The sequence below is a fragment of the Hemitrygon akajei genome, chromosome 29, assembly GCF_048418815.1.
Source record: "Hemitrygon akajei chromosome 29, sHemAka1.3, whole genome shotgun sequence".
Classification (NCBI taxonomy): Eukaryota; Metazoa; Chordata; class Chondrichthyes; order Myliobatiformes; family Dasyatidae; genus Hemitrygon; species Hemitrygon akajei.
Window position 1 is genome coordinate 33,559,419 of NC_133152.1, and position 935,475 is coordinate 34,494,893.

The 935,475-nt window shown below is 41.0% G+C and overlaps 3 protein-coding genes and 2 long non-coding RNA genes across 20 annotated transcripts; 3 read left to right on the forward strand and 2 right to left on the reverse strand.

Moving 5' to 3' along the window:
- Window positions 1-89,925: 89,925 nt before the first annotated feature.
- On the reverse strand, window positions 89,926-141,116 carry LOC140718423 (uncharacterized). 5 transcript variants are annotated; one of them, XR_012096686.1, is made up of 3 exons: window positions 140,920-141,116; window positions 96,832-96,916; window positions 89,926-91,555 (listed from the first exon to the last, which is right to left on the reverse strand). It is a non-coding gene; the product is annotated as an uncharacterized lncRNA (long non-coding RNA). The 5 variants fall into 5 exon arrangements; XR_012096684.1 differs by lacking the exon at window positions 140,920-141,116 and adding an exon at window positions 134,627-134,790; XR_012096688.1 differs by lacking the exon at window positions 140,920-141,116 and adding an exon at window positions 132,523-133,135.
- LOC140718421 (actin-1-like) lies at window positions 98,647-99,762 on the forward strand. Its single transcript, XM_073032151.1, has one exon. The coding sequence runs from the start codon at window positions 98,647-98,649 to the stop codon at window positions 99,760-99,762; it is 1,116 nt and encodes a 371-aa protein (XP_072888252.1).
- On the forward strand, window positions 134,799-851,732 carry prdm16 (PR domain containing 16). 11 transcript variants are annotated; one of them, XM_073032140.1, is made up of 17 exons: window positions 134,799-134,929; window positions 352,225-352,574; window positions 715,685-715,819; window positions 763,754-763,856; window positions 765,742-765,940; window positions 767,976-768,135; window positions 773,075-773,228; window positions 781,713-781,748; window positions 782,820-784,203; window positions 787,157-787,180; window positions 787,291-787,375; window positions 805,991-806,160; window positions 807,740-807,817; window positions 820,778-820,947; window positions 822,463-822,637; window positions 843,004-843,246; window positions 851,594-851,732. In XM_073032140.1, the coding sequence occupies exons 1-17, from the start codon at window positions 134,893-134,895 to the stop codon at window positions 851,604-851,606; spliced, it is 3,516 nt and encodes a 1,171-aa protein (XP_072888241.1). In that variant the 5' UTR covers window positions 134,799-134,892; the 3' UTR covers window positions 851,607-851,732. The 11 variants fall into 11 exon arrangements, with proteins under 11 accessions (XP_072888241.1, XP_072888242.1, XP_072888248.1 ...); XM_073032141.1 differs by having other exon boundaries at window positions 767,976-768,123; XM_073032147.1 differs by having other exon boundaries at window positions 763,814-763,856.
- Window positions 271,550-339,000, reverse strand: LOC140718424 (uncharacterized). The gene is made up of 3 exons (XR_012096689.1): window positions 338,945-339,000; window positions 278,634-278,743; window positions 271,550-271,653 (listed from the first exon to the last, which is right to left on the reverse strand). It is a non-coding gene; the product is annotated as an uncharacterized lncRNA (long non-coding RNA).
- An 8,181-nt stretch (window positions 851,733-859,913) lies between the features above and the next one.
- Window positions 859,914-933,879, forward strand: arhgef16 (Rho guanine nucleotide exchange factor (GEF) 16). 2 transcript variants are annotated; one of them, XM_073032155.1, is made up of 15 exons: window positions 859,914-859,943; window positions 890,392-891,046; window positions 900,935-900,986; window positions 901,913-902,079; window positions 908,091-908,147; window positions 909,952-910,112; window positions 916,078-916,230; window positions 916,886-917,015; window positions 919,921-919,995; window positions 923,549-923,641; window positions 924,363-924,517; window positions 926,102-926,314; window positions 928,883-928,947; window positions 931,029-931,130; window positions 931,600-933,879. In XM_073032155.1, the coding sequence occupies exons 2-15, from the start codon at window positions 890,483-890,485 to the stop codon at window positions 931,737-931,739; spliced, it is 2,127 nt and encodes a 708-aa protein (XP_072888256.1). In that variant the 5' UTR covers window positions 859,914-859,943; window positions 890,392-890,482; the 3' UTR covers window positions 931,740-933,879. The 2 variants fall into 2 exon arrangements, with proteins under 2 accessions (XP_072888256.1, XP_072888255.1); XM_073032154.1 differs by lacking the exon at window positions 859,914-859,943 and adding an exon at window positions 870,430-870,657.
- Window positions 933,880-935,475: the final 1,596 nt, after the last annotated feature.

The following is a 935,475-nucleotide window of genomic DNA, read 5'->3' on the forward strand; positions in this document are numbered from 1 at the left end:
CTGGAGTGTGACACTCGCAGGCTGCCCTCAGCACATCCTTAGGTCGCGTTGCTTGTCAATGCAACAATCCGAACAATGCATTTCGCTGTGTGTTTGGGTGTACTGTACGTGTGATAATAAATGAATCTAAATCTGAAATTTGGAATTTACAAGCACATACTGACCTCTAATTGATTTTAGTACAATCACAAGCGAATCCCACACTGTGCATTCCCATCTGAAGTACTGGAGTATTGGTTTTAAATAGACACAACATTTGCACATTTGGAAGCCACAACCAAATTTTTCTGAGCAATGCTATGGGAAATTTTCTGCTGCATTTAAAAAAAAAATGAATTAAATCTAGTAACTAAATAGTTGATGACTTTAAAATTATAACAGTTCAAGCTTTTAGCCCAGAACTATTTTTGTATACTTCAATCGTCAGACCTATTCTTGTCTTGGAAAATAAACATAAATCTATTCAGAATCAGAATCAGGTCTAATATCACTGGCACATGTTGCAAAATTTGTTGTCTTTGCGGCAGCAGTGTGATGCAGTACATGATAACAGAAAAAAAGAATTACAGTAAGTTAATGCGGCATGTATATTAAAGAGTTAAATTAAATAAGTAATGCAAAAATAGAAATAAAAAAGTAATGAAGTAGAGTTCATGGGTTCAACGTCCATCCAGAAATCAGATAGAAGAGGAGAAGAAGCTGTTCTCCTTGAGTGAGTGCTTTAGACTTCTGTACCTCCTTCCTGATGGTAGCAATGAGAACAGGGCATGACCTGGGTGATGGAGGTCCTTAATGATGGATGCTGCCTTTTTGAGGCACCACTCCTTGAAGATGTCCTGGATACTATGGAGGCCAGTGCCCATGATGGAGCTGACTAAGTTTACAACCCTCTGCAACTTCGTTCGATCCTGAGCAGTAGCCCCCCAAAACCCACCCCCCATACCAGACAGTGATAGTCAGTTAGAATGCTCTCCATGGTACAACTGTAGAAATTTAAGAGTGTTTTAGATGACATACCAAATCTCCTTAGACTCCTAATGAAATACAGCCACTGTCGTGTCTTCTACGTAGCTGCATCAATATGTTGGGTCCAGGTTAGATCCTTAGAGATAGTGACACCCAGGAACTTGCAGATGCTCTCTCTTTACACTTCTGATCCCTCATCTTATCCTTTCTGAAGTGCATTCTGCAATGTATTTACGGTAATATATAAAGATATAGCATGGTCTTCTACACATCATTATCATACTTAATTTGATTTAATTCATTGATTTTTAATTTTATTTAGAGATACAGCATGGTAACAGACCCTACCAGCCCCATGAGCCAATTACGCCAGATACATGCCAAACTGAGATGTGTAAGGCTCCTCCCCCCCCCCCCCCCCCTTCTAAAGGAGTACCATCGAGAGTGTCCTGTCTGGCTGTGTTATTGTGTGCTACAGACAATGCCAAAGCCTCAGACTGCAAGACTTTACAGAGAACCGTCGGAGTCTCCCTTCTCTAAAATTAAGTAAATTTTATTAAATTAATTTTATTATTATTAGTATTATTATTTTTATTTTATTAAATTTAATTTCATTAAATTTATTAAATTTTAATTAAGTAAATTTTATTTACTTATTGAGATTCCATACGGAATAAGCCCTTCTGGCCCCTTGAGCCACACCGCCCAGCAAACACCATTTTTTAACCCTAGCCTAATCATGGGACAATTTACAATGATGAATTAACCTACCAACCGGTATGTCTTTGGACTGTGGGAGGAAACCAGAGCACCCAGAGGAAACCCACGCAGTCATGGGGAGAACGTACAAACTCCTTACAGGCAGTAGTGGGAATTGAACCCAGGTCGCCTTACTGTAATGCATTGTGCTAACCGTGCTGCCCTAAAGTGGGAATGACAAAGGACCCAAAGCACTGTTGAGGATCCCTACAAACCATCCCACAATCTCTTTGACCCACTGCCATTAGGAAGGAGGGACAGGAGCACCAGAACCAGGACTGCCAGACTGACTAACAGTCCCTTCACTCTGGTTGTGAGACTAATGAATAACCTGCCATCCAAGGTCTTGTCACTAGGACACCGAGCTGTTTGCTCATGCTGTTTACCTGTGCTGCAGACTACATACATTTTGATTTGTATTGATTAACTTATTTATGGCAATATTTTGTTTTACATGCTTTGTGGGTGCACCATGGTCCAGAGGAACACTGTCTGGTTGCACATATGTACAGTCAGATGACAATAAACTTAAACTTGAACCTACACCTACTAACCCGCACATCCTTGGAATGTGGGAGAAAATCAGAGCACACGGGGAACATGGAGAGAACATGAGTCCTGACGAAGGGTCTCCGCCCGAAACGTTGACTGCTCGTTTCCACAGATGCTGCCCGACCTGCTGAGTTCCTTTGTTGCTTTGACCCCAGCATCTTTGCGTTTATGGAGAGAACATACAAGCTCCTTACAGACAGAGGCAGGAATTGATCCGGGGTTGACGGTGCTGTAATAGTGTTATGCTGACAGCCGCATGACCTTGCCACCTCATCCCCCTCCCCCCAGAACTTAATCTTGTTTTTATTATTTACCTTCCAACCCGAAAAAATTCTGGAATTCCATCCCAAAATGTCTCCAGATTTCCCTCTCTCATGTCATGACACGGATGAAGATTTTGCTCACCTGTTCGTAGCTAATTCCTTCACTAATTTAGTTGGACAACATTCTTGCAAGCTGCTGTGTTAAAGTGCTGTGGGACTACATGCTGTTGTTCTTCCAAATGATTAATTCCAATTCTGAATGAAGCATGCTTCAGGCTAGCTTAGTATGCCAGAGTAATTAATAATGTGTTTGTTTACCTTAATCACAGTATGTGGGGCATCTGCTCTGTTCTCTCAGATGTCCAGTGTAGATAATCACAGTTTGTAGAGCATCCAGTCTGGTCTGTAAATTGCCAGGTAGTGATGGAGAAAGGACACAAGTACAATCACACTTGTGACACATTGTCATCGGTGTTAAATGTCATTGACAGTGAGTCTAATTTGACGCCAATACTTTTATTACCTCATTTGCTGAAACATCCTTCACAGCTGTTTCACACTTGCTTAAGCATGTGTAAATGGTTAATTAGCTCACAGAAAGGCATGTTGCTGAGAAGGTTCACATTTAATTGATGCTTAATGTTCGCAAGTTTTCTTGTGGTTCTATCAATTTTCTTCTCATTATATTATCCCACTATACAGGTTTTTTGTGACTTGCTACTGTTGCCTGCTGAAACAATTGGAGAAGGGGTTAATTACATCACTTAACACCAACACTTGATATTGGGAACATCTCTCTGGTGGAGAGAGAATTCTTAGGTACCTGTACCCTCTACCTGAAGGCAGAATTGAGAAAAGAGCATGGCATGAGTGGTGAAGATCTGGAATCTCATATAGATCCTTAAGCTTGGAATGATTTGGATTTTTCAGCATTAACTGTGAGGCTAGATGAGGAGATTCATCTCTCTTTAAGTGATACTGATATGAATCCTCTCAAAGTAAATTATACTTAAGTAAAAACTCTCATGGCATGTCACTCTGATATGAATCATGTCACTTTAGGTAAAGCCAGGTTCGTTTTTCTTACTTGAAAATGAGATTTAACAGGAGAAAAATCACAGGTTAACACAGCCATAAATTTAATGACAAGATTCAAAATCTGACCAAAATTCTTTCTAGAATGCGAGATTTCAGAGCTCCACGTATCTTTGCTCTTCTATAGAGTTTACAGGAAGCCAGTATTTCCTGAGTGAGACTCTGAGATGTCCATTTGGCAGTGATGATATTGTTGCTCTGGGAATGAACATTGGGCTAACTACACTAGGACCATGATCTTTTTTCCTCGGAAGCTCACTTGGAAGAAATCCAAGTAAGAGGAACCTTAGTGGATTAGTGAATGTGTGGATTAGCTGTTTCTTGTGCCCCAATCAGGAATGGAAAAACCTCTGGGGAGAGCACATGTTTTAATTTATCCAATCCAAAATCAGACAAGAGTCGGAAGGCTATGGTGACAATCCAGTTGAAAACCTTAATAATTGTGCATTTGATAAAGTTTCAAAAGGTAGTCTTATAGTTCAAAGCTCCGGAGATTAACTATTATCCCTGGCAACAGGTAAAATACTAGTTTAAAGAATAGAAATAAAATATTTACTTATTTATTTAGAGATAAAGCATTGTGACAGGTTCATCTGGTTAAATGAGCTTCACACCACCCAATTACACCCATATGACTGTTTATTTATTTATTAAGATACAGCATTGGACAGGCCATTCCAGCCCTTCGAGCCACAGAGCCCAGCGATTTCCCGATTTAATTCTAGCCTAATCACGGGACAACTTACATTGACCAATTAACCAACCAACCAGTGAGTCTTTGGACTGTGGGGTGAAACCAGAGTGCCTGAAGGAAACCCTCGTGGTCACGGCAAGAACGCACAAACTCCTTACAGGCAGCGATGGGCATTGAACCCGGGTTGCTAGCACTGTGACAGTGTTACACAAACCGCTACGCTATCTGTGCCAATGGAGTAAATTTCCTTGAGGTGGGGGTTTTCAATGATCGGCTTATTTGATTGAATAACTGCAAGTGTATCTGAGATGTACCATACATAAGAGAATATGTATGAATGTTCACAGCTCCATTCTAGGTAAATGGGATAATTTTATATGTCCACAAAATTGACCAAATCCACAAAATCATTAAACTTCTTCTGACATTATGAACAAGTCCTTAAGTTATCAGTAAGGCTGTAGCTCCAGTTGAGAGGTTACATTGGTAAAAAGATCAGAATTTTTTTAAAAAACTGTAAATGCTGGAAATATAAAATGAAAACTGGAAGCACTGGACACATTCAACAGATCAGCTAGCATCTGTGGAAATGGAGAATGAGTTATGTTTCAGATCAAAGACTGTGTCAGAGCTGACAAGGGAAAACAAGGCAAGTTGGGTACTTGAATGTCCATGAGGACCGCAATCTCATTGTTGGGTTTGCTGCACTTTACTTCACTCTGCAATCTTTTATTGTTTTATCTTGTCTAACTCAATGTACTCTAATTGATCTGTATGAACAATATGCATTGTACTGTGATAAATGTAATAATAATAAACCAAATGCAATTCCAAATTGTTAAAATGAAATCATCGTGCAATGACTCTTTTGAATGTTTTTTTTCTCCCCTGACCACTGTTGATGTGTTGGGTTGGGCTGTAATTCTGCTGAAATGCTTTGGAAATTATTCAGGCTAATGGCAGTCAGTCAAATGCATTAGCCTGGCATTAGTATGTCTATTATAGCAATACTCAGAGTTAGGTCTTTACCATTAAATTGTTCTCCAATAAAATGTGCTTTATTGATTCTTCTCAAACATTTGAATACAAACCACTTGAAACAATAGGTATTATTAAGATATTATGTGCCTACTTTAAATGAGTTTTTTTTCTACTTGATAGCGCGACTTGTGATTGGTATTAAGCTCCCACTAAAGGAGTTGTTATACTTTGCAAGGTTTCTAGCCAGGTTAAAGTGTTACGATCATACATGGTTTGAATATGGTTTGACTGTGACAGTTTTTTTTCTACCTGAAGGATAGGTATTATATGCCATAAAGCTTTTGTCTAGTTTTAAGCCATTGTCTAGCATAGTACAGGAGCAAGCTCTTGCACCCCACTAGAATTCCTGACCCTCCAGGAACAGTCAATGAAGAGAAAAGGTATGAGGTACAACCCGGGAAAGGAGTCTACCTCGGCCAGGTGTTCCTTGTGGCTGATCTCCACCTCTCCGTGGGGTCCACCTTACCTGCTATGGTTGGTCTCTGGTTGCTGGAGAGTTATCGCCACTATGTATTTGGAGCACCTGACACTTCTCATGTTCGTCATAGTTGAACTGGTGGATCTCCATCCCATTGGCTCAAGGTCACCTGACCTACCTGGGTCACCTTCTTACTGGTTCTAGTCCAGGGCTACAATCAACATTGTTTCATGGCTCTGCACACCCCAGGTTTGTGTCTTTCAATTCTGACTGATCCAAACCCATTAAACGAGGCGACCCAGACAGAGTCTAACGAGATTACAGATTGCTTCTTCAGTAGATCTGGCATTTTACATAATATGTAAAATCACTCATCTGAGAATGGTCTCGGGTTTAACAGGTCATTACCTGAAGCTCCTTGCGTCCACACTCAATTGCTCTGACTAGATTATCCCAGAACAAAAATCAGTTCCGCATTCACAAAATGGTGGTAGGGGCTGGGAGCAAAGACAATTAGTTTGTCTGCTTCCCCTGTCCTTGATTCATCAAGTCCACCAATTTGTAGACTATAGTTTCTTCTGGCCAACATCTTCCTCTTCTTGATCCAAAGATATTTATCTTAGGATCATTATCCTCCTGTCATTCAGCTGACTGTTCATATGACTGCAATGGAACCCCAGTAAATACCCCAGTAACCAGCTCCCATTAATTCCAATAATTCTCTTTTCCTTCTATTTTTGACTGGTTTAAACTCACTCCTGCTTAGTTGCCTCTCAAGAAGTTGAGTAAATAATTGTTTCATTTTAGGCAAGCACTATTCAGGCACTGTTATTTCACTTAGGTTAAGGATTTGCTGCACATGCTGGTACCCTGGTACCAAAGTGACAAATTCCCCTTTGGGGAGGAAGCATTAAGAAGAGGGATGCCTCACGTCTTAATAAGCTGGTAAGGAAGGCGGGCTCTGTCGTGGGCAAAGTACTGGAGAGTTTAACATCGGTAGCTGAGCGAAGGGTGCTGAGTAGGATACGGTCAATTATGGATAACTCTGAACATCCTCTACATAGCACCATCCAGAGACAGAGAAGCAGTTTCAGCGACAGGTTACTATCGATGCAATGCTCCTCAGACAGGATGAAGAGGTCAATACTCCCCAATGCCATTAGGCTTTACAATTCTACCGCCAGGACTTAAGAACTTTTTAAAGCTATTATTAATGCTTTTTGAGATGGTAATTTAGATGCATATCATATTTTTTACTGAGTTAAGTATTGTATGTAATTAGTTTTGCTACAACAAGTGTATGGGACATTGGAAAAAAGTTGAATTTCCCCATGGGGATGAATAAAGTATCTATCTATCTATCTATCTATCTATCTATCTATCTCCTAACACTAATTCTACCACCCAGGCGGGAATGGGTGACCCAGGTTCGAGAGGACTTGCAGACGGATGATGGTGATGGTTGACCCCATGTCCGCCAACGCACGGCATTTGATGCCCCTCACCCTGCAGTCCAGGTATAAGCCTTGCTCTTCACCCAAATGACCCACCCAGAGAGGCGACAATGAGAGATTCTGCTGGAGGTCTCGGGCAGCACCACCCAGCGGGCAATGCCCGATGGCTGCGCTGGGATGTGGCGTGGTGCTGGGGCGGGGCAGTCCCTGGTCAAATGGCATGCCTTGGCACACCAGTAGCAGAGATCGTTCCATGGCGTGTGGCAGGGCTGCGCTGGTCAGACCTGTCTCGTGGGCTCCTTCTCATCAGTTCCCTCCTGCATCTTGGTGAAACAAGCTGTATTGGAGGGGTCACGTGACAGCACTGCCCATTACTTGGTCGAAAGACACACCACCTGCCAATCAAAGTTGGACCCTTCCTCGCTCATCAATGCACACCTAACCACTGGCCCCTTTATATAGGCATCTGTTAGTCTCGTGAGACTATGCATTTGCTTCCAGGGCACAGGCCTGGGCAGCGTTGTATGGGAGACCGGCAGTTGCCCAAGCTGCAGGCCTTCCCCTCTCCACGCCACCAATGTTGTCCAAGGGAAGGGCACTAGGACCCATGCAGCTTGGCACTGGTGACGTCGCAGAGCAATGTGTTAATGTGTCCAATGTGTCCTTACTCAAGGACACAACACGTTGCCTCATCTGAGGCTTGAACCAGTGACCTTCAGATCACTAGACTGATGCCTTATCCACTAGGCCACGCGCCAACACTGGCCCCTTTAATTAGCCTTGTATTTGGCCTTTGTAATCAGCTTAACTCTGCTGGCACTGAGCCATTGGCTTCTCTGTGAATTACCTGGGTGGGACCCTCCAGCTCTGCTGCACTATGAAAGGTGCCATTTGTGCTGGACCCTTTCTCTTTTTACCATCTGAGGGATCACCCTGCTTCACTCCAGGCTGAGAACAGTGGAACGACGCTGGAGAAATTATTGGTGAGTTGTGCATTGAATAGGGTTGGGAGCATTGGTTATTGTCCCTAAAGGCAGAGAGCCATGCCTGCACAGAGTCAAGGGGGACAAGTATCGTATTGAGTTTTCCTTTGGTTGTGTGTGTGTGTGTGTACTTTGTTCCCACACGATTTCCCCACGTTAGTTAGTAATTGTCTGCTGTATTTTATTGCCAATCCGACTGCTGTAAATTGTGCACGTGTGCGTGTTGCTTCTGTTGCCATTTTCCCATCTTTGCTTTCTGTAAATAAAATCCTTTACTACCAAGGCTGCGTGTCCAGAACCCTTGTCCTTGAGACCTATCGAATCTGTTTCCTCACTGACAACACAAGCCTGGCCTTGCAGTGTGCGGGGCGATGCTGGAACACCTTGGAGGGGCTAAAATTACTTCTGCCAGTGATGATGGCGATGTCAGATGAATATGCTGCGAAGGTGCTCCGGCGTTAATGCCTTTACAAAGGCGTGGAGGGCAAGCTCTTCCTGGGCCTTGGGGGTGGCCAGGCCGAGCATGGTGGCAGAGATCTGCTGCAGATGCCACCAGGCTCATTGCCTCCTCCAGCGGCCTCTGCTCGAAACGCTGCTCCAGCACCGCTACCAGGGCCCTGTAGTCACGCTGCTCAGCCAGCATTAAGTCAGGAGGGCCTGCAGGGCATCTCCCTCCACTCCAAGGTAAGATGCATCGCCGTCTAGGTGGGGCTCCACCTTTTGTGCCATGCGGCAACTTTGACTTTTGCACCAGGTAAGGCTCCAGGCCACTGGTACCCTTGTATCTGGACAGCTTAAGGGTGGACCATGTAGAATGAATTGCTGAGGCCCGTTGGTCTTTGCCTTGCTCTGGCGGTGTCGGCGATGCCTGCCACGTAGCCCATCCTCCCATGGCTGTGGTACCTTGGGTTCCCTAATGCAGGTCGCGTGGGAGTCAGGAGATGTGCTCTGCCATACTCCCCGGGTTGGGAGGACCGGGTATGCTCACTCTGTCGGGATTCCCTGGGAAGGCACGATGCTCGGTTCCCAGGTCCCGCCTTCATGAGGCCGGTCCGGGGATGTGGGGGAGGGATACTGCTCGGTCCCCTGAACTTATTCCCTGGATCTTAAGGTGCTCTATCTGACCTCATAGCTCTTCAACCTCACCATCAGTTTCTAATCCCACTCCTGACACCAATGTGGGGAGAATTTGGTCCGAGATGACAGCTCGTTCACCTCAACAACTGTTTTTATTGCGATAAACACAAAAACAGACCAAGTGCTATGACCTGGGAAAAGAACCCACTCAGACACATACAGATGGGGGAGGTAATTATTATACACCCTGGTTACAGTCAGTATGACCCACAAACCCAGCCTATAATGTAATAATAAATTAACTTGATCATCCCACCATAATCTCATGAATGCATTTTAACACAAGAACAACAAAATAGTGTTGCTCGTTAGGAATGCTGGATGCGCTGTTGACAAAGCCCCCCCACCCCGTATATTAATATATTAATTCTGATTTTTGCAAATAGTATAAATCATGTGATTTAGATTATTCTTTTGTTTTGCAGTTCTCAGGTTTTCCTGTCACTGTCCCCGGTTTACCATGGGGTTCCATTCCTGAGAAATATCTAAACAGTGATTTCTTTGTGGATGTCCATTCACTGCAGCAACTCATATTGTATTGCTCGACAGCCACTTGCTATAATTTGTTCATTTTACTGAAAAATGGCCCTAATACTGACCATAATTAAGCTAATGGAATATATACTATACTCATCAAAAATACTATGAAACATTCTATTATTCTCATTATAATCACTAGCTTGAAAAATGCTTTAAAACTTAAAAATGTGTGAAGTTGATTTCCAAAAGGCAGATCATTCATAACCCAAGGACCCCCAGTATAGCAAAGCCAAGATTAACATTATCCCTAAAGTTAATAATATGGTTCTGAGTTCCAAGGAGGAGATTTGTATGATTGGTATTAGCTAACCCCATGAAATTTTAAAGAAGAGCATGGGGTACTTTCAGAATTGTGCCAATATTCAATGCTGAGTGTCATTTTCCAAAGTGAAATTTGATGGTTGTCTATGTTTGGGAATTTGCTAGGTGATGTGTAAATGGAGACTTCATAGAATTATGGTTATTGTGTGTTATTCATTCTTGGCCAGAGCTGATTTTTTTTATTACAGTGATATGTATTTTAAAATTCCGTATACAGCGGCTTTCTAGCTACTGCTATGGCAGGGCAAACACCATTGCACCTCTTTAAGAGTTCTCCCTACGTCTGCATGTGTTTTCTCTGAGTGCTCTGCTTATCTCCTACATTCCAAAGACGAGCACATTTGTAGATTAATTGTTCACATTGGTGTAATTGGGTGGTGTGGGTTTGAGGGCCAAGAGGGTCTGTTACTCTGCTTTATCTCTAAATAATAAATAACAATAAAGAGATTAGTAACTTTAAATTCCTCACTGTTATTGTTGGAATGTGAGTATTATTAAAAGTAAGTTAATACCAATTGGGAAGCTGTTGGTAATGAGAGGCTGGTTCCAGGGCTGACGGGGTTCTACTTCCGCTCTTTTTTTGCTTCCGGTATGCATTGTAAATAGTTCCACCTGCCATGCCGTACGAGTGTCCCGAACGCCTCTGTATTGTAAATATCATTTGCCGTCCCAGATAAAGATGTTCTTTTGGCCATGAAATTGTCGAGTGGTCCTTTTTTAAAGTAGAAGTTATCACAGTTATAATTTCAGAGGACCTGTCCTGGGTCCAGCATGTAAGTGCCATTATGAAGTAAACACAGCAGTGCCTCAACTTTCCTAGGAGTCTGTGGAGATTCGACTTGTCATCTAAGATTTTGACCAAATTCTATAGATGTGTGATGGAGAGTATACCGACTGGTTGCATCATGGCCTAGTACGAAAGCACCAATGCCCTTGGAAAAAACCGACAGAAAACAACAACAAAATGTAGTGGATTAGGTCCAGTCCATCACGGTAAAACCTTCCCCACCAATGAGCACATCTACACGGAGTGCTGTTGCAGGAAAGCAGCATCCATCATCAAGGATTCCCACGTCCAGGCCACGCTTTCTTCTCGCTGCTGGCATCAGGAAGGTGGTACAGAAGCCTCAGGATCCACACTACTGGGTTTGGGAACAATATTACCCTTCAACCATCACACTCACCCCAACACCAAACAGACTTCATGACCAATGGACTCACTTTCAAGGACTCTTCATCTCATGTTCTCAATATTTATTGTTTATTTATTTATTATTCTTATTATTTTCTTTTTTCCTCTTTCTTTTTGCATTTGCACAGATTGTATGTTTTATTGCAGATTGGTTGTTGTCTGCCCTGCTGGATGTGGTATTTTATTGTGTTTTTTGTACTTACTGTGATTACCTGCAAGAAAATGAATCTCAGAATTGTACTACATATGGTGACATATATACTTTGTATTATATGTACAAAGTATACAGACTATGTGTACATCGATAATAAAATTGACTTTGATCTTAGTATTTCAATATATTGTCACCTCCATCTGTGTAACGTCCTCACATAGAGTTCCTGTGAGTTGCAAACTGCAGCGTCCTTCTGAAGATATGGAACGGCTCATGCTAAAAAATATTGACTTGTTCCTTGAAATTAATTGGAATTTCTACAGGGACTGGGCTAGTCACTGCCGTTGAATGTGCACAAATGGGAGTCCTCAAGATGGCACTGTATAAACAAATATATCTTCAGTTATGAGCATAAGATATCCATGAAAGCACACGTGCATCTTGCATGCACTTGGAGAAACTTATCAACTTGTTTTGTAAGCCCAGAAATGACTGTCAGCAACAGTGATATATTTTGCTGGAGAATTAGAGCTAATTTTAAGGATATTGATGGAAACATAATTTTTCCTTCAATATCTTCACCAATAGTTATTTAAAGCAGTTTTGCTATAATATTCATGTATTGACAAATAATAAAACATAACTTTATGAGTAAAATTTATGATAGAGTAGATGTGAAAATCTATTCACCACCAATAAAGCCAGTAACATGAAGGGAAAGATTTAAGATAACTAAAAAAAAAACTGAATGCCAACTTGCAAATACCTGATTAATATCTAATCAATATTAACTTTGCTGTTCTAGGCAGCTAGGATAATGTTACTTTGATTCAGTCAATGAAAAATGAGGTAGCAGACACTTCCCTGGGTATACATACGTACTTAGATGCCAAATGAAGGCAGAACGATCTCAGCCCGAAACATCGCTTGTTTATTCTTTTCCATAAATGCTGTCTGACCTGCTGAGTTCCTCCAGCATCTCATGTGCAGCCACAGTTCTGATTTCAACTTGTGCAGCAAAATTAATGACATCATCATCACTATGTGCCGTGTCATATGCCAAGGGTGATCATGGTGTCATGACCCTGACTGTTTTCGGACTGTTCTACAGAAGAGGTTTGCCATTGCCTGCTTCTGGGCAGCGTCTTTACAAGACGGTTGACCCCAGCCTTTATCAATACCCTTCAGAGATTGCCTGCCTAGTATCAGTGGTCTCATAACCAGGACTTGTGATATCCACCAGCTGCTCCATGGCTTCACAATGGCACTATATGGGGGGAGACAGGTGGAGCTAAGCAGATGCCACACCTTGTCCAAGGGTGACCTGCAGGGTAGTGGAGGGAAGGAGTGCCTCACACCTCCTTTGGAAGAAGCATATCTCCTCCCTGCCACTCAAAATTAACATCATCAGTCTTGTTTCTCAGGTGCAGAAAGTCACTTGGCAAGGTAATAGATACCAGAGGAATCATATTCAGTAAGAATCCAGGAAAGGACATGGGTAGGTCAAAGAAACATATTAACGTGATTATTTTTTAAAAATATCTTCTTGATTTATGCCATGTGTCACACAAATTAGACTTGTTACTGAGTATTACAAGTTTCATTAAGGAACCACAAAATGCACATCTGAAAATATCAGCACCTATTCCAGCTCAGTAAAATGGAGAAAGCGGGTGTAAAAGTATGAGGCTGTGGCAGCAGGTGACATGATGGCTTATCATAGCTGTCGTTCCCAGAGTCCAATAAAGTAGCAGAGCCCATTTGGTACTTTCTGCAGGGATAGGACAATAGGACAAGTTGTTTTTCAACTTTGGCCTGGACAACAGGAACATACTCAGCAAAGACAACAGTTGCTCACGTACATGATAACCAGACAGAGATCAATGAAGGCTGAAGTTCATTTCTACGATTTGCCTCCTGATTGTCAAGATGTACTTTGCCAACTGGCAACCCACGCTCACTGGAATCAATAATTGATACAAAATACAAAATCATTCAAAATTTTAATTTTCACACTCTCCAGTGCATTGACACTGCCTCGGGCCGTATTTGCTTTATGCCGATTCTTTGAATCTATCTCCCAGAGTTGCAGTGGCTGTTCTCAAATATGATTATGATGATGTCTTTTAATCTTTTAAGGATGCTGACCTTTGTCATTTTTTATTACTTAAATATGAACAGCACTTTGTCATTATCTATGTAACGGGTGAATCATCAGTTAAGGAGCTAATAACATGATAAATGGTCCTATTTATCCCAGAATTAAGTTTAGCTCCACTTTCGACTCAGTGGATGACATACTGTTTGACATTATAAAGGGACATAAAAATGGGAAGGACTCAGGTTTGAATTGGCTCTGTCCTGAGGCTGAAGTCAATAAGTAAAAACAGTTTCCTGTTCTTATTATCAGTCAACACTGAAGGGACTTTCAAGGCCAGCTGCAATAGGGAGTGGTAAGTGCCAATGGATGAGAAGGTTGGAGCTGGCCTAATTTTCCTACTGCTTCTGCTGGAGTAAATCAAGGAAGCTTAAACTAGTATTTCTACAAAGCAACACACAAAATGCTGGAGGCACTCAGCAGGTCTACGGAAAAGAATAAACAGTTGACGTTTTGAGCTGAGACCCTTATCTGTTTATTCTTTTCCATAGATACTGTCTGACCTGCTGAGTTCCTCCAGAGTTTTGTGTGTGTTGCTTTAGATTTCGAGCATCTACAGATGTCCTCATGTTCAGAATTTCTCCATATTTGTTTGAAATGGCTGACTCTGAAAATTCAAGTGAGCTTTGAGAACAGCTCAGCTTAACACCAAGGGAAAATAAATTTGGGAAATCACATAAAAATCTTCATGATTCTTGACTGCATGGTCAAACTGAAAACTGCAGAGCCTCACGGAAACATGCCCAATTAATCAGCCTAGTTTTGCATCCTATTGCTGTCCCGCTGTAACCTCTGACATCCCTCCACACCATCCACAACACCCCCAACCTTTGTGTCAGCAGCAGATTTACAAACCCATCCCTTCACTTCCTCATCCAGGTCATTTATAAAAATCACGAAGAGAAGGGTGCCAAAACAGATCCCTGAGACACACTACTGGTCTCCAACCTTCATGCAGAGTATGACCCGTCTACAACCACTCTTTGCCTTCTGTGGGCAAGCCAGTTCTGGATCCATCAAGCAATGTCCCCTTGGATCCCATGCCTCCTTACTTTCTCAATAAGCCTTGCATGGGGTACCTTATCAAATGTCTTGCTGAAAACCATATACACTACAACTACTGCTCTACCTTCATCAATATGTTTAGTCACCTCCTCAAAAAAATTCAATCTGGCTTGTAAGACACAACCTGCCTTTGACAAAACCATGCTGACTATTCCTAATTATATTATGCCTCTCTAAATGTTCATAAATCCTGCCTCTCAGGATCTTCTCTATCAACTTACCAACCACTGAAGTAAGACTCATTGGTCTATAATTTCCTGGGCTATCTCTACCCGCTTTGTTGAATAAGGGAACAACATCTGCAACCCTCCAATCCTCCAGAACCTCTCCTGTCCCTACCTAAGGATATTGATGGAAACATTTTTAATCTGTAATTTAGAAGAATGAAAAGTCATTAATATTGAAACATGTAAGGCACCTTGACAAGGTTTTTGCTGAGAGAATCTTTCTGCCATGGGAAAAGCCAGGATCAAGGCCTGTGATTTCCGAGTAATGTTTCTTCCATTTAAGAGAGGAATGAGAAGGAATCTTTTCTCTCACAGGATCATAAATCTTTGTTATTTTTTACTCCACACAATTGTTCTGTTGAGTCACTGAATATTGTACACTCAAGGCAGCCATATATAGGTTATTGGATAATTGGCAGATCAAGGATACAATAACTGGCAACAAAATGAAGCTGAGGTCAAGTTCAGATCTACCATGATCTTAGTCGCAGAGTCAGAGTCATGGAAAAGTACAGCACAGATCAGGCCCTTTGGCCCATCTAGTCCATGGCAAAACCATCTAGTCCATTCCAAAACCATTTAAACTGCCTACTCCTATCGAACTGCCCCTGGACCATAGTCCTCCATACCTTTACCATGTATCTATCCAACTTCTCCTAAACGTTGAAATCAAACTCGCATGCACCACTTGTGCTGGCTGCTCGTTCCACACTCTCACGACCCTCGGAGTGAAGAAGTTTCCCCTCATGTTCCCCTTAAACCTTTCACCCTCAACCCATGACCTTTGGTTGTAGTCCCACCCAACCCCAACCTCAGCCTGCTTGTATTTACCCTGCCTACAGTATACCAGTTATAATTTTGTATTCCTCCATCAAATCTCCTCTCAGTCATCTACGCTCTTATTAAATGGTAGAGCAGAACAATGCTGCTGTATAGCTTCTTCCTGCTCCTATTTCTTTAGAACCAAAAAAAATGGGATTTATCCTTGTTATTTGTCCAATAGTTATCACCCAGCAGCCCTAGAGTGGTTGATATCTTGGAGTTTGTGGACATCAGAATGGTTAAAAGTAATATACACAAAATGTAACACTGACAACCATCAATGAAAGGGATGAATAGTATAAATCCATTCATAATCGGGACAATATTTGCCAGTACTTACCTTATACCTTGATTCAGATGCAATCATAATTATATCAAAAAGAACAGTGAAGTGTACCAAGACATAGTCACCAGAAATACAGAGTCATTTACTCTGTGCTACCTCTTGCAGATAAGAACATAATTCTTCTCCAGCTTCTTTCACAAGTGTTTATCATCAGCTTTCGAATAATCTTTAGCAGTAAAGAAAAAGAATCATTTGTTTTGTTATTAATTTCAATTATCTAGTCAGAATGTGCAATTGAGGAAATAATTAACTTTTATGAGACTATAAAACCCAAGAATGCACTAGGCAGTTTGTCTCTCTTGCACTGTTAACTGCCAATATGCTGATTCTGCAGAGGGGACTTTAACCCATGCCAAGAGACCAATTAAAAAATCTGATTACTTTTCTTTGTTTTAATAACCGAACATAATCAATTTCTAAATGTTGATAAAGCAGAGTTAATCCCACACTTCTACTCAGCCTGCTAGTCCAAAATTCCAGACTAATTCATAGCAGTTATTTTCTTCTCCAGGTACTGTGACATTGATTTTTAAAAGATTTAATAATTGATTCAGTCTTATTGACAGAAGGAGAAGTTTATCTGTTAGATCAACCCATGGAGCTTTAGTTTCCCAAGGAGATGGAGTTGTGTGCTTAAGATATAAGATACGGGATCAGGTGGGAAGGTGGTCACTATAATCATATTGAATTGTGGGGCAGGCCCCAGAGGCCTGCTTCTGTTCATATTTCATAGGTACTGTGTGAAGTATTTGCTTCTTTTTTATTGTGCAACATAATTTCAGGACTGCAACAAGAATTGGATAATCACTAAGTGACAATAAGCATAGACCCAGAAGCAAAACAAAGGCTCGAGCAAGCATCTCACTTCCATTACAATGATAGGAATATTTCATTTAGGTATTCTACTTATGAATTAGCTTTCTATGAATTAAGAAAGAATGCTGGAAAAAGTTTGAAATCGAATTGTACAGAGTTAAGATCACATTGAGTTGAACAGGTGGGCACCTACTTGGGCATTTTTATTTCCTTTTGGTTGTTCGTGTCGCTCTTTTACAAAAGGAGGTAGAAGCATGATCTTTGCATATTTTGAAGGACAAGTAGACTGATTCTTGATAGGTAAGGCAGCAAAATTGCCAAATAAGAAACCAGAGCTGTGGATATGAACCGTACGGCTGTGATTTTATTAAACGGTGAAAAGAAATGGTTTGAGAAGCTGAATAGCCCTCTCCTACTCTTAGGATATGAAAATTATGGAAGTATCATGTAAACTAATTTTCACTTAATGGAAAAATGCCATGAGGCTTAAAAAACTGAGTGGCTCTCTTCTCTTCCAGTTTGTGGAAGAACCACATTAAACAATTGTCACTGAATGGGAAAAAAGGCAAGTCATCCAAGTTTGTTTATATATACAGTGCCTACAAAAAGTATTCATCTTCCTTGGAAGTTTTCATGTTTTATTGTATTACAACATTGAATCACAGTGGATTTAATCTGGCATTTTTGACACAGATCAACAGAAAAAGTCTTGTGTTAAAGTGAAAACAAACTTCTACAAATCGGTCAAAGTTTATTACAATTATAAAACAAAATAATAGCGTAATTACTCACCCCTTCAAGTCAGTATTTAGTAGATGCACCTTTGGCAGCAATTACAGCCTGGAGTCTGTGTGGATTGGTCTCTATCAGCTTTGCACATATGGACACTGCAATTTCCCCCCAATCTTCTTTACAAAACTGCTCACGCTCTGTCAGATTGCTTGGGGATTGTGAGTGAACAGCCATTTTCTAATCCAGCCACATATTCTGGACTCTGACTTGGCCACTCCAGGACATTAACTTTGTTGTTTATAAGTCATTCCTGTGTAGTTTTGGCTCTCTGCTTCTGCTTCACAAGCCTTCCAGGGCTTTCTGCAGTGAAGCATTCCCACAGCAAGATGCAGCCACTGCCATGCTTCACGGTAGGGATGGTGTCTTTTTCATCATGTGCGGTGTTTGGCTTATGTCAAACATAGCATTTAGTCTGATAATTAAAAAGCTCAATTTTGGTTTCATCAGACCATAGAATGTTCTTCCAGCTGACTTCAGAGTCTCCTACATGCCTTCTGGCAAACTTCAGCTGAGATTTCATGTGAGTTTTTTGGCTCTCTTTGCCACTCTCCCATAAAGCTGTGACTAGTGAAGCAACCAGGCAACAGTTGTTGTATAAGCATTCTCTCCCATTTCAGTCACTGAAGGTTGTAACTCCTCCAGGATTGTCGTAAGTCTCTTGATGGCAGGTGATTGGTGAAACCGGAAGGGGGGAGGGGATGAAGTAAAGAGCTGGGAAGTTGATTGGTGAAAGAGATCCGGTTTCACCTATCACTTGCAACCGTACTTCTTCCTCCCTTCCCTTTACCTACTTATTCTGACTCCTTCCCTCCCTTTCCAGTCCTGTTGAAGGATCTTGACCCGAAACATTGACTCTACTCTTTCCCATAGGTGCTCTCTGACCTGCTGAGTTCCTAAACATTTTGTGTGCTTTGCTTTGGATTTCCAGCATCTGCAGGTTTTCTCATATTTTGGAAGATTAGCACCTCTTATTCTGCCTGGGTAGTCAAAAACTAATGAAATAAATACAGATGTTTTTTCAATTTCAGGTAACCTGCACCTCTCTGTCCTTTTCTGTTACCTTGAGATCTCACTCCCTGACAATTAAGCTCCACATTTTACAGTTTCCTTCCGCTGGTTCTATCTGCATTTTATCCACACACTCAACCCACTCAGTCCCTATCCCCTCTTTCTACTGTTTCCATCTGCCCACCATACCTCTATAAGTCTGGGGGTATACAAAGGTGATTGGGAAGGTCTGCCCTTCTTGTGATTATTGCAAAGCCAGTAAGAGATCCATTTGGTACCATTATCAATTTTGAAAGAGACACCAGTTAACATTCGGCCTTATTTTCTTTCATCTTGAATTGCAGAACAGTTTAGTTTGCAATGCGCAAAAGCTTCATATATCAGATGGGTGTTTACAATTCTTGATTACCAACGGGAGCATTTTATTACATAGTTATTTAATTGAGTGTAAACTCCTCAGACATCATTGCTGGGAATCGAATGATCTCCGGTTCATTAGTCCAAGTCCCTCTGCAAGGATTCCACTGATATATCTACGTTGTTACCAGCACTATAATTTAGTGGGAATCATTCGCCACCATTTGCAGATACGAATGCAGATTCTGGCACATGAGCCTTATGCATCCTCCATTACCAGCCTTTCATCCAAGAGTTTCAGTTTCAGAAAGATTCCTGCTCAGAGATCCCCCATTTGCAAAGAGTTTTCTTGATGGTGGAATGGTCTAATTCTGCTCCTATGTGTTATGCTTTATGTTTTATACCAGAAGCCACAGTAGATCACCTAAAATTAATTTCCCGTGAAATTAAAGCAAAGAAACATATTCGTACCTGACAATGCACACAAAAGGCTCGAGAGGCTCAGCAGGTCAGGCGGAATCTATGGAAATGAAGAAACAGTCAACGTTTCGGGCAGGAACCCTTCTTCAGGACTGGAAAGGAAGGTGGAAGGCATCAGACTAAAAAGGTGGGAGGAGGAGAAGGAGGATAAGTAGAAGATGATATCGGAAGCCTTTCCTAGGCTGGGAAAGGTAAAGAACTGGAGAACAGGGAATCTGATAGGAGAGAAGATTGGACCATAGGATAAAGGGAAGGAGGAGGGGACCCAGGGGAAGGTGATAGACAATAGACAGTAGGTGCAGGAGTAGGCCATTCGGCCCTTCTAGCCAACACCGCCATTCACTGTGATGATGGCTGATCATACACAATCAGTACCCCGTTCCTGCCCTCTCCCCATATCCCTTGACCCTGCTATCTATAAGAGCTCTATCTAATTCTCTCTTGAATGCATCCAGAGACCTGGCCTCCACTGCCTTCTGGGGCAGAGCATTCTACATATCCACCACTCTCTGGGTGAAAAAGTTTTTCCGCATCTCTGTTCTAAATGGCCTACCCCTTATTCTTAAACTGTGGCCTCTAGTTCTGGACTCACCCATTAGTGGGAACATGCTTCCTGCCTCCAGCGTGTCCAATCCCTTAATAATCTTATATGTTTCAATCAGATCCCCTCTCATCCTTCTAAATTCCAGTGTATACAAGCACAGTCGCTCCAATCTTTCAACATATGATAGTCCCGCCATTCCGGGAATTAATCTTGTGAATCTATGCTGCACTCCCTCAATAGCAAGAATGTCCTTCCTCAAATTTGGAGACCAAAACTGCACACAATACTCCAGCTGGGGTCTCACCAGGGCCCTGTACAGCTGCAGAAGGACCTCTTTACTCCTATACTCAATTCCTCTTGTTATAAAAGCCAGCATGCCATTAGCTTTCTTCACTGCCTGCTGTACCTGCATGCTTGCTTTCATTGACTGATGTACAAGAACATCTAGATCTCGTTGTACTTCCCCTTTTCCTAACTTGACTCCATTTATTTGTAATCTGCCTTCCTGTTCTTGCCACCAAAGTGGATAACCTCACATTTATCCACATTAAACTGCATCTGCCATACATTTGCCCACTCACCCAACCTGTCCAAGTCACCCTGCATTCTCATAACATCTTCCTGACATTTCACACTGCCACCCAGCTTTGTGTCATCGGCAAATTTGCTAATGTTACTTTTAATCCCTTCATCTAAATCATTAATGTATATTGTGAACAGCTGCGGTCCCAGCACCGAACCTTGCCGTACCCCACTGGTCACAGCCTGCCATTCCGAAAGGGACCTGTTAATCACTACTCTTTGTTTCCTGTCAGCCAGCCAATTTTCAATCCATGTCAGTACTTTGCCCCCAATACCATGTGCCCTAATTTTGCCCACTAATCTCCTATGTGGGACTTTATCAAAAGCTTTCTGGAAGTCCAGGTACACTACATCCACTGGCTCTCCCTTGTCTATTTTCATAGTTACATCCTCAAAAAAACTCCAGAAGATTAGTCAAGCATGATTTTCCCTTCATAAATCCATGCTGACTCGGACTGAACCTTCTACTGCTATCCAAATGTGTCGTAATTTTCTCTTTTATAATTGACTCCAGTATCTTTCCCACCACTGATGTCAGGCTAACCGGTCTATAATTCCCTGTTTTCTCTCTCCCTCCTTTCTTGAAAAGTGGTACAACATTAGCCACCCTCCAGTCAGCAGGAACTGTTCCTGAATCAATAGAACATTGGAAAATGATTACCAATGCGTCCACGATTTCTAGAGCCACCTCTTTAAGTACCCTGAGATGCAGACCATCAGGTCCCGGGGACTTATCAGCCTTCAGACTCAACAGTCTATCCAACACTGTTTCTTGCCTAATATAAATTTCCTTCAGTTCATCCTTTACCCTAGTTCCTTTGGCCACTATTACATCTGGGAGATTGTTTGTGTCTTCCCTAGTGAAGACAGATACAAATTACCAGTTCAACTCGTCTGCCATTTCCTTGTTCCCCGTAATAAATTCACCCGTTTCTGTCTTCAATGGTCCAATTTTGGTCTTAACTATTTTTTTGCTATTCACATACCTAAAGAAGCTTTTACTATCCTCCTTTATATTCTTGGCTAGTTTACCTTCGTACCTCATTTTTTCTTGGCGTATTGCCTTTTTTGTTATCTTCTGTTGCTCTTTAAAAGCTTCCCAGTCCTCCGGTTTCCTGCTCATCTGTGCTATGTTATACTTCTTCTCTTTTATTTTTATACTGCCCTTTACTTCCCTCGTCAGCCACAGCCACCCCTTACTCCCCTTAGGATCTTTCTTCCTCTTTGGAATGAACCGATCCTGCACCTTCTGCATTATTCCCAGAAATACCTGCCATTGTTGTTCCACTGTCTTCCCTGCTAGGGTATTGTTCCATTGAACTTTGGCCAGCTCCTCCCTTATAGCTCCATAGTTCCCTTTGTTCAACTGTAATACTGACACATCCGATTTTCCCTTCTTCTCAAATTGTAGGTTAAAACATATCATATTATGTCACTATCTCCTAATGGTTCCTTTACCTCGAGGTCCCTGATCAAATCCGATTCATTGCACAACACTAAATCTAGAATTGCCTTCTCCCTGGTAGGCTCCAGTACAAGCTGTTCTAAGAATCCATCTCGGAGGCACTCCACTTTCTTGGGATCCAGTACCATTCTGATTCTCCCAGTCTACCTGCATGTTGAAATCCCCTATGACAACTGTATCATTACCTTTGTGACATGCCAATTTTAACTCTTCATTCAACTTACACCCTACATCCAGACTGCTGTTTGAATATGGAATATGAGAAGAGGTAAGAGGCCAGAGTGGGGTACGGAACAAGAGGGGGAAAGGATTTTATTTTGACATGTTGGAATGGGAATGGGAATTGGAATTAAAAAGTTTGGGCACTGGGAAGTTCAGCTTCTGGCAGATGGAGCGGAGGTGCTCACCAAAGCGGTCCCCCAATTTACGACAGGTCTCACCAATTTAGAGGAGGCTGCTTGGGGAGCACTGGACACAATAGATAATACACCAAATAGCTGCAGCAACAAGCTAGGAACAGATTGAAATGCTCCCATAACCAATGGGTCAGATTTAAGCTCTGCACCCCTGCCAAATCCACAAATAGGGTAATAAAGTCATAAAGCATAGAAACAGGCTCTTCGGCCCAACTAATTGACATAATTCAGCTTAGTTCCACTAAGCTGTATTTGTCCCATATCCCACTAAAGCTTTTCAATCTACCATACTGTGCAATGGTCTTGGGTATATTTATATAGCTAGAGTGCCTAAGACTCTCACACAATACTGTAGTATTTTTATGTATTGCACTATACTGTTGCTGCGGAAAAGAAACAAATTTCATGACCTATGTTTGTGACGATAAACCTGATTCTGATATGGGTTTCATTCTGATATTGTGGACTGAGTGTGGGTGGGAAGAGGGCACGGAGAGGCAAATCACAGTTGGGACAAAGGGGAATGGAGAGGGGTGGGAGCAAGAAGCTCTGTAATGATTGGTAAGCCAATTGTTTGAGATCAAAAGACCTTATCTGGTGTCTCAGGACTGGCTGTGTCTGCAGCCGTGCCACCTCCTGCCTCTGGCACTCCTTCTCTGCCACCTGTCCCATACCCCTTCCACGGCGCTCCACCCTCAACATTCCCGACTCCCTTTGCTCCCGCTAGATTTACAAATTCATTTTCTGCTCCCCATTGACAAATACAGTACTGTGCAAAAGTCCTTCGGTACTCTAGGTGTGTGTGTGTGTGTGTGTGTGTGTGTGTGTGTGTGTGTGTGTGTGTGTGTGTGTGTGTGTGTGTGTGTGTGTGTGTGTGTGTGTGTGTGTGTGTGTGTGTGTGTGTGTGTGTGTGTGTGTGTGTGTGTGTGTCTTTTGCACTGTGCTGTATGTACTTGTTCAAATATCTTTTAAGCATAATTGTACCTGCATCTACCTCTTGCTCTGGCAGCTCGTTCCATATATCTACCATCCTGTTTGTGAAAATCTTGCCCAGAGATCAATTTTAAATCCTTCCACTCACACATAAAATCAATGCCCCCTAGATTCAGACTCCCCTCGGCTGGAAAAAGGACTGTGACCATCCAGCTTTTTTATGCCTCTCATTAGAATCGTTACTGGTTTATTATTGTCTTCTGTAACAAGATTCAGAGAAAACCTTGTCTTGCATACTGTTTATATGGATCAAATCATTACACAGTGAACTGGGCGAGAATTAGGTAAAATAGTAACAATTTGGAATAAAGTTTAAAAGCTATCAAAATAGTGTGGTGCAGTTAAACGATAAAGTTAAAGAGGTAGATTGTGAGGCTAGGAGTCCAACTTATTGTACAAAAGGTCTGTTCAGGAGTCCGTAAACAGTGGGATAGAAGCTATCCTTAAACCTGATGGTGTGTGCTTGCTGGTTTTTGTATCTTCCAAAATAAATAAATCAATAAATTATTCTTTCTTGTGGGCAAAATCAATAAATCCATACTAGATCAATAACCGTAATAGAATCAAAGAACACACCAACTTTGGCCTTCAACAGTTTGTTTTCTTTTGCACACTGGTTGACTGCTTGAGTTGGAGCAGTCTTCAATAGTTATTATCATTATAGTTTTCTTGAGTATGCTCTCAAGAAAATGCATCTCAGGGTTATATATGGTGACATATACTTTGTTAATAAATTTACTTTGAACTTTCTGTCTGGTGGGAGTAGGGAGGAGAGGGAATATCAGGGGTGGCTGGGGTATTTGATTATGCTGTCTGCTTTACTGAGGCAGTGAGAAGTATAGACAGAATCCATGGTGGGGATGATGGTATGATGTTCATGATTGTATATATCTCTATAAGATCTTCTTTCAGCCTCTTGTGCTCCAACAAAAAGAGCCCAGCCTCCTCAATCTCTCCATTAGTCAAGCCCCACAGTTCCAGTAGTCACCCTGTTAATCTTTTAACACAGTCCAACGATGTGTTGTGGGCAGCCCGCAAGTCTTCTGGCGCCAACATAGCATGCCCACAACCTAACAACACATACGTCATTGGACTGTGGGAGGAAATCCAAGCGGTCAAGGGGGGAGTGTCCAAACTCCTCGCAGACAGCGATGGGAATTAAATCTTAATCGTTAGTGCTGTAAAGCATTATGCTAACGATGCCATAACTTTTGCCAGCTGTCAGTTACATTGAATGATAGTGTAAGGGTGTTTTATGAACTTAATGAACTGTGTAGTTTGAATTCAATACATTTTTTTCTCCTAAACATCACTGTTCAGTTTTCAGACTGGCTACCTTCAACAAAGAATACTATTTATAGCCCAACCCTAAAACACTAAAGAAATATCTAATAATTATGTTTGCTACAGAGGGAGGGATGTTTCTCCTCTTGTGAATAGTAGGAGAGATCCAACATGAGAAGACTAGAGAAGTGAGTTCTCTGACTTGGAGCAGAGAGGATGAGATAGCAGGTTATGGACATGTGAAATACCTCTGGAAGCCCGAGGCGTGCAAGTACAATTTGTGAAATTGTTCCTTGGGCAAATAGCACTGTGAACATCCTAGGCAGGACAGAGTAGGCAGTTGAAATGGTTTGGCACGGACTAGATGGGCCAAGGGGCCTGTTTCTGTATTGTACTTTTGATAGACAAAAGGAGCCTGACAATATGTGAGGAGAGAAATCTGATACTGTTAGTGGCAGAGTTGGAGTTGAGATGTTATGGCTAAAATGAAATCCCAGTGACTGAAAGAGACAGTGATGGAGGAGAAACAAATACTTGGCTGCCTGACTTGCAGAGTTCATTTGGCATTTTGCGTATGTTGCCCAAGATTTCCAGCATCCACAGTATCTCTTCTGTTTAAGAGTTTTCAGGCTGCTTTACTAATGAAGAGAGAAACTGATGAATGCAAGGAAGCAAAAAAATAACCCAGGAAGTGTTAGAAGAACAATGCAAGTTTAGATTATTCCACACAAGGTGACATTGGTTCATCTCAAGAAAAATTTCGAGGATGGCACAGATATTCCTGGCTCTTAACATTTGCTGAGCATTTCATAATTTGATAATAAAATGGCAGCTGCATTGGAACACAACCAGGTCCAGAAGTGGACAACAGGTCCACGGCTACCATATCCATACCTATATAGTAAATTCTGAGACAATGGAGGTTATATGTAAATATACACTGTACTGTGTGGGAAGAGAAGCAGAGGTAGCCACAAGTTATGGGTGAGAGTGGTCAGGAATGGAAGAAGTATGGTAAACTCAGAACCAGAAATAAGTCTTCACTCTGAAGCCAAGGTGCAGAGGAATTTGGTGACAAACACAGGAACAAGAGATAAAGTAATCATGACTTTCATCTTTCAAATTATTTATCACAGATATCTAATCAATACAGTCCAGAACAATCAGTCCATGAAATATGTGACAAGTAAAATTATGATTCAGCGATTTTATAAATAATTTAGTCAATGGGAGATAAAATCCTCGGCAACCAGCAAATAGGATTTTTACAATCAAGGGTGTCACAATTTCTACAGCCACAGGAGAGCAATACTGTTAATTTAAGGCATAATTGAAGATGTACAGTACCATGCAAAAATCTAGGCACATATCCTGTATATAGCTAGGGTGCCTAAGACTGTTGCACAGTAATGTAGTAGTTTTATGTATTGCATAGTACTGGTACTGCAAAAAAAAAAACAAATTTCGTGACAACACACACAAAATGCTGGAGGAACTCTGCAGGTCAGGCAGCATCTGTGGAAGTGGGTAAACAGTCAACATTTCAGGCCACGATCCTTCTTCAGGACTGAGAGGGAGGGAGGGAGTGGGGGGGGGTTAATTGTCTGAATTAAGAGTTGGGGCAAGGGGAAGGAGGCTAGCTGGAAGGCAATAGGTGAAGCTACGCAGGTGGGAAAGGTCAAGGGCTGGAGAAGAAGGAATCTGATAGGAGAGGAGAGTGGACCATAGGAGAAAGGGAAGGAGGAGGGGATCCAGGGGGAAGTAATAGGCAAGTGAGAAGAACTAGAAGTTCAGAGTAGGGAATATAGGAAGTGGGAGGTAATTTTGTTCACTGGAAGGAGAAATCAATATTCACACCATCAGGTTGGAGGGTAACCAGGCTGATGATAAGGTGTTGCTTCTCCACCATGAGGGTGGTTGCATCTTGATACAAGAGGAGGCCATGGACCAACACGTTAGAAATTGGATGGGAATCATGACATATCTGAGTGATGATAAAACTGATTTGGATATGGGCCTCTATTGTGGACTTGAGGTGGGAGGGGAATCATGGTTGGAAAAAGGGAAAAGGAGAGGGGAGGGAGTGGGAAGCACCAGAGCGACATTCTGTAATAATCAATAAACCAATTGTTTGGAATCAAATTACTTTGCCTGGTGTCTCAGGGCTGGGTATGTCTGTACCCGCACAACACCCCCCCCCCCCCACCCCAGCACTTCTTCTCTGCCACCTGTCCCACACCCCTCCCTCGGTGCTCCACCCTCGCCATTTCCAGCATCCTTTGCTCCCACCGGATGTGCAAACTCGGTCTCCGCTCCACAGTGACAAACATGGCACTTTGTAAAAGTCTTTGGCACCCTAGCTATACAGTATATATGTGCCTAACATTTTACGCTATGAGATGCCTCAAAAGGAGGAGCAATGGAATAATTCATGGCTAGCGCTAAAAAGACCGAAAGGAAAAAGGGGCAATACACAAAGGAGCTGGAAGAACTTGAGAAAAAATAGAAGCAAACTTGAGGAAGTGGATAGAAGAAAGGAAAGTCATGATAATTGGGAATAATGTCATCAATACCTTCTAGCTCATAATATTCAACAGCTGTTAAATACACTGTATAGTGTATCTGTTGTAGTTAATTAATTATCATACACTCGTGTTCACTTTCAGCTACAGAGAGTTCACATCAAAAATACGTTTTCTGAGCAAATAATAAAACATTTTTACAATTATGGAGACAATTACGTTACTGCAACAATTACAGACCAAGAGGACAAATTTAACATGTGTGAGATCTTTATGAAGAGATAATTTACGGAATCACTATATACTAAGGTACTGCACAGATGTTAAGTATACCTTGTAATGGAAAGTCCTGTATAAAGAACATTGAGAGACTGAATTATTTTATAAATATGCATCTATAAAATAATTAGTTAATTGCAGAATTTCATTATTGTGAATGGTTACCAGGTTCGAAGGGATAAATTTCTTGAGAAAGCAGTGAAGCCTATTGTGAGTACTTTTAAGAACTGAGTACACAACGTGACAATAACTTCAATACTATGTTGTAATTGTCACTGCTGCCCAGTTTTGAGAAAGGCTGTCATTGATACAGGATGTTCTGCTGTTAACACTACTTTAGTCTAACTGATAGCACTAGCAGGAAAAAAACAAAGAAATCCACACACAGAACAAACTTGTTGAGGTTTATCGAAGTTTCTGAATAGAATCATACAACGGGGGACACAAATCATCTTCTATTCTCATATTTCCAAATCAAGATCAGAATCAGGTTTACTATCACAGGCAAATGTCGTGGAATTAATTGTAATGCAGCAGCAGTACATTGTAATACATAATTTTAAAAACTGCAAATTACAGTAAGTATGTATATTTAAAAAGTCAAATTAAATAGTGCAAAAAGAGAAAAAAAAAAGTAGTGAGGTAGTGTTCATGGGTTCAATGTCCATTCAGAAATTGGATGGCAGAGGGGAAGAAGCTGTTCCTGAATTGGTGAATGTGTGCCTTCAGGCTCCTGTACCTCCTCCTTAATGGTAGCAATGAGAAGAGGGCATTTCATGGGTGGTGGGGGTCTTTAATGATGGATACCACCTTTCTGAGGCATTGCTCCTTGATAATGTCCTGGATGCTGGGGAGGCTGGTGCCTATGATGGAGCAGACTGAGTTCACAACTTTCTGCAGCTTATTTCAATCCAGTGCAGTGGCCCCCTCTGACCAGACTGAGATGTGGCCAGTTAGAATGTTCTCCATGGTACATCTGTAGAAATTTCCAAGTTTCCTTAGTGACATACCAAATCTCCTCAAACTCTAAATGAAATGTACCTGCTGCCATGCCTTCTTTATTGGGTCCAGGATAAATCCTCAGAGATGTTGACACCCAGGAACTTCAAATTGCTCAAACGTTGCACTATGATCCCTCGATGAGGACTGATTTGTGCCCTCAGCTTTCCTTCTCTGAAGTTGGCAGTCAAATCTTGAGTCTTACTGACATAAAGTGCAAGGCTGTTGTTGCTACACCACTCAACCAGCTGATATATCTCACTCCTTTAAGCCTTCTCTTCTCCATCTGAAATTCTGCCACCAATAGCTGTGTCATCAGCAAATTTATAGATGGCGTATTTCCACCAATACACTTCAGATTCTGCCACTCACCTACACACTAGGGACAATTTCCAGCAGCCACTTAACTTACTAACCTGTGAGACTTTGAGATGTAGTAGGAAACCAGGGGTCTTAGAAAAAAAAAAACAAGCATTTACAGGGAGAATGTGCAAACTCTGCTCAGATCGAGCCAGAGGTCAGAATTAACCCAAGTTGCTGAAGAGATGATGCAGTAGCCCCACCAGCTATGCCATATTGCAGATTTTAAATAATTTTAAACCAGTGGAAGACAAAATGTCTTTTGATATTGGAGAGTGGTGGAGACGTTTTCTCTTTCTTTACTTAATAAGCCGCCAAGAGTTTACTCCCACTCAGTATTGGAAAACTGTAATAAAAATATCAGAACTCACTTTAAGCAGAGTTACATAATTATAATAAAGGTTCTTCTGGAGATGTTGTTCCAGTCTGAATGTGCATTGAATTATATTGCCTTTGTGTTATGTTTGATGTGTTCTTGAGTGTCATTGTTTTATGTTTGGTCACTGCTAGTTGTTTTGTTGTGTTACTGGATGCTGTATTTTTTCGAGTGTTACTGGTGACCCCCAAGTTCTTTCTAGAATGTCCTCTTATCTGTGTCTTAAACAGCTGGCCCCTTTTTTAAGATTAGTTCAGGCATTCCACGTCAGAGGAATCATCATCACAACATCTACCATGTCAAGCCTTGTATAAAATTCATATGATTCTATGAGATCACCTCTCATTCTTCTAAACTCAAGTGAGAATGAGTCTGGTTTCATGCTGGCATGTACCACTTTCAGTGCCTTAATTTCTGCTTGGTGCTTTGGCAGCAGCCATATAACGTTGGTGCATTGAGCCTTTGCTCTATTTATTATCATAAGGTCTTGCAGCTCTTGAAGTCGTTTGGGCCATCATTCAATGGCGATCCTCGGAAAGAGCTATCCAATTAGTTTTCTTTCTTCATCTACAATCTCTATTTCTTTATGTAGTACGTATCCAAATTCCTTTTAGAAATGGAGGCATCTGTTTCCATTACCATTTCAGGCAATGCATCCCAGGTTAGAGCACACCAAGTTGTGCTGGCTATGACTAATGATTCTGAAGGGAATCTCTGACACTGTACTGCACTGTACCCACTGTAAAACGGGGTAATCCTGGAATGCTTCTCACCTGCTTTGTGCCCGAATCCACACAGTGGGGCAACTTAACTTGCTGGGTTTTCCCAGTATTATGGAAATGCTTGTTTGAAAATTAGGAGGAAAAAGGTAAGTTGTTTACTTATTTTTACTGACTTATCGTCCCAGCTCTCAAGGCAGACAAAACTCTGCCTCTCAGTTTTAGCTCCAGTCAAATGCTGTCGGGATATTTTATAGACACTGTGCTTGACCAAACACCTCCCAAGCATGGCGAACCAGCTTAATTATTCCTCCACAATCAGTCCAGGTAAGTATCAGTGGATACATCCCTCAGACAACGAATATAGGCACTAGACAGAATCTAGCTCAATTCAATCCAGTTAATCTCTGGATAAAAGAAAACAAACAAAAAAAACTACACGAGAATCACTGACCATAGCACATCAAAATATACAAGAACAGGCAGCCCTCTGCATTATAGACATTCAACTAATGGAAATGTCTCCTTACAGAATTTTCAAATCACTACCCAAACATTTTAGATATGGAATAAAATTCGCTCTCATTGAGTTTATTTGAAAAAAAATAAACACAATTTTTTGTTAAACCCGCATTTCTTGATTGCAGATGGAGTAGATTAGCTTTATGGAAAATCTCAATACTAACTGTTTTCCTTGGAATTCTCTCCCCCAAGCAGGGGTTCCCAACCTTTTCTATGCCATGTATCAATATTATTAAGCAAGGGGTCCAGGGGCACCAGGTTGGGAACCCCTGCCCTAGAGGGTTGTGGAGGTTCAGACGCTGAGTATATTCACAACAGAGATAGATAGATAGATTTTTAGATATTAACTGATTTAGGGTACCCGATATTAGAGCAAGAAAGTGGTGCTAAGGCAAACATGATTTTATTGATTGGTTGAACAGACACAAGGAGCTCTTGTTTTTGTTTCCTTTCATCTTCTGACAGTAAACACAACACATCACTAAATAATCAATAGAATTGGTTGTACATCACTTAGGAATATTCAAATATAGCACATTGCAACAAAAATATTCTATAATATTTTCTGGCAGTCAAATAGCTAATTACACTCATTTTTATATTAGTATAGAATAGAGCTACTACAGTAGAATTTCTTTCAATAAAAATCTTATCACTCTTTCATGCACTGGGTCGTGCTTCCTGTTATAAAGTTCAGTCTTACGTCATGAGATAAAACAGCTGGAACTTTATAAAGTACACCTGCAGAAATTAAAATACGCTTTATGTGGTCAATTCTGTCTTTTATCTCTTTCAAGAAAAGTGCTTTTATTTCTTGAATGCAACTTTCTTTCCAGCCACAAAGCCTTCTGCCACGTCTGATTTATCAACGTATTTACCTCTTCTGCACCAGCACCTTGTGTATTGTACTTAAAGGGCTCCAGGGCACAGTAACACTGAATCCTGGAGCTGTCATCTAGGCTCCAGAGATGGGACCTTTAAAAATATGAGTCAGAAGTTGAGGGCTTTAAACCTTCTTTCATTTCGCTTTTTCATTCATTGAAGACACACTTCACAGAGAGATCAGTTTCCAGCAACAATGCCAAACCTGATATTATGTTGGACAAGCACCGAAAACATCGTGCACAATAGGATTGACCATAAGATAAAGGAGCACTATTAAGCCATTCTATAAATTGAGTCTTCTCCTCTATTCACTCATAGCTGATTTTTCTCAACCTCATTCTCCTGCCTTCTCCCCCTTAATTCCTTTAGCAATCAAGAGACTGTCAATCTCTGCCTTGTGCACTCAAAAACTTAGCCTCCATTGCTTTCTGTGGCAACACGTTCTATAGATTTCTCCCACACCATCTGAGATGTGCTCTCTTCTCATTACGACCATCAGGGATGAAGTACAGGAGCCTGAAGTCCATACTGTTTTAGGAACAGCTTCTTCCCCGAGACTTCCATCAGATTTTTGAATAGCCCATGAAAACTACCTCATTCTTTTTTGTTCTACTTATTTATTTTTTGACATAGATTTTTGTTTTTGCACTGTACTACTGTTGTAGAACAAGAAATTTTATGTCATATGTCAGTGATAATTCTGATCCTAATCTCCATCAGCTCCATGTGGGTAGGAATGTAAGTGCATAGAACTTGGATTAAATTTGCTTATTTGCTCAAAATAGACAAAATCCATTCAAGCAGTGCACAAAGACATGTTAAACAATAGAATCTCCAGGTATTCACTCAACCAAACCAAGCAGAATAATACTGTTCCAATGATTTGCGTTGGATCATAATTCACAAGCACAACAAATTTAGCATAGTGGTTAGCACAACACTTTACAGTACCAGCAACCAGGGTTCAATTCCCACCACTGCCTGTAAGGAGTTTGTACATTCCCCCTTATGACTGTGTGGGTTTCCTCCCATTTCCTCCCGCAGTCCAAAGATGTATCGGTTGGTAGGTTAATTGTCCCCTGATTAGGTTCAGATTAAATCGGTAATGGAGGATTGCTGGATGACACAGCTCAGAGGGCGGAAAGACCTATTCTGTGCTGAATCTCAATCAATACATTTGACAGATGGATGAATGTACGTTTAAATCTTCCAAGTCCTTCCCATATTTCCTTATTGTCTATTCAACATCTAAATCAGTTAGTGTTTTCTCCAATTCTATTCTTTCATTTGTTTCTCAACATATTTCACCTTATCTCTTGTGACCATATCAGCAACAGTTTCAACCTTAATTCCACCTTAAGCATCTCAGCTTTTTCATCTCTCTCTCCACCTTTTAGCCCAACATTAAAACCCTTTGTGATAATATCTTCTCCATTAACTAATTGTCAGTTTTTGGCCAATGTGAAGTGCCTTTTTGGTATTTTGATGATGTCAAAGCCGACTTTTATCCACATAGTTTGCTCTTGCCCGTTGTAAGTCATAATGGGTGAATTCTAAAAGATAGATTGTAGCAAGTTGAGAAGTGAGAAGGCAATTGGAATCAAATGACCTACTGATCTATTTACCATCAAGCAACATTTTACCTTCAACGTTAACAAAGAAAATCTCCATTGCTTTCATGACAGCATCATAATCAGCACCTGAAATAACTTGAGGAAGGTCATTTAACCTATTGTAATGTGTTCACTCTGAAAGTCCTTGCCAACCCACCTATGCAGAAGCTAAATGATTCTAAACTTTTGCCTCTGATTTTCAATCTGGGAAACTATTTTAAAATTTGTTAAGTCTCAGTATGAAGGGAAACTTTCCATATCAGTATGTCTCTTAACTTGTACACCAACTTGTATAATCCCTTAAAGTTGATAAGATTGCTAATAAGGTGTGTGGTGCATAGCTTTCGCTAGTCAGGGGATTGAGCTCAAAAGGTCCAAGGTATTGTTGTGGTTCTATAAAACTCTGGTTAGACCATACTTGGGCCACTGTGTTCAGTTCTGGTCATTTCATTATAGGAAGGATGTGGAAGCTCAAAGAGGAAGCTTAAACAGCCAATGACTTTGCTCAGGGTGGAAACGTCTAATACAAGAGGACGTATTTTTATGGCGATTGGAGGAAAGTAAATGTTCATTTGGAGAGTGAAGTCAGATGTAGGTCTATTACTCACAGTGTGGTTGGTGCCTATAATGTGCTGTCAGGAGGGGTGGTAGAGGAGATACAGATGGACATTTAAAAGATCCTTAGGCACGTGGATGAAAGAAAAATCCAGGGCTATGTACAAGGGATGATCTTGGAGTAAGTTGCAAGGTCTCACATTGTGGGCCAAATGATCTGTACTATGCTGTAATGTTCTGTGTTCTAGAATCCCTTAGCACAATTTATATTTTCCATGCCAGTTACCATCTTACCTATCTTACATATTTTGGAAATTCCAAAATACTAGAAACACACATCAAATCAGGCAATATTTATAACAACTGTAACAGTTAATATTTTAGATCAAAAATCCTTTCTTCTGCTGAGGCTGTTGTTGAAACATAGGACTGTCTTCCACCATCTGTCTTTTAACCATGATTCTTGATATACCCCATTTGACATATCCTCCAAGTTACCACTTCCAATTCCTACAATAATCATCATATCCTGTTTATGTACTTTCATTAAAATATTGCATCTCAAACATGATGAATAAGTCCCTTGATAGCCTCAATACCACACTACTTTAATCAATTAAAGCTTTTAAAGTACTTTTCTCAGGTTTTATTTATTATTACCCAATTTGCTCCTTATCCTCAAATAATATCCCCTGCTCCTTATCCTCAGTCAGGGGAGGCATTTTCACTATATATACTGTGCAGAAAGTCTTGGGAACATATTTATAGTTAGGGTGTCTAAGACTTCTGGGAGTACTGTATTTGTCAATGTGGAACGGAGAGCGAGTTTGTAAATACGGTGGGAGCAAAGTATGTTGGGATGAGGGCGGAGTGCCATAGGAAGGGTGTGGATCAAGTGGCAGAGAAGGAGTGCCAGGGCAAGGCGTGGCACAGGCACAGACTCACCCAGCCCTGAGACACCAGTTGAGGTAAGTCTTTTGCACAATACTGTATCTGGCCTGTCAAATCCTTTCAGAATTTTCTAATTTCTTATGATCTCCTCTCATTCTCCTTAATCCTAAAGAAGACAGACCTAATCTGCTCAATCTGTCTTCAAATGCACCAGCCCTGGAACCAGTCCAGGGAAAACTCGCCAGCTTAGGAAATCTTCTACAGCAAGTTCAAACTGAATTGTAAAGTAAATACTAACAGAGTTTAATGGAAAGAGACAAAGTTATACACATTAGAGTATACCAGCTCTAGCCTCACCTAGACCTAGTTCAACTACAATTACTCCTGTATTCAAATGTTATCTTAATCAAGCTAATATATCATCAAGAACATCCAGAGACACAAGAGGTTCTGCAGATGCTGGAAATCCTGAACAGCACACAAGCAAGGTGCTGGCCAGTGGTGAATTGGGAACCGCACTGGACTTCAAGACCGGCTCAAATCCGGCCAGTTTTTTGCACGCTTTTCATCCATCCTGGGTTGAGCGTCAAGCTAGCAACTCAGCCTCGTAATAAAAAACAGACAAAAGTGCTAAAGAAATGGCAGGTTTGCCACCCAATGAGCCACGAGGCAGTGGAAAGGAACTCAGCAGGTCAGGCAGCATCCACGGAGGGAAATAGGCAGACAGAGCCTCAAGACTGGAAAGGAAGGGACCAGAAGTCAGAACAAGAAGTGGGGAAGGGGGAAGGGGGAATGGGGAGGAATAGAAGCTGCAGATGATAGGTGAGATTAAAGTCCCTAGGTAAAAGTTTTGGCCTGAGTTGTCAACTATTGCTCTCCTTGGTTGCTCCCAGACCTGTGAGTTCTTCTAGCATTTTGTGTGTGCCGATCAGGCACAGAGAGCTCCATTTGGTCATCAACCTTACCCAATTTCTTAATCCCAGTTTTTCTGCTATGTATGCCAATTAGATACTTTCACATTTTTCTGCCTCGTAGTCTATCTGATATGTTCATGCGCTCTGATTCAACTTGCCAACATCTCCTTAAAGTGTCTTTACATTAGCCTCACTACTTAAAATCCTAACTACTTGCATATCAATAACAAAATTAGAAATATGATGTCTGGTCTCAGTCAAATTATTGATAGATTTGTTGAATAGCTGGGGCCCAAGCACTGATCTCCATAGCATCCAACTAGCCATAGCCTGCTAAACTGAAAAGGATTTATAGATGCTGGGAATCCAGAGCAACGCCCATAAAATGTTGAAGGAACTCTGCAGGTCAGGCAACATCTATGGAAATGAATGTTGATGTTATAGTCCTAGGCCCTTCCTCAGGACTGGACAGGAAGGGGGAAGATGTCAGAATAAAAAGGTTGGAGGAGGGGAAGGAGGACAGCTAAAAGGTGATAGGTGATGTCAGGTGGGTGGGAAAGGTAAAGGGATGGAGAGGAAGGAATCTTATAGGAGAAAGGGAAGGAGAAGGAGACCTGGGGGAGGTTTTAGGCAGGCAAGAAGAGGTAAAAGGCCACAGTGGGCAACATAAGAAGTGGGGAGGGGGAGGGAATTTTTTTTACTGGAAGGAGAAATCAATATTCATGCTATCCAAGTTGGAGGTTGCCCAGACGGAATATAAGGTGTTGGTCCTCCACCCTGAGGGTGGCCTCATCGTGCCACTCTTTGCTTTTTATCAATGAAGAAATTTTCAATCCAAGTCAACACATTACCTCAGATCCAAATCCACCATGTCCACTGGCTCGGTCTTATATGTTTCATCAGTCATATTCTCAGAATTCCAACATAACTAGTCAAAAATGATTTTATCTTCCTAAGTCCATTCCTATTATGTAAAGCACTGCATCAAATCAAGTAACTTTATTTCTTTTCTTTCTAAATATGTGTAATTAAATAGGAAAAAAAAGTTTAAATTGGATTAAGTTCAAGTGAATTTTTAACATTTCTTCCAAGTAACTTCTCACATCCTGAAATCCAAGTTTCAATTATTTCAAACTTGATTTTGTTTTGAATTTTATGGAAGTAATCTTTTTGACTAGAGCCGATTTTGCTGGCTTTCCACGATGGTCACTCCCTTTCTGAGGCGATGAAGTCTGCCCCGGCTGCTGTGCTCTGTGCTCTCCAATACAATGAATTGATAAGCAAGGCTTTGGGCCTACTCTGGGGTTCAGATCTGAGGACTCAATTTAGTTCAGAATATTGTTGTTCGCTTCAGTTGTTTGCATGATTTGGTTTTTTTTTCTCCCTTTCTCTTGCGCATCGGGTGTTGGTCTATTATTTTTTTGTCTTTAATTGGGTTCTTTCGGGTTTCTTGCTTTGTGGCTACCTGTAAGAAATCTCAAGGTTGTATAATTTATACGTCCTTTGATAATAAATGTACTTTGAACCTTTTCTCTCACTTGTAATCCTATTCTTTCCTTTCATTTTAACTTCTGTAGGTACTTTTAAAAAGAACTAAATATTAGAGAATCATCTTAATACAGTATCAAAGCAGGCTGAGCTCCTCCATGCCAGCTTTGTTTCCCAGTGAGCTAGTCCCATCTGTCTGCATTTGGCCCATGACCTTCTAAAGTTTAGAGTCTAAACTGAAGGCCTAAACCAGGATTTTCCAACCTGGAGTCCACAGACCTCTTGGTCCATGGCATAAAAAAGGTTAGGAACCCCTGGTCTAAACTGAGATGTACTTGTCCAGTTGGTTTTTAATCATTGTTAATGCACCTGGCTCAAACACTATTCCTGGCTGCTCATTCCAATTACACACCATCCTTTGCATGACAAAGTTGCCCCCGTTGTCCCTTTTAAATTTCTCACCTGTGATCTGATATCCAAGCCTCTTGTGTTTAGAACTGACTCTACATGGCTTTCACCCTGTCTATGCACCTCGTGATCTCCAAACCTCTATCAGGTTACCACTCAATCTCCTATGTTCTGGGGAATAAAGTCCTACGCTGTGCAACTTCTTATTGTAACTCAGGTCTCCCTACCAACACCCTGGTAAATCTTTTTTTATTCTAATTTATGCTCCCTCACTTAATCCTCAAGGAGCTGAGAAACTGGATTGTGAGGCTCTGCCTTTTCAGGTCTACAAGATGGAAACTAATTGTTGTTGAAGTAGAATATGAAAGTGCATCTTTTTTTTTCCAGAGGATCATACAGGGTGGGAAATTTATTTGGGTGCCTTCGCTTACAATGTGCGCTTATGGATGCATCCCAAGATGCTACTGAATTTAGAGTGGCCACTGCTTTGTGGATTTCATGTGAAACTCACCAACTAAGGTGACAAACTTTGTCATCTGTTGCCTCTTTGTCCTTTAGGAAGGTTCAATATATGATTCTTCATGGGTTAATGTGGGAAAATTTATATCTTTGTTGGCCCGTGCATACAACATCACTTTCTTCCAGATATAGAAAGGAGATTTGGAAAAAGAAAACTACAGGGTTGTGAAGAAGGAGAAGTAAAAAAGACTAATTAGATAACTCTTTTAAAAAGTCAGGAAAGACATATCATGGTGATTAGCTTCCTTCTATGTTTTCTTAATTCTACGATTCTAAAAGTTATTAAAGGAAGAAAATCCTGTCTAGAAATATCACCACTTTTGATCATACCTTTCTGTTAGCATTAATTTAGTTAGTTTTATTAAGTTACTGGGTACAGCAAATTTTTTCGGGTATTCACCTGAGTTTGTAATCACCCTCCATAGAAAAACTTACTCTTTAAGTGCCAGCACCAAGAACAATTTTAGAGTTGAAGACTACACTAGGACTTGCAAAGAACCTGTAGCCAGCTGTGGTCTGTGGATAATTTATCCAAAATGTGGCCATGGTTATGTTTATTGAAGACTGTTCTGCAGCATGGTTAAGACAAATATTGAGAGTGAAATACTGAATGTGGTAATGTGGTGAAGAAATGCTTCTGTAGCCTTCCTTCCATTGAATTATGATCAACTCCGTGCAATCAAGAACATACGTTTTGTTTGGCGTTTCATATAAGAACTATACATATTTGTATTCTTCATTGAGTTAGAACATTGATACATTGCTTGTTGTGATAACATTTTAAAACTTCTTTGATATTCTGGAATGTTCTGTGGCAGCCACCAGCGACACAGCAGGCAGAGATTGATACTTTTGCTTGTTCACCTCAGACACTCTTGAGCCAGTAAATCAGCATTTTATTGTATGAAAATTCCTTTTAAGAAGTTGTGGTCTTGACATTTTCACTTGTCAAAGGAACTCCAGTCCTCTGGGAGTTAATTACATTCTCAAAACACAACCCGAACATTAGCAAAATAAAAAATTCCACCTGGGTTGTCACTCTGTAAATCTCTGATGGTAATTGTTTGCAGCTAATCTTCAATGTGCTGTGGTAAGCATTTTCCCTCATTTATTATTTAAAAGCTGAAAAGCATTGCTTGTAACCATGAGGGTCACTTGAATTTATGTATATTCCCTTCTTAAGGAGCATTCCATTGGACACATCTAAATCTTGAATTCAACAATGAAAAATTATTTTTGTTGAAATAACTTCGAAAGCAACTGCGTAAATCTAGCAGAGGTCGGCGACCTTTGAACAAAAATTTGAATTATCATAGTGTGCGTCCTGAATGACTGAGGGCATTAGTGTTCTTTAAGCAACCCCAGGATTTCATTATGCATCTCCTCTAGTTTTTAAGAATATCCTCCAGACAGATTTACCAAATGGTGCATTTATTTATGCCCATTAAAAGTTATAGCTCAGAAGAGCATTTTTCAACCTTTTGTGCTTGAGGCTGACACTCCCTCTTTATCTCCGCTATCCAAACGTATCAGAAATATTGCTAGAATCACCCTTCTACTACAATTCCTGATCTTCGGTACTCGAGGTATTTTTCTGTTTACCGACCAGATATTTTGCCCATGAATGACCCTCTTTGGTCTCCCGGTTCTGATGAAGAGTTTTTCAAACTGAAACATTAAATCCGTTTCTCTTCTCACTGACGTTCAGTATTCCAAGCATTTTCCGTTTGTTTTACATTCTCAGCATCTGATTTTCTTTTTGATTTTCATAACCTCTAGTCATTGCCCCATTCATCATAGGGAATTACTTTTGTCTATCAACTTTATCAAAATTTATCATCTTGAAAATTTGTACAGGTTTTATGAGCATTCTCTATTCCAAAAAGTCAGTACTATTATTGTCCAACTTCCTCCTTTGATAACAAAATACTTGTTTTCTGGTAAACCTCTCCAAAAGTCCTTGCATCTTCCTTGAAGAGTAGTGTCAAATAATATGCACAATACTTCAGTTCAGATACAGTTCTCAGCAAAATTCTAAGGCTGATATATATAGCCATGGTGCCTAAGAATTTTGCATAATACTGTAATAATTTTATCTATTGCACTCTACAGCTTCCACAAAAAGAAACAAATTTCATGACGTCTATGAGTGATGATAAAACCTGACTCTGATATGGGTCTCATTCTAATATTGTGGACTGAGTGTGGGAAGAGGGCAGGGAGAGGGGAATCATGGTTGGGAAAAGGGAGAGGGGAAGGAGTGGGAAGCACCAGAGACATTTTGTAATGATAGATCAACCAGTTGTTTGGAATCAAATGACCTTGCCTAGTGTCTCAGGGCTGGATGTGTCTGCACACGTGCCATCTCCCACACCCCCACCCCTGGCACTCCTTCTCTGCCACCTGTCCCACACTCCTCCTGGGGTGCTCCACCTTAACCATTCCCAACATCCTTTGCTCCCACTAAACTTACTCATTCTCTACTCCACTTTAACAAACGCCGTACTGTGCAAACTTCCTTCGGCACCCTAGCTATGTATATGCGCCCAAGACTTTTGCACAGTATTGTAGATTTATACAATGGCAAACTCTCAAAACAGATCAGGTCACATTGTGGAAAGAGGAACAAGGTTGATGTTTCAGATCAAAGGCCCTGGAACAAAATTGGGAAAGTGAGGTATCTTATGCTTTAAGTTGCAGATGAGGTGGGACAAGGATGGATAAGAAATAGGGAAATCATCTTAGGCCAGTGCTGCTGAGATGATTTTAGGGTTAAGAGTGATTGGGTTGGTAGGTTAATGTGGGTAGTTAGAAAGACATCCCGATGAAGCTGTTTGTTGCTGAGATCTTTTTGAAAAGAGAATGCTATAAATGCCCAGCAGATCCATGCTGTGGAGAGGGAAAAATAAAATATTTAATATTAAAGCTAAATAGCCTTACAGAAGAACTGGCTATTTCTAATAAAAACAGAAACAGAAAGACGTGTTATCCGAAATTAAATTTCACATTATATCCCAAGCGCTGCAAGATGCTCAGGGAAAAGATGAGGTGCCAATCCTCAGTCTTAACTTGGGCATCATTGGAGTATTGCAGGAAGCCAAGGAGATATGTTGGAGTGAGAGTGAGATAGAGAGCTGAAATAATAAGCAACTGGAAGCCTGCAAACTGAACAAAGTTGTTCTGCAGACAGGATTTTCAGTTTGCATATACTTTCCCCAGAGTTCAGGCATCACATTTTATATATATATGTATAATACACACATACAGTATAGTGCCTATCACACCCCCTTGGAAGTTCTCATGTTTTATTGTTTTACAACATTGAATCACAGTGAATATTTTGGCTTTTTTGACACTGATCAATGGAAAAAGACTCTTCCATATCAAAGTGAAAATAAATCTCTACAAAGTGATCTAAATTAATTACAAATATAAAACACAAAATAATTGATTACGTAAATATCCACCCCATTTCATATGACACACCAAATCATCACTGGTGGAGCCAATTTGTTTTAGAAGTCACGTATTTAGTTAAATGGAGACCTGTGTGCAGTCAAGGTGTTTCAATTGATTGTTGTAAAAATACACCTGTATCTGGAAAGTCCAACTGCTGGTGAGACAGTATCCTGGTAAAAACTACACCATGAAGGCAAAAGAACACTCCAAATAATTTTGTGAAAAGGTTATTGAAATGTACAACAGGAGATGGATACAAGAACATTTCCAAGTCACTGAATTTCCCTTAAAGTAGAGTTAAGTCATAAATAGGAAGAATATGGCCCAGCTGTAAATCTGCCTAGAGCAGGCCATGCTCAAAAACTGAGTGACCGTGCAGGAAGGGGACTAGTCTGGGAGGCCACCAAGAGACCAATGACAACTCCAGAAGAGTTACAAGCTTTGGTGGCTGAGATGGGAGAGACTGCGTCTACAACGACTGTTGCCCAGGTGCTTCATCGGAGAGTGGCAAAGTGAAAGTCACTGCTGAAAAAAACTCAAATGAAATCTCAGCTAGAGTTTGCCAGAAGTGTGGTGAACTACCTATACCTGTCTGGACACGCCCCCCCGCTGACTGCTCCTGTGGCTCCTCCCACTGACCCCTGTATAAAGGCGATTGGAGGCACAGCCCCGGCCTCAGTCTCCAGGATGCTGTGTGGTGGTCACTTGCTGCTTGTTCTTTCTTCCAGCCAATAAAAGCCTATATCTCATCTCACGTCTCCGAGAGTTATTGATGGTGCATCAAGAAGGCATATGGAAGATTCTGGAGTTATCTGGAACAAGGTTCTATGGTTTGATGAAACCAAAATCGATCTTTTTGGCCATCATACTAAACGCTATGTTTGACGTAACCCAAACACCACACATCATCAAAAACACACCATCCTTACCGTGAAACATGGTGGTGGCTGCATCATGCTGTGAGGATGCTTCACTGCAGCAGACCCTGGAAGGCCTGTGAGGGTAGGGGGTAAATCAATGCAACAAAATACAGGGAAATCTTGGAGGAAAACCTGATGCAGTCTGCAAGAGAACTGTGACTTGAGAGAAGATCTGTTTTCCAGCAAGACAATGACCCCAGGCATAAAGCCAAAGCTACACAGAAATGGCTTAAAAACAACAAAGTTAACGTCCTGGAGTGGCCAAGTCAGAGTCCAGATCTCAATCCAATTGAGAATTTGTGGCTGGGCTTGAAAAGGGCTGTTCATTCACGATCCCCATGCAAACTGACAGAGCTTGAGCAGTTTTGTAAAGAAGAATGGGGAAAAATTGCAGTGTCCAGGTGTGCAAAGCCGATAGAGACCTATCCACACAGACTCAAGGCTGTAATTGCTGCCAAAGGTGCATCTGCTAAATACTGACTTGAATGGGGTGAATACTTGGGCAATCAATTATTATTTTTAGTATTATTATTATTTGTAATCAATTTAGATCACTTTGTAGAGATCTGTTTTTATTTTGACATGAATGAATCTTTTTCTGATGATCAGAGTCAAAAAAAGCTAAATTAAATCCACTATGATTCTATGTTGTAAAGCAATAAAACATGAAAACTTCCAAGGGTGGGATTGGTGAATACTTTTTATAGGAACTGTATATACATACACACTACATTGGGAGAAATGCTGCTTCATCTGTAAGACTTGTTGCATTCTTGGACAGGAAGTGATGTCATGCAGATGTGCAGTATCTCCTATAGTTGCATGGAAGTGTGTTGCAAGAATTAGTGTTTGGTTGAGAGGGAACCATGCTTGACTGCAGAGTTTATACACTGAATTGAATTGTACACATATTCGTGTTAATATTTTGCTTTATGTGTTGTGTGTGACATGTATTTTGTAGCTGCACTGTGGTCTTGTTTCATTTGGTTGTATGTACGTCAGTTGGCATTAAACTTGAACTTGAAAAGTGAACCAGTATGTTATCAAGGAAATGGTTCCTTTAGAGTGCTTGAGTGAAGAGGAGCAGAAAATGTGATGATGGTGGAATCCTGTTGTAGATTGGAGAATTGCAAACAATGATCTACTGAATATGCATACTAGTGGCATGCAACATGAAGTAAACTTTATCATTGCCAAGAGGAAATAGGGTAAGAGCAGAGGTACAAGAAATAGTGAAAAAAAAATTAGAGGGTTCTTTCGGCTGTGGTAGAGAAGAACCCACTATTAAGGATAAAGGAAGACATCCCAAAAATAACAGTAAGGAAAGTGTTGTTATATTTTCAGCTGCTTTTTTTTGGATTTTCTTTCTGTTTGTGGTCATCTTTCAAAACTCTGCCAATTTATTTTAGACTGCTTTACCACAGTAGTCCTTTCAATGTGCATTACATCATGGTTCTTCTTGTTGAAGTCCATCAGCTGTTTGTTTGCTATTTCATTGTCCTGTGCAGAAGTCCGAACTCATCTTCAACACTACCTTTCACATTGTTGATTTTGGTGTCATTTCACAAACTTTATAACCATGCTCATTTTCAGGTTAAGGTTAAACACAGAATTTTTAATGGGTGATTGTCCGTAAGATAATAATCGGTACATTACAAGATGCAGAAACATATTTTCTGATGCAGGTAATTGTCTTATTCATATTTCTATTTTTCCTAGGAACCATGTGGTATTAATCTAATATTGATTATTAACGCAGCAGGGTGGCAACACAATATCTTAATGCCAGTCCCTAAATATGCCTCGAAAATTGATTGGAAGTATTTAACTTGGCAATTGTTTGTGCGGTTGAGTGGTTTGCATGCTGTTGCAAAGTCTATTGGTAAACGAGTTTCATGTTTACAGACTAATTGTTTTAATGGCTATATAACTTGATTGTACCAGAAATTGCCAGTAATTTTACAACCAACAGTTTACAAACTGCTGCAATGGAATCAGACTTCATAATTTCTGGGCTGGTTCTCAGAAATCTGGCATTATGGTTTGGCAAATTTATACAATTTCTAAGTAATGAAGTGTTGAAGGCTATTAAATCATAAAGGGCATCATACCTAGTGTAATCTTGATCTCAATGCCCAAGCGTACAGAACATTATGGTAGGAACTATTGTTTCGTGATTAGAATTGAGAAGATTCTAAATTCTTTTTCCTTCTTAGCTCAGGAATACAGAGGCCAATAGCTGACTTTCAACTAGACATTCATGAATTTAGTTCTGGTTATAGATGTTCCGGGGACCAGATCAGAATGGTGTTGAATTAAAATAGGTTACTCAGCCCTTCAAAGGTTTTCATTATGCAACACCTTATGAGTAATTCTAAAATTAATCCAATGTATCTTACTCAGAATTAAATACCCTGAACTGTAATCACTGAAGTTATGTAAGCAAATGCAGCAACTAATTAACATACAGCAAGGGGGGTTGAATGTGTAATAATTTTTAATTATAGTTGGCTATGGTCCACTGAAAATCCTGGCCTGCACAGATGGCCAGTTTTAGTGGCATTGTTAATCTCCAAGATATGAATGGTACACACTAAATGACAACTAATGTTGTTCTTTTATTACGGCACCGTACAAAATGTATCACAGGGATCAGGCTGCATTTTATTGGAACTTTGTTCGTTAGGTGTTTCCAATGGAAAAGAAAGAACCAAGTATTTCTTCTAACCTTATCCAGAGTATGAATAGATATTGAGATGAGAATGTAATCATTGGTGGGTGATAGTCTTATAAAATAGAATACAAAGGAAAAGGGGTCAGTTTTATTTAACTTTTATATCTTGCATTTAGCCTTTGAGGGCATAGTTAGGGATGGCTGAAGTTTTCTGGCAGGAACTGGCATCAAAATTCAAGAGCTAATGATGTAATCCTCCACAAGGACTGCAACCTTGTCATTCAGTTTACAGACAGACAGACATACTTTATTGATCCAGAGGGAAATTGGGTTTCATTACAGCTGCACCAACCAAGAATAGTGTAGAAATATAGCAATATAAAACCATAAATAATTAAATAATAATAGGTTAATCATGCCAAGTGGAAATAAGTCCAGGACCAGCCTATTGGCTCAGGGTGTCTGATGCTCTGAGGGAGGAGTTGTAAAGTTTGATGGCCACAGGCAGGAATGACTTCCTATGACGCTCAGTGTTACATCACGGTGGAATGAGTCTCTGGCTGAACGTACTCCTGTGCCTAACCAGTACATTATGGAGTGGATGGGAGACATTGTCCAAGATGGCATGCAACTTGGACAGCATCCTCTTTTCAGACACCACCGTCAGGGAGTCCAGTTCCACCCCCACAACATCACTGGCCTTACGAATGAGTTTGTTGATTCTGTTGGTGTCTGCTACCCTCAACCTGCTGCCCCAGCACACATAGTATATAGTATATGTGTGCCCCAGCACACAGAGTGTATATAGTAGCACTTCTATGTTTAGAGGATTGCGTGCCTCAATGACCCGGAGAGCTACGTTGGTTGGTGTCAGGGTTTTATGCTTTGGCTCTTGGTAGGGTCACCCATGCTAAACAGGTCAAAGGGGAGAGGCCAGACTAAGAGTGGTCCACCAGTTCTCCAGGTTTGGGGTGCAGCTCAGGTCTAACAAACCTGACTGGTAAAACAATATTGTTTCAGAAACAGCAATGAAGAATCCTTCTACATCTGAGTGTGACGGTATTCCTGAGTCTCCACCAGGGACTTGCATGACTGACAGTAGTGAAAACCGAGAGGAAGCTACTGACATGATGAAGGAAGCCTTGAACAACATGGAGTGACATAACAAGCAGTAAATAAGTAAGTATTTATGTAACAAGCGAATTGTCACATGGTATAATAATAATGTATAAATAGCATGTGACATGAGTTGGTTCCTGAACAACTGAAAATACTATATTGGCATATAAATTCTACACAAAATAATGTAAAATGTAATGTGAACCGATTTTAGCTTTTACTGGAAACATGTCCAATTACAGCAGAAAAGGCATGTAATAAAAATTGTTATTCCTTACATTATTTTCTCCTATTAATCATACATTCTATTGTTTCCAATATTATTCTCTACGTCAGTTGACATCAAGTAGGATTTTTAGGCAAAGGTGTCATACCAGTTGGTAGGTTAATTGGTTATTGTAAATTATCCCATGATTAGGCTTGGATTAAATTGGGGGATTGCTGGGCAGTGTGGCTCAAAGAACTGGAAAGGCCTATTCTGTGCTGTAGATCAATAAATAAGTAAATAAATACATTTTTAAAATAAATAAGTGACAGGATATTTGCAATAAAAGGCCATGCATGTTCTATAAAATGAGCTGCATAATGGCTTCAGCCTGAAAATGGGAATAATGCAACCAATGGTAATTTAGAGATTGTTATACATTATAATACTGATTCATAAAATTGCAAAGGTCTGGGTTGTGCAGAATATGAAGAAAAATTTTGAATGGCAGAAGGGTAAACCTTCAACCTTAACCTATGACCTCTAGTTCTAGTTTCATACAACCGCAGTAGAAAAAGCATGCTTGCATTTACCTTATCTATATCCCTCATAATATTGTATATCTCTGTCAAATCCCCCCTCATCCTCCAACAAATGAAGTCCTAACCTATTTGATCTTTCCTTATATCTCAGCTCCTTAAGTCCCAGTTGCATCCTTGTAAATTTTCCCTGTATAATTGTCAATCTTATTGATATCTTTCTTGTGGGTAGGTGACTAGAACTCCACAATACCCCAAATTTGGCCTCACAAACACCTTATACAATATTGTGTAAAAGGCTTAGACACGTATATATAGCTCGGGTGCCAAAGAGTTCTGCACAATACTGTAGCACTTTTATGTATTGCTCTCTACTGCTGCCACAAAAATAAAATAAAATTCAAAACGTGAGTAATGATAACCTGATTTTCATTTGGGTCTCTATTGTGGGAAGATGGCAGGGAGTGGGGAATTATGATTGGGAAAAAGGGAAGGAGCTGGAAGCACCAGAGAAACATTCTGTAATGATCAATAAACCATTTGTTTGGAATCAAATGACACTGCCTGGTATCCTAGGGCTGGGTGTGTTTGCACCCATGCCAACCCACCCCCCTACACCTCTGGCATTCCTTCCCTGCTACCTGCCCCACAGCCCCTCCCTCCTGCATGGCACTCCACCCTCGCCATTCCCAACATCCTTTGCTCCCACCACCAACTGGGTATTGGCAACTGTTTTCAAATAACTGATGTTGAACTTTTCCATAAATATTTTCATATCTTGCTTCCCCTCACTCAAAAGCTGATCCCATGCACATGTCCAACAAATGTGGACATGGAACAGTACAGCACAGGAACAGGCCCTTCAGCTCACAATGTTATCCTAAACTAATTAAATTAGTAATTAAATGCCCTACTAAACCAATCCTTTATGCCTATATCAGGTTAATGTTTTTCCATCCCTGTATATTCATGAGTCATAGACATTTGTCTCCACTATCACCCCTGTCCAAGCATTCCAGGCATGCACCAACCTCTGTTAAAAAACTTGCTCGCACATCTCTTTTGAGTTTACCTGCTTTCCCCTTAAATGTACATCTCTGGCATTTGCACATTACCAAAATGTGAAGTAGCCCTAAACACGTTCACAGGCGGTCAGACAAGAAACACCTTTGTAACACATTTGCCAATAGGAACGAGTCAATCGCAATATTCACGTCGAATGAGCTAAAGTTTTAAAAAAACTCAGCACTGTCTGTAAATTTGCTGGTTTTGTGTTAGTTCTATTACAATTCACCACTGGATGGGCGAACAATAACTTTCACAAGAGTGTAAGGCAGCATCAACTTGTTAAGCTTAGAGATCAAAACATTGATCTCTGATGGAGAAAGGTGGCTCTACGAAAATAGAATTGAAACGGGTATAAATTCTAACCAGAGAATAGAACTGGAAGTTATCTGTTTAAGTTGTGTTTGTAACAGCTGAGTTAGGGAAAGGTGGGGGAGATGATGCTACTCAGCAATTGCCTTACTGGGAAAATAACTTCGTTTACTTTAAACGCCAGGATCAGAATTAGAATCTGTATCAGACTTAATTGCACTGGCATATTGTGAAATTTGTTAACTTTGCGGCAGCAATGTAATACCTTACCTAATAATAGAAAAGAAAAAATGCGAGTTACAATAAGTACATATTAAATTAAACAAGTAGTGCAGAAATAGAAATTTAAAAAAGTAGGGAGGTAGTTTTCATGGGCTCTTTGTCTACTTAGAAATCAGATGGCAGAGCAGAAGAAGCTGTCCCAGAGTCATTCACTGTGTGTCTTTCGGCTTCTGTATCTCCTTGCTGATGGAAGCAATGAGAAGAGGGTGATGGGGGTCTTTAATGATGGATGCCACCTTTTTGAGGCATCACTCCTTGAAGATGTCCTGGATACTAAGGAAGCTAGTGCCCTTCATGGAGCTACGTTTACAACACTCTGCATCTTACTGTGAAGGCACAGCAAAATTCAGCAGTCCATTAAGTCATAGATGGTGCATTTTATTTGCCACTGAGCTGTCACGCTGACATCATTGCTTCAATCGGTGCATCAAGAAAGATAGGTCAGAGCTGCAACAGCTCAAAGATGCATTCAACAAAAATGCTGTTCTCCTCCAAGGGGACCACAACCTTGTTACAGGGTTTGGAGGCTCGTGTGCCTCAATGATCCGGAGAGCGATGTTGGCTGGAGTCGGTGCTTTATGCTGTGGCTCTTGATAGGGTCATCTACGCCAAACAGGTCAAAGGGCAGAGGCCAGACGAAGAGTGGTCCACCGGTCCTCCAGGTTTTGGGGTTTAGCTCAGGGCTAACACCCCTGAATGGTCAAAAAAATTGTTACAGAAATGAAGAATCCTTCTATGTCTCTATGGACAAGTAGAGATGGAGGACCTTTGTTGCTGCCCTAAATGCCAGCAGCGTATCGGGCAGTAAGTAAGTAAAATGCTGTTCCGTAGCTCAGAAGTTTTTTAGCTGAAACTTTTAAATGACTCTATTTGCATAAGTGATAAATTCTACAAGGTGCCGATGCTAAAATCTTATAAGAACTTGTCATGCAAAAGACGTGACACTGTAATTTACCCTTGTGTTCTGTTCTTGTCCTTTTGCTTATCTTCTACACTACCTCCCCCTTCCCACACCCCCCCCCACCCACCACTACCTTACTTCCGGTCAGAGAATGAAACACGATTCTATTTCACAGTACATGCATTTCCTGCTGAACCTCAGGGAACTGACACTGCTTAGCTTTTCATTTTATTTCAAATATAGGTGCAAGAAAAATAGGGTGAGCATAAAGATGGATAGAATGCCATTTAGAAAACTCATACATTCCCGATGGTTGATTTAAGTGCTAAGGTTTCAGCAAGGGATTCAGCCCTGAATTAAGCCCTTTGCATTCATCTCAGATAATCAGAATGATGATGTATATCCTGCTAAAAGCAGGGAGCTGCTGACATAGTGAACAATAACCTTCACAGCGGGGACAAGAAGCTTTCCCATCCAGGTGCGTTCAGAGCTTCTAAACAGTACAAATCATAAGCGTCTCTGCTTTTGTTGGCTGTTGGTGTTCTTTTCAGGGATCTGCACAGAGATCAGCCCAAAACTTTTTTTCTGCCCGTCAGGAATGTTGAAAAGATATGACATTTGAGGAGGTTAAAAAGTGATTTGTTGAAAAAAAACTCTTTACCTACCACAGTGAGAGTGGGAGCTGTGACAATGGAAGAATACAGGATCTTGGCCATTAACAGAGAAGGGATGACCCTCGGGAGGCTGGCAGAATGGTCTTCGGGGAAGGAATGAACAGCTGTCAGTCACCAAGTGATTAAAAAAGGAGAGACAGAGACAGAGCCCTGTGTTCTGGTTACTGAAATCAGCAGCCTTGCAGATCCTGATGGGAATATTGCTATTCAATCCTCACTGCATCAGAAGCAATAGATTTAAAGGCTTGGCTGCACTGAGGCAAAAGTCCCAGACTGGAACATGGCACAGCCTGTGTGGTCTTTCTCAAAGTAAGGTGAAACATGGACTATAATTCTAAGAAAACCAAGTTAAAAGAAGCCTTTGGAAATGGGACTGTTGAATTGAAATGACTGACGATTGTTCTTCCATTAATTCAGGGTTAATACAGAACAAATTGTTAGGTGAATCAATGGCCGATATTTCAGTTAAAGCACAATATTGAAATAGCACAAAAGCTGCTTTAAGTAATGTATTGCTAAACACTTCTGTTTAGAAATATAAGTGTCATTAAAAAGTTAATTATAGCTTACAAGACGGTGGCGTGATATAAAATAGATAAGAGCAAGTTTGTGAACTATTCAATATCTCTGATCAATTTTGTTTCCGTTGACCAGTAAAAATAAAGATCAAGAAAATGGGGGAAAATATAAAATGTAAAATATCTGGCTTGAGGTGCTCAATCCAACCTGCCTGTTCTACTGTGATTTAATAGTACGCAATAACCCCTTTACTGTGACCATCCCTTGAAGTGAAGCAGACCAGAAAGACATAGAGGCTAGATTCTTGAATATATTCAAAGTTTTAAGGGGATCATAGGTTTAGGCATTAGTAGGAAAGTGGACTTGCTGAAAGTCGAATCAGCTCTGATCTCGTGACTTGTAAAGCAGCCTTAAGAGGCCAAATTGACTGTTCCTGATTCTAAATTTTATTGTCTGCTGTTTTCACTTTTTACATTCTTACTGAGTAAACATGCATGGTAAATGCTTGAAATTGGTTTAAAAAATTTTAAGATTAAGTAAAAAGAAACTCACCTGCTGCTACCTTTTCAATCAAAGTTGGTGACTGCATTCAAGTTAAAGCTCAAGGTGCTACCCCTGGAGTTATTACAGGAGCTCAGATGCACCAGTACTTTACCTTCAGCTTGTTTTTGACTTGCATGTCGCAAAGCTCAGGAGCAGAATCTGACCCACACACTGAGGTTAGTCAGAATCAACAGCTAATGATCAATAAGCCATAATCCTTTTTACCGTTTATTTTAAATTTTACTCTGCTACACAAAGTCATGATTCTCTCAGTCAGTACCTGGATGTAAGAGAAGTTTTTAATCAGAGTCCAACAATCTCACCTTTGTCTTCCCCATCTTGAGGGATCATGTGAAATAACAAGATCACAATGATGTAAAGAATCTGCAAGAATCTATTTTAAGTTTGTCTTTTGCTAACTTTGTCTCATAGTCACGGATAAAGATAAGAATTAAAAGTAGAAGTCAAGAGAGCCCTCAAACTGTCATGGTCCAGTCCGTGGACTCCAGACTCCAGGTCTTCTGGCTGTCCCTTGTTTCATTTAGGTTTAATCATAGCCACCTGATTCTCGTCTTGGGGCTGGGAATATAAGTGGCCCTGGGTTCAAGTGTAGGTGCTGGTTTGTCTTGTCAGTATCCTGTCTTTGCCTCTGTGGGGGTAAGTCAGGCTGTTTTTGCCATTACCCTGTGGTTGGCTCTGCCCCTTCCTGTCCTTGTCTCTGTTGGGTAGCCAGGCTGTCTTTGTTGTTACCCCGAGGCTGGACTGTTCCCTTCCCTTCCCCTTCTTGCTGTAGCCTGTGCCTGGAGCCTTGCCTTGCTATGTCCAGATAAGGAACTGCCTTTTGTTGTTTAGAACTGTCTCTGTGTCTATGCCTTCACTAGGTAGGTCTGGCTGTTTGCTGCTACCTAGTGTTGTGAACTGTCCTGTTGGGTGCTGTGTTCTGTGTAAAGCCCTGGCCCTATGTCCTGTCCTGGCTTTGTGTTCTGTGTTCCTGTGCTAAAGTCCAAGGCTCTGAGGAGGTTCCAGTCTGTGTCCAATTTGTAGCCTAGGCCTTGAGACCTGGTCTCATCCAGGGCTAGTGTCCTCTCCCTGCTTCTGTGTTCCTGCTCTCCCTCGATCAAGACCAAGTCTGAGCTTCATGTCCTCATCCAGCCCTGGAGTCCTGCATCCTGCCCCCATGTCCCATCCTGTTGCCTTAGCACATCCAGTTCTCGCCTGGATCCGGAGTCCGAGCCCGAGTCAAGACCCAGGTTCTGGGTCCCTCTCCAGTCTCTGGCTCAGAGTCTTTGTCCAGGTTCCTAGTTCCTTGTCCAGGTCCCACTTTCCTACTCTAGTCCTAGCCCAAGCCCTGTCTCCTAGTCTTGTCCAGGGCCTGTGTCTTGTCCAGTGTTGTTTCTTCCCCAATTCTCTTGCTTTCTTGATACACGTAGTCCTGTCCCTAGTACTTCAGTCTCTGTGTCTTGCATTTGGGTCTGTTCCCAACGCCCACCCTATGACACAAGCTTACTTCCACATGCAGTATTGTCTGATTGTATGTTTCAAGCCCACTTTGCCCCCCAAACTCTACACCATAAGACTGGAGGGCAACTAATATTGCACCTTTATTTAAGAAGGACTGCAAAGACAAGCCAGTGAACTATAGGCTGGTGAGCCAATAGTGTTGGAAAAGTACTGGAGGAGATTGTGAAAAACAGGATCCAACTACATTTGGAAAGGCAACAGCTGATTAAGGATAGCCAGCATAGTTTAATGCACGGGAAAACTGTCACATGAATTTGATTGAGTTTTGAAGAGGTGCCCATGAGAATTATTAAGGGCAGAACAGTGAATGTTGTCTGTATTGGCTTTAGCAAGATCTTGGACAAAGTCCTGTATGGTAGGTTAGAACACATAGGATCCAGAGTGAGCCATTTTGATACAAAATAGGCTTTGTGGTAAGGGCCAGAGGGTGGTAGTGGATAGTTATTTTTAAGATTATAAGTCTGTGACTATTGATGTGCCACAGGGATCAGTGCTGGGATCACTATTGGTTCTTTATCTATATCAACAGTTTGGCTGAAAATGTGGTTGGCATGGTTAGTCTGTGGGAAGACACCAAAACTGTGTATAATGGACAGTAAAGAAGGTTATTTAAGATTGAAATGGGATCTAGATCAACTGAGAAGGTGGATTAAGGAATGAGATGGAACTTGGTCAAGTGTAAAATGTTACATTTTGTTAAGTTAAACCAGTGTGTAGGAATTACACAGTGAATGTAAGAGCCCTGGAGAGTGTAGTAGAACAGTGAGACATGGGGGGTACAAATACATAATCCCCTGTAAGTGGTGGCACAGGCAAAGAGGGAGATAGAGAAAACCTTTGGCACAGTTGCCCTCATTGGGCAGAGTATCAAGAACTGGGATATCATGTTATCGCTGTATGGCACAGTGTCTTGTGTGCATTTCTGGTCACCTAGCTACAGGAAGGATGTTATTAAGCTGGAAAAAGGGCACAAAAGATTCAGAAGATGTTGCTGGGACTGGTGGGCTTGAGTCATAAGGAGAGACTGGATCACCTGGGCCATATTTCACTTGAGCAGATTTGACCTTCTGGAAGCATATAAAATCATGAAAGGTATAGAGTGGGTGAATGATCAGTCTTTTTTTCTCAGGGTGGTTGAATCTAAAACTCAATGGCATGGATATTGGATGTGAGGGGAAAAAATTGAACAGGGAATTGAAGGATGACCTTTTCACACTGTGTAGTATATGGACTGAACAGACAAAGGGAATAACAGGTGTGGGTACGAATATAAAACAAGGGCCACTAATCACTACTGACTGATGTGAAGTAAATTCTCAATCAGTTGTAAATAATCAATTATTATGAGATTATTATTTAAACGTTGCATTTGCATTATGCCATTACTCTTCAGTGCTTTACAACATAAAATTGATTCAAGCTGAAATAAATTGTGCTTATGACCAATATTGGGTTGAATTGTGCCAATCAGGATATTTCAACATGAGCAAATAACAAACTGCTGAAGGAACTCAGCTGGTCTAGCAGCACCTTCGGAGGCAAAGGGGTAGCTGACGTTTTGGATTGACATTTGCCTTCTCAGATAAATTCCTGCAGTAGTATTTTTTAACCCCAGATCCCAGCATTCTTCTGTGTCTCTATGTCCCATTATGATTAGTCTTAGCAGGGGATTACCTAGTATTGTTTCTGAGAACACAAAAGATGATGCTCATGGTGATCCTTTTAAGACATTGCAAGGGAACTTGGCCCATATTGCCTTTTCTTGGGTATTCCAAAATGAACAGGGTTTTAATCCTGCTACATTGAAAATTCAGCCAAAAGAAAATCAGGCAGAACAATGCAGACAACCCCCACATTATGACGGTATACAGTTCCTGAAGGTAGTCAATATTATGATATTCTGTGGTGTGAACTCCCTTGTCCTGTTAAATCCCACATCATAAGCAGAGATGCATTCTCACAGCATCAGTGATGACAAAGTTATCCACAGCGATTATTTAATAACTGAGGCCAACATTAGACTCAGGAAGTGGTCAAGACTCTTGAAAATGGAATGATAAACTTTGTCAGATTGCATTTTTAGTTGCTCAGTACTGTGGGGACACGAGATTTGTAAATGAAGTCAATTGGATTAGCAATCACAGCCGAGTCGCTCCTTTGCCATGTCTTCTCCATTCCAAAGACATGCAAACTTGCAGGACTACGGGGACCATGGGTTACATGGGCTTAAAAGAGAGTGGCAGGGCAGGTTGAGAAAGCAGTTTAAAAGATATGCACAATTCTGGGATTGATAGGACCAAAATCTAAAAGCAGGGACTTTGTGCTGAATCTTTCTCAATTCCAGTGTTCAGTTCTGATTGCCATGTTATTGGAAGGGTGTAAAGGTGTTAGATAGGGTCAAGAAAATAATTATAAGGATGATTTGTTGGGGTTTTGATTCCTACTTTTTTGAGTTCTATAGCATCTCTAATATCTATGGTTGTCCTTCACGAGGTTTGTTTTAGGAAGTCCTTGGGCAATCTATAGGCCATTGAAAGGGAATGTATTAATGGGCTGAATGAGTAAATCCTTATTCAATAGTTCCTTTTGTTTACTTTCTTGATTTTCAAAGACAAAAAGCCACTGCTTGACAGTCAAACATAAATTAAACCACCCTCTAAATTGTACATGGATCTTCTTAAAAAATAAAGCATTGATTGGAATACACCTCATATGCAAAGCAATATGTGGTCCATCTGGAAGATTAAAAATCCTTGATATCAGGAGATAATGTTATTTAAATATATAAACTATAATAGCAGAAGGAAATGGTTACTGTAACTTTGAAATGTGGAGTGGTTGAGTTGAGAGAATTGCCATTTTTCTTCATACCACTGACAACTTAACAGTTCTTTTCAACTACAAAGGTCATCCTGTCTCTCTTGCAACACAATCAAATAATGTTGTCACCAGGAACAGGCATTTCTGATCCGTTGGTAGGCAGAGAGAAATGAGAATTTCTGCAATGTCCAGATAGAAAATCACCTGCCATGTCCAACAGATAAGATGGAAGGAGCTTTGTTTTTACCTACTGACAATATTATTTTAATACATACGATTTGTTTTTCCCTGTCCGTGTTTAATTTCTCCCTGGTGCAGTAAGAAGTGAAGAGTATAAAGATAATGTTACCCAGCAGTGAATGATAGAAATCTTAGCATCCCAAAAATGTTTCCTTTTCTAGCCACTGTGAAATATATTTCATGATAAAAATTCATTGATTATGTTATTTAAAATTAATTCTATCATACTATCTGCATGATTGTGACAGATTTTTTTGGTTCCTCCCATTAGAGGTATTAATGCAAAGAAAAAAGTACCTTAACACAGAAATATAGAATGATAATCCAAAAAATGATCCTGGTTTAGCTTGTAGAAGAACTTGACTCTAAGCCATAAAGAATTAAAACCCCATTCAGGGGCATAACCTAGAGTGACACTCCAGAGCAGTAGAGATGTTGAACTGCATTGAATTCATTTTTGCGCTTCTATGGTTCTCTGTCAAATAATTGTTTGGTCTGTCCATTTTTAGCATACTTAAATAACAAAGAGCTCCTGGAGGTTTTTTTTTCCTTGCAAAGGACTGTTGAAAATTGAATAAGTAAATCAGTTATGATCTAGTGTGAAGAGCAGTTATATGATTGCACACATCAACAATTTCTAAGTCATTCTTGATAAATGAGAATTTTAGAGACATGTTAAGTCACTTACAAATTGCAAGATTTTTTACTTTCTGTATCAAAAACTTAGAATCATATATCTGAAGGTTATGACAGCCTACTAATAAAGAAACTCTATTCATAATCCTCTCCATTATATTCTCCTTGAGTAATTTGCTCATTGGTTTAATTCACAGAAAATCTATTGAAATAATTTCTTCATAATTTGACCTTTAAATGACTCCTAAATCAATGGAAGCAGAACTCAATGGCTTGCTGAATCCAGAATCGACTGTCATACTGCTAATCTCTCATCCCATTGCTGTCTGGCAAAACTGACCGCTTAATTCAAATTAGAAGGACATCACAAATACACGCATTACTTTTCAGATGTTTTCAAACCTCATCTTGTTTTTTTTGGCACCGACAACATAGATCACATTCAACATTAATAGCAACATAATGGAGCTTCAGAGAAACATTATCAAACAAAATTTCCACACTGAAATGCATAGCCCTAGAAATTCAGTCTCATAACACCGCAACACACAAATGCTGAAATTCTCCTTTTGGTGCCGCCATGATGTTGTAATGCCCCAAAGACCTTGACCCCAGAGGCCCCGATTATCCACAAATCACTGTAGGTTTTGTGTGTGTTGCTCCAGATTCCCAGCATCTGCAGCCTTTCTTGTGATCTCAGTTGTCCAGCCCTCCAGCCATGTACCCCATTCTCGAAATCCCTGATTACCTGAGAGACTAAATGTCTGATGGCTCTAGTTACCTGGTCTTGCAATAAAGCTCACAATTCCATATCCCATGTGCTCAAATGGTTCCTCCCATCTTGCCTCAATTTTATGAACAGTTCCCACCAAGTTTACTTCTGTATCTGTATCCTTTGATAAACTTCATTATTTACAATTCCACCAATTTTTGTACCATCTGCAAATTTACTAATCAGCTCATTTAGATGTCCACGTTAATGTTATTCCTGACTTCCCACATCACCCACGGGGAAACACACCACTGCCTTAGTTCTACTACACTCCTCAGTGTACTACCATTCACTGTACAAGTCTTACCCTGGTTTGTCCTTCCAAGGTACAAAACCCATAATTGTCTGCATTAAATTCTATCTGCCAGTTTTCAGCCCATTCTCCCAGCTAGTCCAGATCATTTTGCAAACTTTAATAGCCTTCCTCACCTTCCACTACACTCCAAACTTGGTGTCGTCCATAAATTTGCTGATCCAGCGGGCCACGTTATCATTCAGATCATTGATACAGATGACAAACAACAATGGACCCGGCACCGATCACAGCAGCACACCATTTCCCTGACGTGGTCGTAAGAAGCCGCGGCGGAGGTGCCTCTTGCAGCTGTAGTCATCCGGGACACGGGACCTCTTCCTGACTTCCCACATCATTGAAGAGGAACACACCACTTCCCACTGTTCTACCTGCACAATAATAAAGAAAAAAAGCATCTTTGTACTGGCCAGTAAGAAGACGAAACTCAATGACTGTGCTGCTTCGTGCACTGATGAGGAACTCTAATTTTATCACTTTCTGCAACTTCTACTTTGCTCTCATTCTCACATGGACCAACCTAAACACTTCCTCCCCTTTCCTGGATCTCTCCATCTTTGGACACAAACTATCCACTGACATTTACTATAAATATCTTCTAACTTACTTTCCCTTACCCTAACACATAATTTATTGTACTGAATTTATTCAAGATTTTGAAGCACCTCACTTCTAGCATTGTATTCAAAGATTTCCAATGTTTATTTTTATGAAAGTCCATCTTTTTATGCTGGCTTGTACCAATCTATGAACTCCACTTAGTTATCTTATTTTTCGAAATCTCTATATTGTTAAACAAACAGGCCCTCTTTAAACAATTGAAATTAAGCGACAGAATAATTGTGTGAGCTGGGTAGCATATTCCACCTTAAGTTACAAAATATTGTGTTACTTAACATCCTTGACAATGTCACAGGTTGATTTGTTTATTGAGGTACAGTGCAAAACAGGCCCTTCTGGCCCTTTGGGTCTGGCCCTATGAGTTCAGCAATACCCCAATGTAATCCTAGCCTAATCACGAGACAATTTATAATGACTGATCAACCTACCAACTGGTACATCTTTGATCTGTGCAAGGAAACCGGAGCTCCTGGAGGAAACTCTCACGGTCACAGGGAGAACGTACAAACTCCTTACAGGCAGTGCCAGGTATTGAACCCGGATCGCTGATACTGTAAAGCGCTGTGCTAACTAGTACACTACCACACCGCCCCTTGATACACGACTGGGAAAGGTACGCAATGGCGGATTGGGAGGGGTGGGGAGTGAAGGTGGTCAGTAGATGTGTGGGCAGTGTGAAGAACCTGAGGAAGAGTAGAAGGAATGGAGGTCGATGTAGCATGAAAGCTACTTTGGTGAAGCTTTGTTACATCTGCTTACCAGCACCTTTTAACAATGGTTTACCCTCTCTGGGAGTGTTGAATTGGGATTTACTGATTTGTTCAGCAAGATGGGGAATTGTACAATTTTAAGACTGCAAGTTTGTTCACTTTTGTCATGATCGACTTTGGTCTCACATGCTTGGCACATTGATGCTAAATATTCCATGTGAACTCATACTACTTAAACGTTCAGGAAAAATTGTGACATCATTTACAATCAGTAAAGGAGGAAAACCTGGACTGAATTAGAATCCCTCTCTTCCAGTAGAAAACAGTACAATTATAAATAATTTGCTTTACATTTCTAATGTAAGTGGCATTTTTGGTGTGCATATTTATAATCTGCCATCTAATAATTACCGACAGATTAAGGACACAATATGAAGTGAAACAGTATCTAGGAACAAGATGAGTGTTTGAAGAATCCTGAATGAATCTGTCCAGAATAAAATGCAATCTACTTAGGTGGATTTCTCCACTGAGCACTAAGCTAATTTATTTAAATATACCTATCTATATGGGGCTCAGGAGTCCAATATCTATGTATTTCAATATATTTCTGAATAAGACCCAGTTCTGAACTGTTCAGATGTGTTTCTCATGGGTTTTATTTTAATGGGACTCTGTGCTGTTTCTGGTTGGATTAATTTCTGAAAGGACTTTATTCAATAATATTTAAATTTATCCAGTGCAGAGTCTGTTCAAATTCAGGTGACCCACTGAGGCATATGCTGTTTCAGGACATTGAGAACAGATGCACTGCTTCTAACTTAGTGTTATAACTCCAAGGATATTCAGAGAAAAGAAATCTAAAATCCCAGAAGAACAACCAAGGATTCTAGTATTTAAACCTAGAATTTTGTTTGATTCCTTTACAAAAGTTATTAGCTTTATACTAAAAACATTTCTGAGAACATCAGCCTCCCACCCCCATGACAACATCAGTTACTGAAACATAAACAATAATGGATACTTCCTACTTTCAGAGAGATCTTGTCCAATGAGCTAAATAACTAACTCTGGCAACAATTAGCATTAGCAGAAGAGTTCAAATTTCTATCACTCTTTAGATCAGGAGTTCCAAACTGTTTTTTATGCCATAGACCCCCTACCACTAACCGAGGGATCCATGGATGTCAGGTTGGGAATCCCTGCTTTAGATGTAGTGATGTCCCTTTACTTCTCTGCTTGGAGATCTGCTACAGTTTTCTAGGCTATCCCTGTGGTCCAAAACTCTTTCATTAATGCAAACAATTTCTTTTCATCTACCTACCTTAATATCATAAAAACCCTAACTTTTTACCTTCCAAGTAATTTTAGTTTCTGTAGTTTCTCCTTGCAATTTAACACTTTAATTTAAAAACTTATAAAGAGGCTTAAAATTATTTTTACATTCAAAAATAATGCATGTTCACTGTTAAGGCATAATTGGGAAAGGCTTGTCTTTTTGTGAAAAGGATATAGCAGAAGAAATGGATGGTTTCGGTCTAAGTGACCAATGTATCCATGAGTGACATTCGTTTATTTTTAGAGTATCAGTTTGTGGGACAACAGGGCAATTGTCTCTCGTGTTTGTTCTTATCGCTTGAGATTATTAGCATCATTGCTGCCACTAGCCTGGCCTTTGTCTTCATTCCCTTGGTCCAAAGCCACCCGCTTTTATGACTCAGACTATATTAAAGCAACAGACACGAAATGCTGGAGGAACTCAGCAGGCCAGGCAGCATCTACGGAAAAGAGTAAACAGCGGACGTTTTGGGCCGGGACCTTTCCTCAGGACTGGAAAGGAAGATGAGCAGCCAAAGCTAGAAGGTGGACAGAGGGGAGGAAGAAGTACAATGTGGGAGATGTTTGGTGAAACCTTGACCCCCACCCCCTGACCCACCTTCGTTTTCTGACTTCTCAACTTCTTTTCCGTTGATGCTGCCTGGCCTGCTGAGTTCCTCCAGCAGTTTGTGTGTGTTGCTTGGACTTTCAGTATCGGCAGATTTTCTCCTCTTTGGGGTTATATTGGAGTTGAGCCATATCAGTTTATTTAAAAGATGTTGTTAAAACATCAGGCAAATTCAGTCATTTAGGGGGCCATCTTGGGAGGATAAGATCAGTCATGCTCAGATTAATGGCTCTTCTTTAATATTTGCCATTATTTACTTGAGTAATTTCTAGCACTTAAGCAATTGGTCATTGGAGGGCAGATGAAGCATATAGACAGACAGACATACTTTATTGATCCCGAGGGAAATTGGGTTTCGTTACAGTCGCACCAACCAAGAATAGTGAAGAAATATAGCAATATAAAACCATAAATAATTAAATAATAATAAGTTAATCATGCCAAGCATGTCAGAGACCTTAATGTAAAGGTTACCTGTGTATTGGTGCATTGACCCAGAGCCTCTTGAAGATGAGTTGGGGGCTAGTGTCTTCCATCACAGTTGTGAAAATGTGGAGGCTAAGAAAGAGAGATTTAATGATGTAACAAGCTCTTAAGATTCAAAGATTCAAAGATTCAAAAGTACATTTATTATCAAAGAACATATAAATTATACCACCTTGAGATTTGTTTGCTCACAGGTAGCCACAAAGCAAGAAACCCGAAAGAACCCAATTAAAGAAACAAAGAATAAAAATAAAAGGCCAACAACTAATATGCAAGAGAAAGTAAAAAAACACACAAATCATGCAAACAATAGAAGCGAACAACAACAATCAGAACCAAAATTGAGTCCTCAGATCCAAACCCTGGAACAGCCCAGAGTAGGCCCAAAGCCTTGCTTGTCAGTTCATCATATTTTCAGACAGAAAGCACAACAGCCGGAGCAGTCCTTGTAGCCTCAGCACCGTAGAGAGTGCGGAGTGACCATCGCAGAAAACGAGTGAAACTGGCTCTCGCCCCATATCCCTAAACCCTGTCTTTTCAGTCTATTTGGGCTGGCATTTAAATTAACCAAACAATGGAACAAGGCATTTTCATCCACAGAACTGCCACTCACTGGATGGTTTTTTTTTTTGTTTTTCACACCATTCTCTGTAAACTCAAGAGACTGCTGTGTATGAAAATCCCAGGAGGTCAGGAGTTTCCGTAATACTCAAACCACCCCATCTGGCACCAAACATTATTCCACAGTCAAAGTCACTCAGATCATATTTCCTCCACATTCTGATGGTTGGTCTGAACAACAACTAAATCTCACAACCATGTCTGCATGCTTTTTGCAATGAGTCACTGCCACATGATTGGCTGATTAGTGAACAGGTGTACAGGTGTGCCTAATAGAGTGGCTACTGAGTATAGACAATAAGAGCAAAGGAGATCTAAAAATGGAAATTGTGAATATTTTGTGTTTTTGCTGGGTGAAGGATCAAATTGAAGGTTGTAGGTCTACAGAGGGAATTGTCACTCCTACAACGACTTGAAGCAGTGTGTTCCTGTAGCTTGGTAAAGGATTTTGCAGTATTCTCATTTCATTGTGACAGACATGATTTATTACATTGGATTTAATTGAAAATGCCGTAGATGAGAAAGCTTTGAATTGGGATAGTTTGGAGAACAGAGTAATCTTGGCTGTGTCTCAAATCAAAGTGGGGAAAAAGGCCCAGGGGACCAAACTATTCCCACTGAACTGCAAAATAAATGCTCTAACATTTAGGTAAATAGGAAGACATTTACACAGTTTTTTATATTCTCTCCCCCCCCCCCCTTTGTTTTTTAATGGTTACAGAATATGTTACTGACAGGACATAGGCTTTGGGGAGTGTTTGGTGTGGCATGTATTGGTAGAATATACAGAAGTTCTTTTTGAAGTCTTAAACTTAATTTAGTATGCAAGTTGTATGACCTTTTTCGGTCTGGTGGTCCTTTGAACATGATCAAATAAGAAGAAAAAATTGTATTTGATTGCTAGGGATGGCCATGGACTTCTTTAACTTCTTTTACTTGGTTATACTTTGATCTTTTCAATTATTTTTGAATGTCTGTTTTTGATACAACAATTAAGAATTGGTAAGTTTAAGGAATAAGAGATTTTACATTTTGATATTTGTTCTAAGGACCAATTGACCCTTTGGATCAAAGATAATTTGATTCCACAATAGTTTAATGAGTTGATTGAGGTGACAAATGAAACCTATAACCTTAGTGTCTAAAATTGCACTGCTATTCACCTGACTTGTCAAACAACAACTTGACAAATTCATATAAAATCATATCTTTCAGTCAGTCCAGACACACCTGTCACAAACCATGGGTATATCCTGTCCTACAATTATGACAAGCAAGCAGAGTCTGTGACGTACTGGTGGACAATTGGGTAGCTGTAGCCTTGGAAATCTCCAACATTGACTCTAGAGCTCAAGGAATTACCAAGCTCAAAAAGTTCAAATTTAATTCATTATCAAATTACAAAAATGTCACCCTATACAAACCTGAGATTCGTTTCATTATGAGCATACTCAATAAATCCATAATTGAATAATAACAATATTAGAATCAATGCAAGACTGCACCAACTTGGATGCAAAAAACAACAGACTGTGCAAATGAGTACTTAGCTGCAGAATGTTGCCATGGTTCACCAGCACCACTTCGGATGGCATCAAGTTAATCACAGGCAAGAACATTTCCTGTTGAATATAGTACTCATCCACAGTGGGAAAACTCTGGAAAGAAGTACTGAAAGTAGGAAGGTGCAAGGGGTTGAGGAGTCATTGGGTCGTGGTGGGGTTGTGCTGTTGAACTACCAGTTCACTACCAAGACTTTCTTTGCTACACCATCACTAGCCGAGTCTCAAATACGTAGCTTCCAGATGGGCAAGCAACAACTACTGAATGAACAAAAATTAAATTAGATGGGGGATTCACCCACATCTTTATCAATCTTTCTATTACAGATGTACCTCATTTTATTTATTTATTTATTTATTTTGTGATACAACATGGAGTAGGCCCTCCGGCCCTTTTGGGTTGTCACAGCAACCCAAACAAATCCGATGAACCCTAACCTAATCACGGAATAATTTACAATTACCATGGGGGGAAACCGGAGGACGTGGAGAACACCCGCACATGCGGTGGGCAGAACATACAGAGACTCCTTACAGAATAGTGCCAGAATTGAACTCCGGAGCAGCCCAAACTGTAATAGCATCATGCTAACCGCTACACTACTGTCGTGCCCGAACAACTACTTGTGCCAAAAACCGGGATTGAACCATGGACCTGTAGATCTGCAGTCCAGCAATCTCCCAACTGGGCTATTTCAGCTATATTTTATGCTCTATTTATAGTATTGACAACTATGTATTCACTGTGGAGCCAAAGTGTCGCCTTTGCACAGTGACATCCTCAATCAAGTTATGTAACATGGTCACCATGCTAAGTGAGACAAACGAAGTAGAAAGTTGGCAGCTCAAAATTAGGAATCCATGAAATTCTATTGATCAGAATTGGCAGTTGAACTCGACTCCAACACTATTCTACAATGACCTCCCCTCCCCATATGATAAAAAGAAACAATCTAAGTTCAAAGTAAATTTTATTATCAAACTACATACAGTATTTACCACTATATACAACCCTAAGATTCATTTTCTTGTCAGCATACTGAACTAATCTATAGACTAATAACTATAATGCAGTCAATGAAACACCACCCAACTTGGGTGTTCAACCAGAATGCAGAAGACAACAAACTGTGTAAATGCAAAAAGAAGAAACAATAAATAAGCAATAAATATTGAGAACATGAGATGAAGAGTCCTTGAAAGTGAGTCCATTGTTTGTTGGAACATTTCAATGATGAGATAAGTGAAGTTGAGTGAAAGTTATTCCCTTTAGTTCAAGAGCCTGATGGTAGTAGCTGTTCCTGAACCCGGTGATGTGAGTCTTGAGGCACTTGTACTTCCTTCCTGATGGCAACACTGAGAAGAGAGCATGTCCTGGGCGATGGGTGTCCTTGACGATGGATGCTGCTTTCCCGTGACAACATTTCATGTACGTGCTCAATGGTGGGGAGGGATTTACCTGTGATGGACTGTGCCATATCCATTACTTTTTCTAGGATTTTTGTTTCAAGTGCATTTGGAAAGAATCGATGGCGCGAAAACTATAGGATTGAGCAATATCTGGCCTGTTGTGCCAAAGACTTGTACATTTGAACTCTTGTCATGGTTTTCCAGTGCATGTACAACACTAGCATCTAAAACAATTATTGAAATTGGAACCGCTCATTTTTCCAAGAACATCAGTGTTGTTGCCAAGACTATTTTGCACTTTATCACATGCCTTTGTATAGTCCACACATGCAACTTTAACAACATTCACCTGATCGACTTTCTGAGCTAGATTATAAAGACTCTATATTAAATCACTATATGCTATGCTATGTGCTATATTAAAACACTCAATTGTTAGTAACACATAATTTACTGTCAACAAATCACTGGAGCGTTACTTTATTACTCCAAGTGTTTATCAGTTTGATGTCCAAAACATAGTGCTCTCAGAACTCAGACTATGCAGGACTTTGAATTTTTCTGAATCTAATGTATGGTTCGGCTCTTCGCATTAGGTCAAGTTGATTCGGAGGACAACAACTAGATTGGTAATTCACCATAAACCAAGTATAGGCTAATACTGGAATGTTCAGAAATGTCTGGTTTTAATAAAATCCAATCTTTTTGACAACCAGAATTTGTATATCAGATTTATAGCAATTTTGTACTGGATTTAACTAGTTACCTGCTTTCTTACTAACAAGGTAAATTATTAGCTTAGAGTTACTTAGTTTTACTTTATATTGTTTCATGAAGACATAACATTTGCAAATCTCCATCCCTCTGGGACCGTTCATTTAGCATCAAGTAAGATTGGAAATTTATTGCCAGGATTTCACCAACCTGTTCAATTTCCTCAGAAATCTAGGATATATCTGACTTGGATCTGGTGACTGATCTTTTTGTTTTGTACAGCCGGCCCTTCTAATTCCCCTTTATAAATTGAATTAGACAAACTCTTTACAAGTGTGATGACAAAGAGACAAGAATTTCTTTTTAACAGTATGGAGGTTTATATTACAGAATAATTACTGATTCTAGCTTCACTGAAATAAAAAAGAAATATGCTTCTACATATCAAGAAAAATCTAATTCTTCACAGTATCACTTCACGCAATATACAAAGTAATAAGTGATCAAAAACGCAGGAAAATTAATTCTTAGCATTATGTCATCATCACTATTTACATATTAAGTCAATAAGATGTAAGAGCAGAATTAGGCCATTTGGGCCATCAAGTCTTTGACTTTTTTTTCCTCTCAACCCCATTCTCCTGCTTTTTCCCCATAACTTTTCACACCCTGAATAATAAAGAACCTATCAACCCCACCTTAAATACACCCAGGGACCTGCCCTTCACAGCCACTTGTGGCAATGAATTCCACAGATTCACTGCCCTCTAGCAAAGAAATTCCTCCTCATCGCTAAATAGATGTCCCTCTATTCCGAACTATTGATCTCAGGTCCTAGACTATACTATAGAATAATCTATATAAGCTGTACTGTAGGGAAACATTTTTTCCACAAGCACTCTATCGAGGCCTTACAACAGTTGATAGATTTCAATGACAATCCCCCTTATTCTTCTAAATTCCATCAAACATTCCTCATATGATAACTCTTTCATTCCAGGACTCATTCTGTGAACCCCTGCTGAACCCTCTCCAGTGTCATCACATCTTTTTTTAGATAAGGGGCCCAAAACTGCTCTCAATACTCCAAATGGGGCCTCACCCGCGCCTTATAAATACTCAGCATTACATTCTTGCTTTTATATTCTAGTTCTCTCAAATCAAACGCCAACATTGCATTTGCCTTCCTCACCAGCGACTCAGCTTGGAAGTTAACCTGGAGGAAATCCTGCAGAAGGACTCCCAAGTCTCTTCACACCTCTGATTTTTTAATTTTCTCCCAGCTTAGAAAATAGTTGACCCTTTTATTGCTCCTACCAATATGCATGACCATACACTTCCCACTGCTTTGAAATATAATACCTGTATTTGTCACCTTTTTTGATTTTGTACCCTTTTTACACTGTAACTCATCCCTCTGACCACAATTTTGCCTTATCATCTGCCTGTCCTTCTTGGTAGTCTCACTATACATTGCATCTGCTTGTATACCATCACTCAGATTCCCATCCCCCTGCTAGAGTAGTTTAAACCCTCCCCAACAGCCCTTGCAAACATGCCCACAAGGCTATTGGTCCTCCTCAGGCTCAGGTGTAATCCATCCCTTTTGTACAGGCCGCACCTTACCCACAAGAGATCCCGATGATCCGGAAATCTGAAGACCTGCCACTGCATCAGTTCCTCAGCCATGCATTCGCCTGCCAGATCATTCGACTCTTACCTTCAGTGGCACGTGGCCTCCACCCTATCCCTGTCTCTGTCATTGGTGCCAATATGTACTAAGACTTCTGACTGCTCCCCCTCCCCCTTTAGAATGCCATAGGCCCCATCAGAGACGTCCCTGACCTTGGCATCTGGGAGGCAACATGCCACCTGGCTGTATCTTTCATGTCTACGGAATATCATGTCTACTCCTCTAACTATGGAATCCTCTGTCACCACTGCAGTCCTCTTCTTCCTTCTCTCCTGCGCCTCAGAGCCAGAGATTCGGTCGATGTAGCTCCACCTTGGTAGGCCGTCCCCCTCAATAGTATCCAAAGTGGTATACACATTATTGAGGCGTACTCAGCACTGGCTGCCCATTTCCTTTCACAGTGCCCATAGTTCCTATCTATCACCTCCTTGTTTTCCCGTGCGAGTCGAAAGTCATCATATGTGGTTGGTCCAGTTCAGTTTCTGCTAAATGGTGACCCCAGAATATTGATGGAAGGAAAATACAGCAATGGCATTATTACTGAATATAAAGAGTATGTGATTAGATTCTCTGTTGTTGGAGAAGGTCATTGCCAAGGTCATTTCATAAGAAAATCAGGGTTGTTTCAAACATCTTGTAGGACTTGCCACAGTTACTGCCTCTTCAGGTAATCCCAGACAGCCTCATTGATGTTGAGATCAGGGCTCTGTGGAGGCCATACCATCTGAAACCATGTTAAAAGATCTGGTTGCCTAAGACTTTTGCACAGCACTGTATTTTGGGTCTCTGGTTGAGATGCAATGCAGGAGTCAATAGCATTCAGCACTCTTGGTCATTTTGTAGAACAAAAACTGGAGAAACTTCCGTAAAAAGTTCAAAAATACTTCTAAAAGGTTGTCAAAAATTATGTTCCAAGTGACTTTTATGGAAATGCTTGCTGTATCCAAAGATTTCCTTCTCTCTCTAATACGAGTAAATAAAGATAATCCAAAAGCCCTACAACTAGTGTGTGACAAGTTTGCTTATATTTTTCTTAAGTACACCAAAATAGTGGAGAGGTGGTCGAAAACTCCAGATCAGAGGGCAAAACATTTGGCTTTAGTGGAAGTTAACTGAATTGACATAGATTCAAAAAAAAAAAAACTCTCATCAACTCAATAAAGGATAACTTGGATCCAAATCACAATGATATATTTGATTTAATTGTTGATTAAACATTCTTATTAAATTGATATTACCCATTTTTACATGGACTTTCTGCATCAATAGAGAACCTTCATTGCTAACCTAAATGACAGCTGACGCAACAGGCAGTAAGTAAGTTTTGCATCAAGTTTTGAATGACATTAATGAGGAAACATTGGAGTAAGAGACTTATGCTGTCATTACTCTGTTAAAAAAAAAAGTTTGAAACTAGTTTTCATAATTCCACAGTGACACTTGGTTCTTCTCAGAGATAAATTGACTTATCATAGAATGAGGACTGTGTGTGAACATTTTGTACGCATGCAGTAGCTTGTCATAATCATGTTATTTCACAGATAACACATTATGAAATAAAACACAAATGTTATTTAAAAAGATCCATTATTGCAAACATGAATACATTCATGGAGGAATATCGGTGGAAAGTACATAAAAATGGTAAAATCTTGGAAGGAGAAAAATATGGACAGAAATTGGTTTAACAATGAAGTAAGCCAAACACTAAAGCTCTTCAACTGAAGCAAAAATCTAATGATTAACCCACTGTTTTCTGTTCTCTAGTCAGCTACCTATACAAATTTGCTTCCATAATATTTAGGGCCTTGATTTTTAAATTGAGTGCATGAGATAACTTATCAGTTGCCCTTTTAATTTGCCTTATGCATAATCCATTTTACTTCAACAATTTACTCAGGTATTTCATTTTTTAAAACTCCATTAAATTTATTAAGTATGATTTGTCAGCTAAGATTACATCCTGACTTGCATAGAGTGTATACTCTACACATAGTGGCCACTTTAAAAGGTATCTCCTGTACCTAATCAAGTGGCCACTGAGTGTATGTTCGTGGTCTTCTGCTGCTGTAGCCCATCACTTGAAGGCTTAAAGTGATGCACAATTGTGATGTGTCGTTATTTGAGTTACATTCACCTTCCTGTCAGCTCCTCTGGCTCTTCTTATTTGATCTTTCTCATTAACAAGGTGTTTTTGCCCAAAGAACTGCCACTCACTGTATATATTATTTTGTTTTGTTTACTCTGTAAATTCCAGAGACTGTAGTGCATCTGAACATCCCGGGAGATCAGCAGTTTCTGATCTACTCAAACCACCCCATCTGGCACCACCACTCATTTCATGGTCAAAATCATTTAGATCACGTTTCTTCCACATGCTGATGTTTGGTCTGAACAACTGAATATTTTATGCATATGCATAGAGTTGCTGTCACATGATTAGCTGATTAGATAGTTGCATTAATGAACAGGTATACTGTACGGGTGTACCCAATAAAGGGGCCACTGAGTGTATCTTGAACGGTATCACATAACATACCGGTCTCCAATTACAATTTCACAGTCCCAATTGCTCTTTTCAATGGATTCACTAGAACCTCAGTTGAATTTATCCTGTCTTGGTTTTAAACTGTAAAAAAAATCTTTTTGGCATTACTGTTGTTCTGATACACTTTTTGGGAATTAATTCAGCTCTGTCTTCAGTAATTCCCACTGCTGGAGATGACACAATCCTCCAATATCACATTTTTTTAATATTACACATTTAAAATTAACTCATGTTAACATGCCTGCAGACTGTACATATGAATTAGAAGCAGAGCCTATTTGTTTCTTTAAACCTGCTCTGCCAATTAAAAAGATTATATCTGATGTGATTGAAACCTTACAACCACATACAGAGCTGCACAGATTTTTGACAAGCAAACAGACAAAAGGCTACCATTGGTTGACAGATTTAATTAACCGAGATTCTGTTTCCACTGATTTTTAGGGAGGGAATACCAAAGCTCTCCAGGAGAAAACAAATATCCTATTTCCATTCTGAATGGCAACCGCTTATTTCTAAACAATGATCCCCAATTCTAGACTCCTCCAGAAAAGAAAACATTCTCTCAATATTCATAGTTAAAAGTTCAAAGTAACTTCATTATCAACATACGAGGGGTGATTGATATGTTTGTGGCCTGGGGTAGGAGTCAATTTTAGAAAACCTACCACATTTATTTTTCAACACAGTTCCCTCCTGCATTTACACACTTAGTCCAGCGGTCGTGGAGCATAAAGATCTTGGACCTCCAGAAAGAGTCCACAGATGGGTGATTGATAAGTTCGTGGCCTAAGGTAGAAGGAGATGAGTTATACAGCTCTCGTTACATGCACACGCAGTTCAAATCTTTGAGTGATTATGTAGAAAGTTTGAAGTTAATAACTCATCCGGGTGATTGATAACTTTGTGGCCTGAAATAGAAGGAGATGAGTTATTAACTTCAAACTTTCTGCATAATTATTCAGAGTTGACCTGCATGTGCATGTAACGAGAGTTGTATAACTCATCTCCTTCTACCCTAGGCCACAAACTTGTCAATCGCCCATCGTATGTACCTTGTGGGTCTACTCAATAAATCCAGTAATAGATCCAGAATGGAATCAATGAAAGACTGCACCAACTAGGTGTACAACTAGTGTGCAAAAGACAATAAAGTACAAATATAGAAAAAAAGAAAAAATTAGAAAGAAGGAGGGAAGGGAAGGGAAGGGAGGGAAGCAATAAATATCGAGAACATGGGATGAAGAAAGTGAGTCCATAGGTTGTGGGAACATTTCAGTGATGGGGCAAATGCAAAGAGGTGAAGCTATCCCCTTTGGTTCAAGAGGCTAATGGTCAAGGGGTAATAATTGTTCCTGAATCTGGTAGTGCGTAGAACTGAGGCTCCTGTACCTTCTACTTGATGGCAGTAGTGAGAAGAGAGAAATGGCCTGGCTGGTGTGGGTCCCTGATGATGGATGCTGCTTTCTTGCAATGATAATCCGTGTGGATGTGTTAACAGTGGGGAGGGCTTAGCCCGTGATGGACTGGGCTGTATCCATGTAGACTGAGAGACTGCTTCGCTGAGCACCTACGCTCCATCTGCCAGAAAAAGCAGGATCCCCCAGTGGCCACCCATTTTAATTCTACTTCCCATTCCTATTCTAGCATGTCAGTCCTATTCTACCATTGTGATGAGGCCACATTCAGGTTGGAAGAGCAACACCTTATATTCTGTTTGGGTAGCCTCCAACCTGATGTCATGAACCTCGATTTCTCAAACTTCCGGTAATGCCCCTCCCCTCTCCTAAACCATTCTCCATTCCCATTTCCTTCTCTCGTTTTATCTCCTTACCTGCCCATCACTACCCTCTGGTGCCCCATCCCCTTTTCTTTCTTCCATGGCTTTCTGTCCTCTCCTATCAGATCCCCCCCTTCTCTATCCCATATCTCTTTCACCAATCAACCTCCCAGCTCTTTACTTCAGCCCTCCCCCTCCCGGTTTCACCTATCACCTTGTGTTTTCTTCCTCCCTTCCCCCCACCTCCTTGCACTTTTTCTTTTCCTTCATACATACTGTATTGCATAGTACTCTTTTAGTTTTAGTAAAATCTTTAAAGTGTATTTCATAACGGTATCTGGTGTGAGTTTGATACTGTGTGTGTGCGCGTGGCATAAACTTGATTCTCACTGCACCTGCATGTACCCCTGTAACTCAATTCTCCAAATATGGTCTTGTTACCGGAGCATAGCCTACCAACTTTCTTACCCAATTAGCCTGTTTCACATTCTACCTGGATAGCCTACAACTCAATAGTATGGGCAATGAATCAGTTTCATACAACTCATATCCCCTGTGTTCTTTTCCCATGTCTATCGGCCCACTTGGAATTTCTGTCTCACTTTATTCACTTTTTTCCACATCTATCTCTCATCACCATTACCTAGGTTCCCCATTCTCCCTCACCTGTTTCCCTTTGCCCACCTATACATACCTATCCATCTAGGTTTATCTCCTTTGGCCTACCTTTCCTATCCCCCACGAACCCAACACCTCCAGTTCCATCAGCCCATCATCCCATCCTTAATCTGGTTCCATTTCTCACTATCCAGCCTCAGACTTCATCTGTCCAGTTATTTTCCTCCTTTTTCCCACATATTATGCATCAGCATCTGTTTCAAAACTCCCTACTCTCTCCTTAAGCTCTATCTATCCATCATGCTCTACCTCATCTGGTTCCAACTAACAGCCCATGTCTCGCCATTCCCTCTCACCTCTTTATATTAGTTATCTTCTCTCTGCACTCTCAAACTTGATACAAAGTCTTTTATTGGAACATCAACCACGCATTTGCCTCCGCATAGTTTGACCTTCCGAGTGCCTTTTATCCTGTAAATGATAATACTGTAACATTTCCTAATTAATTGGTGTACTTATACTAATCTTTCCAAATCTTGTGCTAGGACAACAAGATCCCTCTGCATCTCAGAGCTCTGTAACCTTTCACCATTTAGATTTGCTGCCTCTTTTTAATTTTACATGCTGAAATGGGCAGTATTTTTTCACATTAAATTCCCATCTCTTTAACAATGTCTAGCTTGCTAATGTCCTCTTCCCAACCTATTGTTGTGTCACCAAAAAATTTAGTAACTATACCTTCATTGAGTTCATCCAAGTCATTTACATAAATAATAAAATAAAACTGAAGCCCCTGTACTACATCTTGCCAACCAGAGAAAAAAAATATTTATTCCTACTCTCTGTTTTCTGTTAGCCAGTCACTCTTCATTGGACACTGATATGTTACATACTAAACCATGCACTTTTAATTTCTGCAATGATCTTCGATGAGGTGCCTTATCAAATGTTTTCTGGAAATCTAAGTATTATACATCAACCAGTTTGCTTATATCTACAGCACGTTCTGCTTCTTTAACCACTTAACATAGTTAAATATGATTATCCTTCCACAAAACCATGTCAACTTTGTCTTATTAACTTGAATTTTTCTGAGTGCCCTGTAATAATGCCTTCAAATGTTGTTAACATTTTCCCTGACAGATGTTACGCTAATTGGCCTGCAGTTTCCTGCTTTCTGTCTCCTCTTTTGAATATTGTTATTTTCAAATCCAGTGGAAATTTCCTTGATGATTTTATCAACCATTTAACTAGCTTCTTTTAAATGCTTGGGATGAATTCCACCAGAAAATGGAAAATGCTCTGAGAAAAATTAATGCATGTACTTTGCAAACTTGTGTTATATTGTGAGCACACGCATTTTCTCTCATTCATAGATTGGCATGATATTACTGATTGTAAATCAATTTGATATCCCCTGTTTTAGGGACTCTACAATTGCAAAATACTTCCCTAATAATCCTTGAATGTACACATTGGAAAAGTAAGAATATAATTTCAATGCCTTAATAACCACACAACATAAACAGCTGCAAGATTATCATCTAAACCACTAAATTGGGATGTAGCATTCCAATCCTTCTTGTAACACAACCCTCATTGCCCACTAGTGAACTGCATACACAACTGCATCTGTGTAACTTAATCGCATAATTACAAACTTGTAAATTGATTACCAAATTATATTCCTGTAAAATATTCACTGACACACTTGTTAAATGATATACTTGTAAAACACTTGGTGAAATTATCACCTCAAGTAGTGAAGTAACTACTTGCACACTTGGTCACAATTTAGTTCATTCACTTTTACCACAATTCCTTTATGTGATTGTCAAAGATCAATGGGACATAAGTGAAAACATTTTATTTTGCACGTTAGTGGAATAGTCTCAGCCTTATATGCGCGTGAGCAATGACAGGAACACTTAGATAAACCATCTGTGCTTTCTCAAACCCTGGGTTCATTATTGCAGAACCGCTTCTCAGCCTAACAAATTGTTTCTCGCAGCAGGGTAGCCGGCTTTTTATTTTACATATGTTTCCCATTTTCAAACACTTCGATGGAACTTTTGTATCGCATTGTAACATATACCAAAGGAAAAAAATAATTCTTTAATCAGGAAGTTGCGCGAAGGGGCGGTGAAGAGTCTGTCTTTATTAAGGTTTAAGCAAGATTGAAAAACACTGGCCTAGCTACGAGGAAATCTCACAACCGCAAAAACTTGTTTCCTTTGAAGCTGTGATGAAATGCAAAAATTGCTGTTCAGTCAAATTGAACGGTAAAGTAAATCAGCTGGTCACATCGGTCGTTAAACTGATGAAGGATATAAATCTTCCCCAATAAGTGACACAGCATGTTTCCTTGAGTAAACAAACAAGAAAAATGTAAGATATTATATATATGTGTGTGTTTTTTTTTGTTTTGTTTTTAAAGCTCTCTTATTTACAGATATCTTTGGCTAACAGTATCTACATTCCAACATTAATATCTGTTGAGAAGACAGTGGTGAGTTACCTTCTTGAACTACTCAGGTCTCTCAGAGGAATATGCTGAATGAATAGTGCTGCGTAACACACACAAAAAGCTGGAGGAACTCAGCAGGCCAGGCAGCATCTATCGAAAAGAGTAAATAGTTGACGTTCTGGGCCAAGACCATTCATCAGAAACCGATTAAGTTCTAATGAAAGATCTCATGCCAAAACACCGTGCTGAGTATCTCCAGCATTTTGCATGTGATGTTTGTATTTCCAGTGTCTGCAGATTTTCTCTTGTCCGTGAATGGTGTTGGCTAGCAAGTTTCAGAACTCAGACCCAATGATGTTGAATGAGTCCTGATATATTTCCAAATAAGGTTGGTGTTCAGGGTGTGATGGTGCCATATGTCAGCTATCTTATTTCTTCAAAATGATGGAGGTGTAGGTTTGTGGGGGCAGGGGGGTGTTGCTGTCAGAGTAATCTAGGGGATTAATCACTGCCTGGAGTAGGGACACCTGAATACATAGGATGGTAGATGCAATGCCAGTGAAGTGGGGTCTTGGTCCTGGTTAGTGTAAAGCTGAGAGTCATAGAACTATTTGGCATAGAAACCACCTCTTCAGCCCAACTTGGTCATGCCAAACAAACTGTCAACTTGAGCAAGTCCCATTTGCCTCCTCTTGGTCCATATCCTTCTAAACCTTTCCAACCCATGTATCTATCCAAATACCTTTTAAACATTGTCATCACACCTGCCTGCATCACTTCCTCTTGCAGTTTGTACTGTGTGACAAACTTTCCCCTCTCACCTTAAACTAGTGTCCTCCCCCCTGCCTTGGGGAAAAGCACTCTCCACTCTATCTATTCCTCTCCTTATATTATAAACCTCTGCTCCAGGGAAAACAGTCCTAGCCTATCCAGTCACTCATTATAACTCAAGCTCTCCAGTCCCAGCAACATCTTTGTGAAACTTTACAGTATTCTCTATAACTTAATCACATCCTTCCTATAGTTTGGTGACCAGAACTGTACAATTCTCCAAGTAACTAGCTGTCCAGCCTGAAATCCCCAGGCTTTAAGAGGAGCACAGGATAAAGGTGTGGAGAACTATATAGAAAGCAAGAGACAAAGACCTGAAATGCTTAAATAAAGCTTCAGGCCATTGTTGCTACTGGATGAAGATGATAACTTAATAGCTTGCAGAGTAAATCTGCTACCGTTTGCTGGGAATGGAACTCAGCAGAAGATTACAACCTGTTGAGATTAAGTTGCATCAGGAAGACAAATGAAGATTTTCCTGAGGTTTCCTTACCATTACCTCTCCTTTAGTTAGCTGTCTCAATCAGCCAGTGCTAAAATTAAAATGGTGGGTAAATATTGATGTAAAGATGATGAATAGCATTTCTATACGAGAAAGCTACCTACCATGCTGCACTGTCCAAGAACATTCAGGATTTAATGCTCAGTAAACGTCCAATCAGAGCTGAAAGGTACATGAATTTTTCCTCAGACATGCTACTGACCTTCCAGAGATAAATTCCAGGAGAGCTGAATGCTTCCCAGATTTTCTGGTATTGGTTTATTATGCCACGATACAGTGAAAAGCTGGTCTTGCATGCTGTTCGTACAGATCAAGGTGCATTGAAGGAGAACAAGGTAAAATGATAACAATGCAGAATAAAGTGTAAAAACTACAGAACTTGCAGCTCAGGTAAACAATAAAGCACGAAATCATAACCACATGCAGTACTGTACAAAAGTCATAGGCACATATATATAGCTAGGCTTTTGCACAGCCCAGTATTTGTCAATGTGGAGTGGAGACCGAGTTTGTAAATCTGTTGGGAGCAAAAGATGCTGGGTATGGAGCGTTGTGAGAGGGGTGAGGGACAAGTGGCAGAAAAGGAATGCCAGTGGCAGGGTGGGGGTGGGGAGGGTGGTGGCATGGGTGGAGACATACCCAGCCCTGAGACACCAGGCAAGGTCATTTGATTACAAACAATTGGTTTATTGATCATTACAGAATGTCTTTATGATGCTTCCTGCTCTCCTCTCCTTTCCCCTTTCCCCAACTATGATTCCCCTCTCCTTGCCCCCTTCCCACTCTCAGTCCACAATAGAGACCCATATCAGAATCAGGTTTATCATCACTCACATATGTCATGATTTTTTTTGTAGCAGTACAGTGCAATACCTAAAATTACTACAGTGCTGTGCAAAAGTCTTAGACACAGTAGGCTTTTGCACAGTACTGTGGGTGTGGGGTCAAGGTATCTTATGCACGAGGGACCAGTCTTATAAAAGTGAGGTGCAAGCTGTCCTCCAGCCTGGTGTTGAGTGCCTTCAGGCTTTTCATTCTTCTGCCCAAAGGAAGAGGTAAGAAGAGAAAATATCCTGGGTACCTGAGGTCTTTGATTAAGCAGCGGGAAGTATCGACAGAGTCCATGGAGGGGAAGCTGGTTTCAGTGACATACTGAGCAGTGTCCACAACTCTGCAGTTCCTTGCTGTCACATGCAGAGCTGGTGCCATACCAAGCCACTACACATCCAGAAGAACTCTCTCTCTATGGTGAACTGATAAAATTTGGTAAGAATTGACAGGAACGTGCCAATTTTTTTTTTGTCTCCCGAGGAAGTGAGCTTTCTTAGGCTGGACATCAAAAGGTTTGGAACAGGACAGTGATGTTATTTAGCACGGTCAGCCTTTGCTGTGAGCAACACAGACATTATTCTGCACTAATAATGAAGTACAGAATAATAATGTGCACAATAATGTACCAATGGGCAATAAAAATGTATGAAATAATAAAGCAAAGTCTATTGCTTATTCAGTAGGTCATGAAGAGGATGTGCCAGATTGGCCATAATAGATAACAGTTTGTTTAGTGACCTCCTCTCCATCACTAACACAAAAGGGCCTGGGTTGTAGCCAAGGATGGATCCAGTCTTTTTATCCTGTTTATTATTTATTGTAATGCCTGCACTCTTTTGTGCACTTTATGTAGTCTAGTGTAGTTGTTGTGTGTATTTTGTCTCTGTGTTGTTTTTCTTTCATAGTTCAGTCTAGTTTTTGTAATGTGTCATGTAACACCATGGTCCTGAAAAACGTTGTCTCATTTTTACTATGCACTGTACCAGCAGTTGTGGTCAAAATGACAATAAAAGTGACTTGACTTGACTTGAAAAGTTTATTTAGTCTTTTTGCATCACCAGCACCAACGCTGTTTCCCCCAACATAAAGCCATAAAGAAGACTGGATTTTGCTACAATAGACTGGTAAAAGGTCTCCAACATCCTGCTGTACACATTGAAGGATTGCAGCTTCCTTAGAAACTAGAGTCTGCTCGTCCCCTTCTTGTAAACAGTTTTGGTGTTGGTTTTCCAGTTGTTTGTTGTTGAGGTAAACACCCAAGTATTTGTACTCCTCCACTACCACGACCTCTTCTCCCAGAATGTATACAGGATTTGTCACACGCCATCCCAGAATCTATACAGGACTCATCACAGTCCTCTTCCTCCTAAAATCAATCACCATCTCCCTGGTTTTGGCCACGTTCAGGAGCAGGTGATGCTTTCCACAACACTTCACAAACTTGTCCACCAATCCTCTGTACTCCGACTACTGTTCATCTCTGATATACCCAGCCTCTGCAGACTCTTCAGAGAGCTCCTGCAAGTGGCAAGACTCAGATTTGCACTGAAAGTCTGAAGTGTACAGTGTGAACAGAAATGGAGACAGGACAATCCCTTGTGGCCCTCCAGTGTCACTCACCACCACCTCAGATAGAGAACTACCCTGCTGTACAAAATGGGGTCTATCTGTCAGGTACTCAGTAACCCAAGAGATAATGGATTTGTCTACACTCATCCTTTGCGGCTTCTTGCTCAGAAGAAGTGTCTGGATTGTGTTGAAGACACTAGAGAAATCAAAAAACGTGATTCTCACAATGCCACCAGCATCATCCAGGTGGGAGTGAGCTCGCTGCAACAGGTTGGTGATCACATCATCCACTCCCGCGTGAGGTTGGTAGACATACTGTAGAGGGTCCAATGAAGATCTCTCACCTGCAGTCCAGGGTAAGTCAGGACTAGTCTCTCCAGCAGCTTCCTCACATGAGATAGGAGGGCAAATGCTCTGTAGTCATTATGTTCAGATGGAGTCACCTTGAGTACAGGAACCAAGCAGGAAGTCTTGCATAGCACCGATATCTTTTCCTGACTCCGACTCAGATTATAAAGCTGATGCAAGTTACCAGTTAGCTGGCTCACACAGGCCTTCAGTACCCTGGGCCTTGACGTAGTCTCTCCAGCTGTCCCTTAACCTGACCTGCAGTCACCGTCAGGCAGGGGAGGGTGGTCATCCCAATGGAGGCAGGACACTCCAGATTTAGGGGGTTTGGAACACAATTGCTCACCAGAGGGGAAGGAGGGGTGGAAAGAGAAGGCTCCAGGGGCAGGGAGGCTGTGTGGTCTGGGCAAGTGGCAGAGGGCACACCGGGAGGACCCGTGCTGAACCTGTTGAAAAAGAAGTTCAATTCTTTGGCCCTTCTCAGGCAGCTCTTGACCTTCCTTTCCTTAACCTTGAAGCCAATGATCTGCTTCATGCCCGACCAGACGTCCCTTAGGCTATTCTGTTGGAGCCTGTACTCCAGCGTCCTCTTGTAGGATTCTTTGCACTCCCCCAGCATTCTCCTCAGTTCACTCTGTACCCGCCTCAGTACCTCTCTATCTCCAGGCCTGAAGGTATTCGTCTTCATATTCAAAAGTTCTTTCAGGTCACTGGTGATCCAGGTCTTGTTGTTGGGGAAGCAGCGTACAGTCCTGACTGGCAAAATGATGTTCTCACAGAATTTGATAGAGTCTGTGATACAATCAGTCATTTTGTTAATGTCCTCCCTGAGTGGCTCACATAACACATCCCAGTCCTTCTTCTCAAAGCATTCCTGCAGTGTCTCATTTACAGCCTGAGTCCGCCTCCTTACAATTCTTGTAGACAGAGGCTGCCGCTGGGCAAGAGGCACGGACCGGGTTGTGATCAGATCTGCCAAGTGAGGGAAGGAGGGTGGCTCTATATGCGTCCTTTACATTCACCTACAGAAGGTCCAGAGCATGTAGGCCAGCTGACATATCGATAGAAAGTTGGTATCATTGCCTCGAGAGGAACGTGATTAAAATCCCTAGGAACAGCCACAAAGCACTGGGATATTGAGTTTGTGTTCTAGAGCCCTTCGAAAGAATGGCATCGCGCGATGCCATCCACATCATAAAAGCACATCAGTTGTGAAGCGCTTTGGCAACATCTGAAAGAGGCTGGAATGGGATGATACGCATGGGGTACAATGTAAGGCAATACCTGGCGTTGAACGACTGAGCATTGAAGGGAGACGATTGAATTCTCCGGCTGGTTAACTGGCCCTAACGAGGCTCAATGGAAGAAACGGTTGCATTGCCCCCAGCTGTGCCCTGCCGAGCCCTCGCGCTCATTCTCCTTTCAGAGCTGCAGCCTTTCCCGCTCGCTCCTTAGTCGTCGGAAAAGTCTGCTGACGCCTCCTCGAGAGCTCCTGCTCTGCCATCATAGGTAGGTCTTTGGGTAAAAGTCCGAGCATGGAAACAGAAAAATGGATAGCGAGCACCCAACTGTGTCTCCACAATGCAAGGAGCAAAATCGAGGGCTGAAGCAGAAACGCGTGGAAGCAACAAAGCTTTGAATGAAGCAGACTTAGACCACAAAACATAAGAGCAGAATTAGGTAATTATGCCCATCGAGTCTCTTTTCCACCCTTCCATCATGGCTGATCCTGGATCCCACTCAACCCCATACAACCTGCCTTCTTACCCTATCCTTTGATGCCCTTACTCAGGGGTGTCAAACTCATTTTAGGTCACGGGCCGGATTGAGCAAAATGCAGCTTCATGCGGGCCAGATCAGTCGGGCGCGTGCGAACGCAGCTTTCGTTGCCTCCGTTTTTTCAGCCTGCTCTCATGTGTCTCAGTCTCTGCTATAACTACAAAGTGTTTCACTTTACAAATTCCGTTTCTTATGAAGAAGACTGCCGAATAAACACTAAAAACCCTGAAAACCTGGTACCTGAATAAACTCAGCATTAGCCATATCATACGCCATAGGTGCTTCGATTACTGGGGCCAGCTTTAATAGTAATTAGATATTATCTCGCGGGCCAAAGATAATTCCACCGCGGGCCGGATTTGGCCCACGGGCCTTGAGTTTGACATATATGCCCTAACTGATCAGGAAACTATCAACTTCCACCTTAGATATATCCACGGACTTGACCTCTACTGCAGTCTGTGGCAGAGCATTCCACAGATTCACTACTCTCTGGCTAAAAAAAATCCTCCTTACCTCTGTTCTGGATACACCCACCATAAGAAACATCCCATCCTCCAGTGAGTACAGGCCCAAAGCTGCCAAATGCTTTGCACGTCATTCCTGGAATCATCTTTGTGAACCTCCTCTGGACTCCTTCCAATGACAACATATCCTTACACACCCCTTCTGAGATATGGGGTCCAAAACGGTTGACAATACTCCAAGTGCAGCCTGACAAGCCTCAGCATTATCTCCTTGCTTTTATATTCTATTCTCCTTGAAATAAATACCAAGATTGCATTTTTCAACTTAAAGTCAGAATCAGACTGAATTTCTTTGGGAAATAAACCTCGAAAGCAGCTAATCATAAACAGAAGAAAGTCTACAGATGCTGGAAATCCAAAGCAACACGCACACACACACACACAAAATGCTGGAGGAATTCAGCAGGTCAGGCAGCATCCATGTCGAAGAATAACCAGTCTACAGTTTGACCGCTGACCTGCTGAGTTCCTCCGGCATTTTGTGAGTGTCCCATAAAGCAGGTTCCATTCAAAGTGAAAGATGGAGCCATATTGACCAGGCCACGGCAGGCAACAGACTTCCTGAATTTCCCTGCTTCATCAAAATCTCAAAAGCCGAATGCACTTGTTGCATTTTTTCAAAGTAAGAGAAATTGGTCATGGACCAATTAGATGGTTCGTTGTGAGCAATTCCGAAGGCTTTTCAGCATGAGATGAGAGAAAAAGTTTGAAATGATGAAGTGTGTAGTGATGTTACTGCTGTATATTGGAGTTTCAAAGGGGAACGTTTTCCACTTCCGTTCCAGTCCTAAAGAACGGTCTTGATGTTTACTGTTTATTCAATTCCATGGATGCTGCCTGTGGTGAACTACATACACCTGTCTGGACAAGGCGATTGGAGGCACTGCTCCTCCCTCAGTCTCCAGGATGTTGTGTGATGGTCTCTTGCTGCTGACAGTGCTTTCTTCCAGCTAATAAAAGCCTATCTCGCCTCACATCTCCGAGAGTTATTGATGGTGCATCACTGCCTGACCTGCTCCAGTATTGTACGTGTGTTGCTCTGGATTTCAAGCATTTGCAGAATTTCTTGTATTTATAACTTACCATTTTGCTTAACACCTCTTCCGTCAGCTCCCAGTTAAGCAATGGGTTGATTCCCATCATTCATTTCAAATCCATTCATGACATCATCCATCTTGAAATCTATCCCTTATTTCTAACTACCTACCACTAAACCAGCTTCCATTCCCTAAATTTATTTTCTTTATTAATTCATCTTTAATATATGGGAGATCTTTTCAAGAGTCTGATAATAGAGAGATAGGAACTGTCCTTGAGACTGCTGGTACGTGATGCAACATTTTGTGTCTTCTGACAAGTGGGAAAGGGGAGAAGAGAAAATGACCAGGGTGAGAGGGATCTTTGAAACCTATCGAATGTTGAAAGGCCTGGATAGAGTGGATATGGAGAGGATGTTTCCTCTAGTGGGGAAGTCTAAGATTAGAAGGCACAACGTCAGAACAGAGAGATGTGCATTTAGAACAGATATGAGAAGGAATTTTTTTTTTAGCCAGAGGGGTTGAATCTGGAATTTGTTGCCACAAATGGCTGTGGAGGCCAGGTCATTGGGTGTATTTTAGGTGTAGGTTGATAGATTCTTGATAAGACATGGCATGAAAGGTAACAGGGAGAAGGCAGGAGAATGAGGTTGAGAGGGAAATGGGTCAGCCATGATGAAATGGTGGAGCAGACGCTCTGGGCTGAATGGCCTAATTCTGCTCCTATGTCTTATGGCCTTCCCGTCTTATGATCTTTGATTGTGTTGAATGTTTTTCCCAAGGCAGTGCAAAATGTAGTCGGAGTCAGTGGACGGGAAGCTGATAAATAATTGCAGGGCTAGAGGGAGAGTCTGGGGAGCTGGATTGCTCTTGCATCAATCAGGAATGAGCTCCATGGCCTCCTTTCTACAAGGCATCTTCCAATAAGGAGGAAAGACAGGATGGCAAGGTAAGGGAACCTTGGATACGGAGAGAAGTTCTGAATGATTCCAAGATTTTGTTAACCCAATTCCAACCACAGAATCTTAATCTAATTAGGGCAATGTAGGGATGTCTGAGTAATCACTGATATTTAGGCTGCCGATCAGTAATTTTGTCAGTACTTACTTGGACCTAGTAAAATTATCTAAAGATTCTGGGAGGAATGCCTTGAAGGAAGATATTTTATTTCAGGAGTACAGAGTAAATCTTACTGATAGCCTTGGGAAGGAACATTTCCCCATCCTCTTCCTGCAACTTCCTCCACTCCTGTGGAAGCACCCAACAATTATTTATAATATTACAGTACAAGGAACAGAACAGTACTTTGGGTAAGACTCATCCCTCTCATTTTCAACATGAGACACAGCAGCAGAATTAGGCCATTTGGCCCATTGAGTCTGTACTACCATTCAAGCATGGCTGATTTATTTTCCCCCTCAATCCCATTCTCTTGTCTTCTCTCAGCTCAAGGATAGAGGAGGGAACTGATACTTGGAGTCAGAAAATGTAGCTAAGGTATTAAATAATTACTTTGTATTGGTATTCACCAAAGGGAAGGACATGGAAGATGGAGTGATTATTGTGTGGCATGCTAATGTGCTAGGACTTTTTGAGATCAAGAAAGATGAGGTGTGGGTCTTCAGAACAGCATCAAGATGGCTATGTCTGCAAGATCTGATGGAGTATATCCCAGGTTATTGAAAGAGGCAAGAGAGGAGAGTGTTGGGGTCTTGTATTTTCATTAGCAATGGATGTGATGTCTTGGAGGAACGGGAAGTAGGGAATATTGTTTCTTTAATGAAGAAGGGAAATTGGGATAATCCCAGGAATCGTAGGCCAGTTAGTCTAGCATCAGTAGTAGAAAGGATTCTTAGCGATAGGAATTATGTGCTTTTGCAAAACAAAAATTGGGACAGTCAGCAGGGTTTTGTGCAGAGCAGGTTATTCCCTCTAAATATGGTTGAGTTTTTAAGGAGATGATGAAAGTGCCTGATGAGTATGGAGCAGATGATGTTGCCTACGTGGATTTTAGTGACATATTTGACAAGGTCCCTCAGGAAGATTAAAATGCATGGGATCTACGGGGACTTGGTTTCCCATCAAAGATAAGGAGATAAAATGTAAAGAGGAAAAACACTGTTATTAGCAAGATGCTGAACACCATTGATGTGCAGAAGGATCTAGGGATTTAAGTCCATAACTCCCTGAAAGTGGCTACATAGGTTGATAGGATGATAAAGAAGGCACTTTATGCGCTTTCCTTTATTAGTTAAGGAACTGACTCCAAGATTTGAGAAACTATATTGCAAGTTAAGCAGTATCTGGGACATTGTATTCTCTTCTGGTTGCCTCATTATAGGAAAGCTATCAGGGCTTTGGAAAAGATGCAGAAGAGGTTTAGGAGGATACTGCTCGGGTTAGAGGGCATATATTACAAGGAGAGGCTGGACAAACCTGGGTTGTTGTCTTTGGAGTACTGGAGACTGAGTGGAGATCTGATGGAGGTTTATACGATTATGAGAGCCAATGATAGTGCAGGCAACCCATAATTTTCACCCAGGATTGAAATATCTAATTGCAGAGGATATGCATTTAATGAGAGAGAGGGCAAGTTCAGGGCAAGGTTTTTTCACAGAGAGTGGTGTGTGCATGGAATGTGCTGCATGTGGTGGTAGTGGAAACAAATACAGGAGGTGTACTTTTAGATAGAGATTTTTAGATAAATACATTAATGCGCAGGAATTGGAAGGATATGGACATTGTGTGGGCAGAAGGGATGAGTTCAGTTAGGCACTTGATTACTAATTTAGCACATTTCAGCACAATATCATAGACCAAACGGTATGTTCGAAGATGAAAGTTGAATGGTGTAATTCTGACTAGAGGTCCATGACTAGTGGTGTTCCGCAGTGACTGGTGTTGGGACCTCTGTTGTTTGTCCTACATTAATGACTTGGAAAATGGTGTATTGGTAAGTTTACAAATGAGACAAATATTGGTGGAGCTGTGGACAGTGGGGGTATCAAAAGATAGAGCTGAATATAGATCAGTTACAGATATGGGCAGAGAAATTGAAAATTGAATTTAGTTCAAGCAACTGTGTGCTGTGCACTTTGGGAGGCCACATGTGTAGTTGCCGCCAGTCTACAAATGATTGGATTCGAATGAATCAAGGGCAGGGGAAGCAGACAAACCAATTATCTTTGTCCACCACCCCCCCCCCCACACACCCCACCATATTGTGAACTTTGAACTGATTCCTGCTCTGGGATGATCTAATTAAGCAATCAAATGCAGATACATGAAGCTTCAGGTAATGACCTACTAAACCTAAGACTACTCTCAGACAAGTAGCTATTTATGATGTAAAGTGGCAGATTTACCAGGGAAGAGATCTGCAATCTCAATAGACTGTGTCTAGGTCACCTAGTTTTGTCTGGTCTGAACCAGTCAGAGTCAAAAGGAACAAATACACAAGGCTGGAAGGCAGAAATATGGAACGACTTTGGTTGTAACCTCGGACTAGAGCCATTAAGAAGCTGACCCAGGTAGGTCAGGTGACCTTGAGACAGTGGGATGGAGATCCACCAGTTCAAATGATGAGGAACACTATAAGAGTCAGGAGCTCCAAATATATAATAGTGGTAACTCTGTAGGAGAACAAACATCGCAGATGAGAAGGACCCCATGGACATCTAAAGATTCAAACCAGGACTACAGGAATCAGAACCAGAATCAGTTTTATTATCATAGGCATGTGTCATGAAATTTGTTAACTTAGCAGCAGCAATTCAATGCAATACATAATAAAGAAGAAAAAACAAATAAAATGAAATAATAACTAACTAAATAAATTGCATCATATGTATATTGAATAGTTTAAAAATTGTGCAAAAAAACAGAAATAATATATATTTACTAAGTAAAGTAGTGTTCAAGGGTTCAATGTCCATTTAGGAATCTGATGGCAGAGGGAAAGAAGCTGTTCCTGAATCTCTGAGTGTGTGCCTTCAAGCTTCTGTACCTCATACCTGATGGTAACAGTCAGAAAAGGGCATGCCCTGGGTGCTGGATGTCCTTAATAACAGATGCTGCCTTTCTGAGAAACTGTTCCTTGAAGATGTCTTGGGTATTTTGTAGGCTAGTACCCAAGATGGAGCCAACTAAATTTACAACCCTCTGGAGCTTCTTTCAGTCCTGCGCATTAGCCTCCCCATACCAGACAGTGATGCAGCTCTCCACAGTACATCTATAGAAGTTTTTGAATGTATTTGTTGATATACCAAATCTTTTCAAATTCCTAACGAAGTACAGTCGCTGTCTTGCCTTCTTTATAACTGCATCGATATGTTGGGACCAGGTTAGATCCTCAGAGATCATGACATCCAAGAACTTGAAACTGCTCATTCTCTTCACTTCTGATCTCTCTATGACCCTTCATCTTGCCCTTCCTGGTCCACAATCAGCTCTTTCATCTTACTGACATTGAGTGCCAGGTGGAATATGTAGCCAGCAGCAGAAACTCCTCTTTAACTGATATAATATTTTTTGTTCTTTGTCTGTTCATGGAAGGTCAGGAAAACTTAGTAGTGTACTCTCAGGTATTTGTTTGTGTAAGCTTACATGTTCTTCAGTTGAGACAATAAAGGTACTTATCGACAAATACAGGTTCTCTCTGTGCCTCACTGATCATTATTACACGGGTAGATTCTTGTAACATATGAAAGAGAAAAGTTTCCAGTTAATGGCATGGACTCTTAAAAACATTGATGTATACTGGGTCCAGGTCACAGCTCCCTGAAAGTTAGCCATGCATGTAGAAAGGGTAGTAAAGAAGGTGTACAGCTTGCCTGTCTTCATTGGTCAAGGCATTGACTACGAGATTAACAAAGTCATATTGCAGCTATGTAAAATGTCTTGTTAGGCTGCACTTGGACTATTATGTGCAATTCTGGTCGCTGCATTACAAGAAGAATGTGGATGCTTTGGAAGGGGTGCAAAAGAAGTTTATAAGAATGACCAGAAGAGGTTTATATGGACGGATTAGAAAGTATGAACTATAAGAAAAGATTGGGCAAACCTGAACTGTTTTCCCTGAGCCATCGGTTGCTAAAGGGAGATCTGATCAAAGTTTATAAAATCATGATGGGAATAGATAAGGTACACAGTCAGAAGGTTTGCCAAGGGTAAAAATATCGTAATAGAGGGGATGTAATAAGGTGAGAGAGACAAGTTTTAAAGGACATGAGCAGGGCAAATTTTTTCACAAAGAATGGTGACTGTCTGGAAAGGGCTGCTAGGGATCATGTTGGATCATACTCAGTGGTGACATCATGGGTAAAGGGACCTGTTTCTATGCTAAACGTTCCATGCAGAAGTACAATTATCATCATTATTTGCCGTGTTGTATGATGTGGGTGATCATGGTCGATGATTCTGATTGACCATAGCAATCTTTTCTACAGAAGTGGTTTGCCATTGCTGCCTTCTGGGCAGTGTCTTTGCAAAATGGGTGACCCCAGCCATTATAGACACTCTTCAGAGATTGTCTGTCTGGCGTCAGTGGTTGTGTAACCAGAACTTGCGATATGCACCAGCTGCTCGTACGACAATCCACCACTGCTCCCATGGTTTTGCATAACCCTGATTGGGGGGGCTAGCAGAATTTTGGCATAGTGAAATGCATTTTTTGAATAAAAAGTTAGTGAACAAAGTATTATAGTGTCATCCCCTTTTTTCAAAAATAATTGAAACTTGAGGCATTTGTTTCAAATACTAACTCAATAGGTCAAGCTGAGAGATCAAGGAGAAACAGCAAAAGTATATAAATATATATACTAAGCTATTTTGTTTTATCTACTCTTGTTTTAATAACTTCTCATGTATGTGGCTCATATTAAGATATTGGATCAGGCAAATATTAAATTAGGTACCCTTACTTCAGTCAGAGATTGTTAGTTACACTTGCATTCAAAACATCAGCATTTGTCATTGTTAGTAATTTGGTTCAGTTGTAGAAAGATGTGCACATTCTGGCTTTATATAATAGGAAAAGAAAAATTAATTGGAACAGAGGAGCAGGAATAGGCCAAATTGACTTCTCAAGCCCGGAACACATTTTCATTAGATCATGACTGAACTAAATCTAAACGTTCACCTGTACATGGTCTGTGTTTGCTTTGTGAAAGTTAAAGGCAGAATATTGCAAAAAATTTGCACACAGAGATAACCCATTGGAGTTATGTATGGAAATTAATGGCATGCAAATTAATTACTGGAAAGAAAGGAAATGACTTATTGTGTCTGAATCTTTTTGAATCTACCTGTCTATACTATACTATTCCAGAATTTGTTTACTGCATTTAATGTTCCTAAAATGAACTTTATTTTCTCCCATTTTTGGATTAAATAATTAAATTTTAATTAATGATTTCCTATTGCCCAAAAACATAATTTTGAGAACAAAAATAATTTGTGCCATATGAGAAGATCTGAGAGTATTAAATTCTCATCCTAAATGATGCAGTATCATTCCTGCACCGTGTATTAAAATATCTGTGTTGAGTCAGTACTTTATGAAATTTGTGAAACTTTATGAAATGAGTCAGCTCAATTGATTTTCTTCTTCAGTGCAGATTTCTTTAGCCTTCTACAGATTTATAGAACTAGAGTAATATAATGTTCAGTATGGTAATGATGTTAATTACATTGGCACCTAATTTTTTTGGGCATTATGTATACAGGATTTCATACAGTTTTTTTCAGAATCAGAATCAGGTTTAATTTCTCCAACATATGTCGTGAAATTTGTTGTCTTTGCTGCAGCAGTACAATGCATTATATAATAATAAAAATATGAATTAGTCAGCTGTATATATATAAAAGAGTTAAATAAGAGGTGCAAAGTAGTGAGGTAGCGTTCATGGTTTCAATGTCCATTCTGAAATCGGATGGCATTGGGGAAGAAGCTATTCATGAATCATTGAGTGTGTGCCTTTAGGCTTCTGTACTTCCTTCCTGATGGTAGCAATGAGAACATGAGAGCAACTTCAGTGATGGGGTCCTAAATGATGAGATATTGCTCCTTGAAGATGCCCTGGTTACTACAGTAGCTAGTGCCCATGATGGACCTCACTAAGTTTACAACTCTGCAGCTTATTTCAATCCTGTATGGTAGCCCCCCCCCCATTCCATACCAGATATTTATTGATTCATGTTGAGAAAATCAGAATTTCTTAACATTCTCCTATTGTCAAGAGCTTAAAGAATAAAAAAAAATTCTTATTGATGAATGTCAAGTGAATGTTCTTTTGTTCATTTTATACTATTTCTGTGTGTTTGTAGTCCTAGCTTAGTATGACTGTGAATTGTTTTCTTTCCATATGATGAAACAGAAACGGAATGTGTGAAGTAAGATTCGTAACGTACCCCTTGCCATTTGTCCTGTTGCATTAGTTAGGCCAGGACTGGAGAGTCTCATTGTTTGGTAGCTGACATAAGAAGTTGAGTTTAGTGCCAATGGCACAGATTTACACTTGCAATTTCACTTTACCAAGATAATGATTGATGCGTGGTGTAAACTGATTCTGCTGGTTTTACATAGAGCTAAGCACTCTTACTCAAATGACTATCATTTGAGCATCAAGTGAGTTTGTAACACCAGTATGATATTGATTGATGCTATAAAATATAACAATTTTATAAGGTCTTGCAAAGTGAGCAAGTTGAAACACGCACCGGATGTTTCTTTACTTAAAAAGAATCCTGGGATTAATTGAAAGATATACTATTTGCTTTGCAAGGACACAAAAAAAATAGAAACAGAAGTAGACAGATGACTTACCCCCAAAGCCGGCTCCATGAGAATTGTGTTTATTATCACTGAAGTACAACATGGAATTTATTGTTTTGTGACACCCAGGAATCCATGAATTGCTAAATTAAATAAATAATGCAAAAAAGGGAAATATTGTTCTGAAATCTGACGGCAGAGGGGAAGAAGCTGTTCTTAAGTTACTGAGTGGGGTCTTCAGGCTCTTTTACATTCTCCTTGATGGTAGAATTGAAAAGTAGGCATCAGCAGTTTGTGTGGTTCCTGAATGATTGATGCTGCCTTCTTGAAACACCACCTCTTGATGATGGGGATAGTAGTGCCTGTGATGGAGCTGGCTGTTTCCAGAACCAGTCAAAATGCTTTCCACTTCTCTATCTATAGAAGTTTGCAGGATCCTTTGACATACCAGATCTCCTCAAATTCCTAATGAAATGGAGTTGCTATCTTGCCTTCTTCTAGACTGCATCATTGTGTTTGGGGCCAGGATAGATCCCCTGAGGTGTTGACACCAAGGAACTTGAAACTGCTTACCCTTTTCTCTGCTGGACCCTCAATAAGGGCTGATGTGTGTTTTCCTGACTTCCCCATCCTGAAGTTCACAATCAATCCCCTGGTCTTGCTGGAGCTGAGTGCAAGGTTATTGCTACAACACCAATCAGTCTCACTTATGTAAGTTTCTTCATTACAGTCTGACATTTTACCAACAGCAGTGGTGTCATTGACAATTTTATAGATATGGTGTTTGGGTTTAAATTTCTATGCACCTTGGTTTTAAATGATAAGACCCTTATCTTAAAAGCTATGTCCCCTTATTTGAGATCAAAGGGATGTGAACGGTAAGTTCTTTACTCAGAGAGAGGTGGATGCCTGGAATGCGCTGCCTGGTATGGTGGTAGAGGCAAATACATTAGAGGCTTTGATAGGAAGTTGGAGGGAGATGGGCATTGTGTAGGTAGGAGGGATTAGTTTTTTTTTGGGGGGGGGGTTTGACTTACTTTTGAGCTGGTTCAGCTCAACATTGTGGACCATAGGGTCTGCTCCTATGCTGTACTGTTTTATGTTCTATGTATATTCTGTGTTCAATCGAGTGGTGAAAACACCTCAAAATCTACACTGCCTTGCCTCCTTGGGACCTTAAGTGTTTCAGTAAGATCACCCTAAAGAACATAAATCTAACCTGTGTATCTTCACTTGTGATGACTATCCTTTCATCCCCAGCTTGCTCAACTTTCCTTCCTTGGATAGTCTCCAATGCTGCCGTAACTGGCCTTGAGTTAGAGGGTCGAAACTGTGTAGTACTCCAGATATGGCCTCAGTAACATATAATTGCAACAAGACTTTCTTAATTCGAGACTCACATTCGCTTTGCATTAAGAGCCAATATGCCTTTTTTTTTTCCTTTTTTAACAGCTTGCTGCACCTGCACGCTAACAGCAGCAGGTTCTGGAAATCGAAGAAAAAATAGAAGTCTTGGGAACACTCAGCAGGTCAGGCAGCTGTGGAAAAAATAACCAGTTAACATTTTAGGCATGGGTTTTTATTTTCATTAAACATTGTTGATGACAAAAATTGTAGTGAAGATAGATCTATTATGGAAGCCATCTGATGTTGAGTTGAAAATTGACAATACAAGGGACCGCATATATTGGAATCTGGAAAAAAAGAAAGCACACTTAGAACTAAGCTAAAAGAAGTTTTTTAAAAAATCAAATTAAGAGCTCAGCAGGTCAGGCAGTCTCTGTGGAGGCAAAGGATAGTTGAAGATTTATGTTGAGATCCTGCTGAGATTGTAAAGGTAGCCAGTATAAAGTGGTGAAGGGGTGGTAGTGAGGCAAGAGTTAGCAAGTGATAGGTGGATCCAAATGAGGACAGGTTGATGGGCAGATGGAGTCAGGTGTGGGAAGGGAAGATGGAGAAAGCAACAGAGGCTGGGAGCCAATAAATGAAGTCAACAAAGGGTCGCAGGTAGTGAAAATCGATCAGGTTCTACTGTATATATGCAGTCATTGCAAGGTGTTAGTTTCTTATGCCAGGGTACATTTCTTGCCCTCTGAGGGGTTTAGATATTGAGTGCTGTACCACAAACAGGTTGGCCGTTTTCACTCATACATTTTCTCCCAAGAACCCAGGTGGTTTTGCTTTTTTTAAATCATGGGGTGTACATTTTATCACTGATATCTGCCGGAGTCATTTATTGTGTCTGATTCTCCTGATACAGCCTCCTCTACATTGGTAAGACTTGTCACAAGTTGAGGGTCAGTTTCATAGAGCACCTCTGCTCCATCTGCCAAAAGCAGAACTTACTGATGGCCAAATATTTTAATTGTGATTCCCATTCCTGTTCCAACCGGTCAGTATATGGCCTCCGCTTGTGCCAAGATTAGGCCACTGTCAGGGTGGAGGAATAACACCTCATATTCCATTTGGGTAGCCTTCAACCTGATGGCATGAATATTGATTTCTCCTTCCACTAAAAAGATATTCCCTCCCCCTCCCCTCTTCTTCTATTCCCCAGTCTAGCCTTTTACCTCTTCTCACTTGCCTATCACCTCTCCTTGGGTCCCCTCCTCCTTCCCTTTCTCCCATGGTCCACTCTCCTTTCCTATCAGATTCTTCCCTCTCCAGCTTTATCTTTCCTACTCATCTGGCTTCACCTATCACCTCCGAACTATCCTCCTGGCCCTCCACATCTTTTTAATCTTCCCCCTTCTTTTCCAGTCATGAAGAAGGGTCTTGGCCAGAAATGTTGACTTGTCATTCATTTCCATAGATGCTGCCTGGCTTGCTGAGTTCCTCCAGAATTTTGTGCGTGTTGTTTTGGATTTCAGGAACTGCATAATTTCTCGTGTTTATGATTACTAATATACATTGTGAAATTTGTTGTTTTGCAGCTGATATCCCAGGTTGTTGGGCGCTGAACAGAAAAATTTAAATCTTCACCAGTCCCAGGTGAGGGACTAAATTACAGGAGGTTATCAAATATGGTACATTTATTCAAGAAATGCAGCAGTCTTAAGACAGATAATTACAGGCTTGAGAGTCTGATGTCAGCGGTAGAGAAGTTATTAAGAAAAGAGCATGATTCATCTACACTTGGAAAAGCATGTATTAATTGAAGACTTTTTTGAAGACGGAAAAAGTATGTCGATGTGGTTTGCAGGGCTTCAGCAAAGACGGCTGGTCTAAAAGGTCAGAGTAGATGGCAAATTATCGAAATGGAGCCAAAACTAAGGCAGATGATGATGTGGAGCGTTATTTTTGCAAGTGGAAGCCATTGACCAGTGTACCAATGTTTGGTGCTGGGACTCTTACATGTTGTTATACTCAATAATAAATTGGGATGTGAATATAGGAGCTATGATTTGTAGGTTTGTAGATGACACAAAAGTTGGTGATGCTGTTAATAGTGAGGTGGATACAGGACAAACCTTTTCAGTTGATACTATGAACAGAGCAATGGCATGTGGAATTCAATCCTGAAAAGCATGAGATTATGTATTTTGGAAGGATTAATAAGGAGCCTAGGGCGTATTAAGGATCAAATGGACCTCTATGTCCAAATCCGAAGATCCCTGAAACTGACAGCAGAAAAATAGGTGATTAAGTCGGCTTATGAGAGATTTGTTTTTATTATCTAGAAAATAGCATAAAAGTGCAAGTACGTTATAGTAGCATTGGTTTGGCTACAGCAGAAATATTGTGTACAGGTGCAGGGAGGACGTGACTGTAGTGGGGAGGATGCAGAGGAGATTGGCCAAGAGCTTGTTTGGGATGAAGGATCTCACTTGTGAGGAAATCAGGGATTCCTTGGAGCAGGGGAGGCTGAGGGAGTCTTTACTGAGTTGTATACCATTATGAGGGAGATAGAGAGGACGCATAGCATAGTTGTATAGGACCAGGGGGCAAACGTGTAAGGTAAAGTGGTATATAGAGGATATGAGTAAGATTTTTTCCCTCCATAGGACAGTGTGTCTGCCAGCATAAGATTACAACCTCCAAGACAGGTGTATTTGGGATTTTTCCTTGGCCTGTGTATTGATTTAACTATTTTCAGGCAGCAAGTACAACCCAAGCTTTCCAGGCTAGGAGCAGAAAACAGCAATTGGGGATTTTAGCTCCATGGTATTACCCGAGGATTCCTACTGAAGAACCACCATATAGGAATGTCAGATTTTAGCAATGATAATCTCCATGTTTGAATCAAAATGAGAACCAGATTTATAATCACTGACATATGGCGCGAAATTTGTTGTTCTGCAGCAGCCGTACGGCGTAGAGACAAACAAATCTATAAATTAAATAGTGCAGGAAAGGGGTGTTCGTGGACCACTCAGAAATCTGATAGCGGAAGGGAAAAAGCTGTTGCTGAATCATTGAGTGTAGGTCTTAGGGCTCTTGTACAGATGAGAAGAAGGGATGCCCCAGATACCAAAGTCCTTAATGATAGACACTGCCTTCTTGGAGATGTTCCTGACGATATCCTCAGTGGTGAGGACAATTGTATCCATAATGGAGCTAGCTGAGTCTATAACCCTCTGCAGCTACTTGTGATCCTGTGCATTAGAGGATCCATACCAATCAGGATGCTCTCCACTGTACACCTATAGAAGCTTGCAACGGTCCGTGGTAACGTAGAGAATCTCCTGAAATTTCTAACAAAGCAGAGCCACGGGCTTGCCTCCTTCAGGATTCTGTCAATGTGTTAGATGCAGGGTAGATCCTCTGTGCATCTACACCTCAGGGACTTGAAGCTGCTCACAATTTCTACTGTTGACCTCTCAGTGAGGACTGGTGTGTGTTCTCCTGACCTCCCCTTCCTGAAGTCCACAATCAGTCCCTTGGTCTTGCAGACACTGCGTTGTGAGGTTGTTGTTGCCATTCACAAATGATAAGCAGGTACCTTATAGTGAGCTGTATCTACTTGTAGAACTGTAACTCTGTAGGGAACAACGCATTCCTGATTAGAAAGTCATTGGGAAGGAATTACGGATACTTTATATAAGAGAAGCTCTGGGTTCAGGATTCAAGTTTCAAGTTTATTTATCGTGTGTATGTCAAAACATACAGTGAAATCATCATTTGCACAACCAGCCATCACAACCAAGGATGCACTGGGAGCAGCCCACAAGTGTCACCATGCATTCCGGTGCCAACGTAGCATGTCCACAATGCTCAGCAAATCACAACAGCAAAACAAGCCTTGGTCCTCCTTCCCATCCTCTAACCCCGATACAGGCCAGCTTTGGCCTCCAGCAGACTCCGCCTCAGGCTTGCAGACGTAGGACTTTGGGGTCCGATCAATGGGCCTCGATTTCTGGACTTCGAATATGACCATCAGGCCACGACCCTTGGCATCGATCCCAAGGACCCGCCAATCACCAAAGGCTAGACCTCAAACTCCAGTCTCATCAATTCACAAACTCAGGGGGGTCATTGGACCTCGTTCCTTCAGCCCATATGAAATTCCAATTCTGAAAGCTGCTGACAACTCACTAACCAGGTGGAGGAGGATATCAGCCCTTATCCACTCTAGCCTGCTGACCCGGAGGCCCACATCCAGCCAGATATCCTTGCCTGGTTGTCAGATGGCTCAAGGCTGTTGAACAGAGACTTAGACTCTGGTCTGAACTCTAATTCCCCCACATCCCCATCTCTAAACTCTAACCTGGCCCTTATCTCCCCTCTCTGTCCCAAAACCATCTCTATGGACCTGAAAAAACAACTCAGTCTGAGCTGTGATTCAATAGTGATCACAGCTCGCCGCCATCTTGGAAAGGAAATACAACCTTTCCATAAAATGAGTATACATAACTGCAGATTCTGGAATCTGGAGCAAAACAAAACTTGGTGGGGGAACTCAGCAGGTCAGGCAGCATCTATGGAGAGAAATAAACAGTAAACACTTCAAATTGAGACCCTTTATCTGGAATTACTTATGTTTAACAGATAGAATCCTGGAGAGGCCATGAATAGGCTGATATAAGTGTAATGTTTGGGTTGAATATGACAGTGATTTAAAAACTGTCATGGTCCGGTCCGTGGACTCCAGACTCCGGGTCTTCCAGCTGTCCCTTGTTTCAGTTGGGCTTAATCATAGGCACCTGATGCTCGTCTTGGGACTGGGAATATAAGTGGCCCTGGGTTTGAGTGTGGGTGCTGGTTTGTCTTGTCAGTATCCTGTCCTTGCCTCTTTGGGGTAAGTCAGGTGGGCTTTGCTGTTACCCTGCAGTTGGATCTGTCCCTTCCTGTCCTTGCCTCTGTTGGGTAAGCCAGGCTGTCTTTGCCATTACCCTGAGACTGGACTGTTCCCTTCACTTCCCCTTCTTTCTGTAGCCCTTGGCTGGAGCCTGGCCTGCTACCTCTCACCTGGAGCCTCGCCTGCGTCCTTGCCTATTCTTGCCATCAAGTTCTACAGCTGGACCAAGACTGGAGCTTTGCTATGTCTGGATAAGGAACTGTCTTTTGTTGTTTGGAACTCTCTTTGTGTCCTCACCTTTACTAGGTAAGTCTGGCTGTTTGCTGCTACCTGATTGCTGCAACCATCATGTTGTGTTCAGCTTTCTGTGTATGAGTCCTGGCCCTACATCCTGTTCCCAAGGAGGGGCCCCAGCTCTGTGTTCTGTGTTCCTGTCTCCCAAGACCAAGGCTCTGTGTTCTGCGTTTCTGTCTCCTAAGTCCAGCGTCCTGCCCAGGAGTCACGCGTCCTGCCCCCACGTCCAGTCCTGTTGCCTTGCCATGACTTGTCCTCACCAAGATCTGGAGTCCGAGCCTGAGTCAAGACCCAGGTTCTGGGTCCCTGTCCAGTCACTGGCTCAGAATCCTCGTCCAGGTCCCAAGTTCCTAGCTCCTCGTCCAGGTCCCACTTTCCTAGTCTAGTCCTAGCCCAGTCCCTGTATCCTAGTCTTGTCCAGTGTCGTTTCTCCCTCACCTCCTTTGCTTCCTTGACACACCTCGTCCTGTGCCCAGTACCTCAGTGTCTGTGTCTTGCAATTGGGTCCGCTCTCAATTCCCACCTTATGACAAAAACAGAATTTTTGCTTGGGTAAATTTCCAGTTTGGAGGCTTCCCTGACCTGTCTATTAGGGACTGTGTGTGATTGTCATTAGTTAGAATTAGTACTTAATTGATATAGTTAATCCTGCACTATTAATTAATGGTGGTTACCAAACATTTTGTCTCACATTCGGAGTGTTTTTGTCCTTATTTAGTTTAATCATTCACCAAATTGATATTTGGCATGAATACTTGGCAGGTACGCGTGTAGGTAGTGGAGTATTGGTAGATCATTACAATAGCAGAGAATAAAGCCTATTATCTCAATTGAAACTTAAAAGTGTGAAAGACAATTATGTGAAATGGAAATCCAGGATGAAAAGTTCTTTACTATGTAATAGATGTCTTTGTGAGTGCCTGCATGGTTAGCTGTCACATTGGGGTTTAATATTTGCTTCTCCTTAGTGGCCAACTCATTGTTATTCTTGAAATCCACTCCAAACAGAATCGAGTAGCAAGGACTGAAACTGAGTAAACAGGCCCTGCTGAATTTACCTTTGGGAATAATAGTCCATACTCCTGGTGATATAAAAATTTCATACTGACATATTGAAAGGCCTAGATAGAGTGGATGTGGAGAGGATGTCTCCTATAGAGGGGGAGTCTAAAACATCAGAATAGAGCGTCGTCCATTTAGAAGGGAGACGAGGAGGAGTTTCTTCAGGCTGAGGGTGGTGAATCTGTGGAATTCATTGCGGAGGCCAGGTCATTGAGTGTATTTAAGGGGGAGGTTGATAGGCTCTTGATAAGCCTGAACATAGAAGGTTACAGGATGAAGGCAGGAGACTGCGGCTGAGAGGGAAATGGATCAGCAATGATCAAATGGTGGAGAAGGTTCGATGGGCCCAATGGCCTAATTCTGCTCCAGTGTCTTCTGCTCTTATGGACATCCTGACCAAAAGACAATATGATTAGTGGAAAATTAAACCATAGTTGAATATGCCCAATGAGATTTCCTGGAACTGCTAGTACAGACTGGTGACCAATCAGCAGTTCCAAATATAAAATCTTAAATGTTATTAACATGATTTGCTAAATGTTTGGGTATAAAATTAAGATATATATTTTGTCAAAAGAGCAAGTTAAAAAATATAAATAATGAATTGTCGGAGTACTGTCACCAGTAGTCAATTCTTCTATGGAGTGTGTGTGGAAGTTGATAATGAAAATAATTATTGCTGCTTAAACTAAAAAGTATATGTACTTGAGTCTTAGCAATCAGTGTTTCTGTAACTCCGTTTCCAAAACTCATTTGGAGAAGATGACCTCGAACTTAACGTTCTTTTGTTACCACTTGTCTATTTCTTACATGTAGTTAATACATACCTTTTATTTGCTCTTGTTTCTCCGTTGCTTATTCTATCAGTCAGCATTATCTTCTAGTTCGTTTGTTTTCCATTGTCATTCTTTAAATCCTGGTTTCTCTTCTCTTATTCTATCTCCTGGTGGTTAATCTCTGCGCTGCGACGGCCATGAACTGTTGATTTGCGTTGCTTGTGCATCGGTCCTTGTCATCTTATGTAACAATGTGTTCACGAGACGGGCTTGTTTTCGGACTCGTGGAGACAGGACCCCTTATTGCCGCACAGAAGGGTGGGGGGGAGTACACTTTTTGTGACCTCATCAAAAGAGAACTCTCAGAACTCACTCCAAACTTCCCCGCATCCTAAACCGGCTCTCAAACTTGATCATGTATAACTCCGCTGTAATCATAGACAACGGTTCGGGTATCTGTAAAGCGGGATTAGCCGGGGACAATGCTCCAAGGTCGGTCATTACATCAATTGTAGGACGACCCAAAGCCAAGGCGACCATGCTTGGGGCTGGACACAAGGCATTCTATGTAGGAGAAGAAGCTCAGGCCAGGAGAGGAGTCCTGAATTTGAAATACCCAATAAAACATGGCATAGTGACTTCCTGGGATGACATGGAGAAGGTTTGGCGACACGTTTACGATTGCGAGCTCCGTTTAAAGTCACACGAGAGACCAGCCTTATTAACCGAAGCCCCTCTGAATCCTCTACACAACCGAGAAACCATGACCGAGATTATGTTTGAAAGTTTCAAGGTGCCCGCCATGTACGTCGCTATCCAGGCAGTTCTAGCTCTCTACGCTTCCGGGCGGACAACTGGCCTGGTTGTGGACAGTGGAGATGGCGTGACTCACACGGTGCCCATTTACGAAGGTTACTGTCTCCCCCACGCTGTCTACAGGTTCGACTTAGCCGGCAGAGATATCACCCAGTATTTCGTCAGGATCTTGATGGAAGTTGGACATTCCTTCGTCTCCTCTGCGGAGAGGGAGATCGTGAGGGACATCAAGGAGAAGCTCTGCTACGTGGCTATCGACCCACAACTGGAAATGAGGAAGAGGCGTGAAGATATCCAGAAGGAATACAAATTGCCCGATGGCAACGTGATACAGATCCAAAGCCAGCTTTTCAGAGCACCCGAGATTCTGTTTTCTCCCGCCTGCGTGGGTTTCGAGTGTCCGGGAGTGCACAGGCTGGTGTTCAAGAGCATCTCAAAATGTGACATCGACCTGCGGAAGTATCTGCATTCAAACGTGCTGCTGTCGGGAGGATCCACGCTCTTCCCGGGCCTGGATGAAAGGATGCTGAAGGAGCTGCAGTTCCTCGCTCCTGCGGGGATACCGGTGAAAGTCATCGCCCCTCCAGAGAGGAAATATTCCGTCTGGATTGGGGCTTCTATACTAACGTGCTTGACTTCATTTCAGGAAATGTGGATTACGGCTACCGAGTACCTGGAGATGGGACCGTGGGTTGTTCACAGAAAATGCTTCTAGGAACTCCTGTCACTAAAAATAGCAGCTACTTTAATCGGTCCTAATATTGTATGAATAATAAACAGCTGAAATTACTATATCTGTGAGCAGCTTTGTAGTATTTTATATTCTAAAGTATATAAAAAGACAAATAGATTACTTTAAAATAGAGACTTGGTAGAGCCTTGGAGAGGTACAGCGCAGAAACCGGCCCTTCGGTCCCTCTAGTCCGTGCCAAAACCATTTAAGCTGCCTCCTCCCATCGATCTGCCTCATGTTCCCCTTAAACGTTTCACCTTTCACCCCAACCCGTGACCTCTGGCTCTAGTCCCACCCAACTTCAGTGGATAAACCTGCTTATGTTTCCCCTATCTATACCCCTCATAATTTTGTATATCTTCATCAAGTACTTCGATATCTTATGCTCATAATTGGATCAGGCCTGCTTTCTAATAGGTGCATCATCTGAAAACTATGCTTAAATTTGACAAGTGTGTAACTTAATGATAGTTCAATTGGTAATGTGATTAATATAGAAATATGAACTCTGTTTCCATGGAGGTCATAGCAAAGTGGCTAAGAAGCACAGATTCAATTATCAGGGACCAGATTTTGGACTGTTGGCTTTACACAAGTGGCTAACATCTAACTGATTGTGGAGTTGAGTACCTTGGGTCAGAAAGCAGGATCAGAAGTCATAATCGGCCAGACAATCACTTTTATGTAATGTCTTTCCACATCTTCAGTGTCTGAATTTTAAAGAACAGATTTACATGGCCCCAATGTTAGACCAATTTGGAAAATGTGGATCATGTCTAGTGCAGATGCTAACCTTGCCTGATGTGGACTGGAAAGATGTCAGTTGGCAAATATTACTTAAATACAAGATCTAATTCCCACCAGAAACCAGGTAATGCTACTTTGTAGTTGGGCAAAAATAGGAACAGCGGGAACTATCCTGTTTAAAGGGCCATGAGATATTTGAATTGGGGATGGATCATGTAAGAAACAACAAAATAACAGCTTACATTGTTATACTTCTCTGACACTACCCACTGTAATCCACAGGCTTTCCTTAGTAAGGAATCACCAGTGCATAGGTTTGAGGCTGCAATACAAATCAAGAGGGTGACGTAATTGGAGCAAAGACTTGAAGACTGTGGTTAGGTGTCATTCCCATTTACAACTTAGAAGTGTAGCTGGCAGGATTTAAGCAGGGAAAGAGTTGATAGTTGGGGAAGACTGCTGGCAGTTATTTATCTCATTGAGCATTAAGTGCATTTCTAAAGAAAGAAGGAATAAAGTTTCTCTTATTGTATTGCTACTAGTTCATTAAAACATGGCAAGGCAGTTTAGAGCCAATGATACATTTTTGAAATGAAATGCAGAGCCATTATATGTGTACTTAGTGGTATTGGCTAAGGGACAAATATTTTTTAAAATACTTTTCTAATGGTACATGGCAATTTTGCATGAATCTGAGTGCAGAAGGGTTCTTGGTTAAGGACATTTAAAGAGCATTACACTGAACAAAACCTGACAATACTAAAAATGCTCTGCAAGCCAGTCAGCATTTGTGATGGGAGTATCATAATTAACATTTTAGTCAATAACCTTTAGCATTTTCTGTCTTCGTTTCAGATTTGTATTTGGAGTAGTGCAGCAAAGTTCAGCCTAGTTTAGAATACGACAAAAATGTGGGAAGGGAAGTTCTCTCTGAAGAGGGTTAGTCTAAAGATCTGTAACATTTTGGATGTGGCTGTGTAATGTGTGGACTATAACTTTCACCAATTATTTGTGAAAATGCTTGAAAATTTGAGAAACATCTTCTCGACCAATATACTGTGTCCTTCTTGATGATGAGCACCAAGTCAGCTTGTGTGTTTTTATGCAACATTCTGTTTTGCTTTCTTTATATTTATTTCATAATGAGTAAGTCCAGAAAGAATTGGTGTGTGAGGAATAAATTGTATCCCTAATCACAGAGAGCTAAAAGTGTTTAATCACCTGAAGTGATCGATTAAGCACAGAAGTAATTCCTTGGGTCCATCAAATCCGTGCTGACCAGCAAGCACCAATTTACACTAATCCTACACTGATCTCATTTTATTCTCTCCACATTCAGACCAAGCCCCCTTAGGTTCGACCATTCACCTACACACAAGAGTCACTATAAAGTGGTCAATTAACCTACTTGCTTACTGTTGATTATGCCACTGGCATTTAGAGCAACAATGAAGGTCCTCCATCTCTGCCTGTAGAGAAGGATTCTTCATTACTGTTTCCATGACAACTGCTTATTGACATGTTAGGGTTGTTAGCCCTGAGCTGAACCCCTGAACCTAGAGGACTGGTAGACTACTCTTAGTCTGTCCTCTATCCTTTTGACTTGTTTAGCGTAGATGACCCTATCAAGAGCCACAGCACAAGGCTCGGACTCCAGCCAACATAGCTCTCCATGTCATTGACAAGATTGTGGTCCTCTTGGAGGGATTAACCTACCAACATACAGTACATTTATGCGGGGTGTGGGAGGAAACTGGAGCACCCAGAGGAAGCACATGTCAAGGGGAGAACAGGTAGACTACAAACAGACAAGACCAGAGGTTGGGTTAGACCCAAATAACTAGAGATGGGAGGCAGCTGCCCTGCCAACTCTGCCACCTTGCCATGCTTAAAGCAGGATTTAGATCATTCAAATTAAAATAAAATCTGAAATGAGTTTTGGCTGCTGCATGCTAGGTCTCAGTGGGCAGCCATCTAAGAGAGTCAATTTCAAATGCGATTTTGATTCCATTACACAGCACACGAGTTAACTTTGTTTTCTAAAATCCGAGCAGCTATTATATTTTGACTGCGTGTTAACAATTTTCAGGTCAAATTCTGCAAAGATGTAGAGGATGTGACTATTATTTGTAATTTAAACCGAAGGGAATAGAGTTCTGAACAGTTGTGCAATTCATCCAGTGTCATCAGATCATGATGGAGGACTAATAAATTTCAAAGCAAGTTATGTTCAGCTGAATAAGTTTCATCAGTTGTTTACATTGGCTTAAAAAATATTGCAGTAGATACCATCAGTGCCTGCAGAACTAGCCCTGTTCTCAAATCCACTTGATAAGCATGGGCATTTCTGCCATCTCGTCTCATCTTCAGGCCTTCGAAGGCGCTCTTTACATTAAGCTTTTATTTTTGATCCATAGCATATATTAAAAACTTTTTTTCAGATTTCTATTGGGATTGATGCCTAATTAAACTGTTAAAACATTAAGCAGAATTTTGTACAGTTGTCATTAATACAAAGTTAAAATTTGCTGCAGAGATGGTGGACTAGTTACTTTTTCCACTTTAGCAAGACTAATTTTTTTAATGCAAGGAAAAGTAATGAGTTACGTTCTAAAATGCAACTTTCTGCACTTTTACATAGTAAATTTGATACCTGTAAGTAAATAAGTTTTTAAAATAGAGCCAATAAATGAAATATTGAGCAACACACACAAAATGCTGGTGGAACACAGCAGGCCAGGCAGCATCTATAGGAAGAAGCACTGTTGATGTTTTGGGCCGAGATGTTTGAATTTCCAGCATCTGCAGATCTCCTCATAAGTGAAATATTGAGTACAATTTACAGCCAAATTAAGCCTAAAGACAGTGTACCCCAAATTCACGACTTTTCTTTCAATCCTTTTATTATATCTTTAGGTCAGATAGATGCTAATGAATATGATGTCAATTTAAATTAAAATAATTTGTTTTTCACTCAATAGTTTACATTTTTAACGTGCACTTCTGGCAGGAATGGAATTAATGCTGGAACAAAAGTCAGAAGTCACTCTGGAATAATAGGACATTACTACTTCCTAGAAGTAAAATTTACTGCCTTGATAAACAGCAATATCTCTTAGACCTGAGTGCAACAATGCTCAGGTTCTTGATTACGTCGTGTTTTCAGCGCATTTAGATTGTTCAATACAGTATTTGTTTATACAAAGCCAAATGAAAAATCATTTTGACAACTTATTTTTAATGTCAAGTCTACCAATTACTACTGCTGTAATATCTAATGACCTAACAATGATTCAGTGTAATTAGTCTGTTTTAAAGTAATGATTTCTTACAGTTTATTCTAACTCATTTCCCATCTCTGTCTACTGAAGTCTGACTTAGAGGAATACAGACTGCCAATTATCCTTTACTTTCTAACTGAATTGATCTGCGGAGTGTTGGCAGTCCAATTCCACAGAGGGGTTATAACACGGGTATTGTGCCACTCAATAACTATTGCAACCAATTCAGTGCATGTTTTAGTAGCTAAATATTCACTCAGGACATTATGATATTGCCATTTTTCCTGAAGTACATATAAGATGTACAACTTTGAAATTAGACCTATCTGTGCCCTATTGTTACATAGTCTACATTTAGAAACAGGCTATTTCATCCACTAGCACTTACTATAAATCCACTGGCTTTCATAGCTACCCAGCTTATACCTCTTCCAACCCTTTCTCCAGTAAGAATGTCATCGCTTCTCCCAATTTCTCCTCCTCTATTACCTCTGATCTCGAGATGAAGTCGAACACTCCTAGACATATGAAATGTTTCAACAAGGGTTGCTGCCCTTCTATGGTGGTTGTTAGAACTCTCCCTCATTTCCTCTGTTTCTCAGATGTCTCTCATCCCAGCCCCCACCAGACAGAACTGAGATATAGCTCCCCTCATCCTTACTGTTCACCCAACCAGCCTCCAGATCCAGCACACAATCCTTCCTTCAGCTACAACAAAATTCCAGAACTGGCCACAACTTCTCCCACCCCTTTCTGCTTTATGGAGGGACCACTCCCTCTGGGACTCCCTGGTTCACTCATGCTTCTTCATCTGCCCTTTCCTGACCACTGGTTCTTCATCTACAAACGTTTGTTCTTGCACTACTATGCAGGGGATCAAACAATGCTTCCACGTTAGACAAAGATTCATGGGCATCTCTTATAACCTCATCTACCGCATTCGGTGCTCTTGATGTGGCCTCCTCTACATCAATGAGAGCTAGGGCAGATCAGATGACCAATTCACAAAATACCTGTGCTGTCCATAATGGCCTTCCCAAGCTGCCAGTTGCATGTTATTTCATTTCCCCTTCCCATTGCCCAACCAACCTTCAGGCTCTTCCACCGTCAGGATGAGACCCAATGTAAACTAGAGGAACAATACCTCATTTACTGCCTGGACAGTCTACAATCCAAATAATATGAGCATTGTTTTTGTTCAATTTAATGTAACTCTTACCTTCAGTTTCCTCCTGTCAATGTCTCACTTGTTTTGAACCCGCAACCCCTTCCAGTCCCTGACCACCTATTTTTACCCTCCTACTCCTCCTGGTTCCATCCACACATTTTACCCACTGGCTCAACCCCCACCCCCAACAAACCCTCTAGTCTGTATCTGGCTCTGGTTCCATCTGCCTTTCACTGCTCCTCTAATAGTTCCAATTGTCACCTCCCTTGCTTGTGAGATTCCAGCACCCGTTCATCACCTTCCAGCAACTTGTCTCCACCCTTCCCTTTGGGGAACATCAACCAGAATGCAGGAGGGATTAAGTGGGCCTGGCAGCAGCTGGGATGGAAATGGACAGTTGACGGTGTGAGATGAGACCCTTCATCAGAAGGAGATGCTTATACTAGTTTCCATGGATTAATTTACATAGGAAGATACACAGAATGAGGTTTTACTGTATTCTTTTCAAAGATCAGTGTAAATTTATTATTAAAGTACATATACAGTACCTCACTATATACAACCCTGAGATTTATTTTCTTGGGAGCACTCACAGTAAATAAGTTAAACACAATAGAATCAATGAAACAGAACACCCATTAGGGTGGACAATCAGTCAATGTGCAAAAGACAACAAATTGTGGAAATACAAAAAAGGGCTAAAGTAATATAAATAAGCAATGGAGATGAAGAATATGAGATGAAGAGTCCTTGGAAGTGAATCCATAGATTGAGGGAACAGTTCAGTGATAGGGTGAGTGAACTTCAGTTAAGTTATCCCTTCTGAGCCAGATGGTTGAGGGGTAAAAACTTTTTCCTGAAACTGGTGCTGGGTCCTGAGGCTCCTGTACCACGTTCCTGGTGGTAGCAGTGAGAAGAGAGCATGACCTGGATGGTGGGTATCTTTGAGACTGAGTGCTGCTTTCCTGCGACAGCAATCTGTGTAGTTCTACTCAATGGTGCAGAGGGTTTTACCCATGTGAACTGGACCATATCCACTACTTTCTGAAGGTTTTTCCTCTTAAGAGGAATTAGTGATTCCATACCAGGCCATGATGCAAACAGAAATGTACTCCCCACCACGCATCTACAGAAGTTTGTCAAAGTTTTATGACCTGCTAAATCTTCACAAACTTCTAAGAAAATAAGGTGCTGCAGTAAGAAACAAGAAGAAATCTGCAGATGCTGGAAATCTGAACAACACGCACAAAATACTGGAGGAACTCAGCAGGCCGGGCAACATCTAGGAAAAGAGTAAACAGTCGAGGTTTTGGGCTGAAACACTTTGACAGTGCTTTTTTTCATAATGGCACTTATGTGCTGGACCCAAGCCAGTTTGTCTGAAATTATAACACTGAGGATTTTAAAGGTGCTGGCTCTTTCCAGCTCTGATGCCCCAGTGATGAATGGCTCACAGACTTCCTGTTTCATCCTCCTATAGTCAATAATCAGCTCCTTGTTCTTGCTGTCATTGAGTGAGAGGTTGGTACCACTCAGCCAAATTTTCAATCTCTTGCCGACATGCTGATTTGGTCAACAACAGTGGTGTCATCAGCAAACTTAATATGACATTGGAGCTCTGCTTGGCTTCACAGTCATAAGTACAAAGTGAGTAGAGTAGGTGCTGAGCACAGAGCCTCGTAGTGCAGCTTGATGATGGAGATGTTATTGCTAACCTGAATTCACTAGGGTCTGCAAGTGAGGAAATCGAAAATCCAATTGCACAACGAGATGTTGAGGTCTAGGACTTGAAGCTTATTGAGGGGATGATAGTATTGAATGCCAAGCTATAGTCAATAAAGAGCATCCTAATGAATGTATCTTTACTGCCCAGATGTTCCATGATTGAGTGAAAAGCCTATGAAATGGCATCTGCCGTTGTGGTGATAGGCAAATTGAAGCAGATCCAAGTTGCTTCTCAGGCAGGAGATGATATGTTTCATCACCAACTCACAAAACGCTTCATCGTGGTGGATGTAATTGCTACTGGACAGTCGGCATTGAGGCAGGTTACCACACATCATAGTGGCAGAGAGCCAACTCTAGCTAATAATATGTGAAAGATACTAATGGAGTGCTGCGAGCATTTTCCTGCTTAATTAGCAATTACTTACAGATTCAATACATGCACGAGTAAGCTTGTAATCACACCACCTCTTGTCTGCAACTGTGTGAACAAGCATGGAAGTCACAAACTTGCTGGTTGCTCTTTACCAGTGATTTCCTAACTGTATCATGACATTGAATTTCTAGAGTCTGTTGCAATTCCCCAGCACTTAAAATGGAAATCCACTAACACAATCTACAAACATTTGTATTTTGAGATTATTTGAGGTTACTTAAAAATTTCAATTGTGTTAAAATGTAATTTTTGCCAGCCGGTGGTGTAGTGGCATCAGCACTGGATTGCGAGTAGTTCCAGGTTCGAATCTGGCCAGTTCCTTGCATGCTTTCCATCCATGCTGGTTGAGTATCGAGTTAGCAACTGGGTCTCATTTTAAAAAAACCAGACAAAACGCTAAAGACACAGCAAGATTGCCACCCAATTAACCACAAGGCGTGGAGAGGAATAACAACAACAAAATATAATTATATTAAAAATCATTAATTTCTGTGCATTATAAGCAAATGATTATTTTTTAAAACTGCAAATGTGTGGTTTATTTGTGATGGTTTTCTATGACATTCAGAAATGTTATAATTTTGGAGCAGGGTATGCCAGTGGCATGGCTTAACTGATGACTAATGTTTTATTTTCAGCTGTTTATGGATACAGCTTGATCCAAAGTACCCCACTGATGCCTAACTGGTAATGTTCAGCACTTCCTTAAGCTTTTGCTGCTAAAGATGTTGATGCCTTTGACTTGCAAGCTCAGACTATCACATGCAAATTAGCCAGGTGTATTCTTTGAACAGAGATCAATGACAAATATGGATGACTCAGAAATGACCTGTCAATCTAGGCCAAATCCTTCAAGGATAATAGGAAGCCTGACTGATGCTCGAACCAGTATCAATGTACGTTCCATCTATCCAATATCAGTAGAACAAGGAATCCCTCTGGGATTGCTATGAATCCACTGACTGGGAGGTGCTCAAAGCAGGAAGCAGCCTAGCGGAGGCTATTGACATGGTCACTTACTGTATACTTTTCTGAAAAAACGTGATCATGCCCAAAAAAACTCAAAGTATTTCTCGATAACAAATGTTGGATCACAAAGAGTCTGAAAAACACATTTAACTCGAAGAAAATAGCCTTAACTCTGGCAAAAGGACTGAGGCTAAACAATTAAATAAAACAAGCCAGAAGGGTCTATAAAGAGAAAATGGAAAAGCTCTTCCAAGAGGGTAAAGCTAGAGATGCCTGGAAAGTTGTCAAAGTAATGACTGGCTTCCGCAATCACCAGCCTCCTAACTACCTCAGTCGGGAGGAATGCGTAGAGTTTGCAGAGGTACTGAACAGCTTTTACTGCAGGTTTGATGAGTACAACTTCACACTGGGGATGGAGGAGCTGACCACCATTCTTCTGTCAGATGCACTAAGCAACACCAATATAGAGTTTCATCCGAGAGAGGTGGAGAGGGTGCTCGAGAGAACAAACCCCAGTGAAGCACCAGGTCCAGGCAACATCAATGGATGGTTACTGAAACATGGTTGTCTACAGCAGACAAACATGGTTTTCTGCCATCTCTTCTACTGCTCTCTGTCTGAACATCACATACCAACCACTTGGAAAACCGCCATCATGTGCTCAATTCCCAAGAAGAGCAATCCTACCTGTAATGACGGCCACCATCCTGTTGCTCTGACATTGCTGGTAATGAAAGGCTCCTCCTACCACAGCTACAGGTGACGGGAAGTGATGATGCAATACTAACGGTACTGCACCTACCTACACACACCTGGAGAGGCCCGGATCATTTGTTAGGATGTTGTTTGTGAACTTCTCCAGTGCATTTAATACTGTGTAACCCCCATCTCATGGGACACAAACTCCAGCAAATAAATGTAAACCCTGACCTCATACTCCTCACCCTCTCCCTCCTGACAGATGGACTTCAAAAAGTGAAATATTAATGGCTATATGAGCACCAATAGCCAAATATCAACCGCAGCACTACAGGGCTTAGTTATCTTACCAGTCTTGTTCACACTGAATACAGACGACTGCAGAAGCTCACACCCAGGCATGTAGTAGACCAACTACTCTGATGCCACATTCATCACTGACACTACCAACTCTGATGACTGCATTAATTCAGATTCAGTTTATTGTCATTTAGAAACCACAAATGCAATGCAGTTTAAAAAATGAGACAACGTTCCTCCAGAATGATATCACAAAAGCATATGACAAAACAGACTACACCAGAAAATCCACTTAACGTTTGGCAATCCCCAATCCAGAGTCCGGAGAGGCTGCTGCATATTAATATCGCGCTACCATCTAGCGCATTCCCCGGAAAGGAGCTCCAAATCCACCAGACAAACAAGACCAAAAACTAAAGCTACAAGACCTGCACAAAACCACATAGTTACAACAGTGCAAACAATAGCATAATTGATTTGAAAAAAACAGACCATGGGCACAGTAAAAATAGTCCAAAGATGTTGAAAGACTATAATATATATAATATAATTATATTATTATATTATATATATATATAATTATAATGAGGAAATCAATACATTTGCTGGATGGTGCACAAACCACTATCTGGACCTGAACCCCAGTAAAACTAAGGAAATGGTAGTGGACTTTATAAAACAACAGCACACTGCCCCAACCCTGGAAATAAGTGGCCAGTCAACAGAATACGTTGGAGAATGCAAGTACCTCGGCACAACCATAGATAACAAAATCACCTTGAAGATACTCTCCATGTGTCAACAACAGCTATTTCTCCTTAGGAAGATACAGAAACTTCAAGTCCAGCCATCGATTCGCCAGACATTTTATAAATGCTTCATTGAATCAATATTAACCCGCATGGTTCGGAGCAATGAGTAGTATCAACCTCAGCCTGCTCCACAGAATTGGCAGAATGAGTAGTAAAATCATTGGCCAGGAACAATTTATAAATGCATTGCTCCTTGAAGATCTCACTTATAGAAATGTGATTTTTAGGCAAATTCTGTTGTGCATATAAAGTATTTTTAAAGGTTGTAACAATAATAATAAAATGTCTCATGGATTCATTAATGAATGAATACAATATATAATCTGTTAGTTCAGTTATGGGCAGTATTACAGTGATCATTCAGTGAAATTGAGGAATTATATTAAGTTTACGTAGAGTGATACAATATGGATTACTAATAAAAAATGACAATTCTGACCTGTGGAACTTAATTATGGACTTATGGACAGTTCTCAGAAACTAAACTCTGACGTGACCTGAGGACTGCCTATACAGCTCATAACACCTGAATAGGCAGGTGTTATGGTCTGATATTACAAAAACAAAAATCTAGACATGCTTTCTGTACTTTATTCATGTAGACAATCTTCATGAATAAGTTTTGATTATTGAAATCAGCAACCTAATCAGTTTTGAGTTAAATCGTAGCCAAGAGCAAAGAATCAAACCTAAGATTTTCCTGTGTTCTATGGCTTAATATACAGAAGCCCAATGTGCACTGTTTAAACAACTGAGTTTTTTACGTATATCAGTACAAGCAAAAGAAGTCTGCATAGAAAAGGGATGCAGGAAAAAAGTACAACTGTAGTCTTAGTATATTCAAAATGGGAAGGGAAAATGCAAGAGACTACAGGTCTGGATTCTGGTGCAATGAGCAATCTTCGGGAAGAACTCAGCAGGTCAAACAGCATCTGTGTGAGGGGGAAGGAACTGTCAATGTTTCAGGTTCTGATGCAATGTTTTGACACAAGCCATTGAGAGTTCCTTTCCCCCACCACAAATGCTGCCCCACCTCTGAGTTCATCCTGCAGGTTACTTGCTGAGAAGAGAAGACACTTTAAATCAAAGACTTCAGAAGTTGACCTGCTACTGAACAAAACAGTTCTACCTCTGTCAGTAAGTGGAATGATAGCCATGGACCTATTGCCAGTGACTGGAGAAGATAATGTAGATTCAGATGGCTCGGATTCAGATTAGTTTGATGTCATCTATACAACAGGGTGCCATGAAATTCTTTGCTCACATGAACATCACAGAGTAAATATATACATCATAATAATAAATATAAAAAGCAATGAATGCAAATTGATGGAATGGTGCCGTATAGTGATAAAAATTGAAGTAGTGCAAAAAGGAATGCTTATGTGACCGGAATGGAAGAGATAGAATTAAGAGGTCAAAAATATGGCAGCACCACTGTGAATGACATGTGAAAAAGGAGAATGGTACAGACACTTGATAGCAGTGCCGAAGAAGCTGCTTTCGGGTCTGGTCTCTACTCTTTCAAGCTCATGTATCTTCTCCCAGAAGTTTGAAGAGAGGAAAGGGAATTGTCAGGGTGGCAGCTTTACTGATGTAACACACTCTGAAGATGGACTGAATGGAAGAAAGGAAGTGATGAGCTTATGATGGACTGGTGTACCACTCTCTGCAGGTTCTGTCAATCTAGGAGAGCAGTGGCCATACTAGGCCGAGATGCAACTTGTCTGGATACTTCCAAGTGTGCATTTGCAGCAGTTTGAGAGAATCCTCCTGGACAAGCTGAGTTTCCTTAGATACAGTGCTATAAAAAGTATTCACCCCCTTGGAAGTTCCATGTTTTATTATTTTACAACATTGAATCACAGTGGATTTAATTTGGCTTTTTTGACACTGATCAACAGAAAAAGACTCTTTCGAGTCAAAGTGAAAACAGATCTCCACAAAGTGATCTAAGTGACATAAAACACAAATTAATTGATTGCATAAGTCTTCACACCTCTTCAATATGACACACCAAATCATCACTGGTGCAGCCAATTGGTTTTAGAAGTCACATAATTAGTTAATTGGAGATTAAATTAGTTAAATGCATGTGCAGTCGAAGTGTTTCAATTGCTTGTAGTAAAATACACCTGTATCTGGAATGTCCAACTGCTGGTGAATAAGTATCCTGGCAATGAAGACGAAAGAGCACTCCAAGTAGCTCCACAAAAAGTTATTGAAAATCACAAGTCAGGAGATAGATACAAGAAAATTTCCAAGTCACTGATTATCCCTTGGAGTACAGTGAAGTCAATCATCAAGAAATGGAAAGAATATGGCACAGCTGTAAATCTGCTGAGAGCAGGCCATCCTCAAAAACTGAGTGACGGTGCAAGAAGGGAACTCGTGAGGGCCACCAAGATGCTGTGACATCTCCGGAGAAGTTACAAGCGTCTGTGGCTGAGGTAGGAGAGAATACACTTACAACAACTGTTGCCCGAGTGCTTCACCAGTCACAGCTTTATGGGAGAGTGGCAAAGTGAAAGCGATTAATTGAAAGAAGACTCACATGAAATCCCTTCTGGAATTTGACAGAAAGCATGTGAGAGACTCTGAAGTCAGCTGGAAAAAGGTTCTATGGTCTGATGAAACCAAAATTGAGCTTTTTGGCCATGAGACTAAACGCTATGCACATCATCATAAACATACCATCCCTACCATGAAGCATGGTGGCGGCTGCATCATGCTGTGGGGATGCTTCACTACAGCAGGCCCTGGAAAGCTTCTGAAGGTAGCGGGTAAAAGGAATGCAACAAAATATAGGGAAATCCTGGAGGAAAACCTGATGCTGACTGCAAGAGAACTGTGACTTGAGAGAAGATCTGTTTTCCAGTAAGACAATGACCCCCAAACATAAAGCCAAAGCTACACAGAAATGGCTTTAAAAACCAAAAAGTTAATGTCCTGGAGTGGCCAAGTCAGAATCCAGACCGCAATCCAGCTGAGAATTTGTGGCGAACTTGAAAAGGCTCATGATCCCCATGCAAATTGACAGAGCTTGAACAGTTTTGCAAAGAAGATTGGGGGGAAATTGCAGTGTCCAGTTGTGCAAAGCTGATAGAGACCTATCCACACAGACTCCAGGCTGTAATTGCTGCCAAAGGTGCATCTACTAAATACTGATTTGAAGGGTGTGAATACTTAGGCAATCAAATATTTTGTATTTTATATTTGTAATTAATTTAGATCACTTTGTAGAGATCTGTTTTCACTTTGACAGGAAAGAGTCTTTTCCTTTTGATCAGTGTCAAAAAAACCCAAATTAAATCCACTGTGATTCAATGTCGTAAAACAATAAAACATGAAAACTCCTGGGGGGTGGGGCGGTGGCAAATACTTTTTATAGGCACTGTATCAAAGACGATACATAGACTGATGTGTTTTCTTGAGAGATTGCTGATGATACAGATGCCTCAGTAATTGGAGAATGAAATGTAAGTTACTGGAATAATAATCACTGCATATGACTAGAGAAATGGGCGCAACCAATTAATTAAGGAAGGGAGCAGTGTCACCATCAAAGGGGATGCTTGGTTTGATAAACAGAGCGTATTATTGGTATTGGTTTATTATTGTAATATGTACCAAGACAGTGAAAGCCTGTCTTGCATACTGTTTGTACAGATCAAATCTTTACACAGTGCATTGAGGGGAGAAGAGAGGATGTCTAGGGTGGGTGGGGTCTTTGATTATGCTGGCTGCTTCACTGAGGCATTGAGAAGTATAAGCAAAGCCCATAAATGGGAGGCTGGTTCTTGTGATGTGTTGAATTGTGTCCACAACTGGCAGAGCAGTTGCCATATTAAGCCAAAATGCATTCAGAATTCTATGGTGCATTTGGTAAGGATCGATGAGGACATGCCGAATTAATTTAGCTGCCTGAGGAAGTAGAGGCATTGGTGAGCTTTCTTGGTGGTAGCATCAACATGATTGGACTTATTGGTGATGTTCACATGTAGGAGCCTGAAGCTCTCAACATTAACACCGTTGATGTAGACATGAGTATATTCGGTTCCCTCCTTTCTGAAGTCAATGATAAGCTCACTTGTTGACATTCAGGGAAAGGTCATTGTCATGACACCATGCCACTAAGCTCCCTATCTCCTTCTTCTACTCTGATTCCATATTATTTGAGATGCAGCCCACTACAGTGGGATCATCTTCAGGCTTGTAGATGAAGTTCGAACAGAACTTTGCCCTGTAGTCATAAGTGTACAGGGTGTAGGGGGCTGAGAATGCAACCTTGTGGTGCACCAGTGTTTAGAATAATTGTGCCGGACACATTGCTGCCTATTCTTACCGACTGACAGTAAGAACAGAAAGCCAAGGATCCATCTTGCAGCATCTGGAGTTTGTTGCTGGGGTTGCTTCAGATAATAGGCAGTATGGTAATCAATAAGCAATAATCTGACATATGAGGGGTGATTGATAAGTTCATGGTCTAAGGTAGAAGGAGTCCATTTTAGAAAACCAAGCACATTTATTTTTCAACATAGTCCCCTCCTACAGTAAAGAATAGCTTCGTGCTCTAAGGTAGAAGGAGATGAGTTATTAACTTCAAACTTTCTGCATGATCACTCAAAGAGTTGAAATGCATGTGCTCATAATGCATGTGCATATAACTCATCTTCTTCTACCTTAGGCCACAAACTTATCAATCACCCTGCTGTGGACCTCTTTCTGGAGGTCCAAGATCCATATGCTCCACGACCACTGGACTAAGTGTGTAAATGTAGGAGAGGATTATGTTGAAAAATAAATGTGCTAGGTTTGCTAAAATTGACTCCTCAATCACCCCTGGTAGGTGCCTTTACTGTCCAGATGATCCAGAGAGGAATGGAGGGCCAGGGAGATGTTTTGATGTTAGACAAATTGCTGTGGGTTGATATTGTCTGGAAAGCAGGAGTTGATGTATGCCATGACCAGCATCTCAAAGCACTTCATGATGGTTGATGTTGGAGCTACTGGGTGGTAGTGATTAAGGCATATTGTCTTATTTTTCTTGGATACCAGAATGGTCGTGGTCTTCTTGAAGCAGGACGAACTACAGCCTGAAACAGGTGAAAAGGGTGAAAACAAAACATGGACCACACAGAAGCAAAGTTTAGGGGAGTCGAGTCATATTCCACTCCTTTGCCCATGACTACTGCAGGATATGAGCTTATCTTGAAAAACAATTGCGCATCTCATTCATGTTTAATTGTATGATGACAGACACCATAAGCATAGGATTTACTTAAAGAAACAGCATAATGTGTAAAGACTATGAAACTGAAATGAGGCTATAAACTCCTTTTTAAAAAAAAAAAAAAAAAAAATAGATTACATACAACTGTGAAGGCAATTAAGGATAACTATGGCGGATCTAGTGAGGAGCCAGGAAATGAACACCGGAGGGCTTCACACCCCAGTGGGTTAGACAGTCAAGTTCACAGTATCAAGCTATGTACACTTTGCAAAGGGCAAATAAAACTTTCCAGTCTTGCAGAGTGCAAATGACAGCCACAAACATAATTTTGTACATTTTTCATCTCACTGATTCAGTTTATGATTGCTTTAGCAGTAAGAACATTTCCTCTACAGCTCTTGTGCATGAGAATTGACTATATAATTTACTCTAGATTTATTAAACCCAACAGGATCATTCGCACTTCTGAAAACAAATCTGCCCAAGATAGAATATCGTTAAAAATAACTAAGACTAAACACCAATCTGGTAATTATTTGTTGGGGCATTGAGATAGCATGTATAAATCTGAAATAATAAACTATTCCTTTTCTCTTGATCTCGTTTCTCAGAAGAAATAAAATCACAGTGTTAAAAATGTAATGTATTATTTGAAAGTAGCTCACAAGTACACGTGCTAATAGGGAATTATGCTGTGTTGAATATCAAAATCCTGCATTATACAGAATAGGTATAACACGACCAACCTAAATTTGTGTAATTATGACAGGTGCACCCAAAGAACCTACATTGGTTCTCTAGTTTTGCATTGACTAGATAAAATGCACCTGGAGTAGAAATAAAGGATTGCAACTGGTGTTGGTGTATGGTCTTTTTGAAATGTAACCATACCAAAATAAAATCAAGTTTCACCTTCCAGAGTACATTAATACGTTTTTCTAATGTAGTTCAAAATGAGATGCAAAACTTTTTTGTTTGATTTTGAATTTTTAACTTAACCCCTCGCTTCTCCATTATAGTGTTTGAACCTTTATGCCTTGGCATTCGAGTTTAACGTAAATCCGATTCGATCTATTATTGAAAATGGAATTGGGTCGCCTTTTTTCAGAATCTTTATGATATTTAAGAGTGCCCTTCTGGAGGATTTTAACACGTAATTTTGTTTCTCCAGGCATGTATATTCTACAAAACTTTGTTGTGCAAATGTTTTTAGTAAAGTGAAGACTACTTGGAAAAGTTTAATCCTGTTTGCTGTTAGACTCGATCTGTTTTGGCAGAGGGAAAACGTTAATCCTATTTGCACTCCACATTCTGCCACATACAGTGTACGTACATGTGTCTCATGTGCCTACTGCAGAAAAGATTTTTTTAAAAGTTGAATCCACTTTTGCAAACGAGTGTCAGTATTCACAGGCTATCAAATTCATGTTAGTCATGGGTCGATTTGTGTCGTTTCAACCCCTATTCAATTTCTTTTTTTTTTTTTGCATAGTTGTTGCAGTTCATTTCATTCAGAATCTGAGTGTTAAGGTGTAAATCTCTGAAAATTGATCAAAACAACTTGGAACTAAAGGAAATAATGCTGAAGGAATTCAGCAATAAACCAGTAATGTTTTTAACTAGCAAAATATTAACCAGTAATGTGGTTCATGTCTACTGGTCAATCCTACCAATAAAAAAGTAAGGACGAAAGGTTTCGACTCCAAGGAGATATCGACGATCTGATCATTTGTGCAGAGAAAGAAAATCAAAGTAGATTCAGTATGGAGTAAAATAAAGCAATATAGTGCATATGGGATCATCTCGGAGTTTAAAGTATCGAAGGGATCTTGGAATGAATGACCATGAATCATTAAAGAAAACAGTTTAAGTTATTAAGTTGAATTATGAAACATATAGTTTATTTTCCTTTAATATAGAGTACAAGACCTGGGAAATTATATTGGAGCACTAACTACACCATATCTTGGTTACAGCATATGTGCCTGGTCATTGCAGTACAGGAAAATTTGAGATTGTACTGTTGTAATTTCAGAAGAGGTTTACAATATTTCCAAGACTAGAAAAACAAATCAGTTATAAAGGAAGATTGGATAAGTTAGATTTTTTCCTTGGAAAACAGGATGGTAAGGGAAGAATATGGAAATGTACAAAATAATGAAGGCCATATAGAAGTAAAGATCATGTGAAATGAGTAAAAACATTTTCATCCAGAAGATGGTAGGAGTTGGAAAGGGGCAGAAATTCTGAGTAGGACTTGGCTATATACTTAAATCGTGACCTGCAGGGCCAAGGACCAAATGTTGGAATGGATAGAATTCTTTTTTTGACCAATGTAGACGGGATGGCCTATATGGCCTTTTGTGCCATCGGGTTTCCATGATTTAGTGATTTCCTGCCACATTGATAGAAAATTAAACTCTGTATAGACATGTATCGCAGAATATAATTTGAGATAATAAAATGCAATTGCACTTTATAGTCTAATTCTGTATTTGTTTTGAAATTATCATCTTTGATTTTCTGTCTGTTTTCGTAAGTTCTGTTCTTGGAATGTAAGTTCCACCCTCCATATCATGTTGCCTCTTTTCCCATTTTCCCTATTTTCCCGGTATTCCCTCTTTGCTCTCCCGCTTTTCACCTCAGATTGTAAATAATTTTAAAAGTTACCTCGTAGCTGTCTAAATCGCCATAACTTTTGAAACAAGGCGTCACGAATTGAAATTAATTTATTTATATTTGACTTTGTATCGAACGATTAATCTTTAAATGTAGAGTTGCCTGGACAACTATTGCACCATCGATCTGATATGAATCTATTGCTACCAGTCATTTTTGACTTATTCCTTATTTTGTTCCCATTGATATGGCCAAACTGTATTTCAGACACATCACATTTATGGTTCATGTGAATCTTTTGTCTCGCCAAACTTTAATTGTTACGTGAGAGATAAATCTGCTTAACGTAGAAAGTAAAACAGAGTTCAGTTTTACTTTTTACTGCCCAAAAACAAGCTGCAGAGAGTTGCAAGATTAGCCAGCTTTATGATGGGCACTAGCCTCCGTAAAATCCGGGTTACCTTCAAGGAGTGATGCCTCAGAAAGGCGGCATCATTCATTAAAGACCTCCACCAGCCAGGACGTGCTCTTGTCTCATTGCTACAATCAGGAAGGAGATACAGAAGCCTAAAGCTCAGTGATTCAGGAACAGCTTCTTCCGCTCTGCCATCAGATTTCTGAATAGACTTTGAAACCATGAACACAGCCTCATTACTTTCTTATTTACTAATTTTGCACTAAGTTAATTTAACTATTATATATACTGCAATTTACATTTTTCCTTTTTATCTCTATTATCATGTATTTCATTGTATTGCTGCCCGAAAGTTAACAAATTTCAGGACATACGCCGGTGATATTAAACCTGATTCTGATTCTGAAAATTGCATGCTGGTGGGAGAGTACCTTAACAAGATATCCGCTGGATGTAAAAGAATGCCAGTGCCTATTGTTTCTTCAAAGTACCTCTGAGTCTATGAATATCGCTTTGTGGAGGCGTTAGAGTATAATGGTGAATCGGTATAATGGTGATTTGCTTTGCTCAGTCGTTTGACAAGCACGTTCTATCGTAGATTCATTTACTATATATAATATTGTGTTCAGGTCCTTGTGCCCAAGTTATCGCGTGTCAAATTAAATCTAGAACAGGAGCCCCGACCTTTTTTTTTGCCATGGTTCTAGTAAGCAAGGGGTCCGTGGACCCCGGGTTGGGAACCCCTGATCTAGAGCATCCTGTGTAACCATAAACTTTAAAGAAGCTACTAACTTTCTCAGTCTGTTTATACTTCCACGCGGCAAAACCGTTAAAAAAGCACAGAAGAAGTGTTAAAATATTTGGAACGATGAAGTTATATTCATACTGCAAAAAATATAATTAACAAGTCACAATCAGCTACAAAAAGTGGCATTTTCCACTGTTAGTCCCACAGAAATCATCTACATCTACCCTAAGATATAAGTGGGTCAAGTCGGGTTGGATCGTTCTATGGTTGATAGCTGTTGTATTAGACCTGTAAGCAATCGAGTATGTACAATATTAAATATGTGCTGTGTAATTATGAACAATATTTGTAAAATGATAGCTCCCTGTAACCCATTATTTTTTCTATAGTGCTTTCTATTGTATTTCTGCAGTTTATGAATTTGCTAATTAAAAAGGCAATTTTACTAAGCTGCGAATGGGATTTAATAAAACAGTTACCGCATCTGGCCTGAGAGCAAAGACAGATGTGACCAGCGGTCGATCGTAGCTAGCTGCAATCACCAATCAACAACCTCCTCCCCCCCCCCCCCCACCCCCCACCCAACCACCCCAACCCAACCGCCGCCAGCCCCCACCAGCACCCCCACTCCCGGAGTACGAAACCAAGAAAGTTCGAAAACTTTGCATAAAGATCTAAAAACGCTAACAAATGTCGACAATGAGTTGGAATCGAACACTAACGCGGTGCGGAGGCTAACGCGATCAGGACTCAACTGCATCTAATGAGGAAATGTAGTTTCTACACAAAAACGGCAGTCATAAATTATTAAAACGTCTAAGCGTTTCCAATTAACACTTCGCATGTTGTACATATCGATATGGTTGAGGTGGACATGAGATTCAATAACGCAGTGATAATTTTACTATCCTAGACAGTTGAAAACGTAAGCAAAAATAAATCCGAGGATTCATGTTTACTGGAGAAAATTCGTTCATATAATTTACATAAAGTCTGCTCGAGGTATCCTCCAAAATAATATTAAATTAGCTAGTTCATGGTGAGTATTTTGTTAAACGAATTACAGTAGTTATTCTTATTATGTATAATTTTAAACAGGCTCCATTTAGAATTTTCAGGAGAAGCAGGCAACGATTTTCTACAGTTTATCTTAATGATCGTGACGTCTTTAGTAACTTTAATGGGTTTGAATTTTAATTAATTCTCCGTAGTTGGCCAGCGTAAAATGACAAAAATATAGTCTTTTCAAAGTAATGGTTAAGAAATATTAAACCACTAAATTGCCAATTGTGTTCCCTTTTCCTCGTTAAATCAAATGACGCATACTGATATATACTGTATGCAAATGGTATGAACCTGCCGTGCACTTGAGATCGTTGAACTGAAAGCTGAGCCTCTGCGGGCGTGTGCAATTTTGCAATATATATTATGTCCATACATACGTGCTTAATCATTTGCATGTATTTTACGCTTTTCATTGTATAATGTGATACATACGGAAATCTTTAAGTGTTTGCCCTAAGCCTGGTTGTGTGTTTTCGGTTTGTGCCCGTATGAATGCAATGTATGTGCACCATTATAGACATCTGCCGCACAAAAAAAATCAAATTTAAATTAAATACCATAGGTTTCTGAAAGTGTGAAATTGTATCAAGCCAAAAACCCTCTAGGTTCTAGAAATGAGTAATCGTTTGTCTCGGCGATAAACATAACATTAATAGCACACAATGTATTGGTTAAGTCAGATATTATATTAATATCTGACTTAACCCTTTGAAAGCCGCCAAAATCGATCTGACTTTTTTAAAAAATTGGAAAGTCATACGTGAGTATGAATCTGTACGTGTGTGCCTACCGCCGCATTTGATTTTTAGGTAAGATTTGAGTTTTAGATTTTTAGCCCCTTTTTAAAACCATATACGTGTTTAATTATTAAAAATAATTTACGGTAGAACTGTGGAACAGCTAACCATCGTCCACCAAAACCCTCTCCACATCCCAATTCTCTAATTAATTCAGAATTTATAACCAGTGTTGTATCAGCTAAAAATACACAATAACTTGAGACCATTTAGCTCCTCGAATGCGGGAGTGTTGCATTACTAACACTGTATAAGCCAATAAAATTTTGAGGAGAGGATGTTATGTTTAGCCATGTGCATAGAATAAACCAATTGTTTATAGTTTGTAAGATGCTTAATTTTCGCGGTAATGCCCACCGACTCTAAACTGTGACGTTTAAAATACGGCTTGCACTACCATCAGTTCAGGTGTCTTTGTTAAGTGGGACTGGGTCTCTGACAAGTCTACTCTTTCATAACTTCAGTAAAAATAAATAATTCTGTACTTGTTTAGAAGGGAAAGGAACTTAGTTTTGGCAGAGATTGTCTGATTCTCTGAAAGCTGTACACACCAAATCCCCATCAACCAGAGCGTTGATTATATCTTCAGCCAGAGAGTGATGCATCACCGTGTATATATCAGGTTAACATACTCAGATGCTGGCTTTACTTCGCGCATATTGGCACCAGCAGAAAACCACTATCAAATGTATTAAGCATTCCATTATGATTAAATTAAAAGAATGCCATTCATTGATATTTTAAAATAACAGCCAAAAAAATGTATATCCAAAGCCTCGCTCGCAAGGTAATGTTCAGTTGTGTTCCAATAAAATAGTCCCGAGGGAGTTTTTGAGCCAGTTCATTGAGGAAGTTATCAGACGAAATTCAGCTTTCGTTCAAACAACTGTTAATCCAACACTTTTTCCAGTATTAACAATTTATTTAAATCATTTAATCTAATTTATCAAATCTAATAAAATAATAAATCAATATTGAAGGTAGTAAAAGATAATACGAATAATTATGTTAAAACATTATCCGACTGCTATTTATCTAACAGGATGTAGAATGGAAGTACTGTGGAGCTTGCTAAGTTTCACATTGGGCTTTACGCATTGCACTCATCGTCCTTAATATGGCATTGGACTATGATCTCGGCCCATTTTCTCGGATATTATACTGACTGATATCACCTTTGCTATTGAGTGATATTCCGCAGTCGTCCTTTTTTTTGCTCTCTTTAAAACTTCTCTTTTTGCATTGTGTAAAATTGCCCTGCTTTCCAATGTGATATGATTGAATTATGTTGCAGTGAAGATTTGAATGAGGAGAGTAAGCTGCCGATCTCATTCATCATATCACGAAAATGGATTAACAATTTAAGAACTAGAGGGAGCTGGAGATATCGTTCCGCATACAATCATTTTCCCCCCCTCTAGTGTCATTCTTTTGACCCAGAGTAACTGCAAAAAAAAATACATAGATCGGAAGTGGTAGTGACAATCCTGTTGTGTCCGCAAAGGTTATTTTTACGTGTTATGCATTCTCTCAGGTAAAAAAAAAGAATAAACTCCAAAATAGTCTCTGACGTGCCTATAATAAACAATTAATTAGAAAGACGATGCAGTACTTTACACAAGGCCAATATTGTAAAATTCTGTAAATATTTGAATCCATGATATGTTGTTTAAAATCTTCGTCATAATTGCAGAATGGAAGAATGGAGCGCGGTTGAATGTCGCCGAATTTCATTTAAATAAGAGGCCATAATGACTTTTTCGATCCCCATAAACTTCACGTCCTAACTTTTTTTTAAAAAAAAGACAGACCAATCTCCAATATCGTCCCCATCCCATGACTTAAAAAATGAATTTGATTTGATTTATTCAGTTCCCGTAAAGCAAAAGCATTGACCCGACCAGATCCTGACATTAACTTGCTACACCTACCTTGAGTCCCCTAAGGAAAGGGCTAAGAATTATTGTTATAGAGCATGTTGCGATTACAAGACAATCCATCAGAAGACATTTTCCTCTTTAACCGAAACATTACAGACTAGTAATCTCAACAGTTTCCATTTGGACATTTGTTTAAAGAATGTATGAATGCGAATCTGTTGGAATATTTAAAAAATAAAGCATTAGCTGCAATATCACAAGTATTTTTGCAAAATATTGATAATACAATATTGTAATCTTGTCTTATAAATAGCATTTCTGCACTTCTCAAAGCAACTGTTTTTCTCCCTTTGAACTAGGCGCCACTTTGCATTTTAATTCTGGAATAAATTCGGCTCCTAAAACACCGTGGATGTTTTAAATAACACATTACATCACCATGGGCATATTAGAGTAAGTTAGATATTTGTCATTTCGCTTACAGTTTAGAGAAAAAGGAACATGGAGATGACCTAGCGTCCAGTATTCCTGTCTAAAGGACTCTATTCGCTCTGATATTGTTCTTTCATGAAAAGATTTATGCTTTAGCTCTCTGATATTCTCTATCTCCCCTGCCCGAGGTAACAACATTTTAAATGGGTAAAAAAGGGTGTTTATATATATTTATAAAAAGAATCACATGACTCTCTCATCTAGCCTCCCTTGAAAGATTAAGACTGTGATACGTGTCCCTACGGGTCGTTTGATTGATTACATCATCCTAAGGTCACTTCTACTTCTGGTAATTTTCTCTTTGCCCCGGGGCTCTGCGTTCACGCATTTTTATTGCACACTTTGGAGACATGCAGCTTCGTTGTTTTAGTCGTATGGATTAATGACTTGAGGGCGATGAAGTGAAACAGAAATTGCAATGGCGAGCTGCCTATACAGTCAGGTCTTAAAGTGGCAGTAACCACCAACTTCCCCCCCCCCCCCCCCCCCCCCCACCCCGATGTAGAATTTGTAACGAAGCAAATAGCCGTTTTCATACAAATCACTAACGTTTCGAAAACGCCCAGACGATTCTCTGTCCACTATCGACATTGAGGCATTAATGCCACCTTAAATATAATCAGTCTTTCAGAGATGAAACTATAACCGAAAAGGCGCGCACAGCAACAGAACACTGAGTTTCAAAAAGTAAAGCTTGTTAATGTACACAGCAACACGCCCAAATGGTGATGTATCATATTAATTTAAACAGGCATCATTTAAAATTAGTTTACACAACATATCGCGAGATCTTATAACATGCCATGTGTATTTATGTAGTTGGTTCATTTCTACGCTTCAGCGAAGGAAAACAAGGACACGTCGTTAATGGTTTGGATATTTACCCAAATAATGCAATTAATAAGTCCTTAAATGTATAATATCCTTGATCAGCCAGGGCTGTGTCTAAGAAGATGCTGATCCTGCACAAGATTCCAAAAACTAGGCATGCTTACATATGTTAGCACTGTAACGATAAGAAAAACAAAGGATTGATAAATCCCCGAGGCATGTATAATATTCTCTATATACACAGAATAAGAATGCATATAGATATGCACAATAATATCTACGACTTTATATGCAATGCACTCATTATTGTAACGCTTGTACCATGGCCCCAGTAGCCAAAAAGAAAATCGCTGCAGGAGATGTGGCCGGGTTAATGTAAGTTGCTTGTAAACACCCACCAAAGGGGGCACTCTGTCTGGCAAATTTAAGATTTTGAAGTTGACACAAAGGTGAACGCGTCCATGCATGAACTCAACGTCCAAAGTCTTTCCCTCAAAATATAATTGAAGAAAGTCTACTCCAAATATAAAAGTTAATGAGCTTGTATTTCAGTAAAGGAAAACTAAAGATTACGGTTATTTATACATTCTAAAGTTCAGGCGAATCCAACAGCTCTCATCTGTTCCAGTGATACTGAGTGTAGGTTCCAGGAACCCACGATAACATTAGGGTATACATTTACTGTATTGCAATCTGAGTAATACAGTTTTGGAAATCGCGATATTAAAATAAAATTGAAATGACAGGAGGCCAGAGGAATTGTCAATATAGATGTTCAGAAAGCATAACAGGAGCTCCAAGCTCATAATTTCTGCCGAACAGATTTGAATCTCCCAGAGTTCCAGACATTAATGGCTTTCTAATAGCAAATCCACCAAAACAGAGAGAGAGAAAAAATCTCGCTGGTTTGGCGGATAGGCATTAGCGCCTGCTTTATATGGCTGCCTTCCTCTCGGTGCCTCTGCTATCTTTAAACATTTCTGATATTTCTCATGTCTGTGTCCGGACTTCCTTCTTTTAGGTCGTCTTCTCTCGACGCCATATTTAAAAAGAACAACTATTGTAGACGCGATGCAGGATCGTCAAAATAATAGAATCGAGCAGAATAATCGGTCCAAGGTAGGCTGAAGTTGGAAACCACCATAGGCTGATGAAAGTAATGGATGCCGAAGCACATTTCATTGGAAAAAAAGCTAGAGAAGTTTGTTGAAACGCACGTCATCCCTTCAAGGCAGAAACCCAAAGACTTGGTAGGATCCTCTGCCTTTATGCGCCGGGTTCTCGAATACAGTATAATTAATTTCTCTGGCAGTTTTATTTACACCTCCTCTTCATTAGTTGAGAGTTGCATGTGTAGCCCCGCGCCGCAGTAACGGACGTGCGTAATCTCAGATGGTGGAGTGAAAAACAAATGGATCCTTTGAGAGATTAGTGGAGAAGGGGTGGTAGTGGTGATGAAACTGAGAAATTGGCGCATGGAATTACTGACAACATCAAGTTTTCCCTCAAAAAATGTATGCTATGCTGTGAACCAATACATTTAGTATAATTTTTTATGCTTGGAGACATTTCTTTTTTAGCTATAAATTGCATCTAAGAAATAAAAGCAGATATAGGCTCGTCTATTCAGTAAACTTGTGCATGATCTTTGACCTCTACGCTACGTTCATATACTAATCCCATATTCTTTCGTTCCCTTGACATTCAAAATCTATCTGTCTCCAATATGTCCAACGACTGATAATCCATGTCCTTCTTGCAAAGAGAATTTGCTAATCTCTGAGTGAAGAATATTTTCTCTCCTCAGTTCGGAATGGGTGATCACTTTTTTTTTTGAGACCGTGATCCGTGGTTCCACGCCAGCCAGAGGAAACAGCTTGTTTTCTACTCTGTTAAATACCGTAAGAATCTTGTACTTTTCAATGAGATCACCTTTCATTCTTCTGAGTCCTATAGAGTTTAGGCCCAATCTGTTTAATCTCTCATCTTAAAATAATTCCTCTATTCCACCCCACCTCTATCCCCCGTGCCAGGAATCTGTCTGGTGAACCTTCATGAAACCCCCTCCATTGCAAGTAGACTCTTTCCTCGGCGGGGGAAGGGGGCACATTGTAGCAGATTTGCGGCCCTCTGTAACTTCAGTATGGCATCTTTACTCCTAAACACAAATTCTTCTTCGGTAAAGGCCAACACAACATTTACTATGATTGTTATATCCAAAAATGAGTCCGTCTATTTTTATTACTTTACATTGAATTTAAATAGTAAACTAAATGCGTGTAAGCCATTTGATCATTATCAATAACTACATTGTTTAATTACTGCAGGAAGTAACTAAACAACTTCATTATTTTGCGAATAATTGCCCATTGCTGGTATTTGTTTAGTTTTCTGCTTATCTCGATATTTTAGTTTCGTTAAGTTTCACGGGAAGTTTCAAGACAAAGTGAGTAAGTATATTAGGGGTGAATTTTAGCCCTAGTGAAAGCAGTAAGAAAACATCCCGGCAAGTTATTTTTACGATTGCAGAAATACCAAAATGAAGTTTAGAAAACATCATTTGGAAAGAATTTGGTCCCGTTGTTGAGCTGTCGTCTAAGAAGTTATTCTTTAATAGTTTCATCGAGATCCCTTCTATGCGCCCGATGCACCCAGTAGTGGGTTACTTTCTTGAGAGCAAACAGCGAAGTCCATTAAGTGATGAAGTCAGTCTTAAGCATAGTGCCGTTGCATTCTACCTTGAATTTAATAAATGGCAGTGAGCCAACATTGCTGGGGCAGTCTCGCGTAAAGTTATTTATTAAATAATTGGATAGTTTAAAAAGTACAACTGTAGATGGAACAAGTTAAAGTTTTCTTCATACTTCAGCGTGATTTTAAACCCTGACATCCTCATTCTTGAGTTGGGTTCTACATTGGTCTTTTGGACCATTCAGGATTGAGGGTAAATGGGGAAACAACCACTTCTCACACATGGGCGATTGGTGAATCTAAATAACAAACTTATTCATCAATATGTAATGTATTTTTAAATGTCATTTAGTATTTTTTTGTAATTCATCACTAATGTTTATGGGAAATATATTAGGAGTTTCGCATGGGTCACCAGCACAAGCAAGTAACATGAATGCCGATTTACTCTTTCCGTTTCATAGGTGAAAACTGTTACTATGAACTGCAGTGCGAAAAAAAGCTTAAACCGGGGCGGAGTATACGATAGCATAGTGGTTGAGATACTGCTCTGCTATCTGGAGACCTAGACTGTTGATCTATAAAAACGAGATCAATGCTTAAATGATGTAACACAGGAAAGCTGATATCAATAATGATACCCAAGAAACTACCGAATTGTTGGTTTAAAAGAAACTTTTAATTCACGAATATCCTCGACCAAAGAAAATCTGTGAATTTTAGTCTAGTTAGCAGGCTATGCAACTCGTGAGGTACTGAAGCGACTGTCTACTCTCGCTTGAATAGGGCTCAGTTCAAAGGAATGGATAAGAATTTGCAGATAAACCCAATGATTGGGAGTTGAGCTATATGAGTTTTGCGGACTACGCGCTATATCTTCTATGGAGGTTACATAGCCGTAATGACGTTCTCTCGAAGTACATGCCGATTGGATGCTCTTTCCTCATGCCCCTTTGCCATGTTCTTCTAGTTTACGGCCTGATTTAGCGCAAAATCTATGCGCGTCGACCCCCCGGAGTTTCGCAGGCGGAGTCCAGTCTGTCCTGGTTTTCTCTAGCCCCCAGCTGTATATCCTGATTGGGATTAGCGGTCAAACTTCTCAATTACCACAACCGCAAAGGTCCTGAACCCAATTAATGGCTAATAATTACAGTCCAAACTCTTCTACAATCCTTCCCTACATCATTAGTCGGGGTTCCGGAAATAAGAAAGATCCACCATGATCAAGCTCTCAGATGGCTTGGTCCGTCGATGATCGTCATTATTAAGAAAGAAGAAAAAAAAACTGGACACTTTTATTGATAGAGGTTCGATGTAGACGTCACCAATGTGATGTTTGGGCCACTTTTAAACTCGGGGAGTCACGTGGATAGCTGAAATTCACGTGTGTAGTCTGAAAAATTACCTATCCGTTTAATTATTACAGAACAAAAATACCTAATGGTTCTACACAAGAAGGTGAATAACCACTATTATATATGATGGACTGATATCCTGAAAAAGAACTACTCACGGAAGACCAGAAAGATTCAGAATCAAAGTAAATCTTAAGTGTTTAAAGGCCCTTCTCAATGGGTAGAAAATATTGGACGTGTCGTACGTTTGAGAAACAAATGCCGGTTTGACAGCCACCAATTAATGAGGAAACGTGCTTAGCCTACTAACAAGAAAATATTAGCTATTGTCTTAAGCGACCGCTTTTACCTGTAATTGTCTGCATTCCCGAAAGGCCGATGGTCCCTAAGCATGCAGTGAATAGATTCTGTGAATTTCACCCATAAAGTGTTACTGGTTTGAGAGAAGAGTGGAGCAGACTGGGAATAGTTTTAATTGAGGTTAAAATATTGGGGCTTATCGTCTTACTTTCTGATATGAAATATGACCATATTAGGGTAGTTCAAATATTATTAGCGATAGCCTGGCGCCTCTCGAGCTCTGATTACCAGCAATCCCTGCTAGCCATTTGCTTGGCTTTGACTTACCAATTCAATTTAAAACATCGACCACTTCCATCCTTCCATGGGTATATAAACACTCTGCGTGTCTGATTTCGGTATCATTCTTAACCAGACTGCCATTGACTACTGTTCTGTCCATCCATAAAACCTGCCACAATCCTGCCATTCTAATTTTATTAAAACTTCCCTGCTCTGACTATCTCACGTGAGCTTGTATATATTGATCATACCGCCCTTAGTAACATACAGAAATACTGGCGTTACAGATTATCCAAATATCCCACTTCTACAAACGTTCTCATAATTAATGCTTATACAGAAATTCAAAATTGATTATCTAGAAAACGACGTCGACTGACCACCTCACTTTCATTAACCAGTTAGCAACTTTGCGTCTATTGACCATCTTTTTGTTAATAGTTATCTAGGCATTCTGCGTCTATTAATCATCTCACCGTTACTATTCGAGAACGTCAGTTATATAGATCAACTTTATAAATGGCAAACCAAAAGCTCATCATGAATGGATACCTAAAAATACTGCATTTACTGACAAAAAAAATCTTCATTTCTGGCCATTCATAAGCTGCCGTCACTGCCGAATTTATCAATATTTAACCATTCAGGAACTACGTATTTATTGAGCATACGACCATTATTGGGCAAGTGCAAAAACATATCTACCGACCGTCTAAGTATTAATTCAACTCCTCAATCACAACCATCGATGACGGTACATATACTTGGCAGGTTGTGGGCCGTTTATATACATTTTTAATTATTTTGCATGTATATCGAATATATTGATATCATATTCATTTCCCTATCACCATCATTTTTCCATTAAATATGACTTCATCCTAACTATGAGAACTTCGCATTGTACAAGGTGAAAATTGGGAATGATCTTCATCAAAAATAGTCCACCTGATCACTCTAGCCACATTGGGAAATGATTTGCAAAGACCGTTGATTTGCAAGTGTAACATTCTGTATTGCCTCCGTGTATTTTGGATTAACAATACCAGCAGAAATCCCTTTGTAACCTCCAATGTGAAATGCATGTAAACCATAAGGGGTAATAGTGAAAATTACCTTACAAGGAAGTGAGATAAAGTCTCTGCATAGCATCATTGAAATACTATGGTCCTTCGAAATGGAAATACGAGAACAAAGTTGTAAAGGAATATTGAAAGAACAAACGAGCAGGCAACAGTAGGACAAACAGAATTCCACGAGTATTTCCATCATTAATACTGACTAAATGGCGAGAAATAAGGATCCTGCAGGAACCGAGAGGACCATGATACACAAAATGATAACATAGCAAGCGTGGACATATACAGAATGAACACATACAAATTAATTTACAAAGGGTATTGGAATATTAGCCTTTATCTCAAGGGGCTGAAATACAAAAGGCTGGATAACTTGGAATTGTACAATATAATTTAGCTAGAATAATTCAAGGCTTAAATGGTAAATTATGAGTATATGTGCATCGACAATACTTGTATTCCCTTGAGTATTGAAAATTACATGATCTAGTTGACGCATTTAACGTGATTAAGGGATTTGATAGGGAACTTAATTCCTCTGGTGGGAAGGACAGGCCATTCAGTAAAATGAGAAAGCACTTCTTGGTGTCTGGGCTAACTGAAATTTGGAATTCTCCCAATTAAAGAACAAGTAAAGATTAGTTCAATTGAAAAACAGAGAGAAAAAAAAACAAGTTTTATTTTTCTGTTGGGCAAGGAACCTGGAACATAGGCGAACTTTTGATGTGGAAGTACAGACTAGCAAACAGCGGGTGGGGGTTTTGGGGGGGGGGGCGTGGTGGTGCATGGGCTACTGTGCCCAAATCTATCCTCATATAAATTTATTAAATTAATATGGACGTCACCGACCATTTAATGACATAAATTGTTCGTCCCTAATCATTTCCTGATTTGAGAAGGGAATTAAGTCAACTACACATCAAATATCTGAAAATACTGAAAATAATATTCAGCTGATCAAGTAGCATCTGTGGAGGGAGGAACGGAGTTACTGTTTCAGCTCGTTGATTTTTCATAAAAATGTGATTATAAGATATTTGACAGATATTAAAACGATTTAACTTGGGAGCGGAGGGTGGAGGTGGGAGTGGGTGTTTGGGGGGGGGGGTGTAATCATTGACCACCGCTTGCATCAGGCCTCGAATGTAACGTTAGGTTTCTGTCTGACCTCTGTTCTAACCCTCAGGAGACCTACATAGTATTACACGTGAAACCCGGCTGAAGATTAATATATTTTCAAAAAAAAAATCCCCAGATATTAGGACAGCATGTATTTAAGTTTAATTTTGGTGAACATGATGGATTTCCTTTAAAGTTGGAGAGAGTAAAAACAATTAATGGATAACATATAAATATGATGAAATGAACCGAATTTCATTGTCGAACTGTTAAAGCACTTTGTTCGACGATCATTGAATACAAAACGCTCGCATCCTCCTCGGCTCCCATGGATCAGTCAGTAATCCTAATATATAGGCTACTTAACTCTCTGATTCGTGAAAAAGTATCTGTTTAAAAGGAGCATAAACAATATTCCCGTAAGGTTTCAACTGGCAGTCCTTCATCGCAATTTAATTACTAATTAACACAGGGATTGCACGTTAGATTTCTAAATGTCACACTCGTTTTTCCAATTAGTAATCCTAACCCGATTATCAAGTGTAACTAACTCTTGTTACAAAAACATAATCTCAACCAATGTTCTCTCATGTGTAGTAATTTTTATTTTAGAATTGGGCTGTAAAAATTTATTTCCAAATGAAGGGCTGTATTATTTGAACGAGACTATTTCGTGCTGTAGAGGAGAATGCGTTTGGTGATCGATTCCCAATTGGGTTTTCATTTGGTACGGATAAAGCAGAACGTGACAGATCGTAGGGAGGCGGTGAGATGGGGGGTAAATATAGAGTGGGAGTGGGAGTGGGCGATGGTGTGTGCAAGAAGGTGGCGGTTTATCAGAACACTAATCATGCTGAAAATTCACCTGCACTGAGTTTTTAATATGTAAGAAGGAAACTGGTCCTCTCTTTTATAACGTTCAACTAACCACACGCATGTCTGTGTATTCACAAACGCATAATAAATATTTACATAATATTACCGGTGGCGTCTGCAGGTAGCGTGTCATATTGCATTCTGATAGTTTTGCATAATTAAAACATAAGTGACTTAAAACAGGCTGTGTGGCTATATTAAACAGGATATGACAACTAGGATTTTGAGTTAGGCGAGGGAGCAATGCACTATAAATATTTTATCTATTGATTATATACTGACATATTTGTCTTTAAATTGAATGACTACATCCACACGTAGATTTTGTAACATATTTTCTTTGGGATGTCCGTGCACTAGTAACCGTTAATACATCGCTTTTTACTTTTGTATGGAATTTATACGAGATATATCGTTAAATTATATCCACCCGTATACACGCTAAGTATATTTTTGCGGAACACAACGTTAATATTTCGCCCAAGTTCCTCACATATTATCTTTATCCAAAGTATTAATAACGAGTATTGAATGAAACAGAAGAAAAACCGCGAGTTACACTGAGATCAGTCTTGAAACATATCTTTTTCAAAAAGATCTTCGACTTGAATTATTCTCTCAAATCAATAATGTGATACATTATTGGTTAGTTTCTTGCTGTTTATTTGTTCCCCATCTTGATTTCTTTTAAAAACTTGCTCATGTGAAGACATATTAAGTTCTAACTGCATTAGTGCACAGCGTGGCTTCCTTTAAAGTTATCTTACATACTGACATTGGAAATTGACATTTATTGTACTAAAAATAAACTAACAGGTGTTACCTGTTATATTGAGAATGAATCTATAGGTGTGTTCGTTCCTTTGCTTAACTCTGCAGCAGTGTAAAAGCTAGTTCGATTATACGTTACAGGCCAGAACACCGAGACGCGGCGTCCCTTTTATCTACTGGAGAGCGATTTTGCTGTATAGTTTTGAATATAAAATGCAATTCCGTCCTTAAGTCTAAAAGAGTGCGCTCAATCCAAGAGTTATACCCAGCTATGCAAATTCCTACGTAACATGTGCAGTATTACAGAATGTGTTTATCGGAAAGGGGAGGGGGCGCAGAGAATCAGATATTTCGAAACATTCTCGCAACTTTGGAAAGATTTTAAAATAAAGCTGATTAACCGTTATCCTGCAGAAACGTGTTGTATAAGATTAACTCATCAACAAAGCAGGCATTCCAGAATAAAAACTCGCAATTGTAAATATATGGGTTGTCCAAAAATGGTGTTCATTTAAAATTATGGATTGAAATTGTGTTTATCATTTTCTCTGTTCAAATCTGGTCGTTTCCCTCTCTCAGGATTTTCACTCGAACACCATGCAGTATAATAAAGCGGTGGGTTTCTATAACACTGTTTAGAATAGCATATTTGTAGCCTTCTAAACAAATAGTCAGTGTACAGTGACAGTACATTTCATCAAGAGAAGCACGGATATTTTTATAAAACATTTGAAATGCCTCCAGGACAGCTTTAAGAGCTCTATCCTCGAACCATTAATTCACACGCGCATCTACAGCCCAACCTTGGCATTGTGCGTGCGTGCAATGTTATACCATATATATTTGCCATAAATCAATAAATAGAGTATTTGCCGAAGTGCATCGGTTTCAATTAGCTCACGATTTTTGGAAACTAAATCTGAAATTAACTGGATTTTATTTGCACTAATTGCGTATGATACTGAAAGAGGTGTACACTGATAATGCAGCGATCATCCAAATAACCTGTACTGGTTGTGAGCCTGAAACGTGGCGCCTGTAATGTGTCTCCCCCCCCCCCCCCCCGAAGTTCAAAGAGAGTCTGACATGGATGGAAGCGTGATATTAAACAACTTAGCCTTTTACATAAAAGCCCAGGAATTATTAAATCGCAGTTAAGTAAACTTAGTTTTTATTGCGTTTTTCAAGATCCAAATGATTCTTGATAATCTTACCTATCTCAATTAAGCTAAACATAACTGTGCTAGCTACATTTCGAAATAATTCCTTGCGCCGTATATTTCATGCATTTTCCATTGATAGGCGATGAATTAAAACAGGTTCTTCCTATCTAACCGGTAGTACTTTTTAAAGGCGTTAAAATTCGGCCACCACAATAAAATATCCTAATGAATTAGTTCAAGAAGCACACCGTACTTAACATACGGGTAGGAATGTGAAGCACTTACTGTGTTCAAACATAGCTTCTCTCTCTCTCTCTCACTCTCTCTCTCTCTCCTCCCTCTCTCTTTCTTACTCACTCTCTCTCTCCTCCCCCCTCTCCCCCCTCTCTTCCTCCATCTCTCTGTCTGCCTGTCTGTCTCTGTCTCAAGTTATAAGATCTATTCTTATGAAAAAAGAATTAATAGAAGTAGCGGATTATTTTATTCCTTAATTAAAATAACTCATAACGTTAGGGAAGAAAGGGTTACGAGGGCTTCAGAATAACAACAGAGAGAATATATGTCCGTTTAAATGCCCGGTTCTCAGCGCCAATTAGCTCCAATGACTGTGCAGTCCCAAAGCCACGTTTATTATTCCATTGCTCTAGCACCTGGTGTTAAATCACTGTTGTTTTCCTGGACTATTCATTCGGCTGAAGCTATCGATAGCTTTAATTAATACTGTCATAACTGATGGGGGTTATTAGGGCGCGTTATTGAATGAGGATAGCATGCCAATCTGCTTCCCTGCCACTATCAGTTGTGCTAAAAGTATGCACTATAAATCTGCCGACTGCTGTCAATTAGTTTAACACATTTTAACACAAGTAACGTGCACTGAAATAAATTACGTTTAGTTTAAATAAATAAATTTCCACGACAAATCTTCTATTCATGAATTGTAAAATACTTATTTTTTTGAAAAGTTTTCTTTAAAGACAAACTCCTTTTTACCGTGCAAGCACTTCCCATGGCTTAGAAGCGCGATTCGAACAAGTGGGAGAGGAATAAAGTGTGAAGTGGCGTTAGGGCGCAGAGATAATTGGTCTGATGGAGTTGAGGACAGATCGCGGCCAAATGATGAATATATTCAAACTTTTCCCTGCGTGATGGTGTCAGATTGAAGGCTCTGTGCGCATGTGCGAAGGTGTCCAAACTGACAATGCCAGGGAGATAGCGTGTGCGATTCTCTGAAATCACGACCAACGCCGACAGACAACATGAGATCCAAGGCAAGGGCGAGAAAACTGGCCAAAAGTAGGTCCCTATTTTCTTCTCCTATCTCTCCGCACTTTGTTTTAGATCCTCTGTTTAAGCTTCCAAAAAGACCTTCCAAAAACAAGAACTGCTCCAGACGGTCCGCTGTACACACATGGTCTTTGTGAAGAAGCGATCAGGAATGTATTTTCTCCTCCAGATGATGTCGGTACGGCGGGGACGATTAGAATGATGTGTACCATGGGCTTGCAAAAAGGCTCGGGCGCAAGAACTTAAAGAGTTGAACGCTCTGGCCACAAGAGCGGCGCGGAGCTCTGTTTCTGCACAAGTTTTCATACCTTGTTTATTTCTCTCATTCAAGAGAAACTTCCATCCCCCTGCGTCTCGACCCGAGAGGTTGAGAAGTTGGAGAGGAATAGCAAAAAAATAAAATTGAAGTTATTCTAGTTGACGAAAAGATATACAACTTTTAAAAAAACATATATCGAGTCATTGCAAAGTACGAACAGTTTTCCGGAATCTTAAATAGTGGGCGCTAGAGCACCGTTGAAGAGCTGGAAGTTGGTGGCCAACTGCTTGTCTCTGGTTGAAAGGGGGGCAAAATATCTTGGGGGAGTCGGCTTAATAGACTGAGCTCTATTAGAAATCGAGCCTTACCCGGGTTTCTGAAAAATCAGGAGAGTAATGTTTTAGGGTTGCTTCGGGGAATTGTAAATTTAATACGACAGCGAATCGCACAAGATTTGTAGGGAACCATTTGGAATAACACAACTGACAACTTTAAACTTCAATTTAAACATGCCAGATCGTGAGACGGGGTTTTGAGGGAAGACTCTCGGATCTTGGAAGGAGTTTAACAAAGTCTTATATGCCTTCAAGATATTTTAATTTATATTTGCGTTTTACTTTAGTTCGCATTGTGTCAAATGTTACAGTGGACATTAATATTTAACTATATAGCCCAAAGAAAAACATCAGTACTGTATATGTTTTAAATGAAGTTATATTCACATGCCTGGAGTGTAGATGGTTCTCCGAAGCCGAACGCAAGTTAGATCTGTGCGAGCTTCCGTTATTTGATTACTTTCTTTAAATGATTTAGGATATTCCTTATACGTATTTTTAAAAGATTTACAATGAACCACATTTTCTGTTTCCGTCTCTTACATGACCGTGTTGGTCAGCGTGAGTGTGTATCTGCCCTGCTTCTACTTTCAATTTAAGAGTCTCTGCTCGTCGGCTTACTTTCTGAAATTGCGGGGAATGCTGATCAGCTTAACTGCATAGAACCTCACTAAAAATAAGAGATGCAAGATATTTAAGTTTTAAGTTTGAAGCATCGGCAATGTTAACAGTAACCTTGTGCAAAAAAAAAGTTTGTAGCCGAATGTATCACTGTATATCTAGGGATAGTAATATTTCTATTTTGATATGTTAATGCTATTTTATTCTTGGTTTTTGATAAATCTACGCCACGATTAATTAATATGACGAGTAATTTGCAAAAATGATGGAGGCAATTCAAGTTTATGCTAGATGGACAGATTGCCATTTATTCTCTGTTATTCTCTGGAGAGGGTTCGTGTCCAATGGTCTGGTTTCAAAGCTCTAATGAGGAAAATATATTTACTGAGGCACTTTTAAAATAGCCTAATCACACGAGTGATTGTTTTTCTCAAAAACTATTTACATTAGAATATGTGCGTACGTGTATGGATACAAATATTATATAAGGGTTTTTAAATATTTAATGGTGGCTGCTAATTGCAATAATTAACACTGGGTAATGGACTTAACTATTTAACTACATTTTCAAGAAGTTGATTATAATTGTGGATCACGGTTTATTTGTATTGAAATAGTCTTTGTTCCTGGTAAGTAGGGAAATTGTTTGATGAATGGCCATGTCCCAGTATTTTTCTAAGTTGTTTTGTTTGTAAATAAGTTGTGTGTTTAGTCTGCGTGATTTGGTCCCCGCTGAGCTCGAATGACTGATTATTACCATTAAATATGATGTGTATTAAATGCCGCTTTCAGGCACGAAGAAAAATTTATTTAATTGAGTCGAGAGGTTTGATTACATTCATATGGGCTCGCAACAAGAAATGAATTGATAGTTATTTTGTTTTCCAAAGATAGTAGTTGTACATATCGGATGAGAGATGAGAAAAGGAATACCCCAGTCCGACCAAAGCGGTAAACCGGTGGTGTGTTTTTTCGGTGGAAGAATGCGGTACAACACACGTGTAAAACATTACTTGCTCCCCAGATTAGACTTGAAGTGATAAAATGTGCCTCCGCGCTACTAACTTCGACTGTTGTCCAATATGGTTTTCATGAGAGGGCTGCATTAGTGAGAGCAGGAGCGGTGCGTGGTGTGGCGGGAGGGGGGGAGGGAGGAAAACTCTGAACATAGCTGAAAATAAATAAATAAAATTACCAGACACTGCTGCAATAGCACTCAGCATGTGTAATTGTGTGTGGCCACACAGAAAGGCCCTATGTGTGCTTTACATACATATTTATGAGTCTACATATAGAATTTTATAAAATATCTATGTGTAGACATGTATCTGAAGTTGTTTCACCTTTGTTTATTTCTAACGAGTTTTAATATTCACGGTCACAAAAGATTAAGCTGCATTTTTAATGAACAAGAAGTAAGAAATTAACATGGAACCGAATGATATTGGTTGAAAGACAAGGGAAATTGTCATAGGCAATCGATAGTCGCCTATCATTTGAGAGATTCATTGATGTTTTATTTAAGCAGATATTTTAATACATAGCTGAACGAACAGCTGTAAACATTTCCATTCTATAGCTCTGAGTTGAGGCACCTCAAGGAGAGATTAGTTATTTTTCATGCTCTAGTACCACGTATTTAAAGTACACGCACTGGAAACTTAGCGCACCTGGGAGATTTACAGGAGGATCTTTACAGATTTAATGTGATTTTAAACATCGGCGTGTTTATTTAAAGTCAGGTTAGCCTAATTCCAGCTATCGGCTTCGCTATTTCATAAAGAGCATGTTTGAGAGAGATAGAGAGAGAAAAACCTCTTTGGATTCTTTTGTGGTGAACCGAGATCACCTTTAGTTTAACAAATATATGAAGGTATTTGTCCAGCCTTATTTCCAAGAGTGTGTGAAAGAAAAATCAACAATATGGGACTGCATTGCAGTATGTCACTGTTTTATAACAAATTATATCGTAAATCCCGAAAAATTGTGACTACACTATAGCAAACAGACTCTGGTAAATTTACATCGACGGTTCTTGCGTAGTTTTAAATACCAAATCAGCGTGCTAATTGCTTGAGTTTTATGATTAGATGTTTAGAAGGTAATAGATTGTTTGTTAAGACCAAGTAATTGAAACAGTAAACAAAAGTCGTGAAAGATGTTTAACTGCTGCACGGGGGAAAGTGGCTACGGTAATGGGTTTCCAATAAAGCAATTACTGCACCCGGGGGCTGAGAGACTAGAATCAATGCGGACAGGATAAAATTCATATACAAGAAAGGAGGGCCAGTGATTAGAATGCTCTTAACTTGAAATTGAGTTATTTGTCACAATAAGAGAATCTGACAAAATAGACAGGGAGTGGAGTATAGTTCTAGGTAATTAAAGTAGATTGGAATAGAGCGCCTGATCAATGTGAAAATTGACCGTTTCAATACAAGTTATCGAAATATTTGTATAGGTATTTTCAACTCTGTGATGTCACTTTCCTAATAATAAAAATATTTTTCTGTATATTTGCATACTTGAAGGGTATCCCACCACCTTCTGTAAGATAATACATTTTAACAGCATTTGCATTGTACATTTTTGGAAACTAAGTGCTTAAGAATTGAATTATCTCGGTAAATTCAACCCCTATTTATATAATAGTTATAATTTTAAAACACTACAGGTTGAAGCTTAATTTTACAGAGGTACATTTTCAAAATTAAAAAAAAATAAGCTTGGTAAGCATGCTTTTGAGAATAGCAACGGGGAAACACCTAAGGGATCTGGTTTGTGTAGGACGCTATCGGCAAGAAAAAAAACCGTTTGTTGTGTTCTAACTGTATTTTGACTCCTCCCTTGAAACCCCCTGTCCCCTCCCCCGTTTGATTTTCTTACAGCAATCTGACTCAGCAATCAGACATTTTTCAGAATTACAAGCTGGGAAATATGCTGCTATGGCAATCGGGTCAGAGTGCAGGGGAAATAGGTTGAATTCAGAACACTTTCTCTCACTCTCTCTCCCTCCCTGACACACTCGCACTCGCTCACACCGTTTGATGACTCGCAACTTCCCCTTCATCTCGAACAGCTCCCGCTCAGTTTCCTGTAGTTTCTCCTCATTCTCTCTATTTCCCACTTCTCTCTCTCCTGCCCCCTGACCACCTCTATTTTTCACGTGCGATCGACTTCCTCTTCCTCCTTTTATTCGTGGATTTCAGATTTGTCACAAGTACATCGAAACATACGGTAAAACGTGTCGCCTGCGTCAACCAATACAGTCCAAGGGTGTGCTGGGGGTAGCCCGGTTAAGCGTCGTCATGCTTCCATTCGTCACGCACAGTTTACCACCACAACTTACTAACCCTAACCCGTGGCTTTCTGCCTGCTCTGGATCTCTTTATTGCTAATTGCCGACGGGACATCAACCGTCTCAAAAAGATTTCCTCGTGTTAACCCTAACCCGTGCGTGTTTGGAATGTGGGAGGAAACGGGATCACGGAGGGAAACCCACGCGGTCACGGATAGGACGCACAGGCTCCTGAAGGCACTGAACTGACGCTGATGCACTGACAGCGGCGGGCATTGAACCCCGGTAGCTGGTACTGTAAAGCGTAACGCTAACCACTACACTACCCCTTTCTCTGGTAAATTCCCCCATTATTGACAGTATTTATCTTCATCCTCTAACACAAATAAATAATTCCCCGCCCGCGGTGCACATCACAGCAGCAATTTCACAACTTCCACCCTCGGTTTCATGCTGACTCTTCATGTCTCACACGGGCCATAATCCTATCAGACGCTTACTAATATGGCGCGATGAGCGCGAAATTTCAAGACCATGATTATTTCAGTTTGCTCTATTTTTCTTCTTCGAGAAGGTTGCGAATGGCAAAGGTGCCATCGGATACAGCCAGTATAATTTTGGTGCGATTTGTGTCACAGCCAAACCCAAGTAGTATTGGCATCCAGATAGAAGTGATCACTAGTCTATGCACGTACACTACCACGCTCACATATGCACACTGTCACATGTCCCCCATAAACACACATTTGCACGTTATTCACAGGGCCACACACGGGTCGCTGACATATCCCACATGTACTGTCACAAAACACTGTCTACATACATGAAAGTTCTTTTATTCACTCTCACCGTTCATATTCACAATCGGAAAAATGTTATGGACTACACTCGCACTTACACGCTAACAGACTTTGAGGTATCTTTAATTTAGTCTTTTTTGAGTTCTGAAAATCCATTGTGGTTCGATTTCTCGTGTGAACATGGGAGCTACTTGTTCTCATTCATACACCTAATACGTCTTTAACGTCACTATTGTTTGCACCGGCTCAACCTCGTAAAATAGAACTTTGGTTCTTATTTTACGAAATAATCTTTGCATCCTAGGCGTTGGCCATGTGCATGCATATTTTGTGCATATTTTAAAGTGCTGGAAATGATCCTAACACTGTATACATGTATAACACGAATCTGGATAGAAAATAAAATGTTAGGGTTTGAGAAATACAAATTAAAATGTACACATTTTCAAGTTTAGTTTCGACGCTGCGGGTACGGCACCGTTTGATTTTATCGCAGTGAAGTACAAGGAGCCTCCCCAGCGGAGTTGGAAAAATTCTCGACCACTTGTTAGATATCTTCTTAAAACATTAAACAAAGCTAAACCTCGTTAACTTTGTTGGATAAACTGACCACCTCCACTTCTCGTCCGCAGTTAATTGTAATTAATATTAATTTTATCATTTGCAATTTATAAATTGTTACTTACATTGTTTTTAACTCGTACATTTATCACTCCGATAAAAACTCTCCCGCAGGAAAGTTTGGTTTCTGTTGCACCTAATGGAAACATAGAGTAATGCGGAATATTTAAGCAAACGTGCAATTCTGTTTAATTCATTGGCTGGTATGGGGAATGTATTCCTCAGCCTGAAGGCACGCATACACAGCGATCAGGAACAGCTTCTTTCCCTCTGCCATCAGATTTCTGAACGGACGTTGAACCCTACCTCACTACCTCTACTTTTTTCCTCTCTTTTTGCACTACTTACTTAATTTAACTTTTTAAATCTATATACACCTCTTACTGCAATTTAGCTTTTTTATTATTATGTACTGCTGCCACAGAACAATAAATTTTACGACATATGCCGGTGATATTAAACCTGATTCTGATTATAGCTTTCGGTTCATATGTTGGGGCTTTGTCAATCGGAGCTCTGAAGCGAATAAGCGTGCTTGTATGTACTGCAGATTAACAGAGATAAACAAACTTGAAATTCATGTTTACGCCCCTTTCTTTAAAATAAAAATCCGCACTTAATATGTTGTGGCTTTTCCCTCCCAACCAACTGAACTCCAGGTTTTGCACTCCTCAGTGTGTTCCAGTGAATTTCAGTGGTGTAGGAACCAGCACACTGGCCTCGATGTGGATTGTGACAATCCCGTGAATGATATGGAAGCAGCTTTTTAAATCTTTATATGGACAGGTTATGTCTTTTACTCTAACTGTAATTGACGTTTCACTGTGGAACACCAAGCCAAATATATTATCTGTGTTCCTGCTGTAGTTACGTATGTACACATCTCAGTACTTGTTTCAAAACTTCCAATGTAGAAACATATTTAAGTCCCACGTATGTTACATCACCGAAGCTCTTTGTCACCGAGCTTTTCATATCTTTCTTTCTCTCCACTAAACACCAGGGTTGTTGTCATTTACCCGGCCTTTGGTGTTTTTGCCCCGGTTCTTTTACCTTTGAGGTCAAGTGTGTAGAGATCAATTCATGATGCAATTGGGAGCTGGAAATTAAACAAGTTATTGACTATAATGTCTATTTATCTTAACATTATCCGCTCAGAAATCACATTCATGTTATATTCTTATAATGCTGATTGATTGCAGTATTTTGCTTATTATCTCGATTTAAGATAAAGCACAAACGCGTGCATTTTTTCCCCGTTTGTGTGATTAGTGAAGATGCATCTGTGTTCCTTTATTTTCTTTCTGGATTATTTGGTTCTTCTCATCACTAAAACCTATTTCATTTTGCCTTGTGTGGTTTATCTGATTAAATAATTGGGCATTATTTCATCGTGACGAGCAAATGGGACTGTTCTCTCTCATCCTCTTTTAGGACTTGCTCGTCCTATTTGAGCTCAAAATATAATCGCAGAAATGATCCGAAACCATTTGCAAAAAGTGGTTCTTCCACTAAATAATAGAAATCGAATTGATAGTTTAATTAATATATATGTTTAGATATATAGAATTTAATTATCCGGAGAGCGTTATGTTTGTGTTTTTTTTTTATCTGAGGGTTTACACGCTCGTGTTCTTCTGTTTGTCTATTGTTCATTATTTCTGCAATGTCCCAATGTCAAGTGCGCCGGGTCATAAATTACCACCTTCCGCGAGAAGTTAATGCGCAGGCGTAAAAACTCCTGAAAGCAGGCTTGTTAAACCTATTTAACAAAATGAGCTCTGCAGTTCCTGAAACAAAACTGAGACAGAGGGGTTGGAATTTGGCATACAAAACTTAACAACACATAACATTTCAAACGTAAGAGAAAACGAAACTACTGCAGTTCCATGCGATGAAACTAAAATTAAGTGTGATAAGGACATGGGTTAAGGGTGAGGGGGAATAAGCTATCACGTGAGTTGTCCGGTACTGTAAACCTGTACTTGAGCATCTTGAGGGCACTTGTTCTGCTTATTTACAATGTATCGGTTTCAGGCAGCATATGTCAATTAAGTTCCTCAGGAAATCTCCGTAGTGGGAGCTCCATAGTCAGCATTTAAAAATACTCTATTTTTAATAAAAGTATTTTAGCTTAAATAGAGAAGGATTTCATCATTGCAGTCTCAAAAATTTCCCAAGTAACTGTTCTTATTCTTTAAACAGTATCTAAAAAACAGACATTCTATAGTCGCACAGTATTAACAGGCATGCCAACATATTACATTACATATTGCTATAAAAGACTGTTGCAGATGACCAACTAAGGTCTTTAAAAGTAGGCGAGACACCTCCGGGATGCCGGCCCATCCAATCAATGGTTCAATTTAATATCAGATAATGTCTACACCTCTTTTTTTGAGTATTGTTGAATCCTAATGTAATTTGTATAATTCCCAGTTAGATGTTAGAATTGCAGATGTGTTGGTGATAGGAGATTTAGGTTAGATACTTGCCTAGTTATGTTTACAGTGATTACCCAGGATTGGTTGAAGCCTGGGAGACTGGTTAGAGGTATTCCTGGGTTAGTTATATGGATTAACATTATTGTTATAATCCAATATAGATATTACAAATGCATGTCAAATTTTTATGAGGATACGAGTTAGCAAGTTTGGGTATTTTTGTACGCATATTTCAAATATTCCTAAATGAATGAAGTATGACATAAAGAGCAGCGGCCCTAAACTGGCCCACCTGCTGGTGTTCGGCTGGTTTATAGAAAGGAATGAACTTGATGGTAATCTATAATGACGACCTTCTATAGCAAAATTTATTGTAATATGTTGTTGTGCTGCTTTAACAAAGCGGGCGGTACAGCGGACTAGTAAGCATTTCCTGTTGGTATGCATGGCAGCCTTACCAGGTGGACTGCTTGAAACAAACTTTTACTAAAACAGCGCAAATTGGTATTGATTCTGGTTGTAAATCTTGGCTCAGACAACAGCATCCATAATCTGTGAATGAATACATTACAAAAAAATGTATGAATTAGTTAAAAATTTGGAACGAATACATTTCTTTATTTTCAAGGTAACTTTTACATGCATACTACAAAAGTTTTCTTATAAAGTTAGCTTATCTTGTTTGTCTTACAAAATTAAAAGTAACCCCTAAGAGCCTAAAATTTCTTTTAAATCTATGATCAAAAATGAAATGCTTCACTTGGCGTATTCTTCAAGTTTATCGTCACCTAACAGTACATATTCACAACCAAATGAAACAACATTCTTTAGGACCAGGGTGCCCCCCCCCCCCCACACAGCATATATCACACAGAGCACATAAACCAAAATATTTTCATAAATAAGTTAATAAACTATAATTAGAAATGTATGTAGTGTGCTGCACAAATAAACAGTACTGTAAACAGCTGGCAGTCCTAATGACAAGACCTTAGTAGTGGCAGGGTATTTATTAGTCCTACCGCCTGAGAGAAGAAGCTGTTACTCAGACTGGCTGTTTTAGTCTTGATGGTTCTGTACCTCTTTCCTGATGTTAGCAGGTCAGGGATTGTGGGATGGGTGATTAGGATCCTCAAGTGCTTTGCATCCTCATCTGCAATGCTCCCAGTATATATCACAATTTGGGAGGAGGGAGATCCAGATGATCCCCTTGGTGGTTTTCACTGTCCTCGTTAGGGGCAAGTGGTCCTTTGCCTTGCAGTTTCCCAACCACACAATGATGCAGCTGTGCAGGGCGCTCTCAACGCCCTGTGCTCTGTAGAAAGTTGTTGGAGTGGCTCTGGGGAGCACTGCATGCTGCAGTCTCCCCAGAAAGTGTAGATACTGCTCCGTCTTCATGACCAGTGAGGTGTTGTGTGTCCAGGATAGATAGTCTGTTATGTACGCAACACCCTTCTTGTGCTCTTTGCTTCTCCGTGGCAGAGCCATTGATGTGCAATGGAAAGTGGTCAACCTCTGCATTCCTGATGTCCAAAATCATCTCTTTTGACTTACCCACATTGGGATTCAAGTAGTTGTTCTCACACCATTTGACAAACCTCCCTACCTCCACTCTGTATGCCAACTCATCATTGTTGCTTATGAGGCCATCCACTGTAGTATCATTAGTGAACTAGATGTTGTGGTTTGACCTGAATCTGGCACTGCAGTTGTGTGTCAGCAGTCAGGATTGTAGGCATTTAGAATCCTGAAATCTTCAATTGTCAAGAAGGATTTCATAGAGTCTCTTAATATTGTTATTATTATTCTGTTTCATGGTATGTTTTGGAACATTTCATTGAGGGTCTGGGCAAAAAACCAACACTAGTGCAGGAGACAGTAAGTTAGGAAAAGAGAAATAACAAAAAAGTATTAAGTGGTGTCAGGTAATGGATTTTTAAAACTGGTGGAATGTAACCAGGATTTCCATCTACAACATCAATTTTAGAAGTTGGGCGAAAGGTAACTATTGTTGAAATTATTTGTCCAAACTAAATGTTCACCTAGCCAAGTGCAAGTCTGTTTCCAGGAGATGCTGTACTGGTAATGGAAACAAGAAAAGTAATTCAGAATTGACAGGGAAGACTTACGGGAAGATTCAAGGGAGCTTGGAGAGAGAGAAAAAATCTAAAACAGTATCCTGCAGCTCCTGAAGTATTTCAAGCAGAGTTAGCAACACTCATATTTGATAAGTGGGTTTGTAACATCCGTAAGTTGAGAAAACTCTTGATGTATTTGTCTCTTTTAAAGAAGCTTCAAAAGCTTAAACTTAGCATGCAATTTTCTTTTGAGTGTTAAAGGGTGTCACTTATTCCAACTCTTTGCTTCATGTAATTTCTCATAGAATTTTAAAACATTCTTATTCTTTCACTGTGCCACCTTTTAAAAATTAATGCTACCAGATGTGTGTGGAGGCTCTTCCATGATTCTTCTCCGATCATCAGGGAGGAAAACCAGTTTCAATCTGAAGAATGCTCAGGGAATAGAGTCAAATGACCAGACTAATTTTACCCATACATATACAAACGTAAACCTGCCTATTTATTTCAAGATAATTCACAATACTATCACTACGGGCAGAATTTATTTCTCTTGGATACGCTATCAGTCTTTATATGAAAAAAAACATTACTTTCCACTTACACCATCAAGAAAAATAATCACCTGCCACTTTATATATGGAAACAATTCAGCTGTTGGTGTATTCTTCCCAAATATATATTAATTGAGGCTGTGTACAGGGACGGTTTTAAAAAGATTTGGGATTGCATTGCCTTGTGGGCAATTCCATAATAGTATGAATTTCTATAATTAAGACTGATATCAGCTGCTGTGTTTCAGTTACCTCAATTTTAAAAAAAAATGACATGAGTGTTCGTTTGCCAGGAAAAATTGAATGATGTTAAATAATGCCAGCAACTTAGCAGAAAGGTGAGAAAATCTTGTTAATGAAATAGTGTTTCAATGCTGCTGGTTAACTGCACAGATTGCACAGGGCAACGGTCAGTGCATCTTCACCAAACCAATCCAAGCCCTTCTGATCTGAACAGGGTTATTCTATATTATATGTGCATCTCAGGAAAGCAGCGTAATATCCTCGAATGTATAGTGAGTTTGTAGTCATTCTTCAACAGAGACATCCAATTTGGTTCTTAATGTTGATCTTGCCATTCACTAGAGGATCTGGAATGACATTCAACCAGAAAAAAGTGTATTGTAAAGTATTCCTCAATAAATGGTCCATCCAATGGTCAATTTTGCAAATTATATCTAGGCAAAAATACCCAGATTTAATTCCTTATCTATATTTCTCATCTGCATGAGTTATCAGTAAGTACGAAGCAGGGAATTTTCTAAACTCCTACCTTGGTTGTTGTTGTCTATTACCTGTTCCAGGAAGCATCCATACAAAGATGTTACTGGCTACAGGATTAGCTCCACTTAAATTTACAGAGGGGACTATATTGATGAAGCACCTTGAATGAAGTTGCATCCATTGTATGTATATTTTCAGGAAGAGTTAATGCGTTTAGGGGGAACGAATAGAAGTACAGTATAGTTAAGTGAACAGAAGAGGAGATAATCCAAGCGATAAGCAGCTCTATTTCAACGTAAATGTTTTTTTTTATTCCAGGAAGGTTATTGAAGGAATAGCTGAACCACAATGACTAAGAAAATCCCAGGTTCAATTTGTAATTCATTGAGCTGATCTCTTGAATCTGCAAAAGCCTAACAGCATGAGCATTGGCTCTGGTCTGCTTTATTTAGAGTGGATCCCTCTAGAGTAGTTGTATAAAAATTCTCATAAAGTTTTCTTGAGGAAAATGCCTGGAAAGAATGAATTTGCTGAATTTCCAAGACAAATTGTATTATTGCATGTTTTATAATGCCATGTTTTCAACTAAATACCAGATAATTGTTTTGGTGCAAGTGCAGCCTGGATGTATGTCTGTAAACTTTAATTCCTTTAACATATTCTTAATCATGAGCATTTTGAAGTTCAAAGTTCAAAGTAAATTTATTATCAAAGTACATATGTGTCACTGTACACAACCTTGCGATTTGTTTTGTTGTGGGCAGACTCAGTAGATCCAATAACCAGAGTAGAAATAATGAAAGACTGCACCCAACAGGTAGGAAAACCACAATGCAAAAGAAAACAAGCTGCAAATACAAAAAAAAGAAAAAATAATAATAAATAAGTAAGCAATAAATATCAAGAATATGAGATGAAGGGTCCTTGAAAGTGAGTCCATAGGTTTTGGGAACAGTTCAGTGATGGGACAAGTGAAGTTGAGTTGCGTTATCTCCTATGATTTAAGGGCCTGCTGGTTGAGGGGTAGTAACTGTTCCTGAGCCTGGTGGTGTGATTCCTGAAGCTCCAGTACCTTCTTCCAGATGGCAGCAGTGAGAAGAGAGCATGGCCTGGATGGTGTAGGTCCCTGCTGATGGACACTGCTTTCCTGCCACCGAGCTCCGTGTGGATCTGCTCAGTGGTGGAGAGGGATTTGCCTGTGATGAACTGGGCCATATCCACGACTTGTTGTAGGATTTTTCATTCAAGGACTTTGGTGTTTCCATACCGGGAGGTGATGCAGCCTGTCAATATACTCTCCACCATAAACCTATACAAGTTTGCAAAAGTTTTAGATGTCATGTTGAATCTTTGCAAACTTCTAAGGAAGAAGAGGTGCTGCCCTGCTTTCTTCATTATTGCACTTACATGCGGGGCCCAGGACAGGTCCTTTGATATTCTAACACCAAAGAATTTAAAGTTGCTAACTCTCTCCACTTCTGATCTCCTGAAGATAACTGGCTCATGGACCTCAGGTTTCCTCCTCCTGGTCAATAACCAGCTCCTTGCTCTTGCTGATATTCAATAATAGGTTGTTGTGGCACCATTCAGCCAGATATTCAGTTTCCCTCGTATACTCTGATTCATCACTGCCTTGATCCGACCAACAACAGTGGTGTCATCAACAAACTTGACATTGGAGCTGTGCTTAGCCACACAGTCATAAGTGTAAAGTGAGTAAGGCAGGGAGCTAAGCACACAACTTTGTGGTGCACCTGTTCTTTTGGAGATTGTGGAGGAGATGTTGTTGTCAATCTGAACTAACTGAGGTCTGCAAGTAAGGAAGTCAAGGATCCAATTGCACTACGAAGTATTGAGGCCAAGGACCTGAAGCTTGTTGATTCATTTAAAGGTGATGATAGCATTGAATGCTGAGCTATATTTGATGAAGAGCATCCTGCTGTATGCATCTTTGCTGTGCAGAAGTCTAACTCCTGTGCAATAATTGCCAGAAATTCTACTTGCATCAGATTTTATGCTTAAATTGAGCATAAAAATAAAATGTGCTCGTTTTACACTTTAAGCTAAATTCTCTGGAGCATCTCCCCAATGGAAAATTGGACAGGATGCATTCTGTTGTAATTTACTTTTATAGTTTTTTTTTAATTTCTGTTGAACATAACTCATGAGATACCATCATCAGGTTGTGTAGCCTGATTTAAGTACTTAATTGGATCAATACATTGCAACTTCAACCTTTCATAATTTACTCACAACAAAACGAGGAAGTAATTTCCTGAAGATGAATTCTACATAATTTAAAGGGACATGACTGGAATATTGCATTGCACTCTATAAGTTGTCTGCACTGCTTTCTCTGTGAATATTATTTTATTGAAACTGGCTGAGACCCATGGCACCGAACGCAAATCCTGCACCCGAATCACCCATGGCCCTATTCCAGACACTTGTCCAACTCTTCTTCCCCTCCTACCTATCCATTCAACCACTATAGGCAATTAGGCTGTTTGATGGAATAGGGTCTCATGTGCCATTAATTTCAGAGCTCCCTCATAGAATGCCATGTAGTCCAATTCCCCTCATTTGATCTCCTCCTTCCCCACACTAATTTATCACGCTCTCACTGTTTCTCACCTGTTCCCCAACTGTTTCCTCTCCTTTCCATTTCAGCCTCAGGCTGCCATAGAGAGATCCCTCGAACAGTGCCACCCATTTTGCACTGGAATGCCATTGCTGCTGCAAGCCAGCTGTGGCTGGGATGTGCTGGTCAGCTTTGTAATATCCCCTGAACGGTATAAATTATGATAACTATTTTTAAAGGATGTCCCAGTTTTCCGAATTTTATTTGTGATTCTTTATTTGCTGTCCATGATGAATAACAACTGTGTGGTTTTACTAGGTGTTCTGAAATGGCATAGAATTGGCAATCATTCAGAGGGCAATTTGGAAAGGACACCAAAAGTTGACCTTGTTAGTATTACCCATGTGCGTGAACAAATAAAGAAAAAAAATCATATGTTCTAACTTCATCCCCACTGCTTTGATTTATCAACCAGCTTCCTCCATCACCGTCATTTCCCATTGGTTCTGCCACATACTCGTGGCATTGGTTTAGGAACCAACTTCCTCTGTCCCAGTCACTTCCCATCGGTCCTGCCACATTCTCATGGCATTGGTTTAAGAACTAATTTCCTTTGTCACAGCTACTTCTCCTTACTTCTGCCACAGTTTTGTTGCATTAACTTTACCTCCCTCAGTTTTGTCACTTCAGTTTATTTTGTACTACCATCTGTGCACCATTCCACTATTTTGGATTTGTTGTTGTATTTGTATTCATTGAGGCCATAATGCATCTATTCTATTGCTCTGCAAACAACTTGTGAACAAGGGATTTAATTGCAATTGGGTATATATAATGATAATCTTACCCTGTTTACTTCTGTAATTGATAAATTCTAAAACCCAGTAGATCAGCAACTGATTTATCTTTGTCTTAACATTGTTTTATGATCCTTAAGTTTGTTAACATTTCTCAAACTTTACTTTAGGTTTCCACATAATTAATTAATATTTGGACTCTGGACATATCTGCCAATCCCTAAAAACTCCTAAGAATGTAGGTTTGTGGCAATTTTGTGAACTGCTACTATCCTTCTGATGAAGGTACTCCCACACCATTCTTCAACAGGGAGTTCTAGGATTTAAATCTAAGTTCTAAGATTTAAATGAAGGAACAATAATATATTTAGACCATAAGGTATAGCAGGAAATTAAGCCATTTGGCCCATCAAGTATGCTGCACCACTTCATCATGGCTGATCCATTTTCCCTCAAAGCCCCAATCTCCTGCCTTCACCCTGTTTCCCTTCATGCCCTGACCAATCAATAATCTATCAACCTTGGCATTTAAATGTACATAAAGATTTGGCTTCCACAGCTACCTGTGGCAACGAATTCCACAGATTCACCACTCTCTGGCTAAAGATTTACTAGCTGTGATGATGTACAACTTGGAGGAGAGCTTGCAGGTGGATGTGTTCCCATGCACCTGCTCTCCTTGAACCCTTGGAGATAGAAGTTGCAGGTTTGGCAGGTTTCATTTGAGTGGCCTAGTTAAGTAACTGCAGTGTATTCTGTAATGATGCACACCACAGTCGCTCTGTATTGCTGGTGGAGGGAATGAATGGGTAATGGATGGTCCTGAATGGTATTGAATTTCTTGAGTGTTGTTGGACTATATTCCAGAGTACTTCTGATTTGCGTCTTAGAAAAGGTGGAAAGACTTTGGAGTGTCAAATGAGTTATTTGCCAACCTCTGACCTACTCCTGTAACCATGTTATTAAAGTGTTTGGTTTGGTTGGAGTTTTGATCAATAGTAAGCTCCTACTCCACCCTCATCCCAACAATCTGTTACTGATAAAGAATTTTACACTGGTGATGCTACTAAATGTCACAAATAAGTAATGTTTTAAGGATGTCTTTGCAAGGTAATCGAAGAAATAGCTGCACACATTCAGGCCTGAGGCTTATTCTGGACACTGTCATGGGAAGAAACTACGGAGCAAAAGACTCAAGGATGTGCTGAAGGCCTCTGCAAATATGTGGAACCTCCTTATTGACCGGGGAACTCCTGAACCGTGACCATTCAACATGGAGAAGAAAGATTCCAGATGTTATTGAGAAATTTGTGTCCATGCATCACAAAATAGTCATGCATAACTACTAAACTATTGCACCTCCAAAATTATCCACCTACCCCTCCTGTCAGTAGCTAACTGTGGCAGAGTCCGCTGTTCTCTCTTGGGCTACTGCATGTACCCTAAACCCCATAAAACTGGAGGAAGAACAAGTTATCCTTGATCCCAAGGCACTTTCTAAGCAGAAGATTCTTTCTCAGTGTCATTGTAGTAGTTATAAATAACAATGGGTTGTTCCGCCATTTAGGAGGACACTTAAGATTCAAGAGCATTTGTGGATTTGGAATGGGAGTTTCTTTGCTGATCCTTTTTTTCGTACACCTTTCCTGTTTGCATTGTTTTTCATTTTGTATGATTTGTTTTTGTTCATTCTGATGATTTGTTTGATATTAAATAAATCTTCATTTAACCCAATAATATGTGACCAACCTCTGGCATTAAAGAGTATTTCAGTTATTGTCATACATTAGTGTATACTTGCTTACTTCCCATTACTGACATTTAGAGCAGCAATGAAATCCTCCATCTCTGGCACTGTTCGGAGCTGCCTTCTTCATGTCAGTAGCTTCCTCTCGGTTTTCACTACCGTCAGTCACACAAGTCCCTGGTGGAGACTCAGGAATACCATCGCACACAGATGTAGAAGGATTCTTCATTGCAGTTTCCTAACAATTTTGTTTTACTAGTGAGGGTTGAACCCTTGAAGCTGGAGGGCAGGTGGACCACTCTTAGTTTGGCCTCTAACCTTTGACCTGTTTGGCATGGGTGACCCGACCAAGAGCCAAAGCATACAGACCCAACTCCAGCCAACATAGCTGTCCAGGTCATTGAGGAATGCAAGCCTCCAACGATGAGGTTGTGGTCCTCTTGGAGAACTTTAGTACATGGTTGGTAGTTTTGTTCACAGTATGTACGGGTACACTATAGTGTTATATGTATTAGAATGCAGAATGAAGAGTTTTGGATTAGCCGTTGAACTAAATATTCATTTATTTTCACAAAGTCAAACCACTGAAATTTCATTACCTTTCTTCTTTATCCTCTATTTATTCCAATGGTGCATTTGATTCAACCATTAGGCTGTGGGACCAAAGGTGTTCACTTGCCCTATCATTGAAATGCTTTCACAACCAATGAGCTTACTTTCAAGGACTCTTTGTATCCTGTTCTTGATATTTATTGCTTATTTTTATTATTATTATTATTATTATTATTTCTTTCTGTGCATTTATTTGCACAGTTTGTTGTCTTCTACACTTTGGTTGAATGCCCATGTGAGTGCGATCTTTCATGGATTCTGTTATGGTTATTATTCTATAGATTCATTGAGTGTGCCCACAAGAAAATTAATCTCTGGGTTGTATATGGTGATAGATATGTACTTTGATAATAAATTTACTTTTAATTTTGCACAGAAGATGTTAAAAATAGATTCATTTTCTAAATGTTTTAAAGTGATGCTGGTGATGATTCTTTATGATGTTAATATTTGGGTGAATCTTCATCTGGTATTATCAATGAAGAATTAAAATAAGAAATAACGCCCATCAATGTTACTTTACAGACTTATAGTGCAATCATAAGTGAAGCTTGAAAATTATTCACCAGTGGAACATTCTTGTGTGCTTGCAAGGTTAATTTCAAAGTTGAGTTTAAATTGTGCAATGTGGTACCACCAAGTTACTCTCAGAAGCCACAAAGTTGTACCAGGTCGAGACATGGGCTTTATGCATTAAAACCAGTGGCCTATTGAGTCTGCAAGAATGCTGCCAATCATTTTATAAAGCTCATCTGGAATTATAGAGTTTCATTCCCAGCTGTACTCATAACACATTTTTCTCTTTAGAAAAGTTCCCCGGTATTTACGTGGAATCAACTTTTCTCAGCGCCCCATTGACAGCAACAGTCCTACTTAAAGTGTTAAACAAGCATTATTCACTTTTTGATACAGTGGGCTACAGAGGAGATTGAAGGCTGAAGTTTTTGTAGGAGTGGAGTGCAAGCTGGTACAATGATTTTTGATGAAAAGCACTATTATTTCTCTGCATATGACCTGGTTATCATGGGTACTTCAGTGTTGATACCACTAATGTTCTGCATGAGCAGGGGCTACAGGAACAGGTATCAGAAACAGAGTAGACATGCCCAGGATTAAGAAGAATGAATGGGAGAAGGACACAACAACATTCCCTGTTCTTCAGCAGTATATAGGAAACCATTTTCTTCCTTCTACTCGAGGAAATAGAATTTCAGACTTTATTTTAGAGGTGCCCATTAATTATATCTGAATATAAAGATAGCCTTTTGCAATTCATGGGCTAGGACAGTCAGATATCTCTGCATTTCAGAACTCACCAATCTCTTACTATTTATTGAAATTTTCCTGCCAAAGTGGAGCATTTCACATGTTCCAACGTTATGCCCTTGGAGACAGCATTTGGATTTGTGAACAAAGCAGGCTTCTCAAAATTCAGGGAGTGACTATTTATACTTGTTTAGCACTTTGGACTTCATTTGAACTTGCATCTCTTCATGGATTTCAAGGGTAATCATCTTTGAATGTCAAATTAACCTGTGATGATGAGAAGAAACTTCATGGTATTTATTTCAGCCCTGGATTACTTGGAGCACTGGTCTTGGGTGGGGGGCAGGGGAGGAGATCTGTATTTTTTATTGTCTACTCCTGTTTTAGCTTATGCCTGCTAGAGAGTACTGTGCAGGTGCTTAGGACATGATTCAGACATTTGCATTGCTGGATGGCTACCTTCTGTTCTCTGCAGAGTCTATTGTCAGGTGCATTTTCAATAATCTATTCGTACTAAGGGGTCAGCCTAAGGATGTAATTCTGCAGGTTAGTCTGTTGTGCTCTGGTAACTCTGATAAATCAAGGGTAAGTAAAGGGCTGTGCATGTCTACTGGTGAAACTGTTACTCCTTAAGCTAAAATTTCATTTGAAATCCTGTACAGATACAGGACGTAGGAGAATGCACAGGATTAGCTGTCTTTGGTCAACTATTTTTATGTGCTTAATAGAGTACATAAAAACAATTCGCAATAAAAATGGAAAATACGAAGATCCACATTCATCATCATTCAAAGGAAAAATGGAACATCAGATTATTATTTAAATGGTAAAAGATTGCAGCATGCTGCTGTGCAGAGGGACTTGGGAGTGCTTGTGCATGAATCGCAAAAGGTTGGTTTGCAGGTGCAGCAGGCTATCAAGAAGGCAAACGGAATATTGGCCTTCATTGCTAGAAAGATTGAATTTAAGAGCAGGGAGGTTATGCTGCAACTGTGTAGGGTACTGGTGAAAGATATACTGGCTTTGAAGGTGGTGCAGAGGAGGTTCACCAGGCTGATTCCAGAGGTGAGGGGCTTAGACTATGAGGAGAGATTGAATCACCTGGGACTATACTCGCTGGAATTTCGAAGGATGAGAGGAGATCTTATCAAAACATATAAAATTATAAAAGGGATAGATAAGATAGAAGCAGGAAAGTTGTTTCAACTGGAAAGGGAGACTAGAACTGGGGGACATAGCCTCAAGATTTGGGGGACTAAATTTAGGACGGAGACGAGAAGGAACTGCTTTTTCAAAAGAATGGTGAATCTGTAGAATTCTCTGCCCAATGAAGCAGTGGCCTCAGTAGATATATTAAGGCAAGTCTGAACAGATTTTTGCATAGTAAAGGAATTGAGGGTTGTGGGTAAAAGGCAGGTAGGTGGAGATGTGTCCATGGTCAGATCAGCCGTGGTCTTATTGAATGGCGGAGCAGGCTCAACGGGCCAGATGGCCGACTCCTGCTCCTATTTCTTACGTTCTTATGTTCATTAAGTACCATGTTGTATAGCTGTGGATGATCATGGTCTTTTCCATTACTATGATTGTTCTTGGCAAATTTGTCTAAGAAGTGATTTACCATTGCTTCCTTCTGGGCAGTGTCTTTATCAGCCATTATCAATACTCTTCAGAGATTGTCAACCTGGCGGTAATGGAAGCATATCCAGGACTTGTGATATACACCAGCTGCTCATATGAACATCCACCACCTGTTCCCAGGGCTTCAAGTGACCCTGATCAGGGGGGCTAAGTAGATGCTACACCTTGCCCAAGGGTGACCTGCAGGCTAGCAGAGGGAATGAGTGCCTCACACCTCCTTTGCTAGAGATGTAGGGTATCTCCATCCCACCACCTTTATTTTATATTAAATATATTTAATGATTGTAATTGCAGTCAGTTTTGTAGTTTATATATAAAGCTGTCTAACTGAAACATTCATCTTCATTTATAAAAGTTGACAATTCCCTATGGCCGTTCCGTAGATTGTGTTTGACTTCACTGGCACAGACGGCAGGGATTTGTTCCTAATGTAACTATGCTGCACAGGCCTATTCCATGTGCATAGAAGCATTTTTATTTTGTGCATTTTTGCTTTTCAGACTTCTGCATAATCTTCAGGAAATTGGTTTCATATTATTCAGAAGCTACTGGTCACAGTGCGTCAGTTAGGGAAGCTGCTGACTCACAGCATCAGAGACACGGGTTCAGACCCAACCACGGACACTGTGTTGCATGTTCTCCCTGTGACAGGATGGCTTTCTTTCAGGCGCTCTGGTTTCCTCTTACATCCCATGGACATACAGATTGGCGGGGTGAATTGGCCACTGTAAATAGCCCGTAGCATGTAGGTGAGCTGTAGAATTGGGGGTGGGCTGTTGTGTTAAAGAGATTGTGGGGAAAACAAACAATGGGATTAATGTATGATTAGCGTAAAAGGAGTGGTTGACAGTCAATCTGGATCTGAAGGAGAGGGGCCTGTTTATGTGCTTTATTACTAATGCTATGACTCTATTCCAAATATACTTTTTTGTAACATAATGAATCAGGGACTCGGGGAAATTTCCAGGTTTACCTACAAATCCATTCTCTCCCTGTTACTCTCAGTTGAGGCAGCTAAAGGATTTCTGCTAACACCTGGCTACTGAAAACTGTTTGTGAGAGATGAGGATAATTTGAGTTAGTTGAATTGGTGTTACAGGTTGGTTGCTGCCCATGAACCAACACCTTACTATGAATTAACTATGAATTACTATGAATTAAGGAGTGGAAAACTAGGTTGTGGGATGAAATTTGAGATTTTCTGTTTTTCAGTCAATAATGAAGATTAACTTTTGTGGATTTGATAAAAACATGTTTTCTAAGTTGAGGATACAAAGCCCTTTCCAATTGTCTGCAATCAATATTACAAATTTTAGTCTGCAAAGCATCAAGAAACCAGCTTCTGGTTTCTTTTGTATGCACAACTTCTGTTGAGTGATAATAACTAACTATAGTTTTGACTGTTGTAAATGTCAAAAAGAATTTATGGCCAGAATGTAGGACATAGAACAAAGCACAGTGCAGAAAAGGAACAGGTTCTTCGGCCCATGATGGCTGTGCCGAACCTGATGCCAAATTAAACTAATCCCTTCTGCCTGCACATGATCCATATCCTTCTGTCCCCTGCATGTTCACGTGCTTGTCTAAAATCTTTTTAAACACCACCATTATATCCGCTTCCACTACTGCCCTTAGCAGTGCATACCAGGCACTTAATACTCCCTGTGTAAAAAAAAAACTTGCTCTGTATAGCTTTAAACATTCACCTCTCACTTTAAAGCTATGGCCTCTAGTATTTGAGATTTCTACATTGGGAGGAAGATTCTGTGTGACTTCCCTATCTATATTTTATGTAGTGGTACAGAAGTTTCTACGGAAGTCTTTATATATATATATATATATATATATATATATGACTTCTGCACAGCATTGTAATAATTTTATGTATTGCACTGTACTGCCACCACAAAAAGCATCATGACATATGTGAGTGATGATAAACCTGATTCTGAAATGGGTCTCTATTGTGGTCTGAGATTGGGAAGGAAACTGGGAGAGGGGAATTGTGGTTGAGTAAAGGAGAAGGAAGAGGGGAGGGAGCAGGAAGCATCAGAGAGACACTCTGTAATGATCAATAAGCCAATTGTTTGGAATCAAATGACCTTGCCCGGTGTCTCAGGGATGGGTGTCTGTACCCATGCCACCCTTTACCCTTGGCACTCCTTCTCTGCCACCTGTCCCACACCCCTCACACGGTGCTCCACCATCGTCATTCCCAACATCCGTTTCTCCCACCAGATTTACAAACTCGCTCTCTACTCCACGCTGACAAACACAGTACTGTGCCAAAACCTTAGGCACCCTTGCTACATACATGAGGCAAAGACTTTTGCACAGCACAGTAAGCTGCAGTTTAAAGTAATTAATGATACTGGTAGTCTGTGAATTCTTGTGTGTTCTTCTACCCCTGTCTGCCTGCTATTGCTGCAAAGTGCAATATTAGATGACTAGTGAACTTTACTTGTGGAGATTAATGTTGTTTTGGGGCGATATCTGTTGAGTAGTTGGAATGTTCAGAATGAGGTGAATTAACTGATTTTTCTGTCCATTCATAGAAGTGTTACATTTTACCTCGACATTCCTAAGTAGACAAGCAATAATTATGTCTATTTCCATTATAGTAAGCATAATAGGTTTTTACTGATGCATAAAATGAAAAACAGGCAATTCATTTGGAAGTGCTGTTGATTTTTCTACAACCATGTTGTGACTTTAAGCCCCACTTTGAACTTGAATATATAATTCAGGGTAGCTTGCTTGCTGCTGCATCTTAATGCCTTCATTCAGAGGAGATGCTGTGCACCACTGTTAGCTGAGAGGTTGATGTGCACCCTAAGGGACACATTATAGAGTATTTCAGCTCCATGCAGTTGGTCACATTGACGTGGCTTACCACTGCAAACATTGTCAGTTACTAATCCTAAAACCATTGATCACTACGGGACTGGTATCACGCACCTTACTTTGCAGACTGTGACTGGAATATTGAAACACAAGACATCTAGTTCTGGAACAGGGTTGATCAGATAATTTAGGAGGGTTAGTGTTACTGATGTTGTGTAGGCAGAAGAGATTCATTTAGTTGCCATTTGATTACTAATTTAATTGGTTTGGCACAACATTTTGGGATGAAGGGCCTGTTCCTATGCTGTTTAATTTTCATTATTCTTGTGATTCTTCTCTCTTGTCACTAAAAATCAGCATTCCATTTTCCTTCTTAAGCACTAGCAGTATCTGCATGTGAATGTTCAAATTTTTGAACAAGGATGCCTAATTTTCTCCTACTACCAAGACTTAACGGTGTATGTAAATAATACTCTGCATTTCTAATCTTCCTTCACACACACTTCCACATATTACACTTGTCTGCCATCTGCTTGCCCACTCTTTAGACTCGTCAGTCTCATTTCCTTTGTCTTTCTCACAAGTTACTTTCCCAATTAATTTTGTATCATTGGCAAACTTAGATATATTGCACTTAGTTACTTCATCAACAGCATATAGATTAAAAAAAAAGCTACTTATCCTTGTTACCAGATTGAAAATGATTCAGATTCCCTGCCCTCACCATCTGCCCATAACCTTCACATTCCTCTGACTGGTTTCCCTCTCCACCTCCCTTCCTTTATTTCATGCTCCATCTTGCTTTCCCCGTCAGATTCCATCTCAACCCTTTGTTTCTTCCAGCTATCTGACATTACTCCCAACACTTCCCTCCCCCACAAATCTGCCTATTGCCCTTTACTTGGATTCACCTTTCCCTGCCAGCTCTTTCTCCACCCATTTGCTCCAGCTTTTTATACTATCTCCCCTCTTTCTTCCAGTCTAGATGAAACGTCTTGAGCCAAAAGCTTGAGCTTACCCATTTCCCTCCATAGGCGCTGCCTGACCTGCTGAGTTACTCCAATGTTTGGTTTTCCTACCCATTGTCTGTTCACCAATTCTCTCTTTGTAGTAATATATTACCTTATGCAAAACCCACTTAAGCTACCTTTAGTTTTTTTTCAATTTTGCCTGTTACATCCTTAAAGAAACCTTCATCAGTTTTGCTGGTTGCATCCTTAAAGGACAATATTTTCATGTCATAGAATTATGTTGACTCTGTCCAATCATGCCACGCTTTTCTAAAATACTCATTGATCACTTCATTAAAAATAAATTCCATCATTTTTTACAGGAACTTATGTTAGAGTAACTGGTTTGTAGTCACTTGTTTTCACTCCCGCTTTCAATTGAGCAGTAATGTTACATTATCAGACTTCCATTCTACTGGGACCTTTCTAGAATCAAGGAAGTTGTTGAAGGTGACAAACAATATATACACTTTCTCCAAGAGTGTCAAGAAGCAAACTCTGAAATTCAGGGAATTTATTGTCTTTCAAAACCAATAGTTTGCTGTGTACCTCTTCTCAAATAATATTTGTTTCAAGCTCTCACTTTCTTTTGACCATTGGACACCTATCATTTTTGATGTGTTTTTTTTTAAATCTTCCATTATGAAGATAAGTTCACTTTTTTGGTTCAATGTCTATAATTTCCTTATTTCTCTTATTAACTTCCCAGTCAGAACTTCTAAGGGACCAATAATTACTTTTGCTTCTCTCTTCCTCTTTATGCACTTGTGTAAAATCCGTTCTGATATTTCTCACTAGCTTAGGCTTATCTACTGTTTTCAAACATTTTCAATTAATCCAGACCCTATCTCATCTAAGTAGCATGGCTACCTGCTGAATTAAACTGTCTTTCTAATTACTTCCTTCCCTGATGAATCATAATGTCTGCCATCGCAACTACAGCCTGCTAATCTTGAATCAAAATTCTTCTCGACACAGAATTTTTCAGGTAAGATTTCTATAGATTTCACTGCTCTTTCACATGTTCCAGTTATAACAAATCACCTGCTTCTCTCTCCTTATGAAAGCCTGATTTATATTTTTAATAAATCCAAGTTTCTATTAACCAGATACCTAGTTAGTTTTTAACTAATTACTTGACTTATAACTGTTAAAATATTTTTTTTCCTTTTTATCTAACTTTGATTTTATTAAACTTCGAGTAGGACAACCTAGCTTATAAAAAGCACTAGATTGATTTTAATTCTTTCTGATACAAACCCACAAATAATGCAGACATAAAATACACTTCCTTCTCATTCTGCACTGAAATCCAATCATCAGCAAATACTCAGCATCTATATGCTGTGCTCTGTTGCAGCTGCCCTTTTGTGACTACTCAACTTCAGCAAATTTCAGCAAGGTAAACTTTGAGGTAATTTTGCATTTAAAATCACACATAATGCTTTCTAAAATCCATCCTGTTTTGTCTGCTTCTTACATGCAGATCATAGAAGGGCTTTCTTGGGTAAAATAACTGAACTTTGTCATTTTTTAAGATAAAACCCCATGGCTTAATGTTTCCTTAGAGTGCAGTGCTCAGCTGTGAAAGGCTGTCGTCAGTATTGAATCTTCGCTGCTAATTGTAAGGGATGACTGTTCAGGGTCAGCTCTGTAGCACCACCTGGGCCCACTCTGTTAGCAGTCTTTGATAACGGATCACTCTCACCCTTCCTGAAGTCTTTCTTGGCTGGCAGTAGTTTTAAATTGCTTCCACCACTGCCACACTATCTTGATTCAAACAAACCAGAGGCTAAAGTGGGTATTACCAGTCCATTACCGACAGCCTGAGCCCTGAACACTCTATGGGGAATTCCCTGTATCAGACAAAGTATTACATTGTAAGAGAAGGATTCCAGTGAAGGAATGCAGCCTCACTCCGTCTCTGTGATCCCCACAATACTTGATTGTATACAATGTTAGTCTCTTCAGCTGTCAGAATGATAACACTTTTTCATATTTGAGGAACTTACTGAAATGTGATTTCTAGAAACTGTACCATTCCCTTCATATTTGCAGGCACAATAACGCTATCTCTAAATACTAAATAATTAGTATCAGATTTAATATCACTGGCATATGGCATGAAATTAGCTGGTTTGTGGCAGCAGTGCGTAGCATAAAATAATAAAAAAAAACTATTAATTACAATAAGAAGGATATATAAAAAGGAAAATTAAATTAAATAAGTAATGCAAAAAGAAAGGAGAAAAGAAATACTCAGGTTGTGTTCATGGGTTCATTGTCCATTCTGAATTCTGATGGCAGAAGGGAAGAAGCCTTTTCTGAAACATTGAGCGTGGGCCTTCAGACTCCTGTAATCTCCTTAATGATAGCTATGAGAAGAGGGCATGTGCTGGGTGATGGGGTTCCTGAATGATGGATGACACCTTTTTGAGGCATCGCCTTTTGAAGGTGTCCTTAATGCCGGGGAGGCTAATGCCTGCGGCGGAGCTGGCTGAGTTTACAACTTTCTGCAGCCTTTTCTGATTCTGTGGCCCCTCCACACCAGACAGTGATGCAGCCAGTTAGGATGTTCTCCACAGTACATCTGTAGAAGTTTACCAGTGTCTTTGGTAACATACCAATTCTCCCCAAACTCTTAATGAAACATAGCCTCTGTTGTGCCTTCTTTGTAATTTTCAACCTGTTGGGCCCAGGATAGATCCTCAGAGATGTTGACACTCAGAACTTGAAACAGCTCACCCTTTCAACTTCTGATCCCTCAATGAGGACTGGTGTGTGTTCCTTTAACTTCCCCTTCCTGAAGTCCACAATCAGTTTCTTGGTCTTACTGATGTTAGGTACAAGCTTGTTGCTGCAACATCACTCAACCAGCTCATTTATCTTGCTCCTGTCTGCCTCCAAATCACTATCTGAAGTTTCTGCCAACAATAGTTGTGTCATCTGCAAATTTAGAGATGACATTTGAGCCATGCCTAGCCACACAATTGTGGGTGTACAGGGAGTAGAACAGTGGTAGAAGCATGTATCCTTGAAGTACGCCAGTGTTGATTATCAGTGAGGAGGAGATGATGTTTTCAATCTGCACAGACTGCGTTCTCCCGGTGAGGAAGTCAAGGATCCAGAGCAGATGGAGATACAGATGTCCAGGTTTTGGAGCTTATTGATTAGAACTGAGGATATAATGGAGTTGAGCGCTGATTTCTAATCAATAAACAGCAGCCTGATGTAGGTATTGCTGTTGGTCAGGTGATCCAAGTCCGAGTGGAGAGCCAGTGAGATTGTATCTGCTGTAGACCTATTGTAGTGATAGGCAAATTGCAGTGGGTCTAGGTCCTTGCTTGTAAAATGCTACTAAATGTTAAAATAACATTTAAAATAAATTAAAGCCACAATAGTAAATATCATGCTGGCTTTCAATCAGTACATTTTTTCTGCCGTACACTTACATGGGGTTCAGACAACCTGTCTTTGATAAATCTTACTGGCTTAGCTTATAAGTTCTTTGATTGACACTTCCACTTTCCAATCACTCTTCACTGCAATATCATGAAATCTTCCTGGAGGATCTCATTGGCCTCTGCTTTAAAATGGCTCACAATCCTTTCTGTGTTTCTTGTCCTTAAGTTAACCCATAGCCATTACTCTTTCTCAGGAAAAGAGTCAACTTTGGGTCTGTTAATTCGAGTAGCGTTCAAATATAAGATTCATGTGATTGAAACATTGCCATTTGGGAAATGCAATGCGCTGGGCTTAATTTCCTATTTCATATAGAAATCCCAGTGAGCAGTTTGACATAGTGAGCTACAGATTTGTTCACACATTTTTGAAAAAAAATCTTTTGCTGCTGAAAATCAGCTTAATCCAAGCAGAAGAATTCTGTATTCATTTCTGGGTGTCTGATCAATTGATAAATTTATTTTCTCATTTTTGGTAGTAGTTTTGTTCACCTGTACAGATTTTCCTGAAAAAGCTGTAGTTCAAGACACAAAATTCACCTATAGGTGGAATTTTCAATCTCAAAGTTGTGAAAAGTAACAGCACTTACTTATTCAGTGAACAATTATCCTGAGCTAATATCTTTTATTGAAACTATTCTATCTAAGAATAAAACCCAAACAGCATTCTTTGTTCTCACTAAGATCTATGACCCCATACAGCCTCAAATGCATTTTTGACGACTTTTCACATGGAGGTCAGATCATGGTCACCGTTAGCTTCTTGGACTCAGGATCATTTCAGATTGTTGTTGATCTCTGCCACATCTCATTATTTGGCTGCATTAGGGAGGTCATATAAACTTTATACTTAAGGGCAGGAGATTTTCACATCTTTTCCTTCAGTCCCCAGGGCAGACATTTGTGTGCACTGGAAAATTTTTTTTAGCACACACAGAATGCTTTCAGGTCCTTACAGAAATCTCATTGGAACTTTTTTGCTAAGAATGTATCTTGCACCAGCATTCGTCCTCTAGCAACCACTGTTGTTTACCAACCTCTCTAGACCCTCTGACTTCTTGAAAAGCACTCTGCAGTCCATATCCCAGCATTGTAGAAATCATTCATCCAGAAGCAACAATCTTTTGTAACTGGAAGAATGTTACTTATTTGTGGTTCTTCTTTTAAGACTTGCATGGTTATGCACAGTGCAAGAACTTGGAAAAAGATAACGTAGTGCTGAATCGAACAACATCAGTGTCATCTTGGTATTACATAGAGAAAATCAACAGCACTGTTCTGTGAGCAACACACACAAAATGCTGCTAGAACTCTGCAAGTCAGCCAGCATCTATAGAAGGGAATAAAGTATCTATACTTTGGGCTGAGACCTCTCATCAGAACTGTTCTGTGAACCTTACGTTTGAAACTGTCACCCCGTAGCAGAGGTTCCCAACTTTTTTTTTAATGCCATGAAGCCTAACCATTAACCAAGGGGTCCATGGACCACAGGTTGGGAACCCCAGCTCTATAACGTGATATTCACAAATAACATTAGGATGACTTGTAACACTTTAAATTCTCCAGCAAGGTAAAAAAAAAACAGCATGGAGCAATATTTAGGCCTATATGTTTGATTTTATTTTCTTTCTGCATTTGAAATCAAACTCATGAACAGAAGCCTTTGTTCTCCTCCTCTCTATTAGAGATTTATTTTATTCCTTTTCCTTTCTCCTTTTTTTTTTGTCCATTTCACTTTATTACTTTCTCTCTTAATTTTTCCTCTGGTAGTTTATTCGTTGAAGTTATTAATTCAAATTCAGTGAAGAAGATTGAGCAAGAAATGCAGTTTTCCACAGGGGTGCAGTATGAGGCTGGATCAGAGATACATCACAGACTATCACACACAGAAGTATTTGTTCTCACCTATGCCATGTCTGGCATATGAATGTTTGAGGCAGTATTATTCTGGAAATAAACCTTGTTTAACCTGACTGGGAAGTATGAAAAGGGATAGTGCAAAGGGGTTCTATTTTGCAACCAACCCTCTGTTAATCATTCAAGTGAACCCATGATGCCATTTTGTCAAATACGCCCAACAAATAAAACACTATTTATTGCTTGAACAGAAAATGTCAGGAATCAAACAGTACCAATGTCTCTTTTAAATATATAAGATATTTTGATGAGAACTTTTGGAGATACAGTATCTTTGATAACCCCGGTCTTCTCCATTATCTAATCTTTTTATCCATCTCTCAAACAGAGAACCATATACCTATGATTCTGTGGCTAAGCATAGTTCCAGTGCCATCTGTATTTGGTAGAATCCTGGTTAGTGATGAGGCAACATACAGGGGTGAGGTGAGGCAGCTGGTTGGACAGTGTTGTAACACGAATTTGCACTTTCGGTCGGCAAAGCCAAGGAACTGATGTTAGATTTTAGGTCAGGAAAATCAGGCAAGCACACAGCACTTTTCATTGATGATGGAAAGGCAGAGCATTCAAGTTCCTGGGTGTTCATGTCTCAGACCAATCTTGGCCTTAGCACAAAGATGCAACCATGAGGAAGGCATGCTAGCATCTCTACTTCCTTAGAAATTTAAGGAATTTCAGCATAAAATGAAAGACTCTGAGAAGCCTCCACAGATGCCATCGGACTGGTTGCATCATGGCGTGGTACTAGAAGTGCAAAGCAAGAGAACACAAAAGGTTACAGAGAGTAATGGACTCAGCCAGTTCCATCACTGTCACAGTTCTCCCAACCATCAAGGACATCTACAAGATACAATGTCACTGGAAGGCAATATCCAACCCCCACCATCAAAGCCATGCCCTCTTCTTGATTTTGCCATCAGGGAGGAGGTACAGGAGTTTGTAGACCCACACTTTAAGGTTTAACAACTGCTTCTTCTCCACAGCCATCACGTTCTTGTATCGAACAGAAAAATCCTTAACACTACCATGGGGTATATCTTCCTCTCTGTCAACTTCCACTGGTGTTGTTTTGTTTATTTCCTCATATAAGTGCAATTTATGTTTGTTTACATTAAGTTAATTTGTATTTGTCATCTTTGTAATGTACTTTGCTGCTCTAATTTTCTAAAAAATCTGATTTTCATGGCACTTATACCTGGTGTGTGTAGGCCAATGATAAAAAAAATTGAACTTGAACTTGAAATAATTGTTATAAAATAGGTCCATTTCATTGAGGATGTGTTACATACATTTCAAGTACCCAGAAATGGGAAAAAGTTACACCATTTTGAGCATGAAATAGCATTAAAAACATTACCCTATTAATCATAGTACTGTAGTAGTTATGCAGGAGTCCCATTTATATTTCACCACTACAGCTATGAAACTAAATTCAATAACTTTAAATGTAATAAATTTAAATTCAATAAATGTATAATACATAGGCTTTTAGTTGGAAGAAAGAACTTCCTCATTCATGTTTTCCGAGTGTTGGAACTTGCCAGTCCTCTAAGGTCTGATGATCATGTGACTCCAGCCTCAAACTGCTAGCCAAATGATTGGCAGTAAATGTTATTCTTGCTGGTGTCACCAACAAACCCTGGCTAACTTCCAACGAGTACAATAAGCATACACCGTTATTGACAGCTGTTTCAAAGAAGTTGCCTAATTCTTCCAGCAAGCCTTTTAAGCATATAATACATCGGCATTTTGGTGGAGTTGGATCAAAAATAGTTCTTGCTGCATCTTTTTAATTAGATTGAAGATCTACAGGAGAGGTCTTCTCAGTCTGTCAGCTCAAGAATCTTGAACAGGTGGAGTATATTTTTTTATCTTTGCATGGTATCAGGAAAAGCCCCTGTTCCACACCACCACCACCCCCCCCCCCACTCCCCAAGAGCATTAACGTTCAGAGCAGAAGGAAGTGAAGGATCAGAAGGCTGAAGGGAGAAGGTGGAGAGAAACGTTGACCATCATGAAGATTCATCGGTGTGTCAGTAAACCTTGTACCCCACTGCACCACTTCATGAGGAATGAACACATTTGGTCGTAGAGATGTGTCACGTGACAGAATCAGGCCGCAGTTTGGCAAGAGGCATACAAAAACTGGTGGAGGTAGCTTACTGGGGTGAAAGGTACCAGCGAGGTTTTCTTAAATCTGTCCTTCCCCAGAGGACTCTGAGGAGGGACAGAAGTAGGATACTTCCATGAGAAGGGTAATGGGGGTACACAGTTAGATGGTGAGCATGTCTGGGGGAATGCATGAGAGGACAAGGAACATGGATAAATTCATCTCCGTGATCCCAGAGGAGGTTGTGTGGGGTAAGGAAGCTTCAATCTCAACTCTGGAGGTTATATTCAAATCTTTGCAACAGTATCAGCACCCAGTCTACCAAGGACAGGTTGCAGCTGCAACAGAGACATAGGAAGAGATCGTAGGAAGCATGTCTGCCTATGCGCCATCTCACTTTGATCCAGCTGGAATTCAGGTCAAAGGAAAAGTGATTGCACAACAGAAAGCAAATGGAAGAGAGATCTGAAGAGGTTGTGAGCAGAATGTTATTTATATTGAACGCTGGCGTGCAGTTCATAAAGGGAATGTGCCTTTCAGTGGATGTGGGAATGATTATTCATGAGCAGAACAGTAACTCTCCAGAAGCAAAAAGGATACAGCATGTTAACACTTGGATGTTCTGCACAGAGTTGCAGGCCGTCAGCAAATAAGCTTTCTGCAGTGATCAGCCATTCATGACCAGATACGAATGGAGATACCGTTTGGAGGAACTTGCATCTCTTCTGCAGGAGCAGGGACGTACACTTCTGTTAAGACAGGGCTTTTCAGAGCTGTCTCAAAAAGCTGACTTACAGAGACTCATCAAGACAGCTAGCCTGGATTCTGATTATGCGAAGTCTGGCAAAAGGTTTAGCTCCACATCTAAAGGCACTAAAGGCATCGTACCATTTTCTACCTAATTTCCAGAGGGTTTGCCCTGATGTGCAGGTTCAGGGCATTGCTTTTAACCCTGCCCCTCACCTGCAATCACCCCCACCCCCGCCCCCCAAGGGCAGTAATTCATTTCCCATGATGGCCTCCAGGGCTGCATGCTCACCCATACCTCCTAGACATCTACTCCAGAGAGCTCCTTAAATTTAGTCTGGGCAGTAATCTGAGGTCAGCTCATCAGGGGCAAAAGCCACTCTTGTGATATTAAGGACAGCAATGCAAACTCAAAGGGGTAGGTGCTAGTATTTGAGCAGTCAGGCTACAGCCACAGAAGGGACACTACAGTGGAACAAGATCACGATGTTTTGCTGAAAGGTATTATGACTTGGAATGGATTTACAATTGTCCTGGTGATGTTACAAAGCATTCTCAAAACTCTAGTGTTGATGAAACGTACACATTTTGGGCAGGTAGCAATTATGCAGAGAAGCAGCATAAAGATTTGCAACCGGTGCCAATGCTACACACTCTACCGTTCCTCAACCAGAAAGGTTAACATTGTCATGCTTGTTGTGAGAACCTGCCTGAATGAAAACCTGATTGTGACCCGACATCGACAGCTGCAGCAGAGCACGTGATTGTGGAATATTTGGATTAATCTCGTAGCTACCAGGCTGTTCTGGCAACGTGATAGTAGGAAATGATGGCTGATCCAGGAAAGCATGGCACTAAATTAGTGCAATATACACAAACTGCTGGAGGAGCTCAGCAGGTCATGCAGCATCCATGGGAAAGAGGAAACAGTCGACATTTTGGTCTGAGACCCTTCCTCAGCAACGTCAGTTTTCTCCTGTTTGTAGTACACTAAATTAGTGCCATGCTTTCCCCACTCACTTGCCCCATCTTGTTCTCGTTATTTATTGCTACTTGCTTATATTTGCATTTGCACTGTTTGTTGTTTTCTGCACTCTGTTCTTTTGTAGATCCTGTTACAATTACTATTCTCTAGAATTGCTGAGGATGCCCACAAGAAAATGAATCTCAGGGTTGTATGTGTCACATATGCGTACTTTGATAATAAAATTTACTTGAACTTTTAACATTGAACTTTAAATTCCCTTTTGAAATCATAGCCTCACTGCAGCAGACCAAATTGTGACATTGCCTACCTTGAGTAGTCAGAGCAATAGCTTAAACCAGATTTTATTTGGAACTTAATGACGAATTCCTGCAACACCGTAAAGCAGATCTCATTTGGAACTTTGTGACGAATTCCACACTATTGGATAATTGCGGCTTCATTAGCTTAAACTGTTAGATCCTCAATATATTTCCTTACCACTTAGTGTAATTAAATTGTATGTTATGTACATTGTGTCAGTTACTGTGGCTACAGTGTTAACTAGGCAGCATCAATCTTGAAGTGGAAGTCCAAAGGGTTCAGGAAGTTTACTACCATTTGGATCTCCAGAGCACAACTGATCTAAGGATAAAATCTTCAAGATAATTTCTGTACTAGAATAAGGGTAGCAAGTTCCACATGAAATGATAGTGGGCAAAACTCAGTGGTTTGGTTTAGGTGTTCAGTTAGTCAAGGTACCTTCCTTGGGACTCTACTACATGAACCAGTGCTTTCAAATGCACAACTTTTTTCCATAAATTAACGTACTTAAATTTGAATGACTATAGAATATAAGAGTGAAAGCAGATACAAAGATTGACAGGGCGCTAAAGAGGGCATATGACATGCTTGTCTTTATTTGTCTAGGAATTAAGTTCAAAAGTTGGGAGCAACCTTAAAAATACTCTCTAGTTAGGCCCCAATCAATTATGGTCACCTCATTATAGGTAGGATGTCAAGGCTTTGGAAAGGTGCTGAAAAAGGTCTATCAAGGTGCCTGGATTATAGGATATGTACTAGAAGGTGGGGTTAGATAAACTTGGGTTGCTTTCCCTGCGATGCACCATCAATAACTCTCGGAGACGCGAGGCGAGATATAGGCTTTTATTGGCTGGAAGAAAGAACAAGCAGCAAGTGACCACCACACAACATCCTGGAGACTGAGGCCGGGGCTGTGTCTCCAATCGCCTTTATACCGGGGTCCGTGGGAGGAGCCACAGGAGCAGTCAGCGGGGCGGCGGGGGGGGGGGGGGTGCATGTCCAGACAGGTATATGTTGTTCACCGCACCCTGGAATAGTGGAGGTTGAGGGGAGAGATTTACAAGATGTATAGATGGGGTATAACCTGTATCTTTTTCCCAGGGTTGAAATGCCTAATACCAGAGGCATGCATTTAAGATGAGAGGGAGTCATTTCAAAGGTGAGCATAGAAAGGTTTTTACCTAGACCGGTGGGTGCCTGGAATGCGCTGTCTGGGTGGTGTGGAGGCTTTCAAGAGGCCTTTAAATAGGCACATAAATGTGCAGGAAAGGGAAGAATATGGGCATTGTATAGACAGAAGGGATTAGTTTAGTTGGCCATTTGACTACTAATTCAATTAGTTTGACACAACATCGTGAGCTGGAGGGTCTGTTTCTGTGTTTTAAGATGGAGTGTACTAGTGGAAGGGTGTTATTTTGTCTGAAGGCCTATGAGCAATGATGTTTCGTAAGAACAGGTGCTGGGACCTCCTTTGCTTGTGATGCGATGGATGAAAATCTAGAAGAGTGGGTTAGTAAGTTTGCAGATGGCACAAAGATTGGTGGAACTGTGGACGGTGTAGGATGTCAGAGGATGCAGCTGAGTATAGATCAGTTACAGACATGGACAGAGAATTAGAAGATGGTATGTAATCTGAACAAGTGTCTGGTGTGCACCTTGCAAGGCCTAATACAAGGCAAAAATTTTCATTTAATGGCAGAAATCTTTACAGCATTAATGTACAGAGGGTTGAAATCTATAATTAGTGACTAGCTGGGCTTTTATAATTACTTCAGCACAATGTTGTGGGCTGTAGGAGCTGTCCTATGCTGTACTCTCTACACCCAAAAGGTGTAAAGGTTTTCTGCCAGCCCACAACATGTGCTAACTTGCACAATTACAATGATTGAGAGGCAACATTTCCCTTTTAGTAAAATAATAATAATAATAATTTGGAAGTTATTCAAAATCACTTCTTTTCTTGACTTTTGCTCCAACAAGGTTTCTCTTATATGCACAGGATTGAGGATAAAATTTAACAAAGCAGACCTTTCTTTTAACTAAGAACTTGGAGGTGAAAAGTCTGCGTAACTTGGGTTAATTTTGCTAAAGTAACTACAAATATCTATCTTCTATTAGTAGTGCGATCACTTGAGTTGAGTCTGATGTTCTCCTCAGGGATTTTTCCCTTAATGGAGAATGCTTGTACATGACTTTGTTTAACATGGGGAGGCTGATGCATGACAGCCAACACATGGATTGGCAGATCAAGGTCAGAGTCCAAAGGCATGGCACCCAAGGTGATTGGGGACCTTTCACTTTTGCAGCCTTCATCTGCCTTCATTGCCATTATGACATGTCATCATCTTCCACCAGCTCATTGTGGTCTTGGTTGGATCTCTCTGGAACATTCCCCTTGACCTTATCATCATGGGAACCCCACCAGAAGCCAAGCTCCAGGCAGCATCACTCCCAATATCTCAGGACCTCACGAGCCTCTCCACCACAGCAAAGTGACAATCCATGGAGTATTATCTGGCAGCACCAGTTACTATTTTCAACTTTGCAGGCTGCCTATAGTCAGTCTCGTTTTCTCTCCTCCTTTTTCATTCATACTTCCCAATGCCTTGACTCCTCATCACTCACTATCCACCAACCTCCCTCCTCATCATTTTCTGTGGGTTTCCTTCCTTAACCTGGTAGGTAAGATAAAAATATGTAAACTAGAAGCCTAAGTAGTCTATTTGGCCTTTTCAAAGTGATCATGGCTAATTATCCACTTCTGTATTCCGTACCTATCTTCTCCCATGATCTCTTTAGTATTAAGAAGTATATTGACCTCATTCTTCATTATATTTAATGCCTTGGTACTGTCCCTTCTATTGTGAAGAAATCCATAGGTTCTAGATCAAGATTGTTTAATGTCATTTCCAGTACAGAAGTATAAATGAGAATTAAATAATCGATATTCCAGATCCAATACAGCACACAAACGCAATAAAATACAGTACACAGTAACAAAAAAATACAATAAATATATTGTAAATACATAAATAACTTACATCTGGAGGTTTATTTTAAGACCATAAAATAATGTTAGGGACAAGAGTGTCTGTACATAAGGTGACATAAAGTGTAATGGTAGTTAGGGGTGTAGAGGGGTAGATTAATGAGTGGAGTTGTGGATCAGACTTACTGCTGGGGAAAAGTAACTGTTTTTGAGTCTGGTATTCCTGGCTTGGATACTACATAGCCTCTCCCCAATGGGAGTGGGACAAACAGTCCATGAGCAGGGTAGGTGGGATCCTTCGTGATGTTAACAGCCCTTTTCTGGCACATTTCTGTATGTATGGCACCACACACAAGATGAGAATGGTGTAAAATGACATACCCCATACCCTGGTTCTGGACTCTCCTGCCATCGAGGATATCCCCTCTCCAACTAGTCTGTTTGGCCATCTTAGAACTTTATAGGTTTCTACATGATCCCTTCTCATTCTTAAAAACTCTAAATCTCCTAATCAATCCAATGGCTCTTCATACAGCAGTTTTACCATGCCAGGAATCTGTCTTTTAAACTTCTATTGCTTTCCCTCAATTCCAAGATTGACCTTTCTCACAGAAAGAATCCTAAATGCCAGATGAGGTCTCTTCAAGGCCCTAAATAACAGCAATAAGACGTGTCAGCCCCTACATTCAAATTCTCTTTCAATGACGGCTGATATAATATTTGCCTTCCTAATTGTCTGGTGTACCTGAACTCTTGTTTTCAGTGACTGGTGGTACGAAGATATCCAGGTCTAATTGCACTTTACTTTATCCCTATTTATCCTCATCCATATAATAATGTCTTTTTGACTTTATATTCTCATATAAATGGATTTGCAATGAATTTGCAATCTCACCCAACTTGCTTAAGTCACATCAACACGTACAAACAAGCTGGATGAACTCAGCAGGTCGGGCAGCATCCGTTGAAATGAGCAGTCAACGTTTTGGGCCGAGACCCTTCGTTGGGACCTTGTGTTTGCTTAAGTCACATTCTGCCCTCTACATCCTCGAAGTTCACATTGAGGAGTTAACTAAGAAAATTGACAAAGGCTGAGCAGTAGAAATGGCTTCAGTAGAGCTTTTTCACATGGCAGGCTGGTCCAGAAGATCCAGGCACAAGGGATCCGAGGGGTGCAACAATTTGAAGGAAATGGAATCCAAAATTGGCTTGTTGATGAGAGACAAAGGATAGTGGTGGATGAGTGTTTCTCTGGTTTGAAGTTAACAAGTGATGTGCCATGGGGATTAGTGCTAGAACATTCGTTGTTTATAATATGTGTAAATCACTTGAATGAGAATGTAAATGATTTGATTAGCAATCTGCAGATGACGTGAGAATTATTGGCATTGTAGATTGTGAAGAAGGTTGTACAAGGATGCTGGACTATGTAAACTAGCTGTAAAATTTGGTGGGGAGGTGGCAAATGGGATTTAAGTCACACAGGTGTGAACTATTGCACTTCAGGAAGTCAAATGCTGATAGGGCATGTAGCGTAAATTGTAGGGACCTTTAGAACATTGAAATACAGACTGACCTTGGGCTGAAAGTCCATAATTCCCTGAAAGCCCTGACATAGGAGAACATAGCTGTGAAGGAAGTAATTGGTATGGTTGCATTTATACTCCGAGGCAAGAGTTGGGGATTCGCTTTGCAGCCGTGCAAAACATTTAGACAATAGACAATAGACAATAGGTGCAGTAGTAGACCATTCGGCCCTTTGAGCCTGCACCGCCATTTTGAGATCATGGCTGATCATTGACTATCAATGCCTGGTTCCTGCCTTGTCCCCATATCCCTTGATTTCCCTATCCATGATACCTATCTAGCTCCTTCTTGAAAGCATCCAGAGAATTGGCCTCCACTGCCTTCCGAGGCAGTGCATTCCAGACCCCCACAACTCTCTGGGAGAAGAAGTTTTTCCATAACTCTGTCCTAAATGACCTACCCCTTATTCTCAAACCATGCCCTCTGGTACTGGACTCTCCCAGCATCTGGAACATATTTCCTGCCTCTATCTTGTCCAATCCCTTAATAATCTTATATGTTGCAATCAGATCCCCTCTCAATCTACATTTGTGTGACTGTACTTGAAGTACCGTGTTTAGTTCACTACAATACGGGAAGCATCTGTTGACAATAGAGGGAGTTCAGAAGAGATTCACAAGGATGCTGCTTGGTGGGCTGTACTTATTTGGAGAGACTGGATATGGATAGGCTGTATGTTCTTCCACTGGAATGAAAAAGGCTGAGGGGTGACCAAATGGAGGTATATGAAACTGAGGGGCACAGGAAGGACTAGTTGGCAGAGAACTTTTCCCAGGGCAAGGAAGTCTAAAATCAGAGGGTACCGGTTTAAGGTGATTGGGAGAAATTCAAAGAGGATTTGAGAGGCAATTTGTCATACAGACAGTGATGCTTATCTGACGGTGATGCTACCGGAGAAGGTGGTAGAAAAAAATTGCCTTGTTTAAAAGGCCTTTGGATAGGTACTTAGATAGGGACATGTGGGAAGATATGAGCTTAATGTGGGAAATTGGGATTATTTCAGATAGGCATCATGGTCAAGGTGGGCAGAAAAGAGCTGGTTCTGTGCTGTTTGACTCTTTGATTCTATCACATCCATCATAATACATAAAATGATATTTGCTTTTACACACTGTAAATTATAATACATCCACACCTCTGACTTCCACACAGGTATTTAAATTCTTGAAGAGTAAGTGCACTAATATGTTGACTTAAAGGATAATCTTAGATTTAATTTAATCCAGAATTGGTACTTTTCATATAATTAAATTGGTAACTCTGAATGAGATACTATAATTGCTTTGTTTCTGGTTTGGGAATCAGAATAACGCTGTCGGTGGGTATTTGTTTTACCCCTGTGGTTTACATTTGTCACACTGATGTGGACAGGAAGAAGGATAGACCAAAAATAAAGAGGGAAGGGCAAAAGGGCAGTTGAAAATATTTTTTTTGGAAGGCTTTGCTGGGCTTTGAAAAAGTTATGAAGGTGTAAAATGGCTTGGGAAGAGTTCCCAGCATCATCTTGCAGAATGGAGAATAAGCTAATGAATCTGACTCATTGCAACACAAGTTCAAGGAGATGAGGAGGGAGATGTCCCACAGCTATACGCCACGGATGAATGGAGTTTGAGAATCTTGTAAATGGTTTGCAAGAATTTAGAGAACAAGTGGTGTTTACTGAGGATTGGGGTTCCAGGCCTTGCAGACCTTATGTTGAAGGAGGATAATAGCTGTGAAATCTTGGATTGATTGTATTTGAAGAAGGCAGGACTGTTATCTGTATCCCTAAAATAATATTGTTCTTCAGCATTATCTTTACACGATAACCAAGCTAGTTATATCTTAGTTTGAAAATATTTTGTCTTAACTTATTTTGTAATTTATTCTTAAAGATAAGTAATTTTGATATATCCCAGTGTAAACAAAAAACAGATTAACATTTCCCTTCCTGATCTGCTTCCTCATTTCCCAATTTTATTACTGGAAACTATATTTTTAAATCATTGGAATAGAATTTTCAACTGAGGCACAATCTATAAATTGCCAGTAAATATCTGTTCCTTTGAAAGTTTGTCTGAAAACTTGAAACATTACAGTATGATAAATGTGGTAAAACCAGACATGTAGCACCTATGACAACACAAAACATGGGGTGGATGTAGCATGAGGTGGTTTCCAAGTACTCTATCAGTTATATGTTGAGCCACAACAATTGCTCGATCCATCTTAAACTAAATTCCCATCAAAGCCTTCGATACAGATTCAGGAATAATGGAGTATTTAGCATGGATAATTGAGAAACACATAAAGAATGACTTAGCCAGCCTATGGCAAAGCCAATATGGTTGCTATGCAATAATTTTAGGCCTCTTTTAACAAGTGATTTATCGGTATTGTCTACATACATTCCTTTTGAAAGAACAAATAAGGATGATAGGATATTTAATTTCCATCTAAAATATTTACTGAAATGTTTCTGCTGGCCTTTTTCTATAAATATTGATTACCAGCTTCCTCTAGCTTGGCAGTTGACTGTGGTTAATCTATGAGGAACTCTGTTGACAGAAGTGGTTTAAGTGAAATAACCTGGAACCAATGCCTTGGTTCATGGGCACAGTTGATGCCTGTTCTCTAAATCAAATCTTCAGTCAGATTGCTCCTGTTATGAACCATTTTGCTTGGTTCCAGTCTCTGCATATCTCTCAGAACTATTGATTGGGAAGTTCACTTCCATCTAAATGGCAAGAAAGCACCAAGATTTGAGGAGCTGCTGGGTAGCCATAGGTAGTTGAAGAGGATCCTGCTAATAAATTTTCCTGTGCCTAAATGAAGACCATTGCCAAACTTCCTTGCCTTACTCTGGTGTTAAACTAATTTATTGGACTAATGTGAAACTGTTCAAGCTATGACTCTCACACTCCAGAACCCATGTCAGCCCAACCTCAGCAATCCAGCCGTAGATGACACATATTGGGAGGCAATACATCAAGCCATCATCAATGCATTCAACAATGGCAAGGTTTGGGAACCTTGAATTTTGATAGATGCCACAAATTTATTCAATGAAATGGAAGCATACCTGAGATTTAAGAAGCTGAAATCAGACAGGGTACTTAAGGAATTTAAAGGCAGCAGGAAAGAACTTTAACAAGGAATCTGAGGAGCTGGAAGAGGCCGTGAAATTCCCTTGGCAAATAGAAAGCATTAGTTATGAGGACAAACGGATTATTTTATCTGGAGTATCAGAGGCTGAGTGGTGACCCAATAGAAGAGTTGTCAGTATATAAAATTATGAGTGGCAAACAAAGGGTAGACAGTCCGAGTCTTTTTCCACAGTGTGGAGATTCTAAAGGGCATAGAGTTAAGATGAGGGGGGGACGAATTCAAAAGAGATTGACAAGGCAGGTTTTCTTTACACAGAGAGTGGTAGGTGCCTGGAATGTGATGCTATGGAAGGTGGTGGTAGCAGAAAAGACAGTAACATTAAAAGGCATGTAGGTAGGCACATGAACTAGCAGAGGATGGAAGCATATAAACCATGTACAGGCAGATGGGACAAGTTTAAATTGGCCTCATGGTCAGCACAGAAGTCATGGCCAAAGGGCTTGTTCCTGGGTGATGCTGTTTTTTTGTTTGAACCCCTAATTTTGTAAAGAATTTCTGAATTTACTAATTATATTTATAAAGAATTCACAAAGTGGGATGGTTTAATCTGAGAACATGCGGGATAAAGTGGAAGCAGATTTCTTGCTCCTCACTTGCTGTTGGTTAGTCTGATTAATCTAGTCTAGTCAGATACGAATCAGTGTGCAGTGCAATTTTGGTTATTTAGTTGTTAAATGAGTGTGCAAGATTGCTCTAGGTTTTGATGTTTACCCTCCTTTGGTGAATTGGTAAATTGTTGTATTATTGTCACGTGTACTGAGCTACAGTGAGAAACCCATCCTACATACGGATCAAATTGTTACAGAAGTTCATTGAGATAGTACGAGGGGAAAACAACACCAAAGTGTAGAATGAAGCGTTACAGATATAGAGAAAGTCTCATATGGGCAGTGAATGGCAATTCTTTTTCCTAAAGATAATGATCATTCTGTAATATCTGGTCTAGAAGACTGACTGCTATATATATATTTCTATGAATTTCCGCACGTGGGTGGCGTATTGTTGTTCACAGCTCCCCAATGAAATTAGCTCATTCAATATGAACCACCAGTTAAACTTTATGTCCTAAATGTTTTACGTCACAGTTCTTTCATTTGGTATGCGCCGTGTTGTATGACATGGGCGATCATGGTCTTTCCATGACCACGATTGTTCCTGGAAAATGTCTCTACACAAGTGGCTTGTCATTACCACCTTTTAGGCTGTGATTTTACAAGATGGGTGATAAAATTCCACTTCATCTTCAGGAACAGAGCTTCATCATCTCACAAGGTGTGTCACACCCTTCCAGCATCCACATTGAGTTCAACAATTTCAAATGATCAACTTTTACAGAATATTTCACCCTGCCAGCATTCACAATGCTTTCTTTTTGTAATTTCAGATAATGATTCTACTTCTCCCATTTATACCTCCCAATGATGAATATTTTGCTCCCATTGGCACTCCCTTTCATTGTGTCTTTTATTTAACCTGTCCTGCCTTTCATCCATTCACTAATGTTGCCTTTTAGTATTCTTATTTCCTCTCCACCTGTTACATCCAACTTCAATAACAGCAGCATTATGTCAAACAGGCAAGGTGTACCAGTAAGTCTTTTGGTCAGAGCCTCTGGCAATTTCAATAGCCCCCAAGTCACTGTGATCTTCTGAATTGGGCTAACACAAGGCAATGCACTGCACTGCATCACATGTTGTGTTAGTATAGAGTGCATGAAGAAGATGAGGTAAATTTACAGCGATGACTGGGTGCTGGGAATTATCGTGAAGAGAGACTGATGGACGGGGGGGGGGGGAGAATGGGGGAGGCAGGGGTTCTTGTTGAATTAACAAGAACCTAAGTGAAGTGTGCGTAAATGTAATCCAGAACTTCCAATAATCCGTCACCCTAATTCTCCGTCCCACTCTCATTGTGATCCTTACCTAAACTAGGCCCTGAGCTCTGTGGATTGGAACCTACTCATGTTTAAGTGATGCCGAGTTATCCCTCAAATTACTATGAAGGCCTCTTTCTTCATGAGGAGGACAATAGATGTTGTCAAATGAACTAAAAGTGGTATTGCAGATTGTCATGTTCAGTTTTGCTATAGCTGTAGGTTCCAGTACAAAAGCTTTAGTATAATAAATTGTTGGTAATCATTCATTAGTCACAGTGAAGTCTTGGCTACTTGTTTTTGAAGTGCATAGGTTATGATGTATAGCACCGGGCCTTGAAATTCCTTTGTTTTCACTAAAATAGAGCACTGGTCCTGCTGTCTTGCGTCATGGTACGCAAAAAGTGGAAGTGAAATTTTCTATTGTGTATGCCCACAAGAAGACAAATCTGACTGCTGTGAGCTTGCGTCTGTTTTATCTACTGCACGAGTTTGGCCACGGCATGTTGCTCGTTGTCTACATTCCGCCTTCCCGATGCAGTCCCGAAGCTGCACGTGAGTCATACACGCTACCATCGCGAGACTCCAGACTCACCACCCCAAGGCATTTGTTGCAGTATTTGGAAACTTAAAGCATGTTTCTCTCTTGACAGCCCTACTCACCTTCAAGTCAAGTCACTTTTATTGTCATTTCGACCATAACTGCTGGTACAGTACACAGTAAAAATGAGACAGTGTTTTTCAGGGCCATGGTTTTACATGACACAGTACAAAACTAGGCTGAACTACGTTTATAAAAAACAACACAGAGGGAAAAAAAAACACACACAACAACTACACTAGACTACAGACTTACCCAGGACTGCATAAAGTGAACAAAACAGTGCAGGCTTTACAATAAATAATAAACAGGACAATAGGGCAAGGTGTCAGTCCAGGCTTCGGGTATTGAGGAGTCTGATAGCTTGGGGAAGAAATTGTTACATAGTCTGGTTGTGAGAGCCTGAATGCTTTGGTGCCTTTTCCCAGATGGCAGGAGGGAGAAGAGATTGTATGAGGGGTGCATGGGGTCCTTCATAATGCTGTTTGCTTTGCGGATGCAGCATGTAGTGTAAATGTCCGTGATGGCGGGAAGAGAGACCCCGATGATCTTCTCAGCTGACCTCACTATCCGTGGCAGGGTCTTGCAATCCGAGATGGTGCAATTTCTGAACCAGGCAGTGATGCAGCTGCTCAGGATGCTCTCAATACAACCCCTGTAGAATGTGATGAGGGTGGGGGGGTGGGAGATGGACTTTCCTCAGCCTTCGCAGAAAGTAGAGATGCTGCTGGGCTTTCTTTGCTATGGAGCTGGTGTTCAGGGACCGTCAAGCGAACACCAAGAAATTTGGTGCTCTTAACGATCTCTACTGAGGAGCCGTTGATGTTCAGCGGGGAGTGGTCGCTCTATGCTCTCCTGAAGTCAACAACCATCTCTTTTGTTTTGTTCACATTTAGAGACAGGTTGTTGGCTCTGCACCAGTCCGTTAGCCACTGCACCTCCTCTCTGTAAGCTGACTCATCGTTCTTGCTGATGAGACCCACCACGGTCGTGTCATCGGCGAACTTGATGATGTGGTTCGAGCTGTGTGTTGCAGCACAGTCGTGGGTCAGCAGAGTGAACAGCAGTGGACTGAGCACACAGCCCTGGGGGGCCCCCATGCTCAGTGTGATGGTGTTGGAGATGCTGCTCCCGATCTGGACTGACTGAGGTCTCCCAGTCAGGAAGTCTAGGATCCAGTTGAAGAGGGAGGTGTTCAGACCCAGTAGGCTCAGCTTTCCAATCAGTTTCTAAGGGATGATTGTGTTGAATGCTGAACTGAAGTCTATGAACAGCATGCAAACGTATGTGTCTTTTTTGTGTCAACCAGTTTGTCAAGTGTCGGACAAGAGAAAATAAAATATTGGATCTCTTATATGCAGATGTTAAAGGTACATACTGCTCCACAGCTCTCCCCCTTCCTGGAAGATCAAATCACAACCTGGTTCACCTCATGCCCTTGTATAAGGCCAAAGTACAGCAACAGCTAGCTACCACCAGCGACTTAAGGTACCACACTGATTCACGTCATCTGCAGAAATTCTCTGATGACTCAGCAATAGTTGGGTTAAAGGGATGACAGGAGGATGAATACAGGGCCCTGGTGGAGGACTTTGTCAAATGGTGCAAACTGAATCATCTGCAGTTCAATATCAGTAAGACAAAGGAGATGGTGATGGACTTTAGAAAGACCAAGCCTGCATTGCTCCCTGTTACAATTGATAGTGAGGAGGTAGATGTGGTGAGGACCTACAAGTACCTGGGTGTGCACCTGGATGACAAACTTGAGTACAGCACCAACACAGAGGCTGTGTACAAGAAGGGCCAGACTCACCTCTACTTCCTGAGGAGACTGGGGTCCTTTGGAGTCTGCAGGCCTCTCTCCTTCACACGTTCTACCAGTCTGTTGTCACCAGTACAATCTTCTATGAGGTGGTGTGCTGGGGCAATGGCATCAATAGGGGTGATGCCAACTGGCTCAGTAAACTGATTAGAAGGGTTGGCTCTGTTATAGGAGTCACACTGGAGGCTGTGGTTTTTAAAAAAAGACCTTACAGAAAATCCTGGCAATTCTGGACAATGTTTCTTCCCTCTGCATGCCGCCTTGGCTGAACAGAGGAGCACTTTCAGTAATAGACTAAGTCAACTACACTGCTCCAAAGAGCGCCATTGCCTCAGCCATTAGGCTCTATAATGAGTCAACCTATAGCCGGGGAAGTGATGACCCCCTCCTCTTAGACTGTTTGAGGTAATTTATTTTTTATTCTTTCTTAACTTCTCTTCTAATATTTGTATATCTGTGCACTTGTAATGCTACTGTGACACTGTAATTTCCTTTGGGATCAATAAAGTATCTATCTATCCATCTAATTCAGGGTTGTATATGGCGACATATGTATACTTTGATAAAAATTTACTTGACCTTGAACTTGAACTTAAAAGAGAAGTAATATTAGTTAACGCTTATTTCCAGACAGTTCTAGCTTCAAGAAAGATAAGGAAAGTCTGGAAATTATTTTGTACAGTGCATTGCATTGGAAGAAATTTAATTGAAAAGTTCCTAGCTGAACATAATCATGTACTTATGGCCTGAATTATACTGCAGCCTAATTTGGACAGGCTATCCATATGAATGATGTGATATGTGCAGTGACATGAAACACAATATTTTGATACCAGTTGTACAAAATATTCTTGCATGTCTGGCTCATGAAGAGCCCTTGTGCTAGATCAGTTTTTCACAAAACATACAGTATGATATCTCCTTCTGACAACCGACATGGGGAGAAGCCTGGCCTTGCTTGTGGAGCCCAGTGCATAAATTCTTTCTTCTAGTTTTTGAAGACCTTTGTGCCTTTCCATCTCAGATGGCGTCTGGATCACATCCTATGCCTCTACCTTCCCACCAGCTGATCACAGTCCAGTTCCCTCTATAAGGTCAATACCAAACTTTCCTCTAAAACCCAACACAATCCTTGTGGTCACAATGTCCTCCTGAAGCTCCAACTTCTCCTTCTCCTTCACCTGGCCTTCCGCACAGCCTGTGACCTATCTGAATTTATCTGCTAGCTGAGGACATGGTTTCTGTATAATACACCATATATAGTGCATAATACCTTGGGTTTTATGCAATAGGGAACATTGCAGCAGGCACTTGAACACAAAACATACATTGGCCTTCCCATGATTGTCTTGGTTAATGTGTCTTTTAATGTGCAGAACAATTTCAAGGTCCTTGTATTTATATAACCGCAGAACTTTCCAAAATAGTTCAGTATCATTAAGCAAGATTGTCATTCAATTGGAGAACACAACTAATTTGTGCAAAATAAGCTTTGCATAACATAATAACGAATAACTATTCAATTTTTAGTGATATTGAATGCTTCCACAGTGTTTAATGGAACGCCAGTCCACATCTTATAAACAAGTTCCAGAGTGGGACTTGAAAATACTCTCTTCTGTAAGCATTGAACCATACTTGATAGAATTTTTATGGAGGTGACTATAAAGAGAGGGTTTCCTCCCCTCTCTCCACCTTCTTACTCTGTCTTCTCATCTTTATTTTCAGTCCTGATAACTGGCCTAAAATATTGACTTTTCCAGGAATGCTGCCTGGCCTGCTGAATTCCTCCAGCATTTTGTGTGTGTTGATGAAGGCAGAGCTGTGCATGTTGTCTACATGGATTTCATTAAGGTGTTTGGCCAGGTATCTCATGGGAGGGTCATCCCATGAGATTTATGGGATACATGGTCAATCATTTGGATTCTGAATTGGCTTGCCCGCTGAAGACAAAGGATAATGATTGATCAGACGTATTCTGGCAAGAGGTCTTTAACTCATGGTGTTCCATAAGGATCTGTATTGGGGTCTCTGCATTTCCTGGATGAATATGTAGATTGGTGGGTTAGCAAGTATGCAGATGATATGAAGTTTTGTGGTGGTGTGGAAAATAAAGGATACCGCAGAATATAGATCAGTTATGGCAGTGGACAGAGAAATGATAGATGGAGGTCAACCTAGCTAAGTATGAAATATTGCACTTTGGGAGATCTGTGTAAAGCAACAACATCCCATTAACGGTAAGACCTTTAATGGTGTTGATATGCAGAAGGATCTTGGCATCCAAGTCCATTGGTCCTGAAGGCTGATAGGGTGGAAAAGAAAGAAAGCTTGTGCAATACAGAGAGGTTGGACAAATTTGGGTTGTTTTCTCTGGAACAACGGAGACAGAGAGGAATATGATATTGATTTATAAAGTTTTCAGAGGCATAGTTGGAGTAGGAAGCCTGTATTTTTTTTCCCCCAGTTTTGAAGTGACTAATAGCAGACGGCATGCATGTAAGGTGAGAAGGGGAAGTTGAAAGGAGACGGGCAGGGCAAGTTTTTTTTTTACACATATAGTGGTGGGTGCCTGTGTGGGATGATGGTAGAGACATATAGGATAGAACATAGAACAATACAGCACAGTACAGGCCATTCGGCCCACAATGTTGTGCCAACCCTTAAACCCTGCCTCCCATATAACCCTCCACCTTAAATTCCTCCATATACCTGTCTAGTAGTCTCTAGAGGCATTCAATATACTCTTCGATAGGCTTCGATAGGAAATGAAAAGATATGGACATTGTGTAGGCAGGGGGATTAGTAATTTAATTGGTTTGGCACAACATTGTGGGCCGAAGAGCCTTTTCCTGTGTTGTACTATTTCTATGCTCTACTGAGTGAGAGAGTGTCAGGAGGCAGAAGAGAGTTCTATAACTAAGTTCTATTGTTGCTGTTACTAAGGAGTAGGTGCTTAGGTCAGGTGGTCGTTACTACATTGAAGGTGTCAAGGATGTCTCTACAGACAAAGTAGGAACCATCTGTTTTTGTGTTCAATGCAAGACAGAGAAATTGGTTGCTGAGCAGTGTTCTTAAAATGTAAATATTCACAGATAAGTTCTTAGTAACTTGCCATAAGAGCCCACTCCAAAAGAGTACACTATTCATAAGCTTGTGATCGGTATTGTGACTCTCGGAAAGACTTCGTATCCCCTATATACCTAGGCTACAGACCCTTTATGTTCTGTGTGTCTGATACACAGTTAGAATTCTTGCATTAAGATGGACAGTGAATGTAAAAACCAGCAAGAGAAGCTATTAGACAGGACCAATGTGGGGTCTGCGGCAAACATTACGTTGGCCAAACTGGGAAAAACTATCCACAAGGATCCATGAACATCAACTGGCCGTAAAGCAAAATGACCAACTCTCTCTCGTCTCTACCCATGAAGATTGAGAGGGACACAAATTTGGTTGGGCATCAGTGAAGGTCATGGCACAAACAAACATGCAAGGGAATTCCTTAAAAGGCAACATGAGTGAATCTGCAGATGCTGGAAATAAATAAAAACGCAAAATGCTGACAGAAGTTGGCAGGCCAGGCAGCATCTATGGGAGGAGGTAGTGACGACGTTTCGGGTCGAAACCCATCATCAGGAGTGGTGATGAAGGGTTTCGGCCCGAAACGTCGTCACTACCTCCTCCCATAGATGTTGTCTGGCCTGCTGAGTTCTGCCAGCATTTTGCATTTTTTTAGGAATTCCTAAAAGCATGGTTTTCCATGAATAAACAAACATGTAGACCTCGATTCCATTAGCCAAAATTCCAGACCACAACGCGTGAAGTTGGCCACAGAACCAATCAGCGACGAGATTTCCTCCCCACATCACAATTGAGTTTCCAAAATAGCAACCAATAAGCTGATTGATAAGTATATAAAGGCCAAGCATTCAGAGGATACCCCACAATCAACAGGGCACTGACGATGTTTCCTCACACGGCGATGAAACGTTTGCACGGAAATTGCCAAGATCAGATGACCACTTTGCACCCCTTCCTGTTCCTATCGTGTTAGCGTTCACTTATTCCTTGACACCACTTCACAGGAGCTGAAAGTATGCTGGTGGCAGTGTGTTGTGATCCCTTAAAACCTACTTCCAGAGCTCAAGGCTGTGAGGCAAGATGCTGCAAGTTCATGTCATTCAACTCCAAATTCCTTCTGGTCCCCTCAAAACAAGAAGTGTTACATAACGGATTCTGTGTGTGCTTTGCTGGAACCGGTGCCAGCAAATTACGTTGTTTTTAAATGTTTTGGAATTTAAGCTAATGCCATTTTCATATGAGAAAAACAAAGGATGTGTATCTAGGCCACAGTTCCTTTAATTTAGGTGTATCTGATACATAATGAGGATTCTTGCATTAAGATGGGCAGTAAATGTAAGAACCAGAGGCTGGATTTGCAGTAGTGCTCTTTCTCTTAAGAAGCCTAAAAGTCTGTTGCCTAAAAAACCAAAATCAAATTGGATTAAGTAATATTTATTTATATATCCCATCATATTTCAGCTAATGAGGACATAAAGATGACCATTTCATTTCCATCTCTTGTCTGATTCTGGATATAAAGTGAAACTATAAACAATATTTGAAAATTGTCGAATATCCCAATAAAATATTTGAGATAGTAGATATTCCAAAGCTCCGGAATTGTGGGCTGGCGACTTTTGGACCCTGATGTTTATTCCAGCATGGTCCTACTCGTTATCATCTGTTGGAAATCTGGCTTCCAAAAACTCAGCCTTGAAGCTGGCTCAATGCAGGCAGCTGGCTGAACTCACAGCTTTGACAGCTGATGAAGCGCTGCCCTTATTCCCCCGTCTGTGAATTCTTTTAATATTCACACATGTTCAGCAACAAGCGGGACCTGTTAACTATTAAAAATATAATTTAAAGAAAAGTAATGTACGGCTTTTGCACATAAAGGTAAACACACATATTGAAAGCATTACAAAATAATCCAAAATGAAGAGTAAAAGAAATCTGCATTCTTTTCCCTTGCCGCCTTGTGTCTTCCATTCACTCTGCTCGCGGAATTCTAACTCGGGAGCGCAAAATCTTTCCAAGGTTTGGCCTACTTTGTTGTTCATTTTGAGACTACTGCTCTAGCATTGGGGCATCTCGTAGCCGAGCTGCCAGTACAGCAGATGATTCCATTGTTTTAGTCCATCCCAGTGCCATGTTGCTGCATCAATATCCCAGAAACTGTTAAGCCCAGGCCTTAATTCTAGTATAGAGTTTTGTCAATTTGTTCAGTCAGATAATTATAGTCTACCACTTCCTTCTTTGACCACAGACATTTTGATCCCATTGTCAGTAAAGTCATTCAGAATTCTGAATCGGGTTTAATATCACTAGCATATGTTGTGAAATCGGGCAATACATGATAGTAGAGAAAAAAGACAACTGTGAAATGCATTAAATATATATTAAATAGTTTAATTAAATAAGTAGTGATGCAGCCAGTTAGAATGCTCTCCTCAACACATCCATAGAAATTTGCAAATAGTTTTGGTGACATACCAAATCTCCTCAAACTCCTAATGAAAACTAACTGCTACCGTGCCTTCTTTATAGCTGCATCGATATGCTGGGCCCAGGTTATGTCCTCTTGAACTTGAAATTATGTCCTTCAATTCTCTTTGAGATTCCTGCAAAAATTCCGGCATACTTTTAGAGGTTTCTGGCTGTGCAGGTCAACTTGATTAGATCAGTTATATTAAGCTAGTTCAGATAGCCTGTTTGTTATTTTTATTGAGATAATTGACTAAAGAAGTAAATGTGCAGCAGCACTGAAAATCCTAAGGCCGTTATTTAGGAAGTATGTACTAATTTTAGATCCAAGTTTGGTCATTTTAATTAATCAAAAGGATTGGTGTGTATGGAGGAAAAGGAAATAAATGTTCGTGAGTAGCCATAATTTGTCGAACTCACTATATGGGGTAAGCATCCAAATACTTGATCTTATCTAACAATATTGGTGATCATTTATAGCCAACCATGACAGATATCAGGAAGTTTTCAGCAAACAGTATGAAAGGAGATTTTGTGAAACAATGCATAATGAGTAGGAAATTTGCTGCTAGTATGTTTATCAGTATATTTGCAGCAGGCAAGATTTTGCTTTCCAGTGTCCATTTCCACTAGGAGTCACCCTCAAGAGCAAAAGTAATGATGTTTTCCACATAATTTCTAATACCTCCACGGCAATTTTGTACTTCTCTTTCCTACAGTCTTCCGAGTCCTGAAAACTCCCAGATTATTTGCTTTGTATTCTTCTAATAATCCATAGATTTTAAAAATCTAAACTTGATTTAATCTAATTTATGATTTCTTGATTTAACTCATTTTCCCTTCCATTTTTATTGAATCTTGATGGAATCTCAGCTGGACTCTAAGACTCAACTGAATAAAGCGTTATCATAGCATAAAAACACCTTAAGCAATAATTGCACCCTAAACTCTCCCAAAATGTACATAAATCTGTAATATTGATCAATGTTCAAATGTACAACAATATTTTTGTATATGTACCCCATAGAATTTAATTTTCTTTCATTGCACAGGTTTCCATTATAATGCCATATGTAATTACTTTTACAATTAAGAGATTTGTAGAGGAATTCTGTGAAGTGTAATGGTTAGCAGAGTGCCTTACAGTACAGTTGACCCAGGTTCAATTCCTGCTGCTGCCTATAAGGAGTTTGCATGTTCTTCCTGTGATCACATGGGTTTCCTCTGGGTGCCCTGCTTTCCTCCCACAGTCCAAAGACATTGCAGTTGGTGGGTTAATTGGTCTTTGTAAATTGTCCTTTGATTAGGCTAGGTTTAAATTGGGGGATTATGATGCACCATCAATAACTCTCGGAGACGGGAGGTGAACGATAGGCTTTTATTAGCTGCAAGAGACCACCACACAACAACCTGGAGACTGAGGGAGGAGCAGTGCCTCCAACCGCCTTTATACAGGGGTCTGTGGGAGGAGCCACAGAAGCAGTCAGCAGAGGGGCGTGTCCAGACAGGTATATGTAGTTCACCACAGGTTACTGGGTAGTGGGGCTCAAAGGGCTGGAAGGGCCTATTCCACGCTGTATCTCATTAAAATAGAAACTATAATTAGTAACTCAGTGAATCATCAAAGAAGCTAAACCATTATTCCTTTCACACTTCCTTCTCTCAACCTGTTCCTCCTCCTAAACTGGAGAAAAAAATATGCTTTTAAAAAAAACAAACATCTGGTCATATTATACTGTTAAGTAGATGAGCATTGACACCCAAAGCAATTCTTAACTGTCAGTGTTTTACAGCTAATTAATCAGGTTCACATAGAAGGGCAGGGCTGATGTGAGTTAAAATGTCAACCACTATGTAGACTCCTTTCTTTGCTGTTTGAGAAAATATGAACCGTATCTTAATGGCAGAGTTAAACCCCATCAGCGAATTTAGATTGACAATGATTGATGAGATGCTCCAAAAGGAAAATGCCTGTTGTATAAAATCCGTTTTTCAATCTAGGTGTAAGTCTGGACTAATTAAGTTGCTAGTATGGATCGAAACCAGCTGGGTAACACCGTTTTCTCCTTCCTGTTAAGCCAAGTTACCTTACCTTCTGATGGAGCCTGACTACACAGTAGAAAGTCCATTTGTTAATCTCTTGTGTTGTGACTGTGAAAGCTATAGGTACTTCTGCACTGCTGAAGATATCTCTCCATTACCATGGAGCTCTCACTCAGTCGCAGCAAATGTCCGTCTCTGTTGATTTTGCATAAAATGGAGTTGCTCTGCGTTTAGGGGTTCATATCTTAATTTTAGGCCCATAGAGTTTCACCGCCCAGCAACCCACTGATTTAACCCCATGTCAATCTGCACTCCTTTGACAACCCTTCAGAATTCCTTCATAATTTTTATCCAGTTTTCGCTGTGGTTTGCCTTAAATGTTCACTTGTTCTTGAAGATGTGGTTCTCAACAGCAAATGCTCAATTCTATCCTTATCCATTGTGTACTTCTCAGCAAGAATCATTGATAAGGTAAAGAATAGTGGGAACACGAAAGAATTTCCTTATAACCATCACCTCTTATAATCCATAGACATCGAGAGTGATTGTGGCACACTAGTTGGTTGCCAGATTGTATATGGTACTTTTTTACAATACTATGCCAAAGTCTCGGGCACGTGTCTATAGCTAGCACGCCAAAAACTTTTGCACACTACTGTAGTAATTTTATGAATTGCACTGTACTGCTGTTGCCAAAAAAAAAGCAGATTTCATGACAAAAGTGAATGACGATAAAGCTAATTCTGATATGGGTCTCTTTTGTGGATTGAGGGTAGGAAGGCGGCAGGGAGAGGGGAATCATTGTTGGATAAAGGGGAGGGAGCAGGAAGCACCAGAGGGACATTCTGTAATGCTTAATCAACCAATGGTTTGGAATCAAATAACCTTGCCTTGTGCCTCAGGGCTGGGTGCGTCTGCACCCGTGCCACCCCCCACCTCTGGCATTCCTTCTCTGCCACCTGTCCCACACCCCTCCCATGGCGCTCCATCCTCACCATTCCCAACATACTTTGCTCCTGGCAGATTTTAAAACTCACTCTTTGCTCCACATTGACAAATACAGTACTGTGCAAATGTCTTAGGCACCCTAGCTGTATAAATGTGCCTAAGACTTTAGCACAGTACTGCATCTTAATACCTTGGTAGTGTGCATTCCACAGAACCTTTGATCATAGCTGCACTGCTATGGGATAGCTACTTCCTTTTTAGGGATAAGACATATAAGAGACAAATATTTCACCTTGTATTTGTTTGTGTCTTCCCTGCAATCTGATGACTTCAATCATTGGATAATGAAAGTGATTAAATGAATTTGCAGCCTTAACAAATGTATAATACAAAGTACTGGAGGAAATCATGAAATTGTTAACATTTAGAATAAAGAGAGAAAAGGAGAATCTTAAAAATAGAGGAACTCTCTAAAGGTGACAGTGGTTAAGCTGCTTCTTGTGAATGTTCCTCTTATAAAAACAATCTCCTGCCCTATAAAAGACAGAGACCACATCGATTATGGAACTTCTGCTCCTTTGCAACATTCCTTCCTCTTTTTGTCCTGAGCTGATTCATTCTCTTTATTCTCTGTTTCGAGCTGAAGAGCTGAGCATGTCAGGGGTGACTGGAAAATAAATCTGGATCCTTCCGAAGAGAGATTGAGATTGTTCTAGAAGTAGTAGTCTGTGTGTGATTTTTGTGAACAGGTAAGATGTTGTCACCGTTATCGATTATGGAAATATCTGAGACTGGAATTTCCCAATATTCCAGTTTCAAACAGACTGGGTAGGAATTATACACCATATATTTGTAGAATTCCAAAATTTGAAATGTTTAAAAAAGGATTCTGTTGGGATACTTCAAACATTTTTGTGATGTTTTGAGTGTTATGGATTGAAATTAAACTCAAATATCTTCTTAGGGTTCAGTGTTAATTCAGGAACTTCACAGGAAAGTGAAATTACAAATACTTAGATCGATGCTTGATTAATTGAAGTATTGTTTGATACATAGGGTGCAATCGTAATGTACAGTTGTCATTGAGTTAGGAAGGGTTCGCCTCTAATACTTCTTAGTAGAAAATGCACCAATACATTGTGGAGAACACAATGGTGTTGACAGCATTGTCGACAAAGTTTGGGTAACTAACTGATGTTTACTGTATGTAGAAAGCTACTACTTCAAGTGAAAATGTATAATAGCATTAGTGTGCAATCGCATAGGGAAGGCAGGTAAATTGGAAGAAGAAAATCATGTGGAGATTATTTTTGAATTTGCAAATGATTTATAGCAGGCCAGATGGGAAGCTCCATATTGTGTCACATTTGTCCATTACATTCTCAAATTAATATTTTATGACCATCAAATTTTAATGATACGTGTTAGTTTTGTTCATACTTTTGAGTAATGTGTATGTGATGTACTGGAATTTGGAAACTCTTTATAGTAACCGTGCGTGGGTCTGTTCGTGACGTTAACACAAGATTTCAGTTAAATGTATCACTGATATTCTATGAACTTACTAAATTCCACAAGAAACTATTCAGACACTGTAACCTTTTCTCATGTATAATTTAATCCCAGAATAAAACCATCCCTGTCACCTATTTTATTCTGACCAAGAAAGTGGGAAGCTGGACTGTGGAACCAACACCCACCTATCCCAATAACCCCACCACTACTGCCGTGTAAACTTCATACAATACGTATATCCCTTTGTGTTAATTGTTTGGCATAGTCCATACCAGCTTCATGGAGATGTTCCTCTTGACCTTAATTCTGACTGCTAGCAAGAAAGGCATACACAGTCTGGTGATCCAGCTTACAGGAACCAATGCTTGCCAGCAGTACAAAATCGCTCATTGGTGCTTTCTGAATGGAATTGCCAGATTTAACAATTCTGCTCTATGCACTGATGCAAATTTGTTTTCTTTTTAATGTCACATTTTTAGAGGCTTTTGGGCTCCAAGAGGCAGATATACTGTAATTTCTCATTTACTGAACACTGCTGTGCTTGGAGGTGACCTGCCAGTGACTGTATGTCCGTGCCCAGCATTGACTTTCACTCAAGTGGTGAGAGGAAATAAAAAAACTAATTTAACTTATGCTAAACGAGTTTCTAATTTCCAATGTTGAGACACCGTAGATGCAGGAAGTGTGGGGGACATATAGAACAAGATGGAAATATTCAGCAAGTCAGGAAGCATCTTGTAAGAGTGTAACAGAGTTGCATTTCAAGCTGATGATCAGTTAGTTCCTTTTTCCAGGTTATCTCAGGTTTTATTTTGGTCCAATGATTTATTTTGTTAAAAATCTCCTTACTGCTCGAAAGACCTCCTCCACCTCCCCCACCCCAAACATTTTCCTGGCTATTGCACACTCACTAAAAAAGTGAAATTGAAGACCTCAGAATAAGACTTAAGTAAAAGAGGGACATCTGGGACTGTTGTGCACTCTGTTTCACAGAGACATGAATCACACCCAGCACTCCAGAAGCAATGCTTCAGCCTGAGGTCTTCACCATCTACTGTCCAGACAGTGGCATCAGCTAAAAGGAGAGGCAGCGACATTTGCTTCATGATTAACCCAACGTGATGCACACACATGGCAGTTCTGTCTCAATTCTGCTCCCCTGACTTGGAACATCTGGCTGTCAGGTGTCCTCCAATCTATCTGCTCTCAAGGACATCCTCTCCGCCATCACATCCCCCTGCTGGCAAACAAGTCAAGCTGCACAATAGGAGCTGAGAACTGTGATCAGCAGTTTGATGCCTTCCATTCATCACTGGGGACTTCAGCCAGGCTAGCTTGAAGAAGTGACCACCAACATGTCGGAGCCAGTGGAGTGAACACATTCGATCAACATAACAACAATACCAACAACACTTACCCAGCCATCCTGCACCATCACTTTTGCAAGTCTGGTCACCTAGCTGAACTTCTTCTCCTGATGTTGAAAACCGAGGATCGCAGCATGAGTGATATAGGGAGGCATAGGAGCATTTACAGGACTCCTTTGAATCAATGGACTGGACCACATTCATGGATCCACCTTCAGATTTGAATGAATTTACCACAGCAGTCGCCGACTTCATCAAGACCTACGTGGATGAGTTGTGTCTTGGAGATCATACCAGAACCCCTGGATGACCCAGGAGATTTGCATTCTACTGAGGAATACGTCTGTTGCATTCAAGAATGGTGACCCAGAACTCTACAAGAAATCCAGGTATGAACTATAGAAGGCCATTGTGAGAAAAAGTTAATTCCATGTGAATTTAGACAGAATCGGATGCATGACAACTGCAATAAGATCTGCATGCCATTAACTCCTACAAAGTGAAACCTCAGTTCACAGTGATGCTTCAATCCTTGATGATCTAATCAACTTTTATGTACACTTTTAAAGGGAGAATAATATTATGCCTATGTGAACCCTTACAGCACCTGGCGACCCTGTGATCTCTGTTTCAAAGGCCAATGCCTGAACAAAGTTTAGAGGGTGAATCCTTATCAGGTGCCAGCCCTGACGGTGTCACCTGGCAGGGTACTGAAAACGTGTGCTAATTAACTGAGAGAAGTGTTCAAGGGTGTCTTCAATCTTTCATGCTGCATAGTCAGAGGAAGATCCCACCTGCTTTAAAAGGGCATCAATCTTGCCAGTGCAGTGGAAGAGAACGAACTGCCACAATGACTATATCCTGGCTGCCCTCACAGCTACTGTGAAGTGATTGGAGAGGTTGGTCATGGCCAGAATTAACTTTTACCTGAGCAGGGAATTGGACTTGCTGCAACTCGCCATGTCAGGCCGACTGGATTTTCACTCAGTTTTGGAATATCCAGAACAAAAGTAAACTTATGTCAGGTTACCGTTTATCGATTACAGCTCAGCGTTCAACACCACCATCCCCTCATTAATAGTCAATACTTGGGCCTCTGTAATCCCTCTGCAAGTGGTTCCTTGACATTCTTATCAGGAGACCGCAGTCAGTGCAGACTGGTAATAACTGATTAAATTGATGAAGATAGAGCAGTAGATGTGGTGTTATGTAAGGTGATTGGCAAGATTCCTCATGGTAGAGTCATCCATAAGGTCATGAGATCCATGGAAACATGACTGCATAGATCTGGATTAAGCTTGCCTACTGAACTCAGAGGTTGATATTCTACTCGTAAGTCAGTGACTAGTAATGTTCTGCAGGGGTCTGTTCTGAGAGTACTACTCTGTGATTTTTATAAATTATTTGTATGAGGAAGTGGAAGAATGTGTTACTAAGTTCAAGATGACACAATGGTTGAAGGTGTTTTGGATAGTGGAGAAGGTTGCTGTAGGATACAACAGGATATAGACAGAAGGCAGAGTTGGGTGGAGAAGTGCCAGATGGAGCTCAGTCCAGAAAAGTGCAAAGTGATAGACTTCTGAAGATCGAACCTGAAGGCAAAGTACAATGTTAATGGCAGGATATTCTTAGCACTGTGGAAGAACAAGGGGATCTTGAGGTTCAAGTCCGTAGATCCCTCAAAATTGTCGCCCAAGTTGATTGAGTGCTTTAGAAAGCATATGGCTTACTGCTCTTTATTAGTTGGAGATTGTGGTCAAAACCTTTGATGTAATGTTGCAGTTCTATAAAACTTTGGACAGACCACACTTAGAGCAGTTCTGGTCTCCTCAGTATAGGAAGATGTGGAAGTTTTAGGAAAATGCAAAGGAGTTTTACCAGGATGCTGCCTGGATTGAAGAACATGTCTTATGAGGAAATGTTGAGTGAGATAGGGGTTTTCTTTTTGGAGTGAATAAGGATAAAAGGCAGCTTGATAGAGGTGTATCAGTTTATGAGAGGCATAGACAAAGTGGACATTCAGCACCTTTGTTCCTAGGGTGGCCATGGGCAATACCAGAAGGATCTCCTTTTAAGATGAATGGAGGAAAGTTTAGGGGAGATTTCAGAGGTAGGTTGTTTGCACAGTGACCAGTGGGTGTCTCTGGTAGTGGTAGAGGCTGATACAAAGGCAAAATTTAAAAGACTCTTTTAGGTTGGCACAATATCGTGAGCTGAAAGGCTATACTGTGCTGTATTTCTCTGCATTCTAACCTCTCCCCCTCGCTGACAAGTAACACAGGCACACCTGAAGATGCTTGCTTAGCCTACTGTTCTGCTCTTCCTCTCTATATTCATCTATAAATTTGTCAATGACACCACCGATGTTAGCAGCATCCAGAAGGTGACAAAGATGCACATAGGAGGGACATAGATTGGCTGGTTGACTGGTATCATAGCAATAACCTCACACTCAATGTCAGCAAGACCAAGGCATTGATTGTGGACTTCAGGAAAGGGACATCAAAAGATCAACACCAGTCCTCATTGAGGGGTTAATGGTGGAAACGATGAGCAGCTGCAAGTTTCTACCATTAACATCTCAGAGGATCTAACTTAAGCCCGATACGTTGTTGTAACCATGAAAAAGACATGCCAGCAGCTCTAATTCATTAGGAACTTGAGGAGGTTTGGTACGACACCAAAGTCTCTTGAAAGCTTTTACAGATATATGGTGGAGAGCATTCTGAAGGGTTGTATCACCAGTTGGTACGGAGATTCCAATATGCAGGATTAAAAGAATCTGCAGAGGGTTGTAGACTCAGCCATTTCCATCATGGGCACAACCCTCCACACCATCAAGAACATCTTCTAGAAGTGATGCCTCAAAGAGCCCAGCATCCATCATAAAGGACCTCACCATCCAAGACGTGTCCTCTTCTTATTAGTACCATCAAGTAGGAGGTACAGAAGCCTGATGGCCCACACTTAGTGTTTTATGAATAGTTTCTTCCCTTCCAACATCTGATTTCTGAATGGTCATGAATCCATGAACACAACTACCTTTGTCATTCCTCCATTGTTCTATCTATTTATTAAATAAGTCAGAGTAATTTTTATGTTCTCCAGTGTACCGCTGCTCCAAAACAACAACATTCATAACATAACTATATCAGTGATAATATTTCTGATTCTGATTTAATTGACTGGAAAGTATATTGCTTGTTATGTTAAATGTTTTTGCGTTTAAACGCTAGGCACTAATAAAGCAAAGAAAACTTTCCTCCACTCATCTTAAAAGGATGACTTCTGCTGTTGCCTATTGCTGCCCTGGGAAATCGGTGTTGGCTGTCCAATCTGTCTTTGCCTTTTGGAAAAAAAAAGAGAAATTGGTCAAAACATGGTGTGCTTTACACCCAGAAAAAATGCTAAAACAAATTGAATGGTTCTCAGCAGGACAATGCATGGTTGTCAGTTGGGGGTGAATGTGATGTACAGTACTGTGCAGGAGACTTAGGCACATATATTAAGATAGGGTGCCTAAGATTTTTGCAGAGTACTGTATTTGTCAACATGGCAGGAGCAAAGGATGTTGAGAATGGTGAGGGTGAAACATTAGGGGAGAAGTGTGGGACAAGTGGCAGAGAAGGACTGCCGGGGCGGGATTGGCATGGGTGCAGACACACCCAGCCCTGAGACATCAGGGAAGATGATTTGATTCTAAACAATTGGTTTATTGGTCATTATGGAATGTCTCTTTGGTGCTCCCCATTCCCTCCCCTCTCCTTTCCCCAACCATAATCCCCCTCCCCCACTCTCAGTCCACAATAGAGACCCATATCAGAATTTGATTTATCATCAATGTTCCCTCTAAGGTGTGGGCACGTGTGCACACACACATCTTTTGCTACTAGCGCACAAAGGAATTTAAACTGCACACAAAACGTTGTCATCCTCTACCTCATTGGCATGTTAAATATATTTCACAATTGTACAAAATCACACTTACGTTTCCGGTTTCTGATGTGCACGGTGTTGACAACGTGGAGCTTGCGATGATTTGTCTGCAGATTTTATAACTCGCTTTTTTTATCGTATTTATATTGTTTTTATTGAAGAAATTATTCAGTGCGCACATGTTGTTGTTGCTGGGCAAAATATTGCATGGCACAAGATTTTTACGTACACTGGTCATTACAAATTAGAAGGAACATTGCTTATCATCACTCACGTATGTCATGAAATTTGTTTTATTTTCACGGCTACAGTACAGTGCAATACATAAAATTCCTACAGTACTGTGCAAAGGTCTTAGGCACCTTGGCTATATATATATGCCAAAGACATAGGCATAGTACTGTCACTTGATTAATTCTACAGCTTCCACTTTATTCAGGAAATTAAGTATGCCTTCCATTATCATTCCTAGCTCAGTGTTCTCCTTGACTTGGTTTGTTATTACAATATACAATATATAATAAATATAATTATAACCTCTGAAAAAGGGACTCCTATTGTAAGCTGAGAACAATGAGCAGGGTCTTACTGTGGGGTAAAAGACAAACACTCATTTTTACATGATATTGAAAGTGACAGCAATAAATAAAATGATGATTGTCTGCACTGGATAATCTGACACTACAAAGAAATGTGCATTTTTGTGTGGAGGTCGTAGTTCTTTCACCGTTCACCAGGAAATCTTGGGGCCAACTATTCAAGTAACTGGATCAATGGTTAATTCGTATGTTTGTAGGTGAACCTACAAAGGCAGCATGTGTGGGAAGGTATGTCATTTGGACTCTCCCAGCTGTTCATTGGTGGACTGTGGAGAGGTCGATTACCTGAAATTGGAGAGGGTTTCTTGCCTTTTATGGGCCGTGTACCTTTGCTGGATGTTTACATCCTGCTCTAAAAGAGCCCTTCTTGCAAATTTGGACAGCGTCTCCTCCCATTCAGCTGGGAGGTGGATTGATGTTGGGTAGGAACCTCCCAATGGCCGTCTTCGTCATTGTCCTGCTTGTCTTGCTGGTTTTCTGTGTCTGCTTCATAACCCTCAGACTCTGGGTCTTCCTGCTGTTCTCCCTCAGACACCAGGTTGCATCTTCTATAACTGAGCATGCAGAGCATTACTTCGTTTCTTCACCTACAGGGCACATACTTACAGAGAACCCTGGACTGATGACGAAAGCTGATTCTTATCATCAAGAGACCAATGGTTTCTCCACTACTACCCTCATCCTTGCAGAACCCTCATTGTGTCTCTTCTCAGCTGCTGTGAGTAGGGACTAAACAGGTGTGAGCTGTCACTGAATTATGGAGCCCATGTTCTTCAGGATCTAACTCTCTCAGCAATCCTGTCTGCTGAAAGTGTCTGGCCGTGTGAAAAATTCCTTCTGAATAGAAGAATCAAATGAGCTGCAGGAGATGGTGGTATCCATCATAAATTTCTAAACATAATGTGTGACCAACTGGATATTTAATGAGAGAAAACTGCAACCGTTTGTCTGGTGGAATGTTGCTTATCTCTGTCTTTACAGTTTAAGAAACCTAAGCAAGCAAACACCTTGCTCACCAATATGGTTCAAGTACAACACGGTGTCTTAGAGAGTCTTCACTGATTTGTGGTTTCTTGCATCAAGATCCCAAACCCTCCTGTGTTGCACCTTTTTTGTAAATTATTTATAAAGTACTGACAGCAGTGATATCACTGATGCATCCATTTAAAAAAATTAAGCAGTTAAATACTGCTAAATGACTCTGGTAATTTTAGTTCACTTTATGAAACTTTTGGAGTGTTTGAGCAATGTACAGTTAGTTCTGGAGCTGTAGTGTGAAGTGACCTATGTCAGTAGAGCATCCTTTTGAAACCCAAATGACAGAAACAATCTGGTTGTTTAATCAGTGCGGTTTGTGGAATGGATTCTGTAGTTCACAGTAAGATGTGTTTCTGGTCACTCCGTTTTGTTTGTTGCTATTTTGGGCCTGCAGGTAATGAACACTGAGCTGAACTGAAAATGCCTGGACTCTTACAATTTTCTGCTCCATATTCTGTGCTTCTCACTTTTTTTATGTTGCTGCTTGCGTGATTTGTTTTTTTTTCTGCACGTAGCGGGCAGGTTTTATGATTTTCTTTAAACGGGTTCCGTGGTTTTTCTATGATGGCTGTGCGTGGGGAAAACAAATCTCAGGGTTGTATACTGCATACATAATAAATGCACTTTGAATCTTTGAACAAGAACATTCTGCATTTTCTCAAGTTCTTCCTGGGTGATCCATTGCCATCATCGTATGAGCTCTGACTTTTTGGTAATGTATGCAGAAACTTGCATTACATAATAATTGACTCAAAATACTCCTGGACTATATTTAAAATGCACTTTGAAATCCAGTTTCTATGCTGTTATTGGGATACGAGAACGTTAATACAATTTGCACTGATCTATTATTGATTACTTTTTATATCATAATTATCAATTTTGGTGAGGGTCGAATTAAAATAGTTTTACTATTTAGCAGTAAAAAAAATGAAAGTCCTTTCCACTATTAATACTGACTAATTAATTGTACAGAGTAATATTAGCAAACCTAGTATATTCTAATGTCCTACAAATGGCTAAACTGACTATTCAGTTTATCGGCTTTTTGGGCATGTTGGCTATGAAGAAATATATCCAAAACACCAGAGAATACCTCTTTTGTGGCCACTTGCCCCGGAACATTATGTTTAAATCCTTGTAATCATCTTTTTTACCTGTCATATTTCTGAAATGACCTTTTATCAAAGTCAGTAAAGACATTCTTTATGATGATGTCAAAGGTAACTCATCTGTGCCCTGTCTGCAGTCTTTGACAGCCTCGACTGCAACATTAATCTACAGTGTTCCTCCACCAGCAATCGGCTGGCTGAGATTATCCTTGCCTTATTCCAATTTTATTTAAAAGGCACCAATACAAAACACTAACTGTTTTTGTCTGGAAAGATGCCATCTAACAATGTGTTTATACCATTTTTATTTTAATTCCAATCTCACCAATCCTACTGAAGTTGGATAATCACCCATGATACCTTTTTATCACTGTCCCTACTGTTACTTCTGATGTCCGTCAAACGTATAAACTTGTTACTCTCACACGTCTCATCATTGGGGATCTGCCGATAAAGACAGTTGTCCACAGCACTGCGAAATGTCTGCAGCTTCATTATATTGAGAGTTGTCCCAACACAAACCTTGCAGATTCAATTTCATACATTAGAAAACCCATAACTTTGCTTTAACTGTTACTCTGGCCAATTTCACAAATTTTCACTGCTGCTGAAAAATCCAACAAAGGTGTCGTGCACCAAAAAAAGAAAAAGCTAATTTTTCACCAATTGTCTACAGTCTTCATCACAAACTTATGGTTTGAATTTCAATTACATTTTGATTTTTATTAAAATTATATTAATCATTTCTGAGTTGGTCTTCCTCATTCCGAAAATTTTGGACTTCAGTAAACTTTGTAGTTCGGGACGTGAAGAGCCTTGTGATTTGTGATATTACTTCTATGTAATCCTCTTCAAACAAGGAGATGAAACTTGCATCGGGTTATCCCAAAAGCAGATTTGGTTGCCTGCTAGTTAAGTCAGCATGCTTCTTTCATCTTTCTGCATTGCCCTACCCTTGCACTACACTATCCTCACAAATGTCATGGTCCCTCTCACTGGCGAACACTGAAGCAAAATATATTTTAAGGACCACCCACCTCCTCCAAATCCAGGCAGTTGTTCTATCCCTGATCAGTCCTACCCTCGCTCAAGTCATCCTCCTGTTCTTCACATATGTGTAGAATGCCTTAGGGGTTTTCCTAAATCCTACTCACCAGGGCCTCTTCATGCCCACTTCCAGCTCTCTTAAAATCCTTTCTGGCTACTTGTAACTTTTTAGGGCCCTAACTGATCCAAGTCTTAAGTAAGCTTGTTTTTTCCCCTTTTGACCAGATGTTTCACATCTCTTGTCAATCATGGTTTCTTCATCCACCCAGCCTTTCCCTGTGTCAGTGGGACAAAACTTTACAGAACTCCATGCAACGCTCCCTCAACCACCTCCACACTTTTGTTGTGCATTTCCTTAAGTGTATCTCTTCCCAATTTACATTCCCAAATTCTTGCCTAATAGCATCACTATTAAATATTTTCCCATAGAGTCTTCCCCATCCTTCTCAGGTGGTTTTGGTCACTGTCGCCAAAAGGGTGAAGAAAGCTGACTTCACGTTTCTGATCTAGAGATATCGTTTTGCCCACAGCCTAGTAACACATTTCTCCTCAACATATTATTCAGGCAACCACAGGCCTTTTTCATACTGCCCCCTCAAACTATGTGAGCATTATTTCCTCCGAGTAGCCATACTGACCTGATACAGTATGTCACCATCCTAAACAAGACTAAGAAATAAATGTGGGCTTTACACTTGAGACTGTTAATAAGACTGCTGATACATGACCCTCTTCAGACCGATATTCCAGTGATCATTAGGAATACTTTTTTGCATTAGCTCAGCACAGAAAAAATAATTCAGCATTGCTTTGAATCTTCCCTGACTTGTGGCACTCCAGAATAGTGCATTCTGGGAGGACAAGATATAAAGCAAACTGGTCTTGATTGATTTATGGGTCAAGGTCCACTGAACAACATAAATCATTAATTAGAATTGTATAAGGCTTGGGTACGGACATAAATTAGTTCCTGCTAACAGATACTGAGATCAAAGGGTGCGCTCTTCCCAGCCAGGTTTAGAAAAATTAAACAGCTTCTCAGGGAGCAAAATATTCCATAGTCATTTTGTCTTCGGTCTTATTTGTTCATCTCTGGAAAAAAAAAGGTAGGAAGAGGAAGATGAGGATCAGGGTCAGGGAGAAATAGAAAGCAATTGCTGAAACACTTGGCCGTAAGGCAGGAACCCAGTCACCTGCAATATACTCTGATCTTTGGCAATGATAAATTACGCATTGTTTCATTTGACAACCAAGTCAGCCAGGGCAAAATTTTAATAACTTTTGTACTGTCTGTCACACAGATTTGAAAAGGCCAAAATTTTGGAAATAAAACCTTTTTATTTTTAACCTCCCTTCCAGTTTTTGAAACATTTATTAACTGCCATGTTCCCGAAATGTCCTTTGCAAGAGAGTCTTTCTCTCGATGCCTGCTGATGCACAGTCATGTATGAGGTTAATAGGTTATTGACTGCTGGGGCTTTGAGACCAAGTGTTCATTGCAGGTTTAAGAATCCCTAGTTATCTGAAGTTTTATGATGATGTGATACATGGCAAGCAGCCTAAAATCTTCTGCTCATTGTCAGTCCTCTCTACCATATTAATATTTAACATTTTGTTTCAGATCCAAATGCCATGGTAAAAGCATCATCACGTTTCCAAGTAGCTTCCCCAAGTCTTTCCTTTAAAATAAGATCTTCAGCTATTCTGTAGTGCTGGACAATTTATCATACCTCATTATCAGATATTGAAAATGGCAGACTTAATCCAGGAGGAATCCAGGTTCTATTTGCAAACTGTGGTTACCTGGGTACAATTTACTGGAGGCTACACATTTTCGTGGGCTTGTGATCATTGTGGAAGTATGATGAACTGACAGACTAGAAGTTTAGATTGTCAGTGGATGCATTTCATCCCCCTGGTTAGACAAACTCACCAGAGTTGGCAGCATCGTGGGGCACAGGTGGGAAGGAGACTTCAACTTTGATTCCCGACCTTATGATGTCTCATGGTATCAGATAGAACATGGTCAAGTTCCTTCTGATCACCACTTATCACCTTCTCACTACTGATGAATCAGTGCTCTTGCGTGCAGTTCAGCACTTGGAAGGAAATTGTGATGGTGATTCATGTAATTAGACTCCGTAGAACAGTACATCACAGGAACTGGCTTTTCGACCCACAAAGCTGTGGCACTGAACCAGTTAAAATTAGTAATCAAATTAATCTCTTCTGCCTACACAATGTCCATATCCCTCCATTTTCCTCACATTCATGAGCCTATCTAAATGTCTCTGAAAAGTCCCCAATGTGCCCACCTCTACCACCACCTCAGGCAGCACATTCTAGGCACCTGCAGCTCTCTCTGTTTAAAAAGAAACTTGCCTCTTAAATGTCCTTCAAAATTATCCCGTCTCACCTTAAATGCATGCCCTCTGCTATTAGACATTTCAACCCTAGGGAAAAGATGCTCCCTGTCGACTCTATCTATGCCTCTCATAATTGTATAACCTCTTTCAGATCTCCCCTCAGCCTCTCTGGCTCCAGAGGAAACAATACGTTTCTCCAATGTCTCATTATAGCAGATGCCCTCTAATCGAGGCAGCCTCCTGGTGAACCTCTTCTGCACTCTCTCCAAAGCTTTGACATCCTTCCTATAATGGGCAACCAGAACTGTGTGCAATACTGTAAATGCAGCCTAATTGGCATTCTATAAAGCTACAATATCACTTACAATATCTACAGCTCTACCTTCATCAATCACCCTCGCTACCTTTTCCAAAAACTCAAATCAGGTTAGTAAGACACGACTTGCACCATACAAAGCCATGCTGGCTCTCGCTAATTAGGCCAAGGTTTTCCAAATGCTCATAAATCGTCTCCCTGAGAATTCTCTCCAGTAACCTTCCTACCACTGATGTGAGACTCACTGGTCTATAAATTCCAGGATAATCTCAGGTCCCCTTTTTGAAGAATGGAAGAACATTAGTTACTCGCCAGTCCTCCAGGACCTCATCTGTGGCAAGAGAGGGCACAAAGATATTGGTCAAGTCTCCAGCAGTCTCTTCACTTGTCTCTCAATAACTTGGGGTATATCCCTAGGGGCTTATTAACCTTGATGCTCTTTGCGACCCAATACTACTTCTTCCTTTACTTCAAAATGCCTAGCACATTAATACTCAGCACCTGATCTCCCTTTTCTCCACCGCCTTCTCCTTGGTAAATACTGATGTAAAGTACTCACCCACATCTGTCACATCCAAGTAAATGTTCTTCCCTTTATCCCAAAGTTAACCTTTCGCAGCTGATGTATGTATGTATAGAATGCCTTTGATACTTTTTAATCCTACTTGCCAAAGATTTTTTATAGGCCCTCCTGCTTTTTCTAATTCCCTTCTTGAGTTAGTTCCTGGCTTCTTTATAACCCTCATTCATCAGGACTGATGAAGGGTCTCAGCCTGAACAGTCGACTGTTCACTCTTTTCCATAGATACTGCCCAGCCTGCTGAGATCTTCCAGCACTTTGTGTGTGTGTGTGTGTGTGTGTGTGTGTGTGTGTGTGTGTGTGTGTGTGTGTGTGTGTGTGTGTGTGTGTGTGTGTGTGTGTGTGTGTGTGTGTGTGTGTGTGTGTGTTGCTTTGAATTTCTAGCACGTGCAGATTTTCTGTTTATTCTTCCCTAAGTTGCACTTCTTCCTGATTTGGAAAATATGTTGCCATTGGTTCATTAGAATTAAGGAGCACATTTCAATGTGATTCCACAATCCTGTCTTCACTTGTTGCAAATGCTGCTCCTGGTGGCAGTGTGAGGCTCATAATTAGGCCTGCTAGGAACATACATTGGTGGCTTCTTTATGATTTAGCAACCAGAGATAAATTTGACGATCTTGCAGGATTGTCATTCAGTACGAGTATTTGTGTAACTCATAGCAATTTTCCCTCTCATCTCTAACCTATACCCTATTCTCCCTTTCTGCATGTAAACTGTTGAAATGAATCACCTCCTATCCCAATATATTGCTTCTTATCAGTTCACAGTGTGATAATGGGATTAGTGGAAGCAAACTGTATATTGCCTTGTTATATGACCTCTTGGCACCTGTAATTTTAACTCGGGAGTTTAACCTGTTTAGCATGGTAAAGTATTGAGCACACTCCTTGATCATCCTCTAGATGATCTGTGTAAGCTATACCATCAATTGTTTTTTTTCTTCCTTCTGGCATCAACTAGCTGTTGAAATACAAGTTGTATATCGCTTAGCAACACACTCAAAAGTCAGGTCAGGCAGCATCTATGGAAGTTAATAAACAGTCGACGTTTTGGGCTGAGACCCTTCTTCAGGACTGGGAAGGAAGGTGGAAGACACCAGAATAAAAAGGTGGGGGGGGAATAGGGGAAAGAGGACGGCTAGAAAAGGTGGGGGGGGGGAATAGGGGAAAGAGGATGGCTAGAATGTGATAGATGAAGCCAGGTGGGTGCGAAAGGTAAAGGGCTGGAGAGAAAGAAATCTGATAGGAGAGGATTTCCACTGAGGCTAGGGGAGAAAAAAACCAGAGGTCATGGGTTAAGGGTGAAGGGGGAGGTTTAAAGGGAACGTTGGGGGGGGGCTTCTTCACGCAGAGAGTGGTGGGAGTGTGGAATGAGCTGCCAGATGAAGTGGTGAATACGGGCTCGCTTTTGATATTTAAGAAAAACTTGGACAGGTATATGGATGAGAGGGGTTTGGAGGGATATGGTCCAGGTGCAGGTCAGTGGGACTGGGCAGAAAAATGGTTCGGCACGACCAAGAAGGACCAAAAGGCCGGTTTCTGTGCTGTAATGTTCTATGGTTCTAGGAGAAATGGAAGGAGGAGGGGACCCTGGTGGAGGTGATAGGCAGGTGAAAAGAAGTAAGAAGTCAGAGTGGTAAATAGAAGAAGAAGGGAGGGGGAGGGAATTTTTTTTAAACCAGAAGGAAAAATCATTTGGCCATTATTTCTCTATTTACCTTATCATTTATCTTTAAATCTTATGGTTCTTTTCATCTATACAATTCTAAATTTGATTTGATGGAAGCTCATTCACTTTGTCTTAGTGAATTAGAGGTCATTGTTTAAAAGCTAGTCTTCCATATCCATCCTGTTTTCTTTACAGGTTATCCTAGATTATAGGTCTGAATCCAATCACGCAAGCAACACAATTTAATTTTCAGGTTCTCCATCTGCTCTTATTTCCAGCTCTGTGGTAACATTAGTGCAAGCTGTACAGGAGGCTCAAAAGTTGAAGGGCCGATGCGTTATTAAGAACACAAGAAATATAAACGGGAATAGTCCTGAAGAAGGGTCTTGGCCCAAAACATTGACTGCTTATTCATTTCCATGGATGCTGCCTGAACTGTTTTTCCAGCATTTTGTGTGTGTTAATTTGGATTTCCAGCATCTACAGAATTTTGCATGTTTAGGAATGGTACATGTACCTCCTCACTACTATTTTATTTCTATTTTTGCACTACTTATTTAATTTAACTGCTGTAATTTATGATATTATTTCTATTATTTTGTGGCATTGTACTGCCACAAAAACAACAAATTTCACAATGAATGCTGGTGATATTAAACCTGATTCTAATGCAGCCACTGAGGTCTGTTATACACTCAATTAGTTCTTGTAGCTCAAGTCTACATTCTCACTGATCACACTCTAACTCAGCAGACAAAAATCTACCTATTTCAACCTAAGTGTGCTTAAGAAATAAGTATCCACGTCAATCTACGATCTTCCAAAGCAAATAGTTTCTCTTCATCTTGATCCAAAGCGGGCAACCCTTTATTTTGTGACCAAGTTTCTATTTCTAGATTCTCCGGCTTAAGGGAATAGCCTCTCAGCATCTCCATCAGTCTCTTCAAAATCTTGTGTATCTAAATGAGATCACATCTCAATCTTCTGAACCAGTCCAGTCAATATAGTCAATTTTTCTTCTTCTCTCAAATAACACCCTGATACCTCAGAAATCAACTGATGGCTCTACACTGAGTCCAAAACTATTATATCGTTCTATGGGTGTGGTGAGCAAATTCACATGAAACAGCAGTCCAACTATGATCTCACCGAATCCCTGTAAAATTTAAGACTTTAACCCTCTTATAATAAAAGCCACCTGATTGTGATGTATGTTTATTTTCTTTATTTCATGATCGATTACACAATGATGCCACGCCACACCAATTTTTCCATCATTAGAAGTTATTCAATCTTTATACTCATCAGATCAAAATGAATAGCCTCAATTTTTTTATTTAAAAAAACACATTGCAATCTGTCTGCCACCATTTTATGTGCTTTCCTAACTTGTTGATAATGGCCTATAGCACACTAATGGAATCTTCCAAACTTGCACCCACCATGAAGTAGGAAAAGTCATCCTATAAATGGGAATTATTTTAGTTCTGAGCCATGCCATTTTAAAATAAGTTTTTAAGTAATCTGCTTTTTGGTAATTTGAAGTCTGGTTAAACTTCTTCCTTACTATTCTGTCTCCTCTCTGACTGAAGTAATAAAACTACAACAATATTAACCAAGAATTGAGTGTAGGGCCTATTTACTTATTGCTCATTACACCACCAGCATTGTACGATCTTCTCAGTATCTTGCTCCGTAACCTGACTTCAGTCCAAAGCACTGATGCTTTCCCTGAGAAGTTGTTAGCCCTAAGCCGAACCCTTGCACCTAGAGGAGAAGTGGATGGACCACTTTAGTGTAGCCTCTGCCCTTTGACCTCTTTGGCATGGGTGACCCTACCAAGAGCCAAAGCATAAAGTCCTGATTCCAGTCAACATAGCTCTCTGGGCCATTGAGGCATAAAAGCCTCCAAATTCAATGACAAGGTTATGGTCCCCTTTGAGGTGAGAATAGGACAGTCTTGATTAAGTCCAAATAATGGTTTGCTTTCTATCCTCACACTGGGGGGAAACTGGTTAGTTTTCCAAGGCACAAACATGAGGAAATCTGCAGATGCTGGAAATTCAAGCAACACACACAAAATGCTGGTGGAACGCAGCAGGCCAGGCAGCATCTACCAGACAGTTGACTGTACTTCTTCCTATAGATGCTGCCTGGCCTGCTGCGTTCCACCAGCTTTTCGTGTGTATTGCTTAGTTTTCCAAGACCAGTTTTGGCAGCAAAGATTATTTAAAACAAATATATTCAGAACCGTAACTGCGCATAGTTTTCTTCTGAAAATGCATTGTTATAAGACTTTAAAAATTGTTTACCTTTACAACATGGTAGCACAGTAGTTAGCACAATGCTTTACAGTACCAACGGCCTGGGTTCAATTCCCACCACTGTCTTGGAGGCAGTGGTGAGGTTTGTATGTGCTCCCCATGACTGCAGGGGTTTCCTCCCAGAGTCTATAGACGTACCGGTTGGTAGGCTAATTGGTCTTCTGAAATTGTCCCCTGATTAGGCTGAGATTAAATCAGGGGATGGCTGGGCATTGTGGATTGAAGGGCTGATTCCATGCTGTATCTCTAAAAAATATAAATATAAATTTTATGTTCTTGCAAAGGATATTGTGTACATTGAAGGCTAATGGTGGAAAAAAAAAGTACTTGAACTTGCATAGAACAATGTGTGTGTGTGTGGGGTCCTTCCTGGTGTACCTGCAGGCTGCTGCTTTCTGAAATGCATTTGATACAAAAACCATTAAGGAAACAAGGAGTCAGTCTATAATAGCAGCAATGTCAGGCCATAGCTTAGGGCAAAGGCTATTGAAGGGCAACAGAAATCGCGTCTCTCTTATTCCGGCTAAGGCTATGCTGGAGTGTCCCTGAAATTTTCTGGCTGACCGGTCAGCTTGCCCACAGGCTGCCACTGAAAGGCTGTGAGTGACAGTTTAATTTCTGGAGGACCTGGTGTCAGGGCTCAGGTGATAACAATTGGAAAAAGCACAGGAGAGCTGATTAGGCACTGGATCAATGATGCTGAGGGACCAGGTGAAATCACTTCACCCTGTAAAGACTCTCGAGTCCAGTTAAATACAGGAGGTATCTTGTTATAAACATCTTGGGCTTGATCTGAATGCAATTTTACTTCTCTCCTTTTACTCTCAATGATTTAACTTTCATCCCTCCACTGACAATTTTCCTCACCACCTCAAACCTACAGACCAATGACCTGTCTCATTTTTGTACTGAAGCTTTGTGTCTGTTCAACATTTGTGTTATTTGCAAATGACAGCTGAGAGGTGTTTTTCTTCCATGTAGGCAGGGATCAAAGGGGGTAGATGTAGGAATGTAGGACCAAGTATAATCAGAATTAGGTTTAATATCACTAGCATATATCATGACATGTGTTATCTTGTGGCAGCAGTACAGTGAAATACATAGTAATAAAACTATAAATTACAATAAGAAATTAAAAAGTTAAATAAGTAGTTCAAAAAGAGAGGGAAAAATACTTCCCCCGGGTCCTTTCCCTCTTCCCTTTCTCCTATGGTTTACTCTCCATAAGATATAGGAGCAGAATTAGGCCATTTGGCCCACTGAGTCTGCTCTGCCATTTCATCATGGCTGATCTAATTTTCCTCTCAACCCCAGTCTCCTGCCTTCTCTCTGTATTCCTTCATGCCCTGACTAATCAAGTATGTGCCAGCCTCTGCCTTAAGCGTGCTAAAGACCTGGCTTCCACACCTGCCTCTGGCAAAGAATTTCACAGATTCACCATTCGTGCTCATCTCCATTCTAGAAGGACACCCCGTTATTCTGTCCTCTGCTCTTAGACTCTGCCATCATAGGACACATCCTCTCCACATCCACTCTATCAAGGCCTTTCACCATTTGATAGGTTTCAATGAGGTCACCCCTCATGCTTCCGAATTCCAGTGAATACAGGCCCAGAGCCATCAAACATTCCTCATATGACAAGCCATTCAATCCTGGAATCATTTTATACAAACCTCCTTTGAACCCCCTCTAGTTTCAGCATATCCTTTATAAGATAAGGGACCCAGAACTTCTCACAATCCTCTGTGAAGCCTCACCAGCACTTCATAAAGTCACAACATAACATTCTTGCTTTCATACTCTAGTCCGCTTGAAATGAATGCTAACATCGCATTTGCCTTCCTCACCATAGACTCAACCTGCAAATTCACCTTTAGGGAATCGTGCACAAGGACTCCCAAGTCCCTTTGCGCCTCATGTTTTTGTATTCCTCTCCATTTAGACAGCAGTCAACCCTTAATAACATAAAGTAATCAAAACATCCTGGTCTGGGTTAAAACTAACTTGGGCTGCACATCACAGGCTTGTGGTGAACTACATATACCTGTCTGGAAACGCCCCCCCACTGACTGCTCCTGTGGCTCCTCCCACAGACCCCTGTATAAAGGCGATTGGAGGCACTGCTCCTCCCTCAGTCTCCAGGATGTTGTGTGATGGTCGCTTGCTGCTTGTGCTTTCTTCCAGCCAATAAAAGCCTACCTTAACGCACGTCTCTGAGAGTTATTGATGGTGCATCAAGGCTGATCCTTTGGACTGTGGGAGGAAACCAGAGGATCCAGAGAAAGCCTGCGCATTCCATGGGGAAGACATATAGACTCCTTACAGACGACGTTGGAATTGAACTCCAAATTCGGATGCCCCAAGCTGTAATAGTGTCACACTAACTGCTAAGCTACCGTAGCGCCCACATATTAACTTGCAGCAGCAACAGAGTACTGTGGCAAAAAATCACTATAGATTCCAACATAAACTGATAGGGCAAAAAAGAGCAATTTGGGGGTTTTATTGTTTAGAATTTAGAGAGGGTAGATCTGCAGGAGATTCACCAGGACTGGAGGACTTTAATTATGGAGAGAGATTGAAGTAGGGAGGACCTGATGACACCGGTGAACTCCGGCGACATTCTGTGGGCTCTGGACAATACTCCTTTCAGTTACGGTTATTACTCTATAGATTAATTGAGTATGCACCAAGAGAAATGAATCTCAGGGTTGATATAGTGATATATGGGTACATTGATAATAAATTTACTTTGAACTTTGTTTTACCTGAAATAAAAGAAGCTGAAGAACATATATAAAGCTTGCAAGATGATAAAATACATATATTGGGTAGATAGCCAAAATCCTTTCCCCCGTGGCAGGGTTATCACCAACAAGAGAGCGTAGGCTTGAGATTAGAGAGAGGAGCTTTAGAGGAGATCTGAGGGGTAGTAATGCTTTACACGGAATGGTTGATGTGTGGAATGCACTAGCAGTGGATGTTGGTGAAATCAGATCTTATTATTAGTTTAAGCAGCAAAAGATAGACAGGTAAATAGGCAAGGCATGGAAGGACGTAATTTAGGCAAATGGCATTAAACTAGTTTGCAATAAAGGCCAATGTGGGCACGAAGGGCCTAACAACCTCTTAGAGCACTATGGAACTCTGGAATTTATTTATTTATTGTGATGCAGTGCGGAATAGGCCATTCCGACCCTTCAAGCCACGCCACCCAGAAATCCCTCGATTTAACCCTCAATTTAATGTTAAATGGTCAGCTTGACATAGACTACCAATCCTACAACAAACCCAAACCAATTAGGAGCAGACGAGGGCACTCATTTCAATTTAAAATACTAACTACCAAGTGTACAGCAATTCATTCTTCCCCTGCTCAATTAAAGCATGGAATAACCTTCATCCTGCCATAGTTACACAATCAAACCCAGTTAAATTTAAGACAGCTCTTCTTCTTCTTCAAATATCTCCTTCTTAAATCCACCCTCTGCCACCTCCAGTTTAAATTCCATGTGGAATATTTTGGAGGACCAAGAACTCTAGACTAATCATAGGACAAATTACAACAACCAATTAACCTACCAACTGGTACGTCTTTGGACTGTGGGAGGAAACCGAAGCACCCGGAGGAAACCCACGTGGTCACAGGGAGAAAGTACAAACTTCTTACAGACAGCAGTGGGAATTGAACCCGGGTCACCTGTACTGTAAAGTGTTGCACTATGCTACCATGCTGTCCCACTTGTAAAGCAGGGCAATATATGTCATAAAAATAGTCATTGGTGATGCCATTTAGTTTTTGAAATGTGAAGATTCTAGAAGGATGATGAAGAATTCCAGAGCCTTCAGGATGTCTAATTGCAATGAGTAATAATTTCACTTAATGACACAGGTTTGGAAAGCAGTTCATATGGAGCAGAGACTTCAGAAGCAACAGGGTGTGTACTAATATTAGCTTCATTCCCCATCAACATTCATCTCTCACAGAACATGTTACCCATCAACTTTTCAGTCTAGCCTCATCTTTACAATCTTTAACAGTCTGTCACACTTTCATAAGAATTATTCTGCTGTTTTATCACTGGAAGTGGGTATTTGCTTGGAAGTGCTTAAAGTCTAAAGTGGAAAATGTCAGAACCAGTCAGATCAATTAGAATCGAAGTCCGTTGGAAGTTCTTAAATATTTACAACAGAGGATTCCTGCTAATTTGGACACATCAGGACAAGTAAATTTTGGCCCAATTAAATGGCTGCCCCAATCAGCCAAAATTTCATGGAAATAATTTAAAAAGGGGGGAAAAGATAAATTATTGTTTAACTGAGTAATAAATTATGAATTTAAATGAAATACAGAACAAATTAGAACAGTATCAATACCTCTACAGTACTGTAAAATGATGTATTATTTCCTCGTAGTTTTTGACTGAGGAATTCATTTGACTGACTGTAAATGAACAAAATCAGAGCAGGCACCCTAATGCAGATAATGGACTAGCATCATACAATGCTTTAGGTGATTGCAGCCTCCAAATCTTCATTATCATTGTAACATTCAGGATAATTGTTGATACCTTCTTAATTCCTAACTTGCTGAAGTAGTGAAATCATTTCACTTCCACTTGCGGCTATTTCGGGCATCTCCAAGCCTGAATGCTTCAAACAGTGAAGCGGTTCTGAATTTGTCTTATTGCTTATTTCTTGCCAACAGTCAGTGACAAAAATCACTGCTTTTTGAACACAAGCACATGAAACTGACACTATGCAAACACTGATCGCTCTAAGCATGGGAAGTGTCTATCAGCCTTGCAAGTACACACAACTGATGCTAATTAGAAGCTGTTCGGCAACAGTCTCCTGCCCCAATTAAGTGTCATAGTATCCTAAATAAATGAATAAGTGAAAATGCCTATTTTCACTATTTACATTTTGTTCTTTGAGTTGTCCCAAGTAAACGGCTGGAAAAAACAATGGGTCAATTAACTGGAACCCACAGTATTTGTTTCCAATTAAGTTGTATGCAAAAAAATGCTTTTGCAATGTAGTATTTTTTTTCTTAATATAATTATTTAGGTTGTAATTTTTGGGAAAGATTAATTTTATTAATCTGCTGAAACCTATTTCTAAAATAGTATATTTTCCAACATGCTTGCACTACCTAATTATTTATAAAGCAGCTGTACATGGTGCAAGAGCATTTTGTAAAGTGGGTAGATTTCTGCACAAAGTACATACAGATGAGGAGAGGAGATGCTGAACCTCTATAAAACGCTGGTTGGATGACAGCTGACTATTCTGTCCAGCTCTGGAAAAGTATGGACATTCCTCAAAGCATTCACTTGAGTAATTCAAGGGGTTAGAAATGACTCACACAACAATCAGCTTAGGAAGCTAGTTTTATTTTTCTCCATGGGAGCACAAAGGTTTGGAAGAGGTTGGTTAGACATATGCAAAATCATGACGGCATTAGATAGATAAGCAGAGCAAAACTGTTCCAACGAGCAAATAAGAATCACATGATGGCCAAATAGGTAAAAGGCACAGAATTTACAGGGAGTGATGGTGATTTAAAACTTATGAAACAGAAACAAAATTAGTAATTTCAAATGAAATTGAGTGTATGCTTAAAAGAAAAGTAAATACAAGATAATGGAAGAAAGCGGGAGTTTTGGATGGAAGGTACAAGTATGTAACTGGATACTCAATAGGAGGCTTACACAGACTCAGTGGGCTGAATGACAATCTGCTTTGCCTAAATGACTCTATGATTCCACAGTGGAATTACCAGATCTGGGATGAACGTAAACATGGGTTGTATGTGATCAAATCAAATTATAAGATTCCATATTGAGGATTCCACTGTTGTGCATGTTGTGATCTTTGCTTCTTTCAGAGTGTGTCAATGTCATATTACCTGCTCAATGTGTAGGAGATAATTATTTTCAGTTTGTTTATGTACACAAAGTTGCTTCAATGCACTAATCAAGAAAACAGCCTATTTTAAAGAGAAATAATGACAGTGGTATTAATTATTAATAAGAATGTAATGGTTATTCCCAGTTTTAAGACAGAGCCTATGCGTGGGAAGGGAAAAGGGGGAAAGGAGGGAGTGGGAAGCACCAGGGAGACGTTCTGTAATGATCAATAAACTAAATGTTTGAAATCAAGTTACCTTGCCTGGTGTCTCAGGGCTGGGTGTGTCTGTACGCACATCACTAGCTGCCCCTGACACTCCTGCTTTGCCACGTGTCCCACACCACTCCCATGGCACTCCATCCTCACCATTCCCAACATCCTTTACTCCCACAGACGTACAAACTCGCTCTCCACTCCACATTGACAAATATAGTACAATGCAAAAGTCTTAAGCACCCTAGCTACATATATATGTGCCTAAGACTTTGGCACTGTAGTATATTCTGGGGTATTAGGTAAATATAAATAGATGAGTTATAATTGCTGCTATTCAGAGTTGGCAATCCTTTTGATGGGTACAGTTGTGATAAATTTTTTAAAGACTAAAATCTGATTGGCACGGTAACCCTAAATAAAAGCATTTTCAGCTGCAGGAACAATTAATGAAACAAAATCACAAAGTTCCTTGATTCTTCTGTATTTAAAGATAAATCGTAACTCAGAATATCTAGAAATCTGTTGATTAACAGATTTTTGCAAGTTAACTGACATTTTGACTAAACCCTTTACTGTCACTGGCATATTATGATCCATAAACACTTAATAAATAATTTGCCAGTGAGGTCAACAGAGTTGAAGGGGAATGTGGTTATTCAGATCTCCCTATTTTTTAATTTGAAAAGCATTGCACAAGGTTACTTACTTAATTACTTCCCATTACACCACTGGTGTTTAGGGCAGCAGTGAAGCTCCTCCATCTCTAGCAGTGTTCATGGCTTCCTTCATTGCACCAGTAGCTCCCTCTCGGCTTTCACTCCTGTCAGTCATGCAAGTTCCTGGAGACTCAGGAATGCTGTTGTACTCAGTTGTAGGATTTTTCATTGCTGTTTCTGAAACAATATTGTTTGACCAGTCAGGGTTGTTAGCACTGAGCTAAACCCCCCGAACCCGGAGGACCGGTGGACCACTCTTAGTCTGGCCTCTGCCCTTTGACCTGTTTGTCATGGGTGACCCTGCCAAGAGCCAAAGGATAAAGCCCTGATTGCAGCCAACATAGCTTTCTAGGTCATTGAGGCATGCAAGCCTCCAAACCACGACAAGGTTATGGTCTTCTCAGAGGACTGAACAAGGTTAGGAAATACTAATTCTCTTTCAAATCTGTGCTGAGATATTTGATCTAAAATCACAATGGATGTGCTTTTTTTTAACACTTTATAGTCAAAATTGAGTCTTATTTTCACTGACCTGACTTACTGCCGTTGTCCCCATTCCAGCAACCCTTGCAAGCCCACCTGCACCTTTCCTTGGCTCAGAGGGCAGAGCAACCTGACCTTTCACGGACCAAAGGTGTCCAGTAGGGCAGAGTAAATTTGAATGGCAAATAGGCCTCATGGAATCCTCTCTTCAGCAAGTCACTGCTCAGCTAGTGGATTCAACAGTGAGTCCAGTGGGAGAGTAGTCACTTGTGCTGTCATCCCACCTGAAGCATGCCTCATAATTCCATCCAGACTTGCTAGTTGTCAATAAACACCAACAGACTCATTATTGATTGACCACCGATGTGTAGCTGTTTGGATCAGATTAATTGTATTCCTTTAAATGCCTGTTGGCACCATAGTTCATGCTTTAATTATGAAGAACAGTCAATTCAGTGAAACCAAAGGGTTGATGGTGTGAGGGAAATTCACCAATGGCATGAGTCAATATCTTAAGGAAGAGAAAGAGGAAAATCCAAGAGGGAACAAAAGGATGGCCACTCGATGAAAGCCACAGTGGAGTAGGGTTCAGTTTTCATTTGGCTTATAACAGGATTCATTGTGAAAAGGGGAATTATTATGTTTGGTTGGCTGAAGGTATTGCATCCAATAGTACTTCTATACAAACTCATTCATGTTCTCAAACTGAGGTGAAACGTGAGATATATTAATAGCAAGCACCTGTACTCCTTGAAGATGCCAAGACAAAAGATGGAATTTCAAGCTTTTTTTTGTTTCACATGGAACTCTGTAATTGAGGGAGTTAGGCACAGTATTACATAATAATAATTAGTGCACGTATTTGTAGTAGAAGGAAATCTGATTAGTTTTCCGATTCCCAAACTAACATTTGCCCTAATTTGACTGATGTTTCAAAATTCCAAAGGCAAAATGAGCTGGGGTTTGCTTGTTAGAATTTGTCAGAATATGTCCTCCCGAGCACCAACGATCATCACTGTGAATCATGTCCTCTGCAGTGCAAACTGGACTCAGTGTTGCTACACCGAGGTGGTGATTAGGGTTATACAGGCTGGCTCAGGATTCAACGGTTGAAGGAAAGTAGCTGTTCTTGAACATGACACAGAGGGATTTCAGCCTTCTGTATCTCCTGCCCAGAGGGTCGAGGACAAGAGCTGGATGGTGGGGATCTTTGATAATGGATGTTGCCTTCTTGTAGCAGAAACTCACGTAGATACTTCTGATGGTAGGGAAAGGATGTGTATGTGGTTTATTACGCTGACTGCACAACTCTCTGCAGCAGACCACGATGCAACCTGTCAGGATACTTTCAACAGCACATCTGTAGAAGATCGTTAGAGTTACAGGGATAACATGCAAGCACCACACAACTGACATGGGAGGTCAGGATTGAACACACATTGCTGGTGCTATGAGGCAACAGCTGTACTAGTCAGGACACTTTGTTGCCCTAGCTTTAAACTGATTTATTGCATGAAGCAACTTGACAACTTGATGGTATGCCTCTCTTATCATTAATGCTCACATTTCATGCTGACTCAGAGGAGATTGACCTCTCCTGGACTCTGCTTTGAAAGGAAACTTAGATATTAAACTGTTTATGACATTACAATACAATAAATAGATTGGGGTCCATTACTTTTAACGTTTTACGTTAAAAGTAAAATCTGGTCCACAGCTTGTCAACACTCCATCAAAATTGTCTAGGACAGGAACTCGGCACCAATTCCATATTTTAAAAAAAACAGTATGATATACCAGAAAATGTGTATCTTCCTTTTAATTATCAGTGACAGCATGCTTAATAAACTATTTCATAAAATAACACTTGCGGTTTGCCTTCTACTACTGCACTCTTCTACGCAGCAGTAAAAGCTGAGAGTGCATTGACACAATGTAGGGTGTATTCTTTGACTGTGGGACACCGTTCATTCTTGGTATGTAAATTATATTGCACAGAAATAATTTGAATGCTTCTGTTGAATTTCTAAAGGAAATTGAATTGGATACTTTGCCAGTCTTTACGGGATTTCCACATATTGAAACATAGTCCACGTTATGCATTATAGAAAGGCTATATAAATTGAAGTCAATATTACACTCAGTGGCCACTTTATTAGATACATCTGCACACCTGCTTGTTATGCAAATATCTAATTGGCCAATCATGTGGCAGCAACTCAATGCATAGAAGCATGAAGAAGTGGTCAAGACATTCAGTTGTTGTTCTGACCAAATATCAGAATGGGGAAGAAATGGGATCTAAGTGACTTTGATCTTGGAATAGTTGCTGGTGCCAGATGGGGTGGTTTAAGTATCTTAGAAACTGCTGGAGGATTTTCATGCACAACAGCCTCTAGAGTTTACAAAGAATGGTGCAAAAAAACAAAACAAAAAATCCAGTGAGTGGAAGTTCCATGGGTGAAAAATGCCTTGTTAATGAGAGAGGTCAGAGCAAAATAGCCAGACTGGTTGAAGCTGACAGCAACTCAAATACCCATGCATTATAACAGTGGTGTGTGGAAGAGTATCTCTGAATGCACATCATTCTTAAACTTGAAGTGGATGGGCTACAGTTGCAGAAGACAACAAACACACACCAAATGGTCATTTTATTGTCCACTTTTCGTATAAACTGTTATCAGATTACTAATAGGCATGCAGTACTGGCTTTGATTTCACTTCTGCAGATGAGGCCTGCATCGTTTGTGACCTCTGCATGCTGAAATATGCCTTAATCAGACAATTGAGATATGCCTAGTCCTGACATTATTGTTTTCACTTTTTGATGAAATAACCTCATTCAGGTGTTGCCTGGAGTCTTTTCCATATGAGTAACAATGTGTTCTAAAATGAAAATAAATATTCACAGTAAATTATCAGTCTACTATTCAGTTATTCAGCGATTCAGTAAACTTCGGATCTGCAATTCTTTCCATCTCAGCAGATTTTCTCCATGAAATTCACTGGGATTCATTCAATAATTGCTTATTTATAAAATCCTTTCACTTGTCCATCAGCACTTGCAATTTTTCAGGAATGTCATGTCACATCATGTCAATGACATGTGAATACAGTGCTTGGCACCTGGCGATCTTGTGATCAATACAGTAGTGACAGATTTAAATAACACTTTTAACATGGAGAGACATACGTGGGCTGATCATTGGCTTGATGTGAAGTTTTGAGGTTTTAAAGCAGGGGTCCGTGGCCCATGGCATAAGAAAGGTTGGGAACCCCTGTTTTAAAGCTTAATCTTAGAGCCATAGAAAATGAAAACTAGGAACAGGAGCCAGCCAATTGGGCATTTGATCCTGTTCTGCCATTCAATATGATCATAGCTGATTTCCTATCTCAATACCATATTCCTATGCCCCCTTAAGCAGTTTGTCTAAAAATCCACCTGCATCTTAAATTTATTCCCCAGGTTGGTCCCCATCATCTTCTGTTCTACCACATACTCTGGATGGAGAATTTTGTCTTTATCTCAGTCCTAAATCATTCATTCATTTTGCCCGTTATGCCACTGGCTTTTAGGGCAGCAACGAATATCTTCCTCCTTTCTCTGTCCATACCATCACACACAGATATACAGTGGAAGGATTCTTCATTGTTGTTTCCATAACAGTTTTTTTGACCAATCAGGGTTGTTAGCCTTGAGATGAATCCCTGAACCCGAAGGACCAGTAAATCACTCTTAGTCTGGTCTCTACCCTTTGACTTGTTTGGTATAGGTGACCCTACCAAACGCCAAAGCACAAGGCCCTAACTCTAGCCAACATAGCATTCCAGGTTATTGAGGCACACAAGCCTCCAAACCCTTTGACGAGGTTGTGGTCCTCTTTGAGGTGAGTCCTAAATGTCCTATCTAATATCCTGAGATTGTAACCCCTTGATATAGACTCTCCAACAAATAGGAAAGATGGACAGGATGTCATTTATTTGGGATAGCATGATATTTCACACATGATTTTCACCCCTGTGCTTGCAATATCATTTGCCAGGTGGCTTTGTTATTGCTCTCCTCTTTATTGTTTGGTATAATTCAGTATGAATTCTATGCTGTCTCGTATCTCTCTAAATCAGATGGTCTCTAAATTTGAACCTTCACCATGGAGATTTATGTATCATTGGACTAAAAATAATTGCAAATAGAAACAATCTAATATTCACTTGGAATTTGTAAATTTCCTTTGGAATAAAATCTGGAGCCTACTCTTCCAGGTGCAGCTGAGACAAGCTGCGTCAACATTACTACTTGCCTGTCAGGTAGCAGCCGTCTCTAAGATGCAGACCCAGCACATTGGTGAATGAAATTTAGTGAAACATTTCAGAGTGTATTTTGCTACAATATGAAAGCCAACTCATGAAGTCAATGGTGATTCAACCGAAGAAGATTTCAGAGTAGTGAAGCATTTGCTATAGATGAGATGGTAATAATGAAGTTCAAGGATGATTGGAGTTCACACAGTTAGAACTATCAGCAACTATTTTCTAGAGACGCTTGTCCGCTCTCTCCAATGAAGTAATTTAGCATTACTGACCTTCCATAGATATGTGCTTATGTCTTTGTATGAGTTTCCTGAAGAATCAACCAAGGTGCTTTACCCCTGCGAATGGAATGTCTATGCACACAGCAGTGGATGGACTGGTAGTGTACCATCTTGTCAGGTAGTTCCCATTATACCAGGGGTTCCCAACCTGGGGTGCACAGACCCCTTGGTTAATGGTAAGACTTCATGGCATTGCAAAGGATAGGAACCCCTGCCTTATACTATCAGTAATATCATTACAATGGGATATTTTCCTCTTTTTACTCTTCTTCCTTATCTTTCACTGGGTCTATGTTTCATTGGCATCATTCAAACTGCTGTATATTACCTAGCGGAAAAGCACATTCTTCATCTGTAATCCAGCACACCAAAGTACAATAAAAGCAGAAAATGCTGGAAGAATTGTGCAAGTTTTTCCAGCATTATCTAATTTTTATTTCATATTTGTAGCATCTGCAATTCATTTTATTTTTATTCAGAGGAAGAAACAGGCAGTTTCATTAGGAAAAGAGGGGTCCATTGCCACAAGCCAGATTCAGACTTTGTTAATTGCTCAGTGTGCGTACCTTAACACAGGAGCAACCTCCTATCACAGGAATCATTCTGGCAAACCCTCTTAATATTTCCTGTCTCAGGAGGGGAAAGCAGACCTGAACACACTATCCTAGGTCTGATCTCACCGAGCTCTGCATACTTTCAGTAAGCCACCTCGACTCTCCAGGTTGTTCAAGTAGATGCACAACGCCATCAGTTTAAGAAAGTGTAGTAAATTGTCCAGCTATCACATGATTACAAAAAAAAGTTCCTGTCCAGTCTTGCTAAATGATTAACCTAATTTATATCTACAAAGTGATAGTGGATGTTGCTATCAGCCATGGTGGAGTAGGCGCAATGGGCCTATTGGCCTTATTCTGCTCCTATTTCTTATGGTCTTATGATAACACTCAACACCTTCCAGTTAATGAAACCTTCCTTGAAAATGTGAAATTTTGAAACGGCAGCCAGTGTTCCACTCAATGGGCCAAATGGCCTAATTCTGCTCTTATATCTTGTGGTCTATATCTCATGCTACCTGCTTCAAAACCTTGGGATCAAGGTTTTTTGATTCCGGAGAGTTCTTGGTTTTCTCACACATTAATTTCTCCAATATTATATTTTGACTCTTGCTAACATTTCTCAACATTCCATTCACTCTCTTGTTCTCCACTATTTCCTTGGTGGCTTTTGGTGATTTCTTCCTTGAAGACCAAGAAAAAAAAAATCAGTAAATTTGTCGTTTTTTTCTTTACTCCCAGTACAAGTTCTCCTGCCTTGACTGAAAGGGGAACACACTAAGTTTTAATCATCTTTTTTTCCTTTTACACATCTATTGATGTTTCTGCTGTTGATGTTTCTTATTAAGGGAAAAATTGTGATAGTTTAATGGGGGTGGGGGAGGTAACATAATGAATGTTTCGAAAAAGAAGAAATATAAGGCTAATTTGACAGCTAAGATATTAAACCTACCATTTTTGTGACATGTACAGACTTCAGGGTGTTGCATGTCTCCTGGAGAACTCATCTGCATGAAGTGCCTTAGCTGATCCTGCTCAAATTCTGAACTCCTAAGCTCGGAGAGCAATTCGAATGACTACATCACACTAGGGAGGCTAGTGATTTCCTGGACGGTACAAACCAAGAGTTATTTGCTCCAGAGCAAAAGAGAATTCAGAGTGTAAAATAGTGACTTTTCAAAAAGTGTGAGTTGCAGGAATCTTCAGGGTGTGTGCCACTCTCAGACTAGTACTCAGCATACGTGATTACACCTTGACGGAAAGCAGGAGATGGCATCATGACCGTACAATGGAGAATAGCAAATGGTAGAGAATGGCTGTCAAGAGGTATTTTCATTGTCAGTGAGATACAGAGTATATGAATTGTATATGGTTTGTTGAAACCCTTCTGCTGAGATGCAAGTTGTTAAGATAGAATTCAGAGTATTTTGTGGAGGGAGGATAGTGAAACAGAAGATGTAATATGTGTCAGTAGCAATGATGAAGAGAGGGCGGAAGTCAAAGTCCTATTTCTAAATACTCAGGAACTTGTAGGAAATACATAACATTAATCTGTGAATTACAAACTTCCAGTACTTCATATCAGCGAGAGTGGAAATTGGAAAATAAATCAGACTGATGTATGGGTAGGAGTTAGGGTCTAGGAATATTCACTAGCTTATCTGAGGAGTGTTTAAATTAAATGAGCAGAGGGGTGGACACCAGCATAAGACAGCAGAAAAAAGGAGTAAATGTATAAAAAGGATTACGTTCTTAGCATCTAATAAAAGCTTCTGGAATGTCAGATCATGGCAAAGTAGGAAGTAATAAATTTTGGATGAGAGATAAGCATGAAGAAGTACTAGAATGTATTCATAAATGCATAAAATTATGAATAAGGTTGATGAGTTGCAAGCATAAATACATAAACAGGGATATGATGTCAAACTTGGAAATATGGTTAACAGCGAGAATAGTGATAGATTGCAAGAGGACTGCAAACAAGTGCCTGATGACATTTGTGAAATTATGTCTTCTGGCAGATAGATGGAGGATTGTGAATATAGATATCTGAAGGAAAATAATTTTCAAGGCTGTGGGAATTTGGACTCACTAACTTTTGCTACAAAGAGTAGGCTTAGCCTTATTATGCCAAATGACCTCATCTGGGCAGTACTGATTCTATGATTCCATGAAATCCTGAATGTATAAGAATGTAAGAAATAGAGAGGACTGCTTCATTGAGCATCTCTGCTCCATTCTCCAAAAATGGAGTTTCCTGGTGGCCAAACATCTTAATTCCAATTCCCATTCCCTTGCTGACATATCAGTTCATGGTCTCCTCTTGTGCCATAATGAGACCACCCCCAAGGTGGAGGAGCAACATCATCTGAGTGGCCTCCAACCTGACGGCATGAATATTGATTTCTCCTTCCATTAAAAAAAAATTCCCTCCCCTTCCCTCTTCTTTTCCCCATTCTGGCCTCTGAACACTTCTCCCCCGCCAATCACCTCTCCTTGAGCCCCTCCTCCTCCTTCCCTTTCTCCTGTGGTCCACTCTCCTCTCCTATCCAGCCCTTTACCTTTTCTACCCACCTGAATTCACCTATCACCTTTAGCTTGTCCTACTTCCCCTACACCCCCTCCCACCTTTTTATTCTGGCATCTTCCCCCTTCTTTTGCAGTCCCGAGGAAGGGTGTCAGACTAAAACCTTGACTGTTCATTCATTTTCACAGATACTGGTGACCCACTGAATTCCACCAACATTTTGTGTTCTGCAAGGAATTGTTCCAGAATCAGTCCATTCAACCACTTTGTGCCTCCTTCACTACTCAAAAGATCTGTACTGATTTTAATTCTGTGCCAGGTTGTTGCTCTAACCTTTTATCCTTTGATTCCTTAATGTCCAATAATCAACTTTGCTTTGAATAAACTCAGCAGCTTAAACCCCTTATGGGTAGAGAATTCCAAAGATTCACAACTCTTTGGAAATAGATCTCATGTCCATCCCGAACAGTTGAGATCAATTTTTAGACAGTGACCCTTGGTTCTAGAGCCCAAGCCAGGAAAAATTAAATCTGTGTTAACCTTCTTATGCCATCCAATAATTTTCATGTTTCAATGAGATCTCCTCTCATTCTTCTACCTGCAAGAGGATAGCAAAGTCTGCTTAATCTGTCCTTGGACCAATCTTTTGAACCTTCGCTGCACTTCCTTCATCACAGATATAGGTTGGAAGACCAAAGCTTTACATAAATTTCCCAATGTGGTCTCACCAGAATTGACAGGAAAATCGTAGAATGGTTACAGCACCAAGGAAGCCATTCTGATCATGGTTTCCATACTGACTTCCTACTAGAGCAACTCACTAGTTCCACCTCCTGGCCCTTTCTCCACTCTAATGCAAAATTTTCCTCACCATATATTTATCTAATTCCTCTCGAAAGCCACAGAGGAATCTGCCTGGACCACATCTACAGGCAGTGCATTCCTGATTACAGCCACACATTGTATAATTAAAAAACTTTCCTGATATTGCTATTAATTATTTTCCTCTTCATTCTATACCTGTTCCAATAAGAACAGTCTACCCATATCCAATCTGTCCAGACATCTCATCATTTTACAGACTTCTGGCAGATTCCAAATTCTAATCAGTTCCTGAGCCTTCTGTCCTCGAAAAAAAAAAACAATCCCTGTTGCAGCTATCCAATCTTATAACTATCGTCCCTCAGCCAGGCAACTAATTCTGTAAATCAATCCTGGACATTTCTTATGCCTTCGCATCCTTCCTATTATAAGCTGACAAGAATCAAACACATGGTTTTGGTTGAAGCTTAATAAAGATTACCATTTATTCCTAGTTTTATATTCTATGGTGTTATTGATAAGGCCTTGAACTAAGTATGCCTTATTAATAGTTTTTTCAACCTGTCCTGCCATTCTCAATAATTTGTACACTGTTGTCTGACTTTTATTCTATTTTGTGTCTTCTTATGTTCCCAACAAAATGCGTCATGTCGCCATTCCCTGCTTTGAACTTCACCTGCCATATATTCATACTTCTTACATCCTAACTTCTCAGATTCCAACACTGGTACCCTTTGTGTCTCAGATCATCACTTTCCAGAAGCCGCCCCTAACTTCAACTTCCCCTCCCCTATCTGGCTCCATTGCTCTTTTCTCCTTGTCTACTTCCTCCTATCACCCAGCTGCTTCTGTTTTTCAATTCCACTCCTTTCTTCCCCCAGTCCCATTTGCCATCAGTCTTCACGCCTCCTGGTCCACCTTCTCACCACTGTTCTGCCCCTTCTTCCTTTTTTATTTATACTGGCTATCTTCCCCTCCCTCTCAGTCTTGTTACAGGGTATCAATCTGAAATAGCCATATTTCCTTTCCCCACATATATTCTACTCGACCGTTGGAGAGGGTTCTATGATCCTTGTCAGATAAAGACACAAGAGACTGCAGATACCAGCATTGTCACCTGCAGTGTCTCTGCTCTTGTCACTAACCTGCTCATATCCTGCTTCAATTTATCACTATTTTCTTCAAAGGTCAAAATACTACCAAGCAAGTGTCATCAACAAACCTAGAAATTGGGTCTTGTACTCTGACTCCAGGTCATTAATTGCCAGTAATTAAAACAAGGGTCCTAGATCTTGTTACTGTAAGAATTCCCCGTAAGCAAGCACTCCTTGAAGATATATTTAATGATTAATTAATTTTAAATACTCACTAATTGGTCAATTGAGGATAGACAAGAAGCTCAGTATCCAGGTAAAGCAGTTATTGCTTACAATAATTCTCACTCTACCCAAGACCTTGAAGATTTGTGCCTTCTACCACAATGATTGTGATATCTACCAGCTATTTAATATTGAACTCATCAAGGCTTTTATTAGGCTACTTCCCAAGATGCAGCCTCTACCATCTATTAGGTGTGCTTCCTTTTGTGAATTCCAACAGCAGGAAGTTCCCCTCCATGGCAAGCATCACTTCGATTTCTAAGTATATCACTGAACTTCGTGTCTGTCTCAAGGTTCTTTTTTGCTATCAGGATGCAATATTTTTCATTTTCCCTACATGGAGTGCATTTCTTCAGCATGGATCGCCATCACAGTATCAAGTGTAATTCAAATGAGACAACATACTTTGGCTTTGTGAGAATCAAGAAGTTACGTGCCTGAAGAATTAACCAGTAAAGAAAATTCATTGTAAAATTGTCACTATTGCCAATATTCACGCTAGTAAAGTTTAGGAATACTTAACAGTGGAGGTGAAATTTGCTTGAAGAGACAATAACCTTAATTCTAATCAACTATGGAACAAAGTTTTAAAGCAGGTTTCTCATTGTATTAAAGAATTGTGAATTATTAGGGTCAAATGAAAAATGTTTATGGAATCTATTCGATTTTACTAGGTTTGGAATTAGCTATGTTAATGAGTCATTTGGCTAGAGAAATATACAATATACTGTATCTATAAGGATTATCATCGTCACACTGTAAGGAATCAGTTTTGCACCTTCAACAGACAGAGTATCAGACAGATGACAATTTTGTCTGCAAACCAGATATTGTTTTTTTTGCAATATTATTTTCTGTCTAAATTGTTTCTCTTCCATGCCTCCTTTTCCAAAAATAAAGAGCTGCAGTTGCCATTTCCAAATTGGCATTACTTTCTCTTGATTATCAATGCACTTGGCCTAGACTTTTCCCTGCTGATCCTGTTAGTGCTCAAACACATTAAATGAGAGATAGTGGCCAGCATCCAGTCCAGCCATGCTAATCACTCTCCATCGTGGGAAAGCCACAAGATGGGGCCTAAAAAACAGGTCATTGTCTCTGTAAGATTAAAGCAGAAAAAGCGGTATTGTGTAGCAGAGGGATAAATCTTCCTGCTGTCACTCAACGTCTGAATTAAACTCTCCTTCATTTCTAAGGGGCTTATCTGTACTGAATAGGTTGTTGCACCACAAGTGTAAGGGAATGTATTTAGTGAGCTTCCACTCAGCCACCTTCTCACAGGGCACACAGAAGACGAAAAATCCAAGGCGAGAAATAAAAATGAAAACCTTCGGATTGTGAAAGAGGATGTTCATGCTGCTAGATTGTTATCATGTGAAGAGGCAAATGGTCTTGGCTTCATTGCCAATGTTCAGCATTGTCTGCCCCTAATTCCTCTACTTCCTCCTCCGTGCTGAGCACTGCTGTGTGACTGGTGACTGGTGTTTTCCGAGCGCTATCTGCTATTGAGGGAAGAAGAAAAGCAGAGTTGTGTCTGCGGGGGTGGGGAGGGGGGGGGGGAGAAAAAAAAAGGGGTTGCTTGCCCCGTTGAGCTGCGGCGTTGTAAAGAGAGACTCTTACACCACTAGCAGAAAACTCAACTATCCCAGTTTATTGTGCCTGTAGGGTTACAATTTAACTGCAACCCTTTCAATTGCCTACTTCTGTTTGTATCTCTAATTATTGGTTGTATTTACAAATGTACTCTCTTGCCCTCCCATTGACATCCTACAAGTTGCAGAACAGGTTAGTTCCACAATTGGATTTGCTGAGACACAAGGATGCCGAGTTTCTGGTGTCATGGTGACGCTTGGGTAGAATAAAGGTTAAGGAGTTCATTAGACTCACTGTCGTAGACAGCAATTAAAAGATTCATTGATAAGTCTCAGACTTAATTTTTCAGAATGCGTATTTGAACAAAATTGAATGTTGCATCTACCTACTGTGGCAAAAATGAGGGGAAAGAGAATGACAGGTTAGGCTACCTTTCAGTGAGCCAACAGATCAAGTTCATTCTTGCAACCTATTGCAAATAGATAGTCTTAAACAGGACTTACACAAAGAGGGGTGTTCTTTATGTATAAAATATAGCATGGTAAAAGGCCCTTCTGTCCAAGAAATACTTGCTGTCTGTGTCCCCAAGGGCAAATTTTCACAGGTTGTAATAAATGGTGTAAGCAACCAAGTCAGTGAAAACTCAACTTAGATGCCTGACAATCTAAGCAGAATAATAAACCTAGTTTCTGAAATATATTGAAAGGCATTGTTCAAGAATATCCTAGAAAAGGTAATCTGCCTTTCCTATATCTAAATATACTCTAACTAAATATGGTTCAAAAATAGTTATATATCACAAGTTATATTAATATGTCAACCATGTGAAAGCTAATCTCTCCAATATTAATTTTTTATGTAGAAAGCAAAGACATCCTAATCTCTGATTAGATGTCACACTTTGGTTATGTGGAAGATAAATAACATGCCTTTGGTCTGAGTAACTTTTTATCCCTATATTGTAATTTTTGTGACCTCCAATATAAGAAAAATCTTTCATTTGTGGTCTTGGTTGGCTAACTTCTCTGACATGCCGCCCCCCGAAGATCCCTGCGCCCACCAGCTCCTTCTAATAAATGTACTGCAGTAAGTTCCTTGTACATCTCAAAATAACTGGAAACATCTTTAGGGTTTCAGAATTATAAATTAATCTGGGCTCCTAGGCAAGCCACTATCAAATCGAGAATAGGACAGTATGCTTGCTTACTATCTTTGTCCGTCCATTACAAACCCTTTTGATTTGAGGGCATTTATTTCTACCAACTGATATCCCGGACTGCAGAATAGATCGGGAAAGCCATGGCCTGGAGCATCCTGGAACCTTTATAACGAGTATTACTTCTATTGTAATTCTATTACTCATCGGTGGGAATGCACTGGACTGTTAGATGTTAGATTTTAGAAGGAGTTTTCCCCTCAATTCCCTTCAATAATTTTAATGTATATTGAGCTGAAATAACCCAGCTGAGTTTCTTCCAGTCTTGCTGACTGTGGGTATAGCTCTCCCAAGTAAAGCTATGTCCCTCAAGGGAGAAGTTCAAGGTCATTTAACTTTCCCATCAAAGAGAGGCAATATTGTTAAACTGGAAAGAAAATTAATTGTACTTATAGTGGTTATTGGTAAATTTAATTGTTAATGGTTAAGGCAAAGAGATAGAGAAGTATGGGAATGTTCGTGACATGTTAATTCTTGATAACAATGTGCTATGCTTGGTCTTTGTCTTCCCCAATAAATAAATACTGTATTTAAAATAACAGACTTCATTAAAAATCAGTCTTCTATATCAGTTTGGTAACTTCAACAAGCATAGTAACTTGGTTACGTTATCCTTCTTTGGACTATCTTTATTTTATCCATGCTTAGGAATAAATTTTGGAACATCTCTCAGTGGATCTGGCTGCCTCTCCTCATTTTCAAACGCTTTTAAAACCCAAACTTGTGCAGCTGATAAATTACTTCCTGGCTTCTGAGTTTTAGTAACATCCCACCCTGCATGGGCTTTGAACTTTCCTCAAGCTGCCTCCTGGTACCTGAACATGAATAGAGTTCTTTATTTACTAATTTTTTTATTTATTAAGATACAGTGTGGAATAGGCCCTTCCGGGACTTTGGGCATGCTGCCCAGCAATCTCCCTGATGTTATCCAAGCCTAATCACAAGACAATTTACAATGACCAATTGACCTACCAATTGGTACATTTTTGGAGGAAACTCGAGCACTGGGAGAACGTAAAAAACTTTTCAAAGGCAGCAGCAAGAATTGAACCTTGTTTGCCTGTACTGTAAAGCGTTGTGCCAACCTCTATGCTATTATATATTTCTTTTCAAAGTTCAAAGTACGTTTGTTATCAGAGTACATATATGTCACCATATACAACCCCGAGATGTTTTCTTGCAGGCATTCATGGTAAATCCAAGCAACATAATAGACTCAATGAAAGAACATATCCAACAGGGTGGGCAAATGACCAGCATGCAAAAGACAACAAACAGAGCAAATACAAAAAAAAAGAATAAATAAGTAATAAATATCAAGAACATGAGTTGAAGAGTCCTTGAAAGTTAGTCCATAGGTTGTGGGAACAGTTCAGTGATGGGCTGAATGAAGTTATCGCCTTTGGTTCAAGGGCCTGATGGTTGAGGGATTGTATTTGTTCCTGAACCTGGTTGTGTGGGTTCTGAGGCTCCTGTACCTTTTTGCTCAAGGAAGCTGTGAGAAGAGAGCATGGCCTGGGTAGTGGGCATCCTTGATGATAGATGCTGCTTTCCTGCGACAGCGTTCCGTGTAGATCTGCTCAATGGTGATAAAATAGGTCGTATCCACTACTACTTGTAGGATTTTTCATTTAAGGGCATTGGTGTTTCCACACCAGGCTGTGATGCAGCCAGTCAATATACTTCCCACCACACATCTATAGAAGTTTGTCAAAGTCTTAGATGTCACGGTGAATCTTTGCAGACTTCTAAGGAAGTAGAGATGCTGCCATGCTTTCTTCATAGTCGCACTTGCATGCTGAACCCAGGGCAGATTCTCCGAATTTATAACACCGAGGAATTTAAGGTTGCTGACCTTCTCCATCTCTGATTTCCCCCAACGAGGACTGGCTCATGGACTTCCAGTTTCCTCCTCCTGAAGTCAATAACCAGTTCTTTGGTCTTGCTGACATTGAGCGAGAGGTTGTTGTTGTGACACCACTCAGCCAGATCTTCATCTCTCTCCTAAATGTTGATTTGTCACCTTTGAATTGGCCAACAGCAGTGGTGTCATCAGCAGACTTAGGTATGCTGTTGGAGCTGCACTTAGCCTCACAGTCATAAGTATAAAGCGAGTAGAGCAGAAGACTAAGTACACAGTCTTGTGGTGTACATGAGCTGATGGTGATTTTGGAGGAGATGTTTTTGCCAATATGAACTGTCTGGGTTTACAAGTGAGGAAATTGAGGACCCAGTTGCACAAGGAGGTATTGAGCTGAAGGGCTTGAAGTTTATTGATCAGTTTTGAGGGGACGATGGTATTGAATGCCAAGCTGTAATCAATTAAAAAGATAAAGAATTTATTTCCAATTATGCCAAAAAAACAATTTCAATCTTTATAATCCAATGCACCTACCATGAAACTCCATGGCGTAATCCTTATTATTTTTATTGAAATGGATGATTATGTGCTGAGTGGATAAGGATAGAGTTTTGGAGAGTTTTGGTGGCCCCTTTAATCATATAATTCACCATTAAAATAACTGTCTCTAAGGAGATTGTATGGTCTTCCTGTGACTGTGTGGCTTTCCTCTGGGTGCCTGGGTTATTCCCACAATCCAAAGATGTACCAGTTGAAAGGCTAATTGGTCATTGTAACCTGTCCTGTGATTAGACTAGGGTTAAGCTGAGGGTTGTTGAGCGACACATCTCAAAGAGCTGGAAGGGGCTACTCCATACTGTATCTCAATAAATAACGAAATAAATCCCATGCATTTGATCCAAGCTTGATTCTTTCCCATGTTGAACTGAAGTTCTGCTTGAATTGCACTCATTTTTCAAAAAAAAAAGGAAGTTCTTCTATATCCTGATCAAAATTGTTTCTTTGCCACTTATGAGACCTAATCACATGGTGATTGGCTGCTATCTATGCCTAAGCAAAACAAATAGCTGTATTTAAAAAAAAATAGTCAAACCTTTTGCAATGTGTTTCAATATCTGTAAATATAAAAGTCCTTTTTTTCGGGATCCATAAAACCAACTGAACAAGGTGCCAGAGCATGACTTTTCAGTGGAAACCGACAGCATCATGAGAAAACAGAGAGACAAAACTGAGCCTTTATTTTAAAGACATTGAGTTATGTCAAAGTAGCCCGTTCAACATTGTACAAAGAAACATTCAAGCTAGCTCACTTCCGATTATAATCCGGTCACAGGTTTTAGCTTAGTCATGCACTCTGCTAGAGTCGTTACAAAGGATTGTCCCAAGTGAGGCTTGTTGTTATTTAGCAGTTTCTTAATCATCTGCTGTGTAAATTAACAGTGGTGGGTTCTCCTTCTCTGTGCCTGATACAATTATTTAAACAGAGTATCTTCCTCTTTTTAAAGGATTACACTAATTAGTTTAGGGGAAGTAGAGAAATAAGTCACAATCTTAAATAGGAGGTGTGTTCAGAGACATATCTATCAAAGATCAAAGTACTGTATATATATATTTCACCATATACGACCTTGAGATTCATTTTCCTGTGGGCATCATCAAATCTATGGAATAGTAACTATAATAGAATCAATGAAAGACCACCCAACTAGGGTGTTGAACCAGAATGCAGAAGACAACAAACTCTGCAAATGCAAAAAGAAGAAACAATAATTAATATTAAGAAAATGAGATGAGAATCCTTGAAGGTGAGTCCATAGGTTGTGGGAACATTTCAATGATGGGGCAAGTGAAGTTGAGTGAGTTTATCCCCTTTGGTTCAAGAGCTTAATGGTTGAGGGGTAGCAACTGTTCCTGAACCAGGTGGTGTAAGTCCTGAGAAACTTGTACCTTCTTTCTGATGGCAGCAAAGAGAGCATGTCCTGGGTGGAGGGGGGAGGGTTTCCGTGATGATGGTTGCTTCTTTCCTGCGACATTGTTTCATGTAGATGGTGGGGAGGGCCCATGGTGGACTGGGCCATATCCACAACTTTTTGTAGGATTTTCTGTTCAAGAGCATTGGCGTTTCCATACCAAGCTGTGATGCAGCCAGTCAATACACTCTCCACTACACATCTATAAAGGCCTGTCAAAGTTTTAAGCGTCAGGCCTGAATCTCTGAAATCCCTTAAGGAAGTCGTGTTATTCCTCCTACATAAATTACATTAGTTAAATTAACATCCATAATGGAGAGCAAATATGAAAACAAAGCACAATATATTAGGCTATTCAATTGGGCACGAGGAAAGGCTCAGCAGATATTTCATCCTATGATATGATCATAGAGATACATAAAATTCTTTAGGGTAGAAGAAACATTAAGATTGGAATATTTCTTCAGTCAATACAATTCAGGAAAGCAGTTATAAGACAGTGCGATTAGATATAGGTTATGATTAGGATGAACTGAACAACCCTTCTCTGGCCTATAATATTTGTTGGGTTCAGTGAATCTTGTCAGAAGACCACAGCTCTTCTTTTCCAAATGCATTCTTGGATATCAGAAGGCATGAGGCTAAGTAAAATGAATAGGCTTTGTTTGTGTTACAGTACTACATTGATCTGAGGCATATTGAATTTATAAATAAACCAGTTTTGACTGACAAAGTCAAACGTGACACCTCAAACTAAAGCCCTTGAATCACTTCTGAAGAAAGTGATGGTGCCTCTCATAGATCATGAGTGATGTGGAGTAGCTTTGGAGCCCAAGAATTTCTCAACAGCGAATCATGGATGAAAGTAAGAAATGAAAACGTTTCTGCTGGAGGAACTCAATGGGCCAGGCAGCATCTATAGAAAATATGCATTCAATATTTCGGCCGAGACCCTTTAATAGTCTATTTCAAGAAAATTGAATTTTTATTTCTGTATTACTTTGTCATCTTTTGTCTAAAGGGTTGTGGAATTTAGTTCATAATCCAAGCCAAAACGTGGGAGCAGTTTGAGTGCAAATTATCGGGCCCTTCTTGCAATTGATTTACTGTTGACCTGTTGTAGAATCAATGTATCCTGTGGCCTGTGCACACTTGAGAAAATGGCTGCTTTTGGGTGTGTATCAGCTTCAGGGTGGAGGATTTTACCATTCAGGTCTATATGGGAATAAAAATTCCCTTGGGATCTTGCTGAGGAAACCAAGGAGTTTTTGTCATAACTGAACCAACATTAAAATCAAAAGTGATTTTTCATCTTCTCATTGGGTGCAGGATGAGGCCAATTCCTACTGGCTACTATATTTACTTGCATAACACCTCAAAACTAAAGTTTAAAGATAAGTTCACATAAAGAGCTCTGCTGGCATAGTCATGGCTCATTTACTCCCTTCTGTTCTGGACCATTCTATGATTCTGTGACATGAGAACAATGGAACAGTATAAAAACTTACTGTTGAACTTTAGCTCATCCCTATTTAACTATTTGAATGGCACAGTGACAAAGTTTAGTTTTTGCCTTCGTGAAAGGTATCAAGAGTTGCCGTCATAACATACTAATCCAAGCTGAAGTCAGAATTCCCTCATTCCAAAGCCACTGATCTATTTAACTTAGTTTTACATGCTGGCATCTGTAAACCTAAAGGCTCACATGTGATATGCCATTGAAACAAGATGGAAATGTGCCCAAAGCCAAAATGCTGCTGAAGCTGGAAATGTAAACCAAAACAGAAAGTGCTCAGCAGGTCAAACAGCATTAATGGAGAGAGAATCAGTTAAGATTTCAGATCTTACTTTACAGCGAGCCTCTGTTTCTCTTTTCACAGATCCCACCTGGCTTGCCAAGTAGTTCCAATGCTTATTTATTGAGAATCAGCACAGACCGGGCCCTTCTGGCCCTTCGAGACACACCACCCACCAATCTCCCGATCCCCCAATTTAATCCCAGCCTAATCACAGAGAAATTTACAACAACCAATTAACCTACCAACCAGTACACCTTTGGGCTCTGAGAGAAAACTGGAGCACTTGGAGGAAACGTGTGTTTATGGGGAGACCATACAAGCTCCTTACACATAGCAGAAGGAATTGAACCCAGGTCGCCCACATTGTAAAGGATTGTGCAAACTACCATGCCGCCTTTTAAAATGGAAATAAATCCAGTTGCCAACTAATTATAACATAAGGATTATTTTTCTATTTGAGTTAGACTACTACCCAAGACTAACTTTGTTCATTCAAAGATTATTTTTGTTAGATGAAGAAAAATCCCTGCACTTCAATAGACCAGAATATGAGGGGTTAATTCACGTATTTCAAATAGTGACTTCTAATTCAGTTCAATGCAACCTATGGGCTTCCTTCAATCCTTTCCTTATGATACTGATTAAGGCAAAAGGGGTGAATAGATTGAGCAATCATTCCTATGGCAACCTGCGAGACACATTCCTTTTGGAGACATGCTTACTCAAGCTAATTACATTCTTAACTTGTCCAAGAAACAGCAACCTAATTAGATGCTTTACCAACTTCATTACATTAGCTCCACTAGGTAGATAATTATGAATTTGTAATTAATTCAGAAAACTCCACATATTAGAGTGGTGGAGAGGAGCTGGGAATAAGGGTGTTAACCATTAAGCAGCATTTAATCTCATAATCATTTGGTTTATCCTAAATTTATTTTTAGGACAAAAAGTTATTGTATGAAGCCACCCAGCAATTTTTCTAGTAGAACTTATTAAACTAGCAGTTTTTCCCCCCTCTTGACTTTTTTCCGAGTCTTTATTTTCTCCCCCGCTGCTGTTCTTCAGTGAGCTTCTTGATATCTAACCAGATCAGGTATGGATGCCTGTAAGCATTGCTCCTTTGAAGTAGACAGTCCGGAAATGTCTTTCAATGTCATTTCAACTTCTATTTTTCAACAGAAGTTACAATGCCACTGGATGAGTTACATGATTTCTTTAGAAGAAAGTGCTTTGATACCTGATTTTTTTCCCTTATATTACAATCTCCAGTTCATCCTTGAATACATTACTGCAGTTGATAATAGATCTCCAGTTAGATCGTTTGTTATGCACCCTCTCTTGTGACATGGGCGATCATGGTCTTTCCATGACCATGATTTTTCGTGGCAAATCATTCTGCAGAAAGAGTTTCCCATTGCCTTCCTCTATGCAGTGCCAATACTTTTCAGAGATTGTCTGCCTGGCGTCAATGGTTGCATAACATTACTGCAATTAATAATAGACCTCCAGTTAGATCGGTGGTTTTGCACCCTGCTGGTGACAGCCTTCACATGACCTTAACTGGGGGGAGGTGGGGTTGGCTAAGCAGATGCTACACCTTCCCCAAGGGTGACCTGCAGTCTAACAGAGGAAAGGAGCACCTTACACCTCGTTTGGTAGAGATGTATCTCCACCCTTCCACCTGAGAGCTGAAGTACCTTCATGTTATTTATAAATAAACCTGATTGCATTGCTAGGCTATTTATTAATGGAAGTATTGCATCTTAAACTTAATGGGGTTTCACAATATCCACACACACCCATCAGTGATCACTAGAGAACAGAAGAGGCTTTCTCTTTAACTTTTACCTTATGCCTCCAGTGACTTCAAGGTCCGTTGTAAATATCTGCCAATTGAGAACAGCAGAGGCAACACAGACCAGGCTTCAATGCTGAAATATCCTGATGTGTGTAGTTAGGTACTGCTGACCCATTGTACTATGGAGGTAAGTTACACGAAGGAAAGAATATGCACACACAGTTTCTCATTGGGTTCTTTCAGGCATCCTGCACACAACACAGTTAATAAGGTTACTTGAAGTATGGTCATTGCTGGATAGGTAAATGTGGTAGTTAATTTGTATGGCGTGAGGTCCTACAGAAATACAACAGATAAACTGTTTATTATTTGGTTTTATCTACTTAGATACTTTGGACAATTCCCTGCTAGTCAAGAATGTTTCATGGGCAAATGGAGCCTTGATTTAATATCCTATATGTCAAGTGGCACCATTGACAAAACAGCATTCCTCAAAAGGTTTTGTACCATCAACTGAAGTTATATGCTTGATTTTTGACCTGTAGTTACTACCACTGGAAGGTGTCAATAAGAGAGCAGGAAAAAAGTATTTTCCCACCAGACTGTCAGCAAATTTGTACCTTTCAGGTTTATAGGATGATACTAATATTAGTGTTGGCATGTGACCGAGTGGTTAAGGCGTTCATCTAGTGATCTGAAGGTCACTAGTTTGAGCCTTGGCTGAGGCTGCATGTTGTGTCCTTGAGCAAGGCACTTAACCACACATCGCTCTGCGACGACACCAGTGCCAAGCTGCTTGGGTCCTAGTGCCCTTCGCTTGGACAACATCAGTGGCGTGGAGAGGGGAGACTTGCAGCTTGGGCATCTGCCAATCTTCCATTAAAGAAAAAACCTTGCCCAGGCTTGCGCCCTGGAAACTTTCCAAGGTGCAAATCCATGGTCTATCGAGACTAACGGAGGTCTACACTACACACACTAATATTAACTTGATAACGCCAGCTGCTCCTCCTTGAATATTATTTATTTATTAATTTGATTATTATTTATTGAGATACAGAGTGGAAAAGGCCCTTCCAGCCCTTCAATCTGCGTCACCAATCAAACACCTGATTTAATCACAAGACAATTTACAATGACCTATTAACCTATCAAATGGAGAATCTTTGGACTGTGGGAGGAAATCGGAGCACCCAGAGGAAACCCACACGGTCACGGGGAGAACATGCAAACTCCCTTCTGGCGGTGGCGGGAATTGAACCCGGGTCGCCTGTACTGTAAAGTGTTGTGCTAACCACTGTGCTCCCATCCCACCTATTGACATTTGACATTGGATGCAAGATCAGTGTTTTAGGATGAGATTAACATCAGTGATGGAATGAGTACTACATTCAGTATTCTTGAGTTCTTCCAGTTAATATCAAATACCAATGATGCATATGCATTATAACCATTCTCTTTTCAATTATTGTGTAATAATAATTTCAGTATGTCTTCACACATTAAAGAAATATAACAAGGAATACTCACTTCTGTTTAAAGTAATTCCTTGAAGACTATGTTTTCTTTCAGACTCATTAGCTGAGTATTAGGCATATTAGAATCAGCAAATTATTCCTGCATAGCTTTGTTTCTGACTTTTCTCCCCCATTAGAAGAACATGATAGGACATTAAGAGGAAAAATATGGAGAGGATGTTGAAATGATTAGAAAAGGGTAGCTCATTCAGGATCTGGGTCAGGAGGAGGAGAAGATTTAAGGTGGGGATGAAGGGGGAAATTGAAGGTCAAAGAGGAGGTCTAAGAAGAGCAAGGCAAAATGATCAATTAAACATTGGCTGAACTTTTGAGAGGCCACTGAGGACACAGGAAAGAATCAGAAATCAGTTGCAGGGACTTATTGAGTCAGGTGTGAAGAAAAGGCAAGAATTACATTGAGGCAACACACACAAAATGCTGGAGGAACTCAGCAGGCCAGGCAGCATCTATGGAAAAGAATGCAGTCAACATTTCAGGCCAAGACTCTTCTCCTGCTCTGCTGAAGAGTTCTGGCATGAAACGTTGACTGTATTCTCTTCCACAGATGCTGCCTGGCCTGCTGAGTTCCTCCAGCATTTTGTGTTTGTGTTGTTTGGATTTCCAGAATCTGCACATTTTCTCTTGTTTGTGATTGAACTTACATTGAGGAAGTTCAATGTATCCTTTGAGATTCTTCACTTCTGAACTTCCTGGCTGCAGCTCCGATAGAAATGGGCTGCTATGCAGGAGAAAGTATTGATACTTCTGCGTTGAATGTCCATGCCCTGCATCAATTATTTACGCACAATAAATATGAACAACACATTATATATTAATTGACGTCGCATTGCTTCCCCAGCAATCTCTTTGCATTTGAGCTTTACGTTCATGGAGCACTGCATTACAATTTGCAGACATTGCTAAGTGCGCCAAAAGTACAAGTTCATATAGCAATTAGATTTTAGGTAACATTTTATTAGTAACGCATGAAATATTGTTCCCTTCCTTTTCACGAATTGTCCATGAACCCATGAACACTACCTCATTCCTTTTTCTTTGGTCTATTTATTATTTTAATTTATAGTAATTTTGGTCTTTACACTGCCACAAAACAACAAGTTTCACATTGTATAAGTTAATGACAATAAATCAGAATCTGATTCTTCAGTGGAGTTCCTCGAACATCTGAAAAAAGAATGATTTAAGGGAGTATTGTTTCACAAGAAAGTACAAGTGGTAACTATGATAGTGAAGCTTGGTTTAATTATCTCAACTTCGAGTTCTGCTCTTGGTTCTAACTAGCACTTTATGCTATATTGAAATGTGATACCTTTGCTCACCATTATAAGGAGAAAATTAAGAACATTGAGAAGAGAATTGAACAACTGCTCTAAGCTGGTTTGGTGGAACCTGGAATTAACAGCATCTGTTTAGTCTCCCAGCACAGGTGTAGGTGAAAATAATCATGAGGAACTTCCTACTCTCACACAAAGAAGTGATTGGCATATTCGTAAATCTAACAAAGAATAAAGGCCTCCAATCTTTATGGCTTCAAAAATACTGAGCAAATGAATAGCCTGCAATCAAAACTTAACTCTATTCCTAGGTCATTGTAAATCTAAAAATCCACACTTCTTCTTCCAGATTGTTTAAAAGATGGACACGAAAATTTACTATTTCTTTATTCCTCCATGTTTTTAATGAAAAACTGGATTTGTCATAATTATTTAAATTATTTTAGGTCATATTCAGTAATTTGGGGGCAGCACGGTAGAGTTTAATTCCCGCTACTGCCTGTAAGGAGTTTGTACGTTCTCCCTGTGACCACATGGGTTTCCTCCAGCTGTTCCAGTTTCCTCCCACGGTCCAAAGATGTACTGGCATGTACGCTAATTGGTCATTGTAAATTGTCCTGTGATTAGGTTTGGAATAAATTGGGGCATTGCTGGGCAGCATGGCTCGAAATGCCAGAAGGGCCTATTACACACTGTATCACAATAATTAAAAAATAAAACGTATTCGTCAGCGAAGCTCATATTTTGCCTTTAATATTGTAAATGCATGCTTCAACTAAAATGACACTTAAGTCTCTACCAGAGAAGCTTTAGAGTAGCTGGGTGTAACATCATATAATTTTATTCCCCCTCCTCTAACAAACAAATGGTCCTACTGGCATTGGCAGAGTTAAATCACTGTCGTTCGAGAGCAGATGCAGCTTGAAACTTTCCAGGCAGCGTTGATCCCTTCAGGTATTCTCACTATTGTCTGACGATATAACAGCCGCCTGTCAGCCCACTGTCAGGGGCCTAATCTTTTTTCTATGTGCTGTGAATGGTCCCAGTGCCATGTCAGGGCAACACGCCGACTGCCTATTCTTGCTCCCAACAGAATGCAATCATTCGACAACCTGATGATAATTCACTCACTGACCAGCTTTTACAAAAGGTGCTCGCTCAATGCTGTTAGCACAGCAAGATAAATCATGTACTTCAAATTAACTTCTATTGAAGAAAATAAAAGCAGTGGTCAGGCAAGGAATTAGAAGAAAGATGACTAGGGTTGATAAATGTCAATGCATATAATTTGGCTGTGATTAAGATCTTATCTTAGTAGGAACTAAATGGAAAGGATTTAATAAAATTCCAGCAAGTGGACCTTGCATATCGCAATGTCTAAAGTTGTTTTTTGTTTAGCAGAGAAAAAAGAACAGAACAGCAAGAGCCAGGAAGGAACAAACTGGTATTCAGGGTGCCTGGCGAAGGGATTAGTGACCCCAGGTGAAACCAGCGCTCCCTTTTTCTTCCTTTTCAGTCAAGAAGATTGTTCACAAATAACATCAATGTTGGGGAGAAAGAGAGTCAGGAAAATGTGAGAACTACAGACAAAGACGGAGTGAAATTGATCAGCTGAGAAAGCTGACATGTTCTCCCAAGGGCAAAATATACTTTTGGTCATTGTGTGGCAAGATTGGGTGAGTTGGAGGAGTCAGCTCCCATTCCTATTGATTAGATGTGGTTAAGAACAGGCTCTACTTCAGTTGTGATGCATTCAAAGTACAAAGAGTTAACTGGATGAGATATTGGAATTTTCATTGATCGAGTACAACTGCACATCAGCCATAATCAGCATCTTCAGAAAGTGAATGATAAGAAGGTAGTGTCTGCTTGGGTAGAAAACAGCTGGTAGAATTAGCAATAAATTTATCAATGGGATTAGGAGTAAACAGGAAGAGAGTGCAGAAGATGGAACAACTAACATTTCCACAGATCTCCACATTATCAGGCGCTTAGTGGTCAGGTGGCCTTGACATTCTCCTATCCTATGAAACATTTATGATCCAGTTTTCATTACACAGAAGTGTTTTTGTTAGCATATGCTTAAAGCTTTACCAAAAATGTAGAAGAAGAGATTAATAAAAACACAAAATGCTGGCAGAACTCAGCAGGCCAGACAGCATCTATGGGAGGAGGTAGTGACGACGTTTTGGGCCGAGACCCTTCATTAGGAGATTGCTCTTCTTCCACTTGGAGGAGAAGCTATCTCTCTTTACAGTGCATTTGGATCCAGCAAAGAGAGAGCGCTGGCAGTTCCGAAGAAACTGATGAGTCCAGTGTGGGAGAGGTGGTGCCTTACCTTTTAATACGGGAGAACATGATAATGTTGGTTTGCTTACTCTTCAAATGGATTTTGAGGTTTTTATGGAGATAGCTTTAGTAGCAGACTCTCGTGCTTTGGGAGCCTTTTGTATGTTGTCCAACTTTCCAAAACATGCAACACCAAAGGCTCTTTTCCCTACCAATTAGAGCTTATTTTCAGCTTTGTGGTCTGGATTTTCAAGTATCAGAAATAAACATCAAGTTTCATGGAAACTCCTCTGATTTATGTGCAACACTGATACTGGATGAAAAGAATCAGCTGTACTTTTACTTCAAAGTAAGAATCAGTCTTATATTTGCTGTGCTGGTAATTATAATAGCACTTTATGCTTTCCAAGGTCTTTTAGTCTTAATGAAGTCTTAAAGGCGCGTTTATCACCTGCTTAAAAGTTAAGGGAAATTCCACAAATATGGAGGCTAATATACCTGACTGCCAATTTGCTCACATTGTGACTTTATTTAAAATTCCTGAACTGGAATGTTTCATCAAATGGAACCAAATGCCTCAATACTGAAGGCTCTCCTAAGGCATGTACACTTGGAAGAACTAGTATTTTGGAGCAGATTTTTGCTTTCCTGATATCTTGTTCTGGCTAAACATTTTAAACCAAGAAACAGGGCATTGCAGTTGTTCTTATAGTGATCTGTATCTTTGTTTTAAATTCATGGCTTATGTAATTGTACTTACTACTGACTTTCTGCCCCTCTCTCTCGTTCATACACGTACACACAAATAAACTCAAAAGTACATGAAAGTGAGTGCATATGTGCCGTGTGGGACCTGTGCAGGTGCCTACTAGTCTGTGAGCAGAAATATTCAGGGAGTAGAGCTTAATCTCCAATTACCTTGGATCTCCTGCTCGATCAAGGGTTTATTCCATCAAGCCCATGTAGCAACTAGTGTGCAATGGCTACCCATGTTAAAATAAATCATGCAAAGGCAATTTCCACTCCACAATGCAAAGGCGAGGGTCTCAAATGTCAGGACCCTGATGGACAGTCCTAACAGGAACAAACATCAATGTTACTGTGTTATCATACCTTGGGAACTAAAGTGAGACACGACAAGTAAGAGGTGACCAGATACACCTTCTGGAGAGGCAAAGTAGAAGAGGAATACTTTCTTCACCAAGTTGGATTTGGCGTGAAGAATGAATGTATGATTACCACCCCCTCATTCTCGGTATCACTAGAATCATGGAACAGTGAACTTGCTTTACTCCACTGCAGAATTAAGATGATACAGGCATCTTATAACACTATAACTCTCAAGCTTTGGATGTGGCCAAGGAGGATTCCTACTTTGAATAAAAACCTATTCTGCATCCCAGAAGGTGAGGGAGACTAACTGATCCTTCTGACCTCATTCAAAGTGATAGTGGAAAAAAAACTCTGACAAAGATTGATCAGCAAAGAGAGAAAATGTCAGGTTAACTCCACTAAAGTTGTTCTGTCTTGGAGCATGTGTTGTCATAACCAACAGCTGTATCATCAGAGAAAGAGACACAAAACTCTTATGGCAACATCTGCAGACACTGGCAGCTAATAATAATGCAAGAATGTCTGTATCATTTGCTCCATAACAGGGACTAATGACTGTTGGACTGATCACTACCTAATCTACTCTATTATCTTCCTCTCCTTGTGTCAGGTTACTAAGAGAATTCATCCATCTGGTTCAGAAGACTTTACACTAAGATTGCTGATTATGATTGGATTTTTTTTCTTGAAGATATGATCATGGCTTTCTGAATATGTGACCCTAGACCAGGGGTTCCCAATCTTTTTTATGCCATGGACCCCTACCCTTAACTGAGGGTTCCGTGGACCCCAGGTTGGGAAACCTGCCATAGAGTGCTAACACCGTCTTTTTTTTCATTGAATTGTTGTAAGCTACATCCTTGGTGAATTATCATGACCCAGAAAAAATCCAGCATGGATTCGCTGACATTCAAGATGGGCATTACCTCAGGAAATTTGGATTTGGTGGTGCGTGGCAGGAACTGAGGCTGTGAAAAGCCTATAAGTGAAAGTCATTTTCCTTTTTACAAATGAAGCATTGATAATTACATTAACTTCTAGTGCATAATTACAATATGAACCTAATTAAACATTTGGATTCTTCATTTTTCTCAGCAGAGCAATTTACAGAAGTGACAAAATTTTCCACCAGTTTGTTATTATTTCCTCATTAATTCAAAATATAGCTGCTAATGTATAGGGGCAAAAATCCTGATACGAAACTAAAATGAGGGAAAACCCAACAGAATAGTAAGAGATGAAGCTCAGCCAAAGTCATAAACATGTTGGGCCTAAGTGGGAAAGAGAAAGTGGGAAGAGTGTCCTGATAAAAGACCTTGGCCCAAAATGCCAACAGTTTATTTCTCTCCATAGATGCTATATGACCTACTGAGTTCCTCCACCATTTTGTTTGTGTTGCCCTGGAAAAGAGAAAGGATGTTGTGAAATTTTCACTATGAATTTTACAGCTTTAAAGGCAAGGGTACATTCCCAGATTCTGTTTCCTTGATACATTGGGCAACAAATTTTTTGGAAAGTGTTGCTTCCTCAGAAATTGCTTTTGTTTTTGATAGGCTACTTGAAGCTGAACACAAATATAATTTCGGACTACTTGTATCATGTAGGAATTTGGAGAAACAAGAAATTAACTTTTATTGAATATAGTATGTTTAATAGTGCTGATGCTTGCAACGGTTCAACTAAGGTAAAAATGTTTTGTTGATGATTTTCATTTGTACTCAGCGTCTGAGGCTTCTCACTTAAGTGTCCAACAATAATCAGCCGGCATTGATGGATTCCAGATGCCCTGATACCATTTCTCCATGACCGCAATGTCCTTGGAAACCCATTGCCATGCTTGACACTGACACCACCAAGATTTGCAGGGAACAAGTCTAAATGGGAATGCAGAAAATGAATTTTCAGTGACATTTACTCTTCATGGTTTTGCATGCTTGAAGCATGTTGTCTACCAGCTGCATGTAGTTTGGTGCTCTGTAGTTGCGAAGAAATTTTTCAACAAAGTCCTTGAATGCCTTCCACACAATTTTCTCTGGTCCCACTAGAAATGTCATTGATGAGCTGTTTGATTTGTGGACCAACAAAAATGCTTTCCTTAATTGTAGCATCAGTTAACTGACTTGAATTATGAATTGAAATGATAAATATAGGCAATTTTTTAAACTGTTGCACGATAGGAAATTTTCATCATGATTTTCATGATCAGCAGCCCAAAATCAATAAGATACACCCAAAAGTACTCAGGAAGCAAAATCTTTGTTGTCCAGTGATATTGGTTGGTAAATTCTGGACTGACTTCATTTCCATCCTTTACCTGCCCTATGCTTTCATCTTCAAGTTTTCACCCCAAACTCTGCTTATCTTATATTTAATTTGTTTTCATTTGTATATTGTCTTTCCCTTCCCCCTCAAGATATCTTGTCCTTGTTGATGTCTGCACAGTCAAGTACTACGCACCCTACTAGATTTCAGTCAAATACCTATTGTTCATATCTGAAATCTGTAAAATTGAAACAGACTAATTCACATGGATGGTACTTCAATCAAACTCATTGTTTTCCTTGTCTAACATTTCAATTTAAGGAAAGATTCCTAGATTTATTTTCCCTCTCCCCTGCAAATCTCAGCTGTGCTGAGGTTAACTACATAGCTCTGTTAGTCATTCTTGAAGCTATCTGCCAATTCACCAGCGGCCAGGGAAAGACTAGGGGAGCTTCAGTCATTCACTAAATGGTGCTACTCAGCAATCAGTCCTTTATCTGAAGTTGGCATGATGTATTTATGTTAGCTTGTTAAATCACTCCAATTGCTGAGGCTTATTTGTGCAAGTATTAATAGCTTTTCTGAATCTCAATACAGCTCCCTCGTGGCATCATATGGAGTCTTCAGTGAGTAAATATTCTTTAGTTGCTCCTTTCATTGAGCCTTAGTTTAAATGTGGAACCACAAGCAAATTTTTACATTGTCAAAAATGACATAGACAAAAGCCCCAGGGGAAAATTGAATACATTATTTCATATGTTTAAATCTGGGATTAAGGGAATTATTACTTGATTAGTACATGTGCATTGCTTGCCTAGCCCCCTTCCCTGTGGCTGTTGGCTGAGTAACCAATGAAATATCTCAACAGAATTTAATTTAATTAGACTTCAAATTAGGAGACTTAATTCAGTGGTCAGGTGTTACATTGTTTTACTGAGTAGTTTCTGTATTTGATAAATCACAACCTAAATATTACTGCTTGATTCATTCCCTCAGGTAAACGACTCAAAGTTTTTCTCAAGAACTCCATGAACATTAGCAGCAAGCTAATCATGAAGCTCCAGATAAAGATTCCTTTGTTCATTTCCCTTGCATTCAATCATAGAAGAATACAGCATATAAAGAGACCCTTCAGCCTATCTGGTCCATTTAAATTGCCTACTCCTATCAACCTGCTCCGGAACCATAGCCTTCCACGCACCTACCCTTCACGTACCAATCCAAACTTCTCCTAAACGTTGAAATTGAGCTTGTATGTACCACTTGCACTGACAGTTTGTTCCACACTCTCACCGCCCTCTTGGTGAAGTTTCCTGTCATGTTCCCCTTGAACTTTTCACCTTTCACTCTTAACCCAATGGTCCCACCCAACCTCACCAGAAAAAGCCTGCTTGCATTTACCCTGTCTATACCCCTCATAATTGTGTATACCTCTATCAAATCCCTCTCAATCTTCTACGTTCCAAGGAATAAAGTCCTAACCTAATCAATCTTTCCTTATAACTCAGGTCCTCCAGACCTGGCAACATCCTTGTGTCTGTGAATTAATTTTCTTCCCCATTTTTGAATAAGTAGTGGCTGTAGAAAGATGAGACATTTTAATATTTGTCCAAAGGACACTAGATAATCAATTGAGATTCCCTAGGAAGAATTCAAGTTGAACTTTTTTTTGAGCAAAATAAATATATGTTGAAACTAGGTTTACTGAATAGAGTGCTTGGATTTTATAACAGAACAGTTCAGTGACATGTTGTCTAGATTTCTGCACGGCATATTTAAAGCATTCTTGGTGCTGATTCCTTCAGGAGATGAAAGGAAATTTAGACAAGAAAATGAATGCGAATTTATATATTTGAAGTTATTCCTTAGACTGTACTGCAAAATACTTTCTGCACCTTTTCGAAAGGCCTTAAGATCCTTCCTATATCATGGTGACCATGATTGGAAGTAATTTTCATATTTTATAGAGTTCCATCACTGTTTCCTTTTGTCCTCACTCAGTGTGTGGCAATCTCTTGGGATTCTTTACCCTAGGCAACTATGGAAGCTCAATCATTATATTAATTCAAGATAGTGGTTGCTAGATTTCTGTATGTTAAGGGAATCAAGAAGTCCTTGGTGCTAATTCTGGAGGGTGTTATTGAGGTAGATTAACCTTGATGAATGGTGGCGCAAGCTTGAAGAACCACGTGATTTACTCCTTCTGTTCCTTATGTTAAATCTACTGTAGGTAAGCCAAGGAGACAGCCTCACAAGTTAAAACAATTTAGGAAAAATATCATGAAGTTAATCATTTTACAATATGTGAAGAGAAAATTCTATTGAAACCGGTCTACCTTTTAGAATATAGGCATAGTTGTGGGCATTTTAATAATGTTATAGGTATCCTCTAATGTTGTCAATTAAAGTTCAAAGTAAATTTATTATCGAAGCGTATATATGTCTATCTCATTGGCCACTGGTCTAGTGGCATCCACATCGGACTTTGAGATGAGTGGTCATGGGCTCAAATCCGCTGGCTTCTTGCATGCTTTCCATTGTGCTGGGTTGAGCATCGAGCTAATAGCTCGGTCTCGTGAAAAAAACAAACAAAATTGCTAAAGAAACAGCAAAGTTGCCACCTGATGTGCCACAAGGAATGGAAAGGAACAACAATACTACCCTGAAATTCATTTTCTTGTGAGCATACTCAATAAATCTATAGAATAATAATCATAACGCATTCAACCAGAATGCAGAATACGGCAAAATGTGCAAATAGAATAAGAAAGAAATAATAATAAATAAACAATAAATATTGAGAAAATGAGATGAAGAGTCCTTGAAAGCGAGTCCATCGGTTGATGGGGCAAGTGATGTTGAGTGAAGTTAATCCCTTTGGTTCAAGAGCCTGATGGCTGAAAGGTAATAACTGCTCCTGAACTGGGTGTTATGAGTCCTGAGGCTCTTGTACCTTCTTAGTGATGGCAGCAGTGAGGAGAGAGTATGTCCCAGGTGCTGAGGTCCCTGATGATGGATGCTGCTTCCCTGTGACAGCATTTCATGTAGGTGAATTAGGGGTATTTAGTAAGTCTTTCAGTAAAGCTGAAGATCTCAAATTCATTTTGTAACTAATTTAGAAGACATAGTTTAAGAGATCATAGGATGGATAAGTTAAAATAGATTTTTTATTTACTAAGTCCATACTCTTGACATTTGTTCATTCTTATTCAAACTGCTCAATACTACATAGATCCTTTCCCTTTGTACTGAGTACAATTGAGTTACCATGCACAGCAATTTTTAGCATCCAAATCTTTCTGATACTGATCTGCAAATTTTGCAATTCCAAATCCTGATCTGCAACTGAACAGTTCCTTGTATGTGCAGTGAACAAATAGGACTTAGGTTTGTTTTATTCCTCTCTTCCTCCAGCCTCCCGCTCACGTTTTGTTAAGTGTTTCTAAACAGGACGTAACTAACTCACTAAGCTGACAGTCTGAGAGAAAGACAATGCAAACTCCTGGTTGTTTGCAGGTGGCTTAGAACCTCAATTTGCAATGCATGTTTAAAATCTTGAAATGAAATAATTAGGGTATTCCCTACAGAGGAATTGCTGTGGGCAGGGATTGATCTGTCAATATTTAGTGAAGAATACTCTACTAGCAGCACTGCCTCTGATGATGCTAAGCACAGAACAGAAACCGTCTGCATAGACAGTATCTGCCTTGCATAACTTCCAGTGCCATTCTTGGAATAAAATGTTGATGAGCTGGAGAAAAAGAGCTTGAGGGTTGTCTTTGCCCAGAATATTAGATTTTTATTTCTGATCACTTTATGATGTTGTGCACCTTAATGGTATTGGTCTATGGCATCTACAAGTTTGCAAATGGCACCGCTGCAGTGGGATGTATCTCAGATAATGATGAATTAGCGTACAGGAGGGAGATAGAGAGCCTAGTGGCATGGTGTCCCTCACTGACAGCAAAACGAAAGAGCTGATCATTGACTTCATGGGGAGGGGGCGGGGTGGGACGATGTGCTGTACATGTTCCTGCTGATATTAATGGTGCTGACTTCAAGAGGGTTGAGAGCTTCGATTTCTTTGGTGTAGACATCCAATAGCCTTTCGTAGTCTAACCACATTGACACCATGGCCAAGGAAACTCTCCGGCACTTGCATGCCTTCAGGAGTTAAGTAAATTCGACATTTCCTCTCTGCCCCTCACCAATCTTTGCCGATGAACTGCAGAGAACATTCTATCTGGATGCATCAAGACTTGGTACACCAGGTGCTCCGCCTGTGACCTCGAACAGCTCAGAACGTCACGGAAATCGGCCTCCCCTCCATGGACTCCGTCTATACATCTCACTCCCTTGATCAAAGACCCTCCACATACAGGGCATTCTCTTTCCCTCCTCCTCCAATCAGCCCAAAGATACAGGAGCCTGAAAGCATGTACCACCAGGCTCAAGGACAGCTTCTATTCTGCTGTTATAAGACTATTGAATGTTCCGCTCATGCAATAAGAGTGAACTCTTGACCTCATAATCTACCTCATTATGACCTTGTCCTTATCATGGACCTGCACTGCACTTCCTCTGTAACACTTTGTTCTGCACTTACCCATTGTTTCAGACTGTACTACCTCAGTGCATTGTTGTAATGAACTGTGTGTATAAACAAGACAGTTTTTCCTGGTCAGAGAAGTTTTTTCTCCGTAGCTCGGTACATGCGACAAAAATAAACTATTTACCTATATTCTAAGCCATTACAACCTCATTTATTGAAAATTTGATGATTTTGCTAAAATATGCCTTTAATAGCCAATTTGATGAGATGACAATATGCTTCCTTTAACCAACAGCACCTTTCATCTCACTGACGTGCTTCTGGCAATTTCATTTGTTCAAAAAGGCTCTCGTTCTTACATGAGAACAGTGCCCATATTTTTAAAAAAACTTCTTAATATTTATTTATTTATTGAAATACAGCATGAAGTTGGCCACTCCAGCACTTTAAGTCGTGCAGCCTAGCTATCCCCCAGGTTAATCCTAACCTAATCATGATAACCAATTAATCACCAACCGATACGTCTTTGAACTGTGGGAGAAAACCGAAGCGCTTAGAGGAAACCCACGTGGTCACGGGGAGGACTTACAAACTCCTTACAGGCTGCGGCAGGAATTGAACACTAGTCGCCTGTACTGTAAACCATCGTGCTATCCACTACGTTACCCTACCACCTTAGATAACTTCTTTAGTGCTGATACTTCCAAAGGCAAAAGAAAAAGTGAACAACTTTCACTTGCAATTAACTCCACTGAACCATAGTGATTGGTTCATTGGTCAATAACAACATCATTCCTTGAGTCACCCTTTGGTTTTAATGGTACCATTACAATATATACCCCATTGCTTCCCCTTTAAGATGGAAATAAACTCCTACAAACCACTAACTATTTACACATATTAATTTATGTAAAAGCTTAAATATTTACATGTATACACACAGTATCAACTTAGTCAATTTGTAATAGAGCCAATTCACTATCTTGTTAACCTCTAACATCCCCTCAACCCCAAAGCAGCATTTGTCAAGCTTGACGTGTCCACTCTGGGCATCCTCAGTTCTGGTGAATCACCTTCTCCTGTCAGCTGTGTTTAAAGTCCTTTGTGGCTCCTGATCCACATCATTTCTGGCAATAGCAACAACTCAATGCCAATTCTGAAGCCTTTTTCTGGATCGTTCTCTATCCAGCCTTGTCAGATAGATGTTGCTTTAGGATGTGTTCAGAGCATAGTTCCATTTCAGCCAGACATTGTGTTTATGTAAGCAGCTGAGTATCTCCTGCTAGATCTTTCTGTATTCCTGTTTGCTATGTGTGGCAATGAAGATTTAGGATTTAAGTTTTTTTTCAGTTAGTAGGGTTTTTTTTAGTTAGTAGGGGTTCTTTTTTCCTTTTTCTTTCAAAAAAAAATTCTTAACACTTTATTTTCTCTTATTATTATTGTTATATTACTTAGCTTTGTTAATCAATTATTTGCTAATTTAATTCCTTATTGTACATAATGATATATTGACTTAATGTGTCTTTTTTGTTAATCTTCTATAATAATTAATAAAAAAGATTTTAAAATGAAAAATGAAAGGATTTAAGAACATGAAAGACAGAAGCAGAACTAGCCTATTCGTAAGATCATGGCTCAGATTTTATCCTTGGGACATCTTTCTTTATAAACCATACAGTACTGTACAAAATTCTTAGACACCCTAGATTTTTATATGGTTTCAGATGATATAGCCTCCACAGAGTTCTGATCTCAACATTATTGAGATTGTTTAGAATTATCCGGAGCGACAGAAGCAAACAAGACAACCAAAGTCTGCTGTCCTCACCAAGTATTGATTTGATTTCATTTGTTACCGTTTGTTCTTCTTTATAGTAGTTTTTTTGATATATAGAAAATTTTCATTTCATTATTTGTGAAAGCTTCTTCACTTTACAGCATTTTTTTACATGTGTTTAAGACTTTTGCACGGTTATCTTATTATTTCTTTAATGTTCAAACATCTCTTGATCTCAGTTTTGAATGTACACAGCAACTACAGTGTTTTGGGTGGACAGTTATGAAGTTTTACTGCCCTTTTAGGTGAAGAAAATGTCTTCTCAGTCTTTAATGGTTAAACTGTTATTTCAAAAAAAAATGATCCCTTGTTCTTATCTCTAAACTAGGGAACTAAAAGCACTATAACCATCCTGGGAAATCCAATGAGAATATTTTACAAAAATCTTTTCTCGTTCTTTTCATTGCAGACTAAAGATTTTCAGTGATGATTTAATCCTATATCATAGTTTGGTGATGATATACAACATCTTGATTGAATTTATTGTCAAGTAACTACCTGCATTCATTAGGGTAATGGCATGAGACCACTCCAGATAATTTATAAAGAATCTGTCAATTCTGCAAGTAAATCTTGTGAGCTGAGCAGGAAATGCTGCTGATGATCAAAGTTCTGTTGAGTAAGTTTATTGTTGCTGCACAGTTGTGGAGTTTTTCTGTCTTGCAGACCGCTGGCGATAGAATTTACCATTCACTGTGTTCAGCCTCAGCGAACAGACTATGATGTGGGCTCCTGAACAACAGAATACAGCAGCGTACATAATCAGTGAAGAGATAATACTACTGTTCTAAAATAACTTCTGCAGGCCCTCTGGTACCAACCAAGCCTACGGATTGTGGCATAGTTGAAGAACAATTCTCAAAGCCAGTCCTTCTGTAACTGTACTAACTGTCTTATTGATTGATTGATTCAGATCGCAATGGAACATAATCACCTGCAGGTTTGTCTCCGTGTCCTTGTTTCAGACTGTGCAAAAGAGCTCCCTGAGAACCTGTAGAACCCCTGAGAGCTTTCTGCAGCTTTCCAATGAAGTTACTCTGAACAGAAGAACAGCAATTGCCATCCTTCAATTCACTGGTACTTGTGCTATGGCCAGTGAGGATACAAAGATCCTCATCAATGTCTCAGTAATCTCATCCTTCACTTCCCAAAGTAACCTGGGCTACGTCCCATCCAGCCTCAGGGCTTCATCTATCCTAATGATTTTCAAAAGCTCCAACATTGCATCTTTCTTAACTTGACATGCTTCAGCACAATAGCCTGCTCTACGCTAACCACATTCATTAAGGTCCCTCTCACTGGTTTCTGCTTGCATTGCAGTGGAAGTTGAAACCTTCTCAGGTTGTGCAAATGTTATATTCGCCAATGTTGAAATCGATCTGTTCTACACTTTGTTATGGAAGGAGTGTACAGCAGTCTCCATGCAAAGCTTTATGAAAAGTAGGAGTTGGATATCACTATCCTCGTTGATACTTCATGCAAACTTTTAGACAGGTACAAAGCCCAAATATCAAGTTATGTCATTCACCCCATGTCAAATTCCTTGCCTGAGTCCTCTGGAACAGAACTGGGTGAGAGCCAGACCTCGAGTGAACTGGAATCCGGGTTTCCCTTAATCCTTTCTCTGGCTCTTCAAGCCCTGTGACTCAACATTTTAAGATCCTTCATCTAAGCATTCTTGCCACTTTGCAAAATGACATTACCGGTACTGCAGATTGTGATTCAGATTGAGGAAAAGTACTGCTTCACGCTTTTGAAGTTCAGCAGCCACAAAATAACTTACAACAAAATGGTGCATGAAAATTCCAAAGGTTCCTCTTTCACCATCTTTCATAAGATAGAAATGATTAATTACTCAAATGTATCAGAGGAACTGAATGAACAAAGCAAGCAAACTGATTGTCCATAGGGTGCCCTTTCCTACGCTACCTCTTGACCTACTGCTCATCAATTTTGAAAAAGATTATGTTCCACAGTTAGTTGGTTGTATTCCAGTGTGCTTTCTCATTAATAATAACGTCCACTCTTCACTTAAGTGGCTCTATCCATCAATATTATCCCATGTTCATCTTCCTCCACCTGACTCTTTACCGTGCCTCTGCTTACAAGTTAGAGCACGGAGTCCATTTTCTTAGAGTTCCCTGGGTCAATTACAAAGCACTTGGAGACGTGCATTAGTGTGTAATAAAATTATGTTTCTCCATTTAAACTATAATTTTGAGGGTTTCAACCTGTTTTCATTTTATGTCGGATTTCAGAAATCTAGATTATTGGCAGCAATCTGTTCACTTTCCAGGTGAAATCACTAATTTTAAAACAAACCAAACACCATGAAAAATGGACAGGGCACCTTAACTCGCTAACAGTGGGAGGCCATACATTCCAGCACAGCCTTCAATCTTTCACAACAGGCTATTAAGTAGAATCTTACTGTGGAAGTACATAATCAGGGAACATTTTGAATTGTCATAAGCTGCGTTGCAGTACAGTCCACGATTGTCAAGCAATAAAAGCCATGGCTTAGTTACGGGATAATTCATAGCGGCTTTGTGTATGGTCATCAAAAGCTTCAGGTGCATCTGAATTTATTTATTAATTCTAGTAATGTGGTTGTTTCCTATTGCTTGGTGATGGTGAAGCAGCAGCATTACCATTTGATGATATCCCTCACTCTCTCGGGCAGTTGCTTGAGGCTGAGGATGTCTTACAATCACTCCGTTTCTGTGTGTTCCCAGGTGGCTGATGAGGCCAATGTGAGATCTGCAAACTCTGCCAAACCTGTGGAATAAAGTACTTTGTGGGACAGCCGGGTGTAGAATGGGAGGTCGTGTACTCCTTGCACTATCTTCTTGGGCTTCCATATGTCGCAATGGAAATATCAGAGGATCTTGGGCACATTTTCCTCAGTTTTTGTTGATTTGGTTGATTAATTCCTGTAAATTGGGATGTATCTGTGTGTGTTTTTTTTTACTTATACTTATCTTCTATAAACTTTCTTCATCTCATCTTAAACCCTTTGGTATCTGACCTATCTACCCTTGGGGAAAAAAACTCTACCCTATCCTGACGAAGGGTCTCAGCCCGAAACGTCGACTGTGCTTCTCCCTATAGATGCTGCCTGGCCTACTGAGTTCTACCAGCATTTCGTATGTGTTGCTTGAATTTCCAGCATCTGCAGATTTCCTCATGTCTACCCTATCCATGTCTCTCATATTTTATACTTCATACTTAATTTGGTTTCCTGGTTCAAAATACAAAACAGCAAAATTACCGTACTGCATTCCTGGGTACAGTCCTTTTCTAGGGTCATCAGCTGCAGCCTCTAATTTAATGTTTTACCTTTTTGTCTACTATCTATAGGTGTCTGTGTTCACTTATACAAATCAATAATTACCTTAAAAGTCATGGAGTTTTTTTTATGTCTGGCAAATGTTTTGATATTTGATATTAATAGGCTGAACCAATCACCCAAATATATTTAAACAACAAAAAGTGATGACATTGGAGCTCAATAATTTTATGCAGCAAAGGAGATTATATATTCTCATTTGCTGCAGATTTTAAGCAAAGCTGCTTGCTATGTAATCAGGCACAGAGTCTGCAGTCTGATCAGGCTAATAAATAGAAGAGAATGGGTAGTTTACTTGTTTGAAGTTTCCCTACTGGTGTACTTTGTATTTTGTGGGTTGGTTTATTAAATTTTTAGAAAAGGATAAGACAGATTGGTAAGGTTACTTTTGTCTGAAGTTGCCAGGTTCATATAAATGAATATCACATGACACTGTTAGTGAAATAATTTAAGACTGGAAGAAAGGAGGTTGAAAGTATGATAAATAATCTGTTTGGATCTCCATCAACACGGGACCAGGGAACCCTGATCTTGTAATTTAAAGCAGAGTAAAGTAAGAATCCATCCATTTATCCTCCACTCCCAAAGGCTCAAAAAAGTCTGGACCTAAATCTCTGATTTAGCTGCCTGAGTTCAAAATGTTTAATACCATTCTGAACCTTTGCATCTTTAACTTGTACTTCTCATTAAAGACTTTCCTCTTTCATCAGTTGATTATTTATTATGGCTCTGTGACTGATCTTGTCTGATAATGTTCTTCTGCAGTGCCTTTAAGAGTTAATTTCATTGAGATGCTCTATTAATGGAAATGTTGTTGTAGAGTGGAATGTTTGATGTTGGTCAGTTCTTAAACATCCAAAGAAACTTTTTTGTGCAACACACACAAAATGCTGGTGGAATACAGCAGGCCAGGCAGCATCTATAAGGAGAAGCGCTGTCGACGTTTCGGGCCAAGACCCTTCGTCAGGAAACATCTCGGCCCGAAACGTCGACAGTGCTTCTCCCTATAGATGCTGCCTGGCCTGCTGTGTTCCACCAGAATTTTGTGTGTGTTGTTTGAATTTCCAGCATCTGCAGATTTCCTCATGTTTAAACTTTTTTGTGTTTGTCTTTAGTCGGGAGGGAAATAATGAATGAGATCAAAGTAAATAATTTTAAGAAATCAACTGTTGCCTCAGAACTACTCACTATCTTCAAATATGCTGATGGATAAAAGGCTTTTCAAGTACACAGGTATTTGGAAATACAACAGTTAAAACTGAAGTGAAAGCTTCCATTATTATGTCCTCCACCTTTACTTTCCACTTTCTACTCAAATAAATTCCTTGAAGAGGTAGAAAAACATTCTGTAAAGGTACAAACGAAATGTGCCCAATCTGGAGACCTCTCCGCTCCAAAATGCCTTGCCCATTAAACATGTGAATTAGAGCCTCAGAGAGGTGAAAGAAACAAGTGATTTACAAAGGTCAGGCTGTGAAAAATGAAAACTGTTTCTAATGCAGAAAAACAGATGTGGAATTCTACTTGAAGAAAGAAGGAAGACCATTATATGAAGGCAGAACTGAGAGTATACTCAGTTTCGATGATGTAAAGTTGCTGAGGTATGTTGCTTAGTAGCAGACATTATTGGCTCCAGCGCACTGTCTAATAACTTACAGAGCACACAACATAAAGTCATCTCAGATATAAAGGATTATTATGCACTAGAAGAAGGAGAAAAAAAAATAAAACTTTCTGACTGATAGCACCACAAAAAAATCCTTTCACCACTCATCCACATAAGGAACACATAAAATTTACTGTCAAATCATATTCAGGAACTGTTAATAATGTACAGATTTTGTTGGTGAGGGACAATTTAAATTTCTTTTTACTTTAAGCAGGTAGGCTTTGTGAATATAGCCGCTATTTATTACTCTTGAAAGTCTCCCAGAATTTAGCGTCTGTACTAGTTGTGTTGAGTGTATGTTAGTCTCTATTTTAGAATGTTTACTTGCTATTTTTATGTTGGCCCCAGACAAACACTGTGTCATTCAGCTGCATCTATGTATGGCTTGAATGACAATTAAACTTGATTTGATTTGAGTGAAATACAGTTTACACGAACCTGGACTTTGAATGCTGAGAGACCAAGATTTTCATTAGAGGAAGTTTCAAAATCAATAATCAGGAGGAGGATTAGTACTCACTTGAAAAAAGTGTGGATTGGTTATAGGGAGCCTAAATGTGAAGCGTACCTAAATTACTTGATGATGATTTTTGACAAAATAACAGAGGATCAATAAGGGGAATGCATCTAATGGGTTAGATATAAAGTTTCAAAAACCATTTGATATTGTTCTGTATGTTAAAACGTAAAACACAGGACACTACAGAACAGTACAGGCCCTTCAGCCCATGATGTTATGCCAACCTTTTAACTTACTCTGAGATCAATCTCACCCTTTCCTCCTATATAACCCTCCATTTTTCAGTCATCCATGTGCCAAGCTAAGAGTTTCTTAAATGTCCGTAATGTATCTGCCTCTATCACCTCCCCTCGCAATGTGAGGAACTTGTCAAAACAATTACCGGGTGTGGATTTTAATCCAGACTAATGTGAGGGAATGCATTTAATGCAGTCAAGTACAAGAGTAAAGTGTACAGGACCCTTAAGGTCCCTGTGTACAGAGGGATCTTGGGGTGCTATTCTATAGCTCTCTGAAAGTGGCAATCTAATTGGCTAGGATGGCATAGAAGTCTTGTCTTCATCGTTTGCAGAGTGAGTATAAAAGCTAGCAGGTCAGATTACATTTGTATGATAATACTGTTAGGTCATATTTGGAGTATTGTGCTCAGTTCTGGTTGCCACATGAATAAAGATGTTTTGGAGCGGAAAGAAAGAGATTCACCAGGATGTCAGCTAGACTAGAGTACATTAGCTATAAGAAAAGGTTGGATAAACTCGGACTGCTTTATCTGGAGTGTCAGAGGCTAAGGCATGACATTATAGAAGTATATAACATAATGAGGCACCAATAGCATTGATAGTCTTTTATTCCCCAAGGTGGAAATACCAAATATGGGAGAGAATTAGTTAAAGGGGAGAAGGGACTAGTTTAAAGGCAATGTTCAAGTCAAGGTTTTTACAGAAAGTGTTAAGTACTTAGTCCATAGCATTCTTAAGTTAGGAGGACGAGCAGCCAAAGGTTATGGCCCACAACAGTACCAATGAAGAAGGGTGGCGAGGTCCTGCAAAGTGAGTTCAGGGAGTTAAATGCTAAGTTAAAGGATGGGACCTCCAGGCTTGTAATCTCAGGATTGCTATCCATGTCATGTGCTAATGAGGCCAGAAATAAGAAGACAATACAGTTTAACACACGGCTTAGGAGATGGTGCAGGAAAGAGGTTTTCAGATTTTTGGATCATTGGGCTCCCTACAGGGACAGGTGAGACCTGTAAAGACAGGATAGTTTGTACTTGAACTGGAAGGGGGCTAATATCCTTGCATGAAGGTTTGCTAGTGTTGCCCCAGGAGGTTAAAACTGGAGAGGCAGGGGGGTGGGACCCAAAATGCCAGGGCAGATAGTGGAGTGGGAAAGATGTGGTTAAGCCTACATACAGTCAGAAGATTGAGAATGGTGGGTCTAATACTCTGAGTTCGGTATATTTCAATGCAAGTATTTTAAGGAAGGTGGAAGAGCTTAGTGCATGGTTCAGCACTTAGAATTATGACATTGTAGACATTACAAAGACTTGGTTTTGGGAGCAGCAGGGCTGGCAGCTCAGTGCTCCAGGGTTCCGTTGTTTTAGACATGATAGAGCAGGAGGGACTACAGGGGAAAGGGTGATATTAACAAGTCAGGGAAAATGTCACAGCAGTTCTCAAATAAGACAGATTGAAGAGCTTGTTTACTGAGGCTATATGGGTGGAACTGAGGAATAAGAAAGTGATGACAATGTTAATGGGATTATGTTATAGACAACTCAATAGTCAGCAGGATTTAGAGGAGAAAATTTGTAGGGAGGTCATAGACATCTGCAAGAAACAAAGTTGTAACAGTCATTTTAGCTTTCCACATATTGACTGGGACTCCTGTAATGTAAAAAAGCTGGATGGGATAGAAAACACAAAGTACACTGCAGATGCTGTGGTCAAATCGACACGTACAACACGCTGGAGGAACTCAGCAGGTCGGGCAGCATCCGTGGAAATGAGGATGCTCGTGTACAACACTTCATATAATGTACAACACCTCATATACCGTCTGGGTAGTCTCCAGCCCCTTGGTACGAACATCGGATTCTCCAACTTCTGGTAATTCCATCCCCCTCCCTTCCCCAATCCCACTTTCACTCTCCCTCCTCTTCCAGCTGCCTATCACCTCTCTCATGATTTTGCTGCCTTCTACTACCCATAGTGCTTTCCCCTTAGATTCCTTCTTCACCTCTCCTGCCTATCCCCTCCCTGCTTCCCCTCCCTGACCCCTTGATCTTTCCTCTGATTGGTTTTTCACCTGGCACCTACCAGTCTTCTCCTTCCCACCCTCCCCTCACCTTCTTTATAGGGCCCCTGCCTCCTCCTCCTTCAGTCCTGATGAAGAGTCTCAGCCGGAAACGTTGACTCCTCGTTTCCACGGATGCTGCCCAACCTGCTGAGTTCCTCCAGCGTGTTGTATGTCTGGATGGGATAGAGTTTGTCAAATGTACTCAGAAAAGTTTCCTAGAGTTTCAACTAGAGAGAATGCGATACTAGATCTTCTGTCACGGAGTGAAATAGGGCAGGTTACAGAAATGTGAGTAGGGAACACCTTGGATCTCATATCATAATTCCATTGGTTTCAAGATAATTATGGAGAAAGGATATTCTGGTCCTCAGGTTGAGATCCTAAATTGAAGAAAGGCCAATCTTGATGGTATCGGAAAGGATCAGGCAAGTGTGGATTGAGATAGGTTGTTTTTGCATAAAGGCATCCTTTGTAAGTGGGATGACTTCAAAAGTGAAATTTTAAGAGTACAGAGTTGTCTGTTCCTGCCAGAATAAAATGAACACAAGATGTGACTAAACACGTTTTTGAAAGTAGAGTAGTAGATGTAGTGTATATGGATTTCAGTAAGGCATTTGATAAGGTACCACATGCAAGGCTTATTGACAAAGTAAGGAGGCATGGGATCCAAGGAGACCTTGCTTTGTGGATCCAGAATTGGCTTGCCCATGGAGGGCAAGGAGTGGTTGTGGGTGGATTATGTTCTGCGTGGGGGATCGGTGACCGGTGGTGTGCCTCGGGGATCTGTTCCGGGACCTCTTCTCTCAGTGATCTTTGTAGATGAGCTGGATGAGGAGGTGGAGGGACGGGTTGGTGAGTTTTCTGATGACACAAAGGTTGGGGGTGTTGTGGATGGTGTGGCAGGGCTGTCAGGGGTTGCGGTGGGGCATTGATGAGATGTGGGGCTGGGCTAGGGGGTGGCAGATGGAGTTCAACCCAGTTGGGTGTGGGGTGGTTTATTTTGGTGGGTCGAATATGATGCCAGAATATAGTATTAATAGTAAGACTCTTGGCAGTGTGGAGGGTCAGAGGGATCTTGGGGTCTGAGTCCATAGGACGCTCAAAGCAACTGCGCAGGTTGACTCTGTGGTTAAGAAGGCGTATGGTGCATTGGCCTTCATCAATCATGGAATTGAATTTAGGAGCCAAGAGGTAATGTTGCAGCTATATAGGACCCTGGTCAGGCCCCACTTGGAGTGCTGTGCTCGGGAGGGTGGGGAGGGTGCAAAAGAGATTTGCAGGGATGTTGCCTGGGTTGGGGAGTGTGCCTTACGAGAATAACTTGAGTGAACTTGGCCTTTTCTCCTTGGAGCGACAGAGGATGAGAGGTGTATGAGATGGTGAGAGGCATTGATCATGTGGATAGTCAGGGCTGAGATGGCTTTCATGGGAGGGCATGGTTTTGAGGTGCTTGGAGGTGGGTGCAGAGGAAATGTTGGGGTGGGTTTTTTGCACAGAGAATAGTGAGTGCGTGGAATGGGCTGCCAGCAATGATGGTGGAGGCGGATACGATAGGGTCTTTTAAGATACTCCTGGAGTACATGGAGCTTAGAAAAATAAGGTAACCCTAGGTAATTTTTAAATTAAGTACATGTTTGGCACAGCGTTATGGACTGAAGGGCCTGTATTGTGCTGTAGTTTTTTTATGTTTCTATGTACTTGGAACACCATGCTAAGGGAAGGTGTAAGAGATGAATATGATCGCAAATTTTCAGACCCGTGAATGAATAGGAATAGAGGGAAACTGTTTCTGTGCAAGACAAGTGGGACTAGTTTCAAACACGAGGAAATCTGCAGATGCTGGAAATTCAAGCAACACACACAAAATGCTGGTGGAACACAGCAGGCCAGGCAGCATCTATAGGAAGAAGCACTGTCGACGTTTCAGGCCAAGACCCTTTGTCAGAACTCGTCAGGATTAATTTGATTGGTCTCATAGTCAGAGCAAACTTGGTGGGAAGAAGTGCTTTACCTTGTACTGTACCTTTCTATGTTCCAAGGAATGAAAAGGCCTTGTTGCATGGATAAAATATTAGATAAGTAACGGAAACCAGAGAAGTGTTTCAGGCTGGAGAGAAATACAGTGATACAGGACCAGGGCAGTTACTTTTTCGAAATATAATAATCTGGACTTGGGTCTATACTACAAAATTTCCAAAACTAGAGTCACAGCAAACTGTGAGGATGATATATAGACAGGATGGTCAGATGATGAGAAATGTGAAATATTACAATGTGGGAGGAAGAATAAAAAGAAGCAATATAAACTAGTGAGCAGAATTCCAGGAGGACAGAGACAGAGGGATCTAGTGATATGTGTGTATTGTTCATTGAAAGTGGTGGGGATGTTGGAAGGAAGGAGGAAAACATACAGGACATGGGCTTTATAAATGGGAGCATACAAAACCACTGAAGGTGTACTGAATCTGAATGAAGCTTCGCTTTTAGATAGAACCGGAGTATTGCATACAATTCTGTTTGTCACTCTTTAGGAATGGTGCAAAGGTTTATTAAGTTGATTCCAGGAATGGAGAACTTCAGTTGTGTGGATAGAGCTGGGAAAACTGAGATTGTTCTCCTTGGAAATGCTGTTATGAAAGGATCTACTGCAGATTTTAAATCATGAGGGTTGTAGATAGTGTAGACAGAGGAATTGTTCACATTGGCAAATGGGTGAACATTGCAAGCAACTGTTAAAAGAATCAAAACTTTTTTTTAACTCAGTGAATGCTTAGAGACTGAAATGCAGTGTCAGGCATAACTGTGGAAGCAAATTCATTTCCAGTTTGTGAAAGGAAGCGAGATAAGCATCTGAAAGGAGAATGTTTTTTGGAATTCAGAAGTAAAGGTGGGAGACCGAAGCCTGCTGGATTGCTCTTACATTCAAATATTACATACTTTAGTTTAGAGATACAGCGCAGAACAGGCCCTTCTGCCGCACTGAGCCATGCCAGCCAGCAACCGACTGATTCAACCGTAGCCTAACCACAGGATAATTTACAATAACCAATTAACCTACTGACCAGTACATTTTTGAACTGCGGGAGAAAGCTGGAGCACCCAGAGGAAATCTATATGCACACTGGAGGAGTATGCAAACCTTCTTACAGAGGATGCTAGAATTGAACCACGAACTCTGATGCCCTGAGCTGTAACAGTGTCCCGCTTATCACTACACTACCGTGGCACCTTCTGATGGACTGAATGGCCTTTCGCTGTGCTGCCATCTTTCTGTGATTCTATAATAACAGTTTTCAAGTCATTTTGGGGTATCTCCTTTCTTTAACTGATCAAATGTTTTTCTGAATATGAGAGAAAGCTTGAGACAGCTGGTTAAGCTCTGCTGCAATCTGCATTTTCAAATTAATTGTGCATCATTAGAGTCAAGTTCAAGTAATGCTCACGTTATCCTTCAGGGAAATACTACAAGTGACGCCCTCCTCAAGTCTCCAAAATTTAGCTGTCTAATTGGAAAACAAGGGAGCACGAGAGGAGAGAAGCCAATTTATAAAACTTGAACTAACTCAGTCTTTCCTCTCCGCACCTTCCACCTATTCTCTGCTTAAATAGTCTATAAAATTGACATTGTATCACTGGCCTTTAGAACCATTGGGTTTACCACTGAGAGATGATTCACCACGGGGAGATGAGCTATTGTGCATGATCAATGAGGTGGCAGAGATTTTCAAGCCAATGTCTACAGCTATAAGTCTAATTTGAGTGGTCATAACAGAACAGGTCTATCTTGCTTTGATCATCCAAAACATTTTTGTTAATTTTGATTGGTTATCCTATCTTTAACTATGGAAAACATCATAGCTGGTTTTACAAAATTCCCTTTCCTGCTGCAGTTACCTGATTAGGAATCTGCTTTGAGATCTGTAATATTCCTTATGATCATCAGACCTGCAGTTTGTGAGCTGGTACTATAGAAAAAAAGCCATGAATTTAAGTTTATACAGCACATTCCAATTCCTGACATTACCACAGAAATTACACAACAACTTACGTACATAATATAACAACATTCATGGGTGCTTCGCAGGAATGAAATCATACAAAAATTCTGACATAGAGCCACGTAAAGATATATTAGAATTGATTACTAAAAGCTTGCTCAAAGAGGTAGGATTTGTCATAATACAGTGGATTCTGGTTAATTAGGACACATTGAAACCAGTACATTTTGGTCCATTTAAGTGGCTGCCCCAATTAGCCAAAGTTTCATGGAAATAATTAAAAAGGTATAAAAAACGACAAACTAGCATTTAACTGAGTAACAAATTATGTATTTACATGAAATACAGAACAAACAAAAATTAGAACTCTACCAATAATACCGCAGTACTTTAGAGCTACGTATTAGTTCCTAATAGTTATTGACATAGGAATTCGTCTAGACTACTCTGCCTGTTCTTTTTATTGACTGTAAGTGAACAGCACAGACACCTGGTGCAGTTAATGGACTGCTTTCATACAATGCTTTCAACAATTGCATCTTCCAGATCTTCATTTTCATTGCAACATTCAAAATGGTTGTCAATACCTTCAAATTCTTCATAGTGTCTAACTTGTTGAAGCACTGAAATCATTTAATTTTCACTCCTGGCCGTTTATGGCATCTTCAAGCCTGAATGCTTGAAACCACAGTGAGCAAAACTGTTCTGAATTTTCCTGCTGCTTATTTCTCACCAACTATCATTGACATTCACCGGTTTTTGAACACAAACACAAGTAATTGATGCTATTTAAAAATTGTTCACTCTAAACCCAGTGTAATGTCCAATGGGCACACACATGCATGTAACTAATGTTGGTTAGGAGACAGTTGATGAACAGTTTCTATCTCAATTAGGTGGCATAGTGTCCAAAATAAATTAAGGGAATCCTGGCTATTTTCTCAATTAGTTTTTGTTCTTTAAGAGTTGTACCAAGTAACTGCCTGCTCTACTTAATAATGGCCCAGTGAACTGGAATCCATTGTATATTAAAAATCAGACACGGAATTGTAAAGGCATAGAGGTTTAGTAAGGTAGGTACAGAATATAGAACTCGACAGTTAAAGGTATATATTCAATGTGTCCGGACTGAAGAAGTCAAGGTACCCGAAAAGGTTGTATGGCTGAATAAGTTTGAGGGATTGGACAGATAATCAAACACATTAAAATGCTATAAAATAGTAAAAAAAAAGTCTTAACTTACATTTATTATCTTAATTCTCCATGCGGGAAGCCACCATTCAAATGGATGGGGAGATGGGGGGGAATGTATTCCCACATCAGGTCTTCCTGGCATAAGGTAGGGGAGGTGGATTCTTCAGCGCAGTGGTGGGGAACACCAGCAGGAGAATACGTGCTGTTATTACTGCACTGGAGCAGAATGACATATGCTTCAGCATCAGTGACCTAGTTTATCCAAGATTCAGGGAGAACTTACTTGTGGGGAAGATGTGGCTGAACACCAGTGCTTCCCTTTAGAACAGGCAACTGGCTCAGTATGACCCAGTTTCTTAATGTGGAAGCCTGTTCCATTTCTTGGGGCTAACATTCTTCTATCTGCCATTAGCACAAAAACATCTTTATCTTCTTCAAAAGATGAATGATTGCACAGATGTCCACAAGCCCCAGACACCCAAATTCCACAAAAGTCAAGATGACTCCAAAGTTTCTTTATGTCTTTTGTATTGATGTTTAACTCTTCACCCCGAACAAAATATTATTACTCTATTATTTGATGGTTAACTACAGAGGAGGAATACTACAATGAAGCAAAAGCATTAGTGCACTCAAAAAATTAAATCTGATGACTCTCCTCTTTGGGTTGTTGTGACTGAAGAGAATGAGTTATGATGTCTTCTTAGTCATTGTCTATCACTCAGCACCACGCTTCCAAAACTGGCAAGCAGTATTGTAACAAACTAATCTGCCAATTGGACAGAAATACATTCTGCAGATCTCACACAGTATCCGTCTGATAGCATATATTTTTTAGAAGAAAAAGGCACAGAACAAAGGACTTGGAAGTGTAATCATCAGAGCTGAATGTTTCTTTGAGTGAAAAACATTATTCGTCTGGTAAACTACGTGCGTAAGTGAATATTTTTTTTCAAATGTGCGTCCAAATCTCACCATGGTGTTTGGAGAATAGGAATTCTAATTATTTTTTAATCTGAGTTTAGAAATTCCTTGGTACAACTTGTGCAATTTGGGAGTTTTTAAACTAATTTGGCAAGTGGATGTGACACAGAGTAAATGTGCAGTTGAGGGCTACATTTAGTCAAATATAGAAGAAAATCTAGATCACTCCAGTAGACAGAGCAAACCAAGGCATAACATTATAAAACTCTATAAATCAGGACTTAAAGGGAGCTATATAATTGCAAATTGACATAACACAGAAAAGAGCAGTTTTGCACACATTTTTGATCATCCTAGCACCATTTTGAAAATTGACATCAAAATTTTGTTTGCCTCAACACCATTCTGTCCAGTGCCAACTTTCCTCAAAGTGCAAGCATTCCTTGACTTAATACTCAAGTTGTTCTAGGAATACCTGGCAAACTCCCATCTGGAACACATGGCTGTACTTTGAAAGTGACCTTGGCCCATGTGCACATAGCACGTGACTCTACAGACATTGGTTTTCACCAGATCCCGACTTCATGCTTCACTTCAATTCCATTGTTTATAATAAATATTACTTTGTCAATCCAAATATATTAACCACAACTGAAAATTACACCTAGCGCTCCTGTAAATTGTCATTTTTCCATAAGAGTACTTTGCAGCCTATCTTTATCGTAGGCAAGTACACGTTTCATTTTGAATCTTTACTGCTGTGACAAGGTAAACCTTATCCCAACATTTTGAATTGACTTGAGAACAAATTCCAGGAATAAAAATGCATTATGGATGAATAAACTCTTCTTGGGGTTCCAGCGGGGTACAAGTATCGATTTCAACTGATATTTCCATGACAAACTCTGCCATCTTCATCAGGGATGATGCCTGGGCATGTATAGTCTGGTGGTATTTATGCCCCCATCAGCCATCCCTGCTGATTGGTTAGTCCTCATCCAATCACGGTCCACTGTTCCAGCTTGCTAACAATCGAATTCCAGTTCTTACTTAGAGCAAGACCTTCATCTTTGCTAAAATACTTTTCCTCTTGTTTTATTTCAATGGTTTCCTTCACCAGATGGTTCTAAATGCCATTGGCACGGCACAGTAATTTTGTGCTGTTAAAGTCAATCCTATGGCCATTGTGAGTGCAATGTTCTGCTACCGCTAATTTCTCCAGGTAACCCAAATGGATACACCTCCTGTGCTCCTTCATGCTCCACCATGCGTCCCATATGGCCGATATACTCTGCTCCACATTCACAGGGAATCCTGTAAATGCCAGCCAACCTGAGTTCCAGGCTCAGCTTTGACTTGCAAAAACGGCGATTGAGCTTCCCTGCGGGTTTTGGACTGTATTAATTGCATTTGGCCACAAGATTGACTTCAGCAACACAAAACTACTGTGCCATGCCAATGGTTTTTGGGACTGCTTGGTGAAGGAAGCCATTGAAATAAAACCTGAGGAAAAGCTCACTCTAAGTAAGAATTGGAATTTGTTTGTAAACAAGGTGGAACCGCAGACGTTGATTGGATGAGGTCTAACCAATCAGGAAGGACAGATGACAGGGGTATAAATGCCACCGGATTAGACATGCCCAGGCATCATCCTTGTTGAAGATGGCAGAGTCTGTCATTGAAACTTTGGATATACTGTAATCGATATCTGTACCTGGCTGGAAGCCTGAGAAGAGTTTATTTGTCATATACCCCAGGAAAGCACTAGATCCTTCTTCAGGTTTTATGGATCATCCAATTTATCTACAATCTATCAATCAATCTACAAGAATCTTAACATTTGGGTTAGGTTCTAAAATTGATATACAATAGCTGAACACATCTAATCAGTCCAGGCACAAAGTGGCTAGCTACTTAATAGTTTTTCTGAAGGCATGGATTAAATGCTTTATCGCTGCTGTCATCTCTCACGCTAAATGTACTCTTTAAATGTCCGGCATTGATTGGACTAAATTGGAAAAAAAGAGACTGATTTGTTTGTTAATGGTGCACAGACTGGGAAGCAGCACTTGGGGACGTTGGGACTCGCAGCATCTGCTGTTTGCTCAGTGTACCACTGTTTGTCTCACACCACCAGACCTATTGATGTCAAGTGTGCTGTTCAACATAATGAAATTGTGTTTGAAACCCATGAGCAATTAACAGGGAGTAATTAGCCCTGAATTATAATTTAAGTGGTTGATCTTTGCTTAAACCCTTGTAAAAGCTGCTTCCATTATCTGACTATGCATTGATTCCGAAGGTTAACACTGTCCTAAGGTAATTTTCCCCTCACAGTAAACTTTGAATATACAATTGTTTTAATATTCAACGGCTGTCATTAAGCAGGGTGAAGTTTCATCATCAGTAAGGCTATAACGATGCCACTAATGAGCTTTCTGTAAATTTTGCCCTGCAGCATGAAGACTGGGGCTCCTTGTGCTTTCAAATGCCTCAATAGAAGTGCAGCACTTTAAAAAGATAGCTTCCTACAGGGTCATGCCTTGCCTTTCTGAAATCTTTAAAGGGGTATACATAATCTTGTGACACTACATGCCAAGGTTTTTGTGTGATTTTGATCAATTTAATTGTCTCAGATTGCTAAAAAAAAAATGAGCTCAAACACTCCAATGTGTTTTCTGTGCTGGGAAATAAATTGACAAATGAGACTGAGGTACTTGAAAGAATATTCAATTAAAATAGCAACTGTTGATCTTGTTGCATTGATCATGAAGTTGGTAAGTTCACTCAGCTTCACTTTGCTCCATCATTGTGATGTTCCACAAACAACGGACTCACTTTCAAGTACGCTTGATCTCATTTTCTTGATTTTTTTTTGCTTATTTATTTATTATTATTGTTATTATTTCTTTCTTTTGTATTCACACTGTTTGTCGTCTCTGGCTGAATGCCCAAGTTGGTGCAGTTTTTCATTGATTCTGTTATGGTTATTATTCTATGGATTTATTGAGTATTTATTTATCGGGATACAGTGCTAAATAGGCCCTTCCAACTCTTCAAGCCATGCCACTCCGCAATCGGACGATTTAATCCTGGCCTAATCACTCGACGATTTACAATGACCAATTAACCTACAAACCAATATGTCTTTGGACTGTGGGAGGAAACCAGGCCTGCTGGAGGACACCCACACAGTCACAGAGAGAATGTACAAACTCCTTACAGGCAGCATCAAGGATTGTCTGCAAGAAAATGAATCTCGGTGTTGTACATAGGTGTACTTTGATAATAAATTTACTTTGAACTTTGAACCTTTGAATTTTTTAACATCTGAAATGAAGCAAGGTGGTAAATGTTCAATACTGCAGCCTTCAGGGCTCAGAATTTTTGAATTCTACAACTTCATGTACTTTGAATTTTCTAGCTTTATCACTCGTCCATCTGATATATTGGCTCAGCCTGTTTGTATTTTCTTTTCTTTTGCTTTCTCTTCCTTTAAAAATGAGGCCTGACCTGCTGGGCATGTCTTCCTGCTTTTCATTTCATGACGTTTATCTATATTTTCACTCTGTAACTGTTTTCAATTCACTCACCAGATAACCTTGTTTACAGCTTATCCCATGTCATCCTGGTTTCACCCCATCATGGATGTACACCGTACTCCCTGCAGCTTAACAAGCTCCCTTTCTCTCTTTCCCAGTTCTGGCAAACATTCTTCAACCTGAATCATTAACTCAGACTGACCTACAGCGTATTTTCCAGCATTTTCTGCTTTGTATTGTATTTCCAGCATCTACAGTTTTATTTACTCCACTTAAAATGCTGGAGAGACTCAGCAGGTCAGGCAGCATCTATGGAAATGAATAAACAGTCGACGTTTTGGGTTGAGACCTTTTGTCAGGACTTCTTTCTTTTCCAGGACAGTTTCTTTTTATTTTAATTTTTATTATGGTTATCATTTTGTCATTTTTTTCTTCTAAGAGCAACATCTCGTTGAACTTTAGTTCTATGCATTTCAATCACTGCACTTCAGAAAATGATTGTTGATCATATTCAAATCCCTAAAAATCCATCAACTTTGTAAGGACGGCTATAAGCTGGTAACAGTAGAAAACCTTGATTTCACTTTTTGTTGAAGTCAACAAGTCAGCAATATGATAGTGTTCATTTTAGCCACGTTGTGAGTCAACTGAAGTGCAGTGAGTTTTAGTTGCTTTATTTAAAGAAGGATATACTTACAGCAAAGGTTCACTCAGTTGATTCCTGAGATGAAGCAGTCACCCAAGAGAGAAAAGAAAATCAGCAACATATGTTTAAAAGAATTGAAAAGTGATTACACTGAAAACCTGTAGATTCTGAAGGCATATATAAGAAATCCTGAGAGAAAAATTTCCCTGGAGAACAAGTGTAGAACTGGCAGTATTATCTCAGGCTAAGGGGTCAATAGTTTATCATAGAGATGTTGAGAAGGACAACATATGACTTGTTGACTATCTGCTAGCTTCTGGTGCTGCCATTTTATCAATTCTGACATTCCCCCCCCCCCCCCCGTCCTCATGACCCCCAAAATTATTTTCTCTCAAAAATCTATCCTGAGACATTTCACAGGTCCTCGATCAAACACAAATGTCTTTCACAAACTCCTTGTATTATTTGTTCTCCCTGCTCAATGAACCATTTGCCAATGGAAACGGTTTCTCCCCATCTGATGCATCACAACAATCATGAAGGCATTCTACACATAGATGTAGAACAAGAGAATGACTGGAGTGTGAGTATAAGCGCACAGAAACAAAGGTGTAAAGATGTGTCTGGAGTAGGAGGAGGCCCTTAATGAATACTTTCCTTCAGTGTTCACCAGCAGTCAGCTTGCTTGCTCTGTTCATCCAATTCTTCCGACATGTTTGAGTAGTTAATAACTCCTATTTTAAGAAGGATGGTGAAGGAGAAACCACTGGAATTGTTGTGCAACAGTTTGCTGTAAGGTTAGTTTGTGGCTGCTGATCTCCAAAAGAGTAAAGCTGCCCTTTTGCTCAATCTGAATTGCAATCGTCGGCTCAAATAACGGCATTCTTCAGAGAGCTGAAGAGTGCTTAGATAAAGAATCTGAAAATGTTGAATCACTGGCATGAAGAGCTTGCGGTCAGAGACAGCATTAAAGGTAACCCAGATCTTGGCTCACTGAAGGGCTGGGTCATACCCAGATTCTGTTCTAGAGGACTCAGGTGAGGAATTTGTCATGGGAATAGATAGACACAACTTGATATTTGGGCTTTGGGCTGACCTAAAAGTTTGCATGAAAGATCAATGGGGATGGTGTCATGACACTTTTCATGAAGCTTTGTATGAAGTGTAGAATAGATCCATGTTAACACTGGTGAACATGACATTTGAACAACCTGTTAAGGTTTCAACTTCCACCGCAATGTAGGTAGAACCCAGTGAGAGGGAATTTGATGATGGAAGGCTGATCCAGAAAGTGATGAGACATGAGACCCATGGAAACTTGGCTGTGTGGATTCAGAAATGATAGCCCATAGAAGGCAGAGGGTGGTAGTAAATGGAGTGTCATATGCCTCGAGGTTGGTGGCTATTCTGTGACCACTACTCTTTCTGATGTTTATAAATGACTTGAATAAGGAACTGAAAGGGTGGGTTAGTAGGTTTGCAGACAACACCCAGGTTGGTGTGTTGTGAATAATATTGAAGGTTATCGTCAGTTACAACGAGAGTGCACAACTCTGTAGTAATTTTATGTATTGCTCTGTACCGCTGCCGCAAAATAAAATTTCAAGACGTATGCCCCTCACACACACACACACACTCTCTCTCACACACACACACTCTCTCTCACACACACACACTCTCTCTCTCTCTCACACACTCTCACACACACACACACTCTCTCTCTCTCACACACACACACACTCTCTCTCTCTCACACACACACACACACACACACTCTCTCTCACACACTCTCACACACACACACACTCTCTCTCTCTCTCTCACACACACACACACACACACACACACTCTCTCTCTCTCACTGTCACTCTCACACTCACACACACACACTCTCTCTCACTGTCACTCTCACACTCACACACACACTCTCAGTCTCACACACTCACACACACACACTCTCTCTCTCACACACACGCACGTGCGCGCACACACAGTGATTGAGAAGTTCGTGGCCTAAGGTAGAAGGAGATGAGTTATTAACTTCAAACTTTCTGCATAATCACTCAAAGAGTTGACCTGCATGTGCATGTAACGAGAGCTGTATAACTCATCTCCTTCTACCTTAGGCCACGAACTTATCAATCACCTATCTGTGGACACTTTCTGGAGGTCCAAGATCCGTATGTTCCATGGCCGCTGGACTAAGTGTGTAAATGTAGGAGGGGACTATGTTGAAAAATAAATGTGCTAGGCTTTCTAAAATTGACTCCTCCTACCTTAGGCCACAAACTTATCAATCACCCCTTGTGCTCTTGTGTGTGTGTGTGTATGTATGTATGTGTATATATATATACACACACACACAAAGACTTTTGCACATTACTGTAGAAATTCAATTATGATCAGTACCAGATCAGAACCGTAGAAATCTACAGCACATTACAGGCCCTTTGGCTCACAGTGCTGTGCTGACCATGTCACCTACTCTAGAAGCTGCCTAGAATTCCCCTACTGCATAGCCCTCTATTTCTCTAAGCTCCACGTACTGAGAGTCTCTTAAATGACCCTCAGGTTATACAAGTTAATCACTCTTTACAGGGTTTTGTATTTTTCACTTCTTTGTAGAAACTCAGGCTCCCAAATGCTTTGCTGACTACTCTCGCATAACACCCTGTCATTTTTTTAAAGATTCATGTACGCATACATATATACACAAATAAAACAAAAATACAGAAAATAAGAGTAGGCAGTAGACCACTTGACCCTGTGAATCCACTCTGCCATTCAATATGCTCCTGGCTGATTCGCACTGTGTTCTAACTTTTTGCCCATGCCTCTTGATCCCTCTAACCCTAAGAAAAATATTTAACAGGTTCTAGAATATTATATTTGATCATTTGTTTTTTTTCTGATTTTTGTGGTAGTGAATTACACAGATTAAGTAGTGTATGAAAAAAGAAACTTCTCATCTTCACATTAAGTGGCTTAGCACTTGCAGTCTGTTGTTCTCCAAGCTTTGTGTCCTTTGTAAATTTGGAGATTTTACCATGTGTAAGTGACCATTACATATGTGAGAAAGTAATGGCCCCTGCCCTTGACTGCTATCCTCAAAACTGAAAAACAAGCAGATCCTCTTTTAACCATGTTATTTACAATTTAACTGAAGGTAATGAGATAATCATCATATTGTTCATGAATTGCAATTCCCTCTCATCTCACAATGTCTTCTGTTGTATAAGATGCTAATTGTTTATTTTCTTCAATTTATTACCCATATTTCTATAACACTTATAATTCCATGAACTTTGCTAACTTACTTTTAGCATAGGATTCCACATAATCTTTTCAAAATTATTACTCACAACATTCACTGCATTTTATAATATCTCTTCAAAGAATATAAATAGCTTGGTAAAACATGTTTTCTCTTTAATAAAACGTGTTGGCTGTTCTTTATCAACACAAGCTTGATTGCCTGATTATATTTTCCATAATGAATGGTTATAAGAACTTTGCCACAACCAAGGTTAAACTGACTTGACTGTAATTTCTTGGCATATCCTTGCAAACCTTTTTTTAAACAGAAATCTTACATTTGCCTCTTGCCAGTCATCTGACATCTGCTCTATATCGAGGGAGGGTTGGAAGATTAGAACCTTCATTCCTAACTCTCTCATCATATTTGGACTGGATAATTTGTTTATTTTGAGCATGACCAGTCCTTCTAATATTTCATCCTTTCAGAACTTTTGATAGATATATTGCCATCGCTTCTATCAGAGATATTAGCAGTATCCTTTAAGATGAGGAAGAATTTCTCTCATAAAATATTTAGAATCTTGAGAATTCCCACTCCAGAGGGCTGTGAATGTTTGGTCATTCAAGACCAGGAGGATTTTTGGACAATAGTGAAAGGAAATAGAGAGGAAATTGGAACCAAGGTGAAACATAAAATTAACCATGATTTTAATGAACATCAGAGAAGACTCAAAGAGTGAATGGCTTCTTTTTCCCCTTGTGTTTCGTCTTGTCTCTTTTTGGTTGGGGGCGTTGTGTCTTTTTCTGACTCGCTTTGTCCAGTTGCAGAGTCTTAACCTCTTTGCACTCTGAAATTCAAAAAGACACAAGGGGGAAAGTGGGAGCTGAGCAGGTGATATTTAATTCATCTTAAACGTCCAAAAGGTTATGAAATTAAGAGTAAGTGGAATGTGTGAAGGATGGTATGATTATGCCATTTTCAGCATTAATGTTAATTGCTGACTTTCTTTTGGGTCTCTGGCATTATGACAGCCCAGCCCATGATTTCTACCAGTAATTCAATCTATCTGCACGGCAGAGGCTAACCATCCATCTGATACTCCAGGCTGAGACTGATGGTCATGATAAAAATTCTACAATCTCTTTTTTTTCGCTATGTGGTCAATTAAATGTAAAGTCAATTAAATGTTAAATTAAAAGTCAATTTGCAATTTAACATCAACTAAAAGGCAGCTCAGTTGTCTTTACCCAGATCATATATAACCATTTAACAATTACAGCACAGAAACAGGCCATCTTGGCCCTTCTAGTCCGCACCGAATGCTTACTCTCACTTAGTCCCACTGACCTGCACTCAGCCCATAACCCTCCATTCCTTTCCTACTTTCCTATATCATACTATTGTGGGTTTTGAATTTCAGAGGCCAAGAAATATTACCTGCCTTGGACATTGCAATTAGACCATTAATGGCTGAAGAAGACACAGTGCCATTGTGTCTGACATTTAATCAGATCTCAAATGAAGAGAAAAGAAGAAGTGTAAATCAGTGCTTAACAATTTATGGGCTCAAAATGTTTGCCAGGATTGAATAGCTTGAAATGGGTATTAGGTCTGTGTGTAAGTCATAAGGTTGTGATTGTAATAATGTTATTATTGGTGGATGAGATTTATGGTTTTTAACATTGGCCTAAATTCTCACTGGTATTGAAATAGGGCAAAACTTTGTGCATTTATTGACACAAGAGGCACTGCAGATGCTAGAAATCTTGAGCAATGCCCACAATGTGCTGGAGGAGCTCAGCAGGTCGGTCAGCACCTATGGGTGGAGATAAACAGTCCTGATGAAGGGTCTCAGCCCAAAACATCGACTGTTTATTCCCACCCATAGATGCTGCCTGACCTGCTGAGCTCCTCCAGCACATAGTGTGTACTGTTCTTGCATTTATTGCCCTGGGTACTTCTCTCACTATTGTTTCATTGGTGGCTCCTTGGACCTCTGAGCTTGCAAGACACCTTACTGGAGGCTCAACACCTCAACCTGGACATCCTGGTCAGCATGGGCGATATGGGGTAACCACTTCTGGTGTTTATGTTCTGAAACATCTTCTGGTGTTTATGTTCTGAAACATCTTCTGGTGTTTATGTTCTGAAACATCTTACCGTTGCCTCACAGTGAGTGCATTCATGCACAATGTACAAATTCCCTTAGAGATTCAGTAATGATTTGAATGTTTATAGTCTGCTGTTGAATTGTGCACAGGAATCTTAAAATTAAGTGCTAAGTATGTAATAATAGGGAAAACATGGCACTTGACACCTCTCAAGCAGTCAGGTCTTTGCATGAAGTGTGAACATTAAAATCAAATTCACACTACATGGAGAACTAACCTAAGTGCTATTTTAGCCCATACTTGTACGATCTCCCCATGGTCATGTGGGTTTCCTCTGGGTGCTCTGGTTTCCTCCCACAGTCCAAAGACGTACCACTCAGCCAGAGACTCATTCCACCGAGATGCAACACTGAGCATCGTAGGAAGTCATTCCTGCCTGTGGCCATCAAACTTTACAATTCCTCCCTCGGAGTGTCAGACACCCTGAGCCAATAGGCTGGTCCTGGACTTATTTCCACTTGGCATTATTTACTTATTATTATTTAATTACTTATGGTTTTATATTGCTATATTTCTACACTAACCTTGGTTGGTGCGACTGTAACGAAACCCAGTTTCCCTCGGGATCAACAATGTATGTCTGTCTACCAGTTGATGGGTTAATTGCTCATTGTAAGTTGTCTCCTGACGAGGTAAGGGTTGAATTTGGGTTTGCTGGGTGGCGTACTATTCTGCACTGTATCTTAATAAATAGAAAACGTCCTTTGTGAGCGGCATGCGACTCACCAATGTAATTTCAAGGAGAAGTCTTTGTTGCAGGTAAAATACAAGATTTAGTGTTCAGGCATCATGTTAACACAAGTTACTTGAACTGACCAAATGTGTGCAAAAATTGCATTTGTAAAATTGCTATAGTGATATAGCAAATGGAACTTCCACCAAAAAGTGAGAAGTCCAGGTTACAACAGGGATATATTAATACGTTCCAGGTTAAACCAATTTTCAATTTCACAGTTAAGAGTCGAATGATAGAGACATGGTGTTCTTATCGCCAGGATCTAGTGGCAACGAGCCTTATTTACCTAAGTGATTCCGTGGGGGGGGGGGGGTGAGATAATGGTCACAGGACACAAAGACTTCATTTTCACTCAATGGTATCACTCAAGCACCTGTTGTACAGAAATGATAAGGAAGCCAGTGAAACTGAGCTGCTGCTGGTGTAATACAGAAGTTTCCAGGGTAGATATGCCAGGCTGTATGAGTAACCTAGGCTTTGATTGAATGCACTGTGCCTCTGCAACATTACATGTAAAATCAAATTCACAAGCTGTTGGGAAGTTCATTTTCTGTTTAGCTATTCTGCTCCTTTTCCCTTATCACACAACATCACCACTTTTTCGAAACCAGAGTCTAGAAATTGCATTACCAGAGTCGAATGGTGATGAAGCAAAGTTGTGGGTTATCTGAATGCTGCTTGTGAAAATTGCAAAATTCACATGAGAGTTATCCGGTTCCCCTGTGCTGAATTCAAACTGACTTAGTGATTTGCGTACTCTATTGATCAAGTGCAAGTTCTCGCAGCTGCTGCTATTTAACCTCACTGGTGCAAACTGTGTTGCCTTCGCTTGGAGACACCACGATACAAATAACGCTCTAACACCTACAAAGGTCTGTTACTACCGAATGAATGCATGGTGCAGTGATGGGAGGAGAATGGGAAGGTGATAACTAGCAGATCAAAGATATGGCAGAAGACAAGCTCCTTGTCCCTGATGCCCAAGAACACCCTCCAGGACTACAAAGTTCAAAGAGTAGGGACTCCTGCCAAGATATTGCCTGGGAAATGCTGAAGGGTCTCAGCCCAAAACGTTGACTCTACACTTTTCCATAATTGCTGCCCGGCCTGATGAATTTCTCCAGGATTTTGTGTGTGTTGCTTGGATTTCCAGCATCTGCCGATTTCTCTTGGTTGTCAATAATGCCTGTGTTTTGGAGAAGACTGCAATGCAGTTGAGTATTTATGCCTGCAAGTTAAATGGATGAGGTCTTTTCTCGGTGAGTATAGGTCTCCTAGGTAGGAGACACAGTAGGCTGCAAAATGTGAGCTGTGGCAGAGGTCAGGAGTTTCATAGCCTAAGGCTATGAAGATTAAAAGTCACTGTGACTTTGACCTCTATAGGCAAAGCATTCCAAACATGAACATGAGGTTGGCCTCACAGGGTCACAAATCTCAGCATTGGTCCCATGACTAGTAAAGTTTCAATGTAAACAGGGTTAGCAAAACTACAGGTTAAGAAACACATTAGAATCTCACTTTGGCTTCTTGTACTATTGTTGACATAATTTTAGTGAGTTTAACACGAGTAAGGTAGTGATGTAGCAAAAGGAACTTCCACCAAAAAGTGAGAAGTCCAGGTTACAACAGGGATATATCAACATGTTCCAGGTTAAACCAATTTTCAACTTGACATTACTATTTCTCTTTGGAGTTGTGCAAAGCCCAAGTAATGGACCAAAGACTCTTTCTGGAACTTGCTTCTGATTTCACTCATGGCATTGTCCACAGCTAACAGACGAGAATCAGCTGCATATTTTACCATGGGAAGCACCACAATGACATTCTCATCAGCATCTGCTGTAAAATTTCTAACTGGAGTCTTTGGGTAGAAGTTGGAAATAGAAGCCCGTTAATTTTATTGTAGCCTTTTTCTACATGATGTTCAATTTTTACTTCTCCTGTCAAACCAACTGTGTCATCATTTAAACTTTGCACAAGCACATTGCAGATCTGGGATCTCGCTATTCTTGACTCAGGTTTAGACCAAGGGAAGAAATAGGTCTAGTGCATGGGTTCCCAACCTCTTTTATGCCATGGAACCCTACCATTAACTGAGGGGTCCATGGACCTCAGATTAGGAACCTTGGTCTAGGACCATCTGTAACGCTGATATTAATTCTTTTAAATTTAAGAATAGAATAGATACATAATAATTTTAAAGGACACATTGTTATTTCCTTGGTTTGCAACACTTTATTGCACATAGACAGTGGGACATATTTTGGGCATGGATGCAAATAAAAATATTTCTTGATTGTGTCTTGAGAGTGCTCGACTAGGTGGTATTGTATGAGCTGCTTGTGGAAGTGGTGGAACAATCGAAGCTCGTAAAATCAGAGGAGCATTTTTTACTTGGAGATGTAATTGGGCATGTTCTGAACATGGAGAACACATAGGCTGTGAAGACGATAGAATATGCCAGTGTAGTAAAATTCTTGCTATCAAAAGAACTGTCAGAAAGAGCTAAAGGCATGGAGAGCCATTGTTGCAAGCTAGTTCAGTCACTGTGTCAGGTATCTATTTATGTCTAATAAGCAGTGCATATAGACCTTTAGGGCTATGTCTCAGAAATTATTATCATCCAGACAACCCATTTAATCATTGGTGCATCATACCGATGGTAAACATTAGATTATGGGTAAGGTTACTGAGTTTGCTGTGGATAATTTTGATTTCACAGATTCATTATGAGAAGTGTTTCTCTGTTGGAAAGTCCCTTGTGATGGACACAGCTAATGCCTGCCTCCTCCACTGAACTCAGAGTTGAGAATGTGAATGCTGAGCAGTAACAAACTGTTGTCCCTTTCTTCCCACTGGCCCTCGTCTGCCGGCTACTGTCCAGGCTCTGCCTCATGGACCTTGGGCTTTAATTCTTCACAAGAAAAACTTGTGTTTCCCCCAGACATTGCAGCTACAACACTCCGGCCAGATGTAGTCCTGTGGTCCACAACAGCCAAGCTGGCATATGTTGTGGAATTGACAGTACCATGGGAAGATGGCGTTGAAGAAGCTTATGAGAGGAAAAAGACCAAGTACTCTGAACTGGCAACTGAAGCTGCTCAGGAAGGCTGGAAGACCAAGATTTTCCCAGTAGAAGTGGTATGCAGGAAATTCATTGCTACATCTACGACCAGTCTATTGAAGAAGGTGGGGGTGAGGGGTGTCTCCCTCCAACAAGCAATCAAGTCCTTGTCAAATACAGCAGAGGAAAGCAGCAATTGGATTTGGATTAAAAGGAAAGACAACAACTGGGCTGCAAGATGAAGACAGGAGGGTACGGAACTGAAGGGGATGTAACTGGGACACCAGGTAGCACCGTTGAGCCCTCTGGAGATGTCGTGGGCTTATCAACGAATCGTCAAAGAAGGAGGGTGCCCACCTGATGACCCCGATGACGTAGCTACCCTCCTCGTCACCACTCCAAGCCACTGCCAACATCCAGAGTGCCAACTTTATCATTGGGATTGACACATCAAGTCCTAGTAGCTCTACTAATAGTGTCTACATATTCTTGCTGCTCTTCCTCGAGCACTGCAGCTGCCTTTTGATTGTAAGAATATGCAATTCTGAATTATAATAACGTTTCCAGACCTGGTTAGTGAGCACTGCAAAGAACCATTGAAATCATGCAGACAGCAAAACCTCATTTTTAGAAAATCAGTGTTTTCCACACTGATTGTTGTACTTGTGTGGCTGTCGTTGACTCTGACTGTACGATTGGAAAGTGCATTGATATGAGGAGTTAACAAAGTTGAAAGTAGTCTTTTATCCCTGTGGATCTATCCATTTGGGGATTGCTGGCTGCTGAAAATGCCTGAAAGTGCAGTCTTCCACAGAATTAGATCATCAAAGAATAGTATTGCTCAAGACAATGAGATTGTGGTACTACTATTGTCTGTGCAAAACAGATATTTACAAAATATGCAGTACGGCTTAAGTTAAAAAAAAAATTCTGCATACATTGATGTTACAGAATATACACATCACCTTGTATATGTTCGGTGACGGTGCAGTTCCACCATCCGATGCTAAGACCCTCAAAACCTGTTCCTTATTTGTGTTTTTTTTTTGCATTTATTCCTTATTTCCTTATTTTCCTTAGTTGTTCTTTATTCCTTACTTCCTGAGAAATGTATTATGAACCAAACAGAATTTCTTCTGATAGTCCAAACCTACCTGCACATTAAGGAAGTGCAAAATTTTCCAGGTTAGTATAAAGGTCAAGATTTTAAAGGGAGCCCACATTGGCTTACGGAAGCAGTCAATCGCTATTGACAGTCATTGGAGTCCAAAAAGACTGGTAAATGCCAGTGCTGCTGAAGCCACCCATTCTTAACTGTAATCTAAGTAGATACAAACATCGACACAATAGATTCTGTAGATGCTAATAATTTTAAGAAATGCATACAATGTGCTGGAGAAACACAACAAGGCAGGCAGCATATGTGGAGGGAAATAAAATTATCTGTGTTTACAGTATTGCAATGAACTATCTGCTGCAGGAATGAACTACTATTTGGCTGAGGTCGGACTCAAGCACTTGCGAAGATCTTCTAACAAGAAAGTTGAGTGTCAAAATGACCTTGAACTTCATAAAGAAACTATGAGCATGGCTGATGGCCTTTTCATACAATGTCACATATTTCATTGTTAAAAGTACTGGAAAACCTGAGCGTTCAAATATGTTATTCATCAAAAAGATCCGAGTGAAATCAGGGGTTCTGGAAGACTCTGGGGGAGTAGATAGATCAGAAAGGGAGCACGTTTCTGCTTCCTCCTTTGGGTCCCCATATCAAGCTGAGCAGCCAGTCAGAGGCATATTAATGGAGTGCTGTCAGCCATATCATCATGTCAGCAGCATAGTACACCCAGAGTTACCTTTAGCACATTCCATGGTCATTAGAAGGTGTTCTGAGGAGACTGCAATGATTTCTAATGCTGTCTGGCCAGGCCTTTCAATGTCAGCAGAATATCCCTTTATACAGCATCTGTAGCAAAAGAAAATATTGAAATGTGCTTTTAGTTCCATTATGAGTGATCTGCAAAGGTCATTGGTCACACAAGGGAGAAAATGGACAGTGTGCAAATGGCAATGAGGTATATGCCTGATGTCAGAAGAACCCTTCTCACCTTAAATGCATGCTCTCTGATATTAGACATTTCAACCCTGAGAAAAAAGATACTGTCTGCCTATCCTATGCCTGTGATCACCTCTATCAGATACATTTGCCTTCCTCACCACTGTCTCAATCTACGAGTTACCCTTTAGTGAACCCTGCACGAGGACTCCCAAGTTCCTTTGCAACTCGGATTTTTGAATTTTCAGGAAACAATGCTGCCTTTGGCCTATTTTATCATGTACCACCAGTACCCCACAACCTCATCCTTAATAATGGATTTAAACATCTTTCCAACCTCTGAGGTCAAACTATCTGTCCCATAATTTTCTTTCTTCTGCCTCCCTCCCTTCTTGAAGAGTGGAGTGACACTTGCAATTTTCCAGTCCTCCAGAACCATACCAGAACCTAGTGATTCTTGAAAGGTCATTGCTAATCTCTCCACAATCTTTTCAGCTACCTTTTTTACAACCCTGGGGTGTAGTCCATCAGATCCAGGTGACTTATCTACCTTCAGACCTTTCAGCTTCCCAAGTACCTTCTCCCTAGTAGAAGCAACTGCACTCACTTCTGTCCTCTGACACTATGACTTTCTGGCATACTGTTCTTGTCTTCTGCAGTGAATACTGATGCAAAACACTAATTTAGTTTGTCTTTAATTTCCTTGTCCCCAATTACGATCTCTTCAACATCATTTTCCAATGAAACAGTATCTACTTGATGCACCATCAATAACTCTCTGAGACATGAGGTGAGATATAGGCTTTTATTGACTGGAAGAAAGAACAAGCAGCAATTGACCACCATGCTACATCCTGGAGACTGAGGGCAGGGCTCAGGCCCCAATCGTCTTTATACAGGGGTCTGTGGGAGGAGCCACAGGAGCAGTCAGCGGGGGGGGGGGGGGGGTGTCCAGACAGGTATATGTAGTTCACTACACTACTTTTGCCTCTTTTTTACTCTTTATATATCTGAAAATACTTCAGGTGTCCTCTTTGATATTATTAGCTTCATATTTCATCTTTTCCCTCCTTATTGCTTTTTAGTTGCCTTCTGCTGGCTCTTAAAAGCTTCCCAAACCTCCAACATCCCACTAATTTAAGCTATATGACCACTCTTTTGCTTTTATGCTGTCATTAACTTCCCTTGTCAGCTATGGTTGCCTCATTCTCTCTTTAGAATACTTCTTCATCTTTAGGATGTTTCTATCGTGCACCTTCTGATTTGCCCCAGGAATTTCAGCCATTGAATGGTGGAGCAGACTCAATGAACCAAATGGCCGAATTCTGCTCTTATGTCTTAATGTCAAATGGTTTAAAATCAATACAAATGTATAAAATAAAAAGCATGGGAGTGCCACGGTGGTTCAAATATTGGCACTGTTGTGTTCCCTGAGAATGCTCTGCTTCATTCTAAATATGCAATTAATGTAACTAGCTTAAGATAAAGTAACAATGGATATCAATTCTGGGAATGGAAGAGCACCAGAAAACATGCTCAGGTCAACAATAATAACAGTAAAACACAAATTTTATAAGGCTATTGACAGGAAGGTATAGTAATTGTAATTTACCAAACTGTTCTGAAAAAGGGTCTTGGCCCAAAACATCAACTGTTTATTCGTTTCCACTGATGCTGCCTGACCTGCTGAGTCCCTCCAGCATTTTGTGTGTGCTTTTGGAAATAGTGTGATGCTTTGTAGCATGGGATTGTCTGGCACTGCTAAGCTCAAAAATTCTGAACAGATCTCTCTAGTTGTTTGTTGGTGTTTGATTCAGCAAAATTTTCCCAAACTAATTTCACTCAACTTTTTGACAAAATAATATCAAGAGAGGATGGTCGAAAGTGAACTGATACTGTACTTAGATTTCCAAAATGCCTTTGGTAAAGGCATTTACAAGAGAGGCTACTATTGAATCAAACCCAGTGGGAATTCAAGGATGACTAGTTTAAGATAATTACTGAAGGAAAATGAGGGAGGCAAGCATTCTATTTACAAATAGCTAACAGACACTCAACAGGAGTTAGCTGAGAATCTTAATTTCAGCTCTGTAGCAATGGGATCAAGTCCAAGGGGCTGCTTGAATATATTCCACAATGAGATGCATTAACTAGGGCAAATGATTTGTTTATATGAGCTCACAATAGAAAATAGCGTTTTCTTTGCTTATAAAGGTGATACAAAAGATTAATGATGGAATATTGAGGTAAATTTCATAAGCTGTCATATTTACACTTTTATTACTTTGTGTTAACCTTCATCAAGTCCGTAAATACTCTGGGGGTCAAGGATAGAAATGATGGGGCAAATCAATCTGGTACAAGTAGCAGCAAGAATTTGAACTGTCTGAGGCCGAGTTTCTCCTTTTTTATAGTTTTTCACTTGATTGTCTGACTGCTAGCTTTCCAGGCTTTTCCCGATTGTTCCTTCTTTTCCCAAATCCAATTAACTTTTTTCCATGGACCAGGAATATAAATTCGACTATTTATTGCTTGATCATGATTGTTCTCAGCAAATTTTCTACAGAAGTGGTTTGCCACTGCCTTCTCCTGGGCAGTGCCTTTACAAGACGGGGTGACCCCAGTCATTATCAACACTCTCCAGAGATTGTCTGCCTGGCGTCAGTGGTCGCATAACTGGGATTTGGGATATGCACCAGTTGCTCATACGACCATCCACCGCACTGCTTCCATGGCTTCACATGACCCAGTTCATGGGGGAGGGTGTCTAAGCAGGTGCTAAACCTTGCCCAAGAGTGATCTGCAGGCTAGTGGAGGGAAGAAGCACCTTACACCTCCTTTGTCCTTAATCATCATTGGGTCTCAGTCCTGGAACTCTTTATTCAGCAGTACTGTGGACATAACTTCACTGGAGAACTGCAGCAACTCAAATACACTGTTCCCGACCACCTTCTCAGGAGCAATAAGGAATAGGCAATAAAAGATATCCTAGCAACACCCAGATCCAAGGAAACTAATACATGAAAGAACACTTGCCTGGATGAGTGCAGTTCTAACAGTATTCAATAACTCCAACAATATCCAGGACAAAATACACACTTGATTAATACTACTCTGTCAATTTAAACAATTATTTCCTCCACCATTGGCATGCTGATTACCATTTACAAAATGCACTGCAGGAACTTGAGATTTATGTCATCCGCAAGTCCCATTTCACTGATATCAGGCTTCTCAAAGTCACACAACATCCTAGCTTGGAAGTACATCATCGCTGTAACTTCCACATCAACAACGCCTTGGGAATACCTTTAGCATCAGGCTATTTGACACAGCCGACAGTCCACATTATTGCATTTTCCCATATCCCTTCAAACATTTGGTATTTTGTAATTTTGCAAAATACTGTTTACACGACGCTTGGAATATTGCATGCTCTATAGGAAGGATGTGGTTGCACTACAGAGTGCAGAAAAAATCTGCCAGGATGTCGCCTGGATTGGAGGATTTCAATTACAAGAGAGATTAGATGGACTTGGTTTGTTTTCCCTGAAATAAAGGCAACTAAGGAGTGATCTTTTTGAGGTATATAAAATTACAGGGGGCATGGATATGGTAGAAAATCAGAATCTATTTCTCATGGTTCAGGTATTAAAACTAAGTTTAAGGTGGGAGGGCAGTGTTTTAAATGGGGATTTGAGAAGAAATGTTTTACATAGCAGTTGATATCTCAGAGAATGTGGTGAAGTCAGAATCAACCATGTGTAAGCAACATCTTGACAGGCAGTTAAATAAGAATTGCATTGAAGAATACAGACCTAGGGCAAATGGCGTTGTGTATATGAACATATAATTTGAAAATAATTTAACTTTGAAGACCCTTCTATCTTGTATGTGTTGGAAAGGTCACCTCTATTTCTCTTTCACTCCACCAGATACAATTCTAACTTATCTCACTTTTCTCACGATATATCCTACTCAATTATCAGTCTTTCTTGGAACTTCTTCAAAAATCTTTTCTCAAATAAAAAGAGCAGTATTGTACAGCTTTCCAGATGTGATCTCAACAATATAATTGAAACATAACTTCCCTACTTTTGCACTGTAAGCCTCCAACTATAAGTCATAACTTCGTTAATTGCTTGTGTGATGGGCGGCGGAGGGGGGTGGGCTTTGTGGTTCTGATATTTCTATCATTCATTCTACGGGGCTTTTTATTTTGTAGATGTCCATGAAGAGTAAGAATTTCAGGTTGTATACTCTAAGCATTCTCTGATATTAAATTGAGCCATTTAAAGCATCTTCTTAATTACCTGCTGTATCTGCATACTAGGTCTTCCTGCAACTTGTAGTGATGAGCTGCACAACCTCTCGCAATATCCAACTTGTGCAGGGAAATTTAGTGTTTTTTAGACTTTAACCATTAGCTCTGGAATTTTCCAACCTCTAACATAAATCTTCGTATTTACTTTTGTGTGCTTGGACCTGAGTTTCAACTCAAGATGTATTTTATTGTCTTGTGTCTTACCACCTTAAAAATTCCTGGATCTACATTTAGCAAGATTTAGATAAAATATAGTTACCTTCCCTCAAATCTTTCTTCACTAAATTTCTAATATAAATCCTTGGCTAATTTGATAGCTAAATATGCTGTAAACTTGGACTACATGAGTCCTTTCTCTTCTCTGGCCCATCCCCGTGCTTTATGGATACACAGTGTGCTAGACGTTGGGGAAATTGAGCAGAAAAAACATTTCACCTGTACTGCTCCTGTTCATGGGAGAGCAATACTGCATTACTGTAAAAACAAGTTACATTTTCTAATCCCTGTGTTAATGCTCGATATTACTTGTTTTAGGACTGATGGTTTAGTCATGTTTTCAGTATCCTTCACGCATCGATCACACGCCTCGTCTCAATTTATTGTCGGCAAGCTTTGTTAAGTAACAAAAGGCAGATTGTTTGCCTGCCTTTATCTTGAAGAGGCTTAGAAGCATTTTTCTCATTTTTGTGCGGCTAAAATCTTGCAAAATTGTCTAATCTCTTTATTTAAAACTTGCTTTAGAAGCTTTATGTATTGGTGCTTATTGCTTTACGGGATTCCAGCTGGGCTTTTATTTTTCAGTTAGATAACCTGTTAACTTGAAAAACATGCAAAAGTTGTCAAGACACAGAGTGATAGCTTGAATATCCAATCTGTACCAAGTTACCTGTACTGGTTGTCAAAGATGACGAAGAGCTCATCATGGTCTGAAGTAATCTTGCTTTAAGGGGTGATGAGGGATGAAAGTATGCCCGACAAGGCTTTCTGGATTCTTTGGTTGATTAAGAAAGTTAGGTCTTGCCATTGCTAAGTTCTTACCATTGACCTTTGAAGACAAACTGTCTGGAAGGCTTCAGTAGCTACTGTGGAATGGCTTTGCTCATTGTCTTCCTCATTGCCTTCTGTCGAATACATCAACAGTTATCACTTCCATTTGGCTGTACTTAATTATGTTATTGATTCCAATGAAATAAAATACACATAAGACTATAAGCCCCAGAGCAGAATTAGGCCATTCGGCCTATCAAGTCTGCTCTGCCATTTCATCTTGGCTGATCCATTTCAGTAGGTAGGTAATGCCAGTTCAAAATACCACTTTTTTTATTGGGCATTCACGTTCCACTGAAGTTTACATTGTGCTGTTTGACAGTACAATGTAGAGGGCCACTCAGATGAAGAGCTGAAAGTTCTGCAAACTCTTCAACTGTGAGGCTGACTACTCAGCCTGAAAACAGTCGCTTCTGTGAGCTCACAACAATTTCAACACTGGGAATGTATCATGGCCATTAGGTCATGTGACCACAAGGAAATGATGAACAATAGTCATGATTGGTTCGATTGTCACACAGAAAATAGTTAACAAGTAGCTTAGTTCAAACACTACAACAGAGACCCCCTTCTATATGACAAGCAAAAGACGAGACTGTATTGACTATGAGCCATGAGGAAGGGTGGGGGGCGGGTGGTGGGAGGAGAAGTGATGGCATTCTGAAGGAGGATAACACAGCCACGTTTCATTGCCAGTGTTTTCAGGGAGCCAGGCAATAAGGGGTATGGATCTACCATGACTCACAGAATCACAAAAAGTTGGCTTGCAAGTCAAATAGGTTATTAAGAAGGCAAATGGAATGTTGGCCTTCATTGCTAGAGGGATTGAATTCAAGAGCAGGGAGGCCATGCTGCAATTATACAGGGTACTGGTGAGGCCGCACCTGGAGTACTGTGTGCAGTTCTGGTCTCCATACTTGAGGAAGGATATACTGGCTTTAGAGGCAGTGCAGAGGATGTTCACCAGGTTGATTCCAGGGATGAAGGGGTTAACCTATGAGGAGAGATTGAGTCACCTGGGACTATACTCTCTGGAGTTCAGAAGAATGAGAGGGGATGTTACAGAAACATATAAAATCTTGAAAGGGGTAGATAAGATCGAAGTAGGAAAATTGTTTCCATTGATAGGTAAGACTAGAACTAGGGGAAATTGCCTCAAGATACAGGGGAGAAGATTTAGGATGGAGATGAGGAGAAACTGTTTTTCCCAGAGAGTGGTGAATCTGTGGAATTCTCTGCCCAGGGAAACAGTTGAGGCTTCTTCACTAAATATATTTAAGATACAGTTAGATAGATTTTTACATAGTAGGGGAATTAAGGCTTATGGGGAAAAGGCAGATAGATGGAGCCGAGTTTACGGACAGATCAGCCATTATCTTATTGAATGGCGGGGCAGGCTCGATGGGCCGGATGGCCTACTGCTGCTCCTATTTCTTATGTTCTTCTGTAACCTTACAGGATCTACCTCTAGATCAAGGGTTCCCAACCTGGGGTCCACGAACCCCTTGCTTAATAATATTGGTCTATGGCATAAAAAAAAGGTTGGGAGCCCCAGCTTTACATCGAAGCCAACAGTGAAATCTTGCACACAAGAAGTTCCTATTGCTGGCTTATGGAGCCCACCTTAAAGGTGTATCTTTTCAGGGATTACAAGATTGAATTTTGTTCAATTAGAGTCAGAGAGCTCAGCAATATTGAAATAAGTAAAGCAGTTTGATGCAGGGTTACTCAATTATCAGCTTACAAGGAGCCTGACCGCGGTTACATTTCCACAGCAAAGCCCGGGATGGAAGAGAAAGCTTCCAGCAAGCTATTGGAGATTGCTTCTGTAAAAAGGATCATTAGCTGCAATTTCACCTTGCTCATCTTAGTTAGGCTGTAATATTTGCAAAACATTTAACTAACCATCACCACATTACTGATCCTGCAACAATCTAAAGTTCAAAGTAAATTTATTATCAAAATACACATACTTCATCATATACAACTTTGAGATTCAATTTCTCATGGGGCATACTCAATACATTCATAATAGAACATTAACCATTATAGAAACAATCTGACCTATAAATTGGATTTCCTACAGCTTGTTTTTCAGCTGATATGACTTTACTTGAAGTGATCATAGTAATAAACATCTTGGTGCAAAATTGTACCGTTGTGAAATTAGACTAGACACCTTCATGCCCAGACCATATTAGGATTCTTTATCTATTCCCAATGACAAGTTTGCACCAGTGACATAATTCACGTAATGTCCACTTTCAACTGCACCATCATAAATTGGGACACAAAGCTCAAAGTTTGTCAGTTGTGGGAAACTCTGTACTTTATTGGCATGACTGAATTTGATTATGGTCACGGATGGTGACTCAGGAATGGTTGTCAGAGAGTCTACATTCTGCCTAGACCTTGCCGATCAGCAATGGATTCACAGTCGAGGTACCAAAGATGTTCTGTGTGTGTATGTGTGTGCCTGTCTCTCAATCTCTCTCTCTCTCTCTCTCTCTCTCTCTCTCTCTCTCTAACTCTCTGTCTGTCTGTCTCTGTATGTCTCTCTCTGTCTGGGTCTCTCGCTCTCTCTCACTGTCTGTCTCTGTCTCTGTGTGTGTCTCTCTCTGTCTGAGTCTCTCTCTCTCTCTCTCTCTCTCTCTCTCTCTCCCTCTCTGTGTGTATGTGTCTCTCTCTGTCTCTGTCTGGATGTGTGTCTCTCTGTTGCTCTCTCTTTCTCATTCTCTACTTCTGTCTCTCTGTCTGTGGCTCCTTTTCCCCAGCAACTGTTGATTGTTTGATATTGAAGCAATTAATTGAATTAGACTGAGTGAAGTCCAATTCAAGATGCTTTAAATTATGCTATGTCAGCATTGTGCAATGTGAGGAAAAAATGTTTTGAATTCCATCTTGCCTATAAGAGAGCATAGAACTAGTTTTATTCCACTTACACAGGACATCAATTATACTTCATCCTATAGCCAGCACAAGATTCATACCAATATGGTTAAAAGGAGCTTAAAATATGACAGAACACCGATCGAGTTAAAATTCTCTCCGAGTGTACAGCTGATGATCAGAGCAATTACAAAGGAGTCATGAATTGGATGACACCTCAGTGTACAGGTCTGGAATCAATATGTTTAAAGGATCTTGGATAGTCTCCAGTCAAAGGCTGGTAGGGTACATGCTGAAAAATCTTAAAACGGATAGTGCAGTCTCTCCAAGTTAAAAGGGCTGTGAGTTAGAACCAGTCCAATGGGTGGTACAACCCTGGTACCAGTACAGTCAATTGTTAATATCATGCAGAATTATGAGTCACTGTGATATCACTTTGCTATTTTCATTCTGTGAGAATATCAGATTTAAATCAGTTTTATAAATGATATCACACTTACAAAAATAAACATTTTAAGAAAATGGCTCTTGGAAGCATTTCAAAAATGTTACCCAGGACCTTGGAGGGTGATGTGGGTTGAGAACTAAGCCAGCAATAGAAGATGAGAAGGAATGTTTTTGAACTAAGGTCAGAGCTACGTCTATGTTTCTTTTTTTTCTGTTCTGTTTTTGGTCATTCTGCTGGCATAGAAATGTATTTTACTGGTCCCAGATCTTCAGATGGTGGTTGGATTCCGAAATGTTGTAGACACTGCACCGGCCACACTTTGCATTTGGGGGAATAAGCTCATCTTGGACCTTTGAAGTCAACCAAGTGGTTGAACAAAAATATAAAGTTCCCAAAATAGCACGAATTCTTACAAAATCCAGAAGTGTTGAAAATGTGCAGCAACTTGATTAAAAAAAATAGATGAGCAGAAATCCAGGTCTGCCTAAAATAGTACTGAGGTTTCAGACAGGTGGAAGGAGAACAATAACAACAGCTGTGGAGGTTAGGAGTTTAGTGAGTTATTGTATTTCTGGAGATGTTCCATGTTATATAAAGATCCCATCAGATGAGGACTGGATAAGTTACTAAACAGGCACATGAACCTGTCCTCTCATTCAAAAAATTTGAGAAGTCTGCTGCATATTTCTAACATATGCAGTTTCTGTTTGAGTTCCCTCTGCTGGTCATTAGCCAGTCATCTGCTGTGGAAGTCTGTGCACAAAATCATAGATCGGGTATGGCACTTAACGAGGTCTTTTGGTTCATTTGTATCTGTGCTACTCAAATAGTACTTAACGTGATTTGATAAGAAGTCCTGCTGGCAGAACTCGTCCAGCCTACGGATGGATACTTTTCTGCATGCAAAATACGGTTCTGTTTGCTTGTAAATGAGTCCCTTAACTTGCCCAATACTGCTATCGGTTCAACACACCTGCAGTGAACAGACTGGCACTGCACATGTGCCCTCCTCCTCCATCTTCCTGTTGTAATTGCCCTGCTGTGTGGGCCAGAGTATATTTTGCGCCATGTACTCAAACTAGAATTTTCAAGTTTACCCTGGGCACTGACACCTTTGAATAAAATCTCTAAGCTGGTTGGGTTGAGTTGTTCTCCAATCTTGGCGATTTACATGCAAACATGGTGTGTGCTCCAAATTCTTGGACTTTATATACTTCCCTTAATGATTGAAAAGTATAAAAAGGCTAAGCATTTGGAGGATATATCACAATCAACAGCATACCGACGATGTCTCCTCGCGTGGTGATGAAACGCTTGCTAGTAAATTGCCACGATTGGAGAACAACTCAACCCAACCAGCAACCACCCTAGCTACACATCTTCCAAATTGTTCCCAATCTCTAAACTTCCTAAAACATAAATGAAAAAAAAACAAAGACGTAGCCTCTAAAATCTCAGCTTTACAGTTCCAGTCTGTAGTCCAGTATCGTTTTAGTGCCACTCACTGCATGTGAAACTGGTCTGAAGTTAAAGTGGCAAAAGTAATTTTTTTGGGACTTGACAAACTTCATTATCTCTCAGAAAAAGGTGGGTTACTTAGCCTTTCTTTCATCTCCGTGCTTCTCCTGCCACTTTCATAACTCCGTATACCTCAGACTAGCGCTGGAATGAAATGTCCACTGCTCCTCTTTCACTTTTGGCTCAAAGGCGATGAAACCATCATTGAAGTTTGCTGATGAATTGAGCTCCATTTACAAATGGAATTTTACTTTTGGAGGAATTCTTGCTGAAGCCAAATTGGAACAGGCATGTAGAACAAATATAAAGTAAAGTTTATTAAATTTCCCTCCTAATTTCTCACTTCGTAGCTGGTTGTTTCAGGATACTAGTAAAATGCAGCTCATAATAGGTCAACACACCATCCCCTGATGTTGATGTTGAGTTGGAACTTTTATTTCAGTTTTAATGCTAATTATTCCCTGTTAACAGTACACAACTGTCTTTCCCATCCCAGGCATTGAGGTCATTACTTCTGTCCGTGCCAAAGAGCATATCATTGGCACCAGTCTCAGCAACATCCCATTTCAGATTTAACAAGTGCTTAAGACTGTCATGGGTTACCAACTTAAAAAAATACTCACTTGTCAAACACCCTCCGTATCTTTCTTAATATGATTATCAAGTAAAACTCAAATATAAGTAAATTGTGAGCACACTCTCACCTCTCTCCGCTCTCCACCCCCTCCTTCAATCATCAACACCCACCAACTCTAATCAAAGTTTCTTTGTGACTTTTTGAATTTGGACCCTTTGACCTTTCCAAGTACATCAGCCAGACACTAGACATGTGAGAACTGTCATATGGAAAAGATTATGTAAACTCGTATCGTCCTATCAGAAGAATGTAGAGTCGCCGGGTCTTCAGTAAAGCTGCATCATGTGTAAGAGATAAATGGGAGTGGGGTGCTGGAGGGGTTCCTGTCTGCTGCAGTGTGACAATACCAGCAGAGAGAGAGCGAGAGACAGATTCCGTTCTCATCTCCCTAAAGATTGCAGCAACTTGACCCAGGGAGCAACCTTGAATTCAACTCATCCTAAGTCACTTTTCAATTATCTTTATCCTATTAACACTTCCATTCTTTTACTTCACAATCCCTGTAACAGACGCAGAAAGCTTGTATGTGATCCATTTTTCCTAAGAACAAAATAATAAGAACACAGAAATCAAGGGTCACTCATCAAATTGGCCACTAATTCAATTAAACTGATTTCAAAGTCCTGATGACCTTGATGGATTTTGATTTTCTTAAAATGTTAATACATTACATTCTTAATTTCCAGTCCCCAATTACACCAGCTCTGTTGTGCTTGACAATAGCTTTTAAATAAATTAAAAATCTCAGGTTATTTGAAGGAAAATTTTACTGATTCTTGTTAATTCTTGTTGAAACATAGAGGCAACATGAATTCAGGGCAAAGCATTCTAAGGCTTAGCATATGATTTATGTTAAATTTCCCAAATCTAATAAGGGTACCATAGTTGGCCTTTACATCCTTAATCCAGAGATAAGGGGGAATGGAAGATGATCAGAAATTGCTCATATCTGCATGTGCTTTTTAAATGAGAGATCAGGCTAAGTGAAGGTTGTCTCAGAGATAAAGAAAGGCCACTTGGACAATGATCTAAAATATTAATTCTGCTTTTCTCTCAGCAATTATTACCTTGATTCATGTTTCCAAGACATTTTGCTTTTATTTCTGATTTTGAAAATCCACAGGATGCATTTGTTTGTGTCCGTTAATTTTAAATGATTATAGAGATTCCAATCCTTCTTGAATTAAACAGGAGATCTCTCTGCATTTGAAGCAATAACACCAGGAATCTATTATTATCTATGGAAAAGAATAAAGAGTCAATGTTGTGTGCCGAGATCTTCATCAATACTCTCCTGATGAAGGGTCTTGGCCCAAAATGATGACAGTTTCGTCTTTTTCATAGATACTGCCTGACCTGCTGAGCTCCGCCAGCATTTCATGTGTGTTGTTCTGGATTTCCAACATCTGCAGAATCTTTTGCATCTATCATTATCCTCTCGATAATTCAGAATACTGTCCAGTTTTATCTAATTTTCAAATTTAGAAATTGTGGCTTGCATCCCAACTCAAGACTATTAACATAGGTTGAAAAAAAACAATTATCACCTAAACCAATCCTCCTGAAATATCACTTTTACTACTATTGATATCCCAGCCATTTATCTTACTCACCCAATTCTGTATCCATGTTCTTGAGCTCCTTTGTAGATCATCCACTTCACCTTTCCTGATTTGGAATGTTTTCTCGACGTCCATATTTACCACATCAACTCTAACTAATAGTCATCTAAAAGCTCTATCAAATTGGTTGAACGTGATTTTCCCTTAACAAGGTTATGCTAGCTTGCCTGAATAAATCCGTTTTAAAATGGATCATAATCTTGTCCCTGAGCAATGCTTTCTCATCAGGTTGCATTGACAGGCCTGTACTTCCTTACTGCCCAGTAGCTGCAGGTTCTTCAGATTAACCCCTTTCATTTAAAAAACATTTGCATCTGTATTGTACTGTATCCCAACCTTTGAAGTCCCCAAACTTTTAAGATTTTTAAATTAAATTGCTGCAGATTCATAGGCAAACATGATAACCAATCCATGAATCGAGAGTTGTCATGGAAAGAAAATCATTGCATGACCATGTAATTTGTATTTGATGTTTAATTCTGGAAAGAACTCCAGGGACAGAAAAACTAAGGTTCTCATTAACCTGCCACCTTAATTCCCTATCATATTCCCACTCGGAATTATCATTCTTTGGACTTCTGTACAGCTACAGTGAGGCTCGAAGCCAGCTTGAGGAATGTATCTTCATCATCTTCAGTCGGGGCACATTGCAGCTCCCTGGACTCGATGCTGACTCTGCACTTAAGTTAACTTGTTTCATCCGTCTGTGTCTGTCGCCCATTTGTGATTTTGGTTCAGATAGTTTCTTCCTTTGGAAGTATGACCTGACGGGCATGGCTTCCTGCTCTGCATTTCACAGCTCCTGCATTCTTTTGTCAATTTTCTCACTCTCTAAATGCTCCCATTCACGGATTGACTAAATAATGAAACAGTTTAATCCCGATGATCATCCTGGTTTTAACCTATCATACATATCATCCCCCCCCCCCCAACCTTCCCTTCTGCTTCATAAATTTATTTTCTCTTTCCCAGTTCTGATCTCCTGCTCTTAATGCTATGTATAGATGTATTTATGTCTATCTATTGCAATACGGCTTAGAATAGGCCCTTCTGGCCTTTCGAACTGTGCTGCCCAGCAAACCCTGATTTAACCCTAGCCTAATCATGGGACAATGTACAATGGGTAATTAACCTACCAACCGATACATCTTTGAAACGTAGGACGAAACTAGAGCACCCAGAGGAAACCCATGTGGTCACAGGAGAACACACAAACTGCTTACACACAGAGGCAGGAGTTGAACCCATGTCACTAGTACTGTAGAGCATTGTGCTAACCACTACACTACTGTCCCACCATGGTATGGCCCATGGCATAAAAGAGGCTGGGAACCCCTGTGAGAAAGGGTCTTCAACTTGAAAAGTTGGCTCAGTTTCTCTCCTCACATATGTGGCCTGACCAGCTGACAGGCATTCTGTGTCTTAAATTTCTTTACGTGCCATTTGATGATGCCAAGACCAAGTTAAGATTAACTGCCATTGGCAATTTATATAAAAGACCTTACATTTATGTAACATCTCAGATTGCAAGAACTTAATGCTGATAAATTTCTTCTTCAAGTGATTAACGATAGATTTGGTATTACTTTCTTGCAAGGCTTCACTGGAGCCTGAGCTGCAGTGGAAATCCTAGCTGATTTTTCCCTCGCTTAGGCCTATGGTACTGAAGGCCTCAGAGTAGAGACTCAGATTCAGAAACCCAAATTTCCTGATTCAATTTCCCTGTAAGACAGTAGCAGTGTATCCTTAAAGGTGAGCTGCATTGTCATTTCATGGTACACAATGACCCTTTTAAATTATGGCCCCACTGCTGTAAACTTCAGTGGTGTCTGAGGCGCTACTGAATGTCTATTGCCTTGTTTTCCTTCATACAATGTGGAGGACAAGAAGGTGGATTCTTTGTCAAGGAATCTGTAAAGGGTGACCAGGGTCAGAAAACGAGTACTTGAAGTTTCAGTTGTGATCGGGGAGTGGGGGGTGTGAAGGATGAGAAGGATAGATGGGTTGTTATTTAAGCTGACTGCAGATCTGTACTTTGATAGGAGCTTGGGTGAAGGCTGGGGATTCTGCTGGGGAGATCTTGTGGTCAGGAAGTCGACAAACAGGGTTTGAAAGACTTTGGGGCATAGGTGGTTGGAGATTTAGTGGAATTGGGGGCTGGGTGATAGGGATAGTCAGTACTGTGGGAATAGTAAGACTTAGTGAGGTTCTAATCTAGCATGTTATTAATGAACCTAGTTGTCCCAAGAGTACCCAACAATGGAAACTCCTTGGGTTGGACCAACTGATTTACCTGACGATCAGTAAAAGTTGTTGAACAGGGAAATAAGTTTCTTGATGTGTGTCTGATACAAGAAATTGCGTCAAAGTGCAGCCTTGATTCACTCCACGAAGTGCTGGCTGAGTATCCAGAGCACTGAAAACAACTTGGAAGTGTTGTTCAGGATAAAGTTGAATGCCAAGGGAACATAACTGGAATCTCTCATCACATAGCACTTATAACGTATAATTGTTACTTGGCAATTAACAGCCTAAAAAAATGTTCAGATTTTCTTGCTCTTACTGTCTTTGACTATGAATGGCTGCAAGATCAGAAAATTCAGCACTGCACACACTTCTATTCACAAACAACAATCCCTCCTTTGGTCCTATGATAATGAGGGAGGACATTGATGAAGCAACAGAAGATGATAAAGCCATGAAACTGCCAAAGTGATATCCTGGGGCTTAGCCACTTGCCCTTTCTAAGTTATATTGGCTTAAAGGTCAAACTAGTTCTTCCCTGAAAACTAAACGTTATCCAGGGCTCCAGGGCTATACTGTACTTGTTCCTCAAATTATTCCATGGGATCAATTGCATCTAATGAAGCACAAAAACATTGTAGATAAAACCTTTTGAAGTTGAGCTTAAAACCTCATGCAAGGCCAGTGAAGTGTATTTGCCTGTTCTGGAAGTGTCAGCTGAGAATGCATGTTCAAGATCAGGGAACCTTCTGATGTGCCACCACTTGAGGCAGGCATTATTAGGTTAACTGTCTATCACTAACAAAATGGATAGACTGCTGTCCTTGGCTCAATCTGACTGCCGACTGAGTTAATCTGAAGGAGGAATTTATATAGAAATGAAAGATCTTTATTCTCATTTGGATACCTTTTATTTATTGATTGATTAATTGAGATACAGCATAGAAAGAGGCTCTTCTGACCCTCCAGGGCACTCCACCCAGCAACCTCTGACTTTAACAATTTACAAGGATAAATTAATCTACCAACTAGTACGTCTTTGGACTGTGGAAAGAAACTGGAGCACTTGGAGGAAATCCACGTGGTCACCGGGGGAAAATATGAACTCCTTACAGGCAGTGGAGGGAATGTTTAATGCAGTGAGGCAACATCTAGTACTTATACTGGTGGCAGCCTAGAATTTCTTTTTGATTTGGTTAAATGGCAAAAAATACCACTTGGATGCTTTTCCATTATGAGAAAGATCAACTTTGCAAGAATTAGCCCCAAAGTCACCAGGTTTAGGTAGTTCTTTTTCTAGGCATTGGTTAATCTTGTGAGACCATGAATTTGCGCCTTGGAAGGTTTTTCCAGGGCGCAGGTCTGGGCAGGGTTGTATGGGAGACTGGCAGTTGCCCAAGCTGCCCACTCCACGCCACCAATGTTGTCCAAGGGAAGGGCACTAGGACCCAAGCAGCTTGGCACTGGTGTCATCGCAGAGCAATGTGTTGTTAAGTGTCTTGCTCAAGGACACAACACATTGCCTCAGCTGAGGCTTGAACCAGTGACCTTCAGATCATTAGACCGATGCCTTATCCACTAGGACACGCGCCAACACATCTGTGTAGTTCTTACATCTGGTGAATCAACTAGTATAACGCCATTTTCCTTGGATCATCACCATCCAGTCAGCTATCAACAATATCTATTTGCTATCATTGATATTTGCAGAAAATACAATCTAAATTATCACTAGTTTTGTCCCCTTGAATTAGAATATTCAGTGGAATGTATTCAATAAATATCAATTGGTTATTGTGCTGATGCAAATATTGGAAGGAAGTCAAGTCAAATGAAGTTTATTGTCATTTAACTATATACATGTATACCGTCAAACGGGACAACTTTTCTCTGAAACAGGGTGTACAGCAGAGTAGTACACATGACACACATATCACACACAACATGGGAAAGTAAGAATTAAATCTACAAATGAATAGATAAACAAAGATAAACACATAGATAAACACATAGATAAACAAAGTTAAGAGCATAAATTAAATTTTGTCGGGTACAGTAGAAGTCAGTTGGTGATGCAGCAAGGAGTTCAGAAGCCTAATGGTCCGAGGGAAGAAGCTGTTTCTCGTCCTGATCACTCTCGTTTTTATGCATCGGAGTCTCCTGCCTGATCGTAGAAAGTCAAAGAGGATGCTGGATGGATGGGTGGATCCTTGATAATACTAAGGGCCCTGCATACTCAGCGCTCCTGATAAATGTCCCTGATGGATGGTAGGGAGACTCCCGTGATCCTGTTGGCCATTCTCACAATCCTTCGTAGGGCCTTCTGGTCCGATACTCTGCTGCTCCCATACCAGATGGGGACGCAACTCGTTGGGATGTTCTCATTGGGGTTACTATAAACTCCAGTGAAGAATGGGAGGGCATGGGGGAGCCTTGCTTGCCTCAAAGAACGGTTTGCTAGAGGATAGAGAACCCTCAGACAAAATAATTTTAGCAGTAATAAGAATATTTCCCACTTCAAAACCTATCTATTTTAAGTCACAACACTCAAAAGCAGTAGGGTAGAAAACAGAATAAATCTTTTTGAGTCAGAGGACATAGAGTGGTATAATGTGGACACAGGTCCTTCAGCCCATTACGTATATCCCAACCATCATGCCTATCTTTACTAATCTCACTTGCCAGAATTAATTACATATCCCCTGAGGTCCTACTTATTTTTGTACCTGTCATGATGCTTTTTAACTGTTGTTAGTGGTCCTGACTCCACTACTCATCTCTCAGCTGTTTCCAGATGCCAACTATTCTTTGTATTAAACAAATCTACTCCCGAGATATCTTTCAAACCTCCTCCCTCTCACCTTCTACCCATGACATTTAGCTTAGGTTTTCAAAAGCTCTGCAACAGAAGAGCTGAGGGAATTCAGGACTCAGTAGTGAACAGCCTTTTCAGCAGACTAAGTTTGTCTTATGAAGTCATAGTCTGAACTTACGCATTCTTCTTTAAATATTACTTTATAAATGGAAAGGTGGTGGGGGAGGGGGTGCATGATGTGATGCTTTAGGAGTCCAGTTTCCTGGTAATCTTGTGTGTGACTGGTTTAAGTTTGAAGTTCCATTGTTACAAAGAAAACACACCAGTTAATCTATTGATTTCTGCTGCTCCAGTCAATCTTCAAAAGCTGAGATGAGCACTTTAAACTGCAGTGATCCAACTATTGATTAGAATTGAATTTCGGCTGGTTTTTGTGCTAAAACATGGTTATGTTTAACAACGCAAAAAATGGGACACACAAAAAGATGCAAAATTGATCAAAAAGATGGCTGAAACAGCGTGTGCTGAAATGGGACCAGTGCAATTCCCGAAGGAGCTACACTACATTTCACACATCCCCCTCAGGCTTTCTTCCACAACAATCAGAGAAGGCCATCATCCACACATTCTATCACCACCAGACAACAGCAATATGTACCGCGTCTGTCATGGAGGTGACAAGCTACGGGAAAGAAGGAGTTCATTTCCACATTCACTCCAAGTGGCAAGCAAGTTGTGTCCAATGAGTTGTATGCCAGGAGGAAGATCCTGTGCATCAAGTGCAATTCAGTCCTGGGCCGTCCTTTCACATTGTCTCCAGGTGTAGCCCATCTTCATGGTGTATCCTTCCTCTCCCACGGACGAGACCTCCAAAGCTTCAGCTGGCATTTCTGCAGCTCTGGGTTTTTATGGGATAGGGTTGCTAGCCTCGGGCCTTCTCCTTTTACAGCTGGGTTTGGGACTGTCCGTGGCGGAGTTAAATATTGATGTATATGTTGGTGGTAATGACCAGGTTTTAGAAAAAGATCGATTGAACTGAATTAAGTTTTATGATTTTGCATGTTTTTTTTGAGGGAGACAAACAATACTTCCTCCCTGTTAAGCTGGGAGATGAGACTGAGGGTGTCGTGCATGGCCATCCCTCTGATAGTCAGTTGTCGCCTGGCTTACTTGCTCTATCTACTCTTCAGGTATTTCATCATTGCCCATAGGCTGCATATTTCCAAGTTGGCCTATCTCTTGTACTCTCTGCTGCCTTCAGTGTGCAATGTTGTGCAAGATGTAACATCCACTGATGAAGTCTTCTCATCTGCACGTGCCCAGAGCAAATATTAAAAATTTAAATTGTTTAAGCATAGTGTTTTAATTAAAATTAGAATCAAATTATCTGGCAACACTTGAAACACTTCCACAAAATTAAGCACATTAAATCAAGCACACATAATTAAGAGAAGGTAGGGTCATAGAGTTATACTGCATGGAGATTGGCCATTTGGGCCAACTTGGCCATGCTAACCAATTTGATTACCTCAATGAGAGCCATTTACCTGCTTTGGCCAATGTTCCTCTCAACCTTCCCTGACCATGTACCTGTCTAAATCTTTTATTTTAACATTGTAAAATAAATTCACTTGCCCCTACCACTGCCCTTCAGCAGCTTGTTCCAACTACCGATCAGTATCAGAATCAGGTTTAATATCACTGGCATGTGTTGTGAAATTTTAAAAGTGAGAAATTCTGCAGACGCTGGAAATCCTAAGCAACACACGCAAAATGCTGGAGGAACTCAGCAGGTCAGGCAGTGTCTATGGAAATAAATAAACACACGCTGTTTCAGGCCAAGACCCTTCTTCAGGATGTGTAATTTGTGGCTTTGCAGCAGCTGTACATTGTAACACATAATAAAAATTATAAATTACAATAAGTATATATAAAGAAAATTAAATTAACTAAGTAATGCTAACAGAGAGGGGGAAAATTGAGTTAGTGTTCATGTGTGCATTGTTCATTTAGAAATCTGTTTGCAAAGGGGAAGAAGCTGTTCCTGAAATGTTGAGTGTGTGTCTTCAGACTTCTGTACCTCCTCCTTGATGGTAGCAATGAGAAGAGGGCATGTCCTAAGAGATGAGGGTCCTTAATGATGGATACTGCCTTTCTGAGGCATTGCCTTTTTGAAGAAGTCCCAATACATGGAAGTGGGACAGACACATTCGGCTCATCACTAGGAAAGCCCAGCAGAGATTGTTCTTCCCATGCCAGCTTGGGAAACTTAACACCTCAAGGCGTACCCTGACAAAGTTTTACTCGGCCATCATTCAGCATGTTGTGAACACCTCTGTCACCTTTTGGTTTCCCGGCACCTCCTCCCTCTCCAAGTCCAGGTTGCAGCGACTGGCCCACTCTACGGAGAAGGCCGACGTGAAAAGAGTTGTTCATCGCCAGAGTGAGGAAAAGAGGTGAAAAGATTACTGCTGACCCCACCACCCTGGCAGTCACCTATTCACCAAATTGCCATCAGGGAGGCGCTACAAGTCCATCACCATCAGGACTACAAGTCATCCCTAAAGCTTCTTTCCTGCCCAGCTCTCAACAAGCTCACTCAGGTGTTGATGCACAATGTCCATTAAATGATCTTTCTATTTTTCTATTCTTGTTCTGTTAATAATTTTTGAGTCTGTTCATGTATTCACATTTATTTAAGTTTGATTCTTGGCTTTTGTGCATGTGACTGTTCTGCTAATTGTTGATTGCTCAAAGCTGTTTTCACTTTTGTCTCGTAAAATGGTGTTTGCTATTGTGTTGTCTGTTATGGTATTGTAGTGTATTTTGCACTTGGCACCGAACCACAGTCAGTTCTGGTATGTCACACATACTGGCAATAAAGTGGTTCTGATTCTGATCCTGGTGAGGCTGGTGCCCATGATGGAGTTGGCCGAGGTTACAATTTTCTGCAGCTTTTTCTGATCCTGTGCTGTGCCCCCCACCCGCTCTCTCACCCGCTCACTCACCCACCCACTCACTCATTCACCCGCTCACTCACCCACCCACTCACTCACCCGCTCACTCACCCACCCACTCACTCACTCACCACACCCAACAGCAATGCAGCCGGTTAGAATGCTTTCCAGTTCCAGTAGCATGGTTGTGAAACTTTTCTACACCCTTTCGAGCTTAATGACATCCTTCCTCAAGCTCCACAACCACTCTTACACATGGTACCCCAAATGTGATCTCTCCAACATCTTGTACTGATAGTTTACCTTCTTCCCACATTTCATCTTTATAGCTAATATTTGTCATTGAGGTTTGGCACTGCATTTGAAAGTAGATTCCACAATGCATGTACCAGTGAACCTCAGTGAACTCACTCCTCCATTGGACACGATCTGAATTCCAGAACTGGAGTGTAGGCGGGAAGTTGTCACCAGGAAATGCAAAGCCCCAAAATGTCCAGATTACTAATTGTTGTATGTATTTTACATACTTTACTCTCTTTTCTAGTTTATTGTGAATGTTCACCTTCCATTTCTTACACGTTATCATTATGTATGATCCTGCCCCTCAGTCACCCAATGTTCAATTTTACTGACCCTTAGTACTAAATGTTGCAGTTGGATTAAAGCCCCAATCTCATTCTTATTCAAGATTGATATGTGTAAAATGTTCATTTGTGATTGTCCGAATTCCACCTCTTTCCAGCACACTAAATACTAAGGTCAATTAGACCACCCAGCTGATTCCATAAGATATAGGAGCAGAATTAGGCCAATTGGCCCATCGAGTCTGCTCTGCCATTTCATCATGGCTGATCCATTTCCCTCTCAGCCCGATCTGCCTTCTCCTAAATATACCCAATCACTTGTCCTCCACAGCCATCTGTGGCAACAAATTCCACAGATTCACCACGCCTCGGCTGAAGAAATTCCTCCTCATCTCCATTCTAAATGGACATCTCTCTGTTCTGAGTCCTCTGGTCTTAGACTATCCCACCATAGGAAACATCCTCTCCACATCCACTCTGTTGACAACAGGCAATAAAGGATGGCGCATGTGTAAATATGGGTACTTGTTTATTTTTACTATGGATTAACTGAGATAAAGGCAATATATTCTATTTATCTTTTACATTTTGATTCAGAACTATTTTATTCCATTACCTCCCTTCCCCCTTTCTCTCTTTCTCACACAGGTCTTTAATACTCTTCTTTCTCTCTTTCATGCTCTCAATCTTTACTGTTTTACTGCATCTTCACTCCCAATCATTTGAAGTCCTCACCTAATATCACTCACTGTCACGCTGTCCAAGACTCTACATCTGCCTCTCACATTCTCTCCTTCTTATACACAGTGGCTAAAATCAGAGTGCAGCAGGGCCTTTTTGCTGAGAAAGTGCGTGGTCATTTTTTTTTAAAGACTTTTGCCAGATGACCCAGAATGGCTGTTATTCCCTTTCATACACAAAAAATCAATTAGCATTTACAGCACACTAATTAAAAAACAATATTACCTCATTGAATTTCTGACATGGCTTTCATTCATTTTTCCATGCTTCTCTACCTGTCTGTCTCTCTCTCTTTCTCTGCCATTCTCTCTCTTTCTGTCATAAATAAATTATAAATTGTTTATATAATAAAACAATATTATCTGGTTGAATTTCTGACATGGCTTCATTCATTTTTCCATGTCTCTCTCTCTCTCTCTCTCTCTCCCTCTCCCTCTCCCTCTCCCTCTCATTCTCTTCTTGTCTCTCTCTCTCTCTCTCTCTCCCTCTCCCTCTCATTCTCTTCTTGTCTGTCTGTCTCTCTCTCTCTCTCTCTTTCTCTCTCTCATTCTCTTCTTGTCTGTCTCTCTCACCTCTCACATAGCATGCTCTCTTCTAATATGGTATCAGCTGGCCACGGTAGTTTGCATATCTCATGCCCTCTTCTAACGAGCATCATCACCACTGCCTTCTGCTGCCCAATCCTTTAAGTATTTAGACTGATGAGCCCAATTCCGCGTAGAGCTCTATGGCTGCAGTGATTAATGCAGGGATGGAACAATGTTAGCATGAGAGCTGCACCTGGCTGTCAGTGTAACATCAGCCACAGCTCGATCAGCCAATAATTGATGATGCTTGCATGTAATTTGCAAGTCAAATATAAGAAAGGCAAACCAGTGTATGGATTGGACTGCATTTTACTTACTTATTAAGTATCTCACGCTTTATAAAAACAAATGACAGTCACATCAAAGACATCATTTCTGAGACTTGATAAATATTTTATCAGGCATAATGGAAATTGTCAAATCGATCTAATTGTACAATATGTTATCAAAATATGAGACCCACAGTCTTTGGCTTAGACCTGTCATCCCTGCTATGCCTGGAATCTGCACTATGTGAAAAAGTGGGAAATGGAGCTGGGAAAAAATGTTGTGAATTCCTAAAGGTGGCTTAATTCAGTCATTTTCTTTTAGACTTTCAATCCTATCTTTTAACCTTGTTCTGCTGAAATGAAGTTAGACCTGTTGCTAATATAAATGCATATATTGCAGACTTTTTTTTTGTCCCTGACTTCCTCGTTGCCTCAGGGTTTTCAAAGTATCTCCACAAGTTGCAGACAGTGAGGTAATGGATGTCACAACTCTGGTTGATAACCTAATTAGGAAAAAGAACAATATATCTTATGTATTTCCTTTTAGTTATCTCATTTGTCTGGTTCTAGCCAACAGTGACTCTCTCCAGAACACTAATGTAGTTATTTAGCTAGGAGTTGTCCATTTGCACACCCCTTCAGTATTTGTGACTCATTCAGATCCTAGCTGAAGATTACCACAAATTATGTGAAACAAATAACTGCAATAGGGATCCCTCACCTGCAGCGAAGTTTGCATGTTATGCAATAGCGTAAGCATGTTACATTATGTGCTAGAGTTAAATGGTAACATTCCTAGGAGTGAGGAATGAGATACGGCAATTTTGTTCATGATCTCCATGTAATGATGGCGTACTGGAGCGAGATAGATCAGCTGGTTGAGTAGTATCACAGCAAAACCTTGCACTCAGTGAAGGTAAGACGAAAGAATTGATTGTGGACTTCTGAAAGGGCAAGATGCAGGAACACACAACGGTCCTCATTGAGAAATCAGAAGTAGAAAGAGTGAGCAATTTCAAGTTCCTGGGTGTTAACATCTCTGAGGATTTATCCTAGGCCCAATGTATCACTATCATTACAAAGAAGGCATGACAGTGGCTATATTTCATTCAGAGTTTGAGGAGATTTGGTATGTCACCAAAGACGTTTACAAATTTCTACATATGTAGCAAGGAGAGCATTCTAACTGGCTACATCACCGTCTGGTATGGTGGGGGGGGGGGGGGAGCGGTGGGGGTTGGCCACTGCGCAGGATTGAAATAAACTGCAGAAAGATGTAAACTCAGTCAGCTCCATCATGAGTACTAGCCTCCCCAGCATCCCAGATATCTTCAAGGAATGATGTCTCAAAAAGACAGCATCCATCATTAAGGATCCCCATAACCCAGGACATACCCTCTCCTCATTGCTACCATCAGGGAGGAGGTACAGGAGCCTGAAGACACACACACGACAATTCAGGAACAGCCTCTTTCCTTTGCCATCAGATTTCTCAGTGGACATTGAACCCACAAAAACTACTTACTACTTTTTTGCCCTATTTATTTTAATTTAACTTTTTAATATACATACTTTTACTGCAATTCGCAGTTTTTATTCTTATGAATTGCAATGTACTGCTGCTGCATAACAACAAATTTCACCACATATGCCTTATGTCCGAATATTAGCTATTAAAGAAATTGACAAGAACACCATGTTGATTTAAGAAAAATGTTCATCTAGGTATAGTGTGAACCGATCCAGGTTACCGACATGAAATAGGGTAGATGACCCTGTGTAGCGTAGTTAGAGATTGTGGGCATCACAGAGTCATGGCTGAAAGGAGATCACGGCTGGGAGCTCAGTATCCATAATTGCACATTGTATTGAAAGGACAGGCATTTGGGTTAACTAGGTGGGGTGCCTTTATCAATAAAGAAATTTTACCAAATGTTTAGAAAGAAATGACACAGGATCAGAAGATGTCAAATCCTTGTGGATAGAATTATGAAACTGCAAGGGTAAAAAAGACCCCAATGGGAGTTATATACAGGCTTCCAAATAGTAACCAAGATATGGGGTACAAATTACACAGGGAGGTAGAAAAGGCATATAAAACGGGCAATGCTATGACAGTTATCAGGGATTTCAATTTGCAGGAAGATTGGGAAGATCGGGTTTGTGATGGATCCCAAGAGATGGAATTGGTGGAGTAGAGCGGTTTGTGGTTGAGCCCACTAAGAAAAGGGCAGTTCCAGACTGGGTGTTATGTAATGAGCCAGATTTGAATTGGGAGTTTAAGGTAAATGAACCCTTAGGAGGCAGTGATCATAATATGTTAGAATTCACCCTGCAAATTGAGAAGGGAGGAACTAAAATCAAATGTATCAGTATTACAGAGGAGTAAAGGGAACTACAGAGGCCAAAGTTGATTGGAAAGAGACACCAGCAGCATTGGCTGGAGCTTCTGGAAGCAATTCAGAAGATGCAGGATCAGTTTATCCCAACAAAGAAGAAAAATTCTAAAGGGAGGGTGAGGCAATTATGGCTGACAAAGGAAGTCAAGGACAGCATAAAAACAAAAAAAGAGGACACAGAATAAATCAAAAAACAGTGGGAGGCCAGAGCACTGGGAACTTTAAAAAATCAACAGAAGACAACAATAGAAACCAATGAGAGCAAAGATGAAATATGAAATAAGCTAGCCAATAAAACAAAGGAGAATATCAAATGCTTTTTCAGATATATACAGAGTTAGAGAAGCAAGAGTGGACATCAAACCACTGGAAAATGATGTGGGAATGGTAGTAATGGGGGGGGCAAAGAAGTGGCGGACGAACTCAATAAGCATTTTGTGTCCGTCTTCACCATAGAAGATGCGAGTAATATACCAGAAATTCGAGAGAGTCAGGGGGCAGAAGTGAGTGTAGTCGTTATTACTGAGAAGAAAGTGTTTGGGAAGCTAAAAGATATGAAGGTAGATAAGTGACCTAGACTAGATGGATTACCTCCTAAGGGTTCTGAAGGAAGTAGCTGAAGAGATTGTGGAGACATTAGAAATGATCTTTCAAGAACCACTCAATTCTGAAACAGAAGACTGGAAAATTGCAAATGTCACTCCACTCTTTAAGAAGGTAGGGAGGAAAAAGACAAGAAATTATAATCCACTTAGCCTGACTTCAGTGATTGGAAAGATGTTCAGAGACCATTATTAAGGATGAGTCTTCAGGGTACTTGAAGGCACATGATAAAGTAGACTGAAGTCAGCAGGGTTTCTTTAAGGGGAAATCTTGTCTGACAACTCTATTAGAACTTTTTGAGGAAATAGCAGGCAGGATAGACAAGGGGGGATCAGTGGTTATTGTTTACTTGGATTTTCAAAACCCTTTGACAATGTGCTGCACATGAGGCTGCAAAACAAGTCAAGAGCCCATGGTACTACAGGAAAGATAGTAACATGGACTGACGGGCAGGAGGCAAAGAGTGGGAATAAAAGGGGACTTTTCTGTTTGGCTTCCAGTGAATAGTGAATTTCCGCAGGAGTTGGCATTGGGTCCAATACTTTTTATAATATATGTTAATGATCTGGATGACTTGATGATCATTGATGGCACAAGTTTGCTGATGATACAAAGATAGTTGGAATAGCAGACAAGAGCTGAGGAAGCTGGGGGACTGCAAAATGATTTGGACAGATTGGGAAAATGGGCAAGAAGTGGCAGATGGAATATAGTGTAGTGAAGTGTTTGGTCATGCACTTTTGTGTTACTCGCAAATCATGAGATAAGAATAACTGGACTTGCCGTTCTGCTGTCAGGATAAGGGAGTTAGATTGGAACCTGAGGACAGCAGGCAGCCAGTCAACCCTTTAACACTGCTCTTTATCCAATTAGATTATGATTGATCAATAACTCAGCTTAATTTACTCAACTTTGCTCCATTTCCCTTGATACATTTAACTAAAAAAAGAATCACTCAAATTCAGCTTTGCAGTCCCCAGCATCCATAGCCATTTGGAGAATTCATTCCTTCAACCTCAGTTTATGTAGGAAAAATTGCTTAATGGTTTCCTTCTTGAATTGCCAAGTTTGAATATTTAAGATGCTTGATTCATGCTTATACTGTCAGAGGAAATTGTTTTGTTTTAAATCTACTATATTGAATCTCTCTTATATTTTAAACACTGGGAACCGGCTCAAGAAGCTTGCCTTCCTGAATTGGTCAGATATGTTAAAAATGTTCCCATCAGTATGTTTTCAGCATTGTGAGCATGGGACGGTGATCTACCCATTTATTCTTTGTGCAACATCACTCAGACATGGTTCCCAGATTATTTATAGAGCCTGTTGTTCCCACCGAACCCAAGAGCTGAAACAGAGCATTCAAGAGGCCCCAGTAAGTGCAGGATGCAGTGGTGAAACAAGCGAAGAACAATTAAATATGAAAGGGAACAGAGTCCATCACAGTTCTTGGATCAGCTAAATGTTTACATTTTTTTCCTGATTTTTCTTTCCTTCTCCTAATGTATGTCATGCTCATGATCTTGTTGGCAAACTTTGAGATGTGTGATTACCAAGTGATTAACGTTTTACAATGCAATAAATCATTTTCTTGGTTTGAATAGTGCAGGATAAGTTTTCTAATGTATTGGGCCACATGCTTATGTATGTGTGGGATGTAAGCAGGATAACTCATTATTTCTATCTTCATCCTCATCTATATCTGTATACAGCCATGGTAACCTACCATCTGGGCTTGTAGGGATATACTCATTTGGCATGTGTCCATGTAGTCCAGGCCTAGGTGACTGGGTTAACTTGAATCCTGTGCATGTACATATAAAAATGTTTTTGTGTTGTTCTGCATTGGTACAGGTCATGTGATTACAAACAATTAATGAGTTAGTGTCCTGCCTCAATTTAACAATTAGTTAAAGCAGCACTCACAAAGTGCTGAAGGAATTCACCAGGTCAGGCAGCATCTATGGAAAGTATAAATAGTCGACCTTCAGGCCGAGACCCTTCATCAGAACTGGAAAGAAAGAGGAGATGTCAGAGTCAGCAGGTGGGGGAAGGTGGGGGGGGGGGGGAGTTCAAGGTGGCAGGTGATAGGTGAAACTGGGAGAGAGGGAAAGGTGATGTACAGAGCTGGGAAAGTGATTGGTGAAAGAGATAAAGGGCTGGAGAGGGGGTAATCAGATAGGAGAGGGCAGAAGACCATGGAAGAAAGGGAATGGGGAGGACCACCAGAGGAAGGTGAGGGCAGGTAAGGAAATAAAGTGAGAAAGGGAAACAGGACTCCCTCGTGTTTGGGGTTAACAATTAGCTAAATTGATTAAGTCTGGAAAATGGGCCCAGATTACCTGTGCACAGGCCAAATTGAGTGTTGCTCAATTACCAAAATCTTGTTTGACCTGGGGCAGATCTCAGACAATATTTACTGTGTCTTTGTAATTTGATTTCACCGACATCACAGTCACAATTACAATCAAAGGAGATGAAAATTTTGTGAGCAGTCTGCATAAGTTGACTTTTGCTTGCAATTCATTAAAAGAGACCCGCTTTGTGATTGCAATGGGCCAGAGAACTTATTGCACAGGAAGTTGCTTAATTCTAATCATAGGCTAGAGTAGTGACTCCAATTTTTCAAGATAGCACCGAATTACTTTGCAGAAACTTGTTAAATAGAGTAACGACTGTACATGAAGACCTCCAGGACAGAACACCAAGTGGCAGTGCAGGAAGATGGCTAACGAACTGAAAATAAGAAGTTGAGCCCTAGAGACTTGGATGGAGTGTTACAAAAGATTTAATATTTATCATGGTCATCAAGATCAACTAAAAATATATATACATCCTACTTTTCACCATTGTATTGCAACTGTCCCATAACTGCAGTGCCATCTTATATCTTTACTCCCTCAATCAGGAATGTAATATCTCTCACACTTGCACTACTACAAGCTTTGTATCGATACATCACTAGGGCAGACACATTATCCATACAATACACACAAAATGCTGGAGGAACTAAACAGGTCAGGTAACATCTAGGAAATTAATAAACAGTCGACGTTTCAGGCCAGCCCTTCTTCAGGACTGAGGACTTCTTACCTGTGCATCACTTCAACCTGGGTCCCCTCTTCCTTCCCTTTCTCCTATGGTCCACTCTCCTCTCCTATCAGATTCCTTCTCCTCCAGTCCTTGACCTTTCCCACCCACCTGGTTTCATCTGTCACCCTCCAGCTAGCCTCCTCCCTACCCCCCACCTTTTTATTCTGGTGTCGTCTCCTTCATACAGGTTTGCTTGGAAATTCAACTGTTTAATTTGCTTTTTTTTATTGAAAATTGCTTTTCTTGGAATGAAATGCAGTAACGTCCAATATTGCATTTCATTTTGGATCACTCAAGAAAGTCAGCTGCGTAATTGGGATTGTGACACACCCTTGTGCAATTTCAGTGATAGACGCTAATGGTATGATGTCATTCACCATGGAGCCCTTCTTCAGGAGCATTACAGTCAAAATTAGAACAAGATGCAGAGCAACCAGTGTTTGGTGCTTTTGATAAAAAAAGGTCTCCACAATCTAGAATTGTTTAATACACCATTAAACTATGTCTCATCTTTGCCATTGATCCTTCAGGTCCTCAACACCCTAAGTAGCACTGAATCAACCACCAGTTACTCTGATCTGGATCCTGAGGCCACTGATCTCACTCTTCAGGTTCCAGCTCCCAATTGCTCTTGTTCCCATACTTCTGCTCCCAAGATCTTGTCTCCGATCCTTTGCCCAAATCCCATTCTGACTAAAACCCCTAAAACACTAATCCTGACTCTTTGATGTCACTCCCAACCATCCAGTCTTACTCCTGGATCCACACACACCCCTACTGCTGTCTGACTTTCTGCAATCCCAGTCCCTGAATCCTCCTCCAACATTCCCAGCTACTTACCTGATTATCATTCCCTACAGGTGCCACGCAGAATATTTAGATCAAAGAAAGTATGCAACACACTTTCAGTTAAGGCCAAGATCTAATGCTTGAAATGTGCAATGCCAGGCTTACAAGTGCATTCCATTGCTACAATGTTTAGATGATTGAAAAACCCTCACACGAGCATCCTAATCCTCTTTCAGATTCTACGTTGTCTCTTGTTGAATAATCTGTTCTCATTTACAAGCTATAGATGGTTTTAGCAATCACATTAACTTGCATTCCCCTTGTCATTGCCCCCCACCCCCACAATCCACATTAAATATAACCTAATCATTAGCCTTTCTTTATAAACAGTAGCAAAAAAATTTGAGATGGTCAGAAGATACTTGCTCAGCAGCAAGAGACTGATGAGTATGGCATTTGAACTGACAGCTACCAGTTCAAAGCAGGCCTGGAGGAAAAGGTTAGCTAAAAGTAGGAGTTAGTCCAGATGCTTACTTCACAAAAGGAAGTTTGCCCACAAGCTGTGATCCCCAGGATTATGATTTGCCAACTTTTAGGTAAACACTGAAGAGCGTTCATTAAGAAATACTAGGTAAATAGAAGCTCAACCTTAAGAACATATGAAATATCAAAGATCATGGAGGTTTCAAACTCCAGCCTTGCGAATGTTTTTCTACAGTGCTTAAACCTGTCTTCATAAATACATAAATGGTAGCCAGCTCCATTTAGAATAACAATACCTTATTATTCCTACAATCTGATAGCAAGAACATTGAATATTCCCAATGAAAGTGACTCTTATTTTCTGTGTTTTACCTCTGTCATATCGTTCTTCTTCTCTTCCCATAGCCCCCCCACCTCAAGACTCCATTGCCCATTTGCATTTCCCTCCTCCTTCTTGATTCAAATCACCTACTACCCACAATTTCCACCCACTGTGTCCCCTTATCCATCTGGTTCCATCTGTTGTGCAGAGCAGTTGCCATAGCAAGCTGTGATGCAAAGTTCAAAGTAAATGTATTATCTAAGCACATATATGTCATCATATACAATGTTGAGATTCACTTTCTCGTGGTATTCTCAATAAATCCGTACTAAAGTAATAACTGTAATAGAATCAATGAAAGACCGCACCAACTTGGGCACTCAGCCAATGAGCAAATTGCAACAAGCTGTGTGAGTATAAAAGAAAGAAATAATAATAAACAAATAAGCAATAAATATCAAGAATGTTCGATGAAGAATCCTTGAAAGTGAATCCATAGGTTGTGGGAACATTTCAAGGATGAGGCAAGTGAAGTTCAGTGAAGTTATCCCCACTGGTTCAAGAGCTTGATGGTTGAGAGGTAGTAACTACTCCTGAACCTCGTAGTATGAGTCCTGAGGCTCCTGTACCTTTTTCCTGATGGCAGTAGTGAGAAGAGAGCATGACTTGGCTAGTGGGGGTCCCTGATGATGGATACTGCTTTTCTGTAACATTGCTTCATGTAGATGTGCTCAATGGAGGTGGGGTTGGCTTTAACTGAGATGCATCCAAGCGGAAAACTTTCTAAGGTGCATCTATAAAAAACTGTAAAGGTAATTTTCATAAATTTCTGAAGAAGTAGAGGGCCTGGTATGCTTTCTTGGCCATAGTGTCTACGTGGTCGGACCATGACAAGCTGTTGCTAGAAACTTGAACCTCATGCCCACCTCTACCTCAACACTATTGATTCAGACAGTAACATGTATTCCACTCCACCGCCTAAACTCTATGACTAATTCTCCCATGGAGCATGGTGACACTTTGCAAGCTGCTCTCAGCAGATCTATTTATTAAATCTATTATAGTTGTTCTTTCCTTTTAAATCTAAATTCTATGACTTTGGAATTGACCAAAGGTAGCTTTGGCACATTGAATGCCATGTAGAATTTGAACATTAGCATTTGCCTTCCCTGATGACAGCTCCCACGAGGTGGTAAGTGGGCCATTGTTAGTAGGGTATCACGGTGAGATGTTTTTGATTTAGAGCGGTGAGGGCAGTTTGATCCACTAAATGGGGTTGCTACCAGAGAGGCAACAAAAGAGTATCCTGTTAGTAGTTCTCAGTGACCGTTATTGATTATTACAGCATCCATATGTTCAGTGGCAGCACTCCCTCTTAGCTGGAAGAGTGTGACTATTAATGAGATATGTCTGGCTGTAAAGATGGAGCCTGTGAGGTTAAATGCCGTTAACTATGAGTACTTGCAATAGACTGATTCACAACAATATTATTTAGAAGTACTAAAACAACTTTGTTATGTTAGTGTTGGCATGGCATTTGCCCATCAGTACTTTATCACATGCATTTGTTTAAAATTACAGGCTGAATACAAGGATGTTCTTTAGAACTGGGATGAGGGGGAACTTCTTTGGACAGAGGGTGGTGAATCTGTGGCTTTCATTGTTACAGACAGCTGTGGAGGCCAAGTCATTGGATATAATTAAAGCGGAGGTTGATAGTTTCTCAATTAGTAAAGGCATCAAAGGTTACTGAGAGAAGGTAGGAGAATGGGTTTGAGAGGGATAATAAATGAGGTATGATGGAATGGTGGAGAAGACTCAATGGGCTGAATGGTCTAACATACTTTGCATTCAACCTCCAATGACACCTTGAGGAGTATATGATGAAATTGGTCTAATTTCTAAGCATGTCATCTGATTCTCAGGTCCTAAATATAACACTCCTGATGTCCTCTGTTTGCACAGAATATTGCTTTCAATTGAAAAAAAAAATCTGGCCTAAATAGAATGGCAGTCTCACTGGACTAATAATATGGAGAATGTGAAATAACAACCCATTGACAATCTGAATTTAATATGGTGATCCTGAGCAGTTAAATTGTTTTCACAGCCTATTTGGATCTATAGGATTGTCCTTACCTGGTCTGGTCTCTCACTAATATGTTTAAATTACCCCCCGAAGTGACCCGAACAGTACTCAAATATTTTGAACTGTTTTATCATAATTAAGGAAGAAGTACCAGCACTGTTCTCTTAGGGTAACCAACATTGCCATAATTACATAAGACATTTTGTAAGAAACTTCTGTTTACAATTAGTACAGAAAACAAAGATCAGCCAGAAGCCTGGACTGTCATACCCTACAACAGGGTTCTCAATCCTTTTTATGCCATGCACCAATACTGTTAAACAAGGGGCTTGTGGACCCCAGACTGGGAACCCCGGCAATATCACCCCCTTCAGAGGAGAGTAAACACTTAAGTGGAAGAGGTGAGGAAGAGAAAGAATCGTGAACATTTTAAGTATTAAAATATTGAAATGTCAAATGTATACAATTGCTAATTCTTACTTTTGTTAAAAATGGAAAGACAGCAGTCACAAGGAGGTTAGGTCTTTCCTTTCGGACAGAAAAAGACATTAGTGTTTCTGTTTAGGATGCAGGGAAGTTCCTCTTTGTCATCAGCTAAGGGCAGTGTTGTGTCAGATTATTGATTATGCTTTAGCACCAATTATCTAACCCTTCTCCTGGATTTATAACTATTGGGATTTTTAATGTTTCAAATACCATCATCTTGCTTTATGTCATTTTTCATCAGCTGGTGACCCCTTTGCAGTTAGGGAGAATGTGGTTAGGAGAATGTGACGTAACATTCCCCCAAACCAGAAGAGCACAGCTGGGCCCTGACTCTTTACTCACGAAGTTAATCTGCTTCTATTAGCTATTTATTATTGTAAAATGGGCCTTTATCGTTCCAAACTTGTCACTGTACCTCAAAATTAATTACCCTTCAATTGTTAGTATGCAATTGCACCATTCAATCAGAGCCAGTGGTGACATCCTAGGTATCTACATTTGTATCTTAATAGATGCCTTCAAGCCAATCTTTTCACTGGATTTATCTCTCAGTCACTTCCCCTCTCTTACGCATGTATGCTATTTTTCTTTATCGTACATGGTGCATATCGTACATATGCACCCAACCTATAAATGAGCTGAACAGAGAACATAAACCTAATGATATCTGCAAATCTAAAGCAGCAACACACACAAAATGCTGGAGGAACCCAGCAGGTCAGGCAGCATCTATGGAAGTGAATGAACAGACGACAGTTCGGGTCAAGACCCTTCTTCAGGACTGGAAAGGAAGAGGCCGGAGATTAAGACACCAGAATAAAAAGGCCGGAGGAGGGGCAGGGTGGGGAAGGGGGATAGCTAGAAGGTGATAAATGAAGAGGAAGAGAATGATACAGGTAACTAAAGAGTGTTAAAGAGGATGGGTTAAAAGAGTTTAATCAGGACTCCTGATGAAGGGTCTCGGCCCGAAATGTCGACTGTTTATTCTTTTCCGTAGATGCTGTCCAAGCTGCTGAATTCCTCCAGCATTTAGTGTGCGTTACTTTGGATTTTCAGCATCTGCATATTTTCGCGTGTAGTGTTACCATCACGCTTGTCAGTTGGCTAAACCCTTGCCTTTAAATTGGGTTTCAACCTGGAATGAACATACAATTCCGAATTAGTAGTGTCGACTTGAAATGCAACTCTGGGACCTATTTGCCTCTTTGGACAGATCTTAAATATCTCGTAACACTGAAGAAGTGCCACGGCATCCTGATCAATGCTTTCCTCTCAGGCAATAACAAACAGTCTAGTCAATTATTTCACTATTTTGAACATTGTATTACTGGAGCAAAACACATAACAATATTGACTGCACTTCAGCCATCCACTGTAAAATATCCCCATTGCAGTAACTTCAATAAATGTTCATTGCAGTTATATTTTTCATGATTGGTCATTGCCATCAGTTCTCACAATCCGTCATCATCATTATATGCCACGTTGGATGATATGGGCGATCGTGATCTTTGACCATGATTGTTCTTGGCAATTTTGTCTACAAAAGCGGTTTGCCATTGCCGCTGTCTAGGCAGTGTCTTTAAAAAAACAAGTGACCTCCCACCCCCCCCCCCCCCCCAGCCATTATCAATACTCTTCAGAAATTGTCTGCCAGGCACCAGTGGTGACACAACCAGGACTTGTGATTGCACCAGCTGCTCATGTGGTCATCCACTACCTGGTCACATGGCTTGACATCAACCTGATTGGTTAGGGGGAGGGGGAGCTAAGCAGGTGCTACACTTTGCCCAAGGGTGACCTTTAGGCTAGTGGAAGGATGGAGCGCCTTATATCTTCTTTGGTGGAGAAGTATCTCCACCTGCCACCCATTTTAACAATTAGCATTCAAATTCTGGGATTTAGATAGTAATTCAGCACCTAGTGCCTGTCTGGGTTACCCTTAAATCGGTAGCCTTGGAATACTCTCCAATTTGTGAACTCTGCCATCTGGCTTTCAGGTCCTCCATGGCACCCTCGGAGGTGCTTGGACATGTGCGGTGGCAATCAAAGCCATGAAATGCATGCTTGAACATTTCTTGATTAAAATTCAGTCATATGGGGCTGTAACATGAGTGGTCTGTACATTCAAAAGTGCTTTTTTTTTGTTATGTTGTACTGTGCAAAAGTGATTGTTGCTTATGCGCGGGAGGGAGGGGAGCTGGGGGGGACTTTGGGGTTCTAACATCCAACTGTTTTTCATTCTTTGGGGGCACTCCTCTGTTTTGTGGATGGTTGTGAAAAAAAGCATTTCAGTATGTATATTGTATGCATTTCTTTGACATTAAATGTACCTTTGAAACCTTTCAAAGTCTGTATCATTCTATGGCGGCTGCTTTAAGTGCTGAACAACTTAATTGTCAAGAAGCCAACAAGACACCGTTCCACTTGCTGAAGCCTATGTAACTTCCTAGTCTTTCAAGAGAAGTTGAGTTTATTAGGTCTCAAATTGTGACTTCACCAATGGTAAACATACCAGTTTTATAAACACTAGTTGTTGGAAAAACAGGCAAAAAATATTGTCAGAGTAAAAGCGTCAGTAGTATGCACAAGTTTACGATTAAGAGGACAGAATTTCCAGTTTAGGGAGGATTTTGTGTCCCAAGGCACTTTATAGCCAATGAAATGTTCTTGAAAATGGAACCATAACCTTCCATCAATGCTACCTCACCCAATGTGTTCCTCCAGCAATTTGTGTGTTGAACTAAGTATTTATGAAAATTTGTTACTGATGCAAAGTTGAAAATGTAGAAACTCATTACTGCACTGTAACGTCCTGCAACTGATAATTTCATAATGATCAGATTATCTGTTTTAGATACGTTAACTAAAGGGTTAACGTTGATTTAGATATCGAGGAGAATTCCACTGGTTTACTTCAAACAGTGTCAAAGAATTTTTTGCATCTGCCTCAAAGAACAAGTTTAACAGTTTATCCAATGGGCTGCAGGTCCATCAGTTACATAGTTCCTAGATTTTGTGTTTAAATACGGAAGGGGTGAAAACCATGACCATCGCCATCATAGTTTTAGAATTAGAGTAAGTCTGAGGAAACAATATATTTATTTATATTTATTTATTTTTGTTTCATTGAGATAGAGTGTGGAATAGGCCTTTGCAGCCCTTCAAACCACGCTGTACAGCAATCTTCCGATTTAATCCCAGCCTAATCACGGGACAATTTACAATGACCAATTAACCTACCAACCAGTACATCTTTTGGCCGTGGGAGGAAACCCCTGCGGTCACGGGGAGAACATACAAACTTCTTACAGGCAGCAGAGGGAATAGACCTAGGTTCCCTGTACTGTAAAGCCTTGTGCTAACCACTATGTTATTGTGCCGCTCCAAAACATTGGCACACCAGGACCATGCCAATGAATAGAGTATAAAGAATAAATCCTTTTTTAACCACAGCTGCTGCTGGACCTGGTGAGTATTTCCAGCATTTTCTGTTTCTTACTTCAAAATATTCTGCATTAGACTATGTGTTAATATAACTCCTGCAGTCATTCTGTCTACCTCCTCAAGATGACTTTAACATAGATATAGTAGTCCAACTGCCTCACTACTTTCCTGTGAATAATGTTTTGGTATTTTTAATATTCATCTGTTTCCTGGCTTGACCTTCCAGATTAGCCCCTCCTAGCAATGCTGCAAATCTAATTTTTATTTACTCTCTCACTATTTAATAGCCGCATATTGATCTACACAATTAGATCAATATTACCCCATCGTGTTTTGGAACACAAAGATCTCAAGAACTTTTCCTTTCTCAGAGAGGGCTATGCCAAACAAGTTGTTATTTTCCAAAGCTGCTGTTATTAAAGGGGCTATCTACTTCTAAATACACAAAATATTAAAAGGAAAGTCTCACTCATCATTAGCTCTCTAATATTAAAGATCCAGACTTACACTTCAATATTAAATTTATAGCTAGACTTCCATTTTTAAATAGTATAGATTCTTCATTGTAGAGCTTAAATGCTTAAAAAGATGACCTGATACAAATCAGGAAGATCTCAAATCATGGGTTCAATTTATTAACCATGCTGTTAATTGAATTTACTTGGCCTCTGAACCCTTAAATTAAGGAGGGGAAGTTCTAGAACTGCCTTAAGAAGACTTTAGACTTTCAGCGGTTCCCAACCTGGTGTCTATGGACTCTTTGGTTAGTAATAAGGCTCCATGGCATAAAAAGTGTTGGGAACCCATTTTAGAAGTTCCACTTGGAAAGTGGCCCACTTAAATGTAGGTTTAAAGAAAATTTTGCTGATCTTCTATGCCTAGAAATGTTTACTATCTTAGTTGTTGTGTAACACTTTGTAAATTAGCAAGTTCAAGGGAAGAAGCTGGCAAATACAAAACCACTTCTCAGCATTCTCAGGAAAGGAAAGAATTCGAGGCGGGTAATAAAATCCATTTCATAGCATCTCACACAGGTTTGCTTTACTAATTGTCAGTTGCAGTTGGACTGGTACTTGGGAGCACTTTGAAAAGTTTTTTTTTGTTTCATAAAGCTGCTGGTTATGCTTAATTTGTCATTTCTTCGTATGGAATGTTTCAAACTTGAACACCAGGTAGAAAAACGGAGTGTAATGAACTTTTAATACTGTGTACTCTCGACAAACCAATAATTGGACTTGATGTGGCTGCAGAGTGATTCAACTGGGTGGGTGTTTAGAAACTTGCCTTTCCATCCTGAGTAGGGGTAGGTTTGGGAATCGATAACAAAGATTAGCTGGAAAATGGAGGCATTGATAAGCAATTGTTGCCTTAAGGAGGCCTTTTAAATATCCTCACCTTGCATATAATTAGAGGGTTATGTCAATAAAGAGTTGCAAATTAAGACAAAGCATTTTGTCATTAATACCCATTGGTAGTCAATGAAACGTATAAATGTGATGCATTTGAGAAACCATCAGCTAGGGATGGAGGCCACTGTTCCAGAATGCAGTTTCAAAGCTTGAATCGCGATACCTTTCCTCTCGCCCTCCTCCTTATCCAATTTTCCCTGCTAGCTCTAGGTTCATTGTTGGTGACTTTCTAATTTTCTTTATATTTCTGCCTGACCAGCAAATGCTCATTTCTCAGTGGCACGGTTCAGGCTTCTCCCTGTCCCCCATGCCTGGTCAGGTCACAGAAACGTTAAGGCTTTTGTCAAGGTGATTAATAGCACTTTATATCATCTCTAATTCACTCACTAATGACTGAGAGTCACTAGTCTCAGAGTAATCGGGTGATATATGTGCCGAGCCTATACCTTATGGCAGAGGTGAAAATCATTTAGACAAGTCAAATATTGTTGCAGGGACAAATGGCTTTCTCTGTTAATAAAAATTAATGAATTTTTTCAGTGGTTTCCTAAATGAAGCTATAGACTGTGAGCATGGGAGACTGCAGACCTGATCTCTCAGCCACTAGGGAAAGCAAAACCTATGTATTCAGCAGTTAGTGAGACAGTCGTGTTTGCTTTAGCTCAGCTCTTTATTGCTCACCTGCATGGCTCCTTTGTTTCTCTAAATATCTTTTAAATGTGCTATTAAGATTCATTTTGTTCAGGCCTCTCGGTGTTACTCTATCAAAATGTTATACTTAGGCCGCTCAGTGTCAAAAATACCGTTTGTTTTCATCTCTTCGTGCTGTCATTAAATATTTGTACGAAAATATCAGTGTAATTTCCAAATTTCAGTTTTCATTATCGAGGCAATGCACATGTTAAAACACTACATCATCTATTCATCTCAAGTTAGGCAGTAACTTACACTTTAAAGTGCTGTGGTGACGGGCAACGTCTCAAAATGAGATAAATAATAATTTCATTTCTGGATGTTGGATGAGAAAGATATGTTGATTTAGGCTTTGGGGATCCTTCCTAAATTGTGCTGTGTGAACTTGAAAACTACCTGACAGTACCACATCTTACTCATATCAGTTATTTATTTATTGAGATACAGCACGGCATAGGCCCTTCGAGCCACTCTGCCCAGCAGTCCCCAATTTAATCCTAGCCGAATCACAATGACCAACTAACCTATCAACCGGTACATCTTTGGACCGTGGGAGGAAACCAGAGCACCCAGAGGAAACCCACACAGTCATGGAAAGAACATACGATCTGCTTGCCAGCAGCGGCCAGAATTGAACGCAGGTACCATAAAGCATTGTGCTAACCACTATGCTACTGCGCCACCCAAATCACAGCAAGACTGGTGTGATTAACTTCCTTGACAACTGCATGTCCATATCCAGACATAGTCATGAAACCTTTGAAATATCTGTCCAACCTGTGTCGTATTATCAATAAAACAGCTGACTTGAAGCTGCTTTATTTTGTTGAATGCCTCGTCACCGCAATGAAAAAAAGATGCATTGACCAAAAACAGCAAAGCGATCATCATCTGATTATGTTATTGAGATTCGGAAGCTGTTGCCAAAGTGACATCAAATTATCTCACCAACTTGTTTTTACATTTCCTTGGGGGAAAAAAATTAAGGAAAACTGAAGAGAAAAGCCAGCTTATGTACTGGTGCAGCAGAATGAAGACTACTACAAAGTGCTTAAATAGGGAAGACTTTGTTAGGTGTGTCCAGGAAGGATTCCTGACACAGTATATGGACAGGCCAACCTGAGGAAAGGCCACACTTGATCTAGTACTGCAAACAACAGAGCTAGACTGAACTAAACTGAGCTGAACTGAATAGGCCTGAACTGTTCAATCATTTGTGGTTTGATGTTTATATTTTGTGTTTCTCTCTCGTTTTTTTTTTGCTGTTTGTGCAAGTTGTTCTTTTTTGTGCTTTTTGGGTTTGTTGTTTTTCTTCGAACGGGTCCTGTGGTTGTCTTTCTCTATTTCATGGCTGTCTGTGGGAAGACGAATCTCGGGTTGTATACTGCTTACAGATTTTGATAATAAATGTACATTGAATTTCAGTCTTTGACGTGATGAAGCTGGTCAGCTGACAGATATCTTGATAAGGGAACATATCAGAGATAGTGACCACACGTCCCTGGTATTTAGCATAGCTATGGACAAAGATAGGCACAGGCAATAGAGGAAGTATTTAATTGAGTGAGGGCTAATTATGATAGTGTTAGCAGGAACCTCGGATCATCTGTTGGGGACAGGGAAATACACAAAGGAAATGTAGGTGTTGTTTAGGGACTACTTGCATGGGGTTCTGAATAGATTTGTCCCACTGAGACAGGGAAAGGACGGTAGGGTGATTGTCAAGAGAGGTGCAACATATAATCAGGAGGAGGAAAGAAGCATAATTAAGGTTTAAGAAACAAAAATTGAACATGGCCCTTGAGGATTTTAGGGAAACCAAGAAGGAGTTTAAGAAGGGACTTGGGAGAGCTCGAAGGGGACATAAGAAGACCTTGGTGAATAGGATTTAGGAAAACCCCAAGGCATGTGACATGTACATGAGGAATAGGAGGATGACCACAGTGACTGTAGGACTGTTCAAGGGTAAAGGGGGAAACATCTACCTGGAGGCAGAGGAGGTAAGGGAGATCCTTTGTGAATACTTAGCTTCAGTGTTCACCAGGGAGAAGGAATTTGACAAATGTGAGGTCAGCATAGAACAGGCTGATGTACTGGAGCATGTCATGATTAAGAAAGAGGCTGTGCTGGTGCTTTTGAAAAACATTAAGATAGATAAGTCCCCAGGGTCAGATGGGATATATGCCAGGTTACTACAGGAAGTGAGGGAAGAGATTGTTTGGGCATTAACAATGATCTCTGGGTCCCCACTGGCCACAGGAATGGTACCAGAGGGTTGGAAGATGACTAATGTTATTCTGTTGTACAAAAAAGGTAACAGGGTTAATCCTGGGAATTATAAACCAGTAAGTCTTACATCAATGGCGGACAAACTAATGAAGTGGATTCTTCGGGATATGATTTATGGGCATTTAATTTTATTAGGGATAGTCAGCATGGATATGAGCCTGATTCAGTTTCTTGAAGAAACGCCAAAACAAACTGATGAAGGTAGAGTGGTGGATGTGATGTATATGTATTTTAGTAAGGCATTTGACAAGTTTCCCCATGGTAGGCACGTCCAGAAAGTGAAGAGTCATATGACCTATGGAAACTTGGCTGCATGATTCAGAATTAGCTTACCCACAGAAGGCAGAGGGTGGAAGTAGATGGAGTGTATTCTGCCTGGAGGTCGGTGACTTGTGGTGCTCCAGAAGGGTTTGTTCTTTGTGATTTTTATAAATGACTAGGATGAGAGAATGGAAGGGTGGGTGAGTGAGTTTGCAGATGACACGAAAGCTGGTTGACGTAGACAGTGTGGAAGATTGTTGTAATGGGTTACCACAGGACATGATAGGATGAAGATCTGGGCAGGCAGAGTTCAATGTGGGAAAGCTGGGGGAGGGGAGAGAGAAGCACAAGGTGATAGGTGAAACCGGGAGGGAGAGCGATGAAGTAAAGAGCTGGGAAGTTGATTGGTGAAAGAGGTACAGGGCTGGAGAATGGGGAGTCTGATCGTAGGCCATGGAAGAAAGAAAAGGGGGGAGGAGGAGCACTGGAGGGAGGTGATGCCAGGCAAGGAGATAAGGTGAGAGAGGGAAAAAGGGGTGGGGAATGGTGAGGTGGGGGGGGGGGCATTACCGGAAGTTCAAAAATCGATGTTCATGCCATCAGTTTGGAGGGTACCCAGACGAAATATAAGGTGTTGTTCCTCCAACCTCAGCATGACCTCATTGCCTCAATAGAGCAAAGAGCTTTTCTCTTTTGAGTAACAGAGGATGAGAGGTGACTTGATAGAGGTGTAGGAGATTATTAGAGGCATAGACAGAGTGAAGAGCCAGCGCCTCTTTCCCAGGACAGCAATGGCCATTGCCAGAGGAAATAAGTTTGAGAGGAGTGGAGGAAAATTTAGGGGAGATGTAAGAGGCAGATTGTTTACTCAGGGTGTTAAGTGCCTGAAATGCACTGCCTGCAGAGACATTAGGGACATTAAAGAGATTCTTAGATGGGCACATAGAAGTCAAAAAACTGGAGGGTTATAGGCTGGAGGTGTAGGAGAGAAGGGTTAGATTGAGCATGGTGGAGTAGCTTTATATAGGTCAGCACAGCATTTTGGGCCAAAGACCCATACTATGCTATACTGTTCTATGTTAAAACTGAGTGTACTGACCAGTTAATGAAACTGTGCCAGACTCATAATATCATTGGCACTTCATAAGTTTTGTGCACAGATATTTATTGCATCCCTGAAATTATTAATAAGGGCAATCTATGGAATACTAAATTGTGGGGGAATGGGGTGTATGGGGGGGTGGCGAGATCTACCTTCCTCTTTTCCATCACAATGTATTCACATGTTTCTCTTAATAAGGAGTTTACGTTTCACAATACATTTCAAATGAACTAATATTTTCACTATTTTAGATCAACGCAAGATGCTCTTAGCCAAAGAAACAGTTCCAAAATGTCGTCACTGATAAATACAGAGGAATGCAGTGAAAAAATTGTGCACATTTTCATAATATTAACGAGAGAAGGTCAGACAATTTATTGATAGTGTCATTGTTTGCGGACTAAATTTTGGTCAGTGCATTGGAAAAAAAAATCCCTTACTCTTTAAAATAATCATCTGGGTGTTTAAGTCTACAGAAAACTGAAGACATGACTTCAGGTTAATATCTTATCCGAATGTTGATACCAACATTCCGTGGAACTAACAATCCAGAAAGTCATGATTTACTGCCTGGTGTGGGACTTGAACCAAAGATCTTCTGACGAAGTTGCAAGTGCGCTCCAGAAAAGCCACAGCTGACACATAGCCAATTTTGAGCTTGTTAGGCATCTTCTACTGAGAAACATAACAGTTCGTGTAGAAGTAAGGAAACGGCTGACAATATACTCAGCTCTTCAGCTGGTATAGTCATACAGCTAGTGGCGCTGCTGTCTCCCTGTTCTACTGACCGAGGTTCAATCATGATCTCTGATGCAGTCAGGGTAGAGCTTCCACATTCTCCCCGTGACTCTGCAAGTGTCTTCTTGTGTCCCAAAATGCATGCAGGTGGTAGATTGATTAACTATGGCAAAAAGTGGGAAAAAACTAAGAGGGAGTTGACGGGATTGTGAGAGAATAAAAGAGGTTAGAGGTGGATTAGTGGTGTAGTGATAGGCAGCGCAGACTTGGTAGGCCAAAGAGACTACTTCTGCACCATATCTCTCCGGTTTGTAAATTTCATGTCATTCCAGAACTTCATTACTCTGTAGCAATAAGAAAAGCCTTATGATTTACCTGGCTCCAGTTTATAAGTGAAAGGACAATAGCATCCAGATATCTCAAGCAACCCCAGTTCTCAGGATGTTTCCTTAATGCTTTTTTTCAGTATGAATATGTGGCTGTCTCTTCTTAAAACCCAACTCCTGTCCTAATATCCCAGTCCTTCTGGACAATCTTGGCTCGAATCATTGACTGTACCGTTTTCCTTAGACGCTGCCTGGCCTGCTATTTGTGTTGCTAATATTAATCGCGTGTTCTGATGAATTTTAATGGTTCTCCATATTGTTGTCAGTGTGTCAAATGGAAAAAAAGATTTTTTTTAAAAAGTTTTGCTACCCTGGCTGCTATCATTCATAGAAGTTAGCAATCCTATTGACTTCATCTCATCCCACAAGTCCAATAGAATTGACAGCACATCTGACGGTGGTTTAGGCCTTGTGCCCAAAGGTGTGCAACAGCGTTATTTTGACAGGACTGGCAGATTTTTATGAAAAGGTGCAACTTTGCAGAAAATCTGCGTTGCAAGACATATTTGTAATTGTACAACCCTAACATTCAAATGTTGCATGTACAATCTTTTTGAAAGATAAAGTTAATACTAAATCTAAATACTAAACTACTACAAAATTGATTTATGTTTTTAAAAAATATTTCTTAATTTTTATTCTTCTCTAATAGTTATACTCTGTTGGTATTTTCAAATTTCTAGTTTCTGCACTTGATTATATTCTTCACTTGGATGTGTGATATTTTACCAATAGCCTAATGTCCTGGATCCTAACTGTATGCGATTGGTTGGGAATAAGAAGCAAGGATGTTTGCAGTTTATTTATCCTTGGGCTTATTGTGGGCTCTGTCAGAGGTTAAGGATTTAAATTGCACTTCATAACTCTGATCACTGGTACAGTAAGTAGGGAGTGCTCTCTGTCACTTTTCTTTTTGTGTGGATAAATTGGCACTTGGGGGCAGCAGCCAGAGGTAGACGGACAAAAACCAATGGCTCCATTGAAACAAGAGAGTTTCCCTCAATTCTTCAGCCTATGTTTAATCTTCAGCCAGCAACATTAACAGAGATAATCTTGTCTTTATCATGTTGCTGAAATGAGAGCTTGCTGTATAAAATTGTTTGCAATTATATATTACCACAATAACAATTCAAAAATTCTCTGGAACATCCTAGTCGAGGCTATATAATCACAAGTCTTTCCTTTCTTTCCTTCGTTCACTCTTCACTTTGTAGCTCTGGAAACACAAGACCAATTGTAACATTCCCATTTCCATCCTGACTGGGATCAGCCAACTTATAGAAGACAAGGGAATTGAACCAGGGACCTTCAAGAATTGAATGGCTATGTCCCACATGGCCAGTGTGTTTACCAACCGAGACTGCGAGCAGCAGACAGTAATTGCTGTTTGCAGTGAGAGTCAGATATGATTGTAGGAACAGCAGGGGTTGAGTTGCAGAGGAAGCAAAAATACCTTTCATAGCCCAAGGGGCAATGGCAGATATGTATTAACCACTGAATAAAGGAGAACAGGAGAAGTAAATCACATTTCTTTGAAACAAAGAGATTTTTTGAGAAAACAAGCCCTGATAAAAATTACAGTTGCACACTAGGTCATTTCACCAGTTTAGCCTGGAGCGACATTAAAAGCAGGAGGAGATGGGAAGGCACCAGCCTGTAAAACAAACATTGGAGCCCCTATACTTGGTTGCATAGCACCCTAAGGAGGGGGTTTTAATATAGATCAGGATGACTGGTCAGTAAACTGGAATATAGAAATTTATGACCATATAAAGTCCTAGCCTGTATTTGAATGTACTGGTTTGAAAGCTTTTCAAACCAGAGTTATTTACCTCAAGTAAATGAAAAAGTATCTTTGAGGCTATCGATCGATCATTTTAAGTCATAATACTTTGAGCACAGAGAACGTCTTGAGAATATTATGTAGTTTTCTGCATTTATTCACTTATTAACCGATTCTTTCTTTTTACATAAAGTAAATATGTTTTCTGCAATCAGTATTTCCAGAAGATATCCCCAGAAATTTGTCAATATTTGAAAAAGGTCCTGGAAGTGAACTTGTATTGCAGCAAAGTATCAGGGATGTGCTCCGGAATGGCTTTCCCCCAACGAAACCCCAGGTTGTGCCAGTGTTTGAGGAGGTTCTGTGGGGTGCATTTGCATTTTCATAGGGTTCGCATGAATGTGTGCGCATTTGAGAAGGTGTCTGTGAATGTGTCAGTGAAAGCATTTTGGAAATACCAATAGTCAAAGGGTCGATGTTGTTTTTTGAAAATCCTTTTTTTTTTAAAAAATGCGTGGTTGCTGGAAATCTGAACTAACAGCAGAAAATCAGTAGTGTAACAGTTAGTGTAACACTATTACAGCACCAGCCAGCCAGATTCTATTCCAGCCCTGTCTGTAAGGAGTTTGTATGTTCTGCCCGTGACTGCGGGATTCCACACTCCAAAGACGTACAGGGTAGTCAGTCAATTGGTCACATCAGTGTAATTGGGCAGTGGGCCTGTTACAATGCTGACATCATCATCATCATCATGTGCCATGTCACATGACATGGATGATCATGGTCTTGACCAAGGTTGTTCTTGGCAATTTTTTCGAAAGATGTGGTTTGTCATTGCCTTCTTCTGGGCAGTGTCTACAGTACCATGCTGTAGATTGAAATAAAATAAATTTTTAGAATAGTAAAACATTTTGGCGAGTTAGGCAGCATCAATGGAAAGTGTTACAATGTGAGTATTATTAAAAGGAAGTTAATACTAATGGGGGAGCTGTTGGTAGCAAGAGGCGGGATCCAGGGTTGGCGGGGTCTTTACTTCTGCACTTTTTACTCCCAGTATGCATTGTATATAGTTCCTCCACCCATGCCGCACGAGGTACCTGGAAGCATCTGTATTGTAAATATCATTTGCCGTCCCAGATAAAGATGCTATTTTGGCCATCAAGTTGTCCAGCGGTCTTGTTGTAAAGTAGAAGTTACCACAGAAAGAGATACAGTTTCAGGTATGAAGCATTTTATCAGCAGTGAATAAAAGAGAGAACAAGTTACTCTTGGTGGTAATGTGGGGATGGTGGTGATAAATTTATGGACAAAATGGAAATAAAGTGGCTGGTAAGGGGCATTTAAGTTCCTTTCTCAGGGTAATGTGTTGCTAATGTAGAAATTCTCTGTAATGTTGTATACTCAGGTCCACTACAATTTGTCCAACAAGACAGAGTGTACAAATTTTAAAAGAGGAAGAGATTAATGTGAAGGACCGTTGTAAGCATTAGACAATCCAGGCCAAGACTTTGCGGTACACTCAGTTGGCAGGGGGATGCTGAGCTCTTACATGTCTGCTACTTCAATTCCTCATCTGACTCTCACTCTGACGTCAAAATGCTGGAGGAACTCAGCAGACCCTTAGTCTTGGCCTGAGCTGTCGACTATCTATTCACATCCACAGATGCTGCCTGACCTGCGGAGTTCCTCCAGCATTTTGTGTGTGTGGCTGTGGATGTGCAGCATCTGCAGAATTTCTCGTGTTTATCTCTGCCAGTGACCTTCTGCGCTTTTACAATTAAGCCCAATGCAAAATTGAGTTAAAACGTCTCATTTTCCATCGGGATGCATTGCACCTTCCAAAAGTTAACAACAAATTCTGCATCGTTAGATAACTCATCCATTTTTCTGTTTGTATCAAATGTGGCTATTTTTGCCAGCCACCCCATTCTCTTCTTTACTTCCATTTGTATATACTGGCCTTCTAGGTATATCCCGCTAGATCTGACTACATAAGATTACCAAGACAAAACAAAGTAAACAACACATTCCACAGACAGAGGAGGTTGACTGACCCTTAACGACTACCTTATTTCACCCAGTCGGAAAAATACCACACCCACCTTCTCCGCTATCTATTCTAATTGGGTGACCGCTTTGTTGAACACCTCCACTCCACCCTCAACAAGTGGAAGTTCCCGGCGGCCAACTACTTTAATTCCCATTCTGACATATTTTGCCGTAATGAGGCCACTGTCAGGGTAGAAGAGCAACACCTTATAATCTGTCTAGACAGCCTCCTCCAATCCAGTGGCATGAATATTGATTTCTCCTTCCGGTATTTCCTCCCGCCCTATTTCCCTCTTTTATTACTCGCTCTGGCCTCTTACCTCTTTTCCTCTCTAGCCCATCACCTCTCCTCTTTCCCTTTCATCTCATGGTCCACTCTTCTTTCCTGTCAGATTCTTTCTTCTCTAACATTTTGCTATTTCCACCAATCACCTCTCAGCTTCTTACTTCATCCCCGCCTCCCCCTCCCACCTTTCTTCACCTATCACCTTCCAGCTTGTTCTCCTTCCCCTACCACCACCTTTCTATTCTGGCATCTTCCCCCTTTCCCGGCCAATCCTAAAGAAGGGTCTCGGCCCAAAACGTTGACTGTTGATTCACTTCTATAGAGGCTACCTGACCTGCTGAGTCCCTCCAGCAATTTGTCTGTTTCACTTATGTTTTCTCTCAGTTGATTTGGTTTGATGAATGAATATACTAATTGTGGAAGAAGAAATCAGTACACAACCCGTGGCCTTGATAGTCTCTCATACAAGCAGCAATATTAAATGAGGCAGCAATGAAAGGAAAATGCAGTTTAAATGGTGGCTTCCATATTAAAAACAAAATGGCCTGTATTTTAGCCTATAAAATTAGTATGAGGTAAATGAAAATAATATTGGGTTTCTGATGCCTGAATCTAATAGCTGCTTTAAATATTTTATTACATAGAAATTAATCGCAGATAATATCACTAAATGGAATTTGTAATGAACCTCAGAAAAGATATTCAGAACTAGCCAATCTACCATTACCTGTCAGCTGTGGGTGTTGTCAGTTAAAGGTGATTTCCTTGGAATTGGTTTATTATTGTCACATGTACCAAGATACAGTACTGCAAAAAACACAAAAAAATGGTTACTTTCAAATTGTGTCCCACCAAAGAAGCAGTGGCTTCAGGAGAGAGGGACAACAGGGGAAAGAGGGTAGATGAGTGCACTGTGTACAATTTTTGCATCTTAATATTGAAAGGCATCGATAAACTGTTCAAGGCTGAAAGATGAATAATGAAAGTCATCTCAGGGGATTTAGAAAGGAATTAATTTTTGTTGAAGGGGGACATGATCAAAGTTTTCAGTGAAGTGGTCGTAAGGCATGGGATTTGAAATTATGTTAGAAACATATTCTTGCCCTTTGGGTTTTCCTCAAGTTTCATGTACTTCATAGTTAATCAAAAATTCTGGTAGAAAATGCAACTGCAGTTTATTTTTAACTTCGAACCATGTGACATTGAGAAAGAACCTCCTGAGTAAATCATTTCATTATTTGTTTTTAAGTACTACCCTGTCAGTTCAGAAAATAATTGCTATTTTGATACATTGTGATACTGTAAAAATCCCAAGCCTTTGATAAGTGTGTTATGGAGCAACATTCAACATTCCTCAAGTATGGAAATAAGATGGAGATTCCCCCCACCACCACCCATCTGCTAGCTGACTATTCTAATCGTAAGATTCTGTGCATGGTAGATAGGAAGAACGTTGGCTCAAATATTTAAAGAAAATTATTGGAGCCAAATGCAATGTTAGCATTAATTTCAAGAGGACTAGAATATAAAAGCAAGGATGTAATGTTGAGGCTTTATAAAGCACTGGTGAGGCCTCGCTTGGAGTATTGTGAGCAGTCTTGGGCCTCTTATCTAGAAAGGGTGTGCTGATACTGGAGAGGGTTCAAAGGACGGTCGTGAAAATGATTTCAGAATTGAAAGGCTAGTCATCTGAAGGGCGTTTGATGGATCTGGGCCTGCATTCACTGAAATTCAGAAGAATGAGGGGTGATCTCATTGAAACCTATCAAATGTTGAAAGGCCTTGATACAGTGGATGTAGAGAGGATGTTTCCTATGGTGGGGCAGTCCAGGACCAGAGAGCACAACTTCAGAATATAGCGGTGTCGTTTTAGTATGGAAATGAGGAGGAATTTCTTTAGCCAGAGCGTGGTGAATCTATGGAATTTGTTGTCACAGGCAGCTGTGGAAGCCAAGTCATTGGGTATATTTAAGACAGAGGTTGATAGGTTCTTGATTATTCAGGACATGAATGGATATGTGGGAGAATGAAAGAGATTGGGGCTGAGAGGGAAAATGGATCAGCCATGATGAAACGGCAGAGAAGACTCGATGGGCCAAATGGCTTAATTCTGTTCCTATATTTTATGATCTTGGGGTCTAAAATTCAGCTATTGATATACCTTATCTTACATCTATGGGAACTGTAAATGAGTAGTAGTCTGTGCTTTAAGGGCTGGAATAAAAAAAATCCAGGAAGAAAATCAAAATGTATTTGTTCTTTGTCAATTACTCCTTGTTGTTCCCTCAGTGAGAAATGCTTCATTTTCTAAAAATAACTAAAAACAAAAACAGGATAGAACAATAATGCAGAAGTACTACACACAGCTCAGAGCCCAAATAAATATTTTGCTTCCTCCTCAGTTTCCTGCTTGTGATCACAATTCACACATAAAAATCATGGAAAAGTCTATTGTTTTGCTACCAGGGAAATAGGGTCGACATTTTCCTTTATAATGTTCTAACACCCTTGTCCCTCATCCCTTCTCCCTTACCTCTCCAGACAGCTGTGGATTCTGGAGAAAATTTACCCTTGGGTATTGTTTGTAGCTCAATTTAGCAAATGTAAGTTAATATTGATTATTATTAATATTTATCATGTTTGTGAAAATGTCTTTTCCCATAGCTATTAATCTGAGGTTTTAATAAACGTCAGTGACCTGCATGGGTCCAGAGGGAGTTATACTGAGTAGAATGACAATGAGAAGCAATAACAGCTACAACTGAATGCTGCAGCCTGGATTTACACAATATATTAGAATATTTATTAACCAGAGAACAGTACATTTTATGTTATACTATACCACAATTCATACTAAAGTAAAACATAACATTTAAGTGAACCTTTAAAGTAGAAAAATGCCCCATTGTACATTGCAGATACATAATCAGATTAACATGGACACTAAGCTAAAGGGGAAGGTGTTATGAGTGAATATTGAGGACCATCTTAAAGAGGGGGAGTTTGAGAAGCAGACCTAATTAAAAAGTGAATTTAAAGGATCTAGTTCTATGACTGTTGAAGGCTTAGCTTCTGATGATGAGGTGAGAGTCACGACAGATCAGAGTAATGGGTGGTGGTGGAGATGGTGTAGATACTTCTGAGGATTCTGCTGGTACATAGGATTATGTCAGAGGATACAAAGCCAGGATGTTCAAGATAGCTGTAGATTTGTTTTCTGGTCAATGAGCAACATAAATTAGCAGGGGCCGGGGGGGGAATGATCAGCAGAACCAATCAGCCGAATGTCACGGAGGATTTAATTTTGATAGAGCTAAATTTTGTGGAAGTTCATTGAGAAGTGGTAGGAAAAGGTGGGTCAAGAGGCCACCAGAGAAACACAACATGGAAACAAGCCCACATTTCCATCAATAACCACCAATTAACTTCCCACCCAGATATTGTGGGGAGGAAACCAGAGCACCCGGAGGAAACCCTCATTGTCACAGGCATCATATGTGAACTCCACATACAGTACCAGAGGTCTAAAGTGCTGGGACTGTGAGTCAGCTGCACTACGAACTCTGCCAGTATGCTTCAGCAGCAGATGGACTGAAGCACAAGATGGAAGCTGGTATTTAAGCTGGCAAAAGACACACTTCAAAATGGAAAATAAATTGGACGAATAGCTTAGCTCGCTGTTAAAGACACTGGATTCAGAGAATGGATGGCTAAAATTCTATTAAAAAGGTTGATAAACTGATTGGAGACCTGTATCATAGGGATTGATGCTGGTCCCCTGGTATTTGTCATATATATTAATGACTTATATGAGAGGGGAGGTGGCATAATTAGTAATTTGCAGATGATACCAATATTGACAGTGTAGTGGACAGTGCAGAAGGTAGTGTAATGTTAATTGATCCAATCAACAGGTAAAGTAGACAAGAGCTAAAGACAGTATCAAAGTACTTATATGTTACCATATACTGCCCTGAGATTTATTTTCTTATGGGTATTCACAGTAAATACAAAGAAACAAAATAGAATCAATGATAATCCACACACAACAAGACAGACAGCCAATGTGCAAAAGCCTACAAACTGCACAAAATACAAAAAGAATGAATGAATGAATAAATAAATAAATAAATAAATGGATATTGTGAATATGAGATGAAGAGTTCTTGAAAGTTGTAGCAACAGTTCAGTGTTGGGGTGGGAGCAATGGACACTGGGAATGGCAAGGGTAGAGCGCCGCAGGAGGGGTGTGGGACTGATGGCAGAGAAAGAGTGTCAAGGGCAGCGTGGTGGAACAGGTGCAGACACACCCATCCCTGAGACACCAGGCAAGGCCATTTGATTGCAAAAATTGGTTTATAGATCATTACAGAATGTCTCTGCGGTGCTTCCTTCTCCTGCCCTCTCCCAACCACTTTTCCCAACCATGGTTCCCCTCTCCCTGCCCCTTCCGACTCTCAGTTCACAGTAGAGACCCATATCAGAATCAGGTTTATCACCTCTCACAGGTTATGAAATTTGTTTTTTTTTTGCTGCAGCAGTACAGTGCAGTACATAAAATTACTACAATAACATGCAGAAGTCTCAGGCACCCTAGCTATACCTGTGCCTAAGACTTTTGCACAGTACTGCATGATGAATGTGCTTATTGAATAATCAATAATCTAGCAGCTTTCTCTTTCTCTCCATTATTCTCAGTATTCCTTACATTACCTGTCATTAGAACAATTAGTATGTGCATATGGACATAGGTTACAATTTGGGGACAATGATGTAAAGAGCAGATCGCACATGAGGTAAAAAGAGAAAACAGTTTTTAGTGTAAAGCAAGACTTTATTGCAAGTTGACTGCTCTGGTGACTGCAGAGCGGGAGCCAGTTAGAATGATGACTAAGAGTATACTAACTAAACTTTGCAGGAGAAAGGCAACAACATGCATTGAGAGGCTCCTGAAAGACTAGTAGCCTGGGTGAAGACTGGCACCAATCTTGGAAAGAAGAGCAGGGCAAATATACTGCAGCCAACAGAGTAAATTTAGATGTGTGTACACTGGGATATGGAAACCCCACACAATTTCAGCAGCATTGGGGTTACTTTAGGTGGGTCGATGCGGTTAGTTTAAGGAAGCTGAGGTTGTGGCAAGTGAACTAAACAGGCACTGTGAAGATGGGAAATTTTAAACCTAGTGTAACATTATTAAGTTGGTAGGAATGGCATCGGAAGAACAAAATGTCTTCTTAGTAACAACCTAGCTGCATTGGTGTGTGAGCCTTTCAGTTCATACATACTGTAGAATGCACGGAAATTTTATTTTAGGGCAAATAACGTTTTAAAATCAATGTTGTTGATGAGATGAGAATTTGCATGTGTAAAACAATCCTGTTAGGAGTACAAGAAAACTGGTCATCTAATTTGAATGTGTTCTGAACATATGTAGTGCATTAGCAACTCTTTTAATGCCACAACAAACAAAAGATGTTCTATTTCACAAATCGGAAATCAGCCAACACTGTCAGTGAGTGGATCGCCTCAGCAGGGCCAGCTTTATCCTTGCATCTTTGACACTTCTTTGGACCATGCTCTGTGCAAGTAAGTTTGCCTTAGGTTTAATCAATAAGCAAATTAAATTGAAGTTACTAATCTAACATAATCTTACACTTGATTTCCTATATGACGTCTATGGAGGGGAGGCCGTATTAAGGGATGCTGAATAATTTCCTACAACACAAGGTACTAAAATGATCCAGTTTAAGCAGAGAGATGTCAAAGCAGCATTTGAAGCACTTGAGTGAGATTGGGGAAAATTGTTAACATAGACCTAGCTGAAGCTTTCCATGTTTGTCAATTCAAAGCAGTGAAATCTTTTAACAGAGAAAAGAGTTTATATTCTCTGCATGCAAATGTGAAGCAAAGGTAGTTAATCAAACAACTCAAGAGTGGAAGTAATTGCAGCCAAATGCCACCGAGAGGAAGTCTACACAGTATCGAAGTCAGTGAAAACAATGGGGAAATGTGTTAACATATACAGTGTTCATGACACTAGCAGCCATGATAGAAAACAAAAAGACATACAGTAGGTTTGGTTAGTAAACTGACATGAGCACCATTATGGAAGTAAGTTCATCAGTAATGGGAAAAGCCTGTTAACCCAATTAAGTCTACAGTAAAAATTTGGCTTTAGTTGGAGACTTTAAGCAAGATGGAATAACTTGTCATGAACAACAAATGGAACTCCCACTGACAGTGACTGACTTACAATCAATTTTGGTTGGCTCAGTAAACTGAAGCTCGACTGGAAAAAGGTGTTCTCTGTTGACACTTCAAAGTAAGACTTTGTATAATATGCAAATATGTGTTTGGATTTCAATTCATTATTTTCATATATGTACCAATCCAGGTCCAAAACCAGTCTACTGTATGTCTGAAATGCATTGAAAAACTAGGTAGAGGAAGCATTTGATGTTCAGTAACACCTATGACCTACTTCTACACAAAGTTGTCGGGAGCCAAAGTTTGTACAACACTAGATCTGTTAGTTGAACATGGACATAGAGAGTCCATAATTCTAAATATTAGAAAAATAAAACAAACTCAACTATTTTTATTTTTGTACAAAATAATCTTATGTTTAAATGTCAAAGGTCTTTCAAGTTACGATGAAGAAATCATTACTAATGCAATTAAATGATAGTCTAGGAGTCAAAAAGAAGAAAGCCTTTGAATGATCAATGAAAAGGCAGTTACACAGCCACAATGTAAAGCTCTAAAGAAGCATATATGCCTTTGGCCAAAATATTTTGTTTGGCTAATGGTACTGACAGTACTTCATCAGTTAGAACAGAAAGACAAAAAATAAAACTGGGAAAAAGAACAAACGACTGATTTTGTCAGAGTTTGGGAAGTGAGTCTTTGTTAATTCTCTGCACATGCTCAATTACAGTGTTGAAATTATGATGTGGGAAATGTGATAATCAAAGTTTAAGAGAAACAATCATTTTGCATGAGTGAGAGCAATACTTAAATTTAAAAAGAGCTGTTAGAAATTCACTTTCAATTTAAAAAAAACCATTTTCTGCTGGGCAGACTCCTTACCTTGGTCTCAAGCAAGACTTTCTTGGTCCATAGGTGACTAAATCTACATTGTCTGCATTGGGTGTACAAAGAAAGGTAATTTTCTTGTTTGAATATAATTATATGACCCAGTACAAGAGTTCAAAACAAAATGTGATTGTAGCTGCATCATCAAGGTTCCCAAATTAGAATTAAGATTTAGGGAATGAAAACATGATCTCATAGTGAAGATGGTAGATGATGATATTCCAGTTACAGCAATGGAGATATTATTCTAAAATGAATCTATAAGTCGTTTTTGATGGATGGACTGACTCAAATGAATATCATGATAAAATACATTATTATACTATAATCAAATATATTACTCATTTATCTGTGTCATGGCTTACAAGGATGGATCTTTGATTTAGGCCACGCTTTGATCATTTCTGTCTGAGAAATTCTGAAATCGTTTTTATTTCATTTCATTATTTCATTGAAGAAGCAAATATCGCTTAGCAATGTGGCATCGATGAGCAAATACTGAACTACTAAACCATGAAGCATTTGTCAGTAAGGCTATGTGAGAGGGAAGGGTGCGGTTGCTGAGTTATGAATACACACAAGACTCGGAACACAATTCAACTGAGTTTGGACAACTTTTGAGGGGACGCTGCAAGGGAAGAAGTTGAGATTGAAATGAAATTAAAGCTCAAAGTACGTAAAAAAGCAATTTGAACAGTATGATAGAATCTGTGTCTCCACAAATATGACATTCAGAGCTGGGATGTTGGAGTGAGGGTTGAAGTATGCAAGCCAAAGCGATATTTTGTGAAAAATCAGTCATAATCAAAAGAGTACATATAAATCATCTTATCCCTGCAAGAGGTATACAAGAGAGTACTAAAGAATTGCAGTATGTAATGATGAGTGTATTCTGGAAGCTGATCCACTGGAAATGATGCAAGGTTGAAAGAAAAATGGAGGGCGATGTCAGAGGGGAGGGTTAGATTGATCTTGGAGTAGGTTATACATTGTGGATTGAGGGGCCTGTATTGTTCTATGAAACTGGAAGAAAGGATGTAAGATTCTACTGAGTGAAGAATTGACCTTTTCTCAAATTAGGAACTCGATGTGTTGCTAAAAACAGAAGACCAAAGTCGTTAGGAAAACCTGAGTATAGTTAAATCACTGGATAATTTGAATATGCAAATCAATCTTTCTTTTCAATAAAGGGAAAGCAATGATTCTACATGATTCTCAATACTTCCAACATGACCCACATTTGGAACAAGTAATATGAGCTCACACACATACATTGCAGTGCACTAAAATTTCCAGATATGAGCATTAATCTGGAAAATGCAAGAAATAATTGGTGGGAATGTTCAAGGACATCTTCAATCTCCCAGTGCTACAGTCAGATGTTCCCACCTGCTTCAAAAGAGCAATAGTCATACCAGTGCCCAAGAAGAACAGGGTGTGCTGCCTCCATAACTATTACACTCACATCTGCTGTGGTGAATTGCTTTGAGCGGTTGGTCATGGCCAGAAACAATGCCTGCCTAAGCAAGGACCTGGATTCACTGCAATTTGCCTATCACCACTATAGGTCTACAGTGGATGCAATCTCAGCCTTGGATCACCTGGACAATAGCAATACCGATGTCAGGCTTCTGCTTATTGATTACAGCTCAGTGTTCAATAGTTTCATACCCTCAGTACTAATCAAAAAGCTCCAAAACTTGAGCCTCAGTACCTCTGTCTGCAACTGGCTCTTTGACTTCCTCACTGGGAGACCACAGTCAGTGCGAATCGGAAATAACAGCACAACCTTGCTGACAATCACCACCGGTACTTGGCCCACTGCTCTACTCTCTCCACACCCAAGACTTTGTAGCTAGGCACAGCTCAAAAAGCATCTATAAATATGTCGATGACACAACTATTGCTGGTGGAATTTCAGATGGTGACAAAGAGGCATACAGGAGTGAGATGAATCAGCTGGCTGAGTGGTGTAGCAACAACAACCTTGCACTCAACATCAGTAAGACCAAGGAATTGATTGTGGACTTCAGAAAGTGGAAGTCGAGGGAACACACACCAGTCCTCATTGAGGGATCAGAAGTGGAAAGGGTGAACAGTTTTAAGTTTCATGGGTGTCAATATCTCTGAGAGGTTATCCTGGACCCAATGTATTGATGCAGTTACAAAGAAGGTACAACAATGGCTATATTTCATTAAGAGTTTGAGGAGATTTGGTATGTCACCAAAGACTCCAGCAAATTTCTACAGATGTAACATGGAGAGGTTTCTAACTGTTTATAGCACCATCTCGTATTGAGGGACCACTGCACAGGTTTGGAAAAAGCTGCTGAAAGTTACAAACTCAGCCAGCTCCATCATGGCCTCCCCAGCATCGAGGACACCTTCGAAAGGTGGCATTCATCATTAAGGATCCCCATCACCCAGGACACCTTTCATTGCTACCATCAAGGGGGAAGTACAGGAGGATGAAGACACACACACAGCATATTAGGAATAGCTTCTTCCCTCCATCATCAGACCCATGATGGACAACGAACCCATGAACACTAACCACCTCACTATTTATCCCCCTCTCTTTATGCACTACTTATTTATTTTAATTTATGCCGTATGTGTGTACACATACTCTGATTCTGAAGTATGGAGGGTTGTGAGTTTGCAGGGGCAGTGGCAATGGTAGGATATTAAGAAGTTATTTTGAAATATAATGAGGTCCTAGCTAAGGAGTATCAAGTAAAATATCAGCTGAGAAGTGGGGTGGTCAGGACAATAGTAGAATTTCCAAACAAGAGGTTGGTCTCTTGAGCAAAATATGGATGGACACAGCAAGTGAGAAACTTGGGTAAGACCACTATATAAATCATATTACAGTATATTTTACATCACCATTTTATTTTAGATCATTATACGTTATTGTAGTAATGGTGTAGATAAAAATCTGTCTTTATTCTGTTAAACAATATTGCAATAAAAGCAATGTATATGTCAACATTCTTCATCCCACATTTCCACTCTATGCTGCAGAGAATGCTAGAACTGCCTGATGGCAAAACCTGTGTCTACACAGGAAATTAGAAATTCCCTCTGATGATTTTAAAATTGCTGAGCTGTTGAAGATAGGATTATCTTGATGTAGAACAATATTACACACACTTCAGGTTTCACGGTGTCAGCGAGAAATTCAGCTCCTAATTCTCCAGTGGGATTTTCATCCGCACTCGAAACTTATCCCTGGCATAAAACTCTCCCAAATGATATCAGCAATAGCACAATGCCCAGAGTTTATATTCAGTGTGGTTTTCACCCTGACTTCTCTGAAGCCTCAGATAAAGGCAAGGTCTGAAAATCACTGTCAACTTTCCAACCTCAGGATCATTCAAGACTTCTGGCATTCATACATGAAACATCACAGTTTTCTGCTCTCTGTTATATTAATGATATCACTCAAGTTCCAAGTACCAACAGAGAAGACTTGAAACTCTTTTCATTCAGCCAACAAGAACATTGGAAGTGTGGATCTGCCTGCATTACAGGCTTTTTTTTGCAAAGTATATCAAGAGGGCTATGGATGGTGGTGAACCCAAAATGCAGAGTAAGGTCTAGAGCAAATTCAGACTTAAAATAAACAAGACGACAGAAACAAAAATCAAAAGACAAAATCACAAACCATAGCAGTAGGATGGGAACTCTTACAATTAAGCACTGAGTGCTCAGCACGAGGCCATTAAGTACAGAGTTTCCATGAAGGAATATGGCAGGCAATAATTGGCGCTCTGAGACGCAAAGGGAGGGTGGCAGCAAAAGATACTCCAGGGAATTGGAGTGCCAAAACTTGGATGCCTGCCACTGTTCAGTCAGAAGCATGATAGAAAAATACAGACATCCATACAAGACAGTATGTAATGGTCCTTCTTACAGGAACCTTCCTACAATTCTCTCTGCACAAAGAAACCTTCTGCATACACTGTTCTTCGCCACCCTATTTTGATCTTCCTTGAAGCTTGTTCCCTACTTTCTCCATCTTTGTGACAAACAGCAGGATCTGAATAGTGAGAGAGCTCCTTGTAATGTGTGTACATCCTTTTAAGGTGCAGCTATAGAGATCTCAGCTGCAAGGCGAGGCAGCAGTAGCTATGAAGTCTCGCAATAGATCAGCAGATGAACATGCGCTGAAACTGATACAATATATCAAAATGAAGGGAAACTTAGGTTTTCTTACTTCAAAACATTAAACTTATTCAAAGGAAGACATGGGTGTCCAAGATGTGACTCCAACTTTGCGTTTACTTTAAGTAAAGCACGCACATATCACATGGTAGCATGATGACATATGAAAGTCACGTACTTATATATAATGAATTATTTAAACAAACAAGAATGCTGAATCAAACAATTATCTGTACCCAAGATTATTCAAATATTACTAAAATATTAAATACACAAGAGAAACCATCACAACATTCTTATGGAAACTTAGCAGTCTTTATGGAAGTATAAAAAAAAACAGCATTAGGGTGATATACAATTAATTTCATAGCATTAAAGAGTAACATTTTTTTTAGATCTTTAAGTACTTCTGTGCAGTATGCCCATCCATACTTTATACATTAAAATATTTATACATTACTGCTAGTTCATTACATCTTTCCAGAGAAACCTAAAATTAAGTGAAAAAGAAGAAATGTTTTTATTATATGCAGTTAAGTGATTTTTATACTAAGCTCAGGGTGCACTTGCTGTTCACGTCATCTTTATCTATGACCTTTAATAGGTCTGCTTTAAGTTTTCCAAGCCTGCAGCCACGTTTCTCTATGCATGGAGTTTGGTATTATTCCCTTTAGCCTCAGGTGCCCCATGAGAAATGAAGGTAAAGATACTAGATGGTTTCTGCAACATCTTTGTGAAAGGCGTAGAGTAAGTGTTTGGCCTAATTTGGGATACCAGAAATCTTTTTTTTTAAATCCCCTTTGAGGCCAAGAAGGAGTTTCTCCAAGCACTGGCGGTCAGAAATAACTCTCAATATGTGCACTGGTATTTTGTCCCCAAACTCACACTGGACTGAAGACCTACCACTCAAAATAGTGGTGCGGTATAAAAAGTGTATTGCATATAACAGCCCATACAGACTCCATTTACTCCCTAGACTAATCCCACATATTTTTTTCTTGATATGTTTTAAAGTGTTTACTTTAGTCTGTGGTATGCGCTTACTGCTGATCCTACACCGCAAATTAATTCCCATTCAATGTTCCCCCAGGTCCGATTCCGATTTCAAATAGGCTTCTTATCCAATTCTGACCCTGGAAGCATATGCTGTGAAATAAAACCGTTCAGTTGCTCCCACAAGTAATATCATTTTCACAGCTGACATACTTAAACACTCGCCTAATTTTTTTTTAATTCCTAAATGATTAGAAGTGCAGCAAAAGTCTCACAAAAATCATCTGTTACATGCATTTGTGTCTTAAATTATTCTAGATTATTTTAATGCTGTTTATCTGGAGTTAAATGACACTTATTAATTAAGTCTATTCTATTTTATACTGAGCAGAACATTCTGTATTTGGCATGCTAAAGGATTTATGTTAACTCTTTGACATTTATATAATTGATAAATATACCTGTGTGCCTTGGTCCATTGGTAATAGTCTCATCTCTTAAACAGGAAGTTGTGAAGATACATTCTAAAGAATTAAACATATCGTTTGGATTAATGAAAGTGCTGTCTTTTAGGTTTTAGAGTTGTAGAAAAGTACAGCATAGAAACAGGCCCTTTGGCCCATCAGACGGTCACTAGCCATTTTAACTGCCTACTCCCATTGACCTGAACCGGGACCATAGCCCTCCATATCCCTACCATCCATGTACCTATCCAAACCTCTCTTAAATGCTGAAATCGAGATTGCAAGCACCACTTGTGCTGGCAGCTCGTTCCACACTCTCACGATTCTCTGAGTGAAAAAGTTTCCTCTTTTGTTTCCCTTAAACTTTTTGCCGTTCACCCTTCACCTATGACTTCTAGTTGTAGTCCTGCCCAACCTCAGCGAAAAAGTCTGCTTGCATTTACCCAATCTATACCCCTCATAATTTTGTCTAACTCTGTCGAATCTCCTGTCAGTCGTCTATGTTCCAAGTGTGGCGTGAGCACAAGTGGTGGTTGCAATTTTGATGTAATATTTAAGAGAAGTTTAGATAGGTACATGGATGGGAGTGATATAGAGGGCTATGCAGGTCGATGGGACTAGGCAGTTTAAATGGTTCAGCATGGACTAGATGGACTGAAGGGCCTGTTTCTGTGCTCTAGTTTTCTGTGACTATAACTCTAAGTATACTGTTTGCACAACTGAAGAATTTCATTTAATTACCACCTTTCTCAGTTTTAAGGTGTTGTTAAATGCTTGAGAGCCGAGTAAGAGCTTTTGAAATCAGATTGTTTGGAATGTCAGCCAAATTGCATACAGCAAATTACCACAAAAAGCAATATTGTCGTGCCTGAATTATTTAGTTTTATGGTTGAAAGATAACATATTCTTCTTCAATTAGTACTTTTTTGAATTATATTCACCTAAGGGAACAGATGTATCTTGGTTTTAATGTTGCATCCAATAAAAGACACTTGCAACATGCTTTACAACTCCCTGTGTATTCCAATGGGAGCGTCAGACTTGATCTTGGAATTAACTATCAATGGTAGCACAACTTACGCCTTTGAGGCAAAGCTGAGCATATATCCTTCCTCAACCCACACAAAATGTTGGAGGAACTCAGGAGGTCAGCCAGAATCTATGAAAATGAATAAACGGTTGAAACTTCTGGCCAAAGCATCGACTGTTTATTCATTTCCATAGATTCTGCCTGAACTGCCGTGCTCCTCCTGCATTTTGTGTGCGTTGTTTTGGATTTCCAGCATCCGAGTACTTCCTCATGTTTATTTATCCGTTCTGTACACACAGTTTGCCCAAATAGAATTTACTATATAGGGGCAGCACAGTGGCATAGTGGTCAGCGTCTATGTGCTGAGACCTTTCTTCAGGACTGACAAGACAGGGGGAAGATACCTCAACCTGAAACGTTGACTGGACTTTTCTCCACCATTTTGTGCGTGTTGCTTGTCCTGAGCTTATCGTTCATGTTTATTTAACATGAGAAGAATTAATACTTTCTCTTTGAGTTTTTTTTTGTGGTGGTCTCCTTTTCTAGAGAATGGAGGCACTCTATTCAAGGATGGAAACTGGAGCTTTTTTGAAGGATGCCTTACTTAATGTGGGTGGCAGGGTGGAAATACGTCCTACTAAAAGAGATGGAAGGTGCCAACCTACAGGTTACCCTTGGGCAAGGTGTAGCACCCCAGTCAGAGTCACATGAAGCCACAGGAGCAGGAGATGGATGGCCATATGAGCAGCTGGTGCATATCACAAGTCCTGGTTACTCACCCGCTGATGCTAGGCAGACAATCTCTGAAGAGTATTGATAATGTCTGGGGTCACCCGTCTGGTGAAGACTCCGTCCAGAAGAAGGCAAAGGCAAATAACTTCAGCAGAAAAATTTCCCAAGAACAATCATGGTTATGAGCACATGATTACCTACATCATATGACACGGCACATAATGGTGATGATGATGCTTAACTTAATGGTTAACTTACATTGTAGGATTCATTTAATGCTTCTTTAGCCTTAAAGTTTTTTTTGAGCCTCTTTTGTCTTAAAGGGACATTAGTACATTTGAGTTTACTACAGTGGAAATTACTTTCGCAAAAGCTGGAAATACAGGAGAAATGAAAATACTTTCAAAGGAATATTTAAATGTTGCTTTGATTTTTGAAGTGATACATGCAAAATGCTGGAGGAACTCAGCAGGCCAGGCAGCATCTGTGGAAAAGAGTAAACAGTCGATGTTTCAGGCCGAGGTTATGTTGATTTCCAGCATCTGCAGATTTTCTCTTGTTTGTGTTTGATTTTTGAATTGTTTTTGTGAAACAAGAGTTTGCAAAAGATAAACTAATTGATAATCCATTGCAAGCTACTGAAACATATGTGGAAGTGCTTGACAAATAGATGAACAACTAAAAATCATTGCTGATAAAAACATCAAGCAAATCTAACACTTCTCAAGTACCATTTTGAGAAGGGCCTTAATCCACTGTTGAATTACTTCAACATTCCCATTCTTCGCTATAGACTCTGGAACAATAGAAAAAATGCAGCATTCGAACACAATATTTAGATTCACATATTTTTCCTTTATTTATTTTCCCCCATTGAAAGCACCATGGGTGCTGACACTATATCTTTTGCCCCAAATCTAGAAAGCAGATTTTTTGATGAGAGATTGAAACACCAAGTTCAGGTCTGAACCAACTCCCATTTCATTTCCAGACGAATGCATTCTCTGGTTTCAGTCACATCATGCTGAGTGCAAAGCCAGATCAATTGTTATTTTTGGCCTTCACAACCTGTTATGGTGTATGTCTATTTGCATACTAGCTATACTACAACTCAAGACTATTACAACTCTTGAAAGTGCATTCTACAACTTCACATCTCTCCGTATGGAAATGTTTCCCCAGCTCTCACTTCCATTTTCATTTATTTTATGACTTTTCATTCTAAATCCTCTGCTACTGGGCACAGTCTGCTTTTATTAACCTTTTTTTCCCAATTATTTTAAACACATGAAAAATTTTAGCAATTATTTTATGATTTTTCCTCATATTTGTATTTCAGGGATTTAAACTGTTGGTGATATGTGCAGCATACTCATAACTGATTTTTTTTTCTACTTTATAGGACAGGATCAGACTGGGTAAAGTAGTTATTAGATAGTCAAGGAAAGTGTCAGTCAAGCCATCATCAGAAAATTCTGCAGTGTGGTTACAAACAGTAAATTTTAGCAGTACCAAACCAACCACTGTTTTATAATGGTCATAAACATAGGGGATAAATGCAGATGTTACCAAATAGTTGAGAAGAGAAACCAATGCTTCGGTCCTCTCTTCCTTGCTTCTATTCTATTTTTTCAAAAATATGTCCTGTAGTTTGACACCAGTGGGATTATTCCACTCCGTGTTGGCTTGAAATTTGACCATGTAGATCTGAGAAAGTGATCCAGACAGATCAGCATTCTCTCATATTCCAAGAGTCAATGTAGTGTAAAGGACATTAGGGTGATTTGTTTGCTATTTCAGGTTTGTCATCCTGAGATACGAATACCAAAATCCCTGGGGAGAAAAAACAGATTTGCCTCATTGATTAGGTCTCCAGAGAACAAGGTACAAGTTATTTCCATCCCTTCCTCCTTTACCTTTGATTAATATTGTGCTTGCTCTCCCTCTGCCACTAAATCAACAACTGCCACTTCTACAGAGCTTTCTGCATCCCAAGGCGTAGGACAAGAGCATAAGCAGACAAAAATTGGTAGAGAGCAAGAAATGGAGACACTAAAGATAATGTCTGTGAGAGTAATTACGTAGCTTGAGTGCCTAGATAACTGAATGTACTCCCAGCAAGAATAGGGCAGTGCTTGTGGGGGAGCAGAGTGTTTGTGCATTGGTGTAGAGCTGAATAACTTTAAAGTAATAGCGATGTCCATGGCATGAAGATACTTATGCATGACAATCAGACTTATTAAATTGCAGTATCGATGGATCCATTCTACCTATCAGCCTACTGTAAATTTACTTGTGTACTGTCTGTTTTGTGTTTAGAGTAGCAATGGAGGTTCTTCATCTCTGGTGATGATCAGGCTTCCTTCATCATGTCAGTAGCTTCATCTCTGTCAGCCATGTAAGTCCCGGGTGGAGACTCAGGAATACCATCATACTTGGATGTAGAAGGATTCTTCATTGCTTTTTCCACAACAATTTTGTTTTAACTAGTCAGGGTTGTTAGCACTGAGCTGAACCCCCGAACCTGGAGGACTGGTGGACCACTCCTAGTCTGGCATCTACCCTTTGACCTATTTGGCCTGGGTGAACCTTCCAAGAGCCAAAGCATAAAGGCCTGACTCCAGTCAACATAGCTGTCTGGGTCATTGAGGCACACAAGCAAGCCTTCAAACCACAACAAGGTTGTGGTCCTCTTGGAGGAGCCTATTGTAAAGTGAACTGGAAACTCTTCATGACTGCAGTGTCTCAGTAACTAGGATTGAATCAGCTATGGAGCTGGTTCTGCGGATGTACATTGTGATGTAAGATTGTATTGTTTCAGAATCTCATAAATATTCTGGATCCTGGATCCTGGACTTCCTGTCAGGTTGCCGGCAGATGGTAAGAGTGGGCTCCCTCACCTCTGCCCCTCAACACAGGTGCCCCTCAAGGCTGTGTACTAAGCCCCCTCCTTTACTCTCTGTAAACCCATGACTGTGTCGCCACCCACAGCTCCAATCTGCCAATTGAATTTGCTGATAACACTACATTGATTGGCCTTATCTCAAATAATAATGAAACAGCCTACAGAGACACAGTGACACAGTGGGATCAAGAAAACAACCTCTCCCTCATTGTCACAAAAACAAAGGAGCTGGTTGTGGACTACAGGAGGAATAGAGACAGGCTAACCCCTATTGACATCAATGGATCTGTGGTTGAGAGGGTGAACAGCTTAAAGGTCCTTGGTATAAACATCACTGAGGAACTCGCGTGGTCTGTACAAACCATCTGTGTGTTGAAAAAGGCACAACAGTGCCTCTTTCATCTCAAACGGTTGAAGAAGTTTGGTGTGGGCCCTCAAATCCCAAGAACTTTCTACAGGGGCACAATTGAGAGCATCCTGACTGGCTGCATCACTGCCTGGTATGGGAACTGTACTTCCCTCAGTCAAAGGACTCTGCAGAAAATGGTGCAGACAGCCCACTGCATCTGTAGATGTGAACTTCCCACTATTCAGGACATTTACAGAGACAGGTGTGTAAAAAGGGCCGGAAGGATCACTGGGGATCCGAGTCACACCAACCACACACTGTTCCAGCTGTTACCATCCAGGATCCGGTACCACAGCATAAGAGCCAGGACCAACAGGCTCCAAGACAGCTTCTTCCACCAGGCCGTCAGGCTGATTAATCCATGCTGACACAACTGTATTTCTATGTTATATTAACTATCCTGCTGTACATACTATTTATTAAAAATTACTATAAATTGCACATTTAGCCAGAGACGTAAGGTAAAGATTTTTACTCATATATACGAAGGATGTGAATAACAAAGTCAATTCGATTGAGTTCAACTACTCTAGCTGTCTGGAGTCTGATGCAACAGTTATAAGGGGCCCCATCAAATGATCAGTACATGGGTCACATCCTCAAAGAAGTTTGTTTCAGGATTAATGCATTTGGAGAATGAAGGGCTTTGATATCTGATTATAATGAGTCTGTAAATAATAAAGCAATTAATAATACTCTTTCAGCGAAGGAAAATCAGCATAATGAACTGAACTTGTATATCTTAAAAGAATCAGATAATAACAGACCATAAATTGAATGACTCCAGAGTCTTAATGTTAATGTGGATTACAAGTAACTCTCAGATGCCCGCAGGACCTATTGACCTTTGTGTTCAGGCTTACCTGTGTTCTTCATTGATCTTTCTAGTATAGAAGTTCATTCTGCCCACTGGGCCTATGTTGGCAAATGTGTCAGAAGTGTGTATTGGCTGTCCATACACACTGTACCTACATACACTACTAGATGTTGCAAGGTTGCTCCAGTGTCATAGATGGACGGCTGGATTAATTTTAACTACTTCTTTCCCACATCTTTTTACTATCTTAATTTTATTTTCATCTCTTGAATTTCATCTCTTATAAACACGAGAAATTCTGCGGATGCTGGAAATCCAAAGCAACGCACACACACAAAATGTTGGAGGACCTCAGCAAGTCAGGCAGCATCTATGGAAATGAATAAACAGTCGGTGTTTTAGGCCGAGAACCTTCTTCAGGACTGGAAAGGAAGGGGGAAAGATGACCTTCCTTTCCAGTTTATTCATAGATGCTGCCACATCTGGCGAGTCTTTCTTCTCATTGTTGGTTCTACAACCTATCGACCTATTGCCCATTGTGTGGCTGGCGTTTAAGGCAGGAATGAAAGTCCTCCAGCTCGGGTGGTGTTCCTTCATCACGTCAGTAGCTCGGTTTTCACTACTGTTGGTCGTGCAAGTCCTGGAATGCTGCCACTCACAGGTGTTGAAGGATTATTCACTGTTTTGTTTTACCAGCAGGGTTGTTATCCCTGAGCTGAACCCCGACCAGTGGACCGTTCTCAGTCTGGCCTCTGCCCTTTGACCTGTTTGGCATGGGTGACCCCACCAAAAGCCAAAGCATAAAGCCCTGACTCCAGCCAACATTGCTCTCTGGTTTATTGAGGCATACAAGCCCACAATCCCTACAGCAAGGTTGTGGTCCTCTTGGAGGTGATTCTGCAATACTGGATCCATTCTCAGTTAGCCAAATACAGTGTCTAATATATTCTATCAACCTTTGTGTTCTCACCACGATGAAGTCCAGACACATTTTAGTCCACCCTCATAATTTCTGCTAACTAAGGGTCTTCATGAGGATAGCTAACCAAGCATGTGTCTTCAGACTTATCAAATATACCTTTTTTGGCCTATGGGTTGACAAACTTCTACAGATGAGCAGTGGAAAGTGTACTAAATGGCTGCATTTTGGCCTGGTATGGGAACACCAATGTCTCTGAGTGGAAAGTCTTACAAAAGATCGTGCATTCAGCCTTGTACATCACAGGTAAAGCCCTCCCAAGCGTAGAGCACATCTAAGTGAAATGTTGCCATAGAAAAGCAACATCCATCATCAAAGATCCTCACCACCCAGGCCACACTCTCTTCTCACTGCTGCAATCACAGACATCCCACCTCTCCCGGAAGTCCCGGGAGTCTCCTGCATATTGATAGTGGCTCCCTGGCGCCCGCAAATTGCTGTATGTACAATATCCTGAAAATCGAAATTTTTGAGAACAAGTGAGCTGGGGGGTGGGGGTAAGAGAAAGAGAGAGAGAGAGAGAGACGTAGCGAGGGAGTGACAGAGAGAGCATCCTGATTGGTCTCCCTTCGTGCTAATTAGGCCTATCAGTTTTCTCTGTGGGCGGGCTTTACAGTCGATCTCCCTCTCTCTTTCATTGGCCATCAGTTCAGTTCAGTGTCCTGCAGCGCCACGGCAGAGTATTCCAAAAAAAGGAAGTATAAAACTTACTTCACCCCAGACATATATATGTGTGTGTGTAAATAGTTTCAATATGTGATCAAATAAATTGTTGTGTTCTTTCATAATCAAATGTCCTGTATACATACACCCTTGGAGGTTGACCGGAGGTGGGGGGGGGGGGAGGAATATGGGCTTGCGGGGGTCGGGGGTGGTGGTGCAACCTCCCTGAAATGAGTTTTTGCAGGGTGGGATGTCTGCCTTCAGGTAGAAGGAACAGGAGCTTCAGGACTTACACCATCAGGTTTAAGAGTAGTTGCTACCCCTCAACCATCAGGCTCCTGAACAAAAGAGGATTATTACATTCATTCCACTTCTGGTGTTCCCATGACCCGATAGTCTCACTTTAAGGACTCTTTAGCTTGTTATTTCGTGCTCTTGTTCTTTATTGCTATTTATTTATATTTGCATTTGCACAGTTTGTTGTTCATTGATCCTGCTTACAGTTACTATTCTATAGGTTTGCTGAGTGTGCCTGCAGGAAAAAATCTCAGGGTTGTATGTGGTGACATGTATGAACTCTGATAATAAATTTTACTTTGAACTTTGGTTTGTCATTCACACATCTGATTTACTTTTACTCTCGAATGCTCACTGAAATATTCCTCATTCAGGTCTCTGTGATTTGTCACTCTTGAGGGATGCACTTTGCTTCCCAACTCTTGCTTCACTGATGCTGCACTCCTGTTGTCCTGCCATTCCAGTCTATATCTTCCCTGGACCTCTGACTCACTGGCTCCCCTTTCTTGTCTATTCTTTTTCCAGCTCAGGGACTTGCTCTGATTAAGAGTATGTGAAGTGCCAAAGAGAGTTTTTCAGTGTTTAATGGCAGCACGATTTGGTGTGAGCATTCCCACCCTACAGTAATTTAAAATGTGGTTTTAATTTGGTGCAAATGTGTTTCTCCATTGACTGGAGAATTGTTCTTTGACTCATATCTCTCCACAAGAAAGGTCTGAATTGAGCATTGTTTGTCGTATTCAAGAACATGTACTCTCATCCTCAGAGAGCTGAGCAGATTCCAAAAATCATTTGTTAAAAGAGAAAGTCGAAACTCAGTGGAATATTTGGAATTATATCATGCTATGATTCAGAAAAATCGTGACATTTGAGGAGCATTATCAATGGTTTCATCCAGAAAGACATTTGGAATTTTAAAAAAACTGTAATTGGGGCAGAGCAGAGGAGGCTTGGAAAAGCAAGATTTGGAGGAAAGGCCGGTATGGAATATATTAGTTTGAATGAGTAAGAAATGAAATGAAGAATCTGGAGAGTAGATGTGAAGCAGCTCTTTCAGCAGGACAATGAACTCATGATCATTTCCACAGTACTTTTCCCTGTCTTTTTACACTACTTATTTAATTTAATTACATGCATATAATTGTAATTTATAGTTGCTATTATTATGTATTGGGGCAGCACTATAGTGCAGTAGTTAGCAAAATGCTTTCCAATACAAGCGACCTGGGTTCAATTCCCGCTGCTGCCTGGAAAGAATGTTCTCCCCGTGACCGTGTGGGTTTCCTCTGGGAGTTTCAGTTTCTTCCCACAGTCCAATGACATGCTAGTTGGTAGGCTAATTGGTCATTGTCAATTGTCCCATGATTAGTCAAGTCAAGTCACTTTTATTGTCATTTCAACCATAACTGCTGGTACAGTACATAGTAGAAATGAGATGTTTTTTCAGGACCATGGTGTTACATGACACAGTACAAAAACTAGACCAAACTATGTAAAAAACAACACAGAGAAAAGAAAACTACACTAGACTACAGACCTACCCAGGACTGCATAAAGTGCACAAAACAGTGCACGCATTACAATAAATAATAAACAAAACAATAGGGCAGTAAGTTGGTGTCAGTCCAGGCTCTGGGTATTGAGGAGTCTGATAGCCTGGGGGAAGAAACTGTTACATAGTCTGGTCGTGAAAGCCCGAATGCTTCGGTGCCTTTTCCCAGAGGGCAGGAGGGAGAAGAGTTTGTATGAGGGGTGCATGGGGTCCTTCATAATGCTGTTTGCTTTGCGGATGCAGCGTGTAGTGTAAATGTCCGTAATGGCGGGAAGAGAGACCCTGATGATCTTCTCAGCTGACCCCACTATCCACTGCAGCATCTTGCGATCCAAGATGGTGCAATTTCTGAACCAGGCAGTGATGCGGTTGCTCAGGATGCTCTCAATACAACCCCTGTAGAATGTGACAAGGATGGGGGGTGGGAGATGGACTTTCCTCAGCCTTCGCAGAAAGTAGAGACGCTGCTGGGCTTTCTTTGCTATGGAGCTGGTGTTGAGAGACCAGGTGAGATTCTCCGCCAGGTGAACACCAAGAAATTTGGTGCTCTTAACAATCTTTACCGAGGAGCCGTCGATGTTTAGCGGGGAGCGGTTGCTCCGTGCCCTCCCAAAGTCAACAACCATTTAGGCTAGCATTAAAACAAGTTGGGGAGTGCTGGGTGGCATGGCTCAAAGGGCCAGAAGGGCCTAATCCAAGTTGTATCTCAATAAATGGACTGCTGCCACAAAACAACATATTTCATGACGTATTCCGGTGATATTAAAGCTGATTCTGATTTAGCTGAGAAGGAGAATGTGGAAGATGTCAGGATTGGAGAGATCTGGATGAAGTTCCAGTGATTTGGATCCAAAGATATACAGCGTGTAAGGCAAAGGGATAAATAAGGCTTTATTAGAGTGATAAGATGCAGAATGGAGTTCCAAAAAGATCAGTATTAAAAATATAGTCATAGAAACAGACCCTTTGGCCCGACCTGTCCATTCCAATTGTGTTGCCCAGTGAACTACTCCCATCTGCTGTGTTTGTTATTGAGGGAGAGAGCAGAGCACACCAGGACACTCAACTGAACATTATTGGTAGCCATTCTTGTACGGTATGTGAACTCCTCCCATGTGGGAATGACTAACTGAGTGGCATAGGAGTAACGCTATTAACTTACACGACTTCATCTGCCCACCTTTGGCCCATGGCCCACTGAACCATTCCATCCATGTACTTATTTAGATGCGTCTTAACTGTAATGTGCCCACCTCAGCCGCTCTTTCTGGCAGTTCATTTTAAATATGCACTACTACTTGCATGAAGAAATTGCTCCTGATCTCACCTCTGATCTTAAAATTATACCCTTTTATTTTCAGCACCTCCTCCCTGGGGAGAAAAATTATGTGCTTTCACTTTCACCCAGTCCGTGCCATTCATGATCATGTATACCTCTATCATGTCACTCCTCAGTCTCCTCTGTTCTAGGGAGTAAAGTGCTTCGGAGAGGTTGCATAGGAGAATGGAATGGAATCAGATGGGGTTTGGGGCATAGTGGCTTGGAGAGGATTAACAGAGATCTCTAGAAAACTTTGTACCAAAGAAGATATCAGGAGATGATCAGCATTGAAGAAAAAATCCTGTAAGACAGAAAAAAAATCTATTTTTTAGCAACTCTGAAACTTGTGTTATAAAAGGATAAAAATACAAATGGTGCCTTTGGGATGAAAATAGAACCAGTCTGCATAATGGGAGCTAGGACAGGAAAAGGTAATCAGAACAGGGGGCAAACCAGATTTCATCATGGACAAAAATGGCTTGTGCAAGGGGATCTCGATTAAAAGGCCAATTGGATGGATCCATTGCAGTCAGCAGACTTGGCACATTACAGAAACAAACTGATGAAACTGTGATTGCAGCCACAGATAATTGCAGCCTATTAGTGGATGATTGCAGTTTGTGTTTAGATGGAGGGCATACAAATTACATGACACTGCCTGGCTCTGTGAGCTCCTTTTCCAGTGGTCTATTCTTTCCTAAAAGAAATGTTTCTGTGGCTTAACTTCAAATCAGCTTTCTTCAAATATGCGGTGAAACACCAGGCTGATCAGAGGTCTCTAAGTGACTAAAAACTGAAACACCTGCTTTGCAGAGCTTGCAAAGGCACCCATCAATTTTTGGCAGATCTTGCACTCGTTCCTTCTTCATTATTGGTACTAGAATGTTTGACAATGGGCCTTTAAATCTTTGTGACGTCCTGTATTTAACTGAAAAGGGGAGTGCATTATCTAGCATGCACTACAGATGTTCCAGAGGGCCAGTTCTTCCACTCCCTGGTTTTCCTCAATGGTTTCAGCAGAGATGATCTGAAGAGCTCCTTCAAGTGATCTAATGCCTTGGAAGAGCAAATAAAAAGAAACCTGATTTCCAATTTCATTTAGAGATGACAAAATCTGATCATTACTATGGAAGACTTGGGAAGGAGAAGATTAGAGAGGGCTGTTAACAAGGAGAAAAGGACGACACTGAAAGGTTCACCAAGGCAAAGATTTAATACATCCTTTATCAGACCTGAATATGGCAAGATCATGAGACAGTGATGAGAGGGAGACCGGGCCAGAAACTTATAAACAGGGACAAGGTGTCAAATTTCAGGAATGTTTATGGAAGAGAGTCAAGCAGAGTGAGAACAAGATTAGACTTCATTTTTAGTGACTTCCACAATCAATCTACTGGCTAGAGTTCTGTAAATAAAATCATTCAGATCATCTATGGCTGTAGTGAATATCTTAGATGAATTCAAGCTGTTTATAGTAGATATAGTAGGCCAGATATTATTTGCCCCGTGAAATCCAGTTCTCAAAAATCCTCAATGTTCCAGTTTTCCCACAGATTCCTGTTTTGTGAAAGCTGAAGCAAGTTAGATTTGATGGTATATTTTTTAATTAATTTATTTTATTAAGATACATAGCAAATAGGCCTTCTGGCCCTTTGAGCCATGCCGCTCAGCAATCCCCCGATTTAATCCTAGTCTAATCACAGAACAATTTACAATAACCCTTTTTTCTTTGTTACCGTCAGGTAGGAGGTACAGAAGCCTGAAGGCACACACTTAGTGATTCAGAAACAGCTTGTTCCCTTCTGCCATCTGATTCCTAAATGGACATTGAACCCATGAACAAAACCTCACTTTTTTAATATATATTATTTCTGTTTTTGCACAATTTCTAATCTACTCAATATATGGATACTGCAATTTATTTATATATTTGTTTATTTGTATATTTATTATTTTTCTTCTATATTATATATTACATTGAACTGCTGCTGCTAAGTTAACAAATTTCACGACACATGCTGGTGATAATAAACCTGATTTTGACCTACCGACCCATGCAGTCACGGGGAGAACGTACAAACTCTTTACAGGCAGCGACAGGAATCGAACCCCAGTTGCTGGTACTGCAGAGCATTCTGCTGACCACTACAGTACTGTACTGCCTATAATAATGTGAAAATTCTAGTCTCATGGAATATTATCCAGATCAATGTTTTAAAATGGTGAAGTGTACCAAGGTGCTTCACAACCGTGTTAAAAAGTACTTGGAAACATTTCTAAAATCTTGGTCAAAGAGAGGTTGTTGGAATTATAGAGATGAAGAAGTTTGGGAGGGAATATCAAATCATAGGCCTTGTAAAAGAAAGGCATTGTCAGAAATAGTAAAAAGGGAAAGAAGGCTGAAGAAGAAAACAGTTTAGGGAAAATGCAGAGATCTTGGGATCTGGGGCTCTTGGCGGTTGCAGAACGGAGGAAAGAGAACATAAAGGAACTAAAATATTGTAGTTTTGTTGTAAAATTTGTACTGTAGCAAGTTGCTTCATTTTACTCTTTTGTTTAACCTTCTGAATAGGTGACAGTGAAGTGGTTGATAATATGTACGAGACAGATCCAGAGCCACCGGCTGGAGAGAGTGGAGGAGACGAAACAGAAGACAGCATCATGTCCCCGATTCCTGTGGGTCCACCATCTCCACTTCCCACCAGCAACGAATTCACCCCTAAAGAAGGATCCCCGTATGAAGCCCCTGTCTACATTCCTGAAGATATTCCAATCCCGCCTGACTTTGAGCTAAGGGAGTCTTCAGTTCCTGGAGCTGGATTAGGGATTTGGGCCAAGAAGAAGCACGAAGTGGGAGAGAAATTTGGTCCTTATGCAGGAGTTCAGAGGGTAACACTGAAGGATCCAAACTTCGGATGGGAGGTGAGTCAGACAGTAATTCATTTATTATTGCTCCCGTTTAATTGGACTTTGTAGTATTATTCAGATTTATGACTATTTTACTCTGGCAATTTGCCACAAGCAGCATCATAGCCATTTTCCCACAGTGTTTAATATGTATCAAGTGAAGTTTATATCTCTGAAGGGGTATGGTCCTCAATTTTCTTTGCTTTTATGACTCACGAAGACAAAGTTTGGGCCAGAGATGCACAACAGGAAAATAAAAGGGAACATATTGAGCATGAAGTGAGATTCCCTTGTTTCATTTAATAGATTCTCTTGGTAATATGGAAGATGGAAAAGCTTAGAATAAGCATTCACTTGAGCATAATCTTTTGCATCTTTCAAGCCAGAAGATGCATCATACTTCTGTTCTGGTGCACTGGCCAAATAAGGCAGACAAAGGAGTTGAGGAAATGTATTTTATAAAGAGGCCCATTCATCCACCAAAAAATATTCTTGGTGAATAAGTTCTCTGTAGACAAACATGATAGCATCCTTCTGTAAATTATATGTCTTAGAATTTTTCACATGGTAACTTTTAAAACGTCTTAATGTTTGAAGTTAATTGTAATATACTGTTTAAGCAATTTTTCAAAAGTATTTCATGGTTTTCCAAATTTGTATTGTTGCAACTGTGAGAATTCGGACCATATTTGGGTCAATACTATGCTTTTGCTTCGATGTACTGATTGGAAATTGCGACTGGTTTGGAGTAAGGTCTGTCAATTAGGTTCCATTATAGAGACGTTAACATGACTGCATATTAGTTCTATTTATACTGAATCCTGGACATTGTTCATTATAGTTTGAGAAACCACTGCTTTGTTACAAGTTTCATGCCTTGCATTGAACAGTGTTAATTTTGCTGGCGACGTAACACCCTGAAATTTAACAGGAATATTGCCTTAAGGAGAACCCAGTGTATGTTTTGTTGATAATATTTTGCTATTCCCAGGAATTATCCAATGATTAAGAGAAACCTGGAGGAAATAAATAGTTTTATTTTTATGTGTGACAGATTTGTGGCAGACATACCTAAGTGTTATCTTGGAAATCCCTTTGGCATTGCTCCTAGTGAGTTAAATGATCTTTTACTTTGTAACAAGGGGGCTTTCAGCAATGTGTGATATTGACGGTGTTACAGGTTATAAGCATGAGATGTGTTAACTGTATGAATGGTTCATCATACATTATGCACATATAATATATCCATGTACTTGGTCAACCATATAAAATAGACAAGGAATACTAGAATGGTGAAGCAGTTGTTTGATTTTAGCCTAGTCCTTGATTTTATTTGACACAAGCTGCTTCATGACCTCATTTCACTATTGATCTCATTGAACGGAAGGCATTTTCTAGATATACTCCTTGCTCCACCTGAAGGACAAAACTCTAAGATTCTCATGAAAGTTGTCCTTTAACTTTGCAGAAGAAAACTGCAAGATATTTACCCAGTTCTAATTTAATTAGGATTTTGTGTCATCATCAGTACTCTGATCCAATCTATGGTTTTTAGGAGTTTCCTTGTTTCTGTCCGTGATCTAGTCATAATGCCCGATACTTGTCAATGTGATAGCATGCTTACCCTTTTCAGAGAACAGCGATCGACAAAGATTTTAAAAAATAATTCTGTGTACCCGTACTCTGCTATGCAATATAAAAATTGTTTTCAAAGCAACAACAAGAATGACATCTGCCAGACTATTCAATAGCAGTGATATAGCATGGCTGAAGATTGTCCAGTTCAGAGTTTGATCACATCTGATGGAAGATGTAAGCTGCCCCATTACTTGGTAGTTGCATTAATGGTAATGGTAGTGGGTGTTGCATTAATCCTTCTATGCCAAAAGTGCATTTGGGATCCAATTACAATTGGAAACCAAATGCCAAATATCAGAAGGGATAAAGCCAAACTTATGTAATAGCTGCCATTTTGATCAAGGAAGTGCAGAGCAAAACTATTTCTTGACACTCCTCATACAGAACCACCCTGATGTCAGGGCTACCTCCACAATCACCATTTTGTTAGGAGAAGACTAATGTGCGTTTCACTTTTATATGAATGTTGCTGTGTGTCAGTCTGCATTATTTGTTAGTTGATGGCCACTTCACTCTGGCCTTTCCATTCCTTTCTATAACCCACTCAGGGTTACTAATTTTTTGTTAACAATCATGGACATAAATTTGTTGACATCTGTTCTCTGAAGTTCACTTTATTCCTGACTGTTCTTTGGGTGTGTAATATCTTTGATCTAGTGCGCTGCTGGAGTGACGCGATGTGAGCCCCCCCTTACAGTAGATTTTATGACCTGTGAGGGCAGGGTCCTACAGGATCCTAATACCAACAGCACACTTTGAATGTACAATTGCCATGGCATTGGGTCTAGAACCATAGGGGGGGATGGAAGCTCACAGCCTCAGGGAACAGGAAGCTCCAAGGATTAATTTAGACCCATTCTACCAAGACAGACAATTTAATCTATTGGATGAATAGCTCCAGGCCTTATCCATTCTCTGTCTATTTTTCACAGACATAAGTGTGTTATATCAGAAATTGTCTATTTAAAAGCCATTAAGTGGGTCTTATAAGCAACATAACATTACAATCATATTACTCAAGAGCCTAAATGAGACTGTCATTTGCTCCGTAAATTCACGTGAAGCTGCAGAATGTTGTCACCTCTGTAGTTAATAGATTGGGTGTACGTTCATTTAAATTAAAAATTCTGACATCCATTCTCTTGTACATCTTAAAGGCTTTTCAACAACAAATGGCTTTATTTTACAACTCAAAATAAAGATCTATTTTGCACTGAGAGGTGTTACTTCCACTGAAAAAAAGGGACTGAATTTCAGAATCAGAATCAGGTTTAATATCACTGGCATATGTGGTGAAATTTGTTGTTATACAGCAGTCCATTGTAATGAACAATAGTTAAAAAAAACTGTATATTACAGAAAGATATATATATATTTAAAAAGTTAAATTAAACAATTGAGGGAGTGTTCATGGGTTTAATGCCCATTCAGAAATCAGATGGCAGAGGGGAAAAGGCTATTCCTGAATCATTGAGTATGACCCTTCAGTCTCTTGTACCTCCTCCCTGATGGTAGCAATGAGAAGAGGGCATGGTCCTGGTGATGGGGAGGGCCTTAATGATGGATGTTGCCTTTTTGAGGCATCGTTCCTTGAAGGTGTTTTGGATGCTGGGGAGGTGAGTGCCCATGATGGAGCTGACTAAGTTTACAACTCTCTGCAGCTTATTTCGATGCTGTGTGGTGGCCCTACCCCCACACTAGACAGTGATGCAGCCAGCTAGAATGCTCTCCGTAGTACATCTATAGAAATTTGCAAGTGTCCTTGGTGACACACCAAAGCAGAGTTTCTTCCTTTTCCCTGATGTCGGCATTGCTGGTGAGGCCCAATATTATTTGCCCATTCTTTTTTATCAAAGACAACAGCAGCTTCTAGAAAATGGGTGTTTAACTCATCCAACTGAATAAAAAACTTTAAAGTTCTTATTATTGGAGCAGGGTAGTTTAATTCGGAAAAGGCATAACAATGGGTTTAAAAAGTAAATGTTATAGAATAGGGAATGGAAAATGAACGGAAAAAGACAATAAATTTCACAGTGGAGCTTAATTGTTTCAGTCAGTGCAATATATATAACAGAACATCTTATGAATTCAGATTGTCAACTTAAATCAAAATTTACTGCATGTCAAGAAGTCCACTTAAGATCTTATATACATGTGCACATGGGCCTTCGCAGGCTTGGGAGGCCTGCTTTGCCACACCTGAAATATTATCATCTTACCAGATTTCCAATATGTTTCATTTAGATGTTTTTGTTAAGAACATATCACTCAAATGGGTGCTATCACTTGCACCCCCATAACCCCAACTGCAGTTGAATCTCAGTCCCCCAAACCCCAACCCAAGCACAACTCTGGACCCTCTCCTTCAAGAAGGCAATCATAACGCCTGTTGGCACTGATCATCAATGTCTTGATATCCTTCTGACTGATGCTTTTAACCTATCACAATCTTGCTCCCTGCTCCTCCACACCTCTTCCTTCCCAACACAACCTTACACCCTCCACCTTTCCATAACAAATAATCTGGACCACAACAGATCTGCTCCCCTCCATCTCGTGTAGCAGGAGAAGGAAAGACATTTTAACATGCCAGTTCTCGTGGGCCTCAAACCCACTGAGCAGAAGAATTGGTCACCATAGAAAGCACATACTTGTACTTGTCCAATGATTGATCTCTACTGGTTGCAGTTACACCTTCAAATGGCATCTAAACAAATTTCTCCTCAGGCTGTGGAAAGATTTCAAATTAATTAATTCAAAGTCTGTTGAAATATGTGTTGCCAAAATAAAAAGCGACAGAGGCAGAAACTATTGCATCTCTTCAGGGCTGTTTGTAAAAAATTATCAAATCGATGAAGAAGTTGAGTTATGGAATGGAGCTGACCAATGAAATTGGATTTGGATTGCTCTATCCAAGAGGCATTACCAATATGATTAATGCTTTCATTATGCAAATATCAATTTTCCTGTGGCATCATTGCTGAATATCAGGATTAGCATTGCTTTTCTAGTTCTAATTGGGTAGTTGCCAAGGGTAGCTGGGGAGATCACAGCATGAGTTCTGGAATTTACCTTGTCTTAAGATAGATCTTTGACACTCCTCCAATTATCTTTAATAACTTATATCTCCACAACAAAAGTTCTCAGAGACATTACTTTGGTGACTTTTTCATTTTGGAACATTTTGGAGAAAAATTAAGTCTAAAACCACAACTGTGCTGTTCTTGGATGGAGTGAATTGACCTGTTATCACCAGAGCAAGGCAAGGACAGAAAGAATAACTCCTTCTCACCCCTACTTTCTCTCCCTCGGGTGTCTAACGAGACAAGACCAAGCCTCTAATGTAAAATAAGTGTTTTTTTCTGTAACAGCTCCATTAGAAATGTCAGAGTCTGTCAGGAAACTGATCCATTGTGATATAGGAAATGCATAAAAATTTATTTGCCTATCACTTTAAGTAATGATAAAGAATGTTCAGCAGGTCACTATTTTAAGATGAGAATTAGAATCCTACAGAAGTATCTGGTTTTTCATTTCTGTAGATAGACGAGGCTTCAATCATGGTTGAATACTAAACCGTAATGGTAATAGAAAGTAAAGACTACAGCAAAGACCTATCCAAAACATATAAAACTCAAAAAGAGCTTTAAATCATGAACACGAGAAAAATCTGCAGATTCTAGGAAATCCAAAGCAACACACACAAAATGCTGGAGGAACTCAGTAGGCCAGGCAGCATCTATGGAAAAGAGTAAACTGTTGACGTTTCGGGCCGAGACCCTTCACCAGGGCTCAAGATGAAGGGTCTTGGCTCGAAACGTCGACTGCTAACTCTTTTCCATAGATGCTGCCTTGTCTGCTGAGTTCCTCCAGCATTTTGTGCGTGTTGCCTCAAAAGGAGCTTGACAGGGTAAATGTAGAGATGATGCTTCCATTGAAAGGGTATCTACATTCAGGGGTCTCGGCCTCAAAATAAAAATGATAGCTATTCAGGACTTTGACCCAAAGATTTGTAATCCTTTCAAATGATTTAATTCTCTAGCAAAGTAAGTTGTAGAAGATCATTCATTCAAGGTATTCAAGGCAGAGTTTGGGGTCAATAGAAAAAAATAACAATGAGATAAAAATCAACCTTAATCTTTCTGAATGCAGAGGAGGTAGAAGGAGTGGAATAGTTTATTCTTGCTTCTATTCCTTAAGTTCTTAAATCAGAAAGGAGTGTAGTGCAGATACTACAAATCTGTAAAAGCACAACTAAATTTCAATGGAAGGATGAAAGGGTAAGAAAATTCAGAATTTTTACTTCACACAAGTGTGATCACTGCAGGAATAGAGACGATTTGCATGAATGCTTTTGGCTCCAGGTCTCAGAGCACAACAACACAGTGCAGTACGGCCCCTTCACCCCATGATGTTGTGCCTAATCATTGTCTTTGCTGGCTGGAAGACTGCAGGTTGGCTAAGATCTCCTGCCTCTATGGAAATATAATGTCAGGAATTATTTGGGTTAGTTGGATGGGCTGATGTTTTTTATGCTTCAATGCACCAACTTGTGTAACTTAATCTATTTTATCTTTTGATATGAATAATAAGCCAGTGACTGTCTATATTCTAAGAACAGCAAGTGTTCCATCCTACATCCTCTTGAAGGAAACTCTGAACCAATATCATTGTCAGATCTACAACCAATCTCAAGAATTGATAGTAGAATGGAACTTGGTGCACTGACCTTTGTCCCAGTCTGATCTATTTATTATTGAAGTGTGGAATATACCCTTCCAGCCCTTCGAGCTAGACAGTCCAGCAATACCCCAATTTAATCCGAGCCTAACTATGGGCAATTTACATTGACCAACTAACTTACCAACCTGTAGGTCTTTGGACTGTGGAAGGAATCTGGAACACCCAGAGGAAACCCACGTGGTCACATGGAGAACATACAACTGCCTCTCAGGCAGCGGCGGGAATTGAACTTGGGTTGACTGAACTGTAAAGTGTTGTACTAACCACTGCATTACCGTGCCGTCCATCTTCTCCTAAACAAGAAATCCAGAACGTGTGCGAACTGAAATTTTGATGTAGAGTGCGGTCAGAACAAATTTATTTGTTTAAGTGCACAACTTGAACTTGCTCCATTGCCCAGTGTAGAAATGACCGAAAAGCAAACAGAATTTGATTCATGATCAGTGTTTGAAGTCTGCTGTTGTAGCAGTAGAAATACCACAAGAAATGTCCTTAGTGCACCATGGAAAGAGGATATAAAGTCAGCCAGGATATCTGTTCTTGCTTCCTTTTCTCTGATCATTAAAAAATATATCATTTATGGAATATATGTGATGCTGACATAAACATTATTAATTGGCGTTTGCCAACTATCCTAGATGGCCGTGAACTTTTTAGTTTGTAACACAAATTGATAAAATTAAAGAGTTTGATAGGCCACTTCAGGAGAAGGAGAAGAAACAACCTCTTTGATAAAGGATGATTTTATTCTTTCCAGGATGTGGGCATCACTGTCAGAGGCAACACTTAATGCCCCTTCCCAGTTCCTCAAATAAGTGAACCACATTCTTAAACTAGCGCAACCCCAAAGTAAGGTTAGAATCGATAGAATAGAACTTTGTCGTTGCTCAAGACAACGAGAATCCAGTGCTACTTCAGTCCGTGCAAAGCAGATATGTGCAAAGCATGCAGTACGGCTTAATTAAAAGAAACAATTCCCATTTTTATATGCAACTAGTGACTTTGATAGTCCATAACAAGCAAAGGCCATTGGCAAGCCAGGATGTAGCATTATTCAGCTGCACAACAGCCCTCGCCAAGAAGCTGTTTTTCAGTCTTACTATCTGGGCTGAGACGTTTCTGTATCTCCTGTATCAATGCTCTAACAGTCAGCAGTAATTCTAGAGACTGTATGGTATATTAGCCCGTTTCACCTAAATATTACTGAGGTCTCTTTTCTTAAAGGTCATTAATAAATCAATTGAATTTTAAAAACAATCCAGCAACCTTATGGATGTTTTTAGGGTTAAAGAATTATGGAGGTATACAGCAGAGAAACTGGCCCTGTGGCCCAATGCATCCATACTGACCAAGGTATTTTCCTGTGACAGTTCCATTTGTCTGCATTTACCATATATTCCTCTGAACATTTCCTAGTTATGTATCTGCCCAATGGCTTTTAAGCATTCAATTGTACCTGCCTCTACTGTTCTATAAATCTCCCATCCTTCTTGTGGAAAAACTTGCCTTTAATTTTTTTTTCTTCCCACTTATACTTGTGTTCTTACTTTTAGTCTCCCCTAGCCTGGGAAAGAAACTATGACCATCCACCTTATCGATGACCCTCGTGATTTTATAAATCTCCATTAGGTCACTGTGGTGAACTACATATACCTGTCTGGACTGCTCCTGTGGCTCCTCCCACAGACCCCTGTATAAAGGCGATTGAGGCCTGAGCCCGGCCTCATTCTCCAGGATGTAGTGTTGTTCATTCTTCCAGTCAATAAAAGCCGATATCTCGTTTCTTACGTCTCAGAGTGAGTTATTGATGGTGCATCAGTCACTCACTTGCCTCCTTTCCTTTATATCAGCCAGTCTCCACTTGAGGGCAAACTAGTCAGTTCACATTTGCTCAAATTAAATTCCATCTGCCTTTTCTTGGCCCACTTATTTCAGTTGATCTAGAACCAATCATATTCTTGGACAACCTTCTTCACTGTCTACTACATCACCGATTTTGGTGAGATCTCCTGTAGCTCCACCAATAGACACTGATCCTTAAGAGGGCCTGTTCTTCCCCTAGTTATCCCTTTCTTCTTCTTCTGCCCTTAGCTCACAGTGAAACATAGGCTATTCATGATTTCCCATCTCTGTCGTCCAAAGTCGATGGTGTGGTTGGAGTTCATCAATGTTTCTACTGTATCCACTGTACAGGGATTAGCCTCTGCAGCTTCACTAGAGACCTGCTGGCCAGCCTTACCTGTTTCCACCTCTCATGAAGGGAACTTTGAAAGGCAGTTACCCCTTTACTTTTAATATATTTACAGTATCTCCTAGGATTCTCCATTACCTTCTCTATCAAGGATATCACAGGTCCTCTTTTTGCCCTCTTAAGTTCCTTCTTACTTCTTTACTGGTGTTTTTTTTTTCTTTCTCACGTGTCACCTGCCAAAGTCTGACTGAAATTCACATTTTCTGAAATGCTATCACTCTGGGAAGTAAACTGAGGTACTGAGAGTTTAAGAGTGCTGTCAACAATTTTGATCAAAATATTGGGCTTTAAAAATGCAGAGAATGTAATGAAGTATAGAAAAAATGTAGGTATAAATGCAGAGAAAATAAATCGATAGTGGGGATTCAGGGAGCAAGCTCTGGAGAGAAAATTGGAGTTGGAATAACAAAAATGGAAGAGCGTTGAAGACAGAAGGAGAGAGAAAATGGATGCCGGGTTCATTTGCCAGGTTTCTTTCAGAGACCATTTTCCAAACGTAATTCTAGAAGGGTAAATATACACGAAGCAGCACTGAAATATGAGCTCGCGCCTTCTCGTGAAAGGAAAGACAAAGTTGCAGAAAAGAAAAGTGCAAACAGAATCTTTTGGATGCACAGCCTCAGCGAGACTCCTTTCTGGTTTATATATTCTATCAGACACCATTGTTCACTGACAGCACTTTGAGAGGCACGCTGATAAAAGTCTGGCTCTATCTTCAGACTTTCAGGACACCTCTGTGACATAGAACATAATAAAAGATAATCTGCAAATTTGAATTGAAGGACACCTTGGAGTGAGGGAGCAAGGTCCAGATTCTCTATTGAAAAGGATCCTAATATTGATTTTCCTTTGCCTTTGATAGCTTTGTGTTGAAAGAGTTGGGCAGGATTAAACAGCCACACCTCAAAGCAAAATAACTATTCTACTGGTTCCCATGACTAATCAATTGACCTTCACCGCCTTGCTAACACCAAGGTTTAACTATAACCTGTTCTCAGTATATCTGGGGACCCTGTTATCAGATGATATCTGATTCAGAGGTTATCACAGGAAGATACAGGTGCTGTCTCATTGACAGGCAAGGCCAACAGAGAGACAGATACCTTTCCCAAAAGTAAGATACAAAAAGTGGCTCAAAGTGTGATTTATGTTCATGTAAAACCAATTTAAACCAGCAGATTTAACAAACACAGAGAGTTCCTCAGATTGATTTATTAGTAAGCCCACTGTTCATTGTGATACAGAGCCAAATAAGCCAGAAGGACATCAAATTTGATTCCTAGTTTCTGTTTAGTTTGCTGATCTCAGTTGAAGGGTCCAGGGATAGCACAATAACTTTTAAGTTTCTCTAAACCAATGGTTCCCCACCTGGGGTCCACGGACCCCTTGTTTAATGGCAATGGTCCATGGCATAAAATGGTTGGGTCTCCGCCCGCTCTAAGCAAAAGAGAATAGAAAATAAATCAGACCAGGTTTTTGCTCCTGCTTGTTGACTAATGCCCTCTGTTGCATAGTTCATCTTTGCAAAAATCAGCCAATGGAAAGACAAGGTTTAGTCTTGACATTGGCTCTGCCTAGCGATCAGTCAATGTAATGCACATCAAGGCAGCTCTTTTGTAGGTTATCGGTCTGCAGAAGACATTAAAGTGAAGACTAATCCTTTCCTCACTATAACTCTCAATTCAAAGTCATTGGATGAAGAATGGAAGCCACAAGCCCACATGACGTATCAGTTCACTAAACCTGGGATAAATGCTGAAATCTGTTGTAAAAGGTTTAATTAAAAAGCAATCCAGAGGTATAAATTTTGGAAATCTGAAGTAAAAACAGACAATGATGAAAATATTCAACAGGGCAGACAGTATTTGAAATTGTGAGAAACATTTCCACTTTTGATGAAAAGTCATTGAAATAAAGTGTTAACTTTGTTTCTCTTTCAGTAGATGCTGACTTACCCGATAAATATTTTCAGTATTGAGTTGTTCTCCGAGCTTGGTAATTTACTTGCAAGCATTTTGTCACCGTGCTGGGAGATATCATTAGTGCACTGCCTTTACAATCATAGCACACTGATGATCTCTGCTCATACAGCACAAAACATTTGCAAGTAAACTGCCAAGATCGGAGAAGAACTCATTGTAACCATCAACCACACGAGCTATATGACTTCTGAATTATTTCCAGTATTGTCTGTTTTTGTACGGAAACTTTCACGTTTCCTTATTTGAGATCTGAGAACGAAAGAAGGGAGGATAAGGAGGAAAGTAATTTGGACGACTGGATTGAAAGGCATCAGTAGATTTATGCATAGCATGTTCACTCAGTCAAAGATAACTGATCATGATAATGGTTAAGAAATTTGATGATGAACTCCTTGCTTTTCTTTGAAAAGATCCACAGGATCTTGAACTATATAGACCCTAGATTGACCATAGTTTCATCGGGAAATTAGCAAATCTGATGCTGAAATAAATGCCCATTTCAATTAAGCAATGTTCATTTGTTCATTTTGTGCCATGTCATACGATGTGGGTGATCACGGTCTTGACCATAATTGCTCTTGGCAAATTTTTCTACAGTGGTCGTTTGCCATTATCTTCTTCTGGGTGGTGTTTTTACAAAACGGGTGACCCCAGCCATTACCAATACTCTGCGGAGATTATCTGCCAGGCGTCAGTGGTCACGTAACCAGGACTTGTGATATGCACCGGCTGCTCAGACGACCATCCACCACCTGCTCCCATGGCTAAGCAGATGCTACACCTTGCCCAAGGGTGACCTGCAGGCAAACGGAGGGAAGGAGCACCTCACACCTCCTTTGGTAGAGACTCCACTCCACCACCCTAAAGTAAATGTAGTCCCAAGTAAATATTTTATAAAATATGTTAAGAGAAGCATGTAGGCCCTATCAGTTACTTCCCTTTCAATCATCCTGATTGTGTAGTGAGTATCAATTTAAACCCAGCTTCTCTAAACCTTTATTTAAGAGTTTACCAAGTTTCATCTGCACTGGTAATTTGTTTCAGTTGCTGCCTAGAAACCCACATTCAAAGGCATAGATAAACACACAGGTGGCATATTTAATGTACTCGGATGTGTCTGCTCATTCCTACTGATTCTTTGTAGGGTGTGTCCTGAGATCCTAGACACTGGAAAAGCAAGTACAGTATATGACTGGATAATGAGTGTCATTAAATTGCACAGTAAGGGAGGAAAATGGAATGGTGTTTACCCTCCCTTGTGTCTTCTTTCTTGTACCTATAGGTGATTACAAACAGGAGGAAAAATGTGCATTGCTTTTCATGTATCAAGGCTGAGAACAATTTGGAGCAATCTAACTGACTGAAAATTAATCATCTTTAATTTTCTCCACAGCTGGTGATATTAAACTTGATTCTGAATCTGATCACTCCCTTATACCTTCAGTTGCTAAGGCTCTAAGTAGTGAAATTCCTTCCTTTAACTTTTCTATCTTTCTTTCTTGCTTGACATCACTTCTTAAAAGAAACTCTTTGATCAAACATTTGGTTACTTTGGCAAATATTTCCTTGCTTGACGGTGTCAGTCTTGGGTTAGTGTTATCATAGGAACTGCTTTAATTTTTACTGCTTGGAAGTTGCCGTATAAATGAAGAACGTGTGGCTGGAATTGACTGAGCTGGGGAAGAAACTTTATCTGTGAGGCTCAGTCCTCTAACCCATTTGGGGTTTGAAGTGGGTGGAGCTGGTTCTGGATTCATCATTTCCCTCATTGCATTATAAGCTGAATGGACAAAGAGCCAAGCAAACCACTGAGATTTTAAACTTTGTGAACCTACATACTGCTCAATCATTGGACAAACTGGAGTTAACTGATTCTTTTTATCTGCGTTTAGCCATTTCTGATTATTTTAACCACCCCACATTGATTGAAAGACTAATCATGTTGACTTCTCAGTTACCAGTGAGTTATCAGCAGATGAGCTTTGACTGTGGACATCAGTTTATTGAATTTCTCTCTTTGCATATCAAGCAGCCAGGGATAAGACCTCACTGAGGTGAGAAGAGCATGAAAACTGATTGCTATGACGTCCTTAAGGTTTACAAGATTATCATAGCAAACTTTTAAAGCAGAAACAGAACACTGGTGGAATTTGCCTTTTCATGCTTGCTCTACAACCAATGCCTCAAATGTCAGATACATGATAACATTAATTTTTTCAATATTAAGTCTGAAAATTTAAGATCAAATTTATGTTAATACTTTGCTTTTATTTTGATATACTGATTGGCAATTGCGACTGGTTTAGAAATCTGAGCAATGCGCACAAAAAGCTGGAGGAACTCAGCAGGCCAGGCAGCATCTGGGAAAAAAGTACAGTCGACGTTTCAAGCCGAAACGCTGTGTTTCAGCCCAAAACGTTGGCTGTACTCTTTTCCTAGATTCTGCCTGGCCTGCTGAGTTCCTCCAGCATTTTGTGTGTGTTGCTAGGAGTTTTAGAGTGTAGATTTTCTTCCTTAAAGTGAACGTGATATTTTTAACAAGAATCCAGTGGTTTCCAGGCCACTACTCTTGATACCAAAGGCAATTTTAAAGTCCGTTGTGATCACTTAAGTTGTCCATGGATGAAATGCAGTAAAAGTTGCGATGAGCCAACATTAGCTAAACTGCACCTTGATTCTTCAGTAATAGAGTTAAAACTAGTGTTTTAAAAAGTACTTAATGACACATCATATATGCTTATTATACTTCGGTGATTTTTAATGGCATATTTACATTGGTGTGGATGACCAAAACTTCAATCTCATGATGATCCCATATTTCCATATATATTTCCTGTAGGTGCACATGGCCCTGAAATAGAGTAGCATTCTGTTCTCAATACTTAGAATTAACTGCCTCCACATGCAAAATTTATTCTGTCACACCCTCTTTCTGGATTGCTATGCACACTCACTCTTTTCAATCTCTATTTTATTGTTACTTATTGAAATATATTTATTTATGTGGAAGAGAAGTGACGCTTGAGTAGGGAAATGATTCCCAGATGTGCTCAGGAGCCATTAATAATACAGGTGATATAATTGCCTGCTAGCCTAGTTGATTATTAATAGAATTTTCAAATAATAATTGCTGAATTATTCCAGAAAATTTTACCTGAGGTTAAATCTTTTGTCAGAATGCCCGGGTCTCTATGCCAGCTATTTTTATTGTCTATGTATTAACCATTTGTGGTAGTGAACTGCATTTTAAGAAGGATTTTATATCTCCAAAACTTAGTAACTGTTCAGTATTTTTCCATGTAGCAATGTCATGTGACTCAGGAACAGGGAGGATCATAACATTTAAAAACAAAAGGGCAAGTATCCCTGTGTCACAGTGTAAACCCAAAACTAGATATGCAGGAATTTATATTTGACTGCTTTGTGAGGTACATTTTAAAAGTGCACATAATACGCACATATCATAGATCAGACAACTTGATATGATTGGAATTGTTGAATATTAAGTCCTTTGCACACCTTCTGATTTAGATAGCGTTGGCATGTTAACTCTCTGCATTTTTCACTTGCTTTGTGGTCACTAAGGGTGCCCATTGTATTAAAAGAAGTGTGGTTAGCTTTTAAAAACCTTCATTGTCTTCAATGTACTTTAACTAGTTTCCATTTAATACTTCAGAAACTTGTTTGATAGTATTATTTTAAACTCGTCCATTTTGTGCCCAATGACTCCTTGGGGTGGAAAGGAGGGCTGAACAGCGTTGGGGCTGGAGATCTCAGTTCACTTCTCGGGAGAAGCCTGGTCAGTGAGTTGGTGCTAAAGGCACATGAAAGGTCGCAGACGCTTGAAATCTGGAGCAATTCACAAAATGCTGGGGGAGCTCAGTCTGTCAGGCAGCGTCTGTGGTTAAAACAAAGAAACATGTCATCCCGGGCACGGAACTGTTAGGTACGGACACAGGAGAGTGAAAGTAAGGCTTGAAAAGAAGAAAGGCATCATGAAATAGACTCTGCTTGACCCATTGAGTTCCATCAGCATTTTGTGTGTTGGGAGTTCAAAGAGTTTGGTTGATCTGTGCATTGATCCCAGAATATCTACAAAGCTGTGACGCCACTCTTAGAGTTCAGTTACTTTCTGTGACAAACTTTCAGCCTGAAACCTTATGAGTAAAAATTACAGTCATTGAGTCTTTGAAAACTACAGCATGGACCGTCTAGTCCATGCCGAACTCTTTAAACTGCCTAACCCCACCGACCTGCCCCCAGAGCAGAGTCCTCCATACCCCTCCCTTCCTTGTACCTATCCAAACCTCTCTTAAATGTTGAAATCGAAATTGCATCCACCACTTGCACAGGCACTTTCACCACCCTCAGAGTGAAGAAGTCTCCCTCATGTCACCCTTAAGCATTTCGTCTTTCACCCTTAATTAGACGGGGCAAAGGGTGCTTTGTTAAGGTTTTTGTTCTTATCATTTCATTGTTTCGGGCATTGTAGAGTGCACCAACGATCCTGGTCTTCCAAGAGGCAGTTTTCAACTATTCAACCATTATTAATTGTTATCATCAGAGGTTCTCACAATGTGGCTTTATACCCATATATCAGCCATAGGAGCAGAATTGGGCCAATTGGTCCATTGCGTCTGCTCCGCCATTTCATCATGGCTGATCCATTTTCCCTCTCAGCTCTGATCTCCTGTCTTCTTCACATGTCCATTCATGTCCTGACTAATCAAGAATCTATTAATCTCCGCCTTAAATATACCTAGTGATTTGGCCTTTCCCTCTTGCCAGAAGAAAGGTGAAACCCCAGGAATAAATTCGGAACAAAAAGAAGTCAAAGAAGATCACAAGAAATAAGTTGATGAGAGAAAGGATGCAAACGTCTGCCTTCTGCTAAAATAAACATTCCAGCAGGGAAAATTACATAGCTTCAAGCACCAATGTGATAGGGCAGAATGCTACATCCTTGAAGGAAAGGAAAGCAGCCAGCATCCATTCCCTCATGAACAGTGGAGCCTTTCAATGTCCCTCTCATCATGGGGTGTGATGAATGCTACAAGCTGGGTAGGTTAGAAAGTGTGGAAGTGAAGAAACAGATTCTTGACCTTCATCTTTAACCCTTTCATTTAATCCCAGCATTAGCTCGAAGCATCCGTTTTGTGGAGCTGCAGGGCCAGGTAGACCTTTGCAGGCTGCTGATTCAGGAAGTCTGACTCTTGACCAAAGTTCGAAGTACATTTATTATTAAAGTATGTATGCAGTATCCAACCCTGAGACTGGTCTTCCTATGGTCTAGACATGAAACAAAGAAACATCATGGAACCCTTTCAAAGAAAACTTCAAGCACCCAATGTGCAAAAAAAAGAACAAATCATTCAAATAGCAAAAAACGAGCGAGAAACTTAAAATATAAAACATCAAACCACAGAGCCATTGAAACAGTCCAGGAATGCATAAACTGTCTGAAGGGCATTGCCTTTCCAGCACTGGAAAGGTGAATTTAATATCAGCACATTCAGAAAAATTATCCTGTCCAGGTCTTCAATAGATGTAAATAGCACTTCTAGGGTAAAGGCTAGCCATTGGCACACCTGGGATCACAATCATAATCCAGTTGTCCTAATGCATTAGTCATCCAACCAACGCATGGCTTAGGTCATAAACAGGATGCTACAGTGTCACTAGTACTGATAACGTTACCAAATTAACTATCAGAAATGCTAGATAGGAAAGCTTCCTTGACGTTAGTTTGATATGTCTCTGCAATGCACATTGAGTGGAACTCCACCAGGACCAGGTATATTAGATCTGACAGTGTTCAGGATTCTCAGTTTTGGATTAGTTTGTACTGGGTAAGTTAGAACTTCTTTACTGGGGAATGCGGATTACATGCATTGCTAGCGTTACTGTACTCAGGTAAGGATTGACAAATCCTTTGCTCGAGCATACATCTGGAAGATAGGAATAGCTGTGTGTAAAGTAAACTTGCTGAATTATTCTCTTCCCAAGTACATTAAATACCCATAAAACATGGGCAATTTCAGGAGTCAGGAGGGAACAGATTCTATACAGTTGTGGCATTGTCAAAGATAAGGCAAAGGAAATCAATGAGAATTGGCTATCATTAGTCACATATTATATTAAGAAAGCCGTGCTTCATCCCGGTATCTTTTTGTTAGTAAATCTGACAGGAGAAATAACAGCCATTAGACTGAAGAGCAGTAAGGCCATAATTCTCTGCAGCGAGTGCTGGGTCTTTCAGAGCTTTCCAGTGCGGGATTCAGATTAAGAAAAAAAAATGGCATGCCTTATTTATTGTGATGCCTTTGAATTTATGTTGAGTCGTGCAGCACATTATTCCCCTGCCTGCTGATACAGAAAGCACCACTCATAGACCCCTTATAAATCATCAAGGGTTTTGCCTTTTTTGCCCCAAGGGTCAAAACAACAATGATTGTGGTCTTTCACTGAGTAAATAATAGCATTTATCATGCTTCAGTTTATCCTGCTAATTAAGCAATAACAGCACAGAGAAACCGCACGGGAAAGGGAAAGAAATCTACAGAAGTGAAAGAAACTGCCACTGTAAAACTAAATTATGTCTTTCGTCTTTACCAATATTTTGCCACTGGGCTCCCAATTATGTGAAAGATGCCAAGAGAAAAAAAAGGAAAGACTTGTAGTAACATAGTGTTTTTTTTACCAACCTCAGAGTTTCCTAAAGTGCTTTATGACTATGAACTGAAGTCATTGCTGTAATGAGCTGAAGCACCAATGCCATTTATTGCCACAACACCCCCACAAAATACAGTATGATTATGACTGTATAATGTTTGCATTTGGAGATGAGGCCTGCATTTGTAATGTGTCTTAAATTGCATGTTAAAGTAGTAAAGCTTGGGAACTCCACCACCCAGGGCATGTTCTTTCCTTGCTGCTCCCATCAGGAAGAAGGTACAGGAACCTCAGGGCTCACACCACCAAGTTCAGGAACAGTTACTACCCCTCAACCATCAGGCTCTTGAACCATAAAGGGGAGAAGTTCACTCCGCTTCACTTGCCCCTTCTCTGAAATGCTCCCCCACCTACAGGCTCAGTTTCAAGGACTCTTCATCTCATATTTTTGATATTTATTGCTTATTTATGTGTTATTATTATTATTTCTTCTTTTGCATTTGCACAGTACGTTGTCTTCTGTTTGAATGCGCAATTTGTGTGCTCTTTCATCGATTCTGTTGCGGTTATTATTCTATAGATTTATTGAGTCTGCCCACAAGAAAATGAATCTCAGGGTTGTATCTGGTGACATCTACGTACTTTGATGATAAATTTACTTTGAACTTTGAGACCTTTTGCAGTCTGGGGAATTCTTTTTAATTCTAAAATTAAATTTTATTGACAAAAGACATATGAAGAATGCAAGCAGTACATGACTTTCTTTTCGTTCATAGTGTTGTTAAGACAATAGATTTGTAGTGTCATCAAATTGATGCATTATTTCTACAAGCAACTGGTGCCCCTCCTGGTGCCCCTTTGAACAAGTGTTTGAGGGACTGATACACGGGAGCCAGTTGCTCTGTATCTGGTGGCAAACAGGACTTTAGTTTGCATTTCTTCCCCACAAAGCTTACATGTTGGCTGAACCAATCTACGCAGCGTCTTCGGTACTTAATTCTGCAGCCTGGAATGTGCCAGGCAGTAGCATCCACCCATGGCCATCTCATTGTACTGGGAGACCATGTTTTGGGCAGACCACATGTAGGCTTCCACCGGCTGGTGATCTTCCCACCAAACGATATTTGTCTCAGTATGGGAATAGAATTTGGATCATGCTGTCCACTGACATGTTCAGAATGTATCTTCACAAGGACCCTTGTCTCCTTTGCCAGATCAGATTTGTAAGTTAGACCAAAAGACCATAAGACATAGGTTCAGTTCTGCTCCTTTCGGCCTATGAAGTTTGCACCACCATTTAATCATGGCTGATTCATTTCCATCTTAATCCTATTTTGCTGACTTTCCCCCCTAATCTTTCATGCCCCGACTTATCAAGAATCCCTCAACCTTTTCTGTAAATATACTCAATGACCTGTCTTCTATAGCCACCGGTGGCAATGAATTTCAGATAATTAGTTGTCTCATCCTCATCGCTGCCCTCTAGAGGGCAGTATTGAGAGTGAGACCCCATTGATGAGCCGGGCCCCTCTCACTATTAACCAAGTAAGGACTCGGTGCTTGTCGGTGAATTCTGACGATGAGGCATCTGTCAAATGCTCTGCTCAATGAAGCTATCCCACAGGATCCGTTATGTCCTACAACCACAGGGCCTGCAGGACGTTCCATGCTGATGACTGTCTTATGGACACGTGGTCAAAGTTGTTTCTGGGAAGGACAGGTAGCGCCAGCTGGAAGCATTGAGTGCTTTCAGCAGACCCAGAACCAACCAGCACCACAGAACCAAGTACAACTTGACTGATCATCTGTCACTTCCAGCAGTTTTACTTGTTTCAGGGGAATGGATGGAGCTTATTAGCTCCTCCAAGGCCAGTGGCAGTTCTAAGCTCTCCACTCGTTATTGCGTAAGACCTCCGGGAGCGGGGTCAGGAGGGTCTAGGAGGCTGTGCTTTCTGTGGCTTTTCTGTCATACACATCAGCATATAAGCTTTTGCAAAACCTCAATATGACTGTCTGCCAAGATGATACTGAACTGCAGTCTTCCTTAAGGCTGTGGTGGGTGCAAGTATGAGTGATCACAGAGGAAAATACTTAAATAGAACCCATCCAGGCAGAAGGTCAGTCCCTCTTTTCGTTACGCCAAGGCAGGCCTCAAACGTCTAGTGAAAGCCTGCCAGAATATGCTGTTAATTAGAATTATTTTGCACAAATAATGCCAAGACAAGCATTGGATGTTATTGCTATGCATGCTCAACAATCTCTGCATATGTATGGCATACGCATGGAAGATATGAACAAAAGTTTGGAAGAGCAGCATTGTGCATGAACTGCTGATTATGTTAACAATCGGGTTTTTGTTAAAGTGTTGTCACATGGCACATGAAAATATTGTGCAGTCCAAAAAGATTTCTGGACCCCAAGAAACTGAAGTGTTCCACAGCTTTGAATATGTTAAGGTTTAATTAACTGGAAACTAAATTATGTAACATTGCTTATAATACTGCTCGGGGCCTGTATTCACTGGAGTTAGAAGAATGGGGGGGACGGTTGTCTTTGAAACCTACCAGATATTGAAAGGCCAAGACAATGTGGATGTGGAAAGGATGATTTCTGTAGTGGTAGAGCCTAGGACCAAAGGGCACAGCCTCAGAATAAAAGGACATCCCTTTAGAAGAGAGATGAGGAAGGAATATTTTTAGTCAGAGGATGCTGAATGAGTGGAATTCATCGCCAGCGATGACTATGGCGGCCAGGTCATTGGATATTTTTGAAGTGGAGGTTGATAGGTTCTTGATTAGTCGGGAAATCAACGGTGAAGGTAGCAGAATGGGGTTGAGAAGGGAAATAAATTAGACATGATAGAATGGCAGAGCAGACTCAGTGGGCTGAGTGGCCTAACTATGCTCCGAAGTCTTGCATCTTATTTCAGCACTCTAGAAATGAAAATTGACTTTACTATGGAGATACAAAACTGACATTTCCAGGTTGCATTGTGTTGCCCTGGAAGTGGGACTAGGTATTGTCCCACCATTTCCCTGTTGCATCTCTGCAGCAATTTTCACATGCATTGCACATTAATTAATGCCATTCCCTCTTTTTGGAGCACTGCTACTGAAATTAGATCAACTTATCCAGGGAGCACACCTCTTAGGTACTCACAGTGCATCACAGGACAGGAATCCTGCAAGGTAAGCTACCCAACGATACTGAAAGCACACAGCAGGTTACAATTAAGATCTCAAGTCAAAGGTTCTTCATGAGAACTAACTGATAAAAACTGTTTTTCTTTCCGTAGATTCTGCCTGACTTGTAGAATGTTTTTAGCATTTTCTGTTGGCGTTTCAGATTTCCAGTATTTGCTTAGTTTTTGGATTATCAGTTAGTTCCTATAATAAACATTCATCTTTCACACTGGACCTCTACCACAAGTATTCCCCTTGAAGGCCCTAGCTTCCCAAGTCCCAGAATAAAGCCCCCGGCCATTATTGATCCAACGAACTATACTTGCTTCCAATTCCAATTAGCCCAGTGGCAATCCCTTCCTGTGATGGAATTCCCCTTTCCCTGGCCTTTTTCCCTATCATCATCAATAACATTAATCACAGGCCCCTCTCCTCACTTCAGTTCTAGGCCACAAATTTTATCTCCAGAAATGAAGTTTGATGGAACAGGCCCATGGTTATTAATACAGCGGATTTCACTTAATATGAACATTAATTAGTGAACACAAAGTCTTGTGCCAGTGGTTTTGTCAGTGCCATTTTGATCCATCTGATTAATGCAGACTGCTCAAATGGAACAATAAGCACTCAGGGGTGAAGTGCCCATTTGGAAGCCAAAATTGGGGAGGTACAAATGCCCTGTAAGAAACAGTGGACTCCAAGCTGGGTGGGCTGCAGTTTCACCCTCAACTGTGCAGTTTAAGTATCACTCCTAGATCATGTGTTACCCACTGAGATACACCCGGATAATTAGATTTTTCTCTTTGAAGATAAGTTCACAATATTTTGCATGCTTGCCCAGATTCAGTTACATTATAACAATTTTAAAAAATAATTATGCAGACTCTTTTATTTAGCTTATTTGAGGCCTTTGCTAAAATCAGATGGAAGTAAATATATTCATAGGCTTTTAATTTTCTCCAAAGGGATTTTTTTGAGCCAGTGGTAGGTTCAATTGGAATTATTGACTTGAGATAATGACATGTAAGCCATTAATATAAAATATTATAGGTTAATTCAGCACTGCCCCTAAATCCTTCAAGAAAATAATGAGCGTTGCTCCATTTGTGTGTTCCTTCCCAGCATCCATTGCTGTTCCTGGATATGCAAAAATATGGATATCCATGAGTTTTCAACATCTAACTCATCATATGACATTGAATTGACAAACCACTTTACATTTCAAGTACAAATAGCATTTTAAGCTAGAAATCTACAAGAAAAACTTCGTACAACTGGGAAGGAAACAGGTGAAATTAAGCCAGTGAATGCATCTAAAATGTAGACAATACACTCAGTACAGTGGGGGGGTGGGGGTTGGAGTTGGAGGTTGAGGTTAAACTGGAAGTGGTAATGATATGATGATACTTGAAAGAAATTTGAGAGAATAAGTCAAAGGCACTATGCCAAGGTGTAAGAGACAGGTATTGTATGCAGGCAATCAATGACGAAAATTCCAAAAAGACCCAATTAGAAGATGGGCCTGCACGAGATAAAAATGTCAGGAAAGTGTGTAAAATTGCACAGGGAAGGAGCTTCACCTTGCTCTGAGTTTTTATTTCAGCTGCTCCATTAAAGAAAGCACTCTGACTCATCTTGCCCCTTCACCCGGATACCAGAGAAAACCAAAGGTTCGTTATTCCCATCAGAGAAGAGGGAAAACTGTTGACGGGTATGGGAATAACTGTCTTTCCTGAACTGGAACAGCCTTATTTGAAAGGGAAATGGAAACATCTTTTACGTTATTTTTTATACTGTTTTTAAAGATATGCATGAACTGATTTGCTTTCAACAAGTTTGGCTGATTTCATCAGAGCAATTTGAACAAAGACTGATTATAGGAATGAGGAACAATCTGTTTAACCCAGAGGCTGGGTTTTCTACTAAATTGCATAAAATGAGGCGTAAATTTCTCAGACATAATCATGTTTTTGTTTTAAGTCAGCAGGAAAGAAAAATGAGAGTGCGAATGACTTTTCCAAGGCCAAAGCATAATTGCAAGGGTGAATCTTAACACTTTAAGTGCCACATTTAGAGGAGAACAAATAATTTTTTTAAATCACAGAAAGAGAAAATCTGCAGATGCTGGAAACCCCTGCAACACACACAAAACGCTAGAGGAACTCAGCAGGCCAGGCAGCATCTATGAAAAGAGTACACTCGACGTTTCGGGCCGAAACCCTTGGAAACCCTAGGTGCTGCCTGGCCTGCTGAGTTCCTCCAGTATTTTGTGTGTGTTGCACAAATGATTTTCAATTGTCCTTTCTTCCCCTTTTGTCTGTGCAAGTGGATTCATGGCGGGACACATTTGCACAGGCACTTCATTCTTTTTTTACCTTATCGATTGGCCTTTAATCAAGGGAGAGTTAGGTACTGAAGCCTTAAAATCTTGTTTGTTTTGATCAACATTAAGTTAAACCAATCCGTATAAGTAAATGAGACGAGAAATCTGCAGATCTGGAAATCTAAGCAATACACACAAAATGCTGGAGGAACTCAACAGGCCAGGCAGAATCTATTGAAAAGAGTAAACAGTCAACGTTTCAGGCCGAGACCCTTCATCAGGACTCAATGAAGGGTCTTGGCCCGAAAAGTTGACTGCTTACTGTTTTCCATAGATGCTGCCTGGCCTGCTGAGTTCCTCCAGCATTTTGGAAGTCTAAGTAACTGCCCTTGTTAAAATTACAACAGTTAGAAAATGGTGGGGCCAACTGTGGTCAGATGTTCAAATAAAAGTAACATTTGCAGTCAAGTGGTATTCTTACCTGTTCTGAAGGGTCTTGGCCTGAGATGTTGACTAGTTTACTTCCATGCATGCTGCCTGACCTGCTGAGTTCCTTCAACATTGTCTTACCTGATGTTCAAGTGACATATGTGCTTATTAAATAGTGATGAGAAGCAGGATCTTCCTCTCCTCTCCCCCTCTCCCCTTTCCCTGTCATCTGTCTGCTTAGTCTCCAAGGTCAGGGGTCAATCATCATCACAACCCTGACAGAGAACGAGTAACACATTGAAGACCAAAGCTTTATTACAGAACAATGCCTTCAGAAGAGCTGGGAAGTGTTTACAAACTAAAGTAGGATGATTAACATGCTGAAATTATTTGTAATAAAATGACATCTTGAGATTAGAGGAGTTCATTGTGGCGTTTCCATAACGTGTGGGCACTTTTATTGCTTCTTTTTTATTTCTTTCTTTTTGTATGAATCGTTTTAACAGAGATTTTGAACTAGTTCCTGGAAATAATATGTTATTTATAGTTGGCTCAAAGAAAGCCTCGATCCCTTTCCTCTTTACCTTTTCAGACCAATTTCCTGTCACTTTGACTTCTAACTTTGATGAACCTGTTCAATCAGGATCGAATGCCAATGCATCAGGTATGTCAGGAAGTGCCCACATCGCTGAGAATGCAGTGAATAGCTGAGCACCATAGAGCCAAAAAGAGCAGTACGACCTATCTTCAGTCCAGAGCACTGAAGCTTTCATCCACAGCTAAAACAGTGAGTGGCTGAACTGTGTGGGGACAGAGAAGAAGCATCAAGGACCAATACTTATGATTCTATAATTAGGAGACAGACAGGTATTTCTGTGGCCGCTGATTTGTTTCTAGACAGCATGCCGCCTCTCAGCGGAGCTTTGATAAAGTGGCCATGGGAAGCTCCAGAGGGGAAGAATTAACAGGAAGAAATGTCCGTCCATGCTTCTACGTTTCATAATAACCACAGAAGGATGGACACTTCAGCCCATCAAGTTTATGCCAGCTCACAAATTCCGCAGTAGTTAGCATTTAATCTATTTCCTCCACATTTTCATCATCTCCTGCCATATTCTACCACTCACCTACACGTCAGGGGCAACTTACTATGTCCAGTTAACCCATCTCTCTTTCAAATGTGGAAGGAAATAACACAGGTGGAAAAATCATGAGCTCCTTACTGTAGATGCTAAAAGGTTAGGAAAGGAATTAAGAAGTGGTACTGTAAAAAAAAACTTACAGTCTTCAGATTATTCCTTGTGCCACACACCGGTGACAGAAGAGAGATGAGAGACAGAATCTGTCTGTTAACGAACAAAGCTCCAGTTGTACTATTAGGACCTCTGTGGAGATTGCCCACCACTAGGAAGGATATTGAAGAGCAGATTTGCAGGGAGATTCCAGATTTATGCAAAAGCCATTGAGTAGTAATAGTGGGGACTTCAATTATCCACAACTAGATTGGGATAATGATAACATTAGGAACGAGGACAGGAAGAGTTCTGAAGTATGATCAGCGGGATTGTCGGAGGGTGATGCCAGAGCAAAGTTTAACGGATGTGGTTTGTAGATTGTGGACTCTAATTCATGTTCATGATGTGTTCTAGTGTCTGGTTGCTTTTTTTGTTGCTATTTTTTGGGTGATTTTTGAATCGAGCAGCTTGCAGAGCATATGCTTTTCGATTTTGTGTTTTATATTCTGTGTTTTCACTCGTCTTTTTTTTTGTCACTATTTGTGTGATTTGCTTTTTTTTCTGCCCCTGGAGGAGTGGGGTAATGATTCTTTTCTTCGAACGGGGTTCGTGGTTCTTTGTTTTGTGATTGTCTGTGGGGAAGACAAGTCCCCAGTTGTATACTGCATACACACTTTCAGAATAAATGTACCTTGAATCCTTTGAATCTTGACGTTTCTAGACTATTGAGGAAGGTGGACTTGCTGGAATTGAATCTGGGAATTGGTCAAGGCTATGTAAAGCCAATTATATAAAAGTTGATTATCCATTGTAAAAGGAATAAGTCTATTTTGAATTAAAGATCTCTTTGCTAATAAGGATTTCTTTGTCTCATCGTCAACATTTATCTTATTCCATAAATCAATCAAATGTTTTAATATAGGAGATTCTTTCTTTTCCTGTATCCATTTAGATTCCCATTTATATATAAAGTCTTCTGGTATGTTTTCTCCTATTTTATCTAGTTCTATTCTGATCCATGCCGGTTTATCTTTCTCAAAAAAAGATGCAATAAATCTAAGTTGATTTGCTTTATAATAATTCTTAAAGTTTGGAAGTTGTAACCCTCCGAGCTCAAATTTCCATGTCAATTTTTCCAACGATATTCTTGACATCTTACCTTTCCAAAGAAACTTCCTCACATATTTATTCAGCTCTTGAAAAAACTTCTGGGGTAATTGTATTGGTAGTTGGAAGAAAGAAATTTATGGCTGTATTCCACTTGAAAAAATTACTTATAATTTAAGAGATAAATATGAAACATTTTTGAAAATTTGGCGCCCTTATTTACAAAAGACAGGATTAAATATATAGGCGCTCCGAAGATGAAATAATTGGTTACTTGGGGAAAGAAATAAATATATATACTAAAGTTATTACGAACTCCGTGGAGCATGTGGGGATCTTCTAATATCCAGGCATTCCTTTTTTTTTCTTTCTTTCTTTCTTTTTTCTTTCAATAGGGATGTTAGGGGGGAGGGGTTAAGGGGAGGGGGGATGGGTAACACATATTTTCTCTTTCACACACTTTTACTCTGTAACTATTTGAAAACACAATAAAAAAAAGTTAAAAAAAAAGGCTATGTAAAGCAAAGATCAATGATGGAACAACAAGGAATCGATGGTGATAACATGAAAAGATTTAGAATAGTTATGGAAAAAGGCATAGAGCATTCCTATTGTCATTGGACGTGGCCTAGTTTCCATGGGATGAGATCTGATCTGGACAGGTGGGCAAAAAAAAGAGGAAGTGGACAATGGGAAGCATTTAAAGGAGTTGTGTTTCAGATACAGTCTACGTATACTCATAGCAGGGAGAATGGTGGGGAAAATTAAAGTCACAGTTCATTGAATGACCAAATATGACGGGGGGGAAAGGCCTATGACAATGCCAGACTGTTAATGTGTGGAATCGCAGCTGATTACTTGAGAGGTTAGAGGGAAAATAATTACTTATTTATTTAGAGATGCAGCATGGAATGGGCCCTGCCTGTGGAATTTTCCCCAGCTCCTCCAGTTCCCTCCCACAGTCCAAGGATGTAGAGGGTAGCTTCACTGTAAATTGTCCCATGATTAGGTTAGGGTTAATTGGTTCGCTGGGTTGATGTGGTTCAAAGGGCTGGAGGAGCCTGTTCCACGCTGTATTGCTAAATAAATAAATAGAAGTGAACAACATGCCCAGCCTGACCTGGCAGGCATGACTTCTAGCTCTGCATTTTACAACTCCTACATCCCTTCGCAAAAGATTACATTGCTGAAAGAACTCACAACTCAAACAGCAGCTATAGAAGCACAAAGGAAGTGTCAAAGTACAGAGCTGAGGCTCTGCGTCTGCAGAGATCTGCAGTCCCTTGTGTCTCCTACATTCTTTTGTCTATGTTCTCTCTCTCTCTGTCTCCCTCTCTCTTCCCCCTCCCCCATCCCCCTCATCACACTTTCCCTTTTCCCCCTCCACAGCTGCTGCTCTTCATGCATTGACCAGCTAACCTTGTTAGCTGTTACCCCTTCCCCACACTCTCTTCAGGGAAACATCTTTTATTTTTGTCACTTCCCCAGTTCTGACGAAGGGTCTTCAACCTGTAACATTAGGTTTCTCTCACCACAGATGCAGCCTGACCCGCTGACTATTCCTCACATTTTCCACTTTAATTTTAGATTTCCACCAACCGCAGTTTATTTTTATTTCCGTGGGTTCCACCTATGAGTTCTTGAGCTTTGTGGAAGCCTGCAATAACAACACGCTCCTGTTCCTGGTCTTTCTGTTCCTGCGGGTTGAGGAAGAGATTGATGAAGTGGATGCCTGCCATTCTGTGCCTCCTCATGGATGACTGTGATGCCTCAAGAGGGTGGGCGGGTGGGGGGTCAGTTGCACAGCCATGAGCTCAGTGAAGAGTCCAATCTGCTGTATGTCAATTTTGGTTGCAGAAGTACGTGTGGAGATGATACAAAGGCTAGGTCATAGAGAGGAGTGGTGTGTATCGGTACCGTGCACGCTCAGGTGCGGAGGAAAGGCAGATTCTATCACAGTGAGCACTGAATTACTCCACTCCGGAGCGGAGGGAAGGCAGACGGCCCAAGAAGGGATGGAAACAGAAGATTTGGCATAGGAACACCAACAGAGCATCGGAGGCACGACCAAGTGATACTGCAAGAGAGATCATACTCCACAAACACACAAGGACTCTGAACCAGTGCTAAACAGGAGGCCCCTTTAAATAACCATAGAATGCAGGAAACCCGTGTCAGTCACTATTAACTGGACAAGGTTAAACAGAAAGCAGGCTTTAACAGCTATCATAATTAGTACATACATGGGCTCGATTATTCAAGATGCCCACTGCTCTCTGGCAAGATGCAGAGGCCAGCAGGGCTGATGGCAATGTAGAGCAATGTGTGATTTCAGAGATAAGCAGCAACGTGGTTATGAATACAGCTTTAGTGCATTTGGGCCTTTAAAATGCTGTTTCTGAGCAATCAGTGTTAGCAAAAACTGGTTGTTCTGTAAGAAAACAACAATTGTCATTCAGACCAGTCTGACTGAAAATTTTGCTGATGATGGATTTTTGCCCCTGCATTTTTTTTTTTTTGACGTCATTTGAGATGTTTCGCTCCAGGGAAAAAAAAATAGAGCAAAGATGAAAATTTCTTCTTAGAATGAAGAAACGCTTCTGGGCGTGGGCACTAAGACGCGGACGTGGAAGAAATTCGGGTAATGTGTGGCTGAGGTTGTTGTTGGCTGGGTTGAGTTGTTTTCTGATCTTGGCATTTTACAACCAAAAACGTTTAGTTGTCAGATCACCGGTGATGTCTCCTTGTATGGTCATGAAACGTTTAGAATTTAAATTGTCAAGGTCCGAGAACAACTCAACCCAACGAAACCCAGAAATGTTTTCAAAGTTGCTTCTCTCCTTGTAAGTGCTACTTTACATGATAGTACAATGCCTCTTTACTTTGGATTTTGTAGCCCTTGATCACTTGACTGTACATTTCAGCAATCCAGACCCAACACTGAATTTAACAAGAGACCCACAAGAGATTCTGCAGATACTCATCCTTTCCCCCTATATTTTTTTCTGGCTTCTGCCCTCTTCCTTTTCATTTCTGATTAAGGGTTTCAGCTCAAAATGTCTTCTTTTTTATTTATCTCTGCCCTCATAACCTGGTCATCACCTCCCTCTGATTTCCCACCTCCTTCCCTTTATTCCATGATCTACTATTTTATTAGATTCCTTCTTCTTTGGCCCCTTGGCTCTTCCATCTATTACCTCCTAGCTTCTCATGTCATTCCCTTTTATCCACCCTTCTCCAGTCACCTATCTTCCTGGCACACACACACAAAATGCTAGAGGAGTTCAGCGAGGCAGGTAGCGTCGATAGAAATGAATGAACAGTAACATTTCGGGCCGAGACTTCTCTTCAGGACTGGAAAGGTGGGAGGGGGAGGGACTACCTTCCCTTTCTCTCATGGAGTCACCAAGTGCCTGCCAGTTTGCAGTTCTCCCCTTCCCGTTTCTTTTTAGTCTGGTTTCTGTCCCCTTCCTTTCCGGTCCTGATGAAGGATCTCAGCCTTAAACTAATTCTTTATTTGTCAGCTTTTCATTTCCCTCCATAGTTACTGCCTGGCCTCTTGAGTTCTTCAAGTGTTTTTGTGTTTAACAATTTCTGTTACAGCTTTCTTGGGGCTTCCTTTATTTCAGATTTCAACATCTACAACAATTCCTGTTTTCCTTCTGTTTGGTAATGATTTTGATTTTTCCTACAGACTTCTAAAAAAAAAATTTGATCTTTAGTACCATCTTTTTGTCTTGTAGTTTCATCGTCTTTTACGTTTATTCTTTCTCACGATCTACCCTAGTGCCAGCCTCCAATTTGTTCTTTCTTCCCCTTACCTCTTTCTCAGCATTTTGAAACTTGTTAATTGATAAGGCATTGCAATTCTGATGAAGGTCACTGATCAAACATTAACTCCCCACAATCCTTGGTATGGGGTGGTGGGGGAGATACTGCACAGGATCAAAATATGCCGCAGAAAGCTGTAAACTTAGTCAGCTCTACCATGGCCACTGGCCTCTGTAGCATCCAACACATCTCGAAGGAGCAATGTCTCAAAAAGGCAGCATCCATCATTAAGGACTCCCATCTCTCAGGACACGCTCTCTTCTCATTGCTACCATCAGGGAAGAGGTACAGTAGCCTAAAGGTGTATATATATATATTGTATAAATACTACTGTCACTTACAATTTTTATCATTATGTATTGCAATGTACTGTTGCTGCATAACAGCAAATTTCACCACATACGCCAGTGATATTAAGCCTGATCCTGATTTTCTCGCCACAGATTCTACACAACCTGCTGAGTATTTATAAATAGAGTGATTTCACCTCAGTTTATCTTTAATTTCATTCAGAAATCCAGATATGATGTCTCATGTACAATAAGCCTTGCAAAATTTTTATCTTTTACATTAAGGTACAGATGAAATTTGTGGAAGTATTTTTCAGACTGAGTTTACAGAATGACCTGTACCATGCACACCTCTGGCAATAACTGTTAGATTGCTGAACATCAAGAATTGTTGTTCCCCACGTCTCTGTTAGGTTTTTATCATGCGCAGATTTGCTGGTCCAGAGGTATCAGACATTCACTCCTTATTCACGTACAAGATAAGAAAATAAAGGGATGTCCCATCCAAAGACTTCATAATCTACCCGTGGATCAGAAAGTCCCATGTGTAAAATTTCACACAAATGTATATATGAATTATGAGCAGAATTCTGCTTCTCATGCCCTAGATCAAGGATAACCTCTGGCTGTAACCTCAAACGTGCATTCCCATGGTAACTTGCTCGGACACATTAATTTCTTCCATTATGGCTCAATATATCTAATTATCTTCTATTCCAATGTAATCTTTCACAAAATCCAAGAACTTGCCTCTTCTTACTAGTCTAAAGCTTGAAGTTGGTATTACCTATTTATCCCCAAGCAGGCTGACTTTTGAGTGAAATACAAATAGGGGTAGGTCCCCTAATGCCTTGATTGATTTCAATTTAGACAATGAATCGGCATAAACACACTTCTCAAAGTGGTCAAAATGTACGATGATTTTAATTATTATTATTCTCCATTTCTTTGTTGCCAAGAGGTACCAACAGCAATTACATGATCACAATGATGCAAATCCCCACCATCACCTGTAAACATCACCCCCATCTACCCCTCTCCACAGATGTTATCCATTTTCTAGCATTCTCTGTGATTGAGGCCTCCATCGGTCACGGTCAGCCATGGATGTTGTGTCCTAGCTGTCTAGATACACAAGACTTGGCAGTACAATATGGAGGGCCAGCTGTTGCCCAGGTAGCAAGCTAACCCTCACCACACATCTGATGAACCCAAAGGAATGGCAGAGAATCAGAATCGGAATCGGGTTTAATATCACCGGAATATGTTGTGAAATCTGTTGTCTTTGCAGCAGCAATACAATGCAATACATGATAACAGAAAAAACTGTGAATTACAGTCAATATATGTATATACAAGTTAAATAAGTAGTGCAAAAATAGATATAAAAGTAGTGAGGTAGTGTTCATGTCCATTCAGAAATTAGATGGCAGAGGGGAAGAAGCTGTTTCTGAATCATTGAGTGTGTGCCTTCAGGCTTCTGTACCTCCTTCCTAGCAATGAGAACAAGACATGACCTGGGCAATAGGGATCCCTATTGATGGACACTGCCTTTTGAGGCATCACTCCTGGAAGATGTCCTAGATCCAACAGAGGTTAGCGCCCACGATGGAGCTGAATAAGTTGACAACTCTCGGCAGCTTATTTCGATCCTGCGCAGTGGACACCCCCCCCCCCCATCTCCGCCTTCCTTTACCAGACAGTGGAACAGTCGGGCACCAGCAGCATTGCAGGGTTTGCCAGTCAGCATTGAACTTAACATTGGAACTCCAGCTCTGGATTTTTCCCTCAAGGTTTACTGCGGAAGCCTTCCCCGAGAGTGGGTAGCCACCAGGCTGTGGAAATTTGAGATCAGAGTTCCCCCTCTCCGAGATGAGCTGCCAACCACAGCTGATGAGCCCCATCTGCCTGAAGCAAGTGGTTTTAAGACACCGGCAACCCACTTTTTCCCTTTCTTATGTCAGTGGAAATGGTTCTGTCATTCTCCATTATTTTTCAGCAGACAGCTTTCTGCTTCCTGTTATGTGGTTTTCATATAATTGGTTAATTTAGTTAGGTTCTATTAGGTTTAGCTGTTCTCTGTAGGTGATAACCAGATCCAAAACTGTAAGGACTTAGATGTGAGCTATAACTGTATTAAAATAAATTAAATTCAACACCTTCCAAATAGAGGAAGCCTGTTTTTGCACAGCCAGTGCTTAGTGAAGAAGTATTGCTTTCATCAAAACCTACCAAGGCTTCATTGTAATGAAAGAAAAACATAAAAGAAACTTTGGGAACTGTCAAAGTGGAGCAGTTACTTGAAGAGTTGGAACCATTAAAGGGGGGGCCTGGTAGCATAGCAGTTAGCACAACGCTTTACAGTATAGGTGACCTGGGTTCAATTCCTGCCGCTGCCTGTCAGCTCTTCCTGTGACCGTGTGGGTTTCTTCCAGGTGCTGCACTTTCCTCCCATTGTCCAAATACGTACCACTGGTCATTGTAAATTGTCCCGTGATTAGGCTAGGATTAAGTTGGAGATTGCTGGGCAGCACGGCTCGTGCAGATACTTTGCACTGTATCTCAATAAAAAAAAACGTAAAAAGACAGTGTGTAGACAAACGGAAGTAAAGTGAATTAACCTGATATTTAAGACAAGGCAAGTCAAGTCAAGTCGCTTTTTATTGTCATTTCAACCATAACTGCTGGTACAATACACAGTAAAAATGAAACAACGTTCCTCCAGGACCATGGCGCTAAATGAAACAACACAAAATTACACTAGACTACGTGAAATAACACAAAACTACACTAGAATTCAGACCTACACGGGACTACATAAAGTGCACAAAACAGTGCAAGACAGTATAATAATTAATAAACAAGACATTAGGCACAGTAAAGGGCTAATTACAATATAATAAATGATGTAAATGTAAACAATGTTTTTGGCAGGAATTGAGAAAGAAATTAGCAAAAATTGCAAAGGGAGTGGAGTGGTGTTTGTGTGTGTGTGTGTGTGTGTGTGTGTGTGTGTGTGTGTGTGTGTGTGTGTGTGTGTGTGTGTGTGTGTGTGTGTGTGTGTGTGTGTGTGTGTGTGTGTGTGTGTGTGTGTGTGTGTCAGACGAGGCTTTGGGAATTGAGGAGTCTAATGGCTTGGGGGAAACTGTTACATAGTCTGGTTGTCAGAGCCCGAATGCTTCAGTACATTTTGCCAGATGGCAGGAGGGAGAAGAGTTTGTATGAGGGATAAACTTTCCGTTTATCAATGTTATCCCTCTTTGCTGAAAAGAATTCCAATGCTGTGTAATTCCCCATTCCATGTTCAATATTTGGCGCCTAAAACTCAAATAGTCATTCTTCTAAGAGCCTAAACAGCCAAAAGACAGTAAGTCATTTTTTTACCCTCACCCCACTCCACAATGCTTCAGGATGACCTGTCAGCATTTCTTCTGACATCCATGACACAGGTATAACCAAATACTAAAAGATAAAACACCAAAATATTGCGAATGTTGTAATATTAGTCAGCTCCATCATGGACACTAGCCTCCTTAGTATCCAGGAAGTCTTCAAGGAGTGATGTCCCAGAAAGGTAGCATCCATCATTAAGGACTCCCATCACCCAGGAAATTCCATTTTTTCATTGCTACTATCAGGAAGGAAGTACAGAAGCCTGAAGATACACACTCAGCAATTCACGAGCAGTTTCTTCCCCTCTGCCATCCAACTTCTGAATTGGCATTGAACCCATGAACACTAGCTCACTACTTTTTAAATTCCTATTTTTTTGCACTAATTATTTAATTTTATATACTGTAATTCAGTTTTTTTCTCTCTATTATCATGTATTGCATTCTACTGTTGCCGTAACGTAAACTAATTTCATGACATATGCCAATGATATTAAATCTGATTCTGATTCTGATAAACCAAAATGAACGATAAACTACAGGAAATTGTGTGGATTGTATGTTTGAAATAATCAAGTCAATTGCAGAATGAAATAATAAAATCACCACCTCCCTGTGTTACCTTCGCATTGGTTTTTTCTTTCATGGTCAATGAAAAAAGAAATAACAAAATGAATGTCTTCCTTCCATGAACTCCATCAGTTAGGATCTGAGTAAAATCTATTATGCCTTATCTCTGCTGTAATTTAGTGAGCGAGGATCGGATTTCAACTGTTTAGATTCACGGCTTTGTGTACCACAGCTGCAGTTGAGATAAATCCTCATCAGGAACAAAGTTTGAGTGACCTTTACAACTAGTCTTCACTTGTTCACTCCAAACTAATTTATCTGCCTTCGTTTTGGCCCCGATTCCCAGAGAGGTCATGAAAGAACATTATTAAGAGTCTGAATGAAGGGAGGATTAAGAAGCTTGGCTAGTCTCTCTCACTGCAGACACCTAGTTATTTGGCTTTCACGAGAATATGAGGCAGAGAGATAATCTATACTATCCAGGAGTGCATCCGACAGACATGAGCAATGTGTGACTTTTTACTCTGTTTTTTTTTGGCGAAATAAACTGGAAGCCTTTCTTTCTGTTCATATCCTGAACTGAAGCAGTTTTTGTTAAACTTCATGAGCCTTGTAAACCTCTAGTCACTAAAGGAAACTTGGGAAGCAAAGAGGAAGGGAGAGAGACAAGCTTCTATTGCAGTTAATATTTGTTTCAATAGAATCTCTGGTTGTTGGATTAGATCTCTTCACAAATAATTAACTTTTGTTTTAAATTCCATTTCATTATGTCTCTCTACAACAACCTCATTTTCCCTCTTGTTCCCCCCTTTGTGACTGACTGAGGAGCCTCCTTTTTCTAGTTTATGTTAGCATCAGCAGTAAACACTCAAAGGCACCTTAGACGGGTGATCATGTTTTACAATGTGCTTAACAGTAAATCTTGAGGTATCATGGACAAACCCAGCCCTGTCCACATCTAACTGTGTCCTCAGAGGGAGTGCAATCTGAGCAGAAAATCTAGTCAAGGCTACAATTGTAGCCCTCCAAAATACTGTTGTGGTGCTGTTTACCTCAGCAAAGTTGAAGTCTCTGGCAACTGTGAATTTAATTTAACTCATTGTCTGATTAATTGAGGATGCCCTTGATTCCCTTTTCACACAGTATGTTATTCTCTAAATCCAAAGGATTTTTGTGTCAGACTATGGTTAAGTAAAACTTTTCCTCTAGGCCAGGGGCTCCCCACATTTTTTAAGCCATGGACCCCCGTCATTAACAAAGGTGTCTGTGAACCCCAAGTTAGGAACTCCTTCCCTAGACTTTGAAACATGGTTGTCATGTGGAATTGTCATTTGGAATTGAGCAATTATATCTTGGAATAGACTATCACAGCTGCTCATCTCGTACGTCCTCAATTTAACTCTTGCTTTTCTGGGAAAAGACCTGTGAAAGGCACTCACTCCCATTCTTTTGAGAGTTGCTTCGTTAATCGGGAGCTTCCACATTCATAATTCTGGTGATAGTGTGACCAACAAGGAAGGCAATCATTTGCCCATCATACAGAGTTCATTGATAAGCAGTTGAACTTAATTATAGGAGTAATCTGCAGAACGTTTACGTCAACCCCAACAAAATAACCTTTACAGATCATCTGAACCGATAATGTGATTCTCAGTGAGATTGAGTGAACAATCAATAATACTCCGGATTCTTAGAATGTCTGTAATCTCCAGGTTGCCTTCATGCAACCTTTTCTGCTCGCTTGTGTCATCAATTTTATTAGATTGATGAATGGAATGAAACCTGACTGAAAACAAGAAGCTTTCAAAACGTAGTGGTAAGGCTCTCTGGATTTCATCAGGCTCAAAGTGGTTTTCCAAATAGGATCCATATGAGGCACTGATAGTGTAGTAGATTCGAACCTTCCTATGCCAGTAATGCCATCATCTGGAGCGTATCATCATATCCTTTCCTCTATGCAAATTTGATAGAGTCATTTTTGAAATAGCCACTTTCTTGGAAGAAGCTCAGCTCTGGTTTATAAAGCTCAAATTCAATTTATAAATGTTCATTCAGCCATCTGCAAGAAATATTTTTCTTGTTTTCAAAGAAATATTTGACCCTTACCAAAATTGTCAGTGACCTCAGGCTCAGTGCTGATGCGAACAGAGTTTTGGTTCTATTTCCTCTAGATCCAAGTGCTATCTTTTACACAATTGACCACACAGATTGCCTTGAGAACTAGACTGGCCTCTCTGGTAATGCCCTTAAGTGGTTTCATTCATATATCTAAGAGGGAAATTTTTTTTGCCTGTCTTGGACAATTTTTGTTCAATTTTGAAAGAGATATGATGTACCTTTTGGTGTTGTTCAGAGAAACTCTCTTGGCCTCTTACTCCTCTCCTTTTTCATGCTCCTCTTAAAGACATCATAAGACAGCATAAACCAGAGTTCCACAATTATGCAGATGACCCACAGTTGTGTATCTCAGTTGAGCCTGATGATGATAACTCCCTTTCTTCTTCAACTTCTAGTATGGCTGCAGTAAACAAATGGACGAGCAATAATTTCCTAAAACTAAATGAAGATAAAACCAAAATATTTTTGGTTGGTCCTAAAGCAAAAAGAGATAAAACTTCTTGATAAACTTGGCACTCCTTGTAAAATCAGAAGTAACAATCCTAGGTGTTATCCTTGATTCAGTTTTGAATTTTAAATCCCACATAAGGAAGGTGACCAGAGCTGCATTTCTTCATGGAGATATGTCTGTTTCTGATACTGACAAATTAATTCACACCTTTATATCAAATAGACCAGATTACTGCACTTTTAACTGGCTTTCCAAAGCAATCTATTGACAAAATTCAACTCATTCAGAATGCCACTGCTATACATTTAACCAAAACAGGATGAAGGAGCATATCGCTCCCATTCTAGCTGCTCTGCACTGGCTTCCTGTATCTTTTAGAAGCATTTTTAAATTTCTCTTACTTATTTTTAAAGCTGTCGTGGCCTGGGGTTGGAGTACATTGAAGAATAGTTTTTGTCTCGTAATCCTGCGTGAGCTCTCAGGTCTTCTTCTGCCGGCCTCTTATGTTTAAGCAATCTACCTCAAAAGATGACTGGCAGGTCAGCCTTTTTGAACGGTGCCCCTAAACTGTGGAATTCACTACCTAAAACTAAAAGGGATGCAGACTCAGTTGACACTTTTAAATGCCAACTCGAAGCCTGATTTTTTAACCTTCCTTTTAACTAACATCATTTTGTCCTTAATTTTCATGTTTGCATTTTATCCCATGTAAAGCACTTTGACCTACATCATCTGGATGAAAAGTGCTCTATAAATAAGTTATTATTATAATTTGTCTCAGAGAATTCTGTGTGCTTTGTGCTCAGTATCTACCCTTGGTTTCATTTTAACATACCCTGATCAATGGATATAGTCTACATACTGTATAAGCAACCTTCAGCTAAATCGTGGTCAGCAGCAGATAGAAGCAAGGGAGACGTGTATTTGTACAGTGTTTTTCACACCTTTTTCAAGATTTGTGAATTTTGATGTCCTGATGTGCCGTTACTGTTGTAACATAAAAGTGCAGCAGCAAATTTGCGCAATGTACCTCCCATAAACAGCAAAACAATAATGATAAAATTGTCTGCTTTTTACTAATTTAATTGAGGAATTAATATTGCCCAAGGTTCTGAGGAGAACTACTGAAAAGAAGTCCATGGAATATTTTGAAATGTCTCCACTGCAATCTTTGATTTGCCTCAGAGTTAATTAGTGCCGATGAGATCTGCAAGAGAAGTTTGGGGCACTCTTGCTTACAAGTATGAAAGGAAGGAAAATTGGCAGGAAACATTTCGCTAATCTAATTTTTTGCTCTCTATAGTCAGAACGATGTATTTTAACGAGAGAAATAAATTAATAATATCCATTGGTCCTCTACAATCACAATCTACATGAGTTATGCCAGCCTTTTTTTATGCCATGGACCAATATCATTGACCAAGGAGTCTGTGGATCCCAGTTTTGGAACCCCTGATGTAAATGCCTTGCGATGAAATGTGTTCCTATGCAGGTATCAGTGAGAACAGGGTGCACCTTCACAATCAATGCCCTGCCAACAGTGGCTCTCTTGAGCTGAATGCTGAATATTAATGACCTCCACAAGGCAAAGGTGGAGAAAACATCTATAAGCACAGAAATGTTACTGTACAAAGCCAATATAACTGGGATTCTACAGGAAAAAAATATTATTTTAATATCTGTTAACCTATTTTGGAAAGATTTCTTGAAGTTTATAGCAAACTCTGTTCGGTGCAGGATTTTTGTATACCTTGCACTGTTTTTCTGTTATCCAAGTCACCCAAGAAATGATTCTTAAAATTAAATTCTGGCAGAATTTTGCATTATAATATTCTTTAATAGTGAGTCCCATAGTTCAGTCCCAGTAGAACCAGCGTTTAGTAATGTTCAGGGGTCAAACTAGAAGTCAAAAGCAGACTTCTTCACAACTCTCTGCCAAACAAACTTCAAGCAAACTGAACCAAATACGTGTTGCAGCAAGTTTCTCTTTAAAATATAATGGCCATAAGACCATAAGATATAGGAACAGAAGTAGCCCATTCAGTCCATTGAGTCTGTTCCACCATTCTATCATGGCTGATTTATTATCCCTTTCAACCCCATTCTCCTGCCTTCTCCCCATAATATTTGACACCCTGATTAAGTAAGAACCTATCAACCTCCACCTTAAATATACCTAATGGCTTGACCTGCACAGCCATCTGTGGTAAAGAATTCTACAGGTTCACCATCCAGTTTTTAAAGAAATTTTTCCTCATCTCTGTTCTAAATGGATGTCCCTCAATACTGAAGCTGTGCCATCTAGTCCTAGATTTCACCAATATAGCACACATCCTCTCCAGACCTTCCAGACTTTATCCAGACCTTTCAATATTCAATAGGTTGCAGTGAGATCCCCCCTTATTCTTCTAAACTCCAGCGAGTACAGGCCCAGAGCTATCAAACCTCCCCATCCCATATTAACCCTTTCATTCCTGGAATCATTCTTGTGAGCCTCCTCCAATGCCAGCACACCTTTTCTTCATTAAGGGGCTTGAAACTGCTCACATTAGTTCAAGTGCAGTCTGACCAATGCCTTATAAAGCCTCAGCATTACATTCTTGCTTTTATATTCTAGCCCTCTCTAAATGAATGCTAACATTGCATTTGCCTTCCTTACCACTGACTCAACCTGCAAGCTAACCTTTAGGGAATCTTGCATAAGGACTCCCAAATCCCTCTCCACCTTTGATTTTTGAATTTTCTCCCCATTTAGAAAATAGTCCGTGCCTGCACTTTGGCAGAAGGAATAAAAGCATGGATTATATTCCATCTGCTGCTTCATTGCCCATTCCCCCAATCTGTTAAAAGTCCTTCTGCAGACACTTTTTCTTCAACACTACCTGCCCCTTTACCTGTCTTCACATTGTCCACAAACTTAGCCATTAGTCCATCAACTGCTTCATCCAAATCATCAACATACAACATGCAAAGAAGTGGTCCCAACATTGACCCAACTAGTTCCTGGCAGCCAACAGGAAAGGCCCCCTTTATTCCCACCTTTTGCCTCCTGCCAATCAGCTAATCCATGCTAGTACCTTTCCTGTAATACCATGGGCTCTTATCTTGTTAAACAGCCTCATGTTCAGCACCTTGTCAAAGGCCTTCTTAAAATCCAAATAAACAACATCCACTGACAATCCTTTGTCTATCCTGTCTGTTACTTCCTCAAAGAATTCTAACAGATTTGTCAGGCAAGATTTCCCATTTAGAAAACCTTGCTGACTTTGGCCTATTTTATTCTGTGGCTCCAAGTGTCCTGAAACCTCCCGTAATAATAGATTCCAACGTATTTCCAACTGCTGAGGTCAGGCTAACTGGCCTTTAATTTCCTTTCTTCTGCTCCCTTCCCTTCTTAAAGAGTGGAGTGGCATTTGCAATTTTCTAGTTCTCAGGAACCATTACAGAATCTAGTGAATCTTGAAAAATCATTGCTGATGCTTCCACAATCTCTTCAGCCACCTCTTTCAGAACCTTGAGGTGTAGTCTGATGCCGAAGTGTGTGAAGGAAGAGAAGTGGGTGCAGTTACTATCACAAGAAAGAAGGTGCTCGAAAAGCTGAAAGACCTAAAGGTACATAAGTCACCCGGACAGGTGAACTGCACCCTAGGGTTCTGAAAGAGGTAGCGTTAGAGTTTGTGGTGTGATCATTAGAAATGATCTTTCAAAAATCATTGGACTCTAGCAAGGTGTCAGAAGACTGGAAAATTGCAAATGTCACTCCACTCTTTAAGAAAGGAGGAAGGCAGCAGACCAGTTAGCCTGACTTCAGTGGTTGGGAAGATGTTAGAGTCATTGTCAAGGAGGTGATGGAGTACTTGGTGACACAAGACAATATAGTACCAAGTCAGCATAGTTTCCTTTAGTGAAAATCCTGCATGATGAATCTGTTGGAATTCTTTGAGGAGATTAGAAGTAGGATAGATAAAGGGGATGTAGTGGATGTTGTATATTTGGACTTTCCAAAGGCCTTTGACAGCCACACATGAGGTTGCTTACCAAGTTAAAAGCCCATGGTACTACAGGAAAGTTACTAACGGTTAGAGCATTGGCCAATTGGTAGGAGGCAGAAAATGGGAATAAAAGGATACTTTTCTGGTTGGCTCCCAATGACTAGTGGTGTTCCACAGGGGTCAGTGTTGGGACCATTTCTTTTTATGTTGTATATAAATGATTTAGATGATGGAATAGATGGCTTTGTTGCCAAGTTTGCAGATGATACGAAGATTGGTGGAGGGGCAGGTAGTGTTGAGGAAACAGGTAGGATGCAGAAGGACTTAGACAGATTAGGAGAATGGGCAAGAAAGTGGCAAATGAAATATAATGTTGGAAAATGCAGGGTCATGCACTTTGGTAATAGAAATAAATATGTGGACTATTTTCTAAATGGGGAGGAAATCCAAAAATCTGAGATGCAAAGGGACTTGGGAGTCCTTGTGCAGAACACCCTGAAGGTTAACTTGCAGGTTGAGTTGAGGAAGGCAAATGCCATGTTAGCATTCATTTCAAGAAGTCTAGAATACAAGAGCAAGGATATGATGCTGAGGCTTAATAAGGCACTGGTGAGGCCTCACCTTGAGTATTGTGAACAGTTTTTGGCCCCTCATCTTAGAAAAGATGTGCTGGCATTGGAAAGGGTCCAGAGGAGGTTCACAAGGATGATTCCAGGAATGAAAGAGTTATCATATGAGGAACATTTGATGGCTCTGGGTCTGTACTCGCTGGAATTCAGAAGGATAGGGGGGCGGATCCCATTGAACCCTTTCGAATGTTGAAAGGCCTAGACAGAGTAGATGTGGAAAGGATGTTTCCCATGGTGGGAGAGTCTAGGACAAGAGGGCACAGCCTCAGGATAGAAGGGCACCATTTCAAAACAGAGATGTGGAGACATTTCTTTAGCCAGAGGGTGGTGAATTTGTGGAATTTGTTGCCACATGCTGCTGTGGAGGCCAGGTCATTGGGTGTATTTAAGTCAGAGATTGATAGGCTTTTGATTGGACATGACATCAAAGGTTATGGGGAGAAGGCCGGGAACTGGGGTTGAGGAGGAGATAGGAAAAAAAGGATCAGCCCTGATTGAATGGTGGAGCAGACTCAATGGGCCAGATGGCCTAATTCTGCTCCTATGTCTTATGGTCTTATAGTCCATCTGGTCCAGTGACTTCAGACTTTTCAGCTTCTCAAGTACTTTTTCCTTAGTAATAGCAACAGCACACACTTCTGCCCCCTGCCACTTCCTCTCTTCTGGCATTTCTGCTAGTGTCTTCCACATTGAAGACTGAGGCAAAATTCTTATTAAGTTCATCCACTATTTCTTTGGACGGAAAATTTCTAATGGATGGAAATGCAAGAAGAAATCCTGAGATGTTCATGAGATGAAGAATATCTGAGGAATTTAAGGAAGACATCAGATAAAAGTATTAGCACCAAATGCCCTTTTTAAAATAATGAAGTGACTTTTAAATTCATACGTGGAAGGGCTATTGGCTTCCAGAGGTCCAAGTGTTCATAGAGGGCACTTATGTACATATTTACAGTAACCTCTCTGGCAACTTTCTGCCACAAATGCCCTTTATACAAATAAGCTCTCTGCTGCTCACACTTTTCTTCAAAAGTCTACAATTTTTTCCTCCCCCAGGGGGACACTGCCACTCCTTCCCATCATTGTGGAATGCGGCCTTTCCTTGCCAACTTTCCCTAGTAGCTCAGACCCTGCTGATTTTACATGGTATGACCATTTAAGAGCTACTTCCTGAGGTCAGAGCTGAGAGATGCTATTAATTAAGGGAATTTGACTTTTGAAACAGTAATATTGCACAAGGGAGCCTATTAATGCTGTTTTGGAACAAACAGTAAAGAATTTAACAATTTTAGTTCAAGATTTAAGGAGGTTGCTAATGTTTTAATGCTGAGAACTGGTGCAGATATATTACAAGGCTAGTGGTTTTGGTGTGCATTTGATGCTCATTGAGGCTTTCAGTGATTATTAGTATTATTTAAACTCACTAGTTGGCATTTCTGTACCACGGTTCTTAATTCTTGCTGAATGGGAATTGGTATCATTACTGTAAAAGGATATGGACTGCTGTGAGGAACAGGGTGGCAAGGACAACATGAGGGAGTTGATAGGAATCAGCTGCATTTAAAAGATGTGTAATACAACTCTTCAAAAATGTTGTAATGATAATGTGAGTTGACTTGATGTAGACAGGCTTCGGGGCAGAAATAATCACTCATTTTGATGGAGCCTGTTTGTAAGATGACCACCCATCAACAGAGGCTTCTACTTATAGAATATCTTCACACAGTTAATCAGTGTTTTACAGGACAACCACCGTTACTGAAGGAGAAAAGGGGCAAAGTTAACAAAAGTAATCTGAAGATGTACTGGAATGCCTTGGATGCAGTACAACAACATTTATTTTAGTTATTGCATTAAAATGTCTCTGGTGGTTGAGGGGTGGAGAGAGCAAGCAGCTTCAGATTCCTCAGTGTTAACATCTTGGATGACTTGGTCCTGGGCCCAGTACATAGATGCAATAATGAAGAAGGCACATCAGTGCTCTCCTTTTTTTAAAAGCTTTAAAAGATTTGGCATGTCATCAGGTACTCTAACACACTTCTGCAGATGCAGTGTGAAATATGTATCCTTGACTGATTTCACCAGGGTCTGTAGGGTAACTCAGATGCACAGGAATGCAAGAAACTTCAGAGGTCAGTGGACACAGCGCAGGTCGTCATGGGGACATCCCTCCCCATCGTTGACAGCATCTCCAGGAAGTGGGTCTATCAAGCATCTCTACCATCCATGTCATTGCTTCTTCTCACTGGCACAATCGGGCAGGAGAGGAAGAGGCCTGAAGTCCCACACCACACCATCAAATTTAGGAACAGCTGCTTTCCTACAAACATAATCTTCTTGAACCAAACTGCACAACCCTAACTCTACCTCGGTAATGGAACAATGTCGACCACCTTTTGCACTACCGTGGACTTGTTTCTGACTGTGTCTTTTATTTGCTCTAAAAATGGCTAGTTTTTGCATAGGCTCTTTCCGTCTTTCTTGTCCTTTATAATTTTGAGTAATTTATATCCTGTGTTTCACCTGTATTTATATATTATGTGATGCTGTTGCAAGGAAATTTTTCATTGTACCTGTACCCATCCTACTTGTGCATAAGGCAATAAATTTAATCTTACTTGCATTTAGAAACAAGTATTCAAAAATGCTTGGTCCTCCTCTCCTGGGCCCAAGCACAGGGGTTAGAAATACTGTAAGTCCAATGAAGCCCTTGGCAAAAGGGAATGCGAGGATCAGTGATTTACCTGGTGGAAGTGGAACTACGTTAGTCTTCATGTGCAGACTTTATTCATGCCTGGACCAATAACACTAAGGAAAGGGGTCTGTGGACACCAAGCTGGATACATGTGATTGTAAGAGACTTTGGTGGTTAAAGGTTGAGTCAGTAACTGTGAAGAAGAGAAAAGGAAAGGACTTTGACCAATATGTAACATCACACAACCTTAATTTAGAATGGAAATGTCCATTATCTTTTTCTACCTTTCTAGACACATTCATCATGGCACCTACTGATTCACAATATATGATATCCCTGATTATAACTCACCTATATTCTAAGCATGTGCAAATTTCTGTGAAGTTTTGACGCCAGATTGAGATTAAGTACCACATGCTGTTTACTTCTTTGACCAGTACTGTATAATTGCAAAGAAATGGGTCATGGTTCAGATCATCAGATATCACGAGTAATTAGCCCATTTTTGGCAGAGCATTAACTAAGATAGATTTAGCCATTTGGTAATACTGAGGAAGTGGTTGTTTATTAAATACACTGACACACTCCTTTTTAGGTAGTCAGATTTGAATGCATTCCTGTCCTTCAGCATTAGGGGACGCTTTGTTGAGGTCAGTGAGAATCCATGCTGAAGATATTGATGATGGGTTTAGCTATTGAGTGAAACTTCTGCTTAGCAGGTATGAAATGTGGGGAATACCAAATAAAATAGTTTGTTCCTCATGATATGACAATAGGCACAGAATACTAGATCCTGTGGTACTATTTACTTTTGTGTTTTTTCAATGTTGATATACTTTTTGTATTTATTTGATTAGTACATAGAATCATTGACTCCTCACCCAGCAATGGTTACTTCTGCACTCTAACTCCAAGTACCTATTTTGAACTCTGAACTCTCCCTATCTCACTTTTAAAAGCCTCACGTATGCCAAATGTTCCTTCCTTTGTTAACAGCCTTTCCCAATCATCTTCTGCAAGTTCTAATGCCATCAAAATCAGCCTTGCCCCAATTGAGGACTTTAACTTGAACAGTCCTATCTTATTCCATAACTAATTGAATTATAGCCACTGGTTCAAACGTGCTCCCCGAATGGCATATCAACCACTGGCTCAGCCTCATTCCCCAAAAAGAATTCAAGCATTATCCCTCCCTCAAGTTACACATTGCTTGAGGAAACATTCCTGGAAATACTTAATAAATTCTGCCCCACCTAATCCCGTAACACCATGGCAGCCCCAATCAATATTAAGGAAGTCAAAATCAACTGCTACTAAGCCCTATGATTCCTCTAGCCACCTGTAAGCTCTCTACATATTTGCTCTTTTAATTCCTGCTGACTTTTGGGGGAACTATAATGATCACCCCTTCTTATCTCTAAGTTCCATCCATAGAATCTCACAAGATATTTCCACCAGAAATATCTTAAGTAGACTGATCAGCAGTCAGTATTCCTATGTTATAACAATGATGGTATTTCAACAATATTGTGTGTGAAACGTTTTGTAAAGTCCCAAAGTTGCAAAAGGAAACATAAATATTTTTGCAACTAGTTCCATATAATCTATGGGTTTAGAAATTCAATTGCATACCATTTTTTCCAGGACTAGGTAATTAAAAGTGCACTTTCTCCAATGAAACTCAGCAATGACCATTACCAATTTACTTATGCCAATCTGAAAATTGATCAGGCACATTTCAGTGATCATAGCACATGCACGTCTGATGCAACTTCTCCATGAATTATACTTATAGCCACTGTTTGTGCTCATGATACAATTTTGATATTGGAAATAATCATGGGATCACCCATAAATAGGCTCACCAGAAACAACTCTATTTTCATTTTATATTGCCGGAAAGTGGCACAATTAAACTAATTCCAATTTTTTTTCAGTCCATCAGGCCACAGCTCCATGTTAAATCACCCAAAATGAACCTTGAGTTGGATTGTCAATGGCCCCTATATATTTCCTCCCTTGAATCCCTGCTCCCAACCTTTATCACCTTAATCCCTGATCCGCAAATGCTCCTTCTCCTGACCCCTGAATCTGACCCAGTATTTCCGAATGCTAGTGAAAAGAGGATTTGTAAACCTGCTGAAATGTTGCATCAGGAAAATGGGGAGTAACCAGTTCTGCAAGCTCCCAGGTTCACACACCTTTCTGTGGACCCTAAACCAGCATGACCTACGAGTACTGGGGAGATGAGGAAAGTAGGAATTTGTTTAAAACCTCAAAAAACCAAGGAAGCTTGACAAAATGGATGGGAAGTTGGGGCGATACCAGAACAGCAGCATGTTCATTATTCGTTGATGAAGTGGAGAAGAAAGAGCACTCAGCTCTTTGAATATTCTCAGGACAATGGGATAAAGAAACGGGAGCTGGAAGCACCAGCTAAATTATTGGTGAATTAGCCGAAGTCAGAAGCCCCTGAATGGTCTGAAGTAGGAATGGAAATGCTGGGCTTGTGCACAATTCAGACTGAATTAGGTAATCTATTCAGAGCAAATGAAAAGGTTGTGAGTTCTCTTTCTTTAGGTAATTTGGGAGGAATTTCTTTTTTTTTGTTTGCTGTTCTGAAGGGCTGGAGCTTTTCAGATAGCTACCTGAGGCCCATGGGGCAGCAGAGTACAATGAAAAGGAAATGCTCAATAAAGCCACTGCAATGGACTGATAAACTGGTAACAAGTGAAGACTTTAGACTGAGCTTTGAGGACTTTGGCATGTGTGAAGGAAACAGGATGAGGGAGGGATGGAGAAGAGAATTATTCCTTTCTGACCTCCAGAATTAGCTGAGCCTGGCTTTACAAAGATCAGTCTGTATAAAGGCAGGGTACACTGCCTGGTTTCCCCCGACAGTGTAAAAGCAACAAAAAAGGCAACACAAAATCAACATGACTAATAATTAATCTATTAATGTTGATAGTTTTCCCTCTTCCTTTTCTGAGGGGGGGGGGCTGATTTAAGAAAAGGAAGAAATAACTTGGGATTTTCATTGCTCCAGAAAACAAGAAAATACTATATTCCAGTAATCAACAAACTTATCTCTGAACTTGCAGTTTTTGACCCCTTGTGGAGTTGAATTTTTCAGTAGGGAATTGAAATAAGCCAACAAGGACTGGGCAGGCTGAGATCCAAAGACAAGGAAAGGGAGGAAATCAGAATGTCCCAAAAAGCTTTACAAATTTTAGAATTACAATTTTTGATCACGCTTTCAAGGAAGTGCATTTTCTGTTGCAATTATGTACTGTGTAGTACTCGATTTTCCCATGTTAAGATGCCACAAATAGCAACGTGATGCATTTTTTAAAAAAAAGTTTCAATGGCGGGGGGGTACACCTGCCCTCCGGGGTTTTACAGCATTTCTAGAAGTTAAAAGTTTATCTGATGAATTCGGCTGCCAGCAACCCCAGAGAAAATTCTCAGACTTGAAAAATTATGGCTTTTTTTTCATTTTAATCAGAATCATAAAATGATATTGCACACATAGAGGCTAAACAGGCTTCTTGCATTTTGATTGGATTGCCTAATTAATCGCATTAACATTCTCTTTCCCATAGCACTATAATTTTTTTCCTTCTGTATTTATCCATTTCTCCTTTGAATTTCACAAATGCCTATTCCTTTCAGCTCCTGTCACTGTCTAAAGAAATGTTGGTTATTGTTATCTCTGTCACTCCTGTCAATCCTCTTGTAATTTTCTTTACCGACCAATCCGTTTCCAGAAACTGTTTGTCCAATTCATCTGTTGTCACTATTTATGATTTTAATCATCTTTGCCAAACACCCTTTTAATATTTTCTCCCCTAACAAAACAACACCAGCTTCTCCTTTAACTCTATACGATCAATATCCCTGATTAATTTAAATATATCTCATTTACATTACTTCAACCACTTTCTAAAGTGTAGTATCCAAAACTGAACAGCATTTAACTGATGCTTAAACAGTGTTTTATATATAAGAAAAAGACTTCTGTAATCTCTCCACTCTCTCTGAATTATCAAGCTGATTAACCAGTATCTAATACGGATAGAGCAAAAAGATTTTAAACCAAATTTTGTAAAGTTGAATTTTTTATCTTCAGTGCTGTCAGAAATGATCTTCCTCAGCTATTCCCTCCATCTTTCTCCATTCCAAACATCTGAAACTAAACTGGGATATTAATAAATTAAGATTCACACCTCATAGCCATATAATGTGCCAGGCAAACAAGCTCTTCCTCAGTGTCAGTATGACAAAAGAGATGGTTATCGCCTTCAAGAGAACGTGCACCACTCCCACCATTCGTTACATCAGCAGCGGAGCGGTGGGCAGTTTCAAACTCCTGGAAGTGCACACTTCACAAAATCCTCACGTGATCCCAGAACACATTATGGACAATCAGGAAAGCCCACCAAAGCCTCTTCATTCTGAGGAATCCTGCCAAAAAGAGCTGGACTATGCACATCTATACTCGCGTCATTCTGCAGATGCGCAGGAGAGAGTATCCTAACACACTGCATCACCGCGTGGTACAGAAACAGCAGTGCAGCAGACAGGAAGGTTCTACAACAGATAGTCAGAGCTGCCCAACCCATCACTGGCACCAGCCTACCCAGCCATCAAGGGCATGTATACAGAAAGCTGTCGGAAAAGGGCCAGTAACATCATGAAGGGTCCTATCCATGCTGCTCATGGACTGTTCGCCCCTCTCCCATTAGGGAGGAAGCTACGTAGCATCCACGCCAGGACCAGACTTGAAAACAGTTACTTTCCCCAAGCAGTTAAGTTGATCATTAACTAACTCGCTCTCCACACCCTCAACCTCCACAATTCATCATTTTTTGTCGGTCACCTTATGTACATTTGCTCCTGTGCCTGGCTTCACTTTATGAATATACAATTCAAGATTATCTAACTTTCAAGATTGTTTAATGTTATTTCCAGTAAACAAGTGTAGAGGAGAATGGAATAATTGTTACTCTGGATCTGATGCAACACAAAAAAAAACACAATACGATAAAGAACACAATAATAATAAAACACAGCAAATATAAATATTATTCTGCTACTCCTTCAGCCAATCAGGACCGAGGCAAGTGAACAGGGGCCTATATAAACACCAGCACTCCCAGAAAGAAACACCAACAACTATGCACTGATGAAACTTCCACAAGCTAATTGCCACCTTGGCGAACACTGCAACATCAAATACCAATTTTATCATTGATGTAATTTACAGTAGCCATCGCTGAGGGAATTTCTTGTTAACTTCTTTTTCAAGGAGCACCATCACAGAAGTTTACTGTTGAACAAAGCTTTTCTTATTGAATGTTAAAGGATATGCAACATGATGTGCATCGATTTTATTTTGATCTAATGGCACTCCTTTGCACCAGCTGGGTTTTCAACTGGTTGTAAGATGACCGTGCTGCAAGGCCGTGAGGCAAATTGATTCTTTGTGCTTTCATCGCCTCTTCCCCCACAATTCCGAACAATACCCCTCCCCCACCCTCCAACCACCAATACCGCCACCACCACACACACACACACACATAAACTCCTAAACTGGGATTTTAACCTAAGGCAGCCACCTAAATACAAAAAAAGAGGGCAAATTAGAATCTAGAACATCATAAGATAATGAGAAGGCTGATTACTTTTAATTCCAGTTTTCCTCTACGGTTCATCAACCTCCCTTTCCTTGTCTTTGGATCTTAGCCTGCCCAGTCCTTGTTGGCTTATTTCAATTCCCTACAGGAAAATTCAACCCCACAAGGGGTCAAAAACTACAAGTTCAGAGATAGATACGTTTGCTGATTACTGCAATATAATATTTTCTTGTTTACCGGAGAATAATCATCATGCAGTTTGACCTAAGCTTCTCAAAGCTGCAGTATGGAAACAATTATTTGCCTTAAACTGTGATACAGAAGAGATTTGGTTTGTTTAAATTTTGCAAGATATCGACTTGCCAGTGGCAAAACAAACCTTGTCGAAATGCAAGAGTTTTATTAAGAGAACATTAGTTTTTTTTCTGTCCAATTTTAGTACAACTGAAATTTTAGATTCTTCTGATATAACTGGGATGAACTGAAGTCATGGATTTATAGCTTTTAAGGATAAAGTTTCACAATTTAACTTGCTTAGATGGAGTGAGAAGGAACACTAATGATATAACCAGTTAATACACACAAAATGCCGGGGGAACTCAGCAAGTCAGGCAGCATCTATGTAGGGAAATGAACAGTTGATGTTGTAGGCCAAGAACTTTCATCAGCACCTGTGTTTAAGATATACCCCATCAATCTCTTCATTTTTAGTTACAAAAGGGGATTAATTGCCAGAGATCGCACCACCTCCTATTTCCTATTTTAAGAATCTGTGCTTGCAAAACTAAAAGATTGAACTCTAATACCAATATTTATGGACATGGTAGCATTTTGGTGAAATTACTGAACAAGTAATTCAGTGACCTTCATAAATGATGCGGACAGAAGTATCTGAATCTCATCAAGGCGACTGGAAAAACTAAATTCAGTCAATTAAGTAAATCTGGTTTCAGTACCATGAAACTGCCAGATCATCACACACACTCACACAAAATTTATTTGGATCAGTAACGTGCTTTAGGAAAGAAAATTGGCATATTTACTTGGTCTGTTGACCTAAATGTAACTTCAGATTTGCCGAGCAAAATAGCCAAACAAACCACTTAATTGTATCAAACCATTATATCAAAATACGGAATGAATTAAACTAACATCCGGAATCAACCAAGACACCAGGTTTAACAAAGCCACACACATTCTAGTCAAATATGCAAAGTCCTTCTCATGAATATTTAGAACATTTATCTAAATTCTAATATAAACCACTGAAGCCTAATTGTACTAAAAGAATTATATCTTTCAAAGTACAAGAGTACAGCAAAAATTATCTCCCAGATACAAATATCAGTGATCCTGCTACCAAAGGATCAAATTTCTTCAAGTCTTGCCACGTCCAGTCACAAATGACAGTGAACAGTTTAAAAAGCAGACTTGTGGAAGATCCAATAATTTGCCTTTCTCGATGGTGGCAAATCTTAGAATATGAGTGCCAAAGAGAAAACAGAACTATTTGCAGACAATTACAACCAGAAGTGTGAAGTGGTCCTGCCACCATCACAAATTCACTCTCTGGGATATCACAAATTACCTGCACTTACATCTAAACTGCTCAAGAGAGCTAGAAATCATTCATTCATTCATTATGTGCTGTGTCATTTGATGTAGACAATCATTGTCCCATGACCATGATTGTTCTTGGCAAATTCTTCTACAGAAGTAGCTCGTCATTGCCTTCTTCTAGGCAGTGTCTTTACAAGACGGGTGACCCCAGCCATTATTAATACTCCTCGGAGATTGTCAGTGATCACATAACCAGGACTTGTGATATTCACCAGCTTCTCATACGACCATCCACCGCCTGCTCCCTGACTTCACATCACCCTGATGGGGAGATAAGCAGGTACCACACCTTACCCAAGGGTAACTTGCAGGCTAGCGGAGTGAAGGAGCACATTACACCTTCTTTAGTAGAGACGTATATCCGTCACCTTCACAGCTATAATAATGTGGAAGATTTTATAAATAAACACAGGACAGAAAAAGCAGGACAAATCTAATCCATGAAACATCCATGGGGTGTTTCAGCAACAGCACTATCAGTGATATTTGTAAGCATACAGCTCGTAGCAGGTTCTTTACCCAGGAACAACCTTCTCACTGATGCTCATTCCGGATTTTATCAACCATTTCTGGTTCTTCTCTCCAAATCATTCCATTGATTGAGTCGTAAACGTGAGCTGAGTGCCAGAGGCTACGTGAGAGTGTCTATCCTTAATGTCAAGGCAGATTTAACAAAGTGTTACATTGAGGAATCTTGATAAAATCAAAATCAATGAGAAAACAGGAAAACTCCGAAAGGAGAGAGTTTTCCATGCACTTAGCACAGAAGAATATAGTGAAGACATTGATGATCAATCATCTCAGTATTGCGTGAAGGCAGTACCCTTTCCCCAGTTATCCCTGCCTACTTCATAATAACTTCTTCTCGAAAATAAGCTGAGAAAGAGGCTTCACAAACACAAAAAACAACCCTGCAGATGCTGGAAATCTAAAGCAACACACACAAAATGCTGGAGGAACTCAGCACCCCTGCTGGAAGATTTCGGCCCGAAACATCGACTGTTTACCCTTTTCCATAGATGCTGCCTGGACCTGCTCAGTTCCTCCAGCATTTTGTCTGTGCTGCTGAGAAGGAGAATTATTTGCCAAGGATTGTACAATGTTTAGCTCCACTCACAGCTCCTCAGTGATGAAACAGTCGGTGCCACTGATGAAATTTCTGCCTGGCTCTGTACAGACCTGAAGACACTGAAAAACATCTCTGTACTTACCTCTATGAATGCAGTCCTGAAGACATTAAACAATGCAGTACTTTATAAACACGAAGAGCCGGATACTCTGCCAAATCCATGAATCACCCTGAGCAATCATTGCAGTCAAACACTGAGGTAATGCCTGCTGTGCGTACCACTTGCCAACTGCATTAACAGAAGCTCAGGGAAGTTTCATCCCCAATGGTTGGCTGGGTATTTTAATACCTGATTCAATCAGACAACATCCTCATTTAGACATATTAGTTAGGTTCTTTCCCAATCTCGCTCATCTTAGATCAACCTAAATCAGCAGAGTCAGATATTGTTTTAGCACTGCCATGGGTATTGAACGCACCACCCTCAATAACAATCTGAAACCATCACAAAATACTAACCTCACCATGGTGTCCACCACTCAGGACTGTTAACACATAAAGAGATGCCAAAGTCCTGCCTTCTAATTGGTTCTCACGTGGGTATCTCTGAGATGGGACGGCATGGTAGCGTACTGGTTAGCATAACGCTTATAGTAACAGCGGCCAAGGTTCACTTCCTGCCGCTGTCTGTAAGGAGTTCGCTATGTTCTTTCCATGACCTTGCGGGCTTCCTCTGGGTGCTCCAGTTTCCTCCCAGATTCAACAACCTACCAATTGGCAGCGTAATTGGTGTTGTAAATTGTCCCATGATTAGGCTAGGGTTAAATCGGGGGAATGCTGGGTGGTGCGGCTCGAAGGGTCGAAAGGTTCTCTTCTGCACTGTATCTCAATAAATAACTGAAAGGCAGGACGGAGCGATTCAACGTGTCAAACATATCTGTACTTCCAATCAATATCAGAACCATGCAATGATTATCTCATCACCCTGGGTCTTTGCTGGATTCTGGTCTTTCACACACCTTTGATTCAGTCCTTTCCGAGCTGTAGCCAAGCTGATGGATGGATATTCTTTTGGAGTGCAAGAGCAACGTTGAAAAGAAATCACGTGCAGCTATAAAACTACAACTCACTTTTGTGCTGCATTCTTCATCATGAATGGCAGCAATCTGAGCAAAGGAAGAAACTGCTGAAATGGCATGAATGGTATCATCCAGAAGCAGGATTCATTGGCGCTCATAGATCCATTGAAAGATGAAAATAAGGTCGAAAGAATACAGAGAAAATTTACAAGGATATTGCTGGGATTGGAGGACCTGCGTTATAAGGAAAGATTGAATAGGTTAAGACTTTGTTCTTGGAATGTGGAAGATTGAGGGGAGATTTGATAGAGGTATACAAAATTACGAAGGGCATAGATAGCGTAAATGCTAGCAGGCTTTTTCCAGTAAGGGTGGGTGGGACTACAACTAGAGGTAATAGGTTAAGGTGATAGGAGAAAAACTTAAGGGGAACATGAGGGGAAACTAATTCACTCAGAGGGCCGTGAGTGTGTGGGGTGAGCTGCTAGTGCAAGTGAGCTCAATTTTGACATTTAAAAGAAGTTTGGATAGGTACACGGATGGCAGGGGTATGGAGGGCTATGGCGCCGGTGCAGTTCAATAAGACTAAGGAGTTCAAATGGTTTGGAATGCTAGATGGGCCAAATGGCCTGTTTCTGTGCTACACTTTTCAATGACTATGACTCAGCCAAGGGGAATCTGTTAGGGAATACGCTTACAGTCAGAAAACTATGGAATCCAGGGCCATAATGACAGCAATCAGCAAACAATGCCTTCTAAAGTGGAAAGAGTGGATTCTGGGCAAACAGACAATACTTTAAGCATTTTCAGCTGCTTGCTGATCAGCTTCAACAACAGACTCCTTTGTCTGAATCCTTCAGATCGGGATTAAAGTTAACTGGTACACAGCTACTTTTCCCCTGTCCTGGCTGTGTGGAATTCACCTTGTGCCGATCCCACTGCAAGGCGTGCAGTGCCACAGTATGACTTGGAGGATATAGGTGATAGTTTCAGTGAAGACATGCAATCTTCCTCTGAATTATGAAGCACATCATTTGAGGCCTGATCAGGTGTTTCACTTCTGTGGTTCTGTTGAAAAGAAAACTGAAACAATTGTTCGAGGAAGGGGACATCTTGAACCGTTTGACAATTATTAGACAGAAGATTCTGATGAGGGAAGTTGGATATGAGATTGTAGATAGATAGATAGATAGATACTTTATTCATCCCCATGGGGAAATTCAACTTTTTTTCCAATGTCCCATACACTTGTTGTAGCAAACTGTTGTATACTGGATTGCACTATTACCCTCAATGATTTCCAATCCATCAGTGGCTGCTGAGTATGGATTGCCTCCAACCAAATCAGTCTTTGCTAGAAAAAGGGGATTCTCCAATTTTCTCTAAGTCACTTGGATCATACTTCTTCCCCATTCTGATGTTTGGTGTGAACAACAAGTGAACCTTTTGACCATGTCTTTATGTATTGAGTTGCTGCCACATAATTAGCTGATTGGATATTTGCATAAATGTGAAGGTGTACAGGTGGCCACTGAGTGCATGAAGTGAGGGTGTAGTGGTGCATGGGTAAATGTGGACATGCATATAGAATCTGCTTCAACTGAGCTGGAACACAGAAGGTCATTAAACTTATTCTGGTCATTTTACTTTTGAATGAATGACATTAATCAATCCTGGGTAGTTTATGCTAATGATGAAGATTCCAAAAAAAATTACTTATGCTTAACAATTACACGTTTTTAATGCACTAATAAAAAAATGTCATTGGTACTTCCCAATGGCACATATGGAAATCCTTCGCCAGTGGGACCAGGACAAATAGGTAAGCATCTCACCCACTCCAGCATTTTAATATATATAGTATATAAAACATATATCATATATTCTAGCAAATAGTCTCTAGTTTGGAGTAGGAAATAATATAGGCTACATTAGGTAGCCTAATTTGAAATAAGCATTTTTAAGAGGGAGGTGAAAAGTGGTTTTGCGCTAAGCTCAACCATTAGCACAAGTTGTGCCGAGGAGTCTGTTTTCGTGCTGTAAGCTTCTATGACTAATACGTTTAGCTTTAAGCTCCAAATTATTTTATTTTTCATTGAAATCCCTCTGAAATATGGAGTGACAATCAGATGGGATGAATGAATAATCTTCATGCTTCAAGAACCAAGGTCCAATGTTAATGCCACACCAGTGCTGAAAAGAACCAGGAAGAAAGTTTCACAGATTTAGAAGCAGTGATGAGACTGAAAACGAGAAACAATGCAGGGAGAACAGAGGATAGACAGACAATCATTCTGGAGCCTGCTAGTAGAATAAAAAAGCAATAAGAATTTCTTGACGTTGACTTTTCTGTACGGATAGATACTTCCACAGTACAAAAACATTGTCAATAATGAGAAGAGTCAGGAAGGAGTAAAGGTGAAGCAAAAGTTTGTAGTTATAATGAAACCAAGCTTTCATTTGAAAAGGCTGCGGAAATATAGGAAGAAGGGAAGACAAAGGAATTATCTCATTTGAGATCATTCCCTGTGAACCAAGAGGAAAGGTTAAAGTTTTTATACTCATCTTGTTAGAGCATAGACTGTTGGGCAGGGGATACAATACAACACTATATTTAAAATGATGAAGGAAGCTGATAAAAATTCTGATTAAGTAATTTCATAGTAAGAACAGGAGTGGAACGAGAGGAAACAATTAAGATTTGGAAATAAGTTTCTTGAGGAGTTTTGGAAAATTGAAGTAAACGGCCAGCTGATGGAGGAACAATGGATTCATTTTGTAAAAAGAACTGGACCAGTTAACTTTACTGGATGAACTAGAAGACTGGAAGCCAAATGTTTGATAAAGTAATGCAAATGATGGAGAATGTGCAAAATAAGTGAAAAGAGTAAAGGTTATGGGAAGTTGAGTTGGGACTTGGGGTTTAGAGGGAGTTGAATGATAGAATGTTTTTTTTAATCTCATGAAAGACAGCCTCAATGTCTCTGGAGTTGGAAATCGAGGTTATAATTTAATAATATACTATTATAAATTAGAGAAGACAAGATACAAATTGTGGGTATTAGTGGTTATGTATAATAAAGCTGGGATATATTGCCCTCCCTAAAGACCTTTTAAACAATGTCTGCTATGATTAATTAAATGGCCTGTAAATACAGCTATAGGAGCTGGCTGCCATGCTTGATACCAGCTAATGGTATAAATGCAACCGTTCATTGCATGAAAACCAAGGGTAAGTTTTAAGATCATGACAAGAATCTATGTGATAAACTGTAAGTGGATCATCTCGACACACCTCTTAACAATCTGAAAACCAGCCATGTATTGCTGTGCTGTCTAATGTTCTATACTGCAAAATGAAGTTCAATTGTGGTCATGCCTGCCTACTCCCAGGTATTATTTGAAGAACAGCAAGGAATTTTTTAGATGTTTTCATGACAATCTTCCCTTAACAAACGACAGCCAAAACATTAATTATTGATCTCAATGTTTCTTTTTTTGAGGGACCTTGCTAAGCACAACATGGCTGCCTTTTTCACCTACTAAACAACAGACAGGCATTGAGTAAGAAGTTCTTGAGAGATCCAAGAAAGTATGTAACACTGCAGGTTTTCTTTAATTGAGATTACTCTGTCTCTTCCATTGTTTTAATGTAGGTTATAGATCATGGGAGCTTACCTATGTATGAGTGCAGATAGTAAAAGCACTCAATGCTCAAAGTTCAAAGAAAATTTATTTTAAAAGTACATATATGTCGCCATTTACAACCCTGAGATTAATTTTCTTGTGGGCATAGTCAATAAATCTACAGAATAATAAACATAACAGAATCAATGGAAGACCACCCAACTTGGTGGTCAACCACTGTGCAGAAGACAACAAACTGTGCAAAATCAGAAATAAATAAATAAATAAATAAATAATTATTAAGCAATAAATATTGAGAATATGAGATGTAGCTACTAGGCAGATATAATTTAATATAAGGTTCTTATGTTAAGTTTATCATTATCTGAATTTGAAAATGTCTTTCATTTATGGAGCGAGTGTCACCAGGCATCAACAGTACATATTACAATGTGCTAACTGCCTGGAAGAGATGTTGATAATTCTGCGATAGTTTCTCAACAGTAATTTCTTGATTTATGAATGCTCAATTTTTTTTTTGCCATAACAACGTTGATTCTTTAGAGTACATACCTTTTATTTACAAAGATGGTTGTCAGCATAACAAGTCGTGTTGTTATCAAAACATTAATTAAGCATTTTGCCCAGCCTTTTCAATTTATGGAATTGAACTTGATTAATTGTGTTGCAGGAATTGTTGGCAAATTGAGGAATTGCTGAACATTTAGAGTAAAAACCTACTCCAGAGGGTTCAGCATAGAATCTGGAATGGCAGTCCATCTCAGTGGGCTGACTCCATACTGACTCAATGGTTAAATGTTGGGCAGTTTCACAATTGCTTTGTGACATCAAAGTTGAGCAAACCCCTTCAGTTGAAGAAGAAAGAGAGATTTATTTTCTGATCTTGACAACCTCAACTAATGTCATTTATCATCATCATCATCATCATTATGTGCCGTGTTGTATGACATCATCATTATGTGTCGTGTTGTATGGTGTAGACAAGTACGGTTCCATGACCATGATTGTTCTGGGCAATTTTTTCTACAGAGGTAGTTTGCCATTGCCTTCTAGGCAGTGCCTTCACAAGACTGGTGATCTCAGCCATTATAAATACTCTTCAGAGGTTGTCTGTCTGACATCCATGGTCGCATAACCAGGACTGGTGATATACACCAGCTGCTCGTACAGCCATTCACCACCTGCTTCCCTGGCTTCACATGACCCTGATTGTGGGAGCTGAGCAGGTTTTACACCTTGTCCGAGGGTGACCTGCAGACTAGCAGAGGGAAGGAGTGCCTAACACCCCACCTCCCTAATTATTAAAATAGGTTATTAATGCATTAATGCAACGCAATCTGTTAGGACCAGGCTGTTCATAAATTGGTTGTTTCACTTCTTTAGGTATTTTGCAACAAACACTTAACAAGAATAAGGACTATTGGATTCTATAATGGTAAATTCAAAAGAAATTGTCATATTTGAGAAATGTAAAAATAGTGTTGGTTCTCCCTATTGGTTCTCCCACTGCATTAATTACGAAATACGCTGTTCAGCAACATGGATTTGGCAGCCAGTGCCACACACCCTGTGCTTTGTATTGGTTAACCTCATATTCTCCAACATACAGTGCAAAGTATTTTTTTGTGTGCTGATGACCTCAACACCTCTGGAAGTGTCATAACCATCAGAGGAGAAGAAAAATATATATACCGAGAAGAAAATAATTGACATTGTAATCTTTCACTTTTCCTTCATTGAAAGCACCTCTGTTCTATCGCACCTCAGTAGCCATGTTAAATTATGACCCTGGATGGAGAGGCCAGGATCCACAATTCAAAACTGATTGGTATTAAAGTAACATTGTATACAAAGGCCCGAAGTTTAACCATCTAATATGAGTGTTTAGCGTTGGACTTTAAGTTCAGAGAAGGCTCTCCAGGTTGATTCCTAAGATCAAGGACCTATATAATGAGGAAAGTTTGAGCAGATCGGCTGTACACACAAGAATTTAGAATGTGTGGTGATTTGGTGAAATATAAGGTTCTGATTGAAGCTGAAAGCTTAGATGTTGTCAAGATATTTTCCTCATGAGGCAGTCTAAATTGGGAGCCCAGTTTCTGGTTTAGAGGATACCCATTTAAGATAGGAATCTCTTCTCTCAGAAGGTTTATGACCTTTGGAATGATTTGCTTTTGTGAGCTGCAGAACTTGAATCTTTTAATGTGAGTTGGACAGTAGGGGGTGTGAGGGTGATGGGGAAGGAGAGAAAGGCTGAATTAAGATCAGATCAGCCATGATCTTATTGAAATAGTGGAGTGGGCTCAAGGGGACAAATAATCATTCCAGCTGCTATCTCTATCAAGAGTCCTAATATTCTACTTCCTTGCCCCACTACAGGAGAAACTAAAGCCAACTGTTACCCCAGGCTGATGTGAGCTAACTCAGCACAGACCAGGGCCTTTGGTTGGCTTTTGGAAGTTTGTACAGGAAATAAGATAAAAAATATTAACTTAAAAACCAAATAAAAGGACTTTCATTGTGTAGCAAAGTAGGCTACAATATGGATGTTTAACCTAAGTCTCCCAGGCTTGTGAATCCAGCTCTTAAAGCTGAGAGGCCACAGCCTAATTTGCTCACTTTTGTTTATTTTCACATTTATTATTTGACTGGTAATTTAGATCATTTTCTTTTAATGCGAGTGCCCCAATCCTGCTTTATGAACAATTAGGGGTTGAAGATCTTGGGAAACTTGGACTTAGGTGGGTCATCAAATTCCAATGCACTTGTGATGAAGAGGGCTGGAAAGTCCACCTCCAATCACTTTGATATGTGTTCACACTAAACCTCAATCATGGCATTTGTGGATATAACTGACAGGGAAAGCGATTCCCTTGAGCAGCAGGAGGGCTCATTCCGAGTGGGTGCCTTTCCTGTGAGCATGGCAGCGAAGCAAAATGAAGAATAATAAGTATAAATTAACTACTGGCATACATATGATGCTGGTGAGGTAGTAATGGGGGAACAAAGAAATGGCTGACGAACTTAATGAGTACTTTGCATGTGTCTTCACTACTGGTGTGCCTGATGCACCATCAATAACTCTCTGAGACGTGAGGCGAGATATCGGCTTTTATTGACTGGAAGAAAGAACAAGCAGCAATTGACCACCATGCTACATCCTGGAGACTGAGGGCAGGGCTCAGGCCTCAATCGCCTTTATACCGGGGTCTGTGGGAGGAGCCACAGGAGCAGTCAGCGGGGGGGGCGTGTCCAGACAGGTATATGTAGTTCACCACAGTGCCAGAGGTCCATGAGTGCCAAGGAGCAGGAATGAGTACCATTGCTATTACAAAGGGAAAAGTACTAGGCAAAATCAAAGGTCTTAAGGTGGATAAGTCATCTAGATCAGATGGACTATATCCCAGAGACCTGAGAGAGGTTGCTGAAGAGATAAAGGATGCATTGGTCATAATCTTTCAAGAATCACTTGATTCTGGTATAGTCCTGGAGGACTGGAAGATTGCAAACGTCACTCCACTCTTTATGAAGAGAGGAAAGCAAAGGAAAGGAAATTATAGGCCAGTTAGCCTAACTTCAGTGGATGGGAGAGTGTTGGAATCCATTATTGAGGATGAGGTTTTGGGGTACTTGGAGACTAATGATAAAATGTAAAAGTCAGCATGGTGTCTGTGAAGGGAAATCTTGCCTGACAAATTTGTCAGAGTTCTTTGAGGAAGTAACAAGTAGGGAGGACAAAGGAGAGGCAGTGGATGTCACTTACTTGGATTTTCAGAAGTCATTTGATAAGGTACCATAGGATTTTATCTTGTTTATCTTAACAAGATAAAATCCTATGGTGTTACAGGAAAGATACTGGCATGGATAGAGGAATGGCTGACAGGCAGGAGGCAGCGAGTGGGAATAAAAAGGGCCTTTTCTGCTTAGCTGCCAGTGACTAATGGCGTTCCTCAGGAGTCAGTATTGGGACCACAGCTTTTCACATTGTTTGTCAATGATTTGGATAATGGAATTGATGGCTTTGTGGCAAAGTTTGTAGATGATATAAGGATTGGTGGAGGGGTAGGTAGTACTGATGAAGCAGTGCGATTGCAGCAGGACTTCAACAAATTGGAAGAATGGGCAAAAAAGTGGCAGATGGAATACAGTGTTGAGAAATGTATGATAATGTGGTGACCCACTTTCTGTGCAGGCAAACTGGCTCACAAATAGCCAGCGTGCGGGGGGAGACTTTGGTAATGCACCTCTGATGTCATTTCCGCCCGGAGAGGGCGGGCGCTAGGGATTAAATGCCAGCGCCGCGAAGTTTGAATAAACTAGTCTCGAAATGACTTACCGACTGCGTGTCGTTATTTCAGCGCTGTGTGTAGTACATCGCTACATTGGTGGCCCCGACGGTCCAAACGGGATTTGGACCAAAGATGACCGACTCTTCATCTGTTCACGCAGTTTTGCTAAAACTGCCGACTTTCTGTACGCTGCGACCACGTGTGTGGTTTAGCCAAGCAGAAGCCCAGTTCCAGATTCGGCAGATATCCTCTGATTCCACGCGTTACTATCACGTGGTGAGCGCCCTTGACCAGGAGACAACCGCCAGCTCCTCGTGCAAGACTCCCAGAAGGTTAATTTACAGATTAAGTCTGTGGTAATGTCGGCATATATTTCAGGGGGAATAGAATATAAAAGCAAGGAGATAATGCTGAGCCTTTCTAAGACACAGATTAGGTTGCATTTGGAGTATTGTCAACAGTTCTGGGCCCCATATCTCAGAAAGGATGTGTTGTCATTGGTGAGAGTGCAGAGGAGGTTAACAAGGATGATTTCAGGAATGAAGGGGTTAACATATGAGGAGTGTTTGGTAGCTTTGGGCCTGTACTCACTGGAATTCAGAAGAATGAGGGTGTATCTCATTAAAACCCACTGCATGTTGAAGGGACTAGATAGGGTGGATGTGGGGAGAATGTTTCCTATGGTGGGGGTATCCAGAACTAGAGGGCACAGCCTCAAAATTGAGAGGCAACCTTTTTAAAACAGAGGTAAGGAGAATTTTTTTTAGTCGTGAATCTGTGGAATGCTCTGCCACAGACTGTGGTGGAGGCCAAGTCATGGGTATATTTAACCCAGGCAACCTGTTCATTTTCTATACCTTCACAGTATGGTCCAGGTCAGTTTTGATCCGGCCCAAGAATCCCCTCATAATAAGTGTCTATTACTAAATTTTGAACCACAGATCTATTTAAAATGTATAAATAGCCTATCTGACATTAATAAATGGGTGATTGATCCTTAATTAAGGCAGAAGTTGATCGTTTCCTGATCAGTCAGGGCATCAAAGGATATGGCGAGAAGGCAGGTGTATGGGGTTGGGTGGGATCCGGGATCGGCCATGATGGAATGGTGGAGCAAGCTCGATGGGCTGAATGGCCTAATTCTGCTGCTATACCTTATGGTCTTATATCATCAGTCCATTAATAGGAGAGTTTGGAATGTCCCGAGAACCATAGGCAGATACCTTATGGAATGATTGCAGTTAACCACACTTCTACATTTTCCCCTTCCACTTTTCCTAACTTGCCCATTATTTCATATCTTCCTATTTCTCTTTTTCTTCTACATAGTACTCCCTCAAATCCTTTACTACTTCTGAACTCCCAAGCACCTTGTGCTATGAATGGCATTTTAAACTATCAATTATACATTGTGATTTTTTAATGCTTCCTTGAAGCTTCAGAGGAAGTTTGCATTCCATGACTTGGAAATGTAACTGTGTTTCTTATTTTACCTCATGTCTACTCTAAATAATTGCTTATTGTCTCTTACTTATATGAAAACAAAATTTTTCAAGAGAATGGCAAGATAGAACACGAAACACAGAACAGTACAGCACTGTAATAGGCCCTTTGGCCCACTGTATCTGCACCAAACACAACACCGAATTAAAGTAACTCACTTCTGCTTGTTCACGTGAAAAACAAAATACAAGTGTAACAATTGTCAAGCTCTCAATACGTTGTGCAGAAGGGACGATTGTTACAACTTTTAAAATGCTCCATCCAAAAATCTCTTTCTCATAAGGAAAGGCTTAAAAAACAGAAGTGCACAGTGAGCAGGGGCATATTCTCTATATGAGTCCACTGCGATAGAAAGACTTTACGTGTCAGTTAAGTGAATGGGGAGGTCATGTGTTACATTTGTCAGGTTGGGGATTGGGGGGTGTGTGGAGAGTAGGTGGGCAGAGGCCGGAAGTAAATTGAATGGTCGGTCAGTCAGCTGAAGGGGCGTTGGGCTTTGAAAGTTAGTTCAGGTGATTAAGGAGGAGATCGTTTGTGCTCAACTTTGGTTTGCAGTCAGATAATGAAGGGTCAGGGTCAAGATCCTGTAAGGGTAAGGAATCGATGTCACTGTCAGTCTGCGGTACGGAGACACAGAGGTTCAAAAGAGACCCGCAAAGAGGGTTAAGAGCACAACTTGAAGGGGATCTCCTGTAAGAGGGTCCAATCGCCAAACTCTACGGCCTAAACATGAATGACCTGTGGCATTTATGGTCAGCGCACGTGAAACAGACTACGGTTTATGTGACGCGTGCTGCAGGGTACTGCTTGCATTCCAAGTGCCTCTGTGCACAAGCGTGCCACCTGCAAAGTCCATGTTGACGCACACTAAGAACACAAGCAAACACTTCCCTAAATAAGTTTTATAGTGCAGTGCACTGAATATGGCACCATAATGCAGTAGAATTTCTTGGCTCAAAGCTTTTGCAATTTATTTTCACTTTCTTTCACACGTTTCTCCTTCACACCTCATGCTATTATCGCTTTTTTCTCTTCTCCCCTTTTATGAACTACCTTTCACATCTTTTTATCAATCTTTTCTCCCTTACTTAGGTTCATTCTACCTCCTATCCTTCCCCCTTGCATTGAATTTTTATTTAGTGAGATACAGTAAAGAGCAGAAGAGGACCTCCCCCCAGCCGTCCCACTCTAATCACAGGACAATTTACAGTGACCAATTAACCTGCTAACCAGCCTTTGGACTGTGGGGGGAAACCAGAGCACCCAGAAGAAGCTCACATGGTCATGGGGAGAACGTACAAACTCCTTACAGGCAGTGGTGGGAATTGAACCTGGGTCACTGATACTGGGTTTAATTTAATTTTATTTCAATTCCAACTTTATTCTCTGTCATTGTGTTCCTCTACCACTCGTATCATTATCCACCTGTTTACTTTATCTCCTCACATCCCTTTTATTTTCTGTACGTTCCCTTTTTGCTTCAATTCTTCTTTCTTTCTCTTACCTTTTTCTCTATCCCACCTTCAGTCCCTACCTCAAATCCCACTCTCAAACTGCTTTGTCTTCCTTGTGGATCCCATCACAATTTTGCTCTTTTACACGTTTTTTCCCCCTTTTTAATCCTTGTAGCCTTTGAACTAATACAGATTCTCTCCTCTTTTATCTTCTGTTCTTTTTTTTTGTCTCGCTGCGTTTTGCTCTCCCCTCTCCTTTTCTCACATGCTGTACTTGCTATGGGTCTCTGTCATCCCCTAACTCCTCTCTTTCAGTTTCTCTCCCTTCGGTGCCCTCAGGTCCTTTAATTTTCCTGCGCTCTCACAAATTCTGTCCATGTCCTTACAGTCATTAATCAACGTCACTGTGCACAGTTTTATAACAAGAGCTGTATTCTTCAGAGCCTCCTCAGCCTTCATATATCTCATTGTTCACTGCAAATTCAGATTGGAAGAAAATGGGCTCCACAACACATGAAAGAGATGAGACAAGAATTAAAGAGATCAGAAAGAGGCATTTTTCCCAATGCTTGAATAATACAGAGATGATGATTTAAATTATTCATGCAGCTTGAAAACGGTCATTCAAAACTGATGTGTATGATATCCTTTGTCTATTTACATTCTCTTGTTTGTGATTAACCTTAAATGAAACTTGGGTTGGCATTTCCTAAACAAAGCGTATTACAGAGAAGAAATTTCCATGGGAAAGAAGGGTTTATCGTGTTCGGAAAAGCCACATAGTGAAAAGACAAAGTTGAAACATTTATTTTTGTTGATGAGGCAGTTTTTTTTTTAAATGGCAGCTATTTTTTTTCCCTCATTTAAAACAAATTTGAGAAATTTATTTGGCTTTCTGCTTTAACCCTGTAATGACCCTGCTTCCCATATGTTTACTGGGAAGCTCCTATCAGGTGAAAGGGCTGTGCAAAAGCTACTGGCATTGATATTAACTTGCAAACTTACAGTTGTTACCAGGAGGAAAGTGCGATGGAATTACCGCCCAAAGGTTATCTTGACTGTGGAGCTGCCAGCTAAAATTTTGCCATTGTGCCACTTATTCTGTCTGGTTTTGGAAAGCTACAAAAAGCATTTTTTTTTCTCATCACTTCTACTCTCTACGATCTCTCATGGATTAAACAACTCATAGTGAAATTGCAGTGTATCTAAATAAAAGAAAACTTTTAAGTACCATAAGATCTGAAGGGGAGGTAGGGATGGTGTAGTTCCCTTTGTGGATCTATGTGTGGTGATCTATGTGCAAAAGTACGGGAGATGTGTAAGATCTTAAATGAATACTTCTCCTCAAAGTTTACCATAGCAAAGAACATGGAAGCTATTGATTTCAGGAGAGGGAACAGTTATATCCTAGAGCATATCAACATTATAAAGAAGGAGTTGTTGGAGATCTTGAAACACATGAAAGTTGGTATATCCACAGGACTGAACAGTTATATCCTAAGACATGAGTTCCCAAACTTTCTTATCCCATGGACCAGCGCCATTAAGCAACTGTGTCCGTGGACCACAGGTTGGAAACCCCTGTCCTATGATGTTGTCAGAAGCAAGAGCGGGAATTGTTGGGTATGGCTTCATCAATCACAGGTGAGAGACAGGAAGATGAGGATAGCTAATGTTTGTGCCTTTCTTTAAGGTGGAGGTAGGAACATTATCAACATCTGAGAAACTTCTTGATATATACTTGAATGAGTAGGTGTGGATATAAGAATTAATGCAGGCAAGAGCGATCAGTGGCCTGTTTCTGTGAGTCACCAACTCTAAGTATTGAAGCTCACTTACCCCCAGCATAAGTGACAGATTATCATCAGGACCAATTTGTGAGCAAAAGCCCTTCTTTTGGCCACACTTCCAGAAGTAATTAGTCAAACAGGAATTTCAAAACTGATTTTTTCACCAAAATCTTGCTCCATAAAAAGTGAATATCAATAACAAAAACATATATTCAGATCATGCTCTAAACAAAGTAAAACATCATAAACAGCTTCAGAGGAACATGATCAAATAATATTTGACACCAATGTACATACTTAACTATCAGAAAGCAATAAATAGATGATAATGGAAAGAAAAATATGGAAAAAGCTAAATTATGCATTATTGGGGACTCAGCCCAATCAGCCGCAATCAGGGTCATGTGAAGCTATAGGAGCAGATCATGGATGGTACATATCACAAGACCTGGTTATACGACCACTGATGCCAGGCAGACAATCTCTGAAGAGTGCTGATAATGATGGCTGGGGTTACCCATCTCGTGAACACACTGCCCAGAAGGAGGCAATGGCAAGCCACTTCTGTAGAGAACTTTGCTAAGAACAATCATGGTCATGATCGCCCACGTCTATACGACACAGTACATGATGATGAGTGTAGATTTTAGCAAGATGTAGCAAATGCCACAGAGCTGATTGGACATGGAAAACAGACAAAGAAGACGTGGTGCCAGACTGAGATACCAAGCTAATTTCTATACATTCTATTTTTGGATCCTTAATTTTTATTAGTACTCTCACATCACCCATGCAACTGGAGATGGAAGATAATCTAGAGAAAGGTGCAAGTTGAAAGTTAGAGCAAGGGAAACCTTTAGAAATTTGTCCCAATGGACAAAAGGAAGCAACAGCACAGTGGAGCAACAGTGTTATCAAGCAGCATTTATTCACTAATAACATTTTGGTTTCAGCAGGACCTTATCCCAGCCTGCACCCAAACAGTTCCAGAGATAAGCTGAGAGTGATTGCCCTTGACATAGTTCAACATTTGACATTTTACTTTTTAATCAAGGGAACCAGAAAAAAACTGAAATTAATGAGCATCAAAGGGAAAGCATTACAATCGTTGGAATCATAGCAACTTTCCTCCTTTACGGAAGTTGTATTTGTTGTTGGTTATTCATTCTGGTCATGAAGATCATGGATATGCTTCATCGATATTTTCTTTCTTCATGAGGTCAGTAGTGGGAATGTCCACTGATGATTGCACAATGCTCAATTCCATTCATAGCTCTGTGAAAAATGGAACAGTCCACACTGCATGCAACAAGACCTAAACAACATTTAGGTGTAGGCAATAAAGCTTTAAATGAGATACAGTTTATGAAGGATGGAGAGTGAAGACCATTGAAGTACTCTGGTTTAATTCACGGGGATGCTAAATTGGCTGTGCGAATGTAATCAAAGGGGAGAAGTTTCTTCACCCAGGCCATGCTCTTTTCTCACTGCTGCCATCAGATAGAAGGTACAAAAGCCTCAGGACTCACACCACCAGGTTCAGGAACAGGCTCTTGAGTAAAAGGGATAGCTACACTCATTAGCCCATACGTTGAGATGTTCCCACAATCAATTATCTCACATTAAGGACTCTTTATCTTTTCATCTCATGTTCTTATTATTTATTGTTATTATTCATATTTACCTTTACACAGTTTATTGTCTTTTGCACACTGGATGAACTCTCATTGATCTTGTTATAGTTACTATTCTACAGATTTACTGAGTATCGCTACAGGAAAATGAATCTCAGGGTTGTATAAGGTGACATATACGTACTTTGATAATAAGTTCACTTTGAACTTGAGAAGTTCTTTTGTCTTGTCCAATGTGCCATTTATTAAGATGGAGCATTTGGCTTAGAAGAGCTCTTCAATTTTATTGTTTTTGGCTTACTTTTACAAAGTTCATTTTGAACACACTTTATTTGGCTTCAGCGCTATTCAGCCACAATGAGGATAAGTCAGCCAGGGCACAGGATCCAGTTGTCCACACTGGAACATGAGTACGTACAGATGTTGGATGAAAAGAAAGTTAGATGAGATTGTGAAGACCTCATACTCAAGCATCTTCCAAATGTCCATTCTTGTGCCAGGTTCAAAGGTTCATTTAATATCACTAACCCCCACCCCAACCCTTCGCACAAACATTCTGATACCCGTGACCCATTGCCTCGTGTCAATCAGCACCTTTAGGAGTTGAGGGAGAAAACCAAGGAAAGATGAGTCTCCCCTTTTATAAGCAAAAGAATGACTGGATGTTTGCATTTTATTAAATTCAGCAACAGTCACAAATAAATAAATCTGGACATGGCTACAAAAATGAATGAATACTCACTTGTGTATTGATTCTGCCCTGAAGCAAAATACATTGTGTGGTGGACTGGATAATGGTCTGTTCAGCCAAGTCAATGATGTATCATTTATTCATTCATCAGCCCTGAAAACAACTACATAAATTGTTAAAAAGGGCTCATGAGCATAACATACGCATATTTCTATATCTCTGCAGTTTCTTTTGTTATCATCCTCTTCAGATATTTTCAATAGATCAAGGTGAGTATCTCTTCATGCCAAAAAAACTATTTCCTTCTTTTAGTACTTGAATCAAATATTAGTAGGTTAGATATTCAGCAGGAAAATGCAGAGTAAAGGTCACAGAGAGCGGTGAAATTAGTCAGCTCCATCACGGGCACTTGCCTCCATTGTATCCAGGACATCTTCAAAGAGCGATGTCTCAAAAAGGCAGCGTCCATCATTAGGGACCCCTATCACCCAGGATAAGCCTTGTTCTCATTGCTACCATCAGGAATGAGGTACAGAAGTCTGAAGGCACACACCCAGCGATTCAGAAACAGCTTCTTCCCCTCTGCCATCCGATTTCTGAATGGACAATGCAACCATGAACACTCCTACCTCACTACTTCTTTTAATTTCAATTTTCTTGCACTACTTACTGAATTTAATGATTATACATTAATATATTCTTACTGTAATTAACAGTGTTTTCTCCATTGTTATGTATTGCATTGTACAGCTGCCAAAAGGACAACAAATTTCATGACATGTGCCGGTGATATTAAAGCTGTCTCTGATTCTGATTCTGACATAAGCTTGTGCATCATACAATTCCAGTGCAGGAGTTACGTAGGAGAGAGATAGTGCAGGAGTTCCCATCCTGGGGTCCATGACCACTCTGTTAATGGTAAGGCTCGTTGGCAGAAAAAAAAGGTTGGGGACCCATGATATAGAGTAAAGTTTTCTGAACATCACCCAGAAAATCGTCAAGAGAACATACTGCACACATGAGTATTCAGAATAAATCTTTCTTTATGCTGTCCTATCAACTATACCAAGTGGTGTCCTATATAGGTTAAAAGCAATGTAAGATTCCATCAACATTATACTGAGGTGCAACTTCCTGGGAGCAACTTAAAGTATGATGCAACTGGGATAACAAACATATATTAAGGTCGCCGTTTCATGAATGTGTTATCTAAAATTGGGGTGCCACAGTAGCGTAGTGGTTAGCACAACGCTTTGCAGTACCAGCGACCCAGGTTCAATTCCCGCCGCTGCCTGTAAGGAGTTTGTGCGTTCTCCATGTGACCGCGTGGGTTTCCCCTGGGTGTTCTGGTTTCCTTCCACAGTCCAAAGACGTACTGGTTGGTCGGTTAGTTGGTTGTTGTTAATGCTTAGGCTGGCATTAAATCTGGGGTTACAGGGCAGTACAGCTCGAAGGGCCAGAAGGGCCGATTCCATACTGCATCTCAATCAACCAATAAATAGATAGATTTAAAAAAAGAGAAAGACTGGGTTGCGAGAATTTGGAACCAAAGCCGACTTTCTGATCACTGAGCAGTAACAGTATGCTGCTCTCGTAATGAAAACAGAAAATGTTGGAAATATTAGTCTGCAGAAAGGGAAACCAAGTTAACATTTCAGATAATTAGAACAATATGAGTAACGTTGATGTACTACACCTGTACCAGAGAGAGCTCCCAATATCGGTACACACTACTGGCAGCAGAGCAACAAGGTCCAGAATGTCACGGCATACAAGAGTAAAAATGAAAAGCTGCAGTTTTTTTTTCACCTTTACTGATTTTTTTTTATTTCTACTGACTCTGGAGTAGATGTAGTGGACACATGCCATATTGATAGTATTTGAAATGTCAGAATGTTACACTAATTTCAAAATGGCTGTGTGTGTAGTGCCAGGATGTCATGCTTGTATCGTAGTGAAACGACGTCTGTCACACTTTGAGGTGGCAGTGTCTGTACGGTCAATATGTTTTATGAATACGTACGTGATAAGCTGGCCGGTGGCGTAGTGGCATCAGCACCGAACTTTGGGGCAAGTGGTCCCGCATTCGAATCCAGCCGGCTCCTTGCGCGCTTCCCATCTGCGCTGGGTTTATCGTCGAGCAGGCAACTCAGCCTCGTAAAAAAACAGACAAAATGCTAAAGAAAAGGCAAGGTTGCAGCCTGATGCATCACAAGGCGCAGAGAGGGATAACGATACATGTGATAGTATGTGCAATAGCAGAACGTCACATTTACAATGTCAATGCTGTGTACTTGTAGCAGAGCGGCGGTCGATACAAAGGAGGTGCTTCTTTCACTTCGTGTCAAATACATTTTCTTGCATTTTAATGGATGGCCTTTTGAAACTCATGTGAATAGATAGAATTGAGCTTGAATTATGACAGTGAATAGTTAGTATTTAAACTAATTTGGATCAAAACATAATCAATTTCCAGAGGTTAGTACTGAAATCTTCATCAGTTACAGTATAAAAACGATAATACAAAATTTTACCTCCCCAACAAAAGTAGTGACATTGTAGAGCCGTACACAGCAAAAGGGATAGAGTTCAGTGTATGGGGTCAAGTTCATGGAAGGCATCCGTGTGCTGGACACTCAAAGAAAAGTACTCTAGCACTAATGTACAGTGTCAGAGAGGGTAAAAGTCTAAAGAATTCAGCAATAAAAAATGAAGTGGTTAACTAAATGTAATACAAAATAAGCAGTAAAGGAGGTCCCTGATGCATACATTTCAATACAAAATGAAATTGGAATTACAATTAAGTCAATTAATTTTGGTTCAGCTACATTTTTTGTTCATCTCTCTCTAACGCTCTCTTTTCCTCTCACTCTCTCTTGCTAACTCTCTTCCTCTCAGCCCCTCCCTCTCCCTCTTCCTCTTTTTCTACCCCCTCTCCCCTCCCCCCCTCTCTCTCCCCCTCTGGAAGTTTTATTTTCCATATTCCTTCCCTCCGTTGTCCATCCCCAACTAACCTTATAACCTCCCCCATCTTCCCTTCCCATACTCCCCCTCCCTCATTTTCTCTTGTCCTCTGTCCCTCACTTGCTATTGTGTGCATAAAATCAATATCAATAGTAGTTTTCTTCTCCAGATAAAACATTTCAGAGGTCTTGAATTTCCGCACTAGATAGCCAAATGACTTTGTTAAGCCTCAAAATCTTGAACCATCCCCGTCAGCTCCTGCACCCCTGTTCACTTCCCCTCCCCTTCCCACATACACACACAAAAAAAATTCTCTGCCATTACTGGAGCTGGGAAGATGGCCAAATGCCACCAAGGACATTGGGCAATAAATCATCCACTCCCAGCATCTGTAGGCTTAAACTTCCCCTGCCGAGGATGATTCTCTTTTCTGTCTTACCCTCACAAAACGCCTATTGTCGAGAATGGGGTGAAGAAGATTCCTTGTCACACAAAAGCCCTTCTGAAGCCCAGTTGTAGGCTGCAAATGAAAGAGTCTGTTTCTCCACAGGGAGGCCGGTCTCTCTCCTCCAGTTAATACACTCCACTCTTACCGGGGTCACCATCATCCTCTATTCATTCTGCACTTACTTTATTTTCCGATTCCCATATGAGACATTATAAAAGGGCCTCCTGGTTGAAATCGCCCTTTGCCACAGCTTCAGGCTGAGTGCAGAGACAGGAGCCCACAGTGACCCCTTTGAAAGTTGCATCTTGCAACTGCCAAGTACGTTCACACCAAGTCTGCTCGAACAATAGTGGAGTCCACTCCATTTTAAACTCCATCAGTCTTACAAGATACCACCTTATTTGTAATGATCCTTTTCCACTTTGTTGATAACCTCTCGGTGCTGTTGCTACATTTTGTTTTTCCGCGTGTGCAGCAGATTTGGAGAGAGATTTACAGCCCAGCCTATAAGCAATAAATAGAATTATTTATAAAAAAAAATCCTCAGAAATGCTGTGCAAACTCAATAAAAATGAACTTCTGTCATTAAACAGCTGAATAATTGAAAGTCGGAGCCCTGCAAGGGAATTGTAGCATTGTGACAGGGTTAACCCTGTAGCTTCGGGAATTTCAAAAAGGCTGTACTTGATTCGCATTTTTGAAATCAGGCAGTAGCTTGCTGCAACTGTGAGTGCAGAAGATTTAAATTTAACACGTACTTAACCACTTTGTTGTTTTTACAGAAAGCAGCATTTTTATTTTCCTCGGTTTGGCAGGAGTGCTGCAGAATGGGTTAAGCTGTAACTAAGCGCAGACATATCTCGAGAAATACTCATCGTTTTCTTTTTGGCAGCACACTAGTTGCTATTTTCTTAATATTTTGACACCAGCATGTGGTCTCCCAGACACTGCTGATGGGTTGGAATGTGAGCCCAAGGGGACTGTCATTATGGTGGTGTTTTGTGGTGAAGGGGTGGCACGGGGGAGTGCGGGGTGGGGGGGAGGAGATGCAGTGATTGGGGTAGGGAGAAGGGGGAGGGGAGGTGGGATGGGAAAGAGCAAGGATTGGGTAAACAGTCAGCAAAACATCTCAATCTGTACAATGTCAAGGAGTGAAAGAGAAATGTTTTGCGTGGTGATGCAGAGAAAGACTACTCTCGAGAGGGTCACACAGCCGAGGCCGGCACCAGATTGACTACCACGACGGTGAATTACTAACACAAGACACACATTGTCTGCAGTGCCAGGCACAGCACACTCTCTGGGGAATGCAGAGATTACCCAGACTGCCCAGGCACACAGAGAGGATGAATGAGGGCCTCTGGTTTTCTCTCTCTCTCTCTCTCTCTCTCTCTCTCTCTCTCTCTCTCTCTGTCTCTGTCTCTGTCTCTGTCTCTCTCTCTCTCTGTCTCTCTGTCTCTCTCTCTCTGTCTCATATTCCCATCAGGACCCTGGAAACTGATAAACAGATTCCAGTTGTGAAAGCCAAACACATTAGTGGGTACATGACATCCCTTTGTCCATTCACAAGTGTTTTAAAATAACTTTGTTCCTCTTTGACTTAAACAGAGCTAAAACGAAAACCATTTCCTAAGCGTCCTAATATAGCTGTTATCTTGTCACAGCTGGCTAGTCTGGTAAGAATCCTTTCATTTGAACAGTGATAATCCCATGTCAGACAATATATATTTTAATTTATTAAATTTAGTCATGGGGAAAGGACGCCACTAGCATGACCAACCCAAACTGAAAAGTAGCATAAACTGCTTACTGGAACTGTAAATGTGCAATGAGACTGTCCCTTGGTGCTGCTATAAAGTTCCAAGAAGACTTTGGGGTAAAACTTGCAATGCTCTTATATACCCGGTGCCCTCAAACCTACTAGTCAATGAAGGACACTGGTCTTTGAAGTGATGAATAGAAGCTCTGTGATTTTCTGTAAAGCAGCTTAGTACATGATACAATCCAACACAGAAGCCATCTTGCACTGATGATGGAAGGGGTTGTATTTTCATATATGCTTTTGAACTTTTAGCATGTGTTGTAACATTCAGGCAACTCACGATTTTGAGATCAAAATATCAACCTCCAACAATCTAACAATCATTGCAATCTCTATCTCTTTTGATGAATAATCTTCATTCTGAAACAGAATCTGAAGAAGACTCTTCCCCTGCCCTTGACTTTTCCCACCCACCTGGCTTCACGTATCACCTTCCAGCTGGCCCCTTTACTCTCCCTCCACCTTTTAATTCTGGCATCTTCTCCCTTCCTTCTCAGTCCTGAAGAAGGATCTCGGCCCAAAACATCGACTGTTTATTTTTTTCCATAGATGCTACCTGACCTGCTGAGTTCCCCCAGTATTTTGTCTGTGTTAATCTGCAATTTTAGTCTTGTTTCTCTTTCCACAAACACTGCCTGTGTGCTAAAAGTATCCTGTGATTTCTGTTTTTGTTTCATTCTAGTGGAATTCCTATTCCTGCTGATTTCAGGTTACCGATCTCACATTCAGCTCACTTCAGGAATTCTGCTCTTTGGAGTAATTTTGAAATTTGGAAATAATTCTCATGCTGAATGTCCTGCTGGTAAGCGATTACTGCTGGTCAAGGGACGCTTGATAGCATCATGTCACTTTGCATTCAGTGTTACTGACTGAACATAGACTGCTGGGGAGATCGGTAGAGATAGAACATAGGACAGCTCGGCAATACCTGGGCAATTTTGGGCAGATGGCAGCAGTTTTGCAGATGTCCTGAAACAGCCCGGTTTCTGGTCAGACTAGCTCTGAGCACTATTGGGAACATTCTGTAGCAACAGAAACACAGAGGAGCAGGTTGGCAGGCAGATTTTGGAAAGGTGCAAAAATGGAAGTTGTTGTCATGGGTAACTTCAACTAGCCAAATATTGATTGGCACCTCCTCAGTACAAAAGATTTGTGCAGGATTCCTGATATCATGTACGGACAGGCCAAGTGGAGGAGAGGCCATACTGGATCTCGTAGCAAGAAGTGAACCTAGTCAGTTGACAGAGCTCTCAATGGGTGAGGATTTTGGAGAGAGTGAGAACAACTCCCTGTCCAAGACTATGGTAAAGATCAGGATAGGACCAAATAGTGTGGGAAGTATTTAACTGGGCAGGGTGAATTATGATGCTATTAGGCAAGAACTTGGGAAGATAAATTGGGAACAGAGGTACTCGGGGAAAATGAACAATGGGAATGTGGATGTTGTTTAGGGAGCACTTGAGGTTCTAGATAGTCCCTCTGAGGCAGGGAAAGTATGATAGGGGGAAGGAACAATGGTTGCAAGAGATGTCAACCGTCTAGTCAAGTGAGGAAAGAAACTTACTTAAGGTTCAGGATGCAAAGATCAGACAGGGCATTTGAAGGTTACAATGTAGACAGGAAATAGCTGAAGAAGGGACGAGAGAGCTAGAAGGAGACATGAGGAGCCTTGGTGAGTAGGGTTAAGGAAAACCCTAAGGTATTCTACATGTACATGAAGAACAGGTGAATGACTAGATTGAAGGTAGGATTAATCAGGGATAAAAGAGGAAATGTGCCTGAAAGGAGATCTGGGAAGTTCTTAATGAATACCTTGCTTCAGTATTCACCAGTGAGAGAGGACATTGATGTTGGTGAGGTCAGCGTAGGACAAGCTAATATGTTGGAATATGTCAAGGTTAAAAAAGAGGATATGCTGGAACTTTTGAAAAATATTAGGATAGAAAAGTCCCCAGGGACAGACAGGATGTATCCCAGATTGCTACGGGAAGAGCTGGAAAAGATTGATTGACAATGATTTTTGCATGCTCACCAGTCACAGAAATCAGAGGGTGGCAAATATTATTCCTTTGTTTGAGATGGTAGTAAAGAAGGGACTGGGAACTATAGACCATTAAGGCTTATATCATTGGTGGGCAAACTATCGGAGAGGAATCTTAGACAGGATTTATGAGCATTTGGAGAAGCATAGTCTGAGGGGCAGGTTGTGCCTCAAGAACCTAATGGACTTCATTGAGGAAATGGCAAGACAGACAGACAGACAGACAGACAGACAGACAGACAGACATACTTTATTGATCCGGAGGGAAATTGGGTTTCGTTACAGTTGCACCAACCAAGAATAGAGTAGAAATATAACAAAATAAAACCAGAAATAATTAAATGATAATAAGTAAATTATGCCAAGTGGAAATAAGTCCAGGACCAGCCTATTGGCTCAGGGTGTCTGACACTCTGAGGGAGGAGTTGTAAAGTTTGATGGCCACAGGCAGGAATGACTTCCTATGATGCTCAGTGTTGCATCTCGGTGGAATGAGTCTCTGGCTGAATGTACTCCTGTGCCTAACCAGTATATTATGGAGTGGATGGGAGACATTGTCCAAGATGGCATGCAACTTGGACAGCATCCTCTTTTCAGACACCACCGTCAGAGAGTCCAGTTCCACCCCCACAACATCACTGGCCTTACGAATGAGTTTGTTGATTCTGTTGGTGTCTGCTACCCTCAGCCTGCTGCCCCAGCACATAACAGCAAACATGATAGCACTGGCCACCACAGACTCGTAGAACATCCTCAGCGTCGTCCAGCAGATGTTAAAGGACCTCAGTCTCCTCAGGAAATAGAGACAGCTCTGACCCTTCTTGTAGACAGCCTCAGTGTTCTTTGACCAGTCTAGTTTATCGTATCCCCAGGTATTTGTAATCCATCATGTCCATACTGACCCCTTGGATGGAAACAGGTCACCGGTGCCTTAGCCCTCCTCAGGTCCACCATCAGCTCCTTAGTCTTTTCCACATTAAGCTGCAGATGATTCTGCTCACACCATGTGACAAAGTTTCCTGCCATAGCCCTGTACTCAGCCTCATTTTCCTTCGCTGATGCGTCCAACTATGGCAGAGTCATCAGAAAACTTCTGAAGATGACAAGACTCTGTGCAGTAGTTGAAGTCCGAGGTGTAGATGGTGTAATTTATTAATGTTGAGCAGGGGATGTATTATGTATGGATTTTAGTAAGGTGTTTAACATGGTTTTCCTGTGGTAGGCTCATCCAGAAAGTCATGAGACATGGGATCCATGGAAACTTGGCTGTGTGACTTGCCCACAGAAGGCAGACGATAGTAATAGGTGGAATGTATTCTTTCTTGAGATCAGTTATTGGTGGTGGTCTGTGGGGATCTGTTCTGGGACCCTTATTGCTTGTGATTTTTATAAATGACTTGGAGGAGGAAGTGGAAGGGTGGGTTAGTAAATCTGCAGATGATACGAAGGTTGGTGATGTTGTGGATAATGTAGAAAGTCGTCATAGTTTACAAGGGGATGTAGACAGGACACAAAGTGGGGCAGAGAAGTAGAGACTCAATGATTTTCATGGGAGTTTAATTTCAAAGGAGATTGTCACCATGCTGGAGAAAAAGGAAGTTGATGCATTGGGTTGAGCTTCACAAGAACTGGACTGAGACCCATTTTCTGGTGAATCAAGTCGCTAGGATGATAGATTGGGTCTCTAGCTATGTACTGGCATTGAGAAGGGTGGTAAGGCAGTTTCCAGAGGGGGAATAATCAGAAATTTAATGAGAAAGGACAAGGCAGCAGTGCAGGACAGGGAACTGGGTAACAGAGTTTGACAGGAAAGAAAAGAAGCATACAAACATAATAATACATCTGCAAGGGCCGTAGCAACACTCATGAATGCTGGAGGAACTCAGCAGGTCAGTAGGCCTCTATGGAGATGACATTTCAGGCTGAGACCCATGACCCAGAGTTATATGAGTGTTCTCAATCCGAAACATTGACTGTTTATTCCTCTCCATGTATGCTGCCTGACCTGCTGAGTTCTTCCAGCATTTTGTGTGTGTTAAACATCTCAGAAACGTGTTCTGGATCCAAACCTCCCACGGCATTTAAAAAAAGTCTTTCCTCTTGTTACTTGCGATCATATTGTGTGCCATCTTCATATTAAGTCCTCTGGTTCTTGACTAAACTGCTACTGAGACAGGTTTATTTTCACTCCATGCTCTCTAAAGCCATCATCTCTTTAAAGAGCATATTTTCTGCCAAACTTCTCTCCTCCATGGAGAGCAGCTCTAGATTCTCCAATCTATGTGACTGAAGTTCATCACTTCCAGAATAATTATAATAAATTTCTTCTCTGCTCTTTTAAAGTTTTGCATCTTTTTAAAAGCAGTCACAATACACCTGTGTGGCTGAAGCTACGTATTATAAATCTTCATTCTGAGTTTCTTTTTCAAAGTATGATTTTCTGAAATGGTCACAATACTCCAGTGTGGCTGAATCTGCGTATTATAAAATGGCATCCTGTGTTTCTTTCTCTGGTCATCAATGCCTCTATTTACAAGGTGTAGTACTTCATTAGGAAGAAAGAGAGTAGGAAATATGAATGAGATAAACTTCCGAATCGGAATCAGAATCATGTTTAACATCACCAGCGTATGTCGTGAAATTTGTTAACCTAGTGGTATGAGTACAATGCAAAACATGATAAATATAGAAAAAACCGGAATTACAGTGAGTACTTAAGTATATTAAATAGTTAAATTAAATAAGTAGTGCAAAGAAAAACAGAAATTAAAAAATAGTGAGGTACTGTTCATGGGTTCAATGTCCATTCAGAAATCGAATGGCAGAGGGAGAGAAGCTGTTCCCAAATCTTTGAGTGTGTGCCTTCTTCATGTATAACTGTTTCAGTCTCCAGCACTTAGCAAATAAGCAGAACTGCAGGGATGAAATAACAGATCGCAAAAACTAATATGCAATCTATCTCTCATAACAAGAGGAAAGTGATTAATATATAACATTATTAAAAGATACTGATCTCTATTGACGTGAAAATCTAATATCCAAACATAGCAACAGTGCAGTGTGGGTCCTTCTGCCTCTAAAGCTGTCTGACATTTCTATCAATAGATTTTAATGATTTGTTTGTCAGCTATGAACTGCTTATGGCTAATCAATAGCATTGATCCCATCAGTCACAATGTTTAGACATTTATTGCTCCATGAAGTTTTGCCTTGTGACAATAAAATGATGATGAATGATGAATCAAGTATGGGTCGGGATTAGCAGCTATCATATCTTTATATTCTACTATCAATCTCTGTACCCACCACAACCCCCGTTCACATTCAAATGGTAGATACTGTCTGCTTTGAAGCATTCCAAACCCCACCCTAAATACATACATTTCCAAGTTTAGTACACCCAGTATAATCAGGCCATCAGCAGTTCTCCAATATCTCATTTCATCCATTACCTGGGTGAATATCCGTAGATCCCTTAATTCTGGGTCAACGCAGTCAAGCTCCCATCAATCCATGCACGTTTTCTTCAATAAAATCAAAGCTTAGCTGATTTCATCCCTTTCTATTCAGACAGTCCCTTGGTTGAAGTCTACCAATCCAGCACAAATAGCAGCCTAAGGCCTAAGGTCTTAAATGGCTTATGTGGAGTCTTTTCTTTCTAAGTAAATGCTATGATAAAAATTTTAGATTGCACTTGTTTTGCCCACAACCAGTGCATTGTGTCCAATTCAGGGCATCAGTCTTCAGGAAAGATGGAACGGCCTTAAAGAGTGGAGAAGAAATCCACAAGAATAAGTCTAGAGAGTTGAATTTACTTCAGAACTGAATCAGTACACTGGCTTTATTTGTTACCGATTGCACCTATTCTTCTAGAAAGTGACTCAAAGAAGTCAGAATGAAGCTGGGACTAAGGCAAGACTGAGGGGTTAGTAATTGGCCTTAGCACTCCTGAGAAAAGGAGGGGTAAAATAAGTCATAACCACCCCCCCTTTATTAGATAACTTTTCCTGTAGATGATGTGGATTTTACTTTGGCAGGGCTTTCTTTCCCAGCAAGCACTCTGTTCTAATGATCTAAAGGTCATTGTGTTACAGAGCTGTACATATGAAAAGGTCCAGATCATATTGGATGTCATCTTTGACTCGGTATTAAGTTCTGAGCCAAAGTTTCAGCTTCTAGTCCTGTTGGAGCTGATGGAAAGGTGGAACCCTCTTACAGCGACGGAGAAGTCCAATGCCAATATTATCAGATTTATCCCACACCAAACAACATCAACATGAATTAATTATACATTGTGTATGATATCATTGTATTTATTATACTCAGATTAGCTGCCACGTTTCTATAAAGCAGCAGGCCTTCTGTAAAATTATTCAAGTTATCTAAAGCTGTGAAAAGTGCTATTGAATCTGTGCCATTCCATAAAATAAAACATTTTGTGCTAAATTAGCTTATACCAGGCAGAATGTCTACAATGGTAATAAATATTTTGTGTAACCCGTTACTCTGTGAAAGGAAGGTCAGTAAGCATCTATGTATGTATGTATGCATGAAGCTTTGTTTTTTCTAAACACACAAGATTCTGCAGATGCTTCGAATCTACAGCAACACACACAAAATACTGGAAGAACTCAGACAACATCTACGCAGGGGAATTGTTTCGGGATAAGACTCTTCTCTATGAAGGTTATGGAAAGGAAGTACCAAATGCCTTCTGTGAGGCAAACCATGGACTCCAATATTTTATTCTCCAATTCGAGTTTTAATCTTTAAGTTACTGTACAGGTTTTTAACAACCCAGAATCAGCTAGTCCTTATTAGACCATAAGGCCATAAGATATAAGAACAGAATTAGACCATTTGGCCCATCAAGACTGCTCCACCATTTTATCATGGCTGATCCATTTCACTCTCAGCCCCAATCTTCTGCCTTCTCCCTGACTGATCAAGAATGTGTCAACCTCTGACTTAAATATACCCAATGACTTGGCCTCCACTGTTGCCTGTGGCAATGAATTCCACAGATCCACCACTTTCTGGCTAAATAAATTCCTCCTTGTCTCCATTCTACAAGGACTCCCCCCCCCCCCCCCCCCCCGTTCTGAGGCTGTGTCCTCTGGTCTTAGACTCCACCACCAGAGGAAACATCCTCTCCACATCCACTATATCAAGGCCTTTCAATGTTCAATAGGTTTCAATGAAGTACTGAGGTCTCACCAGTACTTTATAAAGCCTCAACATCACATCCTTGCTTTTATATCCTCAGCGTTATATCCTTGCTTTTACTAGGCAGCCAAGTGCTCAGAAACAGCCCATTTCCCCCAAGTTACAGATAAGAAAAATCACTCAGGTAAGTGCTGCACTCAGTTGCCATCCAGTGAACCCTTGGGGAAAGGAGACAGAAGAAAGTCCTCAGGACTGCCCAAGTTATCCTCTCCCGTTTTTTTTTTATAGAAACCCTTCTGTAAAGTGTTACTGTATGATCAACTGAGAACAGGATTGTCACGGGTGGTGATCCCCTCCATACATAGACCAGGATACGCAAAGGGCAATTCAGCTGAGAATAGTACTTGGCCTAGCCCTTAAAGAATAGCTATAAAGTTGTCCGACAGGGACAGAAGAAAGAAAATGAGGTAAACTTAGTTTTAAACCCAGAAACTTCTGGCAGTTAAAGCCAAAATAAAATAAAAATAAATTAAACCTGATAACATTGAAACTAAATATAAGACTATTATGAATAGCTGCTATACAAGAATTTACTAATTCTATAAAGGAAATGAATACAAACAACTTATATTTTTACATCATAATAAAACATGCTAATATGAATAATTTTGGAATCCTTGATTTATGGCTCATTATACCCCTCTAAATAAGAGCCCATGGCTAATAAGGTGAAGGTTTAGTGTGAGCATTCAGATTAATCAGGTCAGTCATCTATGTTTTGGATTGGGTCTCCAAGCTCACCAGTGCCCTAGGCATGTTTTTTCCAGACTCCCTCATTCAGAACAAATGTTCTTTCTGTTCAAACTGCAAGCACCTCGTTGAGTAGGATTTCCTCTGAAATGTTTGTTTACATCGAGGAAATCTTGCCTTCCTGAAGGGTAGCTACCTAATGAGAGGCTTTCAGAACCTTCATACAGTGCCTGTATTTCAGAGGGATAGGAAGTAGTGACTTTTTAAATGAATCTGCAATGTTCATAGCTCCTTGCGCTTCCAGATCTTTGCCAATATACCTTCTCAAATACCGGCCTTCTTTAAATCACGGTTCTCAATGTGAAATTTCCATTCAATGGAAAGAAGCTTATTTTCTGTACCATCTGACACTACCAGCATCAACTTGGCTCATAAGTAACACTCCTCCTTTTCAGCCAAACATCTGAGAGTTCAAGTAGTGCTCAAAACACTTGAATAGCAATCTAGGCTACTGATCCATCGTAATTTTTCAGGAATTCCTGCACTATTGAAGATAGTACAAATGAAGGCATGTATATTTCTTTCAGGTATTCAGTCTTTTGAAAAGCAGCAGTTGTTTAACTATCCTCTGTAATATATCGGCAACCTAAAAATTCATTAGTGCTTCTTGTGCGATTGCGTTGTATACACATTAATCGCGCTTTACAGAAGTGAATTGGATTCTTTATCTATAATCTGATTTTGGACTAGAATATAAAATTAAAGCTGAAACTCTGAGGATTTATAATGCTTTGGTCAGACTGCACTTGGAAATTGTGAGCAGTTTTGGGCCTCTCATCTGGTATTGAAGAGGGTCAAGAAGAGGTTCACAAGAATGATTCTGGGAATGAAAGGGTTAATATATGAGGAGCATTTGATTGCTCTGGGCCTGCTCATTGGACTTTAGAAGAATGGTGGTGGGGGAGTGGGGTAGACTCTCATTGAAACTTGTCAAATATTGAACGGCCTAGATCTAGGTTTCCCAACACTTTTTATGTCATGGAATAATACCATTAAGCAAGGGGACCACAGGTTGGAAGTAAGATAAAGTTGATGTTTTTGATAGTGAGGGAGTCTAGGACCAGAGGGCACAGCTTCAGAACAGATGGACATCCACTTGGAACAGAGGTGAGGAGGAATTTGTTTAGCCAGACGGTGGTGAATCTGTGGAATTCATTGACACAGACAGTTGGCCATGTCATTGGGTACATTTAAAGCAGTTGTTAATAGGTTCTTGATTAGTTAGGGCATCAAAAGTTACTTGGAGAAGGCAGAAGGATGAGATTGAAAGTGATAATAAATCAGCCATGATGGAATGGTGGAGCAGTCTCAACAGTCATATGGTCTTATCTCATGAAGATCCAAAATGTTCCATTTTTCTCCAGATGTTGGAACGGCAAAACTGGATCTGTATATATGTTAAATAACTCTGTTGTAGTAGTAATACTCAAACTAAGAGGAGTGCTGTTGCTTAAGGTGGAGAAGTAAAGGGACATGAGTCAGGGGAACTCAAAGGAAAATTGTGTGGTCTAATATTTCAAATTCATTTGCCAAATAGTGATGAACTTAATCTGAAATCAGGGTGGTCGGAGATCCCTGGCATTGGAGGGGAGAGGAAGAAAGATTTAGTCACCATCTAGCTATGACTCCTTCTAATGGGTCTACATGTTTGACAGATAAATACCGAGGGGATTGAATGTGACTCTTTTAAAAGACTGCCTACGATTATTGTACTGTAATAGGTTATGCTTAAAACAGAGTCTGGGTACGTTTGCATCAGGGAAAAGCAAGAGAAGAAAACTAGGATTGAATAAGTGGTGTGAGAAGTCTTTTAGTGCAGAATGTTATGGAAAATGGAGCTAGTATTCCAAATAGATCTGTATTTTTCATTTGAAATTAAATGGAAAAACTGGATTTGTAGAGCAAGACCTTTCTTTCCATTTCACTATGTTTTTCCAAATGCAGCAAAAGTTAAATTATGTGTATATTGATAAAGGATCTCTGTGCAAATTGAAGATAGGGAGTGCTCTAGAATTCAGCTGGAACATTTCCTGATACATCAACAGTGGGAGATTGGAGCTGTTCGTGAGCTTATTTTGACTAATGCAGAAGGTTTCTGCCAGCATTGGAGAAATCATATCTTTGGAAATGACAAGGCCAATGTCAGGGAAGTGACAGAACGAGAAAAATGGCCCAATTAGGCAGTGAAAGGAAAGTGACAGTCAGGTGCATGTGCTGACACTGCCCCAAGGCCATGGGAGCTCTCTCCTGTCGAGAAAACAGCAAACAAACCACAGGAATTTACCCAGCACTCCCAATTAACAGGCCAGCACTATCTCTAGATCACCAAAACAAATTCCATTAATTTTTTTCAATTTATTTGTTTAAGTTTAAGCTTCAACTTAATTTTTCCGAAGGTGAGCCCAACTTGTGAGTGCTGATTAAAGTCATTGGTGGCCTGACACCATTGCATGGGTCCTGGCAGGTTTCTTTATGGTAGTTCTGCTGCTTTGTGGCATTAACTGCTGAATACCTGCTGCACAAATTGGGAAAATCCCAGGTTCCATCCTCGACCTTTGCTGCATGGCTTGACTTCAGCCTGCACAGTAAGCGGCACTGCTATAGTTCCCCACACAACCTTTGAGCTAAGTAACCAGGATTCCCACCTCCGATCACCTGAAAGGTGTATTCACTTGTAATGCCCTCCCAGGCTGTGAGGCAGCGTTCACAGGAAACCAAGAAAGTTCTGCAGCGGTCAAAATAAAGATCAAAAATAAAGGCAGTAATTCATTTTATAGCCATTTGAGGAACCTTGTTGTTCGGATACTGCTGTGCTTCACTCCAATGCAGAAGTACTTGAATAAGGAATACGTTCATTTCCTTGAAAGGTTCTGTAACAACATAAGATATTCTTTCTTCCAGTTTATAAGACCCAGCCCCCTGCCCCTCTCCAGTACTCACGATACTCACTACTAGGGTCACATTTGAAAAATGGCTCTCACGTACAAATGAGTCAAGGAGGTACCATTGTGGATGGTTGGGCAGAGAATAGAACAAGTTAGATGCTGGAAATACTCCCACAAAATGCTGGAGGAACTCAGCAGGCCAGGGAGCATCTATGGAAAAGAGTGAACAGTCGATGTTTTGGGCTGAGACCCTTCATCAGCACTACTGTTAAGTCTCTTCGAGGGATGCCTACCGTGAAGAAGTTTAAATATTCCCTTCAGTCCTGATGAAGGGTCTTGCTCCAAAGAATCGACTATTTACTCTTTTCCAGAGCTGCAGCCCGAGTCCAGCATTTTGTGTGTGTTGCTTTGGATTTCCAGCATCTGCAGATTTGGTCATGTTTATGGTAGATACTGGAGATGCTCAGAAATTCAGTCTCCTTCAGAAAGAGACAAATAATTTTATGTTTTGGATTATTCTCTGCCTTTATTTCAAATTTACACTTTTCTTCAGAACAGCCCCGGTCCACATTCTCTAGTTTCTCCCCCTTCACCACAGGAACCCTCCATTCCCCCCCTCCCCCCCAAGTACTTCAAGTGACACTCTATCACAGAAAAGCACTTTAATCACTTATTATTATTACTTATCTCCCCAATAAGTAATTTATCAACAAACAGCCTATGAGAATACACGAGGAAATCTGCAGATGCTGGAAATTCAAACAACACACACAAAATGCTGGTGGAACACAGCAGGCCAGGCAGCCTATGAGAATACTCCGTTTGCAACTATTCTGTCAATAGCAAGTTCACTGTTAACATTAAAAAAAAACAAGGGATCCAAAAGATATATGCAAGTACACTAAATAAAATCTGTCCTTTGCCATAACTTTATAGCAGAGATAGAGCAGAATGTCAATTTCTAGTTATAGTTAATATAGTAAGTACAGAGCCAGGGGTCAAACAGCAGGTAGGGCCTTTCCAGACGGTAACCTTCCTGGGTCATTCACAGCTCTCCAAGCTATGAATATCGATGGAGATAAATGTGTTTTTTTTTTACAAAGAAGAATTTAAATTTATGTGACAGAAACATATTTTAGATTTTTAATCTCTGCATTACAAAATCAACACAACAAAAACTGATAGGATTCAGCAGATTCTGTCAAAACCTTGAAAGGAGAAAACATTAATTTCAAGGGCAAAACTTTTTCAAAGATGCCAAAAATATTCCACTACTAATATTTAGCTTTGATTAAGTGATTGCTCTTGAATGTTAACCCATCTTTCCCCTTTGCAAACTGATCTGCTGTGCATTGCAAGCATTTTCTGATTTGAGTATCAAGTTTTACAGCACTTAGAACAGAGGTTCTAAACCTTTATTATACCATGGACCAATAACATTAAAGTAAGCAGTCCATCAACCCCAGGTTGGGAACCTCTGATTAGAATTTGCTATTACCTTCCAACATAATTCCCTCACATTATGATGATGAAAGTAAGAACAAGTATTAAGCTCGTCTTTTCTGTTTCTAAACACTTTATATTATTTAATGAAGTGTGTGTTTGTTCTCTCCCTTATTTTCATGCTCCAGCTCCCTCTCGTTTCACATTTGTTGAACTCTCCCAGTTACACAATTACCAGCCTCTCTTGGTGTGCTGGTTTCCTGTATATTTTTCTCACATTCATAAGTCAATGTATTTTAATCCGCTGATAAGCACTTACTTTAATAGCAAGTGGAGCTGTATAAAGAGTGACGGGTGGAGATTACACCACCTATCACCAACCTTCAAATGTTTGAAGAGCAATGGCGACATTTATTATCAGTTAAAGGTCTATATTTGAATTGGCATAAGTTGTAAGTCCTCAGCTTATTAAAGCAATTACTCAAATATGGATCATTGTCTCTTATCAAAAATATTTCAATCTTCTGAGGCCTACAGCAGTAATCATAGTGTGTTTATTATGTAGACTAGCAGCAGACTTTCAGCTCTATGTTGGTGATGGACTGCCACCTTAAGTTCTGTGTGTTTTCCAAGAGCTGAAAGATGCCGTAAACCTTCGATTTTCTTTCTGTTTTTCCTCTTCTGCATCAGCAACTATATTTAAAATGAATTTTATTGCTGTGAAGTCCTTTGACAAGTTTTGAGACCAGCCTTTTTTCCTTTCTTATTAATTCATTTATTGACATATAGCATGGAACAAGCCCTTCTGGTCCTTTGAACTGCGCCACCCGGCATTCCCCTGATTTAATCCTGAAGTATTTACTGGGCAATTTACACTGACCAGTTAACCTACCAACTGGTATGTCTTTGGACTGTGGGAGGAAACCAGAGCACCCAGAGGAAACCCACATGGTCACGGGCAGAATGTACAAACCCCTTACAGGCAGCGGTGGGAATTGATCCCGGCGCACCTGAAATATAAAGTGCTATGCTAACCACTACACCACCAGGCATTTTCCTTCCCTTTTTGTTTTGAGATTTGCCTGATGCACCCTATCCCATGAGTTAGTCTCAGCAGTGTAAAAGAAACTCTACTTGGAATAGGCAGACTATTCCACAGGAGTGACCATCCCATTTGAGATCTACATTCCCTACATTCCAGCAGGTCAGGAGTAGAAGGTCAAGCCTTTTCACTCTTACGCCACATCTAAAGTCATAGAGCCAACCACCACAGATGCAAACTATCAAGCAGACATTTGACAACTTGGATTTTACTTTCCTCAAATTCATACTAACCCCTTCGGATTAAACTGATTATAGTGGCTACTTAGTTTATCAATCTCCAAGTCTTCTAGATGTGGGAGGGTACAAGAGCACTGGGCAGAAACCCACACGGTCACAGGGAAGCTGTCGAAACTCTACAGTGACAGCACTGGAGTCAGGATTAAACCCGCTTCACCGGACCTGTGAGGCAGCATTTCCAATGTTGTGCCACCTAGTTAATAAATTTCCCAGCGGCACAAACCCTTAATAACCAGACAATCAATTCATGGTTTAATTCATGGTTTTTAATAAATGAAATACTGCTCTAGAAAAAATCCCATGCACTAGAAGAGGTGCATTAAATCCACACTGCCTGGTGGCAGAGGTAGCTCATACGTGTCCTCCACATCCTTTCCACATAGGACACTGTTTTCAGGAGATCTTCACACCACAAATCAGACACAAAGGCTTTGCTTTCTTTTGCTGTAACTTGAGTTAGACTACAGGAGTTCCCAACCTTTTTTATGCCATGGGTCAATATCATCATGCAAGGGGTCCTTGGTCTCTGTGGTTAAGAAGACATACGGAGCATTGGCCTTCATCGATCATGGGATTGAGTTTAGGAGCTGAGCGGTAATGTTGTAGCTGTATAGGACCCTGGTCAGACCCCACTTGGAGTACTGTGCTCAGTGCTGGTCACCTCAGTACAGGAAGGATGTGGAAACCATAGAAAGGGTGCAGAGAAGATTTACAAGGATATTGCCTGGATTGGGGAGCATCCCTTATGAGAATAGGTTGAGAGAACTCGGCCTTTTCTCCTTGGAGCGATGAAGGATGAGAGGAGACCTGATAGAGGTGTATAAGATGATGAGAGGCATTGATCGTGTAGATAATCAGAGGCTTTTTCACAGGGCTGAAATGGCTAACATCAGAGGGCATAGTTTTAAAGTGCTTGGAAGTAGGTACAGAGGAGATGTCAGGGGTAGGTTTTTTGCGCAGAGAAGGTGAGTGCGTGGAATGGGCTGCCAGTGATGGTGGTGGAGGTGGAAATGATAGGGTATTTTAAGAGATTCCTGGATAGGTACATGGAGCTTAGTAAAATAGAGGGCTGTGGGTAACCCTACGTAATTTCTAAGGTAAGGACATGTTCAGCACAGCTTTGTGGGCTGAAGGGCCTGTATGTGCTGGAGGTTTTCTGTGTTTCTATGACTCCTGGTTGGGAACCCCTGGGTTAGACAGGAAGAGAGAATGTCAGAGATTCAATCAGGAGTTAGAGTGGGCGTTGGAATCTTGAGAATTGAGTTAAATATCGGGATTAGATAGGGAAGGTGGGGATTGCAATCAGCTGCCAGGTGAAAGTCAGAGACTTGATTGGTGTCAGGGCTGGATGGAAGAACCTAATGAGAGCCAGATAGATTGGAGTTGATGGAGGTTGGATTGAAACACAAAATACATATTTTAGAGAGAACCTACGCTTATATAGATCGAATGACTGAGTTCTATAATCTTGTGCCTTAGACAAGTTCTGTTTAAGTTTCTCTGAAGCAAGCTTCGAGTATATTGTGATGGCCTGCCTCTGAACGGCTAACTCACACACTTTATGATGGCCCGCCTCTGAACGGCTAACTCACACACTTTATGATGGCCTGCCTCTGAACGGCTAACTCACACACTTTATGATGGCCCGCCTCTGAACGGCTAACTCACACACTCTATGATGGCCTGCCTCTGAACGGCTAACTCACACACTCTATGATGGCCTGCCTCTGAACGGCTAACTCACACACTCTATGATGGCCTGCCTCTGAACGGCTAACTCACACACTTTATGATGGCCCGCCTCTGAACGGCTAACTCACACACTCTATGATGGCCTGCCTCTGAACGGCTAACTCACACACTCTATGATGGCCTGCCTCTGAACGGCTAACTCACACACTCTATGATGGCCTGCCTCTGAACGGCTAACTCACACACTTTATGATGGCCCGCCTCTGAACGGCTAACTCACACACTCTATGATGGCCCGCCTCTGAACGGCTAACTCACACACTCTATGATGGCCCGCCTCTGAACGGCTAACTCACACACTCTATGATGGCCCGCCTCTGAACGGCTAACTCACACACTCTATGATGGCCCGCCTCTGAACGGCTAACTCACACACTCTATGATGGCCCGCCTCTGAACGGCTAACTCACACACTCTATGATGGCCCGCCTCTGAACGGCTAACTCACACACTCTATGATGGCCCGCCTCTGAACGGCTAACTCGCACACTCTATGATGGCCTGCCTCTGAACGGCTAACTCACACACTTTATGATGGCCTGCCTCTGAACGGCTAACTCACACACTCTATGATGGCCCGCCTCTGAATGGCTAACTCACACACTTTATGATGGCCCGCCTCTGAATGGCTAACTCACACACTCTATGATGGCCTGCCTCTGAACGGCTAACTCACACACTCTATGATGGCCCGCCTCTGAACGGCTAACTCACACACTCTATGATGGCCCGCCTCTGAACGGCTAACTCACACACTCTATGATGGCCCGCCTCTGAATGGCTAACTCACACACTCTATGATGGCCCGCCTCTGAACGGCTAACTCACACACTTTATGATGGCCCGCCTCTGAATGGCTAACTCACACACTTTATGATGGCCTGCCTCTGAACGGCTAACTCACACACTCTATGATGGCCCGCCTCTGAATGGCTAACTCACACACTCTATGATGGCCTGCCTCTGAACGGCTAACTCACACACTCTATGATGGCCCGCCTCTGAATGGCTAACTCACACACTCTATGATGGCCTGCCTCTGAACGGCTAACTCACACACTTTATGATGGCCCGCCTCTGAACGGCTAACTCACACACTCTATGATGGCCCGCCTCTGAACGGCTAACTCACACACTTTATGATGGCCTGCCTCTGAACGGCTAACTCACACACTTTATGATGGCCTGCCTCTGAACGGCTAACTCACACACTTTATGATGGCCCGCCTCTGAATGGCTAACTCACACACTCTATGATGGCCCGCCTCTGAACGGCTAACTCACACACTTTATGATGGCCTGCCTCTGAACGGCTAACTCACACACTTTATGATGGCCCGCCTCTGAATGGCTAACTCACACACTCTATGATGGCCCGCCTCTGAACGGCTAACTCACACACTCTATGATGGCCTGCCTCTGAACGGCTAACTCACACACTTTATGATGGCCTGCCTCTGAACGGCTAACTCACACACTCTATGATGGCCCGCCTCTGAACGGCTAACTCACACACTCTATGATGGCCCGCCTCTGAACGGCTAACTCACACACTCTATGATGGCCCGCCTCTGAACGGCTAACTCACACACTTTATGATGGCCCGCCTCTGAACGGCTAACTCACACACTTTATGATGGCCCGCCTCTGAACGGCTAACTCACACACTCTATGATGGCCCGCCTCTGAACGGCTAACTCACACACTCTATGATGGCCCGCCTCTGAACGGCTAACTCACACACTTTATGATGGCCCGCCTCTGAACGGCTAACTCACACACTCTATGATGGCCCGCCTCTGAACGGCTAACTCACACACTCTATGATGGCCCGCCTCTGAACGGCTAACTCACACACTTTATGATGGCCCGCCTCTGAACGGCTAACTCACACACTTTATGATGGCCCGCCTCTGAACGGCTAACTCACACACTTTATGATGGCCCGCCTCTGAACGGCTAACTCACACACTTTATGATGGCCCGCCTCTGAACGGCTAACTCACACACTCTATGATGGCCCGCCTCTGAACGGCTAACTCACACACTCTATGATGGCCCGCCTCTGAACGGCTAACTCACACACTTTATGATGGCCCGCCTCTGAACGGCTAACTCACACACTTTATGATGGCCCGCCTCTGAACGGCTAACTCACACACTTTATGATGGCCCGCCTCTGAACGGCTAACTCACACACTTTATGATGGCCCGCCTCTGAACGGCTAACTCACACACTTTATGATGGCCCGCCTCTGAACGGCTAACTCACACACTCTATGATGGCCCGCCTCTGAACGGCTAACTCACACACTCTATGATGGCCCGCCTCTGAACGGCTAACTCACACACTCTATGATGGCCCGCCTCTGAACGGCTAACTCACACACTTTATGATGGCCCACCTCTGAACAGCTAACTCACACACTTTATGATGGCCCGCCTCTGAACGGCTAACTCACACACTTTATGATGGCCCACCTCTGAACAGCTAACTCACACACTTTATGATGGCCCGCCTCTGAACAGCTAACTCACACACTTTATGGGCCATACACCCACAACCTGCACGTGGATTGAATACCTTGGGTCACCACCATGTATTTCCAGACAATTCCTTACATTTATGTGTCGTGCACGTAAAGAACACAGAAATAATTTATTGACCTTCATAATCCGTAGGTTAAGTACCCAAAGGTATTTAGTGGATTTCATATTCAGATTACTGATGTGTCCTAACACATGATTTGCAATCTCCTTATGCCATGGGAACTAGTGTGTGCTCACTGAGTTAATAATGGTTACCATGATGGTTGAGCCTCTTTGTGCCAGTGGATTGGGGAAGAAGGAGGCAACTGCTCTTGCTTGACCTCCAAAGTGCTTCTGAGGGATAGTTAGACCTCAGCTGTGATTGAACAGCCGACAAGCAGTCAGTCAATTAGCTGAGATGTGGGAGGACTAAACCCTGAGAGGCTAAAACTGAAGGGGGAAGAAAAGAAGAAAATCTTGTGAGAGCAAAATAAATTCACGCTGAATGGAAAGAGCTCACTCATCAACATATGGTGGTTTCTAAGGATAATCGCACCTGTAGCATACTAACGAAGCAGAAGACAAAAGGACACCAGGTGAAGACTACGTGACAGTTAACAGTTTTCCTCCATTTCCTGGTGACCAGAGAATGAAGCAGATAAATAGAGATCTACACACAATGACATAGACAGTAGCACTGAATGTTTTAGAGTGCCTCTTTGTCTCATTCAGTAGAGAGAGCTCTCCTTTATCATGTTGCTATGTACGTCAGCCCCAAAGTAAAATTTATTATGCCCAGGATGAAGAGAAGAATACCGCTGAACACTATACATAAAGGCTCTTGTCATTATTCTATGTCGACTGCCAGCTTTTCATAGTAACTGCCAGTTTTCCTCTTCATTGATAGTGAATCTGCCCTGGTATACATGTGGCTCGCAGGAACTACTTTGCCAAAATCCGTCCCCAGTCTGAGTCAGTTGTTGAAACCTATTTGATACTCCACAGTACTTCTGCAGAAAGGCAACATGATTTAGTTTTGCTCTTTAGGCTCAGACATAAACGAAGAATAAATCGTACTCGGACGTGGGGACATTTTATTCAGTTTCTACTGTAAAGCCCAACATCACAACTTTGGCACTGAAGCTATGCTGTCTATAGGAAGTATGATTAACAGTGCAAACCTGTACTTCAAAACTGAATTTCATTTCAATACTTGCAATCTATGTAAACATACAGTCATGAATTAGTGCAGAAGTTTTATGGAAAATACAAGTAAAATAAATATTTTCTGAACATATTATTTGCTTAACTTACATCCTTATTAGATTTTATCAAATCATTAACCTAGGTTTGCACTATTCCATTCAAGTAAACTCATGAATTGGATGGGTCTGAAACAACTGGTTGCCACCCATTGGTGCAGTGGCATCAGTACCGGACTTTGAGGCGAGTGGTCCTAGGTTCGAATCCGGCCAGCTCCTTGTACGCTTTCTATCCACGCAGGGTTGGGTGTCAAGCTAGCAATTTAGCCTCACAAGAAAAAAGACCAGAAATGCTAAAGAAGTGACAAGGTTTCCATCCGATGTGCCACAAGGCTCGAAGAGGAATAACAACGAACAAGTGGCAGGGCCAATTTGAAGAACAGTCAATCCATACTGAGCAATGTAAATGAATTGAATTTTAATTGTTGGTTAAAATTCAGCAGTTTCTATTGTTCACTAAATCAGCAGATCACACTCCCATATCTCAGTAGCCTGAAGAATTTGGTCTAATTTGATTAACTTTGACTTTAACAGATAACTGCCACCTCTACCACCTGAAATCTGTGGTTAAGTGACTTCCTGTGATAGGAGAAACGGAGCTTTCTTTTGATGACACTGTTAGAATATAAGAATCTGCACATTAGCACATTTTAGTTCATCTTGACCAGCAGTTTTCAACGGACAAAAGGCACAGAGTTTACTAAATCCTTCCAGCTTTGTGAGTCAGATCATAGGATTTGAAATAATATGTAGTTTCACTGTGATCTTCCTTTCACAAAGCTCTTGTGTGTTACTTGCATTGCCAGGAAAAGCTCTAACTGATTGGGAGGTTTCCTTAATTAATTGTTGCTGTCTGGAAGAGCTGACAGATCGTATGTGTCTGGACTTTCAGCTGACTTCCGTTTTTTTTACAATTTCTAGCATTTAATTCATCCTTGCAAATTTAGGATGCATTTCCTTCATTGCAGGGGATGAACGTTCCTTCCTTTCTTCCTGGAAAGAACATGTCTCGTCCACCAGGAAAGAAAAAAGTCAGTCAAAGTATGTTTATTATCGAAGTATATATAATATATACAACATTGATATTCCTCTCCTTGCAGGCAACCCAATAGAACACATTTTCTAAAAAAAGAATATTTGGTAATGAAGTTTTATGTGAATAATATCACTGTTCATTCTTCTAAACTCCTATGAGTATAGACCTAACCTGCTCGAATGTTGAGACTAAAGTCATTAAGTATAGCCATGGCTAAAAGAATAGATTTTTTGGATTATCAGGAAATCTAGGCGGTGGGGATCAAGGAAATGTGTGGTGCAGAGATACATCCTAGGATGCGCTGGGACACATCTTCAGTGACGTAATCTGTGGTCATTAGGTCTTTCGGGTTCTTCAACATCAGACTCTTTCGCCCAGGTAACCCAGCCAGTATTGATCAGGCCTTGGCTTGTATCCCAGCAGCATGGGTCCATGGGACACACCTCTTGATCCATAGCTATCTGGAGGCTTTCTCTGCAGCCTCTGTGATGGTCCTGATAGCTCCTTACTTTGCAGCCTCCGTAATGCCAAGGAGGGAGTCAGTTCTACACAACGAGCAGCCAGCAAAACCCCTACTCCCCACGTCTATAGATTCATATCATGTCCTCCACCCCTGTCTCTGGCACAGCTCTACCAGCTCCTGGTATTTAGGTTTCTTAAGTTTAAATGTCTCCTCAGTCCAGTTTTCCTAAGGAACAGTTTGTTCTACGATGACCACCTGCTTTGAGGGTTCTGACAGAATGGCCTTGTCAAGCCTCAGGGATGAAGATGCGATGAAGTCAGGGAACATTAATCACTTGTCCAGATTGACTTTCAGCTGTCGTGGCAAGGCCTGCTGGGAACTGAGATCAAAATCAGATCAGCCATGGTTTTATTAAATATTAGAGCCAGCTGATGGAGTCTGCTCATTCCACTTTGGTGTTATTGTTCTTTCACAGAATACAAAATATCACTGACAAAATTGGAGTCGTTTATCCATCTTAACTTGCACCTCGGAAGGTGCTACTTGGTCCCCTTCTAACTAATTCGATAAAGTTAGACATTCAAGGAAATGATAAACAGAGTCAGCCCTGTTGGCATTCAAATCCAAAGCATATGGACCATTTTCAGGTTTCAATCAACTTGCACAAACAAGTGCTTGCCCATCTATTTGTTCATCAACCCACCCTCTTGTTTAGATCTTTGCTGCTGGCATTTGATCAGGATAATAGGAAAATGTATGAAATGAAAGAAAATAACTCTATTGTCAGAGATATGAAAGCAAAGATATATGTCTGATTTTCTATGTACTTTCCAAACTCTTTTACATCTATTTCTGGAGGTCTGACAAAGGTCAAGATAAAGACTAAAGCAATGAATAGTTTGTTTTATCTGTTTAGTTTGTCTTCTAAGGAAAGGAATCAACATTAATCACCCCACTGTTTAAATAGTGTCATCTCAGCTCAGGTTAATAATGCAGTTTAACGTGAGATCTCAAACTGAAAACACAGGTGTAATTTGCTCCACAGACCTTACAAAGAACCACAAACATAAGAAAGAAGGTTAACAATTAATAAAGAAATATATATTCTCAAACCCATGCAATCAGTAATGCCATGTTCCTATCCCATCCAATTAATAAGGCACTGTGCTCTCTAATCACACATCTAATCACATGGTTAACATGAAATTAACCTCCTGGTTACATCACTAATAAGACAATGCCCTTTCAAAACTGCCCAGTTGATGTCACACAAGTCCCATCTACATTAATAATTACTGTACTCAACTCCATTTCGTACTGCTAATACAAGACTGAACACTGATCATTACTTGTACAACCTAGGGTGGAACTCTGCCATACCATAACAATCTTTTGCAGAAATATTGCCTCAATAATCTTAAGTGAAGAAGAATAATCATTGGCTGGTGTCTCCTCTTCCTGACACCTGTTGGAAAATGTGGATAGGGACATCACGTGAGGAAAAGATTGAATTTGGTTAGTGTGTCCACTGTGGTTGAGTAGTCCAATGACAATTATAGGTGAACTATGGTCACTCAAACAAGGAGTAATCTCTATACTTCTGTGTCACCATGACTTAGCTGCTGTGAGAAAAGAGAAGGAATAGGAATGGTGGAATAGGTCTGGCATGGAAATAGAAAGGGATGAATCCCCAGTTTGTTCACTCCATCTATTGCTTGACTGACAGATCAGCAAACAATAACCCATGGATATCAGACCCAATGTCTGATTCATATACTGGAATTTATGGTGAATATTCTCTTCATCGGGATAAACCTGCAAATTCAATCTCCACAAATCTTACATCAGGAACTTGGCCCACAAAAAAAGGTTTTATATGTTCCACTGATCTTGAAGATGAGTTTCTATTTGTTTTCTAGATATAAAAATCCTCACTCTAGGGGAACCCATTCATAAAAACTGCCCAAAATGCTTTATCAGAATAAACATGTAACTGTAGGACATTGTAAACTATTGCAACACTCACTATAGACCATCAACAAAATGGTGTGATATTGCCCTGTTAATAAGAAAATATGTTTCCACTGAAAGGACAGTATTTTAGTTCTTTTGAAGTAAGTTGAAACCAATTTGTGTCTTTTTTTCCCATGCCCCGTCAGTGACCGCTAGATGCCCCAATCCCAGAACAAACCAGTAAAACGAGAAATGAACTTTTTACCTTCCCTGTTCCCATTTGTCACTTGCGTTGACACTAACCTCAGCAGCAGCTCAGCAGGCATCTTTTGTCTTGCGTTTAAGATGGGATGCTGGGTGGCATCTCCACATTATCATCAGTCACACCAACATTACCTCACATTTGTTACAACGAAGTTTTCAAAGTAGAGCGAGATTGCAGAGGAACTTCCTTTATTGAACTTGATTCAAGGGGGGAGAAAAAGTAGCATCTTCACAATTATCCAGAATAGAGAATAATTGAACTGGTTTGATTTTGTTTACTTTGCAAACAACTTCATATTTAATAGCCTTTGTCCTTCACCATCCAACTCACAGTTTGTCCTACAGGGATGGACATCTCATTGGGATAGGTTTCGTAGGTTCTGAAAGAGAGTGAGTATTAACTGTCTTACTGAAAAGCAAGCACTTTTCTAAAAAAAAAGGTCCATGAATTCTTGCCTTCCATGATTCTTGACAAGGATTTGAAGAGTTTGAAGATCTTTCATCATTTGGATTTCATGCTTCATGTACTCTTTTCAACCCAAGGTACGGTTTCACAGGTGGCATGACTTACAACTGGGCTTTGCAGCCCGGAATCAGTACCGCCTCAATTCTTTGAGGCCTTCATGATTATACATTTGAAACCATTCCAAAGGCCTCAGTTGTGCTAAGTCTTGGGCCGATGAGAAATAAATTGTTCCGGCTTGGTATCGTAGGGAGGTGGCACGGTAACATCGAAGCTAATACATATTATCGCAGTACCAGCAATCCGGGTTCAATTCCTGCTGCTGTCTGTAAGGAGTTTGTACGTTCCCCCCATGACCACATGGGTTTCCTCCGGGTGCTCCTTCCCCCACATTCCAAAGATTACAGGTTAGTAGGTTAATTGGTCACATTGTTGGAATTGGATGACGCAAGATCATTGGACCAGAAGGGCACGTTACTGAGCTGTATCTCTAAGAATGGTGGGTATAGCTCCAAAAAGCATAAGAAAAGTTTATGCAATGCAGCATTTACAGATTACTTTGAACATGGATCACAAAAGTAGCTGGCACTGAAATCATACCTTGGATTGTATATTATGATGGCATTGATTTGCAGAATGCATAAAGTTGCTTTCTCTTGCTTGGAGCATGGCTCTGGGAATCCTGATAGATTCTGGCACTGGGTTCTTTGTTGATCTCTCACTTCATAGTCCATGGAAACTAAGATAAGTTGCAGCTGGCTTACTTAGAGCTCGGCTAAGTTTGCCATCTCGGCAAAGAGTCGTTTTCAAATGGGATGGCTGTCTGGTTTGCACTGTTCAAACAAAGAATGAAATTATTCTGGCAAAGGATCTAGTGTTTTGTCCGAAAGTATCAAATACTGTGGTATAACAGGCCATGTGCCTAGTATTTCCTGAAAGCCACAGACAAGAGCCACACTTTCCTAATGTTAGAGTATGCACGAAAAGGTAGGCGATGAGGGTCAGAGAATAAGCAACCCAAAGCCATATTTGCATTCAGAGCTCTCTATTTCTTTCACATAATTTTGTTCAAGCGTTTTGAGAAAAAGTAACAGAGAGCCTCTTCAGACTAATATCGAAAAAAGACTGCATAACATCATCAGGACATAAGAGTTAAGAGCAAGAGGATATCTTTTTGCTTTTTGAGCAAGCTCTGTCATTCATTGAGATCATGACTGATTTTCATCTTTACTTTCATGCATTATTCCTAAATCCATTGATTTCCTTAACATATTCAGTATTCAAAGTTAAAATTACATTTATTATCAAGGTATGTATGCATTATGCAACCTTGAGAGTCATCTCTTTACAGGCATCCACAATCACAGAAACCTAAAAATATGAAAAAAAGACTGTCAAACAATGTGCAGAGAGAGAAAAAACAAATGGTGGAAACAGTAAAAGTAAGTAAATAGCATTTATATCGACAGCGAGTCCTCAGACACAAAGACTGGGGCATTGATCTTTGTTTTGAATGAACTCAATGTGAGTCTCCACCCTTGAGAAAAGTGAAAAGAGTTTCTTAGTGCTGAAAGCCCACCCCTTATTCTCAGATTCCAACCTCTTACTCCAAGTTCAGCCAAAGGAAACGCCTTGGCTGCATCCACCTTGTCGAAGCCTATAAGAAATATTTTCAAAGGGATAACTAACCTCTCAAGTGGATACAAAAATATTTCATGGGGTTCCTAGATACTCCTTAGATAGGGAGTCTTTCCTAGTGTTCTGTTCAGTGTTCATCACACAACCTGTATCACCAACATTGACTACCTTGTCATTATTAGAGTGCTATTTTTCCAGTCTTACTGTGTGCAAATTCACTGCAGTTTTAAAACATAAATATATTTATTTGGTAGTAAAGTACTTTGGAACATTGTAAAGTTCGGAAAGGTGATGAGTGAATACTAAATACATCTTTTCACTACACTGGGGTAGAGCAGTACTGAATGAGCTAGTAGGGGTTATTTAACCGTCATCGTCATCATTATTGCCGTGCTGAATCATGACCTATGACCATGATTGTTCTTGTCAAATTCTACTGAAGTGGTTTGCCATTACCGCCTTCTGGGCTGTGTCTTTACAAGACGGTTAATCCCAATTATTATCAATACTCTGTCAGAGATGGTCTGCCTGGTCTTGTGATAACCAGGACTTGTGATACGCACCGGCTGCTCGTGCGACCATCCACCACCTGCTCCCGTGGCTTCACATGACCCTGTTCAGGAGGGCTAAGCAGGTGATACACCTTGCCCAAGCGTGACTTACAGGCTAGTAGAGGGAAGAAGCGCCTTTGGTAGCGACAACTCTCCACTCCACCACCCAATTTGTTCATACCAATTGTTAACAGGGAATGAGTGAACGATCTGAGCAGGGTTACATCTGAGGAAAGTCCTGCAAGCAATAGGGTTGACAGAGAGTATTTTGGAGGGTAATGGGAATTCTGCTGGAACAGTGCTCCCAGTGATCCTTCACTGCATGCTGTAGACAGCCCATGTTGAAATGGCTGGCTTCTTGGAGTTTGTCCACTAAATGCTCACAGACAACCCAGTGTTCCAGAGTTGTTGAAAAGCAAACACCTTTCAGTGACCTTTGCATAACCTTAGGTTCCTAATAACTACATGAGTGTCAATGAATCTTTTTCATAAGGATCTGGCAATTAGTTCTCCCAGTTCTGCTGCTTAACTTTGAGAATTTTAGTCTGCAGTAAAAGTATGGTATTCATTTAATCATTACATAAACTTGAAGAAATGGAACAAAACAGTCATTAAGAAATTTGCATTATCTTTGGGCTGATTCCAATGCTATGTTCTTAGGCAGTGCTTATAAGCCACTTCAAGTTCATAACATCATCCAACCTTTCGGTTAGAAGTCCCAGTTATCCATTAGGGATATCCAAACTCCACAGTTCAATTCCAACATGTATTTCAGCTCTGGAAGCCACTTTTGATGTTATGTAACTGAATTTTTGAAATGCAGTGTGAGAAAGTCAAGGGTCCATGAAAGTGACCATATCATTAACTCAAACATTGTGAGTCTATCCCTTCTCAATTTTCTGAGTTCCTTGCATGTGAAAAATAGATATTGAGAATCTAATCCGGGGGTTTCCATTTATGCATGCACCCTTACCATTGGAACCCCTGGTCTAATCGGTAAAATGGAAATCTGGACTATGCTCTGGTGGTTGAATGCCAGCAACACTGGCACGGGGATGGCACGGTAGTGTAGTGGTTAGCAGTACGAGTGACCTGGGTCAATTCCCATTGCTGTCTGTAAGGAGTTTGCACATTCTCCCTGTGACCATGTGGGTTTCCTCCGGGTGCTCTGGTTTTCTCCCTGAGTCCAAAGAGGAACTGGTTGCCAGGTAAGCTGGTCAGTGTAAATTGCCCCATGATTAGGCCAGGGTTAAATCAGGGCTTGCTGGGTGGCGCAGCTCAAACAGCCAGAAGAGTGTATTCTGCACGGTATCTGAAAAACTACAAAACACGGTACCATTTGAAAGATAACAAAAGAAAGAGACAGTTAATTCCACTCTCTTTGTTCTTTGTCGACATTATCAAAGTGTAGTTCCATAAGACACAGGAGCAGAATTAGGCCATTTGGCCTATCAAGTCTGCTCCACCATTCCATCATGGCTGATTTATTATCTGTACCCCACTCTCCTGCCTTCTCGCTGTAATCTTTAACAACCTTATTAATCAAGAACCCATAGATCTTCACTTTAAATATACCCAATGATATATCCAATCCACAGCCATCTTTGGCGATGAATTCCACAAATTCACTATCCTCTGGCTAAAGAAATTCTTCCTCCAGTTTTCTTTCAGCTTCGAGACCTGGATTTATTCTGGAAACTAATTACACAGAAACGAAAGATGGACATCAATATTCTGCTTAGCCTCACATCCTTGCAGCATGATGATAACTTTGTCGATGATCACTGTTAGCTGTTTTACAACGCTAATTTTTTTTTAAAAAGTCTTTAAAAAAACACTAGTAATGCAGAACAGAGACACACAAACTGCAGAGAGGCAAAGATTGATCATCATTCTATGCTGAGTTAGCTGATCTTTGCATGTGTATTGATAAGACCACTTTAATTAGCCCCAATGATTTGTAGAATTATACATTAGTAGTGAATGCTAAGTCACTGCCATTGCCTGCGGTACCAGATACCATGTGTTCGCTCTTGTAGAGGAACTGAAACTGACGGGCAAATGGATCCCATCTGGATTCCCAGAGCCATGCCCAAGCAATAATTTTTAAAAAAAATCAGCTCTCTGCATTTATTAACTCAAGGCCACCATTATGTACAATCCAAGATATGATTTCAGTGCCAGTTACTCTGGTGATCCATGTTCAGGATAATCCGTAAGTGTTTCCTTGTGAAGGCTTTCCTTATGCTTCTTGGAGCTATACCCACCAATCTATTTCTCAAATAGCCCAACACTTTGCTGGGCCAAAATCTTTGGAATGGCTCGAACTGTGTAGCCATGAAGCCTTGAATATCTGACCATCATATCAAGGAAAGATACCTGCTGTTGGAGAGTGTCCTTAGACATTTCATGAGAATGATCCAAGTGATGGAAGGCTTAACATTTAAGGAGTGTTTGATGGCTCTGGGCCTGTACTCGCTGGAGGGGAAAACCTCTCTGAAAGCCAGTGAATATTGAAAAGCCTGGATAGAGGGGATGTGGGGAAGGTGCTTCCCATCATGGGAGAGTCTAGGACCAGAGGGCGCAGATAAAAGGACATTGCTTTGGAACAGGGATGAGGAGGATTTTTTTAGCCAGAGTGTGGGGAATCTGTGACATTCATTGGGTGTAAAGCACAAGTCTCTGGATGTATTTAAAGCGGAGGTTGATAGGCTCTTAATTATAAGGCTGTCAAAAGGTACAGGAAGAGCAGGAGAATGGGTTGAGAGGGCTTAATTAATCAACCATGATCAAATAGTGATGCAGACTCGGGCCTTCTTGCCTAAATCTGTTCCAATGTCATATGGTCTAATTGGTACTATGGTCATATGGTACTAATCTAGGGTTGCAAAATCCAGTCGTAAGTCATGTCATCTGTGAAATTGTAGCTTGGGTTGCAAAAAGTACATGAAGCATGTTATCCAAGTGGTGAGAGATGATCAAACTCTGAGATACAGTGGAGTCTAGGTACCCTGGTACTTGAATCATGAAAAGCTAGTGGGCAGGTTGAGCAAGTAATTATAATATAATTCAACCAATGCTCATGTGTTAGGAATACAGTAAAAAAGTAGAGAGATTGAAGAATATTGGTGAGTCCACATCTGGAGTACCTTCATCAGAGGTTCCCAATCTTTTTTATGCCATGAACGGCTACAATTAACCAAGGGGTCCGTAGACCCCAGGTTGGGAAAGCCTGATCTACGCTATTGGTCTCCTTATTTAAGGATGAATGTTCTTGTGATGAAAGAAATTCATAGAAGGTATATGAGACTAGTAACTGTAATGAAAACATAACATGCTGAAATAATCAGCAGATCAGGCGGCATTTATGGAAAGAAAAACAGTTAACATTTTAGATTGAGGACCTTTCATCAGTATTTGGCATTAAATCGTAACTTTGTTTCTTTTTCCATAGATTCTAACTGATCTACTAAGTGTTTCTCGAAATTCCATCTAAAATAAGGAGACCAATAGCGTAGATCAGGTTTTCCCAACCTGGCGTCTCTTGACCCTCAGTTAATTGTAGCCGTCCATGGCATAAAAAAGATTGGGAACCTCTGATGAAACTACTCCAGAAGTGGGCTCACCAATATTCTTTTTTAAATTATTTTCTGGTACCTGAAGTGGGTGGATGAAGGTTGGAAAGTTGTTTTGTTTCTGCTAGAATTTATAAGAGTTGGGAGAGGGTATGATGGAGCCATAGAAGATCTCAAGATGATGGGGTGAAAGCAAAGAGGATGTTTCAATGTTCAAAACAAGGGGTTACCTGTCTAAGACGGCTGAGGGAAGACCGTTCCTCTCACATAGGGTGAGTTTTTGGTATTACCTTTCTGAAATGGCAGAGTTAGCAGAGTCTTTGAATATTTTTAAAGTAGAGCTTGATAAACGTTTACAACAGGCATAGTAGAAGTCTAATTATCTGCCATTCAGAAATCCTGATAGTTTGGCAAATATCTCACTCGTTAATACGAGCCAGGAGTCCCAGAGTGCAAGCAGAGTGTGTAGCTGGAGCCAAGGTACAGATTTTGGAACCGTTCTGCAGCTGGAGCTAAGGGCAGGATCTGCAATACCACGGGTCAGGCATGTTGGCAGATTTGTGGTTGAAACCAGGAGTGTTTGAATTTTTCCTACTCTCTTCAAACTCCCAGAGTTCGCTGAAAATTTTATTATTCTACTGTGTGGCATGTCAATAAAGTGAAGTAAACTGTTCTTGAGTATTAAAAGGGGGCAACATTTAATGCACTCTGGACTAGCAAACTTTGTATGGCATTATCAAGGTTCCAAAGAATTCAGATTATTGGAGTGTTACTGTAGGTAGGGATGTGAAGTTGACCGTAAGATCAATCTTGATTGTATTAAATGGAATAGACTTGAGGAACTAAGTGGCTTACTCTGTCTTTTGATTCATATGTTTGTAAGTTTACTGAATCCTCCAGAAGAAACAATAAGATTCACCATTTGGTCCAGTGTCACCATGCCTACTGATTGATTGGTAGAGCCAATAGCAGTAGGGTTTACTGAGCCTGTAAAAGAATAGCACATACCAGATGTGCAAGATAACCTTACTGATAATACATTTACTCAAGTATATGGATAAGAAATATAAGTAATAGTTACCCCTTTTAAGATGATATTACCAAAATGGCATCAATGGATGAAATTTGAGTGGAAATACCTCTCCTCTCATGTTAAAGGTGGCCAACGTCAATAAAATATTAAAGATGGGACACCAAAGGGTAGCTAGCAAAATTAAACACAGGAGCAAGTGCCATGATTTACAAATGATGAGTGGGGGAGCAGAAGTTGGCCTGGAAGGAGTGGGAGAGGTGAAGAGTTCAAGTATGTGTGTGTGTGTTGATCATTATTTGTGTTCAAGTTCAACTTTATTGTCATCTGACTGAACATACACAACCAAACAAAATAACGTTCCTCCAGACCACGGTCCACCAACAAAACGTATATCTCAAACAGCACATAAAACAAATTTGAGAGCTAGATCCAGCAAGCTGACATTTCATAACTAAGGATTAAAGAACAGATTTGAAATATATCAAAAAATTAAGTAATCTCAGATGGTGGCATATAATTCTTTTAATAATTAAACTGGCATCTTTCATTCGGTTGAATTGAAGAAGCAAATATAAGTCCAGTTTAAGGCTAATTGAACAATCTCATATACTTAAGGATAGAGGATGAATCATTGTTATGATCTGATTTAGACTGTGAATTTGTGATAAAAAGCTTTGTAAAATTTACCTGAACATCCAGGCATCTGGGCAGTGAACAAGTGCCCAATAGATGTGCAATATTTAACTCGTGTCACCTCAGCTTGCTCCAGCTGCCCTTTTGCACTATAATGCCTAAAAATGTACCCATATGCAACCATATTAAATGCATAATTGTGCATTAAAATTTCTGCAAGCACTGTTTTGAACTGTTCACATCCATTTCCAATTAAAGTCCTGCCCATTCAGAAACTGGACCAAGTATTTCGTGTTGTGATTTCTCCAAATAATGACATCATGTTCTTGTTATCTTTGCACATGATTTCTTAACATCAAATATGCCACAGTTTTATGATTTTTTTGGTGGCTTCCAATTTTCCATTAATGCTGCATGCGTTCAGTATTTTGCACATCAAATATGGAGAATCCAATTTCTAGGTATATACCTACCCGATTCTTGATCAGAACTGTGTTCTTGAAAGTTGAATAAAAAATGAATGTGCAGATTTAGATCATCTTGCATATTCTCTGTACTTTGTGGTTGTTGAGATGAAATTCCACAATAACAGAATTCAAATACAAGTTAAAGTTTATTGACTGTACTTATATACATATATACTGTACATATATAAATGAAACAATGTTCTTCTGGACCACGGTGCACCCACAAAACATGCACCACACACCGCACATAAAATAAAATATTACCACAAATATGTTGATAAAATATTTAATGAAAATAAAATAAGAATTAATAATAATAAAATGAGAAACTGATCTGATACAGCCTCCACTTGCAAATATACATCGCAATTTTATTTAGTAATATTACTGATATGATGATTTTCCTATATTTGAATTAACTGCTCTCCATTTGTTCAATTTCTAAAGTAAAAATTTATATTTTTTTAATGATTTTCATGACCTCGCTACCAAGCACTTTACAACTGACAAACTTTTAAAACGGAAGTCGCTGTTGAAATTGGCGGCCAATTTATGCACAGCTATTTAAAGATCATTGTAAAACTGACCTGAATGATGTGTGGTTTGGGATTAACACCGAACTGGAAAAGAGGAAGACTCTCTTGCTTTTCCACATCATGGTTTAAACCTTTTACGTCTGTCTAAGAGGACAAATTTCACCTTTGTTTACTGTCCCATCCCTAAATATGTTGGCTTCTCACTGAGTTGGAAAACCTGTTTAGTTTCCACAGTAAATGCCATTGCTCTTTTCAGCCATGATGAGGTTACCAGTTAGGTTGATTATGTTTTCTTGCATGATGTACCTTGTAGATGACAGTTGACCAGACTAGATGACAACCCTGGCTGATTTTTTTCCTTCCTGCTTCCCAAGCCTGAGAGACTTGGGCCAATAACATGTTTGCCCTCCTTTGCCACCCTGATTATGAAATGAATAACACTATTGATTACAGATCTTCCTAATTAATTTTGATTATTTATATTCGTGCAGGAGCAGAGAGTTGAAATACTTGTAACAGAAATGGAAAATGTCGGATCGTTTTGATAAATCAGGGCATATTTTGATAGGGATAGCATTCCTCTTTGAGTGTCATCAGCCTCTTTGTTGTTCTCATCAGTCAATCAATCTCCTTACTTGATCACTGCAACTAATTTTCATGGACTGGATGTCAGAAGGGAATGCCGGTGTCTGTTGTGCATCAACCTTTATTTTGACTGAATCTTGCATTAATTTTAACTTTTAATAAGCACTGGATCCTTCTTCAAATCATTATTACTTTCAGGAAAGGGGTCAAGTCATTTATTAATATATTTATTGAGATACAGTGCAGAATAGGCCATTCTGGCCCTTTGAGCCATGCTGTCTAGCAATCCCCCGATTTAATCTGAGCCTAATCATGGGGCTATTTACAATAACCAATTAACCTACCGACTGGTACACGTTTGGACTGTGGGAGGAAACTGAAGCACCTGGAGGAAACCCAAGAGTTCACGGGGAGAACATACAAACTCCGTAAAGGCAGCAGCGGGAATTGAACCCGGGTCACCTGTACTGTAGAGCGTCGTGCTAACCACTACTCCACTGTGAAGAAATGAAAGTAAAGCAAAAATCTGTTCAAGTAGAATTCTTTGCCAATCAGACTCTCCCTTCCTGAATAGCACAAAAATTGTCAGGAGCAGCAACCCCATGCATGGGGCATTTGTGGATGATCATGTTTTCCCTGTGCTCTTCCTTTGAGGTGTACAAGTTTATTGGTAACTTCCCTGATTAATTTACCATGTGCTGATGCCATCATTGGAATAGGAGGAACATGATTTGGCTTGAAATGTATCATACTTTGAGTATTCTTGACTTAATCTTCCCTCAGTGGTTTTTTTCTGCATTTCCAAAAGTTATCAAGGTGAGAGGCATTTATGCATCGCTTTCCATATGAAGTACTTCTGGATGGAGTGAAATAGTAAGTTAATAGTAAGTTGTAAAGTAAATCTCTTCACAATATGTGTTATAGGTTTAAATATTCTCGTTCCTAGATTAGGTAGAATGGATGCAAGTCAAAGTGAACTGTCCTCTCCACTGGCCATTCAAACATATTGAAAGTAACTCGGTCCCACACTTTTTCAAGGAGCTCCTAGGTTGGTGATAAACAGAAGTGTTTCTCCTTTCCCAAAAGCAAGCGGGTCCTGTGTATTGAGCCCAATTAAAGTGGCATGGTAGCGTAGCAGTTAGCACAATTGCATTACAGCACCAGAGATCTCCAATTAGAGTTTGATTCCTGCTGCCTGTAAGGAGTTTGCATGTTCTCCCCATTATTGTGAGGGATTCCTCCGGGAGCTCTGGTTTCCTCTCACATTCAAAGACCTAAGTTTGGAGTTAGTAAGTTGCGGGCATTCTATGTTGACGGTGGAAGTGTGTCGGCATTTGTGGGCTTCCCCATCGCAGTCCTCACTTGTTTGGTTTGATGCAAAAGGAGACATTGATTGCATAGTATGTTTGGTGTACAGGACATGTAACAAGTAAAGCTAATCTAATCTATTAAAAATCATAGTCATCAACAGCCTGACCATAAAAGAACATCAAAACTCAGATGTTTCTAATCAGTGTGATTTCGATACCCTTCCTTTGACTTTTGACTAAAGGAGCTAGTAGAGTAAAGGGAATAGAGTAGGGAGGAAGGTAATGGAAGAAGCGCGTGCAATGTAATACATCTGTATTCATAGAGATCAGAGTGATCCTGTGTACTTAGCATGCGTGTGCTAAGACCATGCAGCAGCCTGGTCTCCTGTTACCTTTCACCTCCTTACCAAAGAACCAAGATCTAAGTCCAAAGACTTTCTCCCATTAAAAGCCCAAAGCAATCGTGCACAAGCAGCCTTCTTCCACTCAGTGGAAGCAAGCCATCCTCAATTCCAAGCGACTATCTTAGAAAAAGGAGTTGCAGTATTTTAATGAAAAGAATTCAAATGCTGGAAATCTGAAATATAAGCAGAAAATGCTCAAGACACTCAAGCAGGTTAGCCAGCTTCCGTGAAGACAGAAGCAACATTTCTCTGTTTCTCTCTTCACAGAGGTTTCTTGACTTGCTGAATATTTGCAATATTGTTTAATTCAATATCATGGTGCGACACTTACACACAAAGGCATTATGGGTTATTTAATAACCATATTTACTGTGTAAGTGATCGCCACTGCGGACCCATTTTTCGGTTTCCTCTTTTGACCTGTCACGTGGATCGACTGATCCACGGCTTGTAAATTGCTACCAGTTTCACTTTTACTTGGGCGCAGCAGAGAAACTGTTAGGCTAACAATGATCTGGGTCTTCCTTAGGCTAAAGAGGGCCCGGGTCCAATAATCCCTGGGCCACATTTACCTGTTTGCAAATCAGGTGTCTCACCGCTACTCCTGACCTTGAAGTACAATCTCACAAGCCGCAGAGCCCAGATCCAGGAAGAATTGCCCGAGGGGAAGGTTTCTGCCATTTATTATAGAGTGACAGAGAAATTTCATTCCTCAGACGCTGTAAATCTTTAGGAGGCATGGAGATCATTTTCTCCCCATTCGTAATCTGTGTTTTAAGAAGAATAAAAGTTCAAGTGACACCATTAAAGCTGAAATATACAAAGCAGGTAAACTATATGGAATTTCTCAGGGTGCTCCTGCTTTCGAACATAGACTAAAGACGTAGACTAAAGACGTCTGGCGAAACAGCCGACCACTGGCAAATCTGATCAGTGGAGGCTTAATACTCAACCATGATCAGCAGGGGTTTCGTTGTCTGACACCAATAGGCAGTGGTGATACCTCCTGTGCTGTCATTCTGAGGGACGGCAGTATTATGCTTCATGGAGCCAGTTCCATTCTCTAAGACAACAATCCTTGTAATCTGTTCGCCTACATGAAACACTGTCACAGGAAAGCAGCGTACATCATCAGGACCCCCTATCACCCAGGATATGCTCTCTTCCTCGCTGATGCCATCAGGAAGAAGGCACAGGAGCCTCAGGACTCACGCCACCAGGTTCAGGAACAGTTACTACCCATCAGCCTTCAGGCTCTTGAACCAAAGGAATAACTTCATTCAACTTCACTTGCCCCATCATTGAGATGATCCCACAACCAATGGATTCACTTTCAAGGACTCTTCATCTCATGTTCTTGAAATTTATTGCTTATTATTTATTTATTTTTGTATTTGCACGGTTAATTGTCTTCAGTACACTGGTTGAATGCCCTGGTTGGGCGGCCTTTCATTGGTTCTTTTATGGTTAGAATGCCCACCATAAAATGAATCTCAGGTTGTATATGGTAATATATACGTACTTTGATAATAAATTTACTTTGAATTTTGAATGTTGAATCCTGGATTGCTAGAATGTTGTTACTGTCTTTGCGTTCACAAGTATTGAAAATGATCTCACCCATTGAGTCTCCAGACTCTACACATAGTCTCATGCAGGGTGGGTTCAGGGTTCCTCAACGCTTCCTACTTTTGCATACAAGCTTTATGGCATTCCTGCCAATCTGCTATATTCCATTGTATTTATATATCAGTCTTATCTTCGGGCTGCATGATCAATGTCCTTTTGGGAGTCTTTTCATGCCGAACTTGTGCATAACTTCACTCTCCGTCCTGCCTCCAAGTTAATGTGGTAACATGTGAATATTTGTTTAGGTAGTTGTTGAGATACAGTGCAGAATAGGCCCTTCTGGCAATTCAAGCTGCACCATCCCCCCCCCCCCCCCCCCCCACCGCTAGCCTGATCATGGGACAATTTACAATGACCAATTAACCTACTAACCGGAACACCTTTGGACTGTGGGAGGAGACTAGAGCGCCTGGGGAAAACCCACACATTCCACGGGGAGGATGTGCAAACTCCTTACAGTAGACACCGGGATTGAACTCCAGACTCTGAAGCCCCCGAGCTGTAATAGTGTCACGCTAACCGTCATGCTCACGTGTGAATATCAATCTGAGTGACGGGATGTCGTCATCTTTGCTCTCTTGCCGCTTAGCTTGGCAGGTGTTACACTTTTGAAACTTCAAAACATTAAACTAATTCAAAGGAAGACTCAGGAGTCCAAAAATACGGGTCTAACTTTGAGTTTACTTTAAGCATGATAGTGTGATGACATATGTAATTAACATATTTTTACATATAACCCATAAATAATTATCTAAACTAAAAAGAACGCTTAATCAAACTATATATAAAGACTTAAGGTTCGAGTTAGTAAGTTGCGGACATTCTATGTTGGCGGTGGAAGTGTGTCGGCATTTGTGGGCTTCCCCTATCACAGTCCTCACTTGTTTGATTTGATTTTTATATATATATACACACACACACAAGATTACTTAAATATTATTGAAATATTAAGTACACAACAGCTGGGTTGAACTTTCTTGCTATTGAAAGGAGAAGGAGGAGGGTTTTCCTAAGTAACAATTGGACGGGGCAGGATCATTGGAAGGAAAATGTACCTTCTCTGGTTTAAAATCAAAAGAGTTTATTGAATTGAGAATCTAAGGGTCTCTGTCCTCTCTAAAAATAGCTGGATTTTTCTGTGCCTGGTGGGGGCCAAGCAGAGGAGTAATTGTTAATACAAGAGTTGTTAAGTGACACCAGTCTCCAATGTTTTGTTATTATTGGCAGCCAGAGTGAGAAAGTATCAGTAACTGTCTTGCAATGTGTCTAATTGATATGCCTTTAGTCACTGGATCATTGGCAACTAAACAGTGTAGTCTGAACGGCCTGGAATCCTGTTAAGTGTGCATGGCAGCACATATAAATTGTTGGTAGGTGAGTGATGGAGGTGAGGTATAATTTACAGTGTTTGAGGCACTTTTCGGTATTTGGAGAAATATTCATTCATGTCAGATCATTGAATTTCTAACAGCATTGGTTGTATGACCTTGAGACTGCATTCCTGCCTGTGATCTTGACAGCAGTCTTCTACTGCTAGTTCCCTACATTTTCATGCTGTGGACCCCTACCATTAACTGGGGAGGGGGGCGGGGGGGAGTCCATGGACCCCAGATTGGGAAACCCTGCTTTAAAGTGTGCTGAGTAGGGGGTGGGAGGGTGTTGCACTTCAGGAAGGGCTTCCCCTTTGCTCTCCGCTTCAGTTCGCAAGCAATGCCCTTTGTTTAAAGATCAGTTACCTGTTCCAGTTAGCTGTAAGTAACTTCCACCACCAGTTCTAGCCACAAAGCACTTCCCGTTTAAGAGCGTCAGGCAGACTTTAGCGAACACCAGCAAGTTTCAACTAGTGCTAGCCATTCATGAGGCAAAAGGCAGGTGACGTAATCAGTCTCTTGTGTTTTTTTTCCTGGTGAATTTTGCCAGACTCTTGTAAATGATGGGAATCTAGCAAACTCTCAAGGAAATCAAGGATTTCTTTGTTCCATGCTCTTTGGCTCTAATTAAGTTTTCCCTCATAAGCTTTTCTGTGACTGAGCATTCAATAAATGATCAAATACTTTATAAAAATAACATAACTCTGCTGTTGACTTATCTGGGCACAATTATTTTGCTCTGAATATGACAGTGCCTCAACATAATATTTTCTGTTATAACCCTAAGACAATAGAGCAAAGGGAAATGGCAGTCCTTTTAGTGTACATAAACAGGACAACATAGTGAGACATCATTCCGTTCACTGAAACTACTTGATGTCAATGCTCCACTTGAGCGTCTGTCTTTCTTTATCTGTCTCATCATGCAGCCATAAAATTCATTTCTGCTGATATGCTTGTAGTAAGAACTTTTGGGTGGCACAGTAGCGTAGTGGTTAGCACAACGCTTTACGGTACCAGTGACCCGGGTTCAATTCCTGCCACTGCCTGTAAGGAGTTTGTGTTTTCAGGTTTCCTCCGAGTGCTCCATTTTCCTCCCACAGCCCAAAGACGTAGCAGCTGGCAAGTTAACTTCTCATTGCAAATTATCCTGTAATTAGGCCACGGTTAAATCGGGGGGTTGCTGGGCAGTGCGGCTCAAAGGGCTGAAAGGATTTATGCCATGCTTCACCTCGATAAAGAAATAAATTAAATACGAGGATGTTTAACAGACCAGACAGCGTCTGTGGAGGAAATTAACGTTTAAGGTCGATGACCTTTCACCAAAAGTGAGAAAGCTGGTTGCAGGCACGGGGGATAGGTCACGTGAACAAAAGTACATCAATTATAGAGTGGAGACAAAGACTAAGTGACGTTAACGTGGATCGCTAGGGAAGAAAGAACTGCACTCATTTGTGCTGCCCAGTACATGACTTGCGTTCGCTGTTTACGATCAAACAGAAAATCTCAGCCACCGTCAGTCACTTCAGAAGAGAAAGCAATTAGGCACAACAGCCCTACAGCTCTTACTGGTATAATTCCAGTGGATGTTTGCCATACAATCCCTTCTAGAAGAAGAAATGTCTCTTTGGAGTGCCCCATGATTGAAGTTCCTTTCCAGGTAATTTTGTGACATGGTTCGCATAGTCTTAATTTACATTCCATAACCAGCTTTACAATTTCATTCTAGTCAAGCTGTAGCCAAACAAGTTTTTTTTTTGTGATTTACAGAAAGCCATTGCTTTTGTAATTGTTTTTTAATCGATATTGTAGACTTGGGGATTTGCAACAAGTATGCATGCACTGCCCCAGTTGGAGCTCAACATGAAGAGTCTGAATGAATTACCTCTACCAAGCTTTGTGACAGTAGACCTCTGGGACTGTGAAGGCAGAACAATTTCCATTTAGTTTCTGATTACTCAAAGGAGATAACCCTGGGGTCCTTATTTTAAATGACAATCTCCTCCATTATTGGCCTACCTTTCCAAACTTTTTCTATAGTAATTACTATTATCATAATTGTATTTTTATTTTTCTCAGCTCAAGCTGTTAAAACCTGAGGTACAGGCATAGCCAAGCACATTCATTTGTCTGTTGCTAGGAACTTTTGGTCTATTCTAGTGGTGCTTAGTATTGTGGATTTCTGGAGACTTACATAAATATTTCTATGTAGGCCTAATTGTTTAATGCTATTATGTAGTGAATTTCAGATGATACCAGTTGTAAATGTTCCACAGACTTTCAATTTCCTCTTTTAATTCATCATAATTCTGGTGATTTTCACTTATTGATTTCTGTAAGTTATGTGTGTTTGGAATGGCTATATCAATTAAGTAAGTTGTTCTTGTGTGTTTATCCTGCATTATTATATCTGGATGATTATTATGGATTGTCCTATCTGTAATAATGGATCAGGCTTGTATTTATAGTAAGGTATGGTAGCTTTTATGAGTTTGTATTTTAAACAAGGCTTTGGTGAATGACGTTTGTGACTTGATTGTGCCTGTGTAAGTAATCAGATTGAGTTAAACTGCTGCAGGATCCTGGTATGTGCTGGATTGTTTTTGGTTTCTCTTGGCAATTTCTGGATTTATCGTCTTGAATTTGTTGGTCTTTTATAATGTATTTTTGATAATTATTTTATGTGTTGACCGCCTGGTCCTATATTATCACAAGGAACCCCTCTGTTTCTAAGAAGAGGTCTCCAACTCTGAGCCAGGCAATTGACACTTCCTTGTTGACATCTAGTCTGTTCAGATTGTGTGGGTGTCTTGTTATTATTATTACGATTACTATTCTATTATGGATTTCTTGAGTATGCCCACAAGAAAATGGATCTCAGGGTATATATATGTATACTCTGATAATAAATTCATTTTGAACTTTGAACTCTACTATGTCACTTTCGAGAAGTGTGAAGAGACTTGTAATTTTAAAAAAAGATATAAACAAGGTAATTTTAGATCAGAGGTTCCCAACTCGTGGTCCACAGATCCCTTGCTTAGTGTTATGGGTCCATGACATAAAAGAGGTTGGGAACCCCTGCTATAGAGATACTTAATGCAGCTTTTGAGTACTGCCAAAAGTTGGAAGGTTAACACGAAAGTCCAAGTGGATTTCAGGGACAGTAGGTTTCTCTTGGTGACTCTGATCAGAGAACCTTCAGAATTGCAGAGTACTCATACTCATTTAAGTATTATACTTTTTATTATGATTCAGACCTCTGAAGTGCATGATGATAGCTGTTCTGGAAGCATGGACAATTTGTGAAAATTGCTTACTAGTTTAAGCGCCATCGCTGCTCGCTGCCAGTAAAGCTGACAGGCACAACCAAAGAGAAACTTGTAACATTCTCCCAGCAGCAGATAACTTTCTCTGGCACCAGAACCATGGTGACTCTTTTATGTTGCCCCCAGTACATCCTCGGTCTATGTAGGCCACTGACGCAAAAAAAAGCAACGTATTTCAACGTATGTTTTGATGTACGTGTGACAAATGAAGGTCATCTCTCATTTTAACATGGTGTCACTGGTCTTGGTGAAACTGGGTCAGTAGAAGTCCCAGTGGAGGGGAGCCTCTGTATGAGGAGTCAATGGAACAAATGTACATCGGATTATTGTGTTCCACGTTATGAAAGCTCATTTCCTTTCTGACTGATTGCTTGACGTTGTTTTTGCGCAGATAGCATCCTGATGTTACATTACTTTTCGTAGACTGTCCCAACAATCCAGTGAGGGAGATCCTGTAGAATAGATTTTGTTACATGGATCCAGATGTCTTATTTTCCCAGTTGAATCCCTGCACGTTTCCAACTAAATGTCTTCACAATTCACACTCTTAGTATTATTTTTATTTGCATAGTTTGTCTTCTTTTGCCATTGGTGTTTGTCAGTCTTTGACTGTTTATACACATAGTTTTTCATAAAAGTCTATTGTACTTGTCTTTGCCCCTGTAAATGACTGTAAGTAAATGAAACTCAAGTTAGTATATATATATATATATATATATATATGTGTGTATATATATATATATATATAGACTTTGATAATAGATATCCTTTTAACTTTGAACTTTTGCTGCTGTGGCACAGTTTAAGAAGAACACTGTCTGATGGTGATCCTGAGACAGGTGAACCAATTTGACCTCTGGTGCCAGTCCCAACATCTTCAGGCTTGATTGTGACTTACTGTAACCAGGACTGAAAGAGGAAATGTCATAAGTGAGCTTGATAGTTCTGGGGAGGGGGGTGGGGTGGATTGTTAACTTGATCTCCTTCTTCTCTTGGCCAGCAAATCAGCAAGGTTCAGCTAACTGTGCTTCCTAATCCTAGTCAACTTGCTTTTGGTACATGCTAGACAAAATTACTTGCGAAAAATGGTGAACTGAATGAGGTATGTACAGAAAATATTTGTGTAAATGAACCCAGAATCAGTACAATTCTTAGAGGGCTATAATCATAATAAGAGAATATATTTGAATGATATTAAGAATGAGAAATAAGTAAACAAAGATCTTTTTTTTAGTGAAGTTAAATTATTTTTCTTCAGCCCCCAATGCTACAAACTTACTATTACTTAGTATATTTTCCTTGGTTAAAAACTCAACCAATGCAATGAAGCGTTATAGGAAAATCACTTCCTCAAATTTATGATCTGTTTTGCTCAGATATATACTGTGTGTATATACACACACAAGTGGAAAGTGGAATGGAATATTCCAGACCATCAAAAGTGACTTACTAATTTATTGATTTACAAGTTAATGTTTCAGGATTGATCAATAGAGAACCCTTTTGACAACTGGCATAGTTAACAGAATATTTTAACTGTAGCGCTCCCTGCTTTGCCAATTTTTACATCATTCATATGTTTGGAGATGGCTGCTGGTGATGTGTGGATGTGATAGTGGTTTGTGAGACCTCACTTGGGTGAGGTAGAGAGATGCCTCCAGGATAACTCAACATAGGGCTTGTGTTTGATGAACAAAGACTCAGAAGTATTGAAATGGGTGTAATAAATAAAGCAATAGAGATGGAGGGAGCAAAGGAGTTCCTAGCTTTCTTCTGTAAATGGTCCTTTTGCAATTCACACAGCCCCAGGCATCAGCTGACCCTGACAAAGTGGGCCAACAAGTTGTACGGAGGCGATACATTAGTTTGAAGGTTCTGATTCCACTAACCAAAAAAAACTTTTTTTGGGGGGGAAAACAGTAATACTTTACTTTTTTCCTGAGGTATACAAAAATGAATCAATGGCTTGGAATTCGGTCACACACTCATGGTGCAATGCATTTGCAAATCAGTAAGTCTCAATATAGCAAATTTCTCGAGGTGTTCTTACTGACTGTTATGCCCCTGGCATTGGGGGCAACAATGAAGGTCCTCCATCTCTAGTGGTGTTCGGGGCTTCCTTCATTGTGTTAGTAGCTTCCTCTATTAATGCTTAGCAACCTTTTAAGAAATTCTTCTCCTCAGTTTCTGATTGGATATTTGTTTAATCTAACACAATTTTCTGGTGCTAAAACCCTGAAATAATGTTAGCAGTACTACAATACGCAAAATTCATCAGCAGTGAGACTTCCAACTTCAAAAGCAACAATTCTTATTTACTCACAGAACCATTGGCTTTTATCTACCCCATTTCCCCCCTAAGCTGTGCTAAATGCACAAACGCACTTAAAAGCTGCTTTTGTCCTCATTGAGATCTTTGACCTCCTGCAATGTCAAATACAACCTCATGTGTGCCTTACCAGCTTTGTCTTTAAAGGTCTGGGTCACAGTCACTCTCAGATTCCTAGCCTTGGGATCTGCGCAGGCTACTACAACTGATGTGTGGCACCTCTCACAGTTCACTGAACGCTGCACCATTAGAGAGGTCCCCCAAGCTCCATATTCAAGCAAAAGAGAATTCTGGTTTTCCTTCAGCCCCAGAGCCAGGTAGCAAAGGCACGGCAACTTTCTGTATCACAGGTTTCCTTCCCCAACATTAGAGGTGTTTAGACTATACTCACGTTTTAATAGCAACGTGCACGACAGCCTCATGCCAGTCGCATCTAGCTAACGTGCCTGCTCACATTGCACAAAGGACATATTCCTGCAACGTTGTTCTTCACCAGCCTTTCCTATTTACTCAAAGTTCAAAGTAAATGTTATTATCAAAGTACATATATGTCGCCATAAGCAACCCTGAGATTAATTTTCTTGTGGGCATAATCAATAAATCTATAGAATAATAACCATAACAATCAATGAAACTCTGCCCAACTAGGGTGTTCAGTCAGTGCAGAAAACAACAAACTGTGCCAACACAAAAAGAAGAAATAATATTAATAAATAAATAAGCAATAAATATTAAGAACATGAGATGAAGACTCTTGTGAAATGGAGACTCTTTTTCCTTTATTAGGGAGAGAGAGAGAGTCTGTGGTGTGTCAAATTACAGGTGAACGAGTAGTCTTTGGGGCACTGCAAGTCTGTGTCTTTATTGATGTTTTGCTGCATGGGTGAGTGCTCGGTGGGGGGGGCACCGATGCTTTTTTGCTGGGGGGGGTCAATGCTTTGATGCTGCTTACACTTGGGAGGGGGAGCTGGGGTGTGATTTTGGGGTTCTAACATTTAACTGTCATTCATTCTTTGAGGCACTCCTCTGATTTTGTGCGAAGAAAAGATATTTCAGGGTGTACACTTTATACATTTCTCTGACATTAAATGTACCTTTGAAACCTTGAAAGTCAGTCCATTGGTTGTGGGAACATTTCAATGATGCGGCAAATGAAGTTGAGTGAAGTTTTCCCTTTTCGTTCAAGAGCCTGATGGTTGAGGGGTGGTAATTGTTCCCGACTCTGGTACTGTGAGTCCTATGACAGCAGCAAGAAGAGAGCGTGTCCTGGGCAGTGGAGTTTCCTGATGATGGATGGTGCTTTCCTTTGATATGTTTTGTGTAGATGTGCTCAATGGTGGTGGTGGTGGGGGGTGGGGGGGTGCTTTACCCATGATGCACTGGGCCATATCCATTACTTTTCATAGGATTTTCCATTTAAGGGCATTGGTGTTTCCATACCTAGCCATTATGCCTGTTACTTGCCCTTCAACCCAACTTCCATCATTTCTTCACCCAATGGCAACACTCCACACGATACAAAGAGTGCTTCTTGTAGGATGTTGCCTGGCACGACAGGACCTGAGGTGTTACATTACCTTACATTTACCTTACCTGACCTGTAAGGTCCTTCAGTAAATCAGTAAAGAATCCCACAGTAAATCAGTTTCATTTGTGCATTGTACAACGATACACTTAAGTCAACTTTATGCTTTAGTTTAACTTTCACAGATAGCTTTAGGATGATGTACAAGGTCGTTGGACTACCAAAAGATAAATCTTAATGAATTTATAGACTGAAATGTATGAATAAGTTGATGACCAGTCTGTTTTTAATCATCTTATCGGTCAGTTACAGGGATTTCACAATGTGCACAAAAACATGATCTATTGCTATTAACTTACCCATTCCCCATGCTTCAGCGCCCATCCCCATCCTCTGCTTCACTCCTTATTTCTCTAGAAAGCTGGATTTGTGTCCAGAGCTGGGGCTATGATAATCTGACAACTTCCAAGAGGTCATTTTGCATGGACATTTTGCAAAGCTTTGCATCACACAAAGTTAATCACCCATGAGCTTCTTCAAAGTCAAGCTGTGAACTGAACTTAACTCCCACTAGTTAGTAGTATTTACATGCCTGGAGAATGGAAGTGAGATAGCCTATTTGTATCTTTCATTCTTGGCTGAACTGTCACCATTGTTGAGATCAGCTAACTGAACAGGATATATAAATCAGCTCACCACTGTCACCTTCCACGTTCAGCATGCCGTTGGGTACCCTGCTGCAAAGGCCAAGAGAATGGCAGGCAGCTAGAATCAGGAATGGAGAAAACAGGGAGGGAGGAGACAATTTAAATGCATTATCAGCAGTTAATAGCTGAGAGTTCAAAATGTATTTTCCTTGATACCTTTTGGCCTGAAAAATTCTTTGGATGGTTTCTTTATATTTTTTGTGTCATTAATGAAGTGTGATCTAGATCTAGGTTTGGTGGCTGCAAAGTTGGTGTAATTCTGAAAAGCCAGATCATCTGATTGATTTTTGTATAATTAAGCTCTAAATAGAGCGGTCTCCTCATCTCAGGCAGAAATATAGACAGTTAGCCTTTTCCTAGCGCTAAGAGGCACTCTCTTCCCTCCCTGCCTCCTCTTTACTTTCACCAGCAGGGAAGTGATAAAAAGAGAGCAGGAGTCTATTATTTTAATGAATGCACACATCGCAGGGAGGGTTGGCAACTGAGCACAATAACACAGGACAAGGCTGGGTCAGTTGAGGTTTCCCTGGATACTGAGAATCTGCAAAGAATCCCCATCCAAATATCTCAGTGAATGTAGTCAAATGAAAATGTAGACTCTGGGTGGGGGGGATGGGCGAATTGTGAGACGAGTTGGCGAAGGAAAATGTAGATTTTGTTTACCTCCTTCAGTGTGAAGGCACGAAATTGAAAATAAGGTTACAAATCCAGATCTCTAACGTTATATAAAACAGACAAATCAATATAGCGGATCTCTCCCAAATCAATATTCTCCTACTTTACTTACTTATTCATATCCTTTTCAACAGAACCTTCCATTCCTTAAAGGCACATTTTCCTGGTATTCCCACCAATGTACTTTAGTAACTTCATGTTGCAGAGATATTAATATTCAACCTATGCAGTGGATTCCGGTTAATTGGAGCAGCCGCTTATCTGGAACAACTTTAAAGAACAAAAACTAATCAAGAATATAGCCAGGATTCTCCTCATTTATTTGGGACACTATGCTGCTTAATTGGGACAGGAGACTATTGCCAAAGAGTTTCTGATTAGCATCAGTCACGTGCCCTTCTGTGACTGTTAGATGCTGCACCATGCTTATAGTGAACAATTTTAAATAGATACAATTGTGTGTGTTTCTGTTCAAAAAACAGTGATTTTTGTCACTGATAGTTAGTGAGAAATAAGCAGTAAGACAATACAGAACGGTTTAGCTCACCGCGGTTTCAAGCATTCGGGCTTGGAGAAGCTAGAAACAGCCAGGAGGGAAAATGAAATAATTTCACCACTTCAATGAGTTAAGAATAATGAAAAATTTTAAGGTATTTAACAATCATTTTGAATGTTACAATGAAAATGAAGATTTGGAGGAAGTAATCTTCAAAAGCATTATATGAAGGCAGTCCATTACCTGCACTTAGTGTCTCTGCTGATTTTGTTCAATTACAGTAATTCAAAAGAACGGCCAGCATACTCTGGATAAATTCCTCAGTCGATAAGTATTAGGAATTAATACACAGTTTTATAGTACTGTAAAACTGTAGTACTGTAGTAGTATAGGTAGTGACCTGATTTGTCCTGTATTTTATTTTTATTTACATAGTTTGTTACTCAGTTAAATGAAAGTTTGTCTTTTTATACTGTATATACCTTTTTAACTATTTCCTGAAACTTAGGCTAATTGGGGCAGCGGCTTAATTGGGCCAAAATGTACTGGTCCCAATGTGCCCCAATTAAAAGAAATCCATTGTATTTAGAAAGTAGCACATAAGTGTACAATACAGGCCATGTGGCCCCCAATATTGTGCCGACCTTTTCACCATACCAAGAACTTATACTTGGTATGAACATCGAATTCTCCAACTTCCAGTAATTCCATCCCTCTCCCTTCCCCCATCCCACTTTCACTCTGTCTCCTCTTCCAGCTGCCTATCACCTCTCATGATTCTGCCTTCTTCTATTACCCATAGTGCTTTCCCCTTACATTCCTTCTTCACCTCTCCTGCCTATCGCCTCCCTGCTTCCCCTCCCCCACCCCTTGATCTTTCCTCTGATTGGTTTTCCACCCTCCCCCCCACCTTCTTTATGGGGCCCCTGCCCCCTCCTTCTTCAGTCCTGACGAAGGGTCTCGGCCCGAAACGTTGACTGCTCGTTTCAACGGATGCTGCCGACCTGCTGAGTTCATCCAGCTTGTTTGTACGTGTTGATTTGACCACAGTGTCTGCGGCGTACTTTGTGTTTACTTGCCGTTGCAGTTCTGATTTTTGAATTTTCTCCAAATTTAGAAAATGGACCATGCCTTTATTCCTTCTACCAAAGTGCATGACCATACATTCTCCATCTACCACTTCTTTATCCATTCTCCCTATCTGCCTAAGTTAGGGGTTCCTAGTCTGGGGTCCACGGACCCCTTAGTTAATTGCAGGGGTCCATGGCATAAAAAAAGGTCGAGAACCCCTGGTCTCAAGTCCTTCTACAGACTCATTGCTTCAGCAGCATAACTAGCCCCTCCACCTATCTTTGTATCATCTGCAAGCTTGGCCACAGAGCCATGAATTCCATCATCCAAATCATTGGCATATAATGTGGAAAGAAGCAGACCCAATACCAACCACTTATAGAACACCACCAGCAGCCAACCAGAATAGTCCCTCTTTATTCCCACTTTTTGCCTCCAGCCAGTCAGCCAATCCATGCTAGTACCTCTACTGTAATACCATGGGCTCTTATTTTGTTAGGCTGCCTCATATGCGGTACTGTGTCAAAGGCCTTTTGAAAATCCAAGAACGATTAAGGAAACTGATAAATCTAGCTCAGTGGAAAGCAACGTCCTCTTTCAAAAAGAGCCTGTTCTGTGTGTTTTGTGTACTTGAAAGAAAAATCTGCAAGAATTTTGCTTCTTTCTATCATTTCACTGAAGTTTAGTTATCTGGAAATACCAGGAACTGAAGTAGGCCTTTCAAATCCACAGGCCTGTTCCAACATTCAGTTGCACCGTAACCGATGTACCTTTCAACATCATTTACTTCCCCTCATCCCAAAATTCCTTACGAACAAATCTCAGGTTTCCATGCTCTAACTTTTAGGGAAAGAACAGCAAAGTTCTGCCAAACATCATGAAAAATTATTTCCTGATCTCCTTCCTTACTTTCAAGATCATACACTCTTTCTCCCCCACCCACAAGCAAAAAAAATAGTTTTTCCCTGTTGTTCTGGCTCAGTAGCACAACAATTAGAGCTGTTGCATCACAAATCCAGCAATTTAGTTTCAGTTCTAATCTTGTAGAGTTTGCAAATTCTCTTTTTTTTAATATTCCTGAAGTAAAAATTTCTTCCTCGAAACATATAGTACTGTGCAAAAGTTTTAGGCACATATATGTATATAGCTAGGGTGCCTAGGACTTTAGCACAGTACTATATTTGTCACTGTGCAGCAGAGAGCAAGTTTTTAGATCTGGCGGGAGCAAAGGATGTTGAGAATGGCAAGGGTAGAGCTCAGGGGCGGAGTGTGAGACGGGCGGCAGCGAAGGAGTGCCAGGGATGGGGGATGTCATGGGTGCAGACATACCCAGCCTGAGACACCAGGCAAGGTCATTTGATTCCAAACAATTGGTTTATTGATCATTACAGAATGTCTCTCTGATGCTTCCTGCTCCTTCACCTTTTCCCAACCATGATTCCTCTCTCCCCGTCCCTTTTCCACTCTCTGATATGGAGACCCATATCAGAATCAGGTTTATTATCACTCACACATGTCATGATTTTTTTGCAGCAGCATCAGCAGTACAGTACAATGCATAAAATTACTTCAGTACTGTGCAAAATTCTTGGGCACCCTGAGAATTTTACACAGTACTGTATACAAGAAATACAAAGCAGTGTCTCGCCTTTACATTCAGTGTCATCCATATGCAATCATAGTATTGCCAATTCCATGCCTGTGCATCTGTAGTGTCATCAGGTTAAATACAGTCTATGTACAAAGAGCCAGTTTCATTCATCTGTCCTCTTTGAGTGATACACTATTAAAAGGTTTGCGACTCTGTTACACAGGATCCAGTCCTACAGTTCCAGTGATGGCAGAACCCTAGATTGCAGTCCAACCCAACAAAGTGTTTCCATTAATTGCACCGTTTAAGTGCACTGCTGAGCTCGAACTCCTCCTACAGCATGGAATGCAACAGGTGGCAGTAATCACTTTCCGACATTTTATTCTACCGGACTGGTCATCAAGTTTTAACAAACCAAAGTGTGTCTTGCACAAAGTTGATAATCTTCCAAAGCAACACACGTAAAATGCTGGAGGAACTCAGAAGGTCAGGCAACGACGATGGAAATGAATAAACAGTGGATGTTTCAGGTTGAGACCATTCATCGGTACTGGAAAGGAAGGGGGACGATGCCAGAATAAAAAGACAGGAGGAGGGGAAGGAGCGTAGCTAGAAGGTGATCGGTGAAGCCAGGTGAGTAAGAAAGGTAAAGGGCTGGAGAGGAAGGAATCTGGTTGGAGAGGAGCATGGGCAATGAAAGAAAGTGAAGAAGGGTAGGAGAACGGGACCTGGAGGGAGGAAGGGTTGGAGATGACTGGTGAGAAGAAGTAAGAAACAAGGGATTTTTTTTACTGGAAAGAGAAATCGATATTCATGCCATCAGGTTGGAGGCTGCCCAGATAGAATATAAGGTTCTCCTCCACCCTGAAGATGGCCTCATCGTGCACAAGAGGAGCCCAAGAACCAACACGTCGGAATGGGAATGGGAATTAAAATGTTTGGCCACCAGGAAGTTCCACTTTTGGTGGATGGAGCAGAGGTTCTCGATGAAGCAGACCCCAAGTGTAGAGGAGGCCGCATTGGGAGCACCGGACACAATAGACAAATTTGCAAGTGAAGTGTTGCCTCACCTGGAAGGATTATATAGGGCCCTGAATGGAGGCGAGGGAGGAGGTGAATGGGCAAGTCTTACAGGGTTAAGTGCTGGGAGGCAGATTAGTGGGCATGGATGAATGGACAAGAGAATTACAGAGGGTGCTATCCCTGCGGAAAGCGGAGGGGCTGGGGAAGTAAAGATACAATTGGTGGTAGGATCCCTTTGGCGATGGTGGAGATTGGGGAGGATGAGATGTGAATGCAGAGGCTCAATGCTTGGGAGGTAAGGACAGGAGGAATTCTATCACTATTTAGGCTGAGGGAAGATGCGATAAGCACAGATATTCAGGAAATGGGGGAGATGCAGGTGAGGGCAGCATCAATGGTAGAGGAAGGGAAACCCTGTCCTTTGAAGGAGGAGGCCTTGAAAGGACAGCTTCATCCTGGGAGCAAATACGGTGAAGACAAAGGAACTGAGTAAAGGGAGTAACATTTTTACAGGAGCCAGTGTGGGAAGAGGAATAGTCAAGATAACCATGCGAAATCGGTTGGTTTATGAAAGATGTTGGTCGACAGTTTCTCTCCAGAGATGGAGACAGAGAGATTAAGAAATGGTTGTCTTGGTATATGTCTATGGAATCAGCTGATAAATCAGTGAGTCCTCTGTTAGGCAGCTGCTTGGAATGAACCTTAGCAAGGCGCATTCCATGGATTTTCCCATGGATTTGTTCCATTTGTAGCTAGTTTCAAAGGCCAGAGATAACCACAGAAAGAGCAAGAACATGCTCTTTGGCAACTGGCCCAACCAATTATTCATCAAGTCTGACTACCTGAGGTGCTGGGGATCACATCTGGAGAAGCTAGGCAGCACAAAGCAAGAATTGTCTAGAGTGGAAAGGTAAGGTCCAACCAAAAATTGAAATGTGGGCACAACACTTCCTCTCGATGGCAGGTAAAAATCTGGTCATCAGATGCAAGGTGTTCTCATGTTGCTGTGACCCATTTTTGACCCATCTTCTGTTTCATCTTGATATCCAAGAAGAAAAATGTTAGATAGATTGTGGTGCATGCGTATTCAGAGAATGAGGTAACAAACAGACCCATTATTGTCCTCATCCTAATGGCCTCCTTTGTATATTGTTGCATCAAGCTGGACATAGAATGGAAGAAGGCAAATACCAAGTGTAACTCCATCCTAAAGTTCTACCTGCTCTAGTGATGAAAAGGATGGGCCTAGCCTTGTTGTCACAATGTTCCATTCAGTTGGACTTTGCCATACTATCTGTCTTTTTATAGAAATAATCCATTATAAACTCAACTATGTCCATCAGACAATGGTGAGTACCTAGAGGAGAAGGGTGTAATGGATCCTGTGGGGAAAAAAAGCCCTTATTGACAGAACACACCAGCAAACACTGGCTATGGGAGGGACTCTCCCATTAGTTCCTTCTTGCATGGTCAGTATCACACATGCTGCCCATTGAATGACTGCAGTGAGGATGAGGTGGTTGCCCATCGCTTCACTGACTGCATATTGGCAAAGAAGATCTGGATTTTCTCTAGGTGCCCTAGCTTCCTGTCACATAAAAAGCATCTGGGTTAGTCGTTAAAATGGCTGCCATAGAATGTAAGTGAGAGGTCAAACCTGGTGCTGGGGAGGGGGGAGTTGAAGGGGAAATGTGAGAAGTTGTTTTCAAAAAATTAGCGTTAGTTTAGAATTGGTATAAATGGGAGGTTGGTGGTCACCCCACATTTAGTGTCTGTAGAGCCTTCTTCCTGTACTGTCTGACTCTGTGACTCTATCCAATTCTTTTTAAGTTTTTCAAACAGCTTGATCAGAACATCCTTAAATCTTCTCTATTCAAGGAAATTTAAAATCAGATTTGCTTGTACATGGCACAGAAAAAGATTTCAAATTACTTCCAAAATACCACTCTCCCCACCCCCAAAGACAACATAAAAGCTAAAGTTGGAGTGGAATATCGAAGCTTTTGCTTTAATAATCATCTTGCCTAAGAAATCTTGATTACACTGAACTGAATGTTGTTGTGCCAGAGAAAGGTTAGATCTTTCATTCGTGAAGGATGGCTTGAGTTTCTGAGAAACAGATGGTTTTTATCATATTTTTAAAATAATCTTTGAGAGAATGAGAGACTGAGACAGAGAGAAAGCAAATTACATGTAGAGTAAAAATAAATAATTAGCATTTGTCTTCATTTGAGGTTGGCACCAGAATAATGAGCCAATCTTCTTATACGGTATGCGGGTAACATAGAACATGGTATCTGAAATGCCCCTGTATTTTAAAGAGATTTGTTGGTATTTTTGATATATAAGAACACTGAACCAAGATAATACTTTACAAAAACAAAAAAGGTCCAGAAATTTCATGAAATTAAAATCATTTTGATGTATCTGGAACTCCCAACAGCGCCATAGGATTACCTTTATCAGAAGGATTAGAGTAGCCCAGCTCTGCTTTTTTTTTGTAGTGTTAAAGATGGGAAATAAATGCTAGCCTTTCCAGCCTTGTACCTGGATAAATCAATAATTTAAAACTAAACTCAGATATTCAACATGCTGGAAACAAGTCACATACAAAATATACCATGAAGGAAAATATTTCTTCAAAAGGAAACAGTAAATCTTCAAGCTGCCAATAAGTTTGGATCATTCAATAACTTGAAGCAAGTGAATGGTTTATATAACCATATATTTAGTTCATCCAAATGCTGAAACTAGAAATCTTGTATTTCCTTAGTTCCTGTCAAGCACAGTATTCAGTTCATTTTTTTTCATTTGGACAACCCGATGGTATTTCAGTAAGTAGGAGGAAGAAATCTCTTTCAAAACAAAAAAGCAGGTAATCACCTGCTATTACTTTGTTCTAGAATTACCAATCCACTGATTTGCTGTTTGAAAATATGGGCTGCATTTTGTCTTTCATTTTACAAAATAAAGTGTAGGAAATACCAAAGATTGGTCATTTTCTTTATCAGAAGTGGGGATTCTCAGAATTCTGGGTTACTTTGCATTTAAAAATGTATTTGTTGGATTAAACACTACAAAACTGAAAATGTCTAGACAATTCTCAGAAGTCAAATTCTGCTGGATAAAGACGAATAATTGCGACATCTTAGCAGTTCAAAGTTCAAAGTAAATTTACTTATTATTTTTTATGAGCAGAAGTTAAATTTCTGCATACAGCTGTAGGGAAAGCAGGAAAGGGTTTTGCCAATAGATTGACTCCACTATATTATAAGCTGGGAGGATTGCGATTATAGCTTTATCGGGCCTCAATGATATCATATTGAAAAACAAACTTGTGAAGTGAGAGTTGAAATAGCCCATTTTTGTGGGAACTCTGCATAGGTTAAGGGGTTAAACAGAAATGCTGAGTGACTTTGATATATTTTAGCTTGTGGGTGCAAAATACATGTTGTTTTAAGATTCAAAGTGTCACTTGAATACATACTGCAGGGTCTGGGTGTACTGCAGGATCCTGCAGACTGAAAATGCCAGAATGCCCAGGAGATCAGCATTTTCAGTGTGCCAGCCAGGCCCCTGTCAGCAACAAACCGTCCCGTCTAGGCTTCCAATTCAGCTGCAACAAGGTCATGTGAAAAATGGTCCCCGTCTGGAGAAAGCCCTTGACCCTCCCAACCTTTGTGACCTTTTGATGACCCGAGGCTCACTCAGGAAGACAAAACATTGTAAAAATCAAGCAGGATAGTCTTGTGGCATGTAACTGGGAGGCCTACAATTTCTCGACTGTCACAGCTACAGGACAACCAGGCTTCATAAGTAAGTCGTTAACCAGGAAAGTCTCTCGTTGCTGAAACGTCGATGGGAGCAATAACTGATAGAGCTGGGAGTGCATGAGTTTGAAATGTCTGAACAATTGCATGAAGAAGGAGAGATGCAAATATTTATTTAAGGTGTAAATGTGTGCATGTGTACACACATGTAAGAATGTGTGTCTGTAGAACACGTCCTAAATACAAAAATACATCCCTATGCATACTAAGTAATTTGGTCTCATCCAAATCAAAACGAAATAAGAATGAATTATCACTGCCCTGAGTGAGTCCTGATGTTATAGGCTGATATAAATTTACGCTGACGTGACTTTCCAGATGACATTAGAACAGGAGATGTTTGTTATTCTAAATCCTGACATGAACTGATGATTAGGAATCTGAGTAGACTAGACTGTCTAAATCTCATGAAATCTCACAGAGCTGTGGTCCCTCTGTGACTTATAAAACCTATAACTGTGCCAACTTCTTAATAAGATATAGGAGCAGAATTAGGCCATTTGGCCTATTGAGTCTGCTCTGCCATTTCATCAAGGCTAACCCATTTTCTCTCTCTTAGCCCCCCCCCCGGGGTCAGGGTCACATGAAGCCATGGGAGCAGGTGGTGGATGGTCCTATGAGCAGCCGGTGCATATCACATGTCCTGGTTTTGCAACCACTGACACCAGGCAGATAAACTCTGAAGCGTATTGATAATGGCTGGCGTCACCTACCTTGTAAAGACACTGCCCAGAAGAAGGCAATGGCGAACCGCTTTCGTAGAAATTTTGCCAAGAACGACCACGGTCATGGTCAAGACCATGATCACCCACGTCATACGACACGGCACAAATTGATGACAATGATGAATTAAATGGAAGCTTAGCTCATAGGTGGTACAAGGCTTATCCTGTCACTTGTATTTCTGTCTAGTAATGTTGGGTAGATGAATATATTTAATTGGAGAGTCCTCTGGAAGATAGTTTGACCCAAACAGAAAGAGGAAAACCCACTGCTGAAACTGAAATGGAAAGTTATAACTGAATCAGTTTTCTATTTACTATTTGCACCTACAGTTCAGGCTGGGTTTTTTAATTTATCCAAAATTGAAGGGCAGCTTTCTTTCATTTATAGGAAGTAGGACTCTTCCACAATTATTCTTGTCTGTCTTTTGTCACCTGATACATGACGTTGCTCAGTAGTTAGTAGCTGCACTTAAGATAATATTCTACCATCAAATCACTATTTATCAATCTATCAACGAAGATAATCGTTGATGTTAGGCCAGTAGACCTGTCATCGCCAGTGCAATACTTATTCAGAGGGCAGGTGGGATGACAAGATGAGCGAGCTCACCTTGCATAAGTATATCAACTGTTCTTCAGATGTGACCTAGTTACTGTGTGGAGTCAGAATTAGATTTAGTCCTTTGACTTAATTCTGGGGCAATTCCTAAAGAAATTGGAAGAGAGAGTAAAGTTTGTGTTTGGGCTGTCTCAATAATGTTTTGCAGAATCAGATTTAATATCACTGGCATATGTCATGAAATTTGTTCTCATGCAGCAGCAGTACATTACAATACATAATAATAAAAGCTGCAAATTACTGAGAAAAAATGCAGTGAGGTATTGGTCTTGGGTTCGATGTCCATTCAGAAGTCCAATTGCAGAGGGAACGAAGCTATTCCTGAATCATTAAGTGTGTCTTCAGGCTCCTGTACCTCTTCCCTGATGGTAGCAATGAAAAGAGGGTCAGTGATAATCCTTAAACATGTAAGAATTCAAGATAAATCTCCATTATGGATCAGAATCAAATTCAGGTTTAATATCACGGTCATCTGTCATGAAATGAAACTTTGCAGCAGCAGTACAATCTACACATGATAATAGAGGGAAAAATGAATTTCAGTAAGTATATGTACATACAAAAAAAATTTTTTAAGTAGTGAGGTAGCGTTGATGGAGCGTTGTCCATTTAGAAATCAGATGGCAGAAGGGAAGAAGCTGTTATTAAATTTTTGAGTGTGTGTCTTCAGGCTCCTGTACCTCTTCCCTGATGGTAACAATGAGAAGAGGGCCTAACTCAGGTGATGAGGGTCCTTAGTGATGGACGAGCCTTTTTTGAGGCATTTCTCCTTGAAGATGTCCTACAGAAGCTGTTGCCCATGATGGAGCTGGACGTTTGCAGCTCTCTGCAGTTTAATTCAGTCCTGTGCAGTAACCCCCACCCCCATAGCAGACCATGATGCAGCCAGTTAGAATGCTGTCCGCGGTACATCTGTAGACATTTACGAGTGTTTAGGTAACATACCAAACCTCCTCAAACTCCTACTGAAATAAGCCACTATCATGCCTTCTTTGTAGCTACATTGATAAGTTGGATCCAGATTAGGTCCCCAGAGAGATTCACAATCATGAACTTGAAGATGCTTACTCTTTCCACTTCTGATCTCTCTATGAGGACTGGTGTGTGTTCCCTCGTACTTTCTTGTACATTTTTGGTGGTCCTATATTTTTTGAAGCAAAAATCAAACTGCTGGAAGAATTCTGTGTCGAGCAGTATCTATGTTGGGAAAGGAATTGTAGAGGATTCAGTTCAAAACCCTTCAGCAGATTCCAGCATCTGCTGTCTCTTGTGTCTTTGTGTTAATGAGTTTTCTTTGAATACTCTTACTTGTTATAAAATTATTGAAGATTAGAAAAGGGATGTTTTAGTGACATTCATGATTCAGATAACAATTAGAATGTTAAATTTTCAGTTGGTGCACAAGATGGTGCACAATGAAGTGATATATGTTGGGCGACCCTTCATGGAAAGATACCAAAACATACAGAGATTTGTATTCCATCTCAAATACTTAAGAAAAGTACATTCTTGACTATTTTTTCCCACTTGCAAGCTAGAAATATAAACGGAAATTACTTGTGCTTACACATCTCTCCCTTTTAAGCTAATCTAGGTACTAACACCACAGATGCTGGGATGGAAAGGGAAGAGATGGGTCCCTTGACAACGGCCGCTGCATGGGAAAATTTCACAGACGGGAAGTGATTGGGTGAGACAGAAGAGCAGAGCAGTGAGTCACAAAGGGAGCAGTCTCTACTGAAGTCTGAAAAGGGAGAGAAGAGGAGGATGTGGTTGGCGGTAGAATCTTGTTGAAGGTGGCAGATTCTTTTGAATGTGCAGGCTTGAATGTGGAAGATGTGGACCTTGAATGAGGAGGAATTTCTTCAGCCAGAGGATGGTGAATCACGGGAATTCATTGACACAGATGCCTGTGGCAGCCAAGTGATTGGGTATATTTAAAGTGGAGGCCAATAGGATCCTGATTAGTAAAGGTGTCAAAGGATACAGGAAGAAGGCAGGAGAATGGGGTTAAGAGGGATTTTTAAAATTCAGCCATGGTGGAATGGTGAAGCAGACTCGATGGGCCAAATGGCCTAATTTACTCCTGTGTCTTATGGTTTTATAAGACCAGGGAACTGTGTCCTTCCTCTATACAGGAAGAGAAGGACAAGAACAGAAGTGCAGAAAATAACTGACGTGGTCAAATGCTCTGTCAGCTTTGGTCCAGAGGAAACTTTGATTAAACAAAGAAGGAAAATATCTCAGAGGCACTTGATTGGAAAGACCAGTCAGTGGGAGAGATACCATTGAGACAGAGGGATTGGAAAAATGGAATGAAGATTCATAGGAAGAATAGTCTAGGTATTGTAGCTCTCGGAATTGTTTTGTTTGTGATGGATGTTAGTTGTCAACCCTTGAGACAGAGACACAGAGATTCAGGAAGAAAAGGGAAGAGTCAGTTATGGATCATATGAAGAGGAACGTAGAGTAGAAATTGGCTACAAAGTAATTAAATTTAACTTTTGCATGACCATAGGAGGCATCACAACGTAGTCTGTATTTGTAGAAAAAGGGAAGCAACTGATGACCCAAGTAAGAATTAAACTAGAATTGTTCCAAGCATCTCACGAAGAGACAGGCTTTACTTTCCTTATTTCTGTTTAACAAAGGAGGAGGCAATTCAGCACAAGAATTCTATACTAGCTCACAAACCAATTCTACTCCAGCACCTTTCTGTCTCACACTGTTCCAAGACTGCCCACAAAACTTCTGAGTGGAAAAAGTAGTTCAATGGGAAAATAAGTTCAGTCAGGTGTTTTGGTGGAGGGGAAATAGTTAGGTCACTGTTTCAGGAGCAAGCAGAGAGCCCTCAGCACATCCTGGTGTGAGAAGCAGATGTAGAGGGATTGCATGCCCTTGGTAAAGACGAGCAGATTTGGAGTGGCAACTGTGGAAGTGGAAAAGGGCCTCAAGAGATCTCAGAGAAGTGAGTGGGAAGGGACTGGACCAATGAAGAAGAGACAAAGTAGGAAGAAATTTATTTTGTGGGGCAAGAGCAAGCTGAAAGAATGAGCCATTCCTGACAGTCATGCTTAAGGTCCTCCCACAGATGGGTAGATGACGGTTGTGTAGAGCTGCCAGATCAGAAAGACTGGGGCAGTGGAAGGAGGTTTATCAGTGGAAATATGGTCTGTGGCTGTTTGACAGACAATCGTCTGATATTCATGATCTAGAGCAGGAATTCCCAACCTTTTTTTATGCCATGGACCCCAAGTTGGGGGTCCCTGATCTAGTGGAAAGCATGATGAAGCATCTGCCATTTGGCTTATATTAGATAGAGGTAAGTTCTCCAAAACATAACAGACCACCCTTGTCTGTAGGATTAAAGACAATACTGGAGTCTGTCCTTAACTATGGATGGAAAAATTAAGATGGTCAATGTCACATCAAGGCTTTGAAAGAGTAGGGGGCAGAGGGAGAGGCACAGGGAAATGTGGAGTTGAGAGGAATGGTCCTGTCTATGGGTGAAGGTATCTGTGCCAAGACACAGCATGGAGCCAGAGGAGGAGATAAACTGCCCACTGGGCTTGGAATTCATCAAGATGGAAATGTAGTGGGATGATGTTGAGGTGCCTGCTGTGTAGATCATTCTGGATCACAGAGGGAAATGTCAGAAGGAATGGTGAAAAACAGCAGAGGATGCAACTGGGGGCAGTGTCGAGTCAGAAGAAAGTGAAAAGGGAGAAAGCTCCAGAGAGGTACTGGAATTTAAAGCTTGTGGTTTTTGACGTCTGCAAGGAGGGAAGCACTTTCTGTTGCAGCATCAAATGTGACAAAGGATATAATTGAATGTCTTTGGATCAGAGCCATATTTTATTAGTACAAGAACAGACAGTATGCTTGTGGGTGCAAGGCATTAACGAAGGTTGCAATGGGAACAGCGCCTCTAGAAATACTGGATAGTTTGTAAATGTCTGTGGATCAGAATTGTGAAGGGTGGACTCTCAGTTGGGAGCCACAGACATTTTCTCAGGAGCAGGATGTGGCTGTGGAAGCAAGTTTTCATTAACACTTTATCAAAGACAAAAAGAGAAACAGAACCAAGTGAGGCAGACCAAGACTAAAGAGTCAAGCAGGTATCCCTTCATAGAAAGGAACAAAGCATTCTCAGAAGAGAAGTGGTACTAAGTTCTTCAGTAACTGAACTTTTTTAAAAACTGTAGGTACTGAAAATCTGAAATGGAAAAAAAAAGAAAATTTCAGAAACACTCAGCAAGTCAGACAGCGTTAGTGGAAAGAGAACCAGAGTTAAAATTCAAATCATAGACTTTCATCAGAACTGGGAGAAAGGGAAAAGAACAAACACGAGGGAATCTGCAGATGCTGGAAATTCAAACAACAACACACACAAAATGCTTGTGGAATGCAACAGGCCAGGCAGCATCTATAGGGAGAAGTGCCGTCGACGTTTCGGGCCAAGACCCTTCGTCAGGACTAACCGAAAGGAAAGATAGTAAGAAGTTTCTTTTAGGACTGATGAAGAGTCTTGAGCGAAAATATTGAGTGTTTATTTCCTCTGCCTGACTGGCTTAATTTCGCTGGGGGGTGGTGTGTGTGTGTGTGTGTGTGTGTTGCAACATTTACGTGGAACAGTCCATGTTCCAAGCCTTCCCTGGCAATGCTCCCCGAGTCTTCCTGCACTAGATTGATGTCTGCATTGGTGCTCCTTCATGCACCAATGCTGAGCTCGTCAATTTCATCAACTTTGCTTCCAACTTCCACCCTGCCTTTAAATTCACTTGGTCTATTTCAGACACTACATTCCCCTCTCTCAATCTCTCTGTCTCCATTTCTGAAAACTGCCTACCAACATCTTATATAAACCTATTGATTCCCACGGTTATTTCAACTATACCTCTTCCCATCCTGTCTCCTGTAAAAATACCATTCCCTTTTCTCAGTTCCTTTGTCTCTGCACATCTGTTCCCAGGATGTGGCTTTACTTTCCAGGACATCAGAGATGTCCTACTTCCTCGAAGAATGGGATTTCCCTTCCTCCACTGTTGATGCTGCCCTCACCTGCATCTCATCCATTTCCCAGACATCTGTGCTCACCTAATCTTCCTACTGCCTTAACAGAGATAGAGCTTCTCTTGTCCTCACTGACTACCCCATGAGCTTCCACATCCAGCACATCATTCTCCACAACTTCTGCCATCTTCAACTGGACCCTACCACCAAGCAGATCTTTACCTTCCCCCTCACTCTCTGCTTTCCACAAGGATCATTCCCTCCATGACCCCATTCATCCATCCCCATTAATCTCCCTCCTGCACAAATCCTGTAAGCAACAAAAATGCTACATCTACCCGCTCATTCACCTGCTCCCTCACCTCCATTCAGGGCCACAATTAGTCCTTCAAAGCATGGAAGCACGTCACCTGCAATTTTTTTTGGACTTGTTTGTTGTATCTGATGCTCCCAATGCAGCCTCCTCTACATTGGTGAGATCTGGCATAAACTGGGGGAACACTTTGACGAGCATATCTGCACCATCTGCCAAAAGCAGAATTTCCAAGTGGCTAATCATTTTAATTCCTATCACCATTTCCCATTCCAACATGTCATTTCATGGCCTCCTCTTTTGTCACAATGAGGCCACTTGCATCACCTCATATTCCATCTAGGTTCCCTCCAACCTACTAGCATGAACATTGATTTCTCCTTCTGGTAAATCTTTCCCCTCCCTCTTCCCTCTCATTCTATTCCCCACTCTATCCTCTTACCTATTCTCCTCCTCTGCCTATCACCTCCCCTTTTGCCCCTCCTTCTCCTTTTCTCCCTCTCTTCTCTCCTATCAGATTCCTTCTTCTCCAGCTCATTACCTTTTCTACCCACATGGCTTCACCTCTCACATTCTGGCTTGTCTTCCTTCCTCTCCCCCACCCCCCCATCTTTTTATTCTGTTGTCTCCCCCTTCCTTTTCAGTCCTGAAGAAGGGTTCCGGCCTGAAACGTCGACTGTTCATTCATTTCCATAAGTGCTGCCTGACCTGCTGAGTTCCTCCACCATTTTGTATGTTGCTTAACTCTTCCACTTGATTGGCGCTCATGTGGAAATATTGCCTTGATCCTCACTGGAAGGCCAACTGCAGTTCAAGACAGCAGCAGGTGACTGCCTTCTCAAGGCCAATACGTGATGTACAATCAATGCTAGTCTCACTATTGATACCCAACTTACAAACATTATTAAAATTAAAATCTGTTCCGTTTTCGATGTGAATGTAGTTCCAAGTTGTCTGCTATATGACTAGAGAGAGTAAAATTCTTTAACCTTTTTGAGGGCCTCTGCCCTCGAGCGATCCCTCTCTCTCTCGATGATGAGTGAGTGACTACTGGTCCTCAAGTTGGAGGGACTCGGACAAGTAATGCGGCAGATTGTAACATTGAAACAGTGATGTTGCGGGAGCAATAGCTCTCTGTCCCTTGTTAGTGAGAGAGAACCTGTCTGATAGGTCAACGTGTTGGGAGTGACAATAGTTCTTGAGAGACTGTAGATCGTGGTCTCTGGGGGCTTTGCTATTGCTTGCATGGTGGGTGGTGGGGGGTATTGATGCTTTTGCATGAGAGGGGGAGGGGAGTTTTGCGGTTCGAATGTTTTCTGTCTTTCATTCTTTGGAGTTTTCTCTCTCTCTGTTTTGTGGGTGTCTGGGAAGAGTAAGGATTTCAGGTTGTACACTGTATACATTCCTCTGATATTAAATTGAACCATTGACAACAGGCATATACATCATGACAGTTGATAACTTCCTGGTGTCTAAAACTGAACAGTTAATGAACAGAGTTATGTGTGAGGACTGTGTGACAGTCTATCACAGTGGTAATGGTTATTTGAAGTACAATAGATCTTTCCCCTCATGGAGCTGAATTCCTGAGCATGACTGATGGCTTAATCTTCATCAATAAGACTTCTTCATCAGGACCTCAGTGGTGGTGCCAGAACAACCCAGTTTGAGAGATGCAAGAAGTGACTGATCTAATGAATTGTTGGAAGTCTCCTTCACTCATAATCCTTTATATAACATCAGAAAAACAATGGGTTTTTGGAACACCCATTTATACCATGCCAATCAGGCTTAGTCAAGCTTCTACCATTAATTAAAATGTTTCAAACCTGCTCTCTATGAATGTTCTCAATGGTTATGAAGAAAAGCAATAACAGTTGTACATCTGCTTGTTGGTTTCTACCAAACCTCACTTTCTCTCATCTAATCCTAAAGCACCATCTTTTTAACTGGAGTAAAAGTACATCTTTGCGCTCAGTAACCTCCTCATGATTGTTTTTCCTTTGGTTCTACAGACGTTTCCATTCAAAATGAGATGGATGGCATTCCAAGCTCGAACTGAAACTGAACCAATGTTGTCCTTTAGTAAATTCTACCAGGAGTCGATGGAGTGCAGCCAGGGATAGAAGCCTTGACTGATATTTTCATTCTTTGTAACAGCATGTCATTGCATTAAAGAGGCTCACAGCTCAGAAACAGGCCCTTCAGCCGTCGTTTCTGCATGGCCTGTCATTTTTTTTAAACTAAACCTGCTCCAACCCATTTTATACTCTCCACATTCCCATGGTATTTCCCAGCTGCTGCCCAGATTCTAGCATGCTGGGGCATTTTACAGTGCTCAATTAACCCATAACACCCACACACTTTTAGGATGTGCGAGCGCCCGGAGGAAATCCACATTCACAGGGAGTGCAGACTCTGCCCCAGAGGTTGTGTTTGGAGTCAGGTCCCTGGAACCAAGAAGTTGAAGCTCCACCCACTGCAAACCTGTGAAGTCGTTATATACTAGTTCCAGGACTTTAGCAACAAAAAACCCTAGGAGTAACTCTTCAAGTCTGTTCTTCCATTTTATTTATTTCAACAATATTTGTAAGATGAGCATTTATTGCCCATTTGTAATTGCCCTTGAGGGCTTTTATTTCTTTCACACCTTTGTGAATTTCAAGAATTCTGAGGATGGAATGGCTTGCGACTTAAATGTGATAATATTTCCACGTGTCTGCTCATAATTCTAAATTAAATCACTTTTTTGTATTTCAATGGATTTTAAAGTTCCCACAACACCATTTAAAGTGTTATGGGATCTTTACTTCTGGTGTTAATGTCCAACCAATTTCACGCTTGCTCAACTAATACCACCTAATTCAGAATTAATTATCATTACAGCATGTAAGATCATGTTGTGCTACAGTAATTTTCTTAAAGACCAATTAACTATATTTAAGATTTAATCCATCAGCTGCGATACCTTAGGACATTCTGAGGATATGAAAGGAGCTAAATAAATGCAAATGTTTCCTTTCCCTGTTTCTCCCTTCATAGATGCTGCCGGACCTGATAAATATTTCCAGCATTTTCTGTTTTTTATTTCATATTTCCAGTCACTAGAGTATTTGAATTTCTTTGTAATTGTTCTGATCAGCCACTGCAGCACTATTTCTTCATTGTATGGACCTGCCTTATACAGATAAAGTCAAAGGGGATTTTGAATTAAGTTGAAAGTTCCTAGACTGCTTCAATGGCTGTGTTTTATGCTCGGTGTGTGTTTTCACTCATTTTGCTGTTCGTGCAATTTGTTCTTTTTTGTTGCGCGTTGCGTGTTTGATTTCTTTTTTTCTTTTTTGAATGGGTCCCTTGTTTCATGGCTGTGTGTGGGAAGAAGAAACTCAAGGTTGTATACTGCATATACTCTTTGTTAGTAAATGTATTTTGAACTTGGAATTGAATTCACACTTACCCTTGAAACATTTTAAAACAAATTAGAGGCCAGAAGTTGTTTCTCTATAAGCCTTGTTTAGAACCTCCACAATTTCTAAATAGTAACTTGTCCTTTCCATAGCCTGTGGGATGATGAATTTCAGGGTTGTACACTGCATACATACTTTGAGAATAAATATACTTTGAATCATTGATTGCAATGCTGTACAGTTATTATCTATTTTCATCCTTTTTTTTACAATTGCACTCACACAAAGAATCTGTAAAAAGGAAGAGCATTTGTATCCAGAAAAAAACTATTAGCTTTTTCCTCAATTCTCCTCTATTCCTTAATTCAGCAACAAATTACTTCCTCTGCGTGCTGTCTCATTCGTTTATGAGGGCAGCATTGCTGAGAATATCAGAGTAATTAAGATAATTAAATAGGAAAGCTAATTGGATAAACAGGCCCTTGGCTTCTCCTCTTAAATTAACAGATTACGTGGAGAGACAACCACCAGGACACAGATAATTAACATGTACTTATTGAAAAAGCTGTGAATCAAGGGAATTATCCAGCTGTAAAACAATGATTTGAGCTGACAAGATCCTAAAGATGTAAAAGAGTGCTCTTAATGAAAGGTTTTATATCCATTGGTCCTAATGATCTGAGAGGTATCTAGAAACATGATAGGATAGGTTAGCTTGCCTTAATTTTATTCTTAAGTAGTCCTAAAACCTTCAGAAAATCAATTTGCAGAAGTTCGTATTGATTTACATTCTCAGCAACTAACTTAATCCAGAATAACAAAGTACACCTTCAGTTCAATCACAGCAAGCAAATAGAAGGCTTGTATCTCAACTTTAATATCATTCTGATTTAGAATGCTTGTAATTCTTTTCCATTTATGTATTGTAGAATCACTTAAAAAGGAGAAATAATGTCTACTGATCCCAAATGTCACAAAACTGCACTACATGGAAACAAGGCTTTCAACCCAACTCATTCATAACTGACCAAGATGCCTATGTTCTTACCTCTCTATTCCTTTCCTATCCATGTACCATCCAAATCATTTTTAAATAACATATCTGTACCTGCCTCTGCCACCTCTTATGCAATTTGTTTCACATACCCATCACCCTCTGTGTGAAAAACTTGCCCCTGAGATCTCCTTTAAGTATTCCCCCCTCACTTTAATCTTATATCCTCAAGTTTTAGACTACCATATGCTCGGAATAAGACTGACTATTTATCCTGTCTATGGTCACTCAATTTTATTGGCCTTTAAAACAGGGGTCCCCAAGCTTTTTTTATGCCACAGAGCCTTACCATTAACCGAGAGGTGAGTGGACCCTAGATTGGGAGCCCCTGCTCTAAACCCTTGGATCTTGTAAATCCAATCAATCGCTCCTTGTACCTGAAACCCTCTGATCTGAGCAACATCTGCACAATTTCTACGGCTAATGCATCCTTGTTAGTGTGGTGACTCGAAATGCACACTACATTCCAAGGGTAACCTAAGTAATATCAATTATAGCTTCAACATCATCTCCCAACTCTTAACCAATACCCCTGTCTATGAAGGCAAGCAAGCTTCATTTCATACTACCCTAACCATCTGCATTGTGATTTTCACAGAACTATAAATTTACACTCCAACGACCCTCTGTACATCAACACTTCTAAAGTCCCTGCTGCTTCCTTTATATATCCTCTTCATATTAGATGATTCCCACACTTCCGTATTCTGTTTACATTGAATATCACATGATAAAATATCTTTGTTAGGCACGTGAGAGTTTTGTACACACATTATTATCAGTACACCACTTTGGCATCCACTCCAAAACCTATGAGAATGCAAAAACTGTCTCCTATGCTCGAATTAGCAGTATTTTCCCTACATCCATTTTCTGGTTTTTATGTTTCCTATACATGCACTTCCCTCTCTATATATTGTCCTGTGCATGCGTCATCCTCTATTTGTGTTAACCTGGATGAAATGAAGAGAAGATTCAAAAATCTGAGCTACCAAGGGACTTAGGAGTCCTCGTGAAGGATTCCATAAAAGTTAATTTTCAGGTTAAAATGGTAGTAAGGAAGGCAAATGCAATGTTAGCATTCATTTCAAGAGGACTAGAATATAAAATCAAAGATGTAATGCTGAGGCTTTATAAGGCGCAGGTGAGGCCTCACTTCGAGTATTGTGAACCGTTTTGGGACCCTAATCAAAGAAAGGACCTGCTGACATTGGAGACGGTTAACAAAAATGATTCCAGGATTGAAAGGCTTATCTTATGAAGCACGCTTGTTGGCTCTGGGCCTGTAGTCGCCGGAATTCAGAAGAATGAGAGGGAATTTCATTGAAACATTTTAAATGTTGAAAGGCCTCAATAGAATGGATGTGGAGAGGATGTTTCCTACGGTGGTGAAATCTAACACTAAAGGACACAGCCTCAGAGTACAGAGTAGAGGGACGTCCATTTCAAACTGAGATGAGGTGGAATTTCTTAAGCCAGAGAGTGGTGAATCTGTGGAATTCATTGCCGTGGGCGTCCATGGAGGCCAAGAAATTGGGTATATTTAATGCAGAGGTTGATAGAATCTTGATTAGTCAGGGCATAAGGGGATAAGGGAAGAAGGCAGAAGGTTGGGGCTGAGAGGGAAATGGATCAGTCATGATGAAATGAAGGTGCAGACTCAATGGGCCAAATGGCCTATTCCACTCCTATATCTTATGCTCTACTTCCATAACCTGGACATACACTGGGATCTCTATACAGACACACAGAAACCACATCAGAGGGAAAAGTTTTAGCAAAAGCAGCAGAATGCTAATCTCTTAATCTGCGATTTATTTAAATTTGAGTAATAAACAGTGGAATGTTTTCCATTTCAATCTGCATTCAGACCAATGATTCGAAAATGTTAATTTCAACAGCATTGGAAATAATCTGCAAAATCGTGGCCAATTACAGTTGTGGATATACACAGAACACTTGCTGTGGAACGAGATTTATTGCTGGTACATTTAAGCAAAGAATTTGTATTTCTGTTACACCTTTCCTAATTTTAGGAACTCCTAAAGCTTTGTGTAGCCAATAAACTCTCCGGCACTGTAACATAGCAGCCACTTTGCACTTAGGTGTCAGCAGCAGATAATGTATAGAATTTATAAATCAAAGACTTCAGAAATGGTAAGGGAAGGGAACACACACCAGTCCTCGTCGAGGGATCGGCGGAGGAAAGGCTGAGCACTTCAAGTCCTTGGATGTCAGTATTTCTGAGGATTTATCCTGGGCCCAACATATCGATGTAGTTACAAAGGAGGCACGATGGCTGCCTTCAGGACTTTGAGCAGATCTGGTTTGTCATCAAAGATGCTCGCAAATTTCTACAGATGTACTGTGGAGAGCATTCAAGCAATCTGTATCACCATCTGGTATGGGGGAGTGGGGGTGGGGGGGGGTGCTACTGCACAGGATCACAGCAAGCTGCAGAAAGTTGTAAACTCAGTCGGCTCCATCATGGGCACTAGCCCTCCCCGGCATCCAGGACACCTTCAAGGAGCGATGCCCCAAAAAGGGCAGCATCCATCATTAAGGACCCCCATCACTAGGACATGTCCTCTTCTGACTGCAGCCATCAGGGAAGGGGGTACAGGAGCCTGAAGGCACACACTCAGTGATTCAGGAACAGCTTCTCCCCCACCCCCGCCATCCAATTTCTGAATGGACATTGAACCCATGAGCACTATCCCACTATTTTGTTTTGTTTTTGACACTACTTATTTAACTTTTTAAATAGAAATACTTCCTTAATTTGACAGATCTATTATTATGTAGCACAATGTACTGCTGCTGCATAACAACAGACATATGCTGGTGATTGATTCATTTATTGATTTATTGAGGTACAGCTCGGAATAGGCACTTCCAGCTGTGCCACCCAGCAGTCCCCCGATTAAATCCTAGCCTAATCACGGGACAATTTCCATCGAGGAATTAACCCACCAAACAGTGCATCTTTGGACTGTGGGAGGAAACTGGAGCACCTAGAGGAACCCCACGCAGTCACGGAGAAAACCACAAACTCCTTACAGGCAGTGGTGGGAATTGAACCGAGGTTGCCCGTACTGTAAAGGTGATATTAAACCTGATCCTGATTCTGAAGGTTTCAATCTGGAAGGAGCCAATGGCCTTTGGTGATTGATGACTTAGGAAGAACTTTCAAACTCAAATAGATTTAACATTCGTGATGATCTGTGAAACTAACAAATGTTGTACAATCTGACCTGGTTCACACACATCCTTTGGGGAAAGAAATCTGTTGCCTTTACTCACTGTGGTCTATTTGTGACTCCAGATCCACAAAGTATCTGGTCAACTACCTTTTGAAACAATCTACAATGTTCGTCGCTTCAAGGTCAAACACAGACCCAGTTAATTCAATCTTTACAAGTGAAGCCCATATCCTGCAAATGAATAAAAAATGTGATCTGAAGGTCTAAACAAATAGATTGGCGATTTTAATCTTTTGAAACATAATAATTAATTCATCAAGCTGCAATATTTCAAAACCCAGTGAGCACATTATTTATGTTCCAAAATGATATTGTCAGTGCCTCAATGGGGCTTCCTTACTGTGGAGTTATTATCAGCTGCTAATCAAACAAGAGCTTGAGCTATTCTTTCATGCCGAGTTTCTTTATTACAAATATGTTACTTTATGAATTCTGGTTTGAGCAGAGCTAGAGGAACGTGCAGAGTTTGGGGAGGTGAATAGCACCTCCTTGGTGATTAGCTGCTTTCTAATGGAGGCTCCTGCTGCTAGGTCTAAGCCCCCTTTTATTGCCAATTCATTTAAGGTGCTATTTCTGAGATGCCTTTATACAAAGACACTGCTATGAAGTCATGTCTTAACAAGTAATTCTACCCAGTTTCCTTCATTAAATCTAGATAAAATTTATATTAAAATTTAGCCTGCCGTGAAAGGCCTTTAGTTGTTTTGTCTTAATCTATATGGGGAAAAATCTCATTTTGTTCAGCTAAAAGCAATCATCATCTTTTATAACAATACTTGGCCACTAAATATGATCCTTAAAGGAGCCACACTCCTGCTCATTGCTTGTATTCCAGATGGTGGTTTTTATTTGTTTGCGTTCCTTGTTTCCTCTACTTGGAGCAATAATTCTTAAAATTGTTTTCTTTTATTATAGTTATCTAATTTAATTAATTTATGCACTGCCAGAAAGATTCTTATCTTCGGAGCATTTCCTTGTTATTGTTACGAGTTGAGTTTAGATGTATTCAATTCTTGGAATTGGAAAAGAGGATCTGGAATGAAAGGCTTATCAGTCTTCCAATCGAGTTCACAAGTAGCATTATATCAGAAACACAAGAGCTTCTGCAGATGCTGGAAATCTTGAGCAACACACACACAAAGTGCCGGAGGAGCTCAGAAAGTCAGACAACATCCATGAAGGGCAATAAACTGTTGCTGTTTCAAGTGACGATACTTTCCAGTTCTGAGTCCACCCAGGACGTGCCCTCTTGTCATTGCTGCCATCAGGGAGGAAATACAGAAACCTGAAGGCACACACTCAACGATTCAGGAACTACTTTGCGGATTTCTGAATGGACACAACCTCCCTACTTGTTTTTTCTCTTTTTGCATTACTTATTTAATTTAACCTTTTAAATAGCTATATACGTCTCACTGCAATTGACAGTTTCAGTATGTACTGCATTGTACAATAACACATTTCACATCTGCCAGTGATATTAAACCTGATTCCAATTCTACTTGCTCTTTTAAAATGCACTAACAGCCCACTCTTGTATTAACACTCAAAAATAGAAGACCTTCAGGAGAACTTGGATATCCAATGAATATTGGTAACTGTTTGCATATATCTATTTTACCAGATCTTGAAGTTTCAATTTAGGGTTTATTGACTGATGAGGCTCTCCTATTCCAAAACCAGTCGAAGAATCAGAACACAGTTGCTGCAGCTTCACATTTCAGAAGTGGCAAAGACACAGGTTCAGACCCTCAGTTTTACAGGACTGTTTCTTGGCAGAACAGTGGCTGATCTAAAGCAACCCTATAAAGCGACCAGGTTGTCATTTAACGATCAGGAGCTTGTGTTAGAACGCAGATTGTTGTTTAAAAAGGGGTTACAAAAACGTGACAAAACTTTCACAAGTTCTCAATGGCAGAAAGGAGCTTCGAAGCGCCCATCAATAAATCTGTAGCCCAAGGCGACAGAAAGGTTTATCTCCTGTACACCTCGCTTCGGAGGATTTAGGAACACTGGAATGATATCTCGTTACCTTGTTTAAACAATGCACTCCCTCACTAACTCTGTTGCCAAACACAGCCCATCAGTACAGAAGCAATGAGGTGAGGGGCTCCACTCTGTGAGCTACTGCAGCCTGGGACACATGGTCGGCAAACTCCCTAGAATTACCACCACTTCGATACAATTAGTGATAACTGATAGAGGCTGTTTCCCTGAGGCATAGAGAGATAATGAGGTGCAAAAACAAACCAATTACTGGATGATAGGGCTGTGGCATTGTCACTGTAGCTGAGCCCCTGGGCAATTAAAGATACAGCAGCTGTATATTGTGTCTTAAAGCATTTTTTGCTGCAGAGCCTGAGCTTTGAGCAAGCCAGTTAACTGTGTCTCTCTCCCACAATTCGTTGTGAACAGTGCAGGTGGCCTTCCTGTAAACAAATCGCCCCATGGGTCCCTCCATTCTCTCTGTGTTAGACTGCACGTGATTAGGTCATTCGGGAATAAATCAGCAAGCATACTTTTGCACAACCAGAAATCAAAATCATAGTTTACAATGCAGTGGAATGGTACTTGGTCTGTTCTGTCCCTTTGAAAGGGCAAACAATCTGTCATCTTCACATCTTCCCCATTGTCTTCCAAAGGATTTTATTTTCTCCAGGCTGTCACAGGAGGAGATTGCAATGCAAAAGGAGAGTGGGGGGAAAAAATCAAAGGTCCCTTGAAAAAGAGCAACATTCCCACAGACTCTTGGGAAACTCGGGCCCTTGACTGCTCGAAGTTGAGGGACATTTGGACTGGTATTGATAACTTTGACATTTGTCAGGAGTACACAGAATCTCCTGCCCCACCTGTGGAAGTGTAGGTTGTGGTTTCCAGAGTAATCAAATCCAAATCTGCAGATTTGGAGCGTGTCATCCTCAATCCAAAGTCTAGTATTATCAAATGCATACGTATATGTGTGTGCAGGTGCAATAAAAAAAACTTACATGCAGCAACATCAGAGCCACAAAGTATTATATAAGGATCAATCAACACCATTGGTCACCTAGGCTACCAGTTAATATATATGGCAAGTTTCACTCCCAAGTTATTGAGGGAACAATAATACTAAGCCCAGCTCTGTAATGTTCTGTGTTGCCATTTGTTTGCCAAACGCTCTACCCTTTTGAAGGTGCTGATAACACAAGAAACTTCTTCCCAACTCTTAATTTAAGATGGTCATTCTTTTGTAGGCCGACACTTTGAGCAAATTCAAGCTACCTGGTGGTGGATGACTTCCCAGTTAAGCATCAGTCTGCATTTGTAAATGTAACAAAAATAAGTTATATTTGCTGATGGAAGGAGAATATTCTTCTGAAATTTGCCTGCTTTAATTGGAGGTGATTTCCCAGCTAGAAAAGTATTAAAGACTCAATTAATCAATTTTGTTTTGAAACAAAATCTTCTGATTCTGAACTCTTAAGTTTCTCCTCAGGCTTTACTCCAACTTTTATTCAGCAACTTTCACAACTTAGGAGGCTCTAAGATGTACTTGGATGTTCAGTTAGTTTTGCAAGTAGAAGGTGTCCACAGTTAAGGCCCCACAGAAACAGGAGGTGATAAAAGATCACTCATTTGAGCTTTATTATTAGAATACAGAACAGGACCAGGTCCATGATGTCTGTGCCAACCATGATCCCAATCCAAACTTATCTCATCAGCCTACACCATTCCCTTCCTGTTCATGTGCCAGTCTAAATGCCTCCTTATCTGCATCCACCACATTGCCGGTACCATCCGCTCTCAGTGTGAAAAACTTACCTCATAGATCACCCTTAAATTTTTCCTCTTATCTTTAAAACTCCCATCACGAGAAAGACTCTGAGTATCTATTCTATCTATACTCCTCAAAGTTTTTACGTGTCCATCAGGGTCCACCTCAGCCTCGGACACTCCAAAGAAAACAATTGAACCAACCTCGCCGTATAGCTAATACCCTATATTGCAGGTAACATCCTGGTAAAGGTCATGATGAAGGGTCTCAGCTCACCGACGGCTTATTCATCTCCATAGATACTGCCTGACCTGCTGAGGTCTTCCAGCATTGTTGAATCGCTATCCTAGTAAAACTCTGCTGTGGCCTCTCCAAAACCTCCACATCCTTCTGTGATGGCCGGAACTGCACACAAAACTCCAGATGTAGCCTTATCAATGTATGTTGAGGATATTTCCTTTTCAATCAAATAGGAGACAGTATTATATCTCTCTGTAGAACCCTTAGTTACATTAATGCTCATCACTTATATAGTCCCTCCATATACCTCGGAACTTTTCCATCAGTCTTTCCACCTTGAAAATCTTTTTCTTCAATCTGACTTTTATTGAATTTGCAAATCCCTCTTCCAAACTCTTTGAAGTAGTCCTCAATTTGTTCCATTTTTTTCACTGCTGAATAGAGCTAGATCAGCTTTTTTCTTATACAAGTATATTTTCAACGAACAAATAATCTATCCTTGGCCATACAACCTTTCCTCATCAACATATTGTCCTTTAGCAACAGTGTCTATTAACAGCTCGGTAGCATAGTAGCAGCTTTACAGTACCAGCGACCTGGGTTCAGTTCCTGCCGCTGCCTGTAAGGAGTTTGTACGTTCTCCCCGTGACTGCGTGTGTTTCCTCCAGGGGCTTCAGTTTTCTTCCACAATCCAAAGATGCACCAGTTGATAGGTAATTGGTCATTGTAAATTGTCCCATGGTTAGGCTAGGGTTAAATTGGGGGATTGGGGAAAGGGCTGGAGGGGCCTATCCCACACTGTATCTCAATAAATATATTTTTTTAAATGTTCTGATTTGCAGCAACTTTTACTTATCCATTATCCCCACACTTACTGTACTTCATTAGTTCCCTGAGTGACTTAGGTTTCAATTTCTTTCTTGGTGTTCGTCTCTGTAGCTTCATCCCTCCATGTCACTAGCCACATCCACAGCTGAAATGCCCATCGGAAACAAAGCAACTCACATTTAAAATGCTGGAGGAATTCAGCAGGCCAGGCAGCTTCTATGGAAAAGAGTAAACAGTCAGCGTTTCGGGCCGAGACCCTTCCTGAAACATCGACTGTTTACTCATCTCCATAAATGCCGTCTGGCTTGCTGAGTTCCTCCAGCATTTTAAGTGTGTGTTATAATGCCTATCAGTCCCATTCTTCTAACTCTCATGTATTTCACCCTCTGTTTCACCACCCGCCTTCAGCTTCCCAGACACCATGCTCCATAAGTCCCTCTCTAAACCTCTCATCCTGTCCTCTCTACAGTAAGTTAGGTAATAGGAAGTTCCTTCATATAACCTGCTTCTACGAGCCAGCCTTCACATGTCTTAAAGTTATGAAATGCAAATTCTTTCTTTACAGTTGAAATTTTCTTGAGATTCAATATAATTTATAGTATCTATTTACTAAATCATATCTTTATCAACTTCACACTGTCAGCACTGTCATCACAAGATTACCATTTATGAGGACAGGCAATGAACAAAACAGCTGCTTTGTTTGCCTACAAAGCAATATTTGAATTTCAAAAGTAATTCATTGTCCATAAACCGCATCCAAAGGACGTAAAAGTCACTGTGTGAAGTGTCAGTCTTGGCTCAATGTTAGCATTGTCAGCTCAGAACGTTGTGCATTTAAGTCCCACCCAGAGTCATGAGCACACCATCTTGGCTGAGAATTCAATATAGTACTGAGGCACTGTTCAAACTATCAGAAATCCCATCTTTCTGGAGATTCATTAAACCAAAGATCTCTCTCTCTATTTAGAGCATGAGAATTATTTCTGTGTCCTGGCCCAATATTTATTGCTGAAACAACACCATCAAGATAGAGTATCACAGCACTTACTCTCAGTTGGAGTTGAAACTTTGCCCTGTACTAATAAGTCTGCCATACTTGCACAGAAAGTAGCAGTGATTGCATTACTGAAGTAATTCATTGGTAGCGAATTACTTTTAGATGTTCATGGGACATGATTGCAATAATTTAAATGTCATTTTGTTCTGTTTTGCATGAAAATGAGTTATTTTGTTCTCCAACACAAAAAAATATGTAGATGTTGGAAATCCAAAGCAACACACACAAAATGCTGGAGGATCTCAGCAGGCCAGGCAGAATCTATGGAAATGAATAAACAGTTAATGTTTCAGGCTGAGACCCTTCATCAGGACCTGGTGAAGGGTCTCAGCCCAAAATGTCAAGGAAGTTGAAATTGAAGTATTTGCCTTTCAATTTAAGTTAAAATTTATGATGTAACCGTTATCACAAACATAATTTTATCTTTAACTCTTGTGACAAACTCCTTGATTATTCTGGTGCAATTGTATTATTGCCATTTTTTTTGTTTGTACTATTGGTTTTTGTATTTGGTACTTGATCAGTTAAATTGATTACTGCATCAGCACCAGTATTGGCTATCAGATGGTGTGGGGAAACCCTGAGATCCCCGAAGACAGCAAAGCTATGACAGGCTGAGAAACTAGTCATTTATCAAATGGCTCCCTTGTGAATACAATGTTTATAACTCCCATTCAGGCTGATTCGGGCCCTGTGATTGCACTGTCCATATGAACATTAGGAAGTCATCACAAACAGCAAGGAGGAATGAGATTTAAAACACACCTGAGAGGATCAAGTTCAAAGTTGCAAGTACATTTATTATCGTAGTTTGGATACATTATACAACTGTGAGATTTGCCTCCTTACGGGCAGCCACAAAACAAGAAACCCAAAAGGACCATTTTTTAAAAAAAGACAAAAAACACCCAACATGCAAAGAGAGAATGAGAATAATAACAAATTGTGCAAACACTAAAAGTAAGCAAAGAGCACTTAGTACGAAAGTGACACAAAGCCCGGAGCAGGCCCAAAGCCTCTGTCTCAGTGTAGCGAAGAGCAGGCTAAAATAGTTTCTGTCAACAAATGATTATTTCAACTTTTTTGAGTTATGTTTTTGACTTGAATTTCCAAGAATTTCTCTTAGACTTTGGAAAATGGACGAATTAAATAATCATTAGTAACCAAAGAAAAATATCTTCATGCTCAGTTAATAAAATGTTATGGAAGTGTCTTCAATGTTTACTCTGCATACATAAATTTGGATTTTTATCTGCTGTTACTTATTTTGGACCTGTTTTCCTGGTGGGATAATGCGCAGCTTGGAGCAGTACTGTGAGAAGAAGCTGGTGTGGAATTAAGACATCATTGAAGTCATTTGGCTGAATAGTCCGTGCCTGGGCTCTTCCTTCAGAATAATCCAAAGTAGCTCAACTCACTTGTACAAGATTCTCCTCTACAATATTTTAATGCCAATTTTAAAATATTGACAAGAGAGTTTAGCATGAGGAAATTAAGTATTCACATGTAATCAATCTGATTTTAATGTCTACCTTGCTGTATCTAGTTCTGTGATGGTCATATCTGATCACTTCCTCAATCACTTTCTTTGCCTCTTCCCTGATTGGATGAACAACAGCCAATCAGCATTTTGTTTCATGTGGTTAGGTTATCCGCCAAAGAGGAAAGGGTTCCCCCAATTTCCTGCCATAACTTCACTTGTTTTTGCTTTTTCTCAGTGGTAGTTAAAGTCATGAGATTGGGAAAAGATCAGAGTGATGACAAGGAGAGCAGTGAAATTGGAATGCAGCATTTAGCAGAGTGCAAAAGTCAGAGGTTTAGTGAATGGGAGGATGCAGCGGTGGTGGAAATTCTGTGCTGGTTTGTGTGGTAGGACATTTTATTTAGCGCATATAATAATAAAAGGTAGATACAAAGGGTAAATAATAGTTTTAATACTTTTAATAGATAAACTAATTAGTTCAAAACAAAAATGATATCAAGCAAATGGGAACTTGAACTACCCGAGTTCAACAATCACCATTTGATTAGTGTGGAAGAATTGATGATGTGCTGTAGTTGCTATCTCTGAGAGTTGCAGGAAGCGGCGGGAATTGAACCCAGGTCACCTGTACTGTAAAAGGCTGTGCTAATCACTACGCTACCATGTTACGTTCCCCAAGGGCAGTCAGTTAGTGAGTGAACAAACAACACTGGGCTATAAAGTGATTGCCATGTTACGCAACATTGAACAATATGATTCATTGAATGAACGGTCCAAGAATGAGCAAGTAAAAATCAATCCATTTAAAAGGACTTGCAAGTATCTAAAACTACCTCAACACTTCCCTCAGCTCCGACCTGATTTGGAAGACTATCTGAATTTCACACAGCATAACAGAAGAGCCTGTCAATGTCAAGGTTCTACTGCACTGCTCTTGCTTCCTGTGGATTTATCGGAGTGCAGGAAAACTGCAGCACTCAGTGGTTTAGAATTCTACAAAGAAACTGGTGACTTTGCATAACAGGCCCACCAGCATCCGACACCAGATTAGCTCCGACTGCATGTTAGCACCCTCCGTTGGTGCTGGTGCAAGATTTCTTTTTGAGGGCTGTCCCGTTAAGGATAGCCCCACAGCGCCTCTATGTGAGCAGCTGGTGCAGCTACTGATGTTAATCCATACAGGTCACTGCCGATCTGACTTAACATCCATCCGCTGTTTGCCACTGCTGCACAAATAACACAGTAGGACGTAAATTGCAGTTTCTTAAAAAAAATGTTTTGTGGAAAATCTTGCGACATCTTTCATCCAAGCATTACAAGTAATCAAAGTTCAAAGTACATTTAGTACATTATCAAAGTATGTATACTATATACAACCTTGAGATTTATCTCCTTACAGGCAGCCACGAAACAAAAATATCCAATAGAACCCATTAACAAAAAGGACTGCCAAACACCCAATGTACAGAAAAAAACCGAATCATGCAAACAATAAAAATAAGCAAATAACATTCAGAACGGGAGTTTATGAAAGTTCTATTTATTGAGATACAGCATAGAATAGACCCTTCTGGCCCTTCGAGCAATGCCACCCAGCAACCCCTGATTTAACCCTACACTAATCATGGGAGAATTTACACTGACAATTAACCTACTAACCAGTGCATCTTTGTATTGTGGGAGGAAACCGGAGGAAGCCCACGCAGTGACAGGGAGAACGTACAAACTCGTTTCAGGCAGCGGCGGGAATTGAACCCAGTTCGCTGGTACTGCAAAGCATTCGGCTAACCACCATGCTACAGTCCACACCGCACAGCCGATCCAATAGCCCGTTAGTTGTAAGCACAGCCTCAGTTCAGTACAGAGACAAATAAACCTCACGCAGTGGCGAGTTAGACGCCCCAGTGGAAAAAGATGCAAATTAATCCCATGGAGCTAATAAATATTCATGATATTAATTGCTCCATTGTTGAAAATTTGAACTTTCATTTATATAGCAGCATTCACAAGCTCTTGATGGCCTAAAACATATGGTTTAATATATTTAATAAACCACTAATGCTTGCAGCAGTCCCTGAATTAACATACCATCCTCAGTTACAAGTGGCTGTCCTACAGTGCAGCTGAAACCTATAATGAAAGTAAATGGGAATGCTTTCAGTTGTGCCAACTGGATGAATTATTGAATTCACTGATATTCAATTGTAGCAATTTTTTTTGTATATTTCAATAAATGTTTTTATTGATTCTTTAATCAACATTTACTTGTGAGCCAGTGATTTGAAAGATTGTTATTAATTTATGTGACTTGTGTAATATTGGCATGGCCAGCAGTTACTGCCTATTCCTAATTGCTTTTGAGAGAATGGTGTTGTGTGACTTCTTTAACTGTTTATCGTCAATGTGAACCTATGGATTAAAATTTTTAAAGGAAATGAGAGTGTAGTCTAGGCCAAATTTCAAAGTCTAGCAGATTTATAGCGTAGTGGTTAGCACAGTGCTTTACAGGGCCTGCTTCCTGTTGTATTTCAATAAATAAATAAAATTAAACATTCTCACAGTTTTTCAGGTAGCCAGCATCTCTGTACCTTAAATATGTGAGGAAGTCTGTGGTGTAAGCATATGAAAGCAGACAAAGAACAACACACACAAACTGCTGAAAGAACTCAGTAGATCAAACAGCATCTAGGGAAATAAACAAACAGTCGACATTTCAGGGAGTCAGCCCAAAACGTTGACTATCTATTCATTTCCACAGATGCTGCCTGAGCTGCTGAGTTCTTTCAGCATTTTGTGTGTGTTACTTTGGATTTCCAGCATCTGCAGACTTTCTCATGTTCATAAAGATCAACAGAGTTTAAGTCACTGGAAGACTATAGGAGCAGGGTGTTGTGTGAAGGCAAGGGGTCAATAATATGAAGCAACAACAGAAAAACCCAGAGTTTTATATCATACAATACACACAAAATGCTGGTGGAACACAGCAGGCCAGGCAGCATCTATAGGGAGAAGTACTGTCGACGTTTTGGGCCGAGACCCTTCGTCAGGACATATTATATCATACCTTTGATTGGTTCCTAAATATTCTCTCACTAACTACTTCAAGTTGCTATGTCAGGCTAATGTGACTTTTTTCTCTCTGCCCCAAAAAAGACACGTAATTTCTCATAAAGGCCAAGAGACGATAAGAAGAGCATGCAACAGTGCTTGAGTGCGTTACTCATAAAAATAACACTTTCAGAAAGGAAGGAATAGACTAAGCAAGAAAAACCCTCACACTCCATCCTGTGTTGTAAAGTTGAGGACGAAGTAGAACGTTAGTTAAGTTTCATCACATGACCTCTCCTAAATGTTATACCCAATTGTTTTTCCTTCATCTCCAGTAGTCACAAGACCATCACACTAAAAAGTCCAATGAACAAGGCAACAGATTATGTCCCAAAGATTCTTCCCCACGTTTCTCACAGCCATTTCCAGAAGAACGCTCACGTTCTCGATACTTACTGCTTATTAATTAATTATTATTATTTCTTTCTTTTTGTATTTGCACAGTTTGTTGTCTTTTGCAACCTAGTTGAACAGCCAAGTTGGTGTGGTCTTTCATTAACTCTATTATGGTTATTATTCTATTATGGATTTATTGACTATTCCCATAAGAAGATAGATAGATAGATAGATACCTTATTGATCCCAAAGGAAATTACAGTGTCACAGTAGCATTATTAGTGCACAGATATACAAACATACAACTATTAGGAGAGAAGTAAGAAAGAATAAAAATAAGTTACCTCAAACAGTCTAACAGGAGGGGGTCATCACTTCCCTGGCTATAGGGTGACTCATTATAAAGCCCAATGGCCAAGAGTAAGAATGACCTCATATAGCACTCTTTGGAGCAGCAGAGCTGTCTTGGTCAATCTCAGTGTTGTATGTGGTGAGATCTATGTACTTTGACAATAAATTTACTTTGAATTTTGAATACCCAGGAGAATTCTTTCAGATGACAAGTTTGATCTTAATATTTCTGTCTGATGTGAATTTACTTTTCTTTGAGCTCTATGACAAGTGGTGGCGAGAGAAGGCGAAATGACCAAGAAATGTTAGTGGCATTCTTTTGGAAGAGTGATTGCGTGCAGGGAAGAATTATTACAGCATCAACTATAGTTCAGCCTTACTCACTCAAGCCCCATGAACAGAAACAATGATGATGCACTCGCATTGTTTCTATGTGTTGTGGTAATATAAACATGTGTTCCCTGTATCGGCATTGAAATGTGAGGAAGCAGTCCCTCTACCTATCACATGTGCTTCATCTGGTTTACCAGGGCCGGTTTCTTTGGCCACCAGGGTGAGATGCTGGCTTTGATGCTGTAGGATCGTCTCTGAAGCATAACAATTGACAAGGGGCAGTGGCACATAAAATCCGCACCTTGCAGCAAGCAGTCATCTTTCATAACAAAATATGAGGCCACTCAGCCCATCGAGTCAATGCTGGCATGCTGAAAAATTCCACCAATCCCTTACATCAGGGGTTCCCAACCTTTTTTATTCCAAGGACCTCTACCATTAACCAAGGGGTCTGCAGACCCCAGGTTGGGAAACCCCGTCTTACATCAATATATTTCCCAATAACATTCTCTCACACGTGCCACTGAACTATCACTTGAGTCTCCTATCTTCTGTTTACATTAGGGGTAATTTATAGTTGCCAATTGATCTACCAACTGGTATATCATTGGACCGTGGGAGGAGACTGAAGCACTGAGGGAAATTCACATAGTCACAGAGGTCAAGATTGGGCTTGGCTCAGTAACTCCACCTGCATATACTTGTATTGTTGCCCCTTCAAATGTACCTCACATGTATCATTCATGGAATGAAGGGATTATTTTACGAGAAAAGGTTGAGCAGATTCAGCTGGAGTTTAGAAAGTCTGAGCTCGTTTTATTGAAACATTTCAGATCCTGAGGAGGTTTGACAGGACAGGCAATGAGAGGATTTTAATGTCTTGAGGTAAACTAGAACTAGGGAGTACAGTTCAAGAATAAGGAAGCTACGGATTCAGGTGGAGATGAGGAAAAATGTCATCTCTCAGATAATTATTGTTCATTAGAATTTTCTGCCTCAGAGAACTGTAGTGTCGTGGTTAGCTCTAAACTTTACAGAACAGGCGACCCGGGTTCAATTCCCATTGCTGCTTGAAAGGAATTTGTACATTCTCCCCGTGGGTTTCCTCCGGGTGCTTCAGTTTCCTTCCACAAGCTAAAGGGCTGCACCAGTTGGTTGGTTAATTGGTCATTGTAAACTTACCGTGATTAGGCTAGGATTAAATCAGGGGATTGCTGGGGGGCAGGGGAGGGGAGCATGGCTCGAAGGGCCTATTCTGCACTGTATCACGATAAATAAATAAATATTCAAGGCTGAGATGGACAGATTATGGGTCTATAGTAAAGTCTAAAATGAAGGGGAACAGACAAGACAGTGAAGCTGAGCCCAAGGTCAAATCAGTCATGATTTTATTGAATGGTGAAACTGACTGGAGGATTACTCTTGTTCCAATTTCCTCTGTCCTCATGATAGTGAAGAAAACTCCCTGGTCAAATTTTATGGAAAACTTTCTGCCTGAAGGGTTAGGTTTAATAGCTCAGGTGAAAGAACAGCAGCACGTTGTAGTTTAAATCTCAAGTTCAGATTCTGAGCTGCTGTATGAACTATAGTTCGAATTGACAAACTTTTGCCACAGAAGCAAAGGCTTGTTTGGCAACTTGAAGAGAAAATAGAGAGGGAAAGTGGCTTGCTGTATTTGTGGAAATGTGAGCCATCCTCCTAGCATTCTTCTTTTTTGGCAAGTATTAGATTTGCTCAGAGCCTTGGCTTATCTCAAGCAAGCTCTTTTCAAGCAAAGGAGCCCTTTTCTTTGATCCAAGTATTCTTTTATTCAATGCTTTGCACTCCTGAGATTAGAACTGATGGAACATGCGTATGGAGCTCTGCAGAATTTATTCTGCTGTCCTGAGACCTGCAGTTGTCTTTCTCCTTGTATTACAAAAGGTTTGCATTACCTCTTCTTATCCAGCAAGGACAGGAAGTCAGGCTTCTAAGGTTTTCATGTAATGGTTCCAAGTTGTGGGCGAACTTGTAGCAAGCACCGTACACCCCACAACTGCCATTTTGCACTGATAAAATACCATAGATGGACTCCTTCTGTCATTGTACAATAATTACAAAAAACAGTGCAAATTAAAGGGCAAGTTGAAGGGTAATTAAAATATTAATTAATTCAAAATTAGAATATAGCGTATTTGTAACAGTTATCAAACTGAATCCAATTAACATCAACAACTCATATTTAAATAACAACTTTTAAATAGCTTATTTCACTTTTAAATAACAACAATTCTCTCAAGAAAATTATAAAGCCACAAACAGCAATGACCACCAGAAGTAAGTTATCGAACAGGTATGGCTGTGGGTAGGAGTAAGTAATTCAACACTTTAACCCTGTTCAACATTTCATTTAGATGTTGGCTGATTTTTAACCCAACTCCATTGGTACAGATGTTGGTCAAAGGCAACACAAAGAGAGACTGCCTGTGACCAGTGTATCTATGGCTGGTCTCCAAGGATCTTCCCTTCTCCCCACGTGCCTATCCTTCACATGGTTTGCACTGTTTTTAGTCTAAAATGCCTGCTCCTCTTTCAAAATAGTCATGGATTATTCTTCTGTCAAGTTAGATGTGCCAGCCAAGAAACAGACAGACAGACAGGCATACTTTATTGATCCCGAGGGAAATTGGGTTTCATTACAGCCGCACCAAGAATAGTGAAGAAATATAGCAATATAAACCATAAATAATTAGATAATAATAAGTTAATCATGCCAAGTGGAAATAAGTCCAAAACCAGCCTATTGGCTCAGGGTGTCTGACACTCCGAGGGAGGAGTTGTTAAGTTTGATGGCCACAGGCAGGAATGACTTCCTATGATACTCAGTGTTGCATCTCGGCGGAATGAGTCTCTGGCTGAACGTACTCCTGTGCCTAACCAGTACATTATGGAGTGGATGGGAGTCATTGTCCAAGATGGCACACAACTGGGACAGCATCCAAGCTGCCTTCACTCATTTTAGGTGCCTTAAATGAATTTAGCTTGAACATCCATTTTGTAGACCTGCACGAATTTGGACCCACACTTCCCTGGTAGCATTTGGTATGCTGCTTTGCACCCTCTTCTCCATGTTAGAATGCACTTTCTTATAGCAGCAGTGTGCAGAACCTGCAACTTCTGTGACGTTCCCACACTGTTCACTGAGATGCGAGTTACATGGTGAAGCTTTATAAGGCACTAGTGACGGCTCCTATGGGGTATTGTGAGCAGTTTTGGGCCCCTTATCTAAGAAAGGATGGACTGACTTTGGAGAGGGTTCTACAGAAGTTCACACAGATGATTCTGGGATTGGAAGGCTTATGATATGAGGAACGTTTGATGGCTCTGGTCCTGTACTCACTGGAATTCAGAAGAATGAGGGGGGAATCTCATTGAAACCTATCAAATGTTGAAAGTCCTCAACAGATTGGATGTGGAGAGGGTGTTTCCTATCATTGGGGGAGTCTAAGACCATAGGACACAGCCTCAGAGTAGAGGGACGTCCTATTTGAATGGAGATGAGAAGGTATTTCTTTAGCCATATGTATCTGTGAAATTCGTTGCCGCAGATGGCTGTAGAGGCCAAGTCCCTGGGTATATTTAAGGCAAAGGTTGCTAGATTCTTGATTAGTCAGAGCATGAAGGGATATGGGGAGAAGATAGGAGATTGGGGCTGAGAGAGAAATGGATCAGCCATGATGAAAAGGCAGAGCAGATTCCATAGTTCAAATGGTTTAATTTTGCTCCTATATCTTATGGTCTTGTTGCCTTAACATAAACACTCTTTAGCAGCCTCAGTACAGTTGCAAACGTCTGAAAGGAAACTAAGTGAAAGTTGATGGGGGAGGAAGGCACCTTGTGTCCTGAGTATCTAGCCACATCCAGTTCCCAAACGCTAATTCACCTTGGCAATTGTCAGCTTTATTTGATCCCCATTTCACTGTAAACATGATCTCATGATTCTCAGGAGACTGCAGAATGTGAATATTGGGTGATTCTATTAATAAGGCACCATAAGAAGCATCAGTGTAGAGAGATGTAAAAATTCTGCAGCCAACAGTGTTGCACATGGTAATTCATGCCTGCTTGGTGATTCTTTGCCGGATTCGGTCTTAGTTGGGTAAAGTGTGGGTCCCCTACAGAGAGGTGAAAATTTATAATTCTGGCTAAGGAAATGGCAGAGGAATCAAATTATTATTCTGCATCTGATTTCACAGAAAACACACTAAACTTGACGGTGATATTACAGAATGAAGGGTCCAGCATGAATGTGATACAGAAAGAATTAATTATTAGTTAAAAATTAGAACTAGAGTAGATGGGGAGTTTGAGAGCTGTTAGATCCAAAAGATCCAGTGATTTATAAACCAGGATTTTGAGCAAGATGGCTTTAAAAATACTGGATGTTCAGATTATCAGCTTTGAAAGTTTTGTAGATTCTGGAGGATATGAAATGTGACATCTGATTCGATGATTTGACTGAAACCTGCCAGATTTGCTGATGTTATTTAATTACATTGGAATGTGAAAATTGGAGGAGTATGCAAAGAAGCTTAAAGGGGATATGGACGGACAGAGTGAATGGGCGAGACCATAACTGGTGGAATATAATGTAGGAAAATGTGAGGTCATCCACTTTGGTGCTCGCAACAGAAAAAAGTGAGTATTTGTTAAATGGTGAGAGATTGGCCAGTGTTGATGTTCAGAGAAACTTTGCAATTTCTGTGCTCAAGTTACTGAATGCCAAGATACAGAACAAATGGTATGCTGGATGTAATTGTGAATGAATTTGAGTGAGAAGGTTGCATTGTAATTGCATAGGGGCTGGATGAGAGCATGTCTGGGAGCATCATATACAGTTCAAATCTCCTTACTTGAGAAAGAACATACCTGCCACTGTGAAAATTCTTTTGACTGGTTACAGCAATGGTAGTCTTTTATAAGGAGTTACTAACTAGACCAAGGTAATGTATCTGATGCACCATCAATAACTCACTCTGAGACGTAAGAAGCGAGATATCGGCTTTTATTGACTGGAAGAATGAACAACACTACATCCTGGAGAATGAGGCCGGGCTCAGGCCTCAATCGCCTTTATACAGGGGTCTGTGGGAGGAGCCACAGGAGCAGTCCAGACAGGTATATGTAGTTCACCACAGTATCAAAATTCTTAAAGGGCTTGAAAGGATTAGGAGGCAATTGCCTTCCCTGGCTGAGGACCCTTTCACCAAGTGGCACAGTTTCAAAATAAGGGATAAGCTATTTAGGGTGTAGATGGGGTGAAATGTCAATGCTCCGAGGATGGTAGTGCACTAGAGGGCTGTGCAGGTTCAATCACAGTGCTCAATCAAAAGTCAGACTGGTGGATCTCTGGTCAATAAGCTAATCAAAGGATATGAAGATAGAGGGATAATTATGCAAAATGGAGAGAAGATTGGCCAATGTTCTTAATGAATAGCTGAGCAGGCTCAAAGTGAGCAGGTGGTCCAGTTCTGTTTCCCGTTTCTTATGTTATTCTGAGTAAGAATGAACTGCTTTTAAAGACTAGGGGGGTCTTGAAAATCATGTTGGAGATCAATTTGAGATACTGCAGTATTACTGACATCATTTGGGGTGGTTTTATGCTGGGTAAATATTTCTATTTCTAACAAAAATCCATTGTGAAAATGAGAGATTGAATTTCCCCCAAGGCACTTTAAGGTCCAGAAATAGGTGCACTATTGCTGTACTTCAGACTAAGTTTAATTTCAACTGCAGAGAAACTGAGGGAAAATACTGCATTTTCCCTCAAATATGTGTGAAGGAATTTCTAGTCTCTGTTTATAACTAAAGCTTCTCACTGGAATTGCATCATTTCTTTATCCCTGGCGTTGACTAGCTTTCCTAGCTAGAGAGCCCTAAACCATTCACAGCTTTCAGATAAACAATGGCATATCTTGGTGTCATCCTCAAAACCAACTATTTCTCCCACGAATTGTTCAATAATGTACTACCTCAACTCAGAGATTGCTGAAATCCTCTCCATGCCTTTATTACCGCTGGAATTCACTATTCAACTGTTCACCTGGCTCTCTTCCCTTCCTAAACTCTCCATAAAGTTAAGCTTCCTTAAGATTTGTTACTTTTATCTTAACTCATTTTGAATCCTGTTTGTCTGCCAGCATTGTACTTATTATCTTAGTTTATTAGTCTTCCAACAACACCTTCATTTTCAATTTCTTAGGTTCAGATCCCTCTATGGCAGGGGTTCCGAACTTCTTTTATCCCATGGACCCCTACCAATAACCTGTGAACCCCAGGTGGGGAACCCCTGTTCTATAGTCTTGCTGGTCAGTATCTCCGCAGTCTTCTCAATTTCCACTCATACTGCAACTCTTCAGTCTTCTAACACAGGCCTCTATGCGCTCTGTATTTTTTGATTGGGTTGAGTTGATCTCTGATCTTGGCAATTTACTTGAAAACCTTTCATCACCATGCAAGGAAACATCACCAGTGTGCAGTTAATTATTATTATTATTATTCCAAATTATTTCCACCTCTATTTTTTGTTTCTCTTTTAATAGTAGCTAGCAGCACCTGGTCTCAAGCTTTAGAATTCCCTTCTTAAACCATTATATCTTTCACTGTCTTTCCATCAAACCTACTCATTCAATCAGGTAACACACACAAAATGGTGGAGGAATTCAGCAGGCCAGGCAGCATCTATGGAAAAGAATAAACAGTCAACATTTCATCCTGAGACCTTTCCATCAGGACTGGAAAATAAGAAGGTCAGAGTAAGAAGCTAGGCAGAAGGGAGGAAGAAGAACAGCGTGGCAGCTAATAGGTGAAGAGGGGGAGAGGTGAAATAAAGAGCTGGGAAGTCGAGTGGTGAAAGAGATAAAGGGCTGGAGAAGGGGGAATCTGATAGGAGAGGACAGAAGACCAAGGAAGATAGGGAAAGGGGAGGAGCACCAGAAGGAGGTGAAAAACAGGTAAGGAGAGAAAATGAAAGAGGGAAACAGGAATGGTTAAGGGGCAGGGAGGGCACATTTACCAGAAGTTAGAGAAATCAATGTTCATGCCATCAGGTTGCAGGCTACCCAGACGGAATATAAAGTGTCACTCCTCCTACCTGAGTGTGGCCTCTGAGTTCCTCCAGCATTTTGTGTGTGTTCCTATGGATTTCCAGCATCTGCAGATTTTCTCATGTTTGTTCAGTCAAGTTTTTGATCACATGGTATAACTTCTCCTCATGTGGCTCAGGGTCAAGTTTTGCCTACTAATGCTACTTTGATCTATCTTACTGTGTTAAATTGCTCCATTAACTTGTTTAAAGTACAATCTTAAATTGTCTTGAGAAGGAATAACTTTCAATTTGTTAGAGACCAGTTCTTAGCTTCAGTACAAATGGTAGCAAATTTTATAAAATAAAACTTTACATTGATTTTAATGTATACAACATGTAGGTGTGCTGACAATAGTGGATTTGTAAGTACCTATTGACAGTCATCTTCAAAATCTCTGCCCAAGATAGTTAAACATTGTTATGTAGTTATTTTACTGTTTCTACCAGAAATTCTAGATGTTAATTTAACTTTTGCATTTCAATTACATCATCTGCTTGGTCTCTAGTTGGCTGTAATTGCTTCTCAATTCCTTTAACCTCTAGAGCCTCTCCTACAAAGTCTGTAATCTCAGCTCGGATAAAGAGCCTTGTTATGACGCTCAGCACTGAGCAGTGAGACAGACAGTCCGGTCAGTGTTTCCACAGAGAGATCCCTGAGGTTGCAAAATCACACTATAGGATTGTTCGGGTTGCGTTGTACACTGTCACTGGCTGTTCATTTCAATCTTCAAACAGCTTGTTTATTTTCTGTAATTTAATAGATCATTCAGGGTTACCTAGTTGGTGGGCTTGTGGTTGCCATTCCAGCTGCTGTAGGCCTGTGCTTCTTGCTTGGCCTCCGAATGGTTTCAACAGGGCGATAGATACAGAGATCTTTAAAATTTTTATCCTTCATTAGCGCACATACATTACAGACGGTCAGGCACAAAGAACGGTTGATTTTATTCTTATTAGGGTCTAAAAAAACAAGCCTTACCCATTCCAATGCTGTACGTAGAGTCCAGGTGGAAAATATTGCAGGATGTCCACTCACAGGCCAACTACCATAATCAGCTGAATGTTAGATTACCTTGGAAGTGAACTAGTTAGCTGAACCAATCTCTAATGTGAACAGCAATATTTATTTATTGAGCTACAGCACAGAATAGGCCCTTCCAGCCTTTTGAGTCATGCTACCCACCAAGCTCTGACTTAACCCTAGCCTAATCACAGGAGAATTTACAATGGCCAGTTAACCTACCAACCAGTACGTCTTTGAACTATGGGAGGAAACCGGAGCACCTGGTGGAAATCCATGTGGTCACGGGGAGAATGTACAGGCAACAGCGGGAATTGAACCTGGTTTATTGATACTGTAAAGCGTTGTGCTAACCACTAAGCTACCGTGTCAGAGCTGATCCATGTCCACCCTCCAATGTTCAGAGCATTTTTGACTTCCACATCGATGCAGTGGAATGCAGATGTCAAAAGTGCACTAGTGGTCAGATGCCAGTGCATGCGACCTCGCAGTTGGTCACTGGATCTGCCAATGAATTTAACAGTGATTTCAGACTGTACTTAGCTGAAGGCCAGATGCACTTTGCATCTGACCCTAGAACTTCCACAAGCCGTGGCCCAGTGGATAAGTAGCAGCCACACCCATTTCAACAATCACTGGAAATGGTTAAACCTTTTACTTCACGTTTACAGTACAGTGCAAAGTCTTAGACAGATATATATAGCCAGGATGCCTAAGACTTTTGCACAGTCCTGCAGCAATTTTATGTTTTACACAGTACTGTAGTAATTTTATGCATTGCACTGTACTACTGCCACAAAAAAAACAAATTTAATGACATATTGTACGTGAGTGATGCTAAATCTGATTCTGATATGGGTCTCTATTGTGGGCTGAGAGTGGGAAGGGGGCAGGGAGAGGGGAATCATGGTTGGGAAAAGGGGAAGGGAGAGGGGAGGGAGCAGGAAGCAGGAAGCACCAGAGAGACAATCTGCAATGATCAATAAACCAATTATTTGGAATCAAATGACCTTGTTTGGTGCCTTAGGGCTGGGTGTGTCTTCCCCTGCAACCATCAAACCACCCCCCACCCCTACCACTCCTTCTCTGCCACCTGTCCCATGCCCCTCCCATGGCACTCCACCCTCATCAGTACCAACCTCCTTTGCTCCACCAGATTTACAACCTCGCTCTCCACTCCACGTGGACAGATACAGTATTGTGGAAAAGACTCAGGCTCCCTAGATGCATATATGTGCCTAAGATTTTTGCACTTACTGTATATGCTTACTTTACAGTTCAGTGCATTTTCACATTTATTTGGACTATTTTTAATACATTCAGATAGATTTAAATGAATTCCGATTTGAAAACAATGAAGATTTTACCATGTCCCTTAAGAAAGGACTAAGAGTGGAGACCTCCAAAACAATAGAACCCCCAGGTGCTGAAGGATTAGTGTAGGAGCTAAGTGTGGATGGTGAGTCGTATCAAGGTCAATGCAGCTGTCTGTAATTCACTTTCATCATGTCAGGGTATCCTCTTTATTGGCAAAGGAATAATCTTGATGCACAGTTAGTTACAATAATTACAGCACCAAATTTGTTCACTGAAAGAAAAGAAGAAAAAAGACCAGATAACCTCTAATAGTAATAACATTCAAGGGATGAATGATGGTCAGTATACAAGAAATAAACTTCCTGTCCTCCTTCAAAGAAATGCTCAGGAATCATGCATTCACCTGACAGAACTTTGGTTTATGTGTCTCATCTAAAAGGTGATAGAGCAATATTCCTCTCGCTGATCTGAAGTATCAGTCTAGATTGTTGTGGTCTAGTCTCTGAATTAGTGACGGATCAAGTTTATGGATAAAATCTCATGCCAAAGACAATGTCAAGGTTATGAATAGTCAGGCTCAGTTTCTTGGGATTGGAATGTTGACTAGGACTAAATTTGTGGTGATGACCAAAGACAATAATTTTGGTTGCACCCGTAAATCTTTGTAAGAAGTTTCCGCTAATTTTTTTTTCAAAATCAGACAAGTCTGACAAATCTGAAAGTGCTATGTTCAAAGTCCTGAATCTCATCAGTTATCTGTGTAGAACCGTATTTGCGTTTTTGAATTTTATCACCGAGGTTGCATCAAACTGAGAAAATAAGTACCAAAGGGCGGATTAGTTGATGTCTCATACTCAAAGTTCAAAGTATATTTTATTATCAAAGTGCATATACATCACCATATACAACCCTGAGATTCATTTTCTTGTAGATTGTGGGCTGGCTGCAACCTCAATGGTCAGATTATCATCAGAGAAGAGAGTATTTATGTAGAATTATTTCTTTGGTGTGGAACAATCAACTGCGGCTGCCTACCCTTTTGTCAGCCTGTGTTACATAGCCACATTTAATAGAGTACTTTGAAAACCCCTGGCATTCCTAATAGGCTCCATTCCTTAAGGCACTGACTTGCTGAAGCAACACACAATAGACCTTTGTTACCTAGGCTAATTGGCCTCCGTCCACTTATGCTTCTCTGAAATGAGTGACATCAGCCTATTCAGTTAAGGAAAGCACTAGAGCCAAAGCCGACCCTAATCTGACAATCACAAGTGAGCACCTGTCCTCCGGGGAGTGCAGAATCTATTGAGGAACCAGAAGCCCTTACCTACCTTCAAGCAGCCCAATTGCTAGATTGACCAAATTGGCAAGGATCAAACCTGAAGCTCAGTATGTGCTGCTGGGCTGGTTTTTGCAATGGGAAGCCCCTGAAGAAAATCTTCTCTGGTAGTACTTCTGCCAATGACTGGAATCATTGATGTTTTGAGGAGGTAAATTCAAATAACTAAGAATAGGATGAGAAACCTGTGGTAGTTAAGTGAGTAGATTTAGCAGAGGTATTTAAAAAGGATACGTCTCTACAAAGGAGGTGTATGGGGTTCCTTCCTTCCGCTAGCCTGCAGGTCACCCCTGGGCAAGGTGTAGCCCCTGCTTAGCCCCCCGATCAGGGTCATGTGAAGCCATGGGAGCAGCCGGTGCAGATCACAAGTCCTGGTGATGCGACCACTGTCACCAGGTAGATTATCTCTGATAATGGCTGGGGTCACCCCTCTTGTAAAGAGACTGCCCAGTAGGCGGCAATGGCAAACCACTTCTATAGAGGAATTTGGCAAGAACAATCATGTAAAGAACAAGATCGCTGACATCATACAACATAGCACATAATGAACAAATGATGTACATTTATTTAAAGCCTTTCATGATATTGTGACATTCCAAAACCCTTCAGGTGCAATTAGTTGGCTTTTAACTGCAATCGATATTGTAGTACAAGCAAGTGTGTTCACAGCAAAGTCACATAAACAGATAAAACAACCACTGAATGTATTTAAAATGGATGTATATAATTTTCTGAAAGTTCAGAGAACTGAAGACCTTGGGAAACTGCCTCAAAAGAGGAGTCGAGGCCTTGCAGAGATCAGTCATAATCAATCACGTTGAAAGGCAGGGACGGGCCAGGTGGTCTACTTCCACACACCCATTTCTTGCGTTCTTGTAAAAATGTTTCTCAGTAACTTGATTGTGGAAAAGTGTTGGCCAGGAGATCAGGAGCAGTACATTTGCCTTTATAGTTTTTAGACTCTTCTAGGTCTTGGGATGAATGAGGCTCCAGTTAAAGCTGGGGTCCCCCACCTAGGGAAATGGTATGGATCCATGGCATACAAAAGGTTGGGAGCCCTCTGAGATAAAGTATCATTTGTGTTACTGCAGTGCTATAACCAATTTTCTGCAGAGCAGTCTTAAATCCAGACACAATGGGCCAAATTTCTATGTACTATAATATTTTGTGAACATTATGACTCAAAACTATCACTAAGCCATAGTTGAAACTTTTTGAAGCTTTTTTTAAAGTTTGGCACATTTTAACCAGAGCATTACTCACATCTTGTAAGTTTATTGGAGAAGGGCGAGTCACTTTTTGAGATTTTGCACAGCTAATGGTTGCTATGGAAGTGTAACCCTGCACAGGCCTTCAAAAGAACTAGGGAGAAGTTTTTTTAAGCTCCACAGTAAACAAATTCCGAGGAAGACTTTTGCTTTTGGAGGCAAATGGCTGGAAACACCAATAGAAATTAAGCCCTCTGTGACATAGGAAATGAGAAAAGTACTTGCAGACACAGCCTAAGGTGTGCCACAGGCTGCAATAGGGGCCTGGGTCACCATCACAAACACATGTGAAGAGCACGGTCATGGTATATAATATTGTGCAAGAGGTCATGACATGCACTAATTGCTGGTTGTCCCAGGACACGTACCATAAATTACAACATTCTTGTGTTGCTTTTCCACCTCTGGCCAAACCTAGGTTGTTTCATGTGTGTTATCTGCATTTTGAAACTTTAAATTAAGCCAGAGGCTGAACTTGAGTTTGGTCAATAGCATAATGTGCCGTATCAGACCAGCTGCCTGCTGAAATCAATGGAAATGAATACTGAGATGAATATAAAATGGCCCATAGATCCCATGTCACTTTATTTAAATGTTAACCAAATCTAAAGGTTGCAATAGAAGTTAACTTAATTTCCCTTCGCAGGGCTTCTAGGCACATGATAAAACAATGGGACCTACATTGTATTGGTTTTCTTATTTTGCTGATGATTTTAAAGGGGAAGAATCAGAGGGAACTTCTAGTTTTGAGTTAAGAAAGGTAAAACCACATCTAGGTTTGTAAAGTATTCCTTTTCTTCCACTCTTCCACTCTAGAAGACACAAGAATCTTTTAATTTGGCAGGAGATGGGAGGTCTGAGGTAACTTATAAAGCTATCACAAGAGGCAATACAGGAAAGCCTTCCTCCTCAATAATACATTGGATAAGAAACAGAAATTCTATACAACATTCTTTGACTTCTATAATCCCTCTGCTAGCCTGCAGGCCACCCTTGGGTGAGGTATCACACCTGCTTAGCTCCCTGATCAGGATCGTAAAGCCATGGGAGCTATTGGTGGATGGTCAGCCGAGCAGCTGGTGCATTTCACAAGTCCTGGTTATGCGGTCACTGACGCCGGGCAGACAATCTCTGAAGAGTATTGATAATGGCTGGGGTCACCCATCTTGTAAAAGCACTGCCCAGAAGAAGGCAATGGCAAACCAGTTCTGGAGAAATATTTGCCAAAAACAATCATGGTCATGGAAAGACCGTGATTGCCCATGTCACACGTCATGACACATAATGAACCAACAAATCCACAGTGCTGTGGTTTGTTATCAGCCCCATGTGTTGCCTTTGCTTGAGGTCACATCTGTGTGTGAACCTCTCCTTCTCCCAAGTGAAGCTTCTTTTATTCATGCTAAGACTGAGCTAATATTTATATAGTTCTATATTATACACTTCACATTTGCCCCGAAGCACTTCGTGCACAATGAATTTCTTCAAAATACAGTCACCACAGTTGGGTCAGCAAACATGGCTGCCAAATCCACCACAAGGTCTTCCAGATAGCAATGAGAAAAATTACATGCTATTCTGTGTTATTGGTTAAGGAAGATATATTGGTCAAGACCCTGAGAAAACTGCCTGCTGTCGGTGGGATCTAAACCAGCATCTAAAAAAGACAGATGTGACCTTGACTAAATGTCTCACCTAAACAACAGAAGCAAGGCAAAAGTACTCAGTGCTGCAGAAAGTATTTTTATTTGGTCTAAGCTCGCCGTGACATGCAATTAATCTTAAGTACACAGCATGTTGCTATCTAAGAAGCCAGAAGGTTGGGTTTTTGCTTCTCTGTGGAAAAACAAGGTATCATATCACTTACACTTTGAGGAACTGTTGCTGATGGCTTAGCGTTGATGAGAAGATGGGATGGTACAAGACGTCTGTTAAAGGGCACTCATCTAATCAGCAACAAAATCAGAAGCAATTCACCTTGGTGTTCTACCCCGGAGCAAAAGGGGCAGTATCTCTGATTCGAGGCGCCCTCTATTGTTCACATGGCAGAATACCTCCACCTTGATTGCATCCTCTTTTAAGGAGAAATGATGGTTTAAATTTCTCAGGTCATTTTACTGTGTTTCTCTACAAACAAAAGAGCTCACCCTGCACTCAATTTTGTCTTAGCATATAAATATTGATTAAAATGAATTGAATTATCTTCATTTAATATATATTTTGAAAATAAAGAAGATACAATAAAACGATTTAGCCCGTGATTTCTTGTAGCCTTTTGCAGTTAGGAGTTGCAATTTCTCCAGAACTAGAATGCAATACTAACTATTTCTGGAATATTTTATCCACCCAAACATTTCTTGTATTGGTTCACCCTTGCACACTTTGTGCAATGAGTTATCCCAAAGGCCACTGTCCCATTCAAATCCAGCTTCAGTCCCCGATGACATATTTTTAAAAGCAAAGGTGGGCAATGCCATTCAGTTGAAAATTACTGGGCACAAGAAAAATTGTAACAGGGATAAATGACCATAATTGTTTAGCAGCACTGGAATTTCACGGCCAATGATCCTTTGTTACCGAATTATCTATCATTTGATGGGGATGGCCCTAACCACTCACTTACTTACTGCCTGTTACACCGCTGGCAATTAGGGCAGCAATGAAGGTCCTCCATCTCTGTCTGTCCTTGGCCATCTTCTCTATTGTACCCCAAGTGTGGCACAGGGTCTTCTGTACGGCGCCAAGTTGCCTTTGGTCTCCCGCATTTCCTCCACCCTTCAGGGGTCCAATGATCTTCTGAAGTAGAAAATAGAGTCCACCTAATGCCTCTCTGCTTATCTGTCATCATTTGCCTCATAACCCAGTCAATGGTCTTAACCAATTTTACCTTAATTGGACTTTCAATATTCACCAATAAAGAACTTTGCCATATCATTTTAGGCAGCCCAAGTGGTGGATTTTAGGAAGAAAATTTAATTGTAAATGTTATGGATGTGGATTCTAAGAATTATACTTATTTGGCCATTGTGGAGCTGTAATGTCTTAATTCCCAATGTCTTTTTTAAGTTCTTGTAATAACTGCAAAAATCACTTGTTTTTTAATTTGGCCAAATTTTAAAATGTAGACACAAAGTTTCAAAGTTCAAAATATTTTTTTATATCAAAGTGCCTATCTGTCACCATATAGAACCCTGAGATTCATTTTCTTACAGGCCTACTCAATTAATCTATAGAATAATAAGCAGAATGGAACAAACAAAAGACCACAACAACTTGGGCTTTCAACCTGTGTGCAAAAGACAAGAAACTGTGCAAGTACAAAAAGAAAGAAATAATAAATATCAAGAACAGGAGATGAAGGGTCCTTGAAAGTGAGTCTATAGGCTGTGGGAACATTTCATTGATGAAGTTAATGATGTTGAGTGAAGTTATCCTCTTTGGTTCAAGGTCCTGAGAGTTGAGGGGCAGTGACTGTTCCTAAACCTGTTAGTGTGATTCCTGAGGCTCCTGTACCTTGCTCCTTACGGCAGCAGCATGAAGAGAGCATGTCCTGGGTGATCGGAGTCCGACTGACTGACTGCAGATTCTAAAATCTGGGAAAAAAGCAATTTGCTGGATGAACTCAGTGGGTATGCAGCATTATTTGGGAGAAAGCAATTGCTGATGATGTGAGTCAAAATCTTGCATACGTTTCAAGATAATTTTGCCCAAGCACCAGTAAGTAGTGAAGGATGAAGAAGGCAAATTTTAGAGGAAGTGATCATTGTAGCGGCCTGTCTTGTCCCATTCAAATCAACGTTGAGACTTCTCCAACTTCTGCTATTGGATAGAATGTGGAAACAAATCAGCTTTGGAAGAAGAAATCAATTCTAATTGTTAAGTAAGAACTAAGGTTTGATTTCTTCTGGTTGTTTTAGATCAATATGAATTGTAGTTCACTGACTGTTTCTTTGGGACTAAGAAGTGACCTATTTAGAGCCTAATACCAAAGTAGAAGTGGTTTGATGTTCTGCAAGCTGGTTTTTGCCATAACTCCCAATTGGCTGCTTGGGCGATGAGGATAAAGTAACTAAGCCAAAGTCATCATCCCCAATTCCAACACACAATGAAATCTGGAAAATACATATGTGATTACCAGGCAAACGTTAGCTGTGATGTCTCCTATGGAAAAACAATCTGTAAGCTCTAACTACATAGACTCACATAAATGGTTGCTGAGGAACTTGGGAACAGGATAAAATCATTCAGCCTTTCCTGTCAAATTTCAAAGTAAGTTTAGTATCAAAGTACAATTATGTCACCATATACAATCCTGAGATTCATTTTCTTGTGGGCATACTCAATAAATTTATAATAGAATCAATGCAAGACCTCACCAACCTGGGCATTCAACCAGGGTGCAAACGACAACAAACTGTGCAAATACAAAAAGAAATAAAAGTGATAATAATAAATAAATAAGCAATAAATATTGAGAACATGAGATGGGGAGACCTTGAAAGTGATTACATAGGCTTTGAGAACAAGTCAATGATAGGACAAGTGAAGTTATCCCCTCTGGCTCAAGAGACTTATGGTTGAGGAGTAATAACTGTTCTAAACAATTAGATATTTGCTGGCCTGTATTTCTATACTTTTAATTAAAAAATAAAAAGTAGCAAGTTCCTATTGTACAAGCATTCAAAGGGAAAGTGATTTAGTTGAAATAGTATTAGATGCCCGTGGCCCTGATTCTACACATCAGTAAGATCAAACATCTTCAAGAGAGATGAAGTGAAAAATCAAATGAGAAAACTGAGCCACTTCTCTCTGCAACTTGCCCACATGGCAGACTGCTGTGATGTGTATGCAGTTGTTTCACAATGACGTTGTTTGGGAAAATTTCAGATTCTTTTAATTCACTTATTGGGAAATGAATCCCCATAACTACAGTATAAATTTTACTTTTTTTTTGTATATACATTTAAAAATAGTGTATGCACAGTCAGTGAATTGTTCCTTTATATTCCCACATGGGCTGCTACCTCTCTCACCGACCTAATATTTTCCAGCTGATAATTATACCTGATGCTATCTGTTTTCTAATGACAGCATCATGTCAGGCCTTAAGCATTAGACTTGTTACTATAGCCTAAGCAGACGAGGTTTCCCTTACAACACTGGTTTGGCAGTTGTAGTCTGACTCATGCTCTCAAGAGGTGGGTGGGTGGAGCAGTGATTTCTCCGAGTTGGCAAACACTATATAGTCAGCGTTCATTAACTCTTCCATTTCTCCTGGATGTTTCTTTTAATGGAGCTGGTACACCACACAATAAGCAAAGGAACTGCCTTCTGTGCCAAATAAATTGTCAGCAAGACCAATGATTTACAGTGCCTATACAGACAAAAGTCTTCAACTTCAATATATGAGAATTGGATTAGGGAGAGAGTGAAAGGGTTGGGATTTGCTAACTTTTGGGATTGCAGTCTGTGATTTCATTAACTAGTCAATGAAGTAAAGAATGAATCAGCTCTTGCGAGGCTTTGTGATGTTCTGCTCATTCTGGGGTGATTGCAGATCTCAGTGAACATCCTCAATTACAAACTACATATTTTTTCACGCTATAGATATCTTTTTACATGTCATCACAACTGGTGCAGATACCCACTTTGCTATAAGCTGAAATCAACAGGAATGGCCCTTTCTCCTCAATGAAGTCAAGACTGGAACATCTTAGCAGCAACCGTTTTTTGGTCTCCCCTTTTGCTGTGAAATGGGTGACCTTGCCCTGTCCTTTCTGTCCTTTGTTAGTGAGTGAGTGAGTGAGAGAGAGAGAGAACGAGAGAGAGAGAGAGAGAGAGAGAGAGAGAGAGAGAGAGAGATGTTGAACTGTTGGGTAAGCAATAGTTTGTGTTGACAGCAGATCATGGTCTCTCTTTGGGGACTTTGCTGTTGCGTGGTGGGTGCTGACACATTTTGCTAAAATGGGTGCGGAGCGAGGAGGTCGATGCTTTGCTGCTGCTTATGTGAGGTGGGGGAGAGGGGGCTTTGGGGTTCTAACATTTTTTTGCCGTTCATTCTTTTGGGTTTTTTCTGTTTTTCGTGGATGTCTGCGAAGAGTAAGAATTTCAGGTTGTATACTGTATACCTCCTCTGATAAGAAATGGAACCATTTAAATCATTTGAAATGTTCAGAAAGTATAGCTCACGTTTACGCTGTACCTAATTTGTCTTAGAATATCATACATATTAGATTACAGGTCATCCCCTCTTTATGAACACCCAGTTAACATACAGACCGTACATATGATTAGGCATTAAAAAAACTGATGGGTTAGATTTGACAGCTGATACAGGACTACAGTCATCTTCTGCAGTGTGGGAACTCAACTCATGGTCACATCTCCAACACGCAAGATCTGTTTATACAGTTCAAAGGAGCAGAACCCTGTCATTGCCTGTACTTCTGAAAGAAGACCAGGTTTATCACATGGGCAACCATACTGATCAGTTTGCACATTCTGATGATGCTGGAGGAACCAAGGAACTAGAAGAATTTGCGGTGTTTTTTCAGACACACTGATATTTTATGTTCTGCATGAACAAGCAGATGGGGCTAGTGCACAAAGTCTCATTTGGAAGTCTGTATATATCAGGGCAGCAACCTCTTAGCATTTGGGCTAAAGTGTCCTGGAAAATGGGGCTTGAGCCCACACCTTTGTAATTCAGATATGTCATTAAGCCATAATAGAGTTGTACAGCACAGAAACAAGATCAATGATTCTTGTCCATGCTGACTATGAAGCCAACCTACTCTGATCCCATTTGCCCATATCCTTTTCCCCCTTTTCCATCCAACAACCTGTCTGAGCACCTTTAAAACATTGCAGTGAAATCTGCCTCTAACACTTCCACCTTCAGATTTCCTATACATTTCTCCCCTCTTACCACAAACCTATGCCCTCTGGATCTAGATTCCTCAGCTTAGGAAAAAAACTAACCATATACTCTTCCTATGCTTCTCATAATCTTTCAAGGTCATCCCTCAGCTCCTGATATTCCAGTGAGGATAAACGTAGCCTATCCAACGTCTCCCTCCAGGCAACATCCTGATGAATATCTTCTGCAGGCTTTCTAATGCTACCTCAGCATTCCTGTAGTACAGAGGTCAGAACTGTACACACTAGTCCATCTTCTCCCTCCTCTCACTGAGCCAGTTTGCCATCAATGTTTTGACCCCATGTGCCCTAGTCTTCAGCCTTGTCACCACTAGATCTGTAACCAGATTGTGACTTCATTCATTTCCTTTGCAAAATATGGGAATTGGACTACAGGGGACCACCTAGATATTCAACTATTCATCTTGTATATAGCAAATCAAAGAGACCATATATAGAATGCCAAAATCATGGACCTGTTTTTATAAAGCTCTTGAACATCATGTGTTTAAAGTTATCCTAATCATACCTGTTATCAGACTCCACCATATTGCTCATTTGTTATATAATTTCATCGATTTGTTAGTATTTTGGATTTTGTGTAAAAATATTCAGAACAGATCTAAGTAAATTTTATCATCAAGTTACATATACGCACCATAATCAAACCTGAGATTCATTTTTCTACAAGCATACTCAGCAAATCTATAGAATAGTGACTATAACAGGATTAATGAAAGATAAACCAGACTGTAGAAGACACCAAACTGTGCAAATGTAAATATACATAAATAGCAACAAATAACGAGAGCATGAGATAAGAAGATAAAGGAGTCCGTAAAGTGAGATCATTTGTTGTGGGAACATCTCAATGGATGGGCAAGTGAGTGTAGATATTCTCTTTGTTCAAGAGCCTGATGGTTGAGGGGTAGTAACTGTTCTTGAACCTGGTGGTGCGAGTCCTGAGGCGCTTGTGCCTTCTACATGATGGCAGCAGCGAGAAAAGAGCATGGCCTGGGTGGTGATGATCTCTGATAATGGATGCTGCCTTCCTACGACAGCATTTCCTATAGATGCACTCAGTGTTTGGAAAGCCTTTATCTGTGATATACTGGGCCGAATCCACGAGGATAGCTTCTTCCTCTCTGGCGTCGGATTTCCAAATGGACATTGAATACGACTTCACTACATTTTTTTTCTTTTTTTCACTACTTATTTAATTTAACTATATATATATATATATATATATATATATATATATATATATATATATATATACACACTTATATAAATTACCCTTTTTATTATTATATATTGCCGTGTACTGCTGCTGCAAAACAACAAATTTCACTACATATGACAGTGATATTAAACCTGATTCTGATTGTTAAGTACTGGAAGTTAAATACTTCAAGACAGACTAACAGAGAATTGTATAAGTATTCATTGTGGTGTTATTGCTGGACTCTCCACACCAGAAGTCCTTGTGTATTTTAAAAATTGAAGTATATTGAAGTAATTGCTCAAGGAGAAAGGGTTTAGGGAGAGAGTGAGTATAATAGTAAGATTTATTTTGGATTGTCCCATCAATGAAGCAAGACAGAGATAATGGCATTGCATTTATGTGTACTTCTATAAGGAAGTTACATTTATAGAGCATCTTCATGACTTCAGGACATCCGAGGGCACACTATAACCAATTAAGTACTTTTCAAATGTGTCCCGTTGCAATATTGGAAATATGAAAGTCAATATGTACACAGCAATCTCAAACAAACAATAATAGATAATAATTTCTATGTCAGATTGGATTGTTTTTAATTATGTTCTTCAATGTAACATCATGGCTTCATTAGTGCCCACCCATAGGCAGTCATGGTTTTAATCCAATATCACATCCAACAAGAAAATGCTGCTCTCCCTCATGACCAAATGAGAGTGTTAGCCTAGGTTTGAAAATCTCTAGAATTAGATCAACCCACAACCTACTGATCTGAGGTTAAAGCCACAGCCGTTGGTTAAAGTTCTGTGGTTCTGATATTCTTTTTGTGATAGTTAACCATTTGCATAGGCTGTACACTTCCTGTCCTGAAAGGTGACTTCCACTGTCATGACTTCTGGGCATGCTTTCCTGTCAGAATATTTCATTCCAAGTTGCTATGTCAGCCATCACTAATTTATGGCAGGTTTCAGACACTAGCTACAGTTGAAATAAATTCACCTGAATACTATTCCCATTTTGAATTTAAACAAAAACATTCACTCATAGAAAGAATGGAAAATACAAGTTTTTCATATTTTTGATTTTTGCATATTTGGTTTACTGTAAATTTGCTGTTCACAACTCAGAGCTTAGAAAATATAATGCATAACACGATTTTAATGTCTGAATTCAGATCAGGCACATTGCAACTTGCAAACCCCATGACTTTCCTACCACAGCCTCCGTGCAGCTGGTGTACTGATGGATCCCCTAAGGCCACCGACCATTCCCATCCCTTCCGACCACATACTCTCAATTGGATACAGCCCATTACAAGTTCCTTACACTCTGACACCCTCCCTCAATTCTCATCAACCTCTCCTCACCCATGGCATTCCAATCATATCACAAATAACTCCTGAAATATTCTTGGCCCATTAGTGCCATATGGACCGTTCACCACCAAAACCAAGCTTTTAACTCTACTGTCGCCACCATTGTAGAGAAAAAGACCTTTGGGTATGTAAAGCCCTGACACTACAGACAATACTCGGGGCTCATGGAAAACAGCATTTTGTATTTTGCAGCCGTGGGCATGGCACATACCACCTATTTAACATGCTTTTCAAAGCAGCCAGTTTCTAGGCCATGTTCCCTACCTCAGTTGTGTTCGTTCAGAATCAGAATCGGAATGCCGTTGGTGAGGGAGGGTGTCAAAGTGTGAGGAGTGTGTATTCAATTGGGTGCTGTGGTTGGAGGGCATATGCCATGAAATTTGCTGTCTTTGTGGCAACAGTGCAATGCAATTTATCATAATAGAAAAAAAGTGAATTATAGTAAATATATTTATACTTACTGTCATTATATATACATATATAATATTCAAATTAAATAAGTAGTGCAATATTTTTTAAGAAGTATTGAGGTAGTGTTCATGTGTTCAAGGTCCATTCAGAAATTGGATGGCAGAGGGGAAGAAGCTGTTCCTGAATCGTCGTGTGTGTGCCTTCAGGTTCCTGATGGTAGCAATGACAACAAGGCCTGACTTGGGTGATGGGGGTTTAATGATTATTCAACTGTTCGAAAGGTGATTATGGAGCTAAGACTAATCTAGCAGTTAATTGATATTTCAGTAAGTACAGTTTCCATCAAAAATCTGAAGTGGGAACCCTAAAGATTCAAGTTCACAACATCATTCTGTACCAGCTCTGGAATACCAATTGCTAGCTCTTCCGAAATTAGTGAAAAGGATCATACTCAACATATATTGTCCTGACATGAACATATATTACTATTACTTCAAAGTTTCAAAGTATATTTATTATCAAAGAATGTATAAATTATACAACCTTGAGATTTGTTTGCTTACAGGTAGCCACAAAGCAAAAAACTAGAAATAACCCAATTATAAAAAAGCAATACTTGTTGTTCATGAGAAAAGGGAAAAAAACACAAATCATGCAAACAATTAAAGTGAGTAACAACATTCTGAGCCAAATTGAATCCTCTGATCTGAACCCCAGAGCAGCCCAAGAGTAGGCCCAAAGCCTCATTATCAGTTCATCGTATTAACAGGCATGGAGCACAGCAGCCGGGGCAGACTTCATAGCCTCAGTGCCATGGAGAGAGGGGTGACCATCGCAGAGAGCGAGCAAAATCAGCTGTCACCTCCGGTCCCAACACCTTGTCTTTCCAGTCTATCGGGGCCACCTGGGAGTAAAAACAGAAAATGCTGAGAATATTCACTAGGTCAGACAACATCTGCAGCAAAGGGAACATGAAGGAGAATGATCTGAAATGTTAGCTATTTCTCTTTCCTTAATTTGCACCTGACCTCTTAAATATTTCCAGCATTTTCTGTTTCTATTTCAGATTTTCAGCAATTTCCATTATTTTAAATTTTGGAGCACTAGAGATTTAATTTCTTCACGCTGATTGCAGCAGATCAGAAAGGTGGCTCAAGGGCACAAAAAGATGGCCATAAAGCTGCTGAGATTGCCAATGATTCTGTCCTGGGGATATTTCACACACACAGAAAGCTTTCCAGCTCTGTGTGGCTTCAACAGTGGGTGGTGACTGTGCATCTGATCCATTGGAGACGCTCTGCGATATGTCTGTCATAGTGCCAGAGCAACAAAGGACAACACCGAAGACCCCATGATTCCCGTCTCTTCTAGAAGACATACTTAGTTTTCATAAAGACGGCAGACAGCACTTTGACTGTTTGTAATAAACATTGTTTTATATCAATAAGTCATTATTATAACTAACTGAAGATTGTTTACAGGCACAAGTCATTGTGGAGTCAATCTGCCGCCACCGTGTTTATAATCATTAAACACACTGCCTTTTGGCCACCAAAGCCTTGACATCCTCTTTGTTGACTGTTGTTCAGTGTTCTCATTGGAAGTCATAAAAACAGATGAGACAGTGGCCTTAAAGGGTATGGCATCCATATGAATAAAGCAGAGGCTGCCAGGATATGAAGAAAGCGGGAGGGGATATTTTCCAGCTTTAAAATAACATCGATCTGAAAATTGAGAATGTGCTTGATAGAGGGAAAAAAAATCCATTTGTTTGTACTTGTTTTGCTGTATGTCATAAAGGCTGCCACAATGCTCAAAGCTTACATATTCCCAATTGTCATATCTTTTTTTCATATAATTAATTTGTCAAATACTAGTAAATCCCCTGTGGTGTTGGCTTACAGATAATTTAGGATTAGATGTCCATCGATACAGTGAAAATAAAAATTATATTCCTTAATTGTGATGTGCAGAAAAGCTGGGCAAATGTAGCATTTAATTACAAAATAAGTTAAAATAGTGATGTTTGTGATTATATCATTGAATTATCTAATTTAGTTCTCATATACTCATTTTGACATAAACTTATCAAACCAGACAAATGCAGCAGCCTTTTCGACACAGAAATAAAATGTATGGCAAGTTAATCTACTTTTTACTTTTGGTGATATACATCCTACCACCAAACATATCTTTACCATCCCCTCCGCTCTGCAGGGTTTGTTCCCCCCATTCATCTCTCCCCACCAATCTCCTCCTGTAAGCAACAGAACTACTACACCTGCCCATTGACCTCCTCCCTCACCTCCATTCAGGGCCCCAAATAGCCCTTGTGGGTGAGGAGACTCTTTACCTGTGAATCTGTTGGGGTCGTCTATTGCATCAGGTGCTCCCGAGGCAGCTACCGCTACATTGGTGAGGCCCAACATAAGTTTTGACGAGCACCTCCGCTCCATCCACCAAAAGCAAAATTTCTCGGTGGCTAACTATTTAAATTCCTATCCCCATTCCCATTCTGACATGTCGATCTATGGCCTCCTCTTTTGCTACAATGAGGCCACTCTCTGAGCAACAACTCTTATTCCATCTAGGTAGCCTCCAACCTAATAGCATGAACATCGATTTCTCCTTCTGGTAATTTTTTTCCCTGCCCCTTCCCTCTTTTCCTAATTCCCACTCTGGCCTCTTACCTCCTCTCCTCACCTGCCGATCACCTCCCCCTGGTGTCCCTCCTTCTTCCCTTTCTCCAATGGTCCACATTCCTTTCCTATCAGACTCCTTCTTCTCCAGCCCTTTACCTTTCCCACCCACCTGGCTTCACTCATCGCCTTCTGGCTAGTCCTTCTTCCCTTCCTCCCACCTTTTTTATTCAGGCATCTTTCGAGTCCTGAAGAAGGTCTCAGCCTGAAACATTGACCGTTCATTCATTTCCATAGATGCTGCCTGACCTGCTGAGTTCCTTCAGCAATTTGTGTTGTTCTGGATTTCCAGCATCTGCAGAATCTTGTGTTCATAATCTACGTTTTTCTGTTTGGCTAAGAGATTAATATCGGGCAAATTTGGGAGAATTCACTGATATTTAATAGCACCACAGTGAAACAATATCGTGAATACCATGGCAGAACAGGCCATTTTCACCTGTTCATTGGAATTTTTCCCGAGTTAGGAAGAGGAAATTCAGTCTGCTTTCCTGTGCTTAAGATTCTGTTTGGAAAATCCCTAACTTTAAGTATGGCAATAAAGAAGATGTCACTCAAACACACTCCATCATGACTGGCTCCATTTTTAATGATCTCCACTGGCCTTTCCCATTACAACAAATTCAGGAGTTAACATGCTCTTCATACTTTATGCAGAAGAGTTATTCGAGATTGGAACGTGGCATCTATTAGCTCCCATTTCACCTAAACCCCAAAGAGTCAATGGCTTTCTCAGCTGAGCACATTGGAAAATGATCCATTATCTGATGATGCCAAGGATTCACTAATCCTACTTGCAACGCCAATAAGGCTGACAACACTATCCTGTGACAAAACAAGTGGCTCCCTTTCCAGAATGGCAGCTTGTTTTAGTCAGGTCTGTGTACCCGTTACTTACTTACGTTATGCTGCTGGCGTTTAGGGCAACAATGAAGGTCCTCCATCTCTGTCTGTCCTTGGCAACTCGGATGCAGAGGGAGTCTTCAATTTTGTTCTGCCACCCTGAATTGAACCCTGTTCGGCATGTGCCACCCTACCCGGAGCCAAAGCATAAAGCCCTGACTCCAAAGCAACACGCACAAAATGATGGACGAACTCAGCAGGCCGGGCAGCATCTATGAAAAGAGTGAACAGTCGATGCTTCGGAGCCAAGACCCTTCATCGGGACTGGAAAAGAAGGGGGAAGGAGTCAGACTAAGAAGCTGGGTGGGGGGGGGGGATGGGGAGGGAGTAGTACGAAGTGTCAGATGGTAAGTGAAGCAGGGAGAGGGAAAGAGGATGACGTAAGGAGCTGTGAAGTCGATTGGTGAAAGAGATAAAGGGCTGGAGAAGAGGGAAATCTGATAGGAGAGGACAGAAACCATGGAAGAGAGGGAAGGGGGAGAAGCAGCAGAGGGAGGGGATGGGCCTGCTCAGTTCCTCCAGCATTTTGTGTGCTTTGCTTTGGATATCAAACATCTGCAGATTGTTTTCGTATCTGAAGCCCTAAGTTCAGCTTTCTGCGTCACGGAGGCACTCAAGCCCCCAAACACTATGGCAAGGCAGTGGACCTCTTGGAGGTGCGTACCAACTGAATCTTGCGTTTTCACGTTTTACAGATTTGTATGTAAAAAAAAAGAACGGCAGACAGAGCCCAGTGCACTCCCACTCTGATGCCAAACACGGAGAGTGGCATCGATATCAATCCTGCCATCTTATCAAATGTGAAACCGCCAAGGTGCAGTCTGTGTCAGTACTCCTGTCAGCAGTGCTGCTGTGATTAGCCACGTGTTACGGGAACCACACATCGGCGGCAATTAGCAATTAAATTTCTTTTGAAAAAAAAGTGATAATTTAGTTAAACAACAGCACCGAGTGAAACTGGCAGCTCATGTTCTGCAACGTTGCCATGGAAATTTATGTTCCTAGTCAGCAATGTGACAGCTCATTTTGTAATCAGTGCCTTCAAGGAAATTAGTTAGTGGATGACAGGGTTGGCAAGTCAGGCATTCCTGAAGAAAGGTATACATAGGTCCCAGATTTTTCTGAGTCTAGAGCTGCTGAGATTAATGATAGTATGATTGTGATAAACGGTAGCATTTTCACTAGGTGGTGCTTATGATTCTGCCCATTTTATTAAAATACCTGTTGCACATGTCGGATATGGAGGCAAGGGTCGGGCTGATTTTGTTCGCCCTCCCACAAATGTTTATTCCTTTCTCTGCAGCACTGAGGCTGTGAATTGATCCAATTGCTGTGCGTTTCTGCTCCACTGGTGCGGTGAACTTAATACCGAGGCTTGGGCCTACTCCGGAAACTCCAGGAGCGGACCTGGGTCTCAGTCTAGTTTGGGATACTGTTGGCATGTTCCTAATGTTTGCATGATGTGTGTGTTTTTATTTCCACTCCTTTTCTCTGTGTAGTTTTTTTTTCACTGGGTTATTTAGGCTTCTTGCTTTGTGGCTGCCTGTAAGCAGACTAATTTCAAGGTGCATAATTTATACTTTCTTTGATAATAAATATGCTTTGCTTTGTTGCTTGTTTTACATTTCACCCTGAAATGAGTGTGGCCATCGCACAAAGCTAGAGTGACACTTGTTTCCTGGATTTGATCAAGTGTGCTATCAAAGCTTAGGAAAGGGAATCCTGTTTTTACTTCGGTTCGTCATTGATGCTTCTTCTGTGAGCCTGACTGGAGGAAGGAGGGATGGTGGTAGGGGGAGGAAAAGTGTGTATGTGGAAGGGAGGCATTTTCGGAAAGCTCTGGTACAGTATGCTTAGTTATATCAATCATCCAAAGAAAAAGCACAGCGATCAGGACAAATTCTCATCAAGGATAATCAGCCAACACATTGTAAAACGATTTCCCTTCAAAGAGACTGCATTGCTCCATCTTTTTTTTTCATCTGGTTGCCACTTTTAGAGTCATAGAAAACTACAGCAGAGAAACAGGCTATTCGGCCCATCTAGCCGATGCTGAGCCATTTAAAATGCCTAGTTCCATTTTCCTTTTTCTATTTTGCTGCTGACTGATCCAGTGAATGTAGTCAATATAATGGTGAAGAGGCAGGTGAGTCATAGCCATACTCACACCAGGTTGGGTGTTAAATTATGCCTTCTCTTCCTGGAATTCATCTCAAACCATTCCAAATACACACTGGTTGTAGTATGACTGGAGTCTGGTCTTCACTGAGTAATACTGGGCTGATACAAGGACAGACAGAGTTACGGTGTTTTTTTTTCCTTCAAGCCTATATTAAATATCCTATATTTTGAAGCAGATGCTTGTGGACACAAGTGCTATATCAAGGGCTCAAGGTCAAATGGACTAAGCATTCAAATGAATGAAAATTGATTGTTTTCTTCAGATTGTGTTCTTTCTTGTAAAAAAAAGTGTGTATAATTTATGTTCTATCTGTTTTTCTTGTGAACGCTGCTTATATGATGCCACGTGCCTGCGATGCTGCTACAGTTAAATTTTTCTTTACATATGACAATAGGCTTGACTTTGAACTCTATGTTGACATAACTATTACAGAGAGAAGGAGGCTGAGGTGATGCATGAAGATTTTCTTTGTCCATTCAAGAGGATATAAAAATGCCCTTGATGCGTCTTAAAAAAGAACAGCATGGTCAATATTTGCCCTTAATCAATGCCCTGATGTATATTTTAGTGTTGTTTATGGGAATCAGCTATGAGCAAATTGGTGACAGCATTTTCCACATTTCAATAATAATAATTCAGATGTACTTCTCAATTAGTAAAATATAATTCAGTACTTCTTGTTACTTTTTTTTAATCTCATAAGATGCAAACTTTTTAAACTTCCAATCCTTACAACTCAACAGCCCACATAGTCTCCATATCGCACTCATTTTTCAAATATTAATAATAGCTGGACAGAAAATAATGCTTGAGGTTTGATTTGCAGTTAGGCACTGAATAGCTATGTTTTATCATTGTATACACATTATTATTTCTTGATGAAGTTCAAAGCAAATGTTATTATCAAGATACACGTACGTCACTATATATTACCCTGAGATCCATTTTTTTCTGGACATGCTCAGCAAATCTGTAGAATAGTAATAATAATAGGATCAATGAAAGATCAACCAGAGTGCAGAAGACAACAAACTGTGAGAATACAAATATACATAACTAGCAATAAATAATGAGAACTTCGGATAACAAGATAAAGAGTCCTTGAACGTAAGATCAATGGTTGTAGGAACATATCATTGATGATGCAAGTGAAGTTGAGTGTAGTTATCGCCTGTTATTTAAGAGTCTGATGGTTGGAGGGATAGCCTTTGTCCTAGGATCTGGTGGTGCAGGTCTTGAGGCTCCTGTACCTTCTACCAGATGGCAGCAGAGAGAAAGGAGCATGACCTGTGTGGTGTGGTTCTCTGATGGTGGATGCTGCTTTTGTATGACAGCGGTTCATGTAGATCTGCGCAATGGTTGGGAAGGCTTTAACCTTGGTGTACTGGGCCCGAACCCACTACTTCTTGTAGGATTTTCCATTCAAGGGCATTGGTGTTTCCATACCAGGCTCTGATGCAGCCAGTCAATATACTCCTCACTACACATCTATAGAAGTTCATCAACGTTTTAGATGTCATGCCAAATCTTCGCAAAATCCTAAGGGAATATCTAAAATGGCACTGGCAATCATCAGTGACTTTCTGGGGACTGCAGAAAATTGTTCCAAAATTCCTCTTAAATATACTTCTGACAAGAGAATGATGCTGGCCCAACAACTTAGCCTCATCCTCCTTACTTCCACAAACAAGAACAGAGCTGGTAGCTACAGAAAAAGGAAGAAGTCTTCCAAAAATTTGAGTAGCCTGCAAATCAGTTATGCCTCATAACAATATCCCTTCACTATCTGTATTCTTAACTAATATACAGTTGACCTCATTTTAGAGAAAATCTGGTGCTTTAACACATCAGTGGAGCCACACTACCTCCCCCCCAACCCCAGCACACCTTCTCTGCAACCTGTCCCATCCTGCAACACTCCATCCTCACCATTCCCAACATCCTTTGCTTCCACCAGATTTACAAACTCATTCTCCATTCCACATTGACAAATACAGTACTGTGCAAGTATGTGTGTGTGTAAGATTTTTGCACAGTACTGTATATAAAATAACTTGGATGAAAACATAGGTGGCACATGGATATCCAGTGAATAGAGAGATATGGGCCACGTGCAGGCAGAAGGGAGTAGGTATCATTGGCTTAATTAGATTGACACAACGTCATGAGCAAAAGGGCCTATTGCAGAGATGCACAATTCTACATTCTATTATCCAGTTAGTAACTCCAGCACCTCCAAGGTCCCTGTGATGCCAGATTATCAATGTATACACAATAGAAATCATAGATTGTATTATAAACATGTTAACACTCCAGACACCACACACAAAACAATCTCAAAATACCAATTGCTTCTGACTGCAAACTGAGATTTATAAGCACGCTGCCATCTATTACATTCTAATTGACCTCTTGCTTATAAAGTGAGAACTAAAGCTAGATTTATAGCAGTGTACATCGGTAGCCCGACCATGTCACACCCCAACATCACACATTGTTGCTGATGGAACACAATTTAAGAGAAATCCGATGTGTTTTATCCTGCAGCCTAAAATTTGCAAGCAATTTGCTGACCTCTAATTGACCAAAGGAATTTAGAAGCAGCCACAATTACCTGAATTACCACAGGGAGAACTTGATCAGCTTCCTTAAAGGGACAGGCCAGGTTAGCGCCTGACACTAAAATTAGATTGTAAATTTCCTCAAAGAAATACCAATGAAGCTCGGGTTATGTTATTGCAATGATGTTCATCACATTGTTGCAATCTCAGTCCTACCATTTTGACCTCAAGTATGAAACTTGTAGGTTTAAGTTTTATTCCAGAGGGAGGGGCTGGAAGAACTTAAGGCCTGGTGCCAAGCAGATAACTCTTCCCCAATGTCAACACGACAAAGGAGATGGCTACTGATTTCAGGAGAACTCACACCCTCTCTTTACGTCAGCGGCACAGCAGTGAAAACTGCGAGCAATTTCAAACTTCAGGGGTTGCACATCTTGCACAACCTTTCATGGTCCCAGAACACGTTCTATATCATCAGGAAAGCTCACCAATGTCACCTCTTTCGGAGAAGGCTGAAGAGAGCTGGATTATGCACATCTATACTCAGACCGTTCTACAGGGGCATAGTAGAGAACCTCCTAACATGCTGCATGGCACAGAAACTGCACTGTGGTGGGCAGGAAGGTGTTACAATGAGTAGCCACTACTGCCCAGTACACTGGAACAAGCCTACCCACCATCAAGGACATACACACAGAAAGTTGCTGGAAGAAGGCCAGTAATATCATGAAGGATCCCAGCCACCCTGCTCATGAACAGTTTGTCCCACTCCCATCAGGGAAGAGGCCACAAAGCATGCACGCCTCCAGACCACAAGACTCAAAAACAGTAACTTTCCTCAAGCAGTAAGATTGATCAACACCTCCACCCACTAACCAATCCCTCCACACCCCCAAACACCACGGCATTATCACTTCCTGTCAGACACCTTATGTACAGACACTTCTGTGCCTAGCATCAATTTATGGACAGGCAATCAATCTGTATATGTAAGATAATTTATTTATTTACAGTACTGTGAAAAGTCTTAGGCACATATATATAGCTAGGGTACCTAAGACTTGTGCACAGTACTGCAGTAATTTTATTTTTTGCACTGTACTGCTGCTGCAAAAAAATCATAACATGTGAGTGATGATAAACTTGATTTTGATATGGTCTCTATTGTGGACTGAGAGTGGGAAGGGAGCAGGGAGAGGGGAAAAGGGGGAGGAAGTAGGAAGCAGCAGAGAGTTATTCTGTGAAGATCAATAAAGTTCAAAGTAATTTCATTATCAAAGAATATACACGTCACCATATACTGTACAGCCCTGAGATTCATTTTCTTGAGGGCATACTCCTCCTCTGCCAGCTGTCTCACACCCTCCCCCCTCCGCAGCGCTCTACCTTCACCATTCTCAACATCTATCGCTCCCACCAGATTTACAAACTCATTCTCCACTCCATGCGGACAAATACAGTATAATGCAGACGTCTTAGGCAGCCTAGCTAAATACATCTGCCTAAGACTTCTGAACAGTACTGTATATTTTTGTTGTGTTCTTTTATTATTATGTTCTTTATCTTAATGTGGTTCTTTATGCTGTATTGGATCTGGAGTACCAGTTATTTTATTCTCCTTTCCATTTCTGTTCTGGATTCCTGTGTAGGTCTGTAGTCTAGTGTAGCTTTCTCTGTGTTGGTTTTTTTTACGTAGTTCAGTCTAGTTTTTGTACTGGTCATGTAACACCGTGGTCCTGAAAAGCGTTGTCTCATTTTTACTATGTACTGTACCAGCAGTTATGGTCAAAATGACAATAAAAGTGACTTGACTTGACTTGACTTGAAATGACATTCAACAATTTTGAATCTTGACTGCATAACCCAGGCTGGTGCATCAGTGCAATACAACAACAGAATGAAGTATTCAGCTTCAGATCCCATCGTTACTTCAATGATTCCTGTAAATATTAATCATCTCCTATACTTAAAGATATGGAAGCTGTTCCCTAGTCATGCTGTCTCTGTCAAAAGCAGATTACATACTATATTTCTCACTGCTGTTTGTGGGTTGTATGTGCAGTGTATCTGATACTCTCGTTTTCTTACTCAGCACTCTTTAAAATATTTGGAAGAGCTTCTTCCCTCCTCCTTTCCAGTCCCAATGAAGGGTCTCAGCCCAAAACATCAACAATTCATCCTCATATAGATGCTGCCAGACCCACTGAGTTCCTCCAGAATTTTGTGTTTGTTGCTCTGGATTTCCAGGATTTGCGGAATCTCTCGTATTTAAAATATTCTCTTGTTTGCATAATGTTTGTAATATTTCTGAAAGAGCTGTGTTAAGATCCTATTCACCATGATTTAATTAGGGACGTTTTTCCTGTGGTATTCCAGTGAGGTATTGTCCTAGTGTAACTAGCGTGAGTAGTTTGGAACGTTCTGTCTGCGACATAGAGGTGCTACTGATTGTGTCAAACTGCTTCAAAGGATCATTAATAATTATTTCTGTTGTTAGTTGTAATGCAATAGATTTATTCCTTTATAGAATATCTATCATCAATGATATTATCAGCTAGCATAACATTCATGATCCAGATTAACATCAATTAATAGCTCTAATTTGAACTGAACTGAACTAAACTGGACACTCCTAGGCTGCTTCAATGACTCTATGGATTAACGTTTTATATTCTGTATTTTTCGCTCATTTTTTTCCATTTGCGCAATTTGTTCTTTATTTTGCACATTGGGTGTTTGATGTTTTCTTTGAACGGGTTCTATGGTGTTTCTTTGTTTCGTGGCTGTCTGTGGGGAAGACGAACATCGGGGTTGTAAACTTCATACATACTTGGATAATAAATCTACTTTGAATTTTTGAATAGTTCACTTGGACCAATAAAATTTGATACTGAGTTTGGTTTCTGAAATAGGATGTGAGAATTCTTGCTGATTTTCAGCGAAGAGCATTTTAAAAGTATCAAGATTATATTAGTGATTAGTATTACATTAAGGCACTTAATAAGGAAATATCTTTTGAAGCCAACAACAGAAAAAAATATTGAACCAAGCTGCTAAATAGTGCTTAGAAAGTTTGAAACTTTGTTTCAGTTCTTTGAATGTTTTATAGATAAGTTAATGTATGGGTAATATTATCATTCACTACGAGTGAGGCCACTTCTGTCTTTTCCTTCACTCACTATCCTGTGTTACGGTGCCAAATATTATTTATATTGTTAAAACAAAGTCATATTTTATTATGAGAGATGTTAGATTAGAAAGTTGTCCTAATGATTACTAATTGCTGACGTACTGGTCCCAGTGAGCCTATCATTTCCTATATAAACAGCAGGAATGATCCCCCACTGTATGTCTCTCTTGCAGCAGATCAATTTAAGGGGATAATCCAATAAAATAAATCTCCCTGTAAAACATCAGCAATGTGAATTCACTTTTTCCAATGACCCCCACCACTACCACCCTCACCAAACTTCCAAATAGCATCTACAAGTGAAGATATATTGTATTAGAAGGGTAATTACTAGACCCTGTGCAAAGCAAAGGAGTCACCATTCTGTAAACATGTAACAGGACCCCTGTTAGCACACCAGATTCACAGTTACTGATCCATTTCTGTCTCAGAGGAAGTCTCCCTAAACTATGCTGAGATAGTAATTGAAACAGGCTAATACAGACACAGAAGAGGGAAAAATATATGGTTAAGGAAATCAAAAACATGTGGTCAGAAAGAGTGGCTGCATCTTACAGTTTGATAATGCTGACACTAGAGGAGAAGAAAGTTTACTGTTGAATAAAAGCGTGTTCTAAAAATTATGAAAAGATTACAATACAATTGATTTCTGCTAATTAAAAACATATTCTGTTGATGAAATGTTGCAGGAAAGTTAAACTTCTGCAAGACATGACTTTAAAACAGTTAAAAGTGGCATAATTTTGAACAATGAAAATATCAGAATTTAAAAATCACTGCCAGCCACATCTTCGAGTCGACTACAGCTCTAAATTTTATAAGACTGGCATTCGTATGAGAATGCACATGTTGGGCGGAGAAGTAGTAATTTAATAATTCTCGTATCCTGCTTACAGGCTGTGATTTCTTCCTGGCAAAGGTGGATGGAATGGGGGGGGGGGGGGGGGGGGGGGGGGGGGGGGGGTGTGTGTGTGTGTGTGTGTGTGTGTGTGTGTGTGTGTGTGTGTGTGTGTGTGTGTGTGTGTGTGTGTGTGTGTGTGTGTGTGTGTGTGTGTGTGTGTGTGTGTGTGTGTGAGATGCCTTGCCCAGCCACACCCCCATAAGTAGATCAATAACTTATCTTTTCAAAGTAATCCTTTGTCACATTTGCACCCTTGAAGCTAAAATAAATTAATTTTAAAATATACAATATTACCCCACTGAGAATCTGCAGCAGAACCTTGAAATGCACAATAGTTCTTTCAGAAACTGAAACATTACTCTATCTTTTCCTATTGGTCACAGAGGAAGCATGCAATATGTCTAAAGATTTCTAATTTTATGTTCATTAATTCTGTTTTCAAAAGACTTTGAACATAGAGTTTGTACAGAAAGTTTCCAGTGGGTCAAAGCTATATGGTCAGTAACAAGTATTTCCTATCTGATAGTTAAAAAAAAAAGGAGAAACATGCATTTATAACACAAGAGATTCTGTAGATGTTGGAAGTCTTGAGTAATATACACAAAATGCTGGAGGAACTCGGCTGGTCCTGATGAAGTGTCTCAGCCTGAAACAGCGATTGTTTATTTCCCTCCAGAGAGACTGCCTGAGAGACTATTGAGTTCGTCCAGCATTTTGGGTGTGTTGCTCATACATTCATACCTTCTTTTATCAGTTCAGACTGCTCCCAAGTGTATTACTACTGATGGATTACTTTTGAAGAATAGCACTGTTGTAATATTGGGATACTAGCAAGCCTTTTGTGAAAGCGATGACTAAAATTTGCTTTGAGTCTTGTACATGGGCAACTGTAGATGCAGCTCTCTAGAAGTTCCACAGGTCACTTGCTGTAACTTCACAGAAAATTGGTAGAAATTATGTAAACAATTGTTAACTCAAAGTTAGTGGTCTGGAGCTGAAATACCCCACGGCACACTTATGAGACAAGTTTTAAAATGATCCTGTTTGAGGGGAGAATATTTGCCAAGAGAACACCCAGGTGGTTTCTTAACTTATGTGATGGGATTTTTCACAACTAGCTGAAAGGACAGACGTTAGCATAATGTCTCATCTGAAAGATGACACTTCCCCATTTCTAACATTACTTCAGCTCAATAATGGATAGATAGTTTGCTTTATATACTTAAATCTTAAAATTGGACCTTAAAAGCAGTGTTCCCACATGAATGCATGCACACATCTTTTGCTACTAGCACACAAAGAAATTTAAACTGCACACAAAAAGTTGTCACCCTCTACCTTGTTGGCATGTAAAGTATATTTCACGATTGTACACAATCACATTTCCTTTTCCGGTTTCTGATGTGGACAGTGTTGACAACGTGGAGTTGCAATGATTTGTCTGCAGATTTTAGAACTGGCTTATTTACACGGTTTTTATTGAAGAAATTATTGATTCACTATGTTGAATTCCAAAGAAGCAAAGGGCATGAAGTGCAAAAGAACCACTAGTCCAGTTAAAGCGGAATAGCTTAATGAAACAGTAGAACTGCTACGCCAAAAGCTCATGAGGTCAGGAATGTGCAACTACGAGAAATATTTGCGTACAATACAGAAACTGGTGTTACCTACACACACATTGATGTCACTGGACAAAAAAACTGCACAGTACCAGATTTTTGCGCACACTGGTCATTGCAAATTAGAGGGAACATTGCTTAAAAGGACACAACCTTAGTTAAAATTGGGTGCTTATTCAAACTGTTATGATTTCTAAGAATATAAAAATAATTTTTGCTGTGATTATTATGGCTCAGTCAGCAATATATTAATATCTAAAAATTCTCAATATTTATTGCTTATTGATTTATTATTATTTATTTCTTTTTGTATTTTAATAGTTTGTACTCTTTTGCACACTGGTGATGCGATGAAATAGCAGAAACTGCTACACTGAAAACATCAAGATGGTGCAGTCTTTCACTGATTCTATTATGGTTATCATTCTATTGCATATGCCAGCAAAAAAGTTAATCTTAGAGTTGCATATAGTGATATACATGTACATGTGACATAAATGTACTTTGAAATTTGGATTTTATCTGAAGTTTAAATGATTAGATGTTGGAGCAAACAATTACTTAAGTAGCAACAATACAATGCCTTGCCCTCACTGAATGACTATGCCCTTTACTTGAATTCAACATCATTAGAAGTAATCTAAATTTGATCAATTAGCACATTCTGGAGTGCTGTGTCACCGCATATAACACTCACATACACAGATATTGTCGTAAATTGGAATTCACTCTCTGTTGGAACAACCTATGAAGTAAGGCTAAGGTAAATATTCTGATAGTAGCCCATTTTAGAGCTATGTAAATATTTTTTTAACAATTACTTTCAATTCACTGGCTTTTGGGTGGGTACAGCTTCACACTCTAGTTAGCTCAGTTACTCAAAGTGAGGGTTTGGATTCCTTTCCAAAGCTGTATTGAACAGGAACTCGAGAAGACATAAGGTTGTCAGACAAAGGAACTGAGGGCCACAACCACTTTTGGTTTTATTGTCCTAAGGTGCAACAGGTTCAAATAAAAAATGACAGTAGGAATGCAAAGATTATTTGGGGTGGCATGGTAGCACCATACTTTACCGGGTTCAATTCCTACCACTGTCCATAAGGAATTTGTACATTTTCCCCATGACCGTGAGGGTTTCCTCCAGGTGCTCCAGTCTCCTCCCAAGGTGCTTTATTATGGATCTAATTTGTGTTGTACCTGATTTATGAATGTTTGATTGGAAGGCCTAGATTGAGCTTTCTACTCATGCTCCACTTATGTTGAAAGTGATGATGCCAGAATTCTATTTTATAAAGATTCCCATCCAACAATACAAATACTTCGCACATTAATGAGTAGAAAATTCATTAATTCCTTTTGCTTCATGATCAATCAAAACCTCTCTTTTCCAAACATTATTACACAGGTTTCTGAAATTAATCAGAAAAGTACAGAAATCTACAGGAAAGTTATGATCCTGTTAAATCTGAAACTATCGTTTAATTGCGGTGAATGGATCAATTCTAATGTTTTTGAAACTCTGAATATCTTCTTCTGCATTGCAATTATAAAGTTTATGAAAAGCATCATCAGATGCCAAAAGGACATGGATAAAGTAACTGTGATCTTTCTTTAATCCTGAAGGAGGGTCTCGGCCCAAAACACCAAATGTTTATTCCTGTCTGTAGATGCTGCCTGACCTGCTGAGTTCCTCCTGCATTTTGTGTGTTGCTTTGGATTTCCAGCTTCGGCAGACTTTCTTGTGTTTTTAATATAATGGGTCTTTTTAAAATTCAAACTGAAGTACAGATGTTCAACTTCCCTTTAAAATCCTAGCTATTTGGAATGGATTGAATACAAATTACTGAATAGCCGATAGTAAATAATGCTATTGAACTTGAGGTCAGAGATTTCGGAAATCCAGCTTATTTTCTAAAGTTTAAAATGCTTTGATACACTCCCCACCCCTCATTGTGTTCAGTTCGCAATGTGGAGTCAAAGTTCATAGTGTGCACACTGTTAACCATCAAGGTTAAAAATGTGACAGAGGAAATCAGACAAATCGATACATGGATGGTAAGGGTAAGGAGGGCTATGGTCCCAGTGCAGGTAGGTGGGAGTAGGCAGTTTAAATGCTTTGGCATGGACTAGATGGGCTGAAGGGCCTTTTCTGCGCTGTACTTTTCTACCACTGACTCCAAATGAAGAAGCAGTACTCAGTTGCCTTCAAACTTTTGCTTTATTGTCTGTGAAAGAGTGAGAAAAAGGATGAGCTTCATGGACATCAAATTCTATTTAACGACGATACTTAACTGCATCTGTTACCTTGGTTTCTTGACACAAAATGGGCCTTGGGCTTTGATGATTCATGCAATGGTACTTTTTCAAGATGCCGATCTGGATCTTTCCATGGCTGGAGTACTTACTGCCTGATTTTTCATAGTTCCTAAGTGCAGTCTGTGGAATTTGGCTGGTATTGTCTTTTTCCCCAATGACATTTAGTGGAAAGGGATTCCAGTCAGACTTTGCATCACGTTTAAATTCCTTACAAATTATATGTTGTTCTCCAATATTGTTAATGGAAAAACATAGGATGAAAAATGTGCAACAATTATAAATGTTCAGAGCATTTTGTTTCATGTCCTAATGCAGGCTTGATTTTCATCAAACTATTCAGATCAACTGGTTGATAGGACAAGATAGTCTTCAAGGTTTCCTTGCTTTGTCAGTCCTCTCTGTTCATTGCTGTGGTTCAATTGCATGTGTGGCAGCAGCCATTCGATATCCCATCTAAATGGATATTGCTCAGCTAGTGAAGGTCAGCAATTTAGTAGGTCATAGAATGGAGGAATCAAGCAATAGTAGCGTTGCTGCCAAGGTTGATAATATCGTTATCTGTATCAACACACGCACGAACTTCTGATTATGCATCAGACCTAAGATTTCCAGTTAATTTGTTTTGAACACAATTTGAGTCTTATCGTACTGCCTTCCAACCCTGCACCCCACCAACATCTTAACAAAAGAAAGTGGTGCCTAGCTTTCCAGGAGCATGTACAAGTGTTAACCTACACTGAAATCTGACTGCATTTGAATCGAGAAAAGTCTTACATGAAGGTGCAGGTATTTATACTCTCCTAGGGGCACCGACAAGCATCAGCCCTCTCTTAACACAGTGCAGAACAGTGAGTAGCACTAAAAGTTCCCTGTTTTAAAAATCCACTCCAAGTTCCATCCTACGGGGAGGACATTGGTAAACAATGCAGTCTATGCCTGCTCAAATCAAGATGTCTCTCAACCCAGCCAATTCTTTTTGACCTTTTTTCAGACCACTGCATACTTCACTATAATTACATTCCAAGCTGACAGAATTCTGGACACTGTATCACTACTGCAGGTAATTTCAGTCCCTCCAACAGAGAGAGATTTATGTCCGTAAGGATATGCATTTATCTATACATGTATGTGTGTATCTCTGCATTACAGAGTGGGGGGGAATGTGTTGATGCTTTGGGGATCTAATGTTCTTCTGTCATTCACTCTTTGGATTTTCTTTTCTCTCTGTTTTTCGAGGATGTCTTGGAAGAGTAAGAATTTCAGGCTGTATACTGTACAGATCATCTGATCTTAAATCGAACCATTGAACATAAATTATGACATAGAAGATTGTTCAGCCCATAGAGACTCTACAGGCCCTTAAATTCCATTCTTGTACTTCAGGTTCAAGGTCAACTTAAAGTTTAATTATCATTCAGCCACACACGTATACAGCCAAATGAAACAGTGTTCCTCTGGGGCCAAGGTGTGTATTTCCTTGTACACAATACTCCAGGTGCTGTCATCTACTGTGGTTGATGAATCCCTTAATTACATTTTCCCCATTTCCCGTACTTCTGCTCTCATTCCTCTTCTCGTCACCCCACCCCCAACCCCCAGACAGAACAGGGTTCCCTTGGCCCTTACCTTTCTCTGACCTCCGGCCCATCATCCTTCAGTCAGTTACAACGGGATCTCACAACCAGTCATATCTTATCCTCCCCACCTGTATTGGAGGGGTCGTGACTGTCACGCACCCATTACCTGGTCCAAAGACACGCCACCTGCCAATCAAGGTTTGACCCATCTCGCCCATCAACCACTGGCCCCTTTAATTGGCCTTGTACTTGGCCTCGGGCAATTGGCCTTTGTAATCAGCCTAACTCGGCTGGTAGTGAGCCATTGGCTTCCCTGTGAATTACCTGGGCTGGACTCATCAGCCCTGCTGCACTATAAAGGAAGCCACACGTGCTTGACCCACTTTTTTTTTGCTATCTCTGAGGGACCACCCTGCTGTTGGTGAGTTGTGCATTGAATAGGGTTGGGAGTGTGAGTATTGTCCCTGAGCAGAAGAGCCGTACCTGTACAAAGTCAAGGGTGGGCGGGTATCATACTGACTTTTCCCTTCGTTATGTGTGTGCGTGTGTGCGTGCGCCTGTGTGTACTTCGTTCCCACGCAATTTTCCCAAGTTTGTTATTAATTGTTTGCGTGTATTTCATTGCCAATCTGACTACTGTAAATTGTCTGCGTGTGTGCCTGTTGCCAAAATGCCCTGTTGCCATTTTCCCACGTTTGCCTTCTGTAAATAAAATCCTTCACTACCAAGGCTGCGTGTCCAGAGTCCTTGTCCGTGAGACCTATCGAGTCTGTTTCCTCACTCACAACACCACCCCTTTCTGCTTTCCACTGCGACCACTCTTTCACTGATTCCATAGTTTGTTCATAGCTTACTCAGCCACCCCTCCCTGTCCCCCGACACTTCACTGCGTATCCAATGGATGTGTAACACTTGTCTACACCTCTTACCTCACCACCATCCAGTGTCCTGGAGGGCTTAGAAAGGTGAGGACCAAGGGAACTCTGTTCTGTCTGGGGGTTGGGGGTGGGGGAGCGGGGGAAAGAGTGAGAGCAAGGTCTAGGAAATGGGAAAAATGTGATTAATGGATTCATCAATTACAGTAGACGACTACACCTGGAGTATTGTGTGCAAGGAATTACACATCTTGGCCCCGGAGGAACACTGGTTCGTTTGGTTATAGGCATGTGTGCTTGAATGATAACTAAATTTGGTTGATCTTGAACCTGAAGTTCACAAAGCCAGGCCTCACTGCAGCTGATGTGGAGGTCCATTATTTGCAGGTCCCAGCCTCAGTTCAGTGCAGAGGTGAGTAAACTTCGCAGCCCAGCGAGCTGACCTGGCCCGTCCCTCAGTTGAATCGGTCTGGAGATATTGCAAGATGTTCAGTCGTCCAGACGAGTTGGACATTTGTGGTGGCTTGTTTGATCCTACACGACTTGGCCCTCATGCTCATGTTGCCAGCAGCTTACGGAGAAGGGGGAGAGATGATGGAAAAGGAGAAAAAGATAGAAGAGCAGGTCAAGATCAAAATAATTCTGTCAGGACAGTCCTGTTGCTTAATTCAGCTGTGTTAGCAATAAAGATTCTTCTAAAACAAAGGTTCCCAACTTGGGGTCCATGGACCCCTCGGTTAATGGTAGGGGTCCATGGCATTAAAAAGGTTGGGAACCCCTGGGTTTAGAAGCTTTTATTATTGTTGTTTAATCCTCCTTGTGACCACCCCCACCATCCTCATTCTCTACCCACAAATATCATCACACCGCTGGACAGCATCCATTGCAAGCATCAGCTCATTCCTGGCATCCCCTGCACTAAAAACATAAAGCAGGCATGGGCTGGACCAGCCCACCCCTCCCTCCCCATCCACCAGACCACGGTGCCAGAGATCTGGTTTATAAATATCAACAAACTCCACAAGTTTCAATCCTCTCTCTCGTTCTCTCCATTTTTTCCTATCTTAATAAATCAAAGGAAATATTGATTTCATAGAAGCAGCTGAAGGAAGTGGGGATTTAAGAAATAGTTGTGGATTCAGAAGCCGTTTAATTATAATTCTGGTGCAGTAGAAAACCTCTCTCACGCTTCCTATCACATACCACTAAATATCGTTGACTACTATTACTCACATTCACAAAGAAAATATGGCTTCATGCATCAGGATGAATTTCAAAGGCAAGTGTCAAGAAAATCAATACTGAGTCATTGAACTTTTACTGCGATGTGATGGCCTATTGTGATTTTATTATGGATGGGTTAGATTTTGCGAATTCGTGTTTCACGTAATAGGTGTGCATTGTGGTTATCAGGAGCATGGAGGTCATGATGATTTACCATCCAGTAAGTAAATGTGTAAAAAGTCATGCAGGGCCAGCTGCCTCTCGTTCTGAATTGCTGGTGCTTCTATCTTGAGTGGTAATCCACAAATACGCAAAATGTGGGCACAACGCTACTTTGACATCAGTCCTGAAGGAATCTTTTCACACAACATCTGTTATTCTTGCATGCTGCAGAATTGACACGCCAACATTTTTCAGCTGCTTAAAGAAAACAGCAGCTAACAAATCTAAAAAGACCATGAAATTGGTCTTGTGGGTGCTAATTTTCTCTGCGCTTCATGTTCTATTTGCTTATCGTTGTGAATTAAATTGCTGGTGTAATTCACTATTGAGTTGTTAGTGTAATTCACTATTAAATTGTTAGTGTGAGTTGCAAAGTATCCAAGACATCTTTAAGGAGCGGTGCCTCAGCAAAGCGACTTCTAGCACCAAGGACGCCCACCACCCAGGACATGCCCTCTTCTCATTTTTACCATCAGGAAGAAGCCCAAAGGCACACACTCAACATAAGATTCATAATGAGGGGAAGCTTGCTACATGGACAACAGCTTGCTCTCCATATCGTCTGCCCAGTCTTGCATGTCTAGACAGCTAGGATGCAACATCCATGGGCGACTCTGTCTGACGGATGCCTCAGCAACAGCACAAACTTACTGTAATTCCTTTTTTCTATATTTATCTTGTATTGCATTGTACAGCTGCCACATTAATGGATTTCACAACATACGCCATTGATATTAAACCTGATTCTGATTAGTGCTTATTTTTAATATGCACCCATAAGAATGGAGCTGATCTTCATAACTAAAAGGAAACTGTTCAGTACATGGTGATTCCACCCTACGATCAAGGACACCTAGTTCTCAGTCGTCAATCTGCAGATGGTGCTTGTAGTTGTGCACTATCAGAGGCTAAGCTCTAAGATCTAGGTACTCTACCAACCTAACCCCAATGCACTACACTGCCTTCCAACAACAAAGGTTAACTCACTTCCTATAATTAGGATGCTTAAGTTGGAGCATTGTGTGCGAGAGAGCTTGAAAGCTTGAAAGAGTACAGAGAAAATTTACAAGGATGTTGCTGGAGGACCTGAGTTATAAGGAAAGATTGAATAAGTTAGGACTTTATTCCTTGGAGTGTTGAAGATCGAGGGGAGATTTGATAGAGGTATGCAAAATTATGAGGGTATAGATAGGATAAATACAAGCAGGCTTTTTCCACTGAGGTTGGGCAGGACTACAACTAGAGGTCATGGGTTGAAGTGAAGTTTGGATAGGTACATGGATGTTACAGGTATGGAGGTCTATGGTCCAGGTGCAGGTCAATTGGAGCAGGCAGTTTAAATGATTTGGTACAAATTAGACAGGCCAAAGGCCTTTTTCTGTGCTATACTTTTCTATGACCCTATGACTCTATAACTCCAGAGCAACCAGCCAGTGAAGGCAAACATTGGTGATGAAATTCATTGTTAGCTTCAGTGTGCCAGAATCAGAATCAGGTTTAATCTCACCGGCATATGTCGTGAAACTTGGAGTTTTGTGGCAGCAGTACATTGCAATCTTCTTCCGTTGTCCATCAGAATCCGATGACGACGTCCACTCCTTTAACGGTGACATCTTTGCTGACTATGCAGTCATAATACATAATAATAAAAACACAACAGACTTCCTTCAATGGAGGGAAAGGTATCTGAAAACTAAAAACTCAGGGTTGCCCTACCATATAACAATAATTCCTGCCTCCTCATATTCTTCTGAGATCTGGACCTTCTTACAGTAAACATTCTCAAAACACGAGAAAATTATCCCTAGGGCTGTTTCCACAAAATCCTCCAAATTGTATGTATCTTCTCAGAAAATATTCCAGCTATTGAAGCCCTGGTAACACACAGCTACACTGGTAGTTTGTATAACCAACAGGAGATTTCTGAAATAGACACTCTTCTCCAAGCTCCATCATATAAAGAGATCATTAAGCTAACTGAGAAATTGATTCAAGGATGTGCTCAAGGCTTACTTGAAGAAATGCATCATTCTCACAGACTTCTGGCAATCTATAGCATCTACAGACCCCTTGGTTAATGGTCGGGGTCCATGGCAAAAAAAAAAGTTTGGGAACCCCTGCTCTAGGCCTTGACTGCTCAAAGTGAAGGTTCAGGCTGGCTTCGAGAACTTCAATGTCTTACATCATAAGTATACAGAAGCCCTGGTGCCTGACAAAGTGAATGCATCACCTCACAAGCAGCACACCATCCTTCCCATTAGCCACCCCCTGTCCTATCAGCACAAGCGACCGTGGTTCCCTTATTGATTTTAATAACTACTTCAGAATCCACAAAACTAGACTGGAAGCGAGTCACCTTGAATCCCAAAGGACCACTCCTGAAAAAGATTCTTTCCATAGTTTACAGATTCCATTGTTGATGACATTAAACATTGAGTAACTTTCATTTGACACCAGCCTGACCATATTAACTTCTATGATCCATCTACCACCATGTACTATGTACTCACAGGTAACCTGGCATTTAGCAACAAAAGAAACCCCAATATTTAACAAGTAAATCCCTCAATAACTTGGAGGCATGTTGGCAATGTAAAGTTTTACTCAACTAAGGGAACTACATTGAAGGTAATTTCATTCTTTGAGCTTGTCGTGATTTGGATTGAAGGCTGTGACAATCATAATAATGAAATCGCAGCACAAATTTTATCAAATGGGCACTAATTAATCACTCATCAGCATGCAAATTTGGTACTATCCAATTTCCTCTTCAACAATTAATTGAACTCCATATGTCACAAGAAACCCACATACACCACGAAGATGTTTATCATCTTTCACGCAAATGTATTTCAACTGACACAACTAACGTCACTGTCTAACAGATGATGTAATTTGTGTTATACAGATGCAACAACACTGGAACCTCATCTGTAGGTGTTTCATTGGTGGTGATAATAACCCTCTGCTCATTTTATAACCATTCTTCTTTCCCTGTGACTCCTACTGTATTTATCATCATCATCATCATCATCATTATGTGCCATGTTCTATAGGTGTGGGTGATCATGGTCTTTCCATGACCATGATTGTACATAGCAAATTTTTCTACAAAAGTAGCTTGCCTTTGCCTTCTTCTGGGCAGTGTCTTTACAAGATGGGTGACTCCAGCCATTATCAACTCTCTTCAAATTGCCTGCCTGGCGTCAGTGGTCACTAATCAGGACTTGTGATATGCACACAGCCACTCATATGACCATCCATCACCCGTTCCCATGGCTTCACGTGACCCTGATTGGTGGGAGGAGACTAAGTAGGTGCTACACCTTGCCCAAGGGAGATCTGCAGGATAACGGAGGGAAGGAACACCTTACACCTCCTTTGGTAGCGACACCCTGCCATCCCACCTACTATATTATGCAATAAGTTTGATTTATCAGAAGAGTTATGAATCTCAGACAAAGGGAAAGACTGAATGATAAAACCGATTCTGCAAGCACTTTCATCATGCAGATAGTATCCCTGAGTTCTGATTCAAGGTTGTTGACATGAAATGTTAACTCGGTTTCTCTCCTCATAGATGCAGCCTCACCTACTGAGATTTCCAGCATTTCTGTTTTTGTTTTGAATACTCTAGGCCCTGAAGTCCTGCCTCATAACACGTGGTTCCCTATCTCAGCCATACTGAGAAAATCGACAGAGCACGTCATCCAAAAATACTGTCTCATGAAAGTTAAAACTTGCTAAATTAAGGATTAAAGGGAAGGCTCATTTAGAAAGTCAGGATGCATGACATTCAGGGAAACTTGTCTGTGTGGATTCAGAATTGACTTGTCCATGCAAAGCAGAGAGTGCTTGTAGATGGTGCGTATTCTGGTTAGCCGAATACCTTTCTTCCCAGGGTGGAAATAGCTAATACAAGGGGCATAATTTTAAGGTGATTGGAGGAAAATATAAGGGGGATGTCAAAGTTACGCTTTTCATTTAGAGAGTGGTGGGTGCATGGAACATACTGCCAGAGGTGATGGTAGAAGCATTAGGGACATTTAAAAGACTCTTAGCTAGGTACGTGGATGATAGAAAAAAAGTTGAGTAATGTGGAAGGGAAGGGTTAAATTGATCTAGAGTAGGCACAATATCATGAGCCAAAGGACTGTAGTGTTCTATGTTCTATGTACATTTATATTATTTAGTACTCATTTGTGTGTTCCGATAGTTTATGTCAAATCTCTATACGCAAACCAGCTTGGAGCCAGTGCGGGATTTCCTAAATAAATTTGAGATTATATTTCATTTAATCTTTGTTGAGGCTAATCCAAGATGCTGACTGAACATGAGAAGACTCTCAGAGAAGAGTTGCTGTGTTGATCTTTCAGAAGATCTGGGGCTGTGCAAATCTCATGTTCCAGGGACCAGTGTAATATTTGAGATCTTCAGTGTGCAGAGCTACATTTTAAAAGCAATGCATTTGAAAAGAAAATCAAGATCAGTCAAATTATTTTCTCTGGATGAATGGTTCCAAGAAATGTGACCGGATAGTAACCCACAAAGAAGGAGACAGATGGGAGAAGAAAGAAAAAGATTGAATTACAAGCAGAATGATCTACTTCAGCAATTTGGCTTAACATTGATAAAGTTTATTTATGAGTGCCAGCCTTGTAGATGCTCAAACCTGTCAGGTATTTACAAGAAATGTGGCACATACTGTAATATGTGCAAATCCACCTCCCTCTTTGCATTTCATTAATAGGTTCCCTTCTCAGATGGGGGAAAGGCCCAGTGCAAATAACTTACATTAAATTATTACTAGTTCTCAACATTGCCCTTTCAGAATTAGATTCCACATTGCTATTTTATTTTGATTATGGAATAGAAAATCGGTGTTTTTGTTTGCAGTGAGACCCAACAACAATGATTTTCAAGTACTTTTGCGTTGACTGCACTTCAAAACATGAGTCAACTTTGCATATCTGAGCTTTGCCAAGAAACCTGGAAACATTTTTTCTGGAGGTAATCATTGTTGGACACACCTGAGACAAGCTGTCTTTTCCAGTGCGGCACTTGAATGGGATTCTTATTCAATGAGTCTTTTTCCCAGCTTTTATCCTTTTCTCTCAGTTTATGACCCAAAGACTACTGCACAACCACTCACCACTGTCCAATCCCCATGGCAGTGCCCCAGTAATTCTCTGAGGACTCAAATGTCCCAATTCCTTGATTCCATGATCACCTGAGGCCCTGATGCCGACGTTCCAATTTCCCAGCCTTCTGAACTCCCACCTCTGCTATCTGCTGAGGCACTTGAATGACGCCTCATCACCTAATCCACCTTCCAGGCCACCGTACATCCCTCACGACACACCATTGTGACAGTGCTTCCCCCCCAATTCCAAACACCACTGCGATTGCACCAACTATGGTGCCTTCCTCTCAGTTATGCCCAGCACAACACAGGCATAATTGGGTCCCCATGACCTTTCTTTGAAACCATTTTTGAGACTGTTCACGGACCATGGGCGAAACAACAGGTGGCTAAAATTATCATTCACACCTGTGTCAACTATCATCCAATGCACCTGCTTTAGAATTGCAAGACCCGCATTTATATTTACCAAAATGGTCAATACCACGGCCATCAGATTTCTACACCTGTCCTATCTGGGGCTTTTTTTTTTTGGCGATGAAAATATGAAGACTACAGGTGTACAGGACAAACATTTAGCAGAAGATTGAATGAGTACTGAAGAATTCTGTAGTTGTAAAGCCATCAATAGTGAAAGCACAACTTTTGATATCAGGCCTCAACCAGATTATACATCCTAAACATCTTTCTTGTTTCATTTGGTTGATCTTAATCACTTTATTGTTTGGCTGCCTCGTTTCCCAATTAATGGGCATCCTTTGACCAATCAAAATGTTTGCCTAGTGCCTACCATGTAATGACTATCCCTCAGATACTGCAGGTTGTTGAATCCTGTCACCATCAAGGCACTGTAGCTGTTGCCTTTAGAAATCCTTGGAGGCCCATTGGGATTCCAGGCAGGTGCACCAAGTTTTATTGATATCTGGCTTTTTATCCAACTGTAAACTCAGGACACACTAGTAATAGGATGGATCAGGTTGCCAGAGGCAAAGTACAACAGAGCCCATCAGATGCAGTGAACTCTGACGGTTTTGTGAGTACAAATAATTCCATTATTTTCACGGCTGATGAATTTAAGGTGTGTGGCCCATGGAAACATTGGCTGCAGGAGAACAAGTTACCTCAGATGAATTTGAGAATACAATTTTGCAGTGAATGAAGTTTGCTAGAATTTAACATGTTTAACATGAAGTGTCAGAACCAGGAAAGGGGAATGAAGAAAAATAATTCCTCACTTATTTAAGAAATGTTATCTTTATTTTCTTACTTTGGCATCACTTTCACTCAGCAAGTTTCTCATTTCTCTCTTCAACACAAATTCCTCTTCTGTGCCCAATTCCTACCACATCTGCCTTCTGGTTATCCCATTTCCTTTATTTCTCCTCCTTCTCCAATTTCCTAACTCTTCTTATATTCCTTCTCCCTCTTCCTTGTCCAAACTTCCTCCTTTCACATCTATGGATGAGCCTTTTGCTTATTTTTCACTTTTATAACATTAACCCTTCCTACACTTTTATAACGTTAACCCTTCCTATTTTAATTTCCTCCCAAACCACAGTCATCCTGGCCCTAGAACTATGGTGGACACCATACAGCAATATTCTAAGAAATACTCAAAATTAATAGGTGCTCATAGCTATCAATATAATGAGAAAATCTTTCCCTGTGTGTTGTTAACTTTCAGGTTTTCTTCTATGCAAAGTACACAGGGAATTTTTCCTTTCACCCCATCCCCTCTCTGAAATGGTTCTTGGGTTGGTCAAGGAGCTGGGGCCAAAGATCATAGCTGAGATGTAAAGTGAAAAGGATAGACAGATGCTGAAAAAGTCAAAGAAAACTTGTTGCACCGCTAAGCTGCCATCTAAGAAAGGAGTCGTCTTTGTGGTCGGTTGGCAGACAGCCTAGCATTTCCTGCGTTTTTGCTGTTGTTTCCCCGTAATCATAGCTCAGCGTCCCAACTTGTGTTTAAAACACAATTGTGTTCCTGCTTTCAGTCCGTCCCTCTCTAGAGGGTTGACTCTGTTATTCAACTGTATTTAATGCAGGGAGATTTCTCGTTTAAAAGCTAACAGCTGTTGGAATCATCACCACAAGCATTTAGTTTCTGATTTATACCTCGCTTATCGCTCGCTTTGGTATTTTCTGCTTTAATATTTGGGTGGCCATTTGGCCGGTGGTCAGAAAAATCTTTTCTGAAAATGCAGCCAGCTACTGCAAGAGGCATGCAATTTCCTTCAAGTCATTACATTTGTTAACTCATACGTCTGGTTGAGGCATTGATTCATGCAGGGTTTATTTTAATGCATTCTGTGATTAAATTCATATATTATTGCATGCAGATACAGCAAGTAATTAGGCAGACAAATGGGACATTTGGTGCAATGGCAGTGAAGTTTTAGTCTCCTAATTTCTTTTTGAGATAGTTCAGGGAAAGTGGAGCAGTTCAATTCTTCACTGGAGAGTTCCTGCATGCAGAAACGTTGAACAAGTTGGGCCCTAACTCACAGGAGTTTAGGAAAAAGAGATGATCTTATTGATATAATTAAGATTCTATCTGGTGAAATTGCAGTGGAGGAAAGTTACAGAATAAACTTGGTCAGGCACCTGATGAATTTCCACTTCAATATAATTGACCAACTTCCTTTATTTAAATATACTAAGTATATTTTTGTCATACACTGTTGAACTGCTATGCGTTGTGTTGTGTATTTAATATTCAGTTATATTTGAGTGATCTTGTAAATATATTGTTTGATTAACCATTCTTTGTTGTATAATTAATTAGCTATGGGTTACACAGTATGTGTTAATATGTGAACTGCATATGTCATCATGCTACCATGTCATACATATGTGCATCGCTTAAAGCAAACAGAAAGTTAGACTCACATTTTGGACTCCTGTGTCTTCCTTTGAATTAGTTTAATGTTTTGAAGTTACATTGCTGCCTGCGTTCCTCCGTATTGTAACAATGAATGGGTGAAGCATTTGAAAGACATTTTATTTTTAAAGGACGGTGATTGTGATTTTTGGTGCGTATTGCGTTAAGTGATCGCAGATTGATCATTCTTGTACTGCTACAATCTGACTCAGCAAGTTGGAATGAGAGAGAGGAATTACATTGGCTGTAGTTGCTGCTCCAGATCGCAAAATTCTAGTTGCTGCTCAAAGCTACTTGTGTTGCCATTATGTGATGGACAGGACTGTCTTGATAGATCAGGTTCTTGAAGTATTAAGCAAAGTGACCTCGAATAGGGAGTAGCTTCAAGTTTTTCATGTTGTGGTTCCAGGGACTGGAGGCTGGAATATCAGATATGTTTATCAGTTGAAGGGCAACGAATTACTCTTAAAGAATCTGTAGATTCTGCCTGAACAGCTGAGTTCCTCCAGCATTTTGTGTGTGTTACCCTTCAAGAAACACCATTGAAAAATAAAGTCTTTGAAGATTTCACAAGAGGTCACACAAATACACGGGTCTGATTTCAGCAAGAGGGCTGGGTTGAAGAAATATTTGTATTTTAAAATATGGATTCCAATATGATTCTGATTGTCAACATATTCTGAGTGTTTAGAATAGTATTTGGACCAATTCCAATAAAGAATTATGGTCATATGATTTCAATAAAAGCAAACTGCAGGGTAGGGTAGTGGCACAGTTCAGTAGAACTGATTTCTCACATCTCTGGTAGCTTGGGTTCAGTCCCGACCTCTGAGGCCGTCTGCTTGGAATTTGTATGTTCTCTTTGTGGGAAATGTCAAGATTTTGCCTGGACCTTCTGATTTCAAGTCAAGTTTATTGTCATTTAACTATATACATGTATGCCATCAAACAAGAGAACATTTCATTGGATCAGGGTGTAAAGCACAGTAGTACAGGTAACACACAAGAACTTGGGAAAGTAAGAACTAAATCTACTAATGAATTATGCATATATAAACAAAGTGAAGTGCATAAATTAAACATTGTAGGTTACAGTACAGATTCTCCGGTGACACTGCGAATGCAATGCGGCAGAAATTCAGAAGCCTATTGGTCCGAGGGAAGAAGTTGTTTCCTATCCTGATCATTCTTGCCTTTATGTATCGGAGTCTCCGTCCGGCCTGGTGGTAGAATGACAAATACAATACTGAATGCATGGGTGGGATCGTTGATAATGCTAAAGGCCTCGTGTATGCAGCACTCCTGATTACAGTCCAGATGGATAGTAGGGAGACTCCAGTATTTATGGAAATTAATGTTTTAGACCAAGACCAAGACCTTTCTTCAGGACACAGAATGAAGGGCAAGATGCCGGAATAAAAAGGTGGGGGGGGGGGGGAAGAGAAGGAGCCCAGCTGAAAGTTGATAGGTGAAGCCAGGTGGGTTGGAAAGGGCAAGGGGTGGAGGAGAAGGAACCTGATAGGAGAGGAGAGTAGACCATACGAGAAATGGAAGGAGGAGGAGACCAAGGGGGAAGTTGTAGGCAGGTGAGAAGAGGTAAAATGTTAGACTGGCAATAAGAGGGGCGGGGGTAGGGTATTTGTTTACTGGAAGGAGAATCCAGCCAGTCAGTAGGATATAACATTTTGTCTTCAGTCTGGGAATTCAGAGTAAAATTATTTAAAACACATTGGTATTAAAGCTTCACATAACGCATTGTGAGAAAGAGGAACCATTGTCTCAGAGGCCAGGGATAGAGAATCAATTACTTTGCCATCTATTTTTATTGATAATTTGCACCTATTTTCAGCAAGATCCTGCCCATCAAGAATTAGAATGGAGCACTTCCAAGCAAGATTTGTCCCTACACAGGCTTTATTTGCTCAAATTATTTCATGCATAAGATTTTGTCATCAATGTGTACAGCATAATCATAGTCATTTAACAATAGGTCACAATATTTGTGATTAACGTATAATAAAACGTGGAGTACAGCACACTGAAAGCAGTGAACTATGCATGATAGGTTATGGCTTTATATTCAGAAAGTCTTTGAAAATTGTCGTCAAAAGCGAAGGTGTCAGCAGACCTCTATAACAACTGATGTTTTATAAACCCAGTAAAAATAATCCACAGACTCCTCCGCCTGTGACCTGATACTGCTGATTAAAACTGAGCTCACCCACATCGTTAGACCCGCCTCACCACCTCATACCCTGTGTGAAGAGGTTTTTCCTCATCCAGGATAAAGGGGAAGCCTTTTAGGACCGAGATGAGGAAAAACTTCTTCACACAGAGAGTGGTGAATCTGTGGAATTCTCTGCCATAGGAAACAGTTGAGGCCGGTTCATTGGCTATATTTAAGAGGAAGTTAGATATGGCCCTTGTGACTAAAGGGATCTGGGGGTATGGAGAGAAAGCAGGTACAGGGTTCTGAGTTGGATGATCAGCCATGATCATACTGAATGGCAGTGCAGGCTCGAAGGGCCGAATGGCCTACTCCTGCACCTGTTTTCTATGTTTCTATGTCTATACCTTAAACTGTGAAGAAATGCATATTCAAATCCAGCAAGCTCCAACTGGGCGGCACAGTAGCATAAAGGTCAGCACAATGTTTTACTGTACCAGCAACCTGGGTTCAATTCCCGCCGCTGTCCTGTAAGGAGTTTATATATTCTCCCCGTGACCGCATAGGTTTCCTTTGAGGGCTCCGGTTTTCTCCCACAGTCCAAAGACGTACCAGTTGGTAGGTTAATTGGGCATTGTAAATTGCCCTGTGATTAGGCTAGGGTTAAATTGGAGGTTTCTGGACAGCATGGGTCAAAGGGCCAGAAGGGCCTATTCTGCACTGTATTTCAATAAATAAATAAACCATGTCAGCATTTGGGCCAGGAATAATAAGTAGCAAGTTACCTAAAACAGCGCTATTGCCTGGCAACACATCGGGGTGGGGGAGGGAAGGTTTACTTTTCCCTTTACAGTTCAACATTTCCCATTCTCCTAACAGGAATATCCTGTGATTACCATTTACCTTACCTTATTTTTTTTTAAATTATTGTGGTGAGAGGAACACAATGAAGATTGCATATCTTTGTGTATTACTTTTTCAAGGAAATTTCATTATTTAAAAAGCTTGTCAATTTTGGTAACAGTTACCTACAATTTCAAAGATGCTATACTGTGTCCTTACACAAATTAGGAAGTTGCAGGTTCGGTAGTTACAATACCCTCCATCTGCCTCTGTGTTCAGTGCAATGACACCTTTTACCTTCTTCATGGAGTGTAGCCCAAAGATAATGACCAATCCTCAATAAGTAAAAAGAATTCACAGCACGTGCCCAATAAACTACGGTACTCAGAATATGTGCTTGTAGTCCAACTTACAGAGTATCTAGGGCTTGAATGAATGCATTTTCCATCGGGAGGACAATGTCTTTGGAATCTCTCTGCTTATCACAAAAGAGATGCCTTAACCTGACAAAGCGCCTTCAACATGAAACATAGAAACATAGAAAACAGGTGCAGGAGTAGGCCATTCGGCCCTTCGAGCCTGCACTGCCATTCAGTATGATCATGGCTGATCATCCAACTCAGAACCCTGTACCTGCTTTCTCTCCATACCCCCTGATCCCTTTAGCCACAAGGACCATATCTAACTCCCTCTTAAATATAGCCAATGAACCAGCCTCAACTGTTTCCTGTGGCAGAGAATTCCACAGGTTCACCACTCTCTGTGTGAAGAAGTTTTTCCTCATCTCGGTCCTAAAAGGCTTCCCCTTTATCCTGGATGATCATCCAACTCAGAACCCTGTACCAGCTTTCTCTCCATACCCCTTTAACTTTAACTCTGTTTCTCCTGCCACAAACTTACTTTACTTGTTTTTACTTTACATGTCTCAGCCTGAGGTATCTAAAAAGACGAAGGGAGCTGTCACTTGTGAATTTTAGTATCTATTCAAAATCACACAACAATCCAATTCGGAAATGCGTTCTCCTTTTCCCATCTATCCGTTCATATATGGTCCTGTCATAGGAGGAGTTACATTTTATCATTGCAGGCACTGGAGCAGCTCAGAGGAGTAATCCTCACCATGCTGAATGGAAATGTTTATAATGAAAAGCAAATGGTAACCTCCCAATGATATCAAATACATACGGATAATAATGAATAAACACAAGTTCAAATTCTCACAGTGAGTATTTCACATGTTCTTACTGCTTTCTTATTCCTGCTTATTAGCCATGAGGAAAAACTAGTTTGTGAATCTCTGTTCAAGGAAATGGCATACAATCCATCACTTTCCCTAGTCTGTCTGCAGTCTACTCATACCTGGTAGCTCCTACTTGGCAATCGTGCACCCAGGCCCAAAGTACTATTGTCTGGGCTGATGCAGTGCCTACTCTGAAGAAGTTTAAATCTTCTCTTCGACGGGAGTTCAGTGAAACCTTCTCTCGCTGCTCCCCCTCTGTCATCTCTGCTGCCTTCTGACTCCTCGACCATGTGCTCACCCAGACTCACCTATCACCTTCTTGCTGTCCTCCTCCCTCTCACCTCAATTTTTTACTCTGGTGTCTTCCGCCTTCCTTTTCAGTCCCAAAGAAGGGTTTCGGCCCAAGACGGCGACTGTTCACTCGAATGGATGCTGCCTGACCTACCGAGTTCCTCCAGCATGTTATGTATGTCGCTTTGAATTTCCAGCATCTGCAGAATTTTGCATGTTTAAGATGGATGTCAGATTCAGTGAAATAATGTTATCTTCATCCTCTAACTCTTACTGCCCTAGCGCCGGAGAATTGGTAATTGGTAGTTTTTATATATTTTGAAACAAGGAACGCACAAAGATATGACCATAGTGAGAAGAATGACAGGACTTGTTTTAGTCATATGACTGAAGAGTTAGCAGGGTGACAGTTGATTGGACAGGAAAAGAGGATTACATATGAGTATCCCAACAATACAATGATCTCCAGTTTATCACTGACTGCTGGCTCTGTGGCAGAATATATTCTCTTCATGTGGTTGCCTTTCTGGAACTTCCTATAAACAACGTTGCAGCTGAAAAAACAGTTTGCTGCATGAAACAGTCCTTAAAGAAGTGGCAGCTTTAAGCCAATAATTATTGTTCAATATTAGATGCGCTGCAACAATCTACAAGAGAGATATCATTATAGACTTCATGGTTATTTTGTTTTGTATTTGAACAGAGCCAGAGCTGTAAACACAGCATTTTTTTTTATTGAAGACAGAAACTCACAACAAAACAGCACTGTATCATGGATCATCTGACATGATACAAACCATTCCTTAAAGATACCATGCACAAACGTGTACACCATGCTGGTTCCCTTTAAAAGAGAAGTAAACCCATAAAATAAATTGCTATTCCCTTTTCTCAGTTCCGTCCACTCTGCCCGATCTGTTCCCAGATGAAGCTTCCTTTTAAGACATCAGAGATGTCTTCCGTCTTCAAAGGACGGGGTTTCCCTTTCTCCACCATCAATGCTGCCCTCACCTGCATCTCCTCCATTTCCCAGACATCTATGCTCACCCCATCTTCTCGTCACCTTAAAAGGGATAGAGTTCCTCTTTCCCTCACCTACCACCCCATGAGCCTACACAACCAACACATCATTCTTCACAACATTTGCCATCTTCAAAGGGATCCTACCACCAAACACATCCTTACCTCCCCTCTTCACACCCTTCACTTTCTGGAGGGATCATTCCCTCCATGATTCCCTTGTCCATTCGTCCCTCCCCACTAAACTCCCTCCTGGCACATATCCATGCAAGCAACAGAAAGCTGCATCTGCCCATTCACCTCCTCCCTCCTCTCCATTCTCAGCCCCAAGCTGTCCTTCTAGGCGAGGCAACACTTCACCTGCTGGGGTCATCTACTGTATCTGAAGCTCCCAATGTAGCCTTCTCTATATTGGTGAAACCCAATGTGAATTGGGGAACCATTTGTTGAGCATCCTCACTCCATCAGCAAAAGGCGGGTTTTCCTGGTGGCCAACCATTTTAATGCCTATCCCCGTTCCTGTTCTGTTATGTCAGACCATGGCCTCCTCTTTTGCCACAATGAGGCCTCTCTCACGGTGAAAGAGCAACACCTCTCATTACGTCTAGATAGCCTCCAACCTGATGGTATGTACATTGATCTCTCCTTCTGATAATTCTTTTCCCTCCTGCTTCCCTCTTCTTGCAGTCCCACTTTGGCCTCTTACCTCTTCTCCTTAGCTGCTCATCACCTTCCCCCGTCGCCCTTCCTCCTCCCCTTTCTCCCATGTTCTGTTCTCCTCTCATATCAGATTCCTTCTTCTCCAGCCTTTTCCACCTATCACTTCCCAGTTTCTTACTTCACACCTCCCTCCCTCACCCACCTGGCCTCAACTATCACCTTCTAGCTTGTCCTCCTTCACCTCCCTCCACCTTTTTATTCTGGAATCTTCCTCCTTCCCTTCCAGAACTCATGAAGGGTCTCAGCCTGTTTATTCATTTCCATAGGTGCGGCCCGACTTGCTGAGTTCTCCCAGCATTCTGTGTGTGTTGCTCTGCAAAACAAATTGCTTCCATGCATAAAATAATTAATGTTTAACGTCCTATTAATACAATCGTACATTCAGCTGGTTATGTCTGTTGGTCAGCTCAACAGCTCAGTCTGTAGGTCATTTTGTTCACTGAAATCTTTACTCTAAACTGCATTTGATATTTCTGAAGTTTTCACCTGTCATTTCCTCATGGAAGCTTCAGAGCCATCTGTTCTCATATCGTGCTTTGCAATTGTTGCCTCAACACTCTTGTTGTCATAAATTTGCATGCATTATATAATACATTCTGGATTATCATCTACTTGGTGCTATCTTTGTGGATTGAACTGTCCATATAAAACTTAACAAATAGCTTAAAAACTCTTTTCTATAAGGACGCTTCACTTCAAACCAGCAGTATCTGAAGTATCTGAAAGTGACAAATTCAGCCATGTCATCAGACATGGGGTCAGTAACCCAAGGTTACTTTATGAACTGGAGAGACTTAGAGAGATAATTGCTTTTGGAAAACTTCTGGACCGAACATAGAGAAATAGATGAGTATGGAGATTATCTATCAAGCATATATTTTCCAAGCTTGGATCAGCTAAAGATGCATGTAGAGGACCATGTTGCGGTTCTACAGGGGCAATAATTCACAGAGGTGCAAATTGTGTCTTCTTCACAAACATCAGACCATACCATCTCTGGGGTGGTTTTGGCAGAGAAACCAATAAGTCACAGGGACCCAAATAGTGAGAAACCTGCAGGTCACACGTTTGTAAAAGGGAGCAGGAGCTCCTGGCAATGTCAGGGCATCACTAAACCTCAGTATTTATTTCATCCAAACAGCTCAAATCATGGGACATGTTTGCAAAGGCAGGTGGAATATTACAAGTTCGGGGAGATAGTATATGTGTACGATTTACATCACAAAAAAAAATCCAGAAAACTCACAGGATTGTCTTGAATATGAGATGGGGAATAGAGTCCAAAGCCGAGGTTGCTGAGGTTTGAAACAAATCCACATTGAACATCGGAGTCTGAATAAGGATGTGTCACAACACCTGTAAAGTCACAGTCTAGATGCCTAACTTGTGCACCCTAAAGATGAACCATTTTCTATATCAGACATGCTACCTTTTAGTGAAGGCAGTCAACAATTTTGAAATTCATCATCACCTTCAATCCAACAGTACAAACTTTGCTTTGTCTGAAGGAAAGGGAGTTTGAAGATCAAGTCTTCTAACCTGGCACAAAACTCATGGTCTACCAATGATTAACACTTTTCTATAAACCTCTGAGACATGGACAATGTATAGCAAGAACCATGTTGCACCAGTGGGAAATCACTAATACTCTCTCTGAAATCCTACAAAATTGCTGTTAGACTAATCAATGCCAGCATCCTCTCAGGCTAATCTTCACTGAGATCTGGTTATACTCATGTTGATACCATCGAGCAGCTCATAGCTGTACGCTCAACACCAGATTCCCAAATCGGACATTCTTTCCAGGAAGCGGTTGCCAAATAGATAAAAAGGTTCATGCATGTACTCACTATCTCCTTGAAAACTTGCAACGTTCCAACTAGCTCCAGGAGATCCCTGGTCCATAATCACTCAGAGTGGAGAAAGAGGATTCAAGATGGCATGAAGAACCTCAGGTTCATATGTAAGGAGCCTAATGTAAACAACAGAAGGAGTGTATCATTTATCAAGCTATGTCAAAAACTTCCTGCCCCACTTTCAGTATAGTTTGTGGCTCCCTCATTAGACTTAATAGATACATCAAGACTAACAGAGAGGAAATAGAAGCAAATCATCTTCTATTGAAGAAAAAATATCTATCTTTATAGGTAATAATGGTACTCCTTAAAGCAATCAATCAGTTAAAAATGGAATAAGCAAGAAGAATGGACAGGATTATTGACATTAGGGCTAAAGTTAGGTAAAGGAGCTAGATCAGTTTTAGGAGAAAATAGATGGAATATTACTTGAATATCTCCTCAGCATGCGGTTACGAAGAGGAAGAGAATTAGTTTTGAACCACTCTAGTGAAGGTCAAGTCTCTGCAAGGCAAACAGAGGCAGAGTCTGCAGAGCAATGCTTAAAGTGGAAGCAGTGAAGAGACCAAGCAGAGGAGCAAGAGGAGAAGAGTGCCAACCAGAGGCCAGAGGGGGAGTGCCTCATCCGTTAAATCTCTAGTTTTCTATAAAGAAATCCAAAGACAAATAGGTTCTTCTATATAGCACCAGCAATCTTTCCATGGTCGAAGTCACTTAGATCACATTTCTTCCCGTATTCTGGTGTTAGGACTGAACAATAACTGAACCTCTTGACCATGTCTGAATGGTTTTATCGGTTGAGATGCCGCCACATGATCAGCTGATTAGATATTTGCATTAGTGAGCAGGTGGACCTAATGAAGTGGCCTTGCTGCGTGTATATTTGCATGTAGATACAACACATAATTAGGCAGGCAAATGGAATGCTTGGTGCAATCATAGTGGGATTTTAATCACCAATTTTGTTTCTGTGATCGTTCGAGGAAAGTGCAGTAGCACGATTCTTCATTGCAGGGTTCCTTCATGCAGGAACCTTGAACAAGTTGGGCCCAAACTTACAGGAGTTTGGGAAAAAGAGAGATGATCCGATTGATATAATTAAGGTTCCATCAAGTGAAACTGCAGTGGAAGAAGGTAACAGAATAAACTTGGGCAGGTACCTGATAAATTTCCACTTCCATATAATTGACCGGCTTCTTTCATTTGAACATACTAAATACTGTATCTCCTTGTCAAACACTGCTGAACAGCTATGTATTGTGTTATGTATTTAATATTTCAGTAATATTTGAGTAATCTTGTGAAAATCTTGTTTTATTAATCATTCTTTGTTGTTTATATAATTCACTATAGGTTGTATGTATAAATACATGAATTCCATACATCATCACGCTACCATGTCATAGGTATACGCATCGCTTAAAGTAAGCACAAAGTTAGACTCACATTTCAGACTCCTGTGTCTTCCTTTGAATTAGTTTAATGTTTTGAAGTTACATTGCTACCTGCTTTCCCACACATTGTAACAATGAATGGGTGAAGCATTTGAAGGCCATGCTATTTTTAAAGAATGGTGATTGTTATTTTTGATGTGTATTGCGTTAAGTGATCACAAATTGATATTTCTTGGACTGCTACAATCTGACTCAGCGAGTTGGAACGACAGCGAGGAATTAAGTTGGCTGTAGTTTCTGCTCCAGATTGCAAAATTCTAGTTGCTGCTCAAAACTACTTCTGTGTTGGCCCTCATGGCTGAGTAGATATTTACGTTAATAAGCTGGTGTACCTAATAAAATGTCCTTGCTGAGTGCAAGTACAAAATTATAGGTTCTTGAATCTAACTAAACTGACACATACTTTTGCACTCTTCATTTCTTTTTCACGGGAAGTAGCAAATTTTTAATAGTAGTTTGTGTCTCACATAAATAAGCTATAAGTGCTCCATTAGCTTAAGGATGTTAGTTTGCTATCACTTGCAAATATGTGGTTAACTATGAAAAGATTGTTTATACGAAGCTTTAGTTCATTTGAGAGAGGCTACCGCAATAAACAGACGTATATGTTCCTGTTCTCCGAATCCACAATGTAACAGATGAGACCAAGTGCACAATAAACCCCTGATAAGACAATGAGATATAGAAGCAGAATTAGGCTATTTGGCCCATCAGGTTTGCTCCACCCTCATCACCATTCGAGGAGCTGAAACAACCCTTCAAGTGTAGGAAAAGATTCACATGTACTTCTTCAATCATGGCTCATCCATTTCCCTCTCAGCCCCAGTCTCCTGCAGTTTCCCCATATCCCTCCATGCCCTGATTAATCAAGAATCTATCAATCTCTATCTTAAATATACCCATTGACTTTGCCTCCACAGACACATGTGTCATCAAATTCCACAGATTCCCACTCTCTGGCTAAAGAAATTCCTCCTGATCTCCATTCTTGATGGATATCCCTCTATTCTGAGGCTGTGTCTTCCGGTCTTACTCCCCCGCCAGAAGAAAAATCCTCTTCACATCCATTCTGTGCAGGCCTTTCAACATTCGATAAGTTTCAATGAGGACCCCCTTCATTTTTCTGAATTCCAGAGATTACAGGCCCAGAACCATCAAACACTCCTCATGATAAGCCTTTTAATCCTGGAATCATTTTCATAAACCTCCTATGAAGCCTCTCTAAAAGCAGCACATCCTTTCTTAGGTAAGGAGTCCAAAACTACTCACAATACTCCAAATGAGGCCTCACCAGTGCCTTATAAGGTCTTAACATTACATCCTTGCTTTTATATTCTAGTCCTCTTGAAATGAATGCAAACGTTGTATTTGCCTTCTTCACCAGTGATTCAGACTGTAAATTAACCTGCACAAGTCCCTCTGCACCTCAGATTTTTGAATTTTCTCTCCATTTAGATATGATCTGGATGTCACTGTGGATGTGGGGAAGTGTTCAGTCAGTAGCTGCAAGATTCCAGCACTAGCTCTATCTCCTCCTCCCCAACCATTTCCACCTTCTGTAGTGACCACTGCCTCCTCTTTGATTTACTCAGCCATCCCCATTCTTCCTTTGCTGATCCCTGGCACTTTCCCCTGCAACCACAGGAGGTGCAACCTGTGTTCTTAAAACTCCTCCTTCACCACCATTCAGGGAGCGAAAACAGCCCTTCAAGTATAAAAAAAAAGATCCACATGTACTTCCTCCAAAGTTATCAAAGGCCATGCTCTTTTTTCGCTGCTGCCATCAAGTAGAAGGTACAGATGCCTCAGGGCTCACACCATCAGGTTCAAGAACAGTTACTACCCCTCAACCATCAGGCTCTTGGGCAAAAGTGGACAGCTACACTCATTCTGTTTCTGGTTTTCCCACAACTGATGGTCTCACCTTAAGGACTCTTTATCTTGTTATTTCATGCTCATTGTTTATTGCTATTTATTTATATTTACATTTGCACAGTTTGTTGCCCGTTGATCCTGTTTACAGTTACTGTTCTGTAGATTTGCTAAGTATGCCAGAGGAAATTTGTGGTGACAACCTCTTTTTAGCCAGAGGGTGGTGAATCTGTGGAATTTGTTGCCAAGGGGTGGCTGTGGAGGCCTAGTCATTGGGTGTATTTAAGGCAGAGATTGATAGGTATCTGAGTAGCCAGGGCATCAAAGGTTATGTTGAGAAGGCGAAGGAATGGGACTAAATGGAAGAATGGATCAGCTCATGATAAAATGGCAGAGCAGACTTGATGGGCCGAATGGTCGACTTCTGCTCCTTTGTCTTATGTTCTTATGGACATGTATGTACTCTGATAATAAATTTAACTTTGAACTTCGAATTACAATTGACACCCCAATGTGTCTTTTTCTACATCAGCGAGACCAAACGCAGATCAGATGACAGAACCCGATGGGATATACCTGAAGTTATTGAGAGAGGTTAGAGGTGAGATTGCTGGGGTCTTGACCAACATCTTCATGCCTTCCCTAGCCATAGGCAAGGTCCTGTAGAACCAGCATGTAGCTATGTCGTTCATTATTCAAGAAGGGAAACAAGGATAATCCTGGAAACTATAGACTAGGACCTTGATATCCAAGCTCATTGCTTCCTGAGAGTGGATATGCAAGTTGATAAGATGGTAAAGAGGGGAAATTACATGCTTGCCTTTATTAGTTGAGGAATGAGTTCAAGATTTGGGAAGTTATGTTGTGGCTTTGTAAAATTCTACTTAGGCCGCATCTGGAGTATTGCATTAATTTCTGGTTGTCCCATTATAGGAAGGCTGTCAGGGCATGTGAAGTCATAGAAACCAAATTTGGAAATTTGTATTTCCTGCTGTATAAAACATTTAGTGCTACATCCGGATTGGATTTGGAGGCAGAACTGCTAGAAAAATCTACAGTGACGGCATCTGGTTAAACTAGCAGTGCTTTCCCGTGCCACAACTCTTTTCTTTTTGGACTAAAATATTCATAGCTGCTCTACTCTAATTGCTTTGAGATGCCTTTGATGACCACTGAGGCTGCTCCTCAACTCTGCTGATCAGATGGCAGAATGTAGGTTCAAAATCGGCATTTTTTGTCGTTAAGTAAAGAAAATTCTGATCGTTATATGTTTTTCTTCAACAAAGTCTGTAAGAATTAATATTTCAAAAAGTAATAATACTAGCTCAGAATCAGGGCAAATCAAAACCAGAAATAAGCCGAGCAATCCCGCCATTCATTTGCAGATGATTTCAAATGGACTTGTTCATTTTATTTTTGTAGCCAAACATTTTTGGCTAAGTGGTGATAAATGATCCAAGACAGAGAGATAAACCACTGTGAGGTGAGATTACCAAGGCCACATACTAGAATTCCCAGCTGAACGGTTCATACACTGCAGCCTCTGTTAGCGTTTATTTTTTCTGCTCTTTCTTGGCTTTTGTCACTCAGTAAGTAAGATGATAACTAGTTGTTTTTGATTCCTTCTCTTAGTGTATCTCCCTGTCTCTTTTTCATGATGGGCAGCTTGTTTCTGGTGCCAAAGTTCTGGTGTGCTGCTAAAGTATTGGGCAATCAAAGAAGGGTTTGATGTGTTTGGACAAGAAGAGAGGGACATCTGTCCCCCATTACAGTAATCACAATCTGCTGCACTGCCCGCAAAGAGAGGAGAAAAATAGTCATTCTCCAGCATTTCATATCAACAATAGGACAATCTAATATATTTCTCTTCATTCATCCTGCATGTGCCGTACACAATCCAGACCCTCAACTCTCCACTCGCCCCACCTCCCAAAAACCAAGATCATTGTAACCCTGAAAGGATCAGATAAAGCCAACTGATTTGGTCTTACTTGGTCTCCAGCAAGACAGGAAACTTTCTTTCTAATTTTAAAGAGAAAGGAAATGCCTCTTTCCCTAGCTTCAGCAGGATTAATCAGTGTAGAAATGCACCACATTGATTAGGGAGGCAACCTTGTCCATTGAATTAGCCAGAAACTGTTAAGGTTGTTGCTGGTTCTCGTTTCCCTAAAAACATGGAGCAGTAAATATAACCACAATGCGAGATGGAAGTCAAATGTAAATCAGGTGAGGTCAGCATACCAAATGCCTTTAGCAACCAATGAAATGAATTGAATTGACTTTATTACTTACATCTTTCATATACACGAGGAGTAAAAATCTTTACGTTATGTCTCCGTCTAAATATGCAATGTGCAATTTATAGTAATTTATAATAAATAGTACATACAACAGGACAGTCAATATAACATAGAAATACAGTTGTGTCAGCATGAATTAATCAGTCTGATGGCCTGGTGGAAGAAGCTGTCCTGGAGCCTGTTGGTCCTGGCTTTTATGCTGCGGTACCGTTTCCCGGATGGTAGCAGCTGGAACAGTTTGTGGTTGGGGTGACTCAGGTCCCCAATGATGAGTTTATGCAACTACTTGTTCACTCTTCTGATGTGGGCCTTTAGAAATTGAATTTAGTGGAGTATTGGGATTTTGACGGAATTGCTAATCTAGTCCAGTGTCATAACTACTGTAACACCCTTCATAGAAAAATAATGGAAATCTCAAAATATTTCAGAATGAAAGTAACTCCAACCCCTGGAACTGAAACATCCTTCTGTTCAGAGGATGTCTTGACAGTTCCAGACTTGCTGACAGATGTAGAGTCGGGAAGGGAGGACAGGGATATCAAGGAAACTTGGCAGAGCCAAAGGCCCTCCCAGCTAGAGCAGAAAAATGACAGCAATATATATATCTAAGAATAAAAAGGTTAAAGGGAAAATATATTTTTAAAACACTCCCAAAACGTGTTCAGGGACTGAAAAGTTAACACTGCATTATATTTGATTTTACAATTCATGAACTGTCTGCCATAAATGTTATTTTTCCCCCCCCCAAACAAAGATATGTTGTATGACTGGAATGTTTCAAAATGTGAAGTCAGTCAATCTTCTAAATGGCCAGTACAGGAAAGTCTCTTGTTTCCCTTTGGCTACTTGGAGGAATTTTTATTTAAAATGTCAGGATTTTGAAGAGCTACTAACTGATAAGTGTCCTTCCATGTGCTGCAAACCACCAAGAATAGACAACGCAAGCTTCTTCAGGCCAATGCCTCCAAGTAATTTAAATTTGGAGAGTTTGTTGCATGACTTTGCCTCTGACTTGGATCAATCTTGCAGTTGTATATGTCCCTTATTTCATTTCCTAGCAACTGAAAGGTTCATTTGGTTTGGCACCAGTGAGCATTTTTGAGAGCGCTCTCCATATTAACCTAACCCTCCTCTATGTTCTGTACTGTTGTTGGCATTGCCACCAGCAAGTTGAGGAAAATGCTAACAACATTACCTTTTGGCTAATATTTTTCTGAATTTGAGCCAGCTTGGCCAAGGAACAACTGAAGGAAGGCACGTTTTCTTTTACATGCAAAACCATCTTGACTCCTAATACTTTCAAAACCCTCCAAGGTAACCACTGTAGAATATGCAAGTTTCTTTGTGAAGTTTTGTTCCATTGAGAGTGATAAAATGTTGTTCTATCTAGTACCGTCCTGCCCTGACCTGAAAGGAAGAAATAATGTCATTGTATCTCTATACGTACAGATGTATATTTGTATTTGGGTATTGTATTTTCTGGGGTGGCATGGTAGAACTTTTTAAAAGCTATTATTAATGCTTTTAGAGATAGTGATTCAGATGCATATCATATTCTTTACTGAGTTAAGTATTGTATGTAATTAGTTTTGCTACAACAAGTGTATGGGACATTGGAAAATGTTGAATTTCCCCATGGGGATGAATAAAGTATCTATCTATCTATCTATCTATCTAGTGGTTAGCAGAAGGCTTTGCAGTACAGACAGCCTGGGTTCAATTTCTGCCGCTGCCTGTGAGCAGTTTATGCATCTCCCTTTTACCACATGGGTTTCCTCTAGATGCTCTGGTTTCCTCCCACAGTCCACAAACATACACTTAGTGGGCTAATTGATCGTTGTAAATTGTCCCATGATTAAGCAAAGATTTTAATTTGGGGATTGCTCGGCAACATGGCTTGAATCTCAATAAAATAAATAAATATAAAAATAGGATGGTACATGAAGTTAAGACGTTGGATAATTATTTTCCCACTACTTCCCATCCCCTTCTAACTTGCCTGCTTCCCTCAAGCGTCGTGTTTTAAGAACAGTATGAATGCCAAGGAATGAACTAACTTTCCACAAACAGTTCCTTAGCTATTAACATATTTCAGAGTCAGACAATGAATGAACCAAGTTTCTAAGGCCCAGAGGTGCCTTAGGGACCAATATGCCAGAACCATGCATTTTGAGAACACAACAGAGAATTTGCTTTTTGTTATGATAGATAGATAGATAGATACTTTATTCATCCCCATGGGGAAATTCAACTTTTTTTTCCTATGTCCCATACACTTGTTGTAGCAAAACTAATTACATACAATACTTAACTCAGTAAAAAATATGATATGCATCTAAATCACTATCTCCAAAAGCATTAATAATAGCTTTTAAAAAGTTCTTAAGTCCTGGCGGTAGAATTGTAAAGCCTATGATGCAGCAAACAATCATTTTAACCTGAGAAAGTTTCCTGTTGTGGATTGAGAGATGGGAATCAATGAGGAGAATTTTCATCATTTTTGGACTAATGAACAGCCAGGTATGGTGAAGAAATTAATGTGGATCCATTGCTTCAGATCATGGACTTGTTACAGCACAGAAGGAAGCCTTTCAGGTCATTGTAACTAAGGCGACTCAAGGAGAACAATCCCATTGGTCCCAGTTGAAAGTTAAAGTCTGTCCCGAGCTTTATAGGCTCATCAGGCTGGTGCTTATGCTGGTTTCAATAGCGTGAAGCAACTGAGAGTACGAGACTACCCCCCCCCCCCCCCCACCGATAGGACACGAGTCTATCACAAGGTTAACCCCCAGCATTTTGTCGGTACCCATTTTCAGCTGGGTGGACTGGAGCAGTGTGTGGTTAAGTGCCTTGCTCAAGGACACAACACGCTGCCTCGGCCGGGGCTCGAACTCACGACCTTCAGATTGCTAGTCCAACTCCTTAACCACTTGGCCACGCACCATACCTATTGGTCCCAGTAGCCCTGAAAATTCCCTTGTGCCCATTCTCTTTTGAAATCCTTGGCTGATTCTAATTCCACCATCCATTAGTCAATGAGTTCTAGATCATATTCTTTGCATCCTCATTTTATCTTTTGCATAAAATTTTAAATCTGCATTACATGGTCATTGGTTTCCGTCCGGTAAGACAGTGTAGCACTCAGATGCAACAGGTGCTATGGCCAACCAAAGGTGTTATTGTCTTTCTTAATCATTTTTTACGATCACAAGATCTTGCTGGACATTAGGAACTTTATGTGCTGCTGGTCTGTCCCATCAGCGACTTGCTCGTTGGCGGAGAAACTGAAGGAGCTGGACTTGGTACAGATTGTGCTGCTGCCTGTGTTAGAGAGGTGTTGGTGCACGAAGGTAGTGTGCAGTCTAACAGTGAGTGATTGTCTTGTTTGCTTTCCTTGTTATCACAAGACCCTGTTGGACATTGTTATAGTGGAATGCTGCAAGTCCAATTCACTGATTCGTTGGATAATGGTGGGGCGGGCGTTGGGGAAGCTGTGTGGCCTTGGTTGTGGTGAGCACTAAGCCTCGTGCCCTGGTGTCACCTGTTTGCGGCGGTTCAGGGAGGAAACGTCAGAGTCAGTGCACTCCACCAGAATGCCGGAGGGGGTGTGGCATGGTGTATATGTTGGAGTTGGTGCTGTCTCCCACTGTTTGCTTGGCGTAAGACAAGATGTATTGTGTTCGACCCCAGACTGCTGCAACATTCATGAACTTGGGGACCTAGACTATATATTTTTTGTGTGACTGTATTTTACTTCTGTCTTACATGTGGTATGTGTACCGCGTGCTGCAATGTCTATTGGTACTGTGTTTTGCACCTTGGCCCCAGATAACACTGTTTTATTTGGCTATATTCATGGGTATTCATGCATGGTTGAATGAGAATTGAACTTGAATTTGATTGTCCACAAATGGAACAGCTTCTCACTATTTGCATCACCCAAATCTGTCATAATCTTAAACACTTTTTAAGTGCATTTGTAAAACACCAGCTAAGTGCCATCTCTGTTACTCCCCCACCCAACCTTTCTGGGTTAGCAAGTTAAATGAGATGCAGCAGTTACCAAGATCAATTATTGGAGTGAAATTCAGGAGTCTAAACACTTTACACAATGAGCTATGAGTCTTGGCCATGTGTTGTCAATCTCTATTTCTAGTATTTCTTTTACCTATAAAGGCTTGCATTTGGTTCTGACTGCCCGTGATGTGATTAGCCTCTGAAAACAGTTTTCACCACGAGACTGAATCTGGCAAGAATTTGTTGACTTTGTTGTTCCTTGCTAACAGCGAGAACCCAAAGGGGGCAAGTTCTTTAAACAAAATAGTGTTGGCTTCTCTGTGGGACATTGTATACTAATTTGTCCTAAAAATAGTAAGTAAAAGAAGATAGGTTTGAGAGCCGAAGCATATAGGACAAGGAATTTATGAAAAGCGAAGTAAAAGCAAAACTAACTTGAAGAGAAAGTCCTTTCATGGCCATGCATCACAATTATTGGCATTAACTTGCATCAATCATCTCTAATGATAACATAGAGTGAAAGTCACTCACGCAGGGGTTGCTTTCTGAATATGCCAATATGATGGGTAAAGATGAATGAATGAATGAATGATCTTTATTGTCATTATACATAGGTACAATGAAACTCTGTTTAGCTTCCTCTCAGGCAATTAAATAAAGCAGTAGATAAAAACAAGACAGTAATAGAAAAACAGTATTAAATAGATAAGTAACAGAAAATAAGCTGCAGCAGCTCCAGAATATCACAGTAATGCACAAAGTGCCGTTGGTGCAAGTATTTGAGTCCCTGTGTGCGCTCACAGTTTCAGTCATTGTTCTGTGAGAGTGGTGTGATGGAGGCCACAGCTCTGGGGTAGACGCTGTTCCTCAGTCTACTTGTTCTGGCTTTTAGTGTCCTGAACCTTTTGCTGGATGGCAGCAGGTCAAACAGGGAGTGGCCGAGGTGTGTGGTGTTTCTGGTTATGCTGATTGCTTTCCTCCTGAGTCTGCTGGAGTAGATGGTGTCCAGTCCTGGGAGCTCCATCCTGACAGATGAAGAATGTGCCAATACAAGATCTGCATGGAGGGTCTCAGCCCGAAACTTTGACTGTTTATTCATTTCCATAGGTGCTGCCTGACCTGCTGAGTTCCTCCAACATTTTGTGTGTGTTGCTCTGGATTTCCAGCATCTGCAGATTTTCTTGTGTTTGTGACACCTCTTCTCATGTACATTTCTCTACCATTTGTCACCCAGCTATCACTCATAGGCATGTAGGCTCTAATTCTCTTTATCATGCTTTAGATTCTGCATTCCCATTCCCTTTCCAACTCAGCATTACTTGCCACGTACGTAGATCCCACTATTTTCTCTGATACCTGTTCTATATACCCACATTTCCATTTGGCTTATTACAGTTTTGTGTGGCTCATGTAAGATTTCAACATGGATGTTTGATGTGCAACTATGGGTTGAACACTTTACTTCTAACGTGCCTTTTGAGACGGGCACCCCCGTGGAGCCATAACGTCCTGAGGTATTTGTGAGTGGATCCTGCAGAGATGATTGGATGAGATGTTGGTATAAGTGGATGGGTATCACACATCATCCCACGGCTCAGAACTGATTGGCTTCTCGTGGCTGTGGCTCTTTTGCAGTCACTGCAATTGACACGCTGTGAGCTACCCAGCAGGAGAACAAGCAGAGCAGTCATCAGAAAGAACAGTGCAAAGTGAATCAAAATCTAAAACGGTACCAAAACACTGTTGGAAATGTACAGCAGATCTGTCAGCAATCTTCAAGCGAGAAGATAGGCCGGCAATCAGATTGTTGGGATGTTCACGACTGACTCAAGAAGAGAGTAGACTCTGCTTTGCAAAGCACAAACTGCATCATAATATAAAGGAAATATTGTGATCCCAGAGTCCCCATTCATTGTCGTCAAGGCTGAATCATTCCCCTCATCTACCAAATGGTGAAAATATCACTGACAATCTTGTAATCACTGGGATCTTAGAATGCATCCTCACCCAATACCAGCAAAACAGTTGCCTTGTTACTACATACCAAAACCTTTAGCCTCCAAGATAATTTGTTAAATTAAAATGTTTCTGAGAGACATGATAATCCTGTATATATATTTTTTCTTCCAATATTTCGGGTGGTATTTCTCATCCATTCTGATGAAAGATTACATCTCGAATCTCTTTTAGAAGTGTTACCATGAGCTGGACAATGAAACTTGAATAGCCCTGGTGACCTTTTGTTTCATTTCTCCAAATATTTCAGTTTTTAAAAATTAGAAAGTAGGTTTTGACAAAGAATTTTCTTACACAATTGTGTCTTAACTTGGTTTCCGTACTTCCACACTCTGAAGCAAGCCATGGTCATCAGCAGGAATTCAGACTTGGTTTATGGGACGAGTTGTAAGGAACGCAATGAGGACAGAAACTGAATCATGTTAGATTCTTTACAGTCTTTTCTGGTCTAAAAGCTCAGATTTTGAATTAGCAAACTCACTGAAGGCTCCAAGAAACTTTTGAGATAATGCCCATAGCATCAGGTGAAATAGGTCAGGTATTGAATATTTTCAGAATGAGGGTTGGAGCATGAAAACCAAGCATTCGATTGTTGAGTATGAGGGAAAATCAGTACGGTGAGGGAATTTTAGTTCTGGATGGGGTTGCAGGTTGGAGACAGTAGTCGATGGCACCTCCTGAAATCTGTGACCTATTGCTCTGCTCAATTGTTCATTATGTGCCGTGTTGTATGACGTAAGTGATCATGGTCTCTCCATGACCATGATTGTTCTTGGTGATTTTTTCTACAGAAGTGGTTGCCATTGCCTTTTTCTGGGCAGTGTCTTTCCAAGACAAATGACCCCAGTCATTATCAATACTCTTCAGAGATTGTCTGCCTGGCGTCACTGGTCACATAATGACCTTGATCGGTGGGGGTGGCGGGAGAGTCTAAGCAGGTGCTATACCTTATCCAAGATGACCTACAGCCTAGCAGAGGGAAGGAGCGCCTTACACTTCCTTTGGTAGAGACCCCACATTGGTCTGCGTATGGTCCAAAAAGGAACTTTGTGTTCTATCCACTCATGATCTTGAAATAGCATCAGAGCCCAAGGATTGACTGATGACAGTTAGTGAACCAGTTACATTTTGAGAAGTTTTAGCCCATTAATCCAATGAAAATTACAGTGACCTACAATTGAATTTCCAAGCAATAGTTTCATTACAAATCTGAACACTAAATTTAGCCGCACATGGTGACTCAGAAATGTGCACAAATGAATTGAAACTCCTTTATGAGTTTCTCCTACAATAAGCTCAGAACCACGTTACTGAGGTTGTCACTTCCTTCTATGGTATGGTATGGGAACTGTACCTCCCTTAATCGCAGGACTCTGCAGAGAGTGGTGCGGACAGCCCAGTAGTTGCGAACTTCTCGTGAGTCAGGATGTTTACAAGGACAGGTGTGTAAAAAGAGCCTGGAGGATCATTGGGGACCCAAACCATCCCAGCTACAATCTACTCCAGCTGCCAATGTCTGGGAAGCATTACCGCAGCATAAAAGCCAGAACCAACAGGCTCCAGGACAGCTTCTTCCACCAGGCCGTCGGACTGATTAACACGCTGATTTGAGTGTACGTTGACTTTTCTATTTATTATAAATTACGATGATTGCACATTGCACATTTAGATGGAGACGTAACATAAAGATTTTTATTCCTCATGTACGTGAAGGATGTAAGTAATAAAGTCAATTCAATTCATATCAGCAGTACTCCTTACAGGAACAAGCAGCGACAAAATCCAAAGAAAAATAACCCAACAACTATAAACAGTTAGTCAAAAATCCTACTGTTAATTGTCTAAATTGTTCAAGATAGTAAACTGTACATAGTCTCACATGATAGACTGATTATATGAGGATTTTTTTTCCCCCAGATCTTTTCCCTTCAATCTCTACTTTTGAAATTGTTGACATACTTCTGTGAACAGATCACCAATGGGAATTGAATCCAGCGTGCTTCCATTTTCTACATTTCATAAGTGACTCTACCCAGGAGGCATTTAAGTAGGATGGGGAGTCCAGTAACAATTATGTGCCATCCAAATTAGAGAGAAATTTCTTTGGTAACACTGTCACTTTTGTGTCAGAAGATTATGTACCTTAAGTTCCAGTGAGGAGCAAAATCATCAGGCTAACACTCCAATGACTGCTGAGTACTTCCAAGGGTGTTAGATTTGATTTTAAATGGAATTCCTGTATGTCCTCTTAGATATAAAAGGCAGTTATTAAGGAAGGGCAAGAAAGCTGATGATCGTGCTTTTGGTTATCAAGTGATTATTATCACAAAACAAATTGTCCAACCATATTCAGAATCGGATTTAGTATTACTGACATAACTGACAATGAAATTTGCAGCAGCAACCTCACTATGTACATTCTGATAGTAATATTTCCTACTTCATAATATACAAAAAAAAATCACAGAAGTTCTGAATTACCTTATGAAGCATTATAAGGCATCCGGAGCCCACAAAATACCATTTCTATTCACACCTTTCCCTCTTTTTCTACCTTGATATTTTACATTATTACGTTACACTCTTTGAAATAAAATGGAGCATTTTTATAACTTGTTTGATACCAGTATCCTCTTTAGGTAGCAAAAGTGCACAGAACCACTGAGATCTGATTATTTCAATGGTCTGTCCCTTAAAAGTCTAAACCTATATTTTCTTTGCTAATAATTACTTCCAAGCAATTTCACTATAAAGTTAAACTGGATGAGATGCTGAAGCCAGCAGCAGTTATTTGATTATCAGAGAGGTTTTTAATTCATTAATAATTATTTTAGCTGTGTCCTTCTCCCGAGAATTGCTTGGAGCTTCATTGTTGCAAATGTGATAGTGTGTGTGTGTGTGTGTGTGTGTGTGTGTGTGTGTGTGTGTGTGTGTGTGTGTGTGTGTGTGTGTGTGTGTGTGTGTGTGTGTGTGTGTGTGTGTGTGTGTGTGTGTGGGGGGAGGGTCAGAGAGAGAGAGAGAAAGAGGGGGGAGAGGGAGAAAATATGGGAGGAAGAGTGGGTCTGCTGAATGATTTTAACAACCAGGTTGAATAACATTAACCCCATTTATGTCATCATTTAGAGTTAGGTGATTTAGCAGTTTAATTAAAATGACAGATAAAGACATTTCATAAGGAATCTAACAAATTACTTGGAAATTATAGCTTAAGAGCAGCCTATTTGGTTCACCTGTCTATACTGATATTTATGATCGACTTGAGCCATTTATTCATTCAGTGTCAAATCCACCCCATCAACATTTTTTCTTATCTCCCTAATGTAGTTATCGAGTTTCCTTTTAAATGCCAATCATATCAATCATTCCACACAGTCGTGAGTTAACATTCTCAACAATCTCTAAGTAAAGAATTCTGCTGACTTTCTCCTTTTGAATGCTGATACAGTTACATACCTCTCCACATTAGCAGCCTTTTCAATCATGGTTGGGCATAGCCATATCCAATTGTCTGAGGAGCACCACACCCCAAATGATCTCTTTCACATGAACTTTCTCCTTGTAAACTAACAAGGATAAAGTGCCCTGAATGATTTTTCCAGCTGTTAGACCAAGGTATTGGTTATAACGGCAATCTGATGTTACACCTCAGTAATGACCCAATTCCTGATTCAGCAGGCAATGTAAATTGTTCTCCCATTCCAATTCGATAGAGGCTTAATCACTCAATCATAAGATGTCCCTTATATAATTTGCTCTCTGTTACTGTAATATATTTTATCTATTCTATTACTAGATTAAACCATTTCAACAGATTAAAAATGTTGTAAATATAAAAGCAGGTGAACTCTACAAAATATATCATTGTTCCAATTAAAATCTCAGTTTCCAGCTCTTGCCACTGAAACACCAGAGTGACCATAAACACTTCACATGGTGTTTTTATGTCTGACATGGAATTAACTGATATGCAATTATCTGTTGCTATGTTTTGTAACTTCGAACATTAAACTAATTCAGAACGAAGACACGAGAGTCTGAAATGTGGGTGTAACTTCGTCCTTAAGCGAGGTGAACAAACATTATGTGATAATGTAATGATGTATGCCATACATGTATTTGCACATATAACCTGTAATTAATTATAGAAAGAACAAGAATGCTTAATCAACTTATATATATATATATATATGTAGGTTGATTAAGCATCAACGTACATAATTGACGTACAACAATCATGTTTCATTACTAACTGGATTGTACAGCAGAGTGCCAATTTACAGGAAAAGCAATAGTTGTTTTTCACTGCAGAATGAAGCAGTCTCTTTGCCAGCTGTGAACCCACATGCTTCTAGTGAGGAAAAACAAAGAAAAAAAACATGATGGGGTAAAAAGATCCTGTTGGTATTGAACCCTCCTGATTTGCTGACCACAGAGAATACGCCACACTAAACGTAGGGGGTAGAATTCAGCCTTCTCAATGGCCATCATTGCACTGCCAAATTCAGCAATGAGCCAACGAGAAGATCCCCGAAGTATGGGACAGTGAAATCTCAGTAAATAAATTTCTATTACTGGCTGGATATTGCAACTAACGCAACAAATAATGTGAAATTTTCAGCAATGTTCAAGGAGCTTCTATTTTTAAAATAGGTTCTTAAGAAAGAAGCTGTGCACAAATGCAGCACTGACAATGCTGCCTATCGACAAGCAGAGTAATTTATGTATTAGAAAGAGGTTTGCTTGCTAACAAAATACAAATACAAATCAAACAGAATTCTGGTAACAAATGCATTGGTCCAGAACCTGTTTTGCCTGTAATAGAAAGATAGAAAGAGAAAGAATAGAATCGGACAAGAACAGGATAGAAAGAGAAGTTCAACCACCTGTATCTCAAAAAAAATTTAAAAAGCAAGTTACATCACATACATGCATTCAGAAGCTTATTCCAATAAGCAATGACCTAAAATGAAATACTGCAGATGCTGGATATCTGAAGTAGAAACATCTGTGGAATGAGAGACAGCTTAGATTTCAGACCAATCTCTCGTCATAAATTTCATGAATGCACAAAACCTATTGGTTTGTAATTAGTTTTGCAGTTGGTAGTGAGATGTATGCATTTAAGGATTATCCTAGAATTATTATTAAAATATAGAATCCATTATTGCAAGCAGCCTCCTCCCACGTCAATATATCAGAAAAATGCCAATGTTTTGAAAGTTTAACTGATCAGCTAAGGGCCCTCTAGAAGCAAACTCCTCATTGTACCTTCTCTCTTTCATGGTACCCCCATACACTGAAATTATTATTAAATGATCTGTTATTATCCATCTATCTATCTGGATCTGGCTATCAGAATCAAGACCAGCATTTATTTTTAATTCTTAATTGCTCATAAGAAAGGAAATATTGAGTTGCTTTCTTGGATCTTCTGGTGAAGATATCACAATAGTATTGAAGATAACTAAAATATCATGATGAAGAAGAAAATAGAAACATATTTCAAGGTCATAAAAGTGGGTAACTTGGATGAGAACCTGTAGATCGTATTTCCATACACCTTCTTCTCTTATCCTTCTTGAAGATGGAGGTTGCACATTTGGAAGGAGCTGTTGTACTAGCATCATGGGATAAATAGTAGGACATCCGTCAAGTTGGGTGATTAATTCTGAATGCTGTCAAGCCTCCTGAATGGTATTGGAGCTTTATTCATCCATGTACGTGGAGAGTATATCAGCTTTCTTTTTACTTGGGTCTTGTAGATGGTGTAAGTGCTCTGAGGTATCTTGGGGTGAATTATGATACCCCTGTCTCTGACTTTCTCTTGCAGACACAGTACTCATGTTGCTTGTCCAAGTAAGTTTCAGGTCAATGGTGATGCACCTCCAGATATTGATGTAATACCACTGAAATATTCTCTTTTTTGCTGGAGATGATAATTATTTGGCACTTTCCTGATGTAAATGTTACTTGTCACCTATTGCTTATTGCTTTGTCTCCTTATTCTCAAATATCATCCTGATCTTGTATGCGAGTGTAGACTGCATCATGTACTGAGGAGTTGTGAATTGTGTAATCATCAGCAAATATTACTCATCTTCTTTATGTTGGAGCCAAGATCATTGATGAAGGAGATGAATGTTGTTGGGCCTAGGATAGTGCCATGAGGAACTCCTGCAATGATATCATGAGGCTGGGATGATTAGTTTCCAACAACCACAACTATCTTCCTTTGAGCCAATTATCACATAGTCTATTGGCGTGCTTCTAATCAGATGTCCATTAACTTCAGTTTTAACAAGGTTTCTTCAGTCAAGTACTGCCAAGGATGACCATAGATCTGTACAGCACATGAACAGGCCTTTTGGCCTGCGGTGTTATGCTGAACTGATTAAACAAAAGATGCCACGTTAACCGAATGAAATGCTTGGTCGCTCTCATCTCGCGTCTGAAATGCAGCTCGTTTTGTTGGGGGTCAGGAGTTGCAGCCCAGCTGGTGAGCAGGTTATTGAAGAGTAGGCCCCACTGGACAGCACTGTCAAGCTCACTTTCCTCCACTTTGCTGACAAGCCTTCATCCAAAATGAGCTGCATTCCAGAAGCGAGATGGGAATATCCAGCTATTTCATTCGTCTAATTAGGGTTCACTGGCAATTTGCAGTAGTCAGTCCAATACTTTTCTAATACTATCAGGTGCTGTCCCAGAGCCATTGCTCTCAACCTTATATCAAACTGACTGAAGACTTGGCTTTATTCTTAGAATAGAATTAGATGTATTAACAATGTCTTATATGATGGGAAGTTTGTTGTTTTGTAACAGCAGTATAGTGCAAAAACATAAACTTACTATAAAGTATTAAATACCTCAATAGTTCAATAAAAGGAATAATGAAGGCATGCTCTGTGTACATAGGCTGTTCAGAAACTTCTGTACAGATCTCAAGAGGATCAACATCTAAGTACATCTGGCTGGTTGTGAATATTTCAGTCTTGTCTCAAGCTTGTCCCTGTCAACATTGTTTAATTCCCAACCATCCTTCATGGTTAAGTGTCCCTGATGATCATGGAGTAGGCTGGCACGTTAGCTTTGAGGACTGATTCTGCATGGTTGACTATGTCAGACTCCTGCTTGAATAGTCTATAGAATAGCTGCTCCGATTTTGACGTCAGTCCTCAGATGTTTGTAAGGACTTCGCAAATTAGAGAGGAATTTTCCATATCCAAGTTCAGTGTCAGATAGTCTAGCTGTTTTAATTCTTCACTGTTTCAATTAGGTGAAGTGGTGCAATTCAACTACTTAACATAAAACTTTCACTCAGCTGTTACCAGCTTTCAGGGTTCTGATCTGACATCCATTGTCAATGACTGGAAACCATGATACAGGACAAAATTTAGTGAGTTTTTACTTCCTATTCTTGCCCCACTTGACAGTAATTTTATCTTGCACTTTGTTATTGTAAGATGCAAGTATTCTTGCTTATAGACTCTCTCCAGACTCCCATTCTAAAAGGTGGGGGTGAGTGATAGGCTTCAGCTTTGTAGATTGGCTCCAGTATTATAAATTGTGAGTTAATTGACACCAAAATAATTAACAATGCACTGTTTGTTATTTTATAACGGAAGGAACCTTCTGCCACATTACTTAACTGCCAATGTATAACACGATGAAGGAGACTTGAGTAAGTGGCGTAGCTCAGAAATTGGACCTATTACATTCTCTAATGAAAACCAGACCGAGCCTGCAACAATAATTCCACTGTTACCCTCTGTTGCTTAGTATTTGGGATGTGTCTTAGTTTTACAGGATATATTACTTAAAAAAAGAAGTGAAAATGCATCAGGAGAGCAAAGAGGAAATGGTACAATCAAGAACATAAACATTTGTGGATTCAGATATGTTAAGGGGAGCAGGGTGGATGGAATGTAAATCAAAAGGCACAAAAATGTGCACTTGGCTTCAAGTCCACAGCTTTTTTGCCTGGAATAATGCAGAGATCCAGCTATTAATTCTTTTAATAGTTATTCCTATCATCTTCTTTCTTCTTTCCATCACTACGTTTGTTCCTTAACTGATAGAAATTCAGTCACCCTTTGAGCCATGCTGCACAGCAAACCCCCGATTTAACCCAAGCCTAATCATTGGACAATTTACAATGACCAATTAACCCACCAACCGGTACATCTTTAGACTGTAGTGGAAATCTACATGGTCATAGGAACAACATACAAACTCCTTACAGGCAGCGCAGGGAACTGAACCTGGATCCCCAGTACTACAGAGTGCTGTTCTACCCACTATGCCACCATGCTGCCCCATTACTGTATCAGAAAATACCCTCCAGTATCTCAAGCTTGTGACGTGTAGACTGTGAATATTACTGGACTTTAGATTGTAGGGGGGGGACCCACAATCTACACATCTACACCCTTTTTTAAAATTCTGCAGCATCAATAACATTCATCACCGAGTCATCATTTGAGAAGCGGGACAGTGTGTGCTATGAAGCTATTTAGCCATGGAAGCACTGTCAAATCTGCTCGTATCCTCATCAGATATTCAAATCCATGCATATTCTGGCAGTAATATTGCTTGGTGATCCACACAACCATAAAACACTGGAGCAGAATTAGACTATTCTGCCCATTGAGTCTGCTCTGACATTTCATCATGGCTGACCCATTTCCCTCTCAAATCTATTCTCCTGCCTTCGCCCTGTAATGTTTCATGATCCAAAGCTGGTACCATGGCCCAGCTGTTGCTCAGAGGTACTGAAAACAAATATTGCATCAGCTGAGATCAACATGAATGGAAGATTGAACCAAGGACCTGTCTTTACTGTTCGTTCCAGTGCATCCTTAACAGTTCTTTTACTCAAATGTGCAGACCACTCATGTTATGAACAGTGCTTGATTGCTTATGTCCAGTTAATCTTAACGTTTGATAAAACATATGAAGACATGAAAACCCATGCAAGTTAGAAATGTGAATTATTTCAATTTTGCATCATGTGGAGATCGAAGAATTTGGTGGAACGTGCAAGTATTAAAGTTAAGCATCCTGTGCAAGGCAGTGATCATGTGGATAGTCAGAGGCTTTTTCCCAAGGCTGAAATGGCTAACATGAGGGGGCATAGTTTTAAGGTGCTTGGAAGTAGGTACAAGGAGGATGGCAGGGGTAGGTTTTTCACACAGAGAGTGGTGGGTGCATGGAACGCACTGCCAGCGAAGGTGGTAGAAGTGGATACAATAGGGTCTTTTCAGAGGCTCTTAGATAGGTACATGGAGTTTAGAAAAATGAAGGGCTATGCAGCAGGGAAATTCCAGGCAGTTTCTAGAGTAGTTTCATGGTCGGCACAACATTGTGGGCCGAAGGGCCTGTAATGTGCTGAAGATTTTCTATGTTTCTAATTGAGCCCAATATTGTGTTTGCAATTAAGTAATGAAAGTGCTTATTTTCAGCCAATATTATCAACTTACCCCTAGTAACCCTGCTTTACGTGCTCCAGGAAATGTGACTTCTGGTTGGTTATCTTCTTTACCAACCCACCCCTAACTGGGCAACCCCCACAGATGATTGTCAAAACAACCAACTGTACTCTTAACCAGGGCAATAACTGTTTATGAGGCAAGACCAGCTTTTTTTCTGAAAATCCCCCCTGCCATAGCTAAGTTCCTATTTATCCTCGTGTAACATAATAACACAGGCAGAAGTAAGGTAAACAGGCCAAAAGCATCCTCTATTCATGAACACTCACAAAATGCCGGAGGGACTCCGTGTGCCAGGCAGCATCTGTGAAAAAGAGTAAACAGTTGACGTCTTGGGCTGAAACTCGTCTTCAGAACTGCTCCCCCTCTATTCATGAGCCACTGGTTCTGACATAATTGATTCAGTGATAACCTGAGTATTTGGTTCAGTTGTGAACACCACACTTTTGGAATGATGTGTGGGCACTAATGTGATGCAGAAGTGATTTACTAAAATTATTCCATGATTGAGGGAGGCAAAAGGTGCAGAAAAAGCTGGAGTTTTGACCAAGAAACTTGCTGAATTAGGAACTCAGCAGGCCAGTTAGCAACTGAGGAGGGAAATGGAGTCAAGGCCCTTGACCTAGACCTGAAACATCAACTGCCCATTTTGCTCCACAGATGTGCCTGACCTGTTGAGTTCTTCCAGCAGTTCTTTTACGTTGTGCCTGGATTGAGGGAACTGGGTTTTGTAAATGGACCGCATGAGCAATGATTCTTCTCCTTGCACAAGAGAAGAATGCGAGTACGGTATTCGGATTTAACTTGGGTATCTACAAAGTAGAAAGAGAAAAAATGTTCCTTTTGTTGGAAGCCAGGAAATACGAACAGACCATTACTGGCAGAAGAATTACGAACGGCATCAAGAGAAATATTATCATGCAGAAATTGTTTAGGATCTGGAATGCACCATCTACGATAGTAGTGGGGGTCTATTCAATTTCCAATTTCAAATGGAGATGGTAAGTGTTTGAAAAGGAAGAACTTACAAGTAGTGGGACTGAGTAGATTGTGCTGACACAGAGCCAGCGCAGACTTGATAGTAGAATGACTTACACTGTAACCATTCTGCAACTCTGTAAATCAAACTACATATTTAACCCAGACTCCACTACAAATAATTCCCTTCTATATTGATCTTGCCTTGGATGTACTTAACAACTTACCATACGTAAAAAACTGAAGCAGGTACCTTGACAGATCTGTTGCTCAGAGGTACCAAGAGAAATGATTGTACTGCCTGAGATTGGCTGTAACAGCACAAATGAGAGAATGATCCAGGACTTGCCTTTGAGTAGCCAAAAAGTCCACAAGATTGGCTCATGCTGTTTGCTGGCCTTACGTGCAAGTTTTGTTCAGGAATGCATTGAATGGCATTGTTCTTCTTGAACACCTCCTTCTCTAACCCCTACCAAAAAATGTCAACCTGGGTGGCCCTTGCAATCTCAACAGCAAGCGTGGTTAATTTTTTTGCAAACACAGGCAATTCTGCAGATGCTGGAAATCCAAAGCAAAACGTGCAAAATGCTGGAAGAACTCAGCAGGCCAGTCAGCATCTATGGACACGAGTAAACAGTCAACATTTCAGGTTGAGACCCTTCATCAGATCCGAAACGTCAACTGTTTACTCTTTTCCATGGATGCTGCCTGGCCTGATGATTTCCTCCAGCAGTTCATGTGTCGTAGTTAATTTTTGGCTTAAATTGGAATGTGAAATGTGCAAGTGATATGTCCTGCGAAACAATTTCCATCTATTTACTTGTAATGATGAAAAACTAGAAAAATCTGGTGTTCAGTGGAATCCAGGAGTGCTGGTACATTAAGTGCAGTGAGTAATTAGTTAGTTACAAGGACAATTAATATATTGGCCTTTAATCAAAGAGACATGGAGACTATTCAGAACTTTGCTAAGATCACATTTAAGAATAAATGAGCAGTTTGGATTCACACCAAAGGAAGAATGCACAAAGCTTGAAGGGATATATCGTAGATTTAGATTTGTGGAAATAGGTCCAGACTTACCAGTTTTCAGAAGAAAGATAAATAGTTTTATGAAAACATATATGATTTCAAGATGGTGATAGGCTATAAAGTTCCGAACTAGAAAATACAATCTCATGTTTTCTTCCTCCATTTTAGATTGAAATGCATAGGATGTTCTAACTCAGAAGTATAGACAGACAGACAGACATACTTCATTGATCCCGAGGGAAATTGGGTTTCCAATAATCTCTTTCAAATTCAGGTCACTAATCTATACCATCATGTTCCAATAAGATTTACAGGGGTCATTACTTATCATTGTAAGAAATTCTTCAGGTACAGGCCTTGTGTCTGAAATTAATAATGTGTGGAAATACAGCCCGTCGATGAATGGAATAGTGGGGGGTCTATTCAGAAACTGGGCTCCCCCAGACTCCAACCTGACTGCACAGAAACTACTTGGGGCAAGCACCGAATGGATCAAATGCCAGCTGGTGCCCAGCATTCCAGCAAACCCTCACTTCATGCATTACACACCCAGAATACCCGCAACACGAGGGTGGTTTTGAATTAGTGGGTAAGGTCAGATTGTTCCTGGAGCAGGTTTGAACAGCAGCACATTATTACCCTCATAAAGAAATACCTCCGGCTTGTTATGAGCAGTTTAAACTGCGTGTGCGTCAGAGCATAATTATGGTTTTATGAATCATTACAAAGTAAATTCAAAGTGATTTAGGAAGCCTGTAGTACATCAGTAGATGAATGCGGCATGCTGCGGTGTGCAGTAGAGCTACACAGGATGTTTTAAGTAATAATGCATAATCTGTAGGCTTTCAAACTAGGATTTCCTTACAGGTCCCGAGGAGCTGCCAAGGTCATCATATTTCCTTGTATGCTAGCACAATATTCCTGTCATTAGACATCGATTTCCTTTGTGTAATTGACCCATTATGGGTATCCAGGATAATGGGGGGAGGGGTTATCCTTTAGTCTTATCAATATTTTTTTGAGTAGTCTCTTCCCTTCCACCACTCGCCAATGCTTTTCCACTCAGAACTGTTTGAGGACTATTGCTCTAGAGCACGAGCTCCCAACCTTTTTTATGCCATGGACCAATATCGTTTAGACCCCAGATTGGAAACCCCTGCTCCAGAGTGGTGATGATCTTAATTGATCACTATTGTTTCTTCCATCTTCTACAAGCTGGAGAATACTCCCATTACACTTTGGGTAAGTTGCTGACTAGACACATTATGCAGTGGAGCACCAAGCAATGCAGACTGAGCCATTGGATTAACCCCTGATCTGCTGTCAACGTCTGAATCGCAATTCTGATGGAAGTGAGGGTCAGAGGATTGTATACAACTGGATCTGTAACACAGACTGGTTCTCCTACTTTTGAGAGCAAGTGATTTCCACGGGAAGCCCTTTGAGGTGTAATTTCCACGGTGATTTTAATACCATTTAAAACACTTCTGAAAGTTGGCTCAGCTTGTTAGAAGCATCATAATTCTTTGGCTGCTCAATCACAACCAACAGAAGCTCCATCCCAGGACATGCCCTCTTCTCATTGCTACCAACAGGAAGGAGGTTCAGAAGCCTGAAGGCACACACTCAGCGATTCGGGAAGTTTCTTCCCTTCTGCCATCCGATTTCTCAATGGACATTGAACCCATGAACACTACATCATTACATTTTTTAAAATTTCTGTTTTTGCACTATATATAATTTAACTATTTATATATATAGTTTCTGTATTTCAGTTTTTTTCCATATTTATCATGTATTGCCTAGTACTGCTGCCGCAAAGTTAACAATTTCACGACCTGTGCTAGTGATATCAAACTTGATTTTGATTCTGATCCGCTTCTTCAAAAGGACATAAAACATCCTATGACACTACCTTTGAATAATTGACCCATTGATCGCAGTTCTCTTGATGCTGTGATCCATCAAAACAAATTTATTAATGATTTTGTTCATCGAATAGCTCTTCATAAGACATGGTTGTGGATAAATTAACAGTGATACTTGTAAATGAAGTAATTTTAATTACCCCTTACAAATTGCCGAAGCTCCCTGCCTAGGTTCAATGATGAACAGTCATTTGTACAAAATACTAGAGGGTTGTTCATACGCACTGGGTCAACTGTTCCTCAATAACGACTGAGCATTTTTAAAAGGGAAGGATAAAAACCTGATAGTGATGGTAGGGAAATGCAGCATGGGAAAGAGATATGAATTTGTACTTCTTTTGTGATGAAAAGACCTTTTTCTGCTCTCATAAGTGCTGACTGATTTGAGGATGAGAAACAGATTTGCCAGCAAAGTGTCCTTTATAGTTAAAAGGCTGTTGGGGTAACATAATGCATTAATCCTTCTACCATAAAGAGAGAGTGATGTGTTGTCTCACCTTTTGCAGTGAATGTAATATAATCACATATTGCCACAATTATTTGTCTATTTGATCAAAGAGTTTAAAGAATGGTTACTAATCTGTTTCTTTTTACTTTTATGATTTTCACTGTGGTAGGATTTAATAGACATTGATTTGACCTTTATATTGTTCTCAGTAAGCCTATAAGCAGTTTAACTGTGAGGAGCATTGCCACAGAATCTGACCTCATTCTTGTCTGACTATTTGATGTGCACAAATGTCCTGTCTGAGTCAAATACGGAGATCAGCAGCAGGAATTTTGTCTAGTTGTTCCCCATCATGACATGGGAATAATAAAGCTGATTGCAACTTTATAAAGCCCTGGTTAGGTCACATCTGGAGTGTTGCATCCAGTTCTGGTCACCCCACCGGAGGGATGTTGAGGCTTTGGGAAGGGTGCAGAAGAGGTTTACCAGGATGCTGCCTGGTTTAGAGGGCATGTGCTACCATGAGAGGCTGGATAAACTTGGGTTGTTTTCTCCGGATCGCCAGAGGCTGAGGGGAGATCCAACAGAGGTTCAGAAGATTATGAGAGGCATAGATAGAGTGGATGGGCCGGCTGGTGGTGGAGTGACATCAGTGCCGGACTTTGGAGCGAAGGTTCCCGAGTTCGAATCCAGTCAGCTGCTTTGTACGCTTTCCATCCATGCTGGGTTGAGTGTTTAGCTAGCAACTGGGCCTCATAAAAATCAGAGCGCCTGTCATGACGGCATCTCAATGACTCCACTCAGAGTTAAGGGCTTTCTTCTTCTTCTATAGATAGAGTAGACAGAGAGTATCAGTTTCTCAGGGTTGAAATCTCTAATACCAGAGGGCATGTATGGAAGGTGAGGGGGTAGATTGAAGGGGGATGTGAAGGGGTTAAGTTTTTACTCAGAGCCATGGAGGCCTGGAATGCGCTGCCTGCGGTGGTGGTAGAGGCAGATATATTAGAGACTTTTAAGGGACGTTTGGATAGGTACATAGATGCAAGGAAGATGGAGGGATATGTCTGTGGTTTAGGTAGGAAATATTAGCGTTTTGGTGTTTTTAATTTACTTTTAGCTGGTTTGGCACAACATTGTGGGCTGAATGGCCTGTACTGTTCTATATCCATGTAACAGCTTTACTACTGCCACAGTTTGAACTGGATGACCTTGTTAGCAATAAAACATAGCATTCTCTCACTGATTCTTGGGACACAAATAATACACATTACTTTATCAGGTTAATGATTCACCACGCTTCTCAAACAACATTTACCGACTCTTTATGGACTTCCGCAATAAGGTTCATGTTGAGTTTCTGAAATGAATTCTGATAAAGTTTGACCTTAAAGCCTTGCAGCTTTGCTGCTGAGAAAATTGTTTGTGTCAGGTAGCTTTTTTCAGTAAATATTGAACCTTCAACATAATCCTTACATTTTATCTCTCTTACTAGCCGAAAGCACAACAGCCAGTGCTGAAGTGAAGAACATTGGTGATACAAAGGCGGCTAGAACTGATAAAGAGTAGAAAGGTAAAAGGATTGGACAATTGGAGAGTGATAGAAAAAAGGTTTGAAGTTTTTGAGCAACTTATATATGAAGTGTGGTTTAAACACTGAGGCTGTTACGATCCAAGAGAATAGAATAGAATATTGTCATTGCTCAAGACAAGGAGATTACAATGCATGTGGAATGGCTTAATTTAAAAAAAAATTCATATTAACGTGCAACAAGTGACTTTGATTGTCCATAATCCTCAAAAGCCGTTGGCAAGCATTATTCAGCTGTACAACAGCCCTCGGGAAGAACTGAGTAATGAGGATGTTGTGCAGGTTGCATACAAAGCAACAGAATTTTAGGGATCTCCACCAAGTAGTGCGAATATGGGAGAAACAACCAACTATTGTGCTTCACATGGGAGGTTAAATTAATATTCACCTGTTCAACAGAATACTGATGTTCAAAGATTGAGAATATGTCTCACAGTGCCCTGGTAAACATTCTTCCCCCCTATTAAAAATAGAGTAACATGTACAATGCACACTACGTGCTGATGAAGAGTCTCGGCCCGAAACGTCGACTGTTTATTCCCGTCCATAGATGCTGAATGGCCCTCTGAGCTACTCCAGCACCTTGTGTGTATTGCTCCAGATTTCTAGCATCTGCAGTGCCTCTTGTATCCAAGAGTAATTTCACTTGGCAGAATGATGTACTTGACTGTTACCATGGAGACTGTACTCCATCATAATAAGTTGAGGGAGGTATTTAAATAACCCAACAGTGCAAAATGCACAGCGCAGAAGTTTTACCATTTGGCTCATTTGGTCTTTGTTAGACCTATCCAAAACTTTGCTCCTTTCGCACTAGCACCTCGCATTCCTCTGCCTCGAATGTTAATCCGTTGACTGTGCAGGCAACCTTGCCCTTTGACAATCTTGAATCCTTCATTTCAAAATCAGTGGAACAAAAATGGAGCAGATTCTGCAGTGACAGCATTCCTTCTTTTATCTTACGGTTATGTACAGAATAGAAGCAGGGGTGAAGCGATTCAGCCAACAAGGACACAGCCCATCCAGATGACTGAGGATGACTCCTTCAGGCTGATAAATGACAGAGGAAGTACAAGAGTTCTGTTTCAGCCCAAGGGACAGGCTTCCTATCAATCACAGACTGGAGTAACACAGTAGCTGACCTAATTCACTCCAGGCCACTAGGGCCCCCCGCTGCATTCTCCTCCCCACCAAGCAAAACCTTTCTTATCTTGTTTCCCCTTGTAACAGCACATGACTGACTACAGCACAGGAGAGGGAAAATAAGAACAAACTGAAGAAGTTAGCAGCGGGAATAATGAAGAGATTATAAAACAAACAGGTTCTCCTCTGAAGAATGAGCACAGTTCAGTGATATCTCAAGGGATGGAGTCAGAATTCTGCATTCCTTTGACCCAACCTAATACAGAACAAAACCTGGCTTTTACTTCAACCGGAACTGGAATTCTGGCCTCCGCTAAATGAGTTGAGACCACACAAGCAAAGTCTGCTTGCATTTCTTCTCCAGTATGAAATTGTAAGCAGGGGCTAAAGATATACGTGCATTAAGAAAAAGGGCAACTTCATTCCTGGTGCAGCCTTGTAACTTCGCCATTTGAGCTAAAAAAAAAGAGTTCGATACAGATTTGGATTTCAAACTAGCTTTGAAATCTCCGGTATTTCATCACCAAGCTAATGCTGCATTAGACATTTAACCTCACACTCAGCGTTCTTGAAAAGTTGCGGAGAGAGATCACGACCATCCAAAGTCATCCTAGCAAGGATTTTTAAGAAAGCCACCTTCCAACACACAGCCACAATGTAGAGAGTTAAAAATAGTCATCAAAGAGTTGATATTTGTACATGTGTACAAATTGTGAACATGTTTTTCCTTATAGTACGTTAGATATGAATGCATGAAAACCTAGCTCAGTTAGTAAAGGGTGGTAGTGATAGGGACAATATGGAGGTGTAATATATTAATAAGGAATGAAAGGAAATGTAAGAACTCCCATTTCCCGGTGTACAGCAAGGTTATGAAGTACTTTTTTCTCTCGTGTGTGTTGTGTATTTAATATTTCAGTATTATTTGAGTAATCTTTTAAGTATATTGTTTGATTATGCATTCTTTGTTCTTCATATAATTTATTATGGTTATATGTAAAAATGGGTGAATTGCATAGGTCGTGATGTGACCACGTGAAGTAAAAAGAACAAAGTTAGACTCTCGTTTCCTGTGTCTTCCTTTGGATTAATTTAATATTTTTGAAGTTCACAAAGCATAGCAGTGTGCCCAAAGCCGTACAGCTCTGTGTTGTGAGGTGATAACAGATAGGGAGGTATTGTAAAAGATTGGGTGAAAAACCCTGGCTCATTCTTAAGCAAGCTGATGCCTGCAAAGAATTTCATAGTGAAAGCTTGATGGCCTCTCTTCCTTGTTAAAGGTTTGGCTCAGTTAGGAGCACTCATAACTCTGAAGGCCATGAATTTCAATCCCATTTTATAGTGGACTGGTGTGAATGGGAGAGGGAGGTGACTGTAAGTCAGTATGTATTATTTTGGATAAATCTGAGACCCCTGGAGCTTCAGAATATGTATTGGTGCATAACTGAAGTCCAAGAACAATTACTATACATACTTGCTCCACATTCCATCACTACATCACATGAATACCTGAGCTATTCGTACATTTGGGCTCTGTTTCAATTGGTAACATGGTCAGCATTGGTACAATGGGCTGAAGGGCCTGATGCTGTGCTCTATTATTCTATGTTCCATGGTTTATTTGCATTTAAGTTCAAATTTGTTTAAGATCAAGATTGTTTAATGCCTTTAGCAGAAGTGTAAAGAAAAACAAAATAATTGTTACTCCAGATCCATTACATCACAAAAAAACACAAAGATAAATAACACAATAATAATAATAAAAATAACAGAATAATTATAAATACAAAGATATATCACATCAAATTCTGTCTTTGAAAGAGTGCTTTATATATGCATAGCAATTACAAATCGTAAGTACAAGAAATTCTACAGATGCTGGAAATCCAAAGCAACACACACAAAATACTGAAGGAACTCAGCAGGTCAGGCAGCATCTGTGGAAATGAATAAACAGTTGACATTTCAGGCGAGAGAGCTTAGGCCTGAAATGTTGACTGTTGATTCAATTACAGGTTCTGTCTGGCTTCCTCGGGCACTCAGACCTGTTTGGTTATGTTTGGGTCCCCAACATCATAGAGACTCAACTCACTGTTGACCAGTGTCTCCTCTTCATTGATTGGTTCTTTATCCCCTTCTAGAACCAATTGCCATCACATATTTCAGCAGTACGTTCTAGCATATTTATGTCTACAGCCTGATGTGCACACTTCTGACTTTCTTCCAGTTGGTACAAGATATTGTTTGGTACTGCAGACTTTTACTGACTCACTAAATAATGCATGTTTATCCTAGTACTTTAACTTTTCCTTGTTGGTAGAACCACCTGCTCGCAATAATTAGTTGCGATGTGAATCGTGTCTTCCTTCCTTCTTAGCTGCAGTTGGGGCTGCAGAAAACACAAGTGCATTTCAGATCTGCAGTGCATCAAGAGCACTGCTGGAGTGAACCCTGTGGTGGATTGTGGCATGGTACAAGGCATGAATAGGAAATTAGCTAAATGATGATTAATGGCTCAGCCCAAGCAACTCTGGAAAGCTCGTCGCTTCAAAAGTTTCCTTGAAGGTGTGTACTAACTTGTCGGCTGAACTCTTATAGAGAGGACGCTATAAAAGAGTTCATGTACATGTGATACACTTCCTCTGCAGACAATATTCAAACAAATATGATCTGAGTGCTTTTTATTTTATTGAGATACAATGCGGAGTCAGCCATTCTGACCCTTTGAGCCACACCACGCTGAAGTCCCCCAGTTTAACCCTAACCTAATCATGGGACAATTTACAATGCCCAATTAACTGACCAACCAGGACATCTTTGGACCGTAGGAGGAATCGGGGGCACCCGGAGGAAACCCCCGCGGTCACGGGGAGAACGTACAACTTCTTACAGGCAGCCGCAACGGGAATTGAACCCGGGTCGCCTGTTCTGTAAAGCGTTGTGCTAACCACGACGCTAGTCTGTCACCCCACCTGCGCCTGTGCCGCTATTTTGTCTAAAGTTTGACACTGCTGCAGTCAAGGCTTCTTTGCATTTTGTTCAATTTCTGTGTGTTTTACCCAAAATTCAGCATTCGGTCCTGATGAAGGGTCTCGGCCCGAAACGTCAATTTTTACTCTTTTCCATGCATGCAGCCTGGCCTGCTGGGTTCCTCCAGCATTTTGTGTGAGTTGTCCGCATTCAGCTTCAACAAAGAACATTTCTGATGGGTTTTCAGAAAGGCATGATTGAGGCCCAGGAAGAGAAATGAGTCAGAGTCTGGTCCAAAGCGTTAGTTTGAAGAAAGCTCTTCAAAGAAGAGGGGAACCTAAAGAGGGCTGTGGGGCTCCTGGAGAGACTACCTGAGAAAGGGACAAAGATGGCTTGAAATGTATTCATCGCTGGTGGGATGAACAGAAGAGAAAGCAAAAATGGATGAAGTCAGAAAAGCACATTTTTGGGAGAGATTTAGGTCAAAGAGTGTTCTGAAGAAGTGGAAAGTAAAAATTAAGATAGCATTTAAAAACAATAAATAATTTAATTAGAGATTATAAGTATGTATTAAATGTTTACTTATATAGCTGTCTTTCTATTTTGAGTTACAGTCTAAGATTGTTAAAGGTTCAGATTAGCTCTGGTATAATTTTAATAGACTTTATCTCACTGTAAAATTCCAGTTACATATCCAAAGCTGCAGATTTACACCTAGTAGTAAATTTGCATATATCATAGCAACAATAGAACTTCACAGTGACGTAAATGGTCACTTGGGTTGATTCAACGGTTTCTACCACAAAACCTGATTTTCTGTCTTCAGAAGAAACTCAAACATTTTCTTAACATTCGTCCAGCTGCAACTCCCTAGTTAGTTTCTCTACGAACATAAATCTAGGGGGAAATGTGATCAAATTGACAGCACCATCTGGATCAAGGAAGTAAGTTCATGGACAGTCACCCATTAAGTCCTAGCCTTCACTCCAGTTCAGTGTAAAATCTGTCCCAGATACAAGTTTCCATTGCCCCCAAAGAGGAATAGAAAAAGTAAATAATAACTTAATCAAATGTAAAACCTCATCGTTGATTCCATATTCACTAACAGCTAACATGCAACACGGCTGCTTTTGGGAGCTTGATAGACAGTGGACCCCGGTACCAATCCACCTTTAGCGCTGTTTTCCTTGTGCTAGTTTCAAATCTCTGTAGAAGTCAAAACCAAAACATGCAAAATAGGTGCAAGGTCTCATAGATCTGAGTTCCTTTATTACCTTTTGACTTCAAATTTATGTAACTCATCAGGAAAACATTGTAACTATCTGGTTCCTTCCCAAGTTTGATGCACAGTGCAAAAAAAAGAGAAATTTATTTAATTATTTGTTTTGCATTGAACTTCAAAGTGCAAGTCTTCCCAAATCTGACAGGAATTGCTTTCAGATTTTATTAAAGAATCCCTATAAAAATCTAACAGTAGGTGTACTGAAAAAGATCTTTATATCACCGGAGATGTGAAGATTAACTGTGACAGATTTGAAAAGTTGTGATGTACTTCCCAAACAAAGAAGGTTAAGAGGGAATTAGGTAGAGGTCCCAAAATAAATTGGCAAAACTAGTTTACAATGTTTATTGTCTTAATTTACAGCTTCATTGGGACAAATATCTCAAGCAAATGAATCATGAAAGATGTCTCTTTCTTTTCACGCATTGGGACAGAACAGTTGCTGAAAAAGTAATGGAAGCAGAATTCACAATGCTGTTAAAAGGAAAGCATTTTATTCATTGAAAATGAAAATGGTAAAGACTACAGCAAATTGATTGATGAATAAGACAGAGCTCTTCCAAAAGCTTATCACAAATGCATTAGAATAATTAGCAATTAGCATTTACTGTATAGCAGATTCTGAATTGCTCAAGTAGAGTTAGTTTGTAAAATTTCTCCACTAGCGCCATCTCAGACCTTGTCTCTGGACACTAGTCATAAGACAAGCAGTGATTCCTGAAGAAAGTTGACCCCAGCCGGACCTCTACAACCACCATTAAAAGTAAGACTGAAGCAAGCAAAAGGATTTTCCATTTCTGATTCGGAACCATTGGCATCCAATGAAAAAAAATGTGCATATGTAAATATTTGCATTGGTCCTGATCCCCTTCACAGTTGATTAGCTGACTAATGTCCAATTTCATATATGAAGCATTGCCACCTGAGAGCGCAGAGAACTTCAGAGCCTTGAATCGAATATTGTGGTAAATCTGTGGAATTCATATCCACAGGCAGCTGTGCGGGCCAAGTCTTTATGTATATTTAAGGCAGAGGTTGAAAGATTTTTGATTGGTAGGACATTAAGGGATACAGGCAAATGGATCAACCATGATGAAATGGTGAAGCATACTTGATGGGCCAAATGGCCTAATTCTGCTCCTTATATGGTCTTATTGTCAATTAGGCCACTGATTGGGCGTGAAGGCAAATTGACAAGCTCTTCTAAAGAGCATGATAAAATAATCAGTAGAGAAGCAAATATACTTCTTCAAACACGACCGGCTCAGTTCACAAACCAAGGGAGAAATTTCATGTTGTTTCAAGATTCAGTAAAGCAGAGGGTTGCGTATGGCACTATACAATGGTTTTGCGTAGTAACTTGTAGTGAACCTAGATTAAACTTGTGCTGTAGTTTTATGATAGAGGCAGGAATTTGCAGATTTATTTCTTTGTACTGAATTAGCTGATCCACTTAGAGCAGCTGAAGGGTGGAACTAAGGACACCACCCAGTATGGCCATCAGAACCCTTCCCCCAAACTGAAGGGGGAGGAGCTTTGAGCTGACCTGTAATTACAGTGTGCTCTCAAACTGATTGAAAGGAAATTATACCCTCAGCTCTATTACTTCTTTCTCTCGGTTTCTTCCGTAACACTTTGGGGCTAAGTCATGTTGCATCTGATCTTTGCTTTCACTTTTCTTTACAATAATAATCAACCATATCTCTAATCTATGGATGCATTCCCAGGATGAGGGGCCCATCTGACCTTGACCCCACCCCTATGCTTCGTAGTGAAATTGACACTGACTGGTGAGGAGTTAACCCATTTCTGTTGACAATGGAGAGGGAAAGTCCCACTTCTCTGAATCTATTTGCAAACCTTTAAGATTTATCTCATTCCCATTATTTCAAGAGTCATCAAGGAACTTCCTTTGGCATTTTACCATTTATTTTTTCATTGTCCTTTATTCCACTTAGTGTAAAGCAGCACCGTGCTTTGTCTACGAGTCAATGTTTAATTACTGTGCATCCTTATAAATCTTACTACCAGGCTGGAGAGGTCTCACGTTCAACGTATGGTTCAAACTGAGTTAATTGCTGTCAGTCAGGGTGGCAGTACAATTACTTTAATTGCCCCTGAGCTAATTAGAGGCAATAAAAATAAATCAGGTCAGGATTCCCACTTCTCAATGTTGTTAAATTACTGTTAGAGTGAGCCTGCTTAGGTATATTACGGTTGTTAGGTAAATTATGGTTAGAGTAAGCATGCTTAGGTACCACAAAACGTTTGAAACATATTTAGATGTAATTCACTTCTCAAAGCAGAATATCCTGACAGCACTCTCTACCTAGATAAGAGCCTCAGGAAAGACTGCCATCTGTCCAAGAAAACCACAGAGAGGTGGTGGAGGAAGACTGCGGTGTGTGTGTGTGTGTGTGTGGGAAAGGGGAGATTAGCAAGGCTGAAATTTGAGGAACATTGCTGTCAGGGACATGAGAAAATCTGCAGATGCTGGAAATCCAAAGCAGTGCACACAAAGGGCTGGGGAACTCAGCAGGCCAGGCAGCACCAATGGAACAGAACGTACAGTCAACATTTAGTGCCAAGACCCTGCACCAGGACCGATCGATAACGGGGCTCAGCCCGAAACTCGACTGTTTCCCATTGCCGTCAGGGGTACAAGGTTCTCAGAGTGCCTCCCTGTTAGATGTGTGTGACTGATTTGGGCAGGTTTCTTCACTTCAAGCATTTCCTTTCTAAAGCAAATCAGAATCCTTGCACAACTGTGAGATAAGATACTACTTGAAAACTAATGAAGCTGATCAGGGTATTATAATCTATTACGCTGAGTTGGGATTCCTGTGACATGCTTTTCAGGAGCACTCTGAAATAAATTCGAATAATTAATAACGTCAGCTCACTCCACCCCACTGCTACCCTCCTCTCGAGGTAATAAAGACATGTTGGTTTGTCATAGTATATAACAATATCATCAACTTCCTTGTTTCCTATTACTCTCCCACTGGCCTCTTCAGACACATAGCTTGGAGAGTTGTCTCCTTGTGTCAGCCATCCAGACTGACCCTTGACTCCCCCCAGCTCCCAAGCTCCTGGTGGCTGTTGATTTAATTAGTTATCTCTGGCTAAAAAAAAGGAAAGTCTCCATCAGGATGGAGCCTGTGTACAGACTGATTGGCAATTCCACCAGTGTGAGGTAGTCATCAGCTGAAAGGTCAGTGACACGTTTAACCCACAAGGAGACAGACCAAGCTGTTTTATTAACAGGAATTTAATTGTTGCAGTTATGGTCACACCAAATTTATGTCCCAGGGTAGCTCTTGGACTGTGAAAACAACTAAATTGAAACCTTAAAGGAACTGAGCGGAAACATAAAGATACAGATAAAAAGGGTCATAAAGCAAAGAGTGACATGCACACTAAATACAGCTCGATTAACAAGCTTCTCTTCACTGGAGCAGTCCACTGCTGCATTATCTTTCACAGGTTTTTTTTTAAAAACCGAAGTCTAGAGTAGGTTTATGGGCCCGTGAAGTAAAGCCAGCACATTCTTCATAAGAGAAGAAGTCAGTAGTAGCCATTGTCTGTTTCTTAGGGACTTTTTCCTTCAGAAGCTGTGATCGACTGTACAGGGCAAGACCAAAAGGTTAACACAAATGAACCATCCTTAAATTCCAAAACATAGTCATAGCCACACTGACTCCCCAGTTATTATTTAGTTATTGCTATACAGCACGGAACAGGCCCCCTTGTCCTTTACGCCCTGCCGCCCAGCAATCCCTCAATTTAATCACGGGACAATTAACCTAACAACCAGTATGTCTTTGGACTGTGGGAGGAAACCGGAGCACCCAGAGGAAACACACGTGGTCACGGGGAGAACGTACAAACTCCTTACAGGCAGCAGCGGGAATTGAACTGGGGTCACTGGTACTGTAAAGTGTTGTGCCAGCCACAATGCTACCATGAATGCATTTGCAATACGTCCCTCATGGTTTGTTCTCCTTGAATTTTACATGTTTGGAAAGGGCTGAGATCTATGTTCAGCAGTCCTTTCATAACTAAATCCTAATGCAGAAAACTCGTGTCTCTCAACTTCGGCAAAGTAAGATACAGTACTGTGCAAAAGTCCGAGGCAAAAGTCCAATATATATATATATATATAGCTAGAGTACCTAAAACGTTTGCACAGTAATGTATTTGTCAGCATGGAGTGGAGAGGAAAGTTTGTAAATCCAGTGGGAGCAAAGGATATTGGAAATAGCAAGGATTCAGTGCAACGGGAGGGGTGTGGGACAGGTGGCAGAGAAGGAGTGCCAGGGTCAGAAGGTGCAGACACACCCAGCCCTCAGACACCAGACAAGGTCATTTGATCTCAAACAATTGGTTTATTGATCATTACAGGATGTCCCTCTGGTGCCTCCCACTCCCTTCCCCTTTTCCCAACCGTGATTCCCCTCTCTCTGCCCTCCTTCCCACTCTCAGTCCACAATAGAGACCCATATCAGAATCAGGTTTATCATCACTCACATATGTCATGAATATTTTTTGTGTGGCAGCAGAACAGTGCATTGAATAAAATTACTACAGTACTGTGCAAAAGTCTTAGGCTCTCTAGCCAAATATATGTACCTAAGACTTTTGCACAGTACTGTACATGTTCATTAATAGGTATGTTGTTTTCATTATGACAGTGATGAAGTTATCATAGCTTAGCAGCTAATATCCACACAGTTTACTTTTCCAAAAAGGAGCATTAGATTGCAAACATGATCAATGAATTGAGCTGCCATAGTCCGCACATTTCATACTATCAGAGTAGAAAGCGCAGACAGATTTATTTATATTCTAAATTTGCTTCGCACTGTTTCACTATGCAGGCCAGTTTGTGCCCACACCATTTGCTTCAAGAGGGTGGTGGTGAAGACAAAGTAGATGAAGTCCCCTGTCCCTGCATATGGAGTTAGGCGCCTAGTGAATCTGAATCAGGTCCAGTATCACTGGCATATGTCATGAAATTTCTTGTGATGCAACAGCAGTGCATTGCAATACATAATAATAGAGAGTGTGAAGTATGGGAAGTGTAAATATTAAATAGTTAAGTTAAATAAGTAGTGAGGTAGTGTTCATGGGTTCAATGTCCATTCAGAAATCCGATGGCAGAGGGGAAGAAGCTGTTCCTGAGTGTGGGCAGCAGTGACTGTTGAGGTATGGAGGTGACTGCTGGAGTGATCCAGCAGCTGTAAAGTTGAGTGTGAGGGTGAGGATGAGTTGGTGCCTAAGAGACACCCTTCGCAAGTCCATATCGTCCACGAAGAGGAGTGTTCGATCTGCGTCCGTCATGACTGGATGCGTCAAACTGCTGGAGGTCAGTCTTCCCTGCGCAAGCGGTGTGCAGGGCAGATGGAGTGTGCGTGCAGCAGCCTGACTATAATGCGAGTTTGGAGTGATTGACTCTTTCTATAACATCCACGTTTGAGCCTGCAGCATTTGGACCCGCTGGTTCACCTGACAGTAAACTGCGCTTCTTGTCATTCAAGCCATTGTGGCTGAAAATCTCACTTCTTGGTTTTGCACCACTCTTAGTGTCAGGGAAAGTGTCAGAGACCAAGAAGACCTTGCACAGAAAGAGTGTACAATGTGTACGAGGTTCCCTGGTGCAGCATTAAGGCATTTTTTTTCAACTTTACAATGCTTTGCGCTTCGGCACTGGTTTTGAAGTATTTGTAGCCCAAGAATTTTTAACGAGTGCACTAAAAATGCAGAACAAAGCCATTTAATTTTGCATGCTTTTAAAAGAGCTATTTACACCCCAAATTGCTGCTCCTTTCTCTTGATTCCTCTAGGTGACTTACAAATTGCCCTGACCTTTTGTGGACACGGCTTGTTATGGTCCTGTACATAACGGCACGACAGCGTCGTGGTTAGCGTAACGCCATTACAGTGGCAACAACCCAGGTTCAGTTCTGCTGCTGTATGTAAGGAATGTGTGCGTTCTCTCCATAACCGCATGCGTTTTCTCCGTGTGCTGTGATTTCCTTCTACGTTCCAAAGACATATGAGTTAGTAGGTTAATTCTGTCCTGAAGAAGGGCCTTGCCCCAAAACATCGACAATCTATTCATTTCCATAAACGCTGCCTGGCCTGCTGAGTTCCTCCAGCATTTTGTGTGTGTTGCTGTAGGCTAATTGGTCACATGGGCAGTACAGGACCTGTTACCATGCTGTATCTTTCAAAACAAAGCTAAATGTAATAACCGGGAGCATTTAAATAACAACATGAGTAACCCTGGTGCACAGGCCTTCCACAAGTACTGGGGCAAGATCCTAATCTCCCGTTTGCAACGAGAAGATACCACATGCTAAATGGAACCACTTTTGATGGTCAGTGCAACGCTGGGCCAGTTCACTCCTGACTTTAAATCCTGTGCGGGAAAATTAATTGGTCTTCCTGTAACTGGCTAACCTAGTGACTGCTGGAACTAAGTCAGTGATTTCTACAGAATAGAGGGCATGTGTTAGATAAGGGAAGGGATGCATTCAACTTCCATAACTTTCCCTGATTGAGGAGCCTACTGTTACTCAGTGTCTCGTTTCAAATAAAAAGACCGGAATCAGAATCGGAGTCTGGGTTAACATCACCAGCATGTGTTGTGAGATTCGTGAAGAAGGACCTCGGTCCGAACCGTTGACTATTTGTTCATGTCCATGGATGTTGCCTGACCTGTTGTGTGCCTCCAACACTTTGTGTGTGTTGCTTTGGATTTCCAGCAACTGTAGACTTTCTTGTGTTCATTACTTGTATTTGGTACGGTCCTAGAGGCTGATCACCATCCGACTAACCACAGTAAAGACAACACTTACACGCAATGGAAGGACAAAAGTCATAAAACTGAAAGAAACATTCCATTATTTTTCTTTACTAAATGTTAATACTCCCCATGCTGTTTATCACAGTTAATGTTGCCATGCCTATAAAGCATACAGTGTTTCTGAGGTAATTCTCCATTTCTTTAAGGCAAAAAAAAACCCAGTCATTAAATTTGAAGTTAGCCTTGAGTGAGAGTTCATTTTCTGCTTGGAGTTTGGAATACGCTCGCTAGTTATAGGTCATGATTTTTGGTGTGACTGTGGAGTCTTACTCACGAGCACATAAATATTTGTACTTCCTGTGGGCAATTTTAATATCCTTGGTTCAAACATCCTGTTGTAAAAACATAGTTGTTACCAATATAATGTGTGTCTGTGTGTGTATGCAGTAGTGCATGCATCTATACCTGTGTATATATGGGAGACGTACATATATATATACCTTTGTGAATGAGGCCATATAGACTGTATATTCTGTCCAGGCTGTTGTGTCCTTTTGGCTATCTGAGTAAAGCACCATGATCCACGTGCCATGCAGAACTCAAGTGACAGAAGGATGGATGAAATAATCTGTTGATGTATTCGCGTTACATCATTGCCTTGCCTTGAAGAGCCCATAAATCTAGTGCTCCTTGTAAAAACAGAAGTTTAAAAACAATCAGTCGCTCTATGCAGGCTCCAGGATCCCTCCATCCCTGAGAAAATAAAGCAGCCATTCACCTCCACCCAAGCACTTGTTTCCTATTAGATTGGATACTTGGGGGAGCCAGTGAGACAGCCAAGCCACCAGAGTTGTTATAACACATTTTATATTTACCAGAACCTCGGATATCACTCTGCACATATATTGGCCCATTTAGGTTTAAATCAGTGTCTGCCCACAGGCAGGTTTGAAGCACATTTTCAAAAGGCTAACAAAGCCCACTTCATTGAGGGTTTTTCCCCAGAGGGGGATCTTTTCTTCCCCTTATGGGCTACATTTGAAAGATGAATAAAAGGAACAGAATTACTGATTGCAGTTATGCTTTATGTTATATCTCTGGTTCCTCTGACATTGGGAAAGAAATTCATTAGAAAATACAAAGCAGAAACAGGGAAAGGACATTTGGCCCCTTCATGGCTGTTCTGCCCCTCTTTTGATCTTTTATTTCAGCACCACTTTCCCACTCTGACTTTATATTCCATGATTCCATTGGGGGTGGCACTGTAGCATAGTAGTTAGCAGAGAGCTTTACAGTACCGGTCGGTGACTTAGGTTCAATTCCCGCTGCTGCCTGTAAGGAATTTGTACGTTCTGCCCGTGATCACGTGGGTTTCCTCTGGGTTCTCCAGTTTCCTCCCACAGTCCAAAGACATACCAGTTGGTGGGTTAATTGGTCATTGTAAATTGTCCCATGGTCAGTCTAGGACAAAATCGAGGGATTGTTGGACAGCGTGGCTCAAAGGGCTGGAAGGACCTATTAACTGTATTTCAATAAATAAATAAATATCCTTAATATCCAAACACCTATTACCATTATAAAATTATTCAGAGACTGGACTTCCATAACCCTGAGGTAAGAATTCTTATTTTATTCTTGAACAGTGAACAGTGGAAACCTTATTTTCATTCTGTCACCCACTCTCTGTTAAAGGCCCCATTTCAGGGAAAATGTTATAACATTACCTTTGGATCTGCCCTGCGAAACTCTCTAAAAATTCTGTATGTTTCAGCAAGATCACTTCTCATTCGGACAGAGCCAGGAGAGTATTGTCCAGACTGTTCAATCTTCTCTTGATGTGACTAACTCTCCATTCCAGGAATCAGTACAATTAATTTTCATTCCTGCTGTTGTTTTAAGTAATAACCTACCTTAGTTAAAGAGAAGATTCCAGGTGTGGTCTTACCAGTGGCTTGTATAAGTGCAGTAAAATGGCTTTACTCTTATATCCAAATCCTCTTGTACTAAGCATGTAGTCTGCCTTTCTAATCATTTGCTGTACATGAACTTAACTTTCAGCACACATCACAGCTCTTTTTTTTTATATATCGGAGTGGGTGACCTCAATTTATTCCACATTATGTTTCTTTAGCTGCATTCTCAGCCACTCCTATATCTATATCTACATCTAAATCCACTGCATCCTCTCTGTATCCTCCTCACAATTCACACAGACACTCAGCTACGTATGACCAGCAGCCCTGGATACATCACACTTGATCGCCTCACCCAAATCATTAACATAGATTGCAAAGAGCTGGGGCCCCAGCACGTGATCATTGCTGAGCCCCGAATTAAAATTTTACCTTGTTTGATGTCAGTAGGCCCATTTCTTGCTACCCGTCTATTTTCATCTCTTAATTAACACTCAGTCCATGCTAATATTATACTGCTAATCCCAGGCACCTCAGTTCTGTTGACTAACCCTTGGTGTGGCTCTTAATTTTGAAAATTCAAGAACATCACAGTCACTGATTTCTCTTTTTTATTCTTCTAGTTATTACCTCAAAAAACTCTGAGCTACTTGTCAAACTGGTTCCCCTTTCATAAATCCAAACTGATTCTGCCCAGTCCTATTATTAATTTCATCCTGATGAAGGGTCTCAGCCTGAAACTTCAATTGTTCATTCCCATCCATAAATGTTGCCCAATCCGCTGAGATCCTCCAGCACCTTCTGTGTAAAGCTCTACATTTCCATCATCTGTCTATTATTTTCTAACTGTCTTGTAACCAATTGCTTAAAAATAAACTTTAGCGTTTTCCTACGACTGATATCCTGACTTGCTGATAGTCTCCTGTTATTTTTATTTCTTTCCCAACTTTACTAAACAGTGGAATTACATTTGCTTGCTTCCAATCTGTGGGGACTGTGCTACAATCTGTGGAATTTTGGAATGCAACAACCCCTCACCCTTTATTTCCATATTTCAAAACCTTGGAAAGCCAGGTCCTGTAGATTTCTGTGACTTCAGATCCATTAATCACTCTAATAGTATTTTTTTACTAAGGTGAATTTATTCCAACTCCTCATCCGCGCTAAAGATAGTAAAATTCTAAATGAGCCTTTATTTGTCATTTTTGTGGGGTTGCAGCTGCTCTCTGCCTGTCCTGGACAATATGAAGGGAGCAGACAACAATACGACAAAGACAAAGTAGATCTCATACAGGGATATATTATCTGATGTACCATTACAGATTCAGGAAAAGCATAGTGGGATTTTTACTTCCTTTATTTACCCTGCTGGAGGCATTTTAGCATAAATTTGATGCAGAGTAACTCTGAGCAACAGCCTGCTTTCAGGCATCAGTCTAAATGGAGCACTCTAGATGTGCCATTGTGACATTTTTCATTCTCTTAAGATCTTTGAAATCCCCAATTTAATGGCTGATAATACAGCGATGATGGTAATCAGCGTTAAGTGTTTTTGGTCTAGAGCCCAAGCCAAATAATGCAAAGGAAACAATTAAAGTGTCGTCTTGAAATTTGTTCACCTATAACCTTTCTCAGTAGGACTCAAGGATTCCCAACCTGGGGTCCACGGACTCCTTGGTTAATGGCAAGGGTCCATGGCATAAAAAAGGTTGGGAACCCCTGCGTGGATATCTATGGATTATGAATGTGAAATTGAATTAGGTGGATATGCCTACTGGCAGTGCAGCTGCAGATGTAGAAAGTAATTTAACTCTTAATGTCTGTAAAATGCATGGCTTTGACTTGCATCCTAGTTGGTCCATCAATGACTAATCAACTGTAATTCAAATCACAAGTAATTAAGTCAATGCATAGCAACTCTGGAGCTTCTGAGCTGGAAACAGCAAGGCAATGGCATAATGTTTGACAACGTCTATAGGTGAATAATGGACTGGCCGCATCACAGCCTCAGATGGAAACACCAATGGCCTTGAACGGAAAATCCTACAATAAGTTAGTGGGTATGGCCCACTCCGTCACTGGTAAAGCTTTCCGAACCATTGAGCACATCTATGTGAAACGCAGACACAGGAAAGTACATCCATTATCAGGGGCCCTTCTCTTCTCGCTGCTGCCATCAGGAGGAAGGTACAGGAGCCTCAGGACTCACACCACCAGGTTCAGGGACAGTTATTACCCCTGGACTATCAGGCTCTAGAACCGAAGGGGATAATTTCACTCAACTTCACTTGCCCCATTATTGAAAAGTTCCCACAGCCAATGGACTCAATTGAAGGACTCTCCATCTTATGTTCTCCATACTTATTTATTCATTATTATTATTATTATTTCTTATTTTTGTACTTGCACAGTTTGTTGTCTCCTGTGCAGCCTAGCTGGGCAGTCTTTCATTGATTCTGTTATGGTTATTATTTTCTTGATTAATTGAGTATTCCCACGAGAAAATGAATCTCAGGGTTGTATATGGTGACATATATGTACTTTGACAATAACATTTACTTTGAACTTTGGAGTTTAAAATCACCCCCCCCCGCCACACTCTGTCACTCTATTACTGGTGTGCTCTATTACTGCAGCCCAGTCCTTTGGACAATTATTCACTGATTACTGTGCAGCTGGCTGAGCCATACAAGTTGATAGTGATAAGGAAAGTGTCCCGTGAAGAATGGCTCAATTTAAGTTCATAAGGCCATTGTACACAGTGTCTATTATTACTGATGACAACATGACAGTTTGCATTTCAACACAGATTTAAGATATAGAAGCAACAACATTTAGACTGGAGAGTCCTGGCAAGTCTGTGAAAATCTTACCGTTCCTCTTAGTTTTCATCCACTTTCCCATTTAATTTATTTCAGCCAGTTTCTGTAGGAATGGGGAGGCTGAATATTACAAGGCGTGCAACATGCCAAAATCCATTTTATTACCTGTTGTAATTTTGACACCATTTGAATTCCTCATGTGAAAAGACTGTCGGTGTTTGTCAGTCTGTTTGACAGTAATCACCACACTAGCATTACTGGAGTTATACTACTTCTTTCAGCACTTTGAGATAGAGTTGACAGTGCCGTACTCTGTTTTGTCTCAGTAAGGGGGTGCTTAGCAGCGGGCAAGGCCACACTGACTGTCCAGCACACAAAGTGTCCTCTGTCTTTGTGAGAAAATAACAGCTAATAAGAATCGCCCTTCTTTCAGCACCTAGCCACCCAACTAAACAGAAAGAAGATACTCTGTGGAAGTCTTCACCTGTAAACAGACATATGGATTGAGTAGGGTGACAAGGATAAGATGTAGGAAGTCAAAATTCAGTTATTATTTGAGTCTTAGGAAAAATAAATCATCAAGTTATTGCAGTGTTGTATGCTTTTAATGATGTGATGGGATATAACTAATTCTGTCACACACCGCCCAGAGTAATTTGGTTTCTAACTGTCCATCTGGAGCTACATCTGAGAGATCAGAATGGGCTGTGAGCAGCATGAGGTGGTGACCGAAGTGCACTTGTCACTCTGTAGATTAAACTAGAATTATTGAATCATAGGCGGCGTTTCCTAATGAAATCAAAGTTGATGACCTGGAATCTGAGCTTAAACCACGCGGCACATCAAGGAGGGGGAGGGTGGCCTGGATTCTCTGCTTCAGGAGGTAGGCACACCATTAGATTAGCTGCCTCAAATTCAATGTGGTCAGGGACAAGAGTGAGGCGGGTAGTGAGATCCAAGAGACGGTGCTGGAGGAGCCTGAGCCCTTGAGCTTGTCCAACAGGTGTGAGATTCTTGCCTCCTGTGTGGATGAGTGTGGGGGGCTGTCAGAAGAGAGAGCAGCCTCACTGGAAGTCAGAAGAATAAGAGGAGATCTTAAAGAAACATGTAAAATAATATGATAGATGAGATAGATGCAAGAAAGTTGTTTCCACTGGTAGGTGAGACTAGAACTAGAGGACATAGCCTCAAGATTCTGGGGAGTGAACTTAGGACGGAGATGAGGAGGAACTGCTTTTCCCAAAGAGCAGTGTAACTCTCAAGTTCTGTCGGCTGTGTAAGTCTGGGGAAGACAACCTCTGGCCCCACCAAACATATGAGATTGAGATTCAAAACCCCCTGTTTGGGTGGATGCTGCGTGATGTAACCTTGTTACAAATCAGTACCACAAAGTAACAGACAGTACACCATATGTAATTAAACAATTTAGCTTTAATTTGACTAAAGGGTTAGTAAAGAAAAAGAAAAGGGCCCATTTTAATGAAACTGTGTAATGCGCACAAGTTGGAGCTCACGGCTTCCCTTCCGCTGGTCCTCCATCGATTTCTCGGGGCTTTGTCAACTCCTGGTCCCACTCCAAGTCCACTCCTTTCTGGTGTCTACGACTTCTCCATTCTGGCATCTTCTCTCTTCATCTTCTGCCGAACAGAAGACCCAGATCACCTCGGTCTCAGGCACGGTCCCTTCATTGCAGGCGCACATTCCAAAGCCCCCGTTATCTCTAGCCATGACCCAAAAACTGCTGCGACAGAAAAATCATTACTTTAGCAGTGCTTGTACAGAAAGACCATTACATTAGCAGTAAAATCTTTCCTAGGGTGTTACAGTGATGAATCTGTGGAATTCTCTGCCCAGTGAAGCAGTGGAGGCTACCTCAATAAATATATTTAAGACAAGGTTGGATAGATTTTGACATAGTCGGGCAGGTAGGTGGAGATGAGTCCATGGTCAGATCAGCCCTGATCTTGCTGAATGGCAGAGCAGGCTCAATAGGCCAGATGGCCGACTCCTGCTCCTATTTCTTATGTTCTTAAATATCTGATCCAGGACTATTTACAACAATGTTCACATCTCTCCAAAAATTACCTTCATGAATTCCATTTTGACAACAAATCTGAAGTGTTTGAGAAGTTGACAATGTCACATTCTTTCCTTTGCACATAGCAGAAGCATTTGCACATCAAGTTCATCAAGTTTTGTTCATTGAGAGTTGGGTTCTAAGAAAAAGCTATGCATGATACTGAGGCCTCCGTTGGCCAGGGTTGACCATGGATGTTGTGTCCTAGCTGTCTAGATATGCAAGCCAGGACAGTGTAATATGGAGAGCAAGCTGTTGGCCATGTAGCAAGCTCTCCTCTCTCGATGCATCTGATGAATCCAAAGGAACGGCAGAGGCCAATACAGTTTTGCACCAGCGGTGTTACAGGAGTTGCCAGACAGGGTTGAACTCAACATAGTACTGCCTTAGAGACTTCAGCTCTGGAATTTTCCCTTGGGGTTTACTCCCAAAGCCTTCCCTGTTGGTGGGTATAGCCACAACACAGTGGAGGTCTGAGATCAGCGTTCTCCTTCTCCTAGGTGAGCGGCCAAACTCCACTGATGAGCCCCATCTGCCTGAAGCAACTGGTTTTAAGGCACCAGTAACCCACTTTGCCCCTTCTCCTATTGGTAAAAACTGTTCCGCTGGGTTTAGTAGCCAAGCCAGATGTGAAGGCCAGAAGCTGGACTTAGTTGTCAGAGGCTATTTAAGACGCACACCATTGGGAGCATTTAATATGTAGTTACCACCCCCCAGCTATAAAAACCTTAAGGAATTATAAAGTGCTGATTTAACAGTTCAAAATTGGTTTACAGCCTTTTCTGAATCCATTTTCTTCAGGCTACATCATCGAGTTTGTGAGCATTTCCAAGTGGCATCTTGCCAATCACAAAATTTAACTGGATACATCCTGTCATCAGTCACCCTTTCTAACGTGACCTAATTTCTGTATTGGGGCTCAAGAAATGATATCATTCCCTGTTCAGCTCTCCTTTCTGAGGACTGAAGGAGAACTTAGATCGTATTGCCCTGGGGATGCCTGATATTGGACATCACCAGGATCAGGTGAGCTTACTTGCAGAACGTTGAATTGGGCGGCCTGCGTGACAAGCCAAATATTTCCCTAAAAATCTCGTTCCTCACTCTGCAAGTACCACACCACTCAGTTGCATCTAGCCTACAAACCAACGCCCTAACCCCCTATCCAATTAACCCTTTAATTCCTGCCCCTTTTTTATGTGCTGCCAGTAGCAATCACCACCCAGCCTCTTTTCAGAACCAAGCTTATTACCACCGTCCTATGTGCCATGAACTTCATTGTTTTGTGGCTGCGGTACAATACTAAGATAGAAAATTACTATAAAGTGCCAAACAAATAACAATAAATAAATTATAAATGCAAAAATAAGTAATGATGAGTTTGTATTGATGGGTTCATGGACCATTCAGAAATTTGATGGCAGAGGAGAAGAAGGTGTTCCTAAGTCATTGTGTGGGTCTTCAGGCTCCTCTACTTCTCCTTAATGGTAGTGGGCATGTCCCAGATGGTGATCCTCTTGAAGAGGTCCTCCATAGCCGAGAGATAGTTGTGCCCATGATGGAGCTGTCTGAATCCACAACCCTCCGCAGCCCCTTGTGATCCTGTCCATACCGGCTGAGGTGCAATCAGTCAGAATGTTCTCCATTGAGTATCTATAGAGGTTTGACATATCAAATCTCCTCAAACTCCTGGTGAAGTAGAGCTGCTGGAATGCCTTCTTCATGATTGCATCAATGTGTTAGGCCCAGGACAGATTCTTTTAAGTGTTGATGCCCAAGAAATTAAAGCTGCTCATCCTTTCCACCGCTGACCCCCTCAATGAGGACTGATGATGTTCTCTTGACTTACCCATCCTGAAGTCCAAAATCAATTCCTTGGCCTTGATGACGTTAAATGTAAGGTTGTTGTTACTACATCATTCAACTAGCTGTTCTATTGCATTCCGTTAAGCCTTCTGGGCAGGATCCCCTCTGAGATTTTACCAACAACTGTGGTATCATCTACAAATTTATACATGGCATATGAACTGTACTTAGCCACACAATCGTGAATGTAGAGAGTGGAGTAATGGGCTAAAATATACTTCCCGTTATAAAGTGGCAGAGTTCCCATCACATCACTCCATAAGTCTTCTGCTCCCTTCCCCTCCCAACGTTGAATGTGATGCTGGTCCTTCCCGATCCCTCCATGTTCAAGACCATTAACTCCCAAGTCCCCCAATTGGAAATGTCAGCTCTTCCTTTTGCAAATCCTCCCGCCATTTGCAGCCAGTTCTGGCTTCAGGAGGAGCGGAACTGGCCTTTAATACTTCTTCCTGCATGAGCTACAGTTTCTAGGAATGTTAGACCTCAGTCGATCTCATCTGGGACAGAGATCATTTTGCTACAATTGGCCCCTATGTTTCTGGGTCATATGGGGATGAAACCAAGCCAAAGATCCCTTCCTAATTATTATCTAGTCATCTCTGCTAGAAGATCAGAATCAGGTTTAATATCACTGGCATATGTGGCAAAATCTGTTGTTATGCAGCAGCAGTACATTGCGATACATGATAAAAACTGTAAATTACAGTAAGATGTGTGTGTATATGTATATGTAATTATATTAAATAAGACAAAAGTACGGCAAAAGAGAAAAAAAGTAGTGTAGTGTTCATGGGTTCAATGTCCATTCAGAAATCCAATGGCAGAAGGGAAGAAGCTGTTCCTGAATCGTTGAGTGTGTGCCTTCGGGCTTCTGTACGTCCTACCTGATGGTAGTAATGAGAAGAGGGCATGTCCTGTGGGTGATGCAGGTCCTTAATGATGAGGACCTTTTTGAGGCATCACTTCTTAACGATGTCCTGGTTGCTGGGGGGGCTAGTGCCCATGATGGAGCTGACTGAGCTTACACCTTTCAGTAGCTTATTTTGATCCTGTACAGTGCCCACCATCCCGCCCCCAAATGGACGGTAATGCAGCCAGTTAGAATGTTCTCCATGATATATCTGTAGAAATTTGTGAGCGTCTTTGTTGACATACCAAATCTCCTCAAAATGCTAATGAAATATAGCAGCTGTCATGCCTTCTTTATAACCGCATCAATATGTCAGGCCTAGGATAGATCCTTAGAGAAGTTGACACCCAGGAACTTAAAATTAATCACCATTTCCATTTGAGATCCCTTGATGAGGATTGGTGTGTGTTCCCTCATCTTACCCTTTCTGAAGTCCACACTTAATTCTTTGGTCTTACTGACATTGAGTGCAAGGTTGTTGCTGTGACACCACTCAACCAGCTGATCTATCTCGCACCTGTATGCCTTCTCATCACAGACAATAATAGTATATGCATATTTAATATATGAATATATGCATTATGCTTATGGATTGTTTATGTATATTTAAAAGGGATATATCCCAGTGATTTACTATTTAAACAAAACCAAGATTCTTATCAGTCTAAAATTGCCATTTCTGTTCATTTATGAAACTGCTAAACAGCTCTTATTTTTTATACATACATTATTAAAAAAAGTCTTCCTTGAAGTAATTGTCTGAATATGCTAACATTCCTCAGTAATGTTACAGTGTCACTTCTATTTTTATTTCAACATCAATAGTTATTTTAGGAGGAGAAAGATCTTTTGCATTCTAATAAAGTCAGTCTGATATTCCTCATATGCAATAAATTATGTTTGAGACACATGAAACATAATTTGAAGGCATTTCTTTGCTGTTTACTTTTAAGGAAAATTAAGATAACTTGCAAATGGCAAAGCCAAAGAATATGAAAGCAGCTTTGTATGCTAAACTGCAGATCATTTAAAATCTGTCATGATTTGTAAATTTCTGAAATGTATGACAATCTAAAAATCTTAATTCACTGACTCGAATTCCATCACAGCAATGTGTGTTACAAGTAAGGAAACTCTCACAAGTGACATGAAAAGCATAATAATTTGGAAGTACACAGAAGGTCAGGTGGAGGCTTTGGAGAAAGGACTGTTAATAGTTCATGCTTTTTCAATGGAAATGGAAAATATTATTGCATTAAATACCAACAAAAGCAGAGGAAAAGTGAGTGGAGTATGATGCTTTTGCATTAATTCTTGTAATGTTTTATTCACTTTTTTATCTCCCAACCAACATTGCTGAAACACATTACCTGTACTTTAATCATGTTGTAGACCATGGAGTTTGCAGCGCTGATAATGTTTGTCATATTGCCACACATTATAACAATAACAATACTTAATTGACAATAATGTGCTGGAGGACACCCTGAGATTTTGAAAGGCATCTCATAGGGCAGCTGGGTACCATAGTGGGTAGCGCAACGCTTTACAGTACCAGCGACCCTGGCTCAACTCAGGAGTTTCTACGTTGTCCCTGTGACTGCATGGGTTTTCTCCGGATGCTCCGGTGTCCTCCAGCTGGCAGGTTAATTGATCATTGTAAGTTGTCCCCGTGATTAGGATAGAATTAAATCAGGGGATTGCTGGGCAGCATGGCTCAAAGGGCCTGAATGGCCTGTTCTGCACTGTATCGCAATAGATAAGTATCATTTGTTTATCTTTGAAAAAAATCAGTAATTTCCCAATGGAAAAGGTTCTATTAAGAAGCAATAAACAATATCTTAATGTATGTAAGTTTCCCACATCTCCAATTCTAAGATTCTATACTGCCTTCTCCATTCTTCAGCTGGAGTGTGGATCCTTCTGTCAAATCAGAGCCGCTATCTTGAGAACTTTCTCTAGGCCTTCACCACTTTTTCCACCTCCTTAAAATCTGTGTTGTCAGACTAGCCCCAATTTTCTAATTTCTTTCTCCTTTCTGCACCTCACCATCTGTGTATTTTCTGTGTTAAAGGCTACGTAAATGAAAGCAGTGTTACTTTATGCTAGTGAAAATAACTAAAATGTTCCAAATTTGGAAAGTGCAGGGAATGTACTGCTACGTGAAGAGAAACCCAAGTGTTCACTGTTATTCTTTGCTGGGGCTGAGCATTTAGAAATGGTGCAGGGCACTCACCAAGATCATAAAAGTCAAATGCTGAAAGATTGTTTCACTCTTTCAACTGAATGCTGAGACGAGAACAAGTTAATGAAGCTAAAATAATCCAATAAAAAAGATTAAAGGGGAAGCAGGAAAAATGAAACTGAAATAGTAGTTTGACTGGAATTATGTTATACCATTGCCAAAACAAAATCTAAATATATTTTTAAAATGAATTGTTTAAAAAAAATACAAATATTACATTTTGTGGGAGCAAGGAATACAGATGGAGGGGTATGTGGTCAACTGGCATATAGAATGCATGGCTGGTTCTTGTCATGTGAAAATGCCTTAAGATGGATTGATTGGATACAATATATCAGTACAAAAGCGCCTACATTCCTCCTTTTTGGAAATATACCAAAATAAATGTTAATGCAATAGTACCCAGTGTAAAGATTGAACATTATCTTAACTTTTTTTTTCAAAAATTAGTCTTCACTTTGGTTTAAGAGGGTATCTGCAGACACACTGAAGGTCTGAGAAGGCAGCTCAAGTGTAAAACTATAGGTGCTTTAGAAGTGTCTGGATGCTCTGAAAATCTTTCTGCAGACGTAATGCAATTGGAGGTATTTTTGTGCTTAACTCAGACATTGTGCAGCATCTGTTATGGGGGAATAGAAGCAGACAGGTGGATAAAAAATGATTTTTTCTTTAAACTGCAGGGCCTTCACTTCTTGTTTACCCCTTCCTGCAATCCTCTCTCACGACTCCCATCATTTGATTTCTATCAGAGAGGTGATGAAGGAGGAATTCCATTGACAAGAGAAGTTTGAATTATAAGCCTGGGGAGTTGGGTGGGGGAAGCTGTAGTTGGCAATGGGATTTCAAATTACACTGACCACCCAGTTTCCTTTGGATCCAGTTAGAAAAAGGGCTTTGTCATAGTTGGAATGGAGCAGGGTGAGAAGGAAGGGAATATGCTGAGTAGGAAGAAGATCACTATCACCGTTATAGGAAGCTGGAAATCAAATGCAAGACAAATTCCACCGACTTGAGGTCAGAGGCCAGCTAGATAAAGCTTTTTTTGGAAAGCGAAGTTTGACTTTCATCTAGCAGGATGTAAACCTGAACACAAGTGAGAGGCTCTACCGTGAGATTCCAGCCCCCTCCGTCTGACAGCACAGTGCCATAAAACTTATCACAGCAAGGACAGTCTTACACGTAGAGCAAAAAAAAAACCAATATGAAAAGTTACTTTGCAAGTCCAAATAATGTTTAAAAAATTATCTGTACATAAACACATACATCTGTACACATCCGTGCATAAACGGAAAAATTTAAGTTTTGGGCCTCTTTTAAAGTTGGAGTGGACAAGAAGTTCACGCTTCTAGTAATAGTGTAACTATTTGGATATTACTCATGGTTTTGGCATGTCTCAGCAATTAAATACAGCCATAGAGTCATTATCCAAAATACAAGTTGTCCCCTAGAGTCAGAATGTTCAGGATTTCTGCCAAGTTTATTCTGCAAAAGCGTAAGTCTAGGACTATTACAAATGCCAGTGCATTTTCTGGTACCTGTTACAATGTTAATATGACCCCAGTACCCATTATATTATTAACACGCTCCAGGGACCTGCTACAGACTTAGAATTATAGAGATGTACAGACCCTTCGGATCAATGTATCCATACATCTACAGTAATCTCATTTGCCAGCATGAAGTCCATATTCTTTTAAGCCTTGCCGCAAAGTTCTTCTGTAAATTTCTCTCAGACGTCTGACTCACCAACTCCTCTGGCAGAACATTCCAGATATTTATTTATTTATTATTTATTGAAATACAACGTGGAATGGGCCCTTCTGGCCCTTCGAGCCCCACTGCCCAGCAATACCCTGATTTAACCCTTGCTTAATTATGGGACAATTTACAATTAACCTACTAACCTACCAATCTACCACCCAGTACGTCTTTGGACTGTGGGAGGAAACCCACAAGGTCCCAGGAAGAGCCTATAAACTCCTTACAGGCAATGACAGGAATTGAACCTGGGTCACTGCTACTGTAAAGCGTTGTGCTAACTCTACTGTGCCATCCTATCAACTACTCTGTGTCAAAAACCTTCTCCTCAAATCCTTTTGAAAATATTTCCTGTCTCCTTAAACTTATGGCCTCCTGTTTTGATACCTCTGCTATGTTAAAAAGTTTCTGACTAGCCCACCACAAGCATTTATCTTTATCAGGTCGCCCTTCAGTCCCCTTTGCCCCAGGAAAAACAAACCCAGCCTCTCCAATCTCTCCCCATAAATATGTTTTCCAATACCCTGGGTGAATGCCCTCTGCAACAATATACGTCCTGTAGAGAGGCATCCAGAGCGAGTTCTCAGCAGTATTTTGTAAAGATAATGCTCTGACTTCCATTTCAAGGCAAACATGCCATACACCACCTTCACCATTACACTGTATGTACTGCCACTTTTGGGAAATTATGGATTTGGAACCTCGAGGTCCCTCTGTTCTTCAACATGCCTTAGCATTCTACCATTTATCATATACGTCTTACCCCTATTTGACTTCCCAAAATGCATCATCTCATACTCATTGCAATTAAATTCCAGCTGCCAGCTCTCTCCCAAGCTTGCAATCAGATCCATAACCTGCCTTAGTCAACTTTCCTTGTTATCCACAATATCACCAACTTTCATTTCGGAATTGCTAATCATAGCTTCTGCATTCACACCGAGGCCATTAATATCATGGACAACAAAGGTCCCAGCACCAACCCTGCAGTGCACCACTGGTCACAGACGTTCAGACAGGAAATGTTTTCACCACCACAGCCAGCTCCTATAGCCAAGCCAATTCACCAGCTCACCTTGGATCCCATGTGTCTCACTCTTCTGGATCAGCCTACCGTCTGGGAACTTGTCAGATCCCTTCAGGGACTGGCTGCAGTTCTAACACATTCACAGGATCTTCGGCAATTTTGGGTGAAGTCCCAGGACCTTTATGTACAGTCAAACATTTGCTATAGCACATCCAGGAGCCCATAACATTTTTGATATTTCCAAGAACCCCTCTATAAATACTGAGACAATCCCAGAGATTTTTACAGTTTGTAATTGAATTCCACAGGCTCCTGATAAATGAGGATGCTTTTCCAAAGATGTCTTTTCAAAATTGATGCAGTCCTTGGGAGCCATAGTACAAAAGAAAAAAATTAAGAAATAAATACTGAGTCCTTGAAAGTGAGTCCGTGGGTTGTGGGTACAGTTCAGTGATGGGGAAAGTGAAGTTGTGTGAAGTTATCCCCTCTGGTTCAAGAGCCTGATGGTTGATAGGTAATAATTGTTCCTGAACCTGGTGGTGTACGTCTTGAGGCTCCTGGACTTTTTCCTGATGGCAGCAGTGAGAAGAGAGCATGACCTGGATGGTGTGGTTCGTTGATAATGAAAGCTGCTTTCCTGCGACCGTGCTCTGTGTAAATGTGCTCAATGGTGGGGAGGGCATTAACTGTAATGGACTGTGCTGAATCCACTACTATTTGTAGGCTTTTCCATTCAAGGGCATTGGTGCTTTTATACTAGGCCATGATACGGCCAGTTAATATACTCTCCACCACAAATTAAAAGAAGTTTGACAAAGTTTTAGATGACATGCCAAATCTTTGCAAACTTCTAAGGAAGTAGAGATTCTGCTGTGCTTTCTTCTTACGTGCTGGACTTAGGACAGGTCCTCTGAAATGATAACGCTGAGGAATTTTAAGTTGCTGACCCTGTCCACCTCTGATCCCCCGATGAGGACTGGCTGATGGAACTCTGGTTTCCTCGCCGTCAAGTCAATAATCTGCTCCTTGGTCTTCCTAACATTGAGTGAGAGGTTGTTATTATGGCACCACTCAGCCAAATTTTTGATCACTCTGCAATATGCTAATTTGTTACAATCTTTGATTGGGGTAAGTGGTATCGTCAGTAAATTGAAACATGTCGTTGGACCCGTACTTAGCCTCACATTCGTAGGTATAAAGCAAGCAGAGCAGGGGAACAAGCACACAGACCTGTTCCGATGGAGATTGTAGAGGAGATGTTGTTGTCTGTCTGAACTGACTGGAATATACAAATGAGGAAATTAAGGATCCAATTGCCCAAGGATGTATTGAGGCCAAGGTCTTGAAACTTATTGATTAGTTTTGAGGGGATGATGGCATTGAATGCCAAGCTTTAGTCAATGAAGAGCACCATGATGTCTGCATATTCTCTGTCCAGGTGGTCCAGTCTTGAGTGAAGAGCCAATTAAATCACATCTACTGTTGCTCTTTTGTGACTTTAAGAAAATTGGATTGGATTCAAGTTGCTTTTCAGGCAGAAGTTAATACGTTTTATCACTAACCTTTCAAGTGGTCAGTGACACCATTAACAAAGACAGAAAGAACGTTTTTTAGACCTAGGGCTTACGATAAACAAAATAACTATTCCAGAACAAGCAACACACACTGGCAACGCATTAGGATTTGCCTGAATTGATAAAGTGCATGTAAATCTAGCTTCAAGTAGCATAGCCAAGTCACTGCTTTGCTCCATCAGCAGACTAGGTGCGAATGTTAATCTAACAAAACTAATATTCAGAGAAAATGCACATGATTTTTCAAGAATAGGCCTTGCCAACAACAGTAAGCGTGGAATTCTCCTCATGAGCTTCTCTCCTTGTGTTTCTCATTTTGATATTCTGATGACCAAGCTATTTACAGAATGTGAAAGCAGAAAGGATAAAAGGAATTTTTACTTTCCCCAGATATAACATGTAGAGTTTCTTCCAAGAAAACATAGTGGCCATTAGTTACAAGTTGAGAACCTGCCTTAACATAGCTGAACTTCAGACTGTGCCATGTTTGTAGATGGCCGACCTTGGCAACAATAACCAATTACTAAGCTCATGAAAAGCTCACATAATAAAAGAAAAATGTCTTTCTCCCACATAGGCAGGATCTGGTTTTCCATAAATTATTCCATTGACCATGTATTATATGTTATCCAAAGATGGTGTCAAACAGCTGATTAAAATGATTGTTTAGTCTGCAGTGGCAATTCTAACAGCATGGCATCAATTTTGGACGGACAGAGATGAGAAACTGAGGGCCTCCCTGAGACCAAATTCTATTTCATAAAGCAACCAGATAGTGTTGAACACGCTGTCTTTCAGCTCTCTGCATTAATTCCATTTGGAATCTAGTTTTCCAGTACTTTTAGCCAGACAGCCATTCTTCATTCTGAACTTGGGCTGTGCATGCCAGTGGGAAAGTTATCTCAAATATGTCTTCAACTATCAAATACACCCTCAAAGAAAAACTATTGCATTGTGTTCAGAAGTGAGAATGGCAGCCGTGCTATTTCTTTCTGGGAACAAGGCTCAAAGAAATCATATATCGAAGATTTCCTAATTCTTGCACAAGCCAATGATTTAAAAAAACTCTTCTGATCTATTTGGCTCAGTACATTTATTTACTGGGCCAGTAGAGCTTGGACATACATTTCTCATGATTTATTTTTTAAAGCTGGATCTCATTTCCTAACTGTGATTAGAGAATTGAAGATGCAGTTTGCTAATGACGAGTCATTATACATTCCTAACCTTCCTTGACTTAAAGAAAGACATTTTAATATCCAATCTTTCAGTTCACCAGACATCATCTTCACTCATTAACCTCACCAAAAAATGCCTAAAAGGCATTTAAGCAATTTCTTAAAGCTCTGAAATTGCAGTTGCTTTTTAATGCAGACCTTTTAAGCCCTCTGTTTTATTTAAGTTGCAATTAACAATTTTATCAGATATTATCCTTTAAAATAATAATACAGTGGCCATTAGATGTAAGTCCTGAGAGCAGGGCATCTACCTGAGTTTAAATCACTACATATAAAAGTTTATTTTTTCTTCAATTTCTCAACAGGTGACTGGGAGTTAGATGTGGCTAATATAGCTTTAAAATAATGCCCATGTAAATGAAATATAGAACTTGGTTCTGCATCACAGTTGGTTGTACATTGGTTTCCTTATGTGTGACCTGTCCAGAGGACATGGGTTGGTAAATACATTCTCCCATACGTTCTCCCAGTTAAGCAGGCTTATTACTGGCCAGCCAAGCAGAGAGGGTTTTGATTTTTCTGGCAGAAAGAACTCATAACAAATTCATCACTTATTCTAAACATCACCCAGCTGGATCATTAGGACAAAGAACCTAAGAAGCAGAAATCAGAATAGGGTGAACTCACCACAGAACCTGCTGCAAAGTTGAGTTAGATTGTGATTTGTCCACTTTTCTGGCTGACGTCATTCATCTTTGATTCGTTTAGTGTTTAAAATTCTTTACATTTGACTTTGAATATACTGAATGACTGAATGTCTACAGTTCTCTGATGCAAAGTATTAGAAATATTTGCCATCCATGACGTAAGTAAATTTCTCTTTACCTCTGTCCGCAACGGCCAGCCAATTTTCCTAAGACTCGTTTAGACCTGTTTGCAAGGTGATCTTTTATTCTTCACTATACCAGTGAGTGCAGGCCAATATTCTTCTATTTCTCCACTGGACAATTTTCTTTCCTGGCAATCAAGTTAATGAATCTTCATAAAGTCAAGTTCAAGGCAAGTGTATCTATCGGGCCCAAAACTGCCAATTGTTCTTCAAATATGATTTCAGCAAAACCCTAAATAATCTCTGTAGACATTTCTATTTAATTGCTTTGTATGACCATTTACCTTCCTATTCCATGCTTTTTCTGCATCGTGACAGTAGTGTGTCATGATTTTTCTAAATGCCAATTTTTTTTAGTTCTTGCCATTTAAAAAAAATTGCTTTTCACTCATATTTTCTGATTTTATTTTACTTGCTGCTTTCTTTCCAATTCAAGTAACCTGATGGCATGAATATCAATTTCACCTTCCGGTAAACAAATTCTCCTACCCCTTCCCCACTCTGACCTTTCACCATCTCACCTGCCTATTACTTCCCACTGGGCCCCCTCTTTCTCCTCTTTCTCCCATGGTCCACTCTCCTCTCTTATCAAATTCCTTCTTCTCCAGTCCTTGACCTTTCCCACCAACCTGGTTTCACCTAACACCTTCTAGCTAGCCTCCTTCCCTTCCCCATCCTCTTTATTCTGGTATCTTCCCACCTTCCTTCTCAGTCCTGAAGAAGGGTCTCGGTCCAAAACATCAACCATCTATTCATTTCCATGGATGCTGCCTGGCCTGCTGAGCTCCTCCTGCATTTTGTGTGTGTTGCTTTGGATTTCCAGCATTTGCACACTTTCTTATGTTTTTAATTCAAGTACATTCAATTTAAGAGTCTTTCTCAGACTCTTTGCTTCTTCCTCATAGTTCACATTCTGCATAGCTTTGTATTAAACCAAAATTCAGATAAGTTACACTCTATATTTCATTCAAGTAATTAATATAAACATTCCTAGTCCTGAATCTTAACTGACTTTGCACCTTCTGCAACCTCATAAATAGCAATCCAACTTATAACATCTATATCAAAAATATTTTATGTGACACGCTGACAAGCTGCGAAGCCTAAAGCGGTGTCCTTTGTGTTGCAAGATGCTAATTTCTGTGTGAAGATGACTTGCAGGGCAAACAAGCAATCTGTGAACATCATTCTGTCAGGTGTTGAGGTTAACACCATCCATCTCAAGTGAGAGACCTGTGAGGTTTCCGAGCACGCATCTAAATACAAATTACAGTGTCCTGAAAAACACTCTGATAGTTAGGCTCGTCCACGTACACATAACTATCTAACATCTTCATACTAGCTATTTGGTAAAATACAAGGAGGTGTGAAGTGAGCAATTTTCAAGTCATAATTTCATTATAGGTAAACCAAATATATTCTAATGCAATTGCCTCAAAATATTTTGAAAATCTTCATACATAGAAATTGAATTGATCTCATTTTGGAAAAGTCTTTGTGAACAAATCTAGCATTTGTTTGAATCACCTAATCCACCAACATTACAAAATTAGTTTGATGAGTAAAATTGTCTTGGAAACATTCGGATATACATTTCCCATTAGAAGGTGCAGATTGCCACATCCGATGTGCAAGGAAGATCGCCAGATTTTAAAACTACCCGTTCCAAGGCAATCATTCACTAACTGTGTAAAAAGCAAGCTGGATGGTAAAAGAAACATGGGAGAGAAGAAACAATGAGATTGCCACCCTGTAGATAATCTACTGCTCAATGGAACCCCAATCATGAGTGATCTGACACCATTGTGAGGTATGCAATGACTGTTAAGGCCTAAGTCATGCTGTGCCATACCATGCATACATTTAAGAGGCTGCGAGCATTGCTAGAGCAAGAAACAAAACTGTATTTTTTCAATTGGATTATCAGCCCATCAGAAGTCAGAATGGAAATGCCTGAGATCTCATTGAGATTCCACGGTGTTGTGAATTTTGTTGTCATATGACATTTGTTCACTATTGTGTGAGGTCTTATTTCATTGGGAAGGCGAGTCAAGGATATAGAGTTGCCAACATGATGTCTATCTGCTGCTGCAAGCGATCAGACGTTCTAGCATGGGCCCCACAACAAGTGCATTGCCCAGTTTTGCAAAGGTCATTTTAATTCAGAAATGAATGCTAATGCAAATCAAGTTAGGACTGCACTGAAGAAACAAGCCTTACATCATCCAATTTCTAGTCCTGATGTTTTTCAGAAAAGGGGTTTAAAGTAGTTTGAACCTTTCAGCTAGTGGTCAATATTGTATTCTTACCCGTTTGGGTACTTTGAAGGGACCATTACGCTATTGAGGTTGCTATCTTGCAAGTGAAAGAAGAACTTCTGTTGTCTCTTGTAGGTGTAAACGATCCCATAGTGTTCTTTGATTTTGCTGCCATGCATTGAAGCAAACTTTGCATGAAATTGACCCTACATTTGCTTACATTGTATCAGAGAATCAGCAAATGCATTCTGAATTCTGAATGTAAAACAATTTAGGATGTTCTGCAAATGTGAAAAGTACGAAATAAATGTAATAATTTTCTTTTACCTGATAAAGTAATGCAAATGTATCTCGGCCACTAGATTGATTCAAGCATTGAGTCAGGAAATGGAAAAACACTAGCCAGGTTTCGTGTTACCATTGAATAAACAGTCTATGTCCTCAAGGACCAGATAGCTCTGGCCTGTCGGCTGGTAATAGGCTGTTTGTCTCATGTTTGTTGAATGACCTCTGTTTGGAAACTGCTGGTGTCTGCACTTCTAGGGGAAAGGATACAACGGAGGGAAAGTTTAAAAATTAATTCTATCTCAACATCATTCCTCCCCAACGAGAATTTTCCGGAATAACAATCAGATATCTAGTTGGACTCACCTGCAGGGTTTTTGGTGGTAGCAAATGTGATAATTAGAGACGTCAAGATCGATAACTTAATGGCTCACCACAGGGGAATTTCTGCATAGCAGCTTCTCAACTGTGGTGATTGTTCATCGTGCTTAGCTACGAGAGTGTGGAAAAGCCGTTACACAGGAGCCTTTCCACTCTTTCGATCTCAGAGGTCTGGGTGCAGTGGTACGAACAAATGTCACAATCTGGAGTATTCTCTAGTTGTAGTGGATGGCCATGACATCTTCTCCGCCTTGTCATGCCCTTTGCTCTCCACGGAGCCTTGCAGTACCGCCTTCCTGGCCGCTGGATCTGACTTTAGATCTCATCCACCCACTCGCCGGAGCTGACTTCACACGCTAGGGCAGGCATGTCCCAGTCTCAGCGGGGTATGCAGTCACCGGCTACCCTCACCTGGCTTAGCCCGCCTGTCGAAACGGTGTACCCGGGTTGTGGCCACTGCTGCATCCAAACAGCTATTGGAGCCACGGGTGAGAGCCGAGTGTCCGCTAGGGACAAAAGGTGAGTGAGCTGCCCCAGAATGGACACGTCAAGCCCCTTCACCAGAGGTGCTACCCCTCCCTGAGCACCCCATACACCTCAAGTTCTCTATTACAATATACATTATTCCTGGATTATAACTTCTTTAACACCCTGATCAATTCCCTATTCATAATTATACTAACACATCTATACTGCATTTGCAAACAAGCCAGATTTACAAATACTAATAAGTCAAACATGATGAAATACAGTCTTTAACAAAGAAGAATCAATTTTAATATAAAATGTTGGAAATAATATTCATTAGCAGTGGATAATGCCCTGCTGAAGAGTAAACTAACTCCACTCTGAGGAGATGATCAATGCACTTCAAAGCATTTATTTAATTTTCATTTCATATTTTCAACATTTTTAACCATCGAGAAGCTAATACAATAGATGAATCTTGGTTCTATTTTACTTATGCCTGTCTGGTCCATGTGTGGGGAAGTGTAACTGATCAGTGGCACTGTGTCTGGATGAAGTACCTATGCCGTGCATCTTGATGAAATTCGTTGGCGGGAAGGGGAGTGCGGGAGACGGGGGGGTGCGCTGAGAGAAACAAAAATGTGTTGTCTGTTTACCGGCCTGCTTTCAACAATGCATAGTGAGTGCCACACACAGTGCTCCAGACAAACTATTCTGTCAGGCAGCAAAGTTGTCTAGGGTTGATGGGTATCAGTTCTCCCTGCCATAAATAAGCACAATTCAAACAGTATTCAACAGAGAGGTGAGAAGGCACCAAGGGCAAGAGGCTATGTCCTTGCTCTTTCTCTCTAAGGAATGTGTATCACTTACAGGGAAGTGACAGAAAGGCATTGATTATACTTACCTAGCCCGTTGTTCAAATCCTAGTACCCAGCACCATTACTATTGATACAGCCTGCCTTTCATTAATGCCCAGCACCAGTTATTAACTCCAAAAGCACTGACAAACATGTCCTATTCTTCTCTCTCCACACCCCCAACCCTTATTTTGGTATGAGATGGCTAATAATTGATGTGCCCTCAAAACAAAATCACAAAATTGGAAAATTTTACTTTTAAGAAATGTTCATTGTGTTTGCAGCTTTAAAATGGACCTAAACAAGTCCTAACAGAAACTGCTCAAGCGTTTCAAAATTGTGACATGCCAGCCACCATCATGATGAAGTGCTATGTTGTTATGACTTGGGAGATTGTGGTCTCATAACCACGATTGTTCTTGGCAATTTTTTTTACAGACGTGATTTGCTGTTGTCTTCGTCTGGGCAGTGTCTTTACAAGATGGGTGACCCCAGCCATTAGCAATACTCTTCAGGGATTGTCTGCCAGGCGTCAGTGGTCGCGTAACCAGGTTTTGTGATATGCATCAGCTGCTCATACGACCATCCACCACCTGCTCCTGTGGCTTCATGTAATCCTGATCAGGGGGTCACATTATATATATATATAATGTAAATAGCAGGTACTATGCCTTGCCCAATGGTCACCTGCAGGCTAGTAGAGGGAAGGAGTGCCTCACACCTCCTTTGGTAGAGACGTATCTCCACCCCGTCACACAAGCTATTAGGAGTCTTAATAAAACATTCTCCATGACAGCCAGAGTACAGCAGCACCAAAAGCTGCAAGGAAGATGAGGAAAGATGTGGGGAGTGGTGGACCTGTCAGTATAACATTTGGGGCCCCTTACTTCATGTTTCTTGCCGGCAGGTGGCGTAGTGGCATCAGCGCCAGACTTCGGAGCGAAGGCTCCCAAGTTCGAATCCAGCCGGCTCTCTTGCACGCTTCCCATCCGTGCTGGGTCGAGCGTCGAGCTAGCAACTCGGCCTCGTGAAAATAAGAAAGCCTGCTAAAAAGACGGTGTCCTGATGACTCCACTCGAAGTTAAGGGCTTTCGTCTTCTTCTTCTTCATGTTTCTTAGCCGACTTTCACTGGAATATGGAATCTAATCAAATAACATCCTAAATAGCATTTATTGATACTGCTTCCATCAGTTGGGCAGAGATGAGGGTAACATTCATTGATCCATTCAAAAATGACCATGAAAGCATGTCTACCGCCTCCTCTACCGTCAAGATGAGCAGGTCGATGGAGCAATACCTTATCTCCCGCCTGGGTAGCCTCCTACCTGCCAGCATGAACATCCAACTCACTGACCTCTGTTGATACCCCTGCCTCCCCCCCTCCCTTACCCCCATCCCTATCTATTATTTTAGTCTGGTTCTCTTTCTCTCTCTTTTCTCCCCCCTCACTATAATCTTCCCCCAGCCCTACCTTTCTTTCTCTTTTATTTCCCATAATTCTCCACCTTCCCCCTAGCCCATTTCCCTCCAGCCTATCACTTCCCAGCTCTCTACTATATCCCTCCCCCCAATTCTTATCCCCCCTTGACCATCCCATGTTACTTCACTCCTGATGAAGGGTTTCGGCCGGAAACGTCGTCACTACCTCCTCCCATAGATGCTGTCTGGCCTGCTGAGTTCTGCCAGCATTTTGTGTTTTTATTTATTTCCAGCATCTGCAGATTCACTCGTGTTGCCTATGAAAACATGTCTGCTGGTTGAATCTCCTGACGGATGGGACCACCACTGGATATGGATGCTATGATATGTGCAAACTGATGGCTTTTGTCCAGGATTTGAGCATCAAACAAAAGCACTATGCACGCTAATTTCTTGTCTATTGTATGCTCCTCATCTGAGTCCAATCCTCTTCTCATTGCTTTTACTGACGGCCTGTTCACTGTGAGCCATAGAACCAGAAGCAGGTTTAATATCACCAGCATATGTCGTGAAATTTGTTAACTTTGTGGCAGCAGTACAAAACAATACATAATAATAGAGAAAAAACTGTGAATTACAGTATATACACACACACACACACACACATAAACTAGTTAACTTAAATAAGTAATAAATAAATAGAAATAAAACAAAAGTGGTGAGGTAGTTTTCATGGCTTCAATGTCCATTCAGAAATCAGATAGCAGGGGAAGAAACCATTCCTGCATCATTGAGTGTTTGGCTCCAGACTTCTATACCTTCTTCCTGATAGTAGCAATGAGAACAAGGCATGACCTGGGTGTTGGGGGTCATAATCATGGACACCACCTTTTTTGAAGCATCACCCCTTGAAGATGCCCTGGACACTATGGAGGCTAGTGCTCATGATGGAGCTGACTGAGTTTACAACTCCCTGCAGCTTACTTCGATCCTGTGTAGTACACCCCCCCCCCCCCCATACCAGATGGTGATGCAGCTGGTTAGAATGCTCTCCATGGTACATCTGTCAGATAGTGAACATTATCTCAAATCTTCCTCGTGCAGCTTGGAGCTCTGTAGGAGCTTGGAGTACTGATTGCCACTTGAAGTGAATTGATTTTGCACAACCCCCAATCTGAATTTTCAGACAGTCCTTTGCCTCCTATATCATCAAAGGAGGCAATATAACATTTATTAATCCATTGTGAAACATTATGATTGCAATGTGTCATCTGCAGAACAGCTGAGTTATGAAGAAATCAGCAGGATGACAGAATGTTTGTGGTACTCTCTTATTCTGGGATCAATAAAAGATTTACAGTATGTATGAGATACTGCAAATGGAATAAGTTATGGACAGTTTCCACTATAAATAGAGAAGTATCAAGTAGATCTTTTTCTATAAGTCAAGTATTATCTCATTCTGTGTTTTCCATTTCCCTCCCTTACACGCTTCACAAACAATAAGTAACTAGTTCTAGAGCCTAATGGTTGAGGGCTAATAACTGTTCCTGAACCTGGTGGTGTGAGTAAATGTACAAGTTCTAAGTAAATGTAATATCAAAGTACATATCTGTCACTATATACAACCCTGAGATTCATTTTCTTATGAGCGTATTCAATAAATCCATTATAGAATAATAACCACGATAAAATCAATGAAAGACAACACCAACTTGCCGCTTGGACATTCAACCAGTGTGCAAAAAGACAACGAACTGTAAGTACAAGAAGTAAGAAATAATAATAATAAATAAGTAAACAATAAATACCGAGAACCTGAGATGAAGAATCAATAGGTTGTGGGAACATTTCAGTGATGGAGCAAATGAAGTTGAGTGAAGTTATCCCCACTGGTTCTAAGGCCTGATGGTTGAGGGCTAGTAACTGTTCCTGAACCTGACAGTGTGAGTCCTGAGGCTCCCGTACCTTCTTCCTGATGGCAACAGCGAGAAGAAAGCATGACCTAGCTGGTGGGGGCCCTGATGATGATTGCTGTTTCAATGGACAACTTTTCATGTAGATGTGCTCAATGGTGGGGAGGGCTTTACCTGTGATGGATGAGGCCATATCTGCTACTTTTTGTAAATTAACACACATTATAAATGGTTAAATAGAACAACAACTTGGGCAACCAACACCAAAAGGAAGGAGTCCTCTGCCACCTACCTAGTTGGTTTTCTCCCAACATATCCATTATAAATGGCTTTTCTTTCATTTATTGAACCTAAGTGGAAAATGGCTAAAGTACTTATTGAAACTGTATTCAGCATGAATTCTGTACAGCTTTTTCTGAGTAAGTCTTTATTAGGATATTCCATTCACCTGCTATTTAATATTTTCAAGGTGCAACATTGAGGCCAATTTCCTCATAAGGAAACACCTAAATGATTAGATTTTTGTTTGCTGGTTAAATACATGGCCAAGACTCTGGCATCAAAGTTATACCACCACTTGAGAAGGCAGGCAAGCGTATAAAAGCAACCAATAAGAAACCACTGCATAATTACAATGAAGTTCAACTAAAGTCCAAAAATAGTACCTGATCTCCAAATTATAGAAAATATATTCTCTGAACTCAACATTGAGTTCATAAACATCTGGTAGAAAGCAATGGGCTTTATTGGTGTGCATGCTACATTTATTGAACCGGTGAATGGTGGACTTGACTTATTGAAACCAGATCCAGTATTGATATTGGATTTTTTAAACCATACTTAATAAGGGTACAGTATTGCTTTTCTTGAGCCTGTATGTATTGGACCCGTGCCTCTGTGAACACTGTAATGATTGAACTTGTATCCAAAGTGGGCATTGCATTTATTTTACCGATATCTTCTGTGGGTTTATTTGAGGGCGACACAGAAGCACATTCAGTAGCAATCCAGCCTCATGGCTCCATTGACCCAGCACTTTTCCTGGCCCCTGATGTGGTCTGTGGAGGTTTCTCCCTGTGGGTACTTCAGTTCCTTCCCTCCTCCCAAATGCCAGCTGGTTTGTAGTTTAACTGGTCTCCGAAGGCTACCTCCAATGCTGACGAAATATAAAGTTTGCAAGAGCTTATGGAAATAGATTGTTGGGAGAATGAGTAACGAATGGAATCACACTGTGTGGCAGGATGGACTTGATAGGCTGAAATAGCCTTTTTTGTTTCAAAGGAAATATAGAAGACATTGAACCTGTGACTCCACCTTTGTTAATTCAATCAGTGCTCAGTGAGGATAATGCATTTCGTGAAACTCCATTCTGCACGGGTTCTGCATTTCTTGAATATCTAGCACAATTATTGAACTTATCGTAGTTACTGTGTGCTACGCTTTTTGAACTGCAATCAATGTGGATAGTACATTCCCTGAGACTGTGCTTGCTGTAGAATCAACATTAATTGAACCTGTATTTTTATGCCAAGGACCAATACCATTAAGCAAGGGGTCGGTGGATGCTAGGTTGGAAACCCTTGGACCTAGTATGTAGACTTTATTTATTTAATCTGGAAACAACAATTATTGAGCCTTTACCTTGAATTTATTTAAATTACACCTAATTGAACTTGTTCATTACTTTCTTACTGCCCATTACGCCTGCTGGCAATTTGGGCCACAGTGGAGGTCCTTCATCTGTGTCTCTCCTTGGCCACCTTCTCTCTTGTGCCCCACGTGTGGGTCAGGGTCCTCATTTATGCCTCTACAGTACGGCACCAAGTTGTCAGCCATGCAGGTCTCGGATGGAGACTGAGGAATGCTAAAGCTCACATACATAGAAGGATTCTTTATTGCTGTTTATGTAACACTTTTGTTTGACCCGTCAGGGTTGTTAGCCCTGAGTGAACCCCTGAACCTGGAGGACCGGTGGTGCCTGTACACCAGGTGGGCATTTGTTGGACCTTTTCCTGGCATGAGCGTTGCATTTATTCAATCTGGTATAGTTACTGAACTTACTAGAACAGCCCGTGAATTGATACAGAAGTGTGAAGGCACGCACTCAATGATGCAGGAACAGTCTCTTCCCCTCTGCCATCCGACTCCTGAATGAACATTGAACCCATGAACACTACCTCACTACGTTTTTTTTATTTATTGTCATTTAAAGTAAAATTGGATAGGTATATAGACAGGAAAGGAATGGAGGGTTATGGGCTGAGGGCGGGCCAGTGGGACTAGGTGAGTGTAAGCGTCAGCACGGACTAGAAGGGCCGAGATGGCCTGTTTCTGTGCTGTAATTGTTATATGGTTATATTTTTGCACTACTTATGTAACTATTTAATATATCTATACTTACTGTAAATCAGTGTTTTTTCCATTATTATGTATCTCATTGTACTGCTGCCACAAAGACAATATATTCCACAGTGACGTTAAACCTGATTTTGATTCTGATGTAGATATTGCGGAAAGTGAACCTGATCTGTAGGGTTGTTGATGAATTTATTGAAAATGAAACCTGTGTGTGGAATGCATTTACTCAATCCTTTCCTAGAGTCGTCAACACATTAATGACCCTGTAGCTAACGTGGACACTGCACTCATTGATCCGAGACCACATTCAGCGTACAATCCTATTGAATCCGTACCCATTGTACGTTTTGCATTTAATGAGATGCTCCTGTCATAGTTATAATTGAATACGGGCGGCATGGTAGCATAATGGTTAGCAGAACACTTCCTTCTCTTTGGCTGTCCATCGATTTCGATGTTGACCGTGCTGAGAGTTTAGTCTCTGCAGGCACGTTTATGGGCCACAAGACCAGCGTTGGATCGGCACTGTCTCCCACATCGGTTGCGTTTGTGATTTGACTGGTCTAGCGCCGAATATCTGCATTCATGACCTGCTTCATATTTCTTCTGCCTTTCCTCCTCAGTAGCTGGGATCGACTTCTTGACAATGCAATGCGAACTTCTTCTGTCCAACGTATCTTTCTCCCAGGTGTGCTTTTTGGAAATAATGGAAATAAAAAAGCACGACACTTTACATTGCAGGCAATCCAGGTTCCAGTTCCCTTGTAGGTTCTCCCCGTGACCACGTGGGTTTCCTCTGGGTGTTCCGGTTTCCTCCCACAGTCCAAAGGCACACCAGTTGGTAGGTTGACTGGTCATTGTAAATTGTCCCGTGATTAGGCTAGGGTTAAATTGGGGGATTGCTGTGCAGTGTGGTTCGAAGGGCCAGAAGGGCTGTCTCTCAACAAATAAATAAAAATGAACCCATTGTGAGTTTTGCATTTAAGAAGATCACAGTTACTGAATTTAGTTACCAGTAATATAGTATACACTGCATCGTATAAAACTGTTCCCCAAGTAGGTACGGCATCTATTGAACCATTTCCAGATTTGGGATTTGCATTAATTGAACATAAATATGTCATGGGTATTGTATTTATTGATCCATTAGTTGCAATACTTAAAGCTCTCCTCCCAGGGCGAGTACAGCACTTAATGAAACTGAAGTGAGTTTGGGTAATGTATTTATTGAATCTCTGGCCTGTGTGTTTTTAATTTATTGAATTGGTTCCTGGTGTTTGCACTGTACTAATGATCCTACACACGTTATGGTAATTATTGAAGCTGTGGCTTTATAAATACTGGACTCACTGAGCCTTGTGGGTTCTGAATTAATTGGACACGACTCTGATCCGGGATCTACACTTGTGCAATATTTACCTCATGGTGAACACTGTGTTTATTGATCCTGTACCTTTATCATTATGTGGTGTAAGTGCTGCACTTATTGAACCGGTATCCATTCTAAATACTGTATTATTGGATCCGTGGTCATTGTGGATATTTCCTTTAGTAAATCTGCTTTCACTGTCGGTACCTGCTTCATTGGGCCTACACTGGTTGTGACTACAGCATTTTTTTTGAAACTGTAAATACCATCAGCTCAATCTGCTGCAGAATTCCACTTATTCAGATGATACCCACTAGGTGTAGGTCCTACACTTGTTATGCTTGAACCGATGATGGATGCTGAACTTATTTGAACTTCTACTTAATGGTATTGTATCGTATTGTATTGTATTGAAGCTTATCTTTCAGAATCTGGATTTGAATCAGATTGGATATCACTGACATACTGTATGTTGTGAATTTTGTTGTTTTGCAGCAGCAGTACCATGCATTACATAAAAAATATATAAATTCCAGTAAGGAATATATATATAAAAATTTAGTTTAAAAGACATTTAGACGAGTACGTGGATAGCAAAGGTTTAGAGAGATATGGGCTAAATGCAGGCAAGTTCAACTAACTCAATTAGGCAATATGGTCAACATGGATGAGTTGGACCGAAAGGCCTGGTTTCCATGCTGTAACTCTATGACCCTACATTTCGAATAATCATTCTGATGTTGAACTTATGCCCAGCATTAACTCACCAAACCTGAATCACTTTGTGTACTTATTTTTTCATATTTTGTTATTCTTTGTCCCACTCCCATCAGGGAGGAGGCTACGTAGCATCTACGCCATGTCGGCCAAACTCAGAAACAGTTACTTTCCCCAAGCAGCAAGGCTGATCAACACCTCCGCCACATCCCCAACCACCACTATTTTATCGGTTCCTGTCAGTCAGCTTATGTACAGGCAGAACTGTACCTAGCATCTCTTTATGAACTCACAATCAATCTACCTTATGTACAAACATATTTGTATTTAATGTGTTTTTTATTATTGTGTTCTTTATCTTATTGAGTTTTTTTTAGTACTGCATTGGATCCAGAGTAACAATTATTTAATTCTCCTTTCCACTTGCATACTTGAATTTTGTAAAGCAGGCCAAGCCAGCTACACCTATATCTATTGCCCATCTATAAATGCCCTGGAAAGGGTGATGAACGTTCTTGGACCCAATGCAATGCTCTGATAAAGAATCGGGACAGAGTCCCAGAACTTAGAACCTGTGGCTGTGCAGGCCCAACAACATATTCCCAGGTCAGGATGGTGTGTAACGTGCAAGTGGAGGTATCCCCACTCATCTCTTACTCTTCTTGCTGGTAAAGGATGCAGGTTTCCAAGTTGCTTTTGGAATAACCTGAGAAAGTAATTGAATTTAGAAAGTGTGGATCATGTATTTATTATTGAACCTGTATAACTGCTCTCATTGAATTTGTACTCAGTATATTGTTAATTCAACCTATTTTCTAACGTGTTTATGAAACCCGTACCTGAAGTGTTCACAAAGGGAATATCAAGTTTATTGAACTCAAAGCTCAGTGGGTGTGCAGCTCGTATCTTGAGCGGGTTCCATCTTTAATGTCCATCCTCAAGTGGCAGAACTGGAATATTTGAACCTGTCACTGGCTGAGGGTTTATACTTGTTGAATCTGTACCCAGATAGATTTCTGATTTTACTGAATTTATATGCAGCTAGGATTACTATATTTTTGAACCTGTGTTTTCATTTAGATAGAGCACAGATCAAATAAATGCTCTATGTGTTTTATTGAATTTGTAACTGGTATGAATCATGTTTATTGAATGAGAGAGTATTTAATTGTAACCTATCAAATATTGAAAGACCTGGATAGAGTGGATGTGGAGAAGATGTTTCCTATTGTGGGGGAGTCTAAGATCAAGGGGCACAGCTCAGAATACAAGGACGTCCCTTTAGAACAGAGATGATGAGGAGGAATTTATTTAGCCAGAGGGTACTGAGCCTGTGGAATTCATTGCTACAGAAAGCTTTGGAGGCCAGCTCAATTGAATTGAATTGAATTGACTTTATTTCTTACATCCTTCACATACGAGGAGTAAAAATCTTTGTTACTCCTCCATCGAAATGTGCCATGTGCAATCATATTAATTTATAATAATTTATAATAAATAGGACAGTCAATGTAATTTATAGTAAACTCAGATCAGCGTGGGTTCATCAGTCTGACGGCCTGGTGGGAAGAAGCTGTCCTGGAGCCTGTTGGTCCTGGCTTTTATTCTGTGGTACCGTTTCCCGGATGGTAGCAGCTGGAACAGTTTGTGGTTGGGGTGACTCGGGTCCCCAATGATCCTACAGGCCCTTTTTACACCTGTCCTTGTAAATGTCCTAAATCATGGGAAGTTCACAACTACAGATGCGCTGGGCTGTCCGCACCACTCTCTGCAGAGACCTGCGATTAAGGGAAGTACAATTCCCATACCAGGCAGTGATGCAGCCAGTCAGGATGCTCTCAATTGTGTCACTGTAGAAGGTTCTTAGGATTTGGGGGCCCATACCAAACTTCCTCAACCGTCTGAGGTGAAAGAGGCGCTGTTGTGCTTCTTCACCACACAGCTGGTGTGTACAGACCACATGAGATCCTCGGTGATGTGGATGCTAAGGAACTTGAAGCTGTTTACCCTCTCATCCCCAGATCCATTGATGTCAATAGGGGTTAGCCCATCTCCATTCCTCCTGTAATCTACAACCAGCTCCTTTGTTTTGTGGGCATTGAGGGAGAGGTTGTTTTCTTGACACCACTGTGTCAGAGAGATGACTTCTTCCCTGTAGGCCACCTCGTTATCGTTTGAGTTAAGGCCAATCAATGTAGCGTGGTCAGCAAAGTTAATTAGCAGATTTAAAGTGGAGGTTCATAGGTTTGTGATTAGTAAGGACTTCAAAGGTTACAGGGAGAAGACCAGAGAATGGGGTTGAGAGAGACAATAAATCAACCATGTTGGAATGACAGAGAATACCTGATGGGCCAAATGGCCTAATTCCATTCCCATGTTTTATGGTCTTTTGGTGCTTTTGAGCCTGTACCCAATATGTTTTGAGCATTTAATAAACCTATGTTTGGTGTGGGTATAATTCAATGTAGGCACTGCATTTATTTAGGCTGCAACTACTATAGAAAATAACTTTGATATAATAAACTATATCTGGTACAAATATTCATTACACTTAACTGTTCTTGGTGTTTTTATTCCATTATTTGAATATGTACTTAGTGATTATACTAAGTTTATTTAATGTATCTCCTATGGATATCGAATCTCTACTCTCTACTGCAATTAGGGAACCACTATGCAATCATAGACAGCAAAGAAACAGGCCCTTTGGCCCACTGAATTCACATCAGCCACCAAGCACTAATTTCCACTATTCCTATGCTTAACCAATTTTATTCTCCTGTGAGCCTTCAGCTTCCTCCAGATTCTATTCTCACCCCAGTGGGATAATTTCCAGTGGCCACTTTGCTTACTAATTTGAACAAAGTTTGAGATGTGAGTGGAAGCCAGATCACATGAGGAAACCCACAGAGTCACAAGGAAGAACAGGGCAATATCTACAGAGTCAGCACAGGAGGTCAAGGTCAAGCCAATGTTGCTGGAACTCTGAAGGAACTGTTGTACCAGCTGCATCTATGGAGGCAAATAAGCAATCGATGCTTTGGGCTGAGACCCTTCATCAGAACAACTTCTATTTCCCAGTATAGATACTGTATGACTTGCTGAGTTCCTCCAGCATTTTGTATGAGTTGCTCACGATTTCCAGCATCTACCTTCCGTTCCACCAGCTGTATCACTTTTTACACAGTTCCCTAAAGGAAATGATTTGTTTTATTGAGATACAGCACTGAATAGGCCCTTCCGGCCCCTTGAGCTGCGCTGCCCAGCAACCCCCAATTTAACCCTAGCCTCTTCACGGGACAATTTACAATGACCAATTATCCTACCTAATTAAACTGAAACTTAATCAATCACCCTTGGAACCTGGACTCAGAATAGGAAAAGCACATATTACAATATAAAATACTAGGGATGCGACATTTATTGAACCTGAGCCTACTTACATGTGAAGATCATAACCGTTACTCATCACAAGAGAACTTGCATTTCATTATGGTTAACTGAATACAATAATCCTTTTACAAAATGAGCAACTAAAGGAGCTCAACTCAAAGGAATAGAACCGTTGAGTTACACAAAAGAATATGTGTGTGGACTTGCACTGAGTTTGTACTTAGAGATCAGCACTTGGAGTTGCAGTGGTGGGTGGATTTTATTGAAAAAAAAGGGAAATGTTTTTCAAATTCTACATCTACTGAGCGAGCATAAATTTGAAAATTGCATTATCACATGCTTTTGTTTATCCTGTTGAGACTAGTTAATACTGAGGAAGATTTTCTTCCACAAAATTAAGTTGTGTTTTCTGATACTTATCGTTTTTTAATCTTGACAAATCCATAAAGATGACTGTAGTTAGCAGACAGAGGTCATCACTTTGGGGGAGACGGAGGTGAGCTTTTTTAACAGATTCCGAAATAAGATACTGGTGCATCAGTTGAAAACATCTTTCGGCTAAGTCGGATGCTGTTAGCTTTGCATTTTGAAATTATTAAATTTACAGTCCAAGGCTTATTCAATGTTATGTTTTGTAACTTTAACACATTAAACTAATTCAAAACAAGACATATGGATCCAGAAATACAGGCATAACTTCACCTTTAAGTGAGGCACACACGTATGACGTGGCAGCAAAATGTCATATGCAATTAATGTATTTTTACATATAATGTGTAATTAATTATTTAAACAAACTGCAATGCTTAATCAAACAATATATACATGATTACTTGAACATTACGCAAATATTAAATGCATCATTCATATAAAATTTTTGCTGTTGAATTCAGAACACTAAAGCTTTAATGGTCCAACCCACACTTTTGCTGGAAATGTACATTCCAAACAGTAGCTGGGACTAGACTAAATGCCTGAAAGATTTATGTTCCTTGCATACGATATCAGTTTAGACAAAGGGCTCAGTTTTACTGACATACCCACACATTGAGTTGTATAGTTTCATTCCATTGATGCCAGTATGGTGTGACTGCCAAGACAACCATGCCTAGCAGGATGAATGGAGGCTCAGCCCTGTAGTAAACAGCAATAAGATCAGATACCTAGAGGAGAGCTCCTGTATTCATGAGTTTGGGAGGGGATCAGGGGGTTAAGCGCACTAAAATGAAATGCAAGTTGAAAATCTGATGCAAATTCTCATAATTTCAAGTTAAGTGACAATCAATTGGGTTCTGAAGACTGAAGATACCCAGAGTTTTGCTGTAAGTGATGGCATAGTTTGCAAACAGCTTGAACAACATCTGCTGCCTCTCTGACAAGCTATATCAACGGCTGTGAGAATGTGAAGTCTTCAAATACAATGCTCTGGGATTATCCCAGCAACATTACTGATGTAAATACTGAAGTCTGTAATCATGGCTCATACTTGCTTCAGACAGTTGGTAAATATACATCGTCTTTAACAATGGAACTTCCTGTTTTTAAAACATACTTCTACTGTCTTCATTGCCACTGCCTCTAAACTCGGGGATTCCATCCTCAAAACAGTGTGGGACCTCCGTCAAGCAACACACACAAAATGCTGATGGAACGCAGCAGGCTAGGCAGCATCTATAGGGAGAAGTACAGTCAACGTTTCGGGCCGAGACCCTTCGTCAGGACTAACTGAAAGAAAAGATAGTAAGAGATTTGAAAGTGGGAGGGGGAGGGGGAAATCCAAAATGATAGGAGAAGACAGGAGGGGGAGGGATGAAGCTAAGAGCTGGAAAATTGATTGGCAAAAGGGATACAGAGCTGGACAAGGGAAAGGATCATGGGGCGGGAGGCCTGGGGAGGGGTGCACCAGAGGGAGGTGGAGAACAGGCAAGGAGTGATTGTGAGAGAAGCAGAGAGAGAGAAAAAAAGGGGGGGAAATAAATAAATAAATAAATAAGGGATGGGGTAAGAAGGGGAAGAGGGGCATTAATGGAAGTTAGGGAAATCAAAGTCCATGCCATCAGGTTGGAGGCTACCCGGATGGAATATGAGGTGTTGTTCCTCCAACCCGAGTGTGGCTTCATCTTGACAGAGGAGGCCAAGGATAGACATATCAGAATGGGAATGGGACATGGAATTAAATGGGAATGGGACCTCCTTCAGCAAGATTTAGTGACATAGACTGTAACTGAGGAACACACAGGTTGTTTTCCCAAATATTCTTAGGTTGATCCTGTTTGTAAGATGGAAAGTACACAATGCAATACCATATCTCCACAGTATGGCAGAGATTGCATCAAAAGCACAAAAGAACAATTACTAAAAGTAAAAAGAGGGGAAAACTAGTTCTAGCACGCTTGGGAATAAATTTATTTATTTATTGAGATACAGTGCGGAATAGGCCCTACCAGTGCTTTGAGCCATGCCACCAGCAACCCCTGATTTAACCCCAGTTTAACCACAGGACAATTTACAATGACCAATCAACCTACCCACCTGTATAGTGGAAACCCACATCGTCATGAGGAGAATGTACAAACTCCTTACAGGCTGCAACGGGAATTGAACCCCGTGCTAACCACTACACTACCGTGCCACGCAGTATGTATGTTGTATGTCGGACTTCTGAAATTAATAATATTATGGGAGCTTGCTCTTATATTAGGGTGCCCATAAGGTGGGTGTCTGTGATCACGTGACATGGACTGTTCTATGTAGCTAATGAAAAGTCAGGCATAACTGGGGCCCTTGTAGGAGTCCTTCAGCTTAGGGAAAGTGGGAGGACCCAAAGGAGCAATTGTTGAGGGTGAGGTCCAGTTCTGTCAGGTTAGGAGGGTGGTGCTGGAGGGGAACTGGTTGAGTCTTTTATTGAGAAAGAAATGAAGAGCTTTGAAGCCTTATGATGGGTGATAGAATTGTATAGGGACTGAACATGCATGGTGAAAATGAGGTGGTCAGTGCCAGGGAATTGAAAGCTAGTGAGGAGATTGAGTGCATGCGAAGTGTCGCAGATGTAAATGAGAAGGGACTAAATCACTGGGGATAGAATGAGGTATGTAGACACGAGTTCAGTGGGGCAGGAGCAGGCAAAGACAATGGGCCTACCCGGACAGTCAGCTTTGTGGAACTTGGTTCAGAAGTAGAAACAAGCAGTGCAGGGTAAGGGAGCTATGAGTTTGCTGGCAGTGGATGGCAGCTCTTCAGAGTTGATGAGGTTAGTGATGGCATCAAAGACAATTTTCTGATGATCCAGAGTGGGGTCCTTTTCAAGGGGTAAGTCAGGGGAAATGTCTGAGAGTTGCTGCCTGGCCTCAGCAGGGTCAGTCTGCCGCATTACAACAGCACCCCCTTTGTCTGTGGGTTTGATGGTACAGTTGGGATTGGTGTGGAGAGAGTGTCTTCAGAGAGGGCAAGGTTCAAGGAGGGGAGAGGAGTGCTGAAGTTGAGTCGGTTGATGTCTCGGAAGCGATTAGAGATGAAAAAATCCAGAGCAGGCAGAGAACCAGAGCGAAGTGTCCAAGAAGAGAAGGGTTGGAGATGGGAGCAGGTGTCAGGGTGAGGTGGAAAATTCTTGCCAAAAAAGTGGGCTTAGAGACGGAGGCCACAGAAGTAGAGCTTGGCATTGCAGCAGGCATGGAAATCATTGAGGTGTGGTCGAAGGAAAGGCCCTTGCTGAAGATAGAACATCACACCAGAGAGACGGGAAGGTCGGGTGGAATGGTGAAGACACGTCAGGGATTAGAGCTGAGATCAGAGGGGGCTGGAGAATTGGTGGCATCAGAGGAGAGCTGGGGATTGAAGTGTTCAGGGAAGGTAGGGTGGGAGGAAGATGGAGGTTAAGAACCCATGTGGTAACGGGGGAGTCTGAAAAACCTGGGGTTGGAGAATGGTAGTGGGGGAAGGGGAGCTCGGGGTCCCGGGGTAGCGAGGAAGATTTATCCTCAATAATTATCCTATTATTGACTTTACATTACTCCATTTCATACTTTCAATTATACTATTATTACAGCCTCAATAAAGAGTAATTCAATGATTATTTAATTGAAAATTATTGATTGGAAGCATGGGTTGACTTGGTTTGACTGACTTGTAAAATATCCAAGAATGAAGAGGAAGATGAATAATAGATTTCATGAGGCCTTTATTTCTGTTGTAAGTTATTTCTGGCACATAACATTTTGGATCTAATAATAAAGAAACAATTTGCCAACTCTCTACTTTCTGAATTCACTAGTCTTAGCGCTTTCCAAAAGTACAGGAATGGGGTAGGTGGGGGTGCTAGTGAGGAATGATGAATTTGCTTGAGGAGCTTCTGCATAGAGTAAGCAATGTTGGAATTCTACCAGAGACCAGGTACAAAATAATTACCCGCTGATAACAAGATTAGCTTCTATAACTTGGTGCATTGCAAGATTTGCACCGAGTTTGTCAAGACATTCTTAAAGTACTTGTTTTTCTTCTCCTCCAGATGTTTACCTTTCCACCAGTCTGGCTTCAGCTATCACCTCCTATCTTGGCCTCCTTCTCCTCCCCCTACCTTTCTATTCTTCCCCCTTTCCTTTCCAGTCCTGATGAAGGCACTCAGCCCAAAACGTCACTTGTTTATTCATTTTCAAAGATGCTGCCTGACCTGCTGAGTTCCTCCAGCATTTTGTGTCTGTTACACTTGTTTTTCATTCTCCGTGCATGCAAGAAATTACAGCAGGGCTGCAGGCAACGTGAAAGCAGATAGAAAGCCATCTAAAGCTTCCAAAGCTGAGAGATGTTAATTATTATGTGTCTGACACCCACATTTCTTTCAATCTTAAAAACCCTGGTCAATTACTCGCACCTTTCAGTACTCAGATGAATGAGCAACAGATAATTGATCCATTTCAACTCCACTTCAATCAAATGAATTACATTAACCAATTAATGATAAAACAGGAAGAAGTATTTCTGGGAGTTGTCCATCTGACATGGATGAGCTCTCAAGAATGTGTACTTCCTTTTTAGAGTTTAAGTAAGGTCTATTTCCATAAGAATATAAGATATACGAGCAGAATTAGGCCATTTGGCCCATTGAGTCTGCTCCACCATTTCATCATGGCTGATCTATTTTCCCGCTCAGCACCAATCTCCTGGCTTCTCCCCGTATCCCTTCTCTCCCTGACTAATCAAGAATCTATCAACCTTTGCCTTAAATATACACAAAGACTTGTCCTCCTCCACAGCCACCTGTGTCAATGAATTCTACAGATTCACCACTCTCTGGCTAAAGAATTTCCACCTCATCTCCATTCTAAAAAAAGACACCCCTCTATTCTGAGACTGTGTCCTCTGGTCCTGGACTCCTCCACCATATGAAACATCCTCTCCACATCCACTCAATCAAGACCCTTCAACATTTAATAGGTTCCAATGAAGTCACCCCCCATTCTTCTGAATCCCAGTGCATACAGGTCCAGAGCCTTCAAACGCACTTGATACGACAGGCCGTTCAATCCCAGAATTATTTTTTGAGAACCTCCTTTGATGCCTCTCCGTCAGCACATCCTTTCTTAAATAAGGGGCCCAAAACTGCTCACAATACTCCAAGTGAAGCCTCAGCAGTGCTTTATAAAGCCTCAGCATCAATGCTAACATCGCATCAGACACTATTTTAAAAAAATTATAAAATTATAGCGGGCAGGAATAAATAATGTTATGTAACCATATGAGGACTGTCACTCTACAAGTCTGTATAATGACTTGTGGGTCACGTGAACGTTTGGCAGAGTCACCAGTCCCACATTTTGCATGAGAACTGATACCATATGAGATTGTAAATGGTAAGCTAGGAGTGGGGGTGGTGGGAAAGGTGTACATAGGGGTTAGGCAAGCAGATATGCGTGGTGTATGGAGGTGAGTTTCATGTCACTTTCCTGATATATGTGAAGCAGAAACACGCTGAAGCATCTCCTTGAAATAAGTTCCACAAACATAACACTAACTCTTCAACACCAATCAATCAGACTTCATTGTTGAACTGGATTTATTCATCTTAAACTGTCTCTGAGGGAGGCGAATAAATAAAGAGTTTTGTAAACATGAACATGTGGCCTAAATTTTGTTTTAATTATACTGCAGGCCTCCACTACAACTTCTTGTTACACAGCCATTGTCGAGTGATTGATAGGGCAGCACCCAAACATTTCATTTTCAATCCCTGTAGGCTGTCAGGGAAGTTATCATTAAATCTTTAGTTAAAGTTCCCACAAATCAACACATTTCGTATAGTAAGTTATTAAACTCTGATCTCTATCACAGTTGTAAATTCTGAATATCTTGTGCTGATTATCTGGCCACAGCTTCCTTCTTCGCTGCAGAAGGAACACTGAGCAAAGTTATAATCAACAGGCGAGATCTTACAGAGTTTTGTTCTTCTGATAGAACTGTGGATATGTTACTCAAAAAATAATCAACTTCAGAAAAAGTGGAGCCAAGAGTTATGAGAGAGACCCAAAATGAATACTTCTCATTGGAGAAAGAAAGGGGAGAATAAAAGGTGGCTGGAGGATTGAGGGAGGGGTATGGTAATATCCTGTAAAATGTCTGGATCAGGAAGGAAATATCGAAACACATTAGGGTGAATAAAACCCCAGAGCCCAGCAGGATCCATCTTAGTACTCTCATGGAAGCAGGGGAGGCAATCAACAAGTCCCCTTTTGCTTCTTTGTCAGTCATGGGTGAGGCACCAGAAGACTGGAGAATGACTAAAGTCCCCTTGTTCAGAAAGAGCAGTAGAGATGAGCCTGGAAACTACAGGCCAGCGGACCTTAAATCAGTTGCAAGGTTGTTGTTGGGGACGATTCTGAGATGCAGGATTTGTGTTCATTGGAAAGTCAGGGACTGACTAGATTGAGTCAACATGGTCTTGTGCACAGGGTATCATATCTCACAACTGCGTTTTTTGAGGAGGTAACTAGGAAGATTGATGAGGACAGAGCAGTAGGCTTTTGACAAGATTCGGCATGAAACCTCGGGTAGAAGGGTGGAGATATGTCTGTACCAAGGAAGTTGTAGGGCACTCCGCAAGGATTCAGGGCATCCTAATCAGGGTCACGTGAAGCCATGGAAGCTGGTGATGGATTGTCACCCAGCCGGTGAAGACACTGCCCAGAAGAAGGCAAAGGCAATCCACTTCTGTAGAAAATTTGCCAAGAACAGTCAAGGTTGTGGAAAGACCACGATCACAAATGTCATACAACACAGCACATAACAAACGAGCAAACACCATGAAAGGTGGTCCAGAAGGTTGCGATACAAGGGATCCAGTTGGCAAACTGGACCAAGATTTGGTTGGATGTTAAGAGGAAGAAGGTAGTAATGGGTGGGTGTTTCTGTGACAGGAAATCTGTAACCAGTGGTGTATCTTTGTAATTGGTGCTGGGACCTTTTTTGTTTGTAATATAAATAAATGACTTAAATGAACACTTAAGAGACATGATTAGTAAGCTTGCAGGTAAAATGAGAATTATTAGAATCTTAGTGAAGAAAGTTGCCTAAGTATACAATGGGCATATTGTAGATAGGATAGATAGTCAAAACTTTTTTTTCCTAAAGCCCAGGAGTCTAGAACCAGCAGAAGTTGAGAGGGCAAAAACATTTAAAATAGATCAGAGGGGTAAATTTTTTACACAGAGGTTGGTGAATATCAGGAACAAGCTGCCCAAGGAGGTAGTGGGCAGATACATTTACAATGTTTGACAGGTCCTTAGATAGGAAATGGATAAAGAGATACGTGCCTGATGCTAGCAGGTGAGATTAGTGTAGATAATGAGTAGAGGTGAGATGGACTGCAAGGCCTGGTTTATGTGAATACGTTTCTATGAATCTAGTAGAAGTTTCCAGGAGACCATTCAGTTTTGGTTCACCGTTTTGTTCTTGCATGGGGAGATCTCCAACCTTTATTGTGACTGCTGGGCCAGGCACTCATGATGAAACCACGTTCAGGCAAATCACGTCACAGGATGAACATCCACAGGGTTGCAGAAAGGATCTCCTTTACTATGTTTTTCATGCTCCAAGGAGCTGGCAACAAATAACATTGGCCTTGCCAGCAGCATCGGCGTTATGAAAAAAAATTACCTTTGGTATTCACAGCGACCTGGTTACCACTGATCTCCCTGTTTTACTTTTAAGTGTTTCACAAGCATTTTACTAGGCCAGTAGAATGTATAAGTCTGTGTTTGAGCACATTTCAAAAGTGAAACCCAAGTTTCGGTTCGTGATGCTGTTAGAAGTGTTCTTATTGTTGAGTGGTGGCAGAGAGAAGTGGCAAATGTACAGCGCAGGCCTAACAATAAAATTGTTTTTGGGCATTGTAATTCTTAGAATGTTAATGATGAAAAGTACTGTTTCTGACAGTGTCCTGCACCAATTTACTTTCTTAATCCTCTTGTAGCATTACTCCACACTGTTCTTTTTCTTTTTGCATCTTTTCATCTTCTCTCCTTTTAGTTGACTTCTCTTTTCCGGATTATTTTTCTCACTTTTTGTCTTTTTCTTCTTCTTGATTTTGGCTCAGCCCCTTTCCGTGTGCACACAACTCTCCTGCTGTTTTTAATAGGCCTGGAGTTTTACCTTTTGATGAGAACCAAACAGCGCAGCTTGCTTATGAATACTTTCAGTGTAATCACTTAATGCCATATATTAATCATTACTGTCACAAACAGGCCACTTAAAATATTGGGGCCTGTATAAGGTTCAAAGGCATTAATCATATAAGAATTTTTTTAAAGGATTGCAAAATATACATCATAGAAAAACCACCAAAGCCAATGCGTAGTTCAAAAAATTCTCTGAAGCTTTGTCTTAGTGTACAGGATGCCACATCTTCCACCCGATGTAAATTAATTGTTAAGAAGTGAAAAATAATGTGTGCAGGAAGGCTGGCTTAACTTTCAAGCCTATGTATGTTATGAGTGTGTTTAAGCACTGGGCCACATAGGAAAGGTCGGGTATGGACCGAATCGAGGTGGTAGGTCCAGGCCCGAAAGAGTGTGAAGCAGCAGGACCTGCGTCCGAGAGCAAAGAGCGACCCGAGATTTGGCAGATTTAAGCGCTGGGTGGATTTGCAAAGGTCAGGGTGTTGGGGCTGAAGTGAGAGGTATTCAGCTCGCTGCTCCCCAAGGTTTACTCATCTCTGCGCTGAACTGAGGCTGCGGCCTCCGACTAATAGGCTCCTTGATCTCCTGCGACTGGCTTCATGGCTGGGGGTTCTCTTTCAGGAACTTCAGTTGGAATGTTATTTGCTTACTTTAATTGTTCGCACGATTTGTTCTTGGGTGTTTGACGGTCTTTTTTTTAATGGGTTCTGTTGGGTTTCTTTGTTTTGTGGCTGCCTGTAAGGAGACGAATCTCAAGGTTGTGTATAGTATACATACTTTAATAATAAATGTACTTTGAACTTCGAAAGCATATAGAGACAGAACATAAACAGGTATGCATATGACAAAAACATGAGGGAACTTTAGTTAGTTGAATTCCTTCTTATAAAGGATTAAATAAATGACTGTCTGTGATATTGACTGATGAAAGAAGACAGATGCTGATTTGAAAGCCAATACTCATTGACTCTATTTATTTCATGTCAATCTTGACAAACGCTGTGCCTTGATATGACTGCAATCAATGGGTAAAGTGTTTCCATTGTATACACTGCTAGACAGGAAAAGGTCATAATGTCTAAGAAGCAAGTTGCATTTATGCAACATCTTTTGCATTATTTTACTATTCTAAATGCCTCATAGCCTTCACTGATTTATTAAAGAAAACAAGGAATCCAATGTGATGCGTGATACAAGTCAGCAAAAATTAGATAATTGAATTGTTAATCTATTCTGGTACTGTCGATTTGGGAAGAATGTTAACTTGGATGGTTTTACTCAAAGAAAAAAAAAGACCTAATACTGAAAAATGCAATTGGCCTAATTACGAGTAAACAAGAGCTAATCTGTACGTTCTCTGAGCATTCTTTCAAGTTTTTACTCAAGATATTAGGACCCTTTCGTACTGTTCGGTGTGTTTCCACAACAGATATTGTTGGTTTCTGTATTAGTCAGGGAGGGAAGGGATACAGGTAGAAGTCAGGAGATTGGGGCTGAGAGGAAAAATGGATCAGCCATGATGAAATGGCGGAGCAGACTCGATGGGCCAAATGGCCTAATTCTGCTCCTATGTCTTATGGTCTTATGGTTAATACCAGTGCTTACAGCACAAAATTGCCTTTTACCAAATAAACCAGAGGAGTCACAGGGACTTTGCTTCATCATGTCAAAAGAAACAATGTACTCTTGAGAGAGAGAGAGAGAGTAGGGGGGGGTGAGAGAGAGAGAGGGGGGGGGGGGAGAGAGAGAGAGAGAGAGAGAGAGAGAGAGAGAGAGAGAGAAAGAATGAAAATGAAGTAAGTGCTTGGTCATGGACTGTAGTTTTGATGGACTCCAGATCAAGGTCTCCTTGGGGTTTTGCTATTGCTTCATGGTGGGGTGGTTGGTGCTTTTGCTAGTGCAAGTGGGGGAAGGGGAGGGGAAAGTTCGATACTTCTACTGCTTGTGCATGGAAGAGGGAGGGGGTTTTGCAATGCTGATGTTACTGTCATTCATTCTTTTTTGGTCCATGGATGTCTGCAAAAAGTAAGAATTTCAGGTTGTAAACTGTATACATTCTCTGATTGTTATGTCCTTCCTAATTTGGGTTGTCATCTTATTCCTAGTTACTAGATCTGACTGTCCACCTGTAAGTTCATAGCTGTTGTTGATAACTTATTATCATGTTGGTTTTGTTATCAGGTTGGCCATTTTATATCGCTTGTATGTTTCACTTAGTCCCCAGTAGTTAGAAGCAGTTTGTTAGAAGTTGAAGGAATTTTAATCGATATTTGAACCTACCTTTCATGAGAACAGTGTAAAGTACTGTCTTTTTACTCAACTCCTTGCATACTGTAATGTGTTGGTGAATAATAAACCACCTTCGAACTACAACTATGTGGTACTGGAGTTTACCAGCTTAAGAAAACGGAAAGCTCAGAGTACTGATAGTAAACTGAACAATTTGAACGTTTGAAGCAGATGTCGACTCGCTTACCACCTGATGATAGAATCAGCCAATGTCCAGCCCATGACCTAGTCATTCCAGAGGAAGAATGATTGTGTGGAGGCATCTTTGGTACCCCACATATTAATCAGACTCAGTTATGAAGAATGGCAAATGACAGGGTAGTGGGGCATGAGAATGCATCGATGCATACAGAACCACCTCAGAAGAAACATCAGGAATGGGTAACTGCATGGAGATGCTCAAGAGTTTGGGGAAGCTGCAGTAGACAGCAGAAGGGTGGGGGGTGGTGAGTGGTTATAGCTGAAGGCATATCAAACATCTTAAAGTTCAGGCCTCTTGTTACACAGAACACTTGGGGCCTATGTTTATTACATGCAGACCAGGAACAGAAATCCCTTTCCCAGGGCCAATTTAATGCACATGTAATCTCTACGAGCTGCTTTACTAGCTGGTAACCCGACACTGAAACATGCCAGCAGAGCAAGCTTTCTCAGGAAATGATGATGTTTTATATTATCCTAGCAGCTGGTCATCTCGAAATAGCTTTGCGCCGACACAAGAGAAAACTTCCATTTTAGAAGCCTCTTTTGCCACAGCAGCTGTTGTTATGATTTTTTTAAATTTTAAAATACACTTATCTTTTCACCAACAGCTAACCAAATCTGACATTGAGGTATTTAGAATGATTTTAACTCTCAATACAATAAAAATGAATGATATTGAATTGGGAGGCAAACAAACTGAGAATCTTTGAAAGAACAGTCACTGGACGTTAAAGAAACATTTAATGAATCAGAATCAGGCTTAATATTTATTTATTTATTGTGATACAGCCCAGAATAGGCCTTTCTGGTCTTCTGCCCAGTAATCCCCCTATTTAATCCTAGCCTAATCACGGGACAATTTCCAATGACCAATTGACCTACCAATGGGTAGGTCTTCGGAACGTGGGAGGAAAACAGTGCACCTGGCGGAAACCCATGCGGTCATAGGGAGAACATGCAAACTCCTTATGGGCAGCGGCAGGAATTGAACCCAAGTCGCTGGTACTGCAAAGCGTTGTGCTAACCACTATGCTATGGTGCCACCCATTGGCATCTCTCATGAAATTAGTTGCTTTGTGGCAGCAGTACACATGTGCGATACATAATAATAAAACTATAAATTACAGTATACACTAATCAGTATATACAGTATAAAAAAGAGAAAACTAAATTAACAGTGCAAACAGAGGGGAAAAATATGGAGGTAGCGTCGATGGGTTAATTGTCCATTCAGAAATCTAATGGCAGTGGGCTTCCTGAAACACTGAGTGTGGGTTGTCAGCCTCTTCTACCTCCTCCTTGATGGTAGCAATGTGAGGAGGGCATGTCCTGGGTGATCGGGGTCCTTGATGATGGATACCGCCTTTTTAAAGGCCTTGCCTTTTGAAGGTGCGTCCATACCCATAGGAAAGGAAAATAAAGCGAGCTTTTGGTGGAAGGGAATAGAGAGAGTTCGTTCCTATTTAGGATTATATATGGAGAAAAACTCAAAAATCAAGATACAAGGTAAATATTGGAACATGTCAAGCAAAAGTTTTTCACCCAAAGGACGATAAGATTTCTTCAGTGGTTCGTTGAAGAAGGGCATAGAAGAAGAATTTATAAATAAATACAGGAAGCTGGAATTGAATCATTCTCTGCAGAAACGAAACTGTATATCCTCAGAAAAGAAGGTGATTAATCTGTGCTTTCATTGGAAAACGAGAGGCAGAATAGTGTAGGAAAGGATTTGGCACAGTGCAGATGGTTACCAGTATAAATACCGTCCTTGATAGAATCTTATCATTAACACTGAGTATGTCAGAAAAGCCTCAGATTCTTATGGTTCTCAGCTTGTCTGAATGCATATGCTGGGTTATGATTTCCAGCTATTTTAAATGCACCATGAATGCATCCTCTCAACACCCTTACAAACGCAATTACCAGTAACTGTGTTCAGATTTGACCAGAAAAGACATCAAACTTTTCCTTTTGGTGTTGTAAACATGTTTTACTCAACGAGTCGATCACAGTCATGATGGATTTTCATGTATAGAGCATTAGAAGCTGGGGCATAGCATAATCAATAGCCAACATGAGACAACATTTAAAGTTTTTGTGAACTAACTAGTTGCTATGAATATATTTTCAATCAGGTTGGATATATACTTAAAAAATACAATACCATATTTTTAAAAAACTTAAATGACTTACATTAGTTTTTACAATCATTGACTATGATGCTGTCAGAGAGAATCTTCGGGCTTTTAAAAAAACCCTTGATTTCTGCCAAATATCCATACTGACTGCATATTACTGCTTCTTCAAAATTCAAAATATGTACAAGGGGTGATTGATATGTTCATGGCCTAAGGTAGAAGGAGTCAATTTTAAAAAACCTAGCACATTTATTTTTCAACATAGTCCCCTCCTACATTTACACACTTAGTCCAGCAGTTGTGGAGCATACGGATCTTGGACCTCCAGAAAGTGTCCACAGCTGGGGTGATTGATAAGTTTGTGGCTAAGGTAGAAGGAGATGAGTTATACAGCTCTTGTTACATGCACATGCAGTTCAAATCTTTGAGTGATTATGCAGAAAGTTTGAAGTTAATAACTCATCTCCTTCTACCTTAGGCCACGAACATATCAATCACCCCTCGTATGCTATACGTAAGGAGATTTGTCTCCTTACAGGCCGCTATAAAACAAGAAACCCAAAACAACCCATTAAAAAAAGACCAGCGAACACCCAGTGCGCGGAGAAAGAAAAGAAAACACACACAAACAATAAAAGCGAGCAGCAGCATTCAGGACAAAAGTCAGTCCATAGGCACTCGAGGCCCGGAGCAGGCCTGCAGCCTCCGCCTCGCCTCGGTTCACCACACAGCGGAGCAAACATCGCAGAGCTCGCAGACGCAAAGACCAGAGCAGGCCCGCAGCCTCAGCACCGCAAACCTCGCAGAACCGTGAGCCAAACCAGCCTGACCCTCCTACCCCAACGCCCTGACTTTTCAATCCATCTGGCCTGGCGTTTAAAAGCTATACTGAGTTCCCTATAAATAAGTGCATTTCTTTTGAAATTTTAGTGAATTATCTATTGCAGGACTACAATTTTATTTTATGCTTAATAGTAAAAAAAAATGTAAGACTGAATGGATGAAGTTACAACATACATGCCAGAACTGCTAGCAAGCTGGAACAGCATTAGCCAAGACCACCTTGCAGAATTTACACTGCATTTTGCTTCACTTCACTGCCAAAGGTCTGAGTAGAAAGCCCTAAACTCTGGTTGAGGTTGAGCACTCGGAGTGTGGATCATTGCAAGAAACGCGATTTAATGGAAGTGACGCATCGGTCATATTGACTTTGAGGCTGCACCAAGAATTTTGCTGAACTCACAATTTCAATATTCAAAATATTTAGCCATCATCTGTATGAAGATGTTATGTATGCCATGTTTGTATTGTCATTAGCTTCCGAGGGAATCAACGTAGTCAGCTAGTTGTGCTCTGCTAAACTTCTTTCAGTAATACTTGTACCCACAGCGTTCCTCAGACCAGTGGGGTTTTTGAAAGAGATTTCTGTGGGATAGTAAAGAGATGTTTATAACAAAGAGTTAAAAGAACTTTGTGAGGTTCTTAAAAAGGGAGAGAGTAGAATCAGTTAGTCAGATTGTGTAGTGCTGATTGTTGAAGGCTCTACCACAAAAGGAAATAGCTGGAAGCACGCACAGAATCCAATAAATATGCTGCCAATGCCACCCAATACCCGGGACTCTAATCCTGCACTATTTCTAGCAGTCTAATACAACATGATACATGGGTTTACAGTGCTGCACAAAGATGGCCTCCTCTGCTACCACAATGAGGCCACACTCGGGTAGAAGGAGCCGCTCCTCACCTTCTGTCTGGGTAGTTTTCAAACTGATTTCAGGAACATTAATTTCTCTGACTTCCAGTAAATTCTCCCCATCCACTTTCACTCTTTTTCCATTCTCCTCTTACCCCTTCTGTTCTCCCTCTGCTGCCCCTCCGCCTCATTCCCTTTCTTCCATGGTCCACTGTCCTCTCCTATCAGATTCCTCCTTCTTCAGCCCTTCCCACCTATCACCTCCCAGTTTCATACTTCATCCCTCCTCTCCCCCATCAACTCACCTTCCCACTCATCTGGCCAGCCGGTTCTTCTTCTCGTCTCCCCCATCTTCTCCTTCTGGCTTCTGCCGGAAATTCCTCCTTTCCAATCCTTATGACGGGACTCAGCCTGAAATGTTAACTGTCTATTCCTCTCCATAGATGCTGCCTGACTTGCTGAGTTCCTCCAGCATTTTGTGTGTGTTGCACAAAGTAAAGGAGTGAGTTCTATTCTTATCTGTACAGCCCTAGCTGGAGAATCAGCGTCACTTCCATGTTACATTTGTTCTCACCTAATAATCTATGCTAAGCTCTCTCCTTCCACCAGAAACTGAGAGCCAAAGCCGTGGATCATTTGCCAGATATATGCTAAAGGCTTCCAGCTTTATCTCATTATCACCTCACCTGATCCTTCCATCTCCAAGTATCTCAAATTCTGGTGTACAGTGCTACCTAATAACTGTGTTTTAATGCTGCAATGTAACCGGAATTTCAACACATATATATTCTAATATTGAACTATTTCTGGAATTCAGAAAGAGGTTCAGGAACAGTTTCTACCATCAAGCTCTTGAAACAAAGGAGGTAACTTCACTCAACTTCTCTTGCCCCATCATTGAAATGCACCCACAGCCAATGGACTCACTTTCAAGGATTCTTCATCTCATGTTTTTGATATTGATTGTTTATTTATTTCTTACTATTTCTTTCTTTTTGTATTTGCACAGTTTGTTGTCTTGATTGAATGCCAAGCTGGTTTGTGCAGTGTCTCATTGTTTCTATCATGGCTATTACTTTATTATGGATTTATTGAGCATGCCCGCAAGAAAATGAATCTCAGAGTTGTATGAGGTGACAGAGAGGTACTTAGATAATAAATTTTATTTGAACTTTAATAGCTATAATATAAAGCAACATTATATCTGGGAGTCTCAAGTTGGTACACGTAAGGGAGCTGAATATACAGTAAATGAAACTCCGCGATGCATGATGTCTGTAAATCTAATGCTGTGCCATTTTTGTGAAGCGAATGCTTCTAAGAGGCTAATGCAGCACAAAATCTACAAGTCGAATGGCGCACTATGAATAAAAGTTAATGCTTTTCTGTAATCTGGGGATCCAACAGTGCACAATAAACTGGATTCTATTACAAAAGCAAAATAATGCAAAACCGAAACCAAAAATTAGAAAATGCTGAAAATGCTCAGTTTATCAGAAGTATTTGTAGAGTGTTTCATCAGCAGGTTAATCAAAACTACATCTTTTAACTTTGTTTCTCCCCCCACTCTTGCTGCTGCCGATTCTGCTGTTTTCAGTTTTTTTTCTACTTTTCTTGGAATTCTACTGTATAATCTGGAAGCACATCTTTCACTTTTAGTAAAAGGGACCCAGAGGAGCATGAATAGGTAGTCAATATATGAGCAACTAATATAAAGACCTCATCTTCTTCCCTGCATCAAAATACTTTTGTATAGAGCGTTCAAAAGTTTTACTTTCTGTACAATTGCATGAATTTCATCCATGCTTATTTCTGTATTATTTTATAAATTTAGCATAAGATTATAAGCTTATAGAGTATCTTCTATTGTGCTACTTTCTTGCTCCATAATATTTCACTTGAGAATAGCCCAAACCTTGGTTAAAGCTTGAACCCTGACAGGAACATCTGCATAAAATCATCATTGTTGTTACTTTGAGTTCAGATTTCACCTTCACCTGTCATCGTTGCTGAGCATTTTATTTTCATTCCTCTTTGTGACTTGCTCATCTCGGTTAACAATCTGTGGGAACTCTTGCCCCACTAGTCCTTCAAGAGAGACCTGGATCCTTGCCAGATCCATAAGGTTCAAAATGAATTTACAGAAAATACCAACATTTCCCCCAAATTTAGCAAATCATGAGGGGCATAGATAGGTTGAATGCACAGTCTTTTTCCCAGGAAAGAGATTCAAAAGCTAGATAGGTCTAAGGAGAGTGGGAAAAGATTTTAAAGGGACCTGAGGAGCAATTTCTTTGTACAGAGGTTTGGATATGTATGGAACTGCAAGAGAGTGGTCAAGGCAGGTATAAAAATGGCACTTAAAAAACATTGGAATAAGTATATGGATAGAAAAGGTTTAGACTTTAGTTCAGGAGCTCCCAACCTTTTTTAAGCCATTGATCAAAGCCATTGAGCAAAGGGTCCATGGATCCCAGGTTGGAACCAGTGCTTCAGAGGGATATTGGTATATTGGACTAGCTTAGATGGGCACCTTTGTCAGCATGGATGAGTTAAGGCGAAGGGCCTTTTCCTGTGTTGTACTACTCTTTGACAGGCAAATATCTTTCAAAGCTGGCCAGTCCTACATCCATATCAAATCTTCAGACACCCAAATATTATTGCATGTTACTGGTGCTTCAATGCCGAATCTTAAATCGAGGCATTTTATAAGAGCATTCTAAAAGTGTATTGAGAGCTGAGTGGAACCACAATACTTAGTGCATATTGGAATTCATTTTAGGGTAATTAATTGGTATCAAATTTAAACTTGATGAAAACTGTGGATAAGAGATGGAGTGACACTCCAACCACATCGACACACAAATGTTTAATCCATTTAAATTATAATTTTCTGTCCAATAGATTGAAAGTAACAACACAATCCTATTAAGTTAAGAGGGAATAGAATTTGGCATAAATATCCATGCACAATATTTCAAATATATATTCATCAGCATCATTCATGGTCAAACAGCCATGATTGTTCTTGGCAAATTTTTCTACAGAAATGGTTTGTCATTGCCTTCTTCTGGGCAGTGTCTTTACAAGCCGAGTGACCCCAGCCGTTATCAATACTCTTCAGAGATTGACTGCCTGGCGTCAGTGATCGCGTAACCAGGACTTGTTATATGCACCATCTGCTTATACGACCATCCACCACACTGCTGCCATGGCTTCGCGTGACCCTGATTGGGGGGCTGAGCAGGTGCTACACCTTGACCAAGGGTGACCTGCAGGCTAGCGGAGGGAAGGAGCATCTTACACTTCCTTTGGTAGAGACATATTTCCTCCCCACCACCTGTGATATACAGTATATTAAGAATCTAATTTCAAATACTGTTATCCAGTTTAAGGATTTTGACTGGACTTAGTAGGATATGATATTATCACTGTCCATTCAGATGTATCTTTTCATTGCAACTAAATGCCACCAATGTGTTTATGCCCAACATTAATCAAGTGTGATAATGGATAAAAGAAACTCTTTAGAAAAGTGTAAGTACAATCCCAAATGGATGTGGTTCCTGTTAAAGCTTTGGAGATGTGAAGGGAAGATACTAGCAGTTTATTTTTGATCAGTCATTTCCAAATTGCTGGTGCATTCTCACAGGTTGCAAAGCACCTTTTAGGATTATAAAGCTTCCTTACAATCTGTAAAACAGTTTGTAATGTTGATATAGTCACAAGGTTAAAAAAGTGACAGCCAATTTGTGTACAATGAGGTCCCACAAAACTAAGAAGGTAGAATGAACAGATTATCTGTTCTGCTGAAGTTATTGAACATTGAATATTTCCAAACCCAACCACAAAAGAAAAAGTAGCATTTACTTGCTCCTGGAATTTTTTGATCTTGCAGACACTAATGCTTCTTTGGGCAGAGGTCTAAATGTGTGTTTTGGAAACCTGAAGGCTCGCAGGCCAGAACCTCTGCAGCGGGTGACCAAATCCTCCACTACCCTTCCCCCACTCTCCACCAGCAGCCAAGCGTACACTCTGCTTGATGGCAGTTGCTTTAAACTGCATTATTATTTGGTGGGCCCCACTGAGACTCCAATTAAACTTCAAAAAAAAAGAACAGTGAACTTTAAATCTGCAAGAATTATCTGAGTAGCCCTGGTCCTGGCGAACAGCAGCAAGAATCCAATAATGATAAAAGACACTCGAGTCCAGATGCTGCAATTTTTATACCTTTGTGCTTGAAAATGAAGTGATTTGCCTACTCTTAAAAATTTGCAGATTAGAATGCACCTGTTTTGATGCAGAGAATATGAGTGTATCTCTCCACTAACTGCTCCTAAATACATAGCATAAACTTCTGCTATAAACTTTAGCTCCAGAGCACTCATTAATGGAGATGCAGACCACAAGATGACTGCAATCACAGCTTCAGTAACTACTAGTAATAAATCAGAAGTAATTGTTTCATTATTTGTGGAGCAGGGCAGTACAGAGCTTCCTGTACATTAGAACAGCATGTCACTGCATTAGCTCCTTGTTCTCTTTTCTGGAGCTCCACCTACTGTGTATTTTTCTCACTATATAAATTATTTTCACAAATCCTTCAAGTTGTCATTTGAGAAAATAAGTGGTGGCCATGTGCCTGGTCCGAATGCAGCAGCACCAGTTTTCTTTAGTATTTTTTTTAAGCTGAAACCAAATGTTGTAAACTAATCATACACCCAGAAAGCACAAGTTCTGAACTACCTCTGGGTGAGATTGTGATTAAACCTTTGCTAAATCCCATCTTGTTACTGACTGACTCTGCCAATATGGGCACAGACCTCTCTACTATGCTGGAGACAACATGCTTTTAGATCAGATTTAGTCCCATCGGTAAAACTGGTGGAATAGAAAGGAATTTATATGCCTATTAATTGAAACACCAGACCTTCCAAGGCATTGTACTTATTGAGTCAACAGTTATTGTAATTTTTAGTAAGTGTGACATTTACAGAAACTGCAAACTATGTACAAAAATTTTGATATATTATTGATCCAATTTTGAAGCCAAGTATTACCTGCATTTCTAATTTAGTCACCAGTTTAAAGCTGAAACCATAAGAATTATTTCCTTCAGTTTCATTAAGCATTAAGCAGGGCCTACGTTCTTTTCCAAATACTGTTATGATCATAATCTAACACAAGCATCATTAAAAAGTGTCATTGCCCGTACGTGAGGCTGTATTGAATGTTGTCAGAAGTCAAAGACGTAGTGTATTTAATTTTTCAGTAATATTTGAGTAATCTTGTACATATATCGGTTGATTAAACATTCTTGTTCAATTACAGGTTATATGTAAAAATACATAAATTGCATACTCTATCACACCACATGATACGTGAGCGCCTTGCTGAAAGGAAAGGTGAAGTTACACCTTCATTCCCAGTCTCCCGTGTTTTTGGTTATTAGTTTAATGTTTTGAAGTTACAAAGCATACCGATGTCTCTCACTGAGGAAGCATGCCCAGGCAGACAGACATTGCCCTCCAGATAAGCCCATTGGTCATTATGAATTCTGAGTGGATATACAGTATTATTAGGCATTGAGCTTTTTAAGGTGTTCCTCTTATCCAAATTTTTATACATGCCTGCCGATGGTACCTCAATACCAATATTCCATTCCCCTGCCATCCAGGGATAGAAAATCAAATGTAGACATATGTACATTAAAGGTAAATTTTGATTGCAAAAACACTGTTGAAAATGAGGTACAATGAAGGTCACTATGAATTTTGAACAGTGTGAAGATGATCAGTGAGGCAGCAGACTGATGTGCAAAAGGCAGATGGAAGAGTGCACTTTGACCGATCCATTAAAAAGTGGAAAGAGGAATAGTGAAAACTGGGTGTTCTGTGAGTGCGTGACTACTGGAATTTAACACAGAAAACTGCAAAATCATGCATTTTGTGAAGCTTAATGAGGCCAATTATGCATGTTAGGAAATTGGCCTCAGCACGGCAGGTATTTCCCTAGCATCATTCACACGGAAACAGCATCAGACAACAGACAATGACCATTTCATTGTTACCGACTGCAACGGAATGTTAAAGCCACACAAAGAAACGTAGGAGAAGCCCCAAAGCAGATGAGAAAGAAAACATGACTTAAACTTTCCCTCCTGTTTCATTTCTCTATTGATCTTTCCAACCATCAGCTTCAATTTTTATTCCTCAACATATTTCCACCAGTGTAGCTAGAAGTCAAAGTTGAGTTTATTGACAAATACACAAGCACTTACAGCATCATCACAGGTACAGAACACCGGAGGCACAAAATTCACAAGAAACGTGTAAATTAGACAATTATACAAGAAATGACACGATTAAAACAATAAAAAAATGGTTCATAGTAATGCAGAGTGGTCAAAATGTTGCTATACTGAGGTGGGGATTAGGGTTATGCAGGTACAACTGGTTCAAGAACCAAATGGTTAAATGGAAGTGGTTGTTCTTGAACTAAGTGGTTTTGTGAAAGAGATGCAACTTGGAAATACGGCACAGAAGAGGAGCTGAAGCTAGCATTGATCAGTTCTGTTCATGTAGAGTGGTGGGGCAGTCTTGACAGCCCAGGAGGCCAATCTCTGCTCCCTCTTTCTTGTCTCTTTGTACCACTCTTCTTTCTCATTTTCTTTGACAACTTAATATATGGTTGCCATGATAATTTGATGCCTGGACCCCTAACAATTTTTTGGTGAATATTTTATCTATTTCCCCTTTTTTTTATTTGGTTGATGTTGCTATATTCGGCCGTTTATCACACCAACGATAATAAACTTCGATTTTTCGGCAGATGAATGTGATTGAAAGTCATGCAGGAAGTCTAAAAATGGGAATTTGCGTCGTGTAATTGTTTACATCATAGGAATGAATTCCACTCTATAAATGTGTTTCTTGTGCTAACAAAGGTCCCAATGCACTGTCAGGAATCAATTTCCCCACTGGGTATCAAGAGGACGGGGAACGTTTGCAAATTTGCTCTACTCCATTTTAAACTTGTACTGAACCGCACATTACTGTAAATGCCTCAATAAGTTGGTAGCCAACTCAGTCAAGTTTTCTCTCCTATTTCTTACTGATATATAAATTAAATAGTGAAATTCAAAGCAATTTAAAAAATATTGCTGGAATTGGTTCAGTAATTTGAATTTTTCTTTAGTGAAAGATGAAGGAACCAAGAGGTACAAAATTCAAATATTGGTGGGAAATTGACTGGTTTTGAGTTAAATTGTATGTCTGAACATAAATATAAGATTACATTATAAATTTTATAATGTTATTTTGTAATAGAAAGGAGGCTCAATAATACCACTGATTTTAATCATGCTTTCACCAAAGATTGCTTCTGATCTGATTAATATAATAATCACAGAGCAATGTGTGGACACCTCCTATACGAATGGCCAAAATTCTCAGTGAAATGTACTTCCCCACGAATTTTTTTGTCCGATTACGAACTGAAAAATTGCAATCCAGCTCTGCATCAAGAGTAAGAATGCAACTTCTGTGATGTCATTTGCATCTCAGCCTGTGGTTCCCTTACCTCTAAATCATAAGATTATGAATTCAAATTACAGATCTGAGTTAAACCAAAAAATTGACTGTGATGCTCCAGTCATAATAAAGGAATGTGTTTTTTTTTGGAAAAGATATTGAATAACTACAAGTGAAGTTAGAGTCACAGAGTCCTACAGCACAGATATAGGCTCCTTGGCTACCAACACTCCGTTTAAGTTCGTCCAATTTGCCTGCTCACTCTAAGCCTTTCCTATCTACATGTTTCAAATGTTATTATTGTTCCTGTCTCAATCACTTCTTCTGGCAGTTCTCTCCATTTCCATCCCCCGTATGAAATTTTTGCCCAGGCTCCTGATAAATATTTCCCCTTTCACATTAAATCTGCACCCTCTAGTTCTTGACTCTCCAACTCCGGTGAAAAGAATGTTTGCACTTAATCCATCCATCCCCTCGTGATTTTATACACTCTATAGTATCACCCCTCAAACAGCAAGTTGCCCAAACTTTGCTTGTAACCCATCCCTTCAGTCCTGGCAAAATCTGTGTCAATCTTTTCTGCACTCTATCCAGCTTAATAGCAAGGTGAATTCTATAATAATGACACAATCTGGTGCCTTACAGCAGGGTGTCCAAAACTAAACACAGTTCTCCATGTGTAGTTTTGCTGACCTCTTGGATAACTGCAATATAACATCCCAATTTCTATATTTCTAGTGCCCTGATTGATGTAGGCCAGTATACTGAAAGCCTTCTTCACTACCTTTTCAGGCTATAATGTCAAAATACTACAGTACACAGTTTCAAAGAAAAGCTAGGTATTATTCGGTTTATACTAACTAATATACAGTATAATCTTGATTCAGCTTTACTGAAATTATTGCTCCGTTATAATGGTATCTTGTTATGTGCTATGTTCCCTACATTATAACAGAGGCAACGGAAGTAATTTAATTGTACATCATTTTGGAATTTACTGAAGTGGACCTGAAATGAACCATTCTGACTTGGAGAACTACTCCAGTACAGTAATATGTTTATTGCTAGAACAATAAAAGTGCCCTACCATGGATATAGTATAAAGTCGCTGTTCTGGCAAGGGAGGTAGCAATTCTCTCATGCCACAACAAATTATTTCTAAGAAATTAGAGAGTTAAATTATTTTTGGAAGACCCTGAGATTTTGTTGCTTTGCCAGACCTCCTGAAATATTTTCAAAGTTAATAATAGCTGTTTTTTTTTTAATGGCTGGCGTACTAATGGGGCCCACTAGTATTAAGTGCTTCACCACATATCATGCAGCTTGCTAAAGAATGTTTCGGGTTTGTACATTAATGAGTACTTCCTTTGAGTCAGCTCTCTGTAGCAGCAACAAATTTAAATGCCTGTGAACAGCTAAATAGCTGCTCTCTGCCTCACCGATTATAATATACCGAACTCTGACACAGGACCAGATGGATTTTTATATGAACCAGACATGGCTGTGGTTTAATTGTCCAAACTCATGCCACAAATGAGTGGGATTATTTGAAAACTTATTTTCCAAGCCATTGGCCTTATAGCAGGTTCTGCCCGTGTTAAATTTGGCATTTTCAGGCCCTGGTTTATGTTCGACTGGCTTGAAGCCACCTACTTAACAATTGGACTGGTAAAGAGTAATTTCTCATGCCAAATTATTTTTGTTGCTTCAGCTTGCACCCTCTGGAGTACACACAAATCATTTGTATAAAGAAATTAACACAAAATTAACCTTTGCACAAACCCTCCGCTAGAGTTACATTGTATAGAATAATCACAAAGAATTGCGGTGAAACATTTAGCAAAGTGGGATTGGTGTCAGTTTCTGCACTAAACACTGCTTATCTTACATCACTATCAATGTTTATTAAATTCTTCTTCAGCAGTTAACTGGCTTCTCTTGAAGTGTTTTCATGCTATTCACCTCAGTCATTCCAAGCGGTAGCAAGTTCATAATCCTTACCATTTTCTGAATAAAGTTTCTCTCAAATTTATTATTGCTATTTTTATATAATTTATTACTATTATTATTATTATAAATTTATGGATCCCAGCTTCCGTCTTGGCACTACAACTGAAAACCTGCATTGACCATAAGACCATAGATGTAGGAGGAGAATTAGGCCATCTGGCCCATCGAGTCTACTCCATTTCATCAGCCCCAATTTCCCTCTCGGCCCCAATCTCATGTCTTCTCCCGGTATCCCTTCATGCCCTGACTAATCAAGAACCTATCAACCTCTGCCTTAACTATGCACAGTGACTTGGCCTCCACAACCACCTCTGGTAGCGAATTCCACAAGTTCACCACTCTCTGCTAAAGGAAGTCCTCCTCACCTCTGTTCTAAATGTACATCCCTCTACTCTGAGGGATATCCATTTGCTTCTCAGCTGAGTTTCATGAGTTAGCCAAAACAATTTCACGGAACATGCTTTAGAGCAGGGGTCCCCAACCTGGGGTCCATGGACCACTTGCTTAATGGTATTGGTCCGTGGCATAATAAAGGGAAACCCTTGCTTTAGAGCAAAGAATCTATTTCTCTGATGGCAGAAGAGTTTGAGATATTTAAAAAAAGAAAAGATGAGAGACTAAATAAATAAATATTACTAAGATACTTAATAAAATTGTATCTATTTTCTCATTGAAGGATATAAGGTTCACGTAGATCTACAGGGCTGTTTTAGTATCTCTTTAGGTTTTATCATATTTCTGCATTTGGTCCCTGAATAAAAGGCAGCTTTCATTACTAAAGCTAATAAAGGGATCTTCAAAGATATCAAAGAACCAGAGCAGAACAAATAACTGCACACCTCCCAGGAGGCACGAGAGCAAAGATAAGGTCTATTAGTTGGTGGCACCGCCTGTTCTCTGATCCCACTGAACACGAAGCTAGTAATTCCCGAACACACATGCTCCCATGGCAACGATTCTTTCCATTATTGATGTATTTATCCTACAAGCAATAATGGTATCCAGGACATTCTTAAAATATGAATGTAAACTCTTAATAATTCAATAATTGTAAAGATTGCAGTGATTGTGCTGATAACCTTTAGATGAATAATAAGTGCTTGTGTGCGTTGCAGTCAGTACTTTTTATTGAAGTCTGATCACAGAATTTAAGAAACAAGGTAGCCGTTTGTCCCATGTAATGAGCAGATAATCCGCCCCTGTTTCATTGGTAGCAAGGCAACTAAAAGTGAAAATCCACTGAAATAAGGTCAGGGACTATTTTATATTTACCTGCAGGTGTAGATGAACCTCAGTTTATAGTCTCATCGGAAAACAGGCACCTCCATCGTCGCAGGAATCTCTCAGTAGTTTACAGTGAGTCTGTGCTCAAGTAACTGGACTGAGTGTGAGCACCACCTTCACACAGAGGGATCGAAATGCTATCTGTGAGTCAAGGCTAATGTATTAGCACTAGTGGAATCTGATATAAAAACAGGAGAGGAGTTTAGTAAAACGTGGATACAATTGCAACAATTTGTCATTGCTGAAGTCAGATCTCTAGTCTTGTCTTTATAGTATTTATTTTTATTTTATTGAAATACAGCATGGAATGGGCCCTTCTGGCCCTTTGAGCCATGTTACCCAGTAACCCCCAATTTAACACTAGCCTAAACACTGGACAATTTACAATGACCAATTAATCTACTAACTGGTACACCTTTGCAAAGAAACTCATGCAGTCATGGGGAAAATGTACAGATTCCTTACAGGCAGCGGCGGGAATTGAACTCACCTTGCCTGTACTGTAAAGCATTGTGCCAACCACTATGCTACCATGACACTCTTTTTATGCACCAGTTCCAGAAAAGAAAATCAGGAACACTAAGAGACTGCAAAGCAGAAGACAAAGATGATTTAGTAAAACAGAGATAAATTCACTTAAAATGCTGCACTAATTCAATGGCAGTTAATTTCTGAAACAAGTTCAAGGAAGTTCAAGATGGCAATGAGTTGGCTGAAATAGATTAATTTTAATAAGGCATAAATGTGGTTTCTCAGTGACTGGGTGTTAGGTAATGGATCGGACTCCAGACCAAGAGAGCTACTCACATTGCAAAGGGAGAAAAATGAGGAAGAGCAGACTCTGAAAATCACTTCATATAGCAAAACCTCCTCGAGAAAGATAGATCAGTAGAAATTTAAGGATCTCCTTCTGGGCCAACACTGTGCTAGTAGGATCTGGTGATGTTAATAAAGTGTGATGGATGACATAACTTTTCTTTTGCAGTTATCTTTTCAACAGACTAAAGCTGTCTACTGGAATTTAAGGAAAGCAAGTATTTATGTGACACTATTTGAAAGAGGCACTTGCTTTAGTTTGCAAGAATTCATCTATCAAATGAGGTACTCTCACTGTTGAAACAGAATCTTTTAGAGATTACAGTTAAATACTGAGGGTTGAAAGCAGTTTATCTAAGAAGAATGGAAAAATCTATTTATCTATATGCCCTTGCTTTTGTCAGTCTCTATTTCATCTCTGTATTACATCAATTTGTCTGCGTGTTTACCCTCCTCTTATTTATCCATGTCACTCTGCTCCATCCATCACTATATATTTGTGAGCACGTATATCACTGCACCGATCTACATCTGTTCTATCTCCAGTCTACACATTCTGTTAGTCTTAGTAAAGCATTTGTCTTCATTGAATGTGACTTCTATTACCATATAGCCATGATAACATGAACAACAGAATGCCATCAGTAACACAATACATTGCTGTTAACTTTAAAACGTATCGGTCCATCTGATGATTATGTGCTTCCCCCAAGCACCCGCCGGATTGATTTGGCATCTGCCTGCCATTTTGGGTTTCCACATTCCGTAGATATCCTAATCTAGCACATCACCGCTGATGAATTACATTGTAAACCTTATTGAAAGCAATTGCCTCCCCGGACTTAATAAACAATAATAGAAATGCGACTTTTCCTTCCTAATCACACGTTTAATGAACTCATTTTTTTACTTAGCGGGGGAAGTGGGCTGTGGGGCACTAATTTCTGGCTCCCCTGTGAGTTTGAGTCAGTTGCTGTAAGTGTGAGAAAGACCAATAATCAAGGAGGGAGATGAGAAAATCTGCAAATGCTGGAATTCCAAGCAACACACACAAAATGCTGGAGGAACTCAGCAGGCCAGGCAGAGAGAATGGTCTCAAGCTTAGTCTGATGTCACATGGAATAGATTTGGATCAGGATTGAGGTGACTTCTTGGGAATCTTATTTCCTAGCATTCTCAACGATGCAGTGCAGAATAAAGATCACTCCCAGTGGAAATAATATCAGACTGCTTTAATACCATCTCTGCCATTTTCATTGTGATAATTGATTTTGGGTAGTGAGCAGCGCTGGACTACCAAAAAAAAACCAATTTTCAACATCAGTTCAGCTTTTACCGAAATATTCACCAACTTGTTGGGTTGGATGGCCTATGATCCAGAAGGTTAGTTGACTTAGTAAATTTTGACTGTTGTCAATCTGCATGGAAGATCTCTAAATGTAAGCAAGCTGCATCAGAATCTGATTTAGTATCACTGGCATATGTCGCAAAATTTGTTAACTTTACTGCAGCAGTACAATGAAATACATGATAATTATAGAGAAATATATATGTCTATTAAATAATTAAGTTAAAATAAGTAGTGCAAAATAGCAGAAATTAAAAAGTAGTGACGTAGTGTTAATGGGTTTAATGTCCATTTAGGAATCAGATGGCAGAGGGGAAAAAGCTGTTCCTGAATTGCTAAATGTGTCCCTTCTTCCTAATGGTAACAGTGAGAAAAGGGCATGTCCTGGATGACAGGGATCCTTAATGATGGACGCTGTCTTGGGCACTACAGAGGCTGGTACCCATGATAGAGCTGATTAATTTTACAAATTTCTTCAACTTATTTCAGTAGTTGACCCCCCCCCCCACCCCCATACCAGACAGTGATGCGGCTAGTCAAAATGCTCTCCAGGGAATGCTTGTTGAAGTTTTCGAGTGTTTTTTAGTTGACGAGCCAAGTCTCTTCAAGCTCCTAATGAAATATAGCCACTGTCTTGCCTTCCTTATAGCTGCATCAATATGTTGTGTCCAGGTTAGGTCCTCAGAGATACTGACACCAGGAACATGAAATTGCTCACTCTCTCCACTTCTGATCTCTCTGATCAGGTTTGTATTCCTTGCCTTATTCTTCCTGAAGTCTATAATCAGCTCTTTGGTCTTGTTGACCAAAGTGGAAGGTAGTTGCTGTGACACCACTTAACTAACTGATATATCTCGCTCCTGTACTCTCTTTCGTCACCATTTGAAATTCTGCCAATAATGGTTGTACCATCAGCAAGCTTATAGATGCTGTTTGAGCTATGCCTAGCCACACATTCATGGGTGTAGAGAGATTAAGAACAGTGGGCTGAGCACACACCCCTGGGGAACACTAGTGTTAATTGTCAGCGAGGTGGAGATGTTATTTTCAATCTGCACAGATTGTGATTTTCTAGTTAGGAAGTTGAGGGTCCAGTTGCAGAGGGAGGTACAGAGGCCTAGGTTCTGTAGCCTTTCGATCAGGGCTGTAGGAGTGATGGCGTTAAATGCTGAGCTAAAGTCAATAGGCAGTATCCTAACATAGGTACTTGCATTGTCCAGGTGATCCAAGGCTGTGTGGTGAGTCATTGACATCACGTCTGCAGCAGACCTATTGTGGTGAAAGGCAAATTACAGTGGGTCCAGGTCCTTCATGAGACAGCTATTGATTCTGGCCAATACCAACCTCAAAGCATTTCATCAACATAGATGTGAGCACTACTGGATGATAGTCGTTGAGGCAGTTCGCACTGCTCTTCACTTCTTTCTCAGAAACATTTCCAAGTATTTCTTGAACCAATCTGAAGACAACACCTGCCGCCTGTGGGGAAAGTTTGGCATCTAATCCTTGGTGGCAAAATGTAGTAATACTCCAGATTTTACAACAGAAACTTCTCACCAGTTTGTTTTCATTATTTATATACTTATTGAGAATTGACCATTCCAGCCCTTCCAGCCATTCTGCCCAATAATTCCCCCAGTTTAATCCTAGCCTAATCACAGGACAATTTACAACGAATGATTAGCCTACCAGCCGTCTTTGGACTGTGCGAGAAAACCGGAGCATCTGGAGGAAACACACATGGTCACGGGGAGAACGTATAAACTCCATACAGGCAGCGGCAGGAATTGAACCCAGGTCGCTGGTACTGTAAAGCGTTGTGCTGAAGACTGAGCACTTCTGAGCAGAATGGCAGGTTTCCACAGTTAAAATGGCCGAGGGACGTCGACTGATCTGTTATTGGCGCTGTTGATTATAAGAACTGCCAGCCGGACTACGAATTTGCTGGGAAACCTTATGCCTGGACAGAAACATAATTTGATGAGCGACCTTCAGTGGGGTTTCATTCAGGATCAGAAACAGGACGTGCTTGAAATATTCCACAGGATATGTGAAGAGAGAAATGGTGTTAATGCCGCAAGTTGATAACCTTTCATCAGGACCAAGAGAAGTGAGAAAACAGACATGTCTTTGAGTCGCAGAGAAGGAGGAGAGGTGGAGAGTACAACGAGTTAGTTGTTAATGAGTTACCAATGAGCCAAAGTTAAGTTGGAGGCCAAAAGTGACTGAATAACTCAGCTCCATTCAGTTCAGTCTAAGCCCTGTCAGTGCTTACTTTTCAAATATGCAGTCTTGGCTTTGTGTGGGGCCTTGGTTAGTTGCCCTTCCTCCTTAATCCCATACGTTGGGAAATTGACGCAGCTACTTAACCAAGCAGAAAGCACTCTCCACACTAACCCATCCTCCAACGGATCCATCTCTTCCCATTTTCTCACCACCACTCACCAACCCAGACCTGGGACTGGCAAGAAATGGAGTCGGATGCACATGTACCTTCCATCCCTTTTTTTAACCCTAGTCCTGATCCTGACACTAAAGATGTTGAAGGTAATCATCATTTGTTAGAGCTCTATGTTTATGAGATTGGGCCTCATTCTAAAACCCATTGTTGCATCACTTGTCAAATTTATCCAAGGTCCCTTATGCCTTCTTAGGTCTATGGAAATAAGTGCAGGGCACTACTCCACAGTGAGGGAGTTATTCACTACTCCACAGTGAGGGAGTTCTTCACTACTCCACAGTGAGGGAGTTATTCACTACTCCACAGTGAGGGAGTTATTCACTACTCTACAGTGAGGGAGTTATTCACTACTCCACAGTGAGGGAGTTATTCACTACTCCACAGTGAGGGAGTTATTCACTACTCTACAGTGAGGGAGTTATTCACTACTCCACAGTGACGTTCAGGGCATTATTTCTGCTTTAACAAATTTACCAAATGTACATTTTCTGTTTGTTGTAATTTTACTTTTCACAAAGTTTACTCTGCTTAAATGTTCCCTGCAATTTACCTCAAAAGTACTTTAGTGGCCATAAAGAAAATTACTAAGTTATGACTATGTTATATAAATATATGTATACACACACACTTCTTTTTGTTTTTCTTGAAGGTTGATATAGTGTTTATCTCAAACACTAACCCTAGATTTCTCACTTTGTTTAAATCCTTTCATGAAGAAATTTCTCCTGCTACCTTTATAAATCAGCTTTTTAATCAATTTGGTTCGTGGGTGTGGTAGGTGCAAATTGCAAAACTGACAGTTGCACCACAAGACTGATTTCAACAACGGGTTTATCAAGAGGTACTTATCTCTTATTCTCTTTTCAAAATCCCCTACCAAGCACATTAATAAGAGATTTGCATGACAAATGGAGAAATAATTAGTTTACGATCAACCAATGTGGCTAATACACAAGATGTGTTAGTTGTCAGAAAAATGTGCAGCTTGCAAGAATCATTGGATCTTGACTGTGGCAGAGAGGAGATGAAGAACAAGCTTATTGCTTTCTTCCTGCTCCATTATTAATGGTGATACTTCAGAGTAAACTGTCAGACCAAAATCTTATTATATTTTGTTGCTCAAACTTCCAAGGTTCTTAACAGTGTGTATTTTCAATGGCATAAATAACACGCACCATTTCATTTCCATTAAAGAAGCTGGGTTGCACCTCAAGCTCTCAAAAATTCTTGATTCCACTCAAAGTGCTGTACAGAAGATTAAAGAGGAGCCAGACTACGTTAAACATTCTCCATTCTCACTTAGCCATTTCTTTATTTGGTCTTCTGAAATTATTAATGCATTGATGTCTACATTTTAATGCATCTGCATTTGAGCCTATTTGCATTAATTTTTCTGCACCCAGTAATTCCTTGTTTCAAAGGCTCAGTAATTATTACTCTCCATTTGTGTTGTGTTTTGCAGGTAATTTTTCCAAAGAGAATGCAGGATAGAACCATGCTGAAGTTTATAGATTTCATAGGCAAACAGATGCAGAGTATAAATGCAAATGAAAATTAATTTTTTTGCAGCAGCTATGAATGGTTTTGTTTCAGCGTAACTAGATCATTAAGTCAGTTCACAGCTACGATCAGGTTTCTCAGCAGGGGAAGAAGGTACGATCAAACCCTTTCTAGACCTGCACAGCTTAGCGATTCTCGTTGGTGGTGCTGTGGCGGAACCAGTGGAGCCACTGCTTCACAGCACCGGAGTTGTGGGTTCAATCCGGACCTTTGGAGCTTCCACCCTGTGACTGCACAGGTTTCCCTGACAACCACAAAACAAGCAGGTTAATCAGCCACTGTAAATTAAGCCTGGTTGAGCCAGAGAGCGTCGGCGGGTGGGGAGGGGGTTGTGATGAAAATGGCCAGAACAGAATGGCATTTGTGAAAATGGGTGTCAAATGGTTAGCATAGACTCAATAGGCAAAAGTTCTTTATTGCATGCTTATGCCTCTAGGACACCACCTATTCTGATTCTGGCAGAACCCCTAGACCATGCTTATGAATGTTCTAATAAGTTACAAAAGGGAACAGGACAGGAACAACACCTAAGTGGACCAAGGAAGTTCAAACTGGGGAGAAAGTAGACAAATTATCGCTCACCTAAAATAATTGTTAAAGGATCTATATTTAAAATAATTAGAAGACAAATCAACTTTCATAATTTACTCAGAGATCATAACTCACATGTTGTGATCTGAGTACAATGAGAAAATTAATGGAATAACTTCTGAAAAGTGATAGGGTATATACTTTATCACATTTCAGAATCAGAATCAGGTTTAATTTCACCGGCATATGTTGTGAAGTTTGCTGTCTTTCTAGCAGCAGTACAATGCAATACATAATAACAGAAAAAAATCCATAAATTATAGGAAACGTAGTTAAATCAAGTAGTGCAAAAATAGAAATAAGAATGTAGTGAGGTAGTGTTTATGGGTTCACTGTCCATTCAGAAATTTGATGACAGAGTGGAAGAAGCTGTTCCTGAATCGTTGAGTGAGTGCCTTCAGGCTTCTGTACCTCCTACCTGATGACAACAGTGAGAACAAGGCGTGACATTACAGCTTTGAAGATCATTTCAGCCCATTGAGTCTATGGCCGTTCACAAGAGTGATTCCATTCCCACTCATTTCCCGCTGTAACATCTTCTCCCCTCTTTCCCCAAATATTCAACCACTCACCTCTGCAAAAGGAGTGATTTCCAGCCCTCGACTACCTGTAAAATTGCTTGACTTTGGGACATGTTCGCTCATTATGTGCCGTGTCGTATGACGTGGGCAATCATGCTCTTACAATGACCGTGATTGTTCTTGCCGAATTTTCTCTTCGGACCTCGAGAAAGGTTTGCCATTGCCTTCTTCAGGGCAGTGTCTTTACAAGGAGGGTGATTCCATCCGTTATTAATAATCTTCAGACATTGGATTTCCGAAACACCGAGGGTCACAGGGAGAATGTATAAACTTCACTCAGAACCAAAGGTCAGGATTGAACCAAGGTCTCTGGAGCCCTGCTAGGTGTGCAGTTCTACTAGGCATCCCATTGCGCTCACTAAACAAGTTAAATGAAGGACAGAAAAATGTAACTAATAACTAATTTGATCGTCTTCCAAAGTAATGAATTATATCTTAATATAATTTTCAGTGATATTATGTACATAGTCCTCAATTGCTTCAAAATAATAACAACAGGGAATTACTGAGCATGCTAAAATAAATGCAAAAGTCCCTCAATTGCAGATGTTGTTATTTAAGACATTGTGCTACTGGAAACAGCTTGTGCTATGTTAGAGGTTACACATCAACCCTCCCAAGAAAATACATGCTGCTGGTGAAATGCCAAAAGACTTTAATAAAATGCAGAAAGGATTCTGTTACTCGAGGCCAACATTAAAAGAGAGTGTGTGTGTGTGTGTGTGTGTGTGTGTGTGTGTGTGTGTGTGTAAATGTGCATATGTGTGTGTGTCGTAAATGGCAAACAGACCAGGCCAAGCTGTGTGGGAGTGTAAGGAGAACCCTGTCAGCCTGAAGAAATTAAACAACTAATGAACTTCACCTTGACAGAGTGTTGATAGAGACAGAGGCAGAGTACACAGCTGTACGGGCTTAGGGACCACAGGACTGAAGCTGGTCCCTTCTGTCTCCCTCGTTCGCTCTGTGTTGCTGCCTGACAGAATTATTGAATAAAATCTAGCTCTGGAAATCCTTGACCTGTGGCCTGTGGAGTCATCAGACTGTCTATCATCAGAATATAAAATAAATCAGCATATGTAATATTATCAGACTAGAATATAAAAGCAAGGATGTAATACTGAGACTTTATAAGGCACTGGTAAGGCCTCACTTGGAGTATTGTAAGCAGTTTTGGGCCTTTTATCTAAAGGATGTGTTGACATTGGAGAGGGGTCAGAGGAGTATCACGAGAATGATTCCACAAATGAAAAGGTTACCATATGAGGACCGATTGATGGCTCTGGGCCTGCACTCCCTGGTATTGTGAAGCATGAAGGATGATGTCATTGAAGCCTATTGAATGTTGAAAGGCCTCAGTAGAGTGGATATGGAGGGGATGTTTCCTATGGTGGGGGAGCCTAGGACCAGAGGGCACAGCCTCAGAATATAGGAATGTCCATTTAGAACAGAGATGAGGAGGAATTTCTTTAGGCAGAGGGTGGTGAATCTGTGGAATTCATTGCCACAGGTGGCTGTGGAGGCCAAGTCATTGGGTAGATTTAAGGCAGAAGATGATAGATTCTTAATTAGTTGGGGCACGAAGGGATACGGGGAGAAGCCAGGAGACTGGGGCTAAGTGGGAAATGGATCAGCCATGACGAAATGATGGAGCGCAGTTGATGGACCAAATGGCCTAATTCTGCCCCCTATATGTTATAATATTGTGCTTTTGACTTCTTAGTCTATTATTTCTCTTGCTGGACTATAACAAACAGATTGCTTTCTGGAACATTGGCACTTCTAACAGCTGGCACTGTCTTTCTGTGTACACAAGTCAAACTGCAATCAGTGAGACTCTACCGGAAATCTTGTAGGAAATGTGTCAGTGTTTGTCGGATTCCACCTGGATAGGTATGGAATATTCCTAGAGTTCTCGGTGAGTGGTCAAGGGTTCTCAGTGTCAAAAAAGTTTTATTTTCTGTCAGTGAGCTCTGGGAATTTGAAAACATTTTAGGGGGTTTCCTGGGGAGTTTTGATGTTTGTTCAAGTCCCTGTAGAAACATTTGAGAATATAATATTATTCAATTAAAATATCTCATATAATCAACTATTAGTTTACAGATATTCCAGTGACATGTCATTTATCTTGCCAAGTTTATTTTTATTTTTAAAGCTGTAGTATTTTCCAAAAGCCGTTTGGTTAAGAAATAAATTGCATAATTAAGTAAATAATAACTGAATATATTCATAAACAAGAATCATTCTTGTATTATTGTGCTTTCAGACATTACCCGTGTCACTTCCCACATAAATTGACTATTGCAGCTATGTGACAGTAACTATGATACTTCAAGTTATTTTATTTAACAATGAAACACTTTGAGATTTCCTGAGTTAGCTAAGTAATACCAGTTGTCAATGTTTCTTTCAGCTGTTTTGAGGTCAGGCCTTGTATTAGCCTGCCCACATTACAGGATTACAGCGTGTAAAGCCTTGTACCTGGCACAGCCTTGCCCTTCAGAGGCAGGATTTACTTTGGGAGCAATTCGATGCAAATGGATCCAATCTGCAAAGTACCTGTGAAGCAAGGAGATCAGTGATTAGTGCAGGCACCAGGCCTCTGTTTGCAATTTCTGGCTGAATATCTTACTCGAGACTTTATTCTTTGTGGGAGAACAGAAACAAAAGTGTCAGTGAGCGTCACAGCCATGGATGGCGGATGTGTATTTATATTGGGGAGGCTATTTGACCTCACATTTGTTTTCCACGTAACCACCCATTCAGTACTCACTTCCTTACAGGCCTCATCTTCCTCTTCCTCCTGGGCCCTTAGCTCCCACTGGAGCATAGGCCATCGATGACCTCCCATCTCCATTGTCCAAAGTCGATGGTATGGTTGGAGTTAATCAATGTTTCTGTAACCCATTGTACCCACTGTACAGGGGATTGGTCCATACAGCTTCACCAGAGCCCTGTTGGCCAGCCTTACCCGTTTCCACCTCTCACGATGGGGATGTAGGATTGCACTTTGACACCCTACAGGCCTCAGAGCGCACATCTTTCCCCATCTGACCAGGCTGTGGCAGTACAAAGTGAATTTAGTATGCGTAAAAAAAGCAACACACACAAAATGCTGGTGGAACGCAGCAGGCCAGGCAGCATCTATAGGAACATGTACAACAAGCTGGAGGGATTCAGCAGGTCGGGCAGCATCCGTGGAAACGAGCAGTCACCATTTTGGGCCGAGACCCTTTGTCAGGACTGAAGAGGGAGGGGGGCAGGGGCCCTATAAAGAAGGTGGGGGGGAGGGCAGGAAGGAGAAGGCTGACCTGCTGGGTTCCTCCAGCTTGCTGTATGTTTTGCTTTGACCCTAGCATCTGCAGAGTATTTAGTGCTTAAGCATCTAAAGGAAGAAGTACAGTCGATGTTTCGGGCCGAGACCTTTCGTCAGGGCTGCGTTCCACCAGCATTTTGTGTGTGTTGCTTCAATTTCCAGCATCTGCAGATTTCCATGAGTAAAGAAAGTTGACTTAGATGGAATAATATGGGAAGTTTGGAGAAACTGCAAGAATTGGCAAGAAAAATAACCAGTGGAACTTGCAGGGTTAGAACAAGCCAATCAGCAACTCCCAGTTCGGTCTTGGACTTGATTTGATCAGTCGTTAGTAACTCACTGTAGAAATGGCAAAAAGGGAATACTACATCCGTTGACATGGTCCTACCTCAGGGACCGATCGAGCCTCAGACAACTTCATGTGATGCTAAACTTCCAGAGCTGTGCAAATGAAACACCAGGCATGCCAGCTCATCAATTTGTGCTCAACAGGCATGCCAACAAACTGATGGAAGTGCACGGAATCCAAAGTTTCACAGATGCCCAGCTGAGAATTTCCAGTTTTCAGTTCCGATTTTCAGAGAAGCCCACAAACTCCTGCTAAGTTGGACAAGAGCATGTTGCCAGCTGGCTACAAGCAAGCGCTGTTTGGGGTTTTCCTGTTGCCGCCTTCAAAAGAGAATCATTGCTGGGTAATTATAGGTTGTATCTTACTGAGTTACACACTGATTCTGAGTCTTTCCAGCAACCAGCAGCACCCAGTGACAGAAGTATGATTCAACTCGACTTTCCATCACTACAAACCTCTTTTGAAGAACTGCTTTCCAGGAGATTTCAGTCCTCTTCTGGGAAATACCATCAGGTTCAGGAACAGTTATTACCTTACAGCTATCAGGCTCCTGAAACAGAAACAGAGTGGATAACTTCACTCACTTCAACGGTGATTGATAAGTTTGTGGCCTAAGGTAGAAGGAGATGAGTTATTAACTTCAAACTTTCTGCATAAGCACTCAAAGAGTTGAACTGCATGTGCATGTAACGAAAGCTGTATAACTCACCTCCTTCTACCTTAGGCCACACACTTATCAATCACCCCTGCTGTGGACACTTTCTGGAGGTCCAAGATCTGTATGCTCCACAACTGCTGGACTAAGTGTGTAAATGTAGGAGGGGACTATGTTGAAAAATAAATGTGCTAGGTTTTCTAAAATTGACTCCTCCTACCTTAGGCCATGAACTTATCAATCACCCCTCGTACAATCAACAGACATACTTTCAGGGACTCTTTGCTATTCATGTTCTCAGTATTATTTTCATTTGCACAGTTTCCCTTTTGTGCTCACTGATGTTTGTCACTTTTTGTCTGATTGTGCATAGTTTTATTTTAATTGTTTTTTTCTTGTAAATGCCTGCAAGAAAATAAATTTCACGAACTTCCTGGTGATTCCCAGATAAGAAAAGGAGTATTGAAAGACTAGGATTGAAAACCTAGCACTGAGCCCATGGTTTAACCAGCCACAGGGAAGCCTATATTCCTCTGTGCTCTGTCCATGTGGGGGCATCATGGTAGTGAGGTGGTTAGCACAACACTTTGCAGTGACCTGGCTGCAATTCTTAAGGCTGTTTGTAAGGAGTTTATACGTTCCCCCTGTCACCGCGTGGGTTTCCTCCCACAGTCCAAAGATGCACAGGTTGGTAGGTTGATTGGTTATTGTAAATCGCCCTGTGTTTAGGCCAGGAATAAATTGGGGCGGTGGAGTTTGCTGGTCAACGTGGTTTAGAGGGCTGGAAATGACTATTCCGCACTGTATCTATCAATCAATATAAAATGAAGTATTCCTGATGGAATCCAGTTAGATGTAAAAGATGCGTTAGTTTTTAATTCAATTCGGTGATTCATTCTGTCATAAATTTTGAAAGGGAAGTTTGTTCAACTCAGACTATCTACACAGCTTCAAAATTCAGTGACAAAATTTTGCAATTTCACGGTGCAGCTTACACAGCCTGTGATCATGTACTAACTTTACACATAATGCATAACCGATGGGATTAAATTTCTGTACCAGATATGACTGTAATCTCTGTTTACTGTGTTCCACCAGCAATACTAAAGGCAACAGAATATACTGACAGCACGCAGTTTGACTTTGTTGACCAGAAACTTCATTAAAGAGTTGCTGCAAAAATGATTCAATCAGCTGTTTGTTACATCTGACAATGAAGATAAGAACTAGACATCAAACTTTAGTCTGAAAATCAAATAGATAAGTGTTCAATAAATTAAAAGTCAGTATCTGGAAAAAGTGAATATGTTTCTGTAATCCGGATGATTGAATGTTGTCTAACGCTGTTGTTTGTGTTACTAAAACCGAGAACACAGAACGATACAGCACAATACGGCCCTCCGGCCCACAATGTTGTGCCGACATTTTAACCTTCTCTAAGAGCAATCTAAGCTTTCCCTTCCACATGGTCTTCCAATTATCTTTCATCCATGTGCCTATCTAAGAGTCTCTTCAATGTCACCAATGTGTCTCCCACATCATGAAGACCCTAGAGAGGCTGGTCCTGGCTCACACCGGACCCCTGGTCAGATCAGCCCTCGATCCCCTGCAGTTTGCCTCCCAGGAGCACATTGGAGTTGCTGATGCTGTCATCTACCTGCTGAGCTAAGCCAATTCCCATTGGGCAACACTGTGAGGATCATGATTTTTGATTTCTTGAGTGCCTTCTATACCATACAGCCCTCATTGCTGGAGGAAAAGCTCCGTTCAATGCAGGTTGACACTTCCAATTTATCCTGGATAATGGACTACCTGACTAGCAGACCACAGTTTGTGCAGCTTCAGAGCTAATAGCAGCACTGGGGACTACATTGGCTCCCTTCCTGTTTACCCTGTATACCTCAGACTTTAGATACAACACTGAATCATGTCATCTGAAGAAATTCTCTGATGACTCAGCAGTAGTTAAGTGTATAAAGGGAGGACAGGAGGATGAATGCAGGGCCCCGGTGGAGGACTTTGTCAAATGGTGCAAGCTGAATCATCTGCAGCTCAACGTCAGTGAGACAAAGGAAATGGTGGTGGACTTTAGAAAGATTAAGTCTGCACTGTTTCCTGTTACTATTGATGTTGAGGACGTGGATGTGGTGAGGACCTACAAGAACCTATGGGTGCACCTGGATGACAGACTTGAGTGGAGCACCAACACAGAGGCTGTGTACAAGAAGGGCCGGAGTCTCCTCTACTTCCTGAGGAGAATGAGGTCCTTTGGAGTATGCAGGCCTCTCCTTCACAAGTTCTACCAGTCTGTTGTCACCAGTACAATCTTCTATGTGGTGGTGCGCTGGGGCAATGGCATCAACATGGGTGATGCCAACAGGCTCAATAATCTGATTAGAAAGGATGGCTCTGTTAGAGGAGTCAAACTGGACACACTGGAGGCTGTGATAGAACAAAGAACCCTATGGAAAATCCTAGCAATTTTGGACAATGTTTCTCACCCTCTGCATGTCACCTTGGCTGAACAAAGGAGCACTTTTAGAAAAAGACTAAGACAACTTTACTGCCCCAAAGAGCACTATATGAGGTCATTCTTACCCTCGGCTATTAGGTTCTATAATGAGTCAACTTTTAGCTATGGAAGTGATGATCCCCTCCTGTTAGACTGTTTGAGGTAACTTATTTTCTTACTTCTCTTCTATTATTTGTATATTTGCACATCTCTGCACTTGTAATGCTACTGTGACACTGTAATTTCCTTTGGGATCAATAAAGTATCTATCTTTCTATCTGTCACCACCCCTGGCAGTGCTTTCCATGTACCCACCACTCTTGATGTAAAAAAAAACTTCCTCCGATACCCCCCCCCCCCATGCTTTCCTCCAATCACCTTAAAGTTATGCCCCTTCATACTATCCATATCCACTCTGGGGAAAATGTCTCTGGCTGTTAACTGCATCTATACCTCTTACTATCTTATAAGCATCTGTCAAGTCACCTCTCATCCTGCACTCCAAAGGGGAAAGCCCTGGTTTGCTCAACCTATCCCCACTGATCAGGTATGACCAATCATTTTTTAATATTTTAATAATCATTTTGTCAACAAAATAGAGAGAGTGCAGAGGAGATTTACTAGAATGTTACCTGGGTTTCAGCACCAAAGTTACAGAGAAAGGTTGAACAAGTTAGGTCTTTATTCTTTGGAGCGTAGAAGGTTGAGGGGGGACTTGATAGAGGTATTTAAAATTATGAGGGGATAGATAGATTTGATGTGGATGGGCTTTTTCCATTGAGAGTAGGGGAGATTCAAACAAGAGGACATGGGTTGAGAGTTAAGGGGCAAAGGTTTAGGGGTAACACGAGGGGGAACTTCTTTACTCAGAGTGGTAGCTGTGTGGAATGAGCTTCCAGTAGAAGTGGTAGAGGCAGGTTCGTTTTTGTCATTTAAAAAGAAAATTGGATAGGTATATGTTCAGGAAAGGAATGGAGGGTTATGGGCTGAGTGCAGGTAGGTGGGACTAGGTGAGAGTAAGCTTTTTGGCACGGACTAGAAGGGCTGAGATGGCTTGTTTCCATGCTGTAATTGTTATATGGTTATATAGTTATATGGTAATAATTAGATTAGAAGTTGAGTCAAGGATAAAGTATTCATCATCATGGTTATCTACTGTGTTGTATACCGTGCGTGATCACGGTCTTCATGACCATGATTGTTCTTGGCAAATTTTCCCACAGAAGTAGTTTGCCATTGCCTTCTTCTGGGCAACAAGACGGGTGACCCCAGCCATTATCAGTTCTCTTCAGAGATCGTCAGTGGTCGCATAACCGGTACTTGTACCATCCACCACCTGATCCCATGGCTTCATGTGATCGGGCGCTAAGCTGGTACTACACCTTGCTCAAGGGTGACCTGCAGGCTAGCACAGAGGAGCGCCTTACACCTCCTTTTGTAAAGACTTACCTCCACATCAGCACCCTGATAAGCTACTATCACATAGATTAAATTGATGATCAGAAAGCATAGGTCCTATGCTATCTTTATTGATTTTGCACATCAGATGAAGGGGGAAGAGTACAACTGGAGAAGAATTTCCCAAGCAGCAATCTCCTCAATTAGCAAAGACTTCCACTTCTAAATTCCCACTGAGGAAACAATTTGTACAGCCTCTAATGTAGCACATTGACGTATTTTAAAATTTAAAGCAGGACTTCCCAATCTACTTGATGACCAATATCATTAAGCAAGGGGTCAGGGAACCCTAGGGTGGGTACCTCTGCTCTAAAGCTTTCATGACTTGATTGTTTCCACTTGCCTGAGGGAGAGGGGTCAGGATCATTCCCCTAAAATTCAGTGGTTTTATACAGTGAGTCATTGGTTGTATATCCCAACTTGCTGAATCTCCATTTGAAACTAACCTTGTTCCATTTGGCTTGGTCATTCCAGTTGAGAGGTTGGTTCCCATCTAGTGTTCCAGCTCATGATTGCTGTCTGAAAGGCCTTACTGAAAGTGGTCTCGCGTAAATGTCAGATGAGGCCATGATTGGATTTGGCTCGGGTTATTGCCAGAGTCAGATGGCTTGCTGTCAATGGCCGGATTCTGACAATGGCCACAGGGCCGAAGTTTTCATGGAATTTTCTTCCAGCAACAGGAGAGAGCTGTGAGGTCAGAAGAAGGCAGGACAGAAAAATCAGTATGTTTGGCATGGTAGATGACTCAGTTAAGAGAAAACTAGCAAGAAATGGTGAAGCATAGATCTCCAATGCTCAAATCACACGGTTTGAAAGTTGAAGCAATATTTTCATTTGGAGGGTTATTGGTACGTGGAATGTTTTACCCAAACTGTTAAGACACAAAAGATAACAGAAATCTAAGTGTTTGCTGATTAAGTATTGAAATGAAGTTTATGAAAATATTTTAAAAATCAGCATAAATTCATAAGGAATAGGCCTTTTGGTCCTTTGAGCCTGTTCTGTCTTTCATCAACATTGTACCTGATCTACCTCACTGCCGTTTTCCTATTTTATCCATATCCTTGTTTCCCTTCTAAACCAGTAATCTATTAGAGAATGAATGAACTCAATCACTGTGCCTCTACACCTCAGTAGGGTAGAACACTCCAAAGATTCATTGCTATCTGCATGAAGAAATTGTCTTTTCATCTCTGTCGTATCCATTTTGAGGCTGTATAATCCCCTGGTTCAGGACTCCACAGCTAGGGGAAACATTCTTCAGGCAGCCAGCCTGTTAAGTCCTGTAACTTTTTTTCAGGTTTTAGTGTAATTTTTTCTCACCCTTCCAAACTCTAGAGAATTGAGGCTTAGACTATCTTCATTCTGCAAACCCACCATCTGGAGAATTACAAAACCCTGGAGAAACAGGCCAGTCAGCATCTACGGAAAAGAGTAAACTGTCAATGTTTTGGGCCGAGACCCTCCATCAGGACTGGTGAAAGGTTGCGTCCTGGAACGTCGACTGTTCACCCTTTTCCATAGATGCTTTGCCTGGCCTGCTGAGTTCCTCCAGCGTTTTGTGTGTGTTGCTTTGGATTTCCAGCATCTGCAGATTTTCCTATGTTTGTGATCTGGAGAATCAGCCCAATAAGTCTTAAATTTTAATGCCCTCCAATTTATCTAAAAATATTTAGTGAACAAATGTGAGTGGAAACTGTCAAAGTGGCAAGTGTTTGTGCAACTTCAGAATGGACTAACTGCAAACAGCTTTGCATATGAGGCAACTTGTTTATCATGAGCAAGATACAGATCCCAAAGGGTGACAACACAGCTACAATGTTCTATTTATAGAGGGTATGATGTACAACCATACTTGAAGTGATTATGTGGTTAAACTCTGTGGGTGAAAAGGTCAATCGCTATGTTATCTGCTCGAGTACTGTCGAGTGCAAACCACAATCCTTACCACACAGCACAACAAATTTCAACTTTATTTTAGCCAACACAAAACCAATTTTGTTTGCCAAGAGATGTGGAAATTCACTTTATGTGCGCCCTAATGCAATTTCCCTCCAAAGTTTCCCTGCTACTTTACAATAGCTGAACAAAATGTGTGCTGTATTGCAGATATAACACAGGCCACAGAGAAGCAGGTGTCTGTGTTTTGATTGACAGCATAGAGAACAATCAAATGATAAATCATAAAATATTTGTTCTTCAACACCTGCTTATGTTCCTTATGAGAAATATGTCAAAGATTCCAAAAAATGCAGTCATAAAGTCATAAGATTAAAGCCAGGTCACCCAGGGGTGAAATCAAAGAGTACCTTCTCACAAAGGATGATGAAAGTATAAGAGGTCCTCTCCCAATTGAAATTTTTGAGACTGACATGGAACATAAGCAGGCATTGAAGAAGAAATAGGCCATGATTTAACTGAAAAGTGTGTTGGCAGCAAAATCTATCTTGACATCTCAGTGCAGTGTTGACGAGCACTGTATTATTAAAGTCATTGCTCAGATGATTTTAATGATCGCATGGGTGTTACTCGATGAACAGCAGGGTCTTCTTCTGCATCCTAAAGCTGCCAAGTCTGATTAATTGATCATCCATCGCACTGCAGTTTATGTGGCCTTGCTGTACACAAATTGACTGCTGTGTTAGTTAACATAACAGGGACTACACTTCAAATTAACAAACTGTCATGTATTTTGAGACATGATCCAAAAAATCTGCTTTCCTGCACAAAACATTTCGATCACAAGTACTAACCAAGTGTGACTCTTATTGATCAGTGCGACTGGTTTTGGAATCCATTGAACCAAACACTTCCTGCTCTATTATCTCTGTAACAAAGTGTTATGAGTTTCAAAACAAATTATTTCTTAAGTTCGACCCCTGAAGATGTTAACACTTCACTTGTTACACTAGTTATTGCTTTCCTGTATCTCACCCACATCGCTATGTTTCATAACCTCAAAACACTAAACTAACACGAAGGAAGACAAGGAGCCAAGAGATGTGAAACGAGAGAAAATCTGCAGATGCTGCTGATCCGAGCAACACACTCAAAATGTGCTCAGCAGGCCAGGCAGCATCCAGGAATAGGGCACAGTTGACCTTTCGGACTGATGCTGCGAGCCCTGCTGAGTTTCTCCAGCGTTTCGTGTGTGTTGCCAAGAGACGAGAGTCTAACTTCATCTTTTACTCCAAACGCGGCACGCGCATATCACGTGGTAGCATCACGAGGTATGCACTTCATGTATTTATACATATAACCTGTAATTAATTACTTAAATGAACAAGCATGCTTAATCAAACAAAATTGTATATCTGTACACTCACACACACACACACACACACACACACACACATGATATGACTATCATTGATTACGAACTTTCAGAGACAGCTTAATAAACGCAAGGTAAACAAGCTAAAAGTCAGTAGTGTCCAAATGAGGTAGGCATAGTTGTCTCAGAGCTCATGGGTAGCAATCAAGTGTAGTAATCATTGCTCAATGATTACAATGCACGTCCTTTTCCTTATTGGTAAACTGGTTGAAAAGAGCGAACTCAGAAAAGTCAAGAAATCAAATCCAAAACTCAAAGAACAAAAGAAATAGGTTTGAGCAGCAAGTATATGTTTCATTGCCCAAGAGTCTGATTGTCTAATCAAAATCACACCCATCCCTACAGATTAATTCTCAGTGCACACCCATCGCCAAATTAAGAACACCCAATTAATGAACACTCCCTTCATATGAACGAGCTCCCATAATATTATTTAATTCAAAAATCTGATGTATGGACCCACATTTGTTCCTATGAATAGCAGAATTAGTTTATCATTTCTCTCTACTTTTAATAATTGTTCATTCTTACTGTATCAGTCTTGTGTGTTTTTTGATACCATACATTACAATACTGGAGTTTTAATTACTATACTCAGTGATTATTGTGCATTTTTCAACTTATCGATAAAAATCGACTTTTAATATCTGTATACTTTACAGAACCAGCAATCCAGCTTCATTTCTTGTCGCTGTCTGTAAGAAGTTTGCATGCTCTCCCTGTGACCGTGTGGGTTTCCTCCAGGTGCTCCAGTTTCCTCCCACAGTCCAAAGAATTGAATTGACTGAATTATTGAATTGACTTTATTTCTTACATCCTTCACATGCATGAGGAGTAAAAGTATTTACGTTACATCTCTGTCTGAATGTGCAATGTGTAAATAATAGTAATTTGTAATAAACAGTATGTACAGTAACAAATATAACAGAACAGTCAATATAGTTTAGAAATAGCTTGTGTCAGCATGTATTTATCAGTCTGTTGGCCTGGTGGAAGAAGCTGTCCCAGAGCCTGCTGGTCCTGGCTTTTTTGCTGCAGTACCGCTTCCCATATGGTAGCAGCTGGAACAGTTTGTGGTTGGGGTGGCTCGGGTCCCCAGTGATCCTTTGGGTACTTTTTACGCACCTGTCACTGTAACTGTCCTGAATAATGGGAAGTTCACATCTACAGATGTGCTGGGCTGTCCGCACCACTCTCTGCAGAGTCCTGCGATTGAGGGAGTTACAGTTCCCATACCGGGCAGTGATGCAGCCAGTCAGGTGCTCCCAATTGTGCCCCTGTAGAAAGTCCTTAGGATTTGGGGACTCATGCCGAACTTCTTCAACCGCCTGAAGTGAAAGAGGCGCTGTTGTGCTTTTTTTCCACCACTCAGCTGTTGTGTACAGATCAAGTGAGGTCCTCGGCGATGTGTATACCGAGGAACTTGAAACTGTTTACCCTCCCAAACCCAGATCCATTGATGTCAATAGGGGTGAATCTGTCTCCATTCCTCCTGTAGTCCACAACCAGCTCCTTTGTTTTTGTGACATTGAGGGAGAGGTTGTTTTCTTGACACCACTGTGTCAGGGTGATGACTTCCTCTCTGTAGGCTGTCTCATTATAATTTGAAATAGGTCCAATCAATTGAGTGTACAGAGAGTAAAGGAGAGGGCTTAGGACACAGCCCTGAGGGTCTCCTGTGTCGAGGGGCTCCCACGTTGAGACCTAAGATCACAAGATAAAGGAGCAGAATTAGGCCATTTGGCCCAAAGAGTCTGCTCCCCCATTTCATCATGGCTGATCAAATTTTCCTCTCAGCCCCAATCTCCTTCCTTCTCCCCGTATCCCATCATGCATTGAAGCCTACGTCATCAAGAACCAACTAAGATGGAGCAGTCATGTTGTTCGGATGATAGACTCCCAGCTTAAAGAAGGCAAACGTAAAAGAGGCGGACAACAGAAAAGATTCTTAAAGGCCAACATGAAGAAATATAACATCGACATCGACAATTGGGAAACCAATGCCAAGGACAGGAAATCTGGCAAGCCATCATCTGAGAAGGAACAGCAACTTTCGAAGCCAACGGATGTGCAGAATTAGAAGAAAAGGGAAAGAGAGGCAGCAACAACCAAAGCCCGATCTGCCATCTGGAACTACCTGTCCTGAATGCGGAAGAACTTTCAAAGCCCAGATTGGACTCGTAAGCCACTTGAGAGCCCATAAATAGATCAACGGAGCGAAGACCATCATCCTCGACCTTGAGGGATAGCCACGACGACAACGATCCCTTCATGCCCTGACCAACCAAGATGTACCAGTTGATAGGGTAATTGGTCATTGTAAATCGTCCTGTGATTCAGCTAGGATTGAGGTCAGAGTTGCTGGGCAACACGGCTCGAAGGGCCTGTTCCGCGCTGTATCTCAAAAAATAAATAGAACTGAATCTGCTCATTATCCAAGAATGGGCTGTAGTACTAAAAAAGACCAACTGGCAAGCCTGGAAATTTGAGTATGCCCCGGTAACTGTGTTAAATGGTTGTGAGTCCATTATTAATTAGTGATTAATAGGTACGGGGCAGAAAACAAGCAGCTGATGGAGCGGTGAATGAATGAGAGAATCAGAAACTGGATGGAGATTGGTGGAGAGAGGAGGGGTTTGCTTAAAAAAATGTTGAATTGGAAATTAGCTTAGCAAACTCCTACGCCAGCTGACTACCTATCTTCCACGGGAAACATCACCTTAAGCAGCCCTGAAGTGGATTAGTGTGGGGTTGCAAGAGGAGGAGAGAGGGGGGTCCAGCTGTTCAAGGATGATTCATAGCTTGAATGCCCATTTCAAGTTTTAGGGATGACATGAAAACACCAAGTGAGTGTGTTGCCATGGAGAATTCATTTGCAGCCATAAGGCATTGAAATTAATAGTGCTGTGTGATCTGTGGCCTTTGTCAATGGGGTGCTGGCAAACTTCAGCGATATCATCTTCAACAAAACACCATGAAGACTGCTGGTAGAAACAAAGGTTTTGACAGAATTGCGGGTGAAAATGACAGAAAGAAACACCACTCAGTTTTACCAGTACTCGTGTACTTCTCGATATTAAAAAGTTGATCCCTTAACCCAAAGGTTCCCAACCCATGGACCGCTTGGTTAATGGTGAGGTCCATGGCATAAAAAAGGTTGGGAACCCTTGCCTTAACCCCACTAAGCACTTCCTGCCTGCATACCCACGGATGAAACTGAAGCAAAAAAGCATGAGATTATGTGTGTGAAACCACCCATATTGGAACATAACACATCAAGACAGCATAAACAGTGTGAATTTTCAAAGTGAGTGCTAAGTTGCAATGCTTAGTGAACTGATCTTAAACGCAAAATGTGCTATCTGAGGAAGAGAGATTCTGTCACCTATCAGCAGATGAGAATTTCCAATGCACATCTTCAAAATGCCTACTTATTGTATTTCAGTATGACTGTAAGATACTAACTCAAAACTACAGTATTCATCAAGGAGCTCAGCAGCTCACATCCCCTTTAAACCGTCCAAAATAACAACAGCAGGCAGGAAAATGTTCCTTTTTGCACTTAAGATTGCCATTTGTGTTCCTGCTTTTGTGCGTTGTAAGGTTTGGAAGGAAATCCTGTTCCATCACTTTTAGTCAAGGTTATGAACTAATATTTTTCTTCACACCTTATTTGACCTGGGAATTGTCTTGCAGCTGCTCAATTAATTTCAGTGAATGGCCGAGAGGGAGATTTTCCTATTGTCACAGCCCCCTATCATTTGGCCAAGTCTTTGTTGGTGTTTTCCTGTGTCAAAGTGCTTCAGCTTAGTATTGCAGTAAGTACAGATTACAAAAGAAGGTGCCCTTCTTGTGCCTCTAGGGCTGATGTTCTCCGTTGTGATTAGAATGTGTGAGGTTATAATCAAGCTAGCTGGAGACCTTGACCTTTTGGTAAATAATTATAGCACAGTCCTCCTACAGCCCAACAATGCTACGTGCTTTTTCAGCTATTTCATTCAAAAAATAATTAGTCTGTTAATTAATTCACTCGGGTGACTGTAAACTATTTTTGATCGGTAGGACTGGCCACAATAATGTAGAGCTGGCAATGGTTTACAAAATATTACAGTATATACAGGTCTTATTTTGATGAGAATTGCTCATATACAAATCACATCCAAACCAATAAAGGTGTAGTTCACCTGAGCAGTTTATCCATGGCCTCCAATCTTTTCCTTCATCATCATACAGTACATAGTCAGCTTAAGTGACAGAAGATATTGCTGGCAAAATACTGACAGAAAATAAAACTGTTGACAATGTTCAGCTTTTGATCATGTAACTCATGCCTTCTCATTAGCCAAAGTTTTTCACGGAACTCCACGTCCTTAAAATACTTTCAAGTTTCCTAAGCACACCAAATAAAACCACAGACAGCAACGTGAATGTGTGTGTACATGTAACCGGGTGACTATCGGATGCTATTCAGTATCATTAAAAGTGTACTCAGGCATTCATCTGGGTAAGTGGAGATGGTGACGTCATTATGCGGACGCGGGATAGTGGGGAGACCACTTTGTTTTCTGCTGCCGAAGCTGTTGGGGCGTTGGAATCAAGATCCCCCAGAGATGCTAGGCCTGGTGAGGAAAGATTTTCACGAGTAAAGGTCTCGACGCTGGATAGCGTGGCTTGCAAAGTTCCTTACCAGCCAAGCAGAATTGCCACTACCATATTAGTTTTGTGCGATTTTCTTTGTATTTTATACTGAATACGCAATTGGTGGATACTCAAGTGTGTGGATCGAAGGTTAAACGGAGATTGTAACGGCAGCGCCTGATTGTAAAAGTTGTTCGTTTTGTTTTAAGACCCTCTCCTGGCACTTAGACATCTAAACCAGATAAAGGAATTAAAACCCGAAAAAGTAGTTGAGGTGTGTATATATATATATATACACATACATATATATATATATATATATATATATATACCTCATCCACTGGTCAACACTTTCAATGTACTGATTACGCTAACTGTTGGGAAGTGGACAGGTGCCAGCAGGTGTCAGACAAATAGCAAAATGTAGCAAAATAATCCAACTGAAAAATCTGCTCAGAAATAACGATGAGTCAGAGTTACACCAAGCTTTAAAACAGTTACATGGTTCTGGTGCATTTATTCAAATAAATGTAATCTTTTGTGGTTTACAAAATGATCTGAACCCCTCTGTGGTATTACGGTGTAATAACACAAGCACACCCTTCTCATTGACCTTGACTAACTCAATAGAACCAACGTTCTGATTTGTCATGCCTTGTTGCAACATGAGGTCTGCCTCCTCAGCAGGCCCTTGGATCAAGGATGTCGTGCTACCGTGGCTTTCCCGTGGATGGGAAAGATCCCACGTGGGATCTGACGGGATGGGCAACTGATGAATTTGTGGAGTGGCTAGTTCCTTCCATTGCTTGTGCAGGGTATCTTTGTGTTCCAAGTCTGTGAAGTCAAATATTCCTTCCCTACTTTAAGAGACCACGTGCAGAGGATCCTAAGAGTCACTGGCAAAGCAGGAAGTTGTTTCCATGTAAGTTTTGAAGGCATTCTTTTCCTCTGTCTTCTGATAATCTTTTCTCATGGGCAGCACGGTGGCGCAGTAGTTAGCGCAACATTTTACAGCGCTAGCTGTGAGATCTGGGTTCGATTCCTGCCACTGCCTGTAGATTGTATATTCTGCCCAGGACTCCACTTTCCTCCCACATTCCAAGGTGTACAGGTTAGGGTAAGTGAGTGGTAAGGATACTATGATGGAATACCTCTGGGCTGCTAAGCACAATCCTCACTGATTTGACTTGACACAAATGGTACGTTTTACTATAGGTTTCGATATCCAGGTGGCAAATAAAAGCGAATTGTTAATCGTTAATGACAGTTCAGAATAGAGCCCGTGCTTGGGGAATCTGTTGATGGGCATGTGAGTGACTTAGCCTGCCCAATATGACTGACTGACAGATTCTAACCAGGATATCAGTGCTGGGGAGTTGGCCTGGGAGAAGACACTAATGAAGGTTCACTTACCCTCTCAGTGAACATGATAGATTTTAGAGATGCGATACTTAGCAGGTAGCATAACACTATTACAGCATCAGCAGTCCAGGTTCAATTTCAATGCAGTCTGTAAGGAGTTTGTACATTCTCCCTGTGACTGTTTGGGTTTCCTCACACATTCTAAAGACATATGGATTAAATAAGTTAATAAGCACATTGGACGGCGCAGACTTTGGCTGGAAGCCTTTTACCCTCCTGTATCTCTCTCCATATGATAAACTTTCCAAAGCCCAATGCCTTTAAGTACCTGATGTGGGTAGTCCAGGTCTCGGAAGCAGAAAGGAAGGCAAGAATACACCTGAATAACTAGCTCAAAAATAAAATTGAGTCAGTTACATTAAGCTTTAACACAGCTATACTATTCTGATGAATTTATTTAAATAACTAAATCTTCTGTGGTTTACCAAATGATCTGAACTCCTGTGTGGTGTTACTATCTAATAACACTAACACACCCCACTCAGTGAGTTTGATTAGATACAAAGAACCAAATTTCTGTTTTGTCAGAGCATCGCTACCTGTAAATTATGACTCTTGAGTCAGGTATGTGATTGTGATCGGAGCAAAGTTTAATCAACATGGATTGTAAATTTGGTCTGTTGTGTTTATGATGTTGTCCAGCTCTGGTCACTCCTGTCTATGAAATATGCCTTTTGATTTTATGTTTTATATTCTGTGTTTTTCACTCTTTTTTTTTGTTGCCATTTGCGCGATTTTTTTTGCACATGGCGAGTGTTGGATGGCTTGACGTTTTTCTTGGAACGGGTTGGTTCCAAAGCTCCTCTTTGTTTTGTGGCTGTCTGTGGCTAAGAGGAATTTCAGGACTGTGTACTGCGTACATACTTCGTTAATAAATGTACTTTGAAACTTTTCTTAATTTCTTATATTCTTTACTTGTTAATCAACTAAAGGTGCATTTCTTTATCAAATCTGCTTTCACTTTTACTTAAGTGGTTCCAATGTGAGTCCACTTCAGTGATTTGAAGAGGCAGATTTTGAAATATCCTACTGAGTACGAGCTGCTGGTTCTGTATGCTTCTGGGCCAGACATTCATTTCCCCGTTTCTAGAAAGTCAGCACTATGCTTTCAACAAGAGTAAAGCAACTTTGCACAGATTTCCTGTTCCCCCAGTATGAAACTTTCCCAAATGATTTTAACAGCAGTGCCTCGTGCAACCTTTGTCTACCCAGAGGCAATTCCCTGGACTGCACTAGAATGATCTGTTTACTCATAGAACAGAACCTTTGCAAGGACCAGAATGCCATCAGAACCTCAATTACCACCATACACTGTCTTACCCCTGGAGGTTTGGATCTCAGAGCCCTAGTATCATTTTAAGTTGCCACGGCTATTTCAGCTACAACTACAGTACACTTCACTGTTCACTGCTACTTTATGGGAAACATCCAAATATTTCACTCTAGCAGACACTTCTGATTTTCTTTTCATTCATAGGAGAGTAGGCAGTTTAGACAGTTCAGTAAGGACTAGATGGGCTGAAGGGCCTGTTTCTGTGCCGAACTTCCTGTGACTCTATGACTCTCTTCACAGGCTTCCCCCTCTTGTAGCCATTTAGAGATGGCACTCTGGTCCTTGCAAATTGTTGCCAGTTATACCTGTTTTAACCCTGTGTAATTAATTCGCTGTAGAAAAGTCTTTATAATCCCTTTGCACAAAGAACATGCTTTCTGTAGACATAGTTTTCCAGGAGTAATGCACACAAAATTCTGAAGGAACTCATCAGGTCAAACAGCATCTATGGAAATAAGTAAACAGTTGACATTTCAGTCGAAGACTCTTCATCAAGACCTCTGTCATCTTTGCAGCAACCCTTAAATCAGTAGAATGACTTCTTTCATCGTAATGGCATGGATGCTGTGATCCCAAGCAACTGGCCTGGAAGAGATCAAATCTTAATGCAGACTGTTGTCAAGCAAGTCTACCTTTTCATTGTAATATTGCACAACACCTTCAATAAGCTTCCCGCTGCATGGAGCTAAACTGCTGGATTAATGCACCACTTCCTTGAAGCTGGAAGAGCATTGAATGTGATGAGCTGTGTCCAGTTTGGAGTTGTAGCTGTGTTACATACTGACAGCTGTGCAAACTAGTGAAACAGTAACCGGGAACACTGTACTAAAACCAACAATCTTGGTTTCAGTGCCGTGTTAAAAAAAGGAAATTCAGCAGTGCTGTTCTGTGAACCTCACAATAAAATTCTGTTATGCAACTTTCACCAACAACGTTTGCGTGCCTATGTTGTTGTTTTAATGTCAAACAAAAAATGGCTTGGAACAATTGGTTGGCCTTGCATATTTACTATGCCTTTCCCAAACCTTGAGACATCCCAAAGCAGTCAGTTTAATACATTTTAAAGTGTAATCACTTGTATGCAATGTGGGAAATGCAACAGCTACTTATAACAAAGTTAAGACCTCATAAACAGCAATGACCTCACACCCAATTGAACTGTTTCATTGATGTTAGTTGAGAGAAAAATATTAGCCAAACCATATGCCATGAGAAGAGGCTTCAATGAAACTCACTTTAGAAAGATGGTACACTGATAATTCAACACTCAACTTTCTGTCAAGATTGATTTATTTCAAGAGGCAGCACGGTAACAGGCCTTTCCAGTCCAATGAGCCCACACTGCCCAACTACACCAATTAACTTACTAAGTCTTTGGAATGTGGGAGGAAAGAAGAGCACCCGGAGGAAACAATGGTTTTACTACAGTATCTTCAGCTCATAAAACACATTCAAATATGAGCCTACTGTATCTTATTGACTGATGAAGGGTAGAAAGATAGGTGTGAAAGTAAGTTGTGAGGAGGATGCAAATAATCTGCAAAGATACAGTACTGTGCAAAAGTCTTAGGCACATATATATAGCTAGGGACCTCAAGACGTTTTACAGTACCGTAGTAATTTTATGTACTGCCGCTGCAAAAAAAAAACAAATTTCATGACATATGTGAGTGATGATAAACCTGATTTTGATATGGGTCTCTATCGTGGACTGAGAGTGGGAAGAGGGCAGAGGGAGGGGAATCGTGGCTGCCACTCCGCCTACTCATGCTCATTGGTTACATGATGTTATGTCATGTTTAAATTTAGAGAAGATGCGCTGTTCAATTTCTGAACCTAGACAAGATTTTTTAACATTGTGGAGACCCTTTTTGAATTATTTTCAAAACCTTTGATTTGCTTTTAAGGACAGATGTTGGCTAATAATATGGAGGGGAAAAGGGGAAGGGAGAGAGAGGGGAGAGGGAAGCACCAGAGAGACATTCTGTAATGATCAATAAACCAGTTGTTTGGAATCAAATGGCTTTGCCTGTTGTCTCAGGGCTGGGTGTGTCTGCACCTGCGCCACTCCTCCCACCCCCCCCCCCCCCGGCACTCCTTCTCTTCTAACTCTCCCACACTCCTCCCATGGTGCTCCACCCTTACCATTCCCAACATCATTTGCTCCCACCAAATTTACAAACTGGCTTTCCACTCCACATTGACAAGTACATTACTGAGCAAAAGTCTTAGGCACCCATATATATATATATAGAACATAGAAATCTACAAAATATCACAGGCTCTTCAGCCCACGATGTTGTGCTGACCTTGTAACCTACTTTAGAAACTGCCTAGAATTTCCCTACCGCATAGCTCTCTATTCTCTAAGCTCCATGTACCTATCTGTGTCTCTTAAAAGACTCTATTGCATTCCACATGCAAACCACTGTGTGAGAAAACTACCCCTGACATCCCCTCGGAACCTGCTTTCAAACACCTTAAAGCTATGCCCCCTCGTGTTAGCCATTTCAGCCCTGGGAAAAAGCCTCTGGCTCGCCACACGATCAAAGCCTCTCATCAATCTTGTACACCTCTATCAGGTCACCTCTCATCCTCCGTCACTTCAAGGAGAAAAGGCCGAGTTCACTCCAATCCAGGCAGCATCCTTGTAAATCTCCTCTGCGCTCTCTCTCTACAGTATCCACATCCTTCCTGTACTGACCTGACCAAAACTGAACACAGTACTCCAAGTGAGGTCTGACCAAGATTTTATATAGCTGTAACATTACATCTATGTGCCGGAGACCTTTTACACAGACTGTATATAGTTAGGATTAAGTGATTAGATAAAAAATTAGCATTTGAAGTACAATTTGTAAAAATGTACAGCTCTCTGCTTTGAGTAGAAAAATAGAATATTGAGAAAGGAGTCGAAAAGCTGCTATGAAGAGTATATGGGGGGGTGTTAGCAGGCAGGTGCAGTAATAATAATATCAACAAATTATTTATAGGGCACTTCTCATACAAGCAATGTAGGTCAAGATGCTTTACAATGGGATAAAATGCAAACATGAAAATAAAAGACAAAATGATGTTAAGTTAAAAGCAAGGTTAAATAAATAGGTTTGAGCTGGTGTTTAAAAGTGTCAATTGAGTCTGCATCCCCTACAGTTTTAGGATTGAATTCCACAGATTCAGGAGCACAGTTCAAAAAAAGCTGACCTGTCAAATATCTTTTGACGGAGATTGTTTAAATTTAAGAGACCAGTTGGAAGAAGACCCGAGAGCTTGAGAAGGGTTATAAAATGAAAATGATTCTGTGGTGTACCCTGGTCCCAGACTACTGAGAGCTTTAAAAACAAGTAAGAAAACTTTAAAATCATTTCTAAAAGATACAGGTGGCCAATGCAGAGTAGGCAGGATGGAAGTGATATGCCCCTCCCCATGCAGATTTTATTTAAAAGTCTCGCAGCGACATTCTAAATGAGTTGAAGTTTGGCAACGGATTGCGATGGAAGGCCAGTAAAAAGCGTATTGCAGTAATCTAAACTATTCGAATAAAAGCGTGAAGTAGATTATCAGCATCAGAAACGCACGTAACCCCAAGCAATATTTCTTAAGTGAAGAAATGCTGCTCTGGTCACTTTCTTTATGTGGGATTTAAAATTCAAATCAACAAGCCAGGCTTGTTGCTTCTGAATTTACAAGGGGAACCAAGTTCCCAAGTTTATCAAGAAGTTTATCCCTTTTGGCTTTGGGACCAACCAAAACTATTTCAGTTTTATCTTCATTTAGGTTAGGAAATTATTGCTCATCCATTTGTTTATTTCAGCCTTACCAGTCAGAGAAAACAGGGTGTCATGATCATCAGGCTCAACGGAGATATACAACTGTATTATTGTAGATATGCTCTCTAATGATGCGTCTTTGGGGGAGCATGTATAAGGAAACAAGGAGGGGACCAAGAGAGCTTCCTTGAATAACACCAAAAGTACATCATACCATTTGGAAAAATGACAAAAACAATTCTCTAATATATATGAGCGAAACCAATTCAGGATGCTACCAGGGAGGACAACCCAGTTCTCAAAGCAATCTAGGACAATGTTGTGGCCAATTGTGTCAAAGACAGCAATTAAATCCAGGGGATTTAGAATTTAGACCCTTTTAGGATCAGCGCTGAGTCTAAGGTTGCTGACAATTTTGTTAAAAGCCACCTCCATGTTGTGATTTGTCCTAGAACCTTACCGAAACTTTTCTAGAATGTTGTAATGAGTAATTAGGTGTACTCTTTAGAGATGAGGAGTTTATTCTCTTAGGAAATTGCGAATCTAGAATTCTCTCTGTCAGAGGAGCATGGGGGCGGAATCACTGAGTATATTCCAGGCTAAGAAATGACAAGAGTTTTGATCTGTTAAGATGTTAAGATTTGTGAGAAATAGTCAGGAAAGTTAGACCAAGTTACAATAGTCTGAACTTATTCATTGGTGAAGCAACCCTAAGGGGCCATAGACCCCACTCCTGCTCAGATTTCTGTATATCCTCGTGTCCTCATTAGTTGTCCCTGACTCACTTTGACCTGCTTGGCCTCCACCCCACCCCACCCCACCCGCCTTCTTAGCCATGATTGGTTTCAGCTGGCACTTTACTCATTAACTCACTGCCACATTGTCAGGCGGGCTAAGTAATTACTCAGAGAGAGCTGAATTTATGAACATGTCAGGTCACACTGTCTGCCAGGTCTGAAACTCACATGCTCACAGGTGGTTTCCGGATGGTCCTTGTTGCTGGAATGATTTCTCTGTTTCTTTTCCTTGTTCAAGCTATAAATCGTACATTGGCTGGATAAATGGCAGCCTCAATCAGCTGGAGGCTCATTAAAGATAAATTAGTCTTCAATGCTTGGTAGCTGTAGCATGCTAAAGGTTGACAATCTAACCCTACGCTCTCCTACAGTGCACCTCCCCCACTTTTTCATCAGTAGGTACCGGACCCTGGGAACTTAGCCTCGTCGGAGCCTTCAGGTTGTAAACCTTGCCTTACAAAGGGAAGGATTCATTTTGGAGACTGATCTGTGCCATAAATCAGACACATAAACTGCTTAGCATAACATCCCCTGCCTCAATAATAAACACAATCAAAAATGATTAAAAAAGTGCTACAGTTTGCCAGAGAAAAGATGTAATTCACTGCTCAAACTATAGAAGGTCCAAGGTGTATGACAATTTTGTGGTTATGTTACTGGATTCATTATCCAGGGGTCTGAACTATCGATCAAGTGACATGAGCTTGAGTTCCACCATGGCAAATTAAATTCCAGTAATAAATAAATCTGTAATAAAAAATAGTTAACACTAATGGTGACCACGAAATGACCAGGTTATTGTAACATCCCATTCGGTTCATTAATGGCTTTCAGGGAGAAATTTCCAGATGAAATCAGCTGGCTTTCATTTTCCTGACATTGGCAGTTGGCAAAATTCCTTCTTCCCCAGAACTTCATCTCATATTCTCAATATTCATTGCTTATTTATTTATTGTTATTACTTCCATTTTGCATTTGTACAGTTTGTTGTCTTTTGCACTCTGGTTGATCACACAAATTGGTGCAGCCTTTCATTGATTCTATTGTGTTTTTTTGTATTTACTGTGATCACCCGCCAGAAAATGTACCTCAAGGTTGTATATGGTGACTTATGTGTACTTTGATAGTAAATTTACATTGATCTTTGAACATACTGGTGCAATTCTACACTGCTATCATAGAGAGCATCCTCACATCATCCATTACTGTCTGGTTTGATGCAGAATTCTCTCACAATATACAAAAACGGAGGCAAACTGTCAGGTCAGCAGGAAAGATCATTGGCTGTAGTCTGCCATCACTACAGACTTGTATGTGTCCAGAATATAGAAGTGGGCAGGAAATGTCATTGCCCACTCTGCAGCCTCCTTAATCAAAAGCTCCCTTCTATAAAGTGCCATTGAGACATCCGTTAGTCTCGCGAGACCACGGATCTGCACCTGGAAAGTCTTGTGAGTGTCCTCTCCAGGGCGCAGGCCTGGGCAAGGTTGTGTGGAGGACCGGCAGTTGCCCATGCAGTGAATCTCCCCTTTGCACACCACTGATGTTGTCCAAGGGAAGGGCAAGGGCCGATACAGCTTGGCACCGGTGTCGTCGCAGGAGTTGCCAGAGCGATGTTGAAAGCAACGCCGGATTGCCTTAGGGACTCCAGCTCCGGATTTGTCCTCAGAAGCCTTTCCCATGAGTGGGTATGGCCGCAAGGCAGCGGAGGTTTGAAATCGGAGTTTTCCCTCTCTTAAATGGACTGCCTTCCCAGGCGGACGAGCTCCATCTACCGAAGCATTGGTTTTAAGGCGCCAAGACCTTCCTTCGCCCCTTCTCCTGTCAGAAGAAACAGTTACACCAGGCTTAGAGGCTAAGCCACACGAGCAGGCTAGGGGTTGGACTTGGTTGTCAGGGGCTACTGTATTTGAGGCGCATGCCATGAGGAGCACTTTTCGGTAGTGGGAGCTTGTCCCCACTACCACTCCTCGGCTTGACAACCTTGGAAAAAGTGCAATAGGGCTATTAAAATAAAAATCGTTGTTTCATGGCTGCCTATAAGGAGACGAATCTCAAGGTTAAATACAGTATACATACTTTGATAATAAACATACTTTGAACTAGATATCAAAATCACCAACATACTGTATGTTGCAGTACAGTTTAATACATAAGTATATTATGATAAGTTACAATAAGAAATATTAATAAATAAGTTGTGTAAAAAGAGAGCAAAATAGTGAGGTAGTAACCATGGACCATTCAGAAATCTGATGTTGGAGGGGAAAAAGCTGTTCCTAAAATGTTGAGTGTGTGTCATTTATCTTTAGGTTCCTGTACCTCCTCTCTGATGAAGAGGGCATTTCCTGGTGTAAGTCTATATTTAGGCATGGATCTTCCACACGTAATCCTCTGAAGTAACACACACAAAATGTTGGAGGAACTCAACAGGCCAGGCAGCATCGGCGGAAAAGAGAGAACAGAAGGCATATCGGGCTGAGACCCTTCGTCAGGACGGTGAAAAATAGATGAGAAGTCAGAGTAAGAAGGCGGGGGGTGGTAGGGGAGAAATAAGTACAAGGTGGTGGGTGATAGATGAAACCTAGAGGGGGAGAGGGGTGAAGTAAAAGAGGTGGGAAGTTGATTGATGAAAGAGGTAAAGGGTTGGAGAAGGGGTTATCTGACAGGAGAGGGTGGAAGGCCATGGAAGAAAGGAAGGGTGGGGGTGAGCACCAGAGGGAGGTGATGGGGCAGGTAAGGAGGTAAGGTGAGAAAGGGAGATGGGAATGGGGAATCAAGAGGGTGATGGCATGAAGTTCGAGAGATTGGTGTTCATGCCACCACCCTCTCGAACTTCTGGTAGTTGCCCACCCCTCTCCTTCACCATTCCCCATTCCCATTCCTTATTCTTAACTTACCTCCTTACCTGCCTATCACCTGCCTCCGGTGCTCCTTCCCCTTCCCTTTCTTCCACAGTCTTTTATCCTTTCTTATCAGATGCCCCCTCCTCCAGCCATTTATCTCTTTCACCAATCAACTTCCCAGCTCTTTACTTCACCCCTACCCCTCTCTAGGTTTCATCTATCACCTACCACCTTGTACTTATTCCTCCCCTGCCCTGCCCCCCCACCCCTCCTTCTTACTCTGATCCTAATGAAGGGTCTCAGTCAGAAAAGTCAGCTACTCTTTTCCATAGATGCTGCCTGGCCTGCTGAGTTCCTCCAGCATTTTGTGTCTGTTGCTTGGATTACCAGCATCTTCAGATTTTCTTGTGTTTGTCATCCTCTGAAGTGACCAAGATTAAACTTGAAGATGTTACAACAAATGCGTTTTAGTGGCAAGGTAACCAGGGTATTTATATTAGTTCAATACCCTCAGGCATCACCTGTCATTTGTTGAGATTGATGAAATCATTCAATTATTTTGTTACAGACTTAGAAAACTTGTGATCAACACATAGCCTCTGTAAAAGCATACTCTGTGAATTCTCAGATCTGTTGAATAGCAACATTGAAAATTCTGGATGACTTATCAAGACCGTGAGTGTAATCGTTGAAGAAACTTCATGTCGGATAAAATGATGATATTGTTTTAAATTGTAAGTCTTAGCTTTTCAATATACCGCACAATGCAAGGAGACAGAAGAGTTTTCTGGTTGTTTTAGGAATACCAAGAGAAACGTCTGCAAGTGTGTTCCAGATTAGAATTGAGTTTGTCAGTTAAATAACCTCTAGTACTTGATTACAATCTTTAACTTCCTCCTTTGTATTCAGAATTTTACCTCCAGAATGAAAACAGAATTAGACAATGGACTGCAGTCCATTTAGTGCATGCCGTCTGCATTTCCTCGCAATCAAATTTAATCAACACTTGATAAACTGACTGTGGTAATTTCATCATCATTAGTTCTCCAGTCTGGAATGCATCACAACTCAACAACATTCAGTGTCCTAGCTGTCAGCATCATGAGAGGCAGTTGGCAATTAGAGAGCCTAAATAGGAAGTGCCTCAGTGTCAGAAAGAGAAGTCTTTAACATCAAGAATTGATAGAAGAAGGTAATGAAATACATTTCAGAGCGTTTATGTTCATATTAAATTAACAATTATGGGCCAGAAGTGAGTGTTGTTGCTATTACTAAGGATAACTTACTTGGGAAGCTAAAAGGCCTGAAGGTAGATAAATCACTTGGACCAGATGGACTACACCCCAGGGTTCTGAAAAAGGCAGATGAAGAGATTGTGGAGGCATTCGTAATGATCTTTCAAGAATCACTAGATTCTGCAATGCTTCTGGAGGATTGGGACGTTGGAAATGTCATTCCAGTTCTTAAGAAGGGAGGGAGGCAGAAGAAAGGAAATTGTAGGCTAGTTAGCCTGTCTTAAGCAGTTGAGAAGATATTAATCTCCATTATTAAAGATGAGGTCTCAGGGTACTTTGAGGCACATGATAAAATAGGCCACAGTCAGCATGGCTTCCTTAAGGGGAAGTCTTGCCTGACCGATCTGTTGGAATTCTTTGAGGAAATAACAGGCGAGATAGACAAAGGGGAGTTAGGGGAGGTTGATTACTTGGATTTTCAGAAGGCCTTTGAGAAGGTGCTGCAATATGAGGCTGCTTTATAAGAGTCTATGTATTACAAGAAAGTTACTAGCATAGAGAGAAGAGTGTATGATTGGCAGAAACAAAGCGTGAGAATAAAGGGGTCTTTTCTGGTTGGCTGCCAGTGACCAGTGGTGTTCCACAGGGGTCTGTCAGCCTATGTGGGACTGCTTCGTTTCACATTGTATGTGAATGATGGCTTTCTGGCCAAGTTTGCAAACAATACAAAGATAAGTGCAAGTAGAGTTGAGGAAGCAGGGAATCTGCAGAGGACTAAGATTAGGAAAAGGGGCAAAGAAGTGGTAGATGGAAATATAGTGTAGGAAAGTGTATGGTCATGCATTTTGTTGGAAGGAATAAAGGAGAAGACTATGTTTTAAACAGGGAGAACATTCAAAAATCAGAGGTTGAAATGGACTCAGGAGTCCTTGTACGGAATTCCCTAAAGGTTAACTTGCTGGTTGAGTTTGTGGTAAGGAAGGCAACTACAATGTAAGCATTAATTTCAAGAAGATTAGAATATAAGAGCAAGGATGTAATGCTGAGGTTTTTATAAGGCATTGGTCAGACAGCACTTGGAGTCGTTTTGGGCCTTTATCTGAGATCAGATGTGCTGGCATTGAAGAGGGTCCAGAGAAGGTTCAGGAGAGTGAATCCAGGAATGAAAGATTTACTGTATGAGGAGTGTTTGATGGCTCTGGGCCTTTACTCACTGGAGTTTAGAAGAATGATGTTCGAGTCTCATTGAAACCTATTGAATATCGAATATAGAGTGGATCTTAGAAATCTACAGTGCATTACAGGCCCTTCAGCCCACAATGCTGTGCTGACCATGTAACCTACTCTAGAAATTGCCTAGAATTTCCCTAGTGCCTTTCCCTCTATTTCTCTAAGCTCCATGTACCTATCTAAGAGGCTCTTAAAAAGACCCTGTTGTATCTGCTTCCACCACAGCCGCTGGCAGTGCTTTCCATGCACCCACCACTCTGTGTGTGAAAAACCTACCCCTGACACCCCCTCGATATCTATTTCCAAGCACCTTAAAACTATGCCCCCTCATGTTAGCCATCAGGGGAGGATGTTTTCATTAATGGGGAGTCTAGGACCTGAGGGTACAGCCTCGGTCTAGAGGGCCATCCACTTAGAACAGAGATGAGGAGGAATTCCATTAGCCAGAGAGTAATGAATCAATGTAATTCATTGCCAGAGACAGCTGTGGAGGCCAGGTCATTGAGTATATTTAATGCAGAGGCTGAATGGGGTTGAGAGTGATAATAAGTCAGCCATGATGGAATGGCGGAGCAGACTCAATGTGTCTAAAGGCCTGATTATGCTCCTATATCTTATGGTGTTAGTAAAGTTCACCCAAGCTTTCTGTTGCATCTTGTTGTATTATCTCATCCACACAACTGGGATCTATCCAATCACAAAATGAGGAACAAAAATCCGATTTTTAATCTTCTCCTTGATGTCAATGAGGCCTCACCGTTGATGAGCATACAGAACTTTGGAACGTAGCTAGTGTCACCAGCTCAACTTTCAGATTTCCAATTTCCTGTCTAAACCAATTCTATGTCCATGTGTGCAGCCATAACCTAAGTCTAACGCTTTTGCCATTCATCACAAGAGAACAGCCCCAGTTCCATTGTTTCTGGACTACTAATCCATGTCATTCAACGTAAGAAGGTCATTCATAGTGTATCTGTGAACACCTTTGAAGAACACGGAAGAGATGGTTGAGGCAGAGATGAATAGTCTCCAATGAGTACTATAACTTTCCTTTTTATGATCCAACTTATGATGTACTTTTCCCTTCTCCCTGTCTTTGGGGCTCATGTAGTTTCTGCCACTGTCAATGTATGTGAAAGGAACCTCCCTTCCCTGTTTAATTGACCATCATTTGTAGTTGGCTTTGGCTGTTGCTTGTTGGGTCATTTGGCTCTGCCTACGATACGCTGATCTTCTGGTTGGCTTGCCAGCAGATGTGCCAGGTTTGCACCTCATTTTAATTCTTGCTCGATGGTATTCCCTGCAGATCCTTTTGGCCTGCCTTGATGAGTCTGATAGACCATTGGTTTGATGCGAATGGTCAGGCGAGAAATATGTAAAATCAGGAGATTCCTCTGCCGCTAACAATCCACAACACCAAGTCATAGATGCCCACTTCCTACTCCGTATGTGTGCAGTCCCTCTCTGGCGGCCCTGCCCTTCCAAACTCCAGCTGATTTAGTGGTGGTCTATTGAACGATTATTAATAATGGTCATTCCCATGATGATGAATGGCCTCTGCTTCTTACGCCTCTTCACTTGGGTTACATTCTATGCCTTTGCTAATCTTGCTGGCTCTTCCAAGTGTTGTTGAATGAAGAGGGAAAAAAACAATTCATTGGCTAGGGCAGGATGTTCTGAGGTAATCAAAATCTGCAAAGCAAACAGCATTATGAAGGACCCCACGCACCCCTCATACAAACTCTTCTCCCTCCTGCCATCTGGGAAGAGGCACAGAAGCATTTGGGCTCTCACGACCACACTATGTAACAGTTTCTTCTGCCAAGCTATCAGACTCCTCAATACCCAGATACTGGACACCAACTTACTGCCCTCTACTGTGCCTATTGTCTTGTTTATTATTTATTGTAATTCCTGCACTGCTTTGTGCACTTTATGCAGTCCTGGGTAGGTCTGTAGTCTAGTGGTTTTATTTCTGTAGTTCAGTGTAGTTTTTGTACTGTTTTATGTAGTACCATGGCCCTGAAAAACATCTCGTTTTTACTGTGTACTGTACCAGCCGTTATGGTCAAAATGACAATAAAAAGTGACTTGACCAGACTTGACATGAAGAGGTTTCCTTCCTTAAGTTTGACCCACAGCCATGAGAATTCATGGAGTCCTCACCACGGACATAAGAAACCAAAAGCTAACACTCTTTTACACTATTTTTTTTATGATCACTTTTGGTAGTTTATTTTGCCTGCACTATACTGCTGTCACTAAACAACAGATTTCACAACTACAGTCGGTGGCAATAAACCTAATTCTGAATATCTCTATACCAATGTGGCACTATCTCTATGAGGTCTATCCTGCTGATAGGACCAGACAGATCCAAGTATTAAAATGGAGTTTAGGATTTTATCTTTAAGGAGTGATTCTGCAAATGTGCTTATTTCAGTTTGCTGCTTGACCATCTGTGGTACAACTCTTCCAAATGCAAACAGAAGACTGCAGATGTTCAGATCTGGAGTAACCAACAACATGTTGGAGAAACACAGCAGGTGATGAGGTATCTCCCGAGATTAGACACAAGCCTCTTCTTACCTGCCTATCTTTTCCCCCGGCTCATCTCCTCCCCTTGCCTTTATGGTCTAATTTCCTCTCCTATCAGTTTCCCCCTCCTCCTGCCTTTTACCTTTCCCACCCACCTGGATTCCCTATCACCTTCCAGCTATCCTCCTTCCCTCTCCCCACCTTTATATTCTGGCATCTTTTCCCTTCCTTCTCAGTCCTGATGAAGTGTCTTGGCCCAAAATGTTCATTTCATTTGCAGCACTTGAAAACAATGAAACAGTGTATGCTTTCTTGCAGCAAAACTCAGATAACGTTCTAATATAGCAGGTCAGGCTGCTATCCTAGAGATGCTGCCTGGCCTGCTGCGTTCCACCAGCACTTTGTGTGTGTTGCTTGAATTTCCAGCATCTGCCGATTTCCTCGTGTTAACATTCTAATATAGGCTGACAAAACTGCAATAGCATTGATGCCACACAAGTGCTAGACACTGACCACCCCCAACAAGAAAGAATCTAACTACCTACCCTTTCCACTCAATGGAATAACCGTCTCCAAGTGCCCCACCCCCAAAATGACCAGTAACAATCCAGGTTTTGCCATCTTTTCGCAGTTACCACTCGGCAGCAGGTAGAGAAACCTGAAGTCCCACACACGCACACGCGAGGTTCAAGAGCGGCTACCTCCCTTCAGCCATTTAGTTTTTGAACCAACCAACAAAACCCCCAATCACTACAGTTCAGCAATTCTGGCACACATTGCATCAAAATGGATGCCGTTTTTATATGGTGCTGTGTGGCTGTGATGCTCCTGCAAGTTTTTCGCTACACCCCTGTACCTGATCGTTTGACTTAACTGGACCAAATAAACCCTGTCATTCCTAGTGCAGGTGTATCAGAGGTGAACACCTCATCTCCTTATTCCTCAAGCTTTTGATCATCAAGGCATAAGTCAGGAATATGATGGAGCACTCTCTGTTTAGCTGGACAAATACACGTTTGGCAGCATTCAAGAAGTTTGATACCATCCAGATCAAAGCTGTCTACTTAATTCTTATCTGACAGACCACTCTAAACATTCACTTTCTGTACAGTGGGTACTATCTACAAAATACAGTGAGTTTGCTCATCCAGGATACTCTTGTAGCACACCTCAAACCCACCCACAAAGAAGATCAAGAGCTGCAGACACATGAGAACACCACCACCTGCAGGTTTCCCTTCAAACCACACTCCATCCTGACTTAGAAACATCTTGCAATTTCTTCATTGTTGCTGGGACTAGTTTCTGGAACATATGTTCAAAGGAGTTGTTAGAGTGTCTCCACCAGAACAATTGCAGCAATTAAAGAAGTTGGCTATTGCCATCTTCTTACAAGCATTTGAAGAGGGACAATAAATACTGACCTTACCAGTGATGCCTTCATCCCATAACTGTACAACAGAAGAAAAATTATAAAGCAAAGCTGAAGACAGTAATCATCTCATCGCATTTAGATGTGCAAAAACCACAAGTATACACTGTTTAATAAGATCAAGCCTTGTAATCAATCCCATATGGCTGTTATCCTGCACAGACTTCTGAAGCATCAACTAAATCAACAGACAGATTAGGTAACAATTGCCAGCCCTTCATTAAGGATATTATTGCATGTATTGGAGCACCTGTATTCACTCTCTTCAGTGGAGTAAGTCCATAATTAACGGAATGTAACAGATGGATTTACTGTTTATTTTTTTTAAAGTGATTTTTAAAGCTGCAACCTCATTTTGAGGTTTTATCTTGTAGGCTGTGCTGTTGTCTGGTTTTCTTTAACTATATGCTTTACTTGTAGAATTTGTTCAGTCGTTTTGTGTTTCCTGAAGGGAAATTTCTGCCCTTGGAGAAAATACTCCCACCACAAATTGAATCAGAATCAGGTTTAATATCGCTGGCATATGTCGTGAAATTTTTTGACATTGTGGCAGCAGTACAATGCAGTACATAATAATAGTAAAGAAACCTGAATTACAGTAAGTTTATATATGTATTAAATAGTTAAATTAAATTAGTAGTGCAAAAGTAGAAATAAAAAAGTAGTGAGGTAGTGTTCATGTGTTCAATGTCCATTCAGAAAATGGATGGCAGAGGGGAAGATGTTCCCAAATTGTTGAGTGTGTGCCTTCACATTTCTGTACCTTCTTCCTGATGGAGCATTGAGGACAAGGCATGACCTGAGAATCAATTAGCCTCCACAAATCAGAGCAATTATGCAGACGGGGGCAAAATCTGTCAACATTCTAAGTGCCAAAATTTTAAAGTTGAAGGAGCAGAGACAGCACCTTTGACAACCTAGAACACCTTTTGAACAGCACAGAAGAAACATTTTAAGTTATAATGCCCAATTCCATGGTGTTTTTTTTAAACTTTCAGACTGACATCAGCTGAACTTAACCAAATATGAGCCTTCTAGGTTTCAATAATGTTCTAAGTGAACTATAATTTTTCTAGCGGGGTATTAAAAAATCTTAGGATCCAGACAATTGAAGTATTGGAGTGAATGTACTCAAAAATGGTCATCAAATTGTAAATGGAAGAGTGCATTGTTTGCAGAGATTTACAGGAAAATAAATTGAATTTCTCCAAAAACTGATCACAGCGATAGTGTATAATGGTTTAGAATTAATTGAGCATTGATTATCCAGAGCGACCCGTGTCATCTCCTCAAATGTTTAATTTTGAGTGTATTTTCTTGCTTCCTAATGCTTCGGAAGTGTTGCCTTTCAAGTCTAAGATAATTTTACTTAGAAGACTTACCCCAAGCATGAAAATAAAGTAACTAATGGGTCTCATAAATCCCAGGCTTAGCATGTTAATATGTGAATTTAGTTTTTACAACACTAATCTATAAAGATTCATATAGAACTTTCCATTTCAAGATAGAGGAATACAATTTGTTGACGCTGTCAACCTCCAATTGTAGCAAACAAATAAAGGTGCTTTTTCTACTCAAGTGTTGACAGCCTGACATATGGAGTATAAATGTCATATAAAAAAACCTGACAGTTAACATCTATATTAGGTTATATGTCATCTTGCAAGAAGCTAAACCTTAACATTGCCACCTCGTGTGCACACAGCCTCTAAGCTCTGACGACTTAAGTAAGTTTACTGGTTCCTGTAAAAGAAACTTCATCTCAGGTGCACAACACCTTTGCCAATTTTGTCTTCCTAGTGACTTTATATGGAGACTTGCAAACGTGATGATGGACATCTGTCAATTCCAGATACCTGCGTGACCAAAAACAAAAGGTCTTGCAGCCAAATTTCAATAAAAATCCCATATTTATTCTAATTCCCTTTTCCTATATACTATTTTGAGTTTTTTATTTATTCTTTGGTCCCATATTTTCTCCTTTTGTTTCTCTCTCTCTCTCACCCCCTCTCTCTTGCTCTCTCACTCTCTCAATCTCTCTCTCACTCACACTCTATCTTTTCTCTGACGTTGCTCCTCCCGCAATCATCATGTTTCCTTCTGCTTCTCAAGTGTTTCCTTCCATCTTTCATTTGCATTGCCCTTCTCCCAACGTCCTGTCTCTTTGTGTACATCATGTCTCCACACATTTGTTGTGTACCGACTGTTGGAAAATGAGGCGGACAGTTAGCATCAATCAGTTCAGACAGCATTTTCATTTTAGACTTCTTCGCCAAATTTTCAGCAACAAAATACCAAGAAATACCCAAATCAAATCACTTGATTTATTCATGCAATGTCCTAGTTAATATACAAGGATTAGCCAATTAAATCAGTAGCTTGAAAGTGATTTGGTGTGGTTGGGAGAGGATGGTGAGGGGAAAGAGGTTTTGCAAATCATTCATAGGTCAAAGGCACCAAAATCATCCTAGAAATTGCAAATCAATATTTCAATCTAGCTCTAATTATAAAATTTGAAGCACCTCCATACATTTTGATTTTCAGTTCAAAATCTATGTTTACTTCCAAGAGCCGTAATCACAATAGGTAATAAATATAGATCGTAGAACAGTACAGCACAGCATAGACCTTTTGGCCTACAATATTGTGCTGACTTTTTAACCTACTGTAAGATGAATCTAGTACTTCCCATTCATATAGCCCTCCACTTTTCTTGCATCTAAGAGTTTAAATGTCTCTAATGTATCTGCCTCGCTGGCAGGGTATTCCATATACACACCACTCTCTGTGTGAAAAAAAACTTTTCTCTGACATCCGCTTTATACTTTCTTCCAAATGCCTTAACATTAGCATCTTTTATTCGCCATTTACGTCGTTGTCGTCGTCCGAACCCTTAGTACCTAGGTGGCACATGGGGCCTCCACAAGGGTCTTCCATTTCTGCCGGTCTTTCGCTATGCTGCTCGCCGTTAACCAGTTCATGCCTACTTCTTTCAGTTCTGCTTCCACAGCATTTCACTTACACCCTGGAAAAAGACTCCGGTTATCCACTCAAATATGCAGCAAAACTTAATTTTCTGCTTAATATTTGCCTAACCCTTTGTAAGGAAATTTGCTCTTGGATATAAATTTGTACTGCCACTTAGCATAATTACCCGTTAATTTACTTTGCTGAGAAGAAGACACAAAGGTTATGTTCTTCAGGCAAGATATTCTAGTGCAGAGTGGACAGCTGGTTGCTAATGTGATCAGAGTATCCTGTGTTTCATATAATCTCTTTTGGGGCAATACTGAGAGCGTTTGCAGAGAGATTAAGCAATATCAATCCCCTCTTGATGGTTTATTGGAAGATTCCCTATGAAATAGCATGGCGTATAGTAAACAGTATTCAGTATGCACAGGAAAGAAAGAAAGCTTGCATCTTTTAACTGCCAGGAGATACCCTGCTTCTGCACTATCATTTACATTTATCCTTGTTGGGGATGCCCATGGGAAAATAAATCTCAGGGTTGTATGTGGTGAAATATAAGTACTATGATAATAAAATTTACTTTGAACTTTGAATCAAGATGGAATGGGCTTCTTACAACAGGCATATGGGAAATCATTGCTACAATCTTCGAGATGTTCACTGACTCCACATTGCTGGAGAGAATTTTACTATGGTCTTCAATTTATTTGATGGACTATTCAGTAAAAATATGAAGGGACTAAAGGTAAGACGTAGCAGCAAAATTAGGCCTTTTGGCCGACCAAGTCTGCTCCACTAATCATTCAACATCTATAAATGTACATAAATTATTCCATTTTAGTCACATTTTGCAGATACAGCAAAGCTGTAGAAATACTTTAAAAATTCTTTCATTGTCAAGTATTTTAACAACAAACCAGTTCTTTACATTTGACAAAGAGCTCATTAATTTTAATCATACTATTTACTGACTAGTGTTGGAAGCAAGCAGCTTGTATGAACGTAATCAGTAGCGTATGGTCACTGATGAAATCAATTAACATTGTACTCTTACTGATAGAGGACAAAATTCTATATTATTTTTGTTACCATTGAATTACCATCTGATCTTTTACTTATCACTTTTTTTTTGTTTTTGCCTTCCACCTCGCCGCAGCCCAGACTTTCTTAAAACCTGTGACATTTCAAACTTCACCCAGTTTAGATGAAAGGTAGCAACTTGAAATACAAATTGGTTCTTCACAAATGCTGCTTGACTTTGCCAAGTTTCATGTTTTATGCTCTTTCTTACATATGTTAGTATCACATGGCCATTTCTGAAGATAAAGAATGTATGGTCTCCGATGAAGGTTTTAATAGTAAGTAAACGATTGATAAGGATTTGCTGTGGAAATCAGTATTTTATGGTGATTGTGAAGGAGATCAACATTACATGATCACCAGTAATGGAGGTCATCAATGAGTGGTCACTTTTGCAGTGGCCAATATTGAAAGGTCATTGGTGCAACAGTATTGTATGGTCATTGTGGAAAAGATTATCTCAGTGTCACTGTCAATGAAATCAGAATTGTATCCTCATTGTTCATGACCAGACTAAGTTGTATGATCACCATTAAGCATGGTCAACCTTGAGTGGTCAGTGTTAAAAACCCTCATGCTACTGTTAAGAGAAGGATCACTGATGAAATCACTGTTATAATTTACTTTTGTGTTAAGTATTGTATGTGAATATCAGCCATACATGGTTATTGCTGAGAGATGATTATAATTGTCATAATTAATAAATATTAGCATTACACAGTCAATTTGGGATCAATGTCGTATGGTCAATGCCAAAGGGATCATTGAAAGGTCATTATTAAGATCATTATTGCATTAATATCAGTATTATATACAGTAATGTATGCAAGAGGAGAATTGCCATGTAAATCACAGTTGAGAGATTAGCATTTCAAGGTCACTGTTGAGATTAGTAACTACATTGTGATCTGTTTCTATGATCACTTTAAATGAAGATCAATATTAACTGACCATTCTTAAGGAAATTGCATTGAATGGTGACTGAAAGAGGTTATCATTATACATTCACAATGAGCACTGTATCATCACTCATGAAGAGGAGCAATATATTATGGTCAGTATCAGTATATTTTTGGTAACTTTTCGCCTTATCCAACTTCGCAGGAGTTTAATTGAATCAATAATCCAAGTAGAATATTCAACCAACAGCCAACATTAGTATTATGATGTAAACTGCTGCATTTGCTCTGGATAATTCTGCTTTCTAGCAGGTCCTCCACAGTTTTCCTGGACAAAATCTGGATATGGATCAGAACTGGAATCTGTATATCATAGCTCAACATTCATGAGTAGACATGTATCTGTCAGAGCTGTTTCAAAATATTCTTTAGGTTATTTGTCTCCAGAGCAGAGTGGAATTGCCGTCATATTCTCCTCTGCATTGTTCCTGGAATCTGTATCCCCTTCAATAGAACAAAAATTGAGTTGAAATAGTATTGCACATTAAAAGCTCAGCATGTTGCACATAGATTGCAAGAATGCAAATCTTAACCACAATTACAAAAAAGCTGAGAAACTGAGCTTTATTTCTCAATGGAAAGGAATCAACCAAAGGCCATGTGATTCACAGTTAGATGAAGGTCTTGTGTTACAACTTTAAACAGTCGAAGAGTTGGTATTAGACCAGTAGTGCCAATCGACTGAAGACGGGATAAGTATAGGGCAACACTACTAAGTGAAGTGGAACACACCATCCTTAGTAACACAACATGAACAAATACCTGGTAAGGGTTTTACGTGTTTTATATATGATTTAATCCTCTGGCTATTTCCTATTTCTCCATAACTATTTTAATTACTTATTGATATCCAGTTTTTGTATCTTTCCCACCCTCACACAGACATTCCCAACCTGGGGTCCACAGACCCACTGGTTAATGGTAAGGGTCCGTGGCATAAAAAAGGATGGGAACCCCTGCTCCAGGAGATCCACAAGTTGTTGACCTTTGTATTATTGCAGATGGCAGATTGAATTAAAAAATCCTGTGTGCCACATTTTTAAAACTGTCCACAAATGTGCCACATTGAAAAACAATCTAAGGTTATTTGTTCAGCACCAGACAGTATAACGGTGCATAATGTATAAAGGTGAGCTCAATTCACCAGGAGTTAGCATTGTGCCGAATGAAATGTTTATCTGAATTGTAAATTGAGGGAGTGGATTCTGCAAAGGATTTGAATACCACTCGGTTATGAATCAGAGATTAATTACCAGATGAGGGAAGGAGCAAAAGGAAAATAGAGAGAATTGAGAAATTCTGGTAAAATGTGCCGAGGCTGCAGATTTGCAGTTTCGTAAGACAATAGACTAATTCACGGAATGCTATCATTTTAGATCTCATTTTGCAGAATTCTGTTGATCATATTTACATTATAAATATTGCTTCATTACATCAAAAAAATCTCAAGATGATTAATTTCTTTGACTTACATTTGGAGTACCAGTCATGTTGTTACATAGCTAAAGCCAATGTACAGTATATTTACTCTCATTTCTAATTTGCCGTAGTATGGAGATTTATTTTCCTAGATCTCATCAGTATCTCAGTCATGACAACTTCCAACCCTATTCCTTAAAGGTGTATATTTTTCAAAACAGCAAAATAATCTCATTATTCCAAAATGTAAAAGGATTAACGTTCTATCCGTTGTCCTTCTGCAGAGAAATTGCATTTTGTATTTGTTTTAAAAAGTTGATATTTGCATCAACTATAAAAGTTTGTAGTCAGTTTTAAAACTGACTGATAATGCAACAATGTGTATAACCAAACTGTTTTCTTTCTTACCTATTGCCAATGAAACATAAAGTGCTTAATCATCACTTTAAAAACTCTGAGCTTTGCCAATAACTATTTAATGTTAAACATTTTTTAAAATGTCTGTTTTCAGGGTGTCACAAGTATTCTAGCAGGTCTTCATTCTAGTTAGATTGGACTCCTGATGGTGCCTCAGTGAACATCTTTGACAGAACTTAATAACTTCTTCCAAAAAAGCAATAAAATTTAAGACCATAGGATATAGGAGCAGTATTAGACCACTTGGACTATCGAGCCCGCTCTGCCATTTCATCATGGCTGATCCAATTTTCCTCTCAGCCCCAGTCTCCTTCCTTCTCCCCGTATCCCTTCACGCCCTGACCAATCAAGAGTCTATCAACCTCTGCGTTAAATATACATAAAGACTTGGCCTCCACAGTTGCCTGCGGGAAAGAATTCCACAGATTCACCACTCTCTGGCTAAAGAAATTCCTCCTCATCATCGTTCTAAAAGGACGCCCCTCTGTTTATATTTCATAGAGATATTTCTATATGAAATATTTATGCCATGTTTCTAACAAATTTTATTTAAATGGGATTACTAAAGGAAGTTTGATGGAAAATAGGGAGAAACTCCACTAAAACTATGGGTTGATTATCAGAAGAATATATTTAAAAGCAATTAGTGAAAGCATCAGCGAGGAGATGTACAGAGTGGTTGCCCAATTTGATGTGGTCTTTCATTGATTCTGCTATGGTTAGTATTCTACAGAGTTATTGAGTATGCCCACAAGAAAATGAATCTCGGGGTTGCATATGGTGACATATATGTACAGTGATTATATATTTACTTTGAACTTAGAATTTTGAAGTGAGTTGTTATGATCTGGAGCAAACTGCCTTGAAAGATAGTTGAAGTAATGTTAACTTCAAGAGGAATTTGAATAAATATTCACAAAGGAAAATATTGCTGGATAAAGGGAAGAATAATAAATTGAGATTAATTTTCACTGTATGAAACATTAAGTTAAAGTGAGCATTCTTTTGAAGGAAAAGGAGAGGTAAAATATCTATAAATTTTGCCAGGATCTTTAGTGAATCTATTAAAGGATGCTATCTTCTGAATTGTAAGAAAGCAGATTCTATTCAGGGACACAGTCTTCCCCTTGTCAGTGCAAATGTCGCAGGCTGTTCAGGTAGCTGAAGCTGTACTAGAGCTGTGTTCTGTCCACACTCTTGTACAGATCGGAGAATGACCTTAGCTGTCGTCATTCCACACCATGAGCCTCCGGATTCGCTGGCTAAGCAAGATCTCCAGCCACGCCCTACTCCTTCAGTGCCACCAAGAGGACATGGCCACGATCATCATGAGGAAATGTCGGAGCTGCATTGGATGCATGATGAGAAGCGAGGCCAACTCCATCATCAAGACAGCATTTCATTGGACCCCTGAAGGGCGGAGGAATCACGGGAGACCAAAGACTACTTAGTACTGCACGATATAGGCAGAAATGACCAAACCTGGGGAACAATAGAGAAGATTGCACAGGACAGACAGAGATGGAGGACCTTCATTGCTGTCCACAACACCAGTGGGATAACAGGCATTTTATGATGACGATGATGATGATGGATGTTCAGGTAGCTGGTTACATACTTGTGTCTGAAAAGTTGTAGGTGTGTAGTTTATCACAACTCTATGTTTAGAGAGGTGCAGCATCAGTAACGCCATGAGGCATTGAACCACAGCCTGATGTATCAGTTATTTAAAAGACGCTGAGCCTAGGTAAGGAGCACAGAAATTCTTCAGGTATCCACACCAGTATCTGTCTCTGAGTGCATACACCTACAAACAAGTTCTGTGAACTTTAATCTGTTAAAGTCTGTAGGGTCTTGTGACAAATTTGATGATGACATTACAGAAATGATTTAAAAAGTAATTTCTCAGTTAAAAAATGATTGGGATACCCTTAGGTTGTCAGTAAAAACAGATTATTCTGAGCAACACACACAAAATTCTGGAGGAACTCGGCAGGTCAGGCAGCAGCTATGGAAAGGAATAACCATTCGAGTTTAGGGCTGAAACCTTTCGTCAGGACTGAGAAGGCAGGGCGAAGACACCAGAATAAAAAAGGCGGGAGGAGGGGGAAGGAGGCTAGCTGGAAGGTGATAGGTGAAGCCCAGGTTGGGTGGGGGGGGGGGGCGGAGAGGTGGAGAAAGTCAAGAGCTGGAGAAGGAAGAACCTAACAGGAGGAGTGTAGATCATAGGAGAAAGAGAAGGAGGAGGGGACACGAGGGAAGTGACAGGCAGGTGAGAAGAGGTAAAAGGTCAGAGTGGGGAATAGAGGAAAGGGAGGAGGTGAATTCTTTTACTGGAAGGAGAAGTCGATATAAGTGCCATGATTCTTCCTGGATCTTCCTCATTGCACTGTTTCTGATCCCATATTTGAGTGAAATAACAGGATTGTCTCTTTTTGACGGGAAAGTTACATTCTTTATAACAGAAATCTTTAATTAAGGCAACGCTGAGGCATTTAGACTTTAATCCACGAGAAAGTGCTTCAGTGGAGTTCTGAAACGTCAATGCAGATTTTCTAGTTCATCTGGATCTTCCCACAAAAATGAAACCGCACGAGGCATGGAAGATGTAGTTGAAGAGAACTATCTGATGAGATATCTTCACAAAGGCTCAGAAGACTGATTTTAAAGGAACAACTAGCATTGGCATCTTTTATATCTGTGACAATGGAGGGGAGGCTGGTTTCTGTGATTTGCTGAGCTGCGTCTACAATTCAATGCACTTTCTTGCAGTCGCTGGCAGAGCAGTTCCATCCAGAAAGGATATCTTTGATAAAACTTGGTAAAAGTTAACGGAGACATGCTAAATTTCTTCAGCTTCCTGAGGTGCCGGTGAGCTTTCTTAGCTGTGGCTAGACCAGGACAAACTATTGGTGATGCTGCATCGCACCTTTTTGGCATCATTGCAAATTCAATGCGGTGCATGGCAAAGGTACACAGAAAGCACCAGGTTTTAGATAAAATTCATTCACGTAAAAAAATCAGCGTTATGCAAATAAATCTCTCGCCTTCATCTTCCTTCATGGTCTGCTGAAGCAGGAGCCTAAAATTACACTAAGGAGCTGAAGTGAGAATTTCTCATTCAGAGGCAAGAGGGCCAGCCACTGAGTTAAGGATGACCCTGAACTGTAAAAGAACTGGGAGGAGGTCAGCTGTTTACTTTCTTGACCAAATACCGCCCTGCCAGAGAGGTGGAATAGGCAAAGAAAGGGAAATTCTTCAGAAATGAAGAGAGAAACGTTTTAGCTTTGAAGTTATGTGAGCTCCAGTTACGCGGGGCAAGAGCTAATTGTTAACATGAATAAGCTGACAATGGACTACATTAGCATTTTGAAATGCAAACTATGTTCAGTTTAGAAACTGTATTGTAGCTAATAGCATCTATTTATTTAGAAAATTCCCGTCTAATAAATCACCAGTCCAAAGAGTTCCTAGAAAAAAGCAGATCATAATATTGACTTTTGAGCATAAACTGTATCATTGGTTCCCTATCAGTTAGAACATTTCTAAACTCAATGTCAGTCTGATGTTCTTTGGAGGTGAGTGGACTAGTCCACTTTTCTTTCTTCCAGCCCACTTCAGATGTCCGCCAACCAGTAAGTTGTGAGGCAACTATTTCTTGGAAACAATTTGTAGGTAGGTTGTTTTATTTTTTTTAAAAAGAGCGCTCCACTATAAATCATTCTGATTTTATTTGCTAAGTGAGGAGCTGGAAATTTTTGAACTCCCCAGTGCAGGGAGTCAATGTTTAGAGTCGATGACTAATCACTTTGTGCACAGTTGGGAATTCCAGACCTTAAACTAGATTATAGCAATAATTTGCCAGATTGGTTTCAGATGAAGAAATCCACAGTTACTGATGAAGGAAGTATTATTTTTCTTTTCTAGTTGGTCACCCTAAAACAGACCCACTCACTCCATGACCATTGCTGTTTTAGCATGACTGGTCTGGAAACATGTTGGATACATAGGAGGAGACTAACCCTTATATTGTATCTTTGTCTCGTGGCCCTCCTTCCTTCTCCCTTTCAAAGTTTCAGTCCTTTGGCAGGTTGCCTTTGAACAGCTTGGCTGAGAAACTCAGCAGCCAAATTATAACATCTAGCAAGCCCAGGAGGTGCTTAAACTGGGCGGTATTCAGATGCAGAATTAGAATCATTTTGGATTGAAAACAGACCACTATTAGAGAAAAGCAATTTTTTAAATGGTTTGAGTGTGATAAGAACAAAAGGAGCATTCTTGGATTTTAGTGTTTCATTAAAAGTACCTAAATGAGTATTTTTTAAAAATTATTTTTCATTATTGATGATAAATATAGCAGACTAGCTCCGCATTTCCCTATGGTACAGAGAATGAAGTGGCTGAAGAAATTGTTTTGGTGAAAACAGAAATTGTCAGAACTTTGCAGATGGGCTAGGTAAAAGGAAGGAATGTGCATTAGTGTTTTATATTTAATAAGTCTACTTACAGCCTTCTGAAACCCTGAGGGTTATGAAATGTTGGCTTCAAGGTGAATATATGTAAGCAGATGGAAACCTTTATGGAAAAAAATTCCTTTACTAATTAAGGTATTCATATTCCAAAGAAGAGGAGTTCTGTTCACAATAGATTCTGCTATATAGTGTTTCATCAGTTGAAGCTGAATGTGAAAATTTAACCCTATGGACTGACTGTGCCAAGCTATCTGCTTAGAGCATATAAAAGCATCTTACTTAGAATTAGCTATGAATATTCAGGCAAGGAAGCAGAAAGTTTTGATCTCTGGTTTGGTCCATGCCTTAGCTACAAGTTGAATAAGAGTGCTGGATCTTATCAGGTTGTTCAGAATTTCCTGAAACATTCAGAAGTTGTATGGGGCTTGCAGGATAGATGCGGGGATGCTTTCACTGGAAGTGACGTTGTCACAGACGGCTGTGGAAGCCAAGTCATTGAGTATCTTTAAAGCAGAGATTGATAGGCTCTTGATTAGTAAAGGTGCCAAATGTTACAAGAAGAAGGCAGGAGAATGGGGTTCAGAGGGATAATAAATCAATCATGTTTAAATGGCAAAGCAAACTCGATGGACCAAATGACCTAATTCTGCTCCTATGTCTTATGGTTTTATATAGAAACATTTGCTTCTAAATCTTATGCTTTAAGAAAACCTACTTAGACAGCTAGCACCCAAGGAACCCCACAGGAGGTGAGAAAAGACAAATAGCAAGTGAAAGCATGGTGCTTTAGAATAGCAAAAACACTTGTTATTGAGCTAAAGCTTGTGGCAATGGTGTGAAAACTTGAAAAAAAATCTTTTAATTAGGTAGGGTAAGTTTTTCTCTTCAATCGTGTCTGCTGTGGACTTGCAGATTAGGCCTTGCTTGGAGACTAGAACCCCAGAATATAAAGGTGTCACAAATTACAATGGGACAATGAAACTGGAGCGAGATCCAATAAAAATTGGCTGACGTTTAATGACCTTTAATTCTGTAACTTAAGTTATCATTTAACAAATTATCTTCCATGGAAACTCCCTGTTCTTATTTGTTGTACCAAAGGGAGAAAACATCTTTAATTATATGAAGCAGCACACACAAAATGCTGGAGGAACTTAGCAGGTCAGGCAGCATCAATGGAAATAAATAAACAGTTGATGTTTCGGGTCATGACCCTTCTTCTGATATTATTGATATCAATTTTGTTAAAGTTTGAGTTTACAGATTACAGAGTTACAACAAAAATGGAATATATTGAAGTCACATAGCAGATCCATCGTTTGGTGTAGATAATGAAGACGCCTTAATAAGTTGTGTGGCAACTCTGCATCTCACTTGCTTCTTTGGGGTCTACACCCAAAAGATTAATATGTACAGTCCTATGGGACCCTTTATAATTTTCTAGCATTTTAATACTTATTTTTTTAAATTGTGATTACAGTTTCTCCGTACAGAATGAAGAAATAGCTGGTTTACTGACTGCAATATATAGATGGTACAAATGTTCTGTTCTGCTATTTTTCAGATTGTTGATGAGCTGGGGAATATAAAATTCTGCATTGATGCAAACCAGGCTGGAAGCGGGAACTGGCTAAAGTACATACGTTCAGCACACTCCTACAACCAGCAAAATTTAGTAGCGTGTCAGATTAATGACCAGGTGAGTTGTCTTCATGGAACTGATACCAGAATCCTGTTGTGAAGCGATGCCTTTTGATCGAACTCCATGTACAAAGCTAGGTGCAATTGTCTGGAAAGAATTTCACAATGAAAATACAGCATCAGACATATTAAAGGAAAGATTGAATGTTGCAACACCACAAAGAGCTGGAAGTTAGCAGTGTTAAAATGCCAAAACATGCTTGGTTAATGTATGTTTTTTTTGTATTATATGTTGTGTGTTAGTCAACCTGAGAGAGAAGCCCTGCTGTAAAATAGGGCTGACTGGAACATCTTATGTAAATAGCTTTTAAATTCATTTGTAAGCCTACACTTGGGTTTGAAAGTCATGAGGCAGCTGGTGCAAAGAAAGGCTTATTTAAAAGCAGAGTATTCACTCTTCCTTTTGCAATATCAACATGGGAATAAACAACAAACATTCCATAGATTATAAGAAAGAACTGCCTGTGCAATCATAAATCTAATTAAACATAATTCTTAACAAAGCACCATTTCCATTTACCAAAGGATTGTCAGCTTATGAGATGTTTCTTTTCTGATGCTCACATCTTGGTGTAAAAATGTTGCACCTTATGTCCCTGGACCTGCTGCATTTTGCTTATTGCCATAGTAGGTCTACTTGGATGCAATCTCACTTACTCTCCACTTGGTCTTGGATCACCTGGACAACGGCAATACTTATCTCAAGTTGGTGTTTATTGATCATAGCTCAGCGTTCAATGCAATCATACCCTCAGTTCTAATCTATGAGTTCCAAAACCTGGTCCTCTGTATCTCCCTCTGCAACTGGATGCTTGACTTACTCACTGGAAGTCTACAGTCAGTGCAGATTGGAAGTAACATCTCCTCACCGGCACACCTCAAGCATGCATGATGAACCCACCTCTCTACTCCCTCTACACCTGTGACTGTGTGACTAGGCACAGCTCAAAAGCCATCTATGGATTTGCCAGTCGTTGGCATCTCATAAATTGGCAATCCTTTGGTAAATGGAAATGATGCTACATGAAGAAATACGTTTAGTTAAGCTTATGATTGTTGGCAGAATTTAATGGTGCTGAGGAGGCATACGGAAGTGAGCTAGATCAGCTGGTTGAGTGGTGTCTCAACAACAACTTTGTACTCAACATCAGGAAGACCAAGGAATTGATTTTGGACTTCTGGCAGGGTAAGTCGAGGAAACACACCAGTCCTCTTAGAGGGATTAGCAGTGGAAAGGGTGAGCATTTTCAAGTTCCTGGGTGTTAACATCTCTGAAGATCTATCCTGGGTCCAACATATCGATGCAACTACAAAGAAGGCATGACAGCGGCTGTATTTCATTAGGAGTTTGAGGAGACTTGGTGTGCCATCAAAGGCTCCCACAAATTTCTGCAGTTGTACCACGGAAAACATTCTAACTGGTTGCATCACCATCTGACATGGAGGGGCCACTGCACAGAATTGGAAAAGCTGCAGAAAGTTGTAAACTCAATCAGCTTCATCATGGGCACAAGTCTCCCCAGCATCGAGGGCAACTTCAAAATGTCATACCTCAAAAAGATGGCAGACATCATTAAGGACCTTCACCATTCAGGACATGCCCTCTTCTCATTGCTACCATCAAGGAGGGGGTACAGGAGCCTGAAAAGACACACTCAATGATTCAGCAACAGCTTCCTCCCCTCCGCCATCAGGTTTCTGAATGAACAATGAACCCATGAGCACTACTTCTCTATTTTTTTTGCTCTATTCTTGCACTACTTACTTAATTTAATCTTATATACACACGTCCTATTGTAATTTATAGCTTTTTAGTTATGTATCGCAATGTACTGTTGCCACAAAACTGCAAATTTCATGACATGTACCGGCGATATTAAATCTGATTCTGAAATGTGCAACCCCTAGACAGTGTTCTGGGACTGCGTCATCAGCCTTGTCCCCTACTACCAATGTAGTTTCAGTGAGACCTTCTTGATGGGAAATATAGAACAATAATCTTCAAACAGATGTCCAATGACAACTTGCAGGTTCCAGATGCTGGCTTATAGTGCATAATGTTATTACAGCTCAAGGCATCAGAGTTCGGAGTTCAATTTCAGCATCATCTGTTCTCCCCATGACTGTGTGGGGTTCCTCTGGGTGCCCTGCTTTCCTCTCACAATCCAAGGACGGACTGATTGCTCAGTTAATTGATCACTGCAACAATTTCCTGTGATTAGGCTGAAGTTACTTAGCTGGGCTCCTAGGCAGTGTAGCTCTTGGGCCGGAAAGGCCTGGTTTGCTCCGTATCTCTAAACAAAAATTCTGTTGCTAGTCACATTGTGATTCGGTGATATTGAGTTGACAGAATTTTCAGGGGTTGAAACGTCATTTTAAGTACCGGTCTCTCATTGGAGGATAAATTATGCATCACAACTGAGTTGCAGAAGTTTATTAGGAACTATAGATTTAAACTTCAGAACTGGCTTTCCAGTCTCTTGACTATGTACTATTGCAGAAGATAAAGTGGCTTGGACAGCATTTGGGAGCAATTTTAATCTCACCGCCTGTTGAGAAACTGAAGAGTTTAAGAGAATAATGATTTTAAAACCCACCTGCATTTACTCCTCCTCAAAGTCAACAGCTATGATGTAGTGTAAAAGTGGCATTCCACCAGCACCTTAAATTTATTATCGAAGTACATGAATGTCACCGCATACAACCCTGAGAGTGATTTTATTGCAAGCATTCACAGTAAATAGAAGAAACACAACAGAATCAATGAAAACCGCTCCCACCAGAACAGATAAACAATCAACGTGCAAAAGGCAACTAACTGTGCAAAAACAAAAAGAAAAGAAATAAAAATAAAAATTAAATAAATAAATAAGCCCATCAATATTGAGAACATGAGATGAAGAGTCCTTGAAAATGAGTCCACTGGTTCATAGGTCCAAAGGAACATGGGGAACAGTTCAGTGATGGGGTGAGTGAAGTTATCAACTCTGGTTCAAGAGCCTGATGGTTGAGGGGTAACAACTGTCCCTCAACTTAGTGGTGCGGGTCCTAAGGTTCCTGCAGCACCAAGAAGAGAGCATGACCTGTGTGGTGGGGGGTCCTTGATGATGGATGCTGCTTTCCTACAACAGCACTCCATATAGATGTGCTCAAAGTTGGGGAGGGCTTTTCCCTGGATGGCCTGGGCTGTATCCACTACTTCTTGTAGGCTTTTCCATTCAAAGGCATTGGTGTTAAAAGGCCAATATGCAACCAATTAATACACTGTCCACCACACATCTATAGAAAATGGTCAAAATTTTAGATGAATTGCCGAATCTTTGCAAACTTCTAAGAAAGTAAAGGCACTGTTGTGCTTTCTTTGTTATGGCACTTACGTGCAGGGCCCAGGACAGGTCCCCTGAAATGATAACACCAAGGAATGTAAAGTTTCTGACACTCTCCACTTCTGATCCCCTGATGAGGACTGGCTCATAGACATCTGGTTTCCTCCACCTGAAGAAGTTCTTGTGGCGCCATTTGATCAGATTTTCAATCTCCCTCTTACATGCTGATTCATCACCACCTTTGATTTGGCCAACGACAGTGGTGTCATCAGCAAACTTAAATATGGTCTTGGAGCTGTGCTTAGCCTCACAGACATTAGTATTAAATGACTAGAGCAGGGGGCTAAGCACACAGCCTTGTGGTGCACCTGTGCTGATGGAAATTGTGGAGGAGATATTGTTGCCAATTCGAACTGACTGGGGTCAGCAAGTGAAGAAATCAAGGATCCAGTTGCACAAGGAGGTTTGGACACCTAGGTCTTGGAACTTATTGATTAGTTTTGAGGGGATGATAATATTGAATGCTGAGCTGCAGTCAATGGAGAGCATCTTGATGTATGCATCTTCATTATCCAGATATTCTAAGGTTGAGTGGAGGGCCAAAAAAATGGCATTTGCTGTTAACCTGTTGTAACAGTAGGCAAATTGTTGTGCATCCAAGTCAGTTTTCAGGCAGGAGTTGATATGTTTCATCGCCAACCTCTCAAAACACTTCATCACAGTGGATATAAGCCAATTGAACAGTCATTGAGGCAGGTTACCATGTTCTTTTTATGCACTGGTATAATTGAAGTCTGTTTGAAGCAGGTGGGTACCTTAGATTGCAAAAGCAAGAGGTTAAAGCTATTGGTGAACACTTCAGCCAGTTGATCAGCACAGGTCTTTAGTACTTGGCCAGGTACTCCATCTGGCTAGATGCTCTCTGTGGGTTTGGCTTCTTGAGGGATGCTCTCACATCAGCCCCAAAGACTGAAATCACCCTGATAATCAGGGACTATGGCAGTTCGTGAAGGTGCCTCATATTTTGATGGTCAAAGCAAGAGTAAAAGGCATTGAGTTCATCTGGGATTCCAGCCAACAAATTCTGTTAAAAAATCTTTTGTTTTCAGCTGGGATTTGTAGACCTCATAGAATCCATAATGGATCATTGGAGTTATGTTTTTATTTATCTACCATTAGTGTTCTGCCATTTCTATGTTAATATCAGGACACACGGAGTATTTTGTAAACCATGGCTGCAGATTGGTAGCATCACTGCCCTACTAATAAAACAACTGGTGTAAAACTAAGTGTAAACACAAGAGATCGTGCAGATGCTGGAAATCTAGAGGAACACAGTGCTGGAGGAATTCAGCAGGACAGGCCGCATCAATGGAGAGGCACGAATTGTCAACCTTTTGGGTTGAGACCCATCAGGTTGCTGGGTTCCTGCTGAGCTCCTCCACCATTTTGTGTGTGTAAAACTAAATGTGTCCATTAGGGCAAACAATTCCACTTACACTCCTATTTAACCAGTGAATAACTGGTTAAGTGCAATAGACCTTATGACAAAGGAGCATATTTAGGTCATTTGGCCCATTGAGTCTGCTCCGTCATTCAATCATGGTTGATCCTTTTTCTCCCCTCCTATAAGACCATCAGATATAGGAGCAGAATAAAGCCACTTGGCACATCAAGTCTGCTCTTGATCCATTTCCCTTTCGGCCCCGATCTCCTGCTTTCTCCCCATACCCTTTCATGCACTGACTAATTAAGAATCTATCAACCTCCATCTTAAATACACCCAATGATTTAGACTTCACAACCACCTATGGCAATGAATTCCATAGGTTCAGCAATCTCTAGCTAAAAAACGTCCTCCTGATCTCCATTCTAAATGGACAAACCCCCTGGCTGTAGATGCAGTGATTGCTAATTTGGCTAGGCAGCTGGGGGCATTTTTATCCATCACCAAGTACATGAATTTGATATCAGAGCACAAGGGGAAATCCATGGATGGAAATCCAGATGAATGGCAAGGGCAGAAAATGCCGGAAACATAGGAGCAGAGGAACATGCGTCCTGAGATCCAACTTCTGCTGAGTCTTTTGTTTTGCATTAGGTCGAACTGTAAGACTTGCATAAACGTTGCAGAATCCGGGCTTGTGATTTCGAAAATGGCACTTCGCTTCTCTCCACAGTACAATGCTCCTTTCATTTACGCAAGAGATTCTGAAGATGCTGGAAATCCACACACAAAATGCTGGAGGAACTCAGCAGGTCAGGCAGCATCTACAGAAGAGGAATAAAGAGCCGATGTTTTGGGCCAGGACCCTTCATCGGTCAGGGCCTCAGCTCTTCATTCCTCTCCGTGGACGCTGCCCGACCTGCTGAGTTCCTCCAACGTTTTGTGTGCGTGGCTTTGGACTTCCAGCATCTGTAGAGTTTCTCATGTTTACGTTCTGTGTGTGTGTTGCTCCTTCCATTTAAATTTGATATAGAATAAAGAGTAATTCAGCATTGGAAAGTAGAAACCGTTGGGAACACCCGTCCATCAAGCACCACAGAGGAGAAAGTTAACCCTACAGGTCTTGCACTTAATATTTGATGTTCCCCAGACACAGCTTACTTATGAAATGTCCACCTTGATCCAGCTCCATTCTCTGGCCGTTTGGCCTGCCCACTCACCTCCTGCTACCGCTCTCCTTGATAACCATGTCTTCAGCTGCCCTCCCACATCCAGCCCAGCTCCAGAATTCCTTCCTAAGCCCACCTATTTCCATTACCTTTTTAATGAGACTCTTTAAAACCCAACAGCAATCTCCAGGTCTTTTCTCAGCTGGGCTATTGTGTTCCTAATGCCTCTGCTAATCGTTCTTTTAAGGGAACGAAACGCGGCTGTAAGCAGTGCTTCTGTGAACCGGCTCATTTGCGGGGTTTCTAAATCACTACTCACAGGATATTACATTGGGACTTTGCAAACGTGCGCTACTTTGAATAGAACCTGCGATTTGAAAATTATGAAAATCCATAGGAAAGCATCCCAGAGGATTCCAAACCTATTAAGACTTCGTCACAGGGAATTGTATTATTTGTGTAAGATTTAAGGGGGAGAGGGAACCTGATTTCACGCTGGAATGTGCTGCCAAAAACAGAACTCGTCAACAAGGCAGCCCAGTAAAGCAATTTAAAGCGGCAGAGTGCTGGCGTCCCAGAGCTACCGTCACTCGAACTTTATTCGGGTAAGGCTCTTGGTTGGAGTCAGTTCAGCCACGCCTGTAAGCAAGCGGGTACCGTCTTTCTCACTATGGGTTCCAGTGCGCGGGCGATTGATGGCAGTGTCTTGCGGAATAATAGGTGTTGTCCCGCAGTCTGTGATGAAGGTGAATTTCTAGTGAGATCTGTCTGGGGGAGTGGGAACCGGGGTGGAATGAAAGGAACGTAATTCCGTCAGTAACCACCAGCTGAAAACTTGTTGTGGGGAGTTTCTTATAAAAACTTGGTATGAAAGTCAGCCACTCATTAACTTAGCAAGGTCTTAAACGGCTTAAGTTTAGAATGGGCGAACAGCTGTAATCAAAAGACGGAAAGGGATATTGAACTTCCGCGCGTTAAGAACTTTCAGGATAACGCCATCAATAGTAACTAATAGCTTCAAAGGGTTAATTTGATATCAGTTAGCGGTTATTGTCTCCATCGTTTTGACATCATCTGAATCCCTGAGTCTCAGTAATTCCGTGGCCGAACACACGACAGCAAATATGTTGCCCCGTAATAAACCCCGGACAACAAACGCACTTGCAAACGTACGTTAATCGTCACTTTATATCCCTCGGCCAGACGACAAGGAGTCGATGTAATCCAGTGACAATGATGAATGTAACATCTGCTGGAAAACTGCGGAGGATCTGGGTGCTCTTCAGAAGTGAGGGGTTCTCGAGGGCCAGCCAGCTGGAAGCTATGAATGGGTCTGTGTGCGAGGTAGCTGTCAGCTCCGAATGATTGATAACTGAGAACTATAAAGATCAGAGCCTTCAAATTCACACTGCACATCCAGAGGGCCTGAGACCACGACATCATACTTTAATATTCAGTCAAACAGACTTTTAAAGTGCTTATTCAACGAGGGGAAATCTTGGTCTTGAATTACCAACATTTGCTTAAATTGCATTACAGCTAAGATGATTCCCTAGCCAAAAAAAAAAGCGTCTGGACTTTCTGGTCTAGTTTGTATTGTGAGTCACTCGCAATTTGCATTTTAATCAAGTGATTTTAAACCAAGACGTTTTGAAACGCATCTTCTTGATGATCCATGCAAAGATTCCAACATCTCAAAATGTTTAATATTCTCATACCTGCATTAAATAACTCCGAGGTGACCGTGGGCGCTTTGCGTTGTTAGTGCTATATGAATGCAAGTTGCTCTTGTGAATCAGGTCCACTTCAATAGTAACTCAGTTACAGGTTTTGCTGAGCCTATCAATAGGAGATTGAGCAGAAGGCGGGATCCGAACAATCCCATGTACTAAAAATATCTGGAATGGATAAGCATCCCTTAAGCAGAAATAAGTGGTCAAGTAAGGTGCATGGACCATGGAACTTTTTGCCAATGTCCCTTCAGATAATCTGCCAGATCATTAGAATCTGTAGTTGTTGATTTATTCATGTGTGTTTTCAGCTGTGACAACAGTGCTTTCCATTGGGGACTGCATTTCAGTGGATGGAAACAGGAGTTCCATAGACTATTAGTGTATGGGGAATTCCCGGTGGATATTAATGTTTCCAAAAAAAACCCCCAGTTTGCACCAGTATTTGCTTGAAATCTAGGAGAGTGTGTAGGTTCCCAGGGGACCCCCCCCCCCAGAAAGATTTAAATATAGTTTTCATCTCGACTCTAGAGCAATGATGGCTTTTAATTCGCAGAGGTCCGCATCTGTTTTCTCTTTGAAGTGCTATGAAACGTTCATGATGTTTTAAGGCAGCAACTCACCACAAAGAACAGAATGGGAATTGCAGTCTCTGACAGTATTTTTATGAACTGAGTATATAGTGCAGTAGGGTTTTCATACACTATTGCACCAAGCACTGCTGTTCTCTGAGAGTTTCTGCCTGCAATAAAGGAAGTTCTGGTTACAGCTCCACCTCTGTTCAAAGTTCAAAGTAAATTTTATTATCAGAGTACATATGTCACCATGTACAACCCTGAGATTCTTTTTACTGCGGGCATACTTTGCAACCTATAGGATAGTAATTATAGCAGTGGAAGACCACATAGAGCGTGGAAGACAACAAACTGTGCAAGTATGAATATAAATAAATGGCAATAAATGACGAGAATATGAAGTAACAAGAAAAAGAGTCCTCCAAGTGTGATCATTAGTTGTGGAAACATCTCGATAGATGAGTGCAGAACCTTTCGTTCAAAAGCCTGATGGTTGAGGGGTAGTAACCGTTCTTGAAGCTGGTGGTGTGAGTCCTGAGGCCCTTGTACCTTCTGCCTGATGGCAGCAGCAAGAAAAGAGCATGGCCTGGGTGGTGAGGATCTTCGATGATGGATTCTGCTTTCTAGCATTTCACATAGATGTGCTCAGTCGTTGGGGGGGGGGGCTTTACCCACGATGTACTGATATGTTGGGTTTATTTGCTCATGGAAGCAGATTTATAAAGAAAACTATGTCAGTGTTTGAGGGAATAGCAGAACAGTGTTTGTGCGTGAGGGGAACAGAGGGCATTCTTAGAATGGACCAATGTGAAGGGGAGGTAGTGGAAGTGCCAGATGCATCAGTGACTCCAATAAATGTGTTTGGACTCAGCTATTTCTCCTGCAGTGGAAAGTATAAAGTTGTTCCTTAGGCTGACCAACGTTGTTGAAATTCCCGGAGATAACACAGAACAAAGAAGCATGGCGGGGTGAGAAGAGAAAGATGATGTATTTTTGCTGGCAGTAAGTTGGTGAGGCTCTTCAGTATAGGAACTACAGATGAGCCGCCTCAATGGGCTACGCTGAAAGCCTGAAGGTATTGTGTAATTTGATTTTGTTGGCAATTTTTGAGGGCTGCAAGTTTGGCATATTCAGGGTCTAGCGAAAGCGGTTGGCATATATTTGGCCATGCTAAAAACTATAGCAAATGGGAGCAATCTCTAGATGACATTGACCATTCCATAATCACTGACTGTGCAGCCTGGTTAATGACAAAATTATGGAAAAACTATTTAAGGTGTAGATACTACATTTTATGGAGCCAGCAGGCTGGCACCCATGTGAAATGTTGCTGAAGAGTATGAGGGAGATTTGGATGAAATTCTAGATTGTATACATTAAGCAATTGTAAAAGATGATATTGGTAATGACATCTTCTTTATTGATGGAACTGGGTTGTGTGGAGTAAAAAAACAACGGTGGTGGGACATTTGTCGGTGATAATAATTTGAAGGGGATAAGTGCAACTGAAATGAAGATCTGTCACGGGGTGAGGGTGGGGGGGCATACGACATACAACACAGACAGGAATTCTACAGACACGCAGGGCAACTACAAGAATTAATGGTGTATTTCCTGCCACGGAAACAGACGCACAGCACTATATTGATCATAAGACCATAGTTACAACAAATAACCATCTATTCAAGCAAAAAATTGTTCCACAGTTTCACCCTGTTGAGGCGTTGCACTTCTCAGGAAATGGTTAATGTAACATCGAGAGTGAGAGAATGCAGGGAAATCTGCCAGTGATTGTGGTCTTTTGCTTGAGATTACTTAAACGGATGAGAAAGTACTGGGTAGTGAACATTGCATTGACTCAGCACCTGAAGGCCTTGAGAAGCTTTAACTACAGTAAGACAATCTCTTCGTCAGTTCTTGCAGTGGTATTGTTGACCATAATACTCAGACTTACAAATGCTTGTGATTTAATCCCATTTAATATTGGGTAGTGCTGGTACTTAATGCCCATAAAGTAGATTGGAGGAGAAGCTGGTTAGACAAGGGTGTCAATATTACTCCCCTCGCAGCTTGCTTCATAAAATCCTACAAATACAAAGATGAACAAGCCAGCATCATTGTCCCCTCCCATGTAAAAATCCTGTTTTGAAGACCTAGTTATACCTGTGCTGGGCAGGCAACATTATTCAAATGCCTGATACAAACCCTCTTTGAGCACTGCTATGGGAAGAGATTACCAGGGATTCAAGAGGAAAAGATTCAAGGATGTTCTCAAAGCCTCCGTGAAGAAACACAATTTTCCCACTGGCTCCTAAAAATCTCCAGACAATTCTAAATGGAAAATCAATGATATTGAGAAGTTTGATGCCGCTGCAGAACGTCAGGAGGAACAAACCATTCAAAATCTATCCGCCCATCCACCCTTCAGCTGTTATCTGCAGTTCCCACGTTGGCCTCATGAGTCACATCAGAACCCATAAATTGGAGAGGAAGTCAGTTATCCTCAATCTTGAGGAAATACCTAGGTTAAGAAAAAACAGAATATGCTTAAAACAGAACCATTAATAGTGAGCAGTATCTGCTGCCAACTTTGCAAAGATTAATTGTGAATTTGTATGCTGTCAGTACTTTAGCCAGCTTGAATTCTGTCATGCCTTCACCTCGTTAAATGTGGTCTCCAGAAGTTAGAACCACCTGACGATTAAAACACAAAAGAGATTGCTTACCTGAACCAAGCTACCATATGGAGTTCAGTAAGCCCGATGGATTTTTCATTTGGTGACATTCAAAATGCCGCAAAAGATTCTGAGATTTCTATGCAATCAGGATGATACGCTTATCACCATAAACAGGGGAACATCTGAGGGTGCTTGGAGAAGCTCAAAAGAACGATGTCTGAGGGAGATGGAACAAGTGTATGCTCAGGCAATCAGATCACTGACTTGAAGAAATCAGCAAGATTAAGCAGAGAAGGTGGTGTCTGCAAGGCCATCAACATGGCTGAGCTTAAGTCCTTCCTTGAAATGCTTCAGTACTTCTCAAAGTCTCTATCAAGCTTGACCAACTCATTGAGTCATAGGATGTTGCACAGGGGGCAGCTCTGTCTTTGTTATAAAGCATGTGTGCTTCCTGGACCCGCAGCTCCACTGAGAACGGTAGCATAGTGGTTAGCACAACGCTTTACAGTAGCAGCAACTGGGTTCAATTCCACGTGCTTCCTGGACCACCACCTTCATTGAGAACGGTAGCGTAGCGGTTAGCACAACACTTTACCAGCGGCCCAGATTCATTTCCCACCGGTGGCCATAAGGACTTCTTATGCATTCTCCCTGTGACCACATGGTGCTCCAGTTTCCTCCCACAGTTCAAAGATGTAATGGTTAGTAGGTTAATTGGTCATTGTAAGTTATCCAATGCTAGGGTTGTACTGGGGTGGGGGGGTGGTGTCACCGGGTGAAGCAGTTCAAAGGGCCAGAAGGGCCTATCCTAAGCTGTATCTCAATAAATAAATACATAAATCTACACCCAGATCAAGGAAGAGGCTCTAACTATCATTTTGGGGGTTACTATATTTCAGATGTTTTTTGATCAGCAGCATTTCCACTCTTGTCATGAAGCATAATCTATTGATTACAGCTTTTGGATTAGAGACAATCATTCTTATGTGACCAGAACAATGGGCCTTCCTTCTATCACAACTGGGTACTTCATGGCAAACCAGAATTCTCAAAAAGATGTGCTGAAATGTTTGCCTCAGAGCTACACAATCATTAACGTAGAAGAGGACAATTTTCAGTTGCAAGTGGTTGATATTTTTGGTAGCAGTTAAAGAGATTTGTCAGATCTATCTGTTTAAATATTCCTTTGAAGTAGGTCTATGGATAGTCCTTGCTTAAGTTAAATAAAGGATTCGTTTATTCAGTCTGTGCCATGTCGTATGTCGTGGACCTCGACCGTGATTGATCTTGGCAAATTTTTCTCCAAAAGTGCCTTCTTCTGGACAGTGTCTTTACAAGATGGGTGACCCCAGGCATTACCAATCCTCTTCAGAGTTTGTCCACCTGGCGTCATTGGTCGCATAACCAGAACTTGTGATATACACCAGCTGCTCATACGACCATTCACCACCCACTCCGAGAAACGTGACCCTGATCAGGGGTCGGGGGGGGGGGGATTGCTGCACCTTGCCCAAGGTGACCTGCAGGCTAGTGGAGGGCAGGAGCACCTTACACCTCCTTTGGTAGAGAAATATCTCCATCCAGCCATCCAAAATAAAGAATAAGGATGGTAATTAGAAGTAAGACTCACAGGTTCCTGACTCCACTCCAGCCAAACACCATCTATTGATATTTCAAGTACAAAGCACCAAGTGCCGACCAATTCATGATTGATAAATAGGATTCACGGGGTGCCACAGAAGAGAACTGTGGAGGAAGGTACAGTGTTTATCTGCAGTCCCGGTAATACATGGCTGACCTTACGAGTACACAGACCTATAGATCGGAAATTAGCAAATCACAAGCACGAGGTGTGGGGATCAATTAATACGTGAACATGATACCCAAAAAGGCAATGCAGGAGAATGGGGTTGAGAGGGAAAGTAAATCAGCCATGATTGAATGGTGGAGCAGACTTGATGGGCCAAGTTCTGCTCCAATGTTTGTTGGGTCTTAAAAGATAGTGATCAAGTACATAGATGTGAGCTAACAGGATGTTTGCTGTGATGGGGCCATCACACATGTCAGGAAGCACAGGAAACCATGACTAGCTTATGACAGACTTAGTTATGAAACCAGGCTATGACAAACATCCTACAAAAGGAGCTCATCTACAGAGGAGCATGTGCCTGGGATAGATACTTCTTTTGAGGAGATCTCGGAGGTTAGGGATTCAAGCACTTCAAATGGATCTGTAACTGTGTATGGAGATGTAAATTTTCAACCTATTGTACAATACACACAGATATACGCCTCCTGGTCCGTTATATCCACACTAACCACTAAGCAAGTATCTGCTTCAACCTAGCTTTCATCCAATATCACCATTAATGTTCCACCCCCCCCCCCACCCCCACCAATTCCCCATCTCTCATGGGAGCGCGAATTAACCAACGAACCAACATGTATTTGGAAGCAGGAGGGAAACCAGTGCACCTGCTGGAGATCCAGGAAGTCAAGAGGAGAACTTGCAAAGTCGAAACAGACAGCGCTGGAGGTCATGAATGAACCTCAGTCTCTGGAGCTGCAAAGTAGCAGCACCAAACATTGCACCCCCCCCCCCCCCGCTCCCAGTCTACATCTATTTACCTAGTTATGCATTCCTGCCGCTACCTGTAAGGAGTTTGTACGATCTCCCCGCTTCCTCTGGGTGCTCCAGTTTCCTCCCACAGTCCAAAGACATACTGGTTGGTAGATTGTAAATTGTCCCTGTGATTTGACAAGGACTAAATCGGGGGATTTGCAGGGTGGAGAGACTTGAAGGCCCAGGAGGGCCTATTCCGTGCTGTATCTCAATAAGTAAGTAAGTAAATAAATAAAGTAAATGTGTAGATGGATGCTTCAGGAGCGAGAAGAACGTTTCCTTGCTATTGAGGTAAACTATAGCCATGGAAAATTCCCTTGTTCTGCTTTAAAATACCACCAAAGGATCTTTCGCACCCTTTTGAAAGAGCAGTTAGGGCACGGTTTAACTTCACATCTAATGGACAGCATCCTTCAGGTTCTGTGCTGGGGTGTTAGCCTAAACCTATGGGCTCAAGGCAAGAGTGGGAGGTACATTCAAGAGTAATGCCAGTTAGCAGAGAGTGAAGCTGATGTGGCTAAAGTTTCTGCTACCTGTAATAGGGAATGTAGAAATGCAAAACCAACCCAAGTTAGAAAGGCAAAGAGCATAATCAGGCTGCAGATTTAAAATGGATGGATCTATAAGTATCTAATTAAGGAAAAAGGTTTTGAATTCAGTGTACTGTGGCTTGAATATGATGAAATGTGATGAAATCACTAAATATGATGAGGATAGGTGAAAGCTTCAGAAAATGGAGGGTGGGTTTTCTTCTTTGGTATAAAATGGAAAGGCACCTGTCTTAGTGATCTTAGTGGCATGTGAGGTGAGAACTTAGCAAATGCTAACATGGTTAAAGTTGAACGGAAAAGACCAAGGCAACACACACAAGATGCCAGAGGAACTCAGCAGGTCAGGCAGCATCCATGGAAATGAACAGTCGACGTTTCGGGCTGAGGCCCTTCCTCACGTCTGGAAAGGAAGGGGAAAAATGTCAGAATAAAAAGGTGTGGGGAGAGCAAGGAGGACTAGCTAGAAAGTGACAGGTGAGGCCAGGTTGGTAGAAAAGATAAAGGGCTGGAGAGGAAGGAATCTGATAAGAGAGGAGAGTGACCAATGGAGAAAGGGGAGAAGGACGCGCATCATGATAGGCAGATGAGAAGAGGTAAGAGGTCAGAGTGGAGGATAGAGGGGAGGATCATTTTTTGATCAGAAGGAGAAATTGATGTTCATGTCATCAGGTTGGAAACCACCCAAACAGAATATAAGGTGCTGCAACTCCACCCTGAGGGTGGCCTCGGAGCTTAAGATGGACTGACGTGTCAGAATGGGAATGGGAATCGGAACTGAAATGTTTGGCCATTGGGAATTTCTGCTCTAGGCAGATGGAGTGGAGGTGCTCGGCGAAGTGGTGCACCAATTTACAATGGGCCTCACCCATGTAGAGGAAGCCGCATTGGGACCACTGGAAACAATAGCTGACCCCAGGAGTTCCGCAGGTGGAGTGTTGCCTCACCTGGAAGGACTGTTTGGGGTCCTGAATGGAGGTGAGTGAGGAGGTGTATGGGCAGGTGTAGCATTTGGGCTGCTTCAGGGATAAGTGCCGGGAGGGATGAATGGACAAGAGAATCATGGAGGGAGTAAAAAGCGGAGGCGGTGGGGGGGGGGGAGGGAAGGTAAATATATGTTTAGTGGTAGGATCCCTTTAGAGATGGCAGACGTTGCAGAGAATAATGCAGAGGCTCATGGGGTGGTCGGTAAGCTCAAAATAAACTCTATCACTGTTAAGGCAGCGCCAAGATGGGGTGACCGTGGATGTCCAGGAAATGGAGAAGGTGCAGGTGAGGGCAGCGTCAATGGTGGAGGAAGCGAAACCCTGTTCTTTGAAGGAGGAGGACATCTCTGATATCCTGGAAAGGAAAACATCATCCTGGGAACAGACGCGGAAAAGACAGGGAAAAAGGAAAAGCATTATTACGGAAACAGGGAGGGAAGAGGTATAGTCTAGATAACTGTGGTAATTGGGAGGTTTTATAAAAGATGTCGCTTGACAATTTGTCTCCAGAGATGGAGCCAGAGGGATCGAGCAAGAGGAGTGAGGTGTCTTTAAAAGACCAAGTTGGAAGTCAGAACAGATGAATAGGAGGGACAAATGTTTCTCTGTGCAAAAAGAACAAGCAATTCCATCACTCTTATAATACTCTCCTTAGCATGCATGGTCTCAAAGTATCAGAACATGATCTCATGTGTAACATGACATAAAGTGGCATCTGTTTCTCATAAGCTTCTATATAGCAGAGTAAATGCATGCAGTGTCTCATCTGCTACTGATCAAAGAATAACAAGATACCAAGTTTGATGCATTCACACTGAACATGCAAAATTGTATCTTAAGAACAACTGTACATCACCAAATTACTGATTACCCTTATAACAAGGAAAATACGGAACGTGTGTGAGAGACGACAAGCGTATTTAAAAATCAGCAGCTTAAAAAGCCGAGACGTTATTTGCCACAAAATGCAACGTTTTATTACATAATACTTTTACTTTGGGGAATGTTAAATTTGTACCACAATTATTTTTACTATTTGTGCAGAATCTATGCATATAATCGCACAATCCTAAGAATCCCCAGCAAATACTGACATACCCTACATAGGGAGCCTGTCCAAATATTACTGCACACGTGCCGGTCCTTTGCAAAAGGTGATGTGCTCCTCGAGACTCTGCAGAAATATTGGCATTCTTCCAGGAATCCTTTGCAAATCTTAACACATCTCTAGGGCCCTCTGATCAGAAAACAATACGAGCTACTTAAACGTAGCAACAGTGCACCGACAAAATTAATGTGTTGAAAGTCAATAATCACACAAAAAAAAACAGAACACCATATTCCGAGAATGAGTTCACTGCAGGCAAAATCCCAAACCTCAGAAAGAGAGAAATGTGATTATCTTGAGAATCGACTGAAATTGCTAATTTAAAAACTTAATCGTACCAACAACTATTTCAACAACTTACTCAAAGGGACTTCAATGTGATTCATAGTTATTAATTTTACTATCAAAAATTCTTGAGTAAATCCACTTCCTCGATTTTAACCTGCCTTAAGCTTCTGCCGGGGAAAACATCTCGTCACATCCTTCGAATACTGCTATTTCTCACATAAGCTATTTTCCCTTCTTATTGTGGACAGGGAAGGCCAATTAGTAGCCAGTTGTTCCGACTCTTCTCCTCTGGGTTATTGCCAGCAAGAACTGGACTGAGTCCACCTAGAGATGATTTCAATAGAGACTTTACTAGTTGGCAGAGAGAGAAGAGCAATCTCAATCATTGTAATGAGCTGAATCCGAATGCGGACATAAAACCAGAGTTTTGCTTCTCAACCCAATCTCGTTGGAGAAATACATTCAAATAAGTGTCTGGGTAAAATAATCTTTCATCATTCTAAGTATTCTGTGCTTCAGGGAATTTCTTGAGAATATCCATCTTGAGCAATGGGAGACACTGGTGTCAGTAATGTTCAACTGTTCCACAATACACTCCGTGGCACTTTCCTGGCAATTCTCCTAGCCAATTCACTATTAAACAAATCCTCAGGTTTGTCAATGGTTGAGACTGTTCAACTGGCTGGCATCCGATGAAGTTTCTGGGATTTGTTATGTGTGGTGTGTTTTCCAGTTCTTCAGTGTCCCTTTTTGACTTCCTGAATCCCATCCCCCCCCAACCAAGAACACAAGTAGGGCTGATTGATCTGAGCCCATGCCACTTAGAAGGTGTGAGAACGTGGTCCCTTGACCTCTTTCCTTTTCTTTCCCTTACTTTCCTACTTTCTGGCTTTCCTCACATTATGCAGTGGGCGAGTTTTAACTGACCCCCATGTTTTATTTATTTCTTGAGGCCCTTCTGGCCCTTCAAGCTATGATGCCCTGTGACCCCCTGATTTAATCCTTGCCTAATCACAGGAGAATTGACAATGACCAACTAACTTACCAACCAGTACATCTTTGGAGGAAACTGGAACAGTTGGAGGAAATCCAGGCAGTCACAGGGAGAACATTCAAATTCCTACAGGCAGGAGCAGGCATTGAACCTGGGTCGCTGGTAATGTAAAGCTTTGTGCTAACCACTACACTGCTGTGCTGCGTTACCATTATTGTCTCAGTATACAGTGGTAGCACAAAGACCCTTTGAATATTTTTCTCTTTATGAAATGTGAACAATCCATTCCCAAATAGTGCTGTACTCCTATGGCCCCCCCCCCCCCCCCACCACTTGTTGAAATTCCAAACAACAGTATCAGCTCTCTATAAATAAACAGTGCAATCATTACATAATGCAATTTGAATTTGCATACAGTTACAGGATTTACTTGTTTGTAAACCAACAAATACAAACAAAATGTAGAAATTCTTTAACTGCCTTGGTTTCTGGGAGTCTACTTTGAAGATCTATTTCCCAGTGACTTTCACATCACTCCATAATAAAAAAAAAGAGATCAAAATATCTTTCCACAAATTAAATTTGATTTTAATTTTATTTAGAGAGATGCAGCACAGTAGGGGTCCTTCAGGCCCAATAAGCCTGTGTTGCCCTATTACACCAGTGTGACCAATTAACCTGCTAATGCATCTTTGGAATGTGGGAGGAAACCGGAGCACCCAGAGGAAACTCACGCGGTCACGGGGAGAACGTACAAACTCCTTACAGGCAGCGGCAGGAATTGAACCTGGGTCGCTGATACTGTAACAGCGTTACGCTAACCGCTAGGCTACCGTGCCACCCGTGATCCCCTTCTTCAAGCATATCCAAACTGAGACGAGAAACAGGAAATGTTGAAAATAGAAAATCAGAGGTAATTTTTCTAATTCAGGAGTAACAGTTAACGTTTCAGGACAACAGCACTTCGTCAGACACGTTAATTCTGCTTTTTTCTCACAGATTCTTTTTCATTTGTTTATTTGTTGAAATGCAGTGCAGAATAGGCCCTTCTGGCCCTTTGAGCTGCACTGCCCAGCGATCCCCCGATTTAACCCAAGCCTAATCACGGGACAAGTTACAATGACCGATTAACCGGTACGTCTTTGGAAACGGAGCGCCTGAAGGAAACCCATGCAGTCGCGGGGGAGAACGTACAAACATATTCACAGGCACCGGCGGGAATTGAACCTGGGCTGCGGGTACTGTAAAGCGTTGTGCTAACCACTACGCTACCATGCCGCCCTGCCTGACACGTTGAGTTTTCCAGCTTTTTCTGTTTTTTTTTTAAATTTCAGAATTCTTGAATAGGTAAGAAAACTGGGATACGATTCCACTACGTCGGCATGGCAGAGTCCTAATCTCAGCCGCAGCTTTGTCTGCAGCAGCGACCCAAATTCGGAAAAACAAAGAAACCCATTTCTCTAGCGTCTTATCAGATTCTCTGATCCCAAGCTGCTTTCTTGTCATTAAATTAAGCTTTGAAGTGCGGTGAGCAGTTGTAATGTGCAGAAAAATGAAGTGGTCATTTTAAATGAAGTAAAGCCTCCCACAGTAATTTCACTATGTGGTCACTACCTTCCTGTTGGTCAGGGCTCAGAGAGCAACAGTCCTCCAGCCACTGTACCATGGACTAAATACAAGCATAATACTCTATAGAGAGCAGAAATCAAACAACAGAATTGCAAAATCAACCAAGTTAGGTCCTAATTGCAACTTAGCACTTACTTTCTCTAACTTCACTGACGGCAAGCTTTGCATTAAAAAAACTGTTTCACTTCTGTGATTAAGTCTTCTTTTGCAGTGCTAGGGGTTCTTAGTACATTGAAGCAATCTCTCAATAACGTACAATATGATCACAATGTGAGGATTAAATACAAAAAAAAACCAGCATTAATGTCCAACACAGTAGCTCATTGTTTCCCAATGAATTGGTTTTGAAGATTTCCTCATGACTTAGTTACCACTGGTTTGTTCCATGAAAGATCACATGAATAGTTTGAGTTCGTACCTCCAAGTGATTTCTTTGTGAAGAACCTAATCGTTTTAAATCCACTACTTACTTATTAAGGCTGCTTCACATTGAAGCTGTGAATGTATTTATTTTCAACATTTAGCGTGCATGTAATTCAGAAAGTTGGAGTCTCCACAGTCTGAATCAGAAAGCAAAGAATGAATAAGCCACTTCCTTTCTCATTGACAAATAACCTACTCATAATCTCAACCCTTACTGCACTATTATCAAGGACTCCCCAACCACAAGACATGGAAGCAGTGACATTTGCATGAACTTCATTAATTTGTAGCCTGCTAATCACTTCTCGAGGTGTGTGTGGTGGAGAGGCTGCACCAGAGCCTGGTATGGAAACACCAACGCCATTGGACAGTAATTCCTACAAAAAGTAGGGGATTTGGCCCAGTACGTCAAGGGCAAAGCCCTCCCCACCACTGGGCACATCTACATGAAACGCTGTCATAGGAAAGCAGCATCCATCGTCAGGGATCCCCACCAACCAGGTCATGGTCTCTTTTCGCTGCTGCCATCAGATAGAAGGTACAAGAACCTCAGGACTACCTCCACTAGAACAGTTACTACCCCTCAACCATCAGACTCTTGAACAAAAGGGGATAACTTTACTCAGCTTCACTTGCCCCATCAGTGAAGTGGTCCCGCAATCATTGGGCTCACTTTCAAGGACTCTTCATCTCATGTTCTCATTATTTAATGTGACTAATTTATACTTGCTTTATCACTGTTTGTTGTCTTCAGCACTCTAGTTGAATGCCCTAGTTGAGCAGTCTTTCACTGACCCTGTTGTAGTTACTGTTCTGTAGATTTGTTGAGTATGCCCACAAGAATGAAATGTACTTTGACCTTTGAACTTGGAGTGTCTGGAGGGAGAATAAATCACTTGTTGAAGATGAAGTAAACGTTATGCACTCACCAATTTAAGTCATCACTTCCTTACATCTCTGATGCTGAAGATGTTGACTGCTTGATGCACGTTGATGCTGAGGATGTTCTACGAGGCTGTGGTGGCCAGTGCTATCATGTTTGCTGTTGTGTGCTGGGGCAACAGGCTGAGGGTAGCAGACACCAACAGAATCAACAAACTCATTCGCAAGGCCAGTGATGTTGTGGGGGTGGAACTGGACTCACTAACGGTGGTGTCTGAAAAGAGGATGCTGTCCAAGTTGCATGCCATCTTGGACAATGTCTCCCATCCACTCCATAATGTACTGGTTAGGCACAGGAGTACGTTCAGCCAGAGACTCATTCCACCGTGATGTAACACTGAGCGTTATAGGAAGTCATTCCTACCTGTGGCCATCAAACTTTACAACTCCTCCCTCGGAGTGTCAGACACTCTGAGCCAATAGGCTGGTCCTGGACTTATTTCCACTTGTCATAATTTACTTATTATCATTTAATTATTTCTGGTTTTATTTTGCTATATTTCTACACTATTCTTGGTTGGTGCAACTGTAATGAAACCCAATTTCCCTCGGGATCAATAAAGTATGTCTGTCTGCCTGCCTGCTTGATCAGTAGACAACCAGTGGTACTGATGTTACTTTGTGCTCATTTTGTTAGTTTTGAGTGGGTGTATATGGGGCACTGCTGTCAGCAAGGACAGGACACAGCCTTAGAATATAGGGACATCCATTTAGAAATTAGGTGAGGAGGGATTGCTTTTGCCAGAGATTGGTGAATTTGCCACAGGCAGCAGTGGAGGCCAAGTCACTGGGTATATTTAAGACAGAGGTTGATAGGTTCTTGATTAGTCAGGGCATGAAGGAATATGGAGAGAAGGCAGGAGAATGAGGCTGAGAGGAAAATTGGATCAGTCATGATGAAATGGCGGAGCAGACTCAATGGGCCAAATGGCCTAATTCTATTTATCTTATGGTCCTATGGTAGTAAGGTAGATAAAGAGCTCCACTCACAAGCCCAACCCACCACACACCCCACACCTCCACCACCACTACTTTGGCATTTCCTGTCAGTTACTTTGCATCCAGACACTCCTGTGTCTAGTGTCAATCTAGGTGTTAAAGCTGTCATATGTATTTGCTATATTTATTGTGTTTTTCTTTATTGTTGTGTTCTTTATCTTGATGTGATTTTTTTTGTGCTTCATAGTATCCAGAGTAATAATTATTTCACTTTCCTTTACCCTGTATACTGGAAATGACTTTGAACAATCTTGAATCAACCAAGCACAGAACAGTTCTTCTTGGGAGAGAACAGGGTATATGAATAAATTTGTGAGCTTTATACATCTTTCCCTGATCACAGGGTACCCTTACTTCAGTTGTAACATCATAATCTCCAGATCAACTGAAATAACCCAAAACGTCCCCGATCTGTACAACTCAGCTACATTCACAAGATGAGAGCAGATTTTCTCAAAAAATGATCAGGCCATAATGACTTGTGTTCCTAAGACTTACTACTGCTAAGATAAATTAATATCTCCCTTCTATGGCTTTGATACCTTTTTAGAAATCTAGTTTTATATATAAATTTATGTCCTGAAAAATGAAAACACCAGACGTGTCATCTTGCAAAAGTGACAAACATTTGAGCAATATCGTCGATTGGACAAGGTTTAACGTTGCATCTGGGGTGCAGCTTTCATTGTTCATTTTGCTGAGCAAACCTTCCCTCCGCTAGCCTGCAGGTGACCCTTGGGCAAGGTGCAGCACCTGCTTAGCCCCCGGATTAGGGTCACCTGGGAGCAGGTGGTGAATGGTTGTATGAGTAGCTGGTTTATTCGGGCTATGACGCTACTGACGCCAGGCAGACAATCTCTGAAGAGCATTGATAATGGCTGGGGTCACCCATCTTGTAAAGACACCGTCCAGAAGAAAGCAATGGCAGACCATCTTTCTGTAGAAAAATATACCAAGAACAATCATGGTCAAGACCATGATTGCGCATGTCATATGATACGGCACATAATGATGATGAAGGTGATGGAGAACTGGCAATATATCTCCAGATCAGGATATTGTGACACTGTGTGGTGACATTGCTACATGCTCTTTATCCTTCTTGGCCATAGACTTGTTGGTTTGATGGAGGTGATACAATAGACTAAGGTAAATTGCTGCAGTACATTTTGTAGATGATACACCATGCAGCTACGTTGCAATGGGGGAGGAGAATTTGAGGCAGTAGATGGTATGCCAAGCAAGCAGACTACTTAATGACATTAAGCTTCTTGTAGCAAAATGTATCCAGGCAAGTGAAGAGGATTCCATCACACGCCTGAATCTTGTCTTGGATAAACTTGGGTGTCTGGAGGTTTGATAGTCTCTATATGATACCCATTTATGCACCCATAGTATGGGAAAGAAAATCACCAAGTGATCAGCAATAATTTAAAGAAAACCTTTCTTCCTAAATCCATTCCTAGATAATTAGATATTTTAGAATAACATTTATCTAGGAATTGGATGCACTTGCACACAGATTTTTTTTTATCCACAGATCATGCATAAAGAAACAATTTGCACTTGTTAGAACCAGCTACCTTTTGTATCACATCGATTAGTGACCATTGAGAAATCGCCCTGGGCATCTCCAGGTATGATTCTGGCACTTACCCAGTGTTGTTGATGCAGTAATAACGTATGAACTTGGGCAGCGCACGCTTCCTCCACTGTCAGCAAAATTTGGGAAACCTACAATTTTGATTGTTAACTTGTGGCAAAAAATAAGAGCACATTGCGCAGATTTCAGAACTAAGATGGCAATTAGAGGAACCACAGTGTCATATTCCTCGCCTTCCTTGTCGGCGCTTAGCATTCTGATTAAAATTTTCCTTGAGCCTTCTTTAAGGAATTGGATGTGGGGAGGCCACAGCTAAGAGGAGCTGTGGGTCTCTTGTGACTCAGGAAATGATTGGGCTGCTGATAGGTGTGGGAATGTTGCTTGGGGAGAGGGTTACTTCATAATGGATTGGGTTATGATCTTCCTCCTCAGCATTTTCCCTTGTCTCTATGCCAGCCCTTTCTGTCATTGAGTGCGGAGTCACTTGATGCCAGTCAGTGGAGCAGTACTGTGATGGATGCTAGCTCAGCAACGTAGGCCCCATATGCATCATGCATAGTAATGTTAATATTTTGTTCTGCCCAATCTTGCAAAGTTGTTGGAGAAATCAGAGTGGGCATTAGTGCTTTAAGCAGCATATATTTTGGACACCAAAAGCGCATGCAATCCAGTAACAAGGAAGACATATTCCAAAACCGAGACAGACCACTTCTAAACATTCTGAGAGCAAAGGGTTAATTTTTGCATCTGTGGTTTTTGTGCTTTGTGGCTGAGGTCCTAAGACGGCACATAAAAGGTTGTTATCACTTTCTTGTCAAAGCAAATCAATTAATCATCTGAGGAATTGGTATTGATTTTTAAAAATATTTTTTTAAATCAGAAAATGCTGGAAGTGATCAGCAAGTCATGCAGCCTCTATGGAGGAAAAATTAGAATTAGCAAAATGTTGGTTCTAGTCTTTCTCCACAGGTGGTCCCTGACCTGCCCTTAAGTTGATCTCGAGCACTTTCTGGTTTATTTCATCTGAGGAGCTTTCTTTTGATTTCAGAAACCTGTTTATGGTCCATGGAAGTCTCATAAACCCTCATAGGGTGATGGAGATTACCCTTACATTTTGTTGAACTCAACTTGTAAGTCTATCTGGAAATCTTCTACAATGTTGAGTGCTTTGTTCATCTTTGTTTGGTCCAGTTTACTCTATCATCTTAACACTGGAATCAGAGGTTTTGGAATTTAAGCTCCATTCCACATCAGCATTAAGCGTGGTGTTTCATCATTTGAAGCACAACTAAACTCAAGTTTTTGTCTTTATATGGAAAATGATTACCATGAAATATTAATATATCTAAATGAATCCCAGTATTTTATAGAGGATTACACCATTGCTTTTTTTAACATGCATACAGGGTGGCACGGAATTGTAGTGGTTAGCACAATGCTTTATAGTACAAATAACCATGGTTCATTTCCCACTGCTGCCTGTAATGAGATTCACAAACAAGAGAAAATCTGCTGATGCTGGAAATCCAGAGCAACACACACAAAATGCTGGAGGAACCCAGCAGGTCAGGCAGCATCTACAAGACCCGAGCGTCCTGTACTTTTTTCCATAGATGTTGCCTGGCCTGCTGAGTTCCTCCAGTATTTTGTGTGTGTCGCTGTAAGGAGTTTGTACGTTTTCCCCGTGACCACATGGGTTTCCTCCTGGTGCTCTGATTCCCTCCCACAGTCCAAAGACGTAGAAGTTGGGAGGTTAATTGGTCATTGTAAATTGTCCTGTCATTAGGCTAGGATTAAATAGAGGGATTGCTGGGTGCCGTGGCTCAAAGGGTCAGAAGGGCCTATTCCACACTGTATTTCAATAAGTAAATAAATAATACTATCCTGTAAGTAACATCAATTTAAGATTTTGTTTTCACGTTATTGCCACCCATACTCACCCACAAGAAGACAACATTGAACATTGCTCATTTTTACAGGACGTAATTAAATTTATGTCATCTAAAGGAGTCAATAAGTTCCATATAGACTACATGGCCACTTTATTAGGTACACCTGTACACCTGCTCATTAATGTAAACATTTAATCAGCCAATCATGTGGCAGCAACTCAATGCATAAAAGCATGCAGACATGGTCAAGAGGTTCAGTTGTTGTTCAGACACAACATCAGAATGGGGAAGAAATGTGATCTCAGTGGCTTTGACCATGGAATGATTGTTGGTGCCAGACAGGGTGGTTTGAGTATCTCAGAAACTGCTGATTTCCTGAGATTTTCAAAAACAACAGTCTCTGGAGATTACAGAGAATGGTGTAAAAACAAACAAACAAAAAGATCCAGTGAGCAGCAATTCTGTGGTGAGAATGCCTTGTTAATGAGAGAGGTCAGAGGAGAATGGCCAGACTGGTTCATGCTGACAGGGAGGCAACAGTAACTCAAATAACCACGTGTCATGACAGTGGTGTGCAGAAGAGCATCTCTGAACACACAACACATCAAACCTTGAAGTGAATGGGCTACATCAGCAGAAGACCACAAACATGCAGGAGGTACTTAATCAACTGGCCACTAAGTGTATTAGCAGAGAGGGGAAATGAGAAAACTTCTCTAAACCCAGAAATTGGACACTCAGTAGATAAATGAAGCTATAAAATGATTACCTGAAGAATTGAAACAATTGCTTGGGTAGCCTGTTTCCACGTGTCTGATCAAGCGACTGGGGTCAAAGAGTCATACAGTCATATAGGTTTGAAATAGGCCTTTTTGCCCATTTAGAACACATCAACCATGAAGTGCCCATATATACTAATCTTACACAAGTCCCATTTTATTCTTCCCAAATTCCCATTGGTTCCCCCCTACACTTACATGAGAAGATTGCACAGTGGACAACTAACCTGCCAAAGCTGGTGTCTTTGTGATATGGAGGGAAATCAGAGCTTGCAGAGAAAAACATGGAGTCGTAGGGAGAATATGCGAACTCCAACAGTACCCAAGCAGCAGTTCTACTTTCTGTGCAACTGTGCCCTATAATTCAAAATTCGCTTTACCCCACCATCCTCTCCAATCGCAATCAACTTTATGAGTAGGTACAACAGTACGGACCCCCAAGTAGCACACAAGGTGAATGGGTAGTTAACCTGCTATTGATTTTGTCAGTTCAAACAAGGTTACTGGTTGGGCAAGTCTTGTGTTTTTCAATCTACAACTGGATTGGACAGATGGAGGCCTCATTTTAACCTCTCTAACTTGATGTTCATCACTCAACTAGTATTGTATGGAGTGTCAATCTTGATAAAGGCACCAAATTCTTTAAATGGGGTTTGAATCCATTGCCCTGAACGCAGTAGTGAGGATGGTACCAGCTGACCCGAATGACTGTTACAGATTGCAAATAAATGTTTTACATTTATCTTTCTAAAGCTCACCACTTTAAACATATGTTCAAGTCTATATGCCAGTATTAGGTTTAAACTAGATCATATGCTTACTAGGCAGCTGCTGCTGATTATAAGCTAATCACCCAGACTGATGCAGGATTGCCGAGAGTCTCCAGCGCTCAGAGATAATGATCACACTCCACGTGCCATGGAAGGGCTCAGGGAAATTCAGAGCAATTAACACAATTAGGATCACTTATCTTTCTCAAGAAATAGAGGAAAATCTTACAACGATATTTCAATCGCTGTGCTGGCCTCAGCCTTAAATCAAAATGTTTTTCTTTCTTTCTGAATCTTCTTGGCCGGTTTGGCTGTCTGAATTTGTGGTTGTAATTGTCAAGACCAACGCAGAACTGACACTCTGTAGAGAGAGTTAAGGGCACCAAGTTCCTGGGAGTTCACATCACGATGACCTCACCTGGTCCCTTAATCTCACCTCCCTGAGCAAGAAAGCACAGCAGCGTCTTCACTTACTAAAGAGATTGAGGAAACGGTGCTTCCCCCCCCCCCCCAACCCCCTCTTACCTGTATTTTATAGGAGCAACATTGAGAAAGTCCATGTCTCCATCTGATAAGGGAGCAGCCAAGCATCTGACCAGAAATTCCTGCAAAGGACTAAGAGAGCAGCTGAGAAGATCATAGGGATCTCCCTACCATCCATCAGGGGCATTTATCAGGAGCGCTGCCTACACAGGGCCTTTACTATTATTAAGGATCCCACCCATCCATCCAACATCCTCTTTGACTTTCTATCATCAGGCAGGAGACTCCAGTGCACAAAGACAAGAACAGTCAGGATGGGAAACAGTCTCTTCCCTCAGGCCATCAGGCTTCTGAACTCCCTGCCGCATCGCATTCAAAGTGTCACTGGTTAATCTATTCTGTACCTTACAATACTTAATTTGTGCACTTTAGTTTGTTTACTTATGTGTTATTCATCTGTAGATTTTATCCTTACTTCCATAAGTTATTACGTTTTGTGTGTGCTATGTATACTGCAATGCTTTACACCCTTGTTCGGAGAAATGTGGTCTCGTTTGAAAGCATACATGTTTATAGTTAATTGACAATAAACTTGACTTGAAATAAATTACAAGTGCAAATGAAGATTGTTCTATTGAATTGATTCTGGGGTTTTTACATAAATGACTCATCCCTTCAGCTTTTTTGTGTTTGCTGATTGAAACTGAGAACTTGTTCTGACTGCTGCTTTCTTTGATAACTGTATAATTGGAAATTCAAAACTGCCAGTTATTTCAACCAAGAGTTACCGACATAGCTGCCTGCAACTTGAGGGTGTGAACACAATCAAATTCTTGAGGCTTTTCGCCACAGTTTTTGCTGAGGCAGGAATGCCACTGTACCGATAGTGTTGTGGTCCCCAACAGCACAGGGAATAAAAGTCATGCTAGCTATTCAGTGTGTATTGCCGTTCAATCAGCTCCTGACAGAGCTTTGGTAACACCACACTTGGAGTACTGTGAAGAGTTTTAGTGACATTGAGACTGATGGATTTCTAAATACCAAAATTGTGGAATATATAACGATAGGAATAGAAAGTAGTGAGGTATAATAACAGTAAGGCTTCTCTGCACTAAAAGGTAAATACTATTCAACATTTGAATTTCTTACTGACAGCATATTAATGTCTAATGTTTCTTGGAACAGCACTTCAAGATTTGGCTGTACTCCAATATTTCCCAGCTTCTTAGCATTTAAACACATTCCTTTATTCTTCTTACCAAAGTGAGTACCTTTACATTTGTCTTTTTCTGTAACATATATCAACAATTTATAGCTAAATAGCGGAGGAGGGGGGGGGGGTGTGAGAGGGGACTGGAAATTTGCAGGTCGGCCATGTAACTAACTGTAAAGAGCAAAGCTTTGGACTTCAGGAAGAGCGAGTCTGTTTGGACAGGCAAGAAAATGGCAAAAGGAATTTTATTCAGCAAAGTGTGAGGTATGCATTTGGGTGATTTCAGTAAGGCAAAGAAGTAATACGCTCATGAAGAGTGTGCCGAAACAGGTACCATGCAGTGTGTGTATATAGATCCTTGAAGACAGCAGGAAAGGGTGATGAAGTGGCCTAAACTGTGTACGGGATTTCCTTTATTAGCAAGACTTGGAGCAGGGAGGCAATGCCTGGACTCTACACAACCCCGGTTAAGGCAATAACTAGAGTATTTCACACAGCCTGGTCGCCACTTTGTAGGGATGATGTGACTGCTCTGTGAAGGATACAGAGGAGCTTTACAAGGATGTTGTCTGTGCTGGAAGAATATAGGTTCATGGGAAGTCTGTATAAGCCAGGGTTGTTTTTCTTGGAACAGAGGGAGCTGACTGGAGGCTTACATTAAGTATAAAAATTATGAGCAGCCTCGACAGAATAAATAGGAAGGGCTTACTACCCCAGTAGAGGTCAGAAACAAGTGACTACACAGTACTGTGCAAAGACTTGGCCACATATATGTAATTAGGGTGCCTAAGACTTTTGCACGGTACTACAGTAATTTTATGTATTGCACTGTACTGGTGCTGCAACAATGACATTTCAGGACATGTGAGTGATGATAAACTGGATTCTGATACGGGACTGAGAGTGGGAAGGGAGACAGAGAGAGGGGAATCATGGTTGGGAAGATACGTGTCTTGCATACTGTTTATACGGATCAAACCATCACACAGTGCATTGAGTTAGAATGAAGTAAAATAATATCGACACAGAATGAAGTATAAAAATTAGAGCAGCGCGGTGGTGTGGAAGTTTGCATTACGCTATTAATGGGCTCAATTCCACCGCTGTCTGTAAGGAGTTGGTACGTTCTCCCCATGACCATGTGGGTTTCCTCTGGGTGCTCTGGTTTCCTCCCACATTCCAAAAACATACGGGTCGGTAATTTAATCGGCCACACGGGTGTAAATGTGTGGCGCAGGCTCGTGCGGCAGGCAGAGCCTGTTGCTGTGCTGTATCACTAAACGAGTTAAAAATGCTGTCTGGTTTACTGAGGCAGCGAGGAGTATAGACAGAGCTCAAAGAGAGGAGGATAGATCCTGTGCCCACAACTCTCGGCACTTTTGTGCGGTCACATACGGAGTAGTTGCCGTGACAAGTCGTCATGCAGCCAGGCAGAATGCTTTCTAAGGCCCATCGATGAAAGTGGATGATAGTTGATGGGAACATTCCGAACCTCTTTAGCCCCCTTGTTCGTCAGTCACTGAAAGTACGCCTGCAGGTACAGCAGGCAGTGAAGAAAGCTAATGGCATGTTGGCCTTCATAACAAGGGGAGTTGAGTATAGGAGCAAAGAGGTCCTTCTGCAGCTGGACAGGGCCCTGGTGAGACCCCACCTGGAGTATTGTGTGCAGTTTTGGTCTCCAAATTTGAGGAAGGACATTCTTGCTATTGAGGGAGTGCAGTGTAGGTTCACGAGGTTAATTCCTGGGATGACGGGACTGTCATATGTTGAAAGATTGGAGCAACTGTGCTTGTATACACTGGAACTTAGAGGGATGAAAGGGGATCTGATTGAAACAATGAAGATTATTAAGGGATTGGACATGCTAGGGGCAGGAAACATGTTCCCGATGTTGGGGGAGTCCAGAACCAGAGGCCACAGTTTAAAAATAAAGGGTAGGCCATTTAGAATGGATTTGAGGAAAAGCTTTTTCACCCAGAGAGTTGTGGATCTGTGGAATGCTCTGCCTCAGAAGGCAGTGGAGGCCAATTCTCTAGATGCTTTCAAGAAAGAGTTAGATAGAGCTCTTAAAGATAGCAGAGTCAAGAGATACGGAGAGAAGGCAGGAACGGGGTACTGATTGTGGATGATCAGCCATGATCACAGTGAATGGCGGTGCTGGCTCAAAGGGCCGAATGGCCTACTCCTGCACCTATTGTCTATTGAAGGAGAGTCACTGGTGACTGTGACATCAATGTAATTGGACTGTTTGTGTGTGTGCATTTCTCCCTTCAATAATTTCAAAATCCTCCTCTTTTTCTAACACTGTTTTGTCAGCGTGTGCACTCAAATATACAGTCTGAAAAAAAATTATTACTGTCTCCTGTATTTCAAAACTTCTCTTCTGTTGTTCAGTCCTGATTTGGAAAAAAATTCCAGGCATGTTATGAAGAAGCAAGGATAACTGATCTGAGTGGAGTGTACATCGGTGCCTGTGTGCACCCCTGGATATAACTTGAATGCAATAGTAAGAGAATGCTGGATTGTCAAGCGTGCATCTTTCAAAAGGAGTTCCTGATGTTCTAAATGCCCTGGTAGTTTTCAGGGGACAGTTGCAACCCACCCCCTACCTCAATTAAAATGTGTATGGACAGATGAACAAATCACTGTATTTACCTAAGAGATTCTGCAGATGTGGAAACCCAGAGTAACAGCCTCAAATTGCTGGAGGAACTCAGCAGGTCAGGCAGCATCTATGGAAGTGAATAAACAGCCGATGTTTTGGGCAGAGCCCCTTCTTTAGGACTGGAAAGGAAGGAGAAAGAAACCAGAATAAAAGGGAGAGAGCTAGAAGGTGATAGGTGAAGCCAGGTGGGTGGGAAAGGTAAAGGGCTGGAGAAGAAGGAGTCTGATAGGAGAAGATAGTGGACCATGGGAGAAAGGAGGGGCAAAAGGGGGACTGATAGGCAGGTAAGAAGAGGTAAAAGGCCGGAGTGCAGAACAGAAGAAGAGGGAAGGGGGAGGGAAAAAATCGCCGGAAGGAGATATCAATGTTCATGCCATCAGATTGGAGGCTACCTAGATGAAGATAAGGTGTTGCTCCTCCACCCTGGGTGTGGCCTCATCGCGGCACAAGAGGAGGCCACAGACTGACATGTCAGAACAAGAATTTGAATTGGAATTTAAATGTTTGGCTACCAGGAAGTTCCTTTTCTGGTGGATATAGTGGAGGTGTCTGATAAAGCAGCCACCCCCCCCCCCCCCCCCCCAATTCAGATTCCGCCTCACCAACATAGAGGAGGTGGCATCAGGAGCACTGGATACAATAGATGACCCCCAACAGATTCGCAGGTGAAGCGTTGCCTCTCTTGTAAGGAGTTTTTGGGGCCCTGAATGGAGGTGAGAGAGGAGGTGAATGGGCAGGTGTAGCATTTCTCTCGCTTACAGGGATATGTAGAAGGAGGAAGATCAGTGTGGGGGGGGGCGGGGAACGAATAGACAAAGGATCATAGAGGGAGCAATCCATGAAGAAAGCAGAGACTGGAAAGTTATTGCAAGGATAGAGGAATGGCTGACAGGCGGGAGGCAGCAATTGGGAATAGAGGGGGCCTTTTCTGGATGGCTGCCAGTGACTAGTGGTGCACTCAGGGGTCAGTATTGGGGCCGCTACTTTTCACCATGTTTGTCAATGATTTGGATAATGGAATTGACGGCTGTGCGGCAATGTTTGTGGATGAGATGAAGATAGTTGGAGGGGTAGATAGTGCTGAGGAAGCAATGCAATTGCAGCTGAACTTAGACAAATTGGAAGAATAGGCAAAAATGTGGCAGATGGAATACAGTGTTGGGAAATTTACGATAATGCATTTTGGGAAAAGTGCATTTTGTGAACTATTACCTAAATGGGGAGAAGGTTCAAACATCAGAGGTGCAGAGGGACTTAGGAGCCCTCGTGCAAGGCTCCCAGAAGGTTAATTTGCAGGTTGAGTCAGTGGTAAAGAAGGCAAATTCAATGTTAGCATTTATTTCAAGAGGAATGGAATCTAAAAGCAAGGAGAGGCTTTATAAGACACTAGTCAGGTCACACTTGGAGTATTGCCAACAGTTTTGGGCCCCATATCTCAGAAAGGATGTATTGTCATTGGAGAGTGTCCAGAGGAGGTTCATGCGAATGATTCCGGGAATAAAGGGGTTAACATATGAGGAGCATTTGGCAGCTTTGGGCCTGTATTCACTGGAATTTAGAAGAATGCGGGGGGATCTCATTGAAACCTACCAAATGTTGAAAGGACTAGGTAGGGTGGATGAGGAGGGAATGTTTCCTATGGTGGGGGTATCCAGAACTAGAGGGCACAGCCTCAAAATTGAGGGGTGACATTATAGAGCAGAGGTAAGGAGGACTTTTTTTAGGCACAGAGTAGTGAATCTGTAGAATGCTCTGCCACAGATTGCGGTGGAGGCCAAATCCGTGAGTATATTTAAGGCAGAGGTTGATAGTTTCCCATTCGGTTAGGGCATGGGGTTGAGTTGGATCCGGGATCAGCCATGATGGAGCAGCTGAATGGCCAAATTCTGCCCCTATGTCTTATGGCCTTATGATCTAATGATGGGGAGAATGTAAGGATTTGTTTGTTGGTAGGATTCCATCGAAGATGGCGAAAGTTGCAGAGAATGATGTGTTGGATGTAGATGCTCATGGGATGGTCGGATAGGACAAGAAGAATTCAATCTCTGTTAAGGCGGTGAGAATAATGCAGATGTCTGGGAAATGGAGGAGATGTGGGTGAGGGCAGCATCAATGGTGGAGGAAGGGAAACACTGTTCTTTGAAGGAGGAGGACAACTCTTGGATGAGCTGGAAAGGAAAGCTTCATCTTGTGAACAGATGTGGTGGACACAAACAAACTGAAAAAAGGGGAATAGCATTTTCACAGGCGATAAGGCGGGAAGAGGTAGAGTCGAGATAACGGTGGGAATTGGTAGGTTTATAAAAGATGTGGATTGACAGTTTGTCTCCAGAGATGGAGACAGAGTGATCGAGAAAGGAGAGGGGGGTGTCCTAGTGAATTTAAGAGCAGGGTGGAAGTTGGAGTTAAAGTAGATGAAATTGATGAGCTCAGCATGGCTGCACAAAGCAGCATCAATGCAATTGTCATTGTGGTGCAGGAAGAGTTGCAGAGTATTACCAGGGACATGGACTGTTCTACATAGCCAGTGAAAAGCCTGGCATAGCTGGTTCCCATGCAGGTGTACCTCTTGAGTCTGGAGAAATTGTTGAGGCTGAGGACCAGCTCTGACAGATTGATGAGGGTGGTTGGAGGGGGGGGGGGGGTGATCTGGTTGGATCTTTTGTTGAGAAAGAAGCAGAGAGCTCTAAGGCCTTCTGGATGGTTGAGAGAAGTGTATGGGTTCTGGGCACCCACCGTGAAATGAGGCGGTCAGGGCCAGGGAATTGGAAGTGGTTGAGAAGATTGAAAGCATGTGAAGTGTTGTAGATGCAGGTGGGAAGGGGAAGAACCAAGGGGGATAGAATCGAGTCAAGGTATGTAGACACAAATCCCTCGGGCCAGAAGCAGGCCTACCCGGACAGTCAGGTTTGTGGGTCTTGGGTAGGAGGAAGAAACGAGCAGTGCTGGGTAAGAGAACAATGAGTTTGCTTAACCAATTATTTATTCTGTGTATTACTTATGGGAACATGCTCGACAAAAGTTGTCTGCCAGGCACCACTACAACAGAGTAATGACTGCAGTTCAAAAGTAACTTGTGAAATTCAAAGTGCTTCAGAATGTCTGTGTGGAAGGTAATGTATGAATCCACAAGCTCTTCCTTCAGAAATTATGAACTGTCACATAAAAGACAGGATCGCTTTTGTTGGTCTGCGCATTTCTCTTCTCTCTGTGTTTACTTAACATCCCTGCACTGGGTGGTGTGACTCCATTGTAAACAGCTATTTAGCAATGAAGTCCTGTGGGTGAGATCAGGAAGGGCATGATTAATAATAATGTAAGCAAAACCACACTTAAACAAAACCAAAGCGGCTCCAGTCACATGTGGCAAGCTGGGTATAAAGAGAAAAAATAAATAAAACAGCTGAGTAAACATTTGGGAGAATACCGATAAATTGGTGCTGACACTAGGTACGTTTGAACTGCAAGTGACCAGATACCACTTGTTCAGTCACTGAAGTGGATAAGGAATCTTTGATTCCAGTGAAGCTGGTCCCATGAGTGAGAAGGTGGGGCTTGGGTGGTGCCAGGAGAATAAGTCCCACGACAAAAGGGGGTTGGTGGGGATTGGGTTGGGTGGGGGGGGGGGGGGGGGAGGGAGGGAAACGGGACCAGTAGTTTTCTGTGGAAATGGGTTGATCCTAGAAGGAGCAGACCACACTGAATGGCAGGGTGGGAATATCTGGACTAGGAGATCATCGCTATTGTGACAAGCAGGCAGCGATGCGTTCACACCAGAATCATTACCTGTGTGAGGATAACAAGAATGTCTCCATTAATGCCACTCCTGAAAGCTTATGCCCATTCTAATTTGAAATTATACTACTGTTCCCTCACTATAGTTCAATAAAGTTCAAAGTAAATTTATTATCAAAGTACATATACAAACCTGAGACATTTTCTTGCGGGCATACTCCATAAATCCATAGAATAGCAGAAGCAATGAAAGACCGCACCCACTAGAGTGACCAACCAGTGTGCAAAACTGTGTAAGTACAGAAAGAAAGAAATGATAATGATTAATAAGTAAGCAATAAATATCAAGAACATGAGGTGAGGAGTGTTTGGAAGTCAGTCCATAAGTGGTGGGAACATTTCAATGATGGGGGGAAGTGAAGTTATCCCCACTGGCTCATGAGCCTGGTGGTTGAGGGGCAGTAGCTGTTCCTGAACCTGTTGGTGCGAGTTTGAGGCTCCTGCGCTTTCTTCCTCAACTCGCCGGATGAACTCAGCAGGTCGGGCGGCATCCGTTGAAACGAGCAGTCAACGTTTCGGGCCGAGACCCTTTGTCAGGACTCAAGAGGGAGGTGGGGAGGAGGGTGGAAGGTGCCAGGTGAAAAACCAATCAGAGGAAAGATCAAGGGGTGGGGGAGGGGAAGCAGGGAGGGGATAGGCAGACATATACCGTCTGGGTAGTCTCCAGCCCCTTGGTACGAACATCAAATTCTCCAACTTCCGGTAATTCCCTCCCTCTCCCTTCCCCCATCCCACTTTCATTCTGCCTCCTCTTCCAGTTGTCTATCACCTCTCTCATGATTCCGCCTTCTTCTACTACCCATAGTGCTTTCCCCTTACATTCCTTCTTCACCTTTCCTTCCTATCCACCTCCCTGCTTCCCCTCCCCCACCCCTTGATCTTTCCTCTGATTAGATTTTCACCTGGCACCTTCCACCCTCCCCCCACCTTCTTTACGGGGCCCCTGCCCCCTCCCCTCTTCAGTCCTGACAAAGGGTCTCGGCCCGAAACGTTGACTGCTCGTTTCAACGGATGCTGCCTGACCTGCTGAGTTCATCCAGCTTGTTTGTACGTGTTGGTTTGACCACAGCATCTGCAGTGTACTTTGTGTGTGCTTTCTTCCTGACGGCAGTGGTGATGAGAGAGCATGTCCTGGGTAGTCGGGGTCACTGCTAATGGATCCTGCTTCCTGCAACAGCGCTGACAGACTTCCGTCACCAGGCACACAGCACACATTCAAGAAGAGGACTTCACCACCACCTTCATTAAAGCAGTGACGATGACCTTGACACCAAAACCTGCCGCCATTGATGGGTGCAGTGAATCACTAGCAAAGACTGATAATATATTCGAGAAGCACATAAAGTGCTGGATGAACTCAGCAAGTCAGTCAGCATGCATGGTGGGGGGGGGGGGGCACTATTTTGGGCCAGGACCGGAGAGGAGGGGGGAAAAGCCAGAAAAAGGTAAGGGGGGAAGGGAGGAGTACTGGTTGGCAGGTGATAGGTGAAAGCAAGTGAGGGGGGAGGTGGGAGTTCTTTTGATTTTGGAGATACAGCATGGTAACAGCCCATCCAGCCCAATAGCCCCTGCTGCCCAATTATAGCCATGTGACCAATTCGCCTATGAATCTGCGAAGTTTGGAGCGCAGGATGAAACCGGAGGACCCAGAGGAAACCCACGCAGCAACAGAGGTGATATACAGACTCATCACGGGCAGCAGCAGGAATTGAACCCCAGGCCGTTGGCGCTGTAACTGCTACACCACCCTGTTGTCCCAATGAAATGAGAATGTGAGAGGTAAAGGGCTGAAGAAAATAGGATCTCTTAGAAGAGGACAGAGGACCATGGAAGAAAGGGAATAGGAGAGTCACCAGAGGGAGGTGATGGGCAAGTGAGGAGAAGAGAAGGGGTGAGAGGGGAAGCAGAATGGGGAATGGAAAAGGAGGGAAGAGGGAGGTGGAGGAGATTTTACCTTTGCAATCTTTGAAGCTGTGCATAGAAAATTAGAGGGAGAAGCGCTGTCGACGTTTCGGGCCCAGACCCTTTGTCGGGACTTCATAGTCCTGACAAAGGGTCTCAGACCGAAACGTCGACAGTGCTTCTCCCTTTAGATGCTGCCCGGCCTGCTGCGTTCCACCAGCATTTTGTGTGTGTTGCTTGAATTTCCAGCATCTGCAGATTTCCTCTTGGTTGCCATAGATAATTAGAGTTAGTTTGAAACTGGGACTTCAATGGAAGCGTTGAAAAACTGAAGATGTGGGAAATCTAAAGAAGAAACAAAAATACTGAAAAATAACAGTTCAGACAAGATGCGTAGAGGGAGGGTTGGAGTTAAGTGGAATTTTAGTTGATCACCGACTGGGGACAGTGAGAAAATAAGCACGTTTTTAAGTTGTTGAGAGGGAGTAGGAGGAGAGAACAACAGATGTACAATACTGTGTAAAAGTCTGAGGCATATATATATATACGTAGTTAGACTTTTGCACAGTACTGTGTTTGTCAATGTGGCGGGAGCAAAGGATGCTGGGAATGGTGAGGGTGGAGCACTGCAGCAGGGGTGTGGGACAGGTGGCAGAGAAGGAATGCCAGGGGCAGGGGGTGGTACGGGTGCAGACACACCCAGCCCTGAGACACCAGGCAAATTCACTGGATTCCAAACAATCGTAACATCAAAACAGCGATCTGTCGGTCTCCCTTGTGCTGGGAAAGGTTGACACCAACCGCTCTGTCCCTTGCTACTGAGAGAGCGAGCCTGTGGCACGTCGGATTGTCGGGCGAACAATAGTTTTTGTCGGGCAGCAGATTGTGGTCTCCCTTTGGGGGCTCTGCTATTATCTGCTTGGTGGGTGGTGGGCATTGATGCTTCCTGCTAGAATAAGTAGGGGAGGGGGAGTGGGAGGGGTGATGCTTTGCTGCTGCTTGTGCATGGGAGGAGATGGGGTGGACTTTCGGGTTCTAACGTTTCTCTGTCATTTGTCCATTGGGCTTTTCTTCTGTTTCTGTTTCAGGGATGTCTGCGAAGAGTATGGATTTCAGATTATGTATTATATACATTCTCTGTTAGTAAATGGAACCATTGAAACATTAAATTGGTTTACTGATCATTATGGAATGTTTGATTGTGCCTCCCACTCCCTTCCCCTTTTCCAAACCATGATTCCCCTTGCCCTGTCCCCTTCCCAATCTCAGTCCACAATAGAGACCCAAATCCGAATCAGATCTATCATCATGCACGTACAGTGCGTCATGAAATTTGTTTTTTTGTTGTGGCAGCAGCACAGTGCAATACATAATGAGAGGGGACTTGATAGAGGTCTACAAGATTATGAGAGGCATAGATAGGGTGGATAGTCAGCACCTGTTTCCCAGGGCACCAATAGCAAACACCAGAGGGCATAGGTACAAAATTAAGGGAGGGAAGTTTAGGGGAGACATCAGGGGTAAGTTTTTTACACAGAGGGTTGTGAGTGCCTGGAATGACTTGCCAGGGATGGTGGTGGAAGCTAAAACATTAGGGGTATTTAAGAGCCTCTTGGACAGGCACATGGATGAAAGAAAAATGGAAGGTTATGGGGTAGTGTGGGTTTAGTACTTTTTTTTTAAAGGATTATATGGGTCGGCACAACATGGAGGGCTGAAGGGCCTGTACTGTGCTGTAGTGTTCTATGGTTCTATAAAATTACTACAGTACTGTGCAAAAGTCTTGGGCACCCTAGCTACATACATGCACCCAAGACTTTTGCACAGGACTGCACCTCACTCCAACCCAAACAACACCTAATATAGAGCTTGGCCTCCCATCTAGGCCTGCCTATATGTATTAGATTCAGGTCAGATATCAAGTACGGCATGTCATTAGTCTCAGGCTAGATCAGGTCACGCCTGCTCTTTGTAAGTAATTATCGTGTACCAGTCAGGTTGGAGAGCACTAGAATCTCTAGGCCAATTTAAATAGCAAATATGTTGGTGGTGGTGACTTAAATGTGGATTGCATGTTAGGATTCTAGTTTCAGAGCCAGAATGCTCCATATTTTGACCCTACTGGAAAGACCTTGTCGAAACCTCCAGTGCAATATTGAGGAAGTGCAGTGCTGACACATACTCTACCACTTGGCTGCTCCCTCTGCTGTATGAAATACCCCGGTTCACAACTTCAGAGGGGATCAAGAGAGTTATCCTGTTTATCTGGAGAACATTTCTAACACTGACGTTCTGGTCATTATTACACTGCTGTCACAACTAATAAAATTCATGTAACGTGCAGTAAGAAGTCGTAAGTATTTTCTTAGGTGTCCCTTTCTTTAAGATGTTGTTCATCATCAGAGATCCATAGAACCATAGAACATTAAGCACAGAAACAGGCCTTTTGTCCCTTCTTGGCTGTGCTAAACCATTTTTCTGACTAGTCCCACTGACCTGCACCTGGCCCATATCCTTCCATACCCCTCTCATCCATGTACCTGTCCAAGTTTTTCTTAAATGTTAAAAGTGAGCCCGCATTTACCACTTCATCTGGCAGCACATTCCACACTCTCTGTGTGAAGAAGCCCCCCCTAAAGTTCCCTTTAAACTTTTCCCCCTTCACCCTTAACCCATGCCCTCTAGGTTTTTTCTCCCCTAGCCTCAGTGGAAAAAGCCTGCTTGCATTCACTCTATCTATACCCGTCATAATTGTATATACCTCTGTCAAGTCTCCCCTCATTCTCCTGCACTCCAGGCAGGTAGAAGGTACAAGAGTCCTAGGACTCTCACCACCAGTTTCAAAAGGTTTCTGCCCCTCAACCATCAGGCTCTTGGATAAAAGGGGATAATCTCACACAACATCACCTGCCCCATCTCACAGCCAATGATCTCACTTTAAGAGCTCTTCATCTCATTACCTCATGTTGTCATCATTTAGTTATATTTGCATTTGCACAGTTTGTTGTCTTCTGCACTCTGGCTGATCTTTTATTGATCCTGTTACGGCTACTCTTCTATAGATTTACAGAGTATGCCCACAGGAAAATGAGTCTCAGGGTTGTATATGGAGACATATTTGTATTTTGATAATAAAATGTACTTTCAACTTTGAGCTTTGATTTGTCTCTCCATTTGAATTTGAAAAAGCAATGCTCCCTCACTGTCCCAAACAATCTGTCCACTCACTCTCTCCAAAACCACAAGTACCCAGCAGACATGGTTGATTTAAAATTGCTGCAACCAATCTAGTGTAATCTGTGCTCTACTCAATTTATCTGTTTTGTGAATGACACTGTTCTCTAGCTGCTCGTGTACACAAAATAATATCTCTTCAGCTTAGCCCGCAGAAACAGAGGATTGTCAAGATTTGAAGATCTATTCATAGTGACAAGTATTTGTAAATATGGCCCAGTACAGGGTTAATTCAATTTCTGTTAAAAAGAAAAGGCTTGAAATGCACAACAGACCAGTCAGCATCTGTTTAAGAATATGGTACACTTGTATCCCCATTGTCTGACTTTCCGTTGACCATATCTTCATCAGGCTTTTCATATTGAAACTGTCCATATAAACATTTCATTTGGATGTTCTCAGGTGTATATTTTCACATTAATGAAGTTGGCAAAAATGTATTTGTTGATTGGATATGGGCATTACCAAAAGTCTCCATTTTTATAATTTTTGAAGCATTTTTTTTGGAGATACTGTGCGGAATAGGCCCTTCTGGCATTCAAGCCATGCCACCCAGTAATCCCCAATAACCCATTTTTAAGCCGAAACTAATCACAAGACATTTTACAATGACCAAATAACCTTCTAACCAGTACAGTTAACCTGTAGAAAATGCACACATTCCATAGGGTGGATGTACAGACTCCTTATAGAGGATGACAGGATTGAACTCTGAACTCTGTTGTTCCTCCCCCCCCCCCCCCGCCAAGCTGTTACAGCGTTGCGATAAATGCTAGGCTTCCGTTTGCTCCTGAACTGAGGAGCATCAACAGTGAGGTGTCTAGAGTCATTTATAGGCCAGATTGCCAAAGGGTAGCAGGTGGATTGGATGAGTTTTTATGATAATCTAGCTGTTTACTGCGTGTGATTCCAGATTTTATGAATTTTTGGAACTTAAACTCTTGGCATTTAATCTCACATCTGCAGTTCATTGGTCCAGAACTGTGGCTGGTAGTCCAGTAACTTAACCAGTATATTGTCAAACCTTGACCTGTCCCAACAAACCCTCTCACCCCAACCTCAGCCTGTGCACTAAATCTTATTTACTGATGGTAACCAACTTGAAAAAGACAGCTTAATTATTCTTGTGTCAACACTTTGTGTGTGTTCTAGTAAGGAGTTCTGGCCAAAAAGTTGATTTGTCCTTCTCTTTCCATCTGGGGAAACTTATATTTGATGAAGGAAATGTATTTACAACCTTTCACTTTTATTTCTGGTTTCCACTGTTTGTGTGATGATTCTTGCCAGTACCTTGCTCAAACCGCTGACTCGTTAATGGCTGCTGCTTGCCTGACTTTTAAATGGCTTAGTCTTGGATAGATGATGCGCCTGTTTTCCCGAGGGAATTAGAGAGCGACTGCTGACCTTAAGGACAGAGGGTGAAAACAGGAAGAAGCAGGGCAGAAATGAGCAAGGGGGCAAGAGAAAAAGTGAGACTTGTGGCTTTGTAGGCAAGCATAAAGTTGTTGATTGCCTCCTCTGCTGGTGCTGGTGGTTACGGTGCCCTAGCAGAGCAGTGAGGGTGAGTGCCTTGGTATCTGACGTGCTGGCAAGACGCAATGTTTCAGTACTCTCTGTCCTCTGCACCAGGGTTTTATTTATTTATTCATTGAGATACAGCACAGAGGAGGCCCTTCTACCCTTCAAGCCACGCCACTCAGCAACCTCCTGATTTAATCCTAGCCTAATCACGGGACAATTCACAGTGGCCTAATTAGCCAACCAATTGGTACGGATTTGGACTGTGGGAAGCACCCAGAGGAAAGCCTCACGGTATTCCCAGTGGCGGGAGTTGAACCCAGGTCGCCTGCACTGTAAAGCGTTGTGCTAACCACTACGCCACCGTGGATTTGAGGGCCGGCAGTCTGCTCTCCCCTCGTGGTATCAGGATGCCCTTGCCCTCACATGTAAATGGCCCAAAATATTTGCGATAGACTCAAATCTGCAGTGGAGACTGCACTGCCCGCATTCCTGCCCCATCTTCTGCAATATAGAGTATCTTCTTTCGGCTGAAGTGTGGAACGGCTGTGCATCTTTATATCATCAGTTCAAAACAGGAGGCTTTGCGTGCACCAGTGAGATTATAGTTTCAATACATGACAATTTGACCCATGTTGTTCATGTGATCAGACTGGTAAGATGTTAGAAAACAAGAACTTCAGCTATGTTCAGATCCAATACATCACATGCCTATCCCTCACTGATTGTATCTACTGTTTATTTTATTTGCTTGTACATTACAAGCCACTCAAGGAATAATTTACTAAAATTGTTTATTATTATGGTTTTGTTTTGATTGTGGAATTGGTTATAGTTTTAAACTGAATTTAATAGACAAAATGGTCCACAACTTTTGGTTTAAAATCTTGTTTTATTTTGTGGCAAGCCTGACTCGTAAAAAGCCCAGGAATTTTACCGTGCCAGGACTGATATGCCCATTTTAGCTTGCAGCCCTTATGAATGGTCATGGTGTCGAAATCTCTTGTAATAGAGACGCAATGTGAGGAAGGTTCAGAGGTCAAGCCCGGCTGATGTGATTAGTGGGAGTGACAGAATGCGCTTTCAAACCACTCAGCAGATCTCCGAGAGAGGGGAGAGACAGATAAAATTTCACCGGCGCAGGGAGAGAAAGGGATGAAGAGCTGGTCAAGAGGGCAGAAGGCTCTGCCTCTGTTGCCGAACATAGGGCTAAGTACAGCTCTGTGCTTACTGGAGTTGTCTGTGCCTTACAGTAGTTTCAAAGTTATCTATCTGGAGACTATTCAAACAAGTCCAGCACTTGAGGCCCACAGTAGCAGAGTTCCACAACTTTAAGTACAAACACAGGTCAGCAATTTCTGATTTTATTCTGAATACTATTTGAGGAAGAATCTTACATTACCCGTGTGTCATTTTTTTAAATAATCCTTGTGTTTTAATTTTATTTTCTTTTACAAATGACAAACTTCATTACAAAAACTAAGAGAAAAGGATTTATCTTTGATATGGCAGTTCAGTATATAAAGAGTTACTGGTTTTAGGAGCACCTTAACTTTTTAGCGAAAGTTTTGTTTTGCTTTGTGGCTTTTATTTTTGATGGATGCTATGTCCTGAATGTCCCACAATAATAAAACAGAACTAGTTCTCTTTTCGTTCCACCTTGGGGCCTTAGGCATTAATTAGCATAACAACAGTGTACTGTGATTTTAGACTTTCTGTAAATCGTTAGAAATGGAAGGAACTGATTAATGTAACTTCTCCACGTGCATACAATGCATCCTAAAATGGGGCATCTCTGAGAAAAGAAAGAGCAGATTGTGGACACTCTTATCTCAATGAGGCCCTTATTTCAGGGTAGTTTTATGGTGTACTTGAAGATTTCAGGCTGGACCTTTAGTAAAGGAAGAGACCGCAGGAGAGAGAGAGAGAGAGCAAGATTCATTTGTGGGTGTAACATGAAGGAAGTGGGAGTCTAGTAGTTGAGGTAACATCCCATAGGGTCATTCTCCAATTCCATAGTGTCACTGAAAATTTGGAAGGCATAAGAGAAGCAGCTAAATTGGGGACCAGTTTCAAACTGTGGAAATGCAGGTGAACTGTCAAACAGGAGAGCCAAAGATGTTCATCCTGTCATCGTAATAATGGAGAATCCTTGTCTTTTACATTGTAACACAGAGCAAGAAAACCCAACTCTTTTAGAACAGCTCAGGGTCCTTTTGCAGTGTTCTAACACTATCAGGCCAATGATTTGTGAGGTGATTTGTGAGGTTTTTTGCGAGGACACAAGACATTTTTACAAGTTTTATTTTGCTTGACAATGCTCTGTAGTAAATCTGACAAATTCATTGTTTTATATGTATCACTGTGATGGATTTTTTTTGGCATTCTAAAATACAGAATATCTGCTGAGGGGAATAATTTGTTGCTATAAGTTTGCTCTGTGAAAAGCTAGTTTTGAACCACTCTTTGTTTTCCCTTTTCTTGAGAGTCTTTGAAATTAACTGAAGAACTGAGCAAGGTTTGGGACACAAAGGGCAATGTCTACATTGCTAGACAAGGGAGCCTCCTGGTGGCCATAATAAATAATTACAACCAAAGCATAAACACTTCAATCCCATTCCAGGTTTGAAAGGAGGGTTCTGGTTACACATGTGTATGGGAAACTGAATTAACCAGTTCCAAAGACTTTGATCCTTCTCTTATATCATGGAATTTAGGAAGGACGAAAGCGTCCTGAACTTGTTGCCCAACAAAGTTAAATGAGCAGTGTGGAAGTCACTGACCAGCTGAGGGTTTCTGCTCTGAGCAGAACAGGAACAGGTCACTGATCCACTTCCCTTTTGGGTGACTACAATGACTCAATTTCCTGCACTGTCATTGTATATCATGTCTGTGAAAAAACTGATCAGAATTGGGGTGAGAACTGAGTTAATAGTCCAGTTCCATAAGCACTAATCTATTGTGTATCAAATCCTCCTTACCTCTCACTAAATATTTTGTTGTCTTGCCAACAGGGTGCCTAGAGGCAAAGAAGCAATGCTGTGGCAGCATTGAATGCTGCAATATGGGCTAGAGGCACTGATTGAGTAGCTGAGGAATTAATCCATTGGTCCCCATTTCCGCAATCCTTTCATGCTGGGGTGGGAATTCCAGATTGTGTGCCCAGCACTGATTTCTCTCCTGGTATTGTTTCTATGTCACAATCCTGATATCAACTGGGGTAGCATTTCCTTTGAAAATTAATCAGAAGTTCAGGTTCCTGCTGGCCCCCCACAAGGCCTTCATGTGACTCCTTTCCACAATGAAATAAGGACCCAGAGCTGACAAAATCAGAGGTATAAGAGCAGCTCTACCCAGAACCAATGGAAAAATAGAATAAAGATCTTGTTCTTGCATTTCACATCAGATAATGAACACTGAGCTGAAATGAATATGGACTCTTCATTCTTGCGTTTTATATTCTGTGTTTTCACGCCGTTCTTTCTTGTCGTTCGTGTGATTTGTTTTTCTTGCATTGGGGGGCAGGAATGGTTGATCTTTTTTCTTTTAATGGGTTCCATAGTTTCTTCTTTCTTGGTTTTCTTTGTTTCGTGGCTGTCTATGGGAAGACGAATCTCAGGGTTGTATACTGTATGCCTACTTTGATAATAAATTCCTTTGAATTCCAATATGCTGAACTCTATATCATGCAGGCATAATAACAACAACACCTTACACTGATAAAGGTGCTTAACTGTCTTTACTGGCTACCTCTTTTTACATTCTTATGCAGATTCCCTTCAGCTCACTGCCCTTCCCACTTTCTCTGCTACTTAGATTTTCTTTCCTTGTTCTTTCTTTCTCTCTCTCTCTCTCTCTTTCATTCTCTCTATCTCTGTCTTTCTCTCTTTCTATCTTTCTTTCTCCCTCTCATTCACTCTCTCTATCTTACTCTATTTCTATCTCTTTTTATCCCTCTTTCTTTCTTTCCATCTTTCTTTCTTTCTAAGAATCAGAATCAGGTTTGACATCACCGGCATATGTTGGCTTTCACCTAATGGGTTTCGACAGGAAACAGTAACTTCTTTTCTTTCCACAGATGCTGACTGACTTGTTGAGTTTTTTTAAATTCTCTGTTTTTATTAAAGATATATCCTTTTTAGCATGCAAACCTTGAATCATTGGTTTGCATCTTACCTGTTCTGCCTTCTCCACGCCCCCAGGGTTATTTCCAAGTCGGACTCTGTTTCTCTTTTGTGATCCAAGAGATGTTTGTTGACAATCTGAACTCTGTTGAGATTGCAAGAGATTTGGCTGCCCCAGTCTCCCCCAGACGCTGAATCTTTGGCAGTAGCTCTTCTCCGTAATGCCAACTGCAGCTGCAACTTGTATGTCGTGCTCACTTCTGATTGTTTTCAATGTCTGCGTGTTTGTATAAGTGTGCTTGAAGTTTGCATTTGGTGGATATGTGTCTCAGTGACCGTTGTCTGTGGAGAAGAAAATGGAAATAGTCTTCAGCAAGAGCGTAAATTAAGAAAAAAGAACCAGCAATTCCTTTAATTTCCAGTATCCCCAATTTTCCTAATTAATCTGGAGGACAAAACTTGGGCTGGCCATGCCTGGTTTATACTCCTGCCTGAATTTAGCTTTGCCGTATTTGTGGGTGGAAGGGTTGTGGGCAGGGGACTGTCGTTTCGTGTTGTGTGCATTGTTCAATGTTCTTGTGTTGTTCAGACTATACTAAAGCACTTTCTATTTATTTCCCCCAACAAATGCTCAACGCAAATCCCAAGGGCAAAAATAAGCTCTGTTAACACTTAGCAGCTGATGTAATTGTTTTGACTTGAGTTGCTTTTTCTTTTCCTGACCATTTTTTTGCCTCTAGACTATAACCTTCAAACCGTGGTTCTGACCTTACGGCAAAGCAGAGGGAGGTCTGCAGGGTCGCAGGGTGTTTGGTTGGGGGGTGGGGGGGGGGGCGGTCAACAAATTTCAGTTCAACTCCTATCAAATTTCTGTATCTGTTGAATTCATTTTGCACTATTGTGTTGCAATAGACTTTTTAAAAAGCATTTCTGTGATGGTAATAATTTTCATTCAAGTAATTATTTTGAAGATTGGGTTTGGTACTTCAGAAGCATGTTTGTGTGCGCAATGAGACCTCCACAGTGGGACATCTTGCCTTTAAACTTGTAGACGGATCAGTATACGGTAACGGTCTACTTACTCGTCACCAGGATATTTTTCTTTTTTTGATTGGTCTATCAATTAGAAACTTATTCCTCGGTGGCTTGAAATGCGGCATTATGAAGCATTTTTGTGTCTTCTGGACAGCAGTGCTGCATTTAGCCAAAGTGCAAGAAGCAGTTAATGATTGAAGAGAGGCTTTAGTATCTGTGTTTGTCGTGTTAGTCCTTTCGGGGGTCTGTGTTACTAACTGACTTACTGGTGTTCAGGGCAGCAGTGAAGGTCTTCCATCTCCGTCCGTATAGAAAGATTCTTCATTGCTGTCTCCGTAACAACTGGGGTTTTTTTGACGTGCCAGGGTTGTTAGCCCTGAGTTGAACCCCCGAACCTGGAGGGCCAGTGAACCACTCTTAGTCTGGCCTCTACCCTTTGACCTGTTTGGCATGGGTGAACCTGCCAAGACCCACAGCACCAAGCTCTGACTCCGGCTAACGTAGCTCTCTGGGTCATTGAGACGTGCAAGCCCCCAAACCCTATGGCAAATTTGTGGTCCACTTTGAAGTCTGTGTTAGTACTGCCATTTTGGATTCTTTTAGCGTGGTGATTGTGACAAAGGACTCTTTGACTTAACTTAAAGACTAGTTTTACCTGCCACGTGTGCATCAGCACATACAATGAATGGCGACACTTGTGTCAAATCAAATCAGCGAGGATTGTGCTGGGCAGCCTGCAAGTGTCCCCATGCTTCAGGCACCAACATAACTCAATAACTCTAACGCCATTGGAGTGTGTGAAGAAAGCGGAGCACCTGGAAGAAACCCACTGGAGAAAGTCAAAGCTCTTTACAGACCGCGGTGGGAATCGAGTCCTGATTGGTGATCGCTGGGGCGTTGTAATGTGTTTGCGCTAACCGCTACGCTAACTGGCCCATAAATTAAATACCTTAGTCGCCAGCGGTGGATGGAAAACCCGCTTGTTACAAAATGACAACTAGAAGTCAAGCATCCAGCTGAGAGCTGATGAACATTTTCTGGATAACAACTCAATACTTGCTCTTAAACGTTTGGAATAAACATTGTCCCAAACCCTCTTGCGTAAGCCATGGAGAATAGTCTTTATTTTGGACTGCAGTCTGCCTTCAGTCTCTCTGCAAGTGAAGATTGCAGTAGAACCATAAGAGTCTGCCACATGGGTTCAAGTTCAATTGTGGACAACTTACTCCGAATGATATTCAGAGCTAAGATTCACTTTCCAGCCTTGTAAGCAGAAGTTACAGTTTTGGGTCCCAGCAGGGATGGATTAGCGAAGTTATTCACCACTTATCAGTGGGATCCCTCTTTATTCAGTTATGAGCTAAATCACTATTTACTCTATATGCTGTGCATTTTGACAGGTTCTTCATATATTCAGCATCTTAGATTAACTTGATTTTTAATCTTGTTTCTAGATTTACTATAAAGTAATTAAAGAGATTAAATCGGGTGATGAACTTCTTGTTTTTATGAAGGACGGCGTCTATCCTGATGGGACAATGCCACCAAACCTAGATGGTAAGACTGATTCAAAGTGTCATAGGGGTCTTATTCAGTATGAATCTGTCTTTACTTACTGTCACCTGACCACGGTGAAACATTAAGGCACCTCCTCAATTCTCTGTGATGAGGTGGTGCAGTGACTCTTCAGGTGATATCAAACATCCACGTCCAGCTCTGAACTGCAGCCCACCCTGTGGTTTCTCAGTCCCAGGGCCCCAAACCGATGGTCTGGCCATCCTCTGAGAACTTGCAGAGATGCTTTCCTTTCCCTTCACCCATCCATTTCCCCATTTCCTGACCCGCCTTGGTGCACTGCCGGCAAATCCAATGCCACCCTGGTGAAGTTGACAGCTGGACGGTGGTCACCTCACTGTGAGGGGTTTCACTCCAGTTTACTTTCAGCTTCTTTTTTGCTCCTTTCCAATTTTCTCCTCTGCCACATCCTGATTGTAATCTGATGGTGTAACCTCAGCACAGTTCAAGTGTGAAGGGAGACCCCCAGCACCACGAGATTTTCCCAGCCTCATTCAGCCAGGGAAGTAATTTTTGTATTATGGCATAGGGGCATACAGCGCTTCACTTCCTTCCTATTTTGGGTCTCATTTCCTAAAAGCCCTTTTGATTGTCCAGTTGAGCCAAATTTTACTTCGAGGAGTTCGCCCCCCACCCCACTCCTTCCCGTATTCATTTGTATTACTGTGTACAGATCTTTTATAAGATTCGCTTTATTTGTCCCGTGTATATCAATGCATACAGTGAACTGCGTTGCTTGCGTCGCTCGAAGCAGCAAGGTTAGAGCTGAAGGCAGCCCGCGAGTGTGGCCACGTTTCCGGTGCCAACATAACATGCCCAGGGCTTATTAACTCTAACCTGCGCTGTACATGATGAAGGAGGCAACTAGAGCACCCAAGGGAAACCCATGTGGTGGGAGGGAGAACATAAAATCTCTTTATAGACACTGGCAGGAATTGAACCCACGAATCCCTTCGGTCTATGTTGATCCTGCTGACATCAGATGGGGGAGGCGAGAAGTGGACTGCGGAAGAGGAGGAGTGGGGGGATCAGAGGGAACTTCAGTCCAACGTGGACGCCCTGAAAGGTGGTCATTATGAGGAGAGGTCTTGATCTTGACCCTAGCTGTAGCGCCAGTCACACACTGTCAAGGCTCACTCCATGCCATTGAACATTGACACGGTCAGCAGTCAGCTCAGGAAGGGAGAACATGAGGACTTCAAAGAAAAAGCTTCAGTAAAAGATCTGACAGTAGAAGAGAAAAGAGTAGAGAAATGGAGCCTGTGAACAGGCAGCAAGTAAGGTTTGAATAACCCGCTCAGTGTCCTGTCTCTGGAGGAGACGGCTTCATAGATTAGTGTACAAAAAACACATAACTCTGCTCTCTTTGGCTCCTTTTTTTTTAAAAAACCCATTAGGATCTGATTTATTTTTTTTACTCACATTCCTCTTTTGTCCCAAGTGCTGTTAAGAAGAGTGGAGGATACTCTGACAAAGACGTAGAGGGTATAGCGGGGGAGGGACGCAGGCTGCAGTAGAAGGGGATAAGACTACTGTTGAATCATGAAGTGTGGGGGCAGAGCTGGGGCAGACTTGACCCCTTCACACCAGTTGTTATTCTGGAAAATTTACAGCATCCAGGGAATTGTTTGACTTGGCACAGGGACTAGGATGCTTCCTCGTAAACTCAGTAATAGCTGCTCCCTTTATTTAATGTGTTTGAACTTGGGCTGCAATAATTTATGATTGTACAGTACGAACCCACGTTGTAATCGGCCTGAATACTTTTCTGCATGGTTTTAACTGGCTCCCGGCTAAACACTTTGACTCACTTTATTTGATCTTTTTCTCCCGCCTGCTTGATCCCTACGGCCGGTGGCCCTCGCAGAGGAGCAGAGGTACCGCTGTGGAGACTGCGACGAGCTGTTCCGCTCGAAGGTGGCACTGCGGCGGCACCAGGCGTACGCCTGCAACAACGTCAATGCTATCTTCACCACCATCAACGAAGACTACAAGCAGAGTCAGCTGGATGACGGGCAGCTCCACGAGTGCAAGGACTGTGACCGTATATTCCCCAATGAATACAGGTATGCGCAAGCCCAACCGCGGGACGGGAACGGGGCTGGAGCAGGTATTTAACCCCTTCCCTGCCAGTGCCACTAATACTGTCACTTGTTGCACTATGCACAGAGCAGCTGTAACCACACCAGAGATAAAAGTTTCTTGAGCTGCTCTAACAGGTGGATACGTAGGATAGAGACTGGTCTTTTATGTAAGGCTGGCGGTATCCAGGATTTTTTTTTTAACTGATCTGTCCCCATTTTCTTTCTGTTTTTGTTGGCCTGGATAATATTACTGGGTTTGCAGCTGAAAATTTTGGGTGTTTTTTCTTAAACAGCAGGCCCATAAAGAAGAAAGATAACCTTGCTGCCAGTAAAGAGGGAATTTGCAAAAAAACGTGCTTAACAATTGCGCGGCACGGTAGCGTGGCGGTCAGTGTAACGCCACCGCGGGTTCAGTTCCGCCACTGTCTATAAGGAGTTGGTATGTTCTCACCTTGACCGCCTGGGTTCCCTCCTGCACTGCCAAGGCATGTGGGTTAGTAGGTTAATTAGTCACATGGGTGCAATTGGGCGGCGCGGACACGTTAGGCCGGAAGGGCCTGGTAGTGTGGTGTATCTGTACGTGAGAAGAGTCACTGTATTGGTAATGTTGATCTGGCTGTTCCTAAACCCATTCATGTTGAAATGCCATACCACCTCCCTAACGAGGAACTCAAATGTTCCCTGAATCATCCCAGGCTTCTTACTTCCAACACTCCTATTTCTAGCAGAGACTTCACTTAGAATTTGAACTTGTGTACCTTTGACACAGCTCTGTGCTTTAACTGGAATTACTTATAGATATCATTTTACTGCCTGATTGGTCAATTACTTGTATGAAATAATGGATTAGGAAGGTGTGTGACATTTTAATTTATTATAGGGTAATCAGCTCTCAGTATGTCTGTCTATTCAAAGGTTTTGTACCCAGTTCCACACAGTGCTATTTTAGCACTGATGTTAACGTTCAGTTCCAAATTCAACAGTGTCAAAAGGAATTTATATAGTTAAAAACGCCAAGTTTCAGAATGTTTGAGGTGAACAAAGTCCTTATCACTCGGTACAATTTGAATGCAAACTACTCATTCATTAGTTGAGTTAAGTTCTATTAAACATGCATTAATTATGGCTTATCCATGCCGTTGGGATTAATTTGAAAAGGTTCAGTCCCTCCCTGCTGAAATTTCCAGTAATTTACCAAGATGAAGTTCGTTTGCCATTCTCTTTCAAGTGGATTTGGGGGGGGGGAGGGGTAGTGGGAGGGAAGTCATTTGTAAATGGGCAGTGTTTATAGAAGCTACAATGCACTTACAGTCATTTCCTGAAAGTCTGTTCAGCTATAATAGTTAATAATGAGAATATATTATTGAAGTGAATGATACTGTCGTTTGTAAATGCACCCTGCAACTCACTTGCAAATGGATTGTTCTCACACTCGAATTCCCAGTCTGTTAGCTGGTGATTGTGGTGGCGGCTCGGTAAAATCCCTCCTTATTTGGTAAATATTTGACTCTAAACTTGCTACTTTTTTTTGCTGTAGACTTTCTGAATTTTTTCCCCTTAATGTTGACCTCTGGTTTGATACACCTTTTTGATTCCTCTATTTTTGTTTTCTCCTCATTTGTTAATCCCTCCACCACTACCACTGAACTGTTGAATGATGTTCATTTCTATGGTGTTCAACCACACATAATCCCTTGATACCTTCGCTGGTTAAGGGTTGCCTCATTAGGCTTGTCCGGCCCCACCACAAGCACACACTTTGCAGCTGGTGTTGGAAAATTTGTAGCCCACGGCATCTTCACAACTACTTATCAAACGAGAGTGGCACCTCTGTGTTTGAACCTGGCCATCTCCTGGTTCTCTGTACCACAACGAGTGACGCAGGTACCAGATGGGTCAGCGGGGACTTGAAGTGCGCTTTGTTTTTTTTTTAAGATGAATAAAACGTGCTATCTCACATTGAGGCGCAGTATGTGGCTGATGGATCCATCTCTCATTTCTCTTCCCGTCTGCGCAGCCTAGAGCAGCACATGATCATTCACAGCGAGGAACGCGAATATAAGTGTGACCAATGCCCAAAGGCCTTCAATTGGAAGTCCAATCTGATTCGCCATCAAATGTCACATGACAGCGGAAAACGCTTTGAATGTGAAAATTGTGATAAGGTAAGGTTGAAGGTAAGAAGATCCAAAACTTTTTATTGTCTCATTGCTTATATCGTTAAGAGCCTTCACGCAGAGGACTTGAGTGGCATAATGGAACTGGATGTTCTGCTTAATGGAGCTCAAATTAATGGAGATACGTATTAACTTATATTCAGACTTGCTTACTTACTGCCCGTTTAGGCAGCATGTTTAGGGTAGCATTGAAGGTCCTCCATCTCTGGCAGTGTTCAGGGCTTCCTTCATCAGTGGCTTCCTCCCGGTTTTCACTACTGTCAGTCACGCAAATCCCAGATAGAGACTCAGGAACACCATCGCACTCAGACGCAGAAGGGTTCCTCCTTGCTGTTTCCATAATTTTGTTTGACCAGTCAGGGTTGTTGGCCCTGAGCTGAACCCCTCAAACCTGGAGGATCAGTGGACCACTCTTAGTCTGACCTCTACCCCTTGACCTGTTTGGCATGGGTGACCCTACCAAGAGCCAAAGCATAAAGCCCTGACTCCAGCCAGCATAGCTCTCCGGGTCATTGAGGCACGCAAGCCTGCAAACCCAACAACCAAGGTGTGGTCCTCTTGAAGGAGATTGTTATGGGCGTCACCTTTTATTAGTTTTCCTGTATAAGTATTGAGATCCAAACCAACGGGCGTATTTAATAGTAATAATCTGGCAAAAGTTATGTTTTATATTCACTTTGACCCTGTGATCAACCAGACTTCAGTTGTACTGCATAGTCAGATTATGGGCCCTGTAGTTTGGATAGTTTTGGGGAAAATGTGTATTAAAGTTCTGTTGTATGATCTAATGAAAATGCAATGGCAAACCAATGAAATGTACTGGAACATTACAGCCAATGCCTTTTTCTGATGACAGTGTTTTCAGAAGTTGTGTCCATATCTGAATTAGGGCGCTTGTTTGCAGCAGCACTTACCAATTGCTGAGTTAAGTTACTATGGCAATGACTTAAAAATTACACTTAGTTTGCAACTCACATAAGTCAGTGGTATCAAAACTGATTTCCAGACAACATCTACCACAATTTGGAGATATTTAAATAATTCTGAAATGAACATCCAAAAGTACCCAGTACATCAGGTAGGCTTCAGGATTCAGGAACTGGGCTGCTGCCAAGGTGAATGTGAATAGAAGGTATTCAGGTGCAAACAAAAAGACTGAAAGCCACTTCTGGAATTTAAAAAAAAACAAAGCAGTTTCATTCCGCTGTTTGAGTTTCTGGTGTCTCAAACAGAAGTGTAATTTTATCAGATGGTATGACGAGCAAGGTTTTAGATAGCGGTGTTTTTCTGTTTAATAATGGGGAGGGAGTTCTTTGTTACCTTAGGCGGGTCGGCGTACAGTGACTTGTTCAAGAATCATTTGACTTTGTACCACTCAATAATCTGCTCCAATGCAACAGCACTTCATGTCACTCATGAAGAAAAGGAACTGGAGCTTTATTGCACCGCCCAAAGCTCGGGACAACCTAAGGCACTTTGCAGCAGATCAGATGCTTTGAAATGTAAGAGCGCAAAAGTAGCAATATAATTATCATTCCAGTCACTGGAGTTTCAGTAATGGTAGAGCTTCTATGCAATTTTAAGGTAAGGTAAAATTGTTAGGTAGCTTTTCTAAACCCGGGTCTACAACTGTTTCTTGAGACACACCCACACAAAATGGTGGAAGAACTCAGCAGGTCAGGCAGCATCTGTGGAGAAGAATTAACGGCCAATGTTTCGAGCCAAGACCCTTCATCAGGACTGGAAAGGAAGAATAACGAAAGTGGAGGGAGGGGAAGGAGTACAAGTTGGCAGATAATAGCTGAGATCAGGTGAGGAAGCAACTGGTGCACATCACAAGTCTTGGTTAGGCGACCACTGACACCAAGTAGACAAACTCTGAGGAGTATTGATAAAGACTGGGTATCCATGTTGTAAAGACACTGCCCAGAAGAAGGCAATGGCAAGCCACTTCTGTTGAAAACTTCGTCTGTGTCGTACAGCACAGCAAGTGATGATGATGGTGAGGTGAGGGAAAAGGTGAGTGTGTGGGGGAAGGAGGCAATAAAGTCAGAAACTGGAAGATGAAAGGTGGAAGAGGTAAAGGGTTGAAGAATAAGAGGAGAACAGTAGACCATGGAAGAAAGGGAAGAAGGAAGGGAGGTGATGGGCAGATGAGGAGGGGGAGAGAAAGAATGAGAAGCTAACCAGATTGGGGGAATGGAGGAGTGATTACTCCAAGTTGGAAACATTGATGTTCATGCCATCAGGTTTGAGGCTACCCAGACAGAGTATAAGGTGCTACTCCGCCAACCTGAGTGTGGTTTCATTGAGGCGACAGAGGAGGCCATGGACAGACATGTCAGAATGGGAATGGGAAGTCGAATGGCTACTAGGAGATCCTGCCTTTTGTAGTGGCCAGAGCAAAGGTGCTCAACTAAACAATCTCCCTAATGTAGAGAAGGCTCCACAGAGAGCACCAGATACAGTAGAAGACCCCGACAGATTCACAGGTGAAGTTTCCCAGCTTCTAGTTTGAGTCCAACCTTTCCCCTCACCTGGTCTCACCTAATACCTGCCAGCTTGTATTCCTTCCCCTCCAACAACCATCTTATTCTGGCTATTGCTGCCTTCCTTACCACTCTGATGAAGCGGGTAGGCCCGAAACATCAGCTTCTTATTCCAACTGACATCCTGAGTTCTTTGGATGCAGAATGTTTTCTACTTTGCATACACACACTCATTATTTGTCTGTCCATAAATTAAATGGTAACTTAGAGCTTGCATTGCGCTCTGTTCATATGATTTGCCACCAGTTCTTGAAGATTTGGGTCAACCTTCTTTTAGTGACATTTTGTACTGTAAATTGCCATGTCAACGGTCACAGAAGTTACAGTTTTGGCCACCAAGTGACTGCAGGAAGGAAGTTTAATAAGTCTCCCTTCCAACTCATCTTTACTTCAATTAATCAAAAATAACATGTCAGGCAACTTTTGCTAGATCCTTGTGGCATTTTTCACTTATATTTATTTGTAGCCGTGTGCTTCTGAGTGGTCTCTCATTCTAAAGAGTGCAATTTATGAACTTTGCTTTGCCCCATTCTTATATGCAGCCAACCACCTTTGTTTTGTTTGTCACTCATGAACTCTTGGTTCCATCTCTTATTTACATGTTGACCATCAGTGGGACCATCCAAGAAGCACTTCAGCTTCCACCTGATAGTCTAAATGGGCGTAAAGTTTGGCAAGCACATGGTGGGAGCAAGGGCAGTACGACTCTATCATTAACACTTTTTGACCCCTTTGTTGTCAGATTTATCACACTGCTTGTCTGGCACTCAAATTTCCTTTCAATAAATATTGGGGAAGACTGAAGCTATTGCCTTTGTTCCCTGCCACAGACTACATTTGCTGATAATCATTATCAACCCTGGAAAATATCTGAGAATGAGGCAGTGTTCATGACCTTGTTATTATGTTGACTCTAAGGTGACCTTCTGGCAACATGTTTGCATCACCACCAAAGTTGACCATTTCTACTTTTCAGAACATTGCCTAGCTGTTACTCTGCCTCATTTAATCTGCTGCAGATTTTTTTCCATGTCCTTATTTCCTCTAGACTTGATTATTCCAATGCGCGCCAGGCCAGCCTGCAATCTTCCACCCAATCTAAACGAGTACTCTTCCAAAGTTCTGCTGACGGTATCAAAATTCAAACTGTTTCATTAACATAGTGCTTGCTAAGTTACATTGACGGCAGGTCAGATAACCTCTCAGCTCTATAATTTTTATCCTTGTTTTCAATTTCTTCTGTGGCCCTGTGCCTCACATTCTAAATAACCTCTTCCAGTTCAACAAAGTTTTGAGATTTCTGGCTTCTTCCCATTCTGGCCTCTTACACATCCCCTGTTTTAATCAGTCTTACACTGGCAGCCATGATTTCAGCTGTCTTGGCATTAAATTTTGGAATTTCCTTCCCAAATCCCTCTACTTCTCTACCTTTCTTTTCTCTTCTAAGACCTTTTTTTCTTTGAAACAGTTGGTCCTAAATGATTGGCCCTCTTCAGTGATATCAAAAGTGGTTAGTGCCTTGAAGTAGTTTGCTCTATATAATGGATTACATTATTACACGTTGTTATTGTGGTGAGAATCAGTATTAAGTCTTGTGCAGTTTCTAAGGTGTTACACAGTTGGAATCCAGGGACTTCTGATATCCCTGGAGTTATTATCTGAGGTTCAGAATGTGCTTGCAATGCCTCTCATTAATTAAGAGTGATTCCAGCTAATCACAGGGATAATGAAGCATCAGTCATTTATCAATAAAGCTTCAATATTGGTTATGCCTCTGCGCATTGACTGGTAATTATAGATCCCCTGATGCTTAGGGAATTTCCATTGACAAGTGACCTATTTAGGTTATCCATTGACGTTCCCAATATGTGCAGCAATGGGCTGTCTTGCAGTATGTTTTAAAAGGAACAGAACCATACTGGAAAAATTGCTGTCACCCTGACTCCTGCTGATCCAGCAGAAAAAGATCTATATGACAGAGCCACACAAGTATTAAATCATACCGGGCAGTAAATGAGTGGAAATCTACCACCTTTTCTCCTGGATTGAGGACCCAAGGTAAAATACTCAATTTGACTGAAAATAACTTACACAAAACAACCTGTCAACTCTGGCAAAACTTAGCAGATTTTATCCCAAAGCTGATAAAACATGGAATTTTACAGCATCCCCATGTCCTTGTCGGCTTGATAAAGTGGCACCAGTTTGTCTCACTCTCCTACTCCTTCCCAAAGTGCTACATACTTTTGCCCTCGATTAATTTAAGCTTCCGGTGTGATAACAATAGCTGTCTAAAAGAGATCTCCAAAACAGATGATCGGAACCCTCCACGTGCGCAAGTTTCCAATGACTTCCTCTGTTTTTTGCTTTCTCTCCTTCCTGTCCATCAGGTCTTCACCGATCCGAGCAACCTCCAGCGGCACATCAGGTCTCAGCATGTGGGAGCCCGGGCGCACGCGTGCCCTGACTGTGGAAAAACCTTTGCCACGTCATCTGGACTAAAACAGCACAAGCACATACACAGCAGTGTTAAGCCTTTCACCTGTGAGTTATCGAACTGTCTTAACTTAATATGTAATTGGAGGTGTCCTGTGTTTTCCAAAATCTAATCATTCTCCTCAGCTGAGTTGAAGTGCATAGTGCAGTCCAACAGCCTTTCTCTTTGCAGAGGGCACTCTTTTCTTATTAACATAGCAGTCAGCACCAGATTTCCATGATCATTATTTCAGAAACCTCACCCCTTGCCAACTTTCTCCTTCGTTACCCCTTAAAATTCTTTCTGATTTTTGCTTTGGTAAATTTTGCAAACTACATATAACATATCTGTCTCCTGATAGTTGTCTCCCCAACAATTCTATGCTTCCTGTCCCCCCCCCGCCCCCCACAAGCCCCAAGCCTCTTCCTCCAGGCAACTTTTTTCCACAGAGGGTTTCCCTCATATTGGGGGTCCCACAAAGATGATGGCCTTCACTCAGGTGACCTTCAATCACTTCAGTGTTTAGGTTGGAGTTACACAACTTTGCACTCATCAGGCCATGAATTATTGTCCAGGACAGGAAAAAAGCCAAAGGCTTGGTTATTTGGTCGAATCGGCATTAAGGCCAATTCAAAAATTTCTGAATATAGCTTTAGCTTTCTATCATATATAATCACGTTAACCAGTCAGGGATAAAGTTCTTCTTTGAAACACGTGCGGTTGAATCACAATCTTGAAACCAATGTGGTCCATCAAAACTCTGATCTAGTGCCGCCCACCCATTACACATAACTCATTATTTACAGAGAGCTGACCTTACAAACTCCTTTTTTTTGCTCAGATTTCTGCTTCAGCCATAACAAATTGGAAATTAAATGGATTTTCTGATAACTGGTCTGTCTGCCATCTAAAAACCATTAGTTCTCGGTGATAAGATTGTTTGAAAAAGTTTCCGTAGGATTTTGCCATGTACTTCAACACTGGCAAGCTGTTACTCATCATGTTGTTGAAAATTTGATGATTAATTCCAGTACTCAGAGTGATAATTTACAGTGAGAAACTGCTACGTCAGGGACAGCCTGAGCACGTAGTGAAAAACTTGCAAGCTTGAGCATTCATATTTGTGTCGGTTGCACCCTCCTGGGAGAGTGACCTTCGGGATGTGAAGTGCTCTGCAGAATTGAACTAAATATGTAGAAGCTGTCACTTTTCATTTCAACCACAAAGAGCCTGGTGTTATTGGCATGAGCACGCTTCCTCCCAAGTCAAGAAGGTAAAAAAAAAAGTAAATGTCAACTACTGCTGTAGCAATGAGAATTAACTGCTGTCAAATGGAGCTCTTCCTTTGACTTAATGCTCGATTTCACCCTCTCACATTTAATTTCACCATTGCCAACTGAAGTCCTGCCTTTTCTTTCTCCAAGGGTGGTGGTGTGGGTTGGAGAAATAGTAAAATCTACTAGATTTTCCATCATGTTCACGGCCAAAAAGTTACCAGATTTACGTACGTGGGTGGAGTCTTCACACTTCTTGCTGCTACTGGGAAGTAGTTCAGTCAATTGTGTTGGTCTGTAAACCATCAAACTCTTCCATGGGGACGTGACTTTAAAATACTTGGCTGAAGTTTGGATTCCAATTCCTCGGGAATCTTTCTTGCTTCTCAGTCACTGAGGACCCATCCTGAACAATTCGGCATCTCTCACGCAGCTAGTAATATAGAACTCAACCAGCCAGGCTTTTGTTCATTTAAGGGCAAGGTAAGAGACCAGAAAACCTGCTGAGCCACTTTAAGAGCTAAGGTGGGTCAAGAGCTGCTGGACCTGAAATGATGATAATCATTTTGATGAAAATGACCATAAATAATCATATGACCAATGATAATCATAATGATGAAAATGACCATAAATATTCATTTGAGATAAATAATCTTCTCCTCCTTTCAGTTAAGATCACAATTCATGTACTTCATTGACTATAAATCAAGAAGGTATCCTAAATGAAAAGAGGAGAAGATTGATTTTCTAAAATTCTCTAACCTAGAGAACTGGAGAGACTGAATCACTGGTTATGTTTAAGGCAGAGATATATTTTGATCTATGAGGGAAACTAGATTTATGAAAAACAAGTTAAATGCTGAGGTTGAGATCAGAAACTTAATAGGAGAATATTCTTAAGGGAACTATTCTGTTCTTGATTGTATTTCTTATATTCTTATTTTCTTGTGAGAATATGGAAACAGAAGCAGTAGTAGGGTATTTTACCTGTTACGCCCACTCTACTGTACAATAAAATCATTGCTGATTTTTGACCTCATTACTTCTTTCCTATACTAACCCATGTACATTGATTCCCTTAATAGCAGAAACCTAACCATTTCTGTCTTATATACTGTATGGTTAGTGACTGAGCCTCCACAACCATGCTGGATACCTAATTGCAAAGGTTCACCACCACTGGGTGAAGAAAGTTCTCCTCATCTCTGTTCTGAACAGCAGACCCCCTAGTTTGAAGTAGCTCTTGTCACCAATATATCTGAATTTATCCTGCCAAGCCTTCTAAGAATATAGTCGAGCCTTCTAACAATTTGGTGACCTCAATGAGGTCACCTCCCATTCTTCCAAACGCTAGAGAGTGTAGGCCCAGTCTGCTTAGTTTCTCCTCCTAGGATAATTTTCTCATTCTTGGAATCAATCTGGTGAATCTCTACTGCATTCCATCTAATGCAAGCGTATACTTCTTTGGCTAGGAGATGGGACATGTACATAATGTTTCAGACGTAGTCTTGATTTCTATACATGGCTTTTATTCAAATCCTTTCTCGGTTAAGTCCAGCATACCATTTGCCTTACTAATCTGATTGCTGTTCCTGCATGTTAATATTAAATTATGTACACACCCAACTCCCGGTGAACACCAACGTTTATCATGCCATTTAAAAATACTGTGTAATTCTTTTGTTCTACAGAAGTGGATGAGCTCACATCTCTGTTGTCAACACACTTTCTATCATCAGCAAAGTCTGGTTATATTCCACTTGCTTCACTCACACAGATCAGTGATATATTTGAGATCATTGATCTCATGTTCCACTTGGGCATCCTCCAAACTGAAGGCATGAGCGTTGATTTCTCGATCATCTGGTCATTTCTCCCCTCTCCCCCATCTCTCTTTTTCCACTCCCCCACTCTGGTTCCCTTCACACCTCTTCTCTCCTCCTCAGCTGCCCATTACCTCTCTCTGGTGCCTCTCCTCCTTCCTGTTCTTCCCTGGTCCACTGTTCTCTCCTATCCAGTTACATCTTCTCCAGCTCTTTACCTCTTCCACCTGTTGCCTCACAGCTTTATCACCCTCCTCCACTCACACATCAGCCCCCTCACCTGGTTCCACCTATCACCTGTCAACTTGTACTCTTTCGCCTGCCCCACCTTCTCACTTTAGCTTCTGCACCCTTCCTTTCCAGTCCCGATGAAGGGTCTTGGCCTGATACATCGACTATTTATTCCCCACTGTGGATGCTGCACTGTCTTTAATGATTGACAAAGACTATGAAGACCAGGGATCCACTGGTCACGTCTTCCCAACCTGAAATTGACTTGTTTATTCCTAACCTCTGTTTTCTTTTCATTCAACTCTGGGATTTTTTTTTGAGAGACATAAACCTATGTAAACACAGATACCCACAAATTATGTAAATTCACACATAAACTGTTTTTCAGTATCAGGATTTTCAAACCTTTATGTGTGGGAGACCTGACAAATATTGACATACTTACAAATCACACTTCCAATAATAACCTGTAGTGTTTCTGTAAAAGCTGTCAAGCTCCCTTTCCATTTATTGGGGTACTGCCATTGATGACTCCTGCTCTGATTTTAAACTGAAGTGTCACCTACTCAAAGAAAATCTTGCTCAAATTACAGAAAGTACACTTATTTATCATTATTCCCAGACATTGAAATCTCTGGTAAGAGTGAGAGATCGCATCACAAAGGCTGTTTTTGCAGGTACCTCGGTCTGAAATGTGCACAACCACATTTCATTTCTATTTTATTGTTGCCATTTTGGATCAATAAGTTCAAATAGTTCAAAACATAAATTTCACAGATTTTATTTTCCCTCATGGAATAGCCTTCCCATTTAGTTGTCTGACTGGCCTGCACTACTGCTCAGTTCTGGGGTGTGGTCTTTCATTGATTCTGCTATGGTTGTTATGCTATAGATTTATTGAGTATGCCCACAAGACAATGAATCTCTGGCTTGTATATGGTGACATATATATATTTTGATAATAAATTTACTTTGAACTGAAGCAATGAAACATTAGATCACACATTCCTAAGCTGGAATACCCAAACACCATTTGTTCTGGCCCAGTAGCGTTCTTGCAATGCCATTCCCATACCCAACCCAACCTCAACATGCAGTACAAGTATGGACCTGACTATAAGTTCAGCATGTGATTCTGTGCAAACTATTTATGAGTATCTGAAACCTATAAATCATCACCCAACTTCCACACTAGTAGGAAATTTAACTGAATTCTAGAAAGTCTCAAATATGCTTTTTTTAAAAATACTTGTTTTCTCTGTGAAATGTATTCATCAAGTGTTTTAATATGGTTAGTTATATTATTAACTAGTTTGGGTTGATATTAATTTAAACAAGTCACCAATTAAGGCCTGAAGCTTTGATGAATGACTATGAGAATGAGACACAGTAGGACTGATAAGCTGAGAGGTCACTGCTGGCTTTACTGTGCTTACCCAAGCCAAGTGAGTATTACCTGAAATGACCTTTTGAAGGACTACTTGTTGTCCTCAGCAGTGCCATTGAATTGTGCTGCTGGGTGTATTTGTTGTCAGTAGTGACTGGGAGGAGCATGTGTGACCTCAAAAAGTACAACATCCATCCACCCTGAATGGCCAAGAGGAAATCTCTCAAGCTACAAATAGCAGTTCCCACCAGGCAAAGACCATATCTCTCAAAATGAAGATATTTCTGACTTCGCTGTTATTTTCCTTTGACTACCTATGAACCAATTGGATGACTCTAATTTGAAGGCACTAATTGAATGACTCTTATTGGATGAAGCAGCTAGAAAGCACATCACAGGTCAAGGGATTTCCATAAATTCAGAAGAGAGCAAAGAGCATAGTCCTTATTTCAGGTTTTCACTTTTAAGCCTTTAGTTCGTAATGATAAATATTACCAGGAAAACTGGCTTCCCATAGTACCTCAAGTGGGCAGTCAAGAATCGGCTGCCTTATTTTCTGTTTGATTGAAGTCTTAGCACACAGAACTATTTTTACTCCCATTGTCTAGAAGGAACCATAAGACTGAGTACTAGTGGAGGATCATCTCAAAGTTCATCCATTGAGGTATATATATCTTTCTAATTGAATTATATCGATCTCATAAAATTCTTAACATTTGCTTACAACTCTGATCTGTGCAGCTGAACTTCCAGTTCTCACATTTTTGTGCCATCTTTTCCCATTATGAATCAGTAAGTTCACATTTATAAGGGATTTTGTAATGTATTTTCTTGAAAGTCAGTGTGGTTTTCCACAACAATTGGTAAGCTGAGAGGCCACTCAACCACCCTGACTTCACCGTTTTGGGAGTTTCAGCAAGCTGATTACCATTATTCTTCAGTCCCACAAGTAGCTTAAATCCTGCCTGAAGTGGTTTGTATCCATTATTTCTCCCTTAATTACTAAAATTTGTACAGTAGACAAGATGAAAAAATCCTTTGTATTTTCTAGTGCCATCATAAAAGCTTTAATTTGAAGGCTTCACTTCTCCCAAATCCTTGAGCTCAAAGTTGATTTTTCTATATAAAGCTATAAATCTTTTAGCTATCATTGACTTGTGCAATCACAGCACTTGCACTGTATCTAATTTAACTGAGTGCATCAATACTGTTCATCAGCTGTAATGGGCATATTTTTGTTTAACTAGTAGATAACCCTACAGAGTTTTTCAAAAGTGTTTGAATGAAAATTGGTTGTGTAACTTGTCCAGATGATGCAATCAAAGTAATCAGTTTTCACAAAGAATGTGTGCATGCCCATTTATACCGGGGAGAAAAATTGACACCAAATAACAACCAAATGTTAGATGTATAATAGCATATTAAAACACACAACTATGGAAATCTACAAAGTAATATTGTATCACTTTCCTTCTCTGCACATTGTTCTAAAACTTTGTGCTGCTTTTATGGACAGCCACATAAAAATCAGTGATGTTCAAATCGAACAAGTCAATCTCAACAAAGCATACAAAGTTTAACAAGACTTATTTGAAAGGGAGATCATGTTTGACCTGTCTGTGGATTTTCTGTCACTGCAAAAAGACTATATAAAGGAGAACCAGTAAATGTAGTGTATCTGGATTTTCAAAAGGCATTTTAAAAAGTACCACTTGAAAGGGTGTCACATTAAAATGTAAGACCTCTTGAGCTAATGAAATAAGTAAGAATACATTTTTCAGGTTGGACTTGATATTCCAGAGGGTTGTCCATCTGAAATAGAATCAGAAGTGAGTCCTGTGTGATGTAAATCCATTTTAATGGCTTAGATCAGGTGTTCCCAACCTGGGGTCCGTGGACCCCTTGGGTAATGGTAGGGTTCCATGGCATTAAAAAAGATTGGGACCCCCTGGCTTGGGTGAATCAGAATGCAATATCTCAAAGTTATTGATGAGGTGAGTCTAGGCTAGGAATTGAGCCTGCAAAGGAAAATTGTCAAGTTAAACTAGTATCATGGAAATGGGAAATAATTCACTTTGATAGGACAGAATAGAAACTCAGAATATTTTTAAATGGTAAAGAAATAGTAGACGTAGATTAATTAAGGAGTTTTGGTGTGCTGGTTTATGAAAAGCAGAACATTATTATGCAGAAATAATTGCTAGGAAAACAAGTGGAATGTTAAGCCTTATTGAAAGAAGGTTAAAAAAGGAAGCTGACAAGACTACAGATGTAATTCTTTCTCCATGCTACATGTGGAACACTGGGGAGTGGCCATGTATTTTACTCCTGCTTCTAGTTATGTTCCTTGATTTATGATAATAGCATCCAATGTGCCGTGGCAAATCAACAATGGCCATCTTTGAGCCATTTTATTACGTAAAATACAGATTGTAATAGACGTTATTACAATTAGATTAGACTTTGGGAATATTCTCTACTAATGAAAAATGGAGTAAGTAGATTAGAAAAACTTCTTGTACATTAATAGTCACTTAGATTCAAAGAAATTGTTAGAATTTCCATAGCCAGTCCCATCTATTTTCCATCCATTAAGGACACCACACACTGGAAAGGCAAGTTTACACAATTGTTCCTTTACATCACGGGTGCACAGGGAAATGGAAAATAAAATTCATTCTGGAGAAGTCTAAGGTAATCTATTTGTAGAGACAAGGAACATGACAAGGAGTGCACTGTAAATGGGGGAATTTTGATAAATTGTTTGAGTATAACTTATGGCATACTTTTCACTTGATTGATCTACCCTGCTGTTTACAGAGACCCCATTGATCTTGGACGGAATGTAAACAAATCCCTGACAGTAAATAGATAAATATGGAAAGTATCATAAGTAATACCTTCCTTAACATAGAACATAAAACAAGGGATTGAATGCTTGAGCTACGCAATACGTTAGGCTTAAGAGTTCATGTTTCATTCCAGTCACCAAGTTATAGGAAATATGTGATTGCACAGCACTGGGGAGAGTCCTGAGGAGATTCCCTGAGGATATTGCCTCGAATTGAGAATTTTAGTTCTACAGAAGGATTGGGCTAAGAACAGGCAAGATTGAGGAGAATTAATTTAAGCATAATATTAAAAGGAGACCAGGAAAAAAAAACTTTACTCACCTAGTTCAATAATAGGGCATACTTATAATAAGGATTTGGAGGAGAAATATTTGCAATGCATGCTTGCAACTCATTCTCAGAAAGGATGGTTGAGGTGGAAATTTTCATTACATTTAAAAATTACTTACGTATCACTAAATATGCTATAATTGACAAAGTTGTGGATCAGGGACAGGATAGGCTGAATAATATTTTTATGTGCTATGATTTTCTATGATTCCATTCATTAGTCAAAAAGGTTGCTGCTCTTACATTTTTGTTGTTTAATTTTAGCAGTGGAATGTTGGATAGATTTAGAGGATTCCTTTTCTATCTCAGAAATATTATTCGAGCTTGTAAACCCACCAATCGTTCAGCTGCAAGGATTGTGCACCTTTAATCTTTGGAAAGGAGGGTAAAAGATGGAAAAGAAGAAAGGAAAATCCCAATTGAAAGCAGTCCCATCGTGCAGAGAAGCATCCTGTAGTCAACCAGTTGGGTGGTCGATGACAGTTGTAATCCCATTGGAGAGGGAGTAAGGTGGATGTGGGATGGGATGATAGACAAATCCCTATGTACAGCTGCAAGTCTTTTACTATGACAGTGCTTAGTATAAGTTAGTATGAGAGGATTTAGAATTGGTTTGATTATATTGTAATTTTATTTATCTGTATAATATTGACAGATAGGAGGCAGGGACAAGCATGGACACAGAGTGATGGTAAGAAATCTTTTTTTGTATAGCTGTTGAAGTGCAGGAGTACATTGTCACCCATAACCAGTGTTATCACTAAGTACCTCATCTCATTTTTTAAAGCCTGGTCATTTCTTTATTTAGGTTTTCTTATAAATGAAGGTAGTTATTGTCCATTGCCCTCAGAGAACAAGTAATAATTCTGATTTGAAGATGTGAGACTGCCCTGCTCTTCCTTGTACATTTTTGTGTGCCTAGTTTAGAAGAATTTCATTAAGTAATAATTTTGACATTAGTTAATTTACTTCTGTTGTATTCCTTTGTGCACTATTTTATGTTCTGAGGTCAGGAAAAGACAAAGGGAGCAGTGAAAGACAGCATTATCCTTCCTCTAGGCACTATTATAGTCAGTGAAACCGTAAAGGCAAATAGGGACTCAACAACCAATCATTCGTAGGAAAATTAGTCCTTTAGAATTCATTTGTAATTAATAACTAAAATAAATCTAGAAAGTAACGCAACAATATGTTAGGAGGAATTCTAATAGTTTTTTTTCCCTCGTACTCCGTCTTTTACTGGGACTATCTTTGTGAATACAGCCGAGCCTCCAGTAGGCCAAGTCTTTTTCCCCTTCCTTTTCATTGGGATGCTCCAGATGAATTTTAATGTATTAACAAACCACTCCCGTGATGTTCCTGCACATTCAAGGTCTCCTTCGCACTTTGTGGGAAGCAGCCCAAAATGCACAAGATTTCACTTTTCTTTCCCCAGTCGTTATCCACATTTCTATATGATCAAATATGCATTATTTAAATACAAATTTAAAACCTGCAGTTGTGGCTTACGATCAGCTGGAGAGATCCATAGTGGCAAGTGACCTTTCAGCTTATCTTCAATTATGATGTGTGCTTCCTTGGAGGGATTCAATGGCATTTATCACAATTACTTGGGTGTGTGTCCTGACCAAATTCCTACCGAATGTATGTGGCTTGAGTAGGTCACAGTTAATACCTCAGTCTCTTGTTCTCATGTACCCATATTATTAGAATTGTGAATGAAAACAATTATGCTACATATCTCCTTTTTATTTAATTACAGGTGAGGTCTGTCACAAATCGTACACTCAGTTCTCCAACCTTTGTCGACACAAAAGAATGCATGCCGACTGTCGGACGCAGATAAAGTGCAAAGACTGTGGACAGATGTTCAGCACAACCTCCTCGTTGAACAAGCACCGTAGGTTTTGTGAGGGCAAGAACCATTATAATCCCAGTTCAATGTTTCCTCAAGGTCTGCCTCTCACTCCCAGTGCCATGCTGGACAAATCAAAGCCTACATCCTCTCTTAACCATACACCCCTGGGGTTTAATGAATATTTTCCCTCACGCCAACACCCGACAGGATTGCCCTTCTCACCAACAGCCACGTTTCCAGCTCTCACGCCAGGTTTCCCGGGCCTTTTCCCCCATTCGTTGTATCCCAGAGCTCCTGTGTTACCAAGCAACGCGTTGTTGAAAGGCTGCTTAAATCATGACATTGATGGAGGTGTCCAGAGCCCCATGGGAACTCCCACAGTCTCACAAGCATCTTCCCTGGTGTCAACATTCAATGACAAAGATACCCCTTTAGAAGGAAAAAACAATGTTCGATCTGAAAACTGCTTCACTGAGAAAAGCAAAGTAAAAAACACTGACTTATCAGAAGGCAGTGACTTTGAAGACATCAACACAACAAGTGGAACTGACCTAGAAACAACCACTGGTACTGGGTCTGATTTGGACAGTGATGTAGAGAGTGACGGAGATAAAAAGAAGGAAAAAGCCAATTTGTCAGCCAAAGGAACTGATAAAGTCACTTCGGTCTCCGTAAACTCGAACAACGAATTTGATGAACGGACACAGTACCTTCCATCCCAACATTCCTTCTTCCCTCCTCCAGATGAGCAGAGCCTTCCGACTAGCGCTGCTAACGATTCCATTAAAGCTATTGCTTCCATTGCGGAAAAGTACTTTGGCACTGGTTTTATGGGAATGCAAGAGAAGAAAATGGGATCTCTTCCGTACCACTCTATGTTTCCATTCCAGCTCTTCCCAAACTTCCCACATTCCATGTACCCTTTCACGGACCGAAACCTCAACCCCAATCTATTGGTAAAAAATGAGCCAAAGTCACCCAGGGAGCACCAGAAAAGTGGGAGTGCGAGCTCAGAATCACCCTTTGACCTCACCACGAAACGGAAAGAAGTGAAGCCTCTCCCTTCTTCCAAGCTCATGGTGTCTACGCTTTTGGGAGAGGAGCAGCCACTGGACCTGAGCATAAGTAGTCGCAGTCGGGTCAGTCAAAATGGCCCGGGAGAGCCCAGGAAGAACCACGTTTTTGGTGAACGCAAAATGGTGATCACCGACGAGCTACCCAAGGTGCAGCACCAGCAGCCTTTTCATTATGCAAAGCCATCACCCTTTTTCATGGATCCCATCTACAGGTATTCGTAGATCCTATAGTACACATTATGCCTTCTTTCAGAGGATACTACCATGGTTTCCGCTTGAACTGTTTCATTAAGACCAAAAAAAATTTCATGAAGTGTTTGTAGATGTTTTTTCTTCAGTTGTATATTACTTTTGAGACATGACACGATCTCTGGTTTTCACCCTTCACTTCCTCAATCTGGGAAAAATTCCATGGCTGCTCACAGCCCACTTCCCCTCACAAATTTGCTCCACCCCTCTCTTTCCCACATCCTCACTTAGATGTGAGGAGGAGTGGGCAGGAAAGGAGGCAAGCAGTTAGCAATATATTGGATGTCATCTTACTCACAGTTAGATAGGTTGTGGCAGAATTTGACAACCGCCTCTCTGTGATAGTGCTGGAGGGGCCTCAAATTCAGGGGTTTGTTTATGCCACTGAGACCAATGCCTTTGAGCAAGGGGTTTGTGGACCCCACATTGGGAAACCCTGCTCTAAGATGACATCGATGATGCTTGCTTATTTTCCAATGTGAAAACTGGAGAAAAATGTCAAAACTAATGAGCCCTGAAATGATTTTGAATATCATGTACCTCAGATACTCCATTATGCAACTTGGGCACATTTATCTGAACCGTGCATACTCACTGCATATGAACCACAGATTAGTACTGTGCAAGGGCCAGTGCACCCAAATTCACACTGGGAATATTTTGCTTGCATTTTACTCTCACAATCTAGTTGAATTACAAATAATTACAACTTTCCTTTCATGAATTAAATAACCGTTATCTTTGCGTGCACGTGTGTGTGTGTGTGCGTCTGTGAACTCAGTTCAAGTTCAAGTGTAATTGTCATTAACTATATGAGAACAGAGCCAACTGAAACAGCGTTACTCTGGGACCCAAAGTCCGCCACACAGTGCCAACAGTTACACACAGCATAAGGCATGTATAGCACATATATGATATCAATAAAACACAGTCACACATAAAAATATTTAGTCCATGACACTGAGCCCATAAGTGTTGTAGAAACCTGCAGTCAACCACAATACAGCTTGTCTTCTGCTGAGCGAACACTGGGGGGCAGCACCCACTCCAGCCTAGATAGTGAGCTACACCGCCTCTGGTGGAGCGCACCAACTCTGATGCCTCGCTCCTCGGCGGCTGTAAACAAGCAACACCACCGCTTGAGGCCTAGTCAGCACTACGACCAAGGCCACACAGCTCCCCCGCCATCCACCAGTAAATTAGTGAATCGGACTTGCAGCATTCCACGTTGACATTGTGCTGTGTGTGTGTGTGTTTGGGGACCGAGTTCGTGCCTACCCACCTACACCAGTGTGTGTGAGGTCCTCCACCAACCTGCCAACATTTACCACTCAAATTCAGATTCCCAGTGTCCCCTCCCTTCAATCGGGCTGAAAAAAAGTAAGGGTTAGATGATTCTACCAAAAACAGTCGATTCAAGGGACACAATAAGGAACTGGGCTCACAGAGGCATCAACACAGAATTCTGTGTCTTGCTAACACTAGAAATTTGCCTCTAATGAGGTAGGTCAGAGGCTGATGAAGGAGATTGAATAACAAATTACTGATTGATATCATCCTTGGTCATGCAAAACGATGACCAAATTATAATAAAATGGATTTCAAAAAAGCATTGCAAATTGCATGACATTCAACACATCCCAATAAATGCGCAGAACGATGAGGAGCTTTAGAAATATTTTGATAATTTCATAATACTTTCCTCCATTGAAGTGGATTGATCTCTAAATTCTCTATTTCAATCCCAGGTTGATGCTGTTTGGAAGTAATTCAGAAAATGTGTAGCTAGGGTGGTCAATTGTTGGGTTGAGTTGTTCTCCGGTTTTGGCAATTAACTTGCAAACATTCATCACTGTACGAGGAGACATCATCAGTCCGCTATTAACTGTGGGGTGTCCTCAGAATGCTTGATTGATAAGTATATGAATATTGATGTCCCTACGTTACGACTGTAATGCTGGCCAATCAGCTGATTGATAAGTACTGTATATAAAGGCCAAGGCTTTGGAGAACAGCACAAATTAACAGCGCACTGTTGATAATCTCCTCATTGGTGGCAAAATGTTTTCAAGTAAATTGCCACGGTCAGAGAACAACTCAGCCCAAAGAAATCATTCACTGTTACAACTCATTATTGCTATCCAGTGATCGGTAATTCAATATGTTTTTCAAAAGAACTGAACTAAACTGTGATGCCTTCTAGAGTTGAATAGTCCAACTTTACACTTGCTGCTGACTGTTAAATATATAGAATGGGTAAGCTCCTGGAGGGGTAATGATGGAATTGTATTTGAGCTTGTACCATACAAAAGGAATGAAGATGAAGAGAAAGCATTAATACCTTAAACCTTTTCTCCAAGAGCTTTGCAAGTCTATGAAGAATTTTACCATTGCACAGAAACTTTCTTCCATGCTTTCCTTTCTAGTCTTATTGTGCAAGAAGTATGTAGGGTAGATTTGCAATGATGAAACAGTTGAGATCCCAAGATCCACAGATGGCTTAGAAAATTAGATTCAATAGATCAGATAATTTGTGTGCTAATTACATGCAAGTGATAACCACACAAGTTGACAGTTACTAAAAACTCAGCCAGGTTCTTAGCAAATTGGCTTACATGTGATTCTAGTCCCATTATATAATTATTTTCAGAGAAGAAAAATGTGCAGCCAATGTAATCTTATCTATGTAATTCATTTTGGTCCAAAAAGGGTAAGCTTCCTGTTTAAAATGTGAGATGGTTTGTTCACGTGGCAACTGTGAGCACCATGCGAGTGAGAAAGTGTGCTCCCAGTAATTCAGCTACTCATCAGGTGAAAGCTGTGGAAAGAAAAAAGAGGGACTGCAGTCCTTTCCTACCTTACACCAGGCAAAACCGCAGTCAGGATTTCATCCCAACCTTTGCTTTTCTCTTTCAGCTGGAACCACCTGCACTACACAGCGTAAGTGTGCATCTTTCCTTCACATTGTTCCCGAGTGGCCCTGTGAGAGGTAGGATTTTGTGTGTGAAATGCTGAGCGCCGATTTAACTCTCTATTTCTCGGTCCAGCAGGGTGGAGAAAAGGAAAATGATGGACCCCCTGAACTCACTGAAGGAAAAGTATCTACGCCCAAACCCACTTCTGTTCCACCCTCAGGTACACTGAGTTACCATCTGAATGTTTCTTAAGAAATTTTGTTGAAACATTAGTCTTCTTTGACGTGTTAATGTTATCTGGAGTGGATCAGTGTAACAATAGTAATTGGAGAGTATCTTTATTGAAAAAGTATTTTTTTTTACTTATGCTAAATAAGAAACAGATATACTTTTAAAGACTAGTGAATGTTGTTTCATGTTTCACTATACTTTCTACTGCCTTAAGCATTAAATTTTATATTCATCATTATTGTTTTCCATAATTGTAAAACCAGGCATTCCCCAAATCTGAAACCCCAGACCTCTTAAAGGATGTTGTATTTTTATGTTCTATGCACAATAGTACAACTGATTCCTGCAGCTTATGAATTTGCCTGATCTCAGCCTTCAGGGGAATGTTGGCTTTCTACAAACTACTTCAGCGCTCATGAGAAAGAGAGAGGGAAGATATCCAGATCTTGCTCACAATGCCATCCTGACTGGAAAGTGCACAGTATGTTATAGGGTTGGGGGTCCACTCTGTTGGACCATCAGCCTGAACTCTGAGACGGTTTCTTATCTATGGGGACTTTCAAGAGCTAATAAGTCTATTGCTATAATTCAAGTACCTTATTCTGACAGGTGCTGCTTTTTTTTAAACCTGAGGAAATTACCCTCTTTCAGTGAGATCTCCTGAGTTCAGCTGGCACTTTAAATTGTATTTTTTTTTATCTTAACGCGTAGCACATATACTTAAAATTCCTTATTCTTTTCCCAGCTCCAATAAATAACCCAGAGGAGCTTTTTGTAAAGAAGGAGCAAGAGACCAGGTTTCACAGCTAAACTTAGTCCGTTCATTGTTCTGCCTCCCGGTCTGTCGTTTTAATAACTTCCCTTGATTTTAGTGGAGGGCTCTGCTGACAGAAGGGTCCTGTCTGGCAGGAACATCCTGTGTTTGTGTGGCTTAGAATGGAGTGCACACAGGGAGTGATCAGATACGGACGCAGGCAAGAGAGGCAGGGCTCACAGCAATTGTGAGAAAGGAGAGGTCCGGGAAAGAGGTAAACAGCTGTGGGCTGCCTCCATTGTAATCCGAGTCTGACAGAAGTGAAACAGATGTGGAAAATCACCAAGAGCAGTTTTCTCTCCCTCTCCACTTTCTCATATTTGTTATCTCTGCTGGCCCTGGAATGGCAGCTTGGCGTAGTCTCTGAGCAATGAGTTACGTGGTCTGGCATCCAAACTGCATGAGTGAAGCACCCAAGCATGTGGTTGGTGGTAAACCATATTTATTCTAACATTTTTCTAATTTTAGAACTCCTTGTTTTTTTCAAAGCCCTTCACACCATTACTTCTCCCTATCTCTCCGTCCACATTCTGTGCTATAAATCGCCAATCTCTGTTTGTATCTAACTCTTGTCGCAACTGTATTCCTGATTTTCTCTTTGATCCTTTAGCTGCCAGGAGTTTGGGCTCTGGAATTCCACAGCCAGCCTTCTCCTGCTCCAATGCTTCTAACTGTCACCTCTATTAGATGCTCCTTTAAATTGCCTCTTTAACAATGTATCCTAATATTAAGTTTCAGATGGTCAGATTTTATCTTTTTACTGTACCGAAGATGGTATATAAATGCAATATGCTGGTGCTGCATTTTCTAATGGGCGAACCCACCACGTTAATACTGAGCCACATAGACCAGCAAGATATCAGATTTAATTTCTGTTGGTCCTGAGTCAACGACAACAATATATTAATATGGCAGCCTTAAAACTGTAAAATAATCCAAGGAGCTTCACAGAGAAGTATGAAATAATATTTGATGCACAACCACAAATGGGGCTGTTAGGGCAGGTGATCAAATGCTTGATCTATGAGATGAGTATGTTTGAGCTAGAGAGTTAGAAATATAGGGTGAGATTTCCAGAGCTTAAGGCCTTGGCAGCTAAAACACCGCTTCCAATAGTGCTCTGAGTAAATAAGTACTTGATCAGTAGCACGCATAGTTTGGAAGACTTTAGATTAGGAGCGAATGAACAGGGATGAAGCTGTTGAGGGATATGGAACAAAAATGATGGTGACTTTAAAACCAAGGAGTAACTTACCCTCAACCAATACCTGGAACATTCCTGAATCAGAGGGGAGAAACTCTTCCAGGTTCCTGCTCCTGATCTTATCTGGGTAACAGGGATAAAAGAAAGACTTTGGTGTTTGGTCAGTGTGATGTCACATGGCCAGTGTAACTCCAAAGCGTAAAACTACTTGAAAGAAAACCATGAAAGCCCAGGGGTAAAATCATATATGTGGTTTCTTTTCTTTGGTGAGGCACACAGTCATGACATGGTGGTGTAATAACGTATGCCATTCACATACTTTTACATATAACTCATAATGAATTATGTAAACATCAAATAATGCTTAAACAAACATATTTACAATATTACTAAATATTACTGAAGTATTAAAACCACAACACTCCTTCCTGCTTAGCTATAAACTCCAACTCAATATAGAATGTATTTTATATATATGCTGTATATGATTCATAACTACATTTATTATCACACCTTTTCTCTGGATATTTTGGCAGCCCGAGCAGTGCGTGGGAAACTGCTCGATCTGCTGATCTATCCCATGCCACCAGACAAAGCTTCAAGCTAATGCTTTCATCTTGACCATCACCAACTCTGGATGACCGGCATGTAGCTCCTCCAACACCTTAGTTCTCAGCTTAGATGGAACAACTCTCTGTCCCCACATAAGGATGTCAAGGGCAAGCTCATCCTGGTGCTGGTTAAAATGGAGGAACTGGAACTTGTACTGCACATTCCATCCATTTTGGGCTGCCAAGTAGATCCGAGACAGTGTGGAGTCTTTTCTCTTTCCCTATGGATCATCTCTGCTCCAAAAGAGATCCACTCGATTTGCATTAGGGAGAATACGTCAAGAGGAGTATCCTCTTTCGTAAACTTTCTCAGCTATTTCCTTTTCCAAGGGTAAACAGGACAATCCACCAGCAGTTCCATGATTAGTTGAATTTGATCTTGTAATTGTGTCTTCCAATAACCTGAGACCATCTCTGCATTTGTGCTACTGCTGTTAGTTGAATAGCATTCTGTGGATTGAAAATGGACACTCGTAGCTGATGATCAGTAATGAGGGTAAACTCTCTCCCACACAAGTACCGGTTGAAATGTTTTGCACCCCAAACCAGACTCAATACCTCTCTGTCAATCTGTGCATAATTTTTCTTTGCAGCCGTTAAGTGAATGTGATGCAAAGGTTATGGGGTGTTCCCTCATACTTCCATCACTCATAACATGTGACATGACTGCACCTATACCCCCCATAAAGTGAGCCATCCCGGGCAAGCTTCATTGGACAATGTGGATCATAATGTGTGAGTACAGTGGCTGATGTCACCATTTACCTTGCTTTTTGGAAGGCCACCTCACTCTGCTATGTCCATTGCTATTTCTTCCATATCTGTAGTAATGAGTTCATAGGGGTAGAGCACAGTAGCCAGGTTTGTCAGGAACCTGTTATAGTAATAGACAAATCCTATAAACGACCACAACTGTTACACGTCCTTTGGTCTTGGGACATCCACCACTGCCTGAATTTTCCCAGCACATTAGTGTAATCCTTGTGCACCAATGATGTGACCACAGTAAGTGACGATCGCTTTAAAGAATTCACACTTCCCGCATTGTGCTCTGAGCCCATAATCTTCTAATGTTTTTAACTCTGTCTTAAGACTTCAGTCATGTTCCTTGTATCTTCACTGGTAACAATGATGTCATCCAAGTATCTCTAAATGCATGGACAGCCTTGCAGCACCTGGCCCATAGCTTTCTGCCAGAGTTCAGGTGCAGATGCTCCAACAAAAATAAGCCTATTATGGTGATAAAGTCCTTTGTGAGTATTTATGATGAGAAACACTTTGGACTCTTCTTCCTCTCCATCTGTAGGTAGGCCTCAGCTAAGTCCACTTTGCTTAAGTATTTCCCTCCTGAAAAGTTTGTAAAGATATCCTCTATCCTGGGTAGAGGGCATTGATCTACTTTCAGTACTGGGTTGATGGTGTCCTTAAAATCTCCACAGATCCTCCAGAACTATCCTTCTTGACTACTGGAAACACTCAGCCTTGGAAAGAATTCCTTCAGCCTCCATGCAGTCCAGCTCAATGGCTACTTTATCAACATGGTATAAGGAACTGGATGGGCTTTGTAAAACTGGCATGTGCCATTTTCATTTAACACTGCGTTACCCTTGTCTTGTTTGAGTTTTCCAATGCCATCCCTAAATACTGCTGTGGCATCATCCAACACCTTTCTTAGTTTGTGTTCAATTGACTCAGTTGCAGGGGATCTGGCATGAAAATGGTGAATGGATCTCTAATCAAATTGTAGTTGTCTCAGCCAATCACAGCTCCACAATGCTGGCCATCCTGCTTTACCACATACTAGCCCAATGTGGCTTGTTGGTTGTTGTGTTTCACTGTAATGAATGTCATTCCCTCAGGAATTATCCTTTCTGCAGAATAACTTCTTAGCTGGATATCTGCAGCCTTCAGTTCAGTATCTTTGAAATCCTATTCAAACTCATTTTGTGGAAGGGCTAAAACAGCTGAGCCTGTGTCCAATTCTGTTTTAATTGTTTTGCCATTCATTTCTGGTGTAAGCCTTATTGCTTGTGTATTGTTAGTTTTCACAATGTAAATCTCAGGGCTACTTAGTCCTTTGTCATTCTCAACATCATCAGATTTTTCATCAACAGCATGCAGATTAGTGCTCTTTTAAAACTGCAACTTTGATTTTTTATCTCTTTCTCATACTTGTGCAGTCCATTTATTTTTGTCTGCCTGGCATGCTCTGGTACGTGTCCTTCTTTGTTGCATTTTCTGTAAGTTTTGCTTTTAAACCTGCGTTGGCTTGGTGCGAGCCCCTGCCACAACGGTAACACAATATGTTTGGCCAGGCAGTTTTCTGTATAGAAGTTGTGATTTTGTTCAAACTCACTTTCATTCCTGACTACAACTCAATTGTCTGCTGTTTCCATTGATACAGCAATTACAACTGCTCTTTCCAATGAGAGTTCTGCTTCAGCTAGGAGCCATTTTGAATGCTTTCTTGTAAGATTCCACACACTAAACAATCCCTTAGTGCATCATTAAATCCATCACTGAACTGACAATGCTCAGACAATACCTTAATTTCAGCTACATAAGCTGAAATGGACTATCCTTCCTTTTGATTCCACTTATGAAACCTAAAGCACTCTGCAATCAACAATGGATTTGGTTCTAAATGTTTCTGCATTACTTTCACGATATCGGTGAAGCTCATTTCAGCTGGTTTGGTTAGAGCAGTCAAACTTATAAACAAACTGTGTCTTTCCACCCAGTGTACTCAGCAAAACTGACACTTGCCTGTCATTGGCTATTTCATTTGCTTCAAATTACTGCTCAATTTGGTTAGTACACAATATCTAGTTATCTCTTGTGCAATCAAATGTGTCTATTTTTCCGATGTAGCCAGCCATTTTTGTTTTTTTCTTTGTGACTATTATCACCCAGTACTCACTGTTTATGAATCTGAATATCGTCCATTTTCAGCCTTTATTTAAACTCAATTGTCTCTCTCCTTTTTTGGAGAAACCATGGGCTGCATGGTTTTTTTATTCAAATGATCCTCTTAGCTTGCAAAGAAAGCAGCTGCACTTTTTTTTAAAACTCTGCTGCCTCGCTGTGCTTCAACAGATAGATAGTTGTCTTAGATTCTTTTTAAAACTGCTATTTTCACCACTGCTATGTTCTGTAACCACAAAACATAAAACTAATTGAAAGAAAAACGTGTGCCTAGGGATAAGCTCGTGTACTTAAAGTACTGTGCTAAAGTCTTAGGTATGTATACAAGTGGCCTAAGGTAGAAGGAGTCAATTTTAGAAAACCTAGCACATTTATTTTTCAACATAGTCCCCTCCTACATTTACACACTTAGTCCAGCGGTCATGGAACATATGGATCTTGGACCTCCAGAAAGTGCATGATTGATAATTTTGTGGCCTAAGGTAGAAGGAGATGAGTTATACAGCTCTCGTTACATGCACATGCAGTTCAACTCTTTGAGTGATGATGCAGAAAGTTTGAAGTTAATAGCATCTCCTTCTACCTTAGGTCACAAACTTATCAATCACCCCTGGTGAGTTATTAACTTCAAACTTTCTGCATAATCACTCAAAGATTTGAACTGCATGTGCATGTAACGAGAGCTGTATAACTCATCTCCTTCTAGCTTAGGCCACAAACTTATCAATCACCCCTGCTGTGGACACTTTCTGGAGGTCCAAGATCCGTATGCTCCACGACCACTGGAGTAAATGTGTGAATGTAGGAGGGAACTATATTGAAAAAATAAATGGGTTAGGTTTCCTAAAATTGACTCCTTCTACCTTAGGCCATGAACTTATCAATCACCCCTCTTATACCGCTCGGGTACCTAAGAATTTTGCACCAATACTGCAGTTATTTTATGTATTGAATTGATATGTGAGTGATGATAAACCTGATTCAAATATGGGTCTCTGTTGTTAACTGAGAGAGGGAAGGGGCAAGAAGAGGGGAAACATAGTTGGGAAGCGTGTTAGCACGTGGCCAAGTGGTTAAGGCTTTGGGCTGGCGATCTGAAGGTCGTTAGTTCGAGCCTCAGCCGAGGCAGCGTGTGTGTCCTTGAGCAAGGCACTTAACCACACACTGCTCCTGCACGTTTACAGCCCAGTGGCGACGGTTGGTGCAGTATGGACAAGACAAGGCAAAAGAGGGAGAGAGGGAGTGCAAGAGGGAGTGGAGTGTGGGAGAAATTCTGTAATAATCAATGAATTAATTGTCTACAATCAAGTTACCTTGCCTGGTGTCTCAGGGCTGGATGTGTCTGCACCTGTGCCACCCTTCTCAGCCACTTGTCCCTCACAGCTCCTGCGGTGTTCCAGCCTCACCGTTCCCAGCATCCTTTGCTCCTGCCAAATATACAAACTCACTCTCCTCTCCACATTAACAAATACAGAGTTGTGCAAAAGCCTTAGGCACTTTAGCTATATATATACCGGTATGTGCCTAAGACATTTGCACGGTACCGTAGTTTCTTTTTTTGTAAGCCATGCACTTATAACGTGGTGGCATAATGATGTGTGCCATTTGTTTTACTTCATAAATTTCATGAGTTAGTTGTAATACTTCTATCTTGTTTGTGGTCAGGTAATGGACTGTCTTGTATTCCATTTTCTGTTCTGCTCCTGATCACTGTTATTACATACTTCAAATGTTTCTGTCTTCGTTTGTACATTAAATATCCACGCCGAACTTGGCTGATGCAATTACAGTAAAGAACTCCTTACACTAGGTGGAAAATCAGAGTCGGGTTCCTTCTACATGTGAACTTCAGTAGCTATTTATTTGGTCCTCCATTGTAAGTTCTACTAGCCTTTGATTAGAGTTGAATAGGTGTGTGATTCCAGTTCAAGCAATGAAGTGGAAACCACATGCCACATTTAGAGGGGGGAAGCAGCATCACGATAGGTGGTTGGGGGAGCAGTATTTGAGAGCTCAGTGACACTCTGCATTACGTTGGCCAATTGGACATCAAGTCAGGTAAAACGTTATCTATCCATACCAGTGCAGAGTGCTTAGCCATTAAATAATCAAGGGTTGTTGCTGATGTCTGTAGCATGAATACCAGATGGCGCTTGCAAACTCCTGAATCAGGTTGACACGTGAATTAGTTTTCCTGGCTCCTTTAATTAAATGTACTTTTGAAGGTTATTATATTGTCTAGTGTCACTCTAAGTTGAATATGTGGTCATGTCTCACCTGGATGCCATTAAAATGAGCCTTCAGAGGGATTTTACTGCCTTGTTGGCGAAGTGGGAAGCAGCAGCTATTGCTTTCTAGGGATTTTCCATAAATGTTCCTCTGTAAAATGTGCTCTGATGCTATGTTAGAAATTCATCTGGCATTAGGGAGGCTCTAAAATTCTGCATGCAACATAGGGAAGAAGCTGAAAGTAGTCTCTCCACTACCAGAAGATGAAGTTATAAGGAACTTTTTCATAACTTTTTTCACTGAAGAGAAACAAAGTTAATGTTTTCATTCGGAAAGGACTGAGTCAGAGTGAAAACAATTAGTTTTAATTTCTTTTGCCCTATCTAACCCCTTCCAGTTCTGAGAAAGTATCTTCGACCTGAAGCATTAACTGTTTTCTCTTTACACAGATGCTATATGACCTGCTGAGTGTTTCCAGCATTTTCTGATTTTATTTTAAATTTCCAGCATCTGCAATTTTTAAAATATTCATTGTTTTCTTTCTTTTTTTTTTGCCTTACTACTAACTTCAGAATGCAGCAGATTCTGGAATAATTAACATCTGGTATATAAGTGGAGCCAGAATATCAAAGAGCCTCCAAGTCGAAGAGGTCTGGAGTTGCAAGAGAGATAAGCAATTCTACCTAGCGTACAGAAATTGTAATTTGACATAATTAATGTTTTATCCTAAAGAAATTTGATGGCATTGTCAAGCACACCAAGCCTTTGTCAATGATTAAGTGTAGACAAAATACTGGCAGCACTGGAGACACTTCCACTTTTGAATTCATTTTCACCTCATCTGCTGTAACCCTCATATATGAAACAAAGGTGACCTTCTGTGATACCACTCTCCAAATTACATTCAGGGAACCCCAGCATGTAGCCATTCTTTGCAGAGGGCCCTAGAGTATCAGACTGCTTCATCATACCTTGCAGTGCCTATCATCACAGCTACGTTCAACACTTCCTCACTAAGCACATGCCTCTGCCGTTGTGGACCAGAGGGATCAGAGCATCAGAGGCACAACAAAAGGAGTCATTTGAGATCTGGTAAAGGAGAAGAAGAAATTAAAGGAAACTTCGTGAGTGAAAAGGTGAAAGAAGATGGTATGTTTTGGAACAGGAAGCAATTCTCACAGGAGAATTGGTTAAGATTCAGTGCTGGGACCGCAGCTGTTTACAATATACATTAATGATTTAGATGAAGGGATTAAAAGTAACATTAGCAAATTTGCTGATGACACAAAGCTGGGTGGCAGTGTGAAATGTCAGGAGGATGTTATGAGAATGCAGGGTGACTTGGACAGGCGAGGTGAGTGGGCAAATGTATGGCAGATGCAGTTTAATGTGGATAAATGTGAGGTTATCCACTTTGGTGGCAAGAACAGGAAGGCAGATTACTATCTAAATGGAGTCAAGTTAGGAAAAGAGGAAGTACAATGAGATCTAGGTGTTCTTGTACATCAGTCAATGAAAGCACGCATGCAGGTACAGCAGGAGGTGAGAAAGCTAATGGCATGCTGGCCTTTATAACAAAAGGAATTGAGTATAGGAGTAAAGAGGTTCTTCTGCAGCTGTACAGGGCCCTGGTGAGATCCCACCTGGAGTATTGTGTGCAGTTTTGGTCTCCAAATTTGAGGAAGGACATTCTTGCTATTGAGGGAGTGCAGCGTAGGTTCACAAGGTTAATTCCCGGAATGGCGGGACTGTCATATGTTGAAAGATTGGAGCGACTGGGCTTGTATACACTGGAATTTAGAAGGATGAGAGGGGATCTCATTGAAACATATGAGATTATTAAGGGATTGGACACACTGGAGGCAGGAAGCATGTTCCCGCTGATGGGTGAGTCCAGAACTAGAGGCCACAGTTTAAGAATAAGGGGTAGGCCATTTAGAACAGAGATGCGGAAAAACTTTTTCACCCAGAGAGTGGTGGATATGTGGAATGCTCTGCCCCAGAAGACAGAGGAGGCCAAGTCTCTGGATGCATTCAAGAGAGAGTTAGATAGAGCTCTTATAGATAGAGGGGTCAAGGGATATGGGGAGAGGGCAGGAACAGGGTACTGATTGTGTATGATCAGCCATGATCACAGTGAATGGCAGTGCTGGCTAGAAGGGCTGAATGGCCTACTCCTGAACCTATTGTCTATTGTTTATTGTACCTGAAAAGAAGGAGGAAACAGATCCCTGGGAAGAAAGCAACACGGATAAACTTTGGATTGATTTACAACACAGACATAATGGGTTAGATGTTTCCTTGTGTGCTTAAAATATCCTTCAGAGCACTGGCTTACATTCCCTTCTATAATCCAGAAGAAATGAAAGCAAATTGTAGAACCTTCAAGTTCAAGTTTATTGCGAGTCAACCATACATGTGCATACACCTAGATGAAACATTGTTCTTCTGGGGCCAAGGTGCAAAGTATATAAAGTCACACACAGCACATGTAGTTATGATACATCACAATGCTGTAGCAAAATAATATTAGCGCAAGTCCCTGAGTGCGTGAAATATTGTTCTGGAGCCACATTTCTGTAAGAATAAGCACAGAGCAGTTCCTCATCTCACTCGATTCAGTTGCAGATGTAGGTAATCCAGTTTGTCTTCTGGGGAGCAAACATTGGAGAGCAGTATTGATGGGAGAGCCGGCCACAGGAGTTAGCCTTATAATCTAGTACAGATTACAGTGTGCTTGCTGGGCTTCTGTTTTCTCTCACACTGCTTCCGGTGCCTGCTTCCCTGGGTGGCTGTAATTGGCAATGCTGCCAACTTTGTCCATGTTGTACCTCAAGGCTATGCAGCTCTTCTGGTGTCAATCTTGCTAATGAACTGGACTTAGAGTATTTTGTATTATTAATGTCCTTACAGTGTCTTGCAAACATAAGAAAATATGTAAGATAAACATTTGCACCTTCTAAGATTGACTAACTGAGAATAGTTATATCAGCGAAGAAAAATAACTGCAACTGAGTAATCAGTGCTGATCAGTTTTCCCGCTTTATTTGGAGTGTTTGAAACTTGCAATTAGAATGAAGCAAGGGCTTGTTGTTGTTACATTTCCCAGATTCTGGCCGTAGCCCCTTCTGAAAGTAGACACAAAAATTACCGTGTTTGTTATTTCTTGAGCAGCAAAGTGTATTTAGTCTTTTCTCTGTGCTTAAAGTATTTTGCTGGAAAAAAAAATAATGAAACAAAGGAAATCTCAAAGAAGACTCTATGTTTCCACAAATGCCACTTCATCACACTGCATGTTGATCGAATAAGAACTTTTAAACAATTTTGTGGCATTGTATTCCCTGGAGCCCGTTTAATAGCTGTACAGCAAGCAAAAGGTCTGAGGAAGGTTACTCATATTTGTACTGTAGAAAATATAATAGTTGATATATGGCTTCCTACAGTTTTCCTGCTGTTTGGAGATGATGTCATGTGCAGATCTATAAGGGAAGTGCTTAGCTTCTCGGCTATTGTGCATTCTAAGCAGGCTATTCAATTCAAAAGGCAGCACACTTAAAGCTTGATCCACACTCTCACAATTCAGTTCTCAAAAGGGGGTAATGTTTAATTTCCCTGCTCCTTGATGTTTGTTTCCCCACCACTTCCCTTCCAATTTTATCATTAATAGTGACCCAAGCATGTTTTCTTGCACAAACTACTTAGTAGACGCAGCTGTTGAAGGAGATCACTTTAGCTTGAACATAACCCTTGGTTTATAGCTTACTTCTTTTTCTGTGAAATTACTCCACTACATCACTTTCCTATTTTCTTGTAAGTAGGACATTTTTGCTGAGGGGTTGGTTGTTCAAAATCGATCCTCAAGGTGCAGAAGTCAGCTCGCAGTGGTGTAGTCCCTCACTGTTCCAGTAACTTGGCTTTCAGAGCTGTCCACAGTATATGTGCGGTTTGCAGGTTCTCCCTGTGACTGCCCAGGTGCTCTAGTTTCATCCACATCTCAAAGACAGGCTGATCGGTATGTTTACCAAATGCAAAATTTCCTCTAGTGCAGTTGAGAGAGAATTGGTTGCAGAGTGGTAAGTGAGGGAATAGGGTTTCCCTGAAGTTCAAAGTTTATTACAAAACTATGTATATATCAACATACGCTACCCTGATATTCATATTTGTGGGGGGCATTCACAGTTAAAAAAGAAATACAATAGAATTAATGACATACAAAGGCAGGCAAACGATTAGTGTGCAAAAGAAGACAAACTGTGCAGATCATAGACTCAGTGGTTGAATGTCTTCCTCCTTTGTCATAAGAAAATACTAGACCATAGTATTGCCAGAGAAATGGTTTCATTTGTGTCATACTAATAATAGGGATTGATTATAATTTCTGCTTCTATCCATTAGATTACATGCCAGACAGGCCACAAGCTAATCTTCCATTTGGCCCATTTTCCTACAATATCCAATATTTTTCACATTATTACCTGGGCTTTACATAAACATCTTTATCTGGGCTGTGGGTATATATCTTTGTGCTAAATGTCTTTGTCTTCATTTGGACAAAGGTTTGCATCATTACTTGGGTTAAGATTCTACACCATTAATTCTACACCATTAATTCTACACCATTAATTCTACATGTTCAAGGTTTATGACTCCACACCTTCATCTGGGTTACAGTTTTGCATCTTCACCCTGGTTAGAGTTTTCACCTTCATTTGAACTGTGGTTCTACATCCTCATGAGTACTCATCTGGATCTTTACTCGGGCTATAATTCTACACCTTTAGTTTGAGCTATAACCCAATATTCTTAATTAGTCTAAGTTCTATCTCTTTGATTTGGCTTTGGTATTGTGTTTTTATTGGGGTTAACATTCTCAGCTTTAATTGTGCTCTGTACCTTCATGTGGGTTAAGGCACTATGCCTTTACGAGGTCTACATTCTCAAAATCTAGTTCTACAATGGTTAAGGTTCATCTTGGGCTCAATGACTTTACTTTTATTTAGACTAATATTCTATTGTTTCCATTTAGGCCGAGGTTCCACAGTTTTATTTGAGCTTAACTTCCACTTTATAATTCTACATCCTGTTCCCCATCCCACCTCACTCAGCTCTCGCACGACAGACCCACGCATCTTAAAGGAAAACAACAAGGACCAGGAACTTTGGCCAGTCCCTGCATAAGGATTATTTCACATCCTGTCGATACTCCAGCTAATGCCGTGATCTTTCCTTCTACATTCACTACTTAAAGTAAATCTGTGAATCTTTGTAGAACTTGCAATCTTGTACCTCTTCACTACTTTTAAAAGATCTTCTATCAAGGTGGGAATTCAAATGCTGTCATGCTTGTGACTCAGACACTTAAGAATGAAAACCAGTCTCATGAGTGTTCTCTGCACTTCCTCCAGAAGCTGAAGCTCTCAAATGAGTGGACACAAAGTCTGGATGTAACCTTGTAAGTTGGAACAGGTGCAAGGGAGGGACTCAGGGAGGATCCACATCCAAACCCTTTCTGACATTCTCCAGTTGATTCTAACACCCTTATCTTAGTGCTAATTCTATTTATTTTAAAAATCAGTCCTCGCAGTAAAACGCAACATTCTCTGTACGGCTTGTACAAACTATTCTCAGCTGTTATCTTAATTTCCATTTGCTTTACTTTGGATGAAAGTCAAGAAGTGACTGTTCATTGCAGCCCTGTTTGATGATGGATTTGTCTGTGCCAGCCTAAGACTGTCAACAAACCAAGTGTGTAATCTGAGTGAAACAGTTTCTTAAAGAGGGGCAGTGTGTTCCTTTAAGTGCCAGTCATCAGAGCCTGGAAGGTATTTGTTTCTACTCTTGTCACTCATTTAATCACCTTTGTGTAAAAAGAAATGAAGCTACTTTCCAGTGGGGAAGGGGTAATTTACATCTACTCAACTGGGATAGGAAGTGTGAAAGCCTCATTGAAACCTAACGAATGTTGAAAGGCCTCAGTAGAGTGGATATGGAAAGGATGTTTCCTATGGTGGGGGAGTCTAAGACCTGAGGATACAGCCTCTAAATCTTTTAGAACAGAGATGAGGAGGAATTCCTTCAGCTAGAGAGTGGTGAATCTGTGGAATTCATTGCCAGCTGGGGAGAACAAGTCATTGCTTAAGGCACAGGTCGATAGATTCTTGATTAGTCAGGGCATGAAAGGTTACAGGGAGAAGGCAGGAGATTGGGGCTGAGGAGAAAGTGGATCAGCCATGATGAGAAAGTGGATCAGCAGACTCGATGGGCCAAATGGACTAATTCTGCTCCTATATCATATGGTCTTAAAATCAGAAAGATCATACTCGTGAATCTATAAGTTAGTTTGGCCTTGGTGGCAGCCTCACCTAAATATGAAGATGATGTACTTCAGCTCTATGATAAAACCCACTGTCTTTTTCAGATAACAGCAGAGAGATTGACCTGTTAACATTTACCACCCACTCAGTCCCAGCAACAATTACTTGCTCATTCATCTCACAAGATGTTGCACTTCAAACTAGAAACTGATTCAAAGGATCAGAAATTATACTCGGTGGCCGCTTCATTAGGTACCTCCTGAGTACTCAGAGTGGCCACTGAGGTTGATAGATTCTTGATTAGTTAGGGCATGCATGTTTGTGGTCTTCTGATGTTATAGCCCATCCACTTCAAGATTCGACATTCAACACATCACCGTTTCAACGCGTGGTTATTTGAGTTACTTTCACCTCCTGTCAGCTTGAGCTCGTCTGGCCAACGTCCTCTGACCTCTCTCATTAACAGGGCATCTGTGCCCACAGAAATGCCGCTCGCTAGATGCTTTTTTTTTTTGCTTTCCTCGCCATTCTCTGTAAACTCTAAAGACACTTGTGCGTGGAAATCCCAGGAGATCAGCTTGTGGGATACTCCAGCCACCCCATCTGGTACTCACAATTATTCCGCAGTCAAAATCACCTAGATCGCATTTCTTCCCCCATTCTGAAGTTTGGTCTGAGCAACAACTGAACCTCTTGACCATATCTCCGTGCTGTTATGCATTGAGTTGCTGCCTAATGGTTTCCTGATTAGATACTTGTATTAGTGAGCAGGTGTACAGATGTTTCTAATAAAGTGTGCACTGTGTATATAATGTATTGATCAAACGGGTGTTTTTAATTTTCTTCTTAAAGGTATCCAGAAAGGACTGGATTGGGCAATTTCCATGAAGTTGCCTTGGATCCATTAGTTATGACACAGCTAATAAAATCTGCCAACATTAGATTTCATTAATTAAAATACTATAAATTGCTTTTTTATGGGTAAGTTTGTATCTTCTGTCTTCCTTTCAAAAAAGTAGGAGTTTCCCCATTTCTCTCTTCAATTATCTGGCTCTGATTTGAAGGCTGTGTCTCCTTGAATTCCTTCAATTAGTCTCTGGTATCAGTCAACTTGCTTATAAGAAATGATATTTTTTTTTAGAAAACTTAAAACACTATTCAGCCCATCATGTATATCATAGTCGACAGAGTGTTCGCCAGCCTCTTCACCACTGCCAGCAGCAGGCTTGTGGTCCTCCTGTTGGAGTGCACATCCAAGTACAGTTTCATTATGTCGAGGGTTTCTCCCTCAACCTCCTTTACAGGTAGTAAATTCCAAGAACCCATCACCCTCTGGGTTCAAGAATCAATCTCATCTCTCCATTAATTCTTCTACCAGTTACATCAAACTTTCCCACCACCCAGCCTCTAGGTAACCTTCCACCTCAACGGCCCTCGGCTCCAGTTGGGCAAATAGCCCCCCGGCCCTCTTGCGTCTCTCACAAAAACCAGGACCCAGCCCTAGGCCAGAACACCGAATTTTGCGTCATGTATTGTGGAATGCACCGGGGAAGATGTGCAAGAGGTAGTCAGTTGCCTCAGAGGCACTACTGAATTCTAAACGTGCCCCAAGACCAAAGTGGTTCTTGGCGTGCAGCACAGTGCCGCAACCCCTTTTAACTGCACGGAAAACAAAATTCTTCGTGTCTTCTGGGCCTTGAAGGAATGTGACTTCAAGTAGTGGTCGGGACCAGCAAGGCTAATGAACAGTATTAAAGATATAGTTCTGGGTTAGTTCTTCAGGCAGTTCAAACAAATGTGTTTAAAGTGAAGACAGCTATCTAATTTTACGTTGCAAACAGTATGAGAAAGACTGGAAATTGGGGTTAAAAATACTGAAGTTCTCTCACTGTGAACATGTCTACGTGGCTTATTTTGATTCCCATGTTCATATAAGTGGAAGTGGTAAACCAGCATCTTATCAAATTAATCAAGCATCTTGAAGTACTTTGCAAAATAATTACTTCTAGAAATGCAGTAAGCACTGGTATTCAGGACTTGTAGAAAAATTACATCGCCTAGGAAGCCATTCAGCCCTTCGTGTATGTGCCAGTCAGAAAAGAAATACTTAATCCCAGTTTCAGCATGAAGTCGTAGCCCTCCAGTTTACACCTTTTCAACGACACGTTTAAGCACCAATTAAAGGTGATGAGATTTCTGCTTCCAGCATCTTTCCATACTGTGAGTTCTAGACTCTGACTATACTATGGATGTCCTTCAGTTATACCTTTAACGCAACTGCTTGTTCATCGTACGAATTGTATTTAATCATATTCCATTAAGTAGGACCAGACGCCACTTTAATTCTTCTTCTAACTTTTTGCCTCTCATTAATACTTTTGCCTTCTACCTTCCAAAACTGCTTCAGGATATTTTCTCAGTATGCCACGCCTTGTCAGACTTGCTCAAATTCTCCAACAGCACGAGCAAACTTAGCCACAAGGATGTTGGTCCCAGCCCTACAGGAGTGCTTTGCGGTGTGAGTACAGCCTTCCCACATATCCATTGGCACTGCCCTTTATATTAACAGCAACTGGTAAACGGCAGGGAGAGTAATTTAGAGGTTACTAACTTTTAAGTTCTGCTTCTTTATGTTTTTCCTAACTCATTAAAACAAAGCCGCAGGAACACAATACTTTTTTTTTAACCTGTCAATGGAATCAAAATGAACTACTGCCTCTAGCTGTTTGCTCTACCCTCCAGAAAGTTTCGCAACTTGTCCGGTGATATCCTGGCACTAGCGGAGCAACATGCCGTTCTGGAAGTTCCTGTGCAAAAATGGGCCAGTGATTTCTCGCCTGCTTAGCTTTTTAATGTAGGCATCAGAGGACAAAACAAGACGTGCAGCAATACTGAAGCCTTCACCTCCTCAGTTGTCTCAAGAATGTCAATTAATTAAATTTCTTTTTCAAGTATGATTACTGTCATTATGTAAGCAACGCAGCAGCCAATTTGCCACAGTGAGTTCCACAGATATAAATAAATAACTGTGTGGGATAAAAGTTGGCCCGGGTACCAGGAGAATTTTGTTACTGTGAATAGTGCTGTGGGAATGTTTACATCCACTTGAATAGGCATATGGTTTAAAGTCTTTGCTGAAAGACGGCACCTCGGAAACAGCATTAGAGTGTCATGCCAAATTATGTGCTCGATGCCTGAAGTAGGGTTTAAACCCATAGCCTTCTGACTGAGAGCAGAGAGTGCTGCTGAGCCAAGGCTGACATGTGTGTCATGTGAGCAGGTTAAAAATTAATCCACCACTGCAGTCATTTCTAGTCACATATTTTCAACTTTCTTAGTCATTCCTTATTTTCTGAACCCTCTTTCGTGAGTTTTGTTTATTCCTTCTTTAATCTTCACTTTTGTTTGCAAACACTCCTTAAACAATTAAAGCAGTATTTATTTTCTGCATGATGTCTCATGAATAAAGACATTTTTTAACCAAGAGATTCCCATGACTCTTAATCGCAATCTGACATGTATGTATTCTATTGATTGTATAAATATACATAGGTATTTTGTTTGTACTGTTTTATACATCAGATAGGATGTAGAGCTGGCTAAATGCTTTACGTCTCTGGTTTAAAGAATGGGAAGTCAATTCTCGTTTCACAACATTGATCAATGGGTATTTACAGATAATTGAACAATCTCCTGACACTCACTATCTAAGAACACTTGAAGCATGGTTTTAAGCGGTGGGCGATACGAAGCTCTGTATGCACAGGAGACAGAACACTAAGAGCTGAGAGATCTTGACTCAGATCCAATGAATCAACCTGGTTCTAGGGAGAGATCCATACTGAAGATTTGCAACCGTCTCAAGGCAGCTTTATTTTAATTCTGATGTTTAATCAGCGTAGGCCCCCATCTGCTTCTAGGTAGGCATGAAGCAAGAGGGGCAAAGACCATCTTCCACTCTTCAGTTGATGCTGCTGAGAGCGGCAATCCAGTGCAGAACTAAACCTGGTTTATGAGGCAGGCTGCTGTCACGAGGGGTCACCTAGAAGAATATCGCGCAGACGCCAGGTTATCATCATATATGGGTCATGGTGTCAACAGTATCAATTGTCTAGATCTGAAAAGCAATTTCTTTCAGGAAGTGAATCCAGAATAAGAAGTTACTACCTTCAAATTAGAGCCAAACTATTTAGGAACGAAACTTTCACACAGTCAGCATTTGAGATGTGCATAATTTTGACTGAAGTGCCCTATTAGGGAAGCTCAACCAGAAATGGTAAGACTGTACTTGACAGACCTTTGTCCCCAAAGGGTATTGAACAATATGAAGAGAGGTAGGTAAATGGGACCAATCTGCGCATCATCCTTGAATGCAGTACATCAAATGGTTTGAGGAAATGAATGGCCTTTTCCTCTTTATGTTGGTATACCTGTTAAGGATAGCCCTAAACTGTTCTTTCCTTTGCCCTTTTTGGAAGCCTGGAAATTATGTCATGATCTTTTACAGATGGCTGCTATGGAAACCATGACAGAGAAGCTGGAGAGTTTTGGTACATTGAAAATGGACACCATGGGTGCTCTACAGCCTTCTCCCCACCATGGCTTCAACTTCCGATCGCCCCCGTCCACGCTGTCTGATGCCATACTCCGCAAAGGAAAGGAGCGTTACACGTGCAGGTTAGAGGCACCCAGCTACCAGAACTTCATCTTGTAGGTGGATTCACCCAACAGAAATGGCAGAGTTCCTAGCCACACCCTGCAGCACTCATCCGCGGCATCAGGTTTCGTACAGGATCACTTAGCGTGGATGGAAGCCATTTTGAACAGCAACTCCACAATCAGCATTAAGAATCTAATAACAACATCCTATTTTATCCTGCCCATATTCCCATCCATTTCCCCCTCTTGCCTGTACATGGGGGCAATTTTATAATGACCAACTAACATCCCAATCTGCACATTGCATCGAATTATCAAGACGGTGCAGATGATTCACCTATTCCACATTGATGTACATATTGCACATGTGTGTCCACCCATACTATGCCATTGCATCCTGTCAACATAGCATTTCTCCTTCGTGCCCTTAGCCAACTTGCCCCTAAATGAATCTGTCATTCCCCTCCACAAATCCACATGTTTGTGGGTTACACTGCAACTTCTTCCTTAGGATAGGATTTGCGAGGAATTGGAAAACCATGGGCCTAATTAGGGGCAGTTAGCATGGCTTTGTTGGGGCCAGATGTGTTTTACTAACTTGATTGAGTTTTTCAAGCAGATGACGAAGGTGATTGATGAAGGTGGAGCTGTGCACGTTGTTTGTAGGGATTTTGGTGAACTGTTTGACGAGGTCCCTCATGGGAGGTGTATCAAGAAGAATAAGGAGCATAGCACCCAGACTGAATTGGCTGTTGGGATTCAAAATCTGTCTACCCATAGAAGACAGAGCTTATGGTTGATGGGATGTATTCCAGCTGGAGGCCTGTGGCTAGTGGTCACAAAAATTGTATTGGGTCTCTGTTGTTTGTGATATATTAAAACTGACCTAAATGGCTAGATTAATAATTTTGCAGGTTATTACCTCAGATGCCGATCAAACTCTGATTATCTCTAGATTCTCCTGAAAAGGTGGCTCATGCTGTAGCTCATTGACATGACGCACAGCATAGGGCCAAGTTCTCTTGTTCGCCAACAGCACTCAGCTCCAATTCCTCACTATTTCAATGCTTCCATTGCCATCATAGTACATAGAACACTCCAACACAGTACAGGCCCTTCAGCCCACGATCTGCCAATTTTTTAACCTACTCCAGGATCAATCTAACCCTTCCCTCCTACATGGGCCTCCATTTTCCTGTCATCTATGTGCCTATCTTAGATCATGTAGTCAAATTGCTTGGCTGAGGCCCACTCTTGGATGAGCCACATTTCCCTTTTATGAAGCAATGAAAAGGTTAAAGCCTTTCACAGTCACCACTAACTGTGGACACTTAAAACTTTTTGAAACTGAAGTTACTAAAATCTCACTAAAATGAAACTCGTAGTAAGTCTTCTGCCAGGTTAAAGAAATGTAATTGTCCCCATTCACCCTGTCTCCAGTCATGAATACGACTTTAAGGCAATTACTTGGTTCATAGCATCCCGGGTGTATCCCTCAGTGGAAGTAAATCAACCACAGGTGTATTTGCATCTCATAAATTACAATGGACTCTTCTGGAAATGCTTGTCCAGTTTTAATTGTAATTTTCCTCTCCAGGTACTGTGGGAAGATCTTTCCAAGGTCTGCAAATCTTACTCGGCACCTCAGAACGCACACAGGGGAGCAGCCTTATAGGTAGGTATCAAAAACCCCTTTGCCTTCAAACAAGGGTTCCCAACCTTTTTAGGCCATGGACCCCTACGATTAACCAACAGACCCCAGGCTGGGAGCCCCTGCCTGAGAACAACTGAGCACAGCTTCCTATAAAGCAGTATCGTCCCAATGAGTCTCATACTGAAGCTCTTCCCAAACCTTAGCTTGAAAAGATATGGACTATGTTCTCAATCCAATCCGCTGCTCGCATTTGATCTGTGTGGATCCTGTGAGTATGCAAATAATTAAAATCAAAACATAATTATTAAATGTTGTTTATTAATTAAACCAAAACAAAAATTTCACACTGACTTGAAGTTCCTTCTCCCAGGCAGCTAATCAGATCGTCCCCCTTCGTCCCCCTACCCCCTCTATCTGTTAATGCAGTCACTGCACTGGAAACACTTCAAAATAAATTTTATAATGCTCTTTACATTATAAATAAATGCTGGTATTTATGTATTTATACATATTTTATTCTATAAATGCATTTTAACCTCTAACTTAATTTTATATAGTTCATTTTTGATGATCATTGAATGTTATTGTCTTTGTTGCATGTCGCACCAACACAGCACAGCAACTTCCTAATACATGTAAATGTATATGGCGAATAAAGTTGATTTAACTTGAAATGCATGAATCTACTGTTAAGTAATTTTAGAATGAAGTGAAAGAAAATAAAAACCCAAAAAATCATTTAGACTACATTTTGGTGAATCAGGAACTCAGTTTAAGCTAATGGATTCACCCTTGTACACCAGCCGTTCTTGGTGTCGAACTGAAGGGTTTTGTAGAAAGTGCTTCCACTCCCTCAGCTAGGTATGTTGTAAATTTTGCGTTATTCCAGTGGCAGAACAGGAAGGTTGAAGCTCCCAATGCATTTGCAAGTTCTGCTTTGCAGCGTAAAAATAATGTGCCAAACATCAGAGAGTAGATGGGCTATAGTTACCCACAAAACTACTGTCCGTCGTAGCTCAATCTGGCCCAACACAACAAATTCAGAAAATACTGTCAGCTCGTGGGGAGAAGTGCACTTCAAGATATTGTATCTGTCTCCTAGGAAGATGTCGGTTACAAAGTAAAAGAAGTTAGGCATTTCATCTTGATCTTTTCTGAACTTCAGCAAGAAATTTGCAAACAATTAAAATTGCCCTCAGGAGTTGTAGGCAACTACATTTACCCAGATTTACCTTGTTAGACTATTTCTTTGTAGATTAGCACAAAGACAAGTTTTTTAAATGGAGAGGCTTGGGTTCAGCTTAATTAGAAGTTAACAAATCACAGCCTCAAGTAAAGCCATCAAGGATCAACTTAAAATGTGTAAGCGGGCGTTCTGTAATGGTTGCATAAATAAATTCATTTCTTAGAATGAAAATGAGCCATTCTGATCATGTTTGGCCAGTGGTGAGTTTGGTAATTAAACTATTGATATTGCTATAAACTTCAGGGTTAGAGGAAGACAGAATCTGTGCTGATGTCTAATAGATCTGATTTGGAAACAATCTGTATGCTGTTACTGGTAATGATGGGAAGGGTTAAGAAGTTTGAAAGTCGGCTCAAGAAATTATACAATGGTAAGATTAACAATAAGCAAGGAAATGTTATTTTCAGTGCATACGCTAAATATTTGAAGTCATTAAATTGATTTTACACTACGTAAACGTTCTGCTGGGATTCAAAACCCTTAAGATGCTTCAGTACCCATCAGGACAGAAATTGTATTTAAGAGTACTTTGATTTGTCAGTAGAGCAGTTTTTGGACTATAGTCTCTATAATTGTAAGCATAACATTGTAGTTAATGTGGTCATTGCAAACAGCAAGGTGAAAGTCATCGGATAATCTACTTAGAAAGGTTAGATTAGTATTGGGCAGGACACTAGGAGATCTTCCTGTTTTAAATGAATAGTCTCCTCCTTAAATTGTTATGTAATAATCCAGATCTGATTAGTGAGCTTCAGGTAAAGGAACCCTTAGGAGAGAGTGAGCGTAATATGTTAGAATTCACCCTGAAGTTTGAGAAGGAGACATTAAAATTGGATATATCAGTATTACAGCGGAGTAAAGGAAACTACAGAGGCATGAGAGAGAATCTGATCGGAAGGGGACACTAGCAGGAATGACAGAAGCACAGCAATGGCTGGTGTTTCTAGGGAAAATTCAGAAGGTGCAGGAAAGATGCATCCCAAAGATGAAGAAGTATTCTAAAGAGAGGATGAGGCAACCATGGCTGACAAGGGAAGTCAAAGACAACATGAAACCAAAAGAGAGGGCATATAACATAGCAAAAATTAGTAGGAAGGTAGAGAATTGGGAAGCTTTTAAAAACCAACAGAAGGCAACTAAAAAGCCATAAAGAGATAAAAGATGGGATATGAAGGTAAGCCAACCATTATTATAACAGAAAATATAAAAAGTTTTTTCAAGTATTTGGAGGCACTTGATAAAATAGGACAAAGTCACCATGGTTTCCTTGAGGGGAAATCTTGCCTGAATCTGTTGGATTTTTTTGAAGAAATAACAGGCAGGTTTAGACAAAGGAGAGTTGGTAGATATTGCTTATTGGGATTTACAGGCCTTGGACGAGGTGCCGCACATGAGGCCGCACAAAAGAGCCATTGGTATTTCAGGAAAGATACTAGCATGGATAGAAGATTGGCTGACTGGAAGGAGGCGAAGAGTAGGAATGAAAGGGCCTAATCTGGTTGGTTGTTGGTGATTAGTTGTGTGCTGTAGGGGGTTGGTGTTGGGACCAATTCTTTTCACTTTCCACACCAATGATTAGGATGAAGGAATTCATAGCTTTGTGGCCAAGTTTGCAGATGATACAAAGATAGGTGGAAGGGTAGGCTGTGGAAGCAGTGAGTCTGCAGAAGAACAGAGACAAGTTGGGGAATGGGCAAAGGAGTGGCAGATGGAATATAGGGTAGGAAAGTGCATGGTCATGCACTTTGGCAGAACGAATAAAGGCATAAGCTATTTTCTAAATAGAGAAAATCCAAAAATCAGAGGTGCAAAAGGATTTGGGAGTCCTTGTGTAGGACCCCCGAAGGTTAATTTACAGGTTGAGTCAGCAGTAAGGAAGAGCAAATGCAATGTTAGCATTCATTTCAAGAGGACTAGAATACAAAAGCAAGGATGTAATACTGAGGCTTTATAAAGCATTGATCAGGCTGCACTTTAAGTAATGTGAATAATTTTGGGCCCTTTATCTAAGAAAAGATGTGCTGGCATTTGAGAGAGTTCAGAGGAGTTTCACAAGAATGTTCCCAGGTATGAAATGGTTAACATATGAGGAGCGTTTGATGGCTCTGGACCTGTACTTGTTGGAGTCTAGAAGAATGGGGGGGGGGGGGTTCTCATTTAAACCTTTCAAATATTGAAAGGCCTAGATAGAGTGGATGTGGAGAGGATGTTTCCCACAGTGGGGGAGTCTAGGACCAAAGGGCACAGCCTCAGAGTAGAGGGACACCCATTTAGAACAGGGATGAGGAAAAATGTCTTTAGCCAGAGGGTGGTGAATCTGTGGAATTCCTTGCCACAGACAGCTGTGCAGACCAAGTCATTTGATATAATTAAAGCAGAGGTTGATAGCTTCTTGATTAATCAGACTGTCAAAGGTTACAGGGAAAATTCAGGAGAATGGGGTTGAGAAGGATACTAAGTCCAGAGAGATTTGATGGACTGAGGGACCAAATTCTGGTCCTGTATCTTGTGATCTTAGGCAGCCCTTCAGGATTGAGGATGATGCAATATCCACTCTGTAGGTTTTGAGGGTTCTAAGATGTCTAGTAAGCCCAGTGTATGACACAGATAGTTGGTAGCTTGTGATTTGGTGCGCTACTTCCAATGCTTATTTGGGGCCCCTACATGCTTCCTGCACATGGTTTTCAATACCCCGATTGCTCCTTCATCTCTTTTAGTAGTCATGGACGAGTGATTCCCAGGAGTCAATAGGGATGTTGCTTTTATTCAAGGAGGCTTTAAGCACGTTCTGGATCAGAGTGAAAGCAGGCCTGGGGCCCACAGTCTCCATGCAGGCCATCAAGAACTTACCTATACTAATCCAATTTCCAGCATCATCCTTAGCCTTCTATCCCTTGAGATTTCCAGTGTTCATTCAACTACTTTTTAAATGTTATGAAAGTACCTGCCCCCGTCGCTCATTAACACCCTCAAAATGTTTATCAAATGAGCCAGACAGGATCTCTCCTCAATAAACCCATGCGAATGATCCCTGATCAATCTCTGCCACTTCAAGTTCAGTTTAATCCTGTCCCTCAGAATGTTTTTTCCTCCCCAGTGGGTTCCATATTGTTGATGGCAGACTCACCAGCCTGTAATTAACTTGGTCATCCCTGCTACCGTTTTTGAATAAAGTAACACATTTGTTTCCCTTCAATCACTGGGCACCACTTCTGCAAGCAGCAGATAAGTGAGAAATGTTCATTTAGACCAGGGGTTCCCAAACTTTAATATGCCATAAACCAATATCATTAATCAAGGGGTCCGCGGACCCCAGGTTGGGAACCCCTGATTAAGACCTTAACGACATTTTCAGGCAAGGTTTACCCCTTGGTTCTTAATAGACCTACTATTTCTCTGTCTATCCTCTTACCTTAATATACTTAATAAGTGCATTGGCATTTTCCTTAATTTTCCCTGCCTGTGCTATCTTTGTCTCCTCGTCCACTTCCTAACATACCACACAAAATGCTGGAGGAGTTCAGCAGGTGAGGCAGCATCTGTGAAAATGAACGAGCAGTTGATGTTTTGGGCTGGAAAGGAAGGGGTATACACCAGAATAAAAAGAAGGAGGAGAAGCTAGAAGATGATGGGTGAAGCCAGCTGGGTGTGAAAGGTAAAGGGCTGGAGAAGAAGGAATTTGATTGAAAAGGAGAGAGGACCATAGGAGAAAGGGAAGGAGGAGGGGAACCAAGGGGAAATAGACAGTAGGTGCAGGAGTAGGCCATTCGGCCCTTCTAGCCAGCACCGCCATTCACTGTGATCATGGCTGATCATACACAATCAGTACCCTGTTCCTGCCCTCTCCCCATATCCCTTGACCCCTCTATCTATAAGAGCTCTATCTAACTCTCTCTTGAATGCATCCAGAGACTTGGCCTCCACTGCCTTCTGGGGCAGAGCATTCCACATATCCACCACTCTCTGGGTGAAAAAGTTTTTCCGCATCTCTGTTCTAAATGGCCTACCCCTTATTCTTAAACTGTGGCCTCTGGTTCTGGACTCACCCATCAGCGGGAACATGTTCCTGCCTCCAGTGTGTCCAATCCCTTAATAATCTTATATGTTTCAATCAGATCCCCTCTCATCCTTCTAAATTCCAGTGTATACAAGCCCAGTCGCTCCAATCTTTCAACATATGACAGTCCTGCCATTCCGGGAATTAACCTTGTAAACCTACACTGCACTCCCTCAATAGCAAGAATGTCCTTCCTCAAATTTGGAGACCAAAACTGCACACAATACTCCAGGTGGGATCTCACCAGGGCCCTGTACAGCTGCAGAAGGACCTCTTTACTCCTATACTCAATTCCTCTTGTTATAAAAGCCAGCATGCCATTAGCTTTCTTCACTGCCTGCTGTACCTGCATGCTTGCTTTCATTGACTGATGTACAAGAATACCTAGATCTCATTGTACTTCCCCTTTTCCTAACTTGACTCCATTTAGATAGTAATCTGCCTTCCTGTTCTTGCCACCAAAGTGGATAATCTCACATTTATCCACATTAAACTGCACCTGCCATACATTTGCCCACTCACCTCGCCTGTCCAAGTCACCCTGCATTCTCATAACATCCTCCTGACATTTCACACTGCCACCCAGCTTTGTGTCATCAGCAAATTTGCTAATGTTACTTTTAATCCCTTCATCTAAATCATTAATGTATATTGTAAACAGCTGCGGTCCCAGCACCGAACCTTGCGGTACCCCACTGGTCACAGCCTGCCATTCCAAAAGGGACCCGTTAATCACTACTCTTTGTTTCCTGTCAGCCAGCCAATTTTCAATCCATGTCAGTACTCTGCCCCCAATACCATGTGCCCTAATTTTGCCCACTAATCTCCTATGTGGGACTTTATCAAAAGCTTTCTGGAAGTCCAGGTACACTACATCCCCTGGCTCTCCTTTGTCCATTTTCATAGTTACATCCTCAAAAAACTCCAGAAGATTAGTCAAGCATAATTTTCCCTTCATAAATCCAAGCTGACTCGGACTGATCCTTCTACTGCTATCCAAATGTGTCGTAATTTCCTCTTTTATAATTGACCCCAGCATCTTTCCCACCACTGACGTCAAGCTAACCGGTCTATAATTCGCTGTTTCCCTGGTTTCTCTCTCCCATAAGAGCTAGAGTGGGAAATGGTTCTTCCAACCAGAGAGTGGCTTCATCTTGACAGAAAAGGAGGCCATGGACTGACATTAGGGAACAGGAATGGGAACTGGAACTAAAGTGGCTGGCCACCGGGAAATTCTACTTTTGGTAGATGGAGTGGAGGTGCTCGAGGAAGTGGTCCCCCCATTTTAAGTAGGTTTCACCAACGTAGAGGAGGCTGCATCGAGAGCACTGGACACAGTAGGTAACCCGAGTAGATTTGCAGGTGAAATGTTGCTTCACCTGGAAGCACTGTTTGGGGTCCTGAATGGAGGTGAATGGGCAGGTGGAGCAGTTCTCTCACTTGCAGGAATATGTGCCAGGTGGGAGATTAGTGAGGAGGGATGAATGGATTAGGGAATCGTGGAAGGAGTGATCCCTGTGGAAAGAGGAGAGTGGGGGAAGGGGGAATAAAGATGTGTTTGCTGGTAGGTCCCATTCTTTTAGTACTTCCCTGACTTCCTTTTTTAATATTACAGTAGCTACGTTTTTATCCCACTCTACAGTAATGTGCACAAGTCTAAGCCACATATATATCGCTAGGGTGCCTAAGACTTCTGCACAGTACTATCTTTGTCAACGTGGAGTAGAGAGCCAGTTTGTAAATCTGGTGGGAGCAAAGGATGCTGGGAACAATGAGGGTGGAACGCTGTGGGAGGGGTGTGGGACAGGCAGCAGAGAAGTGCCGGGGCAGGGGATAGCAGTGGTGCAGACATACCCAGCCCTGAGACACCAGGCAAGGTTATTTGATTCCAGGCAGTTGGTTTATTGAATATTGCACAATGTCTCTCTGGTGCCTCCCTCTCCCTTCCTCTCCCTTCCCCTTTTCCCCACCATGATACCCCTCTCCCTGCCCCCTTCCCACTCTCAGTCCACGATAGAGACCCATATCAGAATCAAGTTCATCATCACTCACACATGTCATGAATTTCTTTTGCTGTAGCAATACAGGGCAATACATAAAATTATGACGATAATGCAGTTCTGTGTAAAGTCTTAGGCACCCGAGCTATATATATATATATATATGCTTTAAGACTTTTGCACAGTACTGTACATACTAAATGGTATCCAGGATTCCCCGGGCTTGTTGCTCTTTGTCATCTTACTTTTCATCCAAATAAGAATGTGCTGGCCCTGATCTACTTCACTTCTGAATGATTCCCAACGGCTGTCTGTCAGCGTAGCTGCGAGTGGCACAGATCACAGTTCACCTTTTCCTGTTCTTGAATCATCACACTGAATCTTTTCTTCTGCCTACACAGTAATCTCATCCCATAACGTAGCTGGGAATAAAGTGTCTGTTTCAGGGTCTTGCATCAGGCATTCAAGCTGTACAAAAGAATGATTTAAATGTCGCTAAGATGGCAGAGTAGGAACAGTATAACATTTCAACTGAAAGGCAGTGCTTCTGAGAGACTGCTGCTCCTCTGGAATGCCACAAGTGCAGACTGAGGTCGGGAATGAACCTCCTAATTGTAAGGACAAGAGTTAGCATAATTATTACGGCGCCAGCAATCAGGGTTCAATTCCTGGCGCTCTCTGTAAGGAGCTTGTACGTTCTCCTTGTGTCCGCACATGTTTCCACCAGCTTCCCCCCACGCTCCAAAGACGCATGGGTTAGAGTCAGTAAGTTGTGGGCATGCTATGTTGGCACTGGAAGTGTGGCAACATTTGTGGGTTTCCCCTCAGCACTTATTCAGAATGTCGTTGATGCATTTTGTTGTATGTTTTGACGATTAAATGTACATTTAGCAAATAAAGCTGGAGTAGAGCAGACTCGATGGGCGGAATAGTCTAATTCTGCTCCTCTGCCTTATTGTCTTATAGTCTTAATGCAATAGTTGCAACTAACTGCATCAGATTACACTACAGCCGAATACAGCAGCTGATGGGAGAGTCTAGGGCCAGAGGGTTACAGCCTCAGAACACAAGAGCATCCCTTTAGAACAAAGATGAGGAGGAATTTCTTAAGCCACAGGGTGGTGGATCTGTGGAATTCATTGCCACAGATGGCTGTGGAGGTCAAATCTTTGAGTGTATTTAAAGAGGAGGTTGATAGGTTCTTGATTACTCAAGGTGTCAAAGGTTATGGGGAGAAAACTGGAGAATGGGGTTGAGAGGGATAATAAATCAGCCATGTTGGAGCAGACTTGATGGGCTGAATGGCTTATGTGTCTCATGGTCCTCGGTTTTATCTTTAATCATAAAAGCACAGTTGAATCCATTTGTTATTTCCATAAATTATACATATATAAGAAATATCCAGTAGCTATTTAATTTCTTGTAATGTTAGTTTGATAATTAGTGCCAATAACTCTGACATCTATAACACAACTTGAGATCAAACGGTGAAAGGAAAATTGTTAGAAAAGCAAAGAAAAAATCCCTGCCTTGTGGGTCTGAACAAGACAGAAAGATCTAATTGCATTATCCTTCACATCTTTCCAACCAGATGCTCCTGTTTATTTACCAGGTTGCAGGGAATGTGCTGTGTATTGACCCACAGATCAGACAGAATTCACACTTGTACTTCATTTAAAATTTTGCACGGAACTCTTGTTTATTTGCTTGTAAAAAAAAATCTCAACTCAAAAGTAATTTTAGCCTTCGCCAAATGGAGACCTCTTCAATAAAATGGAGGGCCTTACCACTCTGATGCCATGGAGCCCTTTCCATTTCCACTTCTACCAGACAAACTAGTCCGATAATGGCGACTAAAAAGAAAACTGTTCAGAGTTGTCAAGCACAAAATGCTGGAGGGACTCAGCATATTAGGCAGCATCTAGGGAGGAATATAAACAGTCAATGTTTCATGTCGAGACCCTTCACTAGGACCTCATTAATCCCTTCAGGAGTTCCTCCAGTTCTTTGTGTGTTTTGTTCAAGATCTTCACCATCAGCAGAATCTCATGTGCTTATGATTAGAGCTATACTGCCATTTGGATCATTTTTTCATATTTTAGCCATAACTTATTAAGATTTTACTGAACTGATTAATGAGAGAAATGATCATTTTGAGTTGATAGCTGAAGTTTAACAAATGTGAGAGTTTACCCACAAGGAACTCACATACTTTCTTCCAGTATCTATTCTGTCTCCTGAGAGGGACAGCAGTTAAAATTGCTTTCAGAACAAGAAATGAACTTGGCAATGTAGATTGTCCTTATTTGCTGGCTGGCCAGACTGCATCAATTAAGATGGGATCATTGAATGGGTAACTTAAACATCATCAGACAGGGAAATGCCTGTAATCTAACAGCCCACTCATCTACCACCCATTCCTCACCTTGCCTTTCTCCTTACTCCCATCTCTTGGGTGGCAAAAAGATCTACTCAACAATGAATAGTTGGCCTTCTGATTTGCGGTGTTCGCAGAGCTTGGCAATTAGCTTGCGGACTTTTCATCACCAGCCGAGGTGACATCCTCAGTGCGCAGTTGTTGGTGTTTCTCTCTGGGGGTGTTTGCGTTTATAAAGACCCCCCCCCCCCCACACACACACACATTTGCTTGCCTCGGTCCTGATTGGTTACCACTTCAGTTGACCTTTGGCTTGCGTTTGGCTCTTAGGGGTTTGTAGATGGCATCTATTTCTAAATGTTTATTTACGGAGTTATCAGAAGAGAAGAGCTTCTAAAAATTCTCGTGCCTGCTTTGTGTCTGCCTGCGCCAGAACCTCCATGGTGTCCTTCTTGGTCTTCGTGTCCCGAAATCAGCGACAGCGGATCACATTTTCTTTCCCTCCTCTCAAGAACTCCCACAACCTTAACTCTGTCATCCAGGAAGAATGCACAAGAGGAGTGCAGTGGGCCTTTCTCCTGTTCCCAATCTACTGGATCAATCCTAAGAAACTGCAACTGACAGATTAAGGAATTTTAAAAGTGCAAAGAAAGGAAGATTGATGCTGTTTAAATCTTTGCTGATTGTAGACGTCACTTTCTCATTCCCTGTTTGCCGCCTCGATTACAGATTGAAAATCCCCTAAGGATGATGTTTCAGCTTTGTCAGCTTTTTTTTTCTCATTCTCTCTCCCTTTCTTTCTGTATGATTAGGTCATTTAGAAACAATTTGCCCTAACAAATGACTGGGATCATTTTCCCCTGCAACTTTTCAAGTTGACTTCGAGGTAAATATGCAGCACATCGGATAGTGAGCCGAGGCTTTGTTTTAAAACCCTTCATGGTTCACGGTGCAGAGCACTTCACTCGCACAGTGATTATCAGATTGCGCAAGGAGATTGTCTGATGAACAGTGACCGCTCGAAGACCCCAGTTTTAGAGCAAATGATCCGGGCACTGCGCTGATGACCAGCCGGTCCAGATGAAGTAACTCCTGGTCCCTGGTGCATTAAACAAAACACTCAGACTTTCTCGCCATTTGACAATTGCCTCTGACCCATGCTGCACCGGGGTCCTAAATTAGCAGCAGGCATTTTTTAGGCAGAACATAAAAGGATTCATCTGATTAAAACTTTTGATGCCCAGTAATTTTCCCAGCACAATTAGCAGCGCAAGTGGAAATCTGCTGTTTGAACAGCAAAGTAAAATTGGGTATATCAATTCTATCAATAAACCCCTGGGAACGGCTCGCAGACTGTGCTGTGTGTTCTGTTCAGCATGTGTTAACTCTTTGGAGCACTGAGCCTCCCACACCCCACTCCCCCCACCCCCCACCACCATTACCTCCCACTGAAGATCTGCTTTACACCTCAGTGCTGGTCACTGAGATTGAGGTAAGCAACGGAGATGATACTTCCTCAGGATCTCCTATCCGTGAGCGCAAGCAGCAGGCGTCGGCAGGCCATTCACAGCCAGTTAGCCACATGTTCCGCATTGTCAGATGGGTAAAGCAAAACATTTTTAGCTTAGTTGAACTATTGCAGAGCATGGGCACCGCTGTACAATTCAGCGCATTGTATTCGATAAAAGTTTGTTTCTTGTTTCTCCAAATTCCATCGTGATACAAGTAGTCTGAAATTATATTTGTGTTCAGATTCAAGCATTCTACCATAACCAGAAAAAAAATTCTGAGGAAGCAATACTTGTGAAAAAATTTGCTGTCCTTTGTTTAACTGAAGGTTAATGGTAACATGACACAAGGACCAATACCATCTCGTACAAATGATATGACAATTGATTTTTGTCGTTGCTCATCTTTGCTCTACACATGCCCATTTTCCTTAACTTGGGTTATTGGACAATTCTACTTTTAGCTCTTTAAGAGATTGCAAACTGCCATTAATTATTAGACTTTGAATCTACAGTACTGCACAAAAGTCTTAGGCACATATATATAGCTAGTGTGCCTAAGATTTTTGCACAGTACCGTAGTAATTTAATGTATTGTACCGTACACAAAAGTAAAAACAAATTTCATGACATGTGAGTGATGATAAACATGACTCCGATATGGGTCTCTATTGCGTACTGAGGGTGGGAAGGGGGCAGAGAGAGGGGAACCATGGTTGGGAAGAGGAGAAGGAGCAGGAAGCACCAGGGAGACATTCAGTAATGATCAATAAACCAATTGTTTGGAATCAGATGACCTTGCCTGGTGTCTCAGGGCTGGGTGTGTCTGCACCCAAGCCACCTCCCCCCACCACCCTGACACTCCTTCTCTGCCACAAATCCGCACTTGTCATTCCCAACGCCCTTCGTTCCCGCCATATTGACAAAATTCACTCTCTGCTCCAAATTGACAAATTCAGTACTGTGCACAAGTCTTAGACCCCCTAACTATACATATGTGCCTAAGACTTTGCACAATACTGCATATGCTGGCCAATATTCATCCCTCAATCAACACCATAACCAAAAATGATTAGCTTCTCATTCACCTGTTGGCTGTTTCTGTGCAATTTTGCTTAATTAATTACATAGTACTTCTAGCAGGGCAACAGTCTGTGTAAACCAACTGTGTTTAAGCTTTACTCCCCTCCACTTCTGATTGTTGACTTCATCCCATTAGTGTCAAGCCCTGTTATGTGATCCAGTTCCCTCCATTTTCTTCAACTATGCAACAGGGTAGTCATTCAACTTTCGAACAATTCTCTGAGTACAGAGAAAACTTTACTAACTTTACAATTTATTTGAATACTTTAGGGAAATCAATGTTATGTTACATTTATTGCCGTTAAATTTAGACTTCCCATGTGAAAACATCGTACCTACAAGGGTCTCAGCCCAAAACATCGACTATTTATTCATTTCCATGGATGTTGCCTGACCTGCCAAGTTTCTCCAGCATTTTTGTGTGTATTGCTTTGGATTTCCAGCATTTGCAGAATTTCTTGTGTTTATTGTCTACATTTAATTCTCTTGAACCTCTTCATTGTTTTAGAGATCTCTGTTAGGCTGTTCCCTTAGCATTCTCCTTCATAGAGGATCTAAACTAATCTTTTCAAGCTGAAATACCTATGATTTTTCCGAGCCTTATTGGTTCCAATATTTTAATTAAACTGACAAGAGCATGAAAGTTTGAAGAGGTCTGATTAGAATGCACATTTGGTCATCGCACTTATATTGTTTATTTATCCTTCCAGGTGTAAGTACTGTGATAGGTCATTCAGCATCTCCTCTAACCTGCAAAGGCACGTTCGCAACATTCACAACAAAGAAAAGCCATTCAAATGTCATTTGTGCAACCGTTGCTTCGGGCAACAGACCAACCTCGATCGCCACCTCAAGAAACACGAGAACGAGAGCATTCCAGGTATGACGTAGCTCTCTTCTCCGGGTCTGTGCTGGAAGGACAACTCCTGGACACAGCAGCACAGCTGTTATGCTGCTAGACTGGTATTCCAGAGATTTTGCTGGAAGCCACCTCCAGCCAGTTTGCAAAATCAAATTCAGTTCTTTAAATATCCTGAAATGGAAGTGTGATATCACCAAATGTGACCATGATGCTGTCACATTGTTGACAAGGTCTGGTCACCCTTTGTATTATTTCTCTCAATTTTGTCTGGGGACTAATTTTTTTTCACTTTCTCTTTCTCCTCTTTTCCCCAACCCCTATGAATCACAATGATACATTTTAATACAAGTTCTTCTTCTTCTTGGACCCTTAGCATAGGCCATCGAATATCTCTGAAATGGAGTTCATCAACACTTCTGAAACCCATTACATCTAATGTATAGGGGGTTGGGCTATACATCTTCAACCCATTTCCAGGGTTGGACTTTGACAAGCTATTATTATTTCCCTGGTGATCATTTATTTATTTAATTTAATTGGCCGTTCGAGCATGGGACAAATTACAATTAACCTACCAATCAGTATGACTTTGGACTGTGGGAGGAAATTGTTGCAAAGGCAGCGATGGGAATTGAACCCGGGTCGCCTATACTGTAAAGCGTTGTGCTAACCACTACACTACCAGACCGCCCCCATCGTGTTCAGGAATGTTTTGCTCATTTAATTATTGTGGTGAAAATTGCTTTTGTAAATCAGATTACATTCCATTTTTTTTCAGCATTATTGAACTGTGCCCAGTGAAATGGTCTTCCCAGACAGGACAACCAACAGAGGAGTGCAAAATCTTTCCAAGTCTTTATGCTTCTAGTTCATTAAACATGCAGTACACAAAAGCTGCAGGCAAATTTTAAAAAGAATGAACAGTTGCTCCCTTCAACCCTGGGGTTCCTAACCTTTTTTATGTCATGGACCCCTACCATTAACCAAGGGGTCCGTGAACCCCAGGTTGGGAAGTGAAACTCTACCCTTCAATCTCCACCCGTCACCCCTGATCTAACCTGTCCCATACTACTGTCCATTCTTTATCATAAAATTGAGAGTTTCTTTAGTCTCCTGACTCATGTGCTATTTTTAAAAAGAAAACAAGTCAGAAAAAACAGATCAATTAGGAAAAAAATTACTGGAAAATCTCCAATTTCTCTCTCCATAGCCAAGTGAAACTAGTTCTCGAGATTACCAATCACGACTTGTATTGTTTGGCATCTATCTGTTGTATGACTTAATCTCTGCCCCATCATTACTTTTGATGATAAACAGTGAAGCAAGACTCACCACTAATTCTTTGTATCCAACTTTTGTATACTTGCCACACGTCCAGAGCTGATAGGAATTGTGGAGACACAGAACACTTGACAAAAAAAAAAACTGCTTGGGATGCTATCTTCTAAATAACAGATGAGAGGTTTAGATTTGTCCATTGTTATTTGTTCTTCCTGCGGACGGGTATCCTCACCCTCTTCTCTTCTGTTGCAGTGAGCCAACATTCTGGGGTCTCTTCCAATCACCTGGGCACCACTGCATCTTCCCCCAACTCCGAGTTGGACAATACGGCACTTTTGGAAGAGAAGGAGGAATCGTACTTCTCTGAAATCCGGAACTTCATTGGGAACAATGACCTCAGCCAAGCATCCAGTTCAGCAGACAAAAGGTAACTGTAATAAACACAGATTTTTGAAATATGAGAAATAAGACAGGAGGCAGTTCTCCACATTCACATCGAAGTCCCAGTGAATCTCTTCACTGTAAAGACTAACATCTTGTTTTTCTTATTTTTCACCGATTACTATTCTTTTCCTAGCTCCCCTCTATTCCCCAGCCTAAAATTACAACTAAATATAGAAGGTAACCATGAAAAAAATAGTTCTGTTGTGTTTTGGAACTGCAAAATGTTAAACTAATTCACAGAAAGACACCCAGAGTCCAAAATACAGGTGTAACTTTGAGTTTTTACTTTAAGCGAAGTGTGAATTATCAAGTGGTAGTATGCTGACATATGCAATTCATGTACTTTTACATATAACTCGTAATTAATTATTTAAAAGAACAAGCATGCTTAATCAAACAATATATATAATATCGGTCTGGGTAATCTCCAACCTGATGGCATGAACATCCATTTCTCAAACTTCCGGTATTGCCCCCTCCTCTCCCTCACCATTCCCCTTTCTTGTTTCCCTCTCTCACCTCATCTCCTTACCTGCCCATCACCTCCCTCTGGGGCTCCTCCCCCTTGCTTTCTTCCATGATCTTTTGTCCTCTCCTATCAGATTCCCCCTCTCCACAGCCCTTTATCTTTTTCACCAATGAACTTCCAGTGCTTCACTTCGCCCCTCCCCCTCTCCCAGTTTCGCCTATCACCTGCCACCTTGTACTCCCCTGCCCTTCTCCAACTTCTCCCCTTCCTTTCTGGTCCCAATGAAGGGTCCCAGCCCAAAACATCAACTGTTTACTCTTTTCTGTAGATGCCGCCTGACCTGCAGAGTTCCTCCGGTATTTTGTGCGCATTACCTCCTCCTGCTCTTGTGAGGTCATCGCGTTCCGCTTTAATGCCGTCAGTAGCACCAGCTACATTTCGCAGCTCTCATTAATAATCAAGGAGCAGAGGAAGAACGGTCCTGTTCAGAATGCATGCTAACACTTTCCAAACGGTAGTTAAAATCATAAAAAAAAGTTAACAGGATGATTTCTCATCAAATATTTACACATCTTCCTTTCAATCACAATTATGTTTGCAAAACTTCAGTAGCAGTGCTCACTTTGAATTGGAGGGGAAATAGTTTACCTGGTGTAATGAAGTCGAGCTGTATTTTAACTGCCCATCCCTGCTAAGTTGCAAAGTCTAATTGCTGTGGATAAACAGAACCTGGGTCAGCTATGGCCTTATTCCTGTCACAGAGAGAGGATTACGGGTTGGCATGGACTCCTAAATTGCTGGCAGACAGGTTGTCTTCTCACTTTTTACCCACAAGGCTCTGCAAAATTTACAGCTTTACAGATAGAGGCTGCCAGAATAAAATCCCTTATACACTTGTAGATCTTTAAACTGTATTAAATTCAAACAGCCTTATCCCTGAAGTATGCTCTGTCCGTTCTTTTCTATACGAGCTCTGTACTTTCTTTCTGATGTTCCACTGATGCTGCGACTAAACTGGAGCATGAATGGCATCTGCCTTTATACTTGCTTGTCAATTCATTTGTAAAGTAATCCCTAACCTCTCTTCAAAACATAAGCACTGACATTTGACAGTGAACTACCCTCATGTACATATTCTTCAATAAATAAACAGCCTTTTATTGGAACCAGGTCCTGATACCTAACACGAATTGACAGTATACATCAGTGTGCCCTGCCACCTATTAAACTGACTCACGGAGAAGCAATGCAGACAGAGAAAGAGAGAGTATCAGGAGCCTGACTGTGCATTAGAGTTATTTATTTTGCTTTCTGTCAGGATTTTTGCTGAATTCCAATCCTGCCAGACCTTCATAACAACAACAAATTACTTCATCGCTGAATCAATTACTGTCACTTCCCATAATCTTATCCACAGTACAGCTCACAGATGAACACCTTCCACTGCCTCCTTTTCCTATGCAATATGTTACGAAGCTATTATTTTCCCGCCTTTTACGGTCCCTAAAACAAATGTAGACACAGAGGGAGTTATATAAAAAGGAAGGGGGGAAAATTGGATTTTACAGTGTTACTCACAATCTCTGGACATTCCAAACATTTTTCGAGGCAATTGTAAATTTCAACAGTTGTTTAAGGAGCGGATTCAAAAACACTAATATGATAATGACAATGGAATCTGTTGCAATAATGTTAGATAAAATATTATCATGAATCTTTGCTTTGCTCTGATTTAAATACAGTATGTTGTGGAACATTTGACATCGACACAAGAGGGCGCGTGTTTTTTTTCATGTCCACGCGAGAGAGCACGTGGATTTTTTACACCCACACGAGAGAGCACGCGGTTTTTACACCCACATAAGGAAACGCACAGTTTTTTGACATGTGCATGAGTGGTCAGACAGTTTAACACCTCATTCAGAGCACCTCCAACACAATGATGAGCTCAGATCTGCAGAGAGCCAGTTGAACCCCATGGTCTTCTTACTCGGAGAGTGTTAAATGCCCTGCTTGTAAACGGTGTACCTCAGGAATCACAAAATTCTATCTTATCTATCTTAATCACTTTCTTCTGTGCAAGGAAAATTGCTGTCTTTGTCAAAATGATCTCCCCAGTACACCCTACCACCACCATTACCCATTACCACATCTACTCTTTGTTAGAGCTGACAACTATACAACTGAAGTGATTTTATCTGCTCTATGGAGTGGAATCCGATGACATGTTGCTCCACCAAGTAATACATAACTGATGTGAGAATAGTCCCATATCCATAGAACTTTCTTTTGTTGACTACAGTGCTGAGAATTTTAGGAAGTTTGCAATCAATCCACTGTATGGAGCCTAACAAAAATTTAGCCAGCCATTGAAATTAATTTTTGCCTGAAATTTCGCCCTGACTTCATTTCCATATTCACAAGCACTTTTGTCCTATTTTTGTCCTCCTCCTCTCCTCCCGGAAGCATCAAGGAAGGGTGTCGGCATTGTGCCACTTTGTGAGAGGCATCATATCTGGGCCTAATCTTCCCTTGCCTGTGGCGTACAGGAGTTGAATGTATATTGACAGTCCTCTTCTGCGGCCCTGGTTATCTTACTGATTATCATTTGCAAGATGATGACATTTTCTAAGAAGGGCCACTCATCTCACAAAAGATGCACTGACATTGAAGAGGGCCCAGAAGAAGTTCACAAGGATGATTCCAGGAATGAGAGGGGCTGTCATACAAGGAACGTTTGATGGCTCTGGGTCTGTACTTGCTGGAATTCAGAAGGATGGTGGTGGGGGGGGTTCTCATTGAAACCTTTCGAATGTTGAAAGGCCTAGACAGAGTAGATGTGGAAAGGATGTCTCCCATGATGGGAGAGTCTAGGACAAGAGGGCACAGCCTCAGGATAGAGGGGCACCCTTTCAAAACAGAGATGCAGAGAAATTTCTTCAGCCAAAGGGTGGTGAATTTGTGAATTTGTTGCCAAATGCAGCTGTGGAGGATGGGTCTTTGGGTGTATTTAAGGCAAAGATTGATGGATTCTTGATTGGACATGGGATCAAAGGTTAGAGGGAGAAGGCCAGGAACTGGGGTTGAGGAGGAGATAGAAAAAAAGGATCAGCCATGGATGAATGGTGGAGCTGACTCTACGGGCCAGATGGCCTAATTCTGCTCCTATGTCTCATGGTCTTATTATCATTCTTGCAAAAACACCTTGCAGAAATTCTCATAGGGAACTCAGCAGGCCAGGCAGCATCTATAGGAAGAATAAACAGTTTTTCCAGTCCTGATGTAGGGTCCCACCCTGAAACGCTGACTGTTTACACTTCTCATCGGGAGGATTGGGTGAAATATCAGAAAGTACCTGGGGAAAAAAGTATGCTGGAGAGAAGAAATGAGAGAGTAAAAAATTGTTCTAAAATAAAAAGAAATTTCTATTTTCAAAACCGCTAAGCAGAAAAGTTGCAGTTTCAGCAGCGAGTGCTAGCCTGAATTCAGCTTCATAGTCCCACCTCGACTGACCTCTAGTGTCCGGAACAAGGAACTACAACATCATCGAGTTGTCCATTGCATTTGTAACAAGCAAGTGGGCATTTGGAACACCATCTCATTTTACAGTTTTAGGTACTTTAAGAGAATTCCAAATTTAATTTTTTGTTAGATAACATTAATTATTGTGGTAAGTAACTAAGGCTTGGATTTAATTTATTAGCACTTGTGACTGAGAGCTACAATATAGTGCAAAATTCTTTGGCACCTACAATATATACATATAGCAAAGGCGCCTGCGATTTTTGCACAGTACTGTATTTGCCAACGTGGAACAGGGAGCAGTATGTAATTCTGGCAGGAGCAAAAGATGTTGGGAGTGGCAAGGGGCGGGGTGTGGGTCAGGAGGCAGAGAAGGAGTGGCCGGGGAGGGGGGGTTGGTACGGGTGCAGACACACCCAGCTCTGAGACACCAGGCAAGGCCATTCAATGCCAAAGAACTGGTTTACTGATCATTATAGAATGTCTCTCTGGTGCTTCCTGCTCCCTCCCCTCTGCTTTCCCCTTTACCCAACCATTATTCCCCTCACCGTACCCTGCTTCCCACTCTCTGTCCACAATAGAGACCCATATCAGAATCAGGCTTATCATCACTCACATCTGTCATGAAGTTTTTGTCTTTTTTTGCTGTAGCAGTACAGTACAATACATAAAATGACTACAGTACTGCACAGAAGCCTTGGACACCCTAGCTGTGTATATGTTATTGTTATATTAGTAACTAAGGCTTAAATTTAATTTATTGGCACTTATGATTCAGAGCTATGATACTGTTCAAAAGTGTAAGTCTTTATATATAGCTAGGGTGCCTAGACTTTTGCATAGTACTGTACGTGTGCTGGAAGAGCCTACTGGGAGACTTGTATCGAGTTGCCTCTTCAGCTAACGTGATTGTGCACTTTACTGATTGTTCCAATGCGATATTGTAACATAAATGTGGTATTTATTGAGGTCCTCAATGTCTACTCTGCTTTCATATGATGGATTTGCTGCCGTTTCTAAATCAGCTGGCAATGTGATAAAGGATCTAGTGCTTTCCTGGCATATATGACAAATAAGCTGCTCTCGGGCTTCCAGCCGGGTACAGGTATCAATTATAACTGGCATCTCGATGACAAACTCCACCATCTTCTTCAGGGCTGGCAATGCCAATTAGCACAATCTCACCAGAATGCAAACGGTTCTGACAGCGAGTGTGAACGTATCAGTGATGCAAATATAGGTGGGTTAGCAAGTTCTAAAGAGGATGCAAATTCACCGGTCCACTGAGGAGCAAGATGAAGAATGATGTGGGAAAATGTGAAGTTAAACACTTTCGAAGGAAGCTTCAAGAAGCAGATTATTACTTAAAAAGAGGGAGACTATCAAATATTGACGTGGAAAGTGAAACACAAGAGAACAACATGAAACTACAGCAAATAATTAGTAAAGTGAATGAAATGTTGGGCTTAAATGTAGTTGGCATGGAATATAAAGGTACAGAAGTATAAACAAGAGAAAATCTGCAGATGCTGGAAGTATTGTCACTACACCTTGAGTCCCGCATACAGTTTTGGTCTCCCTATTTAAGGAACAAAACTTATAATTTACAAAGAAAGTTCATGAGGTTAGTTTCTTGGATGGAGCATTGACGTGTGAAGAGAGGTTAAGTGGGTTAGCCTTACACTTATACAGATATGGAAGAATGAGCGGAGGTCTATTTATGTACATGGGGATTTGCTTTTATATGTAAATCTAGACTGACTTCATCTTAATGGAATTTGTTACAAATCTCATTTTTTAAAATCTCAGCCCAAAATATTGCATAAAGGGTTCAAAATTTTTATACAAAATTAATATGGTCGAAGCTGAGAGGGGATACCTGGAACTTCATTTAAGGAGTTGCGATGGAGATAAGAAATTCCTTTATATAGACTCTAAAATTTAGAAGGTTGTGAATCATTTAAATCCTCTGCCTCGGGGAGATGAGGAGGTGGAGTCATTTTATACACTGTATATATTCAGTAATGTGTAAAAGTTTTAGTTAGGGCACCCAAGACTTTTGTACAGTACTGTATCTGTGGAGTGGACAGCAAGTTTGTAAATCTGGCAGGAGCGAAGGATGTTGACAATGGGAAGGGTGGAGAGCCGTGGGAGGGGTGTGGGACAAGTGGCAGAGAGGGAGTGCCAGGGATGTAGGGTGGTGAGGGTGCAGACACACCCAGCCCTGAGACACCAGGCAAGGTCACTTGATTCCAAACAATTGGTTTATTGCTCATTACAGAATGTCTCTCCAGTGCTTCCTGCTCCCTTCCCATTTTCCCAACTGTGATTCCCGTCTCCTTTCCCTTTTCCCACTCTTAGCCCACAATAGAGACCCATATCAGAATCAGGTTTATCATCACTCATGTATGTCATGAAATTTGTTTTTTTTTGCAGCAGCAGCACAGTGCAATACATAAAATTACTACAGTACTGTGCAAAAGTCTTAGGAGCCCTAGATTATATATATGTGCCTAAGACTTTTGCACAGTACTGTATAAGACAAAGACTGACCAACTCCAAGGAGTCAGTGCAAAACTGGAAGTGCTTTAGGTTAACCTGGGACCTTTACTGCCACTTAAGGTGAATTTTGCAGATTCCATGTGGCTACTTGTAAAAGAATTCCTCAAAATCCTGCCCAGTATTCCTCCCTTAACAGAACTATCTGAAATAAAATTATATTTTCCAGTTTTGATTGAGGGATATTTCAATTTATAAAAATTATTGAAGTTGCACTTCAAAGTCCCTTTGATTATTACCAAGAATATGATAGGATGCAACTAAAATAGGTTTACTTTGTTGTACAGATCTAAACTGAAGTTAATCTGAAAGGAATTTTTTACAAATTTCAAACTTTTTAAATCTCAACCCAAAATGCTGCGTATAAAGGGGTTCAATTTTTGTTAATCCAAAAATCCCTGAGAAGATATTAATGTTCATGCATAAACATAAGAAAGTCTGCAGATGCTGGAAATCCAAAGCAACACACACAAAATGCTAGAGAATCTCAGCAGGTTAGGTAGTAACCCCCTTCCCTCTCAGTCCTGAAGAGGAGTCTCGGCCCGAAATGTCAACTGCTTATTCACTTCCATGGATGCTGCCTGACCCGCTGACTTCCTCGAGCGTTTAGTGTGTGCTCACACACAGACTGAATTCCAGGCTTTGGGCCTGTAAGGACACGGCAGTATTCAGAAAGACACATCACCGCCGCTTAAGTTACGGATTCCCAAGGCAAACAGGTCTATCAACTTTCAAGTAAGCCATCTTCTTTTGAAATGGAATTTCCATTAATTGTAATCACTGAAAGCTTGGCAGCGTCCCTCCAGGGTACTCTCCTCTGACAAAGCTCAAACTGGGAATGATAGTCTATGCAAGAGAAAGAGAGCAATGCCATCTTCCATGTGTGCGATTAGCAACATTTTATTTAATAGCCCACTGATAGGCAGTTCTACACTAAATGGTCATTTACTTCATGAACACTGATTAATATGGTGCAACATTACAGCACAGAGCCTATGTTGCTGAACTACCAAACCAAAGGCCTAGACCAATTATTTTAGTTCTAAAACTCTGGAAATAAAAAACTAGTATCAGTAAAAGTGACATTAAATCTGTCAAATTGTCATAAAAAATCCATTTGTTTATAATTTTTAGGGAAGAAAGCTACTTCTCTACCTCCCTGCACTATTTGTGACTGCAGTCCTCTTAATAGCCCTGGAAATGGCCTAACAAGCCACATAGTTGTATAAAATTGGTATGGATGATAAATGTTAGTCTTAATTTAAACAGTAATTTCAGACTATCATAGGACCGTTTTGATTCAAGCTGTGGAACATGACTAGAATCTCTAAGTTTTTTTAAAGTTTGCTTTGTAAATGATCGATTTGTAGAACTTGTGAAGTTTACTGCTAAATTACCCAGCTGAGGAAGGTTATTTTAAAAGTTAAGAACTCTTTCTGTTTGGAGGCAGCTGAATCAGGAGCACACTAATTACCTAGATTTCGCCCCCCCCCCTCCCCCGCTTCCCCCTTTGTCCCCAGACGACAGAGCAAATGACCCTTTTCCTGCTACAAGACAAGGTAGCCTGCTGGACCAGACACTGGTCCCCTGACACCCAAGCCGCTAACTCAACAGATGAAAGAACAGAGCTTCTTAAAAAAGGAAAATGAAGGGGAATGTTGTTCTATTTGAAATCAGGTCCGACCAACTCTATCCACTGTTTGCTTTTCTTAGGGGCTGAAGCAAGACAGCTTTCTGTCAGCACTGTGATTAAATGCCACTCTCGCTCTGCCTCCAAGCCTTTAACAATCCTCCAGGAGGCTGAAAATAAAGAAAATATGAGGAAGAACATCAGATGATGTTTCACTTTGTCAATTGCTATACAGGGGATAGGCTGGGACAATTGGGATATTCTTTAGCAGAATAACGGAAAGTCATAATGCTCTTTTCCTCAGTGATGTAGGGAAATTCTAATTGGGGCCTAGTGTCTACAAAGAAGAATGCCTCGAAGGCTTGGTGTGGTTGACCCAGCAGGGAGCAGTGACCTAACACATATATCTCTGCAGAAAAAAAAAGATTAAAAGACTTAACACAAACACTTGTAGATATGTGCAGACTAATGGACAGAGAGCCCTGAAATCAAGTTAACAACCTGGGTCGAGGTTTATACATACTTTAATTAAAAACTTACTTGGCTCAGGAATTATTTAATCTGGATTGAAATTGAATCGAGTGGTTTGTGCCATAAACTGCACTCCTGTCTATGGAGAAAGTTTTGATGATATTTTTCTCCCTGGACCTGTCTTGGGATCAGATTTATTTGTACAACAAAAAAACTGAATACGTTGCACGTGTGTTGTAAATGAAGGTCTGTTCTCCAACTGCACATCAGCTTCGGTGCTCTCCTTGGGTAGGAGACAGAGATTTCTCCTCCTCCATTGCTTTCCTGCACTGCCCAGCAATATTTGTGCTGAGGAATAATATTGAGCAGTGATGAATGAAGAAGTGTGTGTTTACCTGGGATGTTAGAAAGCCAGTGTTTGTGGTGGCAAGAGGGTAGGGCCAGATTCTGCTGTGGGTTCAGACAGACTAAGATCTAGATAAATGCACACCTTTGTTTTAATCGCATATCCCTGGGCAAACTTGCAGAATCTGGATCTTGCATGGCATGAGCTGAAGTTTGCTTTAACCGCAGTTTGCAAATTGGTTTATTTATCATGGGTTTTTAGGTCACGCTCCTTCGATACCCCTCACCTGGCTCACACTTCTATTTAGTGGAGCGTGCTTTTTTGTAAAGGGTGTAATTTGCCACACCAGACAGTCTCTGACTGATGTAGTAGCTGCAGTCATTTATCAGGAGCCCTTAGTATTATCAAGGATCCGACCCATTCATCCAGCATCCTCTTTGACTTTCTACCATCAGGCAGGAGACTCCGATGCATGAAAACAAGAACGATCAGGAAGGGAAACCGTTTCTTCCCTCAGGCCATCAGGCTTCTGAATTCCCTGCCACATCACGTTCAAAGTATCACTGGTTAATCTGTACTGTACCTGACAATATTTAATTAATTAACTTATCCTTGTAAACGGAACAAGTGCTACACCTGCCCTTACACTTCCTCCCTCACCACCATTCAGGGCCCCAGACAGTCCTTCCAGGTGAGGCGACACTTCACCTGTGAGTCGGCTGGTGTGGTATACTGCATCTGGTGCTCCCGGCGTGGCCTTTTATATATTGGTGAGACCCGACGCAGACTGGGAGACCGTTTCGCGGAACACCTATGCTCGGTCCGCCAGAAAAAGCAGGATCTCCCAGTGGCCACACATTTTAATTCCACGTCCCATTCCCATTCTGATGTGTCTATCCATGGCGTCCTCTACTGTCAAAATGAATCCAAACTCAGGTTGGAGGAACAACACCTTATATACCGGCTGGGTAGCCTCCAACCTGATGGCATGAACATTGACTTCTCTAACTTCCGTTAATGCCCCTCCTCCCCTTCTTACCCCATCCCTGACATATTTAGTTGTTTGCCTATTCTCCATCTCCCTCTGGTGCTCCCCCCCTTTCTTTCTCCTGAGGCCTCCCTTCCCATGATCCTTTCCCTTCTCCAGCTCTGTATCACTTTCGCCAATCACCTTTCCAACTCTTAGCTTCATCCCACCCCCTCCGGTCTTCTCCTATCATTTCACAATTCCCCCTCCCCCCACTACTTTCAAGTCTCTTACTATCTTTCCTTTCGGTTAGTCCTGACGAAGGGTCTCGGCCCGAAACGTCGACAGCGCTTCTCCCTATAGATGCTGCCTAGCCTGCTGTGTTCTACCAGCATTTTGTGTGTGTTGTTGTTTAATTTATGCACTTTAGTTTGTTTATTTATGTGTGATCCATCTGTAGATTTCATCCTTGTTTTCATAAGTTATTGTGTGTTCTGGATATCACAGTGCTTTATACCCTGGTTTGGAGAAACGTCTCGTTCGACTGTATTCATGGATATAGTTAAATTACACTAAACTTGACTTAACTTCACTTGAGACAATGACAATTCGGTGTTCAGCAGGTTTTACATGCACCTGTCTCTAGGGTCAAGCTAATTTGGGGGTGGTCAACAGTACCCTGGAGGATCAGCAAAGATGAAGTATCTTTTAAGAGACTTTTGGATAGGTACATGGAGCTTAGAAAAATAGAGGGCTATAGGTAAGCCTAGTAATTTCTAAGGTAGGGACATGTTCGGCACAGCTTTGTGGGCCGAAGGGCCTGTACTGTGCCATAGGTTTTCTATGTTTCTAAAATGAGGCTTGATCAAGAAACCCCTGGCTAAGGGACAAGAGCAATGCTGAATTAATTACAGCTGGTATGAGAGATGCAACAGTCAAGTGTTGTGTTTGCAATGAGTTACTTTCACAATCCACTTATAATTAGTAACAAGATTCCCATTTCCTCTGCCAGGATCCAGAATCTGAATATCATATAGGAGAGGGGAAAAAAACAAAGCGAATTTTGCATGCTCCAAGTCTGCTTCCTCACACGTCGCACCAGAACTAGCTTGTTGTGGCTCAGGTCCACAGAAGTTGGCACATTTCCTACTCTCAATACTTCCAAGCTGAAATTACAAAAAAAAATTGTTAAACTGGAGCTTTGATAACTGGCTAGACAGGATCAGGCTGACGAGCTGTTGTTGCTATGGAGTCTTGACCATTTTGAGAGATGCCTAGAAAGTATTAGTTAAAAAAAATGCATATCAAGGAACAGTTCTGAAGATGAATAATGGTTGAAAAAGTGCCCAAAAACCTGGTATGTTGGCTGCTTTTCAGACTCATGCACAACTGACTAAAACAAGCATTAGGCCCTTTCTACCTGTCAATAGTGGACCAAGACCCATTTTATGAGTTCTCTAGATTATTGTGCTGCTTTTGTGAAGACGGATATGGCCAAACCACTAGTCATCACCAAAAGGTTAAGCACATTATTTTTATATTCTTGGCATGGATGGAGGAGAGACACAGGTGACAGCCATCTTCCTGTAGACCTGTCCTTCATCTCCTTTGTGGCACTTGTCTGAGGCCTGAAGTTCGCTTATGTAATGAGGGAAGTTGTCTGCTGAGGTCCAAGTTCCAGGTTACTTAGATAAGAATTGCTACATCATGTTACCAGGATCAGGTGAATCACCACCTTTGAGCTCTGAAATTAGGCACTGATAAATGTCTTACACTTTGGGTTTTGGACTTTATGATATTTCAGTGTAAGCTTTACATTGTCAATTACAACTTCCCATGGCCTATCACTTTTATCTGCACTGCAGCAGCCAACTCAAGATGGGAAGCTTGGTCACAGTGATAGTTGTAAAGCGTGGAGATCGAGAATGAAGCCGTTGCTGACCATCCAGCTCGCATTTACATCGTCCCATTTCATTCTCCCCATGGTGCCATCAATTCCCATAGACTCTAAGCCCTATACACACACACAAAGGGTCATTTACAATGGACAATTGACCGCCCAAACAGCACAACTATGAGATGTGGGAGGAAACCACAAAGTCATAGGGAGAAATTATGCTTAGGATGGTCATGGCTATTGGTAGCTTAGGCTGAGGCGTTTGACGGTTCAGGATCACTCACGGAGACTACAACAAGAACAAGCTCCGCCAGAGAGGATGTAAACTGGCAACTCATTTACAGGAACACAAACTGGTGGCACGGAAACACGATCCACTGCCGCTGATCTTGGTAAATGAAGACAGAGAAGGACACCATGTAAACTTTGACACTGTGGAGGTTCTGGCAGAGGCAAGCATGAAGCAGGCACAAGCAATTTTTTTTTTGTAATTTTTTTTATTGAAGTTCATCAAACAAACATTTCCATAAGATGTATTTCAGACATTGTACATATATATCATATAATCATATATATCACAAAGTCTCCACTAAGTAATAGCGTAGTTCTCTTCTGATAACCCCGTAATCGAACATATTGAAATACACACCATCTACCAACCCCTAAGAGCCAAGGAAATGCGAGCAATTCAATGGCAGAATTCAAAGGTCATCTGAAGGGGTAGCCAATCAGGACCAAGACAAGTGAACAGGGGCCTATATAAAAGCGAGCACTCCCAGAGAGAAGCACCAACAACTGCGCACTGAGGATGTCAGCTCGACTGGTGCTGGAACATCCGAGAGCTAATTGGCAAGCTCGGTGAACATCAAACAGAATTAGAGCTATCACAACACAGGTATCAGCAGAGATCAGGATCAAACCCAAGCCACCGGAGCTGTGAGAAGCAGCTTGTCTAGCTGTACCCTTGCGTTGCAAGGAGCAGATAAGGTTGTACTTGGCCAACCTTTCATACTTCGCCGTGTGATTGTGCAAAGGATAACTCAAACCATGGCCCCAGATGCTACGCTAACTCTTGGGTGTTGACTACTGAAGAAAGAACACACCGAAGTTGGAAGAGTTCTGCCTGTATCAGATTATATAATCATTAGCCAACCTTAGAGTACTCACTGAGAAAGCTTCTGCTATTGCTGGTCAAAGCATTTTACTAGGTAAAGGGGTGCCAACTGTGAATAAAGGCCTACTCATAAATCTCTGAGCTTGCAGGATTTGGGGGAGTAGTGGGAAAGAGAAATGAGTCAAAATTTTTAGAGTGGCTTTTGCCAGTTGATACAATCCAAATAAAGAAACTCCTGCCTTGTCTAACCACTCATCTGGAGGATATATTAAGCTGCTGTCACTTTTGACTTAAATATGCTTTTTCACTCTTAATTAGTCTTGCATCTGGGATGCAACCCTGCTCCTTAAACTGGTCACAATAGTTTAAAACAAAATCACTCAAGTGTAAGATATGTTAGTCCTCCAAGCACAAACTACTTGTGGTTAGAGGGAATTTTATGTTTGTTCAGCAGGGTTAGAGAGGGATCCAGCCACATCCGAATGAAGTAGGCGAGTGAAAAGCTGACCCATGTAAAAAGCTTAGAACAGCATCAAACACCGCTTTCTGTGAGCTGTTTATAGCTGTAATCTGATGGTGGTTTGGTCGTTTAACCTAACTGCCTGTTCAGGGCTCCTTCAATCTAATGCAATAATAGTTCAGTCACTGGTTCTATGTTTTACTCTCTCTAACCCAAAAATAAAGTCAAAGTAAATTTTACTGTCAAAGTGCATGTATGTCGTTAGTTAATCCTCAACAGGTTATTTCCAACATCAATTCAATTAATTCAAATCTACTCTTCCCCCACTTCACTACATTAGCCATCATCTTTTACTTTTTTGTTTGTTTATATTTATTTTCAAAAGTTCTAAAGTAAATTTTATTAACAAAGTACACTCATGTCACTATATACAATCCTGAGATTCAATTTCCTGGGGGCGTACTCAGCAAACTTATAGAATAATAATTATAACAGGATCAATGAAAGATCAACTAGAATGCAGAAGACAACAAACTGTGCAAATGCAAATATAAATAAAAGGCAATAAATGTCAATAACATGAGATAAAGTGTCCTTGAAGTGAGATCATTGGCTGTGGGAATATCTTAATGATGGGCCAAGTGGGTGTAGTTACCCCCTTTTATCCAAGAGTCTGATGGTTGAGGGGTAGTAAGTTTTTGAACCTGAGGCACTTGTACCTTCTTGATGGCAGCAGTGAGAAGAGAGCATGGCCTGGGTGGTGGGGGTCTCTGATTGTGGGTGCTGTTTTCCGATGACAGCATTTCATGTAGATGTGCTCAGTGGTTGGGAGGCTGGGAATGTAATCTTCCTTTTTACCCCTCCCTCCCTCCTTTTAATACAGTCATCAATACATTTAACATTTTATTGCTTTCCATGTCTGATATAACAACAGCTCACCAAAGACTGTTCACTTTTATTTTTCTCTCAAAATAAGAATAAGACTGGCAAATTCAGTTTTTATTGCCCTTACTGGATGTGAGAAGACAATAGTGGGCCTTCTCTGTTATCATTGCTATGGTGACGGTACTCCCACAATGCTGTTGGGACGGGAGTATCAGGATTTTGACCCAGCAGCAATGAAGAAAAGGCAGCATATATCTGTCTGATCTCACTTGTAAGGGGAACTGAAAATGACTGTGTTCCAATGCACCTCGATCTTTATCCCTGATATTGTAGGTTCAAAAGATGTTGTTTAAGTAGGCATCCTGATGCGGACAATGTGCAGTTGAATAAAAGATTGACTAGATTAGGACTTTATTCCTCAGAACATAGAAGACTAAGAGGAGATTTGATAGTGGTATGCAAAATTATGAGGGTACGGATAGGGTGAATGCAAGCAGGCTTTTTCCACTACAACCAGGGGTCGTGGGCTGACGGCGAAGGGTGAGAAGTTTAAGAGGAACATGAGAGGTAACTTGTTCACTCAGAGGGTTGTGAGAGTGTGGAACGAGCTGCCAGCACAAGTGATGCATGCAAGGTCGATATCAATGCTTTTAAGCAAAGTTCGGACAGGTACATGGTAGGGGAATGGAGGTCTCTGGTCCTGGTGCAGGTCGTTGGGAGTCGGCAGTTTAAAAGGTTTCTGTGCTGTACTTCACTATGATTCTATGACTATATATTCCAAATCTTATCATCACTGGAGCATTGTTGAAGTGTATCTCCACAGTAGTTTAAGAAACCAGCTCACCACCCCCTTAACAAGGGTAATTAGGGATGGTCCAATGTCCCTAACTAAAAGACACTACACTGTATCTGCCTGATGGTACATGACACAATTACAGAGCACAGGGTGTGAGGAGTGAATATTTAACTATTTACTTAACATACTGCCTCTATATAACTTTCAGCACACACTCAGTGATTCAGGAACAGCTTCTTCCACTCTGCCATCCAATTTCTAAGCGGACGTTGAACCCATGAACACTACCTCACTACTTTTTTTCATTTCTGGGTTTTTTTCACTACTTATTTTAGCTTAACTATTTAATATACAGTGTGTATATATATATACACACACACACACACTTAATGCAACTCAGTTTTTTCTCTATATTTATTTATCATGTATTTAATTGTACTGCTGCCGTAAAGTTAATACATTTAACAGCATGTCCTGGTGATATTAAACCTGATTCTGACTCTAATCCTAATCAGCAGCTGCTGATCAATGGAAAGTTTAGCCTTGACCATGATCAAGTTCTCTGCAGCAGTATATATATCCCACATAGGCCAACCTCTTTACTGCCATGGACCCCTACCATTAACTGAGGGGTCTGTAGACCCCAGGTTGGGAACCCCTGATCTAGATTTTCTAATAGAAATATATATTCTGTGTTGCTTTGGATTTTTTTTTTTTGCAATTTCTTTTCACACTCACTTTTGTAACTTTTCATATTCTTTTTTATGATTGGTGCTTATTTCATATCTCCCTAGATTAGGGGATCCCACCTTTTTATGCCATGGACCCCTACCATTAAAAAAGGGTCCTTGGACCGCAGGTTGGGATCCCTGTTCTGATTGGAACAAAATGGGATCTGTTGAAAATCAATGATGATGCTTTTGTAAATGCATGTGAACAACTACGTAAGAAATGGTGAAACTAATGACAAGGACGAACACTTACCAAAATTAACACATGCTAGCTAACAGTAATAATAATGGCAAATGACCAGCACCTGACATTATCCAGCAGAGGATTTTTAAAAAAAATCAAAGTAAACATTGCACATGATCCTATTATGAATTTCCAATGTTTCTTCATTCTGGACCCAATCCTTTAGATGAGAAGATTGAGCATGTCCCTTGCTTCTTTATTCAAGGCAAGAGAGAGAAACTGGGAAATTAGAGACCTTTTATCAAAGAACTATTAGAATCTATAGTTAAGGATAGAGCGAGTGAGCAGTTACAAACATTTAGCTGTTTAGAGAAAATTATTTTGTAAAGGGCAGATCATGTCTAACATATCTATCTGATTTTTAAGCCTATAGATATTATTCATATAGACTTTAAAAGGCATTTGATAATCTGTGATTTAAACTGAAGCTTGGGTTCATGAAAACAATTTGTTGATTTGGTTGGAAAATTTCCCAAGGTGCAGCAGTGCAGGGATACTTAACAGAGTATCTACAAGATATGCCAGTGGAGCCCTGTGAGGATTTTTATTGGCAATAAAATATTTATAAATTAATTACACAATGGGAAGAAAAGACATCTTACTTATGATAGAAACTCAACCAGCATTTGCCATTGGATGTAAAATCCAGAGAAAAAAAAATTGTTGCAGAGAGACAATGGGCTAAGTAAATAGCTAAAATTGAGATAAAGTCCTTTCAGTGAAGGTATATGTGTGATTTTTCGATTTGAACCTGAAAGGATAAAACAAACAACAGTGCTCTGACAAGGTCTCATCACATGGTGATGAAACATTTGCAAGTAAATTGCCAAGATTGGTGAACAATTGAACCCAGCCATTAAACATAATATATTATACAGTATATGGTGAAAAGCTAGAATTTGTTAAACTTGGAAAGAATATTCACAGATCATTAAAATGTCATCAACGTGGGAAAATAATAAAAAAAAAAGCTAATAAATGGGCTGGAAGACAAGTGCATATGCCTTATGATACAGCTGTACCTCATTAGACCACACATAGAGTTCTAGTTGCCTCCCCTGAGAAAAGATACATTGGTTTTGGGAGGAGTGTGCGGAATGAGTACGAGAATGATATGACGTATCACATGAGGAGTGATTGATGGCTCTGGGCCTTTACTCGCTGGAATTTAGAAGAATGCAAAGGGGTCTCATTGAAACCAATCAAATATTGAAGGCCGAGATGGAGTGAATGTGGAAAGAATGTTTCCTATGGCGGGGGAGCGTAGGACCAGAGGGCACATCTTCAGGATAGAGGAATGTCCATTTAGAATGGAGATGAGGAGGAATTAATTTAGCTAGAGAGTGGTGAATCTGTGGAATTTGTTGCCACAGATGGCTGAGGAGGCCAGGTCTTTGGGTGTATTTATAGTGGAGGTTGATAGGTTCTTGATTAGTCAGGATGTGAAAGGCTGTGGAGAGAGGCAGTAGAATGGGGTTGAGAGGGAAATGGATTAGCCATGATGAAATGGTGCAGACCCAATGGCCACAGGGCCTACTCCTGTTCCTAGATCTTATGCTCTTATGATGAATCCATGGGAAAAAAAATATAGAGGGCTTATATAATCTGGGGTTGATTTCCCTGGAAGTATGAAGGATAAGCAATGGTTTAATCAAAACTCCAAGATATTAAAGGGAATTGATAGATTAGATAGAGAGAAATAATGTCACTGGCTGAGGAGCAAATTTACACACAAAAAGGAGTAACAGTTTAGGGCCTAGAAATTTAGTTTTGCTGTGCATTTATAGATACCATGAGGTGTGTATGTTAAATTATAATAAATATTAGTAAGGATTATCAGAGATTTACTGCAAGATCCAGAAGGAATATTCTTTGTTTCCTGGATGCTCTCAATCCAAAGTCTTAATACAAAGGCACCAGAATTCAGTAGCAGGCCATTCCGGCAGAAGGGAAAGTCAGAACCATAGTATACTATGCCAGGAGTCGCATTTGCTATGAAGTACTGTAATAGTGGTTCCTTGTAAAAAGCTTTTATTGACCCACAGATTGCTGTGTCTTTTCAGGCACCAGCGTTCTGGGACTGGACTGTCCTCCAGAAATTTGCGCCAAGTTAATTTTAACCACAAAGCTGTCAGATTTTTGCTGAGGATTATAATCTAAAATTGGATATCCGGAATGAAGTCACTGATTGTCCATAACCTAACTGAGCAGAGGTAGAGGCTTGAGAGTATTTGACTTATTACTGTTTCTTTGTTAATTGTGCCAGTTGGGTAAGTCATGAGAGAGAGTGTTGCTGCCATACAATGTGGTGCAGCACCCTGAGGTTTGAACGAGCAAGCAGGGGGCAACAGGAAGAGGTTAGCCCATGGTACTTCATGTCACAGGCTTCAAAGTTCAAAGAAAATTTATTATCAAAGCACGGATATGTTAACCATATACTATACTGAGATTTATTTTCATGCAGGCATTTACGGGGGGGGGGGGAGAGAAAAGAAATACCATAGACTTTTATAAAAACTATGCATAAACAAAGGCTGAAGTGTACAAAAGAAGACGAACTGTGCAAATAAAAATAATACTGAGAATATGAGGTGTAAAAGATCCCTTGAAAGTGAATATGTGTGACATAGAATCAGAGGAGTGGTGAGTGAAGTTATCCACGCTGGCTCAGGAGCCTGATGGTTGTAGGGTAATAACTGGTCCGGAAGCTGGTGGTGTGGGGCCGAAGGCTCTAGTACGTCACTCCTGATAGTAGTAGTGATGGTTCTTTTTGCTTATTTTTAGTGAATTTTGTGTTTAATGGGAAGAGGGAAGTTTGTTCTGGGGAAATAAATGTTTTCTGGTTTCAAAGAGCTGATGTACCTGTCACGCACCCCGTTCCCAAGAGCAGCAGCGTAGTCAGGAGGAGGAAGCTGCTTACGATGCCCAACACAAAGCCTTACGCTCCTTGCTGCGACACTAGACTCACTTTCCACTCAGGTGGCCTCTATAAATGACACTGACATCAGTGCCAACCATTGCCCTGCTCAAAAGCAAAACATTGTAGATGTTTGAAAAATAAATTAAAAGGGAACAATTTTGGAATCATACTGAAGGTCAGACAGCATCTATAGAAAGACAAACAATACTGACATACAACTTGGTTTGTTTTTACAGTTTACAGTACTGTGCAAAAATCTTAGGCACGTACAGTATATATTGGCTAGGGTGCCTAGGACTTATGCACAGCACTGTATTTGTCAACATGGAGCAGGATGCAAGTTTGTAAATCTGGCGGGAGAAAGGGATGTTGAGAATGATGAGCACCATGGGAGGGGTGTTGGATGGGTGGCAGAGAAGGAGTGCCAGGGGTGGGGGGGGGGGGTGTCACAGGTGCAGACACACCCAGCTCTGAGACACCAGGCAAGGTCATTTGATTCCAAACAATTGCTTTATTGATCATTACAGCGTGTGTCTCTCTGGTGCTTCCCGCTCCCGCCCCTCTCCCTTCCCCTTTTCCCAACCATGATTCCCCTCTCCCTGCCCCCTTCCCACTCTCAGTCTACAATAGAGACCCATATCAGAATCTGGTTTATCATCACTCACATATGTCATGAAATTTGTGGTTTTTTTGCGGCAGTGGTACTGTGCAATACATAAAATTACTACAGTACTGCGCAAACGTCTTCGATGCCCTATCTATCTATATATGTATGTGTGCCTAAGATTTTTGCACTGTACTGTACAAGATAACCAAGTAGAAACTGATAGCTAAACAGCAGAGGTACAAAAAGGGGGACAGGTGGAAGAGGCTGGTGATCAGCTTGAAGGAGTGATTAGGTCATGAGGGATTTTGTAATGCAGATTTTAAAAGGGGGTGTCAAGCCGAAAGGAAAACTTGAGATAGTGTAGTTGGTACCAATAGCATCGTTTCCAGCAGCTGCAGGGTGAGTTGTGTGTGGGTTGCTACCAGTTAACTGCGAACATGAGATGAAACTATTTCAACCACCAGGGGGAGACAATCTTCATCATTGAGTCTTTGATTCAAATGCAGAGATTTCAGAAATTTCAAAAGCTTGCTGTGTTATCCTTTTAAATATCCCAATTCTCTTCCAAACCCAAATGAAGCAGATTTTGTTCACTTCTCTAGTTTTTTACCATAAGTCATGATGCTATTATATACTGAGACTAAAGTAAATTCTGGAATTAGGATGAATCCATCAGGTAATTTAACACACATCCATTCCTCTTATGATCTGTTGTTGTCTCCTTGCTTCAGGCATGAGGTGCAAGGTGGTCACCAGCAGGCCGTTCATGCACTGACCAATCAGAAAACAGAAGAGGCAGATGACGAGGATGAAGAGGAGGAGCTTGAGGAGGAAGATGAAGAGGAGGATGAGAGCATGACGGAAAAATCCCAGGATGACCCGGTTTCACCGAAGATTGATCCCAGAGCTCCGTTCAGGGAAAGTGAAGAAGAGCGCTCTGCCCCACTCACCTTGGGGTACGAGCAGACTCACAGGTTTGTATAATCCATAAATGTCTTCACACATTCCTCTTCATGTTCTCATGCCAAAAGCATGCTGCCCATCCCAAGAATGGTTGGTTTAACAAATATGGATTGAGAAGATCCAGAGGATGATGGAGTCACTTTAGAATGTTATGGTTCTGTTTTCTCAAGAATCATACTTGAATCAAATTAGGCAGGTTCAGACACTTCACTTTGTAACCTTAATGAAATGGTACAGATTGGTGTTACTCCATTCATGTTACTGTTAGCCCATTCACACAACTATTTGAAGCAACGTATAATCGAATGCAGGGGTTCCCAATCTTCTTTACACCATAGACCAATACCGTTAAGTAAGGGATCTGTGGAGCTCAGATTGGGAACCCCTGATAGTAGAGGAGGCATTTAAATCGCTGTCTTATCCCTCTATGAGCACTGAACTTTATTATAGTATGCTAACTTCCATTGGCACATAACAGGGCAACACCAGTAATAAACATAACAAGCCTTTGGAGATCTTGTGACTAAGTCAAATCCAGAGATCAAATCCATTTATGGATCATATAAACATGGAAGCTAAATCTAGTCAAAACTAAATCCTCAGTTTTATTGATCTAGGCTCCCCAGAATTAGGGCATGTCTTTGGTGGATAACATGGGGTCAGGGGTGATAGTTCCTCTGTTTTTGGCTTGTGCTTTTGCTGATAAGAGTTCCAGGTGCTGGGTCAGGACGACAAAAGTGTGACCCTCCTTAATCTTGTTTCCCTCAGTGTGTCCATACACACTAGAAATGCGTACACAACACATGCACCTGGATGCTTATTCCCACACACCCAAACACAGAAACGTGTATAATTATCATTCGCTTGCTCTCTCCCACTCTCCCCCATTCCCCCCTCCCTTCCTCCTCTCCCTTCCCCTCCCCTTCCCCTCCCCTTCCCTTCTTCACCTTTCCCCTGCCCTTCCCTCTTCCTCCTCCCCTTCCCTCATTCCCCCTCCCCTTACCCTCCTCTTCCCTTCCCTCTCCCTCCTTCCCTCTCCTTTCCTCCTTCTCTCTCTTACCCCTACACCCTCCCACCTCTCTCTCTCTACCTCTCTCTCTCTACCTATCTCCCTCTCTACCTCCCTACCTCTCTCCCTCTCTACATCTCTCTCCCTCTCTATCCTTCCCTCTCCCTACCTCCCTACATACATTCAAACCTGCATACACACAACCATGGGCAAAGGTCAGTCTCTCTCTCTCTCTCTCTCTCTCTCTCTCTCTCTCTCTCTCTCTCTCTCCCTCCCTCCCTCTCTCCCTCTCCCTCTCTCTCCCCCCCTCTCCCTCTCCCCCCTCTCTCCCTCTCCCCATCCCTCTCTCTCTCCCCCTCTCCCTCTCTCTCTCCCACTCTCCCTCTCCCCCATAGACACAGTCAGACACATACACTCGGGGTGTCATCCTACAAATAAACTGAGGGATTCTGTATTCCAGAAGTTATTTCATTCTATGCACAACAAAAGGCTGACATGTATTAAGTAAATTTGAATCTGCAGATTGTTTGTATACTCTGTGGATTCTATCTGATACCATCAAGCCCACAGATTTAAATTGGCCTGTCACAACTCTGTCTTTAAGATTAAGTGCTAGGAGTGGCACCAGGGGGATTTTGTAATCTGGGGTGATGGGAGACTCACACAATCACAATTGCCTTGGCAAATTGTGGCCAATTGTGCTTTGAATTCTGAAATATTTCATTTAGGTAATTGTCTGTGCTGAATCAAATTAAATCAAACAGGACTTCTTGCTGTATCCGACGTACAAAACATTATTTTCGTTATATTGCCATTTTCCATCTGAATTGCATAGTCGCTCTTCAGTGTGTGAGCTGTCACTTATTAGATTAATATTTCAGGAGTTGGCAGGGGAAGTTGAATGTATGCCCTCTCTCATTGTCAAGCACAAAATCTCTATGCATTCAAATACCCATTTATAGATACACAATCAAATTGCAATCACCCCCATTATGTAAAACGCCAAGGAGTCTAGTCACATTCATTCAATAAAGAGCCAATTAACTTGCAGTCGCTCATAGTAGAAGTGCACAGCACAGATAGTCCAATTAAGCAGAAACCCAATGGGTTCTATCATTCTCTCTGCAGAAGGCCCAATCTGCAGAGCTACTTAATTCAAATACTTGTCAAATAATAGTTGAAACAGAGTCCTATGATTTAACACTAAAACTCCCAAGTCCTTCTACTGTATGGTTTTTTCCAACAGTTTTAACCACTTGATTGTAGTGGAGTATAATATTTTTTGTAACTTGGCATCCGTTGTTAAAAGCATTGGGGAAGCCACGTGAAGACTGCTCTTAGTAGAAGCAAATATACTCATGGGATAAGTTCAGATTACTCTATAATCTTTAAGGAGTTTAAAATCAACCAACCCTCAGTAAGGAGCCTCCTTCTCGTGTCTTGTTCATCTGCGTGTCTCGTCTTGTCCCCACCATTGCATCCCATTGTGCTTGGCTAACACCACTCACCCAGCCTTCCTCTCATTGCTCTGTTGTGGACGTGGTTTGTGTTGTGCAGCCCTCGCATGTGCATGCAAAGAACTGAGCCGTCAGGACAGACTGACCGGCTGACTTACGTAAGGTCAGATGCGCTAACATTAGGTCACCTTCCCCCCCCCCCGCCCCCCACCCCGATCATTGGCACAGGTGTATGGCTGAGGATGAAGCCGGGCTGTTGGCCTTGGACCAGATAGCGAATTTCACAAAGGGGTTGGACCTGCGTAAGGCAGCAGAGGCGCAGTACAAGGTGAAAGAGGCCGCAGTGTTCAATCCCACCTTAGACTCCGAAGCAATAAAAGAGACACTGTACAGGCAGGCTAAAACTCAGGTATGGTACCCTTCACCAGAAGCACACGCATGTTAACAAGTGACACTGTTCAATGTGTTTGTTTCACAACCTTCAGTCTTGACATTAAAAGGGCTCTCATATAGCGAAAACTGTTTTTTTCACTAATGGAACAAAATGAATCAGGTTAATTGCATGCTATGACATACTTTGTGACAGAACAATGCGATGGAGACCTTGGGAAAGTGATATACTCCACACTGTGAATGATCCTTGTAACAGTGTGAGACTATGAAGAAAGCAAAATGACGTATACCATGACAGAACAGGATAACAGACACTGTGACAGAGCAGTATGATATACTCCATAACAAAGTTGTCCATATACTCTGTAAAGGACCAGTGCAAAGTATAAACACGAGATTCTGCAGGTGCTGGAAACCTTGAGGAACACACGCACGCAATACTGGAGGAACTCAGCAGATCAGACAGCATCTATGCAGAAGAATAAACAGTCGACATTTCAGGCCAAGACCCTTCATCAGGGCAACGTACGATGTGATGAATCAATGATGGAGCAGTATTTCAAACAACACAGTACAGCCGTACAGCCTAAACTGCGACCGAGAATTAAGACGTGCAGTGACAGAGGAGAGTGACAGGCACGGTGTCACAGAAGTACGATGTGCATCGATGGAACTGCGTGACAAGAGTGTGAAGTATACACTCGCAGAACATGACGCAGATGTAGAATGTGACAGAGCACTGTGATTTACATAGGAGGAAGACGATAGGAGCAAGAACTGTGACAAGGCAGCCAGTTCTACACCGAGGTGGAGCAGTATACTGTATAGAGTCACAGAGTAGTAAATGTGTGGCCGAGGAGGTACACTTGACAGTTTTATTCATGGGAGCTATTTATTCCTGATAGTCCAATTATCAATTATCCTAACTGACCTCAGCCACGAAGGCAGTTAAAGAGACAACCGTATTTATTTATTGGGTAAATGGGTCGGTCTAGGTAAATAACACACACAAAATGCTGGTGGAACACAGCAGGCCAGGCAGCATCTATAAGGAGAAGCACTGTCGACGTTTCGGGCAGAGACCCTTGGTCAGGACTAACTGAAAGGAAAGATAGTAAGAGATTTGAAAGTAGTGGGGTGAGGGGTCTCGGCCCGAAACGTCACGCATTTCCCCCTCCCCCCACTACTTTCAAATCTCTTACTATCTTTCCTTTCAGTTAGTCCTGACGAAGGGTCTCGGCCCGAAACGTCGACAGTACTTCTCCTTGTAGATGCTGCCTGGCCTGCTGTGTTCCACCAGCATTTTCTGTGTGTTGTTGTTTGAATTTCCAGCATCTGCAGATTTCTTCTCGTGTGTTCAGTCTAGGTAAATGGTAGATTTCTTCCTTTAAAAGACATCAGTAAACTAGTTAAGGGTTTATAACAATTCTGTATTTCCTTTAAACGCTCCTGAATTAATTACAAATTTAAGTTTCCCCCACCCCCACCGTGATGGGATTGCAATCTGTTGATCAGTGGTCTTCGAGGTTTGACGGCTAGTTCGTTAACTTCGCCACTGTGTAGAGCAGAATTATGTGATGGAATACTAGGACAGAAGAATATTTTACCCACTGTCACCACAGTGTGAGCTGCACAGTGATGGAGAAGTCGGCCGTAAACTGTGACATAACCACACGGTTTTCACTCTGACGGATAAACATGATATATGCTGTGTTGGAGAAGTAAAGTGTATTTGGTGTCGGAGAAGTAAGACTTAGACTGTCACAGAGAAATATGACTTATAGATGCATAGAGGAGTAAATATACATTGTGCCAAAGGAACATGTATATCGTATTAAAGAGAATTGTGCTCTATGCTATGACAAAGTTCTAAGACATTCACTATTACTGAGGATGATGTAGACTGTGGACCAGGAGCACCGTGTAGCTCAAGGAAGGAAATTGATCAGAGAAGAAATGGGTGACCACCAGATGGGGTGAGGGAGGCAGGTGGACAGTAAGGAAAACTTCAGAGTTCATTTCTGTGTGCTGGAAAATGGTGGGGTTCAATGTTCTAAAAACATGCTGTCATTAAAAATGAGAGGTTAGATGTGAAAGGCAGCTTAAAAATGAATCAGTCCTCAGGGGCTGATGAGATGGGAAGCAAGGGAGGAGATTGCTGGAAGCTTGACAAAGGTTATTTAGATTTTCGATGGTCACAAGTGAGGTTACGGGTGTCTAGAGCACAACAAACGTTTTACTTTTATTTAAGACAGACAGCAGAGAGAAGCCGGCAATGACAGATCTGTAAATTTGACATCAGTGGAATGGAAGTTATTGTAACAGATTCTAAGGGACAGGATTAACCCGCACTTGGAAAGGCAGGGGTTAAGTGAAAGGAGAACCTGTCGGACCAATTTGATTGAATTCTTGGAAGAAGTAATGTATTGATGAGGATTGATGGCCTTTGATAAAGTTCGATATGAGAGACTGGTGAAAAGGGTTGGAACTCAAGGGATTCATGATAAATTGGCAAGAGCGAATATAAAATTGGCTTGGCAGAGGGTGATGTTGAAGGGTTGCAATCAGAGAGACAGGTTCTGTGACCCTTACTGTTTGTTCTGTACGTTACTGATTTGGATGTGAATGTGGGAGCTATAATCAGCAAGTATGCAGGTGACACGAAGATTAGCGATGTTGTTGATGCTTTCTGACTACAGGAAATTAATTGTTAGTTGCTAAAATGAGCAAAGAAATGACAGGTGGAATTTATATCTGATAAATGTGAAGTGATGCTCTTTGGGAGGGCACAATGAAAAGTACAGAGGAAAAGAGGAACTTTAATATACAAATTCAGAAATCTTTGAAAGTGATAGCCCAGGTAGATTAGCTGGTTAAAATGGTTTACAAGGTACTTGCCTTTGACCGCGACACAGAATATAATAACTTCTAGCACAAGTATTTTTAAATTTTGCTTAAGCCACAGCTTCAGTACTAAGTACAGTGCGCATTGCCAGCCTTTGGTAAGATGTCCTGATGAAGGGTCTCGGCCTGAAACGTTGACTGTTTATTCATTTGCATCGATGCTGCCTGACCTGCTGAGTTCCTCCAACGTTTTGTGTGTGCTGCTTTGGAAAAATGTGTTATACTGTTGAAGGTTTAGAGGAGGTTCACTGAGATGTTGACTGGGACAAAGTGCTCCGTTTATGAGGGGACACTGCATTATCTGAAGCAAAACATAAGCTGCTGGAAGAGCTCAGTGGGCGGGGTAGTATTCATGGAGGCAAGGGAATGGTTGATGTTTCAAGCTGAGATCTTGCGTTAGGGCTAAGGATATAGAGGGAAAATAGACAAAATATGGAAGTGTGAGGAAGAGGTGAGACAAAGGCTGTTAAGCATTAAAGAGCAGTCAAAACAAGAGAGGGAGAACACAGAGAGAGACTTGCGTCTCTGTTGAAGAGAGGGTAAGAACCTCTTCAAAGTGAGCTTGCCTGGAAGAGAATTCACAGTGGAGTAGCAGAACTGAGTTTGTTTCTCTTGGAATGAAATAAATAAAGGGGAACCTGATAGACATACACAAAATCGTGAGAGGGTAGATATTAGGGAATGTTTCCAGGAGTCAGAAGTGTCTAAAACCAGGAGGTACAGTTTGAGAAACAAGGATGAAGTTTAGAGGGACGCTGAGGAAGAACATTTCACCCTCAGGGTGGTTGTAACCTGGAACGCCCTGTTTCAGTGGGTGCTGGAGGCAAGTACTTTTACAACATTTAAGAAATATACAGCTAAGCATCTGAAGCACCAAGGCATAGAGGGCTACAAGTAGAAATGAGATTCGGACAAATAGGTCAGCATGATCCTGATTGGCTCTTTGTCCCCATGGAAACGTGAAACAGTTGTACAAAATTCACTGAAGCTGTCCTTCGACTGAGGCAGAGCACTTGCCACAGACTGTAATCTCTGCTTAAATGATTTTGCTTTTATATTTTGCATGTCAATTGTACAATCTTGCTGGCTAAATTGGCAGGCAGTAACAGTATACAATGTACTCCAGGTGGCCTGCTTAACTTGAACATGCATACAAACATAGGTTAACTCTCTAAGCATAACTGGGATCATAAAGTCATAGAAAAGCACAGCACAGAAAAAGGCCCTTTGGCCCATCTAGTCTGTGCTGAACCATTTAAACTGCCTAGTCCCATCAACCTAGCCCTCAGTCCATGTACCTATCCAAACTTCCCTTAAGTGCTGAAATCAAGTAAGGGTGTAAAACTATACTTTAGAAAAGGGTGTACAATTATGTTAAGACAAGGTTTCTGGACTTAATGTTTTAATGTGTTAAAACATTGTAACTTGAAAAAAACAAGTTTGCCTTCTTCTGCTGTAATGATTGTTAGGGACACTCAAAATACTAGTATACCTCAGCATTGGATAAAACTCTGACTACACACAGCCAACACCTGATGTTACATGGCACTTGAACGTACTCAGAATCAGGCCGAGATATTTTTGGATAAACAGGAAAATAAGGTTATGCTCAAAATGTCCCTGCTGTTTACTAACAGCTTCACTAATACCGCTCCTGATCTTTCAACTTGTATATAATTCTGCATATTTTCCAAGTTTTATGTTCTGAAGCCATCTTGCTCCCAGTGGGTTTTTGCTGCTGGATATTGAAAACCATTGGCAAAGTCTCATTTGCCCCACTCTCATTCATGGCCCATCCAGCCATACAAAGTGCCCAAACATTGAGAACAAAAATCCTTTCCCACTGCCGTAAGAACACCTTATTTCTGACAGCTTACAGTTGATAACTTACAGTTGAATAGTTAAATACTTGCACGGTCTTGTGAGATAGTAACCATTCAGTTTGAGAAGGTTCGGTGTTCCAACCTTGAGTTACAGATCTCAAATATCATGGTAGGGCAATTGGTTGATTTTGACTGGAGGTGTTGAGCTGGGAACAGAATTGGCTGGAGACCCTGTTCTGGGAGTTTCATTGAATCAAATAGTTACCTGGACAAGGCAGTGAAGGTCAACATGGCATATTGAATTCTTTCTCAACTGGAGCTGGCTGAGAGAACCAAAGATAAAAGGCAAGGCCGGTGGGTAAGACAGCAGAAGCAGAGGAATTATTAAACTTGGCGCAATAGTTCTGTTTCCGCACTCAGACCCTGCTGTATCTTTGGTACTGAATGAAGTGAGACAAGTGCCAGCAGCTACAGGGCTGCAGGGGTGTGGTGGGTGCTGACACCAACCCATATCCACACCTCTTCTCTGCAGTTTCTTCTACTGAACTCACAGAGAAAGACTGGATTAATCCCCTCTGAATTCAAATGGAACGTATCACGGTACAGATGAAGGTTCTGCAGCCCATCATGCCAGTTCTGTTCCTGAGCTACAAAATTTATTTCAATAATTTTAATGCATTAAGTAAATGAATGTTATTTTCAGAGTGTGTAATAATATGATACTTTCTCTTCTTCTCCTCCTCCCCCCCCCCCCCTTCACCAAACATTGCAGACTTATGCCATGATGCTGTCATTCTCTGAGAATACTTCTCTCCACCCATCGTCCCAGAACTCTCTGGATGCTTGGCTGAGCATAGCAGGAGCTACGTCAGAGCCGGGGGCCTTTCACCCAATCAACCATGTTTGAGAGTGAGAGAGAGAGAGAGAGATAGAGGGAGAGAGAGAGAGAGTGAGAGAGAGAGACAGCAAGGCAAGACTTGGCCCTGATGTATTTGGGAAGGACAGTGATGGGTGGCAGCTATATGGTGGCTCAGGAGCTGTGGGATGTTGGTATCAGGGCAGAGCTACTAAAAACTGTTACCACCCCCATCTCCTCCTCAGCACTGTCTGTCAAGCTAAGGAGGCCTTACAAAACTTCCTTTCTTTCGGTCACAACTAAATTATGTTGCTGACCTTAAATTCCATGAGATATTTATTCCTGTTACATAATATTTTTGCACAGATATACCATTGGGGCTTCAGCTTAAAAAATATTAAAAATGGTTAAATACAAAGGGGCCGGTTAAGCTTCAGGAAGACAGACGTATGTCTCATAAGAAAGTAAGCCTGCTTGTTCTTCCTGGCTTTTACATCATCCTGTACTATTATAATTTTAAGTTATTTGAGAAATAAGCAGGGCAGGCAAATCGCAATAATTAACCTGTATATATTAGCCTGCATTCTCTCACTCTCCCTCCCCTACTGTATCCAAAATATCTCTCTCCTAGGCATTATATCTTTTCTATAAGAAACAGTATTGTGTCTTGTACTCTTAGCTGTCATGAGAGTGATTTAAAAATGTTAATATAATTACCTAGAGAAGGACCAAAAGTTATGTAATGATGTTGTACAATAACTGTCAAATAGGGAGCGTTGCTTGTGCCAAATAACATAGGTTGTCCTTCTAGTTGCCAATTCCCAGACAATCAAATTTTGTTTTTATTGTTTATTTTATTTAGTTGTAGGCTTTATTGAATTTCTTCCTGTCCATTAGTGTTTATGTCCTCACTATTTATTCCTTAGACGATTTCCTCGCAGACGCCCCCCACTTCAAACAGAATAATGTAGTCCAAAAAAAAAATGTGAATTCTTTTACGTTAACGTTTTTTTTTGTGTGGCATGCATTGTGGAAGTGCCAAACCTTTGAGGGGATGAGGGCGGTGAGGGGTTTGATTTCTTTTTTAACTCAGTATTTTTATTTAAGAGTGGATCCTGTTGTTAGATTTGATTTTTTTTACAAAAAAATGATTGAAAAGAACAAGTGGAAAATAGGCCTCAGCAGTTGCCGTTTCCGTGGTAAATAATTATAGAGAGAAATTAAAAGAATAAAGAAACCTTTGCTTTGTGAAAGCTCCTGTAAATACTTATGTAAAGGCCAGCAATTTCTTTTGTCCCCTAGAGTGACTCAATTTGGTGCTGAGTTTCTTTTCAGAGACTGTGGAGTCAAGGAGAACATGCATAGATTACATGCAGTTACTACTTTGCACAGTTGTCACGTGCCCCTTGTTTTTTTTTAGCAATGAAGCAAGCCAGCAGAGTAATTCTTTTTTTTTGAAGAAAAGCTTGGAGGGAAAAAGTATATATTTTTTCCTCTTTTGATCAACTGATAATTAGACAAATTCCAGCACTTTGTGAGCATGACACTCCCAATCAGTTAATTTAATCAGTTCCACTTTCTTTTGTTGGCGTTATACACACCTGCTTTTCCTTAAAGCAAAAAAAAACAAGGACAATCCTGCTTTCTGATTGATTCCCAAAGATCTGGAAGATGTAAGAGTGAATGGATAAAAAAAGAGATTAGTAGAATCTGACGATGAAATAGATAGGAATTAATAGACAGGACCTGAGAAAACTTGTCAAATTTGAATCGGCATTGAACTTCACTGAGAGGACACGTAGAACCATGAATCACTGAACTATTACCTGTGTGCAGCAGCACTGGGGACGGGAACCCGTGCAAGAAGTGATTATTGCCTCATGTTCTAGAGTCCCAGTTGAAAATAACTTGTATTTTCAAGAGGTTGCATTTGAAGAGCATAACTTCTGATCAGTTTTATCATGAATCTCTTTATCTCACTTTCTTTTTGAAAAACGCATGAATTCTGTCTCTCTGTAGAAATGTGAGAATCTCACACCTATCACCTCAACCTATCACCATTCCCTCAGAACAGTCCAAGCAACAGCATTAATTATGGTTAATTAAATATATTCAATTTTACTTCCCTTGGCAAACCCAAGGAAAGAACATCGATAGAACAGTAATGCAGCTGTCTCTCTCCCAACTTGTATACATCATATTCATACAAGCAAACTTTCCAATAGTGGCAATGAGGAGCAAGGCTTTTAGTCAAATACCTTCACATGGCCCTGGAACACAAGGGCCAGTTTAGTTTCACTCTACCCAACTCTAAGATCCACTAAGCTTATGGAAGGGGCCTTTACAATTAAAAATTAAAAGCAAAACTTTCTCTGATTAAATATTTTATATTCCAGAATAGTTCGGTGATTCATGGTTCTACGTGTCCTCTCAGTGAAGTTCAATGCCGATTCAAATTTGACAAGTTTTCTCAGGTCCTGTCTATTAATTCCTATCTATTCTATCGTCAGATTCTACTAATCTTTTTTTTTTATCCATTCAAAATCATTCACCTCTTTCTCATTGCAACCACGATTCCTTATTTGAGTTTTTTTTTAATCAATCCCCAATCTCAATTTTCATCACTAATCTTCACCATCCTTTCTCTTCCCAGTCTCCATTCCTCATCCCAACCTCCGATCCCCCTTTTCATCTTCATCCCTCCATTTACCACATTAAAAAGAATTTGGCTGTAAGACAGAAGCCCACGTTTCCAAAAAATATTTTTCACAAAGCAAGCAATGTATTCGGAATCATGGCATTAAAGGATATGGGAATAGATAAAGGAAAGGGACAAAAATGCAAATGAGTTTAAATATAGGCATATGGGCAGTTTTCTACTTTGAACATAAAGAAGAGAAATGAGTACTGTACTTTCTAAACACTGATCAGGTTGAAGCTGAGGACAGTCAAAGGGACTTATAGCCCGTGGAAGAGTACAGCAGGAACAGGCCGTTCGGCCCACAATGTTGTGCTGGAATCAGCTAAAAAGCAAATCAAAAACATCCCAACACTAATCCTTCCAAATTACCATGTCCAAATCCCTCCGGCCTCCTTAAATCCATGTGCCTATCCACACATCTCTTAAAAGCCTCTAATATATTCGCGTCTACCATCATTGCAGGCAGCAGATTTCCAGGCATCCGCCACTCTCTGAGTAAAAAATTTGCCCCTCACATCCCCCTTAAACCTACCCCCGTCACCTTCAATGCATGCCCTCTGGTATTAGACATTTCAATCCTTGGAAACAGATACTCTCTGTCCACCCACATATACTTTTCTATAATAGTGTCATGAAAGGTGGAAAGAAATGACAAAAAAAAGGCTAATTTTATACATTTTAGTTTCTTGTGATAGAGGTTGTACCACACTTAAAGAAAACACTGGCAAGACCACACCTGGCCTACTGTGAGTGTCATTCCTTGGGAAAGATATATCAGCAAGGAAGAAGTCCAGGTACTAGAACGATTCCTGGACTCAACAGGATAAATTACAAGCAGAAATTACACAAACTGGGATAAGCTTTCCTGCAATCTACAAGGTGAAAAGTGATTTGTTCACAATACTGAGAAGAATCAAATAAATAGAAGGAACGCATCTGCATGTTAGGGAGACTAAGAAAAGAAGGAATAGGCTAAAAATGAGAACCAGGTGTTTCAAAGGCGAGGAAGCACTTTTACATGCAACAAGTGGTAAAAATTGGAGTTTTCTTCCTCAAATAGCAACTTACGCTTTGTCAGTTGCTGACTTCAAATTGAAAATTGATATGCTTTTATTAGCTAAAGTTACTTAGAGTTGTAGGGTGAAAGCTGGTACTGTATATGGTTTGGGTGACACATTAGCCATGATCTCAGTAAATGGCGGAACAGATATAAGGGACAAGATACCCTTTTCCTGTTCCTGATTTCTTTCCCATGCTGGTCTTGTTCAATCTTAGGGCCTATTTCCTGAATGAAGGGCTATATTTAGCAGACTTTTGAATCTCCCCGATCTGATCAAATATCCTGTTCCAGAAAAAATTACTCACTAAAATCGTTGGGAAATATTTTAAATCACCATTTTAGAATCTGTTTTCATTCACGTTCAAGTTCCTGATCATTGAAAAATGGGAGCTACAGGTTAGCCAATTGGAATTTTCACTTAATTCCTCCATCTGTCCTACTTAGTAACTTTATTGAAAGACAAATAGCACTTAGAAAATGAGGGCACAAGAGAAAAGAGATGTACAGGTCTGACATTCCACTGCTGCCTCCCTCATAACCAATCATTCCTGATTCTTTCCTCACAGTGGGGAGGGGGTCAATGGGAGGACACACCTTCAGGATTCTGAGATGTTGCCCCCCGTTATGGAAATCAGTAAATGTATTTCCGATGGGAGAACTAGGTGAACTGTCAAAAGTTTATGCTTTACAATGATACTCAGGTCTCAATAGACAGTCCCAGAATTGCCTTCTGTACCTCTCCTCATATACAGAAGAACGTCCTGTTCTTTCACTTGAAAGAGGGTGGCTAATGGAAGTTAGCCTCAAAGAAGAAAGACCAAAATTCCATAAAACAATATGCATTGGATCTAAAAGACTTGTGCTTGGTATAGAAGGATATCTCCCGATATAAACCAACATGAAAGGGTCCAGTCATTCACAATTCCTGTTATATGTTGCTTTACGGTGGGTTCATCTGATCTTTGGTGAAAGTGGGAAACAGGGTTTTATGAATCAATAGCACAGTTCACTCTGTTCTCAGTTTCCACTCCCATTGCCAAAATCCAGTTTTGCTCCCATCATTGTTTTGCACTTGCTTATGGGGTGGGGAATGTCCAAGATCGTCCTACATGAGATCCCTTCTGGTTTCTTTTTCATTAATGTTCATTACGTCCCTTCTAGACCATGGATCCCAGAGGTAGGTTCTCTCCATGCAAGGTCCATTGCTAGCGGATAGCCTGTAGAAAGAACCTCCGATTAATTTTGCCATCGGTGATTTAAGTTCGTAATAATAAGCAGCTTGTTTTTTGTTAGTCTTATAAGATTTCACACTGATGTGATCTCATGTCAAAATCTTGCTCTTCTTGATTTTCAACATGTCACTTAAATGCTTCTTTTAAAAGGATACGCTTGTTCATCCCAAGAAGTACTGTTGACTCAGGTGCACTAGGGGGAGCTGTGAAGACTTCCCATGAAAATTTCACTGCTTTTGTTGAGTCAGGTTAATATCAACCACAGCAAGATACACTTGTGAACTCCTTGCACTGAAGGTGAGGGAGGGGTTAGTGGGTAAGGATACAATAGGTATCCCATTGCCCTGGAGTTCATTGAATTCCTCTACTCATGCATCAAGTGACCCTTTGTCATTCTCTAGGGGGGGAAGTTGTTCCGAGCACCAGGTCTAAAAGAATAATTTGTGCGTTCTTAAAGAACGGATCTAAGGTTTCACTACACCTGATGCACTAAGGAAGCCTACCTTTGCATGAAGGATTGCTGGAAAAACAGAGAGTGAGATAAGCCCAGTGATGTAATCCACACATATATCTGAATTCTTTCTCTAATTTCCATTGTAGTGTTGGTAGCTGGGGTACCGAGAGGAAGGGGGAATTGATGACCTTTAATGAATTTTTGATTTTACTGCCCGTCAGATCGCTTGGTGTTTAGGACAGCAATGAAGGTCCTCCATCTCTGTCTGTCCATAACATCGTATACAGATATAGAAGGACTGTTGGACCACTCTTAGTCTGGCCTCTAACCTTTGACATGTTTGGCATGGGTGACCCTACCAAGAGCCGAAGCATAAAGATCCGACATAGCTCTCCGGGTCATTGAAGCATGCAAGCCTCCCAAACCTACAACAAGGTTGTGGTCCTCTTGGAGGTTTAATGGATTAACGTAAGACTAATACTATCGTTCTGTGGCAGGGTCAAAATTGGAATTTGGAGCATGAGAAGTAGATACAACCTGTGTTGTTCATCAATAGGTCACATTATACACAGTTGTACTATTGATTTGCACTTGTCGCTTGAGCCCTGGTGGGCTCAACATGAGGAAACAGCTAAACTGTGTCACCCCATCTTGGCCCTCCCTCCCCAAATAAGCCTCAATTTCTATTTATGTCCTAGGTTTGCCCATACGCTTCCCAGTAATTCACTTGTGCATTTTTTTTTCTTGGTTTTGACATGTTTTAAACTGTGTGGTGTTTAAAAGAGATAGTCATTGTAAATGGTTAGAATTCATTAACCAGAAATGTTTCAAGATTACAATGATGGTGCTTGTTTCCTTTCTGTTTGGATTGTATATTGCTGAAAAATGTTTAAAAAAAATCTTCAACAAAAAAAACCTGAAAAAAATGGCTGTGCATGGCTTGTGTTTAGCTGTTGGTGTGTTTCTTGTGATGAAAATACTGTAGGGATGCACTTACTTGTATATGTGGTTAGGCATTGTCCAAAGTTAGGAGTCTTTAATTGCCCAAACATGAAGGGGCGCTTTGTTAATAAGCTGAATAGTTTAACATGAAATACATACATGCACATACAGACACACACACACACACCACACACACGCACACACACACATATACACAGAAATCTTTGCTTGTGGGAGAGTCGAAAGAGTTTAGCAAATTGAAAATAAGTGATTCACAGGAAAAAAAATCCATTCATTTTGATGCTTGTGATACAGTTAGTAATGAAAATAAAATCCAATCTGATTCCTATGTTAATGATGTAGAGTAGGAATGTATACCAAATGTAATCTTTCGAAATGCTACAATGAATTTATACACAAGATTGATATGCAATAAACCTGTGTGCTTTTTATATTAAAGGGCTCCAGTGTGTTCTTCTTTTATTGGATTTGAGATTTATGTCGAAGGTGATTGTGAAAGATATTCCACCCATGATGCTAATAGCAGCGATTTCAATGCCCATTTTCATGCCTTGCGTTAAGAACTCCTGTACCTCCTATGGAAGAACTGGTTTATGTAGTTACAAAGAACAGGGAGAAATATGGCCTGAAGCAAATCAGCCATTATCTTTCTAACCCTCTGGGTTCGATGATCTAATTTAGTCTTCAGTCTATGCATGGGGTACCTTATCAAATGCCTTGCTGAAATTTACACTACATCTGCTGCTCTACCTTCATCACTGTTTAGTCACATCCTCAAAAAATTCGATCAGGCTCGTAAGACATGACCCGCCTTTGACAAAGCCATGCTGACTATTCCTAATCATTTTATACCTCTCCAAATGTTCATAAATCCTGCCTCTCAGGATCTTCTCCATCAACCTACCAACCACTGAAGTAAGACTCACTGGTCTATAACTTCCTGGGCTATCCCTACTCCCTTTCTTGAATAAAGGAACAACATCCACAACCCTCCAATCCTCCAGAACCTCTCCCGTCCTCATTGATGATGCAAAGATCATCACCAGAGGCTCGGCAATCTCCAATTTAATCAGGTGTTGCTTTGCAGAATAACTTGAAGGGTTGGAAAGGCCTACTCCATGCAGAATCTCAATAATTGCCTACAGTAAAAGAGAAATCATGGGTTTAAGTCCCACTTCTGAAACTCAGGCTGGTGCTCCTCTGTGGGAAAAAGGGAGTGCTGTACTTTTAGTAATGTTCTGTTTCGGCTGAGCTTAAACTGAGGAGTATTCTGCCCCCAAGACCCTCAGGCTGATTTGAAGAAGAACAGGGAAGTTCTCCTCAGCCCATTGGCTATTGTTTATCTCTCAATAAACATTGCCAAATAAAAATCCGGTCTGTCAAGTCATTTATCTCTTTGCCACTTAAAGAGCAAATGGCTGCAATATTTGTATATATAAAGCAATGCCGACTAAACTTGAAGGCAATTCCACCTAAGGGCGCTCCTGCTAGATATTATAAGGGACAATGTAAATGCAAAGCTTTCTTTCCTTCTAAGGTAACTTGTCTAAGTGGAGAGATGTGTCTGGATCATTGATACATGTTGTTTTATTTTGGCTGTCAGCTTGTTTTCATTCTCCAACAGAGGGTGATCATTCTAAAGCTGTGCGAAGTTATTTACCCTGCTGGTGGACAGGTTATTAAAACTTCGTTTGTGTGTTATTTTGACAATTTGTGACTTTGTTTAAGACATGGGTTGATGACTGTGTTAACAAAAGAACTTTTTTATACAAACACACTAACCGGTGACTTGCCAGTTGGAGAGTTCAGCCTTTGAATGCCAACTAGAACAAGGAGTACCCTAAGGATACGGAAAGGTAGGAATTTCAAAGTACTTCAGAGAGAAGTCATGGAACATGCAAATAGTGAACTTGTACCTATTTGAAACTACTTCTGAAGGCAACGATACCGTGAGTGCTCTGACTCATTGGTATCTGTTTATCGATGATTGTATGTTACTGATTGTACAAGGGTTTATGTATTAACAGCAACAGATGAAGAGAGCAGCGATGGATTCCAGATATCCCTGAATCCATGGGTAATCACTGTAAACTCTAAACAGGTTCTATCCTTAATCATCCTCTCTCTTCAACGCTGCAGTGAGTGATTAAACTAATGGAGCTCCCCGTATATTGACAATTAGTGGAAAAGGTACGGTGGAACAAATTCACAAGGAAATTGCAGAGGTGTGTAAAGCTATGGAGGACTGATCATAAGAGACTTCAACTATCCAAATTTAAACTGAGCAGCTATAACATAAGAAGCAAAGAGAAGGGGATGATATGAAGATTAATGGCATTGTGGATATTGTAGATAATTTTCAAAGGATACAGTGGAATATAGATCAGTTGCAGGTATGGGCGGAGAAATGGCAGATGAAGTTTAACCCGGCCAAATGTAGAAGGTACAAAAGCCATAGGACTCGCACCACCGATTCAGGATCACTTTCTACCCCTCAACCATGAGACTTTTGACAGCTACACACACTTACCCGTCCATTGAGATGTTCCCACAACCAATGATCTCACTTTAAGGGCTCTTTATCTTGCTCTTTCACGTTCTCGTTATTTATTGACATTTATTTATATTTGCATAGTTTGTTGTCTTCTGGTTGATCTTTCATTGATCCTGTTACAGTTACTGTTCTATAGATTTGCAGGGTACGCCCACAGAAAAATGAATCTCAGGGTTGTATATGGTGACATTAGAAGTATTCTGATAATAAAATTTACTTTGAACTTTGAAATGTGAAGCGTTGCACTTTGGCAGGTCAAATGTAAAGAGACAGTACACTAAGGTTAAAGTTAAAGTCTGTCCCGAGCCTTATAAGCTCATCAGGCCAGTGCTTATGCCGGTTCCGTGGGGTTAACCACCCAGCATTTTGCCAGTACCCATTTTCAGCTGGGTGGACTGAAGCAATGTGTGGTTAAGTTCAGCTGGGGCTCGAACTCATGACCTTCAGATCACCAGTCCAACACCTTAACCTTAACCACTTGGCCACACACCACACACACACACACAGTTAAGGGCAAGACACTTGACAGCATTGCTGAGTAGAGGGATCTTGAGGTCCAAGTTCGCAGCTTCCTGAAAGTGGCTACACAGGCTCGCAAGGTGGTTAAGAAAGCACTGAGTGCAAGCGTCAGGAAGTTATGTTGCAGCTTTATAAAACTCTGGTTAGACTGTATCGCAAGTATTGCATACAGTTCTGGCCACCCCATTTTAGGAAGGATGTCAAGGCTTTGGAGAGGGAGAGAAGAGTTTATCAGAATGCTGCCTGGTTTACAGGGCAAGTGCTTTGACGAGAGGTTGGACAAACTTGAGAGGAGATATCTGATAGTGGTATATAAAATTATGAAAGGCATAGACAGAGTAGCTTTTTCCTAGGGTTGAAATGCCTAATACCAAAGGGCATGCATTTAGTCAATTCAAGTTTAGTGTCATTTAACTACATACATCAAAAGAAACAACATTTCTCCGAACCAGGATGTAAAGCAGCGCAATCCCATAACACACATATAACACACAATAACTTATGAAAGTAAGGTATGAAAGTAAGGATAAAATCTACAGATGAATTAGACATAAATTAAATATTGTAAGGGACAGAACAGATTAACCAGTGACACTTGGAATATGATGCTGCAGTGAGTTCAGAAGCCTAACGGTCTGGGGGAAGAAATTGTTTTCCATCCAGACAATTCTTGTTTTTATGCATCTGGGTCTCCTGCCTGATTGTAGGAAGTCAAAGAGGATACTGGATGGATGGTTGAGATCCCTATGGGCCCTGCGTATGCAGCATCTTGATAAATGTCTCCAATGGATGGGAAGGGGACCCCTATGATTGTCTCAGCCGTTCTCACAGTCTTTTGTAGGGACTTCCAGTCTGATGCTGGGCTGCCCCCGTCCCAGATGGAAACGCAGCTTGTCTGGGATGTTTTCAATGGTGCTCCTATAAAATGAAGTTAAGATGGGGGAGGGGTGGCTCACTTGCCTCAAACTCCATAGGAACTGGAGACGCTGCTGTGCCTTCTTGCTCAAGGAGGTGATGTTGTCCGTGATGTGAACTCCCAGAAACCTGGTGCACTTAATTCTCTCTACAGAGGAGCCATGTATTCACAAGGTGAGAAGGTGTGATCTTAAAGGAGATATGAGGGGCAACTTTTTTTTTCCACAGAGGGTGGTTGGCACTGGGAGTGCACTGCCTGGGGTGATGGGAGAGGGAGCTACATCAGGGGTTTTTAAGGGATGTTCAGACAGTCATGAATGTGAGGAGAATGGAAGGAGATGCACATTGTATAGGCATAAAGGTTTAGTTTAATTGGCCATTTGATTACTAATTTATTTAGGTAGACACAACATTAAAGGCTGAACCGACTCTTCCTGTGCTGTATTGTTCTATGTTCTAGAAGGGGGAGTTTCTGAGGTTCCAGGAAAACCTTTCTCATCTGGCCAATTGAGGGAGGCAACATGGCTAGAGTTGGTTCTGGGAAATGAGTCACACCAAGTGAAGCAAGGACCAATGGGGTAACATCTAGGGAACCGTGATCACAATAATATAAAAGTTTAACATTGTTTTTGAAATGGGTAGAGACCATTCCGTGGTGAAAATACTGTCAAATCAGGAAGAAACACTTTTAGTAAGTCGAAGCGCTTGGCAGAGATGGTGCTCGGTGTCGGAGGCTCGAAGTTTTCGGACGGACTCGGAGTTGGCTGTGGTCGGAGCTCCCAAAGTGCTGTATCGGCAAGCTGCGGCACTGGAGGTTCATGGCAGGAAGAGTTTTTCTTCCTTCTACCGTCTGCGTGAGATGATGGGCTGTCGGGACTTTGAGACTCTCTTTTAAACCGTGCCATGGACTGCTCTTTATTAGATTACGGTATTGCTTTGCACTGTTGAAACTATGTGTTATAATTATGTGGTCTTTGTCAGTTAGTCTTTTATCAATTATGGTTTTGTCTGCACTGTTGAAACTATATGTTAACTATAACTATATGTAACTGTGTGGTTTTGTGTAGGTCTTTTAGCTTTAGGTTTGTCTGATGGGTTTGTAGTTCCTTTCCGGGGGACGTGCTAAGACGGTAGCGCGATATCGATACGCAGCAGCCTCTCCGGACTCTGGATTGGGGATTACCAAACGTTATGTGGTTTTTCTTGTGTGGTCTGTTTTGTGCTTTTTCGTGATAACATTCCGGAGAACGTTGTCTCATTTTTTAACTGCATTGCATTTGTGGTTTATAAATGACAATAAACTGAATCTGAATCTGAATAATAGGATGATAGTAGTTTTATGTGGGTTTGTGGAATCTAAGCTAGGTATGGAACACACTAATTGAACAAATGGAGGCATTTAGATTGGAAAAGATTCAGCTCCAGTCTAGATACATTCTCCTGAGAGTAATGGGGAGGGAAAGCTAAAACCAGAGTCCCATGGATAATACATAGAGGAAGAGTAAATCAGAGCAGAAGAATTTAATTTACTGAAGTTCAGGGAGAAAGTTAAAAGGAATAATGAGGCAAAAGAAGGCACAAGAGACCTAACTAGCATAAATGACATTGTAAATGTTTTTGACTGATATGTACAAATCATTTTGGGACGAGAGGTGAAGCCCATCAGAAACAAAAAAAGATTATTCATGGAGAATGTTGTGTATTTGATATTTCAATAATATTTGAGTCATTTGTGTATATATTGTTTAATTAAGTATTTTGGTTTGTTTAATAAATAATTAATTATGGTTTATATTAAAAATATGTTAATTGCACCCGTCGTCACGCGACCACATGAAAAGTATGCGCCTCGCTTAAAGCAAACTCCAAGTTAGACCCACATTTTTGGACTTCCGTGTTTCCTTTGAGTTAGTTTAATGTTTTGAAGTTACAGGATTACTCAAACATTATTGAAATATCAAATAAACAACACAGGCATAAACACAAATTACTGTGCAGATGCCTGGGGAAATCAGCAGGTCGGCAGCATCCGTGGAAACGAGCAGTCAACGTTTCGGGTCGAGACCCTTCGTCAGGACTGAAGAGGGAGGGCGGAGGGTGGGAAGGAGAAGGCAGGGAAGTGCCAGGTGAAAAACCAATCAGAGGAAAGATCAAGGGGTGGGGGAGGGGAAGCAGGGAGGGGATAGGCAGGAATGGTGAAGAAGGAATGTAAGGGGAGAGCACTCTGGGTAGTAGAAGGAGGCGGAACCATGAGGGAGGTGACAGGCAGCTGGAGGAGGAGGCAGAGTGAAACTGGGATAGGGGAAGAGAATTACTGGAAGTTGGAGAATTCAATGTTCATGCCAAGGGGCTGGAGACTACCCAGATGGTATCTGAGTGTTGCTCCTCCTACCTGAGTTTGGCTTCATCATGGCAGTAGAGGAGGCCATATCCGAATGGGAATGTGAAGCAGAGTTGAAGTGGGTGGCAACCAGGAGATCCTGTCTGTTGTGGTGGACGGAGCAGAGGTGCTCGACGAAGTGGTCCCCCAATCTCCGTCGGGTCTCGCCGATGAAGAGGAGGCTTCATAGGGAGAAAACACAGGCATTTTGCATGGGTGAGATTTACATCTATCTTCATCACAGATGATGCTTGTGCGGTCTTAGCAAACAAAGATGTGGTCAAGATACTGAATGGGATAAAATGAATGGGGGGGGGGTGCTTATAAAGCTAGATGGATTTAAAATAGATAAAATCACACGGTCTAACTTCTAAGAAGATGACAGCACACTCAGACGCAGCGGCCACTCCAGGTCCAATCAAAGGTGTATTTTTTGTCTCATGTCTCTTTTCCTCTGGCATTTTGTGTGTTTTGCTCAAAATTTCCGTCATCTTCAGAATGTCTTGTGTCCCTGTGGAAATTGAGTTAACATTTCAGGTTCAAGGATCTAGGTGTCGAGCACAATCACTCTCATCTCAACTCCCGAAGTCCACCTTACGGCACCTGCGATTTTATTTTGATTTTCATAAAATAGACATGTATACACAGGCATATACAGAAACATATATACTATACATATGCATGCATGTCCTGTATACATAATCTATACACAGTCCAAAACAGAGAAATTCATGCACAAACAAGGGCATTGAAACACAAAGATACTTAAACGACAAACTGAAACAACATACATATATAGGTTACAAAGCACATGTACACATTCCATACATTACAGTATACTCCGGTTTCCCTTCAAATTGTATAACTCTTTCACCTTTTACAGACTTGCACATACATAGACACACAAAACACAAATGCAATCATGCTCAAATGCAATACAGAACACACTATCCAACGCAAATATGCACATACCAGATGCACATTTGTACACAGGTGCTTCTCAACAAATCCATGGACAACAGCATGTATACATATACACATACATTCATACACAGAAAACGTACACTAATTTAATTATGCTTACTCTCTCAGTCCTGTGGATGTACACTCATTGGTCACCTTATTAGGTATTAGGCCTGTCTGTTAATGCAAATATCTGATCAGCCAATTATGTGGCAGCAACTCCATATATAAAAGCACGCAGTTGTGGTCAGGAGGTTCAGTTGTTGTTCAGACCAAACATCAGAATTTGGTCTAAGTGACTTTGACTGTGAAATTATTGTTGGTGCCAGACAGGGTGGTTTGAGTATCTCAGAAACTGCTGATCTCCTGGGATTTTCACACACAATAGTCTCTAGTCTAGAGTTTACAGAGAATGGTGCAAAAAGAAACAAACAAAAAAAAATCCAATAGGTGGCAGTTCTGTGGGTGAAAATACCTTGTTAATGATAGAGGTCAGAGGAGAATAGCCAGACTGGGTCAAGCTGACAGGAAGGCAACAGTAACTCAGATAACAGTGGTGTGCAGAAGAGGATCTCTGGATGCTCCACACATCAAAACCAAAAATGGATCGGCTACAGCAGCTCAGACCACACCAGGTTTCACTCCTGCACCTAATAAAAAGGCAACGGAGTGTATGTTTATTCTAACATTTCTGAGCATACAGACACAGATACATAAATCCTGGCTCAGAAACAGAAGAACCAGCATGAGTCACCTCACTCGTACAGACTTGCACATATTAAAAATCAGTAATATTTTCTCACAGTGCAGATTGTGAAAACTTCTTTTATTGGTGATTATATCTTTAGTTTCACCTTATATCAAGTTACATTATGCCTTAAGCTATGTTAATGCTATATTATCGGGATATGTTTCTGAAGATTTTCTGCTTCCCAGAAGTTTATTTGTCTTTATTTAGTATGAATACAAAAATGACTGTGCAACATGTGTTTTGTAGCTCCACTGACATTCTGTTTATACAACAGTGTGTGATACCAGCCTTAGCTTTGTGGCTGCCCTCTCATCTCTGAATTCAGGGCCCACCTTTTAGAAAAAACCAGAATGATCCACCAATGAGAGAAGTGATGTTAAAATGAAACACTGTCCAACTTCTAAAACGGACAAAAGAGATCGTGTGGAACAGGCAAAAAAGTGGCAGGGTTCTCCTTGTTCAACCCTTCTCCAAAACAGTTCCATTTTTTTCTTTTGGTTTGTATTTCTGTGACTTTACTGTACTGTGTAAAACTTGCACCCACACATCAACAGATTAAGTTGAAGAAATAGTTGTGAATGGATTTTAGAAGCTTAAAAACAGCACCTGAATGAAAGCCAAGTAAGTCTTTTTTAAACCCTTACCAAGCCATGATGCCCTTGCAGATTGGGCCTGAGACCATTGGATGAAACCGGGCCACACAAGGCCTATCTGGTTGAACAGGTTATCCATACCATGAAAAAAAAATCCAATTCAGTGATATGGAATGTTAGTGACAGTAATCCTGATACTTAATGTAACAGCAAGAACAACAACTTTTACTGGAAATAGAAAACAATATAAAAATGGAGAAGCTAATTTTATGCAGGACAAGTTCGCACAAGTACTAGAATATAGAAACAGTGAAAACATTGGAAACACCCAACAGGCCAGTCATCATTTGTGGAATGAGGAACAAAGTTTCAGGTCTCTGGACCCCCCATCCACCTTATGTTCGAACTGAGAACAAATGGTTGTATTTCAGTAGGATAGAGTATGGGGTGCACAGGGTACAACAAGGGGAATGTCTGTGATAGGATTAAACAAAATAGCCTGATGGCAGTACTTTGAGTCTTGGTGAACACCTTATATTGAAGACTAGAATGGAAAGAGAAACCACTGAGGACGTATAAAGTAAAAGGGACAGGTCGGTGGAAATCCCACCAGAGTGCAGAGAACTTCATCAAGATTAGCAATCCTGGGAAAGAAGTAGAAATGATTCCAAGAGTCTGATACTGACCTGAAAACTGATTTTGTACTGTTGATTGGAGGATAATTATTGGCTAAGTCATCGGCTCCTCTTTGAAGGAGTACCATGGGAGTTTTTATATCAACCTGAATAGGGCGACACAAAGTGGTAATTTGAAGGGAGCTTGACACCTGATGGGGACTCAGTCACTGATGGGAGAATCGTTACCAAACTAATAGAATTACAGACATTGTGTAAGGCTATAGAGTTGGACTTGAGTTTGGTTAACATTGCCATGAGGCAACATCTGGACAGGAAACTGGAGAAGGTTGCGGTTAGAATCTTGGGGGACACCATGGAACTGGGCAGTGCAGGAAGCAAAGTCATTGCACAGGACTCTGAGGCAATTCTAACTGTAGTAGGTCTCCCTGTGGTCAGGGGATGTCACCTCCAGCGTCCTCCATGATCACTTCCTCCCAGTGGCCAAAGAGCTGCTCCCTGAATAATGGCGCACGTTCCCCCTTCTGGAGGCATAGATTCGCAGCACAACAACATAAGCTGGTCCATCCATATGAGACTCTGCAGGTCCCACAATGCACTCGTGGTTCACTTCAGCACCTGTAGATCTGGAGCAGGAACAAGTCATCCTCAGACCTAAAGGACTGGCCAAGGAAAGGAGAATATTGCCAAAGGGGCACCATGTGGAGGTGAAGGATTGATCCTTGGGGACAAATTCAGGAAGAAAAGACATCAGTGGTAATTCTCAAGCTATGAGAGAGGCCAGTTGAACCAACTGTAGCCCCTTTCAGGTGTGATAATTACATCATAGGTTGCAGAGGTAGATGATATTTCTCAAAGTCACAAAAAATACCATTAGGAACACGTTAAGACCAGTCTTGTTTCTATAGCGCAAGTCAGAAAATTGGTTGGAGAAATGCATACACAAAGGAAGGATAAACATTATTCTGGGAGACTAAAACTCCATCCCTGGGATTCAGTTCCATGATCTTGGTTTGGACCTGCTTTCTGGGGTTAAATTCACTTTGGTGAACATGAAGTTATCTCATCTCTGAGAGGGTGAGTGGTAAGTGCCGACTGATGGAACTGTTGCTTCCTTCTTCCATTCTACACAGCAACGGCCAGTTTGACTTTCCTGTATGTTGCGGTCAAGCCCTACTGGCCAAATTTCCACACTGTTGGGTTGATCCTAGTGCTCTGACTCCACTGATGCAACTTCGTAAGAGGTGCAGTTTGTTTTGGAGCAAGTCTCGAAACCATAGCCGATGCAAAAAAACCCAGATTTCATCGCAGCCTGCCAATAACACACCAAAAACACAGCAGCTCCCAGTCCACTGTGCCCATAGCAACTCTTCAATCAGCAGCTAACAACCCAGCCTGCCAGCAATATGAACAAATAAATAGGGAATAGATGACACGAGTGAATCTGCAGATGCTGGAAATAAATAAAAACACAAAATGCTGGCAGAACTCAGCAGGCCAGACAGCATCTATGGCAGGAGGTAGTGACAAAGGTAGTCTTTGTCTGGCCTGCTGAGTTCTGCCAGCATTTTGTGTTTTTATTAGGGAATAGATGAAACTACTCTGTCCTTTAAGTTCTCCATAATTTACAGATAGTGAGGGTGATGCACCATCAATAACTCTCGGAGATGGGAGGCAAAAGATAGGCTTTTATTAGCTGCAAACGTGACCACAACATCCTGGAGACTGAGGGAGGAGCAGTGCCTCCAATCGCCTTTATACAGGGGTCTGTGGGAGGAGCCACAGGAGCAGTCAGCGGGGGTCTGTGGGAGGAGCCACAGGAGCAGTCAGCAGGGGTCTGTGGGAGGAGCCACAGGAGCTGTCAGCAGAGGGGCGTGTCCAGACTGGTACACACATAGTTTGCCACAGAGGGGCACAGCCCAGTCCATCAGACGGAAAGCCCTCCCCACCATTGAGCACATCCACAAGGAGGGCTGCCACAAGCACCCATCATCAAGGACCTACCCCACCATCTAGACCACGCTCTCTTTTCATTGCTGCCATCGGGAAGGAGGGACAAGAGCCTCAGGTCCCACGCCACCAGGTTCAGGAACAGCTATTTATTACCCTTCAACTATCAGGCTCCTGTCTTAGTGATAACTTCACTCACCTGGACTCTGAACAGATTTCGCAAACTAGGGACACAGAAACTCATGTTCTCAGTGTTACTGATTTATTATTTGTACAGTTTGTCCCCTTTTGCACAATGGTTTTGTGTGGCTTTTCATTTATTCTATGCTACTGTGTTTGTTTAGTGAGGATGCCTGCAAAAATGGATCTCAGGGTAGTGTAAAGTGACCACGGTTCTAGATGCTTCCACAAGGCGACAGCCTCCCTGCAGACACCCTCTCAACACACATCCCTTCAGGATCCCGAGACATAACAAATGCCAGAATCTGGAGCTAAAAAAAAACACCTGCTGGAGGAATTCAGCGGGCCAGGTGGTTTCGATGGAGGGAAATGAACGGTTGACCCGACCCCTGAAACGTTGACTGTCCATTTCCCTCAACACGTGCTGCCTGACTCGCTGAGCTCCTTCAGCAGTAGTTTTTTTTCGCATCTAAAGATCTTACGGTTTAACCAAGCCCGTCTCTCTCTTCTAACCTTCAGTGCGTGGCAGTCTAATCTTTCCTCATTCATTGTATCGGGACAGTAAACCCGTCTCAACTGCTTCCCACACAAAATGCTGCAGGAACTTAGCAGGCCGGGCAGCATCCACGGAAAATAAAAGTTCTGTCGACGTTTCGGGCCGAGACCCTTCGGAGCATTGTGCGTGTGTTGTTTGGGTTCTGCAGATTTTCTCTTGTTTGTGATCTAAACTGTTTCCAACGCCTAATATCCTTAAACAAGGCGACGGACGCTGCAATCAGCACTCCAGAGGGAGCTGTTGTTGAACCGTGCTTTCGATGGACTTCGCCCAAAAGATTGCATAGTTTCACCTTTCCGCTTGTACACCTGAGTGACGTCACGCTGAGTGACAGCGGCGAAATTGCGGAAGTTTCTTTGCTGAGCTGAGAGTTCGGGCGCTTCCCGCTCCCTGGAACCCTTCCCGGGAAAGTCGGCCGGGAGTCTGAGGGATCTCGGGTCTTCCCAGGGGAGCTCAGGTGGGAAGCTGGTGTCGACCTTTTCCCGCCCAACTGCGAGGGGCGTCACCGAAAGTGAATGGAGCGTCAAACACCAAAGTTGCAAAAAAAGGGGATTTGTAACTCTCTATCTTGAAGGTAAAACTAGTTTGCCTTTTATTTTCTACTGAAGGGAACGAGGTTTCAACGGACACGCAGCTGAGCTGATAAAGTTGCCTGAACATTTTGCAACAGTTGCTTCAGGGTTGCAAAATGTTCTGCTGAAGTTAGCGCAAGTCGGAGGCGGAACTTTTTTTCACAGGTGGAACGAACCTGCGCAGCCGGGCCGCTCTCCTTTCCCGGCCGGCCGGCGGAGCGGAGTTAGCACTAACTTTAATTTGTATAGCTCATTTCATGTATAAATCAAAGCCTTATCGTTGAAAACCTGACTCTGGGCCACAAGGGGCGAGGTAGTCGGTGAATGAGGTAGGGACGGAACCCTGTATCAAATGAGAAAGAAGCCCCCTTATTGGGGAAGGGTCTCAATGAGAAAAGACGCTGCCGATGCTAAAATCTGGAACCGCGCACACAAAGCTGGACGAACTTAATGCGTCAGGCGGCACTTGTGAAGGGAAATGGATTGTCAAGACCCTCTCTCCGGATGAAAGGTCTCGATCTGAAAACTCGACTGTCCATTCTTCTGCCTAGATGCTGCCTGACCTGCTGAGTTCCTCCAGCATTTTGCGTGTTGATTTTAAAGAGAAAGTGCAACTGCATTTATACAACTCAGCACTACCTCACCTCATAAAGTACACTTCACGGAAACGTCATTGTCTACATCGAGTAGTCTACCAAAACACATTTGCCTAAACCTTTCCTATCCGTGTATCTGTCCAAATATCTTTTACATGTTGTACTTGCCCCTATGTACATCTCAAAGCATTGTGTGAAAATGTATTTTTGAGGTAACTAGTTATTATGAAGTAACCTGGTGTGTGCTTATAAAGCCCATGTTATGTTTTACTGATTTTAAAAAAACTTTTAAAAACCGAAAATGCCAAGAAACGTGGAATATAAAAATACAGAAAATGCTGAAAATTATTATCAGGTTGAGCATCAACCAAAGACACTAACTCTGTTTCTCCACCAATGCTACCTGACCTCCTGTGTATTTTTAGCATTCTCATATTTTAATGTTCGGTGTTGGCTTTTGGATAAATCTCATCAGTAAGTAGGCTGTGAGGATTAAGGATGACTTAGTGCAACTCGGATTCCGATGTGACCAGAACTGGGTCTTAGCCTTGCCCAGGGGTTTGGTGTGTCCATGTAGGGCAGGGGAGTTGACGATCTCCTTCTGCCGTTACTCTGGGTTTCTCTGGCCTCACGAAACACCAGAGTTTAAACATTTCAGCCCCGTACTGAAGCACCTGCTGAGTCCTGAATGGCCCTGGAGCAGGTGTGGATGTTCTGTTTCCTCAAGGTTGTTTCTGAGCATGATATTGAATCTTTTACTTCATCCACTTGCCATGGCAGAACTTGACATAGAGTGTCTACATCTTGTGCTGAGCATGTGGCCTGCCCATTGGAGCTGGCCGAAGCCTAACTAGGTTGTAGGTATAGTCTTGGGTTCAGATTTTCGTTCACTTCTCCTGGAAGTGGACCAGGCAGATATTGTTGGATCAGCATGGGTGGTACTCTCCATCATTTTCAGGTCCCGTCTGTGACTTTTCCGAGTCTTGTAGATGTTTGTAGAGCAATACTGAAAGCTGGCACGTTCCAGGCTGCAGGAGTACGTGGTGAGAGATGCACTGAAGCTGGGTGCAGCCACCACAAGGGCATGGTGGGGGAGGATTCTTCTGCTACTGGACAGGGAGGGGTTGGGCTGGGAGGGCAAGTCCCTTAATTATTGTAGTAATGTATCACACCAGGAGGCCACATGAGCGGCAACAGTGCTATTGGTTTCAAGAAATGTCCTCTACCTCTATCTCGATCTCCACTGTCCATGGACTCCTCTACTGCCTATGATGAGGCAAAACTCAAGTTGGAGGAGCAACACCTCATATTCTGTCTGGGTAGCCTCAAAGATCATGGCAAGAGCTTTAATTTTTCCAACTTCTGGTAATTTCTCCCCCTCCTTTTTTCATTCACCACTCTGGTTATCCTCTCACCCCTTCTCCTCACCTGTCCTTCGCTTCCCTCTGGTGCCCCTCCTCCTTCCCTTTCTTCATTGGTATGCCTGCCTCTCATGTTAGATTCCTTCTTCAGCACTTCACCTCGTCCACCCTATGCCCTTTCAGCTTCTTACTTCAACCCCCCACCCCTCACCCATTCTCACAGATCGCCTGTCAGCTTGTTCTCCCTCCACTACTCTCACCTTATTCTGGCTTCTCTACCCTTGTTTTCCAGTTCTGATGAAGGGTTTCAGCCCGAAACATCAACTGTTTATTCTCCTTGGTAGATGCTGCCTGACTTGCTGAGTTACTCAAGTATTTTGTGTGTGCTACTGAAGATCTTCAGCATCTGTAGAGTCACTTGTGTTTAGGACTAATCTTTATACTAGTTTTGAAGTCTTGATCATCAACCACCTTAGGTAACCAAGTGCTGTTCTTGTGTGCAGAAAGCAGTGGTGAGAATCATCATTGATATCTGTTTTAATTGTGAGGTGGCTCCTGATATGTTGGGACACCATGGTAGTGTCACAGTAAGCATGATGCTATAATAGCTTGGGACGTTAGATTTCAGAGTTCAATTCCAGCTCCACCTGTAGGAAGCTTCATGTCCTTGCTATGAGTGCAGGTGTTCTGGTTTCCCCCATCAGTCCAAAGATGTTCTGGTTAATAGGTTAATTGGTCTTTGTAAATTGTCCTCTGATTAGTGTTGGGTTAAATAGAGATTGAAGCAAGACTTTCCAGGCACAGATCTATGATCTCACGAGACTAATGGATGCCACCCAAATAGGTGGGTTGCTGGGCTGGAAGGGCCTGTTCGCCACTGTATCTCGAAAGCTAAAAAACAGATAAAATAGATATTCAGCGATTTCCAGAGTCTTGATTTGTGGCCTTTCTAGTGTGACTGTGGTGTTGTGAAGTAGGAACAGACATTCAGAGATCCGTTTGTTGGCTGATGTTGAAGGCTTAGCTGACCAAGTTGGCATTGACTGGGAGCTCAGACTCTGAACTTGCAGACACAAAAGTATTATCTCTGTACTACAGCTTAATGAGTAAAACTGTGGTGACAGCACATCTTTCCCTCCTCCCCCCCCCCCCCTTTCTGCTTTCCACAGGGATCGCTCCCTACGCGACTCCCTTGTCCATTCATCCCCCCCATCCCTTCCCACCAATCTCCCTCCTGGCATTTATCCTTGTAAGTGGAACAAGTGCTACACCTGCCCTTACACTTGCTCCCTCACCACCATTCAGGGCCCCAGACAGTCCTTCCAGGTGAGGCGACACTTCACTTGTGAGTCGGCTGGTGTGGTATACTGCGTCCGGTGCTCCCGGTGTGGCTTTTTATATATTGGTGAGACCCGACGTAGACTGGGAGACCGTTCTGCTGAACACCTACGCTCTGTCCGCCAGAGAAAGCAGGATCTCCCAGTGGCCACACATTTTAATTCCACATCCCATTCCCATTCTGATTTGTCCATCCATGGCCTCCTCTACTGTCAAGATGAAGCCACACTCAGGTTGGAGGAACAACACCTTATATACCGTCTGGGTAGCCTCCAACCTGATGGCATGAACATTGACTTCTCTAACTTCTGTTAATGCCCCTCCTCCCCTTCTTACCCCATCCCTGATGTATTTAGTTCCCCCCCTCTTTTTTTTCCCCTCTCTCTGCCCAACACTGCTTGTTCTCCATCTCCCTCTGGTGCTCCCCTTCCCCTTTCTTTCTTCCTAGGCCTCCTGTCCAATGATCCTTTCCCTTCTCCAGCTCTGTATCCCTTTTGCCAATCACCTTTCTGGCTCTCAGCTTCACCCCACCCCCTCCGGTCTTCTCCTATCATTTTGCATTTCCCCTCCCCCTCCTACTTTCAAATCTCCTACTAACTTTCCTTTTAGTTAGTCCTGACGAAGGGACTCAGCCTGAAACGTCAACAGTGCTTCTCCCTATAGATGCTGCCTGGCCTGCTGTGTTTCACCAGCATTTTGTGTGTGTTGCTTGAATTTGCAGCATCTGCAGATTTCCTCGTGTCAGTTGAATAGTTTCCCATTTATTCTGCAGTTAAGCTTCACTCTGGGAAGTTTATTCAAGGTGACATGCAGTATCACACTGAAAAGGATTGAGAAAAGTGAGGGGCTAGAGATAAGAGTTTTGCTTCACACCCACAAAGAGATTCTGTTGTAGATTTATTAGCTAGGTCTTGCGTTCGAGCAAATGTAAGATGAAAGGGAGTCCCTCATGATTGATGGTGTAAAAGATATTGTGCCATCAATGCACATTGTGTATTGTGGATGATATTGTCTCCTGGATTTCGAAGGTCGAAGTAAGTGTATTATCAAAATACATACTGTATATGTCACTAGATACTACCTTGAGATTCATTTTCTTGCAGATTTTCACAGGAAAACATTCACAAATGCAATAGAATCAATAATCCTATTCCTTATCAACTCCATGAGTTTCTCTTTTGAAGTTGACAAAGAAGATGGGGATTCGCAAGAGACATCACATAATAGGTCCAATTATGGTGACCTCAGAGGGGGTCTCCGTGCGGTTTGTCACAGGAAATGTCATTACCATCTCCTAAACCAGCAATAGGAAAACTGCTTTCATACACCCAGAGACAAAATGAATGCCATCTTCGCCTATAGATGAAATATTGCTTGGGATAAAAGACAGAACACCCTGCTTTTTTAAGAAGTAGTGTTGTGGCACCTTTTATGTCTATTTGAGAGATTAACTGGATCCTTGGCTTGATGTCCCATCTGAAAGCTGCACGCTCAGTGCGTAGCAGTGGAGTATTAGAGAAATGGTAAGGGTTGAGGGGTGGGTACAAAATTAAAAGTAAGTGGATAGTAAGGTGGTTTAAATATCTTCACACAAGTGTTGTGAGGTTGGGTGGGCACATCAATGCTCACTACATGACAATCTTTCAAAATGCAAGAATAGGTTGAGTTAAGATGAAAAGATACGGAAACTGCACAGATGAATGCGATTTGGACTATTTGCTGTTTCCCAAGCCAATGACTTGCCAACAAACTGTCTTATTCTGATTTTGTTCTCAACCTCCAAATACTGTTCAGAATCAGGTTCATTATCACTTAAATGTGTCATGAAATTTGTTATTGATTTGAAAGTAACTTTTGAAGACAGATGTCTTTATCAGGGAGAAGCATTTGGTAACAACTTCATCTCTCAGGTCAGCCAGCTGTAAGTTCAAGCCCCTGGCATATTGAAAAAAAGAGCAAAGCCAAGTCATTTCCTGCTGGATTTCTCATGTTCTTCGTAACATGCTTTCTCCCCAAAGGCACAACCTCAGAACTTTCAGAAATCTCTCAAGAATTTCCATAGAACATTACAGCACAGAAACAGGCCTTTTGGCCTTTCTTGGCTGTGCCAAACCATTTTTCTGCCTAGTCCCACTGACCTGTACCTGGGCCATGTCCCTCCAAACCCCTCTCATCCATGTACCTGTCCAAGTTTTTCTTAAATGTCAAAAGTAAGCCCGCATTCACTTCATCTGGCAGCTCATTCCACACTCCCACCACTCTCTGCGTGAAACCTTCCTTCAACCTTCTATTAGCGTTTACCCCATGGAGCGCTCTTGAGCAATGGACATATAAACAGGTCTATCTTCGCAGTTGGAAATCACCTTTCGTAAAGCTCAGATTACCACTGAGCGGTGACTAGGGAATAATCGCCTGTATTTTACTTTCCTTCACTGGGTTTCAAAAGTTACTGCTCTTTGAATGAAACTGAAATTAAAGTTAGGGCTTGCCACACCCTGACTTTGTAAAGCAATATTTTAATCATAACAACAGCTGTTGATCCCAGTCTGAAGTGACTTGATTGTTTACACCTTTGTTCCTGGAATCAAAAGATCGTGGGTTCAACTTGCCCTCTCGCCTTGCGCCCAGAGTCTATGTTGAGACCTAAAAAAGAGCTGCAAGGTTGGAGGCATTTGAGAAATTGACATTGAACGAAACCTCATTCTGCCCTGTCAGGTGTACACGAAAGATGCAAAGGCACAGCTTGAGGAGCAGAGTGAAGATACAGGAGGTTCTCCTTGATGTAAAGATTAGCTTTATTTGTCACAAGTACATTGAAAAATACGGTGAAGTGATTCATTTACGTCAATGGCCAACACAGTCCGAGGATGTGCCGGGGTAGCCCCAAGTGTCACCATGTTTTTGCACCAATGTAGTATGCCCACAACCGGAGCACCTGGAGGAAACCCATGCGGACATGAGGAGCGTGTTCAAGTTCCTTACAGTAGAAGGAATTGAATCCGGATTGTTGAAGCTGAAATCATTACGCTAAACCCTATGCTCCAGTGTTGCCCTACTAAACAATACCAGCTTGTTATCTGATTACAGTAACTGCAATTAAAGTGCCTTTACGTCAAAATGGAAGTGTTGGTGACTGGTTTTTGGGAAGGCCATCGACAAATGCAAAAGTGACTTTGTTTCCTGCTGCACCCTATCCAGCCCACAAGGAGCATGCTGCAATTGGGAAAAGTGGAGGTAAATTTTGAGGTGGTCTGGTCACATCTCCCTCAGTGCCACGTGAACACGGAAACTGAAAGCACAAACTACGCCTTGCTTGCCAAATTCACTCTGTAAACATGCCAGGTCTTGACTCAGTGATTGCCATTGATCATTTGCAGGTTTCAGTTATTGGGACAGGCCAACTTCCACAAGCAGAATAGAAAGGAAAACTTCTGTTTATACAGTACTAGTGTCACCCAAAGTCCTTTACAGTCAGTAAAGATTTTAAAATGCTGATACTATCATAACACAAGGAACTTGATTGTGACAGGCTCGCGTAGTATACTTTTAGTGATGTTGAGGTATCACTGGTAACGGTCTGAGGATGAACCAGTTTGTAGTCGGGGCTATGTATGGTATGACCCCGAGATACCCACCAAGACCACCCCTTCTTCCCCGATTTCCCCTTTATTATCATGCAGCTCTACTCCTGCCCCAAGTGCCTCTACTGTTGAAATTTCCTTCTGAGTCAGAGTTATTATCACTGACGTGTTATAAAATTTGTGGTTTCTTGGCAGCAGTACAGTGCAAGACAGGGAAGAAAAAAACCAAGTTGCAATAAAAACTAGTAAGCGAGAAAGAGGAATAGCACGATGGTGTTCATGAACCATTTGGAAATCTGATAGCAGAGTGGGAAGACCCACACTCGCTAAGACGCTGAGTGTGGGTCATCAGGCTCCTGTACCACCTCCTGATGGTAGCAATAAGAAGAGACCATGTTCTGGATAGTAAAGGTCTTTAATAGTGGATGCTACTTTCCTGAGGCATCGCCTTTTGAATATGTCCTCAAAAGGAGAGGCTTGTGCCCATGCTAGAACTTGTAGTGCATTCAGTATTTCAGAAATATTGTAAATATAATGTTTAATTAAGGATTCTTTGTTTACATAAATCGTTATGAGTTATAAGTAGGATGTATGTGAATGGCATAGGTCATTATGCCACCATGTCACTTGTGAGCACTTGACTGTGCTCCTGTGTTTTTCCTTTCAATTAATTTCTGGAGTTACAAAACATAACAGCGCTGACAAGAAAGTTTAACAAACCCAAGACAAGGCATCAAGGGATATGGGGAGAAGGCAGGAGGTTGCGGCTGAGGGGGAAGATGGATCAGCCATAATGAAATGGTGGAACAGAATTGATGGGTCAAACGGCCTAATTCTGCTCCTATATCTTATGGTCTTCAGGAAACTACTATCTACCTGTTGAGCTGCAGGATATTTTTCGAAAGGGAGAGAGACATTTGATTTTTTTTTTAAAAGAAGACAGCAAACAGCTGAAATTCTTGGATTCATAGACAGTGAGTATTGGGTGATAATGATAACTTTTAAAACAGAAATGGCTGGCTACACCAGAAAGTTAGGCGCGTTCAATTGCACAACAGATAACTGGATGACGTAAACTGAATGAATTGAGCAGTATTTTAAAGCAAAGGGAATAGCGGATGAGAAATGAGTGCCAGTTTTGCTGAGTGCATTGGGTGGAAAAGCATACAGTATGCTTCGAAATTTAAATTTATATAGTGTATATCTAGACTTCTGCACAATACTGTAGTAATTTTATACATTGCAAGTACTGCCACCACAAAAAGAAGCATGACACATGAGAGTGATGATAGAGGATGTCTTTGCAAACCTTTCTGGAGGAAAACACTACAGCAAGGTGGACTGCTGAGGCCTGCAGATGGAGATGGATGAAGAGTCCAAAGTGTTTCCCACCATAAACACTCACAGAGGGCTTTATCACTATAATAGGTTTACTTTTGGAGTAGCATCTGCACCTACGCTGTGGCAGAAAGCCATGGGCCAGGTGCTGCAAGGCTGCCCAGGCAATCAGTGTTACCTGGGTGACATCGTCGTTATCAGTGAGGATGACAAAGAACATTTCCAAAATCTCAAAGCGGTGCTGAAAAGTGTAGAAGATTATTGGCTCAGAGCATGACACAGCAAGTGTGAATTCTTTAAATCAAGCATCACTTACTGTGGTCTCACCATTGACGCACAAAGGTTACACAAGTGTGCTGAGAAAGTTGAAGCCCCGAGGCCAAAGCACATGTCACAGTTCTGGTCCTTTTTAGGATTGTGTATAACAGGTTCCTGACACACCTGGCTACTGTGCTCCAGCCCTTGAACTCGTTTACTACAGATCTGGAAGAAATGACAATGGGTGAAGCAGTGTGGCCTTTGAAAAAGTAAAGGAAATGATTACGCAACACACTGTACTCACACATTATGATCCACAACATCCAGTGAAGCTTGCCTGTGACGACTCGTCTACAGGTGCAGTTGTGTCACATGTAATGAGTGATGGAAGGGAATGCCCCATAGCTTTTGTGTCCCATTTCCTTAGCGCTGCAGAGAAAATTTCCACATAGGTCGACAGAGAGGCCTCGAGTCTGATTTGGGGTGTAAAACATTTCACCCAGTACTTACATAGGGGAATTTGCCCTCATTTCAGACCGTCAACCACTGGTGTCCATTTTCAATCCATAGAAAGGTGTTTCACTCGCAGCAGCAACATGAATGCAGAGATGAGCTCTGTTTCTTGGAGAAATGTCCAGTTCCCCCAACTTTATCAGTGCCGGGATGAACTTTTGCCCTTGACAGGTTGCCTGATGTGGGGATTGAGAGTTGTTGTACCATCCAAGCTGAGAGCTGAAGTGTTGGAGGAGCTAAGTGCCGGTCAGAATGAAAGCATTGGTTCTAAGCTTTGCCTGGTGGCCTGGGCAGCACAGAAGATCAAGCAGGTTGCCATGCTCTATATGGAATGCCAGCATGTCCGGAAGAGCCGAGAGCAGAGCCTCTCCATCCCTGGGAATGGCCTGCATTGCCCTAGCAGAAGATTCATGTGGATTTTGCTGGACCATTCATGGGCACAGATTTTTTTTTTTTGGTTATAGTGGATGCAGCTACAGAGTGGCCTGAAGTGTTCCTAATAGCCTCCACTACAGCCACACTGCAGATGTTGTTGGGAAGTCTCTTCTCAAGGATCGGTGTTCCAGATCATTTAGTCAGTGACAATGGGCCACAGTTTGGTGCGGAACAGTTTCAGTCATTCCAGACAATGAATGGAATAAGGCATATTCCATCTGCACTGCACCACCCAGCTACAAATGGCTGGGCGGAAAGATTTGGCCAGACCCAGATTTTAAGAACACGCTGTGAGCGATGCCAGCAGAGCACGCTACGTTAACACTGTTTGAATCAGAAGCTTCCCAATTTCCTCCTGGCGTGCCGTAATCCAGCACGCTTCACAACCAACAACTCACCAGCTACGCTGTTCATGGGTCGTCCGTTGTGCTCACGCTTGGATCTGCTCAAACCCAGTCTCAGATGGAATATGCAGTACAAGCAGCTGAGACAAATTCAGGGCTCCTCAATCGAGGAGGTTCTACGTTTCACTCCCAGACAAGCGGTTGTGAGGAGGGACTACAGAGGTGGGTACTTGGCAGGAATAAGGAGAGAACTGGACCACTCTCCAGCACAGTGGAGTTTGCGCCTTATGTCCTCTGGAGGCAGCACATTGAATCAGTTGAGGAGGGCAGCGCAATTGGTTGGGAAGAAAGGTGGCCAGAGCTGTCAGAACCACTTCCTGCAGTCCCAGAATCAACTCCTATCACCACCACGGAGGAGGCCTCCGAGCCTGAGATTATCTCACAGCCACCTTCCAAACAAAGTGACTCCCCTAGTCAGAAAAGACGTTATCCCAGTAAAGTATGAAATCCTCTACAACGATTAAATCTTTGGGTTGGAATGGGGACAATTAAAAATTTACTGTGCTGTGGATGTCTATAGTAGTTGTATTATATAGTATACTGTGTGAGTGTATTCATTACTTCAGTAATATTTGAGTGATATTGTAAATATATTGTTTGATTAAGCATCTTTGTTTACAATGTTCATTATGTGTAGTATGTAAGAAGTACGTGAATGGCAAACGTCATTATGCCACCATGTCACCTTCTTAAAATAAAAAGAGAGGAAAGATTCAGTAGGCAAGTATCTTGGTTCCTGTGTTTTTCTCTCAATTAGTTTCTGGAGTTACAAAACGTATCAGAGCTGGTAGAGTCTACCACTCCCTCAGCCTCTTCCGATGATGCAGGCTGGAACCTCCATACCGGGTGGTGATGCAACCCAACAGGATGACTCTCCACCGTGTATCTGTAGACATTTGCTAGAGTGTAGGCTACCTTCAGGCCTGACTGTTTCAACACTTGCCTCCCACCATCGTAGACCCCAACCCCTCTCCTTCCTCACTTCCTTATCATCGGTACTTTCGTGTATACGGTGACTGGGCTTCAGGTGAAGACATTTAACATGTTCACACCAAGTGGAGCCTCCCTATCAATCTGTGAATATGAGATGTGTTTGAACCAAAAAAAAAAGAACTTTTTTATGCGTTATCTGCCATAAAATCTGATGATGAGAGAAGTATAGTCAGGGTAGGTTGTCAAAACGTTTTTGCCCCCAGGGAGGAAACATTAACTGCTAGAGGACATAGATTTGAGGTGAGAGAGGAATAGTTTAAAGGAAGCTTTGCAAGACAATTTTTTTTTACCAAAAGGATGGTAGTTGCTTGGAATACACTTCCAGTCGAGGTGGTACAAGCAAATAGAACAGCAATGTTTAGGAGGCATTTAGACAGACATATGAACAGGCACAAAATAGAGGGATATAAAGCCTGTGCTGGTCAGGTAGAATTATGGTTGATGCAAGCATGATGCGGCAAAGGGCTTGTTTCTTGGGACGTTAAATGGAATCATCAACGATAATAATTATCACCGGGCTTGGTTTGTCCTAAAACTTCTGTAATTGGGCCACGTGTGGCCAATGATGAAATGGATTTGTTTGGAGTACCTTTGATTCAATACACTTAATTGGTTCTGACAAATGTGATGACCACCTTGGGAGTTCCACCTATGCTCCCACCTTCCTCTCCAATCAGATTCCATCAACCTCGGCCCTTTTTTCCTCCATCTACCATCTCCCAGCTTCTATTGCTCTTCCACCCTTCCCACCATATCCACCTATCACTCCTCCTCGGATGTTTTCTTGGCCCTCGCTCCAACTCTGGTCGTCCTGATGCCATTTCCAGAGTTGATAAACCTGGATTACATTACTTACGAAGCTTCTCATTCATCCTTTCCCTTCACTTTTTTTTTGTACCGGTGATCTATCTATCTTTCAGTCCCTATAAAGGATCTTGACCCAAAACACTGACATTACAATTCCCTCCGCAGATGCTGCCTGACCCACTGAGTTCCTCCAGCACCTTGTTGCTTTTTTTTTTCGCTTCAGATTCCAGCATCTGCAGTGTCTCGTGTGTTTCTGAGTGTTCTGCTAGCTGAAGAAATCTGATAGTAGTAGTTAAGCAAAAAAGGCCAACCTCTTAACCTCTCCTAAACTCTTTCAAAAAAACTGATTGCTTGTTTTAAAATTCAACCATTTTGGATAAATTTAAGACTTTTATTGGAACAAATTATTGGAGTACAACTCCCACATAGTCCACTATTATTTTTATTAGGAGACATTGAAGGGACAATACCGAAACTTAAATTGAATAAGTATCAGAAAAAATTTATAAAAATTGCATTGGCAGTAGCCAAAAAAGTTATCGCAGTTACTTGGAAATCTGATTTATATTTAACTATGGATCATTGGAATAATGAAATACATACCGGTAGTTGTATTCCACTTGAAAATATTACGTATAATCTAAGAAATGAATATGATATATTTTTGAAAATTTGGTTCCCATACTTACAAAAGATAGGACTAAATACATAGGTCCTTTGAAGATAAAATTATAGTAATTGGGGAAAGTAAAAATAAATATCAAAATTATTTTGAGCTCCATGGAGCATGTGGGGATCCTCCGATATCCAGGCAATCTTTCTCTTCTTTCCTTTTTTTCTTTCTTTAGATAAGGGTTAAGGGGAGGGGGGGAGGGTTAATATTATTTTTCTTACTATTTTATCACCACATTTATTCTTTGTAATTTCTAAAATTTAATAAATAATATTTTAAAAAAAAACTGATTGCCATCATTCCTGGTGGTTCTAACAGCCAGCCTACTAATGATGTTGGCTGTCTATTTGATTGCTGAAGGTTGCACATTTGAATGAAATACTGTTCTTTACTTCCTGCTGTTCAAAGCATAGGCCATAGGAAAACAAAAGCCATCCAGTCTGAACAGACATTGAGAACTGGTGTTTTCTTGGCCCTTGTTCCAACTCTGGTAGGTCTGACGCCATTTGCAGAGTTGGTAAACTCTGGTCTAGGTGAGATTAAATTCAGAGCTAAATTCTTCTCCTGCTCCCCACCTCCTCAAGTTCCTTTTTAAGCTGCTGCAACCCTTAAAAGACGCAAAACTGGCCGTACAGGCAATTGGATTGCCAGTATACGTCAGCCAGGTGAAGCAAAGCCTTTGACTCCCCCCTAAATGTCAAAGTAAATTTACTATCAAAGTACATATATGTCACTATACACAACCTTGGGATTCATTTTCTTCTGGGCATACTCGACAAATCCATAATAGAATAATAACCACAATAGGATCAATGAAAGACCGAACCAATTGGATGTTCAACCAGTGTGCAAAAGACAACAGACTGTGCAAGTACAAAAAGAAAGTAATAATAATAAATTAGGAAGCAATAAATATTGAAAGCATGAGATGAAGAGTCCTTGAAAGTGAGTCCATATGGTGTGGGAGCATTTCAGTGATGGAGTGAGTGAAGTTATCACCTTTGGTTCAAGGGCCTGATGACTGAGGGGTAATAACTGTTCCTGAACCTGGTAGTGTGAGTTCTAAGGCTCCTGTACTTTCTTCCTGATGGCAGAAGTGAGAAAAGTGTATGACCTGGGTGGTGGGGGTCCCTGATGATGGATGCTGCTTTCCTGGGACAACGCTCTGTGTAGATGTTTTCAACGGTGGGGAGGGCTTTACCCGTGATGGACTGGGCCATATCCACTACTTTTTGTCGGATTTTTCCATTCAGGGGCATTAGTGTTTCCATAGCAGGCTGTGATGCAACCAGTCAATATTCTTTCCACCACACATTGGTAGAAGTTTGTCAAAGTTTTAGATGTCATGCCAATTCTACACAAACGTCTAAGGAAGAAGAAGCACTGCCATGCTTTCTTCGTAATTGCACTTGCATGCTGGACTCAGGAAATGTCCTCTGAAATGATAACACCAAGGAACTTAGAACTTGCTGACCCTCTCCACTCGGATCCTCCGGTGAGGACTGGCTCATGGACCGCTGGTTCCCTTCTCCCAAAGTCAATAATCAGCTCCGTGCGCTGACATTGGGTGAGAAATGGTTGTTATGACACCATTTAGTCAGATTTTCATTCTCCCACCTATATGCTGATTCGTCAATGGCAGTGGTGTCATCAGCAAACTGGAAAATGGTATTGGAGCTCTGTGTAACCGCACGGTAAGTGTAAAAGGAGTAGAGCAGGGCAATAAGCACACGGTCTTTTGGTGCCCTGGTGGTGATGGAGATTGTGGAGGAGATGTTGGTGCCAATCCAAACTGACTGGGGTCCGCAGGTGAGGAAATTGAGAATCCAATTCTATGAGGAGGTATGAGGCTAAAGTCTTGAAGCTTATTGATTCGTTTGAAGGGATTGTGCCAAGCTATAGTCGACAAGGAGCATCCTGATAAATGTATCTTTGCTCTACGAATATTCCAGGGTTGAGTGAATGGCCAATGAAGTGGCATCTGCTGTGGACCAGATCCAAGCTGTTTCTCAGGCAGGAGTTGATATGTTTCATCACCATCCTCTCTAAACAGTTCATCACTGTGTTTGTAAATGTTACTGAATGATAGTCATTGAGGCAGATCACCACGTTCTTCTTAGCCTTCGGTATAAATGAGGTCTGATTGAGCATGTGGGTACCTCGGACTGCTGAAGCAAGAGGTAAAAGGTCTCGGTGAATGTTCCAGCCAGTTGATCAACACGGGTCTTTAGTACTTGGTCAGGCATCCCATCTAAGCCAGATGCTTTTCATGGGTTCACACTCCTGAAGGGTGCTTGCACATCGGCCTCAGAGCACAGGATCATCTGGGCATGTAGGAGTTGGTGATGGTTCCTCTATGTGTTGATGGTCAAAGTGAGAATAGAAGGCATTAAACTCACCTGGAAGTGAATCCCTGTTGTCGCCTGTGTTGCTTGATTTTACTTTTATCAGAGATGACAGCATTCATGTCGTGCCACAACATTCGAGCATCCTTCATTGACTCAGGTTTAGTCTGGATTTGCCACTTCACCCGTGAGAGGGCTTTCTGAGATCATACCCGGACCTCTTGTAACGTTCTTGATCACCAGACTTGAATACCTCTAATCTGGCCCTCAGTGGATTGCAGATCTCACGGTTCATCCAGGGCTTCTGGTTGGGGAAGACTCTGAATGATTTTGTGGGGATACATTCATCTGCAACTGTGTTAATAAAGTCCATGGCAACCATGATATATTCATTCAGGTCCACAGATGAGTATTGAACACGGCCAGTGCGACTCGAAGAAACCCCACAGCCACTCCTATGCATCCCACAACCAACTCTTTGTTGCCCTAACCTCTGGATTTTTGCTCTTTAGCCTCTGCCTGTATGCAGGTAGGAGAGGGACAGCTACGGGATCAGATATACAGAAATGCAGTCGGGGTACGGATTGGTAGGCATTCATTATCTTAGTATAACAGTGGTCTGGTGTGTTGGGACCTCTGGTGTTATAGGTTATATGCCAAAGGTAATTGGGCAGGATTTTCTTCAAACAAGCCTGGTTGAAGTCCCCAACTCTAATTCTGTTCATAGTCAGGGACTATGAATATCGGTCTGTTCCAGTCTGCCAGTGACCAGCATTTTGACGAATGGGAGGCTAAGGGTGCAAAATTAACTCAAACTGAGATGAGAAGGCCAACACCAAACCTCCCACCCCAAGAAGGACAAAACAGTATTTAGTTGATTGATAATTCCCAGCAACACTTACTCTCTGACAGAGAAGATCTGAATGCCAGCGGTAGCCTTTGACTCTGTGGGTGTCTTCCAGCTAAAAATGCTCTTTTTGTTTCTGCAAAGTTTAAAGTGTCGTGGACACCCACTTCTGTCATGTAAATTGCAGTCCAGGAGAAAACTCTGAGCTTGAAGAGGTCAGTAAACCTACCCAAGCCCGAATTCACAAAACTTATTTGTATTTTGCAATCAGTGAACTAGACGTCACCTGATTCTTTCCACAGTTTTAATTTGTTTAAAGATCGTAAGTCAAAAGGCCAGCGTTTATTAACCCTTTGCATTCCATGCTGTTAAATGTTGTGGATGATTACAAAGAGTGTTTCAGAAACTCAGCTGTAATGAGTTGGGGACACCAGGATTGCAGATAGTTGAACCCGGAGCCAGAAGCAAACAGCAGGAGGAGTTCAGCGAATTGAGCAGTGTCTGTGGAGGCAAAGTGATAGGTGAGGTCTTGGGTCAAATCCTGCATCAGGACTTGATAGTCATCTGCAAAATCCTACAAAAAGTAGTGGATATGGCCCAGTCCATCATGGGTAAAGCCCTCTCCAGCATTGAGCACCATTGAAACGCTGGCACAGTGATCCATCATCAAGGACCCTCACTGCCCATGACATGCTCTCTTCTTGCTGCTGCCATCAGGAAGAAGGTACAGGAGCTTCAGTCCTCACACCACCAGGTTCAGGAACAGTTATTACCCCTCAATCATCAGGGTTTTGAACCAGAGAGGGTAACTTCACTCAGCTTTACTCCTCCTATCACTGAACTGTTCCCACAACGATTGGTCTCAGTTTCAAGGACTCTTCACCTCATGTTGTCAATATTTATTGCTTATTAATTTATTATTATTACTTTCATTTTGTATTTGCACATTTTGCTCTCATTTGCACGCTGGTTGAACGCCCATGTTGGTGTGGTCATTCATTGATTTTGTTATGGTTGTTATTCTATGGATTTCTAAAGTATGCCTGCAAAATGATGAATCTTAGGATTATATATGGTTGACATATATGTACTTTGATAATTAATTTACTTAGAACTTTTGATCTAACCCTTTGTCTCCACAGATGCAGAGGTACTCTAGCAATTTCTCTTTTTGCTGTAACAAGGTGTTTCCTGGCTGTGAAACCACAGCTTTGTCACTCAGTAAGCCACTGACTCATGCCACAGAAGGCAGGCTCACAGGGCTGCAATCACCTCACCTAAAAGCCAAGCTCCACGTTTAAGTTTCAGCAAGCTGTTTGCCTGCTGTGGTCATCAGAGCCCCCATCTGCTGACATCTTCTCCAGGAAGAGTTGCCAAAGAGTCATCCGGATCAGAAGTAACAGGATAGTCTGCAACTCCCCATCGGGAAACAACATTCGCTGAAAACACTCTTGTCACCACAGGTCCTGATTCTCCTGCCTGACCTTGGTGGTCGCAGAATGGAGACCATTCGGCTCACGGAGTCGGTAGAGTCATAGAGCAGTACAGCACAGAAACAGGCCCTTTGGCCCATCTAGTTCATGCCATCACCTGCACCTGGGTCATAGCCCTTTATACCCCTCATATTACCTACTTATCCAAACTGCTCCTAAATGGTGAAATTGAATCCACACCCTCAGCTGGCAGCTCATTCCAGTCGTTCCAGTGCTCGCTGTTTGTAAGAGCAATACAATCAGGAAAGGTCTCAGACTTGAAGCATTATGTGTATTTCTCTTTTCATTGATGCCACCTGGGTTTCTATTTAATTTCATTTCTAGCTTGTATAGTTTTCTTCATTTCCATTTATTGTGCAAGAGGAAGTGCACTGGTCCCGCTCAATGCCTTATCCAGACAAATCTGCAAACTCTGTTATTTCTGGAGTTCCCCTTTGAATGCTGCCACTCACTGGGTAAACAGGTTCCTCCTTGGGTCAGTCTTGTTTCAGCTGCCAGTCACCTGCACCCTGTAGTTCAAGACCTCTGCAACAACGGGATTTTAAATACCTTGATCACGTCCTCTTGCAACCCCCTCTCTCTTTCAAAGAAAATAATCCCTTTTGCCATTCAGTTCAAATCACTATAGTCCCTCATCCCTGGAATAGTTTTAGTGAATCTCTTCTAGATCTTTGGAAAGGCATTTTTAAATCTTTCTTGAAGTGTGGCTCCAGAGCTGGATGCATTACTCCAGCAACCCACCCAAGACGCTGGAGGAACTCAAGTCAGGGAGCATCTACAGAGGGAAATAACCAGTTTCTGGCAGAGGTTCCCAGCATCTGCAGAATCACTTGGATTTTAATATTACTCCAGCTCTGGCTTTGTGAAGTTCCTTCCTCTAGCACTCAGTGTGTTCATTCATAACATCCTTCTGGATTCTTTTTATCTAATACCTATTTTTCCTCAACCACTGTGGATGTATCCCACCTGGACCAGGTGATTTATGCATTTCAAATCAACCAGTACAGCTTCTTTATCTATGCTTATCCCATTCACCAACTAAACTTACCTTCCTTTGCTAAGGCACCGACATCATCTTTCTTCCTGGTTGAAGACAGATGTAAACCCTCAGCCCTGCGTGTCTCCTACCGATGTGGGCTTACTTTTTTTGTCTGGCCTCCGGTATGATTTATTTTGACCGATGAACTGTAGACTGGCTGATGCGCAGTTGTCATCTATAGTACGTCAGAGGGTAGTGGGCCTTGGCTGAAGCAGGAGACCCTTCAGAAACCATATTACGCACGCTCTCCCCTCACTGCTCGTACTGCAAGATCAGGTTCAATTTCTGCCACTGTCTGTAAGGGGTATGTACGTCCTAACCCGTGCCTCTTAGTGACATTGTGGGCTTCCTCCGGGTGCACTGGTCTCCTCCCACAGCCCAAAGGTGTGCGGGTTAGGATTAGTGAGTCGTGAGCTTGTTAAGCTGGTGCTGGATGCGTAGCAACACTTGCCGGCTGCCTGGCAGAACTATTGCTGATTTGATTTGACACAAACAGCACCTTTCACAGTATCTTCTGATGTGCGTGTGAGAAATAAAGTTAATCTTTTATCTTTCCTATTTACGGCTGAAGTCTGCACCTTTGAGAATGCGCTACTGAGCAGCAGCAGCTGAGGTTTTGTGCCGGGCTCCTGACAAATCCACGTACTGCTAGCACAGAATGTGACCATTCAGCCCATCCTGTAGATGCTGTGTGTAATCCCATCATTCCCATTCCTTCTCTCCTTTCCCTAGAGCCTTGCAATGTATTTTCTCACACATGCCCATTAGCTTCCTGCTGACATGGTTTTAATAAATGACCAATAGCCCATCAGCTCATCTCTGAGATATGGAGTAAGTGGCAGAAACTAGTGTTCTTACCTAGAGAGCGTGCAAACTCCACACTGACAGGATCTAACCACGGAACTCTGAGGCAGACACACTACCTGCCACGCCACTATGCCTCCTGGGACCGGAGCACGCCAAACCCAGCAGGAGGCTAACGGTGAACATTTAGACAATGGCACTGGGTGGATGCTATTCGCCCGGGGTTTCTCTCACCGCTGACGGAAGGTCCTTCAGGAATGAGCAGCTTTGCATCTTGGGCCACGTAACTTGAGATACAAGACGCTGGAAGATCTCAGCAGGTCTGGTGGCATCTGTGGAAGGAAATGGATTTGTCAGTGTTTCAGGTGAAGACCTTTCGAATGCAGTCCATTTCCCTCCACAGATGCTGCCTGACCTGTTGGGTTCCTCCTGCTCTTTGCTTGGACCACGTAACAGAGGAGCAGAATTAGGCTATTTGGCCCATCCTGCCTGCTCTGTCGTTCGATCATGGCTGATTGATTCTCTCTTTCAACCCATTCTCCTTCCTTCTCCCTGTAGCTTTTGACAGCCTTAGTAATGTAGAACCTATCAACCACTGCTTGAAATGTACCCAGTGACTTGACCTGCGCAGTCATCTGCAGAATGAATTGCACAGATTCACCACCCTCCAGCTAAAGAAATTCCTCTTCATCTCTGTTCTTAAGGGACGCTCTTCTATTCTGAGGCTGTGCCCTCTGGTCCTGGGCTCTCTCTCCCAATATTGGAAATGTCCACTCTATCTAGGTCTTTCTATATTCAATAGGTATCTTGTTGCTCTGATCGCTTGACCAGACCAGAATGAGATTGTTTCGGTGACCAAAGGATATGTATGTGAATCAGCAGTGATTATGCATTTCTTTTCCCTTGTTTAGGGGGAAGACCAGTCTGGGATTGAGACGTAACAGCTCCTAAAGTGTGGAAACTGCGTTTCAGTTTTGACTTTTCTACGACAGGGCCAGAGAAATGTCTCAACGGTACTCGGACAGTAATCTGGAAGATAAGTCCCAGGCCTTGCTGCTGGAGCAGTTTGGATCCGACCTGCAGATTAACCCTGGCACAAAGAAGCAGAGCCCAACCAATGAGAAATATTTGCCGCTGGGAGTGGAGAATCCGGCACTGAGCAGTGCCAGCTCCATGCCCTCGCTCTCAGACGTGCCGAAGGTGGTTCTGAGCACGGAGAGCGCGGCGGCGTTGAAGTTAGGACATCAGCAAATCATTCCCAACAAACTGGCCGAGAACACCAAGACGCGAAGGCGGCGCCAGGACACCTCGCCGCTGGGCAGGCAGGACAGTGGGCGCAGGGAGGTGCACAGCATGCCGCCCTCTGACCTCCGCTACGAGGACGGCAAGGAGTTGGGGGACTCGGGCGGGTCCCTGCAGCGCAACCGGCGCAACAAGTCGTACAAGGTGGCGACCGGCGGCTTCACGGATTTCTCGGACGAGAAGGAACTGCTGGCAGTGCCCACGCTGACAACGGTCTCGGAGACAACAACTGTGCAGCCGCCCCGGAGCCCGGGCAGGACCAAGGTAAGCGAGACCGTGGACTGCACCATGTAGTTACACCTTCACTGCGCTTCATTAGGTGTAAATAAGATGGCAGCGCTTTGCATTTGCTACCTGTTACACCATTGGCGATTGGCGTTAGCGATGAAGGTCCCCTACCTCCGACTGTCCTTGGTCATCTTCTCTATTGTGCCCCAGGTGTGGTTCAGGTTCCTCCACCACACACGGGTATAGAATAATTCTTCGTTGCTTTTTTTCTGTAACAATTGCTTTTTGTTATCCCTGAGCTGAACCCCCAAACCTGGAGGACTGGTGGGCCACTCTGAGTCTGGCCTCTACCCTTTGACCTGTCTGGGATGGGTGACCCTACCAAGAGGCAAAGCACAAAGCCCTGACTCCAGCCAACATAGCTGCCCTGGTCATTGAGGCACACGAGCTTCCAAACCCAGCGATGAGGTTCTGATCGTCTTGGAGGAGCACTCCCACTGTCACCAGTAAAATGTGATCACTGATGCCACTGGTGGTATTAGTGATGCTTGCTGCTGCCCGTGGAACCTTAAGATACAAGGGCAGAATTGGGCCCTTTGGCCCCTCTGAGTCTGCTCCGCCATTCCATCATGGCGGATTTATTGTCCCTCTCAACCCCATTCTCCTGCCTTCTCCACGTTTCCTTTTGACACCCCTACTAATCAAGAACTTATCAACCCCCACTTTAAATATACCCCATGATTTGACCTCTACAGCCGCCTGTGGCAGTGGATTCCACAGATTCACCACCCTAGGGATGATGCACTGTAGGTATATCCTCGGATTGCCCCCAGCTGTTCCACGACCCAGCAAATTTTGCAGGAGTCATCAGCAAGAAACAAGATGCTGGAGGGTACTCAGCAGGTCGAGCAGCATCTGTGGAGAGAAATGGACAGTCGGCGTACCGGGTCAAGGGCCTTCATCGACACTCTTGACCTGATTCGTTGACTGGGTGTTCATCTCCCTAGGTGCTGCCTGATGTGCTGAGTTCCTGCAGCATTCTTTCTGTTGCCCCAGATTCTAGCATCTGCATCTCCTGTGTCTTCAAATTGATAAATCACTGAGATGAGCCCTTCAGCTTGGAGTTCACCACTTTTCACTTTATTCCTCCCTACATTCCCATCAGCGCTCCTCCTCAGCCCCTCCCGTTCTCTGTCACTCCCATACATTAAGACTGTAAAATACAGGAGCAGAACCAGCTGCAGATCCCTCCTTTTGTGGCAGACAGTGCGATGGTGCTCAGCCAAAGCAGACTCCAATCTGTGTCGCGTCTCATTGATGTAGAGGTGGTCACACCGGGAATACCGGATATAGTAGAGGACCCTGACGATGAAGCATCGCCTTACTTGGAAGTAATGTTTGGGGCACCAACCTCTGTTTTCTGTAGGGAATGCTTCCTATGTGACACCCTTGTCCACTTGTCCCTCCCCACTGATCTCCCGCCTGGCACTTATTCGTGCTCGCAGGAGAAATGCTGCACTTGCCTCTACACCTCCTCCCTTACCACTGTTCCTTTTCTTTTTCAATCTTTTTATTATTGTTATTAATATCAACAAAATAAAATTGATATATAGATAATGGGATTACAAACATACACATTTCAACTGAACATGAAAGAATACATAAGCAATGATTACAGTATAAATGAGTATTCCTAAATCATGGACGATACAATATACAAATAAACAAGGCAAACCTAGGTATATTATAATATATAATAAAAAAAAACAAAAAAGAAAAAGAAAAAAAATTATGCAAAAAAACTAATCTAATAGTCTAGTAACTAATAAGGAAAAAAAAAAGAAAAAAGAGAAAAAGAAAAAATGGAAAAAAAGGGGCTGTTTATAATATCTCACAAAAATACAAAATCATCAGTGTCGTCAACTCCGATCCTCTCAACATATATAAAATCGAAACTGGAAAATCAAATAGGCTTGGAACAGGGTCATATTACATCATATGAAAATATTGAATCTCATAGTCTCAAAGTCTCCATATCTTTTCAAATTTAATAGAAGTATCAAATACACCACTTCTAATTTTTTCTAAATTTAGACATAACATAGTTTGAGAAAACCAATGAAATACAGTAGGAGGATTAATTTCTTTCCAATTCAACAAAATAGATCTTCTAGCCATTAGTGTAAGAAATGCAATCATTCGACAAGCGGAAGAGGATAAATGGAATGAGTCCATCATTGGTAAACCAAAAATTGCAGTAATAGGATGAGGTTGTAAATCAATGTTCAATACCGCAGAAATAATATCAAAAATATCTTTCCAATATTTTTTCAAAAGTGGACACGACCAGAACATATGAGTTAAAGACGCTATCTCAGAATGACATCTGTCACAAATAGGATTTATATAGGAATAAAAATGAGCCAATTTATCCTTGGACATATGAGCCCTGTGCACAACTTTAAACTGTATTAATGAATGTTTAGCACATATAGATGATGTATTAACTAATTGAAGAATTTTATCCCAATTCTCAATAGGGATAGTAAGGTTAAGTTCTCTTTCCCAATCATTTTTAGTCTTATAAAAGGGCTCTGAACGTATCTTCATAATTATATTGTAAAGTTTTGATATTAGCCCTTTTTGAAAAGGGTTTAGTTCAAACAAATTCTCCAAAATACCTGAAGACACAAAATTTGGAAAAGTAGGAAGTACAGTATTTAAGAAATTCCTAATCTGTAAATATCTAAAAAAAAAAATGAAATCTAGCCAAATTATATTTATTAGATAATTGCTCAAAAGACGTAAAACAATTATCCAAAAATAAATCGGAAAATCGTAGTAATCCTTTAGTCTTCCAAGCTGAATAAGCTTGGTCTATAATAGAAGGATAAAAAAAGCAATTGGATACAATAGGAATATTTAAAACAAACTGAGTCAACCCAAAAAATTTCCGAAATTGAAACCATATACGTAAAGTTATCGGGTTGTCAATTCATTTCTGCAATTTAGAAAGAGCAAAGGGAAGAGAAGTCCCTAAAATAGAACCCAATGCAAATCCTTGTACAGATTTAATTTCCAGGTTCACCCAATGAGGGCTAAAAGATATATCCCAATCCTTTAACCAACATATCAAATATCGGATATTGACTGCCCAATAATAAAATCTAAAATTAGGCAATGCCAATCCACCTTCCTTCCTTGCCTTCTGTAAATATTTTTTACCTAATCTAGGATTTTTATTCTGCCATATATATGAGGAAATTTTTGAATCAACATTAGCAAAAAAAGATTTCGGAATAAAAATTGGTACTGCTTGAAATATATATAAAAACTTGGGTAAAATAACCATCTTAATAGCATTAATCTGACCTATCAGAGATAAAGATAGTGGTGACCACTTAGTAAACAAACATTTAATCTGATTGATTAAGGGTAAAAAAATTAACCTTAAATAAGTCTTTATAGTTTTTTGTGATTTTAATCCCTAAGTAAATAAAAGAGTCATTAACTAATTTAAAAGGTAAATTTCCTTAAATTGGAACCTGTCTATTTAAAGGAAACAATTCACTCTTATTAAGATTTAATTTATACCCAGAAAAATCACTAAATTGAGCCAACAATGATAAAACTGCAGGAATGGATTTCTCAGGATCAGAAATAAATAATAATAAATCATCTGCATATAATGATAACTTATGTATATCTGTCCCACGATTAATGCCAAAAATATTCTGTGATTCTCTGATAGCAATTGCCAAGGGTTCTAAAGCAATATCAAATAATAATGGACTAAGAGGACAGCCTTGTCTAGTACCCCGAAATAAACGAAGAAAGGGAGATCTTTGATTGTTAGTAAGCACTGAGGCTACTGGAGTTTAATCCAGGAAATGAATGTCGGACTAAAATTAAACTTCTCAAGCACATTAAATAAGTATGGCCATTCAACTCTATTAAATGCTTTCTCTGCATCTAATGAAATAACACATTCTGAAGTGCTATGTGAAGGAGTATAAACAATATTCAATAATCTCCTAACATTGAAAAAAGAATAGCATTTTTAATAAAACCGGTTTGATCTTCCGAAATAATTTGGGGTAATACCTTCTCCATACTGGATGCCAGTAACTTGGAAAAGATCTTGGAATCTACATTCAATAAAGATATTGGTCTATAGGATGCGCAGTCAGTAGGGTCTTTATCTTTCTTCAATATTAAAGAAATGGAAGCTCTATAAAAAGATTGTGGCAAATTGCCCAATCTAATTGCTTCTTCAAAAACCCTGCATAACCAAGGAGAAAGAGTAGTGGAAAAACATTTAAAAAATTCTACTGTATACCTATCTGGACCTGGTGCTTTCCCAGAATTCAGAGGAAATAACCCCTTTAATTTCTGCATCCGTAATAGGAGTTTCTAATATTGAAAGATCATCTGATGATAATTTTGGAAAATTCAATTTCCCAAGAAAATCACACATGGTATTACAATCATGAGGGAATTCAGAATGATACAGGGAGGTATAAAAATCTTGAAATGATTAACTGTCAGATCCCCATTCTGCTGACGGATCTTAGTAATTTGACGTTTAACCAAAGCATTCTTCAATTGACTAGCTAACAGTTTACCCGATTTATCACTATGTATATAAAAATCAGATCTGGTTTTCATTAATTGATTTTCAATCGAAGATGTAAGTAATAAACTATGTTCCGTTTGAAGTTCAACCCTTTGTTTGTAAAGCTCCTTACTAGGAGTGATCGAATATTTCTTGTCAATCTCTTTAATTTTATCAACCAATAGAAGAGTTTCCTTCTTAATGCGTTTTCTCAGACCAACAGAGTAGGAGATAATCTGTCCACGTATATATGCTTTAAAAGTATCCCAAAGTGTTCCGCAAGAAATATCATCCGTGGAATTAGTTGAAAAGAAGAAATCGATCTGTTCCTTCATAAATTTAATAAAATCCGGATCTTGCAGTAAGGTAGAATCAAATCGCCATTGTCTAGCATTAGAAGCTGTATCTGTAAATTTAATATAAAGTTTTAATGGAGCATGGTCAGAGATGGCTATAATATCATAATTACAACCAATTACCAATGGAATAAAACAAGAGTCAATAAAAAAATAATCAATTCTCGAGTAGGAATGATAAACATGTGAGAAAAATGAAAACTCTTTGTCCTTAGAATGCCGAAATCTCCAACTATCAAAAATTCCATTATCAGTCAAAAAAGAGTTAATACAAGTGGCCGACTTATTGGGTAAAGTCTGAGTAGATATAGATTTGTCCATCAAAGGATTTAAACAACAATTAAAGTCACCACCCATTATTAACTTATATTCATTTAGATTAGGTAGAGAAGTAAATAAGGACTTAAAAAAATCTGGACAATCCACATTTGGAGCATAAACATTAACCATAGCAACCTTTTTGTTAAAAAGTAAGCCAGTAATTAACAAAAATCTACCATTTGGATCCGAAAAGATATCCTGTTGGACAAATGCAATAGAGGAGTCAATAAAAATTGAAACTCCCTTTACTTTGGCATTCGAATTCGAATGATACTGTTGACCCTCCAAAACATAAAAAAGTGATAATTATCCTCTTTCCTCACATGAGTTTCTTGTACAAAAATAATATGAGCATTAAGTCTTTGGAATACTTTGAAAATCTTTTTCCATTTAATCAGATGGTTTAAGCCATTAGTATTCCAAGAGACAAAATTAATGGTCTGAGCCATATTTCTGAAATCAACTTTCTGGTATATAAAGGGTTAACCAAATTATGAACTCATGCACCCGGAAGAGGAACAAAAATAAGGAGCAGACCCGGAAATGACGACATCGCGGACATTTTTGTAGTTTAAAATCAGCCCAAATGAAAAAACTGATATAAGAAACATAAGATTTAGAAAAAGACCTCCCACCCCCCACCCAAGAGGGGAAAAAAAGACCACCTCAGCCAAGGATAGGCTGGGAAAAGGGAAAGATGAAACTAAACCTACCCCCATATCAGCAGAAGACAACTCTGTATATAAAGGATAAAAAAAAATCCACCCAAACTCTAAAGAAATTATAATCACTATACTAAAACCAAACTTCTTAATATAATTGGTAGTAAAAAAAAACAAAAAGAATATAATCACTAGTAACTTATAAATCGGGTTAAAACCCAAACAAACCAAAAAAATTTAAACTGTGATAAGAGATGCATTATAGGAAGAAGACGAGAGAAAAAAAATGGTGAAATCAAAAAAAAAGCCAAAAATATTTTAGAGAAAAAACCATCTTAGTAAAAAAAAATTCACCTTCGAAGGATTAATAATAATAACCAAAGATAAAGTACAGTGGTTGAAGTAAGTAAAATAAAAAGATTAGTATGTCGAAAAAAAACTTTAACTAGAGTATAAAATATAGAGTAAACCTACACCAATAGCCAGAAACAAAATCTGGTTTTGGAAATAAAAACCATCTTGCACGATCAAAATCACTCATTTATTAGAGATGAGTGTCCGTAGCAGTGGGGAAGTTCTCCTTCAGAAAGCTTCTCGCTTCAGATGTAGAAAGAAAAACACGACGTGGAGCATTCGGAGGCGAGATTCTGAGCTTCGCAGGGTATAAGAGCGCAGGTTTTAGATTTTTCTCATAACATTCAGACATCAGAGGTTTAAAAAGAAGCCTTGCCTTCATTACTTCTGGACTAAAATCTTCTACTAATCGAAAATTGTGATCTTGAAATTTGACCATCCCTACACGCCGAGCCACACGAATAAGTTGCTCTTTAACATGCACATAATGAAATCGGACAATTACAACCGGTAGTGTAGCTGAAGCACTCGGTGATCGACGCATAATTCTGTGAGCGCGATCGAGTAACGGAGGACTGTCTGGCAATACAGAAGGGAACGCATCCTTTAAAAGTTGAGCAAAGTACTTCGAGGGGTCCCCTTGTTCAATACCTTCCGGGAGACCAAGTATGCGTAGGTTCTGTCCTCTGGACCGATTCTCAAAGTCGACACTCTTGGCTTTAAGTGTTTCCACCTGTTTAATCGTCAAAAGTAAGTTCTGCTGCAGTTTTTCAATTATCAAGTCTCGCTTCCGAGCGTCCTCTTGCAGAGTTGCGATTAGAACTTGCTGCTGGTTAACTACTGAATCTGTCTTATCCATATAATCTTGAAAAGCCTTTATATCTTGCTTAAAAATTTGACGTTGTTCTTCAAATTTTTGATTTAAAACCTCCAATAACATTTCATAAGTCAATTCAGTATGCTTAGGATCGGTCTGCTTTTTCTTCCTGTTCCCGTTAGGATCCTTCCCAGGTTCTCGCCCTTTAGATCTAAGAGCCATTTCTGTATTCATTTCTTCAAAAATTTACAATAAACTCTTAAAGATAAGTCCAAAAAAGTAGCAAGAATCTTTTGGTGTAGGTAAAAATAAGTTAAATAAGGGTGCTCATAGGTTAAAAAAAGTAAAGGTTATGGAGCGAATCTGAAACAGTACTCACTCCATGAGCGTCTCCTGCTGACTCCCCACTGTTCCAGATGTGCCTCTGCATATTTTTGTGAGGTGGGAGGACACTGGAGCATTTAGAGGAAACCTGGACCGTCACGTGGAGTGTGCAGACTCCACACAGACAGCGCCGAAGGTCACGATGGAGCCCAGGCAGCCGGAGCTGTGAGCCACCAATTCCACAAAGAGCTGACTGGCTGAAACCAAAATAAAAACAGGCAAAGTGTCCCAAACCTGAAACTTTATCAGTGTTACTCTTTCCAGGGATGTTGCCTGACCCAGCAAGTGCTTCAACATTTTCAGTTTTAATTTCAGAAATTTTTTTTATTGTTGGATTTTCATTTGCTGTCCACTCGTCTAGGACCCTGAGAGGCCGGGTGCCAGGGTACAGCACAACCTGTCCTGCTCGAACGTGGCGCAGAGGGGTAGTGTGGGGAAATGCACTCCCAGGAGTGGAGGGGGTGTATTGTTCCATTATGGATTTATTGAGTATGCCCACAAGAAAACGAATCTCAGGGTTCGGTTCTGCTGAAGGTATCAGAGGGGAAGGGATTGTTGAGAATCCCGTAATTGATATTTCACTAAATTATAATTAGCATCATTTCAGTTAAGAACAGTTGCTATGCAATGGATTTGTAGGGTCTCTTTCATCCTTCAGGGCCTCAGGCCAAAACATTGACTATCTGTCCATTTCCACAGATGCTGTCTGATCTGCTGAGTTCCTCCAGCATCTTGTGTGTGTGTGTGTGTGTGTGTTGCTCTGGATCTCCAGCATCCGTAGAATCTGTTGTGTTTGTGGTCTACACTTGCTGAATTAGTCATAGAGCAATATCGCACCGATACAGGCCTTTCGACCTAATAAGTCCAGAGTTCAAAGTAAATTTATTATCGAAGTACAATTATGTCACCATATGTAACTCTGAGATTCGTTTTCTTGCAGGGGTACTCAATAAATCAATAATAAAGTAATAACCATAATAGAGTCAACGAAAGACTGCACCAACACGAACATTCACCAGTCTGCAAATAGAAAAGGCACGAACTAATAATAGTCAATAAATAAGTAATAAATACCAAGCACATGAGTGCTTGGAAGTGAGTCCATAGGTTGTGGGAACATTGCACTGATTGGGCAAGTGGAGTTGAGTGAAGTTTAATTTAGTTTTATTTTATTGTCGCCAAACAATTGATACTAGAGCGTACAGTCATCACAGTGATATTTGATTCTGCGCTTCGCGCTCCCTGGAGTACAAATCGATAGTAAATATGATAAAAATTTAAAATTTAAATTCTAAATCATAATAAAAAATAGAACAGGGAAAGTAAGGTAGTGCAAAAAGAAACCGAGAGACAGGTTCGGATATTCGGCAGGTACGGCCCAGATCTGGGTCGGTATCCGTTCAGCAGTCTTATCACAGTTGGAAAAAAGCTGTTCCCAAATCTGGCTGTACGACTCTTCACACTCCTGAACCTTCTCCTGGAGGGAAGAGGGACAAAAAGTGTGTTGGCTGGGTGGGTTGTGTCCTTGATTATCCTGGCAGCACTGCTCCGACAACATGCGGTGTAAAGTGAATCCAAGGATCCCCTTAGACTCGAGCCTGATGTTTGAGGGGTAATAACTGTTTCTGAAACTGGTGGTGTGAGTCCTGAAGCTCCTGTAGCACCTTCAGTAAGAAGAGAGCATGTCCTGGGTGGTGGGGGTGCCCGATGATGGATGCTGTTTTGCTGCAACAACACTTTGTGTAGATATGCTCAGTGGTGGGGAGGGCTTTACCTGTGACGGACTGGGCCATATCCACTACCTTTCCAAGGAATTTTCATTCAAGGGCATTAGTGTTTCCATACCAGGCTATGATGCAACCAGTCAATATACTGTCCACCATACATCTATAGACATCTGTCATAGTTTTAGATGCCATGCCATCATGGAAAGTCTGTGCCAATCATGGTGCCCACCCAGCTATTTCCAGTTTCAGGCATTGGGCCCAGATCCCTCTGAGACCCGTCCTCGATGTACCTTTCTAAGCGTTTTTTAAAATTATATTATTGTACCTGCAAACCACTTCTGTGGAAAAATTTGCCAAGAGCAATCTTGGTCAAAGACCATGATTGCCCTCATCATTTGATATGGCACATAATGGTGGTGATGATGATTGAACCTGCCTCAACCACTTCCTCTGGCATATAACACCCCCTCTGTATGGAAAAAGTTGCCCCTCAGGACCTTTGTAAATCTTTCCCCTCTCGCACTAAATCCATGTCCCCTAATTTTGGTCTCCCCCACCCTGGAGAAAAGACTGTTACCATCAACTTTATCTCTACCTTGCATAATCTTAAAGGTTATTACTTTAAACAATTGTCCGATAGTCAGGATGCTGTGCTGATGTTGTTATTTTAAAACTTTCCTCTTTGTAGCGGACCCTGGGACGGAAGAAAGGCCCCAGAAATCGGAGCTCCTTTAAGGATGGTAAGGACTGTGCGGGCGCACGCGCAGATCTGTGTATGTGCGTGCCAGTTCAGCTCTCGTCTGTCAGCAGGGCAGATGAGGGGTCTTCAGGCTTTGGAAGGGGAAATCAGTCTGGAATTAGATCTTCAGATGGAGTGGGATGCATCTAGGAGCAGGCAGGATCCGGAGATTAAATAAAAACTGATCGACTGAAGACAAGAACTGACTGAAAGTGAGAGGAAGGTGGGGAATGGACCTGGAAGAGAGTACTGCAGGAGAAAAAGAAAAGGGGACCCCAGTGAGATTGGGGAGAGGGAAAGAGTAGGGGTCACCAGAACGAGGAGGAGGAAATGTGTTGATGATCCCAGTGAGCAGGCAGAAAGGGTTTGAGAGTACCCCAGTAAGTGTGGAGAGGGTCTCTGCAGAGTGAGGAAGGAGAGTGTTGATATCGTTGGGACTGAATGTCTTTGAACTGAAGGCAATGCAAAATATAAACTTGTTAAACCATTACGTCTTTGAGACACATGAGGACCAGGGACTAGCCGGGGGCTGTGGGATTTGTTTATTGCCTGTCCTGTATCCAATGTGGTGAGGAGTTTTTAATGAGCTGATTTGTAATTCAGAATATTTCAGCAAACTCCTTGAGCAGACCTGTTACATTCTGCATCACCCTGCCAGCGAGCTGCACAGCCCGTAGTGTAGAACACAGCACTGAGGAGGCCCTGCAGTCAGGTCGGCTTGGGTGGGTTCATCTGAGGGCTGAGACTCCCATCAGTCGGCAATGGATGCAGGCCAGTCGGCTGAGAACCCCATCCTGGGGGCTTTCTGCCGCTTTTCTCTCTTGTTCCAGGGCCCGGAGGCACTCAACAACCTGGGGGTGTCTGGGCTCGGGTCGGGAACTCTGTACAAAACTGTCAGCTCCTTCCTGAGTAAACTCCTCTCCTCAGACCCGAGGCTGTACCAGGAGGTGCGGGAGAGGGGCCTGGCCATCGTTCCAGAATCAGATGACGACTTGCTGGATGACACGGAGCACTTGGAATCCACGGAACCCAGTGAGCAGATTGTAGTTCAGAATTACCGCCGGCCGCAGATGACCTGGAGCCAGTTGCCGCAGGTGAGTGCTCGCTCTCCGGGGCAGCTTCCTGTTTTCTTCCTGCGGTGACTTTTTATTGTTTGGTTTATTGTTTCTATTTTTGGGTTTATTTAGCATCCAGACTAATACTGCCAGCAAGGTGCCGAGGAAGAGTGGCACTGCCCCAGGCACTCTGTTTCTGATTTTGATTAAAGTAACCCTTTGTCTGTTTCAAAGAGCCTTTTGCCCACTTCCTTTATCAACAAGCAGAGGAATTTTCTTCCGGCATCTTAGAAAATAGTCCTTCCTTAAATCCGCACACCAGTACCTCTCTCTTATTGGTGCAAAATGTTCGAAGGATTCTGATGGTGAAGCAAAGCAATCAAATTCAGGAATAAGCAAGAATCTGGTGTTTATCCTAGAGATTTCCACAAAGGGAAATAATTGGAATTGGTTTATTATTGCCACATGTACCGCGATACAGTGAAAAGCTTGCACACTGTTCAAAGAGATCAGGTCATTACAGAATGCATTGATGTGGAATGAGGTAAAACAATATTAATGCAGAATCAAGTGTAAAATCTACTGGAAAAGTGCGAGATCTTAACGAGGTAGATTGTGAAGCCAAGAGCCCACGCAGGGTGACTTCTGGTGTCCCTGGTAACTACAACTGCGAGAAGTGCATCCAGCCACAGCTACTGACAATCCACATTAAGGAGCTGGAGGTGGAACTGGATGAACTCTGGATCATTCAGGAAGCTGAGGGGTTGATAGATAGGACATAAAGGCAGCTACAGCCAAGGTGCAGGACACAGGAAACTGGGTGACAGTCAGAAAGGGGAAAGGGGTAAAGGAGCCAGTCCAAAGTACCCCTGTGGCCATTCCCCTCAACAATGGGTATACAATGGGTATATCACTTTGGATTCTGTCAAGGGAGGGTGACCTAACAGAGGAAAATCGCAGTGGTCGGGTCTCTGCCACTGAGTCTGTCTCTGTGACTCAGAAGGGAAGAGTGGGAGAAGAGGCACAGTGTGGTGATAGGGGATTCATTAGTTAGTGGAATGGACAGGAGGTTCTGTGGGCGAGAATGAGATTTGCAGATGGTATGTTGCCTCCCGGGTGCCAGGGTCCGGGATATCTCGGTTTGAGTCCTCAGCATTTTTACAGTGCCTACCCATGACATTGGTCCCTACATGGACCGTAATTTCTGGCTGTTCACCCTCCCTTTTCTAAATTGTATTCCTACCTTGGAAGCTTTCATTTTTTTAAATTGTTTTACAACAATGAACCACAGTGGATTTAATTTGGCTTTTTTGACACGGCCCAACAGAAAACGACTCTTCTGTGTCAAAATGAAAACAGATCTCAACAAAGTGATCCAAATTAATTATGAATATAAAACACAAAATACTTCAATGCATAAGTATCCACCCCCTTTAATAAGACACACCAAATCATCACTGGTGCAACCAGTTGGTTTTAGAAGTCACATAATTAGTTAAATGGAGATCACCCGTGTGTAGTCCCGGTGTTTCAATTGATTGTAGGAAAATGCACCTGTATCTGGAAGGTCCAACTGCTGGTGAGCCAGTATCCTGACAAAAGAACACTCGAAGCAACTATGCAAAAAGGTTATTAAAAAGCATGTCAGGAGATGAATACAAGAAAATTTGCAAATCACTTGAGTGCAGTTAAATCAATCATCAAGAAATGGAAAGAATATGGCACAGCTGTAAATCTGCCTCGAGCAGCCCATCCTCAAAAACTGAATGACTGTGCGAGAAGGGGACTAGTGATAGAAGCCACCAGGAGACTTACGACAATTCTGGAAGAGTTACAAGCTTTGGTGGCTGAGAGGGGAGAGACTGCACGTACAACAACTGTGCCTGGCTACTTCACCAGTCACAGCTTTATAGGAAAGAGAAAGCCATAATTGGGGGGGAAAACCCCACATGAAATCTCGGCTAGAGTTTGCCGGAAAGCACGTGGGAGACTCTGAAGTCAGCTGGAAGAAGGTTCTATGGTCTGATTAAACCAAAATTGCGCATTTTGGCCTTCAGACTAAATGCTATGTTTGGTGTAAGCCAAGCACCACATATCATCAAAAACACGCCATTCCTACTGTGAAGCATGATGGTGGCTGCATCATGCTGTGGGGATGCTTCTCTACAGCAGGCCCTGGAAGGATTGTGAAGGTAAAGGGTAAAATGAATGCAGGGAAATCCTGAAGGAAAACCTGATGCAGTCTGCAAGAGAACTGCGACAGGAGTTTTGTTTTCCAGCAAGACAATAACCCAAGCATAAAGCCAAAGCTACATAGAAATGGCTTAAAAAACAACATAGTTAATGTTCTGGAGTGGCCAAGTCAGAATTCAGACCACAATCCAATTGAGAATTTGTGGCTGGATTTGAAAAGGACTGTTCACTCACAATCCCCATGCAATCTGACAGAGCTTGAGCAGTTTTGTAAAGAAGAGTGGAGAAAATTGCAGTGTCCAGGTGTGCAAAGCTGATAGAGACCTATCCACACAGACTCAAGGCTGTAATTGTTGCCAAAGGTGCATCCAATAAATACTGACTTGAAGAGAGTGAGTAATTATTTTGTGTTTAATAATTGTAATAGATTTAGGCCAATTTGTAGAAATTTGTTTTCACTTTGACATGAAAGCATCTTTTCTGTTGATCAGTGTCAAAAAAAGTCAACTTAAATCCACCATGATGCAATGTTGTAAAACAATAAAACATGAAAACTTCCAAGGTGTGAATACATTTTTATAAGCACAGTAAATGGGAGGGTGAACAGCCAGAAGTTATGGTCCATGTAGGTACCAATGACATGGGTAGGACCGAAGGTGTTGTATTTGAATGTGCACAGTATATGGAATAAGGTAGTAGATAACCTTGCGGCACAGTTGCAGATTGGCAGATATGTTGTTGTAGGCATCGCTGAGTCACGGTTGAAAGAAAATTATAGCTGGGAGTTTAGTTGCCAAGGATACACATTGTAATGAAAGGATAGGCGGGAAGGTAGAGGGGGCGGCATTGCCCTGTTGATAAAAAATGAAATCAAATCATTAGAAAGAGGTGACAGGTTTGGAAAGTGTTGAATGACTGTGGATAGAGCTAAGGAACTGCAAGGTTAAAAAGATCCCTGATGGGAGTTGTATACAGACCCCCAAACAGTAGTAAGGATGTGGCCTACAAATTGCAACGGGTGATAGAAAATGCATGCCAAAGGGCAATGTTACATTAGTCATGGGGGACTTCAATATGCAGCTACATTGGGAAAATCAGGTTAGTGCTGAATTTGAGGAGGGAGAATTCCTAGAGTGCCTACAAGATGGCTTTATAGAGCAGCTCGTGGTTGAGCCCACTAGAAGATCAGATTTTCTGAATTGGGTGTTGTGCAATGAACCACAATTGATTAGAGAGCTTAAGGTAAAAGAACCCTTAGGGGAAAAGTGATCATAATATGATCAAATTCACCCTGAAATATGAGAAGGAGAGGCTAAAGTCAGATGTATCAGTGTTACAGTGGAGTAAAGGGAATTACAGAGGCCCAAGAGAGGAGTTGGCCAGAATTGATTGGAAAAGAACACTGGCAGGGATGATGGCAGAGCAGCAATGGCTGGAATTTCTGGAAGCAATTCAGAAGGCTCAGGATATATACATCTCTAAGAGGAAGAAGTATTCTGAAGGAAAGATGACACAACTGTGGCTAACAAAAGAAGTCAAAGCCAACATAAAAGCCAAAGAGAGGGCATATAATAGAGCAAAAAATAGTCAAAGGATTGGAAAGCTTTTAAAATCCAACAGAAGGAAACTTAAAAAATTACTAAGGTAAAGATGGAATATGAAAGTAAGTTCGTCAATAATATTAAAGAGGACACAAAAAGTTTCTTCAGATACATAAAGTGTGAAAGTGCATTTACCATAACTAGAAAGAAGGATCTTGGGGAACTGAAAGGTGTGAAGGTAGATATGTCACCTAGACTAGATGATGTACACCCCAGGGTTCCGCAAGAGGTGGCTGAAGAGATTGTGAAGGCATTAGTAATGATCTTTCAAGAACCACCAGATTCTGGAATGGTTCCAGTAGATTGGAAAATTGCAAATGTCACTCCACTCGTCAAGAGAGGCAGAAAATAGAGGAAACTGTTGGCCAGATCGGTCTGATCTCAGTGGTTAGGAAGATGTTGGAGGACGAGGTCTCAGGGTACTTGGAGGCATGTGATAAGATAGGCCATAATCAGCATAGTTTCCTCAAGGGAAAGTCTTGCCTGACAAACCTGTTGGAATTTTTTGATGAAATAGCAAGTAGGATAGAAAAAAAGAGAACTGGTTGATGTGGTATACTTGGATTTTCAGAAGGCCTTTGACAAAGTGCCACACATGAGGCTGCTCAACGAGCCACGAACCCATGATATTACAGGAAGGATTCTAGCATGGATAAATTAGTGACTGATAGGCAGGAGGCAAAGAGTGGGAATAAAGGAGCCATTTCTGGCTGGCTGCCAGTGACTGGTGGTGTTGCACAGGGGTCTATGTTGGGACCAATTCTTTTAACCTTATTTGTCAATGATTTGGATGATAGAATTGATGGCTTTGTTGCAAAGTTTGGAGCTGTTATGAAGATAGGTGGAGGGGCAGGTAGTTTTGAGGAAGCAGAGAGGCTACAAAAAGACTTGGACAGATGAGGAGAATGGGCAAAGAAATGGCAGATGGAATACAGTGTTGGGAAGTGTATGGTCATGCACTTGGTAGGAGAAATGAAAAGGTTGACTATTTTCTAAATGGAGAGAAAATACAAAACACTGAGTTGCAAAGGGACTTGGAAGTCCTTGTGCAGGATTTCCTGAAGGTTAATTTGCAGGTTGAGTCTGTGGTGAGGAAGGCAAATGCAATGTTAGCATTTATTTCAAAAGGACTAGAATATAAAAGCAGAGGTTTTATTATTGAGACTTTATAAAGTACTGGTGAGGCCTCACAGAGTATTGTGAGCAGTTTTGGGCCCTTCATCTTAGAAAGGATGTGCTGAAACTGGAGAGGGCTCAGTGGAGGTTTGCGAAAATGATTCCAGGATTGAATGGCTTGTCATACGAAGAGCGTTTGATGGCTCTCGGCCTGTATTCACTAGAATTCAGAAGAATGAGGGGTGTCCTCATTGAAACCTATTGAATGGTGAAAGGCCTTGATAGAATGGATGTGGAGAGGATGTTTCCTATGGTGTGAGAGTGTAAGACCAGAGGGGACGGCCTCAGAATAGAGGGGTGTCCTTTTAGAACGGAGGTGAGGGGGAATTTCTTAAGCCAGAGAGTGGTGAATCTGTGGAATTCTTTGCCACAGGCAGCTATGGAGGCCAAATCTTTATGTATAATTAAGGCAGAGATGGATAGACTCTTAATTGGTTAGGGCTTGAAGGGAAAGGGGGAAAAGGCAGGAGATTAGGGCCGAGAGAAAAATTGGATCAGCCATAATGAAATGGTGGAGCAGACTCAATTGGCTAAATGGCCTAATTCAGCTCCTATATCTTACGGTCTTATCTTTTTGTACAAGAGGTCCATTCAAGAGTTTGATTACATGAGTGTAAAGGCTGTCCTTGACCCTGATATTATATGCTTTCAGGCTTTTGTATCTTCTGCCCAATAGGTGAGGGAAGAAGAGAGAGTGACTGGGGTAGGTGGGGTCTTTGATTGTGCTGGCAAGAGATTGGTAAACAATAAAAATAGAGGAAAGAGTCTGAACAGCAATCCACATCTGCTTCTGTATTTCACACATCAATAAAAAACAAATTGGCTGCCTTTTGTCTTCTTTCCAATCATGGGGTCTTACTGTGTGCAAAATTGTCTACAAAATAGCAAAGGCAATTCAAAGGTACTCCATGGGCTGTAGCAAGCTTTGCAATGTCCTGATGTGAAAAACAGCATCTAAATGCAAGTTTGCTGCGAGTTGCTTAACCCTCTGCGTACTGGTGCAGCCGTATCGATGTTCCAGGGCACAGTTACTGTTACTGATAAATACTTGCTGACGGGATTGCCTCTGCCTGTTTGCAGGTAATCGAGAAAGGGATTCTGCGCACACTGTCGAATGAGGAACGCAAGAGGCAAGAGGTGAGCACCATTCCCACATTGGAACGTAGGGACATTGCCAAATCAGAGAGAGCACGGAGAAGAGTAACCGAAAGGGCAAAGGTGATAGAGGTCAGATCCAAATGTTCCCATTAAACGGGAGAATATGGGACAGTTCCAAGTGAGGAACTGAGTGTGTACGGTTGGCCCTCCTTATCTGCGGGTTCCGCATGCGTAGATTCAACCAACCGCGGAGCAGGGAAACCCAAAAGTTCTCTCTCCAGCACTCGTTGTTTGAGCATGTACAGACTATTTTTTCTTGTCATTATTCCCTAAACGATACAGTATAATAACTATTTACATAGCATTTACATTGTATTAGGTATTATAAGTGGTCTAGAAATGAATTAAAAGTACAGGCAGTCCTTGGGTTATGAATGAGCTCCGTTCCTGAGTCTGTCTTTAAGTCGGATTTGAAGTCGGGACAGGTGCATTCGGTATTATTTGGCGTCAGTTAGTCAAACATTTTTCTTAGTATATAGTACATATTTTACCTTTCTATGCATATAAAACGCTTAAGAAACATACATATTTCAATAATTAAACCACTGCGTTGCTTAGTAATAATCATAGCTTTCATTGGGGCAGGGCCTTTCACATGCTCCATTAAAATTGTTCCGATCTTTGACCGACTGTAGCCTAATGCCTTTACAATGACTGATGGCGTTTCACCTCTTTCTGATCACTTTATTACTTACACCTTATTTTAAATTGTGATCATGATTATTTTCATAAACAGAAACACTGCGTATTCAGAGCTACACCGCTGGGTCATAATGTCCACAGCACTGAGACAGGTTAAATAAAGTCCGGGGTTCCACTGGGTCCTGAAGACCACCACACTGAGACCGGTTAAGTAAGGGATTTGAGCATCCGCATTGTTTGGTATCCGCGGGGGGTCTCGGAAACAATCACCTGCGGATAAGGAGGGCCGAATGTAATAAGGGAAATTGGGACAACAGTATGGATCTACACCGGGTGAGGAGTTTTGAGTCTATAGTATAGGATAGCATGAGGTGAGGAGGTTTGCGACTACAGTATAGGACAGTTCCAGATGAGAAGGTTTTTTGGGTCTACAGTATGGGGCAATTCTAGATGAGATCATTACTAATGGAGATAAAAAGAAACTATCACTTGAGGAAATAACTTGGTGATGCACTGTGGTTGGGAAGTCTGTAGTGGATGTACTACACTGGGAAGTATTTCAATGAGTATGTTCCATGTGCTTGTTATGGCCTCAGCAGAATCCAATTGGCTGGTGCGATCATTGCACACAAGGGGAGTTTCAGAAGGTCCAGGGCTCAAGGAATTCCAGGGTCACCCGAGGCCCCCATTAGTCGCTGTGATTTGGACAGTGCTGAGCTGGACTGGACATCAACCTTAAATGGTAGCTTGGGCTTGTGTGTGGCTGCACAAGGCTGAAGAATAAGAGCTTGATTCTTTCAGCTTGAAGTTGACAGGGTACCTTCTCTGACTTGAAGGGTGCCTGAGTGCTGCCCAGTAATTCCCACCAGGAATTGCACTGCGTTAGTTTGGATTTTTGATTAAGAATGTTTAGCTTCACATGCAGGAATTCCCACTCTAGGCTCATAGGTCACTTCAAGTCAAGTCAAGTCACTTTTTATTGTCATTTTGACCATAACTGCTGGTACAGTGCACAGTAAAAACAAGACAAGGTTTTTCAGGACCATGATGCTACACTTAAGGCCGCATTGGATACGAGTCCAATGTCTTGCAGTTGAGGGCTATTGATTGAGCTGTGACTTCATTCCCCTCCATTCTACAGGCCATCTTTGAGATCATTGTGTCTGAATTCAACTACCAGCACAGCCTCAATGTCCTCATCAATATGTTCAGGAACTCCAAGGAGCTGCAGAAGACCATGACTTCAACTGAACGCCACCATCTCTTCTCCAACATCTGTGATGTTCAGGAGGCTAGTAAGAGGTAGGATGGATGAGGGGAAGGGGTGGTGAGGGGAAATGCAGTAGAGGAAAGCGAGGTTTGAGGGTGCTTGGGAATTTTACAGAGAGAAAGTTAGCAAATGTTGGCAGGAGGAAAGGATGTTGGGAATAGCAAGGGTGGATGCGTCACAGGAGGGTTGTGGGACCTGTGGCAGAGATTGTGTGCTGCGGTGGGAGTTGACACAGGTGTAGGCACACCCAGCTCTGAGATAACGGGCAATGTAATTTGATGCTAAACAATAGGTTTATTGATGATTACTCTATGTCTCTCTGATGCTTGACGCTCCCTCCCCTCTCTCTCCCCCTTTTTCTAACCATGACTCCTCTCTCTCGGACCACAATAGAGATTCATATCAGAACCTACTTTATTAAAACTCACATGTCATGTATTTTTTTGTGACAGCAACACAGTGCAATACATAAAATTACTACAGGTAACTACAGTACTGTGCAAAGGCCTTAGGCACACTAACTATATATATATATATGTGTGCCTGATCATAAACATGAGAAAGTCTGCAGATGCTGGAAATCCAACACTGCAAACACAATCGTGGACCAACATGGCAGATCGGGAATGGGAATTAAAATGGCCACCGGGAAGTCCCGCTTGTTGAGGATGGCGAGGAGGAGCTCGACGAAGCAGTCCCTCGATTTACAACAGGTCTCACCGATGTAGAGGAGGCCACATCGGGAGCACTCGACGCAGTGGAGGGCTCCAGCAGATTCACAAGTGAGGTCTTGCCTCACCTGGAAGGACTGCCCGGGCCCCGACTGGTGGTGAGGGAGGAGGCGTATGAGCAAGTGTAGACCTTAGACCACTTACAGACATAAGTGCCGGGAGGGAGATTAGCGGGGAGAGACAAATGGACAAGGGAGTGGTGGAGGGAGCAATCCCTGTGGAAAATTGGGGGTGGGGGGCTAGGTAGTGATATGTTTAGTGGTAGGATATGTGCCTAAGTTTGGATAGATGGAGCTCGTCAGCCTGGGAAGGCAGCCCATCCGAGAGAGGGAAAACGCTGATTTCAAACCTCCGCTGCCTTGCGGCCATACCCACTTATGGGAGAGGCTTCGGGAGTAAACCCTGAGGACAAATCCGGAGCTGGAGTCCCTAAGGCAGTCCGAGGTTGTCTTCAACCTCACTCTGGTAACTCCTGTGACAACACCGGTGCCAAGCTGTATCAGCCCTTGCCCTTCCCTTGGACAACGTCAGTGGTGTGGAGAGGGGAGACTTGCTGTTTGGGCAACAGCCGGTCTTCCATACAACCCTGCGCAGGCCTGCACCCTGGAGAGGACTTCCAGGTGCAGATCCGTGGTCTCGTGAGACTAACGGATGCCACACATCTGCCTAAGACTTTTGCCCAGTGCTGTACACTCCTGGTACAAACTGCAAACATGAATCTGTTGAATAATCAGAGTTAAGTGACGGAGAAGGTACTATTTTATTATCCATGGTGTAGTCCACACACAGCTTCATGTAGAAGCCCTGCTGTCATCCCAAGTATTTCACCAAGTTGAGGCTCAAAGTCCTTTCCAGGAAAGTGCTAGGGCTCAAGTATTAGATTAGTCCAAGTTTCTTGTAAGTGGGTGTGGACTTGATGGGCTGGAGGGCATCTCTCTGCAATATGCAATGACAAATCGATAATTACTTCTGAATTAGCCCTTGTTATAGTCATGGAGCAGAAGCAAGCCATTCAGCCCATCTAGCCCATGCCTGCCTGGTCTTCTGCCCAGTCCCATCTACCTGCAACAGGACCACAGCCCTCCAATCCGCATACCAACCCAAACTTCCCTGGCACGCTACAGTTGAGCTGTTCTCACGTGTGGGAAGTGATCGGAGCCACCCGGGTTATGACTGGGCCACTCCAGCGCCGGGTGCTTTAACTCTCTTTTGCGACGGCAGCCTTTGCTGCACCGACTGAAGTGCATTTCGCAGGCACCGGGGCATGCTCGGGACTGAGCATTCTGCAAAGGCATCGCAGAAGTCGCAGTGTTCGGCGATGACCTGGCACTTCCCCGCCGGGACAGTAGTAGTGCTGGCTCTGTCCGTCCCTGGGGCAGGTGCACGTTGCTGTGACACTCCAGGTCCCCTGGTGCATGTCATGTGATGCTGACCAATGATAACCGTCCATAAGACTTGGGGTATGGGGCAAAAGCCAAGGGCACATATATTTTCCTAGGGTGCCTACTTCTTGCACAGTACTGTTGTCATTTTATGTATTTCACTGTACAGCTGCCACAAAAAAAAACAAATTTCATGACAAATGTAAGTAATGAGAAAACCCAATTCTGAAATGAGTCTCTATTTTAGACTGAGAATGGGAAGAGTGGAATCATAGGGAGAGGGGAGGGAGCAGGGAGCACCAGAAAGACATTCTGTAACGATCAATAAATCACTTGTTTGGAATCAAATGACCTTGCCTGACGGCTCAGGGCTGGGTGTGTTTGCACCCGTGCCACCCCTCCACCGCTTTCCCCAGCACTGCTTCTCTGCCACCCCTCCCACGGCACTCCACCCTCGCCATTCCCAACTTCCTTTGCTCCTGCAGGATTTACAGAGTCGCTCTCCATGTTGACAAATACAGGTGTCCCCTGCTTTACGAATGTTCACTTCACGCCACTTCGCTTTTACAAAAGACCTACATCAGTTAACCTGTTTTCACGTTACAAAGAGGACTTTCGCTTCTATGAAAATTTTTCCCATGTAGATTAATGGTCCTTTGCTTTACGCCATTTCAGCTTAAGAAAGGTTTCATAGTAACGCTCTACCTTTGTGGGGGGGTGGGGGGGGGGGAGAGACAGCTGTACAGTACTGTGCAAAAGTCTTAGGCACCTTAGTTCTACCTAAGGCTTCTGCACAGTATTATAGCAACAGAATTAGGCCTTTTGGCCCATCAAGTCTTTGCCATTCGATCATATCCTGCCAATACTCCATATCCAGAGGATTGCAGAAACCTACAATGAAACACACTGAACGTCACTAGAAACGGCGTGGCTCTTTTCACAGCAACCTTAATTTGGCAACACATTAATATAGTTTGCATAGACTGATGCCACAACCCAGCCAGAATCGAAAAGGTTGTGTTGTTCCTGTTCAAGCCCCAGCGCGTAGGCTCACACATAATGAAGCAGTGAAGTGCAATTTGGTGAACTTCACACTGAGGCATAGACGTGCCAAGCGCCACCTTCTGTGCCAAGACCCTGTGGCAAGAGTCAGTATCCACTGGACATGGGGGAGAGAGAGCTCCCTGGCAGATTCACAGGTGGCACTAACTCCACGCCAAGCCGCCTCAGTGAAACCCAGTTTGTCGGCTTTGCGATGCTTGATTGTTGCTCCAGGCCAACCCTGTAATATGATCACTTGCTGCGGAATTAAGTGGCACTGTATGTCTGCAGGTCAAACTGTAATAACCCCGTGCAGATACACAGCACGTGGACATGAGTGCTCGTGACTTCGCCCCCTTACAGCTGAACAATAACAGAGAAAAACTTCTTCATCCAAGCTACATGGGAACATTCAAGGACTGGCCCGTTGCCAGCTTTCACTGGAATCAACCTTGCAGTGTGTGTGTGTGTGTGTGTGTGTGTGGTGCTCCTGTTCCAACTTGCCTGGATCAGCTATCGGAGGAAGGAATCCCATTCACCTTTCCCGTCACACATATCAACTTTGCCATAAGCTTATACTTATACAAACACTAATGCCACACCTAGTGAGCTGGGTTAAGGCAGGTGATCACAACCCAGGTCAGCAGTAGATTTTAAGAGCACCTGAAGAATGGGGAGCAAGTTTTAAGGATGGACCTTCACCACACGGCCAGAGAAATTGAAGGCATGACTACCTGTGCTTAAAATAGAATTCAGGAGCCTGACCTGCAGGAGTGCGGAGATCCCTCATGATTATACTGCTGGAGGAAGTTATGGATTTACAAACAAAGTAATGTTAAATTTAAAAATAAAGGATTAAGAGTTTTTTTTTGTAACAATTGAATTAGTGGGAGCTGAGATGAAGAGTTGTGGCCTGAAAAATTGACTGTTTATTCCTCTCCCGAAATAATGCCTCTCCTACTACGTTCCTCCATCATTTTGTTTGTGTGTGCATGTGTCGCTCCGGATTTCCGGCATCTACAGAATCTCTTGTGTTTAGAACTCAGTGCGAGATTGTTATGCCTAGCTGTGCTGCGAGATTGGACATGGGCAGTGGGGTTTGAAATCAGGATGGATTAATGCAGAAGATGAGAGGAGAGTGATGTATCTGTATGATAAGGGTAAACGAGGCACTTCCAATTTCAAGTAAAGGAATTGTATATTGAGAGGCGGATTGCTGCCGTTGGGGTATTTGTTAACATTATATTCACATAGATAGATCAAAGATTTGAAGTTCTAGGTTGTACGGGACATGGGTCATTCCTCTAATATGGTGGCAGAGAAGATAAACTACAGAAAAACTGAACAGGACACAGTAGCTTCTTGACTCTGATACCTGAAGATTTCTGGTAAAATATTTAGAGTTGCAGAATCTTCCTGCCCAATTGTTGGGCATCCTTCTGACATGGAAATCCATATCCTTTAATCTAAGTAGATGAGGTCATCATCTTGATCTGAATGGCTGATGTGGATGGAATCAGATGTTAATCTCTGTTTATAGTGGCATAGAGCAGGTGGAAAGTTACCAGGTTTCCGTTTGCAGAGGTGGTGAGCCGATGGTAAACTGGTTTCCCACTGGTGCCTGCTCAGTGAGTGAGCGGGTAAGGATGTTGCAGTGAGTTTTTAGTTTCTTAGGTGATCAAGCTTGGCTTGGAGGTGAAAAATAAATGGTGATTTACTTTATATTGACATACCATACAGTGCAGAATAAGCCCTTCCAGCTCTTCGAGCCTTGTCGCCCAGCAATCCCCCACTTTAACCCTAGCCTAATCATGGGACAACTTACAACGACCAATTAATCTCCCAACCAGTACGACTTTGGACTATGGGAGGAAACCAGAGCACCCAGAGGAAACCCACATGGGGATAATTTACAGACTCCTTACAGGTGGTGGCAAGAGTTGAACCTGGTGGCTGGTACCATAAAGCATTGTGCCCACCACGACACGACTCGCTGACCTCCCTTGGTGCCCGCCGTGACGTCGTCTCAGGTTAGTGACGACGGAGCTCTTGCCCCCGCTCGGCTGTCAGTAGCAGGGCCCAGAGCTGCAGCTGAGGCAGGGGCTGCTCTGTGGTGAGGCTGTGCTTGGTTCCCGGGTGGGTGCTGCCTGTTTCTGTGACCAGCTGGCTGCCATGTGCTGCTGCTGGTATGAGGCCAAATGGCGCACTGTGTGTTAGTCTCCAGTCCAGCCTCCTCCTATCTTGAGCTGCGGATGATTCCCCATGAGTGGGTATGGCCGCAAGGCAGCAGAGGTTCAAGGTCAGAGCTTTCCTCCTCCAGACCACGGCTGACAAGCCCCATCTGCCCTACGTGACTTGTTTTAAGGCACCAGTAACCCACCTTTGCCCCTTCTCCTGTCAGTAGAAACGGTTCCAGCAGGCTTAGTAGCCAAGCTACACGTGAAGACCAGGAGCTCGACTTGGTTGTCAGAAACTGTTGGAGACACACAGCACTGGGAGCTTTAACAGGTAGTGAGAGCTTATCCTCACTACACTCACCCTCCCACCCATCTAGGAACACAGCTGGGGAGTATCTTAGGATATCTAATGTGTGTAAGAGCGCTATGTAAATGCAGACTCTCATTGGTGAGACTGAAATTACAGAAACTGTCCAGTTTAGGATTCAGTTGCCAATGACTGAGTGCTTGCTGCCAGACTGGAGACTGAGTGTAAAACTTCAGTCACAGGCCAGGAAAGAAATTCAGTCACAGGCCCGGAAAGAAATTCAGTCACAGGCCCGGAAAGAGGGAGGGTAACGGTTGTCACTTCCTTTATTTTATTAACAGCTCCATGATTTCCCTTAGGTTTTTCGATGACTTGGAAACACGCCACAAGGAAAATCCAGTAATCCGGGACATCAGTGACATCGTGGAACGCTATGCAACAGATCACTTTGATGCTTATGTTGTGTACTGCTCCAATGAAATCTACCAGCAGAGAACCCTGCAGAAGTTACTGTGAGTACCAAATGAACTAATCCAAAACTTGGAATATCTTTACCCCACTGGGTCATTGATCCTGCCTCTCATTAATATCTCAGTCTCCCTCTTATTAGCTCTCTAAGAAGCCTCTGATTGAAACCGTCAACAAAAGTGCTTTATTTGTTTCACATCAGAAGTTCTTTCACACTCTGAGGAAAAATATGTGTGATTATAGAACACTACAGCACAGTACAGGCCCTTCGGCCTATGATATTGTGCCGACCTTTTAACCTACTCTTAAAATCATTCTAACCCTTCCCTCTTACATAGCTCCTCATTGTCCCAGCATTCATGTACCTAAGACTTCCTTACAAGTCCCTTATGTATCTGCTCTGTCATCTCACCTGGCCACGTGTTCTACACCCCTGTCACTCTGCAGAGTAAATAAAACTTGCCTCTGACCTCCCCCTTACTCTTTCCTCCAATCATATTAAAATAATGGCCCTTTGCCCTAGCCATCAGTCTTGGGGGAAAAAGCTTCTGGCCCTCCACTCAATCTAATCTTATTATCTTGTACCCATCTGATACATTCCCTGAAGGAATTACAGTGTTAAAGCAATGATTGCTGTCCACAAGCTGATATTGTGAGTGGCACACGTGTTACAACTGACGTTTCCCTTCCCTCTTGCAGCAACTCGAATACACAGTTCAAAGAGGTTCTGCAGCAGATTCAGAGCAAGCCAGACTGTGGCGGGCTGCCCATCATCTCCTTTCTCATCCTGCCCATGCAGAGGGTGACCAGGCTGCCGCTTTTGGTGGATGTAAGTTCGTTCTCCGTCTCTTGATTCTTTGGCACTGATTTGGGCCGGTTGCTGGCACCCTGTTCTTTCAGCCTTCATTATGGGCCGAAGGCTGATCAAACGTGAACTGTATTGCACGTGAACAGGCTTGTGAAGTGGGTAAGGGAAGGTATATGATTGGCTTTGGAACTGCTGACATTTCAAACCTACTTGTCTGAGGCGTAGAGGTGGATTGAGGAGGACTCTTCCCCTGCAAGTTAAGAAGGAATGCTGCAGGATGGAGTAGGGTGTGGAAGCCCAGAAGTTGAAAGCCGATGACCAAAACCTAGTGACTGGAGGCCGGGAGGGCTGTCCTGGGGTTGGAAGACTGTCGGTGTGTCTGAGTAGGAGGGGGGGTGGTGGGAAGGGGTTATTTTGCTGCTGTTGTTTTGTTGCTTGTTGGATTCTGTTCTGTCATGTGCTTTGTGGTTCTGCAAAGTCTCGTGGGCATGTTATGTTGATGCCGGAATGTGTGCAACACTTGCGGGCTGCCCCCACCACATCCTCGGTGTTGTAACTGTGAGCAAAGTCACTAGAGAGGCACAGCTGGTAAATACCCAAGTTATAAAAGTCTTCATTTGGGGCACACACAAGCTTGGTAGAGTTTGGAGAGAGACGCGCGCGCACACACACACTCCTGATCCAACATTACATCACATCTTTATGTTAAAGAACAAAAGTAACAGGACAACTTGTATAGTTACAGTGCCCTCATGATGCTTCTTTTGAGTTGCATGTTATTTTTCAAATGCCTGGATCTTCCCACTCAGCACACCCAAAATGAGTGTTAGTTACTGTATTCGTGCAATGGGGTGTTGATTGCATTCATGCATATGCAGACATCTCAAGTCAATTAGATGTTTCCTGTTCAGAGCTGCATTTTAAATTTAACCTACGATCCATATTCAGATCTGAAGATTGGTTGCTGTTGAGATTAATATTTGCTATATACCCTAACTCTACAATATGCCCCAACACAAACAATGCATTTCACTGTATGTTCCAATGTACATGTAAGTAATAAATGAACCTGAATCTAAATTTAAAATGGAGGGACGGGGCCAATCATATTCCAAGTTTAGCTTTGATATGAGTGCTGCAATATTTACAGCATGGATACAGACTGTTCAACCCATCTGCTCCATACTGTTCATAATATTTCACTTGAGCCTCCTCCCATGTTTTATCTAACCCTGTCAAGAAGTCAGTTGCCCAAAGCGATGTGGGAGAGAGAGAGAGAGTCCCAGTGCAGAGTCTTTGCACTGAGATATAAACATAGAACAGTACAGCCTGATACAGGCCCTTCAGCCCACGATGTTGTACTGAATTTTTAACCTACTCCGAGACCAATCTAATGCTTCCCATGAAGGGGTTGCTTTGCCTTTTGGAAGGTGCAACGCTGTTCGAATTTGTGTCCTGAGTCCTCAGTGGTTTGGGGTAGATTATTGAGAAGCTGAGGTAGAATATCCACAAAAAGGCTGCTCAACAAATATCCTTTCTGTTATTTAAGTGGGTCCTTACTCTCTCCACCAGGCTGGCAGGATATAGTGAGAGCAAGGAACTACCACCACCATTCCCACCATATTCCCTCCCTCCACCAGAATATTTCCTGGTCAATATTCTTCCCTTGGCCAACAGCATGGAAAGTGCATTAAATTCTGCAGACTTGAAGTCTGCTTGATGCTATTTCTCTGCCTTTTTGGTCAGCGTTCTTCATTGGATGCGGGGAGCTTTAGTCTCGTTGAGAGTGGGAACCGACTGAGATCTGGGTTGACTATCCATTACTCCTTTGCATCATTCATGTTACCCAAGATAAAAGGTGTAAAAGCAACAGGTAATTGTATTCTGCTCCAGCAACAGTTTGCATGAAAACCCTCAGAAAGGGACCTCCCCATCACTGAGCACATTTACACGGAGCGCTGCCACAAGAAAGCAGCATCCATCATCAAGGACCCCCACCATCCAGGCCATGCTCTCTTCTCACTTCTACCATCAGGCAGGAGGTACTGGAGCCTTAGGTCCCACACCAGCAAATTCAGAAGCAGTTATTACCCTACAACCATTTGGCTCCTAAACCAGTAAGGATAACTTCACTCATCTGAACTCTATAATTCAGGTTGTGGAATATATTCAGAGTTTTAAGCACTCTACGACTCCTGTTTTCAATATTATTTATTTATTTGTACAGATCTTTTTATTTGGCACATTCGTTGCTTGTTGGTCTTTGTGGGTAGTTTTTCATTCATTCTATTGTATTTCTCTGTTCTATTGTGAATGGCTGCAAGAAAATGAATCTCAAAGGAGTATATAGTGACATATACGTACTTCGGTAATTTAATTTGACGTTGATCTACAAATTGGTGGTGGCGGAGACAGATGCTGTTGGTCACAGTGCAATTGTGTCTCCGTTTTAAAGAATCACATTTTTCAGAGAGCCTGCATGAGGTAATGGTTACTGAGAACTGATGCCATCTGCCCAGACTTGTACACTGACTCAGCGGTGCCCCCAGTATGCGTGAAGTCTTGCTCTCTGTTTGAAATTGCATCCAAGCTGGTCAAGCTGTCGACCTTTGCTGGAGATGGTCCACACCCTGTGAATGCACAGCGAGCTGCCTACGCACGGTGCTGAGCCCCACATTTGGCAGACTATTTCCCTATAACGTCGCAGTTTCTTTTTCTCGGGTAAGTGTGGATCGTCTTGGGTGGTCTCGGACTCCTGACTCCTGAGCAGCTGAGGGCCAGAGGAAGACACAAAGTGCTTGTCTCTTTCTGAAGCAGCCTGAAATTGGGGTTGGTGGAAACAGTCTCGGCGACCGAACGGTCCCTGCCAACGACGATACTTAGATATCTATGCTCTCGTGCTAAACTCTACTCAATTGTCTTTCAGACAATTTGTCAGAAGACCAATCGGTTTCAGCTGGAATATGAAGCAGCCACTCGAGCACTGAAGGCCATCAGTAAGGTATGACCCGAATCGCCTGCCGCCCACGGCCATTGTCACTGCAGCTCTCCCCTTCTTCACGCTGCTAATGTCACATGTAGGTCTCCCGTAACAAAGATGCTCATCGGTTCTTGTTCTTCTCTTACCCTCAAGTTCTGTCAGCCTTGAGATTGCCCAACATGTTTCTTGTTCAAATCTGGAAGGCTTAGCTGAGGACTTTGCTCCTCGTCCCTATTGAATAGCACAACTCAGTACTGCACTCAGTACGGGCATTGACAGCTCTGAGGGGTGCCACATTATTGGAAGTGCTATTTTTTTAAATAAGGTGTTAATATTGAGTCCCATCTATCGTACTGAATTATGCCCAGGTCCTGAGCAAAAGGTGTTGGAGAGGGTACAGAGGAGTTTCACCAGGGCATTGCCTTGTATGGAGCATTTCAGTTACAGAGACTCGAAAGGCTGGTGTTGGGTTCAGTTCATTTGGACTATGTAAGCATTTAGTTGGGATGCATACGTTCCCTGTTGTGGGGAAGAAAATGGCAGCTCTTGTGCGCTGAACGTGAACAGAGAAAGTAAAGTTGTTGAAACAAAAGAAAACTCTTGCCTTTGTCATTATGAGCTGGGTCTGTTTTCCCTAGATCAAAGGGGGTTAAGAAGGGACAAGATTGAGGTACTATACATAACATTCTGAAGTATATGTTTGGGAAGAATGCAGACAACTTTACCCCTTTTCAGAGGTGAATAAACCAGACGGCATAGATTTAGGGGTAGAAGATATACAAAGGATTTCAGATTTAGGAGTAGGAGATGTACAAAGGATTTCAGATTTAGGGGTAAGAGATGTACAAAGGATTTCAGATTTAGGGGTAAGAGATATACAAAGGATCTCAGATTTAGGGGTAGGAGATGTACAAAGGATTTCAGATTTAGGGGTAGGAGATATACAAAGGATTTCAGATTTAGGGGTAAGAGATGTACAAAGGATCTCAGATTTAGGGGTAGGAGATGTACAAAGGATCTCAGATTTAGGGGTAGGAGATGTACAAAGGATTTCAGATTTAGGGGTAGGAGATGTACAAAGGATCTCAGATTTAGGGGTGGGAGATCTAAAAAGGATTTCAGATTTAGGGGTAGGAGATGTACAAAGGATCTCAGATTTAGGGGTAGGAGATGTACAAAGGATTTCAGATTATGGGGTAGGAGATATACAAAGGATCTCAGATTTAGGGGTAGGAGATATACGAAGGATCTCAGATTTAGGGGTAGGAGATGTACAAAGGATCTCAGATTTAGGGGTAGGAGATGTACAGAGGATTTCAGATTTAGGGGTAGGAGATGTACAGAGGATTTCAGATTTAGGGGTAGGAGATGTACAGAGGATCTCAGATTTAGGGGTAGGAGATGTACAAAGGATCTCAGATTTAGGGGTAGGAGATGTACAAAGGATCTCAGATTTAGGGGTAAGAGATGTACAAAGGATCTCAGATTTAGGGGTAGGAGATGTACAAAGGATCTCAGATTTAGGGGTAGGAGATGTACAAAGGATTTCAGATTTAGGGGTAGGAGATGTACAAAGGATCTCAGATTTAGGGGTAGGAGATGTACAAAGGATCTCAGATTTAGGGGTAGGAGATGTACAAAGGATTTCAGATTTAGGGGTAGGAGATGTACAAAGGATCTCAGATTTAGGGGTGGGAGATCTACAAAGGATTTCAGATTTAGGGGTGGAAGATGTACAAAGGATTTCAGATTTAGGGGTAGGAGATATACAAAGGATCTCAGATTTAGGGGTAGGAGATATACAAAGGATTTCAGATTTAGGGGTAGGAGATGTACAGAGGATCTCAGATTTAGGGGTAGGAGATGTACAGAGGATCTCAGATTTAGGGGTAGGAGATGTACAGAGGATCTCAGATTTAGGGGTAGGAGATGTACAAAGGATCTCAGATTTAGGGGTAGGAGATGTACAAAGGATCTCAGATTTAGGGGTAGGAGATGTACAAAGGATCTCAGATTTAGGGGTAGGAGATGTACAAAGGATCTCAGATTTAGGGGTAGGAGATGTACAAAGGATCTCAGATTTAGGGGTAGGAGATGTACAAAGGATCTCAGATTTAGGGGTAGGAGATATACAAAGGATTTCAGATTTAGGGGTAGGAGATGTACAAAGGATCTCAGGGGGACCTTCTTCACCCGGAGAATGGTAAATATCTGAAATATACTGCTAGAGAAAGTGGAGGAGGTAGATTGCTGACCGCTTTTAAGAAGTGTCCAGGTGAGCAATTATAAACACAAGAGATTCAGCAGATGCCAGAAACCTTGAGTCCTGATGAAACATCTTGGCCTGAAACACCAACTGTCTATAGATGCTGCCTGACTTGCTGAGTTCCTCCAGCATTTTAGAGGAGCGTTTAAATTGCCAAGGAATAAAAGGCCGCAGGCCAAGTATTAGAAGATGTGGATTATTGTTACTGTTTTACCTCATTCCTCCCATAGTCCAAAGACAATACAGGTTAATTGAAAACGGTCCTGTGATTAGGCTGGGCTGCTGGGCAGTGTGGCTCGTTGGGCCGAAAGGGCCTGTTCCATGCAGTATCTCTAAATAATAAACCAACAATAAAGATGGGTGCCCGCAGGTTAGCATGGAAGTGATGGGCCCAATGGCCAGTTTGCAAGCTGCACGACTTGATGCAGGAGGCAAAGTGATTCAGGAGGGCGGGGAGAGGTTCAGTGAGTGCATGACGGACATAATGTAATAACAAGTCTTAGGTCACCCAGTCTGGTTTCATAAACAGATAAGAAAGGTTTTTATTCAAATAGTGCGAGAGGATAGTTATTCAATATCCTGGTGTCTATGTTCATGAATGACTGAGAGTGAGCTCTTGCAGCCAGCCATTAAGAGTGGTCATAGCAAGCAGCAGGTTTTCAAACTTTGGTGATCCAAGAGAACCTGAGATCTGAGTTCACATCTGACTGTGGGATTTAAATTCCCTTAATAATTCACCTCTGGTGCTGAAGCTCTGCCTATTGAGAAAGACAGCTTGAACTAGAAAGTCAGTGGTGTGAAAATAGCAAGATAAAATTACAGATGCTGGAAATTGATAATAAAATCAGATAATATTGGGATCTCTCCATAAGTCAGGCAGCACCTGTGAAGAAATATATGGCAATTTCTTTTGCCTTTTTTTTTTGTCCTCGGCCCAAAACATTGACTGTTTATTCATTTCCATAGATGCTGCCTGACCTGCTGAGGTCCTCCAGCATTTTGTGTGTGTTTTGCTTTGGATTTCCAGCATCTGCAGACTTTCTCATGTTTATCATCTCCCAGTGTCCAGGAGCTGGGATGTTTGCACAGGATCTCACCAGCTCTGCGGCCTCCTGCATTTCTAATCAATTGTCCTTGTGATCTCCACACCCAGCTGGTTCTATGTGTCGGGCACTTTGGGGGAAAATGCCACTCTGTTTTCACTGGTTCTCCTCCTCGTGCTTTTGCATTCTGTAGTCTTGGAATCTCAGACTCCTAAAGCCTCAGTGATCAGCCTGTGCACCCACCACCCTTGTTTTCCTGTTCTAGCTGGTGAAGATGTGCAACGAAGGAGCTCGGAGAATGGAGAGGACAGAGCAGATGTACATGATCCAGACACAGCTGGACTTTGGGAAGATCAAGGTGCAGTGCCCAGATTAGTCTCTGTCTCACTCCGTGGGTGCATTTCTTCTCTCTTGGCTAGCCCCCTCACCTGCTGGATTCTAATGGTTTAATCCTATGTTATTTTAGAAGTCAGGAAAGAGGCACAAAACTTGTTGCTTCACAATAGTCTTATTAAGCATTGATAGAAGAAAGGAAAATTAAAACAGACAGCAATGGAGGTCTACTAGTTGAAGAAAAGGAGAGTCAAAAGCTAAGATCTGACCTCATAGTGCAGCTTTTTTATACCCATAAATAAAGCAAATTCCATTCAAATTTGTAGATAAGAACCAACCAATGAGATAAGTCATATTTAAGTAATGGAGTACTTAGAAAAGCTTCCAAAATCATATCAATATAGCCACTAGAATTAAACACTGTCACTGCTACAAAGCATATTAAACTTAAATGCATGTAAGAACTACTTGTTATAATAAGAGCAGATAATTAAGTGTTATATTTCAAAGAAAATATGTATTACACAGTCCGATCTAAGAACTAAACAATCAGATCCAACACACCCCTCACCTCCCATTCCTCTTGCTCTTCACATTCCCTCTCCTCCATCCCATCCCTGGCCTCCCTCTTTCTGCTCAGCCCCTCACTCTCCCTTCCCCTTTGCCCACTCCTGCTCTCACCCCTACTCCTTGCTTTTGGCCCTCACCTCACCAGATCCTGCCATTGACTGTGCCTTCTATTCTAGGGTTTCCCACTGATTTCTGCTTCACGATGGCTGCAGAAGAGCGGAGAGGTGTCCACGTTCGCTGAAGAATCCGGAATCTTTGGCAAAGTGTTTGGGAAGCAAACCTGCTTTCTCTTTCTCTTCAACGACGTGTTGATCATCACCCGGAAACGAAGGTAGCCGTCCGCGTCAGCCCTCAGAGACTGTGGGCTAAGAGGGAGGGAGCGGACACGAAACCTGTGTTGGCTTGGTTGTTGATCCCCCAATAACCCTGTCCAAACGAGCTTTGGAAACCCACTGGGGCTGGGACTTGGGTTAAACCTTTTGAACGTCTGGTTTGCTGTCTCCCTCCACACATTAAGATGCACTCCTGATCTTCCAATCTACTTTGTCGTGGCCATTGCACTTAATCTGTCTACCTGCACTGCTCTAGCTGGAACTGTAATACTGTGTGTAGCAGTTAGCTGAAAACAAGCCAAGACTGCTGAGTACTAAGCCAGGGTAATCACCATTGATATGACATGCTTCAAAGTAGCGAATTTCCAAATTGAGAAAAAGCGTGTTCGATCCTTTATTATGAAACCAGCGATGGTATAACAATTTTTTGCAAACTAACCAAACTAAACTAGCAATCTTAGTGTTCGAATTAGCATAATTAGCGGTTGAATAGCGTAACTGAGCGAAGTTAGCAGTCAAACTAAATCAGCAGTCTAATAATGTTCCAGCTAGCCATCTAGTTTATGAAGTTCATGGGTCAACAAAAAAATATTATTCCTCGTGTCTCACCCCCTTTCCATTAGACCAAACTGAGCAACTAACTCACCAAGAATGAATACGTAACTTTACTCATTTGCTTCTATCGCGTCCCAACCCGAGTTACAGATTACCGTAATAAATGCACCACAAAATACAATATACAGACTGAAAATAGGTACATGGTCTCTACATTATATTCTGCATTCACGGTGACGTAATGCAAATACAGTGCCAGTGAACTCCGATTGAAGTTCGAATCTCACTGCTGTTTTAACGTTCTCTCCGTGACCGCGTAGGTTTCCTCAGGGTGCTCCAGTTTCCTCCACATTACAAAGATGTAGGTTAGGGTCAGTGAGCCGTGGGCAAGTTATGTTGGCGCTGGAAGTGTGGCGCCTCTTGCGGGCTGCCCAGCACAATCCTCGCTGATTTGATTTGATGCAAGCGATGGGTGTCATGGTATGTTTCAATGTCCATGTGGCAAATAAAGGTAATCTTTCTTTCTTGTTACCACCGAGGTGTAATTATGCATGGCACGATCTGTCTGCTTGGCACGCAAACAAAATCTCTTCACTGTTGGCAGAACAATGGCAATGCCATTCTTCACCAGTGCTAGGAGCCAGTGTTGTGCACCTCCTACCTCTGTCCTGTGCTCAGCACTGCTCCGGCTGGGCAGAGTATTTACCCACCAAGAATATCAGGTTGAGTCAGTGTCTGGGACCAAGGGCAGCCCCAGCTCTGCTTTAGAAACTGGACATTAATTGTGGGTGGTTAGATGCCCTATCCTCCAACCCTACTCCCCAAATCTGTCCACCCACACACAAATACTCACACCCGCCCCTCCGCTCCTTAAACTCCCCACTGGGTGGACCCTTTGGGGTCAGGGTTGGTCATGTGACTTCATGCTCCTGATGATTGGTTGGGCGATGGAAGGGAAGCACCCCATGTGGGTGGAGAAAAGATGGGCTGATGATGTCGGTGGTGACAGCTTTGTCTTCTGTCGGCAGTGAGGAGAGTTACATGGTGCAGGACTACGCCAAGTTAGATCAGCTGGAGGTGATCTCCTTGGAGAGCAACGATTCCCCGCACTCCCCTCCGGGGAAAGCCACAGGGGGCGGGACACACCCACGCACCGGCTCCAACCTGTACCTCTTCAAGATCATCATGAAAAAGAACAGTGCCGGCGAACTCGAGCAAGTGGTCTTCGGCACAGACTCACAGTGAGTATGAGAGATCAATACCCTCGCTTACTCTCAACCACTTCCCTCCCTTGCATCCTGTCCCATTCCTCCCAAACAGTTCCCCATTCCGCTGTGTTCCCTTCCCTTCACCTGCCCTCTGTCTTCTCTTTCTCCTTTCCTGTTTCCTCCCCTCCTTGTGTCCTATTCCTCCTCCCCCCTTCCCACCCTGACCCAGTCCCTCCCCTCACTCATTTCCCTGACATCAGCACAGGTTTAGCTGTGGGCGGTCGATTCAGCCGCAAACTTGATGTTCCCTTTCAAGGCTGATTTATATTTGTGCGTTGCATCTACGCCGTAGGTGTGACATACCCTACGCTGTAGGGTAACGTGCGTCTCTCCAGAAAAGTTACTCAGACGTCGTGGCGATGCAGACCGCAACAGCTGTGATTGGTCTGCTTGGTAGCATTTCATTTCCTCCTACGCATTTCCGGTTGCTTCTTCTCCGCCATGTCTGTACACCGATGCGAAATAGATGAACCAAATCATCTAATCTACCTGCCGACAGGCAAAAATGTTTGAAGTACATTTCCTCGTCCATGTCTCTCAAGAAGAAACTCAACACAGTGGCATAGAAACCCCACCACAAACTAGCGTTCTGGCGCACACCAACGCATGCTCGCTACGGTGTAGAGCAACGCAGAAGTGAGAATCAGGGTTGCGGCATAGGCTGCAGCGTAGCCCGTACGCACAAGTATAAATCAGCCTTCAAACTCACCCATTCCCCAGCACTATTTCTACAGTTCGTTTCCTGACGAAGGTCCCAGCACTGACCTTGGGCTCAACAGCCCTTTTGCATTTACCCTGGAGTTTTCTAGCCCAGGGCTACTTTGTCCAGTGCCAGGGTCTTGAGGGCCACTGCCTACCCGAGCTGTGAGCTGGTGACCCTGTGGTTTGGAGCTGTGGTCCCCTCTCCACACTGGGTGATGGGGATGGAGGGGTGTTTGGTATGTCTGCAGTGGAGAACATGTAGAGATGGTAAACACTGGCCCCGTTGAGAATACACAACCACAAAAGAGTGCCTTCATATTGCCCCTTCAGCCTTCTTCACCAGTCAGTAAGAATGTGGCTGAACCTTACTGTATCTCTTGGTGTGCAATATTCCTTGCTCTCAGACTGCAGTACATTCAGTAACTGAGCATCTATGGACCTTAAGCAAAAAAGACTTCCTAAGTAAAACATACTCTCCTTATCTTCGTCCCTCAAAATGGCCAGTCTGTTGTTTGAGGAATAGCCCTCAATTCTGGCCTTTCAACTGCAAGAAACAATTCCTTGTCCCCATGAGAATAGTTAAATGAAACATTCTAACCAGGGAATATAAGAATGTGGGGCTGCACAGTATGTAGCGGTTAGCACAACGCTTTACTGAACAGGTGACTTGAGTTCAATTCCTGCCACTGCCAGTAAGGAGTTTGTACGTTCTCCCCGTGACCGCGTGGGTTTCCTCTGAGCGCTTCGCTTTCCTCCCACAGTCCAAAGATCTATCAGCTGGAAGGTTGATTGGTCATTGTAAATTACCCTGTGATTGGGCTAAAATCAGGGGATTGCTGGTGACGTGGCTCGACTTATTGTATCATAAGTAAGCATAGTCTGTTCAGCCTCCCCATCAGAAATTGCTCTGTACAATACTCTTAGGTGCTGCCTTATCAACGCCCATTCACTTCAGAGTTGGGTTTATTATCGATGACATGGTGATGTAGCCGTTATCGCCAGCACCCTGAGCTGTAATAGCGTTGTGCTAAGAGTTCAATTCTGGTGCCCTCTGGAGGAAGTTTGTACATCCTTCCCGTGAGTGCGTGAGTTTCCTCCGGGTGCTCCAGATTCCTGCAACGGTCCGACGACATACCAGTTAGTAGGTTAATTGGTCATTTGGCTGGGGTTAGACAGTTGCTGGGCGGTGGGGCCAGAACAGTCTGTTCCACTCCGTATCCCTAAATAAAATCATCAATAAAAATAAGTTTGCTTTGTGACAGCGGTACGGTGCAATACATAAAAATATTGTAAGTTACAATAACTTTTTAAAAAATATAGTGTTTAGAATCAGGACAAGGTAGTGAGGTGGTGTCTAGAAATTTCAGAAACCTGATGATGAAGAGGAAGATGCTGTTCCTAAAAGATCGTGCGCTTTCTGGTTTCTGTAAAAGAAGGCATTTGGCATTAACTTGGTGTTAATGCTCACATTCTAATTACCCTAAAAGACAGAGAGGATGTGGGAAAACATTCAGCAGGTCAGGCAGCATGTGTGGAGAGAGAAAAACGGTCACATTCCCAATCTTTTTCCACTCAGAGGGTTCAAGTTGGGGCTTTATTTGCGGAGGTTTGGGGAGGCTCTGGATTTTGGTCAGACGCTGCCATCTTCTGGTTCTCAGAAGCACTGCGGGCATACTGGGTCCTGGGTGCCTGGGGATTCGGGTTTGGAGAGCGCCAGGCTATGGGTGCGGTGTGGGCAGGGAGAATTGTGTTGAGCACCATCAGGGTTGGTCAAGCCTGTGACTTGGGGTCCTCAGGATGTGGAGAAAAGTGAACCTCTCAACCTTCTTTTCGTGGCAGGAGTGTCCGAGCTCGATGGATCAATGCCCTTCTGAAGAAGCACGATGATCTCGTCAATAAAGAAGGTAAAGAGATCAGCACGTTGCCATGGCAGCAGCATAGGCCATGGCTTCCCACACTGACAAACTGGAGGCATTCCCTCTCCCAAAGAGCCTGCAGCCTCTGATCCCCCTCTCTCAAGTAGCAGAAACAACCCCCTCCAGAACATGTGTACATTTCACCTTCTCTTATATTGTTTGAAAGCAAAATTTTAAGCAACTAGGATGATTGCCTACAGAGTTAATATTGAAATATTAACCATTTTTAATATTGTAAAGCATTACCCTAGCTGCTATGCTACTGTGCCAACCTGCTGTGCTAGAGCAATATTAAAAATGATTAATTAAATAGCATGGTAGCATAGAGGTTCACGTAACACCTCATACCACCAGCAATCAGGGTTCAATTGCCACTGTTGTCTGTAAGGAGCTTGTACATTCCCCGATGACCGTGTGGGTTTCCTCCAGATGATCCTGTTTCCTCCCACGTTCCAAAGATGTACGAGTTAGGATTAGTAAGTTGTAGGCGTGCTGTATTGGGGCAGAAAGCATGGTGGCTCTGACGAACTGCCCCCCAGCACATCCCCAAACTGTGGGTCGTTGACGCAAATGACACATCGCACTGCCTGCTTTGACGCTTCAATGAGGCAAATAAAGCGAATCAATCCCAAAATATACATTCGCCTGACATTGCTACGTCACTGAGGTCAGAAATTCCAGTTTCCCGAGGCCTCTCTTCTACATCCTCATGTAATACTGGAAACATTCTTCAAGCTGATCTTCTTCGCCAGAAGTTGGCTGATCTGCTTGCAGCAAAAAAAAAACAAAGAGCCAGCAATCAGATAAATGCTGTTGGTTGTAGATGACCATTAAAAGGAGAACCTCTCTCTGGTGACCCTGAACCTTTTCATCTCTGCACATTCCATCCTCTTTGAAGCTGTTGTTTAAAACCAAGCTTTCTACCTCGCTGATTGTCTGAAAACTGCCTCTGCACTAAGGGGTAAATGCATGGAGTAACTTTCTCTGGCGACAAACTGTCGACCGACATCTTTTATACACCTAGCGATTCCCATGGTTATCTTGACTATATCTCTTCCACTGTCTCCTGTAAAAATGCTATTCCTTTTTCCCACTTCCTTCATATCTGCCAAATCTGGCTTTCCTTTCTGGGACATTAACGATGCCGTCCTCCTTCAAAGAACAGGGGCTCCCTTCCTCTACCATTAATGCTGCCCGCTTTCCGCAGGGATTGCTCCCTCCACGATTCCCTTGTCCATTCATCCCTCCCCACTAATCTCCCTCCCGTTCAAGGATCCAAAGTACTACCCGTGCCTATTCCCCTCCTCCCTCACTCCATTCAGGCCTCCAAACAATCCTTCCAGGTGAGGCAGCGCTTCACCTGCAAATCTGCTGGGGTTGTCTATTGCATCCAGCGCTCCCGATGCAGCCTCCTCTACGTTGTTCAGACCTGTCGTAAACTGGGGGACCACTTTGTCAAATGCCTCCTCTCCATCCGCCAAAAGCGGAACTTCCCAGCGGCCCGACAGTTTCATTCCTATTCCCTTTCTGACAGATCGGTCCGTGGCCTCCTCTTGTGCCAAGATGTGCTGTCGAGGTGGAGGAGCAACACCTTGTATTCCATTTGGGTAGCCTCCAACCTGATGGCATGAATATCGATTTCTTCTTCCAGTAAAAAAATGTTTTCTCTTCCCCTCCCTCCTCCTCCTGTTTCCCACTCTGGACTCTTACCTCTTCTCACCTGCCTATCACCTTCCCCTGGTCCTCTTCTTCTTTCCTTTTCTCATATGGTTCTCTGTCCTTTCCTTTCAGATTCCTTCATCTCCAGCCCTTTGCCACCCACCTGGCTTAACCCATCACATTCTAGCTACCCGTCTTTGTACCACCCCCATGCCATTTTATCCTGGCATCTTCCCCCTTCCTTTCTAGTCCTGAAGAAGGGTCTCATCTGAAACTTCTACCATTTGTCCATTTCCATGGAAGCTGCCTGGCCTGCTGAGTTCTTCCAGCATTTTGTGTCTGTTACTTTGGATTTCCAGCCTCTGCAGAATCTCTTGTGTTTATAACTGTTTCTTCTCTCCTTCTCCCAGGTCTCCAGCAGGTGGAGGTCACCAAAGCATACCTGGCCAAGCAGCCGGACGAGCTGTCGCTGCAGCAGGCAGACGTGGTGGTCATCCTCGAGAAAGTAGACGGTAGGTCTGGGCTGGTAAATCTGTTGCTGGCTGGAGTCTTGCTGGGCGCAGGCCCTATTGATATCTGCTGCCCATTGACACTTGGAGCCCGATCTCTACCCTGAGATACATTGTAGAACAGTTCTTGCACTATAGTGGGGCATCTACCTGGGGTGGGGATCATTGTCAACACTAACAACTGCAGGATGGCCAAGACCATTATATTGTGGGCCTTGCTGTAATAATGCTGCTGATTATGAACCTGGGGAGGGTTCTGGCCTGGACAGTGTCAGATGGAAGCAGAATTGCTCAATATCTGAGATAGCCCTGAGATCCCTCAGTTTAAGCTGCTCCTCAGTACTCGTGCCACTTGGGTAAAACAGACCCTCCCCACTAACGTTGGTCTGCTGTTTGAAAGACCCACCCCTTACATTGTACACCTTCCTCTAGAGCCTGCTTCTGTAACAGGATCGTATCTTCCTTCCGATAGGCTGGTACCATGGAGAGAGGATACGTGACTGGGAGAGAGGCTGGTTCCCCGAGTCGTGCGCCAAGGAGATAACGAATCACATTGCCGTGCAGCGAAACGTCCAGCGAATGGAGAGGCTGCGGATTGAAACCGATGTTTAGCCGACCTTCTGACCCCCTGCCCGGCTGTTGCATCGAGACCAGAGTTCTACCTCCCCGTAATACACCATGATGGGTCCCCATTTTAACAGGTTCCAGGTGGCAGTGCCACACCTGCCCATGCCCATGCCCATTGCCTCTTGACCATGTCATTAGCTGAAGGGGCATTCAAATGCCCTTCAGCGTTCCCAGGAGCTAAGCCTGTTGGAATGGGTTGTCCAGGAACAGAGTCCTCCAATTATTTAAGCCTGGTAAGAAGACAAGTGCACATTTGTAATGTAGTTTGCAATGAACAAGTCCCATCAAATGCAGCCAAAATTAAATTCCTATGCCTGCTCCTTGATGGTGACCAGAAATGATTGGTATTTATGTCGACAAACTCGCCCGCTTGTGAGTGCTCCATATAAGGCACTTTCAGAAAAGTAAATCGAAATGTTGTGTTATTTTAAACTCAGGGCCCATGTGAATTACTGGGAGAGGTTGGGGTTTCGGAGTTAACTCCAGTGATGCCGAATCGCATCTGGACAGGTCCAGCTCAAGGACATTTCTGAAGTTATGCCATCGTGAATGTTTCAGGCCCGCTCGGGGTGGGTTTAAAATAGTTGCATAATCTGCGATCAGCCAGTGAGTGGTGACTTCAGTGTAGATCCAGATCCAAGTGAATCACATCACTGCTTAGTCACTCTTGTCAATCAGGACGTCATGCAAGCCAGAGATTGCACAAAATCTGTTTCCCAACCCAACCTCCTTAAATAATAAAGAGAGCAAGTGGTTACAACTGCGTGAGTATGTGTAAGGCCTAGCGGAAGGACGAGAAAGCATACTGGGGAGAAGGGGGTCAAGGGCAAAGAGGGAGTGGATGTGGGCAGTGTGTGAGTGGGGAGAGTAGGACAGTAAGTGAATTAGGTCGTGACTATTAATATGAGCAAAGCTCATTGCCCTCAGATCGTTTGGTGAGGAATATCCAACCAAAGAAATTGTTTCAGTGGCCTGGACTTCTGCTCCTAGCTTTCACTTTGCAACGTCAGTTTTGTGAGCAGTAACAGTTGATTGATCAGAATCCCAGATCTGGGGGCTTTGCTTTCTTAATGGTGAACAGAGCTGGGGTGGAGATAGATTATTCATTTCTTCAACCAAGTTCGGCTCTTTAAGAACCGACCACCTGCAGACGCTGGCAACCTGAAATAAAATCAGAAAATGGGGGAAATTCTTAGTTGGTCGGGCTGCATCTGTGGCGAGAGAAACAGAGCTAAAGTTTCAGGTCATTGAGGTCGTCAATAAGAAATGTACAGTTTGTTTCTCCCTTCACGGACACTGAGTGTTTCCGGCATTGCGTTCTTGCTGTTTTCTCAAAACCCTGGGATGATTGAGAGATCAGTGGAGACAGCAAGGAGACAAACAACTCCATTTTCTGTCCCCCCCCCCCCCCACCCCTACCCCATTGATCCTGCATGGATCGAACTGGTGCAAAGAGTGCCACCTCATGATGGCTTCCAGATATCCAGAAGATACCACCAACCTCCACTGAGTGGTATCTCCATGGATGCTTCTGCCCTGTTAAATATTCTCAATTCAGGGGATTGGGAAAATGGGATGGAAGGAGAAAGATTGACCAGTATCCCAAATTTTCCCTCTTTGTGAATTAGTGTAAATCGCCAGGGCTTTTTATCAAAGTTGGTGGATGCTCACTGCCAGGGCAGCCTGTGCCCACACTAGAGGCAGAAGGAAATGTGAGCTCCCGTTCTGTTCTCTCCGGTGTGCTGAGCAGCAGCCAATATCTCTACACTTATTCTTACCATGCTGTGTGACAGTCCCTGCAGAACTTCATTCCCAGTTTCTCATGGCCATGGGAGTGAATATGCTTCACTTTTGTTTATGGTCTTGGTTGACTAACATCTTTCTGAATCCAAACTAGCAGAAGTTTGAGTTTGAGAAGTAAGGATTGATCCCAGGATTGTGAAACTAGAAGGTACAAATCACTATGGGATAGACATGTTTCCCTGCTTATTTTAACTTTGAGATTTAACAGAAGTTGCACAGTCTTTAAGATGCATTGGAATCTGCCAGAATGTTTATTAATTGCCACAGATTCTTGAAGATTTACAGTTTATAACAATTTATAAATAAACTTTAACTCCCGTTATGTTTTGGTGGTTTTCTAAAGCTATTGTCTTTCTTCCACTGCAGGAGTTAGAAAGGAATCAGGGTGAATTCCTTTCTCAGATGAAGTGTAGGTTACAAAGGAACTCAAAGTCTGCCCTACTTCTCTCCTCCTGATCTACCCAGGTCCTCCCATACATCATCTTCTTTCCAACTAGCCCCTTATCACCCATCTTCTTCTCACTCCATCTGACAATTACCCAAACACCCCACTGCCGCAGTCTCCATCTGCCTCATTACCTCCCTTATTTGGTTCCATTCTTCACCTTCCTTTCCAATCAACTTCCATCATGTGATGTTGACTGTCCATTTCCTTCTACAGATAAGACCACAAGATATAGGAGTGGAATTAGGCCATTTGGCCCATCGAGTCTGCTCTGCCATTTCATCATGGCTTATCCCTTTTCCATTTCAGCCCCAATTTCCTGTCTTCTCCCTATATTCCCTCATGCCCTGACTAATCAAGAATCTATCAGCCTCTGCCTTAAATTTATCCATTGATTTGGCCTCCATGGCCGCTTATGGCAATAAATTCCACAGATTTACCACTCTCTGACTAAAGAAATTCCTCTTCATCTCTGTTCTAATTGGACGCCACTCTATTCTGAGGCTGTGTCCTCTGCTCATAGACGCCCCCACCATAAGAGACATCCCCTCCACATCCACTCTATTTAGAGTCATTTCAATATTTGATAGGTTTAGATGCTGCCTGACATGCTGAGCTCTTGTTTTATCGCTCTATATTCCAGCACTTGCATCTCTTGTGACTTGATCTCAGAAGGTACGTGGTCCTCCATGCAAAGCTGCTCATTCTTGAGGGCCCTTCCCACCCGTGCTTCCTCACCATCTGGTGCTCGTGCTCTTACCCTCCTACGTTACCGCCGTGCCACCTCTAAAGCAGGTGACCACGACGAGTAGAGGCACTCTCCCACAGTTCCAGTGACCCTGAAGACCGGCACTGACCCTGTGGAGTTTGTATGTTTTCCTGGTGGCCATGTGGGTTTCCTCGTGGTTCTCCTGTTTCCTCCGATGTTCAGAAGACAGGCTGGTTGGTAGGTTAATTGGTCACTGTAAATCGCCCCCCAGTGTGTAGGTAAGTGGTAGAATCTGAGAATCAAAAGGGGGGGAAGGGTGGAGATGACAGAACTACGGGGAGAGTCAAAACAAAATGAAATTGACTTGACAATCGTGTAGGTGGGAGGTTGATGGACAACCAGTACGTCTGTTTCTGTTCAGTACCGTAAAGCATTCTCCTGATATGAGTGAGCTGCCAGAAGTGGTGGAGCAGGTACTGTACAATAGTATCGCTTGGATAGGTGCAGGGAGGGATAAGGGCCACACAGGAACTTGGGTGGACAACAGAGTCAGAGCGGCTTGTGACCTTGTAACCGATGACACTTGGCCTCCATCAGTGGCTCCACGTTGTCCCAGTACCTGTCAATTGATGATTGACCAAGCCATCTCCAATTCAATTAAAAATAAATCATGGAGCGCAAGCTTCACTGCGAGCCAGCCAGAAATGCGCCCCTCGTGAGCTGGAATTCATTCTCCAGTCTTCTCTCTCAATGGGTACTTTCAA

Coding starts and splice junctions, on each gene's coding strand:
- prdm16 (XM_073032140.1), top strand. CDS start 134,893: ATGAGATCCAAGGCAAGGGCGAGAAAACTGGCCAAAA. Junction 763,857..765,741: donor AATGCCACCAAACCTAGATG/GTAAGACTGATT, acceptor TGGCCCTCGCAG/AGGAGCAGAGGTACCGCTGT. Junction 806,161..807,739: donor AAGGAGCGTTACACGTGCAG/GTTAGAGGCACC, acceptor TTTCCTCTCCAG/GTACTGTGGGAAGATCTTTC.
- LOC140718421 (XM_073032151.1), top strand. CDS start 98,647: ATGTATAACTCCGCTGTAATCATAGACAACGGTTCGGGTATCTGTAAA.
- arhgef16 (XM_073032155.1), top strand. CDS start 890,483: ATGTCTCAACGGTACTCGGACAGTAATCTGGAAGATAAGTCCCAGGCC. Junction 926,315..928,882: donor GTCTTCGGCACAGACTCACA/GTGAGTATGAGA, acceptor TTTTCGTGGCAG/GAGTGTCCGAGCTCGATGGA. Junction 928,948..931,028: donor TGATCTCGTCAATAAAGAAG/GTAAAGAGATCA, acceptor TCCTTCTCCCAG/GTCTCCAGCAGGTGGAGGTC.